The sequence below is a fragment of the Lutra lutra genome, chromosome 6 (genome assembly GCF_902655055.1).
Source record: "Lutra lutra chromosome 6, mLutLut1.2, whole genome shotgun sequence".
NCBI lineage: Eukaryota > Metazoa > Chordata > Mammalia > Carnivora > Mustelidae > Lutra > Lutra lutra.
This window is the reverse complement of record NC_062283.1, coordinates 66,877,590-67,987,564: the sequence shown is the minus strand read 5'-3', so window position 1 is coordinate 67,987,564 and position 1,109,975 is coordinate 66,877,590. Positions and strand designations below refer to the sequence as shown.

The following is a 1,109,975-nucleotide window of genomic DNA, read 5'->3' as shown; positions in this document are numbered from 1 at the left end:
TGTTGGAAGCAGCGACTGGAGAATGAATGAACCTATAGCCCAGCGGGGCAGGGAGGCACCTTCCCCCCTCCACATAAATCACACAGCTCACTCCATGGTGGCACTGTGACAATCCAGGATCAGTCTGTGTGACTAAAATAACAGAGGCGTCAGACCAATTAGTGTCACTAGACCGGAGGAAAAGGGGAGGAGAGAGGATTTCGCTGACCCCTAGCCAGCCTCCCCTCCATTCTGAGTCTGCACTGGGGAGTGCGAGGGGCTGCGCTTGGGGTTAGGCACACAGGTGCCCATGGCACCTCCCTCTCAGCTCAGGGCTAGAGCTTCTCTGCCAGCTCCACAGCTCTGGTGCTGGCTTCCCATAGCTTGCCTCTGCTTGGCTCCTTCCTTCACTCTGGCCCTGAGGGTCCTTCCTTGATGTCTCACAGCCTTAGCTCCCAGGGCAGCTCCTTTCCTTGTTTTCACTTTCTTAATTGGTATAGTCTCCATGCCTAGCCCTACTGTGCTCTGCCTTGCTCCAGCCTCCCACTCCTGACCCTCTTGGTCCTGGTGTGCTGGGGGTAGAGTTGGGGTGGCGGGGTATGTGTTTGCTGTTCCTGGCCCCTGCTCCGATCAGCCCTGCCATGACTGCTTCTCCCAGCAAGCCCTTGCCTGATTTACTGGCCACTGTCACCATAAGTCTGTCCGGTCATTATCATGGCTCTTGCTGCCCATTCCCTCTGCCAGGCCTCACCAGCCCTGCTTGCCTCTTGAAGATGGATTAACTCCATACCTCTGTGGGACCTCCATCTGACCACTTCAAGTCCCCAGTCACCCCCTGTGCACAGGCTGCATTTTTTCTGCCATAATGACAGGCAGTGGCAGACCGCAGGGCAAGACAGCATGTTTGGTGGGGGCGGTGGACAGGTGGTGCCATGCCTAAGCCTTGGAAATGGCTCCCAGAATAGTTTTGGCTTTACAAATGCTTTCCATGCTCTTATTCCCCACTTAAGCTGGGGACTCACCTTTGCAATGCCCCTTTCCCCCACTCCTGAGTTCTAAGCTAAGCACTTTCCCTTGAACATCTTTTCTTCCTTGATTCCCGAGTGCCATCCCCACTGCCCTCCAGCTGCAGTCAGACTATGACATTTACTCAGCAGACGGGAGAAGCCTGGCTGTTCTTTATTGCCTTTCCCTTGGGCTGAGGGAGGAACCAGCACACAATCCTTCTGGAGACCCAGGCCCCACAGCAGGACCAGGGGGTGAGGGGCTGGACCGACAGGAAGCCCTTCTGGGTTGGAGAGAAATTCTCCTGTGCCTTGGTTGTCTTGAGGCTTGAAGGGCCTGGCTAGTAGTGACCAGGGGGCCAAGGTGAAGCTTGTGCTGACTGGTGAAATCTCTGGCTCACATGGTCCAGTAGGTGTAGAAGAGTGTCAGGAGGAGGAAGATGGCCACAGAGAGTAGCATGTTTTTCCGGTTCTCCTGTCGAAGCAACTTTAGCTCCTTCTCTGGGAGAAAACAGGGTGGTGAACAGATAGTCTGGGCCCATCTGCTACTCGCCTCTGCCTCTGCTCTCTGGCAAATGCGTGTACACACTGTTGAGAGCAGAGGTGTTCCCGCCCAGCTTCTCTACTTCTTTATCCACAAAAATGACTATCCTCCTTGGTCTGCCCAGATTCTCACCACCTTTGGCTGCAGGTCCTGGCCCAAAGGCATCCCAGCACCCAGTGCTGCTCAACCATTCTTCAAATGCAGTGGAAGTGGAGGATGGAGTGTATAAGGTCATCAAAAAGGCCACACCTGATAGCCAGGCTAGGTGCTGACATGGCATCACCAGGTGAGTGCTCCGGCTTGCCACTGCTGGCAGGACATGGGTGTGGGGTGCTTTGTGGTGCTCCTCCTTGCAGGGGGTCTCATCTGGCCAACTAGAAGCTCAGGGTGGCTGGGACTTTTTGGGCCTGACACTGGAGTAGATACAGGGTGGGGGCCACACCATCAGTGCTTCTAGTCCTGCCTCCGCTGCATGCCCAGCTAAGCAGGAACCAGGGATGCTAGGAGAAAGCAGAGTGTGCCCACAAGGTGGTTGGGCTCGCCTCTAGAGGAAGCCAGTCCTATTCTAGAGGAAAGGGCATCCATTCATCCCCTCGTGTGACATGCAGGTGGGTGGTACCATGCTACCTCTCAGGTAAATTGAGGGCTGAGGCTGCGATTGTAAAAATTGCTAGGCTGGAGGCAGAATGAGTATCCCTCCCCTACTTGTGTGAAAGAGTGGGTAGGTACCTGGAAATCAACTCTGGGCAGGCCAGACTGAGACTGGGGCCCAGGTGGGGGTTTGTGTGTGCACACACGTGTGCTATGCTTACAATGTTGATTCAAACTAGTCCCTCTGGGAGAGTCCCTGTCATCTGGACTGTTCTGGGGCTGATTCTTGCCAAGTCTGGTCTCAAGGGGAGAACTGCACCCTCCTGGCTCTACTGGACTCTGCCCCCAGCCCCCAGAAGGTGGCAGCATTGCTCCACCCACAGTAAGCCCTTCCTTCACCTCTAGGGTTTTCCTGGGATGAGGTGGGAGGGGAGAGGGGGGTGGCGATACTGATCTCACTCAGTCTGGGTGGATGTGAGAGTCTCTTCTGGACCTGACTACTACCATTCCCCTTCATCGCACAGAGGAAGAACAGACCCATAGGCTTCTCTATCTCCCCTGGAACAAAGGAACAAACCTGCTTTCCTTCCAGGCTGCCAGGCTTACAGAGGATTCCTAGAGCCTTGGCAGAGAGGTGGGGGGCGGGGAGGGGGGCGCAGAGGGGAAGGGTGGGGGTGGGTCACGGGGTGGTGTGGGAGAGGGTGCGCTCCCTCCCAAAGAACCCTCTTGATGCCCATGACCTGATGGGCTCCCTGGGCTATCTGTCCCCTCCTGACCCTGGGACTGGAGGATGAAGCTGGTAAAGGAAGGGAACTTTCTTACCGTAGTTGGAGGCTTTGTTCATCAGGCTGTTTTTCTCCTTCTCCAGAGACTTCCTGTGAGGAAAGGAGTCTTATGGCTCAAGCCCTTTTCTTCCCATCTGAGGGGCCGCTGACACACAGGGGCAGGATGGACCAGGTGAACAGGGGCCCAGATCTCTAGTGGCAAGGAGCAGGGTGAAGGAAGCTCAGGGCCAGAGCCTCAGGATAAATATGAGGGCGTGGGGTAAGGTGGGAGTCCAGGACAGATGTGTTACCTGGCCTCTGGGCTCAGCTCTGCCCCACAAAGCCTGGAGTTCACAGCCTCCAGGTCTCTCCGACACTGTGACAGCTTCTCCTCCAGCCCATCGATCTGAAACACACAGCACACCCAATAACTAGAGATGGGTGCTAGAGCCTTAAAACTTTCAAAACAGGATCTTGGAATGGGGAGGAAGGAGCCTCTAGGAGTCTTCTTGGACACTGCCCTGCGTCCCCTGACCCTGGCTCCCCAGCCTGTTTTGTTGTCCCCTGCTTCCACACAGTGGGGCCCCACCAGAAGCAGCTCTGGGTGGGGTGCGGTTTTCACAGCGGCACCGCCCCTCTGGACCAAGCCTGGGTTGGGGGCAAACAGGACCAGTCCCTTAGTCAGCTCTGTCTCCCCAGCACACAGCCCCGCTGTGCAGACCACAGGAGCCACCAGGGCTGGGGAATGCAGCAGGCACCTGGGACACAGGCCTAACCTAGAATGCAGTGAGGTGCTGCCTTCCCCCAGCGCTCCACACTCGTGAGGGATGGGGGGATTAGACATCTAGGGGACAAAAAGCAGAGGTGTTTTTTGCACTGACACACTTAAGGTGGCCTTAAGTTGTTAAGAATATGTATTTTCCCATGAGAATCAATAAAATCCACTGAGTGTAAAAACAACAACAACCACACAGCTCAAAAACTTTTTTCTTTCTGACTTGGTTCTTGTGCAAAAACATTATCAAGGCAGCTGTAGCTTGTCGGGCAAAACAGCTAAGCTCCTCAAAGGCTGGCTGCCAAAGGTATAAGTTTTCCCATTTGTTTTGATTATAGTTTCAAAGCCGTGTTCTTGGGCAAATAATGTGAGTTGTGGGAAAATATTTTGTAAAATACTGGACTGGATCATCCAAGCCTAGTTCCTGGTATGATACATGTAGCTTTGGAAGTTCATCTGTGTCTGTCTGTCTCCAGGTGTCTTCTTGTCTTTCTGGCCACCTCTCTCAGCCCAGGTCTGTTCTAGTACCTCTGCCCTGCTGGTGGGAGCCCAGGTTTCAGTGGGTGGGAGGGTTCAGAGGGCCCTGTGTCCCTTAAGGCAGCTGACAGAATAGTGCCTTGGGTGCCCAGGATGCTCAATTTTCCATCTGTCTTCACTCACTCTCACCACATCCCTGGGAGGGATAGCAAATATGATCTCTATTTCACAAATGGGAGACTGGGATCCCCAAAGAGAATGACTTTTCTGAGACAGACTGGAGTCCCCCCTGTCCTTACTGGCCTTAGCCAGTTCTTTAGCCAGTCCCTTCCAGAAAGGCCCCTGTGGAGACGGTAATCAATGATTACATGTATGGATCCCAGTGTTTCAAGTGGGTGTTTCGGGGCCCGTGTCAGAAGAGATGCACTTGAAACCTTCTGCCCCTCTCCCTGGCCAGCACCTACCCAGCCACTTCTGGGTCAGCCACTTTATCTTATCCCAAGGCCTGCCCCAAATGACACACCATCTAGTCCCTTCCCTACAGCCTCAGCTGGCTGCCAACTCCAGCTCCAGAAGCTGGGCCTTGTGGGAGGGAGCAACTGAAGAGCCCTGAGTTGACTGCCTGGTTAACTGTATCATTTTTCTGCTAATTGGCACCAAATGTAGGATTGTCCTGGGAACAGCCTTAGCAAGGAGCTGTGGCCTGGACCTGGGGAGGCCAAAGGCCATCCAGGAACCTGTACCGCAGGGAAATAAGCACTGGGCAGCCAGGCTCAGGGAATAGTAACAGCCTAATGTGATGGTCATTGGGGCTGGATGAGAAGAGCAGGTGCTTCAGGCCACCACGTGACCCACTTGCCATAGCAGGACCCTCAATCCAGCCCCTGGGGATCCTACCATCCCATGGTATAGAAACCACAGTCAGGCACCAAATTCCACACTAGATCCCAAAGCTTAATTCTTGAAGCACACTACCTCCTCCACAAGGCCTTCTCTGCTGCCCTTGGATGGAGAGGTACCACGTCCTTCCCTTGGCAAATGAATTAGGCCTTCTTTCATAAGGCTGACAGCACATTAGGTCATCCCAGCTATGAGCATCCAACCTCACCTTACCAGACTCTGGGAACCCCTAGGGCCTATGGTGTAAACTTGTAGCCCAGGGATCGAGTGTTGCCCAGTGCGGCCCATTCCACTTGTGTATATGACTGCCTGGCTCCTAAGGATGCCTGATTTTGTAGCTCCTATCCTAGAATGGTGGCCACCAGTCTCTCCTTTGTGGTCACCACAAAGGCCTGGCCTACTTCAGTCTTTGTGTTTGTAGCTTTGGAGGAATGACTCGGGTTGGACATGGATGGGCCAAGGAGCTAGGGACAGATCTAGACCTCATGTAGCAACTCAAGCCTGAAACCCTCCCCTAGAGCCCACAGAAGCCTGAAGAAGCTAGGAGAAGCAACTATACTTGCACACAGATTATGTACTTTGTGGATAACCCAATGCAAATCTTTAGCCTAGGTTAGATTTCTTCCTGCTGCCCCTTGGGCCAAGTCCTAGTTCGCATGTCATTCTGGGGAGAAGCAGCTTGGGGGATTTCTGTCCCTAAACACCTTTGGAAGGCTACCGGGTGCCCAAACAAGTGGTAATTGGCCCAGAACAAGGCTGGGAACTCATGCTAAGCAAAATCTTTAAATTGAGGTTGACAAACCACAAGTGGCCAAGCCAATCTGCCGTCGTGCTCTAGGCAGGGCCTGTGGAGCTGGCAGTCGGAGGCCTTTATCTGAACAAGCCCAATTTATCTGCAGTTCCACTGAATATCCCACTTTCATTTACCACTTTTTAATGAGGCTTAAACGGACGAACACAAATCAAGGTTTTAGGGACTCAAGTTCTAACCTCCCTCTATGAATATTTATGTCCTGCTGACAGCTCTCTCTGATTCCCTTCTAAATAGCAAGTCCCCTCCCCCTTTTTTTTTTATAACCCAGCTGCTTGATGTGGGCTGAGTGAGGGGAGGCGGAGACTGTCAGGAAGCTCTTCAGCAGGCCACAAACCCGTCCTCAGAAGGTGACCCCGCTGGCAGTCAAACACCCTGTAGCATTTGCTGAAGCAGAAGCTGGCTCTCAAGCAGCTATAATAATGGGTGCAAAGACTTAAGAGTGACCCAGCTACAAGAAGGTAGGGAGGGAAGGTCAGGATGCACCTTTTAGTTGTGCCTGGGGTCATGAGTGGTGCCTACAGAGTGGGGCTGACTCAAATGGACCAGAAATGGGAGAGAGGACCCAGGAAGTGGGCCTTAAAGGAAGCCGCTCCTTGGGTTTTCAGTCAATTCTTGATGGCATTTATGTGAATTATGCACTTCGCAGATTCCCCAGTGCAAATCTAGAGTGCTTGGGTAGCTTTCTCTCTGCTGCCAGGCTAAAGGCAACAGAGGACAATATAGCCAGCACAGGAGAGAGGCCACAGGGTTAGGGCCAGAATAAGAAGATAAATGTCAGGAAGATTTTAAAAACACAGGGTCAAAGCTGGACAAGCAGCTGGGAGCCCAAGTGCACAGAAGCTTGAAACTGCAGGTCCTGAGAAGTATTGTAGTGAGGAGGGTGGGCTGTAATCAGGTGCCTCAGCTTGCTGCTCACTTGCCCTCGAAAGGACTTCCTTAATTCTGTGCCTCATTTTATTCATGTGTAAAACGAAGTTAATGGTTCATATTTCAAAAAGGTTTTGTGAAGATGCTATGAGCCAATACATGTAGGGTGCTTAGAACAGTAAGAGTTAAATAAGTGTGTGCTGTCATTATTAGCCGAGAATGGTTTTCACTGGATCTTTGGGGAAGAGAAAGAAAAGTGAGTATGTGACAAAGTAAGAGGAGACAGAAGTGAGGGTGTGTGATGGAAAGGAATCTCCACTCATCACTGGCTGGCACCAGTGGCAAAGGGAGGCCATCTAGCTGGGATATGGCTCTCCTCTGAGTCTACAGAGGGGTTCAGCAATGGGGTGAGGGGAGAGTGGGCCTGCAGGGTAGCCTATCAGAACAGCACCACCTCTAAAGGCTAGCCCATCCACCTGGCTTGGAACATAGCATGCTGGGAACCTCATGTCCCTGCCTAGGGCTAAAACCAGGCTGGGCTCTTCAGCCAGCACCACTTGCTGAGGATGGGCCTGGTGGCACCCGACAATGAGGCCCAGAGCAGCGTCTAAGGGCAGACGGACTCAGGTGTGGTCTGGGCATGAATGGGCAACTGAGGAGACGTGGAATGGCAGGCAGGCCCTGGCAGACGGAGACCATGTTTACCCACACCATGGCTCTACAGGGAGCAGAAATGTGAAGCCCCAGGACTATGGCAGAAAGAGGCCCCATCAAAGAGATCGGACCAACTCTAGCAGGAAGAAGTTACACTCGAGGCCACAGAGGCTCCCAGGACTCCTGCCCAGCAGAATGGATACAGGGTCAACTGGCAGAAAGTGTGGCCGGCCCAAAAGTGCCTCAGGTACTGAGACTTTCCTGGAGCTATGGGGGCAGCAAGGCTGGCTGTAACTGACTGTCATAGGCAAAGTGGTAACGGCTGAGGTGAGAACTGGGATGAGGCACTCATTCAGGCACAATGTAGGAGTGAGAAAGGATACCCTCCATGTAAAATTACATTATATTATATATAATTATTAAATTAGTAATAAAATTACATTACACACACATACACATAGTATTCAGAAGACCAAGCGTCCCATTTTTATACAAGGACAAAGAACACTGTGTCTCTCTGAGATGATGATGAGCAGGTGAAGCACAGCTACAAAGGGACACAAGAAGTCTGAAAGGTGGTGGGGGGAGCTTAGCAAACTCTGCCTTCTAGCATTACACACAGAGCTGGGGAGTTGGTAGTTGTGAAAACTCATGTGCTACAGTTCAGGGGACTGAGAGGTAGGTGGTAAATGTGCAGGGTGTCCTGGTAGGACAGTTTGATTCACCCCAAGACGAGACCATGGGGACTGCTGGTTTGAGTACAGAAAGAAAAATGCAGAGTGGAAAGGAAAAAATATACATGGCAGGGAGTGGGAGGGAGCTGAAGGTCCCAGAGGACGCCCTGGAACGGGGATCCAGGAAGTCTGCACTCCATCAGGAAAGGCCCACGAGTGATTCTACTGCAGGCAGACTGAGAGCCACTGCCTTTCTGACCCAAGCACGGACTGGGGAATCAGAGTCTGGAGCCTGGGTGGTGTTGGGGGGGTGCGTTTCCTACATAAGAATGTGAAGATCTGAGGTCAGCGGGGCAGGCAGTCAAGGTCAGCAAAGGCCCCACCCCAGCCAGATGGGGCCGCTGATCCTGTTGGCAGGTGCCAAGGGAAGTGAGGGCTTTTTCACTTCCAGTCACCTGGGGCAGAGACTTCCCGCAGCCTTTCCCCTGTGCCCTTCGGATGTGGCTCTAAGTGCCGTGTGCTCCATGTGCTATACCTGCCAGTCATGAGCCCTGAGCCAGCTAAGCAAAATCCCCTCTGCCACCTGAGTTGGGGAATAACACCTTATTCTCAGAGCTTTAGGGAAGTCTCCCTGGGGTCTTATAACGCCATAAAACCACTGTGTTAAGAGAAACTGTAAAATTCGTCTGAAATCCCCGTGAGGCATCTTTTCAGGAGTGTGGAGCCTCCTGGAATTGAAACCCGAGTGAGGCCTCTTTGGAGACAGAGAACCTTAGTGCCAGCTCATGCACGGATAACTGCCCAGCACACTTTGGGGTGTAGGGGGGCCACTCCAGGTCCAGCGGCTGCCGGGCCCTCGTGCACAGCTCATATCCTGCTGACAGGCATAAGCCACAGGCTGCCACTACCCTGTTGCAGGTGCTCCTAGTGAGGGCACCTGAACGGTGCTCCCAAGAGCCTCTCCCCAGCCTGGGAGGCGACTCCCCCACCCACCCCAAGCCACTCTCTAGGGCGAGGCTTTCTTCAGAAAAAGGCAGAAAGCACCCTCAGGACTTAGAGCTCTGGGTTATGTAGGCCACTGTGCTTTCTGGTTTAGGAAGTTATTTCCAGTTTTCCCAGACTTGCTCGCAGCTTCTGGCCACTGACTGCCAGAAGTTTCTGGAACAGGTTAACCTCAGGAGTCAGGCAGTGGTCATGGGGTTATATCCTACAGCTCCCTGGCCAGGTACTTGCTAATAAAGAGCATGGTGCGGGGGTATGTAGATGGCACAGCGCAAGTCAAAACAACTTACAGAAGCCGAAATCCACCCAACATTAAATCACACTACCAGCAGCAGCCAACACTTCCATAGCGTGTGCTCTATGCCAGGCACAGTTCTCAGCACCTCATGCACAGAACGCTCACAATAACCCTATGAGGGGGTAGTAGTAGCATCAGTCAGTGGTCCCCCCACCTGCTGGGAACAAGACCCCAATGGATGCCTGAAACCACAGATGGTTCTGAAATAAATATAGTATATGGTATACATGGTATATATATGGTCTGTATGGTGTACATATATGGTATATATATGATATATATATGGTTTTGTGTGTGTATATATATGTTTTTTCCTATACGTACATACCTATGTTAAAGTTTTATTTATGTATTAGGTACAATAAGAGGTTAACAATAGCTAATAATAAAACAATTATGGGTGCGCCTGGGTGGCTCAGTTGTTGGGCAACTGGCTTCAGCTCAGGTCATGATCTCAGGGTCCTGGGATCAGGCCCTGCTTTGGACTCCCTGCTCAGCAGGAAGCCTGCTTCTCCCTCTCCCACTCCCCCTGCTTGTGTTCGCTCTCTCACTGTCTCTCTCTCTGTGAAATAAATAAGGAAAATTTTTTAAAAATTAAAAATTAAACAATTATGACAAAAGGGGATATATAAAAGTTATGTGAATGTAGTCTCTCTCTCAAAATATCTTACTGTACTATATTCACCCTTCCTGTGCTGATGGGAGATGAAAAAATGCCTACATGATAAGGTGATATGAGGTGAATGATGTAGGCATTGTGGCAATATGTCAGAAGAGGGATCATCTGCTTCCAGGCTGAGTTGACTGTGGGTACCTGAAACCTCAGAAGGTAAAACCATGGGTAAGGGGGAACTCCTGTATTCACCTTTTGCAGATGAGGAAGCTTGGGCTGTGGAGATGGAAGTCATTTGTCCAGGGTCACAGGGTGCACATGGTGGGCGCTGGGCAGTCCAAGTCTATGCTGTTAGCTATCACCCAACATACCGACCTACCTAAGCCTCTCAGCTCCTGGGAATAACCCCCAGTTCTTGTACTCCAGGCTAGGCAGTTTGTGCAGCTCGTGTAGGCTACCAATGTCTGCAGCAACTCTGCAAGGAAGGGGCTGTTTCTGTTTTAGAGAGGAGTAAACTCCCAGTGTAGAGATTTTAATCAAGGTCATGTAATTGGGAAGTGGCAGAACTGAGGGTCTGAATCTGAGGTTTTTCTGCTTCAGAGCTTATGTTCTTTCCAACACTTCAAGCTCTTTCTCGAAAATCCCTCATGAAAACATTCATGACAAAGAAGGGTTCTGTGGAACAAAGTCATTCCACATCCCAGTCGAAGCCAATCTAAGCTTGTTGATCTGCTTTCAACAGATTCTCTACTCTGAATAATCTTATACAAGGGCTTTGCCTGGTCTCTGTCCACATAACAGATACTCTCTGTGAGGCAAGAACCTGACTGAAATCTGCTTGGAGACAGTGAGATGGGAGCAGGGTGCATATCCTCATGTTGAAGGCAACTACCCACCCTCCAACTTCCAGCTTCTCGAAGATCCCTGCCCCCCTACCCCCGCCCCAGATTGCCTAAACTGCCACAGCACCCTCCAAAATTCACACAAAACAGACCCAGTTTTGAGAAGGAGAAAGGTGAGCTAGGGTAGGCTTGATAAGCTCTTCTTTCCCTAGTGGGTAGCAAGGCCTTTCTTTTCACATGCCAATTCACAGCCCTGAGAATGGTGCCAGCTGTTTTATCTCCAGCCCCAGCAGCCTAGGAACTGGATTTCTGGAAATCCACTCATTTTCACATGTCAGGGAGGCCCCAGGACATTTATTATAATGGGTAAAAAGGCCAGAACACCTGCCCAGATATCTGTGGCAAGAGTGCTGGGGCTTTCCATCTGAGGCCATCAGGCCACACTGCCAAATCACATGAGGGTCATGGGCCTGGATTTCCCAGGTGACCAGCCTCAAACCACAAAGGGCCTTTTGCCCTGACACTGCTGAAGGGATGTTTTTCTGTGGAGGAAGCTCAGGGCTCTGTGGGGACAGAAGACAAAACCTCCATCCATGTCTCCCCAAATCATCAGAAGTTTCTCTACCAGGGTGAGCAGATGAAGACCGTAAACCTTCCCGGTTTTTAATCAACGAGTAATTTTCAGGAAAAGCAGAGAGCCAAAGGGCTTGTCATTTCTCTGGAGACTCACTGCCCCCTCCTCCACCGCCCCAGGTCAGGCACACAAGGGGCCCTGCTGAAACGCTTGCAAGCTCTGAGACCTTGTGAGACCTTCTGGCGCGCTGAGCAGCTCTACAAGGAGAGCCACGGCAGTCCTTGCCTGAGGCCTTCAGCTGTCCCTGGGCCAGAATGTTTGGGGTTTGTTTTCTCCTCTTTCCCCCAATATATATTTTTTGATAAATTAGCAAAAGCTTCTTCATCGCTGAAAGGCTCAAAGCACTATTCAAGAACTGGCATCCACCCCATGCCTTAGGAATTCATTAATTAAGATGCTGGCAAACAGCCACTCCACACATGCTGACATCCAGCCGTGTTAGGTAATGAGGTTTTAGTCTCCTGACCCCTGTCAAGTGGAATGGAGCCAGACACAGGCTGTCGAGAGAAATCACCTGCCCAATGGCAACCTGTCGCTTGTGCCTGGCAGCAGGTGAGGCTCATTTAATGGTCAGTGGCCCTTCTCCCGGCCCCTGGGCGGGTGGCTCCCCTGCAAGGTGGTATCCAACTGCCTGCCCCATGCTAGCCTCCTAACCCTGACCAGTGAACCACTCAAGAGGGCCCAGACGGCAAGGGCGAGGGTTCAAGCACTTCCTCCAGCTACTCAAGCCAATTCAGTAAATATTTATTGATGGTCCACTAAGCTGCTTCTGCCCCTTGTCTCATAAAATTGGCAGATGCCCCCAACCTTGTGCACAGCCTGTGACTCTCTTCATCTTGGTGCTGGAGGAGGTAATGAAGAGGATGTGACCACCGGTTGGTCCTGAGCACAGGACCAGGGCAATTGGAGGCTCCTCATCCCTCCACTGACCTTGGAATGTACGTTCTGCCCACTGTTCCCACAGTGGGAGCTATTCCAAGGACATAGCCTTGAGAGACCATGTGTTGTGGAGACCATCTGGACAGTATACATGACTGAACCCAGTTAAGGCCTCTGGACAAACTTTGAAGATTTGGCGGGCGGGTGCGGAGATCTAGTCCTCTTATTCATATTCACTACCCAAGACAAGCCTCACCAGTAAGTTCCCTTGCTTATTAAACCTGCCACCTACCAACCTGGTGTGGACTGCCTCTTTCTTGGGTCTCTCTGTCCTCCATGGAAGGGGGCCAGTTTGCAAACCAACAACTTGGTGCTTCTGCCTCTCTATGTCCACAGAGAGCTTACAGCAGTGGCTTATACTGAACAAATAATTACAATGTCAAGGTTCTTTCCTCCTGTGCTCATCCTGCCTATGTAATTTTTTTTTTCCCTATGTAATTTTCTACCCTCAATTTATTACCTCTTTTTCTGGTAAGGATTCTTGTGAATTTGAATGACTCCCATTCACTTTTATCTCCTATAGCAAATACTATTAGTTGGCCAACGCAATATTGATTCCCAATCCCTCTTTCTTTGCCCACTACAGAGGTTAGAAAAGCTAAAGAGATGCTTTTCCACACTCACTGCAGCCAGGGATGGTCATGATCCAGTTCTGGCCAATGAAATGTTCCAGAAATCAGCTGGAAGACTCCCGAGACAGCTTATGCTTTGCTGATAAAAGGGACATTGGGTGCCTGGGTGGCCCGTCGGTTAAATGTCTGCCTTCGGCTCAAGTCATGATCTCAGGATTCTGGGATCGAGTCCCACATTGGGGTCTCTGCTCAGCAACCAGTCTGCTTCTCCCTCTGCCTCTGTGATCTCTCTCTCTCTCTCTCAAGTAAATAAAATCTTAAAAAAACAAAAACAAAAAAAACCACCCAGTGTTGTAGTTCCTTTATCTTTCTGCCTAACTTAAAGTTGGATATGATGACTAGAGCTGTGGTAGCTATCTTGAGAATATGAGGAAAAAGCTAGGAGAATGTAGAAATACCAGCCTTGACCTAGCTTTTGAACCAATGCCAGTAGCCATTTACCTCCAAATTTGTTATGGGGAAGAAAGTATATTCCTATTTACTTAGGTCAGTTTCTGTACCTTATAGCCAAACATTTCAAACTGATAGATTTTTGTACTAGGGACCAGATCTAACCTAGTTATCCCCTTAAGATGTCAGCTAAGACACCACACATCTGTGAGGACTCACTGGCTGTTGAAACATCTAAAGACACCGAGCTGAATGGTCTAACTGTGAAAGAAAATACAATGACCAAGTAACAGCTCATTACTATCAGAGTTACAAAAACAGAAACAGGATTTACATCAGCCAAAATCTATCAGTTTAGACTGAAATGCAACTTTCCCTCCTTCCACACATTAAAATCAGTAGCAAAGCTGGTGACTTCTCGTCTGAATGCTCTCATTATTCAGAATTAACTCTCAGAAGCTAAACTCATAGCCAGTCTTTTCCAACTTTGAGATCTTACAGGGTGGCAAATGAGTTGGATAAACAGACCTTGAGAGGAGACATAGGAATGGAGGTTGCTAGGGGGTGCCTTGGTTGACCTGGGAGGTGACTGCCCGGTACAGCTGGCCCAAGCCAGCCCTCAGGGTGAGTACTGCCTGCTTGGTAATTGCTTCATTACAACAAGTGGAGACTGTTTGCAGGTGCTGAGATTACTCACTTGTGGGGGTTTTATTGCACTCGTCAGATTAACAAACATTTTGATTAAATCACCACTTCATTGGCTCTGGGCACATGACTTTTAATAAGAGGACAATATCCACTGCTACTGAGCATCAGTGCACATTCAGTACTCAGATCTGCTGGGGGGCAATGGAGGAACAGGTGGGGAGACAGCCAGATGCCAAGCTTTTCCTAAGGTGCACAGTTATAGATCTCGAATCTTAAAATATCAAAGCAAAAAGTAACCTTAGAGGTTTTGTGTGTGTGTGTGTTTTAACAAACTCTAGATAGTTACAAACATAAATATCTACATTGGTACTGACAGGACTTTAAAAAAAAAAAGGGTGAATGTGAAGCCACTAGGAGAGCACAGGCCCACCAAATTTAAAACATTTTAGAAACCTGTGTCAGCCAAACAAGACTTCTGTGACCTGTATTTGGATCACAGTCAATGAACTTATAACCCCTGATGACACTGAAGGTCATCATGTTACAGAAAAAGAAACTAAGTCTGAACAAAGGGGCTGGACTTAACCATGATGGAATACTGCAAAAGAACTGTAAAGGCTACTAATAAGGGCACTGTTTGTTGATTATCTGCATCTTGAGCCCTGCGTGTGCTACATATTTCACACATATGGTCCTCTCAAAACTATACTTGAGTCTGGGAAAGCATCTCTTGAGCTTTTCTAACCTCTGCAGTGGAGGTGGGCAAAGGAAGAGGGGTTGGAGACTCACTGGCTGGTATTTCAGACATATCGTCTCCCCAAAACCACACTTGAGGTTACAAATCAAAACCACAATGAGATATCACCTCACACCAGTCAGAATGGCTAAAATCAACAACTCAGGAAACAACAGGTGCTGGCAAGGATGCAGAGAAGGGGGAACCCTCTTATATTGTTGGTGGGATTACAAGTGGTACAGACACTGGAAAACAGTATGGAGGTTCCTCAAAGGTTAAAAATAGAATTATCTTACAACTCAGCAAATGCACTACCCAAAGGGTACAAATATTGTGATCTGAATGGGAACCTGCACCCCAATGTTTACAGCAGCAATGTCCACAATAGCCAAAATATTGAAAAAGCCCAGATGTCTATCAATGGATGAATGGATAAAGATGTGGGGTGTATGTATGTGTGTACACACACACACAAACAGGAATATTATTCAGTCATCAAAAAGAATGAAATCTTGCCATCAGCAATATGGATGGAACTGGAGGGTGTAATTCTAAGTGAAATAAATCAGGGAAAGAAAAATACCCTATGATTTCACTCATATGGAATTTAAGAAATAGATGAACATAAGGGAAAGAAAGGAAAAATAAAATGAGATAAATATAGGGAGGCAAACCATAAGAGACGCTGAACTATAGGAAACAAACTAAGGGTTGCTGGAGGGAAGCTGGGTAGGGAGATCGGGTAACTGGGTGATGGGCATTAAGGAGGGCACGTGATATGACACTGGGTGTTACATGCAACTGATGAATCACTAAATTCTACCCCTGAAATTAATAATACAGTATATGTTAACTAAATTGAAGTTAAATAAAGAATTAAAAAAAACACACGAGGTAAATTGCAATCTGCAGTAGAGACTACAGGCTGTCCACTAAACATGCTAGGCCCTTCTTCCATAGCCATCAAGCTGTATCTGGGCATGTGGCCTCCTAGCCAATGAATGCATTTGGCATTCTTGCAGTTGGGTGAGGTCTCGAGTCTTAGCTCACATCTTTGCCAACGGAAAGTGGGCACTCTGAGCCCACTGTTATTATTAAGATTTATTTATTTGAAGAGAGAGAGTGCACATGCAAGGGAGCATCTGAGTTGGGGGGAGGAGCAGAGGGTGAGAGAGAATCTCTGGGAGATTCTCCACTAAGGGAGGAGCCCAAGGAGGGGCTCAATCCCACAACTCATGAGATCATAACTTGAGCCGAAATCACAAGTAGGATACTTAATCAACTGAGCCACCCAGGCGCCCCTGTGCCCATGACTCTTAAGACAATGATGCTTATGCTTCTTCCACTCTTTCCTTGCCAGTGGACACATCAATGGGATGTGACTTAATTTCATTCATGAGGTGACATTAAGGCACTGAGGGATGGCAGGTCACAAGATGAGGGGACTATAGCAGAACCACTCTAAACCACGGATTGGCAAACCACGGCCTGGGGGCCAGATACAGTCCGCTGTAAAGTTTTATTGGAACACAGCTACACCCGTTAATTCACATATTGTCTATGGCTGCCATTGTGCTAAGATAGTCTATCTAAGCATAGTTGATGCTCCTTATTTATGGTAACTATGTTCTATAAAGTTGCTGCCAACAATGAATTACCAAATACTGAACCAGGTTAGATTCCTATGAGCCTCTGGTCACAACAGTTTTATCAAGTGATCAATATAAAACCTTGTGTTTTGTGTGTTTTTCTGTTCGGAAACTTTATTTAATATATATTACTGATTCATTAACAGTGAACTCACAGCCAAAAGCACTGTAACTCAACTCTGAACAAAACCGACCTAACATATATTTTCTCTGTAAGGTAAATATAGCCTTCTTGCACATTAGGAAAACTAGGCAGCACTTCAGCACTACACTTGAGGGCCATTTTAAGCAACAAAATCACCAACAAAAAGCACACAAACACAAAAAACATGGCACTAAATAGACCACAAAAAGGACACCTGTTTATAGTATAAGCTGAAATAAGACGACAGAGTGTTACTTTGTTCAACCTTAGCTGTGCCTCAGGTGACTCAAATTTTTCACTGGTTTGTTTGTGAATTACTGCAAAAGCACTGCAAGTACTGATCTGGGGGTTACAAATACATTTTAGCAGGAAGGCAAATTCACAGATACAGAATCCGTGAATAATTAGGATCAACTGTAGTTACAACAGAGACCATATGGCCCACATAGCCTAGAAATGTACATCTGTCAATCCCTGCTCTACCCTACTAGAAAAAAATAAACTTTCTGAAGCCACTGAATTTTAGGGTTTCTCTACTTCAGCAATTATTGTGTCCTAATCTAATAAAGTCTATGCTTTTCCCACCACACAGTGCACCTCATTTTACCACTCATATTCTCTTTTAGAGGGAGGTTCATATTTCCACCAATCTTTTTTTTGTACCAAGTAGGACAATATTTCTTAAGGCGTGGTATTAAAACCTCCTGCATCAACATGGGTGCATGTAGCTGGTTAAAAATGCAGATTCCTGGGAGTGCTCGGCTGGCTCAGTCCGTCAAGCACGGGACTCTACATCTTAGGTTTCTAAGTTCAAGCCCCACGCTGGCCATGGAGCCTACTTAAAAAATGCAGATTCCTTGTTGAAAATGTATACCCAAGTCTTACTGAATTACTTGGGGTGGGAGACAGTTCAAGTCTCCATTTTCAACAAGCTCTGCAAATTATTCTTAATGCATTCTAAAATTTGAGAACTACTGAACTGGCAGTAAACTCCCAAAGAATATTACCCCGTATCTCTCTGGTAATTCTTGGGACAGTATCTGAGGGAACTGTATGTAACACTGAAGAAATAAGATGGCCTAGAGGGCAAATCACCTATGCTGCGTCTCAGGTCCTCCACTGCTTTGGCCTGGGCTCTGCCTGAAACCTCAGTTTCCCCATTGGTTTAAAACTCTCACAGACCTGGGGTGCCTGGGCAGCTCAGACCGCTAAATGGCGGTCTTCGGCTGAGGTCACGATCCCAAGGTCCTGGGATCTGAGCCCCACATGTGGCACTGCGCTGGGGCGGGGGGTGGTCTGCTTCTCCCTCTCTCAATAAATAAAATTTAAAAAACAAAACAAAAGTCTCACAGGTTTGTAGTGAGGACTGAGAATGCAAATGAAGTAGGACATAGCAGCTGCTCAATATGCCTCAATTCCATATGCAGTACATTATTTTTAAGTTCTTTGGGAACTTCATCATTCCAGAATTCTCCACAAATTCCCATAATTCCCATAGTAATTTTCAGGCTACGAGCTTCAGTACCCCAGGGGAAAAATTTCCCACCACAGGGGATGTTTAAGCCATTTAATAATACACTAAACAGTATGGGCTCTCTCACTTTTGGAGGGGGGGGCCCTCATCCACAGGTATCTATCCTTTTGGAGCGCCCTGTTCCCCGAGGGCCCGTTCCTTTTGCGTCCTCTTCAGTCACATGTCTCCCCCTCAGGGCCTCATTTCCGGGGCCAGTCCTCTTCGGGGCCTCCCCTTCACCTCCACGTCTCCTCCCTGTAAAGGTCCCTTCACCTCCGGTGCCCCCTCGGGCTCTCCAAACTCCATTTCACCCATCCTGCCCCTCATCTTCAGGTCCCTCATCCGATGCTCTCACGCCCCTCGCGTCCCTCTCTCAAATCCGCGTCGCCCTCACTTCCTCCCCTCAGCCACTCCTCCAACCTGCAGCCGGGCCGTCCCACTGTACCCCGCCGCAGGGAGAAGGCAGCTAACGACGCGGCCCACCCCCTCTTGTCCCCTCACCTCCAGAGCGACGCCCAGATTCTCCCGCTTCTTTTTGGTCATGTTACTCGCCGCGATCCCCCAGTCATTATTGGACGCACCCTCTGGTGGCACCACGCATGCACCAACACCCGTACTTCCCTCTCATTGGCCGCAGAGACGGCGGGAGGCGGGGCTACTGGTGGTCACGACCCTGTTGAGGGGACATGGCCAGCTTGGCGCGGCCATGTTTATGAGGGGCAACCTGTAGCTTGAGATCTCAGGTGAGGACCGGGAGGGGATGGCTAGATTGGCTCCGGAGGAGTAGTCGCCCATCCTCCAGAGATGGAGGTGCTCCTTTCCTTCCTAGATGAAACCACTTTACATCACGGAGGCATTTTTCACCCCCATTTTATTCTTCTGTATCCTTCATCCTTTTAGTGAACACCCGGTTTATTTAGAGGCCATCCCCCGTGCCCTGTTCAAATTGTCCCCTGTTCAAGGCTCTTTCTGAAGCTCTGCTCCTCCATGAAGCCCCACCTTGAGCCCTTTGGCCCCCTGGGCTCTCATAATGACAAGTTGGTATTCCTTTGTTTTGGTTTGGTTTTTGGTCATGTGTTTCTACTCATTTTTATTGTTTTATTGTTAAGAACCACCTACAGGGGCTCCTGACTGGCTCAGGAGGTGGAGCATGTGACTCTTGATCTTGGGGTTGTGAGTTCAAGTGCCACCTGGGGTGTAGACGTTGCTTAAAAATAAAATTAAAAAAACAAAAACAAGGGGCACCTGGGTGGCTCAGTGGGTTAAAGCCTCTGCCTTCTGCTCAGGTCATGATCCCAGGGTCCTGGGATTGAGCCCCAGGTCGGGCTCTCTGCTCCCTGGAGAGCCTGCCTTCTCCTCTCTCTCTCCCTGCCTGCCTCTCTGACTACCTGTGATCTCTGTCTGTCAAATAAATAAATAAAATCTTAGAAAAACAAAAACAAAAAACAAACCTGCCTACAAACATCACAGAAAACTTGTAAATGAAAAACAACACCCTTTATCCTATCATTCTTTTTTTTTTTTTTAAAGATTTTATTTATTTATTTGACAGAGAGATCACAAGTAGGCAGAGAGGCAGGCAGAGAGAGAGGGGGAAGCAGGCTCCCTTCTGAGCAGAGAGCCTGATGCGGTGCTCAATCCCGGGACTCTAAGATCATGACCTGAGCCGAAGGCAGATGGTTAACCCACTGAGCCACCCAGGCACCCCTATCCTACAACTCTTTTTTTTTTTTTTAAGATTTTTTATTTATTTATTTGACAGACATCACAAGTAGGCAGAGAGGCAGGCAGAGAGGGAAGGGGGAAGCAGGCTCCCTGCTGAGCAGAGAGCCGATGTGGGGATCAATCCCAGGACCTTGAGATCATGACCTGAGCCGAAGGCAGAGGCTTAACCCACTGAGCCACCCAGGCGCCCCAATCCTACCACTCTTAATGCAGTTCTTACCTTTGTTCCTGTGTATTCCCTTCTAGGCTTTGTCTCAGAGTGTTTTACACTCTTGTAATCCTATTATACAGTACACTGTAGACTTATGTCCTTAGAGATTTTTGGGTTTTTTTGTTGTTGTTGTTTTGTTTTTAATTGACAGGGGAGAGAGAGAGACCACAAGCTGGGGGAACAGGATAGGGAGAAGCAAGCTCCCTGCTGATCCGGGAGCTGGATGTGGGCTCGATCCCAGGACCCTGAGATCATGGTCTGAGCCAGAGACAGATGCTAAGTGACTGAGACACCCAGACACCCCCTTCAGAGATGTTTTCATTGTGACCATATGATACAAAAATACTATGGGTATTTTGGCCCAGTTATCCACATACCCTAAACTGGTTTCCTGATGAACACCTTTGCCACCTGTGATGTACTCTGTATTTTCTATTCCAGTCTTTTTCATTTTAAAAAAGTTGGTGGCAGGAAACCTATTGTTTATTTCATGACCCATTAATGGATACTGAACTGCAATTTGAAAGCCAGTCATAGGGGCACCTGGGTGGCTCAGTTGGTTAAGCATCTGCCTTTGGCTCAGATCATGATCCCAGGGTCTTGGGATTGAGCCCTGCATCAGGCTTCCTGCTCAGTGGGGAGCCTGCTTCTCTCACTCCCTCTGCTGCTGCCCCTGCTTGTGTGCATGCTATCTCTTTCTCTGTTAAATAAATAAATAAATAAAATCTTATAAAAAAAAAAAAAGCAGTCATAGACATTCTCTCATGTCTTTCAAATAATCTTTTGTGATAGCTGTATACACTGCCAGTTGAGTCCCACCATTCTGGTATTGGACATTATTCTATGGGACATTACTTCCAAATAATGCCAAAGCAAACATCTTTGTGTACATAGTTCTTTAAGATAAATTCACAAATAAGTGGAATTATTAGGCCAAAGGATATGATACCAGAATGAAATGCCTTATTTTCTGACCAGTTACCTCTCTACTGGAGCTTGTGTTTCTGTGTGTGAATGATTAACCCTGACTCAATATTTGGGGGGTGGAGGAGGACTGTTTGCAGATATGTGTTCTCTTCTTGATAGAGTCATTGAGTAATGGAGCTGGAGGGGACCTGAGATAGCATCTCGCCTGGCCACCTGACTGAGGCCCATAGAGGGAAAGTGCAGTAAATTCTGTCTGAACAGGAAGCAGGCTGTTGAGTAGTTGTTTAGAGCAGTTCTCAGCTTAACACACCTGGCACAGGAAACACTTGCTCAAGAACATTGTCCATCAACTGTCAATCAACAGCATTTATTGTCAGAACACTCTTCACAGCATTGGTTCCAATCCCAGAAAAACCAGACTTTGTACTTCCCAATTATCACAGGCACAGGCCCAGGGGAGGTGAGAAGAGAGGGGAAAACACTGTGTTCTTTTAGAAAGTGGCTTCTCATGCCTTTGTTTGGCATCGAGAAAAAGCCACGGAGATCTAAGTGGGCTTCAGTCCCTTTTCTCCCCCTGCTCTAATTCCCTTGTGAAATATTGGGCAAGCTGTTATCTTTTTCTGGAAGAGCCTCGGATTTTCCACCCAAACCTTGTCCCATGGTTCTGATAAGAGGACAAATAACTTGAAATGGGGCTGGAAGAAATGCACATGTGGGTTGTAGCATAAGGGGAATGAGGGAGACTGACCCGGACTCCCGTCCCCAGCTCTGCCATTTAGCAGTGGTGTGATGTGGGACATGACACTTACGTTTCCTGAACCATAATTTCCCATGCCTGCAAAACGAAACGAACTCATGAGACCAGGCTTGTAGGGTCATCGTGAGCATTACGAAGCAGCCGGTGCTGTGCTTTGTGAATGACCAGCAGGGACTCGGCAGGACTGATGCTTCTGCTGCCAGCTTTCTGGTATAAGGTTTGCTTAGCAACTGTTGCCACTTGTATTTTTTTGTTGTTATTATTTTGATATTGGTTTTGGTCAGCTTTGACACTGTTGTAAAATACCTGTTGTTAGGAGTTTGGGGCAAATACTTGGGTGGTTTCTTGCTATCAAGTGGGTTCACTGCAAAAGGCAGCCCCTAACATACACAAGTGTCTCTCTGTGACGTCTCTCCACCTATCTACTTGTCCTTCCTGCTGAGGCCATCAATCATGGGTTTTATGTGCCCAGACATTACAGATGGCATGATTCTGTGGTGCTGGGGAGGCTGAAAAGCCCCAGGTGACCCACTGAGGTCCTTTCGTCCCCCTGCTACATACAAAGACAGGCTTTGATTACCATGGGGGCCGTCTGATGAGCCTACTGCAGCTTGGCCTGGCTTTGTGCTAGAAACTCTGCCCACATGCAGATCGATTACTGTGGGCTGGCTGTCTGTCTGTCTTTGTTCTCCAGTGGGCTGTGATTCTGAACTGTCTGTGAGTTTTAGAGCTAAGTGTTTAAGGGAAATAGGACACTGCCTAGCCAGGTTCATTCCTGCCTAGGCCGGGTTCTCACTGCATGACCTTGGGCAGATAAAGCCTCCTCTTTGGTTTTCAATTTCCTCATCTGTGAAATGGGCATGGGGACAGGGAGGGGGAACTAGACCGCTTAGACACTCTAAGATTCTGTTTTAATGACCTTGTTATATGTAAAGCATCTAGACATAAGGCACCCTCCTTGGCTGTAAGGTAGACATATCAAATAAAAACCGATCATTACCCTCAAGATAGCTTCGATCTAGTTAGAGAGACAGACTGACAACATGAAATAGTGAACACCAGACATCATATAATTAAATGCCAGCTGTCTGGTACGTACTGTTGATGCATTAGAAACTCAGAAAAAAAGAGAATGCTATGGGCTTTGTGGAGATTATGGGTCTGGGAGGGTAGATGAGATTAGATTAGGTGAAGATGGGGAAGAGGGCACCCCAGGTGGGACCCCAAGGGATTTCCTATGCCTACAGGGTAACCCTTTCAACTTTGCACAAAATCACTGTGTAGGCTAGCTACAACCCTGGCTTGTTACAGAGACCCTTAGTCAATTTTTCCACCCCTTTGTGCATACTGGACTTGCCTGACCCGAGGGGTCCGGACCTGGACCCCAGCCTTCCCCTTCCCACCACTGCCTCGAGGGCACCATCTCAGAGCAGAAGTGGGGGAGAATGGAATCATTCACTGTCAGAAGCATTTCAGGCAGGAAATGAAGAATTTCTTAGGTGGTTAAAAATACAGTGGAGGCTGATTTATGTTTGAATTTTCTTCCAGGACAGCAGATTATAGCCCAAGTTCTAAGGCAAAGGCAGCAGTGTCTTTATGGCCTGCTTGGATCAGTTTTATGTCTTGGTGATTTTTATATGTTTCAGCGAAGCCAAAATGCTCGAACTTTTTTGTCCTGTACTTCACTGGGGAACTCATGTACCATTCCGTGCATCTGATCTCATTTTCCCAGAAAAAGAAAGCCAGAAGAGATGAAAGGGATGTTTTTGCTTGCTATTTTATTGGTATCTGGTTTTTAACTAAATGAAATCAAATCATAAATGATGACTCCACATGAGACTCTGAAGTAGATGTCAAATGACAACGTGAAAGTGGAAGGACAGAGATCTAAATATTGTTGAATATGCATATCCATAATATATTGATATCCACAATGTCATCTTGATCAGATATGAGTGTCAAGATAAGCTATGAAAACTTTCCTGGTATGCTGTTATGTTTTTACCTTAATGACTGCTATACATTTTGTAACTGATCATGCTTCCCACATTTTTGTTCATGAGGAAGCTCAGATCTGAACTTGTTCAGGGATTCGGAGCATGGATTTCCATGTACCAGCATCTTCCCTGGCTTTATTTTATTCTTCTACCCTTGTTTTCCCTTTGCTCTATCACTTTATTTTTATCCCGCTGTATTGTGTGCACTTTAGTAACCTACCTCAAATCCTTTTTTGGAACACAAAGGAGCATAAATAAATCAATAAATACATCCTGTGTTTGTAAATATGGCACTTTGTTCTTTCTAAAGCAATTTTTACATCCATTAGCTCTGTGGGTCCCCACACATCCCTGTAAGGAAGTTGGGCGGATGCTGGATCAGCCCTATTTTGCAAGCAAGGAAGCTGAGGTACAGATCCACTCCCCCAACTCTCTAGAAGACCACCTGAACACCTTTGAAGAAAAAGACAAGAAAATGAAACTAACAGCCCACCAGGTGACTTTTATTAGTACATGTGGATTAAGAAGTTTGGAGCCACCAGCTGAAGAGTACACAAACTGGGGTGACCACTGGCTTCAGAGCTCTGCCCCGCCCCACCCAGAGTCCATATCTTTGTTGCCATCTCCACTGTCCCCCACTACCACATAGGTGTGGCACATAACCCAAGCTGGGCAGCCAATCATAGAACCACATGCTCCTGACTGTCCTGATTGGCTCAAAGGAGAGGACACATGACTGAACTGGGCCAATGGAGTGCTTCAGTGAGATTCTTAATCTCTAGCTGGGAAATGAAATCCCATCTCAGCTCTAGTTATAGAGCTATTGAGATGTGATCCTGGAAGTGCTGGTGGCTGATCACTCTTCCAGGAGAAGCAGCTCATGTGAAGTATGAGAGAAGGCAGGCTGCGTGCACAAAGCAACACCTATGAGAGCCAGAGAGAGAAAGTGCCCTGAGCTTGGAGGTTCCTCACCCTCACCCCCTCCCAAGAGGGAGGCTAATAAATCTCCTTTTTTGAGAAATCTAGTTTGAGCTGAGTTTCTTTCATTCACAGCCTAGAGATTTCTTAATTCATATATTTTCTAGACTTCCCCCGCCCCCGCCTTTTTTTTTTTTTTTTTTTTTTTTACTGAGGAAAGATACCCTGAAGTTCTCTTTCTCTGGAGTCCAAGTTTTGGTTTCCTAGGTCCCATGTCAGAAAACTCAAAGTTAATTTTGACTAAGGGGGCTTTGGCTCTGGTAATAATAATTACCACCACACTGTCATGCATTTGTCTATAGCTGGGCCACTGACAAAGGCCGTGGAGCTTTGTGGTTCAGAATGGCTCTGAACCTGGGTCTGTTGCTCATCAACTGTGTGAACTTGGGCAAGTTACTTAACCTCTGAGCCTCAGTTTCCTCATTTATAAAAAATGGGGATAATCTTAGTAGGTACCTCCTAAAATTCTTGTAAGGATTATGCGAAATCCTCCATTTTAGCATATAATGCTGTGCCTAGCATCGAGTCAGCACTTCGTAAATGTAGTTCAATCATTTTGGATAATTTTACATGCAATATCCCTCAAACACTCCTATGAGTGAGGCAGAACAAATATTCTGATGAAGACTTTGATGTACCAAGTGGTTAAGTGACCCACCCAAGTCACATAGTAACTGGAAGAGTCTGGGTTCTAGACCTTGGAATCACATCCAGGGTTGAAAAGAAAAAGAAAAAAAAAAAAATCCAGGGTCATCTCTTTAAGACCATGTTTAGCAAAGGACACTGTGCTGGCTATTGTCAGGAAGCCAATTCAACTTATAAAGGGCACTAACTCTCCAGGGGTAAAGTCCATTAGAGAAGCCAAATTCTGTCCAGAAGGCTGCTTGGTGAGGACAGAGGATTGACACTGGAAAGATGCCCAGAGAAAGGACTGCTTAAACTGGCTTCCCTGGACACCTCCAGTCAGTGTCTGTCCACCCTCCTCTCCCTCTTCTTCCTCACTGTCAGCTCTCATAACCCCCACAGCTCACATATAAACATTCTAGAAGACACACTATCAGAGTCAGAAGGTAATATAGAGATGACTTGATCCCATTCAGTCATTGAACAAATATCTGTTAAATATCTATTATGTGCAAGACATAGCAAACATAATGGTAAATAAGATACAAATGAGAAAACTGGGTCCCGGGGCGGGGGGTGGGGGGAGATGGCTTCGCTAAGGTCTACAGTGAATTTGCAACTTTATTAGACACCTTCCAGAGATATCCACCCACCTCACAATGATCCCCCTTGCCTGGGGTTTAAGTGATCTTACTTCCTCCCCACGGTTGATTGGACCTGAGGGAAAACACCTGACTGAAGCTGGACCAATCAGATTTCATCACCCAAGAATGTGACCCTGGAATGAGATGCTGGTCTTAAGCCCAGAGAGAAAGGCACAGAAAGTGTCCTATCAATGCATCCGTTCTTAGATCAACACTTGGGCCTCCCACCAGCACAACCCATCCCTTATAATACAGCTTTTCTCTTCATCTTGGGAATTTTGGAGTTATTTTTTTTCTTCATGTAACAAAAATAACCTAAACTAAGACTGTGGCCAAGAGTGGATTAAAACCCAACTCTCCCTGCTCCTAGATCTGTGTTCTTTCCATCACTCTGACTGGCAGCAGAGATGCATTTTCAAGGATTGCTCAGAACTCTGACCTTTGAATATGATCTTAGATATATCAAACACAACCATGCCATCCAAATGGGTTCTCAGCGTTTCAGGGAAGGGATCTTTGGGAGGTGCCAACTTCCATGATCTCTAAAGCAATTGCCTTGGGGGTATGTGTGGTTTCCAGAACAGCAGCAGAGAATGGTGATTAAAAGCTCAGACTCTGAAGCTGGACTGCCTGAGTTCAAACCAGTCAAGGTCTTCCACTCACCAGCTGTGTACCTCGGGCGAGTTGCTTTTTTCTGTTTCCTTCTCTGATATTATTACCCCCATAGAGTTGTTGTAGGCCTCCATATATGTATAAAATGTTTAGAATAGCGTGCAACAATAGTAAATTCTAGCTATTTACCATTACCTGCTTTTTTTTAGATCACATTTTCCCACAAAACGTTGGGTTTAGCTTTCACTCACTTCTGTAGCTGCTGCTAGTCTCCTGAGATCCACATTGGTCTGATCACATTCTCAGCTAAAAACCAGCAGCATTCAAAGCCCAAATCAGATACCCACATGAAAAGCAATCGGTCTCTGACATTTTACACACCTTGTACCTGTGATGAATCAGTTGCCTCAACTCGTACATTCAGGAGCTGACCAGCTTCATTAAAGTTTCTCATCAAATATTCATTCAACAATTATTTACTGAGTGCCTACTAAGTGCTTATCTCTATACTGGGCCTGGGATACAGGGGCTCTGTCTGGTGATAGACTAAAAGAGAAACACAAAGCCATGTGACTAGAACTGTGAGAGGCAAACATAAGGAGCCAGGAATGTGTTGAGCATGCAGACCTAGTTCTGACTAAGGAATTAGGGAAGGAGGCTCAGAGGAAGGGATGAATGAGTAAGAGTTAGACAATGCAATTTCACACCCATCAGATCAGCAGACATCTGACAAAACCAAGTGTTGACAGGAACGTGGAGCCATGGAAACTCTGATACATTGCTGGTGGGGTGTAAATTAGTACAAAATTTTGGAAAACAAATCAGCACTAACTAGAAAAGTTGAAGATACACGGTGCACGAGGTGACCTATTACAAGCAGGTGCCTTGTTGTACTAGTCAAGAACTGGAAACAAACTGAATGCCCATTATATTGGTCAGCTACTGTTGCAATAATGTTGTATGACAAATAATCTTTAAAATTCTCAGTGACTACAGGAACAGATATGCCCTTCTTGCTCATAGGATTTTAGGATAGCTGGGTGATTCTGCTCAGATTCATATCTGCTCCATGTCTCTTTCATTTGGAGACTCAGGCTGAAGGGATAACAGCTTGCCGGGAACTTGTTCTTCTCACAGCAAATGGCAAGACTTCAAGAGGCCAAGCTAAACCACAGAGCTCTGTTTGCATCACATTCTCTAGTAACGTAATGCTAATGCAATATATCACTGGTGCGCCTGTTGGCACATTGCAAGCATGTAATTCTGTCTTGGGCTAGTGGATGGTGTTGCCATTTGCTGGGACAGGAAAGCCAGGCAGAGATGTTAATTTAGGAAGAACAACAATGAGTTCAGTGGAATAATAACCCTGAAGGCTGGGCTCCAAGGTATAGGTGAAGGGATCTCAGATGGGGTGGGAGGGCAGGTGGGTGGTTGAGGGGACCTGGGATGGACATGGTAGATAGTACCCATCATCTACCCCATAGCTTTCCTCCTCCCTTGCTAAAAAAGCCCCAATTTTCTCCACCAGTCAATGTGTCCAGGTCCAAGATGAATCATGATTGGTACAAATCAATTAAGACCATCTATTCCCTTCCGCAGTGATTGGCTGAGGAGTAGACATGTGACCCCATTCTGGCCAATGAAACAAAAGGTCTGTTGGGTCTTCTGGGAAACTCTTTCCTCCATGATAAGAGACATATGGAAGAAGAAAATCTTCCTGTTTTCTCACTAAACACATGCATTTTTCTTTGTCCAAGACTTTCATTTCTATTTGGGAAGCTGTTGGGAGGGGGTGTGAGGCTTGAAATTGTAGCAACCATCCTGTCACCATGAGGAGACACATTGAGGGTGACAGAATGAAAAAGACAGGAAGAGGCTGGGGCCTTGGTGACATCTGTGAACTGTGAAACTAGTTTTGGGACCCACAACCTTCAGACACTTGTCCAGGACACAATATATATCCTTATGATCTATCTGAGGCACTGATTGTTGGGTTTTCAAATGCAACCTAATTGCCAAATGCACCCTAATTGATACAGGGGATTTGAAATTTTGAAATAACTCAAGTGTGGCTGGAAAGAGGGAAACCAAATGCCACATTAAGGGCCTGATTGAGGGGAGGATCTTAAAACAGTCTCCAAGGCCCTCCACAGCTTGATCCTCCCATGAACTCTGATGTCACCTATTACTCTCCCTTGTGCACTCTACCCCAGCTACGCTGGCCTTTTGCTCTTGCTCAAATATGTCAGGGACTCCCACCTTGGTGTCTGTGTACCTGCTGTTCATACTGCTTGGAATGCTCTCCCTCCAGGCGCCTACATGGCTTCCTCTCTTCTTCCCTTCAGGTCTTTACTCCGAAGGCACTTTCCTGATGAGATACCCTCTGGCACTTTCTTTAAATTGACCTCCCTCCCACATCCTCTTATTCTCCTTCCTTTTCCTCCATAACACCTCCTATATATTTTGCTTATTTTTTGTTTGTTTGTTGTCTCTCTACCTTAGGACATGGCTCCATTTCATTCACTGATGTATCCCCCAGGGCCTAAAATAGTGAACATAAGTAATAGATGTTCAATAAATATTTGTTGAATGTGTGAGTGAATGAATGAGTGAATGAATTTGTAGGGATTCCAGGGCTAACAAGAAGGAATCACTTTCTCTGGCAGACACCAGCAGTCTGGACTGATTAAGGCATGGGGCTTTGCTCAGAGGAAGGAGCAGAAAGACAGTAAGAGGGACAAAGATTTGGAGGGGCTTCTCCGGGGTAGGGTCTCTACCTCTGTGGTTATCAAGATACATGCTGTGGTGGGGCACCTGGGTGGCTCAGTCATTTAGGCATCTGCCCAGGGTCCTGGGATCAAGTCCCGCATCAGGCTCTGCTTAGCGGGGAGTCTGCCTCTCTCCATCTGCCTCTCCTCCCCTTGCCCCCTCCTTTCCCGCTTATGCTCTCAAATAAATAAAATATTAAAAAAAAAAAAGGGGGGGGTCTGACTCTTAGTTTCAGCTTAGGTAGTGACCTCAAGGTTGTGAGATCGAGCCCAGGGTTGGTATTGGGGTCTGTGCTCAACTAGGAGTCTGCTTGAAGATTCTCTCCCTCTGCCCCTCCCCCCTCAAATAAATAAATCTCCACCAGAAAACAAAAAAAACAAACAAACAGACAGACACATTGTGTGGTGTTTGAGAGTGCGGACTATCCCAGGACCTGTATGTGGCCTTTCTGGCCAATTCCTTCCAGCACCTTCCCTCCTGGGTGCTGTTCCTGCTCCAGGCTCCTCCTCCTACCTGGGAGGCTTCTCTCACCCGGAATGCTGACCCTGCCACTGCTTAGGCACACTCCTTGCGCCCCCTGGCCCAATTTCCCCCTTCCCAGAATTGACATACACCGAACTTGTGTCCTCCCACCTCCAGAGTTCCCACACTTGATGTCTGTGTTTGTCTGATCTCTGGCTCAGCTGCTGGCCCCCCATCCTCTCCCCTGCTCCAGGGCAGCCCACAAAGACGGGTGAGGGACGGGGCGGGGGAGGGGGGGTACGTGGCATGAAGACACTCAGTAAACCAGTAGGGGGCGGGGGAAAGGTCCTGTTATTTCAACAAGACATATTTAGAGATAAGTATTCCTTTTGGGTATTCCATAAAATGGCACTTGCCCACCATCCTCCGTTTCTTCTGGTGAGGGACATATGCTTGCACACGTGTTGTCGCATTTACTCCTCCAAGAACCCCGGGAAGAGGGTGCTATGATTGCCACTTTCCAGATGAGGACACTGTGGCCCAGAGAAATGCAGGAAACTGCCCAGAGCTACACAGAAAAGAAACAAGCAGAGCTGGGTTTGAGGGGGTCTGAGTTTTCCCAGGGATGAGAGGGAGAGAGAAATCCCTTCCCCCTTTTCCGCCAGCTGCCTCTCCCCTCTCCATCCCAGCCATAAATACCAGAACCTTCGCTCCAGGGGAAGTGAGAACCAGTTCTGTGTATTTGCAGTGAACAAAGGCTCAGGAGCTCTTCCTAAATGACTTGCTGGAGGCAGCGGCATTTTTATCTGTGGCCTCCCCTCTCCCTCGCCTCCTCTCTTTGAGGCTGTGAGGAATCAGAGAGATTCTGTCCATCTGTGCTGGATGCCGGCTCAGGCCTCGAATCAGCCAGATCACTGCTTAGCTGCCTCCACCTGCCTGCTGGGAAGGTTCAGACTTCTTCCTCCAAACTTCCACTCACTCCTCCAGCCTCTCCTTGGGATAAGAGTCCCTCCCACTCTGTACCTGGAGAGCTGTATGGAGCTGTGCTGTGGTCACCCTGAGCACCCGGGGGACCAGGGTCCCTGGGGGGTAGCAGCAAAGCATTTTGGGAACAGAAGTCATTTCTGATGCTGGGCAGGAAGTTTTCCCTTTGTCCCTCCAGATCTGAATCCCACCTTTCCACACCCCGCTGCCTGGCCAGGAAAGCTGTTGTCTCTGGACATATCCAAGGGCTCCCATGACCTCTGGCTTCCTATTGGGTTTGGAGGAAAAAGGGAGGACAGGGAGGTTAGGAACCCAGATCCCCCCAGCGGGGTTACCATGAGCTGGTCGAATCCCTGTATCCACAGTTACCCAGGCCAGGCAGCCCCCTCCACACTGCTCCTCCCTTAGGGGTTCTCCAATTTCGCCAGCCCGAGGGTACTACAGTATGCCTTGTGGGTTTCCCTACCCCGCTTGCACCTTTGCAAGCAAACTATCAAACTCCCCTCACCGGCAGGAAATGGAGGCTGCAAGGCAGCTGAATGAACCGGAGGTTGCTTCCGGGCCAATCCCAATGGAGGAACCCTTGGTGAGCCACAAGTGTGGGCTGGGCCACTCCATCTCCAAAGTGGACTGGACACCTGCTGCTAGGAGGGGGCAGCAAATGCTGGAAACGGCTACCTTCACATCTCTTCTGGGAATAGGAAGACTGCCCTGTTGGGTCCAGATTTCTGGACAAACTGACTACACAGTGAACAGTGATCTTCAAATGTTTTGAGCACATATCCCCGTGGATAAGACGTTTATTAGGATGTGCCTGTATATCAGCCAGGGTCCCAGCAGGAAAGAGATGTCATATTCAAACTAGGGTGATCCAAGAAAGTTTATATACAAAGGAACCACTACGGACAGTGTGGTAAGGAGAGCAAAGGCCATCCTTCCGTCTGCTGGGGAGGGGAGGGAATGACTGTCAAAATTTGGAGGGAGAAAGCCAACCTGTGAGGAGCTGCCCAGTGAGGGACACAGCCATCTGAGGTGGCCCCCCAGGGAGAGAGGCCTGAAAATAAATTCCTTCACTGGCCTGTCCTCCTGTCAGCCCTCGCACTAGCCAGATCTTACCGAAAACCCCAGGGCAGGGTGGAGGAGGAAGGCAAAGGGAACAAGCAGGAGAGACATTCAGCTAGTCACCAAGTGCCTAGGGGACAAGCAGGAGAGACATTCAGCTCATATTCCCAGCAAATGTATGTTTACCTATTAATTCTAAACATGCACGCCTGTGCTAATGTATTACATGCATTATAAAGTACACGCACAAAGCCAAATTGAAAAGGATGAGATAAAATAGAAGTGGCACCCAGTAGATTCATGCCTTGTTGGGGTGTGGGCTCCCTGCTTCGATGAAGACTGTGTTAAAAGCCATGTCCCCGTAGGAACATTCTGGGGTGATGGAAATATTATCCTGACCTGTGTAGTGATTATAAAAGTGTACACATATGTAAAAACTGACTACGCAGTACACTTAAGATCAGTGCATTCGACAGTACAAAAATCTCTCTCTTACACACACATATATGTGCATACATGCACACATGTCAGAGCCTAGTGGGTTCCCACTTGTGTGCCATGGTTCATCTAAAAGCCTGGGGCCTTTAGTTGTCAGAATGCTACAACACTCAGCAAACACAGTGCGGGCCTGAGCTTGCTGCAGCAGCCTGTGTTTCCATGCCTACTTGTCCCCCTTTCTTCTCTTCTTTCTTTTTCATTCCTTTGCCTACACTGCGGAAGTGGCTGGGCCCAGGACACCTTCCTTGAGAGGAGGTCCAGCTGCCTTGTTTCCTCAGAGTAAAAGTCATAGCTCTTACTGGGCACTGGAAGCTGCTCTAGGTGCTTCATATACTTGAACTCACCTAATTCCCACAACAACCTATGAACATTGATACTGTTTTTACCTTCATTTTACAAATGAGGAGACTGAGGCACAGAGAAGGGAAGTGATTCACACAAGGCCACACAGCTATTAAGATGCAGAGCTAGGATTTGGCCCCTGGGTCTGCGCTCCCCAGCTACGTACCTTCTGTTGGCTTCTCTGGGGCCAGCAAGGTAGCTGCCTTGGGCCTGATCTCTTTTTCCTCTGGCATTTCCTCCAAACCCTGTTCTCTTCCTCTCATGTCGTGATTGGTATGGGATGAGTGCGGGCCTGAGCTTGCTGGGCAGTGGTATGCCAATTAATGAGGCAAGTGGCTCTGGAGGCAGGAGGAAGGCCCTGGGTCTGGGCCCTCTGTCTTTCCTCCTGGCCTGGAAGCGGGACAGATTTCTATTTGCCTCACACCCTCACCCTCTGGGCAGGATGGCTTCCTCTTCTCCCTGACTGGCTGATCCTGGCCTCTGCCCTTTGCCAGCCTCCTCTCCACCCTCTGCAATGCATTCTGCTCCCAGCCCAACCCAGCCTGCTTCTAAGTCCTGTTGAAACCCCAGCCTCCCTCTGGAGAGTACTCTACCCACCCCAGCCCACCTTTTGCATCTGGAAGCCAGGCATCTTCTTACTGCACGCTCAGGTGGGGTAGGAACCATGTCTGTCTCGCTCACTGTCACCACCTGGACACCTTCCTCAAAGGGACAGAGTGGGCACCCTATGACTGAGTCCACAGAGGAATACTGGAATGTTCGCGAGTCTTGACGTGGTTCTGTGAGCCAAAGGCAGATCACCGGAGGTTGGTCAGCACGTGGACTGCATGATCAGAATTCTCCCCGTGTCCTGGGGTGCTTGGGGCTGTCATCTTCCCTCCCTTCTGAAGAGTGTTTGCTGAGTGCTGTAGCAGCTTGACAAGACCCCTCCCCAATGGCGGCAGAAGAAATGGTGGGCCCAGGCTCATTAGCAGCATGAGCCATAGGCAACCAGGCAGCGCAGTGCTTACAAGGCCCATTTTGCCGACTGTGGGCATGATTAGGTCCCACCGGGTGGGGGAGAGCCTGCCCACAAGGGCCTCCTTGCAACAGCCTCACGTCAGAAGGCCTCGGGCAGACTGAACTCTGTCACTTCACAAGACAGGTAATTTCCCTCCCCAGCATCCAAGCCTTTACAGGAACTGTTTTCTTGTCCCTTAGCTCTGTTGGTATTGAAGTCTGGGCGGCCTGACAGCCCTGGCAGACAGCCCAGAGGCCAGCGCCCCAGGCAGACACTCTCTCTGCCTTATTATTCAGCTTCAGTGGCCTCACAGCGATTGGGTGGCATTTGTGAGCACAAAAGAGAAGACACGAGCATTCTGGAGGGCCTTTCAGAAAAGGGCGCCGCAGGCTTCCTGGCTGGAGTTCTCTGGAGGTCCTGTTGAGTCTATTTTCAGCTGTCCAGGCCCGTCTGTTTGCATCCTGACCCTGGCCCCTCGGCACTTTCCGGGTGGGGGGTGGGGGTGTGGATGCTCTGCTGCCTGGGGAGGGGGCTAGCTCCGAGATTTGTGCCAGAGCTGGAGTTCCGGTCTTCCCCAGGCACCGGCACCCCTGCTTGCACACCTTCTCACAAATGGGGTCATGGGGGTGGCGTCCACGGGGGTCACCTGGCTTCCCTCTGGCTGCCAGCCCCTCCTCCTCCCTGCGCACGCCCCTCCAGCAACAGAAGCCCCTCTGCAGCGGCTATGGCGAGGAGCCGCCAGTCGGCAATAAGGGGCCAACTCCCGTAATTGGTGCCTTCTGTGATTCAAGGCTCCTTTGTCACCCACGTCATCATCGTCCGTGGGACCCAGATCAAAGCTGCCGCCAGCTGTGCCCGAGCCTCTCTCTCGGCCGGAGACAGGGGACCCACGGGAGCAACTGGGGATGAAGGTGAACTCAGGCTGCAACGGGGCTTTCCTCTGTAGCAGCCCCCGTCCGGCTCAGCTCCGGGCGGGCTGCCGCCCCCAGTCTTGCTTCGAGTGCTGGGGGCCAGGGCGGGGAACTTTGAAATTTCCACCCCGAAAGGTGCCCCGGTTCCCGGCATGCCCTGTGGCCGTCTGGTGTTGATTTGAAATCTGTTCGCCCGGGAGTCCCAGTTCGGCTCGGCAGACAGCAGTATTTGCTTATTAATTTGTTTATTGATTTACTGGGCTGTACTTGGGGCTTCTCCCGGGAAGAACTCCAGACGTGTGGGCCGCCCAGCAGCCAGCCATCAGTCAGCTTCAAGTTGGGGCTTAAAATGCCACAAGGTCTGGAGCAGGTGGGCCGGGAGATGTTGCGGAGCCCTGGAAGCCGGGCCGGCGGGGCAGTGGGGCACCGAGGGACCTGGGAACCCGGGACGGGGGGCGGGGTGCTGGCGAGGCCAGCGGGGCGAGGGGGTGGGCCCGCCGCCCGCCACGCCCGGGACGGAGGCACGCGGCGTGGTGAGTGAGGGGCGCGTTCTGCACGGGCGTGAGGTCGCACCCCTGCACTAACGTGGCGTCGCACCCCTGCTCTGGGCCTCTCCCCGCCAAGAGGTTATTACAAATCCGTGGCCAGAGCGGGGGAAGCGCGCCTCTCCATCAGTTCCAGAGGGGCCCTTCCCCGGCTCAGCGCGGATTTAAGAGGCCTCCTTCCCTAAGGCGGGGGATGGAGGAGGACCAGTCCAAAGTCTTCGGTGCCCGAAGGCACTCAGATTCCTGTTTTAGGACGGGTTTTCCAAGCGTGCCGGGACTGAGTAAGGCAAAGGGTGTTTGTAACAATGATTCTCTCAGCTCTTGCATAATAATACTACTTTTTTTTTTTTTTAAACCTCTGAGGACGTCTGTGGCTTTGTCGCCTTTTCGAGGCATATGTTGACTACAGATTGTGGGAGCAGGATGGGAGGGGCAAGGGAGGGAGGGAGGAGGCAGCAGCATCTGAACAGAATTCTATCACGGATAAAAAGATCTCTGACAGAGAACTTAGTAAGAGCCAGGCGAGTGCGAGCGGGCTTGGGGGTCACGCAGACCAGCTCCATCATTTATGAGCCGGGCAACCTCAGGCAAGTTACTTCCCATCTCTGTGCCTCAGATTGTCTGTAAAATGACGGTGAGATTAGAAACTTCATAGAGTTGACCTGCCGGGGTAAATGGAAACACCTAAGAAAAGCATTAATGTATAAATGGTCATTACATCCCTATTGTACAAATGAGATTAGGTACTGGAAGTTTCCTTTTGGAAATCCCCCCCCTAAAATGAAAGGAGGACCCTGTCTTAATAAATCCAGGTTCCCCTTTTCAGATGTGCCTTTCTCTCTGGCTGCTCTGGATTTTGCTGCCCTTTCCCCCCTCCCCCTCCCTCCCCCGGCCAGGAGACCCTTCTCTCCCTTTCCCTTTAGGACCAAGATCAAAATCTCCTGGCATTGCCATAAGTAGGATGGGTGCCAATATGAGCCTGCAGAGGATGCCAGGTGTGGATAGGCAGAGGTGTGCCAGTGCAGGTGGAGGGAAAGGGCTAAGAGTACCAATCCCTGTGAAGTCTGCAGCTTTGAGAGAATGCATAGGGTCTCAGGGAAGCACATGGGCTGAGGAGTCCCACTGCCCAGACTCCAATCTGAACCCTGTCATTCACTGCTATACAGTCTGGAGCAAGGGATTTAAATCTTCCTTCACCTAATTTCTGCATCTGCAAAGGAGATTCTAAGAGTGCTTGCCTCATCAGGTTATAGTGAGGTTGAGGGAGTTTACACATATCACATACTTGAAACACTAGCCACTTGGTACAGAGCTTTCCAGTCTTACTCCAACCAGAGTTTAAAACACTCACAATTCATCTGCCTTGATTCCTACCCCATCCCTATGCACACATGGTGCTCAAATGACTCCAGACCATCCCTGTCCGTCAGCCATCGCCTCTTCGCCACTTGCCGTTCCTCAGCCAGGAATGTCCTTCCTCCCAGCCTTGGCCTGACATAGTCCCTCTCATCAAAGTCTGACTCCACTCATTCTGGAAAAACTTCTTTGGTCTCTTGGGACAAAATTCCCTTCCCCTCCCAGAGTTTTCCCCACTGTCCCCACCTCCCACCATCTTAAAAACTCCTCCCCATTCTTTGAGAGACTTTCCCCCCACACCCTCCTCCCAGCTGGATTGTGGTCCCCCATCCTCTGTGTACTCCCTACAGTAAGTACCCCATGCTTGTCTCTTACTACCTCACTCAGCAGAGTTGGTCTGTTTTCTTAGGTGCCTCCCCTAGTTGACTATGAGCTTCCAGTGATGGGGGAGTCATCAGTTAAGATTGAGATGGGCTGCAGATAATAGTAAACCCTAAAAATATTGGTTTATACAATTTAGAGGTTTTAGTTCTTTCTTTCTTGAAAGTCTGGCATCCAGGGCTGATATGGTGGCTCTGCTCCATTGGGTCCTCTGAAATCTAGGCTCCTACCATCTTGTTGCTCTGTGACAGATGGCTTTCATGACCAATGTCCCCTCATAGTCTAACATGGCTGCTCCAATTACAGTCATTTTGTTCACTTTGCAGTCAACCAGGGGAAGAGTGAGTGCCGCCTGTCTGTTAAGGAAACTCTCATTTGACACATCCCTTTTAAATATTAGTGGTCAGAATTGAGTCATGTGAGTATGTCTAACTGCAAGGGCAGCTGGGAAATGTAGTCTTTTTTTTTCTATTTAGCCCTATGACCTGCCAAAAGCTCCAGGAGTAGGCTAGAAGAGGAGAAAGGAAAGAAGATAGTTATCAGTCTCTACCATAGGGCCCTGGCTTCTTTCATCCCTACGTGGTACCCCTGCCACCCCATAGCACATTGCCAGGCAGAGAGTGAAGGCTCAGTGTTTGTGGAAAGCCAGACTCACATACATAGTCACAGAATGTGTGTTTGCTTTCCCCGAGAGTGGGCATGTGGCAGCCTCTGATTGATCTGGGTGTCTCCCCTCCCACCAACATTCATTCATTCATTCATACATAATTTGCTGATGTCTCCATGTGCTAGGTGGTATTCTAGGTGCAGGGATAAAACAGGAAATCAAAGAGATAAAAGTCTGCACCATTTTGAGCTTCCATCCCAGAGGCTTCTACAGTGATATGAAGCACTGGGCTAAGTGCTTTCTGAAGATTAACTCACTGCGGGGTGTAGAGGGGGTGCCATATTAGTCATCTCTATTTTACAGATGAGGAAACTGAAGCACAGAAAGGTCAATACTTGGTCAAGTTCATACAGCTTGGAAGAGACAGAGCTGGGCTTATCGTCTGCTAAACCCAGGCTTTTCGTCTGCTGGCTATCGCTTCTCAACATCTTTTACACTATGGTACTCTCACTGCATATACTGTGCTGTGTCCTGCTTTCTGCACTTAACTCTGCCACAGATATTTTCCCATCATTTTTGTAATCACCATTTGTGGTGATTCTTCTCCCACGTGACTACCTGGGAGAAGGTGGGGCAGAACAGCTGTGGTCTGCGTATAGGGGGAAGGGAGGTGTTGTGGTCCCTGTGTGGGGCCAAGAAGGATCAATGTACATCTGATTGGGAGGGGCCAGTGACTAATAGGACTAGGGCCCTGCTGGCTTGGGAGACCTCTGCTCTCTACCCCTCTTTGATCCTCCAACTGATTCTCAGCCCTTCTCCACTTGACCTTGCTCCTCAGGGAGGCCACTGGGCCTTCAGACTTCCCTAACTCCCTTGACTTGTCCCATGACTGACTTCCAGGCCATAGAGTTATCTACCCCCTTCAGCCAGTGGAGGCCCAAGGGCTCCTATAACCCCTGCCTTATGGACCCTGTAGAGCACATCTGTCTTCCCAAACTCTTCCTTAGCCCAAGGAGAGGTGAGGGGGAATAAGAGAACTCTGGGGGTACCTGGGTGGCTCAGTCAGTTAAACATCTGACTCTTGATTTCGGCTCAGGTCATGATCTCAGGGTTGTGAGATTGAGCCCCATGATAGGCTCCACACTGGGTGTGGATCCTGCTTAAGATGATCTCTCTCTCTTTTGTCCTTTCCCCCCCTCCCTTTCAACAACAACAACCAAAGAGAGAGAGAGAGAGAGAGAAAACTCTAGCATAAGGCAAGTGGTACCAAACTTAAGATGCTGGGCCCCACATCTCTCCCACCTCCCCCTTCCTCACCTCCTCCCCAATTACTCTCCACTGTGCTTCAGGGAGTAGGACCAAGGAGAAGAGAGCAAACCCTTTTTGAACACCGTTCTCCTTTGAGAATGTTTCAGGAAGGACCCCGGGGCTCAGGGAGGCCTGGTCTCCGGCGCTGTGCCTCTGGCTTGATGGTGGCAGAGGGGAAATTGAAACTCTGCCCCTTGCCTTGTGGGCAGGGTAGAAGGGGGCAAAAAGTGGCTATCTATTTTGCAGATGACACTTCAAGGTTCAGAAACTGCGTTAAGCTGTGCCCAAGCCACAGGTAGCACAGTGAGTCAAGGATGGAATTTGGGTCAAGAGAACTCCGTTCCAGGGTGGGCCCCTCTGACTCCATCTTTGGCCCCACAATTTTGGTTTCTAAGACCCTAGAGATCTCAAAGCACCTGTTGAAGCCTGTAGAAGTCCTCTTCTGGGTCTTGGGCCTTGGCCAGGTTGTGTGAAGTGCTTTGAGGGTGTGCAAAAAGAAATTAAGATGTGATTCTTATTTGGAGGTGATGGTGGGGTGAAGGTTTCAATCATGCTGGGGAGATGAGACTTAGAAATAGGAAAAATGCCAAAGACATAGATATTTTAATATGCGGTAGTATCCTTCAGTGCCTTGAGACCCAGCACAGACTGAAGCAGATAAGAAAGCTGTTTGGGGGAGGGAGAATTGAACTGGACCGTAGGAAGAAGTAGGAATCAAACTCATAGACAAAGAATGGAGAGATGACAGCAGGATGTGGGTACAGAGGCCACCCATGCCAGTAGAGTGTGAAGCCTGGTGTGAGAGGGGTGGCCTTGTTGGAGAGAAGGAGGTGACAACACTAGAGAGCGGCCAGACAGTGGAGGGATTTGAAAGAGCAGCAGAGGTATTTGGACTTAATTCTGGAATCCAGGGAAGACAGCTCTTTGGCATCTGTGCTTCCTATCTCCCACCTCCATCCGTGGCAGACCCTGCCAGTCAATCACTATACTCTCCCTGCCGAGCCCCGCTGGGCCTTGGATCTCCATCCCTGCCTATGGTTTGCGACTGAGAAGCTTAGTTGCTCTGGGTAACTGGGAGCCACTGCAGGTTCTTGAGCAAGAGAATGAGTGTCAGAAGGGGTTTTGCATTCCTGGAGCCTGTGTGGGATGGCTTGCCCTGATCCCAATCAGCCTTGAGTCATAACTGGGGTGGGGTCGAAGCTTCTGAAGATCACGGGGCAGTGGGGCTTCTGCCTTCACCCGCATAAACCCATCTGGCGCAGGCTTGCCCCCTGAGGAGAGGGCCCAGCTTTTCTTGTTATGGAAACAGAGAGAGAAGCAGTCACACCACTCAGGCGAGATTGAATTTTGAAAGAAGCCCTGGTTGGCTGCCCCCCTGCTGAGGGAGAGAGGAGGCCAGGCCAGGGCTGAGTGGGTGCCACCACCGACCCAAATTCTAATTTAGTGAGTTTAAATGCACCTTTAAAATGCATAGAGGTCTGAGCAAAACCCATCTGTCATGGTTTTCAGGGTGAGAGGGATCCATCCATCCACCATAGCTATATATATGGGTGTGTTTGTGTGTGTGTGTGTGTGTGTGTGTGTGTATTTCTTTGCCAAAAGTAAGTATTGATTCTCAGTGACTGTAAACAGGCCATAAGAATGCTCTCATGCATCTCATCCTCTGATTTCAACCATGCAGATATGACTCTGAGATGACATTCCTCCTGTGGTTCTGGTTTGTTTGTCATTGCTGGAGTGTGTGTGTGTGTGTGTGTGTGTGTGTGTGTAGGGGTTGGCGAGAAGCACAAGTACTACAAAGGCAAGGATTAAAAGGGAGCCATTCTGTGTGCACGGAACTGCTGTGGACATTGAGTGCAGGTGTCTGTCATGAGTCTTGGAAACCAGTGGGTGGGAGGGGATCTCCGACACACCTAGAGCGGGTTGCTGAAGGTCCCCTGCTTTGTAGGCCCCTAGACCCTCACTGCACCTCCAGGCTGCGACTTCATCCTTGGCTGGGGAGGCTTGCTGATAACCCAGTTCCCTGGTGAGTGCCAGGTCCGTGAGCAGCTGAGAGATATGTTTATTTCCTTTTAATGTTGTTCAGGGTTCAATTTACCCAGTGGCACGCTAGTAAATAAATAAGAAAACCAAACCTTTGACAAGGGGAAATATGGAGTTTTCCTCCTACATTCCTGAATAATATCTCAAAACTTTTGTGACTCACGAGGGCCTGCAGTATTTGGCTAAAGGAGGGAAAAAAAAGAAGGAAAAGAAAACCATCTTGTTTCTTATATATTTGTCAATAGCTTTACAGCAAGTGGAGAATATTCTATATGATGTGGCCCCATGCACCGTACTTGCTGACACGAGTTTCCCTGAGGTCCATAGCTGTGTCTGAAGCCAGGGAAGTGTAACCTGCATAATTGTATCTCTGAAAAGGGGGCCGTTTGCTACTGCCCAGAACCCATTACCCACCAAATCTCCTGACACTAATCTCCCAGGCCTCCAAGATCTGGGCATTGGGGGTGGGGAGTTATTGCACAAAAATCGTTCAAATGCTCCGGCTCGGAACACAGCGACAGTTAAGGAGAAAAAAAAAAAAAAGGCAAATGAGGGAGAAACTGTTACAGGCGAATGAGGCTGTAGGAGGCGAGACTATCAAGGTGAGAACGACAACTCTGCATTCTGTTATGTGTTTACCTGGAAGGCTTTGAGACCCTATGTGCCGAGTACCGGGCAAGGCACAAGGAAGGGAGGGCACCATAACACTAATAATGCAATCGTGACACTGGTAATAATAAAGGGGCCATTTACTGAGCAGGGGCTAGGTGCTAGACACTGTGGGGAGCATATCATCTCACTGTTGAGTAGCGAAGCTCCATGTTCTCAGAGTTTATAATCTGGTGGAGGAGAGGGGAGTGATCTGCTGCCCACTGAAACTCCAAGGATATTTCTGGTCTTAGAGGATAGTTGGGAAAACCCCAAATTGGAGAATTCTTGTTAATTTTGAAATTTGGGCTCTGGTTGATGTTGGAAACCTCAGCCCCACCTCTTTGAGGGACTCAGGGCCAAGATAACTAGGAACCCTGGCAATTTAGATTTTCATGGGAGAGCTGACCAAATTTAGCAAGAAGGGTATGGGCAAAGGGGTAAGGAGGGGAGGGAACTAGAGAAAAATGATAGGGAGAGAAGGGTACACTCATGGCACAGAGAAAGGCAGGGGGCAGGAAGAGGGGAAGAGGGGAAGAGGGTGAGATGTCTGACCATTAGGGTGGTGAAATGAATAAAGCCTATGACATGCAGATGAAGGCTGGGTGAAGGCTTGGGGACTTGGAATCCCCCAGCCCTAGGCACAGTTTTGAGAAGGAGGGAGATGAGGGCTGTCGGCTGGCTGAATGGAAACTGTGTTCAGTGGTGGCTGAGGTCTTCTGCATCCTGAAAGGAATCAATGAAAGCGACTGAGAGTGAAATTGCTCCTTCAGTTGCAGGACAGAGTTCGAAGATGTGCCTTCCAGGGAGGGAGAGGGGGAGAGGAAGGGGTTGTGAGTGGAAATCAAGGGGAAGCTGATGGAGGTAGATGGTGGCAAAATCACCATTCTCACCTGTTCTCAGCAGACTCCCCTGTCTCACACCTGGGTGGAAGAGAAACACTGAAGGGGGATGCCGGGAACTGTCCAAGACCCTGGGTGCTGAAATGATTCCCAGAACTAGATATTTTGGTTCATAGAAGCTGAGAGCCTCCTACCCAGTGGTTCTCAAAGTGTACTCCTTGGATCAGCAGCATGAGCGTCACCTGGAAACTAGCTAGAAATGCAAATTCCCAGGCCCCAGTCCAGATTGGACAAATCAGAATCTGTGTGGGGAGAATGTGTGCAACAGCAATCTATTATTAGCAATCCCTTCAGGGTATTCTGAAGCACTCAATTTGGAGAATAACTGCTCTAACCAATAGCTTTTTCTGTTCCCAATCTCAGGCCCCTGGCCTTTCCTCCACAGTCAAATCCTGTACACAGTTCTACCATGGCACTTGCCATCCTGCCTTTAAGGCATCTCTATGTCTGTTTCTTCATCAGTGCTGAGGTTTATTTAGGAGAGGAGGGTAATGTCCTACTTCACTCTGAACTACCAGTTCCTGGCACAGACTGGCACACAATAGGTGCATGGTAATTCTTGTCAATGAATGGATGGAAGGATGAATGAATGAATTCTAGAGAGGTAGTTAAGGTTATCTTTTTTAGAAAGATCTTTTTTTAATTGAGACAGAGAGCGAGCACACAAGTAGGGGGAGGGGCAGAGGGAGAGGGACAAGCAGACTGAGTGGAGAGCCCAACATTGGACTCTATCCCAGGACCTTGAGATCATGACCTGAGCTGTAAGTCAGCCGCTTAATCAACTGAGTCACCCAGGTGCCCCTAAGGTGACCTTTAAAAACAAAGAGATTGGGTTAGTTTCTTGCTTAAAACTTTTCAGTGGCTCCCAATGCATTTAGAATGAAATCCAGCTCCTTACCATGACCTGTGAGACCCTTTAGTCTGGACCTGGTGGCCTTATGACTCTGATTTATCCTTCTGTCCCCTCAGCCACTGCTCTCAGTCTTCCAGATACCCCAGGTTCATTCCTATCTCAGGGTCTCTGCATGACTGTGCCCTCTATCTGGAGTGCTCATCACCCTGCTGGCAATGCAACAGGCTTTCTCTCATTTCTTAGACATTGGCTCACATGAAACCTCAAAAAGACCTTCCTTGACTACCCATCTAAAGCATCACTTCCTTTCCCATTCCATTACCATCTTGGTTGTTGATTCAGTGGATTTTCCTCTTCATGGCACTAGTACAAATTAGTATTGGGAGAGATTCTCCTCCATCATTTCCATATGTCCCTTCCAATGTCCCTTTTTTTAAAAAAAAAAAAGATTTTATTTATTTATCTGACAGAGAGAAATCACAAGTAGGCAGAGAGGCAGGCAGAGAGAGAGGAGGAAGCAGGCTCCCCGCTGAGCAGAGAGCCCGACGCGGGGCTCGATCCCAGGACCCTGAGACCATGACCTGAGCCGAAGGCAGCGGCCTAACCCACTGAGCCACCCAGGCGCCCCCCAATGTCCCTTTTTATAAAGGAAAATCATCGGGGCTCCTGGGTGGCTCAGTGGTTAAAGCCTCTGCCTTCAGCTCAGGTCATGATCTCAGGGTCCTGGGATTGAGTCCCGCATCGAGCTCTCTGCTCAGTGGGGAGCCTGCCTCCTCCTCTCTCTCTCTGCCTGCCTCTCTGCCTACTCATGATCTGTCTGTCAAATAAATAAAAAAAAAATCTTAAAAAAAAAATAAAGGAAAATCATCATTCATATAGACAATCAACATTGCTTCACTTAAAAAGAAACTTGCACCGACCCACCGGAGCATCCGCTTCCGGTTTCCACACTGGATCGGCGGTGAGCGGCTTCTGAGGTTCCTGAGGCCTGCGGGGCCTTGCTGGAGATGGACAGCCGAATTCCTTACGATGACTACCCCGTGGTTTTCCTGCCTGCCTATGAGAATCCCCCAGCATGGATTCCGCCTCATGAGAGGGTGTATCACCCAGACTACAACAATGAGTTGACCCAGTTTCTGCCCCGAATCGTCACACTGAAGAAGCCCCCTGGAGCTCAGTTGGGATTTAATATCCGAGGAGGAAAGGCCTCCCAACTAGGAATCTTTATCTCCAAGGTTATTCCTGACTCGGATGCACATCGGGCAGGACTTCAGGAAGGGGACCAAGTCCTAGCTGTGAATGATGTGGACTTCCAAGACATTGAACACAGCAAGGCTGTTGAGATCCTGAAGACAGCCCGTGAGATCAGCATGCGTGTCCGCTTCTTTCCCTACAATTATCATCGTCAGAAAGAGAGGACTGTACACTAGAGAGTTGCAGCCCATAGCGCTCCACATGGAATCTTCTAGGACAAGCTGTTAGGCCTCAGGGAAGCCTCTTGGGAAACTCTACTCTCAGCCCCACCCTAGCAGAGCGGAGTGGGGAGGCTGGGGACACAGTGAGGCCCCGACACCAAGCCATCTAGCCAACTGCATTACCCAGACTCTTTTGTACTTCTTGTTCCCTCATTCTGTAGGTGGGCTTCATTCCCTGAAACGGGAAGAATGGAGATCTCTAGATATAGCCTGTGGAGAGCCCGGCTAGAAAAGGCAACTGACATTTATTGGGGATCACGTGCTAGACAACTGCACATGTCACACCATGTTCACTAGAGTCTAGAAATTAATAGAAGAAAGAATCTTGAGGCAACTGATGTTTATTGACTACCGCGTGCTAACCAACTACACATTTGTCCTCTCATTTTCATCAGAGTCTAGAAATCAGTAGCGAAAAGAATCCTGGGGGCCTTCCATCTCATCCCATTGTTGTACTACCTGTCTCAGACCCTCCAGAGACTCCCTGGGATTGTTTTTCCCCATCTCCCTCCTCCTATCCTCTTCTCTCCCCTGCCCTCCCGCCCTCCAAAGTAAAAGGCAATGCTGAGGAAAAAAAAAAAAAAAAAAAGAAAAAAAAAAGAAACTTGCCTATATTTATTTAGATTTTAAGTAAAATCATTGTGAATACTTAGCAAACTCAGCTTCGAGATGAGTTCCCTTCTAGTCATCTTGCTGCCTCTAAGTCTCTTTGGATGGGACTTCTGGAATAGCCATGGATCCAGCCCCTTTAATCCCATCAGTGGGAATTGTAGACTTAGGGCAAATTGGGTCTTGTAATCTGGGGTGTTCTGTTGAGCAGGAAGCAAAAATGGGCCACCCAAAGAGGACATAGAGATTATGGCTGAAGACTTCAGTGCATTCAAAGAAATGAGGGAAGGATGGGTGCTTTGGGACCAGGGCGCAAGTTTTGTCTTGGTTAATCAGAGGCATCCTGCCTAACTGGACATTGTGTTGCACCGGGAAGATTTCAGAGGGATGAAGGTGACTAAGATAACTATAATAATAGTAATTTTTTTTAGGGCTTGACTCCATGCCAAGCACTGTTCTAAAAACTCACATTCAGGGTGCCTGGATGGTTCATTCAGTTAAGCATCCAACTCTTGATTTCAGCTCAGGTCTTGATCTCAGGATTGTGAGTTGAAGCCCCATGTTGGGCCCCACAGTGGGTGAAGAATGTTCTTTTAAAATAAGAAAGAAAAAATAATTAAATAAAGTAAAATAAAATAAAAAAGAAAGAAAAGTAAAAACAAATATTCAGTTAATCCTTATAAGAATTCTTATAAGGTGGGTGTTCTCCACCCCCCATTTTCCAGGTGTGGAAACTGAGGTACTAAGAGGTAAAATAACCCTTCCAAAGGTACTCAGGTAGTTAAAGGTTGAGGCAGAAAATCTAGTTCGATCTTAACCATCATGCTCTATCTACCACTCTCTAATACTGATGCCAGCAGCACTTTGTTTCTATATAATTTCCCAAGCCTGTCCCTAGACTCTAGCTGGTTCTGAGAGCCCATGAGATAGACAGGGCAGGCACTTTGCCTCCATTTTCCAGGTGAGAGTGCTGAAGTTGGTGAGGGTAAGCAAACCACCCGAGGAGCCACAAAAAAAAAAAAAAAAAAAAAAAGAGGCAGAAGTGGCACTCACATCCCTGCCACCAAGCCTGCCTGCAAGAAAGCCTTGGGGTTGTTTGTCTTCCTGCCACCCTCTGTCCATAAGCGCTGGCCCCAAGCAAGCAGGGGGCATTTGGGAGATGACACTGAAAGGCAGCAGCCAGGCAGTGTTCCCGCTCCTTTCCCCAGCCCACCCCCTCCCAGACGTAAGATATATATAGCGCCAACGGAGAAATGAATCGTGTGTTTGTCTGCAGCCCCTTCTGCAGATCCATCACGGAGCAGCGCTCGGTGCAGATTTTGCAAACAGCTTGAGATTACTGAATTAATTAGAATAAAATTAATCAAAACACCCACCACAAAGGAACCTGAGCGTGTGGAGTGTGACTTGGGTGAAGGAGGAGGTGCAGCAGAGATGGCACCGCAGCCTGCATTGGCGGAGTGCCCAGAGCCCACTGGGGCAGGCCGAAAGCCACTGGGGTGGGCTCTGATCCCTGCTGCCACTTCCACGTGCTCCCCAGCCCCCATTTCCACACCGGCTCTAGAAAGGGAGAGGACACTGCCCCTTCTGTCCAGGCTGCACATTTGGTAGGGGCTGAAGCTTGGGTCCTGGGAGAGGGTTCGAGATGGTAAATGGGAGGGATATGTTAAAGCTGGGATAATGCAATAGATCAGAGATCAGAAGAGCTGGGGTTTCTGGGCATCATGATTCCAGTTGCCCAGAAGGCACAGTTTTGACTTTACTTGCCTGGGTTCAAAGCTTAGTTCCACCACTTACTAGCTATGTGACCTCAAGCTCTTCCTGGCTATATAATTTCTCTGAGCCCTAGTGTCCTCCTCTGTCAAATGGGGATAATAATAATACCTCTATTATGGTGTCTGGTATACAGTAAGTGCTATGAAAGTGTAAGCTGTTATTATTCTATCTAACTAGTGAAGAGGCCCTGTCCATCTTCCTTCAATCTGGCTTCATATTTCCTTTTTCCATATTTCCTTCCTGCTGCCACTATCTCTCTCATTCATTCATTCATTCATTCATTCCATAAACATTTATGGAGTTCCCCCTATGTACCTGACATTGGACCAGAGCCTGGGGATGCAAAGATAAGACCCAGCCACTGCTTTGGGGGTTCCCCATCTAACAAAGCGGTGTGGATGCACCTGATCAGACTCCTAGGGGGTCAGAAAATGCTTCATAGAGAACTTTCAGCTATAACTCTCTAGGTGTATAAGGGAGGAAAGGCATTCTGAGCAGGGGGAACAGCATGTGCAAAGCATTGCCACCAGAGTGAGTAGACTAAAACACACATTTGATGAAGTCATGTTCTGGTTCAAGAACCTCTACTCAGCCATGTTAACTCACTGCTGTCCACGTTGTCAGTGGCATGCCTTCTGTATGGGTTTCGGCCTTCTCTCCAAATCTACCTCCACTTAACGTATCCCTGTGTTCTCCAATTCCTAGTGCTCCCCTTGAGCTGGGGATGTACATGATAAGATTACTGTGGAACTTAAATGATTATGTGTATGCAGCAGGTGCTTCATAAATAAGCACCCCCCACACACACTAAACTGCTGAGTCTGGTTCTCTTTATGCAAGCGTGTGCAGGAAGTGGCTCCATGGAACCCATCGTTTAGAGCACTGGGCTCTAGCCTGGAGATCAGTGGCGCAATTTCTAGTCTTGGCTTTGCCTCTAACCGTATTCCTGTTCCTGCCCCCAAATGAATCCTCCCTTTATTTCCTCATTCGCTGAATAAAAGGTCCCAGAGTTTCTTAATAGAGGTGCTACAGGCATTTTGGGGGAAACAATTCTTTGTGAGATCCTCCCCTGCAGGGCAGGACAGTTGTTTATTATTATTATTATTTATTTATTTGACACAGAGAGAGAGATCACAAGTAGATGGGGGGGCGGAGGGGTGTTGAGAAGCAGGCTCCCTGCTGAGCAAAGAGCCCGATGCGGGGCTTGATCCCAGGACCCTGAGATCATGACCTGAGCCAAAGGCAGAGGCTTAACCCACCGAGCCACCCAGGTGTCCCCAGGGCAGGACAGTTTAGATCCTAGTAGTGCCCGAGGCATTGAAGCAACCAGAAACCACTCTTTATGGCCACATTTTCGACCCATCCCTTCCTGCCCCAAGGCAGAGGTCCCCCTTTGAAAAGCATTTTCATGGTCCTTTCCAGCCCTGTCTATCCCTCCTACGCCTTGAGGGACTCTGCTTGTGCACCCACACGGTGCCTAGAGGAGTTCAGGGCACATGATAAGACAGCAAATAGCGAGTCTGTGAGCTCCTCCTGGGAGCAGCTGTGGACCAGGCTCTGGAACCACACCGAGAAATTTCAAATCTGATTCTGCCACTAACTGGCTGTGTGATGCTGGAAAACTAAACCTCTCTGAGCCCCAACACTTGGTTCATCTGTAAAGTGAAGGATGATAGTAAGAGGAAGTACCTCATAGTATTATTGGGAGTGTTAAATACGATAATGAATGTAAAGCACTTAGCCCAGAGCCTGGCGTGCAATTAAATGCTCAATAAAAGGTTTATTGGGTCATCTTCGGCAAAGTTGAATCTCTGTCACTTTTCTCATCAAACAAGCATAATAATGCCACCCTCCCAGGGCTGTTATGAGATCAAAGTCAGCAAGGCACATGCATGCCGGGCACAGTTGGCCCTCAGCAGGGCACATGGCTGATTCGCCGTGATTTGGAGATCAGTCTGGCAGCATCTTTCAAAATTACAAATGCACTTATCCCTTGGCCCAGCAATTCCATCTCTAGCTAATTTTCCTATATATTCCCAAGTGTGCAAAATAACATATGTACAAAGTCTGTGTTAGCAAAAGATGGGAAACGGATGGCCATATCCATCCATTGGGGATTAGTCAAATCAATTATGGGACATAAATACACTGGGATACTAACAGCTGTAAAGGGGAACAAGGAAGTTCTTTATGTACTCATATGGAAAGATCTCCAAGATATATTGTTCTGGAGAAAAAAGAACGAGGTGCTATAATGCCTCCATTTGTGTGCTTGTCTATCCGTAGAATATCTCTGAGAGGATTCACAGTAAATCAGCAACAGCGGCTGTTGTCTTCAGGGAGAGAAAGTGGAGTGCCAAGAAGGGAGGGAGTCTTTTTGAGTTTGGAACCATGTGCATATAAAAGCTATTGATAAGTATAAAACCTGACTTAAAAACATCAGGGACTGTAATGAGCCCAAATCTGTCGTGAGGTCTTCTACTGGGGGATGGCTGTGAAGCTCGGTTCCTCCCATTTTGGGCATATGGCCCATTGCTCTTGCCTCCAGCAGGCACTTCTGAGGCCAAGAGGGAGGCCCAGCTGGGGGCCAGGAAACATGGCATCCCCTCTAGGCAGGCAGCTGCTTGGTTGGTCCGCTGCACCATGGGAGGCCACTTCTTTACCCCCAAGGGTCTCCACGTGTTTGCACTTAAACTGGGGCTTTGGTACCAAGCGCCTGATGGCTCTGCCCAGGACTGTGCCACCCAAGAGCTCTGTGGGTGTCTGTGTGATTGGAAAAGGAGTCCTTAGGTGGCCTCTCAGTGGCTGCCAGGGAGGAAACTTCACAGATGGCTCTGGCCCTGTGCCCCTTTTTCCTGCCGGGAGCAAAGGAGCAGCCACTGTAGCTCTGAAAGAATGAGGTGTCTGTCCCTGGAGAAGGATTCAGAGGCAGGCAGGTGGAAATGCAGGGGTGATGGAATCCGACACACCTGGGTTCAAATCACTCATGTGACTTGGGCAGGGCATTTAACTTTTGTGGGCCTCGGTTTCCACATCTGTAACACAGAACGATCACACTCACTTCACAGAGTTGTCGCAACACGTGAAGGTCATGTCTGTAAAGTGCCTTATCGCAGAGTAATAATTGAGGGAACGATTTGTGTGCAAGTAGCTTATCCAGAGGGTGATCTTGGGAAGCATCAGGAGGGAGGCAGAGGAAGGAGGAAAGCCAGGAAAGGGTGCATGGAAGAGCAGATCCCACCCAGGATCCTGGGTTCAGTCCTGCTGGGTCTCTGGGGAACCGTGTGGAACAAGCCTCAGAGATGCCCCAGTGAGGGACAAGGCTGCTGGGGTATTTATACGCCGGCTCCTATGGCCTGGTGGGCAAGGGCTGCTCTGGGACACTTAGAGTCACACTTCCAGCCTGCCTGGAGCTCAGGGCAAGCAGTCTGGGGGTGGGAGGAGGGGAATCAAAGAAAGCTCTCAGGCAGAGAAACGCAGGTCCTTGGAGCAGGAGCAAGTCCAAGGGCTACACATGGGACGAGTGAGTGCGGAGGGCATATGGTCGGGGCACAGATATCTGTCACGAGTGCTTTAGTATATGCTTGGCACTGCTTTAAGGACTTTACAGATATTACCACGCTTAACCCTTACTACAATCCAATGAGACAGATGAAGATACTGAGGCACAGAAAGGTTAAGTAACTTGCCCAAGTTCACCCACCAAGAAGGGGAAGCCAGGATTTTAGCTCAGCAAGTTTGGTTTACTAGGCCTATAGGGACTTTAGAGACCGCCTAGGTCAACCCCTTTATTTTGTGGATGAGGAAACTGAAGACCAGAGAGGGGAAGCAATTTGTCCAAAGTCACACAGCTAGTTAGTGACAGAACAAGACCTGACCTTGGATCTCCCATTTCTTCTCTGATAGCCCCTTGCTTAAACTTGTCCTTTTCTCCTCTGGCTTCTCAGTCTCAAGGAGGGCCCAAGGCTCGTGGGGGTGGGGTGGGGGCGGGGTGTGGAAGGTGGCGTTCTGGAGAACTCTGGGTGCTGCAACACGGAAGCCAGAGTGCCATTAATTGGCTGGGAAGGCAAGCATGGCAAAATCAGATTATGATCTTTAAGAGGCATGCTTTGAATCTCAAAATCAGCCAAGGAATCAGGACCCAGAGGAGGTGTGTGTTGCCTGTCCCTGCTTTTTAACCCCAGGCTGGCATCAAGAAGGAAAAGACGAGCTGGGCTCACTAGGGTGTGAAATTTCCTTTTTGTCTCCTGAGGTGGGGAGGGAGAGATGAGAAATTGCAATGCACCCGTGTGTAATTAAAGACTCTGGAATTTCTTGAGGATTATGCTGCTCAGAGACACATGGAGGCTCTGGGTGGTCTAGCTGGGCCCTGGCTGATGTGCCAATGGACAAACTAAAGGAAGGAAAGAGGGGTTCTGTGTACATGTGTGCACACACACCTGGGTGCATATGCTTGAACTGAAGGGAAATCACAACTGACAAGGCATAAATTCACTCTTACAGCTTTGTACATCTCAGAAAAGCCAGAACAGGTGCTGGCGTCCTTGTCTGGAGATAACCTAGAATCTTCACCTTTGGGCTGTCAAGGGGTGTCCTGGCCGAACTCTCATGGGTTGCTGCACAAGGTGTCCATGTCCCAGTTTGCCTAGAATGGGCTCAATTTTAGCTCTGAAAGGCCTACCTTCTGAGAACCCTCTGGTTCTGGACAGTTCTGGACAAGTCAAGATAGCTGGACCCCCTAAGCATGACCCTTCAGTTCCCATCCTTGCTAAGGCTGGACTAAGAGAAGCCAGCTGGGTCAGAAGACTGGGCCTATGGGAGCTGGATGAAAGCAAATCCATAGGCAAGCATCCAAATCTGTCACCACCCTGCCTAAGTGTCCAAATATATCTCTAAATCTTGTCTTTGGTTCTCCTTGCCTTTATCTGGCTGCTCCCTCCAATCAGGTCACACTCCTGTCAGAGGCCATTACTGCTCTGGGAAAGGAGTCCCATCATTCCCTTGGGGGCCCCCTGAGCCTCACTGGTGGTTGGGTGTGCCTGGGAAGGAGCCTGGTGTGGGAACAGGATAGGACAGCGCAACTTGAGATTGTCACTTTCCCTCTCTGGGCCCCAATTTCAAATGAGGGGATTAGGATGAAAGATTTCTTTCTCTTTTTTTCTTGTTCTTTCTTTCTTTGTTTCTCTCTCTCTCTCTCTCTCTCTCTTTTTTTTTTGAGATTTATGTTTAAATTATGAAAGCAATGCAATTGTTTGTTGAAAAAAATTGAACAGTACAAAAATCTAAAAGTAAGAGGTTAAAGTCCTTTCTCCATATCCCATGGGACAACCACTGTTAACAGTCTTTTTTATCTTCTCAGACATTTTCTATGCATATGCAAGCATGTGAGTATATATAGCCTTTATTTAAAATGTAACACCAATGAGATCGTTCTCTACATGCTATTCTGCAACTTGCTTTTTTTCTGTTTAACAATATAGCCTGGACATCTTTACACACACACACACACACACACACACACACACACACACACACACACCCTAATCTCCTTCATTGTTTTTTATTAAATATTTTAATTGAAGTGTAATAAACATACAGCGTTAGATTAGTTTCAGGGGTACAATGTATTGATTCTTGCCGACTGTAGAATGTTCTGCTATAAGGGTAACCACCGCTTGTTTAATGAGAACTGCTGGTTTGTAAGGGCCCTACCAGCTCCCAGGCTCACTGTGAATGTGAAAGAGAGAAAAGGGGAGCGTGGAAATGGACACGGGTTTTGGGAGGGGAGTGGACATTAGCAGATTGTCAGCCCAGGAAAGCTTGGTGTATGTCACATCTCTTCACGGAGAGATGAAAATGATTTGGAGAGGGCTAGGAAGGGAAGAGAACTCCTGAATCCAGACAATTAGGTGTGGGGTGGGGGGTTTTTGAAGAGACATGAAACAGCCCCTCCAGCACCTAAGCCGAGCAGGGCCACATACACAGGCTCTCTGCTAATGCAATGTGACAGGGCTGCAGGGCCTGATAAGTTTTTCCATTTCTTTGTCTTTCCTGAGAGAAGCTCATGATTATCACCTTCTAGGTCACTAGAAGCGGAGCGCAGAGGGACAGCGCTGCTCGGGCGCTTCCAGCTGGCTCCCATCAAGAAGTTCGAAGGGAGCCTGCAAATACATTTCCTATTATCATCTTTCCACCCCACGATGACTTTCCCCGGCTAGGCTGGGGGAGGGGAGGCGGGCAGCAGACCCCTCAGGAGGACCTGGGCAGGAATATTAATGCCCGACGACTTCCTAGCTCAGGGAGGAGGAGTGGCCGAGTGGCCCACCCGGATCCTAGTCTGGAAGCCGGTTGCCGAGCAGCCCGTGGGAGGGACGGATCCGCCGGCAGGCTGCCGTGGCCGCCCAAGTCCTAATGAAAACATCTCCGGGCTCCTGGCAGGGTGCCCCGGGCACACCGCTCCGGCCTCTCTCGGCCACCTGGGAGGGGACGAGCGCAGCGCGCGGGCGACCAACGTGTCTGGATGTGCGCGCACAGCGACAGCGTTTTCCTCCCGGCCCCGCATCCGTCTCGCTGGGTCTAGATAGACAATGCCATCTCTCTGCCCACACCCCATTTGCTGGGAGACAGCCTGGGCTTCTGAATTTTTTATGGCTTCACTTAGCTTGGAGGAAATCCAGAGGTCAAAGCCGGCGCAGACGCTCCAGTCACCTTGCCCGTCCGGGCGCGCAGCCTTTCCGAAACGGGCTCACCCATGGGGCCCTAAATTACGGCGATTACACTGCAATTCTCAGCGCGATATTTGTTACACTACCTGCTGCAGCCGGGACCGGGAGGCGTGCATTATTTACCACGGAGGCTGCCCGCGCTGCGCACCAAAGCAGCCAGCGCTCCGCGGGGGTCCCTCCTGCCCCGCCCGCAGGGTGCGGGGTCTTGATGAGGAGGGGACTGGAGCAGCCACCCTCTCGCTGAATGACCCTTTCCTGACTGCAGTAGACAGACCAGGAGAGGAACGAGTGACAGAAGAGGCAGCTTGCGATGAGGTTGGGGTGGGCGGGTGGGTGGGGAGAGGTGCTGAGCCCCCGGCTCCTCCCGCTCTTAAGGGCACGTCTGGTCCCCTTCAGCCAGCCTATAGGCGTCTTTGTCGCTCGCGCCTCGGGAACCGCCCGGGGACGCCCGCAGTGCGCACTGCTGGCTCCCAGACCCTGGCTAAGGGCTAGCCGCCCATTAACCCCTCACCCAGGCTCGGCGGCTCTGCCGGTCCCGGCGGGTGGCAGAGACGCAGGGAGACTGGGCTACCCCCTTTCTCTAGGTCGGTGGAAGCTGAGTTGGCCGCCGTGGAAACCTGGTTCCATCCTCGCTGCGGGCTGGGGACCGGAGTTGGGCAGCTGGCCTCTCTCCGGCTCCCCCATTATGACTTAGCATCAGCATCTAGATTGCAGGTTACTTCTGCTTTTATCCAAAGCGGTCCTTAAGGGAGATGGATTTCTGATTGAAATCCAGTCAATTGGCGCTGAGGCTCGAAGGGCGCAGCGTGAGCACACTTCTGGGGAAATTGCCCTGGGTCTGAGAGGAGGAGTGGGGGAGGGATCAGGAGCTCTGGGCTCTGCTCAGGCCCTGCTCTGGAGCCTGTGAACAAGCTTCCTTTTAGTGCACTATCCCTAGGAGTTGCTCCTTCTCCCAGTGCCCTAGGATTGATGGAGCTAGAAACCTCCAGCAGGGACTGCTCCTCCATCCCCAGGGGTTGGAGGGGGGGGGGGTGTCACTGCATCCACTCTTAAGCATGCAGGCAGTGTGTGATTAATGAGGTCCAAGAGGAAATAAAAATAAATAAATAATTAAAAATGAGGTCCAAGAGGGGACCCAAGTCAGTGAGATGGGAGTGTCTGTTTTGGGGGCTGGGAGAGGGGTGGTGAAGGAGGATGGTCTGCAGTGGGTCCTGGTGGTTGGTTGGTTCAGATGTGGATTAGTGTTGAATATTCTAATTCCTGTTCTCCAGGATTCAGCAACAAACAGGGAGAGGTAATTGATCTCTACAGGACACGGCTAGCTGGGGACAGCCCTGCCATTGGTGCCTGGTGGAGAGGGCTGCCCCCAACATGGAGTGATGTGCCCAGGTCCTTGTTATCTGCCTCCCCTCCTGGATAGTGCCCCCACCTCTACCTCAGGCTTCCCTCCCCATCCAAGAGTAGCTGTGGAGCCCTGAGAAGGCATTTTTGGTCCCCCACATCTCTCCCTCTCATCCTGAAAGTCCTTGATGTCCGGGTTCTGGACACTTTATTAAGCCTTCCTCTCTAACAGAGGCTGACTTAAAATGTAAATTCTCCTGGGAGGGGCAACTCTTTGAATCTTCAAGATCTTCTAGTGGAGGGGTTTATTCGCCCGTCAGCCACTGGAGAATGTAGGTGTGGAAGGGCTCCTGGAAGGAAGCAAAAGGCGCAGGAATTTTCCCATGCTTCCCAATTGCCATGGCTTGGGGTGGAAACAAGGAGAGTGAGCGTAACACATTCCTGGATATCCCAGAAATATCAGGAGCTCCTTCTGCCTGCTCTTCCTGGGTCAGCAAAGAACACATATATCATCTCTCTGTCTACTTTGGGACTTGCCTGAGATGAACATATTTTTCAAAAGGAATCCCAGCCGCTGCTGGAGCAGATGGCTCTGTGGGAGCAGCCAAGAGTGGGGAAAGAGCACTGGCTTGCAAGTAAGGAGCCCCAGGGCTGTGCCCTGCCCCTGCCCCTTGCAAGCCAGTGGCCATGTGACTGTGGGCAAGTCACTCCCTGGCTCTGGCCCAGGTTCCCTTGTGAAGAACGAGCAGGTGCCCTGTGCTAGGTGAGCAGAGGCCTCGCTCCCCGCAGTAGAGAGGACAGAGCACCATCCTGGCCAGCAAGGAAGGTTTATTTCCCTATTTATTTGTCTGTGCAGCTGCAGATGGCAGGGCTATCTTCCAGGCCCACAGCAGCCACCGCTGTGTTTGTGCTTCTCTGCTGTAGCTGTTTGCCTGACTAATGGATTTAGTGGCCTCCTTGGCTGGGGCCTGGTCCCTGTGTCCTCTTGCCCATTTACCTCTGGTCCATCCCTGGGGTTGTTAGGAGGAGCAGCCCTAGGGGTGGGGGGTGGATGAGTCTAGAATATCCACCATCACTGACTGACCCTTGGGTTTGGAAAGGATCTTAAAGGCACATGGTCCAGCTGCCAACTGGTGCTTTGGACCCCTCCTTAGAAGCTCCGCCTTTCATAGGGGGAGGCTCCCTACCTCTCGCCTGTCCAACTCTCTTAGAGAGTTGATCCTTTTCTGGAAACAAAGTCCAGTCCCCTCTATCTTCTCCCCTTAATTCTAGCCTTCTTCTTGGGGGCAGGACTTGGAAGGAGTGAATTCTGGAGGATTCACAGGACAGCCCATCCAGGACGATGGGGAAGCCATCTTGTCCAACCCCACCCCCACTGTCTTCTCCAGGCTCAACCTGCCCAGCAGTGCCCAACACATGGCTGCAGTCCTCACACCCCTGTTTCCTGCTTCCAAGTCCCCTCACGATCTTAGCCCTGACAAGAATTAATTGAGCTTCCAGGCTGACGGCAGAGGCCCTGGTCTTCAGGGAGCTCCCATTCTGGGAGGTAGTCTTCCTAGGACCAAAAACTGACTAACGAAATTACACAGGTATTTGGGACTGTTGAATTTCCAGCTGAGGTGGCTGCTGGTCCAGAAACCTCCTCAGAGGTGAGTGGGTTTAGTTATCTTCCAGGGAGAGGAAATTTCCAGCTCTCTCTGTCTTGCCCTTTCTCTGGGATCTGCAGATGCTCTGACGGGGGGTGCTGGGGCCTGCTCCGGTGCCCCCACTGCCCACCAAGAGGGAGAAAGAGATCCATGAGAGAGAATGTGCTTTAATTTTTCCATTCCCCACCCAGCCATCCTCGGCGGGGAGGGTAGGGGACCTACTAGGTTTGGTACCACAAAGATCTGGCATCCAGTGGCCATGTGACCTTGGGGAAGCCACCTGGGCATCTCAGATCCCAGAGATTCCATTATTTCTCCTGACTCCTAGAAGATGTTCCCGGAGGAGCCAGTCTACACTGGCAGGGAGTGGGCCTTCCACATCTAGTCCCCTTCCACCTGCCCCCATCTCTTAATTTATTATTAACTCTGGAACTGACTGAAATTATGGAAGACCATGTTGTTTCTTTCCTCAGCGTCTCTTATGGTCCCCAAGGGGAGGCGAGCTGAGAGTGCCAGATACACAAATATGCTGTAAAAACCCTGTGGGTTTGTGGTTCTAGCAAGGGGAAGGAAATTAGCTGTAATAAGCTGCTGTCGCCTCACACGAAAGCCTCCAACGCAGACCCAAGGAGGGGTTCCTGGCCCCCTTCCTCGGCTCTGCCCGCTTCCCAGCCACTTGGCTGGAGTCTGCTGTCTTTATGTCACCTGCAGGAGAGTGGCCTCCTCCCCACCTAGTCCTGTGACATCACTGATGGAGGTTATCGATATCCCTGGGCCAGTGAGGAGAAGGAGAAGGAGGAGACCACAGGCACACAGAGAAGCTGCCCTGCCTCTCCCTGAGTGATTAGCTTGAATGGTGGTAGGAGAAGCAGGTGGGAGTCAATTTTCATTCTCCTAGAATTACTGGACGGGAGAGGGTTATTTGGAAGTTTCTGAGAGGTGAGAAGGATTCATTGGGCCCCAAATAAAAGGAGCAGTAGGCGTCTGGCCTTTCCTTTTTCCTGTCCTGGGGAGAACCAAGGTTTAAAACCTTTAAGTGACTACCCCATAGTGGCAGCTGTGTGGAAAGCAGAAAATAGCCCCAGGCTCACAAGTTGGCCTACTATGATCTGGTCTTCACCTTCCTCTTTGGCTTCTAGTTCAAAGAACATAATCACATAGCAGGTGTTATATAAACGTTCATTGAACTGAGTAGGTTAGGTTCTCCAACTCACTTGCTATGTGACCTCTGGCAAATCACTTAACCTCTCTGGGCTTTGGGTTTCTTACCTGTAAAACAAGTACGGAGGTGAGATGAGTGTGCCATTCCTGGGATGCAGGAGTGGTGGTTAATAGTGTTTTATAATTGTGACCCAAACTCACTTTCTGCCACATCCACGAGCCAACAGGATGCTCTATCTCCTCCAGCCTGGCTCACAGATGATGTATTTATAAGGAAAGTTTTACACCCAGTGTGATAATCATGCTTTTTCACTACTAGCCATTATCTTTGTGATTTAAAACCTTGGCAATAAACTGATTTTTACCAATATTGCTGTATCTTTTTACTTCTTTAAAATTTACTAAGATTTTTTTTTCCCTTGGAGAGATAGCAGGATTCAATGGTGAAGAGCATGATTTCAGGAGCCTTAATATGTGGCTATGAATCCTGGTTCTGCGACTTACCAGCTGTGTGATCTTGAGCACATTCCTTAACATCTCTGTACCTCGGTTTTCTCCTCTATAAAGTGGGGAAAATGATACATCTTAAGGGTGTGACCTGAAGGGCTTAGAACAGTGCCTAGAACAGAGTAAGTACATACTTGGTTGTTTGTTTTTTTTTAAGATTTTATTTATTTATTTGACAGAGAGAGAGTGAGTGAGCAGGAATGGGGGAGGGGCAGAGGGAGAAGCAGGCTCCCCACTGAGCAAAGAGCCTGATGTAGGGGCTCCATTCCAGGATGCTGGGACCATGACCTGAGCAGAAGGCAGGCGCTTAAATGACTGAACCACCCAGGTGTCCCTTGGTTGGGTATTTTTATTGTAATAAGAGAATGCCTTTAAATGCTTCTCAGGAAAGGCGGACTTTTTGTTTTTACCATACTGGGTGAATCTTTGCTAGAATGATCAATTAGAAATGTATAATTCCTGGGGCACCTGGGGGGCTCAGTTGGTTAAGTATCTGCCTTTGGCTCAGGTCATGATCTTGGGGTCCTGGGATCAAGCCCCATGTCAGGCTCCCCGCTCAGCCGGGAGTCTGCTTCTCCCTTTCCCTTTCCCTCTTCCCTTCCTCCCCAATGCTCTCTCTCAATAAATAAATAAAACATTTTAAAAAAAGAAAAGAAATATATAATTTCTGAAATCCTAGAAACATCCAACAAGATGATCTTTAAGGTATGTTTCCAGCTAGAGTGTTGAGGGCTGAGGGGAGGGGTTGTGTTCCTGGTTGAATATTCTGGTTGCTGAGAGTAGCCCATTCCTTTTGGTTTCATTCTCTTTGTAGTTGAAAATTTGTTTGAGGGCCCCTGGGTGGCTCAGTGGGTTAACCCTCTGCCTTTGGCTCAGATCATTATCCCAGGGTCCTGGGATGGAGCCCTGCATCAGGCTCTCTGCTCAGAAGGGAGCCTGCTTCCCCACCCCACCCCACACCCACCCTCACCACCGCCGCCTGCCTCTCTGCCTACTTGTGATCTCTGTCTGTCAAATAAATAAATAAAATCTTAAAAAAAAATTTTATTTGAAACGCACCAACTCCTTCCCATGCCTTAGTCAGCAGGGTAATTAACTTTCCTCTCTGCCGAGGCCTCAGTATATCATTGGAAAGTGCCCTGGCCAGGCTGTCTTGCCTCCACATCTGGCTTCTGCATCTATAAAATGGGGGTTGTGATCCCCAAGGAGAATCAGGTGGGTTGGGGACTCTAAGAGAACTTTCTAAACTGTAAAGAACCGGGCATCCGAAGGGGTGTATCCTCCTCCAGGAGCCTCAGCTGGAGACCCATTTCCAGGACAAGGAGTTACTGCAAGGAGTGGGGGCCCAGGTGATGGCTCAAGGCTGCTTGGTCTGGGACTTCTTCCCAAGTAATAGGATGTGCTCTTCCCCATGAGTTTCTGATCTTGCTTTATCCTAAAAGTCAAAACACAAGTCCAACTAATGGACAGTTTCATGAACTGGGATCTCGGAGGCTGGCTGTGTGTGTAGAAAACACTCAGCCTACATATGTGGCGTCCAGGTGGGGCCCGATCTTGACCAGTGGTTTCCAGAGTTCATGCTCAGGTCCGATCACCACCGCAGGCACGGCGCAGGCACCGCGTGTTCATTCCCTGGATGAGAACTTGTGGAGAACTACAAGCTAGATGCCATTCTAGGCACTGGGAAGACAGCCACAAATAAGACTGGAAAGGTCCATGCCCTCGTGCAGCCCATACTGAGGTGGAGAGAGACCGACATAAACAGAAAGCTAAATAAGAAGGGGGGTTTAGGTTGTGATGTGCATCTCAAGGGAAATAAACCTGTGGGGGCGAGGCCACTTCCTTGGTCATGGTCAGGACAGGACAGGCTCTGTTGAACGGGCGATTCATGAAACAGAGATTGCCTGCATCCTTTCTCTTGAATACAAATACTACTACCACACATAAGATAATGACAGTTGTTAATAATCAGCCCTGCTCTGGGAAGGGCTTTGCATACTTCGCAAGAGTCATCTCATCTAGCCCCCACAATGGCCCCATATTTACCCCCTCTTCATGGAGGAGCAAACTGAGGCACAGAGAGGTTAAGCAACTTATCTGACATCACACAGCTACTAACGAGTGAAACTGGGATTGGAGGGTTCTAGTGGATTTACAAATATTGTTGCTTTCAGGGACTGCAGTGTAAGTATTTGTAACTGTTGCTTGAATAGTTAACGCTCCATTAAGTATTCTTCATTCAATTTGACCCATTTTCAAAATGCATTTGGTAATTTGTAGTTTTATTTCATCTTAGTGAAGAAGGCCTCCCCTGGGAATCGGTTCAGGGAGGTTTGTAGCTCCTAGGGTGGGAGAGAATTCACAAAGCCCTGGGATAGAAAAGCTGCAATGGCTGTGGAGACCATCTGGCCCAGGGCTCTTATTGTGCAGATCAAGAAGGTGAGTCCAGAGAGGGGCACAAGTACCCGAAAGACACACACACGCACACGGCACACCACACCCACCACACATTTTGTGTCCCCCTCCCTGCAGCCTCCCACACATTTTGAGGATCATGTCAGATTCTATTAAGAGTAACCAAGCGCAGTGTTCAAACACGGTTTCAGCCTGTTTATCCAGGGACACGGCAGCTTTGGAGGCAGCAAACATGCCCATTTGTTACTATTTGCAAAGATGGTGTACACCAAACATGGGCTTTCTGTAAACAAATTAAAAAGTAATAAAGTGGCCCCATCTGCATACTAGAACACCATGCTTCCATTTTAATGAAGCTTGCTATTGCAAAGCCATTTTGATGGCTTGTCAAACATGCAGAAGCCCACGGCTGAACATAGAAAGGTGCTGTCATTCCTTCCTGAGGTCCTTTCTCCCTCTAGTGTGTGCGGGGCCCCTGCCGTGTGCAGATGGGACAGCTAAGGAGCGGGACCCAGCCCCCAGACCAGGCGCTAATGCTAGGGAGACCTGACGTGTGCCTATGATACCATTAAATTGTCCAAGTCAGATGTCACAAAACGGTCCACAGGAGCCCCTTGAACAGTAATGAGAGCAGTACTATTTAATCAGTGTTTACCATATGGCAAGGCGCTGGGTATCTTCTGTCTGTTCCTTTGAAACCCCCCCTTCTCTGCCCTCTTCCTCCCTGCCTGGGGCCCCTGGGAGGCTGAGCTCTATGGGTTGCTTCCCCTGGGCTCTGGGAGATCCCTCCCCATGCTTGGTGTTGTCCAATAGGAGGTCACACTAAGAGATGGAGGAGGAAGGGGAGGAAGTCCGCAGTCGGTGTTTGGGGCGAGATGCCGTGGCCGCTTCCTCTCAGCCCCTCTCCCACAGCATAGCTTTGTCTCCTGCTCCCCATGACCCCTTTCTCCCCAACTTCCTCTAGGCCTAGGGGTGCCAATAGCTCCCCAGTGGTGCCAGCCCTGGGGTTCTTTCTGTGACATCCCTCACTGTTTTCCTCAACTCTGCCCACATCTTTGCAGGCAACCCCTCTGATAGACTCTCCTCGGTGGTTTGAATGAACCTTCTGCTTCCCGCCAGGACCCGGATTAACACAGACAACCTGAGCTAAGCCTTTGCAGATGTGTTCTCCATCCCCATCAGAACAACTCATTGAGGTAGCTGGCTCTTATTAGCCCCATTCACAGGTGAGGAGACTGAGGGTCCACTTGCCTGGCTGAGGAAATGGCAGAATTTGAATCGAGTCTGTCAGTCAACAGAGATAAGTTCTTCATCACAGTCTCCCCTCCAGGAAGGGGATCAGCCCATCTGGCATGAAATCATTTATTGGCAAACTTTGATTGAGCATCTGCTATGTGCTGATGGGATTTAGTGATAATCAAGGGCTCCCTCTTCCTCTGGAGGACACCACAGCCTGGTCTCTTGATCCTGTGGTTCTCAACCTTGTAGGAGGTTAGCATCACCTGGGGAATTAAACAGAATCAGTGTCCTGCGGTCCCACACCCAAGCAATGAAATCAGAATCCCTGGGGCAGCCGGCGGAGCCCAGGCATTAGTGTTTTAGGAAACTCCCTTGGTTCCCCCTGCCAAGGTTGAGCAGTGGAGTCAAGGGCCGCGTTTGAATATAACAGGGGGCCGGGGTGCGGTTGAGAAGGTTGAGAGAATCTGTGCCTGGGAGGATTTGGACAGGTAGAGGCTGGTAGACATGAGCCAACCAGGCTGGGGGAATAACTGTTGGCAATTATTCATTCAACAAACACTAGATGGGCAGTCACTCAAACTGAAGCAATCTGTGTGGTGTGTGTGTAGAGATGGGCCTTCTGGCTCTCATAGCACAGGTGCTTCCCTCTGGGGCTCTGGAGATGGCTGGGCACTGGGGAGCTGTCCGCATTACCCCCTGCCCCTGAAGCCAGACCCAGGTCTGTGAAAACTGCTGGCTGCAATTGGGGCTGGGGCAGGGAAGGTGGGGTGCATCCTGGACGGAATCCCCATCAGCCCTCCACTGCCGAAACATGGACTCCACGGCTCTCACTGGTCTTTCCACTTCCTGCCAGGACCTTTAATTCTCTATCTCACTGCCCACCTACCTAGATAGGATGACAGGATTTTTTTTTTAAGATTTATTTATTTATTTATTTATTTATTTATTTATTTAAGAAAGAGAGAGCAAGCACAAGCAGGGGAAGGGGCAGAGGGAGAGGGAGAGTTTCAATCGACTCCTCTCTTGGGGCGGACCCTGACATGTGGCTTGATTCCACGACCCTGAGATCATGATCTGAGCCAAAACCAAGAGTCGGATGCTAGCCCACTGAGCCACCCAAGAGGCCCAGGAGGAAAGGAATTGTGAGGTAAAGGGAACATCCATCATTCCCTCCCTAGAACACCCATGAGTCTTGTTCCAGAAGGTACATGAGGTGGTATCCATCTGCCCTCAGGGAGCCCCACTCTGAAGGGGAGACAAGCCTTGCCTCAGGGAGTCCTAGTCTGAAGAGTGACAAGCCCTGCCTCAGGGAGTCCCAGTCTGAGGGAAGAAACAGCCCTGCCTCAGGGACCCCCAATCTGAGGGGAGACACAGCCCTGCTCTCAGGAAGCCCCAGTCTGAGGACAGACACAGTCCTGCCTTCAAGGATCCCAGTCTGAGGGGGAAACCCAGTCCTGCCTCAGGGAGTCCGGGTCTGAGGGGGAAGACAGAGTTCTGCCCTCAGGGATCCCAGTTTGAGGGGGGAAAACACAGCCCTGCCCTCAGTGAGACTCAATCTGAAAGGGGGACAAAACCCTGCCCTCAGGGAGCCCCTAAACAAGGGAACAGAACAGTGACTGTTTCTTCAGACAGCTGGATGTCTGAGTGGAGGAGATACCACACATGAGGGAGCCTCTTTTGAATGTACAGTTGAAACAAAATGCCTTCTTGTTGGGGCCCTCGCTGAACTATTCCCAAAGACAATAGAGCTTCCTGGTTCCTGGTCAATAATCTGCTTTCCCCTTTAGTGGGGACCACGCTGATCCGTTGGAGTTCTGGGCCAACCAAGGGGCAGAGATCCTAAAGGACTGTCTAGTGGCCTGAGGCCAGCCTGGTGATGGCAGGGGAATGACCAACAACAGATATTCTCTGTTTTTCCCTTAGAAGTGGCTTGGTAAGTGAAGAAAAGTGAAGAATGAAGGAGGGAAAGGCATGAGCCAGGCAGGATAGCTTCAACCCTGACTTCCAGGGACACCCTCTGCTTTCCCCCTTCTCCCTCCTCTACCGTGTGGCCCTTCTTCAATTATCCGACCTGATACTCATTAAATGCCCCCCCTCAGCCCCAGGGAGGCCATGAGGCACATCAGCCTTATTATTATGTCTAGGCCCACCAGTGCCCACAGTGACACTACATGGACCAGCCGCTCATAATGATGGTTGAACATTCACCATGTGCCTGTGATTGTTGGAAATCTTTATCTGTATTATCATTTAATCCTTACAACAGCACCGGGAGGTAGCTTCTGGTGGTGTCTCCAGCTTCTAGATGAGGAAACGGAGGCCCAGAGAGCAGAAACAACTTGTCCAAGGTCGCAGAGCTGATAAGCACGGGGGCTGGATGCAGGCGGGGGAGCCGCAGAGCCCCTGCCCCCACAGGCTCACCCCCGCTTCTGCTTCTCAAGGAAGTGTGAGATTAATGAGGTGTGGACATGAGACCACGGCTTTGATAGATGGAGTCAAAGGAAGGATGCCTCACCTCCATGCCCCTTTGTCTACCTGTCCGTCCCTGGGAGGAAAGGAATTCAGGCTGGAACTTCTTCCCCATTCTGCTCTCCTCTCTTTCTCCTGCTGAGAGTCTGAGGGTTCAGGGCTTTTGGCACAGTGTAAATGGGTAGCCAGGTGGGTTATAAATGAACGGCCCTCTGACACCTGCAGGTCTGTCCAGCCCTGCACAGATGGCAGCCTGGGGCGGGGGCAGGGAACTCTATTAGCAGCACGGCTGTATCGGGAGCCAGCATAGGCCTCCTTTCTGCTCCCCTCCTGGAGAGGAAGGGGAGTCCTGCTGGCTTCAAGGTGGCCTCAGGCAGTTTCCGGGTGGTATACCCAGCTACTGCTGGGGGTTGAGGGCAGTGATTCAGAGCTGGGTCTGTAGGAGGCTAAACCACCACCCATCCAGGGACCCCTGGAGCTAGGATGTGTGCATCTGCTCACTTACTCCTCAAACGGCCCTGTGTGGTAGGGCTGGTTGTTATCCAGTTGTAGTTTTTTAAAATACATTAAAAGAGGTCAAATCACTTGCCCAAGGTCACACAGTCCCTGATAACTGCAGAGCCAGTGTCCTTGACCATGAGGAACTTGCCCTGCTGCCTTGCTGAACCCGTCTGCACAGCTGAACCTATCTGCTTCTACCTCAGTTTCTTCTCTGAGCCTCCAGCCCCCAGTGGAAACACAACCCTGCCTGGAAGGCCTGCCTCTGAGTTTGGGGTCCTGACACTTTTTGTCCAGTTCTGGCCCCTGTCCGTGGTCTTGCTTCCCCAAGGGATTGGTTGTGGCTTCCTCAAATGCCTGCACCTGGGTCTGAGACAGAGTCTGGCGCTGTGGTTCAGGGTTTGAGCCCTGAAGTTCCATTCCAGCTCTGCTGTGTGGTCCTGAGAAAGTTACCTAGCCTCTCTGAGCCTTAGTTTCCACACTGGCCAACTGGGGATGATAATTACCTATGGGGTGGCCAAGGGGTCTGATTTTTAAATTAGCTTCCCAGGTGGATGCGATGTCCACTAACATGTGAAGCCTCTTTGGGGGGAACGGTAGGGTTATAGACTTGTTTGGGTGAATGTCAGTCAAGGGAGATCAGATAAGCTAACCTTAAAATTCTCCGACCTCTCACCCGTCCACACAGAACTCCTGCTGAGGAAAACTCTGGAAGTTCCCCTCCCTTCATTATGGTGCTGCCTGTGAGCTGTACCTTCCATGTTCATCCAAATTTCTCTCATATGACAAGGGGCCCCCAGGCATCCCTGGCACAGTGTTTCCCTCTGGCACGGCTTTGCAGGGACCTAGCCCCTGTCTGATACCAGCTGTGTGACGTTGGGGCAGGTGGCCAGCTAATTGCTCTGAGTTTCAATGTCATTATATTTTAAATGGGGCAACAGAAACTAGGTCACGAGGTTGTTACTAGGACACGAGAAGTCTGGAGCCCAAGGTCCAGTTGGGGAGACAGACTCATCATCAAATTATAATATAATATGGTAAGGGCCAAATTGGTCTTAATAATAATTTAAAAATACATTTATTGAGTGCTTACACGGGGTGAAAGTCTGGGCTAAGCACTTCACAAGACTCATTTAATCACCACATTGATCCCAATAAGTGGTTTCTGTTATTATGCCCATTTCACAGATGATGGCGCTGAAGCCGAGAGAGGTGAAGTGACTTGCCCAAGGTTACATGGCCAGTAAGTGGCAGCCCTAGCACCAGGAAAAACAGAAGATGGGGGGAATTGCTCTGCCTGGATAGGCAGGGATGGAGGATGGCAGAGGTCAGGAAGCCTGTTCTGGCTTCTGCTGCTGGTGTAGAGTAGGGACAGGTCTCCAGAAAAACAAAGATGGGGAGCAAAGGCTCTGCTGATTCTGATTCATCTCCCCACCTGTGAGCAGAGGTTGATAGAGGGTCACAGGCCCAGAGCTCAGTGAGGTGGGCTCTGTCTTCTGTCATCAGGATGGGAGTCCCAGCTCTGAGTATCCCTCTTTGCTAAAGGCAATAAACCTGTCTTCTTATCCCCCCCGACCCTTGCTAAGAGGTCCTTTCGTTACTCCTCAGTTCTTCTATCACCATCACGCCAATAATCTGAGTCTTTATGACCAACAGCAGGCACATTATGCTGGTTAGGGATGCTCCCTTGCCTGGTGTTTGCCCAGCTTCTAAGAGGAGACCTGGGCCTCGTTCCCACTCCTCTGTTGCAGAGCTGAGTGGCTTCTTTCTTTTTTTAATAGTTCCACTCCAGGAGTCAAGTTCCCTAATCTCTTTTCCAATCTTTGGTTACAACACTTTATTAATTCCATAGCCATATGGTGTGCAATAGGTCTCCTGGTTCCTGGGAGTCTTGGCTGTGATGAGAGGTTCCTAGAAGGTACTGACTAGATTGGGCCTGGGCGTGGGGATGCTGATACCCACTGAATGTTGCTGAGTGATGTTTCCCGAGCTCACTGGCATATGCAGCGGACATTGAACCTTTCCCAGTGACAAGCTCAAGAGAAGTACATGACCTTAGGCAACTTACTTGACCTCTGTGGGCCTCAGTTGTCTCATCTACAAATTGGGGATAATAACAGGACTCACCTCCCAGCATTGTTGTCAGGAACAAATGAGTTCATCTAGGTAAAGCAGCTTAGAAAAAAAATGGTCTCCACACAGCAAGCCTGTAGAGGGAGAGCTGCATTGGCTGTGGTAGTAAAGGGTGGAAAAGGACAAGGCTCAGGGACTGATGTTACCTGCCCAGGTGACACAGCAAGGATAAATTCACACTGGTTTCCCCATGCTGTTTTGTCATCCCTTCCTTCTACATGGACGGAAACGCCAAGTGTGGAGTGTGGAAAAGTGTAGCAGCTTCCCCAAGAGCACACGGCAGCCAGCCCGGGGCAGGGCAGGGGGAGCGGTGTGTGTGGGAACGTGTCCTGCATGGGACACGTGACAGTCTGGCTCAGAGTACCCCCCCTCCCATTCATACAACTCAAAAGTCACCTCCCCTCCGTGGGCCTCCAGTTCCTCATCTGTAAAATGGGTGAGGGAGTTGTCCGGACACAATGGGCTCCAAGGTACCTTCTAGTTCTAGATCTGAGGGCTAGAGGTTGGATCTAAATCATAGATTTTTAGTGCTAGAAGGGACCCTAAATCTCAGCCCAGTGGTCCCAGGTTGTCCCAGAGCTATGAGCAGACCAGAGACCTATTTTGTTTTTTTCAGTTTAAATTTGAATTTTTCACACCTGTCTCCATACACTCTTTTTTTTTTTTTAAAGATTTTATTTATTTGACAGACAGAGATCACAAGTAGGCAGAGAGGCAGGCAGAGAGAGAGGGGGAAGCAGGCTCCCTGCCGAGCAGAGAGCCCGATACGGGGCTTGATCCCAGGACCCTGGGATCATGACCCGAGCCGAAGACAGAGGCTTTAACCCACTGAGCCACCCAGGTGCCCCTCCATACACTCTTATCTCCCTGGTCCCTGAGCTGGTCTAAACCCCTCCTGGCTCAGAAAATAATAAACTGTTATTATGGCTAAATTAATTGCCCTCTTCTATGTGTCAGGCCCTGTTCTAAGCCCATGTATATGAACTCACAACACCCTTGGACTGTAGATGTCATTATGAGACCCATTTTACAGATGAGGAATATGAAGGCCAATACCCCCGGCAAGATTGAGACCTGTATATGGAGCAGAATTTAACCAAAGGCAAAATGAAATTCTCCTGATTCATTGTTCTATGCTCTTTGCACAAAACTGTGCCTCAGCCAAGGCAGGGGGTTATTTTGGGGGGGCTCCTCTGGCCCTGCCCTTTAAGAGGGTGGTAGGAGGGAGAAGAAGGGGCATGTCCTGAGCTCCACTCTCATTTTTTTCCACCAGATAAGCAGCCCTCCTACACCCCAGTCTCTCCAGGGGTCCTGCATTCTAGTGGCTGCAAAAGATCAAAACAGCAAGTTAAAAGCGAAAACCCACAGCATTTTCTTCACAATTCCCTCTGCTCCTGAGGAAGGAGGCACGCGTGTTCGCGGAGCTTTCAAGTTGTCGGGAACAGAAAACGGGACCCTTTCATGGCTCTTCCTCTGTGTTTGAGGCACTCGGTGCAAAGTGCTATTATTAGCATTGCCTTCGCTATCTGCCAAACAGGCTTCCTCTGGAAGAAGTAATTAAATGCATTATTTGGTGTAAAATAAAAGCACATACCCACATTTGCAGCCTCAGACACCATCCCATATTCATTTTTGCAATTTTTACAGCTAAGCCTCGTGGCTACAGCTAAATAAGGCAATTAGCTCTGGGGAAGGATGGGATGGAAGGCAGAGGGCAGACCCTGGCAAGGTTTTAGTAGTCGGATGGGGTGGTTTGGCTCTTAAGGCTGGAAATGGGGAGTCTACTGGAGAGCGGGAAGGACCGGGGTGTCTGGGTTGGAGCCAGGCAGGCCCGGGCCAGACCCTGTGGCTAGTTGGAAATCAGAGGGTGTGGCCATTGGCCCTCAGATGACCTAGAACCCTCAGGGGACTTGGCCTTGGCCTTCAGGGGATCTGCCTCCTCTGAGCCCGGTGATCCCCAGCAAGAAGACCCTCTTCTCTGAATCTTATCTGCTGGAGCCAGAAACTGGGCTTCTTTTAGCCTCCATATAAAATCTGTTTCCTGGCCCTGCCGGTTTGATTTACAAAATAGTCTCAAATCCATCTGCTTCTTCCACCGGGCGCCAGGGCCTTAGCGCAGATCCCGGTGGAGCAGAGGCGAGCTGGGGTTTGAACCGGACTCCACCATTACTTGCTGGGTGACCTTGGACTAGGGTTGGCAGATTGAGGAAACCAGAAAAAAACAGGATGCCCATGTGAATTTGATATGCAACATTTGGGCCATATTTATACTTTAAAAAATTCCTTGTTTATCTGAAATTCAAATTTAACTGCTCATTCTGTATTTTATCTGGCAACTCTACCTTAGACCAGCTCCTTAACTTCTCAGCTCCCTCCTTATCAACGGAGGGGGATAATAAGAGTACCTGCTGCAGAGGTGGTACTCAGGGTTAAATGAGTTAAAAATGTCAAATGCTGGGGCACCTGGGTGGCTCTGTTGTCAAGCATCTGCCTTCTGCTCAGGTCATGATCCCAGAGTCCTGGGATCGAGCCCCGCATTGGGCTCCCTGCTCAGCCGAAGCCTCCTTCTCCCTCTCCCACTACCCTTGCTTGTGTTCCCTCTCTTGATGTCTCTCTGTCAAATAAATAAATAAAATCTTTAAAAAAATGTCAAATGCTTGGAACAGGATGGTAGGCACCGTCCACATTCAGTTAGTGTATTAGCAAGTGCTTCCTACATTACAAAGCCACAGAGGTGTTATTTGCTGTGCCTCCCCTCCTCCCTGACTTTATTAGAACCAGCAGAGCAGCAAAGTCAGAGGTGCGGAAGGTGAAGGGAATGGAGGTTAGACCTAAGGGAACTTCCAGGCAGGAAGGGCTGGGGAGACCCACAACATGACCAGGAACCATCCTTATAGTTCCTTTCTGAGCCCAGGAGCAAGCAGTTAATCTCACGGAGGGGGAAGGAAGGAGGGAGGTTTTGAGTCTGGGAGAATTCCACCAACCCACAGGGTCTCAGAGAGAGAGAGATGCTAGTTCCAAGAGCCAGTGTGATTGGCAGCTGGGAGGAAGGCAGAAGGGCTGGCCACATAGAAGCCTGGTTTCAGGGATCCTGGGAGGGGGGTCATTCGTTCACTCAGCAAACACCTGCCAGGCAACAATAGGCAAATGCTATTTCAGGTTCTCTCCCCAGCTCCTGCCTGGGATGCCACCATTAGAACTTATCTCTGTGGGTGCTAAAGTCTCCCTGGGCTCCCTGTTAGCAGCCAGCACTCATAGGAGGGTAGGAGAGCTTGGGTGCAGGGCCCAGACACTGGGGTTTGTTCACTTTGGCCCCAGCACTCCTCACTGTACAATGTGGACACGCCTGTCTACAGGGTCTGCAGAGGACTCTGGGTGGCTGCTGCAAGGGCCAACCCCGTCCCCAGCACGCAGGTGGCCAGGAGTGCTAAGGTGCTGCAGCTGGTGACTCCAGGGCAGGGCAGATGGGTGGTGGGTCTGGGGCCCAGAGACAGCAACAATTCTAGGACAGAGAACGAATGAACAGTGACTACACCAACCATGCGGCCCAGGCGCACAAACACCACCAGCTTGGTTGAATAAAGCCAGACACAAAAGAAGACGTAACATACGAGTCTATTTATGTAAAGTTCAGAAATAGGCAAAACAACACCGGCTGGCTGAGGGAGCACACAAACTAGAAAGAGACACCAGAAGTGATTGCCTGGGGACCATCCCAGGGAAGAGGGACTGGGAAGGGGTCCACAGGGTTGCTAGAGCTGGCAACATTCTGGTCCCAGCTGACTGGGGTGGGGATTACCCTGGTGTTTGTTTTAAAATAATTTATGGGGGGGGGGTCTGGGTGGCTCAGTGGGTTAAAGCCTCTGCCTTCGGCTCAGGTCATGATCTCAGGTTTCTGAGGGTTCTTTGGGATCAAGCCCCGCATCGGGCTCTCTGCTCAGCGGGGGGCCTGCTTCCTCCTCAATCTCTCTCTCTCTCTCTCTCTCTCAGCCTGCCTCTCTGCCTACTTGTGATCTCAGTCTGTCAAACAAATAAAATCTTTAAAAAAAATAATTTATTGGGGCGCCTGGCTGGCTCAGTCACTTAAGCGGTTGCCTTTGGCTCAGGTCATGATCCCAGTGTCTTGGGATCGAGCCCCACATCCGGCTCCCTGCTTGGTGGGGAGCCTGCTTCTCTCTCTCCCTCTGCCTGCTGCTCAGCTTACTTGTACTCTCTATCTCTCTGTCAAATAAATAAATAAATAAAATCTTTTTAAAAATAAAATAATTTATTAAGTGGAAACTTTGTTTCGTGCCCTTTTCTGGATGTGAGGTTTATTTTTCAAAAAAAAAAAAAAAAGGTTATGGGACAGAGAAGAGACTTGAAGGGTTCTTGCTGGGAGGACCTGAGACTCGTGGTCTAACTTCTTCCAGAGAAGAGCCTCCAAGAAAAAAGCTAGAAGCTGACTTCTCTGTGGCCCCAAAGTTAGACAGGGAAGCTGGCATGACACCCCTGACCACAGCCCTCTGGCCTGGGTCAGACTCATTACAGTTCCTCCCCGATTCTGTGCTTAGAGTCCACTAGGGCAAAGAGAAACCCAGGAACCATGCAGACCTCTGTGTGGGCGGTGGGGGTGGGCGGCAGAGCTAGGAAAGTAGGGGTGGGGCAAGGGAGGGATAAAGAAGGAGAGAGGGGGAGAGAGACAGAGGAACAGAGAGAGAGGGGGAGGCAGGTGGGCACAAAGACCTCAGGTCTATGGTGCCTATTCTATATTCTTAGCCCATCCAGTCTAATGACAGCTTTTCAAGCCCTACCCTCACTCCCTACCCCTACCCAACCCCTCCTCCCGCCTCTGCCACCAAGCAGGGATAATTATTGGAGATAATGATCACCCAGGGGGATGGGGGCACTTTTCATTAACCCCAGACCTAGCATCTGACTGCCTTTCCCCGAGGAGGCTGACCCCCACCCTGTCAGCCACCACGTTGGGCTGTGCCAACGCAGGTCCTTCTGTTCATCTTTACCTTAATTCCCAGTAAGTGACATTTAAGGGTGAGATCTTCATTGGGCCATAACAGTTTATAAGCTGTGCAGCGGCAGGCTGTTCTGGGACCTGCGAGAGGGGAGCAGGACCCCGCATCATCTGCGAAGGTGAAGGGTCAAGGGACGCTCGGTCCCTCATCGAAGGCCTCGAACCGACAGTGAGGGCACAGCCAGGGAAGTAAAACATTTTAGCGACCCATTCACTTTCATTTCCTGAGTCACCGTCCCTGTCAGGAAAGGTGCTCCTGACCTCAGGCAGCCTGGAAACACAGGGGCCACCAAATGCCTTATTTCCATCCTCCCCTCCATCCTGTGCCGGCCAGGGCAGGGAGCCAGCAGAGCCTCATGCCTCCCCAGTCTCCAGGCTGCCCCCCAAGTTGTCACTCTTCCAGGCACACACCCCTCAGAGCAGGCCCCCTACCCCCAGGGACCGTTTCTTGTTGGTGTTTATAGAGCACTTCGATCCTCCGTGTTTTCATGGAGCCCTCAACCTTTCAAGACCCCGCGTGCTAGCATCTGCAGAGGTGGGATTCGAATTCAGGCCTGTGGGGGACGGCTAAAGCCAGATCCTTCCTCCAAGGGCTGAGGTCAGGCAGAGAAGCTCACAGAGCTCATCCTTTTCCTTGATTCCTCCTCACTGCCCTCCCCGCTTTCCTCCTGTTTGTCCCTCTCCAGCTCTCAGGCGTTTTCCAGAGAAACCGTTTGGTGAGTTGGGAAAACCAAATGCCACAGACCCTGATATCCAAGTCCTGGGGTTCAAATCCAGACTCCCCCACCAAGAGCTAAGCCTCTTTACTTCTCTGAGCTTTGGTTTCTCCGTGTATAAAGGGATTAACAGTCTTCTGTTTTCAAGGCTTGTTGTGAAGACCAGGATAAATTGTACTTTATAGGAGCCCTGGCCCAGCATAAATGCCCAATAAATGCTAGCAGAGCTGGCCAGCAGTCTGCCACAGTTTCAGGACCCCCTTTCCAGGCCATGGATGGTAGAGTCTTTGGCTGAGAAGCAGCCACCCAGCCAGGGACCCCATTCTTTTGACCCCTTTCCCTCTAGGTGGGGCCATGTTCCTAGTTCCTGCCAAGGGAATGTGGGCAGGGTGTTGTTGCCTGTCACTTCCAGGCAGAAGGATCAACAATTGGGGTCACACTCCAGGGTGTCTGTCCCACTCTGCTGACTGAACAGGGAGGAGTCAGAGATCTTTAAGGGGGCAGAGACACAAGAGAAAGCAGCCTGGGCCCTGACAGGCCACATGGCAGGCCACCCTAACACTCACGTTGAGCTTTGACTGAGGAAGTGAACTTTTATGACTCGTCAGGCCATTGAGATGTGGGGTGTTACCCACTGTTACAGCAACATTCCTCCATTTCCCACACCCCCCAGTCCCTGTGTCCATCCCTAAATGTCTTTCTGTCTGGGCCCACAGTCTGCAGTCTGTGTCCCCTGCCCTGTGGCTACCACATGTCTCCAGGCCAGGCTGCTCCATTTAGGCCTTGTGACCCACTCCAGGCCCACCACCCTGCTGTCCAAGAGGGCCCAGATGCAACCGTCTTTGTTGTCTGGCTCTGAGCAGAGTGGGGCCACGTGAAGTCCCAGCCTCAGTAGATGCTGACAGGATAGTCCGGCCATCCGGGGATCTCGCTTAGTTGTATGGTCCCCTGGGGATGGTTTATGAGAATCCAAACCACGTTGGACTTTAGAAATCTCCCCTTCCTCCTAGTAGAGCTCAGGGAGAGAGGAAGCAATAGCTATGGGAGCAGTTAGCCTTGGCCTCCAATCTTCGCTCCCTAGTTTTCCATCTTTCAGGGGCAGGCCCTCTATGGGGCCTCCTCCTACTGCCTTCCTGGTGGTGGGCTTGGGGCCCGGTGAATTTGTACCATTTTCTGTGACAGTTCCTTCTCCCCAGGCTCTCTGGCTCCTGCCTGGCTTCTCCTGACCTCTCGCCACCTTTCCCTGACTTTTTAGCTCTGTCCCTCCCAAGAGCAGGCTGTGGCTCAGACACATATGTCCTCCTTGAAATAGAAGCATGGCAAGAGTCTTGGAGAGGTCATCTCTGGGGGACAGGCTTTCTCTCGCCTCCGTCCTGGCAGCACACGAAGTCCCTGGAGGACACAATGGCAAATTGGATAAGCATCTTCTTGTGGCAGATGGACTTACCTGGGGTTAGGCAGAGTTTCACACCGACACTCCCGGATGCCGTCCTGAGTCATGAGCGCCTGACAGCAGAGATGGAGAGCATCTCCCCTTCCCAAACTTCTCCCCGGATCTCTGCTTCAATTACCCAGAATCCTCAGCACACCCCTGCCGCTTGACATACTCCCTCTCCCAGCTCGGAGCCCCTCACCCTCATGGCCAAACCACAACTCTGCCTTTTCTCCTGAACTCAGACCCACATTCATTGTCTAAGAAAAAAAAAAAAAAATCTTTTTTTAAAGTTTTTAAAAATCTTACGAATAAAGAGCTAGCACTATTTCAGTTGTTGGCAAGAAGTCTTGAATGATCCGTTCAGGGAAGGTCACAGGTCCAACTTAGTGAAGCCTGTGTCCCTTGTGTTAAGGGACACATGAGCAGCAGTTACTGAGGCCACCTTTCCAGATCGGACCACAGGTTTGAGCCTATGTGGCGAGAGCAAGAACTCAGCCGCCTTTGCCCAGATGGCTCTGGCTTTCACAGATGCACTGAGGCAAAAGGCCTGAAACATTCTGTAGACTCATCTCCTAAACTCCTGTCTTCAGTCTCTTCTCCCTATAAGCAAGCCTTCAGCTCAGATTTTCCTGAGGTGGTGTTGGGCTGTAGAAATTGGAAAACCCCTTTGTACGAAGAGCTCTGCCTCTAATGAGCAAAAATCCACATTCCGAGGAAGGTCAGCCCTGGACACTCCTCCCACTCCTGACAAGGCCCTGGCTCACTGCTCCCACCATTCTGGTCCTCCTTGGGTCTTGGTGTCCTGCCTTTAAGGCCTTTGCTGGACCATTCCCTGGGGCGTGGGGGTGGGGGTGGGGACTATTTCCCCGCCATCACCGCATGCCACACCCACTCTTCCTCTTGGCTGGCCCCTTCTCTTTAGGAAGGTCTCAGTCACAATCTCACCTCTTGGAGAAACTCCTGAGCACCCAGTCTCCTGAAGACACCTCACCATCTTCCCCTTGCATATGACACTCTCTTCTATTGTAGCATGTAATGCGATCTGTCATTTTCCAATTGCAGTTTATTTGGAGTCTGTCTGTCTGGGTTTTCCCCAGGGTCTCTGGGGCCTGGCAGAGCACCGCACAGGTTCCAGGATCATTTGGTGAAGGAATGAATGAAGTTTCCATCTCTCCTCAGACCCAAGGCTCCCTGGAGGCAGGAATCTGTCTCTCTTCTCAGCCTGGGACCCCCTCCAGCCCCTGCACAGAACAGGGACGGCATCACCCCAAGGAACCACCCCCTTCCCATGAGCTTACTGCCTGGCCGCAAGCCCGGCCCCTTGCAAACAGCGACATCTTCTCCCCATCCTAAAGATATCCCAGAACCCACTTTCATAGACCATTTCAATGAATGATACTATCGCTTAAAATCCAGTGCTAAAAAAATAAATAAATAAATATATATCCAGGGCTATACAGTAATACACACACATGCATACACGCACACACACACTCACCCGAGGCACACCCCTACTTCCAGCCTGTAGCTCAACCATCTTTTCTGTCCTGCTCCTTCCTGCAACCATCTCTCTGGCCCTGTCTCTGTGTCTCTGTTTCCACCTATTTCTGTCATCTCTCTGTCTCTGTTTTTGTCTCTGTCAATCTGTGTCTCCTTCCATCTGCCTCTGTTGCTCAGCTGCGTCTTTGCGTCTCTCTGCCACATTTTATGTTTCTTCTCTGCCTCTGCCCATTTGTGTCTGTCTGCTGGCATCTGGGGCCCTCTCAGGATCTTGGCTACAATCTGCCAGGAACTCCCATCCCCCTGCCCCAGGCCCTCTGGGCTCCTCTCTGCCTCTCCACCCCCTAGCAGCCTGTGGCCCTGTGCTGAGGAAACTCCCAAGGCAATCACAGAAAGAAGAAAGGGAGGGAGCGGGGAACTTGAAGTAAGTGGTAGGGTGTCGCACTGCATAACCACGCAGCTGTCCCTTCTATCTCTCCTCAGCAGCAGGGGGGAAGCCAGGGGCAGGGGAGGCTAGGAAGCCTGGGCTCCAAGGGGTTGTAGGAGGCAGTGGCCGGGAGGGACAGGGATAGTTGGGAGCAGCAGACTGGGCCCGCAGTCCAAGACGGCCCATGACCTCGGGCTCCCACGAGGGGACTTTTGACCTTGATTGCTGGGAACAGGGATTTGCGAGAGTCTGAGGAACAACAGGGTATGAGAAGCGAGAGAGCCACGGGAAGAGTCACTCACACCCATGTTGCGTCCTGGTCAGCATTAACGCTGCCTGCTAAAAAGCTCTGGGTCTCCAGCTTCCTTGGGTGGGACCCTCAGACCAGTTTTGACCCCTGAACAAAAGCAAAAGCATCATTCCCGGGCATAAGGATTTTATCACCAGTGCAAGACCTGCCAGAGGTCTTTCTTTCCCTCCGGCACAGGGACCAGCAAGGTTTGGAGTGACTCGGGTAGAGTCACGTGCACTATGAGCAGAGGCTGTGACAGACGGGTCACGTGAGCAAGAATGAAACCTTTGTGGTTTGAAGCCGCTGAGCATTTGGGGGCTTGTTTGTTAGTGCGGCAAAACCTTTCCCATCCTGACTGATGCAGTATAAATGTCGGAGACTGTGCTGATGTCTGTATATGAGTAGAAAGTGAGCAAGCATGTTTGTATAGGCATGGCCATGTGCCTATATATATATATTTATGGTGAGATATATATGCAAGCATGTGTGTTTATGGGCATGTGGGAGTACAAATCTCTGGGTATTTTTGGTGCCCGCCCAGCAGGAGGCAAGGAAGGAAAGCTTCCCTCTGCTGCCTTCTCACCTCCTGTCTCATTTAGAAACACAAAGGGTTGTATCTTGGTTCCAGCCTGCCTCCTCTTCATTCTCTCAGCTTCCATCTACAAGTGTCTGCTTCCCAGTAGCTGCCACCCTCGTCCCTGTCCGGGAGCTCCCCGGGGGTGGCTCCTAGGGTGGCTCCACCTGTGGGCTGCCCAGTTCAGAGCGACTGCTTCCGGGATGGGCCTGTAACCCGGGCCAGACCACTCAGACACCTTCTCTGGGTTTTTGCTGCTGGAACTAGCAGGGCAGAGCAACTTTTCCTCAGGGCCACCCCTGTCATGGAGGAATGAGTGGGTCAGGCAGAAAGAATCAGAGATGAGAGAAAGGAACAAGAGGGACCTGGAGCCAGGGCCACCCCATCTGGCTAGTTACATGGGCCAGTGCATTTATCTGCTTGCTCACCAAGGTTGTGTGGCCTGATGGTCAGTGTGTGGACTCCAGGGATGACCTCTGTGGGCTATGTGGGCTTCTGGCTCTCTGCCAATGGGGAGTCCCACAGGAGATGGAGGGAAGGTGGGGAGTGAGGCTGAGGTGTTTAATCTCCTGACTTGCTGTGAGCTGAAGGGGGCTGGCTATTTCCCTCCATCCTAGCCTGTAGCTCCTGCCCTGCGGCCCCTCCACATGGCTCCCCCTCCAGGGTCCTCTGGCCCTGGAGCTTCACCATGTCCCTTCCATTTCCTTACACCCTCTCCACACCTTTGCACCTTGTCTGTGCCTTTATTACACTCTCTTTGAATTACTGTTTGAACAGATCCTGAGTTTCCTGCTAGGTCCTGATTATGAATAAGATCCCAAGGGCCAAGTCCTTTGGGCAGCCTTGATGTTTTCTTGCCAGTACCTTCTGGGGCCACTCCCTCCCCTCTTCCCTCTCTCCTTCACCAGCCCCTCTCCCCTCTCCCTCCCCAATACAGTGTCCTACCAATTTCCTTCTCTCTCTCTCTGACAGTATTGTCTTGACCCCTTCTTTTTATTTTTATTTTTGAAAATTTATTATTGAAGCATAGTTGACTTACCTTATATGAGTTTCAAGTCAAGTGTGCAACATGATTTGACAATTCTATACATTGCTCAATGCTCACCACAAGTGTAGTCGCCATCTGTCACCGTGCAATGTTCTTACAGTATTATTGACTACATTCCCTATGCTGTACTTTTCATCTCTGTGATTTATTTAATTTATAACTGGAAGTTTGTACCTCTTAATCCCCTTCACCTATTTTGCCCAACCCCCTCCCTGCCTCCCCTCTGGCAACCACCAGTTTATTCTCTGTATTTGGGTCTATTTGGGTTTTTTTTTTGTTTGTTCATTTGTTTTGTTTTTTTAGATTCCCCATATAAGTGAAATCATATGGTATTTCTCTTTCTCTGTCTGACTTATTTCACTTAGCTTGATACCTTCTAGTCCATCCATGTTGTTGCAAATGGCAAGACATCATTCTTTTTTATAGCTGAGTAATATTACATTGTATGTGTATCACATCTTCTTTACCCATTTATCTATTGATGGACAGTTGGCTTGCTTCCGTATCTTGGCTCTTGTAAATAATGCTGCAGTAAATATAGAAGTGCATATATCTTTTTGAATTCATGTTTTCATTTTCTTTGGCTAAATACCTAGCAGTGGAATGACTGCATTCCCACCCATATAGTTCATGAGGGGTCCCTTTTCTCCATATCCTCACCAACACTTGTTGTTTCTTGTCTTTTTGATAGTAACCATTCTGATGGGTGTGAGTTGATACCTCACTGTGGTTTTGATATGCATTCCCCTGATGATGAGTGATGTTGAGCCTCTCTTCGTGTGTCTATGGCTCCCTCCCCAGGGCAGTTGTCTCCTCTCCCCCTTGGAGACCTACCATGCATTGCTAGTCCAGACTTCACCCGTGGGGCTAAGGCCAGAATATTCAACTACCCCCAAAGCATTGGTCTGCACCCCCTAGGTCAGCATGCTCCCACTGGATGAGTTCCCTAAGTCTGTTCTTCCTCTGATATGACCATTCAAAGAGCATGGCTCTATCTGCCCCACAACCAAGCCAGACACCCATGCGTTAGCCTTGACTTCAGCTTTGTTCACTCAATCTCTATCCTTTTAGGTCCTGAGGCTTTGACCTCCAAAATATTCCTTGGCTCTCCCTTCCCACCTAACCCAGTTCTTACCGCCCTGATGTAGTTCCCCAGCATTTCCCCCTCCCAATGGACTGTTGCAGTAGCTTGCTGACTGGCCTTCCTGTCTCCAATACCCACTACCTCCAACCCACCCGCCACATTACGAATCTCAACTTATTACTCCTTTGTGCAGAACACTTTGGTGGCTCCCTACCAGGGAGCTTCTCAGATGGAGAATAAGACCTCCAGATCTGAGCTCTGCCTCGTTCTTCTGAAATCTCTTTGTAGACCTGCTGAACATTCACCCCAGGAATACAGTGCTGTCTCTAGTCCTCTCATACTCCACCTCTCTCTGCCTTTGCTCTGCCGCACTTTCTGCCGCTATCCCCTCTAACCTCTAGCTAATCCTGGATGACCCCTCCAGCTTCTTAAAGACCGTTTTGGTATCTCTTCCTCCAGGCAGAGACAAAATAGCTAGATTTAAATAAAAAAAAAAAAACAACTCAAGGGCAAAGAACTGGAAGGGTACATGAAGCTGGGATGGGGACTTGGCCATTGTTTGGAGGGGAAACCAGTTCATGAAAAAAAAATGAGCCACACTCTATTTTTTCTGTATGTCTCACATCCCTTCCTTGCTGCTTTCTTCAATTCTTCATGACTGAGAATTTCTGGCTTTTAGGGTGGCTACAACCCAGCCGCTTCCAGGCTGCGGTGCACCGAGCTAGTCGCTTAACCTCTCTGTGCCTTGCTGGCTGGCCTCTCTGCAGAAGGTTCTCCAAGGTGATCTGTTTCCTGGGGGGCCTGGGGTAGAGTACTAAGTTGTTATTGAGAAGAGCTGTGGAGGCATGCCTTGGAGGCTGCTTGGAACTTGCAGAGGGCACAATGAAACTATGGGTTAAGCAAAGGGTCTTTTTTTTTTTTTTTTTTTTTTTTTCCTCCCAGAAGTGAGAGCTCCACCCCCAGGACCCTAACCCTCCCTGAGGCCCCCACTACTGGGGCTCATGCTCCTTCTGTCTCCTCCTATGCAGTTTTGCAACCTCCCCCCCCCACCCAAGCTAGGGCTGAGAGAGGGCCATCCCAGATGCGTGTATTCCCCCGGAGCCTGTGTGTGTTTGGGGGGAGGGGCAGGGGTTGCTGGGAGGGACTGCTGAGCCAGAGTTAGGCTGTGACAAGCCCCTCACCCCAGCTCGGCTTCATCATAGCTTCAGCGGATGGGGGTCTTATGGGTTCAAGTCCCCCACCCCCAGTTCTCCCAGGAGTTTTTGCCTTGCCCTTTCCAGAACAATAGCTTCCCTCCCTGTCTCTGCACCTCATTCCTGCTGGCTCTGGAGAGGCGCGCTGGGGTCCGTAAGGCCCTGAGGACTGAGGGAGCAGGGATGCGGGATGTTGAGAAACGATTTAAAACAAGGCAAGAGGGACAAACGGAGGGAGTGACAGAAAAGGAGCAAACTGACTCGGGCAGCTCTGGAAGGCAGGCGGACTTCAAAGACTTGCACCGATCCTGGGGAAAGCAGCCCAGCAAGAAGCCTTTCTCCTGCCCTTCCTTGGGGAGCAGTTTTCAAGGAGGGACATTATTTATGAAGAGAAGGAGACAGGGATGGGGAGGAGAGGAGTGGGGAGGGGGTCACGTGGGCCCCGCCGTCATGGAAACAAACTCCGGCTCCGGCCCTGCAGCCGCCTGCCGCCTGCACCCTCCCCGCCCCCGGCGCCGCTGCCCCCGCCGTGGGCGCCCCCGCGCGGCCACCAGAGGCGCGGCACCCTGCCGCCGGAGCTGTAGGGTGAGGGTGGGGTTGGGGGGTACCCAGGGTAGCGAAGGAGTGAAACGAGGGGGCCCTGAGCAGAGGGTCCGCTCATGTATTCGTCATCTCTCCGCACATCCATCACCTGTCCATGCGTCCTGGCTCCTTAGCTCACCCCCTGTATCCTGCGACCTACCGTGCATACCTGGGCGGCAGCAGTGGCGGCAATGCAAGGTTCTGGGTGTCCATTTGTTGCCCGTTGTCTCTCCTCCAGTCCCCTGTGCCCAGGAAGTCCCTCGCTGTGGATATCTCTCTGTCTTGTCTCCTAGCTACCGGCCTTGCCTCTGATCTCCTTGCCTATCTGGTATCAATGCATCTACCACTGATCCTGGATCAGTCCTTGCAGTCCTTGCAGCTGCCCTGTGTCTCTGAAACTGTATCCCTCCATCAATCTATACGTATGTACACTCTATTACTCCGGCAGCCGCATATACATCATGCAGGCCCCATTATCCATCATTTATCTGCATATGTATCATTCATGCTTCCAGCCATCTATTATCCATTACCTCTCTCGCCGTCTCTTTGATGTCCTGCACTCTGCCATCGGGGGTTAACACTGTCAGGCGTGCTTTCCGCAGCCCCAGAGAACAAAGACACCAAAGGGACAGGGAGTGAACAGAGAAGCCACTGGGGGGTCGTTAGGAGAGCTGGGGGCTCAGAGTTGATAGGGGAGTGGAGAGAACCGGGGATGTGTCAAGTGAGGCTGGTCTGTGGGCAATTCCATTTATTGTCTCTGTGTCCCTCTCTCCCACCTTCCAAAGGATCAGGAGGACACAGCAGGAGACCTCTAGGCTAGACACGGGTGGGACTTGTTGACCAACTGTGTGGAATTCTCTGGAAGAAAGGGTGCCCATGAACAAAGCATCTGTATGGAGATGGTTCAGGTTTGGAGAGTCATGGGGTTGGGTAGAGATGGAGAGGGAGCTGTGAGTGAGGCCTTAGAGAACCCCCACTAACACACACACACACACACACACACAGGCTTTCACAGTCACAGATACTTTTCGTTGACTGAAGGATTCTTACTTCACCACTGCAGGACAAATCCCTGTGGGGCCCACGTCTCACGTTGGTTTTATAAGCATCACTCCTCATGTTGTTGATAATATTGCATCTTTTCCCCTGAGCATGGTTTCCTGGAGGAACTGGTAGACGGTGGTTCCTTTGTGTTCTCTGGTTTTCACAGATTCTGTTTCCTTAACGCAAACGTCTCTCCACGGCCCCCTTGACTCCCCGCGCCTCCTCTCGCAGGCACAGAAGCTGCAGGAAGGGAGAAGGAGGGTGCCCTGGACAGCCTGGGCAGGACTCTGTGGGATCCAGGTCTGTGTTCCCAGTTCTTCACATCTGGTAGAAAATGAGGCCTCATATAAGGTCAGTTATAGGAGTGAACCCCCACCCCCACCCAGTTTGGCCTCATCCAGAAGAGAACAGACAGGGGGTCAGGTGGCTTCTGCAGGGCCACCTCCCCTCAGGATACCTCGTTAGACTCTGGACTTCTGAGGGGGCCAGGAACAGCCTGTGAATGCAGGCCCGAGACATTGTCACTTTTACAGTCCTTTGGGGATTCTCGGCAAAGAGATGACCTTGGGCGGAGCTTCTAGGGGAAGCTGGTACGAAGGCCAGGTGCTCTGCAGACGCAGACGGCTTCAGACAAGGAGAACATAGCTGTTCTTTTTACGGAGAAGGAAAGTGAACAACTGAAGTTCGCAAGTTACTTTAGTCTCTGGTTATTGGCGTCTGAGTTTGCCAGGAGTGGAGGGCCTGGGGGCGGGAGAGGCAGGGAGCCAGAGGCCTCCCTCCTCCTGGCTCCAAGGGTAAAAAAGCACTTAGCAGCAGCACATAATAAAAGCAAATGTAAGAGAAAGAATATCCTAAGGATTTAATAAACTGCAAACAAAATTATCACGATTCTCTTCCTAGCCAGTTGAGTTTTCAGTGATTAAGAAAATACAATTTCCTATAATTAAATCTTAACAAGAAATGTTATTAAAAACACTCTGTCCCAGCCCCTGTAATAATTGTATGCTCCCCTAGAACAGTAAACAGAATTAGACTTTGCAGCGTACATGCTAATCCATGTGTCATTTTGATCAAATTTGTACTAATAATCTGTCTCCTTATTCTGAGAGAGAGGAGGAAGGCAAGAGGGAGCCAGGCCCGGAGGAGAAGTGGGAAGCCGGGAGTGCTGCTGGCTTTGGCCTCCATGATGGTGTGTTCAACTTATTGACCATGAACTGTATGCCATGCTCTGTGCTAAGCAGGTCACATGTATAATTTTACTTACTGCTCACACAGCCTGGAACCGTGGCTGTCCTCATTTACACGCAAGGAGACTGAGGCTCAGAGAGGTCTAAGTTGCCCAAGATTGCTCAGAGCTGGGTTAGAACCCTTGGAGCCCTTACCCTTATCTTGTAATATGGCTCTGGGGTGAGGCTCAGGCTCCCCTGGGACTGTGTGTTGTCAAGGGAGGACATTCTCTGTCCACGAGACCCGGACTGGCGTCATTCTCCAAAGGCTGGATGGTAGCTGGGAGGAGCTTCCTCACATTGGGACATGCAGGCTGTGGGAGCCGGGGAGACTGTGGCATCTGCTTTTAGATGTTTTTTTTCTGGGGCACCTGGGTGGCTCGGTCATTAAGTGTCTGCCTACTGCTCAGGTCATGATCCCAGGGTCCTGGGATCAAGCCCCTCATAGGGTTCCCTGCTCAGCAGGGAGCCCACTTTTCCCTCTCCCACTCCCCGTGCTTCTGTTCCTCCTCTCACTGTGTCTCTCTCTGTCAAAAAAAATAAAACAAAAATTAAAAAAAAAAAGTTTCTTTTCCTCTTGAAGAAGCCAAGGGGTGAGAGAGGACCCCATCGAGGGCCTAGGTGTGGGCGCTGGTGCTTACACAGTGTGAGGCGCCAACTCTGCTAATGGCCATGGGGCACCACTGAGAACTCTCGAGAACAGCTAGGAGGGATCTGGGTTAGGTGTGGAGGCGTGGAGGTCAAAACGGCTCCCCCTGTACACATGTGTGAATGTACACATGATTGTATGTGTGAGTGTGTATAAGTGCGCAGGACATGTATGTGCACGTGTTGGGCAAGGGTGTGAATGTGTGTGAGTGAATTGTGACCCTGTGTGCATGTGTGTGTGGCTGTGAGCACAAGCGTGAGTGTGTATGCATGTAACGTGGGTATACACGAAGGTGCATGTGGGTGTGTACGTGTCTGTGTATGGACAGTAAGAGTAGGTAAGCAGTGAAAGGGCTGAGTGTTAGTACACGTGTGGGTGTGTGTGATGTGTCTGTGTGAGTTTGTGTGTATGTGCGTGTGCACATGCGAGCCCTGGGGCCTGTCCCTGGTGGAGGGGGATGGGCCCTGGCTCTTAGTTGACCTCAGCAGCCCCAGTCTCTGCGGCTTCATTCCCTGCGGAAGACAAGCCCGAAATTATCCTCAGCTCGCACGCTCATGCACGCACATAGGCGCCAGAGCCTCATCTCTCACTCCCAGCCCACTAATTAGCTCTCCTAATTAAATTCCTACTGGGATGAAAGGAGGGGCCTTCTCTTTCCCTGATTCTTAGGGGACCAGATCACGCTGACCTGGAAGTCCCCACCTGCTCCCCCCAGCCCCACCCCACAGCCCTTGCACCTGCTCGGAGGAGCCTGGGTCTGGGAAGAGGGTGAGAAGGAGGGCGCCCTATGGCAGGATCCTGTTCGGTGAACACTTACAACACACCTGCTCTGTGCCCAGCACCATGCTGGGTGTTAGAGGGGGAGCAGGTGGGATGACAATGAACAAGACAGGTGGAATTCCATCTTTTGGTTTTTTACAGAGAGAGAATGCGCCCACAAGTGGGGGTGTGGATAGAGGGAGAGGGAGAGAGAATCCTAAGCACCTAAGCAGGTTCAACGCTCCATGCAGAACCACCATGGGGCTTGATCTCACGACACCCAGATCGTGACCTGAGTGACATCAAGAGTCAGACACTTAACTGACTGAGCCGCCCATGTGCCCCTGGACTTCTCTGTTTTGAGCCTCCTTCCCATGATCACCTTGCCTCTCGGTTTTGGTCTCATGTGCCATCCTGTCCCCTATGCCACCCCCAGGCAGCAACCTGCCTCTCCCATCTGATTGCTCTTGCTTCCTTGCAGAGAATTCCACTTTGCAGCATGGCACGTGTGTTGGGCCTCCTTTCTCCTTATGGAAGTTTTACATCAACTAGCACCTCCTCCAGGGAGCCCTTCCTGACTGCAGCTCCCTTCTCCCCACACCTGTTGGTCTTTCGAGCACTGGGTGTTGGCATATGATGCTTGTTATGACCGTTTCCCTCTTGATGGCTATGTTCTTTCTTGATAATTAGAATTTTCACCCTTTGAAATCAGAGACATTGTCTTCTGCCTCTTCTCAGAGAGCTCAGCAGTGTGTGTAGCATGTAATGGGTGCTCTAAGAATTTCTGTGCAGGACACAAAATTAATACTTAGAAATCCGTAGTGTTTCTATACACTAATAATGTTGTAGTAGAAAGAGAAGTTAAGAAAACAATTCCATTTACAATTGCTCTGAAAAGAATAAAATCCCTAGGAATAAACTTAACCAAGGAGGTGAAACACCTGTGACCTGAAAAATACAAAACATGAATGAAAGAAATGGAAGACGACACAAACCAATGGAAAGACATTCCATGCTCACGGATTGGAAGAATTAATATTGTTAAAATGTCCATGCTTCCCAAAGCTGTCTACAGATTTAGTGCAATCCCTTTCAACATACCGACAGCATTTTTCACCGAGCTAGAACAAATAATACTGAAGTTTGTATGGGCCCCCAAAAGACCCTGAATAGCCAAAGCAATCTGTAGAAAGAAAAACGCAGCTGTAGGTATCACAAATCCAGATTTCAAGATATCTACAAAGCTGCTGTAATCCAAGTGGTACGGTACTGGCACAAAAACAGATACAGAGATCAACAGAAAAGAATAGCCAGCCCAGGAATAAATCCACAGGGTTATGTTTAATGAATCTATGAAAAAAAAAAGGCATGAATATCCAATGGGAAAAAGACAGTGTCTTGTGCTGGGAAATGTGCTGGGAAAACCGGTCAGCTACTAGACCACTTTCTAACACCATATACACAAATAAACTCAAGATGGATTCAAGACCTATATGTGAGACCTGAGCCATAAAAATCCTAGAAAAGGGCACAGACACTAGTTTCTCTGACATTGGCAGCAGCAATTTCTTTCTAGAGATGTCTCTTGAGGCAGGACAAACAAAAGCAAGAAGAAACTATTGGGAATACATCAAAATAAAAAGCTTCTGCCCAGCAGAGGAAAACCATCCACAAAACAAAAAGGCAATCTCCTGAATGTGAGAAGATATCTGCAAATGATAAATCCAATAAGGGGTTAATGTCTAAAATACATAAAGAACTTATACTACTCAACACCAAAAACAATCTGATTAAAAAATGGGCAGAGGACATGAATGGACATTTTTCCAAAAAGATGTACAGATGACTCATAGACACAATGACCAACAGACACATGAAAAGATACCCAATATCACTCATCATCAGGGACATGCAAATCAAAACCATAAAGAGATATCATCCTCTACCTGCTAGAACAGCTAAAATTAAAAAAGACAAGAAATAAATGTTGGTGAGGATGTGGAGAAAAAGGAATCTTTGTACACTGTTGGTAGGAATGTAAATTGGTGGGGCTACTGTGGAAAACAGTGTGAAGGTCCCTTAATTTTAAAAAATTAAAAATAGAGAGGTGCCTGGGTGGCTCAGTGGGTTAAAGCCTCTGCCTTCGGCTCGGGTCATGATCCCAGAGTCCAGGGATCGAGCCCCACATCGGGCTTTCTGCTCTGCAGAGAGCCTGCTTCCTCCTCTCTCTCCCTGCCTGCCTCTCTGCCTACTTGTGATCTCTGACTGTCAAATAAATAAATAAATAAATAATATTTTGAAAAAAATTAAAAATAGAAATACTATGAGATCCCATAATTCCACTACTGGGTATTTACCCAAAGAAAATGAAAACATTAAAAAGATATATGCACTCCTATGTTTATTGCAGCATTATTTATAATAGCTAAGATATGGAAGCAACCTGAGTGTCCATTGAGAGATGAATGGATAAGGAAGATATATATAATAGAATGTTACATCGCCTTAAGAAAGGATGAGATCGTGCCATCTGCAACAACATGGATGGACCTAGCAGGTGTTAGCCAAGTGAAATAAATCAGACTGAGAAAGAGAAATGCCATATGATTTCACTCATGTGGAATCTCAAAAACCAAATGAATAAACAAAAAGCAGAATCACACCTATAAATACAGAGAAGAAACTGGTGGTTGCCAGAGGGGAAGGGGAGATGGGCAAAATGGGGCAAGGGGACTGGGAGATACAGGCTTCCAGTTATGGGATGAATAAATCATGGGAATAAAAGGCACAGCATAGGGAATACAGTCAATGACATACAGTCATCAGGTTGTATGATGACAAATGGTGGCTATAGTTTTGGAGAACACAGCATAACATAGAAAGAAGTAGAATCACTATATTGAGTACCTGAAATTAATATAACATGGTGTACCAACTATATTCAAATAAAAGAAAAAATTTTTAAAGAATTCTGTGCAGTGACTGGAGGAGAAAGATGGAGGAGAGGATTGCCGCTCACTGTTCTCACCCCTGGGGAGCCCGGTGAGATGGAGAAGCCCAGACCCGTGAGTCTCAGAGTGGACAATCCTTAGATGTCAGCTTGCCTAACATCTTCCTGCAAGCAAAGCCTGAGATGTGAATTCTCGCCAGGTGACTTACAGTGGAGGGGGAGAGGAGGGGCAGGTGAGGCTGGGGGTGGGAAATCCAGGCAAGGGGGAGGCTTGACCCCACGGAGGCCCTGGAGCAGGAACAATACCCCATTGCTGGCCCCCTCTTATTACTGCCCGGTTGGACCGGCATTGGCTGTGAGGAGTCCAGGGTGGGTAGGCAAGGAACCTCTCAGGCATCTCAGACATCTGGGGAGGTGGCTCTGTTGGCTGAGAATAGTTCTCTGGAAAAGGGGGTCACTGTGAAACTTTAGCAGCTGGCAGGCTGGATGCAGAGGCCTGATAAAGGGGATCTGGGCAGGCACCGAGCATCTACTACATTCCTCTAGAAGCCCTTCAGGCTAGGCATGATTTCTGAGCCTGTCCCAGAGGGGTGGAGAATGGAGGACAGAGGGACACTTGTTCCCAGTTGTTGGCCCATGGGGGCACCACAAATACACAAGTCAAGAGGGTTTTCAGCTCACGTTTGCACTGAATCATCTTCTTTCAAGTGCACGAACACATCGTGGTGTCCTTACTGAGTTCAGCTATGGTACATCCCCTGGGTTCCTGTGAGGTGCCTGAAACTTCTTGGGAGAAAGTAAGAGAAGCCTGTAGCTCATATGGCTGATTACCTACTTGACAACATCCCTCTATCTTCCTCAGACTGAAGAACGCTGATTTCGTTGTGGGGGGCAACATATTCAAGGAAGTGAAACCAATCTCTGGCCCCAAGAGTGAACTGTGGCTTCTATGCCAACCAAGAGACTCCCGTCCACCTTTGCTAGCGATTGGTTTGAGGATGGGCATGTGACCTAGTTCTGGCCAATGAGATGCAGCGGGAAGACAGTTGGGGGCAGGGAGGCTTTTGTGAATGACTGTTCTCCCTGATCAAAAAACATGGGTAGGAAAGGGTGCCCCTTCTTCCTGTCTTGAATGCAGTCAAGTAAGGGTGTAAAGGTGGAGACATGAAACAACAATTTAGGATAGAAAGTCAACCATCCTGAGGATACTGAGGTGAAAAGATGGAGAGAACTTAAGTCCTCAATGACATCATGGAATCCTATCACTGAGCTGCTGAACGACTTTGGAACTGCCTACAAAGAGATCAACATGCGACCCAGTTAAATGTCTTTATTCCTTATGCCTCTGGGATGTGTGTGTGTGTGTGTGTGTGTGTGTGTGTGTGTGTGCGCGCGCGCGCGCGCGCACGCGCACACGCACGCGCGCACGCCTGTGACAGATACTTTCCCACCTGTCTAGATCCACTTTAGATCACTTCTCCATCTCCTCTTTGCCTCAGGAAGCTTCTGATTGTGTTTGGCTAACAGGGAGCCCTGGCAGAAGATCAGAAAGAGGGAGGAGAGAGACATTGGGGTTACTTATTCCCCTGGCTCTCTACCTGTAAGGTCTCCTTGGGCTGGCTGAAGACACTGCTCCTCTCAAGGTGGCCTGTTTCCATGACTCTCTGTTCTGTGGGTTCCAGTCACCTCTCCCTGCTCCAGCCTTTTCAGCTTTGCTTGTGATAGCTCCATTGCTACCAACCCTAGGTTTCTTCACATTCCACCTTGTGGTCTCCCTACATCCCACCCATAACTTTGTAATCAATCCCTTTTTTATTATCTTAAGTGTGCTACTTCTGGTTGAGATTTTGACTAACACACAGTTCTTGTAGCAACAAGAATTCTTAACTGATATGACTGTTTATTCTCAAACTAACTTGAATGGGTAACACAACCACTACAGGCTTGCTGGACTATCTATACAACAAAGGGCCCTTCAGGATCCACTTGAGGCCCCTCCTATGATGGCTGTTCACAGCTGTTGTGGGGTGGGGGGAAACACCCATTTGGAGTTAGACAGACTTGGACGTGGATCCCATCCTTGCTGGATTTTAGCTGCGGGACTCTCTCCAGGCAGTAGGAATGCTCTATGGTTTGGAGATACTGTTTATAAAATGTCTATATAGAAAAAAAGAGGACATTTTCAATACACTAATATATGTTTCACTATGTCACTGGAAAGATCTTTAAGATATACTGTAAAGTTTTAAAATCACAATATCTGGCATTCAGTAAAAAAATTACTAGGCATGCTGGGAAACAGGACCAGAGCATCTTAGTCAAAGGAAATTTTTTTAAAAATTGACAATAGAAACAGACCCACAAGAGATCCAGATATTAAGGACTTTAGAATAGCTATGATTACTTATGAAACTAATAATACACTATATGTTAATTAATTGAATTTAAATTAAAAAATAGAATATCTACGATTAACATATTCAAGAAACCAGAAGAAAATATGAAAAACACTTAAAAGTGGAATATTTCACTGGATCATAGGATCTATTAAAAAATTAAGTGGAAATTATAGAGCTGAAAAATAAAATAACTGAAATTAAAACTCAGTATATGGGTTTACCATCAGATTCAGCACAACAGAAAAGAAGATTTTAGGGGCACCTGGGTAGCTCAGTGGGTTAAGCCTCTGTCTTCGGCTCAGGTCGTGATCCCAGGGTCCTAGGACTGAGCCCACATCGGGCTCTCTGCTCGCTGGGGAGCCTGCTTCTTTCTCTCTCTTTCTGCCTGCCTCTCTGCCTACGTGTGATCTCTCTCTGTCAAATAAATAAAGAAAATCTTAAAAAAAAAAAAAAAGATTTTAACAAGTAAATAGAAATTCTCCAGACTGAAGTAAAGACATAGCTGTGTGTATTGTACGTTACCTATTGTGGAAAAGGAGTGTGTGTGTGTGTGTGTGTGTGTGTGTGTGTGTGAGAGAGAGAGAGAGAGAGAGAGAAATATGTGTTTTATTTGCCTATGGAAGCTTTGGAAGGATAAAAAGTCCTTCCTCTGTGTATAGGAGACCTGGAGGATAATTTGGGATAGAAACAACTCTTTTCATTGTAAACTTTTATGTATTGTTTTGCCTTTTTTTTTTTGTTTTCAAGACTTTATTTATTTGAGAGAGATAGAGAACACAGGCTGGTGCGGGGGCGGTTGGGGTAAAGGAGAGGGAGAAGCAGACTCCCTGCTGAGCAGGGAGCCTGAATCTGGGCTCCAGCCCAGGACCCTGAGATCATGACCTGAGCTGAAGGCAGACGCTTAACCAGCTGAGCCACCCAGGCACCCTATTGTTTTGCCTTTTGAGTATGTGAATGTACTACCCATTCAAAATAAAAATAATTTCACTTTTTTTTCAGTAAACTATAACTAGTATAATTTCTTTCTGAGACAGTCTATTTCAATAACTAACTTAGTTCCTTAAGTTAAACCCCAACCTACCTTTCTATAACTTACATGTATGATTCTTGTGTCATCACTAAAGAAGGGCATAGTGCAAGTTTACTCTACTTTCCATGTGATGTTTATGGCTCCCACCTCTATCTTATATGTTCCAGCTAAATACTGCCGGCTGGTTTTATCGTTCTCCTCTCACGTGATTGCCAGGCTTTTCCATTTCTGGTCAATTTCTTCCAGACTGGTTAATATTTGCCAGCGTACTTCTTCCATGATGGCCGGAACAGAACAGTTGAGTTGGGTTCTTACCACATTGGGACTATCACTTCCTTTGACCCTGTGGTTTTATTTCTTTTAATGTCATCTAAGATGGAGCAAGCTTTTATAGCTGTCACATCAAATGGTTAGCAAATGTTGGACTTATGGTCAGATAAAACTGGGTCTTTTTCACACAAATTTCTGTTGACTTGAACATGCATCACCCTCTTCTGAGTTTATGCAGATGTTAAATACCAGATAACCCCCCCCCCAATCTTTAACATGTTTTTATATTTTAGCCTGTCAAGACCTTTCCAAAACTGGATCCTGGCAGCTCTCAGTCATGGACAGTTTGGACAACAACTGTAAGCAAGATAGCATATATCTCTGTGGTAATGATGAACAAACACTTCAATTTTTAAAAAATGTGTTCCACACTCTCTTTCAAATTTATCCGGGGGTGGTTATCTTCCCCTGACACAAATGAAAACATGGGCAGACCCATGATTTTTCTACTCTCTTAGGTGAGTGATGGTTCTGCAGCAGCTTTTTTTTTTTTTAAATAACAGCTTTATTGAGATATAATTCACACATCATAAAGTTCACCCTTTTAAAGTATACAACTCAATAGTTTTTAATATATTCAAAGAGTTATGGAACAATCACCATGATCAATTTGGGAACATTTTCATCATCCCAAAAAGAAACTCTATACCCATTAGCAGTTACTCCCCTCCCCCCTCCCGCCACTCCATCCTCCCAGCCCTGGGCTATTATTACTCTATTTCTTGTCTTTATGGATTTGTCTTCTCTGGACCTTTCATATAAATGGAATTATACCATATGGTGACTTCTGTGGCTGGCTTCTTTCACTTAGCCTAATGTTTTCAAGGTTCATCCACGTTGTATCATGGGTCAGTATTTCATTCCTTTTGATGGCGGAATAATATTCCATTGTGGGTATATTCTACATTTTAAAATCTATTCATTAGTGATGGGCATTTGGCTTGTTTCTACTTTTTCACTATTTTGAATAATGATGCTATGAACATTCATGTCCAGGTTTTTGTGTGGATGTATGTTTCCATTTCTCTTGGGAGTGGAATCACTAGGAGTGGAATCACTAGGTCAAATGATAACATTAACTTTTTGAGGAACTTCCAAACTGTTTTCCAAAGAGATTGCACCATTTTGCATTCACTCCAGTAACATATGAGGGTTCCAGTTTCTTCACACCCTTGTCAACACTTGTTACTACACCTTTCTGATTATGGCCATCCTAGGGTTATGAGATAGGGTCTACAACATAGCAGCCACCAAGATGACCTCTTCATTGAATCCTCTCTTCTACTATGTGTCTTCTTTACATGTCCTTGACTTGGCTGAGGGTGCTTCACGTTATGAAACTGGTTCTGGAACATTTCCTTGGCAAATTCTTTATATAAGATCTGCCTTTGGAATTTCACCTCTATTGTACATCAGTGACTCTGTTGAACACTCAGTTTTCACATCTTGGCATGTGTGCAGTGCCCAACACATGGTAGGCACTTTAAAGGGTCTCTTTTCTTCCTTCAGGTCTCCTCCAGCTGCTGACAGAAACTGTGAGCAAGAGGAGGACAGTTCCATGTGGCTACTCCCTCCCATCTCAGTAGAAGGGATGCCATGAAGGGCTGTGTCAGAGGCCTTGACCGTGTGTCTCTGTCATTGCTCTCATCCGCGCAGCTTTTAGCAGATATCCCTGTGGTGGCAAAATAAAATAGAATGGCATTAAGGACTCCATTCTGACTCTGTCACTAACTCACTGTGGGACCCTGAGAAAGCCACTTTTCCTCTCTCTGTGCTTCTGTTGTTATATTTACAAAATATAGGGGAGGCTTGGATTTGAAGAATGAAAACAATTTAGCTCTAAAATACAATCCAGGGTCGCCTGGGTGGCTCAGTGGGTTAATCCTCTGCCTTTGGACTGGGTCATGATCTCAGGGTCCTGGGATCGAGCCCTGAGTCAGACTCTCTGCTCAGCAGGGAGCCTGCTTCCCTTCCCCTCTCTCTCTGCCTGCCTCTCTGCCTACTTGTGATCTCTCTCTCTCTCTGGCAAATAAATAAATAAAAATAAAATCTTAAAAAAAAAATACAATCCATTGGGGTGCCTAGATTGCTCAGTCAGTTAAGCTCCTGCCTTTGGCTCAGGTCATAATCCCAGGGTCCTCAGATCAAGTCCCGTGTCAGGCTCCTTGCTCAATGGAGAATCTACTTCTCCCTCTCCCTCTGCTGCTCCCCCAATCTTGTGCATGCTCTCTCTCTCAAATAAATAAATAAAACCTTTATTTAAAAAAAAGAAAACAAATCAAAGTTAACATTACCGAATAATTATGAAATAATAAAAAGAAAAACATTTTAAAAATAAAATGCAATCCATTATAATTAGACTCTAAAAGAAATAAAGACAGGTCCCTTGAGCGGCTCAGTCAGTTAAGCATCTGCCTTCGGCTCAGGTCATGATCTCGGGGTCCTGGGATCAAGTGCCGCAGCGGGCTACCTGTTCAGCAGAAAGCCCATTTCTCCCTCTGCCTCTCACCCCACTTGTCGTCTCACACCCTCTCTCTCTCTCTCTCAGTCTCTCAAATAAATAAATAAATAAAATCTTAAAAAGAAAGAAAGACGAACTTGACTCTTGCTTCTGGAGAGCAACCAGGGTTCTAAGAAAGCCCAGATGCAGATATGAGACACGAGTAAGGTTGTAGGGACAGGGCTGCAGATACAATGACAAATAGGAGTGGGATGAGCGCAGCACGGGGGTCAGCCTGGGAGTAGTCCAGCATGTGAAAAGAGGTGGGCAGCAGTGGAGGGACCTCCTAGGGTCCCATAGTCACACAGCCGTCCTTGACCTTAGCTTCTAGAGCTCCTGAGTCTCACCACTGTCCACTGTTGGTGCCATTGCCACCCCAAGGCAGGCTGCCCGCCCAGCTGAGGACTGGTTTTTACAACCTGGAGTTGATTGTAAATGTTTCCTTGTCTGGTGGTACTCTTGACTGTCAGTAGAGTGGGAACCCATGGGGAGTTTGTGTGTGTGTGCGTGCATGTGTGTGTGTTTTGCTTCTGCCCTTCATCCCAGATAGTCTTATTCACTCTGGGCCTCACCTTATTACTCTTTGGCAGATGTCTCAGTGGCCTTAGGATACCTCTTCTTTATGTCCCCCGTACCCCTTGGAGAAGTATTCCGTTTCTGATTCAGCACACTCGGAGCTATGCAGTATCTGCTTAGCTGTGGGGGAGACTCCTGGGGCCCAAAGTGTCTCCAGACAGGCCAGCTGGGTCACAACACACACCGATGGGAGACGGAGAAGGGACTAATGTTTCTTGTACAGCCACTCTGTGCCAGCCACCACACCAAGTGCTTCTCCTATTTTATCTCATTTATCCTCCCAGCAGCTGCATAGGGAGATAGAATTAATGCCATTTCTCCAGTGGGGGAATTGGCCTCAAGAGCTCAGGATTTTTCCCCAAGGTCTTGTTGTAGTTCAGGGGCTGCTCTCAGATTTGCGACTGGGACCCTCTAAAGCTTGTGGTCTATCCCCTATACCTCCCTGGTACACAGGTCTACCCCAGATTAACACAGAAACCCTTACCTTAAATTGGGTTCTTCCAGAAGCTGACCCGGCCAGGAGGACTCATGCACAGGTGAGATATTATAGGGCTGCTCACTTGAGAGTCTGGCAAGAGGGGGTGAAGCAGGATGGGAAAGAAAGAAGCCAAACACGGGGAGATCTCAGGCAAGGTTCTAACCTCAGAGTGATCCTGCAGGGTATTCTGGTGGGGTAAATCGCACCTCAGCATGGTCCTGCTTCAAGGAAGGTTGCTGGCCTTTTTCCTTTCCCGCCAATCCCTGGCATCAGGCTGCCTCTGTGTGTGTGTGTGTGTGTGTGTGTGTGTGTGTGTGTGTGTGTGTGTGTTTTCAGGGGAAGGTATGCAGACTCTCAGACACTTCCCGCTCTCCTTACAGGTGAGGTGTTCTGACAGCCCAAGGGAAACTGCTGGAAAAGGTCAAGGTGCCAGACATTAGCCGCAAAGCATACAGAACTTGGAGATGAACATACAGACCAGTTAAAGGGGTCTGAGGAGATCACAGAGGGACCCCAGTGGTGTCTGCCACACTTAGCTTCACCCAGTCTGGTGTGGGAGATGGGGCAGAGCACTGGATGGCAAGTCTGGAGATGTTTGGTCTCATCCTGGCTTCTGCCACTGATTTTTTTTTTTTTTAATATGATTCAGGGCTACTGTCCCTCATTCTGGGCCTTTATTTCCTCATCTGTGAAATGAGGGGCTGGATTAGATGCATTCATTTGTTCAAGAAATATGTCCTGTGTGCCTCCTGTGTACCGGTTGTCATCCTGGCTGCTGGGCAGACATCAGTGAACAGAATAGACAAACATCCCTGCCCTTGTGGAGCTCACATTTTCATGGAGAAAAACTGATAGGAACAAAAGAAATAATTATATCATGCATTAAAGAGTATGAGTGCTATAAAAAAAAAAAAGCAGAGTACAAGACATAAAAAATTCTGGATTAGAATGGAGTCACAATTTTAAATAGGGCCATAGAGGGTGACATTGGGGCAAATACTGAAGGAAGTGAGGGAGTGAGCTCTGCAGATATCTGGGGGAATTTTCCAGGCAGGGGGAACAGCTGGTACAAAGGCCCTGTAGTAGGAGAATGCCCATGTGTTTGAGGAAACATCAGGGAGACCAGCGCACCTGGAGTGAACTGAATGAGGGAAATATGGTAGGCTATAAAGTCAGAGAGGTAATGAGAGGCCAGAAGGCAAAGAGCTCCTAGACCATTGTGAGGGCTTACACTGTTACTCAGAGTGAAATGAACAGTCCTTCTGAGCAGAGGAGGAAGGTGAGATAATTTGTTGGGGTTTTTTTAAAGATTTATTATTTTTTTTTATTTGAGAGAGAGAGAGAGAGAGAGGGTGGGGGAAGGGAGCAGAAGCAGACTCTCTGCTGAGCGAGGAGCCTGCAACCGGGCTTGATCTCAAGAGCATGGCCTGAGCTGAAATCAAGTGTTGGATGCTTAACCAACCGAGCCACCCAGGCACCTGTGAGCTAACTTGTTTTTAAAGAATATTTCTAGCTGCTGTGTTGAGAGTAGACCCTAGGAGGTCAAGGGCAGAAGGAGGGAGAGCAGTGAGGAGGCTTCTGGAGTGTCCCAGGGCAGAGGTAGTAGGGGCTGGGTCAGGGAGAGTGTGGCAGGGGAGGGGTCTGGATGGATGTGGAAGTAGAGCCTATAAGATTCACTGATGGACTGACAGAGATAGAAGAGACAGAGTGGAGTTGAGGATGATTCCAGTTCTTTCTGTGAGCAAAAGGAAGGATTCTGCTGCCATTTACTAAGTAGAGAGAGACTCTGGGTTCAAGACGAGGAAAGGCCAGGGCTCAGGTCTGGATATGTCGAGTTGGAAATTCCCATCAGACACCCTAGTGGAGATGCCCACTAGGCAGACACGCATACGAGTGTGGAGCTCAGGAAGCAGGTCTGAACGCTGTCAGTAAATCTCCTAGTTGTTGGCCAACAGGTGGGTTTATAGTAGGAGCCTGCTGGGAGCAAGTGCGGATGGAGCCGGGAAAGGCGTCAGCAACTGAGCCCAGCACGGGGTGTCAGAGGTCCAGGGAGGCTCCCAAGGGGCATCTGGGGAGGCAGGAAGAGGAATCAAGGGAAGGGAATGAGACTCTCTGGGCTCCTTGTCACTCCCACCCTCAGTCTCTAATTGGCATGGGCCCCTCGCTGGTGGGGCTCCTGACCTAGCCTCTGGGAATCCGGCCAGAACTGCCCTTTTAAAATCCCAGTTGGTATCTGAGACCCTTTGGTTTGGAATTAGCTTTTCTGAGGCCCCTTCTTCTCCTTTCACCCACCCCTTAAAAGGCACCCATCCCCGCCCCTCACCTAAAGCCCAAGGCACGAGCCCGGCTTCATTCACCATTTAGGCCTCGGCCTCCACCTCCTTGACCCTCAGGGACCTGCTCCCGTCAACCCACATACTCACACATACTCATCACACTTTCACACTCACACAGGCACATGCACACGCGCACACGCTTTTCTTCCTTAGACTGGCATTTCTCTGTCAGTGCTCTAGTCGGCCTGTCCTCGTTGTGGCCCTTCTGTCCTTGGCTCTCCGTCCTGGCCCCCTGCTTTCCTGGAGCCGCCCACCCCTCCCATCCCTCAGAAGACAAGCATGAAGTTTGTTGTTCACACAGTCTCAACCCTAGAATGAGGGGGACCCTCAGGGCCTGAGAGCAGGGTAGCTGGGTTGGAGAGTGGCGCTTCTCCCCTTCATGCTAAGTGGGCTCACTTAACACATGACCTCAGCTCTGCAGCTGGAAGGAAGACGGGCCCCTCCCCCTACAGAGTAATGGGTCCAAGTGGAATCAGTCAGGTAGAGGGTCTTGTAAACTGGACCAGAGGGGGCAGAAGTTGGCCAGGGAGCCCGGGGTCTTGTGGGCACTCTGTAACTCCCCAGTGCCACCTTTCCAGGGCCACCAGCCTCAGTGACCTGGAGCATCTCGAAACACTTGCTCCAGTGAAAATATCACCAAGGGCTGGAGCTGGATGGCAGGCCAGAGTCCTGGCCTACAGTTTGCCCCAGAGCCCCAGTAACTCAAGCCCGTCTGCCTCCCCTCCCCCAGGCCCCAGATTCTACATCCAGCCCCCACCCCCACGTCTTGGGGTGAGGGAAAGTGTGGTGGGGCTGGGTCTCCTATAACCAGTCCTCACCTTTGTCTCCAAAATAGATTTGCGCCTGTTTACCCTCAGCCCCAGATTCAAGAAAACGCTGTGAGAACACAGTGTGCACCACGGGGCAGACCAGACTCGCTCCAGTACGCCCCTCCCCCTAAGGTCTCCCCCACCTTCCCATACCCTGAAGCGTCAGTGCTTCCCCTTCCCCACCCCAACCCACCCTCGTAAACTGTCCTAGCATGGATTGTTGCCCTTTCTAGCCAGTGCTGGGAGGAGCGTTAGAGGGGTCTACTCTGACCTACTCTGCTTGTGGGGAAACCGAGGCCCAGGGAGAGGAGTCAGTACGCACAAAACCATGGTGCTTAGTCACATTAAACCTCATCTAAGGAGGCCCCTCAATCCGCCATTCAGTGGTTTCCCTGCTGTACCTCAGCCTTGATTGAATTCCTGCTTAATTACTTACACAGGTCCTGTTTATAGGAGCCCTGAGCTGGGAGTCGGAATATGGTCCAGTCCTGGCTCTGTCATAACTGGTGTGACCTCAGCTTCAGGGCCTGTTTTCTCGATCTAAAATGGACTATAAAAATTTCCCTTTCAAGGCACCTGGGTGGCTCAGTTTGTTAAAGCATCTGACTCTTGATTTCGGCTCAGGTCACAAGGTCAGGGTCGTGAGATCAAGCCCCACATCGGCCTCCGCGCTGGACGCAGAGCCTGCTTAAGATTGCCTCTCTCCCTCTCCTTCTGTACCCCCTGCCCCAATTTCCCTTGCAGTTGGAAAAGAACGGTTGCTATTTGAGGAAAATATAGACTACAACCAGCCCAGACCCAAATCTCAGCTGGCTGGTAATGAATGACACGAAAATGAAAACATCCTTAAACCAACACACCTCTTAAATCAGTAAGAACAAATTAAAATGGCGCAAGCTGATGTTGGTTGGGCTGGGAAGAAATAGGAATATTGGGTCGTAAATTCCGCCTGGCTCTGTTGCTTGGGCTCTGTTGTTTGGGAGCCCAGTCCAGCAAAATGTAACAGCAGCTACTGCCCAAGAGAATGAGCCACACCCGTCAGCCTGGTAGGTTATCACACATTTGGAAAGAAATCTCAAGGAAGTAACACAAATGGAGAAAAGTGATTTGCACTAAGGTGATTACCTGGAATGTGGAAAAAGATAAGAAAAAGTCAATACTGATCATTATACGACAGAACTTATATGTAAAAGAACTGTCCTATACTGGGGCAGCCTTCCTGGAACCATCTCTTTCTGCTTTAGAAAAAAAGTGAACAAGGTTCATGACTGCCCAGAATGAGTATTCCATTCCCCAACGTCTCTTGCTGCTAGATGTGGCATTGTGACCAAGTTCTGACCAATGGGATAGAAACAGAACGGTTGGGGCCCCTGGGTGGCTCAGTCAGTTTCATGTCTGACCGCTTGGTTTCAGCTCAGGTCATGGTCTCAGGGTCCTGGGATCGAGCCCCACTTCAGGCTCTGTGCTCAGCATGGAATCTGCTTGAGATTCTCTCTCTCCCTCTGCCCCTCCCCTTGCTTGTGTGCTTTCTCTCTCTCTCAAATAAACAAATAAAATCTTTATTTTTTAAAGATTTGAGAGACACAGAAAGAGAGCACTAGCAGGGGAAGCGGGAGAGGAAGAAACAGACTCCCTGCTCAGGGGATCCCTCCCTGGGATCATGACCTGAGATGAAGGCAGACACTTAACCAACTGAGTCACCCAGGCACCCCTAAATAAATCTTAAAAAAAAAAAAATGAACAGTAATAGGTGACACATCATTACAGAGTTACCCCCCCCCCCCACCTCTTCTGTGTCCCACTGGCAGGAGTGCAAATGGCGTAGGGTTTCAACAGCCATCTTAAGCTATTTGGGGGAACCATCTGTTGAAAATAGCAGAGTAATGTGAAAGAAGCCCGGGTTCCTCATTATCATGGGGTCACCATATCAGCCCCAGACTGCCTACTCCTGGAATTTTCACTTGAGGGATTGAAGTAACCTTGGGCATATAAGTCATGGTTAATTTGGGTTTTCTGTCACTGTCAGCCAAACTCAATTCTCACTGATGCATACACATAGGAAGAAAATATTAAGTGCAAAAGTAGAACATAAGAGTGGACTCTGGTCTTGGCCACGATTTTATGGATTTGACACCAACAGCAAAAAATTTCAAAATGGGATGATATTAAAAATTCAAAAATGGTATGATATCAAACTAAAAAGCTACTGAACAGCAAACTAGCAACAAATCAAAAAGATAACCTACTGAATGGGAGAAAATATTTACAAATCATATAACTGGTAAGGCGTAAATATCCAAAATCTATAAATAACTCATATGACTTAATAGCAAAACTAACAAAACAATCCAATTAAAAAATGGGCAGAGGATCTGACATTTTCCCAAAGAAAACATACAGATAGCAAGAGACATCTGGGTGGCTCTGTGAGTTAAATTTCTGCCTTCGGCTCAGGTCATGATCCTGGGCTCCTGGGATCAAGCCCTGCGTTGGGCTCCCCACTCCATGGGGAGCCTTCTTCTCCCTCTCCCCCTGCCTCTGCCTCTTTCTCTCTTTGTCTCTCATGAATAAATAAATAAAATTTTTTTTAAAAAAGAAGAAGACATACAGATGCCAACAGATACATGAAAAGGTGCTCAATAACAATAATTATCAGGGAAATGCAAATCAAAACCACAGTGAGATACCACCTCATACCTGTTAGAATGGCTATTACCAAAAAGACAAGAAATAAGTTTTGGCAAAGATGGGGAGAAAAAAGAACCCTTGTGCATTGTTGGTGGGAATGTAAATTTGTGTAGCCGCTAGAGGAAACAATATGGAGGTTCCTCAAAAAATTAAAAACAGGACTTCCTATATATGATCTAGCACTTCTACTTCTCACTGTTTATCCAAAGAAAGCAAAAACACTAATTCAAAAAGATATCTGCACTCCCATGTTCATTACAGTATTATTTACAATAGCCAAGACATGGAAACGACCTAAGTATCCATTGATGGATAGATGGATAGATGGATGGATGGATGGATGGATGGATAGGTGGATGGATGGTTGGATAGATGATGGATGGATGGATGGATAGATGGATAAAGGAAATGCTGTATATGTATCCAATGGAATAGTGTTCAGCCATAAAAAAGAAGAAAATCTTACCATTTGCAACAACATAGATGGACTTCAAATGCATTATGCTACGTGAAACGTCAGACAGAGAATGACAAATACCATATGATCTTATTTATATGTGAAATCTAAAAAAACAAAAATACAAGCCCCCCCCCCCAAAACCCACCAAACTTCTGAATTTATACATGTGGAGAACAGATTGGTGGCTTCCAGAGGCAGGGGTGGGGAATAGGAGAAATGGGTGAAGGGGGTCAAAAGGTACAAACTTCTGGTTCTAAAAAAATAAGTCCTGGGGCATGAAATGTGCAGCACGGTGACTATAGTTAATAACACTGTATTGCATATTTAAAAGTTGCTAACAGAGTACATCTTAAAAGTTTTCATCACAAGGAAGAAAAATTGTTCTAATTACGTATGGTGATGGATGTTAACTAGGCTTACTACGGTGATCATTTTTGCAATATAGATGCAGACATTGAGTCATTATGGGGCACGCCTGAAACTAATATAATGTTATATGCCAATTAGACCTTAATAAAATTGTTTTAAAAAAAAAATAGATGTTCTTCATGGATTATAACTACGCAAACTACGCACCAGTGCAGAGAACATGACCGAGTGGGGACCCACCAATCATAGCGTGACTGTTGCTGATTGGGCTTTCTTTTTGTAAACCAGTTTCATTGTTGACTCAGTCAGGAGAAGGTGATCAGTAACTCCTAAATCACAAGGGCAGAAACAATCAGTTTAACTCTGACTCACTCTTCATGGGCATCATGTATCCACGGAGAGCCCCTACCCCCCACCCTCCATAGTCCCTGGGGGAATCAGAGTGAAGCCAGGCTGCACCAGAGGGAAGGGAAGAGCTCTGGAAGATCTTGCACCAGTAATTAAATGCTCAGGTACTTGTCTGCTCACCATTCATTGGCCAGGACCAGACCCTCGAGCCCACCCACCTGCTCACCCACTTACCCACAATGAAGTCGGCAAGTGCCAATTCAGCCATAAGCCCAAAAGGCGGAGAGCTAGAAAAACTTGGCAAATTGTATTAATGACTATCACAGATGGATAATGAAGAAACTATAATAGGACAAACATTTGTGAAATCATTTTTAGAAGCTGTCCTTCCAGAAACAAAAGCTCTGTGCTTCTATGAGCCTTTGTATTCCCAATTAGATTGTAAATTTCTTGAGAAGAGAAGAAGATAGGGTGTGCCTATCCCAGGGCGGGGCAAGGGCAAGAACCGTCGTAGTCATGCCTACAGCTGACATGGTCCCCGTGCGCTAGGCGCTGTTCGTTCTGGTCATAGCACTTACCAATGCTCCAATGTTCTCTGCACCTTATATGGATTAATGCATTGAATCCTCACCAAAAACCTTGGCCAGTACTGTTATTATCCCCAATTTACAGATAAAGACACTAAAGCACAGAGAGGTTAAGTGACTTGCCCAGGGAATCATAAGGCAGAGGCAGAGCCAGGAGTACAGGGGACCCTGTGTTTCTGCACCAACTCTGGAGGGCAGAAACAACAGAGGGCAAAGACAGGCTCCTTGGCTCTTGGGCCTCACAGTCAGGTGCTTTCAGCAGGATACCCTCAGTGGGGCGCCTAGGACAGGTGGAATGATGGCGCCCAAAAGGGTCCACATCCCAACCCCTGGAACCTGGCAGTGTCACCTTATTTGGCAAAAGGGACTTGGCGGGGGGCGCCTGGGTGGCTCAGTGGGTTGGGCCGCTGCCTTCGGCTCAGGTCATGATCTCGGAGTCCTGGGATCGAGCCCCGCATCGGGCTCTCTGCTCAGCGGGGAGTCTGCTTCCTCCTCTCTCTCTCTCTGCCTGCCTCTCTGTCTACTTGTGATCTCTCTCTGTCAAATAAATAAATAAAATCTTTAAAAAAAAAAAAGAAAAGGGACTTGGTGGGTGTGATTAAATTAAGAACCTTGAAGTGGGAAGATTATCCTGGATTCCCCAAGGTGGGCCAAGAGTAATCACAAGGGTCCTTATAAATTATATTATAAAAGAGGAGAGAATGAGAGAGGTGATGATGGAAGCCGAGGCGGGAGTGATGTGGCCACAAGTCAAGGAAGGCTTGCAGCCTCCAGAAGCTGCAGGAAGCAATAGCAGATTCTCCCCTGGAGTCTCCAGAAGGAAGCAGCTCTTTGAGCACCCTGATGTTAGTCGCTTAAGACTCATCTTGGACTCTTGGTCTCCAGAGCCATAAGAGCGTAAACATGGGGTCTTAAGATACTAGGTTGTAATTTGTTAAGCGGCAGCAAGAAGACTAATCACCCCACCTAGAAACTCCTACACTCCCCCAACCCAAGCCCAGACTTCTATGTCTCCTTGGGGTGGAGGCTGAGAAAGAGCTAGGAAAGAGCTGGGAAGGGTTGTACCATCCCAGTTACCTCTAGACAAGCCCTGCTTTGCCTACCCTGTTTCAAGGATCCTGGACAAATCCTGGCTCTGTCTCTCAAATAGGACTTCCCCACCCACAGCCTTCCCCACCACACTCCCCTATGTGCTAGAATGGCCTTTCCCTACACCCAGGCTGTGCCCCCATCACACCCCGGTCTGGTGTACTGCCCTACCCCCAACCCCAGGCCAGGCCCTCATTGTCTCTGCTGAGCTAGCCTGGGAAGGGGTGGACAAGTCAGGCAGAGGAACACAACCACAGAGAGACCCATTAGACATCAGCCAAGAGGCAAGCAGAAGTAGGGAGAATGGGAGATGAAATAGGGACGGGCAAGGGTGCCCGGATGGCTCAGTCAGTCAAGCATCTGCCTTCGGCTGGGATCATGACCCAGAAGTCCTGAGATGGAGCCCCTCATTGGGCTCCCTGCTCAACAGAGAGTTTGCTTCTCCCTCTGCACCCCCCTCCACCTTGGCTCGATCTCTCTCTCAAATAAATAAATAACATCTTTTAAAAAGAAGTGTTACAAATAGGGGAGGGCAGAGTCTCAGAGTCAGAGCAGGAGTGGAGAGTAGGAGAGGGACCTAGGGAGCTGAGACACACACCCAGCATGTCTGTTTCCTTTACCCATGACAAAAGCAGTGGTATGCTCAGGCAGAGAAGTAATGGACATCTGGTTTACCAGAGTGGGTCCAGGCATCAGACCCAATTCCTGCTCCAGTCAGCTGTGGCAATGGCAAGCACTCCACATCACGACGGCATAAAACCCACACTCTTCTTTTTGCCCTGGGTCAGCTCAGGCCTCTCATTTCCTACTCCCACCCCCACCCCTAACCCCACCCTGGACCACAGCCCCTCTGGCCCCAGCCCACTACCAACTCCCGCCCTTTGCAGTTGCTATTCCCTCTGCCTGGCACATCCTTCCGCAGATTGGGCCTTGGAGGGGCCTTCCCTAACCGCCTCCCTTTTCCAGAACAACAGCCCACTCCACCACTCTACATCTCCATTTCCCTCCATAGCTTTTCCCACAGCCTGACCCAAGACCACAGAGGTATTTGTTTGCCTGTCTCCCCTTCTGCAACACTGTGCCCCGTGGACCCTGGGTCTCTGCACTGCACTGCCCAACCCAATAGCTACGAGGCCCAGGTACCCAGTTAAGTTTCCATTTACCTTAATTAAAAATTCAAAGGAAACAAAGACCCAGTGCCTCAGTCCCACTAGCCACGTTTCCAGTGCTCAGGAGCCACATGTGGCTAGTGCCACTGGGCTGACCGGTGCAGAAATAAAGCATTTCCATCATCCTAACTTTGCGTCAAGAACCCCCTAACACAAAGTGGGCAGACATGCTGGGCAAGGTGCTATGTCAACACGGTGGCTTCATCCAGAACAACTCTAATTATGAGACCCGCCCCGCTCTGCCTCCCAGGTGCCCCTCACTCTCCCTCCCTGCCTGCGTCCCTCCTGCATCTCCCCCAAGCTTCCGGCTCTGCCCCTGAGCTTCCTCAGTGGGAAGAGATGTCCCTCCTGGTTCCCCACCCCCCACACATACCCCTTACCTTCCCTGACTGCATTTACTGGATTCTAATTACTTCTCTGTGAGCCTTCCCACAAGCCAGGAGCATCTGAGGAACTGGGAAGTGCCTTTTATCTCATTTGCTAGAAACGGCACAAAGGCTTCAGTCAATGTTGGCTCCCAGTGGGGTTTTCATCTTTGTCCATTCTCCATCCCCCTGGTGTCCACAGTGTCAGATTCCCCATCTCCACACCAGGTCAGAGAACCCTCACCCCCCTCCCTGAGCTGGCAGAGCCAGGTGCCCATGCCCTATGGTTGGTGGGGGGTAGGGGGTGGGGGGTGCCGTGGAGCAGGCCAGAAAAAGGTGGTCCCCTTTGACAATCTGCTTTGTGTCTCCTGGTCTTATTGTCACATGGTTCTCTCCTGCATTCTTAACAACATGACAAATCAACACGTGACCTTTAAAATTGTGGAAAAAGCTCTGTTTTTTTGGAGCATGTGCTCAGGGGAAGCCCTATGCTGCACCATGGCACACCCCTCCACATCCTGCAGTTTAAGACAGGCCCCCTTGGAGAGTCCCTACTGCCCCTGCCTCCCTACCTTCCTCTGCTAGGATCCTGGCTCAGGAAGCCAGGGCTCCAAGTAGGGGCAGGGGAGTGGGGAGAGAGCAGGACCATGTGAAGGTAGGCAAGAGGGCAGCAGGTGGGCTAAGTGTCTCCCACATCCCTCACCTCTCCCACTCCATCCCCCACCCCAGCTTGCTCCATAGAGAGGATTCTGGGCCATCTGGTCTGGCCTCAGACTGTGCAGGGAGCCACTCTGTGGCTCTTCTCCTTGCTTGAACCTCCCTAGACACTTCCACCTTGAGCTGAGGCCGGGGGCAGGGGGCTTCTACTCCCATGTGATGCCAGCTGGGGAACCAGTCCCTCAAACCACTCAAGGGCTGGGAGGGGTGCTCAAGAAGGGGCGAGGAGCTTGGATATCTACTCATGATATCTAGGCGTGAGAACCACTGCCCTTCCTTCCCACTGCTCCATGCTTGAGCTTAGGGGATCCAGAATTGCCTTTTTCCAGTGAGGCAAGAGTCCATAAGCCTTCAGCAGGTAGGGAACTGGGTAGAACTGGAAACCAGGTAGAATTGATGGGGGTTAATGTGGGTCAGGGAAGCTCTGCTGGGGGAGTCTTTGGCGGCGGGGGGGTGGGCCCTACCCTTCCTGATCCCCTGAGATACTGAGAGTTGGAGTGTGTGAAGCCCAGTGCTAGGCTGCCCAAGCTCCTTAATGAAGACCCTCCATTACCCTCCACTACTCTTGAAGGCTGGATCTCAGGGGACACAGACTCCCTTGAGCTGGAGCCTGGGGAAGGCACTGCCAAGTCCCTCCCAATCCTCCCCTCCCCACCCACCACCCTCAGTCTCCTGGAAAAGCACCTGAGCCTGGGCTCCTAAGACTGGCAGGGACTATGGGTTGCATTCCTATTGGCTGGAGGAGGTGGGAGGGTTGGGGTGAGGGAGGGAGCAGTCTTCCCTGTTCACTAGGCCTCCTCCTTTGGCAGAAGGGTGTTTTTCTCAGGTGGGATCTCAGGGGTTTCCCGTGACAGGCGTCATTCTCTCCACCCCCCTGTCATCCAGGACAGTAGCAGAGAGGGGCCACCCCAGAAACCACAGGCTTCCTACATGCAATTCCATGAATTCTGGGGCTTTCTTGCTCAGCATGCCAGAACTATGGAGAAATCCCATTCTGCAGAGGTGGTAACTTAGCCTAGAGGGGAGAGGGATTTCTCCAAGGCCATGCAGTAAATGAGAGCCAAAGTCTCCCGCTGACCGAACTAGTCATTTGGGGGGCTTATAAATGGGTGTAGAAGCCTGAGTGTGTGTACTTGCTCTGGTGTCTGTACATGGGGTGTGCGTGCTGGTTCAAATAGGTGACTAGGCGATCTTGTGTCCATTGGGTCAGAAACCTGCTGTCTCCCCTCTATCAGACCTGCTGCTCCCACTGAAATGGGGACCTTCTTCGTGGTCGCATTCCCTCAGAAGCTCCCAATCACCCAAATGCTTCACTGGGACAGCAGACATCTGTCCATCTGCTGACCGCCCAGCACCCACACTCCCAGCATATGACTCCGGCTGGGAAGCAGAAGAACCCCAGCCCATTCTGGAAGCCACAGGGCTGCAGACAGACCCCCCCCTCACTGGCCCCAGCAGCCGGCCTGTGGGCATACAGGCCATCTAAAGGACTTTTTTAATTTAAATTCAATTAATTAACATATAGTGTATTGATTTTTTTTAACCTAGGAATTTCTTTTTTCCATTAACAAACAGTAAGATTGACTTTTTTTTTTTTTTTTTTAGTGTACAGTTTTTTAAATTTTAACACACACAGAGAGATTCATGTAACCACCACAGTCAGGATACTGAGCAGTTCCATTACCCAAAACACTCCCTCATACTATCTATTTGCCCAGGATCCTGACCTGGAAAGAGCAATATGGAGAAGTGGGGACCGTTAAAATTGTCCACAGCTGGCCAGTGTCCAGAGGCAGCAGTGTCCCCTGCCCTAGCTGACCTGTCTCTGGACAGGACTATGGCTGCCCCCCTTCACCTACCTATCTTGTTTCTGGCAGTTTCCTGAGCCTTCCTCTCCAGCCTTCTCATCAATTCAAGGAGCTATGATGTGTCCTCCCAATACAGTCCTCCCTTATATGAGTTGGACAGAGTTTTGGGGTTTTTTTGTTGTTGTCGTTGTGTTTTGTTATTTTGTTCTGTTTTGTTTCCAGTTTGCAATGTGATCCTTGATGAGATCAGGTGGGACTGGGATCTGGGGAAGGAAACTCCCTAGAGATGTACCGAGCCAGAAAAAAATGGCACCTTTCGGTATTTCCAGGGAAGGAGAGGTCCTGCCCTTGAGCCCTTCCCTGGGGACCTGTCCCTTGGCCAGTCATTTCTGGGGATGATGACAGAAAATAGAGCTTGTCTTAGCCTCCACGCATACCCCCTTCCAGCCACCATGCATCCCCCCCCAAGTAACTTCATCTCTTTTTTGCCTGTGTCTTAGGGTCCCCATATCTCGGTGTGAGCCCAGAGACAAAAACAGCTGCCTTCCCTCATTGAAGAAGTGGAGCCCCCGCTGAGAAAATCTGGGGGAGGGGGGATTATTTTCAACTTGGGGCCACCTTGCAGGCTGGAGCAGGGGCCATGAGGGGGTGATGGGGGCTGGGGGCGGGGGTGGCTGCTCAGTTCCTCCTTCCCCATGTTGGTGGGGAAGGTTTCCATGGAAACAGCAGCTCTGGTATCTCCTGAGATTTGGGGGAAAACTGGCTCTAAAAAAATCACCATCTTCGTTTCTAGGGGGAAGGCAACATAGCTTGGTGGAGAAGAGAGGAGCTTCAGCGCGAGGGGGTCTGGGAAAAAGAGTTGGTGTCCCCACGGGGCCCTGGGGGCAACCATCAGTGCCCTTCGCCTCCCACCTCACCCCAGTCCACTCCTTCCTGTGCTCAGTTTCTGCATCTTCTGGCCCAGAGAGAGGCCTGCCCCCACCTGCTGCGCTGCCTCCTCACACTGCCTCCCCATTACCTCTCCACTCCTTCCTTCACCTCCTGCTGGGGCAGAGCCCTGCCCTGGTCCCACCCTGCTCCCAGCACCCCTCCCTTGCAGCCTCACCTCCCCCTCCTCACACACTGTGAAGCTGTCCCTGCCCACCCCCAACACCCTGCCCTCCCCCCATTACAGCCTTGGGGAGAGAACAAGACACATGCGTGGAGACTCTTGCTGGGGACTTAATCAAAGTGTCCACAGCTTCTCCTGTTCTTGTCCCCTCCCTGGGAAGAGTTGGGGGATGGGGACCAGTCTGAGTGTGATCAACCGAGGGGCAGCATCAAACACACCAGCCTCGAGGCATGTACAGACATGAAATCAACTGGAACACTCACGTTTAAAATGCTTTTTCTGACAGTTTTCCTCCTGGGCAGGGTCCCGCATCGCTGCCAGGAATCTTCCCGAATTCCTGTTGCTGCCACAGCCCTTGTTGGCCTGTTCCAGAAAAAAGAACTCTCCCCTGTCCTTTTCACATTCAGGCCCCATCCCACAAAAATAGTCATTCATTCATTCAACAATGATTAAGTCTGCACTTACTTTGTGCTAGGCACTGTTATAAGTGCAGAAGACTCAGACAGTTCATGGGAGAGGAAACAGACCAAAAAACCCTAGTCCTTGTGGAACCCATACTTTGGGGAGGAAGGGAGGGTTAGAGAGAGAGAGACAGAATAAACGAATAAATAAGTAAGCATCACGCCAAGTATGATGAAATGCTCTGGAAAAAAATGGAGCAAGAAGAGAGAGAATGTTTGTGTCACAGCAGTTTGGGGGGGCAGGCTGCTGTTTAAAATAAGGTGCTGGGCACCTGGGTGGCTCAGTGGGTTAAGCCTCTGCCTTAGGCTCAGGTCATGATCTCAGGGTCCTGGGATTGAGCCTCACATCGCATCGCATCGGGATCTCTGCTCAGGAGGGAGCCTGCTTCCCCCTCTCTCTCTGCCTGCTGCTCTACCTACTTGTGATCTCTCTCTCTCTCCCTCTCTGTCAAATGAATAAATAAAATCTTTTTTAAAAAATGAAATAAAATTAGGTACTCAGGGAGGGTCTTACAAGGGTCTTACTGAAAGGTGATAGTTGGTAATGACCTGCAGAAGGTGAGAGGGATGCAGATTTCTGGGGAAAGAGCACTCCAAGCAGAAGGAGCAGCACCCACAAAGCCCCTGGGGCAGGCAGTGCCAGGCATTTGCAGGGAGACCAGTGTGGCTGGAATAGAATCAGCAAAGGGGAGAGCAGTCAGAGATGAAATGAAATGTAATGGGGCAGGGTGGGTGGAACAGTTGTTCTGGACTTTTCTGACTACTGTAAGAGCTTTTTGCTAGAGTATCAAAGACCCTGTCCTATGCAAGCATATTTTGTGCATGCTCTGGGGCTCCTAAGTTCAGATGGGAAGGACCAGACAGTCTTGGGTCTCCCAGATTCTGATCACCCCCAGAGGAAGCCGCAAGGGCCTGCCCCCATGGTTAATTCCCTGTGCCCCCCTTCCCACTTGGAACTGGACTCGAAAAGCTGAACATGGGTATGGGTATCTGCTGGTCACATGTGGAGAATCTCAGGGGCCTCACAGCCAGGTCTCCTGGCCACTAGGGGCCTCTGCCCTTCGTTCTCTCCCCGCCCCGCTGGCACCTGTGACTTGTGAAGTTGCTTGTGATGTCGCGTGCTGCGGCAGCGTTTGTATAATTACGGTGATGATTTCACAACATGCGGCTTTCCCTTCTCTTATCACCTCCCAGTGCGAAATAAACCGTTCAATAATTAATTGACAAAGATGAACTTGTTGTCCTCAGCCGCGCTGCAAGGGTGGGGGTGGCCACAGCCTCCGTAGACAAATGATGTGAGAAGTAATTGCCCTAGGAGAAGAGGCGAGAGGTATTAAGATCAGATTTGCAAGGTCCCTTCCAAGAGCCCGTGGGCACCAGGCGCCAGCAACTGCTGGGATTTACGTTGCTAATTCATCACTAATTAATGTTCCAAATTGCTCCTGACAGGAGGGGAAATAAACGCCAAGGCGTCTGCAGAGATAGAGAGACAGAGGCTGGGAACAGGGAGAGACAAAATGGGGGTGGGGAACACGCAGTGAAAGAGAGATACCCGGAGAGATGCTGGGGCAGGAGCATGGGAGCAGTGCTGCCGAGGCTGGATTCTGGGTCTGAGTTCCCTGTTGTGTGTATGACCGAGACCAGCCACCTGTCCTCTCTGGGCTCGTTTTATAGTCATCAAAATGGGGCTGGGCAATGATCTCTGAAATGCCTTTTAGGGGTGGTATTGCTGTCAGTCCAACTTCAGGACAGATCCAAAAGGATTAAGAGTGTGTGTGTGTGTGTGCGCGCGCACGCGCACGCTCGTGTATGTGCCTGTGTGTACATGTGCTCCTCTGCCACCACTCCGGTCCAGGGCCCCATTGTCTCTCGCCTGATTTATCGAATCTGCTTCTGCTCCTGTCCCCCCACAGTCTGCTCTCTACAAAGCAGCCAGACAGATCTTTTAAGACAAGCTGGTTCAGGCCCCTCATCTGTGCCTTTTCATCTCACCAGTCTCCTTGTTTCCAAAACGTATCAGCATCTCCTGCTTCAGGACCTTGGTGCTTGCTGTTCTCTTGGCCTGGAAAGTTCTTCCTGCACACGTCTGCATGGTTCGCTCCTCCTCTTTGTTCAGATGTCCACTCGTCTCCTCAGAGAGCCCTTCCTGGGCCACCGCATGGGGACGATCAGCCCCCTCCCCCAGTTCCCATAGCACTTAGTACCCAGCGTATCCCTTCTCTGCTTCCTGCCCACCTCTCTGCTCCGGGATGTGAGTTCTGTGAGCCGGGCTGTCGTCTCTCGCTGACGGCTCGATGAATCCCCAGCACCTGGATCAGCTCTGGGCACCAGGTAGGTGCTCAGCGACCATGACTGAAAGAACGCCAGGTTTCTGTTTCAGAGAAGAGTAGGAAGTTGTCAGACACGGGAAGGACAAGAGCAGGCTGCCTGGGAGCTGTGCCCTTCATTGCCTTGACGGGGTCAGCAAAGGGATTGAAGACAGGTCTCGAGGGTAACGGGGGACAGCGTGATGCCTGCTGAACCTCAGGAAGGCCCAGAGGCCCAGGCCGGTCCCCAAGCTTCTCTCCAGCCTGGCAGCTGCTGCCAGCAGTATGGGAATGTTCTTCCGAGGCTGGTTCCTTCGAAGGCACCAGCACCAGAAAGCTTGGGCATCCCTGGTGCCGCCCCCTAGTTTAGGAGGGCATGAGAGACCATCCAATTGCAACACAATAGGGTCAGTTAAGTAAAATGGAGTCTGTCAATCGAGTGGAAAATGAGGCAGGCATTTAGCAGGCTGAGATGAGAATTCTGTCGATACCTGAGCTGTGTATGAAATGTTGTTCTGAGGCCCATGGACGCTGCTGCATCAGAGCCACACGTGGGTTCACTCTTCCCACCAGAGGTTTGGGAGCATTCACTGTGTGCTCAGCACCCTGCTGGGCCCTGGGGCCCCTGAGGCCCAGGTGACCAGGCTGGACCCCGGGCACATACTGCTGGTCCAGGAGGCAGATGTGCTCACTGGCAGGCAGCTGGGATGTGGTGTCTGTCTGTAAGAAATAGCAGGCCCTACATCAGATCCCTGGCCTGCCTCTCACTGGCCAAGAGCCTGGGCAAGCACCTGAGACTGCTAGAAGGTTCCCTCCTCCCTCGTGGTGCTTGGGAGCCATCAGCACCGAGTCCGAAGCCTGAAGTAATACTGTGGGTCTTCATTCAATGCTCCCACCGATACTGACTACTATTAGACGCCGAAAGGAGCGGTTCCAAGCATAAGTCTATCTCCTCCCTCTGCCATTTAAATGAGGGTGATAACACCCCGCCCCTAGCATCCCAGGAATCCCTTAGCTCCTCCTCACAAGGCCCAGGGAGTGCATTAGTGTCCTAGGGCTGCGGTGGCTCCGTACCACCGACCACCAGCTTAAACAACAGAATCGCACTGTCCCACCATTCTGGGGGGCTGAGGGGAGGCAGTCAGAGATCAAAGTACCCGCAGGGTGAGTTCCTCCTAAGGCCTGTGAGTGAGATCTGTTCCAGGCCTCACTCTAGCTGCTGGGGCTTTCTTTACTGGCAATCTTTGGCTTTTTTTGGAGCCGGAATTTTCTTTTCTTTCTTTCTTTCTTTTTTAAAGATTTTTTTTTTTTTAAATAATCTCTACACCAGCCTGGGGCTCAAACTCACAACCCCAAGATCAAGAGTCACATACTCTACTGACTGAGCCAGCCAGGTGCCCCTGTAGATGGTGTTTTCACATTGTTCTCCCTCTGTACATGTCTCTCTTCTCACGGCATAGTTATTTATTATTTATTAAAGATTTTATTTATTTATTTGTTAGAAAGAGAGAGAGCATGAGCAGGGGGAGCGGCAGGCAGAAGAAGAGGAAGAAGCAGGCTCCCTGCTGAGCAAGGAGCCCGATGTGGGACTCCATCACAGGACCCTGAGATCATGACTTGAGTCAAAGGCAGAGGCTTAACTGACTGAGCCACCCGGGTGTCCCTCATGGCATCTCTAATAAGGACACTAGATATGTCAGATCTGGGGCCCACCCTGTCCAGTGTGACCTCATGTTCCTAACTAACTCTATCTACCATGACCTTATTTCCAAATAAGGTCAGATTCTGAGATCCTGGGATTAGGACTTCAACACAGGAATTTGGAGGGGGCACACCATTCCCATTCTCCACATTTGGAGGGGGCACTGAGCATCAGTGGTTATGGGAGTCCTTGGGAGGGGGAAGGTAAAGACAGGCTTCCTCAGGGAGGCAGTGCCTGGGGGTTGGAGGATGAGGAGGACGCACAAAGGTGGGAGAGTAGAGGAGATGGAAGGGCCATTCGGGCTGAAGACACAGATCAAAATCCAGCTGTCAGGGTCCAGATGTAAGCTGGGCTGTTTAAATGGTTGTAAAGGTGATTTAAGTGCATGAAGTTATTTTTGTACAGTCTAAAACGCAGGCAGACATCCGAGTAGTTTGGGGAGAGGCTGCACGGGGCTCTCATGTTGGTCTGAATTAGTTTCTTTCTGGCATCTGACAGCTTACAGTAGCCCTGAGAGCTTGAAGGGCGGGGGAAGGTCAGGCAAGAAGAGGGAGGGCGGGGTCATGCAGGGCCATCTGGGTCATCAGAGAAGGGCAGGGCCCTACCTGGGAGGTCTTGCTAGCTCCGCCTTTCCCCATGCCCCCAGCTGCACCTCTGTTATCCGCATTTGTCCTCCAGGCCCTGGGTGGAGCCAACCTGTCAGCATCCCGGTAGAGCATAAACCGGGATAACGCTGCCTTCTCCGTGACAGCTGTGCCATCTTGGGCAAGCCGCCCCCTTCCCACTCAGCCTCCTTAGCTGCAAAGCGTCAGATTGTCCTGCCTGCTGCAGAGGGATGCTGGAAAATCCTATGTGACCATCTGCACAAAAGTCCCTTCTAATCTGGGTCAGGTGGAAGGGACAGTTATTGCACGCCAGCTGTGTACATATTTTGTTCCGTCTTTTGAAAACACAGGAAAATCTCCTCACATTACAAGTGCCTTGGTCCTTCTCTTCCCGAACTAAGAATTTATCCTACAGACTCTGTCTTTGATTGGGTTTCCTGGGAACAGTCTCTGAGGCAGGGATTTGCATGCAGGAGGGCAGCTGGGGAAGGAACGTTCTTGAGCTCCACACCTGCAGGGCAGTGAGGGAGGCACGAGGAGCAGAGGAAGGAGTTGAACGGCCGTGCTCATCCCACGGGAGCTCTGCGAGCAGAGAAGTCCCAAACTGAGGCATAGGGGCCTTGGAGGACCAGGCGGTGGATGTTTATGCCTCTGGGAGAGGGATGTAGCCCTGGGTAAGGGTCAGCAGACGGCTGTGCCTGAAGAGGTTTGTGAGCTGTTAGCAGCCAACACTCCGGCCGCTGGGGGAATGAGTGTCCAATCCTAAAGGAGTCTGAGCCATGCATCGTAATAGCCACTCCACTCACCTACAGGAGAACGACAGGTGCACGGTGATGTTCACGGCAGCCGTTTACTTAGCAGAAGATTGGACCATGTCCATGAAGAGGAACCTAGTTGGATAAATAATGGTGCAGCCACACAACGGAATACTGTGCAGCCATGAAGAAAGCAGAAGCTGGTATAATAGAGGACTGGTGTGGAACAGTCCCCAAGACAGTCTGAAGTTTCAAGAGTAAGGCTTCAAATGGTATAAAGAGTATGCTAGCATTCACGTAAAAATGGTGGGGGAACCCCATGGAAACATACTGTTGTGTGTAAGGATAAAATATCTCTGGTGAGAGTCGTAAATACTGGTAATGCGAAGGATTTCCAGGTTGGGAAACTAGGCAGTGGGGTCAGCAGAGAATGAGAAAGCCCTGTGTCCCCTTTTTTGTCTTCTGAATATTGAAATATGGCAATTGTACTACCTATTTAAATAAATGAAATTCTATTACCTAATTAGATATGCTCAATTAAATACTGTAAAAGAAATTCACTGGAGAGGTTTAGAAGAAGGGGGGATGGGGCCTTTCAGAATCCAGGAGCCATTTTGGAGGCCAGTGGAGGTTTTTTGAGGTATTTGGGGGGCCAGCAGTGGCTCAGCGAGGGAACCTTCCCCTGCAGGGAGCAGGTAGGTGAGGGGGCCCAGTGAGAAGAGAACAAGCACGTCTCTCTAAGTCTGTGAAGGGAGAGAGAACTGCTGTGCAGGTTCTGACCAAGGCCAGCTCCTTGCTGTCTGGATGACCTTGGGCAAGGTCATCTAGGCTCTCTGAGCCTCAGGTACCTCTTCTGAGAGTGGCTCTGTCTGTTAAGAGTCCGCCTTCCGTTCAGGTCATGATCCCAGGATCCTGGGATTGAGCACCTTATCGGGCTCCCTGCTCAGCGGAGAGCCTGCTTCTCCCTCTGCCTGCTGCTCCCCGCCCCCTGCTTGTGCATTCTCTCTCTCTCTCTTTCTCTCTCTGTGAAAGAAAAAAAAAGTGTAGTGTTGAGTGTGGGGGAAAAAAAAACAACAGGTCTATGGCACAATATCATTTATGGAAATTAGAAACACATTCTCAGGCAAGCCAACACTACATAGTTAACGAGAAGACATCCATATTCAAGGTCACATATTAAGTACATCAGAACGGGTGCTGGTGTGTGAGAGAGAAGGAGGGTGGGGCTGCGGGTGGGACAAATTACCCCATGAGCTGGGGGGGGAGGGTGGTTTTCTCATATCTTGGCCCCCAAGGTCCGCACCCCAGATGAAGACCACTTTACAGGGATATCCCAAGGGCTCCCTGAGAGAATGCGTAAGGAATAACTGAACACAGGGTCAGAACTTAAGTAAATCTTTTAAAAAATCAGAATCCTCACCTGGATTTTGTTATCTGGCTCTTCATTCTTTTGAAGTTCAAGAGGAGCGCACACGCCAGTGACTTATGTTTGAGCATCAGCCCCAGGCATAGCAAAGGGACCACAGGGAGGGAGTACAGAGCTGGGGTTTAGCCTGGTCCACCTGACTCCAAGGCCAGGACTCTTCCCCTCCCTATGCAACACACCCCTCGGCCTTTTCCGGAGTCTCAGAGGTTAGTGATGTACCTGTGGATGCACAGATGACAGAGGCTGGGGCCTTAGGGGACTTCGATCTGGCTGGAGAGATCAGCACGCTCATCCGCAGGGAACTGACTTTAGAAGGGGACCTGAGAGCAGATCTGTCTTTTTCCTCTGGCTGCTTTTAGAATTTTTTCTGTTTGATGTGCTGCCCAGCGAGTTTCTCTTAATAGCCAAGGCCCGTCTTCAGGAAGCTAGTTGAGGACCTGCTGAGCCCCAAACCCACAAAATTCAGGCAGCCTGGCCAGGTGGTCTGGATGAAGCCTTTTTTTTTTTTTTAATTTATCCTGTTTTTCCTTGTGCTCTTTGTCTCTGTGAATCCACATTTTTTTTAAAGATTTAATTTATTTATTTATTTGACAGACAGAGATCATAAGCAGGCAGAGAGGCAGGCAGAGAGAGAGGAGGAAGCAGGCTCCCTGCTGAGCAGAGAGCCCAATGCGGGGCTCGATCCCAGGACCCTGAGATCATGACCTGAGCCGAAGGCAGTGGCTTAACCCACTGAGCCACCCAGGCGCCCCTGAATCCACATTTTTAATCAAAAAAGAAAAATTTCAAGCCCTTACAGTTTCAAACATTTCCTTTTCTCCCTTTCTTCTCTTCTTCTGAGACCCCAATTAGTCTTCTACACCTTGCAAACCCTCTCCCATCAGCCATTTCTTTGACTTGCTGTGCTGCCATTGAAGCAAAGACTCCAGCTCTAGTCCCCACTTCACTAATTCTTCCTTCAGCTACATCTCATCCCCTATTTGACCCAACCACTGAGTTTGCTTCAATATGAGGCCTATTCAGTCCTTTAAGAAATCTGCCTTGTCATTGCTCAGATGTTTGTCGAGCAATTTCTACTTTTCTAAAAATAAACTTTTGAAAAAAGTTCATTTAAAAAAATTTTTTTAGTAATTCCTACACCCAGTGTGGGACTCGAACTCATGACACTGCAATCGAGAGTGGTGTGCTCTTCTGACTGAGCCAGCCAGGTGCTCCTAGCCATTCTATTTTACACTGGAAAATATTTTATGCAAAATTATTTTGTAACCAGTGTCTAATTATCCTAGTATCTGAATTCCTTGGGAATTCATGTCTATTGCTTATGGTTTCTGCTGGCTCTCACTCATGGTGGCTCATTTTTATAAGTGTTTGGTGAACGGTGACCAAGAGGGGTTTTTTGTTTTCCTCTTTTGCTTACCCCTAATCTTTGGGAATCTTGAGACTGAGTTGGAATGTTTTCCTCCAGAGACAATATGAAATAGTTTTTGCTGGAAGCCAGAGGATGCTGGCCATCTGAGTCCCTGCTTAAAACAAGGGGGTCAGGTGAGTCTCTCTGCCTTCCCTGATGTAATCCTACCATAGAGCTGCTGTCAGCATGTCCCCTCAGAGCAGTCTGGAAGATTCCCCTTACATCTCTCAAACTCCATGGCATTGAATGTGGTTTATTATGATTTGGGTGTTTGATAGACAGACGGCCCTTCGGAGTCTCTAGTCTATCTTGTTCCTGACTGCGATGTTTCTAGACAAGAGATCCATGTCCAAGGGTTTCAGAACAGGACAGCTGGTTACCAGGGACTAGGACAGTGTAGCACGATAGGGCAGGGGTGGGGATTGTTAAATTAGCAAAGTTTTAGACATCATCTCCCATCAGGGAGCCTGGGCCAATAGATCTGGCGGGGGGGCTATGAATCAGCATTTTAACCACTGCAGCCCCCTACACCCATATCCTGTACATTTCGTGTGATTCTGTTGCCAATGGTACAAGTCCACTTCAAGAAGCTCTGGACTACAGCCATCAAAGAAGTCTTGAAGGAAGCTGGGTTTGAGCAGTCTTAAAGAGGCTCAGTTGAAGGAGGCAGAGACAAGGACGGGGAATGGACGGCCTAGTTTGCCCCAAGTGTAGAGTCCTGTCAGGGAGGCAGGGATGTGGGGAGAGCCCAATGATGGAGGTCCCAAAATCTCAGACCTAGGATTTGGGGCTTTATCTTATGTAATCTGTGGAGGAGGGGAAAGGCCTTGGGGGAGGGGAATGCAGTGACAAGAGCAAAGTGGGATGTTAGGAAACTCAGTCAGGCAGCAGGGAGCTGGATGAATTGTATACCTACAGTTACCCACTTACTATGGAGAATAATTAACTAAATCACGCTGTTATTTTAATAGAGTTGTGGTTCTTTTTTAGAAAGAGAAACAATAACTAGCAATGCTCACTGTTCTGGGCTCTTAGCTCCTGGGGCATGGGGGTGGGGTGCGGAATAGCCAGATTGGCATGGCTTTCACAGGCCCTACAGTCTACCTGGCAGGACTGCAGGAATCTTGTGGGTATGGGGCCCAGTAGGTCCCAACTAGCCTGCTGAAGACGGGCCTTGGTTATTAAGAGGTATCTACATATTAAGGTCCATGTTCCTGCCTTGGACTCTGCAACCCCAGAGGGTGTTAGGCTCTCATGTCACCCCAGGATCCAGGCTTATACCACCATGGGAACAGTTAAATTGTGGTAATGGTACACTGTGCTTATGGGATGATTTACCATCTACCAGCTGCTTTCACCCATGGTATCGCCTTTAACCCCACAACAATCCCAGGTCCAGGGAAAAAGCCCACCTGTCCTTGTGCCTTCCTTTCCCATGGGTGGGAAGTCCTTCTTGCTGGCTGCCTGCCTCCAGTTCTCCTGCCACTTCGGACTGGTGCCAGCACAAGCAGAAATCAATGGCTTCTCACTTGCTAGAATAATCTTCATGGACTCTGTCTAGAATCAGAGATATTTTGGATCCTGGCATCTTTGGTCCTTCCCTGTGCAAAACTGACAGGCAACCGGACTGGGAACTCCCCTTAGACTAACAGTGGTAGCTGTGCCTCCTCCTTTAGACTCTCCAAGAGTAGCGACTCTGCCTCTCCTGCCTAAAACCAGTGACTTCTTGGGAGCAGGGCTAGTGCCTCCTCCCTCGGACTGAGGGCTTCCTGTGGGCAGGCACTATGCCTCCTCCCTCGGACTGAGGGCTCCTCAGCATTCTCTCTTCAGTCCAGTCCCCAGGAGTTGGGCTGATCCTGAGTGTGCTTGGAGGAGAAAATTCTCTTGGTTGGCACTTTCCCTCAGCCCTGGGGACATGGGCTTTGTGAGTTTGTCTGATCTAAGCATTTAGGCTGTGTAACAGGGCAGCTGAGCCAAGAGTGAGTAATGGGACGTTGTCCTTGACAACGGGGCAGCCCAATAATTCACCTATGGAGATGTGCGTGCATCTGCAGCAGGCCCACTAGGCCTCGGATGGGATAGGCCTGTGGGTGCTGCGAGGCCACCTCTAGGTCATTTCATCCCTTTCCTGCCTCAGCCAGGGTGCCCCAGATATGGTGTCCTTTATGCAGACAGACTTCCCTCTCCTAGGAGAGGGAAAAGTTCTGGAGGCTGGGAAGTATTCCCCAGCTCCAGTGGACCCCCTGCCATTGGATGGCACAATCCTTACCAGCACGTGCTTGCCAGCATGCCAAGCAACTCCATCCACAAGCTGCCCCAGCCTGTCTTCCTTAGTGTGGGCAGCTGGAGGGGAGGGTGGTGTCTGTCCTGGGCTGTGCAGAGTGGGGGGCACAGTAGGGCGCATGTTGTGGTTCCCTGTTACAGGCTTCAAGCCTTCCATTTGCTTCCCCGGTAAAGACTGGGGAGGGAGGCTTCTCCCCTTTCTCCCCTCCTGCTCCCTAACACCATCTCTGGAGCTCTTGACAAAGTGGCAGGATCTGGACTGGGAAAATGAGTAGGAAAGGAGCTATGGGGCAAGGCAGGAGTTTTGAAAGAGACAAAAATACCCAGGAAGTTTGACAAACACATCGAAAGACCCTTCCAAAGGAGACATTCTATGACAAGTACAAGTGTTTAGTTCAGGTACACAGACAAGGCTCAGTGACTCATGGTCACTGTCGTCCATTGTTAAGTTATGATTCTTCGTCCCCCATCCTCATCAACCCCCCCACATCCCCCCCCACGCACGCCCCACTCAGCTAGGATCGGGAGCAACCACTTCATTACGGACTGCAGAAAAAAGAAGACAGAACCAGGATTAGATCAAGCTTTTCCTCTCCCTAGAGAAATTCCCATACATTTACACACAGAAACATGTATAAGGTTTCCAGCGACACTAGAAAAGCAAAACAAACAAACAAAAAAAAAACCAACAAAAAAAATGAAAAAAAAAAGAAAGAAAGAAGCAAATAGATGTCACGAATATACGAATACAAGAATGGATAAATAAATTGTGGCATAATCCTACAGTACAATACAGGATTGTAAGGATGAATGAACAAGACCTACACATATAACATGGGTGAGTTGCAGTAATTGTACTGCATTCTAGAATTCTAGAAGAGTAAGTAGCTGAGTACAATGTGGTATCACTTATAAAATTTTAAGACATTCATGTAAATCTTCTATTTTACATGGTAAAATATACCAGGTATGGTTTGGGGGGATAAGCATAGAAGTAAAAGTATAAAGAAAAAAGAGTAATAGCATAAAGAAACGCCTAAGAAAAATAAAGCATACACTCAGAGTAGTGATTACCTAGTCGTTACCTGGGGGTGTGAGATGAGTGGGAGAAGAAATACAGGAGGAACAGATAACTTGCTAAGATTCATTATCTATTGCTGAGTCTCAAATTATCACAAAACTCAGCAGCTTAAAACAGCATACATTGATTATCTCAGTTTGATATAATCATGTGGATTCTCTTCTTTGGTCTGCTAACATAATGGATTACATTGATTGATTTTTGAATATTGAGCGAGTCTGGCATTCTTGGGATCAACTCCACTTGGTCATGGTGTGCTATTCTTTTCATATCCAGTGTTGTATTCAATTTTCTAGTATCTTCTTTAAGATTTGTGTTTCTATGTTCATGAGAGAGAGTGGTCTGTAGTTTTCTTTTATTCTGTCTTCATCGGGTTTGGACATTAAGGTAATGCTAGCCTTGTAAAATGACTTGGCAAAACTTCTCCTTTGTCTTCTGGGAGCGATTGTGTAGAACTGGGGTTGTTTCCTTCTTTCAGTGTTAGGATTCACTAGCAAAACCATCCAGGTCAGAAGATTTCTTTTTTTTTTTTTTCTTTCTTTCTTTCATTCATTTATTGACTTATAAAGATTTATGTATTTATTTGGGGGAGGGAAAGCAGGCCCGTGGGGGTGGGGAGGGCAGCGGGAAGGGAAAGGGAAAGAGAAAATCCTCAGCAGACTCCCCACTGAGCCCAGAGCCCAGAGGCAGAAGGGGGGGGGTGTTCAATGCAATCTCTATTCCAGGGCCTTGAGATCATGACCTCTGCTAAAATCAAAAGTCTGTCACTCAACAAACTAAGCCACCCAGGCGCCCCTCTTTTTTCTTTTTAACAGGAAAAAAAACACACAAAAGTTTAATAGCATATATGGCATGTAATAGATATGTATGGTATATATATATATATGGCTCCGTGTTGGGGGCGGCAAGGGGGTGCGGAATACCCAGGAAAACTCATTAACTTCCAGATTTTGTTTTTTGCAAGTTTTTAAATTACAGATTCAAATTGTTTAATAGATATAGAATAATTCTTCTTATTTTCATTGGGTGCATTTTGGTAGTTTGTGACTTTTAAGGGCTTGGTCTATTTTATCTATGTCAAGGGTCATCAAACTTATTTTGTAAAGGGAAAGATAGAAACATTGTAGGCTTTGGGGGCCACAGAGTCTTTGTTACAACTACTGTGCTTTGTCAGTGTAGTGTAAAAGCAGCCCTAGACAATACATAAATGAGTGGATGTGTCTGTTGTGTAAGTTTCCTAGGGCTGCCGTCACAAAATAGCAGAAATTGGGTGATTTAAAACAACAAAAATGTATTCTTTCACATTTCGGGAGGCTAGAAGGGCAAAAGCAAAATGTGAGCTGGGCTGTGCTCCCTCTGAAATCTCCAGGGCAGAATCCTTTCAGGATTCTTCTGGCCCCAAGCATTTTTTCCCTTGTGGCAACATAAACCAAGCCCCAACCCCATCTTTACCCAGTCATCACATGGCCTCCTCTCTCTGTATCTCTGTGTCCTAATCTTCCTCTCCTTTCCTTATAAAGACATCAGTCATTTTTTATTTAGGGTGTATCCTCATCCAATATGACCTAATCTTAACTAATTATCCCTGCAAAAACCCTATTTCCAAATAAGGTCACATTCTGAGGTTCTAGATGGACATGAATTTGGCAGGGAGAATATTCAAACCACTATAGCCATGTTCCAAAAAACTTCAGTGACAAAAACAGATGGTGGGCCAGATTTGGTCCATGGGCCATAATTTGCTGGCCTTTCAACCTAAGTTGTTAAATTTATGGACATAGAGATATTTGCAGTATTCTTTTTTTAAAGATTTTTTTTAAAGATTTTAAAGATTTTTTAAAAGATTTTATTTATTTATTTGACAGAGAGACAGCGAGAGTAGGAACACAAGCAGGGGGAGTGGGAGAGGGAGAAGCAGTCTCTCCACTGAGCAGGGAGCCTGACTCGGGACTCAATCCCAGGACTCTGGGATCATGACCTGAGCCAAAGGCAGTCGCTTAAGGACTGAACCACCCAGGCACCCTATTATTATTTTAATGTATGGATGTTGATAGTGACATTACCTCTTTCATTCCTGATACTGATTTTCCTTTTCTCTTTTGTTCTTTATCAATCTAAATTGATTTTATGGATCTTTGCAAAGGACCAGATTTTATTCAATTGATTTTTCTATATTGTTTTCCTGGTTTCAATTTCACTGATTTCTGCTCTGCTCTTTATTATTTACTTCTTCTCCCTACTTTAAGTTTCTTTTGCACCGTTTTTCTAGTTTCTTAAGCAAGAAGCTTAGATTGTTAATTTGAGAATTTTCCTCTTTTTTAACATAAGCAATTAATATTATAAATTTTCCTCTAAGCACTGCTTTAACTGCATACCATATATTTTGCTATATTTCGTTTTCATTTTCATTCTGTTCCAAACATTTTCTCTTTGATATTTCCTCTTTGTTATGAATTATTTAAAAGTGTGTTGTTCAATTTCCAAGTGTTCGGAGGCTTTCCAATTATCTTTCAGTTATGGACTTTTAGTTTAATTGACTATGGTCGGAAAACATCCTTCGAAGGGTGCCTGGGTGGCTCAGTGGGTTAAAGCCTCTGCCTTCAGCTCAGGTCATGATTCCAGGGTACTGGGATAGAGCCCCGCATCAGGCTCTCTGCTCAGTGGGGGACCTGCTTCCCTTCCTCTCTCTCTGCCTAGCTGAGATCTCTGTCTGTCAAATAAATAAACAAAATCTTAAAAACAAAAAAAAAAAAGAAAAGAAAAGAAAAGAAAAGAAAACATCCTTTGAATTCCATTTTAAAAAAATTTGCTAACACAAGTGTTCAACTTTTGGCATTGTCCTATAGATCCATGATTTTCTGTTCGGTTTTTCTCAGAAATCTTTTAAAATATTTTTCTGTCTGTTGTTTAAACTGAATAACTATTCACCACCCAAGTTCAGTTACTTTTCCTCAATTATCTTCACTCTGTTATTGAGCCTATCCAATGAATTTCTTTTTTTTTTTTTTTTAAGATTTTATTTACTTATCTGAGAGAGAGAGCACAAACAGAGGGAGCTCCAGGAGAGAAAGAAGCAGGCTTCCCACTGAGCAGGAAACCCATTGTGGGACTCTACCCCAGGACCCTGAGATCAGGACCTAAGCTGAAGGCAGACACTTAAATGACTAAGCCACCCAAGCATCCCATCTCAACCATTGTATTTGTCAATTCTAAAATTTTTATTTGCTTCTTCTTTATATCTTCTATGTATTTGCTGAGACTCTCTAACGTTCCATTCATTTCAAGAGTGTTCACCCTAACTTCTGGAGGGATGGTTATAATAGCTGTTTCAAAGTCTCTGTCTGATCATTCAATGTCCATGTTATCTTGGGGTTAGTGTATGTTGCTTTTCTTTTTCTCTTGTGAGTTAAGAGTTTCTTCATTCTTCATGTGCCAAGATATTTTGGCTATTATCCCAGATATTTGGGGTTTTGTTTAATCTTAAGAAGTGTATTTGGGTCTTTTTGTTAACAGGTAACCAATCAAGTCAGGTTTAGGTTGCAAGTTCTGATCTGCCTTCTGGGGGCTGTGGCCCCAATATCAGTTTAGTTTTCAAAGCGTTTGTAATACTTTGATGGACAGTCCCACATGTGTGCCACCCAGTGGTCAGTCTGGGACCTGGTGGTGATCTATGCTGTAGCTCAGTTCTTAAAGCTTGGATAAGCTGTTTGGGATCTGATCCAGGCATACATAACTCGGAGGTAAGGCCTGGAATTCACACACAACTTTATGGGATTACTCTCTTGACCTCCCTCTTCTCCATGATCCACCTGACAATTTCCAGATCTGCAGCCTCCCTTCTCAGACCTCCAGATAGAAATTGGTGTTTTAGTTTCCCCACTCTGCTATATTCTTTCCACTGCTGTCTCTTTGTCTTGGACCAAAATATAGGAGGACAAAGAGAAAGAAAATAATAATGGGGATTCGCCTTGTGCTCTTGGGATCACAGCTACTCTGGTGAGCGGTAAGAGTTTCCCCCTTTCAGAGATTTAGGCCCCTCTCCTGCTGACTAAACCTTCCATTGCTGTGCTGCCATCATCACTGCTACTGGAGGATTGTCTGGGAGCCAGGACCAGAAAAAAGGATGAAAAAATTTTTTAAAAGCCAGGGGATTTCTCTTACTCTCAATAACCCATAGGGGTCCCCTTTTCCACTCCTTGGTCCAGAAATAGAAAGATTCTCATGAAGATCTTTCTGCCCACACTCAATGTGCACTTCTGAGTTTTAGGCTGCCTTTAAGTCCAGGCAATACCAGAGAGATAAAATTTCTAATTCTTTCTTAATCCACTTGCCACCATTTATTTTTCAGAATCCTCTGGTACCTGATTCCTGAATTCAGAATTGATCATTTCATGCCATAGGGGAGACAAGGTAGGGTATACTCCATTTCCTCAGAACCAGAACCCAGATTTTTATAAAGGAAGAAAAACAACCCCCTTTGCTGGTGTTTGAAATTGCACCATTAGGGAACCCATCACAATGGCAGCCATCTTGTCAGTCTACGTCCAACGACCACGTTGCCTGTAAACTCACCCAACAACCACCCAAGGCACAAGCTGCACAAACACACGTTGATGCAAACACCCATGCCTTTCCCCTTCCCCACTCAGCCCCTTATTCACCCTCTTGTGTATTCAGAGGGAAAGTTTCCTTCCCCTTGAGACAGAAAGGGAGAACTCTTCCTTGCTACTAATTCTCCATCTCCCTGGATGATGGCTGGCAGGGGCCTCATGGCAGGAGTGGTGGATCCAAAGTCAGCACCGTGGAGAGCTCCCAACACTCTCTGGGCAGGAGGAAGCTGAGAGCTGTGAACCTGGCTGAGCCCATGAGGCAGGGCTTTCCACCCTGTCATGATTTAATCACCTATTTACTTAACTGTCTCCATGGCTGCAAAACTTCCTCAAAGGGGCTAGAGCCTTGTTCCTTGCTTATCTCCAGAGTCCAGCACTGTGTCTGGCATGTCAATAAAGGGATGATTAGTGGATGCAACAGTGAATTAGTGAATGAATGAAATTGATATCCAATTCTTTCCCCTTGGCCCCTCTTCCCCCACTCCTTTCTTATCTCACAGGGGCTAAATCAATTTACTATTCATTGAGCATCCTCTATGTGCCAGACACTTAGCATTCAATATCTCATTTAGTCTCCCTATGGGGGAGGTAGTATCATTACTCTTTAAAAAAAAAAAAAATGAGGTTAAGAAATTTGACTAAATCACATACTGAGTAAAATGGGGAACCCAAGATTTGACGCCACCATCATACCAGAGACTGTTAATTATCCCCCTTCCAAGTTCATTCTTCTCATGTTCCCAATTTCAGCTGGGCACCTGGGACCATTAAAGACCAAATTTTTCAGTCTCCTTTATAGCTACATGTGATGAATATGTAAGTAGATGGGTACATGCAACTTCTATGGAGTGCCCTTAGAGGTAGGGGGCACTCACTTCCCTGCCCTTTCCTGTTTCCTATTGAGTAGTAGGTAGATGTGACTCACTGCTGTCGTTCAAGTAGCCATCTGGGATCATGACACAGAAGCCACCTACTAAAGATGGTAGAACGACAATATGAAAGGGGCCTAGAATGTCCGAGAAGTCCTAGAATGATATACTCAGACTTCAGTTATGTCAGAGAAATAAATATTCACCACAATCAAGCCACTAGTTTTGGGTTTTTTTTGTCAATCTGAACTTGGCCCTATTGAATACCATTCCTTACTTGCATAAGGACAACAACCTCTAAATGGTCTCTCTGCTTCTTTCACTATAACCTAAGCTATCCTAGAAACCACCTCCCCCTACCTTTAAAGGTTTATTTATTTATTTACTTGAGAGAGAGAACAGGGGGAAGGTCAGGGAGAAAGGGACCAGACTCCCCACTGAGCATGGAGCCAGACCTGGGGCTCCAGCCCAGAACTCCAAGATCTTGACCCAAGCTGAATTCAAGAGTCAGCTGCTTAACCAAGTAAGTAACCCAGGTGCCCCCAAACTGCCTCCCCTTTAAACATTACCTTTTTCATGTCTTTTCCCAATTCATGATCCTTAAGTGGCTCCTGATTTAATTCCAGATTCTTTAGCCTGATCTTCAAGGCCCCATTATAAGCTGAATTTATCTTGTCTCACAAGTCTCCACGTGATTCTGTACTATCCAAACTGGCTTTATTGATGTCTCCATCACACACTGTCTTAGTCAAGGTATGGCAGCTACTCTAATAACCCTAACATCCCAGTGGCTTATCACAGCCAAGGTTAATTGTCCACTCCTGTCACAATCTGAGGTGGGGGTAGAGTTCTGCCCCATACAGTCATTCAGGGACACAGTTTCTCCACCATCTTCAAATTGCAATCTTCAAAATGATCATGCAAGGGGAGGAAAGAGGGTAGGGGATCATGCAGAAGGATTTATGGGAAGCCCAGAAGCAACGTTCCTTACTTTCATCCATACTCAGTTGGTCAGAGCTCAGTCACGGGACCCAATTGATCTGTAAGAGAGTCTGGGAAATGTAGTCTTTCTGTGACCCAAGAGAAAGGACACAGCTTTGTGGAATACAGAACATTGCCTCTGTCACACATGCTCTACTCTTTTCAGCTCTGATACCTTTCATAAAGTCTCCATCCTACCTTGATGCTTCCCTTCAGTCTCTGCCAAATCCTCCCCATTCCAGGAAGCCAATTCTTGATCTCCTCCTTGAAGTCCTCCTTGATTGCTCTCTGCTCTGAATGAATAAACCATAGACTTGCCTGAAACATGCAAGTTAGCACAGGGTCACCTTGGCCTCAGTTTGTTTTATGTGTGCAGGACTGGACAGCATTTGTGGGACCCTACAGAGTCAAAGGTCATGACTTTATTACATAAGTTCAAAAATGTTGGAAGTGAACATCATCAGAAATGGTACATATTGAAACCTGATAGGTTGCAATAAGAACACAGCATCACTTCTTTGATATTCTTTCTTTATATGATACATTTTTAAAAGACTTTATTTATTTATTTTAGAGACAGAAAGAGAGAATGCAAGCAGGGGAAGGGGCAGAAGGAGAGGGAAAGAGAGAACCCCAAGGAGACTCCACTGAGCACAGAGCCCAACATGGGGCTTGATCCCACGACCCTAAGATCATGACCTAAGTTGAGACCAAGAGTCAGATGCTTAATAGACTGAGCCACCCAGCCGCCCTAATATTCTTTCTTGCCAAAGATGCATACCTTGAATCTGATCATGAGGAAACAGAAAAATTGAAATTGAGGGACATTGTATAAAATCACTAGTCTGTAATTTTTAACATGTTGAAGTTACAGAAGTCAAGGAAAAAGCAAAAAAAAAAAAAACAGTTCTAGAGTGAAGGAAGCTTCCCACGGCAGAGACCTCACAACTAAATGCAACACATGATTCTGAACGGCATCTTTTTTGTTGTAGAAGACATTACAGGGACAGTTGTGAAAACTTGAATGGGGTCTGAGGATCGGATGGTAGTAATGTATCAATCTTAACTTCCTGATTTTGGAATGCAGGAGAATGCCCTTGCGTATAAGAAATACTCACTAAAGTGTTTGGAAGTGATAGGACATTAGGTCTGCAACTCATTCTCCAGTAATTCAGAAAATAAACAGTTCTTTGTAGAATACTTCTGTGAGTTTGTTGTTGAAAATAAAAAAATAATGGGCTTGTTGGAGGAAAATGCTGATACATCTCCCAGTATGGGCAAAAGGGCACATTTCATAGGCCAGCCTTCTGTAATCCCTTGTGCCTGTCCCACTGGTCTCAGGGATAATGACCACTACTGCAGCTCCGGTAGCCATTTCCCCTCCTCCTTCTCTCAGAGAACCCCGGTTTTGTTGGGGCTCAGCAGTGTGCTCAGCCATGAGTCACTGGTTCAGGCCACACCCCACCCCTCTTTGTCAGACATTGCAGGTTCTTGTTCCAGGTAATGGTGTACAGGTCCTTCAGATTAACTTTCCTTCTAAAAACAACCAAAAATACTGGGCAAATATATTTTAAAGAATTAACTTAAAAGCTTCAAAAAAAGGGTGCCTGGGTGGCTAGGTTGGTTGATCATCTGCCTTTGGCTCAGATCATGATTCCTGGGGTCCTGGGATCCAGCCCTGCATCATAGGGGCTCCCTGCTCAGCGGGGAGTCTGCTTCTCTGGCTCCCTCTGCCCCTCCCCCACTCGTCCTTGCTCGAGCTCGCTCTCTTTCTCTCAAATAAATAAATAAAATCTTTAAAAAAAAAGGCAAAAAAAAGTGCAAAAATGATGAAAAGGTAGCAGGAAATACAAAGCTAATTTTGAGAGGAAAGCTTATAACCAGAGAGGTAAGTACCAAAGCTGCTTATCCTGAGGTTATTTGCAGACACTGCACACTTGGGTTACAGTTCAGGGGACACTCGAGATGATGGATACCGAAGTGAAGGTCAAGATCTTTCAGGGGACTCTCCCTACGTCAAGATGGTGCCTGAAAGGGTATGCCCTTGGGATAACCGTGTCAGGAATTGGCTTTCCCAGTGCTGCTGGGATGACGGCATGACTCAGTTCTTACCAATGAGACATAGGGAAAATCTGCTGGGCAGTTTCTAGAAAGACTTTCCTCCCCAGCGAAAGGAAAGAGGGTGTGAGGGGATTCCCTTCTTCCCTTTCCTTCCATGCAGCTCTGGATGCTGTCTTGGGACACTGTGATGTAGTACCCTGGCAGCCATCTTGTGACCATGAGGCTGTGACCATGCTGAAGGTGGCAGAAAGAGGAATCTGTGAAGAGCCCAGTCACCTACCAATCCAGGAAGCACCCACTTCAGACTTTTTGCTGGAAAACATGTAAAGCAACTTTGACTCTCATATTCTATTCCTTCTAGTGGCATCCTCTTAACTGAGAACAACCACAACTGTAAGACAGAAGGTTTGCCTACTCTCACCTCTATCACTCACCCATCCTCAGAGTCACAGGGGCAGCCCATCTGTGAATTCACTGGGTTCACAGGCAGGACAAGGAAGGTCAGAGAAGACCTCAAGCCCCTCAGCCCCATGGGCTCAGAAAGTTCACAGCTGTTTATATGCCTCCATCTCCTCTGTCACAGGTTGATGACTTTCAGGGTTAAGAGGGGGATCCCAGTCCCAGTTTCTGTTCCACTTCTGTGCGGGATTTGAACACTCTCTGGGGCTCATTTGTTTGTTTTGTGAAGTGGGGAGATTGATCCTTGCTATACCTGTGCCGACTTTATGATTTACTGAGAAAACCCCTTATCTTGCTTAAACCTCTTACCCCTTGCTTCATCACTTTTACTTTAATCCCCAGAACACCTACTCCCAGGAGATGGGTGGTTTTTTTTTTTTTAAGATTTTATTTACTTACGTGAGAGAGAGAGAGAAAATAAGAGGGGAGAAACTAAGAGGGAGAAGCAGACTCCCTGCTGAGCAGAAAGCCCCATGCGGGACTTGATCCTGGGACTCTAGGATCATGACCTGAGCTGAAGGCAGTCACTTAACCAACTGAGCCACCCAGATGCCCAGAGATGGGTATTCTTAATACCCATTTTACAGACACGGAAACGGAGGCTCACTGAGCTTAAGTGACTTACCCAAATCACACAGCTCATAGGTGACTTAATTCAGATCTGTCTAACTTTAGCTTATTGCCTTTTCTGAACACCCCACCCTGACCATGATGGGCAACTTCAGGGCTGTAGAAGTATATTTGGGCAGGAGCAATCAGGGAAGAATTCCTGGAAGAGGAAGTGAAGACTAGCCCTTGAAGGCTGGGGAGGAATTAGAGACAGATGGAATGTTAAACACCCTAGAGGGAACTGAGATTCCAAGCTTTGGAGAGAGAGATTATCAAGGAGATGGGGCTGAGGGTATAGATAGGAGACAAGAGGATATAGTTGTGAAGGAGGGAGAATACAGCCTGGGGTTAAGCACCTCATTTCAAAAGCCAGAGGGCTGGATTTCCCCCCAGTCCTGCTACTTATCAGGTGGATGACTCAGGACAAGTTTTTGTTTTTTTGTTGTTGTTGTTTTTTTTTTTTAACTTTTCTGTGTCTTGATTTTCCCATAGGTAAAATAGGTATGAGAATAGCACATACTTTATTGGCCTTAGCTACAATGATGTCCAGTACTCGGTGAGTATTATGATCACAGCCTTCCTTCTTTGTAGCTCTCCCCACCCCCACCCTGCCACCTGCAGATTTTTTTGGCCATTCTGGGGAGCCCCACATCCCTCAAGGCCTTGATCTTTCTGCTCAAGACGCCCACTGCCCCTAGAATTCCACTCACTTGGGCTTCCTCTGACCCAACCCTCCTCCCCCTCCCCTCTTCTATGTGGGGGAATGAGAGAGATAAGAACCAGCAGCTTCAATTAAAACCGAGTCGCTTGAACAATAATGGAAAAGTAATTGAGCTAAATTGAAATGTAATTGGAAAAAAAAAATCTTGGCTTAACATGGATTTAGAAACCAGGCTGGGGGCAGGGGCCTCTCCATTCTCCAGCCTCCAAATCCCCTTATCTTTTCCCCATCCTTCAGGGGGCCCCATCACCTCTTAGCCCAGAGTCCCTCACAAGCTCCTCCTCCTCTTCCTCCAGCCCCTCCCCCACTCAAGGTTTTCCAAGACAATGCTTTTCAATGAGGGGCAATTTGGCATACAAACTCCCATGTCTGGAGACATCGTTGGTTATCACAACTAGCAGGGTGGGGTGCTATTGGGTTAGAGACGCTGGGGATGCAAGGCACAGGACCACCCCACAGCCCAGAATTGTTTGGCCCAAAATGTCAATAGCACTAAGGCTGAGAAAGCCAGCCCTGCTCTAGCTAGCCACTCTGCCCAGGCCCCCAGCCCTCCACTAAGGGGTCTCTCGTTTCCTCTCCTCCCTCCATAACAGGGAGAAGGGGGATCTTCTATAGGTGTCCCCTGAAAACCCCAAGATCTCAACCCTCAGCAGAGGGAAGGACAGATTGCCCTTGCTTTCTGGAGGCTACCTACATCCCCACCAGGGGAATTCACCCTCCTTCCTCTTTTGCCGCCTTCCTCCTCTCTGCTCCCTCCTCGCGTTCCCTCACAGGGGCCCATTTGGAGGCCCAGGAGTGGACAGGATGGCCTTTCAAAGCTTCTTGCCATCCCCATCACTCCAGAAGGCCTCCAAAGCCAGTCCTCGGAGAGACTCAACCCACATTAGGATGTGAAAGCGTCCTTAAAGATCATCTTGACAAGTAGAAACAGGCCAGGAAGGGGAGAGCGTGCTCTGGGCTGGCAGGCGCAGTGCTGGGGTCACCCCAGCGGCCAGGCTTCCAGCTCCCACCCCAGCCCCAGCGGTGATGCTAGGTGCTATGAGAGCATCGGGAGGGAGGAGCTTGTCCTTCCCCTCCTCCTCACGCCCCGTGCCCCTCTGTCCACACCTGAGAGTGGACCTGCCGCCCACAGAAACCAGGCCTGGTCCCCCTCCACCTCTGTCTTCCCTCCCATTTCTCCCCCTTTTTCGCCCGCCCTCCCTTCCTGCTCGGTATGTGACTCCAGTGCGGGGGGTGGGGACTAGGGGGGCCCCGGGAGGTGAGCGGGAGGTGCCTGTTTGGGCTCCCGATAAACTCAGGAGTCAGCCCGCGTGAAATGAAGAAATATGGCTCCTGGTAAATATTTATTTTCTATCAGAAATTAGCAAACCAAATGTAATTAAAAACAACTCTGTGTGTGCCTTCTCCACTCCCACCCCCAACCCCAAGTCTAGAAAATGACATCTCAGAATAGTGAATCATGAACACCGTGCCCTAATTAGCAGGCCGCCCCTGCTGCTGAGGCCGCCTCCTTCAGACTCCCCAGGAAGTGGCTGGGACCCCACAGGTCTCCAAGCCATTGAGGCCTCTGCAGGTCCCCTGGCTCTTCTGGCCCCCCCTCCCAGGTGAAGAACACCAGTCTTGAGCAGGACGGAATAAGGGTAGAGGGGAAGCCAAAGAAGCCTCTCTTCAGGGAGTCTGATGAGGGAGGCAGAAGCCTGTCCCTCCTCCCCTCCTTTCTGCCTGGCTACCATCCCTGCCTGTATGGAGGCAGCTGGGGTTGCCAATTGAGAAACAGCTTTAGGAAATCAGCTGAACTCGATTCCCTCACTGTCTAGCTGTATGACCTTGGACAAGTCCCTCTGATTCTCTGAACCTCAGTTTCCCCATTTGCAAAATGGTGATTGCGAGGTTTACCTTTTAGATCCAGCAGATCTGTAGTGAGCCCCTACTATGTGCAGGCCACTGCGGGGATGGAGCAGGAAGCCGGAGTCAGCTCTCAGGACTCATGTTCCGCAGGAATGGCAAAGGCACCAGTACACAGCAGGCGTCCTCTGATCTATCCAGCATGCTCTCTCCCACAGACTCCATTGAACATGCAGGCTGGCAGAGGAGCCTGGCAGGGCTGTCACCACTTAGGCTGAATGACTGAGCACTTACTTACTGTGTGCCAGGCACTGTGTTGGGTGTTGGCCCTCCAGGCTGGCTCGGCCAGATAGAAGCCTTGCTTCCAAATCTAAGCCCAGTGCTGCCTGGGCACTGGGTGCAGGGAGCGCAGAGACCCCAGCTCCCACGGCTTTGTCCCTCCCCTTAGCCCAGGCTGCGGGTTGCTGTGCTCAATAAATGTTTGAGACCCACCTTCCAGAAATGCTTTTCCCTCTCTTCAGCATGTCTGTTTAAAATTCACAGTGTCGGGGTGTCTGGGTGGCTCAGTGGGTTAAAGCCTCTGCCTTTGGCTCAGGTCATGATCCTGGGGTCCTGGGATGGAGCCCAGAATCGGGCTCTCTGCTCAGCAGGGAGTCTGCTTCCTCCTCCCTCTGTCTCTCTCTCTCTGCCTGCCTCTCTGCCTACTTGTGATCTCTGTCTGTCAAATAAATAAGATCTTTAAAAAAAATCACAATGTCACATGTGAAATGAGGCTCAACAGCACTCATCCTCAGGGACATGGAAATCAAAACCAATGAGACAATGTGTCAATGAGACACTACCTCACTATTAGAATGGCCAGTCCCAAAAAGACGAGAAACAACAAGTGTTGGCGAGGATGGGGAGAAAAAGGAACATTTGTGCATGATTGATGGGAATGTAAATTGGTGCAGCTGCTGTGGAGAACAGAAATAGAGGAAAAGAGAGGTCCCTCAAAAAATTAAAAATAGAGTTACTATATGATCCAGTGATTCCACTACTGGGCATTTACGCAGAGACAATGAAAACATTAATTCAAAAAGATACATGCATCCCTATGTTTATCGCATTATTGGCAATAGTCAAGATATGGAAGCAGCCCAAATGTCCATCAATAGGTGAATTAATAAAGAAGATGTAGTACACACACACACACACACACACACACACACACACACAGAGGAATATTACTCAGCCATAAAAAAGGATGAGATTTTTTTTTTTTTTTTGCCATTTGTGACAACATGGGTAGACCTAGAGGATATTACACTAAGTCAGACAGAGAAAGTCAAATACCATATGATTTCACTCATATGTGGAATCTGAGAAACCAACCAAGCAAGCAAACAAACAAAAAAAGCAGAGAGAGGCCCATAAATACACGTACAAACAGGTGGTAGCCAGAGCAGGGGGTGGGGATGAGGAGTGGGAGAAAAAGGCTTCCGTTTATGGAATGAAGGTCACAGGGATGAAAGGCACAGCCTGGGGAACAGAGTCAAGGGGCTTGTACCAAGGTTGTATGGTGACAGATGGAAGCTACACTTGTGAGTACAGCGTAACTCAGAGGCTTGTGGAATCCCTGTGTTATAGACCCGAAACTAATGTAACCTTGTCTGTCAACTAGACATCAATTAAAAATTTTAAAACTTCTTGTGAAAAATAAAAGGACATTTTAACCTGAAAAATAATTCACCATGTTCTTCTGCCAGTCCTGCTCACAGGGTGTCTGCAGCCCACCTTTTTGACCTGGGCCGCACAGCCCTCTGACTTGGCCAGTGAAACAGATGCTGTTGAGCCCACCATGTCCCCTCACCCTTACCCACTTGCAGTGCAGTGGCCCCATTTCCACCTGCCAGCACCTGCACCTCTACACCTGCATGCCCTCTTTGGAGCTCTCCAAACTGTCCTACTAGGCTGGCTAATGCCACCTCCTCTAAGAAGCCTGCCTTGATGGCCAGTGCCTGTTCAACTCTGCCCCCTGGATCTGGTTTCCTCAGTCCATGTAAATTCTGCTATGGACACTTGGGACAGCCCACCTGGTATTACGATCTCACTTCACATGTCCAAGCTTTAGCTTATATGGATTAACTTGAGGCAAGTTATCTAACTTCTCTGAGCTTTGGTTTCCTCATCTGTATATCACAGAAGATAATGCTAGAACTTTACCTTACCTCACCTCATGCTTGTTTCAAGAGATAAAGCAGATGAGATAAACTATTTGCCAAGATGCTAGGTAGGAGACAGCTGTGTCCCCATAATTGATAACTGTTATACGGCCTTCCCAGCACCTGGGATTGGTAACCCCCTTCTGGGGAATGGCCCACACTTGTCCAGCCGTGTGATCCTAGTAGGTGTTTATCGTGCCCCCTGCCTCCTCGGCTGTGGATGATCAGATGAGGAGTGAGCCCATGCTCAAAGCTGGGCCGGAATTCTTCCCTGGGATTCTACAAACTGGGGCTGGGAGAGGTTCAGCTCCTCCTGGCAGAAAGGCTATGGGACACGAGGCAGAGCCAAGGTGCCTGCCACGTGGACGAGGCTCAGAGGGACTCTGGTCAATAGGCAGAGGACTTGAGAGCAGAGGGAAATGAAAGTTTGTGGCGGTGAGTTTGAGTGCTGGGTTCCAGTTGTCCCCAAGGCTCTTGTCTGCCTGTCCTTTGATTATGAGAGATATTCTAAGTCCCCTCACTCATATATATATATATTTGCCTTAGCTCAGTCATTTAAGCTGGGTTTCTGCCCTGTGCTCACCTTCAAGTCCTGCCCAATGCAAAAAATCTAGGACACCATCTTTCCTCCACCTGCAGATGACAGAAGGCACCAGACTTCCGGGATGGAGAAGGGGACATCAGGGGCTTTGGAGCCTCTCCTAAGAGTGCTTCATGTTTTCTTTCCCCACAAAGAATATAATGAAAAGAAACTGCAGCCCCAAAGAGGGCAATTAGTGATCAAGAACTTCCCAGTGCCAGGAGCATGAGACCCTTAGAAGCTGGGAGTGTTTATACCCAGGATGTGTTAAGTTAGCGGAGCGCTAGGTGGAGGAGAGGGGTGGTCATGATGCCCTCTGGAGACCTGAAGCCTCAGGTGGGACTCAGTTGCCCCTTTCTACCCACTGGGTACACCCAGGTGGCTAGGGGGCACTCAGAGGAGGACAGAGGGCCGGGCAGGGGACCCTCTGGGGAGTCAGGAGAGGTGCGGGGATTGCTAGCTTCCTGTCTGATTGGGTATCATTTTACTCCATCCTTCAGACTGCTCAAGGAAAATTGCTTTCCTAATTGGCTCTTCTTTCAAACAAGCTGTAATGAGGCTAAGCTTCATTCCAAGGGTGCTTAGCCACCCTCTGGCATCACTGAATGCCATCTGCAGCTCCTGCCGTAGTCACTGCCACGTCATGGAGGGCTGGGAGGCAAGGGAGGGACACCCAGCAGCCTTGCCCTCCACTGGTCTCAGCTGCCCAGACAGCTGCTCTGAGCCTGAGAAAGTGCAAGGAACAGGGAGCCTTGCCTACAGGGAGTCCCAGTCTGAGGCTCATGATAGAAGCCCTTTAGAAGCCTCCAGAACTACAAGGAAGTATAGCTCCTTCCCCAGTTCATTCATCTAAGCAACAAATACTTAATGAGCACCTATTATCTGTCGGGCTCTGTTTCCAGCCCTGGACTGGAGACACAGCTGTGAACAGAAAGAATGGACAGGAGTCCTTGCTCTCAGGGATCTCACAGTCTAGGAGAAAGGAACCACCACCCACCAAACCCCAACCCAGCCCAAAGCCACAAGCTTCCAGTCTGGAGGTGAAACCGGGGCTGCCTCGCAACAGAGGCTAGCTATAGTGAATAGGGTGAAACTGAACTCCTATAACAGAGAATCCAAAGTACAAGTTAGAAGAGTATAACTTTCTCAATGAATTCCAGGGTGGAGAGTCACTCTCATCACCAAAAGATGAAGTAGAGACTGGCACCTTTTATTCCTCTAGGGAGAAAGACAGCCCCACTATCCTCTAGGCTCTGGCCTAGAGTGGCCTCCATCACTTCTCCCTGACTCCTGTTGGAGAAAGCTTGGTCCCGTGGCACACCTTAATGTAGGAGGCAAGACCACCAAAGGCATTGGGGCAGCCAAATGCTGCTGAGCAACCCATCCCCACGACGAAGGGAGAATGCATATGAGTTGTCAGCTCGCCATCTACTCCCGTGTGAGACTTCATTTCCCCTGCAATTCAACAAGGCCATCAGCTCCTAGAGCCAAGAATCCTGTCCCCGGCATCCATCCCCACACCTGGCATACCTCTCTGTTTCCTGTGTCGATTCAGAAATAAAAAGCGATCTACTGATAAAACAAGAGCCATTTTATTCACCCCCAATCCTGGGGCCAGTGATTTGGGGCTGGTTTCTTGCCTAGGACCCTTCAGGGGCTGTGGTCAGGATGGGGTAAGATGAATTCACACACAAGTCTGGAGGTCAGTGCTGGCCGTTGGCTGGAGAGTGTGACTCCAGTGTCTAGGAGGAGAGCCCATTCCTCCACATGGCAGTCTCGGGGCAGCAAGAACATGCTAACGGAAGTTGCAATGCCCTTTAGGCGTAGGCTCAGCAATCACTTCTGCTCTATTCTGCTGGTCAAAGCCAGCCTAGATTTGAGGGCTGGGGAAGAAGCCTCCATCTCGGTGAGCAGAGTTGCAAAGAATGTGTGGCCATTTACAATCTACCATATGATTAAAGTGATCATTCACTACATAACAAACCACCCCAGAACTTAATGGCCCCAAACAGTGACAACCTTCCTTTTGCCCACGAATCTTCACCTCGGGCAGGATTTGGTGAGGGCAGGTCATCTCTACTCTGCCCAGCACTAGCTGGGGTGGCTTGAAGGATGAGGGCTGAAATGACCAGAAGCACACTCACTCATGCGTCCAGGAGCTGATGTTGGCTCTCCGCTGAGCCCTCATGGGGACCGCCATCCAGAACACCTACATGTGGTCCATCTGCATGGCCCACGCTTCCTGCCAGCATAGAGATGGGTTCCCAGGGTGAGCGTCCAGAGGCAGACACCCAGAAGAGCTAAATTGCATTCTATTGGTGGAGGCAGTTACAGAACAGTCTGATTTCAGCAAGAGAGAAGACAGATCCACCTTTTGATGAAAAATGGGCAGGTTCTAGAAGAGCTAATACAGATCTAATTGGCTGAGGCCAATTTTGGAAAACACCGTCTACCACACACTCCTTGATTCTTCATCTGTTTATCAAACTCCTGTGGCATACTTGCTGTGTGCCAGATACGGGGTGAGAACCATTCATGCAGAGTCTCTGCTCCCCAAAGGAAATAAGCCACCTCACTAACCTGAGGGTGGGAGACTGACCTCCTTTCTTCAGAGGCATCTGTAGGGGCCCCAAGAGGAGAGATGCCAGTACTGATGCCCATCACACTGAGAACAAAAAGAGTGTACATTTCAGCAGGTGGGATTCTCTTTAGAACTGAAGAAGGATTCTTCTAAGCAAAGATTTGTTTTGAGGGACATGTCCTCGCTTTGCCACTGTCACTGTTCTCTCTTCTTCCTATAGGTCTGCACTCAGAAGAAATTGAGGGAAGAGGTAGCAGGTGGGCCATGAGTTGGCTCACCAAATACAACGTCACTGGTGCTCTTTGCTTTTCAGTTGGGTTGAATGTCTGGGCAGAGCAGGTGCTCCCAAAGGTTTGTTGGATTTGAATATCTAGATTTACATGATTCTCCTACCAGACCATGAGCAGCCTGAAATGTGGGGCCTTGGCTTTGGCCCCTGACACAGTCCTTTCCACATAGTATATATTTATACATGTTTGATGAATGAACAACTGAGTAACAAACTCAATGAGACTGCCAGTTTCACTCCATATCTGCTCTTGCTTTTTTTTTTTTTAAAGATTTTATTTATTTATTTGATAGAGAAAGATCACAAGTAGACGGAGAGGCAGGCAGAGAGAGAGAGAGAGAGGGAAGCAGGCTCCCTGCTGAGCAGAGAGCCTGATGTGGGACTCAATCCTAGGACCCTGAGATCATGACCTGAGCCGAAGGCAGTGGCTTAACCCACTGAGCCACCCAGGTGCCCCCTGCTCTTGCTTTCTTATATATAATACATATACACGTATAGTGTAATATATACATATAGCATATGTATATATAATATATAAATATAATATAAAATATAATATATATATATGACTTATAGCTAGGCACATTGCCACTTAGAATGAAGCATGCATTTTCTAGCCTCATCTGTAGCTGAATGGCCATATAACTAAGTTCTGGCCAATAAGATGTGAAAAGAAGTGTGAGGCATGTAACTTCCAGATCATACCTTTAAAAAAGAGAATGGGGCCCTCTCTTGCCTCTCCCCCTTCCCTCCTGCTGAAATGTGATGTGTGGGGACATGTTACAATGTGTGGACAAGAGAACAGCCCAGGGATCGTGAAGCAACAAGCTAGGAGGATCCTGGGTCCCTGACATCTTGGCACGGCCCTTGACCACTTACTTATATTCAGACTGTCCTGGGATAATCTATTAAATTTAGCAATTGTTATGCAGGATTTCTGTTAGAACATCTGAACCTGTATTTTATCAATACAGCAAGAAGTTGAATATATACATGCATGAGTAAATTCATGAGAAAGTGAATGATCAGTTGAGTGAATATCAAAATTGTTGTTGTTATGGTGACAGTAAAAACACCTCATAATACCTCACCAACAAAGCTTGAACTGTTTCTATGAAATTTATTAACTCTATGAGAAGTGTGCAGAGTGTGGTTTCAGGCTTGATTCAACAACCCAACACTCATCAAGGACCCCAGGCTCGTTCCGCCAGTTTTGCTTCACCATCTTCAGCGTGCTAGTTTTATCTTTGGGCTTGGTGCCTCGTGGTCACAAGATGACTACCGCCATTCCAGGCATCACAACTTCATGTAATCATGCCCATGGGCAGGAAGCAGGGCAAAGGACAGAGTGGCGAGGTAGGATTATCCTCCTCAGTTTCTTTCTTTCAATGGGGAGGAAAAATTTTCCCCAAAGCCCCCCGCAGACTTCTTCATACATCTTATTGGTCAAAATGGACTCACAGGGATGAACTCTAGCTGCAAGAGAGGCTAAGAAATGAGTGCTTCAGGGCGTCTGGGTGGCTCAGTGGGGTAAAGCCTCTGCCTTCGGCTCAGGTCATGATCCCAGGGTTCTGGGATCGAGCCCCGCATGGAGCCCCGTATTGGGCTCTCCGCTCGGTGGGGAGCCTCCTTCCTCCTCGCTTTCTGCCTGCCTCTCTGCCTACTTGTAATCTGTCTGTCAAATAAATAAATAAAATCTTTAAAAAAAAAAAAAAGAAATGAGTGCTTCAGTTTTCCAAGCTCTATAGTGGGAGAGGGCAAAAAAGAAGGGAGTGCCTATGACATTAGTAACCAGCAGTGTCTACCACAGTGACTAAGTGGGTAAACGAATCGATGAAGAATCAAACACTATGTGGTAAAAAATACAACTGTATCCTCTCCAGCCCTGGTAGTTAGGAGAACTCCCAGGGTGATGATCCAAGAAAGGAGAGGCAGACAATGAAGGGAAAGGGATGGCGATTCTCCTGGGGTTTAGAGGCAAGGAGATCAGAGTTGCTGGGGTCAGGGTGGGTGGTAAGAGAGGATGGGTCCAAGATGGAAAGGGTGCCCAGGACTGACAGGGCAATAGCAGAGAAAAAGAAACCCACCCTGGCCTACAGAGGATGTGATTTTTGGAAAAGGGCACAGGGTTCAGTCAAGCCTAAGAACCTAGACAGAGCCTGTGGGGACGGGCAAGGGAGCTGCATCCCACTTGTGGGCAGAAGCCCTCAGATGAAATATGCATTACAGGACTCCATCCTTGCCTAAACCAGAGATACAACCAAAAAGCGATTTTGGCCATTCGTGGTGGTGCTTTATGACCCATACTCTACCGAAATAGTGCGTAAAACACAGAACACTGAAAGTTGGAGCCTAAGGGCTCAAAGGAAATCATTCAATCCAAACTCCTTCCGTTTTGCAGATGAGAAGATCCAAGCCCACACATGGGAACAAAAGAGAGTCCATGGCAGAGTCTGGACCAGAACCCAGACTCTGAACACCAGTGTCCGCCCTTCCTTTGGGACTTTACGCTATTTCTCATGATAGAGCCAGGCCTCCATGGAGTGACTCAACCCTTCAGCCTGGAGTTGTCTAGTCCATTCTGGAATGCTGAGGGTGCAGAACAGAGCTCCCCCACCCTACCCCCATTCTGCCACCACCTTCCTCCCCACCCCCCCCAACCCACAATCACACAGGATGCAGGGGGTTGCCTGGCCAATGGGGAATGACCTGCCTGCGTGGTTCCGAGTTCCTGGTCATTGGTCCCCTTCAAGCACACTGGGGGCTATTGTAGGAATGACTCTGGCTGCCCACTGGAGAGGGTGGCCAGAGGTCGCGTTCGATCTTGAAACCCTTGGCAGTTCTCGCTAGCCAGATGGGGCCGGGCACTGCCCAGGGCTGGAAATAACAGACACCTTGGCTGGGCCTGGAGGCTGTTCCCATGGCGAGAGGTCAGTAAGAGAGAGGCAAGATGACAGATGTACACGGAGGCCTCTAAAGGGTGGCCCGGGGCCAAGCAGGCCCCTGGGGCAAGGGCCAGTAAAAGCCTGCTGGGGAGGCAAGTCCTCAGAGCCAAACCTGCTCACCAGAAGTTGGGGATCTGAACTGAGAGGAGAGTCCTGGGCCTCCAGCCTCCACCCTGCCATCACTGTTCAACAGGCCAGAAGTCACTAGTATGCGGCAGACTCCTCCTGCCCAAGTCCCCAGGGGACTAGCCTGCAGAAACCACTCTGCTCTTCCAATTTTGTACAAAGAAAAGGGCTTCAAATTCCCAATGTAGAGAGAGAGGAAATGGGGATTTTCCATCTCCACTGCACCTCATCTCGTCCCCATCTCTGGGGATCCCTTACCCTGGGGTCTCTGAGATGCCACTTCCCGCTGCCTCTACCCTTCACTCCAGGAGACGATGTCTGGGGCTGGCCATGACCTTCTGGGAATCTTCTGGATTTACTGGGCTGCTCCCCCACCCCACACCTGGGCCAGATTGAACAGGACTTTTCTGATGCCTCTGGGAGCCACAGGGAGCAGGACTGTCCAGCCCATCCTAGTAACTGCCACCGCCGCCCCCCTCCCCCCACCATCCGGGCCATCCGCCCTGCAGATTGTGGGTCTCTCCTCCTTGGTCTTTGGCTCAGCTTCCGGGGATCCTGACATCCACCCAAGCCTGCCAAGACCCCTCTCTGCCCCGGCAGTCCCGGCTACCTCCCGACCCGCGATGCTGGCTCAGAGCCTGGAGCCCGGCGCTCCCTCCGCCGCCACCCTCCCTCCGCGGCGCCCGCACAGCCCCTCCCGGCTCCCCGTCTACACCTGCCAGGCCCGGGGCCAGGACTCTCCGAACTCTGGGCTGGGCTCCTTTCTGCCACCTGCCCGCCTCTTGCCGGGTTGGGGGGCCCAGTTCGGGGACCTGGGTGTGGAGGGGACGCAGACTGACCAGCTTTCCCTAGGCCTGAGTGAGGGGGCGGGGCGGGGGAGGGGAACAGTGCTGGGGAGGAGGACAGAGACAGACAGATGCTCAGTCCCACACACACACAGAAACAGGGCTATGACACGGAGGTGTTCATTTCTTTTGTGGGGGCCCCCTTTCTCTGCATTGCTTAGGAACACTCCACCCCACGCATTTCATTGAATCCCGGAGCTGGAAGAACCGTCAGGAGTTCAAACGTCCCACTCCTCCCCCAACCTACAGGGAAACTGAGACCCAGATGGGGCTGCTTATTCGAGGCCACAAGCCAGATTTTGGGTCCAGGCGTCCCTGCCTCTCCTTAGAGGGCTCTTTCTAGTGGACTCCATCTGTGTCTTTCCACTTCTCTTCAGCCCCTCTCTCTGCCCCTCACCAGTGGAAGCAGGACCCCTTCTTTGAAGCAGAGATCAGCAGAGGCCTGGGTACATCTAGTCAAGAGTCTGAGTTTCCCAAGATGGGATGGGGAGGGAGATAAACCGTTAGAGACTCTTAATCTCACCAAACAAACTGAGGGTTGCTGGGGGGCAGGGGCGGGGAAGGAGAGGGTGGTTGGGTTATGGATTTGGGTAGAGGGTTTGTACTATGGTGAGTGCTGTGAAGTGTGTAAGCCTGACGATTCACAGACCCGTGCCCCTGGGGCTAATAATACATTGTATGTTAATTAAAAAAAAAAAAAAAAAAGAGTCTGAGTTTCCAGGGGGGTTTTCTACCTGTTGGGAGATGGGGCTTGGGGAGTGGCAGGCACAGAGGAGCCTGAAAAGAGGAGAGATCTTCCCCCTCCTTCCAGGTCCTCTCCTGGCTGCAGAAGACAGCCCACCAGCTTCCCACTGGGGCTGGGGGGGTTTGTGATTGTCCACACACTCAGCTGGAGGGAGGCCCCCTTAAAATTGTGAGAGGGAGAGCGACAGCAGCACTGCACAGGGTTGCCAGTGACACAGGTGTCCCAAAGAAAGCATGCACAGACATACACACAGTCAAGCCCCCACGCAGGGGACAGGTGTCGCTCACATGTGCATCAGGGTCAGGGGTCAGCCATATTTCCAATGCTAGTATTTGTGGCCGGGTAGTGTTATTCTCCCCAGGCTCTTTTTTCTTCACAGTTTGGCTTTCCAGCTCCACCTCTTCATCCTTGGCCAACGCAAACCAATTGTTCTCCTTCTCCTCCCAATTGTCCGAGTATTTTTATTTGAATAAATCAGCAGGCAAAGATTTCAAGGCCTAAGTTCAAAGCCCTTTCCCCATCTCTGTGATATATGGTTGTACAAATAAGGCCAAGAACATAAAATGACCTTTATTTCTAATCCATAGTCCTTGATGGCTTCTGGCTTTTCTTTTCTCAAGAAAATATTTATTTCCTGGTTATTAAAAATCATACATGTCCATGCAAAAACAATCAGACAATACAGAAAAGTCTAAAAATGTGAGTCAAGAACATATGCAATTTCATCACTCAGGTAACTACAGATAATCCACTGACCATTCTTCTGGTCTTAAATGTGCGCACTTATACACGCAGATATTTTTGTATAAAGAAGTGAAATGGTGCCAGGCATCCTTTTTTCTTATCTGCTCTTCTGTCTCAGCAATATATTACGGACCTCTCTAAATGGCAGCAGAGACACCCACTGCGTGGACATTTGGCACTCTCGGCCTCTCTGACTCATGTTTCACTCTACTTCTCACTGCCTCGCAGAAGAGAGTTGATTGGTGGGTGGTTCTGGGGGGTGAGGGCCCCTCCTGAGAGCAGGATGCTTCTTAGGGCAGTGCCCGGAGATGGAATGAGGCCTTGCAAAGTGCTGAGTCCACTCGGCTGAGCTTTGGCTGGTCTCATGGGGCCTGAGGGAAATGGAAGGCTCAAAACATTTTTAAAGACCAAAATGGCTAAAGAGACAGGGTGATGGATTCAGTGGTAGGATTTGCATTTGGGGGGGCCTGCCAAGCTGACCTCAGAGCAGGGAGACGTGCTGGGTGCTGACAGGGCCGCATGCTCGGGAGAGATGAATTTAGGAGCAGCAGGATTGGGAAGCGATACGGAGAGGCTTCCACTCGGGGTTGGGGTGACTTCAAGGAGAAGAGTTTCGACTTTTTTCTTGGATTTATTTATACCCAACCAACCTCTTTCTAAAAAGGTGTTATAGTAGCTTTCCACAAAGGACATATGCAAAAAGGTCAGGCAGCTAGAAATAGAAAATCGGGACCAGGAACAATTTCCATCTGAAGTGGAGGGCTGCATGGAAAGGGCCCCACTTCTCCCAGCCCCTGGGGATGAGCTGGTGAGAAAAGCAGAATGGCCCCAAAGGGGAGAAGGAGAGGAGGGGATCTGGTTGACGTAAATGGGCAGAGTCTTGATTCATCTCCAGGTTCTTCTCCTTCCTAATTTTATGAACTTGAGTAATCACAGCACCTTTCTGGGCCTTAGCTTCCTTATCTATAAACGTGAAAATAAAAATGTCTGCATGATTGTAAGTTTAATACTAGACACTGTTCCTGTAAGTTAGCCGACGTACCTGTATAGTTTACGCTGGGACTTGCCCTTGGATGGGGGTCCCTTTCGTGGTGTAAACACTGAACAGCTGTGCCCCCTGGGAACAGATGGTCATTAGAGGAGGGATGAAAGGGGGGGTAACGAAGGAGGTACGTTCAAGGTGCCTGCCAACCACTGCCCCTCCAAAGTGGGCCCACTCACAGACTTTCGAGAAGCAGCAGGCCACAGGCAGCCATGTTTTCTAGGCCTGACCTCATCCTCCTCCCCAGCAGGATCAGAGTGATTCCTGACCCAACAGTGGCCTGTCAACAGGTTGTCCAATGATGCGTATATGATTGGGCACAAAAAGGCGGGCCAGTCCAAAGGGCCCTTTCTCTAGAGAGGCTGAGTCAGTGAATGGGAGTGAATGGGAGCCGCCATTGGATGGTCATGAGGGAGAGTTAGAGCCAAGAAAGGAGCAGACGCCGTAAGTCAGGAGAGGAACTCTGTGGGAGAAGAGAGATGTGAAAAAGGGAAAGTGGCTTAATCACTCCAGGGGCTTACCTACTGTTGTTGTAGCAAACTATCCCCAACCTCAGGGGCTTTAAATAATAATCATTTTATTATATCCCTTGATTTTGTGAGTAAGGAATTTGGGCAAAGCTTGACTGGGCGATTCTTCTATTCCATGTGGCATTTGGCAAAGGTATTCAGTCAGTGGATGGCTGATCTGGATGGCCCAAGGCAGCTCTACTCCCATTTCTAGAGCTTTGGGGAAGGGGTTGGAAGTCTGGGCTCAGCTGGGGCAGTCCACTGGAACCCTACCCATGGCCTTTCCAGAATGACAGTCTCAGGGGAGTTGGATATCCTACACAGCCGTTCAGGGCTCCCAGAGAGAATGTCCCAAGGGAACTTAGCTGAAGCTTCAAGGCATTTTCATGTCAGAATGTCATCTTCTACTGGCCAAATAAGTCACTAAGTTAATCTAGATACAGGGAGAAAGGAATTAGACTTCTTCTCTATAGGCAGGATAACAAAGGATTTGCAGCCATTGTTACAGGTGAGGCATAATCTCCTAGAGCTACCTTAAATCCAAAATGCCATCTGGCTGGAGAATCCCATCCCTGTTACACCTCTCGTTTTGGGGTTTCTGAGAGTGGCTGTCCCCTCACTACGATATCCTTGCGATGATGCTCCTGTACTTGAATGAGTGAGCTTGAGTGGATCTCTCTTCCTTGTACACAATGAGCCAACCTAGAGAAGTGGTGATCCTAAGCTCTTGGAAGAGGAATCCCAAGTGTGGTAGCAAAAAGTTACCCAAGCTGTGAACTGATTAAGCTGAGGGGGAACCCCTAGTCTTGTCACCTTTTAGAGCCTCAGTTTATCCATTGGGACCACGAAAATGAAATTGTCTGCTGAACTTAATCTGAGTCATTGTAACCAAGTAATGTGAGACTCTTCTTGTCATTTGTTTGATCTCATCCTAGTTCATATTATGAAACCCATGCCCTTGGTCTGGGGTCATGGAACAAATGTGCACAGGGGAGTGAACTTTCCCCATTACTGCCTGCCTCTGTGACCTTGGCAAGCTGTTTCTCCTAAGGAATACAGTAGTAGATGGATGAAATAGGTGATGTTTAAGGACCTCACAGCTCTAAAATTCTAGGACTCTGGGAGGGTCTGGGAAAAAAGAAAATGGTACAAAAAGATTTGGGGGCACGAGGGCAGCTCATTGGTGGTGAATAATGGAGGCAGCTCAAGTTGGAGTGCATAGTGCAGTTTATGGGGCCAGGAAGGAACCCAGACCCTGTGAGGGGAGTCAGGGGAGTGGAGGAGGCATGGGGGACTGTGGGGGGCTGAGAATGGAAAGCCTAGTTGGTACAGTGGTTGACCAGCCTGATTCCTCCTTCTTCATCTTTCTCCCCCTTCCTTGAGTCTTCTGTGGTTTTTCATCTCTCTGGGCCTTTTTATGTTCTATTTTGTGTTGGAAGACTCCCTCTGCCCTGGTAGGCTAACCCCAATCATTCTTTAGGTCTTTCTTAAATGCTTCTTCTTTTTTTTACTATGTTAAGTTAGCCACCATATAGTATATCATTAGTTTTTGATGTAGTGTTCAATGATTCATTAGTTGCATATAACACCCAGCGCTCATCATAACACGTGCCCTCCTTAATACCCATCACCCACCTGCCCTATACCCCCATTCCCCTCCCCTCTGAAACCCTCAGTTTGTTTCCTGGATTCCAGAGTCTTTCATGGTTTTTCTCCATCTCTGATTTCTACCCTTTCTCCCCTTCAGTTTTCCCTTCCTTTCCCTTTTATCCTCTGTGCTATTCTTTATGTTACACATCTGAGTGAAACCATATAATAATTGTCTTTCTCTGCTTGACTTATTTCACTCAGCATAATTCCCTCCAGTTCCATCCATGTCGATGCAAATGGTGGGTATTCATCCTTTCTGATGGCTGTGTAATACTCCATTGTATATATGGACCACATCTTCTTTATCCATTCGTCTGTTGAAGGACATCTCAGCTCCTTCTACAGTTTGGCTATTGTGGACATTGCTGCTATGAACTCTGGGGTGCATGTGCCTCTTCTTTTCACTACATCTGTATCGTTGGGGTAAATACCTAGTGGTACAATTGCTGGGTCATAGGGTAGCTCTATTTTTAACTTCTTGAGAACCTCCATATTGTCTTCCAGAGTGGCTGTACCAGCTTGCATTCCCACCAACAGTGTAAGAGGGTTCCCTTTTCTCCACATCTTCACCAACACTGTTGTTTCCTGCCTTGTTAATTTTTGCCATTCTAACTGGTGTATGCTGGTATCTCACTGTGGTTTTGATTTGTATTTCCCTGATGGCTAGTGATGTTGAACATTTTTCCATGTGTCTGTTAGCCATTTGTATGTCTTATTTGGAGAAGTGTCTGTTCATGTCTTCTGCCCATTTTTTTGACCTGATTATTTGCAATATTTGGTTTTTGGGTGCTGATTTTGAAAAGTTCTTTATAGATCTTGGATGCCAGCCCTTTATCCATAATGTCATTTGCAAATATCTTTTCCTATTCCATAGTTTCTCTCTTAGTTTTGTTGACTGTTTCCTTTGCTGTGCAGAAGCTTTTGATCTTGATGAAGTCCCAAAAGTTCATTTTTGCTATTGTTTCCTTTGCCTTTGGAGACATGTCTTGAAAAAAGTTTCTGTGACCGATGTTGAAGAGGTTACTGCCTATGTTCTCTAGAATTTTGATGGATTCCTGCCGTACAGTGTGGTCTTTTCATCCTAAATGCCTCTTCCTTGGAGAAGTTATCCCTGAATCTCTAACCCAAATAAGAACCTGCTCTTACAGTCCTAATTGTATTCGTAATGATGTGTTTCCTGGTGTAATTATGAGCTTTGTGTCCACCTTCCCCACTAAGGCAGGAGCCTCCACGAAGGCAGGATTTGGCTAGTATTTCTTGAAGGAATAAATGAATGAAGACACTGGGTTCATTGGGCTGGAGACCAGAACCTAGGTCCTCACTGTCCAGGGGGCAGAGCAGGACGCATGATGGCAGGTGCCAAAGAGAAGGGCTCTCCCTAGAGGTCTGAAAAGAGCCCCCCAGCCATTCACTGGTGCCCCCTCCTGGCCCATCTGCCACCCACACACACAGATGAATCCCAAGCACTAGAACACTGCAGCTTTATTGATTGAAACAACCGCGTCCGCAACTAGAGGTTACATTTGGGGGGCTTGGGGGTGAAAGAGGGACAAAGGGGGACAGAGGCTGGGGTGGAGACAGAGAGCAAGGCAAAGGGGTGAGGACGGGGTCGTGTGACTAAAACAACCCCAATACCTTTCACCCATAAATGAGGGTCTCCTGTTGTGCTTTTACCTTGGTGGTGGGGTGGGCCTGGGCATGGAGGGGTTGGCTTTTCTCTCAAGTCTGGGAGGCCTCAGGGCTGAAGCAGTCCCCTCCTTCCCCTGCCCCTTCTCCTGGGTTGGGGAGAGCGGCCTTGGTGAGCTCCCACCTGGGGCAAGAACGATGCTTGGAGACCGCTGGGTCAGAGGGACCAGCAGAGTTGAGCTTCGAAGGTGATTATGGGGGCAGCCAGGAGGTGGTGGGGAGGTGCCAGGAGGGAGGGCACTTCTAGTGGGGCCTCTGGGAAATGGATGCAGGTGACAGGAGGGAGTGGTGATGGTGGACAAGTGACATGTCTCTGACCTCAGCTTTCTCACCTGTACCGTGGGGGCACTGGATTAGATGGTCTCTAAGGTCCCTTCCAGCTCTCATGGTCAAAGGCTCCCTAGGAAGGAGTGGTCCTTCTGCCCCAGTACACACCCTCACATATATACATAACAAACACACACACACACACACACACACACACACACCTCACCCTCACAGACACACACTCTCACACAGCACTGATTAACAGAGAAGGTCATGCTATCTTGCCTTTGGAAGTATGGAGGGCTCCCCAGAGCCCAGAACCTCAACCCGTGGCCCTACAGGGACTCCCTGGAGAAGGTTCATCCTTGGAACAGATCTTGGAAATGCCATCAAGCCCCCTGAGTTCAGGAAGAGGAAAACACAAGACTTTGTACCCTCTGTACAGAGGGCTGGGGAGGGGAAACAGTCCCTTTTATCTGGGAGCCTAGGCAGTAGCTAAAGCCAGTGGAGGCACAGGGAGGCAGAGTCCACATGGCACTCAGGTCTGATCTGGGGTGGGAGGAGCAGTGGCCTGGGCTGAGAGGCCAGAAAGGGCTCCTAGAGCCCTCCCAGAAACATCTGTAGCATCTGTACCAGTGCCCAGAGACAGGGCAGCTGGGCCAAACTCCCCTGGTGCCAGGCTGGAGGCATTGGCCCACAGTGTGACCGCCCCAGGGTGGGAGCACCTGGCTTGCAAAGCTGGCTCCACCCCCAGGGGCTGTGTGTGACCTTGGGCCAACCCCCACCCCTGCACCTTTCTCATTTACACAAGGAGAGGTTTGGCCTCAGGCAGTGAGAGCCTGAGCCCCGGGTTTCCACCAAGCACAGGGAGAAAGGAAAATGAATGGGAAAGAGAGTGCAGAGTATCCCAGAGAAGCTAGGTGGGGGGAGCATCCCGGGAAGTGGGGGGCGTGGTTTGAAGGCGTAGCTGGGCACCCTGGGCACCTGCCTGTGGTCCCAGGAGCAGCAAAGCCCAGCTGAGACTCCCGCACTTCTGCCTGTAAGGCACCTGACCCCAGGGGTCTCCCCAGACATCAAACAGGGGGCAACAGAGGTGAATAAACCCTAACGCCTTGAGAGCTGACCCCGGACTCCCTGTTTTAAGGCCACAAAATGCCTCAGCCACCCTGACCCTGAGGGCGAGACTGCCTCGGGGGAGATGTGCTGGATCCAGCCAGCCTGGTCTCCCCTGGGCTGGGGGTCTTCACGGGCCACCTACCGGCACACAGATGCTGCCACCCACGGCACAGCCGACACTGACACAGAGGTGCTGACTCACAGGCAGACACAGACACACCAACACTGGGACACAAGAAGACTCTCTTTCCTTGCAGACCCCATCCTCCCACACACAGACCGGCACATCCTAGGAGTTCCCATCACACACTGGAAGTGTTAGTACACACATGGACACCCACAGTCCCTTCAGACCGCGCACACACACACAAACACAAACAGGCACCAACCTTGCCGGTCCACACACGAGGACCAAGGACCTTGGTGCCCCAAGGAGGAGGTGCCCGGTGCCATTCCTCTCTGGATCTCCATACCCACCCCAGCAAGGGCACAGAGGAAGCCCCTGGCAGGTGATGGGCCAGTGGTTCACATTCCTGGCTTCTTCTGAGGAGCTTTTAAACGTTTCTGATACCACGCTGCATACCAGTCCAATTAAATTAAAACCTCTGAGGGTAGGACCAAGCATCCGTGCTTTCTAAAAGACCCTCTGGAGGTTTGATTCTACAGCTGGGGCTGGAAATCACTGATTTATAGAATCCATTCCGCTGGGCAAAGCCCTCTCTGATTTCCCTAACAGGCCCACTTGTGCTGGGCATGAGGTTGGGATGGGCTGGGTGAGAGGGTTGGAAGGCTCAGAGGAGGAGCTCACAGTCTAGTTGGGGCAACAGACCCTGCACAGATGGGACAATTAAGGAACAATACTCAGCAGACGGGATGCAAGCGTGTTCTGGGAACCTGGAGCCACTCATTTTGGAGAGAGGCCTCAGATGGGCCAGCAAGACAGCCAGATTGGTCCGGGATCAGAAGGCCCCGCTCCAGGCCTGGCCCAGCCACCGCCGCCCCCCCCCCCCCCAGCTGGTTGGTGATGATGATAGCACAGGCCTGGCAGGGCAGTGAGATGGGCAGCCTTTGCACTGGTTCCCTGCCTGCCTCTTGGCACTGCCTGGCTCCCTCTGCTTGGCAGCTGTCCCCTCCGAATGCTCCAGGCATGGGCCACCAAAGGTGCTTGAATTTCAGTAGGGTCATCTGTAAGCTCTTTGTCATCCTTAGGGGATGAAAGGTGGGGCAGTGGCAGGCAGCTTGAGGCTACAGAGTAGGCTAGTACTACTCTGCAGTAGGCTACAGAGTAGGCTACAGAGTGCTACAGCACTCACAGACATTTGTGTCACTTGTGAAGGGGGACATGCATGCTGACATCCACAGGCGCGCACTGAGCCAGGGGTTAGGCCCAGCCTCACAAACAAATATGTGTAATTGCACGTGCAGACTCACATTGGCACCCACTCCTGCCCAGAGATGTACCCACAGTGCTACACAGACACAGACAGGCAGGCACACTCACGTGCGTGCGCGCGCACACACACACACACACACGCACACACAGCCCCATGGACACGTGCATGAAGACTCATCCTGGAAGGGGCTGGGCCTCCTCTCTCCCACGGATGGCAGGGTGGGATCTCAGGGATGACATTGAGAAGGAGAGGGCTAGATTCCACCGTGCCCATCTAGGCTCCCAACCCAGAACCCGTGGACAGAGAGCCTTTTCACAGTTCCAGGCATGAGCTTAACTCCAGGCAGCACGGAGGCCAGCCACTGCCCCACTCCCTGCCCCAGTTCTGCAAACCCCTCCTTCACTGCCCCTGGGCAGGGAAGGGCCAGTGCTTTGCAGTGGAGGGGGAGGAGGGTACCCCCTTTACACACATCCTCCTATCCAGCACACCACTTCATACCAAGTATAGAAGAAATGAAGTCTCCACTCTACTCCCAAATGCCATGAGAGCATGAATTCGCAAAAACAGGCCTTCTTCTCTACTCCTCTCAAAGTCAAGCCTCACCCGGGGAATGGCTGGCCACCACCACCCCCCACCCCCACTCCTTTGAGAGGCAGTGGGTACTAAGGTTAGGCCTGCTGACCAAGGTGGGGATTGTGCTCTCAGGAATCCAGCTCCTTATGGGTGGGATGGGGTTAGATGGAGCAGAAGGAAGGTGTCAGTCTTCAGACTGCCCAGGCCCAAGACCCTGTGCTGGGTCCCTTCAAAGGGGGCGCGGTGCGGGGAGGATATGACATCCAAGAACAGGTCAAGGGGTCAAGGTGACCTGAGGTCTCCACCTTCCAGCCCTTGCCCTGAAAACAGAGGGCATGCAGCAGGTATCTGGCCTCCCTCACACTGCCCGCAGGGGGACATTCACAGAGCTCACCAGGTACCCCCCGGCCTCTTGTGACCCTGGCCTCCCCCATCCCGGGGAGTCCCAGAGTCCAGCCAAGGGTGGGCTCCTGAGTCGGCTCCCCTTCTGGCTCCCTTCTGGTAAAGCCAATGGTCTGAGGAACGAGGGAAGGTCAGAAACACACCACAGGTGCAGCCAGGACAAGGCCCACGTGGCGCCGAGGTCCCTGGGGTGGCGGACGCCATTCTGGCGAGTCCCTTGTCTCCGAAGAAAAGAAGGTGCTGGCAGGTCAGATAGAAACTTGTGCTTTAATATATCTCTGTGTGTGTGTGAGTGAGTGTATGCGTGTGTCGAACGACTGTCTCCAGGGCCTCAGCGCTGGGCCTCTGTCCTTGTTCTCTGCTCATCCTCGTAGCCAGTGCAGGCCCCCTCCCTGGCGGGCCGGCCCTGCCCCTGGGCACCCCGGCTGGCGGGGGTCAGTCTTTGGTACGATGCGGACACTTTGGTGTGCCGGGGGCGGGGTGGGGGGGCCACGCAGCTCTCATCATCTCTGCAATGCCAAGAGGAAGATGACCATGGGCCCCCAGAGCTGTGGGTGGGGCTGGCGGGGGGCTCCACTGCCCGGCATCACCACCACTGTGATAAGAGAAAGAAGGGACACAGGCCAGGGCTCCAGTCAGCTTGGCAGGCCAGGGACTAGCGAGCTGCCCCCTCTCTTGGAACACCTAAAGGGGGACACTGCCCTCGCTGCACACAGACATGCTCATAAGCGCAGATGTGAGGTTGGGTGGTTTGGGGGTTAACTTAAGCCTTCCAGGACCTAAATCCTTGCTCTGCAGCTCACTAAGTCATGGAGCAATTCACCTGACCTCCGTGAGCCTGTTTCCTCCTCTATAAAATGAGTCTAACCATCAGTGCCACCCCAGGGGCTCTTGTCCTTATGACCTGAGATTACACATATATGGGGTTTTGCACCCTGCCTGGTGCGTGGTAATCACTCAATAAATCCCAGCTGTTATGACGGCAAACACCTGGCACTGGGGGGTGGGGCACACATTTACATCTGGACACCCCCCCACACACACACACATACACAGACATACCCTGACGCAGGCACAGGAGGCATCTAGGTACTGTGATAACTCGGTAAGTTCATAGGAGGGCACAGTTTAGTCTTCTCATTGCCCTACAAATGTCCCATAACCTAAGCCAAATGTCCCACCCAAACACACCAGCATCTGTTCATGCAGTCACAGACACATGCATCCCATCACCCAGTCGCTCTGAATTGCCATTCAGCCCTGACACCAACAGGTGCCTACCCACAGAGCCCGCCCTCCCAGATTTGGCTCCTCCCTCCCTCCCCATCTTGCACCTTTATTGGGATCCATCTGCTTCCGGGGACACTCTCCCTTCTTCAGTGTGACATCATCTATGGCAATATCCCCCAGGTAGCCAGAGCCTCGAACCCCCTCAAAAATAATCTGGGGTGGGGTCAGAGAGGAGAGAGCAGGGATTAGGGGGTTCTGCCAGAGAGAACTCCCAACCCCTTCCCCTCAGTCCACTGGAAGCCCCTATACCCCCTGAGTTTCTCCCCAGCTCCTGGGAGGAAGCCTGAGTCTTCCTCAGTGTTCCCTGGCCAGACCACCAGCCTGAGGGCTGGGAGAGCCTCACCTGGAAGGGCCCGCTGGGGTTGATGGGCACGTGCGCCTGCTGCCACACGTTGCCCTTATTGCCACTGAGAGACCAAGCGTGTGTGTCCAGGGCCCCTTTGTTCCGGGACCGCACCAAGAGGTTGAGGGAGCCTGTGGTGGGGATGAAGAGAGGGGAGCAGTGAGGATCTGAACAACGCCCCCCTCCCCTGCCACTACCCGCAACACTAGCCCAGAATGGTTCACATCCCCTTATGCCACGGCTCACAACACAGGACAGAGAGGATGGCAGTGGGCTTCAATTCATCAGGATGCCTTGCAAATTTTCCTTCATTCCTTCCTTTCCTTTCTATTCAGCCAATCCCCCAACCCCAAACACACACACATACACACACACACACACACACACACACACAATCCTTCTTCCTCTGGAGTGGAGTTGTCCCATGCGGTGGGGCCCATGACTGAACACAGAGCAGGATTCCCAAAGCACACAAGGCACACCCCAGGCATGGGATGATTTTTTCTAGAAGCACAGGAATGGACTTTAAAATTTTTGATACTTAGAGGTATGTTTTGAGAAATGAATAAAGCAAGTCCTTCAAACTCACGATTTCTCTAATATTCACATTTTGGACAAAGCCAAGAAAATGAGAGGGAGTTGCTTTAAAGAGAGATATTTGTATCTATGCTACACAGCCACAGTAAAAACAGAGGAAGTGAAACACTGAGGGCATTTGCCTGTGGGTGCTAAGCTCGTGTGCCCACAGCCACAGGGGCCTGGAATTCTGGAGGTGCTGGGGACCTTAGAAAAGGTGGAGGGGATCGTGACTTGGCAAAGAGCACCCAGGCAATGTCATGCCCCTTCCCAGCTCTTCCAGCCTACCTCCAGTCCCCAGTGATGGGAAGGATCTGGCTCAGAGGGAAGGGGAATCAATCTTAGCGCCCGGTGGCTGGCATTTCCATGGCACTGCCCAGAGACAAAGCCACACCATCTGTGACACCAGATAGACCCCCGCTGGGGAAGAGCCACCAAATGTTACCTGCCTGAGATGAAAGGAGTTGGCCAGAAAGACACAAGGTCTGGGGACAGCTGGTGCTGTCCAGCTGCCAGGTGGGCTAGGAGGGGAGGGAGGAGGAGGGAACGGGACAGCAAGAAACACAGACTTCCCCAGAGGCAGAGTAGGTCTGGGTGGGGACCCTTGTCAGCAGATGGGCCCATCAGAGGACTGCAGCCAGCCAGAGTGGGCCAGGACGTGCCACAGAGACTTCAACAGGACCAAGCCCCAATACCTTTCAGGCTCCTCACAGAGAGACTCTTCTCTCTTCCCTCTCCTGGAGCTCTTGCCCCTTCCTATCCCCCTCAATTCCCATATCTTTTCTGCCTCCTCCACCACACTGCCCCAAGGCCACTAATGGGAAATCTCTCTTTTCACTGCTTGAACAAAAATTGAATTTACATCCCCTTTCCTGAGGAGCCCATCAGCTCTAGGGTCTCCCCTGCTCAGGGGATTCCTGACTGCCTTTCACAGCATCAGCCAGGGCCCAAGACATGCAGCCTCCCTTAAGGGTGGGCCTGCTCACTACGGTCTTCCCTGCCTCCCTTGCCATCTACAAAGCCAGAGTAAACTCCATGCTGGAGTCTGGACAGACAGACTCCAGCTCTCCCCACCTCTGGGCTTTTGCTCAGCCTCTTCCCACTGCTGGAGACTCCCTCCCCTACCACATTGCCCTGGCCAAATCCCTCCTGTGACTTGAGGCCTCTCTGAAATGCCATTTCCCCCCAAGAAGTCTTCCTAGGCTTGAGTTGGGAGTCCTCTGTGTTCCCTGGGAACCCTGAGTCCTTCTACTTCAGTGCTCCAGGCCCAGACCACTGTCTGCTCTGTAGTGTGACAGAGCCATCCACATCTTCTCCTCCCATTGGGCTCTTTGAGGGAAGGTCTGCAGTTGCTACAGGTTCTCAATAATTAAATGCTGAATAAAGAACTGTTTACGATGGTCCTCACAACTGAAAGAGGACTTTCAGAGAACCTCATGGTTAGAACCTTAGACCTCCCTATCATTCATTTGTTCAACTAGCTGAGCCCCACTATGTGCCAGGCACTGTTCTAGACATAAGAGATATGTCAGTGAATAAGGTGAGGACCCCCATCCTCCTGGAGCTTACCTTCTACTGGTGATAAGCATTATAAAGCCAATAATGCAGGGAAAGGAATAAAGAGGTATTGAGATGGGGAATGTCAAGGGACTTCAGAGAGGTCCCTTGAATGAGGGGAGGGGAAGAATGTTCCAGGCCAAGGAACATCATGAGCAAAGTCCTCTTTGGCACGAATCTGCCTCAAGTATTTCAAGGAAAGCAAGGAGACCAGTGTTCTCTCGAGCTGAGTGGGAGCCAAGGGAAAGGTGGCAGAAGATGAGGTCAGAGAAGGAGGCAGGGGCCAGATCAGATCTGGGAGGCCTAGAGGAGATGGTGATGAAAGGGGCAGAGCAGAAAAGTCATGTGACATGGGATAGGGGCCCCCTCCACAGCATCCCTACTAGAAAGCCCTCCTGTCTAGATCTGATGCTTACGGGGTCTTCCTTGGGTTGAATTCAAATCTTCCGCTGGCTTCTATATCCATAAAAAGTTTCTGGAATCCTGTCCCCAAATCTAGCACATTGATGGCCTTTGGGGAAGGGCTCTAGGTAGCAGGAGGACTGGGATGGGAAGGGGACTCTCATTATAAGCCCTTTGGACATTTTGACCCATACAGAATACATGGCCTGTCCCGTAAAGAAGTAAACAAATAAATGAAAATTTTAAAAGTTTGTCACTTCCTCAGCAGAGTCGTCCATAACCAAGCCTCCAGCATTGGTCTCTGTTACCAGCTGTTTGGCCCCTGTCCTGCTGTGGGCATGTGTCACAATGGCCACTCAGTCTTATCTGGCTTAATTAGACATCTGTCTCCCACTTGACCATAGGTGCCAGGAGCATGGGAACCTCCTCGCCCTGTTTGTTGTATCACCTGATGCCTGGCGTAGAGCAGGAGCTCAAGAAGCGACGGCTGAATGATGACTTCATTGATTGACGTGACTTCCCAGAAGGCAAATGCCCACCCAGCCTTAGGAAGAGGGACTGCCCCTCACCGGTTACAGAGTGGCACCTCCCAACCTTGAGCTTAGGGCTCGGGGGAGTCAGACAACTCAGGTTGCTGTGTGATCCCAGGGAAAATGCTGAACCTCTCTGATTTACATAGTAACACCTCCCTCACCTGGTGTTTGTGAGAGGTAATGGGACTACAGATGCAGAGCCCCCAGGATATCACCGGGCACCTGACAGGCACTCAATACCAGCACCCTCATAGCTGTTTTCACCATCTCCTCCAAGGCTTCCATCTTGTCCTGCTGGAACCATTTTGTTTGCAGACTCAGGAAAACCTCGAATGAGTGGGCTCTGGCCTCCTCCCTTGCCCGGATTCTGCCTACACCCCCTCCAAGGATTTGTGACTCAGCCGAGCTGAGGAAGCCCAGGCTTCATATGGGCCAACGCCAGCTTCCCGTGGATTCCGTCTCTCCTCCCCGCCCCAACAACCCTTGGGCAGACAACCTGGTCCCCCGACTCACCGATGTGCTTCCCGTACATGTGGTAGAAAAAGGAGACGCAGTAGAACTTAGCACTGGCATTGTACAAGGGACTCACCAAACGGGCTCGGTCCCCCAGCTCCCGGGGCCTTGATGTCTCGATGAACATATAGTAGCCTGTTGGGGAGGCGGGGGATGCACCAACAGCCTCCTCCTCACCCCACACAGCCACTTCCCATCTGATCCTTTCACTGCCTGAACATCCTCTGACCCCAGGTGCCTCACCCATCCACCACATCCTCCCTGCCTCACCGCACAGCATAGGAGTCTAGGCCAGGAGTTCCGAACCTTATTGCAGTTTCTCTTCTTCTGGGTCCCCATGAAGACAGAGTTGTGTCTCCCCGTCAAATTAGAGCTCTCTAAGAGCAGGGCTGTGGCTCCCTTCAGACTGGGGCTCCCTGAGGGCAGGGCTGTGTCTCCTCTCTCAGACTGGGGCTCTCTGAGGGCAGGGCTGTGTCTCCTCCCTCAGACTGGGGCTTGCTGAGGCAGGGTTGTGTCTTCCCCCTCAGACTGGGGCTCCCTGAGGACAGGGTTGTGTCCCCGCCTTTGGACTGGGATTCCCTGGTGCTACACACATACACACACACCCCAAAAACTGTCCTGCAGCAGTCCATGTCCTCACCCTCAGGGGTGCCACTGATGTCAGTGGGGGGACCAGTGTTGGGGGAGCGCTTGGGATTCTGGGTGAGGGCATTCTGCCGTGTCCAGTCAAAGTTGTCTGTCAGGTCCTGGGTGTAGCCACAGATCTTCTCATCTTCAAAGTGGCAGGTGTTGTCTGCATTGGGCCAAGGGTGGGGAGGAGACAAAGAAGGTCAGGCTCCTCAGGCCACCTGGCCCAGCTTCGCCCTCCCTGGCCACCCTGAGGCAGGTGTCGTGCACCCAAGCCATGGGCCTAGGATCTCAGGGCTTGAGAAACCAGGCAACGGGGCCCCTGACAAATTTGTTCCCAGAACAGGACTTCCTAACCTTTGTATACCACAGACCTCTGCTATCTAGTGATGTCTAAGGACTCCATCTCAGAATAATAATTTTAGATGCACACAATGAAATACAGAGGGTCACAAAGGAAATCACTTCTATTGAGATACAGCTGTCAAAATATTTTTAAAAAACACGTTTGTGGGACGCCTGGGTGGCTCAGTTGGTTAAGCGGCTGCCTTCGGCTCAGGTCATGATCCCAGCGTCCTGGGATCGAGTCCCACATCGGGCTCCTTGCTTGGCGGGGAGCCTGCTTCTCCCTCTGCCTCTGCCTGCCATTCTGTCTGCCTGTGCTCGCTCGCTCTCCTCTCTCTCTGACAAATAAATAAAATCTTTAAAAAAAACAAACACGTTTGTGATATGATAATAAGTGGGCTTCTTTTTTATCTAATTAAATAACAAGATCTAGCGTTAGCTCTAATAACTGCGGTGGTTTCAAAGTCCTGATGGATGTAAATGATATTCAGAAACAGCCGTAACAACTTTAAGGTGCCGTGCAAACCTCGGCTTTGTCCTGATGACAGGGTCACAGGTAGTGATCACACTACCCTGGTTTGTTGTCCGCATTCGTCACTAAAGATGTTAAACTTCTGCCAAAATTTAAGGGAAGATAAAGAAGTAACTGTACGCCCTTCCTCATTCCAGGTTCATGGACGCCCTGAATTCTATACACAGATCCTGTGGGTGGGGTGGGGGGCTTCATGGATCTCAGATTGAGGACCCCTGCTGCAGAGAACAGGGGATATGGATTAGTCTGGTCTCTCTGTTTTCTTTCTAGGGGCAGTGATTCTAGGGATAGGATCAGGATGCTGATTGAGGAGGAGAGGCCTTGAGTTATAGATGTCCCCCACCTCTGCCCCCCACTTTTAAGCCCCAGAATGAATCCTGGATGCACTTGTCTCCAAGCCCAGCCCTGTTCCCTTTGGCTTCTCCTTCCAGCTGCTGGCCTCCACCCCCATTTTCTCTCTGGGTATCTGCCAGGGTCCTCCAAAGGGAGGGGTTTGTATCCCCAAAGGGAAGGGGAAGTGGGAGGGAGGTTTCTCACCTGACAGGTTGGGAGAGTTGACGGCTGGGAAAGCAAGCAGGAAAACCAAGTCAGAACTGAGGTATGGGACTGTATAGAGGGTCCCCAGGCTTGGGACCAGGGGACAGTGTTCCCGAGACCAGGACTGGAGGCCAGAGGGGCCTACCCTGCAGTGACAAAGTAGGACACTGCACAGCAGGGAGCTCCAAGCTCTGGAACCATGTGGGGAGGCTGGAAGCTGTTCCCCTGGGGAGGAGAGGAGCCCACCCTTCCCACCCCACCACCACCACTACCACCTACGCTCTGTGTAGTGAATGATGCGGGAGGCCATGTCCCCAGCCCCGAAGGTGGTATAGGGCGTGAGGCGGACCTCGTAGCTGTGGGGCACACGGAGGTCAGTCAGGATGTACTCCAGCAGCTGCCCCTTCTCCACGCGCCTCACTGGGATGGCCTTCACCATGGCATTGTGCTGATTCAGCTGCAGATACAGGGTGTTCCCAGATGCCCAGACGGCCACACCCTCCACCAGAGCACCGGCCCAGGCCCTGGTGTGACTTGGAGGGTGGGGTGGGGGGCAGGGGCAGGGAGCAGAAAGAATAAAGGACAAGGAAACCAGACCCTCAGTTTCCCCGTCTGTGAGAGAGGGCAATCACTCCTACCACGCCTCCCTCCTCAGCCCATCTGAATAACACACGGGAGAGCAACTCGTATTGAACAAAAAATGTGTGCTGGGCGCTGTTCAAGGTGATTTGTCATTAGTAACCCACTTAATCCTCAAAATTCTAGTCTTCGGAGCCAGAATATTATAATGACTCCCATTTTACAGATAAAGAAACTGAGGCCAAACATATGTGCTTTGCCCTAGCTCACACAGAGCTGGATTCTAGCCTAGGCAGTCCGCCCCAGAGCCACACTTGCGCCCTCCACACCTACTGCCCCTTGGGCAGAAGAACCACACGGAATTAAACCTGACACAAGAATAGCATAGCCCCAGCCTTGCATTCTAGAGACCCTGTGGAGAAAACTGCCTCCCTCCCCAACCCGAGCTCCCGACTCACGAGTAGATTCTGTGTTTTATAAGCAGAGCTAGCTCTGCCCCCTTTCTCCTGTACGAACCCAGCAGATCCAGCCCAGTTTTCAGGGCAGGGCCCAGAGCATGGGGCCAGAGAGGTCCCTAAAACCTTCCAGCTTCTGCTGCTGTGTCCAGAAAACTTTCTCTCTGGCTCTGAAGTGTGGTCTGCAAGGGGGTCAGATGTGTCCAAGCCCTGCCTCCAACCACTTCTCATGGTTTGATGGACATTCCCAGGGTCAGCCTGCCCCTCCTCATGCCCCCCCACCCCGCCCTGGCCCTGTCCCCCTTGGCCCACCTGGCGGACACTGAGTCTGTAGTTGAGCAGGGGGTCCACAGCATCGGGTTCCCTCTGGGTCCACTGCAGCACATAAGAGTAGTTCTTGGACAGCTTGTGGCTGCGGGTGGGGTTGGGGGTGTCGAAGTAAAACTCCGGGCTGTAGGCTTTGGCTGAGAGGGCGGGGAGGGGGCGTGGGGCCGTGAAGGGTGGGGGATGGGGAGAGACACAGAGAGAGGAGGTGCGGGAGAGGGAGACAGAGAAAGATGGCAAGAAACAGGGACAAGGGTATATGGAGACAAAGAGAAAGGGAACATAGTGAAGAGAGGAGATGGTGGGAGAGGAGGATATTGGGGGAGTGAGGGTGGAGTAGGAGGGAAAGTGTGAAGTGGAGAAAAGGGGGATTGGGAATTCCAAGATGTGGTATTGGTGAGAACAGAGAGGGAAAGGCCAAGGAAAAACCAGAGAAAAGAGAAATTTGGGAAGACACAGAGGAGGGATATTAGGGAGGGAAAGAGGATGAGGGAAAAGACGCAAAGAAGGGTCAAGGATATTGAGGTGGAAGGAAGAGAGGAGAAGGACAGAGAGAGAAAAAAGATGGGGAGACAGGGGAAGTGTGGGAGAACAGGGGAGAGGGGAAGGAGGTGGGAAATGTCATAGGGGCCTCTGGCTGGCAGGGCTAGGGGGGTGGGGGGGGCTGGGGAGTGACCTGTGGTCCTGGCCCCCTGTTTTTGACTGAAGAGATCCAAACAAGACCTAAAGGGGCACCCAGTTAGTTGGGGGCTGCTGGGAGAGCTGGGGATGCAGAAGGGGACAGGCACACCTGGGGTTCTCCTCCAGGGGCGCTGCCACCAGCTCTGAGAAGGAACCAGTTCTCCCTCAATGAAGAGAAAGGGGGTCAGAAACTCCTTTGGCCTCTATGCGTTCCCCTCAGCCCTCACCATGACCTCCGACCCTTTCTGACTCACCTATGCCTGCCTGCAGCCCCAAACAGCCCACCCAGGAATGACTTGAGATATGGGCTGACAGGGATTTCTGGGCACCAAGAGGCCTGAACCTCCGGGGTGACAGCTCAGGAAATGTGTGCTGGCTGGCCCAGAACCACCCGCGACGTTCCAGAGAAGCTGTTGAGTCGTCTTCTCTCCTCTTAGCTACAGCTCAGGCCCCTCACATTGGGCCTGCAGTTAGGAAAAGATGGGGTCCTCCATCCGCAGCCCCTGCGGCCAAGGACTAAGTAGGAGGGGCTTGAAATGTGAGGTCCGGGATGGGGCGTTGCCCCGGGCTTGAGTGGGCAGATTTAACCCTCGTGTGGGCGAGGCTGGACCGCACCTGCCCCCAAGAAAGAAGGAAACGGAAAGCTGGGATTGGACGAGGCTCGAAGGGAGCTTATGCCTCGCAGCTGGGACCCAGGCGCGGCGTGGATGGGTCTTTAAAGGGAAGGGCCCATACCTGGTGCTCGCGGGTCTAGAGGAGCGAAGCCTAACCCCGGGGAAGTAGGGGCTTGAAAGAGGCAGAGCCGTCGGAGGCCAAGGGGAAGGAGGCTGAGCTAAAACAGGCGGGGTTTAGGGCACGTATAAGCGGCCCTTGAGCAGAAAAGGTCCTACACCTGGAGGGGCTGTGAGTGAATTGCTACAGCCTGTCTAGAGGGGACCTAAAAGACGTCACAGTTTGGTGCGGGCGGCATGGGCGAAGTTTAGACCTGGCGTGGGCGGGTCTTGGAAAGGCAGAAGCTGGAAAGAGGCGGGGCCCAGGCCGGGCGTGGGCGGGGCTGGAGTTGGGGCGGAGCCTAGGCCCAGGTGGACGCGATTGGGTGGGGCGGGACCCACGGGACGCTCACCCGAGACCTGAAAGAGGCAGGTAGCAGAGCCCACGTCGTTCGAGATGCTGCATTCGTAGCTGCCGCTGCTGTCGCGGGTGACGGCGTCGAGGCGCAGTTCAGAGTGGTCGGGGGCCTCGGCGGCGACGGGGACAGCAGGCGGCGGAGGCAGCAGCTGCCCTTTGAAGCGCCACACGGCCGAGGCGATACGCTGGGGGCTGCCCCGCAGCAGCGAGCAGCGCAGCAGCACCGGCCGGCCCAGCGCTTGGCGCACATCCTGGGAGCTGGGCTCCACCTCCGGCGGGACTGGGGGCGGGGGCGGCGGTCAGCGGGGCCGGGTGGGGCTTGAGGAGCGGCCCGATCGGAGGCAACGCACTCGACCCTGCTCCCGCACCCCCCAGCCTGGAGGGATCTCAGAGCGATACACATTCGTAACATAGACAGTAGCCGTGCTCCTACCTCCCTGACCTGCCCATACCCACCCCCTCCCGGCCAGTTCCTCCAGCCATGCTTCCCAGACTGGGCCTCGAATCCTTCCCTCACACTCCTCTCCCCGCCCCTCCCCCACGTAGTGAAAAGCTGCATAACATCGGGGTTTAGCGCAAGATCCCCAGAGCTAGATAGTTGCCTTAGGTTCAAATCCCAGCCCAGCTTCAAACTAGCCTGTAGGGCCTTACGCAAGTTACTTATCCTGTGACTCGGTTTCTCTATTTGTAAAAATAAGGGAATAATAGAGTCTATTTATAGGGCTGTGAAGGGTTAAATGAGTTCATGCTCTTAGAATGCTCTTAAAATGCTCTTAGAACAGTGCTTGGCAAGAGCTGAATGAGGTTTGTTAACTCTCATCCTTACACTATCAGACACAATGTGCTCCCTTGAAGGTCTTTTAAACTCCCATTTCTACCTGTCAAAATCAGTTATTTCTTTTGCTCACTGGGTCCCTAGGAACGAAGATGGGGGCGGGGCATTTGAAAGTGGAAAAGTGACAAGGGCCACAGACCTCCCATATTAGAACACGGGGTGGGGAGGTGGCAGGGTTTTAGGCATATCAGCAGTACGTGGAGGGGATTGGTTGGACTGGAGGGTATAAAGGGGTGAAGAAGGGGCAGGTCAGGCCGTGAACCGGGAGGGACAGCTCAGAAGGTAGTCCAGGTGGGGCGATGAGACTCACACTGCACGTTCAGCTGCACCTGGGCCTCGCGGGGGCGCACGTTGAAACCATTATACCGAGCCGTCTGGCAGCGGTAGGTCCCACTCATGTCGCGGCTCACGTGCTCCAGCCGCAGCTTCCCGTCCGGGGTTTCCTCCAGTGGCAGCCCCGAGGGCAGCAGCGCAGCCTCCTTGTCCACGCGGGACCAGAGCACCGGCGGCCGCGGCTTGCCTCGAACCTCGCACTGCAGCTCAGCGGGCGAGCCCTCCCGCACTGTGACCACGGCCCTTCCCTTGGGCACGCTGATGGTGGGAGGCACTGCGGTGGGGAGGCCGGCAGGAGCAGGGTTAGAGCTCCCGCTAGCCTCTGCTTTGGGGCTTCTGCTTTTCTCCCCCTAGGTCTGAGCCTCTCTTCCCCATCCCAGATGTCCCAAAGATCCCTCAGTATCTCCAAAACACAACTCACCGCCCCCAGTTCTCTCCACCTCAGGGTCTCCCAACTCGGAAAGAGATTCTGAAGCCTATTCCTTCTTTCTCTTTAGCCCAGCAAAAGGGGGTTCCACCTTTTAAACAGTTCTACCCACTGACCTCTTCCTTCAACCCCCTCTCTCCTGCCCACTGGCCCCAATCTAGTTAGAGCTTCCATTTGTCTTCTGGCGTGTTATCACAGATGCCTAGTCTGTCCCCCAATATGCTTACCCTTTCTTCCAAAGTCAGAGAATATCTGGAGTTTGGCAGGGCGCGCTCAGCCAGAATAACCATTAAGTCTCCTAGCCTGTCTTAGGTCTAGCTGTGGCCACATGACTAAATTCTGGCCAATGGGATGTGACAGAAAATGAGGGTCCTCAAAAGGACAGACTGTGCGCCTCTTCTCCTCCTACCTATGGGCTGGAATGCAGATTGATGGCTGCAGCTGGACCTGCCATTGTGGACAAGGGGGCCCACACTAGGGATAATGGAATAGGGAGACAAGATGGAGCCCAGGGTCCTGAGGACTCAGAGCAGCCAAGCCATTATTCCAGCCTGGACTGCTCACTTTTATGAGAAAACGAAATACATATCTAGCTCATTTAAGCCGCTAGTAGAATTTCGGGATTTTCTGTTACACACAGCCAAACCCAATCCAACCCAACACATTGTCCAACTGGAGGGTCTTTTAAAGACTTCCATGGGTCCCATCCTACATCCCATCAAACAAATTAAAATGTCCTACACCAAATATAAATTGTAAATAACTCTACAAGGCAAGCTAAGGTCCGGCTCTCTAGTTAGGATCATTCATACTCTTGTAAACATTTATATGTGTATTGGCTTTAACTGTACAGTTTTCTCTTTATATTTTGGAGCCAATTAATTTGTTTTTCCAGGTCTAAATTATTTCCACAGGCCCTTAAATAGCTTCCATACCCCAGGCATCAGGCTAATGAGCCAAATGGAGGAAATGGCCCTGCGCCCGTGGATTTCCCTTTTTCTAAAACGTCCCAGCTCCCAACCCTTCTGTGCCCCCACAGGCTAAAGGGCTGTCTCCTTCCTTTGAGGCTGCACTGCCCTCAGCTTAAAACTCCAGATCCTTGGCTCTGTAAACAAGACCCTCGTGCTCCAGCCTCTGCCGCTCCCCAGCCTCATCTTCCCTCTCCCATCCTGTATCCCAGCTATGGGATCCACTTGTAAGGGACACGTTCCCTGGATGCGAGGTCTTTTCCCTGTGCAAGAGTCAGGATGGAAGGGGCCTCTGAGGCCATCAGGTTCACTATCTCACAGAGGGGAAACTGAGGCCCAGAGAGTTAAAGAGGCTTAGCCAAAGTCAGCCAGCATCTTGGTGTAAAGGGCTAGGGACTGGAGATGAGATTCTAGAGACTCTCTCCAAAATCATCCGCTCCAAACTCCTGTCATTCTGTAAACCCTTCAGGGGTGGCTCTAAAGTCAAACTGTCTGGGTTCAAATCCCAGCTACACTACTTAGTGCCTGTTAACTTAGGTGAGTTTCTTAAACTCCCTGAACCTGTTTCTTCATCTCTAAAAACTGATGATGAACTACCCCCATAAGGTAAACCATGAAGAGGTGAATGAGATAAATATGAAATCATCAGAACACAGAGTAAACACTCAATAAATGTTAGTCATTATTTCATTGTTGTTATTTATTATTTTTGGAATAAAGACCCAAATCTCTGCATTATGTGGTACCTGCTGACCCGTCCACTCTCTTCCATCTCATGCCATTCTCCCAGCTGCACTTTGGTCCCCACACTTACCTCCCTCAGGGCCTTTGCACATGCTGCTTCTGTGGCCTCCCTTTTTCTTTCACCCTCCCTTGTTCTCTTTTGCCTAGCCCTCCCTCAGATCTCAGATCAAACATTCTATCTTAGGAAACTCTTTCCTGACTTGTGTATCACAGTTTGCAGTGATATATTTATTTGTGAGACTATCGGAAAAATGTTTGCCTTCCTGCTTCGTTCAATGCCAGCAGAACTCATTTTGCCCACCATTCTACCCCAGAGCCTAGGACAATGCCTGGCACACAACAGGTACTTGATAAATGTGTGCAGAACACAGAGTCAACACAATCATGTTCCCCTCACTCTGATCTCCTTTCTCCAAACTACTGTGCCCACCTTCCCTCTGTGGGCCTCTCCAGCTCCCCCTCACACACACACACCCATGCCATCTCAGCTGCCCACCTGTCTCAGAGGAGATGTTGACCTCGATGCTCAGGTCAGGCACGGGTGCCCCTGGGAAGGAAGCCATGCACAGGTAGGTGCCATAGTCGCTGAAGTGCAGGTCAATGAGCTCTAGGCTGCTCGTGACCGCAGGCAACTCAGGGTCATTTCGGGTCACCAGCAGCCTCTTGGACATGCGTGCCGGCTTGCCGTTCTTGAACCACTGGTAGGTCACCTTCTCCTGGGGTACCGCATCCACGTGGCATGACAGCTTCAGGTCCTGGCCCAGCTGTATGTTCTCACTCTCTTTGATCACATCTGGGGTAATCTGGAATGTAGCGTTCTTCATGGCTATGAGCAGAAGGGGAGGGACAGGTGGCTGGGGCTGGCCCAGAGCCAAGGGTCTATGTCCCACCCCCATTCAGACCCGGCTTCTCTCCTTGAACTGCCAGAGTTTGGAGGCTCCAACCCCACACAACCACCACCACCCCCAAGAGAAATCACCACTTTGCTTGGAAATGGTCCTGCTTGCTCAGATGCATTTTTAAAAATTCAAAACAGCTGGCTGTAGAAAAGTGGTTTTATTAATTGTCATAGGTGCTCTTGACTGAACATGAGAGACACCGTTCCAAGCCCTTGACGTGGGTTTACTCATCTCACCCATCCCACAGTCTTGCGGTGAGGCACTTTGCTGGCCCCATTTTACAAAGGAGAGAACTGAGTGAGACTCAGACGGTTTAAGTCACTTGCCCAAAGAAATAGCCAACCTTGAATTCAGACTCGGCCTGCACTCTTAAAACCTGCACTGCTTTATTTTTATTCTTGTTTTAAACCGTGAATATGCAAAGCACAAATTTTGGAAAGAGGTACCAGAATGTAATAGCATTTCTATCTAGAGAGTGGGGCTGAGGGGAAATTTTAATTTGCACATTTTATCCTCTTGTACTGTTTGCTTCTGCAGCAACAAGTGTGTGCAATTTTTATAATAAAAGCCTAATACAATCACTTTACATGAAATTACATAAAACACAGAGTTTAGGGGAAAAGGGTCTAGCCTCTTTGAAAAATCTGAATACTGTCGGACGTACCCAAGAGTTAGAATTCTTCTCCTTCTTTTTAAGTAGGCTCCACATCCAACGTGGAGTCCAAAGCAGGGCTTGAACTCCTGACCCTGAGATCAAGACCTGAGCTGAGATCAAGAGTTGGGCACTGAATTGACTGAGTTTCCCCAGGCGGCCCTAGACAGAATTCTCAGTAGTGGGTGCTAATTCGACAGGTCCCTGGTACAATAGCCATGAACTAGGACTGGGCTGGGCAAAGAAGGCTGTGTATCACCCTAAGAGGGGACCATAAGTATGTGATATAAACTTCAATCTCCAGGTTTTAAAGGCCAAATGGAATTAGGTGGTAAAGAATATCTGACAGGGAAAAAACGATCAAAGACAAAAGTAGCTATCAGCAACAATCTGGCTACTGTCTTTCTTGCTCTGATTAAGTAAAAAGCCACCCAGAGCTAGCTTCTTCCTGTGAGAAGAGTCAGAAAAGAGAATAGCTGGAGGGGGAAGAACAAAAAGGAGAGACCGTTTCAGCAGAAGACTCTCCACTGGATTTGACAGAAGCTATACTTTATTTTTCAAGGGTTAAAGAGCTGCAAACAAGCCTGGATCTTTAAAATTTTCAAATAAATAAGCAACAAACAAACAAGAAGTAAACCTAAAGTTACTTCTAAGTCCGAAATATTTAAAGTTTTCTCTTTAGGGGCGCCTGGCTGGCTCAGTCAGTAGAGTATGTGACTCTTGGTCTCAGGGTCGTGAGTCCGAGCCCCATGTTGGGTGCAAAAATTACTTAAATAAATAAAACTTAAAAAAAAAAAAAAAAAGCTTTCTCCTTCAAGCCCAGTAGCAAAATCAAGATCATACTGAGAAGCGAATGAGGCTGAGGTTTAATAAGGAGGGTGTTTATACTTCTTTAATTGTGCCCCAAGTTTTGTATCATTTTTACATTTAGTAATTACCTTCAGACTCACTGACACGCTTTGCCAATAAAGATTTGCATATGGGGTATGTGCAAATTATGTTATTTTCATTTTAATTCTGTGAAAAATGTAGAAACCATTGTATGGGAAGAGTCAGGAAATTTCTCTTAAAGACTGGAATGTCCATTTAGCTTTTGGCAGCCTCCATTTCCCAATCTAAGAAAAATGTAGGCAATCAGGATGCCTGGGTGGCTCAGTCAGTTAAGCATCTGCCTTTGGCTCAGGTCATGATCCCAAGGTCCTGGGATCAAGTCCTGCACTGGGCTCCCTGCTGCGTGGGGAGACTGCTTCTTCTTCCTCTGCCTCTCTCTCTCTCTCATGAATAAATAAAAAGTCTTTTTTTAAAAAAAGTAAATAATCAATGCCAGCCCTTCCCACTTCTTCCATTATTGAGATGACATTTGGAAATGTACATCACAAATAAAACTTTATACAAATTGTAGTCCTGCTGCCAGCAGACAGACATCAGAATTGAAGGGAAATCAAAGTGCCTGGAACACGGCCCCTCAGCAAATCTCATCTACCAAAAGGAAGCAGACAAGCCCCTTTCCCAGTTCCCCAGTGGTTTCTGGAGGGCAGCCCCCCCACCCCCATCTGCCTCCCAAGTCCCCTCCTGCCCCTCCAGACCTACGTACATCGCACCAGCAGGTTGACCGTCTTCTTGGCAGGGTTGCCCACATTGTTGGTGGCTGTGCAGTTGTAGTAGCCAGAGTCCCGGGCCTGCACTGAAGGGATGCTGAGGGTGCCACTCTGGGCCAGAGCGCCCAGGGGCAGCGGGCCCGGCCCATGGGACCACTGCAGCTGGGGTAAGGGATCACCGCCTGTCAGCAGACACTGTACGGTCACATTCTCCCCCGGGTTTACCACCAGAGTTTCATTCACAGACAGCTTCAGGGCTGGTGGTGCTATGAGGACAAGGAGGTGGGGTCTTAGGGGACTGTGAGGCAGCACTGAGGGAGCTGAGAGGGAGGAGAAGCCATGGGCTTGGGGAAGGCCTGAAGGAAGACTGGGGAGGAGGCAGGGAGCAGGCAGAGGGGAGGAAGGGAGGTGCTCATGGTGCAGTGCCTAGAGTCCTGTGTGGGGCAGAGCACCGTCTCCTAGCTGGGGAGTCAGCCCAGGTGGGCGAGGGGGTCGGACAGGGAAGTCCTGTACCCGTGGTGTTGGTGAGCCGGAAGGTGATGGCCTTGTCCGGGATGCCACACACGTTGCGTACAGACACCTGGCAGGTGTAGCTGGCGTAGTCCTGGGGCCGCAGGTTCTTCAGCTTCAGGACCTTGGTCTCCCCCTAGGTAGCAGCAGTGCACTGGGGTGAGGGGTCTGCTTGGGTCCCATGGATCCCACACACATTCACCCAGCACCACAGGCAGAAGCAAATTCCTCCTTTAATTCCCATCTTTCCAACCTCCACAGTTTATCCTTGGGGAGCGCAGCCTGGGGTGGATGCTGCCCTCTCTGTACCTTGAGCTTTTCTGCATCTGATGCCGTCCTGGGACACACTGGCCAGGACCAAGGCCTCAGTTCTCCCCCTCTGGGAAATGGGGGGTAAGGAAGGACTCCTGTTTTGTCTTACAACCTATGCAAACATGGGGCTGGCCCCCAGGCCATGTCCACACGTGGAGCCTTGCCACCTGGGAGAGCTACCTCGGAAAGCCTCCCCTGGTAGGACAGCTTCCTCACCACCTCCCGGGACTGCAGGGGTCCTGTGGGAAGTGCAGCCATCTCTCTGCCCCCAGCTACCACTGCACCTGCCCGAGTTCCCAATACTCTGCCAGCCAGAAGACGGAGGCATCACGTGCCTACTCCTGGTGGGGGGGGGTGCCTTTCCTAACTAGCCATGACCCTGGAGGACATGTTGCCTGGGGGATTCTCCTGTCCTCCCTGACCTTTCTGCCCTGATTTCATTTGGCTCAGGATGTCTCAAGCCCAATCAGAATGCATGCCTCTGACATCACAACAGAATAACTGGAGTCAGGGCAGTCCCTGGAACTCGGGATCATGAGACCTCAGTCTTCACATCCCCCTCCCCTGTGGGGTGCAGAAGGAAGAGTGTGGGGTGAGCCATGAGGAGACCAGGCCGGCTGCTGTCCATCCTGACCTGGGTGTAGAGGGGCTCATAGATGTCGACCCCATTGTCCTGGCTGTGAGACAGGGTGTCAGAGCCCCGCTTCCAGATGAAGCGGGCAGGTGGGTTGGAGTTGACAGTACAGCGCAGGAACACCGTCTTCTCCTGGTAGAAGTTGCCTCGAACATCGCTCACTGTCTGGTGCACCGTCAGCACGGGCTCATCCAGGTCTGCAAGGATACCATGCCGGGGGGAGTCAGAGCTGGCTGACCCAAAGGTAGGGGGCTGGGTTTTCTGGCAGCCCCACAGGAAAGCTAAGCTACTCTCAAGGGAAGCTTCCAGAGAGCCAGATGGTCTCCCAGCCCGCAAGATAGACCAACCCATTAGAGGCAGGGGAATAGACTTAACAGCTTCCCAGCTGTCCCTGCCCCCCGCCCTGCATGGGGGTGTCTTTCTTCACCTTCCTGTCATGGGATGGAGGAAGCAGCTGCAGACTGGAAATCAGGACACTGGTTCAGATCCCAGGTTAGCTGCTAATTTGCAGTGTGACCTGCCTAAGTCCCTTCTCTCTCTGGGCTTGTTTCCTCACTGGTAAATTGGACTAGGTTGGTGGTTCTCACCTTTGTTTGCATGACAGAATCACATGGATACTTTTCTTTTCAATACCACTGCCTGGCATAGCTCATTGATAGTGTCAGAAGTCAGAAGAATGATTGCCTCTAAGGAAATTATTGACTGGGAGGGAGCATGAGAGAATTTTCTGGGGTCCTGGAAATGCTCTTAAACTAGATGGTGTTTACACATGCATAGACATAAAAACTCATTGAACTGTACATTTAAGGTTAGTGTACTCTATTGGATGTAGGTTAATCCTCAATTTTAAAAAAAAAAGAGTTTAAGTAAAGGTCCCAATGTCTGGGCCCCACACCCAATTACATCAGAATCTCTGGAAGTGGAACCAAGGCATCAATAGTTTCTTATAAAGACCCCCAGACATCCTAATGGACAGCCAGCATTGTGAACCAAAGGTACCCACATTACACAGCCTAACATCCTATGACAAGTGTCCCATCATTCTGTCCTCACACAGCCCACTTGGACAGAAGTCATAACAAAGGCCAGGGGTGGAGGTAGGACCTGATGACATCCAGGCCATGCCTGCCAGCCCCTTCTAGCACCAATAAATCAAGAAATGACCCTTCCCCCCAGGGTTTGGCAGGAATTTGGGTGACTGATGGGGGACAGAAGGGTCCAAGATTCCATTGCTCACCACTTGGGGATCTCGCTTTGGAGGGGAGGGGCACAGGGCCTATCTAATGGGTAGGTTCATTGTAGACATTAAGATGGCACAAGACAGGTCCCTTGGCTTGCCCCTGGGGCTTTTGGGTAACTAGCGTCAGCCTAGGCCAGCACAGAGGCAGGTGACAAGCAGTGAAATAGCCTCTTGGGGTTAAGGAGGTATCTCTATGGCAGGCAGGTAGGAACTAGGGGCTTCCCTTTCAGCCAGCAGTCAGGACTAAGGCATGCTTGGTCCTGTAAGTGGTGGGGGTAGGGAAGTTTCAGAGCTGCCCCTGGGGCCAAAGCAGAGACATGAGGTACTGTGGGAAGGGCACCAGAGCAGTCAAGAGAACCTTTGCAGGTAAACAAGTCACAACCCCCCCGCCCCCCGCCATAACCTTATAACCTGTGAAAATCGTCTAATCTAACCTGTCCCACCCACCCTGAACACTTGAGAGGGCTGCTGCAGGGTTTGTATAGATTATGGGGGGACGCGTGTTAAGGGTATAGGGTGAGACACACCATAGGAACAGCAGGTAATGCCCCTTTAGGCCGGGAGAGACGAAGTCTCTACTGTGCTCTTCCACAAGGGGTCGCTTCGCCAGCCTCCTTTCCACCCGCCTCCTCCCGCCCAGCCTGAGCATCCTGGGGGCGCCGCCAGCCCCAACTCACACTGCACATCCACGCGGATAGATTTGATGGCAGGCACGCCCACGCCATTCTCGGCCTTGCAGTAGTAGCGGCCGCCCTGCGTGCGCGCAATGCGCTCAATGCGCAGCGTCTCGTTGAACACCGACGTCTCCTGGAACTTGTCCGAGGCACTGCCAGCGGTCTTCGTCCAGCGCACCTGGGTCCACGTGGAAGGGCAGAGTAGCCACGGCAGTGAGGGGTTGGGCAGGGAGGATGGAGCATCTCCCCTCCTACCCCATTGTTTTTCCTGAGTACCCATGGAGCACCCCCACCCCCCAAAACTAATCCCCCCCCCCCCAGGGGAATACACGGATAGGGTAGGATGCCTTGGGAAGGAATCTGGGGAATCTAGGGTCAGAGGGAGGGAGCTTTAAAGAAGGAAGTATAGGGGTGCCTGGGTGGCTCAGTGGGTTAAAGCCTCTGCCTTCAGCTCAGGTCATGACCTCAGGGTCCTGGGATAGAGCCCCACATCGGGCTCTCTGCTCAGCAGGGAGCCTGCTTCCCTCTCTCTCTCTCTCTCTCTGCCTGCCTCTCTGCCTACTTGTGATCTCTCTCTCTCTGTCAAATAAATAAAATCTAAAAAAAAAAAAAAAAAAAAAAGAAGGAAGTATAGCGCAGTGGTTAAGAGGCAAGTTGGATCGGCCAAATTACCCCCGGCCCCCTTTCCTGCCCTCCTTTCCTCATTGGGAAAATGGAGAATAATACCCCCACCTAGGGTTCCTGAAAGGATTAAATGTGCCTTAGTGTCTGTAAGACTAAGAATTTTCTAAAATTTTTAGTGGCCCTGGGTAGGTTACTCCTCTCTCAACTTCAGATTTTTCATCTGCAGGAGAGGCCTATGGGGTAGCCAGCCTCCAAGATGGTGGCCAATGATCCCGGTCTCTAGTTCTTTTTTCTGAGGTACTCTCCCACTTTGTACCAGGGATGGGCTGTGTGACCCATATAACACAGTTGGCCTGATGGTATGTCACTGCCAAGATCAAGTTATGAAGGACTGTGATTTCCATCTTGAGGAAAGCCATCTGGCTTGTCATGAGCAGCCCTCTGGAGGGAGGGGTCCACCGGGTAAGAAGGGAAACATCAGGTCAACAGCCACAGGATGTAGACTACAAGAGGGTCCTCTCACCCCAGTCAGTTCTCAAATGGCTGCAACTTCCTCAGAGACCATGAGCCAGACCAGCCAGCTAAGCCGCTCCTGGATTCTGGTCCCATAGGAATGGTGAGGCAACAAGCATTTGTTGTTCTGAGCCCCTGAGTTTGAGAGCATTTGTTACACAGCAATAGATAACTATAACTATTACATAGCATAATTTATGCTTTGCAGAGGTTTAGAAACAAGTGTAAAGCACCTAAGTATAGCCCCTGGTATATATTCATCACTTAATGAATTCCCCTTATTATCAACATTGCTGTAGATTGTGGGGAACTAGCAAGGATCACACAAGACACTGGAGCAACTACTCAGAGTAGCAGGGTTTAAGAAAAATTGATCAATTCCAGGTCATTAAATCTTAAGAATTGGAGAGTAGTGTAAGGAAGCTTCCAACTTAAAGTTGGGGAGGATTGCTTATTACTGAGACAGGGCAAAGCCCCTGATCTCAGTGAAGAGAGCAGGCCATAGGCCATAAAAACAATAAGGCTGGGGAGAAGCAGGTGAAGGGCAACTTTCTCATGCAGGATATGGCCACTGCAGGGTTTGTACTTTTCTTCAATTCTACAAAATTCTCAGCCTTTATCTCTTTAGATGTTGCCTTCTCACAGTTTTCTCTAGTCTGTCCTAAGTTTATGTTGTACCTTGTCATTCTAGCCTCCGTGTCTCCCAACATCCTTTTCATATTTTCCATCTCTTTGTCTTCTCCAGACTGCACTGTAGTTGATTTCCTCAGATCTATTCATCCAATTCACTAATTTTCTCTTTAGCTATCTCTATGGTGTTGAGGCCAAATTTTTCAAAAGACCTATTGTTTTTATTTCTAGGATTTCTACTTGGTTTTCCCCCTCATATCTAACTAATCAGGTTGTATAACCTTTCATTATCTCTTTAAACACTTCAAACATGTTTATTTTCAAGATCCTTTCAGATGGCTCTGTTTTGTCTGTTTCCTCAGATGTGAATTGTTCAATTTTTTTAGTTTCTGGACTGGCCCTCATGGCGCTATATTTCTAAATATTGTTTTAAAATATTACTCCACGGGCTTGTATTCCATGGGAGTTTTCTTCCACAGAAGTTCCATGTGGGCCCTCACAGGCCTGTGTGTGGTGTTGCTCTATGGTTGCCTATGCCCAAGACCCATGGGTTCACAGGTTCCAGCTAGTTTTTATATGAGTTTCTTAGCTTTGGTGTCCTCACCACTTGGACAGTGGACACAGACAGCCCAAGGGGTGTGCTCCTGTACAGATGATATTTTGTACACATGCCCAGAAGCAGACTCTGCTCTCTGCTGTGACTCTGGGCTATGGGACAGAGAACTTCTGGGCCCCATTCACAGGGAGTGCCCTTGTCAAGCTTCCTGCTTTAGGTAGAGAGTCTATGTGTAGCTTCCAACCACAGATGAACCTGTGGCCTCAACTCATACTCCCTGTGCATCTATTCATGCTACTATCCATGAGGTGGGTGCATAGTAAGCCCCTCCAAGGATATGTTCTTCACATTCTGCTCACTGCCATTGCTACAGATTCTTTCTTCATTTTGGCCATTGAAATTCCTACTCTCTTGTTATTTGTTTGGAGTGGGGAATTCCATATCCACTCCTTCCCCCAGCCTGACCTCAGAGCGGGCTATGAGATACTCCTTCCCTGTTCCCCTGATATATTGGATGCTCCATGACAACTGGAACTGTAACTGCATCTTCAGGGCCTATCACAGCACTGGGCACATAGCAGATGCTCAGTAAATACTGAGTAAATGAAATGAGCAAACAAGGAGGTAGATAGCATTTCAGGAGAGGTGAACAGCAGTGGCTAATGCAGGAACAAACAGGGTTTCCTTGGGCAAGTGTGACTGGAGCACAGTATGAGTATGAGGAGGATGGCAGTGGGGCCAAACTGTGTGTGTGTGGCGGGGTTTCTTCATTTCCATCCCTAGCAGCCTGAACTGGGTCTGGTAGGTAATAGGTAAATCATGAAGGTCTCTGAGCAGGGGAGTAATATTCCATCATATTACAGCAGGTTTGAGGATGGCAATTCTGGGAGCAGGGTACAGAAGTGAATTGGAGGGGGAGATGTGGGAACATGGCGGGGTGGGGGGCAGTTAGCCTACTGCAATGGTCCAAAGGCTAGGATTGCAGGTCTGAGTTTTAGAGGTAATGAGGAACAGAAACAGAAGGTCCATGCAAGAGACATAAAAACAGAGGCCTCAGAGGCTGGCTAGATGTGGGGAATGAGATGGCACACAACCATATTGTAGCCTAAGCGTTTGAGCCTAGGTAGCAGGAAGAAGAATGACATCGTCGTGGATGGAAGTAGAAAAAAGAATGTGTGGGCACACACACTGAGCCCCAGCCACAAACCACGCATAAAGGCAATGCACAAGGGGATACACGCAGGTGGCCAGTGCAGTTTTAGGGAGAGATGGCCCAGTGGCCTCCCTGGCATTCCGGGGGACCATACTGATATCGCGCCTGACGCAAACAGCAACTGAAGAATGGCAACATCGCTATCACTTCAAAACAAAACTTAGAGAAGAAGCAAGAGGTGTTGATGGCTTCAGGTTGAGTCCTTCGCAGTTTCCTTGTCCTTTTATTAGTCTCCAGGCCAAACCTATCAAAGTCATCCCTGTGCCCCCAAATTACCCAAAAAATGCTTCTGCATTTCACTGTCCTCTCCAGGACCCAACAAAGAATCTTCTGCTGCTCTTAAATACCACAGCCGTTCACCCGCAAATTCCAACCATCCCTCCAGCCCACCTCCTGCCTCTTCCCATCAGCTTTAGTGATAACTGGCCAACTCTTCTGACTAAACCACATAGTTAGTCTGTGACAAAATATACCTGGCATTACCAGATACTCCTCTTCCATTGCTTTCTATTGCTTTCAGTCTTTTAACCTCAAGAGTGTGGGGCTTGCCTACCTGAAGCTTCCCAAAGAGGAAAGTGCATCCTATGTGGTTGGTAACATCCAGAGCCCCCAACCCAAAGACAGACACGCTATGGGGAAGTGTGCTAAGCTACAGAGAACACGGGTACTGGATTCAGGGTTCTGCTTCCACCCTTCCAGGAGCCGTGTGATCTTGGGAGTTCACTCAGCCTCCCCAGGCTTTGATTTCCTCAGCTGTGTAATGGAAGCCCTCATGTCTCCCCCACAGCCTGGTCGTGAGGTGCCAAAGAGAAGACATTGGGGAAGCACCTAACACAGTGTCAGCACGTGAGGGCTGCCCTCCCATGGAGGCGGAATATGCCTCTGAGGAAGTGTCTGCCCCACAGATACAACAGGAATGAAGTGGAATTGAACAACTGCCATTTAATTTTTCCCCTCAGTCGTCAATATTTTCAGGTGAATAAGCTCATGGCCTCCAGCCCTTCCCCACAGGGTTCATTTTCTAGCTCTTTCCCAGACCCAGTCTTTTGTCTTGTGTTGGCTTGCCAACTTTGTCTGCCTCTTGTCCCCAGCTCCCACCACCTCTTCCGTGGCTCTGATCCCAGGGTGGACCGGGGACTGAGGAGGCGAGGCCAGGGGGGCGCTTACCTGGGGCCGAGGGTGCCCAGTGACAAGGCACTGCAGCACGAGGGTGTCCCCCTCCCGGATGGTGTAGACACGCTCACTGATGTTGTCCTCCTTCACCACACATGCCTGGCCTGCGTGGACAATTTGAGCCTGGGCGGGAGCTAGAGGTGGGGAGAGGGGACAGGTTTAGGCAAGAGGCGCCAAGGCCAGAGGGGGGGTCTAAGGCTCCCTCCTCTGAGTATGTTAGCGGGAGGCGGCAGTCCAGACTTCCCCAGGCCATTCCTCAGAGGCCTGACTTGTTGAGCTCTAGAAAGGATACTCCCAGGGCCCCAGGCCAGAGCCAGAAAAGTCAAGGACTCAGGAAGAGGCCAGTTCCTCCTCAGCTCTCTCTCCTTGCAAGAGATCTGGGCTGTCAGTGAGCTGATGAGTATGAGGGGCTCAGTATCTGTATAAAATTGGTTGTCACTCGATGAGCATCGACGTCTTAGCAGCCCCTGTCATAGAAGATGCTGGCGCTCCCCCCACCACCCCACACCTGGTGGGGGCATCCACGCCCTAGCTTCTGGAAGTATTAGCTGCTACGTGCACAGAGCTCACCTTCCCCTGGGAATTGTTCTTCACCAGAAATGCCCAGGAGATCACCCCTTTCCCAAATACACACACACAGCATCCAAGGACTGATAGCTTCCTCACCATCTGCTATCTGCTGGTGGGATGACTATGTGCCACTTATACTCCACAGTCCCCTGGGAACAGGTTGAGGCTAAAGCAACTGAACCACATTCTTGCCTGGCTGCTCCCCCTTCCAGTGTCTGCTGAGAGCACTTTCTCAGTAAACCATATGCCTGACCTGCACCCCCTCAACCATCCCAGGCTTTACTTTTAGAGAGCTTGATCAAGATATCTCCCAGTCCCACAGACTGCCCATTCCCCTTACCCAAAGGCTTGTTACTCTTCCCTCATTGCTCCCTGAGCCTGGGTCAAGCTCCTCAAGGGATGGAAGCTCTCTCTGGGGGCCTGGAAGCTCTCAAAAGAGTGGCTCCTCCCTGGCCTTTCTCACAGGGACCAGGGCCAGGGGACCACAGTTACAATACCCAAAGGGAAGATGACTGACTGGGAGAAGTACGCAGCCCCTCCCTAAGTATCTAGCCCCCAGCCCAGCAATGTTTGGGCTCTGAAAAGGAGGGCAAGGCCCCCGAGTTCATACCTGTCTGCTCACAGCTGTGGGATGAAGGAAGTGGAGGTGGGCACCAGGGGCACAAGGGGGTGAAAACAGAGTCCTTGCCCTAAAGAGGGGCACAAGGGTGAGGTAAAGCCTGTACATAAAATGTGTAACTTCCTCCAGGAAGCCTCCCCTGACTGACCGGTGCCCACCCTCCTTCTGTACCCATCACTCTCCCAGTATGACAAAAGAGCATCGACCTGCCTGTCTGCCAGATCCACGGTTCTAGCCTTTCCGTCTACCAAACCCTGAGTTCTACCTTATTATTCCTAGCACAAGGCCTTGAATATAGTGGGCACTCAATGAACACTGAATGGGTGAATTTACAAGAATATCCCATGGTGATGTTGCTAAGCATCATAAAAGAGGTACAGAAGGCCCTCGGAGGTCAGAGGAGAGAGAGAGAGAGCTCTGTTAGAGGTAGAATCCCAAAAGGCTCTAGGAGGAAGCAACTTTCTCACCAGGTCTCAGGGAAGCTTTGTGCTGGATGACAGGGCAGAGTCCTATATAATATATATATTACCTGGAGTAAACCATGAGTGATCTCCAGACCTTTATTTTCTCATCTCTAAAACAGAGAGAATGCTGCCAGCTCTGACAACTCATGAGGGTGGGTGTGACAGTAACAGACTGGATGAGACGTGCTTAGTAAACTCTGATGTGTCCTGTAGTTATCCCAAGTAGCGCCTTATCAGAGTCTCTCCAACCAACACAGATGGGACAGTCATGAACTATTACAGAGGTGGGTGCACAGAGCAGCCCAGCTGTAGGTCAAAAAGCTTGTGGGGTAGCAACTGGGGACAACACAGGCCATGTTGAACCATTAGAGGCTCTGCAAACAGTAACAGGTTCTGCAAACAGTAGCAGCTGCCAGCAGCCAAGAGTCTGAGCATCCACACCACCATCCTGCTGCCTGGCTGCCACAGAGGAAGGAATCGAGGCTAGCTGTCAGGAGACAAGCTCTGCAACCTTGGGCCAGTCAGACCTTATGGGCCTCAGTTTCCTCTCCTATGGCAGAGGAGCAGATTAGATGACCTCTGAGATCCTTCTCAACTCATACTTTCTATAAATTTTGTAATCGGTTCAGAGTCCATATATAAGATGCACCCTGGAATCCAGGGAATGGGTCTGAAACTGTCACCCTGTGAGACGAAAATGCATGAACATCACTATTCCGTGGAAGAGAGGGCCATCTGTGGCCAAGGTCCCCAGGAAATCTCATCAGGAAACAACCCCCCCGCATTCGCACGATGAGCATGCCAGTTGCTGATAAGACCAGAAGGTTGCGGGGATGTCTACAAGAGGCCTGGGGTGCCTCTCCACAAGGAAGACATTGATTTAACAGGTTCCAGTGGAAGATAAGTTGTAATCTTGGACACTGTGGCTTGCCCGTAGCCAAGCAGTGTTGTAACAACAGAAGGTTCAGTGACTGATAAGGAATACTGAAAAGGAGCTGGAGAGCTGGACTTTCTCAGGGTCTGGCCAGCACAAGGTCCGGCCCGCAGACACAAGGCCTCTGGCCAACGGCCACGTTTCCTCACTGGAGAAGGGGCATCATGGATGATAACACCACTAAGATGACCTAACTCCCTTTGATGACATTAACTCTTAAGAGGATCAAACTCTAAAATGATAGAACCATGTGGAAGAGATTTTGGCAGTACCTCCTCAAGCTAGACAAGGGTATCCCATGACACAGCAACTCCACTCCTGGGTAGTGCCCAGTGCAAATGAATGTTTACAACAATCAAACAATAGGTCCAAGAATATCCACAGCAGCTGTATTCATTAGAGCTAAAAATGAGAAACCACCCATAGGTCCATCAAGACTAGCATGGGTAAATATGTTCTGGTACAATCATACACTAGAATATTACACAAAAATAAAATTAAAAAAAAAATAAAACAAAATAAAATAACGCCTGATAGACACAACAGCACTGTTGATCTCACCTGGACAATCTGGGTGGAAGAACTCAGACACAAAGGAGTAAATAGTATATGACTTCATGTGTCTGAAATCCAAAACTGGAAAAACCGATTTTAAAGTAACAGTGGTTGCCCTTAGGTGGGGATGGGGGTTATTTGCTGGGAAGGGCACACCAGAAGTTTCTGGGGAGAAGGTGGGATCCCATCGGGTCTGATGGAGTTGTCTACATCTGACTTTGAGTGGTGGTTATACGAGCAGACATATATGTAAAAATGCATCAGGTTATTTGCTTAAGATTTGGCTGTTCCTAAGTACACTTCAATTTTTAAAAATTGCCAGTTGAGGTTATCTAGTTTCCTTGGTTGACACAAACCATTACAACTACCCACTCCCTTTACTCTGATTCCTATTTGATGAGCTGCTTCCCATAGTTGACTTGTTCGAGGTGTAGATTTTCCCTCTGGAGCAAGGGGTGCCCGGGACCCCTTGGCCTTGGCATTTCAATTTGCCCGTGGCCTCTTGTTAACGAGCCTCTTGTTAACAGTCTCCCCCATTCTGCTTACCCCTGGAATGGCTAGAACTGTGTTTTGGACCCTGAACCAAGAGAGTCCCCACCAAGTCCCAGGCCCCCAAAGGCTCTGCCCCACTTAACCTCAGCCTCCTGCTCCACACGCCCTAGGAAGGCAATGCTAGTGGCAGCAGCTTCTACTCCAAAGGCAACCAGGACAGGACCGGTGTCAAGAGGCACCATGACATCATAATCCCTTCATTCAGTCTGTCAAACAACAAATGCTTCAAGCGGGCAGCTGCTGCATGGGTGTGGGAGAGACTATCAGGAAAAGCAAACAATGACGGAGCAGTGTTGGGGAGATGGATAGCAAACAAGGGAACAGAAATGAACAGGATGGCTTCAGAGTTCTGTAAGTGCTAGGACTACTCTCAAGCAGGGGATGCGTCAAGGAACAGCAAGCAGAGGAGAGATATCCTTTAGAGAAATGGGAAAAGAAGACAATCTGGGACTAATGCCTGCCTCTGCTACCCGCCCCCACTGGTTGACGTTAGGTAAGTTACTTAACCTCTCTGAGCCTAAGCCTCTCCCTTCGTAAAATGGGAATACCTTCTCCCGGGGCTGGCGTGAGGGTTTAAGACAACGTCTGTAGGGGCGCCTGGGTGGCTCAGTGGGTTAAGCCACTGCCTTCGGCTCAGGTCATGATCTCGGGGTCCTGGGATCAAGTCCCACATCGGGCTCTCTGCTCGGCAGGGAGCCTGCTTCCCTCTCTCTCTCTGCCTGCCTCTCTGTCTGCTTGTGATCTCTGTATGTCAGATAAATAAAATCTTTAAAAAAAAAAAAAAAAGACAACGTCTGTAAAACATCTGGCCAAACAGTATGTGCTCTCTCAATAAATGAAGGACCCTGAGATGAAGTAGGAGCAAGAGATTGGGGCAGGAGAGCGCCCTCTGGAGGCAGGAGGGCAAACCCTCAAAATCCCAGAGTAGAGACGCTCAAAGCAGTCATGAAGCCAGTGGGGATGTGTTAAATTCATGGGGATATGTTAAAATTCATGTTGAGGGTGGTGCAAGGCCTCGGAGGAGCTGGGAACAGGGCGGAGGGATGAAACCCCTTCTGAGCACCCCTCTCAGCTTCCCAGCACACTCAGCTCTTAGCAAGTTACTTCGTGACTTTAGCAAGTTACTTAAGCCTTCATTTTCTCACTTGTAAAACGGACTTGTTATGAGGGATACATAAGTAAACTCACATCAAGGGCCGAAAACAGGGCTTGGTACAGTAAGCCATCTAAACATAGTACCTAGCATCATTATTCTAGAAATGATCCCACAATCCTCTCAAGAATCCACCTCCTGGGGCGGCGGGGGGGGCACTGCAAGCCCTTTCCATGAAAGGACCAGCCTTAATGTTACAGATAGTGACGAGTGATACCTTCCTGGGGTCTGCTGTACATATTTCCAAGCTCTCCTGCCTCGTTCTGAGAGGGAGAAATAGTAAGTTTTATTTAGCCTCTTTTGTCAGAGAAGACAGCAGAGGTCCAGAAAAGGAAATGCCCTCTCCTCATCACTCACGGACACAGGACAGGAGCAGAGTGGGGACTTGAACCCAGGTCTTTCACCTGCTAGCTTGGAACTCCGTTCACTGTCCCAGTTCTCCACAGACCCCCCTACCCCTCCTGTGTCACTGGGGAGCCTGCTGCCATGCCGACTCCAAGGCTGTCAGAGTTTGTATTTGTAACAAGCTCCTTGGGAATTTTGTAGGCTGGAATTTGATCATCTCTGTTTGACACCACATTGGTGGATAGAAGATAGGACAGGAGTTTAGAACCACGTATGTTTCCCTGCCTCTGGTCTATGAGACTTTTCCGATTTCACTCTCCTGAGATCTCTCAATGAAGCCCCATGGAAAAGGAAAATGGGATCTCCCAACCTGCATGCCATAAAGACCATCAATGAATAGTCCTCTGCCAAACCAGGATGCTGATGCTGCACCTTCTCTCTCCTTCCCAGAGTGCCTCTGCACCCAAGTGTAGATTTTTAAATCTAAACTTTTAAATTTAAATTTAAACTTTTCTCTGAAAAGTCCCTTAGTAAACATACCTATGTAACTTAGTTTAAGCCAGTGCTTTCCAAATGTATTTGATCCTTCTTCACAGAGGATCTCCTAGCATCTTGAGAGAGAGAAGTGCTGTGGAAAACAAGTGGAGAAATGCTGATCCCAAGCTCAATATAAAACGAATGTCTGTCAAGTCAAGTCAAGTACGATGGCCCTCCCCCCCAGCCCTGCGGCTGAGCACGACCAAACAGCATGAGAGATGTCACGCACAGGGCAGCATAATGAGGAGGACAGCTGAGGCAGAAATAGTGGGTCCCTAGTAGAAGGCTTCTGGCCTATTGGCTCACTCCTTTTTCCTCCAGAAAGCATACACCCCAAATTATAGGTGGGGGTCAGGACAGCGAGCACCTAGCAGCCCAGTGAGGAAGCCTCAAACTCTCAAGGATTCATGTTAAGACAAGTTCACCTTGCCCACTGGGCTTCGGAAGAGAATTCTCACTGGAACCTGGGGGGGAGTTTTCCTCAGAGACCCCCATCCCTCATGAGAGAATCTCCTCCCTGGCACTAGTCAAGGTGTGGGAGGTGCTGTTAACCATGCAAAGAGCTGCCAGTAAGATGTAGAGCCAAAGAAAGCAGGCAGGCAGCGAAATGAATGGAAACCCTTCATTTAAAGCTCCAGTGGCTTTCCTTCAGGTCTCCTCCCCACGCAGCACTTCAAAAGGTTAATCATCAGGCGCCTGGGTGGCTCAGTGGGTTAAGCCGCTGCCTTCGGCTCAGGTCATGATCTCAGGGTCCTGGGATCGAGTCCCGCATCGGGCTCTCTGCTCAGCAGGGAGCCTGCTTCCCTTCCTCTCTCTCTGCCTGCCTCTCTGCCTACTTGTGATCTCTGTCAAATAAATAAATAAAATCTTAAAAAAAAAAAAAGGTTAATCATCATCAGATGGAGGCTGTGGTCCTGCTTCCTGCTCCTGACTCTTTCTGGAAAGGTGTGTGGCTGTAGGTCCCGGAAACTTTCAGAGGAGGCGGGGGTGGGGGAAGAGAGGAGAAGGGAGCTGCAGACTTTCCCACCTGGCATCGGTTCACGAATAGCCCGTTACTCTGTGCACAGAGTAATGTGCAGCCTTGTGTCGAGTGTTTCATGTCTATTATCTCATGCATTGCTCATAACAAGCCTTTTGCTCCCATTTGTCAGATCAGGAAGCTGAGGCTCAGCAAGGTTAAGTACGTTGTCCAAGGACACCCTGCTGATTTAGTCTGACTCTCTGACTTTTATGCTAAGCCCTGTGCGTTTCCAGCTCCCGAGGGCCTGGCACAGTGCTGGGGGCTCAGGATGCAGGACGTAGTCTCCAAGCCGCTAGTTGGGCCAGTCCCAGGCAGCATCCTTAGAAGCCATCTTTCCGTGCTCCTCCCAGCTCCTGGTTCGTACATGTTTATCGATCCTTTTATGCACGTAATGCAAATTGACACTTAATAATTTAGCAGAGTTAACAGTGCTGAAATATTAACAGGCTTTTCTCTTTTAATTAGCTGCTCAGAGAATGGCGGCCAGGGTCTGGGAGGAAGCTTGTGGGGCAGGCCTCTGGCCAGCTCCGCCTGGGCACCTTTCTTCTGGGGATGATGTTAGGGCATACCTCTCCAACAAACCACAGGCCGTCAAACATGGACCTCTTGGGAAAATTAACCCTTCTGTGCTCTCCGCAGCAGGGCTTTGCTCTGCCTCCCCCTTGGCCCTGGCTGTCTGTGGCGTTGGCTAACACCTGTCCTCTGTTCACCACCCAGGATGGACCATGGGACTTCTCCAAACCTAGGGGAGGCTCCAATTCGATACTGGGAAAAACCAGTCTGAAACAATCTCCCTCAAACCACGCCATCTCCTCTGACCTCACCTTAATGCTGGTCATCTTGAGGGACACCTGGCCTGGCTTAGTCAGTTGAAGCATCCAACTTTTGGTTTTGGCTCAGGTCATGATCTCAGGGTCACAGGATGGAGCCCTGCACTGGGGCTCTGCTCAGTGGGGAATCTGTTTGGGATTCTCTATCTCTCTCCCCCGCCCCTTGTGCTCTCGCTCTCTCTCATTCTCTCTCAAATAAATATATCTTTAAAAAAAAAATGCCAGTCATCTTGAAGGGAAGCCCCATCACACTCTACCCTACACACCTCTGGACATTCTCTTAGGTCATTAGAACTCAGTGCACACTGATTCCCTCTCCATCTTCCCTCTCGCTCCTGGCCTTCCAGCCTTTCAAAGGACACACACAATTGCCTGTTTATTTGCCACTGAATCTTTGATTTGTTCTGCAGTATTTCCTAAGCACCTATTGTGTGACCTGTCCTGCCCTCAGCACTGGGACGCAAGACAAAATAACGCAGAGCCACCCTCAGTGAAGAACCTCTGTCCTCACTTTGCTGCAGATCCCACTAGTGTTTGCTCTCTATGCCGGAGTCCTTTTCTTGCTCATCACAACCAAACCTGTATTCAGCCAACCTCCTCTTTGGCCACAGAAATCTCCCCAACCCCAGCACGGATATTTCTGACCTCCAAGTACAAGGTACTATCCCTGAATATGAGAGCAGCCAGAGCAGAAGGGTTGAGTGCTTGGGCTGCTACCCTATCACCATGACTGAACATAAAAATAGGCAGGGCCTGCTACTGTCTGCAGAGTCTGCTCCTATTTGCAGGAGCAGATACTGTTTTCAGAGCCGAGTACTGTTTGCAGAGCCTAGTACAGTTTGCAGAGCCCAACATTTTGGGCAGACCCTCTTGACAAGCTTTCTTTGCCAGCAGTGGTGGCCGGTCCATTGCCCAGGCCCAGGGAATGCCCAGCACCCTTGCACCCACATCTGACCTCATCAGAAGGCACACAGTGTTTGAGAGTGCCAGGTGATACTCAGACTCTTTGTCTATGGATTAGTAGAAGTCTAATGGGCACCCCACTAATGGAACTCTGGATGTTGGGACAGACCACCAGGAAAGTCCCCTACATGGGGACTCTGAGGTACCCTGGGAGAAGCTATAAGGGGCTTTCTCCCTCGGTCACAGAAGACCAGGATCAAAACTCTCAACGGTGAGGACAGCTCTAACCAGTGCAGGCGGGACACTCAGGGAAGACGGAGGAGAGGCACACGCCCTAAATCTGGCACTGCTTGACCCGAAGCTGTATGTGTAAGCCTGATGGGCAGCGCAGATGGTGTGGGACGAGGCGCAGGGGATAGGACTCTACTGCTCATTTCCCTACTGTTGGGCTAGTCACTCAGCCTCCTGAAGCCTCAGTTTCCTCAATCGGCAAATGGAGAAAAAAGACATCTCGGGCAGTAGTGGAAATAACTTCTGGGTTATGAGAATTAAATGAGATAGCTCACATCAGGTACATAACACAAGGACTGGTATCTCAGTAGGTACTTCATAAATTCGAGTCCCTTTTCCATTTGATAATATAGCCCGGGACCCTGTGGGAACCTGTTCAAAGAGCCTGCAAGAAGAAAAGGTAACACTGGATGCGGAGGTCTACTTTTGGGGGGAACGCCATGAGCTGTAATCTTGAGAGACCAGAACAGAAGAATAATCGCAGGAAGGAAAGGTCTTCCCAAGGGAACATACAGGATGATGGTAGGAGAGAGAGGCTATCACCATCATGGCAGAGAATGGCTTCTAGAAGGCAGGACCTGAGTCTGCCTGGCTAAGGGATATGAGGCATATGAGGCCCACGGATATGGGGTTGCTCATGTAGATTTTCCTGCTTGGGTCCCATCTACCCAGCCCCGCCAAGCTCTGCCGGTCCTGGGGACCCCATCATTGCCATTCCCTTGGCCCTGCACCCTGGCAGCAGCCCCAGACACTGATATGATCAAACCCGCCCACACTAAAGTGTAACTATGGACCCAAAGCCATGGGAGGCACAGGTCTGGTGTAGACACAGCCTGGGCATGGGGTTCTCATCCAGAAAGTTGCAGCAATTGCTCTATGGCCTGGGGCAAGTCTTTTAACTCTCTGGTCTGGAGCCTCAGTTTCCTGACTATAAAATGGGCATAAATGCGCTCCCTGTTGTGAGAGTTAAACACAGTATGAACAGAATCCACCAAGCACAAGTGCCCACTGCCTAGGAAATAGTCATGAAGTATGGTTCAAAGGGAGCAGAATAAACCAGCTAGGTCTAGGCCCCCCACCCAGAACGTAGAGCTTGGGCCAGTCCTAGGCCAGGGAATGGAAAGCATCATGGCTTTGCTGAAGCAAAGAGCCCCCAAAGCCCCACCTGACCCCCAAACCCAGTGGCTTCCTCCAAGCCCCATACAGAAGAGACCCAACCTGGAAGCAAAGGCCACTGGTGGGGGCCTGGCCCCAGCTGGCTGTGGGCGCTGAGGAGAGACGACAGGACTAAGGACACTGAACTGGGATTCAGGTGGGGCTTTGGGGGCTCTTTGTGGGTCCCTCTGTGGGGACCCTGGGCCCAGAGACAGAATGGGACAGTGGCAGGTGGGCAGGAATCCTTTCTAACCAAACCTGTAAGAACTGGTTGGAGGCCTCACTCCAGCACTTAACGTGACCAAACTCCCATTCTGCCCTATAAAAGAGAGGCCAACGATATGACGCTCATAGTGCCTCACTGAGAGGACATATCAGAAAGCTCCACATAATACTGTAAAGTTCTGCCCAGATCAGATGCTTATTAGGTGCCGAGAGACCCAAACGTGGTTTCAGGAGGCAAACTAGAATTTAAGAAACAAGCCATAACACACCTATTAAACCCAGGGAAATAAATTCAGAGGATAAAATCCACTGTGGCTGGGCTGTGTGCAAAGCCAGCTCCAACTTTTTGTAACACGACCCAGCAGGGCGAAATGAGACCATAAAACTGTTCCTATCCTATGACCTATTAGGCAATCTCACTCTGGGGAATAGGCCCCAAGGAAATAATTTAAAAGGAAAAAGGAATCCACATAAGGATATTCACAGCCGAGCTATTTAGAAGCCGGAGAAACTGGCGTCTGCCCAGACTGTCCGCATCAGAGAAATGGTGACCAAACCCCAGCGGGTCGACGCAGGGGGTACCCTGCAGCCATTAAAGTGACAGGGCTGAGGGCTCAGTCAATACCTCGAGACGTGTGCAGGAGATAAAGTCGGCCGACAGCGCAGAACTGACGACTGTTTACCGCTATGTAAAAATGTATTGACAGGTATGAGCAGCGAATTTAGAATGAACAGTTAATGTTTGATGCTCATTGGTTCCTTTTTTTTTTTTTTTCTTATGAAGTTGTTTAAGTGGGTAATAATAACAACCCTGAAAGCAAAATCAATCCTGTGGCTTGAGAGCAGGTGGGGCGTTAGACACCCCCGGACTGAAGAGCGGGGAGGGGAGGACAGAGTTTCTAGAGAGCCCCCAAGGGCCCCACCCCCAAGGCATGTGTGGGTTTTGGGGCCTCATCCCACCCAGCTGTGGGGTCGAATTAGAGGTACCACAACCTGACTGCATGAAACGTCTCGAAGCTACCTTCCCACAGTTCCCCCAGACCGGCTTTCACCCCCACTCAGCTCAGGAGGCAGCAGGAGGATTAGCTCTGAGGTTTAAAAAAATCAGGGAGCTGAGGTGTAAGGGCCTGATTCGCTCTCCGCTGCTCTCCACATCCAGTGACCTCAGGAGGACAGCAGTCACCACACCACCCACCCCTGCAGCACCCCACGGTCCAAGAGCCATTCCTCACCCCCACCTTCATTAGTGAAGACACACTATCCCCTGCCATCAGCCGGAAACAGCCCTCCCTGGCTTCTCTCCTTCTCCCACACCCCATACCCAAGCCACCAGCAAGCCCTCTCAGCTGCCTTCAAAACTAATCCCCAATCCGACCCCTGTGATACAACCCCACTTTTAGCCATCACCATCTTCTGCCTGGATTTCTACAGCAGCCTCCTGAGAGGACCACCCTGCTTCCTCCCTTGCCCAGTACAGTCTTTTCTCCACCAGAAACCAGATAAATCCCTTTACAACACTTAATCAGGCCCTGTCCTTCCTCTGCTCAAAACCCTACGGTGTCTCCCATCTCAAGTAGAACCAAAGCCAACACTTTTTTAATAGGCTGTCACACCCCCTGTCATTTGCTCCCATCCCCACCTTATGTTCTGTTCTACTGTCCCCAGCACTGTGGTCACACTGTTCTCTCTGTTGTTCTTCAAGCAGACCAAGCCCACTCCTACCTCAGGGCCTTTGCACTTGCAGCCCCTGCTGCCGCATTATTCTGCCCCAGATTTCCAGCACTCACTCCCTCACTTCCTTCAGCTGTGTTTTGAGGGAGGCCTTCCTGGACCACCCTATTTTAGACAGCACGCCTGCCCCACTTCCACCACTTTCAATCCCTTTCCCTGCTTTGTGGGTTCTTCATAACACTCATCAACACCCTGCATATTAAACAGTCACTTATTCATTCTTTTTCTGTGTCTCTTTCAAAAGGCAAATACCTCCGGGAGGGTAAGCATGTTAAATCCCTGAAAAAGATGGTCAGTCTTTTCTTTCCAGGAGTCAGTGCAGGAAGCATCAAGTCGGGGAACATCTTTTCTTTAGCACTGGGTACGTTTATAAATCAAGAAATGCAATACCTGCCCTCCTGTTAAGTATCCTCATTATTTTTTTTTTCTCTATCACTAAAGGGTTTCACTCCTTTTTTGGCTAAAACTTTAGAAATCACATAAGCAGCATGCACTGTAGGACCTGATTATAAGCTGAGCCTCCCCCGAAAAACTTGTAAATGATTTGGAACCCAGTAGGTCAGGGAGAAAGGTGAAGGACTTGGGGAGGGAGGAAGCCAATAGGACCAGAGTTCAATCACAGTCAGAGACAGAAAAGTCATTGCCCTTAGGAAGCTCCTGGGGGCTGAAGAGGTGTGGGTGGGGGGCTGCCTCTTAGGACGAAAATGAGGTCTTGGAGAGGCAGTGGTGCAGCAAAGGCCTGGGTGCAAAACACACCTGTCTCCCAACCAGCAAAGTGGCTCACAGGGAATGTTCTGGCTATAAATTTCCCCAAGAGGAAGATGGCAGGAGGTCTGGAATTCTGCCATCCTTTCTCCTGGGCCAGGGTCTTGGTCTTGCTCCCTCTTTCCCCTAATAATGTGTCACATGCCGGTACCTAGAGCCCCACATGCTGCTTCCTTGGTGGCGGCAGCCTCTGTGACTCACTAGCTCCCCCAGCCAGGCCCAGGTATCACTCACTTAGCTGGGCCGCCTCTGAACACTGACTCCGTGTGCCAGGCCCCGTGCTAAGAATGGCTTTCCATGCACCCCCACTGCCTCTTCACCACAGCCCCCTCAGGAAGACGCTGAGACCTCCATCTTGTGCCCGGGGGAAGCTAGTGCATGAGGCACAGAGCCTAACCTGCCTGAGATCACACAGCCAGAGAGTGGCTGAGGCAGAACCTGAACCCAGATCTGTGTCAGAAGCCTCTGCTCCTTCACGCCATATTCTCCCACCTGGGAGAGATGATTATTCATCCACTTTGATATATTTAGTTGCTGGTTTCTGAAATTAGACCTTGGTGGTGTCATGGAGCCCAGCAAATCATGTGCAACAGCTGACCTCAGAGCTGCTAGTCACTGACACCTGGGTGTGAAGAGCGTCTCTGGTTACTCCCCTCCCTGCGGGCACCAGTGCAAAAAAGAAGGAAACAGGGGAGGGGGGTGGGTAGCTGTAGGACCATCGGCTGACCCTTCCCAGAATCCTCCTCTCCCGTTGCCATGGCGTCACCTCTTCAGAGGCCTGCACCCTGGAGGTGAGGGTGAGGTGGGGCCAAAGGGAGCTACCTGGGAAAAAGGGAGCTAGCCTGATCACGGGGTCCCTCTGGAAAGATGCAGAGGCGTCAGTCCTGAGACCCTCTGTCACCAGGGCCACCCTCAGGTGGAAGGGAGAAGTGATTCTCAGGAGGAAGTGAGAAAGATAGAGCAGAGGGGCATGAGGGAGGTGGCAGAAGGATCTGGAAGTGTGGGGAAACCGAGGCACCCAAGCAAGCCTGGACCCTGCAAGGATGGGTACTTTATAGCACTAGCCCAGTGCCCAGCAAATAGTAAGTCCTTAATGAAGGTCAGTCAGAGCTGTCATTATTGTAAGTGCTCAGAGAGTTCGGAGCACGGTGGATCGGAGAACAGTGAGCCCCCCGTTTGCTCAGACCAGGAACGGAGCCTGAACATGGTACCAGGAAGATGCACTTGGGGCTCCTGGGATGGGGGGCTCGCCAACCCAGCACAGCAGCTTTTCCAAAGTGTCAGCTCCCCTCTGAGCCTGAGCAGCTCTGCTTCTGCAAGGCCGGCTGGGGAGGGCTTCAGGGGAAGAATAGACCCTCCTGCCACTCAGCCCAGCTGGGGCCACTGTCCATGGGCCCAGCCCAGCCCAGCCCCCATCCTGGCACGGGCGCAGTGGGTGAGCGCACGCCTGGCACAGGCCCCAGTGCCCGGGAGAGAGGCTCCGAGCAGGCGGCTTTGTATTTTGTGAAAACCCAATCCACAACTGAGCTCTCCAGCCAAGCCGGGCCTGCTGGGAAGGCTGGCGGGCCTCTCTTCCCGTCCCCCTGCTGGGGCCCACCCTCCCCTCCTCAGCCCCCACCCCAGGAACCATGGGGAGCGCCAGCTGCCACCCCGGCTGGCATGGGGGGCCGAGGGAGACGGGCCTGGGCCCAGCTCTGGTGAGCCAGGGTTCATCCCCCCCACCCTGACCCCCTTCCTGCCTAGAATAAATTGGAATACAAATCAGAGGGAAACGCTTTCCTCTGTTTGAACAAATTGCTATGGATTCCTCCCTGTCTCAGGTCAGGGCTCGCAATGGGGGATATTTTCACTCGCCGACTGCTAATAGACTCAGGAGAAGCTGCTGGATCGATGGAGGCCGGGGAAAATTAGCCAGGAGCTCCAGGCCAGCCTCAGCCTGCCCCTGGCCCCCCACTTTAGGTCTCCTAGAAGTGGGGGTTGGGGGGCACAGCCATAACGCAGGCTGGACATAAGCACTGGGCTGACAGCCCAGGGTGCCGGATACCCATTTCTGTCCCCCGCCTGGGAACCAAGGGCTGCCCGGAGCGGCAGGGGGATAAAGGTGGACCCAGAGAAGGTCCCACAAAGAGGTCTGCAGTCTCCCCACAGGTAACACACTTGGCCCCCTGTGCAGAGGGGGGCAGGTTCTTGGATACAGAACCATGCATTCACACACCTTCAGCATGGGTACACCCTCGTATATTTATGGGCATGCAAAAAAATACAAATGGAGTACACATGCACAGGATAGAGAGAATGGGGGTGTGTGTTCCAGCTCCTATCGAGGTACCCAGTGGGAGCAGCTTATCACGTTGTCAATGGTCCTACACACACACACACACACACACAGTCTGATCACCAGAACTCCCACCCCATCACCTCCTTTTGCCTCTCAGTCTGGCTCTCTAGAGCCACTCCTGACACCTGCCCCAGCTCCCCCAGAAGGAGGGGGAGGAGACTGGGAGGGAGGCAGCCCACCCAGGCCCTGGACAGCCTCACAGGCCCTGCTCCTTCAGCCCCTGAGAAAGTAAGGAAGTGAGTCAGACAGGAGTGTGGAGGCTTTGGGCACACTCAGGACAGAACCCTCCTGGCACTGCCTGAAGCCACTGTGACATCGGGCAGTGCCAGGGGGCCATGCCCGTCTGGGGGAACTAGGGGAGGCAAGAGGGGAGGGGAGAGCCCACTGCAGCCTCTGAATGCCCCAGAAGGAGGTGGGATGGCTTGATCACGAGAAAGCCACTCATGTCTCGGGCTGGCTGCCCTAGCCCACATGAAGCCACACACATACACACACACGTGCAAACACTCCCCTCAGTAAATCAGAGCCCGGATCTCGCTTGGGAGAGACGTAGGAAAGAAGGATGCATTCACTGGCAAACAAGAGTAATGCTAGTAGCTTGGTGTGTCTCTGCCTCTGGCCACTGGTTTCTGCCTCTGAAAACTGACCAGTTAGGGACAGCTGACCTCTTAGCTCATTATCTCTGACCTTCCATGATTCTAAGCAGGGCTCCCTATTTGCCATGTGGCCTGAGGACTTCTCTTGCCCCTTCTCGGCCTCAGGATTCTCTCCCAACAAATGATTAGATCTGCCCTAAGACGCCTGCTGGCTCTGACTCTGAGTCGGTAATTCTATATCATCTCTGTCTCACTCTCTGCTGTATCTTCAGCACCTAGAACAGTGTCTGGCACATAGGAGGCACTCAATAAATATTTAATGGATTAATTCATCTCAGGTGGGTAACGAACCGACAGAAAAATTCACAACAGACTAAGGTGCTTTGATGTGGATCCATATGGCCCAGGGACATTCAAGGGTGCAGGCTAGCCCGGTCATTGCCCAGGGGAGGAGGTTTGGTTCCTGGAGAAGGAAGTGAACAGAATGCCATCAACCCTATTACAACCACGTGGCATTCTGCCTGCAGAGAGCCAGTCTTGGAAGTTGTCCCCACCTCTTTCTTAGCTTTGAATTCAGCAGATGGGGAGCTAAAGATCAGGTCTCTCATAGCAATGCCTGAAAGACCCATAGACTCCAAGTCTGTCCTCAGTGATCCCCCAACCCTGCCCTTCCCAAGGCTGAGGCCCCCTCCATCCTTCAGGGAGAGCCTGGGTTCTATCGGGAAGGTCTTAGGGAAGTTGATATGCTGGGGTTCCGGTCACAGAATCCAAAGAAGTAAATGAGCAGTTCACAGATCTGATGGCCACAGGGAGAGTTTGCAGCCTGGAGTCAGGGCTTATACAGAAGACAAGACCTTAGAACAAAGAGCTCAGCCAAACAGGATGGGTCTGGAAAAGCAAGGTGGATGGCTTAGGCAGGATGTAGCACAGGCTGTCTGTGGTGCCTGCCACACCCGTGCCACCCCCTACCCCCAACCACTTGATTGCACACTGGCCAGAAGCTGCTTCTCTCTGCCTGAGTCTGTCTCCGGCCACTAGAGCTTATACTGCATGTGGACTGGGCTGTAAGTACCAGGAAATTTATACCCCCAGAATAGCCCTCAGCTGACGAAAAGAGCTGGTGTGTATATGCCCCAGCTCCCTCACCATGGTGGGAGAACTCCAGGGTGTTTATGGTGCCCCAGGTGTCCACAATGGGACATGGTGGTGACTGGCTTGACCACGCACTTTTTCAGGGTTCCCTTTGCTTCCCTGTCTTACATCTCCATTTCCCCACCAGAGTTTTCCAGGCTCACCTGTCAAATAAACGGCCTCACTGGGCTTCTCATCCTGAGGTCTGCTTCTGGGGAACCCAAACGAAGACTGTGAGTCCAAGCCCGTTCTGATCATCATGATGTCCACTATTAGATCTCTCACATGGCCATGATCCAGAGCCCTCATGTTGCTTAACAATCACACCCACAAACATCACATAACTGACCATGGCCCCCAGCCACGACCCGTTACTTTCTTAGAAACTTCCTTGCCTGAGTACCAACACTTCGAGATCCAACTCATCTCATCACCGACCTAGGCCATTGGCAAAAGGCCTGAGTGCTGCCAGGTATTCCCAGAGTGACCTTCTGGTAACAGTGTCCGTGTTTCTGCTTGTTAATAACTCTAAGGTGGGCCTTAGACAGGATGACAGAGATGTTGGACCTGGTGGGGCCTGGCAGCAACTTCCAGTTCACACTGCCAAGCCAGCTGCCTCTTCTACCCACAAGGGGGGGCCTCCTTGAGATTTCCATTAAGGGCTTCCAACATCTAAGCCGGAGTCCTGAGCCCAGACCAAGCCCCTGATCCTATAGTTCAGATACAAAAAGGTCTGGGAATAGAAATAGTGTTCAGAGAGGAGTGCAGGGAGCTGGGGGCAGGTGGGGGGTGAATTATAAAGCTGTGGCTATAGAAGAGCTTATAAATGCCATGTGGAGGGGCGCCTGAGTGGCTCAGTGGGTTAAAGCCTCTGCCTTCGGCTCAGGTCATGATCCCAGGGTCCTGGGATCGAGCCTCGCATAGGGCTCTCTGCTCGGCGGGGAGCCTGCTTCCTCCTCTCTCTATGCCTGCCTCTCTGCCTACTTGTGATCTCTGTCTGTCATATAAATAAATAAAATCTTTCATAAATAAATGAATGAATGAATGAATGAATGAATGCCATGTGGACATGTCCTGGCTTCTCCTGAACCTAGAAAGGTGATACTGGAGAATGAGCGAGATCTAGCTATGGAGGGGCGCCGAGGTGGCTCAGTGGGTTAAAGCCTCTGCCTTCGGCTCAGGTCATGATCCCAGGGTCCTGGGATCAAGCCCCGCATTGGGCTCTCTACTCAGCGGGGAGCCTGCTTCCTTCTCTCTCTCTGCCTGCCTCTCTGCCTACTCGTGATCTCTGTCAAATAAATAAATAAAATCTTTTATTAAAAAAAAAAAAAAGATCTAGCTATAGAGTCCCTTGGCATGGCTTTTAACTTTAGCCTTGGCACCTAATTGCTGTGTGACCTCAACAAGCCCCTTACCCTCACTGGTCTCAGTTTCTTCCTGCACTGAATCTCAAAGATATGCTTCTGGGTCACTAAAGGCCACTGGCTGGAAGTGGAGCTCACACCTTGCTGTGTCCCCATCTCATGGCCTTCCCACTGTCTACCCTGTGGCCTTATTCCAGAAAGGACAGAGAAGTCAGGCCTTGCCACCTCCAGTGTGCCTTGTGAGCCTATGTATTTTACTGGGAGTTAAACTGACTTCCCCAAGGTCTCCCCACATTTCACTGAAGCCCTAGAACCAGACACAGGTACATGAGGCCACCGGAATCCAGCTCCCTACCTCTACCCTCCTGATGTCTTAAGAATCACATATGTGAAAAATCTCAGGGCCAAACAGATGTTCAAGGTCAGCTCAGAGGCCTCAGCTCCTGAATCTTTCTGTTAGAGACTATGTTCTCAAAAAGAGAAGAGGATAAACAACAGGGCAACATTTCAAAATGGTAACAGCAAGTTGAAACAAGGTCAGACAATGAGAAGTTCCAGAAACAAGGACCAGAAAGACACTGAGCAAACAGCAGTGCGGTAGACTGGTCTCTGGTAGGTGTGGGTCTGACAGGAAGATGAGCTAGATTGTCATTTCTATAGTACAGTCCCCCAGCTTCCAGTATGGATCCCCAGTTTCTGGTCTAAAAATCAGAAAGATCCTCAGAGCTCTTCTGTGGCTACGACTCAAAGAAGCCACTTGCTAGTGGAAAGGGATACCAAGCAGCAGAAATGAACAACCTCGGGCAAGCCTGAGTGGGCGGGGGAGGGGGGGGAACAAATGCAGATGGGAAGCAGGACCCCTCATGAATGTCTGTCTCTTTCCTGTGCCTCTTGGTCTTCTCTGAGGATCCTTCTGGGCAACCTCAGAGCAGCCAGAGCCGCCCACCCCACCTGAGCCAGGCTGGCAGGGAGGGGTGAGAGCAGCGTTCACATCCATCTAAATCCTTTCTCATTTCAAGAAATGCCAACTGGCCCTGAGGTGGGGATTTGTAGTAAAGACTATTCATTACCTACCCAATATCCATTCTCCCCTTCTAACCAAACCTCATGTTTTCTTGGGTGAGAATGTGCCCTTCTAAAAGACTACATTTCTCAGCCTCCCTTGCAGCTGAGACTAACCAATGAGATGTATGCAGAAGTCATTGGGAGGGGGCTCCTGGAAAAGTTATTTAACAGAAGCTGACTCACCAGGTAGGTCCACCCTTTTAAATATTTCTCCCTTCCTCCTGCCTGGAATGTGTTGTGATGGCTAAGCCCCAGCAGCCCTTTGGCAACAATGAGGCAAAAACACTCTATGGCTGGAGTCCTTTAAAAATATATTTATATGCTGATGCCTGGTTCTCACTCCCAGACATTCTGATTTAATTGGTATGAGGTATGACATAGGCATTGGGATTTTTAAACACTTACTGGATAATTCTAACATGTGGCAGAGTTTGAGAAGTACCACTCTTAAGAAGGAGAACAGAGGGGGTGCCTGGGTGGCTCAGTGGGTTAAGCCTCTGCCTTCGGCTCGGGTCATGATCTCGGGGTCCTGGGATCGAGCCCTGCATCGGGCTCTCTGCTCAGCAGGGAGCCTGCTTCCTCCTCTCTGCCTGCTTGTGATCTCTCTCTCTCTCTCTGTCAAATAAATAAATAAATAAATAATCTTAAAAAAAAAAAAAGGAGAACAGAGGAATAAGATGGAAGGAGTCTGGATCTCTAGTGGCCAAGGAGTCACCATAGCAGTCATGGAGAGCCTACCTCTTGACTTAAGAAGGTCAGGTTTATTTTGTTGGAGGCTCTGTAGTCGGGTCTTGTTCCTGGCAACAGAATGTGATGTTTATCTGATATAGGACCGAAGGTCCTCACGCTGTTCCCATCAGCCAACCCGTCTTCCACAACACAGGTTAGGGAACAAAAAAATGACCAGATACTGCCCTCAGGAACCTCACACGTGGGAAAGCAGGCTGACACTAGGGTTGGCACGAAGCAGGCTTGAGTTCAAATCCTTACTCTACTACCTACTAACTGTACAGCCTTGGACAAGTCACTCAAGCTTCTGCACCTACAAAATGAGGGTTTTGGAAAAGACTACATTCTCCAGTCTCCCTGTGAGCTCCTTGGAGGCAGGTGACCTTCACCTCTGCAGCCTCAGTACCCACCACCCGTCCAGACACCTAGCAGATACTCTAATATTAAATATTTGCTTGGTTTACACTGAATGGCCGTGATGTGGTCCAGCTTTGAAATTTTCATTTTCTCTAAACCAAAAAGAGAAGAGGATAAACAACAGGGCAACATTTCAAAATGGTAACAGAATTTACCTACTGAAAATCAATGAAAACAGTTTCTGGGGCAGTGTCTTTCTGGCTCTCGAGGCTCAGGACTGGAAATCCCCCGGTTTTAAGCAGGGGGAGGGGCCGGTCTCCCAAGCCCACGACCTGGACTTGCCAGTTAGAACTATTAAACTAGAAAGCCTCCCTGCTCATCATTTACAAAATAACAAGCATGGGTGGTTGTTGTTGTTTTTGTTGTTGTTTTTAAAGACCCCAGGGTCCAGATGAGCTTGGCTAAAACAAAGCTTGGGCGGTGACCTGAAAAACCCAGAAATGCCCTCAGAAAGCCCAAAGGAAGAAGACATCTGTTTGGGCCTGACACATTCGGATGCCTGGTCTACACCAGCTGTGCCCAAGAATCAAACGGAGAGCTCTTTACAACTGCAGCTGCCTTGATGCCACCTGCAGAATCTCTGATTCTGGAGGTCTGGGGGTGGAGCCATGCATCTGTCGTTGGAAAAGCTCTCCATGCGGTTTCTGACATGCCCCTGGGGTTGAGAACCACCTCTCTACACAACTTCCAACCCTCCAGATAATCAACGTCTATTTCAGCTGACTTTCTGGAACCAACAAGAGCCTGGGGTGGAATTTGCAAAGCTGGCCAAGCAGCACCCTCCTGCCAGTGACCCAAGTCACTGCCCACCAATGGGGCTCACCCGCCCCTGCAGCCCCAGCTTCCCAAAGGCAAAAGGCCGGGTCTGGGGAGCAGACACTGCTGTGCAGGCCCTCCCCAGCCTGCCACGTTTCTCAAAAGCGCAGCCTGCACCTCCCGTTTCCACACGCCACCCACTCCTGGGGCTCCCCTACCATCTGCCTGCCACCCCCTCTGCTCCTGGGAAACAGAGTCCCCAGAGTTCGCCTGAGAGCTTACAGAAGGTTATTACTGTCGGGATACTCTGTAATCCCAAGAGGCGGGCAGGCCCGAACCAGCCTGCCAGAGAGGGAAACTGGAGGCTCAGAGGCGAAGCTCCTGGGTCAGAGTCCCACCCAGGCAACATGTATACTTGGTTGGTATACCAAGTAGGTATACTTGGCCTTCCAACCCAAGCCATTTGAGTCCTGGAAGCCTTTGGTATTCAAAGAGCAACGTGGACCAGTGGCATGGGCAGCACTTGGGAGCTGGTTAGACACGCAGACTCTCCGCCTAGCCCCGGATCCACTGAGTCAGCATCTGTGTTTTCATAAAGTCCCCAAAGGAGTCCTGCTGGATCTCAGGGAGCCCTGCTCATGGCTGCAGCTGCCTAGCTGCCAAAGCCCCAGGCCCCAGACGGCCCTTGCTCTCTCTCCTCCTCCACCTCGGCTCCCACCGACTCTATCCCCTCTCACTTTCCTGTCCCTGACCCCTCTTGGGTCTCCTCCTACCTCCCTGATGCCACCCACTCTGTTTCTTCTCAGGCCTCCCACACCCCAGGGTGCTGGTCCTCAGCCCAGTGCCCCTCACTCTGCTCTCTCCGCCCTGGCAGTTTCAGTCCATTCACGATTTCGGCCCACATGGTTCTGTGCACAGAAAACCAGACGTGCAAACCTCCCTCTCACCTGAGCATGAACACTTAGGTCTATTTACCCCGCCAGCATCTCTTCCAAACATCCCACACCGGGATCCCATGAAGTTCAAAACTGCACTGGCATTGTCGTTAAAAGAAAACGATGCACTGGGGCCTGGCTGAGAGCCGAGCGCGGCTCTCGGGGCCTTCCAGGCTGTCTCACTGCCTGCTTGTCACAAACCCACGCAGTGGGTTCGGCTGTCTCTATCCGACAAGCAGAAAAGCCATGCCTTAGACAGCTGAGGTAACTTCTCGGGCTCTCGTGGCCAGTGCAGGGCAGAGCTGGGGTTCCCACCTGGTTTCTTACCCAGGTTTCTTACCCAGAAGTCCCAGCTCTTAACTACGTCACCCCATTGCCACAGACTCACCTGACACCCACAGCCTTTGCTGTACCTCACCGCCATGGCGCGAGGGCCATCTTCAGCCCCAGATCTTGCCTATGCTCTTCCAGAAGCACTTTTGGAAGTTAATGATTGTATCATTTCATTTCTTGCCTTTTTCAACAATCTCTAAGTGGACCCCTTCCCCCACGCCCAACCCCCTACATCTATTCTCTCCAGGGCAGCCAGAGGGATTCTAAAAGGTGTCAGTTCATGTCCCTCTCCTGCTCAAAACCCTCCCGTGGCTCCCCTCATCAGAATACAAGCCAACATCCTTGCATAGCCTTCAAGACTGCCGACAATCTGGCCCCGCTAACCCCCTAACTCTGTCCTTCTGGTCTCCCCATCACTCACTGGGCTCCAGCCATACAGGACGCCTCCTTGCTGCTAAATAGGCCAGGCATGCTTCTACTCCACAGTCTTCACCCTGGCTCTTCCCCTCCTGGAATATACGTCCTGCAGACACCCACTGGGCCTCCTCCTCCCTCAGCCCCTTCAGATGTCTGTTCAGGAGGCCTCCCAGCCACTGTATTTCAACTTGAACCGCAGTTGACCACTCCTTGTCCCCTTGGCTCCTTTACCCTTTTCCCCCAGCCCATCACCGTACGATGCATTATAGACTTGTTCCTTATTTACTGCCTGTCTCTCCTCGGTTTAAATGCAAACGCTCAGAGACTAAGAGCTTGCTTCTCCCACCAGACATCTCAAATGTTCCATCCAGAGACTTCAATCACATGACTGCTGAATGACCACAGTTCTTGTACCCACCCCTCCTGCCCATTCTCCCCGCCACCACCGGGATCAAGTTCTCCCTGTGGCTTCCCTGGTCAACGGCAGGACCTCCTGGCCAGTTGCCCTCCTCCTGGTCATAGCCTCTTTAAAACACACACAGCTAGCTGCACAACGGCCTGAGGGATGGCACACGTCAGCCCATTTCTCTGCTCAAGACCTTCCTGGTAGCTTCTCCCACACACCCAGGATTCCAGCCTACTCCACCCAAGCACAGGCTCTGATTCAGCTCTGGGTTTGAGCCCAGCTCTGTCACTTGGACCAGCGACTTCATCTTCCTGAGTCCTCAGTTTACTTTTTGGTAAAAGGGGCTGACGATGACTCACTCACTTGGCGGGGGGGGGGGGGGGGGGGGGGGGTGGGGTGGGGTGGGGGGGGGGGTTGAGGATTAAAGACAATACACATTTGTGATCTCAGCCTGGGCAGGAAACATGAGTGGTTGTTATTATCATTCCTTCGCTGTTCCAGCTCTAACTGCCCGTTCCTTTTCAGTCTCTGCTCCAGCCCGAAGGAGTGACTCACTACTCCCCACACACACCAGGGTCTTTATCCTCCATATGCCTTTGCCACAACGAGCCCTCCGCCTGCAATGCCCTTCTCAGTCCTTACTTCTGTTTGCCAAGCCAGTTCAAATGTCCCCTTCACGAGGCCTTGTGAGCAACTTCCTTCCCCTTCGAACTCCTAGTTCTTTATCTGCCCTTAGCCAAGATCATCAGGAACCATCCTGTATGTAACTCCCTCCCCTTCTCCTTGAGGGCAGAACCTCCCTTCTTCCTATCACCAAATCAGAGGGTCCCCTGGGATGGAGTCTCAGAGCCACTTCTTACCAGCTGGCTAACCTTGAGCAGGTCACTTAAAGCCTTGGAGCCTCCATTTCCTCTGCTCTTAAATGGGGACAAGAGGACCTGCTGTGCTGACCTCTCAGAACTTTAAGGGAATCAAAGGAGGCAGCGGCATGGAAACAGTGAGGAAGGCAGACGGCATTTACACGCCTATAAGGGACTGATTGTTGTTAAAACCACAAAAGGCTGCCTGGAAGAACCATCACCAGATTCATGGCGAGGCTTCGAGTTTTACTTACTTCCTTATAATTGTATATATTCTCTGATTGTTACATGTTACTCTTTGACTTGGGGAAAAGAGATGTCATTGTTTAAAAAGGATTCCTCTGTGTTAAGCATTGCTCTCGCCTCCCATATCAGCAATGAAATGCCATCGGGCCCTTCATACCCAGCTCCCGCCACCGGCAGATGTGTGTCTGCAAAGCAGAATCTTCTGAGAAGGGGAGGAAGACAAAGAACAGGGGCCACACTCCAGGTTCACAAAGAGGCAGCTCTGCGGGGACAACGGCCCCTGCTCAGCACAAAGCCCCACCTGGGCAGGGTCCCACCGAGCTGAGCCCCTCCACAGAGCTCTCCTGTGGCAAAGGGTGCAGAAAGTGTGGCTTTGGCCACAGCCAAGAGCCGTGGGACACTGGGTGGAGGTGGAGGTGTAGGGGGTCCAGATCTTCAGAAGGCCCTAGGGACCCCCCATGGACCCCAAGCTGAGGACTCTCATCCCACTGGGAGGCTTGAGGCCCAGGGACCCCCAGAAAGGCAATGTGGTGGCCAAGCCCTCCCCCTGCTGGTCACATCTGGAGTGGCAGTGCCAGCCGCAGAGGGCAGCATTCCCAGGCTGCTGCACAAACTCCCCTGCACCTGGGGAGTCTGGCTCAGATGTCCACAGGACCATAGGGGGCAGGGCAAGGCTCTGCTGGGACTGAGAGACCTGAGGTCTTATCTCCCAGGCCCCCTGTGTTGCAGGGGCATCTACTGACCCAACATGGAGATGGAAAGCAGGTGGTGGGTGGGCTGGAGTGGGACCTAGAGTAGTCATGGGGGAGGGCAGGGAGATGGCCAAGAGGGGTCCTCCACACTTCAGCCTGTCCCACTCCTCCCAGGCCCACCCATGCCTCCGGGGCAGCTGGAGAAGCCAGGGCTGCTACCACTGCCCGGATTTCCACTCCCGCCCCCAGATATTGATTTCCTGCATCATTCATTTGCTGGGCCTTGGCGGCTGTGATTAGCTCCCTCCATTCTCCCTCCGGAGCACCCCCTCACCCCACCCCGCCTGTTCCTCCCTGTTCTAGCAAAGCAGAGCTCATACCAGGCTCTAAATGAGGCTTTGCCACCCTGCCCCAGCAACTCACAGCCAAGCCTGGCCAATTACAGGTGGACTCTTGGCATGGCCCCAGCATACCCTCTCAGGGGTGGTTTCCTGGGTAATAACGTCCTCTCTAACCACCCCCTCACCAGAGCCCCCACCACACCAGGAAACACAGATTCCCAGCCTGCAGGGTGGAATGGGACATCATGCCAATCTTGACCTGAAGTGGGGCCTCCAGCCTGCTCCTGCGGAGCCCTCAGCCCTCAGGCTCAGCAGGCAGCCACGACTTCATTGAGGGAGGGGGGAGGTGGGGGGGGGCGGGGAGACAGTGCTAGCAAGGCAAACAAACCAGCCCCCTTTGCAGGCACAAGGCCCTCTCTTTCCCTCATGCAATTTCTATAACTGGGAAGAAAGAAGGAGGAAGGAGGTTTGAACCTTCTTGAGGACATTTAGAAAACTCCAAGCCTTCTGTTAACCCTAACAGAATCTTCCAATGCCATGCCTTCTCCAGGGGGAGAGTTAGATACGGACAGCCAGTCTCAAGGCATGTGGCAGAAACTCTAGTAAAAAAAATCCCGAGTGCCCACACCCAGATCAACACCCAGAAGATGGCACTGGGAGACCCACTTCCTGAAATTCCTTCTGTGCACCCCTCAAAAGAGGGGGAAAAAACCTGACTTGGTGATAATTCTGTAAGCTATGTTGCTCTTGTCAAATTATTCAACATCTGTCTTCATGTTCCCACAAAAATTAGCATAGGATAGTAGTTTCTGATGACACCTTTGGTGAAATATTTTGACTTCCACCAGTAAGTTGCAAACAACCTGTCTTAAGGATAATGTCAATTCCTACTCCTGAATATTAATAATCCAGGGGTTTGCTGTGTTTCTGTAAGAGAGAGGAATCCCACTGACCTGCCCTGGCTGGAAGTCTGGCAGCTAGGTGAGGAAAGGAAGCCGGGATGGAGGAGAGGGTGATTTCTGATGCTATCCACATGCAGGGGACTCCTCCTCCATCACCTGGTGACTGACTCTGCCCCAGAAGTAGGCCTCTGGGGCCAGCCCACCCCCCTCACGAGCCAGAAAACAAATTACAGGCTCCACCACGGAGCCAGGAGATTGGGAGGCAGGGAGGGAAGAGGGGATCGGCTCCAAATGGACCATCTGGTCCAGTATGCGGCTGCTAGAGCATCTGCGCCCCAAAGAAGAAGGGAAGCCACCTGGCCAGACCGAGCACACCTCCCAGCCCAACAGCAGAGCTCAGGGCCAACAAGAGGACCCTCAGCGGGAAGCGGAGTATAGGGCTCTGGGTACTGGCATCCTGCCAGCCTCAACAGAGACCCACGGCCCAGGCTAGATCCTGCCGGCTTTGCCTTCCACATCCTCCTGTTCTTCCTCTGGCTCCTCAGTTTAGCTGTTCAGCTTCCCTGTTAATCTGGCCCTCCTTCAGCCACACGGGCCCTCCCCAGGACACACTGCGTTCTTTTGTGCCTTTTCTTTTGCTCCCGGGCTATCGGGCTATCAGCTTCTTTTCTCTTCTCCCTGAGGCCCCCTAGGCTGTCAGCCTAGGGCTCTGGGACTCTTCCTAAGCAGAGACCGTCAGAATGTGTCCCCCTACCCTGCTGGAAAACATCCTAGACTGATTTCTTGCGGGAAAAGAATTTCAAAAAGCATTTCCTCAACCTCCCCCCAACCACGGCCCTTCATTCCCGCAGCAAATGTTCGCCCAGCTTCTCCGCGTGCCTGGTGCCATGTTGGATGCCAGGATACAATGATGGACACAATTGATCACTCCTCACCCCGATACTCTACTCTTCCTCAAGTTGCTTCATCTGCTTTGGCCAGAGAGGGAAATTGGGGGGCAGAAGAACTACAGGCCTACAATAGTTCCCGCTTCTGCTGAGTCTGGCCAAAGCTTCTAGCATCACAAAGAACTCAGCAGCCTCTTGCCATCTTCCTTCTCACACTAGATCCTCACCTCACTCCATTGACCTCAACGAAGACAGAGCTCCACTCTGCAATTCCCCTGAGGCCCCAGGCTTCTCTGGAGCCAACGCCCCAAAGGCGCTGTCACCCCAGGGCCAGGGTTAGCCCCAGTACACCCAGCTCACCTTGATTTGTTCCCAGTGGACAGCAACGAAAAGGGAGACTCAGGCACATGAGGGAGGAGAAACTACAGAAAATAGGGGGCAGATAAACCAAAGGCTAAATCCTCACCCCAGGGCCTCTGAAATCAGGGCCCGCAGACATCACTAACCCTGTCTCCCATCCCTCCCCCCACTCATTGCTAGTGTTTCCAGGCTAGGCTCACAGGAGCTTCCTCAACACCGGCCCTGTGCAGCCCTGGAGAAGGCTGGACACTGGAGGGGATGGAGGAGAGGGATGGCCAGGAGATAGGTTGGCCTGATCGCCCAAGGGCACTTGGAGGGAGGAGCAGGGTAGAGGATAGAAAGCAGGGTATAGGGGTCTCTGTCACTCTCAGAGCCCCTGAGGTATGGGGAGCAGGAGGCAAAGGCCTCAGTGACATCTCTCCTTAGGCCAGCTCTTGAGGCAATGAGGCTATGAGGAACCCTTGGGGAGAAAGAAGATAGAGGACCCCTGCCCCCCCAAGTCCCAGGTGTCTTCCTTTGCCTTGGGGAGGCCTCTGGTGCCAGCTCAGTGGCCTCCTCCCTACAATCCCCCCTCCCAGTCCCCACTCCGCTCCTCCTCCCCCTTCCCTCTTCTGGCCTCTGTAAAGGACCAGGCAGTAAGAGACACACAAACTAATTAAGAAGCAGAATTTGGCCAGATGCCTAGACCTGCCTCCCCAGGGAATTAAGCCCAAGCCAGCTAACTGTGCAGGGCAGGGAGCACGTCAACTCCCAGACACCCCTCAGGACACCCCTGCCTCTGAGAGGCACAGCAGGGCCAGGCACCCCCAGAAGGGAGCATTTAGCATTGGCATCTGAGGCTGGCATCTGTGGGGGGGGGACGTGGTGGGGGGCAGCTGGGAGGACAATGCCTCTGCCTCCAAGCCCACAGAACAGGTCAGACTCTTCCCTGATCTAAAGATGAACAATCAGGCCCTGGGTAAGAGGAACAAGGACCTCTCCCCACCCCAGCTACACAGGATTACAAAGTGACCCACAGGGACACCCTGCAGTCAGGAGAAGGCAAAGTAAGGGCCACAGAGCCCCGAGGCGGACTTTTTTTGTGTATGAGGTCAAGGTACTGAAGGCTGCTAGAACTCAGAGGGAGGGGTTCCTGAGAGGGGAGAGCTCTGGGCCATCGTGAACAGACGATGCCCGCTCTCGGGACCTTTCCCCAGGGAACACTATCTGGAGAGACAGGAGAAGGGACACCCAGCCGGAGTCGGCTAAGCGCCGGACAACGGGGGCGTAGGGACGCAGGAGCAGAGCTGAGTGGCGGGAGGCAGAGTTTGAACACGTAGCCGGATCGGTGTGTGCCGTGTTTGCGTTTCCCGGGGACGGTGGCTGAATGTGTCCGTGTGTGCGCTCGGGGAGAAGGAAGGTGGGGCTGGGGCTTTGTAGCTGGGAACCGGGGACAGGAAGAACTGGCTCAGGCTAGATTTGAAAACGGATGCCGGGGTTTTAGGCGCCCAATCCAGGGGATGCTAGCATCCGCTCCTGCCGTCAAGAAGCGAGTGAAAAGAAGCGAAGCCTCAGCGAGAGCGGGGAAGGCGAGCCCGCCACCCGGCCGCGGTGCCGGCAGCCAGCTCACCCGCCAGCCGCGCACAACTCCGGATCGTGCATCGCTTGGCTTCTACTCCGGAGGCCGAGCCAGGGTAGGACTAGGTTTCCGTGCAAGTCGCTGCTCCAGGCCCGGGTTTGGGGTCTCTTGGGATCTCGCGAGCCGACTGGGTGCTCTCAAGGGTTCCGAGTCACTCCTGCCCCTGGCAAGGTTTGGGGAAGTGGCCACCTCCCCCTGGCATCCCCCGCTTCACGCCAGACCCAACGACCCGTCTCCGTGCTCCGAAACAGCTAGCTCGATCTCACGCCCAGAGAAGGGCGGGGACCCGGGCATCCACTCCAGAGTCCGAGCCAGGGTCCCCACCAAACCCCGGCAGCGCGCACTTTGCGCCTCTTGCAAAGTTTCCGCGCGGTGCTAAGCCCGCTTAGAGCGGGACGCGGGCTCTTACCGTAGACTCCTTGTCCCCGGCAGTGGAAGGGGATCAGCGCCAGAAGTAGAAGGCAGGTCACCTCCATCTTCACGGCCGGTGCTTCATCCCCGCGAGGCGGCGCAGCCCGAGAGGTGGCGGGGGGCGCATCCGCCGGGGCCCCGCGATGCCCCCTGCGTCCCCCCTTCCCCCGAGAGGCGACGGAGGGGGCGGCGACGGAGACCAGGAGACTGGGGAGACGGCGGTGGCGGCGGTGGCGACCCGGGTTTCTCCTCCCGCGGGGCCTCTGCCCGCGTGGGGACGCAGGGGGCGCTGGCCCGGCCCCGGGTGCCTTGGCGCGCCCGGCTCAGCAGCCAGCGCCCCGGCCCGAGGAGCCCGGCGGCCGATCCGCCCCGGGTCCCCAGGGCTGTCTTCTCCGTGTGCTGGGCCCCAGGAACCCCTCTGCGGCGGCGGGGACTCTTCGATCCAACAGGCCACCGACGACTGACAAACTTGTCGTTTCCCCGCCCAGGGGACGCCCCTCCGCCGAGCGGGGACGGGAAGGCCGGGGCTTCGCTCGGGGTTAATCCGCTGTCTCCAGTCTTGCGGCGGGTGCTGGGGTCTCAGAAGCCCGACCCAGGGGGGCCAGGTTGGGCGCCCTCCCGGAGGCGAAGGAGCTCCCGCCCCGGCCCCGGCCCTCCTGAGCGGGGGAGCAACGCTGGCTGGGTTCGGCCGAGGGGCGAGAACCACCGGTCCCCAGGTCCGGGAAGTTAACCGAGCCACCGAGGAAGCCTGGGGAGGAATCGCGCCCCGGCGCTCCGCGGGAATCAGGAGAGCAATTCCAGGCAAGAGAGACCCCAGAAAGCGGGGAAAGGAGGAAAGTTTGAGTCGTTTGAAAAATACTCGCGCTCTCCGCGAGGCCGGGGCTGCGGCGCGGGCGCCGCTCGCCGCCTCCGCTCGCCGTGCTTAGCTCCCGCCGTCTGGCCGCGGCCGTGGCGCTCCCGGGCTCGATGCTCTCCCGAGAGCGGGGCTGCGCCGCGCCCCAAGTTGGTCGTCCCCGCCCCCGCCCGGCGGCCTCGGCCAGCGGGGGCCCCGAGCGGGCGGGGCCGAGCCGGGCTCCCGGGCGCGGCGGCGGCTGGGCTCGGGGCCGCGGGAGCGCTCCGTTTGCTCGGCAACTTGGGCTTCGCTGTGCTGCTTTTTCCCCCCTCGGAGCTTTTCATTCCGCGCTCCCCCCGCCTCCCTCCCTTCCTCCCTCCCTCCCTCCCTCCCTCCTCCCTCCTCCCTCCTCCTCGCGCCTCCTCGTTCGGTCTCTCGCTCTCCCACCCTTTGTCGCTCGCTCTCCTGTTTGATTCCCCTCCAGTTAAAAAAGGGAGCCAATTAAAGGCAGCCCAGCTCGCCCGGCCCAGCCTCTGTCCAATTTCCTCGCCTCCCCCAGGACCAATTAGAGAAAACAAAACAGGGCTGGGGGAAGCAGACTGCCTGCTTTCTCCTTTCTCTCTCCCTCTCTCTCTGCCCCTCCCCCTTCTCTCCCTCTCTCCACCCCCCCACCCCCCCGGCAGGAAAATGTCAGAAAGCAGAAATGGATCCATCTATCCCGAGGACAGTGGCGGAGGGACGTGGGTTTCGGCGCGGGCTCTGCAGCCGCGCGCTCGCACGCTCGCTCTTCGCCCGCCCTTGCACACCCAGATTGGCTGCTGAGCCGGGTGCACCGATTCCAGTATGCTCGCGGGGCAAGCACGGCCGTTCGCCCCGGGGACCGAAGCCTGCGGGGCACTGCACACTTTGTAAATGTTTTGCACTTTTGGTGGTCGGAACTGAAGCGAGGGTCGGAGGGAAAGGCCATGGGCCCGCGTCTTCTGGGGTCCTGCAGGCGCGTGACCGGCCGCCTGCTGTCGGTCTGCAGGGCTGTCTGCGCGGCCCCGGAGTGCCTCCGCCGCCGGCCGAGCCCCCGCCCCTTTCCAGGCTGCTTCAGCCTCTCCCAGCGCCGGGCGTGGGGGCAACCGCCACAGCAGCTGGCGGATCCGGGGGCGGAGAGCCCGCGCTTACGCTTACAGCTACTGCCCTTGCCTCGGCCCACAGGTTGCCAACAGGTTTGTCCGCAGGACCCCGCTGCCGGATCTCCCCCCTAGGCCACCCACATTCTCCCCGGCTCGCCCCTCTCTCTGCCCCCCTATCCTGCCTGTCCTTAGGACCTCAGGCGCCCCCAAGCGCCCCAGGGGCGCACTCTCTTCCCGCAGCCAAGCCCCGCGGCCGGTTCCAGCAGCGGGGGGGTCAGGCACTCCGGAACTCCGCTACCTCACTCCGGCTCCCGGAGCGGGGTTGGGAGGGCGCTCCTCCCAAAGGCCAGCGGGGAGGGGGCGTAGGCTGGGAAGCCAGGCGGGCTGCCTCCCCTGCGCCTCGGATCGCGTCCCCCCACCCCGGTCCTGCTAATCTCACCTGCTCCACCTGTCGCTGTTATTTATCTCGGCTTGTGCGCAAGGACTGTATTAGGGCGGCCCCTGGGATCGCAGGCAACCGCTGCTGCTAACAAGCGAGGAGATTATTAACCCTCCTTCCCCCACTCCCCGGAACTGTTCAGTATCTGGGCTGTGATGGTGGCTCCACGACTCTATGCGTTTGCCAAAACTCAAAGAACTTAACACCAAAAAATATTTCATTTTCAACATGTAAATTAAAAGAAAAAAATTTTTTTTTTTAAATAATAAAACCCACCCCATCCCAGGCCCATTTCCTGCTCGGTGCCTCCTCCCAGGCAGCAGTGGGAGGTGTTGGGAGAAATGCCAGGCCTTCTTGGTGGTGGTGGTGGGGGTGCCATCCGTTGACACCTTCTCGGTTCCCTTTCGGTCCATCCTGGGAAGTCCGAAAACAGCTGAAGAACCTTATTCGCCAGCCCACCTCCAACTGATTGCTCCTTCTTCATCCCCTCCCCCCCTTTTCTCCTTCCTTTCCTGTGGATTCAAGGCTGAATAAGGTGATCTTAGTGCCCGGCACCCAACAGATGCTAGTTGGAGATTTGTTAAATAAATGGATGAATGATACCCATCGTAGGCCAGATACCACAGACCCAGGATACCCTCAGTGCAGCCAGCCTTTCTACTCTCCACTCCACAACCATTACCTCGAGGAGAAAAATCCATTTTCTGCTCCACCGGGCTACAGAGCTTTGAGGCCACTTCCCACCTACCTCCCCCACCCATTCTAAAAAGGAAATGGCACCAATCGAGGGTATGGTGATGACTATTTTCTTTTATTGTTATCTTCTTCCCACAGTTCAAAAATTCCTAGAAATTGTCACTGCCTCCAGGAAGCTCTCAGGGAGTGATCACAGTGATTCCTGCTCTCCTTGGCTTTGCCCATTCTGAACTAAAGGAGCACAGATCCAAGCCAGAGGAGACTGCCTTCCTGCTTTCCAGTTAGCTGGTCCAGCCCCGCAAACAGCAGTTAATCACTCCTCTTTGGCTTTAGGTTGTTTTACTGAGGGACAGAGAATGCCACTGACTCAGCTGATATACTCTGGAGTTTGAACACATACACTGGCTTGAAGGAGAGAGAAGACTCATGGTCAGGGAGAGAACAGAAGGAGGGGGGAGCCAGGCTGGGATTGAACATTTGCTGTAGAAAATTCACTTGTGCCTACTCTGCAGCTAACTGTACGCAATTTAAGTACCTTGACAGCCTGTTTGGGTTGCCTGTAAATTCAGCCATCTCCTACCCCAAGTGTGCCCAGCCTGCTGCTTCTGACACAGCCCTGGGTCTGACAAGGAGAGGTAAACAGGGAGAAAGAAAAAAGCACTAGACTTGGAAGCCATCAGTTCTATGTTCCACTTGTAATCTTTCTAGGCCTCTGTTTCCCCAGCTCTAAAGTGAGTAGCATCCCTATCCCACAGAGTGGTTGTGAGACATGAATAATAATAACAGCTGATCCCACGGGACAGGTACTGTTCTAAGCCCTTCGTGTGAATAACTAATCCTCATAACAACTGTGGGAGATGGGACTGTTATTCTCATAGGATAACATAGGATAATTTAGTGACTTACTTCCTAAATGGACCTAGGTAGCTTGTCTCCTTGACCTTGTTTTTTTCCACTATTCTATCCTGAGGAAACGTAAGGACCTGGGTGCCTGTAAATGTTTTCACAAGAAGTGTTTCCTATTCTTTTCACACACACACAGAACAATTCACTGGCATTCAAATTGAGCTGTTTTTGGGGGGTGACACATGAGCTCTAGACCCCTAAACCTGAAGCTGACTGAGGCTGGGCTGCTTGGAGACTCGGTGATTAGCACCTGATTGCCAACTCCTGGCTTCCACCCAAGATACTCTAAGAAAAGCCCTATTCTTTTGCCCCTGAGAAAGCCCAACCCTTGGGCTCCAGGACATTTCAGGAACTAGCTGCTGATGGGGGGAGGTGGGGGGGGGGGGCGGTGACACACCAGGAAACCCAGGAACCCCAGACCTTGGCTAGGCAGGGCAGCTGAGGGCTTTTGTTGTGAGAGCTCCTCATAAGAAAGCTCCCCCATCTCCTGCCTGAGGGAACTCAGAATCTGGGATAAGAGAAGAGAGGGAGAGAGCGGGAGAGTACATCTACGGGAGTGGAGTGGTGTCGTGGCTTGCTAGGGAAATTATCTCTGAAAATCATACAGTGGCAGGTATCGATTCAGTCTTAGGGCAAAACACTTTCTGGTCAGGTGGGGTGAAGGCTGACTGGGGTGGGAGGGGATGAAGGCCGAAGAGAGTTATGACCCCGCTGAAAGACTAGTTTATTAATTCAGGCTCTAACAAATAGCCAGTTAATGGTTCCAGCTGTTAATTAGTAAGCAGTTAACTCCTGTTAAAAAACGTGCTGCTCAGGACTGGTGACAATGCAATCCCGCAGTGACAGCCTTGGAAAGGAGGGATCCCGGTGACTTGTGACCCCCAGGTTCTGTAGCTCCCCCCACTCTGGCAGACCCTCCGCTCTGGAATGCAGGCTTCCTGAGAACAGGAATCCCATCTGTTCACCATTCGTTCATGTAACAAGTATCTCCTACTATGTGCCAGCCGCTACTCCTGGCACTGCAGATTCCATGAACAAAACTGACCAGAACCTCTGCCCTCAGGGAGCTTATGTTCTAGTGAAGAGACAGACAATAGACTGCGAAAATAAGGAAAACAGATAGTATTTAGACAGTGAGTACAGTAAATACAATAGCTACAGCTAGAAGAGAAGTAGGAGTGACAGGGCATCTGGACAAGATTCCACTGACACTGGAGTCATGACCTATAGAAGAGAGGGCTCCACCTGTGCCAATCTCTGCAGCAAGGAGGGGCAGCAAATGCAAAGACCCTGGGGTGGTGAGCAGGATTTGGTGCAGCTGAACAGGTGCCAGGAGAGCAGTAGGAGCTGAGATCGAAGAGGGTAAGAAGACAGGTCTTTTGGGCCCTGAGGTCACTACAGGAGGTCGGGTTTTCCCAAGTAAATGAGAGCTATGGCAGGGTTTTGATCAGAAGAGGGAGAGGATCTGACTTGAACTTAGTATCTTAGGATCTGACTTTAACTTACTCTGGCTCTGTATAAGGAACCAATTGAAGGGGGTGCCACGGTATCTCTAGCCAGGCACTTAGGGGGTGCCCGATAAATGCTGATGGTATGAATTGGTACCTAAAAATTGATGAGGCAGGGACACATGATCACTTTTGAAAATCCAACTTAAATGGGTCCTCTTGTAAATTATTTTACAACCACCAGGGGTACCCTCACATTTGACCACCCCAAGGAATTCCACACCTGCAACCCTACTTGGTCCTTCAAATGTCCCTGTGACTTAAGACACCTTCTCCATTTTACAGTTGTGAAGACTGAGCCAAAGAGACATTCGCTGACTGGCTTAACAATTTGTTTTAGAAAATACCAGTCCCAGACGATGGCGGTGGGGATTCAAAAGAGACAAGAGTCCCTCCTGTTTGGCCACTTTTCCACTAATGTGCCAGGTCTCTCTGGGTGATCTTCCCTCTCCAGCCTCCAGATTCTGATTTTTCACAATAAGCCGATGTGCCTAGCCTGGCTCTGAGATGGTTTCCTGCTCAGAGTCCAAAGGCTGATGGGCTATGTCTATGGCCTGTTATCTGCATGCCACCATTTCTCCGGCGAGGGTCACCTCAGCTGTCCCAAACTCCCTTTGTCCACACTACTGTTGGAACAGGGGAGGTTTTGTTTAACTTTTTTGAGCTGATGGTTCATTGGATCAAAAGTAGTTTGGTTTTAACACCAGCTTGGAAAACACATGGTCTTCCCACTCTGAGTGGGTGTAAAGAGCACTGATTTACCCAGCTCTACTTCCCTACTGGGAGGGTCTGGGAGGGGGATGAATTGGCTGAAAAAGTCGGGTTCTTCCGGCTATTTATTAATTCAACAAATATTTATTGAGCCAGGCATTGTGCCGTCATCATACTGGGTTTTCTGCTCAAGACTTCCAACAAGTAAAGACACCACCGTGCCCTCAGGGAGCCCCAGTCTGAGGGGTGAAACACAGTCCTGCCCTCCAGGAGCCCCAGTGTGAGGGAGAGAAACAGCCCTGCCCTCAGGGAGCCCCAATCTGAGAGGAAGACCCAGGCCTCCCCTCAGGGAACCCCAGTCTGAGGGGGAGAAACAGCCCTGTCTCAGAGAGCCCCAGTGTGAGGGGAAGACTCAGCCCTGCCCTCAGGTAGCCCAGTCTGAGGAGAGACACAGCCCTGCCTCAGGGAGCCCCAGTGTGAGGAGAGATACAGCCCTGCCTCAGGAATCCCAGTCTGAGGGGGAGAAACAGCCCTCCCCTCAGGGAGCTCAGTCGTAGGGGAGGACCCAGCCCTGCCCTCAGGGAGCCCCAGTGTGAGGAGAGACACACCCCTGCCCTCAGGGAGCCCCAGTCTGAGGGAGGAGACTGTTACCATACAGTTATAGATCCTGGTATAAAAATGGAGTCAGGCTAGAGACCTAGGAGCAGACACACTGTAACAGTGATAAAGTAAACTGATCACTATAGGGTAAGTGCTACGGAGATGGGGAACAAGGAAGACATCCTGCTGGTTACTCTGACTTCGTGGCTCTTACTGCAATATCGTTTCCTACTTTAAGCCTGGTTGCTTGCAGCCTTCCAAATTTCAACCAAGCCAAAGGGAAGCAGCCTGGTGTTTTATTTGGGTATTTTCTCCTAATGCAAATGTCTCTCTGGGCTCCTGGGAACCAGGCCTGTTTGAAGGCAAGACTGTGAAGCTGGCATGTAGCAGTCAGCACTTGGAGGGAAGAAAACCCACTCTCTCTGGGGGCCAGGCCCTAGTCCAGCAACAAACTCTATCCCTACCGCAGTCCACTAGCCTCCCTAGGGACACACCTGGCCAAGGGGATTGCAGAACCCATGGAGATCAGCAACTCTCCCAGGGCTCCAGCCGGTCTTGTGGATGTCATCCTCGCCCCCAGGTTGAGAGTGGTATCTGTGCAGTGTGCTCTGTTCCCATTGGTGCTGTAAGCCCTAGGACAGGTGGCTGTCACCTGCCGGGTCACTCACAGCTCTCAGCATGGGGCCGAGCCCATGGCACCACTTGATACCTACTCATTCGAATGAACTGATTTGGACCACACAAACTCACACAAAAACAGGCTCGAGGCAAGACCTGAATCACCAGGATAAGGGAAGCCCAAATTAGCCAGACAATATGTAGATGAGGGACAAATATAAATAATAAATATATAAGAAGAAATATTTGTGTTCAGTACAGGCTGCGAGAAAGCAAATTCACAGGGGAGGGAAGTAGGCAAGCGAGATCCCACAAGGTTTTAGGAAAGGCTGTGTAAACAAGAGGCTGGGGAAGTGACCCGCCCCCCCACTTCTGCCTCATTCTGGGATGCTTTCTAAGAGGTGGGGGGGTGCCTCTGCCAGGCTGAAGGGGGCTCTGTCCTCTGGCCCCTGCCCTTCAGGGCACCAGCAGCCCCAAAGGAAGGCATCAAGTTTCGCTGAGCTGGTCTTTCTCCCCTTCTTCAGGGCAGCTTCTGGGAGGCAAGATCAAATGTTCTTCAGCTTGAAGAGTGAGGCTGGGATCTGTGGGGAAAGGAGAAAAGGGCAGGAGGGGGATACAGTTGAAATCACGGGAGGGGACGGGACCAGGGCTGAGCTCAGGGACAAGGCAGGTGTTTCTTCTTGTTTCCTTTCTGCTTAACTCCCCCAGCAAATGCTTGTTCCTTTTGTTATCACCTCTTTTTGATCCATATAAAGGGGTGAGAGGCAGGAAATTTGGAGTGGGATAATCATACATACACACACACACACACACACACACACACTCACACACTCACACACGCAGGGACAGGACAGCTGCATGCCATACACTCCAGGGGGCGCCATTTACATAGAATACAACAGGAATGGCACCCACCTCCCACCCCAGTGTGCAAACGGGCGGCCTCGCCACAGCCCCCTCTCCTCAGAGCCAACCCCAAGACAAGCTGGTGTCATCCCCCCCTGCACTTCATACCCCCCCTTCACTTCCCAACCCACCCCACACACACCCACGCACACCTACCCACCCCCTCTGGCCCCTTACCCTGAAGGTCACACCAGGCCTAAGTGTTCCACCCCCACAGGACACTGTGGGGGAAGAAGAGGTCCCCAGGCCACTTGGCAGCCTCATTGTTCCACACACACAACAAGCCCTGGAGACTCGCTGCCTTTTTGATGAACTCTGCTCATTATCTGGCTCTCCCTGCTCTCCTAAGGGATGTGCCAAGTCCACCATCTGGGGCTTTTGGGAGCCACATCTCGTCCCGGGCAAGAGGGGGGGGGGCCCAAGGGACCCTCCCCCTTAGTGCTGTGAGGACAGTCTAGCTCCCCTTCTCACGCTTTCAGTCCTCTAACCCAGAGCTTATCTGCAGGAGTAGAATACCATCAAATAACCATAAAATGCCCTCACGACCATCAGAGGAGGTAGGAAGCTTTATTATCTTCCTTTTAGAGGTGGAGGAAACTGAGGAACAGAGAGGTTCAGTCACTCCCTCAAGGTCACACAGCTAATAAGTGGCAAAACTGATTATCAAACCAGATAGTCTGGCTCCAGAGACTGCAGAGTCCATACCCTTCACTTCTGACCTGGAAGAGGGGCCTAAAGTGGACACCCTAGAGTTATGCTGGCTGACACCCAGCCACGAGCTGCCAGTTGCTGTTTGAGTTTAAATAAAGCAAAATTTCAAGCTCAGTCGCACTGGCCACTTTTCAAGTGCTTGATAGTCACAGATGACCAAGCAGTGCTCAAGAGTCTGTCATTTTAAGCCCAGCTCTGCTGCTTACTAGCTGAGCAACAGTGGGCCAGTCATTTAACTTCTCTGTGTCCATTTCGTTGTGGTTGAAAGGGTGGTAAGAACAGTGCTGATCCCACTGAGCCAGGAGGGGAATGAAATGAGAAAATGCGTACGAAAGGCTCAGTCCAGTGCCTGGCACATAGTAAGTGTTCTAAAAATTCTCAGTTTTCCTTTTAGGAGGCATAGTCTGGTCCTTCATTTAACTAAGCCAGGTAGCTAAGACCAGAGAAAGTAAGGGACTGGCTCAAAGCCACACGGTTCATAAGCTGGAGCTCTGAATTCTTTTGACTCCCCCCACATGGCCTAGTGATACCACCACAGGAGGTGAAGGACTTTCACATTTGACCCTCCCCAAGGTGCGGGGAAGCAGTTAAATGGGGTTTTTATCAACCCTCCATTTTAAAGATTAGGAAATTGAGACTGAGAAGGGTCATGGTGCCATTGAGTAGCAGGAGAGGGACACATTAGTACTGTTCATTGTTCTTTCCCCTGCTCTGTTCTCCACTATCTGTGAAAATTAACACGTGGCTGTTTGTGGGAGAGGGTTTTGTGTGCATGTTTTTCATTTCTTCACTGTGCAGAGTTCAGGGACCTGCTGTCCAGTATAGATGGAATATAAATTATATAAATAATATTAATAAGGTCTCAATTATGTAGAAAGCTGTATACAGAATAAAGATGAGACAATAGATAATGCCATTTTAATGATTATCGTGGGCGATGGGATTTTGGGTGATTTGCCTTTCTGTCTTCATGTGTTTCTATTTTTTCCCCAATTTCCTACAAGCAGTACGTATTATTTTTACAAGCAGAAATAAACAAATGTGATTTTCAAATACTTTTTTTTTTTTTAAATTAAATTCTTCCGGTGTTTCCTCTGCGACTTCCTCACCCCCCTAAACACTCAGGAGGCCTGCTGGGGGTTTGGCTTTGCCTAGCCAGGCCTGCCCACAGACAGGAGGCCTGTGTGTGCCTCTCATCCAGAGGCCCTCAGGTCCCTTTGCACTGAAGTGGGTTTGAATTTACTCAGCAACATCCACATGCAATAAATGTCATACTGTTTTATTTTTTCAAGTCAAATAAATTCTGATCCCAAGTCTCCAATTGCCAGAGTGCTGAGAAATCAGCCTTATTTATGCTTAGGGAGGGGAGTCTCGGGTCACAGAAGAATCCAGAACCCAGGAGAAGGGGCCTGAGGCCTATGGTTGCCATGGTAATTGACTCCTGTCACTTTGGCTCCTGAACCCTGAGCCAGGCCTCTCTCAGGCTCAGACCCCCTGGACGGGCTCTGAGGTCTCCATAGCAGCCCTCTCAGTGACCACAAGTGGGCCCTGGAGACCCTCTGGGCCTCAGCACTTATCACTCAGCCTCCACAAATATCCCCATCTGGCACCACAGGCTAGAGAGACACAAGGCCCCAAACAAAAGCCCCCAAATCTCTGTCCTTCCCTGGCTGAGAGGTCTGTCTCCCTTCTCCCTTCTCCCTCCTAGTTGGACCACTTTCCTCATTCCTTCTCCAGTCCCCTCAGGAGACCTCCACTCTCTAAACCTAACTGGGGGGGAGAGGGGGCAGGAATCCCTGCTGCTTTGACAACAAAACCCAAAGCTCTTTGAGGCAAAAAAGCCAGGCCTTAGACAGTGACCTTGGTTCCTTTCTTGGGATGGAGGAGGGGAAAATGTCTGTCACTATTCCAAACGAAGTGGGAAAAACACCAAATAACATCTCAGTATAAATCGTGGCTACACAACTCATGCCTTGAGTGATGGCTTCTCAAACCTCTCCTTGTGGGGTCAGACTGAGGCCCTGGAGCTTTTATGCTCCAAGGAATATGAAATGGAGTCACCAAAGTCCCACCTCCCTCTTCCTAGGATCCAGGCAGGGGAAGGGGATTCCTAAGGGGAAGCCCAGAAATCAGAGTCAGAGAGACTGAAGTGTTGGGCCCAAAACAGATGTTCAGTAAATACTTCTGTTATGCATGAGTCTAATTTTGGGTGCAGTCCTTCACATTTCTGAGCCTCACCATCTTTATCCATTCATTCGACAACTACATTATGATTTCCGCATACTGTTTCAGGCACAGAGGATATACCAGGGAACATGACAAAGTCTCTCTCTTCTGTGTTAATGGTTGAGACAGACATTGTTATATCATCTCAGGTCTAGTAGATGCTGTCTGTTGTGCTCAGCCCACATCTTCTCAGTCTAACTAACCCTCTGGCTGACTTCTAATTGCTAACACCCCCATTAGAGGGCGCCTTTGCTCGGGCCTTCTTTGCAGACCAATGTAGCAGCCAGAAGAGCCAGGATCTCCCAGCTCCCTGGGCACAGCCCTCAGCAGTCACTCACAGAGCTGGTGCATAAATACCCCGGTTCCCTCTCTCCCCAGGCAGGATGTCTCTGAGGCGCGTGTCCCATACTAGCTCCTAGAGTTCCCCAGCAGAACTGGGCTCCAGTTCCCCACAGTAACTGTGTAAAAAAGATGCTTGCTATTGGCTGCCTTCCCTTCCCTGTATGACTTCCCCCTTCTCCTGTAGGTGTTTCCTAGAGTCACCAAATATTACTTGCCCTCAAATATTCGTCTTGAGTTCGCTCTGGGGAAATCCAACCCAAGACATGAGACTGTATTTGGTGCTATGGGAACAAAATTAAAATAGGACAAGGGGGTGGAGAACGAGGCATGGTGTCACTTTAGACAGGGTTGTTGGGGAAGTCCCTATGAGGAGACGTTCAGTTCAATCAAGCACCTGAGTGAAGTCAGGGAGGGAGACAAGGAGATATCTGGTGGCAAGGGGGTTCCAGGCAGAGGCCCTGAGGTGGAAACAGCTAAGAGCAGTGGGATGATACAGGAACGCTATTACCCCCAGGAATGACACCTGCCCAACCAGCTGGGGAGAAGGATTGCTTGAGGTAGTCTCTGGGAACTGGAAAGCCCTGGACACATAGGAGCTATTAGGGCTTTTAAAATGCTATCTCTAGAGCGTGCAGGCAGTCCTCAAGGGAATGGCTCCACTTCCTGCCCTGCCTGGGCTGCTGGGCTCTGTGCCTCCCCCTCTCTGCTCACCCACCTCTCTGGCCTGGAGCACAGCTTGGTTTTTCCAATAACTCATTAGTGCAGCTTTTGTCATGATTGAAGAAACAAAAGACCCAACAAGAAAACTGCATTCAGCGTCATTACAGGTTATTTATGAGAAAATGCAAAGCAGCCTCAGCACCCGAGGAATCCCCAGCAGGGAGGCAGGAAGGTCCTCTGGGCGGGGGACTGGGATTCCTTGGAGGGGCCTGGTGCTGGCCGCCCATGCTCCTGCCCCGCCCAGACACATAGCTTCTCTCCTCCCCCAACCCCTGCCAAAGTCAGCCATGAGTCACCACGGCTGTAGCCACTTGATTTAATTTCACCCACTCATCCACGCCTTCAGCCATTCATTTATTTATGTATTCACTGATTCATTTATCCATTGAGACAGGTGGTGAGGGCCTACTATGTGCCAGGCGCTAGCCGATGTCAACATTTAGGGAGCATAGACACAAATCAGCAATGGTATCCTGGAACCAGCTCATAGCAGCCCACAGAGCTGATGGGACATCCTTCTCCCCAGCCTCCCCCTGCAGTGGTGTGACGTGGGTAGCTTTAACATGCTGGCAATATTCACACCATAGAATGCAAGTGGTCTAAATCAGGGCCTTGGCCCCAGAGATCTAGCCGTGAAACAAGACACCGCTGTACCAGGCCTTGGTATCGCTGGCCACACAGAGCTGAACCCCAAGAACTTATGGTCTAAATCAGAACAGGACATTGACCAAGTTGTTCCCCCCCCAAAAAAAAATTTATTTGAGAGAGGGAGCAGAGGGAGAGGAAGAGAGAAAATCAAAGGAGCACCAGCTCCCCACTGAACACTGAGCCGGAAGCAGAACCATCTCACAACCCTGAGATCATGACCCCAGCCGAATTCAAGTGGGATGCTTAACCAACTGAGCCACCCAGGTGCCCAGACACTGACCAGGTTGTTTTTTTTCTTTTTAGGATTTTATGTATTTATTTGAGAGAGAGAGGACGCATGACAGACACAGAGAGAGAGAGAGAGAGCACGCTCTCGCGCGTGCGCCGGGAACAGGGGGTGACGGGGAGGGTGGAGGGAGAGGGAGAAGCAGGCTCCCCGCTGAGCAGGGAGCCAGAAGTGGGGCTCAATTCCAGGATCCTGGAATCTTGACCTGAGCTGATGCTGAGCTGACCTCAGCTGACCTGAGCAGACTTTAACCCACCGAGCCATCCAGGTGCCCCGACCAAGCTTGTAATTAATGTAACAAAACTACCATAAACTACTATATAGTTGTCTTTGCAACCATGAGTTCCAAGGACAGAGCATTTAATTCTACTGTGTGAGACCTAGGAAGGCCTGATAAAGAGGGTGCATTTCAGCTGAGCCTTTAGGGGTGAGTGAGATGTCAGTCTGAACAGAGGGCATTCTGGGAAGGGGAACAGTTTGAGCAAACCTCTAGAGGACATCCGGGAGGACTGTGTTCACTCCACCCAGATCAAAATGCCGTAGCAGGAGGTCGCTCCTACCATTACCTTCCCAAACACACAACAATAATGCACTGCTTTCTGGAGGAAAGAATTCTTATTGGAAGAGCTGGATTAAACAGGAGAGACTGCTGCTTGGACTGTGGGTCCTGAGATGTAAGGATGCATCTCCTCTCTTCCCCTCCTCCCAACTTTCTCCTCATCACCCTTCCTTCTCAAGGAAAGGCCTGACCTACAGGGAAAATGTGTACAGGCAAGAGGCCACCATCAACCCACCCACGGTACCACCAACATTGTTACCCCCACAGTGGGAGCCAGTGGCAGCCCACGCCTGACCCACATCCTCCCAGCTGCCTGCCAACCTCACCCCCCTTTGTCTGACAGGAACCGAGAGCTGACCACCAGTCCAAGGCAGCCTCCTGGCTCACCTCTGCCGGCCTGTCACCAGCCACCACTAAGGAGGGGAGATAGAGCATGACAGTGCACTGCATGTGTAGAACACTTCTCAGTCCTCAAAACACAGACCTGGGTGCCCTCACTCCATCCTGGGAACCCTGTGGGGTGGGGTTAGTGTATCCAGTCTGCAGATGAGGAAACAGGCTCTAAGGGACTCAAAGAGAAGCTAGAACCAGAACCAAGGTGCTCTGATCCAGACCTTTATTCCACAGCTCTTCATTACGTCCTAGATGCTGGGCCAAACCCCAGAGGGTCAACCCGGAGCACCAATAGCAATGACGCTAAGTGCCAATAATAACAGTGACTCCGTTTTATGGAGCACAAGTGCAACATTATCTCGACCTTCGCCACAACCCCCCAAGAGGTACCACATTTATCCCCACCTTTCAGCCAAGGACACGCAGCATCCCACCTGTGCTGAAGGAGTTTGCTGTGAGCTGAGGGTCTCTCGAGGTCGGCCCAGGACCTCAACTTTTCCAGAATGACTGAAGCAGAGGTTCTTGGGTGGGCCACAGGAATATAATGGGAACATACTGTTTAAAAAACACCACAGGGATGAGCAGTGCATGCATTAGCGCACAGGTGCTGGCGGGGACCGGAGACAGTCGGCTGAAGGTCTTCGGAGACAGCTTTATCAGTGTTCCCCGGGCCTCGGTTCTCAGCCTCTGCTTTTGTCCTTCTCATGGCCCCCTTGGGTGAGCTCCTCTGCGCCACGGCTCTGATCACCATCCACACTGTGACCCGCAGACAGCAAGGTGTGAGATCGAGGGCACTGGCCTAGAGTCAGAAGGGATGCTTCTTGCCTATGTGACCTGGGCAAGCTACCTCCCCTCTCTCGTAACGCCCCATCTCTTTGTAAATGAAGGCTAGTCACAGTGCCGATAACAGCAAATTCTTCCAGGGTGCTCATTTTGAAAGGCACTGTTCTTAACACCTTACATGTATTAACTCATTTCATCTTTTCCACATCCCTGTGAGGCTGGCTTTCAGCGTAGGGCCTCGTGCGCTGTATGTGCTTAGTAATTGCTAGCTGTTATTAGGAGCCTTGTTGGCCCCAGGCTCCCTGAGGCTGCCCCCCTCTGTGCTTAAAATTTAAAAGCTCCTTCTTCCTCCTGTGTTTATCTTTGTGGATGATTCGCCATTTCCCCCATGACCCAAGCAGCCACCTGGGACTGAACCCTGAGCTCTAACCCTCCTCTTAGAATCCATGTGCCCAACCATTCTATCTGTTTCTGCTCATTTCCCACCTGGATTATGCAAAGGCCTCCTAGAGCTCCCTGCCTCCAGCCCACATACCCCGCAAACCATCTTCCTGCTGTGCCAGAGATTTCTGACTCACAAATCCACTGCAAATCCCTTTGTTGCTCTCCATATAGCTTCCAGGATCAAGTTCAGATTCTTCAGCTTAGCACCTGGCACTCTGAGGGATCTGGGCCCTGCCTTCCTTCCCCCCACTCCCCTCCACACACAGAAATATGGCCACTGCTGTCATGCCAGTTCATTCTTCTGGGCCTTTGCACATACAGTTCCCAGTCTGGAGTGCCCTGCCCATCCCTCTTTATCAGGCCAGTTCCCTGCATCCCTCAGGATTCCGCTCAGGCTAGATCTTTTCCCAGGAGTCTTCCTGGATCTCCACTGATTGCTTTTCCTCCTCAATCCTAGAGTCATACCCTGAACATGTTGAGATTATAATGATATTATCTGTGTGTTCTCCCACCAAACACAGATGTCACCTGGAGGCAGGTGGTTAAAAGCACAGTCACTGCAGTCAGACAGCACCCGGTCCACCATTTACTCATTAATTTCAGCTCTGCCATTTATTAGCTGTGTCACCTTGGACAAGTTACTTAATCTCTCTGAGTCTGTTTCCTTGTCTCCAATATGAGGCTACTTAGAGTTCTAACCACATGAAATACTTGTAAGGATTGAGATGTAGCAGGAAGAGTGCTTAGCACAGTGTCTGGAGCAATCCAAGAGCTCAAAAAAATGGTTGCTATGAAGTTAGATACCTGGGGCAAGGCATCATCATTCCCAGCATTTCTCAGAAATTCTCTTTCTCGAATTCAAAATCCCAAGAAAAGTCAGTCCAGAAAACTGAAAAATGGAAAAAAGTATTATAATTCCCCTGCAAGAATTAAAGGTTCATAATCAACATAGAGATGTTATTGGTTTGTAGGGTCAACTGATGTCAAGTTGAAAGCAAAAGCTAGAAGCAGCCCTTCTCCTTGGAGTTGAAGGTTAATGTCAACATCTCTGGGAACTGGAACAGGAGCTCATAGGTGAGAAGCTGTCTTGCCTGTAGCTATTGCCACTATATCAATGTGTGTGGCCCTGTGTGCTGTCACGGAGAGATAGTGTTACAAATAAAATAAATATTAAGAGGTTTATATGCATAGGATACTTTATATTAATTCTATTAGCAATATTCCACAAAATAAGTTTCAGAAGCAAAATAGGCCCTTAAATTGTCAATTTTGATATGTGACATGCTGTTAACCTTGCTAGGATCTGAATTTTACAATCTTCAAATACAATTCGGGCATGGTCACTGGCATTTGCCAGGGCTTAGGTATTCACTACGGAAGAAAGGTAAAGAGAAGAAAATGGGAACGTTGCAGAATTCTCAGACATGAAATCAGAAACTGGTCTAAAATCCTAACTAGCAAAAACAATATCAATTTCAACAGCAAAAAAAAAAAAAAAAAATCAAACAAGCACACAAAGAATTTTCATTGTTTAAAAAAAAGGGGGGGTGCCTGGGTGGTGCAGTTGGTTAAGTGACCCACTTGGCTTCAGCTCAGATGGTGACCTCAGGGTTATGAGATCGCGCTCCACTTCAGGCTCTGTGCTCATGCAGAATCTGCTTAAGATTCTCTCTCTCCCTCTGTCACTTTACCCACTACTCTCTCCCTCTAAAATAAATCTTAAAAAAAAAAAAAAAAAAGAGGGCTTATATGAGCCACATGTGCTCTAACACACAAACTGAAGACACTTTTGAACGTTTGCTTGATGATTCAAACAATGTCTACACAAAAGGTTTTTTTTTCTTTATCTGGAATATTTGTTGTAAAACAAAGATTGAGACTGTCAGATCAATTAATGTTTTGTGTGTTTTAAAATTTTTCATATAATATTTAATGAAAACACTTTAATAGTAAATATTTCTATTATCTTCCAACTTTTAGTGATTTTTATTTTTCATTAATTTTGTGTCCATGTTTCTTTATTTGACATTTTCTCTTATCAAACGTCTATTTCAGGTAGGGAGCAATTTTACATGTCATTGAAATGTATAATCTTGTCAAAACATATTGGTTCATAGCAATAATAAACCACACATTTAACATTATATCTTCTTTTTAAACAAAAGGCCTTTAAAACTTTTAGCATAACCCTACTACAGAAAAATGATTCACTGTTGTTATTTACTGTCACTCATTTAAAACCTGTAAATACAGTGTTATGGAAAATACAGAATAACTTATGATTTCAGAAATTTCCAAGAATTCTCAGGATTCCAATTTCTCATTCCCAAATACCTGCAAATTCATAGCTGTCAGAAATTTGGAAACACTATGCAGACCTGTGATATCGCCCCTGGTCAGAATCCCTGGGTTTATCTAGCTGCAGGGTTGCTGGAAATAGGATGGAGAGGGCAATTTTGTCCCACAGCAGTCCCAAGTAACTTCCATTATATTACAGGCTTTCAGTGAGTTCTTTCTTAACTCTCTTCATCCTTCCTCTTCATGTTGATTCGTGTCGCTCTCCACCATACTCCCAGGTTTGACAACGCTCATTTAATAAGAATCCATTTCTTTCTTTCTTTCCTTCTTTTTCTTCTTCTTCTTTTTTTTTTTTTTTTTTTTTTTTTTTTTTTTTTTTTTTGAGAGCAAGAGAGCACACTTGAGAGAGAGCGAGAGCAGAAGGGGCAGCAAAAAGGGAAAGGGAGAAGCAGACTCCCCGCTGAGCAGAGAGCCCGACCCCAGGACCGTGACATCAGGGCCTGAACCAAAGGCAGACACCCAACCAACTGAGTCACCCAGGTGCCCCATAATTTCTTTTGCTCCCCAAAACTCTTAAGCTCCATAGTACCATCTAACAACTATAACTCCACCACCCTCCTGGAGAGGAGGTGTCTCCCTGCTGGAGCCACAGGATCTAAGGCTGACATACTTAGCCTCCCTGCCCCAATCTCAAAACCTTCATCTTGATTACCTCCTCAGGCTGGAAAGGGGTGATATTAGCAAATGCCTGCTCCAAACCTCTGGCACCTCTGGGCACAACGTCATGATAGCTGTGATCAGTGTTGCTGTCCCTGGTGGTCTGCTGCTTCGGTGGCCCCCCAGGATGAAGTACACCCCCATGCACCACGGCCGTGGGTACCCCCTCCCCCACTGATTCTGCACTCACCTGAGACCTGCCTTAACTGACAGAATATGGCAGAAGGGAGGTTGGCTCAGTTCCTGGTTAAAATTCCTTCAGAAAGCCTGTAGCCCTGGTTTGGGCAAGCTTACAAGAGCTAATTGTTAAATTTTGAGGAATTTTCTGAGTTGATCAACATCAAGTTGGTAGCTTGAAATTAGTCTTGGTGGAAGTACGTATACCACAGAAACTGGCAAATACTACAAACCAAGGGCCTTCCCTCCTTCCTTTCCCCTCATCCTTCTTTTTTCTGTTTTTCTTCCTTTTTTTTCCCCTGGAAAGCCAATTACCAGCACACCACTGCCTGAAAGCTTCCACTTTTGAACTCTGTGAGCCCTGAACCACACATAAGAAGTTCAGCCACCTTTCCAGAAACACCACCATGTGGAAAAGCGCCAAGGGGAGGGAGAGACCCTAAGACTTCATGGCAGAGAGCCAAGGAAGCCAGATAAATGAGACTGTCAAGCTCTTCCAACCAGCCCCCAACCTTTTGAGCCCTCCTAGCGGAGGTGTCCCCCTGTGGATGAAGAGGCCATAGACATTCAGCCCAAGGAGACATGACACGGATCAAGGATGCATGGCCCCAGGCATAAGCTATTGGAATTTCTGACCCACAGAACTGTGGTTTAAACCATTAAGTTTTGGGGTACTCTAGGATGAATCCGTAGAAAGAACCACAATCGATCCTGAGGCAAAGGGCCAGATGGACCTGTGTCCCCTGCCCCTGTCTCTTCATTAGTTGGCTTCTTATTGTCTTCCGCATTTCCCAGCTCCAGGAAGCCCCCCAGCTATCGACACCCCGATGGAGAGGGACCTCATTTGCCGCTAAGCCACCCCAATCCTCCAGGGACCCCAGAGGGCATCCCCACTTACAGCCCTCCCCCATCCCACTTAAGGAGACAGGGCAAACATGGAGAGAGATGTTCTAGGGAGACCCCTATGGAGCTGAGAGAGAAACAGAGAGACCCCCTCCCTTCCCTGTTGACATTTGAAAAGGACAAAATTAGGAGGAAGGTAAATGTTACTCTTCTTTTCTCCCAGGATCAGGGAAGAGGGAGGCCGACCCAGGTCTCCAATTGTTTCAAGTTTGGCAAGGGTACCAGCTGGACGTGCGGTCACTGTAGGATGGGGAGGGGGCATTGCTGGTGTGCTTAGTGTCCTGCTGTATTCATAACAGCACAGCCTGTGGAGCACTTGCCACGTGCCAGGGACGCGGAAAAGACATTTACGTATGCACCTTGTCTCATTTAACCCTGCAGTCCCTGCAGGGAGGCTCACGGGAACCCCTGGTTTCCCCATGAAGAGACAGGCTCAGAGAAGTCACTTGGTATGTTAAGTCTGCTTAGACTGCTATGGCCTAGACAACAGACATTTGTGTTCTCTGAGTTCTGGAGTCTGGAAGTCCAGACTCAAGGTGCAAGTGGGGTTGGTTCCTGGTGGGATCTCTCTCCTTGGTTTATATCACATCTTCTGTGTCCTCACCCGACCTTTCCTCTGTGTGCACATGGAGAGAGAGAGAGAAAGAGGAGAGAGATCTGAGGTCTCTTCCTATTCTTATAAGGACACCAGTCCTATCAGATTAGGACCCCCTTTAACCTTAATTTTAACCTTAATCACCTCCTTAAATGCCGTGTCTCCGAAGAATCCGTGGCACCAAGCAGGTTAAGAAGTGTGTTCAAAAGCGCATAAGAAGCCATGTTCAGCAGGCCAGGGTGACCTAGACAAGGCAATACTGGCTGAGAGAAGGCCCAGGACCAGTGTCAATGACATCTGGGGGACAGATGGTGACATGGGGACCTATTTCTTGTCCTCAAGGCTGGTGTTGCCCCCCAGTACTCCAGATCCACATCAAGGACCCAGAAGCTGACCCGGACCAAGGATTTTGCCCTACCGCCACCTGTGAGGAAGTGGGAAGGACTGATTCTCAAGGCAAGCCAGTGTATCCTGAATCCCTCTGACTGCGGTCTTGGCCTTCACGCTGCCTCTCCACCCCCCTTTCCCCACCACGTGTGGGCAGGCTGGGCATCGTCGGGAGCCAGGTGCCTGCTGCACCGAGAGGCAATTTATGAACTGTGGGTATTTTGTCTGTTTACTTGAAAGCACAAAAATTTGTCACTTGTGTGGGTAATTTGCTGCTAATTACGAGCTTACAATCTGCGGATAGGAAAATCAGGGCCAACGTGTGCTTCTTGAGGAAGAGGAAAATTACCCCAAGTACTGTGTAATTATACACTTAGCGGGCACAACGCTCCCAGCCCTCACCCTTCCCACGAAGGGCTGACAGTGCAGGGGGAGTTTGCACACATGCCCACTGAGACTCCCCCCACCCCCCGCCGGAGGGGACAGGGGGAGGCTGCTTGCCGCCAAAGAAGCCCTTGGCCTCATCCCTTCCCTCCTCTGCTGAACCAAGAACGAAGGTGAGGAAAAAGTCTGGGGTCCCTCCCTCAGGGGGCATCCGGTCTGTTGGAGAAGACACAGTTCCTGCCCGGAGAGGCCCCACACTGACTGGGGGTACAGGACGCCAGCCCTCCAGGAACCCCTGATCTGACATTGGGACAGATATCAGCATGCCCACGCTGTGGGGGAGCCCCGGGTCTGTTAGAGAGGCACAGTCTCTACCCTCAAGCGCCCCCAAGTCCGATGGGGAGGGAGTGCTCTTGCCTTCAGGGAGCTCTCTGATGAGAATGGCACAGGCCCTTGGGAGACCCCAGTTTTATGCGGCAAGACACAGCCTCTGCCTCTAAGGGCTCCTATTCTTCTTCTTTTTTAAAAAAGTAGGTCCATGCCCAGTGTGGAGCCCAAAGAGGGGCTGGAACTCACAACCTTGAGATCAAGACCTGAGCCAAGATCAGGAGTCAGGTGACCAACCAACTGAGCCACCCAGGCGCCACACAAGGGCTCCAATTCCAAGGGAGGAGAAACATCTGTGGCCCTCAGGAAGTGCTTGGTCTGATGGGAGAGCCAAGCTCTTGCCTTCAGGAGTCCCTGGTGGAGACAAGTGCCCACACTCAGAGTACAGTTGATGGGGGAGACAGAGACCCTGATTTATAGTTGTCTCTGAGCTTCTTTCAGTCCATCTCCATGAAAAAGGATAAGTGTGACCGTGAGACTCAGGTTAGCACTTTAATCAGCCCACCCTGCTTAACCCCCAAAGCCTCACTATAGGTATGCCCAGCACCCTCCCCCGCCAAGACCCCCACACCCTTCAGATCCCTTCCAGCTGTCCCTGGATGATGAGGTAGTGACCCTAGAAAATCCCTTTCCCTTCTTCTCTTCTTGATCCCTTTTATTTGCTGAACTAAATCATTCATGATTTTCAATAAAGACCTCCATAGTCCTCCCCCCACCCCACGCAGAAAATATTATTTAACAGAAAGGTGACAGTTATGTAATTTAGTCTCGGTCTCCATTATTGATGAGCTTGACCATGAAATATTTAGGATCCTTCATGTTCTGCCATTCAGGGTGTGACAATAACAGTGTCACATTCCAGTTTATCCTCATGGAGAGTGTGTCAATCAGGAACGCCCTGCCTCACTCATTGGAAGCTACAGCCCCCTGCTCAGCACAAACCCCAGCTCCCCCACCTTCAGGGCTCCACCTGAGGGGCCCTTACAGATAGTCAGGGTTATTTTGTCCCCCAGAGATCCAGTCTTACTTCCCCACTAGCAAAGTGGCCAGAGCCCATGGAGGAGTCTGTGAATTCAAGACAGTATAAGACAGTAGGGGAAGAGGGGACAGATGGGAGGAAGGCATCATGTCTTCAGTATCTGTAAGTGCTGGCACTGGTTTAACTCATTTAATTCTCCTACCAGCTCCATTAGATAGGTATTATAATCTATTTGGATTTCCATCAGAGAAGTTGAGACATTTTCCTAAGCCACCCAGCTAGCCTGTGGTAGAGCTGAAATGGGACAGTGTTAGAGCTTGCAAGCCTCTGTTGTTTCTATACCATGGTCTGAACGGATTCTGCCAGACAACACAGCTTGGTCAACATAACACACTCATCCAGGAACTCCCAGTCCAGTGCTCTTTCTGTTCTGGATCACAGCTCTTTGCCAGGAATTCCAGGCAGAGCGAGAAGGAGACAGGAGAGGAAAGAGAAGACAGGGTACTTGTTCTCGAAGAGAATAAGGGTTTCCAGCCTGCTGGGGGAGACAGTATCTTTCAGCAGTTGACGTTACTGTTGACCCAACTGGTGATAGAGCTGCAACTGGGGAAACTGAGCCCAGAGCATCACCCTGCCCTGGATGCTGGAGGGAAGGACTTTGGGACTCTTAAAATAGCACAACCCTTCCAGCTGCTCTGTAACGCCCAGTTGGTACTGTGATCCTGAAAGTCACTGAGAAGATCTCCTTCCTCCTAACTCTGCCAGTCCACCGTCTGTCTCTGTCCCTGGCTGCAGATGACTGATAAGCAGCTGGGGTGTCATGTTAAAATATGCATTAGGCTAATTGCATGCTAATTAAACAGACGAGGCCATTACGGCCGCTCAGGGGCCCATCTGTGTTCCAGGCCTCCCAGGGTAGCAGGCTGGGCTGGGGGGTGTCAAGATACCAAGGACCCAGGCTGACTGGGGGATGGGCAAGGTGACCCTCAGAGGGAGCTGAAATGTTGTTAGGCTGAAGGGGACTACCAAATGGAGTTTGCAGGCATTTGAAGACGCCAAAGAGCTTTCTAGCTACGAGTCACCAGCTGTTGAATGAGGGTAATGATCTCCCCATTGCTGGAGCTAAACAAGCAGATAAATGAAGATCCTTTTGGCATTTTGTGGAGCAAAGGGTGAATGAGTTATGTGATTGCTTCCCTCGCCAAGACTATGGGTTCCTATGATAGAGGACTAGCTGCTCTCAGTTCCCCTGCCGCCCCGCTCAGTCATCTCCTGCCTGCACAGGGAACAAGGAGGAGTCCGGAGATCTGATTTTCCCCTCCAAACAAGGACATGGATGGGATGTGCTCTGTGGGCCCCAGAGTGCTGGGAGGAGAGATGGGAACCTGTGAAGATGCCCCTGTTCTCAGCCCCCTTCTTGTCCCCGCAGGAGAGAGGTTTCTACCAGGGTCTGGGGACGGGCTCGTTTCATTTCACCGTCTGGCGCCTTGTGTGTAAATATTTCATATCCCCATTGAATATTTTGGGATGATTATGAATTCTTGATGTGATAAGAACCTTGGTATGTATGAGATGCAGTCAGCCACCAGGAGGGGAGGCACAGGGGAGGGCAAATCAGATCAATCATTACACACTGTAAGCACAGAGCCAACTAGCCAGCACCCACACACCTCACACCTTGGCCCCCGAGGACGTGCCAGCCACATGCGCCCCCCCATCTCCCACCCACACATCACAGACATGCTAGCCACGCACCAGCATGCAACTAACAACATGTCGCACACCCCAGCCATGCACCAACCACATGTCGGCTTCATGTCCCCCTGCTCCAAGCACACACACCGTGCACTTAACCTCTGATCCCAGCAGTCATCACTGCTGTCATCGCTGCTGGCCATCCATGTGGTGTGCGATCCAGCCCAGAGGACCCCCAGGCCAGAAGGACAGGAACAGGGTCACAGCAGTCCAGAGTGGGGAAACCACTATCCCCAGGCTGCACAGAGCCCCAACAATTCTTAGGCAGGAAGTTTGCACTTGCTTGTGTCACAAAAGCAAATTAGCGTTTGACAATTAAAATGCCAAGGCCATGAAGGGGAAGGAAAGAGAGGAGTGTGAATGAAACCAGCCTGGCTGTGTGTGGGTAATACCAAAGCTGAGCAAGGGTGCATGGGAGCCCGTCAGAGTGTTCTCTTTACTTGGCCGTGTGTTTTACATTATCCACGACAACGCTTGTGTGTTTGTTTAAGTCCAGTCGAGGTATGGGGCAGGAAAGGTCTTCCTTGCCTGATTCGGTCATGTGCTCTAGTAAGTACACGTGTCCCGGGGCTCGCCATGTGTGCAGAGCTGCATCTTCCTCTGCTGGGAACCCACTGCTGGGCTTCCTCACCTGTCCTCATTCCCTGACAGGCGGTGGCACTCTCCAGTTGTCATTTCATCTGGGACAGACTCTCCCAGGGCATCTGTCATTCCACCCCTTGGAAAACAATGTAAGGCAATCCCAGTTGGACCCCCGAGGCTCCATGGGAAATTCTCAGCATCTTCAGCTCCTATAAATACTGACCATCTACCATCAAAGCAGATAGCCAGGTGCAGCCCCTGATCCTTCATGTTTCCCAGGCACAGTTCCTAAACCCAGTCACTGTATCCCACCCTCCACATATGGGAGATGAGGCTCAGTTCTCCAATAGCTCGTCCCTCCTAACCTCCAATGCTCTCAGCCTCCCCACCTCTCGGATGCCCTGGAGGTGAACAGTCAGCAGTGAGAGCCAGCTCTTGGCTGCCTCCTTTGTAGGTCCTGCTGGGGAGGTCTTGAATAATTTGGAAGTGAGCTAGTTGACACCTAGTAACTTGGGGCCTCAACTGAGACAGAAACTTTGCCACTTAACTTGGTATTTCCCTACTATTACTGAGCAGAAAGAGATTCATAACATTGGACAGAGACAGGAATTGCTCTAGATGGGTCTTCCCTAATTCCCTACTTGAAGTGTGGGTCATGCTTTGATGGGTGTGGATGAGGGAAGCAGAGAAGGGAAGCCCAGGAGGAAGAAGAGCATAGGAAAGGCTCAGAGGCGGGAAACAGAGGAACATATGCGTGGCTCAGTATGCAATTCAGGGATCTGCTATGCTTTGTATCAGCATAGCACAAGGGAAGGGGGCAGAGGGGGGCCAAGGTGGAAACATGGCTGCTCTGGGTCTAATCATGGAGGTCCTTGATTGCCAAGTGAAGGAGTGTGGATTTTACTAAGGAATGCCATTGCTCTACCAAGGGTCATCTTAGGTGAGCTCCCTGAGAGCAGAGCCTGGGAGAGGTACTCCATGACGTGATCACTGAAGGAAAACTCTCAGGAAAAGGTAAGGAGCCGGTAGGGCAGGGGAAGGGGCTAAGCAAGGATATGGTCTCCACCCAGAGTCTGGCTTAAGCCTGATCCCTCCAAAAGTTCTGGAGAATGGATTGATTATACCACAGACTTAACTCTGCTTTGAGGCAAAGGGATTGGCCTTTTGTACCCACGAATCAGTCAGTCATTGGTTGTGGGCTGCTCTTGGTAGGGAGGATGTAACCTCCTAGAAAAGATGGCACGCATTGGCCCAGGGCAATTCTCCAAAGAAGGAGCAGTTGTGAGTTATTATGAGCCAAGGCTCACAGCAGCTGGAGGACAAATGCATATGCCAAATAAAGGGGATTTGCTGGGCCTTCAGCAGGGTCCCCTACAAAGGAGGTTTGTTTGGGTTTCTGGCTAGAGAGCAGTTGGGGGGGTGGTCACATGATAGCTGTAAGATGGAGTAGTAATCATCCAATCCTGTGTGAGATGGCTTGGAGGCAGGGGACCTGAGATCCAGAATGAGGGTCTAAACTAAGAAGGTGGGGAGGGGCGCCTGGGTGGCTCAGTCGGTTGATCGTCAGACTCTTGATTCCAGCTCAGGTCATGATCTCGGGGTTGTGGGATCGAGCCCTGTGTCCGCTCTGTGCTCAGCATGAAGCTGCTTGTCCTTCTCCCTCTGCTTCTCCCCCTCCCTTCCTCTCTAATAAATAAACAAAATCTTTAAAAAATTAAGAAGGTTGTGGGTGAGAGGGAGAGGAGGGACAGAGGAGCAGGGCAAGAGACTAGACGTTGGTACCAATTTGCCATGGAATGGATGCGGATGGAGCTCAGACTTGAAGCCTGGGTGAAGGGCACCTCAAGCCAGAGGCACAGGTTTGAGAAGGAAGGTGATCGTCTCTGAAATGTGTTGAATCTGAGGTACGGCAGACCATTGGATCAGTTTCCTGGGGCCACTGTAACAAATTAACAGGAACGTGGATGACTAAAACAACAGAAACGTATTCTCTCACAGTTCTGGAGGCTAGAAGTCCAAAATCGAGGTGTAGCAGGGCCGTGTTCCCTCCGTAGGCTCTGAGGAAGAAACTCCCCTTGCCGCTTCCTAAATTCTCGTGTTTCCCAGCAATCTGTGGTGTTCCTTGACTTGTAGACCTATCACTCCAACCTCCGCCATTTTTGACGCACGGCATTCTTCCCGCGTCTGTGGCCAAATTTCTCTTCCTAGAAGGACACATCTGTCATTGGATTTAGGGCCTCTCTTAATCTAGTACTGATTACACCTGCCTAAGATGTGATTTCCAAATAAGATTATATTCATAGGTACCCTCAATGTATCTTTTTATTTTTATTTTTTTTTAAGATTTTTATTTATTTATTTATCAGAGAGAGAGAGCGAGCACAGGCAGACAGAGTGGCAGGTAGAGGCAGAGGGAGAAGCAGGCTCCCCACAGAACAAGGAGCCCGATGTGGGACTCGATCCCAGGACGCTGGGATCATGACCTGAGCCTAAGGCAGCTGCTTAACCAACTGAGCCACCCAGGCGTCCCTCAATGTATCTTTTTTGATGACACAGTTCAACCCACAATGACCATCCAGGAGGAGATGCTTAATGAGCCTTTGAGAATATGGGCGTGGGGCTTGAAAACAACATCTTCAGAGGCACCTGGGTGACTCAGTCTGTTAAGCGGCCAACTCTTGGTTTTGGCTCCGGTCATGATCTCAGGATTGTGAGATCGAGCCCTGCATCAGGCTCCCCACTCAGCGGGGTGTCTGCTTGAGATTCTCTCTCTTCCTCTGCCCCCTCCCACCCTACACTCTCTAAATAAATAAATAAATCTTTAAAAAGGAAAGAAAAGAGGGGCGCCTGGGTGGCTCAGTGGGTTAAGCCTCTGCCTTCGGCTCAGGTCATGATCTCAGGGTCCTGGGATCGAGCCCCGCATCGGGCTCTCTGCTCAGAAGGGAGCCTGCTTCCCCCTCTCTCTGCCTGCCTCTCTGCCTACTTGTGATTTCTCTCTGTCAAATAAATAAATAAAATCTTAAAAAAAAAAATAAAAAGGAAAGAAAAGAAAGGAACATCTTCAGATTAAACAGCTCTGAGGCTAATTCCAGGTTGGGGCCAAAAGAGAGGGAGGGTCTAACACCCTCCCTCTGGTCTTTTAACCAGATGTTAAAAGCCAGATCCTGGCTCCACAGGATGTTTTGAAGGGGGAATGAAAGGGAAGGGAGAGATTCTGAGAAAGTGATCTGACTGGAGAAATTCTTTTTTTTTTTTTATACTCTAAAAAATTTATTTATTTGAGAGACAGAGAAAGAAAGCATGGTGGAGGGTCAGAGGGAGAAACAGATTCCCTGCTGAGCAGAGATCCCAATGTAGGGGGCTTGATCCCAGGACCCCGAGATCATGACCTGAGCCAATAGCAGACACTTAACTGACTGAGCCACCCAGGTGCCCCAACAATACACATTCCTCACCTCATAGTTTCTGTGGGCCCAGAGTACAGGCATGGTTTCTCTCTGTCCTCTACTCACAGTCCCATGAGGCTACATCAAGGCATCAGCTGGGCTGCATTCTTGGCAGAGGCTTGACTGGAGAAAGATCTTCCAAGCTCTGTCCAACTGCATTAATTTCCAAGTAGAGGTGGGACTCCAGGTGACTTGCTTCTTTGAGTCCAGCAGAAAAGTCTCTGACTTCAAGAAGGTTCCTAGTCCCTTTTTTAGGGGCTTTAACCTGATTAAACCTAGAATAATCTCCTTTTTTTTCCCTTTTTAACCCCAAATCAACTGACTGGGGACTGTGAAACCCTGTAGCCCTTGACATAGTCTATTGATTAGAAACAAATCACAGATCCCACCCACACTCAAGGGATGTGACTCAGGGAAAAGTCATCCTAGGGTGTGTCTGCCACAGTGAGTGTTAAAAGAGTTATAAAAGGGGATGGTTGTTACAAAAGGAAAGGTGCCAGGTGCTATGAGATGTAGAACTCAGTCTGACTGGGGCAGGAACAGCCTCATGAGGCAGTCATGTTTGCACTGAGACGTGAAGGTCAAACAGGAATTAGATAGGCCATAGATGGAGGAAAAATGCACCAGGAAGATAAAATGGCTTGTGCAAAGGTCTTGGGGCCAGAGAAAGCTGGGTGAGTTAAAAGAACTTAAAGACTAGTGGGGGCGGGGGACGCCTGGGTGGCTCAATGGGTTTAAAGTCTCTGCCTTCAGCTCAGGTCGTGATCCCAGGGGCCTGGGATCAAGCCCCACATCGGGCTCTCTGCTCAGCGGGAAGCCTGCTTCCTCCTCCCTCTCTGCCTGCTTGTGATCTCTGTCAAATAAATAAATAAAATCTTAAAAAAAATGACTAGTGGAATAAGCACTTACAGAGATGGGAGAAGACTTGAAGCAGAGACATAAATGTTTCCCAACCCTGGCTCCTACTTTCTTCACAACCACAAAGCAGCCAGGGTTTGCTGAGGTTAATATAAGCACCAGTAAAACCATAGCCACCCGAGTAATCTGAACAGCAGTTACCTCTGTAAGGGCTACAACTAGGGAGGAGCACAAGGGTGACTTCAGAGGTGCTAGAAATGTTCTATCTCTTGCTCTGAGTGGCGGTTACATGAGTGTACACATTTGACAGAAGTCACTGATTTAGCCTTAAGATTAGGGCACTTGAAGGTTTATCATTTATATCTCAGCAAATTGCCATTATGTAAAAGGAAACAAACCCACAGAGTGGGTCCACGGGTGCACCAGCTCCAGGCGGTGATCCTGACAACGACTGAGCACCTCTGAAACCAGGCCGTTGATCCCCAGGGCAGAGGGATCGAGATGCTGGAGGGCTCCCTCTGCTCAACACACACTCCCCAACACACATTCCCTTCTCTGCTGCTCTTGGGTCTGGCCATGAGGAGGCTCAAGGCTGCAGAAGACACTTCCCCTGCCTCTAGGGGCTCACAGTCAAAGAGGGGAGACCAACTCTAGAACTGACGGCAATAGACAGCAGAGAGAATTTCTGGTAACTACTGTAGGCAAAGGCCCAGGATGAAGTGGTTCATTCCATTTGGGGGCTCTGAGAAAGCACTTGAAGGGAGAAGCATTTAAATGGGTCTCTGTCTGGGGTCCCTGGGTGGCCTAGTCAGTTAAGTGTCTGACTTTTGATCTTGGCTCCGGTCATGATCTCAGGGTTGTGAGATTGAGCCCTACATTGGGCTCTGTGCTGGGCATGGAGTCTGCTTAAGATTCTCTCTCTCGGGGCACCTGGGTGGCTCAGTGGGTTAAGCCGCTGCCTTCGGCTCAGGTCATGATCCCAGAGTCCTGGGATCGAGCCCCACATTGGGCTCTCTGCTCAGCAGGGAACCTGCTCCCCCCCGCCTGCCTCCCTCTCTGCCTACTTGGGATCTCTGCCTGTCAAATAAATAAATAAAATCTTTAAAAAAAAAAAAATTCTCTCTCTCCCTCTCCCTGTGCCCCTCTCTCACCTTCCACCTCCCACTTTCTCTAAAAATAGATAAATAAATGGGCTGCTTTCAGATGGTTTCAGATACTTCTAATTGTTCCCCAATATCCTCTCTCTCTGTGTCAAATAAATAAAACATTTAAAAAAGAAAGAAAAGCATTGTGGTACCTCTGGTAGCCTTCTTTTAAAGCAGGCACACGTGCCCTTTGTAGAGGTCACTTAGGCAACAGGTTTGAGCAATGGAAACCTGAGTAAGGAAGAAAGTCCACAGCGACCACTGACCACCAAGCTGAATCCAAACAGGTTCATGAAGCGACCCACCTTGAAAGCCATAGGCCCTAAACTGACCAATGGGCTACTTACAACAAGGCACCGTTACCAAAAAAGGGAAAATTCCATATGGGCCCCATAGTCCCTCACTCCGCTTATAATTGGGGCCCCACCACCACCACCCAGAGCAGGCAGTCTCTCCTTTGCAGTCCTACCCACTGCTCCCCTGTGGAGTATTCAATAAACTTCTCTCTTGTTCTGCATTGGGTGAATTATTTCACTTCCTGTGCTGCCGACCCCCACCCAATCAGGTCCCTCCACACCCTTTGCCCAGTTTGCAGCATCACAGAGTTGATGGCTGGAACTCTAGCTGTTGTCTTGGATCATGAGGTTGGGAACCCCACCCTAGGAATGACAAACCAGTAAGTTACAAAGAATCTGGGTCCCTGAGGACTTTATGAAGCAGAGCTCCACCCTGATTTCTACATAAAAGAGAAATAACATATATCTTTCATCTCTATCATTTGGGGTCTCTATGGACCTGATGCTAACTAATAAAATGAGTAGGAATGGGATAGGTAAAAAATTGGGGATGGGACAAGGAAGGGTGAAGGACAAAAATATGCAAGTGCCTGATGTGCTCTGGGAAAATTGTCACAGCAAGGGCAATGCCTGGGCAGAGGGTTCAGGGTAGAGAAATGAATGCGGGAAGACTCAGTGGAAGGAGTTGGTTGGGGCCAATCACAGGGAGCTCACAGGTGCCTCCCTGATTTAGGGTGTGAAGGCTGGATGGGAGACAGGACACAATGAGAGGCCAAGAATCCCTGGGAGAGGACCAGGGGCGGCCAGTGGGGATGGCAAGAAGGAGGGAGAAAGAAGAGAGATTCAGGATGGAAGCCCTTGGACCCACACGGTTATAGTGGGGGCTGGATGTGACTCCCAAGTTTTGGGATAAAAGGACTGAAAGGGCGGTGGTGCCAGTTGAAGGTTTAGGGATTACAGAAGGCTAATCTGATTTGCAGAAGAAGATTATGACAAATTGATAAAGACAAATTGAATTTGAGGTTCCAGCAGGAGAACCTAGTGGAACTGCCCAGTACACACAAGGGGAACTGCCGGCTGGCGTCCTTGGAGAAAGATCAGGACCAGGAGTAGGGATTTATTTGGGAGTCTTGCTTGGTGGCAATTCAGGAGTTGAAGACAAGAGAATCAAAGGGGGGCAGGTGGTGCCAAAATTGAACTCTGCTGGGGATGGGGTGTCAGAGGGGCTGCCTGCATGTAAGGGGAAGGACACAGGGAAGAGTGAGCAAAGGAGAAGGAGGAGCCACCAAAGATTTAGGAGGTGAGTGAGTTTGGTGTCAGCAAAATGGAGGGAGTGAGAGTTTCAAGAAGGAGGGCGATGGATACAAAATGTCAATGTCCTGCAAAGGCAGGAGGTGGAGCCTGCTCTGAGGTAGGGCCGGGGAGAGGGCCACAGCCTCCCCTCCAGAAATACAGGCACCCACTCCCATGCCTTACCCCTGAAGCTAATTCACCTGCGCTCTCCGCGACCTGGCCATTGGCAGTAGTCCAAGCATGGCAAACGGCTTGATTCTGTAAACACGAAGTCCATTTAAAAAAGCTTTTGTGGAGTTGTTGGTTTTTTGGGTTTTTTTTCCTCTAATGCAGCTAGTCACACGGTCTCACCTACTTGACAGTGTAACGTTTCTGTATTCACTTATTATTTCTCACCCTGACGGAACCATCTCGGTGATAGGTGTTTCTTGACAATGTCACACACACACGCATGCACGCACATGCGTGGGCTTCCTTGACAGTGTGTGCACGGGACGGTGCATTTGCAAGTCAGGAGTTCGAGTCCGAGCGCGCGCGCGCGCACGTACACACATGACCCTCCACACTCTCAGCATCAGTGTCCCCCGCCGGCCAGGCCTGAGCACTGATCTGGACAGTCACATCCCACCCTGTGATAGTTGTGTGTCCCGCAGATTATTGCTTAACTCAGTGTGTTCCAACAGGTCGTGGCCTTCCACCACCTCTTCCCCGAATCCCTCATGACCCAGTGGTGCACCTGGGAGCAAATGGAACAACACAGCACCCCCAGTCCCCCGGCAGGTAGAGATACTCAAGGGACTGCCCCAATTTCTCCATGATATCTTCTGCCATGATACCCTCTTCTGAGACAATGAGAACCAGTCCTCCAGTGCCTCTCACTGCCCGCCTATCCCTTTCCCTCAGCTCTGCAAGCTGCTAGCGGAGACCTGGAGAGAGGAGCTTGCACCTGATGGTGCCAAAGGGAGCACCCAGGGACCATCATTCAGCTGCAAGACCACAGCATCCCCTGTGATCACTAGCTCGGTTGCCATTTGCAGCGCCATAGGTGACTCAAGTGCACATGAAATGTTGGCAACGATTATGCCAGCCTCTCCTGCCCCAAACCCCAAAACCTGTCTGAGTAACCCCTGCACAGGCCATGGAAACTCTCACACCCCTGGCCCTGTCTGTTGCTTCTCCTCTAGACCTTACAGATTTAGATAAGATTTTAACACTCCCTCGCTTCTACATAATAATAACCAATATCTGTGGGGTGCATATGTGTCCTGAGACCTGCGCCTGCCTGATCTCATTAAATCCTCCAACAACCTTGTGAGGACCATGCTTTTCCTACCTGCATCTCATTTTACAGGTGAAATGATGTGTCTCAGCACTGGCTTTAAAATATTCAAACGAGTACAAGAATGGAGGGTGGGAGAGATGAGGTGAGATTAGAAAAACATTAATAAATTGTAGAAACTGGGTGATGAGTACATAAGAGTTCATTATGACAATTGTCTCTGTGTATACTTGAAATTGTCCATAATTAAAAATAGAACTACAAAAATAAAGCAGCAGCGCTGGCACATAGTGTGTCCTCATTAAGTGTTTATTATTCGCTCATGAAGTTTAAATGAGATACTGTATAAGAAGAACGTAGTATAATTCCCGTACTCCATAAAAGGTCGGGTAGTTGCCCTTTATTACCGTTGTTGTTATTGCTGTTAGTATTATTATTATTACTACCACCTAGAGCAGGGCCCTCCTGCCCTCCCCCCTGCCCCTTTACCAAAGGCCTCCCTCCTCTTGGACCAGCCTCCCTTACTGGTCTCCACCTACGAGCTCCCTCCCAGAAGGCGGCGCAGCCCCTCCAACCCCACCCGCCCCGCCCACCCTTGAGATGACCGTGTGGCTGCAAGGTGTGAGCGAGTACGGATGCCCTGTCTCGCTCTGTTCTCCGAAGCCCCATGCAGCAGGCGCATCGGGGCCAGGGGGAGCATCTCTCCTCCATTCTGAAAACATTTTTGCAGCCAGAAGCCGTGGGAACTGTGGTTCTCGCCAGCTCCGGAGGGCGCGCCCCCCCACCCCCACCCTGCGCTGCCTGGGATGCTGCTGAGTCCAGTGCTAACTGGAGACTGGGAGCCTGGGAAGCAGCCGGGAGGACCTTGACCTCACAGGGCCCTGGGAGTCCAGAGACTGATGGCGGGACTGCCCGCCGGGTGTGCCTGCCCCGCTCTCCCCCAGACCCGGGAGGTGAGGCCAGACCACAGGCAGTGGGATGAGGGCTCCCCTGCGCGGCCCCTCCCAACGTCCCAGACGCCCACAGCAGAGGGCGGCCTCCCCAGGCTCTAATTTTAACCCCAAGGAAGGTGCCAATCGTTCATTTTCAAAGCTGTTTCAAAGTGACTCTGATAAGCAAATTGCTGGCAGCCCTGGCGGGTGATTATTCCTGCATTAATCAGGAGGAAATTATGCCAGTTACTGATTAACTAATTACAGCAATCAGATCGGCTGGGAGAACAGAGCAGGAGGAGGAGGCCGAGGTAAACACAACCTGGGAAAGGTGAAGGAGGCAATTTGGGGTGGGGACAGAGGGCAGAGACAGGAGGTCTCTTCCTGGCTCTTCGCGCCCAGACCACCCACCCCAGCTGGGTGCCCCTGAGGCCAGAGCTGGATGCCCAGGCTGATGCGGGAGGCAAGGTCTTCCCTCTGGAGTTACTACCTGCTGCAATGGGAGGACTCATCCTCTATCTGCAGGAGCAAACAGGCTCTGGCCTTCAGGAGTTCCGTTTCTGGTAAAGGAGGCTGAGGTTTCTACACCTACCCCACCACCACCTGACTAAGGGAAGGTCAGGACTGGGCCATTAAGACACAGTCTTAAGTGACAAAGGAGGGTGAGGCCTGGCAGCCCAGGCTTCAGAACACGGAACCCAGAAGTCACCTGGTCAGCCTGGTAAAAGGTCATCTGCCTCTGGCACTGGCTCATCTCCTCCACCCAGAGAGGAGAATGAACCCCAGATTGCCCTCCCAGCACTCACCCAAAGAGCCCACTGTCCCCCTGGGGAGGGGGGCTTGTGGCAGATCGTTCTAGAATCCTCTGTGCCCACTACCTGACCTCCTGCCTCTCAAATGCTTCTACTCATGTTTGTGCGTGTGTGACCAAAGTTAGGGCCAGGGAGGAAGATTTCTCCCAGGAGATGACTTTTGAGTGGCAAAGTGGTAAAGATGAAACAAGGAGCAGGAAGGGCATTTTAGGAAGAGAAACCAGAATATACAAAGTCACACAGGTGGGGCATTCACAGGAAAAGGTGGATGGTTCACAGCAAAAAAAGTGTGGTCATAGCAAGGTCCATAGGAAAGGGAAGAAGTGCAAAATGAGGCCCAGGCCAATTTGAGAGGGCTTTGAATGCCATGCTAAAATATTTAGTGTTTATACTAGAACAAACAGTGATCAGAGCATTTTTTTGAATTAACATATAATGTATTATTTGTTTCAGGGGTACAGGTCTGTCATTCATCAGTATTATACAATTCACAGCAGTCACCATAGCACATACCCTCCCCAATGTCCATCCCCCAGCCACCCCATCCCTCCCACCCCTCCACCCCTCCAGCAATCCTCAGTTTGTTTCCTGAGGTTAAGAATCTCTTATGATTTGGGGCGCCTGGGTGGCTCAGTGGTTAAGCCACTGCCTTCGGCTCGGGTCATATCTCAGGGTCCTGGGATCGAGCCCCGCATCGGGCTCTCTGCTCTGCGGGGAGCCTGCTTCCTCCCCTCTCTCTGCCTGCCTCTCTGCCTGCTTGTGATCTCTCTCTCTCTGTCAAATAAATAAATAAAATCTTTAAAAAAAAAAAAAAAAGAATCTCTTATGATTTGTCTCCCTCTCTGGTTTCATCTTATTTCATTTTTCTCTCCCTTCCCATATGATCCTCTGTCCTGTTTCTCAAATTTGTCATATCAGTGAAATCATATGATGATTGTCTTTCTCTGACTTATTTTGCTTAGCATAATACCCTCTAGTTCCCATGTTGTTGCAAATGGCAAGATTTCAGGTTTTTGATGGCTGCATAATATTCCATTATATATATACATACAATATATATGTATATATGCCACATCTTCTTTATCCGTTCGTCTGTCAATAGACATCTGGGCTCTTTCCATAGTTTGGCTATTGTGGACATTGCTGCTATAAACATTGGGGTGCAGGTGCCCCTTTGGATCACTACATTTGTATCTTTGGGGTAAATACCCAGTAATGTAATTGCTGAGTCATAGGATAGCTCTATTTTCAACTTTTTGAGGAAACTCCATACTGTTTTCCAGAGTAGCTGCACCAGCTTGCATTCCCACCAACAGTATAGGAGGGTTCCCCTTTCTCCACATCCTTGCCAACACCTGTTGTTTCCTGACTGGTTAATTGTAGCCATGATCAGAGGGGTTTTTAAGAAATATGTTATTGGAGGGGCATCTGGGTGGCTCCGTGGGTTAAGGCTCTGCCTTCGGCTCAGGTCATGATCCCTGGGGTCCTGGGATCAAGCCCCACATTGGGCTCTGTGCTCGGTGGGGAGCCTGCTTCCTCCTCTCTCTCTCTCTGTGATCTCTGTCTGTCAAATAAATAAATTTTAAAAATCTTTAAAAAAAAAGAAATATGTTATTGGAGTTTTTATTACAAAAGTAGCAAAGTAATAATTTTTAAAAGATTTTATTTATTTTAGAGAGAAAGAGAGAGCATGAGGAGGAGTAGAGAGAGAGGGACAAGATCTGCACTGAGCACAGAGCCCAACATGGGGCTCGCTCTCACAACCCTAAGATCGTGACCTGAGCCAAAATTAGGAGTCAGACACGTAACCAACTGAAACACCCAGGTGCCCCAATAAATTTTAAATGATAATTTGGAAAGGTCAAATATTCACTATAGGCTATTAAAAAATTAATATTTGAGGGCACCTGGGTGGCTCAGTTGGTTAAGCGACTGCCTTCAGCTCAGGTCATGATCCTGGAGTCCCGGAATCGAGTCCCGCATCAGGCTCCCAGCTCCATGGGGAGTCTGCTTCTCCCTCTGACCTTCTCCTCGCTCATGCTCTCTCTCACTGTCTCTCTCTCGCTCTCAAATAAATAAATAAAATATTTTTTAAAAAAATTAATATTTGACTAGTTTCCATGTCCCTCCCCAAACCTCTTTCTTAAAGTGATTAATATGAAGTATCCTTCTCCTGGACAAAGGCAACTAGTTGTCGCCTATATCTATACTCTTTTTCCTAAAAGACTTTCAGCTGGGCAGGTAGCCACTGGGGATGAAGGCTACATTTCCCAGCCTCCCTTGCAACTAGTTATGGCTATGGGACTAGGTTCTGGTGAATGAGGTGTAACCAAAATTAGTTTTTGTGACTTTGAAGAAGTGACTTTTTAAGAGAAGAAGGCTTGCTACTCTTGATGCCTTCCTTCTTGTTGTTGGTTAGAATGTTGAAGTGATGGCTGGAGCTAAAGCAAACATATTGGGCCATGAGATGACTTTCAAAATGGAAGCCACTCATGGTAGATAGAAGATACCTGGAGGACTTCATGGAGTAGAGTTACCACACCAGGCCTGAACCACTTACTTCCAGAACTTTCAGTGAGAGAGAAGAAAACTTTATCCTTAAAAAAAAGAAAGAGAAAAAGCAACTATTGTTTTGTGGCCCTTTTTTCTGTTTTTTACAACTGAACCTGATCCTAATCTGACCCCTCCAAGTGCTTTTACTATCTAAGCCCCAAATACAAATGTAAACAAAATTTTTTAAATGAAATCCAAAAACACATGTAAACAAAATTTTTAAAATGAAATTCAAAGACACATTTTATCCTTCAACTTGATTTTCTCACATGTGATTTTCCAATTAGGTCTCCCTCCTTTTTAATAGTTGCATGATACTCCAAAACTGGACCATGTTTTAGTCAACCATTCTATTAATGGACATTCATTTTTCCAGTTTTGTTTTGTTTTGTTTTTGTTTTGCTATCACCAGCAACAATAGATATCTTATATGAGAGTCTTGTGAGCTCTGTTTTTTCTGTTGGATAAATTCTGCAACAGTAGGCTGGGTGTGCCAAGGGCAGACCTGCTCTGGGTCCTGAGCCTCAAAAGCAGAATAGGAGCCCTTATTTGGGAACCTTCACAGTCTAGGAAGGATCTCTTCTGCAACCCCCACCCCCGCCCTGTTCCTCCTGCTCTTCCTCCTCTCCCCTGGAGGTTCTCCTCTGATCAAGATACAAGTGGCTATAGCCCACGGGCAGAGAGAAGACTTGACCACCTCCAGGAGATAGCCACTCAGAAGCACTGAGAGCCAGAAGGTCCTGGGAGCAGGTCACTTGCCCAAAGAAAATCCTGAGAATGAAGGGGCCCTGGGGGCAAAGAAGCCTGGAGACATAGGACAAGGAGTTCAGAAAGGGATACTCAGGGATCCACAGATAAAACCTTGTGCAGAACCCCAGAAGACCAAAGCTCAAGGTTCCCAGAGCCTCTCATCATAACACGCTGTGCAGTCTCAGGCTAGCCTTCTTCTTCCCTCAACCTCTGTGTCCTCAACTGCAAATGCAGACGGCATTTGCTGGATCTTTTGCTCAGGGAGGGCCTGGTACAGGTCTTCCTAATGCAAGTCTCTCTCCCATGCCACCCCCAGCTCCCTCCCGCCCAACCTTGTTCTCCTACTGTCTCCTCTTTCACATGGCCCAGAAGAGGGGGAGTGGTGCCCCAAGCCTCAGTTTCCCCAAATTCAGGTTTGAGGGGTCGCCTTTGTTCCCTGGGCAGGTGGCAGAGATACCTGGCTCCTCCAGAAAAATAGCTGTGCGTACAGTGGAAGGAGCCCCCCGTGGAGATCCAATGCGCTGTCAGGGGGCGATTTAGGACAATTGCTTTCTGCCCCGTACATTGTTTCACTGCAGCAAATATTTCCTCAGCGTTGCTACAAGACGTCCATTTGGCAAACCACAGCGGGCCTGCAGGCCCGGCTCTCGGCCCGTAAAGAGGCGGGCAGGCACTGCTGATGACCGGAGTAAATCTGAGCTCACAATTAAAATCTCTTTAGAGATTGCAGCCAAGTGACTGATGGATAGGACCCCAGGTTCCATCCGTTCCCCTCTGCGCTCCTCCGCCAAGACAGATATTGACAGGGCATCATAAATAGCTTCGAATATCCAGGGCCTCAGAGGCTGGCAGGAGGCTTGGCAGAACAATTCAAGGAAAGGGCGGAATTGGGCTCTGCTCCGCGGCGTCCGAGGTGGGGAGTTGGTGCAAATCATCTTAGATGGGTAGGGAAGATATTTTTGTTCCCCTCTATAAATGAGGACAATGAGGTCCAGGCCACACCAGGCCAGATTTTTCTGGCATTAACTCTTATTCACGCTGACCTCCCCACTAGTGTGCCCTTCTCCTCCCCCAGCACCTATTGCAGCAGATAACCTTGGTGCCCCACATGGGCCACTGTCCTCATCGCTTCACACCAGCCTGACCCCTGACTCCCAGAACCTGCCTCCTTTGCCGGAAGGCTCTCTCTGACCACCAGAGCCCACTTTGCCACTGTTCAACAGGCCAGGAGTGTGGAGGAAGTCATACTTCCCAGGGCGACCCTCACCGGTGACTGTTGGGAGGTGACAGGAGTATAAATACTCCAGCTCCCTTGCCACTCAGTTGAGCTCACGCTGAGACGTGCTCCACATGGTCTCCCAGAATGGGAGACCACAGTGGTAACCGGCTCACTGAGGGACCCTGTATCGACTCTCCCTTCCTTCCAGGTCCCTCTTCCTCACTCCCCTACCCATGCAGCCTGGGAACCTCCCCAATTAACTACCTTTCCTCTTTCCCTTGTCTTTGGGTCTGCTTCTGGGAGAGCCCAAATCAAGACATCTGCTCATCTTTGAATTCTCAGCCCACATCCAACGCTCTATCACACTGACATGGCACCCCTAACATTTTCTGGCACGTGTCACTGTCCAAGCAAGTTTCCCCAGCTAGAGAGGAGGCCCTTGCGGGCAAGAACACGGCTTTGTATTACCTGGACGGCCCTGGGTCCCGCCCACAGAGCTCGGTACACAGATGGGGCTCAATAGCTGTTTAATGAGTAATTAACTGAATGAATAAGCCAGTGAGTGAATTAAGTGTTCTTGTCAATTAAGAGAATGCGGATGAGGAAGGTTTTCTTCCTGTGAAAAAAGAAATAAGCGAGGAAGAGTCACATGAACAAAGAGGAACTTAACTTAGTTCTGTTTTGTTTTAAGCAAGGACCATAAAGCATTTTATCGATCTGCCTTTTAAATTAAGAACAGGAAACGTACAGCCATTCAATAAATAAAACATAATAAAAACACTTCAGTTCCAAAGTAGGGCTAATTAAGGGAGACAAATGGAGAGAACAAAGAGGGACTGAGAAGGGGAAATGAAAGACAGGCCCCAGAGGCCGGGACGGGGTCAGAGACAGCGAGACAGAGACAACGAGACAACGCAAAATTGCCGTGAGGGTGAGTCACAGCCATGCGGTAAGGAGCCTGCAGCTGGAGGTCCGTCCGCAGCTGGGACCACTCCAGAGGCCGGGCTGCAGGGGAGAAGCAGGGGCAGAAGGACAATTCTCTGAGCCATTTGGGGCCATGAGCAAAGGTCTGCAGCAAAGAGATGGCCCATTCAGACCTGAAAGGACAGTGCTCTCTCATTTGAGCCCTTGAAAGAAGAACTGTTAGGGCTGGTCAACACCAACCGGGATGTGAGAGTCTTCATGGTTAGAGATGAGGCCAAGCTGGAATGCAAAAAGTGAGTCATGGGGGGCTGGACGCTTCATGAGTTACTCTAATAACTAAGGCAGATTAAGCACCTCCTGCCTGCCAGGCTACATGGCCTAAGTGCTTTATGTGCCTAAGTGTATTTAAACGCTGTAACAACGCTTATGGGACAGGAACTATTGTTGGGTCCCCCCAAATTGGGTACCCCAATAATGGGTCCGTGATTAAAGGAGTGAGACTGATACAAAGCGAAGGTCAAGCAAAGCTTTATTTCGCGCCAAGCATTAGGAATCAGACCGACCGTCAAAGAGACCGGTCGGGGCCGCCCCTTATAGAGAGGACAACCCCTCCCCTGCTTTCCAGACTAACTTTTATAGATCAAAGGCTAGGTGGTTGGGCCTGGCCACACACCGGTGGCCAATGAGATTGTAACACACACAGGAAACTCCACAGTGATGCTAGGTGACCAATTGAATTACAATTTACCCTAGTAGACATTTGAACCAGCCTATCACCTAGTTCAGAATTGGCGCCCAAAATATGCCCAAAGGGCAGGGGCCCATACTCCTTGGTAGCTAGGAGACAGTATGCACCCCCACTGATTGAATACCTCCACCTGGCCTCACCCACCCTTGTATTTGGATTTTGTTACCTGGGACTGGTTTCCTGGACTTGCTTTTAAGTAAGTTCCCCTGGGTGGGGAGGAGGGTCAATTTAAGTTTTACAACAAAATGGCAGTTCAACCAGGGTGGGGCCGCTCTGGCTGAATAGGCCCTTACACTATTATTATCCCCATTTCACGGATTGGAAAACTGAGGCTCAGAGATGTTAAGTAACTTGCCCAACACATCACGTGGAGAGGAAGTGAGAGAGCAGCCAGAATCTAACACCATGTCATCTGACTCCAGAACCTGTGCCTGAACCCCTCACATTGGGGGAGGAGCAGGCACCACAGGGTAGGGGGACAGCAGTTGTAGAGGGCACATGAAGGGCGAGAGCGCTTACATATCTTGGAGACATTCAGCCCTGCCCCCATTTCTTTCTCTATGCCCACTCTGTATTTTTTTTCTAACCTATAATAAGTATAATTTGCATCCCGAGCCATAGAGGATCTAAAAAGCCAAGACCATTGGGGGAGGGGGGCTTACATTTGGCTCTAAGGCTTGACACTGCCAGTTTGAGGCCTTTGGGAAGAATGTGGGCAGGGATTCTAGGAAAATGAGGGCAGCATCCTCTACGGGGGCCATGATTCTGTGTCATTCCTTGCCAATTCATCCATAGGATCAGGATGCTTACACCTGCCTGGGACAAAGTCAACGAGAACCCCCCAGAGCCTTGGACTTGCTTTTAGGAGCTCATGCTCTCCCTCAGCATCACTCTCCCACATATGACTATTCTCAGCCCTTCAGATCCTGCTCTGGGTCCTTTGGGGTGTACAGGCTGGAGTATCCCCATCTCCTTTCCTTCTCCTTCTTCTGTCCAACCCAGAACTAGTCGGTCTCATGCTTAGGAGAGCAGGGCCCAGGGCAGAAGGCCAAAAACTCAAGATACTGCTGTTCTCTCAGAAAGGAAGTCAGGGGGAGGGAGGGGCACCTGGGTGGCTCAGTAAGCTGAGCATCTGCCTTCAGCTCAGGTCCTGATCCCAGGGTCGTAGGATCAAGTCCTACATCGGCCTCCTTGCTCACCAGGGAACCTGCTTCTCCCTCTGCCGGCTGCTCCCCATGCTTGTGCTCTCTCTCTCTCTCTCTCTGACAAATAAATAAAATCTTAAAAAAAAAAAAAGAAGAAGAAGAAGAAGAGGAATTTGAGGAGGGAAGGACCGTCTTATACCTAGCGACACCCCCCGCCATGGACCTCATATATTCCAATCTAAAAAGAACACTTCTGAGTTGAGGAGTGGAATTCAAGAAGTTGGAAAAGATTTTGTGATTATGCATCTTAATTCCCAACCCCAAACTGACATCAGCCAGAACTGCAAAACCCCTTACCAGTGCCCGCTTTGGCTCTCTCCACCTCACGTGCGTTCCAACCTCAGCCTTCACCCACGCTTGGTCTTACTGCTCATGCCTGGCTCATGCCCGCCAAGTCAGGCTTCTGTCATCCCCAGGAACTTCCCGGACTTCCCCAGTGAATTTTAATTGCCTGACAAAAGTAATACCAATATTTATAAGGAAACAAACACAGATACCATAAATAAATACATTACTGACTCATTGAATTAATTAGTGTTTAATTACTTGAAATTACCATCAGTTACTACCAATTACTTGAACAACAAATGCATTCTTCCTTCATTACAGATGGCAGTTCCTGGGGTGAAGCCCAGGGATCTCAGGCCCCATTAGATCTCACCTGCCACCCCCCTCCCGCCACGGCCTCCCTCTTTCTCATGCACTCCCTTCTTTATCACATATTTATTGAACTTTTACAGTATGCCAGGCTCTGTTCTAGGCATTGGGGATACAACAGAGGGAAAAAACAGACAAAAATCCCTGTCCTTGTGGAACTTACAGTGTAACGGGAAAGGCAAACAAAAATTACACGGTGTTTTAAGAAGAGTGCAGGGAGTGACACTGAAGTAGCACAGTCATGAGTGATGACCGGCCTGTCTTCCCTTTGCCTCTCCAGACCCACTCGTTACCCTTCTCTACCTTCCAGCCTGTTCTGCGCCCAAGGAGGCTGACCCACGTGGACTGTATCACCCTGCTGTCTGGCTTCTATTAATTGTCGCCAATGGGGAGCCCCACAGGAGATCAGAAGGAAGGGGGAGAGTTCATAGGCTGACTGTCTCCCTCCAACCCAAATGCCCCAACCGGTCATCTGGCCTTGGGGTGGTCACAGCTCCTCACTGTGAACAGCCTAGGGCCCTGCACCATCCCTGTGGTTTCCAGACCCACTGCCCACATCTCTGTAAACCCTGCTCAAAGGATCTGAATTTGAGCATGCCATCTGTTTCCTGCAGGGACCTGACAGATAGAGATGGTTTCATTGATGAGGTGACATTTGAGCAGAGGTCTGAAGGAGATGACGGAACAAGCCATGGGGATGTCTGGGAGGAAGTTTTCTCAGGCACAGGAAGCGTGAAAGCTGGAGACAGGACTGGGCTTGGGGTCTCTGTGGCTGGAGCAGAACGAATGAGGGGAGAATAATAGGGACAAGGTTAGAAAGAAGGCAGGAGGCCAGGCCAGCTAGGATAGGCACCTAAGACTTACTTTTACTCTGAGTGAAACAGGGACCCACTGCAGCTTTCTGAGCGGGGAAATGAGTTGGTCACCTACACATTTAGAAGGGCTGCTTTGGTGGCTGTGTTGAGGATACAATATAGAGGAAGGAGACACCCACAGGGGACTATGACAGTCAAGCTGGGCAAGAGACCGTGGTGGCTTGGACCAGAGCTGGAAGTAGAAGAACTGGTGAGAACAACGACATTCTCAACATATTTTGCGTAGAGCCACCAAGATTCGCTAATGGATTGGAGTGGGTTTCTGGCCTGAGCAACTGGAGGGGTTTACAGGGATGGAGAAGGCATGGGAAGAAGTGGGTTTTTGGGGGGAAGATCCAGAGCTCAAGCTGGGACATGTTCAGGAAGAGCTCAGCCTAGAATGTGGGAACACTGTCCCAAGTGCTGGGAAGCAGCTTGCCACCCCCCACCCCAAACACAGGCAGCTCCTCTCTCAGTCCCGGGGCTGGCCAAAGACATCCCCATGTCTCCCATCCTGTCCCCTCCCCCCCTTCCCTGTTGCAGGCTTTCCTTTCCTTCTGACTGACATTCCAAAGCTGTCCGGACTCCCCTCTCTCCCTGGCCCAGCCCCTCCTGCTCTCCACTCAGTGGCAGAGTTCCCAGGTGTGGCTTGCATTCTGGAGCTGAGACAGAGAAGGAATGAGGGAACCCAGGAGAAGATTCCTGCCTGGAACAGCGGAGGAGGGAGGGAGCTTGTTTTCCTCTCCCCGCACCTTAGGAAGCTTGTGCCAAAAAATAAATGTGGATTGAGAGTAACCCCAATCTCAGTTGGGTCAGAGCAATCAAAATGTAATTGGGTTTGTGAATAACTAATGTTTACACTGATGTTGTCCTAATAGGACGATGAGACCTGGAGATGTGACTGCTGTCTCTGCTCAGTGAGAACCTTGGGTTTTCACAGAAACTGGGTCAGGCAGGGGGAGGTGGAGAGGGAAGCCACTGTCCCGCGCTGGGTGACCATGATGGGGAGGTCCAGGAGATAATGCTCTGGGCAGACACGAGGGGCCTGCCATTTGGGGAACTGGGTGGCTGGGAGAGCAGTTTCACCCTGGAATAATGATAATTTTGATAACCATTTCATGCGCCGTCTCAGGAGCACCTACAGCGGAGAGAACAGCCACTTTGTTATCCCTACAGTATCTCTGCAGTTCTCCCCTCCAGTGAGGTGAATTTCACTGCCCCCTCTTTGCAGATAAGGTTACTGAGGCACTGGAAAGCATCTTGCTGGCTCTGGGCCTCTCAGCTGATCAGCGACACAGATGAGTTCAAGGTCAAGTCGGTCTAGAGCTAAGCTCCTCTCATGACCCCATCTGTCATGGGAAGCCAGACAAGGACTAACCGCAGAGGTCCCTGATGGCAGCCAAAGTCAGGAGCTGAGGTAGAAAGAGCCATAGGAGTTCTGATTACCTTGTTTCTCGGAGCTAAGCTTAAGTGGGTAATGAAGCCAGGCTGGTAATTCCCTTCTTGTTGGTGATGATGGCAGCAATGGTGGCACTAGCGATACTGTCTGTGGCAGGATGAGGATGATCACCAGAGATGAGGTTGGCCTTTCCTTACAGCGGAAAGGAAATGCAGTGCCCAGGGCAGTGGAAGGGGTGATACCACAAGTGGGTGTTGGGGTGCTTCGTGATCCTGTGCTTAGCTGTGGCAGAGCGAGTGCTATCCATCACTGTGGTCTTGGAGCTGCTGCTGGAGCCCTCCCCAGAAGTCGGACTCAGGTTGGCATTGTTGCTAGTGCCTTGCCCCACCCCCCACCAGGACAGCCCCGCAGCCCTCTCCTCCCCTCAATGAAGGGGACAGGGCTCAGGGCCTCCTGTAGATCTGGCTTTATTGCATTCCCTGTTCTGGACAGTGTAAGCAATGTCCCTGCCTCTCCAGAGGGACAAATGTGATAAATAACCAGGGAGGACAAGTGGGAGGAGGCGGCCCAGCCACCAGAAGTCATAAGTCTCTGTCCAGCCGTGTGGCAGGCTCATTACAGAAAGTTCTGGGGCTATCCCCGCTGCCTGGCCTGGGGCTCAGAAGAGCCCCCATTGCGGACTCCCCGCCCTCATGGCTCTGCAGCAGAGCGCTCCTGAATTCAGCAACCTCCCCCTCTCCGCCCCTCCCTGCACACCAGGCCTCGCACGATCAACCCCCTCTATAACCACATCCAGAGACTCAGACCCCTATTTCCCCAACCCCAAAAATCCAGGGAGGCATTTGACAAGGGTTTTCCAAACGTCTTTGGGAATAAGATGGACAAATACAAGCTGGGTGGCAGTCGAGTTAGATGCATTGGATTGCAACATTCCCGTAAACGCCTGGGTTCAAATCCCGGAGCTGGTACTTATAGGCTACGTGACTTTGGTAATTCACTTAACCTCTCCTCATCTATAAAATGGCAATGATAATGCACACCTGGCTTCTATAGGATGAAAACACAAGAAGACATATGTAAACTCCTGATTATAATAGTAATAATTAATATTTATGTGCCTTCTTTGAGCCTTGTACCAGTCTTTACCTAAATCATATCATTTAACTAACACATTGATGCTATGTGGCTAGGTACTACCCCATCCTTCTTTTATAAATAAGGAAACTAAAGCACAAAGATGCTAATTAAGGGCGCCTGGGTGGCTCAGTGGGTTGGGCCTCTGCCTTCGGCTCAGGTCGTGATCTCAGGGTCCTGGGATCAAGTCCCGCGTCGGGCTCTCTGCTTGGCAGGGAGCCTGCTTCCTCCTCTTTCTCTCTCTGCCTGCTTCTCTGCCTGCTTGTGATCTCGCTCAGTCAAATAAATAAATAAAATCTTTAAAAAAAAAAGATGCTAATTAACTTGTGTACTGGCACATTGCCAGTGAGTGGTGGAACCGTCATTTGAACCCAAGTAGTCTGACGTCAGCACCTTTTTGCCACCAGTTTGCCAACTTGGTATACATCAGGCACTCAACAATGCATGTTTATTGAGCAGCTCCTATATTGAGCCAGACTCATGGGGTCCTCCCAACTCCAAGAAGTATATGACATTTGCATGGAATATTACGTTTGACTGTATGTAAGTCATACAGTCTTTCTGTATTTCTCTTTCTTTTAAAGAGAACCATCAGCCCCTCCTTGGTGGTGTGGCTTCTTGGGTTGCCTAAAGGCACAATTGTTCCCTCCCAGTTGTCTCTGAGGATCAAATATACTCATTTGCAAAACTAATTGGCTGAAGTTAAGAGCGGAGTCGGTGCACATCCAGAATGTAAAAAAGAAACTACTACGAATCAATCAAGAAAAAGGCAGACAACCCAATAGAAAAATGAGCAAAATATTTATAGAGACACTTCACCAAAGAGGCCATCCAAATGGCCAATAAGCACAAGAGAAAGTGTTCCACACCATCAGGCATCAGGGAAATGCAAATTCTGTGAGATACCCCATCACGCCCACAGAGGGGATAAAATTAAAAAGATCGACAAACCAAATGTTGGTGAGGATGTTCATATATTTCTGGTGGGAGTATGAAATGATACAACCACTTTCCCACTGTTTGGCAAAATCTATAAAATGCATACATCATGACCCAGAGATTCCATGCCTAGAGATAGATTCAAACTACGAGCGCATATGTGCACTAAATTATAAATAACAGGATGTTCATAGCCGTGCTTTTCAGAATCGCCTCAACTGGAAGCCACTCTAACCATCAGCAGTAGGACGGAGAAGTAAATGGTGCTGTCTTTGTGTGAGGGAACATGACGCATCCTTGAGAATGAGCATCTACAACTACATACAGTACGGCGAGTCTGACGGGCAAAAGAAACCAGACACAGATGCATACATCCTCTCTGATTCATTTACACAAAGTTCACAATGGGAGAAGCTAATCTGTGATGTGAGAAGTTTCGAGAGGGTTACTCCTGGCAGGGGGCAGTGGCTAGGAGAAATGAGGGGGCTTCAAGGGGGCAGTGTTGTTTTTGAGTCTTCAACTGGTGTTGTCCATTTATGATTTGGGGCCATTCTGAATCCATGCTTCAGTAAAAAGTTTGTTGTTGTTGTTGTTGTTGTTTTGTTTTGTTTTGTTTTTTTAAAGTGTGCTATCTGTGGCTGGAGAACAGAATCCACTCTTCTTTTCTTGACAGGGTTGCAAGACTGACAGAAAGGAAACCATGTCAGACGTTGCATCTGGACTTCACTGAGGAATGTGACAAGATGTCTTCTGATGTCCTTGTGAACAAGATGGACAAATACGGCTGGGTGATCGTGTAATTAGGTGAATTGAACCACTGTCCCCAAAGGGTGCTGAATAAGGAGTATGTGTCCACCTGGAGGGAAACTTCTCTTGCCTCTGGGCTCTGTCCTTGTCCCAGGCAGTCGAACGCCGTTATCCCAGACTGCAATGAAGACATAACAGTCAGGCTTATCACATTTGTAGACGACCCAAAGCCGGAAGGGAGAGAGAGGACAGGGCATCACAGAAGCAAGATCCAAAATGATTTTGGCAGAATGGCCAAGTGAAGCAAATCTAATAAGATGAAATTGAGTAAAAAAAAAAAAAAAAAAAAAGATGAAATTGAGTCAAGGATCTGCAGAATGCCCTGTGACGGGGGCTAAAAGCTCACTCCATGGGAACAAGATGGGGTGGGAGTCGTCACTTTACAGCACAGCTCTGTGAGTTGAGGGTGTAAATGCCCCTAGAACAGGGACCTGCTCTTGGGTCTCTGATCCCCAGGCCCACCTCGAGGCCTGGCACAGACACAGCACTCAGAAACAGTTGCTAAAGAAATCCTTCACTGGGGGCGCCTGGGTGGCTCAGTGGGTTAAGCCGCTGCCTTCGGCTCAGGTCATGATCTCAGGGTCCTGGGATCGAGTCCCGCATCGGGCTCTCTGCTCAGCAGGGAGCCTGCTCCCTCCTCTCTCTCCTTGTGATCTCTCTCTGTCAAATAAATAAATAAAATCTTTAAAAAAAAAAAAAGAAATCCTTCACTGGAGGATAGAGCAGGGCCTGGTTGGGACACCCTGGCCCCAAGGCATTGTGAGGGAACCATTGGGGGTACAGACCTGGATACCCCACTCTGGCAGGTGACATCAGCAGCCTGTCTCTCAGTTCTGGATCCTTCTAAAGGGATGGGGACAAACTGACACCAGCTCAGAGAAGAACCTGGGACAGGTCTTTGAGGAACCATGGAAGGCACTGGCCATATTGAACCAGCAAAAGCGAAGCCTGAGGGTGGAAAGAAGTGGGGAGGTTGGTCAGGGTCCTCAAAATCCTGCCAGGCTGTCCTGTCCTCTGGGAACCCAGAGCTCATGGACACAGATGGATTCACCATGGAGCTAATAAGGCTTCTGTTCCAGGGCCCTCACTGAAATAGGCCCTTCCAGGATTCTCAGAGGGGAGCTGCCAAAAAAATGTTCCCACAGTCATACAGCTTTGTAAAATTGGCAAACATGGACCTTTTAATCCTGTCCAGTCAAGATCCCCTTTTCTTTCCACTGTGACTTCCCCTTCATCACACTCTCCCTCACGTTGGATGGTTCCAGAGTGATCACTGGGCACCAGCTCAGGGGAAACTAGATGAGGAAACTATTTGGGTTCGGTTTAGTGAATATGTTTATCTGATTCACAGTCACTCCCACGATATAGCTGCAGGTTTGTTTTGCTTCATTTTGTTTAGATTTTATTTATTTCTTAGAGAAAGAGCGCACAAGCAGGGGGAGCAACAGAGGGAGAAGGAGAAGCAGACTCCCCGCTGAGCAGGGACACCCCCTCCCCAATGCGGGGCTCAATCCCAGGACCCTGGGATCATGACCTTAGCTGAAGGCAGATGCTTAACTGACTGAGCCACCCAGGTGCCCTATTGCTGCATTATTGCCAGCTGCTCTGGTGCAGGAATGACATTCAGGATTACTCCTTCCATCCATTCAGCAATGGAACACAACGGGGCAGAGTCAGAGGGCCAGAGTCCATGTGAGGGTGCGCTCTACGCCTGACATTGGAAATACGTGGATAGTGGGGAAGAAATCAAGTATGAAGTGTATGGAACCAAAACTGAAACATGAAACAAAGGGTGGTTCTGTGCGAGATGTCACTCATTCTCCATGACCCTAAAGTCAAGAACAGGAACCAAAGGGCAGGGATGTGGGCTGCATACAACTAGACAGTTTCTATGCAAAGAACAACACACCTTCTACTCTGTGCATGTCCACATCTTCTTGGGATCCAGCATTATGTGGCATGACCGTGGGTGGAGTGAGCCCCTTGTCGCCAGAGATGTTTAGGCACTGGCTGGAAATCCAGGATGTTGTCAGAGAGAGTTCAAGAACCGGATGGAGGGGAGCTTGGATGGCTCAGTGGGTTAAGCCTCTGCCTTCGGCTCAGGTCATGATCCCAGGGTCCTGGGATTGAGCCCCACATCTGGCTCTCTGCTCAGCGGGAAGCCTGCTTCCCCTCCTCTCTCTCTCTCTCTCTGCCTGCCTCTCTGCCTACTTGTGATCTCTCTCTCTCTCTGTCGAATAAATAAATAAAATATTAAAAAAAAAAAAAAGAACCGGATGGAAAGGTTTGCCTTCTCTGACCTCAAGCATCCAAAGCTCTAGCCAGTTCGTTCAGGGGGCTGGTTCCTGATTGGTACTTTCAAAGGACAAGCACAGACCGTGCACGGCCTTCTCACACCACGGAACACCTCAAAGCAAAATTTTGAGAGATTTATTTTTTAATCTTTTTTCAATTGTGGTAGAACACACATAAGAGAAAATTGACCATCTTAACCCTTTTTAAGTGTACAGTTCAAGAGTATTAGGTATATTCACATTATTGTGCAAACAACCTCTAGAACTTCTTCATCTCGCATAACGGAAACTCAACAACACCCCCCCCCACTTCCCTCTGCCAACCACTGTTTACTTTCTGTCGCTAGGAGTTTGACCACTCCTGATATCTCATGTAAGTGAGGTCATATAGTATTTTCGTTTTTTTAGTGACTGTTGAGGGCTTTTATTTTTACATTATTTAAAATGAGGTGTAACGTACAAACTGTAAACTGCATAAATCTTAAGCGTAAAGCTCAGGGGCTTTTTACCTAGGTGTACATAGGTGTTACCACCACCCAAATCAAGATATGGCCCTTCTAGTGCCACAGAAGACCCCTTGGGTACCCCATCCCACCTCTGCTCAAGGTAACCACTCTTCTGATTTCTGCCAAAGTTGTTTATAACAGAATCCACGTTCAGCTTGGAACAGAGACATCCATGTTCTACCCTTTGATTAACAAGTTATTCTGAACCATGGTTTCCTCAGCTCTAAAATGGGGATGCTAATATCAACAACACAGGATGCTATAGGAAGGGATCAAATAAAATAGCTTATGAGAGCGAGCTCAGAAGAGACTCGGTATGTGCTGGTTGACTATGAGTGGCCTCTCCTTATAGTAGCCCCATGGTTGGAAGGTGCTGGAAGGGCACTGTTCCTTGGGTGTAATGAGGGGGGATCCTTGGTCATAGAGGACTCTGAGGACAAAGGTCTATGGGGGAAGGTGGGGAGTAGCACCACAGCCAGGAAGCTGGTCAAACCAGCTGAGCCACCAGCCACAGATCTGGGCCTACAAAACCACAAACAGACTCACATGTGCCCTGCTGGTCTACACGCTGGACTCTAAGTCTCATGAACAATGGGATGGTGACAGCATTGCTCACCACGGACCCCGTAGTTCAGTAGCAAAATAAGCAGGCATCAGATTTACCAAGAGGCTGATGGAAACAGAGCCTGCTGGGCTCCATCCCCCGAGTTTCTGATTTAGGGTCTCTAGAATCAGGCTTGACAATGTTGGTGCTGACACTGTTGGTCTAGAGACCACACTGTGAAAACCACTGATATGGTAGACTCTGCAGATTCCTTGTCCAGATCCCCTGCCCTAAGGCAGGCACGCGGTCTCTCAGTGGCTGGGATGTTGGCTGCTAAGGGCTCTCGGCTGCCCCTTTGCTGGAGTATCTCCCTCTGCTGATGGAAAGCACCTTGTCCTGGAGGTCACCGGTCCCCTATAGTCGGTCATCAATCCACAGCCAGTGACCAATTGATGGAGGGGCAGTAAAAGGGCTTGCCCTCCTCTCAAAAAGGAAGACAACTCTGTGGCACCATCTGTGGCCCAGAGCCTCCGGCAGATCAGGCCAAGATTAGACGTTAGCAGAGACCACATCCTTGCTCAGCTCCTTCTACAGACTGTGTGCGCTCTCCCCAAATTCTTATGTTGAAGCCCTAATTCCCAGCGTGATGGTATTTGGAAATGGAACTTTGGAGAGATAATTAGGTTTGGATTTGTTCATGAGAATGGGACCTTCATGATAGGATTTGTGCCTTTATAAGAAGAGGAGGAGAGAGAGACATTTCTCTCTCTAGGAGCACGCACAGAAGAAAGGCCATGTCAATATACAGTGAGAAGGCGGACATCTGCAAGCCAAGAAGACGGTTCCAATCAGATATCAAATCAGTCAGCATCTTGATCTTGGACTTCTCAGTCTCCAGAAGTGTGTGAAATAAACGTCTGCTGTTTCAGCCACCCAGCCTTGTGGTATTCTGTTAGAGCAGTTGGAGCAGACTAATACAGCTCCTTCCTCTACAAGGGGTTCCTGAAAAGCAAGCACCCTTTAATGAACCACATATGTCTGAATCCTTGGCTCAGGCTCTGCTTTCAGACCCGAGACACAGAGCAGGCGCTTAACTGTGTTGGTTGAATTAGTGAACAAGTATGAGACACACCAGGCTCTCGAACATGACCCCCACCCCTGTCCCTCTCTGACTGCAGGGACCCAGGGTCCATGTGGCTGAGGTTGGCATGGCCTCCCAGGCTTTATCCCAGTTGGAGTTGCTGCAGTCTCTGCCTGGGAGATGCTGCTGATGCCTGCCTTGGGCTTCTGGATGGATTAATTAATTACTGCCTGCACCAGCTAGAGAAAGCAGCCTGCCTGACAGCTCTGGGCTGCTGGCAGGGCCTGCGGGGCCCCTCCCAGCCCCGCTTGGCAGGTGAGGTCTTCATTTTCCAGTACTTGGCAGAGTGAGGCCAGGGAATGGGTAGGACTGAACAGGATGAGGGGTGTAGTCAGGAGAGAGAGGCCATAAGAGGGAACAAAGGCCTGGAGCGTGGGCACAGTCTAAAAAGACACAGAGATTTGCCTAGGGTCACAGGGGCTGGGTGGGTGGGCCCACAGGCCCTCTGCCTCCCAACCTGATTTTTGGCCAGCTTTGGAGTATGCATGGTAAGGGAGGGAGGCAGGATTCTGGTAACTTCTCTCCCTTTTCTCCTCCCTCCCTGCTGTAAACCTTTTTTATCGGCAGGTGCCTTCCCAGCCTGAGAAAGACCAGGAAAAGGAGAGTTGCAAGTCCTGAGGAATGTCCTGTGTATAACCCAGGAAGGGACCCAGAATGCTAAGGTGCCCCATGTCCAGCTCTGTGTTTCTCTGCAGCTTCCCACCCTCCATCCCATCATCCCCTTCCCTGTGGCCGGGATCCAAGCTAGTGGTTGTGGGGCTGATAGGAATGACAGCTGCATTGTAATCAACCCTTATCACTGCTCAGGGAGGAGAGGGGAACAGGGAGCGGGGGGTAGGAAGAGCCAAACTGGGGGTGGGAGGCATTACTCTTCAGCTAAGTGGGAGGGCCTGGGAGGACCCCCACAGCCAGCTCTGGGTGGGACGTTTCCAGAGTGGGCCTCCTCTTCTGGGGATTGCTTTGTTGCCCTGCACACAGCTCTGCTATGGTAACAAGCCTGGCATTGGTGTTCATAAGGCAACCGGTGGGGCTGTCCCCACCCTGAAGGGGAAAGGAAATTTCCCCTTTCTGTGTCTCAGTTTTCCCATCTCTAAATTGGGAACAGCAAGGACTCTGCCCTCAGCCATGGCTGGGATGGTCTAGTGTGCTACCACACGCCGAGCAGTTAGAACAGTGCTTGACAACATAGGAAGTACTGTAAGTGTAGCTATTACCAGATTTCATCAGATCTAAGCTGTCATGGTTTGGAGGCACTGTGACTTCATGTACCACTAAGAAAAATAAAACACTGCTGAAAATAACTAAAATTCACTGCTTGAAAGACTTATCCTGATTTCAGAAATGTTAAAATCGTGGGGAAAATGTGTTTCTCAGAAAGATGAAGTAGGGCATTATTCTCGTTCTTATTGCTCCCTAACCGAAGCACTTAGCCCCCCACCAGCTGCACGGCAGGTGCTAAAGAAAAATCTGTTGAGTAGATGAGTGACAGGTCAGCAGCACAAGTGTGAGGAAGGCAAGGGTGCCCAGTGCCTCTCTCAGAAAGCCCCACTCCCCATCTTTTCCCCTCACTGGCTCCCAACCCTCTCCGCTGTGGCGTCGGCCAGACCTTTCAGCCCTTTCAGGCCCTTTCAGCCCCTATGTCCCCCTTTGTCCAAATCAGATGACCAAATGCCTTGGCCTGGCATGGCTCCCAACAAGTTAATTGGATAGATTGGCTAAGGGTCCCTCACCTGACATCCACCCAGCCATGAATGACGGATGAGCTCTGCTACCCCGGCCCAAATAAAGCACACCTCTCTGGCGGACCCTCAAGAGTGACCATTCCCAGGAGAGTGCAAGGATTAGAAGGATTTCCTCCTCCTGAGTCATGGTCAGACTACAGAGAAATGCAGCGGAGAGGAGTGGGGCGGGGGGAGCGGATGGAGGATGTATCTCTCCCCCTCCTTTCTCTTCCCCAACCCTCTAAAAGAAAACTCAAATCCCAGCTGGCATTAGCCGCATGACCTTGGTCATGTTACTGAACTTCTCCGAGGCTCAGTTTTCCTATCTGTAAAATGGGGGATAACAATAGTAATTCCTTGCTACACTTGGTGAGAAGGCCAAAGAAAACAATGCGTGGGGTGTCTAGCCAAGTAAGTGCCCCCCCTCCCTTTTTCTTCCCTTCTCCCCTACTCCTTGACTCCTTCAACTGCTCCTTTCTCTCTCCTCCAACCCCACTCTAGCCCTGCCCTAACACCAACTCAATGCCAGACTGAGTAGTTTTCCTTCAGCCCCTAAGATGCACTTTAAATCCCGCAGGGAGGGAAGGGGGGGCCCAGGGCTGGTGGAAGCCCAGGGTTGGGGGCAGCCCTAGCAGGGAGGGGGCGTCCTCACACTGGGAATCTGCACTCTGCCTATTCCCACAAAGATTTAATTTGTGTCTTAATGGGCTGCAGCCTCCTCATAAAAGCCCTAAAGTGCCTTTTTATTTTAAAAAAAAATAGAAGTTGCTGATTGTGTCTGGTGCTTCCTGGGGCATGGCAAGGGAAAGGCAGGAGCAGGGGAGGGGGAAAGAGAAGAGAAGAGGTGGCCGGGATTTGGGGCTGCCAGATTCTGCTTTTCCCTTTGGCTCCCCTTGCCCAGGACGAACATCAGGGTCCTGGTGGGTGGTGAGGATGTGGCTGCCTCTGGTGAGCTGGAGAGAGCAGTTATGGCCTGAAATACTGGACCCCATTTCCCTGGATCCTGTGGTCCTGGGAAGACAGACATGGTTGGGACCCTGTCATTCAATTCAATCCAACCAACGGCCCCCACTGATCAGAACTCCTCCACTGTGTCCCCTGGGGCTTTAGGGAGCAGGAGAGGGATGGGAGGAGGAGGAGAGGCTGAACACTTCACCAATGCTTAGTTGAGCCTTACTGAAGAACTGCAGGCCCTTCCGCTTCCTGCTCCCCTCCCCCAACATGGCACCTGTTCAGCAGCCCCTTCAAAGCTCACCACAGAGCCCTGACCTAAGAAATTGGCCTCAACCACCACTGCATCTCTAGCTCCTCCCAGAATTCCTCTTCCTGCTCTTTGTGTCCTCCTAACCAAAAGATCCCTACACCCCTCCATACTGATTGGGGGGACTGCTGAGGGACCCAGTGTAGGGTGTTTTGGTCTCTCAGCTGAGAAACACCAATCTCCAGGACTCACAGACTGTGACTTAGTATCAAGAGCTCTCCCTCCTTCCAACAGACAATATTCTGGGGCCAAGGTGGCCCAGGTGGGGAGAGCAATCTATTCAATGCAGATCAAGAGAACTTGTCACACTACAAAATAGCAAAGTTCTCAGTTTTGGGGCGCCTGGGTGGCTCAGTGGGTTAAGCCTCTGCCTTCGGCTCAGGTCATGATCCCAGGGTCCTGGGATCGAGCCCCACATTGGGCTCTCTGCTCAGCAGAGAGCCTGCTTCCTCCTCTCTCTGCCTGCCTCTCTGCCTGCTTGTGATCTCTGTCTGTCAAATAAATAAATAAAATCTTAAAAAAAAAAAAGTTCTCAGTTTTCCTTCTGTTGAAGCTTTTTATGTCTTATTTCCCCATGCCAACCTCACTCCACTGGGGTGTAGATGACTGGGACTATTGGGCAAATGGGGAAACTGAGGCAGGGGCTATAAAACAGACAGTAAGTTATACACCCCGGGAATTAGATATTCAACCAAGCCAAGGTGAGCCATCCTTAAGTTCCTCCTCTCCTGCCCCAGTCTTCTAAGTATAATTTTTTTTTATGTCTCCAGTCCAATTTTAGGATCTTTTTTTTTTTTTTTAATTTTTTTTATTTTTTTCAGCATAACAGTATTCATTATTTTTGCACCACACCCAGTGCTCCATGCAATCCGTGCCCTCCACAATACCCACCACCTGGTGCCCCCAACCTCCCACCCCCCACCCCTTCAAAATTCTCAGATCGTTTTTCAGAGTCCATAGTCTAGGATCTTTTTTTTTTTTAAAGATTTTATTTATTTGACAGAGAGAGATCACAAGCAGGCAGAGAGGCAGGCAGAGAGAGGAGGAAGCAGGTTCCCTGCTGAGCAGGAAGCCCGATGCTGGACTCAATCCCAGGACCCTGAGATCATGACCCGAGCTGAAGGCAGCGGCTTAACCCACTGAGCCACCCAGGCGCCCCCAATTTTAGGATCTTTTAAGTAGAGGGAATTAGAAATTGTCCTGCTAAATATCCATCCCCCCCTCCTTCACTGTGGTTCTCTGGAGGTATACTTGGACCAATGATAACAAACGTAAATGTCTACAGGAGGAAGCCAGGTGGGAAACATAAATGTGTAAATCAGACCAGGTGTAGCACTGTAGGGAGCAGTGAGGCCTGTGGCAAACTAGAGAGCACGTGGTCTTCCTTCTAGCAGTCAAACACAAATAATTAAAATTAAGAATATGAATCTTCAGGGACACCTGGGTGGCTCAGTTGGTTAAGCAGTTGCCTTCGGCTCAGGTCATGATCCCAGCGTCCTAGGATCGAGTCCCACATCAGGCTCCTTGCTTGGCAGGGAGCCTGCTTCTCCCTCTGCCTCTGCCTGCCATTCTGTCTGCCTGTGCTTGCTCTCTCTCTCTCTCTGACAAATAAATAAAAATCTTAAAAAAAAAAAAAAGAATATGAATCTTCTGATGAAACAAAGTAATTGAGTGTACACATTTATCTCTGCCACTTTCTAAAATGTTGCTAAAGGACAGTTCAGAATCCTTTTTTAAAAAAAGATTCATTTATTTATTTATTTTACAGGGAGAGAGAGTGCGAGCAGGGGAGAGGGAGAGAATCTCAAGCAGCCTCCCCATTGAGCACAGAGCCCCACTCAGGTAGATCCCACGACCCTGAGATCATGACCTGAGAAGAAATCAAGAGTAAGATTCTAAAGCGACTGAGCGTCTACGGCCATACCACCCTGAACGCGCCCGATCTCGTCTAAACCGACTGAGCCACCCTGGCACCCCTTAAAGATCTCTTTAAAGGCAAAAAAAAAAAAAAAAAAAAAAAAAAAAAAAATCACCAAAAGAAGATGGAAGAAGAATTGATAGCAGAGGAGAGGTATCACTGAAATTTTGGGAAATCGGAAAGCTGATGACTGGGTGGTGATAGATTTTTACTGTAAAAAGCAGTGTTAATACCTACATGCATGCATTTTTACTGTAAGAATCCCCACAAGCTGGAGGGACTATGCCAACAAGAGGCCAGACAATTCACATCACAGGAGGCTGGAGCACCAAGTGCTACTGAAGCGGGGAGTGAAGGGTGAAAACTGGAAGGCTCTCATCTAGAAGTCTCCAGTAGGAACAGTTAGGCCCTTGGGTCTCCTCTCAGACCTATCAATTACCCTGTCCCCAGCTCAGCAGAAGCCTGGAGGTTTATTTCCAGGAGAGATTGAACCAAAGGGCCCCTCATCTCAGGGGTAACAGGCCAGCTGGAAGCAAGGTGCTGTGTAAGTTTCCTAGGGCTCCCATACCAAATTATTGCAAATGGGTGGCCTGAAGGCTTCTAGAGGTCTGAAGCATGAAATCAAGTGTCAGCAGGGCTGTGCTCCCTCCAGATGCTCAAGGACAGAACCTTCCATGGCCCTTCCTAACTTCCAATGGCTCCAGGTGTTCCTTGGACTATGTAACCCCAAACTCTGCTTCTATCTTCACATGGGTGTCTCCTCTTCTCTGTGTCTTTCCTCTGCATATTACTTACAGGACACCTGTCCTTGGAGGTAGAGCCCACCTTGATACTCTAGGATGACCTCCTCTCAAGATCCTTAGCCTAATGACATCTACGAAGATCCTCTTTCCAAGTAAGTTCATGTGGACAGGTTCAAGGAATGACAACATGGACACCGTTTAGGGGGCCAAACAATGCACTATAGGAGTTTTACTCGGAGAGATGATAAGTCAAAGTCTGCACCCTGAACAGTGGGACTTCAGCTCCGTTTCCTTACTCAGTCCTAAGCCTCTGCTTGAGATTCTTTCCCTCTGCCCCTCCCCCTGCTCATGTTTCTCCCTCTTGCTCTCTCAAGCTCTAAAAATAGATAAATCTTTTTTTTTAAAGATTTTATTTATTTATTTGACAGAGAGAAATCACAAGTAGGCAGAGAGGCAGGCAGAGAGAGAGGAGGAAGCAGGCTCCCTGCTGAGCAGAAAGCCCGATGTGGGGCTCGAACCCAGGACCTGGGATCATGACCTGAGCCGAAGGCAGCGGCTTAACCCACTGAGCCACCCAGGCGCCCCTAAAAATAGATAAATCTTTAAAACAATATATTTTCAGGGTTCCTGGGTGGCTCAGTCGGTTAAGCGTCTGCCTTCGACTCAGGTCATGATCCCAGGGTCTTGGGATCGAGCCCTACATCGGGCTCCCTGCTCAGGAGGAAGTCTGTTTCTCCCTCTCCCACTCCCCCTGCTTCTGTTCCCTCTCTCACTGGGTTTCTCTCTGTCAAATAAATAAATACAATCTTTAAAAAAATAAAAATAAAAAATAAATAAAATGTTCATATTTGGTTCTTTATTGACTTAGTTTCCTATTGGTGTATCAAATTACAGCAAACGTGGTGGTTCAAGACAATATGAATTTATTCTTTTCCATTTCTGTAAGGACAGAATCTGACATCGATCTCACTGAGTAAAAACCCAGGTATCCGTGGGACTCCCTTCACTTCTGGAAGCACAAGGAGAAATCTACATTCTTGTTTTTCCCAGCTTTTGCAGGCTGCCTGCATTCCGTGGCTCATCGCCCTGTTCCATCTTCAAAGCCAGCAGAGTCATCATCATTTCACAATACATCACATCACGTCACTCTGACTCTGCTCCTGTCATTGTATTCTCTTCCCTGATTCAGGCTCTTCTGCTTTTTTCTTCCACTTTTGAGGACCCTTGGGATGACAGTGGTCCCACCTGGACACCCCATGCTCATCTCCCTAACTTATGGCCAGCTAATTCATAGCAGGAATTCCATCTGCAGCCCTAATTCCTCTTTGCCATATAACTTAACACATTCACAGGTTATGGGGGATTAGGACACAGACTTTGGGGGTGGGGTGCATTCTTCTTGCAACAATCATGGATTTTGTTTTGCATTCGTTTTAATTTTTTTTTTAAAGATTTTATTTATTTATTTGACAGAGAAAGATCACAAGTAGATGGAGAGGCAGGCAGAGAGAGAGAGAGAGAGGGAAGCAGGCTCCCCGCCGAGCAAAGAGCCCGACGCGGGACTCGATCCCAGGACCCTGAGATCATGACCCCAGCCGAAGGCAGCGGCTTAACCCACTGAGCCACCCAGGCGCCCCATCATTTTAATTTTTTTAAATAGTGCATGCAAATATTATCCCTCTTGATTACTGGAGTTTTTCTGTTTGGGTTTGGGTTTGGTTTGGGGGGTTTTTTGGGGGTTTTTTGGGGGGGTTTGTTTTGCCTTTTTTTTTTTTTTTTTTTTGGTGCTCCTTAAATTTGATCCCTAGCTGAGTGTTCTAACCCAGGCTCTATCTACTTTTCCTTCTTTGCCCAGCCCTTCCAGCCTTAGGCCCAGCCCAAGGAATTATCCTGGGCCTCAGGCTGCCCAGAATCCAGAAATGTTCTGCAGGCCCTTTCTCATTTCTACATCTCTCTACTCCAGTTTGTGAGATGGGGGCTCAGGTTGCCGAGCTGGAGAAGGGCAAAGAAGATGTTCAGTTCCTCTCAGGCCCCAGGAAAGAGCCAGGCCCCCACTTCTACACACCTGATCCCCCCTCGGGGCTGCAGAGATAGCCAGCCTTACAGCCTGGCAGCAAGTAGGGCAGCTGGAGGTAGGGGGAGTGCATAGGAGAGATGAAAGAGGATCCTGACACTGCCTGAAGGTCAGGAGCACTGCAGGGGTGTGGGGGGTGGAGGGGGCGGGAGGGTGTTGGAAAACTGATGCTGCTCACACACTGGAGAGGCCCCGGGAGGCAGGGGTCTGATCTCAGCCATCCTGGCAACGTCACAAAGGACATGGCTGGGTTTGGATTGGGAGGGGAGGAAAAGACTGGGAAATGGGGGTCTCCATCCCAGAGGTTGTGGGGAAGGGGAGTGGCCAGCAGTGAAGAAAGGTGTAAGAGTTCTCAGAATGCAGAGTCTAGGGTTAGAAGGTGAGGATTAACAAGCACACTGTGATTTCTCCATTTCCATGAGTCTGCAAAGCAATCTTCATGAGAGGCTATGCATTTAAGACCTTAGCTTTGTATGGCTTTTTAAAGTCCCCAGAGCCTGTAAACCTTCCCATTTGGTTCTCAGCACAACCCAGGAGGCAAGCAGAAAAATATCCATTTTGCAGATGAGAGAACTCCAGGTGGGAACTCTGAACTGTCCTCTAGGCTCCGAGCCCCAGACCTCCCAATTCTCACCTCTTCAACTCCTCGGTTTCCAGGATGGGAAGGGAGAGTAATGAAGGAGACTGGGAGAAGGCAGGGGTCACGGGCTAGATAAGGTACAAACACCGCCACAGCCACCCTCAACCCCATGTCTGGCTCCAAGTGTTCCCATGTAGGACAACCCCAATCTCAGTTCCCCCTCCTGGAGTCTGCCTCAAGAAGGAACAGGAGGAGGAGCAGAGAGGAGGAGCCAGCATGGGGATGTTCACGGGTCCACTCCCGGCTATCTGCTCTCCTTTGTTACCCACATCCACCACCACAGAGGGTCAGATCTTGGGGTCAAGTGTCAGGGGTCTTAGGCCCCGCACCCCCTCTCACGGAGTGAAGGTGGAGCTGGTTGCCTCCTCTCCCCGTCCTGCTCCAGGACCTCTCACCTTCCCAGAGACAGGTTCACAGGTGAAGCTTCCTAACTCCAGGAAGAATTTTCCCCCTCCAATAGGTGCTGGGGGCAGGCTAGGGTGTTCAGCAAGCCGTGCCACTTTTCTGGGTCCTGCCACCATGGAAAGGCCTCTCTATATGTCCAACATGGCCTGGGGAGGCAGGGAGAGGGACAAGGTGCCCTCTTGGGGTGTCTCCCATGCTGCCCTCAGAGGCAGGTGTGACTGGCAGCAGTGGGTTTTCTAGATGGAGTGAGATGATGGAGCAGGTCCTAGTCCCCATCCAGCCACCACTACCAGGGCTGGCTGGGCCCTCTGAACCCATCATATGAGAACACGGTGCAAACTGAGGGACTGAGTCACTTGAGCATTGAAGTTGGTAAGTTTTCCTCCAAAGAACACTGAGGGAAGGTCACGGATAACAGACAGGTAAAGAGGGGCAGGCAGGATGTAGGGATAGCCAGAGGATCAGGCAGAGAAAGGAGACAGAGACTGAGGGGCTGGAGGGGCAAGGGCAGGGTGAGGGAGGGAGGAAGGGGAATTCACACCCCATGAAAGGGGTGGGGAGGGGTAGTCAGAGCCTGGCGTGGCCCCCTCAGGACTAGGGACTGCCCTGGGCTCTGGAGTGGGTGGAGAGGTTTACAGCTTGAACAGGGATTTCTCTGAGCCTCTGGCTGCGTGAACCCCTTTGCTTTGGGGCGGGAGTGGTGGAGGGAAGCAGGGGCGGGCTGGGAGGGTGCCAGGAGGGCTGGCAAGCTGAGGGGTCAAAAGTCCTGGTCTGGGCCACCAGAGGTCACAATGCCTGAGCCTCTCCTGGGCCTAATCAGAGGCTTTGAGCACAGAACTGTCAACTTATTACTCAAATGACCCAAGCTGTTGACCCACAGCTAATCACTAATGGTCTGCATATTTTGCATATCATTTGCATTCTCCTGGGGGTCTCTCCAAACCTCTCCAAGGCTCCCTAGAGGGCCCTGCCCCTGTTTCACAAGTCTCCATCCCCCATACCTCTCTCCCCCAACGTCCCCCAGGCCCATTTCCCCACTGGGCTGCCTCATCTGAGATCAGAAAGGGCAGGTCATGGGTGGGGGCACCGCTAAACGCTACGGGCACAGCAGGGGGCCGCAGGGCCAGCTGAGAGCAGTTGGGGCACCTTGAAAGGGGTGACCAAGACCCGCCTGGTGATTAATCCTCTCGCTAATGGAGGCTTCACTGCCACTGGGCTTTTAAGGAAACTCAGGGAAGCCCTTTAGCACCATCAGAGCTGTCTCTGAGGTCCTCAGCAGGCTCATTAGCAGCCCTCCACCTCACAATTAGCAGCCCCGCCTCTGAAAGGCTGCGGGAGGGGAAGAAGGCTTCTTGGGCCTCTAAGGGCCAAGGCCCTGAGCCGAGGGGCAGCAACCTCCTCACCCCCCCCACCCCCCACCCCCCCACCGGGGCACCTAAGTCCCGGAAACGGAGCCAAGCTTCCCCTACCTTGCTTCCAAAGCATACCTTGCCGCTGGGAAGAATTTGTGTTCATCCAGACCTGTCCTAGACAAGGAAAGCAGGGGCCAGAGAGGCCACCAGAGGCCACTCAGGCTGAGGGGGAAGCCACATGGGAATCAGGTATCCCAGCACAGTCCCCACTGCATTCCCAGCCTCCTGTCTCTTTGGATTCCTCCCCCAGCAGTTTGGGAAGGTGGCCCCTTTTCTAAGGACTTTAGAGGACAGGCAGTTCATTGAGCTGGTTAGGATCTATCCCGGGCCAGAAGCAAGATGTGACAATCCCTGGGAGTCTCCTATCAGCCTGGGATGTTGGGGTCCTCCCATAGTTGGGGCAAGAGCAAATGAGGTGACCCAGTTCACTTTCAGAAGTGGCCGTAAAGCTCCCCATTGCTTGTTGCATGGCTGTTTACCGCAAGGGAGGCCTCTCTAGGGGGACAATCATGTGCAGAGAGTGACAGTCAGAATTCCCTGATAGGGACGCCTGGGTGGCTCAGTTGGTTAAGCAGCTGCCTTCGGCTCGGGTCATGATCCCAGCGTCCTGGGATCGAGTCCCACATTGGGCTCCTTGCTCGGCAGGGAGCCTGCTTCTCCCTCTGCCTCTGCCTGCCTCTCTGTCTGCCTGTGCTCGCTCACTCTCTCTCCCTCTGTCTCTGACAAATAAATAAATAAAATCTTAAAAAAAAAAAAAAAAGAATTCCCTGATAAAGGCTGCCCTGAAGGAAGGATTGGCACAGGAGAGACTTTGTTTTCTATTTATTCCACAAATAGGAGCCTCCATCCTGAGCCAGACCCTCTGCTGCGTACGAGAAGGCACAGAAGTAAAAGAGACATATCTTGACTCGCAGGCCAAATGAATTAATAATTTGGGGCAAAACTTTTAATTTATTCCCTGACTCGGTTTCCCCAGATGTAAAACGAAAATCATTCCTGATATTCTAGGAAGCCTGAAAGGCCACAGAGAGCTGAGTCTCAGGGAGCAGTTATAAATGATTTTTTTTTAAGATTTTATTTATTTGACAGAAATCACAAGTAGGCAGAGAGGCAGACAGAGAGAGAGGGAGCGAAACAGGCTCCCTGCTGAGCAGAGAGCCCGATGCCGATGCCAGGCTCGATCCCAGGACCTTGGGATCATGACTTGAGCCGAAGGCAGAGGCTTTAACCTACTGAGCCACCCAGGCGCCCCTCAGGGAGCAGTTATAGATGACGGTAGAAAGGACAGCAAAATTCTAGAGCATAGCCTCGACCACGTGAGTGTTCAATAAACAGTCATTGATGTTCTTATGATTATTTTGTTGTGGTGGTGGTTGCTGTTGTGATAGCTTTCTGACCTAGTAATCCTGGCTGGACATTATATATTGCAACCCTCTTTCCCAGCTCCCAACAGATTACAGATAGAGGAAATGGCATTTATTAAGCACTTACTGTATATCAGGTGCGGTGCTGGTCACTTTGTATGTGTTATCTCATTTAATCTTCATGAACGACGAACAGGACAGTCAACATTTGACATCTCTCTCTCTCATTTCAGAGATGAGGAAACTGGGGCTCAGAGAAGCTAGATGCCTTGCTAAAAGATTCTGTACCCACAATTCCAATGTATGGGTAGAACGGTGGCGGGTTCCTTACACACCACCAATCTGTTCTCCATAACACCAGCTGAGTATCCTACAATTCAACTCAATTCTGACACTGTCTACCTACCCAAATTGTTGAGGCTCTGTCCCACAAGACTGCCCCCAACCCTCACCAACCCCCCAATCAGATGCCAATCACAAGCCAAGGTTATTACCTGTGCTTTTAGCCAGTTGGCTACAGACTGGAGGTTTCCACAACCCCCTCTTTGTGTTTGATTAATTTGATAGAGTGGCTCACAGTACTCAGGAAACCTGCTTAAATCTCTCAATTACCTGTTTCTTACAAAGAATATTAAAGGATACAAATTAACAGTCTGATGAAGAGATACATAGGAACAAAGGAACTTCAGTCCTTGTGGAGTTTGGGGCCCAGCATGGTGGCATGTGGAAGGTCTCTGGACCCCTCTTTTTCAGAGTTTATATGGAGGCTCCATTATATAGGCACTATTGATTAAATCATTGGTCATTGATGACTGGTTCAGCTTCTACCCCTTCTCCCCCACTCCCTAGGGAAATCAGGGGATAGAACTGAAAGTTCAGACCTCCTAGTCAAGGTTGGCCTCCCTGACAACCAGTCCCCATCCTTAGAAAATTTCCAAAAGTCACCCCATTAACACCAACACAGATGTGGTAGAAAGGGTCTTGTTATGAATAACAAGACACCCACATCACCTTTATGGCTCTGAAGCCATTTTAGAAACCAAGGACAAGAGACTAATATTATGATAAAAGATATTCCTAATTCTCTTATTACTCAAGGAAGTCCAGTGTTTTGGGAGCTGTGAGACAAAAACCATGAACAAAAACCAAACATATTTCTTACAAACCACAATATCTCGCTTGCCTGAGGTTACACTGCTTTTAATGTGCAGAGCATAACAGGTACAAGAATGTTCATGAAGCTTTATTCATAGTAGCCAAAAACTAAAACAACCCATTTATCTATCAAGAGAAGAATGGCTGAGGGGTGGCTGGTGACACAGTCAGTTAAGCATCTGACCCTTGGTTTCCGCTCAGGTCGTGAGTTTGAGCCCCACAGTGTCCCTCCTCTCAGTAGGGAGTCTCCTTAAGATTCTCTCTCTCCAGGGGCACCTGGGTGGCTCAGTGGGTTAAGCCTCTGCTCAGGTCATGATCTCAGGGTCCTGGGATCGAGTCCCACATTGGGCTTTCTGCTTCCTCCTCTCTCTCTCTGCCTGCCTCTCTGCCTACTTGCGATCTCTGTCAAATAAATAAATAAAATCTTAAAAAAAAAATTCTCTCTCTCCCTCTTCCCTTTCCACTTGTGTTGTCTCTCTCTCTAAAATAAATAAAGGGGCGCCTGGGTGGCTCAGTTGGTTGAGCAACTGCCTTCGGCTCAGGTCATGATCCCAGACTTCCAGGATCGAGTCCCGCATCAGGCTCCCAGCGCCTTGGGGAGTCTGCTTCTCCCTCTGACCTTCTCCTCTCTCATGCTCTCTCTCACTCATTCTCTCTCAAATAAATAAATACAAACTTTTAAAAAAATTTCTTAAAAAATAAAATAAATAAATAAATCTTAAAGAGAGAGAGAGGATGATTGAATGAACTATTGTACAATGGAGTACTAGATAGCAATGAAAAACAGAGAGTTAACTGCTACAAACAGTAACAAAGACAAATCTCACAGACAGAACGTTGAGCAAAAGAAGCCAGATACAAGGGCATGTACTGCGTGGTTTTATTTATACAAAGTTCACTAACAAGCAAACCTAATCTGTGGTGACAGAGATCAGAGCAATAGTTATCTTGAGGTGCCCGGGGTTGAGGTGGGCACAGACCAGGACTGTGGCACTAGAGGGTCTCTGAGGTATTGGGACTGTTTTTTATTTTTTTATTTTTTATTATTTTTTATTTTTTTTTAAGATTTTATTTATTTATTTGACAGACAGAGATCACAAGTAGGCAGAGAGGAAGGCAGAGAGAGAGGAGGAAGCAGGCTCCCTGCTGAGCAGAGAGCCCGATGTGGGGCTCGATCATGACCTGAGCCGAAGGCAGAGGCTTTAACCCACTGAGCCACCCAGGCACCCCCTGTTTTTTATTTTTATTTTTATTTTTTTTTAAGATTTTACTTATTTGAGAGAGAGGGAGCAAGAGGACAAGAGGGGGGGAAGGGACAAGGGGCAGAGAGAGCGGGAGAAGCTCCCGCTCCCCACTGAGCATGGAGCGTGATGCGGGACTCGATCCCAGGACCCCAGGATCATGACCTGAGCTGAAGGCAGATGCTTAACCAACTGAGCCACCCTGGCACCCCTGGAACTGTCTTCTATGGAGATCTAAGTGACTGAAGGTTACTAGGTACAAGTATTCGTACATTAAACTCTTCGAGCTCCACCCTAAAGGTTTTTCTCCACCTTAAAAAAAAAAAGGCAGGAAATGAATAAATAAGTAAAGAAATGTGTAATATGTAAAATTTAAAAAGAAGCAGGGCTAAGATTGGATAAACCAGGAAAACTCTGGCTTCGCATCCTATCAGGAAGTGGGAATGGAGAGGCAGACCCTGACCCACTGTCCCTGACTTTGGAGGGAGAGGTCCTGAGTCTCTGCAGAGAGGGAGGGGTGTTTGCATCCTGTCCCCACCCCAAGACCTCCCCCAGGGGAAGGCGCTTACCAGGCCAGTTCCCCCTCCATCCCACAAGGGGAGGGGGAAGTGAGAGGGAAGAAGAAAGGGGAAGGAAGAAGAACAGGGAGGGGATTGGGGCACAGGAGGGGCGGATAGGGGCACATGTCCTCAAAGCCTCCAGCGGTTCTGACTTGAATGGGATAAGCTCAGAGATCTTAGTCTCTCAGGGAGAAGGCATGGTGCTGGCAGGAGCCTGGGAGGCTGGGGAAGACGGAGACATTTCTGTGCATTCTGATAGGTCATGAAAGAGCATTCACCCTGAGTGCTAGATGATATGCCATGGCATGTTCCGGATGGGGAGGACAGGGAGGCTGGCTCCCAGGCAGATCTCCTGGAGGAGCCCTGCCGTCCCCACAGATGCAGGGAGCAGAAGGAGCGCCCACACCCCAGCCTATGGGCTGGCCCTCAAGCCTGGACCCCAGCACAACCTGCTTTCCCTCTGGCTTCTTTCCATCCAACCACTGGCTTCTTTGTTTCTGACCTCCCCTATACACCTCTTTTCCTGCTTCCCTGTTCCTATCTCTCCATCTCCATCTCCCACCTCTCCCCGCAGCACCCCTCTTCCCCCCCCAATTCCCCAGGCGTGTGGCTCCTCTCTAGCCCAATATAAATAATAGAAATTAATTTGTCAGCCAGCACACGCAGCCCAGCTGGCGCAGCAGCGAGCTGAGAAAGAAAGCTGGTTGAAATAATTATTCTTGACTTAAGAAATCGTTCTTTTTATTCCTGAAGGCTAATGGAGTGAAAGCAGTGCCTGGCCAGGCTATGCTAATGGTGGACAGCGTGGGCCCAGGGAAAGGGAGCAGCCTCTCCAACCCCCCTGTAATGAGCTGATCCCACACACACCCAGCCTGCTCTTTGGAAGGCAAAGCATTGAGAGGCACTCTCAAAAGCTAACTGAGTCACTCCTGTGGTTTGCGGACAGAATTTTGATCAGGAGCTCTCCCTTCAGCCCCTAATTCTCTCCTGGGCCCAGACATCCCTCAAAGGGAATGCTCTGCCCCAGGTCAGGGGTAAGCAGGTTTGGAGAGGAAGCCACTGCCCTGAGGGGAAAGAACCTAACATTCACCAAAATTTTACAGTACACCAGGCACTCTGCTGGACACATGACTCTTGGGCACACACTGAAACTTCACAGCCATCCTAGAAATGAAGTCTGATGATTATTCTCATTTGTCCAGAAACCTGAGAGCATAAGCAGCGTGTCCAGTTTCCAAGGGAAGAATGGCTGGTGCCCAAGGGCAGACATGCAAACTTCCTTACCCCAGCAGGAGGATGGAGGGACATGATGGGTGGGGGAGTTTGAGAAGGGCACCCATAGGTCCTGGCAGGAAACACGGGGTACACTCAAAGGTTTAACTGAAGGCATAAATGAAGGAACTATTTACAGAGGTCTGGGCAGCCCTAAAGAAATGAGTTGAGAGATGATGAAGCACCCAGGGCTGAGGGAGGAAAGGGAGGTGGGACGGGAGGGGAGGGGGAGGGGCCTGGCAGGAGCTCTAGCTGTGGGAGCCTGACAGACGACCCAGCCAACAGAAGCTGCAGCCTAGCAAAAGGAGGGTGTGGGGCGCTAAGCACCCTGGCCTTTCTCTCCTGCTGCTCTCAGATGGAGTGCCTCCTCCGTCCTGCCAGTCCACCCAGACCCAGAGAGCAGAGACCAAAAGATGAGGTCAGCTTCCAAAGCAAAGTGGAGAAGGGCAGGAAGTGGATCTGGAGGGAAGCAAATAATGAGTCCATGGGAAGTCCTGGAGGGGGGGTCGCTTGCTGAGAATGGACCAACCGGATCCATAGAGAATAGGGGGGTCTAGAGAGGAGAGGAAGGGAGCACCCCCAGATGAGAGGAGGTACTAAGTTTGGGCAACCTTGGGCTTGGACATCCATCAGGGAACCAGAGAAACCCGCATAGAACTGGGACCCCAAGAAATGGCTGACTAACCAGCCAGGAGAGAGTGAGTGGTTCCCTGGAGAATGGGAGTCTGCCCGCAAATGTGGAGGGGTGAGAGGGAGTAGGAGCTGCTGAGCCATTTCCAGGCTCCAAGCACTGACATGCTTGCCAAGGGATGAGGGATGGCAGAGTTGGGGGACAGAAGGGGCACCCGGTCTGCATCAAAGCATCCAGATAGGAAAAGGTGTGCGGAGGGGAGGAGGGTGTCCTCTAAGCCACTGGCCATCCCTGCCTTCTGGAGGTGAGGGAATGTGGCTGGAAAAGGCTGTGACTGCCCCGAATCCACATGGTCCTGGGGTGGGGGCGGCTCATGCTGAGACAGTGAGCATGTGAGACCTCAGGCTTGGAAGATGGAGTACCCAGCCGGCCTCCCTGCCGCTCCTGCGGTCCCACGCGCTATTCAGCCTCCCTCCACTCCACAGCCACGGGATCTTTCCAAAACACTGATGCAATTACATCAGTCTCGCCTGAATCCCTTCCATGCTCCCCACAGCACAGATCAAGTCCAAAGTCCTTTTTTCTTTTTCTTTTAAGATCTTACTTATTTATCTGAGCGAGAGAGAGAGAAAGAGAGAGAGCGAGAACACAAGTCCACAGGTCGGGTGAGGGACAGAGAGAGAAGCAGGTTTCCCACCAAGCAGGGATCCTGATGTGGGGCTCGAGCCCAAGACTCTGGGATCATGACCTGAGCTGATGGCAGACCCTTAACTGACTGAGCCACCCAGGTACCCCCAAGTCCAAAGTCCTTTGTTCCTCCATTGCTGACAAGGCAAGCCCCCTCTCTGACTTCACCTGTGTCTTTCCCACCCCACCCCCAAACGGAATCACGAAGTGCCCAGAATGTCTTCCCCCATACATACATTGTCCCCTCAGCTTAAAATTGTCTTCCTTCCCTACTCGATCCATCTGGCTATTGCCCACTTTACCTTACTATGGACGTAAGGACGTATGGCTTCCTTCAGTAGCCTTTCCTGCACGCCCTTGGCTTTCTATTTCAAAACACAGCCCCCCCCACCCTCCTTACAAAACTTCTTACACAACAAAGGTACTTGCCGATGTCCTTATCTTCAACTCACCATAACTGTAAACCCCTTGAGGGCAGAAACCTTCTGATTGACTTACTCACTATTAGAAGGCACTGCCTAGGGGCTCCTGGGTGGCTCAGTTGGTTAAGCATCTACCTTCCACTCAGATCATGATCTCAGGGTCCTGGGATTGAGCCCCACATCAGGCTTCCTACTCAGCAGAGATCTACTTCTCCCTCTTACTCAGATCCTCCTCCCCACTTGTGCTTGCTCTCTCTCTGTCTCAAATAAAAAAAGAAGAAGAAGAAGAAGGTACTGCCTAGTGTGGTACCCAGTGCTAAGTGGATGCTTTGGATATATGTTATAATTTGTACAAGGGAATACTATGCAGCTGTATAAACATGAGGAAAACGTGATAGGTATTCATGTGGAACCACCTCCAAGGTACTGTTATAAGCTCAAGACAGTGTATGTTTGTGTAAAGCATAGGAAAAGAGACCATATGCGTATTTATGGGTCTATATATATCTTAGAAGGAAACTCCAGAAACAGATGAAGTGGGTTGTCTCTGAGAACTAAGTGGTGGGGGTTAGGAGTGGAACGTGTTTGTAGCTTTGGGATTTGGGGACCTAGTCATTAAAAATAAGATTAAAACTAACTGGGAGGGGCGCCTGGGTGGCTCAGTGGGTTAAGCCGCTGCCTTCGGCTCAGGTCATGATCTCGGGGTCCTGGGATCAGGTCCCGCATTGGGCTCTCTGCTCAGCGGGGAGCCTGCTTCCCTTCCTCTCTCTCTGCCTGCCTCTCTGCCTACTTGTGATCTCTCTCTGTCAAATAAATAAATAAAATCTTTAAAAAAAATAAAATAAATAAAAATAAAACTAACTGGGAAATATGTGATAATTAAATGGATGGCCCAGAAGCCCTGGAGTATGGGGTGTGTGGGTTTGGTGGGAGCAACTTGCCACTGCCAGCAATGCATCCTGGGATGCCTGGACCCTGGGCCTCCCATCTCAGTCACCTGGGGCCATCTCAGACCCAGAGGGGTTGATGCAGACAGCTAGCAGGTGGGTCTTCCCTAAGCAAGGGAGGGTCTAGGAGAAATTCCCAGGAGCTCAGGGAGCAGGCAAGGAGGTGGGGTTTGGAGGGAGTGTCTCTTTGCTTCCTGACTTCTCTGGGTTCTCCATTTCCTCTGAAGATAGAAGAAAAGGGTGGAGAATACTCTAATAGGAAGGATAGAAGTTAGACAGTAGAGAGAACTTTCTAGAAGGAAAGGCTGAGCTGTTTGTCTGTCCTTCCGGGCTGGCTGGAGGGCAGGTTTTGTGTCTATTCACCCTTTTTCCCCATGCAGCAAAGGAACCCTAGGTGTTGTTCCTCCATGAATGGGATCAGCCAGCCACCACTGCCTGGCATAACAGCCAACGGTGTGAGCAGCCCCACCCTCCCAGGCCCTCTTCTCTGCACAGGGCTGCCTCCCAGGCCTGGTCTCTCCTGCCCTAGCTTCCAATCTCAGCCCTCTCAACAGGCAAATGTTCTGAAAGCAAAAACCGTATCACAAATTGAAGTGAAAGGGTTCAGAACTAGCAGTGGTAGCAGGCAGAGGCCTATGAGGACACAGCAGGGAAGGGAAAAGGGGAGTCACCAAGACAGAAAAGCAGGAAAGCTTCCAGCTCTTTTCTCCCTTGGGCTGAAAGGAAAGTCAAAGCTGTCCAAGGACTCCTCCATACCAGCCCAGTCACCACACACTCCTCCTTCTCACATACAGTTCCCTCGATGAGAGGCCATGCCCACCTTGCCCTGAGAGACCCCCTGGAGCACGTCCTACTTGCTGGAGCATCCTGCTCTGGCCATCAGGCACCCTCACTGGCACGGAAGATGCTGGGCTTTGAGCCAACTCCCCGTTAACTCAACAGGAGACCTTCCACAAGCTGCTTGATTCTCGGGGCTTCTTCCCTTAGCAGTAAAATCCAATAAACCCTGGAGATTTGGACGAGGTAAAACGCCTGTAAGGGCTTTTCTTTCTCTTCTTAAACAGAATATGGCAGACCTTTATTGGAATCTACCAATTGTTGATGCTGTTTGTTTTGCACGGATTGTCAGGAAAGAGCCCCAGGGTACAACCCCAATGTTATCCCTTGGAGGGATAACATTCCTCCAAGGCGCTTTGGAGGATAGCTAAGGGAAGGAGGCACCTACCTGCTCCTAGAGCAACAGACAGGAAACTGAGAACTGTGGGGGCCTGTCCTGCCCTCTCCTCTGGGAGAGCCCTGGATTCTTGCCACCTGCTTAGGCACCCCCGCCACCCCTCTGTTAGGCAAAGCTTCCATGTATCCATTCTGCTTCAGGTGGCCATCAGGAGCCGCACGTGCAGAGGCAATTTGGTGGAGTGATGGGTAAACATTAAAATTATTGTTTTAAATTGAGATATAACATATATGCAGCAAAGGGCATGAATCTTAAGCACACAGCTCGATTAATCTTTACATTCATATACACTCATATAACCACCACCTACATCAGAACACAGACTATTCCCACATTTTCAGCCTCTCACGGAGTGTATGCCCCCTCCCAGGCAACACCCCTCCAAACGTAACCGCTACTGTGATTCCCACTGCCATAAGTTAATTTTGCCTCTTATTGAACTTTATATAAGTTGAATCACACAGTATGTGATGTTTTTGCTGCCTGGCTTCTCGCACTCAACACTGTGCCTGTGAGATACATCCCTGTTGTTGCATGGGGCTGTAGGAATTCTTTTTCAGTCCTGAGTAGTATTTTATTATATATTCAAAAATATACATAAGATATATGTAATCGTGATTTATTCAGCTTCACACTGGTGGATATTTATGTTGTTTTCAGTAGTGGGCTATTATGAATGAAGCTGCTTCCAACACCCTCGTGCTTGTCTGTTGATGAATCCATTAACGTGATTTTGAGATACACACTTGACTTTTAAAATAAGCAACAACATACCACTTTCCACTTCTTCCCACTGAGCTGTGCCCCGCCGGGATGAGATTATTGGAGCTTGGCACTGTGGATATGTCTGTGGGAGGAGAGGGCAGCCTCAGGACCCCCTGGGCAGACCCCATAAGCTTCCAGCTATAGCCGTGAGTCTTCATGCCGCCCCTGGCACAGCGGAGACCCTGGCCGAGGTCCGTACCTAGCGGCAAGAAATGCAGAAAAGATTCTTAAAACCTGCTTGGAAAAAAAAAAAAAACACCTGCTTGGGTATGTCTCGCATAGATTTTTTTTTTTTTTTGGCACAGATGCTATTTCACAGATAAGGAAACAGAGATCTGGGGAGGCTAAGTGACCTGGGTTCAAAAGCTGACTCTGCCAACAGCTAACTGTGTGGTCTTGGACAACTTTATTTAAGTTCTCTGAGCCTCCATTTTCTTGCCTGGATAAATAGAAATAATAATATTTACCTCAAAGGGTTGTCAGGTGGGCGCCTGGGTGGCTCAGTGGGTTAAAGCCTCTGCTTTTGGCTCAGGTCATGGTCCCGGGGTCCTGGGATCGAGGCCCGCATCGGGCTCTCTGCTTGGCAGGGAGCCTGCTTCCTCCTCTCTCTGACTGCCTCTCTGCCTACTTGTGATCTCTCTGTCAAATAAATAAATAAAATCTTAAAAAAAAAAAAGAAAAGGGTTGTCAGGTGAATTAAATAACAGATGTAAATCACCTAGCATAGTACTTGGCATTTATAATAATGATTTTTTTTCTTGTTTACCTTCTGCTCAAGGTCACACAGCTTATAAGCAGAAAAAAAATTAGAATGCAGAGCTCTTAAAGGGAAGGGAGAAGAGTGGAAAGGAACATTTTTGAATGCCAAATTAGGGAACTTGGGTCATGCTTTATGTCTCTGTATTCTCAGGATCCAGCGTAATACCTAGCATACTGTTGGCACTCAATAAATGCTTATGGAATGACTGAATGGAGGAGCAAACAAATAGGCCCAGGCACTTACATGAAAATTGCTTTTAAGCCTTGTTTTAGACTAGCTGCCAGTGGGATTTATCGGAATGGAGAAACTGGCTAGGTAGGACCACAAGGTTGGTGGGTGTCCCTGGCAGGCTCTCACCTTAGCCAGGAAGAGTTTCTTGGCCCAGCAGATAATAAGATTGGGTTAGAGAGTACATGTCAGGAAACCTGCAGAAGGGAGCTATGGAGAAGAGGAAAAGGCATTGGGATCAGGGGAGCCAACCATATGGGCAATGGATGGAGCTCTCACAGGGACATGTTAAATATGGGGGATTGGGGGGGCTCGGCATACAGCTGGCTGGGTCAAGAGGTCAGCCGGGGGCACCTGGGAGATAAAACTGCCAGCTTTGTCCCTCTATAACCCCGGGTCCCTGCAAGCAAGTTTGCCAAGAATGTGCAGCAAGGCAGGGAAGCCAGTCAGGGATTACTGCCCCCACACCGGGGAGGTGGGGAATGTTCTCTTGCTCATTCATCCTTTGGGATGACTCATGGCTGAGCTGTCAGGAGTGCGGAGGGTTCTAGGGAGGAGGGCTGCTGCCTCACCCATCTGTGCTCAGGCAGTCTTGGCAGCCTCGAAACACGAGTGTTCCCAGGCTGGCCACAGGGGGGCGAGGGGGAGCCAGGCACGAGGATCTGGCCATCTGGGCGATTCCAGTGCCAGCACGAGCACTGGACTGGGAGTCAGGGGCCTGGGTGCTAGTCTTTACTGGGCCTCCTACATACTGGCCACCGTGGGCAAGTGACTTCCTCCCTCGAGTTAGCCTCAGCTAACTCCCAAATGGGCAGGATGGTACCCCTCCTGCCTAAAATCAGGATGTCTCATTTGTTACAGGGGTTTATGCCTCAGGTTGCGTAAGTCAGAGAAGTCTTCCTTGTTGATTTATGTAGTTAATCATACTCCCAGTCTTGGTCCCCAGAAAGACTCTGGGAAACTGCATTCCTTGAGGTTATGTCTCACGGATCCATTGGGGTGCACATAGGGAATGAGAGAACATGATAGTGCCAGGCAGAATGTGCAAAATGCTTTGCTCTCAGCGTCTCTATGAATCCTCACAACTGCCCTGTAGGCTAGACTTGAGGATGAGGGACATCTTTTCTGATCCTTTACTTTTTTTTTTTTTTTTAAAGATTTTATTTATTTGACAGACAGAGATCACAAGCAGGCAGAGAGGCAGGCAGAGAGAGAGAGGAGGAAGCAGGCTCCCTGCTGAGCAGAGAGCCTGATGTGATGCGGGGCTCCATCCCAGGACCCTGAGATCATGACCTGAGCCGAAGGCAGCGGCTTAACCCACTGAGCCACCCAGGCGCCCCTGATCCTTTACTTTTTTTTTTCTCTGATCCTTTACTTTTATTTATTTATTTTTTTAAAGATTTTATTTATTTATTTGTCATAGAGAGAGAAGCGAGAGTGAGCACAGGCAGACAGAGTGGCAGGCAGAGGCAGAGGGAGAAGCAGGCTCGCTGCCAAGCAAGGAGCCCGATGTGGGACTCTATCCCAGGACTCTGGGATCATGACCTGAGCCGAAGGCAGCTGCTTAACCAACTGAGCCACCCAGGCGTCCCTACTTTTATTTTTTTTTAAAGATTTTATTTATTTATTTGACAGAGAGAGATCACAAGTAGGCAGAGAGGCAGGCAGAGAGAGAGGGAAGCAGGCTCCCCACAGAGCAGAGAACCCAATGCGGGGCTCGATCCCAGGACCCCGAGATCATGACCTGAGCCGAAGGCAGAGCTTTAACCCACTGAGCCACCCAGGCGCCCCTCTGATCCTTTACTTTTATACTGAGCTACCGCTTATATGCAATAAAGTGCCCTAAACTTAAGTGCGCATACAGCCTGATGAATCTCTAAGTCTTCTGTGTAACCACCCAGATCGAGATACAGAGCATTCTTCTCGTGCTCCAGAAGGCTCCCTCATGCTCCATCCCTGTCAATACGCACCATATATAACCTTTATTCTGACCTCAGAATACTATTTTTGCCCATTACACAGATGAGGATACTGAGGCTCAGCAGTATGAAGTGACTTGCCCTAGCTATTCATGGCTAAAATAGTACTATTAGTGTTTTTGGAGGGATAGGGTGTTTGGAGAACTTGAACAAGGTTGCAAGTGCTGGAGCCCAGTGGCACCATCCAGTGGTTCTCCAGCTAGCTCCCACTCTCCCCATGGCTGCCTGCGTAGGCAGGGAACACCCTGGCTTTCACTGGCTGAAGCCCTGTCCTCCCCCCATCTCTCCTGCTCATCCCTGCTGGTGCTCCAGGGCCTCACCTTGCCTGGAGGGTCCCCCCTGGGAGAACAGAACAAAATCCAATCCCAGAGGGCTTAAGCCTGCAAACCTTTACTAGGGAAGTGATTCAGACTTCAAAGTAGGAGTGAAATCCAGCAATTTCCTATCAGTAGCTGGTACTCTCTCTCCATGACCCAGCACTAGGCCACCTGGGGCTGCTTAAGACTGTTGTGAGGTCCTCCTGGGTCCTCCTTGGCACCCAGGCTGGGCTCTGGCTAGAAGACTCTGGCCCTTGGGACTATCACCAGGGAAGTGACACCCCCCCCCCCCGCACCGCCCCCACCACAGTCTTTGCAGGAACCTTGGCTTAACCTCCTTCTCTGAGAGGTCACTCCAGCCAGTGGCATCACAGGTATTTGCCAGCCCCTCCATAGAGGTTGTCCATCCCTGGGAGGATGACCCAGAATTGTGTGGGTTTTTTTTTTTTTTTTTTAAGATTTAATTTATTATTTGACAGAGGGAGAGAGATCACAGGTAGGCAGAGAGAGGGCGGGGGAAGCAAGGCTCCCCACTGAGCAGAGAGCCCGACATGAGGCTCAATCCCAGGACCCTGAGATCATGACCTGAGCTGAAGGCAGAGGCCTAACCCACTGAGCCACCAAGGCACCCCAAGAATTGTGTTTTAATGCATGTTTGTATTGATACTGACCTCAGAACTCTCCTTTTTTTATAATATTATTTATTCATTTGTCAGAGAGAGAGAATTTACACACAAGCAGGGGAGCAGCAGACAGAGGCAGAAGGAGAAGCAGACTCTCACTGAGCAAGAAGCCTCATGTGGGACTTGATCCCAGGACCCTGGGATCATGACCTGACCTGAAGGCAGACACTTAACCAACTGAGCCACCCAGCGTCCCAGATCGCAAAACTCTGCTTATCACCACCAAACCCTACCTTGCTTCACTCCTTTAAAATTTTGCAAACACCTTGCCCTGTGCTCCTGATTATAGGAAACAGCATGACCTTCCAAGGGGAATACTGACTCCCGTGTTTATGGAGATGAGCTCGAGTTTCAGCTCGGGCAGTTTCTTTACTGTGTGACATTGGGTGGATTTCTTAACCTTCCTGCTTCAAAGACTGCTAGTGTTGCCTCTCTTCTCCTGCAGTAATAGAACCTCCAAATTTTAGCTCAGCACATGACCACCCAGAAGACATTTCCCAGTCTCCCTTTTACCTAAATGGCCATGTGACCACGTTCTAGATATAAGCAGAAATGTCATGTGGCAGCCTGGGGAAGCTTCCTTCAAAATCAAGCATCCTTTGCCCCCTTCTTCATTCTCCTATCATCCATCTTCTACCTGGAACAAAGACGTGATGGCTGGAGCTCTATCCACCATCCTGGGCCATGATAACAAGGGCTACATTCTGGGAAAGGCAGAGCAGTAAGCCCTGAGGATGTGATGCAGCAGAGCTGCCCTACCAGCCTGGACCGTTCACTTCTGGACTTCCTTGTAAGTAAGAAGTAAACCCTCCTAAGGGTCTTTCTTACTTACAACAGAGCATATTCCTAACTAATATACCCTCTAAGCCTCAGTTCCCTCATCTGTAAAACGGAGATAATGATGCATGCTTTGAAGGCTACTCTGAGAAAAATTAAGGAGAGTGACATACAAAAAGAGCCTGGCATGCATAGTAAACACTCATAAAATCTGCCCACATACCCCACCCCAATGTCTACATTCAGGCCAGTCCTGAGCATCCCCTTCACTTAGCCCTGGCAATTTAGAAATAAAAGAAGCAGTCACTATCCTCAAGGACTCTCCCAGTCCATGGAAGTCAGAAAGGTAAACAGACATGGTTGCCAGTGCTCATTTGGTGGAATTATCATCAAAGCACGGAAGAGGAGTGCCAGATAGAAGAGGAGGTACGGTGCAGACTGGTGGAAGGGATAGGACCAGGGGAGGCTTCGTGGAGGAAACGGTGCTGGAGCTGAATCTCAAAATGGAGAAGTCAGGCAGAGGGAAGGCATCCTGCTAGAGGACACCATGTAAAGGCATGGGGGCGTGGCTGCGTGAGCTGTATTTATGGAACTTCCCCAAGCCATTAGGACTGGAGCCCAAGTAGGAGGGAGCAGCTGCAAGAGATGAAGGCCTTGCCTGCCTGCCATAAGCTGTCTCTTTTTTGGCCACAGGGGCCAGAATACCTGCTTGACCTTGATCAGTGCCAGGTGACTGAAAGGGGAGAGTGTATGTGGGGGCAGGGGACCGTATACACAGTACTCCCATACACAGAGAATAAGATTATATACATATGTAAGACTGTGTTTGTAGTACTCTGGTTGCAAGCAACAAAAACTAATCTAAGGGGGAAAGGGGAAATGTATTATTATAAAGACAGAAGAGTGTCTTATGAAATCTGAGGTACCATCACGGCTGGGCCCCCACATGCAAGGTCTATGCCCCAAATGAGCTTAGATCATAGGACCGGCCTCAAGTCAGGTCTGACTCAGATGCTCTGGAACGAACTCTCCCCTAATTATTTTTCTTTTCCTTTTTTTTTTTTTCTTTTTTTAGGATTTATTTATTAGAGAGAGAGAGAAAGAGAAAGAATGTGTGTGTGTATGCATAAGCCAGTGCTAGAACAGGGGTGGGGAGGGCAGAATTCCTGAGAGAGGGGTGCGGGGTGGCTCAGTGGGTCAAGCAGCTCTCTTGGGCTCAGGTCATGATCCCAGAGTCCTGGGATGGAGCCCTGCATCCAGGGACTTGCTCAGCAGGGAGCCTGCTTTTCCCCTGCCTGCTGCTCCCCCTGCTTGTGCTTGCTTTCTCCCTCTTTTTCTCTTTGTGTCAAATTAAAAGTCTTAGAAAGAGGGGCGCCTGGGTGGCTCAGTGGGTTAAAGCCTCTGCCTTCGGCTCAGGTCATGATCCCGGGGTCCTGGGATCGAGCCCCACATCGGGCTCTCTGCTCCCAAGGGGAGCCTGCTTCCTCCTCTCTCTCTGCCTGCCTCTCTGCCTACTTGTAATCTCTGTCTGTCAAATAAATAAATAAAATCTTTAAAAAAAAAAAAGTAAAGTTCAATTGACTTAAAAAAAAAGTCTTAGAAAAAAAGAAAGAAAGAAAAGGAGGAAGGAAAGACGAAAGAAAGAAAGCAAGAAAGCAAGAATCCCCAAGCTGACTCCCCACTGAGTGCGGAGCCAGGGACTCCATCCCAGGACACTGAGATCATGACTTGAGCTGAAATCTAGAATCAGAGGCTTAATGGGCTGAGCCACCCAGGTGTCCCTTTCTCTCCCAATTTCAAATGCCTAGGCAGAGTCTCCAACTGTTGAAGCACAGGGCACCTGCCATCCCTGATCCAATCCCAGCAGCCAATGGACAGAGCCATAGCAAACTACCTTGGCCCCAGAAGACCATCCCTGTGAAGGGAAGGAGGGGAAGTTTGGAGAGTAATGGAGGATTGGGTATCCAGCCACTGGGGAGTGTGGGACATTAGAAGGAGTCTCAGAGTCCAAGATGTGATCAAGGTGCCCACTGAATTCTCAATTCAGTGTCTTGTAACTAAAAATAATGGTGTGATACTACTAAGAATAAGCAAATAATAATGCTATAATATGAATCATGTCATACCGAGGACTTATCCTATTGTTGGGTACTATTCTAAGCATTTTAAGTGTAGTAACTCTTTTATGTATGTATGTATTTATATGCTTTGGGAGTGAGAGCTCGCACATGGGTGAGCAGGGGGTGGGGGGACAGGGGGATGCAGAGGGAGAGAGAATCTTAAGCAGACTCTACATCCAGCACAGAGTCCATTATGGGGCTCCATTTCACGGCCCTGAGATCATGATCTGAGCCGAAATCAAGTGTCAGAGGTTCAACTGACTAAGCCACCCAGGTGCCCCTTAACTCATTTATTCTTCAAAACAGCCCCAGGGTAGGTATGATCATCACACCCACTTTGCAGATGAGGACACTGAGGCTCAGAGTGCTTTATTCACTCAGTCAAGTTTACCAATCCGGAAGCCAGGGGTTGAATCCAGGCAGCACTGGGCCAGATTATGCCTTTATAACCGTGGCCCTTTATCTCCTCACCCCGACAATGCTATGGAGATTCTACTGTGTGTCTTGCCTTATGCATTTGAGCCTTGGCCCACATGCTTATGCACACACGCCCACACACACAGCATGACTTGGGTGTGTACCATTCTCTGTTTGGCTCCCAGCCCAGGCTCAGTTACAGAAAAGAGCCTGGCCTGGCTGCTGGGAGTCTCTATCAGTTCTCAAATCAGCACCCATTGTCCCTAGGCCAAATTGTCCCAAACCTTTATGCCTTCTCTTTTCTTTTCTGCTATCAAACCTGAATTATTTGAAACTCATCTTCATGAACATGCGAATGATGGAAAAGAACTTAAGATTCTACCTTGTCCTTCACAGTCCTTTAAAAGCCAAGGCCATGCTCTTTCTCTAACATCATCCATGGTTCCCCATTTATTTCAGAACGTAGCTCTAGCCTAGCATTCAAGTCCATCCAGCCCTGAATCTGAATTATCTCCTACTTCATACAATTGATGTTGTATAAAACATCCAGGCTCCATTCTAAGCACTTTAGGTATATTCTTTCGCGGGATCCTCACCATAACACCATAAGGCAGCCATACTATTATCGCTCCCATTTTATGGATGATGAAACTAAATAAAGCACAGGGCTCCTCTGGATCAACTCACGGTTTCCGTTGGCCCCATTTTGATTCCCCTCCCCTTTCAACTCCTCTCTGTCTTTGTTTCTTGGTCAGCTTTTGTTATTTGGGCCTTCCCTTCCGCCTGGTCCTGACCTGTATATCTGCATCTGCCTGCCTTCCCCCCCTCACCCCCCACTTACTTAGTACACACTCTCATGCACATATACTTCTCGCTCCAATCGCACATCATCTATCAAAGTCAAGAAGGGGAACTGGCATTGTGAACCAAGTGTTGTGCCATCGGGAAAGGGCTAATGCCTCCTTCTGGAGGCAGCCGTTGGAGGGGAGGCTGGGGGACCTGGACACCTGGGGTTGGGGGAGACAGGGTCCAGGGCAGTGTTCTGGTGGGCAGAATCTCCCTTAATCCTCTGTGTCCTGAATGGGCTTTGGAGGGAAAAGAGGCACGGATTTAGCCTCAGCTCTCCAGGAAGGATCTGGAAAGTGATCTGGAGTCCTTGCAGTCCACCTCTATTTCCAGCCACGTCTTAGAACTTGATAGAAAGACACAGGTGAGGTTCCCAAGTATGCCAGGCCCAGCCCCTGGTCCCCAAAGATGAGGCTCTATCCAGAGCTGGGATTCAGGAACAGCCCAAGGAGGCTGTAGCCAGAAGGAGCACATAGTCAGAGGCCCAGGGGAGCCATGAGTTTGATCCAAAGAGGAACTCCATAGGGGAGCTGGAGGAGCCAGAACGGCCCTAGTCCTTCTCACTGCACTGTAAACCCATCGCTTTCTACCTGTCCTCAAGAGGATGGTGCCCAGTATCTATCAGGATGGAGAGATCGAGGTGGCTCTTCTGTGCACCTAGAGGGGCCAGAGCCTATATATGGAAGTCACTGCCATGCTGATGGACCAGTGCAAAGACGAACGAGGGGCTCACCCTTCTGTCTGGTCAATGGATTCTTTATCCTCAGCATTAGGGTCTCCTCGCATGGCAGAATTAGCAGGAAAAAAATCAAATAAACCTAAAGACTTAGCACAAATGCATTTGGGTCCAGCACATTTTGATAACTTAGTGAACCTAACAGCCTTCAGTCAAATAAACATCCTATGAACATAAAGTTGGATGATGGACATTCTCCAGATTACGAATGCACTTTTGGACTACAGAAATCAGAAATTCTGCCAGGAACAGACTTTGGCAAGAGATAGAGATACAGCAGGCTCATATACAGAAATCAGATTATGATGAAATCCAAGGATAGGAGGTGGGATTTCAATTCTTTTTTTTTTTTTTAAGATTTTATTTATTTATTTGACAGAGAGATCACAAGCAGGCAGAGAGGCAGGCAGAGAGAGAGGAGGAAGCAGGCTCCCCGCTGAGCAGAGAGCCCGATGTGGGGCTCGATCCCAGGACCCTGAGATCACGACCCGAGCCGAAGGCAGCGGCTCAACCCACTGAGCCACCCAGGCACCCCTCAATTCTTTTTATGATAATGAATCTAGTAGGGAGGTGGGGAGCCTCTCAGGCTCTTGGACTTCTGGGTTCAGTCTTTGTCCTGTGATTATAAGTGATTTTCTTTGATTTTTTATTTATTTATTTATTTTTTTCTGTGTAAGCTGGAATGTTCTGGAGAGATCTTCTTCAGGACCACAGAAAAGCTTTAAGAGATTTATAAGTAGAGTTAAAATCCCAAATTGTTTCCCCACAGTTTGGTTGTGTGAATTGAAATAGCTTAAGGGACAGGTGGAAGGCGGGATTGGAGGGGGGACTGCCCCCTCCCCCACCCCCTCTCCCAGAGCAAATTCATTACTATTGCCTTTACTATCAGAACTTCTGAATGCTCCAAGATAAAGCTCCCCTCCCTTGTGGGCTTTCTCCTGACTCAGGCCCCAGGGACAGTGCCCTGGGAGGGCCTTGACCCAGCCCCCACCCTACCTGGGGGCTATGTCCATTGAGTACTAGGAAGATAATAAAGAATTCCAAGAGCCCACTCTGTAAAAAGTGCTGGGGGCCTAGTTCTATGGGAAAATTACCATTTATTTGGAATTTCCGTCTTTGGGGAATCTTTTCTAGGCAAGAAATTTGTTGCTCCTAGGAGAATCCCAATCTATTGAGCACACCTTCACTTGGGGGCATCTTTACAAAAAGAGAAATCCTAAAGGAAAGCCTCTTTCTTGGTTTCTGGCTGGGCTGGGTAAACTGGAGGACTGGAGTGGGAGAGGGTGGAGGGAGGCTTTCAGACAAAAGAGGTCAGGGTTCCTGGTATTTAATGAAAATGTCGGATGGCTATTCATTATTCATGTTAGAACAATGTTAATATGTTTTAAGAAACTATATTGCGGTGAGGGCACCTGGGTGGCCCAGTTGGGTAAGCAGCTGCCTTCAGCTCAGGTCGTGATCCCAGGGTCCTGCTCAGCGGGGAGCCTGCTTCTCCCACTCCTTCCTCCATTCCCCCTGCTTGTGCTCTCTTGCTCTCCCTCTCTCACAAATAAATAAATAAAATCTTAAAAAAAAAAAAAGAAGAAGACACTATATTGGGAAGCAGAGTAGGTGAGATTGGCAGAGAGTGACAGACACATATGTCAGGGGACTTAGCAGTCCACTCTTCCCTCAGACTTCCCCCTTTCTCTGGTTGCCCACTCCCCTCCTCTAGAGCAGAGCTTCCCAACTGCTGGTGATCTTCCTCCAAATGGGGACATTTGAGGACATCTGGTGACATTTCTGGTTAATACAACTGGGGTCGTGGATGCTACTACCATCTGGTGGGGGACACCGGGTTTGCCATTAAACACCCTACAGGGGCACCTGGGTGGCTCAGTTATTAAGCATCTGCCTTTGGCTGGGGTCATGATCCCAGGGTCCTGGGATCGAGCCCCTCGTGGAGCTCCCTGCTCAGCGAGAAGCCTGCTTCTGCCTCTCCCACAACCTCCCTCCTTGTATTCCCTCTCTTGCTCTGTCTCTCTCTGTCAAATAAATAAATAAAATATTTTTTAAAATTATTATTCCAAATAAGAGGCAATTTTACAATAGAACTAATCCCCCACAATAAAGCATTATCCGGCCCAGAATGATAATAATGTTGAGGTTGAGAAACCCTGCTCTGAGGCAATGGAGTCCTTTCTGTGGAAGGGTGAGTGGACCCAGGGATCGAGTCCTGGTGAGGGAGCCATTTGTGGCCCTTGACTTGGTGGGCAAAGAAAAAGCCATTCCGCCCTGTTCTGCAGCTCCCAAAATTTGAGAGTGATGGGGGCAGTAGAAATGGGGCCAGTAGAAATGGGGCCTTCTATGGACAGCAATTAGGTGGTCCAGGTTGGCTTGGTCTGAGGTGTAAGAATAAAGAGTAGAAGGGACATCCATGATTCTCCACCCCCACCTCCCATGTAGATGAAATCTGGACAGTGCAGCCTGTCCTTCCAGAGCAGGAGATGGGGGGTGCAGGGGAGGGGGGCCCAAGGCTTGCCATACTGCTATTGTCTGGGCTTCTCTCTCTACAACTGATCTCAAGGGCAGAATTACTGCAGCCCATTATGGACCTAACCAGAGACAAATACAGTAGCATTAATTTAATTTTATTTACATTTCAGAGTCATTTAGAGGGAATAAATTGAACCAAAGTTGATTGAAAGTGTCCTCCAGGATAGGCCCTGAGCTTCCTCAGACTACCAGGCCTTGATGAATGATGGCAGTGGCTTTTGCCCAGGAGCACCAGTCTCCCTGGAAGGCTGGGCAGGAAGCAAGAAGCCGCCTAGACGAGAGAAGCCGTGAGGGGGCAGCTCACTCCTGGAAGCGGGGAAGTAACGGGAGGGGCCCCAGCCGCTTCTGACTTCACTGCTCTCCACCAACTCCTTTAAACAATTTGTCCTTTCTAGGCGCCTGGGTGGCTCAGTTGTTAAGCGTCTGCTTTCCACTCAGGTCATGATCCCCGGGTCCTGGGATCGAGCTCTGGCATCAGGCTCCCACCTCAGCAGGAATCCTCCTTCTCCCTCTCCCACTCCCCCTGCTGGTGTTTCCTCTCTAGCTGTGTTTCTCTCTAATAAATAAATATAATCTTTAAAAAAAAGAAAAAAGAAGAATTTGTCTTTTCTCCTCTCCAAGTTTCTCTCACAGGCATAGGATGCCTTCCTTCTGCAAACCCCTCCTTTAATTCAACTCAGCTCAACTACAGCATGCGTTAACTAAGCCCTGATGGTTTCCAAGTTCTGGGGATATGGAAACAGACAAGCCAGCTTCGTGGACTTTGGAGTCTGGGTCAATGTCCGGTTTCACTCCTTAAACCTTTTTTTTGTTTTTAAAGATTTTATTTATTTATTTATTTATTTGACAGACAGAGATCACAAGTAGGCAGAGAGGCAGGCAGAGAGAGGGTGGGAAGCAGGCTCCCAGCTGAGCAGAGAGCCCGATGCGGGGCTCGATCCCAGGACTCTGGGATCATGACCTGAGCCGAAGGCAGAAAGCCTTTTTTGATCAGACAAGTTATTTAACTTCTCTTGGGTCTCAGTTTGTTCAACTTTATATATAAACATATATTTTTTTAAGATTTTTACTTACTTATTTGAGAGCAGGAGAGAGGGAGAGGGAGAAGCAGACTCCCTGTTGAGCAAGGAGCCCTATGTGGGTCTCAATCCCAGGACCCCAAGATTATGACCTGAACCCAAGGCATGGCTCAACCCCCTGAGTCACCCAGGTGCTCCTCGGTTTCTTCACCTTTCAAATGAGACTACAGCAGGGAAAACAAAAGTGCTATTTGTAAAAAGCTGCGATATTCTCTTCTGCTGTGTAAGTAGGTGGTTCTTTTGTTTGGGAAGAGGGCTTGATGAGTCTTGGTAGGTGATTTTGGTGGGAAAGGGGAGGTGCTATGGGCCCAGCCCTCTTGGGGAGCCGGAGTTTAATGGAACTCAACTGCTTTGCATAACAAAGTAGGGGGAGTAGGAGGCCCAGAAAGAGGGAAGGAGAGAAAGGCTAGAGGCTCTGAAGCCGAAGGGTGCACAGTGGTCAACCCAGTCCGCTATTACTGAAAGCACACTCCTGGGTGCCTGGGTGGCTCCATGAGTTAAGCTTATGCCTTCAGCTCAGGTCATGATCTCAGGTTCCTGGAATTGAGCCCCATATCAGGCTCTCTGCTCAGTGGAGAGCCTGCTTCCCCGCCCCGCACCTGCCTCTCTGCCTACTTGTGATCTCTCTCTGTCAAATAAATAAATAAAAATCTAAACAACAACAACAACAACAAAAAACACTCCTGCCTTATGGACCTGAGGTGGGAGCTGAATGCTACGGCCCTTGTTCGTGGGGCCGGTGGACTAGGGTTCTCGCAGTCCTTCCTTATACCCGAACCCGCTTTACCATGTATGTGACTTCCCTGTCCCAGGGAGGGTTTGGGGCTTGGGATCTTTTCTGGGAACAGGGGGGCAGGCAGTCTCATGGTGGACAGGGGACCCAGGAGGGACCTATCCGATGCCTGAGAATGGCCAGTATCAATTCCAGAGCTTGTGATGCCCTCCCAAAGAGCTTTAGGTTATTTTCTGCCCCGAGTTGTCATGACTCCCAACTGACTCCCAATCTTCCATAAAAATCAACACTGTCATGGTATGTTAGCGGCGCTTGGAGGGGGATGAAGATACAGGGGTGGTATCTGAGTGGGGTGGAGGGTTGAAATAAGACCGTGAGTAGCCAAGGAGCCCAGGGCAAACAGTAAGAGCCCCGTGAGGACAGAAAATGGTGTGAGACCCCCCACCAAGGGCCTGCTCTACACTAAGGAACCATTTCGTTGCTCGGTGACAGAAGTCAGAATGGTGGCCACTTTTGTGGGGCATTGGTTAGGAGGGGCCTTCTGGGGTGCCAGAGATGTTCGCGATCTTGATCTGAGTGGTGCTGACGCAGGTGTGTGTGTGTGCGTGTGTTAATTAGACTGTACAGGTGAGGTCTGCACACTTTCTTTGGTGTGTATGTAATAGCTCCGTAAAAACACACAAAAGGTAGGGAACAACAGGAGTAACTCAATAAAGTTACACAACAGTACGACTCTCACCACAAACTCTGTGCCCACCCACCCTTAGTCTCACCCTGCCCCCCACAACCATGATTCTGCTTTCTGCCTCTATGGATTATTCTCCTATGAATGGAGTCATAGAATGTCTGGACTTTTGCATCTTTCACTGGGCATGATGTTTTTGAAGTTCATTCATGCTGGAGCATATAAACAGTGCTTCTTCCCTCTTATGGCTGAATAGTATTCAAATGTATAGGTATACGTTTCGTTAGTTAATATTTGGGATGTTTCCACTTTGGGGCTATTATGAATAATGTTGCTATGAGCATTTTTCTACAAGTCTCTCTGCAGACATACAAATATTTTCATTTCTCGTGCTGGGTAGAAACCTAGATGTGGAATTGCTGGGTTGTACAGTAACTTGCTGTGAGTCTAAACCACTTTCCAGAGTGGCGTCACCATTTTACATTCCTGCCAGCCATGCATATGGGGCTGGTTTTTCCACATCCTCATTGAGACCGGTTATTGTCTGTCTTTTTGGTGATAGTCTTAGTGCATATGAAGTGGTGTCTTATTGTGGTTTTGATTTGCATTTCCCTAATGACGATTCAGATATCTTCTTTGGTGAAATGTGTATTTCAGGGACGCCTGGGTGGCTCAGTTGGTTAAGCGGCTGCCTTCGGCTCAGGTCATGATCCCAGGGTCCTGGCATCAAGTCCCACATCGGGCTCCTTGCTCGGCAGGGAGCCTGCTTCTCCCTCTGCCTCTGCCTACCACTCTGTCTACCTGTGCTCGCTCGCTCTCTCTCCCTCTGTCCCTGACAAATAAATAAAATCTAAAAAAAAAATGTGTATTTCAAATCTTTTGTCCATTTTCAAACGGATTGTTTGTCTTTCTGCTATTTTTTTATTCTTTTTTATTTTTTTAAAAGATTTTATTTATTTGACACACAGAGAGAGAGCACAAGTAGGCAGAGCAGCAGGCAGAGGCAGAGGGAGAAGCAGGCTCCCTGCTGAACAGAGAGCGCTGATGTGGGGCTGGATCCCAGGACCCTGGGATCACAACCTGAGCAGAAGGCAAACACTTAACTGACTGAGCCACCCAGGTGCCCTTGTCTTTCTTTCTTTTTTTTTTTTTTTTTAAAGATTTATTTATTTATTTGACAGAGAGAGAGATCACAAGTAGGCAGAGAGACAGACAGAGAGAGATGAGGAGAAGCAGGCTCTCTGCTGAGCAGAGATCCCGATGCGGGACTCGATCCCAGGCCCCCGGAATCATGACCTGAGCCTAAGGCAGAGGCTTAACCCACCGAGCCACCCAGGTGCCCCCCCTGTCTTTTTATTATTGCATTTCAGGAGTTATTCCTATATTTGGGATACCAATCCTTTGTTAAATGTATGATTTGCAAATATTTTCTATCAGTCTGTGGCTTGTCTTTTCACTTCTTTCTTTCTTTCTTTCTTTCTTTCTTTCTTTCTTTTTTTTTTAAAGATTATACTTACTTATTTGACAGAGATCACAAGTAGGCAGAGAGGCAGGCAGAGAGAGAGGAGGAAGCAGGCTCCCTGCTGAGCAGAGAGCCCGATGTGGGGCTCCATCCCGGGATCTTGAGATCATGACCTGAGCCAAAGGCAGAGGCTTTAACCCACTGAGTTACCCAGGTGCCCCACATTTCTTTCTTTCTTTCTTTCTTTCTTTCTTTCTTTCTTTCTTTCTTTCTTTCTTTCTTTTTTTTTAAGATTTTAATTATTTATTTGAGAGAGAGCACAGGCAGAGGGGAGGGGCAGAGGGAAAGGGAGAGGCAGACTTCCCAGTGAGAATGGAGCCCCACAAGGGACTTGATCCCAGGATCCCGGTATCATGACCTGAGCCTAAGACAGACACTTAACTGACTGAGCCACCCAGGTGCCCCTTGTCTTTTCATTTTTTTTTTAAAGATTTTTTTTTAAATTTATTTATTTCATAGAGATCACAAGTAGGCAGAGAGGCAGGCAGAGAGAGAGAAGGGGAAGCAGGCTCCCTGCCGAGCAAGGAGCCGATGCAGAACTCCATCCAAGGACCCTGGGATCATAACCCCAGCCGAAGGCAGAGGCTTTAACCCACTGAGCCACCCAGGCTCCCCTCATTGTTTTGATGGTACCTTTTGAAGCACACATTTTTATGGACTTCTATTAAATGGAACTGAAATAAACTGCTATTGTGGTTAGGCCACTGTCATTTGGATTTTAGGATGCAAACGGAAAAATAACTGATACAAGGCTCTTTCCCTTCTCCAGGCAGGATGTCCTATGGGCCATGCATGCTACAGGAGCATGAAAGGGAAAGTACAGAATTCTCAGTGGGACACTGGGGAATGAAGCTTCTTGGGGTAGTCAGCAGTCAAATTAGGAGACAGACAGTTCTTCCTTTGGAATCTCATCTGTCAGCTGTGTCTTTAGAGGGCTGATGCTCTCTCAGTCTCACCAAACTTGTTCCCTTCACTGGTTTTTAGAACAAAATCTATCAGTCTCTGTTTTTTTGGGCAAAAAATGTCAGGGGTAGACTCCAAATGTTTTCCTAAGGGACGAACTCCCACTCACAGCACTCAGCTTCATGAGCTCCCCATTGAATAGACTATTGTCCCAAAAGTTGCTCTCTGGCTGGGCTGCCAACCTGGAAACCTCTCCCTGCTGCCCTAAAGCCTGGCTCCTTTTATTGGTGGGGGAGCCCTTTCTGGGATCTCTCCCACTGGGACTTTGATTGCTGAGCCCACAGTCAGCCCCAGGTGCCACCACTGACTACTCCTTCCCACCCATTATGTCCAGGTCTTACTGCATGGACAATAAATCACTTTGTTCTGGGCACAGCTACCCAGAATGAGTAAGAGGCATCTTCCACCTGCCAGCCCCTCTGATATTTGGAGATTCTCAGATTCCTGAGTATCTTTTCTTCTACCTTCCAAAGAGACCTTTACCGAATGCCGACCATGTATCATACCCTGGGCCAAGAGTTCCAACTCCATCAGGCCATTTAATCCTCATAGTAGTCTTTGGTATCAGTGGGATGGGGAGGGGAGAGATCCATGACTCTGAGAGGATAAATAGCTGTTTAGGTCCCACAGATGGCCGAGAATGAAGCCAGGTCAACTCAGGTCTGTCAGGCTTCAAAGGTCACCATCTTCTCCTGGCCACTGTAAGGACCTATTTAGCCAGAGCGACTCCATCTTGGGTAAATAGCCATTTTTTTGTTTGTGCAGTAAACTTAAATTGACTCTCCCCCCCAGAGAAACTTACTTAGAAGCAAGTCCAGGAAACCAGTAAAATGTAGTCGGCTAGTTCCTGATAACAGAGCCCAGAACACAAGGACGAGTTAGGCCAGATGGAGACATCTAATCAGTACAAAGTACTATTTGAAACAGTGAGAAGGTCTTGCCCAAACCAAAATGACTCCATCTTGGGAAGGACGACAATCTTATTATTCACACTGAATATGTTAACTGCCTAAGCCTTCCCAAAAAGTACTGTTTGAAACAGTTCCTGGTATGGGGTAATCTTAAATAACAACCTGGTGGGTTGAGATACCAAGATATGGGTTGCAGTTTTACCCAATAAAAGGTAGCTTGTAGGATTGGGAGGGGTCGCTCTCTTTGGAGATGGCCCTGGCCGATCAGTCTGACTTCTAATGCTTGGCATAGAATAGAGCTTTGCATAACTTTAACTTTGTTTCAGTCTCATTCCTCTGGCCGATCAGTCGATTTCTAATACTTGGCATAAAATAAAGCTTTAAATAACTTTCACTTTCACTTTGTCTCAGTCTCATTTCGTTTAATAATGGACCTAACAGCCACTACCCATTGACCACCTCTGGAGGATTCTCTCTTGTCTTGGTCTTGAGACTCAGTCCCATTGGTAACTCCCCTAAGGCTCCTAGCACTCCTCTTTGCCAGCTCCCCCTGGAGCATTTAGCTTGAAGTCCACTAACCTCAGTACTATTCCATAGCCTGGAAGCTTCCTGAGACTGAGACTGAGACAGTGTCTCTTGATTAGAACAGGACACCACCCCCACCCTGACCACTGACCACAGCCAAACGGAAGATCTGTGATGCTTCCTTCCTCTGAATCCCTCACAACCCCTGGCAAACTTTTTTGAACTTCTTTTTAGAGGTGAAACATTCCTGTAGAGAAGGGCACAAATTGCACAGTTAATAAATTCACACAAACTGAATGCATCTGTGTAGCCAGCACCAAAATCAAGAAATAGTACTGGGATGCCTGGGTGGCTCAGTCGGTTAGGTGTCTGCCTTTGGCTCAGGTCATGATCCCAGGATCCTGGGATCAAGCCCTGCATAGGGCTCCCTGTTCATGGGGAAGCCTTGTTCTCCCTCACCCACCCTCCTACTGCTTGTGCTCTCTCTCTCGCTGTAGTCTCTCTCTGTCAAATAAATAAGTAAAAATCTTAAAGAAAGAAAGAAAGAAAGAAAGAGAGAGAGAAAGAAAGAAAGATAAAAAGAAAGAAAGAATATAGTACCTTTCACTGTTCCCCGGGGAGTCCCTCCAGGGAACCCTTCCAGTCACTCCCTCTGCCCTGTGACAGTAACCACTCTCCTCTCAACAGCAGAGGTTAGTTATGTCTGTTTCTGAATTTGATATAAATGGACTCACATAGTGATATCTGTGTCTGACTTCTTTTGTTCAACATTAGTTTTATGTGAATCATTCCTATTGTTGAGTGTAGGAGTAGCTGGTTCAGTCTCATTCTGAGAAAATTTGGGAGGAGATGGAAATTAAATATCACGCACTTTGGAATTAAAGACATGGTCTCGAATCCTTGGCTCTACGACTTAAAAATAAGTCCTTGGGCAGCTCATTTAGCTGTGAGAGCTTTGGTTTCTTCCTCTGCAGGATGAGGAAGATATTTCTCTTGCATGGTAGCTGTTAGATTTATATTAACTACAATAACCAATGTGTATAAAGCACCTACCACAGTTACTGGCATATGGAAGGTACTCGAAAACAGTAGCATCATTATTTTTCAATGGCTTACTTGCTAAATGATCTCTGAGAAGGGAATAGAACCACGGTAGTTTCGAACTCCCAATGTTCACACCCACCTCCGGGCATGCACGTGGTGTGCACACACACAGAGTTCCACACCTGTGTGTACGCTCTTGGACCTGTGTGTATGTGCGGATACTCCCACCGACATGAGCAGTATGCAGATTTTTCCTTCCAGCAGCTTTTTCAAGAAAGACACACCAGATGGGACTGGGTCTGCTACATGACTGAGCAAGCCTCCACATCGGAAAGTCCTAATCACTGAATCCATCATGTAGCACAGCCCTGGCGAGGGCACGGCTCCTCGTCCTGCCCGATGGGCCATGGAGGAATGCGTCCTCCTCCAGAGTAGGGAACAGACATGGGCCAACAGTTGCCAGGCAGTGGAGCCAAGAGAACAGATGGCAGCTGCACAGCCTCCTCCTAGCCCTGCTCCCTGGCTGCTGGGGAAGAAGCCCAGGTGGCCAGGATCCTGTGGATACCTCTGTCCCTCCCCCAGGCTAGCCTGCGCTCTGCCTCTTAATGGGCTCTGCAGTAACAGACCAGGCTTCAATCCTGTCCCCAGCTCACCACCTATTTGCTGAGTAACATCAGGCAGGATGAGTAGCCTCTCTGAGTGCCCTGAACAGAACCCTCACCTTTTCTTTTTCTTCGTCTTCTTTTTTAATTTTTTTTTATTTTTATTTTTTTAATTTTTTTTAAAAGATTTTATTTATTTATTTGACAGAGAGAAATCACAAGTAGGCAGAGAGGCAGGCAGAGAGAGAGGAGGAAGCAGGCTCCCTGCTGAGCAGAAAGCCCGATGTGGGGCTCGAACCCAGGACCTGGGATCATGACCTGAGCCGAAGGCAGCGGCTTAACCCACTGAGCCACCCAGGCGCCCCCTTTTTTTTTTTTAAAGATTTTATTTATTTATTTGACAGAGAGAAATCACAAGTAGGCAGAGAGGCAGGCAGAGAGAGAGGAAGGGAAGCAGAGAGCAGAGAGCAGAGAGAGAGCAGAGAGCCCGATGCAGGGCTCGATCCCAGGACCCTGAGATCATGACCTGAGCCAAAGGCAGAGGCTTAACCCACTGAGCCACCCAGGCATCCCAGAACCCTCACCTTCTAATCCCAATAGTAACCTTCTCTCTGCTCCCTAGCTCCTAATCAGAAGGCATCTAGCCTTCCTTATTAATCACAGCCTTCAGAAGAAATCCCTGCATCATTTTACCAAATATCCTATCATATACCCCACCCAAACCGTCCCTAGCTATGGCAGACTCTGTAGACATCTCCTCTGTATCCCCTGGGCCTTAACACTTTAGAGTGATCGCACTAATTTCCAAGGGCCAGTCCCTGCACCTCTTTGCCTGTGGGCTTTCTCTGAAACTGGGGAATGCTGCTCCACCAGAAAAACGCAGGTTGAAGTGCAGTGAGCAGCCATCAGCTATGAGCAGAAGTGAGTACCTAAATAATCAGTCCCCTGAGCCCTCAGCTGGGAGAACTTTAAGGTGTGATTTTGCACAGTTCTCCTAGGAGCTCTAGTCATTCCCAGCCAGAGTTGGCGTGATGACACACCCTTTATTAGCCACTTTGTCATCCCTAGAAGTATTCTCTGCCTCCTGATCTCTGTCTCAGGGTCAACTTTTGGTGAAGGATCCAGACTAAGACACCAGCCTTAGCCTTTCAGCTCCATCCAGGACAGCTACGTCTCTTTCCCCAATCCTACCTCTTTTTCCCTAAGCCACCAATTCTGCTTCCTCTGACTCCCTAGCCCCATTCCTCCAACTCTGTCTCCCTCCCCAGTGTCATCCTAAATAGGAATTCTAATCCTTTTTTCCTAACCACTCGCCCTTCCTCAAATATCCTGGGTTCTTCTCACTGTGTCAGTTCTCAGAGCCCAGCCTGCCCATGTGTCGAACCATTCACTCCTGGAAATTACCTCTGCAAACTTGCACAAGTGACTTGATGAGAAGTTCAGGCCACTCCCTGGGGGCTGACAGAGCTACAGGGCCACAGCGTCTGGCTGCTTTTCTACCTCTAGACAGAAAATCGGGAAGGCTGAGACATATGTCCTGGATGATTCATCCCAGGGAGCTCAGGGCTGGCTCAGGGGCTGAGCTGACTGATGGAGGCCTTGGCCATTTGCATCATGGCTGAACCTGCCTGAGATGAGGTGGGGATGGGGTTCTCACTGCTTGCCCCCCATCTCCTGTGATTTCCTGTCGTTTCCACTTTAATTCTCTCTTTACCTTCTTTTTTTAACCTGTAAGTAGCAACTAGAGGCTTTAAGAAAAAAGTGCCATGTTGGCAATTCAAACATTAGCCAAGGTTAATTCACATAGTACTCTTGCATTTTAGACTCTTCAAAGTCAAAGCCTAGCTACTGCTAAGACACAAATGAATAAATAATTTGCAGTACATATGACAAATGGTTAATATTCTTAATATCAACATTAATGTTGATATCTTTACCTAAATAATATTAATATTAATATCTTAATCTAAATAATAAAAAAATCTTTGTAGGAAAATGGACCAAGGATATAAACAGATAATACAAATGGATAATGTGCACAAAAGTCGATCCAAATTCAAATTTGAATGGCATATATATATATGAAAAAATTAAATAATCTGAACCTCATTTATAACCAAAAATGCAAATTAAAACATCCAGTAGATGCTATTTTTTACCTTCTACATTGGCAGTGATTGCTATCCCAAGACAGAGGTGTGGGGAAATCAGTCTTCTCATTCACTGTTGAAGGGAGCGTAAATTGGTACCTTTCTGGAGGTAAGTTTGGCCATACATAATGAATGTTTTTTTTTTTTTTTTAAAGATTTTATTTATTTATTTGACAGAGAGAGATCCCACCCAGGCGCCCTACATAATGAATGTTAAGTGGTGTTGCAGTTCTTTTTCTAAAAAAATTATTTGAGGGGAGCCTGGGTGGCTCAGTGGGTTAAAGCCTCTGCCTTAGGCTCAGGTCACGATCCCAGGGTCCTGGGATCGAGCCCCACATTGGGCTCTCTGCTCAGCAGGCAGCCTGCTTCCCTTCCTCTCTCTCTTCCTCTCTCCTGCCTCTCTGCCTACTTGTGATCTCTGTCTGTCAAATAAATAAATAAAATCTTAAAAAATACATAAATAAAAAATAAAAATAAATAAAAAAATAATTTGAGACCCTAAAAGGACAAACAAGCAAATGCTGACTGTAAAATTTTTTATAAACGTGGGGGGCTACTGGGTGGCTCAGTCAGTTAAACATCTGCCCTTGGCTCAGGTCATGATCTCAATGATCTCAGGGTCCTGGGATCAGCACCGTACCCCCTCCACCCCCCCACAGTTGGGCTCCCTGCTCAGCAAGGAGTCTGCTTCTTCCTCTCCTTCTGCCCTTCCCTAAACCCCTTCCAGCCCTCTTTCTCTCAAATAAATAAATAAATAATCTTTAAAAATTTTATTAAGAAATGTGGAAAGCTGGCCCTTACTGTCCTTTAAGACAGTCAGAAGAACTTTTAAAAAATTATTTATTTGAGGGCACCTGGGTGGCTTAGTGGGTTAAGCCGCTGCCTTCGGCTCAGGTCATGATCTCAGGGTCCTGGGATCGAGTCCCGCATCAGGCTCTCTGCTCAGCAGGGAGCCTGCTTCCCTCTCTTTCTCTCTGCCTGCCTCTCCATCTACTTGTGATCTCTCTCTGTCAAATAAATAAATAAAATCTTTAAAAAAAATTATTTATTTGAGAGAGAGAGCGCAAGCAAGGGGAGGAGCAGAGGGAGGGGGACTAGCAGACTTCATGTGGGTTTCAATCTCATGACCCTGAGATCATGACCAGAGCTGAAACCAAGAGTTAGAGACCCTGAGGACTGAGCCAGCCAGGTACCCCTCAGAAAAACTTTAATTGCTTGCCTCCACCATTAGAGGATAAGCACCACTAGAGTAGGGAACCTTATGTCTCATTCACCTCTATATCCTTAATGCGTAAAATAGTGCCTAACATAGTATGTGCTCAAAAAGTATCTGCTGAATGAATAAATGAATGAATGATAGGGTAAATGAATCAAAAGGAGATACACTAAAAGGTTTATCCATACAGTAGAGTGGTCACCAGCCATCAAAATAAATGAGTGATAGTAACAGTGAATGTTTAATTGAGTTTGCACTATATGCTACATACTATGTTAAGATTTTCTTCGTGGATTATATAATTTAACCTCCACAGCAAACTTATGACAGAGGTAGACACTATTATGCAAAGTCTGGACTTTTCTCGCTGAACCATACTGAAACCTAACCCAAATTAGCTTAGGCCAAAAAAAAAGGGGGGGGGTTGGGATTTATTGGTCCATGTAATTGAAAAGCCCAGATAGTTGTTCTGGCTTCAGTCTTGGATTCAAGGACTCAAATAAAGTCCTGACGACTTAGTCTTTCTTTCCAATCTCTCTTCTTTCTTTCAACTGTGTTGGCTTGATTCTCAGCCTGGCTCCATATGGCCACATGGTGAGTCCCTCAGTAGTTTTGGGCTTACATATTCCTAAGGACATTTGATCTCAGAAGGCAAAGCTGGAGAGTCAATTCACCCAGAGGGCTCTGGCTCTCCCAAAGCCAATCAGAATTCCTATGGCCAGAAGGATAGGGCTCCCTGACTAAACCTATTATGTGTACATCTCTGAGAAGGCCTGGGAGCAGGAGAAGTAGAACCACCAAAGAGAAACTGAGCAGATGAAAAGCATAGACTGCTACAGATGCCTCCGGTAACAGGTGAGAAAACTGAGGCGTAGGCAGGCTAAGTAACTTCCCTACAGTCTCAGAGCAGGTAGGTGGTAGCAGCCAGATTCAAACACAGGCATCTTGACTTTGGAGCCCATGATCTTAGTGTGATGGGTTAATATTCTGTGTCAACTTGATTGGGCCATGGAGTGCCCAGCTACGTGGTTAAACATCTAGGTGTGTCTGAGTGCTTTTTCCTGGATGAAATTAACATTTGAATCAGTGGCCTAAGTAAAGCAGATTTCCCTCCCCAGTGTGGGCTGGCTCCATCCAACTTGTTAAAGGCCAGAGTAGATCAAAAGGCTGAGGAAGAAAGAATTTGCTCTCTGCCTGATGGTTTTTAGCTGAACATCAGTCTTCTCTTATCTTCAGACTCAGACTGGAACTACTACCATTGACTCTCCTGCTTCTCTGGCCTCTACACTGGATCTTGGGACTTCTCAGGCTCCATATTTGCATGAGCCAATTCCTTAAAATAACTCTCATATATATATGTATGTGTGTGTGTATGTGTGTATATACATGTATATATATATATATATATATATATATATGAATAATATAAATAAATGAAAATAAACCTCATATATATGTTTTGCAGTTGACCCTTGAACAATGCAGGGGCATTTATGAATGCTGACCCCTCCCTACAGAGTCAAAAATTTGCATATAACTTTTGACTCCCCTGAAACTTAGCTACTCATAGCTTACTATTGATTTACCGATAACATAAACAGTTGATTAACACATATTTTGTGTGTTATATGTATTATATGCTGTATTCTTACAATAAAGTAAGCTAGAGGGACACCTGGGTGGTTCAGTCAGTTAAGCATCTGCCTTCGGCTCAGGTCATGATCCCGGGGTCCTGGGATGGAGTTTGCGTAGGCTCTAACTTACTCAGCAGGGAGCCTGCTTCTCCCTCTGCCTGCTGCTGCCCCTGCTTATTTGCTCTCTCTCTCTGACAAAGAAATAAAATCTTTAAAAAAAGTAAGCTAGAGAAAAAAAAATGCTGTTAAGAAAATCAGAAAGAGATGGGACGCCTGGGTGGCTCAGTGGGTTAAAGCCTCTGCCTTCGGCCCAGGTCATGATCCCAGGGTCCTGGGATCGAGCCCCACATCAGGCTCTCTGCTCAGCAGGGAGCCTGCTTCCTCCTCTCTCTCTCTCTGCCTGCCTCTCTGCCTGCTTGTGATCTCTATCTATCAAATAAATAAAATCTTTAAAAAAAAAAAAAAAAAAAGAAAATCAGAAAGAGAAAATACATTTACAGTACAGTACTGTATTAAAAAAAGTCTTCATATAAATGGACCCACATAGTTCAAACCTGTGTCAACTGTACTTTATAAAATATATATTTTTATACACATATAAATATCTTTATATATAATATAAATATTTATGTAATATATAAATTATATAATAAATAATAGATATAATAAATATATAAGATATGAAATATTTATATATAAGATATGAAATATGAAACTAGGTGCCCCTAGTTTCATATATATCTTTTTAAAAATTAATTAATTAATTAACATATATTAATTAAACCAATTAATTAATTAGTTAAACTAATTAAACTAATTAAACTAACATATATTAGGGGCACCTGGGTGGCTCAGTTGGTTGAGCGACTGGCTTCAGCTTGGGTCATGATCCTGGGGTCCTGGGATCAAGCCCCGTGTTGGGCTCCCTGCTCGGCAGGGAGCCTGCTTCTCCCTCTCCCACTCTCCTGCTTGTGTTCCCTCTCTTGCTCTCTCTGTCAAAAAATAAATAAAATCTCAGGGCGCCTGAGTGGCTCAGTGGGTTAGGCCTCTGCCTTCGGCTCAGGTCACGATCCCAGGGTCCTGGGATGGAGCCCCGCATCGGGTTCTCTGCTCGGCAGGGAGCCTGCTTCCCCCTCTCTCTCTGCCTGCTTCTCTGCCTGCTTGTGATCTCTCTCTCCCTCTGTGAAATAAATAAATAAAATCTTTAAAAAAATAATAATAAAATTAAATCTTAAAAAAAATTAACATGTATTATTGGTTTCAGAAGTATAGGTCTGTGATTCATCAGTCTTATACAATACCCAGTGCTCTTTACATCTAATGTCCTCCTTAATGTCCATCACCGAGATACCCTCTCCCTCCACCCTCTCCCATCCAGCAATCCTCAGTTTGTATCTTTTTTTTTTTTTTTTTTTGTAATGTAAGCTCCATACCCAGTATGGAGCCCAATTCAGGGCTTGAACTCACGACCCTGAGATTAAGACCTGAGCGGAGATCAAGAGTCAGACACTTAACCAACAGAGCCTAACAGAATATGTATATATCCTATATATCTCCAGAGAACCCTAATAATTTAGCTATGGACAATATTGCAAAGCTACATGCATGGATGTGGAAGATGTTCATGACATATTTCTCACTTAAAAATAATCAGAGTATACTCTGTGTTCCATGACCCCATTTATCTAACAGCATATAAACGAAAAGCCTGGAAGGCTATACAACAAACTGTTAACAGAGTCTCTCTAGGGAGTGGTATTAGGGAGGACTTTCGCTTTCTCATTATTTGAAATTTTTTTCCCCCCACAAAGGTCAAGTATTTCTGGGAAAAACAGTATTTCCATTCTTGAAAAGAAATTTAAAAGTCAGTAAAATCAAATTTCACACCAAGATGGGTGTGAGCAGCAGAGAAATCAGCAATTGCTTCAGGAACATGGGAACACGAAACGTGAAATGGCAGCATTCTCTCCTCCCCGCCCCTCTCTTCTCCATTGCACTCTTCATTTTATTTAATTTATTTTTAGTTTCCTGAGAAGGGCTGGAGATGGTATGCTTGGTTGCTCTTCTTTTCCCTTGGCTCTGAGAGTTTATCCATGCCAAGTGGACCGTAAGTGACTAAAAAATATCAACTGCACATCAGAAAACTCAAGGGCCAGAAGGAAGCTTAGGGAGAGTCTAGTTCAGTGACTTAAAAAAAAAAAAAAAAAAAAGTTTCTTCCCCCCTTTGAAAAACCAAACTCAACCGTGGGAGGAGAGCAGAAACCAGAATTCTTGCTCTCTGAGAACGTGGTTTGAAAGACATTCATTTAATCAAACCCTATCATTTTGCAGAAAGGTCTCAGACTTTCTGCTCTTGGCCAGCTATATCACACATTCCTAAGCCTACACAGGTGACTTGGATTGCATCTTTTCTGGACTTTCAGAGGCTGAGCACTTCCTGAATTAGGCAAACAGTACATGTTGCGACTGGGGAAGGTCGCTGCCTCCTATGCAGGTGAGAGATGCCCCATTTTCTCTTTCCTAGCAGCCCAAGGTCCTTTTCTTTTTTAGGATTATTAAAACTGGCCCCCCATTCTCCCTAGGATCAGAACGTTATAGGAGTCTCTGCTTCCAGGAGTGGGTCTGGGACAAGGAACATAAATAAGAAAGAGGAAGTGAGGAAAAGAACTCAGTGGCAAGGCAAGGAGCCTTTGTTAAACTCACAGAATTAGGGTTGGGATTAGGTCTGAAATCTAGGATTAATTTTTACAGATAATGTTAGGATTAGAATGAAGATGGGGGCTAGATTTTGGATTGGGCATTGGGACTAATACCAGGGTAGAATGAATTATAATGGTGGAAGGGTTTGAACTGGGAGTTAGAGCTGTGGGTTAAGAATTAGAATCTGAGTTGGAAGACCATCTGCTCCCTCTCAAGTCTCTACAGGTGTTTCCATTTTGGCCATCTCTTGCAGGGATAGGGTCTTTGGACTCAGTAGTACCAAGAAAGCAGCCCTTGTCAGCTCTTGCCCTTGAGTCACACCTGGCTATTTCCCACACAACCTAATAATTTAGTTGCTACTTCAAGAGCTCTGGCTGCCGAAGCATTAATATTATTCTTTATTAGACCCTACTGAGCACATAGATGGCTCCTTTTAGGCCAACGGTGATTGCAAACTACCCCCAAGAGTCACATCACAGGTTCATCTGGAACATAATCTACACTAGGAAATCGTCAAAACAATTATGACAAAAGCACTTCTGCCAATTACCCCCACACTTTGGTCCCCTAATTTGATGATGTCCTGAAATTTTATGTCTTCTCTGAGCTTTCAGCCAACTAAGTGGGCATGTTATAGGACCTGGTTCAAGGGCTCTTCTGATAGAAATCTTGGGAACGAAGAGTGAAAAGTTTGGCTAGGAACATCCTAAGAGAAAGCAGATGAACACTGGGTCTCATTTCATACAGCTCAGTGAAAAGGCTCACAGTGAGTTTCAGCATCTTCTAGGGAAGGTGAGTGTGATAGACTATTCCCCAGGATACTCTCAATAGCGTGCCAATTCATATATGGGAAATTGTTTTCATTCAACAAATATTTATTGTCTACCAAATGTGTCCTGGACATTATATGTGGGCATTGTTTGTGGTGAGCAAAACAGATGTGATCTTTGGAGAGAAAACACACAAATAAGTATTTAATTATAAACCGTGATAGGTTCTACAAAGGAAGATAAAACGGGGCAACATAATCTTAATCGGGCCTGAGTATCAGTGAAAGCTGTTTTGAGGGAATGCCATTTAATTTTAGGTGTGAAATAGTTTAAGTAGGAATTAGTTTGTTGGAAAATTCTTGAACATCTCCACTGTTCTTTATGCTTTTTTTTTTTTTTTTTAAAGATTTTATTTATTTATTTGACAGAGAGAGATCACAAGTAGACGGAGAGGCAGGCAGAGAGAGAGAGACAGAGAGGGAAGCAGGCTCCCTGCTGAGCAGAGAGCCCGATGCGGGACTCAATCCCAGGACCCTGAGATCATGACCTGAGCCGAAGGCAGCGGCTTAACCCACTGAGCCACCCAGGCGCCCCTCTTTATGCTTTTTGATTTTTAGGTTGCAATTGATTCCTTCATTGGTCTCTGGTAGATACCTTTTGGAATCTTTGCCAAGAACATTCCTGACCTTCTTTGAAAGCCACAGGCTACAAGGATGGGCCTCTGGCAGTCCTGTATATATTATAAAACAAAGAACCTTGACAGGCTCAAAGCAACTTTATGGAGAATAGGCAACCTGACATAAATTTGACCAGGCAGGTTCTTTCCCCTGAAAACTGGGATTCATAGATAGCTGATTAAATTCTGCTGGTTCTTGAAGTGAGGCAAGGCAAGTGTGGACAGTCATGTTCCACTGTGTTCCTAGAGAAGCAGTGAAAGCAGGTCTGCAGAGTAAGATGGAAGAACATGTGACCAGAGAGAAAGAGATAATGAGGGACTAGCTACTTGGTTTCTGTTAGTCTTACAGATCCCCCCTTCCAGTCTTTCATGAGATTTTTTTGCTGTGTCCTTGGGTTCTTTAAGATTATTTTCTTCCATAAATTATTAATTAATTCATTAATTTTGGCGTGAAATTTCAGTGGTTTCTGTTTCTTGCAGATGAAAGAGGCTTGTCTCAGAGTGGCTTCTTATCAGATGAGCTCTTCCATGCAGCAAACATGGATTGAGTTAGCTTCAGTCTCACAGAGACTGGTGGATCCCACAGGTACACAGATAATGAACAAATATAGTGGCATATATGGAAATAAAATAGCATTCGGTAATAAAATTAATCTAGGTACTACCCTCTGATATTCCCGCTGGGTCAAGGGTATTCAGCAGCTCTTTCTAAGAGCCAAACCTTTTGGAGCTAGGTTTTGTGACAAGAGACAAGCATGTATATTTCTTGGTCCTATAATGGAGATTATGTGGGCAAAGGAAGGAAGGAAGGAGGGACCAATTTTGCCTTGTCAGAGTATGGAAGGCACTGAAGAGATACCATATGCCTGAACGGGCAGTAGGAGTGTCCTAGGCAAGAGAGCAGTGGGGCAGAGGGGAATAGGAGGGACAAGGTCTTAGAAAATTTTGTGGACATACTGGGTACTTGGTAAATGCTTGTTAAAAATGAATAACTGGGAAACAGGTAGGCAAGCAGTTTGTAAGATGACAAACAGTCACAGTTTATACTAAATTTTCCTTTTGGTTTTAGGGTTTCTTTTCCACATATAAAAGATCATCAAGACGCCAATAGAGAGAGAGTCCCACTTAATCTTGGTCTATTACACTCAAAGGCTGTAAGTCTTTCATGAATGTGGCAATTTTATGTCCGCTGAAGTGAAGATTTAAGGGCAATAGGAGTCCAGTGAAAGCTAGGTGTGCTGTATGGTCTCATCCATTCTATGGACTTTTGACAGAAATATTTATTGAAGGCTTTGAAAGCCCACAAAGTTGAAATTCAGTAGTATGAAAACCAGCACTCTCATTTGGGAGTGCGTTAGTTGTAAATGACTTGACTTTTGCAATCACTGTTTTTATCAACAGCATCTTTAAGAGGATGTTAAACAAAATGTGATCTTTGTTCTTTTTTTTTTAAACTATTTTTTTAAAGATTTTATTTATTTATTTGTCAGAGAGAGAGAGAGAGAGAGAGAGTGTGAGCACAGGCAGACAGAGTGGCAGGCAGAGGCAGAGGGAGAAGCAGGCTCCCCACAGAACAAGGAGCCCGATGTGGGGCTCGATCCCAGGACGCTGGGATCATGACCTGAGCCAAAGGCAGCTGCTTAACCAACTGAGCCACCCAGGCGTCCCTGATCTTTGCTCTTTAGAGGCCAAAAGAAGTGTCATAAATGTTAACAAATCCACCGATCAAGCACAAATATAATGGTGGATACAGAAATAAAATAGCAACATTTGGTAATAATATTAATCTAGGTAATACCCTCTGAAGGTCTCATATTCCCACCAAGCTGAGAGTACACAGTCTCTTTTTCTTTTTCTTTTTTTTTAAAGATTTTATTTATTTATTTGACAGAGAGAAATCACAAGTAGGCAGAGAGGCAGGCAGAGAGAGAGGAGGAAGCAGGCTCCCCGCCGAGCAGAAAGCCCTATGTGGGGCTTGAACCCAGGACCTGGGATCATGACCTGAGCAGAAGGCAGCGGCTTAACCCACTGAGCCACCCAGGCGCCCCATCTTTTTCTAAGGACCAGGAAGTCTTCCTGCAAGTGGCAGGGACCTAGAATTTCGCCCACAGGGTCTCAGCTGTGGGTCACCTCTTCAGAAGATATGGTGCAAGTTTCCTCCGCTGTGACATTTGTCACCAACAATCGCACTCCGCTCATGATTGGCTGGAACTCAGAATGAGCTCAAGATCAAAAACATGGAGTGTTAAAGGCTTATTTAGTGGCTCAAACTTCTTTGGTTACATCAATTTTCATCACTGATTCGGCCATAGCTCCCTTTCAAAAACCAAACATGTCCACTCTAGAAAAACAGAGGCTTTCCTAGCCGAGTAATACGGAGTGCACTTGCTTCTGAGGCGGGGAACACCTATGAGGGAGGAGGGGCGCGGAACTTGACTGAGACACTACCCTCCCTCCCTTCCTGGTGCGGGGGTGGAGAGGGACATTTCCCACAAGTTCGTTTCTGCCAAGGGGAGAGCTGTTCTCCGGATGGAACTTGAAGGCTGGGTCGGGTGTGGGGGGATTGAGAAAAGATAGTTCTCGGGGATTGGCAGTTAGTGGAAAAATGGTCTCCGGCATCGCCCAGAACCCGCAGCAGCCAGTTCCAGAACCTCCCCGCAGATGAAGACCCCCCCCACCCCCGCAGCCCAGGGTAAAGCGAGACCCACTTCCGGGTTTGGAAGCACTCCCTCCTAGCCCCTCCCAGTACCCGGTTACGGGGTCTCGGGGCGCATGCGCAGCACTCGTCCGCCGCTCTGGGACTGGCCCGACTTACCCTAAACAACTATTCTGCTCCTCCCCCTCCCGCTTGGGGCGTACCATTCGCATTTGGGGGGAGGTAACGCGCCCCAGAGTACTCAGAAGCCTGCTCCCCTTCTTCAGACGGGGGGAGGTAAGTTTGCCTCAGATTTCAAAAGTTCCAAGAATACGAGAGCCTCAGAGGCCTGTCGCTGAGTGATAACCCAACGCTCTCGGCTCTGCCCACAGCCCAGTACTCTTCCTTTGAGGCGCTGAACAAAGTGGCACGCCCGGATCCCAGCTGATCAGCTGCTGGGCTTTGGCGGCGGCTCCCCCGGGCGAGACCATTGTGACTCCTTAGAAGGGGTGTCTGAGGAGGGGAGGGGGCGGAGCGGCCATTGTCCGGTCAGCGCAGCCTCCGGGGGAGGGGAGAGTGACGGAGCGAGCGGGGCCCGAGGCTTCACAGCGGCCGCTGCTACGCCAGAGCCGGCGGGGGCCTCAGGTCCGTCCCAGCGCCGCCGCACGGGACATCGCTCTGGCTGCGAGCGGCGGTGGGAGCTGTCGAGGGCGCCGGGTCTTCCTTCCTCCCCGCGGTCCTCGGTTCACCCGTACGCCCCTCCTCCTCAGCTCCCCTCCCTCTCCTCTCCGCGCCTCCCCCGGCCCCCCCGTCTCTGCAGGCTGAGTGGTGCGGCCCGCCTCCAGCTGACCGGCCTGGAATCCCGGCTCGGAGCCCCGGACTCGCGCCCGCCCGCGCTCCCGCTCCCTCCCCCTCCCCCCGCCCCGAGCCCCCCGACGCCGCCGTCGTCGCCGCCGCCGCCGCTTCCTTCGAGCGGGGCCCAGGCCCAGCCGCCGCCACCGCAGCCGCCGCGGAGCTTCGCCGCCGCCGAGCACCATGGGAGACGCCGGGAGCGAGCGCAGCAAAGCGCCCAGCCTGCCGCCTCGCTGTCCCTGCGGCTTCTGGGGGTAAGTGTCCGGCCGGGTGGGGGCGGGGGCGGGGGCCCGGGGCGCGGGCGCGGGGTCCGCCCGGACAGGCCTCGGGGCCGCGGGAGGCCGGAACCCTGGGGGCTGGGCCCTAGCCGGGCCTACTGGGAGCTGGCAGGGGCCGCGTCTCGGGGAGGGGCGCTGGGTGGGGAGCTGGAGGTGGTCAGAGAAGGCCCTGCCCAGGGTGCACTGCCACCCTCTGGGACTCTCCAGCCTGAGGTTTGGGCCGACGGGGACCAACCTGGCTACGGGTGAGGGGGGCAGGGCAGCAGGGAGGGATGAGGGGGCGGTGTTGGCACCTCCGGGTGGTGCTGGGGTGCCCCTTTCCCTTGGCCTGTGGAGGCCAGCCCTCTCTCCCCGGCTTGGTATAAGTTGGTGCCCAGGCACCAGAAGGGTATTTCCTCTGACTTTTTCACCCCCCCCCGCTCCCCCCCCCGCCCCCCGGCGCTCCCCGTCCCCCAGAGACTTGCATCATCACTTCCTAAATTATATCCCAGTGCCCTATTTGCTTTTAGGAAGCTGTTCACACGTCACCCATTTTTAAAAATTCAGCCCGAAATCCAGGCTGGGGTAAAGTTAAAAGACTGTGGAGGTCTCACCTTTATTTAAAACACGCTTCAGAAGATCTGTAAAATTTTCTTGACTTAAAAAAAAGATAAAACTCAAGTCAGCCTGGCTTGGGAACGTGAGAGCCAGTTTGCTCAATTGGTTCAAATTCCTTTCTCTCCCCCCTCCTTTTTTTAAATGATAAAAATATTCACATTGGCCAGACTGCATTATTATTTGGCCATCCTGTGTTAGGGTGAAAAAATATGAGGTGGGAAATCAACTCTTCCATATAGTTAGATTTTAAATTCTCCTTGTAACGCTTCGAGTTTGGTGAATTACCACCCCTCTTACCTAACAGGTGCCTTCGTCCTACCTTATGATTCTAATTGTATTGTAAGGAAACTGGAGACTGAAGGGTTTTTGTGATTGAGCCCTTTTTCTTCTTTTTAAAAATTTTCCTAGGACCTAGTATATTTCAAGGTGTATAGAGGCAGTAAGGAAATGTTTGTATTTCTGGTGAGAACGTCTTGGGAAGGTGTATTTAAGTATTTTATTTTTTCTACCTCCCAGATGTTAGGAATGTTTGAGGTACAGATTACGTCTGATTTTGGGGAGTGCAGAGAAAGATTAGAAAGTGGATCTTAATGTAGTTTTCTGTGGAATTTGTCAGATTCAAAGTTTGCAACAAAGAGATTCTCATTTTCTCATCTTTGCCTTTCTTAAAAAATTCCTGGTGGAAAGATATTAGTCAAAGATAAGTTATGATATTACCAAAAGTTCTGAAGATGTGAAAATATTTTAGGTTTTATAGTCTTCCTAATAATTGGGTTGTCTGCTAAGGGCTTTCATAGGCCATCTAATTCCCAGAAATTTTAGGATGTAGAGCCATTATCTCTTTATAGATGCGGAAGTTGAGGCTTAAGAGGGTGGATAACTTGCCCCTTGCTTACAGGGAGTTTAGGGTGGAGCTGGGGAGCTCTTGAGAGCGCTTACTACCATCACGTTTATGACATCAATCTGCTGCCTTGGAAAAATCTGGTGTCACAAGCCTCTGATTGTAACTCCTAAGACATTGGCTCAAAGAAAGTAGCTGCCAATGGCAACTAATGCCCAGGATGTATCAGAGGCTTGTTTCCTGGCAACATGTTTATGTCCTTGGGACCATTATCATGAGTGGAACCCTTATTGAAAGACTCAAAGCAAGATGTAGAAACTAAGGAAATGGAATATCCTTTTACTTTTAGCCAGCAGAGTTCTGAATAATGCCAAGAAAGTTTGATAGTTGCAGGGAGGAGTGGTTAAACTGATAACATATCTGACCTATAAGCAATCAGGCCTGCTTTTTTGATACTTTTAGTTTGGCCCTTTTTATGAACTGCAGTTTGCCTAACAGCAGTTGTGAGCACAAAACTAATATTTTTATGTTGAAAAGCGTTCTTTTTTAATGTGTAATGAATGCTTTAAACCTTTCTGAAGGAGTTTGTAGGTAGCTGTGTAGTTTGCATTTGATACCAAAGTGTAGTGATATGGGTGCCTAGTTTCATCACAACTGGCTTTGAAAAAACATGTGTCCCTTACTGTATGGGTCGCATTCATACTATGTTCATTAAACTTGATTACATTCAACAGATAATTGAGTGTCTCTGATATAATGGTGGACAAGGGGGCACTGGCTCCATCCTCTGGGGGCAGAGGGCATACTGAAGTAAAGGGATAGAATAAAGTATGTTAGGATTGGTATAGGGTGCGATGGGAGGGGTACTTACCCTTCTTGAGGTGGGGATAATGGAAGGTAGCCTGAAGGGAGTGACACCGCCTAATCCTGTAGGGAAGGGTAAGAGCATGGAGATAGAGGCGTTTATTTCAGGTGCAGGGAATAGCATGGGAGAAGGCCTGGATGTGAGGGAGAGCACTCCACATTTGAGGAACCAAAAGTTCATTGGGGTTGATTGGTAGACTGTGAGGGGGGATCCACTAGAGATGGTGAGACTAATTGGTGATACAGGACTCTATAGATAATGCCTAGGACTTTTATCTTGAGTACATTAAGGAACTGTGAAAGAACCTTGAGTGACGTGATTTTCTTTAATGTGAAAGATTGGATGATGTTGAGAGTGGCCTGGGTGTGTGGGTATGATTGTGTGTATGAATGTGATGTATTTTTGTTCGTGGGATGTTGCCAGAGGTACAGAAGTCTTGTCAGGAGGAGTAACCCAGAGTAGGGATGATTGTGTGTGGTAGCCAGGGAGAATGGAGAGAAGTAGGTAGCTGTGAAAGCCATTCAGGAGGTATCTTTTGCCTTTTCCTTTGATGAAAATGAAGGTGAGTGTGTTATCTGCGAAGTTCAGTCAGCATTGCATTCTGTGGAAGCCATAGGTTTACGAAGTCCGCTAGCCATGGCCTACACCCAGTCCTTTGCACAGGAACCTCTCAGAATGTTCTGGTGCCAGTAGACTACAGGCTGTTCCTTAGGATTGCTCTTTTCTGTAGTGAATTAGGTGGCTGGACTTAACTGTTCAGTTGGGGCACCATTCAGTAGGGCTTGGTTAGATAGGAGAGCTGTGAGGTCTTGTGGGAATGCAATTAGAAAGTGGAATGACAGGTAGGTGTGTTGAGTGCTTGAACAAGTAAAGTTTCTACTTTTCCTCCTCTTGGTTTATATTGTGTAATTGTGTGCAGGTAATTAAGTTATTTTTTTTATTTTTTATTTTTTTATATATTTTTTAAAGATTTTATTTATTTATTTGACAGAGATCACAAGTAGACGGAGAGGCAGGCAGAGAGAGAGAGAGGGAAGCAGGCTTCTTGCTGAGCAGAGAGCCCGATGTGGGACTCGATCCCAGGACCCTGAGATCATGACCTGAGCCGAAGGCAGCGGCTTAACCCACTGAGCCACCCAGGCGCCCCAAGTTGTTTTTTTTTTTTTTTTTTTTTAAAGATTTTATTAATTTGACAGATCATAAGTAGGCGGGGGGTGCGGGGAAGCAGGCTCCCTGCTGAGCAGAGAACCAGATGCGGGCCTCTATCCCACGACCCTGAGACCATGACCTGAGCTGAAGGCAGAGGCTTAACCCACTGAGCCACCCAGGCGCCCCGGTAATTAAGTTAGTATTTTATAGAGACCATCTCTCCACTGGGAGAGATTTCCAAGCTGTCTTGGAAATTATTGAAGATTTACCTCTTTTTATAAAAGTTGGAAGGTGTTTGCATGGTGTATACAGTGCTTTTAGAGTTAATGATCATAGTTTTTTCTCTGAGTTATGTACTTAAAACTTTTAGTGAAATGTGAGTATATTCTTGGCTCATTTTTAGGCATTTTGTAGTCATGTGAAAAACATGTTAGTTTGTATTTAGTCAACTCTGAAATATATTTTTTAGTTGGAATGTACTCATACACAAAAGCACTGTGAAACTATACAGATATAAGTGTTATTAGTGGAAGCTACATTTTAAATTGTTTAGACATTTAAAATGTACTGACACATGTAAATTCATAGGTATTTTCAAAAGTTGTTGAAAGAGCAGGCAATATTCTAAAAAGAGGAAGAAGACTAAGACACTAATATACTAAGTATATTGCAGGGTAATAAAAAAGGATAATAAGGACAGGGAAGGATGGACTTTTTTTCCCCCCTAATTTTTACGTATTAAGTATAAAAATCCAGTTGATATTTTGCTTTTACAATTGGAGACAATCTATTGTAATGTAATATGGAAAATTTGGAGAGTACTATGTCTTTCATAAATAATTTTGAAGTACAGTATACATAAATGTTCAGTCTTATATTTAGGGAATAATGGAGTATTTAAATATGGAATTTATCTGTTGCAGTGTTTTATTCACCAGATCTGCTAGATAATGTATTTTAAATAAAATGGGGTTACGCAGAGATCAAGAGTCATTTCACAGATTGTATTCCATTCCTGAAGAGGTTACTAGGAGAAAGTTGATTGAAAATATAAGATGATTTGTTTTATTCCATTTTACTTTTGGGAATCACAAGGTATTAACTAGTTAGCTTGGGGTGCCTGGGTGGCTCAGTGGGTTAAGCCTCTGCTTTTGGCTCCGGTCATGATCTTGGGGTCCTGGAATCGAGCCCCGTGTTGGGCTCTCTGCTCAGTGGGGAGCCTGCTTCCTACTCTCTCTCTCTCTCTCTGCCTGCCTCTCTGCCTGCTTGTGGTTTCTGTCAAATAAATAAAATTAAAAAAACAACAATTATTTAACTAGTTAGCTTATATAGAATCTGTTTTTTTTTCCCCCTTCATATTTCTTCCTCTGAGCCCATGCCTTGGGAGTTGATGTAGAATTCTGTTTCTGTCACTCTGTGAGTCATCTGGCTAGTGTTTAGCTCAGAACAGAGTGTGGACCTGGATTCTTCAGTCTCAGCCTCCTAATTAGAACATGTTGCCACACTTCAACCAGCTTAACCTGGGCTTTCAAGTTCAAGTGAACACAGCATGAATTACTAGTTAATCAGTAGAATGTTTATTTCAGTGATGTCACTAATTATCCCTTCATTATAAAGTCCCCTTAAACATTCTCTTAAAAAGAAAACAGCTCATTTGTGCAGTTTTTTTTTTTAAAGATTTTATTTATTTATTTGACAGAGAGAGATCAGAAGTAGATGGAGAGGCAGGCAGAGAGAGAGAGAGAGGGAAGCAGGATCTCTGCCGAGCAGAGAACCCGATGCGGGACTTGATCCCAGGACCCTGAGATCATGACCTGAGCCGAAGGCAGCGGCTTAACCCACTGAGCCACCCAGGCCCCCTCATTTGTGCAGTTTTACTTTGTATACTTGAGTATTGTACACACCTGAAGATGTGACATGATGTAATGAAGTATTCAGGGTTGGTAGGTGTATCTACTTGCCCTGTTTTCCTGATTACATTTGGATATTCAGAAAACATAAAATTTGTCTCTTTGATGTGAATTTTTTTTTTAATCTTAAAGAAAACATGGCCTCTGTTTACAGTTTTGAGGCAACAGCTTTTTAGAGTTAGATCCTGTTAGCTCATAGGACATAGAGATCTTTTAGTATTATCCTTTCCTCCCATATACTGTCGTCCTGCCTAAAAAAGAGAACTCACTACTTTTAAGTCATACTGAAAAGTTTTGGCTAGGGCGCCTGGGTGGCTCAGTGGGTTAAGCCGCTGTGAGAACTAATAATTTGGATTTTTATTAGATCATAAAGAGGTTGTGTATTTGCAAACTGATACAGAATTTCAGAATTTGGGGCGCCTGGGTGGCTCAGTGGGTTAAAGCCTCAGTCTTCGGCTCAGGACATGATCCCAGTGTCCTGGGATCGTGCCCCACATCTGGTTTTCTGCTCCACAGGGAGCCTGCTTTGCCCTCTCTCTCTGCCTGTCTCTCTGCCTACTTGTGATCTCTGTCAAATAAATAAATAAAATCTTTTTAAAGTTTCAGAATCCTATAATCATCATAAAGATTGAGGTTAAAAATTCTTTTTTTTCTTTTTGAAGAAATCTCAACAAAGCCATGTAGGAAGTGACTGGTCACAACCCAACACTTGTATAATTTTAATAGGCCACTTGAAAAATTGTCCAGATTCAGGCTTGTTGGGTGTGTGGAACTTGTATTAGAGGAGTTTGTAAAAGAGCGACTTCATTCCATTTGGATGGATGACACAATTGTTACTCAGTTCTGCTAGGGGCTTTGAGAAACAGGCTGATGCTGCTCTGGACTAGGGCCCTATATCACCAGATTAGGTTGCTGACTGAGGTATTTCGGACATAGAAAATAAATTTACTGTATGTGTTAAATGCAGAAGAGAGTTTAAGCAACTTTGTTTTAAAAACCAGAATCTAAGAACATATTCTAGAATTGTTCTGGGCATTATGGTAGCCTCTGGCTACATATAGCAACTATAATTCATAGTAATTAAAGTTAAGTAAAATAAAAAATTCAGTTCTTCAGTTATACTAGCTATATTTTAAGTACTCACTAGCTCAGTAGCTACTCTATTGGGGAACACCGATATAGAAGACTTCATCCTTCCAGAAAGTTCTTTTGGACAGTGCTGTTCTGGAACATTGACTTGATAGACAACCAGGATTTACAAGCCTTTTTTTTCCCTTTCTTCAGTTTTGTTGAGATGTAATTGACATGCAAGCCTATTTTTTTGTGCGTTTTTCAGACCCCCATTTCCTTGTCTTTTGAAAATGAGGGACTTGCTAATTTAGCTCTAAGTTTCTTTCCAGTTCTAACATTTTATTTCCATTGGGGGAAGAAATGCTATTGTTAATTCAGATTACTGGTAAGTGTTCCTTTAATCAGTTGTGGGAATTAAAATGTTAGTACAAGTTAGTCCATAATTTGAACTTTTTTTTTTTTATTTTTTTTTTTTAAAGATTTTATTTATTTATTTGACAGAGAGAGATCACAAGTAGACGGAGAGGCAGGCAGAGAGAGAAAGAGAGAGGGGAGCAGGCTTCCCGCTGAGCAGAGAGCCCGATGCGGGACTCGATCCCAGGACCCTGAGATCATGACCTGAGCCGAAGGCAGCGGCCTAACCCACTGAGCCACCCAGGCGCCCCTGAACTTTTTTTTTTTTTCTTGTTAGCTTTTAAGTCAATCATCTTTGCTCTTTTCTTAGTGCTCTTAAACTGGCAACCTCAGAGGCCTATACAGGGAGGTATTGGACTAATTTTCTCTATAGTGAGAGAATTTTTGAAGGTTTTCACCTTTGGACTATGACTTTTGTGAAGGAATAATTGTTTTTACAAATGTAAATCTGATATCCTAGCTTTTGATATGTGATTGGGGATAAGTGCATTGGATTTTCTGGTAAATTGAAGTTCCCAGGTACAGAAGAAGGTGGAATGACTTGAAATATCCAGTGGGCAGAAGCACTGTGATGCTCCAGGCTGAGGGAATGATACAAGTTGTATGAAAATGCCATGTCATCCTCGAGGCCAGGGGACATAGCTGCAAACAGTGCTGGACATCTGGAGTTGTGGCTGCAGCTGTTGACCAGAGGAAGGAAGACTACAGTAGGAAGAAGGTGCAGTACTAGCTAATTGCATCTGTTCATTCAGCTGTACCAGATGTCCTGTATCGTAGGCAGGTGTGATTAGAGCAGAAGAATGTCCTGGCAGCTTGCTATCATCCTGGCTGTGGGTGGTTGGTGGGAGGGATGAGAGCAGACCACACTACAGCATTTGATGTTTCTGATTTGCAGACAGGCTCTATTTAGCCTCAGTGCTGTCTCATCAGTGACCTGGCAAAGACTGAGGGTGGTGATGTACTTGGGACCTTTTGGGGAGTGCCTTTTCTCATTTCTTTCTGCTAAAGTGGAATGGTGTGGAGTAACAGCTGTTGATGTCTTATCTATTTCTTGGACTTTTATGCACTGGTAAGTTGAAGTGCATTTATATAAAATAATCAGACTGTCAGCTACACTTCTGGAAGGAGAAGTATTCTGACCATTCAAAAGTATCACAGATAGGCTTCCCACAGTCAGTTTCTTGTGCCAGGCATTTTATTTTCTCTTGCATCCTTATGTTGGTAGAATTTCTGAACACAGTGTGAGGTTCTGTAATTATGGTAGCTAGCTGGAAGAGTGGGGGCAGGAATTTGGAGAACATAGATTGGGTGGAGGGCTTTTCTGAGCATGTCTGTGCTTTCAGAGTCTGCCTATTTCAGGTCATTGTTTTTCAATTTTCAATCCTTTCTAGGGTGCCATATGTGAATAGATGTGGTGGCAAGTTACTGCCGGAAAGAATTTTTTTTAATGTAATGAATGGGATACAAAATAGATTAATAAAATCATTTTGAAACTGTCCAGAAGTATATTAACCAGCAAAATATAATAAAAAATAAACTGGAGGTGGGAGAAGGTATGATATATTTCAGTGTGAGTTGTTCAAGATTTGTGATTTCTAGGTTTTTGCGCTTGGGGAGGCATGGATGGTATTATTCGTTTTCTTCTTCAGTTGCCACTGAAATCCAGAAAACCAGGTTTTTCAAGTCTGTGTGTTTGCATATGAAACTTTGCATGTGTACATAAAATCTTCACAGTATATGACTTTAGATGGTTTTACGTAGTTTGTCTTTCTCTTAATATAACAGAGCTGTGCTACTCACCTTTAAAAATAAAGGAGTGTTCTTGATGTTGATCTATAGAAATGTTCGCTTAGGGGAATTTTGTTTCATTTGTTGCTTGGGGGCTCTCTCCTTGTCATCCATGTCACACTCCCACTCCTCCCACTGCCAGTGAGAGGTCCTCAAACTATGCATTTTATTTGGAAGGCTAATCTTTTTTCTTCAGTGCATATTAGGTACAATCTAATCAAGGAACAGTTGCCGTGACTTAAATGATAAAAGATAAATCTTGAGTAAAAGTATGGAGATTGTATGGTGTATACTTGGGTGTCTCTACAGGTTTATAATCTCAGTATCTGTGTGGATTAGTTTAGAAAATGATAGCCACAGTAAAACCTGTTCTGTGGAAGTGTGTCCCTAAACACTCCCGTTTTGTTACCCTTGGTTTTAAACTGTCTAGTGACTAGATAGGTATTGTGATTTCTTAGTTGAAAGCACCCTGGGTTTACCTGAATAGTTTTCACTAATATTTGGTTAGAATTAGGGACTAGGAAGAATGGGCTGTGCTGGTTTTGTGTTTAAATGTGGGGTGCAATAAAAGTCACCGGACAGGTCTGTATCAACTAGATCTGGGGGTGAGTTGGAAGAGGAAGGGCACAGAAGGTGGTCAAGAAAGAAGACTGGGTTGTGCGAGGGATGAAGATGGGGAATTTTGATTGAAGTGGAGCTGTGGTAATTAGGAATGAAGATGCTTTGTGGTCACCGCTTTCTAATCAAAATATGAGAGGTAGCTACATTTGTAAGGGCTAGAGAAACTAATGTGAACAGGTGGTGGGTGGGATTAAAGAAAACATGCTGTCTTCCCTTGAAGTACAGGGTGTGAGTCCCCTGGGGTCTTGCAGGGAAGTGCTAAAGATCATAGAATAGGAGCTGTGGTGCACATTCCAAGCTAAAGTTTAGTGGAAATGCAGCAGCTTTCAGCAAATTGGTGTTCCATCTGTTAACAACCCTATGGGTTCTTTCTTTTTCTAAGCTCAAAGATACCTTTTCAGCCAGGTAAAAGATGGTGCTTCATGGTGTCTCTTTGTAGCAGGCTGTGGATGGAGACTTAATCTACCTTCTGTCTTTTATTGGTATTGCCACAACCAACTCCATTCTGTGAGATGGATTTTTCTTTTTTCCTTTTCAATCCCTGAGTCTCGTGGGGGAGTTCAGCAAAGTTTCACCCATTTTTACTTGCTGTTCTCTAGCTTTACTTGCTGTTCTTGGAAAAACAACTCTCATAAGCCTTTCTCTTTTGAAAGATTTTGCAACTAGTACAGGGGAGGTTACATTAAATGTTAAAGAATTTAATAGTAGTGCTGCCTGGGGAATAAGCCCTTTCTCATTTGCTGAGGGGTTAATGAAAAGTCCCTTACATCCAATCTAGGCTCTTCCCAAGGGCATGCTGACCTCTTAGCCACAGAAAACCAGCTGAGTTCAGTGTCTATGCATGGGCTTTGGAATTGGAATCCTGAGTTTAAAAACTTACTTTGAAACTTTGTGCTTGACTTTGGATAGTTTACCTCTCTGCATCTTTATCTTTAAAATAATAATAAAATAGAATATTTTAGAATTGCTTTGAGGTTTAGTGAGCTCTAATGCCTGTCAAGCCTTTGGTTCAGTGCCTGACCATGGTAGTTACATTTATTAAAGGCCAACTTCCCAGCCTTGAATGAGGAACTTTGGTGGTAGATTAATAGATGCAGAACTGTCTTACCTCAGCTGGGCAATTTGCACTAATGGTAGTCTCCAGGTCAGTGCCACCTAGTTAGTTGATGAGGTTTCTGACCAGCCTTTGTCCAGTTTGGCTTTTTCCAAAGACAGTATCTTGTTCAATAAGCATTTGTTGAGAACTCTCTTGTGGTCTTGATCTCTGCTAGGCATGATACCCTACTCTGGCTTCTTCCCTAGGAAAGCTTACAGTCTAGAAGGGGAGGCAGACCAATAAACAGATCAAACACCATGAGGAAAGTGCTTTGGGGGGGATCGTCACAGAATATGTCAGCACAGACAGGACAGCTTACTGAGAGACTGGGAGTGAAGGATGGCCCGGAGGGCTTCTCTGAGGAGACGGTGCTCTTGAGCTTGTGCAGATAGAGGCAGAGAGGAGTGAGAAGGCATGGTGAATTTGGAGAATTGCAGATACAGCTCAGTGTATTAGCAGCAGTGTAGGGGCAAGATGAAGCTGAGGAGATGAGCGGGGGTCAGTTATGAGCAACTTGATTGCCATGCTGTTGGGTTTAGATTTTATCCTGGAAGCATTTGGGACCATTTAAGGATTTTAAAGATGGATGACAGATGGTATATGTTTCAAAAAATAACTGGCAGCAGAGTGGAGGAGAATTGCTGAGTTATAAGCATGGAAGCAGAATCCAGTTAGATCATTTAAACCTTTTCGAGCCATGGATCTGTGTGACAGTTTGATGAAGACCGTGAACCACTTCTCAGGAATGATGCATAAAATAAAACACCAATGATTATGAAGGAAACCACTTACATCTAAAAATACTTCTGCCTGTAGACTGTGGGGTTTGTGGACTCAAGGTGAAGAAACTGAGTGAATGCTCTAGTAGGAAAGCTAAGAATGAATATAGGCTGAAATCTGGGTATTCTAGTCCATTCAGGCTGTTATAACAAAATACCACAGACTGGGTGGCTTATAAACAGCAAAAATTTATTTCTTATAGTTCTGGAGGCTGGAAATCCTAGATAAAGGCACTGGCGGAATCCATGAGTCTGGTGAGAGTCTGCTTCCTCAGTGATGATGCTATGTTCTCACTGTAACCTCATGTGGTGGAAGGGATATGGGATCTCTCCAGCCTCTTTTTTTTTTTTTTTTTAAAGATTTTATTTATTTATTTGTCAGAGAGAGGGAGAGAGAGCGAGCACAGGCAGACAGAGTGGCAGGCAGAGGCAGAGGGAGAAGCAGGCTCCCCGCTGAGCAAGGAGCCCGATGTGGGACTCGATCCCAGGACTCCGGGATCATGACCTGAGCCGAAGGCAGCTGCTCAACCAACTGAGCCACCCAGGCGTCCCTCTCCAGCCTCTTTTATAAGGGCACTAATCCCATTGATGAGTGCCCTCATGGTCTAATCACTTCCCAAAGGTCTCAACTCCAAACACTATCACATTGGGCATTAGGATTCAACATGTGAATTTTGGGGGGACACAAACATTTCAGTCCTTTGATAGCACTGAGTCAGTGAGGTCTGAAGAGAGGGCTTGAATATAAGAGCAGAGACAGATTGGATGGGGGATGGGAAGGTGGGAAGGAGAAGAGAGGCAGCAAGATTTCTGACATGTGCAACTGGGTGAAAGATGGTGTCAGTCATATATGGTGGCTATGGAAGTTCTACTTAGAAGCTGGCTAGGGATTTGAAAGGTGGTTTGTGAATGCATTTATTCCTAAATTGAAAGTGAAATAGTAGATACAGTGATTAATGCCATTTGTCAGTGATGTGCAGTTTTATTTGCTATAAAAAAGTTTATACTTTGGAATTTCTTAAGTTGAAGTGATTCTGTTTGGAAGATGAGTGACTTGTGGGGAAGAGAAGATTAGTTTTATTTTATTTTTATTTTTATTTTTTAAAGATCTTATTTATTTTGACAGAGATCACAAGTAGGCCCAGAGACAGACAGAGAGAGAGGGGGAAGTAGGCTCTCTGCTCAGCAGAGAGCCTGATTCGGGGCTCCATCCCAGAACCCTGGGATCATGACCTGAGTTGAAGGCAGAGGCTTTAACCCACTGAGCCACCCAGGTGCCCCGAGAAGATTAGTTTTAGACAGAACATATTATTTGGTGAATCAGATGGCATGTCAATGTACTTTTATTATACCCTTTTTAAATGTAAACTTTTTAATTCAAGTATAATATGTATAGTGAAAATGCATACATCTAAAGTATATAGTGAAATGAATTTTCACAAAGTGAATATACCTACGGTAACCAGCACCTATATCAAGAAATAGCATTCTTACCCCCAAGAGGCTCCCTTATATCTTCTCCAGTCACTGGCTCCTTCTGCTCAAGGGTAATTGCTATCCTGACTTCTAATGCCACACATTACCTTAAATTCTTTTTCCTCTTCTTTTTAAAAAAAAAAATGTTATTTATTTGTCAGAGAGCACCACAAGTAGGGGGAGCAGCAGGCATAGGGAGAGGGAGAAGCAAGGTTCCCTGCTGAGCAGGGAGCCAGATGAGGGGCTTGATCCCAGGACTCTGGGATCATGGCCTGAGCCGAAGGTGTCCCAGATTTTTTTTCTTCTGAAATCTTTTTCTGCTTTTTTATTGAATCACTTTAGTTTATTGCACTCAAGTGTATACTTCGATGAGTTAAAAATACTTTTTAGAGCAATTTTAGATTCAAAGCAAAAGTGAATAGGAGGTACAGAGAGTTCCCCTAAATCCTGTCACCCCCTCCTTTGCCCCCCTTACTGTCAGCATCCCCCATGAGAATGGTACTTTTAATTGTCCATGAACCCTCATTGACACTCAGGAAGTCCATAGTTTACATTAGAGTTCACTCCTGTGCATTTTGTGAGTTTTGACAAATGTACGATGACATATTTATCATCATAGTATCATACAGAATGGTTTCACTGTCCTAAAAATTCTCTGGGCTATGCCTATTCATATCCCCACCCCCGAGCAATAACTGATATTTTTACTGTCTCCATAGTTTTGCCTTTTCCAGAATGTCATATGGTTGGAGTCCTACAGTATGTAGCTTTTTCAGATTGGCTTCTTTCACTTAGTAATACACATTTCAGTTTACTCCATGACTTCATGGCCTGATAGTTCACTTCTTTTTAGCACCAAATAATATTCCATTATTTGGTCGTGCCACAGTTTATTTATTCATTCACCTACGGAAGGATATTTTGATTGCTTCCAAAATTTGGCAGTTATGAATAAAGCTGCTCTTAACTTCGTATTCAGGTATTTGTGTGGACGTGGTTTTCAGCTTGGTAAATACCAAGGAATGTGATTGCTGGATTATGATGAGTGTGTGTTTAGTTTTGTAAGAAACTGCCAAACTGTTCTCCAAAGTGATTGTACCATTTTGCGTTCCCACCAGCAACAGCGAATGAGTGTTTCTGTTCTTCCAGATGCTGACCAGCATTTGGTGTTGTCAGTGTTTTGAATTTTGGCCATTCTAATATATATGTAGTGGTATTTCATTTTAATTTGCAATTTCTTAGTGATACATGATGTTGAGCATCTTTTCAGATGATTATCTGCCATCTGTACATCTTTGGTGAGGTGTCCAGGTCTTTTGGCTGTTTTTTAATTGGGTTTGTATTCTTACTGTGTTTTTTTTTTTTTTAATTTTTTTTTTTTTAAGATTTTATTTAGTTATTTGACAGAGTTCACAAGTAGGCAGAGAGGCAAGCAGAGAGAGAGGAGGAAGCAGGCTCCCCGCTGAGCAGAGAGCCTGATGTGGGGCTCCATTGCAGGACCCTGAGATCATGACCTGAGCCAAAGGCAGAGGCTAAACCCACTGAGCTACCCAGGCGCCCCTCTTACTGTGTTTTTTTTTTTTTTTTTTATTTATTTGACAGAGAGAAATCACAAGTAAGCAGAGAGGCAGGCAGAGAGAGAGGAGGAAGCAGGCTCCCTGCTGAGCAGAAAGCCCGATGCGGGGCTCGAACCCAGGACCTGGGATCATGACCTGAGCCGAAGGCAGCGGCTTAACCCACTGAGCCACCCAGGCGCCCCCCTCTTACTGTGTTTTAAGAGTTCTTTGTGTATATTGGATAACAGTCTTATCATCAGATATGCCTTTTGGAGAAATGTTCTCCCAGTCTTTGACTTGTATTCCCATTCTCTTATTTTTATGAATTTTTATGTACAACTTGATGGTTCTTTTCACGTGTATGTAAGTATATAACCACCACCTACCCAGATTGACCAACAGTATATTTCCAGTATCCCAGCAGGAGTCTCCTTATTTCCTATCCCAGGTAATACCCCCAACCATTTCTGACCTTTATCACCATAGATTAGTTTGCCTGCTTTTTAATTTTATGTAATGGGAATTACAGAGTAGTTCTCTTTTATGTGTGACTTTTTCCCCTCAGCATTATGGCTATGAGATTCATCTACATAGATGAATGTAGATTTCATCTATATAGAGTGAGATTCTCTACATAGAGAGGTAATGATTTTTCATTGGTCTGTGGTATGCCATCATATGATAGCGTAATTTATCCATTCTACTTTTTGGACCTTTTTGGTTTGGGGATATTATGAATAATGTGGCTATGAACATTTTTGCATGTGTCTTTTGGTGGACATAAGCACTCATTTCTCTTTGGGTATATACCCAGTGGTAGAATTGTTGAGTTATAAAGAGTGTGTGTGTGTGTGTGTGTGTGTGTGTGTGTGTGTGTAGTATATATGTTTAGATTCAGTAGTTTTGCCAGTGTCTAGAGTGGTTTTATCAGTTTACACTCCTACCCAGTATATGAGTTCTGGTTATTCCACATCTTTGTCAGTACTTGATACTGTCTTTCATTTTAGTTGTGTGTGCACTGTGGTTTTAATTTGCATTTCCTTGATGACTAATGAAGTTGAGCAACTTTGTTGGCGGTTTGGCTAAACTTTGTTGTGAGGTTTTTTTTTTTTTTTTTTTTAAAGATTTTATTTATTTATTTGACAGACAGAGATTACAAGTAGGCAGAGAGGCAGTCAGAGAGAGGAGGAAGCAGGCTCCCTGCTGAGCAGAGAGCCCAATGTTGAGCTCCATCCCAGGACCCTGGGATCATGACCTGAGTCGAAGGCAGAGGCTTTAACCCACTGAGCCACCTAGGCGCCCCTGTTGTGAGGTTTTTATTCAGACCTTCGTTTTTTTTCCTGTTGTCTTTTTTTTTTTTAATTCATTTGTAGGAGTTTTTTATTTTTTATTTTTTATTTAAAAAAAAAATTTTTTTTAAGATTTTATTTATTTATTTGACAGAGAGAGATCACAAGTAGATGGAGAGGCAGGCAGAGAGAGAGAGAGAGAGAGAGAGGGAAGCAGACTTCCTGCTGAGCAGAGAGCCCGATGTGGGACTCGATCCCAGGACCCTGAGATCATGACCTGAGCCGAAGGCAGCGGCCCAACCCACTGAGCCACCCAGGCGCCCCATTTGTAGGAGTTTTTTATATATTCTGGATACAAGTCCTTTTGCAGATAGCATACGAGTGTCTTTTAATTCCTTTTTTTTTAAATTACAAAAGGAATACGTTCATATGATGGAAAATCCAAACAACATGGTGAAAGTGCTGTCTCCCTTCTACACCATACCCAGAGTTCATCTAGTGAGAAGTTTCTTGAGTAAGAAACTAAGAAACTAAGAAACTAAGTTTCTTGAGTACACTTCCAGAAGTTTCCTGTGCATATACCACGTTTATTGTTTTTTCTAATACAAGTATAGCACACTACACCGTATTTTGTACCTTCGTTTTTTTTAACTATATTTTAGAGTTCTTGTCAAGTTAACATATATATATTTCTACTTTCTATTTTATTTAAATTCAATTTAATTAACATACAGTGTATTACTAGTTTCAGAGGTAGAATTTAGTGATTCATCAATTGCGTATAACACCCACTGCTCATTCCATCAAGTGCCCTCCTTACTGTCCATCCCCCACTCACCCCATCTCCCCCATCTCCCCTCCAGGATCCCTTAGTTTATTTCCTAGTTTTCCTAAGAGTCTCTTATGGTTTGTTTCCCTCTCAGTTTTCATCTTATTTTTCTTTCTCTTCCCCGTGTTCATTCATTTTGGTTCTTAAATTATACGTATGAGTGGAATCATACGATAATTGCTTTTCTCTGACTTACTCTGCTTAGCATAATACCCTCTAGTTCCATCTGTGTTGTTGCAAATGGCAAGATTTCATTCTTTTTGATGGCTGAGTAATATCCCATTAATATACCACATCTTCTTTTTATTTTATTTTATTTATTTATTTGACAGACAAGAGATCCCAAGTAGGCAAAGAGGCTGGCGGAGAGAGAGGAAGGGGGAAGCAGGCTCTCTGCTTTGCAGAGAGCCTGATGTGGGACTCGATCCCAGGACCCCGGGACCATGACCTGAGCTGAAGGCAGAGGCTTTAACTCACAGAGCCACCCAGGCGCCCCAATACACACATGTTTATCCATTCATCTGTTGCTGGACATCTGGGTTCTTTCCATATTTTGGCTATTGTGGACATTGTTGCTGTAAACATTGGGGTGCGTGTACCCCTTCGAATCACGTGTGTGTATCCTTTGGGTAAATACCTAGTAGTGCAATTGCTGGATTGTAGGGTAGTTTGATTTTTAACTTTTTCTTTTCGATTTTTTTAAAAAATATTTTATTTATTTATTTTGACAGAGATCACAAGTAGGCAGAGAGGCAGGCAGAGAGAGAGAGGAGGAAGCAGGCTCCCTGCGGAGCAGAGAGCCCTATGCGAGGCTCGATCCCAGAACCCTGGGATCATGACCTGAGCCGAAGGCAGAGGCTTTAACCCACTGAGCCACCCAGGCGCCCCTCTTTTCGATTTTTAACCTTTTAAGGAACCTCCATACTGTCTTCCAGAGTGGCTGCACTCTATCTTCTTTTTTAAAATGGCAGCACAGTAGTCCAATAGGTACATATACTAAATTCAGTTTTACCAGGTTTTCTAGTCACTTCTTGATGGTTGTGGTTATTGTTATTACTGTGCTATATAAATGGTGTCAGGTATGTTGAATTGTAGGGCTAATGGATCATCTAACTGTAGATTAACTTAGGTGTCTGAAGGTTAGGAGGGAGGGTAAGACTTAGCTACACCATTTAGGGTGACATAATTGCAGAGGTTATAGCTGAAGCCAGTGGAGCAGGTAGGATCACATAGAAAGTGTTGTTAGACCAGTGGTTCCCTCTGGTGTGGAGATGGAGTTCTCAGAATCACTCTGGTAACCTTTTCTAAAAAACACATTAGTGCTGCTTCCCCCAGCTCCAATTTAGTGTATGCAGGGTGTCATCTGGGCAATTTATTCTTGCTTTTTTTTTTCTTTGTCCATTGGCTAACTACCCATATGTGTAACTTTCATTTTGAGATCCAGTTGTATGAGTGAGAAGATAGCTGAAGATGGAACCCTGATAAACACAGAATAAGAGGAGTTTGAGATGGAGATGGATGGACAGAGATAAGAGAAATTAGGTAAGGGTAGGGTCACCAAAACCAAGATGGGGTACGTTAGTGAGGAAGTCACAAGTAGGGTCATGCTGCAAAGAATGGTCAAGTAAGATAATGATTAGGATTTCTCTGCTGCTTAGAAGTGCTATAAGAATTTATTTATTTATTTGTAAAAGATTTTCTTTATTTATTTGACAGAGAGAGGGAGGGAGAGAACACAAGAGGGAGCAGCAGAGGGAGAGGGAGAATCAGGCTCCTTGCTGAGCAGGGAGCACAACGTGGTGGTTGATCCCGGGATCCCGGGATCCCGGGATCCTGGGATCATGACCTGAGCCAAAGGCAGACGCTTAACCGACTGAGCCATGCAGGTGCCCCAGGAGAATTTAAATAATGCTTTTTTAGACATGTACTTCTCAGCAGTGTTCTGGCTCAGCATGGTACTAAAATACCTTTTGTGAAAAATCACAATTACATTTCATGAGTACAAGAAATTAACTTCTGTTAATGATCCAAGGGTCCAGTAATCAGGAATTAAGAAACTTTTCTTGAATCCATTTATAATTTTGGTTTCTGTTGATTCTTTTCCAGTACTAATTATTTAAGATTTTGTATTAGACTTAAAACTACCAATTTAAGTTTGAAGAGCTATTTTGTCTTTAGAGTCTGTAGGTTCTGGTACAGAGGATTCCACTTACCTGATTTGTCTTGGTATTTTACTTAATATTATAAATTTAATCATCTTGTGTAAGCTTTTGTATTTCTATGAAGATAAATCCCTTTATTTAGTCTGGACTTTTCATTCCTGTAAATACTCAGATATCTTTTCCAAAGTTTTTCCAGTTGAGTGTGGTGTTTTTCTGAAGTATGTCTGTGTCACTGCAAAGACACTAAATATTCTTCCTCCTATCCTCCCCTACTCTTTTTTCAAGGGGATATAGTTTAGGATGGGGTAAAAGGGAATCAGTCAAATGGGAGGTAGTTGGATCATTTGAATTTATAGATGAGCTCTTATTAAAGTACAGTTGTGTACACCATTGTGTTAATGGTAAATATGTTAATGTTAAATATGTGTTAATGATAAATATATAAAATACACATTTTAAACTTGTTTAAGATATATCAGTACAGTTTAATAGTCTTAAGTATACTGGCAGCTTGCTATTGATTCATTTTAGAATATCCCAGACCAGAAGGGTGAGGTTGATGCTGTTTTGACTCCTCGGTGTTTTACAGCGTGGAGACCGATAGGAAGGCCGGGGGCTGCAGTGTGCGCAGTGGCTGAATCTATGAACAAGGACAGCTTGCTCTTTCTTAATCCAGAAAGATTAGAAAGTTGGTGCCTGGGGGTTAAGCCGCTGCCTTTGGCTCAGGTCATGATCTCAGGGTCCTGGGATCGAGTCCCGCATCGGGCTCTCTGCTCAGCGGGGAGCCTGCTTTCCTCTCTCTCTCTCTCTCTGCCTGCCTCTCTGCCTACTTGTGATCTCTGTCTGTCAAATAAATAAAATAAAAATCTTTAATTTAAAAAAAAAAAAAAAAAAAGAAAGTTGGTGCCTGGGTTCCTGGCTCAGAATTAGGTGCATTTTTTTTTCAGTGGTACTGCTGTTTGTTTAGTTGAAACCTTGGGATTGAAAATTTTTGGATATGGCCTTAACTACAACATTGTTAAATGAAGAAAGTAAGTTTCAATTGCTTTGTTCTTCAGTTTTTTTTGTTTTGTTTTTTAAAAAATTGTGACACAGTTCACACGCCATAAAATTCATTCTTTTAAAATTTACAGTTTAGTGATTTTTAGTATACTCAGAAAATTGTGCAACTCTTACTACCATCTAAATCTGCAAAATTTTCACCGCAAAAAGAAATCTTGCACCCATTAGCAGTCACTTCACATTTCTCTTGCCCTCTGGCAACCACAGATCTACTTTGTTTTTATTGATTTGCCAATTCTGAACATTTCACATAAATAGAATCATCAAATATATGGCCTTTATGTCTTTTCTTTCACTTAGCATAATGTTTTCAAGGTTCATCCATGGTGTTACATAGGTTAGTATTTCATTTCTTTTTATGGCTGAATAATATTCCATTGTATGATTATATCATATTTTGTTTATCCGTTCATCAGTTGATGCACATTTGGGTTTCCACTTTTTGGCTATTATGAATAACACTGAACATATGTGTACAAATTTTTGTTTGCATACATGTTTTCAGTTCTCTTGGGTAGGAGGGGGATTGCTGGGTCATATGTTTAACTTTTTGAGTAACTACCAGAGCAGCTGCACCATTTTACATTTCCACCAGGAATGTTTGAGGGTTCCAGTTTCTTGGCATCCTTGCCCAGTGTTTGTTATTATTCATCTTTTTGATTATAGCCATCTTAGTGGGTGTGAAATGGTATCACATGATGGTTTTGATTTGCATTTGATGATATTAATGATGTTGAGCATTTTTTCATGTGCCTGTTGGTCATTTGGCATATTCTTCGGAAGAATGACTGTTCAAATCATTTGTCAATTTTAAAGTTAGGTTATATGTCCTCTTATGGTTGAGTTGTAAAAGTTTTTTCTATGTATGTATTCTGGATATTTAGTCCCTTCTTAGATGATTTGCAAATACTTTTTCCCATTCCGTAGGTTTTTTTCATGTTTTTTTGGAATAGTGTCCTTTGAAGTACAAAAGTTTTTAATTTTTAGGAAGTTTACTTTGTTTTGGTTGCTTATGCTTTTTGGTGTCATAGCTAAGAAATTGTTGTCTAATCCAAGATCATGAAGATTTATACCTGTTTCTTTCCTTAATGGCCTTATAGTTTTAGCTTTTAACTTATATTTAAATTGTTGATTCATTTTGAGTTAATTTTGCATATGGTGTGAGATGGGTTTCCAACTCATTCTTTTGCCTGTGGATATTTAGTTGTCCCCCCACCATTTGTTGAAAAAACTACTCTTTCCCCCAATGAATTATCTAGGCATCCTTGTTGAAAAATCAGTTAAGTGTAAATATGTTTATTTCTGTACTCCGAAATTTTATTCTGTTGATCTATAATGCCTGTCTTTATGCTGTGCATATGAGGACTCATTTTGTAGTAAGTATTGAAATTAGAAAGTGTGAGTCCTCCAATTTAGTTCCTCTTTATCAAGATCGTTTTGGCTATTTTATGTCCTTTACATTTCAATATGACTTTTAGGGTCAGCTTGTCAGTTTCTACAAAGAAGCCCGCTAGGAGTTTGATACGGGATTGCATTGCATCTGTAGGTTAATTGTGGAGTGTTGCCCTGTTTAACATTTAGTCTTTCCATCCTTAAACATTGGCATATCTTCCTATTTGTCTATGCCTTCAGTTTTTTTCAACAATGTGTTACAGTATTCTTTTTTTTTTTTTTTAAAGATTTTATTTATTTATTTGACAGAGAGATCACAAGCAGGCAGAGAGGCAGGCAGAGAGAGAGGAGGAAGCAGGCTCCCTGCCGAGCAGAGAGCCCGATGCGGGGCTCGATCCCAGGACTCTGAGATCATGACCTGAGCCGAAGGCAGCGGCTTAACCCACTGAGCCACCCAGGCGCCCCGTGTTACAGTATTCTTGTACAAGTCTGGTACTTGTGTTGTTTACAACTATTTTGTTTTGATGCTATTTTAAGTGTAATTCTTTTATTATTATTATTTTTTTAGGATTTATTTATGAGAGAGCATGCTCTCCTGAGTGAGCATGCACATGCATATGTAAGTGGGTGTGGGGAGGTGGGCAGAAAGGGGAGAGGGACAAGCAGACACATCCCATGACCTAAGATCTCAACCTGAGCTGATACCAAGTCAGATGCTCAACTGACTGAGCCACACAGGTCCGACAAATGTAATTATTTTCTTAATTTTATTTTTGGATTGGTCATTGATAGTGTACAGAAATATGGTTGATTTTTGTATATCGATCTTTTTCTTTTTTTTAAAGATTTTATTTATTTATTTGACAGAGAGATAGATCACAAGTAGGCAGAGAGGCAGTCAGAGAGAGAGGAGGAAGCAGGCTCCCCGCTGAGCAGAGAGCCCGATGCGGGCCTCGATCCCAGGACTCTGGGACCATGACCCGAGCCGAAGGCAGAGGCCTTAACCCACTGAGCCACCCAGGCGCCCTGTATATCGATCTTATATCCTGATCTTACATCCTGAAGCTCCAGTAGTTTTTTTTTTTTTTTTTAGATTTTATTTATTTATTTGACAGATCACAAGTAGGCAGAGAGGCAGGCAGAGAGAGAGGAGGAAGCAGGCTCCCCACTGAGCAGAGAGCCTCATGCGGGGCTCAATTCCAGGATCCTGGGATCAGGATTTGAGCTGAAGTCTTTAACCCACTGAGCCACCCAGGCGTGCACAGCTCCAGTAGTTTTTTAGTGAATTCCTTAGAATTTTTTACATACAAGATCATGTCGTTTGTAAATAGGGATAGTTTTACTTCTTTTCTACTTTAGATGCCTTTTATTTATTTAGTTTTTTTTTCTTGCTTAATTGTGATTGCTTTAATTGGAAGCTGGAACCTCTAAGTGAATAGAAATGGTAAAAGCAGGGGCACTTGGGTGGCTCAGTGGGTTAAGCCTCTGCCTTCAGCTCAGGTCATGATCTCAGGGTCCTGGGATCGAGCCCCGCATGGGGCTGTCTGCTCAGCGGGGAGCCTGCTTCCTCCTCTCTCTTTCTCTGCCTGCCTCTCTGCCTACTTATGAACTCTGTCAAATAAATAAATAAAAATCTTAAAAGATTTTATTTGAGAGCGAGCGAGTGAGAGTGAACACAAGCAGCTGCAGCTGGAGGGGTTTAGGGGGAGGGAGAAACAGACTCACTGCTGAGTAGGGAGCGCAATGCCAGGCTCCATCCCAGTACCCTGGGATCATGATCTGAGCAGAAAGTAAAAGCTTAACCCATTTACTGACCCAGACGCCTCAGTTTTTGTGAATATTTTTATCAGGTTGAGCAAGTTTGTTTCTAAGACTGTTGAGTTTTTTCTTTCGTTTTCATGAAAGAGTGTTGGATTTGGTTAAATGCTTTTTCCAAAATGTTGGAATGATCATGTGACATCAATGATCATGTGACATCAGTGACATGTTGAGATGATCATGTGGTTTTTGTGCTTTAATCTGTCCGTATATGATCTATTGCTTTGATTTTTCAGATGCTAAACCAGTCTTGCATTGGTCTTTTATTTTTGAATTTTTATTTATTTTTAAAGATTTTTTAAAGTAATTATTTTTTTTATTTTAAAAGGTTTTATTTATGTATTTATTTGACACAGAGAGAGCGAGCACAAGCAGGGGGAGCGGCAGACAGAGGGAGAAGCAGGCTCCCTGCTGAGCCTGCTGAGCAGGGAGCCCAGTGCAGGGCTCAGTCTCAGTATCCTGGAATCATGACCTGAGCTGAAGGCAGATGCTTAACTGATCAGGCCACCCAGGCACCCCAGATGCCACTTGGTTTTGGTGTATAATAGTATTTTATTTCATTTTTTAAAAGATTTTATTTATTTATTTGACAGAGATCAAAAGTAGAGAGAGAGGGGAGGCAGGCTCCCTGCTGATCAGAGAGCCCAATGTGGGGCTCGATCCCAGGATCCTGAGATCATGACCTGAGCTGAAGGCAGAGGCTTTAACCCACTGAGACACCCAGGCACCCCATGTTTTTTTTTTTTATTTTTTTTTTTTATTTTAAAGGTTTTTATTTATTTGATAGAGAGAGATCACAAGCAGGCAGAGAGAGAGAGAGAGGAAGGGAAGCAGGCTCCCTGCTGAGCAGAGAGCCCAATGAGGGAACTCGATCCCAGGACCCTGAGATCATGGCCTGAGCAGAAGGCAGAGAGGCTTAACCCACTGAGCCACCCAGGCGCCCCACTGTATAATGATTTTTGTTTGTTACAGGAGGTTTGCTAGGATTTTATTAAGGATTTTTGGGTCTGTAGGAGATTTTGGTCTCTAGTTTTCTTTTGTTGTGATGTCTTTGGTTTTTGTATCACCGTAATACTGACCTTGTAGATTGAGTTAGGCTGTGTTCCCTCCATTTTGGAGGAAGAGTTTATGAAGGATTGGAATCACTTCTTTCTTTTTTTTTTTTTTTTTAAGATTTTATTTATTTATTTGACAGAGATTACAAGTAGGCAGAGAGGCAGTCAGAGAGAGAAGGAAGCAGGCTCCCTGCTGAGCAGAGAGCCCGATGTGGGGCTCGATTCCAGGACCCTGGGATCATGACCTGAGCTGAAGGCAGAGGCTTTAACCCATTGAGCCACCCAGGCGCCCCTGGAATCACTTATTTCAATATTTGATTGTATTCATTAGTGAAACCATCTGTATCTGGGCTTTTTTTGTGGAAAGTATTTCAATTACCAATTTTCTATTTCTCTAATATTTTTCTTTATATCATTGCTTTCTGTTTAAATCTTCCTTCTTTTCATTTGCTTTAGGTTTAGTTTGCAATTTTTCTCATGTTTTAAGGTAGATTGATTTGAGATTTTTTCTTTTTTTTTTTTTTTTTTTAAAAGATTTTATTTATTTATTTGACAGAGAGATCACAAGCAGGCAGAGAGGCAGGCAGAGAGAGAGGAGGAAGCAGGCTCCCTGCCGAGCAGAGAGCCCGATGCGGGGCTCGATCCCAGGACTCCGAGACCATGACCCGAGCCGAAGGCAGTGGCTTCACCCACTGAGCCACCCAGGCGCCCCAGATTTTTTCTTTCTTAACATAGGCATTTATATGTATAAATTTTCCTCTTAAGCACTGGTTTAACTGGATCCTGTAGGGTTTGGTATGTTTTCATCTCAGAGTATTTTGTGATTTCTCCCCCCCACCCCCTTTTTAAAGTATTAGCTCAAATATGCACTAGTACTGAAAGCAGTAGTAGTTGTTGCCATTTACTAGATGCCACTCTTTTTATATGTATTATTTTCCCAAGGCTAGTAGGAGTTGTGTGGTTCGTGAAAGAATGGTTTCTTGTTTCACAGATAAGAAAACAGGCTTAGTTTTCCAGTGTTTCACAAAGCGAGTCAGTGGCTTGACTCGTTTTTTGAACTTGTATTCCTCCTACTATGCTACAGTTTCACTCTAAACTAATTGGAAATCATGGCGATTCCTTTAAGTAGGAGATTAAATATATTTTCATAATATGCACATAGTAGTTAGGGGGTTGGATTTCATTTAACACTTGGCAGTATTCTATTAACTCATGGAATGCCATGCTTTCTTCCATTTAAACATTTGAAATTTAGATTCTCCCCACCCCTGGATGTTACAAGGACCTTGGTTGTGCTTGGCTTTTAAATGTGTGTTTTGTGGGAGTCCTACAGAATCAAGCAGCTTTAGATGGTGTTTTGTATTCAGATTCTGATATGAAAGATAACTGTGTATTGGGGGCGCCTGGGTGGCTCAGTGGGTTAAAGCCTCTGCCTTCGGCTCGGGTCATGATCCCAGGGTCCTGGGATCGAGCCCCACGTCGGGCTCTCTGCTCCGTGGGGAGCCTGCTTTCTCCTCTCTCTCTGCCTGCTTGTGATCTCTGTCAAATAAATAAATTTAAAAAAATCTTAAAAAAAAAAGAGAACTGTGTTCACACAAAGTTTAACATATTGTTAAATCTTGTCTGAGATGGGTCATTGCTATGTTGAAGATCAAGTATTTTAAATATATTCATGTTTTTTATTTTTCTGTATAATTGAATTGCTTTTGGAACAAAGAAGAGCCTCTGTTGACCCTTTGAAAAATTGACCAAAGGATTAGCATGCATTTCATACTTCTTACCAGATTCCTGTTAAAGGGTTGTACAAAGAATACATTTTTGTTAAAGTTTTGCTGCATCTGTTGAGTAGCTGTAGGGATTGAGGAGAAATGTATTTATTTTCAAAACCAGAATGAGTTTTTAATATAAACCCTTAGGTGCTGATGATGATTTTCATGGGAATCTAATAAAGGGCAAGATAATAAACTTGATGGTAACTGTTTCAGTTAGGGTTTTTGAATTGCTTAATAGTGTTACAAACCATGGGTTTGCAAGAGGTATTTAGTAGTACTCCCACAAGTATGCTACTAAGACATTGTGTTATGCTCAGCAGTGTCTGTCTCACTTAGGTACTCTGTGTACTGGGATATGGATGAGACATAAAGTCCTTTTGGATAAATTGGGAGTTATAGTTCTTTACTCACACAGATGTCCATGTCAGTCAGCACTAATCATTGTGGCTGAGGTGTTTATACTGGAAAGTTCTGTTAAGTAACTTTATAACTTTATGGTAGTAATCCGTTTCAGTAATTCTTCCCTTATTTGTCCAATTACACAGGTGGTTTCTAGAAGTCATTAGTAATGTCGTGGAATCATAATATACTACATTTGTGTAGGACTTTATTTTCTTTCTTTCTCTTTTAGTTTAAATTTTACTTAGTTAACATACAGTGCAGTATTGGTTTCTGGAGTAGAATTCAGTGATTCATCACTTCTGTACAATACCCAGTGCTCATAGCAACAAGTGCCCTTTTTAATCATCACCCATCTAGCCCGTTCTCTGTCCTTAAGTCTCCTATGGTTTGTTTCCCTCTCCTCTCCCCACCCCTTCCTATGTGTTCATCTGTTTTCTTAAATTCTACACATGAGTGAGATCATATATTTGTCTTTCTCTGACTGACTTATTTCATTTAATGTAATACATTCGAGCTCTGTCCACATTGTTGCAAATGGCAAGATTTCATTCTTTTGATGGTTGAGTAATATTCCGCGCACGTGTGTGTGTGTGTGTGTGTGTGTGTGTGTGTGTGTGTATTTGTGTGTATGTGTATTATTGTATATATGCCAAATCTTCTTCATTCAGTCATCAGTCGTGAACATTTGGGCTCTCTCCATAGTTTGGCTATTGTTGTTAATAGGACTTTTTATTTATTTATTTTTTAAACCTTTTTTTAGAATTTATTTGACAGAGAGAGAGCACAAGTAGGCAGAGAGACAGGTAGAGAGAGAGGAGGAAGCAGGCTCCCCGCTGAGCAGAGAGTCCGATGCAGGACTCGATCCCAGGACCCTAAGATCATGACCTGAGCCGAAGGCAGAGGCTTAACCCACTGAGCCACCCAGGCGCCCCAGGACTTTATATTTAAAATGCTTTTATGTATGTTATCTCATTTAACCTCACAAGTCTGTGGTGGGTAGGACAGATGTTATTCGAATTTTACAGATGATAAAACCAGCTGGTTGCTTGCTTCAGACATGGCTGCTTTTTCAGGTTTGGTGTTTTTTGATGTTGCTTGTTGAGACATTGCTGTCCAGTGTATGGTCCTTCGCTTCCAAACCAGAAACTCTTTTATTGAAGGTTTCCTCAGATGGAGAGATGATTATGCCAGCCAAAGTCACCAGTTGATTAGAAAAACCAGAGATAAAAGGAAGAATAATTATATTAAAAAGCATAGAACCAATTGATTGAAAACTTTTTAGGTTATACTTTGTGACTGTAATGCTTTTATACATTTGCCTGACTGCACAATATCCCTTTTGCAATTTCAAGATATTTGAGAAACAATCTCAAGTTTTTTGGGTGGTAGACGATTCAGCACAGAGGAAATTGGGTGATCTTGAGTAATTCTTTTATTACAGTAATGGAAGAGGGTAATGATAGTCCCTAATCTAAAGTGGAGGATCCTGATGAGCCTTAATTCTTTGAGTAATAGTTTTGTAGAAAGAGATTATTTCTCTAATATCTAGTTTTCTTTTTTCTCCTAACATTTTGTGATGTACATTTGTCATGAAAAACAGAAAAAATGAGAAGAGTTGTATAGATTGTATACTCATTTACCTTCACCTGTATTCTGTAGCATTTTGCTTTATTTGCTTTCTATCCCTCTGTCCATCTATTAATCCATCTTATTTTTTTATTTTCTAAGTAAATTGTAGACATCGGTACATTTTACCTCCAAACACTTTGATATGCATAGTATTAACTGGAGTTTAATGTTTCTTTTTGTTTTGAAATACAGTATACATACAGTGAAAAACACAAATCTTAAGTATACTAATATGAATTTTGACAAATGAATATACCTGGGTAACCCAAACCTCTGTAAGAATATATACTGTATTATAAGTATAGTATGTATATGTTACTCAGTCTTCAGAAAGTTCTGTCATGTTTCTTACCAGTCATTCTGTTCCCCCAACTCTTGTTTTCTCTTTCCCTCCCCAGGCAGCCACTGTTCTAATTTTTTCCCCACTGGAGTAGTTTTGCTTGTTTTTCAGGTCACATACATGGAGTGTCATATGACATGTGCTGTTTCTGCTAAGGTTTCTTTGACTCAGTGTAGTGTTTTCGGTATTTATCAGTGTTGTATGTGTGCAGTAGTTTATTCCTTTTTATTATTGTGATTCTTTAGTATTCCATTGTGTGATTACGCTACCATTTTGTCCTGTTTATAGACACTTAATTTGCTTTTTAAACAATAATAATACAAAAATCAATTACCTGCGAACATGACATCAGGAAATAGATGAGAGTAGACTGTAATTTTCTTGGATAACTTTATATCCCAGCCTTGCTTTTTCTAGTTCCTTGATTTGATTTTAGGTATGGTTTTGGAGATGTCCCATGAGCACCCCAGTTCCAAACCATCTCATACATTATGTATTGATTTCTACTAGGGGATGATTTTAAAAATCTTTTTTTTTTAAAATTTTTAAAAATTTATTTGACACAGATCACAAGAAGGCAGAGAGGCAGGCAGAGAGACAGGAGGAGGAGGCAGGCCCCCTGTCGAGCAGAGAGCCTGATGCGGGACTCCATCCTAGGACCCTGAGATCATGACCTGAGCCGAAGGCAGAGGCTTTAACCGCTGAGCCACCCAGGCACCCCTGATTTTAAAAATCTTAATGCATTTAGGTCACTGTGCCCTATTAAGGTTAAAAAAAATTTTTTTTTTTTTTAAGATTTTATTTATTTATTTGACAGACAGAGATCACAAGTAGGCAGACAGAGATAGGAGGAAGCAGACTCTCTGCTGAGCAGAGAGCCCGATGCCGGGCTCGATCCCAGGACCTGGGATCATGATCTGAGCCGAAGGCAGAGGCTTTAACCCACTGAGCCACCCAGGTGCCCCCCCCCCTTTTTTTTTTTAAGACTAAAGCATTCCTGTTCTTACTTGTGATTCAGTTTCATAAAATCATGCCGGGGTGCCTGGGTGGCTCAGTGGGTTAAAGCCTCTGTCTTCGTTCGGCTCAGGTCATGATCGCAGGGTTCTGCGGAGAGCCCCACATTGGGCTCTCCGCTTAGCAGGGAGCCTGCTTCCTCCTCTCTCTCTCTGCATGCTTGTGATCTCTGTCTGTCAAATAAATAAATAAAATCTTTAAAAAAAAAAATCGTGCCCTTATTCCTAAAGCTGAAGGCAGTACTGAGAACTAGTATGAGAGTTTTTTGTTTAGGGAACTTTGTGGCCCACTATATTCCTGTTGAGAGACCAGTGTTAACTTCATGACTTGACGAATGAGCCTATTTAGCCTATTTTTGCAATTAATCAGCATTTTCCTTGTTAAAAACCTTTACTGGGGGCACCTGGGTGGTTCAGTGGGTTAAGCCTCTGCCTTCGGCTCAGGTATGATCCCAGGGGCCTGGGATTGAGCCCCGCATCAGGCTCTCTGCTCAGCAGGGAGCCTGCTTCTCCTCATCTCTCTCTGACTGTCTCTCTGCCTACTTGTGATCTCTCTCTCTGTCAAATAAATAAATCTTTAAAAAAAAAAAAACCTTTACTGTTGGCATAATCATTGGTAAGTGAGACTACTTTTACTATTCTTTCTGAATCAGACATCTGTCTTACGTTCCTTTAACATTTCCAAACATCTAACAGTTTTTCTATCATCAGTGTTTTATCCCTCTTCTCTCACCGCAAAGGTGATTGGAATATATGCTAAAAAAATTTTTTTTGGTAAAGATTTTATTTATTTGTCAGAGAGAGAGCACAGGCAGGGGGAGAAGCAGGCTCCCTGCTGAGCAAGGGGCCCGATGCCTGCTGGAACTTGCTCCCAGGACCCTGGGATCATGACACGAGCCGAAGGCAGGTGCTTAACTGACTGAACCAACCAGCTGTCCCATGGAACATATACTAAAAGTTAAAAGATCTCTTTTAACTAACTCATACTTTATATAATAAGATTATTTCTTAATTTTGTATGTATTATACTCCTTTAAAAATAATTCCCTCTTCTCCATCTCCAGCTCTTCAAGTTGCTCTCTATTATTGATGTATTCAGCATGTGACACAAAGGGTGGTCCTTTGGTCATTTTTTACTAATCTGTACTTCTGTTTTTTCTATATCTAGTTTTTGTGGAACTCTTATTTTTACCAGTTCATTTTGTATCTCAATTTGTGTATCTTTATTTTTCTATGAGGGGTGGAAACTAAATTGGAGTATTAGTGTTTAGTAAAGAGAAAAACTTGAATCTGAGATCATAAGACTCTAGTAAATGAAGTTTTGGAATAAACACTAGCTGAACATTTCTGTCCTTTTAGGAAGTCTGTTCATAAACTGAAGGTTGGGAAGGACTCCTGGAAGTGCTTGTAGGTAACATTGAGCTCTTAACATAAAACCTAAATGGAATCCCTGTGATAATTGCAGAAACTTGTGGCTTTCCTAGTGGTGATTTCCTTTCACAGTTTGACATTTTACTTGATGTTGATTACTAGAGCAGAATGAAGTATTCTGAATTCCATCTTTTCCTTCTTGGTCTCTCTCTCTTTTTTTTTTTTTTTAAAGATTTTATTTTATTATTTATTTGACAGAGATCACAAGTAGACAGAGAAGCAGGCAGAGAGAGAGAGGGAAGCAGGCTCCCTGCTGAGCAGAGAGCCCGATGCGGGACTTGATCCCAAGACCCCAAGATCATGACCCGAGCCGAAGACAGCGGCTCAGCCCACTGAGCCACTCAGGCGCCCATCCTTCTCGGTCTCTTGATGGAATTTTTTTTTTTAATTTTTTTTTTTTTTAAAGATTTTTATTTATTTGACAGATCACAAGTAGGCAGAGAGGCAGGCAGAGAGAGAGAGGAGGAGGAGGAGGCAGGCTCCCCGCTGAGCAGAGAGCCCGATGTGAGACTCGATCCCAGGACCCTGGGATCATGACCCGAGCTGAAGGCAGAGGCTTTAACCACTGAGCCACCCAGGTGCCCCTCTTGATGGAATTTTTTAGGAGGAAGGAATTGGTCTAGAGAGAAGAGATCAGAGATACGGATAGTTTGTGAAAACTTAAAGAAATTCAAGGGAGGAATTCTTTTCTTTCTTTTCTGCCCTTCATCTTTGTGATTTGATTTACTTCTCTTTTTTTTAAAGATTTTATTTATTTATTTGTCAGAGAGAGTGCCTGTGTGAGCACATGGTGAGGGGGTTGGGGAGAGGGAGAAGCAGTCTCCCCGCTAAGCAAGGAGTCTGATGTGGGACTCGATTCCAGGACCCTGGGATCATGACCAGGGCTGAAGGCAGACACTTAACCCACTGAGCCACCCAGGTGCTGTACTTCCACTCTTTTTCATATACATCTGATCGTTGTGCTCATTTTCTTTTTTTTTTTTTTTATTATTTATTTGACAGAGATCACAAGTAGACAGAGAGGCAGGCAGAGAGAGAGAGAGAGAGAGAGAGAGAGAAGCAGGCTCCCTGCTGAGCAGAGAGCCCAATTCGGGACTTGATCCCAGGACCCTGAGATCATGACCTGAGCCGAAGGCAGCGGCTTAACCCACTGAGCCACCCAGGTGCTGTACTTCCACTCTTTTTCATATACATCTGATCGTTGTGCTCATTTTCAAAGGCAGAGAGAACAAACACCTTGGGTGTTTGGGTTGCTGGAGGTGTGGGGGGAAGTTCTGAAACTGTTTTCCTCTTACCTACTACTCTTCAGAGGTTCAAAGAGGGAAGTCAAAGTAATTTCACAGCCCTCCACCCCTTTGGAGGTGTGCTCCACCCCTTTGGCACTGTGCTAACTGGAAGCGCCACCATATGCAGGTGTGAGGCTAGTGGGATGGGAAAGAGATACAAGGTAGAGGGAATGTAGGCTGAACTCATTGTTAGAAATAGGAGCACATTTAGGGGCTGACACGGTCCTTCATTCTCTGAGAGCATAGCTAAGAATGGCATTTGCTTTCATTCTTAATTTATCTAAAAGGCATTTAAAACTTATGAATACAGTGGTTTGCGGGTTCCCCCCCCCCAAAGGAAATATCTTAAAATTTAAAAAATACTACATGCTTATTTTCAGCAATTCAGAATTGTATAAAGCATAGAGTTATCTATTCTCTTCCTCCTCCACAAGTACTACTTTCAGGATGACTACTACTTGGTAGGTAACCTTTTAGAGCAGAGGGTTTTCTTTGGTGTAAAGAATAAATGCATTATTTTGGTATACTCAAGGGGTTTTCTTTTTATATCGTTTCCTTAAGGAACCTGACTGACATTATGTTTTGGAAATTTGCATCTCTTAGGAGGAGTCTGGATGCTGTGCTCTTCTTTTTTATGTTCTGAGAATTGACAGCATATTCTGTGCCCCCAAATTTAACTGCTTTAAGTTTTTATTTCCTTTTTTACTTCCTTTTACATTTTGGCTGTGAGTGTGGTTAAAGCCCTGAAAGCTGGAACTGTGATCTGGCGGCTGTTCTGGTTACCTGTTGCTTCTTAATGAGCCACTCCAGAACCTAGAGTCTTTTTTTTTTTTTTTTTTTTTTAAGATTTTATTTATTTATTTGACAGACAGAGATCACAAGTAGGCAGAGAGACAGAGGGGGAAGCACGCTCTCTGCTGAGCAGAGGCCCTGATGCGGGGCTTGATCCCAGGATGCTGGGATCATGACCTGAGCTGAAGGCAGAGGCTTTAACCCACTGAGCTACCTAGCGCCCCCAGAACCTAGAGTCTTAAAAAGAGTTTAGTATCATTTTTCACAGTTGATAGGAGTGGCTGGAAACTGGCATAGCATATTCTGCCATATTCTACTGGTCATAGCAGTTACAGAACCTGCCCAAATTCAAGGGGAGGGAGATTGGACTCCCATCTGTCAATGAGAGGAGAAGCAGTTTGGGGCCATCTTTAATCTTTCCCCTGGTGCAGTGGCAATCTTGGGAGGGAAAGGTAACTGAATTACAGAACACCTTTCTTATTTTCTTCTGGGTTAAAACTTTGCACAAGCAAAGTTCCAAGGTAAACTTACTTTATTATTTGCAGAGGGGTAAACATGAGTGAAATTTGGGTATGGAAAAGGTTTTTAATGATGTAGATAAAATAAACTCTAGAAGAAGAATAACAGGTTTCCTAGTCCCTCTCCTCCCAAGGAAGCATACATAGCTTATTCTTTTAAGAACTGGCTTGTTACATTGCTTTTTTCTTACTGAAGACTGTGATAACTTGCAGATTTAAGAAATTGGTTTTTGGAGTAGGTTGATGAATTGCATGTGTCATCAGGAGAGCTGAGTGTATCAGTGTCTGCTCCTTGAGAGGCTTGCTAGGCCCACCTTGTCCCTTCCCTGTAATGCAGTTCCCTCTAAACATACCTTTTAGATAATGTCAGTGAAGTGTTTTGGGAAGTGATGAAATGGGTTGAAACCAGAATGGTTCATGATTTTCCTAATTCTTTAGCTTAAAACGGGCCCATGCTTATCTTTTAAGATGCTTGCTTTTCAGAAGTTAAAGATTAGCAGTAAGGTTTTTCTCTCCCAGTTAGATCCCAGTTAATCCAGTTAGATTTTAAAACTGAAATGCTCCTTTTGGGAATTTGTTTTAGAGCTTGAACTGCCCTGCATTCTGGGTTGTGTGGAGTGTTCTCTCACCTTTTGTAAATCTCTCTCCAATAGGATGTCTCTCATTACATACTCAGACCCTTATTAAATATTACTTCTGAAACTTTTTCTACTTCACAGTTCATTCATGTTGGTTGTCAGTTTCTCTTTCAGCACTGACCTCATGTGTACATGTTTCAGTTCTTTGTAAGCTGTCTGAGTGCTGAGCCCCTCTCAGTCATCTTCATTTTTCCCACAGTGCCTCACCTTGTGCTTTGCTTCAATTAAATGGAATATACTCCTAGGTGCACTATCTTCCATTTGGCAGTTACTAAAAAGTGGAAGATGATAACATGAAGAAAGCTTATCAAGCACTTAATAATGGCACCTGCTATTTCCTTAGCCATGTATTCTGTGTACACTCTTTCATCTGAGCTTGCTTGTACGTTCTGATTATTGTTGAAGGGTCGTACATATTTCCTCTCCTAAACAGGTGGATAAGAGTCTGGAACTTGGTCAGGCACACTTACCTCGACAGAGGTAGAGCCGGAGCTCAAGTCTGGTATGTGAGTGTCTGAGGCAATCCTGTAATTTATATTTGTGATTTTTATTCTGGTAGGTTTTGCTTTCAAAAGAAACAACTACTGAAGATACAAAATATATTGAAAGATGATAATTGAATTTCTGACTTTACTATAAGAATTTCTTTACTGTTTCTGGTGAGATATTAACCAGAGATTTAATTTGAAGCACCTTGATTTACAAAATCTATTGGCAATATATTGGACATGAAAGTTCCTTTTTATATTTTTTGATATTTCGGAACTTAAAAATAGCTTGTGTAGCTTCTTGTGTAAGTTAACAAGTGCTAATAAAATCTCAGCAGTTATCTTCATACTAGACAGTACTTTGTTAGAGTATTGTAGACACACACAAAATGATTTGAGTGACTGTTTTCTCAAGTTTCTGTAGTACAATACGTAATTAGTACCATTCTGGATGCATAAGAGAGAAGCGAATTTGTTACATACAAGGGGTGCCTTAAGGGAATAGGTCTGCAAACTTCTGCCCAGAACCAGATCTAGCCAAGGAACTTAAGTTTGTTTGTTTGTTTTTAATAAGAAGTTTTATGTTTTTAAATCATTGAGTAAAGATTATTTCTGTGAAAATAAATTTCAGTGTCCTTAAATAGTTTCATTTCAACACAGCCACTCTGATTCATTTACTTAGCTGTTGACAGCTGCTTTGGAGCTCCTGTGACAGAATCAAGTAGTTGTGACAGAGACCACGTGGTCTGAAAAGCCTGAAATATTGACAGAAAAGGTTTGCCAACTTCTGTCTTAGGGCATTAGTGTTTAATTCTCTCCCATGGAACCCTGATTGAGAAAGGCTAAGACTTCACAGATGACATCTGTTAGACCGCCACAGCTGGCATTCTCTGTGTTTTGAGGGGACTGTGTGTATCACAACGGTTTTAAGAATTCGATCCTTTCTTTGCTCTGGAATGATGTTCTTTGTCACTTGGCTTTGACAGTTGAAGCCAGAATTGGGCACCCAGGTTTTATTTTGTTCTAATGTGCTGAGTTTGACTAATCCATTGTATTTGACACTTTGAAAAGTACATATTTTAATGGCTTACATTGAGATTTGATTTTGAGAAGCTACTAATTGGCAGTTCCAAACTGGACAGATTGAGGGCAGGTAAAGCCTTGTAGGTTCCTGTCAGGCAGCAGTGAAGTTTAGAATCATTTGCTGTCAACACCAGGGAGTTTTATTATCATTTTAATATTTGAATTGATGAAGAATCACTGGATTCCTGGAGCTGCAGCTCTGGGAGGGGAAACTGGATAGTCTGCCTATGTAGAATATTCCCTTTGTCTCTGTGGCCTCATCATAAATTACTCTCTGCTAACCTCCTTTTGGCTTTCATTAAAAATCCTTTCTGTGGTAAGTTTTTAATTAGGAAATGCAGAAATAGAACTTCTTGAGTTGTCATAAAACTAGCCACAGAACTTTTTAACTGGAGAGGGAGCTGTGTAGCTTACAAAGTAGTTTGTCCAAGAAGACTTATGTGAGAAAACAGGGGAGGGGTGTGTTTTCTGCCTTAATATTAGTAGTTTTGTGTTATATGAAGCTGAAGACAATTATAGGTAGGAAGAAGAGAACTGTTGAGGAGAAAGCTGCCAGCTTCCTTTAAATTTGTATTTTGTTTGGAGCTTTATAACTTTGATCTAGTTTTGAAATAAATGAAATTCTTCAACGTCATGTTTTCGTGTAGAAGCTCCAAGCTTTGACAGAGGTCTTAAGGCATATCAGCCAATAGTGTTGTTGTAATTATTCAGATAATTAAAATAAACTGCCTTGGGACACCTGGGTGGCTCAGTTGGTTAAGCATCTGCCTTTGGCTCTGGTCATGATCCCAGGGTCCTGGGATCGAGTCCTCATAGGCTCTTTACTCAGCAGGGAGCCTGCTTCTCCCTTTGCCTGCCGCTCCCCCTGCTTGTGCTCTCTCTGACAAATAAATAAAATCTTTTTAAAAAATAAAATAAACTGCCTTTTGCAAGTTGAGATGAATTAGCTCAGGTTCCATATTCCTGCTGCCCTTCAGCAGTAGCAGCAGATGGCCAGAAAGTTGTGAAGATAAGAGAATGGGGGAAGATTGGAGGAAGGTGGCGAGTACAGATGTACTATATCCTAGAGCCACAGTGCTCTCTCTCTCTCTTTTTTTAAAGTTTAAGTAATCTCTGCACTTAACGTGGGGCTTGAACTCACAGCCTGGAGATCAAGAGCCTTGTGCTCTTCCAACTGAGCCAGCCAGGTGCCCCTGCAGGGCTGTGCTTTTTAGAGTTGGTTTGCGCTATTTCTTTTTTTCTTTTTGTTTTCTACCTCCCCTGTGCCTTTTCTGGGGGAGTGGGGTGATAAGTAATTTATAAAAACCTATTTTCCCAGATGATTTGCCTCATTTAATGGTTTGTGCTTGTGCCATTACTGTTTGGACTTTTGTGTAAAATTTACTGTTTTAGATGAAATAGAGTTGTGATAATAAAAGGAGAATGTCCTGAAGGATGGTTAGGGACTTAAAACTTAATTTTTAAGTGCCTTGTGAGAGGTTTTACAGTGATCCTGAGTGAGGAAAAGAATGAGTGAGGCTTTGTGGGTTTGCCTCCCCTCTTTCCTCCATTTCTATACTCTTATGTAGGTGGTCTCTTTCTTGGTCATATCCCTTCCTCCCTGCTCTCTTCTGCTTTCGCTTGGTGCTGCTGCTTTTGCTTGCTAAGGTACCTTAAAATGGCTATGTTGTGTCTAATCAAGTTTGAGCAGTGGGTCATTACCACATCGCATTCACCCTGGGCACAACCCCGGTTAGGTTTTACTACCTCAGTGGGAGCTTGTTTCTAGCTAAAAGGGAAGATAGATAAGAATGAAACAGACAACTGAAACAAAATAAGTGGTAGTTATACATATAAGTGTTAACAGAAGCAAGATGGTTTTCTTTCAGTTGAAGCTGTTTGGAGCCAGTCAGGAGAGACTTTTTTGGAAGAGGTGAGGTTTTCAGTCTGGGGAAGGATAGACTGAGATTAATAAAGAGATTATTTTAGGGACGCCTAGGTGGCTCAGTTGGTTAAGCGGCTGCCTTCGGCTCAGGTCATGATCCCAGTGTCCTGGGATCGAGTCCCGCTTCGGGCTCCTTGCTCGGCGGGGAGCCTGCTTCTCCCTCTGCCTCTGTCTACCACTCTGTCTGCCTGTGCTCATGCTCTCTCTCTCTCTCACAAATAAGTAAATAAAATCTTAAAAAAAAAATAGATTATTTTAAACTGGGTTGGGGGGGGTGGCCTGGGTGGCTCAGTTGGTTAAGCGTCTGAGTCTTGATCTCAGCTCAGGTCTTGATGTCAGGGGTTGTGAGTTCAAGTTCTGTGTCGGGCTCCATGCAGGACATGGAGCCTCCTTAAAACAAACAAACAAACAAAATATCCTGGGACTGGCTATGGGAGTGGGAGCCAATCAGTCAACAGATATTCTACTGTTTACTTTGTGCCTGACATGGTTCTGGGTACTGGGGATACAAGAACCAAGTCCCTGCCCTCATGTAGCCTAGTGAGGGTGACACTTAATGCAGCAGAGGGCATAGTAGGTGGGGGTATAGTGGGAAATAGTCCAAGAAGTGGAATAATGCCCACCTTAAGAAAAAGGCCATGTTGAGTAGTTTAAGTATGATTTATGAGACCACTGAAGGGCTGCAATATTGTTATTACATTTCTTGAAAATGGACAATCTTTCTGTGACATACAGAGAATTGGAATTAGGAGACTTGACAGTAGAGGCAGCCCACCCTCCCAAAGTTTTCATTTGTTTTTGTTTTATTCTTCTACCTTTTGGGGAATAAATTTCCCATGTGAATATTCAGTATCAAGGGACAGGGATGACAGAATTCTGCTTTTAAGAGGTCTCTGAACTTCAGCTGCTCTTAATTTTGAAAGTTTTGTCTGCTACGGCAGAGTTGAAAGGCACAAATTATTTCCATGGTGTGATGGAATCTTAAGATATAAATTACATATAGATCAGGTAAATCATTAGGTACATAGACTTACCACTCCTCATTGAGGTGCAGAGTTCAGTGTCCTTATTAACTTCTTAGGTCCTTGAGAAAGTGTGTTTTTCTGCTTTGGCCTCAGAGCCTGCACAAGGTCAAATCATAGTTCCTTAACACTGCAATTTCCATTACCCTGTTGTTAAATTCTCACTTTTGCTGCCTGAAATTCCTTTTTCTTTTATTTATTTTTTGAAAAATTAAAAAATTTTTTTATTAATATAATGTATTATTAGCCCCGGGTACAGGTCTGTGAATCACCAGCTTTACACTTCACAGCACTCACCATAGCACACACCCTCCTCAATGTCCGTAACCCAACCACCCTCTCCCTACCTTCTTCCCCTGGCAACCCTTAGTTTGTTTTATGAGATTAGGAGTCTTACTTAAGGTTTGTCTCCTTCCCAGTCCCATCTTGTTTCATTTATTCCTTTCCTATCCCCCCAACTCCCCATGTTGCCTCTCAACTTCCTCATATCAGGGAGATCTTTCTCTGTTTGACTTTTGTCTTTCTCTGATTGACTTATTTTGCTCAGCATAATACCCTCTAGTTCCATCCCTGTCATCGCAAATGGCAAGATTTCATTTCTTTTGATGGCTGCATAGTATTCCATTGTGTATATATACACCACATCTTCTTTATCCATTCATCTGTTGTTGGACATCTAGGTTCTTTCCGTAGTTTGACTATTGTGGACATTGCTGCTATAAACATTTGGGTGCACATGCCCCTTCGGATCACTACATTTGTATCTTTTTTTTTTTTTTAAATAAAGATTTTATTTATTTGTTTAACAGAGATCACAAAGTAGGCAGAGAGGCAGGCAGAGAGAGAGGGGGAAGCAGGCTCCCTGCCCAGCACAGAGCACGATGCGAGGCTCGATCCGAGGACCCTGGGATCATGACCTGAGCCGAAGGCAGAGGCTCAACCCACTGAGCCACCCAGGCGCCCCACTACATTTGTATCTTTAGGGTAAATACCCAGTAGTGTGATTGCTGCTGGGTTGTAGGGTAGCTCTATTTTCAACTTTTTGAGGAACCTCCGTGCTGTTTTCTAGAGTGGCTGCACCACCTTGCATTCCCACCAACAGTGTCAGAGGGTTCCCCTTTCTCCGCATCCTCGCCAGCATCTGTCATTCCTTGACTTGTTAATTTTAGCCATTCTGACTGGTGTGAGGTGGTAACTCATTGTGGTTTTGATTTGTATTTCCCTGATGCCGAGTGATGTGGAGCACATTTTCTTGTGTCTGTTGGCCATCTGGATATCTTCTTTGCAGAAATGTCTGTTCAAGTCTTCTGCCCATTTTTTGATCGGATTATTTGTTCATTGGGTGTTGAGATTGATAAGTTCTTCATAGATTTTGGATACTAGCCCTTTATCTGATATGTTGTTTGCAGATATCTTCTCCCATTCTGTCAGTTGTCTATTTGGTTTTGTTGACTGTTTCCTTTGCTGTGCAAAAGCTTTTGATCTTGATGAAGTCCGGGTAGTTCATTTTTGCCCTTGCTTCCCTTGCCTTTGGCGATGTTCCTAGGAAGAAGTTGCTGCTGCTGAGGTCGAAGAGGTTGCTGCCTCTGTTCTCCTCAAGGATTTTGATGGATTCCTTTCTCACATTGAGGTCCTTCATCCATTTTGAGTCTGTTTTTCTGTGTGGTGTAAGGAAATGGTCCAGTTTCATTTTTCTGCATGGGGCTGTCCAATTTTCCCAACACCATTTGTTGAAGAGACTGTCTTCTTTCCATTGGACATTCTTTCTTGCTTTGTTGAAGTTTAGTTGACCGTAGAGTTGAGGGTCTATTTCTGGGCCCTCCGTTCAGTTCCATTGATCTATGTGTCTCTTTTTGTGCCATTACCATACTGTCTTGATGATGACAGCTTTGTAATAGAGCTTGAAGTCTGGAATTTTGATGCCACTAACTTTTGGCTTTCTTTTTCAAAATTCCTCTGGCTATTCGAGGTCTTTTTTGTGGTTCCATATAAATTTTAGGATTATTTGTTCCATTTCTTTGAAAAAAGTTGGTGGTATTTTTATAGGGATTGCATTAAATGTGTAGATTGTTTTAGGTAGCATAGACATTTTCACAGTTTTTGTTCTTCCAACCTATGAGCATGGAACATTTTTCCATTTCTTTGTGTCTTCCTCAGTTTCTTTCAAGAGTACTTTATAGTTTTCTGAGTACAGATTCTTTGCCTCTTTGTTTAGGTTTATTCCTAGGTATCTTATGGTTTTGGGTGCAATTGTAAATGGGATTGACTCCTTAATTTCTCTTTCTTCAGTCTTGTTGGTGTAGAGAAATGCAACTGATTTCTGTGCATTGATTTTATATCCCCTCACTTTACTGAATTCCTATACAAATTCTAGCAGATTTGGAGTGGAGTCTTTTGGGTTTTCCACAGAAAGTATCATATCATCTGCAAAGAGTGATAGTTTGACTTCTTTTTTGCCAATTTGGATGCCTTTAATTTCTTTTTGTTGTCTGATTGCTGAGGCTAGGACTTCTAGTACAACGTTGAACAGCAGTGGTGATAATGGACATCCCTGCTGTGTTCCTGTCCTTAGCGGAAAAGTTCTCAGTTTTTCTCCATTGAGAATGATATTCGCTGTGGGTTTTTCATAGATGGCTTTGATGATATTAAGGTATGTACCCTCTATCCCTATACTTTGAAGAGTTTTGATCAAGAAAGGATGCTGCACTTTGTCAAATGCTTTTTCAGCATCTATTGAGAGTATCAGATGCTTCTTGTTCTTTCTTTTATTAATGTATTGTATCACATTGATTGATTTGCAGATGTTGAACCAACCTTGCAGCCCTGGAATAAATCCCACTTGGTCATGGTGAATAATCCTTTTAATGTACTGTTGGAGTCTATTGGCTAGTATTTTGGTGAGAATTTTCGCATCTGTGTTCATCAAGGATATTGGTCTGTAATTCTCTTTTTTGATGGGATCTTGTCTGGTTTTGGGATCAAGGTAATGCTGGCCTCATAAAATGAGTTTGGAAATTTTCCTTCCATTTCTACTTTTTGGAACAGTTTCAGGAGAATAGGAATTAATTCTTTAAATGTTTGTTAGAATTCCCCTGGGAAGCCATCTGGCCCTGGGCTCTTGTTTGTTGGGAGATTTTTTTTTTTTTTTTAAGATTTTTTAATTTATTAATTTGACAGAGATCACAAGTAGGCAGAGAGGTAGGCAGCGAGAGAGAGAGGGTGAAGCAGGCTCCCCGCTGAGCAGAGAGCCTGATGCGGGGCTCGATCCCAGGACCCCGGGATCATGACCTGAGCCGAAGGCAGAGGCCCAATGCACTGAGCCACCCAGGCACTCCTGTTGGGAGATTTTTGATGACTGCTTCAATCTCCTTACTGGTCACAGGTCTGTTCAGTTTTTCTATTTCTTCCTGGTTCAGTTGTGGTAGTTTATATGTCTCTAGGAATGCATCCATTTCTTCCAGATTGTCATATTTGCTGGTGTATAGTTGCTCATAATATGTTCTTATAATTGTTTGTATTTCTTTGGTGTATTTCTTTCATTCATGATTTTATTTATTTGGGTCCTTTCTCTTTTCTTTTTGATAAGTCTGGCCAGGGGTTTATCAGTCTTATTAATTCTTTCAAAGAACCAGCTCGGCTCCTAGTTTCGTTGATTTGTTCTACTGTTTTTCTTTGGTTTCTCTTTCATTGATTTCTGCTCTGATCTTTATTATTTCTCTCCTGCTGGGTTTAGGCTTTCTCTGTTGTTCCTTCTCCAGCTCCTTTTGGTGTAGAGTTAGGTTGTGTATTTGAGATTTTCTTTGTTTCTTGAGAAAGGCTTGTATCGCTATATAATTTCCTTTCAGGACTGCCTTTGTTGTGTCCCACAGATTTTGAACCATTGTGTTTTCATTATCATTTGTTTCCATGAATTTTTTCAATTCTTCTTTAATTTCCTGGTTGACCCATTCATTCTTTATAAGGATGCCCTTCAGCCTCCATGTATTTGGGTTCTTTCCAAATTTCCTCTTGTGATTGAGTTCTAGCTTCAGAGCATTGTGGTCTGAAAATATGCAGGGAATGATCCCAAGCTTTTGGTACCGGTCAAGACCTGATAGGTGACCCAGGGTGTGATCTATTCTGATGAATGTTGCACGTGCACTAGAGAAAAATGTGTATTCTGTTGCTTTGGGATGGAATGTTCTGACTATATCTGTGATGGCCATCTGGTCCATTGTGTCATTTAAGGCCTTTATTTCCTTGTTGATCTTTTGCTTGGATGATCTGTCCATTTCAGTGAGGGGGTATTAAAGTCCCCTACTATTATTGTATTATTGTCAATGTGTTTCTTTGATTTTTTTTTGTTTTTTTTTTTTTAAGATTTTATTTATTTATTTGTCAGAGAGAGAGAGAGAGAGCGAGCGAGCACAGGCAGACAGAGTGGCAGGCGGAGGCAGAGGGAGAAGCAGGCTCCCCACAGAACAAGGAGCCCGATGTGGGACTCGATCCCAGGACGCTGGGATCATGACCTGAGCCAAAGGCAGCGGCTTAACCAACTGAGCCACCCAGGTGTCCCATTTGATTTTGTTTTTAATTGATTTATATAGTTGGCTGCTCCCATGTTAGGGGGATAGATATTTAAAATTCTCAGATCTTCTTGTTGGACAGACCCTTTGAGTATGATATAGTGTCCTTCCTCATCTCTTATTATAGTCTTTGGCTTAAAATCTAATTAAAATCTAATTTATCTGATGGCCATCCCAGCTTTCTTTTGATGTCCATTAGCATGGTAAATTGTTTTCCACCCCCTCATTTTAAATCTGGAGGCATCTTTGGGTCTAAGATGAGTTTCTTGTAGACAGCATATTGATGGGTTTTGTTTTTTTATTCCTTCTGGTACCCTGTGTCTTTTGATTGGGGCATTTAGCCCATTTACATTCAGGATAACTATTGAGAGATAGGAACTTAGTGCATTGTATTGCCTGTAAGGTGAGTGTTACTGTATATTGTCTCTGTTCCTTTCTGGTCTACTACTTTTAGGCTCTCTCTTTGCTTAGAGGACCCCTTTCAATATTTCCTGTAGAGCTGGTTTGGTGTTTACAAATTCTTTTGGTTTTTGTTTGTCCTGGAAGCTTTTTATCTCTCCTTCTATTTTCAGTGATAGCCTAGCTGGATATAGTATTCTTGGCTGCATGTTTTTCTCATTTAGTACTCTGAATATATCATGCCAGCTCTTTCTGGCCTGCCAGGTCTCTGTGGATAAGTCTTCTGCCAATCTAATGTTTTTATCATTGTATGTTAGAGACTTCTTGTCCCGGGCTGCTTTCAGGATTTTCTCTTTGTCCCTAAGACTTTTAAGTTTTACTATTAGATGATGGGGTGTGGACCTATTATTGATTTTGAGGGGGGTTTTCTGTGCCTCCTGGATTTTGATGCTTGTTCCCTTTGCCATATCAGGGAAATTCTCTATAATAATTCTCTCCAATATACCTTCTGCTCCCCTCTCTCTTCTTTTGGAATCTTAATTACTCTAATGTTGTTTCATCTTACGGTATCAGTTATCTTGAATTCTCCCTTTGTTGTTTAGTAGTTGTCTCTCTTTTGCTCAGCTTTATTCTGTGTCATTTGGTCTTCTGTATCACTGATTCTTTCTTCTGCCTCATTTATCCTGGCAGTAAGAGCCTCCATTTTTTATTGCACCTCATTAATAGCTTTTTTGATTTCAGCTTGGTTAGATTTTAATTCTTTTATTTCTCCAGAAAGGGCTTCTGTTTCTCCAAATAGGGTTTCTCTAATATTTTCCATGCCTTTTTAAGCCCAGCTAGTACCTTGAGAATCATCATTCTGAACTCTAGATCTGACATATTACCAATGTCCGTATTGATTAGGTCCCTAGCCTTTGGAACTGCCTCTTTTTTTTTTTTTTTTTTTTTTGTGGTGAGTTTTTCCACCTTGTCATTTTATCCATATAAGAATATATGAAGGCGGGGCGCCTGGGTGGCTCAGTGGGTTAAGCCGCTGCCTTCGGCTCAGGTCATGATCCCAGGTCCTGGGTTCAAGCCCCACATCGGGCTTTCTGCTTAGCAGGGAGCCTGCTTCCTCCTCTCTCTCTGCCTGCCTCTCTGCTTACTTGTGATTTCTCTCTGTCAAATAAATAAATAAAAATCTTTAAAAAAAAAAAAAGAATATATGAAGGAGAGAATAAAATACTAAAAGGGTGGCAAGGACCCCAGAAAAATGTGTGTTAACCAAATCAGAAGAGACCCCAAATTGTTGGGTGGGAGAAAGGGGATAAAAAGAAGTTAAAGAAAAAAAAAAAGAAAAAGAAAAATACATATATTAGACTGGTGAATAGAAAAGAGCTACCCACTTAATTTTGGGAGTACTTTGGTCTCTTAGAAGAAACTACCTCCCAAAATTTTAAAGAAAGAAAAACTTATACATTTATATATACAAAAATAAGGGTAAATATGGTCAGGGATGGAATGACTGTAAAGATGAAAATTTTAAAAATGTCTAAAAGAGTTGATAAGATGGTTGGTTGGGAAAAGAAAGAAAAAAAAAAGTGGAGAGAATTTGCTCTGGCTGGAGATTAGAATAAAGCCCTGTGCTAGATTTAGGGAACATTTTGATCTATAAGAAGAAGTTGTATCCCACAATTTTTTAGAAGAAAAAACCCTATGTGTATACAAATAATAAAGTTAGATACAATGAAGGATAAAATGACTATAATAATGAAGGTTCAAAAAGATTTTTTTAATGAAAAGTATTAAGATAAACTAGTTAAAAAATTTTATAAGAGGAAAGAGTAAAAGTTAAAAAAATTAGAATAAGAAAGAAAATAAAATTAAAAAAAAACTTCGCAAGACTAAAGAATCATGGGGAGAATGCCATGAATTCCATGCTTTGCTTTCTCCTCGTCTGGAATTCTGCTATTCTCCTTGCTAAGTGAGCTTGGTCTTGGCTGGATTTCTTGCTTATCTTCTGGGAGAGGGGCCTGTTGTAATGATTCTCCTGTGTCTTTGCTCGAGGAGGAATTGTACCACCCTTGCCAACGGCCGGGCTAAGTAATCTCGGTTTTGCTCTCGGGAGCTTTTGTTCCCTGAACGCTTTTGGTAGAGTTCTGGAGGACAGCAATGAAAATGGCGGCCTCCCAATCTCGGGGTGGAGGAGTGGAGAGCTCGGGGCCCCACTCCTCAGTGTGCCCTCAAGAAAAGCACTCAATCACTCCCGTCTCCCTGGCCTCTGGTCGTGCTCCGAGCTCACCCAACCTGTGACCAAGCGTCTCTGTCTCTGGTACACATCCCCGCCTGGAGTCTCCAACCCCAGCAGATCACTGCCGCGCTTCCAGGGAGGTGTCCCCGGATTTGCCACTTGTGGGATCCCTGCTCAAAGAGCAGTGGTCTACTGTGCCACGGATCACAGTTTAAGGAAACCCCGAGTTGAGAGCTCACTCCTCTGCTCTGTCTCTGTAGCCGGCTACCTTGCTCTAATACCTGCAAGCTCTGGGAGACTTAGACACCCCCATCCTTCGGTGACCTCGCGGGATCGAGACCACGCTGTCCCTGTGAGGGCTCCACCCCTGCTCAGCCTCTGGAGCGATGTCCCTCAGTGGAGCAGACTTTAAAAAGTTCAGATTTTGGCTCCGTTGCTCTACCGCTTGCTGGGAGCCGGCCCCTCCTGCCACAGTCTCTTCGCGTTGCTTTGGATTCACTTCTTCGCAGGTCCTACCTTTCAGAAAGTGGTCGATTTTCTGCTTCTAGAATTGCCGCTCTTCTTCTCTTCGATACCCTATTGGATTTGTAGGTGTTTGGAATGGTTTGATAAACTATCTAGCTGATCTCCTGCTACCTGATGTCATTTCAGCCTGCTGCTACTCCACCATCTTGACTCCTCCCCACCTTTTTCTTTTAAACAGGATATGTTTCTTAGCTGTCTTCCCCAAACAATGTCCCAGCTCTCTCTTAGGCCCCATGGAGTACCTCCAAATGACTCTATCTTGTGTGTTCTGCATCTGCACTCCACATACTCACTGACTAATTAAGATGTCTTTGATTATAAGAAATCGTTCCTTTAAAACTAGTAAGGAAGAATTTTTTTTTAAAAGAATTTATTTATTTATTTGACAGAGAGAGAGATCACAAGTAGGCAGAGAGGGAGGCAGAGAGAGAGGGGGAAGCAGGTTCTCCATTGAGCAGAGAGCCCGATGCGGGGCTCGATCCCAGGACCCTGAGATTATGACCTGAGCCAAAGGCAGAGGCTTAACCCACTGAGCCACCCAGGCGCCCCAGTAAGGAAGAATTTTATTTTATGATTATTTACTCATTCTTTCATCAGATGTTTATTGTGTTAGGCACTCTGTGTCAGGTGCTGTTCTAGGAGTTCAAGAATACAAGGAAATCTCATATTAATCCAAGAGCAAGATCCATGGTATATCTAATAAAACCTGTTTTTAGGGGGGGGGTTCTGAGGACCTTAATAATGGCCAAATGTTTATCCCTTAGTGGTTCTCAAAATTTAGAGTATACCTGGAACTTCAGTCACCTGGAATGCTTCTTAAATGCGGGGCCCCATTCATAGAATAATTTGCATGTCTAACAAGTTCCCTAGTAATTTGTCTAATTGATTCACTTTTGAGCTACATGTGGATGTTTTCTAACTCCCTTCTGCTGCCAGGGATGTCTGATGTCCATCAAGGGATGTTTGAGTCCATCTTTTTTTTTTTTTTTTTTTTTTTAATTTCATTTATTTATTTGACACAGAGAGGGATTACAAGTAGAGAGGTAAGCAGAGAGAGAGAGGGAAGTAGGCTCCCCACAGGGCAGAGAGCCCGATGCGGGACTCAGTCCCAGGACCCTGAGATCATTACCATAGCTGAAGGCAGGGGCTTAACCCACTGAGCCACCCAGGTGACCCTAAGTCCATCTTTCATTTAGAGAGCACGTTTTTGGGGCACCTGGGTGGCTGAGTCAGTTAAGCATCCGATCCTTGGTTTCAGCTCAGGTTGTGATCTCATGGGTGTGAGACCCATATCAGGCTCCCTGCTCAGGGGAATCTGCTTGAAGAGTCTCTCCCTCTGTGCCTTCCCCTACTTGTGTGCACTCTCTCACCACCCCCATCTCAAATAAATAAATCTTAAAAAAAAATAAAGAGCATGTTTTCTGGGGGGCAGTTAGTCTTGAAGGGCATAAAGGTAGATACAGGCCACGAAACATGTTCAGTAAAACATACAACCAGCGTGCCTGGGTGGCTCAGTTGGTTAAGTGTCTGCCTTTGGCTCAGGTCATGATCCCAGGGTCCTGGATCAAGTCTTTGCATTGGGCTCCTTGCTTAGTGGGGAGCCTGCTTCTCCCTCTCCTTCTGCCTGCCACTCTGCCTGCTTGTGGTGTTTGTCAAATAAGTTCAAAGAAAACATGTAACTCCCTGTGGCCGGTTGTGTGTTGTAACCATTTATTTTTCTATAGTTTCTCTTCCTTTTTTCCCCCCACTCAGCCTTTCTTACTCTTTGTGAGACTCCTGTTTTCTTTCTTATTTTTTTTCTTTTAAATGTTTTATTTATTTATTTGACAGAGAGACACAGTGAGAGAGGGACTACAAGCAGGGGGAATGGAAGAGGGACAAGCAGATTCCCTGCTGAACAGGGATCCCGATGTGGGGCTCCATCCCAGGACCTTGGGATCATGACCTGAGCAGAAGGCAGATCCTCAATGACTGAGCCACCCAGGCACCCTTGTGAAACTCCTGAAAACTTCTTTATAAAGTGAAGTTTTGTGAAACTTCTTTACTATGTCTGAATGTACTTTGAAAAGGAGGAGGTACTGTGTTCTCACTTTCTACAACTGTTTTCTTTCTTGAAGTTTACACAAAGAATACACATTCACCTCAGTGATTCTCTCCTTTAATTTGGATTAGTCAGACCTTCACATCATAGGATTTTTTTGGTGGGGAAGGAGTAGGATGAATTTTTTATTTTAACCTTGGGGAAAATGTTAGAAGCTGTGAGACTTGAAGTAGTGCAGATTTGAAGTGGGGTAGGGGTAGTAAGAAATAGAATAGATATGATTGAGTAAAAGAAACCTGTAAACATGAAAAATGTTTTAATGGAAAAGAAACTTTCAGAATTAATATCCAGTTTTCCTGAAACAGATGTTGTGTAGAATGTCAGGGCAGAGGTAAAACACAGTGGTAAAATAAAAGAAAACAAAATAAAACAGGACAGTAGAACAGAAATGGCCAGGAAGAAGCCATTGGTAGCTTTTGTGTGAATTCTTCAGGGTGATGATTAGAAAGATTTGTGATAAGTAGAGCTATCCAGTGAAGACTGTACTTAGTAGTAGTTTTCCCAGGAATAAAAAAAGAGGAATATTTATTCCTTATTCTGGGCTGGTTTTTTCCAAAGTGCTTTTTTTTTTTTTTTTTTTTCCAAAGTGCTTTTATTCTCTTAATCTTTGCAAACAAATTGGATAGGTGTTCTTTCTCACCATTTCACTGAGGATGAAATTTGGTAGACATTTGACTTGATAAGTAAAGCCTAGGTTATTGAGGTCATGAGGCTAGGTCTTAAAACCCAAATCTAGCTCCTTATGTTTTTCCTTGGAAATGAGGTTCTCTTACTGTTTTCCAGTATTAGTTTTATTTACTTAGCCAGAAGCCTGTGTCATCTTTGACTCTGTACCATTGTTTCCTACCTTTCATTTACCAGATTGGTCGTCTAGCTGTTTTCTTGTCTTTTCTCTGTCCCTCTTTGCCATCACATCCACTGTAGTTCAGGCAGCTTCTGCCTCTTGCTTGGCTTGTTACCTGTAAATGGAGTTACTGCCAGATTCTACCTTTTCCCTCCTCCATTCTGTACATTTGTGATCTTTGGAAAACTGACCTGTTCATGTCATTTACCCACGTGATTCACACTCCTTGGTCTGGCTCCAAACTATATTTCTTCTGATCTTCCACTTTTTCCCCATATATACTCTCCTTGAACCACATAAAACTAAATGTTGTTCCCTACTTATAATATTCTCTGAACATTTCCAAGTATTACAGTACCATTGTGAATGGATTTTCTGATGACCCTGAATCTTAAATTAGAGTTTAAATTGTCTTTGATATTCTTGCTTTAGAGGGCAAAGCAGTAAATTCAAATGCAGTTATCTGTCCAAGAGTTAAAATTGGCGAGGGTGTGGAAACTGTTATTTACAAGGACAGATTTTAAGCTATTACAAAAGATTGCCTTTATAGAACACTGGAGTGCTCAGAGATCTGACCAAGCTAATGTTTTAGTGTAGTTGCACATTTTTTGCTGTGTTCCTTTGGTAGCTTAATATATTTTTTATTTTGTTTGGATTTTTTTTTGTTAATGATTGATTCTTTAAAGCAGCACAGAAACAATAGATGTTATACAGTATATGCTGTAGGTAAAGTGTCCAGTTTAGGCATCAAAATTAAGTTTGTGACAACGTTAAAGAATCATTAGAAGCCATTCTAATTAGGAAGATCAGGAAGCCCAGTGTAACACACTTCTTGTTGGCTTGTATTCTAGCTTTGGCTGAACCAAACCTGGGCTGTGTGATGTTAGCAAGTTATGTGACTCCCCTGGGACTCAGTTTCCTTACCTCATAAAGGGAGTTGGAGTAGAAAAGTGGGTGTGGGAAGGTTGAATTTGTTCCCTTGAGAATATATGGCAGTGTCTGGAAATATTTTTAGTTGTCACACTTTCGTTGTAGGAAGAGGTGCTAATGGCATTAAGTTGGTAGAGGCCAAGGTACTGCTGAACTTCCTCCAATGTAAAGTACAAGAATTCCCTGGCAGTGGCTCATTTTTTTGTCTGCTTAAATCTAAACTGTACCTGTTCACTTGAAGACTTTTCTCTGCTTGGTCCCATATCCTTCCTGATTAAAACCATGCCTCTTTTATCCCTGTGTGGTGTCTGTATCCCCTCATGCACATATCTTGCTTTCTCCAGACTCCTCGCCTTCTCTCCTTTTCTTTTTTTGGAATGCCTTCTACCTTTCTTTTCATATAATTATAATGTCTTTTTTTCCCCTTTTTAACATTTTAATTTATTTATTTGTCAGAGGGAGAGAGAGCTCACAACCTGGGGGAGTGGTAGGCAGAGGGAGAAGCAGGCTCCCTGCTGAGCAAAGAGCCTGATGTCACTCCATCCCAGGACCCTTGGGATCATGACCTGAGCCGAAGGCAGACACTTGCTTAACTGACTGAGCCACCCAGGCACCCCTATCATGTCTCTTAAGACCTAATTTTTGTGTTTCTTTAGCATTTGGTGTTAATTTAAACTAAATAATCACAGTTCTTTAATTTCACAAGTTCTTATGTTTATTTCCTTAACTTTTTTTTTTTTTTTTTAAGATTTTATTTATTTATTTGACAGAGAGAGATCACAAGCAGGCAGAGAGGCAGGCAGAGAGAGAGGAGGAAGCAGGCTCCCTGCCGAGCAGAGAGCCCGATGCGGGGCTCGATCCCAGGACCCTGAGATCATGACCTGAGCCGAAGGCAGCGGCTTAACCCACTGAGCCACCCAGGCGCCCCTATTTCCTTAACTTTTAAGTTTCTCAGAGGGTGTCGACTCTCTGTAAGCTTTTTCGGTGTAAATATCATTGAGTGTTTTGGTGCTTTTCAAAACCTAGTGCTTAGAAAAGAGTTGTGAGAAGCCAATTGTGATAGGTGCCCTTCTGGGTCAGTAGTATTTATTTTGACATGGCCTGAAGATTTCAGCTTATTTATATGACTTATATTCACTTTTATTTGTATGACCAGAAATGTTCCAGGTTAGAATTAAGGGGTTCAGTAAGAGTTGGTTCATTCATTGATTCTGTATTTAATACTTAATGTGATCAGTTACACTGGTGGGATGGGTGGGAAAAGAGGACTGGGTAAGATTGCTTCATGGGACATCAGACTTGTATGGGATTTCATAGCAGGTGGAAACAAGGGACAGCATGAGAGCTCAGGGGCACAAACTGGAGGGCAATCGAAAGATACAAGGCAGCAGCTTTTTCTGCCCATGTGTCCTGTCCCGTGCTTTAGTAAAACCACCTTTTGCACCAAACAAAACAAAACAAAAAAACCAAGACAAGCTGCTGTTACAGAAAATTTTGCAAAGGTCTGTTCTGAGCTTCAAAATAGGAACTGGGCTTTTCAAACTTCTAAATTTTGCTTTTGTGTGGCTTGACTCTGGATTTTAGAACCTAGTTCAGTAACTCTCTTATGACTAGAATTCAGTAATAGTATGACTAATCTTTTTCGGTTAATGTAGGAACTTTAACCATGTTTATAACATTAAGGGAAAATGAGGCCTGAGTTCCAAACAGTTTAATTATAAACAGATTGTACTCTAAAAGGGAACTGCTGGTATATAAAGTATACTTACATGGCTTAGTAAATTTGTTTTGTTTCCAAGTCTTAGCTCGTGAGCACTGTAAAAGCTGTAAGAATTAGGGAAGAAAATACTGAAACCTTTAAGAATCTAAGCTATTTTATTAGGCATTTGAAAAAATAAAGAGATTGTGTAAGAATTCCTGACTGCCAAAATAAATTACTGAGGGGAAAGATAATCTTATTATATCTGTTGCATTTTCTGATTACAGAAGTAGCTGTATGGTCAGGACAGAAAACTCAAAACCATAAAATAAGGTTTTTGCCTTATGTTTTAGTGGGCTAGCCCACTATAAGTCCACGAGGCAGGGAGAAAACAGATAAAATATTTTCCTAAATATGCCGTCTTTAGGAAGGTATGAATTCAGGTAAGAAGCATATTATTGATTTAATTTCAAAATGTAGGGAAGGGCATATAGGACATGGGTATAGAACCTCAGGTTTCTCTACTTTTTGGAGGTCCTTGGAGGAGGTAATGGAGGTCCCTGGGTTATGATAATGGATTTTCAAGTTTAGAGAAACATTAAAGGTGATTAAAACTTTCACTGAACTTTTGTGGTATTACATGCCATTGTCTCCTTTCAGCCTTAACAGCTCCATGAGATAGGTTTTATAACATCTATATTTTAAAGGTGAGGAAGCAGTCTCTAATTTAAATTATTTGTCCAAGATCAGACAGTTAAGGTTGTACCAGGTGTGTTTGATTCCAGAACTCTCTGAATTATATATTTTCTTATTAGGAATACACCTGCTTCAGGGGTAAAATTTGAAGGGAGGAGATTTAAAAAAAAAAAAAAAAAAGATTTCATTTATTTATTTGACAGAGATCACAAGTAGGCAGAGAGGCAGGCAGAGAGAGAGAGAACAGGGGAAGCAGGCTTCCTGCTGAGCAGAGAGCCTGAAGTGGAACTCCATCCCAGGACCCTGAGATCATGACCCAAGCCAAAGGCAGATGTTAACCCACTGAGCCACGTAGGCACCCGAGAGGAGATTTAGTTAGATGAAAAGCAACACCTTTTCTTGCACTTTTGGGTGGATGCAGTGACTTAATGTAAAATTTGGGTTGCATTTCAAAATGAGACAGCAGGGGTGCCTGGGTGGCTCAGTGGGTTAAGGCCTCTGCCTTCGGCTCAGGTCATGATCCCAGGGTCCTGGGATCGAGCCCCACATCGGGCTCTCTGCGCAGCGGGGAGCCTGCTTCCCCCCCCCTCTCTGCCTGCCTCTCTGCCTACTTGTGATTTCTCTCTCTCTCTGAAATAAATAAATAAAATCTTAAAAAAAAAAAACCAAAATGAGACAGCATATGTAAAACTTTACGTAATATGAATATACACAGTGAGTGCTTTTTGTAATTATTTTTGCCTCACTCTGTGAGGGAGAAGAAGAGGGAGAAGCAGGCTTTCTGTGATGTAGGGAGCCTGATGTGGGGCTGGATCCCAGAACCCTGGAATCATGACCTGAGCTGAAGGCAGACGCTTACTGACTGAGCCACCCAGGCGCCCCTGGATAGAAACTTTGTAAACTTTGTAAAATAATGACATGGTTCATATTCATTCTACTCTTCTGAACTCTTGAAATTGCACACAGGGTGATCCATAACCCTTTGTCTTTTCCTTTCTTCCTCTTTTGGACCTAGTCCTTTCCTGTGTAAACCTTGGTATTTGTTCCCCTTTCTTTCTTTTTCTGTTTTTTTCCCCTGTTGGCTCCTTTGCATGGCTCCATGTAGAAGCATTCTTTTGGATCTATGTTACTCTCCCTTCTCTGTACCTGATAGTCCATTTCTAGCTATGCTAGATATCTGCTTCTTCAAAATTTAGCATATTTAGTTTTTTTCTTTCTGCTTTGGATCACACTCAAAACTCCACCTGGTCAGTGAAGCAAATGCCACTTGCTTTCACTTTTTCGTTTATCTCTCTGTCCTTTTAGTCAGGGACATCCTTCACTCCCACATGCATACTGTTTGTACTTAGGTTATCTGTTCTGAATTCCTTAGGGCACAATCTGATTTTGTTCTTTTGACAGTTGTGCATTATGTTCACTGTCTAATGTCTTTGTACTTTGCCAATAATGAAATAAAAAATTTGTTCATATGTAATAATTTTGTGAGGATATATTTAATATTAATTAATATGGAGAATACCTAAAATGCAATCCATGGTCCTTTTTATTATGTTTGGACCAACTTTATTAGAAAATCCAGAATAGTGGAGTAATAAAAATAGTCCATTTTAAGTTTCCTTCATAATAATTTGACTAAGATAAATATTGTTTATTAACAAAACTCAGCTGGGTTTTGTGAAAACATGTAAAAGAATAGTCATGATAAAAACTTTAGTTTTTGTATTGGGGAGACATACAACTTTTATAAGTGTATCTAAAGAACACTGGAAATAGTGTAAATAAATATTCAAACTGTGTGGGAATGAAGGTCTTTAGAAAAAAAACATAGCCCAGCAAATTTCAAATAATATTTAGCAAGAAGTGAATTCTGTGTTACTATAGGTTGGACTGAATCTCAAAAGTTCACTGAAATGATGTGTGATTTATAGAACAAACTAAATATATTGAGGGGTCACAGAGTGATTTAATGTCATTTATATCAGTTCGAGAATCCTCTTGAAGGATAGGGGTTTTCAGACAGCTTAGAAGTATTATAGATTATTGTGTGAGAGAGAATTTTAGGTAATGGGAAGGGTCTCTCTTCCACCTTACCTGTCCCTGCTACCAGAGGAGTGGAGTGTAGTGTTGGTGGGGCTGTCTAGTGACCGAGTAAGTCCCTGTATGTGATGAGTGACTGTGTTGGAGTGTACAGAGAAGTAGATTGGTTGTGTTAGATAGACTTTTTTTTAGGTTCCTGGAGAAGAGAGAGAGCTTCAGGCAGGGGACTTTAGTAGGAGACACAGGTGGTTGTACAGGATATTTTTGCTTGTTAAGTGTTCATTAACTTGGGAACCTAGTACTTTCCAGGCTAGAGGGAGGATATGAAGTAGTCCTCATGGAGAGCTTAGAATCACTTGGAATACTGCCTAAGCTCTGGTGGTCCACCCACCTTTGTGCCCTCGTGTATACAGGAGGGTCTGTTTGGATAGATTTGTCACCATTCCATGTGCATTTACCCCTGTCAGGCCAGGTTTGACCCTAGGTGTCCACTTAGTTCATGGCTGCCTTAGGCTGGAACACCCATTCCTGATTTAGCCTCACACAACTGAATTGCAGGGTCATCTTCCCTGATTGACATGGGCAACTTTAAGCTGGAAGAACCTCTTGGGGCACTTTTCCTGGGGGAAGGATAGTAAGTTTTAGATCCTGAGGGCTTCTCTTAGGAGTGCCAGAATGTGATGGGAAGAGTTAGATTTGAAGTGTGCAAAGGTTTGAATAAGATTGGAAACAAAACAAAGCTCCATTTGAACAAATAGTGGAGTGTTATTGCTTTGAAATCTGTTCTTCTGGCTCATGAAAGAGAAGGGTAGTTTTTTCTTAGAAAACTTTAATTTGCAAATATATAACAAAAGCCTACATTTTGGGCACCTGCGTGGCTCAATGGGTTAAGCCTCTGCCTTTGGCTCAGGTCATGGTCTCAGGGTCCTGGGATCGAGTCCTGCATCGGGCTCTGCTCAGCGGGGAGCGTACTTCCCCCCTCTCTTTGCCTGCCTCTCTGCCTACTTGTGATTTTTCTCTCTCTGTCAAATAAATAAATAAAATCTTATTAAAAAAAAAAAAGCCTACATTTCCACCTGGATGACTGAAAAGTGGGCACTGATTATAAAATATATCCTGTTTTATATTTATATTTGTTGATTTGAACTTTAATGTTATGTATTGCTGTCCAACTTTTTGAACATTGTGTGTCTTTAATATTTGCTGGGTATGAAACCTCTTTGTTAAACCGGTAAAGAAAAAATATAAAAGGTTAAGCTGTTGTTTTATAACAGTCCTTTGTGTAGGTGCTTTGAAGACCAATGTGTTTACTCCTTGAAAAGCTATTAATGCATAATTCGCTCTTTTGTATTTACGGTGCTTCACTACAAATACAATTTTTAAGTTTGGCAGTGATTGCACTGTCATTTCTTTGGACTGGAAGAGGTAAAAAGAACAGATATGCTACCAGGGTCAGCATTGGGCACGTTTCACGGACTTCTACAGTCTTGAAGATGATGTATCTCTTTACCAACCTCTCCCCATTCCCCCTCCCCACCAAGCCTCTGGCAACCATTCTCTGTTTCTATGAGTTTTTGTTTTGTTTTTAAGATTCTACATATAAGTGATACCATGCAGCGTTTGCCATTTTCTGGCTTATTTCACTTAGCAGAATGCCTTTGGGGTCCATCCATGTTGTTGCAAATGACAGAAGTAATTTCCTTTTCTGAAGGCTGAATAATAATCCATTGTACATATATGCCATATCTTCTTTTCCATTTGCCCACTGATGGACATTTAGATTGTTTCTGCGTTTTGACTGCTGTGAATAATGCCACAGTGAAGGAGTGCAGGTATAATCCTATTTTCATTTCATTTGGATATATATACTTGATAATCCTGTTTTCATAATCCTTTGATAATCCTGTTTTCATTTCATTTGGATATATATCCCAAAATGGGATTGCTGGGTCATAAGGTAGTTCTGTTTTTAGTTTTTTGAGGAACCACCGTACTACTGTCAGTAATGGCTACACCAGTTTACATTCCCTTCAGTAGTGCACAAGGGTTCTATTTTCTTCACATCCTGGCCAGAATGTTTCATCTTTTGTCTTTTTGACGACAGTCATTCTATGAGTTGTGAGGTGATACCTTATTGTGGTTTTGATTTGCATTTGGAATGCAAAATTTGCAATTTTGATTTGCAAATATTTGCAGTTTTGATTTGCAAATATTTTCAAGTTGTAGGTTGCCTTTTCATTTTGTTGGTGTTTTTTTTTTTTTTGCTGTGCAGGAGCTTTTATTTGTTTGATGTCCTCCTCTGGTGTCCAACTTGTTGGAATATAATTGTTTTTGTACCTATTGATAAAAGAATTTCATGCTTTTGGGAGCAGGTGGGCCACATTTCCAGTACAAAGAGCTTTTTGACTTTGGAGCCAGAAAGCGCCAGTTAACATCTTGTTCTATCACTCATTAGCTAAGTTACTTTGAGTAAGACAACCTCTCTGCATTCAGTTCCCTTAAGTTTGGAATGAGCATGTTACCAGCTTTTCAGAAGGGTTGTTGTAAGGATCAAATATGGTGCTGTATACGGAAGTACTTTTTAAGCAGAGCAAAGTTGGATATTACATTTCAGTTCTCTCCATTAGTTTCTTTTATTAAAAACTGACAATCATGACTCACTTTTGGTTAGAGTAATTTTATCTGAGTATTCTATGTTTGGCAATTAGAATTTTCTGTTGATCCCCTTGTTATACCCCCCTTCCTTCATACCATTTGTAGCTATGCTTATCTGTAGTTATCAATAGAGAATACTGCTTCTTAAATTGTGCCTCAGAAATATATATAATTTCCAGGGCCTTAACTACTTTCTGATAAATGTTATGGTTACAGATTAAAAAGGAGGCTTGCTTACTGGGGAGAGTCATGATAGCAGCAGTCTAGAGACGAGCAGTTGTGGCTTTGGGATGAACAATAGATGAAGACTGAATTGATGAGTGGGTGCTTGTTACTTGTTACTTGTTTGGGTAACAGTTAACAGTTTCCTTCAGTTTTGATAACGGTTTGGAAAGCAACAGCTTTTCTCCATTGTCACTTGCATTTTGATTAATATTGATTTCTTTTTCTGTCTGTAAAAAGTATGTTTAATTTTTGGAAGGTATATTACAAAGACCTCAAGTGATAGTTTTATGGAGTATTTGTATGATATGGAAATAATAATATAAATTTATAAATATGTTCTCTGTAATAGTTTATATTCTTTGTAGATGTGGCTAAGGTCGGAGGAGGTGTCATTTTGAGTAACGAATTGATTGCATTATGCCGTTCCTTGTTTGTAACTTGTTTGCAGTGGTATTTGAACATTTTTCATTTATAAACATTATTATAAAATTTATAAACATATGGGATCCACTAACTTTTTATGGTTAATATTCAGGAGTTTAATTAAAAAAGAAATTGCAGAATTTCAAAATTTTGTTAGCCTTAAATAGTTTGTGATTTAGTGTAAGTGAGTTTGAACTCCCCCTGCTGGTTCACTCTTTAGAAATACAGCAAATTAGAGAAAGAACCCTAATTTTGAGCTGAGATTATCTGTCAATGTTCATATTCTCTGTAGAAGTGGCTAAGGTTGGAGGAGGTGTCATTTTGAGTAAGGAATTGATTGCATTGTGCTTTTCCTTGTTTGTATTGTAACTTGTTTGCAGTGATATTTAATGCACAGATATTTATTTAATGCACAGGTATTTATTTATTTATTTATTTAAAGGTAAGCTAGATTTTTGTTACATCTTGTGTCATACATTTACTCTTCTGAGTTCTCAGGAGCCACCTCATGAGCTACCTTTTTCACCAAGTCTTTTTCCATACAGAACAGCTTGTTATTTCTATGCCTTTATTTGGTCATTCACTCATATGACATTTATTTACTGAATGTTTTTTTAGTTTCTGTACAGCACGGATAGGTGTTGAAGTAGATATGGAAGGATGAGATGATACTTAGTGAAGGTTTTGAGCTTCCCCTTTTCTTTATATTGATACTAAATGCCAGCTCAGTATTAGGTAAATTCAGAGTAATATCTTGCTAAAATAGCATGGTGAATGTTATGGGTAGTGAACAGTTCGATATTAAAGTTACCGAAGTGGGATGCCTGAGTGGCTCAGTCAGTTAAGTGTCTACCTTTGGCTTGGGTGGGGATCCCAGCATCCTGGGATTAAGTCCTGCATGGGGCTAACTGCTCAGCAGGGACCCTGCTTCTCCCTCTGCCTGCCTCTTCCCTTACTTGTGCTTGTGTGCACGCTCTCTGTCTGACAAATAAATAAGTAAAATCTTTAAAAAAAATTTTATAAAGTTGATGAAGTGTGTTACATATAAGGCAGGAGGCATCAAGAGTGACTTGAAAAAAGTGAAGAATGGAAGTGGTTTCCATAGGCAGAAGAGGAGAGGAGAAGGACAGGTGTTCTAGGCAGAGGGGGCATCATGACAAAAGGCATGAGTGGATATTCTTGTCATTTATTTAGGGTGTAGTGAAAAGCATTGTGTCAGGAGCTTCACATACTTATTTGATTTAATCCTTGTGTTAATCTTCTGGTGTGGTGTGACTCTCTACATTTCGGAGATGAAGTTATAAAGATTTATAGGGGTTAAAACTGTTATTAATATTTCCATTCACAAGTTATGGAAGTTCTAGGATTTTTATCTTGTGTGTAAATAAAGGGTGCAGATGAAGTCTATGCTGCTCTGGCTATAACTAAGGATCTCTTAGTGAGAGGGCCATGGAGCATAGGTATTATACCTATGTGTGATTTTCAGCCTCCAACATTTATTTAGAAATATTTCTTTTCTTTTTTTTTTTAATTTTATTTATTTATTTGTCAGAGAGAGAGAGGGAGAGAGAGCAAGCACAGGCAGACAGAATGGCAGGCAGAGGCAGAGGGAGAAGCAGGCTCCCTGATGAGCAAGGAGCCCGATGTGGGACTCGATCCCAGGACGCTGGGATCATGACCTGAGCCGAAGGCAGCTGCTCAACCAACTGAGCCACCCAGGCGTCCCTATTTAGAAATATTTCTTAATAGGCATTAGGTATGGGTAACTGGAGCTTTATTTTAGTATTTTTCTGTTTTTTAAAAAGATTTTACTTAGGGGCGCCTGAGTGGCTTAGTGGGTTAAGCCTCTGCCTTTGGCTCAGGTCATGATCCCAGGGTCCTGGGATCGAGCCCCGAATCGGGCTCTATGCTCAGTGGGGAGCCTTCTTCCCCTTCTCTCTATCTCTGCCTGCCTCTTGCCTACTTGTGATCTCTGTCTGTCAAATAAACAAATAAAATCTTTTTTTTTAAGATTTTATTTATTTATTTGACAGACAGAAATCACAAGCAGGCAGAGAGTGAGGAGGAAACAGGATCCCCCCTGAGCAGAGAGCCCAAAGTAGGGCTCGGTCCCAGGACCCTGAGATCATGACCTAGCCAAAGGCAGAGGCTTAACCCACTGAGCCATCCAGGCGCCCCTGTTTTAGACTTTGTTAAAGCTTTTTTGAAATATTGGTAGTAGGGATAGAAAACATACTGTATGTGTTCTGCTTCTGTATACCCCCCCTCCCCACCAGTGTGACTGGTGGAAATGGGAAAATTGATCCATGGCACTATTTCTTGTTGAGTTTGGATATGGCCCCAGAGTAATTTTTTTTTTTAAAGCCCTCAAGGGCATGGCATAAGAAAAGTTTTTGTGATTTTAATTTTACTCTTTAAGTTATACCTTGAAACTTTGTATTGATGTTCTGTTTTGGTGTTATTGTTGAGAAGTTTTAGCTTTCACAGATTTTTCCATCAAGTTTAGCCAAAATTATTTCTCAGACATATTTTCAAATGGTTAAGCAGTCACAGCTTCGATTATAACAACTGCCTAGCTAGGGCTAAGTATTCATCCAACAGTTCATTACATTGAGGGCATACACTAAACTTACTGAGAGCAGGAGATTCTCTACATTATTGAGGACCAGGACAGAGGGTCTTATATTTCCCCAGTTGATTAAAGATAAATGCTTATTAGGTTTATGAAATTGATGAAACATACTTTGATCAATTTTAAGATTAGGAACAACTTAAAAGTTCTTTTGAATTTAAATAAAAAAAATTAAATAGGGTTTTGGATGATTTCTTTTTGCATTCATATATATATATATATATATAGACATTTGCCCTTAATATTCTTACCAGACATTTTCCATAGCAGTACACTTTTCTGGACATCTAAGATAAGCAAAATGATGGTTTCTTAATTTGAGAACTGTTGAGTAGTTACCATAATTCTACATGAGAAGGATTATAGATTTTCCTGCAAGATTCTTCCTTATGGGACATGATGAGGAATGATTGGGAGAGAAGATATAGTAGATTGTCAAGTATATCATGTCTCTGTTGAACAGCCCTTTAAAAAATTTAATTGAAATATAATTGACATATAACACTGTATTTGTTTTAGATGTGACATGATTTGATAAATGTTTACACTGTGAAATGATTATCACAATAAGTTTACCATTTATCACCACACTTAAACAGATTTTTTTTTCTTGTGATGACAACTTTAAAAAAAAAAAAGATTTATTTATTTGTTTGACAGAGAGATTGCAAGTAGGCAGAGAGGCAGGCAGAGAGAGAGAGAGAGGGAAGCAGGCTCCCCGCTGAGCAGAGAGCCCGATGCGGGACTCTATTCTAGGACCCTGGGACCTTGACCCGAGCCGAAGGCAGAGGCTTAAACCACTGAGACACCCAGCCGCCCCAGTACTGGCTTTCTTAATTAGGTACATGAATTAATATTTCTGACCCAGAGTTGGTCTTAGATCAATTGGAACAATACAGTGATGGCTCCATAATTGTTTTTTGTTTTTTTTGTTTTTAAATAAGGCTGTTATGCGGACCAATGAGAGGTAAATAAGCACATATAAATGCTGAATATTGTTACTGAGGTTAGTGCTACTTGGAAGTCAAATATGTTAGCTGTAGATTTTTTCTTAGATGACTTTATTAGCTTGAAGAAATTTATTTTAATTCTTAATTTGCTGAGAGTTTTTTTCTTCATAAATGTATATTGACTTTTGACAAATGATTTTTCTGCATCTGTTGAAATGATGTAAGTGCACCAGTATATCAGATAAATAGCTTTTTAAAATTCTGTTCATATGGTGAAAAGATCTCATCCCTGTCCTATAGGAGTGATAGTTGGAAAGAGAGAAAAACGAAGAAATAATGGTAATATCTGTTATATTGAGGGTTACAAACGATGCAGTAGGAATCTAGACAGAGGAGTAGTAAAATCAACTTGACCAAGTCAGGGAAGGCTTTCAGAGGAACTCAGCTCAGGTGGAGATTTGGAAGTTGTGGAAGGAAGGAAGGAAGGGAGGGAGGCAGGGAGGGAGGGGCATGTCTTAGGCACAGGGTGTAGCCATTGTAGCAGGTTTATGGGTTACATATTGGAAATTGGTAGTCAGAGAAGATCTTTACATGTCATATTAAGGTTTCTGTCTCTTACATAGGTTTGGGGAGCCATCAGAATTTGAGAAAATGAAGGGCATTATTAGATTTTTGTAATGAGATCTTTTATGCAGTGATGTAGTTTGGATGATGATGAGTTATTTGTTTTATGTTAAAACAACCTTATGTTCCTGGGATAAACCTTGTTTGGTCATGACATATAACATTATGATATTCATCTGGCATTAGTTACTCATTAAGTATGTTGAGGGAATTAGCCAGTGAAACCAACCATCTTGGCCTGTAGTTTTCTTTGTGAGAATTAATTCGATGGGGATTTCAATTTTTTTAGTGGAGTTAGGGTTATTAGGATATTTTAGTCTGAGTTATGTGAGTTATATACAGTTGTATTTCTCACTGAATTTGTCCCTGTTATCAAATTGAATTTATTGGCATAAAGTTGTTCTTTATATTCATTTAACACATGGAGGGTCTATAGTTTTTTTGCCTGTTTCTGATATTGCTAATAGGTATTTGTCAGTTTTGTTAATCTTTAAAAAAAAAAAAAAAACACCAAAACAGTTTTTCCTTTATTCATTTTCTCTTTTTCTTACACTGATTTTTGTTTCTGTTTTTATTAAAAAAATTTTTTTTTATTTTTTAAAGATTTATTTATTTATTTGACACAGAGAGAGATCACAAGTAGGCAGAGAGGCAGGCAGAGGGAGAGGGGCAAGCAGGCTTTCTGCTGAACAGAGAGCTTGATTCAGTGCTGGATTCCAGGACCCTGTGACCTGACCTGAGCCAAAGGCAGAGGCTTAACCTACTGAGCTACCCAGGTGCCCCTAAAAAAATTTTTTTAATGTAGTTGCTCTGCCTGACGTGTGGGTTGAACTCATGACCCTATGATTAAAAGTCACATGTCCCACCTGATTGAACCAGCCAGGTGCCCCTGCTCCTATTTTTATTTCCTTCTTTCTAATCTGGGTTTTTTCTTTTTTTTGTTTGTTTTGTTTTTTGTTTTTTCTAGCTTCTTGGGGTAGACTCTTAGGACATTAGATACTTTCTTTTCAAATATTATCATTTAGCATATATTTTTCTTTTCAGTACTTCCTTAGCTATATTCCACAAATTTGGGTATATTGTATTTTTATTTTGATTCATTTCAGAGCCTTTTCTGATCTCATTTGTGATCTTGTAAATCCCAAGAAATCTGCTAAGATACTATTACAACTAATTCTGCAAGGTCATAGGACAAAATTAACATCAAATAAATGTGCAGTTGGGGCGCCTGGGTGGCTCAGTGGATTAAAGCCTCTGCCTTTGGCTCGGGTCATGATCCCAGGGTCCTGGGATCGAGTCCCACATCGGGCTCTCTGCTCGCTAGGGAGCCTGCTTCCTTCTCTCTCTCTCTCATTCTGCCTGCCTCTCTGCCTACTTGTGATCTCTCTCTCTCTTCTCTGTCTGTCAAATAAATAAATAAATAAATAAAAAATAAATAAATGTGCAGTTGATCCTCAGACAACGTGGAAGTAGGATGCAGTAAAAAATCCACATGTGACTTGACTTCCAAAAACTTAACTACTGATTGTTTACTGCTGACTGGAAAGCCTTACTGATAACATTATCATCATTTAACACATATTTTGTGTTTGCTTTATATAGTATACTTTAAAATAATATAAATAAGATGTTAAGAAACTCACTAGAAAGTACATTTATAGTACTATACTGTATTTATTGAAAAAAATCTACATTTAAGTGGACCCATGTAGTTCAAACCCATTTGGTTCAAGGGTCAACTGTTTTTCTACACACTAGTAATAAACAGAAAATGAAATTAGAACATAATTCCATTTATAACATCAAGATCAGTGAAACGTTTGGGTATAAATTTAACAAAATAAGTGCTAAGACTTGTACAGTGAAACTATATAATATCATGGAGAAAAATTATAAAACCAAATTAGTGAAATTGGAAGACAGGATTCCTAAGAAGGCAAAACTCTCCGAACTGTTTTATCTTATCAATATCTGACTGACTTTTTGAAGAAATTGACAAGCAGGTGCTAAAACTCATTTAAAGATTCAAGGGACCCAGACAGCCAAAAGAGTCTTGAAAAAAATAATAGTAACAAACTGGATGACTCACACCTCATGATTTCAAAACATTCTATAAAGCTATAATGATTAAGACAGTAGGGTAGTAGCAAATAACGTATATCATCAGTGGAATTCAGAATCCAAAACTAAACTGGCTCATTTATGTTCAGTTGTCTTTGACTAGAGTGCCGGGACAACTCAGTGGGGAATGAATAGTCAACAAATGGCATGGGTATGATTATATTGGGCCTGCCCAGATAATCTGCTCATCTCAAGATCCTTTATTTATTTATTTATTTATTTATTTATTTATTTTTTTAAAAGATTTTATTTATTTATTTGACAGAGAGAAATCACAAGTAGGCAGAGAGGCAGGCAGAGAGAGAGAGGAGGAAGCAGGCTTCCCGCTGAGCAGAAAGCCCGATGTGGGGCTCGAACCCAGGACCTGGGATCATGACCTGAGCCGAAGGCAGCGGCTTAACCCACTGAGCCACCCAGGCGCCCCTATTTATTTATTTTTAAAGATTTTATTTTGACACAGAGAGAGACACACAGAGAGAAGAAATACAAGCAGCAGGAGTGGAAGAGGAAGAAACAGGCTTTCCGCTGAGCAGGGAGCCCTATTTAGGGCTCGATCCCAGGACCCGGGAATCATGACCTGAACCAAAGGCGCCTAACTCAGGCGCCTCTCATCTCAAGATCCTTAATCATATCTGCAAATTTGCTTTTGCCATGTGAAGTAACATGTTAACTTTTTCTGGGGATTATGATTAGAATATTTTGGGGTAATTATTATTTATTCTCCCACAGTTCCTGACCTGAGGGGGAAAGTATTTAGTATTTTAACACTAAATGTTATGTTAACTCTGGGTTGTTCATAGATGCCCCTTGTCAGATTGAGGAAGTGCCCTTCTGCGTTTTCTTTGTTGAGTTTTTATCATGAAAGAGTGTTGGATTTTGTTCGAAACTTTTCCTTCGTTGATTTTGTATGGTTTTTGTCCTTAAGTCTATTAATATGGTTTGTTTGTTTATTTATTTATTTATTTATTTATTTTTAAAGATTTTATTTATTTATTTGACAGACAGAGATCACAAGCAGGCAGAGAGGCAGGCAGAGAGAGAGGGAGAAGCAGGCTCCCTGCTGAGCAGAGAGCCCGATGTGGGGCTGGATCCCAGGACCCTGGGATCATGACCTGAGCCGAAGGCAGAGGCTTTAACCCACTGAGCCACCCAGGCACCCCTGTTTTAGATTTAAAAAAAAAAATTTATTTATTTGACAGAGATCACAAGTAGGCAGAGAGGCAGGCAGGAAGCAGGCTCCCCGCTGAGCAGAGAGCCTGATGTGGGGCCCTATCCCAGGACCTTGAGATGACCTGAGTTGAAGGCAGAGTCTTTAACCCACTGAGCCACCCAGGTGCCCCAAGATTTTTTTTTTTTTTTCCCCTTGTGCTGTTTTGGGTAGTTAGTGTCTTTCTAGGAATTGGTCCATTTCATTTAGATTACCTAACTTGTTGGCATAGTTTTTCTAAATTAGTATTTCTTTATAATCCATTTTATATCTGTAAGGTGGGTAGTGATGTCTCTCTTTCATTCCTGATTTTAGTAATTTGATTATTCTCTCTCCTTTGTCATTTAGTTAAAGGTTTGACATTAAAAATATATTTTTTCAAGGAGCCACTTTTTGATTTTTGTTGATTTTTCTCTATTTTTTTCTTTTCTCTACTGCATTGGTTTTACTCTAATCATATTTCTTTCCTTCTTTTTACTTCGGGTTTAGTTTCATTTGTGCTTTTTTGTGTCTTAAGGTGAAATATTAGGTTTTATATATATGATTGGAGATCGTTCCTTTTTTTTTTTCTTTTTGAACCTTTTCCTTTTTTAATATAGTCATTTACAGTTATTCTTTTTCCTTTGAGAATTGATCTGGCTATATCTTAGAACTTCTGATATGTTAGGTTTTCATTTTCATTCATTCATTTCATTTTTAATTTTTTGTGTGAATTCTTTTTTGACCTATTGGTTGTTAGGAGTGTGCTATTTTTAAAAAGTCATGCATGTTTTAAGAAATTAAGAGAATATGTGAATAAATATAAAACTTCATATTTTCCCACATACTTAACATTTTCTGTTTTTCATTTTTTTGTTTTGAAGATCAGCATTTCCATTTTGTATCATTTGCCTTCTGCTAAGTAAACTCCATGTAGTATTTTTGTGTTTTTTTTTTTAACTATTTATTTGAGAGAGAGAGAGAGAGAGAACTCTGGTACTTGGGGGGAAGGAGGGACAGAGGTACTTGGGGGGGAAGAGGGACAAAGGGAAAGAGAATCCCAACCAGATTATCCCCTGAGTGGCTTGAGATCATGACCTGAGTGGAAATCAAGAGTCAGACACTCAACCAACTGAGCCATCCAGGTGTTGTCCCTCCTTTAGTATTTTTTTTTTTTTTTAAGATTTTATTTCTTTATTTGACAGAGAGAGAGCACAAGTAGACGGAGAGGCAGGCAGAGAGAGAGAGGAAGGGAAGCAGGCTCCCTGCTGAGCAGAGAGCCCGATGCGGGGCTCGATCCCAGGACCCTGGGATCATGACCTGAGCCGAAGGCAGAGGTTTAACCCACTGAGCCACCCAGGCGCCCCCCTCCTTTAGTATTTCTTACGGTGTAGGTTTGCTGGTGATGAATTCTCCTAGCTTTTATTTTGTTGAAAATATTTTTAATTTTGTCTTCATTCATGAAGGATATTTTTGCTACGTGTAGAATTCCGGGTTTAAGAGTTTTTTTCTTTTAGCACTTGAAAAATGTCCTCCTGTCTTTTGGATTCCATTATTTTTTCTGAGAAGTCACCAATATTTTTTTGATTTTTTTTTTTTCCTTAATCACTTGAAAATGTAAAAACCACTTGTATTGATCCGCTAGGGCTACTGTAAGAAAGTGCTACAATCTGCAATAACAAATTTATTGCATTACAGTTTTCTAGGTTAGAAGTCAGAAATCAAGGTATTGGGAGGGTTGGTTGCTGCTTAGTAAGAGAAGGATCTGTCCACCATTTCTTACTGCCTTGGAGGTAGCCATTTTTCTGTCTTTGCATTTGTCTTCTCTGGGTACGTGTCTGTCTTTGTGTACAGATTTCCCACTCGTACTGGATTAGTGCCCACTGTCACTAACTCATTTTAACTTGATTACCTCTGTAAAGACCCTGTATCCAAATTAGGTCGCATTCTGAGATATTGTGAGTTAGGACTTCAAACTTCAAAATATTTTTTTGTGTGGGGGCAGGAGGCACAGTTAAATCCATAACATCATTCTTACTTTGGTCATTAAAAATCAGGTGGGGTAGCCTGGACTGGGCCAGCTGGCTGCATTTTGTTGCACTTGACTTATGTGATTGGCGCAGAGATGATGCCTGCAGGTTTTACCAGACCCCCGAACTTGTAGGTGTATCTTTAATTGAGATGGCTAATCTTGTGGACACTGTAGATTCATTGCAAGAACAATCATTAGTTTCATCTTTGAATATGAGGGACAACAGTTTATACTGATTTTCCAGATATTTTTACATTTCAGGTTCAAATAACCATTATTCTGTTTTTAATTTTAGAAAGAATAGGTATCCCTCCCTTTACCCCAGCCTAATTGGAGATGTTCCTGGGAGGTGGGTTAGACTTATAATATTATAATGTAGTAAGAGCTGGCTTAGAATAGTGCTTTGAAATAGTTGCTCTGTGTTGTGTGGGGGTGCTTTTAAGGCTTTCATAAATATCTATTAAAAATTTTATTTTGGGGGTGCCTGGGTGGCTTAGGGGGTTAGCCTCTGCCTTCGGTTCAGGTCATGATCTCAGGGTCCTGGGATCGAGCCCCACATGGGGCTCTCTGCTTAGCAGGGAGCCTGCTTCCCACTCTCTTTCTCACTGCTTCTTGCCTACTTCTGATCTCTCTCTCTGTCAAATAAATAAAATCTTAAAAAAAAAAGGAATTTTATTTTGGGGGTTCCTGGGTGACTCAGTGGCTCAGTTGTTAAGCGTCTTGCCTTCAGCTCAGGTCTTGGGATTGAGCCCCACATTGGCTCCCTGCTCCATGGGAAGCCTGCTTCTCCCTCTTCCACTCCCCTTGCTTGTGTTCCCTCTCTCACTGTGTCTCTCTCTGTCAAATAAATAAATAAAAATCTTAAAAAATTGTTTTTTCATTTTGGGGATACCTGCGTGGCTCACTCAGTTAAGTGTCTGCCTTTGGCTTGGGTCATGATCCCAGAGTCCTGGATCAAGCCTCCTGGATCAAGCCTCCTGCCCCCCACCAGGCTCCCTGCTCAATGGGGGAGCCTGCTGCTTCCTCTCCCTCTGTGTCCCCCGCCCCACTTGTGCGCTCTCTGTATCTCAAATAAATATTAAATTATTTTAGGGGTGCCTGGCTAGCTCATTCAGAGGAACTTAAGACTTTTGATCTCAGGATTGTGAGTTTGAGCCCCACTTTGGATGTAGAGATTACTTAAAGAAGAAAATCTTTAAAAGAATTTTATTTTAAAAGTAAACTCAGGGACGCCTGGGTGGCTCAGTTGGTTAGGCGGCTGCCTTCGGCTCAGGTCACGATCCCAGCGTCCTGGGACCGAGTCCCACATCGGGCTACTTGCTCGGCAGGGAGCCTGCTTTTCTCTCTGGGTCTGCCTGCCTCTCTGCCTGCCTGTGCTCGCTCACTTTCTCTCTGACAAATAAATAAAAAATCTTAAAAAAAAAAAAAAGTAAACTCAGTTTTAATATATTAGCAACTACTAATGTGTAGTTGCTATTACAGTAAGTAATTTTTGTGCAGATCTCAAAATTTGTTTTTTTCTTTTTGCCATCTGTTTAAAGAGCATCCCAGAGCTCTGAGGTAACCTGTTTAAAATAAAAGTCAGTTACTGTTAGCAATGTATATGTGTGAATCAGGATTTTCTTGGATTTCCATCTATATGTCAGTTCCTGTTTATATAATATTTACTTTGCATATATGATTCTTATAACTATTTATTTCAGTATATGTTAATCAAATTAACCTTGTATTTTTGGTAGTTGACTTTATAATATGTGTAAGGCTTTTCATTTGAACTTTGAAAATATATTTACTGTAGAACACCTTTTTTCAATTTTATATTCATGTTGTCTGTATGGTTCTATTTGAAAGGAAGTTTTTTACTACTTGAAAATTTGGGAAATTGCTCATTTTGCATATGTAAACTAATAGGAAAAGATGAGGAAGGAGATAAAGGGTATTGGTTTTTAAATTTTTTATTAGTAATTTTTATTAACATAAAATGTATTATTTGCTCAGAGGTGCAGGTCTGTGAATCGTCAGGCTTATACATTTCACAGCACTCACCGTATCACATACCCTCCCCAGTGTCCATAACCCAACCACCCTCTCCATTCCCCCTCTCCCCCCAGCAAGGATATTGGTTTTTTAAAATTGTGTTAATATACTGATGGGGAACGCACAGCAGAAATGAAATCATTTCAGGTTACTAGTTATCTCAGGTTTTTTTTTTTTTATTGTTAATGTTTAGAATCTTATGGGTGCTTTGTTTCTACCTTCAGCTTCAGTAGATATACCATTCTTTATTATTTCTTGGTAATAAACTAAGTAGAGTTACTAGTAGCTCCTGAATAGGTGAAAGAACTTTTTGTTTGTGTTACTGGTAAGAGAAGGCATCTCTGTCAGCATTATAGGAAAACTAGTAAGTCTAGAAAGTGTTTAAAATAGACACTTTTTGACAGTGCAGATAATGTGTAAAAAGGAAGGGTCCTGTCCCTATTGTATATTAAAAGCTGTATTTTTGGAAAATATTCTCTGTGCCTCAGTTCTTATGTTTGTTCATGTAGTTGAAATGATCTGTGGTTCTTTTGAGGAGTTAATGAGATAGTCAGCTTTAATTCTGGTCAGTCATACCAACCCCTAAAGATCTGTAAAGAACAACAGTACAACAGTCAGTTATGGTGTTGTCTTAACGTTGTTTAATGTAGAGGCAGAGGGTATTTTAGAGTGTGGTAGAAAGAGCAGTGAGCCTCTTAAGCACATAATGAAGTGAGGAGATGATGTGTAGAGCTGTGTGTGCCTTTTGGCTTGGAATGGGATGGTCATTACATCTTTTTGTCTTGTTTCTGAGCTTAAAATATCCTACATATAAATTGGCTTATTGAAATTCATTATTTTAGATGTCTAGTTATTTTTTATGCATATTTATTAAATTCTTTGCTTTGAAAGTATTCCTGCTCCATTGTGGAAACTCTAGAAAAGTATTAATTAATTCTGTGCCTGCAGCAATCATTTTCTTGAGTGACACATGGGTCCTGGGTTTTAATGTTTGTATATTTATGCAAGCACTTTATGTATGCACATAAAAGAGGACTGGAGAATTTTGTACAAGTGTTTAATAATATATTTTAAAGACAGTTTTTAAAAAGTTTAATTTTAAATTTAGTAATTTCACGCCCAACGTGGAGCTTGAACTCAGGACCTTGAGTTCGAGTCCCTTGTACTACTACTACTTCTTTTTTTAAAAAAGATTTTATTTATTTATTGGCAGACAGAGATCACAAGTAGGCAGAGAAGCAGGCAGAGAGAGAGGAGGAAGCAGGCTCCCCGCCTAGCAGAGAGCCCGGTGCGGGGCTTGATCCCAGGATCCCTGGGATCATGGCCCGAAGTGAAGGCAGAGGCTTTAACCCACTGAGCCACCCAGGTACCCCGAGTCCCTTGTACTTCTGACTGAGTAAGCCAGATGCCCCTTAAGACATTCTTGATAATATGTCATTATTTCTTCAGTGGGAATAAAGTGGTGGTTTTATTGTTTATCCTGAGGATGGGCAAATCATACCACTTCTCATTTGGAAGCATTCCTTCCTTTGGTGTATTCCTTATGTTTGTGAGGGGAAAATTTCTCAGTTTAGCATTCTCCATTGTTGTTCTGCAGCTATTTAATACGAATCTCAGATTACCGTGGAAATTCATTATATCCTTGGTTCTTGGTTGTGTAGATTTACTTTGAAAATGGAGAAATAAGAGAAAGGAAGAAACTTCAGGCTATTAGACTGGAAATTAGTTTACTTTCTGAAAAGCATTTGTACCAATTGATTAGGTTTCTCAGAGTTGCAAGGAAGAAATACTTGATAATCACAGAGATGGAGTGAGAGGTATAAAGGGAAATTTGCTTCATTCACTGCACAAGTAATAATCTCCAGTTTTCCTGATGAAGTTCTTTTTTTTTTTTTTTTTAAGATTTTATTTATTTATTTGACTGATAGAGATCCCAAGTAGGCGGGGTGGGGGTGGGGTGGGGACGCAGGCTCCCTGACCCTGGAATCATGACCTGAGCTGAAGGCAGAGACTTTTACCCACTGAGCCCCCAGGCCCCCCCCCCCCCCGCCGAAGTCCTTAAATAGCTAGGAAAATTTCTCACTTTTGGCTTCAGAAGCACTAACTGCTCCAGATAACCCTTTCTCAGCTCTTTGAACTAATCCTACAGACAGGACTTGATTTGGATTGATTTAGCATTTTTGCTAAACCAACAGGCCTCCTTGTTGGGTCCAGTTGGCAGTTAGGAACTTCAGAGGGAATCCCATTATGCCCAGCCTACGTGTGGTTGACCACCAGCCTGAAGAACTTTTCTTCATTCAAACCCCTGTCCCTTTGAGTTCGTAACAAAGTACACCTTGGCAGAATTACAGGGTGGCGGGGGAGGGGGGGCAGGGAGTGGGATAGTATGGCAACGAGAGAACAGGTTGGGGCAAGTTTGCTCAAAATTATCTTTGTGTTGTATAGGATGTTTCATAGATCTTTGATGGAGCAGAAACAGGCTTCTGTTCTCCCTCTAATTTTCATTTCAAATACCGAAGAGGTTTTTTTGGGGGAGATGCAGGTGGTGGGATTCATTGTAGAAAGTGGGAGGATTGAATGGAACCACCTTTATTATCTTTGGTACCCTCATGGATTTGCATATTAGGGCTGATGATTTCTTATGGCTGTTTTTTTTTCTGTGTGTAACTAACAAATATGTAGGTATATCATTGTACCAGAACCCAACTAAATGAATTAACTGCATAATCAACGGTACTTAGGTGTGTGGGTCTGAAGCTGGTTTTGCCTGTTTTTAGTGAATGTTTTAAGAGTGTTCAAATAACTAAATGAAATAGATGAATGAACATGCTTTTTATCTTAATATGGATGATAGTAAATTCATTATTGGTAGAACACATTTATATAAATATGTATAGATCCTTTAAGAGTGAGTTTGGGTATGAAAACTAAAGGTCACATATAACCAGATATCTTTTTTTTTTTTTTTAAGAATTTATTTATTTAGTTGACAGAGAGATCACAAGTAGTCAGAGAGGCAGGCAGAGAGAGAGAGGAGGAAGCAGGCTCTCCGCAGAGCAGAGCCCGATGTGGGACTCGATCCCAGGACTCTGAGATCATGACCTGAGTCAAAGGCAGAGGCTTAACCCACTGAGCCACCCAGGTGCCCCTAACCAGATATCTTTGATATTTAATTCTTTTCACCTAAAAATTTTACTATTTTTAGGATAGCGGAAGGGTGTCAATTTAGAACTTTTTGAGAGGATTGTGTAGTAGGCTATGCATGGGGAAATACCATTAGTGCTAGCTGCCTGGCTGTATTTTAAGGACTAAAAGTAAAATCTTCACATGAGATGTTTTGTATATTGGACTTAAAAAAAATCCACAAACTTTTAGAAGTTGTGAAGATATGGGTCATTTTTGTTCAGATAAAAGTTAGGTCAATAAAGCATTTACTAACATGAAATGTTTTTCTTTTTCTCTTTCTTGGTATTAACAGAAAGGTGAATGGACGAAATAGCCATTAAAGGATTTAATTTTAAAAAATGTAGCAACAAAAAGCACACACTCTGGCTGTCCATGTTACTTTAAGCTTCATATTTCAAAACTATATTCACAGCTTTAGAAATAAACTCTCCAGTAGCTGAATGGTATTAACCAGTGCTTTTCTTCTTTGCTTTATGCTATTGTGTCAGCAGGGATGCTGCAGCAATTCTTTTTGATCTAAAAACTACTTTGTTGTGGAACAGAAAAAGAAAAATGTTCTAATCTCCTGCTAAAATTTTACCTGACAGTGAGGTCAGTCAGACAATGGAATAACTTGCTAAGGGAGTTCAGTGAGATTCTTTTCACTAGAGATGTTCTGGAGTTGACTTGAATAAGCTACTTGGAATTAAAGATCAAGCTGGAAAAATTCTCCAGGATGAGATAGCTCGTATGAACTAAAAATTTTAAAAGGAATTAAAATGTCTGTATTACAAGTTTTGAGAAAATATTGCCTAAAATAATTGATTCAGAGTTTAGTTTTTCAGGTATGTTTTGTTCTTTATAAACATGTTCCATGAAGTATCTATTTAATGAAGTTTTTTTTTTAAAGCTGTGTAGTTCTAGATCGTAAGTTACTGTTCCCTCATACGTGTTTTGAAAAGTTCGTTATTAGATACCCCGCTGTTGTATGTTAGTGCATTATAGAGGAGCCTGTAAGGGAGGGCTGGGATTACGATGGCTTTTATTTATTTATTTATTTTTAAGATTTTATTTATTTATTTGACAGAGAGAAATCACAAGTAAGCAGAGAGGCAGGCAGAGAGAGAGGAGGAAGCAGGCTCCCTGCTGAGCAGAAAGCCCGACGTGGGGCTCCAACCCAGGACCTGGGATCATGACCTGAGCCAAAGGCAGCGGCTTAACCCACTGAGCCACCCAGGCGCCCCTTACGATGGCTTTTAAATTGAAGAGCTGTGGGTGGTTGGCCAGACTGTTAGGGTCATTGTTAATGTCCTGTAAAGTCATGCCAGAGATATAGATTTGATTGCCTGTTCTACCTTTCTGTTTAGACCAGGGAGAGGTAGGATTATTGGTAGCGGGGAGGCTGTTAGCTCTGGGGCAGGGCTGAATCTTTATCCCTCCACAGGTTCTCCTTTCAGTAATTAGAAAAGAAGACAGCTGTGCTGCTGGGGCTTTGTTGTTTTCAGATCTCCTTAGCTAAAAGGTACCTGCTATACAGGGTTTTGAACATAGGCAATAGACCATTAAGTGGTAAAAACCAGAACTTCAAGTCTTTGGAACCTTTATAGAGATTTTTTTGTTCCTGGGTGCTTAGGGTGTGAATAAAAGATTGTTGTTGAGAGAGCAAGGACTGTAGGGATGTGGGTTGAGGCAGGAGTGGAATTGAAGACTGTTTGTATTTAGAATTTCAACACATGTATTTTTAAAAAAAATTATTCCTCTGGGTGATAATATATGGTTAAAAAGTACAAGAAGTTCAAAAAGATCCCCATATAATTACATGAAGACTATAGGTCACTGGGGTACAGGGCTTAGCAAGTGGTCTGCATCAGGACAGTTTTGTTCTTTTTACTTTGTAATAGCCAATTAATTTCACTGATGTTGCAGCAGAATGTCCCCAATGTTGAATTTCCAGTTTCTCTAAAAGCATGGTCGGTGTGGAGATAGCTGTGACATTGGGGCGCTTTTCAGTGACGGGGCAGTTGTGTGATTAGGGTTCTTGACTCTGGGGCAGTTGGGAGGGGATTTTATTTTAGGGCCAATGTTAACAAAAATATTACTCTTTGTATCTGTCATGAAAGTAATCCAGTTGCTTCTGAAATAGGAAGGACCAACAATGTCCTTGGGTTTAACAATGCTGGATTAAGTAAAAAATGTTTAAAGTTGTTCAGACTAGCAGTGTGTCTTGTTTCCTCTCTTACAGTATGGAGCGGCCTACCTTAGGTTCTTCAGGTTCTGTTTATTGGTGAGGTGGGAGGGGTGGGGGTTGGTGTGCAGTGATCACACCAGAAGCATGATATAGCTTTTCCCTTTGCCCAAGGATGGGATACTTATTATAAGGTCAGGACTCTTAGGCCCTGGGTTACTCTGATGCCTGAATGAAGCATTGCATTCTAATATACGTTTTGCAGTCCCTAGGAGTCAGTCCCTGCTGCTATACTTGTCCACTGGAGGAGGAATGCAGAAATTAGTGTAACTCCTGTGTAATCCAGAGACCCCTAACCTCACTGGTCTGTGCATCAGCCCCATCCTCATTTGTTTGACATTGAGAGTTTATTTTTACCCTCCTTTTGGACATTAGAAATAGAGGGCCACGACTAGATCAGCATAGTTCTTGGGCTGGACTTTATACAAAGATGAAGAACAGGAGGAGAGCCTGGCAGGCTTAGTTGGTAGAGCATGCGACTTTTTTTTTTTTTTTAAGATTTTATTTATTTATTTGACAGAGATCACAAGTAGGTAGAGAGGCAGGCAGAGAGAGAGAGAGAGAGAGAGAGGGGAAAGCAGGCTCCCCACTAAGCAGAGAGCCCGATGCGGGGCTCGATCCTAGGACCCTGGAATCATGACCTGAGCCGAAGGCAGAGGCTTTAACCCACTGAGCCACCCAGGCACCCTGAGCATGCGACTTTTGAACCTGAGGTTGTGAGCTTGAGCCCCATGTTGGGTGTAGAGAATAGTTAAAAATAATAAAATCTTAAAAAAAAAATAGAAGTGTTGTCACTTAAAATAGGAAGAACAAGGAGTAGTTAGTTCTTTTGGGATTTCTTAACAGAAATCCCCTGTGTCTTTTTATATTTGTTCATTGTAGGACTCTGGGAAGTTTTTTCCCCCCATAAACATTTACTTTTGCTCAGGGCATTTCAGTGGTTTTTTTTTTTTTTTTTTTTTTTTTAAATTTTTTATTTTATCTTTTAAAAGATTTTATTTATTTGACAGAATGAGAGGAAGCACAAATGGGGAGCAGGAGAGGGAGAGGTAGGCTCCCTGCTCATCAGGGAGCCCGATGTGGCGCTTAATCCCAGGACCCTGGGATCATGACCCTAGCTGAAGGCAGACACAGAACTAACTGAGCCACCCAGATGCCCCTTTGGCCTTTTTTTTTTTTTTTTTTTAAGATTTTATTTATTTATTTGACAGAGATCACAAGTAGGCAGAGAGGCAGGCAGAGAGAGGAGGAAGCAGGCTCCCTGCTGAGCATAGAGCCCGATGTGGGGCTCAATCCCAGGACTCTGGGAACATGACCTGAGCCGAAGGCAGAGACTTTAACCCACTGAGCCACCCAGGCGCCTCCCCTTTGGTTTTTTTTAATGGTGGTTTTATTAAGGATTTTTATTTTTTTTTATTTTTTAAAAAAAGATTTTATTTATTTATTTGACAGAGATCTGAGGCAGGCAGAGAGAGGGAGAAGCAGGCTCCCTGCTGAGCAGAGAGCCCATTGTGGGGCTCCATCCCAGGACCCTGAGATCATGGTCTGAGCGGAAGGCAGAGGTTTAGCCCACTGTGCCACCCAGGCGCCCCTTAAATTGTATTTCTTGGAAGACAGAGTCTTATCTGTGGCATATTTCAAGTCCAAGGCAATTTAAATATAAAATTGTTTTTTAGTTTTGCTTCTATTTAGGTTGGAGAACTTTATTTGGTGTAAGATGCAGATTTCATTAAGTATACCATACATACATTTTGTTTGTTTGTTTGTTTTTGCCAAAAAATAGGGTTTGCTTGTTTAGTAGTAAAGTGTTTAATCAGCGAGGGTGAATCTTACTGGGCAGTTAAGTCGTTAAGTATACTCTAACTATAGCTCTTTTAGCTACTGATTATAGAATATGGGTTATTCCTGGAGAAAATCAATGTGTATAGCTTTTTGAAAAACAAGTGGTCTTTGCAACCACATTTGTAAAGTCATGCTAATCTCAAGTGCAGTTGGGTTTTTCATTGTGTTGATTTCTACTTGTATGTTCTCATCTATCATTTTTGACTGTCCTAAGAAGGCAGTTCATAGACTTTTTCCCTATGCACTTTCCTAATTTACTAAATAGGAAAAAAACCCTTTCAGTTAAGGTCTTTGTTTGTGTTACATCTTCCTGGTAAGTACTTTTCTAAGTCTACAGCTCTAAATTTTTTGTATGTCTTTCAGCTTCTTTATATCAGAGTATGATTCAAGTTATTGGGTATTGTGTTTAGAAAAAGTTTTAATAGATGGGCTAAAAAACATTTTTTTTTTAAGATTTTATTTATTTATTTATTTGATAGAGAGAAATCACAAGTAGGCAGAGAGGCAGGCAGAGAGAGAGGAGGAAGCAGGCTCCCCGCTGAGCAGAAAGCCTGATGCGGGGCTTGAACCCAGGATTTAGGATCATGACCTGAGCCGAAGGCAGCGGCTCAACCCACTGAGCCACCCAGGCGCCCCGGCTGCAAGTAACTTAATACCCAACTAAAAGTGACTGGACAAATGTTTTTTCACAGTGTGGTGAAGGACCACTTTTTTTTTGTTGTTGTTTTGTTTTGTTTTTAAGTTTCAATTCATTGCAGAGTTTTATTTTGTAAAATACAGTACAAAATGTGGGATTATAAAATTGCTGTAAAGTTGCTGCTCTCAGGCATTACTGTTGTTGTGGACTAATAACATACGTTGCAGACTAGCAGCAGTCCATGGGCCACCCTTTGAGTAGCTTGGGTTTAAACTGCAAAAGACATTTACTATTTCACTTAAGAAGTCTGGAATCTCCGGTTCCAGGGTGGGTTTCATAGCTCCTCAGTTCCGTTCCCATTTTGGTTATAAAATAGCAACAGCAGCTCCAAGTGTGCCCCTTCATATGAGGACATCTGAAGCAGGGAGGAAGGAGAAGGAGAAAAAAGTAATCTCTTTTTCTGCTCTGTCTTCTGTGTTATTAGGGAATAAAACTTTTCCCGGTAACTCTTCTGCCACCTTGTATCTCTAGAAACCTCCCTTCATATTTCATTTGCCAGAACTGAGTCACATAGCCATATTTGTGTTATTTGTTGGCAGAGAGGAACAATGGATCCCATACTGGTAGACCAATCTTGATTTTGCTCCTGGTGCTATGCCCAGGGTCACTAAAAGAAAATGGGGGTTTTGTGAGTGAAGAGGGTATGAAGTGGGTAAAGACTGGGTATGTAACCAACAGTATTTGCCAAATCAAGAAGAGAGGTCAGTTTGAGAATCTCAGTTCAGGAACTGAACTTAACTTCTTTCTTGTGTTACAGTTAAGAAAGGCCTAGGAAGGTGAGGTGAAAAAGAAAAAATTTGAGATCCAATGTCCTTGATATTGGACTAGGGGCCCCCCTTGGTGAATCTGGAATTTACCACAGGGCATTACTGCTATATAAATAATACTTGGGGCGCCTGGGTGGCTCAGTGGGTTAAGCCTCTGCCTTCGGCTCAGGTCATGATCCCAGGGTCCTGGGATCAAGCCCTGCATCGGGCTCTCTGCTCAGCAGGGAGCCTGCTTCCCTTCCTCTCTCTCTGCCTGCCTCTCTGCCTACTTGTGATCTCTCTCCGTCAAATAAATAAATAAAATCTTAAAAAAAAAAAAACTTGTCTGCTGGCTAGGGTATATTTGATTTGAACCAGCATTCAATAACCCGCTGGACTTGGAAAAAAAAATAAAAAATGTATTTTTGCTTGTTGATATAACCTTTATTGTGTAACAATATACTATTTTCAAACCTGTGCTTCATTTTTAGAAGATTCGCCATACATTTTAAGCAGTGATTTGATTTTTTTTTTTTTTTTTCTGATTACTTTTGGAGCTTTGTTAGAAAAGTGAAATGATTTGGCAGGTTAAGATGTGTTCTATTCATCATCTTAGGGTACCTCTCATGACTTCATTTGAACAACTTAGCCTTGTAGTGTGTTATGTTACTGCTTACATTTGGCACTCACTTCTTAGTTTTATTTTTTTATTTTTTTAAAGATTTTATTTATTTATTTGACAGAGATCACAAGTAGGCAGAGAAGCAGGCAGAGAGAGAGAGAGGAGGAAGCAGGCTCCCCGCTGAGCAGAGAGCCCGACGTGGGGCTCGATCCCAGGACCCCGGGATCATGACCCGAGCCGAAGGCAGAGGCTTTAACCCTCTGAGCCACCCAGGCGCCCCCACTTCTTAGTTTTAGATAGGATGCACATGAAGCTGTGCATAATAGCAAGAATCATTTTAGTTCCTTTTGTATTCATATTCCAGCTGACAACATATACAAGTATTGCTTTGCTGGAATCAGTATGGAATTAGTAATTTTTTTTTTTTAAAGATTTTATTTATTTATTTGACAGAGAGAGATCACAAGCAGGCAGAGAGGCAGGTAGAGAGAGAGGAGGAAGCAGGCTCCCTGCTGAGCAGAGAGCCCGATGCAGGGCTCGATCCCAGGACTCTGAGATCATGACCTGAGCCGAAGGCAGCGGCTTAACCCACTGAGCCACCCAGGCACCCCTGGAATTAGTAATTTTGAATGAGAATGTACAGTTGGGCATTTATAAATCCTTTCCCTGTTAATAGCTATGACTATGTGTTTTTGCTTTTTGTTTTAAAATAAACAACTCAGTTTAAGTTCCTTACAGTGTTAACTGTTAACTGAACTTGAGATATTTAAATGAGTAATCTCTGATTGCTCATATTTAGCCTTTGGACATCCATAGAGGAGGGGTGCGGGTTGAATGGAAGAGCATGAGCTTCCATTGGCTCTCTTTCTGACTCTTTTATTGGCTGCTTGTGTTGGTGTAAAGAGGCATGCCCTTCTGAGACTCACTTGCCTTTTTTTGTAATACCTGCTCTGTCATTCTGTCACATTGGGTTGTCGTATGGAATGAATTAGATTATGAATGCTTTAAAAGAGTTCACAAATGTAATCGACATGTATTATTATCATTAATAGTAAGTTTCAGGAAGTACTCTGATAGTAAAAGGTATCTAAAACACAAGTAGTATGGCTAAATTAATACCTTGAGATTAGTTTAATTTTTGCTGATTTACAAGGAGACATTGTTTTATCAGTTTACTTCCTCTTAAGGTAAGTATAGTCCTGGTATTCTGGAGTTCTTGTTGATCTGAGAATTTGAGCATCAACATGTAGAATAGCAGAGGTTTTTCTAAGTTCACTTTTTATTTTGAAACAGCTTAAACTTTCTTGATAGTTCCTTCCAGCTTAATATCTTAAAGTAGACCCAGGAGTGACTTCAGCCTAACCAAAGGAGCAGGCAATGCTAAACACTTGTCCCTCTCCAGAAATATTGAAAAACAAGCAAGAAATTGTCAGAATTCTGGAAAACCGTCAAAGTGTTACAGCAACCAAGCAAATGTTTGCATCACCACAAATAGAGTTCTGTATGCTTTAGTTCTCACTCCCCACCAACTCATCATCTTCCCTCCCCTGCAGTCCTCGGCAGCTACAAATCTGCTGTCTTTACAGATTTCTCTCTTCTGTAAATTCATTAAAAGGATTCATAGAAATGAATCATAGTATCTGCTCTTTTTGTGACTGGCATCTTTAACTTGATACACTGTTTATAAAAGGTTCCTCTGTGTTGTAGCGTGCATGATGCTTGCTTCCACTTATGACCAGATATTCTGCTGTGTGGAGATACACATTTTGTTTATCCATTCATCAGTTTTAGGTTGTTTCTGTTATTTCCACATAATAGAGTACTAAAATACATGAAGCAAAACTGATGGAAGGAAGGGAGAAATAGACAATTCAACAGTAATAATTGGAAAACTTCAAAACCTCAGTTTCAGCGAGGTTTAAAACAACTAGACAGAAGGTAAACCAGGAAATAGAAGACTTGAACAACACTATACACCAATTAGAGCTACCAGACATCTATAGAATACTTCAGCAAATAGCAGAATATACATTATTCTCAAGTGCACATGGATTTCTCCAGGATAAACCTTATGCTAGGTGCTAAAACAAACCCTAGTAAGTTTAAGTTTGTATTTCCCTACCATATGGAATGACATTAGAGGTCAGTGGCAGGAAGAAATTTGGGAAATTCACCAGTATGTGGAAATTAAACAACACACTCCTAAATAACCAGTACGTAAAAGAGGAAATCAAAAGAGAAATCAGAAAATACTTTGAGATGAATGAAAATGAAGATACAACATAATCACAGTGTGTGGGGTGCAGCTGAAGTAGTGCTTAGAGGTAAATTGATAGCTATAAATGTTCTATACTAAGAGAGAACAGAACTCTCGTCTTCCCACTTGAGACAGTGGAAAAAGAAGAGCAAACTAAACCTAAAGCAAAGGGAAAGAAGGAAACAAGAAATATTAGATTAGAAGTTGGAGCACGGGAGGGGGGGAAAAGGTGGGGGGGGGCGGTGGGGAAGTGCTCAGTTGGTTAGGCGCCTGCCTTCAGCTCAGATCTTGATCCCAGGGTTCTGGGATTGAGTCCTGCATTGGCCTCCTTCATCAGCGGGGAACCTGGTTCTTCCTTTGCCTCTGTCTGCTGTTCTGCCTACTTGTGCTAAGTATTTGATAAAATCCAACACCCTTTGATGATGAAAGTTCTCAATAAGCTAGAAGAGGGGAACTTTTTCAACCTGATAAAAGGCAGCCAGGTATAACTTTTAATTGTTATTTTAGTGGTTATTTTTATCTTAATCTTATGGTAGTCTGCCTTAAAGTGATAATAGAAAATTCATGTATGGTGTAAGCACCTTCTGTTGTTCATCTCTTGAACTTGAGTTATTGTTACAATGTACTTTTACTTCTTCATATGTTATAAAATCTATAGTATGTTCATTGTGCTTTAAAATTTTTTCAGAGAGGTATGAATAATTAAAAAAAATTTATTTTAAAAAAAGTTTATTCACATAGTCATTGTTCCATGCTCTTTATTCTTTTGTGTAGGTATTTCCATTTGATGTCATTTTCTTACTCCTTGAAATGCTTACTTTAACTTTTTTTTTTTTTTTAAAAGATTTTATTTATCTAATTGACAGAGATCACAAGTAGGCAGAGAAGCAGGCAGAGAGAGATAGGAGGAAGCAGACTCTTTGCCGAGCAGAGAGCCTGATGCGGGGCTCGATCCCAGGACCCTGGGATCATGACCTGAGCCGAAGGCAGAGGCTTTAACCCCCTGAGCCACCCAGGTGCCCCTTACTTTAACTTTTTAAAAAAAAGTTTATTTGGGTGCAGGTCTTCCAGTATGAAAGTTCTACATTTTTTTGTATGTACGAAAAGGTCTATTTCTCCTTCATTTGGAAATAAATTTTTGTTGAGTATTGAATTCTAGATTGACAGTTTTTTCTTTTAGTGCTGTAGAGATACTGCTTCACTGCCTTTTAGCTTGTGTTGTTTCTGTGAGAAATCCGTTTTTATTTTTCTCCTGGGTCTTTTTTTTTTTCTGGTTACTTTTAAGATTTGTTTTGTTATCACTGGTTTTAAGCAGTTTTGTTACTCTGTATCTTGGTATACTTTTCTTTATATTTTTTGAGATGGTTGTTTGAACTTTTTAGATCAACACGTTTATAGTTTTAATAAAATTTTATTTTATTTTTTAAAGATTTTATTATCTTATGGAAGTGAGGGAGAGAGAGACACAGCTGGGAGAGGGAACGAAAGCAGGGAGAGTGGTCAGGGGAGCCTGAGCAGGGAGCTTGAGGTGGGGCTTGATCCCAGGACCCTGGGATCATGACCTGAGCTGAAGGCAGACGCTTACTGGCTGAGCTTAATGACCTAATAAAATTTTAAAATGTTCCTGCTCTTATTTCCTCAGATATATTTGTTTCCCTCCTATCCTTTCATAGATTCCAGTTACACATTTATTAAGCCTTTTGAAATTTTTTACATCTATCTTGTTCTTTTTTCTTTCTTCATTTCCCCCCTCTTTCTTTGTATTTACTTTTGTTAGGTCTTCAGGATTATTTATCTTTTCTTCTGCAGCATCTGCTCTGCTGTAATTTTACTCATGTATTTTTCTGACTCTGAACAGTGTAGTTTATATCACTAGGAGTTCATTTTGGTTCATCTTTATATTTTCCAAGCCCCTACCTAACTTTTTGAGCAAAACAATACAAGTTGTAATAATTGTTTTAATTTTTTATTTTTAAACATGATGTGGGGTTTGAACTCACGACCAAGATCAAGAGTTGGATGCTCAATTGACTGAGCCACCCAGGCTCCCCGTAGAATGCAGTTGTAATAATTGTGTTGTTGTCAGCTACTGAGTCTGTCATCAGCATCAATTCTGGATTGGTTTTGAATGTTTTAATTTTTGCTATTTCTTGATCATATTTTTCTGTTTGCATTTCTGTTCTTTGCTTATTGTAATTTTTGAATATATACCATACATTATTAATTTTACCTGGTTGGATGATGGATATTCTATATTCTTTTTTTTTTTTTTTTTTTAAGATTTTATTTGACAGGCAGAGATCACAAGTAGGCAGAGAGGCAGGCAGAGAGAGAGAGAGAGGAGGAAGCAGGCTCCCCGCTGAGCAGAGAGCCTGATGCGGGGCTCGATCCCAGGACTCTGGGATCATGACCTGAGCTGAAGGCAGAGGCTTAACCCACTGAGCCACCCAGGCGCCCAGATATTCTATATTCTTAAAAATATTCTTGAGCTTTGCTTTGAGTGCAGTTTCTTTGAGTTTGATCATTTTACATCTTTTTTTTTTTTTAAGAAACTTTTTTTTTTTAAAGATTTTATTTATTTATTTGACAGACAGAGATCACAAGTAGGCAGAGAAGCAGGCAGAGAGAGAGGAGGAAGCAGGCTCCCTGCTGAGCAGAGAGCCTGATGCGGGGCTCCATCCCAGAACCCTGGGATTATGACCTGAGCCGAAGGCAGATGTTTTAACCCACTGAGCCACCCAGGCACCCCTCATTTCACCTCTTTTTTTCTTTTTTTAAAGATTTTATTTATTTATTTGACAGACAGAGATCATAAGTAGGCAGAGAGAGAGGAGGAAGCAGGCTCCCTGCTGAGCAGAGAGCCCGATGAGGGACTCGATCCCAGGACCCTGGGATCACGACCTGAGCCGAAGGCAGAGGCTTTAACCCACTGAGCCACGCAGGCGCCCCTCATTTCACATCTTTTAAGCTGTTTTTTAGGTTATACTAGATCAACATTTAACTTTTAAGGTTCACTTTCTCCACCACTGATTCAAAATCTTTCTAAGCACTATCCTATGAATTTTGAGGGTTCCATTCTGACTGCTGGGAGCAGACACTGTTCTGGGCCTGTATGAGCAATAGCTGTTGTTCCCTCTAATTGTTTCATGATTCTTGTCTGTCCTCACATGAACGCACTGTTCAGTTCTCAGCTAAATATTCAAAGAGGACCCTCTGCGGATCTTCAGAGTTCTCTGTGTAGCTCTCTCCTTGTTACTGCTCTGAAAACTCTAGCTGCCTTGGCCCTCTTAGTTCTTGTGTCCTTGGGTGTGGCCTAAACACACTCTCCTTTCAGTAAAATGGAGAAATCGGAAGCTCGTTTTTTTTCTGTTCTCTGTGATCTGGGACCTTCATTTTCTGATGTGACTTTTCATTTCTGATGATCTTTATTTTCCTGAGAACCTTTGTTTCATGTGTTTTTGTTTATGTTTGTTGTTGTTGTTTGAGGTGGGAGGGTAAATTTGGTTCTTGTAACTCTGTCTTGGAAAAAGTGGAAGTCTTTACCTTTTTTTCATTTTTTTGTGAAATTAAATATATATAGCATATATACAGAAAATTGTACACTATTGATGTGTACATGTCAGTGAACTGTCACAAATTGAATTCCTGTGTCACTCCTGCCCAGAACACAAAATAGATCATGGGCTGTATCCCTGAAGCCCATTTTGTACCCTCTCTCAAGTCTGATTTCTTTTAATCAACATTTGGAGATATATCTACATTGTTGGATGTAGTTTGTTTCATTCATTTTCATTCCATATACTATACCATTATAGGAACATGTCAGTGTATTTATCCATTCTCGTGTTGAGGGATATTTGGGTTGTTTAGTATGAACGTTTGTGTACATATCTTGTATTGTACCTGAGTGTGTGTTTCTCTTGGGCGTATTAACTAGGAGTGCTAAGACCTGTGCTAAGATAGAGGCAAGATAGTCTCTGTCCATTTGAATAGATGATGACAAATGACTTTTCAGAATTATACCATATGGGTTCTAGTTGTTTCACATTCTTGTTGACACTTGGTATTGTGGTTCTTTTTGATACCATTCTCTTGATAGGGTCATATTATCTTATTATGGTTTTAATTTATATTTCCCTGATTACTGCATTATTTTTCAAAATTAAAAATACTTCTTTGAAACATAAAAAAACTTTAAAAAAAGGCTTTAGCCCCTTTTTCCTTTGGTTTGTCTTTTCCTGATTGTAGGAGTTCTTACACATTCTGTATTTTAAGTTAGGTGTGCTACAGTTTTTCTTTTTTTTTCCTCTTTTTAAAAATTCAAATAGTCTTTCTTAATCTATAGTTTGCTTTTTTTACTCTGTTTTGTCAACGAAGAGATAGTCTTAAGAACAAAAAGATAATTTTAGTGTATTCCAGTGTAATAATTCTTTATGGTTAGTGCTTCTGACTTCTAAGAAATCTTTCTCTATTTAGAGGACACGAAGGCATTTTTCTTCTGTTACCCCATTTTTGAGCTCTGTTGTTCTGTCTTTCACAGTTATATCTGTAATCCACCTGGAACTAATTTGTTTGTATGATATGAGGTAGGCATCAAGTTTCATTTTATTCCATATAGATATTTAATGGGTCAACCCCATCTGTTTATTGGAAAAAAAAATCCTCTTTCCCTGACTGCTGTGCAGTAACACCTTCCTTATAAATCAGATGTCCATGCGTGTGGTCTTGCATGTGGTCTGGATTTTCTGTTCTAATATATTAGCTTATTTGTCTATACTTGTTCTAATACCCAACTGTTGAGTTACTATAGTTTTACAGTTTACAGAGAGTTTTGCTCTCAGATAGAGTAAGTCATCCAGCTTTGTTTTAATTCACAATTGATTTGGCTGTTTTTGGTTATTTGAATTTCCGTATAGATTTTAGAATCCGTTAATTTTCTTATAAAAATTGATTGGAATTTTGGGGGTACCTGTGTGGCTCAGTGGGTTCAGTCTCTGCCTTTATGGTTTTCAGGATAGTTTTTTGTTTTTTAAAGATTTTATTTATTTATTTGAGAGAGAATGAGTGGTGGGGAGGGGCGGGGCAGGGCAGATTCCCTCCTGAGCAGGAACCCAGAGGCTGGGCTAAATCCTAGGACCCAGAAGTCATGACCTGAGCTGAAGGCAGATGTTTAACCTACTGAGCCACCCAGGTACCCCTCAAAATAGTTTCTAGCACATATTTTCTACTTATATAATCATTTACTCTGTGAATTAGTTTCTTTCTGTCTTTTAAATTCTTGTACCTTCTACTGGTTTCACTTTTTTAATTGTACTGTCTGGGCTGTCTTGTATATACTTGAATAGATTTATGAATGTTGTAATAACAGTTTTACTTTGTTCTTGAAGAGAAAGCTTTCAGTTTTTCACCATTGTTTGATGTTCCCTGTTGGCTGTATCTGAAGAATTTTTTTTATAGTACCCTGTTTCTGACTAATGAAATTCACTTATGTTCTTAAATGAATTTTGAAAAATTATAGATACAGGGGTGCCTGGGTGGCTTAGTTGGTTAAGCGTCTTTCTTCAGCTCAGGTCATGATCTCAGGGTCCTGGGATGGATCCGGCATTGGGCTCCCTGCTGGGCGGGAAACCTGCTTCTCCCTCTCCCACTCCCTCGGCTTGTGTTCTCTCTCTCCCTGTGTCTCTCTCAAATAAATAACATCTTTAAAAAAAAGTCATGGATACATGTAAATTTTTATCTCATTTTCTCCATTTGTTGAGATGCTTTTGGTTTTTCTCCTTTATTTTCTTTCTTTGTTTTTTTTTTCTTTAAGATTTTATTTATTTATTTATTTATTTGTGTGAGAGAGAGAGAGAGAGAGAGAGAGCGTGCGTGTGCACAAGCAGGCAGAGCGGCAGGTAGAGGCAGAGAGAGAAGCAGGCTCCCCACTGACCAAGGAGCCCGATGTGGGACTTGATCCCAGGACCCTAGGATCATGACCCGAGCCGAAGGCAGACACTTAATGAACTGAGCCATCCAGGTGTCCCCCTCCTTTATTTTCTTAATGTGGTATTTTATATTGATGTTTGGGAATTAAACCAGCCTGAGATTCCCAGAATTAACCCACTTTATTGTGCTGTGGTGTTCTTTTATGGCTTATTTTGGTTTGCTAAATTTTGCTTATACTTACTGCATCTATGTTCATGAATGGAGCTGGTCTATAATTTTTTTTTTAAGATTTTATTTATTTATTTGACAGAGAGAGAACACAAGTAGACAGAGAGGCAGGCAGAAAGAGGGAGGGAAGCTGGCTCCCCGCCGAGCAGAGAGCCCGACGCGGGACTCTATCCCAGGACCCTGAGACCATGACCCGAGCCGAAGGCAACGGCCTAACCCACTGAGCCACCCAGGCGCCCCTGGTCTATAATTTTTATTACTATTTTTGTTTTACTTACTTACTTACTGATTGATTGATTGATTGCTTGTAATGCATTTGTTGGGTTTTGGCATTAAGGTTATGGTAGCATCATCAAACCAATAGAGAAGTGTATTTCTCTCTTCATTCTCTGCTGAGTGTTTATTACTGACTTTTTCTTAATTCTGCATAGGTTGCCAGTAAGGCCATCTTGTGTGAAGCTTTCTTTATTGGAAGAATTTAAATTATGGATTTATCTTCTTTATTAGTTATAGGATTTGGTTACATTTTCTAGTTATTCTCAGTTTTAGTAAGTTTTTCCCCTAGAAATTTATCTATATTTCATATTTATAGTTTGTAATATAATAATAGTTTGTAATATATCCTCTTTTAAAATTTAGGTATAACTTAACCTGTAGTAAGGTGTATGATGTTAAATTTATAACTCAGTGAATTTTCACAGCTCTATATATGTATCTGTATCTGAAATCACCATCTAGATTCATTCAGATAACAAACATTTCTAGGGCCCCTGTAAGCTCCTCCTTGCCCTGTCCTAGGCAGAGGTGCTTCTATAGGTAACTACTGTTTTTTTTTTTTTTAAAGATTTTATTTATTTATTTGACAGAGATCATAAGTAGGCAGAGAGGCAGGCAGAGAGAGAGAGGGAAGCAGGCTCTCCACCGAGCAAAGAGCCCGATGTGGGGCTCGATCCCAGGATCCAGAGATCACGACCCGTGCCGAAGGCAGAGGCTCAACCCACTGAGCCACCCAGGGGCCCCTAGGTAACTACTATTTTAATTTCTGTCACCACTAACTGAGTTTTACCTGTTTTATATATCATATAAGTAGAATAGTTTCTTTTTTGTGTCTAGTTTCTTTTCCTCAGAATTATGTCTGAAAGTTCTGTCTTTGTGGTTGCTTATGGTAGCAGTTCTCATTCCATTCTGTGAATATAGAAGTCTATGTATTTGTTCTCCTGTGGGTGGAGTCTTTGTTATGAATTATGCTGTTATGAACATTGCTTCATATGTCTCTTGTTAGATTCCAGCTTAATTCTCATGGGTATATACACAGAAAGGAATTGGTAAGTCATAGGTTATGTGTGCTTAGCTCTTTCCATGGTGACTATACCAGTTTACCAGCACCAGTATTAGAATTCCAGTGTTCTACACCTTTGTCAACATTTGGATATTCTCAGTCTTTTTAAAAACATTTATTTATTTATTTATTTATTTATTTATTTATTTAGGGCATTCTCAGTCTTTTTGATTTTAGCCTTTCTCTTGTTATTGTGATTTTATTTTATTTTATTTTTTATTTGACAGAGAGAGATCACAAGTAGGCAGAAAGGCAGGCACAGAGAGAGGGGGAAGCAGGCTTCTGGCTGAGCAGAGAGCACGATGTGGGGCTCCATCCCAGGACCCTGGGATCATGACCTGAGGCGAAGGCAGAGGCTTAACCCACTGAGCCACCTAGGCACCCTATATTGTGATTTTAATTTGCATTTTCTATTGCCTAACGTTGAGCAGTTCTACATTCGCTTATTGACCACATAGGTATCTACTTTTTTAAAGTGCCTGTTTAGGTGTTTTGTCCATTTTAAATTTGGAAGTCAGTTGTCTTATTGATTTATAGGAATTCTTTATTTATAGGGTAGTATATATCACATGCATACATGTGGACATACACACCACTTAAATAGATGAACTGCAGCTATCTTCTCCCAGTGTCTGGTTTGCTTTTCATTCTCTTAGTGTTTCAGTGGACAGAAGTTCTAATTTTAATGAATTACAGCTTATCATTGTTCTTTGTGATCAATGCTTTTGTGTTTTAAGAAATTTTTGCCTACTCCAGAGTTATAAAGATACTCTATGTTTTTGGAAGTCTGGCTGGCTCAGTTGGAAGAGCTTGGGACTCCTGATCTCCAGGTTTTGAAGTGTTTTTTGTTTTGTTTTGTTTTTTATATTTTATATATTTATTTGACAGAGGGAGAGCGATCACAAGTAGGCAGAGCAGCAGGCACAGGGAGAGGGGGAAGCAGGCTCCCTGCTGAGCCGAGAGCCCGATGCGGGGCTCAATCCCAGGACCCTGAGATCATGACCTGGGCCGAAGGCAGAGGCTTAACCCACTGAGCCACCCAGGCGCCCCTCCAGGTTTTGAGTTTGAGTCCCACACTGAATGTAGAGATTACTAAAAAAATAAATAATAAATAAATTACTAAAAAATATTTATGAAAAGAAAGATACTCTGTTTGGTCTTTCTTGCTTTATTGTTTTACATTTCACATTTGAGTCTCCTGTGCACATTTTGATATGATGTGAGGTAAAGGTCAAAGCTCATTTTTCCCATATGGATATCAAATTGACTTAACACTACTTATTGAAAAGATGGTTTCCCTCCAGTAGTTTGTTCCGGTATCTTTTTGTGTTAAATCAGGTGACCAAGTATGTGTAGGTCTGTTTCTGGATTCTTTTGCTCTTTCTCTGCACCAATGACACACTGTCTTTATTGCTGTAACTTTTGGACAAATCTCAATATTTGGTATTATTTATTTATTTGAGAGGGAGAGAATGAGAGAGAGAGAGCGAGTGAGCATGAGAGCGGGGAGGCTCAGAGGGAGAAGCAGACTCCCTGCTCTGCAGGGAGCCCGATGTGGGACTCGATCCTGGGACTCCAGGATCATGACCTGAGCCTAAGGCAGTCACTTAACTAACTGAGCCACCCAGGCGTCCCAAGCTTTGTTGTTTTATAAGACTGTCTTAGCTGTTCTGCATTCTTTGCAATTCCATATAAATTTTAGAATGTAAATGTTACATTTAAAAAGTATGCTGGGGTTTTGGATGAAATTCTTTTGACTATGTAGATCAGTTTGGGGAGAGATGTCACTTTGTCATATTGAGCCTTCCAAACATGAGCATAGTGTATACCTCCATTTATGTAAATCTTCTTTAATTTCTCTTACTAGTGTTTTATAATCTTTAGTGTAGCAGCACTGTACATCTTACATCTTTTAGATTTATTTTTTTGGTGGTGTTTATTTTTATTTTTTTGGTGCTAGAGTCAGTACTCCTGATTTAACTTTTTTTTTTTTTTTAAGATTTTATTTACTTATTTGACAGACAGATATCACAAGTAGGCAGAGAGGCAGGCAAAGAGAGAGGAAGGGAAGCAGGCTCCCCACTGAGCAGAGAGCCTGATGCGGGGCTCAATCCCAGGGTGCTGGGATCATAACCTGAGCTGAAGGCAGAGGCCTCAATCCACTGAGCCACCTAGGCACCCCTTAACATTTTTAAAAAAGATTTTATTTAAATCTATTTTTGTGAGAGAGAGAGCTTGCATATGCATGAGCATGAGTCAGGGGAGGGGCAGAGGGAGAAGCAGACTCCCCACTGAGCAGGGAGCCTGATGCAGGACCTGGGATCATGACCTGAGCTGAAGGCAGCTGCTTAACCTACTGAGGCACCCAGACACACCTCCTGATTTAAATTTTATTATTTGCCTGATTGTTGGCTTCAATTTTAGTATATGTGCTGCCGAAGCGAGCACATGATTGTTGGCTTCAGATATAGAAATAAGGTTTTGGAATTTGATCTTATAGTCAGAGACCTTGCCAGATTCACTTGCTGATGTTAATATAGATACCTGTGCATGTTTTTAATGTATCCAGTCAGGTCATGTATAAATAATGACAGATTTTTTTTTTTTTAATTTCTAATCTCTAGAATTTTTATTTTGCCGTTCTTGCTTAATTTCATCAGCTAGAATTTCCAGTATAATGCTGAGTAGGTGTGAATAGTATACATCCTTGTCTTTTTCCTGACTTGGGGAAAATACATACAATACTTCACCATTAAGGTGATGTTAGCTTGTAATTGTTGTTTTAATGAAGGTTAGAAAATATGTTACTGTGTTGCTCTTTATTTTTGTGATTTTTCTGAGGTGGCATGAATCCTTTCATTATCCAGAAGTATTTATTTCATCTGTCCAATTTAGATGTATATTTGAATTTAAATTGTATATGTAAGTTAATAGTTGAAATAAGAGATTTATGATATTGATCTAACTTTAGCCCTCATGCCTAATAGAGATCAGAAATGCCCATTATCTTTGCATATTTCAAGTAAAATTTCTTCCCAAATTTATTCTGTAATTTCCCCCTCTATTTTGAAAAAATAATAATCATATGGTAAAAATTTAAGCAGTTCCAAATGATTTACAGTGGAAAGTAAATCTTCTTACATGGTGCTATTACCCTGCAGCAGTCTCTTACCAGACTGCTTTTTTTTTGTTGTTGGGGGTTATCCTTCCGGATTACATTGTTCTTAACAGTTACTCTTTCTTTCTTTCATCAATCAATCAATCAATCAATCAGTCAATCTCCACACCCAGGTAGGGCTCAAACATACAATCCTGAGATTGAGAGTCTTATGTTTGGGGCACCTGGGTGGTTCAGTCCTTAGGCATCTGCTTTCAGTTCAGGTCATGATTCCAGGGACCTGGGATGGAGCCTTATATCTGGCTCCCTGCCCTATGGGAAGCCTGCTTCTCCCTCTCCCATTCCCCTTGCTTGTACTCCCTCTCTTGCCATCTCTCTCTCTGTCAAAGAAATAGATAAAATCTTTAAAAAAATGGACACAAGCTTTGGGATTTGTTACTATTAAAAAAAAATGCTCTCACTCAGCCAGCCAGGCACTCCAAATTTTAATTTTTTAATTGAGTTATAGTTGACACACAATGTTACATTAGTTTTGGGTATACAGCATAGTGATTTGACAACTCTATACTTTATGCTCTAAACACCACAAGTATAGCTACCAACTGTCACCATACAATGCTGTTATAGTACTATAGAGTATATTCCCTATGCTATACCTTTCATCCCTATGATTTAGCCATTCCATAAACAGATACTTAAATAATACACATTTGGTTATGTATTATACATACTGTTCAGCTTCTTGTGATCTGTATCTTCTAGATTGTTCCATAATAGCATGTGTAGAATTATATCATTCTTTTGGATAGCTTAATATTGTAGTTGATAAAACATACTTTGTACTCTTTAAGATGGATATTCATATTTTTGCCAATCTTGTTTTAACTATTATTTAGTTTTTTAACTATTTGAAACTGTTGTACAAAGACTATAATACGTGTCTTTCTGCATATGTGTCAAGATTTCTACCCATATTTTTTCTTTTTTTAAAGATTTTATTTTAGAGAGCCCATGGGAGCATGTGGGCATGTGCACGCATACGATAATGGGGGGAGGAGTAGAGGGAGGAAGCTGAAGAGAGAAAGACTTTCAAGCCTACTCCTGGCTGAGCAGAGCCCGTAATGGGGCTCAATTTCACAACCCTGGGATCATGACCTTAGCTGAAACCAAGAGCCTGACGCCCAATCAACCTAGCCTCCCAGGTGCCTCTCTTCCCATACTTACTCTTTCTTTCTTTCTTTTTTTTTTTTTTTAAAGATTTTATTTATTTATTCAACAGAGAGAGAGAGAGAGAGTGAGAGAGATCACAAGTAGGCAGAGATGCAGGCAAAAGAGAGGTGGGGGAAGCAGGCTCCCCGCTGAGCAGAGAGCCGGATGGAGGGCTCCATCCCAGGACACTGAGATCATGACCCGAGCCAAGGCAGAGGCTTAACCCACTGAGCCACCCAGGCACACCGATATCTTGTGATCTTGATTTGTATTTCCTTGATTATTAGTGATAATTGAGTATCTTTTCATCTGCCTCTTGGCCATCTGTATGTTTTCTTTGGAAGAATGTTTATTCAGATTCTTTTTAAAATTGGATTGTTTCTTCCAATTTTAAGAAGAAAAAACTCATACTATTTACAACTCATACTATTGTATGAGTTATTTATATATTTTGTATATTATCCCCTTTTCAAAGATATGATTTGGAAATATTTTCCCCCAGTCAGTAGGTTGCCTTTTCGTTTTGTTGATGATTTGCTTTGCTGTGTGAAGCTTTAGTTTAATGTAGTCCTCTTTGCTTATTTTTGCTTTTGTTTCCCTTGCCTTTGGAATCAGATTAAAAAAAAATGCTGGTACTGATGTCATGGAGCTTATGGTCATTTTAAATTTACAGCAAAGAAGGCAAGAATAAACAAAGGGGAAAGAACAGTCCCTTTAATATATGGTTTTGGGAGAACTGAACATCCACATGTAAAAGAATGAACTAAACCACTGTCTTACACTATAAAAAATTTACTCAAAATGGATTAAAGACTTTTGAATGTAAGACCTAAAACCATAAAACTCCTAGAGAGAATGTAAGTGATCAAGCTTCTTTGCTATTCTTTAAAATCCTTTAAAATCCTGCTTAATAAGGCTGTGTTTATCTTTTTTTTTTTTTTTAAAGATTTTATTTATTTATTTGACAGACAAGAGATCACAAGTAGGCAGAGAGGTAGGGAGAGAGAGAGGGGAATGCAGGCTCCCTGCTGAGCAGGAGGGTGCTGAGATCCTGACCTGAGCTGAAGGCAGAGGCCTTAACCCACTGGGCCACCCAGGCGAAATAAAACGATCAACTAACTGCCAGTGTTTGAGTTAAGCCTTTTAGAGAGCTTCAGCCCCTGAATAAAAGCAGTGAGGCTGGGTGAAGAAGGTGTGATAACTAGCACCATATGCTGGGTTGCTGCCTCTCCATTACTACATCTGAATCGCCACTGCAGGCTTTCTTGAGGTCGCTCTTAAAAAACCCCAAAGAATTCGCAGGGCCTTGGGTTAACTACTGGAAGGACCTTATAACTGGGGCCACTAACAATATGGCAAAAGATAGAAGTAACTTGGTTTTTTACCTAGGTGTCGGATTCTATATGCCAATCCAGTTAACTTGTAACACTGGCGCTATTGGGGGTTAATCTTCAGTATTCTGTTGTTTTTTCCTTGGTAAATAACTTTTTTGGCTTTGGCTTTTGACAAATATGACTAATATGATTAATCCCTGGCAGAAGTAGAGGTAGGATCAATTTGGATTCTGAATATAAAATGTTATGAAAAGAATAAAACATCAGTAAAAATCATGAAACAAAATTTTGTATCTTTTTTTAAAAAAAGATTTTATTTATTTATTTGTTTGTTTGTTTGACACAGACACAGCGAGAGAGGGAACACGAGCAGGGGAAGTGGGAGGGGGAAAGGCAGGCTTCCTGTGGAGCAGGGAGCCTAATATTCCAGGATCCTGGAATCATGATCTGAGCCGAAGGCAGACGCTTGATGGCTGAGCCACCCAGGCACCCCTGTCTGTATCTTTAAATGTTTTTTAGACCCTTCTAGTATGGGTCTGGTGCATTCATGTCCGTATTTCCATTAGCTGTAATCATGAATTGGATCTTGTTTATGTGCCATTTTACAAACATTATTCTGTATAGTTATTTTGTGTGGAAATGGTTTCATAGATGGTTTTAAATATTAATAATTTGAGATTATAGTTTTCTTCAGCGTAATATAAAGTTGGAAAACTGGCAAAATATATTAAGCTGTATGAGTAATATAGAATGAATCTTTACACTTAAAAGTATTCATTTTTAAAAGGTTGTTTTGATCACTGATCTCCAGTGTTTTAGAGGTTCTTTATTTGTACGTAATAAGAATTTTTAAGCTTGTATCTCCTTTATTCATTGGGTAGAGTTGTGTCAGAATTATAATTAGCCGTATAATTGAAAGCCCTTGTAATTTAAAGTGTAAATATTGAGCTTTCAAGTAAGATTCAATAACAAGAAACCAAAATACTGAAATAGTTGATATCTTCTTTGTTTGAAACATGAAATATTCTGGCAAGCTTTTAGACTAATAGAACAGGTTCCAGAGAGTGAATAAAATTTTATATCACTAATGTACCAATCTTCTAGATTACCGCAGTTCTTTTCTCTGTACTTTGCCATTCAGGGGCTGATCATCATTTCCTGAATTTTCTAAATTACCTTCAAAGTTTCTCTGTCTACTGTATAAACTTTCCTTCTTTTTTTTTTTTTTTAAAGATTTTATTTATTTATTGGACAGAGAGAGATCACAAGTAGGCAGAGAGGCAGGCAGAGAGAGAGAGGAGGAAGCAGGCTCCCCACCAAGGAAAGAACCCAATGTGGGGTATCATGGGGTATCATGACCTGAGCCGAAGGCAGAGGCTTTAATACTCTGAGCCACCTAGGTGCCCCTAAACCTTTCCTTCTATATAGCTTTTACTTACTCCCTTTAACTAGTAGGGCAAGAGGGGATTGAGAATATGTAAAATTCACATTAGGTTACTAGTAGCTCTGGTTCTTGTAACTATAAAAGGAGGTTTAACAATAGATGGGAATTTTAAAGTCATTCATTGATTTTAGTATCAATGGTAATATACTCTGATAGTGTGAATAATTTAAGTAGGTAGAACTGATGAAAAAGTTTTTAAACTTGCAATTTGTTCATCAAAAATATGCTTGCTTTTTAAAAATGTTTTCCATAAATAAGTTGGGATCTGTGTGCTCTGTACCTTCAAGTTGCTAGCTGCTATTACTAAACAATAGTCCCTTTGTGAGGTGTGAGGTTTTTGTTCTGTGGATATTCCCAAAGGGCTATATGAGGAAATTCTGAAATAAAGGGATACATTAACTTTAAAAAAACAAACTGCTTGGCCTACTTGGAAGGGAATAAACAACTATGGGCTACAGTTTTTGCTTTTCTGGAATGCCAAATTTCAGCTTAGAGCAAATTCTTCAGCAGAGCAATAAACCTTTGAAAATTGCTTTATAATGGAAATGCTGACAGACCATTAACTATAGTGGTGCAAATGCACTGCTCTGACATACATAAGGTTTTCCCAAGTTGCTAAATACAATAAACCATGTTGGGCAGTGTATATCCTGTGGAAGCCCATATGACTGTATACAGTTTGTTGTGTTATGCCACCTAATTATAAATGGAGAAGTTCAAAGGTAGCACCTTTGACATGCAGGAAAAGTATCATTTTAGAACGAAAGAGTGGTTTAGGCTCTGCTGATGCTGATAGCTCATTTTATGTTTGCCACACTGGAAAAGGCCCAGGGTAAATTTAACATGATGCATTTAATCACCATTCCAATTACAGTGCTACTGAAGCAGATCAATGTTTTCTTACTACCAATTCATTGGAACTTCTAGGTCATAAAGTATCATTATTAGGCATATTGGAAAGTCTCAGCCCAATGGAAATGGGGTTTCTGGGATTTTTCCAATTGCTTTGAAATAGTTACGGAGGCTGCTTGGATATACATTTTCCCCATGTAAAATGAAAATTGGAATTTAAAGGGATTGATATGACAAAGTGAAAATCCTATAATGCCCCAGGGAAGGATGAAGCAGAATGTTCATATCTAAAAGTAAAATGAGGAAAATGATGAAAAGGGGTGGATACTTCCATAACAGTGTGCTTGATGACCAGTATCCCTGCTAATAATAAGTGTTGTGAGAGTATGTCTTGTCCCTGGCTTGTTCACAGGACCTAGCACAGTGCCTGGCACATAATGTGGATGTCAGTTTTATTTGACTTTATTTGTGCTTATGTATTTGAAAATGTTTTGAGGCTGGATTGTCAGATGCCATGCTAAATGTTGTATAAGCTTACTAATAAAATATGTGTGTGTGTGTGTGTGTGTATAGACATAATAATACATGTATGCACATAGGCAGCATTTATAAAATACTTTTAAAGGCTTTATTAGGTATAATTTGATATGTTGAATATCATGAGTTAATGCGAAGATTCTAATGTATTTTGGGTAGAATCATGTTCTTTGAAATGAAAATATATAGTGAAAAGATCTGACATCATTACTAGATCATAATAAGTCTGTTAACCCTCTACTCTAAAATATAAAATCAATACTAAGTGAACCAGGCTTATCTGTTCTGACTAAAAAGAAATTTCTTTTCCCACTTGTCTATGGCAACCTAAACTTTTCTGTTCACCTGAACTTTTTTTTTTTTTTTTAAGATTTTATTTATTGGGGCGCCTGGGTGGCTCAGTGGGTTAAGCCGCTGCCTTCGGCTCAGGTCATGATCTCAGGGTCCTGGGATCGAGTCCCGCGTCAGGCTCTCTGCTCGGCAGGGAGCCTGCTTCCCTCTCTCTCTCTCTCTCTCTCTGCCTGCCTCTTGTCTACTTGTGATCTCTCACTGTCAAATAAATTAAAAAAAAAAAAAGATTTTACTTATTTATTTGACAGAGAGATCACAAGCAGGCAGAGAGGCAGGCAGAGAGAGAGAGAGAGAAGGAAGCAGGCTCCCCGCTGAGCAGAGAGCCCGACGCGGGGCTCGATCCCAGGACCCCGAGATCATGACCCGAGCCAAAGGCAGCGGCCCAACCCACTGAGCCACCCAGGCGCCCCATCACCTGAACTTTTAAGAAAACTTTTAAGAAAACTTTTAAGAAAACTTTTTAAGAATTCTTGGGCATTAGCCAAGATTTGATTGATTAAGTCTAGGGTGGAGACTGGGAATCTATTTATTTATTTTTTTAAAATTTCCTTTCCTTGGGTGTTTATATACAGACACTCCCCCTGCCCCACTTCATTAAGTAATGTCTTGGAAGGAAAGAGATGACTAGCATATGTCATATTGAAGGTGTTTTAGGACTAGTGTTGACTTTCTATCCATATTTCACCAGAAGTCTACTGTCAGGAAAGTTTGAGGAAAGATATGACTTACTTTCCTTTTTTTTTTTTTTCTCTTCCCCTGTGGCATATTCACAGAGTTGTATTATTGGAAGTTGCCTTAGAAATTTGGTTTATTCCCTTCCTCTTATATTTGAGTTAATCTTAAAAATGTTTGTGTTTGAATCCTGGTTGTATCTCTTACTTGTTGTTGCCTCATTTCTCTGAGCCTTGGTTTCCTATACATAAATTGAGGATAGGGGCACCTGGGTAGCTCAGTTGGTTGAGCACCTCTCTTTGGCTCAGGTCATAATCCTAGGACCCTAGGATCAAGCCCTGTGTCAGGCTCCCTGCTCAGTGGGGAGCCTGCTTCTCCTGTCCCTCTGCTGTTCTCCCGCTTGTGCTCTCGCTCTGTAAAATAAATAAATAAAATCCTTGGGGGAAAAAAAATCTACTGTAAAATAGTAGATAAAATCTATCTACTATACAGGTTTTGAAGGATTAAAATGCACCAAAAAAATGCCTAGCATATATCTTGCATGTAGTATGTTCTCAATAATGTTAGATTTTAAGGCATATCTGTTATACGAACTATCGTATACATAAAAGCCAAAAGAAGTAGGAAGATTATAATAAATTCAAGTTAAATATCCTGTGTGTATACCCACAGGCAGTTTTTGTAAATTATGGTAAAATACATATAACATAAAACCCACCATTTTAACAATTTTGAATGTACAGTTCATTTAGTACATTCACATTGTTGTGCAGTCATTATTGTCTAGTTTCAGAACATTTTCATCACCCTCCCAAAAAACCTGTACCCATTAAACAGTCCCTATTCTCTCTACCCCTTCCCAGACCGTGGCAATCACTGATACTTCTGTCTTTGCGGATATGCGTGTTTTGTGTACGTGTGAATGGAATCATACAACCCTCTGTGTCAGGTTTCTTTCACTTTGAATGTGGTCTAGCATGTGTCAGTACTTCTTTCCTTTTTATGGCTGGAGAGTATCCATTGTATGGATATATGTATATATATGTATGTATACACTGAGACATATACATACATACATACACTGTATACACCGTAATTTGTTTATGCATTCATCAGTTGATGAACATTTGAGTTCTTTCCACCCTTTGGCTATTGTGAATAGTGCTGCCACCAACAGGCACGTACACATTTTTGTTGGAACACTCATTTTCAGTTCTTTGATTTATATAGTAATTCTGTATTTAACTTACTGAGGGAACCACCAAAGTGTTTTCCATGGTGAATATGCTGTCTTAATCTCATCAGCAATGTATAAGGGTTCTCCTTTCTCCGCATCCTGGCCAACACTTTTTTTTTTCTATTATAGTTATCCAATTAGGTGTGAAGTATATCTCATTATGGTTTTGGTTTGCATTTTGCAAATAACTAAGACATTAGGCATCTTTTCAGTGGGCTCATTGGCCATCTGTATATCTTCTTTGGAGAAATGTCTTTTTAAGTCCTTTGCCCATTTTTCTATTGGTTTTTTGTCTTTCGTTGAAGGCAGAATCTTTTAATTATAAAATTGATGGATCATCTTCAGGGGGTTTGGGAATATAAAATATATTTGGGACTATAACAGTAAAGGATTGGAATTCTTTACTTTTGAAATAACATTTGACTGAATGTTTTATTTTTATTATTTTTTATAGAAATGTAGCTATCTTTAATTACATAGTTTAGCCTTATGTCTTATTCTCTGCCTCCAGTCTGCACTAGCAGATAGCTACATTTATTCCTTCCGGATTATCATTGTTTTACATTGATTTTTTTTTCAGTTCATAAAATGTTCCTTTCTCAACTTTTTTAACTTTCTTGAAGTATAATTTATATACCATAAAATTTCACTCATTGTAACTGTACAGTTTGATGATTTTTAGTAAATTTACAGTGTTTTACCATCATTACCAAATTCAGTTTTTTTAAATTTTTTATTTATTTTTTTAAAAAGATTTATTTATTTATTTGACAGAGATCACAAGTAGACGGAGAGGCAGGCAGAGAGAGAGAGAGAGGGAAGCAGGCTCCCCGCTGAGCATAGAGCCCGATGCGGGACCTGATCCCAAGATCCTGAGATCATGACCTGAGCCGAAGGCAGTGGCTTAACCCACTGAGCCACCCAGGCGCCCCCAAATTCAGTTTTAGAACATTTATAGCACCTTGAAGTTTCCTTAGCACTGTTGGTGGTAAATTTCTGTGCCCACCTCTTAGAGGTAACCAATGAAATGCTTTGTTTCTTTCTTTGTTTTCTTTTCTTTTTTTTTTTTTTTTTCAAGATTTTATTTATTTGAAAGACAGAGATCACAAGCAGGCAGAGAGGCAGGCACAGGGAGAGGAAGGGAAGCAGGCTCCCCGCTGAGCAGAGAGCCCGATGCTGGACTTCATCCCAGGACCCTGGGACCATGACCTGAGCCTAAGGCAGAGGCTTTAACCCACTGAGCCACCCTGGTGCCCCTGTTTTCTGTTTCTATTCTGTAGATTTGTCTTTTCTTGATATTCTTTACATAAATGTAATCATAATATGTAGAAAGAAGATTAATGTTTTCAAGGTTCATCATCCTTGTTGTAGCATGTATCCATAGTGTGTTCCTTTTTATTGCTTAATGTATGGATTATATCACATTTTACGTAACCATTCACCAGCTGATGGGCATTTGAATTGTTTCAGTTTTTGGCTATTGTGAATAATGAATGTTCACATACAAGTCTTTGTGTGGACATTCTTCGGCAGCTTTTTTTTTTTTAATTTTAAAAGGTTTTAGTTATTTATTTGATAGAGAGCACAAGCAAGGGGGAGCAGCAGGCAGAGGGAGAGAGAGAAGCAGGCTCCCCGCTGAGCAGGGAGCCTGAGGTGGGACTCAGTGCCAGGACTCTGGGATCATGACCTGAGCCGAAGGCAGTTGCTTATTGGACTGAGCCACCCAGGTGCTCCTGTCTCAGCTTTTTACTTTGAGAAGTTTTAAGTCTACAGAAAGGTTGAGATAATATAGTGTGTATGTGTTTATGTATACATATATGTAAATGAACGTCTGTATATGCCTCACCTATATTCAGTGATTGTTAACATGTGCTACCCATGCTTTACCTCTTTTCATGAATACACCTTTTGCAGAATTGTTTACAGATTATTATGATAGTTTATTTATTAAGTATTCCACTATGAATCTTTGAGTGGACATACGTTGTCATACAGAACCACAGTATCGTAATCAGACTTAAAAATTAGCAATAATTTCATATCAGCTATTCATATACATAATGAAATTTCTCCAGTTCCAAAAGTTTCTTCTAGAGCTTTTTTTTACCCTTTCTTCTAATCCAGGATCCAGAAATGATTTATAGTTTCCATTTAGTTGTTATTTCTCTTAGTCTCTCTTTTTTTTTAAGATTTGGTTTATTTGATAAAGAGGGAGGGTGATCGAGAGAGCACAAGCAGGAGGAGTGGCAGAGAGCGAGGGAGAAGCACGCCCCCTGCTGAGCAGGATCCTAGGATTAGGACCTTAGCCAGAGACAGAAGTTTAATGGACTGAGCCACTCAGGTGCCCCTCTCTTAATCTGCCTCTTTTGTTTTTACTGTCACTGAGGTTTAAGAGTATGAGGCCACTTAATCCCAAATTTTAGATTTGTCTCTTTGCTCTCTCATGATGTAAATTTAACATTTTTGACAAGGATATGTTAAGCGTGTGTCCTTTTTTCATAAAACAGTGATTAAATGAAAAAAGTGAGTTAAAGTGTGGAATCATAAAAAATACCTCAAATAATTTAAAACATTGAATTAGGACACACGGAATGTTTCCTTACTTGTGTAGCTAAATGGTATCACTTAGTTAAGGTATTGATTGCCAGATTGTAAAGGTACGACTTTTTATATTTAGCAGGTAATTTGTAGGAGGAAGCTTTGAGATCATATGCTGTCTTATTTTTCAGTAACCTTTTAACTAATGGCTTTAGTATCATTGCTTGGAGTGGTTACTACACTGAGGGGGTGTATGGAATGGTTTTTAAAAAATAACTTCATTAGTTGTGCAGTCGAAAAGGCATTTTGTATTGTCTTCCTTAGGTTTCTGTGCTTGAATAAATATGTTCTAGATGTCTCCTTGGCTTGTTACATTGTACTTAAGAGTATCAGAGAGAAATTTATTAGTAGCATGTAAGGTGTGGAGGTGGATTTTACATTTTTAGAAGTTGCCTTTTTTTTTTTTTAAAGATTTTATTTATTTATTTGACTGACGGAGATCCCAAGTAGGCAGAGAAGCAGGCAGAGAGAGAGGAGGAAGCAAGCTCTCTGCTGAGCAGAGAGCCTGGCGGGCCTCCATCCCAAAGCCCTGACATGACCTGAGCCAAAGGCAGAGGCTTTAACCCACTGAGCCACCTAGGCGCCCCTAGAAGTTGCTTTTGATACTTGATTGCAGTTTTGCAGTCAGTTGAGCAAGATAGTAGAGAAATTAATGGGCTCTAGTAAGAAGCAACACTTTCTGTGTAGTAAGTAAACATATATCAACTACTTTGCCAAAAAACCCCAGATTTGTTTCTGAATGTTAAGAATTTCATACATATTTTACTTTTTCTCTGCATTTTTGTTTTTTAAAGCTTTTGGTAGAGTGGCTAGTATTGTCCTCTGTGCATTCTGAAATTGCTTACTTATGATGCTGATTAATCATGGGTAGATTCTCAGAATGTTACAGTTAAACCTGTAAATAGTTTTCTTTCTTTTCCTGGGCAAAGAGAATATGGTATGTTAATAATCTCTGTAATATTAATATGGTTTGTGACCGGCTTGGCCCACAAAATTGGATATGTATATTGGATATCTCTTATTCTCATAACACTGATAGGTAAGTGAAGAATATATGTTAAAGCATGGAATGCTAAAAAAAAAATTTAGATGCTTTAGGTTAATTTAAATCACAAATGTATATAAACTGTAAGGCTTAAGACCTTATCTTTTTTTTTTTTTTTTAAAGATTTTATTTATTTATTTGACAGAGAGAGATCACAAGTAGATGGAGAGGCAGGCAGAGAGAGAGAGAGAGAGAGGGAAGCAGGCTCCCTGTTGAGCAGAGAACCCGATGCGGGCCTCGATCCCAGGACCCTGAGATCATGACCTGAGCCGAAGGCAGCGGCTTAACCCACTGAGCCACCCAGGCACCCTTAAGACCTTATCTTTTGCATATTAGTCAACAGTGATTTGAGAGGCATCCATATGGGATGTATAAGTCACATAAATAATACATTATTTGTGATGGTTAAGCATATTAGAAATATGATCTCTGGGACTGGGCTTTCTGGGCTAGAACCCTCATCTGCCTCTTACTGTGAACTTAGGTAAGTTACTTACAATTTCTCTGTACCTCAGTTTTCCCATGTGCAAAATGCTGATAATTGTAGTGTGTTAGGAATTATAAAGCAGATGCTAGCTTAAAGTGGTTAACTCATTTAATCTTGCTGGTAACTGGCACATAAGTGCCTAAGTAAGTGTTTGTTAATGTCCGGATTTGTTCTCATTAAGTGGAGTGAAACTATAAAGACATTTGCAAAAACCTGAGGGCACTTTAGTTTTTTTTTTTTTTTAAGATTTTATTTATTTATTTGACAGAGAGAGATCACAAGTAGACAGAGAGGCAGGCAGAGAAAGAGAGAGAGGGAAGCAGGCTCCCTGCTGAGCAGGGAGCCCGATACGGGACTCGATCCCAGGACCCTGAGATCATAACCTGAGCTGAAGGCAGCAGCTTAACCCACTGAGCCACCCAGGTGCCCCCCCCCCTTTTAAGATTTTATTTATTTATTAGACAGAGATCACAGGCAGAGAGGCAGGCAGAGAGAGAGAGGGAAGCAGGCTCCCTGCTGAGCAGAGAGCCCGATGCGGGGCTCCATCCCAGGACCCTGGGATCATGACTTGAGTGAAGGCAGAGGCTTTAACTCACTGAGCCACCCAGGCGCCCCGCACTTTAGGTTTTTATGATTTGTTCCTTAATATTTAAAGTTGTCTTGCCCATGCCTAATATGACAGCATTCTTTTTAAAATAGCAACATGACTTTTAGCTATTCAAAAGTTTCAATGTAGATTTCATAGAAATAATGCTTTCTTTTTGCACTTACAGGTTTAGGTAGTCAACTGTGTGATCACAGCAACAAGTAAACTAGGCATAGTTATTAGGCATAGACAGATTTGGGAACAAAAAAACAACTACTTAACTGACAGGAGTGGAAATAAGCCTCTGTATTGGGAAAAAGCTCTGCTGGGTGGGAGAGCACCTGACAAGCTGTGGGCATGTCAGTCTGTTTTATGGAGAGTCTGGAGCACAAGTGAATATAGACAGCTGAGTGAAGTCTTGAAAGGAAACTATTGCTTGTTCTTTTGAAGAAGATGCTATTGCAGACTTAACCATCTTAAGGTACCTAGTGTAGTTATCTGTTATGGGTCTGTCTGCTGCTAGATTATAGCCTTTTATCTTATTCTTGTAATGGTTAAGGTACCTTATGTTTGTGAAAAGTAGCAAGTTCTATGGCCCGGAAGGTAGATGGATCCATGATTAGTAAGCTCTTCTTAGAACCGTTTGCCAGGACCCAGACCGGTCCTCAGCCCTAGCGAGGGGAGCATGCACTTTCAGTTGAATTCTGAGAGATGGGTCCTGAGCTTTTTAAGATTTCCACCAAAATCTTAGATGGTGGCACGTAGAATATGGTCATTAAGTTTGTGAATGACATCAAGTTTGGGTGGGATAGATGATTCAATAGGCAACTGGATTAAAATTCAAAATATCTGAGGTTTAAAAAAGTTGGTGGATATATACATAGCATGTATATGCATGTATTCAGCAGGGTCAAGGCAAGATAATTTTCTTTTTTTTTTTTTAAAGATTTTATTTATTTATTTGACAGAGAGAGAGAGAGATCACAAGTAGGCAGAGCAGCAGGCAGAGAGAGAGGGGGAAGCAGGCTCCCCGCTGAGCAGAGAGCCCAGTGTGGGACTCGATCCTAGGACCTTGCAGACCCTTAACTGACCAAGACACCCAGGCACCCCTCAATTTTGTATTTTAAAGTGAATGACTAAAATAGCCAGGAAATGGACATTGAACTTATTTCCTTTTCAATGAGCTTTGGACTGGGAATAAGGAGAGCAGTTTCTTTTCTGCTATCACCTTTCAACCATATCTCATCACACAAGGTAGGTGTGATCCTAACTTTTTCACCTACCCCTTGGGGGAATATCCTAGTAGACTGATAAAACACATAAAATGTTTAGAATTTGAACAAATGAAGGTGCTCATTTTTTAAAAGAGCTGAGCTGAAGATGATGCTCATTTTTTAAAGGGACTGGTTTTATTTTATTTGTTTTAAGATTTTTTATTTATCTGACAGACAGATCACAAGTAGGTAGAGAGGCAGGTCGGGGTGGGGGGGGAGGAAGCAGGCTCCCCGCCAAGCAGAAAGCCCGATGTGGGGCTCGATCCCAGGACCCTGGGATCATGACCTGAGCTGAAGGCAGATGTTTTAACCCACTGAGCCACCCAGGCGCCCTTAAGATGCTCATTTTTTAATGTGACATTACCTACAAATTTAAATTCTTGTGTTTTTATATTGCTAGATAACTGCTTTCTCCTCCATGTTTCGTAGATGTCATGTTGGTGCTTGCATCTTACCTAAATGATATGCACTGAAATGTTGCATCTCGTAGATATCTTTTTTTTTTTAAGTTTTTATTTATTTATTTGACAGAGAGAGATCACAAGTAGACAGAGAGGCAGGCAGAGAGAGAGAGAGGGAAGCAGGATCCCCGCTGAGCAGAGAGCCCGACGCGGGACTTGATCCCAGGACCCTGAGATCATGACCTGAGCCGAAGGCAGCGGCTTAACCCACTGAGCCACCCAGGCGCCCTTAAGATGCTCCTGATATCTTTTTTTTTTTTAAAGATTTTTTATTTATTTGACAGAGAGAGATCACAAGTAGATGGAGAGGCAGGCAGAGAGAGAGAGAGAGAGAGGGAAGCAGGATCTCCGCTGAGCAGAGAACCCGATGCGGGACTCGATCCCAGGACCCTGAGATCATGACCCGAGCCGAAGGCAGCGGCTTAACCCACTGAGCCACCCAGGCGCCCTCCTGATATCTTTTTACTTGGATGTTTTCTAGCACAAGTACCTTGTGCTTTTCTTCCTTAACCCTATATCTACCCTTGCTAGCCTGTTTAACCTTGTAGTTTGAACACTTGTAACTCTGTCATCTCCCAAGCTTATCTCTAATTTTCTGAGAAAGATCTAATGATTTAGGTTTACTTTTCATCTTTCATAAAAATTATCCTGTATTTGATCTGATTTTCCATAAATATGGATAAGTGAATGCCTCTCCTGGCCTGAATTATCTTAGTAATAAGAGTAGTTAAATGCACACTTCACCAGGATGAAGCAGAAGTATTTGCCACTTGGGTAGGACAGGTACATATATAATTCCTCAGTTTTTATGTAATGATAGTTGCAACTATGAAGGAAAATGCAAAGCTCAGTATCTTGCCTTAGAAGAAGTGTTTCTTGAGTTTAATTATTAACCCACTGCAGAAGTTTCATAGCCATTTAATTATGTTGACCACTGTTCAGGAGAAAACACTCTGACCTCCATAAATGTAGTATCCCCTTCCCCTACCCATTTAGGGCAGCAGTGTGGCTAGTCAGGAGAAGAACAAGGGCAGGGAATACCTCAGTGTATCTCTCTTTGGTTTTTTGTTCTTAGTTTAGTTCTCAGATTTTTGCTCCTATACTAAATGGTTGGGAAATAAGATCTCACTGTACTGTTTTCAGAGCAACATGAAGAATGCCTTTTATAATGGACTAGTAGTAGTACCTGATGTAGTGTACTCTCTCTCTCTGTTTGTCAAATAAATAAATTCTTTAAAATTCTTTAAATTTTTTTACTTGTCAGGGAAAGAGAGAAAGAAGAAGTAGAGCAAGCACAAGCAGGGGGAGTGGCAGGCAGAGGGAGAAGCAGACTCCCCACTGAGCAGGGAGCCTGAAGTGGGGCTCCATCCCAGGAACCTGAGATCATGACCTGAGCCAAAGGCAGACACTTGACCAACTGAGCCACCCAGGCATCCCTTAGTCTTTTTACTTTCTAAGATTTTTTTTTCTCTACTATAAAAGTGAATTTTACTAAGCATTAGTTTTGTTCTAAAACAGAGTTTGAATTTTTTAAAATATACATTTGGAAATGAAGAGACTGGGATATAAGGCAGTCCTCCGTTTTCTAAGTAAGAAAAAGAAGTGTTTGGTCAATGTGAATACAAACTTTTAGGGGGTGTAGGTAAAATAATTAAATGTCTAATTAAAGTGCTAATTATACATATATATTTTAGTTAGTTTTATATGCAATTTAAAAAATAGTATAAAGAGATCTTCTATATTTATTCATTTTACTCCTATGGTAACTTCACATGCATGTTTAAGATCACAGGTTATATAAAATAATATGCATTTGTATATGTTTCTAATATAAATTTTAAAGTACTAGTTTTCCACCCTCTTTATGAAAGCAATTTACTCGAACTTTCCACATCTTCACAGATATCAATGTCTTTAATGTTTACTAAAATCATGTGTAAAGTTATTGACCAGTTTTTCAGTTACTCACTTTCTTAACAAGTTATTTGAGATAGAGCACTTTAAAAAATCTGTAAATGTTACTTCAATTGGAAATTTTATCCGAAGCCACAAGAATCCATTCCTATTTCACTAGGAAAAATGCCATCATTTTAATGCTATTTGTGATCTTCCTAACGTTCGAAGGGTTTTATTGCATTGCTGTATAAGTGCTCTTCAAAAGCCTTTTTCAGGGGCGCCTGGGTGGCTCAGTGGGTTAAAGCCTCTGCCTTCGGCTCAGGTCGTGATCTCGGGGTCCTGGGATCGAGCCCCGCATCGGGCTCTCTGCTCTGCGGGGAGTCTGCTTCCCTCTCTCTCTGCCTACTTGTGATCTCTCTCTGTCGAATAAATAAATAAAATCTTAAAAAAAAAAAAAAAGAGTACAAAAGCCTTTTTCAGTGGCAGCTACCTCTTGTAATTCTGAGATCACACTTAAGTATTAAAAACTGTATCTTACTCCCTTTAAAATTTGTTTGTTGTAATAACCTTGACAAAGCATCCAACACTAATGTTGCCTCACATCCTTCCAAACTTAAGTGTTTCTGCCAGGTGATGAGAACTTCACTGTCTTTCCCCTTTCATAGACTCTGACTGGCTAGATTAATTCCATTGATATGGTCTTCCTCTTTTGAAATCCCACATGCCCTTACACTGGGCATGACTGCATGCTTGAGTTTTTCACTTTTAGGTTTCTTGGGAGCTTTTTCCTTTTCTTCCTGTTGGTATTTAGTCTAAAATTATTGGTGCCAGCCTCAAAAGTAAGGATTTAATTGTAAAGTAATTCCTTTTTTTTGGACAGATAATTTTAAGGAGGAAATCCTTGTGTTTGGGTATATATGCTATGACAGCTGCAGCCACTGTTTACCATTGTGTGTGAGAGTTGGTAGTGTCATTAGTTCTCTTATTTGGGTGAAGTTTTTGGCATTTTTATTTAGTTCTTTGTATTTTTTTCCCTCCTTCCCTGTAGAGCTTTTACATGTTTTAATTTTTGTCTTTCTTTTTTACTAGTTTATTGGTGACCATGGCTCGTCTTGTTTTAATTGTTAGATAGTGCTCAACTAAATTCTTAGTAATGTGTACAGGGCCACTGATGATAAGGTGACTTGTTTAACATCTGTATATCTTTTAGTGTAGGGATTTGAAACACATAAAACTAGATGTGTATGTTGTGTCCTTGCTGTCCTTGAATTTTGTATAAAACATTAAGACCCTGTTCATTACAGTACCTCAACTGGAATCTAAGTTGTTAAATTGAAATTATCTTTTAAAGTAGTTTGACCCATATTGCTACATTCTAGAAACTAATCCCCCTTATTAACAACTCCGTCTTTTCCTTTGTAATATTCCCTTAGAAAGAAAACTTTGCAGACGTTGTCTGAATGACTTAGAGTGATGTGTAACAGTTCAGAGAGGCTGGATGCACTGTTGAAAGCCTCCTTTGTCATTGCCAGCTAGGATGTCATCTGTTTGAACTGGCCTTTTTCTTGTTTGCCTGCGGTGAGCAAAGAGTGATGATTTAGCAGATTTAGTAGAGTCGTTTCTTGTTACCTAGCTGTTGTAGGAAGTTAGACTTTCTGGCTATAAGTGTACAAGGTGGCATACAGATTGTTACTGGTTTTTAATAATCTAATCTTCTAGGCAACTGGAATGATTTTTAGAGTGGAGGAGGCATTGTAATTTTTGAAATTAACATATAATGTATTATTTGCTTCAGGGGTACAGGTCTGTGAATCATCAGTCTTAGACAATTCACAGCATTTAACATAGCACATACTCTCCCCAGTGTCCATCACCCAGCCACCCTATCCTTCCCCCATCCCCCAGCAACCCTCAGTTTGTTTCCTGAGATTAAGAGTCTCTTATGGTGTATCTCCTTCCTGATCCCATCTTTTCATTTTTTTCCCTCCCTGCCCCCCACAGTCTCCCACAATGCCTCTCAAATTCCTCATATCAGAGAGATCATATGATAATTGTCTTTCTCTGATTGACTTACTTTGCTTAGCATAATACCCTTTAGTTCCATCCATGTCGTTGCAAATGGCAAGTTTTTGGGTTTTTTTGATGGCTGCATAGTATTCCATTGTATATATACCACATTTTCTTTATCCATTCATCTATTGATGGACATCTAGGTTCTTTCCATAGTTTGGCTGTTGTGGACATTGCTGCTATAAACATTCGGGTATATGTGAGGTGCTGTGATTTGATTTTTCCTTCTCTCCCTTCTCCTTCCCTTGCCCCTCAACCTCTCCCCATCTCTACTTTCTTCCTTTTCCCTCTACTTCTCTCCTTCCTTTAGATTATTAAAGAAGATTTAGGATAAGAGATAGTAGTGTTTTATGGATGCAAAGAAAATATTATAAGTAAAATGTTTCTGGAATTTTCAGAAATCAGGAATATTATTTTAATTCCCCAAGATGAGTTAGTTGGGAGTTAATTTATCCTTCATTAGAAAATTAATATCCTTCAAAATTGGGAAATTTTTTATTTCAGAGGTCAACAAATGATTAAAGTAATATAACCATTTCTCCCATCAAGCAAAGATTTGAAAGTAATAATACTTAATGTTGGTAAGAATTTACTGAAAAAAGTATTTTCAGATCCTTTTGATGACAGTGTAAATTCGTAGAACTTATCTGATAAGTAATTTGGCCATACTTACCCAAATCATAGTTTTTCATCTAGTAATTCTTCTCAGAATCAGTTTTAATGAAACTTTATTCAAAGATTTATGACCAGAGATTTATGTCTTCAAATGCTCATTATAGAAATATTTATAATAGAAAAAAATCTGGGACAGAGATTGAACATCCAACAGTAAGCAAGGGACTAAATAAATTATAGTATGTACTAGACTATTACAGAGCAAGAAATGGATTTTGAAGAGTACTTAATGGCATGGGAAATATTAACTAAATCTAAAATGAAAATGAAATTTACATATTTTTATTACACTTTAAAAAATGAAATACGTGATCTGTGCAAAAGAAAATATGTATATATGTCATAAAGCATAATAAAATGCAAACTTGTGAACATACTACACAACTTTACCAATACTGTTAAATATAATAAATTCTTAATTATGCGTATTTATTCATAGGATAAGAAGGAATTATTTCAGAGTATTAAAGCTTTTCATTTTGGGGGTTTGGATTATCAGTGATCTTTAGTTTTCACTTAAATGCTTATGTTTTCTAAATTCTGTACAAGGGTCATGTGTTCTCAAAACTAGAAAATATCATTAAACATTCATTGAAAGGAGAGAAAAATTTAAGGTGGTTTCTTTCCAACTCCATTTCATTGGAAAGAAACTTCTGAAAGTGTCTGCCACCTTTTATCTCCTAAGTGACAAATCATGACTGGATACACAGGGTGGCATTATCTACTAGTTGTAGGTACTGTAGTATGATAGTACTCTGGAGAACTGACAGGCTGGCAGTTACAGGAATTGTGGATGCCCTTTCTTCCAGATAGCGTTTGAATGACCTTTACAAAACACACTTTTGAAATCTACTTAGGTTTTTATGTTTCATGCCTTTAGGAAAAGGGGATTCATTTCTTCATTTAACAAATACTGGGTTCCTATTAAGTACCAAAGAAGAGTAACCAGGAGGGTAATTTGCTAAAAGAAAACAGGAAGAGGGACTGATTTAAATAGGGTGGTCAGGGGCGCCTGGGTGGCTCAGTGGGTTGAGCCGCTGCCTTCGGCTCAGGTCATGATCTCAGAGTTCTGGGATCGAGCCCCACATCGGGCTCTCTGCTCGGCGGGGAGCCTGCTTTCTCCTCTCTCTCTGCCTGCCTCTCTGCCTACTTGTGATCTCTCTGTCAAATAAATAAATAAAATCTTTAAATAGGGTGGTCAGGTGAATCCTGCTTAGGGGGTTTCAACCAGGACTGAGTGATAAGAAAGAGCTATTCTACTGTGATTTAAGGGTAGAGGAAACAGCATGGGCAAGAGCTCTGTAGCACAGTCTAGGAAAAGAAAAAAGGCCAGTGTGGTTGGAATGCGGTAAATGAGGGGAGAAAAATTGTAAGAAATAAAGAGAGGAGGTAGGGGAAAGTAGGCAGAGTGAGACCATGAGGGAACATTGTGGTTTTGGAAAGATGTTTGAATTTTATATTAAATGCCATAGGAAATTGTTGGATGGCATTAAGCAAGAAATAAAAATAATTTATTTTTCATTATTATTATTATTTTTTAAAGATAGATTGAGACAGAGAGTGAGAATGAGCAGGGGGAAAGGGCAGCAGGAGAGGGAGAAGCAGGGTCCCCCCTGAGCAGGGAACCCAGATGCAGGGTTTGATCCCAGGATCATGACCCAAGTTGAAGGCAGATGCTTAACCGACTGAGCCACCCAGGCACCCCAGCATGATTTAACTTAGTTTTAAAAGATTCCTCATTGCTTTGTGGAAAATCATTTTAAGTGGTCAAGAGTGGGAACGCGGAGACCAATAAAAAGTCATTTTCAATGGCCCAGGTGTGAGGTAATGGTGGCCAGAGTGGAAGCATTGAGAAAGGAGAGAAGTATAGATTTGAGGGCTCTTTGGAGATTGACACAATGGATTTTGCTGAGTGTTGTGTATGAGAGACTATAGGAGAGAGGGAAATCAAAGCTGGTTTCTAGGATTTTTGACTTGAGCAACTGGAAAGAAGATGTTGCATTTACAAAGGTGGACAAAATGCATCAGGCAAGTTTGGGAGTATTGGAAGTTCTAGTTTGAAATGTTGACTTTGAGCTGCATGTTGACATGTCAGATAGGCAGTTAAATATATGAGTTTGGAGCAAGTTGAAGAGGTTTGGGATGAGGGTGAATATTTCTGAGTCTTTAGTGTATAGATAGAATATTTAAAGCCATGGGAGAAGTGGAGGTAATGAGGACTGAGCCCTGGGATTTCCAGGTAAAGGTCTTGACTGTGGAGGAGGAACCAGCAAAGGTGACCATAAGAGAGAGTTAGGTGAGGAAAACTAGGTTTGGGCAGTAAATTTGATCTAGAATCTGAACAAGAAGGTGAAAGTAAAGGGAATTTCGAGAGGGGTACATCTGGATGAATGGTATTGAGGGAGGGAGTGAGAGGAGATCGGAGACCTAATTGTGTATTTGTTTTGTGAGGCTGCTGTAACAAATTACCACAAATTGGATGACTTAAAACAGCGAGATTTATTCTCTTAAAGTTCTGGAGGCTGAAAGGCCAAAATCTGGCAGGGTTGCCTTCTCTCTGTGAGGTTCTAGGGGAGAATCCATTCCTTGCCTCTTCCAGCTTCAGTGAGCTGTCCCAGCATTCCTGGGTTTGTGACCATACTGCTGCAGTCCCTGCCTCCATCTTGATATCTCCTTCTCTCCTGTGCATCTCTCCAGACTCCCTTTGCCCTTTCTCAGAAACACTTGTGGTATCATTTAGGTTCCACCTGGATAATACATGGTAAACTCAGAATCTTTAATTTGTTTGTGAAGACCTTTTTTTTTTTCAAGATAATTTAATTCCAGGGATTACAAATTCCGGGGTTAGGATTTAATCTCTTTGGGTGGCCAGTATTCAAGCTACTAATCCTTGGTTTTAGAAGCATGGTAGCCTTTGGAGATCTCTATAAGGGGAGTTTCTTTGGAGCAGTGGGACATAAAAGAATCCTATTTCCCTTTCATGTTTGCTGTCACATAGAGAAGTCTGTTGTCTGTTTCAAGACTGCAGGTTGATCACATTGCCTTTCTATGGGCCATCAGTAGTTGTATGCCTGTGGTTAGCTTCAAGTTTTACATGTTGAATATGAGAAAAGAGAAAAGGTCTCAGAAGCCTCTGGTGATTCTTTCAAGTTCTGTGTTGCTGAACTATGTGATCCAAGTTGGCATTACTAGTGGCCATTATTTCTATATCCAAAGGCTGGCTTATTTTAGATTTTGTACATCTCTGTTTTGGTTAATAATATCAGTAGCTGTATTATTTCTTTCATAACCTGATTGTTAAGAACATTGCTGGGAAATTCCTATTCAGAAAGTGGAATGGATGTCACTTAGTAAGATTTAGGTATAGTGGATATTTTAAATAAATTCTCTGAAGGGAGGGAAGGATGGTGGCCCAGTTGGTTGAGTGTCTGCCTTTGGCTCAGGTCATGATCCCAGAGTCCTGGGATCCAGCCCCACATCGGTCTCCTTGCTCAGCAGGGAGCCTGCTTCTCCTTCTCCCTCTGCCACTCCCCCTTCTTGTGCTCTCTTCTCTCCCAAATAAATAAATAAAATATTAAAAAAAATTTCTCCGGGGCACTTGGGTGGCTCAGTCATTGGGCATCTGCTTTCTGCTTGGGTCCTGGTCCCGGAGTCCTGGGATCGAGCCTCACATCGGGCTCCCTGCCCGTTGGGAAGCCTGCCCCCCCCCCCCCCCCCGCCCCCGCCACCGCTTGTCCCACTCCCTCCCCGCCTGTGTTCCCTCTCTCTGTGTCTCTCTCTGTCAAATAAATAAATAAAATCTTTTAAAAAATAAAATAAAATTCTCTAAAGGGAGAGAAGGGGATGCAGAGAAAAATGCAATTTTTGCTATTTTTTTTTTCTTTCTTACCAGCTTTGTGAAACACAGATGATAAAACTGTTGCTGTGCTGAGCTGCCCTCATTGGTTCTCTGCACACTTTCCATGATTCCTGCAGGATAATGGGAAACATCAGAAGTGCTAATCAAGTTATCTCTTGCTCTCTGTGCTACTGCATGGACAAAAGATAGGGACCACATCTGGAAGAGGTTTGCTTTCCTGGGATTTCTAGTAAACAAAGAAATTCCTTCATCTTCAGTTTTCTTTCAGTTGGAACTGAAATAATTGGCAGTCTGAGGTGGCTTCCCTATGTGTATGTGTATTTGGAGAGGAGGGCAGGGATTGGGCTTCCTCCTTATGAGAGCCTTTGCTTTCTCAAGGAGCTTACTTGATCAGTGTACATTAAATCTTTGCTTGTGGGACCATATTCCTAAATTACTAGAGTGCTGACTCAGGATTTATGTGTACCCTTCAACTTCTGTATTGGGGACAGAGGCCCTAGTTTGTCATGGTGAAAAGAAGACAGGCTTTGGAGTTGGCAGACCAGGTTCATCCACATACTTTTTCTTTAATCTTTGGCAAATTATATACCCTCTGGAAGCCTCTTTTTCCTCATTTGTTAAAATGGAGTTGAAGGCATCTGGTGTGCTTACCACATAGTAGCCATGTAATAAATAAATTTTTACCAATATAATAACATCTTTTTGTCTTAATACTCAGAATTTCCTTATTGCCTTTGATGTCTTTGTATTAAGCAGAGTCCTAAAGAAAGATTCACTTGTTAACATAGCATCTCTTTTGGGGAAGGAGAAACAGTGGACCCCCACCTCCTACCCACCTCCCCAATTTTGTCTCTGTGACAATTACTTGCTATTAGGTCTTGGATTCCAGTACATTGGAAGACAACCATAGCCATTAGGGAATACTTTTGAGGGAGGCTTTCATTAATTGTAGAATTTACTAGGGAGGGCAGAAGAAAGTTGGCTTAATGTGTATAGGAATATCTCTGGGCAAGGACCGAGATACTGGGAAGGGAGTTGCTGAGGAATTAAGCTGTAAATAGTTCAGTTTATCCAATATAGAGTATTCTAGGTTTGGGGAAGAAAGCTGTAGGAATGTGTCCACTTGGAACAGGATCAAGAAGGGAAACAGCAACGAGAAGAACTTAGTAGACAAGTTATTGATTGCCCACCGTGTTGTGCCTGTGCTGCTTTGTAGTGTCAGGTGCTGTGTTAAGCTATGAACAAAGGATGGCGTTTGGCCAGGGTCATGTATTTCCTCTGTAGTTCCCCAGCTCTGTGACCTTGGGCAAGCTGCTTGCCTGTCAAATGGAGATAAGACTATCCTCTATTTCCTGAGATCCCTCAATTTAATAACACCTGGGAGGTGGTGGTAGGAACATTTCCTCATTAATTTAGACATCATTTGTAACCAATTGTATGATGTTTCCTGGTTGTAGAAATTTCAATGTGATTTTTTAAAGTGCATTTTAGAAACAAAGTGGTATAGTAATACCCATCTCATGGATGGCGGAAAGATTAATAAGATAATGTATGTTAAGGGGCGCCTGGGTGGCTCAGTGGGTTAAAGCCGCTGCCTTCGGCTCAGGTCATGATCCCAGGTCCTGGGTTCGAGCCCCACATCGGGCTTTCTGCTCAGCAGGGAGCCTGCTTCCTCCTCTCTCTCTGCCTGCCTCTCTGCTTACTTGTGATTTCTCTCGGTCAAATAAATAAATAAAATCTTAAAAAAAAAAAAGATAATGTATGTTAAGTGCCCATCAGAGTTAGTATTCAGTGAATTGTAGCTATTATTAACAGATCAAAGGACATGAAAAATAATTTGATTAGGAACCTCTGAAGAAAGAATTTTAAACAACAGGGTCAAAATGTGATGAGGATCTGAAATAGGACTAGAATGAAGGGAAAGAAGATGAGATAAAAATTCAGATAATGTTAGGGAGAAAAATGAGGGTGTATCTGAGTAGAAAGTTTTACTCCTTTACAGACAAAATTTTCCTTGTTTGTAGTGATACCTTCACTTGTGGTATATGTTCCATTGTGAAAAAGGGAATGTGGTAATCTTATGGGACAAAATGATTCCTGTGTCATCTGGGCATGTTAGAGTAATTCTGATCTCGATGCTATGCAATTTCTGAATTTTGCTCATCACAAAAAATAAAGCATTGTTTGATGCACTGATAACAAAGTGTGTGTTAGTTTTTGTTGTTCTGTTTGTTTTCATTTTCTTGGGGGAGTGGGTCGCTGGTTAGGGATTTAATTAGCATTAGTTTTTAGCTAATCCCCTGACCAGGAGATTTCTTGCTTAATTTTGAACATCTTTATGTTTTCATTAGAGTAATACTGAATTTTTAGCTCTTCTTTCTTTTTTTTCTTTTTTTTTTGCCCCAGGTCCAGCAAGACTATGAATCTCTGTTCCAAATGCTTTGCTGGTAAGTGCAGAAAAAGGGTTTTTATTTGTTTTAGTTTTTCTTCTTTTAATTGTTTTTTAAGACGATCTAAGTTATTTGGCCTTCCTTTGTGTTTATGCATGGGGTTTTGTTTCTTTTGCATATATGTGAAAGTAGTTCTCTTTACCAGGGTACTTCATATATTTCCCTAGGACAATTGAAACAGCCTTCCCTGAGTGAAATAAAATTGTCTGTGTACTTGCACCCAACAGACTTTAATAATGTACGGTGGTGGGCATATAGTGAAACTATAAAAACTTGTGTTGTAGTAGGATAACAACATGTTCATCTCTGATCTTGACTTGAAATATTAGTAGTGAATATTGCTTTTACCAATGAGAATGCAAGAGAGAGGATATTTTCATGTTGGAGTCAGGAAGAGAATCATGTTGAATTAGCCCTAGAATCCAGTTCCCTTGTTGAAATTACGTTGGGTAAATCACTTAATCTCTTTGGACCTTAGAGTCATCATTTGTAACATGAAGGGCTTGGGCTTGATGTTTGTCAAGGGCCTTTTCCACCCCCCCAAATGCTGATTGGTTGACTCCATAAACTATGACTCCTTCATGAACTTAAACCTTCATTTTTAAAAAAGAATTTTATATCTAATGATCTCATATGAAATAACTAAGTCTTTAATGAGATATGTTTGATCTTCCTTTCTAGTCATTTTGTCAAAGATAAAGCTGGATGCAGGACAGATTTTGATCAGGAATTTGGATCAGGAATATAGCAATAGGGCAGAGTTCAGTTTGAACTGAATACAACTTCAGTTTGTGCAGAGGTACCTGGGCATTTTAAATGGAGAATGAGGAGAATGAGGGAGAATGGAGAATGAGCTAGCTAGTTGCTAGCTTGGCTCAGTAGAGTCAGGGAAGTAAAGAACTATAAAGGGTTTGTCAGTGTAAGTGATGACTAGTTTGGTTGTGTCTACTAGCTGATGTCCTGGAAGTTTAGATTCTATGCTACTGAGACTGAGAGACTGAGGCCCTACCATTCTTTTTTTTTTTTTTTTTTTAAATACTTTTTTTTATAAACATAGGCCCTACCATTCTTGATGGTTAGATTTTAAAGGAATGGCTTTCATGTCCTTGAGATAGGGATTCCTGAGATTTAGGAGTTGCATGTGCATCTCAAAGGGACAGAGGAAGGATTCAGTTGCAAATAGTAAATGGTCTAAGATAGGGTGGTCAGAGGCTTGTAGACAGGTGTTAACAGCTAGAAAAACTTTTAATTTTTTGGTAGCCGTGGGCTTTCTCAGGCAGGCACTTTAAGAGGGGCTAAGGTCATCCTGGGGAGGGGGCCTTGAGTTGTTAGAAAATGTGTTGGTGTTTGTTTAAATATTTAATGTTTGGGGGAGGCCTAGATGAAACCATTTGTGTTGAGTCTGTAGTTTTTATAGTTTTTATAGGTCAAGGTTGAGTCCTAGTTGAGAAGAGGGCTCAGAAGAGCCTATAGCTAGAGATTGGTTAAGGAGAGACTGTTAGATTTCACCTTCTCTTCATTATGCTACTTGGGTAAGAACATAATCATAGTTAGGCTTTAGTTCTTTACGTTTATGCTTAAATTTGGGGATAGTTGGGAGGGAACTGGGGGAGTTGGGAAAGGTGGCAGTTTGTATCTGTTAAAAGTTCGGAATTTGTCAAACATTTTGGGTCTTTACAAGCAAAAAAATATTGGTAAGTTTGGTTTTTATCCAACTTTTAACAGTATGTCTGCCATTAAGTGAGCATATTGTAACTTTTTTACTCTGTATGTCTACAATTACACATATATGAAGAAATGCTTCCTTACTGGTGAGAGTTTAAGTTTTATAGTAAAGATGAAAATAGCAATGAGACAAAATGTGTATTAGATTGATGACTATCTCCATATAGAGCTAGCTTCCCCTTATAATTCAGTAAAGTGTGGCTTTGGGACAAAGCCAGGCACCTTTGAGTAAAGGAGCTCACATCAGATACTCAAAGAACCATCTTGTGTCCCTGACTAAATACAAAATTTTAAAAATTACCAGTGAAGGCAGTTCAGGTGTGTTCTTTGCATTTCGTTGTACTTGTAGTTTGATTTTTTTTTATAGTGATAATTATTTATTGTTTCCATGGTGATCTTTGTCCATTTACTTTTTATTTAGCTTTGTCATTTTTGCTTTTTTGCTTTCAAAAATATTAAGAGGGTATTTTCTTTTCTTTTTTTTAAGATTTTATTTATTTATTTGACAGAGAGAGATCATAAGCAGGCAGAGAGGCAGGCAGAGAGAGAGGAGGAAGCAGGATCCCTGCTGAGCAGAAAACCCAATATAGGGCTCCATCCTAGGACTCTGAGATCATGACTCAGCCAAAGGCAGCGGCTTAACCCACTGAGCCACCCAAGCGCGCCCCTAAGAGGGTATTTTCAAGTGTGTAAAGAAAATATTCCTTTTTTCCCCTTTATCTTCATCCCCATATTCTTTTTTTTTCTTTTTTAAAGATTTTATTTATTTATTTGGCAGAGAGGCAGGCAGAAAGAGTGAGATGGGGAAGCAGGCTCTGTGCTGAGCAGGCTTGATCCCAGCAGCCTGGACTCAATTCCAGGACCCTTGGGGTCATGACCTGAGCTGAAGACAGAGGCTTTAACCCACTGAGCCAGCCAGGCGCCCCCATCCCCATATTCTTAATTTCCTTAGCATCATTTGAAAGGAATGACTAGTAACATTTTGCTTGTGGAAGTAGCATTTAGTGTTCTTTTTTGAAGTACAGAAGAAAAGTCATTGAACGTTACAGATATATTTGTGGATTTTGTTCCTGTATGGAAATAGAGTACAGAAATACATTTTTGCAGCATAGATATTAGATGTGTAGGACAACATCAAGATTTTTTTGGCCAAAGCCACTGTGATTTTAAATACTCTTTTAAAATTTACCATAAAGGATACAGTGTGCTTTTAAAAGATGGAAAAATCACTTTAGAAACAGCTGCTGTGTCCCATTAGGTTAGTTATTTTTCAGGATTGCTTTTCAGAATAAATCTTTGTGGTGAAAAAGTGAGTTTGTTGTAACTTGTCTGCATAAAATTGAAATGAGTAAAAAACATGTTTAAAATCTTTGAGATAGTAGTTTACTAGGTGAGGAACTGTAGGTCCTAGTTTATAGCTAACTTTGATAACTGTTTGCCTCTGATGAAATACTCTGTCAAATGGTGAGCATATGCCCCAATACCTACTGTCACTTCAGATTATTTTTCCTTTTCTTTATAAAAGATTCCTGGGGTATTTGAAGTTGGAGAAAGGGAATAAGAAGGGAATGGGAAATGAAAGTTACAAAAAAGCCATTGAATCGTTAATTTTGCCAGTAAATTGTATACCAAATAATAGTGTTTCTCCATACTGTTACAATAAGGAATGTCTGTATCAGCCATTTGCATGAATGTAGAAGAGTACCAGTTGGATTTGCTGTTCCTAATAGCTTGCAGCTTAACCAGAATTTCTCTCATTGAAATGGGAGGATATTGTATGCATTTTTATTTTTTGGCATCTTGAATCCTGGTTTGGCCTGGCTGAAATAAGTTTAGGACATTTGGAGGTGTCTCCCCCCCCCCCCCCAACCCCCCACATCCAATGTGCTACTTCTTAACCTTTAAGTGCCTTTGACCTAAAGACCCTTATCATCCAAGATTTTCTTGTGTCAGAATCACAAGGATGTTTAAAGGAAGTATTCTCATATGTCGAATTTAAGAAACAAAGCAGAGGATCAAAGGGAAGAGAGAAAAAAATAAAACAAGATGAAATCACAGAGGGAGACAAACCATAAGAGACTCTTAATCATAGGAAACAAACTGAGGGAGGGTTGCTGGTGGGGAAGGGAGATGGGGTAACTGGGTAATGATGGACATTAAGGAGGGCACGTGATATAATGAGCACTGGGTATTATATAAAACTGATGAATCACTGACATCTCTACTTCTGAAACTGATAATACATTATGTGTTAATTAATTGAATTTAAATTAAAAAAGTCAAAAAAAATTAAAGCGAGTATTCTGGGAAGCCACCAAAAAAAGATTGATTCTAATGTTATGAATTGAGTTGCAATGGATTGAAAATGGTCTTCTGAATTCTCTTTATCTGAGGTTATTATGTAGTCTTAAAAAAAAAAAGGAAAGTTATTTTTATTATATATATTTTTTACATTCTCATAAGTGTTTGCTTTTTTTCTACTTAATTGTCAATGCCCCTTATGCATGTTTAGTATTTTCTTTCCTCAGATCACAATTCTCTATATATTTTCTTGGAAACATTGGTATAGTTTTCTTAAGACTGAGACTATCTGTGAGCAGAAGCCAGAAGTACTTGCAGTCTGGATAAGGAATTCTCCCACCTTTTAGTTGATATTTTATCCTTCCCAGTTGAGAGTGTTAACTATTTTTATATTACCTCTAAAGAAAGGATAAAAAGTTACTTAGCAGATATGCAGTTTATTTGAAGTTATGGAAAGAATGTGTAAAGTATTGAAAAGGATGATATTTAAGCATCCTTGAAAGTAAGTTATCAATTCATCTTGCCACAAATCTTTCTAGTTCTTTTTTTTTTTTTAAAGATTTTATTTATTTATTTGACAGAGAGAGATCACAAGTAGACTGAGAGGAAGGCAGAGAGAGAGAGGGAAGCAGGCTTCTTGCTGAGCAGAGAGCCCGATGTGGGACTCGATCCCAGGACCCTGAGATCATGACCTGAGCCGAAGGCAGCGGCTTAACCCACTGAGCCACCCAGGCGCCCCAAATCTTTCTAGTTCTTAAAGCTATTTGATCATCATTTTTGGTTCACTTTTAGCTTTCCTCCCCCTTGATAATATTCTAAAATAATATTCTTTCATGCTTTTTCTTTTATTAAATATTTTTATATTGTTTGTGCAAGAATCAGTAAATGTCTATACTAGAAAGCCTCAAAATTTCACAACACGATATTTATAGTTATGGTAAATAAACTTATTTTGGGGGGCATCTTTTTAAAAGTTTTTTTTTTTTCTTTTTTTTAAAATAGAGCATGCACAGGAGAGTGCATGACGGTGGGGAAGGGCAGAGGGGGAGAGTGAGTCCTAAACAGTCTCGCCAGTGAGTGTAGAGCCAGACATGAGGCCTGATTTTACGACCTGTGAGATCATGAACTGAGCCAAAACCAAGAGTCAGATGCTCAACCCGCTGAGCTACCCAGGCGCCCTGAACCAGTACTTTTTAATGAAGTTTTTAAAATTGGATGTTGTGGTTCATTAGTGGTTAGAGAAATCAATCTAATGGGTCACAGTTGCATTTAATTAATCAATTAAGATTTATTTATTTTAGCAGGAAGGGGCAGAGCAAGAGAATCTTTAAGCAGACTCCCTGCTGAGTGCCGAGCCCAACTTGGGGCTCTTTCTCATGATGCATGAGATCACGACCTCTGCTGAAACCAGGACACAGATGCTCAACTGACTGAGCTACCCAGATGCACCATGATTGCATTTTAAAAAATTGAGTGGGATAGAAAATAATCCGTGCACTGCAGACATTAAGGGCAAATACTGTTTTTGTGAAACCTGTGTTTGAGTTACCTGGATAAATGAAAATAACTTATTACTGGGTTTATAATTTAAAACGACTGTGATTTGAAAACCGCTGAATTGCAGAAATTTATTGGGAAGTCATTGAGTTTTTTGGGTTCCCATTTTCTTTGGAAAATAGACATATTTCTTTTCTGTCTTTAGGCAAAGGATTAACCAGTTGATTTTTTTTGACTTTTGTCTATTCTCAACTCTTGAGTAGTTTGAATTACATGATTTTCTCTGTGAAAGCATGAACTAATAAACCTGATTGCTGCAATATTAAAATATATACGAAAAGTCAAGCATAGCCTCTAGTCTGACCTCTTACAAAGGTAGCAATGATACTGGCTATTTTCTGTTTGAGTGTAAACCCAATTAAGATACTGTTAGTCTTTGATATTTTGGGACATTTAGTACCTCATTCACAAAGCCCTCTTGTATTACCATATTAGCAGTGCTTTTCACAGAATGGTTTTGCTAAATAAAAGTATGGTTGAGAGAAACACCAAATGGGATGATCACAAGTGGGGAAAGCAGAAGTTTTTAAAGAACTGACAGGAGTAACTCCTTCAGCAGTGTGGCATTATCTCCACCACCCTTGGACATGCTTACTGTAGGGGAGTATGATGACTGGGAAGTTGTTATTATGTATATGCTATTTTCTACTTTATAAGGGAGTGAGTCTGAAGATCTGTCCCAGGGGGCAGAAGGTTCTCTGAGTAGCACTGATGATTAGATGCTTATCAAAAGACAAACTTAGCATGTGCTCAGTGTAAAAAGAACCAGTTGATCCTGTATGTATTTAATGTATAAATAATTTTCAGTATGTTCCTTTAAAAACTGACACTAAAATGTTTATTTATAGACTGACAAAAGTACTTCATTGAGAAATCAAAGTAAGCAATTTATTTATACTGTAGACATGAACTGAATATATTGTTCCACTCAAGATATATGCTAGTTTATGATTCATACAAGATGGGATAAATATGGAGAGATAATTACTTGCAGTACAAGAAGCTGTGTTTTTTTTTTTTTTTAAACATTACAGACTAGATCTCTTAAAAGGGAATACTTTTAATAAAAAGCAGAAACATACTCATAATTACAGAGAACAAACTGGTGGTTGCTTGAGGGGAGGCAATAAGGTTACAGGCAAAATGGGTAAAGGGGAGCGGAAGGTACAGGCTTCCAGCTATGAAATGAGTAACTCATGAGGATGAAAGGTTCTGCATAGGGAATGTAGTCAGTGATACTGTAATAGCATTGTATGGTGACAGATGGTACACTTGTGGTGAGCACAGTATAACATACAGACTTGACTAATTCCTGTCTTTTACACCTGAAATTAATATAACATTTTGTGTCAACTATACTTCAGTTAAAAAAAAAAAAAGGAATACTTTTAATGTGCATTAACACGTCAATTTACAGAAAGGGACAAAAATAGAGGAACTAAAGTATAAGAGATCTCTTGTCAATTGAAGTTAATTAAAAATACAGATAAAGACTTATTAAATTATAAGCTGCTGGTATAGTTATTTAATTTTCTAAAAATTATTATTATTATTATTTTTTAAAGATTTTATTTATCTATTTGACAGACAGAGATCACAAGTAGGCAGAGAGGCAGGCAGAGAGAGAGGAGGAAGCAGGCTCCCTGCTGAGCAGAGAGCCTGATGCAGGGCTCGATCCCAGGAACCTGGGATCATGACCTGAGCCGAAGGCAGAGGCTTTAACCCACTGAGCCACCCAGGCGCCCCAAGAAACACATTCTAGCATGACTCTAGAGCTAGGTGATAACTTAGTTTTGTAAGATTCTGTTTTCAGGTACTTACTCAAAAGAGTAATCTTAGATGCTGGTTTCTGATACTTTGGAGAGAAAATAAAACTTTTTTTTTTTTTTTTAAGATTTTATTTATTTGGCAGAGAGACACACAGGGAGAGAGGGAACACAAGCAGGGGGGGTGGTGGGAGAGGGAGAAGCAGGCTTCCCGCTGAGCAGGGAGCCCAGTGCAGGGTTCAGTCCCAGAACCCTGGGATCATGACCCGAGCTGAAGGCAGAAGCTTAACCCTCTGAGCCACCCAGGCGCCACTCATGTTTACTTCTGTTATTTTTCAGTATTGTCATATATTTATTGTTTTTAGTTCAAAATGGACTTTGGAGAGGCTTTAAGTGTTTGAAATGGCCAGTAGTCAAGGAGGATTTTATTTTCCTCATTGCTGCATACTTTGTATCCAATTTGAAAATTATCAGTCTTGTTCATTGCTGTCAAATTTTCTACCTAAATCAGAAATTATTACTGAATAATAGAGTTTATGCTCTTAACATGAATTTATTTATAATTTTATTATTTATTATTTATATATTATTTATATATTATATTTATTTTTATTAACTTATAATTATTTATAATTTATTCATAACAAGAATTTATGCTCTTAACATGCCATTAGTTTATTTGGGATCTTTATTTTCCCTTTCAAAAATAATATAAGGATATCAGCTAAATGCTGATTGATAAGACTACAGAGCAGTATGTGTGGTATCTTGTTTTTGATTAGACTATACATAATTTATTTTTATTTTTATTGAAGTATAGTTGACACACAATGTTACATTAGTTTCAGGTGTGCAGCACAGTAATTCGACAAGTCTGTATTTTATGCTGTGCTCACCATAACTGTCATCTGTCACCATACAGTATCACTGTCAATATTACAGTATCATTGACTGTATTCCCTCTGTAGTACCTTTCATCTCTGTGACTTATTTCATACCTGGAAGCCTATATGTCCCACTTTCCTTTAATTATTTTGCACATACACCTCCTTTTCCTCTGGCAACCACTAGTGTGTTCTCTGTATTTATGGCTCTGTTTCTGCTTTTCTGTTTATTTTTCTTTTTAGATTCCACATAATAAGTGAAATCTTGCAGTACTTTCTTAAAGAACATGTACAAAGTTATATATTTATATAAAATAATATGGCATATCTATGTACATGGCTGACATTGAGGAAACTATACAACGATGTTCCACATTTCCTTCTTCCCACATGGACTTTAAGGAAGACAGCATGAGGAAATGGAGCAAGAAACAGAAAAATTATATGCAAGTGACAGTGAAGGAATCTGGGGGCGAGGGAATCTGGGAATTCTGCTCTTTGCATTCCTTCCTCACCAACTTTTCTTCCATCCAATCTGAGTGATAGCCTGACAAGTGAATGACCAGTCAGGGAAAAAAGTATAGACACCTGCCGTCACCCTGCATATGCATCAACAAGTTCATGGTCGTTCTCATTTGGCCAAATGTTTGGCGTATCAGAATTTGTGAGATGAGAAGGCAAAGGAGGATTACAGAATCTTGCCCTCGGCCTGTTCTACTCTGGTCCTCTTCTGTCCTAATTAGCAGTTTGATTCAGGCCAAGCTAGTGATAAGTATACTGAAGATGCTGGCCACCAACACTCCTTTCCTCCACCTGCTCACAGATTTATTATTGCTGCTTCTCCTTCTCATCTCATTGGACTAACATTACTGAGCTGTAGGAAAGCAGAGATTTCTCAATGCTCTTTTCTCTTTCCCTGACCACTTCCCCACCCCCATCAAAGGTGAATCAATGCCTAAGAAAGAAACTTTTGCTTCAGCCCTGCCTTAGTACCAAGGCCTGGAGGTTGGCTCTGTTTGTCCTTTTACTTCTGGTCTCCTTAACAATATATCTGGCATCTGGTTATATCTGAAATGTGGGATTTTACCACATGAGTGTGACTGAGCATGTGTCCTCAGGTCCATAGCTTTTTAGCAGCAAAGGCCAGGAAAGTGGGTGGGGGCAAGATGCTTCCATAGAAGCTAGCTTCTTAAGCTTTTTCCTTAAGCTTCCTTTCCTTTTCTTAAGACCATGATACTTGTGAGGCCCTCTTGCCTGAATTTATAAACCCCGAATCTCAGCTTCATCTTGCTCCATGTATTTGTAAAATGGTTCCCATGTGTAGGCTCACCCATTGGCCTTCCTTCTTAGTTTTACAATGAATATCATAGATTTTTTTTTCCAGCTGGCAGTTATATGATTGTTAAATTAGAATCAATCTTACCTATATTTAGCTCTTTTACAGGTGAGGAAATAGGCAGCCATAGAGGTTAAAAGGCTTGACCAAGGTTAAGCGTCAGTTCTACTGAGATAGAGTGCAACTAGAACCCAGATATCTTGTCTCCAAACCCAGTGCTCTTTCCACTATCTCGTGATACTTGGAAAAGCAACATGCCAGAAGAGAAAGAGAAGGTGCTTGTTTCATGTAAATAATGTTCTCTAGTCTTTGTTATTTAAGAACCAGGGTAAACTGTCAAGAGATACTCACTGAGTAAGGGAGGTTAAGTGGGCATTTAGTTTTAGGCAAGCAAATCAGTTTTTCTTTTTGAGGATTTTCTAAACCTGCCATGATGGAAACACGAAGCAATAGCAGCCTAAGGGAGAAAAACACTTAGAGGCACAGACAACACATCTCATTCAATCTTTTTGCCTTATCCCAAGTATGTCAGGTTAGCCTCCAGATATAAATCTACCATATTATTCCCAAGGCTTAGCTTACCAGTTTTGGGATACTCTCTTCCAGAAGGGGAAATCACATCTATCCTTTTGCAAACAAAAGAATGTTTGCAACATTATCCAATCATAGTCTCTTATTTCTGACCCCTACCTGGGCTATGTGAGGGTGTAGAAGTCTCAGTTTAACCAAAGAAATGAACTCAGCCTTTTTTCAACCCACATCCCTTTTCAGCAGCACACAGCAGAATTGCAGTCATTTCTGGCTAGCAAGGTGAGAAGATCTAATGAGGCATTCATTCCATCCTTCCCTATGATAAATAAAAGTCCAATGGGTGAGGAAGGGGAGAGAAGGGGGGGGGCCCAGCTTACCCCACAGTTTGCTGGTGACAGATCCTGTGAGATGGGGATGTGATCACTAGTTACCAGGTTCTTGTCTCGTCCTGTACTTGGGATCGCTTATTCTTCATCTTGTCTTTGGCCGTGTTGTAGTCTCTTGAGTCAAAGTATGTTTGCCTTTTCTGGAATCTGTGCATGAGGAAGTCAGAACCTCCAGGCTTTTGTCTTAGGCTTGGATATTTGGCTTTTAGCTTTGCCTCCTTGGCTCTCTCAGTAAGAATAGCTTTTTTCTCCTCTGTGTCCTGCATCTCTTCACCAGTCTTCTCTGCAGGATTCTCCTCTTCTTGTTTCTGGGACTTCGTGGGATCAGGCCTGTGGAGGTAAGCGGCTTGGGAAGTCAACCAGAGAAGGGAAGGGGAAGGGGAAACGGAGACAACCACTGCTTTGACTGCTGTCAACTAGGGTTGCTCAGTCAAAATGGTGGCCCTTGCCTCATACTTCTTTCTTCCTTTCTTCTTAAAATTTAATTTATTATTTATTTATTTATTTGAGAGCCAGAGAGGGAGAGGACAAGCTGGGGAGAGAGAGAAAAGCAGGCTCCCCACTGATTAGGGATCCCGCCCTGAGCCGAAGGCAGATACTTAACTGGCTGAGCCACCCAGGCACCCTGCCTGTGACTTAATTTCACTTAGCACAGTATCCTTTAGGTCTACCCATATTGTTGCAGATGGTCAGATCTTGTTCTTTTTCTATGGCTGAGTAATATTCCATTGTGTATATATACCACATCTTATTTATCCATTCATCTATTGCCAGACACTTAGGTTGCTACCATATCTTGACATTGTAAATAATGCTGCAGTAAAGATAGGGGTGCATATATCTTTTTGAGTTAGTATTTTAGTTTTGTTTGGGTAAATACCCATAACTAACATATATAACATAATTTATATATATATAGTTGCATGGGATAAAGCTGAAAGAGAAGGTACATGAAAAATTTAATTTTGGCAGTTGGGGAGATTTGGGGGGATTTTTAATTTTGTTTATATCTATGTTAAACTTTTATTAATGTAATTATAAATAATATTATAGATATTTTAAAAGGTAAGTATGTTCTTATGTCAGACATGTTCCATAAGTGGTTAATTTCTTTTTGAAGTGAGCAAACGAGAATTGGCCATAGGTTACAGCACTGGGAATCTAAATGTTGACATCCAAGTTCAGTGATACAACAATGCAGGGTATGGGGTGGAATGGTAGATAAACCAACATGCAAACATTTCTCTTCAAGGCAACTTGTTTTTCACGGTAATTTCCAGAACAGGGTAACAAATTCCTGTTTCATAGGAGGTAAATTAAAACATTTCCTCACGAACCTGTAGCTCTTACTGTTTGGAGTTGTACTCTGATCTCTTTTCTGCTTCTGTTCCATGTTAGAAGTTCAGAGTATAAATGGCCTGATATACCAGTCCCTTTTGGAAGCGAATAAGAGTTGTAGGTTACAGCTGAGTTTTGAGGTTCTGTAGTAAGAGGAACAGAGTGAATCTGAAAATTTTAAGCACTTCTTGTTATGTGTGTTTTCTTTTAGAAGTTGTGGGAACTCTGTACCCATCACTAAAACAGTATAAAACAAACTACCGTCTCTAGTGTGTCATTTTATAACATGGTGAGGTTGGGGCAAGATACTAGAATTTGTATGCTTGTCTTAACCTTGATTTTTCAAATCACCTTTTCCAGAAGAAAGGTGGCTGCTGATCTTAAAATGAAGCATGTGAATAGGGTGTTTCTGTCTTTGTAATTTTGTTGACTTGCTTACTGTCCTATATGCTGATTTCTTAAAAACAAAATCTAAAAAAGATTTCTCAAGTGTAATATATACATTGATCCTGCATTGGTTAATAAGAAGCAGTTCAGCTTATTGAATTCTCTCAGCCAGTGTGTGTCCATTGGTGGGTATCTGGTGTGGGTGTCTGAAATTCAGGATATTACAGAAAATAATATAATAAACGTCCACAAGCCAAACCAGAATTGAAAAATATTAACTTTTTTGTTCTTTTTGTTTTTTTTTTATAACATTTTATCTATCTATTTATTTAAATTTTATCTAGTTATTTGAGAGAGAGACAGTGAGAGAGCATGATCGAGGAGAAGGTCAGGGGATGAAGCAGACTCCCTGTGGAACTGGGAGCCCGATGTGGGACTCGATCCCTGGACTCTGGGATCATGAACTGTGCTGAAGGCAGTTGCTCAACCAACTGAGCCACCCAGGCGCCCCTATTTTATTTATTTTTAAAAAAATTTTATTTATTTATTTGTCAGAGAGAGAAGAGGACAAACGGGGAGCAGCAGGCAGAGGGAGAAGCGGGCTCCCTGTGGAGTAAGGAGCCTGATTCGGGACTCATGACCTGAGCCGAAGGCAGACGCTTAACCCACTGAGTCACCCAGGCGTCCCCATATATATATATATATATATATATATATATATATATATATATTTATTTATTTTAAAGATTTATTTATTTTGGGGCGCCTGGGTGGCTCAGTGGGTTAAGCCGCTGCCTTCGGCTCGGGTCATGATCTCAGGGTCCTGGGATCGAGTCCTGTATCGGGCTCTCTGCTCAGCAAGAAGCCTGCTTCCCTCTCTCTCTCTGCTTGCCTCTCTGTCTACTTGTGATCTCTCTCTGTCAAATAAATAAATAAAATCTTTAAAAAAAAAAGATTTATTTATTTTTAGAGAGAGTGTGTATGAGTCGGGGGAGGGCATACGGGGAGAGAGAATCTCAAGCAGACTCCCTGCTGAATGGGGAGTCTGATATGGGGCTCCATCTCACAACCTTTAGTTCATGACCTGTGCCAAAACCAAGAGTTGGATGCTCAACTCACTGAGCCACCTAAGTGCCCTGTTTTACAACGTATTTTAAAAGGGAACTAAATCTCTTAGTTTTCTTCTACCCCGATTTTTTTTTCCATCTTACGAAGAATCACTCTTCTTAATTTTGCATTTGTACTTTTTAATATGAATGGGTGCTTATATAAACAGAATATGATTCTGTTTTAAAAAATATATAAGTCATATGTTGCCCTAGTCATGCCACACCTTTTTTTCTTTTTTAAGATTTTATTTATTTATTTGACAGAGATCACAATTAGGCAGAGAGGCAGGCAGAGAGAGAGGAGGAAGCAGGCTCCCCAAGGAGCAGAGAGCCCTACGCGGAGCTTGATCCCAGGACCCTGGGATGATGACCTGAGCCGAAGGCAGAGGCCCCAACCCACTGAGCCACCCAGGCACCCCTGGTTTATAATATTCTGTTAAAATCAGTATCCTGATTTACCCTGAATAGTCTCAGTTTAGAGTGTTTATGACAGTGAAACTAATTACACCTCTTTGTATCCTTCAAAATGTTTGGTTGATAAATTATTTGGTTTATCAACCAAAACATTTGGTTGATAAGTTATTGGTCACCTTCGTTATACCATGCTCCAGTTGATCTAGTCCTCTCTTGATGGACATAGAAGTTTCTTTCAATCTTTTTTTTTTTTTTTAAAGATTTTATTTGACAGATATTTGACAGAAAGAGACACAGCAAGAGAGGGAATAGAAGCAGAGGAGTGGGCGAGGGAGAAGCAGGCTTCCCGCCGAGCTGGGGAGCCCGATTCGGGGCTTGATCCCAGGACCCTGGAATCATGACCTGAGCCAAAGGCAGACGCTTAAGGACTGAGCCAGCCAGGTGCCCCTCAATCATTCTTTTTATAGCACAGTTGCAACCCTAAGTTTTCTCTTTTTTTTTTTTCCTAAACTTGTTTGAATATGTTAAGACTGTTTCTTTGTTAGAAACCCTATTCTCCATGGTTTGCCTTCCTTGCTCTCAAATGAAAGCAAGACAAAGGGCAGCAGGTCCTTAACTGATTAGCAAAGCTGAACTCTGGCAGCCCTTTCTGACCTCTTAGTCTATAGCAATTTGCTGTCTCACTAATAAGCATTCTTAAATTGTGTGGTTAATTATTATGCAAGTCAAGATAAATGAAGCAGTGTGTTGAAGATGGTGTTGTCATGGAAATTATGTCAAAAATAATTGTTGCATTTCTAATGGGACACACAATGCTCAGTCCTCTAAGTAGCAGACAGGTAGCTGCTTTTAGGCCTTTAGTAGAAAAATTGTCACTGTGTGTCAGTATTTTAGGAGAAATAGAAGAATTTAATAGTTATTCGGTTTTTTGGCTTTTTTTTTTTTAAGATTTTATTTATTTGACAGAGAATACAAGCATGGGGAGCAGCGGAGGGAGTGAGAGAGAGAGAGAAGCAGACTCCCCACCAAGAAGGGAGCCCACTTTGGGGCTCGATCCCAAGACCCTAGGATCATAACCTGAGACAAAAGCAGATGGTTAACTGATTGAGCCACCCAGGTGCCCCAGTTAATTGGATTTTTAAGATAGTTTGGCTCTCATTTGACTTTATTTCTGTCCATGTCCTGGTCTAAAGCTGTGTTCTTCATATGGTGTATAGGATTATCCATTGCATAGAGAGAAAATATTAGGATTTCTGCTTGCATACTTGTATCATCCTATATATATATTGTTGATTTTTGTAATGTATATATAATCTTATTGGTATTAGGTTCCTAGGGCTGCCATAACAAATTACCCCAGACTGGGTGGATTAAGACAACAGAAGTTTATTCTCTTACAGTTCTGAAGGGCAGAAGTTTGGAATCAGGGTGTCAGCAGTCAGGCTTGGTTTCTTTTGGAGGCTCTATGAGGAAATCCTTTCTGTGCTTCTTGCTTCTGGTTCCTGCCAGCAATTCTTGGCATTTCTTGGCTTGTACACACATTACTCCAGTGTCTGCCTTCATCTCCACATGGCTTTCTCTCCCATATATCTGTCTTTTGGATTTAGTGCCCCCACTTTTGAAGGATGATTTTATTTTGAAACTCGTAATTGCATTTGCAGAGGTATTTTTAACAAATAAGATTACATTCACAGGTTTTAGAGAGCTATATAATATATATATATATTGTTGGTGAGGCATCTGGGGAGGGGCCACACCATTCAGTCCACTGTAGGAATATGTAACTATTTTTATTTTTTATTTTTTTTAAGATTATTTATTTATTTATTTGACAGAGAGAGATCACAAGTAGGCAGAGAGGCAGGCAGAGAGAGAGGAAGGGAAGCAGGCTTCCCGCTGAGCAGCGAGCCCGATGCGGGACTCGATCCCAGGTCTCTGGGATCATGACCTGAGCCGAAGGCAGCGGCCCAACCCACTGAGCCACCCAGGCGCCCCAATGTAACTATTTTTAAAACAAATAGACATGTAAGAGATGTGTGCTCAGATTTTATACTGATGGTATACCTCTATCAAAAGAAGCTTGGAGAGACTCCTGGTTCTGATATCTGCTTGGGTTAGATGTGGTTGACCCCTTCATATACGAAGACGGTAAGCCTTAAGATACACAAAGCTGCACGAGTTCACTGTTCATATTGGTAGACTATGCAAATGAAATGATGGGTAGGTTTATGGACTTCTTTTACGTTTGGCAGGAACATTGATGACTATCAGGTAGACTCAGGAAAGCACCATGAGACCATTTTTGTGCTTCATTGATCTTGACTCCACTATGCTACAGATACAGTAATTATTATTATTATTTTTTAAAGATTTTATTTATTTATTTGACAGAGAGATCACAAGCAGGCAGAGAGGCAGGCGGAGAGAGAGGAGGAAGCAGGCTCCCTGCTGAGCAGAGAGCCCGATGCGGGGCTCCATCCCAGGACTCTGAGATCATTACCTGAGCCGAAGGCAGCGGCTTAACCCACTGAGCCACCCAGGCACCCCCAGATACAGTAATTCTTAATCTGACTCTTCGAGTGAGAGGGTTATGGTGAGGCTGATTTTTGATACTTTCTGGTTATAACCTCCATGCACTTAAACTTAGTACACAGTAGGGGTGGTGGTAAAATGATAGGGCATTATTTGCAGGCCATTAATGTATATCTAAAGTATGATTTTTTTAAAATAAGATTTTATTTATTTGACAGAGACAGACAGAGAGAACAAGAGCACACAAGCAGGGGAAGCTACAGGCAGAGGGAAAGGGCCAAGCCCTCTAAGCAGGGAGCCGGGCCCAGGACTTCATCCCAGGACCCTGGGATCATGACCTGAGCCAAAGGCATACGCTTAACCAACCGAGCCATAGGTGTACTATATAAAATATGATTTTTAACAATACAAAATACTATATCATTTAGAAGCCTCACTGCTCAGCTGCTGTGTGAAGTAGAACTTACTGTGTGTTAACAATTTAATATTACCAAAGGTTTGTTTTAAATTTCTTAAATTTGCTCTTAGACTAAATACTGGATAGAGTGAAGAAAAAGGTACTTTAACTCAGTGCTTCTGGATTGAAGAAAAATAATAAGGGTACATATTAAAAGGGGAATGCTTAAAAAAAAAGGATACTTAAAATAGAAGTAGCACAAGGATTACTGTTGGTGAAACGGGATGGTGAAAGGGCACAGACAATTATGTTTTTAAAAAGGCAGTAAAATCTTGAGATGAAGTAATTGCAATAGTAAGATTTCTGTATTCCTTTTATCTAATGAAGCCATTTTGCACAATATTATGTGATTTGATCCTCACAACTTTGGCGATTTTGTATCTCCATATTACAAATAAGGAAACTGCTGTTCAAATGGATTAAATAATTTTCCCAAGTTTTTTTTTTTTTTTAAGATTTTATTTAAGATTTTTTTTTTTAAGATTTTTTTTTTTTATTTGACAGAGAGATCACAAGCAGGCTGAGAGGCAGGCAGAGAGACAGAGAGGAGGAAGCAGGCTCCCCGCTGAGCAGAGAGCCCGATGTAGGGCTCCATCCCAGGACACCGGGATCATGACCTGAACTGAAGCCAGAGGCTTTAACCTGAGCCACCCAGGCGCCCCCCAAGTATTTTTTTAAAAAAGATTATATTTATTTTTTTTTGAGAGATAGTGAGAACACGAGCCAAGGGTAGAGGGTGAGGGAGAAGTGGACTCCCTGCTAAGCAGCGCAGGCATGATCCCAGGACCCCGGGATCATGACCTGAGCCGAAGGCAGACATTTAACCTACTGAGCGGCCCAGCGCCCCACTGAGATTAAATAAATCTTTTTTTTTTTTTTTTAAGATTTTATTTATTTATTTGACAGAGAGGTCACAAGCAGGCAGAGAGGCAGGCAGAGAGAGAGGAGGAAGCAGGCTCCCTGCTGAGCAGAGAGCCCGATGCGGGGCTCGATCCCAGGACTCTGAGATCATGACCTGAGCCGAAGGCAGCGGCTTAACCCACTGAACCACCCAGGCGCCCCGAGATTAAATAAATCTTAAAGCAAGGAATTGAGATTTTGATTTATGCATTTAGATGCTCATTTTAATCTTCGCTGGCTGTTAAATTTTGTTAGGAGTGAAGGTAGGACGTTTAGATGGGATCCTACTGTAAATGACCCTGTGAGGAGGTAGCAGCAGTATTGTTTTGCATTTGTGTGTAGGTTAAGGGCTTAGACTTCTCCTGTTCTCTTTTCTTCTAGTTCAGTTGTAGTTTGTCTCTAGATCTCCAGGGAAAATCAGAGAAACAGTGCTGGAAGCTTCACAGAGTATCTAATTTGGGAAAAGGTGTGCATGTGTGGTGGGAAAGGAGGGGTTGTCTAATGCATTCTCTATTTTGGTGGTGAGATCTTCATTTTGTAACATCTTTCTTGGTCTTGTTCGTATAACTTAGCTCATTAACCTTGCTTTCTGTGCTGCATAGTGAAGCACCATTTCTAATTTAGTCTCCTGTATTTAGCTTCTCAGAAGATTTTTTAAAAAAATGTTTGGAGGTGTGATTTAATTGTAAGGCTGTTACCACATTGTCAGTGTGAAAGCAAAGATGAGTTTCATATTTAGATAGTGCAGCCTGCAGGTTTCATTTTTTAAACCTTCTTGGTAATCCCATTCTCTCTACATGTGTGCATAATAGTGTTGAAAAAAAGTCTGGTTTTGTTGTAACCATACTTAGCAATTTGGTTGAGTTATGGAAAAGCCTGTCCTCTGCCTTTGTATTTGCTCATTTGGAAACCTTGTTTAGTTTATAGAGACACTAGTGATTTGTTCCCCAGCCTCCCTATGGGTTTTGTTCCATATTACAATGTAATTCCACCTCCCTGTCCCATACTCCTGGGCTGTTAATTTGTACGTTTCAATGCAGTTTGTTTCATCGTGTGTTTTTGTAATCCAAACTGAATGTAACGAGCTGTGTGCTTTAGGGACCTGGCTTTGCCTTGCCAATTAGAAGAAAGTGGTTACTGAGAAAGAGTATGTTTTAAATAAAACATGGCACCTCTGAGTAGGACTGACACTCATTTGGGAGTAAAAGAGATGGTTTTAACTCTTTGACTAACAAAGAATCATCACTAAAGATCAGCACTTTTTGGGAAAAGAAGGATAAAGATTTACCTCCATAAAAGAATGGTTCTGTACATTTCCTCATAGACCAAATAAAATTTTAAGAAGTTTGTCATTTCATATCCACTTTTTTCTTCATGATCAAGACATGTGTTAGCAAAATTTTCTGAATTCCTGAATTTTGAACTGCTCATATTTAGAAAGGTGCAGGTGTATAAAACTGTAGCTATGTTAGCCTATTTATTTTTCTAATATATGAAGCCAAGTTTTCAGTGTAGTAGAGAGCTCCGAAACAATACTTGAAAATGATGAGGAAAAGTATAAGATTTTCCCAAAGTGTGTGAATGTTATTTTCTGATGACAGTAGAATTTTGAGTCATTGATGACTTAAAACTGTTTTGAATTTTAGTAGCACTTTCATCCAGATTTAAAGGGCAGATCCCTTTGTATAGATCTTCATAAGCTATTTACTTGTTTACTCCATAGGGAGATACCCTTCCTAAGAGGGTTCTAGTATTATCTTTGTATCTGTACTTCTGTTTTTAGCTGATATATCTAATAAACTCTAGAACTGAACACTGATACAAGGAAATCATGAAGTTGCTTGTGTTTTCTTGTTTTCTGTAAGACTATTTTGAAGGAGAAAATAGGACTTTTTTAAAAGCTTTGAAATACAGACACCAAGAAGAAAGTTATATAAAGACTTGGTAATGGCTTTAGAAACCTTATAACATTTATTAACCTATATAAGCAAGAGAGAACAAGAGGAACACATTTCTGTGAAACAATTAAAAAGTATGTAGATGTGTCCTGCTGCAGAAAAGCTGTTCCTGGAGAAATTAGCTCTGTATTAGAGGAAGCTAGTTTAATTAGACAAGTTAAACTTAACCTAAACATTTCTGTCACTGTCCTATAAAAGTCTTGCAAGCTGTAGCGATGATTTGAAGAGATGGTCATAACAATATTATTAATGTTCCATGCCTCATTTTTGAAGACTAACACCGATACTGATAATATTTGAAGCTCAATTTTCTGAGTAAAGATAATTAAGGCTTAGATTTGCTGTTACCTTCTCCTTAACAGTAATGTGACCTGTTGCTGAACAGGCCAAGACAAGTATCTTTGAAAATACTCAATATCTTCAGAAATCATTGAATTTGCCAGCTTGCCATAAAATTGACTCATGTGGCTTAAGATCCAGTAGCTATTAATTTCCATACTTGAATCAAAAAATAATGTCAGGAAGACTCTTTCCCAAAAAGTTTTTAAACACAAGCCTTAGACTTCTAATGGCAGTCAAAAGCTAAATTAGATTGTACATTTCTTCTGTGTCCATTCAGTTACTCAGTGTACATCATAAATGTTCTATAACACTGTTTTTAGAAAGTGTTGAAATGTTAAATTCCATTAATCATGTGATACTAAAAAATATGACCGTTGAATACCTGATTGGAAGGAATTTTAGAGCCCCCTTTTAAAAAATTTTTTTAAATTTAAAAAAATTTTTTAAAAATTTATTTATTTATTTATTTGACAGATATCACAAGTAGGCAGAGAGGCAGGCAGAGAGAGGAGGAAGCAGACTCCCCGCGGAGCAGAGAGCCCGATGCGGGGCTGGATCCCAGGACCCTGAGATCATGACCCGAGCTGAAGGCAGAGGCTTTAACCCGCTGAGCCACCCAGGCGCCCCTTAGAGCCCTTTTTAAAAAAAGATTGATTATTTGACAGAGAGAGAGCGAGCACATGAGAGGGGCAGGTCAGAGGGAGAAACAAACTCCCCACTGGGCAGGGAGCCAGATGTGGGACTCGATCCTGGGACTCCAGGATCATGACTTGGACCAACGACAGTTGCCTAACCAACTGAGCCACCCAGGCGCCCTAGAGCCTTTTCTGTCCAAAACACTGGTGCTTATTCCAAATGTCTGCTGAATTAGTGAGTTTTAAAATACTTTGGTAGGGGTAAAGCGCCTTGTTTTATCACTTTATGATATCTTTCAACTTCAGTTCCCTTTCTCCTTCCAGTGTAACTGTGCTATTTTAGTAATCTTGAAGATGGGACTAGAAAAACAATCTATAACAACTTGGCAATAGTGCTTTTATTTGTGGGTACTTCTAAGACATTATATATGTTTTTATGTTACTGTCTGTTAATTCATTTGCTGATTAAATTTTGCAAAGTTAAGTTTATTCATTGTTTGGTAGAGTTGATGACCTTTATGCACACATTTCTTTTAAGATGTATTGATTACAATCTTTTATTCTAAAAATTTTCTCAAATATGAGGCTTGGGTAATAATGAGATTTTATTCCCACATAGCAATTAAAGGATCACTAAATGTCTTTTTTTCCCCTTAAGATTTTATTAATTTATTTGACAGAGAGACAGCGAGAGCAGGAACACCAGTAGAGGTAGTAGGAGAGGGAAAGCAGGCCCCCCCCCCCCCCCGCCCCCCGCCCAAAAGCAGGGAGCCCAATTCCTGGCTTGATCCCCAGGATGCTGGGATCATGACCTGAGCCAAAGGCAGATGCTTAATGACTGGGCCACCCAGGCACCCCTAAATGTCTTAAAATGTTTTCTACATCATTGGTACCTTACAGAAATCCCCTGAATGTGACAAAAAGTCTAGTATAGCCTTTTTTTGGTAAACCCAAGATAAAGTGTTTCATTTACCAAGATATATTCTATTTGGGAATGGACCTTTTTTATGGTGTCCTTCTAACGAGTAGTCTGGTTGTATAAGATATCCCAACCCAGACAAAATTCTCTCAAAATCCTTAAAAGGCCTTGAGGGAGAAGGGACCTAAAAAAGAGAAGAAACTTTGTGTGCTTCCCTCAGGTCAGACTTTGTCTTTACTGAGGGGAAAGTCAAAAGCAATAAATTCATTTTTTTAAAGATTTTATTTATTTATATGTCAGAGAGAGCGAGAGCACAAGCAGGCAGAGTTGCAGGCAGAGGGAGAAGCAGGCTCCTTGTTGAGCAGGGAGCCGGATGCGGGAGTCAATCCCAGGACCCTGGGATCATGACCTGAGCCAAAGGCAGATGCTTAACCAACTGAGCCACCCAGGTGTCCCCAAATTCAGTTTTCTTTGGGGGATGACTGAGGTCTTACATTTTGACCTAGATGATGCCACTTATAGCTTATGTAGCAGTTTAAAAACTTAGGTAATGGTAGTACTAGATACTTAATATTTTTGTCTATTGAGAGGCTTCATGAAACCATATAGCAAGCAACTAGAAAAATAGTAAGTGAAGCAGATAATTTTGGACAGTGGGAAATTTTGCATTGAAATATTGACATACTTTTATTTTATTAGCAGTGGTAATCACTCTTGGACATTGCAAACAGTATAATCTTTATAAAACAAAAATGTCTTGCCTATGGGGCGCCTGGGTGGCTCAGTGGGTTAAGCCGCTACCTTCGGCTCAGGTCATGATCTCAGGGTCCTGGGATCGAGCCCCGCATCGGGCTCTCTGCTCAGCAGGGAGCCTGCTTCCTCCTCTCTCTCTGCCTGCCTCTCTGTCTACTTGTGATCTCTCTCTCTGTCAAATAAATAAATAAAATCTTTAAAAAAAAATGTCTTGCCTAAAACACTTCTTTTTAAATTTAATTTAATTAATTTATTTTTTAAAAAGATTTTATGTGACAGAGACCGTGAGAGAGGGAACATAAGCAGAGTAGTGAGAGAGAGAGAAGCAGGTTCCCCACTGACTGGGAGCCCAATGCGGGGCTCGATCCCAGAACCCTGGGATCATGACCTAAGCCGAAGCAGCTGCTTAACCGACTGAGCCACCCAGGCGCCCCTAAAACACTTCTTTTTCTAATATAGTTTTCACACAAAATACTTAATTTTGTTTTAAGCAGCCTTTTTTTCTTTTTCAGTGTTAATATTCTGAGCCTATGAAAAGCACAGCTCTTGGTTAAGTACTTGTCAGGCACCTGGACACTTGAGGCACTACTGGTTATCAGCCCTTATTAAAATTTTGTGGGTGACTGTAGTTGCATCATAAATCAAAATTCAGATGACCAGCTTTACCCTAATATCAGAGTGTTATTTTGGTATCTCAAAAGGGCTGGTTTGCTCTGTCCGTCTAGTGGCTCCATTGAAAGACTGGGGCCTTTGTGTAAGTTTTAGATGGAAATAAATGCAGGTGCTCAGGGCAGAAATTCAGGGTGAGAGAATGGAGGGGAATATAAAGGTACACAACAGGCTTGTTTTTAAAAACTGCAACCAAGAGAACCTTTTCAGTATATTGTAAAGGTCAAGTTTCATGTATTTCCTGTTGGAGCTCCGTGTGACTGAATGGAGGCTATTTTGCTTCTGATTTATAAGATATTTACCATGACTCAGTATATTGTGAATACCTAACATTGTTAGTGCTTTTGTCTTTGTATGACCCTGCCCTTTGTCTTTGTATGACCCCGCCCTTAAGACAAAGAAAACAAAGACCCAGTCTGCATTTACAGAAGCCTTTTCTTGTAGACCTGTGCTGTACAACACAAAAGATCATCAACCTTAGAGGAAAAGTAATTGGATTTTTCAAAAATGAAAGTAGGTTTTTTTTTCTCCTTTTCCCCTTCCTTTGTGTACATTTACACATTCCATGGTGTACATTATAAAATACTAAGATATCCTTTTTCAAATAGTTTAAAATCTGACTTAATTATTTTTTGTGCCCTGAACATGGTTAAGGGAGAGGGAGACAGTTTTTCTTAAATAGTATCTCTTAAGTTCACTAGCGCTTTAATTTCTCACAGCATTATAAAGGAATTAGTTTTCACTGCTTTTGGAAATGAGTTTTTTTTTTTTTTTAAAGATTTTATTTATTTATTTGTCAGAGAGAGAGAGAACACAAGCAGGCAGAGCGGCAGGCAGAGGCAGAGAGAGAAGCAGGCTCCCCACTGAGCAAGGAGCCCGATGTGGGACTCGATTCCAGGACCCTGGGATCATGACCTGAGCCGAAGGCAGTGGCTTAACCGACTGAGCCACCCAGGCATCCCTGGAAATGAGTTTTAAAAAGTTTTGCTACAGGGGCGCCTGGGTGGCCTCAGTGGTTACACCCTCTGCCTTCGGCTCAGGTCATGATCTCAGGGTCCTGGGATCGAGTCCTGCATCGGGCTCTCTGCTCAGCAGGGAGCCTGCCTCCTCCTCCTGTCTCTCTCTGACTGCCTCTCTGCCTACTTGTGATCTGTCAAATAAATTAAAAAAAAAAATCTTTAAAAAAAAAAAAGTTTTGCTACAACATGGATGCACCTTGAGTACTGTAGCATAATTGCGAAATGAAATAAGCCAGTAACAAAAGGGGAATTAACTATGGTACCACCTATTTGGAGGCCCTAGGGTGGTCAGATTCATAAAGACCAAAAGTAGAATGGTGGTTACCTGGTGCTGGTCGGAAATGAGAGTGGGAAGTTCTAGAGATGGATGGTGGTAATAGTTGCACAAAGGTGTGAATATATATAATGCCACTGAACTGTTACTTTAAAATGGTTTATATGGTAAATGTGTATTTTACCACAATGAAAAGTAATGATTATGAGTACAGTTTTTTTTTTTTTTAAGATTTTATTTATTTATTGACCAAGATAGACACAGTGATAGAGGGAACACAAGCAAGGGAAGTGAGAGAAGAAGCAGGCTTCCCACAGAGCAGGGATCCTGATGCGGAGCTTGATCGCTGGACCCTGGGATCATGACCTGAGCCAAAGGCAGACACTTAATGACTGAGCCACCCAGCATGCCCCAAGAGTACAGGTCTTAAAGAAGTGTTTAATCTTGGATTTTGAACAGTTTTGCCCTCCACATTTGCCAAGGATCAGCCTCTGTTAAGATTTCTTTTAAAAATCTGTTACTAACAGAAGGTTAAGTGTGAATATTTCTTCTTATTCTGTGCAACCTACTCATCTTCAGTAGAGGAGAATAAAAACTAAAAAATATGTATAGAAATAAATAAAAATGAGAACTGAAAAGAATTTGTTCTTTTTCCTTTTGTTTATTCTTTGTTTAAATGGTGGCGTGACAAGTATTGTATATATAATTATCAAAGAAAGTTGTAGTGGCTTTGACTTTGAGCAAGCTGGGTAACCTGGAATATCAGTTAACTAACTCATCTGTCTAATGGGAGTCCTTATACCTCCCTCACTAGAGTCAAATGAGATGATACAGAAGAAATGATTTTTAAAAGTTTTTCTTTATCCAAGTGTGCTATGTATATATAGTTTAGACAATATATTACCTGTAACAAAATGGTCCACTTCTCCTTACTCCTTCCAGTTTTCCCCAGAAGTAGCTATTTTGAATTCTTCTTGCGGTTTCTTCTAAATTTATGCTCTCCATATTTATACTCCTTTTTGATTTGTCATTTTTACGCATTTTTTTTTTTACTTTTTCTTACGACATATAAAATGTTCACTTTCTTATACTATCCTTAACTGTCCTCCTCCCCAAATATATTTATAGTGTAATTTTCAGTTAAATAATTCTTGAACATTTACATTATTATGAGTATATAAATATTATGACCTGTGAGGCATTTTAGTATACAAATGTATTTCATATTTCCTTTTCTTTTTCCTTTCTTTGGGTATTTTCCAGAGATATTTCTGTTATTTCTACTTTAATTTTATTGTATTGAGACATAATATTTTGTATGATTTCAGTCCTTTTTTACTTAATGAGACTTGTTTTGTGGCCCAAAATACTATCTGTCTTTGTAAATGTTTTGTTTGCACCTGAAAAGAATGTGCATTGGCTGCTGATGCCTGGTGTGTTCTGTAAATGTCAGTTAGGTCAAGCTGGTTGATAGTGTTGTTCAAGTTTCCGTCTTTGCTTATTTTGGGTCTACTTGTTCTGTCGGTTACTAAGAGAAGGTTAATGAAATACCTCACTATAAATGTAGATTTTTCTGTTGTTTTTCTTACAGTTCTGTTATGTTTTGCTTTATGGGTTTTGAAGCTCTGTTACTAGGTGCATATATGTTTAGGATTTTTTGTATTTATGAGTTGATCCTTTATTATTATGAAATGACTATTGTATTCTAGGTATAGTATTTGTTCTGAAATCTATGATATTATTTTAACCACTTTCTTTAGGTTAGTGTTAACATGGTATATCTTTTTCCATTTGTTACTTTTAACCTATTTGTCTTTTTATATTTTAAACACTTTCCTTATAGGAAATATATAGTTGGGTTTGTCCTTTAAAAAAAAAATCAATTCAGGGGCGCCTGGGTGGCTCAGTGGGTTAAGCCACTGCCTTCGGCTCAGGTCATGATCTCAGGGTCCTGGGATCGAGCCCCGCATTGGGCTCTCTGCTCAGCAAGGAGCCTGCTTCCTCCTATCTCTCTGCCTGCCTCTCTGCCTGCTTGTGATCTCTGTCTGTCAAATAAATAAATAAAATCTTTAAAAAAAAAAAAAATCAATTCACACAGTCTCTACCTTTTAATTTGGAGTGTTTAGACCATTTATATTTAATGTGATTATTTGTATGTTAGGTTTAAATCTATCATATTTAATCTAGGAATTAAATATTTTGATAAATGTTTCGTATTTATCCCATCTGTTCTTCTTTTCCTGCATTCTTTTGGATCAATTGGACATTTTTTATGATACCATTATATCTTTTTTGTTGACTTATTTTTTGTTATTTTAGTGCTTATCTTAGTGTGTGTCATACACTTAAAAAAAAAAAAGATTTTACTTATTTGAGAGAGAGAAACAGAAAAGCAGATTCCCCACTGAGCAGAGAACCCCTTATGGGACTCCATCCCAGGACCCTGAGATCATGACCAGAGCCAAAGGCAGACACGACTGACTAAGTCACCCTGGCAGCCCTATCATACACATTTTTAACTTCTCACAGTTTCTCCTCCTGTGGTATATAGTACATTGCTTAGTGTGTAGTGTAAAAACCTTGTAAGAGTGGGCTTTCATTTTGTACTTCCCTATCTTTGTACTATTGTCATACATTGTACTTTCACATGTTTTTATAGTATTTTCACTGCATTGTTACTGTTTTTACTTCAGTAGTCAGTTGTTTTTTTAAACATGTAATTAAGAAAAATTTTACATGTTTACCAGTGTGATAACTTATCACTTGTTACCTTTGACATTCTTTTATATGGGTCCATGTTTCTAAAATTTTTTTTTAAGGTTTTATTTAAATATTTGACAGAGAGGGAGGGAGATCACAAGTAGGTAGAGAAGCAGGCAGAGGGGTATGGGGAAGCAGGCTCCCTGCTGAGCAGAGAGCAGACATGGGATTCGATCCTAGGACCCTGAGATCATGACCTGAACCAAAGGCAGAGGTTTAACCCACTGAGCCACCCAGGTGCCCCAGTCCATATTTCTGTATGGTATCATTTTCGTTCTGTCCAAAGGAGGTTACTTTAACATTTCTTACTATGATGATTTTTTTTTCCAGTTTTTGGAACATTGAAAAGGTCTTTATTTAGTCTTTGTTCTAAAAATATTTTTACTGAGTATATAATTCTAAGTTGGTTTTTTCTTTTTTTTTAAAGTTTTTTAAAGGTTTTATTCTATTTTGTTACTTGAATTGCTTGTGATAAAAAAAACTGTGTTGACCCTTGAACAAACATATTTGAACCGCATGCCGACTTTTTACAGTGTAGTACGGTAAATGTGTTTTCCTTATGATGTTTTTTAACATTTTCTTTTCTCTAGCTTACATCATTGTAAGAATATAGTATATAGTACAAATAATGCACAAAATGTGTGTTAGTATACTTTATGGTATGTTAAGTTTTTTGGTTAACTGTAAGCTATTAGTAAGGTTTTGAGTAAAAAGTTAGGCATGGATTTTTTACTGTGTGTGGGGTCAGTGTCCCTAACACCCATGTTGTTGAGGGTCAACTGTATAGCTTATAAGTGAGAATTTAAACTCTAGGGGGAAGTTACCAGTTAGACATGTGCAGTGAGTATGATAAAATCCCAGATCTCAGTGGTACCATGGGAATAGAGAGCAAGGGATAAATTTTGGAATTATGTTGTGATAAAAGAATGTATGAGTTCTTATTGAGAAACATATGTAGAAGAAGAGGATGAAATAAATGTGAATGTATAAATGCACTGAACAGAATAGGAAAATTTTGTGTTTTGTGAGTGTATATGGAGGGAGGAGTGTTCATGAATTTGGTTTTGGACTAAATTTGAGGTAATGCATGGACTGCATATGTTCTGTGAGCAACTCAGAAATTGGGAATGTGTGAAAGATTTAAAATCAGTTCTGAGAAGCTGTTATATTAAGATGAAATTTTTTGTTTGTTTGTTTTTTAAAGATTTTATTTATTCAGTTGAGAGAGAGCAACAGAGGGAGCACAAACACGAGACAGGCAGAGGGAGAGGGAGAGGCAGACTCCTGGCTAAGCTGGGAGCCCTACATGGGGCTGGATCTCAGGACCTGGAGATCATGGCCTGAGCGGAAGGCAGATACTTGACCATCTGAGCCACCTAGGCGCTCTCAAGATGAAATTCCTGTATATAGTTGATGTTCACTAAGTATTTGAAAGACAAAATAATAGAATCGGAAGGTTAATGTGTTTTGAGGATGCACTTGGAGTGGCCTTTAAGACACATTGCAGGGCCCCACCCTCTAGAGTTTCTGGTTTTGTGGGCAGGGGGTGGGACTGGAGTCATTTGCATTTCTGACAAATTACCAGGTCTTGTCATTGTTCCTATTGGTGTGGAGATAACACTTTGACAACCACTAATTTAGGGGAGTGAATATAGAAATCACAGAGGAGAGCTTTCATTCTTAGGGGAGGAAGATGAAAAGGAGATGAATCACAGAGGTCATAGCAGTAGTGACCACCAGTCAGTCGCTGGATGACACTAGTGATATAGATTATAGAAAGGAAAGATGTATTTTAGGATGTCAGATTTGGATGATAAGTGGCATTATTGAGGTATAGAGAGAAAAACGAATAACTGAGTAATAACTATCAAATGGAATGAATAGTGTTGCTATTTGTGACCTTAGAGAGCCTGTGTTTATTCTTTTGGAATCACAGATATTTAGAAAATGTGATGGAAACTGGATTCTTCTCTCAGACAAAGGTATGTCTGCATGTATGTTTGCAACATTTTTTAGCAGGTTTATAAATTTTAATTGAGACAACCAAAATCGAAGTGAAGAATTCATATTTAGAGTAGTCTCATTAAGAGTGGTAAGTGTGGAAGCCAGATTTTAAGACTGAAAGAGTAGGGAGGTAGGAGGTAGTTATTGTGGATACAGGCAGTCCTTTATGATTGTGAACATTGTTGGGAGTGGACTGATGATTGTGGAACTTCCCTTCATAGAAGTCCTTAAAATAAACCCGTGGCAGTTTGCACAGCTTTCTGAGATTTAGGGATACTATGAAAGAAAATGTAGTAATTTCAAGAAAATGAAATGGCCCGTGGTTTTCATGACTTCCTTTCCTGGCCACTTGTTCCTTTGCTGCTTTTCTACTTTGGAGGGGTTGTAACAATTGACTGTGTTTGGGATGATTTTATTTTAACAGTCTTTCTGTCACATATTAAGCAAGTTTCCCCTCTTTTAACGGAAAATACAAATTATCTTTTTTCCTCTGAAAGAATATGAATTTTCCTATCAGTTAACAATTCTAGTAGAAACAGTTCATTGTTCTTATATCCTTGATCAGATGCTCTGGACTTGGGGCTCCTGGGTGTCTCAGTTGATTAAGCATTTGCCTTTGGCTTGAGTCAAGGTCCCAGAGTCCTTGGCAGGGAGCCTGCTTCTCCCTCTCCCTTTGCCTGTTGCTCACCCTCCCTCTGCCTGCTGCTCTTCCTGCCTGTGCTTGTGTTTTCCCGTGCACGCATGTGTACACACATGCACGCTTGTGCTCGCATGCTCTCTCTCTCTCTGTCAAGTGACTAAAATCCTTTAAAAAATAAAAAGATCTGGACTTGGCATCAAATGCTTTTTCATTGAGAAATGCCTGGGTGGCTGATTTGGTTAAGCATCTAACTCTTGATTTGGCTCAGGTCATAATCTCCAGATTGTGAGATTTGTGAGATCAAGCCCTGCATGGGCTCTGTGCTGGGCATGGGCCCTGTTTGAGATTCTCCCTTTCTTTCTTTTTTTTTTTTTTTTTAAAGATATTATTTGTTTATTTGACAGACAGAGATCACAAGTAGGGAGCAAGGCAGGCAGAGAGAGAGAGGGGGAAGCAGGCTCCCTGCTGAGCAGAGAGCCTGATGTGGGTGCTCGATCGATCCCAGGACCCTGAAATCATGACCTGAGCCGAAGGCAGAGGCTTAACCCACTGAGCCACCCAGATGCCCTGAGATTCTCTCCTTTCTGTCCACACTGCTGCCACCAACCCCCGCTCCCCATGCACCCATTCACACTCTCCCTAAAAAAAAGTTTTTTCATTGATTTCTAACTCCTAACTTAATTTCTAACTCCTAACTTCTAACTTAAAAATGAACAATTTTGTTCATTGTGTGACTTTGAACAAATGACTTCAATTTCTTTGAGTTTCATTTTGGCTCCTTTGTTTGGTGAGGATGGTGATAACCTGCCTTACAGGGATTTTTAAGGATCAAATAAATTTGCAGGGTACTTAGTAAACTGTAAACCTTTATACATGTAACTTTCTTATTGGACACAGTAATAATAAAACATACTGATAAGGAAAGCTAATGTGGTTTAGATTTGTTTTTATTCAAGCAGAAAATATGACTTAAGTATTTTTTTGTGACTTAATTATCTTGAAACAAGGTGGTATGGAAGAATTGTTGCATAGATCTAAAATAAATGAGTAAGTCAAAAACTGTAAGACATTGATAAAAGAAGTAGAAGACATGTAACTGAATATTTTCATTAACTGGAAGAATTAATTTATAAAATGCTCATACTTTCCAAGATAGTCTACAGACTCAGTGCAATCCCTATCAAAATTTGAATGGCATTTTTCATGTTAAAAAAAAATCTGTGTGGACTTAAATAAAATATGTATGGAACCTCAAAAGACCCCAAGTAGCCAAAGCAATCTTGAGAAAGAACAAAGTTGGAGGCATCAACTTCCTGATTTCACACTGCATTACAAAGCTGTAATAATGAAAACAGTATTGTATTAGCATAAAAATAGCCTCATAGACTAATGGAAATGAATAGTGTGCCTAGAAATAAGCTCATGCATCGGGGGCGCCTGTGGGTTAAAACCTCTGCCTTCATCTCAGGCTCGGATCCCAGGGTCCTGGGATCGAGCCCCACATCAGGCTCTCTCCTCAGCGGGGAACCTGCTTCCCCCCACCCCTCTCTGCCTGCCTCTCTGCCTACTTGTGATCTCTGTCTGTCAAATAAATAAATAAATCTTAAAAAAAAAAAAAAAGTAAGCTCATGCATGTACAGTCAGCTATTCTTTGCAGAGGTGCCAAGAATATACAATGAGGAATGGATGGTCTCTTCAGTAAATGGTGGTGTGAAAATTGGAGAGGGGTGCCTGGGTGACTTGGTTGGTTAAGCATCTGCCTTCAGCTAAGGTTATCATCCCAGATCCTGGGATCAAGCCCCACATCAGACTCTTCTCCCTTTCCCTGCCACTGCTCCTGCTTGTACCCTCTGTCAAATAAATTTAAAAAAAAAAAAAAAAAGTAAAAGAAATCAAATAAATAAATAATAATAATAATGATAAAATAAATAAGATAAAATTGGAGATCCACATGAAAATTTTATACCATTCACAATAATTAACTCAAAATAGATCACAGACTTAACTGTAAGACCTGAAACTTTAAAACTCCTGGAAGAAAACATAGGGAACAAGTTTCTTGATGCTGGTCTTGGCAGTGGGTTTTTGGACATGACACCAAAAGTACAGGCAAAGAAAACAAAAATAAACAAGTTGGGACTATGTTAAACTAAAATGCTCTGCATAGCGAAAGAAACCAGTAAAATGGCAGTCTGTAGAATGGAAGAAAATATTTGCAAATCATGTATCTATAAGGTGCTAATGTCCAAAATATGTAAGGAACTCTTACAACCCAGTAGTAAAAAATCCAGATTTAAAAATGGGCAAACATTTTTCCGAAGAAAACATACAAATGGCCAACAGATATATGAAAAGGTATTCAGTATCACTAATCATCAGGTCAGTGCTAATCAAAATCAAAATCACAATGAGATACCACTTTGTATCTGTCAGATTGGCTATTATCAAAAAGACAAAACATAGCAAGTGTTGGCGAAGATGTGGAGGAAAGGGAAACCTTGTACCATATTGTTGGGAATGTAAATTTGTACAGTCATGATGGAAAGTACTGAAAAAGTTCCTTAAAAGATTTGAAGTAGAACTACGATATGATCTAGCAGTTCCACTACTGTGCATGTATCCAAAGGACATAAATCAGTTTCTTAGGTGCCTGCATTCCCATGTTCATCATAGTATTATTCATTATAACTAAGATATGGAAACAACCTAAAGGTCTGTCAGTGGATGAACAAATAAAATCTCTCTCTCTCTCTCTCTCTCTCTCTCTCTCTCTCTCACACACACACACACACACACACACACACACACACACACACAGTATTGCTCAGTCATAAAAAAGAAGGAGACTTGCCATTTGTGACAACATGGAGAATCTGAAGGACATTATACTAAGTTAAATAAGTCAGACAGAGAAATGCAGATACTGCATGATCTCACTTGTAGAGTATAAAAAGTCAAACATACAGAAGGGGGTTGGGTGGGTGGAGGAAATAGGAGGTAAAGGTCAAAGGGTACAAACTTTCAGTTATAAGAAGAAGAAATTTTGGGGTTCTAGTGTACAGTGTGTTGTCTACAGTTAATACTGTATTGTATACTTGAAATTTGTTAAGAGAGTAGTTTTTTTTTTAGATTTTATTTATTTATTTGACAGACAGAGATCACAAGTAGGCAGAGAGGCAGGCGGGGGTGGGGGGAGCAGGCTCCCCACGGAGCAGAGAGCCTGATGCGGGGCTCAATCCCAGGAACCTGGGATCATGACCTGAGCCGAAGGCAGAGGCTTTAACCCACTGAGCCACCCAGGCGCCCCAAGAGAGTGATCTTAAGTGCTCTTACCACATACAAAAATGGTAACTATGTGAGGTGCTGTGTTGTTAATTAGTTTGATTGGGGTAATCATTTCACATTGTATACATATATCAGACCATCACATTATAACATTTTATGACCATTTTTTATTTGTCAGTTAGACCTGAATAAAGTTGAAAAAAGAAAATAAATATAATGAAAAAAGAATTGTTGTTTCTGCCTTAAGTAATATGGTAGAATTCTGCCTTTAGTTGTTAAGAAAATGTGATTTATTGAAGGAAACTTGTCTTTGCTCTTATATGTTAGCTGCATTGCAGCCCTACACTGAAATTATGAGAAAAGGCAACACAAGGTCTGATAAATATTCCTAGCGGAATAATTTATTTGAATGCCTTTTAATGCTATATATGTGACGTATAGGGTGTTTACACTCTAGTAGTTTCCTTCACTTTATTTGGTCCAGAAATCTTGTACGTAAATCAAGTTAGGGTGATTGGACTAGATTAGTATGATGGAAAGCAGAATTAAATTTTTTTTTTTTTTTTCCTGGAGGGAAGAATTTATAATATTGCTGTGGACAGAAAATTAGCCATAAAATACTATTTTGTTGTCTTTATTCTTTGTTTATCCCTCTTTGGATCTATACATTTTAAGGATAAAAATAAGATTAAAAAATAGCTTTAGATCTGCTCTAAGTCATTATATGTAAATGAGATTATTTTTATAATGCTATACCACTGTCTTCACTCTAATCCTGGAAGCTAATTAAGTACTTGATCCAAGATACTAAACACTTGATTTGATATTTGTTTATTTATTTAAAAACACTTATTTTAGAGAGAGAGAGAGAGAATGCACAATGAGTGGTTGAGGGGAGGGAGGGTCAAAGGGAGAGACTGTATATGCAGACTCCCCAGTGAGTATGGAGCCCAGCTTGGGGCTCCATCTAAGGACCCTGAAATTACAACCTGAGCCCAAAACCAAGAGTTGGATGCTTAACCAACTGAGCCACCCAAGTGCTTTAGATTTTTATTTAGGAAAAAATATGACATGGTTCTAACAAAATTTTGGATAAATATGCATCAGTTCTTTTTCCACAGACTTTTGAAAAGCCTTGCCTTGCTTTTCAAGGTGGCCCCCCATAGGCAAATGTATCTTACATTTATTTATATTGCTTATATTTTGCAAAGATAAGTTTCAAGAGGTAGTTGTGAATTAGGCTAAAATTTCTTTCCTGTTTGCTTCATGTCTTTTTCAAGCTTTTAAGGTGATTAGCTTTTATTAATTTTATCTGCAAAGTGAGGCATGCGTCTCTAGCTTAACTTACAGAAATGGTTAAAGGGCTAAAGGAGCCCAGACCTGCTACAGGATTTAGCACCGGTTGTCTTCAGGTTCAGTATCCATGTGTAGTATTGAACATACTACTTGCTGAGGAACTTAAGTCTATGGTGAGTAGAAATGGGATAGTGAGTGCTGAGGTGTGATGTTCTTGGCAGCCCTTTTCACTTTTGGAATTCTCCTGGATGCGCAGGGCTTTGCTTCATGCTGCGGTTTTAACCAAAATAATGCAACATATAACCTTAACACAGTTTAGTGATCCATAAATCAAGTTTCAGTCTACCTATGTGGCATTAATGTGCAGGAACAGAAAATGTTTCAAAGTTATTAGTGTAGTTTCTCCACAGTAGTGATGGTTTCCTGCAAATGCATTTAGCTTGACTTCATCAAGATGAAAATGTTAGGATTGAAATGCAACAGATGGCTTCAGATCTGTGAATTTGGCCCTATGATTATGTGCACAATATTAAAAACAGTTTTTTTTTTTAAATAGGTTTTAAGCAGTTAACAGAACTGTGTATTTTCTGTTGGTTGTGGTGGTATTTCATCTGTGTTGTTTTACCATGTCTGTTTCAATAATATGGATGCACATTATGTATAGAAATGGCAATGATTTCACAGAAATTGTGAAATATATAAATAGTTGAATATGTAAGAATTTGATGTGAATGCTCTTGGACCCTACCAAAGAGATCTTATCCTTGTGGTTCTTGCTTTATATAAATGAGCATTTTCTGGAACTGCTTCCTGGTTTTTTGAAAATCTTTGAAAATCTTTCTACTAAATTGGGATAAATTTTACTTTCCAGACCCAGAATTAAATTGAGATCAAATATAGAGGTAAGTTCTTTAGGCTTCTAATTTAAACTGCCTCCTTCTAAGGAGGAATTGTTAAACTTTGTCCTTCTGAGAACACTTAAAACCTGGACCTCTTGAAACTTGAAAAGAAGTGCTATATGGAAATAAATTACATTTATTCACAAGATAATTTTCTTGAGTATCTGCTGTGTTTATTGCTTTATATTAAGCATTGTAGGAAGGAATATATATATAGTCCCGACTCTCAAAAGTCTTTCAGGGAGATCAGGCATAAATGTTGAAATAGTAGAATAGTAGACTCTTGAAGCTTGTGGGAGATAATGTTCTGAAACTTTCACGATACCAGTGTAGCATATCTTTTTCTTAGCTATAGAATGTGGGTGATAATTCCCTACCTTCCCAAATTGTGAGTATTATTTGAGACCCTGTGTTAAATAAATATTGTTAAACCACACTGAACTGATCTGCTTAGGCTTACTGATCAACCAAGTAGCTCATGCCTGCATAGCTGTCCTGCAGCACAGTTCAAATTCATACTTAGCAAAATAATTGGTAACATGTAGTGAATCTTGAAACCCCAAGTGTTACATCCTTGCATGCCAGATGTTTAGTGTGACAAACATCTCAGGCCCCTTTGACAGCACACATTCATTTACGCCCTCCACTCTCAGTGGCATTATGGGATGGGCCATCAGGACATTTGCCTGAGTATTGCAGCTTCCTCCCTTTTATGGAACTGTTCATGAGTTATGTCCTCTGTGTGTACCACACTGCTGATACTCAGACAACCATCCCAGAACCTTGTAGCTATCTTCTGATATGCGTACGTTCTCAGTATTAAGAAGTTTAGAAAAAGGCTGCCATGTGCACTTACTTGTTGATTCATTTTATCTACAGAGACTACTCTTAACTGAAATTTATACTGATTTCCATGTTAAGTGACCATTATCTGTCCTGCGAGCCCCCTCCCCCTCTCTTTATAAAAATTAAGGTCATGGCTGCTTTCTAGTTTTTAGGTTCCCTACCTGTTTCACCAGCAATAACAAAAGCCTCTTCTGTGAAGGTTCTAGTTTGATACTGAATGTTCTTTTTTTGAGTTTCTGTTTATTTCCCTCTGAACCCAGAACTTAATGTTCTATTAATTTAGAGGTCAAACCTTTCTATCCAGGATTTCTCTGTTGATTATAGTACTCTTATCATACTGCAGTAGGATTAACCAGTACTGTAAGGTACATCAGGTGGATACATACGTGCTTATTTTCCTGTACTGTTTTTAGGATCTCAGTTATGAAGTCTGTTATCTTACCAATTCTGCTTTTGTTGAAGAACTGTTAACTATTTTTTTTTAAGATTTTATTTATTTGTGAAAGAGAAAGAGAGCACAAGCGGGGGTTTGGCAGGCAGAGGGAGAATGGGGAGAAGCGGGGAGCCCGATATGCGGGACTCCATCCCAGGACCGTGGGATCATAACTTGAGCCAGAGGCAGATGGCTTAACTGACTGAGCCACCTAGGCTCCCCTACATCTTACTTTTTCTGTTGTAATTCTGTTTTTCCTTCTATTTGATCCCCCCCCCCTTTTAAAAAAGATTTTATTTATTTATTTGACAGAAATAGAGATCACAAGTAGGCAGAGAGGCAGGCGGGGGTGGGGGGAGCAGGCTCCCCACGGAGCAGAGAGATAGATAGATAGGTAGAGAGCCAGGCAGAGGGAGGAAGAGAAGTGGGCTCCCTGCTGAGCATGGAGCCTGATGGATGGCCTGCTTGATCCTGATATGGGGCTTGATCCCAATGCGGGGCTTGATCCCAGGACTCTGGGATCATGACCTGAGCCAAAGGCAGCCTGTCAACTGACTGAGCCACCCAGGTGCCCCTTCTTTTTTCTTTTTTAGCAGCTTTTAAAAAATCCTTTTCTCTTTGATCTTGCAAAATGAAACAATCCCTTGTGTCCAAATCTTTCCTCACATCTTATAGACTGTTACCATCTTTTCAAAGATCAGGTAATAGATGCAGTAGAAGAAATATGCACTTCATTGTTGTATCTTCACCCCTAGCTGTTTTAAATGGATTCACCCAGGTTCTGTTCCCTTTGACCTCCACGTGAAGCTGCTGGACTGGAGGGGGTGCCTGATTCATGAGGTAGCCAGTCCTTAGCCACCTCTGACCTGTGTAACTCATGGGAGAAATGTGAACTTCTGAGAAATGCAAAGGGAAATTTTTTTTTTTAAGATTTTATTTATTTGATGGAGAAAGACAATGAGAGAGGGAATATAAGCAGGAGGAGTGGGAGAGGGAGAAGTAGGCCTCCTGCTGAGCATGGAGCCCTGTCGGCAGGGCCTTATCCTAGAACCCTGGGATCATGACCTTAGCTGAAGGCAGACGCTTAATGACTGAGCCACCCATATGCCCCTGCAAAGGGAAATTTTAAGCTGGAGATGGTCAGGTAAATTTGGATTGGATCATCATCTTTGGTTGTGTGCAGGTTGAAGCAGAGTAAGTTCTGACAGAAGAAAGTGGAAGCATGTATAATATCAGTGACTGTACAGCCCCTGAGAGAGATGGTCATCCAGCTTTCATTTCTGACAGTGACTCACGTCCTGCTGTTGATTCCCTGTTGTATGTGTGTGTTCTTGCGGCCATCCACTGTGGGGCAGGTAAAGTGCGTTACTTTCTCTCTCACACATAATGGAGTCCTAGCCAAAATACCCATGTTCATCAAATGCCAGCTGGTCCATCATAGATTCAAGAATTCTCTTTCCCATCATTTCTGAGTAAGTTGACCATATTCTTTTTCCTAATTTGTATTATTTTCAATACTCCATGGCTTAAGAGTTAAAAACTTAAGTTCACAAGTCAGACATAGGTATTCTGGTATTTTAGCAAATTGTACCAAGTTGTACGCAGCATTTTAATTTTCTCTTCTGGAAAATGAGAGTAACAGTAGAACTTAGCTTCCTGTGAGGATTTAGTAAAGTTTTGTGTGTAAGGGAAATAGTACCTGATATATAGGAGGTAAATGTATATAAACTTAAGATATAAAAATCTCAGTGGATATAAAAATCCAGAGTGCCCGTGGTGAAAAACCCGTTATTTTCCTCAAGCTGTCACAAATCCGGTATTTTTGTAAGATACAATAAAAATGAATTACTAGATTAAAAAAATCGTAAGGATGTAAAATATGTCTTATTTTTATTTTTATTTATTTATTTATTTATTTAAAAAGATTTTATTTATTTATTTAACAGACAGAGATCACAAGTAGACAGAGAGGCAGGCAGAAAGAGAGAGTGGAGAAAGCAGGCTCTCCGCTGAGCAGAGAGCCCAATGCGGGGCTTGATCCCAGGACCCTGAGATCATGACCTGAGCTGAAGGCAGTGGCTTAACCCACTGAGCCACCCAGGCGCCCCTAAGTCTTATTTTTAAAAAAAGATTTATTTTTTATTGAGGGGGAAGGGCAAAGGGAAAGGGAGAGAGAAAATCTGAAGCAGATTCCATGCTGAGTGCAGAGCCTGATGTGGGGCTTGATATCACAACCCTGAGATTATGACCTGAGTCGAAATCAAGAGTTGGATGCTTAACCGACTAAGCCACCCAGCCGTCCCTAAAATGTTCTTAATTCTCACCATTAATATTCCTGTTGATCTCATTGTAGGCCATTAATACTTTGCAGGGGGTCACTATTCCATCGACTGTACTTTGAACAGCACTCTTAGTGTGTATGGACAGTCTCATAGAAGGCAGAATATGTGTGCACAAGGTATAGGTGGGGAACAAAACAAAACCATTCTTATAACATTTAGTCGCTAGCAGTGCGGACCCATTTCTTGACCTGGACAGTGTATAAGGGATGTCTGAGGCCTCTGGAATGCCTTCCTTATCTGATCGTTATTCTACCCTTTCCCAGGTGTTAGTTGTTGCTCTTTTCCCTTCAGCTATGGAGTTTTCTAGTTGTTAGCCTTAGAAGTAAGAGAACTTTGTTTTTAGAAAGCCAGATCAGCATGCACTGTCTTGGACAAATCAGCACTACTAAGTGGGTAAGAGTACGATGCTGAGTACTATTACCTTGTTGGCTGAGGTGGAACCATCACTGGCAGTGACTTAAGGATCCCTTGAAGTACAGCCTTAAACCAGATTGTGTGCTTGTGGATGAATGGGGAACCAGAGATAGAGGAGCTTGTCACTTGTGTTTTCCTTCTGTGCAAAAGCAGTGACAGCCCCTGTATTTGTGATACAGAATTGCAAACAGCAGATTTTACAAATAGCAACTGTGGTTGATAACCAAAAGTCTGCGAAATGTTAGATGCAGCCAGGATTGGGAGTCTCTTTCAAGTATTGTAGTGTATTGTATTTTAATATTTTAAAAAGATTTTATTCATTTATTTGACAGAGATCACAGGTAGGCAGAGAGGCAGGCACAGAGAGAGAGGGGGAAGCAGGCTCCTGCTGAGTAGAGAGCTCGATGTGGGCCTCGCTCCCAGGACCCTGAGATCATGACCGGAGCCGAAGGCAGAGACTTAGCCCATTGAGTTACTCAGGCGCCCCTCTTCCAAGTATTTTAGGGGAACCAAGCATTATCAGATTTTGTTTTCCAAGAAAGTATAAATTGTCAGTGAGCACATGCTAAGTGCCAGGCATTATGCTCAGGTTTTTGTTTGTTTGTTTTTTAAAAAGATAGTTATTTATTTATTTGACAAAGATCACAAGTAGGCAGAGAGGCAGGCAGAGAGAGAGGAAGGGAAGCAGACTCCCTGCTGAGCAGAGAGCCTGATGCGGAGCTTGATCCCAGGACCCTGGGATCATGACCTGAGCTGAAGGCAGAGGCTTTAGCCCACTGAGCCACCCAGGCGCCCCTATGCTCAGGTTTTTTATAAACATATCTCACTTAATTCTTACCACAGATTATGGGATTGATCTCCATTTATTAAATGAGTAGACAAGATTTACAGAGGGCAAGCAACTTGTATAAAGCCATTTAGTTTGCAAGTGGCTGAACTTGATTTTGAAACTAGATTTGGCAGACTCCTAAGTAAGTCTTTCTTTTTTCCCCTTAAGAGAAAATTTCAAAACCTTTTTTTTTTCTTTCCTAGAAACATCTGAGGCTAAATTGCTAACCTGAGGCTCCATCACTTCCAAATATTTTAGTATTATTTTCGGAAAACAACATTTTGATACATTGCTGTTATCTAGTCCTCAGACCGCATTTAAGTTTGGCAGTTATCTCAATGATGGCTTGTGTAGCATATATCCCTGTAATTCTGTTTATTTCATTGTGGAACAGTTCCTCAGTCTTTTTTGGACTTTTGTGAACTTGGTACTTTTGGAGATTATAAGGCAGTTGTTTTATATAATGTGTCTTGATTTGGTTTTATCTATTATTTCCTCTTGATTTGGGTTATGTACTTCTTCTGGAGGAATATCACAGAAGTGTGTTCTTCTTATTGGACCCTGTCACATGTTACACGATTTCAGTTTGACCCATTATTAATGATGACCACTTTGACTGCTTTATTGAGGTGGTGTCTCTTGGGCTTCATTACTGTAAAGTACTCTTTTCACTTTTGTAATAAATGTTTTGTGGAAAGATGTGTTACAACTATGGAAATATTTCATCTCTGTGACACTGTTTATTTACTTATTCATTAAATTTGTACTCGTATGGGTTTATAGTTCCTACTTTACTCACTTGGTTATAATCTGTTATTACCGTTACATATTTTGATGTCCAGATTGTCCCAGGTTTGGCCAGTGAGAGCCCCTTCAGTTGATTTTTGTGTCTTAATGACACATCCCTTGACAAAATACTCTTGAGATTTTTCTTGTTTTCTGGTATGAGGTCTTCCACGGTCATTTTGCACCTTCCTGGCTCCAGTCTTGGAATTAGTCATTTCTTCAAGGAATTTTTGTTCTTTTTAGGGCGAAATGAATAGTATGCAGAAGACAAGATCTGGGTCGTTAGTGTACATATTTCTGTTGAAATGTTCTTTTGCCTAGGTTGTCTTAGTGGATACACACACATTTATCTCTACATTTATTTATATCTTTACGTTGAAAAATCATGAATTCATATAACTCCAATTCCAATCTAATGTGAAAGGAGTCATTCTAGGGGCACCTGGGTGGCTCAGTGGGTTAAGCCTCTGCCTTCAGCTCAGGTCATGATCTCAGGGTCCTGGGATTGAGCCCCATATCAGGCGCTCTCTGCACAGCGGGGAGCCTAGTTTCCCCCACCTCTCTCTCTGTCTCTCTGCCTACTTGCGATCTCTCTGTGTCAAATAAATAAAATCTTTAAAAAAAAAAAGGAGTTATTCTAATTTTCCTTCTTATTTTCTAATCTCCTTCTCTTAGTATGAGAAACCTGGCTTCTGTTGTTCTTAATACATTTATTAACTGACCAGTCTGTCTGTATCTTACCAGTCTTCCATCTCTGTTTAGTACATTGACACCTGAATGGATGCCCTGCTTTTCCTTCTTGGGCTCTGACTCCCCATTCCAGACAGTTCCCCATTTCCCCTTTCCCAGTGTAGGATACTGTTCTTCAACTTGGGCTCCAAGTGAATTTTCTTAATGACCATATTATACTCTCTCAATCCTCTTATTTTGGTGGTTTTGCTACTACATATAAACTACAGCATTAATTCTCATAAACAGTTGTCCTATTGGCAGGAGAACACCAACTAAAATATCTGAGTGGGAGAAACTGAACATTAGAGCTGAAAAATAACTTTTCCTATGGTCAGCCTGGGTTAGTAATTTGTATTCTGCAAATTTTCACAGAACTAGAATTGTTCCTTTGACAAGAAATAGGGGCTTAATGAGGCTGTCTCTAGAATTCTCATTAGAGGTTAAAAAGAAAAACAAATTTTACTATTATGCAAGTGATGTAGAATGAGGTAGGTTCCTGGGTGGGCAAGAGGGTTTAGAAAGGATGGGAAAAAAAAGTTCTTTGAGGGGGCTTATTGGGCTAGGCCTAACCATTGGCAGGATAGTCGGTATTCACCAACCCAGAGAGAATGGAGACTTGGGGTGGGGCAGGCTAGATGCAGAGACTCCTCCTTTGGAAGGGTGAAGGCAGACTGTCTGGCTGAGGATCAGTAGGAGCATTAATGTGAGCATGGGGTGACAGTTACATTTGGTCTGTGCTGTTCCATGGGAATAGTAAGCAGGAAGGACAGCTAACGGTTACTGAGAGGGAGGTTTTAAATCTTTTAACAGTGAGTGAGCAACATGGCATACTACCCTGGAGTACTCTCATTCCCAGTACTGTGTATTGTCTTATATTTTCTCATCAGATTAAAGTGATTAGAAAATTTATTCTAGCCCTGTTTTTGAAACACACCAGAGGGTATCTGGTAATTTGGGGGATATTGTGAAATCCTACCCCTAAAATTCTTAAAGATGTATTTCAGTGCAGTTAAACAAACTGTATGGTATTTGGAGTTTTGTTTTTTGTTTTTGTTTTTTAAAGCAAGAGAAAGGTATATTAGTGAATCAAATATAGTGTAGCTGTCAGAGTAATGACTAATGTTCTCAGAATAACTTAAGATGTGGGGGAAAATTGGTTTAGTAGTTACTGAAATTGCTCTAATTCGTAATTTTTTTTTATTTTTTATTTTTTATTTTTTTAAGATTTTTTTTTTATTTATTTGACAGACAGATCACAAGCAGACAGAGAGGCAGGCAGAGAGAGACAGGAGGAGGAGGCAGGCTCCCCGCTGAGCAGAGAGCCCAATGCGGGACTCGATCCCAGGACCCTGAGATTATGACCTGAGCCGAAGGCAGAGGCTTTAACCACTGAGCCACCCAGGCGCCCCTAATTCGTAATTTTTAATTTTGTCTCTTTCATATCTGAATTCAGTAATTTGGAAGTTACTCCCTGAATATCTGAGGAAAACTGTTTGTTTGATGAGAACCTTGCTTAGTAAGTTCTTGCTCAGTGTTTACTTTTAGGAAGGAAATTCCCTTGTGGTTATTGAATTGATATAGTATGATTAAAGTGAGAGAAGTTAACAGGACTTAATTAGAATGTAAAGTCATTTCCAGAAGGAAAAAACATAGGTCAGAATTTTTAAAAAAACTGTTTCAGATTTTCCATGTTAAGAAAATGTGAGCATTTATGGGTCTGAGTAAAATGTATGTGTCAGTTCCTTATTCCATTCTTACAGTTTTTGAAAGTTTGAAATTATGTAAAATTTAAAAGTCACAAAAAACTTTTCTGCCAAGGTTCCAGCCAATTTCTTCTGGTGTACTGAGAGGCCAGAGGAGCCCATGCCAGTGTTTAGTATTGAAAGAATTTGGTTTTGTGGTGAGTATTACCTAGTACCCCAGCACTGAGGACGAATGATGTAGGCAGGCCACGTTTGAGGACCCAGAAGGGGTCCCACAGAGGCAGTCAAGAGGGTCCCTGGCTCTGCACAGGATGGAAATCAAATGTGTGAGAGCAGAGTGTAGGAAATAGGGAGCAGATACAGACGGAGTGTTTAGGCAACTCAGAAAGGAAATGGAAAATGAATCTCATCTTTGCTTGGGGTCTGGGGTTTTTATTGAGGACAGGTGGTCTGCTGTACGTGTCCCCTCAGGCATTTGGGATTTGGTCAAAACAAAGGTGAGTGCTCAGGTGTCTGCCAGAAGCCACTTATGCCCTGGAGCCAAGGGTCTTGACACAAGGTGTCTTGAGTCAGTGGACTTGAAAAACATTCATGATGACCTCACATGGGCCATTCCTTACGTGTTATCTGTTATGCTGGAAGACTCCACAAAGAAATCATTAGCTCCTTGACCTTTACAAGTTGGACATACATTAAGGCATATGTAAAGTGGAGGTGCAGGTCCTAGTAAGAATAGAAGCAGGGAAAGAAGCAAACGGAAAAAGGAGCCTTTTCTTCCATGGGGTCCCTTCAGTTTCTCTTGTCTCATAGGACCCAGAAGGTTTAGGATCTTGATTCACATATCAGGATATTTAGAATGGAAATGCCCAGAGATTTAAAAACAAAACAAAAACAAAACCATAAATATGCCTCGGTCTAGGACTCTTATTCATTCCTCCTCAGTCTTTCTCTGATAATCTGCATTGAAAATTTGGATTGGTGATGTGGTTTGTGATTTCGATAAAGGTGTTTTGTTAACAGAGATCTGAGTGGTAACCCCTAGCCTGCATCAGGAATGTCTTTCAGCTTTCATTTGAGTATAATAACTTTTGGTCTCTACTCCCCTCACTATCAAATACTTTACATAAAACAGTACTTTTGGCTGTCTTTGTTAGTTGAATCCATGATGTAGGCCTTAGGTTATGTGACTTTTTCTAAGCCTAGCCCCTAGTCATTGTAGTTAATCTACAGCCCCCTGTTGTATATGCTCAAGTACATTTGTAAATGAATGAGGTGCTGTTCGTGTATCTCTGTGAGGGAATGAGTTCTGGGTTGTCCAAGTGTCTCACTAATTGAATTGAAATTAAATTTTTGCTTTTGATACTTGTATATTTGACTGCCTTCTGAGTACCATTATAAACATATTCTAAATTTGTTGCTGATGGCTGGGTGGAAAGTTTTTGGGTAGACTTCCTCATGTTGCCAAGCTCTTCTAAAATGGCTAAATCTTCTACTGATTTCATTCTATCTAGTCAGTGGCCTAACATTTATTTCTAAGATTTACTTAAGGTTTTCTCCTTACTGAACAATGTTTGCTTTCCATATTTCTATTATTTTCCTTCTTACATAATAGCAGAAATGAGGGGTTTGTATTGCATTTCTATCAGATTCCTCTAGCTGATATTTCTTATCCTTATTAAATAGTGGCTTTCCCAAATAATTTTTTGGTGCATGGTGGGGAAAGGAAAAAATGAAGACCGAAGTCTTGTCAGTTCAGTTTTTCTCCTGCTTGTTTCCTGTAGGTTAAACAACCTCTCTTTCGTTTCTTAACCTGGTAGCAATTTGCTAGGTTTGATAGTAGCTATGTTACACCTCCCTCATTGTAGCACCTCTTTCTCTCCTCTCCCTTCCCTTCCCTTCCTTTTCTTTTCTTTCTTTCTTTTTTTTTTAAATAGTACGGAGGAAGCACATAAAGCCCACTCTTAGAGCTTCATCAGACCAATCTTTTGACAGGCAGAGTCTATACTTGCCTCTTTAAGTCTTCAGAAATAATCAGTGATTCTTCTGCTAATGAAAATTTACATCCCTAGGTGTTTGATGCACATTAAGTATGTTGTTGGAATAACAAATGTGGCTGCCTACAGTTTTTTGGATATGGATGGAATCATGAGGATGTTAATTTCGAAGATCCATAAAGAGTCAGGACTTAGGAAATAATGATTTGAAACATCAGACAGTAACTGTTAGTGTCACAGTAGCTGTTACTTTATTTGAATGGGATGACAGTATTAGTGGATGCGTGGTTGGTGCTGTCCTTTCTGCCATTCCTTCCCTTTGTAAGATTTTGGCTTTGTTAAATTATATATGATTTGGGGCAAGATTTTATTTCAGCAGATGGGACCTAAGAGGTAGGTGGATGATAGGTAATATTCATCTTCACTGACTGGGATTAGAGTAGTTTTGTTAGCATTCAGCCGGAAGACAGGTGCTGTGAAGTCAATAATGTATGGCTTCACTGAAGATTCCACTTAAATGAAAATGGACCTGATTTATTCATGAAATTTACCAGTATTAATATCCCTTAATAAAGTCACAGTTTATTTTGAAAAAAAACTTTGCACTTACTGAGTTTTGTTGGCACCTCACTCCCCTGAGTTCATCTGTCAAAGTCATTAAGTCTTCTATCACTGTATACATGGCTTTTAATTGTTTTGACTACTTTTTCTCAGTTCCTAAGTTGCTGATTTGGTAAAGCTGTCATGATTTTCTTCCCTGTCAGCCTTCAGATGTTCCAAAGGAGGCAGAACAACTTTGAATGCTATAGATTATTGATGGCACTTTGCAAATGGTTAAATATATCCAAGGTAAAGGAAACTATAGGATTAAAAAAAATCTGTGCTCCATTTTAGGTGAATGGTGTCTAAAACTAATTTCACTCTTTGGGTGGCTTTAATATCTGGACTTAAACTGCGGAGTCATAAAATTGTATTTTTTCGTGAAAATGCCATTTTTGTAAAAATGAACCTCATTTATTTGTAAAGGACTAACAAGCTTATGAAAGAGGCATCACCTTACTCTAAATTTGGTTACTCTGGAGTAGCCCGCTGTTCAGTAAAAATTTTTGTGATGGTCGAAATGTTCATTACCTGTGTTGCCCAGTATGAAGGCCAATTGTGGTTATTGAGCACTTGAAATGTACCTAGTGTGACCAAAAACTACATTTTCCATTTTATTAAATTTAAGTAGCCACATGTGACAGCACAGTTATTTGCTGATATACCTTGTGTTAGCACAGTTCTGGAACATTATATAGGGTGCCTAAACTAAAGGTTCTGAAAGAAAGTGATCCCATGGTGATTATCTTGAAGCTGAAGACCTGAATACTGCCTGAAGTCACTCTTCTTGATTTTTCCATGACCTAAATTAAGGACTGCCTTCACTATTCCCAACTTTTACATTGGGGACGCTCTGAAATGTTCTTTCTCATCCACTTAATAAAGCATTTACTATAATCTTAAATGAGCAGTGCAGGAGTCAAGTTTATTTATTTTTTAAAAAAGATTTTATTTACTTATTTGACAGAGATCGCAACTAGGCAGAGTGGCAGGCAGAGAGAGAGAGAAGGAAGCAGGCTCCCCGCTGAGTAGAGAGCCCAATGCGGGGCTCAATCCCAGGACCCTGAGACCATGACCTGAGCCGAAGGCAGAGGCTTTAACCCACTGAGCCACCCAGGTGCCCCCAGGAGTCAGTTTATTATGTTATAGGTTAGATCAGTTTTCTGTCTCAAGAGACAGTTGTAGTTTAGTAAACTGAGAGTTTATTACCTACTATCTGTAGGAAAATAATCAACTTTGGCTTTACTCAAAACTGCTGGACTTAGAAGTAGAAGTAGCAGCTTTTGCCTTTTCATAACAAATAATTTTTCTTTTGTCTGCTTCTCATATCTTCACCTTTTCAGCCAGTTAGCCATGAACTGGTGAGCTATCTCCTCACATTTCCGTCTACTTCATTATAAGCTGCCTCAGTTTCCCTGCTTGTACTACAAGTAGCAACAAGTAATCTATTTTTGTGAATATTAAATAATTGGAAGAAGTAACCGCTTCTCTGGGTGTTGTATGTAAGTGATGAACCATTAAATTCTGCACCTGAAACTAGTATTATGCTGTATGTTAACTAACTGAAATTTAAAATAAAAACTTGAAAAAAGAAAGAAAGAAAAGGTTTCTCTGAAGTTCTTTCTCTGAATCAGAAAAGTGGTTCTTCACAAGCACTGGGAAGGCTAATTTGGCCTTTTCATAAATAGAGTTTCACCAAAAGCAGCCTTAATCTACGCATACCCCAAGTGAATCCGCTGCTGATAAATAGGCTGTAGGAAGAGGAGACTGCTGGAAGGACTCACTAAAAACATTTCATTAACTCTAAAAGCACTTCTACTTGTAATGCAGAAAGTAGAAGGAGATTTTGAGGGACATTATTCTAGTTTGGGAAGTGCTTTTGCTAGTAGTATGATAAATGCTGAAATAAAAAAAGAAAGTGTTATTAGTGGAGAGAGAATAGTGGCCTGAATTAGCTTATGTGGCTTATATTTATTTATTGTGCATTAAAAAAATATATTTATTGTGCATTTAAAAAAACTAGATTGAGATATGTTTGACATATGTATATACTTGTGAAACCATCACCACAATTTAGATAGTGAACATACTTTGTCACCCACAAGTAAGTTCTCTCTTGCCCGTTTAGGAATCTCTTCCTCCCATCCCTACCTCATCTTAGGCAACCACTGATCTGCTTTCTGTCACAATTGATTAGTTTGCATAAATGAAATTATATGATATATACTCTTGGGGAGGGAGTCTGGCTTCTTTCAGCATAATTATTTTGAGATTTATCTGTAGTGTTGCCTGTATCAATGGTTCTTTCCTTCCACATTGCTAAATAGTATTTTATCGTATGGATATGTTATAAGTTACTTATCCATTTATCTGTTGATGGGCATTTTGGTTTTTAGGTTTGACTATTACAAATGAAGCTGCTGTAAACATTCAGTACAAGTCTTTATAGGGTACATTTTATTCCATATATGTCTTTTCTTTTGGGCAAATTCCTAGGAGTGGGATGGATCAATCATATATAGGTGTATGTTTAACTTTCTAAGAAACTGCCAGTCTTTTCCAGTGGGATTGTACCATTTAATACTGTCAGCAGCAGCATATGGGGGTACTAGTACTTTTATATGCTCCTCACTACTTGATATGGTCCATTTTTAGTATTAACCATTCTAATAGGTGTATTTTGGTATCTCATTGTGGTTATAATTTCCATTGTTCTCATGACATTGCATATCTTTTCATATGTTTATTTGCTACCCATGTATCTTTTTTGGTGAACTAAAATTTTTGCTCCTTTTTTTTTTTTTTAAGATTTTATTTATTTATTTGACAGACAGAGATCACAAGTAGGTAGAGAGGCAGGCAGAGAGAGAGGAGGAAGCAGGCTCCCCACTGAGCAGAGAGCCTGATGCGGGGCTTGATCCCAGGACCCTGGGATCATGACCTGAGCTGAAGGTAGAGGCTTTAACCCACTGAGCCACCCAGGCGCCCCAAATTTTTCCTCGTTTTTAAATTGGATTGTTCAGGGATGCCTGGGTGGCTCAGTGGGTTAAGCATCTGCCCCTTCAGCTCAGGGCATGATCCCAGGGTCCCTGCTCAGCAGGGAGTCTGCTTCTCCCTCTGTTTCTGTCTGCCACTCTGCCTGCTGGTGCTCTCTCTCTGACAAAATCTTAAAAAAAAAAAGTTTAATAAAAAATTTTAAAAAAGTTGTATTCATTTTATTGTTAGTTTTGGGAATACTTTATATATTCTGGATAAAAGCCCTTTTTCTATATGCTTTGTAAAGATTTTCTCCTGTGTGGTATTTTCATTCTTTTAAAGTGAACTTTGAAGAGCAAAAGTTGGGAATTTCAGTTTAGTTCTGTTATAGATGATGTTTTTAAAGATTTTTTTCTGTATTCAGGAAGTTTTATAGCTTTAGGTTTTATATTTAGATCTATTATTTTGTATTAATACTTATATATGGTATGGGATACAGATCCACATTTTTCTCTGTTTTCGCCCCCATCCCCTACTAATACTTGTAAAAGCTTTCCTTTTTCTACTGCATTGCCTTTGGGCCTTTGTCAAAAATCATTTGTTTATTAATATGTGTGGAACAGTTGTTTTTGTTTGTTGTTGGTGTTTTTGTTTTTGTTTGTTATTGAACTCTGTATTCTGTTGCACTGATCTATCTTTATGCCAGTACCACTCTTGGGAAGAATTGACACTAACATCTTTAGTCTTTTTATTCATATATAGTTTTTTTATTCATCATCAAACTGTCTCTCTCATTCATTGAAGTCTTTAATTTCTTTCAGTAATACAGTTCTTACTGTATGGTTCTTCCACGTTTCTTGTCAGCTTTATCCTTAAGCAGTTTTATTTTTTATATTATTATAAATAGTATTTGAAGATTTTCTATTTCTGATTGTACATTGATTTTGTATCCTCTGTCACCCTGGTAAACTATTTAACATATTAGTTCTAGTAGCTTTATTGTTGATTGCATTGTGTTTTCTACATAAACTTAATCATGTTTTCTGTGAATAAGGGGAGTTTACTTTTTCTCCATTCTGTATGCCTTTCGTTTCTTTTTCTTCCCTGATTGCACTGGCTAGACTTTCCAGTACAATGTTGAAGTGGTAGGAGCAGATCTGAGCTAAGAGGAAGAGTCCTCAGTTTTTTACCATTTATGTATGAGGTTAGCTGTAGGGTTTTTTTTTTAAGTTTTTAATTTTTTTATTTGTAGGGTTTTTAAAAATGTATTTTTTTAAAGATTTATTCATTTGAGGGAGGGAGAGAAAGAGTGAGAGAGCAAGCAGGAGCAGGGAGAAGCAGACTCCCCACTGAGCCGGGACGCCCGACAGGGGACTCTAGGATCCTGACCTGAGCCAAAGGCAGATGCTGAACTGACTGAGCCACCCAGGTGACCCAGTTGTAGGTTTTTAATAGATGTTCTTGATTAGGTTGAGCAGCCTCTCGCCCCCCCCCCTCACCCCAGCCCCTTGGTTTTTAGTTTGCTGAGAGTTCTTGTCAAGAATGAATGTTGAGGGGTGCCTGGGTGGCTCAGTGGGTTAAAGCCTCTGCCTTCGGCTCAGGTCATGATCTCAGGGTCCTGGGATTAAGCCCGGAATTGCATCCGGCTCTCTGCTCAGCGGGGAGCCTGCTTCCCTTCCTCTCTCTCTGCCTGCTTGTGATCTCTGTCAAGTAAATAAATAAAAATCTTTAAAAAAAAATAATGAATGTTGAAAAAAAAAAGAATGAATGTTGAATTTTGTGAAATGGAAGATGGCAGGGAAGTAGGATAAGGCGCCTTTTCAACCTGTACCCTAAAGTGAGCTGATTACCTACCAAAGAACTCCGATCACCCATGAAATCAGCCTGAGATCAGAATTACACACATCTGGATCTCTACCGGGGCAGAAGACACCAGTGGGCAGGTAAAGCGGAGGGGAAAGGCGGACTGATATCAGAAGATAAACAAAAGGGGGAGGGAGCCACCAGAGGTGACCGGTTGGAAAGTAATACCCCTAATACAAGCGAGAGTGCCCTGCGTCTGGGGACCAGCGTTAACTTGGAGACTGGTTGAAAGCACTCCAAAAGAGCAAAAGATCACAGGGGGAAATTGTGGGAATCGGGGCGGCTAGGGACAGGGGCTTAAGTCCCCGGCCCCAGGACAGCCTCCCCAGGCTCAGAGCCAGAGAGAGTGCGGCGGAGAAACCAGGTCTTGGTCCCTGAGCCGCCAGTGCGCCTGAGATTATGTGGGTTCTGGCCCCTGTGAGGGGATGGGAGCCATGCCTGTGGGCAGAACGCACAAGTCCTGCTACAGAGCCTGAGATGCGCGTGCCCCTCATCCTCCCCTGAGAGAGGTACAAAGGCCCAGCCGGCGCTCTTTGACACGCGCCATTGTTTCAGAGCCTAAGACGCGCGCCCCAGACTCTCCCCTGAGAGAGGTGCATGCAAGCTGGGCGCTCTTAGACCCAGAAAGACCAGGCACTCCCAGCCCGGGCCAGCGGGAAAATCTCAGTGTGTGATCGCTGCTTGGAACCTCTCTGGCGGTCTGGAGCTGCCCCTACAGCCGCCGCTGCTGCCATGGTTTTGGGTAAAAGCAGAAGATCCTGCGTCCCCAGGGACTGCGACTCAGAACCTGCTCTGCCAGCGGCCAAGGGGGGATATTTATGGGCTCCGCAACACCCACAGAAGAACAGACTGAGGCTTCTCTCTGAGAGGGAGGTCAGGGTGCAGTTTGCTTTCCTCTAAACCTACAAAAACCATCAAAAGTGGTCAAGGCGAGAGGGGGAAAAAAAAAGGTGAACAAACAAAAACCTCCAGAGAACAAAAGCCTGAAAAAACCAGTTTCCTCAGAGCCCACCCCCTTGAGGGGGGCGGGAGGACTTAACTCAGGGAACATCATTGACTGAAAACCCACGTGGCAGGCCCCTCTCCCAGAAAACCAACCAGGAAAGAGGGGAAAAAAAAAAAGACTACAAGAGAACCACCACCACTACTTCATAGGAGAACTTTTATTTTTAATTTGTTCCCACTATTCTGGCTCATTTTTTTAATAGATAATTTTTTAACCTATTTACCATCACAGCGAGCTGTCCAGTACATCAAATTCCATAATAACCTTCTAACCTGAGCTTTTTGATACATACACCTGTTTTTCTTTTGCATTTCTATTTTTTGAATTTTTTTAAATTTTAGTTTAGTCTAGTTTATTCCTTTTTTATTTTCTAATATTCATGAATTTTGTGAAATGCCTTTTCTGTGTCTTTTGAGATGATCATATGGTTTTTTAGTTTAGTTTTATGTGGGGTTAATCTATTGAATTAATTACACAGATTGTTTTTCAAATCTAGTCCTGCATTTTTGAGATAAGTCCTGCTTCTTTTAGTGTATAATGTGGATTCATTTTGATAAAATCTTATTTCAGATTTTTACATCTATATTTATTATGGGTATCCGTCTGTAGTTTTCCTATCTTGTAATGCCCTTCTCTGGTTTTATTAGAGCAAATTCTGATCTCAAAGTCTGAGTTGGAGAATATCCCTTTCACTTCTGTTGTTTTTAAGTTTGTTTAGAATTGGTATTCTTTCTTTCTTAAATGTTTGGTATTCATCATTGGAACCACCTATGCCCAGAATGATCTCCATGTGAGGGTTTTTAACTACAAAAACAGTTACTTTTAATAAAGATACAGGGCTATTCATGTTATCTATTTCTACTTGAGTGAACTCTCATAGGTTTGTCTTTCAGTGGTTTTTGTCCATTTTGTGCAACTTACATTTATGGTATAAAGTTTATCATATTCTGTTGTATTTTTAATATCTGTACGATTGACGGTGCTTCTCATTTTTGATACTGCTTATTGGTGTCTTTTCTCTCTCCTAGTCAGTTTCTGGTTAGAGGTTTATCAGTTTATTGATTGTCTCCAAAGACCAGATTTTGGTTTCATTTGTGTTGTCTCTTGTTTTTCTGTTTTCTATTTTATTTTTACTTTTATCTTTATTATTTCCTTTTTTCTGCATACTGAGTTTAATTTGTTCTTCATTTTCTAGAGTTATAAGATAGAAGCTGAGTTTATTGACTTAAGAGCTTCATTTCTAATAGATTTTTCAGTGCTATAAATTTTCTCCTAATTATTGCTTCAGCAGCAGCAACAATACAGACTCTGCTCTGTTGTTTTAATGTTCTTACCTGCTAATTTTAAACATCTTTGTTGGTTCTGGGTTGGTTGATGGCTGAGTCCATTCAGACTGTTGTAACAAAATACCACAGACTGGGGTGATTTATAAACGAGAGAGATTTATTCCTCACAGTTCTGAAGGCTGGAAGTCTAAGGTCAGGGTGCCAGTTTGGTCAAATGAGGGCTCTCTTCTGGATCGGAAATATCTCATTGTACCCTCACATGATGGAAGGGGCTAGTTAGCTCTGTGGTTATGTCTTATAAGAGCACTATTCTCATTCATTAGAGCCCTGCTTCATGACATCATTGCCTCCCAAAGGCCTTTCATACTAATACCATCACCTTTTGGGGTTTCGATTTCAGCCTATGAATGATAACAGCAGTTGTGAATGATTGTTTTCTTTTTTATGGGTGATGTTTCCCTGCTTCTTTGTGTACCTGGTAATCCTCAGATGCCAGATATTGTGCATTTTACTGTGTTGGATGCTGTTTATTTTTGTCTACGTATAAATCTTCATGAGCTTTGTTCTGGGATGCAGTTAACTTATTTGGAAACAATTTGATCTTTTTAAATCTTTTTTTTTTTTTTTTAATTTTGTTTATTTGACAGAGATCACAGGTAGGCAGAGAGGCAGGCAGAGAGAGAAAGGAAGAAGCAGGCTCCTTGCTAAGCAGAGAGCCCGATTCGGGGCTCGATCCCAGGACTCTGGGATCATGACCTGAGCTGAAGGCAGAGGCTTTAACCCACTGAGCCACCCAGGCGCCCCCAATTTGATCTTTTGAAGTTGAACTTTGTTGTTGTTTTTTTGGTATGGATCTGAGGTGGTGCTCACTCTAGGTTTAATTGTTCTCCACTTGCAAGGCAAGATCTTGAGTACTTTACCCATTGCCCTACATTACAAGTTTTCTTGGTCTGACCTTTAGGAACGGGCACTGTTTCTGGCCTTTTGTGTGTGACAGATATTCCTCCTAATCCTTTTGGATGAACCTTTCCCTGGCCTTGGTTAGTGTTTTTAAATATACATGTACTGATCTGTATGCTGTTATTCTGTTCTGTGAACTTTAGCTTCATTGGTCTCTGCTGACTCTCAGCTAATTTGCTCAGTTCAGGATTTATGCCGGGCAGGACTTGCTCTACAATTTTCAGGCCCAGTGTAAAATGAAAATGTGGGCTTTTGGTTCAGGAATTTTTTTCAGTTCCAAAATGGCAACAGCAGGGCATGAAACCACATATAGGTCCTTCTGAGCTGCAAGTGCTCAGGTTGTAAAACTCCTGAAGCTAGTGCTACTGAGGGGTTTCACCTCACTTTCCTGTCCCTGTTCCATGGCCTGGAAACTCTTCAGAAGCAGCAGGCTGAAGCAGTCATAGGGCTTTTCTACTTTGTTTCCTATCCCTCAGGAATCATTGTTGTCCTTTTTTGTTAGATGTTTAACTTTGGAAACTGTTGCCTCATGTGTTTTTCTGTTTTGGGTTTGTTGTTGTTGTTGTTGTTGTTGTTGTTGTTGTTGTTTCAGGGAAGAGGATAAGTTCATTTCCTGTTAGTCCATTTTGGCTCTGGAAGTGGAAGTTATTTTTGGTGTAAAGATCTCATTGCTGACCTTTGTTTGTTTGCTAATTCATTTAAGGACCTGGTAGCTTATTTTTTTGTTACGCTAGGTTTCCCATATTTGGTCTGTTGGCTTGGCATCTTGTTTAGATAGCTGTTTTGGGTAAAATCCATCTTGTGTGATTTGCCGATCTGTTTTCCACTCTTAATTCCTTGGCTAGAGGGTCTTGAAGTGGAAGCAAATTTCCTGGTAACCATCAACTCATTTTCTGAATTGTACCACTTGATTTCAAGCAAATATTAGCTTCCTGCTTGAAATCACTCTGTCCTTAGTTTTTTCTATGTTGTATTTAAATGCAAGCTGCAAATGGGTTAGGATAGTTCTCTTTTCTCCCCTCTCCCACAGAACCCATCCCCTTGCAGTGCAATTTGATCGGCATTTGTGCGGTAAGGTATTAACAATCTTTCAGATATGCCCTGCCCTATTAGCAAGAATATACAGTGATACAAAAATGAATTTGTCAAGAGTTTTATGGCTCCATGATCTATCGTACAATATTAATCCTGCTGCAGTGTTATTAAGTCATTTTTCATCTCCCCTTAAATTAATGTTGACGTTCTATTACTGGATTTGTTCTTGTCCCCAGATTAAAACATAAAGGAAAAAAATCTTCCCTGCTACAATATTAAAATTAATTGTAGGGTAAGCAGTATCTTGCTTGGTGAAGTAGAATCCTTCTGGAAAAATTATAACATGAATTTATTTCTGTACTTTCTACTTGTTATTGTACACAAAGCGCAGTTGGAATATACTTTTAAGGGTAGAAGGATAACACAGGAAGGGAAGAGGGTAAATTTAAAGTACGTGAGGTTTTCCAAAAAGAAAAATAACAAAAACAAGGGGTGAGTCTGGGGAACCACATCTAGAGAGTGCTTACATCCTAAAAGCTGGTAGAAACACTGGTGGTATTACATGTGAAGTAGAAAAATTGGGGCTGACTTAGAATCCTTTTGTATTATGTTCATAGGAATAACAGGTTTCTTCTATTCTGAGAAATTAGGGGTACTTAAAAATCATGATGGTATCAATACTTACAAAGGGTAATGCCATAATCAGCACTTAGGAATGAGAAGGGAGCTGTTATTACTTAAAAATTAAAACTAAATGATGTTTTCTTGCGAGTGTGTGTGTGTGTTTAAATCATTCTTGTCCGTAGGGGAGCAAATGTGAGTCTCATGTCTCTGATCTCTGTAATGAGAGACCTCAAGGTATTTTGGTGACTTCTGGTTATCCGGTTGGAATGGAGGATCAGACATGCTCAGTGCAATCTTAATTTCCATGTTCCTTCAGTTGGTTTTGGAGAGCAAACTAAAAATTTGAACACCAGTCACCTTATGGTCTCTTCTTTTAGTTGGTGGTAGAATGTAGACATTGCACTTTCTGGCAACCTTTAAATTGTATTTGATTACATAATTTGAACAAAGCAGGGTTATTCCTGATATAGTACTGATGTTGAGTTGTTTACAGAAACTTTGGCTTAAAGAATGATTTGTTTCAAACTTCTTTTGCATCCCAGCATCCAGTTGTCCAGCATAAGTTCTGTCTATGAGAATGGGCTGCTCTTCCAGAGGTGAAGGCAGGGTCCAGCTAAACCTGTCTAAACATGAGCCAGTTGTTGCTGTTATCACGTCTCCCTTTTGAACATGTGAAAGCCTGGGATTTAGTCTGTTAGCTTTCAGAGAGGGTCTGTGTTGTGTGGTCGTGGGTTTCACAGCACTTGTACTGTACTTTTAATGGAGTTTCTTCTTCCTTCCTTTGTCCCCCTCTCCCTTCCTTCCTTCCTTCCTTCCTTCCTTTTTTACAGATTTATTTATTTGTTAGAGAACGCAGGGCTGGGGGTGGGGTGGTGGCAGGCAGAGGGAGAAAAGCAGGCTCCTTACTGAGCAAGGAGCCTCAGGTGGGACTGGATCATGACCTGAGCTGAAGGCAGATACTAGACCTACTGAGCTACCCAGGCGTCTCTTAACCCTTGAAACTTAATGAGTTTCAACAAGGTGAATGTGAAAATTTAAAAAGGGCATTCCATTTGTAATTGTTCAGTTATGTAAAACTTTCAGTATGTCAGTTTTATTTCCCTCAGCTGCTTCTACCTTAGTAAATAAAGATCTGTAAACTAGGCAGTGACTATTGAGTACCAGGTATGTTTGAGGCACTGGAGGAGTGTGATACTTAAGGGAGTCCTTTTGTGAAATAAAATTTAAAAAATTTCTTTGTAATGACATGCAGTTTAAGAAACATTTATTAAGAACTTAGATGAGGCCAGGAAGAGGGAAGTGGTAGGTGGAAGATAAATACAGATAAATACAGCAGTCTTGCCCCCCAAAAAACCTTTGGAATTTATTTGAAATCCTTATCCTAACACTGTAGTTTTTAAAGTTAAAAAAAAAAATCATCAGTGAAGTTTAGGTTGATGTTACCATTTAGGTTATTAGTGGTGCCAATAGAGCAAAGCATAAGCAATTATAGAAGAGAAAAATGGAAACAGATAAAGGAGTATTATGATGTAGGAGAAGAGGTAAACGGGGTGGGAGAGGCAGATCTCTGTCAAATTGTGAAGCTATGTGAAATTTGCTTTTTATTTTTTAGTCTCTCTTAATACCTAAAAAAGTCTTTGTTGAGTACCTGCTGTGCTAAAGGCATTGTGCTGATATCCTTAGGCTGAAATTGATAACCCACTCTTCCAGGAGCGTTTGTATTATAAGGGGAAACTCAATATAGAGATTGTCTGTGGATGTGTTCAGTTTGGCCATCAATGTTTTAAAACTAGGGGAGTTTTTTTTTTCCCTTTTTAAAAGATTTTATTTGATAGCACAAGTAGAGGGAGTGACAGGCAGAAGCAGAGGGAGAGGGAGAAGCAGGCTCCCCACTGAGCAGAAAGCCTGACCTAGGGCTTGATCCTAGCACCCTGGGATCATGACCTGAGCCACCTAGGTGTGCCCCAAAACTAGAGGAGCTTTTACATAAATTTTGAATATTTGACTTCTCTTTACAAAATGTATTTTTCTTTTCTCTCTTTTTCTGTGTGACTGCAGTCTTCTTGAGTTGAGTAGATGTTGCCCCTTTAGACTGATGGCCATTCCTAAGTTTACAGTTTCCTGTTGTTCTGCACCTAGCTGACTTTACTCATTTATGTTACCTGCCCAGTTCCTGTAGACATTTGAGTTTGTAACCTGTGCCTTTAAATGACAGAACTTTGATGGGATTCATCATCTGTTACTATGAGAGGATGTAAACAGATTTGAGGGTGGTGGCATTGGTTGAATGTCATTATAGGATAGACACCAAGTAAGTTAGTTGTAAGTTAGACACTTAGTAAATTGTTGCTAGTACCACCTGTGCATAAGAAGTGCCTTCTTTGGGAGGAAGAGAGAACTTCCAGTTTCTTTAAATGACATATAATGGCTAGCCTCTTGTTGCTATTTTAACTTTAGTGGATAAAAATGCGTGTTTTGAGTTAGTAAAAACCCCTGAGTGTTCTGTCCAACTTTACATTGACCCAGCTTTTTTTTTTTTTTTAAAGCATTTGGCAAGCCATTTACTTTTATGTTTTTAAATTATTATTTTTAAAGAAAGGCTAGTCATTTCAGCAAGATTTGAGTCCTTTTGAAGAAAGCAGAAACGTTATATTTAATCATCAATGCTTCCCTAGGAAGAAGGATATTTTTCTCTTATTCTTTATTATATGGTTAAAGGCAAACTTTATTTCATACTCATCATGTTATTAAGAAGTGTAAGTCATATCTGTGTCAGTAAAAAAATGTTTTCAGAATGTTAACTAAGTGTTCCAAGCATGGGGAATACAAAATAATTAACATATGATCTCATTCAGATAGCTTCTTACTTACCAGTTTTGAAACTTACTCCTGAATGTAGGCCAGTGATTTATCTTGGAGATCAGTGACCTTGGAAAAACTTCTGAAACATAGGATTTTACTTTGAATCAGATTATGGTACCTGCTGACAATGTTTGAAATTTAACACCAGTTGGGAGATAATGTAAATACCCAGAACACAGGTGGGGAGTCGAAATGAGGTAGGCAGCATATCTTCAAGTGTGAGAGGAATTAATTTCTGTGATACGAAGTGTCAGAGGTTACAGATGATGATGTCCAGTGAGATTAGTTTCTAGGTTTTGAAAAAATGGTTCAGAGTTTTGAATTTGTTCTAGAAGTCCTCCCAGTAACTGTATCTAGCATTCCTTTAATTGGTAACACTATTGCCAAGAAGTTTACAATCAAATAGGAAATTAGGAGGAAAACCAGAATTCATTTGTATATAGATTTAAAATATTCTGGAATACCTTATTCTGAGAAAAATGAGGATACCTGTATTTGTGTGTGGTATTGGGACTACAAAGCTAAACCTGTAAAAACCTAAAAAATTTTTAAGCATTCTCAATGCAGTAATTGTTTGCTCTCAACTGGTAATTCAGTCACCTGCACAATTTTTGTAAACTCTAAATACCTTGGGCCTGCCTCAGACTAACTGAATCAGCTCAACCCCTGCATAAACACTACTGTCCTAATGCTGAACTTCTGAAACCATTTGCTTGTACTTTGTTAAATCAGGGTTAGGAGCAGAGGAGAGAGAAGCAAGAGAAGCAAATGTAGTATGTTTCATACTACATTTCATATGTACTATGAAATACTACATACTACATATGTAGTATTTCAGATGGTGATGAGTGCTGTGGAAAAAAAGAATAATTAAGGGGAGGTAGTAGGGCAAGGTTAGGTGACCTGATTTCAACTCTTCTCCCTGGAAACTGGTATGGATCCAGTGACCCTTGGTTATGATTTCCTTGGTCTTAACTGCTATTTCTTTCAAAGGAAGTATTATTACTGTTGGACATGCTTCAAAATGAAACTTCCTCTTTAATGTCTTTTCTTTAAAAAAGATTTTATTTATTTATTTGACAGAGATCACAAGTAGACAGAGAGGCAGGTAGAGAGAGAGGGAAGCAGGCTTCCTGCTGAGCAGAGAGCCTGATGTGGGGCTCGATCCCAGGACCCTGGGATCATGACCTGAACTGAAGGCAGAGGCTTTAACCCACTGAGCCACCCAAGCGCCCCTCTTTAATGCCTTTTAATAGATTTAGTATTTTCTGCGAAGAAATGCTGAGTTTCTCAGGCAGGTCTTAGAACTGTTCTGATGACTTGCATATATTCTTGTCCTTACAGGACATGTTTTGAAAACTATTAATTGTTAGGGTTATTGGAGACAATACTGTATAAGTAATTTTTTTTTTTCGGTAGAATTTTTAATGCTGCATTAGAGGTAAAATGCTAATTTTGCCAATAAGTTGGAGAAAAAGAAGTGAAGTTCCCATAGTAACGTTATCTTTACCCTCACACAGCTGTCTTACTACCCCATTGGACTGTGTGATTAATGCTTTTTCCTGGTAACTGTAGAAGCACATAGGATTCTTACTGTATCACTGTGTATGAACTTTAATGCTGCTTTCCCAGTAAGCTGTGTAAATATGTGTTCTCAATATGTATCTCCAATTTGACCTTTATACTTTGTATTCCTGCCAAACTTTGTCCTTGCAGTGGTATCTTGCCACATCTGTTGCAAACTCTTTCCCATTCCCACCCGCTGCCGGAAATGTCACTGCTCTGAAATTTGTTTATTTTGTCATCTTGTCTCTCTATTCCTGATACTCTGCATTATTTGCTCCAGTGCAATTGAAGATGTTGACATTATCTTAGTACAGTTTCTCACTGTAAGCTTACTGGTTTTTTTGTTTTGTTTTGTTTTGTTTTACAAAAGTAAAACACTATTTCTTAAAATGCTTAGCTTCATGTCTCCATTGAAGCCAGCTGTTATTTGGATAAAACAAATTTTTGACATTGATTTGTTTTCATATTTCTTCTAACAGCTTCTCTTGTTCTTCTTGCTCATTTAAGGATGTGGCCTTAATGTACATTGTTAGTTAGCTCTCCTTCCTCCCCTTGCTTGCTCCAGCATTTACTGAGTATGCTCAGTGTCAGGGACTCTCTCAGGCTCCAGAAATAGAGCAATGAGAAACTTTTAAAGCGTCTAGCTTTTATTCGTTCCAAAGTATTTAACTGAACACTTAATGTGTACTTAATCTAGCCCTGGAATGTACCAGAAAGTGAAACTGGCAAAGTCTCTGTGTTCAGGGACCTTATATTCTTGTGGGAGGGGAAACAAATACATATGTAGTATTTCAGATGATGATGAGTGCTGTCAAAAAAAGAATAATTAAGGACAGGGGAGGTAGTAGGGCAAGGTATACAAGAATGTATAGATTTCCTGTTTTATGTAGGGGAATTAAATAATTAAAGACAAAATTGTGTGGTTATCTGGGCATGGAGTGTCCAGGCAGTGGTGCCAGCAGATACAAAGCCTCTGAGGCTGGAGTGTTCAAGATGTGTTCTAGGAGCAGCACAATGCCACTGTTGGCTCGTGCAGAGTGAAAGACTAAGAGACTGGTAAAAGGGGAATCAGAAGTGATAGAGACTTGAGTCATTGAGACTCCCCCTACCCCCATAGGCTTTAGTAGGAATGTTAACTTTAACTCTGGATGAGATGGGAAGCCAGTGCAGTGTAGAGTAGGGTTTGATCAAATCCAAGCAATGATGTGATCGGACAGTTCTAAAAGTGTTCTTGGGTTGACTTATGGGGGTAGAGGAGAATACAGAAAGTCCTCTTAGGAGATTTTTACATAGCTCAGGTTTGAGTTCCTGTTGGGTGTGGACCAGGACTGTGAGTCAGGAGGAACTGTTAGCATTTTGGATATACTTTGAAGGTAGATCTGACAGGATTTTTTGATAGTCAAAGATGACAAGATACTTGGTCTAAGCAACTGAAACAGTGGAATTACTTTTCACCGAGATGAGGTAGGCAGCCAGAGAAGCAATTTTAATGGGAAAATGAGTTGGGTTTTGGGCATACTAAGTTTGAAATGCTTTTAGACTCATGGTTCTTTGGATTTAGGTACATGCTTGGTTAAAAAACAAGTAAATAAAGTAAATAAAAATAAAGATACATTTAGACGTAACCATGAGTTTAACTCAATCGTTTGCTTACAGTTCTTTCTTCTATTTCACACCTTCCTACTGTTGATGATCACCTTTTTTTTGCTGGAGAACATGCCCTGTTCTCAGAAGTATCAGAAGTGTCTATGTGACAAATGTGTCACATTTGTGATAGTGTCATAGATACTATGTGATATTGTTATCAGAAGTATCTATGTGACAAATTTGACAGCCATGTTGGAAAATGTTAGTGTTTTGCTCTTTTGGTGTGAATACTGTATGTCTGGGTAGAAAGGCCTAAATTCAGTGGTTTTTTCCTCAGAAACTCTGTCTAACAGGAGTTCCAGAAAGGAAAAAGAGGAAAAATGGGAGGAGGATCCAAATAGTAATGAAAGTTTCCAGTGTTAAAGGCTAATATCTTCAAGATCAATGGACCTACACCAAATAGTAACAAGATCACAACCTGATAAGATTTTATAACTCAACGGATTTAAAAAATAATGCTTCTGAAAGAAATTCGTACCAGGTTCCCTATTTAAGGAGAATCCGATTGCCAGACTTCATTAGCACCATTGGATGTTACGAATCAATGAAGGGTTGCCTTCAAAGCAGTATGTGAGATATCAGGATTGGAGAGTCAGATTTTAGATACAGTGATTAGAGAAGGTCACCGTAAAAAATCTGAAGGATGTGAGGGAGCATGTCATGTAGATACCCAGAAGATGAGCATTCTAGGCAAAGGAACACACAAGTGCAGAGATTCAGAGGCAGAAGTTTCCTTAATGTTTAAGAACAGCAGGAGAACCAGTATGACTGCAGCAGAGAAAACAAAGGGTGAGTAGTAGGAGATAGAGTCAAGAGGTCAGGGGCTCAGATCATGTAAGGGCTTGTGTTTCATGGTAAACACTTCAGCTTCTACTGATTGAGATGAAAATCCATTGGAGGGTTTTGAGCAGAGTGATGATATAATCTGGTGTGCTTTTAGCAGCTAGAGCTGTTCTTTTGTGTTAAGAAATCACGGGGGGACAAGAGCAAGGGCACTTAAGAGGTTACTATAATAATCCAGGAGGAGTTCACAATATTTTGGATCAGTGATGACAGGAAGGGTGATGAAAAGTAGTTGAATTTGTAATCTTTGTTGAAGCTGGAGTTGGTGGAACTGCTGGCAGGTCAGATGTGGGGTCAGGAGGAAAGAGGGAGAAAGAAGAGACAGCAGTCAAATCAAATGTGATATTAAGATTTTTGACCTGAGAAATTCCTGAATGGAACCACACACTGATTATCAGAAGGTATGGGGAGGAGGAAGCAAGACTATCAGAAGCTTACTTTCAGACATGTTTTCAGACCCTTTGATCTTTGCCAGTCTGAAAAATGGGGGAAAAAAAAAGTCACATTTTAATTTGTATTTCTCTTACTATGAGTGAAATGGATCATTTGCATTTCCTTTATTGTGACCCATTTATTTTAATTAGTTAATTTGGAGAGGCATTTTCCTCTTGGGTGGTTCTTTTTCTTTTTATGTGTAGGGATCCTTTTTATAAATTAAGTAATTAGCTCTTTGTGATATTTGTTGTAAAAATCACCCTGGCTCAGTTGTTGTTTTTTAAGTTCTTTTTATTTTTAAACCTGTTGGTGTTTTTTTGTACAATTCAGGATCTCTTAAATATTACTGAATCCATCAGTTTTTTTTTTTTTCCTTTAAAATACTGTCAGGGTTTGATACATACTTAAGTCTTTACCCTAACATTATTTAAAAAACTGTATTTTTTGCAAGTACTTTTGTGATTTAATTTGTGTTTTAATCTTAAATCCATCTAGATCTCAAATGAAATGCTGCACTAGAGGATGGTCTTGTTGAAGGGATGCTTTGGAAAGTCAGGATGCAGTTGCAGAGCCTCAGTGCTTACCAGATAGAGCAGGTGAAGGGCTCCACCAAAGTTCCTAGTAATAGGAACTAGCCTTTCCTCAGACTTGTTAAGTTACACACTTCTGAGAGGATTTGATTGGCTGTTACCTATACAACTCAGGGAAATGATTCTCTGAATTTTTGGCTGAATCAATTCAGCATCATCTGGAGGACTTGTTAAAATACAAACTGTTAAACCCTGCCTCCAGGGGCGCCTGGGTGGCTCAGTGGGTTAAGCCGCTGCCTTCGGCTCAGGTCATGATCCCAGGTCCTGGGATTGAGTCCCACATCTGGCTTTCTGCTCGGCAGGGAGCCTGCTTCCTCCTCTCTCTCTGCCTGCCTCTCTGCTTACTTGTGATTTCTCTCTGTCAAATAAATAAATAAAATCTTTAAAAAAAAAAAAAATAAATAACCCCTGCCTCCAGAGTTCGATTCTGTGGTTATGGCGTATAGTCTGAGAATATCTACTTGTAGCAAGTTCTCAGGTGATGATGATAGTCTTGGGACCACACTTTGAGAACTAGTCTTGGGACCACACTTTGAGAACTATTTACCTGGGATCTGGGGCTTAAACTCTGGATCAGAAGGTGTTGAGTTCAAATCCCTTTTCTGGTATTTATTAGCTCTGTGATTTGGTGCAGACTTTTTCTTTGTTGGTTTGTTTCTTGTTTCTCCTCCCACCCCCTCAAACTGTATTTTCCCTTTCCTGAACCATGGTTTATATTTCTTAAAGCTGTTGTAAGGAATAAAGAAGATACTATATTCAGAATAGCACATACTTGAAACATGGTAAACACCCTTAATAATATAAGTTGATGCTTTGTTTAGTAAGCTCTTTTTATTCATAGTGTCAGTGCTGTTTAAAAAGACTAAATGAGGGGCACCTGGGTGGCTCAGTCATTAAGCATCTATCTTCGGCTCAGGTCATGATCCCAGGGTCCTGGTATCGAACTCTGCATTTAGGCTCCCTGCTTGGCAAGAAGCCTGTTTCTCCCTCTCCCACTCCCTCTGCTTGAGTTCCCTCTCTTGCTTTATCTCTGTGTGTCAAATAAATAAATAAAATCTGTTAAAAAAAAAAATCAAAAGTCTAAATGAGCAGCATCTAATTTTAAAATTTCTAGTAGCCACATTAAAAAAGTAAAGGAATCAGAATTAGAAAGGTGAAATTAACTTCAACCATTTTTTAACCAAATAAATGAAATATTATTTTAATAAATAATCAATATAAAATTATTATAAGGTATTTGACATTCTTTTTTTAATAATAAGTTTTTTAAAATTTGGCATGTATTTTATATTTAACACACCTTAATTCAGACTAATCAGATTTCAAGTGAGTAATAACGTCATGCAACCAGTGACAGCTGTTTTAGACAGTACCAGTCTAAGCACTGCTCTTCACCCTACCTTTTTGGTCACTTCTGTTATGTCTAGCTTTGCTTCAGGTATTGATAACGTGGTCTAGTTAGTTATAGACATGTAAGTAAAACTTTTTGACTTATGCAGAAAGAATGACTATGGGAATGGCAGGTATCCTTGAGTTGCATAATAAGCTTTTCTGTCTCTTAAGAGATCAGTCAGGGACAAGGAATTGGTATTCCTAGGAGTCAGTTTCTACCAAGAATATTGTGCCATGTTGGAACCCCATGTCATCTGAAAGGTCTCTAGAGTTCTGCAGGCTTGAGTGTTTCTCTTGAAGAGTGGCTCTGGAAACCTCCTGACGTTTTAAACAATAGCTCTGATTCTTAAAAGCATGTGTTCTTGGTTTCTAGAACTTTTGCCTCTTGACTCATGGGAGAGGCACTTATGTTCTGTGTGTCTGTGGAGGTTTTTTCTAGTGAAGGCAGATCCCCTTAGGACTTGTGATTAGTTTTTCATAGAGTAAATATACTTCCTAAAAGCGCCACTGTATTTTTTTTTTTTTTTTTTTTTTTTTGGCTAAGTGTATACTCCATATATCCGGTAATTGCAATGCCACAATCTTAATTATGGAAAACATTTTTCACATGCCCCTGTTTTGCTGGATGGTAGCATATTTTAAAGGCATTTGGTATACTTTGTTTTCTCTAAGTATTCATTGAGCAAATATTTGCATACCCACTGTGTGTGGGGCAGTTTTCTTATTCATTACAGATCCTCTTAGGGAGTTCATACTGTTCAAAGATTGTTCACAGTCTTTTCACTTTTACATATAGTAAGCAATGTACTGAAATCCTGCTAGGAAAAAAGATTTCTGGTTATTAAACTTTTCATATTTGTTCAGCATTCTTTTCACACTTAACCCATTTGAAGATAAACAGATGAAATGTTAAGATTTTCTTGCCCATGGTGATAAATCATGTTTGATAAAACCTTTAAATTTATAAATGGGCTATATGATTTGCATTTTTTGAAAATATTTTACTACTCCTGCTGACTAGCTTTCCTTAAATTGATAAGGGCTTTTCTTTTAACTTATGTAGTAGGGTTTGGGAACTGTGTTGTTTCCTAGATGAGACTTTTAAATTCATTCACCCTTGAAGGGCTCTCTTCTGGATTTTTCTAGGCAGCTTTTACTGTGCTTGGAAAAAGAAAGAATTTTATATCTGTGCTGCCCATCATGCAGGAACATTTAATTTATCATCTTTTGCTGCTGAGAGAAAAGTAGTGATGATTTGGGCATGTATATATTATATATATAAAATATATTTTTATTATATATTATATATTATATATAATTATATATTATATATTTTATATATATTGTATATATATATATATATATATAGGCAGTATATATTCATATACTGCAGGTATATGAAAACATTGATGCCTTCACACCCATTCTTCCCCACTGCCAACTTTATAGTTTAAAAATGTTCAGACCTACAGGATAGTTAAATAACTAGAACAATGAGTAGTTGTGTATCCTTCACCTAGACTAAGCAGTTATTAATATTTTTAAATATTTATTTTCCATTTCTCCTTTCCCACTATTTCTTTGCTGCTTTGCTGCCTGTAGGCTGCAGACATCCTGACATTTCACCCCTAAATTCTTTAGCATGCATTTCCTAAGAATAAGAATATTCTTTTATATTACCACAATATCATTATCATTCCTAAGAAAAACCCAGTAGTTCCATAATAATTCCACTTAATATGTAGCTCCTATTCACATTTCCCCAATTGTCCCCAAAATGATTTTTTATAGCAATTACTAAAATTTTGTCTTTAATTCAGGACCCTGTCAAGATTTAAGCATTTGATTATGTCTATTTTATTTTAATATATAGTAGTGTCTGCATCATTTTTTTGTTTTCTTGTTTTTCCTTGCTTTTTTTTTTTAAAGAACTGAACTTGCTCACAGTTTTTGTTTGTTTTTTAAAGAACTGAACTTGCTCACAGTTTTTGTTTGTTTGTTTTTAAGATTTATTTATATTTATTTGTCAGAGAGACAGAGAACAAGCAGGGGGAGCATCAGGCAGAGGAGAAGTAGACTCCCCGCTGAGCAAGGAGCCCAGTGCGGGACTTAATCCCAGGACCCTGGCATTGTGACCTGAGTTGGAGGCAGATGCTTAACCAACTGAGCCATCTAGGCATTCCCAGAGTTTTAAAGTTTATACCATGTCCAACACTCCAAATTTATCTAATTGGTCTCCTCATGATTAAATTAAGCTCACACATTTTGGGGGGAGCCAAGAGTGCTTTATAGATGATATGATGTACTTATTACATCATATCAGATGTTCCAAGGAGTACTAGTATTAGTACTGTTGGTACTAGTAGCTGCTAAGTTTGATCACTTGGTGACTACTGGATTACTTTATTATATATACATGTGTTTCACTTCATAATTAATAAGTTATCTGTAGAACCCAAACTCACTTTTGGAGCAATTATTGTATGGTCAAGAAATGCCCCCCCCCTCAACAACCAAAAAACCAGCCCCCAAACCTGGATACTTACTAGCCCAAGTCACACCTTGTTTGGTCTCATTTATGTAATTCTAAGCATAATTGAAACCATAGAAATACAGCCTTTGCAAATTTCCGTTAACCTTTTAAAAATGATTTTATTTTTAAGGAGACTTTATCTGAATTATTGGTAATCTGACCTGTTTATTGTTACTAGTTACAATGAAGTGTCAATGCAGATCTATCCATTTTCTTTAAAAGCTCAGGAATTTTAAATTAAAAAAAAGTTTTCTGGGGGCGCCTGTGTTGCTCAGTGGGTTAAAACCTCTGCCTTCAGCTCAGGTCATGGTCCCACGGTCCTGGGATCGAGCCCCACATTGGGCTCTCTGCTCAGCAGGGAGCCCCTCCCCCCACCCCTGCCTGCCTCTCTGCCTACTAGTGATCTCTGCCTGTCAAATAAATAAAATCTTAAAAAAAAAAAAGTTTTCTGAAATATTCAATAGCTTGAATTTCAAGCTTACTTTCAAACCTATCTAAATTGAAATTGTCATGCAGTATGATTAGCTTAGCCATGTTTATATTATAGAGCACAATATAATAGTGTTCTGTTTTATTTACCGTGTAATTCTGAACTCTTTAGGGTCGATTGTGATATTTTCATTTTTTACAAAGGTATGGAAATCCTCTTTTAAAGAATTAATGTCGGGGCGCCTGGGTGGCTCAGTGGGTTAAGCCGCTGCCTTCGGCTCAGATCATGATCTCAGGGTCCTGGGATCGAGTCCTGCATCGGGCTCTCTGCTCGGCAGGGAGCCTGCTTCCCTCCCTCTCTCTGCCTGCCTCTCCATCTACTTGTGATCTTTCGCTGTCAAATAAATAAATAAAATCTTTAAAAAAAAAAATAAAGAATTAATGTCACCAGTAAAGATAAGTCATTATTGAACTATCACTTAAACAGGGTATGCTCCAGAACCGGTGAGAGGATTTGATTCCAACTTTTTTGCACTTGTACATATACTTATTACAATTGTGTGTTTTGTGCCTGGTTGGCTCAGTCATTTCAGCATCAGGCATCTTGATTTCGATGCAGGTCCTGATCTCCCAGAGTCTTGGCATCAGGCTCAGCGGGGAGTCTGCTTGGGATTCTCTCTCTCCCTCTCCCCTCTCCCCTGCTTATGTCTCTCTCTAAATAAATAAATAGACCCTTAAAAAACAAACAAACAAAAACTGTGTGTTTGAAGTTCAAAGAACAAGTTTATAGGGTTGGGCGTGTGTGTTGGCTTCTGTTAGAAAAAAATGAAAATTATATAACAGTTATAATGTTATGATCCCAAAGGTGGAGCTAAGAGGTTATTAATGTAAGTGGGAGGAAATACCCTAAAGTGTCCTTAGAGGACAGGGAGCTTATTTCCCATAGTGGACCAGGGAAATGGGAGAACACTTATTTTTTCTTTGATTTATTTTTCTTATATTGCCTTCTACTTAGAGTCTGTTAGATTAGGTAGACCACCTGGTGTCTGTCTCTGAGTGAGTGGGAATATTTATGAAAAGGCTGAAGCAGTTCTTAAGTGTCCACTTCTTCGATAGGGAGACTGCTTATTCCAAGCTCAGACATTACTTTTCTCACAGAAATTGCCTGCCATCACCTCCCTAGCAGTAAAATGACTAATTATAAGCTGGAGTCTTAACATTTTTCATTGTTTTGACATTGTGTGCTTGGCAGGGTGTAAGGTACTTCTTCTGGGTGTCTGTATTTATCAAATACAATGTAGATGCCTTTATAATATTAAATATGTGATTCGTAACTCTTACTTTCCAATTTCCATCAGTAAGGCTTAGCTGCTTAGTTACAAATCAGGCTGGATTAAACAGTTTGTTATACCTTGTGGTTTACTAGGGTGATTTGAAACAAAGATTTACCAAGACTGTAGGGCTAAAATTTTGCAGGTGCTTTTCCATGCCTTGTTAGCTTTCATTTTTAGTGGCCACACTTTAGGCAGATTCCCCAAGTAGAGTGGTATACAGTAGTGGCCAGCCTTGAAGTTTCCTATTTCAGGAAGTAGTGGGATGATGATCCTAATGAATATTGTTCTAGATTGCTGTATCTGGCTGATCCAGAGGTTCTGTCTTTGCTGCTGGCAGTGGTATAGCAGTTGAAAAACTCCTTGGAATGTGACAGTAAATGAATGAGAGAGTAAAAGGCAAGGGTAGAAATGGAACAGTAATGTAATACTGGAGACACCCCATGGATATTAGTTCTAGTGATGTAGTGTGCTGTGTCAAGGACAGAAAGGTAGCGACTCCTGGCAGATCTTATCAACCAGATTTTTTCTTCCCTTTTCAGGGATTTACTTAGAAATTGATTTCTCTCAACTTTCTAAAGGCAAGGTAAACTTACATCTTGGCTATCAGTCTCATTGGCAATCATAGGGCAAGCATTTTAGAACTTACTATCTTCAAGCATTGAATTCTCATTCTGAATTGCCTTAAGCAACCCAAGTTATGTACTACTGCAGTGAATGCTAAATAGCCGCATTCTCTTGGTTTCCTGTTCACATTATTTCTGGGTTTCTTTTAATGGGTAAAGTTCTAGAATAAAATAGGAATTCCCATTTTAAAAATTGCATTAGGAATGCACAGTGATAACTGTTTCTTAGCCAGACTGTTGCATAATTTAATTATGCAGTGGTAAAAAAAAATTTTAAAGAATTCAGTTACTGAGTGTTGATTATATACGTTGTGTACTCTACCTGGTGCTGGGGAAATACAAAGATGAATAAAACAGAGTCTCCTTCTTGAATCAAAATTTATTTGTTAAGGGGCACCCTGGTGGTTCAGTCAGTTAAGGGTTGAGCTTTTGGTTTTGGCTTAGGTCATCATCTCAGGGTCATGGATCAAGGCACACCCCCACCCCAACCCCCCATAGGGCTCTGTGATCAGCACTGAGTCTGCTTGGGATTCTCTCTTGCCCTCTCCACCTATCCCCACTCATGCATGTACTTTCTCTCTCAAATAAATCTAAAAAAAATTACTTGTTAAAAAAACCTTGTATTGAGTACAAAAAGTAAAACAAATAAGTAAAATGAGTAAAAATGTGTTTGAAATATCAGTAAGTCAGTAGGTAATTTTTTTAAAGAAGATACCATCAAATTATTCTAAGTAAAAAAAAAAAATTTAAGCAGTAGGACTTTTACAGAAAAAGATTTTAAGAGATTTTCACAAGTTGCTGGTCTCACCAACACCAGATAATCAACACAGGATATGTACTTCTTTAAGATAATATTGATAGTTTTCACAGTATTTCTCTTAAAACACTGTTATCTGATCAACACATATATGAATGGAATATTAAACACTTATATATATCATATACTTGTTATACACTTATTATTCTCTTTCCCTCCCTCCCTTCCTTCTCCTTTCATCACAGAACATCATGAGTCAATTTTATAAGGGGATTCTTTGAGATTAGTAATTGCCCCACAGTTACGAAGCTAATGACTGGCAGAGCCTGGATTTAAACCTGGCAGTCAGATGTTTTAGCTTCTTTTATTTCTTGGGCTCAATTAATCCCCTTACCTCCCATCTCCCTCCCCCCCGCCCCCGTTTTTAGTTTGATTTGGAAGAACCTGCAAAACCCAGTGTAAAGTAGGGAAATGCACTAAAGTTTTTCTTCAAACTATATTGTAAAAATTTTTAAGGGAAAATGTGGCTGATTTCATTTAAATCATTTTCTATATATTTTCTCTCAGTCTCTCTATGTAGACATATTTCGCAATGTGTAAATATATTTATGATGTTATATTTTACTATTTGTCACTCTGTTGGACATTTCACATACGTCTGTTTATTTCCAGATTATTTTGAATTTGTTACATCCTATGTCATTGACCTAATTTATTCACATTTGCTCATCCATTTTCCTACTTCGGATTGTTCTGGTTTTCCAGTTTTTGTTTTATCATATCTAATGTAGTAATGAACACTTTTCTGCATAGAATATTTTTCTTCTGTTGAATTATTTTTATAGGGTAAATTCTCAGAAGTGGGTCAGATACACTCTTGAACCTCTTATGTTAGTGTGTGCCTAATGATATCTTTATGATGTTAATTAGGGAGGGATAGATTTGCAGATCAAATGTATTATATTATTTATAAAGTCATTTTGCATTATCCAGTCACTGCATATAAATAATATAAAGAAGTTGCATTATTTATATTATTTTTTTCCATTGAAAAACGTAAGAATTGCAGAGCTATAGACAGTATTAAATTAGAAGTGTTAAAGCCGTTTCAGTTTTATCATTCCTGGCACGGTCTTTCCATTTTTACCTTTTCAGGAATGTAACTGGTATATAATTCCAAGCTCTGTCAGGAAAATAGGGATGGGGAGAAAAATGGTATTGCATTGTTGGAAGAAGGTTTAGGAATGCCTGTTGACTATGGTGACACTGAGTTTATGTCATACCTTCAAGACAGCTAGGAATTTAGCCGGCTCAGATGCACAGTGGCAAAAGAGAAGAGGCTCAAGTTAAAATATACAGGCAGTTCATATACCTAGAGACCCCCAAGTTAGCTGCTGTTTGAGGTTAAGACAGCTACTGTGGGGAGAGGTAGCTGCTGGGGCAAGCTTGGGTGCCATATGAAGCATTTGTGGTGTTTTATGCTCTAGGTGAAATGCTTTAACTTCTCTCATTGAGGGCCAAGAATACTGTTTCATCCTTCGAATTTTAGTAAGTGCCTGGCACATGGTAGGCCCTTAGTGAAGGTATACTCAATTGAATTAAATTCATGGGTGAGCTTTGAAAAGAGTATCTAGCAGATAAGAAGTGAAAATTTTGCTAGATAACTTCAGATTGTTTGGGCAGATGCACCAAGTTGGTAGGAAGAGATTTTGGTGGATAGGTAACAGAATTGGAATATTACTTAGGAAGAAGAGTTGATGTTAACTTCTATAGCTTCTTCTCTTGTTGTTTTAATTTTTTCTTTTTATCTTTTGACCCCCTTCACCTGTTTCTCCTAAGCCCTACCCTCTGTCTCTGGCAGTTATCCAGTCTGTTCTTTGTATCTGTGAGCTTGCTTTGTTTTTGTTTTTAGATTGCATATGTAAGAGAGATATACAGTGTTGTCTTCCTCTGTCTGACTTACTTCACTTAGCACAATGCCCTCAGGGTCTATCCATGCTGTCACAAATGGCAAGATTTCATTTCTTTTTTAATGGCTGAATAATACTCTATCGTGTGTGTGTGTGTGTGTGTGTGTGTGTGTGTGTGTGTGTGTGTGACACACACACACACACACACATATATATATATATATATACATGTACACACACAGACACACCCATCCACCCACCTATATCTTCTTTAACCATTCATCTGTTGATGGACACAGGTTGTTTCCATATCTTGGCTATTATATATAAATATGTAATGCTGAAGTGAACATGGGGGTATACGTAATCTTTTCAAGTTAATGTTTTCGTTTTCTTCAGATAAATACCCAGAAGTGGAATTGTTGGTTCATATGGTAGTTTTATTTTTAATATTTTGAGGAGCCTCCATGCCGATTTCCACAGCAGCTGCAGCAGTTTACATTTCCACTAACAGTACAAAAGGGTTCCCTTTTTTCACGTACTTGCCAACACTTACTTTTTCTTGATTTTTTAATGATAGTCATTTTAACAAATACGAGGTAATAATCTCACTGTGGTTTTGATTTGCATTTTCCTGGTGATTAGTGATACTGAGCATCTTTTCATGTTCCTGTTGGCCATCTATATGTCTGATTTGAAAAAATGTCGATTCAGATCTTTTGCCCATTTTATAATGTTTTTTGTTTTTTGTTTTTTTTTGCCTTTGAGTGATAGGAATTCTTCATTATTTTGGATGTTAGGCCTTACCTGATAGATGTATCATTTGCAGTTATTCTCTTCCATTCAGGTAGGTTGCATTTCATTTTGTTGATGGTTTCCTTTGCTATGCAGAGGCTTTTAATTTTAATTTTATTTTTAAAAATATTTTTTATTTGTCAGAGGGAGAGAGTGAGAGCAAGTACAAGCAGGGGGAGTGGCAGGTGGAGGGAGAAGCAGGCTCCCTCTTGAGCAGGGAGCCCAGCGTGGGGCTTGATCCCAGGACCCTTGGATTACGAATTGAGCCAAAGGCAGACACTTAACCAACTGACCCACCCAGACACCCCTCTTTGCAGAAGCCTTTTAGTATGATGTAGTCTTACTTGTTTATTTTTACTTCTATTGTTTTCACCTTTTGTTGTTGTTGTGACTATCACTTTTGGTGTCAGACTCAGAAATCATTGCCAAGACCTATGTGTTCTAGTAGTTTTATGTCTTTAGGTCTTACGTTTTCAAGTCTTTAATCCATTTTGAGTTAAGTTGTTGTGGCATGGTGTAAGATGCTCAAGATTCATTTTGCATATGGCTCTCCAATTTTCTCAGTACCATTTGTTGAAGAGACATTCCTGCCCCTCTGGTTTATTTTTTATTATTTTATAGTAAATTAATTGAGCATATATGTTCGGGTTTATTTCTGGGCTCTGTTTTGTTCTGTTGATATATGTGTCTGCCTTTTATGCCAATACCATATGCTATTTTGATTACTACAACTTTGTAATGTAGTTTAAAGATTTTTATTTATTTGACAGACAGAGATCACAGGTAGGCAGAGAGAGAGGCAGGCAGAGAGAGAGATGGGGAAGCAGGCTCCCTGGTGAGCAGAGAGCCCGATGCAGGGCTCGATTTCAGGTCCCTGGGATCACGACCTGAGCTGAAGGCAGAGGCTTTAATCCACTGAGCCACCCAGGCGCCCCACAACTTTGTAATGTAGTTTGAAATCAGTGAGTGTGATACCTCCAGATTTTTCCTTCTCAAGATTGCTTTGGTTATTCAGGGTTTTTGTGGTTTCATGCAAATTTTAGAATTACATCTTTTTTTTTTAAAGATTTTTATTTATTTGACAGATCACAAGTAGGCAGAGAGGCAGGCAGAGAGGCAGGCAGAGAGATAGAGGAGGAGGCAGGCTCCCTGCTGAGCAGAGAGCCCGATATAAGGCTCCATCCCAGGACCCTGAGATCATGACCTGAGCCAAAGGCAGAGGCTTTAACCACTGAACCACCCAGGCGCCCCTAGAATTACATCTTTTATAACTTTGAAAAATGCCATTGGCGTTTAGATTGCTTTGAGTAGTAAGGACATTTTAACAATAATGATGCTTCCAGTCCATGAACACAGAATATATTTCCATTGATTAGCGGCATCTTAAACTCCTTTCATTAATATCTTGTAGTTGTCACCTACAAGGAGGTCATTTGGCTCTTTGCTTAAATTTATTCATAGAAATTATATTTGTTTTGATGAAACTGTTAATTGTATTGTTTTCTTCATTTCTCTTTGTGATGGTTTGTTATTAGAGTATAGAAATGCAGTTGATTTTTCGTGCTTTGATTTTATATCCTGCAACTTAACTGAATTTATTTATTTTAACAGTTTTTTGGTTCTTCAGGGTTTTCTGTATATAATGTCATGTCATCTATAGATAGTGACAGTTTATTTCTTCCATCCCAGTTAGGCTGTTTTTGTTTCTTTTTCTTGCCTGATTGCCCTGAGCAGGAATTCCAGTACTGTTTTGAACAACAGTGATGAATATGGGCCTGCTTGTCTAGTTCCTGATCTTAGAGGAAAGGCTTTTTACCATTGAGTATAATATTAGCTGTGGCTTGTCAGAAATGGCTTTTATCATGTTGAGGTATGTTCCCTCAATGCCCACTTTGTTGAGAATTTCTGTCATCAAAAAACCTTGGAAAACTTAAAACCATACAAAGCCCTGCATATGAATGTTAATAGCAGCTTTATCATAATCTTCAAACACTGGAATCAGCCAAGATATTTTTCAATAGATGAATGAAAAGATAATCCATGCTACATTTATACAGTGGAGTATTACTCAGTGATAAAAAGAAATTAGCTCTCAAACCACAAGAAAACATGGGTAAATCTTAAATGCCTCCTGCTCAAAGAAGCTGTTTCTGAAAAGGCTGCACTCTGTTGTGGAAAATGGAAAATGAGAGTGAGGGTACAGAGGTCGGTGGTTGCTGGGGTTTGGGAAGAGAGAAGGAGGATTGACTCAGTGAAGCACATGGGAAGTTCAGGGCAGTGAAATTATTATGTATGATACCAGAATGGTGGGTGCATGGCCCTGTGCATTTGTCAAAACACAAAGAACTTTACGGCACAGAGAGTAAACTTTAATATATGCAAATTTAGAAAATCATTTAGGGGATTTGGAGAACCCAGAGTGGAAGATAAATGTAAGAAACAATTTCATTGAAGGGGATAGGAGAGAAAGGTGCTGACTTAAGTAATTCTGGGAGTAAGTGGAGCCTGTAAGACCAAAGGCAGAAGATGTACACATCAGTACTATACTCCAGTTGATAAAGTTTTTTTCCCATGGGGTACAGGTTAACAATTCTGATAACTGTGCTATACACATATACTGAAATTGAACAATAAAATAAATGGATGGGTACTGGTTGAAGCCAGATTTCTTCTCACTGTTGGAGTTTGCAGATCTGTGAGGTAGTGGTGGTGGTTAGAATGATCTATGTGCTGATGGATTAGATTTGGAGACAACTCGTGTAACTTATTATAGGTGGTTACATATAGAAATGTTATATATATGTGTACACACAGGTTCACATACACACTTATATTTTCTTGCTCTGTCAGCTGAGAGGGCCTTAGAAGTAATGACATGCCAGTAGTGACAAGTGTACCTAGCACCCAGATCTTGGTTTTTAATATCATTTCCCAGTAAGGGCTTTTGGAGAAACAGCAGTTCCAGAACAGAGCAGGAAACATGCAAGATGAGCATGGAGTGTACTGTAATGCCAGAAAGTAAAGGAAGTTCTTAAAAAATAACCTCCCAAACCTACAACGATGGGACCCTATCAAAGGAATGGAGGAGCTGACTGAAAGAGCTCCCAGTAGCTAAAGCTGGAGCTATTTGAGCAACAAAATGAGTAAGTAGTAATGGATTATAATGCAAAGTATAAAACTCCATCAGTCTATACTGATACAGTTAGTAGTTGATTAAATAAAGTGGCAAAAGAGAAATTCATTGTACATAAGAATTCAAAATTATTTATGGGAGATCTTACTCCCTCAAGGAAGGTGAGCCTAAGTCTTCCAGCCCGTAAGTGCAGGCTGTGAGTAATGACTTCCAAACAGTACAGTATGTAAAGAGGGAAGGGGAGTAGCTTTAAAATGGAGAAACTTTATAAATATACCCTCAGCCAGGTGATCAAGATTAACATTAGCAGTGATAATTGATACTGATCACAGGTACCCTTGATATGATGTAATGACAATGATAGCTTACGTCTATGGTCTTTGGCCCCTAAGCCCATAATCCCAGTTTGACTGAGAAAAACATCATACAAACCCAAACTGAGGGACTTACTCCAAAATACCTGATAAGTACTCTTCCATCAGGGTTATCAGAAACAACTTTCATTCTTAAGAGGACCCTAAGGAGACATGACAAATAAATGTAATGTGATTAAATGTAATATGGTGTCCTGGATGGGATCCTAGAACAGAAAAAGAAATTAGTAAGAGTTAAGGAAATGTATGAATGAAGTGTGGACTTAAATTAATCCTGTATCAACACTGGTTCATTAATTTTAACAGATAACCAAATTAGCATCAAGATGTTAATGATAGGTGAAATTGAGTTCCAGGTGTATAGGAACTCTCTATACTGTCTTAACTTTTCTATAAATCCAGAAATGTTCTAAAAATCCTATTAAAAAGTACTTGAGTGGCACACAGCTAGAATTGCTTAGACTTATCCCCTGATGGAATTTAAAATTTTTATTAAAAACAAAAGCAAATTCAGATAACAAACCAACCAAAAAGTTCCTGTGATGATCCTAGAGGTTCCAGTATGAGAACTGCCTTGATTCTCATATTTATTGCTTATAATACCCAAGCAGCTTCTTTTAATTAATTATAAATTCCTTTAATCTAATTCTGAAATTGATAAATAGAAACTGGTTTTCATATGCCCCCTCCATTACAAGCCATTAAAGAGCAAAAATTGCATAGACCCTGACTCTAGTTCTTGTTCTGCTACATTGTACTTAATAATTCTTTATTTTTATATATCAGTGGAGTGCTCATAAATGAAAAATTGTAGACATTGAATCTTCCTTTGACACACTGAATAAAGCTCAAAGTTTGCTCTAATTACACTTGAAATAGAACATGAAGAACGCAGGGTAATTTAGAAATGCAAGAATGCATGTATATCTTTTGGCAAGGGAGAATTTTTAATTTCCCAAATAAACTCTGAGCCTTTGTGTGGAAAGCATTCTGATGCATCTTTTTTTATTTTAAGATTTTATTTATTTTTTATTTATTTGGCAGACAGAGATCACAAGTAGGCAGAGAGGCAGGCAGAGAGAGAGAGAGGAGGAAGCAGGCTCCCCGCCAAGCAGAGAACCCGATGCGGGGCTCGATGCCAAGACCCTGGGATCATGACCTGAGCTGAAGCAGAGGCTTTAACCCACTGAGCCACCCAGGTGCCTTCTGATGCATCTTTATTCATTCTGCTTAAATATATCATACTCTCCTGACTTGGAGAGGATGGTGGCAACTTCCAGTTTGAATATTCTCCTTAATCCTCTAGAATCAAAGCTCAGCTACTTCTGAAAGTAGTTTAGCTGTTCCCCTCTTCACAAGTCCCATTTCTATAACTTCTGACCTTGTGGAAGGTAGTGTGCCTCCTGAAACTGTAGCTAGGTCTGAGAACTAAAGGGCTTGATGCAAATGCATCTGGTGAGACAGTCTGTGTTCTGTTATAAATGATCTCCATCTTGGTGTTCTTTCTCGCTCAGTTTATTTTGTGTTTCTTAGATCTTTCCACAGAGCAGAGCAACATAAGCTATATTGGAATCTTATCTTAGTGGGTTTTTGGCCCTTTGTGCTGAACTCAAGATTATAGAGAGTATATAAAGTTACTTCCTGTGCCATAAAATTACATGCTTGATATTGGCACTTGCTCTTTTTTTTAGCCATTAATTCATCCCATGGTCATAGGTAAATATCCTAAAATTTTATGATGTGGTACAGTTGGTGTAGTGAGATACCTGATTTGTCTAGTTCTGGAAAACCTTTTTTAGAGCATGGATAAACATGTATTTGTACATTTCCATAGCTCCCAATAATCTCTGTAGAGGAAGAGGAATAAAAGTAGAAGGTAATGAGGTACCTGGGTGGCACAGCTAGTTAAGTGTCCGACTCTTGGTTTTGGCTCAGGTTGTGATCATGGTTGTGAGATCGAGCCCTGCATCAGGCTCCTCACTTGGCATGGAGTCTTCTTGAGGTTTTCTCTCCCTTTCCTCCTGCTACTCCCCTGCCCTCTCCTTTTCTTTCTCTCTCTTTAAAATAAATAAATAATTTTTTTAAAAAAGTGAAAGTAACTTCTTTGTCCCTGGGAATAAAAATTAGTTGCACACAAAAGAAATGAATAGTGGCTATTGGCTTAAGTTCTTCTCATCCCTTTTCTTTTAGTCTGAATATTGGTATATAATACAAATGTAGAGTTTAACAATCATGTGCTCCTTTCATGCTTGATTCTTTGGGTATTGTTTATGGTTCCCAAACTCACTGAAACTTTAGAGCTTAAGATTTTAGATTTTATTTAAAGTGGCTTAAATTCTACTGGGCTTTTGATATTTCTGTTTCTCTTTTGAAATAGTTGACATACTGGGCCTGGGTGGCTCAGTGGTTTAAGGCCTCTGCCTTCGGCTCAGGTCATGATCCCGGGGTCCTGGGATCGAGCCCTGCATCGGGCTCTCTGCTTCACAGGGAGCCTGCTTCCTCCTCTCTCTCTGCCTGCCTCTCTGCCTACTTGTGATCTCTGTCAAATAAATTTAAAAAAATAATAATAAAATAAATAAAAAAAATAGTTGATATACTAAAGGGAAGACAAGACTAATTCAGATCAGATTGCTCAATGATAGTTTGGTTATTTTTGACATTAGCTAGATTTTAATATCCTTGAGGGTAAGAGGTGGTAATATCTGACCAAATGCTTAACAAGTAATATAGTGGTTTTTCAGGAAAATGTACCTTTTCCTCTCTTATGACCAAGACCTTTGCTCTCTCAGAGAGAGCGAAAATTTAGCTAATTTATTGTATTACCCATTGGGTGTCATGCAGAATCTGGACATTTCTGTTTATATCTCTTTTCCTTCTGCCTTCAGGAGCATCCCTCAGTCACTGTTTATTACTGTGGTTCTCTGTAACCCAGCCATCATCTTCTGTATTCTGAATGAAAACACTCTTAATTTAGTTTTCCTTTGGGACTCTAATATTAAGTGCCACCTAACTTTCTCTTTCTCTGAGCTTTCCTTTAAATTTGTTATATTAGACCATAGAATGACTAAGGCTCATCATTCAGCTTTCCAGGGGCAGGTTTTATAGTGGTCCCTTGGAGGAATTTTTTAGTATTGTATTTTTAAAAAATAGGGTAACATGTTGGGTGTAGAATATGGAAGGAAGCTATGGCAGAGGCTTCAAATTAATATCCTAGAACTTGAATAATACTCAGTTTGGGATATTGTGGTTATATAAAACTTGTGTATTATGAAGTTGATTACTGATAGCAGATATTTGGTAGAATCTTAGCAAAGGAAGAATCTAATTTCCAACACATCAGCTCTTAGCAGCCTTAGAGATGTGATCGATGTTCTTTCTCTGTGGGATTTCTTTCCTTTCCTTTTATTTGTTTGTTTGTTTGTTTGTTTTGGGCGTTATTTGTTCGGGTTGTTTTAGAATAGCAGCAGTATCCTGATAATATCAAGGCAACATACTATTGTAGATCCAAGTCTTCATCTGTTTTTGACAATAGGAGCTGCTCATTCAGATGGAAGTGAACAATATTAAATATAACAAATTTCTCATTTGTAATTTTGATCCTTTAATTTTGAAATTTTGAATATTTGAATGTGCACATATAAATTCATAACCTTTAAAGTTGGCTTTTTAGCCCAACACATGATGTTACTATAATATAGGAATGGTATGGAAAAAGAAGATCCAAGGGTAATTCCCAATCTTTGCTTTTAACCATTTAAAGTTAAAACTTTGGTCCCTTCCATTAAATGTGAAGCTGTAAAACGGTTTAACATTATGTGGTATGCCAGATTGGAAGACACAGTGATAGTTCTTTGGGTGGCTCAGTTGATCATCGGCTAGGGCTTACCTACTAAAGTCTGTAAAGTACAGGTCTCAAACTAGAAAATCACTATAATCCCTTCTAACTCTGAAAGTTGGCTATTTTCTTGGCATCACAAATTAGTGGCAATATATGTGGATAGTGAAATGCTCAGCTTTTCACAAGAAGTGAACAGTCTTCACCAAGGTAATCAACTTTTGAAAGAGCATTGACTTTCAAGTTTTTATATGAGCAAGATTGGAAATGAGAGTCTGCTCAGCAGATTTTCAGAGAATCGCTGATAAATTTCTTTAGTGGCATTTGAAACCCCAGGAGCTCCACATAGGATAGTTTTATTTGGGGTTCTGTTATGGGTATTCTGTGTATCTACTCTCACTGGATAGATCTGTCTAAGCATTTTTTTGAAATAGAGTACTGCAGTCTCAAAGATGGGGTTTAATATCTTTACCAAAAGATGGCAGACATTGACAGATGGTTTCTAAGGATAATTCCTTGCAATCAAACTTTAATTTCTTTATAGTGCCAGTATATAAAATAAGTATAGGTATGTATTATTACATTGCCAATAAGGAGTAACAGTTGACTGCCAAAAATAGATTTAAAAAGCACCTAACTTTTCTAGATCAGAATCCTGTAGCATAGTAGAAGGAGTTCTTAAACAAGATTGACAGGTCTCCATCCTTCTCTCAGTTTTAGTCTCTTGGACAATTCATTTAACTGCTCTGACAGTTTACTTCTTTGTAGTATGATAATACTACCTATTCTGTTTATCATAGAATTGTTGTGAGAATAAAATATAATAGATATTAAAACATTTTGAAAATAGTATTAAAGAATTCATGGCCATGACACTGTTAACAAGCCTATATTATGATTGGGAAGGGGAAGAAAATCCAGTAGTTTAAAATTATTTATGAAATCAGTCTCTACACTCTTTTATTTTAGAATTAACGAAACTGGGATCTGGCTCACATAGCTGGTAAGTTGCCAGTTCCCAGGACTATAACTTAATGTCTGCCAAATAATTCAGTTTTTTTTTTGTACACCATATTCTTTTTCTTTTTCTTTCCCTTTAGATTCAAAATTAGTCTTGCGCTTCTTACTGTATTTCTCTTTAAAAAGGTAGAGAGAGAGAGAGATGGAAAGGAAGGGGTAAAAACTGGTTTTGCATCCTTATATTCTTTTTAAACAAAAGCATTTAATTTCAGATAGATTCTGGAAGGATAATTGTAACTAAGTCGCTGAAGTCAAAGGTGTATTCTAGATTTTAATAGGCAAGTACCAGTATGATTAAATCTGATCCTCTTTGGAACCCTGCTTGCTGATGATGTATGTTTCTTAAAGGCCAGAATCATTTTAGGGATATGTATAGAATCTAGTAAGAACTATGTGATATTTTTACTTGGTTTTAAGTAAGCCATGATCATGTGTATTTTTTAGTATATGTGGTAGAATTACTTACTGTAAGAACTAGAAAACACTGGTGACAGAAGCTACCTTTCTCGAAACACCGTTGAAATCAGAGTAATTTTGTTTCCTTTGCCAGTTAGACAAATAGCTTTCCATTTATAGAATGTCATACTAGAATCTGAACACATTAAATCAAATAATCACTTTGCTTATAATGATGGATTAAAAAAAATCTTTTTAATTATTATACAGTTATTATATTCTACATTGTTAATAATGTGTGATTTGCCAAGAAGATAGTATTACGGCTGAGAAAGTCTTAATTTGATCAGGTCTCTAGAACACTAGAAAAACAGGATTCAAAATATTACTGTGGTTTTATAGTTCTTTGCTATGTATGAAGTAGACACCTTGAGTGTTATGAAGCTGCACGAAACTGAACATTCAGTTCGGGGGACATGAATTCATACATGAATATTAGGCACATGTATTAAGCCCATAATTCTGGTCCTTTGAAATCCCTTTAAAAAGTTATTAATTAGGGGCGCCTGGGTGGCTCAGTGGGTTTAGTCTCTGCCTTTGGCTTGGGTCATGATCTCAGGGTCCTGGGATCAAGTCCCACGTCGGGCTCTCTGCTCAGCAGGGTCCTTCTTCCCCCCCAGTCTCTGCCTGCCTCTCTGTCTACTTGTGATCTCTCTCTCTCTCTCTGTCAAATAAATAAATACTTTTTAAAAAAGTTATTAATTAGGTAATCCCAGATCATTGAAACAGTAAAGTCTTCTCAGTGGTGTGCTAAATGAACTGAGATGAAGGCAGAGCCAGCTAGCTTAGCTTCAGCAGCTCTCCCTGCTGGTGTAGCTCTGCGGCTCACATTGAGGATGTCTGGTACAGGTTACCGTTACTCAGTTTCCTATAGCGTCAGCTTCAGAATGCATCAGATGCCCAGTGTGACACACAGTATATAGTTTATATATCTGTATGGTCGTTTGTGGGGGAAATAGTTGGGAGAGAAAGTGAGTTTAATGATCTTGAGGTAATGTTTAATAAACAGAAAATGTAAGTTAAGTTGACCAGCTGTTGTGTGTCTCTACATTTTTTTTTTAAAGATTTTATTTATTTATTTGAGAGAGAGACAGTGAGAGAGAGCATGAGCGAGGAGAAGGTCAGAGAGAGAAGCAGACTCCCCGCAGAGCGGGGAGCCCGATGCGGGACTCGATCCCGGGACTCCAGGATCATGACCTGAGCCGAAGGCAGTCGTCCAACCAACTGAGCCACCCAGGCGTCCCTCTACATTTTTTTTTTTTAAAGATTTTATTTATTTATTTGACAGACAGAGATCACAGGTAGGCAGAGAGGCAGGCAGAGAGAAAGGAAAGGAAGCAGGCTCCCTGCTGAGCAGAGAGCCCAATGTGGGGCTAGATCCCAGGACTCTAGGATCAGGACCTGAGCTGAAGGCAGAGGCTTTAACCCACTGAGCCACCCAGGCGCCCCTCTGCATTTAATGTAAAAGAATGTGGGATGGTGAGAAATTTCACACGAATTTTATTTCACACTAAATAATTCTAATTGTTTCTTTTTTATACAGAACATGTGAAGTTTGCCTAATTAAGAGGCTGTCTTTTCTAAATTAAATATAAATTTGGCTTTCTTCATAAACTGTGCTGCTCTGAGTGCTTTGTCCTCATTCAGTGTTATTAATGCAAAATACTCTGCTTGCACCTAGCTAAAACATAGCTTCTTTGCTTTATGAATAGCACAAAACTCACCCACATATTTGTCTTCAGGAGGAAACAAACTTTTGCATAATACTGACATACGCTTAGCCTACAGAGCAGAAGATGAGATTTTTTTTTTTTAAAGATTTTATTTATTTATGTTAGAGAACACAACTGGGTGGGAGGGACAGAGGGAGAGGGAGAAGCAAACTCCCCACTGAGCAGAGAGCCTGATGAGGGGCTTGATCCCAAGACTGGATCATGACCTGAGCTGAAGGCAGACATTCAACTGACTGAGCCACCCAGGTGCCCCAGGGGAGCATTTTTTAAGCAGTAAGAAGTTTGTGTGACAATTTTTGGACTAAAACGTAATAAGCAATGGAATTTTGAAATAAATATGAAAACAAAGTTGGAAACAGCCATAGAAGTTATCTATTCCACTTACTACCCCTCCAGCCCCACCAGTTTAGGGCTCTGTTCACAGTGAGCATTGTGAACATGAGGATTCCTCTCTGTTTGGACATGAGTAGCAATGGGGAGAGTAGCAATGGGCCTTCATCCCCACTCTCCCTCTACTCTACTCCCATCCCAGAAGTTAGCTTAAATTTAAGCTTCTTGAGGACAGTACAGAACTTCTTGAGGACTTTGTTTAGTGTTACTTCTAACACAAGGACTGGTTTTCACTTGTGAAGGCTAGTTGAAGGGCATAGGATTTTAGACCTGCTGAGTGTGATGTGATCTGTAAGAATTACACGGTGGAATTTTTTGTAATGGATATTTAAATATATAACCATCCCTTTTATGCTTGTATGTGAGGTTCAGAGTTTTTAGTACCCTGTAATTAAGTAAGAATTCATTTGAGGATGCTTACCTGCAAACATATTATTCAAAGATGGGCTATCTTACTCCTGCACTAGAATTGGTTCCCTTATTGTATTATCAGTAAGCAGTTAAGTACCTGAATTGCTTTCTGTGGAGGAACTGAATGATTAAAGGACCTGAGCAGAGGGAGTCTTCATTGTGTATCTTCTTGTTTTCTTTTTTAATTTTAAGCCCTATGAATATATTAATCAAATAAATAGTTAAATAAAATTTAAATTTAAAGAAAAAAATTTCTTCTTTTATGGTTGTTTTAAAAAATTATTTTTATTAACATATAATGTATTATTTGCCCCAGGGGTACAGGTCTGTGAATTGTCAGGCTTACACACTTCACAGCACTCACCATAGCACATACCCTCCCCAATGTCCATAACCCAGCCACCCTCTCCATACCCCTCTCCCCCCTGGCAACCCTCAGTTTGTTTTGTGAGATTGAGTCTCTTATGATTTGTCTCCCTCCCGATCCCATCTTGTTTCATTTTTTTCCTTCCCTACCCGCCAAACACCCACCCTGCCTTTCACATTCCTCATATCAGGGAGATCATACGATAATTGTCTTTAAAGAAAAAAATTTCTAAACTTCAGTAAGATTGTGTGATTTCTTTTTTTTTTTTTTTTAAGATTTTATTTATTTATTTGACAGAGAGATCACAAGCAGGCAGAGAGGCAGGCAGAGAGAGAGGAGGAAGCAGGCTCCCTGCTGAGCAGAGAGCCCGATGCGGGGCTCGATCCCAGGACTCTGAGATCATGACCTGAGCCGAAGGCAGTGGCTTAACCCACTGAGCCACCCAGGCGCCCCAGATTGTGTGATTTCTGAAGCTAGCCACTTTTTTTCTGTATTTTCTGGGAGAAAATACAAGGTTTGGATGCATCTTGACGGGGATAAATGCTTTTGCCTGCCTTCCCACTAACACCCTACACTTTTGGTGGTGGATTTCTTCCTTTTCTCCCACAGTAGCAAGTAACTTCTAAAACACTGCTGGGTATCAGGTTAATTAGAGAGCCAGTGTTTATCTCCCACCCTGCAGTCTTCAGTGTAAATATCCCAGAATGGTTATATTGGGAGAGACAAGGCCATCTTCCAAATCTCTCTCATAACATCTGTTAGTCTGCAAGAGCCTGCCAGAACTGCGTTCAAAACTCCTGTAGGACCCTGCCATAACCTATATAATATATAGCCACCATCCAGATTTTGTTTTGGAAAAGGGTTGGTTTAGTTACTTTTGGAAGGGTTTTTCCAAAAAATTCCTGGGCCAGTTTAGGTCTCCTCTTTCCAATTGTATTACACACCTCTCTTTGCTTTATTTGGACACATTTTAAAGGAGCAGATACTATGATGTAGTTAGTTCCCCCCACTCTTTTTTTTAAAGATTTCATTTATCTATTTGACAGAGAGATCACAAGTTGGCAGAGAGGCAGGCAGAGAGAGAGAGGGAAAGCAGGCTCACCGCTGAGCAGAGAGCCCGATGTGAAGCTCGATCCCAGGACCCTGAGATTATGACCAGAGCCGAAGGCAGAGGCTTAACCCACTGAGCCACTTAGGTACCCCTAGTTACCCCTTTTTAAAGTTACACGTGGTGTGTGTAATCAGTCACCAAAATAAGTTATAGTTACATTACTGTCTGGGAAATTTAACTTTGTATCTTCAATCTTAAATTTTCTGGTCTTCCTGATGAAATGAGAATTTTGGTTGGGGTGGGGGTGTGTGTGGAGAAAAAGTGTTTACTTTGTTCTGTTTCTATCAGATAACTGACCAGAAGAAAGGATACAGGCTGTTTTGGAGGCCAAAGCTTCGGCACAGGACTTTAACTGGATTTTGAAAGTTTATATATAATAGCATCATTTTGATTAGATTAATTCAGGTTCAGTGGTATGCCTTTTACTTTCATCTGCAGCTGTTAGTCTTTTCATGCCTTTGTTAGAGCTTCATTGGGAAGGGAGTAATGAAAGATTGTGAAAAGCTTTAAGTTTTCTGTTTTAGTTTGTTAATTTAGCTGAACTTTTCTCTAAATACGTTGTATGCAGAATATGAAAGATAGTTGGCAAATGCTTAATTGCAAGGTCGCATTTGAAGATAGATATGTTCCCATAGGGCTATGCCTTCCATATCTAATAGTTTGTGATTGTCTCAGAACCCTGAAGAGAATATGAACATAAAATTTATTGCTGTATTCTCGTAAAATCTGCAACTTGATGGGGAAGCCTCTGTAAGGGCCTATTCAGCCAGAGCGGGCCCCACCCCGGTTGAACTGCCATTTTATTGTAAAACTTAAATTGACCTTGCCCCCCACCAGGGTAACTTATTTAAAAGCAAGTCCGGGAAACCAGTCCTAGGTAACAAAGTCCAAATACAAGGGTGGGTCAGGCCAGGTGGAGGTATTCAATCAGTGGGGGCACATACTGTCTCCTAGCTACTGAGGAGTATGGGCCCCACCTTTTGGGCACCTTTTGGGCGCCAATTCTGAACTAGGTGATAGGCTGGTTCAAATGTCTACTAGGGCAAATTGTAATGGTCGCCTAGCATCACTGTGGAGTTTCCTGTGTGTGTTACAGTCTCATTGGCCACCTGTGTGTGGCCAGGCCCAACCACATGGCCTTTGCTCTATAAAGGTTAGTCTGGAAAGCAGGGGAGGGGTCGTCCTCTCTATAAGGGGCGGCCCCGACCGGTCTCTTTGACGGTCGGTTTGATTCCTGATGCTTGGCACAAAATAAAGCTTTGCTTGACCTTCGCTTTGTATCAGTCTCACTCTTTTAATCATGGACCCATTATTGGGGTACCCAATTTTGGGGGGACCCAACAGCCTTCTTTTACCAATTGAATTGAGAGTAAGTTACAACCTGAATATATTGGGTATGCCTGTGATCGTATTTGGCTATTTTATAGTTCTTTTGGGGTGGATTAAAAAACATTTCCTATACGTTTAAAGGATTTTATACATATGTACATGATTACATGATTTTAAGAAATAACACCCTTTGTAAAATTCTAAGATAGGTAATCTATGCTAGAATGTAAAATCACTACTGGATTAGAAATCTTTTCTAGTCTTTACTCCATTTTTAGCTGACAACCTTGGGCAAACCACTTTTTCTGTGCATTAATTTTCTCTTCTGTAAAAGTAGGCATGTACCAATATGTTGCTTAAGGTCTCTTAATATTCTGTGATTACTCATCTAATTTTATATAGTTCAGGGCAGTTTTATAGATGAAGTAAATTGGCTAAGATGATTTAGTCTGTGATTGAAAAGTAGATAATCATGAGGGCTGAAAAGAAGAGAAGAAAAATAACAACATTAATGTTAGTAATAGTTTGTAGAAAAGCAACAGATTTATATTAAGGACAGTAGATGTTTGGGACCAGCCCTGGAGTGCCTGAAGTTTCCTCCCCCAGGCTCAGTGTCCCGACCCTGAGCCAGTGCTTGCTTTCTCCTTTCTGCTCTTCCATGTTCCTCTCCCAGTAGTCACTCTGACACCTGTCTTTTTCCCATTCATTAACTCATGCCTACATGCTGCATTAAAAATTTTCTGGTTCCACTAGAGGGTATCATGCTTAGCGAAATAAGTTAATCGGAGAAAGACAACTATCATACGATCTCCCTGATATGAGGGAGAGGAGATGCAACATGGGGGGTTAAGGGGGTAGGAGAAGAGTAAATGAAACAAGATGGGATTGGGAGGGAGACAAACCATAAGTGACTCTTAATCTCGCAAAACAAACTGAGGGTTGATGGGCGGAGGGGTTGGGGGAGGGGGGTGGGGTTATGGACATTGGGGAGGGTATGTGCTATGGTGAGTGCTGTGAAGTGTGTAAACCTGGTGATTCACAGAACTGTACCCCTGGGGATAAAAATATATTATATGTTTATAAAAAATAAAATTAAAAAAAAATTTTTGTGGTTCCAGTGTTGAGTTCTAAACTAACATGATTAAACTATGTTGATTTTTTTTTTAAAAAGCAGCTTTATTGAGATGTAATTCACATTCCATAAACTTTACGTATTTAAAGTTTACAATTCAGTAGTTTTTAGTATATTCACACACCTATGTAGTCATTACCACAGTCTGATTTTGGAATATTTTCATCTTCCTGAAAAGAAATTTTGTACCCATAGATTACATTGATTTGATTATACTTAATGTGGATTTCTTAACCACATATTTTGTACTATGGTTGTGGACCTCCTAGACACTGTTTTATAACTGAGAGAGTGACTCCAGTGGCAGAAGTTTTAGACATGGTGATAAGGATGTATGAAATAGGTTGTTTTGGTGCTTGCCATGCTTTGCTTCTCTGCCTAGTAATTAGGGCAGGCCCTAGAGGTGGAATGAATGGATTATGTCATTCATATTTTATTAAGGATTAGGGTGCAGATTATTTGAGAAAGTTGGCTTATTTCTTGAAGGTTCTGTTGCTGGCCACAGAACCAATGTTATTGGTGTTAGTGGTGTGTGTAAAATAATCATCCCCTGTACATATGCATGTTTTTCATATATAGATCTCTACACGTAGGAACCTGTTCTTTAAAGATACAAAGGAGAATTATTTCTCTGTATGAATGTCTTCATTTTGACCATCTCCTTTCATTTTTCTTCTGATTAACTCATTAAATCTTGACCTACTATTAATGTTATTATCAGTTTATTTTGTAGAGCAGGGGAGGGGCAAAAAAGGAGGGAGGGAGAATCTCAAGCAGACTCCATGCCCAGCATGGAGCTGGATGTAGGGCTTGATCTCACGGCCCTGAGATCATGACCTGAGCTGAAATCCAGAGTCAGACACTCAGCCGAGTCACCCAGGCACCCCTGTTTTCTAGGGTTTTAAATGAAAATTTAAATCATATTTTTGAGATACATTTTTAAAGTAAAATTCATTGATTTGAGTTTTGACATATATATTTACATTTATATTTATGTAACTATAACCACAATCATGATATATGGAGCATTTCCATCACCCCGGAGTTTCCTCATACCTTGTTTTAGTGATCATCTTCCTTTACCCCTGATCCCTGACAGTCACTGACCTGCCTTCTGTAACTATCATTTTGTTTTTTCATAAAAATTGGTATTAGCAGAGGTGTATTTAGTCTTTTGTGTCTGCCTTCTTTCACTTAGTGCAGTGCCTTTGGGACTCATTTATGTTGTTGCTTATTTTAGTAGTTTGTTCCTTTTCATTGCTTTTGATTTGTTGAGTTGATGGACATTTAAGTTGCTTCCAGTTTTGGACTATTTTGAGTTAAATTTCTATGAGCATTTGAGTATAGGCCTTTGTATTGACGTAGGCTTTTATTTGCATGATTATACAGAAAGTGGCATTTCTGGATTTTATGTATGATAAAGTATAGCAAGTGTATGCTTATCTGTATAAGGAACTGCCAAGTTGATTTCCAAGGTGGCTGTACTGTTTTGCATTCCCACCAGTAATATGAGAGTTCTAGTTGCTCCGTGTTCTTGTCAACACTTGATATTGTCGATCTTTTCTGATTGTAGCCATTTCAGTGAGGGGGTAGTGATACCTCATTATGGTTTTAATTTGCATTTCCTTAAGGTTTGTTTTTAATGGATGTGAATGTGTGCTTTGTTTTGTGGGGTGACTTTTTCCCCCCTCAAATTCTGTTACTATTCTGCTTAGTAAACTTAATGTTCTGAGAACATAAATTTGGTTATCTACAATAAGCGGCAAATTTATTTATATTAATTGGTTTTCTGGTTGTCTAGAAATCAGTTATACTTAAAATGTGATCATCTAAGTAAATATATTCTGTGTTTCTGTATTGCAAATGATTATGTCATTAGGGTAATTCTTTGTGATAGTACCTTATCAGTTAGGATTCTGCAGAACAAAACCTAATGTAAATCTTCAAAATCTTTTCTCCACAGTTAATGAAAGGCTGTATACAACAGTACTTCAGAAGTCTTTTTGTGTGTGTTTGTGAAACTATAAGATGAAAAATTTAAATATAAAAGATATACTTAAATTTTGACATTTGGTAGTTTGGATATATATATATATATATATATATAATATAAATAAAAGCACTATATATGGATATAGTACTTCAAGGAAAATTCTGTAGAAGTATTCAGAATTGAGAATTTTAGTGTAATATGCTTCAGTACATCAGATGGTGGGGGTTTGGGGAGGTAGGAAATGTAACTCTGCTGCATGCTGTATAATGTAAATATCCCTAACCGTGTTGGAGAACTTGCATCTTGTTCCCAAGAAGTATAGACGGAGACATTTGATAAAATACCTGAGCAGCCAAACTTGGTATCCTGTTAACACTTAATTACCCTGAAAGAGTCTCTCTTTTCTGTCTTTGAGACGAGTTTTTAATCTGTATGTAACAACTGTTAGGTCCAGAAATCTTAGATTGAATGTCAATTAAGGGCCTTTGAAAAAGTATGGAAGTTGATGGATACATCAGACTTGGCCACCCTCTAGTGGTTGCTGTGGTCCTACTGCAGCTTTAGAAGAACAGTGGCTGAGGGGCTTGTTGTTTATAGAATTCTTTTCTGTATTACAGGGGAACGTATCTGGACCGACAACTTTAATAAGGAGTTATTTAAAATAACACTGGTTATCTGGGTAGTATGATTGTGGATGACTTAATTTTTATAATTGCACTTTTCTGTATTTTCTGAATTTTATTCACGTAATTTTTTTGTTTAAATGAATAAACAAAATAAGGGAGACTCAGAGGCAAGGAAGTTTCCCTTACTGATACCTCCCTGTGCCATATGCTCTTAAATACATCATCCCGAATCATTAACATACAAATTTGGGTTACCTTGATTCCTGTATGCTAGGTTTGTATACTGTGGCCTATATTTCACTCAACCCTGTTTGGGGTTTTAATGGAACACGGATCATTCTCTAACATTTTTGTGGAAATGTTCTTATTGATGCTGTTTCTCAAAAGGTTTGTTGACTCGGTCTACTTCAGTCTTCCTGAGTAAAGCCCTCTTCATCCTTTAATGGCTATCTCAAGTGTAACTTTTCTTTCTGTATCACTCACCATTCCTATGAACCATCCAAGTAAATATATTCTGTGTTCCTAGTAGTCTTAAGAAATTTTAAATATAGTACTTACTAACTTCCTGTTGTAGTTATTATGTGTGTTACCTACTTCCTGTCTTTGCCTTTTTATATCCTACAGTGTCCCAGAAAAGCACATAGAAAGCACTCCATGAGTAGTTGCCAAAAAAAACCTTAGGTTGAGAGCTTCTACCTGCCTCAGTTTGCACTTTGATTGTATTTACTTGTTTATTGTGAGCAGTTGCTTTGGACTATAACATATTTTCCTAGAACCAGTATTTCAAATGGTGTGTAGGTACCTAGTCCCTAAAAGTGCTTTCAAAACTTGGGTGGGGGCACATTTTAAAACTCCTGGGAGTTTTAAAAACCCCAGTGCCTATGGGGCGCCTGGGTGGCTCAGTGGGTGAAAGCCTCTGCCTTCTGCTCAGATCATGATCCCAGGGTCCTGGGATCAAGCCCCAAATTGGGCTCTCTGCTCAGCGGGGAGCCTGCTTCCTCCTCTCTGCCTGCCTCTCTGCCTACTTGTGATCTCTATCTGTCAGATAAATTTAAAAAAAAAAAAAAAATCTTTAACAAAAATCAATCCCAGTTCCTAGATCACACCTAATACCAATTAAATCAAAGTATTTGGGATGGGATCTAGGCATCAGTAATTTTTAAAAAGATTCCCACATGATATTAATCTCAAGTAAAGTTTATGAACCACTGCTCTGTTTAATCTATAATACATAGGTGCTAAAGTTAAAATTCTTCCCATTTTAAAACTTTGCTTTTTAATGGGAAAAATATATTTCCCAAGTCAGGTGAAAAGGTTTTTGATGGCTTAAGACCTATAAATAACAGGTGTAATATCCAGATATCTACTGTAAAAGGAGGTATTCAGTTTATTCTCAAGTGGCTCCAAAAAATATTCAGAGAAAATGAATGATAAAGCAAAACAAATTGGACAAAGGTAAACAATTGGTGAATCTTGTAAAGGATATAAGGGAGTTCCTTGTATTAGTCTTGTAACTTTTCTGTAAAAGTTTATAAAACTTTATAAAACTAAGCCCTGTAAAAAGATGTTTTTCTCAGATCACTAGTTGTTAAAATATTTACGGAGAATTTTATTTTTCAGTTTAATAAACACTGGGACTGGGGCGCCTGGGTGGCTCAGTGGGTTGAGCCTCTGCCTTCGGCTCGGGTCATGATCTCAGGGCCATGGGATCGAGTCCCGCATCGGGCTCTCTGCTCAGTGGGGAGCCTGCTTCCTCCTCTCTCTCTGCCTACTTGTGATTTCTGCCTGTCAAATAAATAAATAATCTTTAAAAAAAAAAAAAACACTGGGACAGACATAGTGCATCTGGCTTCAGTCATTTCTTTCATTCATGTTGTCATTTATCTGAAATTTTCTTCTTCCTGGGGCCTTATTTTCTAAAGGGAAAAGGCATTTTATTCTCTAGGATATGGAGAAGATGGCATCTAGTTAAGCATCAACCCACTTCTCTTTCTGATTCATTTTTCTGTTTCATAGGCACAATATTCTGTTTATCTAAGGTGCCTGAGGACGATGCAGGTGCAATTCTGAAAGTTCAGAAAGGAATTATCAGGGTAAACCCCAAACATTTGTTGGTTGCTGTGTGTGTCTTTGATTCATTCATTCGTCTGTCCATTCATTCATTTATTCATTCATACATGAGATTGTATGATTTTCACATAATAGGGTTTGACTGAATTTTGAATTACATTTTTATTTGGAAGAGACCTTTTATTGTTTAACCTGCTTTTTGCCAGTAAAGGACTAGACCGATAGTTGAAAACTATACTTTTATTTAAGACCTCAGGGGAAGAGTAGTATATATTACACTTTTTCCTCTTACTATCTAGAATCCAACATTGAATATTTACCTTTAAGAAAAACTTTTATATCCATCTTATATTACATTTTTACCCTCTTGAAACTTTAGTATTTGTGCAATTGTCCTTTCTTAAAAAAAATGTGGCTAGTAATTATGCAAACATGCTCAATCTCATTACTAATCAGGGAAATACAAATTAAAACAAAAAGAAAATAATTTCATACCCATGATACTGGTAAAAATGTAAGTGTCTGGAAATCTGTTGGTGAGGATGTGTGGGTTCTGCTTTTGGTAGGAGTATGAACTGAATACCACTTTCATGAGCAGCTTGGCAATATTTAGTGAAGGTAGCATTCCTCTTAGCCTGGCATTTCTACTTCTATGTCTGTCTCTAGGAAATGCTGTAATGCTTGTGCAAAGGAGACAGGTACGGTAAGTGTTTGTATTAGTGGATAAAAGAAAAACAAGAACTGTCCAGCATTAGGTGAATAGATTGCAGTTTGTTCATACACTAGAACACTATGCATCTGTCTGTATGGAAGATACCAAAAACATGATTGAGGAGAAAAAGAGGTTTCTAAATGGTGCATATGTATGACACCATGACATAAAGCTTGAAAACAAAGTTTTCAAAGTTGAAAAAGCATGCCTTTTATGGATGCTTGTTTGTAGAAATAGTGTAAAAACAAGGCTTGGAATGCAAAACTTAAATTTAGGATAGTGGTTATGGTTATCTCTGAGAAAGAAAAGGGAATGAGAGTGACTGGGGAAGGAGTACACAGAGACCTTCAACCTGACCTGCAGTGTTTAGTTCCTTTTTTCAGACTCTACAGCAAATATAGTGAAATGTTAAGATTAGACAAAGCTAGATAGTTCATCACGTTATTTTCTATAACTTTCTGTTTATTTATAAAATCTGTGATTAGATATATTCGGGGCAGTAGTAGTACCATGAATTCAGTCATCAGTAGTAACGTAGAGCAGCAGACCATCCTTGCAGGTAATCGTAAGCTGGTTAAAAGCAGTAGTCCAGAATTTAGGTTTTGGAGTCAAGTATATCTGGGTTAGAATCCCAGTTTATCCACTTAGCTGTTTCACTTTGGTCTTTAGTATGATCATCTGTGAAGTATAGCAACCAAATTTCCCTCCTTAGGAGGAATTGTGAGATTGAAAATAGAAAAAAATATATATATTGGAAGTGTAATAACCGTTACTCAGTATCTGATAGTTACAAATTAGCCTTTAGCCACCTGCATTAAACAAATCTAATTTCAAGGAGCCATCCTTCCATAGAGTCATGGTGATGTGGGGAAAATATGTTACATACACAGCATTGCTTGTTTTCTGTATGACTGGTGTTAATTAAAAGCTTCTAGAGGCTTCTGGGTGGATCAGTTGGTTAGGTGTCTGCCTTCAGCTCAGGTCATGATCCCAGGGTCCTGGGTCCCACATTAGGCTCTGTGCTCGGTTGGAAGTCTGCTTCTCTCTCCCCTTCTGTCCCTCTGTGCCGCCCCCCTCCCCATGCTCATACGTGCACTCTTTTTCCAATAAATAAATAAAACTTAAAAACATTAAAAGTTTCTAGAGTACAAAATTCATGCCAAACCCTGGAAACCACATTAGAGTTCTATATCTGTCCTGAGTTCCACCTACAAACTTAATTATGATTATTGAGGTTAACTTTATTACTGTGCTTTCCTCTTGGGTAACCTTGCTTTTTAAAAGGAGAAAGTTCCTTAAAAATAGGTCAATTACTTGTAATTTTTCAACAATTGAAATTTCCATCCTTAATTTGTTTAGTGAAAATTATGAATAAAAAAAAACTAGGCATGATTATATTAAGAACAGATATAGGTACAACAGATGAATATGTATTTAATGGATTGAAAAAAGTCCTTTTTGTGAAGATGATATTGTTGGTGTTTAAAAATAAAAATTTAGGGGCGCCCGAATGGTGTAGTCAATTAAGTGTCCGACTCTTGGTTTTGGCTCAGGTCAAGAGAGCAAGCCCCACATCCGGCTCTGCACTCAGCATGGAGTCTGTTTGAGACTCTCTGTCCCTCCTGCTCGTGGCTCTCTCTTTCAAATAAATAAGTCTTAATTTTTTTTTTTAATATAGGATTACTGTTACCATTTTTTTTTAATTGTCTTTTGAGAAATAGCTTTAGGAATCTTTACAAACATCGTATTCATAAGCCCGCTCAGACATCTAGTGGGAAGGGGGTGGGACATTCTTCACTGTGTGTAGAAGAGAGAAGGTGGTAAACCGGGAACCTGGATTTTTGTTAAGTTTTGAACTGTCTGAAACTTTCCTAACCTGGTGTTGCTTGCCTTCAAATTTGTCAAATTGAGAGGCGGCGGGCGGGGCGGGGAGGTGCACATTGATCACTGAGATTTCGTTTTCAAAAGACTGCCCAGTGCCAGGATTATAGGCATTACGGAGTTACAGGTGTATGGCAGATGCCCAAAGCCAAGGGGAGCAGGAGGAATGGCTTTTTGAGCCCAACCATATGGTGGAAATGGATCAGTTTCCTTACCCAGCTTCTTCCAGTAGGTTGATTACTTCTAGAAACATTTTCCCAAAAGGTAACTCATAATTCAAAGAGAGGCAGGAAGCTTTAGGGTAAGCATCTAAGAATCCCTATGGGGAGCTGTGGATAGGGACTGCTTGGCATTCAGTTAGAAGCACTGTGTTTGCATTCCACAGTGACTTCAGCTGGAATTTGAAGTTAGTTATTAGTGTGTCCAGTGAGCCGTAGATTCCTGAGGTAGCTCAGTGTTTCTGAAATAAAGTCTGAAAGCTTGATCTGCTTAGTTCCACTAAAGTACTGTTCATATTTTTTCAGAAGGCGCTTTAGCAGAGCCTTACTAAACTGCAAAGTAAATGATGCTGGCAAAGTGTATATACATTTTAGAATTTCTGTATTTGATACTTGAAAAGTTGGGGGGGAGGAACATGGTATTATTTGTGCCTCACTGAAGAGGGATACCCCTATACTCATAAAATGAAACCATATGTTTCTAGATGTATGTTTCTGTCTGACTTCCAGGGAACTTCCTTCATCTTTTACTTTTCTAGCCAAAGATATGGTGGGCCTGTTTTTTTGTCTTTTGTTTTTTTTCCATCTGGGCTGTTTATCCATGGAAAAAGGTGTTAACTGAGTATATTTCCTTAAATGACAGAAAGTAACATTCATGTCATCATTCTTGGGTCCCTCACTTTGAGTTTTGTTGTCCCCCTTACTCCTTGTCTCTATCCCTTTGTTCTCAAAAGTGTGTTTCCCCTCGTTTCCTAGAAAACTATTTATAATTACTTAATCTTCACTACCCATCCCCATCTTTCATAGAATTTTTTTAAGTTCTTGGTGTGGACTGTCATACCTGAAGAGCCGGTTACATGGCTTTCAAAATAAGATGTCTTAGGTAATGTCATTTATCTCCTAAATAATTAAAGCATAGTGTGTAAGGTGGTTCTTAGCTTTGTCATCCACAATCTTCATTGTGAAAGACATCATGTAGTCCTTTAATATCTCCTCATGAGTAAATGAAGAAAACATTTTAGTTGTTTGCATTTTGAAATTAAATACGAAAAATTTTAAAATGTTACATCTTGCTAAGTGAAATAAAAGATGTAGGGGGCACCTGGGTGGCTCAGTGGGTTAAAGCCTCTGCCTTCAGCTCAGGTCATGATCCCAGGGTCCTGGGATGGAGCCCCACATCGGGCTCTCTGCTCTGCAGGGAGCCTGCTTCCTCCTCTCTCTCTGCCTACTTGTGATCTCTGTCAAATAAATAAATGAAATCTTAAAAAAAAAAAAGATGTAGTGTATGATATCACTTGTATGTGGACTCTATTAAAAACCAGACTCAGAGACACAGAATAGGGTGGTGGTTACTAGAGACTAGAGAGTGGGAGGGAAATAGGGAGATAACTGGTTAAAGCGTACAAACTTTCAGTTATAAGATTAACAAGTTCTGGAGGTCTAATGTACAGCATGATGATTAAGTCTCATGATACTATATTATATACTTAAATGTTACTAAGAAGTACCTCTTAAAAATTCTTGCCACAGAAAGGAAATGTTAATTATGTGACAAGTTGCAGGTGTTAGCTAGTGCTTTGGTGGTAATCATTTTGCAGTATATAAGTGTATCAAACCAGTAAGTTGGACATCTTAAACTTACACAGTGTTATATGTCAATTATATCTCAGTAAAGCTGGAAATAAAATATTGCATATTGTAGCATATCATACATTAAGTTGTCTCAAGTAATTTATTTTTCCTTTTTCACTATCTTTTCAAAGCATATGCTTATTTTTTAAACGTGAATACTGATTTATTTTTTGAACAGGAAGTATAGACATGTTCTGCAAAAATTTCAAAAGGTACAAAGGGGTATATCACAAAAGAAAATCTTCTCTGGACCCCCATCCACAGTTTGCCTCCCCTTTATGTATACTTATTTTGGTTTTCATATTTACACATTTTGCTGAACCTTGTTCTTTCCATTCATTATGTTCTAGAAGTCATTTCATATCAGTACAAATAGAGTTGAAGTTGACTCATTTTTTTTTTACAGTAGCATAGTTTTATATTATAATTTATTTAACCAGTTTCTTACTGTTGGATACTTAACCCCCCCCCCCCGCGCTTTTACTAAAACAATATTTCAGTTACTATCAGTGTACATTGGGCATTTTGCACATGCGAGATTATCGCTGTAAAATGAACTCCTAGTAGAATTGATTGGTCCAAGGGTATGTGCACTTTTAGTTTTGATATTGCCAAATTGCTTTCCATAGAAGTACTTCCACTAGCAGTGTTTGAGTATCATTTGGTCCATTTTTCTGGCAGCAGAGAATGAACTTTCTGATCTTTGCCAGTCTAAGAGTTTTTTTTAAAAAATGGTGACTTTAATTTGTTTTGGTTCATGTTTTCTGAGGTTGAACATTTTCTGTATGTTTGAAGAGTGATTCAGATTTCTTTTCTGTAAATTACGTATTTATATCCTTTTCCATTTTTCTTTTAGGCTGTCATTTTCTTTTTTATTTGTGGAATCCTCTTAAGGAAATGAGTCCTTTTTCTGTACTGTGTGCAATTTTTTTTTTTTTTTTTTGGTCATTTGGTCATTTATGGCATTTGTTGAAATTACAGAAAGTTTTTATCCTATATAGTCAAATTTCATCAATTTTTACTTTTATGGCTTCTGAGTTTTGTGTCAGACCGAAAGGCTGTTTCTTCTCTGAAATTAAGGACAAAAATTATTGTTTTCTTTTAATATTTTCGTGGTTTGGCTTTTTATGTTTAAATATAAGACTTATTCTTGTCATTAAAAGGTATCTTGAACATTAATATCGAAATAACTGTCTTTGGTTTTCTCATCATAGCTTTTGCTGTTTAATTGTAGGAGGGCCTATATGACATAGACTATAGATCCAGAGAGACTTAGGGTCAGATCATAGCTCCATTACCAAACTGCTCTTTGAAGTTAGCAGATCAATGTATCTAAGTCTCTGTTTTCTCATATATAAAATAAGGATAATTGTATCTACCTCTGGGGTAATTATGAAAACTGAAAGATAATGTATAATATCCTTAGAGTAGGGTGTCACAGTTTATAATCTGATATGTGCTAGGTTTCTTCCCATTTTGACCTGAATGTCGTAGTGCTGGGGGAAAAATTAAAAAGGTGGAATCCGTTGATGATGATAACATCCTCAGATTATCTCATAAAATACTGTGCTTTAGTAACACTTAGATATTAACAAATCTCTGATCTGTTCTGTACATTGCATCATTTATAATTAGTAGCATTTCCTTTCCAAAGAGGGAGTAATTTCAGGCTTGTATGTTAAAGTGAGAAAGCTACAAAGTAGCATGTGAAAAAAAATTTTTATGCTTCTTTCATAAGAAGAGTTCAGAAAACACATCCTCTTCCTTTACCCCTTTCCCCATTACACAGTCTGATACTGTTCAGATTGCTGTGGGTCTTCTCACCAAATGGGTTTTGTATCTCTAAGTTAATTTTCTGCCAGAATCACTTCAGGCTGATGACTGTGGTGTTTGTGTATCCATTAAGCACACTGCCAGGATACGTCCACTACTTTCCACCTCTCCCATTAAACAGCTGTCAGCCGGTTTACAGAGCTACTCCCTTGTTCTGCATTAATTGTAGGGAGCTACAGGATGCTATGTAGAAGGGTCCATAAAGGAGTTGCATAGAGCTGCCTTAAGTATCACAGAACGTACACACAAATCATCGGTTTGGTCCAATTTATTAGTGTTTAATACTTAATGAATAAAAAAGATTAGAAAATGAGTTTCAGTTTTTAAATTGTTTCTTGGTTAACCTTTCCCTTGCTTCATTCAACAACCTATATCATAAAATTCAACAGTTCTGAACAAGCACATATTGGAGGAGTCTTGGGTAAGAAGCTCTCATTAAAGTTGTATATAGCACCCCACTGAGCTTTACAATTGGTTTTGAAATGAAAATCTGTTAGATTAGAGCAAACATTTTCCTAGCTGTGGTGGTGAGTAATGTGGAGAAGATTAATGATCTGTCTGTGAAAGTCAGTGGGCATTAAGTCAGCTACTGTGCCCTTATTTAAAAGGCGGAAGTGAGAGAAGTGACAGGGAAGAGGGAGGGACCATGCATTTCATAGTTATGCATGCTTATCTTTATATGAATTAGTGGTTCCCTAGCTCTTTCTCCCTTGGTAAAACCAAGGAAGGTTTAAACTTCAAGTGTAGCCCCAAGAACTAGAATTTTTCATTGACTACAGAAAGTAGGGTAGAACCTAGAAAAAGGATGAGTTAGAAGAAACACTTTTCCTTATATAAATTTTAAGTTCTCACTTGGGCCTTCCTATTGGTGATGCAGTTCTCCCTAGATAAGTTGTGGTATTGTGAATTCTCCTCTTGAGGCAGAGGTCTAAAGGTGACTAGGTGAAAAATGGGTGGTGGTAGAGGAGTAATACCTTTCCTCTTTACCCATGCATGCATCATTAAAAGTAAAATTGAGTTACAACTTTAGATTCTGACTTAGAAGGTCTGTTCTTCCTTCAGTGACAGTTGCCTCTGTTTTCTGAGATGTTCAGTGTGAGGCGGAGAGAGTGGTACCAGGATCATTGTGAGTAGTATGTACCCTGGCAGAGAAAGACTGGCTTAGATGAGTGTACAAGAAACTATCAGTACTTGACTATTAGTACAGATCTGTAGATCATAGCAAACATATAATGATGTCAACACCATTTAGTCTTATGATTTAAATCTACCAAAGTTAGCTTTGCTGTTGTTTTTGTTTTTGTTGTTGTTTTTTGAACGTGGTATCCTGTAAACCCTTGGTATTCAAAGTATGATCTCCGGACTAGTAGCTTCCTCATCATCTAGAAGCTTACTAGAATGCAGAATATCAGGCCCTGCCCTGGACCTACCAAACACTGAATGAGAATCTGCCTTTTAACAAAGATCTCCAAGTTATTTGAATGTATATTAACATTTGAGAAGCTCTGCTATAAACCGTAGCCTGTTTTTCTAAAATCAGCATCTACTATGCTTTTCCCTTTGTTCATAGTAGGCAAGAAGGTTTGAAAAGAGAAAGAAAGAAATGCCTTTTACTTTATCAGCAGTCATTGTGGTGCCATGTTGTTTGGTGCTATTTCTGCATCTTCTTGGAGATGCTATTTATGAGTGGAGTTATTTCCACCTGATCTCTGGGAATAAGTCAGCTCTTTGTTTTGCAGCTCTTTTAGTAACAACAACCATTTATTAAGAGTTTGCTGTGTTCTAGGCAGTATACTAAGTTTATGAAGTTCTCTGATTTAATCCTTACAATAAAACATAATCCCTTTCCTTTTTTTTTTTAATTTTTAAAATTTTTTAAATGAGACTGTAAGCCCAGAGAATTCTAATGTGTCTTGGTCAGGTCACACATTTCTTAAATATGAAGGCTGAGGTTCAGAGCGAAATTTGTCAGAGCCCTTAGCCACTTAGCCAGTGTGCTTTTCTGTCCCTCTGCCATTTGGTTAGAAATTATCTAAGAACGAGTAGGTGAATTGTATAATTTTTACTGATTCAGAATATTTGGCGAGGGTTATCATTCTTTTGATCTTACAAGGCACAATATAAGTTATGTTGGAACAGCCAAAGACTGGAATTCAGGAGATCAGGATTCTAGTACAGTCCTGCCACTAAATAAATCAGTGACTCTTTGTTGGCCTTGTTTATTTCCTTGTAAACTTAGGGAGCAGATATATGTGGAGGGGGCTAGCTTTAAAGAAAAAGAATCTGCATATCCCTTGAAAGTAAGTAAAATGAAATTTGCTTCGAATGTATTATACTTCTTGAGTTTTTCAATTTGTAATTTACTAGGGGAAAAAGTGTTTGGGTAATACCTTTCTAACAAGTCTATAAGGCTAGAAGGGGTTTTTCAGAGGTGAGCTAGCCAAATAGACGGAATTGAGGAAGATTTCATCTTTCTGATAGTTTGTATTCAGAAAACCTCTCCAGAGAAGGAGCTATACGTGTGTGCATAAAATGTATTTTAAGGTAGACAATATCCTTTTCATTAACATTAGTTTGTATGATTGAGGTATTATTGCTAACAATTAAAACATTTTAATAATAATGGTGTGGAAGTTTTTGTATTTAAAAAGAACAATCAAAAGTTAACTGTTCTGAAGAAGAATCCAGAGTGTTCTGCCTCTAAGCCCTCTAGAATCTGACTTTTTGGCATAGGCAAGGAGGAAGCATTTCATTTTGGCAAGAGGAAAATATCCAAATGTAAGAGCAGTTTCATACACCCACAAGAAAGATGTCATTACTTGTCTGGAAAAATCAGAAATGATTCAAGGAAAGAACAGCTTTTAAAAAAAGATTTCATGTAATTTAAGTGGTATTTCTACTTGCTTATTCAGTTTGGTCTCTAATACTTTCTATCGGTGTTTAAAGTGTAAAAAAATAATGTAGCCATTATTAGGAAATAATCAGATTATGATATTGGCCAATCTCAATTGGCCAAATGAGAATTGCTAGCTATTCTGCTACTAGCTATATACACCCCAGAGATTGAAAACAGGTATTCAAACAAGTACACATACATTACATTCATCTTCATAGTAGCACTATTCACAATAGCAAAAGGTAGAAACTGCCCACTTCTCTTACCATTGGATGAGCGGATAAACTGTGGTACATCCATACAGTGACTCAGATTGGTGGTTACCAGGAGAAGTGGGGAGGGCGATTAGGGAGCAACAACTTCATAGGACATGATGAAAATGGTTTGTAACTGAGTAGAGGTGGTAAGTCACACAATATAATATACTACATGCTACTGAATTGTTCACTTTAAAATGGTTAGTTTTATGTCAGTTTCACCTCACTAAAAAAATTACATGTATTATTCACTATTTCCTCTTTGGTTTAATGTATCTGGTGTTTGTTCATGTGTCACAGAATTGAGAGATCCTCTTCTCAGATTTCAAAATTTAGTATATTTTAATATCAGATCCACATATTACATTCTTTTGCTATAAAAATAAATTTCATTTTCTAACTCAGGGGTGATAATTAAGTTGCCAGAAATATGACTCTTAAAAAAACATTTTTCCCTCCCCAAAATTTATAAATCACATACTTTTAGGAGTAGACATTACTAAGGAGAAGTAGAGGTCTTCCTTTGGTCGTATCAATGCATTTTTCATTACTTAGGATGCTTTCACTTCATAATTAGAAGTGGTGATTTCTTTTCATTCCCTTTTTAAAGTAGGCAAAATGTCCAAGTCAAAGAAGAAAAAGGGCATTTCATGTACATCAAATGAGGGAGAGAACTTCTCTGAATATTTATAAAATTTTAAACATTAATATTGCAGTCAGATTATTAAAAGATTATATATGCAAATACCATTGCATCATTATTGTGTACAGATAGTTTTTTGTCTATTTTGTTCTTACAAAATATTTAATTATGCTGAATTTGTGATATTCATGAGTATAAAACATTAGCCTTTAAAGAGAAGAAGAGTCTGATGGGTGCCTGGGTGGCTCAGTCAGTTAAGTGTCTGACTCTTGATTTCAGTTCAGGTCATGAGCTCTCAGGGTCATGTGATCAGGCCCCACATCAGGCTCAAGGCTGGGCTTGGAGTCTATAAGATTCTCTTTCTCCCTCACCCCCTTGCCCCCAATTTGTGCATGCACATGCGCTCTCTCTCTCTTTCTCTCATAAGAGGCGTCTGACAAATAAGTTGCTTATTCATCTTTTAGCCTGTCTCACCCCTACAAAGAATATTTATTCAGCCGTAAAAAGAAATGAAGTCCAGAATCACGCTATGATGTTAATGAACTTTGAAAACATGATGGTTCATGAAAGATGTTAGTCACAGTAGACCATATATTATATGATTCCATTTTTCTGTAATGTCTAGAATATGCAAATCTACAGAAATATAAAATAGATTGGTGGTTTCCCAGAAAGGTTGGAGGGAAATGGTGGGGGGTGGGGGGGTGCTACTGCTAATTGGTACATAGTTTCTTTTTGGGGCAAAAATGTTTGAAATTGATTGTGATGGTTGCACAAGTCTGTGAATATACTTTGAGCTATTGAATTGTATACTTTTTTTTTTTTTAAAGATTTTTATTTATTTATTTGACAGACAGAGATCACAGGTAGGCAGAGCGGCAGGCAGAGAGAGGAAGGGAAGCAGGCTCCCTGCTGAGCAGAGAGCCTGATGTGGGGCTCGATCCCAGGACCCTGGGATCATGACCTGAGCCGAAGGCAGAGGCTTTAACCTGCTGAGCCACCCAGGCGCCCCTGAATTGTATACTTTAATAAATTGTGTAGTATGTGAATTTTATCTCAGTAAAGCTATTACAGAAGAAACAAACTGTTATTTAAATTATAAGTTATTGTCAAATCCTTTTCTAGATCCCCACTTCAAAATCCTGTCTGAAGGAAATTTCTTCCCCTGAACATTTATATATCCAATTTATACTGGATCATTTTATACACGATACATTGTTTTTATTTTTATTTTTATTTTTTTAAAAGATTTATTTATTTATTTGACAGATCACAAGTAGGCAGAGAGGCAAGCAGAGAGACGGAGGAAGGGAAGTAGGCTCCCCGCTGAGCAGAGAGCCCAATGTGGGGCTCGATCCCAGGAATCTGGGATCAGGACCTGAGCCGAAGGCAAAGGCTTTAACCCATTGAGCCACCGAGGTGCCCCGATACATTGTTTTAATAACTTTTCTTTATGAATCCTACTTCTCCAGTCCCATATCGTACAATAGGTTCTTTTGCACCCTGTTTTAACCCTGTGATCAGGGCTTTGTTACCCACAGATGGCATTAGGAAATGCTTCATAACAATATATGGACTCAGTGTGCTTGCTCAGCCATGAAGTTCTGCACCATATTTTGAATTGTGTAAGCATTTATTATTTGTATTATTTTAGCATCTCTTTAGATGAGCTTAAAGTGCTTTTAAAATATGATGGTGAACATCTCTCTACCATGTGTGGAGATATTACGGCTTTTTATAATTTCATAAAATAATATCATTATTAGATAAATTGTGTGTGTGTAGTATAAAATGAGATACTGCTTTCAAGGTGTAGGTGTTGTATTTGGAAAGCAACTTTAGTTTGTTTTTGCCTGCATTTTAGCTAGTTTTCACTCTTCTGGATGAAATTCCAGGTCCAGGTTTTTGTATTGATTAATGTTTACTAAATAAGGAATTGATTTACTAACTTCCTACCTTTGCAACTGAGTGAATTCCTATCCCATTTTCTACATACTTCCTTTAGTCCCCAGTCCAAGAAGAGAGACCTTTAAGAACCTACAGATCTCTAAGGACATGGGCACTAGTTATGAGTAATGAATAGTAAGTGCAATCAAAATGGTGTTATGTGGATATAAACATTTGTTAATTTCTCAAAATAAGTGATGGTTAAGAGAGTTGATTATAGTGATTTTCTTCCATGGCCTTTTACCTCCTGCTTTTAAGGTATTTCTCCTAAATATAAATTCACAAGCCTTTTAAATGCTTAATTGTTTACAAATAGTCTGTACTTCTTCAGTTCTTATTCAGAAACCTCTTTCTGAATTTTCATGAAATCCTTAAGGTTCTTTTCAAAAGAACCAAGGAGCTTTGAATAGCAGTGGAGATACCTTTTTTCAAGGTTAACTTTTCCTTTTATAAGTATATTTTAGGCAGCAGCTTGCCCTTCTAAAGGTACCTCTTTTTTAATAGAGAATTTTTAATAGAATATATTGTTTAGCTGCCTTGGAATTAAGTCTATAAAATATTAATGAATGTACTAAGGCTTGAAAAACCCAACAGTGTGTGTGTGTGATTTTATCTAGCTTTCAGTAGCTCAGAGAGAGTAGCAAGGAATCAAAGCAGAATTTTGAAGAAAAACTGTTCTTCATGGCTGGCTACCTTGGTAGATATGAAATATTAATATTTGTACAAAAGGCTGATGTTCTTAGCAGAGACTTTGAAACCAATCTGGCTATCTTAGGAAGGTAGAAGGTGTGGTAGGGTGAGTAGGGGACTGACTCAGCAGAATATCTCAGGGAGCTCAGCCCTCAGCCATAGGCCAGGATAGGAGGAGCACAGCTGATATTTTCAGTGCTGTGCTGGCCAGTCGTAATTCATGCAGGCCTCTCCTTGCAGGGATTGGGAAAGGCACTGCTCTTCAAATTTAAAGGTAGTTAAGGAACATTCCCTATGTCATTGTTTCCTTTCCCCAAGTTGTCACACCATTTAGGAGGGCACATTTGCTATCTTGAGTGGAAATTGTCTTTAGGTCCTTATTTTGTAGAGGTCTGTAAAGCCTCCTTTTAGCCACTGTCCTAGAAATACCATTAAGCCCAGGAACAGGCTGAATCTTTCTTTCCTTTTCTCTGTTCTGTAGTTTGTGCTTCTTAGTAAATATTATCAAATAATATTTAGCATACTTTAGCCTTATAACAATATGTGTGAATAAGAAAATGTAGGTCTGTAGCCTCCATTATCAATTTTGGATAGGGTTTGTAGGATTTGAATGTCTGTGTGGTATAGTATTAAGAGAGCTTTAGGTAAATATTACACCAGATTTTCTGTTCTGTTTTAGAATTTAAAAAAAAAATCCTTTCTTTTACTTTATGTTTAAAAAAAAAATAAACCACCTCATCTCGGTAGCCTTAATAAAGTACAATTTGAATATACAATGGTCTGTATACCATGCTTGCATTTATTGTCTGGTCAAGATGTCCTTTTTCTAAATTAATTTCTTCCCACAACTGCAGATCTGGTTGATGAAGTTTAGAAGTTGATATCCCATTGCAGGTAAAGCTTGTCTGACCTAAGGTGCTATGGTAGTGAAGAATCCACTTACCTTTCCTCAACAGTATGGCAACAAAATAAAAATAAGGTCAAAGTTAATGTACTGGTGAGTAAATTCCAAGTTGTAGCTTTTTATCTTGCCTTGGAGTGATGCTCTGGGATCTTGGCCCAACTTCTTGGTTTATCATGGATAGACTTATACAACATAACTAGGTGACTTGGCTTTTTCCTTTTTTCTACGAAGAAAGGATGAAGCAGAATAGCCCACCCTAAATCAAGCTTCTGTTTTCTGCTAGTAAGAAATTGTTTTAATGACCTTTGATTAGGTGTGTTTTCAGTTAGGTTGACCTTTACTCTCATCACAGACACATCTGTTACTCTTGACCATCTTGATGAAGCCTTGCTTAATAGCTAGTGGAGGAATTGGGAGGTTAGTAGGATCCAGATCTTCCATCTTGGGCCTGCCTAGCTGTTTCAGTTTTATCTTAGTTCCTTCCTTAAGAAAATTAGGGTTTATAAAAGAAGCCAGTAAGGTTCCTTTAGGCCTTTTTACTCATCTTCTTTAAACAGTACAGGTTGGTTTTTTGTTTGTTTGTTTGTTTGTTTTTTTGAGAGAGAAAGAGCATGTGAATGGAGGGTGGGGGGAGAGAATCTCAAGCAGACTCTCCACTGAGTGCAGAGCTTGATGAAGGGATCAATTTCAGGACCCTGAGATCATGACCTGAACCAAAATCAAGAGTTGGATGCTTAACTGACTGAGCCACCCAGGTGCTCCTAAACAGTACAGTTTTTAAAACTATTTTTTGTAATGTTTCCATCAAGATATATCCACAAACTATTGCGGGTGGGTCGCCCTCTTTCTGACTCCTGACCTAAGGTTTTCCAGCCTGACTACCATCCTATAAACAGTACAGATTTTAAGCCTCTGGATCTCAGGAAAGGTGGGACTTCTGACTTTACCACTTGCTTTTACTTCTACTTTAACCAGTTTCTTTGTTACTAAATATCAACAAGTAAAACACTTTAAATATGTGACTGTAGTAAAATGTCTTCCTTGTGATTTCTTTACCTTATTCTTAAAGTACTCATTTGAGTCTAATACCTCTGAAATAGCACAGCACTGTGTTATCATTGGTAGTAATCTTTCCAGCAGTGACTAAAGTATGGACTCCTACCTTTACATAAAGAATACCCACATACTACTTGGGGTACCTGAGTTAGTCATTTGGTTAAGCATCTGACTTTGGCCAGGTCATGATCTTGGGGTCCTGGAATCAAGCCCCATGTTGGGCTCTGTGCTCAGCCCAATCTGCTTGTCCCTTGGCCCCTCCCCCAGCTCATGCTTGCACACACGTGCTCTCTCTCTCTCAAATAAATAAAATCTTAACCACCCCCACCCCCAAAATACAACCTTGTAGGTAAAGAGGCAAAACCCTGGGCACTTTACAAAAGGGGATATTCAACTGATTTCAGTAAACATATATGTGAAACATAATTTCTAATCACCGAGAAAGTATGAAGAAAGTGTGAAGTGTTGGTGAGGGTATAGTGCTGACAAGAATCTACACATTTCCAGTAGAGGATGAATTACTGTATCTTTTACTTGTACATAGGCTGTAAACACATACTTGGCTACTGTTTTTGCTTTAAGCAGTTACCTATCTAATAGAAAAAAGACAAATAAGGAAAATATTAAGTTTGTATTTACCTTAAAATCTGTATTTAGTGTTCATCATTCCTATGGGTAGATTCAAGTTTCTAGCTGGTATCAAATTATTTCTGCCTTCAGAGCTTGCTTTAACATTTCTTGTCATAAGGTCTACTGACAATAAGTCTTTAACTTTGTGTGTGTGTGTGTGTATGAGAAGGTCTTTGTTCATTCTTAAATTTTAAAATATATTTAAATACTTTGAATTATATGTATTTAAAAAATATATTTTACATATAAGATATCTGTACCCCCATGTTTATTGCAGCATTTTTTAAAAAAGAGATAATACTTACTTGACAGAGAGAGGGAACACAAGCAGGGGGAGTGGGAGAGGGAGAAGCAGGCTCCCCGCTAAGCAGGGAGCCCTTTGTGGAACTCAGTCCCAAGGACCCTGGGATCATGACCTGAACTGAAGGCAGACTCTTAACGACTGAGCCACCCAGGCACCCCTACTGCAGCATTACTTACAATATCCAAGATAAGGAAACAACCTAAGTGTTCATCAGTAGATGAAGAAAATGTGGTTTATGTGTATATATAGTGGAATATTCTACACAATGGGATATTATTTAGCTATAGAAAAGAATGAATGTCTCCATTTGTGACAACATAAATGGACCTTGAGGGTGTCATGCTAACTGAAATAAGTCAGAGAAAGTCAAGTATCATATGATCATAAATGTAGAATCTTTAAAACAAACAAGACAAGGCCACAGATACAGTAAACAGATTGGTGGTTGTCAGAGGCAGGGGTGAGGGTTAGATGAAATGAGTGAACAAGGTCAAAAGAGGTGCAGATTCCAGTTATAAATAAGTTACCGGGATATAATGTATAGCATGATGACAGTAGTTAATACTGTATTGCATATTTGAAAGTTGCTAAGAGAGTAGGTCTTAGAAATCCTCATCACAAGGAAATGTTTTTTGTAACTATGTATGGTGACATGTTAACTGGACTTACTTTGGTGATCATTTCACAATATGTACACATACTGAGTTTTTATGTTGTACAACTGAAATTAATATAATGTTGTAGGTCAGTTTATACCTCATTTTTTTAAAAGAGGAAAATGTAAGGAACTGATTTTCTAACCTTCCATGAGAAAAACTGTTCTAAATTCAATATAAAAAATGGAAACTAATACTGAAGAATTTGACAGCATAAACTTTTGGGAATGCTTGAAGAGAAACTCATACCATAAAAATATTTGCAGAGTAAATGTTTGATTGGAAATATTAGCAACATATGTATAAGGGTTTACTCTTGTTAATACATAATTAGCTATCTGTAATTAAAATAAGATGAAAGTTCAAAAGAAAACCTGGGTAGGACTATAAATACGAAACTTTAAAAATGTGCAATTTGCATAGTATTAAAAAATTTCAGTATCCCTAATAAAGAAATTAGGTAACATTAATCACTATTAAATTGGTAGGTTTGATTTTGTAATGATGTAGTATTTATAAGAATTTGTTCTTCTATATCACCCTTGAGAGTATAACATTCTTTCTAAGAAGGGATGGTTATCAAAATCATTAAAAAATATAGCTGTTTACCTAGTAATTCCTTCTAAGTAATATACTGTGAAAAAGTAATCAGATTTTTATACAGATTTTAGTATAAGGTCATTTATTATAGCTTTATATATAAAATTGGGGTGGGGGAAGCCAAAATATTTTTCCTGTAGGTATAAAATTCTGTTTTGACCATTTGTTTTCTCTTTTCAGCACTTTTTGTTGCTCTGTTTTCTTCTGGCTTTCAAAATTTCAGATGTGAAGGTCTGCTGTGATTCTTATCTCACTCTTCAGCAAGTCTTTTTTCCTTTAACTGTCTTCAAGATTTTATCTTTATTCTAGGTTTTCAGCATCTGGAATAGGGTATGTGGTCATAGTGGTGGTAGTGGATTATCTTCATATTTTCAGAGGTTCTTGTACTGGGATTTGGTGTTAGTCATTTTGGAAAATTTTTAACCATGAGTTTTTCAAATATTTTTGCCTCATTTTCTCTCTTATTCTTCTAGTTTTAGAATTACACATAGACAGTTTATTCAACTGCCTTGGGTACTCTGTTCTTTATTTTTTGTGCTTTGTTTTCAATTGTATTCCAATTTTTGTAATTTCTGTTTAGCTCTATTGTGGACACATTGAACACAGAGACACCACATCAGTGCCTATCATAGTAAAACTGATTTTGTGCAGCACGGAGATTGGGTGACAACTGTAGTAAAACTGCTAAAAACCAAAGTATTCAGGGAAAAGCACACATTTCATTAAAATTTTTGAAGCAATATGAAGACCAACAGAAATAATGAAGTTCAGAAAGCAGTGGGATGGCATTTTTAGAGAGTTTGTAAGAAAATAGTTGTCAAGTTATAATTCAAACACAGGGAAAATACCCTTCAAAAATAAAAGTGAGAACACATTTTTGTGAAAAAACAAAAACCAAGGGATTCTTGTCACCCACATACCTGCATTAAAAGAAATATTTAGAGAAAAGAGTAAAGAAAACCTTCAGGCAAGAGGGGAGACATGCCAGACAGAACTGATAGAGGATGTGAATAGCAGGGGATGAAATAAAGTTGATTTAATTTAAATGAATAGTGACTGTGAAAACAATTTCAATGTCATCTGGAGTTTAAGATAGATGTTGAACTAAAATCGGTAACTAACAAGATAAAGGAAGAAGGGCAATAAATGGGATAAAAAACTTGGCTAAGGTTCTTGTAGTATCTGAGATAAAGTAAAAATAATAATTTGAATAACAGTGCGATCGATTAAGAATACAATGAAAGAAGAAAGCTGTCTCCCTTAAGGATATACAGCCAGGATAGAACCCAGGCCTTTCTATATCCAAGTTGCTGGTTTTTTCCCTATGTAATGTTCTTGTTTCTACTTGGATCTTGGTGCTACCACCTGTTAGATTCCTTGTTTGTGCCCTGTCTTTTCCCTTAACATGACACACAGCTACTCTGTAATCCTATACTTGGACTTTGCTGCAACTTTTATTCACTGCCTGACTGGCTACCTCAGTATTTCCTAGTTTCAGGTTCATCTTCCTTAAGTACTATTCCTCTGCTCTTCCATGGATCTGTGTTTTATGCCTCAAACCTAATTAATATTTAGTGATCCCACTATGCTCAGCCCTACCTTTTCATACTTTCCTTTCTGGAAACGACAGGCTACCCTTAGCATGCATGTTCAGTGCTGTTTTCATTTCAAGGGTTAATTGCAAACCTTCCTTGGTTCTGACATTTTTCCTTGGTGTATAGAGGAAGTGCTCAGATTTTAGAGTCTGATAGACATGATGAGTACTTGTATCTCAACTGTGCCACTTTCTAGCTCTGTGACTGAGCACATTTTCTAACCTCTATGAACCTTGGTTTCTCTAACTGTAAATGAAGCTGATTTTAACTACCTCAGAAAGTTGTTGGTTAATTCATCTAACAGTTAATTGCCCAACAGTTTCTCCCTAGACGTTTTAATATATTTTAATGTATCTTCTCTGTTACATAATTTTTTTTTTTTACAAAACTGGAATTCTGTTTATTTTTGTATAGTGCATTTTTAGTGCTGTATCCATGTTAAGCATTTATCCATGTTAATATGATAATGTTAGTAATTCTGTTGTAGATCATGTTATAATTTATTCAACATATTATGGTATATCAATATGAAAAGAAAATAATCTTTGGAAATATTCTTGATGGTGGTCTAATAATACAGGCTGTATGGACATGCTATACTTTAATCATTTTTTCAGTGAGTGTATTAACTATTTGAGAGTTTCACCAATAGAAATAACCTTGTAGAGAACATGTTTGCCAAAATCTTTTGAGATAGTTAATGTCATTTGGGACTATGCTCCATGGTCGTGGAGGTATGATATGAAGTGCCGTAAGGGACAGAGAAAGTTATAGGAAGACATGGACCTCAAAAGAGAACAAAACTCTGAGCATCCATCTTCTTTAAAATGTACTGAGAAACTACTGGGGAAGGCAGAAGTCTGGATTGTCTTCAGAAGGTGTTTAATAAATATCCTGAATCTTTTGTAAAAGCTGGAATTAAAGGTGACTGAAGAGAACTTATATAATAACTCTTGAGAATGGTGATGAGGAGGAGTTCATGGACTTTCTTCAGCTCAAGTGTACTTGGAAAGTGGGAGCTATGTTTTATCTTACTTAGAGCCTTGCAAACTTTGTTGCTTATAACCAGCATTTGATTTGTGTGTGAAGGTGTGTTCTGAATTGTTTTATTATTATTTATTCAAATCTGGGAACTAGAAAGATCAGACCTGGTTTTGAGACTGAATTTACTACTCAGAGGTCATGTTATTACTCTATGTGAGACCCAGGCCTTGGTTGTCTGCTCAAAATGGGAATACAAAACCTGTTTATAGTTACTTTGTTGGCAAAAACATATATCCTTTTGGTATAAAGCTAATGAGAAACTTCTTGAAAAGACCTGGAAGCCTGCTACCAGGCTTTAAACAAAGTTAGCCTTAGCCAAAATGGCTGCAAGTAAACCCTTATCCAAGAGCTAGATTCCTGAGATCTATGTTTGAAATAACTTACTTAGTTCTAATATGAGAAGATAGGTAAGGCCCTAACTTGGCTTTAGTTTACTCTTTATAGAAACTATAGTTCATATAATACAGACTCTCTGGTGAGACAAGGGACATAGTTCAGGTCAGAAAATACCAATCCAGGGTGCACCTTGGCACAGTTGGTGAAGCATGTAACTCTTGATTTTGGCCCACATCCTGATCTCAGGGTCCTGAGATAGAGCCCCTTATCAGGCTCTGTGTTCAGGGCCCAGTCTTCTTGAGATTCTCGCTCTCCTTTTGCCCCTGGCCCCATGCTCAAGTGTGCGTTCTCTCTCCCTCTCAAATAAATGATAAATCTTTTTTTTTTTTTTAAAGAGAAGGAAACATCAGTCCAACCTTGCCAGTCTTCATATTGCATGTTTTTTTAAGGTGGAAATTTTGCCTTTTTGAGTGTAAATCAAGTTGAAATGTTTTTTTAGCTGGAGCTGATGTCATTGCACCAGCTGCTTGTTTGATCTAGTTAATGGAACTTGTATTTATTGCAGTGTTCCCCTCCTTACCTCATTGTGAGACTAAGCTTGTCATTTGTAGGAGGCTCAGGGGAATGGTATGCAGGCTGCTTTAACCAGGTAATTAGAACAGCATGTGGGTGACAGCCAGTAGTTTAAAGCAGTAATTCAACGCTGTCTGGAAGGATTATTTACCCCTACATTTACTCACATTTCTCTGTTTGTACTGAATTTTACATGCCAATCCACAGTTTTTTGTGGTAATGTACTGTACTTATTACACAATTAGCAACTCTGCCTTGAGTTGCAAGTTCTTTCATCTTGTATTTTAGAGATAGTCAAGAAGGTAAATTTTCATGTTATCCCTAGAAGCCTTGCCAGGATCTCTCAGTCAGTCACAGGGCATCTCTGTAACAGTTCTCATGACATTGATCTAATGATACTTGGCAAAACAATTAAAATGAATAGCCTTAGATATTTAAACAGGCAGAGTTAAAGCTTTTGTTTAAATACCTTACTTGTACATAACACCTTACTTGTACATGCTATTTAAAAATAAATTTTATTTCACAAATGACTGGAAATTCTAGGAATTAAATAATAAAACCTAATGGAAGAATATTTTCTAGACGGTGCATTGGTTTTCTAACCTTCATCTGCTTTGGGATCTGAGAAAGCATTAATACAATATTGTTCTTTTTACTGAAACTGGTTTCCTCAGCTTTTTAAAATAGATTTGAGTTTACTGGTTACGTTTTACATTTATTTTCAGCTTTTGTGTGAACTCAGATGTGCTAAACTGCATGCTGCAATGTGTTGGTTTTTTTTTGTTTTGTTTTGTTTTGTTTTGTTTTGTTTTGTTTTGTTTTGTTTTGAGTGTGTATGAAATAAACTAGTCCCTCCCCCATCTCTTTGTATGAAGATTTACCTTCCTCACCTCTACACCAGCCGTTGTGGGAAATAAAGATGTTAAAATATAAGAAAATAATCCAGATTAAGAAAGGGGAAAGTCCATTGAGATTGGCACAAACTTTTGCTAAATCTACTTTAATGAAAGGCCACCCATACCTTATAATGGGATATACCACCCTTTTCTAGTTATTTTATTAGAAAAAAAGAAGTATTTTGCATTTCTACTTCAAGAAGCCAGCAGAGGGAGCATATCCTGTGTCTGCTGAGTTACTTTGAAAAAATATGCAGTCTTTTTGAAGATTATTGACCAAAATGATTAAAAATAAACAAGATCATCTTTTCAGTGTGGGGTCATAATTCACATTATTTAATTCACATTAAATAAAGCCAGAAGAAAAAGCGTAAGAGATTCTCTGTTAAAGGCTGATAATGGGTTTTCTCTCCAGACTTAAGGTACATAGAAAACTATCAGTTCTAAAGAATGGTTCTCAAAATAGGATGAAGTTAATAAGTATTTTAAAAACACAGTCTTTAAAAAGAAGAATTAAATTGAATAACCAGTGATAAATGTCCTTTGTTTACTGAGTGATATTTATTTTATAGATAAAACATGTAATTTTATAAATACGGTTGTTTTAATACTACTCCCTAAAAAGAATTTTTTAAAAAATATGCTATAAGGAACTGTGTTGACCTTGCGGGTTTAATATTCAAGCAGTATCAAGTGTAAAGACCAAATTAACAAGGCTGATTATAATTTAAAACCTTGCATTCCTCAAGGAAAATAACTTCAGGAGTAAAACTTCATATTTATTTCTAGACTGACTTAAAATCAAGTCTTGTATGTTAAGCATGACAGGGACTGATAGAAGGTTTACTTCTCTTCACCAGTATTTTTTTTTTTTTTTTAAGATTTTGTTTGTTTATTTGACAAACAGAGATCACAAGAAGGCAGAGAGGCAGGCAGAGCAGGGGAGGGGAAGCAGGCTCCCTGCTGGGCAGAGAGCCCGATATGGGGCTCGATCCCAGGACACTGAGATCATGACCTGAGCCGAACGCAGAGGCTTTAACCCACAGAGCCACCCAGGCACCCCTTCTCTTCACCAGTATTAGTTACCAAGCCAGTTTTTCACGTAACGTATTTTACCTCGCTGGAGACCATATGAATGCTTTAAGGAAATCACTTTACAAATATGTTTTCTGGATGTATGTCCTGTTTGTTTCTACCCCATATTAGCTGTATGACTGAAGACAAGTTACTTAATCTCTGTGAGCCTCAGTTCCTCATCTCTGTGAGCCCCTACTACCTTAAAACAGGGTAAAGTCCCTAGCCACAGTGTCTGACCCCCCAATAAGCAATTGCTTGTCAACAGGTCGTGGTTTTGAGTTGTTAATCCTTGTAGTGCAGGCATTATTTCCTCTGATGCTGTTGTTACCGTGTGTACCTCTTCTTGAGCTTAAATCAAGCAAAAATGTGTATCTTGAGAATCCCCCCCCCGACCATATTTTTTAGAGAAGTTTTAGTTTCACAGGAATATTGAATGGAAAGTACAGAGATTTCCCATATATCCTTTGCCCCTGGACATGCTCACCCTCCCCTTAACAGTGTTCACCAGCAGAGTGGTATATTTGTTTCACTTGCCGAACCTACATTGATAAATTACCCTTACCTAAAGCCTGAAAGGTTCACTCTTAGTACTGTATAGTCTCTGGGCTTGGACAAATGTATAATAATACATACCCAGCAGAACCATAGCTCTGCTGTCCTAAAAGTCCCCTGAGCTCTGCCTATTCATTCCTTCCTCCCTGTAACCGCTGGCAACCACTGATCTTTTTTTATAGTCACCATAGTTTGACCTTTGGCAGAATGCCGTATAGTTGAAATCATACAGCGTGTAGCCTTTTCAAAAAAATTTTTTTTACTTGGTATTTTACATTTTAGTTTACTCGGTTTGACGGTGCTCTCTCTCATCTCTTTTAAGCACTGAATAGTATTCCATTGATTGTCTGGCTATACCACAGTTTATCCTTCCACTTACTGCAGGACATTTTGGTTGTTTCCATGTTTTGTCAGTTATGAATAAAGCTCCTATAAAGTTTATACATCTGTGTACAGGTTTTTGTGTGGACATAAGTTTTCAGCTCCTTTGAGTAAGTACCTGTTGGGAGCATGATTTCTGAACCATGTGGTAAGAGTATGTTTAGTTTTTTTAAGAAACCACCAAACTGTCTCCCAAAGTGGCTGTACCATTGAGTAAGTGTTCGTCTTGCTCTGTATCTTCACCAGCATTTGACATTTTCAGTGTTGTGAATTTGGCCATTCTAATAGGTGTGTAATGGTATCTTATTTTTAATTTGCATTTCCCTGATGACATATGATGTGGAACATCTTTTCATAAGCTTATTTGTCATCTGTATATCTTATTTTGTGAGATGTCTCTTAAAGCCTTGGTCTTTTTTTTTTTTTTTTTTTTTAATTGGATTGTGTTCTTACTATTGAGTTTTCAGAGTTGAGAGTACAAAGGGTTCTTTGTATATTTTGGATGACAGTCCTTTATCAGATAAGTCTTGGAAATACTTCCTCCCAGTCTGCAGCTTGTCTTCTTATTCTCTTCACAGTGTCTTTTGCAGAGCATAGATTTTTAATTTTAATGATGTTCAATTTATCAGACCTTCATGGGTTGTACTTTTGCTGTTAACATCTAAAAAGGTATTGGAAAATCTGAAGTCATCTAGATTTTCTGTTTTGAGAATCTTGAATGAGAAAGGGAAAAGAGCCAATGTTTATGGGGTTAAGGGTGAAAAGAGCTTTTTTTGTTTGGTTTTTAATTTTATTTTTAAAAAAGATTTTATTTATTTTAGAGAGAGGATGCATGTGTATGAATGGGAAGGTGCTGAGGTAGAGGAAGAGAATATCAAGCACACTCTGAGCTGAGCATGGAGCCTGATGCAGGGCTTGATTTAATGACCCGAGATCATGATGTGAGCTGAAACCAAGAGTCAGGCGCTTAACTGACTGAACCACCCAGGCACCCATATTTGTTTCCCGTTTATTTGCTGATGGTAAGGAACTAGCACATAGGAGGAGTTGGATGGGGAGGAGGCTGGTTGGCTCAAAGTGTCCCTAGTCTACCCAGTTGCATAAATCTTTCTAGCAGAATTTGGCAGTCTAGATTAGGAGCAGATTGTGGGACTGATTCAGGGTTGGGGGCTTGTTTGCGGGGCTTGTAGAACACATGACAGGGTTTCAAGAGAGTTAAGGATTGGTGCCAGGAGTCCAAATAATGGGCCTAAGAAATTTGGGTTGGGTTGGATAAGGATGTAAGTTTGTCAAGAAACTGGTCATTTAGGGGCATCTGGGTGGCTCAGTTGGTTAAGCATCTGCCTTCTGCTCAGGTCATGATCTCAGGGTCCTGGGATCGAGCCCCACATCAGGCTCTCTGCTCAGCAAGGAGCCTGCTTTCCTCTCTCTCTCTCTCTCTCTCTCTCTCTGCCCGCTGCTCTGCCTACTTGTGATCTCTCTCTTAGTCAAATAAATAAATAAAATCGTAAAAAAAAAAAAACTGATCATTTAAAACTGGGAAGAACAGTAGGAATAAAGGAAAGGAGTACAGACTGTGGAAGGAAAGGAGATCGTGGTGAGAGTATGTGATGGCAAATTTTGAAATGGGCCATTTGGGGTCATGAGGGTTGGCCTACTGCCTTGGGAATGGTTAGCTGAAGTCGAATGGTAGAGATAAATGTCATTAGAAAGGAGGTGAAGGCCCTTGGTCCTCTGTTGGGGAGTTTGAAGGATAAGGATTGAGGATAGCAGTTTCTGTTTATTGGGTTTATGAAGTACTGTTCTGTGTGCCTCACATGTATTAACAAAGTCAGATTGGAGCCTAAATAAAACTTCTCTAGCCCTAGAATTAGGCTGAATAGGAAATAGTCCATTTCTCAGGATTTTCATACTGTTTATCTTGTGTTTTAAGAAATCATGAAGAACTAGTAAATGAAAATCAGGTTGTATGCAGACAAGAAGCCTACAACTCCCTCTGCTGACTTTTGATCTCTGTATAGCTAGGAAAATGAGCACCATTCGCAAATTGTGTAAGTCACCCGAGATTGGTAGTTCACAAATGAACTATAAAAGTCCATAAGAGCGACTCTGCCCAAGAATTATGGAAATTTATATGATATTTCATATTGGTTTCTAGAGTAATTTTCCTATCCACCATAAGAAATGTGCATTATTGGCAACTTTAAAAACTTTCAAAAGTCCTTCAAAAAACAATAGAATAGAATAGAACATTCTTTGCTTGCCTGAGAAATTATTGCTTTAGCAACTTGCCCTTTCAATTTATTATATGTTTATTTATTTATTTATATTTTATTATGCTTTGTTTCAGAGGAATGTTGAGTATGAAAATTCAGAGATGTGTATCTTCTGAGAGGCTAATGATTTAGAGTGAATACTAACAATTAGAACTTAAATTCATTAAAGATCACTTTTTGTTTACATACAGCCAAATATAAATTGTGATGGATATTTCATAGATAATATAAAGCAGAACCAACCTAAGTAAATGTTTCCTATATGTGATCAGAAGCACTACATTCTTTGCAGGTTTTCTTCTGTCGTTTTAATATCCTCAAATTTTTTTTTTAAAAGATTTTATTTATCTATTTGAGAGAGAGAGAGAGAGCATGAGCGAGGAGAAGGTCAGAGGGAGAAGCAGACTCCCCATGGAGCTGGGAGCCCGATGTGGGACTCGATCCTGGAATCCCGGGATCATGACCTGAGCCGAAGGCAGTCGTCCAACCAACTGAGCCACCCAGGCGTCCAATATCCTCAAATTTTTAATTGCCTGTTAAATGCATAGAGTTGTTGATGAGTTGCCTTACATCTGATTCATGCTATTAAATAGCCGGAATTGAGTGGAAATGAAATTTTTACACCTCCTGAGCCTGGTGTAAAGTTGATTCCACATTGACCTTTGGGGTTCATAAATATAGGTCAGCTTTTCTTTCTTGGTGGTTTTTTGACACTTTGATGCATGGAGTTATGGAAATTTTGTACATGCATTAAAACTATTCTTTTTCCTTGGTGAAGTACAGCTGAGTTGGAAGTATGTAACTCAAGAGTAGTAAGAACTAAAGTGCTTTGGATAAGACATCTTTACATGCGACATCCTAAAACTTGCATTATGTTTGTTTACCTTGCAGTTTTATTTTCAAAATACATAACTATAGCCAAAGCATTTTTCCCTGAACCTCTTTCTAAGACAAAGGGTTCTTTCTCTCTGCTGTTCTAATTTTGTTTATTCAGTTTGTGCCTCATGGTTTCTAAGCAACCAAGATGATACATGGCTGGGCATATATGTCCAGCATTTAAGTGATGGAGTATTTTATCTTTGAAACCCTTAAATATAATCCTCAAAAAGGGGGCAGGTGGTACATTCCTGATGTACCCACATTCTGAGTTTCCAATAATATTTATATTTAGGCACAGACAGAATAAACTTACATTGCTTAATTAATATATGAAAGTTTCTCATTAACATAATTCTAAGTGTAAAGATTTCTGCATTTTCTTTTTCTATAATATAAACTATTATATATAAACAGTGTTGAATTATTCAAGAACAGAACAGATATCACTAACTTAGGAAAGGTGAAGATTCTGTCATCTCCTATCCACATTTTAATTTCCTAGAAATAGTTCAGGCTGGAAATTTCTGGAATGGCTGTATAAGAATGTTGGTGGACCCTCTCCCCAGTGTAACAATCATCTAGCGAAAATTATTTTTTTAATTAATTTTCTGAAAGTTGTCCTAAGGGTGCACAGTAAATGGAGAAACACTCAACAGTCAGCTAAATCTTGATAAGAATAGCAAGAGCCTGTGGCATCTGAGTCCAGCCTGCTTCCGTCCACTACACCTTTCATAGCTCCCTGTTACAGAAGTGGACCTCCTCCAGGCAGGTATGGCCAAGGCATGTATGGAGTCTTTCTTTCTCCAACTGCAAGTCTAGAGATAAAGTTTCACTCTGTGAGGGATAGACAGCTAGCATCTTTTATGTGCTTCCAGCCTCATAATGCAGAAGCACTGTTGTGGGCCAGGGTGGCTAAAAGGACTGGGCCTTCCTTCTCTAACCTCGCTCCTATTCACAGGGCAAGGACTCTGCCTCAGATGTAACAAGACAGAGCTGCTGGACCTCTGATTGCCCTTGCCCCACCTTACTTGCAGGACAGAGTTTCTATACTAAGGGTCAGTCAAGATGAACCAGGGTGTCACTTTGGGAAAAGTGAACCTCTCAGCCTCAGCATCTGTGTAGTGGTAGAGGTTCTGTATATGGGTGGTGGGCGGCAGCAGTTACTGACTTTATTTGGCACAAAGCTTAGGAAAGTCATATCTGAGGGCATGGTTGGAAACAATGGCATAATTAAGAGGGTAAAGGTAACTCTCTGATACTAGTAGCAGTAAACAAAAAGGCAAACCAGCCTGAAATTTAACAGGAGCAAGGAAGAAGGCAAAAGAGCCCTCCTAGGATCTCACCCATTTCTTGGGTTCTGAAAGGCTGTGCATATACACTAGGCTGTGTCCACTTAGGAGCAGTTTGAGCAGGTTGTGGGATGGACCTGAAAGCATTCCCCAAGTCATACATAGATCCATCAGTGAAATGTGGAGTCTTCCTGGTTTAGGGGGGTTAAGTACAATCTGTGAACAAACTCTGAACAATAACTTAATCTGATCCAGAGGGGATGCCTAGAAAGCCACTTAAAAACGGAACCAACATTCCACATGCAGAAGGCTGCGCATGCCTCAAGTGCCCAGCCTAAAGACACCCCCTTAGTGGTGCCCAGAGAAAGGAACCCTCCCACCCCCAAGCTACTAGTCCCTGGCAGAATGTAGGACAAAATCATAAATTCCTTGGAAAGTGAAAGCAGTCTTGAGGTCACACATATATTCAACAATAAAGGGTGAAAAAATAACTGGCTAAGGAGGCATAAGCATGTTTTCACCAGTAAGGGGTATCTATGGGCACCCAGGGGTGATCCCTAGGAATGTAGGCTAAAAGATATAAATGAGGGAAAGTCTGAGCAGGGTCATGGAGAATATACCCTGCAGGGTAAATGGATTTCACAGATTTAGTCCATCCAAACCACTAAACAAATAACAACCCAACCAAACAATAAGCCCTTCAAAATGGGCAGAGTAAGTAACCAGAGTTGGTACAATATATAATCTAAAACACCCAGTTAAAAGAAATTTTCTTTCATTAAGAAAGTCAAGTTTTTGGCAAGAAGTTTATAAAACATGCAGAGAAGGGGAGTGCCTGGGTGGCTTAGTTGGTTAAAAGTCTAACTCTTGATTTTTTTCTCAGATCATGATCTCAGGGTTGTGAGGTCAAGCCCCAGGTTGGGCTCCTTGCTGGATGTGGAGCCTGCTTGAGATTTTCTCTCTCCCTCTGCACACTACCCTTCAACCTCACTCAACCCCATTCACGCACACTCCCTCTTTAAAAAAAAAAAAATGTAGAGAAAATGGGAAGTGTGACATTGGACAAGAAAAAGAAGCAGACAATAGAAACTGCCTTTCAGGGGGGCCCAGATGTTGGACTCAAACAAAGACTTCAAGTTACCTTTTTAAGTTATATAATTATAAATATGTTTAAAGGAAGGTGTAATTACAGTGATTCATTGTATCGAGAATAAATCAAAATTACAAGAGTGAACCAAATAGAAATAGAGACTTCAGAAGCTAAGTTGGTAAGCAAACTTTAATGTGTAATGGTAAATTTATGACAGTCTTATAAAAGATAAACTCTGTGATGGGATTTCCAGAAACCATAAAATCAGAGTTCATTTTCTACATAATGTGTACTTTCCTCACTTAGACAATTTTTTCATTAAATTCTTCTTATTTCATAACATACTAAGTTGCTTCAGAATTTGTCTAGAACACAGTGTAGTTTTTGCCTAAGGAGTAGGATCTCAATTCTAGCCATGTGATATCCTGCTAACCTATGTTTTTCCTTTGAGCTACTCACGTCTTTTAGGGAACAGAGAAGAGGTAGCTATCTACCAATGGCCATTTCTAGCTTAGAACCTCTTAAAGGGTTGTAGAATGTAATGGGTAAGCACATGCAACATAAAATGTCAAGAAATGAGTAGAAAATGTTTTTAGTGTTATCTAAATTATACCCAAGCCTTGGTGTGGTCTTCCTGATGTCGGACACAGTGGGCCATCTCGGGTTCAGCATAATGGAATTTCTTTTCTTTTCTTCTTTCTTTCTTTTTAAGATTTTATTTACTTATTTGACAGAGATCACAAGTAGGCAGAGAGGCAGGCAGAGAGAGAGGGGGTGGGGGAAGCAGGCTCCCTGCTGAGCAGAGAGCCTGATGCAGTGCTGGATCCTAGGACCCTAAGATCATGACCTGAGCTGAAGGCAGAGGCTTAACCCACCGAGCCACCCAGGTGCCCCCCAACAGAATAGAATTTCTGTCATGGGTAGCTGAGTGAACTTCACCTATCAGGATATCAGTAAATACTCTTTCTAGCCATATTCTCATCTCAGATTTTTCAAATAATAAGGTATAAACTGCTCAGGTTAGGCATGATTGGAGTACTCTAGCTAGGCATATTCATAATGCAGGAATTTGTTTAAGAGTTGAAAATCTTTTCCCCCCTCTGTGTCCTGGTGTGTCAGACATTAAATAAATATAGTAACTTACATTTTCCAATAAGCTGACCCAGTTTTCACTTATCTCCAGGAACAACTTAGATTATATCATGGTTCAAATTTTGTTATTAGAGAAGTGTGATATTTGCTTGTTTAACAAGCATTGTAACTGCCAACCAATCACCATCTTAGAGGTAAATGCTTCAGTAACACTAATAAAAAGTTTCCTACCATCCAGGTTGCCTGTGCGCTTAGGTGATGATGACAATATAATTAATTGAAAGGTATCAGCTGGAAGGTACATGCTTTAATATAGACAAAAGAAACAACCTATCCATACCCAGAGATAGGGGGTCAGTAGCACTTATCTTGGGGAGGAGCCACGCAGGGCCCCAGTCACTGTCACTGCTCCTTAATCAGAAGGAGGACTCTCTATGGGTCCCTCAAGCTCACCTCCTTCTCGTGAGGGGTGGGTGTAAAGGTTGTGCTCTCTAGTCCCCTCGTGTCTATTCTGGAAACCAGCCAAGTGTCTTCCTGTTGACCAAGTATAAATAATTGATAACAAAGCCAGCGTATTCCTGATTGTGTACTGCGAAATTGGGCAAATCAAAGATTAATTTTCCAGACTGCACATTCTTAATCTTTTCTTATAGGGAGTGACTTTCCTTCACGTGATCTTAATACACAGGCATGTTGTGTGGAAGGGTGAGCTAATTAATACAATTGCCAAAGAACAGAGGGTGATAGAGTTAAAAGCAGAGTGAAGGGCCGCACTCTGCTCCTTTTGGTATTCTACATATGGAGAAGGGGGCTTTCTAGGGCTGCTCTGTAGCCTAGCCAAACAGGCTTCCAAGGATTAATCAGCCGGTTGAAAGTCTCTGGTTGCCTTTTTCTCTGCCATTGCTGCATTGAGGACCCTAAGCGTAGAAGTAGCTATGCTACAAAACTTTTAGTCTTTGGCTTGTTGATAAAACATTTTTGCTTTCTCCTATATGGGAGAATGTAGGAGTGATACTCGTACTGTAGCTCTTCACTTGTAATCAAAACCGGAGTTTCTGCTTAGCATGTTGGTCCTTTAGCTCTTCATGAAAGGGCTCATGACTTTTTATTTCATACAGGTATTTTTAAATGTGTGAACTTTAAATGAATCTTACCAGCTAAAACTCAAGCAAATGTAGCATTTTAATTGGATTTGGGAAGGATGTACAGGAGAAATTATTTATAAAATGGGTATTTTAAAAATGGCAAGGTTCATCCTAGGCCTCCAGGAAGCATTCTGAGGCAGAGTCTCCAAAGGTGTTTATATAGGAAAAGTCAGCTGAAAGTCATTTCTTCCTACCTGTACTTCAGGTTTTTTATAAGAGGGGAAATAAAGTGTTTCTGGCATAATATAGAAGATTCAGAATTGTCATCTGTACCTTTTCAGTGTCAGTAGACCTTAACAATCATTTATCTTTGCAAAATAACATTAGTCTCAGATGTTTAGATGTCATTCAAGAAGCAGGGGTTTGAAAGCGAGGCACACCAGAAAGGAGCTGAATCTATACCATATAATCAGCTTTTGGAGCATCACTGTCTCTCAAAACTGTTGGCTTATACCCTGAAACGTACTTGGTTTGAAGCTCCTGCTAACTGGGATCTGGTTGTTTTGGGGTTTTGTGGTAAAATAGGACTGCAGATACTTAAATGAACAGGTTTTGGGTTTTTGTTTTACTTTTAATATAAAATTAAAGATAAAAACCTAGATCAAGTTTTTTAGTCTGGGATCAACAGGCTATATTGTTTGTGTTCCAAAATTTCATATAAGTTTGAGAAACCCTGCCCTAAAGGAGTTTACTAGTTGTCTCTTTGTCCAAGAGTTTTCTTGGATTTTGTTAGTAAAATTAAAAAGGTGTGGGGTCTTGTTTCTACAAGTTAGTAACTTATCCTCAAAATTTTCTTCCTTACCAAAGAGAATCAATTTTCCAAGACTGGAGATTATTTGGGAAGAATGAGAAGATCTAAGGGTATAGAGAATCTCAGAGTTTTGCCTCTAAAGTCAGTGATTTAGCAACTTGAAGGTTAAAATTGCCCATAATTAGCTTTCAATCATATATGGAAGAGCCCGATTGTCCACTCTTCCCTCTTTAACCTTTTCCATATATATTTTCATTCTAGCTTTGTTAAGGATTTGTAGAGTTTTCTGAGGACTTGTTTCAGAAGTGGTGAGGAGGAGAGTATATTCATAAGATGGAGTAGTATTCAGAAGTTAAAATGAAAAACTTAGATACATGTGTGTCATCATGGATATAAGCCGAACTAACATTGAGGAAGAGCTAGTGATAGTATGAAACATGCAGTATGATACCATGTATGTAAATTTACTTTTCATTTTTTTTTAGAGGGGCAGGTAGGGGCAGAGGGAAAGGAGAGAGAGAAACTCAAGCAGGCTCCACGCTCAGTGCAGAGTATGATATGGGGCTTGATCTCATGACCTGAGCTGAAACCAAGAATCAGACACTTAACCGACTGAGCCACCCAGGGACCCTACTGTTTATGTAAATTTTTAAAACCAATACTATATACTGCATGGATAATGTAAGTAAATACATGATTTAAAAGGAGGCCTTCCAAATCCATGGTAATGGTTGGAGCAGAACAGCACTAGGATAAGGAACACTTTACCAGTAATACTTTTTTAAAAAGTACACACACACACACACACACACACACACACACACACGGCAAATACAACAAATATTAAAATTAGTTAATTCTATGTGGTGAGAATATAGTTACTTGTCATGTTTTCTATGTTTTGTTTTAAATATTTTTAAAAAATAATGTAGTTACTTTTAAATTTTAAAAAGCCAATTATGGGAGGCCTGGGTGGCTCAGTCAGTTAAGCCGCTGCCTTTGGCTCTGGTCGTCATCCCAGGATCCTGGGATGGAGTCCCTCATTGGGCTCCTTGCTCAGTGGGGAGCCTGCTTCTCACTCTGCCTCTGCTTGCCACTCTGCCTGCTTGTGCTCGCTCTCTCTGACCAATAAATAAATAAACAAACAAACAAATAAATAACTTTTAAAAAAATAAAAAAACTTTAATAAAAAGCCAATTATGACATAATTATAGAAAATAATACCCGTCTCAATTCTACCACTTGGATATTACTACTGCTAAACTTACGGTGCATCTCTATTTGACTTCTTGGGGATAAATGGATAAAAGAGCTAAAAAAAGAATTACAAATTTTAATTATTATATACAGATAGTATATTAAACATGCTATTTTATAAGCTCAGATTTTTCACTCCTCACCCCCACTTTGTCTATAAGAAACAGATCTACTTCATCTCTTCTTAAAGGACATCTTGGTGGTTAAATTAACACTGTTGGCAGAGAAGACTGTAGTGACTATTATATACATATCTTTAAAAATCCATTACTTTTAGAATTTTTACATTGTAACATTCATATACCATAAAACTTCATTTAAACCATTTTTAAGTTTACAGTTCAGTAATGTTAAGTATATTCATACTGTTGTTGTGCAACCAGTCTCCAGAACTCTCTTCATCTTGCAAAATGGAAATTTGATACCTATCAAATAACAGCTGCCCATTTCCTCCTCCTCCCAGTCTTTGGCAATCACTATTTTACCATCTGTCTCTGAGTTTGACTATTCTATGTACCTCATATACATGGAATCCTACAGAATTTGTCTTTTCCTGACTGGCTGGTTTCACTTAACATAATGTCAGAGTTCATCCACGTTGAAGCATATGACAGAATTCCCTTCCTTCTTAATGCTGAATAATATTCTACCATATGTGTATACCACATTTCGTTTATCCATTCACTCATCAGTCACACTTGGGCTGCTTCCCTATTACACGCCTTTTAAAAACTTAATTTTGATACAATTTCATATTTCCTTTGTGTAGAGTCATCATTTGTTTACATTCTCCATTTATTTTATTGTTCTGTATAAGTATGTATTGGGACACACACATGCACACATCTTTTTTGAACCATCTGAGGATAAACTGGAGAGTCATTGTGCCTTTTTATCCTTAACATCAATGTTAAGGATAACAATGTTAGGAACATTGTTCCTAAGGAACAATGATATACTCTTATATAACTGTCATTATCAAAATCAGGAAATCTAATATTGATACTGTTTTATCATGTAATCTATAGCCTATATTCATATTTCATCAGTTTCAGTAATACTTTTTAATCCATAGTCTATAGTCACATTTCATCAGTTGTTTCAGTAATACACTTCATAGCACATTTTTCCCCTGGATCAGAGTCTAATTCATTGAATTTAGTCGTCATGTCTCTTCTTGCCTCCTTTAGTCCTGGAACTGTCTGTCAGGCTATTTTTGTTTGTTTTTCTTGACTTTGAAATTAGTGAGGAAGACAGGTCAGTTATTTTGTAGAATGTCCCTCCGTTTGTATTTTTCTGATGCTTTTTCATGATTAGAGTAGAATTACGCATTTTTTATAGCGATCTCACAAAAGTGATTGCTGTATTTTCATTGCATCCTATCCAGAGGTATGTGATTAAGGTGGTGTCCCCAGATCTCTCTACTATAAAATTACTGTTTCCTTTCTAATTAATAAGGAATTTGTGGGGAGATGCTTTGAGACTATATAAATACCCTGTTCCTCCAAAATTTCACCCACTAGTTACACCCATTGATTTTATAACCATATTATTTCTTCTATATTTATTAGTTTTCTTCCTTTTATAACAAAGAGCTTTCCCTTGTCGATTTTTAATTACATCAGTAGGAACCCATGAATTTCAATTTCATTCAATAAGTTAAAATTCATTACTATCCTCTTTTTTTTTTTTTTTTTTAAATGCTCAAATTGTCCCAGTTTGGCCGCTGCGAATACCTCCAGGTTGATTTTTGTGTTGTTTTTGTTATGTCACCATTATTTCCTTAATACATACATATTTTTTACGCTTGTTTTTGTTTTCCTTAAAACAATTTTCTTAGAGTAGAATTGCGGGATTAAAAAGTATGCACATTTCAAATAATATATGGATTGAGGATATCATACTTAGGGCCAGTTTGAGGTTGGGGAAAGTACACTCATTTAAACCTTTGGTATGTTTTTTGAGCTGCTTTTTTAGAAACGTAGGGAGTACTTGGGGAAAAAAAAGTGTAAGAAGTTTTTGTCGTTACTGTTTTCAGCTAAAAAAAATATCTGCAGGAAAGGGAGAGACAAGGGTTTATCTTTCAGTGCCAATCAGGACAACTTTCTGAGTGGCTGAACCAGAGTTTTAGGGTGTTCAGTTTTAGGCTGAACCAGAGTTTTGGAGTAGATGATTGACAATATATAACTTACATCAAGTGACAAAGCCTATATGGGAAAGTTATGGATTAGCATCCATAGTGGCAGGTGCATTTCTCCCAGAACACTATGATTTCTTCTCTATGTCTCACTTTCCTCATATATAAAATGAAGATGTATAAAATGAAGATCATTGGTTTTGTAACTGTTCTTAATGTATCTTACAATAAAAAGTACATTTTATGTTGTGATCCAGTATGGACATGTATAATACATATACGTGTGTGTGTGTGTGTGTGTGTGTCTGTGTGTGTAAGTCAAAAGTTTTATAAAGTGGGACGCCTGGGTGGCTCAGTCGGTAGTCTGCCTTTGACTCAGGTCATGATCTCAGAGTACTGGGATCAGGCCCTGCATTGGGCTCTCCTCTCCACTCAGCGGGGAGTCTGCTTCTCCCTCTCCCTTTGCCCCTCCCCACCATTTGTGCTCTGTCTCACTCTCTCTCTCACTCAAATAAATAAAATCTTACAAGTTTTATAAAGCAAAATTTAATCTTACTATCTGCAGTGCACTCTATTTCTATTATGTTTCATTAAAATGCTGGTGGTACCTTTGAAATTGTTTTTAGATTGAAAACCTTGTAGTAGATTATTTCTAAAAGCTCTTAAGCTCTAAAATCACATGAGTATATTCTGTGAAATTATTTTAAAGTGACAAGGTGAAAAATATAGATTTTTGGGGGTCTGTCATGAGAGTAGTCACAAGGAACGGTTTCTCTTGTATAGATAGTTGTAGTTGATTCAAAAGAAACCAATCCAATAGAAATTTGGTCCAGGGTCTTTACTCTGTCTCTCCAGTTATAATCACTGCAAGTATAAGCCAGTTTTGCTCCCCGACTTCCCGCATTAAACTGAGCCTCTTCTACCCTTTTCTTTACTTTTGCATCCATAGCAATATACTACCAATAACCTTTGAACAATGTGAGTATTGGGGTGCCATCCCCACACAGTCAAAATTTTGCATGTAATTTTTGATTCCCCCCTATTATTGACTGAAGTCTTAACCAGTAACATAAATGGTTGATTAACACATATTTTATCATTTGTGTTATATAGTGTATTCTTACGATAAAGTAAGCAAAGGAATAGAAAATGTTATTAAAATCATAAGGAAGAGAAAATACATTGACTCTACTGTCCTATATTTATGGAAAACCGTCTTTGTGTATGTGGGCCTGTGCAGTTGAAACTCATGTTATTCAAGGGTCAACTGTAGTTACTACCTGTGTTGCATTTATTTCTTCCCGTGACTTAAATGTTTAATGGAAGAGATTAAAAAATAACAACAAACTTATTGTTGGATTTGCATTTGATTGAAAGTAAGGCCAGTGCTCTTAGTTTTTAAAAGATTTGTGGAGAAACATTGTTATCTATGCAAATAAGTTGATAACTGTAATGTTTTCCCCATCTGAAATGAATAAAATGGAAACAAAGTCTCATCCTTTAGCTATCTTGCAGAAGAATTTGAGCTCCTGAACTGGAGCCACAGTTTACTCTTTGAGTAGGCATGCCAGCATCTCTGATACCTCAGCAAGAACTTGGCTATAGAGAATGTAATTTTCCTTGTCACTCTCAGTTTTAGTTTTTAGGAAAAGAGATGAATGGAGCTTAACATCGATCAAATTGATAAGCACGATATTAAAAGAGAAATTGGGAGTGTGCTGCAGTCTTCCTTGACAGGTTAGCCTTTCCCCTTGAGTTTGCTCTACAGTGTTACTTGCACAGAGAGCCAAGTGAAACAGTAAATCACTTTCATGAAATGGGAGCTTTGGGGCTGTTTGTGGTGGGGAAATGCTTTTGCTCTTGGTAAAGTACATTTGAAGATGCAAAAGTAATTATTCTTTTCAGAGCATATCTTTTTAGGTTTGTATGATTTGTGCTGAGACAATTGAAGTGTAAACTGCAAGGGAAATTGTTGTACTGCTTTGGCAAAGTTGTACTTGGCCTCCTAAGCATCCTCTGTTCATTTTTGTTAGTCCAGTACTTTTTAGCATCTTGCAGTCTTAGATCTATTACTTAGACTTAGCATGACTTGCCTTAAAACCTGTTCAGTTCTATTTAGTTCATATTTCCTCTTCATGCATTCTTTGCCCTGAATGGTAAAATGGACCCCCCCCAAAAAAAAAATCTTAAAACTGTGGTCCACTCCTAACAGAAGTTCTAATGTAATTCCTGTAGAATTTTATTCCCAGTACTCACACATTTTCTAGTAAATGTCTTCTCTTTTAGTTTTATTAGTAGCCTGCACTTAAATATAGATACAGACATAAATATGTATTATTTACAAGTGGTTATCTTTATGAAATACCCACATAAAATGAGATTGTGAGATTTAGTTTTATTTATAGCTGCTGCTTTAAAATAAAATGGCAGGTTAGTAAAAAATACAGAGTACAGTAAGCTTTTCTTTTTTAATGAAGTAATCAGGACAAAGGGAGTATTTAGATTGATTAGTAACATGAAGATGAGGAATTTGTCCACAGATTCATACCATTAACATCAATACAACTGTTAAAGACAGAGTGCAGATTGAGATCTGAGCTTCCTAGGAGTCAGAGCAGAAATGGAAATGTGTATAGTTCAAAGGTCACCATCCTGTGAACTCTATAGTGGATCATGAGAACAGTAGTGAACATTGTTCTGAATAGCAGCCCTTCAAAAAATACCGTGTTTTACACAATTCTTTCTTATAGCATCCCTCATAAGAAGCCAAGGGTATTATCTCTGAAAGGGGAGTACCAGCAATGACAGTTAAAACATATCTTGTTTTCCTTTTTCTCATTGGTCAGAATTAATGGTAAACACAGTCTTTCACACTAATGGAAGATCTAAGCCCAGTTTATTGCCTCAATTAGAAGAACTTATAAAAGGTTTGATTTTCAAGGACTCTTGTTGGGGTACCTGTAAGAGTAAGGAACAGTTAGAGTCCTATCTGTATAGAGAATCATCTTAATTTGTTTAGTAGTAATATAACCTTAAAAGAAAGAACTTGCCTATAGTAATGCTGTTAAATGTTTGAAAAATAATTTTAGAATAAGCTGTTCCTCTTCCTCATCCCATTCAAAAACATATTTCCCCACACTTGCAAGTGAAATAAAAAACCTGTTCCCAAATGAAAAATATATTTTTAAATGAGTTAGTTATACCAAATTTCACTTATCTTTTTGTTTTTTTTAAAATAAGATTTATTTATTTATTTATTTATTTGACAGAGAGATACAGAACACAAGTAGGCAGAGCAGCAGGCAGAGTGAGAGGAAGAAGCAGGCTCTCCATCGAGCAGGGAGCCCGATGTGGGGCCCAGTCCCAAGATCCTGGGATCATGACCTGAGCCAAAGGCAGCCGCTCAACCGACTGAGCCACCCAGGCGCCCCTCACCTATCTTTTTTTAAAAAAATATTTTACTTATTTGAGAGAGAAAGCACACGGGTGGGGTGAGGGGCAGAGGGGGAAGGCGCGGAGGGGCAGATTAACTCCCCACCGAGCAGGGAGCCTGACGTGGGACTCAATTCCAAGACTCCCATACCATGACCTGAGCTGAAGGCAGTATACCCAACCAACTGAGCCACCCAGGGACCCCCATATTTCACCTGTCTTAAATGAATTTTGGAGAAAATCAGACTGGATTATTTGGTTAGTATAAGGCAGTTGGTTCCTAAGAAAGACTTTCTAATGATTTCTTTTTTTCCTGTTTGATAGGGAGCTGTAAATATTTCAGTTCACTGACTTAGTAGCCTTTACCCCTTTGAAAATCAGGAAGTGAACCTGAGTTGGAAAAAGTATAATAAACATAACATGAACTTGTTAACTTAAAACACACAAAACTTTGCATTAGGACCACACTGTCTTGTATTTCATAAAGGGTTTTAATTTGCCTGGAAATCACAGTTTTTTCAGGTAAGACTTTATTTTCAGTAAACCAGTATCAGCATGTTATAGTTTTACTGTGATTCATAATCTCAGATTTTCATTAGGCAATACTAGAATTTAATACTGCCTGGGAGTAAGTTTACATTATTTCCCTAGCCCACACTGTCCAGTAACCAGCAGCGGGGAAAATCAGAGTTAGGACTACTATACTGATCTGTTATAAAATCAGTAGTGATGGTTATTATGTTTGAGATCTGACTTTTTTCAAACCCAGTCTGATTTATTTCAGGCCATTTTGGCTTGTACTTTTCAGAACATAGTGTGTATGCTCCGTTTACTGAGGGCAATAATGGGTCTGTATGCATACACAATAATGCATATAATTTCAGAAGATTAACCCAGAATTAAATGCAGAATTTTCTGGGCACATGTATTATAAACTCTGTATTATCATTTCTTTGTATTTACTGCTCCTTCTGGTAGGAGGATTGTACTTCCCTTTCCTTATCATCAGGCTTGGCCATGTGATACCTTTTAACAAATAAAATGTGAATTAAAAAGTTCATATGCCTCTTGTGAACAGAAATTTTGTCAGGTTGTAGTTGCATCTCTCTCTTCCCTCAGCCAGAAGACCAGAACTGTTCCAGTTAGAGCCACTCTTTCATTCTGGATTCCTGGAACGATGACACAATTGAACAAAACCAACAAGCTATTTTTGATGTAAAGCCTCTAGATTTTAGGGTCATTTGTTACCACAGCCTAAATTAGCCTAAAGTGACTCACCATAAAAGAACCCCATGTTAAGAATTTCTATTGTAGGTGAATGTTTTTACATTCATTTGTTACTCATTTAAAAATTTATTCAACACCTGTTTAATGAAGGATCAGATGAGGAAATAAGTATGGACTGTCTTACGGACACGGCTTCTAAGTAGCTTAGCCAGAGTTCAAACACAGGTCTGTCAGATTCTGTTTTATCTCTTGTATCTCTTGTACTTTCCTATTTATCTTTACATCGATTTAACGTGTATTGGATGAATCATTTCTTTATATGTGGAATTAATACGTGTGGAATTAGTAATGCAGCTTGTAAAAGCTTTATATAATAAATGTTTGTCTCTGTTTAAAGCAGGAGTCTTAAACTGTTGACTTGCAGGGCACAGATATGTTGTATTTGAAGGTTTTTATTTTTGTTTTTATGTTTGAAATCACATGCCCTTAGGTGAGGCTTATATTTGCCAATTAGTCACAGTAACCACACCACTCCATGTTGGTTTAGGCCAGTTGCCTTTGTACATTTATAACTACTGGGTCCCTGAAAAATTCTTTGTAACCCCTGAGATTGATATATTTCAGTGTACATTGTCAATGAAACTGAGTTAGATATAATTCCTCCTGGTCACATATTGGCATCAGAGAAATTACTTTTCATTGCCGGTCTCACACTAGCAAATTCTTAAATTGTGTGTAAGGAGGCAGAAAGGAATAATAAAAATTATAGTTAATTTGAGACTTCAGATGTGCCATGCATTGATCAAAGACTTTAACATGTATTATCTAACATAATCTACATAGTAACCTTATGAAGTAGACTCAGTTACTATTTTCATTTTATAGAAGAAAACTGAAGCAAGAGAACTTAAGTGACTTGCCCAAGGTCACAGGGCAATTAAGAGGCTTAGCCAGAAGGCACCTGAGTGGATCAGTCAGTTGAGTGTTTCACTTGTGATTTTTGTTCAGGTCATGATCTCATGAGATGGGGCCCCTAATCATGTTGGTCTCTACAGTCAATGGGGAGTTTGCTTGGGGTTCTCTCCCTCCCTCTCTCTGTCCCCCAACTTGTGCACGTCCAATTGTGCACTCTTTCAAATAAATATATCTTTAAAAAAGAGGCTGAGCCAGGATTTGAACTCAGTCTGATTCCAGACTCCTAAACACCATACTGTGAAGGGGGATATAGATAACTTCATGAGCACTTTTCTTATGAGTGGAGAAATCTCTCAGATCTTTCGCTGATAGCTTTTATGTAAAGGACAAGATTTTTCTTATATTCTACAGCTTTTTCACAACCAGCGATAGTGTTCTTCAGAAAGAACATTTATTTTTTCTGCTAGTAGACAGTTGACTCTGAACCATACAAACATCATCCATTCTTTTGCTACCTTGGGTTGATTGAATAAAAATTAGTCAGTTAGCCCTGATCTTTGGATCATGTGAAAATCATGATCTTTTCTGAGGATGCCCCGATACATTTTAACAGGCATAGTGAGAAAATACTTAGTAATCCTATCACTTCATCCTTTAAAAAGTGTTGTTTTTTTTTTTTTTTTAATTTTTTTAAGCAGTTTAAAAAGTGGGTAGTCTGTTTCTCTTTGGGAAAGAGATTGACATTCTTAAAATACACCATAGTGCATTGTTTGAAAAATAATTGTTCATACTGAACATTCTGCATATCTTATCTTAAGGGAAAGTGTTTCTCAAAAGTTACCACCACCACCTTGGTTGAATTTCCTGAAGCAAATGAAGTGGTCAGGTTGGTACTAGGGTTGAAATGCAGGAGGTTGGTGGTATGGGACCTGGTATGAGATGGTGAGCCTGGGCACTGAGTGGAAATGAAGTATCAGGGTAGGACTAGCTCACTAAAGGTAACAGGTGCTCTCCTGGATGGAGGGAGGCAAGGACTAGAGAACCAAGTTCTAGAGGTGTCAGTGGCTCAAGCATGAGCACTGCTCCCCTCCCACTTTGCAAAAAGGAGCATGCCAGTGGGAAGTGTTTTGTTTGTCTTTTCTCCTATTCTGCATGGTGAAATGAAGGGTTGGTATTATGAAAACTGTGGGTAAAATTATAAAAGCAGTCAGGAATCTTTAAAAAAGGGGTAACCTGACTTTTTTGGTAATTTATTCCCAATTTATTCTCTTAAAATTTTTTTTTATTTGAGAGAGACAGCTGAGAGAGCACAAGCTGGGGAGTGTGGACAGAGCGAGAGGGAGAAACAGACTGCCCTGAGCAGGGATCCTGTTGTAGAACTGAGATCATGACCTGAACTGAAGGCAGACACTTAACTGACTGAGCCACCCAAGTGCGTCTCCCCCACCCCCAAAATGCTTTTCTAATTTGTTCCAGTATTGTTGAGTCTCACAGACGTTTGAAACCTTAGGTCTGAGCTGAGAAAAAATCTGGACTCCACCCTCTCCAAGCAGTTATGCTCATTCCACATATTGCTATTGGAGTGATTCATGAATGACAGTAGGAACTACTGGTCTGAGGAGAGGTCTTTAACTGGGATCAAAGATCAGCTATAAACAGATCACAGGTTTTTGTTTTGTTTTTAGGTTCTAATTTGCCAATTTTATTTTGTCAGCTTTTCTTAATATTTCCACAATTTGCCCAGCCCTATCAGTACTTTGATGGTTGAGATGTATGTGTAGGATGCATATATATGCACACATATCGTCCAGTGCTCACTTTGTTGGAAGTAGATCAATGTCACAATATTTAGAAAACTTCTCCCAGTGTTTTCGGTTTTTAAAAAAAACTGACACATTTTGTGGTTAGACCGAAATGAAATAAATATGTCTCTGGTGCATGTTATTGAAGTACTAATGGATTTTTAGATATTTTCTGTAATGTTAACATGTTAATTTATGCCCTGTAAATGAATAGGAGACACTATTACTGGGAAAACTGTAGAGTCTGTACAATAAATGCTGTATAAGAAGCAACCTTCTTCCAAATGACTTTTTTGCTAGTTCACACTTCTGAGCAGTAGGCTCTATAGGCGTGAAGAATCTAGGGACTGTATAATTTGTGATAAACCAGATTATAAAATAAACTTAATTACTAATAAGAGTTTGTGAGCTTTGTTAACTTCGTGTATTCTCTTGTTCGCTATTTTTGCAAGAAGAATTTGAAGACATACTTTTGGGAGCCAGTGCAATGTTATTTCTATACTCAAAGGCTTACAGCTCTGTGGTCTTGGTCTAAGCAAATACTGCTTGAGAGACCTTATGAGTCCAGTCAGAACTAGTTACCTGTGGTGAGTAGTAAGGAGGAGAATTTTATATATGTAGTGATAATTTTTTTTTAATATTTTATTTGTTTATTTGACAGAGAGCTAGAGAGAGAGCACAAGTAAGCAGAGCATCAAGGAGAGGGGGAGAGAGAGAAGCAGGCTTTCTGCTGAGCAGGGAGCCCGATGCGGGGCTCGATCCCAGGACCCTGGAATCATGACCCAAGCTGAAGGCAGCCGCTTAACCAACTGAGCCACCCGGGCGCCCCTATATGTAGTGATAATTTATAAAATTTAAATATCTGCTTACTGAAAGGGTATTTAATATTTTTGCCGTATATAGAAATGTTCACTTTCTATAAATATATTTTATAGCAATTTGAAGTCCATTAAGGTCTGGGAGAACTAATATTTTTAAACTTTGTATGTTCACCAGATCAAATAAGTTAATACTTAACAAATCTATCTTGTGTGTTATGTGGCAGACATAATATTTTTTTGCTAGGGGCTAGGGTATACAGTGAATAAGATATGCATTATTTTTCATCCAACAAATGAGTGCCTCTGTGGATTTACTCTTAAGGGCTTCCCTGAGGAAATAGTGCTTATGTTAAGGTTCAGGGGTGAGTGGGAGTTACCAGCAGATAGCAAGATAAAGAAAAGTAGTCACATCCCATGAGTAGGGTACTCCAGGTTGAGAAAAAGTATGGGGATGTTTGAAAAACAAAAAGGACCCCAGAATGGTTGAAATAGGAGGAGGGAGAGGAGAAGCAGTGGCTTAAGATGAGACTGAAGAGATAGCCAGAAACCAGTTCTTTTTTTTTTTTTTTTTTAGTATATGTGCTGCCGAAGCGAGCACCAGAAACCAGTTCTTAAAGAGACTTTCTTTCTTTCTTTCTTTCTTTCTTTCTTTCTTTCTTTCTTTCTTTCTTCTTTCTTTCTTTTTTTAAAGATTTTATTTATTCATTTGAGAGAGAGAGAGCACAAGTAGGGGGAGAGACAGATGGAGAGGGAGAAGCAGACCCTCTGCTGAGCAGGGAGCCCGATGTGGGACTCGATCCCAGGACCCTGGGATCATGACCGGAGCCTAAGGCAGATGCTTAACCGACTGAGTCACCCAGGCATCCCTTAAAGAGACTTCTAACTTCAAAACCCTGTTTATGATTTTGGATCTGATTAAAAAGGCAGTGTGAGGACATTCAAGAGTTTAGGGAGGAAAATGACCTTATCAGAATCTGATGTTTACAACATCACTCTGATTCACTCAGATTGCTTTGTGGTGAACGGTGTTAGAGTGGACCAAGAGCAGATAGGATCTGAAGAAATCAGATACTGTTGAAGGAAACTGACAGATGATGATGACTTAAGATTAGTGTGGTAGGGTTCCAGAGGTATTTGGAGTCATAAATAACTAAATGTGGTGATGTTTTGAGATACAAAATTAAGATGAGGAGAATGTAGAGTCTGAGATGATTCCCAGGCTCCCACAGTCTTCTGGCTTCAGCTTCCAGGAGAATGTCGGTGTCATCCCCTGAAATGGGGCAGAAGGCCAGAAGACAGGGTCTACTTTAATTTCTGAGATGTACCTCAAGGTGGAGAGATTCATAGGGCACACAGGATTGGGGTCATTTACCATCAATAGGATATATGTGGTGGGTGGGGATGTATAATGTATATATTTTCAACTTGTCTGAAAATACCAATTATTATCAAAGCAATATCAGTCAGTCTTTCTGAGGTTAGTGAAGACAGTCTTGAGTTTTTTTTTTTTTTTTAAGATTTTTATTTATTTATTTGTCATAGAGAGAGAAGCGAGAGTGAGCACAGGCAGACAGAGTGGCAGGCAGAGGCAGAGGGAGAAGCAGGCTCGCTGCCAAGCAAGGAGCCCGATGTGGGACTCGATCCCAGGATGCTGGGATCATGACCTGAGCCGAAGGCAGCTGCTTAACCAACTGAGCCACCCAGGCGTCCCCAGTCTTGAGTTTTTAAGAGAAGGAATCATTATGAGAATGTAGGTGAGAATATGGTAAAGTTTTTTGTTGGTATTTTCTAAGAAGTTAAAGAGATTACTCATGAAAGGAAGTTTAAGTGAACCTAGCCACATTGAGTAGATCACAGTTTTCCCCATAAGGTAGGCTCCAAAGAGAGAGCATTTTAATGTTTTTTTTTGTTTGTTTGTTTTTAATAGTAATCAGTCCTTGGTTCTTTTTGGTAATTTTTGTTCAGACCAGTTTGTTTTTGCTGAGGCTTTTAATCCAGGTTAACATCCAACTAGTAGAATTTTTATTAAGATTTTAATCAGAAAGCTAAAACTGGTTTATAAATTGGCTGACTATTGCTAATGGCTTGTAGCTTTTAGAAATAAGGTGTCGGGGCGCCTGGGTGGCTCAGTGGGTTAAAGCCTCTGCCTTCGGCTCAGGTCATGATCTCAGGGTCCTGGGATCTAGCCCCGCATCGGGCTCTCTGCTCAGCGGGGAGCCTGCTTCCCTCTCTCTCTCTCTCTCTCTGCCTGTCTCTCTGCCTTCTTGTGATCTCTGTCTAATAAATAAATAAAATCTTAAAAAAAAATCCTTTAAAAAAAATAAAAATAAGGTGTCTAAGGTTTATGATTGGGGTGAGGGCAGGAACGTGCAGCTTTGAAAACCTGGAAATGTACTTGTTAATGGAGGCTCTAGCCTATTTAGGACATCACTTGGGGGAAGGGATGAAGAGGAGGAAAAAGAAACCCTGTTCTTTTAAAGGAGGCCTCCATACAATGCCTTACATGAACTCAACTTATAATCAGATCGAGTTTTTATTTGCAGCATTTCCATTTTACTTTAATTGGCTGTTTGAGACACAGCATTTAATGGTGTGAAATGCTAAAATAAAACTTCCAGTGGGACATGGCGTTGTAATCTGTGATATAGCGTCAGGTGGAATTGGTGACTGGAATGGGAATGTGGGAACTGGAAAAGTAACCCCTGCAGTTTGCAAGTTGTTGCATTTTTTAAAAAGATTTTATTTATTTATTTGACAGAGAGAGATCACAAGTAGGCAAAGAGGCAGACAGAGAGAGAGGAAGGGAAGCAGGCCCCCTGCTAAGCAGAGAGCCCGATGCGGGACTCGATCCCAGGACCCTGAAATCATGACCTGAGCTGAAGGCAGTGGCTTAACCCACTGAGCCACCCAGGCGCCCAAGTTGTTGCATTTTGATAAGCTGAACGGTGCTTGCTTCAGTGATGCATGCTGTAGTGGGCAGAGTGTAGACATCAGAGTTACTCAAGCCTGGGTCTCAAAACCTAGCTCCAGCACTTGTTGCCATGCTCCACTGTCAGCTGAAGTGTGGGGTTGACATCTGCTGCTGACTTTGTTTTGAGGATTAAATGAGAAAATGAACATAACGCCTCTGGCAGAGTGCCTTGCTCATAGTAGGCACTTACATCTTAGTTCCTCTTTCACCTCCAGTTTTATTTTCTTTATACCCAGCTTTAGTGTCTATAATAATGATGTAGAAGCCTTATTAGTGGCCATATAAACTTAGTGAGTTAGAACAAATGGAGTTCACTTTCTCATTTCTACTAATCAATTATGAAAATAGAAATTCACAGGTATTGAGTACTTCATCTTTTGGAAATGCTAATCCAGGTGATGCTAAGTGTGTCCTTGAAGGCATACAAGATAGTTTGAGAAAGGTTTAAAATGACAGTGGGTAAATAATTTTAAATATAATCCAGTGATGGGCTTTCTACAGGAAAATGTTTGGCCACTTATTCATTTAGTTAACATTTATTGAGCAACGTTTTTATATTGTGGGAGACTTGACAAGTGGTAAGTTGATTCTTACATGCCATAGTAGGTGTTGTGCTGTGGAAAATCACAGGATATTGTGCCAAGAGAATAAGACAGTATGACCAAATGCTTTAAAAATGTGCATTGGTGACATCTGGGTGCCTAGGTCCTGATCCGAGGGTCCTGGGATTGAGTTGCGCATTGGGTTCCTTGCTCAGTGAGGAGCTTGTTTCTCCCTCTGCCTGCCACTGTCCCTGCTTGTGTGCTGTCCCCTCCCTGCTGAGCAGGGAGCCTGATGCGGGACTCAATCCCAGGACCCTGGGAATCATGACCTGAGCCGAAGGTAGATGCTCAACCAACTGAGCCACCCAGGAGTCCCTGAAGAAGGTTTTGGAAAAGGAATTTATTTTCAAAGAAGGTAAGTTTAGTGAAACCCTTTCCAAATCAGTTTTGTGTATTTTCTGCCTTGAAGAAATCATTACCAAAGACATAGTTATTGTCACATTCTAGAAGTGGGGTGGGAGTTAAATGAGCTGAGCATCTTGCCAAACCTGTGTAGTACATGTGAGAGATAGAAGTTGGGGTATATACAAACCAAAGGTAAGTTTTGAGTATGACTAGATAAGGGATAGTCCCAATGAGACTGCTCAGGTCAATGGGCTGCAGAGCAGGACGAGGTGGTTTTTCAATGCTCTCTGTGTTTTTGAGGTACACTTTATAGTAAGATTGACTTGTGAGAAAAACCATTCTGAAAACAATGGAGAAAAATATGTCTGGTGAGTTGAGTGTGTGGGCAGCTAGCCGCAGGGACTTCACTGGTCGTTTTGGCTCAGCTGGTACCATTAGGTCATTTTCTCTGCCTTGTGGAAACATCCCATTTCTAGATACTTAAGGTTCCAAGAATACCTTTTGTTGAGAAACTATTTTTCCCCATAGTTGATAATGAGTTAAGCTGCCAAGATGCCTTTTCTTAACTTTTGCACAGCGATCCCATTAATAAAATACAAAGGTTTTTACTCAGGTTTTACAAATAACTGTTTTGGAAGACTTTTTTACATTTACCAGGTGTACACCTTTGGATAGACAATTAACTCTCCCAGTTTACAGTAATAAATCCTATTTTTTTTCTTATAGAGGTTGATAAGCTTGGAGATTTCTAATTTTCCCATTTATATGAGAACTGTACAGCAAGTGGAACAAGACTTTACTGTGGCTGCATCAAATGAAGTGACTATTTTTGCCCCTTTCCCTTACTGCTTTCCAAAGGAGAGTGATGAGAGGCATTCTCTCTGCCTTTTTTGTTGTTCACTTTTTTACATGTGATGTAAATCTGCTCCCCCGACCTTGGAAAACTTCTGGGACTTTGTGTTATTTTTCTTTTCCTTTTCCTTTCTTTTCGTTTTTTTTTTTTTTCCTCCCCTCCCTTGTGTCTTTTCATTTTTTTTTTCTTTTACTTGAGTTGTCAGCAGTTGAATACCAAATGATTCAGAAAGTGAGGAGCAAGAGAGTAGGAATTATGATGCAAATATCAGGGCGAAAAGGAAGAGATAATTTGTGGCCCTTTCTATTGACTAGGAAAATACCTTTCATTTTTAATGGCTGTCATTTTTGAGTACCCATGTGCCGAATGAGTGCATTATCTTATTTAATTCACATTATTGTGAGAGGTAGAAATAATTCCCTCCTTTTATCTTAACAGACAGGGCCCCAAAAGATTAAATAGTCTGCTTTTAGCTGTATGTCCAGTAAATAGCAAAGTTATGGTTTAAATCCAGGTCCAACTTTGAAGCTCTTTGTAGTGTATAGGTTACTTACGTTGGCCTAAGAGTTTAAAAAAAACAAAACAAAACACAACAAACTATATTAGGATTAAGTCCATGAATTTCTGGTGACTTGCATTAACTTTCTTGGCTCTTGTTTTCTTTATCTGTAAGAGGAGAGGACGGAGCTGGATCATTAAAATTAGTTCTGACTAAAAATTCTGTGATTCCTTGGGTTTTTATTGAGTTCAAGCAGAAGAAAACATACAGAGCTTCTAGTTTTTGTGTGTGCAGCCAGTTTGGTTTGTAATGAATACTGTTAGTTTGATGATTTTTTTTCACTTGTTCATCCTGTGGAGGTGCAGAAAAGTAATCATGGGAGAATAGGTTAAAAGAGGGTACATTGTTCCAACTGAAGATTCACAAAAGAAAACAACTAAAAGTACTTGAGCATGAAGGAGCATGGCAGGCATGGGCTGGAGATTGGGTGGGTGGGACCTTTTTATTGTCTGTAGACATTAATGTCATTTACCCATAAGTATTATTGTGTCTGATCGAGTGAGTTTGTGTGTCTGTCTCCAGGCATTGGGGATTGTGCTAGATGGTATCACGATGACTCAGTTGCAGTTCTTTTAGGGCCTTGTAACATTTCCAGTTAAATGGTGGAGATGGTTATAGGAGGGATACAATGATATTGACATAAGAGAGCTAATGAGGTGACATGATATAAAAAAGAAGTGTCATTTTTACATTATTATAGTACTTTTATTCCATTTATGTAGTACCATTTTCTCTAAATTTGCTGCACAAATAACATCGAGATAATAAGCCATTTTAAAATGTCAAAACACCAAAGAATGAGAAAGCTATGAGAAGTAAATGCACAGAAAAGCAGTAGATGCTTTAGATCGCTGATCAGCACAAAAGTTACTGATTCTTTGGCTAAATCCATTGCACTCACCATTAGTTCTGTAAATTAGTGGGAGCTTGACATGGAGGCCTTTTCCTTGAGCCAAATTAGTGCTCACCATTTTACATCCTGTGGTTCTGATCAAAGACCATGGGTTTTGGTGTCAAATGGACTTGCATTTAAATCCTGATCTTGCTACGTACTAACTAACTGTTAACTTGGAACAGATGACCTAAACTTTCTCAGCCTCAGTTTCTTCATCAGTGAAGTGGTATATGACTACGTAATTACACTTCCCTCATTAGGATTGTTTTGAGGATTGAAGTGAATGAGTATTACACATAAAACATTCAATTCAGTGCCTGACACATGGTAAGTGAAACATAAATAATAGCTCAGTATTTGTTAAAACAGTGATTCTGGGGGCACCTGGGTGGCTTCGTCAGTTAAGCATCTGCCTTCAGCTCAGTTCATGATCTCAGGGTCATGGGATGGAACCTTCCGTTAGGCTCCCTGCTCAGCAGGGAGTCTGATTCTCCCTCTCCCTCTGCCTCTCCCCTACTTGTGGTCTCTGTCTCTGTCTCTCTCAAATAAATAAATAAGTAAATAGATAAATAGATAGATAGATAGATAGATAAATAAATAAATAAGACTTAAAAAAAAAAAAAAACCCACCCACACAGTGATTCTGATTAGGCGATAGAGCATAATAACACATTCTCTGATTTAGAAGGTAAGGCAATGTGGAGTTGTCAGATTCTTCTTTGAATTGAAACAGTATAATCTGTACCTTATAGACTAACATTAGACTTTTATATGAAACAGAGACTATACCTAATAATTTTAAGTTATATACCCACTGCCACCTTTAAGAAATGAAAAGATATAATTGAAGATCTTTGTTCTCCCTGCCTTTTCCCCCCAGTATAACCATTGTCCACAATTTGGTGTATCATTTCCACACATGTCATTATATTATAATTAAAGTATTATACTATATATATATCCTTCCATAGCTTTTCTCACTCAACATTGCATTTAAGATGTTTCTGTTGTATATGTAGCATTCATTAATATTAACTGCTATAGAACATTCCCTTACATGAATGAATTTTAATTTATTTTATCTATCTTGTCAATGGACAATATTCCTGTGTACCTGTTACCTTCATATCCTCCTCTTCAACCTAAGAGGCAATCACTATCCTGAATTATGTTAATTATTTTTTAATGGTTTAAACATACATATTCCTAAGTAGTATATTGAGTTTTGCCTCTTTTTAAGGTTTATGTAAATACAATCTTACTATGTTTTTTAGTGACTTTTTTCAGTGTTACTATTTTGAGATTCATTCATAGCAATTTCACAGTTTATATTATTCCATTATATGAATATAGTGCGATTTATGGACCTTGAGGTTGTTTCTGACTCTTTATTTTTACTTTTTAAGAAGATTTTATTTATTTATTTATTTGATAGAGAGAGAGAGAGAGAGAGAGAGAGCGAGCACAAGTAGGCAGAGAGGCATGCAGAGAGAGAGAGGGGGAAGCAGGCTCTCCGCTGAGCAGAGAGCCTGATGGGGGCTCGATCCCAGGACCCTGAGATCATGACCTGATCGGAAGGCAGAGGCTTAACCCACTGAGCCACCCAGGCGCCCCTGTTTGACTTTTTACTATTGCAAACAATGTATAATTAACATTTTTGTCATGTGTGTTGAGATACAGCCATATAACTATGTGAAATGACTGAGGTATAGATAATGTTACTTGCATCTTCATCTTTACTGGATATTGATAAGTAGTAATTCATTATCATTTATTTTCTAATTTCTGATTTGACCCATGAACTTAAATTTTTAAAATTTTAAAATATTTTTAAGATTTCCAAAATTATATAGAATTTTTTGTTATCAGTATTTAATTTACTTGCTCTGTGGTGAGCTAATACTGTTTTTGTCTTACTAATTCTTTGGCATCTGTTAAGACTTTTGCTTTTTTGTCCAGCTTTTTGTCAGTTTTTATAAATATTCTTCATGTTTGAAAATAATTTACTAACTTACTGTTGGGTATATGAGTGTAAACTTACTCATCTTCTCTAATTTTACTAATTATTTTGGCTGAGACAGGTATAGTAAAATCTTCCCATTATGATAGTAAATTTGTCAGTTTCCCATAAATCTTTTTTGCTTTATATATTTTGAGGCGTTGTTATTAGGTACATACAAGTTTAAATTTGTTTTATCCTCCTGGTAAAGTCTTTGTTTTCAGATAGGGGTGTGTGTGTGTGTGTGTGATTTTTTTTTTTCTTACTATCATATAATGATTCTCTTTTTTTCCTCAAATAGTGACTTTTGCCTCAGTCTCCATCTCCTCACGCTACTGTAGCTGTTACTGGCTTTTTTTTTTTTTTTTTTAAGATTTATTTATTTATTTGAGAGGGAGGGAGAGATATATGGGGAGCAGGGGCAGAGGGAGAGAAGGATTCTCAAGCAGCCTCCCCGCTGAGCATGGAGCCTCAAGTGGGGCTCAGTCCCACAATCCTGAGATTGTAACTTGAGCTGAAATCAAGAGTCAGACACTTAACTGACTCAGCCAACCACATGCCTCACTGTTACTGGCTTTTTAATCATGCATCTTTGCTGGTACTTTTTAAAAATATACTTTAAAATATTCTTTATTGTAATGTTCATGTTTTTAGTATGTTGCTTGTAAACTTATAAAATAGGACCTAGTTTATTCAATTTGAACATTCTCTTTTAATTACTAAGTTTAGTCAGTTTACAATTATTACCATTACTAACTTATTTGTACTTATTTCTACAGTCTTATTATATGTTTTCCATTTATCCTGCTTTTTTCTGTGCTCTTTTTTTCTTTTCTCTGTGGGTTTGAATAACTTCTTTATTCTTTTTTCCTTCTGCTGACTACCACTAACATTTTACTTGTATTTGGCTTTGTAAAATCTTATGTTAAACTGGTATATCTAAACGTAGTGATTCCAAGGGACACATGCACCCCAATCTTCATCAGCAGCAGGGTCCACAATATCCAAAATATGGAAAGGCCCAGATGTCCATTGACAGATGAATGGATAAAGAAGATGTGGTATATATATACAATGGAATATTACTCAGCCATCCAAAAGAATGAAATCTTGCCATTTGCGAAAACATGGATAGAACTAGAGGGTATTATGCTAAGTGAAATAAGTCAGTCAGAGAAAGGCAAATATATGATTTCACTCGTATGTGTAATTTAAGAAGCAAAACAGATGAACATGGAGAATGGAAGGAAAAATAAGATGAAAACATAGAGGGAGACAAACCATAAGAGACTATTTTTTAAAGATTTTATTTATTTGAGAGAGAATGAGTGAGAGAGAGCATGAGAGAGGAGAAGGTCAGAGGGAGAAGCAGACTCCCCAAGGAGCTGGGAGCCCGATGCGGGACTCGATCCTGGAAGTCTGGGATCATGACCTGAGCTGAAGGCAGTCGCTCAACCAACTGAGCCACCCAGGAGCCCCACCATAAGAGACTCTTAACTCTAGGAAACAAATGGGATTGCTAAGGGGGGTGGGTCAGTGGGAGGAATGGGCTAATGGTGATGGGCATTAAGGAAGGCACTTGATGAATTAAAAAAAAAAAAAGGAAGGCACTTGATGTAATGAGCACTGGGTTTTCTGTGCAACTGATGACTTACTAAATTTTACCTCCAAAACTAATAATATACTATATGTTAATTAAACAGAATTTAAATAAAAAATTGGTATACCTGCCACATTTCTGAACAATACAGGGACCATGGAAAACTTTAATTCCAATTACCCTCCACCAGTGGAAAGTATGTATAGTATATGTTTTTAACCAGTATTTTACTTCCTTTTTTCATTCAGAGTAGTCTTTATTATTGCTCCTATTACATTGAATTTTTATTTTTGTACTTTGTTTTCTAATTCCCAAGGAAATTATGAATGCCTTCATTAAACTGGTTATTATCACTCTTTCTCTTCAGATTTTCAAAAGAAACAACCAGACGATGATTCCGCTCCAAGTACAAGTAACAGCCAATCAGATTTGTTTTCCGAAGAGACCACCAGTGACAACAACAATACCTCTATAACCACGCCAACTCTTAGTCCCAGCCAGCAGCCGCTTCCGACAGAATTGAATGTAACTTCACCAAGTAAAGAGGAGTGTAAGTGCCCACATCTTTGCAGTGTTAGACAAAACAGCCCAAGAATCGTATCATGAACTTCTTAGTAATGCTTTGTCTCAGAAAAAAAGATAGCCGTTCTTCTAAATCAAGATTAAGTGTTGATGTTTAGGCCCAAGTCAGCCAGTTAGGGAATAAATTTTAGCTATTTTATAGAGTTTAAGGTCCTTTTAAAAGATAGCTTTTTTTTGTTAACTGTCAAGGTGTGAGGTTTTGAACCAGTCTAGGGCAGTGGTTCTCAGTCCTGGCTGCAAAATAGAAGATTTTTTTAAAAAAACAATTAACAGTCTTTGGCACCATTTTCTCAGTCTAATTTTATTGACCTGGAGGGAGGCCCAGAAATTTTTCTTTATAACTCTGTAGAGGATCCTAATCTACGCTAATTGATGAGAACCACTGGTCTAGAGAACTTACTCCTAATTTAGGAACCTTGGATTGAAACCTTACTTCTGTCGCTCTTTTGGGCCTTGTATGTTTTTAGGCACTTAATGGAGATAATAACACTGTGTACTTCATAGAACATTGGGTATTTGAAGAGAGGAGAAAATCGTTTCTCTTATTTTTCTGTAGGTTCTCAGTTATAGAGTGTTACTGTTATATATGTGATATGGAAGTCCATTGTCTATTTAACTTTTTTGCTGGTGTAGCCAACTTCTTTAGTGCACAACTATAACTAACAGTGTCTCTTGAAAATTTTAGGCACATTTTGACATACCAGTTTTTGCCTTTTAAAAAGCTTTAAATTAACAAGTTGAAATTTAATGTTTCAGATTTTATGAACATCTAGAAATCCTTGGAATATGGTAGGTTGGAATGTTCTGCCTACTAACTTTGGATTGATTAGCAGAGGACAAATTATTTATCATAAATTTGTGCACTGGGTGACACTGAAGAAGGCCAAAGTCCGTGTCCTCAAAGAATTTACTTGTTATCAGGGGACATTATATATATTTGTTATAGTATGTCAGTGGTTCTCAACCAGGAGTGATTTTTGTCCCCCATCCCCATCCTCCTAAGCATCCTACACTGCATAGGATAGCCCTCCACAACAAGGAATTATCCAGCCTAACATGTCAGTAGTGCCAAGGTTGAGAAACCCTGATACATGGTAATATGAGCCCATTTTAATGATTCTTAAATAATAAAGACTGTGAGTGTTGAAGAAGGGTGTTGGTTTATTGGAGAAAATTGTGCTGAAGACAGATACAAGGTGGTTAAAAGACATTTTAGAAGACAGAGTAGAATGAGCTTTAAAGGAGAGCTACATGGAGTTCTGCAGTGGCAAATGACCCCTTTGGGGCCTTTTATAGAGGACAAGGCTGGAAAGGCAGATAATAATCAAGCCAGAGAGGTTTAAATGCTCAGCTAAGATATTTAGGTGTTAGACAATAGTCTTTTTTTTTTTTTTTTTTTAAGATTTTATTTATTTAGGGGCGCCCGGGTGGCTCAGTGGGTTAAGCCACTGCCTTCGGCTCAGGTCATGATCTCAGGGTCCTGGGATCGAGTCCCGCATCGGGCTCTCTGCTCAGCAGGGAGCCTGCTTCCCTTCCTTTCTCTCTGCCTGCCTCTCTGCCTGCTTGTGATCTCTGACTGTCAAATAAATAAATAAAATCTCAATTCCAGGACCCTGAGATCATGACCTGAGCCGAAGGCAGCGGCTTAACCCACTGAGCCACCCAGGCGCCCAATAGTCATGTTTTTGAACAAAGAAGGTAATATTATTACAGTTTGGAGAAGTAACCTGGCAGTAATGAAAATGGGAAGGATTATACTAGAATAACATTGTAGAGGAAGGATTTTTAAAATACTGTAACCTATTGAACAGAGGCTCAGAAGAAGGTATAGAGATCCTTTAAGAGGAGGGAAGAAGAAAAGATTAAAATGGTAGTAATATGGGGCACCTGGGTGTCTCAGTCATTAAGTGTCTGCCTTCAGCTCAGGTCATGATCCCAGAGTCCTGGGATCAAGGCCTGCATAGGTCTGCCTGCTCAGCAGGAAGCCTGCTTATCCCTTTCCCACTCCCCCTGCTTGTGTTCCCTCTCTTGCTTTCTCTCTCTCTGTCAAATAAATAAGTAAATAAGTCTTAACCAAAAAGAAAATGGTAGTGATAATGTTGGGGTAATAGGTTTTGTTTTGTTTTAAAACATGTATTTGGGATCATGTACTTATTGAGAAACAGATAAAAGATATGGTCCCTTGTCTCAGAAAAACACACACCATCCATTTATACCCAGTTTTGAATAAAATGTTTTTAAGTTCACTGTGGCCTTTAGGTGAAGGACTCCTTGTTTAAGGCAAAGTTTGGAGCTGTTCAGGACCTCATCTGATTGGATTCGTATATACCAGCTTCAGTCCACAACAAACCAACCTGAATAGCCTAGTTGTGTGTGAGACTGAGATAACAATAGCTATCATTTCTTGAGCATGGTGTTTGTAAGACATTGTTCTGTATGTTTTGGACATTTTCTCTTAGATGTCTCAAGATAACCCAGTGCAGTAGATATTATCATTTATCCCCATTTTAGAACTCAGGAAACAGGCACAAAGAGATCAAGTAATTTGTCTGTGGTCACAAACAACTGGGTACCAGAACCAGGATTCAAATTCAGGCATTTGACTTCAGAAACTCTGCTTTTAATCTGTTAATTCACCATGGGAAATTTAATTGCTGCAGAGAATAGAGATTTTCACGTTGCCAAAATCAACACTTCCTCTCTGTAATTAAGGTATGTGGACACTCAAATCATAACCAGAAGTTAATTTTATTAATTCATCATGAAAAATCCTGTAACAGGGATTGGAAATAAAAGTTTATACGTAGGACTATAACATTTTTCTGGAGACAGACCTTTCTGGGAAGCTAACCCATACAAGGATTTATATAGCAAATGGTAAAGTGTGGACTCACCAAGTGAAATTAAAATGAAGTGAATTTTTAATTGAGTAAGGCTGATTATGAGGTGTACTCTAAGTCCATATAACGAAGGTCTTGCGTTCAATGCAAGATTCCATCTTCATGCCCTTTTCTCCCTCCTCTGCCTGGTCTTAGACCTGCTCTGAGCTTTGGAGCCCCTGGGACACAATACTTCCTGTATTTCCGTACTTGCCAGTCTAGGCCATTGTACACTGCCATGTTTTTTCTCTTGATAAATAAATACCTTCAGTCCGAGTAAGGATGTCTCCTAGTTCTAGTAGCTTCAGATCTATTCTCTCTGATGACATCATTGCTTTAAACCATTGTGTGTTTATCTTAAGTTAAATTTACTGAAACTAATCTTATTTCCTAATGTTTATAAGGCTCTTTGTAATCCTCAGGTTTTCATAGATCTGAGGAATTGAGGAGATTTGCTATTCTGAGATATGATGATGACTTTCATGTTTAAGTGGGTGGGTTGAGTTGGAGTCTAGCAGAGGGAAGTCAAAGTTTGCTTCATGCAGTTGGGAAATGATCATTGAAACCTTACTGATTAAATGAGATTGGTAAGGATGAAAGCAAGAAAAAGCAGTGAGAACAGAACCTTGAGAGTGAAATCAAAAAAGAGGAGGCAACTGAAGAAGTTGAAGAGGAGAATGATAGTGGGCAAGTTCACAGAGGCCAAGGAACAAATTGCAGCTTATGGTGTGCTCTTTCATAGTAATAATGAAGATGTAAGCTCGCATTTATGAAGTGTTTGCTGTTTTCTTAGCACTTTCCTAATCTCTTTACATGTACTAACATTTAATTTTCGCATGGTCCTATAAGGTAGGTGCTTTTATTATCCTCTTTTATAGATGAGGAAGATAAAGGATAGACAGGTTCATGACTTCAGTCCAAAGTTCCAGAGCTTCTCCTTCACAGTGTAGTTCATGTTCAGCCCACTAATTTCGCTTCAAAGTCTGTGCTTGCAACCACTATAGAATATTACCTCATCGTTAAAATGCTGCTGCTGTCAAAAGACGAGAGATTTGGATTTGATGATCATGAGACAACCTAAATGTAAGCTATTTAGTAATCTATTGTAGATTTTTTTGTATGTTCATTTAGGGTCTTTGCTGAGAGCCTCCTAGTTAGGCAATAGTTTAAGCTCTGGGTACAGAAATGAGTAAGATTAAGTCTCTAGCCGCAAGGAGGCCACCTTTTCAAATATATATGCCTCTCCCTGAAATTCTGGCTTTTTCTCTGACATGGGTACAGAAGAATTTGGGGGTATAATGGAGGAGGCAGCAGGAGCAGTGGTCATTTAGCATGTCATTTGCAAAAGCTTTCTCACTGAAAGCTTTTTGAAACCAATGGGTACCTGATTTGTGGGTAGGGTATATAGGGACGAGGTACATCAGCTGTGATGTATCTCGTAGAAGCAGCGTGGAGGAAGTGGAGGCAGGAGATTACTTACACAGATCTTTAGTGTCCTTGGAATTGGAATTTCATCCGTTGGTCCTTCATAGCTTTCCTTATATAGAGGTATGGAGATGTAGGAAATGGGATTTGGGATTGCAAATCCAAGTACCACATAATTTGTTAACTATACAGTAATTATGAATCTGTTGTTATTGTGTAGGACTGTAGTGCCGTGAATTCTTTAGGACTTGTGAAAAGGTTTTACGTTTTCTGTAATAAGAGAATGAGTATTGTTTATATCTGGTCTTTGCTTCTCACTGTCAAATCAATATACCAAAAGAAAAGTGGTGACATTAATGCAGTTTAGAAAAGATTGCAGGTAGAGTTCATAACTACAAGAGTGTATAAAGCAAAGAAACAGTACAGATTTTTTATTCAAAAGCATTTCTTAAAACACCTGATTGAAGGGCAAATAAAATAGATACCAAAAGCTCCAAATAACATATTTTTTGTCCACCTCCCCACACACACACACTTCTTCCTTTCCATAGTGTATGTGTACAGAAAGTCTGTGGAAGTTTAGTCATTAGAAACTTTAAAAAAAGAAAACAAAGTCAGTGTAAGCAAAACTCAAATAGTGATCAAAGGACTTGTTATATTATTTAAATGCTTTAATAAGGGTAATCAGTTAGCACTAGAGTACTCATCAAGTACCAGGCACTATTCGAAATACTTTATCTGTATTAACCTACTTTATTGTCACAATTACCCTTGTATGGTGGGGACTGTAGCCATATCTGTTTCACAGATGTGGAGATGGAGGTACAGATGATTCATTGTCTTGCCCCAAGATCACAGAGCAGCCTGAACTTCTGGCATCACACCAGAGCTTCCTATCTCTGTAGTGATTTATAGTGTAAAGGACATTGCATGCAAATGTAAGCTACGGAGGAAGAAGAACAAAATAACAACAACAACAACAACAAAACCTAACTATTTTTCTCCTTTGGCTGTTATTCATTGTTCTCCCAATTTCCAAGGCTTTCATAGAGGTGATAAACTATGATTGTATCATGACCCAACTTTTAAAGAGAGAAAGGATAATGTTAGATTGTAGCTAAAACACTGGAACCAGTTGTTTTATTGTTAAATTAGTGGCATGCTGACTGGTCACCTTAAGTCACAGTCTTATCAGATTGGACCTAAAAGATGAAGAAAATGCACTCTCTCCTGTAAATCAGCTTTCTTGTTACCCTGGGTGTCTCTACTTATGACATGTTTCAGAGATTTCTGATGTGCATGCCTACGTAGGTTTTGAGTTTTGTTTTTTTCCTAGTCCCACTACATATTGGATAGAAATTGAGGTGTTACGGGAGAGTTGGCTGGTCTGTTTCTTTAGGCAGGAGATGAAGAGAACTAATGGCCAGACAGAGTTGATATCCATACCTGATACTGGGGAAGAGTAATGGCAAGAAATGGGCTTGTATTCAAGTATTCTGACATTCTAATCTAGCAGTTAGAGAGGGCCCGCCTCATACAGAATACTTTCCTAGCTCTGTCGAGGCACATAGTAAGAAATAAACAGTAGCCAACACATATATAAAACAATAGTTTACAAGAGGAATTGGCAAAATACAGCTCATGAGCCACGTCCAGACCATCAATTGTTTTTGTATGGTCTGAGAGCTAAAGAATGGTTTTAGATGGATGAAAAAAAGCCAAACAATGTTTTGTGACTTTTAAAAATTACATGAAGTGTTCAAAAGTTTTACTGGAACACAGCCAAGCTCATTATTTATGTATGGTGTCTGTGGCTGCTTCTGCAATACAACAGCAGAATTGGGTAGTTACTACAGAGACCCAGTGGTTCTTTACAGAAAAAGTTTGCTAACCACTGTTTAACAAAGCACTTTAACAAAAGTTTTCCTGGGATCATCCTGATAGTGTGCAGCGTAGGCATGGGTACTCTCCTTCCTGTTTCACAAATGAGAAAACAGTTTGCATGGTACTTTCCTTTGAGTCACATGTCAGGACTGGCACTCACCTCTGGGCCTTTTTCATTCATAATACTCAAGATTTTTCATACTCTTCTCTACTGCATCTATCCAGGAGATGCTTTTGTTATAGCCAAAAGAAAACATACAGAAAAAGTGAGAACCATACTAACCGGCATGTTAATGAAGATTGTTAATGATGAAAGCTTCATTTCCAAGTGCTGGCTGGATTTTCTTTTAATTATGACAGTGATTCCCAAAATAGAAATTTGAGAACATTCTTTATCTGTGGTTAAATTAATTTGGTTGAATAGGGAGATTTCCATTGTTTCCTTGGAAACTGGTTCTTGGTGGTACCCTAGCTCTCTCAGGCATTTAGAAAGTAAAATAAAATAGTACTGCATTTTAACAGATTTCCTTGCCAGACTGCCCTTGGGTCTTTTTTGCACATGCATTGGGTGGGCTTCACTGGCTACTAGTCTTCAGTCCTGTCTGAGAATCCCTTGTCTATCCCCTGGAAAATTAATATCACAGCCACCAAGTAGCTGGACTGTTTGTTTTTACCAATTAAGTTTCTCATAATCTTTCAGTGAAACTAGTTTTCCCTTTTTGGGACCATTCCGACTTCAGAAGACCAGATAGATATTGGGCATAACAGGCTAGCTTATTCTAGGAGAATATTTAGAAAATATTACCTATTAATACTTACCTGGCAGGGGAGATACCATGATCACGAAGGTGGTTTTCCCAGGGCGAGGCTTATCCATGCACTCCGGATGTGCTGACCCCTGCGATTTCCCCAAATGTGGGAAACTCGACTGCATAATTTGTGGTAGTGGGGGACTGCGTTCGTGCTTTCCCCTGAAAAAAAAAGAAAAGAAAAGAAAAGAAAACATTACCTATTAAAAAAATACTTTATGACTTCCTGGTGGGCTGGTTTTAAATGAAATATGGTGGGGAAATTTATTTACAGTTCTCTCTGTATGTGTCTTTCTTTTCCCTTTTCTCTAATGAAGCTCGAAGCATCAGGCCGTTTATCAGAGATAATTATACAACAGATGGAGCTTTTCTGATATATAATAGTCTCAAAGTGGAAGATTCTTTCCCATAATGAAGAATGCCCAAACTTTAAATGTCTCTTTTGATTTTAATTTAAAGGTTTTTTTTTTTTCAGTGCATTTATTTATCCTGGAGCTGATTTTATAAAGCGTGCTGCTTTTATTATAGCTGTCTACTAAAAAGATTGATACTTTGCAGTACAGTATGGTAACATATAGTTGTAGGCTGTATTGAATCACATGGCTGTAATTTACCAGGAATCAATGTATGGGATCATTAAATTAATTCCTGTCAAAAAGCAGAAGGACTTGAGCAGTTTAGCAGTATTTTTTAATCAAAATTATTTCTGTTCCATAGTGTTAGCTGGGTTGAAACTTGTTGAGGCACTTAAACTATCATCTGACCTTCAAGTTGTAGTCAAAATAAAGGCCAAATTAAAGTAGAACCATGAGTTTTAAATTACTCATTTGCTGGTTTTTTGTTCCTTGAGAGTATTAATTGTATTTTTAAAGTATACAAGTAAAACAGAGACATACAGGTTTATATAGAATAGAAGGTGAAAACACTCTTTTCACACCTCTGTCCCCAGTCCGCCACTAAATTCCCATTCTTTCCAATGATAATCACTGTTTATTCATTTTGGGTTATATATTCTTTATTAGTGCAGCTATATATACGTTTGCATACCTAAAGATTTTCTTCATTTTTATACAGATGAGAACATACTGTATATTGTGGTTTGCTTTTTTAATTTAACAGTATATATTTTTTTAATGATTTATTTATCTTAGAGAAGAGAGTTCGAGCTTGAGTGCACAGAGGGGAGGGGCAAAGTCAAGAGAGAGAGAATTTCAAGTGGACTCCATGCTCCATGTGGAGCTCAATGCCTGGCTTGATCTCACAACCCTGAAATTGCAATCTGAGCCGAAACTGAGAGTCAGATGCTTAACTAACTGACCCACCCAGGTTCCCCAACGGTATATTTTAGTCCAGATTAACCATAAAGGTCTGTGTAATTCTTTCTAAACTGCTTCAAAGTATTCATGTTATTATTAATTTCTCTTTTCAGGCATTTCTGATATTCCACTACTATAAACCGTGTGAAGTAGACATTTGTGTACATGACTAATAGTGCATGTGTCATTTTTTTATGATAAATACATGGAGGAGGAAACAGGAAATCAGAGATTATGTATATTTTAACTTTTGATATGCATGGGCAAATTCATTTCCAAAATGACATTACTGTTTTATAGTATGTGTTTTAAGAATAGTATTTGAGAGTGCTTCCCATGCTTTTACCAGTGTTAAGTGTTCTAGGGGAGGGAGGCGGTACATAAAAGAATAGCTTATTGCATTCCTCTGACATCTCCTGGTAGTGAGATTGAGCACTGCTGCATATGTTTCTTGACTGTTTATGTCTCCAGTGATCTGCCTATCTGTATTCTTACTTATTTTTTAATTAACTGTCTTTTTCTTACTCATTTGTAGGAACTTGTAAGTCTTTTGTCGCTTATCTTGCAAATGTTTTCTTCTGGTGTGTCACTTGACTCTTAATTTGGGTGTCTTGTGTTTCATTAGAAAATTTACAGATGCTTTTCAAAGTCAGGTCTTTGGTGTTTTGTCTTCTACTTTGTGTCTTTTTAAAAAAAAATTACATATAGTGTATTATTTGTTTCAGGGTATAGGTCTGTGATATATCAGTCTTACACAATTCACAGTGCTCACCATACCATGTACCCTTCCCCCAGGCATCCCATCCTTCCCATCCTCCTCCCCTCCCCTTTAGCAACCCTCTGTTTCCTGAGATTAAGAGTCTCTTACGGTTTATCTCCTTCTCTGGTTTTGTCTTGTTTCATTTCCCCCTCCCTTCCCTTATGATCCTCTGTCTTGTTTCTCAGATTCCTCATATCAGTGAGATCATATGATAATTGTCTTTCTCTGATTAACTTATTTCACTTAGCATAATAACCTCTAGTTCCATCCAAGTTGTTGCAAATGACAATATTTTGGTTTTTTTTTAAAGATTGTATTTATTTATTTGACAGACAGAGATCACAAGTAGGCAGAGAGGCAGGCAGCGAGAGAGAGAGGGGAAAGCAGGCTCCCTGCCGAGTGGAGAGCCCGATGCGGGGCTCGATCCCAGGACCCTAGGATCATGACCCGAGCTGAAGGCAGAGGCTTTAACCCACTGAGCCACCCAGGCACCCCAATATTTTGGTTTTTTGATGGCTGCATAATATTCCATTTTATATATGTACCACATCTTCTTTATCCATTCACCTGTTGATGGGCATCTAGCTTCGTTCCATAGTTTGGCTACTGTGGACATTGCTGCTATAAATATTGTGCTGCGCATGCCCCTTCAGATCACTAACTTTCTATCTTTAGGGTAAATACCCAGTAATGCCATTGCTGGTTCATAGGGTAGCTCTCTTTTCAACTTTTTGAGGAGCCTCCATACTGTTTTCCAGAGTGGCTGCACCAGCTTGCTTTCCCCCAACAGTGTAGGAAGGTTCCCCTTTCTCCACATCCTCACCAGCACCTGTCATTTCCTGACTGGTTAATCAGCCATTCTGACTGATGTGAGGTAGTTTCTCACTCTGGTTTCAATTGGTATTTCTCTGATGCTGAGTGATGTTGAACACTTTTTCACATGTCTGTTGGCCATTTGGATGTCATCTTTGCAGAAATGTCTGTCCATGTTTTCTGCCCATTTCCTGATTTGTTCTTTGGGTGTTGAGTTTGTTAAGTCCTTTATAGATTTTGGCTACTATCCCTTTATCTGATATGTCATTTGCAAATATCTTCTCCCATTCTGTCCATTTTCATTGTCTTTTGGTTTTGTTGACTGTTTCCTTCTTTGTGCAAAAGCTTTTGATCTTGATGAAGTCCCAAGAGTTCATTTTTGCCCTTGCTACCATTGCCTTTGGCAATGTGTCTTGGAAGAAGTTGCTGCTGCTGAGGTCAAAGAGGTTGCTGTCTGTGTTCTCTTCAAGGATTTTGATGAATTCCTGTCTTACATTGAGGTCTTTCATCCATTTTAAGTCTGTTTTTATGTGTGGTATAAGGAAATGGTCCAGTTTCATTCTTCCGTATTGTGGCTGTCCAATTTTCCCAGCATCATTTGTTGAAGAGATTATCTTTTTTCCATTGGACATTCTTTCCTGCTTTGTCAAAGATTAGTTGACCATAGAGTTGAGGTCCATTTTTTGGGTTCTCTCTTCTGTTGCATTAATCTATGTGTCTGTTTTTGTGTCAGTACCATACTGTCTTGATGATTATAGCTTTGTAATAGAGTTTGAAGTCTGGAATTGTGATGCCGCCAACTTTGGTTTTCTTTGTCAGTATTCCTCTAGCTATTTGGGCTCTTTTGTGGTTCCATATAAATTTTAGCATTATTTGTTCCACTTCTTTGAAAAAAGTTGATGGTATTTTGATTGGGATTGCATTAAATGTATAAATTGCTCTAGGTAGCATAGGCATTTCAACACTATTTATTCTTCCAGTCCATGAGCACAGAATGTTTTTCCATTTCTTTGTGTCTTCTTCAGTTTCTTTCATGAGTACTTTATAGTTTCTGAGTATAGATTTTTTGCCTCTTTGGTTAGGTTTATTCCTAGGTATCTTATGGTTTTGAGTGCAATTATAAATGGGATCGACTCCTTAATTTCTGTTTCTTCTGTCTTGCTGTTGGTGTATAGAAATGCAGTTGATTTCTGTGCATCAAATTTATATCCTGACACTTTACTGAATTCCTGTATGAATTCTAGCAGTTTGGGAGAGGAGTCTTTTGGGTTTTTCACAGAATATCATGTCATCTGCAGAAAGTAATAGTTTCACTTCTTCTTTGTGGATTCAGATGCCTTTAATTTCTTTTTGTTGTCTGATTGCTGGGGCTGGGCTTCTAGTACTGTGTTGAATAGCAGCGGTCATAGTGGATAACCCTGCCGTGTTTCTGACCTTTGGGGAAAAGCTCTCAGTTTTTCCCCCATTGAGAATATTCACTGTGGGATTTTCATAGATGGCTCTTAGGACATTGAGATATGTACCCTCTATCCCTACATTGTGAAGAGTTTTGATCAAGAAAGGATGCTGTGGGACGCCTGGGTGGCTCAGTGGGTTAAGCCACTGCCTTTGGCTCAAGTCATGATCCTGGGGTCCTGGGATCGAGTCCCACATCGGGCTCCTTGCTCGGCAGGGAGCCTGCTTCCTCCTCTCTCTCTGCCTGCCTCTCTGCCTACTTGTGTGTATTCTCTCTCTCTGACAAATAAATAAAATCTTTAAAAAAAAAAAAAAAGGATGCTGTACTTTATCAGATGTTTCTTCTGCATCTATTGTGAGAGTATCATATGATTCTTACTCTTTCTCTTATTAATGTATTATATCACCAGATTGATTTGCAAAGGTTGAACGAGCCTTGCAGCCCAGGAATAAATCCCACTTGGTCGTGGTGAATCATCCTTTTAAGGTACTGTTGGATCTTATTGGCTGGTATTTTGGTGAGAATTTTTGTACCCATGTTCATCAAGGATATTGGTCTATAATTCTCCTTTTTGACGGGGTCGTTGGTTTTGGGATCAAGGTAACTCTGTCTTCATAAAATGAATTTGGAAGTCTTCCTTCCATTTCTGTTTTTTGGAACAGTTTCAGGAGAGTAGTTACTATTTCTTCTTTAAATGTTTGGTAGAATTCCCCTGGGAGGTCACCTGGCTCTGGGCTCTTGTTTGTTGGGAGATTTTTGATGACTGCTTCAATCTCCTTACTGGTTATGGGTATGTTCAGGTTTTCTATTTCTTCCTGGATTAGTTTTGGTGGTTTATGTCTCCCTAGGAGTGCATCCATTTTTTCCAGATTGTCTAATTTGCTGGCATCTAGTTGCTCATAAAATGTTCTTACGATTGCTTTTATTTCTTTGGTGTTGGTTGTGATCTCTCCTCTTTTCATTTCTGATTTTACTAATTGGGGTCCTTCTCTTTTCTTTTTGATTATTCTGGCCATGGGTTTCTCAGTCTTAATAATTCTTTCAAAGAACCAGTTCCTAGTTTCATTGATTTGTTCTACTGTTCATTTGGTTTCTAGTTCATTGATTTCTGCTCTGATCTTTATTACTTCTCTTCTCTTGCTTTAGGCTTCTGCTTCTGCATTTAGGGTTTCTTTGTTGTTCTTTCTCCATCCCCTTTAGGTGCAGGGTTAGGTTGTGTTTTTGAGACCGTTCTTATTTCTTGAGAAAGGCTTGGATTGCTATATTCTTTCCTCTTAGGACCACCTTTGCTGTGTCCCCAAGATTTTGGACAGTTGTGTTTTTGTTTTTGTTTTTATTTTAAAGATTTTATTTCTTTATTTGAGAGAGAGCATGAGAGAGAAGAAGGTCAGAGGGAGAAGCAGATGTCCCCTGGAGCTGGGAGTCTGATGCGGAACTTGATCCTGGACTCTGGAATCATGACTTGAGCCGAAGGCAGTTGCTTAACCAACTGAGCCACCCAGGCGCCTGACAGTTGTGTTTTCATTTTCATTTGTTTCCATGAATTTTTAAATTCTTCTTTAATTTCCTGGTTGAAACATTCACTCTTTAGTAGGATGCTCTTTGGCCTCCATGTATTTAAGTTCTTTCCAACTTCCTCTGTTGGTTGAGTTCTGGTTTCACAGCTTTGTGATCTGACAATATGCGGGGAATGATCCCAATCTATGGTACCAGTTGAGACCTGATTTGTGACCCAGGATGTATCTATTCTGATGAATGTTGCATATGCACTAGAGAAGAATGTGTATTCTGTTGCTTTGGGATGGAATGTTTTGAATATATCTGTGATGTCCATCTGGTCCAGTATGTCATTTAATGCCTTTATTTCCTTGTTGATCTTCTGCTTAGATGATCTGTCCATTTCAATGAGGGGAGTATTAAAGTCCCCTACTATTATTGTATTATTGTCGATGTGTTTCTTTGATTTTGTTATTAACTGGTTTGTATAATTTGCTGCTCCCGTGTTAGGGGCATGGATATTTAAAATTGTTAGATCTTATGTTGGAGAGACCCTATAAGTATGACATACTATCCTTCCTCATCTCTTATTATAGTTTTTGGCTTAAAATATAATATATCCGATATAAGGATTGCCACCCCAGCTTTCTTCTGATGTCCATTAGCATGGTAAATTGTTTTCAACCCCCTCACTTTAATTATGGAGGTGTCTTTGGGTCTAAAATGAGTTTCTTACAGACAGCATATTGATGGGTTTTGTTTCTTTGAATCCATTCTTATACCCTGTGTCTTCTGATTGGAGCATTTAGCCCATTTACATTCAGGGTAACTATTGAAAGATATGAATTTAGTGCCATTGTATTGCCTGTGAGGTGACTGTTACTATATATTGTCTCCTTTCCCTTCTGGTCTATGTTACTCTTTAGGCACTCTTTTGCTTGGAGGACCCCTTTTAATATTTCCTTTTGGGCTAGTTTGATGTTTGCAAATTCTTTTAATTTTCGTTTTTCCTGGAAGCTTTTTATCTCTCCTTCTATTTTCAGTGACAGCCTTGCTGGATCTAGTATTCTTGGCTGCATTTTTTTCTTGTTTAGTCCTCTGAATATATCATGCCAGTCCTTTCTGGCCTGCCAAGTCTCCATGGATAGGTCTGCTGCCAATCTACTACTTCTACTGTTGTAGGTTACAGACCTCTTGTCCCAAACTGCTTTCAGGATTTTTTTCTTTGTCTCTGAGACTTGTAAGTTTTACTATTAGATGATGGGGTGTTGACCTATTTTTATTGATTTTGAGGGGGATTTTCTGTGCCTCCTGGATTTTGATGTTTGTTTCTTTCTCCAAATTAGGTTAAGTTCTCTGCTGTAATTTGCTTAATATACCTTCTGCCTCTCTCCTCTTCTGGGATCCCAATTACTCTACTGTTTCATCTCATGGTATCACTTATCTCTTGAATTCTCCCCTTATGATCAGTTGTTCTTTATCTCTCATATCCTCAGCTTCTTTCTTCTTCATCGTTTGCTCTTTTCTATCACTAATTCTCTCTTCTGCCTCATTTATCCTAGCAGTAAGAGCCTCCATTTTTTATTGCACCTCATTAATAGCTTTTTGGTTTCAACTTGGTTAGATTTTAATTGTTTTATTTATCCAGGAAGGGATTCTCTTGTATATTCTGTGGTTTTTTTTTTTTTTCAAGTGCAGCTAGTATCTTTGTAATCATAATTCTGAACTCTGGTTCTAGCATCTTTTTTTTTTTAAATATTTTATTTATTTACTTGACAGAGAGATCACAAGCAGGCAGAGAGGCAGGCAGAGAGAGAGGAGGAAGCAGGCTCCCCGCTGAGAAGAGAGCCCGATGCGGGGCTCAATCCCAGGACTCTGAGATCATGACCTGAGCCAAAGGCAGCGGCTTAACCCACTAAGCCACCCAGGCGCCCCTGGTTCTAGCATCTTACTAATGTCTATATTTATTAGGTCCTTCGCAGTCGGTACTGCCTCTTGTTCTTTTTTTGAGGTGAGTTTTTCTGCTTTGTCGTTTTGTCCAGAGAAGAATAGATGAATGAGACAACAAAATGCTGAAAAAGTAGGAGTAACCGCAGACAAACATACACTAAAAACAGAGTAGACCCAAAACCAGGGGGAAAAGAAAGGGGGAGACAAAAATGATCAGGCTGGTGAATAGAACAGAGCCACACACTTGATTTTCGGTGTATTTTGGTCTGTTAGAAGAAACTGCCTCCGAAAATTTTAAAGAAAGAAAAACTTACATATATACAAATAAGGGTAAATATGGTGAAGGGATAGACTATAACTGTAAAGATGAAAATTTAAAATGATTTTTAAAAAGGAATTGATAAGTTGGTTGTAAAAACAAAGAAAAAAGTTAAACTAAGGAGAGAATGTGTTCAGGCGGGAGAATAGAACAAAGCTATACACTAAATTTAGGGTATATTTTGTTCTGTTAGAAGAACTGTATCCCAAAATTTTGAAGAAAGAAAAAACTTGGGATGCCTGGGTGGCTCAGTTGGTTAAGTGGCTGCCTTCGGCAGGTCATGATCCCAGGATCCTGGGATCGAGTCCCACATCAGGCTCCTTGCCGGGCAGGGAGCCTGTTTCTCCCTCTGCCTCTGCTGCCACCCTGCCTGCCTGTGCTCACTCGCTATCTCTCTCTGGCAAATAAATAAATATAATCTTAAAAAAAAAGAAAAAAAGAAAAAAAATTTTTTACAAAATATAAGGTTAAGTACAATGAAAGGATAGAGAGAGAATAGGACTATAAAAATGAAAGTTAAAAAGGATTTTAAGAAAGGTACTGATAAGATATTGGTTAAAATAGGAAAGAGGAGAATTTTTTAAAAAATAGAAAAAGAAAAAAATAAAAAATTTAAAAATTTGACTTTGAAAGAACTAACGAATCATGGGAAAAAAGCCATGAAGTCTGTGTACTGCTGTATTCCCCTAGTCCTGGAGTTTTGCAGTTCTCCTTTATGGGTAAACTTGGTCTTGGCTGGATGTTCTTGCTGATTTTGTGGGGAGGGGACTCTTCCAGTAATTCTCAAAAGTCAAGTCAGTAATTCTCAAAAGTCTTGGTCTTTTGTTTGCTACATTTATTTCTTTCTTAGAAGGCTTTCTGTACTACCAGTTAAAAAAATGGTTTTTATGTATTTTGATACTTTTATAGTTTATCTTTTTCTATATTTAGCTCTTGAATACATCTGGATTTATTTTGTATATGATAGTTATTTTGTATATGATATATATCAGTTTACCTTTATAATTTTTGCTAATGGAGAATCAGTTATCTCAAAACCATTTTTAAAGAGACCTGGTTTGAGGGATGCTTGGGTGGCTCAGTTGGTCAAGCATCAGACTCTTGGTTTTGGTTCAGGTCATCATCTCAAGGTTATGAGATCAAGCCCTACATTGGGCTCCGCTTTGAACTTGGAGTCTGCTTGAGATTCTTTCCCTCTCCCTCTCCCCCACCTTCTGTTCCTCCCCTTGCTCTCATGCATTGTCTCTAAATAAATAAAGTTTTTAAATAGGCCTGATTTGAAATGCCATTATTGTTATATAAACATATGTGTGTTTGGGGATCTTTTATTTTGTTCTGTTGGTCTACTTTTATATTCCTAAGACTGGAATATAGCTTTGTGGTATGTATTGCTATCTGATAGAGTCAGTCCCCTTAGATTATTTTTTTCTAGATTTTGTTGGCTATTCTTTTGTATTTTCTCTTCCTGATGAATTTATACTTAGTTTATCAAGCTGTATTAACAGTTACAGTGTGATTTTGATTGGGATTATATTGAATCCATAGATTGATTTCGGAATAATTGACATTTTAATAGACTCTAGGGTCTTCTCATATAGGAATCTTATTTGTTTTCATTTATTCAAACCTTATTTTTTTCAGCTTTATTTTTTTATTTTTTTCTAAGTAATAGGTAATAGGAATAATCTAAGTAATAGGACTATGTCTAGTAGTATTTCACCAATATAGTATTTGCTGCAGGGTTTTCTTTTGTAGATATTACTAGTTTAAGGAAATTCTTCTGTTTATGGTTAACTTTGTTTTTTGTTGTTGTTGTTTTTTAAATCTGAAAAGAAGGTTGAATGTTCTAAAGTACCTTTTTAGCATCTGTGGAGATGATCATTTGGAGTTCTCCTTAGGAATGTAATCTTCTTAATTTAATGGACTTCTGGGGTCAAACTATTTTTGCATTCCTTGAATTAAACCCTACTAGTTCTTTTAGTGTACTGCTAGCTTCAGATGATAATTTTATTTTAGGTGTTACACGTTTCTAATAAGTGAGTTAATTTTGTGTATGGTGGATATGCTATGCCTGTCTAGTTTTGGTATCAGTTACATTAATCTTATAGAAGGCTTTTCACCTTTTCCTGTTCTGTAAAGAAATTTTTGTCTTATGTTCTCATTTTATGTAATGTATCTACTATTTGAAAGCTTGAAGAACTTACTCATAAAACTGATTGGCCTGATATTGATTTTGGACTAGTCATAGTTCCTCATTTGAAGTCAATTTTGATAATACTGTTAATAAAAATGTCAGTTTCATCTAGATATCTAAATTTATTGGAATACATAACTTTCACTTATTAACTCTAGAGTATATAGTATACCAAGTACATAAACTAAATGTTTTTCTTACTCTGATACTGGTTCTGTTTCCTAAGTTGTCTTTGTTATGATCCTCTAGTTAACTCAGTGGAGAAATATTAAAGGTCTGGGAAGTTATCACTGTCACCATTGTTTTTGGTCATATTTTGCTTCTAATCTTGTCCAAGTCCAGACAAGTTTCCTATTGATAACATTAAACAAGAAGGGAAATTCTTCAATTGATTTATCATCACCTGTCTGGTCATTCAGATTCAAGCATTCTCCCCTGGAATCTGGACCCTCATTGTATTTGATCTGTCTACCCATATCAGCAGTGATGCTCAGCTCTCAGCCAAGGTAGTCCCTTTTGTCCTCAGAAGACATCCTGGCGCTTGTCATACCATTTTTATTCATGCTATTAGAAGCCATCTCAAAACCATTTTATCCACACTATTTGCTTCCTTCAAGGAATTCTTGTATTTTTTACCTGTAACATTTAATCCTATATTATTTTGGTTGCTCTTTGGCCAGATAATGTCATTTCCTTGTCCCAGCTTATAGGGTAAACCCAGAATTAGCAGAGACTTTATTGTATGTTGCTTTGCTCTTCCCCAGAGCACCCAATACAGTGCTTTACAAGGTAATGCTCAGTAAATGGTTATTGATTTAAACACTTTGAAAAGTTTTCTATTTCTTCTTCCTTTACAAAACCTAATTCATGTGTTTTGGTACATTAAAGAGAGGTTTGTTATTGCCTGAACCTGATTTGGAACGACTTACTTAATATTCTTTTATTATTTTCTGTGACTGTGCTATTCAGTATCCCCAAGATGAAGCAACTCAAAAAGGCAGTTTCCCTTCCAAAGTGTGAAATTTGGTTGCCTTGTTGTGGTGACAGTTCATCTCTTTTAACCACCAGAGCTTTTGGAGTAATGGAAGACTGTCTTTTTGTCTCTTCTTCCTCCCTCCTTCCCTTCCTTCCTTTCTTCCTTCCTTCTTTCCTTCTTTCATTGTGCAAATAGCTACTTGCTTGTTGTGAAGTAACAGTTTTTGCTTACATATTTCTTTTGTCACCTGAATTACCCCTTCAGGATTCCCTTTGCCAGACAGAAGACTAGCAAACTTTAAACACTCATGTTTAAGGGTCCCTTAAGAAGTCTGCAAATCGAAAAACTTGTTTCCCATAAAGATTTCATTAGGCACCTAGGAGATTATACAGTTACTGATAATCAGATTAGGTTTTGAAGCAACATTATTACTGCCCCCTCTCTGCAAATGCATATTTTTGTTTTATGTTCTTATTAAATGAAGTGCTCTGTACTTTGCTATGAAAGTAAAGGTCACTGTGAACAGCTACTTTCACACAGCTTTAGCCCTTTGTGGTTGTCATATTTTTCTTTTGTGTAGATACAGGTAATGGGTGAAACTGTGCTGAATTTAAACTAAATGTAAGCTTTATTATGACAGAAGTGTGTAGGGGCATCTATTTGGGTGTGTTAGAAGTAGTTATTTTAACCTTCTATTTTAATTGTTTGTGAACTTCTAAAATTCTTAGCTGCCAGTGCCAAAAATGACTACATATAACTTCCATTTTCTGTTCACATGCTGTGTGATTTCATAAACTATTTCACTTTTTGATCTATCAAAAGGACATTTTTTTAGATTTTATAAAAGCAATAGATGCCATCTTTGTAAGGACATTTTTAAATTCCAAAATATGAACAGTATGAACTCAGTGTAAACACTTTTCTACATACATAATACTTTTCTACACTACATAAACTGTATAAACACTTTCCTAGATGATTCAAATCGTGGCATTTTCAACTATTATTTTTGCAAAGGGAGGTCCCTTTAGCAAGACCTGTTAGCAGTCATTTCTGTAAAATAAGAAGGTTAGACACAAAGACCCTCCATTCAGTGTCACTGTGGGTGCTTTGCCCGCCGTGGTATGGTGACCCATAGGGGAGGCTCAGCTAAGGACCAAGGAGAAGGGTCCTGTATTCAAAATTCCTTTTAAATGTCCATAGGGCAATACCTATGGGATAAGTAGAACTCTTTTTCCATTTTCTCTGAAGCTTCTTTTGAAGAACATATACAAGTCACCTCCCTTTCCGAGGAAGGTATTGCAGCCTTGCAGTTGCTGATGCGGGCCAAGATTTTGAGAACGTTCTTGGTAGCTGAACTATGTTAAAAATAAAAGTTCTGTTGCTGAGTGGTTTCTCCATTAATGTTGTTATGAGATTCATGCTCATGTTGATGGTAAAATGCAAATACAGAAATCTGTTTGGGGTGTTAGTTATACCTGTAAATAGTCAGAACTGAAGCCTAAATTGAAGAAGTGACAGCTCCTGATTTCATATCCATATTAAATATGCTTTATCACAGAGAGAAACAAGTATCTAAAAGTAGAACTACTAGGCAGGTGATATTTTTGACCTCTCAAAAAAGGGTTCTAGTTTTGATCCCTAAGATGGTGGTGTCTTAGAATTTCAGTGTTAATTACTATTGGACTTTATCACATTTTGGAATTTTGGTGTCCAGTATTTTCAGTTTTTTAATATATTGGAAGCTCTGTTTTAGTCATAAAAAGGTTCTGGGTGAGAGATCATATCTGAAAAGCTGAAATCAAACATTTAATGGCTCAATTTTTTTAATTCCTTGAATCATGTTTTTACATGATTATAAGTAGTAGAAATGTATATATAAATGTATGTAAGTAGTAGAAATGGAATACTCTAGGTTGATATGACTGTAGAGTTTTCCACTACCCCTTGCCTTTCTTTGTTTCCTCAAATAGTTAACATTTTATGGAGAAGAGACTAGACATTTTACTGTTATTAATGCTGGTGCATCCAGTTGGTTTCTCTAAGACCAGAATAAACCAATTGGCATGTGAGGAAGGTATGGAGAAAGTGGAAAGTGTATTAACCTTTAGGTTCATTATTTTGTTCTATATCAGTGATTCTCAAAGGGGACTTGTAGAGGTTCCTCAGACCCATTCAGGAGTCCATTGGGTCCTTCCTTTTCCAGCTACTTATCTGTGGAAGGGTAGATTTTCTTGATAGCCCTGATTTAAAATTGAATGCACATGTGGATGTGAAAAGTCAGATGTCTTCAAGATGGGCAGCTCTCATAATTTTCTTAAAAATTGTATAATTTCTTTTTATAACAGTATGTTTTTACGTTGACATGTAGTTATTTTTGTGAATTTTAAATGAAGTTATATTACTAAAATGTTTTCAGTTTTAATTTCAGATCAGGTGCATATCAATAGGTATAGCACACATAAACAAACTTGCTAGTATCTTTAATAATTTTTAAGTATAAAAAAGATCCCAAGGGGACTCCTGAGTGGTTCAGTTGATTGAGCATCTGACTCTTGATTTTGGCTAAGGTCATGATCTCAGGTTTCCATAATTGAGCCCCACATGTAGCTCTGCACTGAGCACAGAGTCTACTTGGCCCTGTCCCTCTGCTTCTCCCCTAGTTCTATGCTCTCTCCCTCTCTCTCTCTCTCTCTTTAAAATAAATTAATTTTTTTTTTTGTTGGGGGAAAGGTCCCAAGACCAAAATGTTTGAGAACTGCTGTGCTAGATCAACATATAACTGTGGTGAAAATCAACTATATATATATAATAGTTCCATTTTCCTTTTGAATAGTTTTGTATGTTCAGTAATTGCTTTTGGCCTGGATCATTTTCATTCAGCAGTGAAAAATATATTTTTGAACACCTAATGTGCTAGATTATGAAAATGAGTAAGACTTTGCTCTTGTCCTTGAGACTCATTCCATTTAAGGTCATTGCTGGGTCAAGAGAGAATATTTCTTCCAAAGCACATCCCTTGGCCCCTTCAGGAATGTCCACTTTAACTCCTCTAAAAGAGTCCCATCACTACTAGGCAAGTAGAAAGCATTCCTGATTTCATTTTTTTTTTTTTTTTAAGTGTTCTTCCCTGGGGGGAGAGTGGTGTGGGAGAGTTTTTAATGTTATTTCTGTTGAGAAATAGGCCAATAAGCATACTCACATACAAACATACACTAACCTTGGCAAAGCTGCCCAGCACTATAATTTGTTTAGGGTAGCAAGGGTAGAATGGTAATGAAATTTTGTTGAGAAGCCCTTTATGAGCAAAACAGATAGCTACCAGTAGCAACTTCTGACCCACTTTGAAAATCTCCTTCTCATGAATCCCTAATTTAGATCTAAATGGTATGAGAGATCATGCAATAAGTCAGGATTAGAACTTCCAACTGAGAAAGTAACACTTGGATTCTGTAACAAGCTTTGTAAATGGTTTAATTTGGTAGTTTCATTTGGAGAAATGGGAGGGCTGTTATCTGTGCTGAAGATTTTCTGTAAACTTAGATTCCCACTCATTATATCTTTATGTATTCTTGTTTTTAATCGATGGAGCTTTTCAAACTCAATTATGTAGACAGATTAGGTGTATTCTTTCTTATTAAAACAGTTCATGAATTGCACATTTAAGATGAGGTTGGAGGATCACCTTTTCTTTTCTGAAGGAGATGACTTATTTTCTTGTGCATTTTGATCTGTTCCTGATACTCATTTCTTACTGTTTATTTCTTACCATTTATTATTTTATGTCTCCATGTATGTATTGAAGGCTTTTAAAGAAGGAATCTTTTTGCTACTGAAGAAATACAGATTTTTTTTTTTTTAAGATTTTATTGATTTACTTGAGAGAGAGAGTGAACGAGAGAGAGAGTACACAAGCTGGGTGGGGGAGGTAGAGGGAGAAGCAAACTCCCAGCTAAGGGGGAAGCATGATGGAAGGGCTCCATTTCAGGACCCTGGGATCATGACCTGAGCCAAAGGCAAATGCTTAACTAACTGAGCCACCTAGGTGCCCTGAAATATAGATTCTTCAAATATTTTTAAAAGATTTATGGGGCGCCTGGGTGGCTCAATCATTAAACATCTGCCTTCAGCTCAAGTCATGATCCCAGGGTCCTGGGATTGAGCCCCACATCAGGCTCCCCACTCAGTGGAAAGCCTCCTTCTCCCTCTTCCACTCCCCCTGCTTGTGTTTACTCTCTCGCTGTCTCTGTCTCTGTCAAATAAATAAATAAAATCTTAAAAAAAAAAAAAGCTTTACATTCTTAATATAGCCATATCAGGAGACAGTGTAGAGTTTATTTTACTGTCTCCATCACATAGGGGGTTTTTTTGTTTGTTTTGTATTTTTTTTTTTGGCTTGGGTTTTTGTTGTTGTTGTTTACTTGGTTTTTTTGTTGTTTTTTTTTTTTTTTAAGATTTTATTTATTTGGCAGAGAGGAAGGGAGAAGCTGGCTCCCTGCTGAGCAGAGAGCCCGATGCAGGCTCAATGCCAGGACCCCTGAGATCATGCATGACCTGAGCCAAAGGCAGAGGTTTAACCCACTGAGCCACCCAGGAACCCCATATTTTGTTTTGGTTTTAAGTTGCTTCATCAGAAAACTCTTGATAAGGTTTTATAAATCTCTTGAGAGGGAGGAGAATTGTACCTCTTGAATCTGCTGTCAGAAAACACGTTTTGAACACTGAGCCTAGAGAAGTGAGATGCTGTGTGGTAAACAGTGTGCAGATTATGAGAGAGTGGAGTTGAAGCTGGTTAAAAAGGATGATGTAGGGGCGCCTGGGTGGCTCAGTGGGTTAAGCCGCTGCCTTCTGCTCAGGTCATGATCTCAGGGTCCTGGGATCGAGTCCCGCATCGGGCTCTCTGCTCAGCAGGGAGCCTGCTTCCCTCTCTCTCTCTCTCTGCCTGCCTCTCCGTCTACTTGTGATCTCTGTCTGTCAAATAAATAAATAAAATCTTTAAAAAAAAATAAAAAAAATTAAAAAAAAGATTTAAAAAAAATAAAAAATAAAAAGGATGATGCATTTCTAATTAGCCCATAGTGCCTTTAGTTGGAAATTAATTAGATACTGTTATGTAAATGTCATGTTAATTAAGCAAGAATAGTGAAGTGTTATAAATCTGCAAAGGAATGGCTGTTTTTGTGTATTAATGTTTTCCAGTTACCATGAAAGAGCTGATAGTAGAATATTTGTTTGATTATTGAACTTCTGGCAGTTTTTAGCTGACTGACTCCTTGACAGTCCATTTTTCCTAATTGCTGTGCTTTAACGCATGGTATAACTGCAGCCAATGAACTCTGTGGATCTAGGAACCAAAAATAACCAGTCATCACAGCTGTTTTAAGAAAACCTTTCTGGGTAGATTGTTGATCTCTGTTATTTTCAAGGTTAAGGAGAAATACTGTTTTTCTGTATTTACTTAGCCTTAGATTTGGAGTGCCTAAGATGATTGCCATCCTAAACACAGCTGCTTCCAGGATTGTGTTCTCTGCTTCCTCCTTGAGTTGTAGTCTTCAACCAGTCTGTGGGACTGACTACTACATGGGTAGGCTCCGAGGTTTTTTTGACCGTTAACTCCATAGGAGGCTGACAGAAAATTTGAGAATTCTGCCACTTCAGCTTGAAATATGAGTGTTCGGTAGTTAATGGATACCTTTGTTCAGTCTTTCTGGATTTGCAGGTTATAGTGAAGTTAGTATGCAGATTTGGCCCCTGTCTTCAACTGTACAGGCCTGAAATTAGTACTGTTTCTCCAAGAAAATGCACTATACTTTTAGAAATGCTATAAAGATTTCTTGTTGGGAATACAGCTGAAGAATTATATTTCATGCCTCTCACATGGAATTGCAAATGCAATCCATAGTGCTACATTATGTATGACACCTTTAATACAAGAATAGAAACATCCCTAGAAGACAGAATAGCGTATTCTGACTTCTGGTCACAAACCACAAACTACCACAGACATTATTTACTTGTAAATTTCAGGCTCTAAATTGTTGAAACTTAGGAAGAAGTCCTTGAATATAACATCAAATGCAAAATGATAATCTGTCATTAAATATCTACAGATAATGAAGAAATTGGAAAAAAGATATTTAATACACTATAGCAAAAGAAAGCAAAGAGAACTTATAGTAATTGCCTAAAAGTTAGTTTCGTTTGGTTAATCTTAATATCATTTGGTTCAGAATCCCCAGAGAGCCTTTCATTAAACAAGGAATTTTAACTGTGGGGTTTTTTTTTTTTTAATACTTAAAAATCCAGAACTTATTTTCCAAACTCACTTGCCACTACCATACACTACAGGGTAATGGTGTAAATAATTCTGTGCTTAGAAATATATTTCTTTTCTGAACTGTGATCACACTGAACACGTAAAACACATGCACATACACATTCATCACATTCATTTTTAGAATGCAATTATGAAGAGGCTTCCTCACCTTGCTCTTCAGCTATTAGCTCTGTCTACCCTCCTGTTTGCAAAGAGGAAGAAGGGCCAAAATTAGAGCAGGGTTTACAGTGACTTATTGGACCATTTGCTACCCTCAGGCATTAGAAAGCTCAGTAAAGAAAAGCCAAGTCCATTCCTTGATAGAGCAAGTGCCCTGACTTTGACTCTTATATTAACTCTCAAAATTATTTTGTTTGCTATATCCACAAGGCACCCATGTTGTATTTTTATTGTTGTAGACAAAAACTTGAAAAGGTTCCCCTTGAGTGGTCCTTAATTTTCTGTTTTCATTTTAACAGAATTGATTTGGAATTATAGATGATCCCTGACCTAACAGTGGTTCAATTTAAGATTTTTAGACTTTAGGATGGTGTGAAAGCCATATGCATTCAGTGGAAACCATATTTGAACTTTGAATCTGAATCTTTTCTTGGGCGAACTTTGAATTTGGATCTTTCCCCAGGCTAATGGTATATGGTATGATACCCTCTCATGGTGCTGGGCAGCAGCAGGGAGAACAGCTCCCAGTTAGCTTCACCTTCACAAGGGTAAACAGCCATACACTTAGAACCATTCTATACCCACACAACCCTTCTGTTTTTCACCTTCAGTACATTGTTCAATAAATAACATAAGGTATTCAAGACTTTAGGCTTTGTGTTCGATGATTTTGCCCAACTGGAGGTTAATGGAGGTGTTCTGAGCACACTTAAGATAAGCTATGCTAACTATAATATTTAGTAGGTTAGGTGTATTAAATGCATTTCCACCTTACAATTTTCAACTTATGATGGCTTTATTGGGACATAACCCAATAAGTTGAGGAAGATCTATGATTGTGTAGAAGTAGATATAATCTGCTGTGATAACTATTTTTATTTGGGAGTATAGGAATTTTGTATGACAGCACAATTAGTGTAGAATATATGTGCAGTGCTCATATGCATCCATTCTGGATTTTAAAGAGTTTCATAGGTTATAGTCTTCCAGACCAAACTTAATTCCAAGCTTTCTATTTATAATATTGTCCAGTTATCAAAGCTAGGATATATTATCACTGCTAGTTACTCATGCTGTCAATTTGTTTTGGCTCAACTGTGGTTCCATTTGTACTTTTCTATAATGTAGTGAATACATTGGATTGGGTTGTTAGTTTAACAAGCTCTCTGGAGAACACTTTCATGATGATGCATATTGAGATGTGCAAAGTAGCCTTAAAGTTATTTGCGTATTTGCCAAAACCTACAGAAATTCATTCATTAGGAATTTTAAAAATGATCAACTCTGAAGCCACAGATTGAGGTAAAGATTTTACATTTGTAAATATGGTAGTGTTAATTCATGCATCCCAGCTAAATTTCTTTAGGGGCTTTGATTTGACCAATTCCTCCCTTCTCTCATAATTTTACTGGATGAATTATTTTATGTCCTTTTAAAAATGTATTCTGATAGTTATGGAATCTTGTGCTCCTTGCAGCTCACAATGTTGTGGGTACTCAGTGATATTGGCCAGATAGTGAGCTTGGAGTTAAAGAAAATGTTATCAGAAATTGGAACTGATTGGGCTGTTAATATTTACATTGTGTTCAGATGTTTTTAAAATGTGCGCTAAAATCAGTTCTTTGCCCACCCCCACCTATTGCATCAAAATTTCCAGAGTCTGGGTCTGGGAATCTCTATTTTGAAAATGCCCCTTTGACCTTTCTAGATTCTGGAGATGTTCTAATATTTTTATCTGATGGTTGTTACACAAATACATATATGTTAAAACCCTTCAGTGTGTCTATTTAAGATTTGTGCACTTCATTGTAGTATTTCATGCTTTCTGTAATACCTCTTGAACTTTTCTTTTTTTTTTTAAATCAAGTAAACCACTCCCAATGCAGGGATTGAACTCATGAACCCAAGATCAAGAGTTACATGCTCTACCAACTGAGCCAGCGAGGCACCCCTTGTAATACCTCAATTTAAAAAAAAAAAAAGATTTTTTTAAAAAGACACATTACTCTCCTGATTTCATTAAGCAGCTTGTTAGTGGTTACTTAACAAACACTATTAATTGCCCACTGTTCACATAGTCATAACCCAAGAATAGATGACAAGGTGGGTCTTGGCTCCTGGGAACATAAAATCTGATGATAAAGTGTCACATAATATAAAGCTTTATACTTTGGGAAGTCTTTTTGTACAGACTATCTCATCAACACTGTGGCTTATAGGCAATTTACTATCCTTGCTTTTTTGTTAAACTTATCCCGGATTACTCAGCAAGTAGGAGGTAGTTGCACAACTTTAAATTAAGTCTTTATAACAGCCTGTAATTCCCTAGAAATAAGAATGCTTCAGTTAACAACAACAAAAACCCAAATCACAAACCTCACATGGAGGCAAAAGCCAAAGTGTTTTTATGTAGCTGTAGAAGCCATTATCCAGAGAGTTCTTAATAGATATGGAATTTGTGTCAAATTTTCCTACAGTTCATTGTCACTTCATGTTGCCTTTTTAAAAAATTTTTTAAATTTATTATTTTTTAATAAACATATAATGTATTTTTATCCCCAGGGGTACAGGTCTGTGAATCGCCAGGTTTACACACTTCACAGTACTCACCATAGCACATACCCTCCCTCAACCCCCCTCCCCCCAGCATCATGTTGCCTATTTTTAATGTCACAGTTGTCCATTTGGACTCTGGAATTTCAGTATGTTAAGCTTTCTCTAGTGACTGTGATGTTTGTGGAAAAAATTTTCAACTGAAACACCTTGCTCTCTATGGCCTTCCTAACTTTTTTCTTATTTTATTTTATTTATCTTATTTTATCTTATTTTATTCTTGCCTCAAGAAAATTTTTTCCTCATTTTCAAATTTTTGAGAAGTATTTCCAGGAGATGCTGGCCGACATTAAGTATTGTTCTTCCTGATTACATTTAGCATTTATTGTTTGTTCCATATTCTTTGGCACTTAGTCATTTCACATTTAACTCTTTATTACTGTCATGTATTGTTCTTTATTTATGTACACAAATCTTGCCTTCCTAAAAGGATTATAAGCTCCCTGAGCATGAGACTATCCCATGTGGTGGCACACAGTAGGATTTTCTAAGTACTCTTTGACAGTAACAATACACTCAACTCGGTTTTTCCTTCCTTTTCCTTTTTCCCCCTCTGTGTCTTAAACCCACTAAAGTTCGTTGCTGTTACAGCCTTGGTGTAGGATAAAGTGGACTAATGAACTTCTTAGGTGGGATCTCTGGGTCCCAAAACCCATGGATATTGGTGGCATAAAATCTAAGAATAAGGCTCAGAGCTCTTTGTTCTTTTTTCTTTTTAATGGGTAACTTCTGTGATAAGAAGTCTTGTCATAGTTGGCATACAAGTATGCCAAGAAATCATGTTTCCCTTTGCAGTCATCATCACCTGAGGAACCTTTTCAAAATACTATAACATTTGCTTGTGTGTTTTATTCCTTTACGATCATCATCACTGGCCCTCATAGGGCATGCGAGAAACATTGGTATTCATGTTTATACAGCAGCTTCCTATTTCAGAAGGTAGGGCATGGTCCCCAACATGGGACGGTTGGAGTATATATCAGTATCAACTTAAGAATTTGTTGGTGGTCCTGATTCTGGAGAGTGAAATTACTGCTTTTCAAGCCCTCACCCAGTAACTGACTGTATCTCTTGCATACTCTTGACTTATGCTTATCTACCAGATATCTGGGCTCACAAAGATTCCATAAGAGGCCTCTCTTCCTATCATATTCTTATAATTAAGCTAGATATTCTTCCTTGTTCAGTAATTCTCTTTATATATTAAAATGATCCTTAGTTTTTTATAAAACAGTGTTTTGTTCCTTAGGGAGTTTCCCCTCTTTAAATAAGGCTAGTTTTGCAATAAATTCAAAGGTGGGATGACCGCTGAGATCAACTTCAGAGGGAGTGCTCCTGCTTTGGCTCTGTGGAAAAACTCATCTCCCTAAACTTACCTGGTAGTTTCCTCTTATGTGGATTGGAATTCTAATTAAAATTTTATCCTCAACTTCTGAACATTTTGAAACTCCATTGTTTTTTATGAAAAGCATGCTATGATATAGAAAGAATATGGACCTATGGTCTAAATAGCTGAACTGAAATAGGGTCCTTAGAATTAACCTTCCATTACCACCACCACCAGCCACCTCCCATCTTTCCCACTGCTCCTCTTCATGCATATTTTCAGGTTGATCCCTGCTTTGTTTTCAGTTTCTCTTTATCCAAGATAGCAACTTTGGGCATGTAGAAGATATGTCCTGACTGACATCCCTGCCTTTCTGTTTCTAGGTGGGCCATGCACAGACACAGCTCATGTCTCGTTAATCACACCAACCAAAAGATCCTGTGGTACAGGTACGTACATCATTCTTATCTGGATTCATTCTTATCTGGATTCCTCATAGAAATTAGCTACTGGTTTTAACATGGTGTCTTTCTAGGATACTCTCTAATTTCTTCCATCAGTTGTCAAGTGGTGTATTACGTGCTAAGTATTGGGAGTGAGGTAGAATGAACAGGGGTCAGAGTTGTGCTCTTTGAGGTCAAGTTGAGTTAATGCTGGCCGCTAGAACCAAGAAGATGGACATTAAAATTTATCTACTTCTTCATGTTTGAAGAATCTTGTTAAGACATGAAACATACAGAAAATACAGATAATTGCCTAGTTTCTGGCATGTGTGTAATTTGTCTAAGTCTTGGACCTACTACAAAAACATTATTTAAATAGTGGAGCTGAAGGGTTAAAGAAATTTTGTAGTACAGATAGTGTTTTAACTTGACAATTAAAGTATCCTAATAGTTTTAGAAAATTATTTTCTCCCATTCATCTTAAAGCTGAGGGATATGCTGAAATCATTCTTTTTAGGTGCATGGAATCCCAAACACACTTCTGTGCATCTGTGACATTTTTATTAAACATGAAGTCATGAATATTGTAGCTTTCTAAAGAGCAGTTGTAATGCCCATTGCTCCCTTAGTCTGTAGCTTAGTTTATTTTAAACACTATTTGCCTTTTCTAGTAATGCTGCCTGCTATTTAAAATATCTTAAAAATTTTATTTGGAAGAGTCAAAGTAATTATATTGTTTTTTTTCAGAGGTCACAGTTAGAGAGTCTTTTCCATAACTTAAAAAGTCCTTTTAACTCCCCAGAAGAAATAACACAAACTCTTTCTGTGTACAAAGTTAAACTGAAGCCTCAGTCCCTTTAAATGCTCCTAGTTTTGATGATAAACCTGAAACAGGGCCTGTCCTTGCATGGTTTCAGAGTAACGTCCAGGCATTGAACTCTAAGGAATTTAGTTTTACTCTTCTCTACCAATTTTGAGGCAGGGCGGGGAGTACATGAGATTGTACTAGTATGGTCTCATCCTTCCTGTGCCCAGTACCTGAGCTCTCCTGGGTAGTTCTGGTTGAGATAAAAGAAAGCTGTGCCCTTGGGTAAGGCCATCCTGACTGATCAGTGGGAAGTTAGAGAGCCAGCTTCCTATACCCACTCTAGCCAGAAGCTTGAAAACACTCAGAGCCCTTTGATTTCAGGCCCAACACTTAACATGCACCAGTGTACTTTAGTCTTTCTTCATTCCTTTCTTCCAGTCTTGGTTCTCAGAGTAGAGTGTACCATTGGCACTACTAACATGTTGAGGTAGTCAAGGAATGGGCTTCAAGTACATTGGGTCATCTGAGAGATTTAGAAAGGAGACTCATGTGCTCAGCGTAGACACTGATATTAGTAGGAACCTTCCTGAATATCATGTGCTTTTTTTTCTAGGCAGATCTCTTCAGTTTCTAGGCAGATCTCTTCCCTCTCTCTGCTCCCATACAATTTCATTTATCTAAAAATAATCACAGCATTTACTGCATGCTTACTAAATTACCAGGCACCATTCAATATGTTTTATATACATGTTCCCTTAATCTTCAGAATGGTTCTGCAAGAAAATTATTCCTCTTTTATAGATGACAAAAATGGGCATTCAGAAAGTTAAGTTTTTCTGGGGTGGTAATATTGCTAGTAAGTAATAGAGTCAGGAGTTGAAAACAGATCTTTTATTCTTTTATTGTTTCTAAATTTAATTTCCAGTATAGGTAACATACAATGTTATATTTGTTTCAGGTATACAGTATAGCAATTCAGCATTTCTCTGTATTACTCAGTGCTCATCCTGCTAAGTATTATCTTAATCCTAATCATCTATTTCACCCATACCACCACCCACCTCCCCTCTGGTCACCATCACTTTGTTGGACACAGATCTCTCAGATGCTAAAGCCTGTGTTGTTTCCCACCACATAATGTTACTGCTTATCACATTTTACTGTAATCACTTATACTCCCAGCCAGTCAGTGGAAAAACATATCATTGGTGAAATATGGAGAAAGAAAAACGGGATTTTGAAACATTGCATATTGTGAAGTGGTTCTAAAAATGTTGAGTTCTAGAAACAGATCTGATGTCAGATCCTAGGTTAGCCACTTAACAAAATGTGATTTGGGGTAAATAAGTTAACATCTCAAAATGTGTTCTTCATCTGAAAAATGGGATGAAAACTCTTTCTCATAGGTTTGATTTGAGAAATAATAGATATAAAGCTCACATAATCTTCAATAATGGGACCTGCTACCATACTATAATCACTAAAGATTCTGTGTGGTGTTGATGGTGTTGGTATCACATTAATATGTATCTTAGGCAGAAAGAAGAGTAGAAGTTATTTTTAACAGAATGGAATCTAGTTTCATTAATTGATACTGTTGATCACATTTTTTGTTGTATGTCAGTACTATATCAGGAACTGAGGGTAGAAGGCACATGATGAGGGAGGCATTGAGTTCTTAATCACACATTCCCAGGCCTCCTTTTAGGTGAATATAATACCTCTTAACTAAAAAGAGATTGAGACTTTCTGGCTTGGAAGGAAATTAATGCACTGTGCAGGTCACTCCCAAAAAGCCTGAAGGAAAGTTGAGATTTCCTAGTGTGATACTTCTTTTCGAAAGCCTGCCTGTGTCCCCTCAGGCTTGTTAAACTAACCAAATGGCTTCTGCCTTACACAGAAGGGTCCTGACTTCAGAGGACAGAGCTTCATCACTTTCAGAGATAAATTAAGTGATTTGCTTTGAGAATCACAGGTTGACTGTCTTTGTTTCTTCCCATCTTTCTGTCCTGGAATGAGAAGGTTGCCCATTGTGGGGATTCTGGGCATTTTTTTGGGGGGGGGGGTGGAATCACCACCAGTTACTACTGTTGTGTGGCTGGAGTATCTTGTATTCTTTTCTTTATTGTCTAGTCTTCAAGAGTAGGACGCAGTGCTTCTAACACATGCCCTGGTTCTTCTGCCATAGTGGGTACCGAAACTAAAGAATATCTTTAGTTCTCCTATAGATCTCTCAGATGTGGGCTTCAGGTGTAGGTGATCAGTAGTAAATAATTACCTTACAACCACATGTTATTTCTTATGAGCTGTAGAGTGAGACCCTCTGTATTAGACTATACCAACTCTTCCTAGCCAATCTGTCCATACAAGTTTGGACCTAAAGCAGCTCCTAGCATAATAATGACATTATAGGGGCACCTGGGTGATGGTTCACTTGGTTAAGTGTCTGATTCTTGATTTTGGCTCAGGTTAGGATCTCAGGGTTGTGAGATCAAGTCCCATGTTGGGCTCCATGCTGGATGTGAAGTCTGCTTAAGATTTCTCTCTACTGCTTAAGATTCTCCTCTACTCCCCCATGACCTCCATCTCTAAAGATAATAATGATGATGATGATGATGATGATGTTATATTAGAAAAAGGATACTTAGGCTAGAATCAAGTGGTTGTTCTTTTTTAAGATTTTTATTTATTTATTTATTTGACAGAGATCACAGGTAGGCAGAGAATCAGGCAGAGAGAGAGAGACAGGAGGAAGCAGGCTCCCTGCTGAGCAGAGAGCCTAATGCTGGGCTCCATCCCAGGACCCTGGGATCATGACCCAAGCCTAAGGCAGAGGCTTTAACCCACTGAGCCACCCAGGTGCCCCTCAAGTGGTTCTTTAAATGAGTGATCTCTGAAGAAGGGCATATAATAATAGTCTCTGAGGTATGAGGAGAAAATAATAAAAGCTCTTCATCTCAGCCTTTTAAAATTTCTGTTTTCCAAACTTATTTCATAATTATATATTAGTCTATGCACATAGTTTAAAACCAGCAAGTACACAGAGAAATATATATAATATTAAAGGTATGTAGTCAAGTATTTTAGAAATGCATGTACACTCAGAAAATTGACCTCGAATAGGTCATTTCTTTGTACTTTAGTACAAAGTACTTAGTACTTTGACAATTAGATACGAAGATTAGCATTAGACACATTAGTACGTGGCCTTTATACATTAAGGCCTGAATGGTTGATTATGTCTCTGTTTTTCAAGTGACTACTTTTTGGTTAGAGGGTATTATAATTTAGAGAGGTGGACAGAGCTTTAGAGTGGTTGGTCTGTAACCATCAAAATGAGAGTGGGAACTCTTTTTAAGAAACTGCTTTGTGAGAACTGTGAGTCTAATAAGCAGATTGCAGAAAGGAGCAGTAATGGCAAATGAAAGATCAGTTTGTATTTGTGAGCTAGGTGAGAAGGGCTTTTCTTTAGATGCTGGCTTTTAGCCACATAGCACTATTAACATATAAACTCTTTGTAATCTTTAGGTGGGGGGTGGGTGGAGAACGCACTGTGATCATTGTGGTATTTAAGCAGAGAAAAATGAAGTGAAGCTGTGTGTGGCTTTGTCGAGCTTCAGGGTATCTACAGTCAGCAAAGAGTTGAGAAGTGCCACCAAGTCTCAGGTTGCCTTTGGTTAGAATGTGAGAGTTAAAGCATTTCATACTTTCAGATTACTAGAGAGAGGTTTCATTTCTTCCAAAAGCTCAGAATGTTTTGCACATGTTCCCTTGTTAATTCTCACAACATTCCTGCCAAGAATGAGTATATTGTGAAAGAAAAAGTTCACTTTCCTTGGCAACAGACTGCCAGAAGATTCCCTTTTGTCCTTCATCTTTTTTATCAAGTTACTCCTTAAGCCAGAATGTAATCCAAGCTATGGTCACCTCCATCAGATAACTGTATTTTGAAGATAATTTGGATGTTCAGGTGAATATATGAGGTCCTATTTTTGTGTTTAAAGTGCCTTATGGGACAGGAAGGAAGTTTGTTCCATTTTCATAGGATTTCTTGTTTAAAGACCTGACTTTTTCTTCATAAGACTTTTTTTTTTTTTTTTTTTTTTTTTTTTTTTTTTTACAGAGAGTTACAGCAAAAGAAATAAGTTGTTTTGTGTTTCATTTATTGGCGCTTGCTGTTGATGAACCTTAAATTGTAAGCTGTAATGGACAGAACCATGTCTTGTCTGAAATGTTTCTGGAGAAAAATGTGTTTCCACTAGGATCCTTGAACAGTGACTAACTCAAGGACCCTACTTCTTCAAAGAGGGGCTTTAAACAATTCTTTGCTCTAGGCCCTACCTTGAATATATGAAGACTTTTTAGCGTATGAAAAAAGGAAATTGTGCCTTTCCTAGTTCACCACTCTTATGTGCCTTTGTTTTTTTGTTTTTTGTTTTTTCATTTTAATAGTCCCTTTAAAAAAAAAAAAGACTGTACTTATTTATTTGAGAGAGAACACAGGCAGGGGAAGCAGCAGAGGAAGAGGGAGAAGCAGACTCCCTGCTAAGCAGGGAGCCTGATTCATGGCTCCATCCCAGAACCCTAGGGATCATGACCTGAGCCGGTCAACTGCTGAACCAGCTGAACCACCCAGGCACCCCTGTAGTCAGTCCCTTTATTTCAGAAGTTAAAATAAGGAAAAAGACATACAAGTTTACAGACTTGATGATACTGTCAATAGCCTTTTGGTTTACCATATCTATATCTACTTTTACTCTTTTTCCTGCAAGTATGTTGCGTAAATAATATTTTCTCTGATACGATTGAAAAATTATGGTTTTTAAATGCTGTGTGTATGTTAAAAATAGTGATTATAATTAGGAAAATAGCAAGTAAAATAACCATTTGTGGGGCCATAAGTGAGCTGTAGTATTGCCTGAGATGAAAGCAGATGGGACTAGAAACTGTCCCATTAAACATCAAGGCAGGTTTTTCCAGAAGGTGTCATCAGTTCCACTCTTATAAGGATGTTAATTCCTTTTAACTGTATATCCCTTGCTTTTAAATTTTTTCTTTTTTATTTTTTTCCCCTTTCTGTTCCTTTTCCTTTTCTTTCAAAAGCTCATATTAATCCTTTGGAGTTATCTATTTTTCTTTTAGTATGATGAACAGTGACATGAACTAGATACATTTATATTGCTCATTGTCCGCCCCCCCATCTCCCCCCCCACCCCCCCGCCAACGTTTTCTTGATTCTCTTCTTTTAGACAAGCTGCTTATGTTATTGGCTGTTCTTACAAAGACCAGAGAAGAAACCCCCTTTCACCTGGGAGTTAGGAGAAGATTGATGTACTGAACACTTTCCACATCCATGTTCAGAAGCCAGTTAAGGGGAAATGTTTCATGGTTGCTTATATTACCAGGAGGTTTATATAAGATCTTTTAAATTGATTCAGAAGCAAAAGGGTGGTAGTGTTAAATCAGAGGTGGCCCTGTACATCTGAGAAATACTTACAGTTGTGTGTTTTATCTCCTGGTAGAGTCAATCAATATTCATGGAAACTTCTCAACCGGCTGTATGGGTCAATATTGCATACTGTTACATGACCCTTCTGTAAGGGATGCTTTTTGCTTTAGAGAGACGAGACTTTGGGTATGAGTTCAAGTGTAATTCAGTTCTCTGTTTCATTCTTTCTCCTTGGTCCTTCAGGTATAGCTTTTCCCTCGGGTCTGCAGTATCAGCATTTAAGACAGAAAATTAGAAATTTGACCTACTTATGTAATACGCAAGTTCCCATCAGGAGACTATTAGGGAAGATATAAACCTTTCATTTTTTATTAGCATTTAATGTAACCATTGAAGAAAGATCAAAACAGTAAATCTGTCATGGTGAAGAAAAAAGGATTAAAAAAATGTTTTACCTTGTGCACTCATCTTGGGTCCTAAAAGAGTTCATTGGATTCCTGGGGCAAGGGACAAAATGGATAACAAATATTTGGCAAGATTGCAAACATTTCTGTAATCTAAAAGGTCTGCCTTCCTGTGTTTTACTGTAGAAAACAAGCCACAGGTTACCATGGTATGCCTTTAATGGCTGTTTACTGATACTGTATGGTTTTTGGCAAGTAGGTGGGCAACTGGAGAAAGGAAATAATCTGCTAAATGCTTCTTCTTGTGTTGGCTTTTATTTTCTGTAAAGACGTTCACCTGCCTGACTTGTTGCTTATATTAAAGAATAGAATGAGGTGATGAGGCACTGTATAAAGAGATGCTTTGATGTGATTTGATAGCCAATATGTAGATAATAGATGATTTTCAAAAGCACCTCACATGATGTGTAGATTTCAGAAAGGATTGGGGAGAGGTTACCTGTAAATGAGAGTGGTTGCCACCAATTGATGTGGTTGCATTATAGGACAGCTAGACATATAATGTGTATGTTTGCTGAACTTGAAGCCAGAGGCTTGTTTTAAAGGACTTGTTTGAGTCTTGTTCATAAGAAGCAGTATCTTCTTTGAAAAAAGGCTGATCTAAGTGACGACCAAGCCAGGGTGCCAGTCTTGTCAGGAGGCATTTTTGCGCTCGATGGATAAAAATACTCTCCAGTATTAAAAGGAAGTGTGATGAGACCCGCTGCTGTTTTGGATGTGCATACATGAGGAGGCTAGACTTTGGTGCTGAGCCGCTTGTGGTGCACATGTTTTGTGCAGACTCAGTTTGCTTACATCCTTGAATGCAGTTACAGCTGGTGTGTGTGTTGGGGGGCAGGTTGTGGGTTTGTTTGTTTTTGCATTTGTGGTCATTTATTTTATTTTATCATAGCTTGCACTCTTACCAAGGAGAAAAACCTTGAACTTATATTAGCTGTTCTATTGCTCCACTGGGACAAAATGCCTGAGCCAACACACTATTTGAAAAGAATATCGAGGGAATTTAATTACCCCTCTACGTCTTTGGAACTTCTGGATTTGGGGTTGTTTCAGGTGCTGCTCCATAGCACATAGGTAGGTGCCTGACAGAGGGCAGCATGTTAGAAACACAGCTTTCCTTAAGCAGTCTTACCAGAAGGAGTATGATAGAGCAGCCACAGAGCTGCATTATAAATCAGCCGAGCCTTGCAATGATACTGCCCATTAAGGAGACTTTTTTTCCGCCCTACTCAGTTCCTGGCTGTACTAATAGAACAGCGCATCAAGCAAGGCTGTAAATAAAAGTTATTACCTAATAGGTGGGTACCGAAGTGGAACGGACGGAGCTGAGGCATGGAGGCCTTATTACTGCTCATCAGCAATTATAAACAGGATAAAGTGTCTGGGACTTGCGCTGATGCAGCGAGGCTAATAGAGGCTGGGAATGACACTAGCAGTGATAGGATGATGTATGCTGATGGGTTTTTACTGCCTCATAGTGCTGCTTGCTTCCAAGACAAGTCATGTTATCCGTTTTCCTGCTTGCTCATCTATCTGAAGAGACAGTCTCCTATTGCCTGTTCTGCCACCAGGTGGGCTGGCATTTATTCCTCATACCTGTGTCTGCTTCTGAGGCACTCCTGTGTGCAGAGTCTTAAATATTTCATAATCATGGCTGATTAAAGCTGGAATCTTATTGTATTGCCTGCTGTCATGGATATAGATCACACCTTCAGAAGTGGTTGCTTATGTGTAATATAGGACCAGCTGAGAAACTAGTCAGTCAGCCAGGCCAGTACTTTATTAAAAGACCACTGTGACTGTAGGAACATGCTAAAGAACTGATAAGCATGTGTCTCGCCCCTGGCAGCTTATGGCTAAAAAGTCCAGAAGCATAAATATAACAAATTCTATAACATTCTATAATATTGCTAAAGCTTTAGAGAGCAAGAGACATAGCTAATGTTTATTTTTTAAAGTGAAGACAGGGAGGATAAATTATGCTAATTATTTTTTTAAAAGATTTTATTATTTATTTGACAGAGAGATCACAAGTAGGCAGAGAGGCAGGCAGAGAGAGGGGGAAGCAGGCTCCCCGCTGAGCAGAGAGCCCGATGTGGGGCTCGATCCCAGGACCCTGAGATCATGACCTGAGCTGAAGGCAAGGTTTAACCCACTGAGCCACCCAGGTGCCCCAGCTCTGTAAAATGTCTTGTCATTGTGTTAAAATGGGTATGTTTTTCCTTTTGCATGTAAAGTAGTGATTTGACTTACCAATTCCTGCTTATCCCTTTTTTTCAGAGAGAGAGTTTTGTGGGTAGTGGCCAGTGGAATGGAGGAAGAGAGATAAATTGGAGAAAAATGTTTTAAAATAATAGTAGGATTTAATAGTTGATTAGAGTTGGCTGAAGAAAGAATGCAAAGTTGAAAAACTGGGGAACTGAGGGAAGAAGATATGGCTGATGGCATGGAAAGAGTGGGAAGAAAAACTGAAACTATTTTCAGTTTCTGATGAGCTAAATTTTAGGTTTATTATAGATAGTCCTATAGAAAATTATAAATATCGGTCTAGTTTGGAATCATTAATCTAGAAGCAGTGATTAAGGGCCTGAAAGTGGATAAGGGAATGAACACAGAAGAACAAGGGGTTGCTAAGGATTGTAATTGGGGTTGTGGGAGAGAGAAAAAGAATCCAGTGAGTTAGGAAACTTAAAGAAAGGAGAAAGCTGCATACAGGGTCTGAAAGAGGTAAGGGAATAGGAGCCAGGAGGTGTGAGGACTGAGGAAATTGTTGCCTATGGCTATCAGAATATCATCAGGAAACCTGGAAGAAGTTAGTATGCCATGGTGTGAAACCAAAGCCTATGACAGGTCATTAAAGAGGGACTTAACAACCAGGAAACAAGGGCAAGAGACAGAAGTCATTCAGGTCAGGATTTAGGGGAGACATTAAAAACCAGTAAGTAGTGGTGATTAGAAGAGAAATGGAGTCAGGCATTTCTTGACATGGAGTTGTTTAAGATACCCAGGAGGGAGACAAACGATAAGAGACTCTTAATCTCAGGAAACAAACTGAGGGTTCCTGGAGGGTGTGGGGGGTGGCAGGGATAGGTAGCTGGGTGATTGGACATTGGGGAGGGTATGTGCTATGGTGAGTGCTGTGAATTGTATAGGACTGATGATTCACAGACCTGTACCCCTGAAGCAAATAATATATGTTAATTTTTTAAAAATAGGGAAATATTTTGCCCTTGTTAAAATACAAAGGAAACGATGACCCAGCTGTTGCACCACTGGGTATTTACCCAAAGAATGCAAGAACACTAATTCAGAGAGACATGCATCCCTATGTTTATTGCAGCATTATTTACAGTAGGCAAATTATGGAACCAACCAGTGTGTCCATTGATTGATGAATGGATAAAGAATGTGGTGTATGTGTGTATACATACACATATATAATGAAATATTATTCAGCCATAAAAAAGAATGAAATCTTGCCATTTGCAATGGCATGGGTGGAGCTAGAAAGTATAATGCTAACATCAGTCTGAGAGAATCACATACCGTATGATTTCACTTGTACGTCGAGTTTAAGAAACAAAATGACCAAGCAAAGAGGAAAAAATGAGAGAAAGAGAGAGACAAAAGACAAATCAAGAAACAGACTCAACTCTAGAGAACAAACTGAAGGTTACCAAAAGGGAGGGTGCCATGATTGGGATTAAGGAGTGTATTTGTTGTGGTGAACCCAGGGTGGTGTATGGAACCGTTAAATCACTATATTGTACACCTGAAACTAATATTACAGTGTGTGTTAACTCACTAGAATTAAATAAAAACTTTAAAAAAAACATACGAATGAAAGTTACATGGAAGGAGAAAGAAATAGAAACTATTACCAGAGAAATAGAAGAGATACACAAGCAAGATTACTTAGAGGCAGAAACCCAGGGGTATTAGTTGTCTCCAAGAGTATAAGGAAAGAGATACAGATATAGATAAAGCGATTTTATTTTTTAATATATAGATAGCTTGGGTATACTCTCATCCCATGGATTTCCTAAGAACCACAACTTTCTATTTGAAGCTACCCTTTCCTTTTGTATTCCACTGGTGACTAAATCATAAATCATAGTCCTGACTTAGTTTCAGATAACTTGTAGTTTGAGAGGACTAAACATTTTTTCTTTTGACCCCTTCCCAGACCCAACTAAAATAAAAGCACAAAAATAACCTGGAGACTGAACCATATAATAAATAAAATTGTGTGTGTTTAACATAATCAGCACTATATATAAATATATAACAATATTATAATACTATTGTATGTGTTTAACATAATCAACAAAGGATTTCTAAAAATGTTTTCAATAAAAGATTTTTAATTTCTAGACATTGTAGTGGGAATGGGTTGAGGCTGAAACTTGATGACTGCAGTGGTAGCAGCCACTGCATGCAAAGAAAGTCAGAAACAGGGCAGAAAATGGGGGTCCACTGAAGGTAGAACGAGGAAAGAAGGATAGAGATTGGTGGTTGAGAATGGTGGGCTCTGGAGGCAGACTGTATGGGTTCCCCTTCCAGTTTCCCAACCACGTAAGAGGAAAAACTGTTGGGCCGCTCTGTGAGCCTTGATTTTCTCCTCTGTAAAATGACAGATCTAACTGTAAAGTTGTTCTGAGAGAAATGAGATCCTGCATTTAAAGCACCTGACATTGTGCCTGATATATGTTCAGTAGGTACTAGAGATGTGAACAGAAGGTACCTGATGATGGAGTGTAGAGGAAAGTGAGAAAGAACTCCAAGCTCCAATAGTCTGGTTAGAAAAAGACTGGGAATCAGAAACTGTGGTGATGAGGCCCCTGAGGCCAAGCAGATTGCAGGGTGGAGATCAGGCAAGTCAAGGCAAATGGGGAGAACTGTTAGAAGTCCTTTTTTGATACATGAGGGTAGTGAAAGACAGGAAGCCCAGAACTCTTAAGAAAACTGGACATCAGAACTGGGAAAATCAAACTTCTTTTTTGTTCTGTTTTGTTTCTGGGACTAGTTTTCTTTCTTTCTTTCTTTAAGTTTATTTATTTACTTATTTATTTGACACACAGAGATCAAGTAGGCAGAGAGGTAGTCAGAGAGGAGGGGAAGCAGGCTCCCTGCTGAGCAGAAAGCCCGATGTGGGGCTCGATCCCAGGACCCTGGGCTCATGACCTGAGCCGAAGGCAGAGGCTCTACTCCACTGAGCCACCCAGACACCCCTGGGACTAGTTTTCAAAGTAAAAATTTTACTTGTGTATTGGTAGAGAGAGATTTCACAAGCTTGACTTCTTAAAAAACAAAACAAAAGCAAAATACAACAAACCTTATATCGTGAACTCTTCTCTAAGCTTCTGTATTATAATTGAGAACTTCTCTTCTTTCTGGGTCAATTCACAGTTTAGGAACCATCGAAGGTTGATAGTTTTCTTGTGGTTAAAATTTTGATAAAAAGACTGGCTATTATGTTCAAACCAACAACATGAAAGAACTTTAACCAATAAATTCAATTCTTTATGATTAAAAAACAGACAATTTAACCTTGGAAACATTTTTGTCACAGGGGCCTTTGTGTTGTGATTAGTTATCTGAACAACCAAGTGCCTCTGTGGGCTCAGTTAACCAGCCTCCCACTACATATGTATAATTATTTTTAGTGCATACATACACTGCTGTAAAAGCTTATTTGGCCTTATGCTCCCTGCCGTTCTGAATTCTCTGTTTCATTACCAGTATCCACCCACAGAGCTTCGGAAAGCCATTCCCAAATAGCAGAACCACAACTCGGAATTTTAAATAAACCACATCTCTATTAGCCCAGTGGACAGGGGAATTAGTTACATGCTATGCATTGCCCACATCCATCCACCCCATCAAAACTTATTAAAAATGTATACATATATAAGCAAGAAAATGGGCATTTAATTCAGACTGTGTTAATTTTTCTGTTACTTTGGCAAGGAATAAAGAAAGAGAATACAGCAGACAGCCTTTTAAGATTTTTACCTTGAATGTGGGCCAGTATTTACTTGAAAAAATATATTGGGCACTGTTTTTTTGTAAGAGAATGTTGAACAACTCTTTCCTGAAGATGTTGTTATTATTACAGCTTGAAGTGTATGTCCAAATATGTAGGGTGGCATTTAAAAGAAAGCTGGGCTGGGGAGGGAATTTGAGTAGTATCAATTTGAATGGGAGGTATTAGCTGCTGCACAGTGTTTTCCAGCTTGGCATTAACTAATAGTTCCTGTAACTGACAAGGATTTGGATCTACTTTTTCTTTGGGCTCCTGTTGATAAATCCGTTTCTAGAAGATTAAGATCACATCTTGAGGTCTTGGTCATCATCCTTCCTGGAACAGCAGTTGCAGTAATTGATGCAATTAAAAATGGGTCCTTGACTGGGATTGGAAGAAGTATAGACTAAGAGAGTGACATGTAAAAAGGTCTCTGACTAATGATTAAAGTGTACTTACAGGTAAGTGTTGACTTCACTACAAACCTGGAGAAAGCATGAGCGTTGACCTTACTGTTGATTACTTGCTACCACCATCTTGTCATGCACTTTCCCATCAGACTTAATAATGTCACCATTTCTGGGAAAGAATTCAGCAGGCACTCTGGCTGGTTATCTGCAGGTACCACTACCTTGGAATATAATTTTTTTTTTTTAAGATTTTATTTATTTATTGGACAGACAGAGATCACAAGTAGGCAGAGAGGCAGGTAGAGAGAGAGCCTGATGTGGGGCTCAATCCCAGGCCCCTGGGATCATGACCTGAGCCAAAGGCAGCAGCCTAACCCACTGAGCCACCCAGGTGCCCCTGGAATATAATTTTTTAAACATAATTTAGATTTACAGAAAAGTTGCAAGAAAATTACATCAAATTTTCACTTTTACTCCCCCCCCCCAGTTCACTGGCTTTTTTTCCTACCCCCCCACATTGACCTTGTGTGTATTTGTGTGTGTTTGTTGAATCCAGATCCCTATTTCAGTAAGTTGTCTTTGATATACTAAAAATTTCAGTGTGTAATTCTTAAAATCAAGCCACAGTACAGTTTGCAAGGTTGCGAAGTAGACATTGATATTATAATATATACGTGATTTCCTGGTATGGTGGTGCACAGCATGGATGTTATCATAAATACTAATTCTTTTAATGAAGAGTGCTGGTGAGCAAAGCCATTGAATTGAGGTTAAAATGTTAGACACTTGCTCCTCTCATGTCTCAAATATGGGCTAAGGAGAGTTTTCATAATAACTTTATGCAGAATTCTTTGCCTTTAATTTTCCTGCTTGTTTTACAAATGGGATTATTTCTCTTAACGTTGCAAGCCATTTTCTTCAAAGCAGCTCTCTTCCAGCTCTCCATATACTTGGCAGTACCTACATGAGCCCTGATATAGCCCTGAATAAGGAATACCTAATGTATTCATTCAGGAAAATCAGTAAATAGGTAGAAAGACAGACAAAGCTTTCTCTGGGCAAGCTTTATCATCATATGTTAAGTTCTAACTTTAGGTCCATTTAGCCTTGCTTGAGGAAGAGTAACAATGCGGCACAGAAGTATTTATTCATAAACTGGAGGATTTACCCTAGGAATAATGAGTCAAAAGACTAGATCTTGGGTGGAAGAAACGAAGCAATAGGTAGAGACAGGAGCTGAATTAAGCTGATGCTAAATTAGGAAAAAAAAAAAGTTTAAAAACAAATCAGCTATTTAATTTTAGCATCTACTTAGTTATGCATTCAAGCAGATTTTTTAAAATAGCAAAATATGAATGTTCAGACATTTTTTTTCCTTACATTAAACTTGGACCACAGCCCTCAAGATGACAGTCTCTCATTGCAAGATTACCATCAGTAAGGACTTATTCCTTGTGACAGAGATGATACTTGTTGTTGAGCACCAGCGGAGTACTAAATACAGTCCATTCTGCCCCTGCCCCTGGAGGCTTGTGTTACTAGCCAGACAGGCAGAACAGTTGGATGTTAAGAACACTCACAGGGAGAGTAGTTAAGATTTATAGGATTGAGATGATGGACATAGGAATATTTGACTTTTTGTATTTATGTTTTTAACAAAAAGCCAAAAAAATTGAATTAGTGTCTCACTGTTCTTTACCCATTTTCCCACCTTACCCCCATACTCAGTGTTCTTCCATAAAGAACAGGTATTTTCATTGGGAGGGAGACAAACCATAAGAGACTCTTAATCTTACAAAACAAACTGAGGGTTGCTGTGTAGGGGGTGGAGAGGGTAGTTGGGTTATGGACATTGGGGAGGGTATGTACTATGGTGAGTGCTGTGAAGTGTGTAAGCCTGACGATTCACAGACCTGTACCCCCTGGGGAAAATAATACATTATATGTTAATAAAAATAATTAATAAAAAAATAAATGATGATGTCATCTTAAAAAAAAAACACAGGTATTTTCAGTCTTCCTCTCAAGAGCCTCATGATCAGACCAGGTTTAACCTTTATGGAAATCTTTCATGCTTCAGAGACCCAAGTTTGGGGTTAGGGGTGTCCCATTATTATTTGAAGACTTCGGACTGTTCCTTCTTCCAGGCCTTTTCAGATATTAAAAATGGTAGAAAGAGGGATGCCTGGATGGCTCAGTTGGTTAAGCCGCTGCCTTCGGCTCAGGTCATGGTCCCGGCGTCCTGGGATCGAGTTCCACATCATGCTCCTTGCTCAGCAGAAGCCTGCTTCTCCATCTGCCTCTGCCTGCCACTCTGTCTGCCTGTGCTCACTCTGACAAATACATAAATAAAATCTTAAAAAAAAAAATGGTAGAAAGAAATGACTATAATCACATGTTCTGTTTGGTTGCTCAGGACAGTTGTATACAGTTGAACCTTAAAGAACACAGGGGTCAGGGGCACTACCCTACCCCCAGGTGAAAATCTGGATGTAACTTTTGAATTCCCCAAAACTTTACTAATAGCCTATGTTGACCAGAAGAAGCCTTAGTGATAAGATAAATGTTTGATTGATAACATATTTTGTATTCGCATGTATTATATATAATTCTTATAATAAAGCAAGCCAGAGAGGAAAAAAAATCTTTCTGAGAAAAATCATAAGGCAGAAAAAATACATTAAAAGTGCTACGTATCCCCCCCCCCCTCAAAAAAATCTGTGTATAAGTAAACCCTCTTTAAAGCAGTTTAAACTTATGTTAAGGGTCAACTGTAGTTTTATAAGGTATGATTTGAAAATCTCTGGGCTTCATGTAACTGCAGATTAGGTAGAAGACTTAATCGATATTTTTAGGCAGTTTAATTTCTAAATGAGTGTTCTAAGAAACTGAATGAAAACAGTATGCCTATCTTACACATAATTAAAGACAAATTATAGATCATTCATGGATTCCCTCAAATTTCCCCCTCTTTGGATAAATGAAAATGAACTGTGGCTGATCTTAGTTTTTTTTGGAAATACTGGAAAAGATAGAACAGAAGTTCAAGACCAGTCTTAATTAGCACTCTAAGAGACTTAAAACCCTCATGCTCATGGACTGAGGTTTGTGGTCAAGGAACAGAAATTAGAGGGTTTGGGCATGTGACTTTGAGAAGTCTATCTTTCTCTTGGTTTTCTTAATCTTCTCTCTCTTTTCTCACCTTAATAGTGTTACCTTATTCTATACTGATGTTATAAATGTAATATTTTAAAAAAATCAATGCATTACAATGTTGTTAAACTCTAAAATACCCAAGCAGGTTATAAAAATGAAAGATTATCTATTGAGGATAATTTGTCAGTTACAATGAGTAACTGAAATATCTGTGGGGAGACGTAATATGGTTTAGTTGGGTAGACAACTGATGGAAAAACTAAAACAAGGAAGTGGTACCATGCCATGACCAGCTACAAAGGAAGACTGCTGTGTTGCTGCTGTGGCAGGTTTTGTTGACCAAGTGGCACCTCTGTAGGATGGAGCTCCTGGTGATACTCTTTAAATTGTGCAGTAGGAAAGGCATTAAATGAGGATGGGGCTGCAGTTTTTCAGATGAACGAGTGGTTTATGGGCTATCCACCTTCATCTGCCTTTTTTTTTTTTTAATTAAATTAAAAAAAAATTTTATAAACATATAATGTATTTTTATCCCCAGGGGTACAGGTTTGTGAATCGCCAGGTTTACACACTTCACAGCACTCACCATACCACATACTCTCCCCAATGTCCATAACCCCACCACCCTCTCCAGACCCCCCTCCCCCCCAGCAACCCTCAGTTTGTTTTGTGAGATTAAGAGTCTTTTATGGTTTGTCTCCCTCTCTATCCCATCTTGTTTCATTTATTCTTTTCCTCCCCCCTGACCCCCCACATTGCATCTCCTCTTCCTCGTATCAGGGAGATCATAGGATAGTTGTCTTTCTCCGATTGACTTCTTGCGCTAAGCATAATACCCTCTAGTTCCATCCATGTCGTCGCAAATAGCAAGATTTCATTTCTTTTGATGGCTGCATAGTATTCCATTGTATATATATACACACCACATCTTCTTTATCCATTCATCTGTTGATGGACATCTAGGTTCTTTCCATAGTTTGGCTATTGTGGACATTGCTGCTATGAGCATTCAGGTGCACGTGCCCCTTCGGATCACTACGTTTGTATCTTTAGGGTAAATACCCAGTAGTGCAATTGCTGGGTCATAGGGTAGCTCTCATTTCAACTTTTTGAGGAACCTCCATGCTGTTTTCCAGAGTGGCTGCACCAGCTTGCATTCCCACCAACAGTGTAGGAGGGTTCCCCTTTCTCCGCATCCTCGCCAGCATCTGTCATTTCCTGACTTGTTAATTTTAGCCATTCTGACTGGTGTGAGGTGGTATCTCATTGTGGTTTTCATCTGCCTTTTTAAAGAGACCTGATATATGACCTGTAGGGAGCATCAAGGTAGTTGAAAAGAGAAAGCTTTGACTTCTGTCTGTATGGTTCATAAAAAGGCAAGAAACCATGTTTTACCATTTTCTGACCATTAAATACAATTTCAAATGAAAATAACTGTCTTTCCTTTTGCTAGTAGGGGGAAAATACTTTTTTACATCATCCTATAGTAGCAAAGGAACTTTTTAAAATAGATTTCTAAAAATAACAAAATTAAAAATGAAGTTTATTTTTATAAATTAAATACTATGAGTACAGTCCACAGAAATTCAGAGTTTGCATGAATGGGAAGAAAATGGTAGAAGGGTAAGTCTTAAAAATCATATTCTAAGAGCAGAGGGCAAGTAGGATTATCAAAAGAGATGTATCTAGAGAAATTGCACCATTTTATTTAGATAAGAAGATCTGCTCCTGTTCCTCCACCCCTCTCTCTCCCCAAGGCTGCTGGGTCTTTATGTACATAGGAGGTAGCAGAAATTAGTCTTAGTGGTTAGGTACTTCCATGGAAGCACACAAGCAGAGTGTTGAAGTGTAATAACCATTGGAGACAGGATAGCAAAGTGGTTTAGAACAAGGACTCTAGGCCATATACCCTGGGTTCACGAGAGTAAACCCAGGGTATATTTTTAAAAACACCCATCTTCTGAGTCTGATATATGACCTCTTACTAGTTTGGCAGTTCACTTAACCTGTGCCTCAGGTTCCTCATCTTAAAAGATGGGTAATAATAGTACCCACCTCATACCCTTGTTACAAAAGCTGAAAGAGTTAATATATAGTACAGTAGTCTGCCCGTGGCCTCCTTTCCACTGGTTCCCTTTCCACAGTTTCAGTTACTGGTAATCAGCTGTGATCCAGAAGCAGATGATTCTACTTCTGACGGATCAGTGGAAAGTTAGTAGCCTGAATCTACATCTTAACGCCTACATCATTCATTTCACTTCATCTCATCATGTAGGCATTTTCCATGTCACATTATCCTACGAAAAGGACAGTATAATTTTGAGAGAGAGAGGGAGGCCACATTCACATAACGTCTCTTATATTATTATAATTGTCCTATTATTATTGTTGTTAATCTCTTCACTGTGCCTAATTTATAAATTGAACTTTATCATAGGTATGTATATATAGGGAAAAATATCGTATATATAGGGTTTCAGGCATTCCCTGGGGGTCTTAGAATGTGTCTCCTGCACTTAAGAGGGAACTACTGTAAAAGCGTTTAGAAGATGCTGGTACAAAGTAGGTGCTTTATGTTAGTACTTATTATTGCAGTTATAACTGAAGCTTAACTTAAGGAATCTCTTTTATCATGTCCACCTCCTGTGATGGTTGCCTTAAAAATGAACTTGGACAAAAGGTTACTACATGATTCTATTTGTCTGTATATATGACATTCTTGAGGTGACAAAATTGTAGAAATGGACGGCAGATTAGTGTTTGCCAAGGGTTGCCAGGGAGCAAGGGAGGAAAGAGGGAGGTAGCTCTGGCTATAAAAGGGCAACTTGAGGGGCCCTTGTGGTGATGGATATAGGTTGACTGTATCCATAAGCTATATATAGCTTGGCTATATCAGTATCAGTGTCCTGCTGGTGGCAGTGTACTAGAGTTTTACAGGATGTTACCACTGGAGAAAACTGGGTGAAAGATACATGAGATTTATTTGCATTATTTTTATAACTTCATGTGAACCTACAATTAATTATCTCAAAATAAAACAATTAATGATAAAAGGAAAATAGGCTTGAAGGATTCCTGATAGAGAAAAGTTGGCAGTTAAAGTCATATATGTGTGAGCAGACAGAAACCAGTACTAAGGTTAATAAACATGATGGAAGGAAAAATTGGAACCGGTGGGATTTAAGAAAGGGAAAAGATAAACAACAGTTTTATTTTCCTAAAAACCCACCACTGATGTTCTTCAAGTACCTTTGCTCCTGAGGCTGTGAGAGGGTCTACTGGTTGATCTGAGTTTTAGTAAAGAGAAGAAGATGGACAAGTTAAATGCAAAGGTATTGTGAGAAACAGGCTCCACGGAAAAGAATTTGAAGATGACAGAAGTAAGCAAAAAACCATCTGTCTACATATATACAATATGGTTAAGTTCAAGAAATAACTTTTCTGACCTTTCTCTCTCCTGTTTCTTAATCACCCGCCCAACAGAATTTTTCACTTCCACATTTTGTGTCCATAGCATTCTGTTCATATATTAATATGCCACTTAATCTGCTATATTTATTTGTATTTATGTCTTTCCGTTTGGATTGTGGCCTCCTCGAGGGAAGAGATCACTACCATATGCAGATTTCATTTGCCAGTTCAAAGCCCAGTGCCTGGCACACACTGGGCACTAGAGAAATAATTAATGAACTATTGGTTGTTTTCATGGCTCTGAACACAGTGGTCATTAATCTTAAAGCCTAAATAGAGGAGATCGGATAAACTGAAAATATTATTGTACTTAATGAGATTATGATTGTTTTTGTAAATGAATTTTCCTGGGCTTTTGTTTTATGGTTTTTAATCTGGTGAAATTTTTCCTTACGTGTAAAATAAGGAAGAGTTTTAAAAAGTTGAGTGATTAAGTGGTGAAGAGATGTCTTGTAGTAATAATTAGCAACAGTATAGTCAGTCAGGAAAAGAAGGGCAGTCAGAAAAAGGCCAAGAAGCTATTGGAAAGGAAATAATTGGAGGAATGACTTGTGACCTCTGGTCCCAACTTTAGTCACTGGGAATGGCCTCTGTCTATAAGAAATCATTTGCTAAAGCACTTGGAGCTAGCTCATCTCCTAGTGTTTGCCTAAACAGCCATTCCTCGCCCTGGCATAGATGAACTATATTCTGATGTCCAGTATGTGGCAGGGGTGCGGTGGGAAAAGAGGAAGAGCATACTTCCCCTCTCTGCCAAAGTGCAGTACAAACTGGGCTGATTGATTACACAGTGCTTGCCCCCCCCCCCTTTTTTTTACCTGTCCTCACTTGTGCCAACCCTGTAGCCATGTGGATCTCTCAGGTGCCTGCTGGAAGTTCTTAATTTCTGGTCCTGAATATATAACAGAGGAGATACACAATGAAAAATCTCCTTTCTTCTAAGTTAAATTATACCATTAAAAACAGATAAATAGAGAATCTAGAATATGGTATATTCCACAGGAAAACTATCCAGGACTGTTCAAAAGTCTAGGACATTTGAAGGCAGGAACAAGCAGTGAAAGAAAACATACATTTTGAAGGGCATACTGTCCTAGATTAAAAGGGACTTAGACATAAGATCCAAATGTAACACGTGAAACTTGATTGGACATGCCTTTGAGAACAATGGAGATAATTTGGATATGGACTGAATATTAGATGACATTGGGGAATTATTCTTGATTTTCTTAGGTGTGATATTTTGGTCATGGAAGGAAATGCCCTTATATTAGATGTATGTATTAAGTATTTTGATATATGCAAATTATTTTCAGATGGTTTTGGGGGGAGCATAAATATGGAGAGGAGAGAGAAAACAGTGTGGATGGGTTATTAACAGTTGTTGAATCTGAATGGAATGTGCACAGGTGTTTATTGTACCTTTTGAATTTTTCTATGTGTTTGAAATTTTTCAAAATGAAAAGCTGTGTGAGAGCTGAATATTTTCCTCCTGAAGTTGAAAACAAGGCAAGCATGTCCTTTTCAGCACTCCTATTTAGCATTATGCTAGAAAGCCTAGCCAGCACAATAGGCAAGAAAAAGAAAGAAAAGGCACACAGAGTAGAAAGAACAGTTGAGGGAGAACTGCTTCCTTTGGAACTCTTGGGCTCTGGTGCCATGGTTTTTTTTGATTGTTTTATGTAATGGAGAGGTGCTCTCCTCACAGTGTATTAGCTTTTCCTAGTTGATCCATTGATGATCCATAAGCACTTTTTTCTGGTATCAAGATGAGCCACCAAAATCAGCTTCCAGCTTCCTGTCCAGCAGGAATCAGAGGTGAAGATGGGCTTTGGGGAAGTGAGAAAACTGATTCCAGTCTTTAAAACATGCCTTTGGAAAAACAAAACAAAACAACAACAACAAAAACATGCCTTTGGAACTTGTGGGTAATCCTCTCCCACATGGGTACAAATTATCATGACTCATGACTTCCATGTGTTTTGCTGCTCTTTAAGCTATCTTCTAACCAAAAAAGTCGCTGCAGAAGCAGCTTTTGCATTGCTGTCCTGACAACCGAAATCAGACCATTAGATTATACAGTTACCCTGAAGAAGCTTTCTGATGCCATGTATCTGTTAGCAGATTGAGGACAGAGAACCCAAAAGTCCAGGTGCACTGCCACCATAGTCAGCTCTACCCATCAGCTACCTCAGGTCTCCCGGTCTTGTGTTCTCAGCAGAGAGGAAGAGGCAGAGGTCTCTTTCTTGTCTTGAGGTTGTGATGGTGAGGGAGACCAACCTCAGGTATCTCTAATAGCAAAAGAGAGAGCCAGAGAAAATAACAGGGGGATGGGAGTGGAGCTGAATGGAGAATAGAGGGATTAATGCTTAAGAATAGTACTTCCTGGCAGTCTGAGAACAACTGACCTTTAAAATGGTTATGATAGAAGACAGCATCGCTGGTGTATTTCAAGCTACATTCATCTCCATGTCATGTATCAAGTATATATGAAGGCATTCCCCACAAAAGTTTAATCATCAGCCCTTTCTGAATACTTGAACTTCTTTCTGGCTATGTTTTGATGTCCGTGTATTTAAAGATTTTATTTATTTTTATTTGAGAGAGAGATAGAACATGAGAGGGGAGAAGGTCAGAGGGAGAAGCAGCCCAATATGGAACTCGATCCTGGGACTCCGGGATCATGACCTGAGCCAAAAGCAGTGCCTTAACCAGCTGAGCCACCCAGGTGCCCCGATGTCCAAAATTTTTAACAGATGTGTCATTCCAGAATTGTTTTAGGGCCATTAGGAAAATAAGAAAGAAGGGGGAAATGCCAGTTGAACAAAGCGGGGAAACAGTGTCTAGTGGGTAATGATGAGTTGTTTTTTTTTTCCTCCTGAAGTCTCAGGAGAGGATGAATTTAATCCCTGCACACACTGAAAGCAAAGTATGAGAAACAGAAAGTACCTATAAAACAGATTTTTTGGGTCTCTTTTATCAATTTTTCCAGTGAGAGTATGGTGTTTTTCATGGACAGAGGTTTTAGCAGCTTAAGCTCCTTTTAAATGGTCGAAGGAGAGGCAGCAGTGTGATGTGTGAGGGTTCATTAATTATTGCTCTTACTGATGTTTGCACAGGCTGTTGGGATCATAAATGTCAATCTGTCAAGAGACTGCGATAGGTTCTAAAAAAACTGATTGAGTGCCTCAAAAGCTGTCAGACAGCCTGAGATTAAACAGATTCATCTTTCTTTCTTACAGGTGAGGGAAGGTGTGGGGTGAAGCGAATGAGGAAGGCTTCCCTCTCTTTGTTGCCACTTTGCTTCTCCCATTCTCCTATTCTAAATTGTGAGTGTTGGGTTGTCCAGAAGGCTAAGAGCCTGCCTGAGATGTCAGAAGGCCACAGTCATGGTTAGCAGCCCTGGGTGTGTGCCTCCTGCCAGCTGCACAGTGATGGGAGATTAAGAGAGATTGGGATTCAACTCTGACAGGCCTGACACGATTTATTTGGAAATTTTCAGGAGAGAACATGAGTAATAAAGACAAGAACAGTGACAGTAAGGAACAAATGTGAATTTCTGTCAGAGACAAAACAGAATTTTAAGAGAAGTAGCTCTGTTTGTTGTCTCCAGTCAAGCTTTCCAGTTAAACTGTGTTCCTAAATTGAGAGTCTTACCACTGCTTTCTGCGATTGGCTAGGAAAGTACAATTAGAAGAGTTTCCCTCCTCAGAAGATGGGTGTTTTAAAAATCTCTGTACTTGTTTCTCTGTCACAAATTAAGCAATGGTTACCTTCAAACCTAAGGAGCTGGTAGGTAAAGTACTTTATCTTAAGATTTTCCTTTCTCATGTGATCACATGATGATTCTTGATCAAACTTTTCTTAGACTTAGAAGATCTGATATGATACCTCTCTCGTTCTGTTAAACATAGGCAGAGGAAATGGGCAGCTGGTGAGTACCAAGAACTGTGAACCCAGTATGGGAGTGTGGCAGCTCTTGTGGGGGTATATGCAGAATAGATTTATGCCCTCAAGAAAGAGCATACTGGGAAAAAATGTGCTTTGTTGGCCGTTTATGAAGGACCTTAATTAGAAGTCACTCTTAACTCCTGGGGTGGAAACCATTTCTAGCTTGCCACTCCAGCTCCTCCTGCTGCTAATGAGCATGCTCCTTGCAAGGATGGGTTTCTTCTGACAGTTGAAGCTGCATGTAAGTTTTATTTCTGTTCACCTTTCTCTCCGTGTTTAACCCTTACTGCCCAAGTTCAGATTAAGCAAGTAGACTGTTGGGTGTTTCCCGTCATTGTTGAGGAAATTGAAAATGCATCATGGCGACAGGAGTGATGTTTGTGGGCAAAAAGTGAATAATCAGAGTTTAATTTATTCATTGTGGACAGTAGATGAGGATTCCTTTAGTGTTGACCATGTTTGGACCTTTTCTTTCTGGTAGTCTTTTTTTAAATTCACATAGAATTTATAATCGAATAGTTGAATTATTTAGTTCATTATTAAGCAATTAGAATCCCTGCCCTGGACATCTGTTTCTCTTATTTAGGGAGCTCACCACATGGCACAAAGTTTCATTAAGTAATTAGCACAGGAGACGTAAATTTCTTATGCAGACATGATGGTGATCCTGTAGACCACTATTTATTTCATTAGCTACTAATTAAAACACTAAGTTGACTTGTGAAAAAATGTCAAGAATGGTTTGCTTCTCCAAGAAGTTATATATAACACAGTCATCTTCCTGGATAGCAGCATGTGGAGGGTAGTGAACAGTTTAGGGAGCTCCCCCCACCACACAAGAAAAATGTGGCAGGGAGCATTAGAAGGCACAGGGATTCCTTTTGATTTAATAGACCATTGACTGAGTGAAGATTAAGTGGGCATATTCCAGAATGTAAAAGTCATAGCTCTCTTAATGTCTAGGAACAGTTCCTTGATTCTAAAAAAAAATTAACACATTCTGATACACTTTTCATCTGTTTTGGTTTAGAATCATTGAGGACTGCTTCTCATGGTTCAGTCTTTCTATACATGGATGCCTTGGTCTTAGACTTGTCCAGATGCCTAGACATTGACTCTTAGAGAACTGACTAGGGCTCATTGGTCTTTTAGGATGACCAAGGCAGTGCACCCAGAAGCTGTTAGCAGCAGCAGAAAACACCCTTACGACCCATAATTTCTGGAATGTCCTATACCTCCTGACTACCAGAACAAATAACTCAGAGTCTTTATATAAAATGTGGGATGAGGAAAGGGAAATTTCAGCATGAGATTAGAGTAGGAAATTAGAAATGGAAAACGCAGGCCTCCTCTAATATTTGGGTTTCCCATCAAGTGGCTTGTTTGATAATGACCAGTGATGATTACAATTAATGACGAGTGATGTTTATGATTACATAAATACGAATTCTGTTTCCCAATCTTAGGAATCCTACATTAAACAATATTTTCTTACTATCCCTCCAGTGCTTATTTGAAAATAGTTAGCTATGGATAGTATTGCCATGCTAAAAGGAACATGTTCTCCTTAGCAAAAGTTTGCTTTAAAAATGGGGATGGATAGATAACACGTTTGACAGTTTGGGACAGAGTCATATGGAAAACAGCTTTGAATGTGACTATTTCCAGACACATGCTCTGTTCTATCAGATCGTGTTGTGAATGAAAGGGTTAGGAACTGAGTGGTCCTCTTTTACATTAGAGGCATGCTGACATCATGTCAAAAGCTGTCTGGATTTTAACAGTATTAATAATGCAGAGGTTTCAACAGCCTCCCCTTCTTGTGTGGACTCCTCTCTCTCTCTCTTCCCCCACCCCATGCCCCAGCGTTGGGAGATAATTTCTCTTATGGATGCTCCACATTTAGGACCTTGTCTCATAACAGAGACTATTTTTTTGTTATGGCTCTTACTCTAGAATTTTCTCTTCTTTTTTTTTTTTTAAGTGTGTCTAAATAGAGTTATTAATACAAATTATGCCGTTGCTGGTTTGTGAAAAAAGAACTCCCCCAGAGAGCACTGTGGCTCATACGAGGTGAATTCCTTTGGGCTGGCTGCTTTGTAATGATTTACATTTAGATTGTTGCTTGTTGCTGTTGTAGGGGAAGGGGCCCTGTCTGTGGCTGTCTCAGTCATCACACTGATTGGGTTTGGACAGCTTCGCTCAGCAGAGCTGGGAAATAGGCTGAACTTGCTTTCAATTGTTTTCATCAAAGGGCTTGTTTAGTTGGTTCGTATTGGGGGAAAATGTCATGTAGGACTGGAAGAACTAAACGAGATGAAAAATGAAGTTTACAATTGGTAAGAATGGTGTGTGCCTTCCATAAGTCAGTGCACAGTGTGCTGGGCTGAGGGGGCCAGGGCTGTTTGTATCTTCAGTGTCAGGGCAGTGAGTGCTCCCTGGTGACCTGCAGCATCTTCACACGGGGCGGGGGTGGCGGGGGGGAAGAGGTACAAAGCCTCCACTGATAAACATCCAAAAGTGTGCTGCTTCTCATGAGGGCCACTTTAAATAGAAAAATCAGAACTGCCTAGGAGAAGATTCATTCATCTGAGAAATATTTATTGAGTTGTAGGCATTGTAGGCATATTATGAACAAAGCAGGTGAAACTTCCTGCCCTGCAGGATTTTATATCCTCTGTGAGGATAATATTAAAAGGTACAGTGCTGTGGAGGAATAAAAGGCAGGAGTTGGGAGGAGGGTACATGCTAGGGGAAGGGAACATGAATAGTCTAGATAGGGTGAGCAGAGAAAAGGATGTTGAAAATGTGACTTCAAAAGACATAAGAGATGAGATCCATGTAGATCTGGGTAACAAGTCCTAGACAATTGGAACAGAAGGTGCAAAGGCCCTGAGGTAGGAGACAATCAGGAGGCTAGTGTGGATGGAGTAGAGGGAAAGAATAGCAGCAGAGGTAAGAGAGCAGAGAGGAGGGCAAATCATGCAGGGCCTTGTGAGTGCTATAGTAGATATTTGAACTTTTACTCTGGAAAGGAGAGCTATAAAAGGGTTTTGAACAGGGAAGTGAAATGATTCTAACTTGATTTTTAACAGGATCACTTGGCTCATCAGTTAAAAGGCTATTATATTGGGCTGGATGTGAGATGGTGGTAACTTGTACCAGGATGGTAGTGGTGGAAAGGTGAAAAGTGGTGGGATCTGGATCTGTTTTGACAAAAATCATTTAGGAGACTCCTTCCAGAGAGGGTTTAGCACAAACCCCTTTGGAACCTTGGCAAGAGGTACATCTCGAGTATGCCACAGTGGCACCAAGTCCAAGAATACGGAGTACCCTGTGCCCTTCTTCTTCTTTTTTCCCCCCTTGACGGCAGGAGTTATTTACAGCCTGCCTATGTCAGGAACTTTATTGTGTTTTAGTTACCTTATTAAGGTTCTACAGAACATGAGTTGTCACACGTTACCCCTCCCTCCACACACCAGTTTGGCACCAGCCAGGGTGGTTGTGCAGAGCGCTGCTTCTGTAGCACTCCATAGTGGAGGTCACGGGACGGACAGCTTGCTTGTGAATAAGCAAGGATGCTCCTTTGCTCTGAATAAAATTAAAACAATTTTCAACAGCAGAACCTGATTTCTTAGGTTTTGTTTTGTTACATTTAAGAGTAGAAACGTGAGTATTTTTGCTAGAAAAGATTTTGGATCACCCATCAAATACTGCATCGGGTACAGAATTGTGCTAATAAGCATGGCGATGAAAAGAAATATTAGGCTTAATCCCTTTTCTAAACAATTATAGTGTACTTGAGGACAAGCAGATCTCTAAGAAGCAGTAAATAACCAATGCAAGCAGTAAGCTGCCAGGGCCTGAAGAAGGGGCACAGACAAGAAGAGGATCCCAGTTCCAGCTTGAATGGTCTCCTCAAAGAAACAGCTGTTTTTAAAAACAACAGCATGGTACTGATTTTTGTTGAGTCAGCCCACCTTCTCTCTAGCTCAAACCTCGCTTGTTAGAAGTCTGCCCTACAGGTATGTGCTTGTCACAGTTTATGCAGCATAAACCAGGCCAGGCAGGACTGGCTATTGCTCACACAAGTCCAGTTGCTGGAAGAGGGCAATAGAGTGGCTTGCAGTATAATATTAATTAGCTGTGCTTGCCAGGCAAGCACTAACCCTGACCCCCAAATGTGTTGTTTTGGTCAGATTCACAGTCTGAGAATGAGGCTTCGCCAGTGAAACGGGCACGACTACTGGAGAATACCGAACGACCTGAGGAAACCAGCCGATCTAAACAGAAGAGTCGACGTCGGTGCTTCCAGTGCCAAACCAAACTGGAGCTGGTGCAGCAGGAATTGGGATCCTGCCGCTGCGGTAAGCATCGCCCCCAGCGGTGTGATGGGGATTTGTGTCCTTGACACCCTGCTCTAGCTGTGGAAATTCCTCTCAAGAGGCTGGAGTCCTTCATCTGAGTGCCTCCCTGCAAGTCATGGGGCTGGAGCTTATGAAAGCAGGAGTGAGGGAGTCTTCCTTCTAAATGCCCTTTATTTCCTCTCATGCCCACCAAAAAAAAAAAAAAAAAAAAAAAAAAAGGCAAAAACATTCCCACTTCTCTTAACACTTACTACTTTAGAGTTGCACTGTCACTGGTTACTGCTTTCAGCTTCTCCCTACCGTGTATTACTCTGGTTCCTGCTCATTGATGACTTACTTAGAAATTAACCAAACCAGTGAAATTCTCAGATATGTATCATAAAATTCAGATATTAAATTAATTTTGAATGAGCATCTTAGTATGTAGAATAAATGAAAAGTCTTCTCCCCCTGATGCCCTTTTAAGTGAAAGTTTGATTGGAAAATTATTTCTTTGAACCATAATTCATTGTCGTTCAACCCCTTGAAATAGCTTTAAAGTAACACTCCTTCTGTGTTATCCAGTGCAATACTGGCTCTCAGGATTGCTGCCCAGGGATGTGTTTTAAAACTTTATGCCTGCCCACAGCAGAACAAAACTTAGTCCAGTTCTTTCCCTTTGAACACATATATCATGTCCCATAGAAGCAAAATTGTGTAGCTGCATTATTTAGGCTGACTTAGTTTTCCTGTTTTTATTCCCTGATTTAACGCTTAGTATTATAAAATTAATCTATGGGACAGACCTGTCATCAGGCAGACCTGGAAACGTGGCTCTCACACTGAGAATCCTATGTCCTTTGTCCTTAGGAGTAAGATTTAGAAGCCTCCTTTTCCCCTGGGACAGCCATAGACACCCTGCAGGTATTGATGCTGACAGGAAGGACTGGATGGTTCTCTTAGCCGCTGGAAAATCAGTAACTCAAAATCTCTCATCTCCTGAAGAGGCAGCCATTGCTTCTCCCATGCCTCAGTTACTTACCCTGTTGGAAGTGAGAAGGAAAGGAGGATGTACCAGCTTCTCATGGAAGCAGAGTTGGAACCCCTGTTTCTGTCAAGACCAGCAATCTGTTTGTTGTAGCATGGGAAGTCCCTTGGACCAGTTTTTACTGTTTAAGCTTGGCGTTGAGTTATCTTGTTAATTGCTTGTGTGGAAGTGTAAAGAGGAGAGGTAGGATAAAAGGTGGGAGGAGAGGCTGTCAGCAGCTTTTGTTGTGTGCATGGATGTGGCATGGCCCAAGAGAGCCCAGAACCTTATTCTTCAACTACGTCCTGATCAACCCTGCCAGATAATCTTAAACACTCAGTGAGATAGGGAAGGAATACTGTGGTCAGCTGAGCAAACTCTGGGGCATGGTGGCTAACCAGCCTTGCCCATATTGAAGGGTTTTTCTCATCTTTTATAGTCTGCAAGTTCTTGCTTTGGTCTTCGCAGAAACCATTGGAGGGGGCTGGTTTCAGTGTTCCATCTGTTATCAGTGTTGTGAAGCCCACCTGACCATTTTGCCGGTTGCTTTTATAACACGTGCCCTTGATTGTTCCCAAATTAGAATCATGGGATTTTCCTGTACCTTACATTCTTGTTTTGTTCTTGAAAGTAATGGAATCCTGGGTATTACACAGGATTTGCCCTAGTGGATCAAGCAGTTGATCCGTTAATTATGTCATTTGCCTCTGGCAGTGGCTGTCCTTGTCAGGCAGGGAGTGAGAACTCACACTTTAGCACTGAGAGATGCAGGGGTGGTGTAACCGGGTGTGCCAGTTTATGCTTCAGCTTTGATGCAAACCGCCAAAGTGCCTATGGTCTTAAGCACCCAGCAGAATAAAATCTAGAAATACATGTTAGATGATTTCACGTGCTCCTAAGTGAAACCCAGTTGACTGTCGCTGGTAAGTTCAGATTATTCTACTGTGTTCTTCACCTCTTGGGCAGGAGGCTGGATTTCTAAAGTACCTGTTGGGTTTATCACAGACATGCATTCTTTTTAAATGATCTAACACATAATCCCTTGGCTTATGCCCAATTCTTAGGGTCTACTTACAGAGAGATTTGATTTTAATGCTAGGGAAAAAGCTCTGAGCTTTCTGCAGTCCCTCCAGATGTAGCCTTCCTAGAGAGAGCAGGGAGTTCAGTTTGGCCCACTGAGAGTGTTACACTTATGTGCCCAGAAAAATGACAGAGTCTGCTGCCACATTTTAAAAGATGAAGGACAGCAGTGGGAACTTACACCTCTGGGACTGTCTTTGACAAATAGCTCTTGTGTTCCTCCTGCCTGTCTGCTCGGCTCTCTCTAGGAAATGGGGAGTTGTGTCATTATTTCCTTGAGGATGCATAGAGTGTTGAAGAGACATTGAACTGCCCTGAAAGATTTGGGACTGGGGTGGGGGGTGTGGTAGGGGGGTATGGTAATTTACTACAGGAAGTAAGGAAGGTAGTTTGAACTCAGAACACTTCTCCACTGCAGAAAATCTTTTTCTTAATATATATATTCACAACCTTTTTCCATTCCCCTTCCAGTCTGTACAGGTTATTAACTGCTGACAAGAAATTCACATCTCATAAATAATGCTTAAGAGCCATTGCTATATAAATTGAATGTGTTATGAATTGTGATGGGCCTTTTTGTAGCATTCGATGCCTAGAGCAGGAAGAACAGAGGATGTCATTTTCATTAATTTCTAATGAGGTGCCAATTAAAGACAGGGAAGACGCACCAAAGGGAAGAGTGGCCAAGCTCCCCTGAATCCTCCGCCTCAGGGCTGTCATCCAAACACTGCTAGCAAGCCTTTTCTAAAAATTCCATTAAATTACAGTCTCATCGAGAGCACACACAGACACATTCAGCTTGCCTTTGATCTTCAAAAGAGCAATTTGTAAGGCGAGTTTGAGCCTTCTCACATAGGGAACAGCTAGAGGTGATAGGAATTGTTAATTGCCAAGATACTCCATGGGCTTTCAATAAGGAGGTGAATTTTGAAGATGAATTCTCCTCTGCCTTGCTGTGACTAGATAACCTTTAAATCAACAATACCAAAGTAACACCCTTTTCCTGTGAAATTTTTCAGGATGCCAATTAGAAAAGGCGTGTGGTGAGGCTGGGCTGATAGCCTGCATCCCAGAGTATCTTCAACAGTTAACTTCTCAAGATAGAAAACAGTTGCATAAAAATGGATTTATTTGTTTCATTTTCTACTCAGTAGGCAGATTGATCAGCTCATTCTCATTACAGGAGTCTTATCTCTGAAAATGCCACCTAGAGGATGTTCTGAAATCTGGCCATCCTCATCAGATCTGGGCTGCATCACAGCCATGTGAATGCTGTGTTCTCCAAGCCGATCTTGCATGAAACACACAGCATGGCTTCGTGATCGCTGTGCCTTGCTATCCAGAACCACAGAATTAATTTTTAAATACCATTCTAAGAGCTTGCATAAGTTATCACCTGTTTTTAGTTTAGTGTGACTTAAACTGTAAGCTGATATGCTCCCTTTTGGGACAGCAGTGCTTTTACTAACAAACCTAAGTGATCTGGCTTCCTTTTCGTGCTTTCAAAATAAATTTTATGTTCACTTTAGAAACTCAGGAGAGATGCTTTTGCCCTTCAGAGTAGTTTCTCATCTCCAGGTGCCTCAGTGGTCATTTTTTGCATTCTCATTCATTGTTGAACTGAATTCTTCAAGCATTTATTGAGATGGGACTATGCATGAAGCATTTTGCTAGGTGTTACGGGGAGTATAGCATCTAGAAATATAGAATGTAGGAACTCATAGTCTAGGTCAATGGTTTCGAATTGGAATGGGCATCAGAACTGTAGGGAAGGTGTGGCAAAATACAGATTTCTGCCCACCCACCTCCCAGTAGGCCCGTGCATGTTTAACAACTGAAAGATCTGGGTGGTGCTGATGCTGCTAGTATGAGGAACCACGCTTTGAGAACCTCTGCTCTGGACAGTTCTCCATCCTGTGAAGCTTTTAAAAACAGAATGCCGAGGCCTCAGGAAAGGTCACCAGCTATTGTTTTAGCTTTTTATTTAGAAATTTAAAGTGTTTTCTTGGACCATTTGAAAGTAAGTTGCAAGCATCACATCTGTTTTCTATGACTTAGGGATATTATAACCGTAGCACAGTTATCAACTTCAGTAAATTGATACTGATTCAGTACTTTTACTTAATCTGCCACCCATATTCCAGTTTGTCAGTTCATCTAAAAAATGTCTTTTATAAAAGCATTTTCCCCTTCTAGGACAGAATCCAGTCCTGGAATAGGTGGTGGTGGTCAGTTGTCATGTCCCTTTAGACTCTTTGAACCTGAAACATTTTTATGGCCTTGTTTTTATTGATGTTGACATTTTTTAAGACTATGCCCACCACACCCTTTTGAAAATAGAATGCTCCTTATTTTGTGTTTGTGTTTATCTGGTGTTTCTTCATGATTAGATTCAGATTATTTATACCCAGCCAGACTACTATGAAGTGATGTGCCCTTCTCTGGGCATCCCCTCATTGTAGATGTTAATTTTAATTCACTCACCCAAGTCAGAGTGTTGTTCAGTTTCTCCATTCTGTAGTTACTGTTTTGACCGTGTAGCTAGTGAGCATTCTTTGGGAAAACAGTTTATGACCACGTCACAATCCTGCTCATCATCAAACATGTCTCCTAGATTTAGGATCCATTGATGATTCTTGCCAGAACCAGTCTTTACTCTGATGACTGCAGAATGATAATCTTTCTAACTCCAGCCCTCCTACTACATTTCTCGTTTGGCATTCAGTGTTTCAGTGTTCTTTTGTGAGGACCCTTCTCCCCCATTTATTTATCTATTATTATTATGGGCTCATGGGCTTTTTATATTTTTTTTTCAGTGGTTTGTAATTCATTACTGTACTTAATTATTTTGGTAGTCAAATTGTTCCCACAGTGTTTCCTTACTCCATGGCATAATAAGATATGTTATGGGAGCATCTGAGTGGCACAGTCAGTTAAGCATCCGACTCTTGGTTTTGGCTTAGGTCATGATCTCTGAGGCTCCTGAGATTGAGTCCCGAGTCGGGCTCTATGCTCAGTGCAGAGTCTGCTAAAGACTCTCTCTCCCTCTGCCCCTCCCTCCTCCTCTGTTTCTCTCTCTCTCTCTCTCTCTCTCAAAAAAACCAGTCTTTTAAAAAAAAAAAAAAAATGTGTTCTGAATACATCTGGTACTTAACCTATGACCAGGCCTGCAATCAGCCATTTTTCTGGGGATCTCTGAGGTGACTTTAATATGCATTCCTAGAGGGATTTGCTGGGCCTATGAGGAAGGCAGATACATGGCACGAAACAGCTGGCATTCAGGGTGGCCTACCATAAGAGTTTTAACTGAGGTATAAGCCATGTGTTACAGGACTACAGGGAGCAAGAAATTAATTTCAACTATAGAAGACTCTGGGTAGGTTGCAGTAATTGGGGCTTTAAAGGAAGAGTGCGATTTAGATGTGTGGAAAGAGGGACTACCTGTGCAAAGATGGTTTTCTGAAGGTGACCCCTGTGCAGCTGGATTAGGGTTGAGTGAAGAGAGACTACTAACAAGGGACAGTAGGAATTCAGACTCTAGGCTGTAGGGTTTGGATGTTGGTTTGCAGTGAGGAATTGTCAGTGGCTTTGAATATGGTCAACAGGATCTAATATGACTTTTTTTTCCCTTTCTTAATTAAGCACAGAGGAAAGCCCAGGAGGCTAATGAATCTTTTTTAGAGGAATGGTCTAGGACAAATGTGAACTAAGTAAGTGAAAAGGAAATGGGCCTGTTTCACAGCCATCCCTGCCACTACAGAGGACTGCACAGTGAGTGAATAGTGATACCCTAAGGTTCCAGAGTGGGGCAAGGAGCTGTGGTAACTGTGAGATGTGTTGGTGACAAGAAATTACCAGGCTGGTCCATTTCACCAGCATCAGAGATCACCTGAGATTAGTCCATGTGTCTGTGCCTTTGCTTAAACTCTCATCCACATGTGGCTTGAACCTGTCAGGAAGATTTGGCATTCTACCCTCTAAAAGAAAATTTGGCTGTCTATGTTCTTTTAAAGGCTTTATTCCATTACAGAGTTCTAGCCTGGATCCATCAGGAAACCTTGCTATCCAGGGAAACACCTGAGATCTTTTATCATGCCGAGATTGGTTTGGTTGGTTCACTATTATCATTACCGCCATTGAGTGGTGAGTCCATGCTCTGCCCTGTGTTATAGAGAGAGTGTGTGGTTACCAAGACCCCAGCGCTTTAGGAACCTGTTCTATGCTGAATCTGGCGATGAAAAGCTAAAGTTTTTCCATTACTTGTAAGACTGCAACTGAGTATGTGTTATCTATGGCTCAAGAGAAGGAGGTGTCCTGTCCATTTTCCCAACAGCAAACAACAACAACAAAAAACCTTTGATGGGAATTATTGTATATGTGAGAGCTAAGGGTAGTTGGAAATCTTGAGAAATATTCTGAGAAAATTTTCTACCTTTGCTACTTTCTTACTTTCATTCTCACTCTACTTTTACCTAAACAAGAATATGTTATCTGTATTCCCCATTTAATCTTTAATGTATAAAAGTTCTAGTCTAAAACCAAACAGATTATTCCCTCTTCTGCTCCTCTATAAATTGCACATTGAGATGTTAGAGCAAAACAAACCAAGCCTTTTACTGAACACTGACTCCATGTTCAGCACTGTCTTAGAGATCCAGCCTACCATATGTCCGTTGACAAGGCTATAGAGAGAAGTCAGAAACGTGAAGAGCTCCCCTCCCCAGCAAAGGAGCATCAAAGACTGAACTTTTAAAAGACAAAATATGCAGAGCATATCTGCTGAAGCCTGTGTCACATTCTTATCCTATTGGAAGGTGAGCCAGGAGACCCTTGTCCCATAGAGTGAAATATTTTCTGTCTGGATAGCAAATTTCCAGCTATCTGTCTGTAGTCTAATCTTAGCACCAATAACAGCACAATAATTTTATCAAAGCTGTTTGGATAAGTTACCCTGCTAAAATACTTCTTTATGGGAAAAAAATGGATCATTGTGAAAGGAAATGAATTATTGATGTCTTTTGTTTCAGTTCCAAGAATAAATAGTTTCAGTTAATTCTTTGTCCAGTAAAGTGTGCATGGTGTTTTTCTTTTAAACAGTTTTTTTTGGGGTAGAATTTGTATACCATATTTACGTGTTTTACAGTTCAGTGAGTTTTGGTAAATTTAAATTGTACAGCCCTCACTAAAATCAGAGTTTAGAATGTTTTAAATCACCTCTAAATCTTCCCTTGTGTCCCTTTCTTGTTGGTCCCTACAGTCCCCTTCCCCAGCCTCAAGGCAACCACTGACTGATCTGCTGTTGGTATAATTTTGCCTTTACTAGAATTTTAATATTATGGATTCATACAGTACACACACACACACACACACACACACACACACACACACACACACACAGTCTTGTTTGTGTACGTAGCATGTTTCTGAGATTGAGCCGCATTGTTACATATTAGTAGTTCATTCCTCTTTAATGTTGGGTAGTATTTCATTGTATGGGTAATATCACATTAGTTTATCCATTTGCCAGTGGACATACATTTAGATTGTTGCCAGTTGGGGGATATTTTGAATAAAGCTGCTGTAAATATTCATACACAGATTTTTGTGTGGATATATGTTGTAATTCCTCTTAGGTAGATATAGAAGTGAAACTGCCAGGTTGAATGACCAGTGTACATTCTGCATTTTAAGAAAATTCTATTAGCAGTATGTTAGGGTTCTAGTTTACCCATAATTTGTCAATATTTAATATTGTCATTTATTTTAACTTTACCTATCCTAGTGGGTATGTGGTGCCACTTTACTGTGGTGTATTAATTTCCCATCTGGCATTTCCCAGATGACTGGTGATGATAAGTGTCTTTTTCATAAGTTTTTTTGGTCATTCATATCTATCTTCATCAAGAGTCCATACTTAAATATTCATTGTTAAATTTATTCCCAAGTATTTTAATTTTTTGATGCTGTTGTGAACAGAAGTTTTTATATTTACTTGCAGATTGTTCTTTTCTATCCCTTCAAAACACAATTTTTGCGTATGATTTTTTAATTCTGCAACTTTGCTAATTCACTTATTAGCGCTAGATTCCTTAGGATTATCTACATCCATGATCATGTCATTGCATATAAAGACAGTTTAGTGCCTTTTCAGTCTTTATGCCTATCATTTCTTTTTCTTGAATCATTGCACTGGCTACGACCTCTACCACAACGTTGAAGTGTTGAGAATGGATCTCCTTGCCTCCTCCCTGATCTTTGGTAAAATTTCATCTTTTACAACTAAGTATGATTTAGCTGTATATTTTTAAAGTTTTATTTATTTATTTTTGGTAATCTCTACACCCAGTGTGGGGCTCAGACTCAGAGAATTGCATGTTCTTCCACCTAAGCCATCCAGGCATCCCATATGCTCTAGTTTTTTTGTTTTTGTTTTTAAGAGCTGTTCCCCACCTCTGCCCCTTAACCTTGAGAAATCTTAATGGTTGTAGCTATTGAGTGCGTTTTAGGAAAACAGTACATGTTCAAATACATTCCCTCAAAACAGATGATATAGCCCAGGGTGAGCTACCATGTGGCCTAAAAAAGATCAGCAAAACTATGCTTTAAAAGTTTTACCATCTCTTGAATTCATTTCTGTTTATAGTTGAAGCATATTCCCTTTGCTCACGGTTCTCTATAACATGTCTGTCCATCTTTAATGGGGAAAGCCTGCGACCTGAGATTATTTTTCTTTTCATCAAGCCAGTGTCGTAACAGACACCCAAGATGCTATAGGTTACTCTCACCTGAGGTAGTAAAAGCAAACCACTCTTGAGAGATGCTTGGGAATGCTTTGCTTGAATTAAATGATTTTGCCAACAAGGCACGGTCACAAAAATTTGTGTGTAAATATATACTGGTAGCACATAGCACCAGGATTAGGAGCCTTAGCAGTAATTTCATCCAACCCCACTTTTTTTCAATAAATGAGGAAATGGAGATCAGAAAGGTTGCCACTGGCCTCACATTATACCTGTGATAATGCAAACATTATACCTGTTTGCAAAATCCTGGTATTTCAGGATTGCAGCCTTTGATAGAAAGCTCGGAGACTGAAGAGATTGCCCAATGTGAGGGCTCACAGCAGTGTCCTTCCCATCACGAGGTCTTGGGCCTTCCTAACTACAGCTCTTCATCACACATCCTGGATGTCTTCTTGTCCCCACTGAATCTTACTTTTGTCTTCTGAAGTACCGAGAAGATTTCTTGGTCTTTCCTTCGCGTTAATACACCTGACTGTTTTCGCTTTCTCTTAGTTTGGCCTCCAAAATCTTGCTCAGGACTCAGGACTCTTTGCAGCAGAATGTCACCAAATTAGACTATTGGTGTAATAGAGATAAATAAAGTAGCACTTATTTATTTTTAAAGATTTTATTTGAGAAAGAGAGAGCACGCGCATGAGCAGGATGGGAAGAGCCAAGGGAGAAGGAGAAGCAGACTCCCAGCTGAGCAGGGAGCCCGATGCTGGGTTCAAGCCCAGGACCCTGGAATCATGAGCTGAGCTGAAGGCAGATGCTTAACCGACTGAGCCACCCAGGTGCCCCTAGAGTAGTATTTAGTCAAAATAAGAGGATTTGAAAATTTTTTCTGTCAGATCGATGACAAATTGTTCACAAAGTTTTGCCAAAGAAATGCCCTTTCCAAAGCCTTTAATGTACATAGTTAAACTCATTTGTGTTCAGTACATTGTATGCAGATATATACGGTAGACGCTTCCAGTCTGCTGAGTAGATTCTTACTAAGATTCCCTCATGAGCAGGGCTTCTTGATAAATGTGGGCCTCAGACCAGCATTTCCCAATCCCCGGATAGAAGGGGATGCTTCTTTAGAAAGTAGAAGTACAGTTGCTCAGGTAACTGTAATATACCCCAGTGTTTGATATACTCTCTGTATACCTAATAGCTCATTTCCCCCCATAAGAAACGGAAAGGTAATTTAAGACCAAATATAATTACTGTACATATCAAGTAAGGTGATCCACATCATAGAGTCTTTATATCAGATCTAGTTAGCTCCATGCTCTTTTTCTTTCTTTCATATGCCTTCCTCCCATGATCTCCTTTCTCCTGCTAGATTCTAAAATCCTTAAGGGTCGGGCCTACATGTTATTCTGTAGTTTCCCACTGCCCTTGATAGAGTGTGTGGCCTATGGTTGTACCCAGACAGTGTTAACTAATAATACACAAGAAAAATTGGAAGTCACAGAAACGTGGTGCTCTGGTGAGCCTACTGGTTATCTTTGGGGGAAGCCCTTTTGTAGTAGTATTTGAAGGCAGGCCCAAGTGGGTGAATGGGAGAATGTCTGGGCCAGTCTCCATGTATATTCATGAAGCCAGGGTACATGTGCAACCTGAGGATTTCCCAGTGGAATATTTGGCCGAAGGAATAAGTTGTAGGTAGGAAACCTTAGCATTATTTATTGTTACATACTTTTATCTGCCTTGAATTTTTATTGGTACGGGGTGGAAAGCATACAAGACATATATACTATCAGATAGGATAGTGTTGCCTACTTGGTCTAATTAAAAATATTTGATAAGCTTATGGTTTAATTAAATACTCAACTTTGGGGATGAATGTGTTTGTATGAATAAAACCTGTGCTTCATCTTGCACATGAATAAGATAAACCCTTTGGAGGTCACAGAGATAGAGACCCCTGTAGAGAACTACACCAGTGTCTCATTCCTGCCTAACCTGTCACTCTGGCATAGAATCCAAGTACTTAAGTGACTTAGAAGTTATCCATCTGGTGCCACTTCAGCCCCACCCCCCCAGACTGACACAGACACTACATAGGCACGTAATCCAGCTGCCGCGCACATCTTCAGCCCAGAGGGAGTATGGTGTGTCTTATTGCCAGGCAGCTTAGAGTGCCTAGTGCTTCATCTGCTGACCCAAAACCAGCCTTCTCATAGAACATGCCTTATTCCTCCTCACTCTGCCCTTCAGAGTCACGTGTCACAAATCATCTTTGAGAAAGCCTGCTCTTCAGATATTTGAACATGGGGTGTTGGCTTTCCAGCACCCTGTTCCCTCCAGTAGCAAGTCTGTCCATAGGGACTAAAGAACTACTGTGGGACATTGGAGACTAGAGTGGGTATAGGAATGCCAGAGTGGGCTCAGGGTCTCAACGGTCTTCCTTATGGGGGCCCTCACAAAATCTGGGTATCTTTTTAAACAAAAACCCTTCTTTACCTGTTGATCTCCCAAGACTGCTAAAAAGTCTCTCTTGTGAAGTCCATGGTTGACCTCTGTTGCTGTACTTTGCAGAACATGTAAAACTGTCTATTCTTCTAGACCATAAGTACTGGAGGACAGGGGCCATATAGTGTTCTTTGGTGGCTCCTACCGTGGTAGAAGTGCAGTCATGCCTAGTAAACGTTTGAGTTGAATGAGTGAACTCTGCAGTTATGATCCTCTGGGTGAAGGAAAAAGAAGAGCTTTTTCTTTTTTTAAAAAGATTTGAGAGAAGGTGAGCACGAGGTGGGGAGAGGAGGGGTGCTGAGGCAGAGGGAGAAGACTCTCCACTGAGCAGGGAGCCTGACATGAGGCTCCATCCCAGGACCCTGAGATCATGACCTGAGCCAAAGGCAGATACTTAACTGACCGAGCCACCCAGACGCCCCAGAGAAAGGACAATTTTAAAGAGTACCTGCTATATACTGAATGCCTGCTCCTATGTTAAATCACTTGATCCTGATAAAAGCTTTGTTGTAAAATGGTACTACATTTTTATAGCAAGAGAAAACAAGCTTTGAGGTTGAGTAACTCAGTAATACTAAGGGAGCACCTGGCATGCAAGCCCAGATTTGTTGAGCTCCCAGAATCCTGCACTGTTCATGTCCCCCTGCTGGCCCGGATGTTCTGAGCAGTGAGGAAGTAGCAGCCTGAGTTACCTTTATTTTCAACCGTATAGATCTTAGCCCATTTGTTAAGCACTTCCCCAGTTCAGAGATGAACAATGGATGGTACAAACGTAGGCAGCCTACTATATGAGAACGTCTTGAGATGGTGTTAATGAGTCATCCCAGTGCAGTTTTTCAGTGGTGTTCCATGGACTAATTGTCCCTGCATCTAGATAAGATGCTTCTGGAGGACAGGGTCCATAGTGTTGCCACCTTTTTGTCTCCCACTGTGCCTGGGTAATTATGAGACACAGCGGCACTTAATTCTTATTGGTGTGGATGTTCATTTTCTCCTGAGTGCTAATTCATGTCCTCATTTTCCTTGAAAACTTACCTCCTCCAGGATACCTTATGCAGTTGACCTCTCCTCGGTGCTCCCAATTTATTGCACATAGCTGGGTTGTATTGATTTTATTTGCAGTTGATTTCTTGCTTTGCTTCGTGTGTCCTTCAGCTGTTTTCCTCTCTGCGCATCTCCAGCTGTCTTTCAAGGCAGGAACTTGTGACTTCTTCCTTTTCTTTTTCCTCCACCCAGCCCCTAGAATAGAGCTCTGTAAACAGTGCACAGATGACCAATAAATACTTTTGACTCCTTGAGCCTGATAGCTTCTTTTCCTTGCTGGATTGACAGCCTAACACTAGAGCCTGAATCTTTTATTTATTAGATGAGATTTCTTATAGCACCTTTCCTCTGAAGAGATCAATATCAGTGAAGTTTGTTTCTGCTTCTGGAAAGTGCTTTTACCTAAGCAGACCAAGGCTTTGATAAGATAGTCCTTACTCCTCTGCTTGTGGGCCCTGGAGATACAGACTCTAAGAAAGCCTTACCACTTCAAGTTTTGCTATCGTGTTGCTGGCCATGAGCCTGAATAAGACTGTGACAAATAGCCACACAAGCTCTGTGGCGTTGGTTGATACTCTAGCCAGTGTTCTCAAAAGAAAATCTGTGTTTGGGGGGCATTATCATCGACTGAAAGGCAGATACGGAGAAGTCCACCTTAGCACACAGTTCATCTGCCCACTAACCAGAGTCCCATCACAGTGTTTGTGGGATGTAAGCTCTCAGTGCGTGATGTCACCAGAATGGTTCAGTCTCTGAAACTCAGTGCCATGAGGGAGAGTGTCTGTGGGACAGGGCCCATGAAGTGCATGAGACCCAGACTCCAAACACACAAGTGCTAGATAGGCAGAGAGTAAGTGCTGAGAGAAGGCGCTGTCAAGCTGATGAGAAGAAGAGCTATCACACTACAGATGGGAGTAGTCTAGACTCACTGTGGAGTGTTGGAACAGAGTTCAGTGGCCAGAGACTGGAAAGGGTGGATGAGTCAGCCCTATAATTCACTGGAGAAGTGCCTAAAATAATTGGGTCAGCTGGCTTCTCCAGGAAATAGCTCACTTTTCCACAGACATTCCCATCCCTGCCCAGAGTTAGACGGAATTGAGTAGGACATGAAGTCCTCTCCCGCGTGCTTTGCAGACTGATGAGAGGTGTGCACGTGGAAGCTGCCCAGTGTGGATACTCGCCACCATCACTAAGCGTGGCCTTTCTTTAAGCCTGCAGGCTAGAAAACACCTTCTGCTGTCAGAGTAGGTGTCAGGGCAGCCACAGCTACTGAGGCACCCCGAGAAACAGAAGAGCTGGGGGAAAGGTGTTGGAGAGAAAGTGGAAGGAAAAGAAGTAGAGAAGGACTAGAGGGCAGAAATGGAGGTGTGATGGGTACAGGAAGTCGGCCGGCATTTACTCAAGGGGTAGTGTGAGCTTGGGAGGGTGCCCTTGCTTCTTTCTTTCTTCCTGAGATTTGAAGGATGTTCTCCTTCTGTATTGTCACCTGTGGAGTTGAGAGATAGAGCCGCCCATCTGTCTAGTTGATTCTCAGCCCGCAACAAAGTGCCTGGAACATTGTTGGAAGGAAGAGATGACAAGGAGTGTCCCTCTTTGCTCTGGGTACCTCCTAGTCCATGATCATGGGGCCTCACCAGCTCTTGTACCTGCTAAAATATGCAGTGTTATGGTGGGTGACTGGGAGGCAGCTGGCACTGGCCTGTGTGACTCTATTATGCGGCATACAGCCAGGCCCACTTCAGTTATGCTGGCGAGTTCTCCACAGCAGTGTTCGGGGCCTGCAGAGGTACAGGGACAAGCATGTCGTGCAGGTGTTAGATGCACCCTGTGACCAAAATTTTCTAAATACCAGTCAAGATATTGCTTGGATGCAGATGGATTGTTCTTGGGCCGTAGAGTGGGAGGTAGCAGGCAGTGGCTGCTGCTGTTGAAGACATCCCTGTGGGTAATGGCGGCCTTGTCTTCTGGCAGCCTGCTTGTGCTTTGAGGCACTGAGCCGGTCTCTTCCTCACGGGATTATGCTGTCTAGCAGCAGGCCACTCCACACACTCACATGCTCCTCTTCGTGAACCATGTCTGCCCCAAGGCCCCTGGGAGATGGAAGCTCTGCGTCAGCACACCACAGGGTCTGTGCATCCTTGTGATTAAGACATGGGATGACATGTGCTCTCTAGAGCGGCACACTGCAGTGTTACAGGTGCGCCTGGGAAGGGAAGGTTTCCAGATTTACAGATTAAAGGGCCTGGTTTGTGTTAATGCTCTTGTATCAGTTAAACTGCTCTTTCTTTGAACTGGGTTGTTAGCTCAGGATTAATTTTCCACGGAATCTGGAGTAATTGACCAAAATGCCAGGGTGGAGTAGGAAATGAATATCAGTGGGAATTTGGGTGATGATGTTCAGTTCTTCATTATCTGTATGTACTCAGCTCATTTGTGCTCATGAGTTACAGCAAAGTTTTTTAACTCTAGGAGAGCATCTCATGGCATCTTGGACATTTCTGGGTTGCCTCTCAGAGTGAGCTCAGGGAGTATAGGCTGATATTAATAATGGCAATAGGAAAGCATAATTAGGAAAGTAAACCTGCTATTGCAGAACAACAGAATATCCAAAGCCAGACAATAATAGTTTCAGATTGTGCTCACTGTGCTTCTGTTCACTGGAGTAATTGGAGATAGAATGTGTGATGGTGTTGCTCTCTCCAGGAGTGGTAGGGAGGGGCAAAGTTACCAGCATTAACATTCTTTTATTGCTAGAAGTAATTTTCTTCTGTTTTTAATGAGTCGGATGTTGACTCAAATTATTTATTCAGTTTACTTACGTGAGTTCTAGAGGAAAAGCAGGGAATAAAACTGACAAAGCCCCTGACCTCATGGTGCTTTTATTCTTTGGGGGAGAGTTGCAGTAAACAAGGGAACAGATAAATGAGATACTTTCTGATGGGAATAAGTGCTCTGGTGTAACAGGATGGCAGAATGAGAAGGGCAAGTTGGGGTGGGGGAGGCTAGCATCTGGAGGAGGTGATAGCTGAGCTGATACAGAAAAGCTAGGAGGACTATTCAGAGAACTAGGAGGAAAGTGCCCCAGATCAAGAGAACAGCAGCAAAATGGCCTGAGGCAGGAACAACTGGGCAGATTGGGACCAGAAAGGTGGCCCCTGTGGTTGAAGTACAGTGCGTGAGGAGAAGCAGTCAGGACTAGAAGGGGGGACAAGTAGGCCTTTGTAAGGACTTAGAATTTTACTCTAAAAGTAGTGGGAAGGCATTGAAGGGTTTTAGGCAAAGGAGTGGTGTGATCTGATTTACATTTTATATTACATTTCTGTCCCTCTGGGAAATAAACATAATGCTTATGCATAGACTATCAAGAACACATAAGAACTGGTAGTAGTGGTAGCTTTGCCTCTGGGGAGGGTAACTAAGAGAATGGGATGAGAGGCTAACTTTTTGCTGAATATTATTTCATGCAAATTGAATTTCTGTTATATTCATGTATTACCTATTCAAACAGGAATTAATTAACAAATATTTAAAAAGTACATCTCAAGTCAGTTACCAAGAAAGAAAAGAAAAGAAATCCCTTTAACTGCTCTGAAAGAGAAGGCTTGGAGGGCAGCAAAGGAAGAAGAGGGCAACTCGTTGTGGGCTCTTGCTAACCATGGTGGAGGCTTGGTCTCACTCCATCCCAGCCCTGCTGGCCTTTGTTCTCTTCTGTCAGCATGCTGTACTCATTCTTCCCATAGGACCTTTGCCGTGAGATGATGGAGAGAAGCAGAGCAGATTCAGAACATCATTTAGAAATAAATCCAATGAGACTACTAAAAGTTGGTGTGAGGAGTAAGGGAATGAGGAATCAAGGAGTCCTGGTTGAGCAGCTGTGTGGATGTACCATTATTCACAGATGCAGGGAAGATTAGGAGACCAGCCAATAACGGAGTCAAGAGGACTAAAAGTTCTGTTTTGAACATGTTACAGTTGAGATTCCTGTTAACCAGTCTAGTTGAGTGTGTTTTCCAAGGAGTACGTTGGATATAGGAGTTTAGAGGAAGAATTTGTGGTTGAAATCTAAATTCCAGATGCATTAGCATTTAGACTGTACTTGAAGATTTGGGTCTGGATGAGATTTACTTAAAAAGAGGAATATATGAAAATGTAAGAGTACTACTTTCTCTGGTGGTTTCAGAAGGGAGGCCAGTAGAGGATTCCAGGGAGCTGCAACCGGCAAGGTGGAAGGAAGATCAGGAATATCCCAGAAAACTACAGAAGCTGAGGGGAAGATCCTGTAAGAGAATTGAGAGAGGTGAGGGTGAGCAGATGGGATTTGGCCACTTGACCTCTTGACAGGCTTTTACTTATCCCCAGAGGTACCGAAAACAGTCTGTCTGTAACTAATCTCTCCTTCATCATTCAGTCGAAATATTCTGAGTGAACCACCCACTGTTCGAGGCATTAAATTATAGAAGTATAGTCCTTGCTTTTATGAAACCTAGACAGGAAAATAAGTTAAATGAAAATTACACACAAATGATACCTACAATTATAGTTATGACCAGTGATTCAAGGAAAAGTCCAGGATGCCATGAACAGTGGATAATAGGGCCCTAGACTAGTCTGAAGGTCTAGGATGCTCTTCCTGAAGAAAAGCCATTGAAGCTGAAGAAGCCAGAATTTGGTTAGGGCAGTGTGTCTAGAACATAGAATACAGGAGGCAGGGCTGAAAGGCATGAGAGTGAGCAAAGGTGGTGAAATTGATTTTCCTTCTTGGGAAACCATTAAAGGGTTTAAATAAGAGTGTGATTATCAGAGACGGGGGTGTGTGGAATCACTGTGGCTCCTGTTGAGCAGGATGGATTTGAGGTCATCAGCCACCCAGAGAAGGCTATTATAGTAGCCCTGGTGAGGGATACTGGTGGCTTTGACTGGGTGGCAGTGGTAGAGATGGAAGGAAGAGAAGGAATTTGATTTTTGGAAATAGGATCCACAGGACTTGGTAGTTGAAGAATGAGGAAGATATCAGTGATGACCTAGGCTTCTGTCATGAATGACTGGCAGCAGGGTGAGCCCATTCTTTATTAGAGTGGGGGACACTGAAAGAGAAGCAAGTGTTCCATTTTGGATGCCTTAAGTCTAAGGTATCCAAGATATCAGTAGATAAGGGGATCCAGAGGCATAGACCTCCAAAGAGAGAGGTCTGGAGCAGAGAGAGAAATTTCAAAGTTGTTGGCATGTATGGTTAGGGCTTTAAACCCTGGGGCAAGTATGGGGTGAGACAAAAAGAGAGTTCAGCACTGAGTAATTCTAACACTAGTGCAGGAGACCAAAATCAGGGAAAGTAGCCTGTGCCCATGGGAGTAGTCACAGACTCCTCGGGAGTAGTTAACTGTTCCAGACGCTATCAAGGAGAACTGAAAAAGGCCCATTGGATTTAGCAGTGAGCAGGCTTCATTCACGGAGCTTGTTACATAGCCAGACTGTAACTGTATCTGAGCCCCCTCCCCACCCACTCTCCAGGTGAAAGGGAATTGGGCTGTGAGGTCCGCTTCTCCCACACAGCCAGGTAAGAAGTCTCTAGAATCCTGGGGTGGGCTGTCCATTCATTGGGAGTTTTAACTGTATGAAGTCTATAGTCTCTTTTCAAGCCTGAACTCCTGTCTACAGCTGAAATAATCTTCTGCCGCTGAATAAGCCTCTAGCCCTCCAGGAGAGGCTGTGTTTAAATTAACTAACCTTAAAAATGAAGAATCAAGAAGTCAGCTTCTCTGCCCTCCCCTCTGCACATGCTTCAAACGGTGGACAGCAGATGTCTGTTGTGGGACTTGTGACTTTTAAGGCTTACATTTTGTGAAAATAGAAAAGAGCATACTTATACTCTTGAGCTCCTCAGCATGACCTGTTTGAGTTAATGTGAAAACAAGAGGCATGTAGAGAGACTTCTCATTCTTAAAAGAAGCACAGAACAAGTGCACGGGACACTGGTGCAGTTTGGATAAAAGCATAATTGTTCTCTGAGTGTCTAGAGTCTGTTCCTTTCTCTCATTCCTCCTTCCACTGCAGCTCCCAGCCCGCCAGCCTCAGGGAGATAGACACGGCCTCTTCAGCGCACAGTCAGTACGTGACCAAACTGGGAAACACACATGCACTGCCTCTGATTGTGACAGGGGCTTGCAGAATTCACGCCCATAGCTGTGAAGAAGCCCCCACGGGAGCAGAGGAGCTGCTCTCCACTGTCCTTGGAAAGTTTCCAGGTCCCTTTTATGGTGTCCCTAACCAGTGAGTGCCTTCTCAGCTGCCCTGTGTAGTCTTCATATATTTAAATCAAGTTTCTCTAACATTTGCATATCTTCAACAGAAGGCTTTACTGAGCTTGTCACTTACTGTGCCTGTGTAGTTGGTACAGAGAGGTTTGTGCAGGGGCCAGAGGAAAGTGCATCGCATGTCCAGAGGAAGATTTCACCTTCATTCTCCTGTGTCAGTAGCAGCTTCACTTAGGAGAAGGAAACCAGGGAGTAGACTGAGAGGTGAAGGGGAGGAAGAGTAGGAGGAAGGAACAGGGCAAGGGGCTCCCAGCCTTGAAGTCCCAGTGTGTTAGTTTTATTGTGTAAGGTGTAACAAAAGTCAGAAGAGCCATCCCAGCAGCAACCAACCTGCGTTGCACTGGCTGCTTTCATGTCTGTAACCCCATTTTGTGAGAGGCACAACTGAGGCTCTAAAAGATTAAATGTCAGAGCAGTGCAGCTAGAATTTGAGTCCAGTACTTTGGCTCCAAAGCACAAGCTTTTCACTGGGTTATCCAGAAAGAGACCTTGAGATTACCCTGTTTGTGGGACTTGCCCTAGCAGCAAGGGTGGGACTAAGCCATTGATCTCTCCAACTCCACTCTGTCATCTTTGTACTCTCCCATGACCTCACCACATGAAGTGGAAGGCCAACAGAGAAAAATGGGAGAAGTATTCCTTTCTTTTCCAAGTGTTATTCTGGAGAGAGACCCATAACATTTATAGTCCGAGCACCACTGATACTCTGTGACTTGCCTGTGTAGTCTTCAGTGCTGGCTAAACAGGTCACAGTTCTCTGGCAGGCCTGGTAGCAGAGTTGCTCCTTTGCGCCCAGACCGTGCCCTCGGTGGCTCTTGGGTGGGATGTGTGGGGCCCTTTTTCTTTTCTCCATTGCAGCTTTGGAGCTAGTTTTCTAGGAGAGTGCTCCATTTGAGAAGGTAATCTTTTAAAGGACAAGGTAATGCTGAAAGAGAAAGGCAAACAAATTTCAAGTCTGCTGAGAGGAGGATAAGGTCACCTGAGAAATAGAAGTTTCCTGTCAGTACCTTACTATTCTCCTGAGGCCCCGAGAGGCTGGTGGTGTGGGGGGAGGGAATGGAGAGGAGGCCAGAGTAGCAGTACCTCCTAGGGTTTTCCAGATCCTTAAAACTGCCCAAGGTACCAAGAGGCTAATGCTCTTGGCTACTGAAATGTAATGGTGTTTGAAAGAGCAAGTCGGTATTTCTGTGGCAAAATCCACCTAGAGCCATTTTCTCTTAGTTTTTAAATATATGTTCATCTGTAGGTAAAACAGCCTAGCAGAAGGTGAGCTAGCAGCCAGCCCCCTTCTCTTGGGCGCTGAGGTGTTATAGGGCTTGCTTGGAGGGGGGTTTGCACAAGTCAGAGTTGATGGCCCAGTATCCTTTCTGGTGCAGGTGCCCTGCCCCACTTCCCACCCCCAGAGCCAAAAATAGGACTAGGTTTTCCTGGGTAGGGGGAGGCTAGAACCAGGGGGGCAGGTCAAGGAAAGGGAGGCCTCCTGAGCGGGGTGACAGGAGACATTACTGGGACAGGGCACACATTTCCCCCAGAGGAGAGGAAAGAGATCATTCAAGTTTTTGCAAGAATGGAGCCGTCTAGAGAGTGATAAAGGATACCCAGAGTGGTGAATTTTTTATACTTTTACACGTATGTGCAGACTGCGTCAGGAGCTTCGGCACACTGGACCAGGACAGTTTTCTCTCCGCTGCTGCTGACTGTTCTCTCAGAGCCATGGGCTGAGTGTGCATAGCCGTGTGAGGAGCTCGTCGCACAGAGGCCCCGTCTTCTGCCTTCTGTCACACTGCCTCTTGTGCTAGCATTTAGCTTGTGTCTAACTGGTATTTTAATTGGTTTGGGGGAAAACAAGTGATTGTTTCTGTTTTAGAATTGTCTTGGTATGTTTTAGTGCTTTTTGTTAAATTGTCGAGTAGAATAGGCCCTTCCAAATTGCAAATTCACCTTCCCTCTGAGGAATGGACAGACTGATGTCCATCCACCCGTTCTCTCCCCAAGCCTAGCTAAGCACTGTGCCTGCCGGCTCGTGAGCCAGGATATGCAGTGCTGCTTTTTGGAGTGTTATGCTTTTCCCTCCACCATGCAGAGCCAGAGGTGGAGGAGAATGTAAAGCGGACCCTATTCCATTCCTGAAACACCTGCAGCTGCTTTGCCTGTACCATGGGTCTGATGAAATAAAATGCAATAAGATCCTTTAATACATTTCTGTGCTGCAAATTCTGCCTTGGGGTTGGGTCAGTAGATGCGGTGTAATCCGGGCTTGCTGCTGGTGGGGGTATAAATGGCTAATGCTTTCCAGCAAGCTTTCCTGTAGCCGCCTGCTGATCCCAGCACGCACTTACAAATGAGCTATGAGGTCAGCTTGCTGTCCTGAGCTTTAAGAAACTTTTACCTTGTTGGAAAAAAATGTGATTTTTTTTTTTAAAGATTTTATTTTTTTTTATTTGACAGAGAGAAATCACAAGTAAGCAGAGAGGCAGGCAGAGAGAGAGGAGGAAGCAGGCTCCCCGCTGAGCAGAAAGCCCCATGTGGGGCTCAAACCCAGGACCTGGGATCATGACCCGAGCCGAAGGCAGCAGCTTAACCCACTGAGCCACCCAGGCGCCCCTGTGATTCTTTTTTCTAACGAGCTTGCCTGGTCATTTCAGACACATGGGTCAGGAATATCTGTCATCTGTTCTTTAAATAGGCACATGGATCACAGGTGGTTTCTGTTGATGGGTTGGGAGTGTCCATTGCCAGGTTTCTTCAGGAAGCTTTGGGAGGTCTCGGGTAAGTTCTGTTTGCTGGAGTCCATGCTCCTGTGTAGGAGCAGTCTCTGATTTTCCTCCTACCTGGGCCTCAGGACCACTCTGCGGCCAGCACAGCCTCCAGAGCTGGTGGGCAGGCGCGCCGGGAAGGACGTGTGTGCGCAGATGGCTGCGCACCAGTGGGTCATGTCATAGGCCTCCAGCCCCAAGGCTTGTCAGTAGTTTTAGTTTCTTCTTGAAACTTTGGCAATTTGAAATTCAAATGAGCAAGAAAGTTTAAAATATTTCTTGTAAGTGACGTAAAAAGTGAGCTGAGGCTTGCTTGCCCCGGTCTGTGGCTTTACTAAAACTGCCACTGTGGGTGAGCCTTCAAGCTGGGGTTGTGGGATCTGCAAGAAAACAAATGTTTAACTGAAGTCCAGGAGTATCCAGGGCTGCCCAGCTTTGCCAACTTTAAATAGTACTGCTTGGGGGCACCTGGCTGGCCCAGTGGGTGAAGTGTCTGCCTTCAGCTCAGGTCATGATCCCAGAGTCCCCAGGATCCAGCCCTGTGTCAGGCTCCCTGCTCAGTGGGGAGTTTGTTTCTCCCTTTGGCTCTGCCCCTCCCTACCGCTTGTACTCTCTCTCTTCTCTCTCATAAATAAAATCTTTTTTAAAAAGTAAAATAAATAGTCTAAGATAAAACTGATAAGCAGCATTTCTGTCTGACAGGGATTGAATAAAAATGTGAAGGACTCAGCCTTTGAATGTGGATTTTAGCATTGCTTTATCTCCCTTGGGAAATTCCATGAAAAAAGGTTCAGCCCGTGCTTAATTCTTAAGAGTTTGGAGGGAAGTGCTTGGCAGGGGTGGTGGGGGGGTTGGGGGGTGGGGGGGTTGTGTTGGTGAGAGAGGGCCTCAGCCAAGGGTGGGCACTGCTTGCAGGATATAAGGTTGCCTCCCTCCCTCTGCCCCCAGCTCCTGCACCCACCTTCCCTGCCCCCCGTACTTGGCTATTTCCCAGGGCTTGTGGGTGGGGAGCCGTGGAAGGGCAGAGCTGGCCACTAAGGCGGTTGTTATCTGGTTCAGCTGCCCTCAGGGCCCTGCCTACCAGCACTAGTGAGAGGTAAAGGACACAGGGTCTGGGACAAGCTTTCCCAGTGTTCCTCTTGGGCAGTGATTGTTGGGGATTTTTGTAAACAAGTCAGTAAATAGGAACCAGTGTTACAGCTTTCATAGCACTTAGAGCAAGGTGTTGGCTGTCATCTTCGATGACGGCATTTGTGCAAATTGTTCTGGGTCCTGTATGTTGAGTCTCGAGATACCCAAACCCCCTCCCTGTGTAAGCAGATGTGAGGTTTTAACTATGGATGAGGACACTAAGATGAACAGTATGACTTCCAGATGTTAGCTTTAAAAGCTGAAGGGTCAGGTCAAGTTTGGTTCCCACTGAATGAAAGCTGCCCTTCAGATCTTTGTGCGTCTTGGAGAAATGAGCCTCAGTTCTGTTTTGCGTTGAATGTGTTTTCAGGGCCATTGGGTGTTGGGCGTCTTCAGGCTGATGTGGCATATGGCTCTTGGCTGCCACAGGCCCCAGGTCCACATCAGGAGCGCTTTGTATTTCTCATGCGGGATATAGCCTTTCTGGACAGAGGGTTAGATAGTCCTCAAATTATGTTTTCTTGCTGTCTGCTATAATCCTGTGTCTATGATAGTGACAGAGTTAGGGAAGCTTCTGGTATCCTCCCATCTCTCGCTGTCCACAGCCACAGACTTGGGCAACCCAGGATGAGCCCAGGTAGGTCAGCCTCTGGGGCATCTAGGCAGGCAGCCTCTTCTCTCCTAATGCTGGCTGCTTAGTTCAAGATTTTTTCAGACTGAGGGTGTAGCTGCTGGAGACCTTCTAGCTCAGCAGCCAGGGAGGGGCTGATTGATATCACCTGTAGTCGGCCTGCTCTCCCTCTTTCTACATACAGGATGGCCTGTCAGAAGCCAGGGAGTGGCCATGGAAGGAAGGTAGGCTATAGAACAAAGTGCTCAGAGAGCCTTCTTCACCCTCCCTTTTTAATCAAGGGCTCGTCCCAAATTGCTCTTCAGTGCCAGCAAACAAAGAAAACGTGCACACAGGTTCTTGAGTGTTTTGTGCAGGTTTATTGAAGACAACGCTGTTGGCCTTACAGGAGCTCTGCCCCTGCCTCCCAGGCCAGTATGTCATGGAAAACCAGTAATCTGGGGATGTAAGGAGCAGGGCAGCCAGTCACATGAGATGGCAAGGAAAGGGCTGAAGTTACAGCACATTTAGCAGGCAGATCATATTTTCAAAAGCTTTGCTTTGGGTGTTTTCCTTCTGTTTTAGGGATCAGTGTCCTTTTAATCATATTCTCCACCCCCTGATCCCTCCTCATCCCTCTAAAGTACTATGTGGTATATAGTTATTGTAGGGAAAAGTATATTGAAATTATTTTTCAAACCACGTGTCACTGAACTTTGGGGCCGTAAGGAGCACATGGATATGGACTGTTACATATGCACATGAGTGAGTGATTCCAATTTTGATACATCGTTTTTTAAATCAGGGAAAAAAGAATTGTATGGTACCCTGGGGGATGACACCAAACTCATACTGCATCTCAGCTGGCCAGTTCACATCCTCTGTGCTTTCGTCCCTTCAGACACTGCCTTGGTTGACCCTCTCTGGAAAGGCCCCAGTTGGTTGCTAATGAACAAACAGTGTGGAGAATTGTCTGGTACAGATAGAGGCTGTAAATCCCCTTGTGCTTTAAAATGGTGTTCATCATTGAAATTAAGAACAGTCCTCTTCCCCAGCAGCCTGAACTCATTTCTCCATATCCAGCTTGCTCTACAGAATTCAATCAGAGAGTAATTGAGAGTTCGTGACACTTGCAGAGGTTTCTGGTAAGACCTGTGGGTACCAAGAAAAGGACAGATTCGTCCCACCCACCAGTCATTCCTGCCCTCCCCTGTATCCAGAGCCGCCCACTCCCCAGCGCTGACATGGACATGTGTTTAGCCATGCGTTTAGCCAACTGGCTGCGGTCAATGGATAATGTCTACTCAGCATTTGGGACAAGTTCCAGCTTGTAACTTCCTTTTGGAGAATGACCCTGACAGAAGAGGGGATTGAGCTTAATTTATGTCAGCTAATAACCTCAGTGCAGCAACTTGGACAGCTAGCCTTCCGGAATTTCCCGAGACTTTTCTGTAGTGAATGACAGTGCCATATATTCTAATTGTTACCCATGCTGCTCCCAAGTGTAGCTGCTGTATAGTGGTTTTCACCTTGTAGAAATCAAAGCCAAGTGTCAAGTTGTGTCTAACAGAGGTACACAGAACTCGAATGGAGAAACGAGGTGTTTCTGGCTGGCTGGAGGATCCTCAGGCCGGGAGAGAGAGAATCAGGCAGCTGCTGTGGTTGTCACGGCCTGCTTCCTTTTCCAGATGGAGCCTGGGGTGATCCTCTGAGGTTGCAGCTCCCTAGCCAGCGGAAGGCAAGCACTAATCAAGGTTGTGGGGGGGTGTGGTAAGAACAAGACTACAGCCTCTCCCCTCCACCCCAGTCTGCCTTTGACTAATGAGGTGTTAGGCTGAGCCAGGGCCGAGTTAATTTCAGAAGTAATCCATTTCCTGCTACTTTGATTCAGCCAGCACCGTTTGTCAGAAGTAGAGAAGAGCACCTGGGACCTTCTCCTGCATCATCCCAGCATCTTGAAAAAAAAGGAAGGGAAGGGACAGCAGGGGTTCTCCCACCCCTTATTGTAGGTGCTGAGGTTATAGAAGTGTGTCAGAACTTGGTAACATAACTGTCCTCACACACATCATGCCACCATACTGTGGTACCCCACCCCAGGCCCCAACCTTAGCAGCAGGTTCTCCCCCTCCAGGTGGGCTTTGCTCCCAAAAGGCAGTTGTGCTTGTTAGATGGAGGATGTGTATCGAGGCCATCCGTGCTTAGGCTGGGAAGTCCTTTAGGACAAAGACAACTGCTATCCGGTATCTACGAGTAATGAACTTATCAGTAAATATAACACATGAGCTCATTAATCTTAACTTTGCTTTTGGACCAAGGGGGAGCTTGGCTTCTCGGGAGACAAAAATTTCATCTGCGTTCTTTCTTTTCCTTAAACCCAGTCCCAATTTAGAGCCAAACATTGCCCTGCTCTCCCTGGGAAGCAGTTAATAATGCGTTTTTTTCTCACAGTGGATGGTCCAGGCTCAGCCTGGTCACTCAGGCCCCCGGGCCATGTGCACGTGTTCTGTACACAGCGTGAGCTCAAGGCGTCTGAGCAGGGTTCTATCAGCTGAAGAATGTTCTCTAGATGAAGTGAATCTTAACAACTGTTGCCTCTCCTGGCCACTTATCTTTGCTTCAACTAATGCTGTTCTTGTAAAATCACTGCCCCCACCCTTCAGCTCTGAAAAGAAAAGAAATTGAGGATGTAGACATGGATGCACCGTGCTTTACAAGAGGTGGCTGCTCATTCACTCTGGGCAGTGAGATCTCGGGGGGAAAAAAAAAGTCGTCTCTGGGAAGAGATGTTGTTTGTGAAGAGAGCATTGGCCTGGAAGGGCTGCTGTGGGATGCCTGCCCAGGCGCCCAGGGAGAGGAGGTTTAGGGAAGGTTCGCCTACAGGCCGGTCCTGTGGACCTGGTGTAGGCGCGTGGGGCCTGTAAGTATGGCCACATAGGACTGACGGTGTGAGTGGGGACAGGGGGCAAGCCAGCATAGGCAGGTGTCTTCCCAGCCTGGATCTCCCCTCCCCCTCCCTGAGAGAGGGGGCAAGACAGACACAGGTGACATCAGCTGTCTCCCCACCCCTACCCCCCAAACACACATCCATACACCCATCAGCAGTATGAAATTGAGCAGAATGGAAAGGGAAAGGGCCAGATCCTTGGCACCTCTGTGTTGCCTTTGTCCTCTGAGCTTCCTGCTGACTCCCTGAGGGCCTCCTCTTGCTGTTTCCTCCAGAGAGACTTCACCTGTACCGTTTCCTTTCTCTCTGGGCCTCTCCTGGGTCCTTTGTTCTGCTCGCCTCATCAGTGTCTCCCTTGACTTCTCCGCTCCAGAAAGAGCAGCCCTGCAGCCTTCTGACCTACCAGGTGGAGTTAGAAGCATCAGGTTCCTTTGAGGTGGCTGGCGATTAGAGAGCAACATTTCTGTTCTTCCCCCTACTTATACGTATACCTTTTCCAGCGCTTGAAATAATCCATTTTCTTCTGAGAGCCTCCACTCCCTTGTAGGCTGTGGTTTGATCACACCCACCATCTCCCTAAGCCCTCACCATACAGGAGGTATAATGTAGTTTAAGCCGTAATCATTTCTGCTCCCTCCCTGCCTCCTAGAAGTGGTGGGTGTCCTGTGGTATGTGTTACAGTTTGCCCAAGCTGGGAAAGTGCTGAGCTGGTTGCTCTCTGCCTTCTCCCCTGTTTGGTGGGGAAGGAGGGGGCTCAGAACCCACTCATCTCCTGGGAAAGCACCAGTCATCTTTGGGGTTCCACTTTCAGGATTCAGGCAGGAGCAGCGTTGAATGCAGAGTCAGCGTCTGAGCAGCCACGCTTGGACATCGAGAGGCCCCCGGACTGACTGGAGGAAGAGCTGGGAGATGGGAAGGCACAGGCCCCCTTCCTTACCGGTGGCGGCTGTCCTCCCGCCCTCCAGCCCAGAATGAGCGCTGGGCTTTGTGCGTTCGGAGGCCACCCTAACTGTGTGTCTTTTCTGCTTCTCCCACTGTTGCAGGTTATGTGTTCTGTATGTTACATCGCCTCCCCGAGCAGCATGACTGTACGTTCGACCACATGGGCCGCGGCCGAGAGGAAGCCATCATGAAAATGGTGAAACTGGACCGGAAAGTGGGGCGCTCCTGCCAGCGCATTGGGGAGGGGTGCTCCTGAAGGCCAGGCATGGCCGCCACATGACGCTGTTCTTAGTTCACTAATGTTAGCCTTATTTAGGACAAAGTCAGCCAGACACCTTGTACTGGGCACGCGTCAGACTACAGCCAGTCCGTTTCCTTTCTTTAGCCAGCCATCCTGGTACTGTAGTTTAGGGGTTGATGGTGGTTGAAATTGATTTCTGGCTGGTTACTAAGGTGCCTGCTAGCCATTGTATAAAATTAAAACATGAAGAATATTTTTTTTTGAGCATGGCTAGTGGATTTAAAACAACACATACCTGTCACTGCTGGAGTCAAACTTATAAAAAGCCTTAAGCGGAAAGTGTTCCAGATGGAGACTCTGAGTTAATAGAGGAGTAGAAGCTGGTGTTAAAGTTCCCATGACGCACGTGGCTTTGCCAGAAACTCTGGTTAATGTTCGGCCTTTCACCTCTTCACTTATCCTTAGTCCCAGTAGCCAGGATACCTGATGGCCACGCGTGCCTTGGCCACAGGAGGCTTTTGAGACTGGCCATGTGGCTGGGCTGAGTGGTGGCTTCGCTCTCCCACAGAGCTGGAAATGGGGGTGGGGGGGGTAGGTTCTTAGGAAAATTTTTTACATGACTTGCTATGAAAAAAACTCTCTCAGCACACGAGAAGAGAAACAATAACCTCACTTTGAAAATTAGCTCCACTGAAGACTAGTCCATGTACGAGACCCATCTTTTCTATATAGGACCCACGGTCATGAGAAGCTCCAGGGGTGCACCCTGACCCCACTGGCTCTGGTTTGCCATTTGCCAAGTGCAGGGATCTGGCAGTTGATCAAATAAGGCTAATTACAGCACAGCAGCTGCGGCTGGGATCTATGGACTGGCCTCTGCAGCTAGATTTCTATATTGGGGGTTTTTAAAAAGACATTTCATAGCCAACGGGAATCAGTAGAAGGGCTGGGGGGTGCATGTGGGACGCTGCCGCCCACAGCCTCTGCCCCCTCCAGTGGCTGCCTGCCCAGCCCTCTCTGGGCCAAGAAGACGATGCCATGACCCAGCCCCTTGCGTCTGTGCAGCTCCATAGTCCAGGGGACGACCTCTACCACATAGCAAGTTTAGGAAGGGGAGGCAGCCTGCATGACAGGGGCAGCAGGGTGATCTGTCTAGAACAGTGGTTCATGGCCATGGCCCAGTTCTGAGTGAGACATTTGCTCCGCACTGGGGGTGGGAGGCCGTGTTTCTCAGCCCGTGCCTCTTCCTGCGGGTAGAGAGGAGTCGGTAGCCGTGGTAGCTCAGGCCAGGTGAGGAGGGTGGATATGGGCCTGTTTGCCCGAGTTAGGGAATCATCACTGATCTGGTGGGGGTGGGGAGGGGAGACAGGATTAAGATTCTCTGGAAGGCCTGAACAGGGTTGAATGGGCCAGAGACCCCGTCTGGTCCGGGCTGGTGAGAGTCCCAGGCTCCTGCAGAGGTGGCTTGGATCTGCCCACACACAAGCTCCTGGAATAGCTTAACCCAGCAAACTTTCCCTTTTATACCACGACCAACAGTTCGACTCTGCAGTTCACAGCCAAACACCTGCAACTACAAATGTTTTTTGATCCGGAATACTGAAATAGGAAATCATGCTCTTACCAACCTCTTCCTCCCATCCCACCCCCACCAGAGTGGAATCCGCTGCAAAATCTCCAGCCTTATTCTTGCTTCAGGACCCAGACCGGTGTCTTGCTCTAGGACAGCCCAGGGCAGAGGGGCCGGGTCTGCCTGCGTTTACCACTGTTGTCAAGCCACGGCCCTCTGGCCAGTACATGGCCATCCTCAGTGAGGCGGCCCGCCTAGGCCCCCGCCAAGCTCTGATCCCGAAGAGGCCCCCCCCGCCCCCCCCCCCTGCGCCCTTCCGGCCCTCCTCAGGCCCCACCGCTGCTGCTTCGAGGCAGGGATGGGAGCAGGCTCTCCAGGGAGCCCAGTGGCACACAGGGCTCGAAGCCCATGTTCACTTTCTGATGGTAGAGCTGGGGGTGGGGGGAGGGCTTGTTCCCCTGCAGTATCTGTTCTGTGAAGTTTGTTAAATGTAAGGAAAGCTTAAATTCTTGTATCTTTAAAAGAGAAGATCTTATTTAACCCTTTTGTGTTTTAGATTTACTTACACACATAGCCTAGAGCTCAGTTTTAGTTTTAACATTGTGAAAATATTAAAAGAATCTTGTAACTTTATTCTTTTTTTTCCTGCTGAAAAAAAAATTAAACCAATCGTATGAAAGTTTGGATTTCTCTGTTTTGCCAGTTCTCCTAAGTGCTACCTGTATAGCTAGAAAAATGGTGAAATGTGTCTCTGGCTGGAGCTTGGATGAGGTGTGGCAGGGAAGCAGGTGGCTCTTGTGTGCAGAGAGAGCCTCTCCATTGTCTGGGCTCCCCCTCCAGGCTCCACAGTAGCTCCCCTTGTTTCTGGGAGTGCTTGTGCCTTTGGAGGTCACAGGGCCTGTGGGATGGTATGTTTGCTAGCAGCAGGACGGTTACGTAGGTGGGGGAGATGAGAAGAAACAGGCACCAGCCCTCACGGCCCCTCTGTGGTGTGTGGGTTGGGCGTGCTTGGGGCCTGGGAGGGGCAGAGTCTGGGGAACCCGACCCCTTGCAAGGGAGGAGCAGCATGGTGTATGTGCTGTGTGAGCCCTGGTGTAGAGGAGGCACTTGCTATATTCATCTTAAGTAGTCTAAAAACACGTGGGGGTGTGTGTGGCAGGGAAGCGGTAGCATCTCTCCTCACCGCCTTGAAGGCAGAGTGTTGGCCACACAGTTGTCATTGAAGATGAGGAGCAATTCTTGAGGAACTCAGAAGTGCTTGTGGAGGTGAACAGGTGGATGGGGAGAACACAGGAGTCTGGTGGCCTTGGAAAACACCATGCCTGGCAGTGCAACCCCTTGTCCCTGCTGCTGATCTGGGAGGCTTTGTTCATGCCAGCAGGAGCCTAGGGCAAGAAGACCGGTGGTGGAGGGAAGTGGCAGTGAGGAACAGGAAGCCCACTGTGGGGAGGGGGTGTGGGAGGAGGTGGTCAAGGCAAACCGAGAACCTGCTTGCTCCAAAGGGGCTTACCGAGAGAGAGCACCCCAAGCAGGTGCCAGAATGAGAGAGCCCCCAGGAAAAGTCTGCAGTGGCCTCAAAATCCCCTCCTTTGCACCCATTCTCAAAGCTGCCCGAAGGAAGGCTCCAGGAAAAGAGGAATAAGCAGAGATAAATGTGGAGGTCTGGAGACACTGGAGAGTGCCGGGAAGTGACTGCACTGGGCAGCCAGGGCTGAGGTCTGCCTGCTGTCCAGTAGGGCTGGAAGGCACCACACTTGATCCAAGCTTCTGTCCCAGGGGTCGGGCAGGAGTCCGACAGAGAAAGTTAAGCAAGTAAAAATACACCGTTTATTAATGCCACAGAAATACTAAGGAAGAGGAACCATAGGCCTTACATGACTCCGCTGTGATTACATAGGAATAATAAACACACAGATGATGCATGTTGCTCTGGCAAAAACTGACAACAGAACTCTCCTAAGGGGACTGGGAACGTATGTGCAGAGCATGATGGGGTGAAGTTCTCATTGACCATAGTAGGAATCCAGCAGATGATGCATAAAACTGAAAATTCAAGAGCTCAGTAGAAGCATGTTACTTAGAAATGTGGAGGTAAATGTAGAGGACAAAGCTAAGTTCAGTGGTTTTCTCTGGGGACGGAGGACGGGAATGTGATGAGCCATGTGTTTACCACTCCTACAACTATATGCATATGTAGCAATTTTTTAAAGTTTTAAACATGATGGAAAGGGACCAGCGCTCCCAGACTGTCAGGACTTCGAGAGGCTCAGGAGCCCCGGTGATGCAGAGTGGAGTCTGGGTTTCTTGGCCAGAGACGCTGTGAAAGATGCAGGTGCTGGTGCATTGTGGCACGTGACACAGGGCTTTTTTTTTTTTTTTTTTTTTTTAAACCACGGGGCCTTTTCATTACCACCACACCCTGGGACATGTTACCCCACTTCATCGAGCACTTCCTGTGCACTGGGCACTTGAGGAAAACTCGGGGTAATTCTGGCCAGGCCAGCCGGGAGCTTCTGGTGTAGACCTCGCTCATGTGCTGTCCCAGTTACATGTAACCCAGAACACCCAGCAGATTCATTTCCCTTGACCTGTATCCTGTTCCTGGGTTTACCTATAAAGGTGTTTGTTCCCGGTCAGTGACTGGATTGCAAGCCAGGAGCAAAGGGGGTGGGGACACAGGTGGGCTTTGGCAAATGGGACAAAATAAAACTGATAGCTTGCCTCAGGACCTGCGGGACAGGGCCAGGCTGGAAAGGGGCATGCGGCACTGGGGCTCACATGCGGCCTCTGGGCTATGGGGGGCTGGCCTCACGGGTTTGAGCAATTAAACTGTTCGCAAGTGAGAGGCTCCCCAGGACTCAGAGTTTCACTCCTGTGGGTAATGGGTTCATGCGTGACACCTTGTTGGGTCCACAGACCGGGAGGCCAGGCTGGGCCTTTTGTTCCTAGCGCTTCTTTCCCACCCCAGCTTCGTCAGGTAACCCTGTACTGTTCTCCTCCCTGGGCTGGTAAGAGCCTGAGCTGTTGCAGGGAGGAGTGTGGGTTTGATGGGCCAGGGCTGTGGAAGGCTTTGGGAGCAGGGAGGCCACAGGGTCAGATGTGCGAATGAACTGACCCCCACGGTAGGGGGAACTGTGGTCTTTGGACCACACAGGCCCAGGCCCGCTAGACAGCAGGAAGAGGTAAGGGGCAGGGGATCTATGTGGGGTTCTACTCTGTGTGACACAATGCCCAAAGGAAAGGGCAAGTCGCCAGGACACAGTTCCTAAAGGTAGAAGCTCTTGGTGCACACCTTGTATGTATGGGGCCCTTCCAGCCCAGAGCCCTGGCTGTGGGGGCTCTCACTGAACAGCTGGAATGTGCTTGGCACCAATCCAGGTGCTAGGGATACAGTCAGGACCAAAAATACTGTCTGTTGTGGTGGGCAAGGGGACAAAAGCAGGGAATAAATGTGTGATACAAAATGGGTGGGGGAGATAAGAAGTACAGGGTCTGGGGGCTCTTATCTGAGATGGGGAACACCCAGGATTGGAGGTGTGGGTTGTAAAGGAGAACAGCCTGCAAGGGAGGCGACGGGAGGCCCAGGAGGCTACTTGATAATCCAGGCGGTAGGTAGATGGTGGTGGCACAGAGCTCAGGGCACCAGACGGGCCGAGAAGTCAGAGTTTGGACTCAGGCTGAAGGTAGCGACCCTAGGAGTTGCTGACAGATGGGCCATGGGTGAACGAGAGGGGCTGTAGGTGACTTCATTGCTTTGGCCTGACAGAAGCATGATGGTGCCATCCATGCCGGACTAGGCGGGGGAAACACGCTCTGGGCAGGGCAGGGCAGTTCGGTGGTCACACAACAGACTAAGTTGAGGTGTGGACTACACACTGTCCTCCGTGCTGATCACCCATGTTGTGACTTGAATGATGGGAGTCAATGGAGGAGAGACAAGATTTGAAACATGTAGAGCCAGAAGCTAGTGTGCAGAATATTCTTACAGTTGTTGGATGTATAAACTCAAAAACAGGAAGATTTGCTTCTCAACCATGCCTGCTCAGGGTGGAAGTTTGCTCCTGTTGGAGGAATACGCTGGCCTGGCAGCCACGCCCAATTGTGAATGCGCTGTTCCTTGTTTGCAGAAGCAGGTTAAAGATTAGTCTGGGAATTCTTGACATGTCCTGGAATCCTGCAGCTTACACAGCTGCTCAGGAAACCCAATCATGGTTGCCCCACATTCGACAACGGTTCTGAAAACTTAATGTCCCTGCCCGCATGAGCTGTGAAGATGAAACAAACTCTTCTAAAGTATCAGTAATTCCAAGTTTGGTCAGCCACGCTGGAGGAAAGATTGAGGAGGCTTTCTGTTCTTACACAGGCTCAGGAGCTCGTTCTCCTGCGAAGGGTGATCAGGGAGTGCACAGCCCAACAGCGAGGGCCAGGCATCACAGACACATGCCATGGTCGCTGAACAGCTGTGTAGGTTTTCCAGCATTTTTGATGTCTGGGTATGTGTCAACTTTGAGATTTGCCGTGATTTCTAATTCTTCATCTCTGAGCCTAATTTTGTAGTCCTGTCTTTACTTTTTCCTTGGTGAGAGTTGAAGCTGGGTAGGAAACAGTAACCCAGCATGACCCGGGGGCCTAAAGGCCCTTCCCTTTGTCTCGGGCTGAGATGGGCTGGAGTCTGCATGTGAGTGGGCTCCGTAGCAGGGCCCACTTGGCTCCACTGGTAGACTCTCTCGATGACGGAGCGGTGTGCTGGTCTGTGTTCCTGGGCCCTCTGAGAAATGTCATGAAGATCTTGTGACTTAAAACTGGCCCCTAAATTCTTTGACACTCCTCCCATTAAAGACTGGAGGCCTTTCCCTCAAAAGGTGTGGGCTTTGGCTGCTTGCTGGCTCTTCCAACAATGAGCACACAGCAGGCGCGATAGTTCGGCTCTGAGCTAGATCTGAAAGGCACAGGAGAAAAGCTCTGACGGCTCACTCCCACCGTGTACCTCGGCATCCCAGGGCTGACATGTGATGATCCAAAACTGGAAAGTATGTTGGCAAGCATGGGGAAACCATTTGGACCTCTGTACATTGCTGGGGGGGAATGTGCAGTGATGTGGTCAGTGCAGAAAGCAGTTTGGGGCTCCCCAAAAGGTTACCTGGAATTACCATATGCCGGCAGTTCCACTGCTTGGAATCCACCCAAAGACTTGAAAGCAGCCACTCGTGTGCGTACAGACATGTTCACAGTCGCTCCGTTCACAGCATCCCGGAGGTGGGAACTACCTAGGCATCCACCAGGGGATGGAACCATAAACAAAATGGGGGTGTAGTCCTAGAATTCGGCCAGGAAAAGAAATCAAATACACATGCTGCAGTGTAGATAAACCTCAAAAACATGAGGCTGAGTCCAACCAGCCAGTCACAGGTCACACAGGATAGGATTCCATTGAAGGGAAATGTCAGAATGGGCAGAGCCACAGAGATGGAAAGCAGATCACGAGGGGTCATGGGGAGAGGACAGTGGGGACTGACTGCTGCTTGGGGGTGGGTTTCCTTTTTGGGTGACAAAAATGTTCTAGACCCAGACAGAGGAGCTCTTTGCACAACATCGCAGATGTCCTAAATGCCACTGAGTTGTTTGTTTAAGAGAGTGGATTTTCTGTTCTCATTTCAATTAAAAAAAAGTTTGGCTACCCAGAAGCCTCACACTGGCGAGACCATGTGGAGAGCCCAGAATGAGAGAGAGAAGCCCAGCAGCCCAGCTGCCTGCGTCCCTAAGGCACTCACCAAGCCCACTGGGAGTGAATGAGTCTTCAGGGGACCTGGTCCAGCCTCCTGGCTGACCCGGACAACACCAAGGGGAGCAGAGATGGACGGTCTCCACAGAGCCCTGACTAAACTACGGATCTGTGAACAAAATAACTTGTTTTAGGCCATTAACTCCAGGGACGGCGGGCCTGCAATGATGTGATGCGAACAGGTGACATCTGGCAGGGAGCACTCAGCCCCCTGGGCATCATGACTGCAAGTGGGGTTGAGCCATCCAGGTTCTGGGAGGGTGCGAGGTCCCAGAAGTCATCGTGCCAGGCAAGGACAGCAGAGGACAGTGGGCCAGACAGCAGTTGGGGTGGGGGGTGGGGTGTTAGGTTGGGGGTGACGGCACCCATGCTGACGGACTCAGGCAGGTGCTGATGAAGCAGGGGATTCTGGTACCTTCGTTGAGATCCTCAGCAGTGACCTAACCTGGTCCTTCTGGCACCCTCCACCTGGTCAGCCCCAGCAGCAGGGGATGGCAGCCCTGGCCTGGAGGCAGGACACCTTTCTTGTCCAGCTGGGCCTTTCCCAAGTGCCTCTCTGCCAAGGGACCTACTCCCTTTGGCCTGGGCCTTTGCTGGGGAAGGTGGAAAATTTTACCACTCACCCGGCAGCTCTCAGGCTTTCAGGTGTTGGCTAGCAGCCCCTAGCTGAGGTGGACCCTTGATGGAAACAGAAAAACACATCTGAATCAGTAATGCTCCAGCTGTCAACCCGACCCTGGAGACAGCACTTCCGGGTCATGTGCCCCAGAGCCTGTGGCGTGGGGATGACAGAGACTTGGGAGGGACGTGGTGGCATGGCCACTCCTGACTGCAGGGCTTATGGGAGCCAGGTGACACACGTGGTGAGGTGTTGACTTATTTCAGCTGCTCCTGAGGATACCTCGAGGCCACTGGCACAGTCCCCAGTCACCCCGGCCTTGCTCCTGGGCAGCAGGTCACTGCTGTGGATGGAGATGCGGGATGCAGGACAGGGGTTGCCCCTCCTGGGGGGGGGGTCTGAACAGGTGGAAGACCCAAATGTGGAGGAACCAGGGCCTTGGGACAGAGGAACTTGCCATCTTAGAGCCCGTTGTGGTCAGGACAGTTCTGGCTGGTGGGCATTCACCAAGGATTAGAGCCAGCCAGCATTCAAAAAAGTGAGAGAAGAGTGACTCCAGGGCCAGGGAGTATTACTGGGAAAAGAGGTTACCAAGGTGGCACATCACATTGTGTAGGAACTGATGAAGGAGAGAAGAGCCAAGGCCTCCGCGGATCCGTGCGGTCTCCAGGTCTGGAGCATTGCTGCCCGGTGTCTCCTGTTGCTCTCCAGGGTCCACCTGGCTAGGGCCTGTTCCACCTGCTGGGGTTTCCCCACAGCTGCACAAGGTCAGCAGTTTGCCCCAGGGCCTGCCCATCCCCCAAAGCACCACACCCCCGAGTCGGATGTGCTCACAGGCCGCAGCTCAGATGCTCTGAAGAGCACGTGTCCAAAGGGCACTGAGGAGTATCGCAGGGAGTGCCAAGGAGGCCGTGGACAGAGGAGCCGGGGCCTGTGGGAAAGTGCCTGAGGGTGACATGGGGCTTAGGACTCTTCCTGGAGCAACGGAAGTACAGACAGAAAGGGCCCCGGCTTTAGGCCAGTGGAATCACGCCTACCACGTGCCCACTGCTGTCCCAGGAGCCTGTGGCCTACGGGCTTGTTTCATCCTCATTGTCCTCTGGAGGGGCACCATCTGCTGTTCTGGGTGCTGGGTGGGCCCCGAATAAGGCCCCCGCGCAGCGCCCCCCTCGCCTCTGCTACATGTAGGATGCACCAGCAGAGACGCAAACCACCTTAGGAACTGGCGTGTGGGTGCTCGGTCTGCCCTGTGCCATGTGTGTGTCAGTGTCAGAGCAAGCTCTCCGTGGTTGGAGGCGGTCCCTGTGTTGCTTATCTTTCACCATTTCCTGAGTTTCTGGCATCACCACCTTATTTTCCACTCTGGTCATTTTTATTTGCAAACTCTCCCTCTTTTTGGTCATTGCTTATGATTTAGAGAGAGGGAGGGGAAGGCAGTGTTTGCTCATTTTTTCTTACTGGACATGTTACATTTCAGTCAAGGCACCTCCAAACTAGCTGTCCGCTATCTTGAATTTAGAGTCCAAGGTCTTCAAAATTTAAATAGGTGAAACAAGTAGAATATACTGGAAATTTGGCAGTCCCAGACAGACATGTGAAGGGACTGAAAATGTGTAGTCACTTTGGAAGGGTTGATCCTTCCAAGTCCTGGGCAAGCGTATCCTGGGTACAGGTATTATAAGATAACCATTGGTCGCTGGTGGAAAAAATCTTGTCAACGGAAGAAAAGCTAAGACCCTCAGAGGCAGGCGAATGCTATCCTTGAAGTCCGGTAAAATGGAAATAGAGTGTGTTAGGAGGATTGGAAACACTGAGAAGGGAAAGTGAGGATCCCAGGTACCCACATGAGTTCACAGCCAGCCTCAGGTACTGTCTCAGAGGTGGTCAATTCCAGAAAACCAGATTCCACCCGAATCAGGCGCCCCCTAAGTCCCCTGCGTCCTCAGCCCTCTTCTCTTCTTGAACCATTTGGGGCATGGGCCCCACTGATACTGCCCTCCTTGTAGGCTGTACCCATCAGGTGTTCAGGCACAGGGCCTCTTGGTCCCTCAGCCACCTTTGCTCTCACGTCCCCAGGCTCTGCCTGCTGGGGCTCCAGGGCTCAGCCCAGCACCAGTCTCTGCCCTGCTGGTGATCGCAGCCCAGCTCCATAACACTGTGGGGACCTTGGGACTCTCGGCAGCCCTCAGCTCCGGGCTGGGGTCCCAGCTGCTCGCACCTCTAGGTCCGTGTACCTGCAGGCCCGGGTGGGTTGTCAGGGCCAAAGCTGTGGGGCGCCTGACAATGCAGATCCCTGGGCCATCCCGGCCGGAGTCAGGATCTGTGGGCGTGGGTGGAGGCCTGGCGTTCCATCACGTTCCAGGGGATTGTTATATATTGTGGTCTGTGGACTGTTTCCAGGACCCCTCTCAAACTCGTAGAAGAAAAACCTGGTACAACCATGACAGACTTTCCACACCATGCTCAGAAAACAAAACCAGAAACCCAGGCAGTTTATCCCCTGAGCTAAGCTGAAATGAACATGGCCATCCTGACATGTCCTGGTTCCTGTAATAATACAATCCTGAGTATTTCCTGCAAACCGATACTCTCTGCGGTAAAGCAGTTCAACCCCTAACTTTTGCTGAGCTGCTGTACCAGAATAAGTCATCACCTTTAGGGCTAGGATAAGTGAGAGGTAGCTGCTTCTCCATCACAGACTGACCAGTAGGAACTGGGCCACCTTGTACACTCTGTATTGTTTTTCTTAAGAACTTGTTAGGGTTTGTGTTTGTCGAGCTTCCTTGCCTTCTCTCTGGACCAATCCCGTGTGTCCTCAGCTGCCTGCCCTATCCCTAGTTCTGGGAAGGTGACCCCCTTTGGAGTTGACCTTGACCCTGCCGCTTCTCTCACGGCACCCACCCCCACATCCTGTCGACCCTGCCTGCACAGCCCCTGGAGCTCGCCTGGTCCAGGCAGCACCATCTCTCCCTGGATTTCTGCAACAGCCCTCGCCCCTCCTGCTCCCACCCCTTCTCCCAGCAGGAATTCCCCAGTCAGGGCAGCCAGGGAGCCCGACAACAGTGTGAGTTAGACCAGGGCTCTCCTCTGCTTAGAACCTTTCACTGGCTCCCATGTCACTTGGACAAGAGCCCAGTGTTTTCTAAGGATCCTGGGATCCTCCCCTGCCCCCCAGGCCCGTCACCCTGGGCCTTGCTCCCTCCCCTGCCCCACCAGGCTACACCACACCAGCCCCCAGCAAAGCAGGGCCCTCCCCTCCGCTCCTCCTCCTCCTGGAAAGGTCTCCCTGGAGGGCCTCAGTCTCTCCCTTATCCCTAGGGCTTTGCCCAGCTAGCCCCTTCCTGGTTTCGCTTCTAGTCCTCTCCTTCCCATGAGCACCTGGGCGTGAGCCACACACAGACTCATGGATATTGTCTGTCGTCTGTCATCCTCCTCAGCCAGTTAAGGGCCATGAAGGCAGGACACGGGCCTGTTGTTCTGTGCTCGTTGGTCATTGCTACGTCCCCAGTATGGAGAAAAGGGCCCGGGCTGGGTGATGGTTACAGCCTGAGGGGACCCAGGAGCAGCTGCGTTGTGAAGCCCAGTCTCTCTGGATTTGGTTTTTGTCTTGTTCAGCACATCCAGGAATCGTTGGAAATGCAGTCTGTTCTAGAGGAGCAAAACTAAGAGGGTTTGCTCACACGACAGTGCCTAAATCCAGTTTCAAAACGGCCTTGACAGCACTCCACTAACACCACCGGATGGACGTCCTCAAAGAGAAATGCTGAGTCCTGAGTGCAGGGTCAGAAAAGAAAACACATGCCTACCCATCCCAGGCTGTTCTAGGCAACGAGCTCAGTGCGAGGCCAAGGTCCGAGGCGGCCAAGTGCAGTCGTGTGGGGTCGTAGTCCGGGGTTCACATGCACTTGCCAGCGTCCTGCCATGTGGGGCCCCCAGCAAAAACAGGGCACTGAGAGCGAGAGAACAGCACAGCCCAGAAACCCCAAGGCAGAGGAGGCTGGTGTTCTCCAGTAAATTCAGGGTACACACAAGTCTGGCAAGAGTGGCTCGTGGGTCAGGCCACACAGCAACCCTGAGGCACTCCTGTTACCCTCTCCACACCCCCCTCTGGAGGCTGAGCGTGAGGCCCACCTCCCCTCCAGCTTTCCCAGGAGCTGGGGTTGGGGTGGCCTCAGGACCTGAGTTAAAGGGAGATTTCTGGGTGTTCCTCAGAGTGGCCGCTGCCTCTCAGAAGGGAGCTCTGAGGACTGAGCTGTCCTGTGGGAGGGCAAGGCAGGGAGAGGCTGGGCCCCAAGGCCCTTGGGTAACGGCCCAGTGCTTGTTCCTCCAGGCCACAGTAGGCCTGGCCCAGGGCCCCCGCTGATCTTGCCTGCCAGCTTCTCCCAATTCACCGGAGGTGCCTGGCCCTGTGGATGGCGAAACCCCACAGCCTGGGGCAGGTCTTAGAGGGAACAACTGTTACAGAAGTTGGGACCGGGGCCCTGGAGAACGGAGATGTGGGTGAGGAGTGACCTGGAACATGGGGCTGGAAGCAGCCATGGGAGGACCAGCCTGCCCCCGCACCCTGTCTTGGGCCACAAACCCTGGGGCTCATGTGACAGGACGTGAATATTTGGTGACGGATGGGTGGACGGAAGTAGTGACACTGGTGTTCCCAGGGCATCCACAGAAACCCAAGCCCCAGAACCCAGATCCCCTCCCTAGAAGTCTCTCAGACCCTTGCCCATCTTTCCTCTGCTCAGAGTAGCACTAGCTGTTCTCTGGGCAGAGCTGGTGCTTCTCAGCTCTAGGCGTGATGGAGCCCCCCTGCACTAGCTCTTGGAGGTGGCATTCCTCAGCTGTCCCAGCTGCAGGGACAGCCGAACAGAAGACAGTGGTGGAGGCAGGTGGAGGCCTTCTCCTCCTCCTCCCACGGCTCCTGGCTCAGGGCTATAAATACTCAGGATGCAAATGGTAAATGCTCGAGACACTTACCATAAATTATAGGTGGATGATTGTGAATCTTCAGGCCATGAGGCCCCTTGGGTAATATTTAAGTTCTTTGAAAAAAAAAAAAAAAAAAAAACTAACCTGATGGGATGGGAGGGCCCCTTTCACAATCTGGCTTTTGTCTGGGAGGGGCCGGATGCTGGGAAGGAGGACTGAGGGGCAGGGGTAAGGGGGCACTATCGCCCCGCGCAAGGAGTCGATCACAGAGAAAATGACCTGGCCCAAGTCAAGATTGACTCAGAACCAGATGAGAATGAGGGCACCTTTGTCTCTCCTGCTAGGTTGGAATATTATCCCAAGAGCATTACTACTTTACTATATTTTTTAACGAGTAATTTAAGAGACCGGGATATTCAAAGTGTGTGGGATGGGAAGCTGGTCTGTGCACCTGCTCCACGCCACACCCCTGCGACGGAGGTAGGTCCCAGGCCGCATTCCAACGGGAAGTCCTGCCTGAAGGGACCTGGGGGGCGGTCCCCATGGAGGAGCTCGCAGTCGTCTGAGCAGCTCCCACATATGCAGAGGGAGGAGAAGCACGGCCCCCCAGCCAGTCTGATGGAAATCTGCAGAGTCACCATGTCCAGTTTCCTCCCCACGACACTGCACAGGGCTAGCCAGGGCTGAGGCAAATGGGAAGCGGGTCCATCCTCCAAGCAAGCCCTTCTCACCACCCTGCCCACGCATTCCCTCATCCCGTTCGGTAATTAGGCTGGCTGGTCCACTCTGAGGAAGAGAAACAGAGCGTCCTAGTTGCCCTCCATGCCATCTAAACCGTTCCCTTCCCCTTTTCCAGAAAGTCCTGAGCAAACACCAGGCACCCAGATGACTTCTAATTTAATATTATCATAATAAAAACCATAGTGGTACAGAACCATGAGCCGCATTTTAAATTCCTCGGGCCACTAATGAGCACTGAACTCCTGCTGGAGCCCTTGTCAGGACAAACACACAGAATCGATGGCTGGAGCGGTGGAAACAGGGAGCCTGGCCCTCGCCCGCCGTGCCCACACTGACAGTGGCCGCCCTGCCCAGCGCCTCCCGGCCTTTGGCCTTGAGAGGAGGGCACCTGCGCAGGAGGCAGAGTTGACACGGGCACACCTGAAAGACAGCGCTAATGAGGAGAAACTCCTGGAAGGAGACACATTTCATTTTCTTTCCCTCTTTTGACACCATTCTAACTTGTCCAAAGGAAGGTTCTTAATTGAAGCCCGCAATGGGGTTCGCTCCCTCTCTTTTTTCCCAAGTGACCCTCGGCACACAGGATGCTCTGCTTTCTGTTGCAGATTATACCTTCTTTTTCTTCTAAGTCTCTAGGAAGAATAAGTGATTACAATTTTGTTATCTTCTAAAAAAAAAAAAAAGGGTGAAGTTGACTGGGTTGGAGCCATTTGCACAGCAATTTGACAATTGGGGCGACAGCATAACTACTGAGCAATTTCTGCACAATTCAAAAAAAATTTTTTTTTGGGCCAAGGAATCAGTCTAACAAACACATCCCACTCTTGCTGAAAATAATTTCTTTTCCTAACTCTTCTAGGAATAAAACACTTTTAATGTATTTGTCAGGAATCGACACTTCATTTAATAAGATTAAAAAGTGACAATTTAAAGAGCAGTTGAGAAGAGTCCCACATCCATCACAAGCTCATGGTTCTAACGAAAGTCGGAAGTGAAACAGGAAAAAGCACTGAGAATATGGGAAAACAAGTGTGTGCGTGTGGGCGCGCCTGTCATACTATTACCCTGCTTCAGATCGGCAGTGCTGGATCTGACGAGTAGGCCGCCAGCCCCGTGAGCACGCGGACAGTGGATGCAGGCCCCACCTGCGGTGCCCAGTGTCACCCCAGCCGGCCCTCCCAGCAGCTGTCAGGAGGCGAAGGCTATCCCCCAAAGCCCCAGTGCGGTGGATTCTTACTCTCCCCAAAATCATGGCCTTTAGGCAAGGGCAGGGGGTCTGGCCATGTTCTGTTTCCTGACCTGGATGGTGGTTGCGAGGGTGTTGTTTCACAGTAACTGAGAAGCATCACAATAATGGGCCAGAGGCCACCAGCACCCAGCTATCGGTCCCCACAGAGGGCCAGGCTTCGCCTGACCTCTCCTCAGACCATGCAGTCTGTACCCGCATAGGGCAGGGGCCCTCATGTGCCCCGGCCCCGCGTGACTCGGCTGTGACTCCTTCCTCACACTTCACAGGGGAACAGCATCCACCCTCCGCTGGGTCGAGGACCCTCCAGGCATCTGGGACCCCGCCCGACTGTGGGCCGGGCTGTCTCACCTGCACTCCCATTTAGCTCTGTTGGTCTCTTCAAGTGTGGGGGCCATTTTGGTCTAGCTGGCAGCAGGGAGGAGTCCTCCACAGGACCAGCCAGGGTTCTGGAGAGCCGTGTCTGTCTGGGGCCCCACAGTTTGACTGGGTTTGCAGAAAGAGCCCCCCACCTCCCCTGCTTCCCAAATTAAAAGGCCCATCATGGAAGGCAGAGCCCACTGGCCTGGTAACAGGAGGTAGACCAGAGCAGCTTCTCGGAGCTTCCTTGGTGTCTGCCTGGGATCTAGAGTGGGCCTCCATGCAAGCGAGGCCTCCCGCCAGGCCCAGGAGACACGAGTGCGGGGACCTGATGGCCACAGCTGTGGGGTGGGAAGGAGGCCATGTCCCTGTCCTCCCTGCTGCCGCAGGCCAGTGCCACCACCTCATCTTCCCCTTCCTTTCTTTATCTGACAAACTCCCATCCCCTGATGGGAGCCCTCAGGGCAAGTATGTGCAAGGAGAGCCGAGGAAAGGGATCCACAGGGGAGAGGAAGAGGCAGCCAGCTGCTGGCCAGGAGGCACCCACATGTGGGTCTGGTGCAGAAGCTTCTCGGCCTGTGCCTCTTCGATGTGACACGGAGCTGCCAGACCTGGCCTGGTGGCGTGTGCGGTGGGCCCGTGGGACCAACGGTCTGGAGGTAGAGGACTGGAACTTCCAGGTCCTCACCAGCCCACTCACCTCTTCCCAGGTCAGCAGTGCCAGCCAAGCCCAGGGACTCATCTCTGGACAGATGACCTCAAAGTTTAAAAAGAAACCCTTGAATGGAGACTTTCCAGGCGTCTGAACTCTGCACTCGCTGGCTTCTTGGCTCCTTCTGTTCCCTGCTGGGTAATGACTGCACTGTGTAAGGAAGTGCCGAGTGGACAGGAATTCTTCCTGCTAATTGGTGACCGCGTCCTGGATGCTGACAACGGCAGTGGCCAAGTCATACAGCGCGGCCACCCATGGCGAGCGAGTGGCACTGCCATCTGTCATGGGAGCCTCCCGTCTCCTGTGAGATGCCTGGCACCCCTCAGGGGTTCCAATTGCCCTACACAGTGGGGAAGGGGTGAGATGAGCGAGCTGAGCTGATGGGCGGTGCTGTGGCTCCTCACCCTGCACCTCCCTCCCCCACTATCTCCTTCTGCTCCTGTTCAAACAGAAAGCCCACCTTCCGGTTTAATCCTATGGTTTGATGCCCCGCTGTTGTTCCCATAGTGAGAGATAACTCAAGACCAAGCTACACTGGCGAGAGCATTTACTTAGAGGGGCTCTGTGTCCACCCGCAACCAGTGAGCGTTAAGACCCCAAAAGGAACCCCCTGTAAGCCCACCCTCCTCCAAGTGGGGGTCACAGGGTATGCAGAGGACCTGGGCCTGCGTCTGGGGGGGCCAGGGGACCGCGGTGCTCAGCCTGGCGGGGCTCCGGAGGTGAGCGAACCCCAGACAGCAGGCTGAGCACGTTACAAAGGGTAGTTAGCGCCGGGCTGGAAAGCACTAAGGAAGGAGAGGGAGCACAGCCCCATCAGGCCGCGGCAGTCAGAGATCAGCTCCATGAGGATGAGGAGAAAAGCTTCTTAGAACTACTTTTTCTTCTCAACCTTGGCCGGGTAGTCAGGTTTGGGGATGAAACACAGCGAAGACTGAACCGCCATGACCACCCTGCAAAGCCCCAGGAGCACGCTGCTGACACTTGCCGGCCCAGGGGCCTACTGTCCCCACGGCCCGGCTAACTGGTGGTGATTCAGGGGCGGGCTCAGCCCTACTGGAAGCTGCTGCGGACTTACAGATACATTTACAGACTCAGGAACAGGAAATTAGCAGGTGGCAAAAATAACCATTTCCTTGTCAGCCTCCCAAGCTTAAAGGCTGGGTACGTTTCAGGAATGACAGGTTAATAACTCAGGAATTCGAGTGATTATTAACTCCAGTGTCCTCGGATTGATTTGCTCATTGTGTATTTTTTTTTAACTTCCTCAGAAGATTTTCCTTGTCAGCCCCGGTGCCATGACGAGCTGCATCTGTGCCTCATTCAGGAGCTGTGCACAGCCTTTCTCCGCTCCACCCCAGGCCTAACCGTTCAAAACTAAAGAAGGAAAATTACAGCATCAAAAGGGAATAAAACAAGTGATTTGCTGTTTGAGCATTTCAAAAAGATCTGGAACACCTATGATTCAGCAAATGGACAATAACTAAAAGAAAGAAAAAATCATTTAGTTGCCAGGGCAATGTGTTCCAGAAGAGTAAACACTCTACGGAAACCCACTTCCTAAAGGGTGCCCGGAGGTAATAAAGGCCTGATGGGTTCTCCTGAGCTTGGTGCCATCACAGCATTCCGACACCGGCCCGTCCACCGTGGCCTCTTTGCCCGGGTTAGATTAGAGAGGTAGGGTGTTAGTGGTGGACTTGATGAAGATTGAAGACCTATTTTCTCCCCCTGGAGACCAGCCTGATTTGAACAAATTGAGAGGAGAACAAAGTGGCCCCTTTCTGTCCTTGGGAGAAAGCCTGTCCTGTGTCTGTTTTGCCAGCGCCGTCTGCTCCTCCCAGGAGGGGAGAGGGCCTGGCGACAGAGATCCCTCCCGGGAGGATGCCAGTCCTGGCCCCTGCCCTCAGGGCCCACCGCATGCCTCCATGTCCGCGCCCCCTTTACTGGTGTTGCCGGTTGGGCGAGCGAGAGGCAGAGCCGGGGCTGGAAGGCAGGGAGCTGCCCCCAGGGGCCTGCAGGGCGTGGGGGTCGAGCTGCGGACCCGCCAGGCTGGGCTCCCCAGGCCCTGACTCCTCGCTGCTTTCCTCCTTCTGGCTGCTCTGCTGCTCCGGACACTCAAAGTGGACGCAGTGGAACACCTGGCAGGAGAGAGCAAAGGCCTTGTGAGCACGGTAGGTGTTGCACCCAGGAGGCAGCCACGGGGCAGCGACAAGGAGGTGGGACACTGCTCTTGGTCGGTTGAGACAGAAGTAAAGGGCTGATGGGCTATAGTCACAGGCAGTATGGCATGGCTTCCCGTACAGTGTCCTCACTGGTGGGGACGCCTGGGGGCTCAGTCGGTGAAGCATCTGACTTCGGCTCAGGTCACGATCCCAGAGTCCTGGGATCAAGCCCCGCTCTGCCTGCCGCTTTGCCTACTTGTGCACTCTCTGTCAAGTAAATAAATAAAATCTTTCTTTTAAATGTTCTCACTGGATGATTCCATTCCGGGCTACTCTCGTCGCCCAAGCTCTTCCTTTTGAATGAGTGGATGAACCCTGCTTTTGGCAGTTGGGTTGCCGGCCAACAGGGTGGCTCTGCTGAAACCCTGCGCCGCGCTCCCCATGGGTGAGCCGCGCCATACGAGACTGATGGGTCGATAAAGCTGATATTAAAAAATAAGCAGCCAGCAGGGCGTCACCCCAGGGGAGGACCAGACTTGTCTCCAGGGGTCCAGGTGGGTCCCTCCCTCTCTGCCCCAACAGGGCCCTCAGGAAGGGAACGCCGCACCCTGATGTGGGCCGGGCGGGTCGGGGACGCACTGCTGGCGCGGGACAGACAGCCCCCCTCGGGAGCGGCGAAGCACAGCCACAGCCAGGGAGTCCCTGGGCCAGGGCCTGGGCTCCTCGCTCAGGGCTGGGCCGGTGCCGGTGTGGACGGGGCACAGCTTGGCTGCTAGGGGAGGCACCATGTAAGTGTGTGTGGGTGTGAGCCTGACACGGCCGGCGGTGTGCAGGTCTCCACTGGTGTCAAGGGACAGCCAGACGCTCAGCCAGAGCTGGGCCTTTAGGGAAGCGGGCCCGCCCTCCCGGGCAGAGATTCCTTTCTCCACCAACACCCAGACCCTTCTGGGGTTGCAGCTCCCCAGGGCCCGCCCCCGACCCTCCTGGGCAGTGGTGGTCTTTGGTGTGGCGCTGGCCAAGCCACTTTCTGAGGAGCACGGTGGCAGTTTTAGGGGAATCCATTTCCAGATCCTCAGTGCCTGCACATGCTCAGACTGCCCGAGAACGTGACTGAATTCACAACCACCCTGCTGCCCTCACTGGAGGGAAGCTGGGCCCCGCGAGGGCGCAGCTCTGCCCAGGGAGAGGTTCCGAATTCAGAAGTGAGGTATACTCATGACTCATGTGATTTTTTAAACATAATTGAGAATTTTTCCAGAATTAAAACATCTTCAAGATACGCTGGCTAAAACCCATGAGTGAAGGTTTTGCATGATGACTTTCGGATTTGGTGTGCCTTATTCAATAAGTGGGTTAAAATCTATTTTAGTGAATCATGTCATCAAATATTTATTCCTAATAATTGGTTCCTCATCTTCCATCTTATAAAAATGTGTATTTTTTACCTCATATTTATAAAAATAATTGTATTTCAACTTCATATTTTACTTTGCAACCTTAAATATTCAGTGGGTTACTTATACTTTTCTTCCCAAGTTCTTCCAGGGGAGAAGCAAACAAAATGTTTGAAGGCCACTGCTGCTGCCCTTGGGAGACTCTAAGCTCTCAAGGGAGTGCTTTTTAAAGTGAATAGGCATGGCTTGGAGGAAAAGAGGGGGCATTTTGGGGTTAAAAGTGTTCCAGGCAAGGGGAATAACTCGGATAAAGACTTTAGGAGGAAAGGGCCAGTGGTGTCCAAGGGAAAGATCCAACTCCACGGGGCTGGCGAGGTCTCTGCTGAGGAATATCCCAGAACCTGCTCATCGCGCGAACACAGACGGGGCACTTCCCACGGGGCTGCGCCTGTATGTCAGCTCCAATAACAAAGACTCTGGCCTCAAAAGTGCACATGCTGCTGACGGGTTGTGGGATGTGTGATTCATGCGGGCAGTGCGGCCCGCAGATGGAGGGTGGTGTGGTCAGCTCCAGGTCAACAGTGCTATCCTCAACGATGGGGGAGAGCTTTGGGCAGGAAGTCACAGAGGCCAAGAGGAGGAGCTATAGACCATGGGGTGACTCAGGAGAAACACATATCAACCTTGACTACTTGTTAGAGGTGAAGTTCAGCAAAGTGGGACAACTCTGGGATGAGCTAGCCCAAGAGGCTGGAGCCCAGGCAGCTGGGGGCAGCGGGGCTGGGGTGCAGGAAGGGCCGCACAGGCTCACTGGGGAAAGTGAGGGCTGTGAGGATGGGCCTGGCAGTGGTGGATCCCAGCAAGAGGCAGGGGCAGTGATCGGGAGGCTAGAAGCCTCAGCTGGAAGGGGGTTTAGGGGTGAGTTGCATTTCCCGAGGGGCCTGATGGTGCCAGAGGGTCTTAAACGAACTGGTGTGCTGGGCTGCTGATGGGACAGTGGCGGGGGGACCGTCGGGGCAGAAACCCAGCCGCCGGACTACAGCCTCCTGGATGGACAGCTGATAGAGCGCTGGCTCTCCGACAGCTGATAGGGCACTACCTGATCCCAGGCTTTCTCCCTTTTGTCTCCAGGCTTCCGCTAAACAAGTGAGATGGGGGAAGTGGTAGCGCTCTCAGTGAACTCGGTTTGTAGTGGTATCTGCACTGGCTGGTGGGACCCTGGAGCCTGCGTGGACAGACCATGTGGCCCAGGGGCATGGCACCTTCTGGCCCGTGAGGGTGGGACACACCAACTAGGGGCACCCAGCACTTCCAGGAAAACAGCCATCGCCCTGCCTGGCTCCCTTTATTCTGCGGGCCTGCTGGCAGGACAGAAGCTGCTCAGCTTTGGATCTGCCAGCGTGTGGGGAGTCTGCTCCTGGATAAGGGCCTGTCTGTAGCGCTAAAGGCCCTGGTAGCCTGGGAGTGGGCAGAACACAGAGCAGGGCTGGTGGGCACCTGCCCCTTTCCCTGAGGGAGGTGGCGCAGCTGGAGCAGGGGTTGGGGTGGGGGGTAAAAAGAATTGTCCCTCCTTCGTCCCAGGGGCTCTGTGGCCTCCACGGCTCGAGCATGTGCACCATGCCCCACACCCCCCACACACACGTGTGCACACACACACAACCTTCTACTGTAGAATCAGGCTCACAGAGGAGAAGACAAATGTGATGGCAGCTGTGAGATTGTAGTTAAAATACAAATTCTATGCTTACCTTCCTGCATCACTATTTTCCCCCATTCCTACTTCAATTCATTTTTCTACCGCTGTTTCAAATGTCACATCTCAAACTCTAATATGAAGACTAACGGAGGCCATACGTCCTCAGGTCTGTCCTGTGCATTTTGGCAGAGCCGGGTTCTCTTAGAGGGAGCGGATTTCTCTCCTTGAAGCTTAGGCCGGCCCTGTTCTCGCCACAGTGCTTCCTGGGGTCCTCGAGGTGCCAAGTCACCCCCGTCCTCCTCCCTTTTCCTTTCTTCCCCTCCTCTCTGTTGGAGCACATCTCCCGTTTGGGCCCATCTGCAGGTGCTAACCCAGCAACAGCCCGATGGGAGGGCCTTTTGTGATTCTGAACTGTCCGGGCCATCAGCTGTGACCTGTGCCATGAAGGGCAAACCTGAACATCTTCTGCGTGGTAGCTATTAACCTCTTCTTCTCCAAGTTTAACATTCTTTAAGCTTTTCAAGTGACAAGAGCACACTTTGGCGGGTTAGTGATGGTCTCTTTGGCCTTAGGAGCACTCCTCTTCCTAAGTGTGGGTGGGGCTGCTGAGGGCACACTGGGCACCCCCCCTCCAGAACATACCTCCGCTGCCTGGAATCCCACCCACACGTTCTCTCAAGCCTCTCCCTGGAGCTTCTCCTATGTAAGCCAACTGACATCCTGTTCTCTCTCAGTCCAGTCCGGACACACTCTGTCCCCAGAGCCTGCGTCTCACCTACTGGAAGGGAAATGTGTGCACGCTGCACTTACTGCACCTTCCCCCTTTCTGACCCTGAGTCCGTACCCTGCACCATCACGCCCTCTAACCTGCAACCCGCGCTCTTGGCCCAAAGCTCTCCAGAGGCTATTCCACAGGCCTGATGCTGACCCATGCACTGACTGGTGACCTTTCCTCCACATGGTTTCCCTCCCTGTGTGCCTGCGAGCTTTTCAGTGCCCTGAATTTCCAGGCAAGATCTTGCCTCACAGGCCCTGTGAGGCTTCAGGCCTCCCGCCCCAGAGCCTGGCCCGCTCCTGCCTCTGTCCTTCCATCTTAGCAGCCCTGGGGCTCAAGGACCAAGGCATGGTTGTCCTTTCTCCCACGCAGGCCTTGCACGGGAATAAACACATCCGTGTTTCAATTCTAGATTGAAAAATAAACTTAGAAAGCGTCTCTGTGGGGCCACACACTATAGGCTGGCCATTCGGAGTATGCCTCTCATCTTAGAAAGTGTCCCACAGCGTCCCTGGCCTGAGGGGCAGGGGCTCTGCTCCACATGGTGCTGGGAGAGCCCATGGGCACCTAAGAAATGCTCACTGGCCTGCCTCCTGCTGCCCTCCTGCTGCTGCCATTCCCACTTCCAGCCTGCACATCTCTCTTCTCTAACTTGGGTGATGTGAACTGCACAACCATCTTTAGTTCATTTAACCAACCGGTTTTTTAAAGTAATAGTGCAAATGGCTGTTATCCCCCACATGCCTAGTAACAGTGACAGCAATCTCCATGGGCCATTTTCATGTTCTGCCATGGCTATTCCTTCTCCAGAGATCCTAGCCACTGCTCCCCTGCCACCAGTGGCTGGCCCTTCCAACCAAGTTAGGGAAGACAGGAGGCCATGGATGTCCGGCTGCTGGCTGCCTGGCCATGTCACCCTGCAGCCCCGGGATGGGTGTGCCTGGGACCAGACAGGAGGGACAGGGCTACCTCCATGCTAAGCTTCAGTCTGGGACCCAAGGGTGTCCCTAAAGGACCAATGAACTTCAGTGTGGGTTCCCTAAGCATCTCCGGAGAGCCAAGCAGGCTCTGCCAGATTCAAAGGCAACATACAGGAAACAGTTAATTTTAGTAAGTCACAAACTGTGTGCTGACGGTTCTAAGAGAAAAAGGGTGAGTTACAAATGGGAAGACGGGTCAGGGCTGGAGTCAACGAAGAGGTCAAATGTGCAGTGGGAGTTAGAATGAGCAGGCAGAGGGCAGGCAGAAGTCGGGATAAGAAGGGTGCCTCTGGGTACCAGGCATAGAGCGTAGAGCAGGTCCTACATGTACGGTAGGAGTGGCTGAAGGAAGCGTGTGACTGGGGTGTGGAGGTCAGGAGGTCTGAGCACATTCATGCATTCACTCCACAACATGTACGAGGTGCCTCCTGCATGCCCACCACGTGGCTCCTGGTTCCTCAGAGGGGCACCATCCTGTAGGGACAGCAGAGACATTATGGATGAGCAAGGGGCTCTGGGCCTACAGGGAGCCCTGAGGGCACAGAGGAGTGCCCTGCCAGCTGGGGGTGGGTAGTTGGGGGTGGGGTGGGGGTAGGGAATGGAGCTTCCTGGGGGAGGAGATGCCTGAGCTGAGTAGGGAAGCTTGAGGCAGCCAAGCAGGAAAGGCCAGAGGAGGGAGCCCTAGACGCAGCAGGAGAGGGGAGGCCCTTGGAGCTCTCCAGCGGAGGGTGATGAGGGAGAGAGCAGGAGGGTATGGGTGGGGGGCAGTGGGGGGCATGGCTCGGGGCAGCACTCTGAGGGGCTGGCCAGACCTGGGCAGGAGGCTAGAGGCTCCGGACAGAGGCGGCTCTTTAAAAATGACTCAATTAAAACTATTACAAAAGGAATACAAATAATAAAAACTGCTTAAAAGGGGAGAAAGTGTCTAAAGGAAGAAGATAGGGACAAGAAACCCTTAAATTTTAAAACCCCCTGAGGTAGACTTCAGTGATTTGGGATAAACGGGAAAGAGTCATTTTTAAAGGGAAGAATAACCCAAATTGAGAAGAAACACGGTGAGACGGACACAGGAGAGAAAAGGGTCAGAAGTGATTGGAAAGATTCTCTGGAAGGACAGATGGCAGCCAGCCATGCTACAGAAGTGGACAGCAGCGGGGTCTTGGGGAGTGGGAGGGCGGGGAGCTCTAGGCTCAGCCAGCCTCCAAGGGCCTGTCCTTGCCTTCAGATCCTTTCCCTGTTTTTGTTTTTTAAACTTCAAGCACCCCACGGACCACAAACACTGACCAGGCGGACCAGGCGCGCTGAGCAGGGGAGATGGGGCAGAGGGGGGATGGGGCGCAGGGGCGCCCCTGCTGGTATGAGTTTACTTCTCTGCAGAGGAGGCAAGGGCAGTGCGCCCAAGGTCCCAGGAGTGAGTGGTGGGATTCAACCTCAAGGGCCGAGCAGCTCCTAAGCCTGCTCCCCTTTCTGGAGAACAGTGTGCTGGTCCTGAACCCAACATAGCACAAGGCCAACGGCCAGCCAGGCCCCGAGCCCGGGTGCCTCACCACCATCACCTCGCACAGGCCTGGGAACCTGGGCACCCAGAGAGGGGCCCAACTCTTCTTGGGAGCAGGGGTGGAGAGTGAGCCTGTTGTGGGGAAACTGGCTCCTTCCCTGATGCGGCCTCGAACCCTCTGCTGAAGTGCCCAAGGCAAGAGAGGCTGCAGGGCCTCTGCTCTGTTCGCAGGGAGACCAGGGGAGACCGGGGAGACCAGGAAGACCGGGGGAGACTGGGGGGTCCAGGCTGCCCTCCAGAGTGAACACCCTGCAGGCCGTGCCCTCAAGCTCCTCTGCCTCCCTCTAGAGGGAACAGCCAGATCCTGGGTTTCTCTTTGCTCAGAAGCTCCTGTCATTCCATTGCTTTCCCACGAACCTTCCCAAGACTGCAATAGCCCTCGGAAAGGATGTGACCAAAAGCGAATGAGGCATACAGGGCAGAGTCATACTACTGATTTATGCAAAACCATTACCGCGGCCACCACATCATTTTCCCGGCCCCTTTCCGGCAATCATGTATCCCATTAGCCTGTTTGATTGCCGCTGCTCACAAAGGGGCACCTTCGCTGAACCAGCTTCAACGGCCGCTGGATCTATCCCCCGAGAGGAGCTGGCTAATTTGGAAGGTAGTTGTGTGTACGAGTCCGACCCAGCCTGAGTCACTATCCGGGTGTCCTTTTTTGTAGCTGCTGTTTATTATCACTTTGCCTTTCCTCTCCGGGAGCCATAATTCTCGACATGTTTGAGAGAGTCTGGGGCGTTCTTGTCTCCGGGAGCCACCTGGAAAGGATGCGCACAGACGTGTGGGCCTCTGCTCGGGGCTCGGGCTGGTGGCTCGGCCGGCTGCAGGCCATGCCTTCTTTCATTACTGGGCCTCCCCAAGCACGGCGTGCGCCACAGGGCTTCAAGGCCCTCAGACGCACAGAAGCCCCGGCTTGTTTTCCCAGGCTGTGCTGAGTCCACCGTGAACTGTAGCAAAAATGGGGAAAATTTAATAAATGTTGATCCATGGCTCTACCTTGCTTTTCTGGTTTCTCCTGAGTAATTTTCCCCGACTGCTTTCATGCCAGCCGATACAAATAGCATTCCTGACCCAAGCTTTCGACTTAGATTTCCAAGGTGACATATCTTGGTAAAATAGATAATCGCCTCTCAGGGATATCTGCCCGTAAGTCAGGCACAAAGACGAGGCTTCTGGGTGATACCACTCTGGAGCCCGTCCGCTTCCTGGCGTCTGTGGCGGCGGCACCTGCACCCACCCCACGGTCAGCAAGTGCTCACGGATCCCGATGCCGGTGACAATGAACATCTTTCTTACACCTACCACGGGAGCACCGCATAGGTGTCTCTCTTGCAGGGACGTTTCACTTTTTGTTCCTCTGAAATTTAAGTCCAAGTTTCTCCAACAAAACATCCCTTTTTATAAGCAAAAGCTCTATGTTCATCTGAACAGCCCAAAACCTGGTTTTCAGTTAAGAAAACTTTTGTTAATGGGAGACATTTCCAGATTGTGAACAATACTTTTTCAGAATTGCTTAGGGGTGATACGATGTCCAAACTGTTTTGCACATCTAATCCTACCAGGTGTAGGAATATGATTCCTGGTGACATTGCTTAGGTATGGCAAGTTCTTAAACTTTCCAATTCTACTTTCCCATATTCACATAGGCCAGGGCTCCCACAGATCCCTGGAACTTTACAGCTTGGAAGGTCCTAGAAAAAGAGCCTTTCTAATACATTATCGCCCCAGGTAGCCCTGCAAACTCTGGTTACCATATTTTTCTGTGTGCACACTCCAGAGTTCCAGGGAGAACAGTTTACTCTCTCATCGTCATTACTCTGGCCCTGGAGTTTTAGAGGTATCTTTTTTATTTTGGGGGAAAAAAAAAAAAAAGACTAAGAAACGAAAAAGGGGAAATGTTCCAGTTCCCAGGTAGAACCTGGTAGGTGTGGCCTTGCCAAGGCCCCCTTCCCGCTGGATAGGGCATCAAGTAGCCTGACTGTGCCCCCTCAGGTTGGAAGGCCAGCACATGGAGCCCCAGCTGCCCATGTCCCAGACTTACCCAGAGCTATGGGCCGGCCGTTCTCCAAGGTCATGGGGATTACAGCCTGGTGCAATCGTCCACTCTCCCGCATTCCTCAGATGCAAGTTGTCATAGAGGGTTCCCAAAAGCTTATTTCCCTCAGAACCCTGCACTAAAGCTCTGGCCCTTGGTCTGATTTATGGAGGGGCTATGCTGTGGGGGACAGGGCTGGGTGAAGGGACATGAAGATACCAGGACACCATCTCCATCCTCAAGAAGTCCATGTAGTGAGGGACCTGGGCAAAGGCTCCGCAAACTCACAGTGCCAGCCAGGCTGACCTGTCCGTGCCAACGCCCTACTGTTCTTGTGCTTGTCTTGTCTCTGGCCCACACCCAATCCTGCCCTCTGCCTTGCATACACCCCACAGGGCATCCGGGTGCCGTCGGAAGCCTGGTTTGCAGTGGTAATTTCTCCTCCTGAGCACGTTTGATTTCGGAACCTCCCTTCCCCATCACTGCTATGTGACATCCCCTGGAGGGCCAGGATCCCCCGCTCCCTGGCAGAAGTGGCAGCTTGAGGTCAGGAGCTCTCTGAGGGAGAGGCTCACTGGTCCATTTGCTCTGTCATCTCTTGGAGTCTGCCTCTGGGATGTTTGCTTCAGGCCTGATGCAGACTGCGTAGGAATTTGGGCCTAGAGAGCCAGCCTATGGCTGCGTTGGGGGCCCCCTGCTTTTGGGGGCTTAGAGCACAGCCTCTAGAGGATGCTACAAGGGGAGGACCCCGGGGCAGCCAGGGAGGGTGAGATCAGACCTGGTGGGGGTGTCTGGAAAATAATTACCACCAGGCCAGGAAGTTTTTTTGTTTTTTGTTTTTTTTTAAAACAACAACAACAAAATGAGTCCCTTTCCTTGTTTTTGTGTTTTTTTTCTTCACTTGAGCCACATGTTGCTATGGGAACGAGGATGGCACTGGGACCCACAGACACTCACTGGCCTGACAGATGCCTGTAAATAAATTCTGCCTCACTCTGGGCTCTGCGCTGAGTGGTCCTGGAGGGCAGCTCAAGCAGCCACTTGCAGACTCTCTGTCCTGCTGCTGCAGGTTTGTGCAGACCCTCGGGTGGCCAGCCCACGCACCGCACGTCCCCTGCACGAGTGCGGAGGAGCCTGCCACCGCCCCCCCCCCCCATCTCGTCCATGTCTCTCCAGTCCCAAGGGCCAGGCTCCTGTGGTCCATTTCATAGATGAGGAAGCCTCCTCCTCGGGCCCGGCCCCTGCATTGGTCTACATCCGCTGGGCTGTTGGGCTCTAGTTTAGACGGCTTGCTCTTCACCTGGCTGACGGCCACCAGCTCTAAGCCGGACCCTGCCTTCGTTTTTCTCCCAGATTTGGCATGGGCTGGTGCCTGAAGTGTGCCCATAGGAGCCATGTGCTTACCACATCTGACTGTGCTGGGCAGAGCTGGGCTCATTTCTGGGGCTCTACTATTACTTAGTGTGTCCTTTTGGGAGACAGTGCAGTCTGGATATTTTCAGAGAACGACTGCTGGGATTCAAATCCTGACCGGCACTCGCCATCAGGGTGACCTTGGGCAAAATACTTAATATTGCTCAGCTCTAGCTTCCTCATCAAATTTTCCTTTTTGCTTAGGACATTTTTACTGGGGAAACCACGCCCTAAAGAATGCATGAAATGTAAATGTGCAGCTTGCTGAATAATTACAGGGTGAACACCACGTAGATTCCACCAGGGTCAACAACCCAGGAACACTGCCAGTGTCCCTTGGTCCCTCCACGAGGACGGCCCTTCCTGACCCGAGCCTCCCCACCCCGAGGAAACCACAGTTCTGGCTTTAATAATAATTATTCCTTCGCTTTTTTTTTTTTTAAAGAAAAGTTTCACCACCCGTGTTCACATCCTTGTATATGACAGTTTACTTTCGCCTGTTTTTGACGTTACATGAATATAATCCTACTCTCTGTACTCTTCTGTGCCTGGCTTCTTTGCTTCGACATGCTGTGATTGGATGACAGCGTGGATGACGGCCCAGTGATGCTTGGCTTTTCCATTCTCCCCGGATGGATGACTGGGAGGTGTCCTGCTTGGGTCTCGTAGGAACAGTGCTGCTGGGAACGTCTTCACTCTTATACCCGGAGCACGTGTGAGAGCTTCTTGAGAGAATACCCACAGGCGTCAGATGCTTCATCTTAGGGTAGGCGCACACATGTCCGACCTTTGATCTTACCAAACTCCTCTCTCCGGCAACGACCGCAGTTTATACTCCCTCAGTGCTAGAGGCGAAGGGCTGTCCGTCATCCTTAAAAAGTGGGTGAGAGTAGATTCTCCTTCACATCTCCCAAGTAACTGCTCAGTAAATACGAGCTGCTACTATAGTTTGCAGTAAGAACAATCGTTACTATGAGAGTCTTCAACTGGGACCTGCAGAGGCATGTGGCATATTTGCCCTTCCACTTACGAAAGTGTCTACTTTCAGCAGCTCTTCAGGGTGGCTGCAGGATGTCTACCTCCAGAGTGACGTGGGCTCTTGATGGGGAGAAGCGGGAGCACTAAGTCCTTGCTTTTGGTGGCTGAGTATGCACGAGGGAGGGATGGACGGACAGACAGAACGGTTCCTTTGCTCCCTCAGCTGACAGGCTCTCCATGCATATGCGCACGGGGCCCACACAAGGTGCCTGGACACACAGTTAATAGGATGCAGCCTCTGTCCTTAGCTACACACACCTGGTAAGTAGAAAGGAACCGTGAGAGCAGCCGACAGGCAGCCCGGCCATTCCCTCCGCAGCTTCGCTTACTGACTTGGTAGAGGCTCTCACGTTCCACTGTCGCCGGTTCTCGCGAATGGACCACAGTCTTTCTAGATTGCAGATAGCTCGTTTTTCCCACAGTCCTTTTGTTCCACCCAGGGGCTGTCTGTGTCCCTGAGCTCTGCCTACTGAAAATTCATTCCAGAACTTGCTCTCAAACCCAGGCATCCAGGAAAGCCGTTAAAAAAAAACAAAACAAAACAAAACAAAAAACCCAAAACAGGTGTAACTTCTGTTCCTTTAATCCACGGACTGCTTTTCAGAGGTCCCTGGACAGATCCTGTTTGGACCCATCTGATCTCCGGGGATGGCGGTGTGAGGCTCTGCTATGATCATCACTGAAATGGAAACCAAGGGGCCTGTTTGGGCCCGCATCCCAGCCGGCACGGCTCGGCTGCAGTCACCGGAGCGGCAGCTTTGGGTTGGCCAAGGCGCGTGGGGCACTGTCCATGGGCCCTGGTTCTACCCTTTGTCAGACAAGAGAGGCTTGGAGAGAGGAGCACCGTCTGCCTCCAAGGCACTCAGAGCTGATGAGAGGTCGAGGCCGATGGGCCGCCGCACTGGCATGAGCACGCCATCGCCAGCCGGGCACCGGGACCAGCGTCACATGCCCGAGGAAGCAGCCGAGGAGGACCTTGCTGGCTGCTGGCCCCGGGGACAGTCGGATAATTGGAAGCAACCAAAGGGGAGCAGGACGAGAGGGCAGCTGCGCTGAAAGACACGTGTCTGACATCTAGTGCTAAGCGTGACAGAGAGACAAAGGAGACCCTGCGAGCGTGCAGAAGACATGCAAGAGAGGCGTCCGAGGGTAAAGGAGAGGAGCCCAAGCCGCGTGAGAGGCGCGCCCGGCACGGGGAAGACTGCAGAGCGGAGGATGACAAAGCACAGGCTGTGGGGAACGAAAGGAAAATGTTCTCGGGAGTGAAGATAAATGGCAAGGGTGATGCCAAGTACACAAGGGCAGGAGGTCACTGAAGGAAGTGGAGGAGGCTGTGAGGTAAGCATTAGGGAAATTTATTGACAGGAGTCGTAAATGTAGCTAAAAAATTAAATGAATTCCTCGCTGCAGCGCTCACAAAGGAAGATGAGAGACAGATGCCAGCAGCAGACAGACACTTCCCAGAGGACAGGGATGAAATGCTGCAGGAAATCAGAATCGTGCCAAAACAGGTGATCAAGAAATCTGAAGCTACACGGTGGCTGATGCTGCTGTCACCCGAGAGCCCCATGGCAGGGAGGCCTGGAGACCAGCATGTGGCGACCGCAGGTGGGCCTCGCACGCAGGAAGGCCTGGCCACAGGGGCAGGGCACACACGTCTACACTGGGCAAGGAATCCCAGGTTTAGCTTAGGGGGAGGCGGGGTTCTGCTAGTCCAGCAGCAGGAGGGATGTGGATGTCGGGGTGGTTTCCAGTCCCACAGCAGCCGTAAGCCCCCCTCCCAGGGACACACTGTGCTGGCACTTTCCATGCTCTGCCCAAACGGCCCAACCACCACCCCCTGGAATGCTCCTCAAGTCACAGGCACCTCTGAGCGACGCTCCCTCTGCCATCCGCTGCCTGACTTCCTCTCTGGAAGGGGCAGCAGCTGCAGAAAACAATCTTCTGGGGTGGGGGGCAAAGGTATTCACCCACATTTCTCTTTCCATTATCTATACATGCTAAAAGCCTGTCCCAGCTGCACTTCTTGAAATTTCCAAAAGCCTCTGGTAACACCAGTCTCTAAAGGTCCTGGCTCTGACTAAAGGGAGGCCACGGCCACCACCTGGCAAACAAGCAGTGACAGGCTGAGGAGACCCCGCCTCTCCCTCTACCACCCTCACCTGTGAGAAAGCAGCACCCTGACTCTAATATTCTGATTGACGGCAGGGTTCTGGCTTCTGTGGGACTCGGGGAGGGGCTTGTCCAGACCCCTGGCCATTTTCATTTCCTGACTATGCCCCCAGCCTCCTTTCCCTGGGCCATCTGAGCTCTCCCCTGCGGCGGCCTTCCCCAGGAGTCCTGCTGGACCAACCTCAGTCACTCCTCTTCCCTTAGTGCAGCCTGGTCTCTCTCACCTCTGAACGTCACCACACTGATGTGTACACATTCCTGCTGTTCTCGAAGACACGTGATGCTCTGTCCAAAACGAAGCCCCCGAAAGCGGCCCACGGAGAAAAGAGTACGGTCTTTGAGAGTCCGCTGCATTCTTGATTCCCAGGGAGACTCAGCACTTTTGTGCCTTCTTATGTGCTCTGAGAAAGACAGTATGTGGGTCCTGCCTTTTGACCCCGTTCATTATTTATTTTATGACTTAAGAGGTTCCCCAGTTGGCAATACCACACTGAGGATCGTGAGCCAAATGCAACAGATCACTGATTAATTAGCAGCCTACTAGTCAACCCATTCAAACGGGCTGGTCAGTGGGGTTGGATCTCCCCACACAGTTCAGGAAGCTCATCTGGGGAGAGACGATCTTGTACTCTAACTTCAGGGTTCTGTAATGGGAAACTGTTCTTTATAAGGACACTGAGGGGATAGGGTTGGGGCTAAACTCTGGGAGACACTCATCAGACTCACCCCACTCACTCGTTGGCCTTCTCTGACCTAGAATTCCTTCCGCTGGAATACCTAACTGCAGAATCCCACAGAGGAATTAAAGACAGAACTGCTTGGGTTTTTTGGATGTATTACGTAAGAAATAAGTGACTGCAAATGAAAAATATTCAGTTTCACATTGATTTAGTATTATGGAAAGATAAACTGTTTTCTGATTTGGTACATAATAAACATGTAACAATGTAAATTTAAGTGGTAAGAAAAATTGGGATTTCTAGACAAAAAATATGCTGAGTAACACATGGAATTGCTGAATCACTATATTGTACCCCTAAAACTAATATAAAACTTTATGTTAACTACATGGGAATTAAAACTTTTAAAAAAGAAAAAAATATTTTAAAATATGATATTTGGTTTGGGGCTCAAATATATATTAAAATACAGATTCAAATATACTTTTATTGCCTCATCAAAGAAAAGGGTGCTTTTTATGACCTGATGTATAGAGTTCTTTAATTTTGTGCTTTAAGAAAAATCTCAATTTGTTTACTTTTTTAATTTTCAGATTTGTGAAATAAAGAGGTAAGAGAGAAAGTTTCAAGCTTCTGTTTATCAGCTCTTCTCTGCAAGAAACACATTGTAGGCATGTATCATTTTTGTTCTAAACGAATAAAAAGGCAAAATGAATATAAATTATCACAATATTTTCACTTTTTAAAATGCGTTCTTAAGTTCCAGAAACACCTTGACGTGCTCTGGAGAATTCTGATTTGACAAACACAATGCACCAACCGGACCAGCTATGTAATATGCAGGGCTCAGCACAAAATGAAAATGTAGAGACTCTTATTCAAAAAGCAGGAAAAAAGCTTTTTCTTTCCTCCCACAGTTTCTCTCCTGACCTGACACAGGCTTTTCCTTTGTTACCTCCTGTTGCAATCCCTCGGCCAGGGGAACTCCTGAAGCCAGGGCAGACCCTCACAGGTGCCCGGGCCCTATCCTATGATGCAGGTGAAATTCATACAAGACGTGGACCCTCCCTGCAAACGTGCTAGGCCCCCACGGGGAGTGGAGGGTGGGTGGCTGAGAACCTGTCCTGGGAAGGCCAGAGGGGCCTGTGTTCGAGCTGAGGCTCCCAGCCCCAGGTGAATGCTCCATCGTCCCATGCAGCTGCCCTTACAAGAACAAAGTGATAGGTCAAATTGTGAAGCACTCGAGATGGTACTGGTGAGCATTAAACCCCAAGCAGAGAGCCCTCTTCTGGGTGTGGAGCCCCACGCAACTGCTCTGGTCACATGCCCAAGAAGCCAGCCCCGGACAGATCTGAGAAAGAGCAGCTTAAGGAGAAGCTGCAGAGCGGTTACCATTTTGTTGCCTTTCATTTCCCATTTCAGTCTTACGGTTCCTTATGATTCCTGTCTTTAACCAGCTGTCCTTCAGAGGTTCACACTAAACACACACGAGCATAAAAAGCAAGGGCGTGATCAGCAGATGAAGTCAACAGCGTGGCCATACACTAGACACCACCATCCAGCCACCAGTGCTCACTCAACACCCACTCAAAGAACAGAAAAGGTAAGCAGTTACCCTACTGTGTTGATTGACACTGGCCTCACCTTAAATGGTGTGCATGAATGCCCAGGTGCCTCCATGAGCACACCGGAAAGCCACACTGTGGAGAGGAGGGCGGTCCAGGTGCGCCTGGCTCAGTCCTGGTTTATTCTGGCTGTCCCGGTATAATTAGTCATGGTGGCCTCCCTCACACTCAGGTGTCCTGGTTTCTCTATTCACTAAGGGCACTGTCTTCTCCTTTCTTTTTTCTTCATTTTTTATATTTTAAAAAGATTTTATTTATTTACTTATTAGAGAGAGAGCACGTGCAAGTGTAAGCAGGGAGACAGGCTGAGGGAGAGGGAGAGAGAGAATCTCAAGCAGGCTCTACGCCCAGTGTGGAGCCTGACATGGGGCTCAATCCCACGACCCTGACATCCTGACCAGAGCTGAAATCAAGAGTCAGATGCTTCCTCAACTGAGCCACCCAGGCAGCCCCTGTCCTCTGTTTTCTGATCCAGAGGAACCCAGTGCATTTCTCTGGGGCATTTATATTCCAGAGAAAACAGCATGGCAATGTTTGAGGCTCAGGCCTTTAACCTGACTGCTGTCCTGATTGTGGGTGCTCAAAACGGGAGAAAAAACCAGCCACTCTTCCCTCATGAAATCCCAAAGTGAAGGAACACCTACAAACAGTGTGGTCCCTTGGAACAATCTGGGCCTGGGTGCCAGGGGAGGAACAGGCCCATTCATAAGCATTTCTGTGCAGCCCAGCATAGGACAGAACAGACAGAAAACCAGCAACAGTCTGCCATGGTGGCCCCTGTGGGGTTGAGGTTCCTTAAACACCATGTTCAGAGGGCCAAGGGACCTCGGGAATAGCTGTCGTCTGGGAAAACGGACGACTCTGCAGACAGGGCGTGTGACCTCTCAAGGTCTCTGTGGTGGCGGATTCCACAAGGAGGCTGGTGGGAGTAAGCAAAGCCACAGGAGTTGGCTTTCATTTCCTAGTGAAGAGCCATCTAGAAATGATAATGATATCCCCACTGTGCAAGAGCAGGACTTTCTTGTGTACCAGGCTCTCTGAACAACAGCCCATTAGCGGGGAGAACAAACAGTTCTACTTAGCTCGGGATGTAGCATTTACCTGTAGGTCAGGAAACAGCACAGCGTCGCTCATGAACGGAGACCCTTACCTCATTTGCTGTGTTGTGTGTTCCCACAATTCGGATGAAGGAGGCGGGCTGTCTCTCAAAAGTTACAGACTGCCAGGACCTGTGAGAGGAAGCACAACCGTGTGTCTGGTTAGACGGTACTGTTAACCCAGCCAACACTGCTGGTGGGGGGGGGTTAGATGTTGAGGGCTCCTGCCCTCCATCCTCAGGAGGCCTGCAATGTAGGACAGTTGGGGGAACGGAACGGGGTACCACCTCATGTGTGTCTGAGAGAGGCAGTCAGTACCTAGCATCCCCACTCAGAGCACACCTACCTTCTGTGAAGGCAACTGGGATTCTAACAAAGCTCGCCATCAACAGGCACAGAGTACAGTCCAAGTCCACACTGAGACATGAGTGTGGCCAAAGAGAAAAGTGATCAAGGTTGGGGGGGTTCATCCAATACATTTCCTCATCTGTGAAATGGGCCCACCTCAGGGGCCATTGTCTGAGGGGGCACGCCTCTAAGAGGTGTGGGAGCTTCTGGGAGGAGTTTTGAACCAGGGCAGGAAGTGGACGGGGCGGGCCAGGAAAGGGGAGGGAGAAGTAGGGGTCACTCAGTGCATTTGAAACCCAAGGCTCTTCTGTCTGAACACTGCCCCATGCAGATGATGGCACCTGGGGAAGAAGAGGCTGTTTCTCCACAGGCCTCCCCGACCTCCTCTTTCCTGCTTCCAAATGTACCCCTCCCACCCCTCGCCCCCGCCCCAGGGCTTACTCTCAGCACTAGCCAGACTCTGGGTGGGCTCAAAAACTAGCTCATTTAAAGCCCAGCAAGCAGGCCCTAAAGAGCCCCGGAGAGGAGGAGCTCTGCTCTTGGTTTAATGCTCACAGCTCATCAGAATGCGCTGGAGGAGAGCACGGCACCCACGACTGTAAACTCCAATAATATTTTCTGTAATAAATGTGAGGAGTTCACAGTTGTTGCCATCCCTCCTCCGCTCACACAGTGGAAATGCCAGCTGCTGGGAAGCTGTTTCCTGTAATTGTCTAATTACCAAGTACTGCTACCAAAGAAAATATATGTATTTGTGGTTTGTTTTTTCCCCCTTTGGTTTCAGGTGTTCCATCTTCTCTCTCACGATGAGCCTCCCACTGAGATTGATTCACTGCTGCCTGGACACCCAGGCCCCTTAAGGTCATTAAAAAGTCATTACCGTCCTGTGTGCAAAGTCTGTGCCTCTGAAAGCAGTTTTCTGGAAACAGCACAAGAAAAATCACTCTCTTTGTAAAAATGCTATTATTCGTACATGAAGGTGATGCCATCTGACCAGCCCCAGAGCCCCAGCCCCAGAGCCTGCACTCTTGGCCAAGTTTCTCAGTGGGGGATTATCTTGCTCCCAGGCCCACACAGCTCCCTTGGGGCATCTGCAGGATGGGATGCAGCCTGTGGGTGGGGCCAGGCCTAGAAGGGTGGCCCTGTGGTGCTTCAGCCCTGGGCCTGTGCTCCCACAGGCCTGTCACTTCTGAGCCAAGCTGTGTGGCTGACAGGCATCCTTCCTCTGGCAGGTCAAAGGAAGTGAGGGGTCCACGCTGCGCGGGGCAGCAGACACCCATCCCAACTCCTATGGGAAGTGACGGCACACACAAGGGCTGGGCCACAGCCTGCGTCTCAGACCAGCCCTCTAGGAAAGGGAGGCACAGCCAGGACAAGTGACAGCAGCTATTGACAACTATCATGTTCAAGTCAGCTTCACAAAAAGGACTGGGGTGCAGAGGGGCTGGGCGCAGAAGAGGTAAAGACTGTGTTCTTAAGATTTCTAGCTGCATGCCTGTCCAGAAAATCTTCAACTGCTTCTGGATGTGGAGGTAGAACTTGGCACTTGTAAGCTCGTGATCCTCAACAACATGCTCCTGGCTCTGAGAGCGTGGGCGGATCCAAATTACGCCTCCTGAGGTCCAACCCCTGATCCCCCCACACCACGGCAGGGAACCCAAGGCAATGAAGGAAGAGAGGTCTGGCTGGGAGTGGCCTTAGGCAGAGCCAGGCTCCCGCCACAGGCTTGGAGATTAAGCACCTCAGCCCCTCGTCTGGGCCCAGGGAAGGGGGCTGGCAGGGCAGCAGCCTGAGCAGGAGGGAGTGTTTGTGAAGTAATAGGATCAGAAGGCCTCAATTTAATACCGATCCTCCATTACACGGCATTAATAGCTAATCACATTAGAGTTCATTTTCACTAACACAGCCTGAGAGTTGAAAGATGATTTCATTTTCAGCAAAACCGGATACCAACCCTAAAACAAAGTATCAGTAGGAAGGGACGTTGGTTAGGATGAGGTAATGGGCATCTCTCCCTCCCCAAATATCAGATCCCATTTGACCTCAACTTCTTCCAAACAACTTTAAGTACTGCCTAGCGGGGAAATGGTAAGGTGGCGCTAGAAGTCCACGTTGGGGCCACATACGCAATCACTGTGTGACTTGAAGATCTCCGGGCGCCAGGAAACCACTGCCACTGTTCAGTCCCTGCGAGGCTCCACTGATATTTTTATTGAGTTTTCCTGAGAACTGTATCCCTCCTTGCCAAGTACCCTGAGTCTCTTCCTTAGTAGGTAACAAGCCCAGGAAGACGAAGGAGCCTCAAGGGTACGCACCAATCTGGCTCACAGCCAAGACTGGGTGATGGGAGGAAGGAACAGGAGCAACGGGTGTCAACAATGCGTGTGGCCTCTGCTTTGAGCACTTGGGACAAAAGAGAAAGCCCCACCCTGGACTGAAGTCCCAAGGCTGGCCCCAGAGGCTGGGCTCACCTCTCCTGAGCTCTAGTCTCTTCTGTCCAATGCTGGTCACCAAAGAGCAGCTCGAGGGAGGTCCCATGTGCGGGAGATTGTAAATACGTATCTATACACAGATGTGTTCAGAGAGGGTTATCTATAGGCATGTTTGCCAAGATATTGATCAAGACTTTAGCATGGGATAAAGAATTTCCAGAGCAGTCTACTAGACTTTTGTATCTTTCTGTGCTGTCTGCATTTGGTAGAATGTACATGTAAGCATTTTTAAAAAGCACCTATCTTGCCTACTGCTCAAGGCTTTAATATAGATCATGAACTCGAGGTGGTTTGGCACATTGGTTGACACCACAGACTCTGGGTTAGAATCTCCATTTTGCCCCTTTCCCAGCTCTGTGACCTTAGGCAAGCTGTTTAACCTCTCTGGGCTTCAGTCTCCTCATCTGTAAAATGAAGATAATAAAAATATCTAACTTTCTTTTGGCGACAATTAGAATCATGAACAAATATAAAACATCTAGAACAAGGTGCTAAGTGCTAAAGAAACACTGATGGTATTGTTATTACAAGTACCATTCAGCCAAATGAGTCTGGATAAGACACACTGCTTCCCAGGCCTCATCTGGGAGGCAAGTTTGCTAGTATGTGATTTACAGACTACAGCAGGGGTTCCCAGGGGCACCCAAGACACTCCCATCAGCACCCAGCTCTTGGAGGCAGACAAGGGAGCTGGGCTTTGGAGGAATTAAGCAAGCATTTATTCAACATACTCCTGAGCCTGGCACACCGGTATGATGGGGAATCCGTGTAGGACATAGTGCTTGCCCTTCAAGGCTCACAGTCCCTCTGGGGAGAACAGCTATCCTTTCACGATCTGAGTACAGAACAGTGTCAACAGTACCTTGGTTGTGTTCCAAAGCTTCCCTGTGACTGGTTGGTTGAAGCTTGGAAGCAATTTTTCTGGAGAAAAAAGTTATAAATTTTGATTGGGTTGACACTCATAAAACTCAATGTAACCCATAATGAGGCTGAAACACACACACAAACTTTATATATATATATACATATATATATATTAAGCTTTAAAAAAAAGGAAATGATGTCGTTGCCATGGTGGTAATTAAACAAGGCAGGAAAACAAGAGCTTACTTAGGAACAGTCTCTCTAAAGGGGCTGCTGCAGGAATGAGGATTAAGTACTGTCATGTGCAGAAAATTGGGGGCTTGTGCCTGGAATAGGGTAGGTGGTCTGTTAAGGAGTGAAAAAGTAGGCCGGGAGCCTTCCTAACAGCGTCTTCCATCTGCACACTACTGTGGGGCTTGCAAAGTGCTTCCCAATCATGATCTATCAGGCGAGGTTCCCAGCAATCTGTCAGGTAGCTGGGCAGCCTGCTAGAATCCCATTTCTGAGGTGAGACATTGAGGCAGAAAGAGAAACCATCTGCCCAATTTCCAGCACCGCCCAGTGTCAAGATTTCGTGACTGTTGGTGTTCTTTGCACCCAAGGGCACAGGGAGGACTTTCCGATGGAGGGGCTGGGGCACCCAGCCTGGGTCCCAGGGTTTTACACCACCTCACTTCCATGCTAGCATCATGACACCGGGCAGGAGTGACACATGCAAGCGGATCACAAGCTGACCCCTGGCACGCCAGCCCCTGAAGCCTCAGGTCTCTGTGTGCAAGGGGGTTGAAGTGGTTGTGGGGATTCAATGAGCAAACCGTGCTTGCCGTGGGGTAACCTGCATGCCGGCTACGGTTCTGTCTTTACAGTCACACGTAGGCAAAAGTGGAGAAGAGGCTCAGCGGGTGTTCCCTCTCTCCACACAGGCAGCTTAGAGAGACGGAAAACACATAAGGTTGTATTAAAAAAGCAAATTAGGGGACAACATGTACAACGTGGAACCACACAACACACACACACATACACACACACACACACAGCCACACGTTACTCATGAAAACACACATGCTCACAAAATGTATTTAAATATTCTGGAAGATGTGCTGAACTCATGACAGTGGTTGTCTCTGAGGAGAGGGTGAGGAATGGGTTTGCTGATGGAGAACAAAAGAGGCTTCAACATTAACTGGAATGTTTTATTTCTTTGATTAAAATAAAAAAGACGAAGCGTACGTGGAAAATATTAACTACAGTCAATTCTGGGGATGAGTATGTGAGTGAATGTTAGAACACATCTAATTCTTTCCTGCATTTTAAACAGTTCTTGACATAAAGTAAAAAAGAGGGAGAAGAAAGGCATTAAAACGGTGTCTGTGTTTATGTGAGAAAGAATTTGGCAGGGGTGGAATTAACCAAACTGCCCATGTGGAAGTTAGGGGCCCCTCGATGGGCATGTGGATTTGCCAGGTGGCACCGCCAGCTCGGGACCAATGCATCTCTACAGAAGTGAGCAGAGGACAGGGGACCTGCTGACTGGGGGAAGGGTGCAGCCACCCCTCTGCAGGGCTTGTGTAGAGTGGATCTGGTGACAAGGGGTCCCAGAGGAAGGCAGGCAGCGGGGCTTGGCTGAGATTGGCTTTCCATCCTAAGCCTCGTCCTGCCTTCTCTGGGGATCCTGTAGATCCTGCACCAATAGTGCCTAAGCTTTTTGGTTCTGGAAAATCATGGGACTCGGCTGCTGATGCTATAAAGAGAATGCCAGTGTCAGAATTTTTCTGGAGCAAACCTGGTGAACACTGGGGAAATGGCCAAAGCCAGACTGGCAGTTAAATGGGGCAAACTGAACACATGGGTTAAATCTTTGCTCCCTCCACTAAAAGGAAATCTAATATATGCTTCATATCAAATATATGTGTTCTAATACACACACAGACACACACCCCAAGCAGGTTCACACTACGTGACCCTCGAAAGGCTCACAGTCTTCAGTCACCAGTCACCTTTGAAGGTCGGGGTGTACAGGGGCTGAACTATGAGGACTGGTTGAAAGCAGGTGAAAAGAACAGATGAACCCCCCACATATCCCCTCTCTTTCTTCCAACACATTGGGAATAAGCCCTCTCCTGTCTCAACAGGAGACAGGGATTTCACTTGGGAATCCTTGAACAGAGAGGGTCTACTCTGGGGGCAACAGGCACAGCAGAGGGTGGGAACATGTTGGGGCTGAGAGCATAGACTTACACAGAAGTGAGTATCACAGATGGTGAGATTTCCAGTTCTTAGCCCTCCTTTGGCTTTCAGACCACTGTGATCCAGGCTTAATCCCCAGGCAAGAAGACTGGAGGACCCCTCTGAGGACTCTGACCAGCCCACCAGGAAAGACCTAGAGATACTGATCCACCTTCTTGCTCTTTGTCTCTCCCAGTCTGGGTTCCATAAATATTTATCCAGTGCTTACTATGGAGTGGGCCCTGTTTTAGGTTCTGCCCTCAAGAAGCTTACATTCCAGTGGGAGAGAGGGACAAAAAATATAGGGCTAAGTAGACAAATACGGCAGTGTAAGTAGATTGAGATAGGCACACTGCTTCCAGATACTGCTTCAGGAGGTTCTCCCTCAACTGAGCTAAAATCGACATCAATGGAGGAAATGGCAATGCCAATCTAGAAGAACATTCCAGGAGAAGAAACCGAAGGCAGCTAGTGTGCTGGGTCTTAATGAGCAGGCAGAGGTCTCCCAGTTAAATGCCCAAATCCCAGTCTGAAACCCTGAAGGAAATCCATAAACCCACCCTCCTACACAAAGCTTCCAACCAGCTTTCTCAATGCCTAACATTTGAAGGTGAATAGCCAGTCAAGGGGCACCAAGGACCTGGACTTAAAAAATAGAGACCAAAAGCAAATAGAAAAGAAAAATAATTCAGAAGGTGGAGTTATAATTCAGCAGAAAGAATAAAACCTCAGGAAAAAAAAAAACCCTTATACTACTGTCAAAAAGATGAAAGAATTATTACACCCTTGAAATAAGAATAAAATGATATGAAAAAGGGATACTCAGAATAAGAAATTGCTCTTGTCAATTAAAACTATGAATTGAAATCAATAATTCAACACAACAGAAGCATAAGTTGAGGAAATTTTGTAGAACATCAAACAAGATGGCAAAGGTAGAAAATACAAGAAGAAGGATAAGAAAATGAGAGGCCTGAACTAAGACATCCCCTACCCAATTAGTAGATGTCCCAGGAAAAAAGAGCAGAGAAGATATGAGCTATAAAACTGTCAAAGTAAAAAGACACTTTCTCAGATATGAAGGACATAAGTTCCTAAATCATAGAGGCCACTGAGTGGCCACTATGGTAAGTAAGAAAGCAAAACATATTATTGAGAAACTTTAGAAGATCTAAATGTTTCTGGATGGGGCAAAAGCAAGTCAACATAAAGACGAGGGAACCGAAACTGCTTGAGATTTTTCAAGAGCGACACTGGGAGTTAGGAGATAATAGAGCCCTCCTTTCTAAATGTTGAGGGAAAAGTTGGTCCCAGCCAGACGACTATTCCCAGTCCAGTCGGTATTGGATAGAATAAAGAAACTTCAATTCAGGCACAGATCTGAAGAAATTTACCTTCAGTGCATCCACTAGAAACTTCCAGAAAATATGCTCCACCAATAACAAAGGAATAAACTACTGAAAAAAAAGTTACGGGATCCAGAAAAGAGAGCATCTGACACAAAGAGATGTGAGGGGAATTTCCAGGAGGGTGGGCAGGGAGAGTGGAGGACGGGAGCCAAGTGAAGCCCAGGACAACCAACCCTGCTCTGGAGAGAAGGCAAGGCTCCAAGGGGAAAAACAAAGGATTTACCGGAGGTCTTAGACCAGCCTGAGGGGATTTCTGTGGGTCTGACAAAAATAGGTGATATGTGTCTAGAAAATTAATGAATGACATATATGGAAAAGTAAGTAATGTTTAACTCCAGGAAAAACAAATGATACTAAAAGGAATAGTGATCTTAGCGAACTACAGGCTTAGGTCTGAACAATAGTTACACAGGCATGCTAATGCTAATAATAAATGATAAAAACTGTGCTTGAACTGGAGGGTGGGGAGAGACGTACACTCACCCGAGGGGGAAGGGTCACCAAGCTAAATCCTTATCTTTCAAAGAAGGGAGTAGATAATTTCCCTAACAGGACTAAAAGACAACTTAATAAACTATCATTTAGAAATCTGAAGGCATTGACCAAAAGAAAGGTCTATAAGGCAGGAACGTTTGCCTTAAAACCTAAAAGTCTGATCATGTGTTATGTTAGACTGCGGGGAGACACGGACTTTCACACACGGCTGGAGGAAGTGTAAAGTGACTAGCCAACTACCAATATTTTAAGTGCACACACCCAGAGCCTAGAGCTAGCAATTCCTCTTATATCAGGGGAGCTCGTGACACGCTCACAGCAGGGACAAGCACTCTGTGAAGACCAAGAGAAGCCGGACAACCTAAGGGACTGGTTAAGTAAATTATGATCCATCTCGAGCCCTGTGAGGAAGGACTACGCAGCTGGAGAGAGCTAGGGAGAGGGACAGAGGGAGGGAGAAGTTCTAGAGATCTCCAGGTATAGAGAAATCAGTGTTAAGAAAATGGGGAGAATCCACATACTCATTTCATGTGTAAGCTAATCTCCGGAGGAAGAGATGGTGGGTGAGAGACATTTCCCTGTCCTTAGTTTTTAATTTTTAAACCATAGTAAACGTATTTCCTCCAAACATTCTAACTTTTGCAAATACTACAAAATTGTTATAGAGAAGGAAGGGAAGCAGTTGCCTCTGGGGAGTGGGCCCTGGGGGAGGGAAGAAAGAAGTAGGGAGCCCTGCTTTTTGTTAATGACCCCTGTGGTTCTACTTGGCTTTAAAACAATGTCCATGGGGCACCTGGGTGGCTCAGTGGGTTAAAGCCTCTGCCTTCGGCTCAGGTCATGATCCCAGGGTCCTGGGATCGAGCCCCGAGTCGGGCTCTCTGCTCAGCGGGGAGCCTGCTTCCTCCTCTCTCTCTGCCTGTCTCTCTGCCTACTTGTGATCTCCGTCTGTCAAATGAATAAATAAAAAAAAAAAAAATCTTAAAACAATGTCCATGTATAACTTTGATGACAATTGAAAAATTCAGAAGGTGAAAAATAAAAGCAGAGCCGAGGAGGAGATAGGCCTCTGGTGACGAGGAATGGAAAGGCTATGTTGGGGGAGCAGATTTATTACAACTTTGGGAAGCAGGGCTGGGAGGACAACAACAACTTTGGGGAGCAGGCGACAGGAGCCTTTGGAAAAGATTCTTGCAGAGGATGGGAACGTTAAAGGCCGTCCCCTATCAACCACACTCCTGTGGTGACAGCGGCACCCTCTCGCAGCTGTGTGGCGCGGAGAGGTGACAGGTACTGAGGCCTGGAGTGAGCCTCCAGACTCGCCTGAAGATCCCTTTGACAATTCTTTATGAGCGTGACCCCACAACGGCCCACCCACTGTCCCTCCGAGAGCGCTATTCTTTCTGCCTCGTAGCTGTGCGGGGCCAAGGATCCCACTGTCACCTGTTTCATCCTCACACTTAGCCCCAGGTGGGCTGTGTGGGCCAGGGCATTGCCCACTGGGCACTGGGTCGGGCGGGAATTCCAGAGTTGTAGTAGGCCCTAAATGGGGCCCTAAATGTCCTTCCCCAGCTGCTCCCAACCTGGTACACCCTGGGCCCACCTCCCTTGTCCCAGGGACAGAGTGTCCTCCTACACAGCAGAGAGGCGGGGGCGGCCCAGATCCTAAGTCCTTCCAAAGAGCTCCCTGGTCCCCAGATCTCCGACCCCGGGCTGAAGGAAAGGCCCAGTGAGGGCAGGTCGAATCTGGCACACTGGGAGGAAGTTCTTTTGTCTTGCAGGACACTTAACTGGATTTTGTAGCTGTCTCGCTGCCCCAACTTACAGGAAATTCTGGGCTCGCTCCATTTATCCTGTCTCTCTCTCCATCCAACAACTATTTACGGACAGCCCTCTACATGCCAGGCTGAGGAAAAGCACTGCCAAGTTAGTGGGACCTGACTGTGGGTCCTACTGAGGTGGCTAGAAAACAGACTGTGAGGAGCCCCTGGGAGTAGTGACCATTTAGTCACATGCTGCTCAGCCAAATGCTTCCTGAGATCAAAGGTCACACAGGGGAGGCTCAGAAGACATATTTTTGCTAGTTTACTGAGTAATTTTAAAAATTTGAGTTAGATCCCACTTAAAAATCAGGAGATTTCACATGAAAAGACAAACAGGTTTGTACAAATAGGTTTCTCTTAAAAACTTGAAGATCTGGGATCCTTGGGTCCTTTTCTATAAAGACAACACTGTCTACAGCTGAGGTGAATGAGACAGACCCAGGCCGTCAAGCTTCTGGTGGTCTGCATCTCCCTGGAGACTACCCTGGCCTGCTTTGCTTGCTCACACCACCCTCCTGACTCAAGGAGGCGGCCAGGTTTCTTTCCCAGCCTTAGGCAGTGCTAAATGGAACAAATGAACTCTTGCAAAGGAATCATACCACCTCAAAATTCTTTGGGAACCTAGAATAGGTCACACAAATATAGAAAATATAGAATTATGGGATATTTCTATAAAATATATATTAATATATAAATAATATATAATATACATTAACATATATAAAAATATAGAAGATACAGAAAAAATAGAATAGGATACACAAATTATGTTTCTTTAACAACAAACAACAAAAATCTCGGGTGCCTGGCTGGTTCAAATTGGTAGAGCTTGCAACTCCTAATCTTGGGGTTTGAGTTGGAGCCCCAGCTTGGGTACAGAGATTACTTAGAAATAAAATCTTTAAAAAAAAGTAATTTGCTTGCCCTCCCCTTGGCTACAGTTGGTAGGTTATTCTGTGGAGCTTCTAAACATTTCCACTCCCAGGCCACGCCCCAGGCCAATTCAACTCAGAATCTCTGCGGGATGGGTCTTGCAGGAGTCCCATTTAAACTCCACAAGGGATTTCAGTGTACAGCAGTGGGGAGCCCTTCCCCTGGCTCGGGGTGGTGGGGGGTGGAGGGTCACCTGCTGGGACAGACCTAGTGTGTCATGTACAGTCCTAATTACATTTCAGGTCAACAGTCCCATAGGTTCCTCCTGCCTCAGATTTCTGGACCTATGTGGGCATATTCTGCTTTCCCGGCCGGTGCTGGTGAACGCACTTGCATTTGCTGCTTTAACCTGAGCTGGTCTTGGTTCTACCTTCCTGCTCATAGCATAATTTTCCCCTTTAGAGGAGTTTCCTCTCAAAGGAAAGGTCAGGACCCTCCCACCAGCTCCTCGTAAGAACTGAGCTGAAAGCTTCTAACCCTGTGGCAGCCACAGGAAAGTTCCTTTCTGGGGACAGTCTAGAGCGTCAGATGAGTCTGTGTGGGAGCAGAGGGGAGAGGGGCAGCTTTAATACTCTGAATCCTCACTCAGCTCCCCATCCCCAAGTCCCCCACTCCCACTCTGATGCCATCCACCCCCTGCCACCCACTCTGGTGCCATCCACCCCCTGCCACCGAGCACTCCTTGATTCCCCTAAGGGGATGCAGTAATTGATGATTAGCATTCCAAAGCTTGGCTTCCATCCTGCTAGCCCGTCATATTTAATTACATTTTAACTATATTCGTCTTCGATAATAGCACGAACATAATTTAGATAATTATCTCTCTCTCTCTCATTCTCTGACTCTGTCTGTCTCACTTAGAGCTCCTTGCAACAAAAATCGCTTTCTCGGCTCAAACACATAAACAGACTCTGGGGCCAAGTGCTTTTCTCTCTTGCAGCAGCTGTGCTAGAAACCCAATGAATCTGAGTATCATGCAGAAAAAAAAAGAGAAAATTCATGTTTCTTCCTGCCTATGTATTTATGTTTGTACACAACTGGTGGTGGGTGTTGGGGTATGTGTGTGCGTGTGTGCATGCACACACACATTTGCATCTGGGCAAGAGCTTTTGTGTGGTATAGCGACAGGGGAGGTCTGGTCAATCAAATTAGTGTCTATAGAGCACCCTCTAGGTCTGGCATTTCTTTCTTCCGAGGTTTAATGGTTTCCCTCGCAAATTTAAACTCGGTTGAAACAGTTCTAAATGTCTGGGAAGTCTTTTGAAGAGATGTGTTCTTTCTAATAGGGTTTCTGTCACACTTGGATCTTATAATCAACGACCTTTTACCCTTGCCCATTATCTGCCTCTTCCAAGAGCCCATCAGGTAGGAGAGGGAAACGTGGGCTCCTCCAAGGGAAAGTGTGTCTCAAGCCTACTGCAGCAGTGTCTGGGGTCCCTACACCCTACACCATCTGGGTCACTTGCCATCCAAATCCCTGCCCCCAAAACTCTCCTCCCCTCCCCACTGGTAGCACAACATATTCTTCAGGACCTTTGTTAGTTTTTCTTGATGAACCAGATATAGCTGAGCATTTTACGTAAGGAAGATTTTATGTTACAAAGTTCACACCACTAAGATTTCTGAACACAAGGGAATAAGAGATGGGTTCAGAAGTAACTACTATCCGAGATAATCCTGCTCAAAGTTGAGAGATCCGGGGCCTGCAAGAACTTCAACAAACTAATTCCCAAGACAGCATGGAGATGGGGAGTCCTTACTCGCAAGCACTCCAGGTTCTGTCCATGTCCTTGGAATTCTCAAAGGCTCCGATAAATATAAGATTTTGTATAAAAAATTCACCTTGTTTGATATCGAAGGATTAGCCATTTGCTGAAGGTCGGTTATTCATCTTCTTCGGATAAATTCAGTATTCGTATGGTTCTAGGTCCACATCAGAGACAAAAATCCGTTTTTCCCCTTTGAAGAATAAATACCACCAAGTAGTCCCCGCACTGGTGAGGGACAGGCAGGAAGTGGCTGAACAGAGGAGTGCTTGTGTAGTTAACACATATAAGGACTCCTGTAGCCACCTGTTCGGGAGACCAAAATTCCCAGCTCACTCTGGAAGTAAAGACGCAGACCAGACTTCAGGAACCCGGCAGAACAGTCTAGACCAACACTTCGCTATCACGGTGCTGAGTCCACCCAGTAACCCTTCCGATGCGACCGGGCCCATTACTGGTCCACGTGCAGAAGGGCTCTCAGCAACATGCTGATTCTGGCAACTGAGTAGTAACTCTTGGCCCTCCAGAGAAACCAGAAACATCGACGTGGTGACTTGGAGAGGCTGCGGGGTCCTGTCCTGGGTGGTGTTATAGAGGAGGACAGGAGTGGTCCTCCCTCAGAGGTGAGGACGGTGGACGGGCTCTCCCTCTGTGGCTTAGGCTCTAGGCCATTCACCTCTCTCAGTTATGGGAGCTGGGGAGAATGTTTCCTGTGCTGTGAAGGTCCTGTCCAGAACAGACTGGACTACTTTAGGCCAAGCCTGAGGTGGGCGTAAAGGGACACACTTCTCCCTCACAGCCCTGCACAGGCTCCAAATACCCTGACAGGCTCCATATTGTTCGGCAGGGATGTTCCTACTTGACTGCTTGGTGCCCAGCTCAGGTGCCGGGGGACTCTGCTGAAATGTGCCTGGAGCACAGCCACCCCCTGGTCTAGGCCTCCACTGGACGGCTGGAAGGGCGGGCAGCTCAGTCACGCGCTCTGCCGGCAGGCAGCTCTAGAGGCTGGTGGGGGCCAGGACACATTCAGGTTGCTCCTCCCCAGAGGATTCCCTGTCCCTGGCAAGTACAATGCACCACAGAATTATTGATTTAGTGACGCGAGTGGCTCCTTTCAGCCTGTAAGGAGAGCAGGCCTGCTCTGAAAAGGCCGTTGCCTCTGAGGAGAATGCCGCTCCTCCTTGGCGCTGCGTGACTCTCCGATGCCTGTCGCCTCGTCTCTCCCCCTGGAGCACACTCCCTCTGAGACACGAGCTGGAAATGCGAGGACCGTGCCTGGGCAGGAGCCAATTTTCAAATGCTAAGAATTTGGCAATTTCATTTCCTAGTGTCTTAAATACTGAAAGGATTTAGAACACAATGAGGACAAAATGGCCCTGAATTTCAGGTTTTAAAAAAGGGCTTTTATGGAAATTCACACCAAATGCCCGTGCAGAATATAACCCCCTCCCCTACCTCAGAAACCCACCACAGTACACACACCTAAGCAAGCCCGTGGCCCTCCGGAAGGGCTGCCAGACGTTCTCTGAATCAAATCTGACCAATTTCATAACTAAAAATTACACTAAGCTCCTGCGGGTATTCCAGATCTGATGACATGCCAAATTCGTTCAGCACCTAACACGGGGGAGATATTCAGTGAAAACTTAAAAATAGACTCTCCCTTTCCAGCCATTAAGGGCCTGATATTTGCAGCTGAACAGGTAAGAAATTGGGGGCACTGGGGAGAGCTTTAAGAATCTCCAGAGTACGAAAAAATGTTTCTCTGTGATGAAAACAACAGCTCTTCGCATGGAGCTGCCCAAGATTAGCCTCGAGCCACTGAACACACAGGAATCTCTGATAGGAGTTCTACAATAAAAAGGTGACAAGTGTCTCTGGCAGGCCCCATAAAGGCCCCTTCTCGAATTTGCATAAATTGCCGCATTCAACACAATTAAAGCCGATGTAAGGCAGCGTGGTGCACGTAACAATCTTTCTTATGGGACATTTTCTGTTAATAAAAAAGTAGAACTTCAAAAAACTAATTTTTCTCTGTCTTTTCAAACACTTTCTCGATAAAAAGTCACCACCCCCCATCTGCAACTTGGGGTCAATGAATTTCTGGGTGCGTGCTCTGTTCCAGGCAGGGCCTTGGCTCTCCTGGTTCTAAGTCACTGTCTGATGGCATCCCCGGGCTCACGTCCACGTGCTGGCCGGCGAGAACTCCCCTGGGTGACCCTGCTCTGTTTGTCTTGGTGCCTGCAGCCCGGCCGCCAGCGGGCCGCTCCCTCTGAGCTCACAAAGCATGGTGGCCAACCCAACAGGACAGCAGGCACCAGGGCATGTGTTAAGTACATAAATTAGGTTAGATAATTTAGATAATATATGACACAAAATTCAGATGCCACGATGGGTAGGGGGATTTAGCTGGGCAAACAGAGAGCTTGGAGGGCTGGCAGGCCAGGAGGTCTGGTCAGATCATTTTAATTCGCTGCAGGAGCCAAGTCAGGATCAAAATGATTGGAGCAAAACGCATGGGAGGCATCTCGTTCCCTGTGATGAATCCAGATTCCCCTCAGGCCAGCAGCCTCGGAGACTCCCTCCCCGTGTTTTGTAAACCTAGGCTTCGCCTGTACACAGGTGTATGTGTGCGTGTGTGCACCCATACCCAAGATGTGAAGCAGTGCATTTCCTAACACCTGCTTTGAATTTTATTCATGCCCCAAGGCTAAGACATCAAACAATGACTTCTTTACTACTTTGTAGTAAACAAGAAGCCATGAGACATGCACAAAAATATGGCTTCCTTTCAGGTTGTGTTTCAATCTACCCCTAGTTACTCGCTGTGCTAGTCCCCTGCCCTGAGGGCTTTGCAGAGTTGAAGAAAGATGCCAAGAAGTCAGATTGCATTCAACAAGGTTAAAAGTTATCCTTGGCACGTGGAAATCTCCTACAGTAAAATACTGTAAGACTGTTGCTAAAGCTAAATCAGCTTATTTTTCTGTATTATTTCTTTTTTTAAATCTTTTTTTTTTTTTAAGATTTTATTTATTTATTTGACAGATCGCAAGTAGGCAGAGAGGCAGGCAGAGAGAGAGGAGGAAGCAGGCTCCCTGCAGAGCAGAGAGCCCGATGCGGGGCTCGATCCCAGGACCCTGGGATCATGATCCGAGCCGAAGGCAGAGGCTTTAACCCAGTGAGCCACCCAGGTGCCCCTCTGTATTATTTCTTGGGGAGGAAGGCTGCTGGGTGAAGGGGATGGGTGAGAAAACTGACCAGTAACTCTTTCTGATTCCATTGTCAGCCTTTAAGATCAGATAGATCAGCTATTAATCTCAGAAAGCCAGCAGTGAATGTGTGCAATAAATTTGTCCTCATTTTATGAATAAGCTCTCGGTCATGAGGGCTTACTGTCTGGCAATTCACCTTTTCCATGATATTTTCTATCAGCTGTATTTTGGAGCAGCTGAGAAAGAATATTATTTGTGTTCCTGGAGATCGGAACATAAAACACCCTGGGCGTGATGGAGACGTAAAGGCGGGCTTCATGTCTGCCCCCGGGCTCACTAAGCAAACAGTTTACCGATGCTCGAGTGAACACCGCCAGGGGACAGGAATCACTCTTCCAGGTCCAGGAGAACACTCATCTCCTCAACAGCCACTAATGAAGGCCTTGTTAGCACGAGATGATGTTGCACGTGCCCACTGGCTTTCTGTCAACGACTGTCAAATAGAGCTGTTGGTAATCACAGCTGGCAAGTTGTTTAGTCAATATTTTTGAAAAGTTCAACCAAGTGTATGAAAGCACAAAGTAGATTTTCCTAAGTTGTGAGATGCTTTACGCATCTCCCTATGCCGTGATGGTTCTGCCCCCTTTGGGATCACACTGGTGTACTCTTGGGCAGTCCTGAAGGGCTGTGGGCTGGGAGGTGCAGAAATGGATGAAATTTCAGCTTTTCTGTCATTCAGCTGTTTTTTTCCATCAAGTCAGCGCAACTCTAGACCTGGGACTCGGTACCGAGGAGACATTACGCTGGAGATGAACATGACAACAACAAAATCCTAACACCACGGCCACTAGGAATGATTCCAGCCCTAGCCTAGAAAATGCCCCAGGGAGGAGGGCCCTCAACGTCAGTTTTAAAGCTCTGGGGAGGATATCAGTATTTCTGCCCTTCCCGCCTTACGAAGGATCGTGGCTCTATTCCATGACTAAAGATGGCAAGTGTCTTTTTGGAGCCATCTCTCCTGGATATGACAACACATCATGAAAGGGAACCACACGAAATTAAGAATGCAACTCCGACACCATGCGGTTTGAGGACTCGGAGCACATGACTGGACAATGGCTGGGCCTCAGGGATATTCATCTTTATTTTTACGATTTTCATTTTCTTCATTTTTTATAATCTTTCTGGGAATGATCATGACTTCCAGCTTTAAGTCAAAATGTCCTGTTAGCAAGTAGATGGGGGGACCAGTGCTCTGGTAGAACACTTCTGAGAGTTCTAGTCTCGGTCTTCTTTTTATGGCGACTGACTCCAGTTAGATGCCCTACAATGCATTCCACAGAAATGCAGCATTTGGGAAACAAAGGTTTTCTCTCAAGACCTTCAATGTTGACACTCCCAAGTTTGGGTCCCTGCATGTGCGGTAGTAGGCTCATGCCCCATCTTCCTCAACTTCTCCCCTCAGCACAGGGATGCTTAGCGGCTGGTGATAGCATCTGAAGAATTTGTTGCGGCAGTGAAATTCTCACTGGCTCTCAGGACAGAACCAATATACAATAACCTGTATGATAGCTGTCACTAACTGCTTCAGTCAGTGTAAAACACGACAACCACCTTCTGGAGAGAACATGAACATGCCCTAGTGCAGGGCTTCCCACAGGGAGGGAGGAGGTATGGTCCATGAGTGATTCTGATGCACTGTTGCAGGGGGTCTCAGATTCAACAGCAGCCCCTGGAGGGTGTGTGGAACCAGACTGCCAGTCCCCACCCCTAGAGTTTCTGATTCAGTAGGTCTGGGAAGGGGTCTGAGAATTTTTATTTCTTAATGGGTTCCCAGGTGATGCTGATGGACTGGCGCTCCCACTTTTGGAGCCACTGTTCTATTTTGTAATAAAGAGGATAAGGCTGTGTCACACCAAGTAGAAGGCAGCAAGCTGGAAAAAATCATAGGCAGTTATAGAATAAGAGGACCAGGAAGACCTAAGAGGACAATTTTAGTGGTAGTGAGGATGGGGGTCTGATATGGAGGGGATGCTGTGGGCAGGAAGGTTTCAAATCCAGCTTTCCAAGCGCTCCACAGGTATCCTGGTCAGGTGAAGAGGTTTGCTGGCCAAGGATCATTGTTCAGGGACAGGAGCTGTGTCGGAGCAGGAAGTCCACCAGCCAGAAGTCACAATATCGAGGCTTAGGCCCAGGTTCTGCCACTCACTAGCTTTATGGCCTTGGGTAAATCACCGGATCTCTGGAGTCTTTGCTGTCACACCTAGAAGATGCCTATCTTGCAGGTAGTGCCGGGAGAGTACTCTGTAAACTGTCACTATAAAGGTCAGGAGTCCCTCTTCTGCCAGACTCCCTGTGCCCCTGAGGGATTTGCTGCTGGCCTCAGGACACACCTGACTCTCCCTTCCCTGCAGCCCCTCCCAGAGCCCAGCTCCATTCTACCCCCAGCCAGTGGGGATGCAGGAAATTACTCAGCAGTAAGGTGAGCCCTGCTCTTGATCCTCTTCTCAAGTACTTGGGTCCTGGGAACTTGCTCTCACCTCATTCCCCATCATTCAACAAGCACGTCACACCCTGGTTCCACCAATTATTCTGTACTTAAGTCCAGCCTACCCCCAGGCTCAGCAACTTCTACTTTAAATGGATAGATACTAAGTATTTTAGGCCACAGAGCTCCTGTCATATATTCTTCTTTATTATTATTTTTAAACAACCCTTTAAAAATGTAAAAACCGTTCTCAGTTTACAGGCTATGGGCCAAATAAGGCCCTGACCCTGACCCTGCTGAATTCCCTTCATTCCCTAAAGTCCTAAGGTCCTTCTGTAACCCTTCCAGCCCAATAGTCTCCTTCTGAATCCCAACATCCAAGGCCATGACACGCCCAAAGTGCTTCTAGGCTGTGCTATTTCTATAACAAGCCCCTGGACCTGCCAGACTTCCCCTAGGGTTGCTTATCTTGACTTTTACCCCTTTCTATTGCAGAGATGTTCCCAAATTCTCTCTTCCACCCCAGGAGGAGGTTGAACCCATGACCAGGTTCTGACTTTCCTGATCTGGAATGTCTACCACCGACCGTCTGGGTTTTAACCTGTAGGCTGAGTGTGTGTGGGGCACAGACAGAAACTTATAAAGAGAACCACATGAAGCCATGACAGGGCCACCGCACAAAGGAAACACTGGTTGTCTTAATTTTCTTTAGTCTCCAATCCCAATGATCAACAGATTATATATTTCTTGGGCACAGAGATTGAATGATTAGTTATATATGATATTTAATTTCTATACATATGAAATTTAATTTCTAGCAATGCATGACATTTTATCTGATAGGGGAGACACAATCCAAACTCCAAACAATATATGGAGTGTGTGACTTTCTAACCCTCTCTATCTAACCCTCTCTCCCGTACGGGTTTTGTGAGTGCCCGCCCAGAGTGTGCACCAGGCTCGTTAACACTAACAGCTCTTGATGACTGACCAGCTCTCTGTGGAGGGTTTAGTTTAGTTTAGCTCAAGCAATGCACACTCCAGTGCCGCTCAGTCTGTTCCTTTGGAAGGAGCATGAGGACTTTATCACGTACTTCTTTAAACTAAATAGTCTCTCCTTACTAAATTAGGCACCTAAGTCCAGCTTCTTGGTGTTCATCTTTCTGATTAATTCTCTGACTTGAAGAAATGGCTCCAGTTTTGTCCTTCCGTCTAGGAGAGTGTCCTGCGTCTCACACGTGGCCTGACTGTGGAACAACACAGCTGACAAGGCAGACCAGGTGGTTGTGAAAAGGGTGTGTGTTCTCAAAATAGAGCTACACTATGACCCAGTGATTGCACTACTGGGTATATATCCTAAAGATACAAACGTAGTGATCCGAAGGGGCACGTGCACCCGAATGTTTATAGCAGCAATGTCTACAATAGCCAAACTATGGAAAGAACATACATGTCCATCAACAGATGAATGGATAAAGAAGTTGTGGTATATATACACAATGGAATACTATGTAGCCATCAAAAGAAATGAAATCTTGCCATTTGTGATGACGTGGATGGAACTAGAGGGTATTATGCTTAGTGAAATAAGTCAATCGGAGAAAGACAACTATCCTATGATCTCCCTGATATGAGGAAGTGGAGATGCAATGTGGGGGGGGTTGGGGGGTAGGAAAAGAAAAAATGAAAGAAGATGGGATTGGGAGGGAGACAAACCATAAAAGACTCAATCTCAAAAAACAGACTGAGGTTTGCTGGGGGGAGGGGGGATGGGAGAGGGTGGTGGGGATATGGACATTGGGAAGGGTATGTGCTATGATGAGTGCTGTGCAATGTGTAAACCTGGCGATTCACAGACCTGTATCCCTGGGGATAAAAATACGTTATATGTTCATTAAAAAATAAATAAATAAATTTTTTAAAAAAGGTGTGTATTCTTACAGTTAAATGAACTAAGCAGTCACTAGAAGATGAAAAAGCAGATAATGTCAGCCATTTTTGCCATATGAGCTACCAATGGACACTGGTTCCACCTCTCCACAGACATGGTGACCTAAAATATACATGCAAATAGTTTCAAACACTGCAGAAGCCATTTGGCCATCCCTGTCACCTCACAGGGGTGACAATCAGACCCTCTTTGGAAATTTATCTTAATTATGGTAGATCGTTGGTATTTAATATGGTAGTAGATTGGTAGATTGGTGATTCCTGAGTTGACCTGGCTGTGGTGAAAACACTCAACGTGGAGTGAATGTGTTTAACATTGTGGTAAAGGAAAAGCAGTCCACTTCTTCAGCTGCAGGGTTTACCTGCCTGGGCTGCTGAAGGCAGAGGTGGGGGTGAGGGAGCATGAGCCCAGAGTGGGTCGTGAGTGGTGTGTGTGGTGAGGACAGTACCCTCGTGTGAGCACATGCCATCAGGGCAGGCCCCACCAGCCTTGGCGCTGCGGTTCTGGGTTACTGACCTTTACCAGCCCCACTAAAGAGCAAGCTGTGTTCTCATGGCGCCAAGCTGAGGAGAAAGATCCTTTGAATGGGAGTTTACTCTTGGCTTTCTTTGAATAAGCTTCTTTGGCAGTGAGAAAAGCTTCTTACCTCCCCAAAGTAGCTTGTACTTGAAATATACTGCTTCTGAGAAAGGGGTGTAACCCTATCAGCGTTTTCACTGGGATTTGAAGCTATCCTTTCTGCACAGTTTGACAATATACACTTGTACTGGCCAACAAGGGATCTTTTACTCAACTCCCATAAAGTTTTACAGTGTATGATTCATTTCAGAAATGAGACCTGATAATGCAGATTTATCACAACGAGAAGCCTGCCTTTAAAATGTGATTTAATGATGCCTATACTTATTCACTGACATCTTTATAAAACTGTTAGCGTGGAAATATATTTGTCTTTTCGAAAATAAGTCTTCCTTTTACAAGTATCGTGCAATACAAGAGCCATACATTAAAAATGCAGCAGCAAGAGCAGCAGTGGTCTAATTTGCGAAGGCAACACGGCACTGAGCGCCGCCTTCTCTCGATTCTGACTACACTAGCAGACACGGAGAGCATCTCCTTCCTTCCAGCAACCTCCACTCATGCATCTGAGTCCCTAGCTCAGGGCTGCTACTGTAACTAGAGGGCAGAGAGAGGCTCTCCAAGGTCACCCAGATGCAATAATGCTGTAAATAAACAAGCTACTGATTATGATTTAATGCTGCTTTTCTTCCTACCTTAACTTGGTTTATGAGCAGATCTTGATGATTTAACCTTTCAGCCAATTAGAACAGAAGGTTTGATTGACAGCAAATGAATAAATAACATTTTAGTGCAGGAGATAGAATCATCCTCCCCTATTAATCAGTCCCTCTGCCCGTGTGCAGGTAACACGATATTTATCACGCCACGCTGTTACAGTCCCTTGGGGTGTCATTTCATGGCCTACCAGTAAAAACTTCACATTTACAGCAACTGCCCCTCTATTACTGTCGATAACATCTAATTGATATGTCAAACCTCCAAGGAGTGCAGTAAATTAAAACACTGCCTCCCCCAAAGAAAATAAACTGGCAAACAGGTAAATCAGCACCTGCCTTCTTATAATCACCCAGACGCTTCCTGTTCAAAATCCACCCCCTACGAACCCACTTCACTTCGGGCTTAGACAGCCAACACCCCACTGCAGCATGGACACACAGGCTAAGAGCCCACCACCAGATTTCTGCCCACTGAATGTCAGGGAACCCTGAGCACTACCCACGACAAGCCACTGCATTCAAATCATTTTGCCAGTGTAAGCCCAGCTAGACTGTGGGAGCCACAAGCATTATGTGGTGTGCAGTTTGGAAGAGAGCAGTTACCAGCCCAATCACGATACTGCTGATTTCCCCTAAAGACCAGGCAAGGCTGTCGGAGATGTGATCTCATTTACCTACAGCATGGGGAGGAGCTGGAATAATTATTCATTGTTCAGAAGAAATGAAACCCAGAGAAGTAAGAGACTGGTCTAACCGCTTATCATAAATTGGACACATTTGACACCAAAATAGAAGATTTATCTTAGGGCACCTGGGTGGGTCAGTTGGTTAAGTGTCTGCCTTTGGCTCAAGTAATGATCCCAGGGTGCTGGGATCAAGTCTCTGTTGGGCTTGCTGCTCTGCAAGGAGTCTGCTTCTCCCTCTGCCCCTCCTCCCACTCGTTCTCTCAATCTCTCTCTTTCAAACAGATAAATCTAAAAAAAAGATTTATCCTAAAAAACCGGGCTTGTAGCCACTCAAATATAGCACTTAATTAATAAAAGTGCTTAAAAACACACCAATGAAGACAGAAAGGACTAACATGGTGTTGATAATTCAATCATTTTATTTACTTAACAAAAAAACCTTGATTTTAATAATGGACAAAATGAAATTCAGAATATGATCCCACGAAGGCACCATGAACTGTAAAGGTTCTAGCTGAGGAATATATAAAACTCATATCTGTCTCTCAAAAATAGGAACACCCACATATATCAAAAGTAAATTATCACTCAGAGAAAGACAATTATCATATGATCTCACTCATATGTAGAATTTAAGAAACAAAACAGAGGATTATAGGGGAAGAGAGGAAAAAATAAAACGAGATGAAATCAGAGCGAGACAAACCATAGGGACTCTTTTTTTTTTTTTTAAGATTTTATTTGTTCATTTGAGAGAGAAAGCACAAGCAGGGGGAGAGGCAGAGGGAGAAGCAGACACCTCCCCTGAGCCGGGAGCCTCATGCGGGGCTCAATCCTGGGGATCACGACTGGAGCCAAAGACAGACATTCAATCATCTCAGGCACCCAGGCACCCCAGGGACTCTTTATCATAGGAAACAAACTGAGGGTTGTTGGAGGGGAGGGGGTAACAGGGTGATGAGCATTAAGAAGGGCACGTGATGTAATGAGCACTGGGTGTTATATATGACTGATGAATCACTGACCTGTACCTCTGAAACCAATAATACATTACATGTTAATTAATTGAGTTTAAATTAAAATAACAGAAGTAAATTAGACATACATATAAAATATTGACTTATTACTAGATGTGTGACACACAGGTAAACAGGGGTGTGGCCACATGTGTTCTTCGTGGCTTCCCATTCTAGCTCTTCCCACTGCTTTCTTTACGGATTCTGTATCTTCAAAAAAATTTTTTTAAATAGATCTGATGTGAGGCAAACCAGCAGAAATGAAGTTATGATCCTGAGTTTGGGGGAAAATTTGTAGATTATCACAATAAATAATTTAAAAATAATTCTATTAAAAAGAATTCTAACAGCTGATCCTACTGAACTATAGTGCTGAATAGCCAGCCTTCTAAATACAGGAAGCTGTCCCTGAACAGGAATTTGGAATTTAGATATTCAGTTAGCTTTCTTCCTATTCAGTTCCTCACCCACCTGCAGGTCTGCCCTGACCCTGTCCGCTGCTCCTGCCCAATGTGGTCATTTTAGCCAAACCTTTTACTTCCTTTGTTTTTGTTCTGTTCCTTTCTTTTTTTAATGGGCTCTCCCCGCAACCACACCACCCCCAATCTTCCCCAAATGTTCCCAATTTCTCATCTTGCTTTGGAATCCCTGTCTTAGTCTTACTTCTTCCTATGGTCTTTCGGAGTGGCTGGGAATTCTTCATAATTCTGAAGTATAGATAATTCAGTACTAAGATTTATTTGAGTCTTATGGCCTGCACAACCTCTTTTTCTATGTTGTCATTCCTCTTCTTGGATTTATCTGTCTGCCTGGCTCAGTTGGCAAGCCCCTGGCCTTCTGAGCAATATTCCTAATGTTGGATATGGTCTTGAGCATACTTCTGGATAAGGGCCATCTCATAATGATGAGGAAGAAAAGGATTGTCAAAATCCAGTGTCACTGCTTAGGGGAAGATGATCCTTGGGGCAAAACCAATGTTGGATGAAAAATACTCAAAAACCTTGCACAAATGCTTCTAGAGATTACCAGCCAAAGTACACACAATGTACAAAGAGCAGAAATGGAGAGGCTCTGTCTACTGGAAGGGCTGAACATGGGTAAAGACGTGCCATGAAAGAAAGGTAAAAATGTAAGAAAAAAAGCTTGGGTAAGAGCAAGATCTGCAGGACAAAGAATGATCCATTATTGAGCCAAACACTGGTACGTAGCTAATCCAAATAAAGAGCTTTCTTCCCATTTCTAATTTTCATGATTTATATGTTTAATCAGAGTTATCCAAATATCACCCATTATAAACTCAGCTTAATGTGGGGCTTGTTTCAGAGTATGTATGTCAGGTAGCACTCATACTGCTTATAAGACTTGGCCATTCAGAATGGAAGTATAATTTCAAGGTAATAATGAAGTGTAATGCAGCAATTCCATAATCTAATTTGGGTAAACCCATAAATGTGACTCAGAAAGGCATGTGCAGCTGAAGGTAAGTAACTTCAGATGGAATTCTTGCTGGTAGATGGTGAATGCATGTCTCAAGGAGCTCCCTGTGAGATGGGGACACAGAGTTACCATGGACAGGAAGATATGAAAGAGTATGCTTTCCCCGTGGGTGCTCCCCAGGGCAGCCTCTGCATCTGTCTCTGCAAGCTTCATCAAAAGTCCACTTACCCACCTCCGTGCCTCTGGAGCCTCAAAGCCATCCATCCCTTCATTGCCCACAACACCGTAGACAAACAAAAGAATAAATGGGTTAAGGAAGTTGCCTCCTCTTGCCCAATGATGTGCCCTAGAGGCTTTGAGATCCACTTGAATCAAGCACTAGCAGTCAAATTCAGAGGTCATGGGAAGAGGCAGGATGCTCTAGGGTACATGAGGAAGCTAGTCCAGCAAAACTGGTGAAGGTCAAGGACCTCCCTAGATGGTGAGATCTAGGAGAACAGAGACATTCTCTGGCTCTGAAGTTGCTAATGTTCTTCTGGGAAACCCCTCCTTTAGTAACTCAAAAATATTCATATGTGCCAGGCATTATATGCATATTGGGAATGTAGATATGAACAATGAAAGCAGACAGGGTCCCTACTTTCCTGGAACTTAAAATCTATTGCCATGATAGAAATTAGTAAGCAAATTACAAATAACATAAAGTCATAAATCGTGACAGGTGTTTTCAAGGAGAAGAACAAAGTACTATGGGAGAGACTAACAGAGGAGGCCAACTCCATTTTGGCTGGAAATGGTCATTTAACCAGCTTACGTCAATGGTCATTTGCGTAGCCAGGCAAAGAGCAGAGATTAAGGACTACCTATGAAAATGCAAAGAAGTGTCAGAAGTAACCCTGGACTTTAAGGAAGTTATGACCTAACCGAAGAGATCTAGTGATGTCTTCCTTTTGCAGAGAGTTTTATCACTTAGAGATTACTTCCATGTACACTGAATCATTTGAGGCAGGTATGACACACATATCCAAAGAGACTAATGATACTTGTTCTCAATGAGTGAGCACGGTCCCTTTGCTAGGATGGAACATAAGGCTCCAGGCCAGAGGCAGACTGGCTTCTTAGTCCCCAGGCATCCCAAATCCCAGAGTACACCAGCTTGCCTTGCCCAGAGGTACTAACTTATCCCTGTCCCTGCCTGTTCTCTAACCTGCTGTAACCTTCTCCACCCACAGGAATGTTAATTAGTCTCATTGAGGTTCCTAGAAATAGGTCACCTCAGGTTTTAGAGAGGGATGGGAGTGTGAAACCCTCTCTTTTGGAAAACCAGTAAGACATGGAACCCTACCAAGGCAACTGGATTGCATAACTCAAAGTGTAGTGATTTAGGGAAGCCACTGTCTCCTGGGTGAACGAGGCTATCGCAATGGGGGAAGGTGAGTGTTTGTCCTCCTACAGACACCGGGGACAGAAAGTCAAAATGGAAGCTACCCTCCAAGAAGACGACAGGCACCCTAGAGACCCACCACCTGCCCCTCCTGCAACCATGAGAAGTTTTGTGAGGAGAAAATAGACCGTGTCTACAACACCAGAGTCATCTTCTGTACCATGTGCCTAGAGAAGTCCCACACTGGTCCTGTACCTGTGTGAACGGGTGGATGTGTACAGTGATTGGACAGACGCCCATGAGGGAGTCAATCAGTGACAAGGCAGAGGACTGACCCCCCTGGGCAGTCCCACCAGCTATTTAGCCCACCGGCCCCCTTCCAGCCCTCTGTACGGAGTGGGTATGGGTGTGGTTGGGGTGTGTGTGGCCACGTGGGTGTGCTTGGGGGCATGGCATGGACTTGAGGTGGGGTTGCCGGGACCCCAGGGGCCCACACCACTTCACTTGGCTCTGGAAGCCTTTGACCTGCTGGCCCCTTCACCCTGGTGTCCTGTCATCCCAAGCAAGAGCTCTCCGGGACTCTCCAGGCTCCTCCTCATGGGACTCACCAGCACTCTGCCCACTAGAACTGGACTGCCTGCTCCCTCCTTTCCTGCCTTCCAAGGCGTGTGGCCTGAGATAAGAGCCACAGTCCCATAGGCCCCTTCGCTGGGCCCTAGCAGAAGAGCCCCTTTGTATATTAAGTCATGCTTTTGTAGAGGAGGAAGGGGCTGGGTGGGGGGCAGCTGTCAGGCATGAGCCCTTAAATGAAGCAGCAGGAAAACAGACAAAACACAGCAAGGGAGCAACAGACAGGCATTTGGAAGCTTTCACAGATTTGGGGAGGGGGAGCCCTTGCGATCGCTGCACCCCTGTGAAAGGAAAGTCCATAAATGGGGACCCAATGGCACAGGTCAGCCAGCAAGATGGGCAGAGTTCATAGCGGATCTGGGGGTGTGGGTGAGCCATGACCAGGATGAGCCTGGCTTGGCAGCTCCAACAGGCCCAAGAACCGCACATACAACAAGAGAGTCTGAGAGAAGAAAGGCTAAGATCTAGGGGTGATGCCAAGATTTCTGACCTTGGGAAAACAAGTATTAAAACTCTCAAAGCTGAGACGTGGGCCAAGAACACGTAAATCTCATGGTGCTTGTTCAGGTGTGAGGCCACATGTGTACACGTGCACGCACACACACACAGTCACAGAGTTCCCTCCCCCGACATAAGGGGCTTCTGAAGCCATTTGTGGTACCACAGGGATCCAATTAACCACCATCTCTCACAAACATTAAAACACTAGTTAGACATGAAAAACACTGCTGTGGACCATCAAAGGCAAGCTACAGCTGACAGAACAGCCCTGAATAAAACAAAGACCTAAAGACGGCGGGGCTGCTCTGGAAGCAATCGACTTTATAACCACAATTTGACCCAGGATTTTACGGCTGAGATGAGCAGAGGTTTGGGCAGTGAGAGGCTGACTACTTAACAAGTGTGTCCTGGAGTGGCTTTCTTGTCCAGCGTGTACCTCAAGTGTCCCCTGTGCCAAGTCACTTAACAGGGAAACCAAACGCTCTACTGCAAGGAGATGCAGAACGTGGCCCCGAGAGGGGGGTCAGGGAGTCCCTTTCTTCACGTTCTCAAAGAAGGCTGGCATTCTGATTTCTCTCCAAAGAAGACCTCTTTGGGGGTCTGTGCTTTGAAGTCCTGGCTAGAGGCATAAGTGTTGTTGCTTACTGTTGTTTTAAGGGCACGTATTTATCACATAGTTCCCAGCTTCTGTTCTTCCACTCCTGGCTTCAAATTCCTCAGATTTCTAATCCAGAGGTTCTCCAAGGACTTAACAATGAGCCTCTCGAAAATGGGTGGAGAACAAAGGGCCCTGTGATATGTTCCAGAGCCCTAGACACACACATCAGCGACACGTCTCGTCCCTGCTGCTTATGGGGCAGGAGGAAAGGAAGGGGATGGACGTCATGAGGTGGACGAGAGAGAGGGCTGGCTGGCCACAGTGGCAGCCAGACTTAGCTGGCTGAGGAACTGGTTCAAGAGTGCTTCAGAAGAGACCAGAAAGTCCTCTGCCGAAGGTCACAAGTCCCTGTCTAGGAAGCAAACAGGGAACAGGGGACCACTTTCCTCCGTACTTGCAGCTCCTCCTGCTGACAGAGGAGAGTGTCCTCAGAGTGTCCTGCTCTGCGAGGGAGGGCGTGATAGAGAGGGCTGGCAGACTTTCCATGCCGAGAACCCAGGCAGGCACCTTGAGACTGATTAGTGGACAGACTTGAGAAAGTGATTCTGTTGCAATATGGCACTTCTGGAACCAGATGTATGTGGTACTTTGCTCAGAAGGAGCCCTTCTGCCTTGACTATTGGGCCTGTGGCTGTCCAGCATGCTGCCCCAGGGCACTAGAGCACAGAGTTAGAGTTTCTCTTGCCCTCCCTAAAGCCCCCCGCTGCTCCCCCACCTCAGCTTCTCACCTGGAATACGGCTATCGCTCTAGGGTAGACTCTTGTTAACCCTCGTCTCTAACTGCTGCTTTTCTTGTCTCCAGTCTCTCTTACTGCTAATTCATGGTCTTTCTGTCCTAGGTACAATCTACCCCAAAAGGCACACCCTTAGCAGCTCTCTCTTCTGCCTGAGAAGAGGATAAGGTTAAACTCCCCGGCATGGCGTCCATGGTCTTCCACAATCTGGTCCTAGTTTGTCCCTCCAGCCTTCTTTCCAGCTCGTTCCTGTGGACATGTGATACTTCAGGGGCAGCCCAGGGCACACTATTGGACAAATCCTCCTCACTCCTGAAGCAAGAAGGGGCAGTCCTGGGCCTCCCAGCCCACAATTTGGTTAGGCCAAACCAGGTCTAGTTATCAGAATGCGCCAAGCTGTGTCACATCTCGCGTATTTGCACATGCTGCTCCTTTTGCCTCGTGTGCCTCCCAGTGCCCTTGTCCACCCCAGATGATGCCCCGGCTGGCATCCGGTTACCTTTCAGGATTTAGCGTCAGTGGTATTTCCCCCAGGAGAACTTTCTCAACTGTTCTTACTGCACTTACTGATTTCTGTATCTGTCTCTGGACCAAAATGAGCACCGTACACTTAGGAACTTAAAAAAAAAAAAAAGTGGCACAGAGTAGATGCTCACTAAATGTGTGTTAAAGGTATGAACAGAACATGTGAATACCAACCTCTGGGGTTCACAGAATTAGAGTCTCTTTTCCATAAGACAGCTTTGCATACATTTAAAGATCATCATCGGGGGCACCTGGCTGGCTGGCTCAGTTGGTAGAGGATGCGACTCTTGATCTGGGGGTCATGAGTTCAAGCCCCATGTTGGGCACAGAGTGTACTTTAAAAAAATTTAAATAAAGATCATTATCATCACCTCACAACTCTCTTGGTCTCGTCTTACCTGGGTCTTGTTTTATCCCTGGTTCCTTCAATGGACCACCCCTCACACCACCTTCCTGGACTCTCATCACCTGGTCTTTTGCAACGTCCTTCTTTAAGCATGAACACATGTGTCCTGCCCAACACAGAGCACAACAGGAAGGTCGCATGGGCATATGGACATGGGGCAGCCAGTGTAGACTAGGACTGCCCAAAGTTTAGAGCAGCCTCCTCCTAACTATTAGCTAGTATTGAGTTTGTGGCCAACTAAAACCACAGCTTTTTTTCCACATAAACATCTCTCAAGCTTGTCTGCCCCCCTACTGTACTTGTACAATTGATTTTCTGAACCTAAATGGAGGGCATCACATTTATTCCTATTAAATCCCATCCTGTTGGTTTGGTCCCACATTAGAGGCTGGAGAGGTCATTTGGAATGTCATGTCTGCCCTCTGTCTTCTGTCAAGGCATTGATTAAAATGGTGAAATGTATAAATGCCCAGGACTGAGGACAGAGTCAGAAGGTACATATCAAGAGCTCTTTCTCTCCTCTCCCCTGTCCCCACATGGGCTCCCAGTCCAGTCCATCAGCAGTCTGTTTTACACAGCCAACCACTCCCCACCAATCCCCCTGTCACCACTCTAGTCCAAGACCCTGTCTTCTCTGGGTTATAGCAACAGCCTCCTTATTCATCTCTCAGTTCCATATTTATCTCCCTCCAATTCATTTCCCACATAGCCACCGGAGTGATCTTTAAAAAGCAGAAATCAGCTGATAGCACTTTCTTGCCTAAGACCCTGCGTAATTCCCCTCTGCTCTTAGAATGAAACCCATACTCCTTATCAAGACCTGAGGGTCATATACAATCTGAGAGGCACTGGCCTCTCCATCCCACCTTGCACCGTCCGACTCCTTCCCCAGGCGTCAGCAGCACACACACCAAGTTCATTTCTCCTTGATGGTCTTAAGGTTCCCTGATACTCTCTTTCCCCAAGACTTTGTAAGGTTGTCTTACTATATCACTAAGCTCAAATGTCACTTTGTCAGAGTGGCCTTTATCCGAGCTCAAGTAGCTGCTTTTTGCCTACAAGAGCCCCATTACTATCTATTTATCCTCCTGTTTGATTTTCTTCATAGCATTTATCAGTAGTTGAAAGTTCCTTATTTATCTGGTATTGCCCATTTCCTCCTTGCAAAGATGTAACCTTGATGAAAGTAGGTATCTTGTCTGCCTTGTTCAGTGCCTGTCACTCAGTGGATGCTCAGTTTATTTGTTAAGTGGATGAATAATAGTCAGAATTATGAAATCAGGAGAAATGAAATATATTTGTTATATGTATTAATAAAAATCATGCTTGGCTCCATTCTTACCACTGTTATTATCAACTTTGGTTTGTTATCAATATTTTATGATGCCGTCAAAGAATCAAATAGAATTACCAGCACGGAGTTAGGCCAGACAATAATTGGTAATAAAAATGCATTATGTGGGATAACACAGACATGCTACTTTAAAACCATGCACTCTGAGAGACCTCTAAGATGCTGGTGCAGAATTAACATGTCACATGTAGTTCTGTGGTTACTGGATTAGATTGTTTTTATATCAAAAGGGCCATTTTTGAGGGCTATTGCTCAATCAGGTCAAATTCATGTAAATGCCTCTAATCCCTGCATTTATATATACTTATTCTAGTGTAATATTAGGGGCAAGGATCATTCTGATTTCAAAATCTGAATCTTACTGACTTAGAATCCTATTCACAATGGCGGTATAAGACTCATACTGTTGACCTAGTAGCCAGCACGTCAAGTGGGCTATCAATGGGGCTGGAAGGGCTTACCAGGAGCCCAGCAGCTCACCCACCCCAGTGCCATTAAGCCAACCCTCCTGAAGGCTCCACCAGCTCCCAGGGGTAAGCTATGGCCCAGCCACATGTGAGAAAAATAGGACCATTCTTTTTACTATGTCAGCAAGACCCTCCTCTCACCCCAAAGGCCCAGAATGAGATCTCTGGATTCATACTCGTAAATTAAAAATGTATTAGGGGGCCTGGGTGGTTCAGTCTGTTAAGCGTCCGACTCCTGATTTTGGCTCAGCTCAGGCTTGCTCCTCTAGCACTCTCCTCAGCCTGGACAGACAAGACTGCCTTCGCCTCTGGTGTTGAACTGGTGCTCATGGCTCCAAGACTGCTTTCTGAATGCTTCTAGCTGAAGCTATTTATATACCACTAATCACTGGAAGGTATAAAAGGGGCTCCTCTCAACAAATATTTGAGCATGAGGGGATATGTGCTCCACATGGAACAGGCCTCTTGCCTAAGCTGAATCCCTTTAGCAGGAAAGGAGGGTGGAAACTAGAGAAGAATGGCCCAGACAAGTTTTTACCACATCCCCTAAGAAACCCGAGATAAATAAAGATTCTTAAACAGAAAGAGATAAAAGATACAAGAGAGATGTAATGTAGCATAGAGCTCTTCCCAGAAGGTCCCCCTCCCCCTTCTGTCATTGGGCTCTGAGCTGCAATTCATTTAAAGAGGCCTTTTTCAATGAGTCTCTCTGGATCACGGATTACTATCACATAAAGAGGTTAGGCTTCCTCCTAACGGTCAGGCTTCCTCCTAACGCCCAGTCTAAGTCCTGCCCACTTCAGCAGACTCTTCCCAGGGCATGGCTGGCTCACTCCAGGGAAGCATGAATCCACCCACTGAGGAGCCTGGCCAAAGGGGTTCTTAATTCAAAATCTAGGCAGGCTGGTCACACCTCCTTGGATGGGAGACCTCCTCTCTCCAGATCTGTAGAAGGGCTCAAGTTTTTGGTCTTCAAGTCAGCAAGAATTTGGTTTGGATTAGTTGAAATCTCATTTTCCGCTCTTCCCTAGTGATAACCTGTATCTAATTCACTGTAAGTCTGAAAAATCCACGTTACTGTTCCATTCAAGAAAACTGCCCCCAAAATATAACCACTCATTCATTCATTCATAGGTTCATTCATTCATTTGCTCATGAATCATTTCTAGGCTTCTCCCACATGTCAGCCTCTGTGCTGAGTTTTGATGATTCAAAAATAGATAAGACACTGTCCCTGACCCTTGAGCAGTAATCGAACAGACCTGTACATATATCACAGATGGTCTTTGGGGCAGAGAATTAATAGCTATAACCAAAGCCACAACACCAGGAGTGGGGTATTCCAAGAAAAACATGGAATCCCCTTAACCCCATTCTGTGACATCTGCCACAGGGCTATGCAGAGACCAAGGGCTCAATTAAAAGTGTCCTACAGTTTAAACACGGCTACCACGCCATTCAAGCCATTCACGTGGCTTCACTGTGTCTGCCCTGTGCCTGCCAAAGCCTTTCACTTCTTACCTTTTGGCAGACAGAGCCTAACACGAAGCAACGGCCCTGCTCCTAAATGACAGAAGAGCACGCTTGGAGGGTGGATGACCTTTGTATTCACTTAAACAACTCAACCTTTCTCAACCAGAACAGTCATCCGCCTCCGCCTGCTTGCGAACCTGAATTCGCCTGCCACATTTGCATGCATAATGTGCTGAAAAGCCTTCTTTATAATGTTTACTTCTATGTTTCTTCCCAATGAAATCACTGAAGGGCAAATTTGATTTTCAAATCAGTTTTAAAACATCTGCCTTTGAAAAAAAGTGAGAGTGAAGAGATAAGGCTTTTAGATTACAGGCAAGGGCTAATTATTTTAACTGATACCCCTGTGTCTGGGCTAAAAATACAAATGTTAAAGTATTTTTAATGCATAGCCACCATCTAATGGGTGTTAATATTTCATTAGGGAAAGGCTTCCAGTCAGGAGGTGTACTCAGTGATTGCTGAAGGAAAAGCCTAACTTCCTGACCCTTCTTTCAACACGAACTCATCGAACCTTGTGCTTGAGCACTTCTGTTCGTTGTCTTGCATGAGTATGTTTCTTTCAAATATAACTTAACTATATATCTTATGACTTTCAAGATCTTCAGGAAGCTCAAGGTATTTAGTATACTTCAGGGTTCTTTTTTTTTTTTTTTAAAGATTTTATTTATTTGACAGAGAGAGATCACAAGTAGATGGAGAAGCAGGCAGAGAGAGAGAGAGAGGGAAGCAGGATCTCTGCCGAGCAGAGAACCCGATGCGGGACTCGATCCCAGGACCCTGAGATCATGACCTGAACCGAAGGCAGCGGCTTAACCCACTGAGCCACCCAGGCGCCCTATACTTCAGGGTTCTTATGTATTTTTTTTTCACTTCCGAACAAGAATATCTGAGCTTGCAAGTTTATCTCTAGATGAGGAGCTCTTTGCTGTTTGGGGCCAGGTACGCGACAATTAATGATGCTCTCCAGAGGCTGGTACGTGACAATGACAGCTTCCAGGGGCTAGGGAGATGAGAGAGAAGCAGCTGTGGGGTTTGGTTCTACCTCCTATGGAAGAGTTTATTAAAGTGCCCATATGTATCTTATATGTGTAACATATATGTCTGTCAGTGTCTGTATATCTGTCCAGCCGACACACAATCTTAGGACTTTAGAACTGTGGTATGCCAACTTCAGAAGGAGCCTTAGAGAGAAATCTATTATATCTTATCTTTTACATAAGTACTTTACATTTTTGTTGGTAAGATAACAATACACTGGACTATTTTAATAACTAGAGCTCTCAGAGCCTGTAAATAAGCCCTGTTTTAGGGATGGTGTTTTATAGATGTGGACCCAGAGGTGCAGCAGAGTAAGGACTTGGCCAAGGATACTGGGTCCGTCAGTGGCAGAACTCGGGCTGAGAGTCAGGCCTCCTCATTTCTAGTCCAGGTCTTTTTATTTTGCATTTTCCTTTGTTCATGCGCAGTTAATGTTGCCATACTACCCACTTTTCTTTCCGGTGATGAGGTCAGGGTGAATACTTCAAGAACAAAACCACTAGTGTAAAGGCTGAGATTAAAATAATTTTACATTAAGCACAATTCCAACATAGGTTTTCACTTTTATCCGTCTGCACTTTATTTCATCCCCTAGCCTGTACCTTCCTTGGGGGCCGGGCTCCGACCTCTCCCCGACCCCAGGGCCTGGGATGCAGCTGAGGAACAGGAAACTGCTCCCCCACAGGCTGCCTGCACTTTGCGCTCTTGGTGATCCTCTGGGGCAGCCAAAATGCAGGCATCAGCGCACTCCCTTGGGCCCCTGACTTTTGTGGTCAGGCGGATTCCTGCCTGGCATAGTTCCCACCTCCTAGTAGGCACTTCAGAAAGATGGGCTGCATGAATGGATAAAGGTCTGCACCGGCTTCCTATTCGAAACAAGCGAGTCCTGAAAGAGGGCGGGCCGGCCTGAGGGGTGAGAAGAATGTTCCCTAATGTGAAGCCAAGGGCTGACTACTCTTCCCCAGCCCTAATCTTTTAGGAAAAAACCTTCAGGACTGACACACAAATGCAGCTGCAAAGGCAGAAATGATTCTGAAATCTGAGCCTGGTGAGGAGGACTTGGTTTTGGCATGAACTTCATTTGGTTCTCAGCACTCCCGGCTGAAGCCTAACAGCTGAGGTCACTGATCTCAAGGTTTAAGATAGAGACGCCCAGCAAATGGTCCCAGACCTAAGGTGCGCGTCAGATGGAAAGGCCCCTGGAGAACAAATGGAGAGCAGGTAAAAAAATAACATGATAACCAAGATGTCTGTAACCAACACTTGCTATTTGTATGGAAATGTCTGCTTCCTCCGAAGGTTTTCATATGTGAGTATTCCTTTGACCCTCAGATCTTCCCCTTTTGTGCCATGGCTCTCTCTGGCAGTCTGGTGAGGCCTCTGAACCCCTTCCCAGAATGTTTTCGAATGCATAAAACCAAACATGCAGGGAAACCAACAGTACAGAAATATGATGCTGTCCACAGACCCTTTGGGCAAGATGACATGGAAAGGCCCCTGGCTGGAGGCAAAAAGGACTGTCTCATCACTAGCCATAATTGTGTGACACAGCACAAGACTTCAGAACCTGGATGGAGCCTGAGACTCTAGATCTCCTTCTATCAGGATCCTCATTTCTCAAGAAAACCTAAGTTAGATGTTCCTACTGAAAGGAAAGGAATGTCTCATTTAAGAAATAATGATGACAGGTTTTATATTGCTTCCCTATGTCCTTTCCCCCAGACCCCCTTTGGGATTTGCTTTTCCTCCTTAGTCCTCCTTTCTAAACAGAATGGGTACCAGGGATTGGCAACACTGGTACAAATTTTAGGTCCTCTTTGAAAATACAACTCTGATTTTTCCATAGCCCCTCCCCTTTACTTTACAGTGTAGTAAAATTAACAAGTCATCTGACCTATACATTTTTTAAAAGATTTTATTTACTTATGAGAGAGAGAGAGAGCAAGAGCAAGAGCAAGAACACGAGCAGGGGGAAGGGCAGAGGGAACAGGAAAAGCAGACTCCCCCTGAGCAGGGAACCCGAGGTGGGACTTGATCCCAGGACCCTGCATGACCTGAGCCAAAGGCAGACACTTATCTGACTGAGTCACCCAGGTGTCCCCGACCTATACATTTCTAAAGGAGAACACTGGTTTGTAACATCGTTTCGAACAACTTAGAAAGCTACCCTCAACCTGAAATCTAAATATCCATTATCCTAAAGGCAGCTAAGGAGTAACATTCAAGTCAAATGTAGGGCAAACTGCTTCTGTTCTGAAGGAAAGACCTTCACTTCCATCACGTCTGCCAACATACGATGTTCCATCTGTAGTGGGGGGTCCCCATGCAGACTTTCTACGTAAGAGGATCACTAGAACTATAAATCCTAATTTAATTAAATCAATCTTAGTAAACCCCCAAAACAACATGCTAGGCTAGAAATCAAATCCCAGTAAACAACTGGAAAATGGGCACCAATTAATATTAGGACTCCAGAGATTTTGGCAGAAAATGGGTTATTCTATTGGTTCTTGATTAAAACTCTGCTTCCACCTGGGTCAGGGCATTTCATGGGCACACTCAATTCAGTTTCACATGGAGAGTGTCAATGGGAGGCCCTGTGGGAGGAAGCAAACAAAAGCAACAGTTCCCCAGACCCCAGAGCCACTGCAGTGAGTGTATCTGGATTCAGATCAGAGAAACAAAGAGCTATGAGAGTATGGTCCTGCGAAATGGATCAGAAGCACTTTCTCTGAACAACACAGTAAACACCAGGGTCTGCAGGAGGCCTGGTGTCTGCCCAAGCACACACTTCTCCCAACACCTCACTGATCAGCAGTCTAACTCTGTAAAAGTACGACTTGCTTGCTTTTTAGTGCTAATAAATTGTCTTCCATAAGCCGCACACTAGCTCTTCTGTGATTTGGATGAATTTTCAAGCAGACACGAGAACTAGACAGTCGTCTGACTTCAGGATGGGGCTGAAGGCACACTTGGAAAGAGTCAGCTGATAGCTGACAGTCAGCTGATTATTTTTGAGCCAGACGCCCAGCAAGGGGTCTATCTTCTTTCTTCTTCGGCACCCCACACGGTGCTCTGCGTACTGAGGATCAGTCTATCATTCTGATGAGAAAATGCAACCTTCTGTGCCAAAAGCCAATCATCTTTTAAATGGGAGGTCAGCTCAGGCAACTTCTGCATCTTAGTAGCCACGGTTTACCCATATCCTGGTGTTAGCAGGTCAGACGCACTGATGTGCCAGGCAAGAAATCGAAGGCCAGCTCTGTGACAGATAAATGGCAGTGCCCAACGATCATGGAGGTACCAAGGAGCCCATCAACATGATTCATAAGACTTCCCCGAGAGCACAAAGTCAACAGCTGCTGGTCTTGCTCAAGCCATCTGATGGTGGTAAGTGTTTACCAAGAGGCCTACAGAAACGGATGAATGAATACATAACATAAACAGTACCTCAGAAGGGGAGAAGCCTGTCTAATGAAAATGCAATCTTAATTTATTATAGGAACACACTGAATTTTATGGTGTTCTGAGCATCTAGGGAAAGTCAGGAGATGACTTTCAATAGAGGTGGGGAGGACTTCATTGCAAAGCTCGAGTCCATGGCTCTTCTGAAAGTATTTCCCAGTAATTAAAAAAAAAAAAATCATGGCTAGAATGCCATCCAATCTTGACAGCGTGTGACTCGAGAGAAAAGTACACGGCATAATAGCCCTCTTCCTCTCTCAGGGAGGAGCACCGAGTCATCTAGGGTCAATTCACTTTATACCTAAGATGTAATCTCTTATAGGAAATTTAAAACAATAACTTGAGACTTGGCAGTTTTATCATCCAAGCTATTGGGCTAAGCTTCAAGCTACTAATCCCCCGAGGAAAAGCATAGCCAGGAGACAGCTAAAATAAGCTTAAGAATGTATATAGTCATTTTATTATAAATGGCTACTTCAGAATCATTCTGTGTTTGATTTTGACTCGTTCAAGGCAAGATTAGCCAATACACATTTCGGACACACCTGGAAAACAACCTGTCAATCTACCTGTGAGAAGAAAGATGCCTCTGAAAATTCATCATATTGGTGAGGGGAGAAAAGGAAATCACCCACATTTTGGCTATTGCTAAAAGCTGAGCAGAAACCTCCTGTTATCAAGGATAAGTGGTAAATTACTGCTTATTATAGGGTATTACACAGTTTACAGAAACTGCAAGTGCTCATTACAAACGGCACATCACACTTATCTTATCGTCAGAGAGGGCGGCCAAAGCATGGGCACAGGCGTGCGACAAAACATGCTTCGTTTGCCAAGCCTCCCTGTGGCTGAGGTTATTGTTGCCAATACAAAGGTGACAAAGAAGTGGACTGGCTGAGCGTACAGGCCGTCTTCCCGCCTCCGGGAAGATCTGTGCTCAGAGGCGCACTTGAACTTCCCTCCGACAGGCTGAAGGAAGAAGGGGTGACCTTTATTTATCCACCGAGGCTAAGCCCATTTCCCTTCTATGGAGAAGGTGGGTCCAGATTTAGCATGCAGCTTTGCTCCCACAAATGTTATCCCTCCTGATTCACTCAGAGAAGATTTGGTCTAGCTGAGTGGGTCAGAGTCCACAAATGCCTCTGTTTACATTTGGATCAAGGCCTTTCAGGGACTATGGTCCTGAGCTGATTGAAAAAGCTTAATTAACGAGCCCATGGGAGGAAGAAAGTGCCCACCCAACGCCGTGCCTGACCTAGAGCAGTGGCTCAAAGTATGTCCACTAAGCGAATGCACGGATAAACAGCAAATGTGGAGTGAGCACAGGCCCACGCCCCACAGACTGGGGGCTTTAGCAGGGCAGTGATTCAGCACTAGGGAAAGATAATCTTCGTTACGGAAGTGACAAAAGGAGAAAATAGTGTATCTCAGAGTATCAGTTGTTCCATTCACAAATATGAATGGTTTGGAAGACTGTGTGCCCTACATTCCCCCTTCTCATCTCCTCAGAAATTTATAAAGTTAATTAATATTAATGTAAGAATATGATATTAATGCACTGTGAAGGTATAAATTGAAGACAGACTAGAAATCAAAAAACAAATGCAACTGTAACTGTAGATGACAGCACATCCCATGTCTTCCTAAACACTTGATTACTACTTCACGTTACTGGGGTTCTCTGTCCCCGCAGGGCACGATAACCCCATCTCCATGCATTGGAGGCCTTCCCTTGAAATAGGCCAAGGCTGTGATAGGACGGTTGCGACGGTGCTGTGAGAACACCAACTTTAGAATCGTATCCTCTTGTTAGGTTTGAGCCTGTGATCCAGCATTACATTACAGTAGGTCTGGATTTTTATTTGAGTTAAGAAAAATGAATCGAGAAGATTCGGAAATGCCAAACAAACAAACAAGCTTCCATGAGCCCCTCCTTCCCCCACCCCTAGCAGACCCCAGGGAAAAGACTATACATTTCAAAGCTCCAGCAGTCAGAATTTCTATTAAGCCTATATATCCACTGCCAAGTCCTACAGAGAATTCAGCGACTCCCTGGAGAATTAGGAAGGAAAAAAGAACAACATAAACAAGTTATTTTCCTCTAATAGCAGTGGCACTAAAGCCAGCTGCCCTCCTGTGCTGGAGCATCACCCCCACGGAAAACACTTACACTAAAGGTTCTGAGAAGCACAGATAAGGAAGGAAGGAAGGGATATTATCCGGGTTTTTTCACCGGAGGAAAATCACTACTTCTCTGGTACAAGATTAATGTGCAACAGCCTGGAGAGAGAAGGACCAACAAGATGATGACTTCCCTCACCCTTCCCAGGTCAAGCCCGCAAAGCTACGTTACTAGGAGTGCAGATGTTCTTTTGCTCTGTTTCCTTTTACTACAAGCGCTGGGTACTGCTGTATAAATTCGGATAAAGAGGTGAAAAGTGTATGAGCGGGAAGCACTCAGTAACTCTCTCCAAAGCAGCTGGTAAATGTGTGCAATTCCAGATGATCACCACTCTGAAACTATACTTTAAAACTTTGTAAGAAATGTTTATTACTGATACTCAGTACATAATTTACAGCACCATGGTGAAATTCTCTTCCATTCCATTTCAAGGGCTTGTGAAAAGAAAATGTCAACTGTGGGGGAAATATGCTTTATGGATCTTGGCTTAAAATCGAGGAAAAACACACATGCGAGTCTCTTTTGGGAGAAGAAAATAGTCTAATAAATGGCCTAATGAACAGTGTAATGATTTTTTTTTAAGTAGGCAATAGGAAGGAAAAGGGAAGAAAAACAGAAGCTAACAGACTCCAAACCTAGATAACGAAGCCCTAGGTGATTTGATGTGAAGACTATGCTTTAAAATCAGTTTTTAAAACATGAATTATGATATAGCTAATAGGCGGGATAAATTAATATTCTGTGGAAGAAGCTACAGTGAGAGCAAAATAGAAGATCATACGAAAATGTAAGTTGATTTATAATCTATAGTCTTCATCATGCCTTCTGAAAGGTGAATCGACTTCTGACTTGTACCTTTGTGTGATTTTTAAGTCTGAAGTTCATAGCTTCCTTCGGTCAGGAAGTCTCCAGTGTTTGCAGTCACAATGCAGGCCAGCAGTAAGTGACTAGGATCCTAATACATCTTTTCAGAAATACGTCCCTAATTTCATACTATTTCTGATCATGTCTACACTCTCATAGCCTTTACAGGACTGCTTCTTACTACAGTCTTATAGGCCATGCAACATTCTGGGAACAAGGGATTCAGAAGCAGGGTATCTGGATTGGAATCTGGACCTTTCCATTAGACAAGAACTTGAGGAGGCATCTGTACTCTCTACCTGTCTCAGAGTCTCATCCGTAAAATGAGAGGCTTAGACTATAACTTCCAAGGTACTTTCAGCTAAACCATTTTATGACTACAGGATCTTCTTTTGTATTTTATACTTTGTGTGTGTGTGCGTGCGTGTGTGTGTGTGTTGATGGTGTCTGAATGTTCAGAAGTTGCAGACAACCTGTAAGTTCCTTTGGAGAACTATCTTTCTGTCTCCTAGTATTCTCTCTCACAATGCAGCCTTTACCTACTCAGGTCACTCAACAAATATTAGACTAAATCACAGCGGGCTGGGCTATGCATTTTATTAAAGACCTAGTAACTAGAGCCTACTCTGAGAAAATCTGGCCTCTACTTCTAAGGGGTAGATCCCAGTGCACGTTGAAAAATGGCCAGCTTTTTAAGAAGCAAACTTCCTCCCAGCCTAGTCCCTTATTTCCTCCCTCCTCTGAGACAGACCCAAGAAAAAGGGAATGCTGTCAGGCTACATGGAAACAAAATACAGTGGGACATTCAGCAAATGGAGCAGTTGCCAGTATTTGGGAAGAGAAAGATCAAGAACTCACAGGGCATTTCTGGCTGGGTCTTGAAGGGAACAGGGATGGGTTAGAGATCTGAAGACCATCCAGTGGAAATAAAGATAATTAGCTGATCTAAAGCATGGACTCATTTGACAACAGCAATTGGGTCAGACTGAAAGGGAAGAATGATACCGATAAAGAGAGAATTAAAGAAATAAAGGTAAGAAAGTTAGGGGAGAGTCAGATAAGTATGGTAGTTACATATTTGAAATCTGAACATAAAGTCTAACAGTAGGGCAGGCTATTTGAAAATGAGATGTTTGGGAAAAGCTGGTCGTGTAGACAAAGAAGGCAACTCGGGCAAAGATGTGAGATTTTTCTCAGTCGGCCACTGAGGCGCTTGTTCAGGGAAGCAAGGCCAGACCAATCCCATCCGGCAACACTATTCCAGATACCAAAACAGCAAAGATGCAGACAGAGTACAGATTGAGGGAAATCACTATAATAGTCTAATGGAGAGGCATGAAGGTCTCAGTTAAGATGGAGGCAACAGGAACAGAATAAAGGAACAAAGAGTATAAAAGAAAAGACATGGTTCCTGACTGATTGTGAAGGGACAGGGAAGAGGCAAGAGTCAAAGGCGTAAGATATGCCCAGGAGGAGGGGCTTACCACCAACACAAGCAGGGCCTTAAAGGAAAGGAGCTGCTTTATGGGGAAAGAGGACAATGAGTTTAGTTTTGGACAAGGTGAGTCTGTGAAGCCATTGCAGAAGGGCCAACATTTAATGAAAAATATGAATGAAAGAGACAGCTGAAGCCAAGAGAATAAATCAGATAGTCAAAGACGAGTGCCCTGTTAGCTCTAAAAATTGGTTCTATGAAATCCTGGATCCCTGAATTCACAGGAACACTTTTTCTTTTTCCTTTTTTTTTTTTTTTCTAAATTAACATATAATGTATTATTTGCTTCAGGGGTACAGGTCTGTGAATCATCAGTCTTACACAATTCACAGCACTCACCATAGCACATACCCTCCCCAATGTTCGTGTCACCCAGCTACCCTATCCCTCCCTCCCCATCCCCCAGCAACCCTTAGTTTGTTTCCCGAGATTAAGAGACTCTTATGGTTTGTCTCCCTGTCTGGTCCCATCTTGTTTCATTTTTTCTTTTCCTTTTTTTAAAAAAGATTTTAATTAATTAATTGATTGATTTAGATCATGAGTCGGCGGACAGAGGGAGAAAGGAAGAAGAGGGAGAGCGAGTCCCAGAAAGATTCCATGCCAAGCTCACAGCCTGATGCGGATCTTAATCCCCGGATCCCAAGATTGTGACCTGAGCCGAAATCAAGAATCAGATGCCTAACCGACTGAGCCACCCAGGGGCCCCTTTTTCTTTTTTTAACCCAGGAAAAAAAAAAAAATCTGAGAGCCTTAGCACTCTGGGATAGAGGTGAGTCAGCATTAATCATGGTGAGATTACCAAGATGGCTCTCCTCACTTGGACCCAGAGACAAACTGATGCAGGCCACTTTAAGAAGATAAGACCAAAACTCTGTTGACTTTCCTTCCTGCTACTTTTGTTCACTAATTGATGGGCTCTGCTTTCCTTGTTTTGCAGATGGGCATGCTGACTATTCATTTTTATAAATGGATTTCTCTGATGACTGTCATTCCGGTGTCTCTGTGTGTCAACTTGCTTGCCTTCATTTAGGGTTATGTGATACTGACCTTAGGGGCCCATTAAGGGGCTGCCTGGATTGCTTTCTTGGCAATGCTTCTCCCAGGGAAGGGGTTAATCAAGGCTTGGTCATGGTATGAGGTGCCTCTGAGGCATCACTCTGGACAGTGCTGGGACAGGACCCTCTGCAGCCATCCGGAAACCACGGGAGGAATCCAGAGCTTCAAGACTCCAGAGTTAGGTCTGTTCTGCTGGACAAACTCTACCCATCCTGCTGCGAGAGGTGCCTGCACTAAGTGGTAAGTGGTTTAGAGTTCCTCTCCAGAGAAGGAGGCCAGTTTTGTTCTATTTTGTTTTTTAACCTTTTACTCTAAAAATCCAGAGAAGCAATTGAAACATATTAATCTGACAAACTGGGGATTTTAAATCAAATCGATTTCTGAAATGAAAGGGGCACAGCTGGCAAACAGGTTTAAAGCACTTGGCCCCTCCATAAAGAAAAACTTAACTCTTTTGAAGAGTGGTTAAAAATAAAGGTAATGGACTTCCAGCCAGTAAGCAATCTCGAGTGATAAACTGTTACCAGGGGATCCAAGTCATTAACTTGAGGGGCAAGGGTAGATGTGGAGCCCAGAGAAGATGGGGCCTCTGGCGATGACTGAAATTGTGGAGGAAGGCTGTGAATGAATCAGCGATGACAGATCAATAATGGATTAATAAAGAGAAGTTGGGGAGACACATTCCTGAGCTATAAGGACTACATTATCAGGGTCAATAAGCAACTTTTATGCTCTCCCACAAACTCTTTCTTGCTCCACGGGATAGGCTCTGCAAGGGGATGGACAGACTTCCTGAGTGAGCCCTGTGAAGATGACAGCTCTGGACAGCAGCAGGACACATGGAACCGACATGTATCATGACTGGCGACAGAGTGGTAGCAGCTGCCCGTCCACTCACTCAGACAATAGTACAAGAGCTAAGTCCTTGCTAGTCTACCATGGGTAAAAATAAAATGGACCACATCCCTGCTCTGATGGACCTTACCTTCTAACAGGGGAGAACAGCAGTAATCCAATACTATGCTAAGAAGTGGGCCATTGCAAAATGCACTATTAGCTGTGAAGGACAATAGCTCAGTTCTGTGAGTGGGAATAACAAAGCACTCTGATTGAGATGAGTGATCAGGGAGGACTTCCCTGAGAATGTGGCCCTCCAGCTGAGGATCGTGGGAGTTAACCAGTCAAAGGACAGGGCGTGGGCTCCAGACAGAGGCCATGGCAGGTGCAAAGGCCCTTTGGGAAGGCAGAGCATGATGCACGGTGGGTCATGAGAGGAACCAGGCTGACATGAACACAGCACAGAAAATGTCTGCAGAGGCAGGAGGGGGCCAGACTGTGCAGGCACTCTAGGCCATGTGAAGATTTGGGTCTTTATTGAGAGAGCAATAGGAAACCAGCTGAGGGTTCAAGCAGGTATAAGGTAAGAATTGTCCTTAAAATGTGCCACTCTGGCTACAGTTAGTAAACTTCAGGGAGGGTGCAGAGAGAACATGGTGGGGGCAATTAGCAGAGCGGAGGAGACGAAAGGGATGATGATAGTCGGACTGATGTGATCTTGATTGATTTTTGTCATCTGGAATGTAGTATAAGTATGAAAGTTATTCCATAATGAAAGAAAAATCTTTCTGACCATGCACGTTTTAAGTGTGTTCACACAGCTCACTGAGAAAGTTTTATTGTAAGTCTGTTCATTTTTTTAATAACAGGCATGGAAAAAAATTATCTTCACAGAATAGGGAAAAGAGCTCTCAGCTTCTCCCTTCTGATCATTTGCTATCTGAGGGGGGGACTACATGTCCTTCCTGCTCCTTCACCTGTCAAATGCTGTGGGTGGGGAGAGGTCTCCCCACTGGTGGTCCACAGAACCTGTTGATAGCTCTAAATTTAGAACTTGGTTCACCTACTTAGCATCAAAATCTACTTCCCACAACATATGGGTAAAGTATCGCATACAATTTTTCTATAGAACAAAAGATAAATGCCTTCTCTGGATGGGTAAGTGTGAGTCACTGACTCCTTACTGATGTTTTCTACTCCAAAATATTCATCTATTTCTGGTACTTCATAGCCACATATTTGATTAACACGTGTCTCCAAGTCTGTTTTAACAGACAGAAGCCTTCTACAGGGCAGGCTCTGATGTATCAGCCTCATTAGCCTGGGGTCTGCCTAGTATCAGACCTGTCCTCCGTGTGTATATGCGTTTTATCTGAATTCTGTTAATTTTTCATTTTTCTTTTCTTACTTTTTTTTTTTTGCCATTCCTCCTACAGGTACATGTTTCTTTATCATTCAAGTTCTAAAACTCGTGACAAAATTAACACCAATGGTTTTGCCCTTTAAAAAAGAACACAGGAAAAGAACATGACTAGCTTTTTTCAATACTGTCAAAAGCTGTGTAGAAAAATGGAATTAAGTCTGAAAAGAGGAAAATAAAATCTCCAGCGAGCATTTTTACAGTGACAATAACACAACCAGAGCCCATTAATTGGCTCCCTCTTTTAGAAGGAGCAAGCAAGCACACTCCTCCATCCTCGCAGGGACAGGCGTCTGGCGTGTAAGGGTAACTGGCTGTTAGCACAGCAGAGACTTGCAAGAAATAGTAATATTTCAATACAGGACCTCTGCCAGAGCCAAGAGCTGCAATCCCATCCTGGAGACTAAAACTTGACATTTTGTATGAACCTCTTCTGTCATTGGCCTCGAAGGTGGAGACATTTCCTTCTCTAAAACCCACTTTTGTTCTATTGCATCACATTAACAGGGCAAGCCATCCATGCACAAACCCTAGGTCACCTGGTTAGCAGCGACCTCCCGGAACCAGCCCAAGATTTTTGTTTTGTTAAGCATCAGGCTAAGAAGCAAAGCTGGCAGTCTCAACTTTAGCACTGACAATGGCCCAGAAGATGCACAAAATCGCAGGCAAGGTAAATGGTCCAGGTTCAAACGTCTCATTTTTCAATCTCGCTATACTTGGGAAGAGTTTTCTGAGGCTGTAACTCTCCACCTTTAATTTATCCCGTTGTCCTCAACCACTGCAGCACTTAGAAAAAGAAACATGACTCCCTTTCTGAGATTCCTGGTGAATAAATAGCATCAGCTATAGAAACCGACCCCAGAACAGAAGGCTGCCCTTCCCTAGGACTAAACGGCAGTATATTCAGCAAGGGGGATACAGATATTCTGTGATAATAATATCAACACTGAAGACCTGGGAGGAGGCGAGCTGACCCCACAGAGGCCTTTCCTGGTGACACAGAAGAAGCTGCCAAATGCTTTCAAAATGCTTCTCAGGGAAGGCACAGGGGAGAAACTTTCTCAAGTTAAGATGCTGTGGAAATGGTATGACCCACAGGGGTGCTCCAAGGTCAAGAAGGCTAGGCCCCTCTGAGAGGGCAAACCCTGGGTGGAAATGGACTTTTGAAGTCTTGGGGAAAGGCAAAAGAAGGCAGTACTCTCACAGAATGGGGCCTTAAGAGGCCCAAGGGGAGAAGCAGCATAAGGAAAATATGGCTCAGGTGTCCTTTTCAGGGAAGCACAACTTGTGCTTGGAGTAAGTGGCTTCAAGGTTCCGAAAAGCTACTAGGATATTGCTATGGACAGCACTTATTTAATTTCTTTAATTTATTGCTGGCAGTGAATAAACCATGCCATTCTGCCAACATATGCTGCTCAAATAACAGCAAGGACAAACATCTACAAAAACATTTATGACTGCAGCAAGAAGAAACATCTTTTCCAAATAAAGTCATCTTTTTGATTATAAAAGAAATATATGTAAATTGGTCAAAAGTACAGAAAACTAGAAATAATTTACATAATCCCAGTCCACAGAGGCAGCCATTAACAACATTTTGGCCTATTTCCGTCTGGCTTTCTTCTTCCATATATTTTTTCCTACTTGTGATAATATTTCTACACTTCTGCATTCTGCTTTAAAAATATCTTATTATGTATATTTTTTCTTCAGTTATTAAAAACTCTTGACAACATTTTTAATGAACACTGAGGCTGGAGAAGCAAACTTATTTAGGAGGGAATCCAGATAGTATATCTGGCAGGTAGATAGCTTGTGAAAAAATTTGGCTAAAAACTAGAAATCCTAGGTAGTTCTAGATTTTGGCTATAGAATTCTTCAGTGGAAAAAGAAAATTTTCAGTAGTATCAATGATCAATTCTTTATAGCTAGTAATTTATATTTGCCAAAATGTTTGCCAAGGGCATAGTCTTGGGCAGACGATGGCTGAGATGATTAGCACTTCTATGAACAAAATTATCAGTCAATGAGACCATGAAAACATGAAGAACTGGTTAAAAAATGAACATGAATGAAGTCAATATGTTAAGGAATATCTGCTGGCAGGAAACACGACAGCTATGCACAAGGAAGGAAAGAAAAAGGATTGGGGTCATTGGGAAGCATCAACGGCCCATGTAGTAGAGCTTTTAGGGATTCAGGTTGAAGATGAATGACACACACTGACCTTTCTCCCTTCCTGGAAATGAATGAGGTGACATCAAAGAAAACAAATGGAATACACTCATAAAGGTATTGCAAACTGGAGGGAAAGATATAAGCAAATCAAGGTTCTTCTGAATTTCCAGAAAACGGTAGGTGGATGCAATATTATTTATATATCTGAGGGGAGCAGGGTAGGTTTCCATATTGAAGCAAAGTGAGCAGATAAATCAAAATGGTCCACATCCAGCCATATCACTGTGATATTTAACACTTCCAATAATGAGAAGATCCTAAGGCTTCTACAGGAGAAAATATATCACTACAAATAATAAGAATCAGATCCTATGAGATTTCTCATCAATAACATTAGATGCTATTTGGCAATAAATCCAAGCTTTCAAAATTCTGAAGGAACTGACTTCTGTATCCAGTAAAACTAGGATTCGGGCATGCAAGAATTCTGAAAATTTGCCTTTCACATACTCTTTTTTCTGAAAACAATTCTGAATACATTTACTCTGCGCAATGCCTATGAGAGATCTTGAGTGTGACCCAACAACGTCCTATTTGGCTTTGGATTCACCAGGAGAGAGAACAGAGAACACTGCGCCACTGGAGTAGCAGCAGGCATTTCTGCTTAGTGGGAGTCCCTGCAGAGGTCTACACCACTGAACAGGAGCTATTCCCGCTGGCATGCGACATGACAGCTCAGGTGAGAGTGGGCAGGTGTGGAGCCACTCTGGTTCAGAAGCCTCATATTCCAGATTGAAACTATTATCTCTGTAATAGCTCCATAAACAAAGATCCCAGAATTTTCACAAGGGACGTGCCTAGTCACAAAAGTCATCATACTCAGGAAACCCAAAGCTATGGCTTCCAACCAGATATTTACAGTCCTCCCAAGCCAGATGCAATTTACTAATCAGGGGTAATTTTCCTCATAAGCAATGTTGCCTAATAGCTGACATTCCACTTCCATCAGGTTTTTAGGGGAAGAGATCGGAAGAGGTAACTGGGCCCAAGGTCAGTATCTCACTGCAAAGGAAACAGGGTTTTGTTAACCATTTACCCACATTCTACAAGAGGAAAAATAAATCCAAGAGTGAAACCAAACTAGATAGGAAAGAAAAAGAAATTTTAATTATGTGGTAGGCTTAGGAAGCAGTCTGTTCAAAATTAACCAAAGAACAATCAGTATGTCTCAGAAACTTCTGTAAATAGGAAAAAGGCAATTAGAAGCTTCAAGAAAACAAAAAGCTAGCTAAAATGAAGCTATTTATTTATTATGTGGGAAATAATTCTGAGCACTCGTAAGAAAATCAAATCCATCTGATCTGAACACAGTACAATTCTTCTAAGAGGGACATAAGTTTAGTGACACAGAATAATACATCCAATAAATTATAGATCTGTAGTAAACAGTGTTTACATAATCATAATATCATAATGAGTTTTTAGTAGTTTTCCCTTTTCGAGACCAATTTACAGTTAACACATGGAAGGTTTAACTGTAAGTTACAGAACAGAAAATAAGTGTCATAAATCTTTACAAGGCCAATGTGGTGGGACAGTTAACAGAAGATGGGGAGAGATAAAGGGAAATGTAGGGTGGTAATTTCTTCATACATAGTAGGGAGTCAAGGAATAATATCTACAAATGATAGTTCAAAATATAGAGGTATATTGTTTAATTTTAAAAGGTAAGTAGTTGGTGGAACTAAAAAAGAAAAATGTTACAAAAAATGAGAAATAGTTCAGTGAGCTAAATTTCTCATTTTTTATAGCAAGGAGTTAGTAAAGCTGATAAATTAATAAATGCAGACATAAAAATATTATTTATAGTTGAGATGTGATAAAAACAAAAAAAATAGTCAAAAGTAGTTACTTCTGAGGAATGGAGCACAAGATGGGGAGATAAAATTGTACTTTTCACATTTATCTTTCTGTATTGCTTAAATTACTTTTCCATGCATGTTTTACATTTATAATACAAAGCTGATGTTGGTGTCTTACTGTATCAACACAGATTTAGAGTTCAATGATTTAGAAGACAGTAGAGAAAAGGAATCAAAGATTGGAAGGTGAAGTCTTTTGGAAGAAGGCTAAAGGGCACAGGATTAGCTGATGTGAAAAAAGAAGGGTAAAAAGTGATTTTATAAAATCAGTCAATACATTTGCAATAATGTGGATAAACATCGAGGGCATTATGCTAAGTGAAAAAGTCACACAGAGAAAGACAAATAAGTGTATGGTCTTACTTAAATGTGTAATCTTAAAAAAACGAACTTATGGAAACAAGAGAACAGATTGGTGGTTGTCAGGGGGTTGAGGGGAGAATGGGTGAAGGGGATCAAAAGGTACAAAATTCCAGTTACAAGATCAATGAGATCTAAGTATGGAATGTACAGCAATGGTGACTACAGTGAACATAGTTTTGTATGCTTGAAAGCTGCTAAGAGAGCAGATCTTAAAAGTTCTCACTGCAAGAAAAAAAATCGTGAGGTTACTGAACTTGTGGCAGTCACTTTGCTCTACGTATCATTATACTGTATACCCTAAACTCACACAATATTATGTATCAATTATATTTGAGTAAGCCGGAAAAAAAAAATCAAATACATGCTTATACAAAAACATGCTTACCTGTGATAGAAAATGGGCCTTTATCCTGAGAGTAAAACAAGTGAGCTCCATCTGTAGCAAAAAGGACTTAGGATAGCAATACAGGAAAATATCCTGCTCCAGGAGCAGAGAGTCTTACAAGGAGACACTGGGGAATCCCATTCCCTAGTTATTTTTCAGAGGACAGCAAAAATCTGTCCTTTGATTTCTTGACTAGGTAGAACGCTATCAAGAAGCACGGATGTGATCTATAAAGATCCTATAGCATTTCATTTATAACATGATTCACATACTTCATTTCAAAAAAAGGAGGTTATAACTTTTGAAGCTAACAGAATCCTCTCTTGAGGACTGCTCTGGAATATATTAGTTAAAAAGGAAAGGCTTTCCTCTTTTATCATCTGCATGTCTTCTATTATATTTCTTAACATCTAACCCAAACATGAAAGGCACAGTAGATTCAGGTTATGCCTCTAAACATAAAGTCATCACCTTCTGTTTCATTGATTCTTAGGGGGTTAAAAGGCATTTGCCTTCTTGCTACTACTCTTGTTCTTACATTATTTATCTGTTAATCTATTAAAACACGTATTGCTGTAGCATGTAAGTGCTAACATAGAAGGTTAAAAAGATATAAATTATTTAAATCCAACAACTAATGAAAACAAAATACCAAAAAAAGGGGAAAAAAAAAGACATTGATGACTTAATACAAAGCTACTGGTAGGAGGGGTTCCTGGGTGGCTCAGTCGGTTAAGCATCTGCCTTTGGCTCAGGTCAGGATCTGAGGGTCCTGGGATTGAGCCCTGTGTCAGGCACCCTGCTTAGCGGGGAGTCCGCTCCTCCCTCTGCCTCTGCTCCTCCTCTTGCTTGAGCTCTCTCTCAAAAAAATAGTTAAATCTTAAAAAAAAAAAAAAAAAAAGCTACTGGGAGGGGTCTAATGAGTGAATGCATTTTTAAAAAGATTTTATTTATTTATTTGACAGAGAGAGATCACAAGTAGGCAGAGAGGCAGGCAGAGAGAGAGAGGGGGAAGCAGGCTCCCTGCTGAGCAGAGAGCCCGATGTGGGGCTCGATCCCAGGACCCTGGGATCATGACCTTAGCCGAAAGCAGAGGCTTTAACCCACTGAGCCACCCAGGCGCCCCGAGTGAATGCATTTTTGAATCAAGAAAAAAACCATTTAAATACCTACAAAACCATTATGATATATACCTGAGTCAGCAGTCAGTCAACCAGTTCTTGTCAAAAACCCATACTGTAACACACCTTCAGCAGGGGAACATAAAGAGATGAAGCATCTAATTTATAACACAAAACAACAGACAAGATGGGTGATGGTAACCAGTGAGATGTGGAAAAGATGGGGAAGCAGAGGGTCTGGCCTATGAACTGTATACTCAGGGAGCAATAGCTCTGAAAAGATAAATGGTCAGTTGTTCATGGGCCTGGAAGTCCTTCCTGCCATATAAAAAGGGTTCCAGGCACTTGGAAACAAGTTAGTCATTTTCATTTCCCTGTTTCTGCCATCTAGCTGGGCTTAGCCCTCTTTAGTAAGGCTTTGTGGTACAATAGAAAGAGCCCTCCACTTTCTCTTTTATAAAATGAGAACAATATTCCACATGGTGTTTTATGTTCAGGACAAAGTGAGAGAAAATACAGCAAAGTCATAGAATACAGTTACTCAATAATTGTTAGTTTTCTTATCTGACGGCAGAGATGGCTATAAGATGTGTGCTCTGCTGAGAAGTGGCTGCCCAGCTGGAACTATGGTTTCCAGCCGTACCAGCACCTAGTGTGGTAAATGACTACTTCTCCTCAATCACACGCAAGTGGAAGGGATGGCCACTATACCCGGGCCAAGGCTGTGCAGAAGGACCAGATATAGCTTCTCTCTGGTCTTTCCCCATTTGGCGGCTAGATGCAGATGATGCTGATGAACCCCCAGATGATGGCAGTGCCACAAGAAGGAAGATGCCTGGGTTCCTCAGTCACCTGTGGAGAAGAGCCACCTGACAACCAGGACTGCCCCTACTGCCTGCTACGTGACTGAGAAATAAACTATTGCATTAAGACTCCGGAGTGTTGAAGCCACTTTCCATTATAGCAGCAGGTGTTACCTTAACCAATGGAAGCATTAAGTGCGCTCTATGATAATTACGATCATTACGATGGTAAGGGTGTCAGACGTTGCATCAAACAAGCCATCATTAATGCTGTTATGAAATCTTGGCCAAGAAAGTACACGAAAAGATGTTCGTCATTCGTCGTGAGGAAAATGCAAACTGAAACCACCACTTCATTCCCACTAGGAGGGCTGTGAACAAGGAGCTAGACAGTAGTAAGTATTGGCGAGAATGGGAAAAAATTAGAACCCTCCTCCATAGCTGGTGGGAACGCAAAATGCCGCAGCTGCTGTGGAGAAGTTTGGCAATTCCCCAAAAACTTAAACACAGAGTTACCATAAGACCCAGCAATTTTATGCCCAGGAACATACTCAAGAGGACTGAAAACATATGTTCATAAAAAGACTCACAGAGGAAGGTTCACAGCAGAAATACTCATTTTAGCCAAAACGGGCAAACAATTCCAATGTTCATCTGCTGATGAATGGAGAAACAAAATGTGACATGTATATTTCCATAGGATAGAATATTATCCAGCCATAAAAAGGAATTAAGTGCTGACACCTGCTGCAACATGAATGGAAGCTTGACAGAAGTCTATGTCAAATGAAGAAAAGCCAGAAGAAAAGATCACATCTTATATAATTCTGTGTATAGGAAATGTCCAGAATATGTATAGGAAATGTCCAGAATATGCAAATCCACTGAGACAGAAGGGAGATAACTGGGGGTGAGGGGCTGTGGGAACTGGAAGGAAATGTAAAGACTGTTAATGGGTAGGAGGCTTCCCTTTTGGGGGGTGATGAAAATGTCTGAAACATTAGATAGCAGGGATGACTGCCCAACTCTGTGAATACACTAAAAACTCTAGACCGTACATTTAAAAGGGTGAATTGTGTGGTACATGAATCATATTTCAATAGTAAAAAAGAGAAATCTTCACGTGCCCAGGTGGCTAGTTGGATAAGCATCTGCCTTCAGCTCAGGTCATGCAGGGTCCTGGGGTTGAGCCCTGCATCAGGCTCCCTGCTCAGTGGGAAGTCTGCTTCTCCCTCTCCCGTGGTCTCTCTGCCACCCTCTGCCCTGCTTGTGCTCTCTCTCTCTCTCAAATAAATAAAACTTAAAAAAAAAAAAAAAAAGGAAAGAAAGAAATCTCAGGTATTTTACTTTACCTTGCCTCCCAGAGAATCTGGTTCTACCCAAAAAGGCACTGAGCTCTTTTTAGATAATGACTGGGGAAAGGTATGATTCTATGATGCTGGGAATGTGCTAATTTTTATCTGAGCGAGGTATACAGGTATATACACATGTTCAGACTCATTCCAGTCATGATCTCAGGCCAGTCAGAACCCACAGGATCCTTCCTCCTAGCTTCCCCCACAACAATGTAAACGCAAACGAGGCCCAAAGCCATATGCATTAAATGACTAGAGACCTACAATACCAAACTTTCTTTCTGGGATGAGATAAATATTTAAAAGTAACGCTGGGAATGATATGAAGATAGGGAATGGAGTCCCAGAATAAATACTAAAGTGTTGTATTGTACTGGCAAAATTCTGTAAGGAAGAAAAAAGTTCTAAAGGGGTAGTATGTGGTATCAGGGGTGGGAACCCAAGAGAGGATTACATATTGAAATCCTTTTCCCTGCTCAGGTACATGTCATTTTCAAGAGTCAAGTTCAAACCGCCAAATAAGAAAAGCTTGTTTGATCACATAAAAAAATAACTTCTCGTCAAAGTACTTAATAGTCAAAACTGAAGTAAATGATGTTTTCAACCTATAACTAAGAATAATTTGGTGATTCCATGAGTCTTCATGAGAACCTTCTGTACCCATCAGGAAGACGGTCTTTTAAATTGTAATAAATTCTGTGAGAAGACATAACTTACTTGCAGGAGACTTTCGTTCTGTCGGCCACCATGGTCCACTGTTGCTGGTTGGTGGAGACCTCAACATAGTAGCTGTAGCTTCGATCATCACAGTCCCAAAGTAGTAACCTGAACAAAGGAAAATACATAAGAACGCTGTGAATGTTCTAACTGCCTGTTTCCTGTCGGCATAAGGAAATTCATGTCTACTTTACCTCTCCTTCCTGCCTCCTTTGTCCCCTTACCCCCACCCCACTTCCAGGGCTGGAGAAAGGACATGAGTCTCCGGCAAAAGTCTGGTGACAGGAGGTAGAGTAAGTCTGCAGTGAGAGCCATGTCTCTTTAGGAACTTATCTCAGGCAGCCTTTGCTCCCTGACTGGCTATGCTCTTCGGGTTGGCTTATCTATGAGAAGATGTCCCCAAATCCTCCTTCCTGAGTCATCTCCACTTGGCTGGGCTGACCAAAGGTAACAACATCCTTGAGACTAGCATTCATGGGGGAATCTGTGCTTTCTAACTGATAATAACGCCCCGATGACCTCAATTATCATGTTTTAGATTCCCTCTCATTCTTAGTGGAATTTTGTACAGCTGTGGTACAATGATCTGATTTGGGGATACAAGCAAACATTTATTCGTTAGTAAAACTTTCTTATTATTTAGAGATTGATTATTTGGGTTCTATTCCTCATATCTCCTTTTTAGCTCAGATAAGAACCTGACCATTGACTCTGTGATTCCATTTACATGAAGCTTAAAAGAGACAAAATTCATCGCTGGTGACAGGAAATCAGAACAGTGGTTACCTCTGGAAGAGGTAATGCTTGTGAAAGGGAATGAGGGAATCTTCTAGGATGCTGGAAGTGTGCTGATTCTGGCCAAGTGGTAATTCATTGGTACACACACAGTAAATACCCAGTTAAGTTATACATGAAAGATTTGTGCCCTGTATGTGTGGTTACTCCTCAATTAAAAAAAATAAGAGAAAAGAATCTAAGTATTGTAATACTTAGATTAGACAACAGTCCAGCATTTTGCTTTTGATGGTGCCACAGTGGCAGGAGATGAGACACCATTGTTTTCTGTGATTTTAATCTCAAAAAAAAAAAAAAAAAGAATTATGATTTCAGCCTCAAAAGTCCTTCCCATACAAGATACCTATCTATTGGGGCACCTGGGTGGCTCAGTGGGTTAAAGCCCTGCATCGGGCTCTCTGCTCAGCAGGAGACCTGCTTCTCTTCCTCTCTCTCTCTGTCTGCCTCTCTGCCTACTTGTGATCTCTGTCAAATAAATAAAATCTTAAAAAAAAAAAAAAGATACCTATCTATTGTTTTACATTTGGTCATGTATATTTTCTTCCTCCAATGGCCAGAACAGAGAGTGAGCTCCCTGAAGACAGTGCTTATGTCTTACTGATCCTTCTATACCCAGGTACTCAGCATGGTGTCTCACTGAGCCTACGTTCAATGAATATTTATTTGTAACAACAGTGATAATGATGATTATTAATATCATACTGGCCAACATTTCTTTAATGCTTATACTGTGTACCAGGCCCTATGTTAAGTGCTCTATATAATTTATCTTATTAAATGATTCCAAAATCCAAATAAATTAATAAAATCTTAAAAAAAAAAAAAAAAAGGGACACCTGGGTGGCTCAGTTGGTTAAGCAGCTGCCTTCAGCTCAGGTCATGATCCCAGCGTCCTGGGATTGAGTCCCACATCGGGCTCCTTGCTCGGCAGGGAGCCTCCTTCTCCCTCTGCCTCTGCCTGCCACTCTGTCTATCTGTGCTCACTCTCGCTCCTCTCTCTCTGACAAATAAATGAAAAAATCTTAAAAATAAATAAATGATTCCAAAATCCCCATAGCAAGCATTAGTATTCTCATCAAATTATAGATGGTGAAAGTAAGGCTTATTGCTGTTAAGTAACGTGTCTATGCTCAAACAGTTAGTGTTGGCAAATAACAGGGTTCAAACCTGATGTCCTGGCCAAAGCCCATTTTTATCATCCCTCTGTCAAGTGCTTCCTTTAATCCCACTTTATGAAACCGGGTCCCGATTTACAACCTACAACCTATCACTCTATAAAAGTAGTTCATACTATTTGCCCTTGATCTTGCAATGATAATCAATAAAAACTTTTTGCACAAGCTCGGTTTAGTGTTGTCTATAATGCTATTATTGGGGATTAGAAATGACAACTGTGTTCCCTTTACCTTTTATTTGTTTCCAAGTCTAATTTTGTTTGCTATTAATGACTAAACCTATACTACCTAATATTTTGGAATTCATCTTTTAAGTAAAGCAGAAACAGATTCCACCTTAATTCACCTGAGTATTCCCCTTAATTCGCCTGAGTATTTAATCTCTCCAAGTACTCTGAATGAATCAGACAGGATCCCACCCTATTGTTTTTATGTCTAATAATTCTGCTCTCAGATTGTACCAGCTTGGCTAATAAGAAAGTGAGTCATTTCCCTCATTAGTCATTTCCTCGAATATTATTCTAGTTTCTTAGCACTTTAATGCAGTTTAGCCTGTTAATTTATGTTTACGTTGAGTAACCTTTAAAAGTACAATTTTTTAAAAAGATTTTATTTATTTATTTGACAGACAGAGATCACAAGTAGGCAGAGAGGCAGGCAGAAGGAGAGGAGGAAGCAGTCTCCCCACTAAGCAGAGAGCCCGATGCAGGGCTCCATCCCAGGACCCTGGGATCATGACCTGAGCCGAAGGCAGAGGCTTAACCCACTGAGCCACCCAGGTGCCTCTCAAAATATAATTTTTGTTTCTATGTTTTTCTGGCTCTTATAAAAATTATAGAAAGACTGTTGATCTTCTCATTTAAAAAAAAATTCTACTTCAAACATGGATTCTGTTCAAAGTGTATGTTCCATACATGTTCTGGGCTGAAGTAGCTTATAACTCTGCCAGAGTAGATTAAAAACAAGAAAAAAAACTTCAGATTAATTACTCATTCTCTTTACTTAACAACTCTGATAACAAACAGGCTTTTTGGGAGACAACGTTGAGGCTATTTCCTCAATGGGATTTTAGATTATTTGTGGAGAGCCAGGTTTATCATAATCCCTATCCTTCTGGATAATCATGAATTAGTGTTTCTACTAGTATATCCAGTGAAAATAATCAGGCCCTTTTGGGATTGAATCTAACCAGATCTCAAAATAGTTCATGGAAAAAGACTGCCCTGAGGAGATGGGATATGAAGAAGATAAAAAGAAAGACCAATTATAAGTCTCACAAATGCTCTAGTAGAAATTCCTGGTGTGACAGGATCTTTAAAGTAGTGTATATTTTGTCCCTTAGTAGTTTTTCCTATAAAGTCCTCTAACTTGTTTCAAGACAGATTTTTATTTTAAAAGGAAGATCACCTGTAATTCTAGTAATTTTGTAAGCGCATACACATGGTCCAAATGATTTGTAACTTGCATCTTTCACTTAGTGGTTGACTACAAACACCTTTCTTTTGTAGTTATCAAATTTGCTTTTTCATTGTATGTACTGGCTTCACAAAATTCCACCTTATGGATGTCCCACAATTTATTTAATCAGTTTCTTATTATTGGACAGTTAGGTAGTTGGTAATATTACATTGCTAGGAAAACTCTGTGATGAATATTCTTAAGCTAAACCTACAACTCCTGCCCATGAAAGTTTCTGTAAGTGAAACTCCTGGGGCAGAGTAGGTGAGCCCTTGATATGTATCACAGAAAGACTACACTACTCCCCCCCTTCCCCCAAACAAAAGTCAGTACTCGTTTCTACTCATATTACCAGCAGTGTATGACAAATGTCTGTTTCTCTGCATCATTGCCGATATTGTGTATTATGTTTAAAAACACTGCCAATTTGATGGATGAAATCTATGTCATTAACTTGCAGCTTTTTACCTACCATTGAACTTGAACACTTTACCCATTTTCTACTCATATTTATCCTTTTGTTAAAAAGGATAATTACAAGATGCCCTCTATATTTGAAGGATATTAATCTACTGCCTATCATAGTTTGCATGCTGAAGATATTAATTTTTATTAGCTCAGTCTATCGATCTTTACTTCAATAATTTCTCCTGGCCTAAATTCTTTTTTCTGAACAGCAGCCAAATGCACACACTGGTTGAGACATCTCCTTTCTATTCCTCCCTAAGTGTCCCTGGGGGCTGGAAATGTGGGGTCATGGTGACTCCTGGGTGGAAAAGGGACACTGATGGACCCCACGTTATCAAACTACCTACACACTGGAGTTTTTAAGAGAGATTCTAATTCATGTGCCTGGATGAATATTTGCTCGGAATTTAGGCTTAGCCAGGAATGAAAATCCCTTTGTTGATTCAACTGGAAAAAAAAAAAAAAGCAAGTACAGTCTAAGGACACTAAAGGAAAAATTGGCTCACTCCCCCCCCACCAACGGAGAAGAATTCTGTTCTAATAAGGCACAACTGAAAAACCCACCAACTCCCTCCCTTCTTCCCTTGGCGGCAGTCTGCTCCCATGTCTGTGCACCTGCAACAACAGAGGTACTTCTGATTTGTAATCTGCAGACGAATGTCTGCTCAGGGAGTCGCCCAGGACAGACACACTCCCTCTGACCTTATCGGAGAGGTGCTCCTTAAACATATCCCCCTCTATCTCACACACCTCCATCTGGACATCAGAAGCCATTTCCAGAGGGGCTGGATAAAGGAAGCCACTGGCCAGGATCTACTGATGCAGATCAGGTCTGTACTTAGCTGTTGCCACAATTCCCTCTCCCTAATGAGCACCGCCTGAAACGCCTGGTGATATTAAACCTTGTCTCCTCCATCTTCTTTCAGTCTCATTGCGGAGTTTCCCCTAAAAGCAGTGAAGTGCTGGGCTTTTTTAAATTGATTAGCAGATGTGATTTTGCTTACATCTTCCATAAATGCTCTGGCTGGCTGCATACCATTGATTACTGGGGTTCAGTTTACAGCAACTAATTGCTCTCCTTGCTGGTGTTTTGATACAAAATTCAATAGTGAATATGTTTTCAAAACTCTTGTCTTTGCGGCTTGAGTCAGAAGTGACTTGAGGCAAACCCAGTGGACTGAGTTTTCCCTTCTTTAAAATAATTGCTCTCTCATCAGTCTGTGAAGAAAGTTTCCAAATTGTAGCATTCTAATTGGAAAGTCTGCATTATGCATGTGATGACAAACTATGTTGTGCTGAATGGCATTTTTTTCATCCCTTTCTTAAGGGATTAATTCTGTGCCAGATTGGAAACAGTGCTGAGGTTTAAACAGTTGAGATCAACAGCTTCTCCGCTGAATTGGTGTCTTTTAGGTCAGTAGCAAGGATCTGTTCTGCCTGTTTCTAACTGTCCGTCCTGGGAGATGCCACTGGAAGGCCCGTGACTACGTTGGCTGCCGCTGCCATGTTCCTCACTTGCGCAAAAAACAGCAACGAAGAGGGGACAACTGCCGGGATATTAGTAATACACTAATTTGTTATCAAATCCATTTCTAATCTCTCAACCAAAACCAAAGATACTCTGACCTCAAAGGTTTGGGGTCTATTCTTTGTTCAAGATCTCCAGAAATTAAGTTCTTTAGAAATAATCTTCTTCCGTTCAACAAATATTTACCGAGTATTGACTAAGTGACATTAGGCAAGTTACTTCACTTACTTGTACTTCAGCTTCATTCCCTGTGAAATTAAAGATCTAGGTTCGATGGTTTCTAAGGGCTCCTCCAGTTCTAACATTTTATAATTTCCTGTGATAGCAGTAGAGGTGTTGGGGGGGTGGTGGCTAGAGTTTTTTTTTTTTTTGCATTTCTGTCCATTATACAGTGACTCTTCTCTGGGAGAACTGTTTCTGGCCTAACCCTGAGGTGGACATGGGTGGTTCCTGAGCTTGGTTTGTGGACCTGAGTGTATTCTGGGAAAATACATGACCCCTGATGCACCAACTGGATTTCGTTTCTCAAGAATTGAGAATTATGTGAGATTCCGGCTTATTTGGCCCTGTTCACTTAAAATGACATGATGAAAACGTGGGCCTCCTGGGGTGACCCTCTTTCAATCAGAGGCACAAAGAGGCAAAGAAAGTCATCTGCAATGAGAAGCAAAGAAAACAGATGATGTGGCCCAGGAGGGGTTATCTTGGTTCCTGGGAGGATTCTAATAGCTGATTTAGCTCCCTATAAGGCTCACCAGAGTTTCTGCCCTAGAATTCGATGAGAAATATCCCCATCATTTTAATAAACCTGCCATTTATCGCTTAAGCCATCTTTACATGGTTTCTGCACTTTTTGGAACCAAAAAGCCCAAGATAAGATCCTAGCACAGTGCCCAAGATGGAAAGGCCGCTCAACAAAGAGCAGAGGTTCAGATGAGATTGAGGGTGACAATGATGACATGAGGGCTCCAGGACCAGAGAGACGGGAGGTAAGGAATAGGGATGGTGAGGAAGTTTGGTTTGGACGGAAATCTTCATTCAGGTATGAAAGAAGATTCTTGAGGGTGTCTGAGTGACTCAGTAGATGAAGCCTCCAACACTTGATTTCTGCTTGGGTCATGATGGAGCCCCACATCGGGCTCCCCACTGTGCAGGGAGTCTGGGATTCTCTCTCTCTCAAATAAATAAATAAAATCTCTCTCTCTCTTTCTTTTAAATGAAGATTCTCAATGGAAGCTGAGAGTGGCAGGGTGGCACTGTGGGGTGGAAAGGCAACTGAACTTTGGAGTAGGTTCTGAAGGGTCCACTGAGCTGCAGGGAGGGAGCCCAGCAGATGGGACACTCCGTGTAGTTGAGAACTCTCTTCAGCAGTGGCCTGGGGGAGCCAGAGAGAGGAAAGCAGGGCCACCAGGGACAAGCAAGATGCAGGGCAGGGTCAGGGAAGAAAAGGACCAGAGTATCAGCCAATTCTAGGCTGCTGAGGGGTTAACTAGGGCCAGGTAGGGGGCTGACTAACTTTCAGAATCAAGAGTGACTAGAAGTCATGAAGCAAGAGACGAGATGGCAGACATGGAGGTGAGGGAGAAGGGGAAAAGCTGCGGTCACAGAGGGATTCTTCAGTGCTTTGGCACCTCATTCACAAGAGCCCAGTTCCCACTCTTCTGGGTGAGGCTCCATTCTCATCTCTGCTACTGAGAGGCAGGTGGGGGGCGGGAGCCTGTAACAGCTGCCAGAAGGAATGATACAGCTTTGGAGGAACAACTTTCCAGGGCAGAAACTGGGATTTTCCCACAGATGAGAGGGGCCCTCACTGTCAGCTGTCACAGGATTCAGGGGTGCAGGCAGCTTCCTCCTCAGGTGGAGAGGAAGGTCAGGCTTAGCCGAGCTGCTGGAGGACCACGAGCCCAAAATGAGATTCTCAGCAGGAGACCAGAGCCAAGTAACAGCGTTGTGATCGAAAGTGTGTGAGACAGAGCAGGTGTCTGCCCTGCAGATTCCAGACACGGGAACCCCCGAGGAGCTGTCGCCATGGGGGCCCTGCCTCTAAGTGGGCCACAACCTTTCAGGGCAGAGGGGACACCCGCCTTCTGACAGCAGGAGGAGGGAGACACAGGCTGCTCGCCAGATGGAGTGGGAGCTGGGGAGCTACGTTAGTCACAGGACATCACAGAGCCTACACACTGTCTGATCCTGTATAATCTCTCATGTCTTGGACACAGAGGGCGATTCCTCCAAGAGAGGGAGAAATAATGGCATTGGCTGACAATATTCTCTTGCAGCTGGCAAGAGAAAAGACAGGTGCGAGCGCTCGGTCGTCTGGCACATGTAGTTTCTGTGTTTAGTCACCGAAGCCCCAGGATGAAGAAAAAGTGAGGAGACGGGGCAAAGCATACACTTGGGCTTCACAGTGTAGGCTGGCTCACTGAAAAAGGAGGGACGAAGAGGAGGGGTTTTCTCTCCTATCAAACCTTACATTCCATAGAGTATAATCCAGGTAAATTCTATGAAGGTAGAGAGATGCCAATAGAGAACATGCCTGCAGGATAGGACAGCTGGGTGGGACAAGGCTTTCTGAAATTTTGATAGTACACAACTACCGACTTTTAATAGCTTATTGAGACCATCACTTCACGCCCTGGAAGGATTAAGTTTTTAATTTCAAGTTTTAGGCGGTAACGTCAAGGGTAACACCATGCCACCAAACAGCGTAACTGCCCTGCGATATTCAGTGAACACTGAGTGTGGAACGAACAGTGAAAAACTCATCATAATCCCACCTCACATTCACACAGACCTCGCTGGTTTCAAAATGTTTTTGCATACATTATCACATTTGGGGGAAAAAAAAGACAATTTATAATCAGCACATTTCCTGCTTTCAATGCAAATCTATTTTTCTAAGTTCCTTGGTTAATTTTCTTACGGGGGCTAACCACCACCAAAGCAATCTTTCACAGATTACGCAATCATTTGGCAAACCCTTTATTAATAAATAAGTTTAGGCCTATGCTTATGATCTAGATTTCATACTATACAGTACAATTTGATGAAAATTCTTTCATTTTATGCTTTCAATGTGGACATAGGAGGAAATTTTGTCCGGGCCAAACAGTGCTTGCAAAGAAAAGCAGTTTTCTTCTACTTTTCAAGGTGACTCTTTCCAAATACTGTCCCTTCCTTAAGCAAGACGCCGGCCTCAAAACTATTGGGAACCATTTCAAATGGTCTTGTTAGATTTTAAAAGGTGAAGTCTCATTATGTTACAGGCCTTTTCGGCTGTGACATGCTAAGTGGGTGTGCAGCTTTCACAGATCTTTCTCTGTGTTTAAATCTGGCATTGTCAATGTCCCTCTCGGCAGTAAAGCTGTCTTCCTTGATCTCAGCAGCTTCCTCATCAGGACGCGCACACCACCAGTGACATCAGCCCAATTTGGCTCACCAGGAGGATCGCAAATGGACATGCAAGGGGGTGGAAACAGAGATCCTGCCCAGACCACAGGGCTTGGCATCCTAGGTGTCAAGCCCAGCTCATTCTCTGCTGCATTTGCTAGGAAGGCTCGTCAGGGATATTGGGATTTCAAAAGGCCAGAACTGGTTAATGGCTGAGGGCAATACGCACTTGGGTGAGGGTTTCTGCTCCCTGTCCCCAGTTCTGTGAAATTATTCGCAGGGTGAGAGGAAGGAACAGGCGTGTTTAAGAACTCAGAGCTCCCTGACCTACCAGCTGTGTGTTAGGGATCTTATGCCCTGGATTTGTACTCACATTTATGATCGCTGTTAAGATAAAAAGGCCTCAGTGTGAGTCTTTACCCAACAGGTAGGGGAATAAAGTGTCACCTGGCTCCAGGTTTCTTGTGTAACCACCATCCAAACGCCCCTCCTTCAGCTTCCAGGACCAAGCCTGCTCAAGAGGAACCACCCGGACCATGCTTCTCAAGTACAGGGGCCATGCATGGCTAATACCTTAGTATTCCCCAGGATCCCCAGCACGCTACACTACTGACCTGAACCGAAGGAGATACGGGGAATGGGGTAGGGGAGGATGATGGAAAGAGGAGAGGGAACCAGAGATAAATCACCCTCTCACAAAACCCAGGTAGGTCCACCTTGGTACAGCATCTTTTAATGCTCTCTTACATTACATTTCCATCTGAAACACCCCCCAGCCAGCCCTCCACCCCCACACTATTTTGGAGAGTCTCACTTAAGGAGGTAATTTATGAAATATGTCGACTCTGACTGCTATTTCATCTCCTGACCTTATTCTCCTGCCCCTCCTCTGACCACATGCTAATACATGTCCACATGCGCCGCCTACAAAGCACCAAGAAGCAGAGCCAAAGAGAAATTTAATAAGCTCCATGGCTCCTTTCTATTCCCTTAGGTCAAGTTTTCATAGGAATCTGGGACTGTGGGAGAACTCACAATTTAACTACAGGTAGAGCTTTGTATTCTCTCAACCTGGTGATAAAGGGATAGAATGGACAGGCAAAACAATGGTGGGGAGGCTCGACTCTGAATATTACAGGCAAGAGAACATTCCAGCAGGGCTGAGCTACAAGGCAAAAAATCTTTCTATTCAGGTATATAATCTCTTTATTTTTGCTCTCACCAAATCTTTCCTCTGGTCTCTCTTAACACAGCCAGTACTATTTTCCCATCTCTCTCTTTCTTACCAGCCTAGACCTTCTCACCCAAATCTGATATGAGTTTCAACCTTTGCTCCAGCTTTGAATCATCTTCTTTTCCCCATAGGGCACAATCTATAAAGTCTATAAAGTCCTGAGCTCTTGCTGAAAATGATTTGAAAGCACTTGCCCATCCAATCAGGGGCCTCATCCTCCTCCAACTGTACCACCTGTGCCTGCCATTGCTTGTTACTCTTTCATGTCCTCTCTCTGCAAAGTTCCTGTCCCCCACCCTGCCCCCAGACGTGGTCCCAAATCTCCTAGACATTCTGCTAGGTCCTGCACAATGGATGCCCGTCTGCCCTCTTTCCCATTCTTGCCTCGACTGCATTTCCTCCCTTTCAGTCCCTTTGCTAATGAACTTCCTCTATGAAATTGTTCTGTGAAGGCTTTCACCTGAAAACAACTACGTTCCAAAACAGGAAAATAAAACTGTAATAAGTTACAAGCTACAGAATGAAAACACTTAAAGTAGACTATTCTATTTGAAGTCTGAGGTGCCTGACAAATCATAATCCTCCGTGAGGTATAAGACTTGCCACTAAAATAAAGACCACATTAGTGAGACTAATAATAGTAACGCCTTAACCAATACATAAAAGTGAGAATTCTAACTATGATAAGTTCTTATAAACAAAAGATAATTAATCAATTTAATATGTAACTATGTGATAAGTCTTTTGAAGCATGGCAAGAAGCAAGAAAAAGAAAGCAAGATTTTATGTAATTTTTTGTAATGGCTAGAGGGGAAAAATGGCTAATTATGTTTTTCAGTGGAATTCTTTTGATCACTGGTCAATCGGTACAGTTTTCTTGATCCAGGTCTTCAAAGCTGGGATCATAAGTTTTAATTCAAACATTTTCAGCTGAACATTAACAACTCGAACTTTTCTAGCTGCTAAACAGCTGTAATCAGATCAAAGTCATGTAGGTTACAGGACCAAAGGCTAAACACTTTTGCCTTTTTTTTTTTTTTGGGTCCTGGAATCGCCTATCCTGTCTCGCCTAGAGCGGGAGGCCCCAGCAAAGGCTCCGAACGCAAAGGGGGCATGGTTTTCCCCCCTGCTGCAGAAGATGTAAGAATGCAGTTTTCTGTCTCATAAATACTCTACAGAATTACAGAGCAGCTTCCCCCTCCCTCCCACACTTGTTTGGTTGAAGGATCATCAGACAGGAAAAACACTCTCTCTTTAGAATGTATTCTGTAAGAGCTGCCTTTTTAGAAATAACCCTCCCAGATGCCGACATGAATATTCACCACAGTTTACTGAGCATCGGGCCGTCTCCACACCATGTACACTAATCCTTCAGAATGCATCCCGGACAAGTTACTGGTGTAAACCCTGTACAGAAGCCGGGCTTTCTGGTGATGGATACTGGATGGCTGAAAGGAGAAAATCCGAGTGAAGGAGGCAGAGATGAATAAATCACTCCTATCTATCCAAGGCCCAGCTGCAGCTAGACCTTGCCATTTTGACTCAAGCTCAGCATGAGGCTGCATTAGAATACTGCACTCTGTGAGTTAAACGGTTTCTTTTGTTCATCCGGCTTATCCTTTCTCATTAAGAAGAACAAACATTTATCTCCCTTCTGCCCCATAACCCTATCTGCTGACCCCCTTTGTTACTTCCTTTGTATTTTGGCTCATAGTGGGTGCATGGACATCTGGAGAACACAGTCCTGGTACCATGCAGGCACCCAAAGTGTGTATGCACGTGTACTGGTGCGTGAACACACACACACACACACACACACCCCACACCGCTCTATATCACTACCCTGATTTACATTCAGAAAGGTACAGACAGAAAAGATTAAGAACTCTCACAAGCCAAGGAAGGAATCATACCAAAGGTAGTGAGATCTGAGATTTCCCAGGATCCTCCCACTCTGGCACCAGATCCTAAAAGTCAACATTGATATTTATGCCAGAGGCAGAAGGGGACCTGGCTAAGGCAGCCTGTCTGAGTCACACATGAGACTGCCGTAGCCAGGGCTCTTCACATAACCAGTGTTCAGGTGTCAGAGGCTGGGTGATGTGCCCATGGTAACCTCCAATCGCTGGTGCTGGAATTACTCCAGCTTTCGGCAGTTCACACCCTCATTAGCTAGGGCAATCGGGTGCTTGGGGGCTCCTGGTAGCTCAAAGGGAGAAGGAGCGTGTGAGCAGGGAAGAAAACAGTGTGTCTTCAGGGACATTCTGGGTCAGATGATCTCCTCAGCCTAGCGGAGCACTAAAAGCTCCACTGACCCTCCCACAGCCTCTGATGGACACGAGGACATTGCTGGGCAATATGGCATATCTAGTAGTGGCAGCAGGCAGGAGACATGAGTCTCAACTCTGCCTCTGTCTTAGAACCCTGGACTCTCAGATTTAAAATCTGTTTTGTGGGGTGCAGGTAGGAGAAGGAAGGGAGATGAAGTTTAACATAGGTGATTTGTAGTTCCTCTTATTTTAATGTTTTGTTTTTTAAATTGCAAAAGTAATACATGACACATCCTTGGTACTTCTTATAAAGTATCCACTCTAAAAAGGCATTATACTAAATGTTAAAAATGTAAACCAATATTTTCGATAATGTTCTTCAGTAGCAGAACCCCTTCACAAACATCTTAGAAGAACCTCAATCTCCCTAAGAGAGAAAAGTAGAAGTGCTCTACTAAGGTCAGGGATGAGGCTGAAGTCTCTCTGCCAGGCTTCCTCCCAGACTCTCCTTGGCCATCCCTGAAGGCTCTCCTCCTACAAACACAGCGGGAAAAACCACCAGGTCATGGTGTGCATCTTGTCCCCAAATTAAACACTAATATTAATATTTATACCTTTTAATATAAGGCTTATAAGTATTATTACTAACATACTGTGACACTGTAAAAGGCAAATGGACTTCCCTAAATCTTTGCTTTCACCTATGGACCAGAGCTGTTAGGAAAGGAGCTGGATAGATTAAGCATTAGTAAACTGTGCCCATAACTGCCTATTTTTGTAAATAAAGTTTTATCAGAACAGAGCCATGCCCACTCAGCAGAGTTGAGCAATTTTAACAGAAACTATGGCTTACAAAGTCTAAAATATCCACTCCCCAGCCCTTTCCAGAAAAAGCTTGCTGGTACCAGGAATAGAAAGAAAACTAAAGCTGTTCCTTATTGAGCAGTAAAGAGTTATGGCATCAAGGCAAGAAATAAAGGTATAGTTTAAACTAAGGCTGAGCTTAGCCTAGAAATGTCTAAAATCTTTCTTCTGTTGAAAGTGCTTCCAAAGATTTTCATGTAGCAAATTCCACATGGAGTTTTTGGATTCTGCAATAGTCCTAATCCTATTTTTGTTACCATGACAACTGTCCTGACAATTTTTGGCTTTCTTTTCACCCCAAATTTCTGGTATTTCCCCTAAGGGTAAAAGAACAAGAAGGGAATGAGACTGGGGGAAAAAAAAGCTCCAATTAAAAATAAAGCCCTGAAAACCATTCTCAAACCCTCTCTCCTCCCTGAACTGATGAAATGCCCAGGAGCCATATTCTCAAATTAAGGATGTGTGCACACAGGACAGTCAACAGAGGACAGTCACTGATCACCACTCTCCAGATGGCATAGGAATAGCACGATAGGATGAAGATGTTACAGGGATGTTTAAAGTCAATAAACAACACACACACACACACACACACACACACACACACACACACACATTATATAGTCACTGATAAGGTAGTTAATATGACAGCAGTAAAATAATGTATCATTTATAGAGGAAGAAGACACCATGGGCTAAACCACACTAATCAGGCAGACAGTGCTGAGTTGTTTATTGGTCACCAGAAGACAGATTTGTATGGATCTATCCCCTCGTTATCTCTCCAGCTCTTTCTACTGTGAGTATAAAAAGCATCTTACAAGATAGCTGACCAGGGCTGTCTATGACTACAGAGCAATAAAAACCTTACAGCGCTTGGCCTGTTAACGGAACTACTCATTTGGAATCTTTAATGAAACCAATTTTACATGGATGACTCTATTTAACACGTTCTTCCCAAAAAGTCACAACTAATCTCCATGACTTTTCTACTTTTTCTTTGAGTCTAAAATATACAGGTGAAATCTCCCTATAGTGAACACAATCAAAGCCATTTACCCGCTCTACCAAGAAGCCTGTTATCAAGATATTATTTATCTGGTTTACCACCAACTCTCAAACAATTCCCTATAGAAAATGCCTTATGTCTTTCTAATAGGGCTATAATAAGCTTCCTAATAGAGATACTATTTGACTATAGATGTTATTTATTTATTTATTTATTTAAAGTAAAAAAAAAAAAAAAAACTGGCGTGGAGTTCAATGCAGGGCTTGAACTCACAACCCCAAGATCAAGACCTGAGATGATATCAAAAGTTGGATGTTAACTGAGTCACCCAGGTGTCCTATTTTATTATTATTTTTTAACCTCCAGGAAGAAAGGGCTGCATTAGGCATGAGAGGACAATTAAATGGTATATACCTAAGGAATTTAGGAATAAAATCTATTACACTAGACCACAACTACACTGTCCCACAAAGTTCTTGAGTTATGTATATGTCGGGAGAGTCCCAGCAAGTCAGAAGCAAAAGGACTTAATTGCTAGTAGAATTTTTGGCTCAAACCTCTTACGCAAAAGGTGTAAGACATGGAGCACTCCCTATTCCCGAATTGGTTATGCCTTGACAGTTTCACAGAGCAAGCTTGGTGGCCTGCCCTGTGCCTTCTTCAATACTCAAGACTTATTCTTGGTTCTTACCACTACAATTTAAGGAAGGATCAACCCAAATAGTACCACTGAAACAGAGTAAGAAGGAGATCACTGGCTCCTGCTGTCAGGCACTGAGCTGTGCCTGAGTTGAGACAGTAACCTTAACCCTGGCTGCACTAAAAGATAAAAGAGGAAGTAAGAGTGCCCAAAGGGGGCATCTGGGTGGCTCAGTAGGTTAAGCACCCACCTTTGGCTCAGAGCATGATCTTGGGGTTCTGGGATCAAGTCCTGCATGTGGTGGAGCGGGGGGTGGTTCCCCACTCAGTCTGCTTCTCCCTCTCCTGTATTCTCTTGCTCTCTCTCAAATAAATTTTTTTTTTAAAAAAAGAAAAGAAACCCTCATATTATTAAAAAAGAGAGAGAGAGAGATAGAGAAAACAAACACAGATGATCAGTAATTCTGCTTGTTTTGGATCAGAACTACCCAGTGAGCAGACACAGGCTTTTTATTTACAGAACATTTTTGAAGCTGAGAATAATATAAAATATAATTATTATATTTACTGTTTTGGATACATCTAGAAGCTATAAGCTTAAAGGGCATCTTTAAAAAATAAATGAAAAAAAAAAAACCCTGCTGAATTGTATACTTTAAGTGGTAAATTATATATGACTTAAATCTCAATAAGGCTGTTTAAAAAAAAACAAAACAGAGACCACATGAAATATGGGGATTTATACAACTTCCAAGGTAGATATGAAATGTCAAGCAGGAGGTAGGGTTGCATGGCGGAACTGCCCACTGGATGGGCCAACCCCTTACCGTGACCCCCAACTTCTCCAACCTTGCTAGGGCTGAGGGTATGACCCAGTTCCACCTCCTGACTCAGTGGAAGTCAGCTAGGTGGAGTTCCAAATAAAGCTTGGGCTTTTCTAGTAAAAAGGTACAGAAGTGGCTGGCAGGACTCTTTACTCTTTGCCCTCTCCCTCTTCCTGCCTAAATGCAGACAAAGTAGTTAAAGCCTTCGCAGAGGTCATTTTACTCTGAGGCAAAAATACATGTGAAAAAGACCAAGAAAGACCGAAGGGCTTGCTGATTTGCGGAACTAATGCCAGCCACATCCACCTGCCGACATTTTGTTGCGTGAGACCCAAACAAACAAGTGAAAACAGAACAAACACACACATTTAAAAAGTCTGTCTTAATCTGGTTCTGTTATTTGTGGCTAAATGCTGCCCAAATGTAAGCTCCTTTGAAGCAAACGAAGGCTAGTAATAAAAACAAATGTTGTCAAGGCCTAGCCACAATATTTAATGAAAGTGTCTATAATTTACACCCTTAGGAAAGAGGATGGGTTGAACCAGAAGGTGTGATGCCTTCTCTCGTTTTCTTTTTAAGGCCATACGAGGCTCTGTAAAGACCGTGCAACATGCTGGAATCTTCCCAGCTAGACTTTTAGCACCAGCTGCATGTCACGTTCATCGTGGAGAGAAAAAGAGAAAGGAACTCAATTATACTTTGGTTTCTTCACCTCTTACATGGAGACAATGAAGCAGCTAGAGCTTCACAGCTACTGTTAAGACATGGCAAGGAAAAGGACCATTAGCCATTTCTCAACATTAAACTGTATGGAAAATCTGAACAGTCTAGACTAGGGTATCATTTACAGTAAAAGAATAACGTGGCAAAGCTGGTAATGTCCTAATCATTGAGGGACACGGTTTCGGATATCATAAGGCAAAAGGAAGAAAAAGGATCCTACTGTTAGGTTTTAAGGGAAGGGAAGGAAAGAAAACCCAGGGAGAAGTAAAAGCATACACTGCATTTATCTAGGTAACCAATACCCCTTCTACTGAATCTAATACATTGCTAAAAGAGGCAATGCAGCAGAAAGACAAAAAGGATGCCTCAGCTGGACCTCAGCCCCTGAGTGTCCAGGAAAGTTGCACAAAGGAGTCCCTAAAGTGCACCAAGCAGCCTGTCATCATAATCGTTTTTCCTTGGAGAAGGATGCAAAATGGAGGTGGACAGATGGGAGAGGAAAGAAGGGGACGTGGGAGGATTTTTTCTTGATCTCAATGCTTCTGCTGGTTCAGAATGTTTCGATCAAGTGCCCCGGGGTGACCAGTTTACAAAGGGCTAAGCTTAAAAAAGAGAGAGAGACTGCATCAGGTGCTACCATGAGGCACCAAAAGCAACTTAACAAGGTGACAAAATTGGGTTCCTGGGGAGCGGGGGATCTCTGATTTAAGGGCACCTGAGGAATGGAGGTTTTCAAAGGTAGACTGCTGCACTGTATTAATTCAAGGGTTAATCTTAAATTGAGGTGACCCTTCACCAGTTTTCAGAATAGCTTTATTCACCTCATACTCAAAAGATATACTTAAGCAATCTGATGTATTAAATGTGTAAAAATTCGGGGCAATTTGCTGAAAGCCCTATGCTCTCGTAAGCTCTCAGGAGAACAGCCACATTTCTGTGACCCTGTACGGGCTATGAGGGTGGGGGACTGGGGAGCAGTGTGGAAAGCATCTGCCGGAATGAAACCACAGAAAGGGTAGGTTGATGCTTCCCTTTTATTTGCTCTTCCAAGGTGAATGATCCTGGTGTTAAAAACAATTGTTTAGAGAACTATTGGTGAAGCAGTATTTGTTTTAGAGGGTCTTACTTTTTTTAAAGTTTTTTATTTTAATTCCAGTTACTTAATAAACAATGGCATATTAGTTTTAGGTGTATGATATCATGATTCAACACATCCATGTATCACTGCTCTGTGCTCATCATGCTAAGTGTGCTCCTCAATCCCCATCCCCTATTTCCCCCATCCCCCTGCCCCCTCCCTTCTGGTAACCATCAGTTTGTTCAGAGTCTGTTCCTTGGTTTGCTTCTCTCTCTCTCTTTCCCATTGCTTGTTTGTTTGTTTCTTAAAGTCCACATATGAGTGATTTCATATGGTATTTGTCTTTCTCGGACTTGTTTTGCTTAGCCTTGTATTCTCTAGCTCCATCCATGTCCCTGCAAATGGCAAGATGAAGTTCTTTCATATTCCACTGTATATATACACCATGTCTTTTTTTTTAATTATTTATTTCTTTTCAGCGTAACAGTATTCATTGTTTTTGCACCACACCCAGTGCTCCATGTAATCTGTGCCCTCCCTAATACCCACAACCTGGTTCCCCCAAACTCCCACCCCCCGCCCCTTCAAACCCCTCAGGTTGTTTTTCAGAGTCCATAATCTCTCATGGTTCACCTCCCCTTCCAATTTCCCTCAACTCCCTTCTCCTTTCCATCTCCCCTTGTCCTCCATGTTATTTGTTATGCTCCACAAATAAGTGAAACCATATGATAATTGACTCTCTCTGTTTGACTCATTTTACTCAGCATAATCTCTTCCAGTCCCGTCCATGTTGCTACAAAAGTTGGGTATTCATCCTTTCTGATGGAGGCATAATACTCCATAGTGTATATGGACCACATCTTCTTTATCCATTTGTCCGTTGAAGGACATCTTGGTTCTTTCCACAGTTTGGCGACCGTGGCCATTGCTGCTATAAACATTGGGGTACAGATGGCCCTTCTTTTCACTACATCTGTATCTTTGGGGTAAATACCTAAGTCAATGGCAGGGTCATAGGGAAGCTCTATTTTTAATTTCTTGAGGAATCTCCACACTGTTCTCCAAAGAGGCTGCACCAACCTGCATTCCTACCAACAGTGTAAGAGGGTTCCCCTTTCTCCGCATCCCCCCCCAACACATGTTGTTTCCTGTCTTGCTAATTTTGGCCATTCTAACTGGTGTAAGGTGGTATCTCAATGTACACCGCATCTTCTTTATCCATTCATCAGTCGATGGTCACCTGGGCTGCATCCATATCTTGGCTATTGTAAATAGTGCTGCTATGAACATCAGGATGCATGTATCCCTTTGATTTAGTGTTTTTGCATTCTTTGGGTAAACACCCAGTAGTACAACTGCTGGATCCTAGAGTAGTTCCATTTTTAACTTTTTGAGGAACCACCATACTATTTTCCAGAGTGGCTGTGGCAGTGTGCATTCGCACCAACAGTGCACCAGTGTTCCTTTTTCTCCACGTCCTCACCGACAGTTGTCTCTTGTGTTGTTGATTTTAGCCATTCTGACAGATGGGAGGTGATATCTCATCGTAGTTTTGATTTGCATTTCCCTCATGGTAAGTGATGATGAACATCTTTTCATGTGTCTGTTGGCCATCTGTGTGTCTTCTTTGGAGAAATGTCTATTCAGGTATTCTGTCCATTTTTAATTGGTTTTTTTTGGAGGGGGTGTTGACTTTTATAACTCAACACTGTATTTTTGCTTTTGTTTCCCTTGCCTCAGGAGACATATCTAAAAATATGTTGCCATGGCCAATGCCAGAGAAATTACTGCTGCACTCTCTTCTAGGATTTTTATAGTTTCGGGTCTCACAGTTAGGCCTTTGATCAATTTTGAATTTATTTTTGTGTCTGATATAAGAAAGTGATTCAGTTTATTTTGCATGTTGCTCTCCACTCTTCTCAACATCATTTGAAGAGGCTGTCATTTCCCATTGCATATTCTTTCTTGCTTTGTTGAAGATTAACTGGCCATATAATTGTGGGTTTATTATTAAGTTTTCTATTCTGTTCTATTGATCTATGTGTCTATTTTTATGCCAGTACCATACTGTTTTGATTACTACAGCTTTGTAACATAACTTAAAGTCCAGAACTGTGATGCCTCCAGCTTTGCTTTTCTTTTTCAAGATTGCTTTGGCTATTCAGGGTCTTTTGTGGTTCCGTACAAATTTCAGGATTGTTTGTTCTAGTTCTGTGAAAAATGATGTTGGTATTTTGTTAGGGACCACATTAAATAAATAGTTTTGGGTAATATAGACATTTTAAAAATATTTGCTCTTCCAATCCATGAGCATGGAACGTGTTTCCATTTCTTTGTGTCATCTTAAATTTCTCTCATCACTGTTTTATAGTTTCCAGAGTACAGGTCTTTCACCTCTTTGGTTAGATTTATTTTATTTCTAGGTATCTTACTATTTTGGGTGCAACTATAAATGGGACTGATTCCTGGGGTGCCTGGGTGGCTCAGTGGGTTAAAGCTTCTGCCTTCTGCTCAGGTCATGATCCCAGGGTTCTGGGATCAAGCCCCGCAACGGGCTCTCTGCTCAGCAGGGAGCCTGCTTTCTCCTCTCTCTCTGCCTGCCTCTCCGCCTACTTGATATCTCTGTCAAATAAATAAAATCTTAAAAAAAAAAAAAGATTCTCCCTCCCTCTGTCTCTCCACAATCCCCCCACCACCCCCCCTCACAAATACATCATTACAAAAATAATCATAAATAAAATTTTTAAAAATGGGACTGATTCCTTAATATCTCTTTCTGCTGCTTCATTACTGGTGTATAGAAATGCAACAGATTTCTTTCTTTCTTTTTTTTTTTTTTTAAATTTTATTTTTTTGACAGAGAGAGAGCACAAGTAGGCAGAGAGGCAGGCAGGCGTTAGGGGGAAGCAAGCTCCCTGCTGAGCAGAGAGCCTGATGCGGGACTCGATTCCAGGACCCCGAGACCACGAGCCGAGTCGAAGGCAGAGGCCCAACCCACTGAGCCACCCAGGCACCCCTAGAAATGCAACAGATTTCTTTACATAGATTTTGTTTTCTGAGACTTTACTGAATTGGTTTATCAGTTCTATTAGTTTTTTGGTGGAGTCTTTTGGGTTTTCTATATATAGTATCATGTCATGTGCAAATAATGATACTTTTACCTCTTCCTTAACGATCTAGATGCCTTTTCTTCCTTTTTGTTGTCTGACTGCGGTGGCTAGGACTCTCTAGTACTATGTTGAATAAAAGCGGTGAGAATGGACATCCTTGACTTATTCCTGACCTTAGAGGAAAAGCTCTCAGTTTTTCCCTATTGAGGATGATGTAAGCTGTGGGTTTTTCATAGATGGCTTTTATTATGTTGAGATGTGTTCCTTCTAAACCTGCTTTGTTGAGGGATTTTACCATGAATGGATGTTGTGCTTTGTCAAATGCTTTTTCTGAATCTAGTGAAATAATCATATGGTTCTTATCCTTTATCTTACTGCTGTGATGTATCATGTTGATTGATTTGTGAATATTGAACCGCCTCTGCAACCCAGGAATAAATCCCACTTGATTGTGGTGAATGATTTTTTAAATGTATCGTTGGGTTCAGTTTGCTAGTATTTTACTGAGGATTTTTGCATTTATGTTTATCAGAGATACTGGCCTGCAGTTCTCTTTTTTTTTTCTTGTGGTGTCTTTATCCAGTTTTGGTATTAGGATAATGCTGGTCTCGTAGAATGAATTTGGAAGTTCTCCTTCCTTTTCTTTTCTTGGAATAGCTTGTGAAGAATAGGTATTCACCTTCCTTAAATGTTTGGTAAACTTCGCCTCTCAAACCATCTAGTCTTGGATCTTTGTTGGAAGTTTTTTGATCACTGATTCAATTTCTTTGCTGGTTATCAGTCTGTTCAAATTTCCTATTTCTTCCTGTTTCAGTTTTGTCAGTTTAGACATTTCTAGGAATTTGTCCATTTCTTCTAGGTTGTCCAATTTGTTGGCATATAATTTCTCATAACATTCTTTTCTAACTCTCTTTCTGTGGTGTTATTTTTCCTCTCTCATTTGTGGTTTTATTTATTTGAGTCCTCTCTTTTTTTCCTGACACATCTACCTGTAGGTTTATCAATTTTATCGATATTTTCAAAGAACCAGTTCCTGGTTTCATTGATGAGTTCTGTTGTTTTTATTTTTAGTTTCTATGTCATTTATTTCTGCTCTAATCTTTATTATTTCCTTTCCTCTGCTGGTTTTAGGCTTTGCTTTTTGTCCTTTTCCTAGCTCCTTTAGGTGTAAGGTTAGGTTGTTTATTTGAGATTTTTCTTGCTTCTTGAGGTAGGTCTGTATCGCTATGAACTTCCCTCTTAGAACCGCTTTTGCTGCATCCAAATTGGATGGTCATGTGTTCATTTTCATTTACTTCCATGTTCTTTTAAATTTCCTGGTTGACCCATTCATTGTTTAGGAGCATATTATTTAACCTCCATGTATTTGTGGTCATTCCAGATATTTTCTTGTGGTTGAGTTCTAATTTCAAAGTGTTTTGGTTGGAAAAGATGCCCGGTATGTTTCAATCATTTTGAATTTGTTGAGACCTGATTTGTGACCTAGTATGTGATCTATTCTAGAGAATGTCCCAAGTGTACCTGAAAAGAATGTGTATTCTGCTGTTTTAGGATGGAATGACTTGATTATATCTGTTAAATTTTTCTGGTCCACTGGGTCATTCAGAGCCATTATTTCCTTGTTGATTTTGTTTAGATGATCTGTCCATTGATATAAATGGGGTGTTAAAGTCCCCTACTATTATATTATTGATTAGTTCCTTCATGCTTGTTACTAACTGTATTATGTATTTCTGTGCTCCTATGTTGGGTACATAAATATCTAAAGCTGTTGTATCTTCTTGTTGGGTTGTTCCCTTTATTATTATGTACTGTCCCTCTTCATCTTTTTTTAGAGTCTTTGTTTTAAAATCTATTTTATCTCATATAAGTAATTACTACTCTGGTTTTCTTTTGACATCCATTTGCATGACAGATGTTTCTCCATGACCTTACCTTTAATCTGTAGATGTCTTTAGGTCTAAAATGAGTCCCCTGTATGTATGTATGTATGTATGTATAAATAAATAAACAAACAAACAAAATGAGTCTCTAGTAGGCAGCATATAAGTGGGTCTTGTTATTTTAATCCATTCTGCTACCCTATGTCTTTTGATTGTAGCATTTAGTCACATTCAAAGTAATTATTGATAGTTAGGTATTTATTGCCATTTTATTACTTGTTTTGTGATTGTTTCTGAAGATTTTTCTTACAAGAGTCTGATGTAAAAATTCTGGATAATTACTAAACCTATGTTTATTTGTGAAATATTGAGTCAAATAGGGCTGATATCCTGTGTAAAAATGTCTTCTTGATGGGTTAATCTTTGAAAACTAGAAAAATTTTTCTTTTCATGTACCCAGCTATATTTTATGATGACTAGTTGTCAAGTTCTGTAATCACTCAAGAGAGATAAATGGCTGACATGTGAGGTAAATCAAACACACACACACACACAGATTTTTTTGGCATTTAACCTTTCCTGCTTTTCCAAAGAGTATCTGAATTCTGGTGCCCCTCCTGTATTTTTAACATGCAACTTAGTTGCCATAGCAATATTTTCTGGTCTCGAAATACCTCTAGGATGAAACTGACTGAGACATATTTACCAAGCCCCCAAACTCTGCTATCCGTTTCCAGGCTCCAGGATTTCTGGTCCCCTAAGTATTCACCCAGCCCAGGCTCCAGTGTCTACTGGGAACCACAGATACAATTTTTTATTCAACAATTTTTCTGGGAATCAGAGTTCTGAGGTCTGAGGGTGATAAGAGAAGACTTTAGTGTGAGGCAGACAGGCTGAGAGAGAAACAACACTTGGTAAATAAATCATGGATCTGGGAGACAAGGAAGAATTCTTTGGTTCAGGGCTGTGACAGATGATGCTCAACATGACTGATATGAAGCAAATTTTGTAAAATATCTTTCCAATTTTGACTAGAATTATAGGCAATCTTAATCCAAGCCAGAGGAGTCATATATTTAGTGTTTGTTGTATTCTTTAAACTATAAAAAAGGAAATTTCTCGCTCTCTAGGTTGCAAAGAAGGCTCTCGTGATGTAAATGGATGGACTGCTTGCCTGCGCAGCACTCAGACAGAATGAAATGGAAGCGGTGTGAAGTGCATGAGGCAGGCGCCCTTCCCTGTGCTAATGTGAGCGCTGAACTCCACAGCTTAATCTCAGTCCTTTGCTGGAGATGCCAAATCGTTAGCAGTTTCCTCACATACACTTAGATCAGACACACTGAGCAAATATGATGTCCAATTTAGTTGATAGATAGAACTCCCTTTAGTTGCACTAACATACTATGCTGTCAGTTCAGTCAATGAGTGTTTATTGAGTGCTCACGGCACACAGTACTGTCCTGGGCACCTGGAAATCGCTGCAAGGACCCACGTCCGTCTCCGTACTACAAAAGCACTGTCTTCAACCAGAAATTATCTGCGGTCCTGTAAGAGACTGAGGGCAGCACAGATACAGAGAATACTCAAACAATTACCAAACATCCTTTGTGTCATTAGCTTTGGTTCCTCTCCCCACTCTTATTGACCAAGCCTTCATTTGGAGCTATTAAATGGGAAACAAAATGGAATGGTTTGTGATTCCTCTCCTTCTTCTTTTCTGTGCTTATCCTTTGGGAGGTAAGTGGGTGAGCAATAGCCTGGCAGGGCGGTAAGCAGTGGGAAGAAGGAAAAATAGCAGTCCGAAAGAGGTCCCCATCATTTACAAACTGAGGAGATCATCTGGTATTGGTTGTAGCCACGCAACAGTGAAAGGGCAGCTGAACCAGGCATGGGCTTGACAGCTCCCTGAGAAAGAAAAATACCCTGGGATGAAAATGGACCACAGTGGCACACCTGCTTTTTTTTTTTTTAAAGATAAACTAGCTATTGCTTCATTTTCCCTATGTTTAAAAACTGCAAGACATAGGGGCGCTTGGGTGGCTCAGTGGGTTAAAGCCTCTGCCTTCGGCTCGGGTCGTGATCCCAGAGTTCTGGGATGGAGCCCCAAACCGGGCTCTCTGCTCAGCGGGGAGCCTGCTTCCTTCTCTCTCTGCCTGCGTGTGATCTCTCTCTCTCTCTCTGTCAAATAAATGAATAAAATCTTAAAAAAAAAAAACAAAACAAAACTGCAAGACATAAACTGATTTGTGCTTCGGACATTCTGTGCCAGATTAACTTTTCTAAGTGGTAAAACTGGTTTATTCCTACTGCAAAATAAAAAGGCTCAGCCCCGTAGATTAAAGAGATTATGAAGGCCCACCAAGAACATACTTTGGACTGAACCCATCCCATTTTGTCCTAACATATTATGTTCACGTAACACTTTTCAACTGAGGAACTCTGTTTTTGTGTCCATAACTCCTTAATCCTCATAGCACCTGGAGAGACTCTGGGTTTATTTAATTACATCTACGTGCGTGGTTTCTCTCCAGACAGCCTACCTACTTGCAATTAAGGTTTGTAGTTAAAGTAGTAAGGGAGTTTTACTTACAGTATTGTGCATATCAATTACAAAACAATCATTTTCAGGCTAATGTAAAAATTGTTAATTCAACTGACTATCCTATAATTAGGGTTTTCGCAAAGTGCTGTCACTGATTAGCTGAAAAGGCCTGGGTGACAGGCCTGCGTAATACACAGCATATGTGATTCTCATATCAGCCTGAAAACACTGATGAAGATACCATGATTAGCAAGTAGAAAGATAGTAAGTCTTAAACTAAGGTGACAGAGGGACTATAAACTAAGACATTAGGTAGATTGGTTAGTTATTATGACTTTACCCTGGTCTTTTTATGTGGTCAGGCCTCTGAAGATTTCTTGTTATTTAAATCTTAATGTTTTTAAGTGGCACAAAGGGGCACCTGGGTGGCTCAGTGGGTTAAAGCCTCTGCCTTCAGCTCAAGTCATGATCCCAGGGCCTGGGATCGAGCCCCACATCGGGCTCCCTGCTCAGTGGGGAGCATGTTCCCCCCCCCCACCCACTCCCCGATCTTTGCCTGCCTCTCTGCCTGCTTGTGATCTCCGTCTGTCAAATAAATAAATATAATCTTTAAAGTGAGCTGAACCTTCCAAATTAAAAAAAAAAAAGTGGCACAAAAGTGATATAATTACAACTTAGTTACCCACTTGTAAGGTATATTCCAGACTCTGTCTCTCTTTTTTTCTCATATACAGTGAATAACTTTGGCTGTCCCTGTAAACCTAGCAACAACAAAGCCACCCTTCTTTATTTCCCAGTCACACGGCCTGCTTCTAGCTCTTGGGAGAGAGAAAGAAAAGAAAGAACTGGGGAGCAAGTTTCCTATAAGCTGCAAGGACTGGATGCCTCTGCAGTTTCTCTTCCAGGAGCTGGTGGGATAAAGGCAGGTCAGGAGCAACGAAGGCGTTTCTGAAGGCGTGCCGGCCTCCCCTGCCCTGCCCCTCTTCTCCTTAGCCAAGAAAACTGTCCTCTCGTGGTGCTAATGAAACACCAGGATGGATGTGTGGTGGTGGGTGGGATGATTCTCGAAGTTCGTGACTGAATACAGAAACAGCAACAAATCTCAGGGCTGTCTCCAAGTCACCTCCCTCGCCTTGCTTCTTGCTCTCTGCCCCTCACCCAGCTCTAGCCACAGTGGCCTCTCGCTGCTCCTGCCACCTGCCAGACACGCTCGCCCTTGAGGCCTCAGTACTCTGCCTCTGATGCTTATCCCCAAGTCCCCAGATGGTTTGCTCTTCCCTTCCTTCAGGCTCTGCACTGGCCTTCCCTGACCACTGCCTCTAAAACTGCACTGTCTCTATGCCCTAGTCCCCCTCCTGGTTGGTACCACAGCCCTTTGAAGAATTTGACATGTTACAAACAGTGTTGTTTACTGTTTATCTCCCACTGGCAAGAAGGTCAGCTCTGGGACAGCACTAATGTTTGCTTTATTCAGTGCTCTATCCCTAGTGCTTAGAACAGTGCCTGGCACAGTAGAAGGCTCAAGAAATGTTTACTAATTGAATGAAAGCAAATGAGGGGGGAGGAGGAACGGTCAGGGGTAATGTTTCAAGGTCAGCCCCTCCAGGACACCACAGGGGGACGGGTACTAGACACCCGTGGCCTGTGGTTAGGCACAAGCATCGTCTATCAAGGAAGAAGTTTCTGCTTGCCTACCTGGCTACAGGTAAAGGCTCAGGAAAAGAAGAAATTATTTCTTTGAATGAAAACAGACGCACAAAAGATATCTTTATGCACAAAACAATTATATCCTCCCTTAAGAAATTAGGCTGCCGTGATCAAGACAATTCCCGCCTGAGTCCTTTGCCTTCGTAGTCATCATCTACAAAAAAATCTGAATTTTTAAAGCCAGTGTACCATGTGATTGGGTTTTCCCAGAGGAAGAGTTTCCAGGATTGCCAGATCTCCTGCTTCTTAGATGGGGAAAGTGTTAGTCATTCAGCTCTGTAGCATTCTCCCTCTGGGTGTCAATTTAAAATCATTGAGCTTTTTCAGATACAGTGACTAGGAAAGCAAGTCAGTCATCACAAGCAATAGAAGCTGAGGGTCAAATGTCACCAACTAATCATCCTGTCATTGGTCAATTATCCATCCCCATGAAGAGGTGCCACTGATCTAGTTTCCTATCAATAAACGTCTGTCTGGGCACATCAGCAGCTGCTAACCATGGCCTGCCAGGGTATCCAGCATTGTCCACAGACACCAATGGTTAAGAAATCCCTCTCTCTTTCTTCTTAATAATGTCACAGAAGAGGCAAATGCAGATCCTGACAACATAATGTTAGTTTCACAGAGACGTGTCTCTTTCAGTGCTCAGCCAGTTACACAGGACTTCAATTGCATGGATTTTCTCACTGCAAGAACAATAGCTGGGCTTAAGGAAGTCTGGTGGCTGAGATATACAATTCTGCCTTTGGTTGTGCTCATGCTCATTACTGCCACTCCGAGTCCCAGAAAGAAAAAATAGTTTGGGGGAACCATTTTCATTCATAATTAAAGAAAGCCACATGGGCACCGTTCTCTCTTGCTTTAGGCCTCAGTGACACCTGGAGTTAGATCCATCATCTCTGATTGTTTGGGTAGAGCTAGAGGTCAAGGTGGCCTTGCCACACAAACAGCCTGTTTGTCCCACTTGGAGCTGTCACCCTGGCGGAGACCTCATGTGTTCCTGCTGAATCTAAAATTCTAGATCTCCTACTATAACTGCTATAATTTCCCCTCTATCCTTGACAGACTACCTCATCTACACATTTGATCTGTCAAGGGATCCTTATTCTGAGTTGCCACAGGCTTTATATGTCAGGGGGGCTGGGAAGAGACAGCACGTAAATGATTATAATCCAAATATGACAAATGCTCCAGTAGAACGTACATACAGAATGTATGGGGATCGCTGAAGAGGGAGGTCTGAATCAGCCCAGGAAATGATGGGAGGTTAGGGAAGCATTCCTGGAAGAACGAAGTCTTGAAGGGGGAGGAAGAGCAGGTAAAAAAGAGGTGATGGGGAGTTTGTGAGAGACACCAGCCACGAGAACAGTATGTTCCGAGAGTTGAAGGCACAAAGGTGAGAGAGGGATGGCATGTGCAAAACTGTGAGTAGATGGACAGGATGAGACTGGCACGTATGGGGGTGGATGGAGAAGCAGGAGACAAGGCTGTGTCGACAGAAGCACGTCACATTGTTCTTAAATGCCTTCGTCTGAAGTTTCTCCTGAAGGGACAGAACCACGTCAGATCTGGGGCGGGGAGATGGTTGCAAGTGGGGAAGGAAGGGCCAGATGGAAGTCTGGCAGACCAGGGGGAGAAGAAAAACCACAAAGGTACAGCTGTGGTAACGGTACTGGAGATGGGAAGAGCGGAAGACTTTGTGAGATATTCAGGAGCCAGTACTGACAACTGGCTGAGGAGGGGAGGTGAGAGAGAGGAGTAAATTCGGGAAGACTGCCATGTTTTGTCTCAGTCTACAGACAGATGGGTGGTGCCACTGAATGAGAGGGGGGAAATCTCAACGTTACTTGAGCGGACGAAGGGGGGATAATGGGATTTCATGTCCAACATGTTGGTGTGAGATGCACACGTAACATTGCTGGGAGTGGGGCTGGAGTACAAGGTAAGCAGACAGAATACAGGCAACATTGGAAGAGAGTGGGAAGAGCTACTAAGCTGCTGGTTTGCTTCTGTCTTCATTGATGAGAAGACTGGTCTTCAAATTAGAAATGGCAGAACAAACATAATAAAGAGAGAACTGAAGCCCCAAATAGATGAAGTGAAAGAAAGAGAGTATCCAGTCAATTTAAATGATTCCAAGTCTCCTGGCTCTGGTGAGTTACACCCCACGGCCGCTGAAAGAAATTGCAGATGTAATCTCAGAGACACGACTGGTAATCTTAAAGAAACTGTAAAGACTGTAAGGAGTGCCAGTGACAGGAGAAGGACAATGGTTCCCCAGATTTTTACAGTGAAGAGGGATAGACTATAATGGGAAATATTAGGTAAGTTTCCTACCATCAATGCCAAAAATTCTAGAACAGCTTACTAAATAGCTGGCCTACGACTGCCTTAGTTAACGCATGCAGCTGAGATAAAAGGAAGGATGGAGTCTTGTTTGCCATCTGATGGAGGTTTGTTTGCACTGGTAGCTTGTCCAGACTGACTGTGGCTTCTCCTTCCCCTTTCTTAAGCACCAAGAGGGTTTGTCTGGTCCACAGCATGAGGCCAAGGCTTCTCTATGTGTGTGGTAGGTTGCCTACGTTACTCAACCTGTATGTGGCCCTTTATGAAAAGGAGTTGACAATTTAAATGAAGAAATCCACAGTGAATTCTCCCACAAATCCAACATCATTCATCAGGGTGGTCCCGGGGACCAGCAGGTCACAAAAACCTCTGTGGTCATTAGCCTAAACATCAATACACGTTTGCCGGTTAAAATCCTACTACCTTACTTTTTGTGCTTTTTCTCTCTTTATACACAAAGATTTGAACATAAGAACAGGAAATAACAGAGCAAATGTGGTAAAACATGATGGTGGGGGGTAGGCAGTCACACCCCACCGAGACCTCCATCCCTGGCAGGCTCAGATATCATGTAAAACACCTTACCTACTGTTAAACATAAATGTATAGACATTAGTCTTTTAGAGACCTCCTTGGAACGTTCAGAAAAAAAGCAAGAAAAGGGCAGCCTATTCAATACATTCCACATGGCTCTCTTGAACTAAAAGTATCTCCTTTGGGGGGTGTCACCAGTATCACATTTTAAAATTATATGATCCTATAAATCAAGCAAAGTTGGGTTAAAGTTCCTTTCTGAAAACAAAATAAAACAAAATGAAAACAACCATCCCAACCCAGATTTTCATTAAGAAGATTCTTTTTTTTTTTTAGTACCAGGCCTCACAGTCACATGTTTGGTTCAGATGTAAATTTATTGGTGTTGAAAATTAGTTTTGAATCTATATAACCTCTCCTGACATTATCCTCTAAGTCCTTAACCAACACAAACTGAGACTTAAGGAGGAGGTGGGCCATACCCAGGAGAGGCCTCTAATCTACTCTCACCGCAAGCCTAATTTTGGTGTATTCCCCAACTGGAGCTCCAAACAAGCCCCCTGTTTCTCCATGTTACCCCGCTTCAATATTTAGAGCAAACAACAGGAATGTATCTTCACTGAAGTTATTAGGATCATCATTGTTCCGAAAAAGAATCTGCACACGTGTCTTCCTTTTTAAAAGTAATGAACGAAAAGGACCTTTCTTACCGTATTGACCCAATCATGTACGGCTGTGCCAGCTGAACCACAATCGCACCACTTCCTAGCTGGTGACACGTATAGCCGGAATCCCAGTCGTAATTCTTGGTGTCGCCGTTCAGCAAGGCATTTCGGCTCCGACTGACTCCTTCAATCACACTGGCGCAATCCGCAATTGTTGCAACGTTCTCCATGGGAACTGTGAGCCCAACAGAAGATTCAGCGTCAGGATAAGAGAAGCTAAACATATCCTGGTAGGCTGCTGTGAACAAAATGAATTACTATCTCACATCAATGATAAAGGGGAAATTAGAACTCCTCGGTTATCGCAAGATATGAGCACATTTTCCATGCCAAATTGCCTCAAGAAAAAAAGTTGAATCTAAGATTGGAACAAAGAAAACCACATGTAGTAATTAACCCCTAAGCATTTTACTATGAGGAGCCATGATACGCCATAAAACACAGAATGGATAAATATATTTCAAAATATGACTACAATGGGAAATTACACATTAATTGACCTTAGTGAACTATGGTTATGTACAGATAGATAAATTGAAAACCATAATGTTCTTTTCCTAAAAAAAAAAAAAGAAAGAAAGAAAAAGAAAGAAAGCCTTGACTTCTAAAACACCCAAAACCAAAAGAACAAGAAAAACATATAATGTTGAGTGAAAAAAAGCAAGGCACAGAAAAACACAGATTATGAATGCATTTATACAAAGTTTTTAAAAAGACAAAACTAGAAACATGCTTCATTTAGGGATACATACATAAATATAAAACTAAAAAGGAAATATAGGGAATTATTATATTAAATACTGGATAATGTGTCTGGGAAGAGGCGAATGAAATCTTGCAGGGACTCCCACCAATAGGTCCAAATATTAATTGATTTCATTTCCAAGATGAAATCTTAGCGGAGCTTCAGACGTACTGGCTTTGTTCTATTTCTAAGCCAGGTGGTGGGTATATGGACACTTGTTTTATTACTAGTCTCTAAACTGTATATACTTGTTACATTCAGTAAATATCAATTTGTTTAGAGAAATATGATATACACATAGATTCAGTGTTTTAGAATTCATCAAGCAGGAAGATGATCTAGGAAATGGTACCAATACCTTTTCAGAATACACTGTTGCCCTCAGTCATGACTTGTTTACCTTTTCTGTTTGTTTGTTTACTATTCTGGGCATTTCAACACCTAATGTTCTTCTCTTTGTTCATGAACTGCTGTATTCTGAAACACCAGCTCTGTTTTGATTTTGAGTCTCTCTCTCTCCTTCAAATCCGCATCAACCTGTTCATTTATAAAAGCCAAGGGCTTCCACAAAATGATAGCTATCTAAAAATGATGTAGAATCTCTAACCATGGAGAAGAGAGCAATAAAAGGTAAGGGCCTTTTAGGTCCCCTGTGACCTTTTCTGTGCATTTTCTAGTGTTGGGGTTTTAATTTAATTTATTATTCAACCCAAATCTACACTTAGGCCCAGCTACTTGCCTTCAAGATTTGCAACTTACTTTATATAATTTTAAAATAGGTTGGAAAAAAAAAGACAATTTCTCATTAGATATATACTGTAGTTTTCAGGGTAATATTATATACTCTCTGAAGAGAGAGAAGGTGAGCAGTACTATCGTCATGCCAAAACATTTCCACCTTGATAATGACGTGGAGTATGTAATCTTACATGTATCTTCTAAACCACGATGTATTTACTTTCCAAAGCTGGGCATGCCTGACTTGAGCCCTCATCTTCTACAGCTTCACTGCTTTGCTCTCTGTGGATGAGGAAGTCATCCATAGATAAAAAAGGGAGAAGGGGAAGGAGAAAGGAAGAGAGGATACATTTCTGGTAATGAATCCCTTGACTGTCAAGCTTAACTCCAAACAACAAGCAAACACATTGGTGAAATAGCCTCGAAGGACAGTTTCCTGGCAGAGAAGGAAGGCGCTCAAAAAGAAGTTCCCCGGGACTCGGAAAGACAAGGAAGGACTATATTTGGAGGCTAAGTCATGATACCTCTATCTCATGGAAAAGGGGAAGTATTGGGTGATTTGGAAGGTGGAACTTAAGGAAGTGGTGCAAGGTGTACCGTAAATTGAACTGAGACATAAAATAATACTGTAGACAGGAGCTTAGGCTGCAGGAACAGCCCCCATTCTCCCTTTCCTTTTCCCTTTGCACATTTATTTATGTACTTATTTTTTTGTGTACGCTATGTGTTCAGTGACGACCAGAAAAGTGGTTTTGCTCATTGTATCAGACAAGGGCCCAAGTGACAGAGGCTTTGTATCCATATGAATTTCCTCAGTTATAGCAGCAATGAGAAGAAAGAAAGCCAGGTCCTGATTCTTAAGACTCAGCCCCCAAAGTAACACACATCACCTCTCTCACATTCCGGGGCTCAAGGCAAGTTCCAGGGCCTTGCCTAATTTCAAAAGGGGTGGGAGAGTGGGACCCTGCTGCATGCCCAGAAGAAAGGGGAATGTTTGGTGAATAATATTAACATTTACCACAAACATTAAGCCACAATGAAGGAACATTCAATAGAAAGATAAATCTAGTCCATTCATGTGAGGTCTATAAAATATTTCAACACATAAACATGTCAAAATTTATTTATCTAATCTCCTGCTAAGGGATGTTTTGATTGTTATCACTGTTTTCTTTGCGATTACAAACAAAGGAGTCTTGTGTACATGGTAAGGGTTTCTTAAAGGAATACATAAGATATTATACATGTATATATGCATGAATTACACTCACAGCTATGAGTTACCTTCAATTCTCCTGGCTATTGCCAAATTACTCGCCAAAGTGGTTGTAAAAATGTACATCCTCAACTCATTGCTTCACGTCCTTACCAACTCTTGGTAATGCCAGACAGATGAGTGTATTATCTCAATGTGGTTTCAGTTTTTCATTTTTCTGTTTGAAGACGTTGTAAAGCTCCCCCCCACCCCAAGAATCATTCTCCATCTTTCTTCTGTAAACTACCTATCTTTATCTTTTGTCTATTTTTTTATTTTTTACCGCTTTTCTAACTGATTTGTAGGATGCCAATCTTTGATTGGTTAATGTTTTGAGGTGAAACATTCATCTTTTAAGATTGGTGCCTTTCCCTTTTCTTGTTTATAAATTCTTTCCTACCCTCAATCCATAAAGATATTGTCCTGTATTTTATTCTAAAAGTTCTTAAACTTTGCCTTTCACATGTGGTTCTTTAATCTATTCAGGATTTATTTTTGGTATACTGTGCGTGACAGAGAAAATCTACTTTCATCTTTTATTCTTAAGGTGAGCCAATTTTGCCACCACCATTTAATGAACTCTTGCCCTCACTAACTTATGTTATTTCAGCCACACACGGTTTTCATAGATATTTGTGTCTCTTTTTAAGAATTATGTTATGTTTCATTGATTTGCCTAGCCTTGTGCCTTTACCGTGCTGCTTTACTATAATTTTATAGTAATCTTAAAATCTGATAAAGTGAATACCTTTGTTCCCTCGCTTTCCCCTTCTTCTTTTCCTTTTTTCTTCCAAATTGTTTCTGATACTCTTGGCCCTTCCAGGAAAAATTTTCATTTTATCTACCCTTTCAAATATACTGGCATAAAAATTTTCATAGTGTGTCCTCTTTTTCATCCCAAATATCTAATTGTACTTTTTCTTTCTTTTTTCATCAGTCCTAAATAGCTTGTCTCATTTATTAGTGTTTTCAAAGGACCAACTTTTGGCTTTGTTGATTTCTTTATTTCCTACTTCACTAAATTCTGCTCTTGTTTTTATTTCTTAATTAATAATTTTTTTGGGCGGGGAGGGGAGAGAGCATGTGCATGCATGAGTTGGGGGGGAGGGGCACAGGGAGAAGGAGAATAAACTCTGAAGCAGGTTTTACTGCCCAGCACGGAGCCAAACATTAGGCTGGATCCCAAGACCCTGGGATCAAGACCTGAGCCCGAAATCAAGAGTCTGCCATTTAACCATTTAACTGACTGAGCCACCCAGGCATCCTCCTCTTCTTTTTATTATTTCTTCCTTTAATTCCTTTTAAATTACTCTGTTTTGTTTTCTATTTGTTTTTTTTTAATTAAAGATTTTATTTATTTATTTGACAGACAGAGATCACAAGCAGGCAGAGAGGCAGGCAGAGAGAGGGGGAAGCAGACTCCCCGTTGAGCAGAGAGACTGATGCGGGACTCCATCCCTAGGACCCTGAGATCATGACCTGAGCTGAAGGCGGAGGCTTAACCCACTAAGCCACCCAGGCGCCCCCGTTTTCTAACTATTTGAAGTGAAACTCATTAACTCATTAATATTTCTTCTTTTTATACAGTCAAAACTTCTTTATTCACACTCACCCAATTTATTTTGGTTATAAAAAATATACTTGGTGGGACGCCTGGGTGGCTCAGTTGGTTGGGCAGCTGCCTTCGGCTCAGGTTATGATCCCAGCGTCCTGGGATCGAGTCCCACATCGGGCTCCTTGCTCAGCAGGGAGCCTGCTTCTCCCTCTGCCTCTGCCTGCCACTCTGTCTGCCTGTGCTCGCTCTCTCTCCCTCTCTCTCTCTCTGACAAAATAAATAAATAAATAAAAATCTTTAAAAAATATATATATATATATTTGGTTATATAAAAACCATTACTGTTTTTTATATCCTCCTTTCTTCTTGGTTCAACTTCCTTCTTTCTAAGATACATCCATTAGTATTCAGCAAAGTCTCTGTTTGAAAGTTCATTTTGCCACCACTCTTGAAAAATAGGTTAACTGATATGGAATTCCTGGTTAAAAGCTGTTTTTCCTCAGCACTTTGATGATATTATTCCATAGTCTCCTGGTTCTACTGTTAAGTCTGCTAAAGTCTCCTATCCCTCTAACTTGTAATTGTCTTTCGCCTACAGTTAATTTTAAGGTCTTTTTTCTTTTGTTTTCGTGGGTTTTGTTGTTGTTGTTTTGGTTTAGGTGTTTCTCAATTTTACTCAGTTGTACCTAGAGGCAGACTGAATTTATCCTTCTCAGGACCGAATATGAGCATTTGTGGCTCTTATCAAGTCTGGAAAAATTTGGTCATTATTTCTCTGAATACTGATTCTCCTTCCTTTTCTTTCCTTTTTTTTTTTTTCCTTCTAGAATTCCTACCGGACCTCTGTTGAACTTTTCATTCTGTCTTCCACATTTCTTAACCTTCCTTTCACTTTTCTCTCTGTACCTCTTTTTGAAGTATTCTAGGCAATTTCTTTTTTTTTTTTTAGATCATTTATTTACAAACAGAGATAGAAAACATATTTATAACACATTAAGTGAATACAAAAATGATTTACTTGAGGTTCACATTTAATAGCCAAAAGTCTAAAACTATAAGCCTTGTCTTACATGGTCAAACCAGAACCTGGCTCTAATAACACTTTGATTTGTATCATTATCTCCTGTGATTTCATTTTCCACATTATCGTATTTTTGTTAGATGTGACTTTGAGTAGACTTTCTCTCAGACTCTATATTTTACTTTACTTTTTCAATGATAATTAAATTTACCTGGGCAATTTCTTAATTCAAATTATTATTTATGTTCAGTCCTCTTTAAGCATGTCTAATCTGTTCAAACTGTCCACTGAGTCACTGAAATTTCACTATTAAACAAAAACTACACAGTATTGAAAGACAAATGAACTAGAGCTATGTGTGTCAACCAGGGTCAGTCCCACAAAGAAAACTGGTTAAGAAGAGAGGAAGTGAGGAGAAAACACGGAGTATGATTCCACTTCTGTCATTTAGTGATACATGCTTGTGTGGTGAGATCAGAAAGGAAACCCGGTGAATGGTGAACACTGAAAATCGGGGGGGGGGGGGGTGTCATTGGAGGAGGGGCGCACCCAGAGCTGTAGGTTTGGTAGTATTTTCTTCAGCAAAGTGGTCAGCATGCCAGTGCTCCTACTCCCTAAACTTCACATATATGTCCTTTATCACATACGGAATTTTGTGGTTTTTTTTTTTTTCAAGTTTCACACATTTTAACACTGTTTTTATGAAAAATAGAATGATGGAAAGCCTCCAAAAGGGTAAAACCTTTTATGATTATTTTGAACCCTGATATCTTCTGTAGCATCTGCTAGGTTTTTATTAGTTGTCTTTGAGGAGTTTTCCTGATTTTGTCAATCTCCACCTATGCAACCTTATTGCCTCACAATTTTATCCCTAGATATCTGATTTTTGACTAGTGGTCGATTAGTGTAGTAGCATTGGAGATGATCACAAAATCATTACTAGTATGGTTTCAAGTTCTCTGGAAAACAAGGCTGGGATAAGTGCTAAGAATTCCTTTTCTAGAGACACATTTATAAATGGGTTTATTCAAGAAGATTCAGTCTCTAAAATTTTCTCTAAGTAAAACTGTCCTAGAAATATTACCCTCTGCTTCTCTGGAAACTTGAGGTGGTCTAACACATATGCTACATTAAAGAATCGTGCCTTCTTAACAAAGAATCCTGTATCTATGAGCTGGAGGATAAAATATCACTTTGATCTTGACATAATTATTCATTAGTGTTTATTAGTCGAAGTCTGGATCTACAAAGTGTGCCCAGCACAGACACACACAGACACATCTTAACATACACAGAGGGATGATTGTTTCAGTAAAATCGACCCCAAGTCCCAAATTTCCTTTTGAGAAATAGTTTTGCTAAAACTCTACTGGCAACTTGATAAGCAACTGTATCTACCTAATAAGGTACAAAATCAGAAGATTACCACTTTCCTTAATTCTCATTCCAATTTTCTGATAATGAGTCAAATTAATAGTAAAATGACCAAATCACACCAACTACTGCAAAAAAGAACAGAGACCTAGGCACAAACCCACTGGATAATGACCTCTTATAAACAACCAGGATGACCCCAACATTCCAGCACTGTGCCAATTCTTAATATCCAGACCAGTACGTCCATCTGATCTAACATGATTACTGGAGATTTAGAATGTGAGTTTCATAAGGGCAGGAGCGTTCCTTTTTTTCACTGCTCTAGTCCCAACTGCCAAGAGACAGTGCTTAGCATATAGTAGGTGTTAGCTAAATATCTGCTGGATGAATGAATCAGAGTGAGAAAAAAGGATGCTTATGTAGGCTGTGGCACTTTCGCCTTAACATAGTTCCTTCCCAGAAGCTAGAAAACCTAAAAATTACTGAATAAGGCAGGAAAAAGAAAATGCTTTCTCAGTGAAAGTTTTCTTAGAAAAGTAAAGTAGGATCAATGTCTGGGTCTTGACCTAAACCTTAAAAAGGAAACAAATATGCCCAGTGCAGAAGAGCGGCTGTGTGAGCATCACATGTACCCTGGGCCCTCTCAGCTTCTCCTTCCCTAGAAGTGTATCCCATAATCACAAAGCTTGGTCACTCATGGTAGACAAAACATTTTCTGATGGAGAAACTGTTTGGGGAGGGGAGGAATATCTGTAACAGTGTGGCTTTTAAAGAACAGAAAAGCTCTTTTTATGCCTGCGGGGAGAGCTCTCTGCCTTAGTTACACTACAGAGGTCCTTCCAGAAGAGGTTTGTCCTAAAAGTCACTGCTGGGCTTACTAACACATATAGACCATTTTTCCCATCTCAGCAGGAAAGAATTCTCTTATTAACTCCTCTTCCTAGAAACGCAAACCTCAGCCTGCCTAGCTGAATCGTCTAATAATTACACAATGGTTTGAATAAGTTTTGTGGTTTCTTTTACTGGAAAAATTTAGGGAGTGATTGTGACTGCGAAGCACAGAAGGTGCCATTACTGTTTTTCTTCTTTGTAGGGGCCAAGCCACTCCCCAACTGAATGTTCATTACAGTCTTTCAAATGTGTCTGATAAATTTATTAAAAACGCCATCTGGAAGGGACTTGGCTTTGTGCTGTATTTCCAGTCTTCCAGCTTCCTCTCTTGTCCCCATGGAATTTCTGCCCCAATTTGTGTCACTTTGTTTACAAAACCATACTGCCCAAATCCAGCATCTTGTGTCTGTCTCTTTCTGGTTTCCCTTCGCTGTCCTTTGGCTACATACCTATTACAATAGCCTGTGCTATAAGCAAAAGGCAAAGGGGAACAGCCTGGGCAGAAATTACTTTTCCCCCTCCGTGCACACAGCAATTCTGCTCAGAGAAATTTAATTTGCTGCCTCTGAATGCAAAAGTTGCATGTTGACAAAGTGTCTACATTCTGCAAGTGTATGTGTGTTGGGATGATTCAGACTGTGGGGAACTGCAGAAAAAGTGATCTGAAAACAATTTTACTGTCCTCTGTTCGTACGGTGCACCAGGGTTGGCCAACAGCCTGCCAGTAAATTTAATTCGGGAGTAATAAATTTTTTAAAAGGCAGTATTACTTCACTAGGACATGACCTGAGGGCCACCTGTACCAGCTCTATTTAAAGATAAGACTGACATGTTATTCAACTGTCTCCAGAGATCACATTTGAGAGCTGGGGGTGGGGGGAGAACCTACTTGAAGCAGATTTTAAAAAATGAAATAACACTTAGCACTTGCAGAGGACCACCATCTTCATAAACTGTACCGGTGTTAGGCTTCATTCACTGTTTCTCTGGCTGTTCCTTTTCTTAGAGTACACTGTTTCATGCAGCAGACCAGTACTCAATGGCCTTGGTGTAGATTCTTCTCTATGCCAAGATGTTCACAAAGAACTTCTTTCAAAAAGCCTCCTAAGGCTGTTAAAGGCTATTAGCTTAAGATCACACCTAGATATTCCCTTACATAATTATATCTTTTTTTTTTTTTTTTTTTTTAAGAGAGAGTGCAGGGAGCAAGCAGGGGCCAGGGAGGGGGGAAGGAAGAGGAAGAGAGAGACTCCTAAGCAGGCTCCATGCCCAGAGTGAAGCCTGATCTCAGGATACTGAGATCATGACCTGAGCCACCCAGGCACCCCTAAGCTATACTTTTTTTTTTTTTTTTTTAAGGGGACTCACCTCAGGTGCCTATCCCTAGGCCTATATAGGAACTTACTGCTGACCATGCAAACTACCAACAGAACCACAATCCAACCTTCGGTCAAATTAGTCAGGAAGAAAATACTCACAGCTGTTATATCTTACCAGCTGTAAAAGAACAATAGCTAATTAGAGCACAAGCCCATCATTCTTGGAAGCTATCAGAAAGCTACCAAAATGTATTCTACAACACTGGAGCTAAGATACATTAATTCCTAGTTTGATCTATCGGGTTAAAAAAAATCACTTTTCAATCATATTTACATCACATTGCTGAAGAAAAACCATTGATTATGTAGGATGTGCAACTTTTAAACTCCTTCTCCAAATTTCCCCCAGTTCCCACCTCCATGAGGGCTGCTTCCTAATATAATTCCGAGGGATTCAGATGCGAGTACCTCTCTGCACCCACAGGGGGAGCCCGTGGGAAGAAAGCAGACCTTGTCATTTGAATGCTGTTGTCCCCCTCCACCCTCTCCGCCCAGACTCCCCTCATCCCAACTCCTCTGTGCCTCTTTTCCTTTTCTCTTTGCTTTTCACTCTTATCTGTTTTAGGAAGTATGGATCTCCACGCTCTCGTCATTCCCGTTCTAGCTCCACTTCTGAGACTATCAAGGCTGCCCAAATCATGTCATCTCCTGTGACTGTATAGGCTTTGACAGTCCGGCTGGGCTCCATTTAGCCAGTGAAAGGAGGTAACACTTTTCCAAACTTCAAATGTGCCACCCACCTGGCCCCTTCCCCAAACACATGCAAACATTATAAGGCCGGTTCCAAACACTTTAGAGGGAACAGCAGCTTTCTGGAAGATGAATGTGAGAAATCAGAGGTGGTTATCCCCCGGGCCAAGGTGAGGTGGGTGGGGCCAGTGGATCTCAAAGGCACAAGTTCACTAGCATCAGTGCATTCTCTCCTCACACTGGAGCCTTCTAAGGATAGCATGGTCCAGAACTAACTGTTCAAGAGATTTACTCTCTTATGTGTGGCTCGAACGCTGGAGGTTTTTAGCTGTGAAAATCTTCAATTCCAAAAGACCTAAAAGAATCAAGCATCAGATGTTTAACAGCAGTAACCACTGCAGTGTATAAAAGAGGGATTCACTCTGTTGGTGAGGCCTTGAAATTTAGGACAAAGGCATTTCCAGGTATAAGAAAAAAGATATCCCAAAACATCCAACTATGTGTTTGAACTAATAGGCAATAGGCAGTATCTCTTTGGGGTGATTTTTTTTTCTTTTCTCTGGACATAATCTATCACAGAAAGAGACTACATCTGCCCCTACATCAGGACAAGTTATTCAAGCTGATATGGAGGATGGGGGGGGGGGGCGGATGAGGGATGGGGGTTTGAGGGTGGATGGGTTGGTGGTGGGATTCCTAACATAAAAAGAGTCACTGAAACAAGTTTTGTGATTTTTGGAAACTCTCAAAAATTTTACAAAGTTATAACATAAAAGGCATTTTTTTGTTCTATGGGTAGTGTAAGTTTTACATGGATTTTTCCTCATATCCTAAAAGATGCTGAAATCAACAGAATTATTTTTGTTCCATGCTACTGATTGAAAGTTCTTATCAAGTCATGAGGAGTCTGTGACTGGAGAGCAGAGATGTTACCTCAGACTGAGGGAGTGTTCCTCATTCACGCTGGGCACAGAACAAAGGATATGCAAACAGTTGTTTTAAAGCCCCACAAAAGAAGGAGCGGTTTTTGCTCAATGCTTTTTTATAAGAAAGTTTTTTGGTTTTTTTGTTTTTTAACTATTCCTTTAATAAAGCAGTAGCTTTCCTTTTTATTATAAGCTGAAGAATGCATCTGGTTCAAACTTTAACAGTATACAGTCGGAATGATTCTGGGATCATGGATAACTCTTGAGTCTTAAGATCTTGAATGATATTTCTTTAAAATGCATTAATAACTATACAGTTTGAGTTTTTACTAAAAGTAGTGTTGGTAGTGAGGTGTCCCAAACCGTATGTGGAGCCCTGTACATTGTACAGAAAATGTCCTGATCGGATCTGTGACAAGTATGCAATTCTGCTTTGGCAGAATTTTCCTGCCACACCTTTTGGAGGCAGAGAGAAAAAGATTGGAGAGAAGGCCAAATTCTCACTTGTTTTCGCTCCCACAAACCATCCTGGAATGAGTTGTGTGAGAAGAATCTGCGAGAATCTCAAGGGAGCAAGACTGGAATTTAGAAGAAACAGATGGGTAAAGGTGAGTCTCACCTTCTGAATACTGGGCTCTCAGAACCGAGCCTCTGTAAGCAAACTACACAGGATGCCTGAGGGGGAATCTTGCCTCCTGGGCACTCTCCCAGTTTTAGCCTGAGGGACCAGCCCAGGGTAGTGAGGAGGCTGAGCGGTCCCCATGAGCGGGGTGAAGGTGATGTCTTCTGAGGGCTGAACTTGGGGTCTCTGAGAGAATCTGGCTCCCCGGCTTCAAAGACTGACAATCAGAGTCTTCCAGGTGACCTGGGACAACTCTATTCATACCTCTAAGTAAAGTAGTTATCACACAAAAAAGCCTCAGCAAAACATACAATGTACACCACCTTCTGGAGGTCAAAGTTAATCTAGACTGAGGAAACAGAATCATGTTATATTTTCCAGTAGACTTACAGTGTGTGATGAAAAAAATTCTTGTCTAAAATGCAATAAAAGCAATTTAAGAAGAGTCTTTTGCTAGGATTTTCGATTATTCTTTTAATGATTTATACTTAGTGCTTTGGGAAATGAAAAATGGGGGCAAGTATTTTTAAATAAACTTTATTAGGCATATTGTCAAACCTGCCTATTAAGCAGCATCTGACGTCTGAGTTCTAGCTCTCTTCAAACCATATCTCTACACACTTGAATTCTGAATGGGGTAATGGCTGCCCACCTCTGCCCACCTTCTGCTCTGGCATCCATGGGCCAGGCCGTGCACTGCAACACAGGTACCCAAAGAACTACCCCTCAGTTCTGTAAAAATGGCTTCTGAGGCGATCTCGCAGAGGGTTTGTAACTGCCCTGGGATGTGGTTGCTTTACTTAGAACGAGAATAATCCCTTCTTCTCTCTACCTTATGGGTATTGACCAAATAAATTAGATGCTTACAAAAGCACCTTGAGATTTTTGGAGACACACAAGGCCCAGGATTGGTACTTCCTTAACCATGAAAGAGCCAGGTTTCTGCCCATGCGGAAGGGGTCAATGGGACCAGTGTTTTAGAAATCTGGGTATCACAACAAGAGGGGAGACTTTTATCCCCATGAGCCACTCTATAATTGTAAAAGAACAGGGGGCAAGGGAAGGAAGAACAATAGCAATTCTACTGACCTACAAAAACTATTAGCACCTGCTAGTGTAATATGCAGCTGGCAGCTTCAGAATAACCAAGAAAGCAGTTCCTTCCGGTCGATATTTGCTGGGGACAGCAATTTCTGACCTACTGAATCGGATCAAGATCATCTGAGTCATTAGACCAAAGAAGCCTGTGTGTGCTAAACGTACGGTGGCTAGGGGGTCTCTTGTCATTAAACGAAGGGGTCTGCCTACAGCCTGCCTTCTAGGAGGGTCACTGCTTTGAGGTTTCATGAGCTATCACAATGGAGTGAGCAAATCAAAACACATTAAAAATACCACAGACACAAATGGGCTTATAATTTGTCAGCGAGGCGGATGGTGGTAAATGCCATGTGGCTGCCACACTCTTGTTGGGGGAAGGCAGGAGTGGAACGAGGAGAGAGGGGAGGAAGAGGGAGAGGAAAGCTTCCCTACAGTATATAGATGGTCTTCAAATGTTCATAATTTCCTTAGGGTGTACTCGTTGCCAGGTTGACAGATGTTGCTGGAAAAACCTGCACTATTCTGAAGAAAGGCTAACCTTTCAAGAGTGGGAGCGGGGGAGGAAGGCAGCCCACGCCTTCGGTGAAGAGATGACATTAAACCGGACAGCGAGCTACCCTGCGCACGCTGGATCTTTGAAAGGCTGTGTGATAACACTGCCAAAGAGAACTGTCCTGGGAGAAATCTCATTTCACCATAGCTTTCCCTGCCATGAGTTTAAATTAGTTTTTAAAACTAAATATTAGAATGCCCTAGACAAGTAACTGATTATTAATTATTGCTTTTTTAAACTGCCATGACTCTGAGAGGTAACATTCCCCTAAGAGAAGTCATGGATCTGCCATCCTACACTGTCTCCTAAGCGTCTGTCCACTTTCTTTTTCATTCTTTCTTCCTGGCTGTACTTTATGCATGAAGAGAAATAGGCTCTTCAAAGCAAACTGCCAATGATCTTAACACAGACTTCCCAATGGGTGCAAACTTAGATGCCTCTTCTGCTTGCTTGGCTCTTGACATTTCCTAAAGAGAGCCGCCCAACGGAAGATCAAGTCTGTTGTGCATCAATTTATGGGACAAAATGGTACTTTTGCAAAGCCCTAATCCTTGACCACCAGATAAGAGGAAGAAAGCACGTGAGGGCTTGCCTGTTTAAGATCCTGAGTCCATCATTCAGCACAGTGGAATCAGAATCTGAAATGGGAAAAGCTGGGCCTGGGAGGGAGAGGGGAAAGCCCAGCAGGGTAAGACCTTCCTTTTCAACACATACTGCCTGTGTCTTCTTCCTGAGGAGGGCTGCAGCTCCTTTTTATCTCCAACATGGTTTTCTTGCATTCCCAGCTCTGACCCTCCCTCTCAAAAATCCACATGCTCTTGCTCATTAATGTGGCCATTAGTCATTTCTTCCTGTGCCCTTGGCTACACCCAATGTTTTTTTCTCAACTCTGATTAAGGAGCAAGTCACCTAATGTCTTCTCATGGAAGGCAGATTAACCAACCTATCCATTTAAAGATTAACAGTAATGTGCCATAAGGAAAATTATACCTCTAGCATGAAAATCTGCAATTGGGGAACCATTTTACAGGATCACATTCATTTATATCAATTATCTTGTTTATCAAAGACAATGAAAACCAAACTGGTAGTAAAAAGGTACAGAGTGCACAGTGAGGAATAATTAGGTCTTACCCTCCCGGAGGCCGATAGCCATTTACCACTTCACTTTGGGAGGTGATGTTTACAGTGTCTGTTTTATAACTCTCTTCACATTAACTTTCAAATGTCAAAAGCAGGCAGTTAATTGTTTATTATACAAAATGTCACAAATGTAAAATACTGGGGCATAAAATTATTATAACCGATCTAACACAAGAAATCCTGCCTTTTAGATTTTATAGCTTGTTTGTCAGTCTCTGGATCTCAGTTTAACTGCCATTATATGGACTGCGTGTGCCAGGTAGCTGCTGTCTGACAAATAATGTTCTCTGCGTGCCCTGTGTCCAAATGAGAAATAAAAATAACATGATATGAGAATTACTCTTACAGTTTAAAGTGATATGTGCTAGGAAGAATGGCGGATGTCGGGATGGTGAGGTCACATGTTCTGACTTCATTCCGGCTGAGAATAAGATTCAGAGAATCGCGATATAGTTATCGAAGTGGCTTGAGCTCACAGGAGTGAGTGTGCAACTGCCCACGTTCTCTAAAGCCACTGGGCACAGACACCAATACTCTGTGTCTGCCCCAGAAGCTCTCCATCATGGAATATGCACCAGCATGAGAACTTCTTCTGTATCGCCTGCTAAATTTGCAGAGACCAAATCCCCTCCCTCTGCTACCCACAATTCCAATCTTGCCAAAACCACCCCTTCTGGTAATCTCTACGTCTTTAGGCTCAAGGAACCCATTTTTTTCTCTAGAGCCATAAGAATCAGACAGTTGGGATGGAGAAGATGAAAGAAGGGAGGAAGAAGGAATAAAATAAAGCAGTGTATTTCTATGGAGAAGGAAAACAGAGTCCAGTAAGTCAGTTGGGATTAGGATGGAAGTAAGACCAATAGTCTCCTTTATAATCTATTAGGTACAACTTATACAAAAAGATTTTTATGGCTAAGATTTAGTTAAAATGGATGAATGTATGATAATAGTTACTAGCTGACCATGGAACTCCTGTTTATAGCCATCCATGCATATGATGGAAAAGACACCACTTTGCTTCCATAGTAGATTAAACCTGTCTGGTATCACTGAGGTCGTGAATACCTATGAATTTGGCTAATCTACACAACTAGTGAAATACTGGTAAGAAACCCATAGCTCATCAAATCACCAAAGTTATACTTAGAAAAGAACCTTGAAAACCACTCAGTTCAAGGAATAAATAATTTATATCTTATTAGATATTGATCCAGGAAACAGAAAAAGAGGTAAAGCTACTCAAGTCATTTTAATATAACTTTGGTTGTAAAATGACTTAGAGACGGGTCAAGGAAAGAAACTGATAGGCCCATTTTACTTAAAAAATTAGGTGTAGGGGCACCTGGCTCACTCTGTTGGAAGAGCATGGGACTCTTGATCTCAGGGTCAGGAGTCTGAGTCCATGTTGGGTGTAGAGATTAAACAAACCAACTAAAATTAAAAAAAAAGAAAGAAAATAGGTGTAAAGATTTTAAAATAAATATTAGTCAACACCAAATCCAATAGTTAGTTAGAAGATACATCATGTCCAAGCAGCAGTTATCTTAGGAATGCAAGTATGGAACATCATCAGAGCATCTATCATTTCAGTGGATTAAAGGAAAAAACCCTCTGAGGGATTCTGAGCAAAGGGGTGTTCCAAGAGGATTACTTTGGCTGAAGTGTGAGAGCAAAGAGAAGGACAAGAGAAGATGCTGGCAGAGCCACGAGCAGATAGATTACATAACAGTCAGGGAGGTAGTAGTGGCTCACCAGCCAGGAGAGAAATGCAAATTGAACAATAGGGGACTACCTCATGGCTATCAGAAGGGCAAAGAGTAGAAGAGCCACCTTGCGCAGGAGTACAGGCATGGGGAGGCAAGGTGCTCTCGTGCACTCCTGGTGGTGGGAACGTGAACTGGCAGCAGCTGAGCAGGAAGGCAATCTGCACTATGGAGCAAAATGGATGTGTGCTTTAGTCCTCCAGGATCATATTCCTGAGGACAGGTCCCAGAGAAATCCTCATGCGGATGCAAAGGGGGATAGATTCAAGAACATTCATCATGAAAGCATTGTTTTGGAGAGCAGGAATATGGAGGCAACCTATGTGAATGAAACAAGTGAGATAGTAACGATACCTGCCTTACAAGACTGTGGTGACGGGTAGATGATTTTATAACAATTTAGAATAGTGTCTGGCAAGCAGTAAGGACTATATAAATTGGTTAATATGTTTATAATTATGATGATGGAATTCTAAGTCACATTGAGAAGCAATGATGTATAGGTCTCAAAAACATAATATTGCTTGGGAAAAGTATGAAAAAGAGTAAGATTTATAGCATAAAGGCATTTTTGAAAATTAAAACATACAAAACCTACCAACATTATAGATTTTAAAAATATATGTGCCTATTAAGGATATAACCAAACACACTAGAGATGATGTCATGGAAGAGAACAGAAGCAGGGTTCAAAGCAAAGAGGAAACATACATAAAAAAGAAGGCTTTGCTTGGATCACTGAGGATGATGTATTAATGACCTGAGGTATATGATTAACACAATTACCTACACCCAAAGGATGCTTATTTAAAAACAAAACAAAGCAAAAAACAACAGATCATTAGGTTAGTTTTTTTTTCATTTTATAGCTGAGAACTCTGAGCCTCAGAAAAATTGTGTTTTATCTATTATATAGCAAATCAGCAGCAAAGTGGGAACCAGAATCTGGGCTAATCTTTTGGTCGTCAGAATGCAACATATCATTCTGTCCATCCATCCATTCAGTAAACGGTTACTGAGTATTGGGATTCCAGGTTCTGGGAACACAGCAGTGAACAAAACAGACACAGTCCCTTCTATCAATCAAACCAAGTACATAAAATGTATAGTTACAAATGAAACTATGAACTTTCAAAGGGGAAAAAAAAATCCTGATCTATTAGCATCATAGAAAGAAACTTTACCTAAGCTGGGGGTAGGGGTCTGACAAAATTTTTCTTCAGAAGTGACACTGAAGCTGAAATTTAAAGGATCAATAGGAGGTTACCTAGATAAAGGGGATGGGCTGTAATGAGAAGAGGGTAAGGGACATTCCAGAGAGAATGGCGTACAAGGTCCCTGGGTCAGAGAATGCGCTGGGCCTCCTGGGAATAGAGAGAAGGCTTGTGGCCGGATTAGCAGAAGATGGGATGGGGACTGGTGCCAGGCCGAGCGGTACGCAGGCAGCAGAGTACGCAGGCGTGTGCAAGCCATAGTAGAGACTGCGAATGTTCTCTTAAGAGCCACGGAAAGGGTCTGAGTGGTTGTGAGCATAGGAGCGTTCCACAGAAGTATGGAGAACAATGGGGAGGGCTGGAAAGGATGTGGGGCCCGGCTGAGCAGACAGGCAACCAACAGGGCAGGAGAGAAGCTGGGGGCTTGCACGAGGACAGCAGCAGCAGCAAGAAGGGAATACATGTGACATGTGGAATCCAGTATCACTGTAAGTTATTTCTCTCATATAAAGATAACCTCTGATGATATATATTTTAGTGTGCTTCCACAGCTCACTGAGGTTTTACTGGGGTGTGCTTCCAATTTTTTATAACCAGGAACTACGGAACATTCATCAAAGGATCACTGGAAACAAGGATGATAATGCTCCTGGGGCAACTGGCTCCTCGGTTTTGAACAAGGAAGGAAGGAAATGGGGCTGTAAGCCCTTTCCTATCATTTGCCACCAAAGACCATTTCTCTGTCATCCCGCTTCTGTGGCCAGGAGTAGGATGGCAGCCTCTGGGTCAGGATGGGGGGCACGGGGACCATGTCCCACAGCCACGAAAGCTGCCTGCGATGCCCAAGGTGCCCCACTCAGAACCCCATCAATTCATATTTAATATCTTACAGAATCATCTCCTGAAGACTCTAATTGGAACATCTAACACCTTCTGCACTTTCACATCTCACTTGAGTCCCTCGCTTTTACACTCCTGTTTATTGCCATTTTAGTTGATTTCATCACAGCTTCATGGAAAACAACTTCACCAACGACCATTTCCTGTCATTAGGAGGGCAGAATTGAAGTAATCCCCTGCTTCAGTGCTAGGTGGTTTTTATGATAATTTTACCACAGGTAATGTTGTGATTTTAAGTACATTTCTCTCCTGTAGCACAGTACCAGTTCCTGACTTTAAAAAGGTAAGTATCACATGCAGCTATAAAAGAAACATACCCATCTTCACAATATTAACGAGCCAATAAATTCAAAAAGATTGCTGCGTCCTGGACTGGCTCACCTACCAGGCACCCGCTATCATACAATCTCTTAATTTTACTCAAATCAGTGACACACCCAAGCCCTGTTACACTGAATTATGAGGCAAGAAAAAGGCCGTCAGGTTTAGAGGCCTCCTCCCAAAACATCTTACACAGCCAACGGCTCTTCAGCCTCCAGATCCCAATGATCTCATTTGATTCACAAAAGCACAGCCCTCGGGTGGCTATTTTAATGAATAAGGAATACTGTAGGGCCACAAAGGCTATTGGAATCTTTCCTTCCAGTCCACTCTTCTCATTTTCAGACATCTTCTTTGAGATATAATTGACACACAATAAATTTCACATATTTGAAATGTATAATTTGATGAGTTGAACATATGTGAATACACACATGAAACTATTATAGCATTATCGGGATAACAAACCTTTCCAGCATCCTCCAAAATTTCCTCACGCCCTTCTGTAATTTCTCCCCTAGCCCCAAAGAACTATGAATCTGCTTTCTGTTACTATGGGACTTTGCTTGATCCAGAATTTGTTTACAAACGTAATCACACAGTACACGCTTTTTTGTTTGGTTATCTTTCATCTCAAGGACTCTTGATTTACTCAACAGAATCATCAGGTGAATCCCTATACTTCACCATAAAATTTCCCTACCTAACCCAGAAATAAGATTTATCTTAATTTCATGGGCTCTCTTTGGGAGCACGTAGGGTGCTGCAGTGCCTAGAAGGCACTGGTGCTGGCCCTGCCCACTCTGCTTGTCTCTCCCTCAGGATAGGCAAAGTGGAAATAGCTTTCTTTGAAAAAAAAAAAAAAAATTAATTCTTCTTCTGATTATAAAAGTAACACATATTCACTGAAGAAAGTATGTAAATGCAGAAAATTTAAAAAATTTAAAATTACCTACAGTCTCACCATTCAGAAAACCTCTGTTAACATTCTGATGTTCTTCCTTACTTTTAATGAACTGTTAGAGACTGAATTTTGTGTCCCCCTCTCCACGTTCATATGTTGAAGTGGCAATCCCCAATAACTTAGAATGCGAGTGAATTTGGAGATAGGGCCTTTGAAGAGATAATTAAGTTTAAATGAGGTCATAAGGATAGGGACCTTAATCCAATAGGATCAATGTCCTTATAGGAAGGGGAGGAGACACCCGGGATGCCAATGAATGTTGAAAAAGCCACTTGAGAACACAATGAGAAGACAGCTACCTGCAGGCCAAGAAGAGAGGCCTCAGGGGAAACCTAACCTGCCAGACACTCTATCTTGGACTTCTAACCTCTACAACTGTGAGAAAATAAATTTCTGTTGTCTAAGATTCTCACTCTGTTTTTTTTTTTTTAATGGCAGCCCTAGAAAACTAATACATACATATATAAAAATACATATATATCTTTAATCTTAAAATGCTGGCATCAATCTAGCTATAAAAATGGTATCCTACTTCTATTTTATATTATATTATGAGCATTTCTCTATGTTATAAGTGGTTACATAGAAATGCTGATGTGTGAATGTGCCAGAATTTATTTCACTATGCCCCTATTGTTGGACTTTCATAGTCCTTCCCCTTTTTTGGTTATCATAAATAACACTGCATTGTACGTACCCGTAAAAGAAATGCTCTACCTGAATATTTCCTTAGGATAAATTACTAAAGGCAGAAGTAGTAGATCAAAGGGTATTTTTTTTTTTTTTTCAAAGGGTATTTTTAAGATACTTCATTTATTGCTAAATTGCCTTCTAGAAAACTTATACATTTCTCAGCAATATATGACACTGCCCATTTTGTGACAGCCTCACCCATACTAAGTATTTTCATTTAAAACATCTTTGCCAATAGGAATTTAAAATGAAACTTGACAAGCTGATTTTCAAGTTCACTGGAAAAGAAAATCTGAAAGAATAGCCTAGAAAATTTAGAAAAAGAAAAGCTGTGAATGCAGATTTGCAATAGTAGGCAGCAAAATAGATTATAAAGTTGTAGTTATTTTTTTTTTAAAGTTGTAGTTCTTTAAATGATGTGTCATAGAATCTGGAATAGATAGGGAGATCCATGGTATCTGCTATTTTAATATCAATGAGGGAAAGGATGAAATAATAAAGGATTTTACAACAATTGGTGACATATTTTAGAAATAAAGTATGTGGTCCCTCAGACCAAACAGGATAAAACTTAAGTGGATTAAAGATAAAATTTAAGTGGATAAAACACACACACAACAGTAAGAAAACAACTACTGACAACTATGGAGAGGCATATTTTTATATTTTGGGCTGAGGAAGGAGTTTTAAAGCAAGTTATGAAATCTAGAAGCAAGAAAAGAAGTGACTGAAAGGTATGACTAAATCAAAATAAGGGGCGCCTGGGTGGCTCAGGAGTTAAGCCTCTGCCTTTGGCTCAGGTCATGATCTCAGGGTCCTGGGACCCAGCCCCACATTGGGCACCCTGCACTTCAGGGACTGTACTTCTCCCTCTCCCTCTGCCTGTCCCTCCCCCTGCTTGTGTTCTCTCTGTCGAACAAATAAACAAAATCTTTTAAAAAAATAAAATAAAAACCTGCAGAAGAACACCATAAAATTATAATGTAACAGGGTGGGAGAAGATATTTGCAGCATGTATACAAGACAAAGGATGAATATCCATAATCTACAAATAATAAAAAACACAAGCAATCAAAAAAGCTAAAAAAGAATATGAAGATGTAATTCATAAAATAAGTAGAAATGGCCAATAAACACAGAAAGATACTCAAGTTTAGCAATAACTAGGCTAATGCATGTTTAAAATGGAAATATTTTATTTCACCATGTATTTCTGTTTGTTTTTTGCTGAGAAATGATTGTTGTATTGCTCATGTAAATGAAAAATTTTAAATAAAAAATATTTGCCAATAAAAGAGGCCAAAAAATGGTATCGTGTTTTAATTTGCATTTCTTTGATTATTAGTAAGGCCTTACTCTTTTAAGTTTATTGACAACTATGTTTTTTTCCTTCCTTTTTTAATAAATTGCTGTTCATGCACATTACCTGTCGGGAATTCGTGTTTTTTCTTACTTAATGAAAGCACTTCCTACAATATTAGAGACAATTACTCATCGTCATGAATGTTGCAATTATTTTTTCCCAGTTTGTCAAACACCTTTGAACTCTATTTATGGTTTCTGCCTTTGCTTTTACCCTGAGGAAGGAGCTCCTCACCTTGAGCTCAGATGAATACTTATTAACAGCTCTCTACGGTTCTTTTGGAGTAATGTTGTAAAATCTAACTCTGACGAGGAAACTATTTTGGTATACAGTATGCGGAAAAAATCTCAGGTAAGTGTTTCCAATTGCCAACTGTTGCAGCATTTGCTATATTACCTTCTTTCTCAACTGATGGGAAATGGCATTTTTATCCTGCACAACAGTCTTACACACACTAAGATCTAATTCAGACTTTGCTTAATTTATCTACCAGTTTACTCTTATATTTAATGCCATGCTACTTCAATAGGTAGTACTAATTTTAATACCTGGTAATACTAGACTTCTCATTCCATTTTTTACCCCCCATCTTTGGCAGGGCGGAAGGGATTTCCATCTATTTATTCTCTTGGAATTTTTTTTTAAAACTCAAAGTTGTCTTCTTCTTCTTTTTTTTTTTTTTTAAAGCACAACTGGGATTCTGAGTAGTCCTACATTCAACTGATAGATTAAGATGGAAAGGACTAACATCTTTACTACATTAAAGTTTTCCACCCAGAAATAATGTCTTTTCAGTGTCTCTTAAAGATTGATAGTTTCTTTAATTAGAGGTTGTGTATTTATTAACTTTATTCCGTGGTAGGTATTTGTTGTTTCTGAGGAGGGAAAAAAACTTTTAAATTCTGGCAGATCTCCCTGGCATGCTCACCTTATAATCCACACTACTTATGAGCACACATCATCTTTCTGCCCCCCACCTTTGTTCCTGAGCCTTATCCCATCTCTAATGGCATAAGAAGGGGTCAGAGATGGGTGATCCTTGGTCAAATGGCTAGGGATGGACTGACGTAAGGGAGAAGTATGGCTCATGGACTGTTACTCAGGTGTTTGGCAGTTTTTACAATCATGAATGGAATGTCCCTCCATTATACTTTCTAACTGGTTATTGGGTTTTTTGAGAACACTTGATTTATATCTATTACTATATCTGACTACATTCCTCATAGTTATTACTTCTTGTAATTTTTTAGTTCACTTCCTTGGGCACATCTGCAAATAATATTTGGTTCCTTTTCCTCAATATTTTCCACACCTATTTCTTGTCCACTCTGCCCCTCACCAGAGCTTCCAAAGCAATGCAACATAGCAGTGGTAATCAGGGGGATTTCCTTCATGGGAATGCAACCTGTGCTTTCAGGCAGGTCCTAAACTCAGAAGAGACTCACGCTTAGTTTAAATGTTCCACTGCCTCAGTCTTAAAATTCTTAATAATCTTATCTCTGAACTTATTTTTTTTAACTTTAAAAAAAATATTTGTTTATTTGAGAGGGAGAGTGAGTGAGAAGGAGAGCATGAGTGGGAAGGGGGGCAGAGGGAGAGGGAGAAGCAGACTCTCCACTGAGCAGGGAGCCTGACATGGGGCTCGATCCCAGGACCCCGGGGCCGTGATCTGAGCCTAAGGCAGGCTCTTAACTGGCTGAGCCACCCACGCACCCCTGAACTTATGTATCTCCTCTAAACGCAGGAGATATGCAGTGAGTGTGTCCAAAATTCCCTGCTGCCCCATCATGTGGAATTCCAGGGGACCCACATGAATAGTTGCTGAAAAAGACTCAAAGCAAGGACAAGGCAAAGGTGCCACGAATTTAACAGAGTAAGCAAGGCTGCTGTCAGCCTGGAGAGGCCACATTTCCCCTTCCAGCCAGAATTTGCCTCCAATGTAGAAAGAAGGTAAGAGTCTTCCAAGAAGTACTAATGACTAAGGAACTCCAATGTATGTTTTTTCACTCTTATTTCCTTATTATAGCCAGGTATTTATGCTGACAATAATAACATAAAAAGAAAGGCAAAGATCAGGAAACCTGTAGCTCCTTTCCGCCTCAGTCCTACCTTACTGAGGAAGCTTACAGAGTAAGCCAAGGGTAGAGAGTTTTTGTGGACTATGTGTGAATTAAGAAGTGAAATAAAAATAACTTAGTTTTGTGCAGAATTTCCACTGTTCTCGTAAGAACTAAATCCATATACGTGTATGAGCTACCACATGTGAACTGTGTAATTTTGGTGATTTTACATATAAGGTAAGTGCTCTTATATCTGCATTTAAAACCACCATTATTCAGCATTAAACTGAATGATAAAATTCATGCTACTAATTTAAAAGTTTATTTTTCTTTACTTAAAATGACATTAAAAAGCAAATAAAAACACCATGCAACCTTAGATGCGTCATGGCTTAGGTAGCCATGGTGGCCCCCCACTGGGTGGGAGTGACACAGCCCCTTCCCCAGGAGACTGCTGTGGTCAGCTTCCCCCTGCTCCTCAGTCACCCTGGGCCATGGAAAGGCTATGATCCTGAAAGGCCTTAGTCCCAAATGTGTTGGATAGATGCAACAGGACTCAGTGGAGACTGTGACTCGGGCACTGAAGAAATTTAACATAGAGAATGTCACTGAGGCCCATATGAAGAAGGAGTGTGAGAAGTACAACCCCGGGGCACAGTCAGCTGGGCGTGAGACTCTTGGTTTTGGCTCAGGTCACAGTCTCAGGGCGTGGGATCAGTAGGGCTCTGTGCTTGGTGTGGAATCTGCTTGGGATTCTCTCTCTCTCTCTCTCTCTTGCCCCCTCTGTGCCCCCTCCCCTACCCCACTCATGCTCCCTCTCTCCCAAATAAACAAATAAAATCTAAAAAAAAAAAGTACTACTCCACCAGGCACTGCATGGCGGGGAGGAACCTGGGTAGTTCTGTGACACAGGAAACCGAACGGTTCAGCTATTCCTGCTCAGCCACAAAAAGAATGAGATCTTGCCATCTGCAACAACACGGATGGACCCAGAGGATATAAGGCTAATCAAATAAGATGGAGGAAGACAAATACCATACACCAAATACCAAATACCAAATTTCACTCATATGTGGAATTTAAGAAACAAAACAAAGGAACCAAAGAACAAAAGGGAGACAGTAAATAGACTTATACAGAGAACTAGTGGTTGCCAGAGGGGAGGAGGATAGAGGGATGAATGAAATAAATAAAGGAGATTAAGAGTACACTTAACATGATGAACAATGAGTAATGTATAGAAAGAGAAAAGAAAAAAAAAAGTACCTCTAATGGCATTCTGCCTGTTCTTTGAACAAGGGGTTCCATGTTTTCATTTTTGCATTCTGCCCTGCAAATTATATAGCTGGCTCTGGGAATTATAGTGGGTATTTTCTGTTTTTTGTTTGTTTTAGGCTCTATTGGAATCACCTCTGATTAAATCTCACTATGTATATGCGGGTCATTACAGAATTGTTACGGATAGTAAAAAATTAGAAACACCTAATGTCCGTCAAAGGGCACTGTTTAAATTACAGCACCTTTATTCAATGGGATACTGCACAAATGTAAAAATAAAAAGCATGAGAAAGCTCTATGTGTACTGGTAAGGGAAGATCACTCAGAAACACTAATTGAAAAAAAATGTGAATATGTGCTATGATTTTTAATAAAAAGGGTGGAAATAAGAATATATATTTGTATTTTCTATTTAAAATACTAAAATAAAAAATCACCTACCAGGTTTTGGTGTGGAGGCTTGGGGTACTAAGCTAGGGACTAGAGAAACAAAAATAGACCTAATATACCCTTAACCACCAGAACATCCTTCATAGTCAGTGCCAGAGAAACATCTTGTCTGCTTACTGTGGCTATTCATAATGCCAGTCTGAGGCAGAACCATGGTTTGTTAGATATTGTTGTGCAATACTGGATATATGCTCCATGATGTCCTGTTCAAAAACAAGCTGTTGTGCAAATTTCTATCTACCTGGACCCATACACACACACAACCCCACTATATCACTGTTATAACAAAGGGATATATAAGTAGGATCCAAAAAAATCAATCCTGTAAAATGTAGACATGAATTCTATAAAATTGGAGCAATAAAATATTTTAGGGTGTTTTTATTCTCAAACAAAACAACCAGAACAGAAATAACACCAGCAGAAAAACAAAACAAAACAAAACAAAAAAACAGGTATAAAGGAAAATGAAACGTAAATGTACACAAAAGACCACATACTAGACTGAGAATCCTAAATCATGAAGAGCAGGTTCCTTGCTCACGATCCCTGCATTGCTTCTTGGCCTTTTGGCTAAAATCAAGTCTAATCATCCTGCCCCCAACATAAGAACTGGAGCCCATTCCTGTCGGTGAACAGAGGCTCCCTAGGGTAGGAGATAAACAAATTATCTAATACTCTGTGTTACTGTGGGGCATTTACTTTATCTGGATTTTTAAAAAACTCTAAGATTCTCTAAGAAGATAGGGCCTAACCTTCTCCTCGGGAAGAGGGAGAGACCACAGCTAACTTCACTCTTACTCCAACCCCCCCTACCCCCCTCACCAGATGCAAGGTAGTCCACTGGAATGGGCACTGTTTTTCTGGAGTAGGTCAGAGATAAACAGGCCTTTGCACATGTTGCCCATTTGCTATGATTCTCCCCTGACCCTCCACCTTCTGCCTTTGCTCAAGGACTGCCCATTCATCGCCTCCACTGGGGGTCTTTCCTGACACCATCCTGAACTCAGGTTAGGTGCGTCCGTTCCAGTGTTCCTACAGCATCTGCTCCAATCTCCCAACAGATGACCTATTTTACTGCGTTGTCACCTTCTATTTAAGTGTCTTTCTCCTCCATTAGCTCATACGATCCTCCAAGGCAGAAACTACACCTCTGTATCTTTCAATCCCTAGTGCCTAAGATACACTTGGCAGCCTCTTAATAAATGTCTGCTTAATGCCAAGTAATTTACAGTAGATAAAGAAGTTAAGCTTCACTGACAATTAGAACCAGCCTTAATATCTGGTTAGAGAAAAAGGCTGGGAAAAGCATAGCCTCTTGGTCTAGACGAGTCCACACTCAATAGTGTCATTTTAAGAAACCATCTGCATTAAGGTCTTTAGGGCTCCTCTGCCACTCCAGCAAGTTTATTTCTCCGCCACATTCTAACACCTTCATCCCCTAGTGAACCGCCCCTTCTACCCCCAAATCTCTGTTTTTGCTCCAGAGGACACTTATTTTTTAAACACAGCTGCAAAGCACAGAAGTCATATCCTTAGTTCAGGGGATGCCAAAAGCCCTTCACAGCACAGATTTCTGTTTATTTCCCCGGGAACTTTGCCGAATTCTAAACACACTGCTACAAATTCAAAAAACTTGTAGAAATGACAGTAGCAACTACAGACCACCGATTTCCATTTCCTGCTTCCAGCTCTTCTGAGGGGACAAAGTATCGGCCATTTTTGTTGCCATGTAAACTGGCACTTTTGTAATGCTCTGTATAGTTTACTGAATTCTTCAAGGCCCAGCTCAAAATATCTGACTAGGCAAGAAATATGTTCATTCCATCTAAGCCCAACTAAATATTTCACCTTTCTCCACTCTGTTGTGCCTTTGGTCTGCTGTTCTCCACTCCACATATTTCTAAGTCTGGCCAATGTGCTTCCTCAGCGACTCTGAGCCAGAGGGTAAGTTCCCTGCCGTCTGAAGCCCCTTTTGTAACTTTCTGTCTTTGCATCGGTCTGTGTGTTTGCTTTCAGCTCTCTTCCCTCCTTCGTTCTGCACTGTATCTCTGAGGCTAAAATTCCCAACACCACACCTCCCAAGCTTGCCAGCTTAGTTTTTGGTGAAGATCTACCAGTAGAAGAAAGTCATAAGAGACTGGAAGATGGGAAAAAGAAAGGAAACACTTCTTTTCTATCTGCTTCTGGTGGCAGATGAACCCAGACTCCGGCCTTTCCTTCAGACAGCACAATTCCATGGGGGCGGCCGCCGTGAGTGTTCCCAGAGCATTGGCAGAAGAATTCCTATGCTCATGCTGCCTATTTTGGTTGCCCTGCATCAATTACTAACAAGAAACTAGACCAAAAAAGCCACAAGTCTTTGTGGATCCTACCGGGCAGACACAGAGGTAACCCTTAAAGACATAAAGCCGCTAATAGAAGCTTCTTGGTTTTTTGGTTTTTTTTTTTTTTAAGATTTTATTTATTTATTTGACAGAGATCTGTAAGTAGGCAGAGAGAGAGGAGGAAGAAGGCTCCCTGCTGAGCAGAGAGCCTGATGCGGGCTCGATCCCAGAACCCTGGGATTATGACCTGAGCTGAAGGCAGAGGCTTTAACCCACCGAGCCACCCAGGTACCCAGCTTCTTGGTTTTTAAAAGGGTTAAGGAGCCTTGAATTTTGAGCCTAGAGCTCCATGCTCTAGCTTACTATCTCTTAAGCTGCAGTAGAGTCAAGAACAAGGATGGAGAGGGGCTTATGAGGGCTTATGTTTTCCGGAAGAACCAGGAGACCTTAAGAAGGGAAACCAGACTCATGTAATGCTAAATACCACACTCTAATATCAATGTAAAGTGTTTACTGCTCCCCCAAGTCTTACTAAAAGCATCTTCTCTATTCATCTACAAGACTCATAAGAAGAGAAGAACTATTTAAAAAAGAAAAAAATGGAAATGGCCCTTAAGCATATGAAAAGATGCTCAATTTCTCTCATAAGAGAAATGCAGTTAAAACTGCACTGAGATACGATTTCTCACCTATTAAACTAGCAAAAATCCAGAAGTTTGACAATATGCTCCACTGGCAAGGCTGTGGGGAAAGTCCTTATCCTATATTGCTAGTGAGAATTTCAAAATGGTATAATCCCTGCGGAGGTGAATTTGGCAACATCTTGCAAAATTGCACATGCATTTACCTTCTGACCATGTAATCCCCTTCCTAAGAATCTATCCCAAAGAGATAGTAGGAAAAATAGGAAAAGCCTTATGCACAAGGCAATAGCACAATTTGTAGGAGCAGAAGACCGAAAACAACCCAAATGGTCCATCAAGAGAGAAGTGGTTGAATAAATAAACTATAGTACATCTATTCTAATGAGTACCATGCATCTAGAAAAAGGAAAGCATAATATCCTTCTAGATAGCTAGCTTTAGAAGTGTTAAGTACTAAAAGGCAAGGTGAAGAAAGAAAGTATGTATAAGCATACAGTATGCTACCAATTATTCAAGAATATTGAGGAGATTACAAAATAGAAGTTATATATAACATAACATAACACAATATGTATTTACTTTTCATTATTTAAAATAGAAGGCTAATCCAAAAAACTAAAGGGGAAAGAGATCACCTATAGGAGTAGAAGGGACAGGAAGAGAGGTGGATTTCTCTAAATAAAGCTCTTCTGTAGATTTGATTTTGGAATCATGTCTATATTTTACATAGTTATAAAACAAAAAAAATCTTTAAAGGTAATCTCCAAACATTGAAAGCAAAATGGAGTAAATGAATCCAACTATATACTGACATACTGGCATGACCATACAGAGAAATTATTTTAGATGACTTTAGAACACAGTAATTTTAATATATACCTCTAGCAGGGTATGTCCTAAGGGCCCCCAAAATAACTGCAGAAATCTTAAACTATTTTCAGTAACCATATGGTAGCACTGACACTGTAATTCTGAGACTATATTGTATGTACTGGGGACAAAGCAAATGAATTATTGTTTTGTATCACTGGTCACCAAGATTTTTAGTATATGAAAAAGGACCTGCCTGATCAAAGGCTAAACAAAAACTCTGTGTACTGAATTTTAATTAGAAGTATCAGCATGTACTCATGATATATTTTACCTGTTAAATATATGATAAGTAAATAAATATATAAATGTGCACATATTTCTTAGTTTCATCTGCCGGAAAGGCCCAGAAATAGTGACCAACCCAGTAGCAAGTGCTTCCACTGAGGTTTCCAAATGTCATTTCCCACTGAAAGGAACCAGGGCTTTTTGAAGAAATGGCTGATCGCAGATCGGGGCAGGAAAAGTACAAAATGAACCTAGAATGTCGTGCCATGCTAGAAAGAGTGTTAATGACTATGTAGATCATGTCAGAAGGACTCAAGAACCAGTATGAAGAGGGGGACAATTTGAATGTCAATAATATAACTGCAAGTGATCAAAACGTATCCAATTTGTCTAGACCTATAAACTGAAAGTAATAAACGTTCCTCTTCCTTCCTCTCCAAACAGTCCCTGCAAATAAAATCTCACTGGTCACCTGCAGAGGATGCTGGGTAACCACCTCTTTATTTGAAGACGGTAAATATCCTTCTATTCTCTGGCAAACTGCACCTCAGGATTATCAAGTGAGTGTTGAGGAGATTTTTCTAGCTACTAAGTAAAGAATGATTCGAAAATAATGATTTTGCCATTTCAAATTATGAAATAATGAATCTAGGAAATAATCTGAATGAATAGGAATAGCCAAAAGAGAAAGGTAACCAAAGATCTTCTGTGTTTCCTAATAAACATATGTACTACCACCTATGGAGCATTTTCACAAAAAACAAAAATGAAACAAAACAAAACAAAAACCCAGAACTTGAATTGGATTCAATCAGAATCCATCTACCAAGTTACAAAAAACTACAACAGAGAAACATGTTAAATGTTACCACGGGGATTTAATCTCCCACATTTAGACTGTCAGAAACTCTACAGGACAAAGACCAAATCGTTTCTTCAACAAATAATAGAGAGAAGGAAAAAAAAGAGAAAGAGACAGAGATAGACACGGGGAAGGGAACCTACAGATTTAAAGAGATTTAAGAGCCATAATGACTATTTATCAACAATACGGACCTTATCTGAATTCTGGTTTTAAGCAACCTGTAGAAACACAAAAACTGGGGTGCCTGGGTGGCTCAAATGGTTGGGCATCTGCCCTCAGGTTATGATCTCCAGGTCCTGGGATGGAGCTCCACATCGGGCTCCCAGCTCAGCGGGGAGCCTGCTTCTCCCTCTCCCTCTGCCCCTCCCTCTGCTTGTGTGCTCTGTCTAATGAATAAATAAAATCTTAAAAAAAAATAAACACATAAACTCACTCCAGACTTTGATCCAATTAGGGACATCTGAACACTGGATATTTAATTTATTTAATATTTAATTTTAATTTATTTATTTGACAGAGGGAGAGAGAGAGAGAGAAGGTTTGTGTGAGAGAGCACAACCAGCAGGGAAAGGCAGAGGGAAAAGCAGGTTCCCCACTGAGCAGGGAGCCCAAGGTGGGGCTCAATCCCAGGACCCTGAGATGATGACCTGAGACAAAGGCAGACGCTTAAAGGACTGAGCCACTCAGGCGCCCCTGACTGGATATTTAATATCCATAAAAAATTATAGTTCAATTTTGGGGTATTATAATGATATTGTCATTATGGTTATAAAGGGAGTCTTAGTTTTAGAGATATATACTGAAACATTTATGGATAAGACGATAAAATTATCATCGGGGATTGGTGTCAAAATAACCTGATAGGAAAGAAGTAGGTAGCATAGAGATAAAACAGGTAGTCTGTGAGTTAACAATTCTTTAAGCTGAGTGGTGGGTACTATTCCGTCTACCTGAATAATAGGGTGTTCAAAGAAGTGAATTTAAATACAAGATTACATGAAGGGAAGATTGTCAATTATTCTGAAAAACTGCAAGGACCGGCAAATGTCATGTGTATATCACAAGCTGGGGTGTCAAGGCAAAGCAAATGAGTTCTGTGGGAGATTGAAAGTTTATAAAATGCGGTCATATCTATTCTAAGTACTCCTTCCATGCCTCACTGGTAAGGCAGGTTAGGGACTCCTATAAATGCCTCCCAACAACGAGGAGACGGTCAGCACAGGCTGGCTCTCCCAGGTGAGAACACAGCCCAACATGATCCACAAGCAGCCGCCCAATGAGAAGGGGCTGTGGTGGCAGCAGCAGATGAGGTGAGAGAAGCGCTGTGGGGAGAGCCTTACACCCAGATCTGGTCAATGTGGTCATGGGTCGGGGGTGGGGAGCCCGTCCCCAGGGATAGATGAACCCACAGGGTTCCAAGGCTCCCCCACAAACCTGTACAAGTGAAGATGCGTGAAGAATGACATGTTGTCGACAGAAGTGGGAAAGAAACCCTTTGGTGGGAAACAAGACTAAAATCTTACAAAGCCTATTTTTTCCTGGCATCATTATATGTTGTCAGTAATAACATACCTGTTATTTTAAATGATATTTAAAATCTCATTAAAAACAAAAACAAGGGGTGCCTGGGTGGCTCAGTGGGTTAAAGCCTCTGCCTTTGGCTCAGGTCATGATCCCAGCATACTGGGATCGAGCCCCGCATCGGGCTCTCTGCTCTGCGGAGAGCCTGCTTCCTCCTCTCTCTGCCTGCCTCCCTGCCTGCTTGTGATCTCTCTCTGTCAAATAAATAAATAAAATCTTTAAAAACAAAAACAAACAAAAAAAACAAACAAAGACAAAAACAAACCAGGGCACCTGGGTGGCTCAGTTGGTTAAGCAACTGCCTTCGGCTTAGGTCATGATCCCGGGGTCTTGGGATCGAGTCCACATCCGACTCCCAGCTCCACTGGGAGTCTGCTTCTCTCTCTGACCTTCTCTTCTCTCATACTCTCTGTCTCTTTCTCTCAAATAAATAAATAAAATATTTTTAAAAAGAACAAACCAACGCAAATATTTTAAAGTAATTTTGAGGCCTATAAGAAGAGTACTGCTCTAAGGGGAGTAGCCTGAACTCTGAACAAAGAGTGGGAGCTGTGAAAGAGAGATGTTCTGAATCTTAAAATGTAAAAGTAGGGTTGATACCTTACTAGTTACTCATGATGACATTATTTTACTTTTTGTCCCCCTGAAGACCGGGAGTGTCTATCAATGCCTCTCAAGGAAGGAGTGCATATTTCACAAGACGCAGGAAGGAGTTAAGTGCTCCAATTTAAAGGTGACTCCAGGTGATTCTGATGTACACGGTGCCCCCAATTAGAGGACCACTCCCTTCTTGGAGGTCCCTGTAGGGTGGCTGGCTGAGGCCTATGTGCAGCCAAAATGCATCTGAGACCATCAATATGGAAGGCTGGCCACTCCTATTTCAATACCCCTTGAAGATAAGCAGAGCTGCCATGTCAGACAGAGGATAATGAAATGCCCCCGTGTTCCTCCACAACTCACGCCACCTCCCTGTCTGCCCAGCATGGGGACAGCTTTGAGCTGTGAAGACGGTAGGAAGAGGGCCAGAGGGGATCCCACTGCACGCCATCTACCAACAAGTGCACGTACATGCCTGCCAGCCTGCCCCACTGCTCCCATTCAGTTGAGGGACGATGACAGGCAGATGATTGCAGTGCCCTTTGCAGTCAAACCTGGGAGCGTCCTAGAACAGGGCTCCAAGAAAAGTGTTGACCAGAAACTGAACACATTTCCTGCGGCGCTGCAATCTTCTTTCATCCCCTGACATGCCTGAGACCATTATGGCTTCTGATAATGCTGACGAGTTCACTTTGGACAAAAAATGCAGACCAGTAACAGCATCCCTCACTATGACGATCCTGAATTTCACCCTGTAATGGCTTCTCGGGCCAAACATACCCATTTCTTGGATAATTACAGTGTCCACAAACCTGGGGACACTGACTGAAGTAGATGGTGCCTGCCGTGCGGCAGCTTCCAGAACAGAGTGCACTGGGCTGACGTGAGTCGCTGAACAGCACCCAGGCTGTGAGGGTGGCTGGGCTCCTAACAGCCTCCTCAGTAAGGACGCCCCTAACTACACAATCACATACGCTATGGGGCCACAGTCTATAATAGAGCACAGGTGGCTGGTGAAAGGATGTATCCTTCCCGCAACCATCTATCGCCACAATTCCACACAGCCCATGGAATTAAAAGCCTTGATAATATCAGGTAATGCTTCAGCAATGCTAACTTTCAAATTACTTTGAAGTCACAATGATGAGTAACATTTATATTTGATGGTAAAAGTTATATCTATAACAAAGGTAAAACCCAATTATTTATTTTAGCTGAGCTCTAACATTTCTCTATATGTTAGAATAATAGCTACTCCTGCCGGTTGACTAACATTCCTCTTCCAAATTTCCCTAAGTAAAGGATTACATTTAGGACACAGCAGGTCTTTAGACTTATGACTGTCCCAAGAATTAGTAAACATCGGCAAGTTACACTCATCCTTCCCATTCTAGTCATTACCGTGTTTTAAGGACATGTGTCAACATGTTAGGTGTTCCAGCAAGAAGGGGACCTCGGAAGGAGAGGAGATGCGGAGCCCTTCGTAAAGGCAAAGAATTCTGTCTTAGGTACCAGGGCAGGGGCACCTGAACATGCAGAATCCCTTTCCAAAGAAGCTGCAGTAAAGACAGATTCGAGGATCTAGTCAGTCAAACTAGGATCTTTACAAGAGGTATAAAAACTGTGGGCACAGCTGGGTGGGAAAAGCCACTCACGCTACCTAGAATGTCAAGACCTAGGCTGGACTGCACACATTGCCAGACTAAATATTACCTAAAAGAAGAACAAAACACAACAGAAAACAACCAAATAAGAACCAAGCCAAAATTAAAAATACTCTTTTGAAAGATCAGTCAGACAGTATTTCCCACAAGATAACTTGACTTTCACAATGACAATTCGTTATTCTGGTCTTGTTTAAATTACAGACAGGCATTTTCTTGAGACGAACTTGGCTAAACAGTGCAAATATGAACGGATGTATCCATGAAAAGGAGACAGTCTCATGGAGAGCACACCATTCATATCCAATTAAAGGCCAAAATACCTCCATAGCCTTGGAAAGCATGACCATTGGATCAATATTCTACAGATTTCTTCTCTGATCTTACCTACCATTAAATATAGAAAAGCCTTTGGTATAAAAGGCTTTGCTGGACTATCATAAGCATTCCACATCCACACATGGCAAATCTGAATGTATCACTAGGACATTTTCAATTCTTAACTCCTAGTGTAATATTTATAGTCTTTTCTTTTATGTTTACTAGAATTATTATTTTGGCTACTTCTAAAAATAGAAGACTTCCCCTATGTCACTCAGCCATAAAGCATTCAAATCAACCAGTTCTTAGTCAAAGCTGATTAAGAGGTGGGTTAAGATAAGTTAATGAGCTAGCAAAATATATGAAGACAAAATATCTTAGCACATATAAAAATATATAATTGCAATACTTACCTATCAGCCCCTTCTCAAGAGTGAAGGTTTTGTTTGTAAACATACATTCAAAAGCCACAATGTGAAAAATCTTGTTCACTGTGTTGTGAGTCCCAACTATTCGAATATACCTGGGGGTAAAAAGAAAATTTGTTGAAGAAAACGAGGTTCCATCACAACCAATCCAAAGACAACAGAAAGAGATACATGGTGCAAGTATACAGTGTTCCAGGGCATGAACTAAAGAAGACTTTGAACTTAACTTCAGATCCTCTATTTGCTCCTTAGGGCTAGCTCCAACTGAGCTTAGAAGCAGGATGGCAAAATTAGGGAGATACCACTTTCCGGAGAATTAAGCAGAACTTAGATTTGATTTACCTAGAAAATCAAACCAGGTACTGTGGAAGCTCAAGCCCTGAATGTCAGTATAATCATATGTCCATGAGACATTCACACTGGAGAAGCACGGCTTCTGTCTTCTCCTTGTGGTTAGGAATGGTGCATGGACACTCGCCAAACCAGATGTTCTCCAACTCAAGGAAAGATTTCACTCATTGGAGACAAATGCATAAAATCAATACTGCCATCCTGTTTAACAGAAAAATCCACAGAAACTACTAAAAATCACTCACAGTTTTTTCTGTTTCAACGCTGCTCCTAAATCCTTGTAGAAAGTGCCTGCTATATACGTACACCAGCCCCCCGCCTCCTCTCCCTGCTTCAACCTGACTATTGGGAGGCCTTCTCCTGACCAGAGGAAGTGATCTGCAGAGGTGACCCAGCCGGCTCTGCAGCCCCCCTCCCGGCCACGCGGCTCCGGTGTCTGCATACAGTGCGGAGTTTCATGGGGCAGGTCTTGAGCAGCCCGGCCTGTTCACCCTCTGTGTCTCCCTAGAGGCTTCACCTCTGACAAACAAGCATTAACCTTGGAGTGACTTGTTCCTTTCCCTCTCCAGAGGGACCTGACAGTTCACAGGTTAATGAACAGACAAACTCATTCTTCTGAGTGTCACACAAATCGCTGGAGAATGTGCCGCACACTGTCTTACTGGGATGCAAAGGAAGAACCGGGGAAAATAACTAGATTAAGTGATAACACTCTCCCAAATTATGAGCTATGCGCTCTGAAGGATAGGGCATATTAAATGAACACATTTCAATTAGGAGATGACAGACCGGGCAAGGTTTTAGTAATATCCTTCCTCTGCTGTGTAAAACCACCTTCGACTTCAATGATATAATTTTACTTCTGAGTTAATCGCTGTTCACTAATTCGGTAATTCCCTTACATTTCTCATCACTCCAAGTTAACTGTGTAATGTAAATGCCAATCTAAAAAAAATTCACATTAAGGAGACTATATTTGGGGTTTTTATGTCATGAGCTATTTTCCCTCCTGTTCCTTCAAGCATGAATCTCACGGCATTCCCGGTGCACCTCATTTAGCCATCTGCTCCTTGACACGAGCTGGTCACTCATCTTCATAACCAATCTAAATGCTGTCTCCTGGGCTGGCTGTTCAGTGTGCCCAGGCCCCCTGCAGGGAGACACCATTCTTCCTGTATAGAGAGTCAGGACGACAGCTGCACTCATCAGAGTCCTTTGGTTAAGCAGGAGGTTGGCCCTGAGCTGTCCTCTCAAGTCCTCAAGGCAGACAGAAGGTATTGATGCTACTGCCTTTGGATGGGTAGGTGGGGTTCGAGTAAAATAAGTTCTAAATGGTCTGTGTGGAACAGGAATTGTGCTGCTCTTTACCATTGGCGGTGACAGTCTCTACAGACTTTCTGGAAAGGAAGGGGTGTGTTAAGCCTGGTACATTGGCCTGAATCTAATTTTGTCCATTTCCTTAAACCCACAGGAACTCAACCAGCATTGCATTTTCAACTGCTCATGGTCGTGACAGTGAGTACTGTTGTCTGTAACCTTGGAGGGAATTGAGGGAATGTGGTTTAGGGAATTTGATCAGATCATTCTCCTGTTCCCTAGGTCACGTCTCCACCAAAGGAGAGGCAGCTCTCCTAATACTGTGTAAGGTAGAGGGGCCAGGAAGTGACTGATAGGGCCCTTCCCCACTGGCAGTTCTTAAGGTTAACAGTCCAGGCTGACTTAAGGGGATGCAGTCATGTCCTCTCCCTCCCTTTCTTCCTTTTTATAAAAAAAACATTGTATGGAACCAGGTTCTCCAACTTTAGATAATAATCATTTCCCAAATTTAACTGTTTGCACATATCAAAAATAGGAGAAAATATGTAACCTTTCCCTCCTTCATCCCCTAATTATAAGAAACTGCAAACAGATAATTATACAGGAATACATTTTATAGCCTTAATGATAGTGCTTGTGATAACAAACACGATAATATATATGGTTGGAAAGATACTAAGAGATGCCTCCAGATTAAAAGTTCTCTTTAAATGAAGATAATGTTATCTCTGCTGCATAATCCTGAGGTCAAATTAGCAATTCGCCACTGTACATCACACTTCTTGATTAGCCCATTACATGTAAATGCTCATAACAAGTTTAATTATTCTGGTTCTAGGGGCGCCTGGGTGGCTCAGTGGGTTGGGCCGCTGCCTTCGGCTCAGGTCATGATCTCAGGGTCCTGGGATCGAGCCCTGCATCCAGCTCTCTGCTTGGCAGGGAGCCTGCTTCCTCCTCTCTCTCTACCTGCCTCTCTGCCTGGTTGTGATCTCTGTCAAATAAATAAATAAAATCTTAAAAAAAAAATAATTATTCTGGTTCTACAATACTTTCTAAGTCTCCACAAAATTGTAGCATAATTTGCAAAAATGGCATGAAGTCCTTATTCAAATACACATTCTAAAAAAATGGTAACAAAGTCACAAGAAAGACACCATGCTCCTCTTTCCCAGCGAGGAGTGGTTTAACACGGGACTCTGTCCTTCACTAAAGATCTAGCCTTCAAGTAAGAAAATAGGCTGCCACGAATCCCCCAACTTCAGTGACCAGAAGGGGAACCTGGAGCTCTACACCCAGAACTCAGAGGCCCGGACCTGGGAGCAGTGGCTAGAGGGAGGGGGGCGAGCACGGACTCCAGCCCTGATGAAGAGTTAGGTTCCGTCAGAGAGCTCATGATGGAGCATCCCTGAGGCAGAAGAGCAGTTTTTATTACCCGAGCTACTGAAAATCCAAGGTGATGGGGATGGCGATCGGCGGAGGGTCCTCTCTCTCTTTTTCACTTATTTTTTTGTGAAAAACAAAGCCAAACTCACTTCTGGGTCATAACACCTAAACAGGTGTAGATTTCACATTTTCTCTGCCACCAAAGATTTTGAATAAGGGAGAGAGTTTGAGATGAAATTTTTTTTTCTCCGTTCAGCATCATCTCTCCAAAGCACAGTCAGACTCTGATTTAACCTGATAATAAGGGCAGTGGCAGCTAGTGATTTCATCAGTGTGCAGAGAGGGGCACTGCTGAAGAAGAGAACAGCTATCCTTTGTTCTCTCTGATCCTCAACAGCAGCTCAGACAGTTGGAAGATAATTAAAACTTAAACAGCGCTGAGGAAGCAACAGATTGGCCATTTCTGAGGAGGATGAATGCTGTCCACATGAGCCCTCGTGGAACCGTCTGTTCCTAATATTCTCCTCCCTTCCCTGTGTTGCTTGTCTTCTCGTCACTGACGGAGACCGGATCCTGCACACAGTTCACAACAGGATGTTTCAAGGCAGAAGTTTCCAGGAGCTGTAATATTGTGGGTGAAAAGAGATCCTGTCTTCTTTAATGAAATGAAACCTAAAACCTCTAAGGATAGCACTCTCAAATTGAAAGGCACGAAGGAATTTTGAAGAGCATGCTTTAGGGGCTAAGGCGCTAACAGAACCAGGTTTGTAGCCCAGCCCTGTCACTTAATTAGCTCTGCCACTTTGGACCAAAGGTAAAAAAAAAAAAGAAGAAGAAGAAAAAGGCTTAAACCTTTTGAACCTCAGTTTTCTTCTTTACAAAATGAGGTCAATAACACATACCTTACGAGATATTTAGATGAGATAAGAATTCAAAGTGTTTAATACAGTGCTTGGCGGAGGACAATATGATTAAACAGAAATTTAAGGAGTAGGTCACCGGATACAAAATTTCTTGGGTCAGACTTTGAGAATGCCGGTTGTCTGGAAGAGTATTCCTAACTATAGATGTTAATAAGGTGCCTCCAAGAGGAGGCAGCCCCCCACCCCCACCACAGGGGCAGACTTCAAGAACACAGGCAGGGGCCTGTCCTTCCTCTTCAGGCACCACAGTAGTGTCCCTATGCCCACAGAAGGAGACTCCATTCTAACTGCCGATTTATCCGGCTCTCCGGTATTATTTCCTTCTTTAAGCTTCCAGTCTCTAGAAAAGTCTACTTAAAATGTTCTCAACCTGACTCACCTATACATGAAGCAGCAAGAAATGAATCTTTTGCCCATGTTTGGCCTAGATACCCACAACCAAAGAAGAGTTTCTTTTCTGTGCAAACCCTAGTTCGTAGTTTTAATTCCTTAAGAAAAATACATTAGCATTTCCTAAAAGAGAGACATCATAATACTATGACTTAGAGGAATTTTGCTTTGAGGATGTCATTAGCATTCCCCACCTGTTCTGGGAAAAGTACAGATTCCTATTCTTAACCCATCTTTCTGTCATTTCTTGTCAGGACGCTACCAGATTTGATTTCTAAGTCACATACGATACATTCTTAACATATTAAGGGAAGTACAGAGAAAGGAGAAAGTACGGAGAAATAGCAACATGTGTGTTCCTGCTTTAAATCCTCTGTATTCTCTAGTCTTCAGTTCTGGTGAACCACAGCCTACTTGAGGTTAGAGTTAACCCTTAACCTTTGCCTCTAGTTACAGGTTCACCCAGGTCTGTACTGAGTGGGTTCTACTCCAAGATAAAATTGAATTCAGTAAGAAATTTAAATGAGCTCTCAAGGGATCAACTGAAGTCTAAATCCACCAGAATTCTATTCTTTGGTAAACAAAGTTTTATTCTCTAAGTGAACTTCATATTCTTGGGTTAAACAGAGACTCTTGAGGAAGCTACCTTTAGCCTGAGACTGTGTGCAAGAAGGGCTCCTTAACATTTCGGCCCTCTCTCTGAGGTAGCCAGAGAACTCTGCTGTGGCCAGATGTGGTCCTCTAGCGATAACCTTAGCTCCAGGATTTGTTAGGGACTTGGCGACCGTGTAACGTCTGGATTCGCTTCCAAGACTTCCTATTTGACTCTTGCTTTCAAGAAGATGCTAAGAAGATACATAAATAATTCTCTAACCCAAGAAGCAGGTAATGTCTTGCCAGTATGGTATTTTCTTCCAGTTCTATGTACAGTGTTAGTGCTCTTATAATCAAACCGCAGACTGAGGGGAAAGTGACTTCAGGTCTTGTTGCTAAGGCAGCAAGTGGAAAACAGTTTACTGCCAAAATGACAAAAAGCTTCTAGAAAAAGCAGGTTGCAACAGAAAAGATTTGTTACTCTTAGAAAACCTTCCCTCTGGCTGATCTGTGGAGCTATAGATTCTCCTCTACTGACTTCAGCAAAGGGCCCCAGCAGCATTTGCTTATTTGGGAGAGGAAGAATTATTGAAAGGTTACACAGTCTGTGTCCAGAGTTAGCCTAAGCAGAGGCTACTGCCTGGGAGAGCAACCCGGATGCTGTCTGATGGTTAGCCCTGCAGAGGGAGCAGTCGTGTTCCAGCTTCTCTGCTATTCAAGGGCAAATGAAACAAGTCATCTTGGTTTTCAGAAAAAATTGATGCTCTAGCGAATCAAGTATGCAGAGGGGATAAGATGAGTAAATAATTACTAACACATCATAACCCAGTGCTACCAAAATAGCACTTTCCAACATTAGAGATAAATATTTAAGTATTGCTTTTTATTTGGAGGAATTGTGAATTTTTGAAAGAGTAGGCCTTTTTCCCATCTTCAAATATGTAGAACCTATCCTGCCATTCTTACATGCCTTCAGCTTATGGAATTATACCTGGAATTAATATTGCAAAAAGAACTTAATTATAATATTTACATAAATCATATGAAAATGATATAATCTGTAACGTTTAATTTCCTGATTGCACATTTCATTTATGAGTCAATAGCCCTTGCAGGTATACTGGGTAAATCTGCTATTAATCAAGATTTAATAAACACCGACCAGGTGCCAGAAATTGTGCTAAGCACTGTGAAGAATGCACCCAAAAGACAGGATATACACATGCATCTAAAGAAGGTTCTAGAACAGTTTAGAAGGCAAGACTAAAACATATTAGCAGTAGTGGTGAAGAGAAAAATGTAACAGCTTCTTATCTATTCACACATGGTGAAGAGGTTAGCCTACTCTTAAAACACTGAATTCTGCAATATGAACTTTAAAAGTCCTCCCTGTGAATTATTCTTGCTTCAAAGACCAAAACAAAACAAACATGGCTAAAAGAAAAATAATCCTCAATCCCTCTCTATTTATCTCATGCACAGAGACACGCACACACACGTGCCCACATACACACAAATATTAACTCGGTATTTATGTGTGAAAGCTATTGCTGCTCGGTGCTGGGACATGGGGTTGAATAACACATCAAATCTCTTCCCCATGGAATTTATATTTCAGGATCGGGGACAGACAACAAATTAAAAAATCAAATATATCAAATAATTATTCACTGGTTGGTAGGTTGATGTATTTAATACTGAACTTTATAGACAAACTTGCTAAAGCGGAAGGATAGACAGTTACAAAACCTCTCCCTGCGGGAATAAAAGGGTCCAATAGGAAGGGGAAACACAGCCTGAGGACACGGAGACAGCGTGAATGAGTGTGAGGTGTAGACACAGTTCACCTATCACAGCTATTTAGCAGATATAGGCAAAAATCTAATTAAGTAGGCTTTTTAGGATCTGGAAAGAGGAACTGATTTGATTTTCATGGGAAGAAATGTCTTATTTATTTCATGGTTTAGTTTTCTTTTTATCTTTGCTTTTTTTTTCAGATTGTAATTTCAAGAGATTATAAAGAGACAAAACGGGAAGTAGAGGGTATAAAATGAAAAATGAGTGAGAGAGAGAGAGGGAGGGTGGGAAGGAGAGAAAAGAGGGATACAGGAAGGGATGGAGGAATGGGGAAGTGAGGGAGGGGGAGAGGGGGAGAGCATGAATATGAATAAACCAATCCCTTCTTCTGTCTCTGTTGTGTGCTAATGTGAACAAATCCCCATGTGGGAACACTGTTAACCAATTTTATTACTCAATAAAACATTGAAACCAACACAAAGTATATTTTAAGAAATAGAACTAAATTACCAAAAATTCAACATTTGCATTTTTTTCATTAAATTTTCTCCTAGCCCAAGATGCTGGGGGTGGGGGAGAGGATTTCACTACTTTTATCTTTTAAATGGCTGCATTATCTTTTTCAGTTTAGCCAATAGGCTGTGTATTCCCACGAATGTAGACAAATGAGACTAATGGAATTGTGCACTAGAGAAAAAGCAGGAGAAAATTAAATTTGTTAGTTTCCCTATGAATCTGTAAGAACTCATTTGGTGACTATGACCTGTAGCAAGCCTGTTTTAGGATCATGGTGGGTAAGGAAAGGTTCTCTTTTTTTAAACCTAAGACTATGGTGGGTATATGCAATTTATTATAACTTAAAATTTTAAGAGCTGGAAGAACTCCCCTCTCCCTTGTCTTTTAGAGTAAAAGATTAAGTAGAGAAGGATGGGAGGTAAACAGAAGGAAGGGGAATTTGCCTTTCTCCAAAGAAAAATTTAAGCACCCTTCTAAGAATGTAAATATCTGACATATTGAGAAATAAGACAGGAACTGCTCAAGATGTTCAAAATAACAGAAATGAAAACTGAGTCAAAGTCAAGAGAATAATAAAGAGACCATAGGGGTAAGGAAATCACAGATCTTTACTCTCGACCCTTGAGAAACTAGCACTGGAATTAAATTAAAAGCCACCAACTTCTGAACACATCCCATGTGATACCCTTTGCATGCATTATTTCCTTTAATGGGAAACCCATACCCCACGCACTCATACAACCAGGCTGGAGATTTCAAAGCTTGGCACAACATACATCCCTCAAAGCCTCTGAATTCTTTACAAGCTATGCAAAGAAACCTATTTCATACAAAATAGCTCCTCAGAGAACTAAGTGAAATGTATGTGAGGAAAACAAACCCAACCCATAAAAGTCCCACACTTGCCACATACCACCCACAGCTGTTTCAATGCTCACTGATAATTTTAGGGACCCTCCTCTGCCCTTTGAGAAATTCTGGGTCTTTACCTAGAGACTATAGATTAGAGGGTAGGGATAAGGGGTGGGGGAGGGGAGGGAAGAAAGGACCGGAGATTTCCTTAGCACATTCATTTGAGCATCAATAGAACTATGTACAAACCTACCACCTAGGCACAGAGTAATCAAATCAAATCAAATCAAATCAAAGTAATACTACAGAAAACTTGGGAAGAATGCTCACTACCAACAATACATATGCAAATGATAACACAAGAGAGAAAAAGAAAAACAAGTATTTTTGTCCTGGGTGCAAACGCCGGTATGGATATGTATAATGTACTATCTCAGGGGTTGCTAACTGGGAGTGTATGACTGATTACACTGTACTCCAGGTTCCAAACAGCATGAAGGATTACTAATTTCAGCACTTACTGGTATAAGAGATTTTGCAGCTAAAATCTGTCAGTGTGGTAGAACTATACCACAAGCAGCAGAGAAAACAGCAAGAGACTCCACCTGGCACTATTTGGTGGTCTACACGATCTGCAGCTTCTAGCAGGAGCTGAGAAGGCATGGGCCAGGTCCAAATCGAACAGTCTGCCCAATCATTATAAGACATTTCCCCATGCACCTTTTGTGTAAAGAACCCTATGCACTGTTAAGGTTCAATTTTGAAGGCTGTCCCCAATCTCTATTTCTGCTGGATTAGCAAACAGGTTGGGAGGTGGAGTAGTTTGGCAAGGATTTTTTCCCCCTCCCCAAAGCTTCTTGAGAGTTCAACCATTCGTGACTTAGACTTTACTGGTACAGCATTAGTGCTAAGCCAGTGATCAGGAAGAAAATGTCAATCCTTACACTTGTTTCAGAAATTCAAGGAAAGAAAAACCCAGGAGAGGAACTCACACAAAGTAAAAGGCATACTTGTTAAGAGAGAAATTTTTTAATAAACAAGAAGATTCTATTATATTACTAAGAGTCACATTACTGCTGTGGTGTTTAGACTACTCATTAAAATAAAACAAAACAAAACTGACTTGATTATTTCTTTTTCTTTGTTCACATTTTTTAAATAAAATTTTGGGGTTTTTTTTGTGTTTTTTTTTAAAGATACTATTTTTAAGTAATCTCCACACCAAACATGGGGCCCAAACTCACAACTCCAAGATCAAGAGTCATAAACTCAACCTACTGAGGCAGCCAAATGCCCCTAAAATAAAGTTTTAAACATACATAGTTTAAAACATCAAATAGCCTATAAGTTTAACATTTCCTCCCCCCTCTGGAGACAACCGTTTTTTACCCATTTTAGTGGATTACTTTAGGGTTTATCTCACAACCATAATTATTGTGCTTTAAAAATATATATTTTTTATAATTTATTTGTTTATTTGAGAGAGAGAGAAAAATAGAGAGCAAGCACAGGAGCAGGAGAAGGGGCAGAGAGAGAAGGAGAGGCAGAGACTCTCAAGCCAGACTCCACACCCAGGGTGAAGCTGTATATGGAGCTCGATCCCATCACCTTGAAATCATGACCTCAGCTGATACCCAGTGGGACACTTAAAACTGATTGAGCCATCCAGGCGCCTTTATAATTATCATGCTTTGGATGCTACCTCTTGATTTTTTTTTTTTAAGATTTTATTTATTTATTTGACAGAGAGAAAGTTCACAAATAGGCAGAGGTGGGGGGAGCAGGCTCCCTGGTGAGCAGAGAGCCAGATGCGGGGCTCGATCCCAGGACCCTGAGATCATGACCTGAGCCAAAGGCAGAGGCTTAACCCACTGAGCCACCTAGGTGCCCCTACTTCTTGATTTTTTGGTTTTAGGCTTTTATCTACCAATCTCCTTCTATGGAGGACAATTATCTAGCTCTCCCCTCTCTACATGCACCCTTTCCCATCCCCCCCCCAGTTTAGATTTTATTATAATTTTGGTTGAATCAATATTCAGTGTTTACATTATGAGTATGTAAACATTCATCACAACTAATATATGGAAGTACTTTCCTTTCCTGCATGTTTTTTTCCCTACCAGAGTAAAAATAAGTCTTGATTTTTGTTTTGCTTAGTTTTGTATGTGCTCAACACTAACTCACCTCCACTCTCCCAATTGTCCCTTACTTGAACTAAAGTTCCTCTCAAAACATCCCAACATATCAAGTATTTCTAGTAATTTCTTTTTCTTGAAGAAGTTTGCCTAGACCTTCTGGCTACTTTCAGTCAAGTCTGGGTGCCCTCTCATCTGATGCAAGCTGTTAGCCTGAGATCTGTCTTCCCCATCATTCCAGGGACTCCTTTCATCTCTTTCCTGTGCTGAACTGTCCCTGTCGCGTATATTATGCTTTTGGTCTACTCTCTCACTTTGGTGGAGAGCATCTCCCAGTATCCAGAGGGTAAAAAAACCACTTTTCTTTTTTTTTTTTTTTTTTTTTTGAGAGAGAGAGAGAGAGGGAGAGAGAGAACGCACTTGTGCGTGCGCGCGCGCACACACACGGGCACACGCATGGGGAGGGGCAGAGGGAGAACGAGAGAGAGATTTTTTTTTTTTTTTAAGATTTTACTTATTTGAGAGACAGAGACCACAAGTAGGCAGAGAGGCAGGCAGAGAGAGAAAGGAGGAAGCAGGCCCGCTGCTGAGCAGGGAACCCGATGCGGGGCTCGATCCCAAGACCCTGGGATCATGACTCGAGCCGAAGGCAGAGGCCTTAACCCACTGAGCCACCCAGGTGCCCCGAAAGAGAGAATCTTAAGCAGGCGCCACACCCAGCATGAGGCCTGATGCAGGGCTCGATCTCACAACCCCGAGCAGAAATCAAGAGTCGGATGCTCACCTGACTGAGCTCCCCAGGCGCCCCTGGAAGCTAAAAATTTTAAGGCTTTGTTTGTCTGAACATATTTTCAGTCTACCTTAATATCTGATTGGTGGTTTGCACATAGAATTTTAAGTTCGAAGCAGTTTTCCTTCAGAACTTTGAGGGTATTATTCTACTGCCTGTCAAACTTTTAGTTTTGCCATTGAGAAGTCATGATGATACCCCACCTGGTTTCTCTTCTTCTTCTTCTTTAGAGAAACTATGTCCTGCTCTGGAAGCATGTAGATTTTCTCTACCTCCTTAGTATTCTGAAATTTCATTATCATGTGCCTTGGTGTGGGTCTAATTTCTTCCACTGGTTTGAGCACTCAGAAGGCCCCTGCTACCTGGAAACCCATGTATTTCAGTTTTGGTAAATTTTCTTGAATTATTGGTATCGACGTCTTCCTCTGAATAATTAAAAATCTTACTTTATGAAACTCTTTGTTTTGGACAGTAGAGCACCTTATCTTCTCCTGCACTTCTGTACTTCCTTTATTTGCCATCTTGGTCATTTTGTTCTACTCTCTGAAACAGTTCTTCAGCTTTATCATCTGTGCTATCTACCAAGTTTTTCATTTCTGCTTTAATATTTTAAATTTCCAACTGTTCTTATTATTCTCCAAATGTTCCCTTTTTTATGGTATCTTCTTGGCATAAGATTGCCATATTTACTCAATCTCTCTGAAAAAAGCAAAGATTTAAAATAAAAAAAATTTTTTAAGTCTTTACCTCCCTGTATAGTTTTTTCCCCGTTTGTTTCAGTCTTTATGTTTCATATTAGTTTCCTCAGATGTCTAGTTGTCCAGAAGGTTGCTAGAAACAAATGTCCAGAGATACTATAGGAAATTCTGAGAACACAGTTCTCAGAATGGGTCAACTGTTAGGAAAACCCCATCTTTAGCTCTTCCCTCTTAGGCTGGTCAAATTATGCAGGAAGATGTTTCTAATCCTCTGCATGGAAGATATGGGCCTGGCTGCCAGAGTTCTAGAAACTAAGTGTTGAAAGAGGGCATAGGGTATTTGTCCATGTATATGTGTGTGGGGGTGGGTATTACTGAGAGGTGGGGTCTCTCAGGCACATGACCACTTAATCTTCATACAGCAAGGCCTCACTCAACTGTGCATGGTCTCTTTCCTGATTTAGAGACACTGTTTTTCTTGTTTGTTTGTTTTTACCACCATCAAAGAATAAATTTCCGAAGTCAGACAGAGAAAGATAAATACTACATGATCTCACACGTGGAATCTAAAAAAGCCTACCTTGGGGTGCCTGGGTGGCTTGGTTGGTTAAGTGGCCAGCTCTTGATTTTGGCTCAGGTCATGATCTCATGGGTTGTGGGATCGAGCCCAGTCTCAGACCCCGCACTTGACACAGTCCGCTTGAGATTCTCTGTCTCTTCCCCACCCCCTGCTTGTGCGTGAGCATGCACATGCTCTCTCTCTCAAATAAATAAAATCTTTAAAAAAATTAAAAAAAATCTAACTCAGAGAAACAGAGTAGAATGATGGTTGCCAGGGAGAGTGGATGGGGCAGGAGACAAATGGAAAGATGTTAGTCCATGGGTACAAACTTCCAGTTATAAAATGAGTAAACTCTGGAGATCTAATGTACAGCATGGTGGTTATAGTCAACAAAACTGTATTATATACTTGAAATTTTTTTTTTTTAAAGATTTTATTTATTTATTTGACAGACAGAGATCACAAGTAGGCAGAGAGGCAGGCAGAGAGAGAAGGAAGCAGGCTCCCTGTTGAGCAGAGAGCCAGATGCAGGGCTTGATTCCAGGACCCTGGGATCAAGACCTGAGCCTAAGGCAGAGGCTTTAACCCACTGAGCCACCCAGGCGCCCCTATACTTGAAATTATCTAAGAGAGTAGATTTTAAATGTTCTCACCACAAAAGAAAAGGTATTAGTGTGAAGTAATGAACGTGTTAGCTAACCCTACTGTGATCATCATTTCATAATGTACAACTGTATCAAATGATCAAGTTAAAGTTACACAATGTTAGGTATCAACTATATCTCCATTAAGCTAGAAAAAGAAAAGAATAAATTTCTACTTTCCCAACAGATGGGGGAGAAGCAAAGTTCTGTGAAGTGGGGAAGAGACTCCAGAGATCTTAATTGTCTTAACTGCTATCAATCAATCCTTATTTTTGCCCTCTCCTACCCGCCTTAGGCCTTAGTGTAGTGGCTTCAAAGGTGCCTGGTTCCTCTAATTCCTAAGCCTTTGAGAATTCAGCGGTTTAGGAATGAGTTCTCGTGAGCCTATGGAATCATTTACCACTTGTTTCTCTGCTTTACAGCTCCCTCTTGTTTCATGTTTTTACCTCCTCTTCCCATTTTCCTTACCTCCTTAAGATAGGTAGGTAACCCTTAAGGTTACCCTTTCCTAACCTCCTTAAGGTAGGTTAATACCTTAAAAAAAATCCCTTTACCATTACTTTAGTGGGGTTTTGTTCTGAAGGGCTTGCTAATCGATGTGTGTTTTGTCTGCCATCATTACCTGAAACCTTAACTATTTCTCAGAGTATGTCCGTGCCTGTGGTTATTCCTTTAAGGAGACAAGTTCAATCAAGGATCTCTGCTGGACTTACCAAGTCTGAGACCTTGGGTCTTCCAAGCTGCTATGGCCACAGGATACAACCTCTAAAACTGCCTGGCAGTTAGGACAATAATACAAGAGATAATAACCATTCTTCCTCATTTCCTTCCCTGTCCTCGGCCTGAGGGCCACAGCTCCGTTCCTTCTTGTCTTGAAATAACATTTTCACCTTGCTGCTGCTCTTCCACCTCCTTTCCTTGCCCCCAGTCCTTCCGCCAGGTCTTCAAATGGTCGACTCAGATTATTTAGCTATTTTATTTATTGGACTGGTTTTTCACTAATTAAATGTCCAAACAGGGATATGTCCAGACATTCCCCCAAATTATCACCATTCTGCAGAAAGATTCAAATCACTGAGTGATTTTGTTAGTCACAGACTCCCTGTCTCTAAAAGAAAGCCGGGGTGGGGGGTGTTAATTCCCACTGAGTAAAAATAAAATAATTCCGCTCATCCTCACACTCAAACAGCTGCACAGACAGCACTGGCTGCTCTGTTTATCTTGATAACTGTGGAAAAACACCATCTCCTCCCCTTCCCACTCTCTCCAGAATGATCACCATGCTCCACATGCAGACGGGGTGATTGAGACTCTCTGGGGCTGAGACAGGCTTGTCTGGGGTTCTTCCTGCACATTCGCACGGCACCATTCCTTTGCGGCTGTCGGCACGACCCAGTTGGTTCAGATAACAGCTGCTGCAGGGGACTTGGATTCAGCTGTGGGTCGCCTGGAGGTTTCCTAATGCCCCAGCTCAGCCAGCTGCATCTAAGCAGAGCCATGGGAAGCCAGTGCCAAAGTAGGGGAAAGTACATACTGTACTTCCTCTTTAATCCTTGGAGTTACTGCAGCAGCAGCAAAAGGAAAGGGGGAGGAAGAACAAAGAAATGCCTTGGATGCGTGGGGAGCAGGGCGGCCAAGGGTTCTAAATCAGGCAAGGGGAGAGCAAGATACAGGTGGAGTGGGGAGAAAGCTCTCGACAAGGGTCCGTTCAATGTTACTGCTGACGCCAGGACGTCCAAAGAAATTCTCAAGCTTTTTGTTTGTTCTCATTCAATTACTCCAGGCAGGATTTAAAAACAATAGGAAATGATTTCCAACTGATTGTGAATTTTTCTTTAAGGTAAGGACAGAACTTGAGTACACAAGGCAAAGACCAACCATCCACATTTGCCCGGAACTGGGCTGGTCTTGGTCCTGAAAGTCTCTCGGCCCAGGAAACCACTCAGTCTCTGGCAAAGCAGGATAAATGTTCACCCTATGCCACCAACAGCTAGTTTGCCTTCCGGGGCTCGGGCGAAGCTGGCTACATTCATATTCCACTCAGCACCTTCCTTATCTTCTAGGGCCATTCCTGCCACACACACGCTTCTCAGCCTGTATCATGCACAGTCTAACCGACAAGGGCATTAAAAGGCCATCCTCTGCTTGCCTCTCAATGGAAAAGGGAACTGTGTCATTCAGAGCTCTCCTTCCTTTCTGGAGTCCCTGTCAGAAGCACAAGCCTTGCAGCCCCAACGGCTGAATCAAACTGATGGTGGCACAGACCGAAAACGTGGTTTGGGCTCAGGACCTGGAAACAGTACGTCCCGTAAGAACTTTAAAATGCTGAACTCTGAAAAGATGGAAGCCAAAGAAAACTCAATTATGCAGAGGCTGATAATTCAGTGTGGGGATTATTCAGGCTTCTTCTCTGCTCTCCCCTCCCTCTGGCACCCCGCTCATTAGGCCATTTCACTGCTCATTAACAGGGAGGAGGAGGAAGCCAAGGAGGGGCAAGTGGAACTGGCCAATTTTTCTTTTTATGAGGTTTCCTAAAGAGGGCCTTGTTGAAACTATTGGCTCCAGAGGTTCTTCCATAGGGAGAGAGGACTGGGAATGGTCGGGGTGGGGTGGGAGGCAGTGTTTGTGACACTACCTGTCGATTTTAATCATTTGGTTTCTCTTAATTCCCTAATAGGATGAATTGCTGGTCTTCTGTTTTCATGGAAGGGCTAGCAAAAGTATAAATGTTAGACAAAAAATACAAAAAACTACCAGTTAAACCGCAATCTTTTTTAAAAAGGTAATTTGACAGACTGGTAATGCTGCCAATTTACAAATAAATATAATTGGATGATTACAGATTTTGCTTTAAAAATGTACAGCCTAGATTAGAGAAGTTCTGGTCAGCTCAGATTAAATGGGAAATAGTAATGTGAGAAATTTCCCAGAAAGAGCAATTCGGTTCTGGTTTATCACTTAACTTCTCAAAGCCTCAGTTTCCTCATCTGTAAAGAGAAAGATAACAGTACTTGTAACTTGGAGGTAAAATAATACAGGTGTTAAGATTAAAAATACATGTGCCTAAAATAAATACATACTTACATACATACATGTGCCTAGCAGTCAGTACCTGACCAGGCGCATAACAAGTAACTGGTAGCTAGCAAGAAGGAAGTAGTCAAGAATGTTAAAGGAGAGGGCCAGTCTGGCTCAGACAGTAGAGCATGTGACTCTTTTTTTTTTTTTTTAAAGATTTTATTTATTTATTTGACAGAGAGATCACAAGCAGGCAGAGAGGCAGGCAGAGAGAGAGGAGGAAGCAGGCTCCCCGCTGAGCAGAGAGCCCGATGCGGGGCTCGATCCCAGGACTCCGAGATCATGACCTGAGCCGAAGGCAGCGGCTTAACCCACTGAGCCACCCAGGCGCCCCGAGCATGTGACTCTTGATCTCAGTGTCATGAATTCAAGCCCAGCATTAGATGTAGAACTTACTTTAAAAAAAAAAAAAAATATATATATATATATATATATACATACATACATACATATATACATATATATACATATATATACATATACATATATATACATATATATATATATGGGGAAATTTTTTTTAAAAAGCTAAATGAATATATTTAACATAATTCAGCATTTTTTTAATTGAAGAAAACTACTCTATACTCAGCACTGTTATGCCCAAGATATAAAAACAAATATGAATAAGTCAATTCCTCAAAAGTCCACTGTTTTAATGCAAACAGGTAATTACAATGGATACTAATGAATGTTATTATACAAATTCTCCACAAAATAGAATGGTGGCACCAAGGATTGGCACCTAATCCAGACTGGGAAGATCAGAGGTCACTTTTCTGATTTGATTGCTAAATACTGAAAGATGAGTGGGTAAAACCAGGGAAAAAAGATGCACGGGTAAGGAAAATCCAGGGAGAAGAGCAGAGTGTGCGAAGTCTAGGAACGTGGTACCTGGAAGGCTGGCAAGACCAGGCAGTGTAATGGAACTGGAGTCCAGACTGGACTGGACCAGAGCAGAAATAGAATGGGAAGCACAGGGCATGGGAAGAGCAGGACGATGGCTAGAGGGAGAGCGTAGAGTCAGGAGAGGGGTCTGTTTTGCTAGGTAGTACGTGGAAGTGATCTCTGAAGGTTAAAATGCTGCGGGGGAAAGAGATGTGAGCAGAGAGGCAGAGGTTGCCGTTTCCCAGCCATCTACATGGGGAGTGGGTTCTGACTCGAGGTTACCCCTTTCTAGCTCTAATGAATTAGAGACCCATGGGGTGCCTCCATGAACTTCTTCAAGTGTCGAGGGGGTCTGGGTCAGTGGTTCTCCACCCTGAATGCCCATCAGAATTACTGGCAGGGCAGGGGGGGTTGCTTAAAAATATATGGATGTCACCCTTAGACATTCTAATTTAATAGGAATGAGGTAGAGATTGCAATGTACAGCTAGGGGTGGGAACCATTAGTCTAAATCCTAATAAACACCTACAGTCATACATAAATAAAGACACACGTTTCAAAAGCAAAGACTGATTACTTTGGGATTAATGCTTCCCTGGATCACTGGGCTGTGGCTTCACTTTTTCAGTGGACCTCCACTTATTTTTCTGTTCCATTACTAGCTCTCTCCATCATATGCCCTCTGTTTGAATCACGGAGCATTCCTCAAGGGCTTCAGGTGTCTGTGCCTTCCTTGTGTGGTTTGTTTCTGGGTGTAACCTTCCCTCCATACTTCCTTCAGGAACCCTTACACCTCCTGTAGAGCCTAGCTCACACTGTATGTAGTCTCCCATGAGCCTGATTTATCCCAAGAAGCATTAATTTTTCCCTGATTAGTGCTCACCTAACTTCTTTTAGAGAATGTCTCACATTGTATGAGTTAGGTGTCCACTTTTCAGCCTCCCACCATGGGACTCTGATCTTTCTGAAAACACAGAACTTTTCTTGCTCATCTTCCTTTTTCAAAGCACCCAGAGAGTAGCCAGTGGAGTGCAATGAATGTCCTCAAATGTTTGCTAAATGAATGAATCAATGTGGATATACAAAAGGTCATGATTATAAGAATTGCATTTAAGGATGTAAGAATTTTTAAAGATTATTAAAATTCATCAAAGCAAATAATATTTATGTGAAAATACTTCTTAAGAGGAGTATAAATTATTCCTAAAGAGCAACAGACAAAGAATTTTCCAGAGGTGTTATACGGAGTATGGTAGTAGATGCTTATGCCTTGGTATATATAATTCTCAATTAGACAGTATTTCTTTTTCCAAAACCTCTCTTTTTATAAAGTAGCTGTATTCTGATGGGACAGTGCACAGTTGCAGGAATGAGGTGGCAGGATTTGATGAGTATAACAGAAGAAAGGAAAAACACCAGTAAGGATTCTAAATGACAACTGTCAGCAGGTTAGAGAATTGCTTATAAATACAATAGAATTAAATAACCATGGTATGATAGCAGAGTTGCTCAAATATCATCACAGAGGAGAGATAAAAATTCCTCTCTAGAAAGAGGATAATATTGAAATCCAGCTTTCACTCATGGGAGTGTCTGTAATAGGAAAGAGTGGCCTGGAAATGACAGAACTGAATGATTTAGGAGAAGAAGATGAAGATAAAAGTAAAAACAAAAACAAAAACAAAACCCCCTCAAAACCACCCTGATTATTGCTCTGAGAAGGTGCATATTGCTTACTTCTATGGGATTCATCAACATCTACTTTTTAAGATGTTAACTCCAACTCTGAAAAGCCTGCAGGCAATGCCCTCCAAGTCTAGTGGCAGGATTATGCCCTACCATGACTACTCTGGGCATATGTAACCGGGAGAAACAGAAAGGGAGGAGATAAAATTATTTATGTCATCAGAGAAGTACAAAGAGAATATAAAATGGCTTGAGAGGTATATTACTAGGAGTAATGGGAAGAAATTAAGAAAATGGTGACATTAGGTTGCGTATCAGACGTTCTCTCAGCATGATTTTTACTGCAGTGTGAAAGCATCTTCTGGAATAATAATGCTAATTTTAAATGCCCTCTTAATAAAATGCTCAGGTTGCTATAGCCTATTAGGCAGCAATTAAAACCTGTGAGCTCTGCCATCCCGTTCTCGGGCCTGCTGCAGCCCGGCTGTCATGGGCAAAAAGGCCTGGTGAATCCTGGGCACTGCGGGGTTACGCTGGCCAGGTAAAAGATGGAAGGCCCATCACTCAAGTCATTTAAAATTGGACACAACATTAGAGAAAATGCAATGGAGCTGAGTGGGATGAACTAGAGAACCTAATGTAGCATTAAAAAAAAAAATCACATTCATTGGTGCCAAGGGACATTTGGAGGACACTGTGTTTAAATTTTGGACTCATTCTGCAGGAATAAGTATCAACAGTCCTTGATCTTGCAGCTGACTCTTCACACAGGCACTCCCTCCTAAAAGTATTAAGCAAAGCACTGACGACCTGATAGGGAACAGTTTTAAATCTTCAGCTCATGAAATAATTTCCTTTTCTCCCTTCTTTGGTTCAGTGATGATGATGTCAGCATGCATCTGTGGTTTGTTATTTTTATATGGACACAAAAGCAGACAGAAGATACATTAAAGTGATGTGTAATTTTCCATGCAAATGGTTTCCGACTAACAAGAGTTGTGCATTATGATTAAGTGGAAATTGGTTATTTGCTTTAAATATTTATGATAAAATGTTTAGAATTAACATTTAAGTGATTCAATCCATGAGATCTAAAACTTTGCAATATTCCTTGGCTGACTCTGGCAATGAATGTGATGTGGCACATATGTTAACTTAGCTGTGTAAAGATTTCATGTTAATTAACCACCTTCCACAAACAGCAGTCAAAATGGTCCTGGGCCTAGTTCTGTTACCAAACCCAGGCAATCGAGAGCAAATCCTCCCACCTTATTCTCTTTCAGCCCTTCTAACAGGACATGATGAAAATACTGACATATCAGAGACTGGAGAAAAACTAAGCCAAATTCGTTGATGAGTGAGACAAGGTCCCGTGGCTCTTGAGGACTGATGTATTCTTCTAGCTCCAAGACCTCTCCCAGAGATGCCTCAGAAGCACTGAGTAAGGTACCAGCATCATGTAAATGTATCAAGCCCTAGGAACACAGGAATTCCAAAGCATTTGAGGGAGGCCAAGCAATCCAGCCTCCTAAGGCTGTTTTCAGGATGGTGCTAAACTGTAACACAACATCAAGGCTAATGTCAAATGGTTCTGAATGCTAACAGCATAAGCATTAGGGCAATGAAAAAAAAAAACAAAACACTGAATCTACGCCAGGCACTATACTATTAAGTACCTGAAGCATGTTATCTCATCAAATCCTCAAAATTCATGAGATAGGCATGGCTACTATCCCCATTTTAAAGATTAGTAAATTGAGGCACAATCCTACATAGTGTTTAATGAACTTCCTCAAGCTCACAAGCTGAGAAGTGAAGAGCTATGCTTTGAGCCAGGATGTACATCAAAGCTACATTTTAGTTCATTACAACCGCCTGGGCAGCATACAACAGCTACAGGTCCCTTTTTAAAGAAAACTTAAACTTGTCTCTGTCCATAAGTCCAAGGCCATGAATCTGGCGGCTAACCTCCCGAGCTAAATCAGGAAGTAAAAATCTGACACACTAACAATTAGTAAGGGTAACAAGCTACTACAGCTGGTGACAACCTCCTCAAGTCTAAGTCAACCCCTAAGTAACACTTCTGTGTGTCCTTAATAATTTGGAGATAAATTATTTAAAAAAGAATTTCTGCTTTTATAAAAAAAAACGGAAGGGAGGGCTGCTCACAAATTAGACAACCTCTGGTTTCCAGAAAGAAGGTGCAGCAGAAATAACAGAAAACAGAGACTTCCGTTTCCATGTTAACTGGATACCTTTCATGTGAAAGGAGCAGATTACACAGATCTCATCTCTGCTTCCTTATCTGGCTCTTCAGTGCTTATGGGTGAGAAAATGCCAGCTGTACTTCTTCAGAATCAGAAGGAGAATATGACCTGCTTCGTAAGTGGATAGGCTTGATTTACCAAAATGTAAAGAACTTACAAATTAAATATTTTTTAAAACCCACCGAATCTGATTTTCACTTGTCAAACAAAGAGGCTCACGGTTTTAATTTGCAAAGTAAGCATCCCCTTTCCTTGCCTCCATCGTGACAATTAAATGCATCCTTAGAATGATGTGCGGGCATTGCTCGACAGTTTCCTCCAGCTTCTTTTTAAGGAAAATCTTTTCCCGTCTACAGATTAATTCTGACAGCTATCTGGAGTCACCAAGGAACCACTCCATTTCCCTAGCTCTGCCGGTGCCAGTCAGCTGACACAAAAGCAGGGTCTGAAAAGGAAAGCTGTCCCCAAAGCATGTCATACAAAGCACGCAGATACTGGAGACTTCATTGCAGGGCACAACCAAAGAGCATATGGAAAACAGAGGGCTGGTCTTCCCTTAACAAAACAGTGTTACTGGCTTCAGAATTAAAACCAAAAGATGTATTTAGAATCAAATATTTTGCAACTTGCTACGCATCGAAATGCTCCTAAATAGTTTTGGGCACACAACTGTGATTGATCCCATGAAAGAAAGTGGAAAAGAATGATAAATGTAATGGTGAGCTATCTTATGGGGACTTTTGGAAGAATAAAAAAAAAAAAAAAAAAAAGGCTTTCAGCTTTATGACCATTCACTAGCAACGGGAAGAAGAATGATCCTTCTAATGATACACGTTCGCTCTCTTCTAGCATTCCCAATTTGTTGCTATTGCATTTGGTCCTTGGGTAGGGAAGGTGAGCACATACGGTGTGCTCTGAACGTCCTGAATGGGGAGGCCTGAAAATAGCTCTATTTTCAGTAATAAGGCTTCAAGAGGAGTACAGGTTAAAAGGGCCGAGCTGTTTTCTTGAAGTGCTGTTACCCTATGCAACCCTCACCCACGTATGTTTAAAAATGTGAACGCTTTAGAACAAGAGTTAATGCAGATAAATGATTTCTGGCTTAATGAACCAGTGGTCAGAAACCTGCTGATCTTGCTTTCTCCCCTCCCAAAACTTGCTGCTCTCAGCTTTGGCCCCAAGGGTGACCAATAATTTACATCAAAATAAAAGAATAGAAAGATTAGTGAAATCTGGTTACTTTGACCACCTTTTTTCCTAAGCAACCACTAAAAGAATTAAGATTAGAAATGTACATAATACATTACAGGGAGAAGGGGCAGCCTCTTGATCCTTTGAAGGGACTTAGAGAACAAGGGACTCAGAGCCTGATCTTTGACCCTGCAGCGTGGTCTGCCTCTGGAAAGAACTGCTGCTTTTACTTCTGAGGGCAAGAGAGGCTTCTCAAAGAGCTTACTGGGTCCTCTTTGAATTCTGTGAAGCTACTCAACATTTAGATCTGGTGTCATGTGCAGTGAGGGCTCAACAGATACTCGGCAGAGGAAGTTATTAGCTACAAAAGAGAAGGTAGAGAAAAGGCCCAAGGGAGTACAATTCCTGGAAGCTTCTAGCAAGCTCAGACCACAAACGGTGCTTTCTTTCTCACTTAGCAGACAGGGTAAGTAGATATCTCTATTAATGGGGAAGATTGGTTTTAAAATGTGCTCCTAACTCTAGATATTCATATCAGTTATTATGGGCATCATCTTGAAAGAGTGTTGTACCAGAAATGGCAAAAACAAAACAAAACAAAAACGCATCCTGGAAAATGCAATGTTTATTTCTTGTACTCTTGGTAAATGCAGCTGACTACACTACAACTTTTCAGAAGGTATATATTGGATATGTGTTTCGCGGTGGTGACAGTGATGGGGTAACAGATGGGAAGAAGAGGTGGGCTGCCAGCTATAAACCCAACCACAGATTCTTTTTTTTCTTGGCTTTTAGACACGAGAGTAAAACAGATGAGAGCCCATTGCTCCTCTTACTCCATACCAATGTCTTGCACCCGCTCCTCATTATCACTCCACTAAGGAGCCTTTTAAGACATTTTCTTCTTAATCGCTCCAATGACATTTTAATACCATTTAATATCTGTTTATGTGCTCTATGTATATCTGCACTTTATACAACAGAAAGAATAAGTGTTTTGGGGTTTTTTGCTCCTAAGAACAACTTTTGTCCCCTTTCCCAGAGCTCCATAACAATTTTCTGACTCACGGACCATTTTGAGAATTTGATGAAAGCTATAGGCCCTTTTCTCACTGCCCTAACCTCGCTCCTAACACATCTGTACAAAATTTTACACATAATCAGAGCATTTATTAGAACCTCTCGTGCCTTGGGGTGCCTGGGTGGCTCAGTTGGTTAAGCATCTGACTCAGTTTTGGCTTAGGTCATGATCTTGGGGTTGTGGGATCAAGCCCAGCAGTGGGGAGTCTGCTTGAGATCCCCTCCCTCTGCCTCTCCCACTTGGATACTCTCTCACTAATCAATCAATCAATCTTAAAAAAAAAAAAAAAAAAAGATCTTCTGGGGCCTTTCCATGGGCCCTAGGCTAATGTCTGCTCTGCATGCTCTCGTGGGGTGATCATATTGTCATCCTTCTAACTACTACTTGAGTACTCTGGAATCCCAATTCATATCTTGAGCCCTGATCCCCATGTTTTAGACTCAGATGCTTAGGCTGATAGGAATACCTATCTAGAAGTCCCACAGATACTTCAAATTCACTTGTCCAAAGCGAGCTCACTGTCTTCCACTCAGACCTACTTCTGGATTCCAACTCAGTTCCAACCACCCTATCTCCCAGTTTGAAATCTGGATTAACTGATTCCTTTCTCCTCACTTCACAGCCATTCCATCAATATATCTTCTCATTGAGCTTCCTTCGTATTTCTCAAATTTGTCCCTCCCTTCCAGTGCTCTGCTAGCACAGGCCTCTATCTCCCACCCAAGACTCTCAAATGACATCTCTGCTTCTACTCTTGCTCTTCTCAGCCAATCCGTTCTTCAAACATCTGCCTAAGTAACCTTCGGAGCACAATCTGTCAGTTTCTACTTAAAATCCTTCAGTGACTACCTCCCTAGAGGAAGAAATACCCAGATAAACCAATACACACATGGCCTTCCAGATGAAGTCCAGAAGCCTAGCAGAGCTTCCACATCACTTGCTCCATTTTCATTTTCATGCCATTTCCATGCAGTACAGGGTGCTTGGCGGTTACTAACTGCATGTGGTTCACTCCTCAGCACATTATGGAGTTTCCCATTCCTGCTGTTTCCTCTGCCCAAAATGTCTTCAGTAGCTTTTTCCTGCTTCCGTGCCTTGTGAAGTAATTGCTCTAAAAATGTCTGTAATGCTCACAGAAGAAGACAGGTAGGAAAGGGAGAAGGACTGACAGGAAGTATCTTAGGCAAAAACTGGAGCTTTGGCCCTCGTGTCCATCTGGTGCTGGACTACCCTGTCCTCTTGGACATAGCTCTTTGGCTACCTGATCACACTGGGCCAATTATTTTCTATTCAAGGAATCTGGAATTAGGAATCAGGGTTAGCTGGCTGGCTGGCATTTCTTGAATCGAGAAATAATATACATCTGAAATGAAGGCAACCATGGTTGGCCCCATAGTCTCACTGAAGAAGAACATCTGTCTGCCCGTGGAAGCAGTGGGGAGAGCCGGGAGCTGGTATAGCCCAAGAAGGCCAACAGAAGTAAGAGCAGCTCATGACTACTTTCTAATCCCTATTCTGGTCCCCATTGAGGCCTGATCGCATCTCCTTCCTGGTTCCATCAGCTATTCCTGTATCCTAACTGTGAATTCCCAGTTGGTTTCAGCCAGTCTGAGCAGATTTCTGTTCCCCGCAATATGAGGGACTTGATTATGTCAGCGTCAGTCCAGAGCGACATCCAGTGTGGGATCCCGATCGCCTTCTTTTGTTTCACAGCCAGTGCTACTCACTCATCCTGCCTCTTTGAACATAATATATTACCTTCTGTGTAAATGGGAGGGCAATCATATTAAAAGTCATAAATGTACCTCATTTAAATAAACTATCCAAGCTTCGATGCTCCAAAAAACATAAAACAGAATTGAAAACAAATGAATCTTTGCTTTGGGCTTTAAGGCTTATGAATTAAATCAGCTATTAATCAGACTTGGAAAAACACTGGCTTCTTTCCCATAGTCATTACTATAGAATTATTTTAAAGAATCAATAGAACTCACTAACCTACATGACTTTCTGATACTTTCACTCTCTAGTTTACTCCAGACCTTATTGCTAATTACTGTAGGTCTAAGAGAATACACACACAAGTGACAAAAGATATAAATTATTTACAGGGCTATTCATCTGCAATGGACATCCCATCAGATTCAACCTTGTAAGTGTCATAGGACCAGTTATTTTTAAATCAGATTGTATTTTATAGGAAATAATAAAGATGCTATAGCAGCACAATAAATTCACACTAACAGCAAATCTGCATTTCATTGCAACAAATGTCTCTACTCTATTAAGCAAGTACTGAAATTTGCCCTTAGCATGCCATAGATTCCAGGGTTCCCCTGGAGTTCCCCCTTCTGCAGATGTGCAGGTGTCTGAGGCAAAGGGCCCAATGTGGCACATTTTAAAAACGCCCCCCACCCCTGCACCCCTACCCAGTTTCCATATGGGAAATGGGACTCTCTTGGATCTGAAGGGACTTGCTCTAATCTAAAAGGACCTTGCTTCTGGCATTTATTTTTCTCATCTGAAACATTTTTCCTTCTCTGCTGTGATCCATTTTGTCTCTGCAACAGAAGCATGTTTATCATCCAGGACTTATCGCATTGCTCTTGCTGACTGACTGAGTGGTCAGCAAAAAAACAAGTTGATGAGTCTAGGATGTGAGTACTTGGCAGCCCCCCACTGCTTTAATGGATCTCAGCAGTATCAGTTTACTGAAAGGCGATCCAGTCCGCCTGGGACAATTTACCATTCCGTGTATTGTGCACAGATGAGACCTTTTATTTTGCTAGAGTTTAACTTTGGCTTTCTCTCCAAAAGACAGAGAAATTTAAACTCTGAAAGTGTTCCAATAATCAAGCAGCAATGAATAAAATCAGCCCAGTGTGACTGTGGTGGATACAAAGGCCACTCAGGATTACCAGATGATCCCTGGCCAGGGCGACTTGGGGAAGACTGCGGGCCCTCCTCCTCAGGATCTCATCCAGCACACGACAGACAGGCCCATGCTGCCCGGGGGTGTTTGTGAGACATAGACCGGTGCAGAAGCATGGGGTGAATGAGATGGATGACTTCTCAAGGTCACTGCCATCACCATGATTCATTAATGTCGAACAGGCTGCTGCTCTGGGCTGTGTGTTTTCCTAAAGCAATAGACTCTACTGTCCACCTTCTGTAAATAATAAATCTCTCAGGTTCCCGATCTTTCTGTAATCTGCACACCAGCACATTGAAAATAATGTAAACAAGGTTAGCTCACAAAATAAGGCATGCGCCACAGTGAATCCAGTAAGCATGACATGGTTGATGATCTTTCATTTCTCTGAACTGTATCTAACCTGTGCTTACAACTGCAAAAATTAACAAAATTTTTAAATTACTGCACCTTTTATGGCCTCACTGTCTGTATCAAATTTTTATAAAATCGAAGGAAAGATCAGTATATAGTTTTAGACAACTCAAATAAAACAAAAGAAGACAATTTTATCCACAGGCTGACACTTCAACATAACAACAAATCACAACACCTCAATGTAAAACAAGTAGGTTCCATTAGCTGCCCCCCTTCTCCCCCCGGTGCCCCAAGAATCCCATGGGAAAATGCAGTACACACAATCTGCCATCTCCTGGGCCACCAGTCACACATGTCAATGAGGAGACATGCATCTCTGGGCCTTCAGTGACAGAATCTTAACCATGTCTTTGGCTCACATATAACCCAAAATCTAAAGTGATTAAAATTTAAATATCACCCAAATCCCTGGGAAATTGTGTCTTTGTAAAAACTGCCAGTTTATTCTCTTCTCACATGGAGTCACACTCATTATTAAAAGATGCTAAGCCTAATCATGGTATGATGAGGTACACTAATTTGTCACTTCCTCAGGCTATTTCTGCAGTGGTGAGCTGGGGTTTTAGTGAGCTGGTATGGACTGACATAACCCATTTTCTAAAAATCAAACAGAGTGCTACAGTAGCTCGAAGAAAATCCTGCTCCATCAATCTACAGAACCTTCAAGAAAAAAAAAAGAACACTTTAAAGTATGAAGCAGAACAGGATAAAACCCTTTTCATCCCTATTTTCAGGAAAAACAAATTTATCATTTTCTGTGTTATTTTCCCTTTTTAGGGAAAATATATCCCCTTTTTAGGGGATATATTCTGGGCACTTTCAGCTGTTCAGACTCCCTGGCTTTTCCCCCGGTACCCTCTACTCAGACCACATGAGCCTCTTTTCAGTCTTCCTTCCAACAGCTTCCCCAAACCTGACATGATTTCTACCACTTTCTACCTATGACACATCCAAATGCCTTCCCTTCTAGCCAAAAGCATCTCACATTTGCTATAAAACAAGCACAGCAAAGGTCTATCAGATTCTGTGAGAACTCTAAGCTGCACTGCTTTTTTCCACCAGTGTCTGTTTCCAACCTTTCTCTACTATCCCCCCTCCTCCAGGTTTTTCTGTATGCCTTGCATGTGTCTAGGTGCACATTTCTTTATCTTTCAGGGAGGGGTTAGAATTAGGTCCTCCCATTAGCTTTTTGCAGTGTTAAGGGCTGCTGGCTATCCGTGTGATGACCAGAACCAAAAACTTAGAAACCACATTTGACAAAAACCATGGAGTTGAACCTTGCTGGCCACCATCCTCAGAGGGCTACATGGCCTTAAGGGATCAAGAGTAAAATGTGTCATTCTGCAGTTTCCCAAGATTCCCTAGACACCACTGAAAATAATCTAGAATTCAGAAAAATTCCTGATTAAGATTTGGACCTTCCTTAATAGGTTTTAAGTTGACTGAATATAAGAATCATGATTAAGTCATCTTTATATTTCCTATGTTATTAATACATTACTTAAATACCCAATTTGTGTTGAAGGAAACTTAGTGTGATAGTTTCTCTTTTAATGAGACCATAAAATATGCACTTTAGGGAAGCATACTGCTATACTTATTGTTGGGAGGTACATACAAACTTGTTAATACTGGTTAAACACTTAGATTTAAAAGTATCAAAAATCAAAACTGGAAAAGGAATATCAAGGTCAAGATTTAACTCTGCTTCAATGCCTAGCAACCTTCTGAAATAGAAGCTTTTAAAATGGGAACAATCTCCTCCATACTGGCCAGAAGAGATAGCACAGAGATTATAGCCTGTACTTCAGAGCTAAATTTATGAAATGTCTGTATTATTACAAATAGCATTATTTGAAAATCTTAATTATTTTAACTTATTGTAACCTAATAAAAGAACTATCTCCCTGAGACTTCTCATTTTCAGCATAATCACCAGCATGAACAAACTAACTCATGAAATGTTTCCATTTAAAACAAATTATAGTGGAAAAAAAAATGTACACATGCATGCATACTACCCCCCAACACACATACACACACACACACCACACACACACACCACACCCACACAAGTCCTACAGAGAGAACTAGCCCTGCATAGAAATCAGCAGGAAATCAATACCTTTTATGTGGCCTTGAAAGCACTGATAGACCTATGGATACACCTACTGTGTCTTAGAAAAGTGTCACTGGCTTTTTTCCCCGGCTCTAGTAACAAGGAAAGGGATTCACAGTCAGCAGCGACATTTGAGTGATCTTTGGAACACAATGTCCAAAAAACACAAGGCAGTGTCCTGCAGTAGCTGAGATGCGATAGCCATCACTCTGGAGACTTGAGGAGGGAAAAAGAGGCTTACAGTTGTCTTTCAGATGTTCTTGCCTTTAAGGCAGGACTACAGACTGAATCACTCTCAATATTCCTTCCATCTATGGAATTTGAAGTCCCTTGATAAAACCAGCATTGAAGGGAAGTCAGGAGCCGAGATGTGCTAGGACTACGTAAGTACCAGGAAAGTTAGGAGAAGAAATGCTGCTGAACTGTCCATATGAGCTCTGTATCTGAATGCGAAGTGACTGACAATCAATATAATAATGAAACATAAATTTGGTTAAAATCACATTCAACAGGAACTGTGGAAATGTTTATTTGGACAACTGAATTGCTTGTATCCTGCTTTTTATTAGCATCAAATATTTACTGAGCAATCATAAGATGCACAGTACTGTGCTAGCAGCTGGCATTAAGGAGTTTTCGTGTAAGTTATCAAGTCTGTGCTCTGAAAGTGCTTATAGTCTTCAAGGCAAGTTCAAGGAGTACCAAACACTAATCACCACATCCAGTAACTACAGAGGATGGGAAATCAGCAGGCATCTAAACTCAGAGAGCCGAGGCAGGGAACAATGTCCTCCAGATTGTTGTCTAGCACTGCTAACCACAGCATGAAGGGTTACCAGATATTTGAACTCTGGCAACAGTACCAGACCTTTTCTTGCTCAGAGGAATTTAACCATTTGAATTATTGAACAACGTTCTTCAAGAAGACAAGGTCTGTGGGAAAGGGCAAGCTGGAAAATTCAGCCATGCTTGAGTCGCCAGGGATGGACACACATACACACACACTAGGTCTTTTAAGATAGTGGCAGTATGTTTTGAACATCAGTTTATTACTAAACTAAAAATGGGAATCTGGACTTAGTGAAAACTTACCTAAAGCAACTAATCTTGAGCCAACTGAAAAAGTCATGTAGGGGTCACAACAATAACAAAAAATAAAGCCATGTCTGCGTCTCATATGTCTCAACCAATATAACCCGAAAGCATACCCAAGATCTGCAGACAAAAAGCAAACTTTTTTTTAATCCCTTGCTGCTTAAGGAGCACGGGAAGCCACAAAGGAAAAGTTCCTTTAAAAAAAAAAAAAGAGTTAAGATGTTATACAAAGTGAAGAAACTTTAAGGAAAGCAATGCATGTGAAAAAAGGGATGGGGGGTACTTGGGTGACTCAGTTGGTTAAGTATCCAACTCTTGATTTTGGCTCAGGGTTGAGATAGAGCCCTATGTGGGGCTCAGCTCTGGGCATGGAGCCTGCTTGGGATTCTTTCTCCCTTACCCTTCTTATACTCTCTTTCTCCAAAAAAAAAAAAAAAAAAAAAAAAAAGCCAATTCAAGCAGGAAGACTGTAAGAGATAATACATACCTTTTAGCTCATGGCCGACTAAGTAATATTGGAGAGTAGTCTAAAGATGAAAAATTTTTTTGGTAATATTTGTTAGTGTGCTAGGAAACAAGGAATTGAGGAGAAACAGGAATGAAATTAAGGGAAAGAAAAGTTATTCTCAATTCCAGAACTTTCCCACAATCTATGTAATATAAACACCATGTATGGAGGTTAATGTATAAAATACACACATCTCAAATCATGCAGGTGTGCACGCAGATAGACATTTAAGTTAAACAGAATGAAGGCTGTAACAAAATTATTCTAAACCCAGAAACAAGAGCTGTGTTAACTCTCTGATAAAAGGGAAATCATTATGTAAATCATTAACCACTAAGAAACCTCCTAACACTCTGCAATGTACATCAAATTTTATTGCAATTGTGTACAAAGGAAATTGGAGACAAGCTGATGTATTCTAATATCATTCATTTTTACCTAGCCTATGCAGTCTGGGTACTCAATAGCTCTGTATGCTTATTACCTTATATTTGTCCTTCTTGGAGTGGTTATAATCATAAAAAGCTCCAGTACCTTGAATGGACTGGATAATTAGAATTACAATGACTGCCATCTGAATATACCGTGTGTCATAATTTCCTTTAAGTGCATTATCCTGCTTATGACACCTACCTTCCCAGGCTGCCTTGTACTAAAGGCTGCTTTCCAAGGCACAGAGATAAGTTTCTTGAGCAAAGTTGGGCTTATCTGAATTACTTTCTTAAGTTGATGGATGAGTTCTCTAATATTTCATCAGGTTCACTTCCTTGAACCTACTATATTTCTTTATAACCATCTCGTTTTGTTCAGAAAGTACATAAATTTTTGGTTGAACTTGTTATAAGTGTATTTTGATATGTAGATAAATGAAAAGTAAACACTCTACATGATGATTTCTTACTTCTTTGTAGAAGATGCATTTTAGTACGTAACTATATGCTGCTACCTAATATATTCTTCTCAGAAGAAACCATGTCAGGCACAGCAAGGAAGCTACTCTGGGGCTAGGACTAGTATTTCCGTTGGAAACAATTACTCATAACAGAATGAAATCATCTTCTCTATTTAGGGGCAAAGGGACAGACATTATTTATTATGGCACCTTTTAAGAATATTAGAAACCAATGAGAGTATAAAACTGTTACAGCTGAGGCCAAAGCAATGCAACCATCTAAAGATGAGGAACAAGATTTAACCTCTACTTTGGATTTTTGCTTCTCAGTTTACTGTGTATTTCATTCTTGGATTCATAAAGACTGAGAACATGCACATGTCCACACACACACTTCTTTTAGATTTACCTCTCACTTTAATAATTCTAGACTCTCCTGGGAATTTCCAGTTACAATCTTTGAGAACGTTAATTGTTAAGATGGTCCTCTCTCGCTCCCTCTTTTTTTTCAATAATCATGTTTACCTAAAACATTAATTTTCTATGTAGTACTTTTTTCATTGTTAGAATTAATTTTTCTAACCTGGGAAATGTTGTATAACCAACAGAGAGGTATAGGGAAGAAACATAGTATGGTCTTTCTAAGAAAGAAGTCTTTAGACTCCTTCTTAGGAAATATCTTCTGAAAGACATAGGTAGGGCTTCCATTTCCAGCAACACAGCTGACTATATGTGCAGAGAAACACCTCCTCAAGAAGAATATCTAAAACTAATGGATAAAACATATTTTTAAAAATTGTTTTAAACATATTGTAAAGTTGGCAGTAAAGCACAGTAAATACTGGAGGCAAGAATCTTTGAAAAAGGACCTTTGACAGGAATGAGCAAGTCTTAGAGCTGGTGTTTGCCCTGTGGTAGGGTGGCCATATAATTTTTTGCGCAAACCAGGATATTTCTGAGTACAAGTAATTAAGCTGTAATAAACTCATACTTTTCCAGGCATACCAAGACATATGGCCACCCTACCTTGAAGTCTTTTGCTGATCTTTGGTAGCAGTCTGGATCTGAACAGACCACATGTATTCAGTGGTAAGGTGACAAAGCCTGGGGTCTGAACAGGGTGGAGATGCCCAAAGACCCCCGAAAAAAAGCCCTGACTCACAAAGTATGACACTTTTAGTGGTTTCATCTTAAGAAAAGAAAAGAATGAAAGAAAGAAATGTGTCTTGCAAAAGAAGACAGCCATATTTAACTGGAACGTGACTATTTTTCATATATATGAAAAGAAAAAAAAAGTCAAAAGAATTCCCTTGAAAATTCCTAATCACAAATTCACTCTCATTTAGGTTTCAGGCCAGAATCCATACTAAGGCCTTCACTCTCTAGCATAAAAACCCTGAAATTAAAGATTAACTTTTAACCAAATAATCTTTGTTTGTTATGTTAGTCTGCTTCTAGGGGCCAGAGAGAAGGCTAACCAAGTCATCCATGGAGGGACACATTTACATGCAGATCTCAAATAATTCCCATATAAAAATTCCAAGGAATATGAATGAATAATAAAACAATCACTAAAAACATGTGGAAAGAAGCCTCAATGAATTAAGAGTCAACAGAAATAATAAATGTCATAATCAGACTGCTATAAACTACAGATACTAGAATTATCAGCTACAGAATAGAAATGAACATGTTTAATATATTTAAAGAGGTGACAAAGTATGATAATGCAACACAAGATATCAAAGTTGACAAAGCATATATAAGGAAAACCACACAGTACTTAGAGACATTTTAAAATATGTAATTTAAATTGATATCTAATGAATAAACCAGGAAATCAAAGACAGTTGGAGGAAATAAAATACAGGATACAGCTAAAGGGATTACACATATGCTGTATAGAGACAAAAAGAAATGGAAGAATATAGAAGGAAGATTAAGAAATATGAAGGATAGAGTGAGGAAGCCTAATATATATCTAGTTTAATCAAAATTCTAGAAAGAGTATGAATACTAAGAGATAGATAATATTCAATGAAGTATTGGATGAGCATTTTGTACTGAAAAATATTAATACTCAGATAAAGAATCCCCAAAAACCCCAAACTGGATAAAGAGAAATCCATACCTAAACACTAGTGAAACTGAAGAACATTAAAACTAAAATGGAGATCTGAAAAGCAGCCAGAAAAAAAAATAAGACAGAGAGAGAGATTATGTGTATAGGCTTATTAGACCATGAGACTAACATCTGACTTCTGAACAGCAAAAATGGAAGAGAATGTAATAACATCAAAGCATTATGGAGAAAGTAAGCATTGACCAAAAGTTCAATCCTAAAATCCCTTAAACCTTCAATAAAAAGATTTTTTAAAAAGTCAAAGCCAAAGGACAGGAAGAAAAGGAGAAAAGATAAGAACAAAATTGTGGAGGCTGGGAACTAGCTTAGCAGGCCAGTTCTCAGTTGATTCCTAGTTAGTAGTAGGGGAAGATAACAATCAGTCTGTGTTATGTTATAGAATCCTGGAAAGTCTCAGAAACCTGCAGTCCTTGATATTTCTGGATCTAGGAAGGATAGGTGAGAATGGGGGTGAAAGCTATTAACCATAAAACAGTTAAGTGTCTAGAGACCCCTCACCATTTCCATGCCAATTGGTAAGCCCTTCTCCTAGCAAAAAAATTGTTGGTTTATCCTTCAGAGGGTAAAAGGGTCTTTGGATTAGAAGTTGGCCTACAAAGTTGAACACATAGGTATTTCACTGAAATTAGGTGACTAAATGACAATACTTATTGACTGAGTTATGCTGAGAAAACCAACCTTCTTTTCCTGCTCGGCAACTAGAACAATGTCAGCTGGGCCTTCACTCTAAGCAGATGTTTCTTCTCTGAGGAATCTGACTAGCATACGGAGTGGGAGGGGGATCCTAAAATACTGGCACCTGGTATTCCATAACAAATGGCTTACCAATGGTTCTCAAAATTGGTTGCTTATTGGCATCATCTTGGAAGTGTTGAAAAAATAGAGTCATCTGGGTTCCACTCTCAAGAGTGTCTGACTTAACCAGTCTTGGGAAAGGGAAGAGATGGGTAGATGGCTAAGAGTAAAAAAAAAAGTCTCCCTAGGGGGCTCCTGGGTGGCTCAGTGGGTTGACCCTCCGCCTTCGGCTCGGGTCACAGTCTCAGGGCCCTGGGATCAAGCCCCGCATGGGGCTCTCTGCTCAGTGAGGAGCCTGCTTTCTCCTCTCTCTCTGCCCGCCTCTCTGCCGACTTGTGATCTCTCTCTGTCAAATAAATAAAAATCTTTTAAAAAAAAGTCTCCCTAGGTGATTCTAAGGTTCAGCCATGGTTAAGAACCACTACCCTATAATGAAGTTCAAAGACCTATTCAGAGCTTCTAATCAGTGTTTTAGTCTTCTACTGTTAGTAATAAGAGGGAAATCAAGGATTACTTAAGAGGACATATGAGAAAACCCTCTAAAACAGAAGACAGAGGCAAATACAAATGGGGGAAAAACAATTTGGAGGAAATGGAAACTCTAAAAAGAAAAAAAAAAACCTCAATTATGTAAGAACAAAACTGAGCTCTTGAAAATTAAAAACAGGATAGCAGAAATTTTAAAAAATCAAAATAAAAGTCAGAAAAGATGTGGTAATATCTCAGAATATGCAGTTGAAAAACAAAACCGAAAACAAACTAAAAAAAAAAAAAAAAAAAAGGTGAACAGGAGAGAAAAAGAGAAGAAAATTGGAAGACCAATCCAGGAAGGCCAACACTCAAATAACAGAAGTTTCAGAAAGAGACATAAAAAAAAATGGACAGGAGAAAATCAAGGATGTAGGCTTTCATATTTAAAGGGCTAAGAACAATGATCAAAATAAGCTTGCCTAAGCACATCCCTGAAACTTTGGAACATTAGACATAGAAAAAGGCTTAGAAACTTCCAGAGAGAGAAAAACAAACAAACAAAAAACTAGGTCTCATATAAAGGATCAGGTATTAGAACGGCTTCAGATTTCTCAAGAACACTGAAGCTAGAAAGCAATAGGAAAATGGCTTTAAATATCTGAAGGAAAGGGGTGCCTGGGGGGCTCAGTCCGTTAAGCAACTGCCTTCAGCTTAGGTCATGGTCCCAGGGTCCTGAGATCAAGCCCCGCATCGGCTCCCTGCTCAGTGGAGAGCCTGCTTTTCCCTTTCCCTCTGCTGGTCCCCCTGCTTGTGAGCTCTCTCTCTTTCTCTGTCAAATAAATAAAAAATCTTAAAAAAAAAAATCCTGAAGGAAAATAATGTCCAACCAAGAGTTATAGGGAACAGAAGAGCTACCAAAGAAAAGAATCAAAGAGAATCTCCAGGATGAAGGGGAAGGGAGATGACCACTGTGCCCCAGTCACAGAAAGCAACCAATCTGAATAATGGGAGCAGTGTCACTCAAAAGGCAGAACACTGCAGGCTCTTATCACCACACCTGTGTCCACTGAGCACTTTGCAATCTGACAAAACTTCTAGAGTATGTGCTTTACTAAAGTAAGGTAGTGAACGAGAAATGAAAGGAAATCAGAGAAACAGAATCCAACTCAGGAGAAAGGAGAGATTTCCAAGGACAACAGCAAGGGGAGATCCCTGGAATCATAGCTGTGTAGAGGCTGAGATAGCAATCAGAGGAGAACACGGGTCTCCAGGATGGATATCTATAAGGGACAAAAATGGAATTGGTAGAGTGCTCAAAGGAAATTTTATCGAGAGGCTATTAGGATGTGTGAAAAAAAAAATCACCAGTAGCTGCTAAAAAGTAACTTTAGGGAAAAAAATAAGAAGGGAAACAATATTATATATGTTCTAGCATGAATAATATTAGCACCACAACAGCAAAAAATGCTTTAATTACAAACTGTACTACAACTACACTGGGAAGATGTGGAATGAAAGCACAGGAGACGGCAGTGTGAGGGAGCCAAATGTTCATCTATAATCATAATAGGAAGTTAGTAGAAAATGACTACGATTGACTTATCAGAATTACACATCACATAAAAAAAATCACAGGTATGTGTAAATGCCTTTGGGAAAAGCTGGAGTCATTACTTCTAGAGACGGGGTCTGTACTGAAAAAGCAGGGCTGAGTGTGGGGGCAGCTGCATTTGTTATATATGCGTTTTAGTGCTATTTGACTTTTTAATCCATGTGTATGCATTACTTTGATTAAAAGAAAAAAAATTGCATACATTTACCAAATTAACATATTTTCAAGAATAAGGGTGAAAGAAAGGCAGAATTTTTCAGAATTTCAAAACGAAGAATTTTCAGACAAAGGAAAAATGACAAGAATTAATTATGAACAGGTTCTTACTTAAATTTTTAATGACATATTTCAGAAAGAAGGAAAATGATCCTGGAGGGAAGATTTGAGATGCAAGAATCATGAGCCAAGAATGTGAAATATTTGTGGATAATGCTAAAAACATATAAACCAGGTAAAACAATAACAATGTGTCATATCTGTGACAAGGTATACGCAAAATTCTGGGGAAAAATGTGGTCAGATAAGGGATGATGGGAGATAAAAGTTTTCTTAAGTCCTTACAGAATCTAAACAGAGGGTACAAACATAGATTTATTTTCTAATATCTAATATGACCAATGAATTGAAAAAAGAATATGTACCTTCAAAACTATTAGAAGGGGGAAAAATAATAACAAAAAAATTAACAGAAAAGAAGGTAAGAAAGAATAAAGAAGATTTTTTAAGAAGATTATTTGAGAGAGGGTGGGAGGGAGAAGCAGAGAGAGAGGGAGAAAGAGGATCTCCAGGAGACATCCTGCTGAGCACAGAGCCCACCATGGTCATGAGATCATGACCTGAGCTGAAATCAAGAGTTGGACACTTAACCAACTGAGCCACCCAGGCATCACAGATAAAACAAATCTTTTTTTTTTTTTAATAAAATAAGAAATTAAGGAAAAATTGGGAAAAATAGTAAAATATGATATAGCAGAAACAGACTGAAAATACAGTTGACCCTTGAATAATGTGGAGATTAGGGGCACTGATCCTTCCCCTTCATGCATTCAGAAATCTGCATATAACTTTTGATTCCCCAAAAACTTAATTACTAATAGTATACTGTTGACCAGAAGCTTTACAGATAACATAGTCAGTTAACACATATGTTGTGTGTTCTATGTCTTCTATGCTGTATTCTTACAATAGGTTAAGCTAGAGAAAAGAAAATGTTATTAAGAAAATCATAAAGGAGGAGGAGCAAGATGGCAGAGGCATAGGAGACCCAAATATCATTATCAAATCATTATCAAACCAAATATAATTATCAAACCATTCTGAACATTTACAAACTCAACAGGAGATCGAGCGGAGAAGAGCAACAATTCTAGGAACAGAAAAGCAACCACTTTCTGGAATGCAGGACGTGCAGAGAAGTGAATCTGAGGTGATATAAGGGAAGATAGACTGTGGGGGGAGGGGCCGACTCCCAGCAAGCGGTAGAGCAGCAGAGCACAAAATCAGTAGGTTTAGAAGTCTGTTCCACTGAGGGACGTGGCTCCAGAGTCTAAGTGCGGGGTGGAGCGCTCATGGGGACGGTGTGGTCTCAGGACCTGCGGGATCACAGAAAGACCGGGGGTGTCTGACGGTGGCAGAGCTCCTAGGTATCGGAGTGGGGAAGCAGGCTACTCAGAAGAGGGGCTCTCAGCTCGGGGTTACCTTAAACTATGATCTGAGGCACATTCGTGCCACTACTCTTCAAGCAGGGACCTTACACATGACCACTCTGGGAAGACTCACCTTCCTCCTCCAGGAGGAGTGGCACAGGAGTGTGCTACAGGAATCAGCTATGTTTGAAGACTCCAAACGGGGTGAAGCACCAGAAATAGAAATGCTCACTCATAGGCCAGGTGAGCTCAGAGTGTGGCCAGAGACCAGGGAGATGGAAGGGATGGACTACTTTTCTCTGAAGGAGCACTGAGGAGTGGGGCCCCGAGTTCTTGGCTCCTATGGGGCCGGAGATTGGGAGGCCGCCATCTTCATTCCAATCCTCCAAAGCTCTACGGAAAGTGCTCAGGGAATAAAAGTTCCCAGAGCAAACCCGAGCAGATTGCTTAGCCTAGCCCCTGGCAAGAGTGGTGAAATTCTGCCTCATGCAAAGACATTCGTGAATCACAGCAACAGGCACCTGATCAGCAAGAACACCCAGCCAAGACCAAGTTCACCAATCAATGAGAACTGTGGAACTGCAAAGCTAGGGGAATGCAACATACAGAATTCATGGCTCTTTTCCCATGATTCTTTCGTCTATCCAAGTTAATTTCTTAAATTTTATTTTTTCTTATTCTATTTTTTAAAATTTTCCCTTTTTCCTATTTTAACCTTTTCTAACTGCTTTATCTTCTCAATACCTTTTTAAAAAATCTTTTTAAATTTTCATTATTATAGTCATATTCTATCCCTTCATTGTATTTAACCTTATTTTTTGTATACATATAGGTTTTTTGTTCTTTGAAATTTTGAGATACGGTTTCTTCTAACAGATCAAAATATAACCTAAATCTAGTGTGTGGCTTTGTTATAGTATCCAGCCTGATCACATTCTTTCCTCTTTTTTTTTTCAACCAACTTCTTATCTTATCAATACCTTCATTAGAATATTTTTAATTTTCACATTTACAGTCATATTCCATCCCTTCATCATGTTTACCCTTATTTTTGTATATATATATCTTTCTTTCTTTAAAATTTTGGGAGGCAGTTTCTTCTGCCTCCCAAAATTTTAGGCAGAGAGGCAGGCAGAGAGAGAGAGAGAGAGAGAGGGAAGCAGGCTCCTTGCTGAGTAGAGAGCCCGATGCGGGGCTCGATCCCAGGACCCTGGGATCATGACCTGAGCCAAAGGCAGAGGCTTTAACCCACTGAGCCACCCAGCCAGCCACCCCTCATTCATCTATTCTTATCTGGATAAAATGACAAGGCAGAAAAACTCAGAACTCAGAAAAAAGAACAAAAGAAGTACCAAAAGGGACCTAAACAGTACAGGCATTAGTAAGATGTCAGAACTAGAGTTCAGAATGATGATTATCAAGGTGCTAGCTGGGCTCGAAAAAGCATGGAAGATACTAGACAATCCCTGTCTGAAGAAATAAAAATCTCTTTCTGGAGAAATAAAAAAACTAAAGTCTAACCAAGTTGAAATAAAAAAGGCTATTAATGAGGTGCAATAAAAAATGGAGGCTCTTACTGCTAGGATAAATGAGGCAGAAGAGAGAATTAGTGATATAGAAGACCAAATGATGGAGAATAAAGAAGCTGAGAAAAAGAGAGAGAAACTACCGGACCATGAGGGGAGAATTCCAGAGATAAGTGATACCTTAAGATGAAACAGAAGTAGAATAATTGGGATCCCAGAAGAAGAAAGAGAGAGAGGGGCAGACACACTGGAGCAAGTTATAGCAGAGAATTTCCCTAATTTGGTGACAGGAACAAGCATCAAAATCCAGGAGGCACAGAGAACCCCCCTCAAAATCAATAAAAATAGGTCCATGCCCATCATCTTAAAACTTACAAGTCTCAGTGACAAAGAGAAAATCCTGAAAGCAACTCAGGACAAGAGGTCTGTGACATACAATGGTAGAAATATTAGATTAGCAGCACACCCATCCACAGAGACCTGGCAGGCCAGAAAGGGCTGGCATGATATATTCAGAGCACTAAATGAGAAAAACATGCAGCCAAGAGTACTATATCCAGGTAGGTTATCACTGAAAATAGGAGAGATAAAAAGCTTCCAGGACAAAAAAATTAAAAGAATTTGCAAACACAAAACCACCTCTACAGGAAATACTGAAAGAGGTCCTCCAAGCAAAGAGAGAGCCTAAAAGAACATACCAGAAAGGAACAAAGACAATATACAGTAACAGTCACCTTACAGGCAATACAACAGCACTAAATTCATATCTTCCAATAGTTACCCTGAATGTAAATGGGCTAAATGCCCCAATCGAAAGACACAGGGTATCAGAATGGATTAAAAAACAAGACCCATTGGGCACCTGGGTGGCTCAGTGGGTTAAGCCTCTGCCTTCAGCTCAGGTCATGATCCCAGGGTTCTGGGATTGAGTCCCGCACTGGGCTCTCTGCTCAGCAGGGGTCCTGTTTCCCTCTCTCTCTCTCTCTGCCTGCCTCTCTGCCTATGTGTGATCTCTCTCTGTCAAATAAATAAATAAAATCTTTAAAAAAAAATAAAACAAGACCCACCAATCTGCTATCTACAAGAAACTCATTTTAGACCCAAAGACAACTCCAAATTTAAAGTGAGGGGGTGGAAAACAATTTACCATGCCAATGGACATCAAAAGAAAGCTGGGGTGGCAATCCTTCTATCAGATAAATTAGATTTTAAGCCAAAAACTATAAGAAGACATAAGGAAGGACATTATGTCATACTTAAAAGGTCTGTCGAACAAGAAGATCTAACAATTTTAAATATCTATGCCACTAACATGGGAGCAAAATTATATAAATCAATTAATAACAAAATCAAAGAAATACATCAACAATAATATAATAACAGTAGGGAAATTTAACACCCCCTTCAATGAAATGGACAGATCATCCAACCAAAAGACCAAAAAGGAAATAAAGGCTTTAAATGACACACTGGGCCAGATGGACATCACAGATATATTCAGAACATTCCATCCCAAAGCAACAGAATACACATTCTTTTTTATTCTAGAACATTCTACCACAATGCTTTGAAACTAGAACTCAGCCACAAGAGGAAAGTTGGAAAGAACACAAATGAACATGAAGGCTAAAGAGTATCCTACTAAAGAATGAATGGGTCAACCAGGAAATTAAAGAAGAATTAAAAAATTCATGGAAACAAATGAAAATGAAAACACAACTGTCCAAAATCTTTGTGCCACGGCAAAGGCGGTCCTAAGAGGAAAGTATATAGCAATACAAGCCTTTCTTAAGAAACAAGAAAGGTTGTGTGTTTCTCAAATATACAATCTAACCCTACACGTAAAGGAGCTGGAGAAAGAACAACAAATAAAGCTTAAACCCAGCAGGAGAAGAGAAATAAGATCAGAGCAGAAATCAATGAAATAGAAATCAAAAGAACAGTAGAACAGATTGAAAAAACTAGGAGCTGGTTGTTTAAAAGAGTTAGTAAGGTTGATAAACCCCTGGCCAGACCTACCAAATAAAAAGAGAAAGGACACAAAGTAATAAAATCATGAATGAAAGAGGAGAGATCACAACCAACACCAATACAAACAATTATAAGAACATATTATGAGCAACTATATGCCAGCAAATTTGACACACTGGAGGAAACGGATGCACTCCTAGAGACCTATGAACTATCAAAAGTGAACCAGAAAGAAATAGAAAACCTGAACAGACCCATTACCAGCAAGGAGACAAAAAAAATCTCCTGACAAACAAAAGCCCAAAACTACCAAAAGTGAACCAGGAAGAAATAGAAAACCTGAACAGACCCATAACCAGCAGTTATCAAAAATCTCCTGACAAACAAAAGCCCAGGGCCTTCCCAAGGGAATTCTACCAAACATTTAAAGAAGATTTAATACCTATTCTCCCGAAACTGTTCCAAAAAACAGAAATGGAAGGAAAACTTCCAAACTCATGAGGACAGCATTACCTTGATCCCAAAACCCGACAAAAACCCTAACCCTCCTAAAAGGAGAATTACAGACCAATATCCTTGATGAACACAGATACAAAAATTCTCACTAATATACTAGCCAATAGGATCCAATAGTACATTAAAAGGATTATTCACCACGACCAAGTGGGATTTATCCCTGTGCTGCAAAGCTGGTTCAACACCCACAAATCAATCAATGTGATAAAATACATTAATAAAAGAAAGAACAAGAACCATATGATACTCTCAATAGATGCTGAAAAAAGCATTTGACAAAGTATAGCTACAGTATCCTTTCTTGATCAGAATCCTTCACAACGTAGGGATAGAGGGTACATACCTTAATATCATAAAAGCCATCTGTGAAAAACCCACAGCAAATATCATTTTGAAAGGGGAAAAACTGAGAGCTTTTCCCCTAAGATCAGGAAGACAGCAGGGATGTCCACTATCACCACTGCTATTCAACATAGTACTATATGTTTTAGCCTCAGCAATCGGACAACAAAAAGAAATAAAGGGTGGAATGCCTGGGTGGCTCAGTCGGTTGGGCATCTGCTTTGGCTCCGGTTGTGGTCCTGGGGTCCTGGGATCGAGTCCCGCATCGGGCTCCCTACTTGGCGGGGAGCCTGCTTCTCCCTCTGCCTGCTACTCCCTTGCTTGTGCTTGCTCACTCTCACTCTCTTACAATTAAATAAATAAAAAAAGAAAGAAAGAAAGAAAGAAAGAAAGAAAGAAAGAAAGGAAGAAAGAAAGAAAAGGCATCTGAATTGAAGTCAAACTCTCACTCTTTGCAGATGATATGATACTTTATGTGGACTCCACTCCAAAACTGCTAGAACTCAAACAGAAATTCAGTAAAGTGTCAGGATATAAAATCAATGCACAGAAATCAGTTGCATACACCAACAGCAAGACAGAAGAAAGAGAAGTTAAGGAGTTGATCCCATTTACAATTGCACCCAGAACCATAACATACCTAGGAATAAACCTAAACAAAGAGGCAAAGAATCTGTACTCAGAAAACTATAAAGTACTCATGAAAGAAACTGAGGAAGACACAAAGAAATGGAAAAGTGTTCCATGCTCATGGATTGGAAGAACAAATATTGTTTAAATGTCTACGCTACCTAGAGCAATCTACACATTTAATGCAATCCCTATCAAAATACTATCAACTTTTTTCAAAGAAATGGAACAAATGATCCTAAAATTCATATGAAACCAGAAAAGATCCCAAATAGCCAGAGGAATATTGAAAAATAAAATCAAAGTTGGTGGCATTACAATTCTAGACTTCAAGCTCTATTTTAAAGCTGTAATCATCAAGACTGTATGGTACTGGCACAAAAACAGACACATAGATCAATGCAACAGAATAGACAGCCCAGAAATGGACCTCAACTCTATGGTCAACTAATCTTCGACAAAGCAAGAAAGAATGTCCAATGGAAAAAAGACAGTCTCTTCAACAAGTGGTGTTGGGATAATTGAACAGTCACATGCAGAAGAATGAAACTGGACCATTTCCTACACCACACGCAAAAATAGACTCAAAATGGATGAAGGACCTCAATGTGAGACAGGAATCATCAAAATCCTTGAAGAGAATACAGGCACCAACCTCTTCAACCTCAGCCGCAGCAACTTCTTCCTAGAAACATCACCAAAGGCAAGGGAAGCAAGGGCAAAAGTGAACTATTGGGACTTCATCAAGATCAAAAGCTTTGCACAGCAAAGGAAATAGTCAAAACCAAAAGACAATGGACAGAATGGGAGAAGATATTTGCAAATGACATATCAGATAAAGGGCTAGTAGCCAAAATCTATAAAGGACTTACCAAACTCAATATCCAAAGAACAAATAATCCAATCAAGAAATGGGCAGAAGAAAATGAACAGACATTTCTGCAAAGACGACATCCAAATGGCCAACAGACACATGAAATCACTCAGCATCAGGGAAATACAAATCAAAACCATGTGATGTGAGATACCTCCTCACATCAGTCAGAATGACTACAATTAACCAGTCAGGAAAAAACAGATATTGGAGAGGATGCAGAAAAAGGGGAACCTTCCTACACGGTTGGCGGGAATGAATGCTGGTGCAGCTATTCTGGAAAACAGTATGAAAGTTCCTCAAAAAGTTGAAAATAGAGCTATCCTACGACCCGGCAATCGCACTACTGGGTTTTTTACCCTAGAGATACAAATGTAGAGATTCAAATGGGCACATGCATCTGAATGTTTATAGCAGCAATATCCACAATAGCTGAACTATGGAAAGAACCTAGAAGTCCATCAACAGATGAATGGTTAAAGAAGATGTGGTGTATATATTTATAATGGAATACTACGCAGCCATCAAAGAACCCAAAATCTTGCCATCTGCAATGACATGCATGGAACTAGAGTGTATTGTGCTAAGCAAAGTAAGTCAATCAGAGAGAGACAATTATCATATGATCTCTCTGATATGAAGAACGTGAGAGGCAGGGCAGGGGATTGTGGTAGAGAAGTAGGGATAGGGAAGGAAAAAATGAAACAAGATGAAACTAGAGAGGGAGACAAACCCTTAATCTCAGGAAACAAACTGAAGGTTGCTGGCGGGTGGGAGGGGGAAGGATAGGATGGCTGGGTTATGGAAACTGGGGAGGGGATGTGCCATGGTTAGTGCTGTGAATCGTGTAAGACTGATGAGTCACAGACCTGTACCCCTGTCGCATATAATACATTATATGTTAATAAAAAATTTAAAAAAGAAAAAAAAGAAAATCATAATGAAGAAAAATTACATTGTATTATACTGTATTTATTTTTTAAAAATCCATGTATAAGTTCCAAAAAATCCATGTATAGTTCAAACCCATGTTGTTCAAGGACTGACTGTATTAGGAATCACAATCACCTGGACTAAATTCTGTAGTTTGAAAGACAAGATAGTCAAATTCAAGGAAAAAATCCAATGAGACACTGTTTACAAGAAATAGAAAACAAAGGAAGCCTGAAATTAAAGGTATGGAAAAAGATATAGTAGGTATATAGGCAAAAGTTAAAATAAATGTTGAAAGTTAAAAATTTAAAAAGTTAAAAATGTTCAAAGGAAACATTTAAGTGAAAAACATTACTAAAGAGAATAATTACACCCTGATAAATGTTGCATTTCACAAGGAATATGTAACAGTTCTGAATGTGTATACATCTAGTAACTTAGCTTTAAAATATATGAAGCAAAAGGTGACAAACTTATGAGAAACTGACAAACCCACTATCATTTGAAGATTTTAACATGTTTCTTTCAGCATTTGATAGACTGACCAGACAATAAGTCAGAAAAGATAGACTATTTCAGCAATACAATTAAAATAACATGGGCATAAAGACAGTAGTGGTCCCAATAATGGGAACATTCATGTTCTTCTCAGCACTCCAAAGACATTTATGTAAATAAATGAAAAATATGTTGATTAAAAAAATTAAAGACTACATTTGTCTATAAATTTTAAAGGCTCATGATCACATAGATCATGTTCTCTGACCACAGTCAATTAACTGAAAAATTAGCACACAAAGACACACTTAAAAATAACTTTAAAGAGGGGCGCCTGGGTGGCTCCGTGGGTTAAAGTCTCCACCTTCAGCTCAGGTCATGGTCCCGGGGTCCTGGGATCGAGCCCCACATCGGGCTCTCTACTTAGCAGGGAGCCTGCTTCCTCCTCTCTCTCTCTCTGCCTGCCTCTCTGCCTACTTGTGATTTCTGTCTGTCAAATAAATAAATAGAATCTTAAAAAAAAACACAAACTTTAAAGAAACCATAAGTCTATAAGCTCAATATATTTGTGAATAACGCTTGGGTCAGAGAAGAAATCAGTAATGGAAATGAGAAGATACTTAGATATGAACAATAGTGAAAACACCGCTTACTAAAACTTGTGGGGTAGTGTCACTGAAAATGGTGGCATAAGAAACTGCAGGTCTCCAGTGCCTTAAAGATCAACCCACAGGCTGGCAGAAATTGTCAGAAGCAACTTCTGCAGGACTCCGGCATCTAGTCAAGAACTTTGAACTACTAGAGGAAGGCTAGGTGAAGAAAAGCAGCTGTTAGCAGGAGGAAGAGTGCTGTGACAATGAACCTGCCCATAAGCTGTCCCTCGCACCTCACCCCTCGTGGTAGTGACTGTGAAGACAGCAGCCTGCACTCCCTGTGCAGGTCTCCAGTGCTGGGGGAACAACAGGGACCTCATTTCCAAAGAACTGTGGCTATGGATTTCAGTCTCTCTGGTCATGCCCTTAACGACTGGTGCAGGTTACCTTTCTTTTGTCTAAGGGGTAGCATTCCCAGGGCTCAGCTGCCTTCCTGAGTGGCTGTTTACCAAAAGCATTTAAAGGCACAGCTCTTGGCTGAGCAGCCTGGGGCAACAGGCAACACCTGGGACAAATGATAGACTGAGAAGCCTAAGAAAGAAGAGTTTGGAAAAAGACACAAGTAGGGGATTTAAATGCTCCTGCATGTACAAGGGAACAGAGAAGTCTACAGGCATTCAAAGGGTCTGATGCATGCTCAGAAAGGCCTGTGAAGCCCTTAAGCTTTCACTTCTGGCTCTCAAGCAGGCTTTATGCAAGCAGGAAGTCAAGGCTAAAGCAGAGTTGTAAACAGCTTGGTTAAGTGTTGAAGCCGTTCCTCAACACAGAACCAATCTGGGAGGGGGTCGGTTTCTTTTCTTTTTTTGGCTCCAAGTGTTTAAGGAAACTGTCAAAACACTAGGTGACCACTAACCAAATAGAACATAGACTTCAATGGCACATATAGCAAAAAATACAATTTTTTAAAAGTAGTTGTAAAAAGTCATTAACCAGCAAATAGCAGCAACCCAGAACAAGCAGCAACAGCACACCCTGGGAAGGGAGGAGAAAATGGTTTTCAGAGCTGTTACATCATTATAATATTCAGAATGTTCAATTTTCAGGAAAAAAACTTACAAGGCATGCCAAAAAACAGTAAAGTATGGCCTATTCACAGGAAAGAATGAAGTTAATAGGAACTGTCCAAGAAGAAGCCATGAAGAAGGTACTAGACTTACTAGACAAAGACTTTAAAACATGTAGGCTATAGATAATGTAGACCATGGTGGAAAATCTAGAGTTTAAAATGTTTATGTTACAAAATAAGAAAGACTGAAAATTGGGGCGCCTAGGTGGCTCAGTCGGTTTAATTTCCAACTTTTGATTTTGGTTCAGGTCATGATCTCAGAGTCACGAGTTTGAGCCCCATGTCGGCTCCATGCTGGGTATGGAGCATGCTTAAGATTCTCTCCCTCTCCCTCTGGCCCTACCTGTTTGTGCACGCTCTTTCTCTCTCTTAAAAAAAAAAAAAAGACTGAAAATTACTGAATTAGATATTCAATCAACTTATTATTATTAAAGTTGTTAGAAAAGCAAAAGCAATAGAAAATAGAAGAAATAATAAGCATAAGAACAGAAAACACTGAAACAGAAAACAATAATATAATACAGAGAATAAAAAAACCCACAACATCAGTTCTTCAAAAACATTCACTGATAAAAACTGTAACAAGATGGACGAGGAATTACAGTAAAAAGGGATGAGTAAATAATACTAGCCATAAGAAAGAGAACATAATTACAAATAATAGAGATTAAGAATATAAGAAATTATGAGTAAGTCTATCAATTTGAAAACCTGTTGAAATGGATACATTTCTAGAAAAATATGAATTAGTAAAACTGGCTCAATAAAGAAATAAAAGAGTGGCTCTTAAGATAATTAATTAATACCCAATAATCTTCCCACAAGGACCTGAAGGTTTAACAGGAAAGTTCTGCCAAACATTCAAGAAACAGACAAATTTAGGGGCGCCTGGGTGGCTCAGATGGTTAAGCCTCTGCCTTCAGTTCAGGTTATGACCCCAGGGTCCTGGGATCAAGTCCCATGTCGGGCTCCCAGCTTGGCAGTGAGTCTGCTTCTCCCTCTGACTCTGCCTCTCTTCCCTGTTTATGCTCTTTGTCTATCCGTCTCTCTCCAATGAACAAATAAAAGCTTTTTTTTTTAAACAAATAAAATCTTTAAAAAAAAAAGGACAAATTTAATATTTTAAAAAGATTTTTAGAGGAAAAAAAAAAGCAAAACTCCACAACACATTTTATGAGACTGATAAAACTTGATAACAAAATCAGACAAGAGAAGCACAAGAAAATTCTAGTTGACCTGACTTGTGAATGCAAATGCAAAGTAAGTAATACTCGGCAAAACAAATCCAATGATGTATATAAAGGTTATTTAGTCATGACCAAATTAGGTTTATGCCAGGAATTCCAGGTACGTCTAATGTTAGAAAATCTTACAATATAATTCACTTCATTAACTTGCGGTAAGAAAAACCATATGATCATTTCAGTATTTTCAGAAACGCATTTAATATAATTCAACCACTATTCAAAAAATTTTAAAGACTCTTAAAAAACCGGAAATACATTCAATTTCCTTAACTCAATTAAGAGTACATATCAAAACCCCATTGGGACGCCTGGGTGGCTCTTGGTTAAGCCGCTGCCTTCAGCTCAGGTTATGATCCCAGGGTCCTGGGATAGAGTCCCGCACTGGGCTCCTTGCTCAGCAGGGAGCCTGTTTCTCTCTCTGTCTCTGCCTGCCGCTCTGCTGGCTTATGCGCTCTCTTTTTCTGACAAATAAATAAATAAAATCTTAAAAAAACAAACAAACACAAAACCCTATTAGCAAATGTGTTTTTCAATGGTAAAATACAAGCATTTTCTTTAAAATTTACAAACGAACAAAAAATAAAATTTAAAAACAAATACGAGAAAGATGACTACCATTGCATTTTCTATTCAATATCATTCTGATTGCCTACAATCAGAGTAAAAGAAATAAAGGGAAAATAAAAACAAAAACCAAATGAAATTATTATCCATGTAAAAAAACCCAAAGAGTCTATAAATAATTATGATACATAACGGTTTAGCAAGGTGGCCAGATCCAAGCTCAAAATCCAGTTAGCTACATTTTGTAATAAATGTGTAGACTATATTAAAGACACTATATATATTAACAACAAAAATATGTTACAACTAGGAATAGTCTAACAAAAGATATGCAAGATATAGAGAAAATTATAAAATTTTATTGAAAGACAGTAAAAGACCAAAATAAACGGAGACACACATCACATTCATGGATAGGAAGACCCAACATTGTAAAGATGCCAAAAGTACTGGTAATGTTTGATCTCTTAAACTTAGTGATGAGTAACGGGTCTGCACTTTCTTATAACTCAGTATTTAAACTGTACCTAAACATTATATGCCTTCTTTTGTATGTATAGTCTACTTCACAAAAATTTTATGGTCCAAGTAATAATGTTTTAAGAAAATTTTAAAGGGATAGGCTTATTTTAAAGAAGTTAAAAAAATTCCTGAAAAAATCAGTAAGTCTATCAAATTTTTAAAAAATATTTTATTTATTTATTTGAGAGAGAAAGACAAAGACAGACATAGTGAGAGAGAGCATGAGCGGGGAGGAAAGGGAGAAGCAGGCTCCCCACTGAGCAGTGAGCCTGATGAGGGGCTCAATTCTAGGACTCTGGGATCATGACCTGAGCAGAAGGCAGATACTTAACCTACTGAGCCACCCAGGTACCCCAGTGTCTCAAATGTTAAGCCAAGAAAAAAAAATTCACACACACGCATATATATATATATATATATATATATATATGCGCACACACAACACTCAATGATAGAAGGGACTGGAATCAAATCAGAAGGAATGACGGAGACAGTAACAAATATGTTGGTGTCTAACTTTTGAAAGCCTGGGTTGATAATTGAGAAGAGGGCATGGACTTTGGGTGGAACTTTGCCCAAATCCCAGGAGGACCGAGTAGGCTGTAGCAGAGACAGAGCCTTTTGTATTAAACAACTGGCAAGCCGCACAGAACAGGGACTCCTCCTCAATCATACAACAGTCCCCTTTGGCAGGCTGATATTCTAGGGCTCAGGGTGCAGGGGGAACCTTAAGTCTAATTTTCATGGCAACACATAAAGCGCAGTAACTCTGACTCAGTTGCACCATAAGTATAAAATTAGAGTACATTCTATCCTTCCATCTCACCTAAAAAGTTTCCTTTTTCTTTTAAGCTTGCAAGTGATTCTGTCTGTAAAGTGCCTTGTGATACTGTGAATTAGGCTATATAAAAATAAAGCACACTGCATTATATAAAGTTTTACTGCTTCTCTGCTATAACATCAAATGTGCTTGATTCTCCAGCCTAATTTGTATATCTTTAGACTCACTGAGTAGTTTTCACCTTATGAAGAATTCAATAAAATGGTATTAAAAGAGACAAAGATTGCTGTCAGATATAAATTCCTTTTTATCTTTCCTTTGAGCCTAGGCCTTTAGCAAATGGCTCTTTTGGATTTGCAAAATGCATCTCACCAGCAAAGGTCTGCTTAGTTCATACAGAAGCTAGATCAGTTAGTATTCACAAACTAGAATAACCCATATCTAAAAGATACATACATAGTAGAAGATCTTCCCAACTAGTGTTTCCTAATAATCGCATATATGATAAGGAAAATCACAGTCTTTTCAGGCCCCAGGAGACTGGAAAACAGTTTGGCTGGGGTATATTTGATAAATTGTAAATCACTTCAAATGTGGTAAGAAGACAATGCTTGAATATGGTGGCCATTTTAATAGAAAGAAAAAAAAGGATAAAAGGTCTCCAGGCTTCATGGGGCATTTTCTCTCATCTTGCTTGGAATATACTGACAAAAATACACTTGCTCCATATCAAACCGAAATGTTCAGGATTCTTTTAGTTTTTGACCTCCGTTATCCACTGTTTGGTTTTAACCTTAGCCTTTGGAAGGGTGTTAAAAGCCCATAGTCTAGTGTAGTTTCATTTCTAGCATCTGAACATAGTCGTGATCAATGATCATGTGATATGTAGGTTCCTATAAAATCTAATTAACATAACAACCCAAGTAATACGAATAAGGTGTGCCATTTGGACTTAGAGTTAAGCATGCTAGATGCAACCTGGCATGAAAAGCTCTTTCTGTAGTTTTGATATTGAAATCTTAATCAGCTGAAGTTTGAATCTGTGTTTGTTACTGTGGGATTAAATTGCTATAGTAATTATCGTATGAAAATTACAAAATTATTAATATGTATAAAATTATAAAAATCAGAATGGTCACATAAGTAGGGAGATAGATTAATATTGCAAATATTAAGAAAGAGATTGCTAGTTATCTTTGGGAAGAACATTATACACTTTTTGAATCAAAATATGCCTGTAAAATTAAAAAAATACATGAGGCCAACTATTAGAGATTACTACCATAATTCTAATCTTTATAATATTATTTGGTAAACTATTATTCATAACTATAAGCAAAACCCCTCTAATTATTTAAATTTATTTTGTTCTACATAGGATATGAGTTTCAGAAAACAATTAGGCATGCCTGGGTGGCTCAGTCAGTTAAGCATTAGACTCTTGCTTTTGGCTCTGGTCATGATCTCAGGGTGGTGAGATTCAACCCCACATCAGGATCCATGCTCAGCAGGGAGCCTGCTGGAGATTTTTTCTTTCCCTCTTCCTCTGCCCCTCCCTCCACTTCTTGTGCTCCCCCCCCACCACCTCGCATGCTCTCCAAAAACAGAAAGAAAGGGGAGAGAAGAGAAGAGAATAGGAGAGAAGAGAAGAAACAATCTTATTTCAGAAATCATCATGCCATGTAAGGATAAATTTAAGGTAGATGTCAACTTTGCTACCTCAAAATTTCATAAGAGAAAAGACTTTGAGCGAACATAAATAACATCTATGATAATTACCTTCAATTAAAAAAAATAAATTTCAACAGAAGAAAACCACAATTACAGAAAAAAGTTGCCCCCAAATATATTGCTATTCATCAGATTTCAGTTCCAAGTGTCTATTAACATGCAATAGAGTGTTCATAAGATCAATTTAACTGGTGATACTGTGGAGGATGCTGGTTCCTACAATAGTGGGTCACATTTAAAAATTCTGATTACTGAAAATGTAATGATTTTGTAATGATTTTTATATTTGGGATACATTTTCAGATTTATTCCTTGCCAGAAGTCCCCTCTACCTTAGTGATATTTTTGGTCTCAATTTTACATTTTGCCAAACTATGTATCTGTACCTCTCAAGTGGCATTCTATATTGTGTTGCAAGAAAGAGTAACGTAAGGTAGAATGAACCATGAAATATTTAAGAATTTCTTCATAGACATTCACCTTATTAGGAACTTCAAGGTAATAACCAAGGCACATTTCTTTCTCAACTACTTTTGTTCTGAATGAAAATCTTTATGTATTTGTTTGCTGTTGGGAGATGCTATACTAAATCTAGAACTTCAGATAAAAAGCATATGGAGGGATCATCTATCTAATGGGCTTTATTCAGTGGTTGCTGTCTGGTCAGGGTGGCAGAGATCATGGGTGATGGCCGCAAGACTGGCCATCCCGATGCGGGAGACACCTTCTACACCTTTATTATTCACTTTGTTCCACCTGTGCCCAGAGGAGAAATCAGCCAAATAGATAAGCTATTTCTACTAAATTCTTGGGGAAAGAACTTGCCCAGATGCCAAACACATTTATGCGGAATCATAAAGGGAAAGAGCGAATTCACAGTGTGTCAGACATTTGTGGCGAAGAGGCCTGAAAACTAAGAGAGAAAAATAATGGGCATCATTAGCATTCCCTGTTCTCGGAACTAGGTAACGTCACTTTGATTTAAAATGCATGTGCTCCCCTCACACTGATAGGATGGACCAATTCTATTCACAGGACACAGGGCTATAGTCTAAAGTGAAATGGAATCTCCATGTGAAAAATATAAAACGATGGCAAAAAGTATTTTCCTCACTCAAGTGAAATCTGGTTTTACGGTGCTCTTGCTCAAGAGACATCTGTTAGCGTATCTGGATTTAAATGTTCAGATGTGTACTCTGTGCCAAGAAAATGCTTCCAGTAAGACTGCCCCGACAAAAAGTCTGCATTAGTCAGACAGCTTTAAGGTTCATAGTTTAATTGGCTGGAGCCAGACCGAGTTGTTGTAACCAGGGCCCCTCCCACTTGACTTGCACAGTGACAGCGGCTTCAGCTCTGCAACATTAAGGCAACATTAGGTAGGGGCCGTTCCCTTCTGCTTTGTAAGAAGAGAAGAAAAGGAAGTTGGCATAACATAGCACCTACATTAGCTGTTAGGACCACAGTCTACTTAGGCTTTCGTAATGATTTGTTTTACAGATTTCTGTTTTTCACCGAGGAAAAGAGAACCAAGATGCTCTGGAATAGAAAGCTATTTGTGTATTTTCTGCACGGGGGGCATTAGCTTTCTCCTATCTCCTCACTGTATTACCAGAGTTCTTACTGACTGAAAGTGAATATACCAGCTGAATTTAGTGTGTTTAGAGATTTGATATGGTCCTTTTCAAATGAAGTGTGTTGAAAATGGCAGTCCCCACCAATTCCTCGGCCAGCAGTTTTTTTGTATACATATAAAAACACCTATGCTGTTTCTAAACTTTAACCTTGAAATTACCCTGTCTCTAACAAATACTAATACCCCAAATCCGAGAATCATATAAACTGGAACTTAAAGTTAAACCTTCATGACTTCTGAAATATTAAAATGTCATCATAAAAAGTACATTTAAAGGGGTTGAATAAATTGTACTTTATGATGCATAGTCTTATTCTTTCTCAAGAATGAAATCTGAGTTGTGTTAGACCACAAGTTTCATACTAGCAAAAAAGATTTTTAAACAAAAAGGGGAAAAATGACAATAGTACAATAATAATTTATTTTTAGGACTATGTATAACACCAACCTCTCCACTTGATCTTTGTCGTTAACTGGCAGGAAGTCTGTGATAATTTATAGTATAGAAATTAATTAATAGAGGTGAGGATTTAATAAAGAATCTTTCTAACTTATTTTCACCACATTTTAAAGACATATATTATATCTAGAGCCAAATATCTTTCTGCTTATCCTTGCTGGGAAAGTTTCATTTCCTTTAACTCAATACATAAAACCTGTACCTTTGTCTCCCAGAGAAATATGCTCAAGACGTGGTCTGCTTCATGGCTTGATACACCGCAATAAATTGTTAATGATACATTACTGCACCAAAAAACAAGCAAATGCAATACCATGTTCCTTGTACATTTCAAACACAGCCAGGAAATTTGAAAATACTCTCCTTTTAACCCTTCAACATCAATATCACTGCCAATAAATATGTATTTATTGGCATTATGGCATTATTGGCATTATGTTTAAACACTTGCACTACACTTACAGACCCATGCTAAATGCTGCTGGGTGTTCACAGTCATTCACAACTGATTGTGCTTTAGAGTGACTAAAGACAAAGATTTCATGAAAAATATACAATTATTCACATCTTTCTCATGAACCCATCAGTCAACTACAGAAATATCCAAACTGATTATTATTGGCTGATATGATAAGGAAATTACACAAAGGATCAAGAAGACTAGCTCACCTGAAAAAATAAAATATAGAATAAAAAAATTAGATGCCTTAATTTAGTATATGATAGCTTTAAAATCCTGGGTACTATGAGTATTAAAATATAGCAGAATGGCACATTTTGCAGGTTATATTTTTCTCTTTGGCTTCTGGTGCCTCAAGCTTCATGTTGGTGACTTATGATTTATATTGTCAGTCAAAGCTCTTAATAAAAATACAGCTTTATGTCATTCAGTTGGGAATAGGATTTCTTCCTTCTCTCTCCGTGGAGTCCCACATACATATTGAATATATTCTAGTAGTAATTATAAAATATAAGGTTATAAGGGCCATCCCTGATTGTTATCATATGCCACTCAAACTTCTTTCTGACGGCACAGTGAAATGATTGGAAATACCTTTTTGCTCATGCCATCACACAGAGGCCAGGCTCTACGTGTGCTAGGCTGTAAGAACTGAGCAGCCTCCTTGGACTTGCAAGACCTAGCCTTCCTTAACAGGCTTGTCTCATATACATTCATCTCTATCATGTGGTCAAAAAGAGTGCTTTCCAAAGTGGGGTGCATGCACTCTAGGGGCTTGTAAAATTCCGACTCGTTAGTTACAAAAAGAAAACACTAGACTTTATATTACCACCACCTTTACTGTACGCTTTTAAAATGTCTATGTTTTTGTGTTGTATAATGTATATAATGGTACAAGAATACATGTATGTAATTTATAAATAAATATACTTATATTGGGGTATCTACTTGAAAATCTTTTTTGTAAAAGCTTCAGTAACAAAAAATTCACATACTTTATAATTCACCTACTTAAAGTAGACAGTTCAGCAGTTACAGTATATTCAGAGAGGTGTATCAACCATCGCCAAATCTATTTTTAGTACATTTCATCACCTCAGAAAAGAACCCTGACTCTCTTTAGTTATCAACCTTTCTACTTCCCATTTCCCCAGCCTTAAGCAACCACTAATCTACTTTCTGCCTTTGTAGATTTGCCTATTCTGGACATTTCCTATAAATGGAGTCACAAAATGTGTGGTCTTTTATGACTGGCTTCTTTCATTTAGCATTTTATTTTCAAGGTTCATCTATGTTGTAGCATGTGTTGGTAACTTACCCCTTCTAATGGCTGAATAATAATCCACTGCACAATTATAACACAGTTTCTGTATCCATTCATCAGTTGAGGACACTTGGGTATTTTCCACATGTGGCTACTGTGAATAATGCTGCTCTAAACATTCATGTTCAAGTTTTCATGTGGCTCCGTATTTTCATTTCTCCTGGGTATATACCTAGTAAGTGGAATTGCTAGGTTAAATGGTAACTCTGTATGTTACTTTTTGGGGAACTGTCAGACTGCTTCCTGAAGGGACTGTGAGGGTTCCAAGTTTCTACATCCTTGCAAACACTTGCTGGTATCAGGGACTTTTTTTAATACCACGTTTTTCCCTTTTACTTGGGTATAGTTGACACACAACATTGCATGAGTTTCCGGTGTATGGCTTGGTGATTTGACAAGTTTCTACATGCTGCTGTGTTCACCAAAGTGTAGCTAACCATCTGTCCCATTACATTGCTATTGCAGTATCATTGACTATATTCCTTATGCTGTACGTTTTATTCTTGTGACATATTCATTCCATAGCTGGAAACCTTTATCTCCCACTCCCCTTTATCCCTTTTGCCTAACTGTCCCCCCATCTTCTCTGGCAACCAGCAGTTTGATTCTAGCTATCCCACTGGCCATGAAGTGGTGTTTCACTGTAGTTTTGATCTACATTTCCTTGATGACTCATAATGTTGATTATCTTCTTCATGTGCAAATATTTTTTTTAAACTAATGGTGTGCATGATCAAAAAAGTTACAAGACCACCAGTATACAGTTCTCTGGCAATTTAAGGGCAGTTATCCAATGAAAACTCCAAAGAACATTCTGAAGCAAAGACAGTAAGACATTCATCTCTTCTTGGAGAAGAGAAAAGACACTTCCATAGATGACATATAAATCAAGCCAGAAAACATGGGAAACCAGTGGGGAAATCAAAGACCCACCAGATGTAGACGTCTAGATACTACCTTCAAATCAAGGACAGTATACCAGGGATGCCTGGGTGGCTCAGTTCGTTAAGCGGCTGCCTTCGGCTCAGGTCGTGATCCCAGGGTACAGGGTACTGGGATCAAGTCCCACATCCGGCTCCTGGCTCAGCAGGGAGCCTGTTTCTCCCTCCCACTCTGCCTGCTGTCTCCCTCCTTGTACTCTCCCTCTCTGTTAAATGAATAAATAAAATCTTAAAGAAAAAAAAAAAGGACAGTATACCACTCTGAGGAATATGCAGGCCATCACCTTCACCATCACTGCTGCTTTAACTGATGTGTGGCTCCACCCTAATTGCAAAGAGGTGTTGGCAGCCATCTTTAGTTACTTCCTGGGCACAGCATCAGGCAGCTCATGAAAGGCAACCTGGTGACAACTCTGAGGGAGGTACTCTACAAGGACCAAGATGTTAGAGGCCACTACCCATGTCTGTGTAAACAGCTCTCCTTAGTATAGAACAGAAAGAAACTATAGAGACTTTTAAAGATATAGCAAAATATGAGCAATTTAAGCAACTGCCCTTTTGTAGCCAAAATTATATCCATTCTATATTTTGATATTATGGGACAAGACAGCCAGTCAACATTTCTACCTAGCAAAATTACTTTTGGAAATTACACAGGCTGGTGAAATCTCAGTCTGAGAATTCCTCCTTTACTAGATGCTTTCCATTCTAAAAAGGACCTACGGTCTCCCTAACCTACTCTACCTATTCTTGTTTTTATGTGCTTGTTCCTGCTCTTTCCTTAACTCTGGAACACCATATTTTCCAATTCTACCCATTTTTAAAACCCCAACCTCTTATTCATTCCATCAGTCAATTTGTCTGTGAGTTTACTCAAATATTTACTGAGCATCTAAATGGAAGGCACCATGCTTGGCTGGAAGAATTAGAAGGAGGACTGGGTGTGTGCCAAGATGATTAGCTCACGAACCCTACTCTCAAGGGTTTTTATATGCTGTGTTCTCCAGCAAGTCTTCAGTGATAGACTGATTAACAATTTCTGAATCGCATCATCTGTTAACAGAATGATGAGGGGCCAGACTATTTAAATCGGAGCTGCTTTGGAAAATCTAACACATATAGGTCACAGCACCTACTACCTGATGTAGTCTTACAGAAGAGGCTTTTTGGATGAATCACAGCTTTAAATAGGAAAGAGAGTGATAATAAAGGCCTGTACCTTAAGTCAAATCAGTGAAGCAAGCTTCCTATCTCCCTAAATCTAAGAACTAATGTCAACAAATCTTCTGATTATTTTACCAAGAAAGAGAATGCTCTAATGATTAATTCTTTTTAAACTAATCCTTTTTATACCTCTAACACCAGAGAGGTTGTTTCTGAATAAAAAGCCTCTTGTTTCTCTTTTTTCACAGCCTTCCTCTCTCTAATCCTCACCCTGCTGAATTTAATTGCCTTGGCAATGCCAAAACAATGTCTGATCCTAATAGGTCAGCATTGATCGCTCTAAACCAATTGGTTCCTTCATTAGCAAGAAAATGAAGTAAAGAGAAAAGGCAGGTGGCTCCCTGAACAGGCAGCTGGGCTTCCTCTCCTCTTATAGTGCCTCTCTCTCATTAAACAGTAGCTGATCGATTGGCAACTTGCTCAAAATCCACAAAAACTATCCATCACTTTTGACACGAACCTGTTTTAACAGGCCACTCAACTCCTGGATCTGGATACCCAGACAGCTTGTGGGGCCCATCGCATTCTTCCCAGACAGATCTCTCTGAAGATCATACGGGCGGAAAAGGAGGACACATTACCCAAACAACCACTTCCTGGCAGGGTACCAAGCAAAACCCAGCTATGAGTGGTAGAAGCAAAGGCTTCCCTCCCAGGAGGAGAATCTTGGTTCTGTGTCATGGCAAAGGTGGTGGGGAGTGGGGGTGGCAGGAGGAACTAGTCTTGGAGATACCACAAAATGGAAGGAAGCAGGGATCTAAAAATATCAGTCATCATCAAAGGGAAGGAGAAGAAAACAAGGTCAAAGAGAAAAAGGGAATGCAAAAAAGGAGAGAAAAGAAAACATACACAGGAAGAGCACAAATACTCTCTGATTGTCCCACTTTGGTTGGCTGAAAAATAAACCAAGGAAGAGAGCAGACTAGGAGTTTAGTCAGATGGTCTAGCGAACCACCTCTCTGCTGGAATAAATGTGTCACTTATTCCTGGGGACATGGGACTCAGAACACCATGACAGCCTGTTAAGCACTGCTTCGAGCTAGGCAGAACAGCCTAAGGAAGGGGTATTATCCAATCTTGACTGAGCATCTACATGTACCGAACACCACACTAGGCACTTCACAGATGATACCTTATTGAGCCTGATGACGATCTTATGGAGGGGTCATTTCTATCCTCATCTTACACGCTAAGAAAATAAGATACAGAGATATAAAGTAACAGTCCAATGACTCAAAGCCAGAAAGAAGTAGCAGTCAAAATTTGAATACAGTTCTGTTCAGTTCCAAAGCCCATCACCTTTTAATGACCTGCTAGTAGGGAATGTGAAAATGCAAATGCAAAAAAAAAAAAATATGGAATTAACTTATAAAACATAAAAATAAATAAAAACATAAAATTAGACAATAATTTTTAAAGGTTTGTTTACTTGAGAGCGTGTGCACATGTGCGAGTGGGAGAGGGAGGAGAGGAGGGAGGGAGAGAGAGAATTTTAAGCCAACTCCCCGCTGAACACGAGCCTGACAACCAGAGCTTCATCTCATGACCCTGAGATCATGACCTAAGCCGAAACCAAGAGTGAGATATTTAACTGACTGAGCCACCCAGGTGCCTCAAAATAAGACAAGAATTTTTAAAGAAAATGAAAAGAGCAAAAGGAACACAGAGGCACATTTTATTTTCCAGATTATTGCTTTTATCCTGCTGGGTTCTTGGTAATTGACCCCTGGTTCTGTACAGTCTGAGGGAGGAGGCAGGGCTGGCATTGCTGATAATAAGTCTCCCTTTCACTGGCTGCCCTTACGTAGCTAGCGGGGTGGCTGAAGAGAACTGGCCTTAAAAACAATCAAATGCCACAGTAGTAGGTCAATTTTCTTCTAAATTTCAAATCTAGAAGCAAAACCAATTTGCTTCAACTTACATGTCAGTAATTCCTTGTGTTAACAGAATCAAGATCGAAGAACTGTTCATACAAACTAAAGCTTCACCAGTCACTTGGTAAAAAGCACTTATCAATATGTTGGGCTTATTCACCACTCGCAAAACAGCTTTCATGTTCAAGGTATCCACTTAAGCTTGAATAAACACTGCTACAGTTATTAAACACAAATACAAATTATCTGAAATCTTATTACAGTGTTCACTTACAGGGGAATATCCTCAATAATTGAAATAAGAAATCATCAAGAGGTGAATTTTTGTAAATAATCAGATTTACCACTAATGACAGATCCATAGAGATGCTGAGGGTATCGAAATCTTTATTCCATCAAAAAGAATAGGGGGGTGAAGAGAAAAAGAGAAAGGGATATTTACTAGGCATCTGTTATCTGCAGGGCTCGATGTTATACCCCGGAAAATAGAAATGAAAACACCGGGGCACCATTCAGAGCCTAGTAGAAAAGACTGGTAAATCATTCATCCATATATTCACACATCCTTTTCTTCATCCTTCCAACCAAACTGCAGTGTGTTGCCAAGTGTTGCGCTGGGCACTGGGGGTACAACAATGAACCAGAAAGAAACGGTCTCTACCCTTGTGAACTCAGAGTCTAATGGAGGAAACATGCCAGGAACAGGCAACTGTGACAAAACGTGAGAAGAGCCATGATAGGAAAAAGACAGTGTACTCAGATAGCACGGAATAAAGAAGCCATCGGTGAAGGATAAACAGGAAATAGGCAAACAAGGAGAAGAGAAATGAGAGAACTCCTTTGTTATAAGCAAGAACAATATGTGGAAGTGCTCAGAGATAAATCAGGTCACTTTAGAAAGACCTGAAGAAATTCCGTAGATGCATCATCCAGTAGTAGCCAGTCTCCCAAATGGTCCCCAACGGTTTTCTTCCGTTATCTGTGCCCCTACAAAAGGCGGACCTTTGTAAGCAACAGGATATTGTGGAAATGGCCAGGTGTGACTGACCTGTGACTTCCAAGGCTAGGTGAAACAAAACAAAAAAGCACTGTAACTTCTGCTTCTCTCTCTTAGATCACTTGCTTTCTCTGGGGGAAAGCAGCCACTGTGCTGTGAGGATTCTCTGAAAGCCTCCTACTGGAGAGGAACGAAGGCCTGCAGAGAACTGGCTACCTTTCAAAGTAAACCGCTCAAGCCTAGTCAAACCTTCAGATGACCACAGCCCTGGCTGACGACCTGACCATAGTCCCATAACAGACCAGGTGGGAGCTGGAACCACACAGCTAAGCTGGTCTCAAACTCTTAACCCATAGAAAGTAGGAGATAATAAAGGTTCACTGTAGTTTTAAATCATTGTGTTTGGGGTAATTTGTTACCCAGGAACTGGTAAGTTATACACACAGCATTTAAGATGGGAGGGAGGTAGTTGAGCCCAGAAGCTAGAGATGTAGGCAGGGCCAGACCACGTTAAAACTCTGAACAAAACGTGTGTTGGGGAGTCATTAGAGTTTTGAAGCCAGGAAATGATAGAGTCAGGCTTACATTTAGCAAGAGCACCTGACTACCTGACTCAGTGTGGAAAATGTGTTGGAGAAAGACAAACCAGAGTCAAAAGCCTCAGTCACTGTACTGGATGCAAAGCTCATGTGGACTGTGGTTCTCTCAGCCTCCCCCAACATTCTCTTGAACCCACGCTGAGGCACCCTTCCATGTGTGGCTGCAGATAAAATATCGTACTGCTTTCAGAACAGTTGTCAAGGGGTTGGAGGAGGTACAGAGAAGTTAGCTTCCCATGGGGTGAACCTTGATCAATGGGTAACAGAAGATGAGAGAGAATTACGTCCATTGAACAACCTGCTCTGTGTCTTTGCCGTGGTTGTGAGGTGGTGACCACCGTGGTAATTCCCTGCATCACATTTTTCCTTATCTGACCTCTACCCTCACCACTCTGGTCTGGGACCTTCCAAAGACAATGTGAAGCACTTTAATCCTTGCTCCAGATCACTACAGTTGCCTGTTCAGAGGCAGAAATGCAACTAATCCAAATTGAGATGTGCTGTAAATGTAAATACACAATGATTTTTGAAGACTTAGTATTAAAAAAAGAGAATTTAAAATACCTCATTAATAATTTTTTATATTGGGGATGCATAGGTGGCTCAGTCAGTTAAGTGCCTGCCTTCAGCTCTGGTCATGATTTCAGGATCCTGGGATCAAGTCCCAAGTCAGGCTCCACACTCAGTGGGGAGTCTGCTTCTCCCTCTCTCCCAAATAAATAAATAAATAAATAAATAAAAATTTTTATATTGGAAAATATGGCATAAATAAGGGAATATTATTCAGCCCTTTTAAAAAAAAAAGATTTTATTTATTTGACAGAGAAAGATCACAAGTAGGCAGAGAGGCAGGCAGAGGGAGAGAGAAGCAGGCTCCCGGCTGAGCAAAGAGCCCCTTGCGGGGCTCGATCCCAGGACCCTGAGATCATGACCCAAGTGGAAGGCAGTGGCTTAACCCACTGAGCCACCCAGGCGCCCCTATTCAGCCTTTAAAAAGGAAGAAAACCAGGATGCCTGCGTGGCTCAGTTGTTAAGTATCTGCTTTCAGCTCAGGTCATGATCCCAAAGTCCTGGGATTGAGCCTCACCTCGGTCTCCCTGCTTGGTGGGAAGCCTGCTTCTCCCTCTCTTACTTACCCTGCTTGTGTTTCCTCTCTCACTGTGTCTCTCTCTGTCAAAGAAATAAATACAATCCTTAAAAAGGGGGTGGGGGCAGAAAACCTGCCACTTGTGACAACATGGTTGAATCTAGGGAGGTAAGAACCTTATGAAATCAACCAGACACAAAAGGACAAATGCTACATAGTATCACTCATGTGAGGCATCTAAAATAGTCAAATTCATACAAGCAAAGAATAGAATGGTAGTTGCCAGGGGCTGGGGGGCAGGCACCAGTCAAGGGTACAAAGTCTCAGTTATGCAAGATAAGTAAGATCTAGAGATCTAGTGCACAGCGTATGCCTATAGTTAACAATAATGTCTTTGTTTCTTTAAAGAGAGCGAGCACATGTACAAGTGGAGGGAGAGGTCCGAGCAGAGAGACAAAGAAAAAATCTCACGTAGGCTCCATGCTCAGCACAGAGCCCAATGCAGGGTTCCCTGAGATCATGACCTGAGCCAAAATCAAGAGTCAGATGCTTAACCAACTGAGCCACCCAGGTTCCCCAATACTATATTGTTATACTTAATATTTGTTAAGGAGGTAAGACATATGTTAAGTATTCTTATCATCATCATCATATATAAAAGAGGACAGCAGGAAACTTTAGGAGGTGAAGGGAATATTGTTGATGGCATACATTGGTTTAACGGGTATACACTTACCTCCAAATACATCGAGTTGTATACATTAAGTGTGTGTAGTTTCTTGTTATATCACACCTAAATAAAGTGGTTCAAAATATATAATAAATAATTTTAAATACTGATTACATGTTGAACTGATTATATATTGGATATATATATATTTGGTTTAAATAAAATAATTATTGAAGTTAATGTCACTTGTTTCTTTTTACCTTATTTTATTTCATTTTTTTAAAGATTTTATTTATTTATTTGACAGACAGAGATCACAAGGAGGCAGAGAGGCAAGCAGAGAGAGAGGAAGGGAAGCAGGCTCCCCACCAAGCAGAGAGCCTGATGCGAGGCTTGATCCCAGGACCCTGGGATCATGACCTGAGCCGAAGGCAGAGGCTTTAACCCACTGAGCCACCCAGGCACCCCTCTTTTTACCTTTTTAATGTAAAAGTTTATAATAACATGTATTTCTGTTGGACAGCAATGTTCTAGAAGTCCTGGAATAATACAGTAAGTAATTCAGGCAAGAAAAGGGCAGCTAGTTGTTGCAATGCAGATGTAGAAAAGAGGATGAATGGGAAGTAATTTGAGGAGAAAGGTTCACGAAGACTGCTAAGACAGGCTGTAGAAGGAGGAAGAAGGGAAGAACAAAAGATGATGGCCAGCTCTCTGGCTGGGGCAAGTTGGTGTCTTTCACTGAGATGAGAACACAGGAAGACGAATGTGTCGGAGTGTGGACAAGTTAGGTGGAGGCATTCGGTTGAGAATTTGAGGTGATATATATTCACTCTAAGGAAGTGACACAGTGGCCATTTCAATCCCCTGAAAGCACAGGGGAGAGATCTAGGCAGGAGATGAAGATCTTTACTGACTGGTGCCACATGAGCCCATGAGATTCCTTGGGGAGAGTATAAAGAGTGAGAAGAGTAGAGAACACAGATACATGAAGGATATTCTGGATTGCAGTGGGTGTTATACCAGAAATAGAGCAGGATCAAAGGACAGTGAGTAATGGGATAAGGCTGGGTGGCTCTTTAAGTCTGGGAGTAAGCGAGATTGGGAGCACGGAAGAATGCTGCACAGAGAAGGAAGGAACATTCTATGTAGAAGAAACACCAAGTGCAAATGCAGAGTTGTGAAATGGCCTGGCAGGTTCAGGAAACCACAGGAATCTGGTCCTACTGGAATATAAAGTGTGAACCATGGAACGGGAGAAAGCAAAAGGGCACAGAAGGAGCGGAGAGTGAAAGGCTTTGTGTTTTAAGCTAAGAACCTTCGATTTTATTCTGTAGGCAAAGAGGAGTCATGGGAATTTTAGGTAGAGGAGTGACACGACCGCATTTGATCTTTATACCATTCTTTAAGGTACATGTTTCCTAACCACAAGGAGCCCCCATCTACTTGGCCCTGACATATACTGCATTCCACGGAACACCAATCACTGGGCTAGATGACTTCCCAAGGCCTTAACATCAACAGAGTCTATGGTTCAAGGCTTGTGAGAAGAATATAAAATTGTGTTTGTGCCTGTTTCACACGTCTCTCCTTCTCCCCTTCTCCATCCTCCCTCCTACCCTCAAGCTCAGGTATGATATGTGGTATGTGGTATGAGCCTAAATGTTAGGAGTATGAGGGCACACCAATGAACAATGTTCACTTTGAAGTGACATAGCATGTAATCAGGCAAAATACCCAGGACAAAGGAAGTTAACACCCTCTCGAGGGCTGTCATCGAACAACTTGAACTAAAAAGAGACAATGGAAGTCCAGGCTGTTTATCCAGCAGGGACCCCATCCAGGCCCGTTCACCATCCTGCACCCACGCGCTCTTTGGTTTTAATGACTTCATTGCACACTTACCCCCCCACCCCCATAAGCAAACAGGACAGGAAAACAAGGAAACCTCCAAATAAATTAATTACGACAACGACGGGGAAGTAAGCTAGTAGCTGAAAGACAGTTTAACATTGTCTGTTTACTGCAAATGTGTAAGTCCAAGCACTTAACATTTTCTCCCTGGTTTCTCACACCCATTTTTTAAAAGTAAGTACTTTATTTTATGGCTAGGAGAAGGGACTTGCCCAGAATCACACACTCCCTGTTCCCCAGTTCAGAGCCTTTGTAATCACACCACTTTTCATTCCATTGTGGGTTTTCTATGATGAAATACATTTCACAACACTAAGATAGAGAAACATTTGTTTTCACAAAGAAAAGGTTTGTTTTTAAAATAAATGGTATTCAGGAATAGCCTTCACCAGTGTTCCTTATGATATAATAGCAAGTCCTATAGTGCGAAGAATTTGCAAACATTTTGCAAAACACTGAGAAATGACGGTGTTTCAAAAGCCAAATGAGTTTCTGAACAAAAACTAAATTAAATCCATTATAAAAAGCTTTTCAATGGACCACATCTAAATCCCACTGACTTCTTAATCTCTCTAGACTTTAATATAACGCATATAATACTACCTAGATTCAAAATATTTAGATATCTGGAAGAAAAGCTCTAAATCTTAAAATTGTCAATTAAACTACAAATTCTATATGCATATAATCACATGAAAACCAACAGTACAATAGAAAGGATGCTGGATCTGGGAGTATGAAGACCTCAATTTCTGCTTTGTTCCCTATTCATCATGTGAACTGTGGTCACTTAACCTTCCTAAGCGTCTATTTACTTGTCAGTAAAATGAAGTGACTGATGAGCTAGCAAATAATTTTAATTCTCTACACATGCTTACCAACTAGCCTAGATGGGTCTGGTTATCTATGGCAGAGATGTGAACTGCCTACCCCAGAGTTTATTCTCCTCTTCTTTAAACAACCTCGATTTTTTTTTTTTTAAGTTGAGCACACAGCTGCCTGAAATAAAATCTACATTCCCCAAATTTCCTTTCAGCTAGCTAGGAGTAGCCATTTGACTATATTCTGACCAAAGAGATATAAGTAGGAAAGTTGTGCAAAACACCTTAAAAGTTCTTTAAAGTGATCAACTGGGAAATGCACTCTTCTGCACTTCCTTGAGCTGTCTCTTATTCTGTCTTGATAGCTGGGGTTCTGCAGCCATTTTGGACGAGGTAGTCTTGAGAAAAGAAGCTAGTACTCATGATGGCAGAACAGAGAGATAAAAGAAATCTGGTTCTTCACATTCTCATGGAATCATCATGTCAGTCCCAGAATGCCCACATTCAACCTTTTTTTACATGAAGATGTACTCTTGTGTGCTTAAATTATCGTTATTTTGGGGTTTTGGTCACATGCAACTGAACCTACTACTAGTTGATATAGTACTCTGCCTATGTGGTCTCATAAAATCATATATTTCCCTCATTTTAATACTAAACACACTAGCAGTGTAATTACTTGTTTACCTACATGCATCTCCAACTAGGCTTTGATTTCAATGAGGGCAGCACTGTGTCTATTTAATTTGTTTTTGAATCCACAGTGCTTGGCATACAGTAGATAATAAATATATGTACAACAACTGACTACTTTCTCTGTAAGAAAAAGGAGAAACGGGGCACCTGGGTGGCTCAGTTGGTGAAGTGTCGGACTCTTGATTTTGGCTCAGGGTCCTGGGATCAGTCCTATGTCAGGCTCTGCATCGGGCATGGAGCCTGCTTAGGATTCTCTCTCTCCCTCTGTCCCTTCCCCCTCTCAAGCTCACACATATTCTCTCAGTCCCTCTTAAAAAAGAGAGAGAGAAATAAGGAAAGACAAATAAAGGTGTGATGATCAGTGTATCTAGGCATCTTTTTCATAGGGTTACCAGGGGTCAGAATAAGACAGCATGTGTAAAAGCATTATGTAAATTATAAAGTGTATATTATATAAATGTGTATTAATACCATGTTAGTGATAAAAAAACATATCATACCTCCCAGTTATACCAAATTTTGCAAGGCCAACAGAATTCAGCAATTCCTTTTTCCTGTAGGCCTCTCGTTCTTATTGAGACCACTATACAACTTCACCTCTCTCCCAGAGCACTCTCCCGACCTCTGCCCCCTATTTCATGGAGAAAATGGAGGCCATCCATATGGTATCTTCCAACTCTCCATTTTTTCACTATTTTCCCCCTTTTCAGTTGACCTTCTTTTCTAACACACACTTCTCCTCTGTGTTCCTACCCTGCAATATCTTGCCTCCTTTGTCAATTCCTTCTTCTGTCTGCCCATCAGTATCTTCCACAGCTCGCTCTCCACCAGCCACTTCTTCTCAGACCAGATCCTTAAATGACACACCTGTTTGCATGCTATTTATCCTATGAAATCCCCTTTCTTATCATACTGCTTGAACTCAGTTACTTCATACACAACACTCTTTTCATTTCTGCAGCTCTGACTTAGCTTCTCAGTCTACCTTCTGTTTTCCTTGCTCTACTGAAAATGATCTTACAGATCAACCAGCGTCCACTTAAAGGCCAACCTCAAGACTTCTTTGTAGTCTCTGTCCTACTTGACAGTCTTCAGAGCATCTAGCATGGTTACCCATCCTTTCTTCTCTGAGTCTTCCCTCCCTCCACCTTTTGTGACACTCTCCCTACTTCCTCTTTCCTATCTCACCTTTTCTTTTCAGGATCTTCTGCACCTACATCTTCATTGATTTACCCCAGTGGTCAATCCCTAAGATATCATCCCAGATCTTCTCTGATTTCACCAAATACACTCTCCACAACTAATTCAGTCTCTCCCGGAGCTTCAGTGATTTTTAAACAAAGTTTACCTGGCTTTCTGATTACAAAAGTATTCATGCTAACTGTAACCACCTTAAAAAAAAAAAAAAGTATTTATTTATTTATTTATTTATCTGACAGAGAAAGCATAAGCTGGAGGAGGCCGAGGGAGAGGGAAAAGCAGGCTCCTTGCTGAGCAGGGAGCCTGATGTGGGACTCAATCCCAGGACCCTGGGATCATGACCTGAGCTGAAGGCAGAGCCTTCAGGCACTGAAGCCACTGCCTGAGCCACCCAGGCACCCAAATGGGTTTTTGTTTGTTTGTTTGTTTTTGTTTTAAAGCATATACTTTGTGTCAGGCTTGGGCAGTCTCATGTACATTATTTATTCAATCCTTACCAGAATATTGTTAGATAGATACCTATTATTCCTTTTGCCTAGAAGGCTTCTTTCCCACTCTAAGCCAAGCTAATTCCTACCATACTTCAGGGAGCTCACAGCTCTAGTCTAGAGTTACTTCCTTCCCTTACCCCCTTTCTAAATCAGGACCTCCTATTACTCTCTCACAGCATCTTGTTCCTTTCCTCCAGGGTATGTATCATAATTGCTCTTTATGTACTTTGTGTTTTACTATGACTGACTCATTTCATAAACTCTAAGTCCTGTGAAGATAGGGACCATGCCTGTTTTATTTACCAATACACAGCAACATATTTGTTAAACAACAAATTGAATCATGTGTAGTTAAGTGATGAACTAGAATATGAATCAGGTCATCTTTCTACTCTACTATACTCTAAGATTACAACCTTTACATCACCAACTTCCCTCTACTGCCCCAATGAACCCCCATCCTCTCCTTTCTTTTTTTTTTTTTTTGAGCTTTAATTTTTATTTTTTCAGCATAACAGTATTCATTATTTTTGCACCACACCCAGTGCTCCATGCAATCTGTGCCCTCCACAATACCCACCACCTGGTGCCCCCAACCTCCCACCCCCCACCCCTTCAAAATTCCCAGATCGTTTTTCAGAGTCCATAGTCTCTCATGGTTCACCTCCCCTTCCAATTTCCCTCAACTCCCCTCTCCTCTCCATCTCCCCTTGTCCTCCATGCTATTTGTTATGCTCCACAAATAAGTGAAACCATATGATAATTGACTCTCTCTGCTTGACTTATTTCACTCAGCATAATCTCTTCCAGTCCCGTCCATGTTGCTACAAAACTTGGGTATTCATCCTTTCTTTCTTTTTTTTTTTTCTTTTTTTTTTTTTACAGCTTTATAAACATATATTTTTATCCCCAGGGGTACAGGTCTGCGAATCGCCAGGTTTACACACTTCACAACACTCACCATAGCACATACCCTCCCCGATATCCATAACCCCACCCCCTCTCCCAACCCCCTCCCCCCATCAACCCTCAGTTTGTTTTGTGAGATTAAGAGTCACTTATGGTTTGTCTCCCTCCCAATCCCATCTTGTTTCATTTACTCTTCTCCTACCCCCTCAACCCCCCATGTTGCATCTCCTCTCCCTCATATCAGGGAGATCATATGATAGTTGTCTTTCTCCGATTGACTTATTTCGCTAAGCATGATACCCTCTAGTTCCATCCACGTCGTCGCAAATGGCAAGATTTCATTTCTTTTGATGGCTGCATAGTATTCCATTGTGTATATATACCACATCTTCTTTATCCATTCGTCTGTTGATGGACATCTAGGTTCTTTCCATAGTTTGGCTATTGTAGACATTGCTGCTATAAACATTCGGGTGCACGTGCCCCTTCGGATCACTATGTTTGTATCTTTAGGGTAAATACCCAGCAGTGCAATTGCAGGGTCATAGGGTAGTTCTATTTTCAACATTTTGAGGAACCTCCATGCTGTTTTCCAGAGTGGTTGCACCAGCTTGCATTCCCACCAACAGTGTAGGAGGGTTCCCCTTTCTCCGCATCCTCGCCAGCATCTGTCATTTCCTGACTTGTTAATTTTAGCCATTCTGACTGGTGTGAGGTGATATCTCATGGTGGTTTTGATTTGTATTTCCCTGATGCCGAGTGATATGGAGCACTTTTTCATGTGTCTGTTGGCCATCTCCCATCCTCTCCTTTCTAACTAACCCACTTTCCAACCAATGCCATCATCATTTATTTGCTCACTGAAACGAACAGTCCCAGTCACCTTTCATTCCTTTCTCTTTTTCATTCCCATATGTAATTGGTTTCTTGATTCTACTTTCAAAATGTCTCTCAAAGGCATAACCTTATCTCATGTTCTCTACTGCTACTTAATCAACTCCCACTTGTTTAGAGAGCCTCCTGCCTCCAAGCTCTATAGTGGTTCAAATGTTCTTGCTAAAGTATCTCCCTGTTATTAAAATCTCTTCAAAGAGGGAGAAAATCACCACTGTATAAAAAGAAAATTATCAACTCTGATAAGAAGCAAAAATTAGAGGATGGGAAAATATTTCCATGTTACTTAATCTACTGCCTGCCTTTCAGGGTAGAACTACTATGCATTTTCCAATAAGACGGTATGGCCAAGTAGTTAAGAAGCTAGGTTTTGTGGTGAGAGATCTGAGTTCAAGTCTCAGCTCTGCTACTTAATTATTAACAGTAGGATTATGGGCAAGGATTTCTCACTGTAAAATAGAGATAGAGGTAAGCATTAAGTGAAAACAATTCAATGTAACATACTAACTTAGGACATGACACATTAGTGCTTAATAAATGTTACCTATACATATTCTCATCTTAAAAGAACTGCAAAAGAAGACTATCACTGGCTTTATCTACCAGTTCCAATATATTTAGAATTATAGTAAGTATCTATTCTTTAAAGTAGTGAATATAATCAATAAAAATCAGTTGCATTTCTATCCATGAAAAACATGAACATGAAATTAAGAACACAATTCCACTTATAATCAAAAGAATAAAATGGTTATGTATAAATTTAACACAAGTGAAAGATATATACAGTGAAAACTACAAAAATATGTTTAAAGGAATAAAAGAAGCCCTAAATAGATGGGAAGACATTTTGTGTTCATGGATTGGAAGATTTAATATTGTTAAGATGGCAATATTCCCCTAAAGCAATCTATAGGTTCCATGTAATCTTTTTCAAAATCCCAGCTGGCTTTTTTTGTAAAAACTGACAAACCAATCCTAAAATTCATATGGAAAGAACACAAAATAGCCAAAACAATTCTGGAGGGGAAAAAAGTAGGAAGATTCACATTTCCTGTTTTCAAAAACTTACTACCAAACCAAAGTAATCAAGATAGCATGGTACTGGGGCACCTAAGTGGCTCAATCAGTTAAGCATCTGCCTTTGGCTCAGGTCATGATTCCAGGATTCTGGGATCAAACCCGACATCAGGCTTCTTGCTCAGCAGGGAGCCTGCTTCTTCTTCTGTCTACAGCTCCCCCTGCTTGTGCCCTCTCTGTCAAATAAATAAATAAAAATCTTAAAAAAAAAAAAAAAAAGCATGGCCTGGGCATAATGACAGACATATGTAATAAACAATTAGAACTGAGAGTCCAGAAATAAATCTGTTCATCTATGGTCAATTGATTGTTGACAAGGGTGACAAGCCAATTCAATGGGGGAAAGAAGAATCTTTGAACAGATGGTGCTGAGACAACTGGATATCCACATGCAAATGAATGAATTTACACTCTTGGCATATACCATTTATAAAAGCTCACTCAAAATGGATATAAGACCCAAGCATAGGAGCTGTGACTATAAAACTCTAAGAAGAAAACATAGGTATGTCTTCATGACCTTGGATTAGGCAAAATAGTTTCTTAGATATGAAACCTAAGGCACAAGCAATCAAAGAAAAGATAAATTGGATTTCATCAAAATTAAAACTTTTTGTACTTCAAAGGATATTATCAAGAAACTAAAAAAGCAACCCACAGACTAGGAGAAAAATATTCCCAGAACATATACCTGATAAGGATCTATAATACAGAATATATAAACAACTCTTAAAACTCAGTAATAAAAAGACAACCCAATTAAATAATGGACAAATAAAGAATAACTCAATTAAAATGTGGGCAAAAAGATCTGAGTAAGATATTTCTCCAGAGAAGATATACAAATACCCAATAAGAACATGAAACAGAGGCTCAACATCATTCCTGGTCAGGTAAATCCAAACCAAACCACAAGGATGTCTCTGAACAAAAACTTTAATAATACAAGTATTGGTCAGGATGTTGAAAATTAAGAACCATCACACACTTAGGGTGGGAATACATAATGGTGCAACCATCGAAAATAGTCTTAAAATTCTTGAAAAGGTTAAAAAGAGTTGGCATATGACCCAGCAGTTCTACTAAGTATATACTCGAGAACTGAAAACGTTGTCTACACAAAGAGTTGTACATGAATGTTCATAGCAGCATTATTTATAATAGCTAAACGATGAAAGCAACCCAAGTATCTAAAAACTGATGAGTGGATAAATAAAATATTATATATCCACATAATAGGACATTATCCTACCATAAAGAAGAATGAAGTATTGACTGACACTACCACACAGATGACTCCTGAAACCATTATGGTAAGTAAAAGTAGGCAGATACAAAAGGCCACAATATTGTATGATTCCATTTATAGGAAATATCCAGAAGGGACAAATTCATAGAGACAGTGTAGATTAGTGGTTGCCAAGGGTTGGGAGGGGGAAGGCTAATGGGGAGTGACTGCTTATGGGTATGGGTTTTGTTTTGGGGGTGATGGAAACGTGACATTAGACAGTGACAATGGTGGCACAACCTTCTGAATGTACTAAAACCCACTTAACTGTACACTGCAAAAGGGTCACTTTTATGACATGATAATTAAATCTCAATAAAAAGATAAATTTCAAAAGAAGTAGTTAATACAGTTCCATTCCTTTAGAGCACTAGCCTGTTTTCTCCCCTCGGAGACTCAGAGAATAGGTACTCTTACCACAGAACAGTTTTGTGAGTCTGGAATATTTTTTAAAAAATTTTGTTTAAAGATTTTATTTATTTATTTGACAAAGAGAGAGAGCAGGAGAGCATAGGCAGGGGGAATGAAGAAGGGAGAAACAGGCCCCCTGCTGAGCAGGGAACCCAATGTGGGGCTCGATTCCAGGACTCTGAGATCACAACCTGAGCCGAAGGCAGTGGCTTAACTGACAGAAACATGCAGGTGCCCCTAAAAAAAAAGTTTTTTAAAAAAAGTTTTATTTATTTATTTGACAGAGACATAGTGAGAGAGGGAATACAAGTAGGGGGAGTGAGAGATGGATATGCAGGCCTCCTGCCAAGCGGGGAATTCGATGCAGGGGCTCCATCCCAGGACCCTGGGATCATGACCTGAGCTGAAGACAGATGCTGAAACTGACTGAGCCACCCAGGTGCCCATAAAAATTTTTTTAAAAATAAACTCTACCCCCAATGTGGGGCTGGAACTCACGACCCTGAGATCAAGAGCCACACATGCTCTACTGACTGAGCCAGCCAGGCACCCCTGTCTGGAGTATTTTAAAACAGCAGTAAGCCCTGTTGGGTAAACTCACTAGGTAAAGGAACAGGAGAGACAAATTTGCATCTTACCCAGCACAATTCCAAGATAGAGGATGCATTTATTACTAACAGCACAGCTAGGACAAAGGGAGAAGAGTCAGACATTCAAAAACTGAAAGCTTCAGCCCAAAGCAAGTCAATAAAAAAAGAAAACAAAACCCCCCACACATTACTAAATACACATCCCTGGGTCCACCTGGCATGCACTGGATATAATTCTGCCAAAAACCAAATTCAGAACAAATACCAAGATTCTGGGGAGGGCAAAGCTCAAACAAGCAAAACCATTTCTAGTTGTTATGAGCAGATAAGGGAAAATAAACAGATGCGTTTCATTCTGGGCTTGTTATTATCAAATTGGCCTGGCAGCAAGGCAGGGGATGAAAGTGGGGCTGTTTCAACACAGGGGAAAAGCGAGGGCTCAGTTCCGAGTGGCCCTCACCTGACACACATTCTACCTCAATTAATTCTCTCGGGAAAGAGGCAAATTCAGAATTCTCTTCCGAGTAGAGCCCTGGCCCTTCCTTTTCAGTATTTTACAATTCATACTGGGAAGCAGCTGAGGAAGGAAATATTAGTATTACCACTGAAGCTTTTAATGAATAATTATTGTCAATTGTTACAAAGCGATCCCTGTCAGAGTCACACCTCTAAACAATCAGAAGGAATCAGTCACAAGGTGCGAGCCTCAGGAACAAATACAAAATTGCCTGATGGTTGTGGCTTTGGCTTGGCGCAATTCTAGGAATGCACTGTGGTCCCTGGCTTCTGTCCAGAGCACTAAATAGAAAGTCTTTGTCTGAGGAAGGGCCTGTCCCCTCACAACTGACCTGGGCAGGGCTGTCACTACATGTGTATCACTCGCTTTGAACCTTTTTAAGAAAACAGATGCCCTCTAACTGAAGATAATTTGGAAATTGGCACAATAGTTAAAAAAAATAAATCCAACTGGACAGTTGTTGTAGGGCTCCTGCCAACTTCTGGTTTCTTGCCATAGAGAGTAATGATTCCTGTCAGTCACTTAGAAAAAGAATAGCTTCTAGAAAAGCCAAATCACTATGACCTAAAAACAGCAACCCTGCATCAGCACATAAAAACTTACAGGAAGTTGGAAGTCTGAAAAATCAGATTCAAATTCAGAAACTTAATCTCTGCTCCAATATTGAAGCTGTGATGAGAAACAAGCCCCACAAAAATACAAATTAAGCATTTTATTGGTTTTGTTGTAAAAAGGAAGGAAGGAAGGAAAGAAGGGAGGGAGGGAGGGAGGGAGGGTAGTGGGGGCTAATGTTGCATTCCCAGTGCAAATGATATATTGTTTTACGACTGCACCTTCAAATTGTTTTATCCAGGTTTGTTCTCTGATTTCTAAAAACCAAGTATCTTCAAATAAGTAGAAATCAGTGCAATCAGGAAAAGGAGCCATAAGCCTACTTGAATTTCTATACTAATCATAAATATTTTAGTATTACTATAATAAACAATTCAGTATTTAGACTAATCTATAAGTCATGTGTGTGCAACAGTTACAAATTAAATTGTTGAAAAGCCTCCTGGAGGATTAGTTGGTGAAGCTTGGAGATGCTGGGGAATAGTGGTGAAATAGGGATGCTTCAGAGCTCAGTGCGGTGGTTAAGAATGTCAAAGGGCAATGAGGCCAGCAGAGAGATGTATTAGTAAGCTACCCTTCAAGTGGGCTAAATTTTATGCCTCTTAACCCAAAATCTGAGCTTATATCCAACAGGCATTCATAGGTCCTTAGGTAAAGGACAGAGGAAGATAAGGAACAAAAATTATTTGCAGTTCTGTGGGAGTGGGACCTAGCACCTTCTTACAAATCTTTGGCACCAACACAGCTCTAACATTTCAGAGTCCCCAAAAAAGAGACTATAAAGAATATCAACACAGGCCAAAGGCAAAATTCTTTGCCAAGTTGTAAGTACTGTTGAAATGTTGATCAACAGTCTGAGAATTGATTAAAAAAAAAAACAAAAAACCACACCTCCAAATTCTACTATCAGCAAGTTTAAGCAAGTCCTACATCGCACTGTATAGGAATATACATACATTACCATCCCATTAAATTTCTTATCAGAATTGGCACTTGGAAAGGGATCTTAGATTAGGAAATTAAATTTTATTACAGTAAGGATTTGGCATTCCCAATTCCAGAGAGTTCGGTAGTAGCAGAAAAGACTGGGAAAGTCATTTTCTGATACCCTTGCCCTCAAAGACGGCATCAAAAGATGAAAAGACTGATCCTGGGTGTGTGATCTCATTAAGAGGAATGACACTGGGGTAAATTAAAGTTTCTTAATGCATTACATCATCTGAAGTCAATAACTGCCCTACTGAGGGAGGTGGGACTGGTCCTTCCATCACCTTGCTCAAGAAACCTCAGTGACCAGTCTGAGAAGGTGTCACACAGCTAGGAAGTGGCACAGCCAGGTCCAGAAATGAAGTCGTCAGAGTCCAAATTCCTTGGTTTGTTCCTCCTACCTGACAGTCTTTCATAAATAAACACATAAACATAACCAGGAGCGCAGAGATGGGAGTGAGCAAGAACAGAACAGAATAAAAATCTGTGTTACACCTGAGAGTACTTCTCAAACAGATCTTAATTTTATTTTCCTCCAAGTCTGGAAAATTATTTGATGGCCACATTTGAACTGTTTAAACTTTTATTTTCATTTTGAATCCGACTTACAACACATTTGTTGATCACATAAAGAAACAGAATTGCCAGAGATTAAGCAATGAGTTATTTTCAGCGAATTTCAACATTTGCTCCCAGTCCAATTCAAATGGTAGCTTTCCGAATGAGCCCAACCTGAAAGATCATTTCTGAGCGATAAGGAAGCTCTTTCGATGGGAGATCAATTTTGAAGCCCGGTTCTCTGAAATTTTATGTTTAAGACCAATTATTTACCAGGTACATTTACCCTTTCTCATGTCTGTGCACAAGCCTGGCTGTGTGAATTCAGACAAGGAGTTGATCATCTATAGTCATTCTGCCTGCAATCTGCAGTACCCCCTTGAGTCGTCTGGTGGGGGGTTTTGCAGAATTCCAGTCATGCATTTAAAGTCATTTTCTCAATGTGCTAGACTTCGGTTCTAGTTTAGAAAAGGGAGATAGGTTGGGTTGGTCAACATCAGTAAGTATGCAGGATAAAATCAGTTACGGGATTGTTTTCAGTAAAAAGCAAAATAATATCTCATTTTTCCAGAGGATTTTCACAATGTTTTCCTATGGTCATGGCTACAAGGATAATCAATAGGAAACCTTGAAAGAACTATGCAAATGATGATCAAAACTGGATTCAGGGGCGCCTGGGTGGCTCAGTGGGTTAAAGCCTCCGCCTTTGACTCAGGTCATGATCCCGGGGTCCTGGAATCGAGCCCTGCATCGGGCTCTCTGCTCAGTAGGGAGCCTGATTCTCCCTCTCTCTCTGCCTGCATGTGATCTCTGTCTGTAAAATAAATAAAATCTTAAAAAAAAAAAAAACACAAACAACTGGATTCAATTAGAAGATGAACAAAATCCATGATGCTTGCCTACCCGTCCAGATCGATTCAAGAATCCTTGCATTCAAGGACCTGAATGGGCCCACTCTGGCAGGTGATCAGACGTATGATCCAAGTAAAGCTGCTTTCTGCTTTCTTTTTGGAGACAGCTGATTTTCTTTTTTCTCCAGAAACGGGGTATTGATGAAACAGTTAATATATAACCTAAAAATCAGTTTTTTTACTTATTCATACCCAAAGGCCAAGATTTAAAATCACAGCGTCTAACTAGTTAGTGAACATGATACTCTGTGGTGGCCCTGTAGACAGGAGTAGTAACCACCTGCGGTCACTGACAGCTATGAATGTCTGAAAAGACTGCCCCTGCCATGCACTGTTTCATTCAGGTCATAATGTATGAGCCAGAGCGCAACATCCTCCCAACTTTCTAAAAGATGTTCTCATATCTCTTATTCTGTCTGCTCACTTATTCCAATGCCCAAAGTTTAAATGCATTGAAGATTTAATAATTCAAAGCTTTGTAATGCAGATAGGGAGATAAGCCCACCAAAGTATGTTTTTCTTCTGCTTGGGTTGAAACTTTTTTTTTTTTTTTTTTTTTAAGTAGGCTCCAGCCCAGTATAGGGCTTGGACTCAGGACACTAAGACCAAGACCTGAGCTGAGATCAAGAGTTGGCCGCTTAACCGAATGAGACACCCAAGCACCCCCGGGTTGAAACAATTCCAGATTAATACATTCAAACCTTAGCCCTACATCAAGAGACACAGTCCGAGGGCCATTATGTCTGCATATTAGCTTAATAAGGAAAATTGCTGAAAAACTCTTTAACATACAAACTAGAAATACTCCAAAGAAAATAGTTTTCAAGTATCCATAAAGAAAAGAGAGGTCTATACAAATAAAAGGCAAGAGTTTTTACTACTTCCTAAGTCTTATGGCCAACAGGACTTCCAAATTACTTTTGTCTGTACCCCTCTTTCTCTGCAGCCAAGGCTAAAGGTAGGCATTTCTTCCATTTTGCCTTCAGTCCATTATCAGCACACACAGAGCTCAAAGCAAGTATCAAGAGAGAAAATTCAATTGTTTTAGGTACTACTGCAGGTACTGGTGCTAAGGAAAAATAGATACCTAGACAACTGTCCATAAGAAAAATAGCTGGTGGCCTATAATGCAAAGTGAATCACCTTAATTCCTTAAGCAAATTTAATTTACAACACAATGGCATTCCTTTCCTAAGATCATCTATACAGGTTTAATAGGTATTAATTAGTTTTGAAATGAAAGATAATGCATAAGATAGAGAGTAGCCAGCAGCTGCCTTTTTAATTTTTATTTTTAAACTATAAAAATATTTCTAAAATACAGAAAAACAGATGCTCATGACTCTGGCTTAAGTTTCTCCTTCAGAATTTCTTTAAAAGGCTATCTCTAAAATGTGTGTGCATGTGTGTGTGTGTCTGTGTGATTTTCTGAGTATAAAACTAAAGGAATGCATAACTCAAAACTAATTCACCTAGTCATCTCCTTATAGTGAACCCAACCCCAGAATTACTACATTTTGAAGCTAAACTATTACATTTTCTGGGCTACAGCACATCACTGAGTTTTTATTTTAAAACACTGTCATTTTCTTTGTTCTAGGAAATTGATGACTTAAAAACTACTGATGGTTTTTATTTGAATATTTCTGTATAGCTGATAATGACTAAAGCATCTATCTTTCTATCTCGGAATTAGAAAGAAATTTAGTCAATGAAACAGTCTCAAAAATTTAACTTTTTAAAAATTTCGCAAAATTGAAAAACCATGCTATACGGGATTTGAAAACAGTTCTAAGACATTCCTGTCATTGGTAAGAAGATAGAAAAGTGTTACCTGGCCCTGTACTGACTATAAAATAAATGTCTTCAATGAGGTAGATCTTTAGAAAATGTTATTGAGTAACTAACCTAAAGGTGCAACCATATGCAACAGTGAAAATATCATTTCATGAAATCATACATGATGAATGAAAGTGGTCCCCGACATACATTTCCAGCTCCACCTCTTTCTTTTGAGACTGCCTACCAACATTCTAACTGTTGGCTGACTTAAGTTCTTCAATTGTGGCCTGGCCCAAACTGGGGGGGAGGGGGCAGGGAGGGGGAGACACATGTATATGTAAGAACATGGGGTAAAAGAGGACCTGAACAGATGTTAAGATATCCTATGTCCTTGGAGAGGAAAGCTCAAAATCACAGGATATTCTTATTCCTTAATTCTTAACTTATAACTTATATATCCCACAAAACTACCATCAGTCTCCCTACTCCTGGAATTTGACAAGTTAATTAAAAGGCTAATTTGGAAGAGCAATCAAGCAAGAACAGCCAGGAAAAAACCTTGAAAAAGAAGAGCGGATATTACAACATAATGTAAATAAAATATGAGGTATTGGCATATGAATAAACAGTTCAGTTGAATGGAGTAGAAATCCAAGATACAGAACCAAACTGTATGTGAGGATATATGCATATCATACAATGGAGTTAACATCTCAGATGAGGGTTTGGAAAAGACTGACATTTTGGGTGAACATTCTTCGCATGATACATGAGGATAAATTCCTAATAAATGAGATTTAAATATAAAAAATGAAAAAATATTAAGTACCTAAAGAAAAAGGTCGGGGGGAGTTAAATCCCTCCACATTCTTGGAGTGGAGAAATATTTCCCAAGTGACTCAAAGTCCAGAAGCAGAAAGAAAGATTAGTGAATTTGACTACATAAAAAGAAACAAAATCGTAGAGAGTAAAAAAACAAAAAACACAAAACTTCCAAAAACAAAACAAAAAGTACAAACAACAAATTGAGAAAAAAATCTGTAACTCATATCACATACAAAGGTTAATATTCCCAATATATAAAGAACTCCTAAAATTAAAGAAGGACTAGAACTTGTGTAGAAAACTGGGAGAGAGGGGCACCTAGGTAGCTCAGTCGGCTGCGTGACTGACTCTTGGTTTCGGCTCAGGTCATGATCTCAGGATAGTGAGATGGAGCGCCCTATCAGGCTCTGCCCTCAGCAGGGAGTCTGCTGGAGATACACTTTCTCCCTCTCTCTTTGCCCCTCCCCCTCAGCTCACAGGCATGTACTCTCATGATCTCTCTCTCCAAAATAAATAAATAGATCTTTAAAAAAAGAAGAGAGAACTGAGCAGAGTTCCCAGAAAGAACTGCCAAGCATCCCCCAAACATGAAATTATGCTCAACTTCCCTCCTGACAAGAGAAATGTAGATCTCTCATCAACTCTGTTGGCAGCATTGTGGGGAAATAGGCTTCTCATACCCTGTAGGTAGGATCTGCGCTGGAGGGGACATTTGAGGAGGGGATGACATCCTGCTACTGTGTGACAGAGCACTATGGAACGAGCAGCCATTTGGATTACATAAAAAAATCTACAGTTGGTGGGGCGCCTGGGTGGCTCAGTGGGTTAAGCCTCTGCCTTCGGCTCAGGTCAAGATCCCAGGGTCCTGGGATCGAGCCCCGCATCGGGTTCTCTGCTCGGCGGGGAGCCTGCTTCCTCCTCTCTCTCTGCCTGCCTCTCTGCCTACTTGTGATCTCTGTCTGTCAATAAATAAATAAAATCTTAAAAAAAAAAATCTACAGTTGGCAATTTTGTAAACTGCCTTAGAAATTCTCAATCTAGCCTACTGCAATATAGCTGCACGTGATGGGTGTGTATGACACCAAAGGCTGACTTTCTTATGGTCTGGAGTTCCACGGAGTCCTACTACCAACTGCCTAACCGTTATGAAATCATTGCTTCCATTGATTCAAATTAAGTTTCTTCCTTTCCTCCTCATCCTCCCTTCCCTCCCCTTCCTTCATTCTTTTCTTTTTGTAATAACTCCATCAAGGAGGAAAATAACATCCCTCTTTTAAAAGCATTCTTTAGGGTGCCTGGGTGGCTCAGTTGGTTAGGTGACTGCCTTCCGGTCAGGCCATGATCTCAGGGTCATGAGATCCAGCCCCGTGTGGGGCTCTGTGCTCAGCATGGAGTCAGCTTGAGATTCTCTCTTCCTTTCCCTCTGCCCTTCCTGCTTGTGCTGGCTCTCTCTCGAAAATAAATAAATAAAATCTTTTTTAAAAAAAGCATTCTTTGTCAAAGTTAGACTCCTCTCTGACCACATGGTTTAAACGAGGAATGGCAAACTGTAATGTCCTTATGGGTGGAAGGCAAGGCCACACTGGAGAATGTAACACTTACATTCAGTGTAGCCAAGAGGGATTATGAATCTGGTGTTGACAATGTTTTCCATTTTTCAAGAGGAGCTAGTGATCTGCATTTGTTATGGGAAATTCCTCAATTTTTAAGAGCTAACATCCAATTCAGATTTCTTTACACTGTTCAGGTCAAGCAAAAATGCCACTGTTTATACCTCCAGTTTGTAAGCTCTATTTTAGATCTTTTTCCAGGGGGCTTATTATTTAGCCGATTCATCAACTGGGTTGATCTTCTCTAGACCAGCCAGTTAGTCATCACTTGTCTAAATACAGATATCAGAAAGGGACGTAATTTTCTACAAGTGTGATATGATTGGTGCACAGTGTGGCATCTTTAGTTTTACATGTCATTTTCCTGTATAAGCATTCTAGGATTCTCATTCTTTAAAAATAAGAAGTATTTCACCATCCTATATTGGGACTTGTTTTCTAAAAATCAGAATTTGGATTAGAACCCAGCTCCTTTGATGCCTGATGCAGCCCTTCTGTCTCACTGCCTTACCAGGTGACTTTTGAGAAGATCCCCATCTTTGAAATGGGAATAACAGAGTATCTACTTGAGAGGACTGTTGTGAAGACTGAATGACTTGATGTGTGTCAAGTATTCTGCACAGTGTCTGGCACTTGGATAAATTTATCAGACAGAGCGACTAGTAGTGTCTTTGTAGCTACTATGTCAACTCTGTGCACATTTAATAATTATACAATACAAGAATTTCCCCAAAAGTTTCATCAAAGTTCAGGTGTTACATTTATTATCTTTTTGTTTGTGGCCTGTCTATCCCTGAAGGAGACTTAACAACTAACAAAATTTGCCATTTGCAAAAACATAGGCATTGCTATTCAGTGTCTAGTGTTTGTCAAGGTGCTTATTTTAAGTGGATTGTTTGATGATACGTTGTAATAACTTCCTTGCTATCTGGGATAGGAAGACATCTGTAATTACCAGGTCATCCAGAAGCTATTCTCCAGTTTTTTACAGCTGTCTTTTGTGCTCCATGGCATCTCAAAGATAGTAGCTAATAACGGCTCTACCAATACATTTTACTAATTCTTTGAATAACAGAGGATGTAAGTCACAGGGCCTGATATCATGAATCCATCATTTCCCCCCAACCATTTATTATTAAAAAAAAAAAAAAAAAAAAAAAAAAACACACAACAAAACTTCTCTCAGACCTGTATCCTCCCTCTAGCTATCACCCTTTCTCTCTTCCTTGGTTCCCATCAATCTCTGCTTCCCCTCTTCCCATTCATTCCTCAGTGTGCTGCCACTGCTCTCCTGCCCCCACCATTCCACTGCACCTGTTCTGATAGTGGGCAGTCTGCTGACTGCTATGTATTCTTCTGGACACCATTCCTTGTATTCTTCCTGCTTCTCCCTACATTCTCTGTCAGTATCTTGCTCTTTTCCTTTACTTGGCCCCTTAAACACAAGAGTGTTATCCAAGGTCTCACCTGACCTTCTCTTGTTTTTACTCTGTATACCTATCCTAGCCAATCTCATCCACACAACCAAATTAATCATTTCTACACTCCAGACCCACACTTACAACTGCCTACTGGATATTTCCCCTGGAAGGCTCCATGGGGGACTTTAGCCCCCAAATATCTAAGAGAGAAATCTTCAACTCAGTGCTCCCACAACACAAACTTTTTCCTTTTCCAACACAGCAATGGCACCACTACCTACATAAGTATTTATGGTAGGAACAACAGGTAGGTAGCCCTCTTCCCAAAGATGTCCATGTCCTAATCCCCAAAACCTGTGAACAAATAGTCTACTAGCAAAGAGGAATTAAGTCACTAATCAACTAACCTTGAGATGGGGATATTACTCCGCATTACCTGGGTGGGACAAATATAATCATCAAGGTCTTTAAATGTGGAAGAGAAAGGCAGAGATGCAAAGTCAGGGGGATGTGATATGAGAATCAACCAGCTGTTTCCAGCTTTGAAGATGGAAGGAGACCATGAATCAAGGAATGTGGGTGGGCAAGGCAGTCTTAAGAATCTGGAAACATACACACAAGGCTTCTTCCCTAGACGCTCCAGAAGGAAACAGCACTGGTAACACCATCATTTTACCCCAGTGAGATCCATTTCAGTTCTGACTTCCAGAACTGTAAGACAATAAATCTGTGCTGTTTTTGAGCCACTAAGTTTGTGGTAATTTGTTGCAGCAACAACAGGACACTAATCCAGCACCCAAGGCAGAAGCTGGAGAGTTACCCTCTATTTCCAGTCAATTATTCTCTAAGTACTATTATCATCTAAATTCCCTTCAGATCCAATTCCTCTTCTTCATCTCCATTACCACAATCTCATCCAATTTTGTCAGATTATAATCATAATTTCCTACTGCTTTTTTTTTAGTTTGGTACCCTTACCCCAATTCATTCCAATCCAGTGATACTTGCTGCCTGCTAAAGGAGTTCTCAAAAAAATAAGCATCCCTTCCTTGATCATATTTCTTCAAACAGTTCTTCAATGACTTCAGGACCAAGTTCAAATATCCCAGCAGAGCCTATGAAGCCCTATCAGAACAGAGACTAGCTATATGCATTATAGCATTAAAACATTGGTGAGGGCTAAACATTGCTAGAACCATGAAGACATGGAGGAAAACGACACGTAACAGAATTCCAAAGTACCCAGCACTGTTTGAGGTTGGAAGAGAACACTGGGATGTGGGGAGAGTGGGGATGGGTGAAAGGCCTCAGGGATGTTCTTGAGTGGCACAAAGAGATGTTGAATTGCCATCTGCGAAGGGCCCACCCCTTTAACTACTATTGGAAAGGCTCTGCAATCTGGGACCCAGTCGTCCGGGGGCTCGCTCAAACCTTTTCCTCTACAGCCCTCAGCATCTCTAAAGTACTATTAAACAATACTTCCAGAAAGGGCACGACACAACTCCTCTGCCCCAGACTTGGGAGCTATGTTCTCTCAACCCCTGTGGCTCTGTTTGTGACACCCAGATTCTGCTCAGGCACCTCATCTATCTGTAAGGGCAGCTCCTGGGAGGCAGAGCTTGAGTTTAGCCCCACCTGCCTGAGTTAGGTGCCCCATAAGCTCTTACACCGCCTGGGACAATCTCTACGGTAGCATGTCTCTTGCTGAGATGTAAGGGTTGACTGCTTTCCATCCATTTCCTCTGACTAGACTGTAACCTCTTTGAGGGTGAGACTTTGTCTTCACCTCTGTGTCCAGTACCTAATAAACGATTGACAAATAAACAGTATTCAAAGATTAGCTGAATAAACAAATAAGTATATGAATATTAGTGACTTAATAAAATGACTTTTCCATTCTCCCACAGTATGAGTAACATTTGTTGTTGGTAACTGAGCATCACAGCTTACTATTTTCCCAAAGGGGAAGGTGGAAAAAAACATGGAAAACCTTTTAAAAGTCATTTATTAGCTTTCTACCATGGGGAAAGAAAGCAGCTGATCAATGTACCTTAGAACTCTTGCCTGCTATAATTGAAGAATATTTTTTTCTATTATCATTTATGTCTTTGCTTATGGCCCATAAAGAGTCAGATTTAACTGCATTGAAATTTTAAGGGAAAAATATAAAGGATCTTGGTGAAACAAAAGTGTTGGTATGAGATGAGCCTTCCAAGGGAAATAAATCATCAAAAATCACTCTTTCTGACTCTAAGTGTAGTGAGAAATATGTTTAGGGTTGCACAACTATCATGTAAATGTGTTATGGTCCAGATGCAGAAATTGGCCTAATTGTATATAAGACTGTCCACTTACAGATCGATATTGACTTATCTACCCAAGTGTATTCTGGTCCTTTTCCCCTCTCCAGCTCTACCACTCCCAACATCTCCTATCCCACCCCTAAAATGAGGCAGAGTGAGGTGGGAGGAAAAGACAGTATATGTGTTCATGAGTGCAGTAAGTGAGCTCAAGTTTCACGGCTGCTACATGAAATTCTCAGGAAAATCCCCAAATGGAGCCTGAAATTTCCCAGGTGCCTCGAGAATAATGATTTTCTTCCTTATGGCAGTATTTCTAATGATGTATTTCATTACCATTCTTCCTAAGGAGGTTTTTTAGATTTTTTTTTCTAATTACTCTCACTCCCAATGAAATTTTAGTAGCATAACTGTCTATTTATTTATGTACTCTGTATGTGTGTATGTATATGTATGTATGTATGTGTGTGTGTGTGTGTGTGTATGTATGTATCCGTGCTTTTTACATAAAGGAATAAGATCTTTTTGACCCTGAGAGCCAATTTTCACTTTTGTGGGCAATATCCCCTCTTGATGAGAATATGTGGACTAGAGGATATGAACATGGTAAGTAAGTACTGTTCTTAAGCAAGGTGGGCCAAGGATCACTAAACTCATTCTTATAAAATAGCTATGTGTAACCTGAGGAAAATTAGTGAGATAAATTTCAAGCATGCTGTTTACACTTGGGAATACTGCTAGTTTACCCTTAGTATATGTTTCGTAATCTTCTTCGGAGGCAATCCTATCCCTTTACTTAATACCTGGCTGAGTTCCAATGTGTTAGAGCCCCATGTTCTCTCCTTTCCCTCCCACCATCCTGATGGCCCATAGCGGAATTCTGGTTATGCGACCTTAGGAGTAGATTTAATTTTTGCTTACAATTTCTACTCCCAAGAAGATCCACAGAAAAGGGTCAGGACATCCTCTTCATTTGCTGATAATTCTTTTTTTTTTTTTTTTTTTTTTTGGACAACTTCCCTTATCCATTCCTATACCAAGTAAGCCCCATTAGTTCTAGGATCAGGGATTTCAAGTTCTTAAAGAATCCTACTTTCTGGGGCGCCTGGGTGGCTCAGCGGGTTAAAGCCTCTGCCTTCAGCTCAGGTCCTGATCCCAGGGTCCTGGGATCGAGCCCCACATCAGCTCTCTGCTTGGCGGGGAGCCTGCTTCCTCCTCTCTCTGCCTGCCTCTCTGCTTACTCATTACCTCTGTCTATCAAATAAATAAATAAAATCTTAAAAAAAAAAAAGAATCCTACTTTCTAATGATGAATGTCTAAACAAAATGTGGCACAGCTATGCAATGGAGTATCTTTTGGTCATAAAAACATACGAAGTACTTATCAGTACATGCACCATGCTACAACATGGATGAACACTTCACGCTAGGCTAAAAAAGTCAGTCACAAAATACCACATATTTTATGACTCCATTTACATGAACTATTCAGAGTAGCAAATCTACAGAGACAGAAAGATTAGTGATTGCCTGAGGCTGGGGTGAGGTAGGAGTGGGAGGGGAAAAGGGAGAGTGACATCTACAGGGCATGGAGTTCCTTTTGAGGGCAAGGAAAACATTATTAAAACTGAGTTGTGGTGATAGTTGCACAACTCTGTAAATATACTTAAAACACAGAATTGTTGGGGCGCCTGGGAGGCTCAGTGGGTTAAAGCCTCTGCCTTTGGCTCAGGTCATGATCTCAGGGTCCTGGAATGGACTGAGCCCTGCATTAGGGGTCTCTGCTCTGCAGGGAGCCTGCTTCCCCCCCACAACCTCTGCCTGCCTCTCTGCCTACTTGTGATCTCTGTCTGTCAAATAAATAAATAAATAAATCTTAAAAACAAAACAAAACACAGAATTGTTCACTTTATTCTTTTTTTGGGGGGGGGGATTGTTCACTTTAAATGGTGAATTGAATGGTATGTGAATTATATCTCAATAAAGCTGTTAACCAAAAAGAGGTATTGCTTGTACTTTAGAAATCCTTGGGCATGATATTGATGAGACTCTAATCAGTCCCTTTTTTCCTCACCTGAAATTTCAAATTCATGGTAATTAAGAGAATCAGAGTCTGATCTAGTCCAGAAAAAAAAAGAAAATGTTCATTTTGGAAGACTCTAAAAGTCTGGTTTAGAAGTACTGAGCACTTTTTATGGTGCTCAAAACGATCCTTCTGGCTCTACAAACTAGATGTCCAACAATGGAATAGAAATAAATTGCACTAGACCTGAAATAGTCAAAACTGACTTAGCCTAAGGTCCTTCTTAATCTACCAATTCTGCAAAACTCCTGACAGCATCTCTCTTCCCTGACAAATAAGTAAAACTGAAAAAAAATTTTTTAACCCTTTTAAGCTTTTAATTATTCTATGAATAGATGACTAGAACTTTTTATAAGACAATAGGTTGTAACATTAAATCAACACTATTCTGCATCATTACTATGGTGTCAGTATCCAAGAACTTATATGAGGCTGCGAGGGTATTATTCTTTAATCACTCTATAAGAGTTACCATGCACACAAGGACCAGGAGAAAACAACACAGAGGTACCAGAACACTCTGCCGGGCAGGGGACTCTACTCACTACGTGAGAAACTCATTTGCCACCTGAGAGACAACTGACCAGCAGTGACCCAAACTTGTGCTTCAGTAAAATCCCTGGTTTGGGTCGGGGGGGGCGGGGGAACCTTTGTGATTGCTTCTGATCACCAAGATGCCTACGGTGGGGTTTTATCAAAAAGATAAAATCCCACACAACCATTAAAATTGGTACCTTTGATGGCTACATGCAAAATGTTTAAAAGATAATGTTAGAAAAGTACAAAATTTTTTACAAAGATCTTTTAACCGTTGAATATGGGAAAAAAGTGAAAATGTTACATTGACAGGACTGGATGAAATTTTTAAGATTCTTATTCCCTTTTATGATGCCTTAAAGTGTATTTAATAATAGAAGAGTTTTAGAAAACATTTATAGTTTTAGAGGGCAAGATTATTTAGTTGACAAGATTCTTTTCTTTGTTTCTGAACATGTTCTGGTTTAAAAAAATTTGTTCTTATCTTTTAACAATTTCCTTTGTATTTATACATGTCCTGGGCTGCCTTATAGACGGGACAGTCCAGAGATGTTCTGCTTCTGTATGTCAGCCTCAAGATAAGGCACATGGAGCAAAGGATTTAAGTGGTTCATGGTAACAATGGCCAGCTTTAAGAATGCTGTATGTTTAACATTGGCAACCATGACCAGATAAATGCATGAGAGATAGAGTCCACTGAATTTCAAGATGACACCAAATTGAGCTATTAGCCAGACACAAGAAGTTCTGACTAAAGCTAAATTGTCAGTGGAATAAATAATTAAGTTCATAATGACAAGTACAGGGTACATTAATAAAGCAAAAGAAAACAAAGGAGGAAGGAATGGAAATAGGGACCACAAATATTCAAATACAGAAAGCTTGACCCAAAATACGCATGTCTGCCTCCACAAATAATGATCACTTGCTCTCAGTTTCCACTAAGGATCAGAATGCAGCATAAAGTAAGACTTAGAAGAGACAGTTCTTTAACTGGTTAAATAAAAAACCAGTGCCATCAAATACAATTGTAAAACCACCCTATCAAATTAATTTTCTCAATTAAAGGTTTTCCATGGGGGTGGTGTCACTCTAGGAGGCGTTCTGGAAATCTGTGCGAGCATTTTTACCTTCCAGTAGAATCCCTTCCTTTCATTTCTTCTTTATGCCAGAGATGGAGCATAATACTGATTTATTCAAATCTCCTTTTCATTGTGATATAACCAACACATAGAAAAATGGATAAAGTATAAAAGTACAACTTAGCAAACAGTTGTAGAATAAACCCCTACCAGTCCCTCAGAAGCCCCACATGTGCCCCTTCTTGGTAAGTCTTGATAGGTAGGTAGTAAAGCTAGTCTTCCCACCCTGTTCTTTTCCTTCATAGGTGATGTGCTTATTTTTGACCCTTTATACATCTTTATGCATTTTAGAATCAGTCGTTAAATTCCACTAAAAAAAACACAGTTGGGGTTATGTTGATTTTTTAAAACATTTACTTTTGTGGGTAGGCTACATTTTCTAAAATTTTATTTCAGGATGGTAAGGGCCATTACATATTTTTTTTGTAAAAAAGGGAAAGTTAGGCCTCATAGAGATAAGAACCAATGTTCTAAATGAAATAAGGATGTGGTACTCTCCCCTATTGAACAGGGATTTAATATTTGAGGACTAGATCTTTGAAAAATAAAATTTACTCAAGATGATAATTGAGAATATCCCCATTTGAAAACCCCATTTCTCAGATGTCATGACTTGCCCATTTAATTATTTTACCCAGCATTTTCCAGGCTTAAGTATGCCTGATATCCTTTAAGAGTTTAAGTGATTTTATCAACATCCATTAACTCCTTAATAAATTACCATAAGAGGACCAGAGGACACATGCACCAATGCCAAACAGGTCATTATAAATAAGCTTCTTATTTTTTATTTGGGCAATTAAAGTCAAAGTGGTTAACAAAACTGGAAATCCATCAGTCAAAAGATAAAAGTTAGTACTAGGATTCTGTAGTTAAACCATATAATCAAAAGAATGATAAATCAGATAACAAAATGGGTTAAAGGAATGTTTTTGGAATCTCAAAAACTTAAACCAGACCTATTGGCTATTCATCCAAGATGAATAAATGATTATATATATATATATATATATATATATATATTTTTTTTTTTTTTTTTAAATGATTATATTTTTAACTAGTTCAGAACAGGGGCCATGCCATGTTCAGTACTTTCACTTACTGGTTGCAGAAACTTGGACAAGTTAATTGAATATTCAGAAATTTGGGCTTCCTTATCTGTAAAATGGAAATAATACTGACATTCAATTTTTTTGTATGACTTATTAGAGATGAGTATGCAAAGCATCCAGGAGCTAGGTACCTGAGAGGAACGAAATAAGTGATGGCCATTAGTATTATTTTTATACATTACTGATTGATTTGTGAATGAGTTTCAATGGGTTATGTCTCCGAGGCATTTGCATCTTAAGGCTTTTACTTCTAATTGTGGAATGAAAATCTTTTTCTCCTTTAAAGGAACTTCAGGCATCAGCAAGCAGATGGCATTGTACATTCAAAATTCATCCCACAAGGTCATACTGTCCATTCAGTTTATAAGGAAGAAATTCTGAAGCAGTTGAGAAATTCTCTGTGATACAGAAAAAAGTAATATTGTCCAACAATTGGCTCAATGACAATGCTCCAGTTCACTGTAAATTTTCTGTCAATTATGGACCACAAATATTAGGTAAATTTCCCATCCTACTAGGCTTGAATCTGAATGAGTTACAAAAGTTTCCAAAAGTTAATCTATCTTCAAAATATAGAGACATTTTCTACTGGAAATATTCAGGAGAATATACTAGAGGTCAGTATGATGTACAGAAAAGGCAATGAACTTGTGGCCAAGAGAACTGGGTTTTCATTTTAGTTTTAATACTTATAACATTAGTGTGACATTAGGCAGTAAATTTAATTTCTATAGGTTTCAATGTCTCATCTGAAAATGAGAAGGATGACTTATCATCCTTCAAGCTCTGAGATTCTAACTAAAAGTTATATGCAAGGTAAGGAATGGGAGAGGGAGTTCCAGGAGGCCCCTTGCAATCACACTGTATTTAATGGCAAACCCAGTCATATTGGGGTCTTTATAAAAAGGAGGATTAGGATGGACCTCCAAGAGGAGATGTGGAGCTGTCTAGAGCTGCTACCAGCCTATTCCTAGGGGTTCCAAGAAATAGTGAAGAATGTCTGATATGATACAACCCGTGGCTGAGGACGCAGAACCATCCAGCCTTCAACACTCCCTTAAGTCCCTGAAATGAAGCTTCAATTCCTGGCCTCCTCAGATTCCCAAGTGAAGTCTCTCTACGCTCTGCACCTTACAATCCAGCCTGGCATGTCCGCTCTGCTCTCTGCAGTGGCACCATGATGCTTCACTGACCCTCCTGGGACACCCCAAGAAACCACTGTACCTCCATCCTTTTCAGTGTAATTAATGAATGCTTGGCCCTAGTTGCATATTAAAATTACCTGAGGTGCTTAAAAAAAATACTGATGGTGGACCTACCCCAGACCAACTGAGTCAAACTCTCGGGGGTGGGGGGGGGGGATCTAGGCATCGCGGTTTTATAAGAACTCCCCGAATGATTCCAGTGTACAGCTGGAGTTGAGAAAAGCCAACTAGAGGGGAGGAAGAGCAGCCATTATTACTGCATGAGTTAACCAAGCGCAGAAAAGACACCTCCCTAGAAGGGAGAAGAGGGAATCCCAGCAGCTAGAAGGACTAGAGTTTTATTTTTCTAACCAGTGTGTCAGTGTATTTGTGTATGTGTTTATGAGTTCACCAAAATGATTAGATTATACTGGTCTCAAGAAAAACTGTCATCAGCAAAGATAATTATAGGTAATGGAGAACTAACAAAAGGAAGAGAAAACAGCACATAGATCTATTTTCATGTATAAAAGAAATGCTAATTGTATTCTCCTAGGTCAACCACTCTCTACTTGACTAATTACAATGCAGCACAATAACGATAAGGTATTATTATGTGTTTTGCGTTAACTAGAGTAAGTTTTATTTGATTACAAGATTAAACTGTTCCTGTACACTTAACCTTCATAGTTTGTTACTCCAGAACAGTGTAATGTTTGAGGGAACATTGCTCCTGGGCACTAGGAAGTGTTAATGTTCAACATTTGCATAAGTGAAGGTACTTTTCTGTATTTGCATAAAAAGAGGTAAGTAAGTCCTTTCAAAGGTATGGGGAACAAAGACCAGCTACTCTCAAGGTTACAGGTTTTGGGAGGGGTGCTTTGTCAAGGCTGGTGGGAGTGAGGGTGGGGAACAGGAGATTGGGCCCCCAAAGATTAATGAGATACATCCCTGACATTTAAACATCAAGAGGTATTGCACAGAGGACTTTTGCAAAAGGTGCAGGGAGCCTGAAGTGGTGACTCTTGGGCAGAGGTTGGGCACTTCAGGAAAAACCATCTCAGCGTGGAGCACCACCCAGCTGAACTGACCACTCCCCTCCTTACGCCCTAAAAGACCTTTGTACCCTCCTCTAGGTTGAAAACTGCTCTATTAATGCATTCTTTTAGCATTCTATATGGCCCTTGAAGGCAGGGACCATGACTCATTGCTCTTTGTTTTCCCCCATATTGCCAACACCAAGAATGGTATTTGATACAAAGATCTCAATAAATACCAATAAATGAACTAATGAATGGCTCCTGAATGACTGTTAAATAACACAGCTTCTCCAGTCATTGAGATGATTTATTCATTTGGCTATGTCATCTACTGCCTTAGTTCTCTCCATGTGCCCATTATATTTTCATCTAGATTTCTGAAGACCACTGGTTAAGACAGAGCCAGGAAGAGAATCTTGTGATACTCCACTACAGGGGCGGCGGATTTAAGAACTAACATTCTATATAACTTCACCATCCTACCAAGTGCCTTGCACATATAGATATTTAAATGTTAACTTGTCCTTATTTTTAAAAATGTCATGAGAAACCACATCAAACACTTTGCTAAAATCAAGATACACAGTGTCTATAGCATTGCCCTGGTTTTCCAATAAAATTCTAAAAGAAAAGTCCATTTATTTGGGAATGACTTTTTTTTTTTTTTTTTAGATTTTATTTATTTATTTGTCAGAGAGAGAGAGGGAGAGAGAGCAAGCACAGGCAGACAGAATGGCAGGCAGAGGGAGAAGCAGGCTCCCTGATGAGCAAGGAGCCTGATGCGGGACTCGATCCCAGGACGCTGGGATCATGACCTGAGCCGAAGGCAGCTGCTTAACCAACTGAGCCACCCAAGCGTCCCGGGAATGACTTCTTTTTAGACAACTCAAATTGATTACTAGAACTAAGCATTTTTTTCCTTAAAAGCCTATGAATCATCAGGCTAATCATTAGTTCTAAAATTTTACCAAGGATAAAAAAAAAAAAAAATCAGGCCTATTGCTATTTGTATGTAGAATCTCCCTTTTTGGGGGGAAAAAATCGCCTGTCCTATTAGTCTCCTGTCTAGAAATCGTGGTGAATGAAAAATCCAAAATCAGATCTGAAGTTCTCGGAGTCTCCTGAGATGTAATTTAGCATAGTCTAAAGACTAGAACAATCCAAAGCTGCAAATACTCCTTTACTCTTCCTTTGACTCTCCTACCCACACTGGGCTTCAATTTCTTCTTAACCCTTCCCTCTTTGAAGGCCAAACTCCCTACTGAAGAAAATGGAAGTAACCAATGAGTTTAATAATCCTGTTTTATCAGGGGTAATACATGTTAACAGATCACCTTTGTTAGATGAGGACTATCCCTTCTTTATTATTTCCTATTATTCAGAATGTAGCTTTGAATTTTTTTTTTTTAAACCAATTTTTGGGGGCACATGGGTGGCTCAGTCCTTAAGCGTCTGCCTTCAGCTCAGTTCAAGATCCCAGCATCCTGGGATCTAGCCCCATATCGGGCTCCCTGCTTCTCCCTCTCTAGCTCCCCTGTGCTTGTGTTCCCTCTCTCTCGCTATCTCTCGGTCATAAATAAAATCTTAAAAAAATAAACACAATTTTTGTTGCCTATAGCATCTGTCCAGATCCTCAACTCATTGTGAATACTTCAAGGTCTTTTCCTCCTTTCTTACTAACTACTTCACCTTATACTTCATTTTGAATGGTATGCAATGAAACAAAAATGACCACCATTCCCTCCTCAAACCCACCACCTTACCCATGGCTACATCCATATTCTGCCTCGCCTCCATTTACAATGGAAGAATTATCTGTTCCCCTTCAATGTCTGTCTTGGATCATATCCTTTCTTTGTGTACTCAAGGACTTTGTTCTTCACAATTATTCCTTTTTCTTCTTTAATATTAAATTTCCTTTCTCTGCTGAATCATTCCAGGTAACAGACAAATGCAAGACATTTTCCTACCTCTATCCCTTTCTAGTTACTGCCCCATTTCTGACCTCCCCAGTCTCTCCGGCCCCTCCAGTAGAGATTAAATTCCCACCACTCCAATGGCTCTTGTCAAGGTTGCCATCAGTTTACCCTTTGACAAATCCAAGGATCAAGTATGTCCTCCTTTTTATTCTTACTTTATTTTGAGCATCAGTTGATATAGTCAACTTTTGCCTTTTAAAGCTTCCTCTATTTTGCTTCCATGGTGCCATCCATTCCCTTTGGGTTTCTCTCATGTCTCCTGACAGCATCTTCTTAGTTCTTTGCTGACGCTGCCATCTCTCCTGACCTCTAAATGCTGGTGGCCCCCCATTCCCCAGTCCTCACCCACAGACAATCTCATCTACTCTCGTGGTTTTAAATATCTACCTATGTACTGATAAACTATCAAAGTTCATCTCCAGTCCTTATTCCCGTCCTGAGCTCCAGACTTACATATCCTACTGCCTAATGAACATCTCCCTTGAATATATTCCATTTCAATCATAATAATATGAACAACAGTAGCAGCAGCTACAGTTAACATTTACTAAGAACTTAAGGGGTGTCCAATGCTGTTTTAAGTGTTTGAGGGATATTAATTCATTTAATTTTCACATCAGCCATATAGGGTATGTACAATTACTAACCCCCCTTTTTAAAGAATAGGGCACTGGAACAATTTGCTCACCATCCAAAGCCAGTACATGTCAGAAGTATGTGTATGTGAAGATTAACAGGACCAGAACAAAAGTCTTGATTTCTGTCCCTTATACCTGCTCTTCCCATGGTCCTCCTCACCATCCTGCATCTACTTGCTTAAACCAAAAACTTTTCTCCTCCCCAGACTCTATTTACCCCAATGGCAAATTCTGGAAATATCCTGAATCTGATCATAGCTCTCTTTTTCCACCAGTAGCACCGAAGGCTCAGCTCCCATCACTTCTCCTCGGGGCCATTTTAACTTCTTACTGGTCCCTCTGCTTGTATTTTTCTCTGCCTATATCACCACTGCAACAAGAGTAAAAAGTCTTTTAAAAGTTTTTTAACAGTTGCTTAAAATGGCATCCCATCTCACTTGGAATGAAACTCAAACTCCCTGATAGAGCCTACAGGGCCCTGCCTGATCAGGATTCTAGTCACAGCTCTAGTTTCACACACTACTACCATCCCTCTGGCCACATGGGCCTTCCTCCTGGTTCTCTTACATACATAGCTCATCCTGTCCTCGTCCTGGCAGCTTTGCCAGAGTCCTCCTGCCTGGAATGCGTCCCCCTGAGGTTTTAACTTACTCGATTCCTTCCTGCCATTTAAGCTGCAGGTCAAATCTTATCTTCTCTGACCGTGCCCTTTGAACCCTCCCAATCCCTAAACCATGTTTTATTTTCTTCTAGCATTCATCACATCTGCAACTGTCACATGTATTTCTTTCTTCCAACATAAAACATAAGCCTCACAACAAGAGGGACCATGTCTGTTGGGCTCACTATTCTATCCTCAGTGAACACAACAGTGAGTACCTGGCACTCAACCAATATTAATTCAGTGACTTTTCTCTTTTGCTCTCTCTCTAGTACTAGTCCTCATTCAAAATGCCTGTGATCACGGGGTGCCTGGATGGCTCAGTGGGTTAAGCCTCTGCCTTCGGCTCAGGTCATGATTTCAGCGTCCTGGGATCGAGCCCCACATCGGGCTCTCTGCTCAGTGGGGAGCCTGCTTCCTTCTCTCTCTGCCTGCCTCTCTGCCTACTTGTGATCTCTCTGTCAAATAAATAAATAAAATCTTAAAAAAAAAAAATGCCTGTGATCACACATTAAATTTCCTTTTAGTTGTTTCATGTATGTATGTATATAGAAATACATACAGTAGAGGTCTACAGGTAGATATGTATAGAATGTTTACCTACTATCTACAAATAAGTACGTCTACACTGACATATAGATAAGGGTATTGGAGAGATTATCGGTATCTCTTCATGCCAAAACTTTTAGAGAATAGAAAAATATGCTGTTGTTTCTACCTCATCCCCAAAGTTCTAGAACATACACAATGCTTACTACAGGTTTGACTTGTTTTACCACAGTTAAGGATTTGTGTTCCTTTGGTTTACTGTTAGCCTGGAGAAATGCTACTACTTCACATGTTTTCCACCTAGCCTTTCATAAGCATGAGAACAGAAAACTATTACATTTGACCCTAGAGAAATAATAATTAAAAATTTGCTCAAAAAACAAATAATCTAGAACATACTAAAAAACAAAACATCCAAACTTTAGAATAGAAGTAACCTGTAGATCTCTCTTTTTCGAATAATACATTAAGGCATGAGAATATTCTAGTATAACCACAGAGCTAAGGGAAGGTTCAATATTAACACTGTGAATATAAAGTTAACAATTTGGAGCAAAATTACTAAATGTCATAAATCTCTTAAGTATCTTGAACCTGAATATTATACAAAATCTCTGCCTTGTACTAATAAGCAGATAAATAGGAAGCACATTTTCTTAAAGATAAAAAAAAAAAATCTGACTAAGAGTTACAGATTCCTGCCCACAACTAATAGAAGGGAGGAATATCCAAAAAGACACATCCTAATTTCTCTCTTAAATTCAAATCTCCCACTCACGCCCACCCCCATACTTTATTGTCTGACACTCAAGGAAATGCTACAGAATCTTCTATAAATGAAACTAATGAAGCACCAGACACCCAAATTCTAAGCTAGATAGATGTATGTTAACATCAGCATTCTCATTCATGAAGGTTTTCATTTAAAAAAAGGGAGCAGGACAGGTTTGGATGCCTTACTCCCTAGCTCTGTGCTTTTCCCTCAGCAAGAATCAGAATCTCTGTCTGTCTGAGTCTGCTGTTGGCATTATTCAAGTCACACGGTGGAGGCCTCACAGTATCTGTAAACAGGAAGTGCTATAAATTACAAGTATGATGATGATAGTTGTAGCCACAGGAATACGTATGGATGCCCCCTCTTTGAGCGACTAGCTTTCCCTCTGGCTTCCCGTGATACCTAAAGCAAGCCAGTTTCTCCTATCCTCCTAAAGATGCAGAATCAACATGGTATCATGAAAAGCTGGATCGAGAATAATGTATACCACACTGACGTATTAATTAATACAAATTACAGTAAATCCAGGGCTTAAGGAGTATGAATACGTAAATGGAGAGTCAACTATGATGAGCTGTGTTTTTGGACTGAGTGGTCAACATGACACAAAGATGGAGGGAGACCAGGGACATTAATGACAAAGCACCCCTGCGTGCATGCTTCTCCCCTAGGGTTGACATGGAAGGGTGACAGCAACTAGGAACTCCTTACAAGAGGGAAGAAGGTCTATTCGGTATCTTGCCCCTAGCCCCATGGCTCTGAGGTTTGCCAGCTCAGCTTGCAACAGCTTGAGGACGAAGAGATAGAGGAAGATATAAATACCTCATTTAGATTCACGCTCTTTTCCCATTATTATTAATTTTTACTTCTAGTCACTAAAAAGAAGAAGTATGAAAATGATATATGTCTTTTTCTGGGATTCTTGTTATTTCTCTGAAAAAGAATGGCATCTGGAGAGGGACTGTGAGAGTGGTAATACCCTTTCCACATGTCTTCTGATGCAGTCATCTTTAATCTTATATCCAAGACACATCTGTCTTACTTTGCAATGCTTGTAAGGTACAGATTCGAGGGTCTCTCAGTACACAGTCATGTCAGGAAGGTGGCTTCATTAATAACAATTAAGGGGGAAAGATCATACTGAAATGTGCAAGATTATCTCAGAATATAATTTTAAAGCATGGGACAATGTCCACATGGAAATCACTGTAGTTAAGGTTTGAAAACCCAGCAATCAATCTTTTCTCTGGGTAGAGGACAGGAAAAGAGAAGGGATAAGGGAGTAGAAAAGGCAAAGGGAAGCAACCTGTACTGAAGGGTGACATTTCAGACCCAGTCTCAGATTTTAAGAAATCTTTTCAAGGTCACAGAGCAGGTAGTCAGAGCTGCAATTCTAATCAAAACAAAACCCATGAGCTCCAAAGCCCTGTAATCTCTGGGGACAGAGCAGGAGGACACTTTCACCTAGATGGAGAGCACAGTCTTTGAAGTTCTGAAACATCTGGAGCAGAGACTGGCTTTGAAGTGCTACTATTGTCTTATTGCTCTATGGCCATGTGAGACATCAAAGATCGCTTTCACATACCCTGGACTCTCAATATAAGTTTGGGTAACAGATAAACTGGCAAAGTGGGGAGATGAGAATCACTATGTGAGATACAGACTAGGAGCTAACGGTCTTTCAAGACTAAGATGGCAAGTGGGTAACTCCAATTCTTCTGGCAAGGCTATAGGAGTGATGGTTGGGACACAAGTTCAGAGGGAATAAGTAAACAGAACTACTCAAACATCTCCCATGTACTACCAATAAGGCCGTGTTTTTAAATATAAACAATGGGTAAAAAATTTTTGGTCATTCAGGCCTCAATTCAATGAACAGGTTTCTCTGAAAACTACCATGGAAGAGCACGAGTTCATTCTTCCCATCTTTCAAGTATGTTTATCGAGCACCTACTATGTGTCATGTACAGCTCTAGATCCTGGGGGATCTAGGAGGGCTTTTAGTGGGGAAGAGACAGATAGTAAACAAATTAAATAAGATGAAATAAATTAGCAAAATACCTATGGGTATGTGGTGATCAATGCCTTGGAGAAAAATAAAACAGTAATAGGCATTTGACAATTTTCAAAGTAGGGTAGTTGGGAAAGGTCTTACTGAGAAAATGACATCCACCTGAAGACGTAAAGGAGGTTAGATATCACACTGATATCTGGGGGTGAAAGCTTCCAGTTGAGGGGATTGCAAATTCAAAGGTCCTGAGGCAAGAGTATGCCTTGTTATGTTGAAGGAGCAGCAAGGAGGTCATTGTGGCTGGAGTGGAGGAAATCAGGCAAAAGTAGTAAAAAAGAAAAGTTTATGTGGTAACGTGGTACCAGATAACGTGGGGGTTTGTAGGCTCCTGTAAACGGTATGACTTTTAATTAGGGTGGGATGGGAAATCACTGTAGATTAAAAGATGGAAGCTAGGAGTGTTACAAGCAGCAAAAGGATCAGTTTGGCTGCAGGGTTGAGAAAAGACACTGAGGGAGCAAGGGTCCAAGCAGGAGATGGGGGCAGGTGCTGAATAGGGGTAGGGGCAGTTGAGAGTGAAAAAAGATCATGTTCTAGAAATATCCTTAAGGTAGAAGTAATAGGACTTAGGACAGAGTAGAGGGTGCCAAGGTTTTTGGCCTAAGCCAAACGATGGAGTTGCTATTTGCCAAAGTATGGAAGACCACAGGAGGAGGGGGATTTTAGGAGTTAGTTCAGGAGTATGACTCTGTTTATGTTATATTTCAGATGTCTATTAGCCATTCGAGTAAAGATGTCAGGTAAGCAGCTGAATTTATGAGCCTGGAGCTCAAGGGAGAAGTCTGGGCTGGAGATATAAATTTGGGAGTCTTGGGCCTAGAAATGGTTTAAAGCCCTAGAGCCCAGATGAGATCACCAGGAGCCCAAGCATGAGTATAAAGACAGAAGAGAGGGCCACGGCCTGAGCCCAGGGAACTTCAATTTTAGAGGTCAGGGAGATGAGGAGACAACAGGGACAAACAGAATAGGAGCAGCCAGTGAGGCAGGAGGAAGACCAGGGAGAGTGGTGTCCTGGAGTCATATAAGTGAAGTGTTTCAAAGAGCAGGGTGGGATCAACCTGATCAAATGCTGCTGGTAGGTCAAAGAGGCACAGAACCCTGCAGACCGCCGGGCTTAGCACGGTGGAAATAATGGTGACCACGCAGAGGGCAGGGTGAGGGTGCGTACAGCATCTCTAGGCCTCTTCTACTATCCGTAAAACGAGCATCAGACTAGATCATTGGTAAATCCTCTGCCACCTTAAAATCATATGACTTCTAGCAACTTTAAGGGCTTAAAGATGTCTCACTTGATACGTCTTTGCTTTTCTAATTTCGCATTGGCCCGATCTAGAATGTGTTTGACACTGAGGTCTAAGTTAGAGAAGTAATTTACACTTGTATTTTTCCTATAGAAGATAACTATAACTCATTTTATTGTATGATTCTCAGAAACAGCCCGTGGAGGGGTAGAGAAGCAGGGTGACTACCTATGAAGGCAATAAAGGGAGTTACAACTCTGAGGGTAAAAACCCACGGCTCTACAGAACTGAGCGCTAACGCACTAAGGTAAAAGAGAAAGCTCCCGAGGAGCAAGGAATGCTGGCTGACCCACTCCCCGCTTGTGTGTAGTGCTGCTAACAGTTCAAAAGGGGCCAGTTTTGAGGCTGGTTTTCATTTCTCTTAGGTGCTAGTGGTTCCTTTGGATATACTGAGCTCCACTCCACTTCTTTACTATCTCCCACAACTTTTTAGAGGGAAAAGAAGAGGTTGGTTGCAGGTTTCTTAATACAGAATCCTCTCTCAGATGCTACAGAATGTCAGAGAGAGGAAAAACCTATCACTTCCTACTGAGGAGGTGGGTGGGGGTGGGGGTTAGGGAATAGGGAAGGCAACCATAGCTAGCATGTATTGAGCTTTTACTATGTACCAGATCCTATTCTAAATGCTTTACATATGTACGTCATTATTCCTGACAACAATCTATGAAGTAGATGTCACCAACAGTCCCATTTTATCTATAGTACAAATGAAGTCATACAGTCCTACTGCCCAGAGTTACACAGAGCCAGGAGATAACCTAGGCATTCTGGTTCCAGTCACTCACTCAAGAACGAAGCTTCCTCCCCAGGATCTCTGAGAGACAGAGCAAAAGGTCCTACTCCAAGGGCCCATGCAACACCATGGCAAGACAGAATGGCTCCCTGTACCAGAATGTACAGAATGAAAACAACATCACACTACCTTTGTATCGCTGGTGTAGGGGAGCAGGGTTTTTGTTCGATTCACCTATTATTTTGCAGGGACCAGATTTAGTTGGTAATAAGCCTGAATTCAGATAATAAGAGAATCTTGCTATAGCTCTGTATAATAAAAAGAAAGGTAATGAGTATCTAAGAGTAAGAAGACGCCCATGCTAGTAAAGACGCCACCAGAAACTTTGTGCTATCTGCTCTGGGCAGCCTCAGATGCCCCGCTCCTAAGAGGAATGAAAGCTGAAGAGAGTAATGTAGGAAAGTCTTCCTAGTGCTACTGAATGCAGAAGTAGCAAGATTAAAACAAAACAAAACAAAAAAAACATCATAAGGAGCTGAAATGGGACAGAATCATCTAGATTTCTGCTTCTGTATGTCCAGCAAATATTAACCTAGCACGCAAATGGACTTTGGTGATAGGACCTTGTGACACAAAGGGCCAGGCGAACAATTTCCCAAACAAGAGTGCATAATACTTCTACCTGACTTAATCAAAGAAAACCAGATTTAGACCTCTGTGAGATACTAACAAAGACAGAATCCTGATACTAACAGAAGTCCTCTCTGAACAGAAAAGAAAACCTATTCAGATTAGTCAAGTATGGTCCTGAGTCCATATGAAGGAAGGCAAATGTGCCTTTCCCTGGTGGAATCTTCCTTTGCCTCAATACCTAGAGATATGCCACAGCCTAGCTGTTCACTTTTGTTCCTGGCATGTTGTTTTCATGTTCATTTCACAATGCATTCCCCATCCCTGTCTTACTCTCGCCTTATGTTGGCATTTTTACTCCTATTTCCCATTACATGAGTACACAATGCTACCTCCTCATGTCTTCCCCTTCAAAGGCTTTTCCCCCATTTTCTCTCTCCTTGTAGGGAACAGAAAGCCCTCAGCTTTCAAGCCAGAAATCAGGAAACTGGCCTTAATCTCTCTCTCCTCTCCTCCTTCTCCTTTCCCTCCCTCTCTTTTTCTCTCTCCTCTCATTCTCACTTGCTCTGTCCCTTTCTTTTTTTTTTCCCAAAGTATTTCTTTTTGTTGTTAAGATTTTACTTATTTATTTGACAGAGAAACAGTGAGGGGGAACACAAGCAGGGGGAGTGGGAGAGGGAGAAGCAGGCTTCCTGCTGAACAGGGAGCCTGACAGGGAGCTCGATCCCAGGACCCTGGGATCAGGACCTGAGTCGAAGGCAGATGCTTAACAACTGAGCCACCCAGGTGCCCTCACCCCTGCTTTTTGCTCCCTCCCTCTCATACCACTTCTAACTCCCATACACACACATCCGGTTAATCAGCCCAGCTAAAGACACAGCACATTCAGTCAATGTAAACCACCACAAGGGACAGACCACAGAAAAGCAGCCTCTTTAAACAGACCCTGTATTTTGCCTGTGCTGCGTAAGGTAATAAAAATTAAACAACTACAGGCACACCTCAGAGATATTGTGAGTTTGGTTCCAGAGCACTAGAATAAAGCAAAATCACAATAAAGCAAATCAAATGAATTTTTTGGTTTCCTAGTGCATATAAAAGTTATGTTTACACTATACTATACTGCAATAATAGCAGTGTCTAAAAATCACTGTACATAACTTAATTAAAAACTACATTATTGTTAAAATATGCTAACCATCACCTGGGCTTTCAGTGAGTTGTAATCTTTTTGCTGGGGGAGGGGTCCTGCCTTCATGTTGAAGGCTACTCACTGATCAGGGTGGTGGGTGCTGAAGGCTGGGGTGGCTGTGGCAATTTCTTAAACAACAATGGGGCGCCTGGGGGGCTCAGCCGGTTAAGTGTCCAACTCTTGATTGCAGCTCAGGTCATGATCGTGGTGTGAAATTGAGCCCTGCTCTGGACTCTGTTTAAGATTCTCTCTCACCCTCACTTGCATGCACTCCATCTCTCTTTCAAAAAAAAAAATATATATATATATATATATATATATCTATATATATATATATATATACACACACACACATTTATGGTCTGCCCTATTGACTCTTCGTTTCCTGAACAATTTTTTCGGCGTAGCATATGATGCAATTTGATAGCATTTTTACCTACAGAACTTCTTTCAAAAGTGGAGTCAGTCCTCTCAAACCCTGCTGCTCTCTTATCAACTATGTTTATGGAATATTCTAAATCCTCTGGTGTCATTTCGACAAACTTCACAGAATCTTCACCAGGGGTAGATTCTATTTCTTGAATGGAATTCCATTTCTTTGCTCATCCCTAAGAAACAACTCCTCATCAGTTCAAGTTTGATCATGAGACAGCAGCAACTCGGTCCCATCTTCAGGCTCCACTTCTGATTCTAGTTCTCTAGCTTATTTCTACCACATCTGCTGGTACTTCCTCCACTCAAGTCTTGAACCCCCTCAAAGTCCTCCACAAGAGCTGGAATCCACTCCTTCCAAACTCCTGTCAATATTGTTGATATTCTGACTTCTTACTATTCATCAAAAATGTTTTTAATGGCATCTAGAATGGTGAATTCTTTTCAGAAGGTTTTCAATTTACTTTGTCCAGATCTATCAGAGGAACTGTTATCAACGGCAGCAATAGCCTTAAGAAATGTATTTCTTAAATACATTTTGAAAGTTGAAATGACTCTTTGACCCATGAAATAGATGCAGAATGGATATTGTGTGAATAGGCATGAAAACATTAATCTTGTTGTCCATCTCCATCATAGCTCTTGGGTGACCAGGTACATTGTCAAAGAGTAGTAATATTTTGAAAGGAATATATATATATATTTTTTTTTCTGAGCAGTAGATCTCAATAGTGGGTTTAAAATATTCAGTAAAACCATGTTGTAAACAGATGTGCTGTCATCCAGACTTTGTTGTTCCATTTACAGAGCACAGGTAGAGTTAGCATAATTCTTTAGGGCCCTAGGATTTTCAGAATGCTAAATGAGCATTCACTGCATTAAGGCCTAACAAGAGAGTTAGACTGTCTTTTGAAGCTTTGAAGTCAGGCACTGACTTCTTTTCTCTAGATTAGAGAGTCCTAGGTAGCATCTTCTTCTGATAGAAGGCTGTTTTGTCTACACTGAAAATCTGCAGCCCCCGTCATGTATGATCTGAGCTAAATCTCCTGGAGAACTTGCCACAGCTTCTCCACCAGCACCTGCTGCTTCCCTTTGCAATTTTGTGTTATTGAGACGGCTTCTTTCCTTAACCCTTGTAAACCCACCTCTGCTAGCTTCAGACTTTCCTCCTGCAGCTTTCCTACCTCTTTTGGCCTTCACAGAATTGAAAAGAGTTAGGGCCTTGCTCTGGATCAGGTTTTTTTTTTTTTTTTTTTTTTTTTTTTTAAAGATTTTATTTATTTTTTTGACAGAGAGAAATCACAAGTAGGCAGAGAGGCAAGCAGAGAGAGAGAGAGGAGGAAGCAGGCTCCCTGCAGAGCAGAGAGCCTGACGCGGGGCTCGATCCCAGGACCCTGAGATCATGACCTGAGCCGAAGGCAGAGGCTTAACCCACTGAGCCACCCAGGCGCCCCCTGGATCAGGTTTTGACTCAAGAAAATGGTATAGTCGACTTCTAACTAGACCACTAAAATCTCCGTTATCAGCAATAAGGCTGTTTCAGTTTCTTGTCATTTGTGTGTTCACTGGAGTAGAACTTTTAATTGCCTTCAAAAGCTTTGCCTTTACATTCACAACTTGGCTGTTTGGCACAAGAGTTCTACCTTTTGGCCTTTCTTGGCTTTTGACCTGTCTTCCTCACTAAGCTTAAGCATTTCCAGCTTATGATTTAGAGCAAGAGACATGTGACTCAATTCTTCCTTCCACTTGAACACTTAGAGGCCATTGTCAGGTAATTAACTGGCTTAATTTCAGTATAGTGTCTTAAGGAATAGGGAGGCCCAAGTAGAGGGAGAGAGACAAGAGAATGGCTTGTTGGTGGAGTGCTCAGAACACATACCACATTTATTAAGTGTGCCGTCCTATGTGGGTGTGGTTCATGGCACCCCCAAAACAATTACAGCTGTAACATCAAAGATCACTGATTACATATCACCACAACAAATATAATAATAATGAAAAATTTGAAATATTATGAGAATTATCAAAATGTGACACATGAAACAAGACAAGAAACAAGCAAATGCTGTTGGGAAAATGGCGCTGATAGACTTGGTCCACACAGTGGTGACACAAACCTTCAGTTTATAAAAATCTCAATGATCTCCAAAGTGCAATAAAGCAAAGCACAATAAAACAAGGTATGCTTGTACTCTCATAAGGATTTATTCACTGTCTATCTCCACCTGCGGACAGTGAGGTGGACCCTGTTCATGGACCACTCTTGTTTACCACCAATACCTGCCATTTATTGAGTGTTAACTCTGTTAGGCACTGCATGCAGCTCTGCATTTACGATTTCATTGGACTCTATGAGGCAGGATCTGGTATTAGCCATATTTGGTAGATAAGGAAATTGAGGCTTAGGTGAGTAGCTAAGGTCATACAGTTGAACCCAGGTCTGATATCAAAGCAAATTCTTACTATGCTACACTAAATGACTAGGCAATGTGGAACCTATTTTTCTTTTCTTTCGTTTTTTGGTTTTTTGTTGTTGTTGTTGTTGTTTTTTGGTAAAGATATTATTTATGTGAGATAGATCAAGAGAGAGCAACCATGAGCTAGGGTTGGAGAGGGCAGAGACAGAAGGAGAAGCAGACTCTGCTGAGCAGGGAGCCTGATGCAAGTCTTGATGCCAGGACCCTAGATCATGACCTGAGCTGAAGGCAGATGCTTAACCCACTGAACCACCCAGGTACCCTTGGAATCAATTTTTTAACACATACCGCAAAGTCCTAAGTCAAATCATGCACACAAATCTAGACAAATTAAATCAGAGCAGGCAAAATTCCTGTGCACTTGGCTAATTAGAAAGCCTAAAATTATCCTTAAAAAAAATCAACAATAACTCTTCCCCATGTAATTCATATTTTTCTTTATTGGTGGCAATTTTACAACTCATCAGAACAACTGTCACTGGTCAGATTTTTGTTAAGAGTATTTAACTGCAGTTACTTTTTTAAGTAAATAAAAATATAGCAAGCTCTATAAAAGTTCACTACTACTGAGACAAAATGCTGCAGTAGAGTAGAGATTCAGAAAAATCCTCCTGCTTTGTTAACACTCATGGAAGTATGGACGAACCATCAATTAGAGATAGAGAATTTGGGTCAGTGTATATAGCAATTTGTTACAATTCAGCTGTCAATTTTGGGATCAGAAAGAGAGGGAGAGACGCAAGGGACTTTTCAATCACCTGGTATAACAAAGCAACAGACAAAAGATGTTGCAAATAATTCAGCAAAGTCAAAAAGAACCTAAAATGATAGTAATATTTGGAAACTGTGATTGAGTTCATGTATAGCCCACTGGCATCCTTATTCAAGAAGAAAAATATCAGCAGGAGAAGAAATAAAAGCTCCAACAGTCATCAACCAATTTAGTATGTTGCTAAAGGGCAAGAAAGTGGAAAAATTCAAGGATGTTAGAGTATAGACTTTGTCCAGTCAGACTGAACTAATGCAGAAGAGCTAATTAATAGACATCTTTTCTTTAATAATTAAGATTACAAAACAGGACAAATTATTATAGGGCTTCCTCAAGAAAAGGAAAAAAAAACACTGTATCTCTCCCCCACTTTTTCCCTCCCCAACCAGCCTCCTTATTAGAAGGCTGTATGATATAGTTTAACATATTGGAAAAACACACCATCTTCAAACAACTGATATTTAAGCTTTTTTGAGGGAAAAGTCAAAAACATTGCAGTGATGCAAAAAACGGGAGTTAAAACTGCACCCATAGGAGAATGAAGTCTGTAGGAAGATACACAAACATTCTTTGGTCTTGGTTCAAAATCTGTAAAACAGATCTAGAAGCGTACATTTACGTAACCCTCCAAAATTTACTTTGCCCTCCAAAAGGCAATCTATGCTTTGGATTCAGCTTGTTTAGTAGCAGCTCTGGTTAGCTTAACCCTGAGCCCTAGCCTAAGAACTTCCTATAGCCATCAGGGTGTGTGAAGTGCGGCCCAGGAGGAAGAAGGGGCTGGACATGGATCTGAAAGCCCTCTTATGCCACCCAAATTCTCCATTTGCCCCACTTGAAGGTACCTACCTCCAATGAGATGGAAGTTCAGATGATCTCTCTAACCTGACACATGCAAAATTCTTAACACATAAGGAAAGGAAAAAAAGGCAGGGAAGGGGAGAGAACAAAGTGTTAAGAATACCACATGATTTCACTCATGGGTGGAATTTAAGAAACAAAACGAACAAAGAAAAAAAGAGAGAAAGCCCAAAACAGACTTGTAACTATAGAGAACAACTGGTGGTAACCAGAAGGGAGGGGGGGATGGGCGAAACAGGTGAAGAGGATTAAGAGCACACTGATCTTGAGGAGCACTGAATCATGTTTAGAACTGGTAAAATCACTATATCATACACCTGGAACTAATATAACATGGTATGTTAACTGTACAGAAGTCAAAATTAAATTTTTTAATTAGAAAAATTAAGAACGAAAGAGTTACAGTGGAAGGAGGTAAGAGATGCATATTTTTGTAAGTCACACTTAGAGTAAAATTAACCACGGGGAAAAAGGAGGCAAGAATAGTGTTCTTTCTCATTCTATTACATTCCAAAATCTAGTAGCTGACAACTACCAAGCACACAAGCCAGTTCGAGTCTCTTTCTTTTTCTCAGTGGCATAAAATCTCTTAATAAAGGTTATTCCAATCAACCCTTTGTCCCCATGTTTCCATTACAATATTTATGAGGACCATATGAGGAAATAATTGATAAAACCACATGGCCCATCTGGGTCCCATTCACTCACAACCCAGAGACCATGCAGTAATAATGTTTAGTTCTGGGTGCTACCCTTTACAAAGGTCACAGAAAAACTGGAACACATTCAGAGGCAAGCATCCAGGACAGGGAAAGGACTCAAAACCAAACCAATGAGGGCCTGGATGTGTTCAGCCTACAAAAGAGAGGCCTTCTAATACTTGAAGGGCTCTCGCATGGGAAAAGGCCTATTATTGTTTTCTGTGGCCTCAAGGTGGGAGAGTGAAAATCAACGCATAGAGCACATAGAGAAATTTCAGCTCAATAAAAGGAGAAACTTTCTTAGCAGGACTATTCAAAGACAGAATAGGCTGCCTCAGAAGACAGGGTCCCAGTTCATGCAAAGGGTAGACAACCACTTAGAGGCTTAGAAAGGGGGTTAAGCACTGGTTGAAAGTTTGGGACCACACCAGCATTTCTGTAGGTGTAAAACAAGGGCAAACTGAATTGGAACCACATAATGTGCTTATTGAACAGAAAATAATAGGAATTCAGAAAATAATGCAAGCTCCTGGACCTCTCTCTAGGTGTCATGATTCAGAACAGGGGAGTGCCTGGGACTGTGCATTTTCACAAGCCCTCGAGGTGATTCTTACGTAAGCTCAAGAATGAGAACCAGGCTAGGTGACCTCTGAAGCATCCTCTATCACTTATCTTCTACTGTCACCCGGGCTGTCTAAATAGTTTCCCTGCTCTGATCATTTATTTTTGTTGTGATCTTTGTCAGGAAACATCCTCACTCAAGTTTCATTAACTCCTTCTCTTTATTGAAAGCCTACCCACCCCTTCAATATCCAGCATGGACAAATGATGAATGATTTCTTTGCTGATTTTCTAACCACATGCAACCCCTGATTACACCAAACCACAGCACTCTTTTGTGCTGCACCAACGGAACCCGTCACTATGCAGTGGCGTCAACAGCACACACTCTGAGGGAAAGGTCTGGGTCTCACACCCATTCCATCCTCATTAGTTGCACAGAGTTTGGGACACACTGTGTTACAAACATAAATTTAACATGTCTGTGCTGAAGGGCTAGCTTCGTGGTATTTTGTGCTTCCTTTAGTGTAAGCTCTGAGTGCTTACCCTCGGGGGGCAGGGGCGATGGTGCTCATCCTTAGTCCCTGGGGTCCTAGCAAAGTGCCAAAGTAGACCAGAAAGTATCCTAACCTTGAATCAAACTAAATGATGAGTAACAGCCTTTTTGCCCCCTGGGTTTTAGGTCAGAATACATTTTTACAAAACATAGTTGTCTCCTCTAGTGTCTGCCCCTGGCCTTAAATACGTACTTCAAACATGTCTACAAATGATTAAGAGCTGCAGAAGAGAGGCAAAGGAGTAGCAGTCTCCATTTCTTCTGTGGTACAAGGATGGTGAGCCCTTGCTTCCACAGTTATGCTCAATACTGGTTCCTTTCTGTCTTCTAAATGTTTTACGTCACCTATGTCATAAGCCTTCCCCTACCCCTGCTGCCTTAGCACCACTGCTAAGCCCTATTTTGTTCCTTCTTTTCTCCTTGAACTTACTGGATGAAAGGTTTACCACTCTCTGTCTCTGCTTTTCTACCACAATTTACTCCTGGGATGTTTTGTGAAGTCCTCTTGATTCAACTTTGAGAATTGCTCTTATGCCTGTCCCTCTCTCTCATTCCCGTCTGGCACCTATTGTCCTATGCGGAATATTGGCATTAATTTCCTAATTGAAACCAGTGGCCTTTGATCCATGGGTTTGCAAAGAAGTCTTGATGTTTCTGAAAAATCACATCCCGTAGTCTATTTAAGGAGAGGAAACCTAGATATACAAAAAAAATGCAAACACTGAAAGAGGAACAAATGTTTTACTGTCTTCATTCTTTCAGAAGCACCTGCCTATATAGAAAAGCTCTTTTCCCTATGCTTCCTAGTCTCAGTTTCCTTCCTCCATTTTGTCCTAAAGATAATGCAATAGCAACAATATTCTACTGACAAGAACTAATACTAATTGAGCCCGCTAAGTGAGGTACTTGACATATTGTTATTACTCCCTCTAACGGCTATGATATTATTCTATTTTCAGCTGAAGAACTTGAGGCCCCAAAGGGTCATGTAACTCAGTGCCTAAGGTCATGCCATTACTAAGGGATTACTCTGAGATTCCAGCCCATGTCTATTTGGCTCCAAAGCCAATATACCATATACCATGCAGTCCCTTCATAACACTAATAGTTTCCACTGCTTTTGCAATCACTTCCAAACTTTCAGATTGGTGAGGGTAAGAAACGCCATGTTTTAGTGAGATAAATCTAGTGGTAATATGCAGGATGGATTGGAAGGGAATTAACTTGAGGTTGGGAAACCAATTAAAGATGTAATAATTTAGGCATGAGTCCATAATGGCCTGCACTAAGATGCTGGCAATGCGAATGGAAAAAAGAGACGGATATGAGAGAAATTATGAAAGATGAATCAAAAGAACTTGGCGGCTGCTGAAACATACGAAGTGAGAGAAAAAGAATCAAAACTGACTGAACTTACAAGTCTGTGTGACCAAGAGACGTGACTGAAGCAGGAAAGGCAAGGACAAGATGAGGTTTTGTGGGAGAGGAAATGATAAATTCCTTGCTTTAATTATGAAAAGTAAAACAGTGATGTAATCAAGATATAGGAAGATACACCTATGTTTAGAGTAAATATGCCTTTCAGTTTTTCCTTAGTGTGACCCCAAAAGTAATGAAAAGGACTTCAAGTCATATATCCACAGAAGAACACTGACCTCTGATTGGAGTAAATACCTTTGTGTCCCTTGCATGCAATCTCTTTCTTTTCCAAACTTGTAAAAAGTGCCATGCCTGCAAATTCCAACACCATTCATTCAAAGGAGATGGTTAATAGGTCTCATCTGTTTAGCTGGAAAGCATATAACAGGTCCTTCATAAGAAGACCACAGACAATCATTTGAGTGAAAATTTATGCAAAGTAACAGATTAGTAATAGTTTTACACCAGCAGGGCTTCATGTCTCATTATTTTATACTGACTACTAATAGAGTTTAGTATTAGAATTTGAAAAGGAACAGAAAATGGAATGCTCTCCCCGCAGAATTTATTGTACTCTTTCAGCTATTATGGGTTTCATTACAGATTTCTACTCCAAGGCGTTATTCTTTGTTTTATTTTCAAAATGGGGCTCATACTTAAAAAATGGCTTTCTGGGAAACCTCTACATTTGCATGCATTCAAATGAAACTCTGTTCTCTGTCTGCTGTCATCATTCTGTTCAGCAGCTTGTTACATATTTTATAGGGTTAGGACGTGATTAACAATGGACTCCTCCGTAGCATTCCATAAAACAACAAAACCGACAGTAAGGCTCAGCAAAGTAAACATCCCGAGTACTTTTAAATATTTGGTTTTATCGTTTTGAAATGACAAGTTTTAAAAGAAATGCTACGATGTAAGCTGGGAATGCAGCTCTGGTACTACCCTGTGATTGAGGACAGCCTGGAAACAGGGTAGGTTCTGCATGAAGAATGCTCCCTCCTTAGCTGTTCAGCATTCTCTTAGGCTAGCCACTGGAACAGCAAATGTCCCCCTACATTGCAGATCAACCCAAATGGAGAGATACGATGACAGAGGCAACTGAAATGCTAAAACAGCAGTAACTGTTACATAAACAAATCAAGCTGCTCTTTGGAAAGAGGAGACATCAGAACGTGGGATAACTTTCTCATGGTGCAGGAATGTTGAGGGCGCATTCCAAACCCAACCCTGTATTCGACAGACTCATGAAACAGAGCTATACACACAAGGTCATGCATCAGCAGCTCAAAAAGTGGTTTCCTTTTATTGAGGGAGAGAATAGAAAAATAAATGCTGGGAAGTTTTTCAAAGGAGATCAAAAGGTGCAATGAATAATGACTCGGATGTACTTCAAAATGGAAATTCTTCAGGCAAGTAGGTCTGGGTTTCAAGTAATTAACCTAACATTTACACAATGGATTGCGACAAAATATAATGAAGTTAGCGTACAAAACACTGTCTGATAAGTGTTAACTCAATGTTCATATCCTCATAGGTAGACACAGCTGCTTTACTGGAGATGAGCACAAAGTATTAAAAATTGGGGGAAACACTGTATTATGCACCTTCTAAGTTTAATTATTTTTGAGGTTAAAGTTCTCATATGGAACGTTGGGTCATAAAGCACCGCAAATCATCCCATTCTTAGGAAAATGCAAGTTTAAAAAATATCTTTCCACAAGTCGTTTTAAAAAGCAACATTACTATAAAATTAAATACTGGAAATAACAATGCAAGTTCATGATAAGAAACACAAACCTCATTCATTCAACAAAAGCTAATAAAAAATGGGAAGAATCAATACAGTATTATCAGCTTAAAGAATGTCATTGTCGCGTGGGCTGCCTGAGAGAAACCAGCACTTCCTGCAACGAGATACTTCTTTTCGCGAAAGAAGATAAAAACTGAATTTTGCTAGCCTGGCGGTGCAACACCAGCATGATAAAACAAAGAAACAAAGTCAAGGTTTGCAGAACAATGCCCATGATCATCTTGGTTTTAAGTGTAATTGAAACGAACAGTTAAAATTATTCTCTTTGGTGTACTATTCTGTGTATTTTATTTTTTTATTTTATTTTATTTTTTTAAAGATTTTATTTATTTATTTGACAGAGAGAAATCACAAGTAGGCAGAGAGGCAGGCAGAGAGAGAGGAGGAAGCAGGCTCCCTGCTGAGCAGAAAGCCCGATGCGGGGCTCGAACCCAGGACCTGGGATCATGACCTGAGCCGAAGGCAGGAGCTTAACCCACTGAGCCACCCAGGTGCCCCTATTCTGTGTATTTTAAAAACCACCATGGCTACCATGAGAGAACAATTTCATCAACCCAAAACATGCCCCTGTGTTCTCTGCAGGGAAACCTCCCCCAGCCCCTACCCGTAGCAACCACTTGCCATAGTCTTGCTTTTTAAAGAATGACATATGAGGGATGTAGTATCTTGCTTCTTTCACTTAGCAGAATACATATGAGATTCACCCATGCTCCTGTGTCTCTGAGTAACCTTTTCCCTTTTCACTGATGAGTAGTAGTCCATAATACACATATGCCACGAACTGCCTACTCATTTACCAACTTAAGAGGTATTTGTGTTATATCCAGCGTTTACAAATTATTAACAATGTTATTATATTATTACATAATAAATAAAATGTAATAAAACACTTTTATTCAAGTTTTTGTGTAGAATGGCTGGGTGAGATGTAGGTGTATGTTTAACTTTCCAAGGAATTGCTGAACTGTTTTCCAGAATGTCTCTACCATTTTTCATTCCTACCAGTAACAAGTGAGAATTTCAGATGCTCTCCATCCTTGCCAGGACTTGGTACTGTTTTTTGTTTGTTTGTTTTTTTAGGGGTGGTGGTTATTTTAAAAAAGTAATCATAAGAGGCAAATAGTGGTTTCTTATTGTGGTTTTTGTTATCTCACTGTGGTTTTAATTTGCATTTTCTTAATGATTAATGGTGTTGAGCATCTTTTCATGGGCTTATTTGTCATCAAGATATCTTCTTTGATGAAGTACTGTTACAATCTTTTGTCTTTTAAAAAAATTATGTTGTCTGTTTTCTTACTGTTGAGTTTTGAGAGTTCCTTATGTATTCTGGATACAAGTCCTGTGCCATATGTGAAATTGCAAATACTTTCTCCCCCTTGTAATCTCCTTAACATATCTTCTCAAATATCATCTGTTTTATTTATCATTCCCTGGCTCCGTTTGTCAGACTTTCACTGAATTATCTGGCATGGCATTATAATAATCACTTTGAAATAAAATGATACGATGAAGAAGGGTTATCAGAAAAGACTCTCTGAGAAGGTCGTACGTGAGCCAATATCCACGCCAAAGAGAAGAACATAAAGGCAGAGAGAGCAAGGCTAACACCCCTTGGTGGGAAAGAGTTTGGCAAGTTCAAAGAAGACAAGTAGGTCACCATGGCCGGAGCTCCCCGAGGGAAGCAGAATGAGGTGTGAGATGAAGATGCAGTAGAGGCAGGCAAAGTCTTAGAGGCCTTCGTGGAGTTTGAAGCTGAGAAACTGCTGAAGGGTTTCAAACAAAGAAAGTCATTCAATCTTCCTTAACTTCAAAGATTTTTCCGGCTACATAAAGAATTAATTAGAGGGGCAAGCAAGGAAACCAGTTAGGAGACCACTACAGTGCAGGTAAGAAATGATGCTGGAATCAGATGGAGAGAGAGCAGTATGAAAGGACTGCAGTGGATGGACCTGAGATTTATTTTAGAGTTAAAACCAACAGGACTCTCCAGTGGGTTAAAATGTGAAGAATAAGAAAAATGGAGGACTCAAAGATGGCTCCTAAGTTTGCAGACCAAGAAAATGGGGTGGATAATAATGACATTCACTGGGATAGATAACTGCCTGAGGAGTGAAAATCAAAGGTCCGTTTGGGATATGTTAAGTTCGAGATGTCTAAGGGACACCCAAGTAATGCTGGAACACAGTAGAGAAGCTTGGACCAGAGGGATAAATCTGAGAGCCAGAAGCACAAACATGTATAAGAGAGGAGCATGTAGGTAGAGAAAAGAGAATAGTTCAGGATAAAGCCCACAGCACTAAACATTAGGCTAAAATATGTTCACACGTCTCTCTCCCCTAACTGGTTTTTTAGTTCTTCAAGTACACAGATCATCTCTTTTTCAGATATATTTAACAAGTCTTGGTGCCTGATACTCAAAAAGTGCTTACAAGTGGTTGTGAAACTCTCACAATCGTAAGACATGAGGAATGAGAACATCAGGATGTCCAAAGTGGAATGAAGTGGTAAAAAGGAGCTGCTCCAGGAGAGACTGGAGTCCCAGAATGGAAACTTCAAGTGCCAGATTTTGCAGTGCCCATAATGGGCAATTAGTGTCTCAAGCAAAAGGGGGCTCTTCAAAACAGCAGTTAATGTATCTGTCTGCAAATAAAGGAAGTTGGTTTTCAACTGGAACTTTTGTGAGGGAATCCCTTTTCTCCTACTTTTTGGTTTCCAACCTGCAAAATAATGAGTTCTTTCCCTTCATTAGAGTTTACAAGTTAATAGCTCAAATGACTGGGTTAAATTGGGACTGAGTATCTGTGGATTTGATGGTCTGAATATAAGTAATTTCCCTGGTGTTCTTAAGAATGCAAAGGGACTCTACTTGCCCTGCCATTGCTATCCTAGATTCATGTCACATTTGTCTCCATAAAGACTTAGGAAATAGCCTAAATAAAACCTCAAGATAATGCTTTCATGATAGAAGATTCTTCTCCTCAATGGCTTGACTTTATTGGAGGGAGAAGCAACATAGTAACTCAGTAAAAACTGGGATTAAAAGATTCCTAGTAGGGCAAACTCCCAACTAAACATGCTTAAAATCACTCGAGCTATTTTCAAACTCTATTTTGAATTTTCATTGTAGCCACATATTTTTTAAGAAGATTTATTGACTTATTTGAGAGAGAGAGGGGAGGGGAAGAGAGAGAGAAAGACTCCTCAGACTACCCACTGATGATGGATCCTGACTCAGGGGTTGATCCCAGGACCCTGAAATCATGCCCTGAGCTGAAATCAAGAGTTGGCTGCTCAACCACCCAAGCCACCCAGGCACCCCGGTAGCCACATTTCTTTCTTCTTTTTTTTTTTTTAAGATTTTATTTATTTATTTGACAGACAGAGATCACAAGTAGGCAGAGAGGCAGGCAGAGAGAGAGGAGGAAGCCGGCTCCCTGCTGAGCAGAGAGCCCGATGCGGGGCTCGATCCCAGGACCCTGGGATCATGACCTGAGCAGAGGCTTAACCCACTGAGCCACCCAGGCGCCCCTGTAGCCACATTTCTATACACACACACATAACCTCAATTTGTGGTTGACGGTCGTTTTGCTTATTTGGGAAATAGAAACTGGCAATATATTATTTACATGAATAATAGTAAACTGAAGAATATATTGATTGTCTTCTCCTCTTCCCCTCCTTATTACCAAATGAGAATACACAAAAAAAGTTAAGTATGACATAAAAAGGCCATTTTATAAGCATCTTTAGCAGTCGGACACTTTAATTATTTAACATTAAACTTTCTATTAAAGGTATTGTTTTAAAGATGCCAGGCAAAGTAGAATTCATGTTATGTAATAATCTGCCCATCCTTCTTTGGCAGAGACATTTACTTATCACTGAACATGCACGGGCTCCCCCACAACTCTGCTACTTTAGGTGGAGCCATATTACTGGTTTTGGCCAATGGACTGTGAGTGAAAGAACATGTCACTTTCATGCTGAAAAAGGCTGATGAATGCCTCTCCAATTCTTCCCCTACCGTAGTGATCTAGCAGGCAGCATGTTCCATAAGGTACACCTATGAGACAGTAGAGCTTCCATCAGTCTCAGTCCCTGAGAGACTCTGTGGAATGGAATCTCTAACCTTTGGGGATGTGTACTGTCAACAAGAAGCAGACTTTTGTTATGCTACGTTACTGAGATTGATACTGCTATTGTTGCTGTTCACTTAGTCTATCCTTATTAATAAACCTTCCCAGTTGAAAGTCATATTTATAACTATGGATAATCAAGGGGATATTAGTTTGGAGACTAACTGTGGTCAAAGAACCCATCTCACATGCACGGATATATATTTTATTTGCAAGTATAATTATCTGCAGAGACTAATTCTTTTAAAGTGGAGGCCAGCAGGTTATCCTTGATTTTGTTTCCTATTGTTGCCTCCTGAATTGATCTATCATGGTTTGCCACATTCCATGGACAAAATCAGGTCTATGCTGTCACATTTGTTTCATCATCTGTAGGGGATCACCTCCAGCTAACTTATGAGAGACGTATCAACTAAAAATCCCACACAAATAGCCTCTTTAACAGTGTTGGGGTCTATCATTACTTCAGAGATAATCACTGCTTACACATTAACTCATAAGTTAACAGACGTCTTTTTACAATACTAAACTTCCAAGGGTCTGCAATCTAAATTTTATACAGTAAAAAAATATATATATGCAAATGATCTTATTTCCACATGAGTTTCTCTATGTATTTAAGTTTTGTGGTTTTTTTTTTTTCCCTTTCCAACTTAGTAATATCACAGCAATCATCAAACAGTTGGATCTGAGAAATGATAAAACCAGTCTGCCCCTTATGTCATTTCTATCTGGGAAGCTGACAACACGTTGCTATTTGTTTTTTGGTTGGTAACAACATTAGTCTGAACATCATTATGCATACTGCAGTTGTGTATTTATTTCTCCTTCCAAGAGAGAAGAAAAAAAGAATTTACTAGTGTAATATAAAAACAATGGGACACTTTAAACTAATAGCTGGTGAATTTATAATAAACAAAAGGAAATGTTTCTTCATATACCATACAGACACTCAGCCAACCCTTGGAATTTGTTACTAATTATTTCATAGTCAGGGCTTTTTTTTTTTTTTAAAAAAGCTGGATAGCTTAATAACTGATGAAATCTTTAATTTTTGTCACCTAACTATAGAAGTAATTAAATTTTGTGCTTTAGGAAATCACCTCCCTAATCCTGACTAGGACTTTCATTCTGTTTGTCCTCCCGGGTAAAGGGAATGACACAGTAAATTTATAGCCACATACCTCCAAGTTTCCATTAGGAATACCTCGGGCAAGCTGGACCCATTCAAGTCCTAAAAAGTCTCTTCCAGGTTGGCAAAAACTCTGAGCTTCGTAATTCCATCCCGTTCTTAAAAGAAAGTAGCTTCGTCTGCCTTGTCTGATTTACTGAGATTTAATGGAATGAAACAAATGGCATATATTTGAAGTATACAAATTGATCATTTTTGACATGTGAAACCATCACTATAATCAAGATAATGAACATATACATTACCCCCAAAGTTTCCTTGGGTCCCTCTCTCTCTCCCCACTCTCCACCCCTGTTCACAGTCTGTAGTGCTTTCTGGCACTAGAGATAACGGCATTTTCTATAATTTTCTATAAATGGGATCATACAGTATCTACTCATTTTTGGTTTGGCTTATTTCTCTCGGTTAAGTAATCAAACAAGGAAGTCATTAGACTGAGGTGGCGCTAATGTCTTGGTAGCCTATGTAAGCAAAATGAAATCGAAGCCACAATTAATTCCTATAAATGCCTCAAGGATAAAAAGAACAACCAATTACAAATAGCCAACAAGACTTTTGCAAATAAGGCAACCACTTAAGGTATAGCCAATCAAAGAACTTCCTTGCTTTGCTTCCACTTCTCCTCCACAAAATTCCAATCCAACGTAACTATTTTCAGGTTCGCCCATGTTGTTGCATGGATCAATACTTCACCCTTTTTCATTGCTGAGGAGTATTCCCTTGTAGGGACACATCACAATTTCTCTTTCCACTTACCGAATGGACATTCTGGCTGTCTCCAGTCATGTTATAAATGAAGCTGCCGTGAACATTCCTGTGTCTAAGTCTTTGTGTGGCTATATGCTTTCATTCTTCTTGGGTAAAAATCCAGTTGTGGAATGGCTGAATCATAAGGAAGATAAGCGCTCAACATTGAGGAACTTGCCAACGTAAGCACTGCCAAACTATTTTCCAGGGTGGCTATGCCATTTTACATTTTCACCAGCAGAGAGCAGAGGATGAAAGTTACCAGCTCCTTGACATCTTCACCAATACTTGGTATGGCTGGTCTTTTTAATTTGAGCCAATCTGGTAGGGGCATCTCATTTAGTTTTGCATTTCCCTAATGCCTAAGAAGAGTGAGCATTTTTTCATGTGCTTATTTGCCATTCATGTATCCTCTTGGATGAACTATCTGTTGAAATCTTTTGCCCTTCTATTCTTGGGTTTTTAGGGTTTTTAAATTACTGAGTTATAATCACACTTCATGTATTCTGAATCCAAGTTCTTTATCAGATATATGATTTGCAAATATTTCCACCTAATTGGTGGCTCGTCTTTTCATTCATTTAACAGTATCTTTAGAGGAGCTAAAGCTTCTGTATTTGATATAGTCTAATTCATCAATCTCATTTTTTTTTTTTTAAATGATCATGTTTTTGATGCTGTGTCTTAAAAACCTTTGCTTAAGCCAAGGTCACAAAGGTTTTCTCTTACACACACACAGCATCAAGTAAACTTCAGTCAATAAATCAGGGAACACTTACATTAGAATGTGCTAATGAGAGAGCTGATTAAACCAAAATGCAAATGACAGCTTTTCCTCTTTGTGGTCTTGAATTTGAGGAAAGAAAAATAGGACTACAGAATTAGAAAAAGGTAATAAGACTGCTTCCCAAACCCACAGAGAGAGGCATCTATGGAAAAGGATCCTTTCTTTGTCCTTTTCAGCTTTGGTTTCCAGAACCTGTTAGGCCCTTCATTTTCCTCAATGTTTCTCTCCCTAGACCTAGGGAAGAGGTGCCTGTCGTTTTCACAAGAACAAACATAAAGCTATTTTTCTGTTTCTGAACTTATGCAGCTCTAATTAGCACCACTACAGACAAATACCTCAGTTATAAATCCAGAACAGAAATCACAGAAATCACGTCCCCTCTACTAGCAGAATGGCAGACCATAGTGCCAACTTAGATATTAATCAAGAGTATTAGGAATAACTTTACTTAGGTATCAGAAAATCAGGCTTAGAAGAACATGATAGACAATTTCTTCCATCTACATCCAGAGCTTCAGTTCATGCACAGTCAACTGAAAACCTGACCTACCTCTATGAAACCTCACTCTACATTTCCACCTGCCTGATGGACAAAGCCACTTCCATAGCCTGGTGGCAGTTCAGCTTCCCCACATCCAAAAGATTCATCAGCTCATCAAAAACTCATCTCCTCCCTCCTCTTCACCTCTCTGTTCTGACTGCACAACTTTCCTAGACTACCCAAGCTTATGGTCTGACCCTCTCTGACTCCTATGTCTTTACTCCCTATCTTCTTGCATTTAAAGAGTTACGGTGGCAGGGTGGGGTGTGAGAACATATTTAGGAAAGGGCGAGTACATTGCAGGGATAATCAGGGAAGGCTTCCTAAAAATATATTTATATTAGGTCTTGAAAGATGGCCCACGTTTTTCAGACATTAGGGCCTCCTATAAATATTTTTAGGAAGCTTCTCCTGATTATCTCTGCATATACTGGTTTCCTTCCACTACACTCCTAGAGCATTTTGCACTTCTTTATCTCACTTAACACATACTACTTTTATTAGAGTTCTTATATAACTATCGAATTGTAAGCCATTTAAAGGCAGGGATCATGTTTTATTTTCCTCTAGAACTCTCTAGGTTCCCTAAAATAGTATTTTATAATTTGAATCAAAACAGATTGAAACTTCTACGATGTTCCTATGAGCAGTATACCTTACAGTTCCAGAGAAGATCCTCGAACGTGAGCAGAACGACTAATGAATGAATACCACAGTTTCGGTATGTAAAACTTTAGTAAAAGAACATTTAAAGGTAGAAATGCAGTTTCTATATTCCACCTGAAAGGTTTACTTCTTCTCTCTGAGCAAAACTTCTAGCCTTCTTTCCCTAATAATCATCCAAAAATACTGAACTAAGTAGGGGAAATCCCAAGGATGGATTTGGGACTCAGAAGATTATCAAAGCACTAAAAATAATAAAAACAAAAAGAATAACAATATAAAGAAAAGAAAGTAATTCCATTCCTTAATAAGGAAATAAAATATCAATTTTTCAGGCCTGTTATTCTCATTTGTATGTTTGTAGAAATCTGAAGTTGCTATTAAAAAGGAAAAAAAGAAAAAAGCCTATTCAGAAATGTTGGATGAGTGGCCAACAAGTAAATATCCTGAATGAGGCAAAAGCAGCGGATGACCCAGCTCAGCATATTTCACAGGGAATTCCATGGTACTTCCAGGTTCCTCATCTCCAAATAAAGTCTCTGACACCTGCCTGGCCATAGTCCTGAAGAGTATGGAAAAGGGGGATCAGGAGTGATCGCAAGGCCCACTTCTGAAACACCCTGCCTCGTTGGTGGCACTGTAACTTCTTCATCTTTTAAGTCAGGCTTTGATAAAAGACCATTACACAGGCAACGTGATCATTTCATCTGAGTGATTTTAATTTGGATTCCACAAACGATCACTCCATGTTTACCTTGAAATATATCACCTGTATTCCATAGCCACATCTTTGGCCTTTCAATAAACTCTCCCACCCACCTACATTCATTACATGGGATGTACTCTCTCAGATTTCAGACATTTGCAAGTCGTAGAGAGTAATTTAATGTTTAATTCAAAACTGCCCGTATGCCAGAATTTAAAATTACCTAAAAATTCTATTATTGGCAGAAAACACTATAAAGTATTTCCTCAGAAATCAAAAGACATTAATGTAATATCCTGTAGACCAAATTGTTTCACCCAACACCAAGGATTTCCATAAAGAAAGAACAGAGAGGGAAAATTTATCTAGTGAGTGGTAAATTTCAAATCCTTATTAAAGACATAAATATATTTTGTTGCCAGTAATCTTTAAGGCCTCTGCAGACTGTGTGCTTTGCAGTTGTTAAATGGGCTTTGTTTTCCTTTCTTATAAGAACAGAAGAAATAACCAGGGGAGGAGAGAAAATGACAAAGTGAAGAGCCTGGCCACGAAACGCCATCCAATTTTCACATTTATCATCCTGCCCAGCACCGGCCTAAGCTTGCGGGGGAGGCCAAGTTTAGAGGGGAGGGCGACCATGGTCCTGCCCACAGAGTCTCCACGCAGCTGCAGTGTGTCTTGGTCTTGAAAATGAAAGCACAGGCTGAAGATAGGGTCGAGGATAGCTCAGGAACTTGCTGGAAATGCCTCGTCTGTGGATATAAATGCTGGTTGGGGAACGTTCACTCTATTGCAAACTCGGGGGAAAAGGCCTTTTTTGGAAAACCTTTATGACTCAGATTCTATTCCACTTTTTCTTAATAATCTGGTGGTCAAGCTTTTGGAGAATGCTTTATCATTTTACTGTGAATGTTTCTGAAGTTTCTCAGTAAAACAGAATGGATGAGAGGAGAGCTGGTGGAGTCATGCAGAGGCAGAACGAGGTGAGGGTAGCAGGAGCCATCTGAAGGCACCGTGGGCGGTGAGCGCACTGCCCAGAAAGCACCCTTCACTCAGGCTCTGCCTGCAGAGGAGATCAGCTCCGGAAGACCTCCTGCCTCAGGGCAACAAAGCAAGCAAAACGCCAGTGGGGATCAATCGGAAAGTGCCACCTCAAAGGCCTTAAAAAAAATCACATTTAATTATGGGATTCACCGCTTCTTTAAGACGCATCCAATGAAGTAGTAAAATAAAAAGAGAGCAGTTTTCCAAGATTCATTTGCTACATGAAAACTCTTTGGGAGTTGTTTGTGAAAAATCTTCATCACAGATGATGGCTTCTAGCGCTCTGGGGAACCATGTAAACACAGGATGATAAACTTCTTACCACAGCATCACTGTTTAGGGCAGAACCAATGGCCTTAATTTTCTGCAAATGTATTTTAAATAAGTTCTAAGATTTTCCATTTAAGAACCTGCCTATCAAATCTCAACGTGCCTTTAAAATGTGATAAAAGAGCAGCGCTGGTGGTTTAATTGGCCACTTAAATCAGTCTGTTTTTGAGACACAACATCTTTGCACCTAGTCACCAAGTACCTACCAGCTTTGCATTCACCAGATGATGCCCAGTTGCTATGGGCCTGAAGACAGTGTGGTCAGCCCTGGGGCCATCTCACCCAGGGAATCAGACCCATAACAACATCAGGAACGAAACAAACTCTGTAACTGGGATTTCATCATAATGAATCGGCTTTCTTTCCCTTGTTTTTTACTAGTGAAGGACGGGACGAGAGCTCAGAATGGAATACTTTCAGTTAACCAGTCTAAATAACCTGTAGTACCTGAAGGTTATTCAAAATGATCTAAAGAAACTCTTCTTAAGCCTTAAACCTTCCTCCATTCCCTGAATCATGTGTTCCAGCTCAAGGGCACTTACAGAAAGAAAACAGACTGGCATTCCCTGAAATCGTGTCTCTTCGCTATTAGAAAGGAGCTACAACTTACATTATCTCTGGTCTGTTTAATAAATGTGTTTTAAATATAAAAACATGGTCATTACAGCAACAATGACTGCCTCTTTTAAGGTGAACAGATTTGTAGTTTCAATCCTCTATAAACCACTTAGAAAGATGGAGAATACATGAAATAACAGACATTCCCAGAACATTCTGCGAGATTCTACTTTGTCTTTGGAGAAAAAAATGTAGATACTGTATGTAGATTTTCTGCAAAGCACACTGAAAATTCCATAAATCCCATCCTGCAGGGATTTCACTTTTCTGTAGACTTTCCACCCTACTTGAGTTCCGAGCCCCTCTAAATATATGCTGCGATATGACATTTCCATAGACAAAGCACTGCACACTAATAAAACACAACACTGTTTACATGCAGTGCAAATATATAACATATTTTTAGCGTAGGTTATGAGCAATATTTTTAGATGGATGGAGCCTACAGTGATATTAGTAACAAACTTCTACTGTAAATTAGTGGCCTAAATAGAAATTTATGTTCCATAAAACCCAGCATGAAACAGTAAGTTAGAAATATTTAAATAACATTTTACAGAGCGTTAAGCACCAAGTACAACTGTGTCAGGCTGAGGCGGTTACTGAGAAAGAGAGCTGGGCACTGTCACAGCAAGATGCCCAAGCAGCAAAAGACAACGCCTTGGACTTTGAAGTAACTTTTAAAAAATTTTGTATGACCTACGGATTGTGCCTGACTAGTATCTCAAAGGCAGTCTCCATCTTGCAAACAGGTGAAAGAGAACCAACCAGTTAGGGATATATTTTAGAACTTCTAGAGACACAAGGCCAAAGGCATCTATGTGAGATGGGGTTTTGGTTTATATTTTCATTCATTTTTTAAAATATGCTCGTCTATAATGTGAACAGATGAGCTCCTATCTAGGTTTGGCTTTCTAAGATCCATAATCCTGCTCAAGTCATAATCAAGTCCATTCTTGCATTACTCACATTTCACAGAGCAAAGAATATTTCTATTACTTCTTGGAGAAAATCAGCTTCCGATTTAAATTTATGTTTGCAGTTCTGCAAAATATCAGACTTTAAACGCTACATTCAAAATTTAACATTATAAGCCTGATACTATGATTAGATCCCAGTAAGGATATGAAAACACTATGGAAGCTCCCCACATTTGTAATTTAGATATTTTTTCTGAAATAATTGAAGTAGGAATTGATGGTGGTGGCTGGGGTAGGGAAGGAGGAGGAAAGTTCCAACTTGTTTTTCTCCTCCACACAGAATGGGAAGGTCAGGGCTTCTGTAATTGAGATGGCAGAATGCCATGTCTTCAAGGGAGACGAAAATGATGGCTTTATTCTTTCTATTTCTTCACCTGCCATGTAGAAGGATAAATGTAATATTCTTTAAAAAAAAAAAAAAAAGGGGGCGCCTGGGTGGCTCAGTGGGTTAAGCCGCTGCCTTCGGCTCAGGTCATGATCTCAGGGTCCTGGGATCGAGTCCCACATCGGGCTCTCTGCTCAGCAAGAAGCCTGCTTCCCTCTCTCTCTCTCTCTGCCTGCCTCTCCGTCTACTTGTGATCTCTCTCTGTCAAATAAATAAATAAAATCTTTAAAAAAAAAAAAAAGAAAAGCAAGCTGTAGGGCTTCAATTGAGGGGAAAAAAAAAAGTTCTCTGATTCATGTATAATATACCCAAATAAGAAATGAACAAAAAGTCTGGGCTGACATTTTGGTTCATTAAGGCAAGAGATTGGTATTGAAATGCTGGATTTTTCCAATGGATTATCCCACTTATCCCATCTTAATCCTTAAATTTGATGTGTCAAAAATTAGATTCATCATCCCTCTCCTAATTTGACTTAGCCTAACCATTTCTCCATTTCTGTCAGTGACATCTGTATCCTACCCACCATCTAAATCCTAGCCCTCATTCATCATTTCTGATTCCTCCTCTTCTCTTACTTTCAGAGACAATACTGAAGCTCAATAAGATTATAAACTCTAAGAAGAGTGGGCCTGTGTCTGTTCTACTCACCCTTCATTTAGGCTTTCACCTCTACCATGTGACAAGGACAGGGACAAATGCTGGGCAAAAGTAAGCAAGACAGTCATGGTCTCTGCCCTCATGGAGCTTATGGTCTAGCACTGGAGTCACACATTAAATACATAAAGGCATCACTACAAATTGTGATAAGTGCTTTAAAGAAAAAGACCTGAGGTCTAGAAGACTTAGTTAGGATAAAGGTGGAGGTAGTCAACAAGTTTCTCTCAGTCAGTGAAAACTGAGCTAAGACTAAAGGGTAAGCAATGAGGTAGTCAGATGAAGATCGGCGGAAGAGTATTCTAGGAAGAGAGGCAACATGCACAAGACTTCGGGTAGGAAAGAGTCTGCATTTTAAGAAAATGCAGGAAAAGGCCAGTAAGGCCAGAGGTAGTAAGTGGGTAGTACAGTGGCCACACTTAAGGTACTGGGTTTTAACCTGGGTAAAATGGGAAGTCAAAAGGGTTTTGGGCATGACTTAGGTCTTAAGAAGCACACTGAAGCTTCTAGGCAAAAGAATGGAGTGAAGCAAGCGTGTACAGGGAAACTAGTTAAGAGACGACTACAGAAGTTCAAGAGTGAGCCGACAGTGATGTGAGTAAATCCAAGCCATCCTCACTGCCAGGGTCTGACACAGTTCCTGGTTCACATAAATGAATGAGTCTATAAACAGATACCAGCATCGGTTCTTAGAGTCTTCTTTCATGGTACTCCTGCCTGGCCCAGGATAGAGGCATCCTCCAGCCTCTTTCAGAGATACAATTACATTTATTTTCTAGAGTCAAATTTGTAGTCAAGATCATGATTAAAAAAAAATTTAGATTGTATCTAATGTCTACAGTTTAAAGTTTGAACTCCTCAAATGTCACATTAAATTCTATATAAAAGTATAACTTTTTGAAATCTCAAATCATGGAATTCATATATAAGATAAACAAAAATTGGGGTGCCTGGGTGGCTCAGTGGGTTAAAGCCTCTGCCTTCGGCTCGGGTCGTGAACCCGGTGTCCTGGGATCGAGCCCCTCGTTGGGCTCTCTGCTTGGCATTGAGCCTGCTTCCTCCTCTCTCTCTCTGCCTGCCTCTCTGCCTACTTGTGATCTCTCTCTCTGTCAAATAAATAGATAAAATATTTAAAAAACATAAGCAAAAAGTTATATATAACAATATCCATCACAGCATTATTTACAATATCAAAACAAATTATATGTGCTTCAATATAGGAAAAATCAAATTATGGTACCTCTACATAATGAAATAATATACAGTCCTGAAAAAGTTTTCAAGGAGTATTTAATAATGTGGGGAAAGTAATAAAACATTAAGTAAAGAAAAAAAGGACAGAAAACATACATAACATGATTTGAAGTTCATTTGTAAAATACACACACAGACATGTGACCAAAGAGAAATAAATCAAAGATTAAAATTGTGATCTACAGATGATGAGGTTATAAGTGATCTTTACTTCCTCACCATTTTTTTTTAGTATCCAAATTTTCCATAAGAGTAATACCTTTATTCTCAGAAAGATCTCCCAGTAATGGTTACATGTAAAAAACTTGAGCCTAACTCCCAGGGTGCCCTCCCAGTCTGCCCAAAAGTCTGTGATCCTGTTTGCCATGGACGTGCTTCTACCCTTGCCTGCAGAGGGCCTGCTCCCACTCCACAGCCTCCAGTCTCTGAGGGAACCCCTAGGATCTCAATTCCTGCTCATAACCTTTACTAGACGCATAGCACTTGTGCCTTGATGCATGAATTTCTTTTCTGTGCTTTTAGCTCTCATGTCTCAGTCCAATCGACTATGTTTTTGCTCCCTCATCCTGCCCCACAGCACCAAGCACAGCCCCTTCTATGAAAGCCTTTAGTATCTGTTGCTTGCTCAGAAGTTACTCGGCTGCCCCACCAAGGGCAGTGCCCGGCTCTTGGAAGTCTAGCCAGGCCATCATCTCCTGGGTTCCCCTGCTGCTTCTTGCCCCAAAGCTGCTGACATCCTCACTGCTTTAAATCAGTGCAGGGCAGCGAAGAGGCCTGAGATAGGGTCTGGCTCAACCACTGAAATTAGTGACAGAGAAAAGTACAGAGAGACTCAGGTCAGGTCCTTGGGAGAGCCGGAGGCAGAGCCAGGACTAAAAACACAATGGCTCGAATTCCGTGGTCTTATCCCCAGTCCATCCCAGGGCAGGAATTCCAGCAGCCTCTCTCTCTAGCTCTTCAGAGAATGTAAAATGGCAAGGAAGTTTGGAAGAATCCATTCCATAACCCAAATGTCCATTTGAGAGGCTGCAGAAAATTGGGGATTGCCATTGTGTTTTTTACTCTTTTTAATCTGTTTGAATATCAGAGACTCACTAAAAGTTAATGAAACTAGTTTTTAAGCGTAAGCATTAAGGCAGTTCAGAAACTGTTTTTAAGACAGCACAGTACAAAGGCTAGAATAATCTGATCACAAATTCCTCCCAGGAATATAAAATGAAAAGCATAATTCAGTGTACCCATGAGGCTGTACCTTCCCTCCTTCTATCCCTACAGTACATGAACATGGGCTTGAGGAAAGCCAGGGTATGTGATACCAACAGCATGGAAAGGATGCTTTTAGCCACTCCAGGAAGATACATTAAAGTCATTGATGAATAATTATTCTGATAAAGCACCAAGATCCTATGAGGTTAGGCTATGATTTGAGTTGACAGCTTTGCCTATAAACACTGGTTCTAAAAATAACCAATTAACGCCTCATTTGAATCCTGCTCTGCTCTGATACTGTCCAAATCCTGGCATTTCATGTCATGCCATCATCTTTTACCATATAAACTTCAGTTTTATCAAGGCAAAGAGAGTAAAATATACTTTCAAGTGAAAATAATACAAATAACAAAAGATCTATTTTACTGTTGGGAACTCTGACAATTTCCTCTTTGCATTAAAAAAGATAATAAGTGTCAAACCAGTTATTACAACACATGACAGCTTCAGAATAGAGACAGCATATCAAGCTCTATATTATTCAATATGGACACATGGGAAAAGAGCAAACAGTTTTTCTAACAGATTTCACTGCCTCAATGCCAATATGGCAAATAATCATATGAAAATGTTATTACTCTACCTAATTTTCCCTTGGAGCTTTTAAATAGAAACTTTTGTTAACTGATTTTTAAATACACCCAGGGAGGGGACAGCAGCCCTGGGAAGAGTCCTACCAATGCCTTGCAGGTGTAAATTAGATGACATCTGGGATGGGTGGGGTTTGAAGATGATTAATAAGGGCTAGGGTTGGAAGGGGGGAGGGAATACATGACAAAGACAGATGTCTTTCCTAACCTAAAATGGAAATGAGGCAGAAGTTGGAGAACCGAGAAGAGAAACCTTAATCTGTGCTTTCTTTCTTTAATCACTGGGGATGGCAGTCAAAATGAGACCAGAGTACAGCCATTCAGAAGTAAGGAGGAGAAGCAAGTTGATGTCCTGAAAAGACAGCAACATTTTATTAGAGACTGATTTCCGATTCATTTCAGGTAGCCAGTCTTAACTCCCCAGTTGTAACAAAATACCTTAGACTGGTTGGCTTCAATAAAAGATGTTTATTTCTCATAGTCCTGGCGGCTGGAGAGCCCAAGATCAAGGTGCCGGCCGATCTGGTTACTGGTAAGAGCTCTCCTGATTGCCAAGGGCCACCTTCTTGCTGGTGAGAGAGAGATCGATCTCTGGTCTCTCGTTCCTTCTCTCCTTCTTTCCCCCTTTCTTTCTCTCTCTCTCTCTCTTTTCTTTTCTTTCTCCTTCCTTCCTTCCTTCCTTCCTCCAATAAGAACATTCATCCCATCATAGGGGCCTCACCCTCATGACCTCATCTAAACCTAATTACCTCCAAAGGTCCCACCTCCAAATTCCATCACATTTGGGGTTATGACTTCAATGTATGAATTTTAGGAAGATGAACATTCAGTGCATAACACAACCTTTCCCTAGTACCTACTATATGCTAGATCTAAAGTCTGAATGAAACTCAATACACAGGGCTTCTTTTATAAGCACTAGCACTCATCTACAGGACATGCCAGGGGAAGAAACATGCTTATAACAAGGTGCTCAGAAGCAAGATTGTATTTTCTTTACACCTTAAAAAAAACCTTGTTTAGCAAACAAAGTTATCTTTATGTGAAATGCTTTTAAAGCCTGTGCTTTGTATTTATGTTCATACTTTTTAGATAAGACCTGTTTTAACTGTTGCCAATTCTTACATTTTACTGATCTACTAGGCAGTATCTGTATTTGCTGATTTTATTTTCTGTCACCCTAATGTTATCATAACTTAATGCTATCAGGGAATAAGAAAGAATCAATGCTGATTACAGTTAAGAAAGTGAGGATGAAAGCAATAGGAACTGGGGATATTTGTTTTTTATAAAGCCTCCACAGGAGGTCCTCTTATCCCGGAGTCATTTAAGAATCACTCCTTGACTCAAAGGGAAGAGCAAAGACGTTACATAGACATAGGTGTCTAAAGACGCCTGTAGTTTTCTGGTGAGGCAGCATGGTGTACTAGAAAAAGAATCCACTTGAGGTCACTGAGTCAGGCAGACCTGGTTTTGAAATCTGGTGCCATTTTTTTTTTCCTTTTCAAAAAATGGTTTGACTTCTCTGAGCTCCAGTTTCTTCCTTGGTAAACACAGCAGAAGCCCTGTGCTGTATGGGGATGCTGGGCAGCGTGAGGGGAGACAAAAGTATGCACAGGTGCCTCGGAGCCCACAGCCCGCAGTCAGTATGCCGCTTCCTCTCTGCTCCCTCCAATGCCTTCTACCAGGAAGGGAGCAGAAGCTCAAAATGCCTATGGTCAGTCTCTGCTTGGGTGTGTACGAACTCAAGAGAGGGGGCTGTATGCAGAGGAAGGTCATGCATTTGTGAGTACTGTGCTTCCATGAGCCTTACCATCCTTGAAATATTTTGTTTTTACTTTATTGATTTGAGTACCATATTAATTTACCCACATGTATCATCTGACACTTCCATTTACTGGTCTTTCTGGCACCCCTGGACATGTGGATATTGATAAATGGTCTATTAGTATGATTTGACTGTCTATATCCTGTCTCCCCCCCCCCCTTTTTTTTTTTTTTAGAGAATTATATGTCTGGCAGTGAGGATGGGGCCAAATCTCACCATTCCTGTACAACCACTCTCTCCCCTTTCTCCATCATTGACTGACTCTGTCGTCACGGAGAGGAAAGCTAGATAGGACAAAGCAGAAGACTAACAAAGGGAAGAAACGGGGGTTCTTGGTTCCTGGATGGGCCAGGACTTCACGTACTTCACTCACCTTCAAACTCTGTGTGAATCTATTACAGCCCTTGTAAGGAAGGGCTGAGGAATTCTGGTTTCCGTGAAGAAGGGAATAAACAATCACTAGACCAAATACCCGAGGAGACTTTGGAAATTACAAGAGAGGCTGCTACTGGATAATGACTAACTTGCCTTAGTATGTCTTGTGGGCTCAAATTCCATTTCGTTTTCATCATACACACAACCAGAATTACAGCTCCAGGAAGAGCTACAAGTTGCATTCCCTTTGGTCTATCTAAACATCCCAAATAAACATTCTACCTGAAGTTGTGCCCCCAAAATAGACTGACAAAGCTTCAATTATCTTGGCTGCAGGTGAAGACAAAATAAGAGTCTCGGGAGTTCTCAGAAAGCTCCAAAAGTTCTCTCTAAACTACATTGTTATCAGATGGAAACCACAAGAACACAATCAAAACTGCAAGAGTAGAGATTTCCCTGAGCATTGGTCTGCCTGAGATAGTTTCCAAATATGCCGTGAAGGGTAAGTAGAAAACAAGAAGGCTCCAATGTGGAACATACATCAAAGTGACCGGAGTTCAGACACACAACCCATTCAGTACCTATCCCCATTCCGCCCAGCATCCCATTCACCGAGTTCCTTAAACTCTGGTTAACCTGGTATTGACCTTCCTATTTAGGTTTATCTGATAACCCACAGTGTAGAGGGGAAAAGCAGAAAGAGAAAGGAGAAAGCACAAAAAGAATACTGTCCTTTGTCCTTCGTGTTAGTGAAAACACAAATTGGCTATGCGACAAATTCAAAGCAGTGATTAAGTTAACAGCACCACGGCAAAGTTCTTATTTGGAGGGGAAAAAGAAATCTTATTTCTGGGGCACCTGGGTGGCTCAGTGGGTTTTAAAGCCTTTGCCTTCAGCTCAGGTCATGATCTCAGGGTCCTGGGATCAAGCCCCCGAGTTGGGCTCTCTGCTGGGGGGAGGGGGGGGAAGCCTGCTTCCTCCTCTCTCTCTCTCTCTCTCTGCCTGCCTGCGTACCTGAGATCTCTGTTAAATAAATAAAAATCTTTAAAAAAAATTTTTTTAAATAAAACATTATAAAAAAAAAGAAATCTCATTTCTTCAAAATCTTCCAACATTTAGAAATCCAGATCCAGGCTTGAATCCCTGCTGTACAAGGCAACACTCCCTCTCTGGACCACAGCTGTGTGACTGGGGCCACCAATGAGGCCAGAACAAGCATCTTGATTTCCAAATCCAAGCTTACTCCAAATCCTCCTGGGGAAGTAAGCTAACACCTGGCACCTTCAGCAGAGTCAAAATTATCTTCTTTTATGGCAGTAGCCCAATGTTTAGAAAATGCCTTCCCACTTGCATCAACTTCTCTCAGGTAAAAAGGGAATGAAAGACAGAAGCCGTGGGCCCCTTGAGTAAAATCCCATTGTGTGGGGAGAGCGAAACAGGAAGATTTAGCTCTAACTTGCGGGGACCCCACGATGATGTGAAAGACAAAGATGAGAAAAGAGGAACGGCATGTAATCGGAAAGATTCGAGCACATTCACAGATACTTTCCCAAGGTGTGCAAGAATCTAGCTTTCTTCAAGGAGACAACCACAGCCTCATGTAATGCAAATTAATTCCTTTCTGGCGGAGAGCTGAGTAACAAAGACAGAGCCGGCAAGATGGCACAGCGCAGAGAGGGCAGAATTGTATTCCCAACTGAAACCCGGTGAGATGTTAGGTTGTCAGTTTAATGTAAAATAAAACGAGGCTGCACATTGGAAAGTGTTTTGAAAAGTAAAAATCTACGGGAAAGATGAAGATGGCATTTTCATTAGTCTGGAGGAAATGAGCTCTGTGGGGTGGGCAGCTCTGACTGTGACCTTTCTTCAGCTGGTGTCCCACAGGCCTCTGGGAAGGGGAGAGACGTGATGGGGAGGCCAGCGTCTGCATCTTTTGGCCACAATGGGGGATGGCAGCACCATTTGCTGGCATCTGGCAGCCAAAAAGAGAAAGAAAGCCTGGTGTGGAGACCTCCTACCCATTAAAGGCAAGAGAGTGAAAAGTGGGAGAGGAAGCTCCCAGTATCAACAGCAGTGACCTGGGGTCATGCAGTAAGGAGTTATAAAGGCATGAAAGCTTCTTTATTCAGATGGTTCCTTTCGGGGCAACTCATTTCACGATACTTAATGCAGCTGGTTTAGAGAACAGCTGGGTTGTATATAACTTACACTACATCACACAAATCTGGAGCGCCCATGGAACATTAATTTCAGGGCATGCATTGGATTATGCTCTTACAACCAGTGCCTTTGCCAGGGGCAGCTTGTAACTCAGAAAGTCATGTTTCATCCAGGATGTGTTGTATAATGTTGAAGGGGAAAGTTAACTATTTTGTTTTGTCGTGGTTTTTCCTCCCCATCCAGGCAGAAAGTATTTGGGAAAGAGTTTTGCCTGTTAACCTGAAACTTAACTTTTTTTTTTTTTGGAAGATTTTATTTATTTACTTGAGAGAGGGAGAGAGAGAGCGCGCACGAGTAAGCGAGCAGGGGGAGCCACAGAGGCAGAGGGAGAAGAAGCAGGATCCCCACTCAGCGGGGAACTCGCCACGGGACTCAATCCCAGGGCCCTGGGATCACAACCTGAGCCAAGAGCAAATGCTTAACCAACTGACTCACCCAGGAGCCCCACACTGAAACCAGTTTCTATAAAGTTGTTCTTGCTCATTTCGGCACAAATCTGCTTGGACCATTTCTCTCTAACATTTAATGTTGTTCTTAACACACAACCTCCCTGCTCCTCCGAGATCCCCTTAAACAACTGACCAAACATACTTGGATTTGCTTTTCCCCATATACGTCTGCATCTCACTTTCTCCTGAACCTACGTTTTCCACCAGTGTTTTCCAATATAGCATACCAGACACTAACTCATCCCTACCCAGAGAGGCTATTAAAATTCCACTTCTTCCCAGGCTGTAATAAGGTGTTTCCTTTTTTGACCCTTAGCTACTCCCCAATTCTGGTAATCAGTGACAATTCATTCAACTTAAGAAAAAGATCTATTAATTCTTCCAGGTAATATAAACACTGAATTTTATTCATGCTCTTGAATTACTTTCCTTTCTACTGCATGTTTGTGTAGTTGCTACATGAGGCCTTTGTACTGATGTAGCTGTCATTCCTTCAACTGAGTTCTTGCCAAACAGTGAGCTGTGTCTGGAGATACAAAGATAACCACTCTTGTTGAAGAGATGCCAGTTTAGTGGGAGAAACAGACATGGAAACAGATCTGTATGTAAGATACATGGCCTGCAGAAGGAGAAAAAATATATTGCACAAATAAATCAGCATAACAGCACCAAAAAAAAAAAAAAATCTAGAGGGCCATAACATACCATAAAGGCCCAGCAAAACACAAGGATTGTGAAAATGAAGGAAATTCTTCCATTTTTGCCACTTTCAATCTAGCCTTGTATATCTATTCTACAGGTATTCTGTCTCTCCTTCTGTTATAAGGGAGGATGGAACCTCATCCCCTCCACTTGAGTCTGAGGTCCCAGCCCTTCTCTGACTTGGCCCCTACAAAGATCCACTCTCCTGCATTAGCAAATCCTCCCTTCCTGCAGAATCATTCTGATAAACATAGAAATACTTTAATATCATCTTCCCTGGCCCTTGAGTCTCCCTCCAGCCTCTTTGCCACTTCTCTGCTTCTCTTCCCAGGGGTACCTAATGCTTTCATCTTTTGGGCGTATGGCTATCCCTATAACCCCTGCCCCCTTCTCTCCTCCCATGACTAGCAAGATCACCAATGAACTCCATTTTGCTAGATCCATTAGTTACTTTTCTGTTCTCACTTGTCCAGTGTAGCATCTACTGCCCACTCCCATCTGTCCTTACTGAAGACTATCTTCTTCAGGCTTCCATGAACATTTTCTCCTTTTTTTCTTTCTGCCTTACCAGCAGCTCCTTCCCAGTTCTCACTGTTTGCTTTTTCTTGCCTGTCCCCTTCATAGTCCATTCTCACTGTAGCCAGTGATCTTTCAAAAATATATACCAAGTGACATTGGGGAGGGTATGTGCTACAGTGAGTGCTGTGAAGTGTGTAAACCTGACAATTCACAGCCTATATCTCTGGGGTAAATAATACATTATATGTTAATAAAAATAATTAATTTTTAAAAAAGAAAAAATATATAAAAAATATATATAATATATATTACATATAATATATATAATATATAGTTTTTGTGAAATGAAATAACTTGATATATATGTATACATATTGTGAAATAAATGAAATAACTTGATATATATGTATACCTATACATCAATAACTATGTATACATATATATCAAGTTATTGATGTATATGTATATGTATGTATATGTATAGGTATGTATACATATATATCAAGTTATTTCATTCTCTGGCTGAAACCCTTCAATGGTTTTTTAGAATAAATTCCATACTACCAAGACCTGTGTTTCCCAGCTCCTGCCTTCCTCTCTGCCCTCATTTCTAGCCATACCTTCTCCTAATACCCTGTAGACTATCACCAGATTTCAGACATACGTGGCTTTTTTTTCCTGCTCCTCAAACACCCCAAGCTGTTCCCACTTCATGACCTTTACCATAGCTATTCCCTAGCCTGGAACACTCTTCTTTCAGCTCTCTGCATGGCTAATTTCTGATCATCCAAGTCTCAGCTCAAATGACTTCATTAGAGGGGCCTTCCCTGATCATCCCACTCAAGTGTCCCTTCCCTGGACTCAGTCACCTGCTAGCTCATTACCCCATTCCAATTTCTTCAAAACATGACCAGTAAGTGTCACACTTACTCCTCGACATCTCATTTGTCTACCTCTCCTACTCGAAGGTAAGGTGCACCTAGCAGAGACTTGGTCTTATTCACTGCTATATGGCCAGCTCCAGGCATAGGGTTCAGTGCATGGCAAGCGTTCTGTAAATATTTACTGGATGGGTGAATGAAATGATGATGAAATCCTTGTTTAGGATACTGTGTCCAGCTTTTTGCTCTCCAACTGCAGAAGGGCACAGGAAGGGTAAAGATGAAACAGAAATAACTAGTACATAAGGGAAATCAGACTTATGGCAAAGGTTAACAGAACTAGAATTAATGAGGATGTGTTTTATTTTCATTCTTCAGAAGATCATTACTAGCTGTTTTCACTTTTTTTTTTTTTATGTCTAGCGAGGACTAAATAGAAAGAAATGGATGGCAGGTTCAGTAGACTAGGACTACGAGTTCTGGAGTGGATGAGATGTGGGTTAAAATCATGGAAACACTTCCTGGGATTTACCGCTATTTGAAATTGTAATTAGTTCTGGAGGTAGAACACTGAATATCCTTCTAAAACAAAAAGGGAATATTGATATCCAAAATATAAAAACAACTTATGCAATACAATCCCCCAAAATAAATAATCTAAATAAAAATGGCAGAAGACATGAAGAGACATTTTTCCAAAGAAGACATACAGTTGGCCAACAGACACATGAAAAGATACTCAACATCACTCAGCATCAGAGAAGTGCAAATCAAAACCACAATGAGATATCACCTCACACCTTTCAGAATGGCTAAAGTCAGAATGTAAGAAACCGCAAGTGTTGGCAAGGATGCAGAGAAAAAGGAACCCCGGTGCACTGTTTGTGGGAATTCAAACCGGTGCAGGCGCTGTGGAAAGCACTGTGAGGGAAGTTTCCTCAAAAAATTTTAAAAAATATAGTTACTATATGATCTACTGGGTATTTATCCAAAGAATACAAAAACACTAATTAGAAAAGATATATTCACTCCTATGTTTACTGCAACATTATTTACGATAGCTAAATTATGGAAGCATCCTAAGTATCCATTGATACATGAATGGATAAAGAAGATGTGGTGTATATACAATGGACTATTATTCAGCCATAAAAAAGAATGAAATCTTGACAATTACAATGACATGGATGGACCTAGGAAGTACAATGCTAAGTGAAATAAGTCAGTCAAAGAAAGATAGATACCATGATTTCACTCATATGTGGAATTTTTTTTTTTTAAAGATTTTATTTATTTATTTGACAGAGAGATCACAAGCAGGCAGAGAGGCAGGCAGAGAGAGAGGAGGAAGCAGGCTCTCCGCCGAGCAGAGAGCCCGATGCGGGGCTCGATCCCAGGACTCTTAGACCATGACCTGAGCCGAAGGCAGTGGCTTAACCCACTGAGCCACCCAGGCGCCCCCTCATATGTGGAATTTAATGAACAAAACAAATGCACAACAATAAAAAGAGACAAACCAAAAGAGACTCGACTACAGAGAATAAACTGATGGTTACCGGAGATGGGTGAAATAGATGAAAGGGATTAGAGTGCACTTATCACGATGAGCACTGAGAAACACACAGAATTGTTGAATCACTATATATCATACACCTGAAACTAATATAACACTGTTAATTATACTGGAATTTACAAAATAATTTAAAAATTTAAAAACAAAGGGATAATAATAATCCCATACCAACTGAGGAACCCCCAAGAGTGCCAAGAGCTGAACCAAGACTGCCTTATAAGCCTGATTTCCTTAGGCACTTGCAGATTATCGCCCTCATTCTCGAGATGAGAAGGCTGAGGCTGAGGCTCAGCATGGCTAACTAACCAGAAAGACCACAGGGGATGAATGATCAAGTTGGGATCACACCCGTGTCTGTTTGATTATAAAACCTGTGCTCTTAACTACTGTATTTAGAAGGGAGAGTTTGGAAGCACTGATTGTAGCCTGGCTGAAATCATAGAGTCAGCTTTTGAGTCTTCACCCAAATCTAGAATTTTAAGGTATTTTCAGGGATAGGATAAAGTACATAATATAAAAAACTTAAAACAGTTCTCTAATGCAAATTCCATCTCTGAGCTTTTGGTTAAATAGACATTCGGTGAACTGGACAAAATAGTGTGCTTTCGGTTACCCATAATATAAATTCTCTTCTGTCATCCTGAAGGATTACTTTATTGATAGTCTGACAACCTGTCTTAGAAATGTGGGAAAAGTGAAACAAGATTGCAAGCAGCACCAGGTACAAGAAAAGAATTTCTTCTTCCTCTACAGTAATGAACACAGGTCAGCAAATTGTGGCCTACTCAGGGGCTCCAAGCTAAGAATCCATTTTACAACTTTTAAAAGCATTGTTTAGGAAAAGAAAGACAAACACGTCGCAGAGACTTCTGTGGGGCCCACAAAGCCTCACATATTTACTATAGGCCCTTTATCAGAAAAGTTTGCTGACCCTTAAGTTGGTCTAGAACTTAAAAATGGGTGCAAAAATATAAAATAGCTGTAACAGACAACAAAATACTGCTTAGTAAAAGCAACTGCTGGAAGGTTTTAGGAAGTATGTCTGGAGGTCTTGGTTTTTTTGTTTTTTTTTAGAATACCACGGACTACAAAACTTTCCAGAGTCAGATTTTAAGGTGGGTCTGGCCTTCCAAACTAGGATCAACGAGATGATATAGGGGGACATAAAAAGGAAAGGAGATTGCAGAAGAGCTTGGGGAAAATCAGGATGATCCAATTTTAGAGCTGTAAGAGGCCTTACAGACTAGGAACCAAGCCCTTCACTTTGTAAATGAAGATACCGCTGGGGGAGGGGCAATGAGTTTTTCAGGCCAAATGTGCACACATAGCCCTGTGGTCCATCCTGGCTCCTCAACTGGGTTTATTCCCACTCTGCCGGGTAGCCTTTACCTTACTACAGAGCCACGCTCTGCAAAACAAAGAGCGGGAGGCAGCTTTTAAAAAAGGTCAGACAAGAATCAGCAGATCTGCAGAGATTGTGTGATCCAAAGGTGAGGTCTCAACCCCTCTTACAAAAAATCGTTCATTTGTTTCTTTCTTTAATTTCAAAAGTAGTACACATTCATCACAGAAAATGTGAAAAAATTTAAAGGGGAGAGAGAGTAATCATTCATAATCCCTCCATTCAATGATAAATACTTAACATTTGGTGTATTTCCTTACAAGTTTTTAAAAAGTACATATACACATATGTCATTTAAAAAATTAGAATACCACTTATTTTAGTATCTTTTTCCCCTCACTTGTTACAAGTCAACTCATGAACATTCCTGTGTCATATAAAATTCTCCTAAGACGGGATGTCCATTGAGCCGCTGCTGCCTTTGGCTCAGATGATGATCCCAGGGTCCTGGGATCAAGTCCCACATCAGGCTCCTTGCTCAGTGGGGAGCCTGCTTCTCTCTCTGCCTCTGCCTGCCACTCTGCCTGCTTGTGCTCTCTGTTCCCCCTCTGACAAATAAATAAATCTTTAAAAAAAAAAAATTCTCATAAGACTGTTGTAATGGTCAGACAATTCCCTTGTATTTATGTATCATAATCCCTTCAGCTAATCTTTTCGGGATAGTTATGTACGGCAGAATGTTTGACCCCACCCATCAGCAGAACTATAAACATAATTCAGAGTATTTTCCCATTTGATAGGCACAAAATGGTTTCTTTTTGCTTCACAAGGAGGCTGGTCTTTTCTTCATGTGAACATTTATTTACACATGGTTTTTTGTGAACCGTCTACTACCAGTGTCACATGTCCTGTTCCCATTTTTTTTTAAAAGATTTTATTTATTTATTTGACAGAGAGAGATCACAAGTAAGCAGAGAGGCAGGCAGAGAGAGAGAGGAGGAAGCAGGCTCCCCACTGAGCAGAGAACCCTGAGATCATGACCTGAGCCGAAGGCAGAGGCTTTAACCCGCTGAGCCACCCAGGCGCCCCTCCTGTTCCCATTTTGATTCTGGATTGTTCATCTTATTGTTTTTAGGGAGCCGAACAGTAAAGATTTTAACCTTTTTCTTTTGGTCAGAAATTTTGTATTTTTCCTACTTTGCCATTTACCTCTTAAATCTGCCTCTTTAATTTGTTGTTTTTTCATTTCAGAAATGTAGAAATCAGATGAAATCCTCTACCTCTGTTCTGTATGATTTCGATAGAGGTCGGGATAGCCCAATGTCGATGTGTGGCCATACCTACTGGAGCTGACCAACAATCTATAGAAGTTTAGTTCCCCAAATCTGCACAGCCCACACAAGGTCTGCTCAGTTGTGGCCAGATGGCAGGAATGTGTAGAGAACACACGACTGGATGGCTCCAGAGCCAGGGGGATAGGATGCTAGTCCTGGGTTTGCTGCTCACTTGCTGCATGTCCTCAGGCAAATCCCACATTCTCTCTGGGCATCATATGCCTCCCCTATATAATAAGAGGCATGGACACTACAATCTCAAAAGACATGTCCAGTTCCAAGACTCATTCTTATTGACACATTAAGGAAGGGAGCTCAGTACTAGATGTTGCAAGCTAGTTAGAATCCACACCCCAGAGAGACCTGTCGATGAGAACAGTGGGGAAGGTGAGAGACGGCAAAAGGGAGTCTGACAGAAGAGACCTTAGAGTCCTTTTGACATGTAGGTTACATAAATTCATTTTAAGCTAGTCAGCACGATCTGCAGGGTCACAGGCAGACAGAACCAAAGCCGGGAAAGGGCTTAACACTATGAGCAGATTTTTCCAGAGAAGGCACCAGGGAACCTCAGTGTGGTTTCCTCTGAGTCGGGTGGGGGAACTGTAAATGTTGGTTAGTGGCATACAAGCCAGAATAACAAAGCCCCCAAAGGGATCTGGAAGAGAAACGGTGGTGAACGTTTTGAGGTGAAAGGGAAAAGGTGTCATGAGGTGTGAGGGTAGTGTTGAGAGGAGGGTCTTCAAGGGTAGGCCTGAGTTAGATCGGAGGCATGAAGCATAGAGAAGAGATAGTCTCAAGAAGAGGTTGGCGGAGTTGTGACAGAGACAGAAGTGACGTCTCTGGTCCCTGTGAAGTAACCGCAAAATACTGTACTGTGATGAAACGATTCGTGCTCTCCAGCACCATGGCGCCGGCAAGGTAGGCAAGGCATTGGTGAACGGAGAGTCGCATGTGCAGTGAGTGCCAGCAACGAAGTCCCGCATCCAGATTACACGAGGTCACAAGAAATCACATCAGTGAGCTAAAGCCCTTTTTACCTTTATTTGGTAACTAACAAGTATTTAGTTACATGTACTTAACAGTACTTATTTTTTTCTTACATAATATTAAGTGGTAATGCTGGTTCGTTTTCTTTACTGCTACTGTAGCAGTTATTTATCTTTTTCATCTTAGCACTGATTAAAACACAAAATGTCTTTAGGAAATGTTATGTCTTAATTTATGGTTTAATTTAATCTTCACAGTCAAACACCGATAACATTGCATCTATTAAAGAAATCAGCCTATCTATTATCACACACCAATAAATACTTTAAAAAGGGGGGGTACTTATTTTCAAGTGAGAGGACAATACAAAGCTAAGAAGCAATGAAGGAAGAAAAATCCTGAGTCCTCCACCTGGCCCAACGAGGTTGATTAGGAATAATTAGAGCTACTTCCTTGCATTTCAGTGATGGGAGAATGCCTCACCCATCTGTTTAGTTCCAGGACTCTCCTTTTCAAGCTTGTTTATAATCTTTCATGTAAAGAAGATGAAAAAAGCCACTTGCCCCTTCCAAAAATACAGGAGGTAAAAAACAAAAACAAAAACAAAAACAAAAAACTACATCGTAAGCAGATTTTTACCCTCGGGCTCAAAATTCTTAATAAATCATCATTCCATTATTATTCATAATGTCTTGGATAAAACTGGAAAAAGACTAACTAGATCCCATTTTAGAGATGAGAAAACAGACACACAAAAGCAGCCTAAGCAAGTCCAGAACACACAGGGAAACAAAGGCTAGACTTCCCCGGCAGAGGGGCTCTTCTGGGATCTCAGTTCACAGTTCGATTCAGGGTCCACAGCAGCCTTTGTAGGAGGAAAGAGCAGGAAACAGAGCTCAGCCCTAGCTTTATACCACAGTACTGCTGGGATCTTAGGAAAGTAACATTAAACAACATTCTGATAGCTCCATGTCCTTGACTACAAAATGGGGCTAATATTTACATCGACTCCTTAGTCTAGTGTTTATAAAGATCAAATGGAAGGAAGGCCTCTTTATAAAGCACTGGGCATTCTTACCATTTACGGACTTGAGAGAGAAGAATGCTACAACTAAAATAATGACTTTCAAAATTGTATCACTTTGTCATTCACGGATTTCATAAACATATCTCCTGAAAGAGCCATCTGGCAGATTTAAGAATAAGCATAATTTTTTGTTTCAACTATTTTGTTTTACCCAACTGAGACATCTACTATGTGCATGTAAATTGTTAAAAAAGAGACCCTTTGGTGCCCCTAATGGTGGACTCACCTCTGTTAGGCCCACATTACCAAACCAAACCTTATTACCTAACCTCAATACAGTTTCAACCTCCCCCAGGAATATAATCTTGACAAGTCGGGCTAGAATTCCCTGGTCAGCAGTAGTGAGGTGATCCATGTCATAGAACCCTTCCATTGCCCAAAGAAAGCCACTTTTTCCTTGTCCCTGTCTCCTTCTGCCAACAAAACTCTTCCATTTTGGACAGCTCCTCTGAGCACCTTTCTATTTGCTAGATGAGAAGCTGCTAGATTCATCAATTGTTGAATAAAGCCTATTAGATATTCAAATTGACTCCGCTGAATTTTATTTTTTAACAGATTTGGCGGCAGCAGTGGGACCTTAAGCAAAATCCTGATGATATTTGGGGACAACAAGAAACCCAGGCATGGTACCCTGTGAACTACCAGGAAGTTCCTCCAGGTTCTGGGCTCTGGTCTCCTGTGTCATGCTACTAATCTAACTGGCTGCAATTTCCCTTTTGTTGGGGAACCCAGTCTAGTCTCCAGTTCTCATTTGGGGGTCTGCTGGGTTCATTCCCTTCCCCTGTCCCAGCTGCACACAGGCTCTTCTCTTGGCCAGTTTACAGTAACATCTCTTGGTTACTGCTGATGTGTTAAGGTACATGTATTTGTCTCATTTTGCATAGACAGAGGCTATTGTTAATAGGGATTTCTAAAGCCAAAAAGCTATAAAAATTGGTGGGCCCAAGCCAAACATTTAAAAACTGTTAGAACGTTCACCACCAAACTCAAAGACTCCCATATTAGGATAAGTTAGTCAGCAAATGGGTTAGATTGATACTAGATCACCCACCAACTCCAAGAAAATTTCTGTGCGATGCACACTGTAAACCACCACCACATAATCCCCAACCCCTCAGTACCTCACTTTTAGGTATTGATTTTGCTCTGAGACCCAAAAGCTTAGATAAATAGGTAAATAAATAAAAAGACAGATAGGATCCTTTAATTTCAACATGCCACCTTCTGGCCCACCTGTTTATTCTATGTCTAAGAACTATGGTCTCAGAAGCTGTAGGCATATACAAAAGCAGCACAATCTTACTGTGTCCTGAGAGCTTGACCTCCAACCATTATGTTGGGGGCCTCAAAATAAGGCCAGAGAGAAATATGGGTTATACCCCATCTGCAGCTAGATCTGGCTAGACAGAAAACGGGTTAAAGTCCATCTGTGGCTAGGGTCCTACCAAACTGCTACTGGCTCTGTAGGGAATTACCGGCAAGAACTAGAGTGGCCATTATGAGAAATGCTCCAATTAGGGAAGATCAGTGAAGAAGTGCATTGAAAAGCAAGGGCCTGCAAATTAAACAGAGTGTGGTGCCTATTTTAACTGGTATGAGAAGCTTCCAAAAGGCTTCAAAATTCCAAAACAGCTTCAATGAAAAATTTGTTGCAAAGGGCTAAAAAAAAAAAAAAAATTAAAAATTAAAGATATAAGAGGAACATAAAACAAAAGACAGCAAGACTGACTTAACTCTTACTGCCCTTAACCTCCTTTATTGGTACTCATTCTAGTGATCCTCTGAACTGCCTTTCAGCTCTGAAGAGACTATTTAACAGTTACCTTTTAAAATAAGACCACCCAAGGCTATAGGGATCCTCTTCAGGTATCTCATTCCTAGGTCAAAAGCTGATCTAAAGCCATAGTCAAAGAATTTCCCAAACCCAGGGAGGATCCTCAAAAGTTTTTAAAATGGGTTACCTCCTGAGATTAGTGGATTGATAAAAAGGCAGAAAATAGAATGGAAGGCAATTGTTGTGACTGAACTCCCAACCGTAGCTGAGCACCTTGAAAGGGCTTTGAAACAAGACTGTAAAGAAAGCCCGTCAAGTTAGTGGCCTTACAGATGCTCTCATATCTATTTCCAAAGAAGGGCCCCAGATGGGCTCCCCGCAGGGCTGACAAGATTCCGAGGGGTTTTCTAGTATACTGATGTTATTCCCTTAAACAGCTAAAGGAAACTAAAATTTAATGAAAAAATCGCTGAATTCTGGGAGACATTAGAGCTACCTTTCGAAACCCCTCTCTGAGCCTGCAGAGGGGATCCTGGGCAGAAGCCAGCTAAGGGTGAGAGTTCTTAGCAAAGTCATCTCTCCCAGATTTCTATCTGAAGTGTGCACACACACACAAACCTCCTCCCTGTAGTCAGAGGAAAAGAAAATATCTTTTGTACCCTCTCTGGGCACCTCTCTTACATCTTAGGGGGCTTACTTAATACTGTCAGAAATGCTTGCTGTTTGTCCTGGCGGAAAACTGACTATATAATTAAACGAATTTTCAAGTTTCTCTCTGGTTAGAGGTTCAGAATCTGGTAAGAACTTTCTTTCAGGCCTCATCCCTTAAGCTAAAGGTACCCAGAGGCAAAGAAAAACCTAAAGCTCCTGTAAAGGATTTATGGGTGGATCAGCTTACGGTAGCATTTAAATTGCAATCCCACTTTCCTTGAAGAATTAAAATCAACTGTCCTTATCTTACAAATCTTTAGAAAAGCAGAAAAACAACTTAGATCCAACTTCTTTTATAACCAGTGAGTTTTGTACCTGACCCATGGCAGTAATTTTAAAACACAAACTATAAGGTCTCTGTTGAGGGTGTCTATGCGAAGGTGTGCTGTGGATTTATGGCATTTTCCTACCTCTGGATGATATTGCCACGGATAATCTGTGAGAGAGCCCCATTTTATTGGCATTAAGAAAATGAAGGGTTTACATAAAGGAAACTCTCAGAAATATAACAGGAGCTAACCCAAATGAATTTCAAGTTCATATGATCTAGGAAAATACTTGGTATTGAAACTAATTTAAAGTTTGTTGGTTTAATTAACATAGACATGTCTTCAGTTACCCAAATTAAAAATAATGCAGACATACAACTTTTATTCTCCCTCTGCTTACTAAAGGTCAAAGAGTTCATGTTATCTCTTACAAAATGTGTCAGCAAGAAAAATTGCTTGGGATGATGGCTGACTTTGTCTAATGTCTCATGAAGTTTTTGTAGGTAATCTAAACATAGTTGTGAAGAGCAAGTGAATTAGATAGATATAAGCAGGATAAAAAGTTTTGTTAAGTTAAAGGTTGAATTAAGTGAATTCATTGAATATCCAGATGATTTCCAAATAAGATAAATTATGAAAACATTAATTACTGGATAAAGGAATTCTGCACTTTTTGCTTCTTTTTACAGGGGAATTAAAGATAGCTGGGTCTATTACTAAACATGTTTTGTGCCATGCTGACAAATATACCATGAAAAAGCATGTTTCTAAAATTATAAAAAGTATTTATAAATTTGTCAAGCTATACAATGGTCACATTGTTTACCTCTTTATTTTCACTACAAATTAGGCTTTTAAAGATTAATAATTCTAACATGTTTATCTAAAACTACTAGATAGGCCAAGGGAGAGACACCTCCGTATGCAAGGAAAGTAGGATGTGTGTTTTCAGTAAAAGAAGGTATAAGGAATGGAAAAGCTTTTTTGTTGAGGGAAAGGAAAGTAGTATTATCCTAAAGGGAGCTGGTAATTTCAAAATGGGAAAGAGGACAAACAGAACAAAATTGTGGAAAGTTTGTGAAGAAAAAAATTTAATAAAGGAATTCTATGTGTGTTAAAGCTGGACAAGACCGAATTTGTTACAAAGGTTTTCAAAATAATATCAACAAGAACTTAATTTTCTTTCATTGGCTAAAAAGACAAGTTTTCTTGGTTTACTGGTCTACTCTTTTTTTTTTTTTTTAAGATTTTATTTATTTATTTGACAGAGAGAGATCACAAGTAGGCAGAGAGAGAGGGAAGCAGACTCCCCGCAGAGCAGAGAGCCTGATAGCGGGGCTCGATCCCAGGACCCTGAGATCATGACCTGAGCCGAAGGCAGAGGCTTTAACCCACTGAGCCACCCAGGCGCCCCTACTGGTCTACTCTTATTAAGAAATTGTACAGGGCGCCTGGGTGGCTCAGTCAGTTAAGTGTCTGCCTTTGGCTCAGCTCATGATCTCAGGTTCCTCGTATCCAGCCCCCCACATCAGGCTCTCTGCTCAGAGGGGAGTCTGCTTTTCCCTCTCTCTCTGCTCCTCCCCGTTTGTGCAAGCTCTCTCACATGCTCTCACGCTCTCTCTCAAATAAACAAAATGTTTAAAAAGAAGAAATTATACAACTACTTAATTTTCTGTATTTGTCTGCAAAGTCTTTGTCACCATGGTTAAACAGATAACTCAGTATTGTTTCACACTGACCTATGGTCCTATTTAACCAAGTATTTTAAAATTTTGGTATGTTTTATAAGCTTTCCAAAATCAAAATCTAAATGAAACTTTTTTGATCTTGAACTAATTTTGAGATTTTTTTTTTAAAGATTTTATTTATTTATATGACAGAGAGAGATCACAAGTAGGCAGAGAGGCAGGCAGAGAGAGAGGAGGAAGCAGACTCCCTGCTGAGCAGAGAGCCCGATGTGGGGCTCGATCCCAGGACCCTGAGATCATGACCTGAGCTGAAGGCAGCGGCTTAACCCACTGAGCCACGCAGGTGCCCCTAATTTTGAGATTTTTAAGAGGGTCCCTGAAACTTCTAAGACTTGTTTTCTCTCCTTACCAAATGGAAGATGTTAAGCGAAGTAGACGTATTTGTCATATGAATTTACATGGGAAGCACTGTCAAATAACGATGCTAAACCCTCTTTATGAATATCCTCGTATGCATGTTACTAACATAAGTGTTCCAGAAATAATATAAAATTCCTAAAAATCTGACATTTAATGTTTGTCAGTCATATTTCCAGTATTCTCTTCAAATGCTGCATGTCACAGAAATAACCAAAATTTCTTTGTCAATTCCATTATAATGAACTCTCATCAGATCTTTAACAATGGGCTTTTTTTTTTTTTAAGCTCTATGCCCAAGGTAGGGCTTGAAATGACCTGGAGATCAAGCGTCCCCTGCTCTACTGACTGAGTCAGCCAGGTGCTCCTAACAATTGGAATTTTTAAGTCTTCTATCATTTACAGGCAGTTATTGTTTTACCCTGATGCTTTCTTTGCAAAAATATCCTTATAAAGGTATTCATCTTCAAGGAAATTCAAGAAAAGGACTTCTGACAAGTACAGGTTTCTGACAACTTCAAGATCATAAAACTGAACTAGGAAAGAATCTAAGAAGTTTGGCAAGTAAGAAGTTTGGCAGCGGAACTTCAGGGACTTGAAACTTGAATATACATCTTACCGTTGAAAAAACTCCACCTGGCATCTGGTTCTTGCCAACGCTGGAGACCTCCAATCAAAGCGATTAGGAAGAGAAGTAGCTGACATTGAGGTGGACTGCCTCCTCCCCCAAGATGCCAGATCGAGGCTTCATACTTTAACGAAACATGAAGCCCTCCCTTTCTTTCCTTTACTCTGGCATTGGCCTACATCCCCAGCTCCCAAGCCACTGCTAAAGGGGATCATCTTTCAGAGTGCTGTACTTGTCAAGAACTCCAGTCCCTCCATGACACTGGTGACACCGTGGTCTACTTCCCTGTCTCTGGTTAACAATCGGAAACACTGGGAAATGTGTGACCAGGTTCTACACAAAGAAAGGGACACAAGGGACAACCAGAATAAAACCACCTGTGTAGTCTACAGACCCTTAAAATTTTCCTGACCTCCATGGCTGTCACCTTTCTAGTCTTGAGTAACAGATTCAAATGGGAATTACCAGGAAACATTCATGACTCAGGATTTGCTTCCTTTGGCAGGGCCCTACTTCCCCAGTTAGGAGTGAGTACAAATGAGGCTCTGGTCAGGAACTTTTCTTAACTCTTGAAAGTACTACAGAATCTGCTGCTAACACAACAGCTGCCCAGTGAACATCCTTAGACTCTGGCCAAAGTTGTTCCTGATGAGAGGAGAGTCCTTGATGAACTTTTAGCTGAGCAAGGAGATGTCTGGGGAAGTTTAAACGCAATTACGTAGGATCACTGTACAAACCACTTGGTTTTTAAAAGGTGACTCCAGGGCGCCTGGGTGGCTCAGTGGGTTAAGCCGCTGCCTTCGGCTCAGGTCATGATCTCGGAGTCCTGGGATCGAGTCCCGCATCGGGCTCTCTGCTCAGCAGGGAGCCTGCTTCCTCCTGTCTCTCTGACTGCCTCTCTGCCTACTTGTGTTCTCTCTCTCTCTGTCAAATAAATAAATAAAATCTTAAAAAAAAAAAAAGGTGACTCCATTAGTGGGGTCTTTCTTTGACTTATTTGATTTTGATTGGTTGGAGTCTTGGGGAAGACAGTTCCAGAGTACACTCCAGACATTGGGAATTATCCTACTTATAATAATCATAGTACTCTCCCTCGTGTGCCATATTCTCTCAAAAGCCTTAAATGCATGTTCATGGTCGTTAGCTACCAAGCAAATGATCTCCTTCAGACAGGAATATTAGAAAAGGAACGGGGAGAATGACTGACTCAAGAATCATGAACCCGAAGCTGTGACCTGTGAGTACCATAGACATTAACCAAGAAATGGCATGGCCTGAGTGGCAGCTACAAGCAGCACTTAAATTTTGGTCACATCTCTCAGTTAAGCTGAGAGTATGCTCAAAAGGGGGTAAAAGAAGACACAAGAGGCCCAAAACGGAGTCACTTATGTTAGGCTCACATCCCCAAACCAAAGCTTAATACAAACCTAACTGCAATTTCAAGCACCCCAGGAATGGAATCTTTATGGGCTGGTCTGGAATTCCCTGGTCAGCGTTAGAGGTAATCTGCCTGATACATCCCTTCCATCTCCCGAACAAAAATGAGACAGTCCTCTTTTTCCTTGTCCCTGCCCCCTTCTGCTGACAAAAGCCTTCCATTTCGTACAGCTCCTCTGAGCTCCTTTCTATTTGCTAGATGGGATGTTGCTTGATTCATGAATCATTGAATAAAGCCTATTAGATCTTCAAATTGATTCGGCTGAATTTTGTTTTCTAACAGTATATACACACACACAAAATGTTGAAAAATTTTAATATATGTATATTTATAAACTAAATAGATATAATGTTTAAAATTATGATAAAGAAAATTATGTTGTGACACAGATGTCATATAAATTCTTTAAAAAAATTGTTGGTAAACAAATAACTAGAGCCAATGTGCTCTTTGCTCATTAAATCAAACTAGATTGCCTTTTGCTCATGAAATTAAATTTAAATTCTCAATTGAAGATTCTATTCATAAAATAAAAGAGTGCCACTGCATATAAAGGATTACATGATGATATAAAATACTGTTCATGAGTTGACAAATTTCATTTATAGATATTTTTAAACAAAGACAATTCTAATCTAAAATTTAATCTTTTTTTAAATTTTTTAAATTTTTTAAAAAGATTTTATTTATTTGACAGAGATCACAAGTAGGCAGAGAAGCAGGCAGAGAGAGATAGGAGGAAGCAGACTCTCTGCTAAGCAGAGAGCTAAAATTTAATCTAAAAATGAAATACTTCTGCATTTTTAACCCTTAAAAATGTGTCCAGTTTGTAGATAAAACTTCTAGAGTTTAAAATAACAAACATGCGGGGCGCCTGGGTGGCTCAGTGGTTAAAGCCTCTGCCTTCGGCTCAGGTCATGATCCCAGGGTCCTGGGATCGAGCCTCACATCGGGCTCTCTGCTCAGCAGGGTGCCTGCCTCCTCCTCCTCCCTCTCTCTGCCTGCCTCTCTGCCTACTTGGGATCTGTCTGCCAAATAAATAAAAATCTTTAAAAAAAAGTAAAATAAAATAACAAACATGCTATGACCTAACAATTACTATGAATAAAGGGTATTTATCAACAATTCCAATGAGTGAAATGTTCCTTTCTCTGGCACGCGGGAAGAGCCATGTTTAAGGAGGAAGAATTATTTATGCCTACAAACAGAGAACTGTAATGGGCCGTTCCAATATAACACATCTCAGTTGTATAAGCAAGCTGCCAGAAAGGTGTTACCTGGTTTTGACTTATTCTCCTCTGACTTCCAAGACCATACCAAAGCTCTGAAAACAGCAGGGGCTTTTGGTTTTGTTTTTCATTATGATTGAGAGTCAATGGCAACAAGAGCAGTGTTCATGGGGGTCTTCTGGTGGGAATACTGAAGTTCTAGCTTTGTCTGCCGAAAATGAGTTCTCACCGACTGCCAAGACTAGTGATGTCAACAAGTACTTCCACCTTTTCTCTCTCCTTTTACATGCTTATAGTAATTCACTGATTTCAATCATAACTACGTTTATTTTGGAATAACAAAATAATGTTAGGAAGCTCCTGTCATAATCCATTGCAAAGACCAGTTTTCAGAGGGGAAACGATCTACAGTTAATCAGTTTTGCTACCAACCATAGCTGTCAGTATACTGAAATCAAATTAACTACAGAAATAGCAGGGAGAGGGTGAAGTGTGTGGGGGGGGCAGAGAGCAGGGTTGAGGGGAAATGAGCACTGAACCAAGACCAGCACCGGCCGGAGGGAAACCTCTTTGCAGTCTGATCATGCAACATAACATGGAAATTGGTTTTAGTGTTTTTAACTTCAATTAGTCACATTAATTAATGCTAAAAACAATGTTAACAGTATATTATTTTCATCTAGTTAAATAAAGGATTATACACATTTGAGTAAATTACACAGCATTAAACATTTAAATAACTTGAAATGAAGCCATTACTGTCATTCAAACAAGTTTCTACAGCTAAAGGCTGAATGTTAAGTATGAACTGATTTGGCATTACAAGAATATAAATCCTTTATCTTTTTAGTGAGAAGAACAAATGAAGAGATTTGAGGACTTCTGCCTTGAATGAGTGGTTTGCAGTAGAACAGCGCCCTCCAGTGGTCAGAGGCTCAAAATGCAATTTCCAAGGGCCTATGTTCAGTAGCAAATCTTTCTATCTTGAATGGTGATAATAAAACGTTTTGCTCCTTTAATTATTATTTTTTAATACAATGGCTTATTTCAGCACATATTTCAATATCATACCATCTTTCCACTGCCAATTTCCCTCACCGAATTTAAAGTTTTTTATTCAAATCTAAATTGCTCCAAAAAAATGTTCTGGAGAGGGGTGCCTGGGTGGCTCAGTTGGCTGACCATCCAATTCTTGATTTCAGCTCAGATCATGATCTCAGGGTCATGGGATCCAGCCCTGTATGGAGCTCCGTGCTCAGTGGGGACTCTGCTTGAGATTCTCTCTCTCCCTCGCCCCCAACCCCCTGCCCCACTAACGTGCACTCTCTCTCTAAAATTAAATAATTCTTAAGAAAGGAAGGAAGGGAGGGAGGGAGAAAGAAATGGTCTGGAGAGAAAAAAAAAATCTAAGTAAAATAAAACCAAACCTTACACAGACAGACACACTTGTGACAATGAGTGAATTATTTTCTTTAAGCCTAGCAAAACAGCTGGGATATCAATACTAGAGTGGGATTTATTATTTTTTTTATGTGTTAAAATCAAAACTAGAGTGAAATTATAAAAGTCATGGAACTCTTCTACAATACAGTGCATACAAAGAGAACTTAAAAATTATAGAAATGTCTTTAACTCATTTTTTCTACATATAAATACTTGTTTTTAAATAACAATATAAAAGATGTGGGGTGCCTGGGTGGCTCAGTGGGTTAAAACCTCTGCCTTCGGCTCAGGTCATGATTCCAGGGTCCTCGGATCGAGCCCCGCATCAGGCTCTCTGCTCAGCGGGGAGCCTGCTTCCTCCTCTCTCTCTGTCTGCTGCTCTGCCTACTTGTGATCTTTGTCTGTCAAATAAATAAACAAATAAAATCTTAAAAAATAAAAATAAAAAAGAAGATGCATTGTATGTAAATTATTTTTTCATTATCACAACTCCTACTAAAATGGATTCAAAGTTAGAGCTCCAAATATTATTCTGAATAAGTGGGGTAAGATATTTACCCTTAAAGGTTATCAAAAAAAGCCCCCTTAGGCCAACAAATAATACATCTATTCTTTTTTTTTTTTTTTAACATTTTATTTATTTATTTGAGAGAAGAGAGAGACAGTGAGAGAGAGCATGAGCGAGGAGAAGGTCAGAGGGAGAAGCAGACTCCCCGTGGAGCTGGGAGCCTGATGCGGGACTCGATCCCGGGATTCCAGGATCATGATCTGAGCTGAAGGCAGTCGCTTAACCAACTGAGCCACCCAGGTGCCCTATTCTTGAAAATATGTTGATTCCTCATATAAAAAGGGATAACTCTAATTAAAATAACAAGTGAAAATAGAGTTAAGTCATTTTAATATTCTTGGTGTTCTACTCTACAAACTGTAAGGTAGGAAAAGATTTGCTTTGGATCCTACAGCAAATAGTTACTAGGCAGAGTAAAGTAATTATTTTCCAAAGAAAAATAATGATCTGATTACTTTTGTCTTTTTTCTTCCTACCCCAAACCCAGAAAAGTTTAAACATGTTTTTGAAAGGATCATTCATTTCACTGAAACCAACAAAGCAACTCTGTAGTGTAAAGAGAAATGCCTCTGAGTTTGGATTTTGACTCTACCACTGCAGAGCAACTTAGGCAAATAACATCTCTGTGCCTCAGTTTCCTCATCTGTGAAATGGAGATAATTACTCTCATCTCACAGGAACATTGTGAGGATTCTATATACTGATACAAGTAAAATACCCGGCCCAGTGCCTATACTCACACAGGAGAGCCTCAAATAATGCCGGTTTCCTAATAACCATCCTTACCACTGAAAGAATGCAAAAGACCTATTCTCCCCCCAAGGAGGAGGGGAACCAGAGTAAGAAGAAATTGGAGGCACATGGATAAATCTATAAAACTCACTTAGAACTGCATCCATGAAAATTCTGTCTTCTTCTGTTGTCACCCATGAGAAGACCCGAAGAGGATTCTGGAAACAAAAACACCGAATTCTGGGAGGGGGTGGGAGGGGGTAGGAGGTGAGAGAGAAGGTGAGGGAACAGAGCGACCGTGTGTTCTGTCTGTCACATGCTATCATTGCACTAAGTGTTTCTGTATGTTGTCTTCCATTTAAGGCACTGTGAGTGCCTATCTAGTGATAGGACTCAGTGGTGCTGGGTGACTCTCATTCAAGTAAGACTGCAGGGCTGCACCCAACTACCTGACAGCTAGAGCTGGGGGTGGCAAGGACAGCAAAGAGGAGGGGCAATAACAGAGACCCGTGGGGATGGTGGCTGAGAGACAGGGATGTGCTCATGAATAAGAATGTCTTACTTATCCCATCTTAATTACTTTCATCTGTTTTGCTCTTTATAGTTAAGTATTTAAAGCAGTGAGGTGGTGGGAAATGGCATGGGAGTCATATCAAAATCTTTTCTTGGGAAGATGGGCACATGTGTAGTCTGGACGTGCACTTTCGGAATTATAATAACACAGACTATATTTGCAAAGCAGGCTCTCCGCCCTGGGTGACCATGAAAACAAAGCAGTTGCACAGGTTGACGTGAAAGTTATCTATGCTGTGCTCTGTCACTAGCAAGAGGAAAAATGCTTGCGGCAAGCAAGCAGACCCCACTTTCACACTAATCTCACGTGGCTGAAGAAAAAAAAAGGCATTGTTCTAAGACTGTCATTGCCTTGGTTCTTTTGTTGCAATTCTTATCTTTTTTTTTTTTTTTAAGATTTTATTTATTTATTTGACAGAGAGAGAACACAAGCTAGGGGAGCAGCAGGTGAAGAAAGGGAGAAGCAGGCTCCCTGCTGAGCAGGGAGCCCGATGCAGGACTTGATCCCAGGATCGTGAGATCATAACCTGAGCCCAAGGCAGATGCTTAACTGACTGAGCCCCCCAGGTGCTCTGCAATTCTTTTTTTTTTTTTTTTTAGATTTTATTTATTTATTTGACAGACCGAGATCACAAGTAGGCAGAGAAGCAGGCAGAGAGGGAGAGGAGGAAGCAGGCTCCCTGATGAGCAGAGAGCCCGATGCGGGGCTCGATCCCAGGACCCTGGGATCATGACCTGAGCCGAAGGCAGAGGCTTTAACCCACTGAGCCACCCAGGCACCCTGAAATTCTTACTTTTTAATGGATATTTTAAATAACATCAAAGGAAGTGTAAGATTTCTGGGGTGCCTGGGTGGCGAGGTCGGTTGGGCCTCCGACTCTTGTTTTCGGCTCAGGTCATGATCTCAGGGTTGTGAGACGGAGCCCCACATCGGGCTCCATCAGGCTCTGCACTCAGCATGGAGTCTGCTTAAGCTTCTCTCTCCCTCTGCCTACCTACCCCTTCACCCTGTACTTTCTCTCAAAAATAAATAAATAAATCTTTAAAAAAATTAAGGAGGTGTAAGACTTATCAAAAAGGGTATGAGTTTTAAAATGTGGAGAAACTTTTTTTTTTTTTTAAGAAGATGCTAATCAGCTTCAGGAAAATGAGAGGGTAAAAAGGAGAAAGGGCTCAAGGGACAACTTTCAAAATTCGGGCTTTAGGCTAATGGTCACACCAATTAAAATGCAAATGGTGAGGTTTCTAGCTTTTACCGGCTTGCCAAGTACCCTGATGACTTACTAGCAGCAAAGACCATTATGCCTTCTCTTGCTGTGTCCACGTGCTACACAGGACGCTAAAAACAAGAGAGAGCTGACACTAGATCCCAAAGACACACACACACAACAGACACAAACCAAGATCCACCTTGAGGGCTGAAACTTTCCACCAGGGCAGCAAAGGTACCACATCCCCCCTGATCTCCATCCACATGGGAAATACCTTTTTCTCAAAGGGGAAAGCTCACAATGCAGAGCTAGGACCATCTAGTGAGCACATGACAGATGGGTCTGGATGCATAAGGTAAAGGATGGAATTGGTTTTGGTAACTCTCTGAATATTCATGGAATCTATAAAAGCCCAATCCTTTTAAGATGCAGTCTGTTAGAAATGAATATGCAACTGTACCAAATAAAAACACTGTACTTCTCAAAACGTACACATGGAGAGAGCTTCTCCCAACTTCCCATTGCTGTCACATATAATTTCTGGATGAAGAAGTATTATCTGAACCTTATATTGATCTGCGATTTATATTCTCTAATGTATGTCCAAGAATATGCTTTCCTTTTTTTTCTTCTTCAAATTACATTCCCTCTTTTATCATTTCACTCATACCAAAGATGCCATATTCAGTAAGATGTCTCCTAAGTATAGCGTCATAACTGGCTAGCTCTTCCAAATGAGCAGGATTCCTGGACCCCACATATGGCAGCAGAGTGGGGTCCCATTCTTCAAGTTTCCCAGTTCATTATATGGGAAGAAAGAGGGAGAGAAGGCGGCAGTGGGGGGTGGGGTGGGGGAGGAGAGAGAGTAGAGGAGAGCAAAAGAATCAAGTATTCAGTAAGGAAGAACTTTCATTGAAACAGATGACTACTCCTTACAACTAGACCTCTTACAATGAAAATCATCATGTACTAGTGGATTTCTAAACCTTGTTGCTACAAAACTCCCGCCGACGAGCTGAGCAGCCATTACAGCAAGCAAAGACTTCAGGTCTGCCTATTCTCTCAAAGCCCAGGCAGGGCTAAAGGTATTTTTTTCAAGTCTTAATTAAACAAGCTTGGCCAGAGCCAAACTGCAAGCAAACAACCACTGTGGCAATAGCCAGTTTTATAGAAAGAGGCAGTCAGTGAGAATCACGCGGGTCAGGTATGCTGAAAACAAGTGGATTTAAGGCTGAAGCATCCCTTGGTCTTAACACTGCTATGACTGAGTTTTGTTAGCTTTACAGAAACACTTAACTTTCATATTAATAAATCTTTAGTGAGCTCAACATTTGAGCGATTCCCAGCAAAGCATCAGAGATGGAAATCTGATTATTGATAAAAGTGGTTTGCTGAATGGATTTGGCTGCCTAAGGCATCTGTCTATAATATCTAAAACCAGATTCCACCTATCCCAGTGTTTTCCACGGTGAGGGTTTTCCAGGGCTCGTACGTGGTATCAAGGACCACACTCACCATTCCAGAACTAGTCTGTCCTCCACATTCCATATTCATGGGAAGAGAATGCTCTTATGCAGGCTCCTAAACAGCAGACTGTGCTAAATAGATATATGTTAACATAAGCCTCATTATTTAGAGGTGCACATGTATTTCAAAATGTGTATGGTTCTATTTTGTTCTGTGATCTCATACTGAAAAAAAAAAAAAAAAAAAAAAAACAGAGCCGAAAAGTAAACCTGAAAGGGTTGGAAGGGGCATGCTGGCTTTTAAACACTTTGGCTGTGAAGTGCCATACATCCCTTCTGCCTGGAGCCCACTGGCCTGAGCTAGTCACACAGCCCGAGCCTGACTGTGACCGAAGCCAGGTCACATAAGGGACATGGGAAAGAGCTGGTGGGCACTACAGCTTCTGTGTGCCACCCAGCTTTTAAATTCTTTGATTAAAAAAATCAAGAGTCTCCCCCCGCCCCAATTCCTCTTGCAAGCTTCACTCGCCGTAAGAAGGATCCACGTGCATCATTTCCTTTGGTAATTTCCCCCTATTATTGATATTGGGCCAGTCCTCGGTTCCATGTTGATTTTCTCACAAAATTACATCAGAAATGGATGGGGCCCTAAGGATATAAATTCCACACAACAAGAACCTGTACAATCAAGTTAAATTCCCACACGTTTCTCTCCATTCCAATTATGTACCATATTTTTAAGAAAAAAAATGCAGAAAACACATTAATGAATGATCCACCACATTTGGAATCGTCAGCAACGGCTAGAGGTTCAGCTTCCACGCTTGGCCTTCTGCCAAGCCTGTTTCCTGCCGGCTTTCTTATTTTCTTTTTAATTTTGCTAAGTGAATGCTATTTTGACAAGGGGTTAAGCAGTACACAAAAAGCAGAGAAAAAATATTAACCAATGAAGCCCTTTGGTTTCATCCTCCTTGGAACACTGTGCCAAGTCCTGCCCAAGCCCCACCTCGGGCTCCGAGAGCGCTCCCCCCGCCAGGGACCGCCCGCTCTGCGCACAGCCCACAAATCACTTTGACTGTGATCACACGCATTTATCTTTATTTTTAAAACCTCCTCATTGTTGCCAATGGCACTTGAACATTATTATTACTAATCCAGCTACTCCTAATAATAGTGTTTAAGTAACTTGTCATCTTGGGAACTTTATAGACAATAGCTAATTAATTGTCAAGCATTTAATATAACAGGATTCTAATCTCCAACCTCTGAAGCGGGGTATTTATTTGTTATAATGGTAAAACTTTTGTTTGAATTGCTTATTTATGCAATATATATTCTCTATCACCTCAATTCTAATTTTTATACCCACTTTGTAAGTAAAATAAAGAATCACATGCTGCAAGACAGAGACAGTACACTTCACAAACAGTAATGAATCTCTTGTGACTTCTTTTATTCACACTACAATAGATTCTATATTACCATGCAGAGAAAAACAAAACAAAACACCATAGATTATTTCCCTTGTTTGCAAGATAGGCTCACAGTATTCCGCTATGAACAAGAACATAGGTGCATGCAGCACGCTATGTCTTAGGAGTATGAGTAAATACAATATTCTGTTGACATCTTGTTCCTGCTTTCAAGCCAGGTATGTTACATATGAACTGTCGGAACAGCTAAATAAGTTTCCTGTCTAAATGTGCCCACATTCTTTCCAGAGACCTCATCTTAAGCTGAGGCTCCCTATCTTAGCTGAACACTGGCAACCATTTCTTAACTTGCAACAGTCATTTCAGATCAGTTTTTTAAAGGTATAAATACCACCGCCTTTATCTGGTAACCTTCCCCTCGCACACACCATACATACTTTCCATGTGACAATGCAAATGGTCTGAATCCTGCAAAAAAACAGAAAGGTGTCAAAGAAAGAGAGATAGAATCCCTTTCTTGGGCCCTTAATGAGGTCTCCAGAGCCAAAGGCAAACCAATAACAAATTGTACTTTCCACATATTGGAAAAAGAAAAAAAGGAAAAAGGCAAAGGGGGGGGGCGGTGAGCTTGTCATCTGAAATTAATTGAACTTAGCCATGCCAAGAAAACACTGGTAATAAACCCTCCCCATCTAAATTAAGGGTTTTATACCATGAAAAAAAAAAATAAAAATTTATGGCAGTAATTTCTTCTGGGTTTTTCAAGAAGTGCTTGCTGATTTTCTTGTACTCAGTAGAAAAATCCCCAAGGAGCGATGCAGACTGCAATAAGGCAGACTTCTAAAAAGATACCATTTAATTTCTCACTCCTCCCCTTGTACCATTACCACACTTCCACTTTTCTCTAACTCAATATTAACTCTCTCCATACAATTCTCTTCCACAAGCTCTCAGAGATATCTCAAAGGACAAGGGAGCCACGCTCACTCTGCTCATGCCCATCTGCTGCTCTAGGTAAGGGAAGTGCAAGTGAAGGGAACCGGCGGCCCCACAACCACACACGTGTATCTGTCTTCGGCTTGCCTTTATGACAGCCAGCCATCTTCAGGGAAGGCACCAACAGTCATAATGGCTCCCAAACAACACCAGAACAACTCTATCACTCAACACCTTTAACGCTGGTGACAACTGAGGAACGGCTTCTGGGCAGGGGTGTGGGAGATGGAGGGGGAGAAAACTGCACACTGAGCCAGGTTCTCAGCCTGTGGATAACAGGGCCAGAGGCAGGTGCAGTTGTGTGCAAGGGCTTGGCAAATCTCTGTGGACCCCAAGCACTGCCTGCAAACCAGCTGTATTGTGTATAAAGACAGAGACATGGCATTCATTTTCTCATGTCCACAGACACTGCTGGGATGCTTACAATAGAAATTTATTTACAAAACATAACTACAGGGGCGCCCGGGTGGCTCAGTCATTAGGTGTCTGCCTTCAGCTCTGGTCATGATCCCAGGGTCCTGGAATAGAGCTTGTGTTCCTTCTCTTACTGTGTCTCTCTGTCAAATAAATTTAAAAATCTTCTTAAAAAATTATAAAAAATAAAAATAAATAAAAATAAAATGTAACTACATTCATAGTACCTTTTGTCATTTTCTCAATGAATGGATCCTGTAGGTAAAATAGCTCATTTACAATCCTAAAATATTTTTCCCATTGATGAGGACAGGGAATGGACAATATAAGTGTTCGAATTTTCAGAGCTTTACATTCAGGCACATGGTAGGCATTTGATATTTGTTCACTGCAGGTGTGAGCACATGGCCCATCTCCCCTCTTGTGTCTGTGTTTTCTCTGGTTCCGGCACCGGACCATCCACTTCATCAATCATTCCATCTACCAGTGTTTGCATGACAGTATCAGTTTGCGAGTTATGGTTTGGCGACTTCCACAGGTCTCAGAACCTTTCAAGAGGGCTGTGAGATCAAACCTTCTTAATCCTAAGAAGTGATCTGCCTACCCCCGTATGGAGTTGAGCTTTCCACAGGTTATATGATCTGTGAAATCACGACAGACTGAATGAGAAACAGCTATGAGGATCCAGAGATCTTCTACTTATTATAACAGATATGAAGGAAGTTTGCAAAGCCACTATCCTCACTAAATTTATTTTGTTTTGGAAAATATATAGTTATTTTTCATTAAAAATATTATTTATGTTGACATATAATCAGTTTATAATCACTGCATTTTAAAATTAATAAATAAATACTGATAGATATACCCCACATAACGAAAGCTCTCTGAGGTCCTTCATAATTTAGTAATTTTGAAGAGTACGAGCGGCGTTCTGGTGGCAGCACAGAGCATGGTTTCTGTTCTTAGGCAAATTGCCGATCCTTAGAGGTACACAAGCAGATGCTGGGCACCCACCTGAGGGCATGCTGAAGAGGGGATTCAGGTGTTGCACTGGAGGGCTGGGCCAGCTGCTCTCTCCATGGTCCCTTCTCCTAAGACATTCTAGAATTCTAAATCTTAGAGGGAACCTAAGGAAGCTTCCTTCCAATGTCATGGCTACTGACATGGAATATGAATAATACTTAATGTACCTTCATTTTCCTACCCACAAAACAATATGAGCATGTTAATGGGCAAATTAATATTTTTCCATGGTTGTATGGTCATCATGTCAGTACAATATTTCCAACGTTTTGGAAGCAAGGTGACTTTTTTATTTTGCTTATTGAGTTCTTTTTATATGAAAGCCTCTCTCTTCCATGTTCAGCCTCCCACAGCTTTCAAATCGCACAGCACAGTACCACTCATTCAGAAGAATATGGACATTCACTACATTCCAAAAAATGTCCTTATGGTCAGAGTAAGGTCAACAGCAAGGCAAACAAAGATTCTGTTGACAGAAATACTGCAGACAAATAAATTCATGCCAAGCCTGAGGAGCCAAGTGGGATACCTTCATCTTCTGCACTGGTCTTGCTCTTGCATGGCAGGAACATAGGAAGGCTCACCCTTAATGAGCACACTGTGGCCACAGAAACCAGTAAGTTGTTTAGAATATATGCTGTCAGATCAATGAAGGAAAAGAACTGTTAGAAAATAAAATGACTATACTTGTGTAATTCAACTCGATTCCATAAACACTAACTGAGCGCCTGCTATGTTCTGTCATTATTCTAGGTGATCATGGAGAGAAGATAAATGAGACATAAGCTCCACTATCGAGGAGCTCACACAGGAAAAGGGAAAACAGGTAAATCACTGTAACACAATGTGATGAGTGATATAAAAGTAGGCGTTTAACACTATGGAAACACAGATGAGAAGGCAATTCACTCAGTCTGGTGGGAATGGAGTAAAATAGACATTACATATGTAAAGGGAAGGGCGAGAGGGAGAAGTTTATGCCTAACTCGTATCTCCAACCTCAGCGGAGCACTCATCATCTACTGATGATGCTTCCAAGTCTCACTTCCATTCCTCCATTCAGCTGCCATTTCAAACCTCCCCCATTCCTCTCAATCTCCTATGCAATCCCCTACAGGCCTACCCCCAGCCTGCTCTTGCCACCTTCTGCAGAGATGAGAGAGAGACATCAGCTTCTGGCTACCCAAGCCACACCCAGGCCTGCTACCCCTCTACAAGGAAGCCAAGGCCAATCTCTTCCTGAACACTACAGCTCAGCTAATCTCCCTTCTCAGGAGCCTCTGCTCTCGACCCTGTCCCTCCACATCCTCCCCTCACTGCTGATGCCTTATCACCAGCAGGAAACATGCTTCCCCTGCAGCCCTCACAAGAGATGACTCTGTTTCTTTCAATGGCCCATGAGTCCCAGGGCCAGGAGGGAGGGGGCGCAACTATTCCTGTTCCCCATCGCTCCCCTATACCCTCCTATTCCCCTTCTGCCTGCAAATCTCCCTGCTCTTTCAAAGCTCAAGGCTACCCCCCACCCCAGGCTGCTACAGTTATCTGCCAAGCTCATACTCACTTCACCAAATGGGAAGCTCTACTCCTGGCTCACTGCCCCTCCATTCCCACTCTTATCATCACCTGTCAACAGAATGGACTCTGTGCAAACGGCATCTCAGCCCATCATGTCCTTAGTATCCTCCTTTAGGGATCCCTCTTCTGCTATTCCTCAATGACCCAAATTCACGGGCAACTCCTTGACTTTATCAACAGAAATCGTACCTGAGCCAAAATTCTAAATTCAAACACCCCATGATCCAACACCTCTTCCCATCCTTCCTGTTCACAGGCTTTAGCATCTTCACTGCTAAAAATTCTCTAATGCACGGACACTGTCACAATCTCACAACCCCTTTCTGCCCTATTCTGTTCCCTTGCTTGTTGAGTTGAGACTGTACGGTCTATGAGTAATGGTTCCCTTGCAGCATGCCCCTATTTCCCTTGTCCCTCTCCCTTCACCAGACTTGCCTGACAAACTCCAGCACTAGAAGACCCCGAATATCCACTTCCTCTGAGCACAAACCCAAGTGACAGTACACAGCTAGCAAGAAAACACACGGTCAGACTTCCTTTTAATTCAACATGGCCCAGCAATCTTACCATACATCATTCTCAACTTTCTAGTAACAATTCCGTATTTTGAGCCTTCCAGGTTCCTCCTTTTCAGTGATGATTCCATATCTTATTTCACTGAGATTACAAAACTTTCTCAAGTTACTACCACCAAAACTGTACAACTATGGACATCTCAAACCTTCCTTCTCCCCCATTACAATGGACAAGGTATCCTTTTCCTACCAAAGCCCAGTACCTTCACACATGCTTGACAACCCATCTCCTCTTACCTATTCAAGAACTCTGCACCCACGGGACGCCTGGGTGGCTCAGTTGGTTAAGCCACTGCCTTCGGCTCAGGTCATGATCCCAGCGTCCTGGGATCGAGTCCCGCATTGGGCTCCTTGTTCTGTGGGGAGCCTGCTTCTCCCTCTGCCTCTGCCTGCCACTCTGTCTGCCTGTGCTCTCTCTCTCTCTCTCTCTGACAAATAAATAAATAAAATCTTTAAATTAAAAAAAAAAAAAAAAGAACTCTGCACCTTGACATTAGCTCTCCTTTCCCCTGTATCATCAAGTGCTTATAAACTGCTGGTGAAATGTGAATTTGTCCGGCTTTTTAGGAGAGTATTGAACAATACCAGCTAAAATTACATAAAATGCGTATATATCCTTCAACCCAATAATCCCTTCCCTAGAATCTATTCAAATAAATTCACCAGTGTGTAAGGATACACACACACACACACACACACAAACACACACACACACACAAACAACTTGGCAAGAGGCAAGGTGGGTGGAGGGAAGAATGTTTATGATAGCCTTATTTTCAATTGCAAAAATGAAAATAAAGCAAATGCCTGCTGATAATAAAAGGCGGAATAAGTTACAGTAGAACCACACTACAGACCATCATATAGCCCTTGAAAGAATGATTAGATCCTAACAGATGTATGTGATTGGTGTAACTCTACTTCCTTACTTGCTTTCTTTCACTCATCTTTTGTCCCCACCATATGACGGAAAATGCTTTTGCCATGGTAACCATTCATCCACGTGAGGCCAAATGCATTGTCCCTTTTCTGACCATATTAGAACCATTCAAGAGTTGTGTATTCCCTTCATTCCTGAAACACCCCTCTCTCAGCTTCCGCTGTACCATGGAGTTTCCTCCTACTGCATTAGCTGCTTTCTCAATTGTCTTTGCAAGCTCTGTCTCCTCTGATTTCTGAATGCTAGCATTCCTCAGAGCTTGGTCCTGCATCCTCTTCTCAAGTGATCCTGTCCATTCTCATGGCTTGAAACACATTTATGTGTCAACAAACTTTAAATCTCTAGCCATAGACCAAACCTCTCCTCTAATCTCCACATATCTACATTTGAGTGCTGAGCTAAAGTCTCTTATGTAATTGAATTTTAGCATGTATAAAATAGGAACTCTTAATTCTGCATGTTCTCCCAGCCCCAACCCACACTGAAAATCTGGCCCCCTCTCAGCTCCTTCCCCCTCAGTAAACAGTGTCACCATTTATACAGCCATGAACCGGACACTTCCCTGTCCCTTAACCCCTCAGACAATCATCAGCTAAATCTTGCCAATTCTATCTTCATAACATATTTCGCTAGCCATCCTCTTTTCTCTACCTCCATGTTAATGCAACTAACCACTAAGTGATCTCCCTGCTTCTATTCTTGCCCTACCTCCATTTGCAAGACATTCTCCACACAACAGCCATTGTGACTTTTTTAGAACTTAAATCAGATTGTGTCATTCTAGTTCTTCCAATGGCTTCCCACTGCCCTGGAATAAAACAAACTAATATATGCATACATGACCTAACTCACACTACTCTCCCCAGCTCACCTCACTGTGGCCATGGAAACCTTCTGCTTCTGCTGGTTTCTAGAATACACCAAGCTCCTTCCCAACCTTGGATGAGTGCACTTAACACTCTCCCTGAATAAAAAACTCGTGCCTAGGCTCCTTATACCTGTCTCCTTTGTATCCTTAGATTTCAGTTCAAAGGGACACTTCCCCTAACAGGCCTTTCCTGATCACACTGTCTTAAGTAGTTCTTCTCATTCTTAGCCATGGCATCCTTCAGAGTGCTTCTGACTATTTTTGTTATTCAATTACCAAGAAATTATTTTACTAGAATTAAGATCCATGAGAACCAGGATCTCTTCTCAGCATAGAACACAGATTCTGATTCACAGAGGGTCTTCAATAAACCATCACCCCAGGGGACTGGAGGGTGGGAACCAACAGAATGATCAAATTTCTCCTATCTCAACAATTCTCCTTCAACCCTTCTATCTCCAGTTACTACCATCCATCCTATCTCTGCTGTCCCAAACCTCTTGAAACAATTATCTCCTCATGATTATTTTCCCAATTTTATTGAGATATAATTGACATGCAACACTGTCTTATTTACATGAAGCGTTTGATATTACTCATGATTATTTTACCTTAGACCAACCCACTTCTCTCTACGCTATACAACTGCTCTTCCTTCTGACAGAACATTCCTCTTGTTAAAGCAAATGGGATTTTTTTCTTTCTTTTTTTTAACTAACGTTTTTATGACATTTAACCCTGTTGGTCATGCCTTCATTCTTAAAAAGTTTTCTTGCCTTGCATGACAACTCACCCTCTTGATGTTCCTCCTACCTTTACCACTCCTTCTCAGTATCTTTTTCTAAGGCTCCCCCTTTTCTCCTCCTTTCCTAAAATGTTGGTGCTCCTAAGTGTTTTAAACTATGAGAACTCCCTCTCTCTATACACCCTGAATCAATTATCTCACGCACCCCTGTAGCTTCAGTTCCTACTGACAGGCAAATGTCTCCCAAATCTTTATCTTTAGCTCAGATCCTATTCCCATGCTTCAGATCACTTGCCTAAATACCCAGTTGGCATCTCTACTTAGATGTCCAACTGGCATCTCAAATTCAGTATTTTTAAACTGAACTCACCACTTCCGTTCGCCAAATCTGCTCCTTCTCTTGTGTTCTTTATCTTAGTGAATGGCATCCATCCCATGAGCCCAAGCCAAGATCCTAGTCTTTGATACACTGATATCCCTCCCTCCCACCTCCAACAACCCATTTAAAATTAACCAAGAGGGGCACCTGGGTGGCTCAGTGGGTTAAGCCTCTGCCTTCGGCTCACGTCACGATCTCAGGGTCCTGGGATCAAGTCCCATATCAGGCTCTCTGCTTGGCAGGGAGCCTGCTACCTCCTCTCTCTCTACCTGCCTCTCTGCCTACTTGTGATCTCTCTCTGTCAAATAAATGAATAAAATCTTTAAAAAATTTAAAAAATAAAATAAAATTAACCAAGGTCCGTATATTCTATTAACTAAATACTTTTTTAGTAGGTGATTTACTTTTTTTTTTTAACAAATATTTAAACTGTCCACTGCTCTATATCTCCACTATTTAAGTTCAAGCCACTGCCATTTCTTGCCTAGATATCTGCAAATGTCTGCCAATTTTTTTCCAATCTCCCTCTCTTTTTCAACTGTCTTCAGGACAAAAGTCAAACTTCTTATCCTGGCTGACAAAGCCCTGAATTACCTGGACCCTGTTTGCTTCTTCAGTCTCATCTCTCACTACTCCGTGCCTCCTCCTCTTTTCTGCTCCAACCACAATAAACTACCCATTTCCCATGCCCGCTCTTCTTACAGTCCCCACGTGTTATTCCCAAAAGCCCAAGAAAGGCTTTTTCCCTTCTATCCTGCACCCCTACACCAACCCCAACCTTCCAAGACCAGGCTAAGTGATCCTCCTTTGAACTCACTAACTATCCTGCAGCCCCACTTCAGAGAACTGTAATTGCCTATTAAGTCATCAGTGATCCTACCTACCCACCTCAGAGTCACTGAATTAGAATCTCCAGCTCAGGGACCCCAGCATCTGTGCTTTTTAGAAGCTCATGTGTACAGGTAACACACAGCCAGGGTTGAGAGTAACTGCTGTACCCTCCCGGAGGCCAAGGAGCATGATGGCTATGGTTGTAACCCAACACCAGCAGAGAGCTGCCGCCTTCAAGGTACTGCATAAATATGTGGCAAAGGAAAGAAGGGAACAGGCAGAGGGTGGATGAAAGGGAAGGGAAGGGCGTGAAAGGGAAGGGAGGGGAAGAGGAAGGAGAGGGAAAAAAGGGGTAGGGAACGGATGAATTTAATATAATCCTCAAGAAGAGGCTTGAATGTTCTCTCACACATGCATAATAGGACATATTACCAGGAATCCAATCTTTAAGAATAAAATTTCTCTTCTGCTTTCAGTGTTATTCAATTTTTCTTTGCTACGGCTAAGCCATATTCTCTCTTTGCATCAACTGTAAGTAAAAAATGGCAGCTAAGATATGTTAGGCCTAAAAGGTTCAGTACAAATCTGCTTTCACATCTATAATCCTGCATGCTCCGCCTTCCTGACCTTATAAATGCTGGCTAGAAAGGCACAATACACAGAAAAAATGCCAGCCATTTGAGCCCCTGTACTCTCCTCAAAATGCAGAGTGAGAACTCCTGAAATAAAGCAGTGGAGTGGGTTAAATGGTTCTGAACCTTTCTGAGAGAGCAATAATATACAGTGCTTTAGTAGCAAGCATGCATAAAACATAATAAAATGGCACAGAATTAACACTTCTCAAAAGAAAAATCTAATAAAACCCTGTGTTTGGGGAGAGGCATTGCACAAACAGGGAAGGAACATCTTTATATCTCCCCTGTTGCTCTGAGTGCCGCAGCCTGGGTGTATATTTGTTGAATATACGCCTGATGAATGATGAATGAATATGGTTCTTAAAGGATTACTCACATTTTCCTCCCCTGATCAAAGAGCCAGGCTACTCTTAGCCTCACGTTTCATTTAAAAAAAAAAAAAAATTATCAAGTGCCTAAAGCAGCTGGTAACATGCCAGTACACAGCATTCTAAAGGACCGCATGCGCTTGGCTTTTGCATTTCAGGGCTGATCATACAAATCTTGTTAGTGCCATTGTCTCCCAGCACCAGCCCCTCCAGCTGAACGTGCATGGCATGCAGTCCAGTGCGGCCCCCAGAAGGCCACATTCTTTCAGGATGCCGTCACTTTTCGTAGATACTCCTCCCTCTGCCCAAAATCACCTTCCCACCTGGGAAACTCCAACTCTTCCTTGAAGACCTAGATAAGCATTATTTTCTTTATGACACATTTTCTGAATTCCCCAGAAATAATTAATCACTTCCGCCTCTGTGTTCTTCATCCACAGTATTTGGTAAATACCTTCTGTGTGTTGGAATCCCATTTGAATTATGGTGATTAACTACATATTCATTATGCACAATTCAAAGCATGAAGGGAAGCCATCAACTTTTTTCACACAGATCTGGAAAATTTTTACATGGAAGAGTAAAAGATTTGTCTAAATAGATGACTGGAAGGACACTTGGCGCAATTCTGGGAAAGACTAAACCTCAGATACATGCAAGTAGAGGAAAAGCAAATGAAATGGTGTGAGGCTCTCTTCAAAGCTCAGAGTGGGGGGCGCCTGGGTGGCTCAGTGGGTTAAGCCTCTGCCTTCGGCTCAGGTCATGATCTCAGGATCCTGGCATCGAGTCCCGCATCAGGCTCTGTGCTTGACAGGGAGCCTGCTTCCTCCTCTCTCTCTCTCTCTGCCTGTCTCTCTGCCTGCTTGGTCTCTCTCTGTCAAATAAATAAATAAAATCTTTAAAAAAAAAAAAAAAGCTCAGAGTGGGAATACTGAGCTCCATCCACAGAGCAATGAAAAAACTACCACTAAGTTTAAACTCAAGGAAAGGGTCGGTATGGTTCACATCACCCGCCTAATCACGCAGCGCCCGTGGAATGTGTGCACACCAAACACCATATGGTGACTATCAGTTAGGTGCCATCAACTGAGATGACCCACATAAAACTCACTCTTCCAGTAAACCGTGAGCTGCTTAAGAATAGGGATGTGAGCTCACTGTCTCTGTCTCTCCAGTGCCAAGCAAAAGGTGGGAGTTCGCCTACTGAACTGAAATGAATTCTTCTTTAGCAACTTTACATAACATGCTCTGCAAAATTGTTACCAGCTTCTGTAATAAAGCAGATGTGTTGCTGGGATGTAAACTATTTAGCCTGACCCTTTCATAAAAAACAAAACAAAACAATCCTTTTAGAGGCAGTAATCAACAGTTCAATAAATTTCAGGAAATATCTTCATTACTCTTAAGAAGTGAGCTTTTAACTACGAAGGGGTCGATTTTAAAAATGAACCCAGTTCATTATAAACTATTCTTTTTTTTAAATTAACATATAATGTTTTATTTGTTTCAGGCGTACAGGTCTGTGATTCATCAGTCTTACACAATTCACAGCACTCACCATAGCACATACCCTCCCCAATGTCCATCACCAGCCACCCCATGCCTCTCACACTTCTCCCCTCCAGCAACCTTCAGTCAAATTATTCTTTATATAAATACATTTAACTACTATACTGATAGAATTTAAACTGACCACTATACTATATACACATATTTAACTATTACAGTGATATACTATATCAGTTGAGACTTAAGTATTTCCATGTAGCCTAATGCTAAAGTTTATGATACACATAATGTGAAGATAACAAGGTTCTTAAAATATGTCTAATCTAAAAACACCAGAATGGACAAAGATTAAATAAGGACCCAGTCAAAAAGCAGTGTTTTTTGGTTTTTTTTTGACTGGGTTGGGCCATACACTCCAGGTATAAATCCCGAGGAATTCATGGAGCCCTACCCTTAACCCAATGCCTAACTCTGAACTTCATAAAGCCCAGGGAACTTTGAGGTTTATCTGGCTTATACAATTTTTCTTATGAGTTTGATTTAATAAAAATATGTTTTAAGAAGTGCTCCCATTAAAAAATTAAAAAAAAAAAAGAAGTGCTCCCATTGTGCTTTAAAAGTCTCATGATGCTTTCAACTACCCTGATGTAAATGAAAGAGAAAAACTGCTCCGTGGGCTGATATTAAAATCAAATTAAGAATACTGCTCATGAAAATGAACCAAAGGAACGATTCTGCTCAGAGAGGAGAGACTTATATGAAGACACACACACACCCCCATGTCTGTTCAGGGCCATTCTCACAGATGACTATCAACTATAAAACTGTTGGGAGAGATGGGGTAGATAAGCAGAAGTACCCTGCCGCTGAGGAGACATAGTCAGGTAGCAGCTTTGGTTTTGTGGGGAGGAGGGAGGGGGAGGGTTGTCTGCACCTCCACGTCAGGGGCAGTGCTCATTCAGATGATACTTTTATTTCTGAGGGCTTAGTAACATATCCCAGGTTCTGAAACGTAGTATATGAGCCTTGACTGTAGAAACAAACTGTCAGCTGTCTCATAAAGGACACCTCATTTAGAAGAAAGCAAATGCCAGCACTGAACAAAAGTAAATAAAGATGGCTACATATGCTCTAGTTTCCAAACTGGAAAGTGACAGTGGTGAGAGAGGCAGAAGAGGGAAACAATGAAATACCAGGAAGAAAGCCTGCACCAAGAAAGGCCTATCAGACCATTCAAGCAGTTCAGCAATACAATGCGGCAATCTTGTGCTTGAAATCACTGGTGTGAAGATTTAGATCCAGAGATTTTAAGGCTAAAGAAACCATGGGATCCAACCCCTTCACACTCTGCTGCCTATCACATAAGGCCACACAAAACTCTGCAAACTTCGGTGCCCTAGAGAAGCACATGGTAGCGCTCTTGCTCCTGCTATGGGTCTGTTCTTTTTGTTATAAATTAATCAAAAGTCCCACTTCCTTCTGCAATTTTTCATTTCTGATATACAGAGTTGTAACTGTTAATATGATTACCATTCTATATTTTATTTCCTCGAGAACCTTCAAAGGGCATGTGCTCCCCAAACGGACCTTCCTGCAGGTGTTAAGCATGAATGGAATACATAGTTTCTATGAACATGAAGCATGAACATGATCAAGGACACCTAATTTTCCAATGTCATGTATGCCTAACCAAAGTCTCACATGTCCTGGGAGCCCCCATATCTTCATAGAACCAACCACTCATTAAAGGCTAGGGCAGAAAGGGGAAAGGGAATGGCTGGCCTTCCGTGACAAAGAAGGAGGGCTCGGTGATGTGCTTTCAGTGAGTGGAATAAAAGAGAAAGGCTTAAAAGGGTCAAAGGGAGAGCATGAAGAGAAGCTTAAATGTCTGATTTCACCACCCACCTTAAAAAGACTACTTCATCCAACTAAACTAAAATAGACCACCACTAGTTATTAGAGAACCACCTAACAAAGAAAGACTTTCTACAAGTGACCTCTGGTTACCCTTCAACACCGCAGCCATTCCCAACAAACTGGCACCAGAGCAAACGTAGCCAATAGGAACCTAACATTTATATTTTATGATTTTATTTCAATTTTTTTGCATAATTTTTAGTAGATCTACTTATGTGGATGTAATTTAATTCTAAAGTATTTGGGAAATACATTTAGTCCAGTTGTGCCTGAAAAAAGGAAAGAAAAAGTAATTTTCTAGTTTTACAGATGCTTCCAGAATTCCATCTGAAGATGGATTAATCTACAGTTACTCAGCTGCAGAATATTACTTCTATTCCACAGACTTTGTATATGAACTATTAAATCCATTAGATCGATAGCAATTCCTCCCACCTACTCTTAAAGAGCTGATTTAATGAGAACATCATTTTCTTACTCAAGGGTTTCTTTCTTAAGGGAACACAGTCCTATGTGAACAGAGTCAACACTTCCTCTCACATCATGACAACTTCATATAAACAGAGCCTGTGGCAGGGCAATGAGGCAAAAATGTTGGGTGGTAAATAAGTGAATTTGTTTACAAGACACCATTATAGAATCTGAGCTTAAAACTGGACTTAACTTCCAAAGATTAAGATACAAGAACATCAACGTCAACTATTTTCTTTCTCAAAAACCTCTCAAATGACACAGCACTAAGCGGCATCACAAAACAAAAAAAAGGAAGTGTTATTTTCATACTACTAAGCGTAGAACTATTTACCACTAAGTGTTTCAATATTCTCTCTCTATTCCATTTCTACAACTAAAAGATAAGAGTCGAAAGAAATTTACCCTTTTGTTCTCTCTGGACCTGAATATTAATAGAGATGACAGGGATATTATGTCCGTTGTTTTGGTTTGGATAATATAAGCAGTGGGGACCTCAAGATATAGTCATCAGCTGCTAAGCTCTCTCTCCCCTTTCAGCCTTTATACATGAAAAGCATAGAATAAATCATAAAGTACTACTTAATGCACCAAAAATTAAAAATGGAGACAGAGGGTGGATCAATGTGCATTGTCTCACAAATATAGTTTCAAAGATAATTGGTAATGTTCTCTTTTTCCAAAGAAGTGAGGGTTAAATATAGTCACTCTGCACAGAGACTGATGATCTTCAGGATGTGTAAATTATACATTACAGTTACATAACAGACTAAATCACAGTCATCAACAAAAGAACATTTGGCACAATTCTTGAATTTTTATGATTCTAGCTCATAAGTAGAGCCTCAAAAAGGAGAAAATATCTCACCTAAAATCAGCCCTTCAAGTAGCCTCACGCTTCATGGCTGGTAACAAGTGTCCAAGGTGAACAGAACAGAAAGGCAAACATCTTTACTGAACTAGAAAACAGAGCGAGGGGGGCACTTTTTATTTTCAAGATTATCTTAAATCAAGTAAGTAACAGTCATTCCATGAATTTTTTAAAATAGGAAGAGGGTCCTCTCTCCAGATACACATAGAACTGTGTTTTAACACTAATACACCTAATGTGACTTAATATCCCTAGGGTAAGTCTAGACATAAAGGCTGATGAAAACAACACAAATCCTTTCAGAACACTTTCCAAAATCTGGATAGTACAGATCAAACGCTGGCAAACGATTCTCACACTTTCAATGTGGCGTCCAATGTGGCCTCCCAGTGTCCTGCCAGGGCCACCACCCACTGTAGGCAATTCAGGTCAAGAGGACTTAGCTAGAGACATGCTGTGAATGTCCAACTGCCCTGCCTTAGTTCCTATGACGACACAGAGCAAGAAGTCTCCTTAGGCTTATTAGATGTACCCAATTAACATTCATCTCTGACAGGCTCATCCTTTAATCTCCTACACAAAAACAGCTACCATCACTCTGTAATACCTATTAAGCAGACACAGTGATCTGAGTAAAGTACACTAATGGGAAAAAAAAAAATAGAGATCTTTGCCCAAGAAAATGGAAGAAACATACAAAAAATGCAAAAACCAAACCAACTCAGAAAAGACATTCCTTCCTTTATTCCATCAGATTGTGCCTCTTCTGTCACCAATTCAATACAATTTCTCTGCTCTCTGAATAAAAAGTAAAAATTGCTCTCTGAAAAGAAGGTGGCCTTGTAAGAACTTTCAGAATTCAAAGGCAATACTTAGAGGATTTCCAAGTGTCTAGAGTTCCAAAGAGCCCATCAATCTTGATAAAGTTGGAAAGACTAGACAATCTCAGGGTGCCCAGAGTCACTCTGTTCAGTCTCAGTCATATTTTAGGATGACTATGAAGAAGTCAATGTTGACCTAGATCCACAACAACCAACATGATTTGTGAGCTCCGGAACACTGCCAACACTTCTTAAAGAAATTCCCAGACCAGAGACAAGTAAAACATTTCATAAGGTAATTATCTTAAACTTTATAGCCTGGGATAGCAAAATCACTTTCTGGCTCACTTTCTGAAACCACTATCTGAAACTAAAGTTAAAAACCAAACTAAAGTAATTAAAAACCAAAGTACAGTAGTCCCCCCTTATCTGTGGGAGATACAGTCCAAGACCCCAGTGGATGCCACAAACCAGAGATAGAATTGGACCCTATATATTGTTTTTTTCTGTATATACATACACATGATATTTATAATAAAGTTTTTTTTTAATTTCTTTTCAGCGTAACAGTATTCATTGTATAATAAAGTTTAATTTATAAATTAGGCATAGTAAGAGATTAACAACAATAGCTAATCACAACATAGAACAATTATAACAATATACTATTATGGAAGTTATATGAATGTGGTCCCTCTCTCTCAAAATGTCTTATTGTACTGTACCCACCACTCTTCCTGTGAAGATGTAGGATGATGAAATGTCCATGTGATGAGACGAAGTGAGAGGAATGACATGAGCATTACATAGCTTTAGACTACTACTGGCCTTCTGATGATAGTATGTCAGAGGATGATCTGCTCCCAGGCTGCTGCTGACCACGGTAACTGAAACCGTGGAAAGTGAAGGGTTGCTGCTGTAATGCTATAGCAAGTTAAGTTCAATTTCAATCTTCTGAGGAATATTGAGACACAAACCTGCATACCTTCTCAGATTTCTCAGATACCTGCAAACACCACCCTCTCCCTCCGGCTACCTGCCCACTCAGCTGGGGTCTCCTCCATGTCACTTTTAGACCTGGATGAAATACCACACTGCAGGGCATGGGATCTATCAACGTGAGTAGCCACAAAGGGCCTGGATGATACAACTTGGGAGTGCAGAGGAGTCAGCTGCCCAGTGGATAAACCTCCCAACAGCAAGGAACAGGAGACAGGAGGAAACCAGATAGGTAAATTTCCCCCTTTATCTTTTCCAAGGACTACTCCATGTATAATTCCACCTTGCTACCCTTTCAGAGAAATCCTGTTGGCAAGTGAACATGGCTGCTTAGTGACCTGCTGTGTGTCTTCACAGCTTCCTGTGAAGCAAGAGCTAGCTTGACAATATATCAAATCCATTTCTTTGCATCTTTCCTTGCTTCTCTTCCTTTTGCTCTTACCCTTGTAAACCTGGATCTATACCTCTCAAAAAAAAAGCATCAACACTTTAATCCTCGCCTCAGGCTCTGTTTTCCTAACACCCAGGCTTAGACATTAAGCTTACAGGATTTAATTTCAGGTGAAACTAAGAAGAAACAATCAAAATGCATTATTTCCAAGACATAATAAAAGTCAAACACTGATAAATCCTAGGAAAAAAAAAAATATTAAGCACCTAAAACCTAAAAGGCCAAGGCCAATACAGTATCAAATGTCCCTAAGAAAGTATTCAGATAGCAGTAAGAGTCAAATACAGAATTCCGTCCATGTGCTCCCCACCATCAACTTCAGAGGACAAGATCAGACATTTTCATTAAGGAATAATGCCGTCAAATTGCACTATATTTGTTGCCTGTTCAACACTCTTTCCTTCCTTCTTTCTAGCAGAGTCCTGACCGTATCAGTGTCCACAGCCCCCTCAGGTGAAAAGGGGTGGGATGCCCTATCCAGGGGTATATCTTGATCAGATATCACCCTATTTCCATTATTTTCACCAGTGACTGATCTGGGGTTGATGTTTTCAACGAGTTCTAGCCAATGACATGTGAAGGTCTGTTAGTGGGCTTCTGGAAAAGGTTTTCTTAGCTCTTTTGAGGGACAAGAAGAAAGAGATACTATTGCACCTGGATGTGATGCCTGGACTGTTAAAAGCCATCTTATGACCATGAAAGACTACCATCTGAGGACAAAGCTGACACAGCAAAGATGGCCCAAAGCAATACGAGTCGAAAGACGGAAAATCTTAGGTCTCTGACAACATTAAGTCACAAATTAGCTGCCCTGAAGCTGGCTGATCTCTGTACTTTTGTATGAGGAAGTGTACTTCCTTGTTTTTTAATCCTCTTTGGATCAGGGTTTCCTATTGCATGCAGTTAAAAGAATCTTCACTAATGCATAAAGGATCTGGCTGGTTGGAGAGAAGCTAAGTACCTACCACCACATGCCATTATATAAAGGGTAAAGTTAGCTTTGAAAAATAACGGGTCTCTGCCCTCAAGAGCTCATGATCTATTTTTTAAGACATATTAAATACATGCTGTATCAATTAAAGAAAAATGATGAAGCACAAATACACAGAATAAAGAAATCATTACTCTGGGGCATTAGAGGCAGCTTTCTATAGGAAAAGAAACCAATATACATGTTTTTACATAGTATGAAGGCATGCTGTCTAAATTCGATTCTTGTAATTCAACTTCCAGAAAACTCTCTCCTGTAGATATCTATAGTCCTATCTGTTCGGCATCCTTTGCATGTGGGAAATGCTGCCTCCTTCATTCTATGTGAGTTCAGGAAGGGGTGCCAGACCCAAAATAGGCTAGTTGGAGCAATTTCCTGGGATTTTTTAATCTTAAGGTCATAAAAAGTGAGCACAATAAGGGTGTGAGTTACACAGGTGTATTGATTTGTCAAAAGACAGCAAATTTAATTTAAAATCTGTGTATTTCTTTATATTCAAGTTTTACATCAGAAGAAAAAATATAGGGGCACCTGGGTGGCTCAGTCAGTTAAGTGTCTGCCTTCGTCTCAGGTCATGATCCCAGAGTCCTGGGATCGAGACCCACGTTAGGCTCCCTGCTCAGTGGGGAGTCTGCTTCTCCCTCTTCCACTCCCCCTGCTTGTGTTCCCTCTCTCACTGTGTCTCTGTCAAATAAATAAAATCTTAAGAAAAAAAAAAAAAAGGAAAGAAAAGGGGTGCCTGGGTGGCTCAGTGGGTTAAGTCTCTGCCTTCGGCTCAGGTCATGATCTCAGTGTCCTGGGATCAAGCCCTACATCAGGCTCTCTGCTCAGCAGGGAGCCTACTTCTCCCCCTCTCTCCGCCTGCCTCTCTGCCTACTTGTGACCTCTCTCTGTCAAATAAATAAATACTATTAAAAAAATATATATATCTATATAAATATAAATATCCAACTCAAAATTAATGATAGGATCTTGAAGTACTTAGAAGGAAGCATACTGACTATAACTGACTTTGAAATGTATTTTTAAAAGATGTATTCCTGGATAATGGGATTGATAGATATGTGATAAAGCAAATATAGAAACATACTTGCACAGTAAATCTTTTCATTTGAAAAATTTAGTAATACAATTATTTGGGGGAAAGCAAGCTGTGGTCCCACTCAGTGGCCAATGCTGTGAGCTATGGGCCAAGGAGCTATCTGTGGTCTTGTTTCCTAAGGTACAGAGGAGAAATTGTTTCAGAAAGCAAACATGCAGAGAGAACCAGGAACTAACAGAGAGAGCTTTGAGGAGTCTGAGCTGCCCCTGGCTCCAGCTACCCCTGGGGCCCAGCTGCATCCCTGATAGTTCAGCAGTTATATCCAAGACGAAAATTTGGTTTCCACCTAAGCTAGTTCAAGTTGGCTTCCTATAACCTACAAACCAAGCAGTCCTGACTAACACGCTAGCCTAAAGGTAATAATAAGAATTGTAGACAAAGAAAGATGGTCACTGTAATATTATTTATACAAAAAAAATACAGCAATGACCCAATGTTTCAACAAAAGAAAAATGGTGAAATTTTGATGGTATATTTGATGAGATGAAATAATATTCCTGATAAAATTTTAAATGAAAACCCCACAAAACTATATGCATACATATATAATTGTATATATACAAATTTTGTATATATAATTTTATAAGAAAAAATATAATTTGGGGCACCTGGGTGGCTCAGTGGGTTAAAGCCTCTGCCTTCGACTCAGGTCATGATCTCAGGGTCCTGGGATCGAGCCCCACATCGGGCTCTCTGCTCAGCAGGGAGCCTGCTTCTCCTCTGTCTCTGCCTGCTGCTCTGCCTACTTGTGATCTCTCTCAGTGTGTCAAATAAATAAGTAAAATCTTTAAAAAATATATATATATATAATTTTATATATCATTTAATTTTACAATTTTTATAAGAAGTTTTAGAAGAAAATATATAATTTTATAAGAAGAAAAAATAAACTTAAAAAAAGATTCACAAAAATATATAAAATTGTCATCATAGGTTATCTGTGGGTTTAGGATTATTTGCCTTAACTGTTTCCTTTTCTTTATTTTCTTAATTTCTAACTTCTAACCGAAATTTCTAAATTTCTAAATTTTCTTCAATAAGCATATACTACTTTTAGAATAACAAAAAAAAAAGTTATTTTTAAAAAATCCACTGCTGGGACAACTGGATCAGTCAGTTAAGCATCTGTCTTCGGCTCAGGTCATGATCCCAGGGTCCTGGGATCGAGTCCCACATCAGGCTCCCTGCTCAGCAGGAAGTCTGCTTCTCCCTCTCCCTCTGCCTGCCGCTCCTCCTGCTTGGGCTCTCTGTCAAATAAATAAATAAAATATTTAAAATAAATAAATTAATATTCACTGCTATTAAAGATTGTAAAAAATATATCTTGCAGTTTGCTTCCTAGCCACCATTCCCACCAAAAATGTTCACAAATATTCCAAATTAGTTACCATGCAGGTCTGAGAAATAAATGAGATAGCATATGTAAAACACTTAGAATGGTGCTCTACACAGAGTAGATGCTAACCATCATTGTTAACATCCTCATGAATACCTTGTCTGATGATCTTGTTTCTTACCTAAATAACAGAATTTATTATATCAGGTATTATTTTTTTAAGATTTTATTTATTTATTTGATAGAGATCATAAGCAAGCAGAAAGGCAGGCAGAGAGAGAGAGGGGTAAGCAGGCTCCCTGCTGAGCAGAGGCTGATGCGGGACTCATCCCAGGACCTTGAGATCATGGCCTGAGCCACCCAGGTGCCCTGGTATCAGGCATTATTAACTCACTTGTTTTCACCTCCTCTCTATTTTAGAATAGCTGTTTTTACAAATAGCCTGCCTTCTTCCTTTTATATGCTGTTTCCAAATGCCTCTGGGTGCTCAGCCCTGTCGGAGGCCAAGATCCCCTGCTACTGCCCAAGAGTGTGGGCCTCCTCCTCTGTGGGGTTAAGCCCATAGGCTCCACTCTGTCCTTCCCATCTACTCCAGCTCCTTGCCAGTTTACTGCCTTCCACTAAATCTTTGACCTCTCCTTTTCCAGTGGCTTCTCTCTCTCTGCCTGAAAATAGACACATCTACAATCTTTTGAAAAAAGAATCTTAACTTGAACCTACCAGAACCACCTTATATTTCATATTCCTTTCACACCCACACTTCTCAGACAAAAGTCCCCAAATCTGGCTTCTTGTACTCTCCCGGAATTTCGCTCAGCAGGATTACAGTCTCCGTATTGCTGGATTCGGTAACAACTTTGGGTCTCATCCTGTTTGTTCTGCAGCCTCTGACTGTGCACTGTGTTTGCAAACTCTTCTATCATGTCAATCCTTCACACCATTTTGGTTTTCTCCCAAGTCTTTGGCTCCTTTGTCCCATTCCCTTAAACCAGATGTTCCTCAAGGAGTTGGCCTAGCTTTTCCTGTTTCCTATCTCGAAGACCTTGACGCTTCCTGTGGCTTTAAATATTAGTCTGAGGGAGATGACTGCCATACTTCTACCTCCAGCCTTGACTTCCCTCCTGAGTTTCAGTCCTTCATTTCCAACTGCCTGTCAGACACTTCCAACTTTCAATCTAAGCATGCCCAAAAAAATCTGATATTCCTTTCCAAAGACTGCTTCTTATTCTGACTTTCCTTCTGTAGTTATAAATACCAAGTGAGGGGAGAACACATACCAGGTAGGAGGAAACTGCTCAAAAACTAAAGGCGGGCGAAGCCTTTCAATTGTCCATGACAATGCCTCTTGCAGATTATCTTCCTCTCCATTTCTAATGAGCCCGCTCCAGGTCAAGTCTGTGCGATGGCTATAATGTCACCGGGCACCACGCTCTCCTCCTGTCTCCACCAATCCAGCACAGTACTTCATCTCAAAATTAAAATAGGCCTGTACACTACCCACTGCACGGGTTAAATCCAAGCTCCTGACAATATACTGCAAGTCTCAGAGTTGGCTGTAAGTCTGCCTTTCTGCCTGGGACTCAAATCCTCATGCTGCAGACAACTCAACTCCATCCCAACTAAACCAGTCCAGCCAGTGCCCTCTCCACATGGTGTCGTCATCCTGCCTTGCTGGCAAAGGGCTCTCCCCTCCTCTAAGATTAACTGAATTCTGTCTGTCCTTCAAATCTTTAGCTTAATCCTCCACAAAATCTTCCAAAAGCAATGTGGCCTAGAATGTTTTTTACTCCTGTTATTATTACTACACATTATGCTTAATGTTTATCAGGCATGATCTTAACACTTTCTATATATATTTCTACTGAGAGTAGAAAAATGGACTGTTATTAGAACGGTGAACATACAGCAAGATTTAAATCAATGTTCATTTAATAAATGGATGAGCTACCTTGGCCACAAAATTATCTAAGTTGTTTCCTGTAGAATATAATTTTTATGCAGACTGCATTCCAGGGAGGCCTGGGTGTCTCACTTGGTTAAGCATCTGCCTTCTTCTTCTAGGGTCTGGGGTCCTAGGATCAAGTCCCATATCGGGATCCCTACTCAGCAGGGAGCCTGTTTATCCCTCTGCCTGCTGCTCCCCTGCTTGCGCTTTGACTCTCTCTCTCTCTGGCAAATAAATAAATAAAATCTTAAAAAAAAAAAACAAAATTGCATTCCAGTAAGTCCAACATTATGATTGAGTCTTCTGAAAAATGTACACACTGACTATATAATATGGGGTTACCCAGTTCTATCCATTCAGAAACTAGTTCTAGTTTTGGCTCCGTTGATACTCATTTTGGTGGCATTTAGACAAAAAACTCGATTCCTTCTTAAAGCCACTCTTACTTGATCAACATTATATAATAAAACCACAAAGGTAGTCTCTGTCCTCCAGCTAAATTTCTCACAAGTCACGAAGATGATGTGAGTTAACAAAGATCAGAATAAGTCATTTCCTCCTTGGGGAGGATGGTGGTATCAAACAAGGGAAAGCCAGCTCAATCGGGCTATCTTGTCAGTATCTGGGTGATGAAGCCCTTAGAAATGGACTCACCGTTAGTAAAATTCACTTAAGACTGAAGTAAGCACTAGAATGATTTATCCATTTACAATAAAAAACACCTTGTAACATGAGTGAAAGAATACTTTCTGGCATGATCAGCATTCCACTGGCATGACATTCCATTCCTGTAGTCACACCACTTCGATATTAGTCAAAATGATAACCAGAGACTAATTTCTGAGAGAAGGAGGAAATAGATTGCTATGATTTCCAACCACTTCTTTTTGATCATGAGAAATCACTATCCTAGAAATCAGAAACATTTATGGATTGCATGATCGATGCACTTTCTCTGTGTAGAGAGAATGGCATGGGGATGAGGAAGGTGCTTGAGGAAATCTGTACTACTCCTGAAAAGTAAGTTAGGATTCAAATGAACAAAGGCATCAATCAGACCAACAGCCTTACTTTTGGGACAAGAAACAATTACTCCCCTATAAAGTGCCTGGATATACTCTCTTGGAATTTACCTCAGTGAACTTCCTTTTCCTATCCTTTCACAAGTGGCCAGCAGTCATTCTGGCTAAATTTTTTTTTTTTCGGATATGTAAATACACACAGATTATCAAAGACTCCTACAGGGCCAAGAGCACTGCTATCCATTTCTGCTGATCTTGCAGATCTAATGTATCAGATAAATCTTCCATTTTAATACAAGGGTGAGCATATCTCTTACATTTTTATTTCTTTTTGAGATGTGGAGATGAGGGAGAGTTAGGGAAAGTGCTTCACTTTAACTTCCATGTACTGACAATATGACACTGAATTTTATGTTATGAACAAAGAAAATATTAGATACAAGATGGAGTGGCAGGCCTTTAAAACTTGTTTTCATGCTTAGCAAATTTTAGCACGCGCCTGGCTAACCAACTGAGACTCCATTTCCCAGTTTTCTTTGCCAACAGGTGTGGCCAGTAACACCAACAGAATGTGAGTGGAAATGATGACTAACATTTCCAAGCCTTGGTCTTGATACACTGGGCATGCACACTCCTGCTATCATGAATCCACCAGAGGAACCATGGAAGTCACATTTAAAGGTGGCAGAGCCACCTTGGCAGCCTGAGTCCCTTGAGGTTATGAGAGAGAGCCTATCGGCCCTAGACTGTTAAATGAAAAAAAAAAGTTACTTTCTATTTTTATCGGTTATTGAGTCTCTTTGACAGAACACCTTAATTGTACCCTTATTGATATAGATATTGGTACAATTAAACATCAGAATTGCCTGTTAGAACCCAACCAGTCTTCCCAAATTCATAGTAATAAAGTACCAGTTTGGCAGGAAAAGTCACCTAGAGTGAATCTATTCCTACACTTGATACCTAAGAATTCATTGGTTTCTTAAGATAAGAAGGTAATGGTTGAGTCCACGGTATTAAACCCAAAAGATGAGAAAATTACACATTACTTTGGGGAAATTAACAGGTTCCTTAGGAGCACATGCATTGTCAACACTAACAATAAGAAGCAAATGGGAGTGGGAGGAGTGGGAGAAATGGTAAAAGTATTCATTCTGATTTTAACGCTGAAATCTGAATGCATTTTAGGAGTGACAGGTGTTATCTACACAACGTTTTTTTAAGCAAGAGTAATTTCAATACCCCCAAATTATTATCTACATCAGTTTTTTCATCAAAATTAGTTACTAAGTCTACAGCCCTTTGTTTACCAAATTTTTAATCACTTGCACCACATCTAACTAGTATCAACAGTATCAACAACTAATGTAACATTAACTTTTTATAATTCAGTTCAAATAAATATTACCCGGTTCAGCCTTATTTAAATGTATTTACTCCTCTAATCAGGATTAAAACTCATTTCTAAGATGGGTACAAGTAAAGAAAAGAATCTGAGACTGTGGTGTCTGAATTCCTTTAGGACAGATGGCCAGTCTTGAAAGTATTTATTACCAGATGACCACTGCTCTGTTCAAAAATTACACTGTGCCACGGCCAACTTTTGATTATTTATGTTAACTGAAGGCAGAAGCACAGATGATCAAAACCAATCTGCAAATCACTTCTAGTTGGCTTTGAAATGTCTATTAATTTTTAAAAGAGATTTATTTGATTATCTTTTTCTCGGGATAATATGAAAAATGACTGTGCTTCCTGGGTACAAGCCAAACGATGGGAGTATAACTGAAAGCTGGACCAATTCAATGTGGGCATAACAATTCACCACAAATAAAATGGAAAGCATTGTAATTCTAAGAGATAAATGAGATTTGACTATAGGTGTTAAAAATAAAATATTTTAAAGCACAATTCCGTATTAAGTGCTACATGGTATTAGACTCCTAGAGATGCTACTAAAGAAAAATTCTGTGCTATATTAGAGTACACAAGCTAAGAGAAATAAATATATCTAGAGACCCCCTGGTGGGCTGCATTGCCAGTCTTAAAGGTTTCTTCCAGACTAAAGGGATGTGGAGGGTATTAGTGCTTTCCTCTTAAAAGTTAAGGTTCTTTATTAATACCTATGATGAACAGGGCACATGAATCATAAGCAGATTTTAAGTGGGATTGAAACTGTTTAGGAATCAATAGTATGGTAGGGCATGGGCATCAAAATAGGAGGACCGCAGACAAGCAGACCTCCCCTTCCTTCTACCTTGCTCCTGTGTCATTGTGCCAAAGAGCTTTTTGTTCCATCCTCTGATTTGGTACAATGCCTAAAAAATTTGGGGCATTTAATAAGTGCTAAGTAATAATACTACACATAGTGGAGATATAATAAATTAATATGGAATGCTCCACAGTGGGGCCCATTTTGTGGATTAGGCTAGTAGTCCATTACCATATTTTTGATAAACTGGCTTGTATTACAATAAACCTTATTGTATTACAACAGACTCACTGACCTACAGCATGGTACACACTTGCAAACCCCAAAACTATAAGGCATTTATTTTTATTTAAGATTTATAAACTCATATCCATCTTAAGATGCCAGACACAAAATTATAATGAAAAGAAAAGCCAGGCTCTGTTCAGAATCACCTTTTGTTCTCCTTTTTTTTTTTTTAAGCACTAAACAAAAGCAGTATGTCTTATATCTGAAGGTCAGCCTAAAGGGCCAACTTTATAGAAATTTATAAAATAAAAAGTCTAACCCAAGAAAACATTGCTATCTCTGAACACCAAAGCTTGGGCCAATGAGCAGGACAGCTCTGGGGTGCTTCACTGGAAGTGAATGTTGAGATATCTAAAGGTTTAAGCATAAGTTTTTAAAAAATAAAATTACTACTCTGAATTTAACTCCAAAGCCGAACAGAGCTGTGATCTCTTTCTCCTGCTGTGTTCTAAGCTGCCTAAGATTCAAGTGGCAATACTCTGCACACAGCATCACCCTCACATGGTCTGTACTGAGCGGGGCCCTTTTCTTTCACATACATTCACAGCTTGATCAGAAGGACAGCAAGCCAGGAAAACACAATAGCTGTCTTAATGCTGCACACAGGTGAAATGGTAAATTATAGAAACTTAATGACTAGGTTTCTGGTAGTCTCAAGCGAAAGACTCCGAAAGTGAAATGTGTATCATTCCTATGTATTCTGATTTTTATTTTTAGGCCTCCCACGCTACCGCCTCCCATATAAAAAGCATGAAAATTTTTTTAAAAATGAGTGTCAGTGTATTGCATGGAGCACTGGGTGTGGTGCATAAATAATGAATCTTGGAACACTGAAAAAAATAAAATAAAATAAAGATGTTCAAAAAATGAGTGTCAGGATAATAGAATATTTAAACATATATTATTACTGATAACAGATAACAAGCTTCATCTTTTCCTTTGTTTTTTGTTTCAACTATTACAGTACGTATCTTATATAACGCTTTGGATGTAGTAGGTGCTCAAATATTTGAGGAAGGTGGGAGGAAGGACAGGAACGAGGGAAGAATTCAAACAGGATGGAATTTTATAAACTGAAGTATGAACACAGAGGGCAACTATAAAATTTTCATTCTGGGATTGGCACGCACCCTGAAATTTCTACTGAGAGTTAGTAAAAATGCTGCTTTTTTTTCCTCTGCTTCTAGCAAGTTTAATATAAAACCAGCCATTTCTTCTCCTTGTATAAGAGTAACTCTTCCTTGTGAATTTGAATTCCTAAGGTTCCTAGGATCACTGTTACACATACTAAAAAGATAAAAGCAATATTTATTTTCTTAAGTAGTAAATATATAAATTTAAATACCTGTTTAACCCATAAGTTTATATGGAGAAGAGTACAGAAAGCAGAGATCATTATCAAAGTAACAGTTATGACTCTCAAGCTAGACAAACTCTCTACTCTCAACCCTTCCCCCTAGCTGAGCTCATTTATTCCCATAGCTTCAACTCAACTATATGTCAGTAACTCCCAATTTGTACCTTCAGTCAAGATCTGTTTTCCATGTGCCAGTCCTTTACATACAACTCTCTCTAGAAATCTCCCATTTGGATGACTCACTGGCATCTCAAACCTGAAAGCTTTCAATACCAAACGTGTGGTGTTCCCGCACTCACAATGTGCCTTTCCCCACGTAGCCGGATCTCAGTAAATGGATCACTATCACCCAACTGTTCATGCCAGAAATCCAGTGTCAAGGGTGAGGTTTCCCTCTCCCCTGCTTCCCCTGTATCTTCACATCCACTGTATCAACATATTTTGTCATTACCACTTTCAAAGTATATCTTAAACCCATCTGTTTCTCTACATCTCCATTGCTATCACCCTAATCCAGAGATTGCAAACTGTCATTTCGGGAACCTTTTCCTACCTACAAGGCTGTTCTGTTTTGCCTACAGTATTTTTTTTTAAGATTTTATTTATTTATTTGCTAGAGAGACAGTGAGAGAGAGCATGAGTGAGGAGAAGGTCAGAAGGAGAAGCAGACTCCCCGTGGAGCTGGATGCCCAATACGGGACTCGATCCCGGGACTCCGGGATCATGACCTGAGCCGAAGGCAGTTGTCCAACCAACTGAGCCACCCAGGCGTCCCACCCATAGTATTTTTAAAAACTACTTACATTAGTTGCTAATACTTATGAACTGAAAAGTTCAGCAAAATAATTTGGATTTCTGGCTTCTCTTCAAAAATTAAAATATCTTGCAATACTGCCATGTAATTCCACTTGGCTTAAACTTGGTGGGGCTCAGAAGAGGCTATGTCTGTTGACATAGGACCTAGGCCCTCCTGGTTTGTTTGCCAGCCACCTCCCCATTGTCTCCTAACACTTAGGCCAAAGGCGAATTGCCATCTATCAATGCAGTTTGCAACATCATTTTGTTTACATAAGTCTGCTACATTCTTTTACACTCCATGACAATGAAAGCAAATGAGTAAGTGAATCCATTCCACTGCAAGTTCGCATTTTTTTTTTATGATTTTATTTATTTATTTATTTGACAGACAGAGATCACAAGTAGGCAGAGAGGCAGGCAGAGAGAGAGAGAGGAGGAAGCAGGCTCCTTGCAGAGGAGAGAGCCCGATGTAGGGCTCAATCCCAGGACCCCGGGATCATGACCTGAGCCGAAGGCAGAGGCTTTAACCCACTGAGCCACCCAGGCACCCCACAAGTTCGCATTTATTTTTTTTTAAACATTTTATTTATTTATTTATTTGAGAGAAGAGAGAGACAGTGAGAGAGAGCATAAGCAAGGAGAAGGTCAGAGGGAGAAGCAGACTCCCCGTGGAGCTGGGAGCCTGATGTGGGACTCGATTCCGGGACTCCTGGATCATGACCTGAGCTGAAGGCAGTCGCTTAACCAACTGAGCCACCCAGGCACCCCACAAGTTCGCATTTAAACTGTGAATCAGATCATATCACTTCCATGAGCAGAATGAGAAATTAAGAAAATAATTCCATTTAGAATTGCACCAGTAAGAATGAAATACCTACGAATAAGTTTAACTAAGGAGGTGAAAGACCTATTCCCTGAAGACTATAAAACACTGATTAAAAAAACCTGAAGATGACACAAACAAATGGAAAGATATTCCATATTCATGGACTGGAAAAATTAATATTGCTGAAGTGTCCACACTACCCAAAGGAACCCACAGATCCAGTATAATCCCTATGCCAACAGCTTCTGTCACAGAATTAGAACAAATGACACCAAAATTCACACGGAACCGCAAAGACCCCAAATAGCCAAAACAATCCTGAGCAAGAAAAACAAAGCTGCAGATATCACAATTCCAGATTTCAAGATATATTACAAAGCTGTAGTAATCAAAACAGTATTGTATTGGCACAACAACAGGCACAGAGATCAATGGAGCAGAATAGAGAACCCAGAAATAAACCCATGATTATATGGTCAATTAATCTATGACAAAGGAGGTAAGAATGTACAATGGGGAAAAGACAGTCTTTTCAATAAACGATGCTGGGAAAACTGGACAGCTACACGCAAAAGAATGAAACTGGACAACTCTCTAATACCACACACAAAAATAAATTCAAAATGAATTAAAGACCTAAATGTGAGACCTGAAACCATAAAGACTGTAGAACAGAACATAAGCAGTAATTTCTTTGACATTGGCTGTAGCAACATTTTTCTACATATGTCTATTAAGGAGAGGGAAACATAAGCAAAAATAAACTGCGGGGACTAAGTCAAAATAAAAGGGTTTTGCACAACAAAGAAAACCATCAACAACACAAAAAGGCAACCTACTGAATGAGAGAAGATATTTACAAACAATATATCTGATAAGGGATTAATATCCAAAATAAAGAATTTATATAAGTCAATACCAAAAAAACAATCTGACTAAAAAAATGGGCAGAGGACCTGAATAGACATTTTTCCTGAATAGATATTTTTCCAAGAAGATATACTCTGGATACATGAAAGGATGTTCAACATCACTAATCATAAGGGAAATGCAAATCAAAACCATAATGAGATATGACCTCATCCTGTCAGAATGGCTAGATTCAAAAGATAAGAAACAATAAGTGTTGAAGAAGATGTGGAGAAAAAGGAACCTTCAAACCCTACTGGTGGAAATATAAATTGGTACAGCTACTGTGGGAAATAGCACGAAGATTCTTCAAAAAATTAAAAATGGAAATATCATACAACCCAATAATTCCTCTACTGGGTATCTACACAGTGAAGACACTAGGTCAAAAAAAAGATATATGTATCCCTATGTTTATTATTTACATAGCCAAAATATGGAAGCAACCTAAATGTCCACTGATAGATGAATAGATAAAGAAAACACACACACACACACACACACACACACACACACACACACACACACAGGAATATGATGCAGCCATAAAAAAGGATGGGCTCTTGCCATTTCAAACATGGATGGACCTAGCAGGTATTATGCTGAGTGAAATAAGTCAGACTAAAAAAGACAAAACCATATGATTTCACTTACATATGGAATCTGAAAAACAAAAACAAATGAATAAAAAAAAAAAAAAGCAGAACCAGACCTATAAATACAGAGAAGTGATGGTTGCCAGAAAAAAAGGGGGTTGGGAGACAGTCAAAATCAGTGAAAGGGAGTGAGAGATACAGGCTTCCAGTTATAGAATGAATAAGTCACAGAAATAAAAGGCACAGCAAAGGGAATATAGTCAATGATACTGCAATAGTGTTGTATGGTGACAGATGGTAGCTACACTTGTAGTGAGCACAGCATAAGGTAGAAAGAAGTTGAATCACTGTGTGGTACACTTGAAACTAATGTAACATTGTGTGTCAACTATATTCAAATAAAAAAAATTTAACAAAAAAAAATATATACACACACACACAAAATCTTGTGCATGAATATTGATGGCAGCATTATTCATAGTAGACAGAAAATAGGGACAACCGAAATGACCATTAACAAAAACGAACAAAAACAATATATATACATACTCTTACCATGGCTTAAAAGGCCCTGCATGACGTAACCTGTCCAGTTTCATCTCATGCAACTCTCCTTACTCACTATGTTTTATCTGTACCATTGTCCTTTCTCTTCCTTGTTACCAAGTTTAGAAGCTTTCTCTCACAGATATCTACATAGCTGGTTCCTCCTTGTCATACAGGTTTTCCCTTCAGTGTCACCTTTTAGAAAGGTATTCTCTGATCACAGACAATAAAGCAGTGTCTCCATAACCCACCTTCATTTTCTATTTCCTTATTTTCTTCATAGTAATCACGGCCACTTAACATAGCTTCCTTATTCATCTGTTTTATATATATATATCATCCTTCTAGAATGTAAACTCCACTCCAGCGGAACCACAAATGTCTTATTTGCCTTTATAATTTGACTACTTAGCACTTAGTAATACATATTTGTCAAATAAATAATGTACTACCATAACAGCTCTTGAAACTTTAAGTGGGCTCAGTTAACGCCCATTCCCATCCCCTTTTCTCATTTCTACTAATCTAGAAGCTAGCCTCTGTTGCCCATTGGGGTGCCATATAACACATATCAGTCACTCAACAAATACATATTACAATTAATTGCTCAAGATGCTGGGATCAAACAGTCAAACAACCTTGCCCTTGGGAGTTTATCATTTAGGAGGAAGGGACAGACAATAAACAACATAAGGTGGTAATTTATACATGTATGGGAAGGTGACGAAGACTAAAGAGAAAATAGTGTGAAAGGGATAGAAGGAGAATGGCAAATGTGTGTTGGAGAGCGTGAGTGCGCGTGTGGCTGTGTGTATGTGGGTGTGTGTACCTGGAAGGAGTTGCAATTTTAAAATGGGCAGTCAGGAAAGAGCCTATTGAAAGGGTGACATCATGAAAAACTATAAGGTGGTAAGGGAGGAGGCATTCCAGGCAGAGGCAAGAGCAGGTCCTGAAGGAGGAGAATGTCTGGCATGGAATGGCAAGAAGCCTGTGCCGTTGAAGCAGTGATGAGGGGAGACTGACGGAGATGTGGGCTGGGAGGTGAGGGGCAGCCAGATCACTCAGGCTTTGCAGACGGCTCAAGAACCATGCTTTCACCCCGAATGACATGAGGCGTTCCTGGAAGCCTTTAAGATTTTGACTTATGTTTAAAAAAGAACACCCCCTGGGCTTCTACTGTGGTAATGATTGCACAACCCTGTGAAAAGACTAAAATCACTGAGTTGTACAGTTCTAAAAGGGCGAATTTTATGGTATGTGAATTATGTCTTAATAAAAAAAAAAAAAAAAAAAAAGCCCAGAGATTGAGAATGGACTATAGGCACGCCAGAGTGGGAGCAGGGAGAGGAAACATTGGCCATTATAATAACCTAGGAGACGCCGGTGGCTTGGACCAGCATAGCTGAAGCACACACGGTGAAAACTGGTCCCACTTCTGGATGTATTTTGAAAGTAGGGCCAACAGGATTTGCTGCTGAAATGGGTGTGGTATATGAGAAAAAGAAATGCAGGATAACACAAAGGTTCTAGCCAATGAGCTTTTTCTTTCCAGACACAGGTGCTGCTCCTCCTTGCTATTTCTCCTTTTTCCCGCCTGGAATACTAATAAGGACTTGGAGGTGGGCCTGGAGGTAGAACAGGCATTTGGTAACCTACAGAGACAAGCCTGAGGACAATAACATACTAAGGATATCTGAATGGAAAGGCAGAAATAGCCTGGCTCCTGAAGGTGTTGTTGAACTGCATACCAGACAGCCGACCTCCAGTCTTCTTACAGAAGAAAAATAAGCACCCTATTTATTTAAGCCATGATTAAGAGCGTTTCTTGTGATTTGTACTAAAATGCATTCCTAACTGATCTGCATGGTACTATTTTTAAAAATATGCTGTGTTTTATTTTGTTTTAACAAAACATTTTAACAAGGCAGAGAGGGGAGGAAGCAGACTTCCCACTGAGCGCGGTGCCTGACGCGGGGCTCGTGGCTCAATCAAACAACCCTGAGATCGTGACCTGAGTGGAACCAAGAGTCGGACACTTCACCGACTGAGCCACCCAGGTGCCCCTCAAATCTTTTCTGTGTATACTTAGGGATAGATTTGCTGGATGGATCATAGCATTAACATTTTATTATTTATATGTTTAACTCTTTATACATATTTTGTAACGATAGTTTTTTTTTTTTTTCAAAGATTTATTTATTTATTTGAGAGAGAGAGAGAGAGCATGAGCAGAGGAAAGAGGCAGAGGCAGAAGCAGGCTCTCTGCTGAGCAGGGAGCCCGATGTGGGGCTCGATCCCAGGACCCGGGGCTCATGACCTGAGCCAAAGGCAGATGCTTTACTGACTGAGCCACCCAGGTGCCCCTGTAACGATAGTTTTTAAATAAAAAGTTTTACAAGGACTGCCGAGCTGTTTCCCAGAGCAGCTGCCTATTTTCCATTCCCACCAGCAATGAACCAGGGTTCCAATTTCTCTACATCCTTGTCAACACTCACTCTTCTCCATTTCTGTTTGTTCTTGGTAACAGCCATCCTAGTGGTTGTGAAGTGTTATCTCACTGTAGTTTTGATTTGCGTTTCCCTAACAGCTAATGAAGTTGAGCATCTCTACATGTATTTATTGGCCATTTGCATATATTCTTTGGAAAGATGTCTACTCTGGTCCTTTGCCCAAGACGATCTTCTAAAAATGCAAACCTGCTAAAAATACTTTAAAACCTTCTCCTTACTCTCGAAATAAGGTTCAAAATCCACAACATGACCTCCAAGGCACTATCAGACCTGTCCCAAGCTCACAACTCCAGCTTCATTTTGTGCCTCTCCGCCCTCATTCAGTTGATCCATCCACACTACCAGGCTCTGCTTCTCTCAGTTCTTTGAACTCCTTGCCCCTGCTGATTACTTTTTAGTTTCCTCCTCACCATTCCTCAGGTCTCAGCTTACACATCGTTGCCTCACGGAGGGCCTCTTTTCCTTCACAGCCTTTACGGTGTGATAAGTGAAATGATACATTATCTACGTGGTTGTTTATTATCTGTCTCCTCCTCTAGAATATAAGCTCCTTAATGGCAGGAGCCAGCCAAATTTGTTTCCTGTTTTATTGATAATAAACCTAGCACACAGTAGGCTTTCAAAAATATTTGTTAAATGAATACATACAGGAAATTTATTTCCCATTGTGAAAAGTTTGTTACATTCTAAAGAGTTTTTTAAAAAATTATTCCTAGTCACCAAATATTTCAAATTTTTAAATCTTGCAGTGTAAATTATATAACACACTATTATGCCCTTATTTTTGATACTTATTTAGTTACACCTCATTCCATATTATGCATCCTGTAGCAAATCTTCAAGTACAGTATTCTCTAGAAACATACCACAACATTCACATGTTTTATTTTCACTAAGGAATGATAGAATTATTTCAATTTCACTCATTTTCACTCCACCAAAATGGTACAGATTTGCCAGGCTGAAACAATTCATTTCCCTTCATTTACACACTTATCTGTGAAGGCAGCATGAAGTATGCCATAGGAATCATCTCTCTTTGAAGCCTATTACATATGCTTTGTAATTTACTGGAAATTGAAATCATCGGTAATCATTTCTTCCTGTTCCCTTGTCAGGCTAGAGTCCTTTTTTTAGAGCTTTCTTTTCAGGTTTTGCCAACACATTTTTAAAAGTTATTTTCCCTCTTCTTTTAAAATGAAAATGTGCCTACAAAGTTCAAAATTTTAAAATAGTACGTTCCGGGGCGCCTAGGTGGCTCAGTGGATTAAGCCGCTGCCTTCGGCTCAGGTCATGATCTCAGGGTCCTGGGATCGAGTCCCGCATCAGGCTCTCTGCTCAGCAGGGTGCCTGCTTCCCTCTCTCTCTCTCTCTCTGCCTGCCTCTCCATCTACTTGTGATCTCTCTCTGTCAAATAAATAAATAAAATCTTTAAAAAATAAATAAATAAAATAAAATAAAATAAAATAGTACGTTCCTAGATCTCACCTGAAAAAAAAAAAAAAAGAATGGAGCAATTTCAAAGCAAAGTTTCTTTTTTGTCCCAACCAGGCATTTATCTTTCCCTAGAGAAATGTAAATGATTAAAGAGGCAAGGTCCATACATAAAAAGAAAACAGTATACTAAGATGTTTATCAGAAAACCACCCTATAATTAAGGGTCATTGTCAACATGTTTAGGCCAGGAGCACAATTTACCTTTAAATTGTTGGAACCTGATGGAAGGGATATAAGTTTGACACAGTACTCCTCTAAAGAGAGCTGGGTAAAAAGATGAGCAATAAATCCATAAGGAAGTACATACAGCCAGGCAGACATTATAGAAAAGGCACCAGGAAAAATCAATAACTGAAGAAAGGGACAACACAACCCTGGGGTCAAAGGGACTTGTAAATTCTAAGGATTTGAGATCTTTTGGAAGATTTTCATTGAACTGGGCTGTTTTTCCCCAAATCCACCTTCTCAGTTTGAAAAAAAAAAAAAAAAATGAAGGTTATCTTCTTAACCAGAAGTTCATAATATTTTTAAAAAGCAACCCACAGTGTAACTCCTTTTAATGCCTCCATGCCCAGTTCCATAAATGTGCCTGGCAATTCAAAGTCATTCATAAAACATCCGTAGGCATTCCAATGAGCTATCAAAGTTTGTAAGATAAAACACAATGCTAAGAGGGTTGTCACAAATCCCAGTTATTTACCTGTAAGCTCTTTTTTATGAAGCTCTATCACCCCAAGTAGCTATTATGGTTAAATGGATAATGATGTAAAACACCTAGAATGTGCTGGCACAGAAGAAGCACTCAGTAAATATTAGCTCTCCTTCTTTATGCGCACAGCATTGTCCCAAGTCTTAGAAATGCCATGTCTTCAAACTGACACTCCTGTTAAACTGATCGGGAGGACAGTCTCTTTGTTCCCAAGCAGGGGCTGGCACAGTATCTTTGTGTCCTGTTTGAGGATCAGAAAGCAAGCAAGATCGCGGTAGGTCCTAACTTAGGCATTGTCAAAGTAAAGGAAAGAAGGAACCTGAAATGACAGCTGTCAGGAGAGGGGAAAAAATCTTAATGGTAATAACTAGGTTTCTGCAAAAATAACTTTTCCCAGACAACAGACTGCAGAAGTGACTATGTAAGCTAAGCTTCCACAAAGTAGGGAACCACTGCCCTACTTCTTTCCTTTCTTTCATAGTTAAGCTTCTCAAAAACGTGATCTTATCCACATGGTTCCTAGTCCCCTCTTCTCTTCTGAACCTACTCCAATCAGGCTTCCATCCCACCACTCACCTAAAACTACTCCACAAGGGCACAGGACCTGTGTTGCCAAATGCAGTCATCAAGTGTCAGTCTCCTTCTTACGTGACCTCCCAGCAGCATTACACAGTTGGTCACTCCGTCCCTCGCCTTCCAAGGCTCCGTTCTCACCTGACTCTGCTCTGGTGGGCTGGATCTTTCTTTTGTCCTCAACCTCATAACACTGATCCAGTCTTGCAGAAGTAGGACACGTCTTATGCTGATAATTCCTAAATTTATAGATCTAGCCCTCATTCCCTTCAACTTCAGATATAATTCAAGTACCTCTTCAACATCTCCACCTGGACATTTAAAAGGCATCTTAAATCTAAAATGTTCAGACTGAGTTACTCTAAAATCAATGCTTCACAGTCCCCTTTATCTCAATTGACCGCAATTCCATCCTTCCCGTTGTTCAGACCAAAAGCCTTGGTGTCACCCAGATTCTTTTCTCTTCCTTTCTTATCCCAAAATTCTACTGGCCAACGTCATTTGCTCCACCTTCAAAATATATTATAACCTAAAGTATTTTTCTCTACCTCTACTGCTTCTACCCACATTCAAGTCACCACCATCTTTTGGAGAAATGATTCTTGCTCCTTCTGCCCCTCTCCAGCCTATCACCACCCAGCAATTAGAATTATCAGATCACATGATTCATCTGCTCAATACCCTCCACTGGCTCCCCATCTCACTCAGCTAAGCCCCATAAATCTGGCCCCTTTCCTCTTGACACCATCTTGTGCTACTTTCCCTTCTGCTCCAGCTCTTGTGGCCTCCTAACCATTCAGAGAGAAGAGCAGTCTTATTCCCAGGTGAAGGTCAGGGGCTGTTCCTTCAGCCTGGAACACTCTTCACCCACATTGGCTTGTTCCCTAATCTTCTTGGGGTCATTACTCAGATGTCACCTTTAAAATGAGGCCTTACCTATTTGAAGTTGCTAACCCTCCCCCACCCCCACCATAAACATCCTAGCCCCTCTTCCCTGCTTTACTTATTTTATTTACTTCTCTCCCCATTAGAACATAATCTCTACAAAGACAGGCATTTTTGTGCACTTTGTACTTCGCTGAATCCTCAATGCCTACAGTACTCAGGTTGTTCGGATTAGCCCAGGATAGTTTCACAGGGAAGGCAACGCTCAGTCATCAGGAGGGGTGAGTTCATTCTAGGCAAAGGCAAATCATGTTTAAGGATACAGAATACTGAACTAGTATAGCGTACATCTGGAATCCATATACAGTTTGGTTTGGTTGGCTTAAGGTTTCAACAGGACTTGAGGCTACAAAACAACACAGAGGTCTAATAATTATTAAGCATGTACCATGTGCCAGGCATTGCTTTAATTCCTTTATACTGTTTTTAAGCAATTCAACCAATAGAGCAATCCTTCTCATACAAAGAGGCCACTACTGTTCCCTGCATTTTCAGGTGTACAAACTGAGGACAAAGAAATGAACTGGCTGGCCAAAGCCACTCAGCTAATAACTGAAACGCAAGCTTAAAGCCAGTTAGAGACATTCTAGAATTGTACTCCTAATCATCACACCATATTGCCTCTGTGCTGAGGATCTTGGATTTCATGGTATAGATGAGGGAAAATGACTGAAAGGTTTTACACTGGGGAATAACAAGATTAGTTTGTACTGTAGGAAGATGACTGATTACAAGGTGGAGAACGGATTAGAGAAGGTCAAAGAGAATGGTTGTTATCTAGGAATGTCTAAAGCTAAAGATGGGGAGGAGGAGAGAGAAGGCAGGGCAGGTTTTAGAAATACCTAGAATGCAGAAATTATTAGGAGTTTTGATAGTATTATGGCTGAGGATACAGGAATTCCTGCTCTGCCATTCACCATTCTCTCCATATATATTGACATTAAAAAAAATCAAAAGCTAAAAGAAAAAGTATCACTCTACATTAGTTAGTTCAACATTCAAGTACTACAAAGGGAGAATCTAGTGAGGCTGGATTAGAGTGTTTGGCTTAGGATCAAGATGCAACGAAGGGCCTCTACATTTCCATAAGTCTAATTCTGTATCTTGGGATATTCCCATCTTTAGGCCAACCACAAGTGCAAGAACCTGAGGCGGTATCCATCATACTCAGACTTATGTGCAGGGGGAATGATAAAGAGACCATCATGGGATGACTGCCCGGTTACTTAAAGTGCTTTGGTTCAATTTACTACACATTGATGATATGAAAGGAGGAAGTTTAAAAGTAGTCTGGAAAGAGAACCACCTCATGGAGGCATGAACGTGAATGGCAAAGCCATCCCAACCACAGAGATTAGGGAAATGAAAGGCAGAAGACTGGGGTTCATTTCCAGGAAACTTACCACTAGTCAATACAGCCAATTTTCTGGACTCTGACCCCTCAATTAGCATACTGTTAATACACTAGAAGGGCGGGGGGGGGGGGGGAGCCACCAGACACTAAGTGTGATGAAAATTAAGAGGGCAAAAGACAAACAGGGTCACCACACCATAGGTCTGTCAATCTCAAAGTAAAATTAATTCTAAGACAGTGCGGGGTGGGGGGACTATAATTTCCATTCAATATTGAATAGAATGGAGGGAGCAGGCTGGTCACTGAAAGGGATCCAAGAAAAAAGTTGCTGCCTCTGCCAGCGTTAGCTCAATTCTAGCAGCTTTAGGGCTAACATTTTGAGGGTGGAAAAGAAAAAACTGGATAGCCCTTACACCTCAGTTCCTAATATTAATGGAGGAGTGGGACACATGGCCTCTCCAGAAGATCACGAACAAAAAGTCTTTTTTTTAAGTTTTTTTTTTTTAATTTATTTATTTGACAGACAGAGATCACAAGTAGGCAGAGGCAGGCAGAGAGGGAGAGAGAGAGAGGAGGAAGCAGGCTCCCCACTGAGCAGAAAGCCCGAATCGGGGCTCAATCCCAGGACCCTGAGATCATGACCTGAGCCAAATGCAGAGGCTTTAACCCACTGAGCCACCCAGGTAACCCACGAACAAAAGGTCTTTTAAAAAGATTTTAGGTAATATAGGATTCTCTCTGATGTAAGAACAAAGAGATAATAATCCTTCTATCCCTGAAAAAACAGAGATGATGGCAAGACTGCCCATTAGTAATCTTGCCGAAAGATCCAACAAAAAGGATCTAAAACTGATTACTAAGCTATAGGGAAGAGGAAGTTCTGCATCCAGTAGTTTTCTAGACTGCTCTTAATACTGGGTACATGGAAAACATTCAACAAAATATACTGTTTACTGGTTTAGTCTTCTAAGTGTCAATTTTTCTGCGATATGGGTTTACCCCTCCCCACCACTCATACCAAATGATCCCTCTGGGAAAGTTCATTAGGCTTACCAAAGAAGTATGCCTTTCAGTTAAAGGAAGTTAATAATTTTAATACAGCCTACCTGTCTTTAAAAATATATAATACCAAACAAAATGAGAATTTACGAACGTATATACTCACAGAAAACAGGAATATAAAAAACTCTCCCAATTATTCAAAAATCGTCCACATGCCTGACATTATTTCCTTTAGGACTCAATTGGGCAAAAAATGATGGAACTATAACAGGCAAGTCTACTTTAAAATAATTACATTTGTACATAAATAAATTTTAAAAGATTTACATCGTACTTAATTTGGTGATTTGATAGTATGAAAGATTAAGACATATACAACTTTCAAAATTATACATTTTATTTTGGGTTGAAAGGCACAGCTTTTCAGTTTCATTCTGATGCATCCCTGATATGGATAAGTAACTGCTTCATATGTCACAAAAGAGTATTTTTGCTTCTCTTAAGCCCAACTGTCTTGTAAGGAGGTTTACCTGACTGCTCCCTGCACTGGACTGTGACCTCCCTGAGGGTCACATCTCTGGCTCCTCGAAGGCAAACTGTAGAGAACAAGTGTGCAATAAATACTGGTTGACTAAGTGAATGAAAAAAATGAATGAATGATGTTGCCAATGTGTGTGAAACAATTCCCTTGATCTAGGGGTGAAACCTTGGCAGGGACATGGAGTGTTTTATAAAAAGAGACCTGAACACAGCAGAACTGCTCTAACAGAGAGAGAAGACCTTGGAAGTTCTGAGGGAAAATCCTGGAGGAGAAGGCAGCCAACAAGATTGGGCACTGAGAGACAGAAGCGCCCAAGGAGAAAATGCAGATAATAGGATGTGAGAAAGAGACTCCATTCCTCCATCTCCATGCCCTCCTTGGCCAGGTAATTCCTTTACTATTCACTCACCCCATCTCCACTAAATGTCCTCAAGTACTGGGTCCTTCTTTTGCACTGCACTTACCACGGTTAGAATTTTACATTCATCTATGTGCCTGCTTGGTAACCTAGCTCCCTTGCTGGTCTAGAAGCTCCATGAAAGTAGGGACCTGCCTACTTGTAGTGCGTCCTTGACTACGAAGTGCCCAGCACAGTGTCTCAGTCATTACATATTTCTCAATGAGTAAATGAAAACTAATGTCTAATTTGGATTTTTTAAGGCACTAATAATGGGATGAATGATGTTAAACCTTTCCTTATCTCTCCCAGGGAAAGCCTCAGAACAGTCTACATGGGTCACAAATGCTTCTGTTGGAAAGGGCTTTTCTGGAGGAACTAGAAACTGCTGAGTTTCACATTTGAGCAACTTGATACAGAACAAATTTAGCACATAAGGAGAAAGGAGACCAAGGCAGAGAAGCTGTAAATAAGTTAAGTCCTGGGATTTTTCAGATATCTTAGGGGAAAGTTTTGGACTTTCCAAGACCAAGGAGTTGGGGGTTTGGGGCACTCTTACCCAGACTGCATGGAGTCAAAGACTCTAAGTGACTCCTGGGTTACACATTTATTAAACTGGACCCTTAAAAGCTCATATAAAAACATGGAGATCTAGGCAGCAAGAATATTACCTATCAGCTTCAATGGAAATAATGACAACAAAAAAACTCAAAACTCGATAGAGGTTTAGATAGTAAATATAAGAAAAAAAGAAATTATGTTTTTGAGACTATTTCATACTCTTATAAATACTGCAAACTTACTACAAAGGGAATTTTATTAGCAAATTCTGTTCTTACAAGATTATTAAAACACAGTATCATAATAAGTTATATGACTCTTCTTAAACCTCATCTAGTCGTCAGACTAAATTACCCCAAGAATCTATCAATCAATCAATCAATTTATTAGCTAAGTCAAGAAGCAGTCCTTGAATGCCAACTATGGGCCAAGCACTGCATCAGTAACAAGAAACCATCAGTTCTTCAGTCAGCCAAATGTAATTCCAACTTGATAACACATTTCTGTAGTTTTATAATATAACAGAAAATAGCATAGTTAAAGATCACTTCACTACAATTTCTAAAATTTTACTATGTATGTAACATAACGCAAGGTATGTGTGGGACAAAAGGATGGCTGAAACCTTCTCTGAAGAAGCTCTTCCTTCAATACATACCTTTTTAAATTTTCTAAAATAGTTTCTAAATAATCTAAGAGATTTATACTGATTAGCTAATTGGATGGAGGTTAAAAGGAAAAAAGTGAAGTAGACATACCATTTTTTTTTACCTGTATTTACCTGTATTCTTTACCTGTATTTATTTACCTGTATTCTTCTTAAAACAAACAGATAGTATACTTTGATGAAAATACATTCTTTTTTTTTTTTTAAAGATTTTATTTATTTATTTGACAGAGAGAGATCACAAGCAGGCAGAGAGGCAGGCAGAGAGACAGGAGGAAGCAGGCTCCCCGCTGAGCAGAGAGCCCGATTCGGGACTCGATCCCAGGACTCCGAGATCATGACCTGAGCCGAAGGCAGCGGCCCAACCCACTGAGCCACCCAGGCGCCCCTGATGAAAATACATTCTTAATCATACTAATAAAAAGAAACCATATGGTATTGAACCTTTTCAGCTCTAAGAAGGTGAATCTCAGAGTAAAATCCTTGGACAAATATAAATTAAGATTTATGGTTAACATGATATATGAGCTACATGATTTGCCATAAAATGGAGGAGAAGGAGACAGTCACACATGTCATACTTTTCAGTGAAAAGCAATCTCACAACTATTAAGAGATTCATGACATGTCCCTCACATAGGTACCATAGACAACTCCACAAATCCTGCAAATGTTTTGTCCCCAGATCAAGGGACTTATCTAAACCACACAATGACTAATTCAACCCCTCTCAAAGGGATGAACTTTTCCAATAAAGAAAAATAAATTGAAATGCCAGCTACTTTAAATCAAGTACTTAACTAACGTGTTGCTACTTAAATTGCACAGATAAATATTCTGGCCTAAGTTCAAAGGAAGCATGAATGTAAATGGGGGTCATTATGAATGAGCTCTACTTGGAGAATGGCTTTAAGGTATACATTACTTTGCAGGACTCAAAAAAAAAATCTGGTTTTGCTTAGAACAGGGCTTGTATGTTGTTGGAAGTTACTGGAAAATCAACTACGCAGTCTACTTTCAACTGATACATGTTCTTTGCACATAATTCAAAACCCAGAAAATACTGAATTCACTGCCATGGCCACCACCTTGGGGTATTCCACAGCCTCCAAGACTTAAAAAAAAAAAATCCTAAAAGGAACGTTATTCCCAGAAATAACAGGCAGCCAGACCCTTGGCTGTAGTGAAAGCAGCCAGCAGGGTACATTCAGCTCCATTCTTGCCATTTCCTCGGAGCCTGCCAAGTCTATCAATGGGCCAAATTAAGGCTGGTGAAGTTATAGACACGTTTTTCTTTTCAAATGGATTAGGAAGCTCCAAGATGTATTTATGTCCGCATCTGAGTAACATTAAAGCTATGGGCAATGTTACTGGAGAAAAACAAAGACTTAAAAACAATACTAAGGATTCCCCTCAACCACCCACACACTGGAAATCTTTATTTAGGTAATGCCTTTTGATTTAATGAGCAACCTGAAGCCCTTTCTCCAGCACAGAAGTGGAATCTGTTGGTTAGCCATTCTTCTAGAAGAGACTGCCGCTCATCAGGCTTCTGTTTCTTTGCCTCACTGGTTACAAGACAATTTGACTCATGATGAATCACTCCTATCTCTAACTCGCTACACCAGTGTTTGTTGTGACTGCTCATTACCAGCATTACTGGAGAGGAAGAGCATAAAGAAACATAAAGATAAGTATATAACCCATTACAGGAGCGTCTCATGATTTGAGGTCAACAGTTACACGAAAAAGGACATTTAAAGTCAATTCACTTAAAACAGGGACCAAAATTTCACAGTGAATGTGGGAGGAAAGAAGGAGTTTCATAAGTTAAAAATATGTGAGGTCAAATATAAGCGTATTTTATCTTCCATTTAAGAAAATTTAAATAATAAATGAAACTCTGTGCTGACCCAAATAGTAGTAGTAATAAACAGTTGTTTAATACCATTAGGTACAGTTCTTCTAACACTTCCTCACTAACTCTCCCAGCACAATTATAATGACAGATTCTTCAAAAAATACAGACATCACCAAATCTCCTTTAATTTTTTTTTTTTTTCTTATAGAGATCACAAGTAGAGAGGCAGGCAGAGAGAGAGGAAGGGAAGCAGGCTCCCTGCTAAGCAGAGAGCCCGATGTGGGGCTCGATCCCAGGACCCTGGGATCATGACCTGAGCCGAAAGCAGAGGCTTTAACCCGCTGAGCCACCCAGGCGCCCCCCCTTTAATTTTTTTATAGTCAGATCCTTCTCTTAAAATGCCTACCATATCAGTATTTTGGATTTTTCTCTTCATCAGTAACTCGCTGGTCTAACAGTGCCAGATACCATTTGCCAATGCCTTTGCATGCAAATCTGGTGGTTCTTCAACATTATTTTTCTTAATTCCATTAAATCTTTATTTCCTGCATTTTTGCAAAATCTGCCATTAGACTCGGCAATTGAGGACAATGGTTTTACATCTTCCCAACAATCAGTGAAACACTGTAACTAACAGGGTGGGCAGGGATAGTATTCATCAGCGATGAATGTTTGAGTGGGAATTAATTTTACACGTGGACAGTTCATCAGTGCATATTTTTATATTATGATGACTTCTTTTTTTTTTTTAAAGATTTTTTATTTATTTATTTGACAGAGAGATCACAAGTAGGCAGAGAGGCAGGCAGAGAGAGAGGAGGAAGCAGGCTCCCTGCCGAGCAGAGAGCCCGATGCGGGGCTCGATCCCAGGACTCTGAGATCATGACCCGAGCCGAAAGCAGCGGCTTAACCCACTGAGCCACCCAGGCGCCCCTTTTATGATGACTTCTGTTTCCCTATGCAACCTTTGTGACTGCAAGGCATGGGATAACGTATTCAGATAACAAGGAGAGCCATATATGAAAGGCCACAGTCAGCATAGAAATGCTTTTGTCTTTGGGAACTAGAAAACTTTCTCAGAAGACTACAAGTAAATCCGAGAAACATCCCCATTTTAATACTACCTGTCTGCGTGCCCTATCATCATTGTATAAATAGACAGAATAAAATGATACCTAGTATGCATCCTCCTCTTTGATAATGGAAATGATTTTATTCTGGCCTCGTTCGCTAATCACAGCAGCAAAATTAAAATCTTGACTTATTAATTTAAGCATCCAAATGTATATCTGGCAGCCGTAAGAATCTGTATCTACTGAGGCTACTAAGGGCTTTAAAAAGATTAAAAAATATGTAGCATATGGATATTATCCTTGTTCTATAGAGTGTGTGACTGTGTGTGTGTATGTGTGTGTGTGTGTGCGTGTGTTGATCGCCCTGCAGGAAAAGCTATTACTTCAGAATCCTGAAGTCCAAAATAAAACAAAATTTTTTTATCTTTGAAGCCTCACAAGAAAAGAAAGACAATGCCACAAGATGATAAACAGAGATGGGAAACAGAGATGGGAAAGACAGCACTGTGTGTTAAAAAAGACCTTTAGAGTTAGACAGACCTGGTCCTCAATCCCAAATGTTGTATTCCAGCTATGTGATGGTAAACTCATTGTGATCTCCAAGTCCCACCTTTCCCATGTGTGAAATGCAAGGGTTGCTCAACTCCCAGCCAAGACCAAATGAAATACTTAAAAGTGTCTGGAAAACTGTGGGCAGTACCTGTGTTATAAGCCATGGCTTAGCTGGATAAATACCTCCTTCTTCTAGGCATATGGCAACATATAAACCTCCAGAAGTCTCTGATGAGGCTCTACCTATGTATAAAAACAAGGTGCTCTGCTATCATTATGTGGAATTTGTCAGAACTCCTTGATAAAGCCAGTCTTATAAAATAAAGCTCCTCCCTCCCAAAAATGAGGTGCTAGACCCAAGCACATATCCGCTAAACCTTACAAATAAGAAGTTATTTAGATAAGTGAATGGATTCTCTCTCAGTGACACTGTACAACACCTCACTTAGATCTTTCTGGCTGTGAGACCCTAGGCAAGGCTGAGCCTTTCTGAGGGTTTCTAAAATGAAAATAACCAAATCTATCTTCAAGAATTATTTTAAGAATTGAAAAAAGTAATTTATATAAAAGCACAGAGTACTCAGAAGGCATCCATCCTTATTAACACACCAAATATAATGTCATTTTAAAAATAAGATATCAACAATTTATAGTAAAAAACAAAACAAAACAGAAAACAAACCCCAAACCTCTAGAGATCAATATGTGAGTCAGAGTCCTTCGGACCCACATTCCATAAGGTATATTTTAAAACACATCATGACAGCAATAAAACCCATTCCTAAGGTCTATTCCAAAGATGTCATATCTATTGGTCATGTCTTCTCTAAGATGACAACATAAGTAAAAAACTGATAAAACCAGGGGCTAGTGGTCAAATAACAAGTACTGTTCAAAGACAATGTTCACAATAATCTCTCAGTTGACCAAGCGATGGAAAAGTTTGCAAACACTGCCGTGCCCTTCTAGGTATGACACAGGCCATGGCGACAAGTACCATCAAGGCCGTATTTTCAGTTTCAATTAAACCTACACTTTTTCTTAGTTTGTTTTCTTTCCAGAATTGGGTTGCACACATAGGTTTACCTAAGTTTTATATTTGAAGATAAGCTCCAGGATCTGTTTTCAAGAGCTCTAAGAAAGCCGGAAACAAGCTAACATCTTCACAGTTAACAGGTCAAAAAAAAGTGGTTCTCTACAAGCACTGAAAAATGACAGTACTGGTCAAGATGGGGGGGCACATAAAACAAAAATGAAGGAGAAAAAAATACCTGAAAGTGAGCAATTATCATCCCTCTCCCAGCAGCAATAATCTTTAGACTTTTCTTCCTGAGTCTCTGCAAATTCCCGCTACTTTCCTGCCCCACCACCAGCTATCATACTGGACTAGCGAACTCCCCACCCATGCCTCAACCACCTATTTTTTTTTTTTTAAGATTTTATTTATTTATTTGAGAGAGAGACAGTGAGAGAGAGCATGAGCGAGGAGAAGGTCACAGAGAGAAGCAGACTCCCCGTGGAGCCGGGAGCCCGATGCGGGACTCGATCCCGGGACTCTAGGATCATGACCTGAGCCGAAGGCAGTCGTCCAACCAACTGAGCCACCCAGGCGTCCCATCAACCACCTATTTTTCTGAACATGAACCTGACCAACAGAATGTCACCAAAGACAACCACATAAGGCAGGTGCAATCATTACTGGCAGATCTTACAGGCACTACTTACCAGTCTCAAAGAAACAGTCAAATAGACTCAAACGGAGTCAGTCACCCAGGGTCTGCAACAACTATGCATATTCTGCCTTTCTCCTCTCTATTTGAACCTCCAACGCCCCTTTCACCCCACAGCTGGTGTGGATTCCATAGGTCCCAAAGGAAACAGAACCCATCACACTGGTACTTGCAGCCAGGGACTAGATTTGTCCTCTCTTTCCTTCCTCCTGTCATGCAAAATGAAGGATTCTCTCAATGCACTGGCTTTCTCTCTCCCTCCTCAATCTCTCTCTCCTGGATCCTTTCATTCAACATTTAACATGCCTTTGTACCTCTCATCCTTAAAGCACATCCATCTCTACCTTCCATCCTGTCTCTTTATACACCTTCAGAGCCAAGTTTCTCAAAAGAGTTATCCATTCTTTCTTTCTCCACTTGCTCACATCCAAGAGGTTTTTAAGTTCAAATCTTTTTAATTTAAAAAATGATGTTATGGCAAGCATAGCAAAAAGTAAATAAAAATTGAACACTATCTACTTTCCTTACCCCATCTTTATTTTCCTTAAGTAATCAATATTGAAGTTCAATGTGTACCTTCCACACCATTCTCTATGCTCCTATAAATCCATATAGACATTTATATACACATTTAAGGTAGTTTGCTTGTTGATGAAAGAAGCATCATAATTAACACAGCATCTGCATCGTGTGCTTTTCATCTAACAATTTTTATGGAAATCCTTCTAGGTCAATTCATGTAGCTACAATTAATTCTTTTTAATTTACATGAATTCCCTTCTTGATGGGCATTTTGGCAGTTTATGGTTTTCTGACGCCTACAAATAGTGCTGCAACCAGCATCCTTACAGACACATTTTCTTTGAATGGGTTTCAGCAAGGGGAGAACCTACCCCCTCAATGAGTATAGGCACTTTACATCTCATGATCCATTATAAATTTATTTCTTTAACCAACTCTAACCTGGCTTCCACACCCACCACGTCAGCTATGTGGTGCGGGATGGCAAGGGGGTGTACAGTGTACTCCATGTTGTTAAGGCCAAGGGATCTTCTTCCTTCCTCATCTACTTGATCTCTCAGGGACATCTGGCATCTTGACCTGTCCCTCCTTCCTGAAGCCACACTTCTCCTGTTGGCTACTCCTTCCCCATTTCCTTTGTTGGCACCTCCTCTCCCATTTGATCAAGTTCTGGAGCACTCAGACTCAGTTCTAGGTCCTCTTTTCATCTCCTGCACTCGAGCACATTCTGTCTCTTCTGAAGCTAATAAACTCCCATGGTTTCAAACACCATGCTCTAAGACAACAACTCTTAAATTTCTTACTTCCAACCTGGACCTCCTTTTTCAGCTCCTAACCTGTATATGGAACAACACTTAGTGGAAGTCTCATAATCTAAAGAACACATCTCAAATCCATCCACTTCTTCCTACCTTCCCTGCCACCTTCCTTACATAAGCAACCACCACACCTCTCCTAAACTATAGTAAAGGCCTCCCAACTCATTTCCCACCAAGTCAACCTACTTCCCACAAAACAGGTCTTCAAAAAATTTCAAAAAACAGATCATGTCACATCCTTGCTTAATCCCCTCCCCGGGACTACACATTCGCTAGACCACAAACTCCTTTACATGACTCTGCCAGTCCCAAACAACCTGCCCACCACCTACCTCTTCCTCTCTACCTCACCACTACTCTCCAGCCACAATGACTTATTTTCATGCCCTTAAACAGATCATCTCTTCTCCCTCAAAGCTTTCCTGTCCTTGCTCCAAACACTTTCCCAATTCCCTGGCTTTTGCTTTGCCTACTTTACTGCTAATCATCATGAAGGTCTCTACTTAAACAGCACTTTCCTTAAAGGACCTCCCCTGACTCACCCAGCTGAAACTGTGTTCCTCTGCTATACCTCCAATGCTCACTTATGTCTTCCTTCTTTGCCTTTATCACAGCTCCCTTTACTTTGTAATTATTTTGTTTAATATCTGACTCTCCTGCTAAGCTGTAAACTCCACAAGGGCAGGGATGTGTGTTTAAGGCTCTCCACTGGAGCTCTACTACCTAGCACAGTGCCTGTCATGTAGCAGGCACTTAATAACTATCTGTTGAATAAATGAGGAAAACATAGTTTTATTTCATATGGGGAGATTAGGGAAGATTTCCTAGAGGAAATGGCACTTCAGCTTACTACATAAATGGACCAGATTTCAGTTGCTAGAGATGAAAGAAGAACATTTCCAAAAGAGGAAACTGCTTGAGATCAAATGTTTGATACTAGTTAGAGATTTTGTAATCCAAAACCGAAGACAATCCTGGCACCACACATAAAATAAAAAACTCACTATATAAAAGCAGAGCAGATGAAATAGCAAGAGTGGCACCATTTGTTTCCTAACTACTAATTCTACAACTAGCTCACACTGGCTCCCTCAGAATTTCTGTCTACCAATGTCCACCTCCTGGCCACCTAGGTTCCAAACTTTGAAGCTCTCTTTGCCTCAACTTTTTGTCATTATTATTCCATATTCAACCAGTCATTGGCTTTGGCTGGTTTTTCCTTTGAATGTCTTTCACAGATATGCTCTTTCTCCATTTAAACAAAGACATCTTATTCAAGCCCCCTTCACGTGTGGAATTATCACAACCTTTTCCAATCAGGGCTTCTCATCCTTGGCACTGTTGACATTTTGAGTTGGATAATGCTTTGTCATAGGAGGCTGTGCTGTACACTGCAGGGTATTTAGAAGCACCCCTATTACCCCTAGATGCCAGTAGCACCCTGCCCCTTAATTGTGACTACCAAAGATGTCCCTGGACGTTGCCAAATGTCCCTTGGGGAGGGGGGGACAGGAAAAAATTGCCCCCAGTTGAGGATCACTTTCCTAGATGACATCACAGAAAAAGCCCTCTAAGATTACCCAATCAAAACTCAACCCATTCTTTTAGGCTGACTCAAATTTCATCTTTTTGATGAAAATATGGGTGCTTATCAACAAACAGATGTACAGTTGTTTAACTTAACAAATGATAAAAAATCTGTACAATAAAACAAATGAGAGACCAGTTTGCTTATCAGCTTGACAAAAGATTAGAAACAATGATAATGCTCATTGTTGATAAGGACAGGGAGAAATAGGTACTATCATATACTCCTGGTAGGAATAAACTGGTACAATGCTTTTGGATAGCATTTACCAATAGTTTAGCATTTTATGATGATCATATCCTTTAACTCTGCCCAGGTGAAGAGATAATCAGATAAGTATGCAAAGACTGTAGTGTTCTATAATAGTAAAACTAAAAACATCCTAAATCCCTCAGTAGGGCACTATTAGGTAAACAACAGCACATTCAGAATATTGTGCTATTCAAAAGGATAAAGCAAATGTTTACAGACTGACATGGAACAATAGTCACAGAGAATATAAATACATATGTGCAAGGTTTCAAAATAGTATATACTCCATAATACCATTTTTATAAATAAAATGCTTATGTATGTTAAACATGGAAGAAAGACTAAATGTATATTTGTCAAAATATTAACAAAATGTCTATCCTCAAATCATATTTTAAACGTATTAGAGGAACTATTAGATCTCCTTTAAAAATCTCTTGGAAAAGTCTAGTTTAGGGAATCTGTGCTTTAAATTTTTCAGTTTACTTAAAGCAGGCTTACACATTTATTTACCACCTTTATTTCAGGCAAATAACCTGAGTTGGAATATTCTGTTCTGAGCGACATTTTTGCCCCAGAGAAATCAATGGTAAAAAGGAAGCTTACAGAGAAAAATATATTTTTGTGCATGACAGCTTACCGGTGTGATGCATCCATGAATCATATTGAAAATACGTCCCTTGAAATCAAAGAAAACAATATGTTTATACAAAGAATGTGCCCCAAAGTTCCCCAATAAAGGAAAGTGTTTAATCAAAATATCTGTTGACAGCTGGTTAGTGCTGATTCTAAAGTAGAAAAGAAAATCAGTGTCATTGTAGTCTTTTGTGTACAAGAGCCAAATATGAAAATTAGCCCAAAATGGAGACTCATTATCTGTTTTACACTTTAAGTGTGATTTTAAGCACTGTAGGTATATATACACACACACACATCCAGAATACACATATATCTCAACAAACCATGCACATCATCTGTTCAGAACTGAGAAACGCATGCATGCTTCTACAACATTAAATGGAAGGCAGATGGCAGGCACTGATCAACAGAAATAAAATAAAATCCTTCTAAATCCTACTCCCTCTCACATTCCTTCTAATTTTTTTCCTTAGAAAAATATCAAGCAGTTCTTCATTACTGTTGATTTGCAACTTCAAAATTACAATAGGCAATGCAGAAGAGGATTTCAAAGAGGGAAAATGTCTTTTGGCACAGATTCTCTTTCATAGTCTTAGGCAAGAGATAACGCGAACTTTGAAACTCATAGCATACTATAGTTTTATCAGTATCTAATGTGTAAATTAGCTTTTTCTGTAACTGGAGCTTTAGCTTTCAAAATACATAATTACTGATCATTTTAGTCTGCATCACATTTCTTTTGCAGGGTGAAAGAAGTAAAACAGCTGTTACATCCTAATAGCTTCATAATGTGCAGAGAATTTCTAGGACTATTAGAAATTAAACCTACAGCTTCCTATCAGGCAGAACATATTCATGTGTATATATGACCCACATTATTTGGGAGAACAATTATGAACTTACGAAATTGTAATTTGAGACATAATGAAGTAAGACTGCTAAAGAAAACATTACAGCTCTTAAATGGGGTCAAAGCTGCCAGGCCACCCCAATCGGTTTCCCCACCTTTCCTCACATCCATCAAGTCCTCTGGGCTGAAGGAAGTCCAAGTGTTCATGCTACCACCATTCCTTGCAGGGATCGAGCCCTCCATTTTCATATTGGGAGATGAATTTTTAGAAGGTGAACCAAGTATGGCATGCTGCCCAGAATTTCTGGCAGCAGACAAGCAATCTGGTTTCACTTCTGGTCCGTTCTCCCCTGAGCCAACCTTGTATCCACAGAAAGCACCCAGATCTAGGGAACTTGTATCGTTTATTAGGATCACTGAGAAAGCTCTGATGGTTTTATTAACCATGGGACTTGTACATACAGTCCTCTATGAGCATATTTTCCATGGAAAGAAATATTACAAAATCTTATTTCCTAGTGTCTCCTTCTAATGCTGGGGGAAAAAATAGCAATGTTAAAAGGATTTTTCCAGAAAAACAATTATTCAGGCACCTTCACTCAGGAATGTTAGAGGGCTAGAGAGATTCAACAACATATCTGATGAGCAACTACTACCAAAGGAATATACAGTAAGGTCTAGGGATGACAAAATAATTAAAGAGGCACACAAGATATATTATATAATTAATGGCTAAATTGGGTGATTTAAGCTATAAATGCTAAAAGTCAGAGCAATCACTGCTAGGCCATGTGGGGTGAAATATTAATATACACAGGCCTAACTCTCCATGGAGACAATTAACTACTTCACCAGTATCTTCTTTAGATTACCATTTCCAAAGTAAACAGGATCAGAAATGACTACGTATTTCACAAATAAATCTGTGTCTAACTTCTTTTTTCTGACCTCCAAGATCTGCGGTCTAACTGTCCTTCTCTCTTCTTGATCTTTCAAAAAGCAAAGTCAACGAAGTTTTACTCCACTGATAGCATTTTCTGATTCATTCTGGAAGCTGTATAGGAAATCCTGGAAACTCTGTCCCACCATTTTCAGTCGTGGTTCCATAGCTCACCTATGCTGGAGGCCCCTCGCTCATATTAAGGGACCCAGAGTCCCAGATGGCTCTGTATTCTATTCCTCCCTTGTTTTCTACTTGACAGACCCACAGTCCCATGCTCAGTAGTTCAAACTCTGGCTTCCTGGTTCAGGATTTCCTAAGTTCCTAAGTAAATGTTGGAAGAACTGAAGTATAAAAACAGGTTCCAAAAGGAGATCTCAAATAGGAAAATTGACATACTAAGATCAATTTCCTTACCGGTGGCATGTACTCAATGATGAAGTACCTATGGAAATGCATTATTTTTCTAAGCAAAAGATACATTGATTCAAATCCTGCCTCCAAAACAGGAATTTTTTCTCTGCTTCTTGCAAATTTTTACTATTCTCTGAATATTATTTATGAAAACTAACCTAATTTACAGTTCTCCCCATGGAGTCTTCTAATCTTGTTGAAAGAAGTTTAAAAAAAAAAAAAACTTTAAATAAAAAAATAAACTGAAACAGTTCTACAAGGTCATATAAAGAAGAGGATTGTCATTCATGTACATGTCTCAGAGCTTAGGGAGGTATGGGAAGGTAAGTAGTAAATGGACGATTTCAACTGGTGAGACAAAATAAGGCATTTTTAATAAGAACCAAAGATGAGGGGGCGCCTGGGTGGCTCAGTGGGTTAAAGCCTCTGCCTTCGGCTCAGGTCATGATCTCAGGGTCCTGGGATCGAGTCCCGCATCGGGCTCTCTGCTCTGCGAGGAGCCTGCTTCCCTCTTTCTCTGCCTGCCTCTCTGCCTACTTGTGATCTCTCTCTGCCAAATAAATAAATAAAATCTTTAAAAAAAAAAAAAAAAGAACCAAAGATGAAGTTAGGGAAGAAGAAGGAACCAATGATGGGAGAGTTTTGAGAAAATAGTTTAGGTTTGGCCAAGTCCAGTGCAGATTCTGCCCTGGGCAGGTGTCCTGCATACATAGGACATCCTTTCTCCTTTTGTTTGCCTGCTCAATCCCTTGGTCCTTTATTACTCACTTCAAATCTTCTCTTCTGTAGGAATCCCCACAGCCATACTCCTGCATTACCTATGTATTCCCTTATTAATGCACCAACGACATTTTACTTTATCAGTCCCTAGAAGGGGAGCAGAGTGTGTCTTGTTCATCCTTTTACGCCTGACACCTAACCTAAGTGCCTGCAAATATAGCAGGTGTTCAGTCCATGTTTGTTGAATCAATGTCCACAGGACAAAATGCTGTAAATAACAGAGTAGCACTGAGGAGAGTGAAAGCATAAGAAAAAGGATTCTGATGCTCACCCAGAGAGGTGCTGTCTGAACTTGATCCTGGACCTAACTACTTGGGAAGCAACTATTAGCAGCACCAAATATAGTGCTTGCCCTTCCAGGACGAAAAACAGACAACGGCTGTTTGTGGCAATAATAACAGGTCATTAGTGTTATTAACATCATCTCATACAATAGGCTTATTAAAAGACACTTATTTATATTCTAAAATTATAAAATAAAATGCAAAGGAAAAGGACAACCCTGTTCTGTTTTCTCATATTCCAACTCCTCCACTGCACACACAAAAGTTCAACGTGTTATTACCCTTTAAACAAAATGAAACAAAAAAGCCTGGATGCAATTGAATAACTTAAGCACAAACAGCCAGTCTCAAAGGTCTTACTGAATATAAAACACAGCGGGTTTTTTTTTTTTTTTTTGGCCTAATAAGAGGATTGTAGGTGAAATAATAAATAGAAAATTTCTAAACTTAAAAAAAGAAAAACAGCAATTCAGGATGTGAAAAGAGCTCATGAAGAGAGACTTCATAATATATAAAGTATGTTTCTAAATACAGTGGAAGCAAAACAAATCAGGAGTTAAGAACATCAGGCTCACTATGTAATAATAAAGTCCAAAATGATCTTATTAGGAACTAAAGGGCTGGAAAATTCAAAGCTCTATCGACAAACTGACAAAACACACCTAGATAAAGGATTGCTATTCTCCCTTTGGAGCATTTTAAAAGTGCAAACTTCCCAATTGCTCCTGGTCCTCACCCTCCCCATCCACATGGCCAGCAGCCTGGTGTTGGGGCAGCTGTGCCCAGCGCCAGCAGAGCAGGCTGCGGCCACTCTGCTTGGGGCATCTCTGCGGGGATTCCAGGAAACTGCTGCGGCCCAAGAGGTAGCAAGAGCTCCTTCAGGGCTGCAAGTCTCCTCCCGCACCACCCCAGAGTTGATGCTTTACCTCACATCCTGCAGAAGCAATGCAGGACTGGGATGCTAACTGTGCGTTCTGAGGGACCTGCACATTTAGCTTCTCTAAGGCTCAATTTCCTTGTTTGTAAAATTAGGTGGTTAGTGGCATTTCCCTCACGGAGCTATTGTGAGGATCACACAAGGTAATGATGTGTCTGGTGGGAGATAATGCTCAATCAATGTTAGACCATCCCCTTCCTGTCTCTCCTGAGCTCCTGTAATCCTGTCTTTTCCTCATCTTCCTTTCTTCTGTTCCTGATTCCTTATAAATACTTAGTGGCTCATCCCCTTTGAGTTCCTCTTCCGTTTGGTTTGAAATTCCAAAGGAAGATTTAAATTAAAAAGGAAAAAACCCTTATTTGTATGAACCTGACTGATTGTACTACAGAGGCCCACATATGTGCTACACTTTGTAGATGAGGAGTCAGGAGCCAGCTAGTACCTGCATGTACATCTCCGGGCTTCGGACGTAATTAATGCTTCCCGGGAGCTGAAAGGCTTAAATGGTACAAATAGTTTCACGTGTTATTTCACAAATCACAGACTTCAGAACAATTGATATATAAATACGGATTAAAAAAAAAAGGCAATTTCAACCTCTCTTTGGCCTCAAATAAAATTGTTATGATTTAGTGACACCATGTGGCTACATTTTGCTTTGCATTCTTGGAAGAAAATGTTCCTCCGAATTCAGGATTGCTCTATGCTAGTTCAATCATGACATCAAAGTTGTAGGCAGAGGTACAATTCAAACTAAGTATGAACGAAAATGATTACTTTTTTAACGTGAAACTATTCCTTTTTCCTTTACATCTGAATAAGACATTTCTTGAATTCTGAAGACGCCAATCACATAAAGAAAGTAAAGGCTCAGCATAATTCTAGCTACAATTCTAAAGCATCCTGGTGAGCCAATGAATAATGTAGAAGCGCCTTCCTTTAAAAGTAAATAAATATATCAATGCCCGGTTATGGGGGCAGGGGAGAACAAGAGAGAAAAGAAAGGAGACACATAGCTATTTTACAATGTGAATAAGGTTGGCAAAAAATGCTTCCATAAATAGCAATGTGTATTTTCTCATTTGTTTTATGTCCTGTAGATCTACAGCACTGTGTAGGTACTATAATCTAATGAAGATGGGTTAAAAAAAAAATTATACTGCTCTAATGATGGCAGGGATGAGGAGGGACCTGGAATGTATGGTAGCAACAAGAGATTAAAGTGCCCTATACCAAAACACAGTACAGTTTTAGTATTCATCTAATGAGGCCTCCTACAGGAGACCCATTACTCCCGAATAACAGTCAATGTACACCAAAGAAAGGCTAAATATCTAAAACAATGACCGGGAAATAGCACTCCTTTCACTCAGTCAAAAACACCATCTCCCCTCTAGTGCCTTCCCAGACCACATATTGCAAATATCCCCCACCCCCCACCCCGCCCAGACCCACGCATGGCCCCCCATCAGTCCCTATCATAGCACCATCTTCACAACACTTGAAAGAACTTGATGCATTCTTCTTACTTGTTGAGATTGGTTCCTCCCAGATTCCATGACAGCAGAAGCCGTGTTAATCTTCTTCAGGTGTTGTGGCCTGGGTATCAAGTACAATGTATAGCACAGAGTAGGAGCTTATTTTGGATGAGTGAGTGATGAATGAATGAACAACAGATGAATATATGAAGAAAAATCTATTTCCCTAGCTGGTGAAGCATGCCTAAATTTCTTGTCGTACGTGAGAGTAGAACCATGCTAGTGAGATGTTTATCATCATTTATGGCCTCTAATGTGACCACTGAGACCAGAAGACAGGCTGGCAGATGCTTTATAACACCCTTTCTTTTCCCCATGATGCATTTGGCACATTATAATATCTCATTCTAAGAAAAGAAAAAAAAGGAGGGAAGGGAAACTACAATAATTAAAACACTTCCAGCTATAGGCAAAGAAATCAGTGAAACAGAGTATATGCTAGTATTTAGCATATGATAAATATGATTGTTCACATTTGTGTGGTAATGAACATTACTAAATAAATAGTCTTCATCAACTGACTATCCTTACCTGAAACACACACACAAAATGTTCTGGCTGAGTTACACATCTAGATATAAAGACAAAAATAACAAACAGTAGAAAAAACTTATAACATGCTGGAGTGTGAAATACCTTTCTAAACATGATTGCAAACGACCAGAGATAAAAAAAAAAAAAAAAAGATTAAGAGAATGGACTACATTCTCTTAAGTAAAATTCCATATGGCAAAAAGTACCAGTAAAACACTAAAAACTAAAAACAAATTGCACAACACATGACGGACAAAACAATGGCATATCTATATCTATATCTATCTCAGTGTGTATATATCAATATATCAAAATAAAGTTCTGATAAGATAGAAAAAGATAAATGCCTCAGGAGAAAAATATGCAGAAGACTAAAATAGGCTTTTCATAAATGAAAAAGAACAAATGGTCATTATTAAACAATACTATACTTCATTGATGATAAATGTAAATTAAAATAAGGGTTTTGGGTGTGTGTGTGTGTGTGTGTTTGTTTAACAAATCATAGCTCACATTGGCCGTGTTGACAAGCCTGCATTGGTTTAGGGCTCAGAGAAAGAGCATTTTCACGTGCTATTGGTAGGAATTGGATACAACCTTACCAGAGGACAAGCTTTACCGAGATTTTAAAATGTCCCACATTATAATTTGATAATAAAAATGTCAAGAACAAGACATTTCCATGATGGTAGTTAAAAACAAAAGGAAAGGCAGAAGCTTAGTCTTGTGTGAACAGTGGCCATCCCTCCTGTCCCTTGTCTTCAGTGACTGCTCTCCTGTCTCTGCCCAGCCCCTGAAGCAAAGGTGTCTGCCATCTACTCTTTTCTTCCTCTCTCAACAGGCACACCCTGAGGGCTGCACTTTCAGGTGGGATTCCTTTCCTCAACTCCAGGGTTTTGCCCCATAATTACTTTTCTGATTCCAGCTACCAGCCACCTGCAGGCTCGAAAATCCACCTCCACCCCTCACACCCATGTTTTCAAGTCTCCTATTTTGGCAACATTATATGGCTGCCAAATTACCAGCACTCTGTTGAGAAGCAGCCAGACAGTGTTTTAAAACACCCCCAGGGCACTCCATATTTGCCACTCCCTATTAGTATTTTTTGTTCAGCCCTGGGCTCCAGCATCCAGGAAAGCCGTGGAAGGCAGTGGAAGGGCTTGAAGAGAGCTTCCTAGATACACAGGACCATGTAAAGGTGAAGCAGAAATGGCCTTTTCCTAAGAAAGAGAAAGCTGCTAAGACATAACATGATTCTGAGTGCTTAAGAAAGATTATACTAACACGGACAAGTCCATTTTCTTCATCCCCAGGAGGGGGCTGAGCGGGGTGTGTTATTAGTCTAGGCTTTTGGCTACATAGAGCAGTCCCCAATTAACCTCCAACGCATTCCTAAACCGGACCCAGGAAGACAGAGCAGATCATTTCTGTCCACTCACCATTATTACAGCTGGAGCAATCACTCTCGCTTTGAAGCCTGACGTTATCCTATCTATTGCCACTGGTTAATGTCCACTACCTTAATTAGGTGAAGTGCAGACTGAATTACATTCTACAGATATATAAAAAGCCAATTGTACGCCATGTATATTTTGCTACAATAAAAAAAAATGCTTTACCAAATTACAACTGTTGGGAACACATCACTACCAGGTTATGAAGATGGAGTGTACTGTTTTAGGCATGTTTCAGACTGCTGTGTATTGACTGGCAATCTGGAAATGTGTCAGGGAGACTACGCTCCTGAGGTCAGGAACAGTTTCCTCACAGTGAGCGCCACCATGGCCAAAGACGATGGCAAGAATGACTCTTTTCTCTGAAGGTCAAATGCCAGTGGAGAGTCTCAAAATTTAGAAAAAAATAAAAATAATAATAATACCAACAATTTTAAAATAATAAAAACAAAAAACAATAAAAATAAAAACCACTAGTTTTTATGAGCCTCTACTTTGGGCCAGGCACTGTACTCAATGTTCATACACACGCTCTGTCATCTAAACCCTCTACGGCAGACTCCTAAATGGTGTTGTTATTTCTGTTTTTCCTGGTGTAGAAACAAGGGCTTGGAGAGGCACAACTTCACTAAGATCACCAGGCCAGGATTCAATGAAACCAGAGGGTGAGAAGAGCTCTAACTCCATAGACCATGGGGTTTTCTTTTATTTGTTTTTTGTTTTTTCACAACAAAATGTGCTAATGTACATGCAATCCAGCCAAGACTCAAGAGAGAGCTAGGTAATCTCACACTCCCCAACTCACAGTGTCATTCTTCTCTTGTGAATATATTTGATGTAATCTTTCCTCGATAATGATACATCCTTCAGGATTAACCTCAAAATTTGGCTTCCTCATGAAAATATAGGAAATTACCTTTGCAAACGATGTACCTGAGACCTTTCTAGCACGGATACACATTTTAACAAATACATGGATCAAAAGTACCAATGAATATATACACATATTAATGCTGAACCGATCTCTCCTCATTATACAGTCAGTGCCTTGACCCCAGGAAGCCTGTGCTAACATTTATAGAGCACCTACTACATACTAGATCATAGCCTGAGTACCACCCAAGAATACTAAAAGATCACAATCTCTACTCCTTATTTCCAAGAAGTTGTAATTTTAGTATCAGAGACAAGACAAATACTCAAAGGATACTGAAAAACAAAGGTGACATACAAATGTACAAATAAACTAAATAAGGCAAAGAGAAAGAATGTATATGTGCCCAGTGAAGTCCCTGGAAAATGTGTATTTAGAACATTGTTTAGACAGGCAATAAATGATTGTGAAGATAAAAAACACCAAGCATAGGGGAGCCTGTGTGGTCAGCTGGGCGACCAACTCTTGGTTTTGGCTCAAGTCATGATCTCAGGGTCATGAGATCAAGCTCTGTGTTAGGGTTTACACTCAGCATGGAGTCTGCTTGAGATTCTCTCTCCCTCTCCCTTTGCCCCTCCCCCTGCTCATACTCTCTCTCTAATAAATAAATAAACAAATAATCTTTTTAAAAAAAGAAAAGAAACACCAAGTATAGGACATCCTTGGAAAATTAACTGAGACTTACTCTTAGGTTCATTTTAAAATACTACCAAAATCCCAACCATTTACAAAAGGCAGAGTTTATAAAGGAATGTAGTAATATATGTTAAAGTGGTTATAAATCTCTTTAATTTTATTTCTTAATATGGCTATCAAGACTCTTTCCTTTTCTTGTTGTTGCTATCTCTAACATCACCTTTGCTCTAATTTTCTCCAGCAGGGTTGGGAACTGGCTGTACCAAAACCAAAATGAGCATTTTCAATACGCCGACCTCTACAAGACATAAAAGTTACATCAACAAAAGCAAGGCCACATGGTAGAGACAAAATAACAAAAGGGAAGTATAAATACTGCCCATTAGTAAGTAAGGGGACGGTATAGCTTGAGATCATGACTGAGGACACACATCCCCCTCCATATGGTAGGGGTTTTTGAGTGGGTAAAGCTCACAGATTCTGTCACGGCTAGTATTATATTCATGGTGTTTTGTTCTCAGAGCCATGTTCCTCTTGTTTCAAATTGCAAACACAGTCCTTCAGTCCACATAGATGCTTTGGTTGCTATGCTGCTTATCTTCTAATCCAATACAATCATAGTAACATGAGTCAATGCAGGCTCAATCTCCTCCTCCAAGATGGGGCCCCTGTGTTACTCTCAAAATATCCCTAGGCAGCTCGGAGATACGAAATCTTCACTCAATTTCTTGTCCCTCTCATTTTAATCCATGCAAAACTCCTCTGATAAAAGAGCCACTGCCAGACCTGCAACACTTCAGTCTTTCTTTGGGGAAATGAAATTGATTTTCTTCATTTTCACACACGAGGATCCCTGGGTAACAATATTGTGTCCAGCCATACCCATAATAAAAAAAATGTAGGCGACATTCTTTACTGTACCAGAACGCTGAAAGTTTTTGTGGAGTTCCTTGATGGAGGTAAGAATTCAGCCTGATGCTGTTAGAGCGTAAGTTTACTAAGTATAAGGGTGTCTTCTGACCAAGAGACTAAGTGCCGTGGGGCAACCCCATCTGCTCCAAAACAGCCACAGTGGGAGGTCAGCTGGGGTCATAGATGAGGGTGGGGACAGGAGGGGGTAAAGAGGCCAGTCCCACACTGTCCCTGGTTTACACCCACCATACACCTTTTCTTCTCCTCTTGCCACACTAGTCTAGACGAACCAATCATTCTCTGCCTTTGCTCTTTTGACTTTAAGATAAGGAACACCCGAGGGCAATTTCCAAGGGGAAAATTACAACAGGAAAAACAAAACAAAAACAAAAAAAGAAAACAGCAAAATTCCAGGCCCCTCTAACTATCTTTCCCCTCCCAAATTCATTAATTGTATAGGTTTTATAGAATTTCAGAAAGCTTAAAAGATGGTTTAAACCTTCTGAAATTCTATAAAACCTATATAATTATATATATATATATATATATATATATATATGCACACAGAACAGTAGCTCACCAACAATTTTTAAGAACAACCTTCCATGGGGCCACAATGCATAACAACAATAAAAGCTAAGGTGCTCTGGTTGAAGGGAGACAGCGAGCCTGGAGCCCCAGCAGCTCAACCTCCCCTGCCCCAAACCCAACCCACTAGATACACTTGTTCCGTCAAGCTCTGCTGATAAGCACTGACCTAGAAAAAGAACACAGATATTCAGAATGTGCACACTAACCTCCAAGAATCTCCTCCTGGCTCTGAGGACTACCACGGAAGCCTCCAGAAATATCTCCCATGGCTTTTGTGGGAAGAACGCAGCCCCTAACAATCACTCTGCTTTCAGTGTCTAGCTTGGAGCTTAAAGAGCATCTCCACTTCTCCTGTGCTCTGTCCCTACTTGTTCACGGCAGGTCTCCGGCATACGTATGGGACAAAACACTGGATAAACAGTTCCACAATATACTCTAGAATTAAGATGCTTTGTTTTCATATTTTCCCTAAGTTTTTTAGTTGGGATGCATTTGATAGCTGATAACCCGAAAAAGTCTTCTTCTTTGAGACAAAAAAAAATATAGCCCATTTCTCAAGGTTCACATTTCCTTAAATAAAACATCACAATCATTAATTAGCCATGAGAACTAACCTGCAGACACGGGCTGGAAAATACAACTTTTGCCAAGAACGACATAGATACTGCGAATGGTCAATCACTCTAATCCAATCAAGTTCATCCATTGACACCTCAATGAAGTATGAGTAAGACCTGTGATTCAAAAGGAAAAATGCAGAAAAAAGTACCATATTAAAATAACAAAAACAAGTCATACTTTAATAAAACATTAAAAGATACAAAAAAAACACAGTTTGCTAATTGCATTTTCTGCATAACAATCAAATTATTATCAGAACTTCCTGTATAACAGTCAAATCCTGATAATAATAAAATCTGTATAGACCCACTATCGTAGCATGCACCACAACGCACTGCTTATCTCTCTGCACGTTTGTATGCCTTACTGGATTGCAAGCTGCTTAAGAACAAGGAGCATGCCATATTTATCTTCATCTGTTCAGGGCCCAGCACCCTGTTTGGCACATATCCAGCATGCAAGATAATTGCTCCTTTCCAAACAGAGCGAGGATGCCTTGCTCCTGCTGTATTAGCAGATTCATAAAACCATGACAGAGAGAGGACACAAAATCGAGGAGTCGGAGGTGTGCCTTCTCCTTCTACCTTTCCTAGTCTGGGTGTCCAGCCCTATTCCCTCAGGATAGCCAACTCAGAATGGTCCCCCAGGAAGGCCAGCTTATTTCCTGCTCCCTCTCAGTCTCCCACCATCCCACACAAATATGTGGCCTGAAGAAAAATAAATGACATGGTGTAGAGATAATATGTGTTTCTTTTGGGTACAACATAGAATTTGGCAACTAATAATCTGAAGTAGTAGCAGTAATGAAAATAGCCTATCATCCTCCCCTAGTCCGCTATGCTGGACCATTAGATGCTGGTCCCATACTGCACAAATCTATATTCCCCTGTCATAAGCCAAATTTAAATTTGAGATGCAGTTATTACTTGTACTGTAATATCAACAGGAACAATCTCAGAAGATTTAGGTGACCATAAATGTCAGCCTGCAACCAACAGTTGTGACCAGAAAAGGTCAGCTTATTTTGTGTCATCCCCTCATTTTCTGCTGTCCCCTCACTCCCATTCATTTTATCGCTCAGTCTCAAACTGGTTATAACCTTTTATTGAACCTCTCTGGGTTATCAGTAATGCAGGATATAATTTTACAACACATGTCAGGATCTTTTGGGCTTAAGATTCTGAATTTTTCACCTTTGCTTAGAATTATAACAACTTCTGTGAAGAAAGAACTGCTACGTGGTTAAGTCCCCTTTTGAATGTAATGCACGCATTAAAACAATGTGGCCTATAAATATTTAACATCATGGGAACGATAACTACTTTCAGTCTGAAACATACTAACCTTTTCTTCTGTTATCTTTATACTAATTTCACTATTAATTAAATGAGTGAATATATGTAAAACTTTGAGAACAGTACCTAACCACATAAAAGTAATGAAAGTGCTATATAATTATTGTTATACCATTATTATTAACCCAGAGACTCTTGGGAATGATATGTGAATTAGCTCCATTTTGCCAATTAAACATATATTATATCCAATAAGATACATATCAGAAAATAAATATATATATATTTTTAAGTTTTTATTTATTTATTTGAGAGACAGACAGAGATAGAGAGCATGAGAGGGGAGAAGGTCAGAGAGAGAAGCAGACTCCCTGTGGAGCTCTCCCGGACCAAGACCCGAACCGAAGGCAGTTGCTTAACAACTGAGCCACCCAGGTGCCCATCAGGAAATATATTCTTAATAAAGAGAAACAGATAAAGACAACCTGGGGACCTTGAACACCTGTGCCTCTGAGAAATGCTGATTCTCACTTCATGAAGATTCCCTTGTATTTGGTTCAAAGGGCCTAAAAGGCCCAAGTGGTGGCCAGCGGTGCTAACAGAAATGAATTACCATGCAAGGGTATCATCACCATTACTACTAAGTCCTCCATGCCCAGACTCAAAGAGGCATGAGTAGGGCCTAAAATACTATACCAGTTTCTGGGTATGTAGGGTTTAGGTTAACGATGGGCAGTGATGAGAGAAACAGTTCTTGGTCACCCAACTGCTCTGGTACTTCTTAGCGTCACGGATGAGTCCTAGAAACTACGGTGGGTGATAAGTGTCAGAGGTGCCCCGAGAAAGGCAGAATCTTGAAGCCACTACAAAGTGGGTGGGTTCCGAGGCTGGAGCCCACCAAATATTTTTCACAAACTTCCTTTATTTTGAGGATGATCATTTATCAATCCACTAAAAGACATTTTTTTTTCTTCATCCATAGGATAAAATGCATTTAAAAAGTCATAATATTCGAAAGTAAAGAATCAAGTAAATAAAAAATGCTAACCCAGAAGGCAGAATACCAAACAGCCATAAACAATAGTAGAGAAATATTTTATTTAGAGAAATACCTTTTTTTTAAGATTTTTACTTATTTACTTGAGAGAGAGAGAGAGAGAGAGCGAGCGCACGAGAGGGGGGAGGGTCAGAGGGAGATGGAGACTCCCTGCTGAGCAGGGAGCCCGATGTGGGACTGGATCCTGGGACTCCAAGATCATGACCTGAGCAGAAGGCAGTCACTAGCCACACCAAGGCGCCACACCAAGGCGTCCCTAGAGGAATATTTAAAGAGCAGAATGCTCACAATGTATGAATTACAAAGTGAAGTTAGCCCTTATACATTTCATCTTTATTTTGTAAAACTATGTGTGGTTTCTGTTTTGTGTATGTGTATGTGCGGGTAACTAGTCAAATATATACAAAGTTAGATAGATAAATACTAGTTAGACATATACTTGTTAGATATATACAAAGATTACTAATGGCCAGTGAGATTACTAACAATTTCTATTTTTCTCCTTTGTGCTTTTCTATATTTTCTATGTTTTCCATGATAAACACTATTCATTACTTTTATAAGCAGAAAAAAGTAAAAAACATTTTTTTAAAAAGGAATATAGCCTTTAACTCTTCCCTCAAAACTAAACTTCAAGAGAAATAGCAAAACGATCCGAAGGAAATAAACCACCAAATCTGTAAAACCAAAATTAGGTCAAGTCAATCAAACATAATGTCATTTTCTGTCCATGTCATAGTAATCACTCACCGGCTATCTCGGTCCCACAGGAGTATCCGTATGTGATTGATGATAGATGGCTGACCTAACTTAATCTCAATGCCAGAACGGCAGTCATCATCAATTGGGTGCCTGGAAAATCCATGATCCAAATCGTAGTTTTGAGTATCGCCATCTAATAAGGCAGACTTCAGCTCCCCTTTTACAACCTGGGCTCCATACTTCATGGTTGCAATATTTTCTTCTGGGACTACAGTTAAAAACAGAAAAAGCAAGGTTAATGGTTACTTGGTAAATTAATCTATACTGTGAGAAAAAGGACAAAATTCTAGCATTCTAGTTGATTCTACTATATGTATTTCATTTAAAAATGGCAGAGACTTGTCTCTGATAGAGGATGTGGAATGTCTGTGAGGATTAAGATACCATCCACAGTTTATTTATTTATTTATTTTAAGATTTTTTTTATTTATTTATTTGACAGAGAGATAGATCACAAGTAGGCAGAGAGGCAGTCAGAGAGAGAGGAGGAAGCAGGCTCCCCGCTGAGCAGAGAGCCCGATGCGGGCCTCGATCCCAGGACTCTGGGACCATGACCTGAGCCGAAGGCAGAGGCTTTAACCCACTGAGCCACCCAGGCGCCCACCATCCACAGTTTAAATGTAATGACACCACCAAAGCCACAGAGTGCCTGAGAGTAATGTTACTAAGAAAAAGCTGGGAATACTGGGGGGGGGGGGGGGGGGGAAGCCATGTACTAGGACAAACAAATCAGCTCTGAGTTCACTCTATTAGTAGCTTTATTTTTTTTAAGATTTTATTTATTTATTTGACAGAGAGACAGAGAGAGCACAAGTAGGCAGAGCGGCAGGCAGAGAGAGAGAAAGAAGCAGGCTCTCCACCGAGCAAGGAGCCTGATGTGGGGCCCGATCCCAGGACTTGGGAGTCATGACCCGAGCCAAAGGCAGCCGCTTAACCGACTAAGCCACCGAGGCACCCTGATTAGTAGCTTTAATTTAATATCTACTGGACAAAACTGGCATATAAGATGACCTGTACCCGCCATTTGGACTGACCGCAACATATAAAAGCAAAGCAGACAGACCAGATATCTGATTAAACAACAGAAGACACATTCCAATATAGCAGAGCTGCTGGACATGAACTATATGTGGACAAGCTGAAGTAATTAATCTAGCGAGAAAACAATAATATATATAAAAGAAGGTGTATTTTTACTTCACTTGAGCATTTTAAAAATGAAAATTCAGGGGCACCTAGGCGGCTCAGTCGTTAAGCATCTGCCTTTGGCCCAGGTCATGATCCCAGAGTCCTGGGACTGAGCCCCACATTGGGCTCCCTGCTCAGCGGGAAGCCTGGTTCTCCCTCTCCCACTCTCCCTGCTTGCGTTCCCTCTCTTGCTCTCTCTCTGTCAAATAAATAAATAAAATCTTTAAAAAAAAAAAAGAAAGAAAATTCAGCCAGTCATCAAAATTAGTATTATATAATTAATATATATACAATATAATTAAAATAAATAACAATTATTATATATAAATATAATTATATATAAGTAAAAGATAATACAATAATTATTTATTATATATTTATTATAAATATTATAATATATAAGTATTTTATATATTATATAATTATAATTATTATGTATTTGTTATAAATATTTTATTCCTATATTATAATATGTATAATACATAATAATCATATATTATACATAAATAATAATTAACAATATGATATAATACTTATATAAATAATTAAATAATAAATAATAAAAGTTAACATATATATAATATAATAATTATATAATTAACCTCTTCCCTCTTCCACACTGTAAATATCAGTTGTTTCTGGAACTCTGAAGTTCTCTATACAAAGCTTGCCTCACAGATCTACAGCCTGCCCTCTAGGTGCCAACGTTCTAAGTGACACTCTCCATGGAGAGACAGGAGGCAGCAAAAACCAGCTGTGAAGAGCTTGAGCTTCAGATCAGAGTTCAAAGAGTGGTCATGCCTCTAACCAGGACAACCACTTTGGGGAAGTTATCCTCTCTGAACCTCAGTCTCTTAAGAGGGCAATACCTAGCCTGGGGTGTTTTTGTTTATTTGTTGGAAGGATTAAATGAGATGCAAATTAAATGAGATTTTTCTGATAAAAAAATTATCAGAATTATTATGAAGCATATACTAAACAACACACAATAAGAGAACTAAGCAAGTTTACAGACTATAAATAAATGCTGAATTCTCACAGCACATATACATCTTGGCTATGTGATTTAAACAGGGGGAGTGTGAGCTATAATTAGGCTCTTAGGGAAACGGGGTAAGTAATTCATCACTGCATATTTCTTCAAAAATGTGGTTTTTTGTTTTTTCTTTTTGAAGAATGTGGGTTTTAATAAAAAATTTTTCAGGGACGCCCGAGTGGCTCAGTCGTTAAGTGTCTGACTCTAGCTTTTAGCTCAGGTCATGATCTCAGGGTTGTGAGACTGAGCCCCATGTCAGGCTCCTCGCTGGGCATGGAGCCTGCTTAGGATTCTCTCTCACTTTCTCCCCCTTCGTCCCCATGATCATGCACACACTCTGTCTCTTACAAAAGAAAAAATTAATTGAAAACATTTTTTGGATGCAGCCAGGTAAAGGGAATGATTCCAGAAGATGACAATAAATGCAGCTGACAAATGGGGGCTGGAGTAGGTCTATTTAACTCACAAAAGGGTAAGGCAACTCAGAAAAAAAAACCAAAATGAAACCTAGTCATGTTCAACCTCTTTTGTGCTTATGTGATACAGGTTTATAACTTCCTGAGTTCTATTAGTTCATGGTACTCATATTCTTCATTATGCATTTCCCATTTATTTAACAAACCTTATTAATTCATTTGATTCACTCCTCACAACCCTTTGAGTGAAATACTATTACATGTCCATTTCACAGATGGGGAAGTAGGTGCAGAGAAAGGGTGGATGGACTTTGGTGCCTAAGGTCACATAGCCAGCCAGTAACAGAGCTGTGATTAGAACCCAGCAGTCTGCCTCCAGGAGCCCTGTCTGCCACCTCCATCATAAGGGTTTTGGAGGAGAAGACCGTATTTACTCCTCTCCCTCTAATCCCCTCCCTAAAAGGTCGCCTGAGACTCAGAGGGAAAAAACAGAGTCTGATACAGTGTAAAAACAAAGAGAGTTGTATTTAAAGTGAGAAGACCTAAGTCTGAGACTCTGGCTTTACCGTACACTGCCTCTGCCTAAGGCCACTCAGTCTCTGAATCTGCATGTTTTCTCATCTACAAATAATACTGTGTCCAACTCACCCTCTGTGTTACTGTAAAGATCAGACTACAGAAAATATATGCTACAATGTCCTGGAAATATAAAACATTCAGTTAAAAAACACTTACAGAGGATTCAATCTGTACCAGGTACCACGGGAATACCTCAGAGAATGAGACAGATGGGCCCTGCCCTCCTGATGTCTCCAATCCAGAGATGAAGCACTTCATAAAGCAAGCAAACAGAAACTCCCAACTGACACTTTTTAGTGTCAGTAATGTGTAACCCTTGGTAAAAAGAGATCTCTGTTCCCTTGCTACTCGGTATAAAATGGGAGGGTCTACAGTCTGTCACTGCTGACCACTGGAACCATCTCCACCAGTTCTGACACCACTAGTCAAGACCACACCGAAAAAGGGGGAACTCAAGCTTTCAGATTTAGAAAGTGCTGCTAACCTTTGATTTTCTCTAAACATAAGCTTTTTCATCTCTAAAATTTAGTAGGCTTGGAATAACACACAGGCACAAGGGTTTCAAGTGAGTGTAACTGAAAGTCTAAAATGGAAATGAAATTGCTATCACAAGTCTAAAGTCTTCTTTTGAAGTTTATTTCAAGAGCACTTGAGAACTTTTCTAACTATTCTTGATACAGATTCCCCCAAAAGTATCTTTTACTTTAAAATGGGAAACACTCACACAAGTGGAAATTCTCTCATAGTGACTATAATCTGAGTATCTCGTGGTATAAAAATACAACTCCAAGTATTTGTGTGTGTATGCATGTGTGTGTGTGTGCTGTGCGCACACACATGCGTGTACAAAACCTATAGTTAAATTTAAGAAGAATTTAAGAAAAAAAGTGATCATGAGAAAATTCAAGACATAATAAAACAACTCAAATCATAAATATTCTTACTGCCTGTAATGGGGCTCAGAGAAAAAGAGCTCAGAAAAAAGAGCTCTCAAAAAATACAGGTGTTAGGGATTAAGCAACCAAGCAGATAACCATACTTTTCTTTGCATTTGTAATTTTGGATGCATTTTACAAATATGAAAAAAAAAATTAAGTTCTGAAGTTCCATAGTTAGGCAGAAACAAGCCATTATTTGAAAGAAAAGCTACGGAGAAATGGAGTAGGACCGGCCGCTAGCGACACAGTGCCAAAATCTGGTGCCAGGTTAGTTATCTTGTGTTTTCCTTTGATTGCGTTATGTTTTTAATCACCCTTTGTTGAACTTTCTATTACATCTAGGCTGAGACAGTTGTCCATTCCTGATGGGTCATTTGGAGTCACACCTGGTTATCTGCCCACTGCCATCCCTTTACCTACTTCTGCCATCCCTTTACCCACTTCTGTACCCCAAATCACCTTGTACTCCTCAACCTGACTTCCCTGGAAGATGTGTGGCTCGGCCATCCAACAAGTGTAGCATTACAAAGGGCTTTCTTGACAACCCCTGTCTTCCCTAACTCTTCCCATTATCTCCACTCTCTGCAGGCGTCCTTTCCACATTTGACAGTACTCGTGCTCAAACATGCCAAACACAAAACACCAAACAGAAAATAACCCAGGCAGGAGACTCTGTTGGAGAGCACTGGCCTTGTGAGTCAGATCAGCACTTTGGTTCCAGCTCAGGCTTCAATTCCACTCAGTAACTTTAGGCGAGTTACTTATAAAGATCACAGAATAAAAGCTTCTAAGAGCTGAATGGGACTTCATCCTATATATTTAAAGAAAAAAAAATTTCTAAGCTGCCTTCTCTGTGCCGGACTATGCTGGACTCACCCTCCAGCAGCTCATCATCTCATACAGACAAGTGTGTATCACACATAAAATGCCTCCACAGAGGAACGCTCAGGAGGGATTCTTTGTGAACCCCCTAGTTTACTGACAAAGATACTATCAACTATAGCTGGGAGGATAAATAACATATATGTCAAAGAGTTTTAAAAATATTAAAGTTTCAGGGGTGACTGCGTGGCTCAGTTGGTTGAGCAACTGACTCTTGGTTTTGGGTCAGGTCAGCCCCACATCAGGCTCCATGCTCAGCGGGGAGTCTGCTTGAGACTCTCTCTCTCCCTCTGCTCCTCCCCCTGCTTGTACACTCTCTGTGTCTCTCTCTCTCTCTCAAATAAATAAATAACATCTTAAAAAAAAAAGAAACCTTGAGAATGGAAGCTGTGATATGCTCCCTGCTATAAACATGAAGAAACAATATTGTCCTCTTTCCCAGAGTCTAAAATCTGAGACACACAAAACAAAGTATATATATCAGCCTGAACAGAAAAAGCACTAACTTTCAAGGCAGAAATACCTCCATAGTTAAGATAAAACTAAGCATTAAGGGACCGGTAAGTTGTTCAAATACCTACGGAAAAAAAATAATTTCATTAAAGTTAATTCCTTTCCCCATGTGTGTGTACAAAACTACTCAAAACCGGGGCGCCTGGGTGGCTCAGTGGGTTAAAGCCTCTGCCTTCAGCTCAGGTCATGATCCCAGGGCCTGGGATCGAGCCCCGCATCGGGCTCTCTGCTCAGTGGGGAGCCTGCTTCCACCTCTCTCTCTCTGCCTGCCTCTCAGCCCACTTGTGATCTCTGTCTGTCAAAAAAAAAAAACAAAAAACAAAAAAAAACAAAAAACTACTCAAAACCACCTTCCTAGAAAGACTAACCATCACTGGTGAGTTAAAACATCCTTTGGATCCTTTTTTTTAAGGGGGAAAAAATTGTAATTTGGTTAAAATCCTCAGGATATGCAGCTCTAAGAGTTGAACCTTCCAGTAACCAATATTAATAAACTCAAAGAAAAAGCATTAGTATCTGTGGTGTCCCTAATCCAGAATAGAACCTCTCCACAGTTCATGAAAAGTCCCAAAGACACAGAAGCTACATGCAGGGGAGAACAAAGAAACAACAAATTTGGTCAACAGTTTCAAAATAAGCATAACTACCTTTCCCGGAACAATCCAGGAAGACTTCTGAAATTTCAGACCAAGTATTCCTAACAGAGAAGAAATGTGATAAAAGAAAATAATGGTATGTCTGGATAACATTTACTTAGAGAATAACTAATGTATATTTTTAGGAGCTGACAGGAAAGTGCTATGCATCCTTAGTTGATATTATGGATTTTACTACCCACATAGTTAAAAAGTCAGAAAACCAGCCTGCTATTTAATCATTTCTCAAGTTCAGAAGTGAGATAAAAGATTCTCAGACAGTTATATAATCTCTTCCTTGAGATCCCACTGGATTATGCCAAGAGGAATAATTTAACATTTATGAGTAATAATTATAGTAAATATGTCATTCCAGAACTGAGTGTGCCTCAGCTGGTTGAGTACTCCCTTTCATAGTAATCTCCTGGCTTTATTATAACCCAGGTCTGACCCCTCCAGTGACCAGCTGGTCAATTCTAAGCTACCATTAACTAAATGAAGTTTCCAAAGTATCTCCTCACTCCTGAAAAAAATGTCCCAAGCTTATTCCTATAATGAATCCAGTTGTAGGGCCCTATCAACACCTCAAATCAAAGATAGGGCAAGAAGGGAGAAAAAGAAACTTATATGAGCAGATCTGACAATGAGGATTCAGAAATTTCAAAATTCTATTACTCATTTTGTTACCTCCCCACCTTCCATCCTCCCACCTAGGACCACTCTTTAGCACCTCCAATCTCTTCCCAGATCTCTCTTGAGCTATTCCCTCTAGCTGCTATACTATTTCTCTACTGCCTTTCACTCCAATTCACACTGGATGGTCAACATATTATATTTACTATCGTTTCAAACCCATGCCTAATTCCCCATTTAGCCAAGCTTCTGCTCAGACTACTCACCAAGCAACTACAACTTAGATCCCAAAGTTTTCTCTCAATCCTCATTCTTCTGACTTCCCAGCACCACTAAATACCAGAGACTACCTTCTCTGCATAAAAGTTCTCTCCTCTGCTGGCTTCTATAACCCTACCCCATTTTTTCTCTACCTCTCTAATTCTTCTTTCTCTAGCTTCAGGCCCCTGTCTGCAGGTTTTCTCCAAATCTCAGACTCTGAGCTTTATTTCCTTCTCTACACTCTAGTCCAGGACTCAACTCTTTCTTCACCAGCTCCGACTGCTTCCTACATGCCAGTAACATGCTTCCACTGCTACTCCTATGTGTTCATTCACCAAATGTCTGCTATACACTATATGCCATCTTAAATGTTGAGGATACAAAGATCAACAAACCTTACAAAGATCATTTCTGCCTTCAAGGATCAAAGATAAGTTAACAAAAATGTTTAAAACAATGTAATCAATGTGGTAATTCCTACACAGACATACAGAAAGGAGGAAGAACACAAATAATGATAATATAACAACGGTTTCCTAGATTGAATTTCCAGACATAATTTGCACAAATTATTTCAACTAATTCTCATAACAGTACTAGGAAATACAGGACTAACAGTAAAATTCCTATGTAACTTAATGCCAGGTCATACAATTAATATGTAATTCATTTGGGATTTGAAGTCAAACTTTTCTGGCTCCAAAACCAATACTTTTTCTTCTGGCCCCAATGAAAAGAAATCTAAATCTGATGAATCAGGAGAGAAATCCAGACTAAGGACACCTATTTAAAATAAATCAGTATTGAAGACAATGTAAGAACATGGTCAAGGAAAAGATTACTCAGGGAAATGACTAACATGGGACAGAACTTGGTACTTAGATGTTCCAGAAACCCCCAAACTTGCTAAGTCTAAAATCAAGCTCAGCATCTTCAAAGAACTACTAAATTTCTTTAGTTCTAAGACACATATTTTTTCAAATTTTAACATTCCTGAAATTGGGATATATATATGACAGTGTGTCATGGTTTAACTGGCAGTACTCTTTTCTTCCTTAATGGTACAGAAAACAATGGCACCTTAGAACTTCTGGTTTCTTAGATTTGATAAAATAAGGTAACTTCCTCCTAAACTTAATCCTCAAATTAATATCCCTTACTTCACCAAGATCTAATTTTTTAGAATAATATCTCCTTTATACATACTTACTTTCTCTCTTTCCTACAGCCACTTCAGTTTACAGTTGTATCAACCTCGTGCAGGTCAAATACCCTCCTTGCTGGTCTCCCTGAACCAATTCTCTATTCCAGATGAGCAAGTACAGCACCATGGATCAAACTTTTAAAACCATCATCATACTCATGCATCCCTCCCTCTCGAAAATTCACTGCTCGTCGGGCATAAGCAAAAATCCCAAGCTAGTCGGACAGACTTCCATGATTTTGGCGGAGCTGACCTTTACAGACATTGTTGTTAATCAATGCGAGCCTTCTGCTCTAGTCCACCTCTTCTATTCCCGGTCTCTCAAATGCTCTACTTTGTCAAACGTAACCACTCCTCCCCTCAGAACACAATCCACCCCGATGCCACTCATAATATCCAAGGTCAGGATTCACCTCAGGCTTCAAAATCTCCATGAAATCTCCTTTAATCCTTCTAAGCCATATCCTCTTCCAACATTCACAACATGTACTCACTTTCAACATGGTTGTACTTAACTTTTCATGGGAGTGTATGTCTTATATCCACAAGGATATTAAAAGGATCAAAGGTTGAGATTATATTTTGCAGTTACACAGCATAACGTAGTAGTTCATTACAGAGCCTAACTACACAGGCCTGTCTCTCCACTCTGCATCTTTCTGTGTGACATTGGGCAAGTTACTTAAGCTCTCTGTGCAATGGAGACAATAATGGTACCTACTTCAAAAGGCTGTTGTAAGATTTAAATGACCATGTAGAACTGTTATTGATAATACAAGCACTTTATAAGCACTTCATAATTGCTATTATTTTTCTTAATAAGAACAATCACGTAAGTGTTGAAAATAGCTATTATTACTATTTAGAATCTCTATGTTCATAGTACCTCAAATAATAATAAGTACAGAGCACATACTCAGTGCTGATTTGAGGGAGGAAGGCAGGAAAGGTCTTAGCATGAGAAGACACTTTTCAGGAAAGTCTCTATTTCTGATATTCTAGGGAACAGCTAAAGAAATTTGTCCAGGAATAGCAAGAAATACCTATTTTGGAGTCTACAAAGGCTCCACAATCTCTGGGGGAATTAAGAGGAGAACAAGAGAAAGCAAAACTATATGTTCTTAGACCCACACTTACCACGTACGCCTGCAACTAGAGTTTTGTAACTCATTTTATAGCTGAGACTGTCAGACAAGGGAGAAAACATCTGCAGGAGATGAGGATATAAACAGGTACTCACTGAGCATGCCTCTGTAATTGAGGTCCATATCCCGGCTCTCTGATCGAACTTTAATAGCATCCAGAATGGCATCGGGAGACAACAGTCCTGAAGGCCTCACAACGTTCAGAAGTTCAGTGAGGCTCATCAGAGGCAAACGCACAGCCTGCATGATTTCAGCATGATTCTCCTTTGAATTGTGCTTACACCAATTTAACAAGGCTAGGAAAATATCTTTCTCGGGAGCTGCAAATGAATCTCTTAATACGATGTTTAAAAGTGCTGTCTGAAAAGGATAAAAAAAAAATTCCAGTCATTATGGAGTTCAGTCCTATGTATGATCAATCAGCAAAACCTCACAGAATTGCAAGGATCACTTCTATCTCAACAACTCTCTTCGACCATCTTCTTTCTTTAATCTTTGTGCCATGTGCTCTCTTGCCCATCACAGCTCCATGAACAGCCATGGGCATCTTGTACCACTACATCAAATGTCTAGTCTTTCCCACACATCTGCACCTATTTCAATAAAACAAGAAGAAAAATGGCAACATGCGGAGCTGTCATTCCATGCAGGCTCTCCAGGAGAGCTCGCATTTATAGGCCAGTAAGATAGATCTGACATTTAAAATTTGAAATCTTGTGTTCTACAGTATTACTGCACTCCCGTAGTTCTAGTTTTCAGATTTCCAAACTGACCTCCAGCAACACTTGGGCAACCCTCAAAGACCCTTGCCTCCAAAAAATTAAGTAGGATAGTAAAAAACATATGGGCCAAAATACGTAGCTTTTCAAATATGTTGTCCCATTTGAAATATTCAGGTCCTTGGAGGAACATAAAAAGGGAAAGGAGAGACCAGGGTTCAGAGACAGATTTGAGCAAAACAGTCTATTTTTTTGAGCCAGCAAAAAAAAAAAAAAAAAAAAAAAAAAACACAAAAAACAGTGGACTTAAAACATCCAAGGACACCTCAGATTTCCTTTATGAACCTTCCCTCTCACAATAAGGAATTATTAGTTGTACCTCTCTGTTGGAGAGATAAAAACCAAAAAATAGTAGGCAACACCACAAAGGAACCTATCTGACAGGCGTCACTTGGAAAACACCCACCCTGCGTAGAACCTACCAGAAGAATCTTAAAAAAGGAAAAATAGGAATTTGCCTCTCTCTCATATGATCTACAGAGAGTCTCAGTAGCCAGAGGCGGGCAGCTAGACAGACAACCTCTTCCAGACCGACAGTTCCTAATCTTTTATTCTTAGTCTATGGCTCTCTTCTGGCTGCACAGATCTAAATAATGCGATGCATGCCTGCAGAGTACTTGCAGACGATGACACACCTTAGAAAGGGAGAGGAAGCCTTCACTGGAGAGCACCTCCTGAGCATTTCTGTCCATAAACATGCAGCACATGCAAGTTAACTTGGGAAGTGAGTAGAGGCTGGCAACATCAAAAGTCATGCAGACATTCTGAATGTTAAGTATGGTGCAGAGATACTCAGAGGTAGAATCCTCCAGCTCTGGAAATCCATATTTATGAGCCAGGCTCAGAAAGTCCAGCAACACCTCCTCCTTCTCATCTGTCAGTGTTGCCCGCCCAGTGTAGATGTATTTAAGCAGCATGGTGAATGCTTCTGCGGTGGTGTCTTGGAGAGGGATTTCTGCTTCGGGCTGAGATTCTCGCATCCCACCATACAGTAATGCTCTGCATGTCAGAGAACAAATACATAAGGAAGACCTCAGATAAGATTTGCTACAATATTATGAAATCACGGTTATCAGCATTATGCAAACATAAATTTGTTTAATGACTCAAAGATTCAGGTGAAGAAATGCATAGTAATCATTTTAAATAGTTCTCTAAAGAAAGAGAAATGATTTATAAACTATTTTGGATTAATTCTATAAACAATTGGACTAATGAAATATCCTGAGACCTCAAATATGTAATAAACATTCATTAAGTAGAAAGATGAAAGCGCTCTTTTGAAAGGAACAGCGAAATCCATATAAACAGATTAAAGGTCAATAAGCTCTTTAAAAAGTAAAACTCTGGGGGGCGCCTGGGTGGCTCAGTGGGTTAAGCCGCTGCCTTCAGCTCAGGTCATGATCCCAGGTCCTGGGTTCGAACCCCACATCGGGCTTTCTGCTCGGCGGGAAGCCTGCTTCCTCCTCTCTCTTTCTGCCTGCCTCTCTGCCTACTTGTGATTTCTCTCTGTCAAATAAATAAATAAAATCTTTAAAAAAAAAAAAAAAAAAGTAAAACTCTGTAGGAAAAGATATAATCAGATAAAAACAATTATACCCAATCAGGTGCCATTCTCCCCTGTTAGACTGGCAGAAATTAAAAATCCTGTTAACTATGCAGTACTACAAAAGCAATGGAATAACAGGTTTTCTCATGCACTGCTTTGAGCCTATAAACAGGCACCCCTTTGGGGAAAGTAATTTAAGTAATTCCTATTCAAATCTAAAATGGGCATACCCTTCAACTCAGTAATCTGTTAGGACTCAATTCTAGAGGAAATAATACAGCAAAATAAAGATACATGTATAAGCATATATAGTGTAACAATGGAGGGATGCCTGGGTGGCTCAGTGGGTTAAGCATCTGCCTTTGACTCAGGTCATGATCCCAGGGTGCTGGGACTCAGTCCCAGCTGAGCTCCTTGCTCAGCAGAGAGCCTGTTTCTCCCTCTGCCTTCCGCTCCCCCTGCTTGTCCACATGTTCTCTCTCTGACAAGTAAATAAAACCTTAAAAAAAAAAAAAGAAAGAAAGAAACAATGGAAACACTGAAAAAAAATCTTAAATGTCTATCAACAGAAACAGAATTTTAAAAACTGATACATACTTCTGTGCAGCTATTACAGAGATAAACGAGATCGATGTATACAGTCTTCAAAAGATATCCAGGATATAGTATGTAAGTCAAGTTGCAGACCCAGATGTGTTGATGGGAAAAAGTATATACCACATATTTATTTGTGTATGCACATAGATATATAGGTGTATCTAATTACATTGAGAAAAATTGGGGGAAATTCATCTTACACTGTTAACAGAGGTTGTCTCTGGGGAATGGGATTAGATGGCTGGGAGGGAAGGACTTCCATTTTTTAGTTCATAAATTAAAAATAAAATTGGGAATGGGATTATGGGTGATTTGACTTCTTTTTTCCTGTCTTTCAGTATTTTTCAGATTTAAAAAAAATCCTATTATTGCTTATCTGCTCATCTAAAAACTGAAAACCAGATAGCCCAGTCAGGTAATGAATTTGAATTTCTATCTCTATTACTGTAGGAGAAATAATATGAACCAATTAAACCTCCAATCCATCAGGAAAGAAAGGAGAAGGACAAAGGAGGAGTACAGAAAAAGAAGAGTTGAAGTGAGAAAGAAAATATGCAAAAGTGAAAACAAGAGAAAAAGAGTGCAAAAAGAGGCTCCCCTTGCTCCTAAAATTCTCAGAGTAGGACTAGCATTTCAAGGGTTCCCTCCATGTCTGTTGGAATTCCTCCCACCCTCCTCCAGGTCTTGGCATTCTTGATGGCCTCAGGGAAATAGTTGAAACTCCAGGCAAAGATTTACAAATATTCTGAGCATATTTCTTTCCTGGGTTATATTATGCCTAAAAACACCCTTGAAGGTTTTCATTAATCCAGAGAGTATCCCACCACGACCTTAAAATTCCTGGACTAAAGAATACTTTCCTAGGGAGATCTCACCAAGGCTTACTCCTACTGCAGTATGAGCCATGATATTCGCCTAAATTATCAATGTTTTAAAAGTGGTTTTGATTAGGCTTCCTTGGAACACTAAATATGAACTCTCAACCTGTGAAAAATTCCCTCATGGACAGTTAGTCTGTCCTCATCTGCAAATTGATAGGCTCTATGACAACAATTAGGGAGGCTTCTCCTAATGTTCCTTTGTATGTGAACGTGTCAGCAATGAGAATATAAAATAGCATTACCAATGACTCTGAGTTGAACCTAGTGAGCCATGATATACTATAAATGTTCAATATCCACAAAGAGACACCAAGAACAAGTTCAGTAAGGGAGTATATTCCATTCACTCAATATGATCTTCAAATTTCTAAAAGCATGTGAGTTTCTTTTGAGAATATACTGATCGTCTAAAAGATATCCACGCACATTGTCTTGAATTCTTATGGAAGAGGAAAGGTATATAATGTTAACTAATATTAAACATAAAGCTGAAAAGTTCTGACTAAAACACTTTAACAATAAAGAGTGGACCAGTAAGAAAAGAGAAACACAAAAGGAAACGTGTGCAGAGGACAAAGACCAGTTACTAATATGACCAGACCAAGGCAGGCTGTCTGGGTGGAGCTAACCACTAGCAGGAGTGTAGGAGAGGGTCAGCGAGAACTCTCAAAAGATGCTCCTGGCTTCATCTACTGTGGCATTTTATATGTGCAAGATGGGAGGTTCTAAAAATGTTTAAAATGTACTCAAAGAGTTTGAATTGTAAATATTTCCAAGAGCCTCACCTCAATACAATGTGTGTGACTCCAGATACTGTTTTGTTGACTTAATTCTGGTTGTGAAAATTTGACTGTAGTTTTCACTAGAAGGTAACTAATTTTCTCTAAGCCACTGGCACCTCAGGTTTTAGGTATGAGTCTCCCAAGTCAATCCATGATTTTTAGATATGGATACTACGGATTTACCAAAGATAATTTATCACTCAGTCAATAATTCAGTAATGATTTCCTTTTAACAAATATCAGGTAAAATGTAGAGTAATTAGAGCTTAGCTTAACATTCATAACTCTGGAAGTTAGAGGTCTAAGTGACAAACAAGGGCTATGTATAAGCAGGATTTTATTTTTTTTAAATTAGCACATAAAGACTGCTTAGTTTTAGTTATATATTTGCTTAGTTTTAAAACTAAATTTCAAAAAAATAATAAATAAATAAATAAATAAATAAATAAAACTAAATCTCAGTAAATACTTAAATTCCCTTTAATTTGGGGTTGCCATCACTCCTCAGCCTTTTGGCTAAGATCAAGCGTAATACAGGGTTGCCAAACTGCCTATTTCAGAGATAGATCTGTTGGGTTACCTTCCTGGGCCTCAGTGGTCTGAAACTAAGAGGTATACATGTTCGTTAGCAAGTCCAGAGGTCGGTCCACTTATACAGTAAGAAGCCGAACTGCCAGTAAATCAGCTTAAGTTCCATTAGTCATGAGCTGTGAGGAAAAGGTGAGGGCCGCAAAGACTCAGCCTGAGAAATATTCCCGACACCCTGAAAATAATGGTTGATGTGGAACATTCAAGCGTGGGAAGGCTTCTCACCCTCTAATTCTCAGGTGGCTCCTGAAGGAAAAGGTGATTTAAAAAAAAAAATCTAACAAAAAGTCTGTAAAGAGGGAATTCCTGTAGAGGTTGAACTCAAAGATTTATTGTTATGCTTTGTTACATATTTTTCATAGAGGAGAAAAATACCAGTGTTTTCCACAAGTGACTTGAATCTTCAAAAAATAATATACACTTACCGAAAATATTGGCACCTCGCTGCTAAAATTACCCTGTGGGCAGGAAAACGTTTCTTTTCCACAACGAATGTGACGTCGCCATATTCTTCCCCAATCAGCAAGGCACCAATATGTTCAGACAAAATGTGCACGTGATCAATTTCCCCCACTGCAGTAAAGGGGCGAAGAGGGTGGCTGTTACTCATCTTGTAGAACAGGTGATAGTCGTTGATCTAGGATATAAAGAAGGGGTAAGAATTAGTGGAAGGAGGGAAATACACTTAGAAAATCACATACCATAAACAGAGCTAAGTAGGAATTTGAAAGACTTTAAAACAAATAGCATGAGAGAGATTGCATCATGACTCCCATCTTTATCAACCAATTTATTCTCAGAAGTAATTCAGCCTGACTCCATGAACTCCAATCCCTTCAGTGTCTTATCATACTAGGAAAACAAAAATGCCAGCTCTTCTAACACAAACAGCACTTGGAGCCATTATATTCTAGAAAACCATGCCAGTTACAGGTCCCGTATTTCTTGGTACCTCAGGAAAAAAAAAAAAAAAAAAAAACCCAATAACTGGAACTCCTCTGTAGCACAGATCTACTTAATGAAGTTGGGTATAACTATACTCAAGAGGAGAGTCATCCGGGCATAGATCTAGACCTAAGTCATAAACAGAATAAACTAAGTCATCAGATTCCAAATACCTTCAGAGGCTTTTGTCTGAAAATACCTTAAATATTTTCTAAAACACAATCTTTTAGAGTCACAAAAATAGCCTGACATTTATTAATAAAATCTTTACCCCCCTGAAAATAAAGAATAACCCTGATATTTTTCTTTAAACTGTAACTTCTAATTCAAACTCACAGCTCTGCCTGTGTTTACCACTACGTCATTACATTTAATCTCATTTACAGGCATTTCTTTGCTTTTGTATGCAATGCTTTTCTACAGATGTAACTAAAAATCGAAACATGATTAACAGCCTTTTATGTTAGAAAGGGGAGTTATGTGCCTTGAAAGCTAAAAGTGTTTATATTCTTCAATCTCTCCAGTATTTGCAGGTTCTGTTTTCTCAGGGGTAAGTAACCCAGCAAGCGGTAAGAGTTTTCACCGGCATTCAAGTGCCCCAGGTAAAGACATAGCTGACCGCTCAGAGGGGTGCCAGCTACCCTTCTACACTAACCATCTACTGCACCAGAGACCAGGAGAATTGAGACAGATGTGCCTTCTTCACTAGACCTCCACACCTTCTTGAACTGTCCACTTGGACCAGGATTAAAGGTTAAACCACTCTTCATCTGTAAAGTCCCTATCTAGATCCATTATTAGCAAGGTGCACAAAACATTTCTTTATCCCCAAAAAATGCAGTGAAAAATCCTTGCGGTACAGGTTCCCCAAATCCTTGCTACTCCATGTCCACCCTCAACAGAGAGAGCAACAGCAAGGATTGTGACACAGAGGGAGATGGAGCATGAGTTAGGCAAGACACCCACTCCAGGTAAGTGGACAAGCTCCCGGCCCCCTAGATTAGGAGCATCAAAGGGATAGCAGCATACTCCCTTAACAGCCAACATAAATCCCTCTTCAACTACAATTTTCACTTGAAAGCCTTAAAAAACAAATCATCTCCAGTCACCTATATATGAAAGATCAAAACTCAGCTTAAGAGGATCTATTTAGGAGTGTCAGCAAATAATGCATGATTAAATTATTTAATGCGTGATGCAAGAGTCTAACACAGAAGAAGTTGGCAAACTTTCTACAAAGTGTAAGATAAATATTTTACGCTTTACAGGCTATACGGTCTCTGTTTAGACCAGTGGAGCCAAAAACAGCCATTAACAATAAGTAAATGAATGAGCATGGCTATGTTCCAATAAAACTATGTTGCAATAAAACAGCAAATAAAACTATTTGCTGAAAAGGGATGGATTTAACCCTCAAGACTATAGTTTGCCAAACCCCACTCTAACATATGATCAAAGATTGGCTATACTCTAAAGGATCAGACTGTTTCTGGTTTTTGTTTTGGTTTCTGGCTGGATTACCCAACTGATGTCCAAAATAATATGGTCATTTCCTGTGTCAGCCATGAAATTCTGAAATCTACTGGTGCCTGACTTCAAAACTTCAGTAATCTGCAATGAACTGTCACGTCACTACCCCATATTTCAGGGATGGTGCCTGGCTCTAAAAAAAGACTCTTTCCCTGCCTGAACAAATGCATTGCACATACCCAGTGAATATATTCCCTGGTATAATTATCACTTATACTTTTACCCAGGTCATAAGTGAGATGAAATGACTCTTGATGAGAAAAGATTGATTTTTGGTTAAAGAGCTGAAAGGTAAATTTATGATTCTTCAAATGATACAAAATAAACATCAGTAGTATATATATAAATATCTACCTTAATAGGTTCTCCAGATCTGTACTTCTTTTTTTTTTTTTTTAAGATTTTATTTGTTTATTTGACAGAGAGAGATCACAAGTAGACAGAGAGGCAGGTAAAGAGAGAGAGAGAGAGAGAGAGAGAGAGGGAAGCAGGCTCCCTGCTGAGCAGAGAGCCCGATGTGGGACTCGATCCCAGGACCCCGAGATCACAACCTGAGCCGAAGGCAGCGGCTTAACCCACTGAGCCACCCAGGCGCCCCCAGATCTGTACTTCTTAATACATACAACTTCATTTCACTAAATTTACATTTTAATCACGCTTTTCCAACTGAAGATATAAAGTGAATTTTGCCAGGTATAGAAAACAGCCACTTACTATGGAATAAATATAATTTTATTGGCATATAGTAATAATTTTAATTAGAGCAGTGACTGTCAATGAGCTATACACATTGGAATCACATGGGGAGCTTTAAAAAGGGGGCAGAAAAAGATGCTTGCACCGCACATCAGAAATTGTGACTTGGTTGACCTAGAATATGGAATCAGTCTTCTGAAGTGATTCTAACAAGCAGGCTAAAAAGGAGCCACTAATTTAGACTCTGCTGCTGTAGTCACATACCTTACTCAGGTGCACAAATACACACACAAAAAAATCCACTGAGAAAATTCATTGAGGATTTGATTCCATTTTGAATCTTACTGCAAAGAGGCAAATGGTGCCCACAAAATTACCAAGGCCACAGATCATAAGCAGAAAATATTTGAAAATATTTTTGTCCGATGCCATAACTTAACTACAAATAGTTTGGGTCCACCCACCTGTATTTTAAAAAGCGTGTTTTAATTCAATTTTAAAATAAAACTAAATTAAGATGTTAAAAAAATAAAAAGAAAAAGCATATTTTAGAAACACATATCATTAATTAATTAATTAATTTTTAAAGCTCTAACTTTAATTTGATAAACAAAATTGTAAAAAATTTTAAAGTTCATGGTGTGCAACTGTTTATTGACTTGTTTCTTAAGCTTTAAAACTCATTCTGCCACTGTCAACATATGTGATCTCTGACAAATTTTCTAACTTCCATGAGATTGTTTCCACACCTGTAATGACACAGTTATTGACTTTTTTTAAATTTATATAACTCTGCCACTGCCTTTTAATATCACTGTTTTGGCCTGACCTATGAAATGAACTCTCGTGACTCAGCATATGATTGGACTCATGACTGCAATTTATTACAGCCAAAGAATACAAAACAAAACTAGTAAAGGTTTTGAAAAAACACATGGGGCAAAATCTGAGAGCCTGACATAAGCTGCCAAGAGTCCTCTCCCAGTGGAATTACATGTGACGTGCTTCATTCCCCCATCAACAACTTGTGACAAAACATGTCAAATGTTACCAAGCAGGAAGCTTGTTGGAGACGCAAAGCCCTGGCTATTTATAATGGATGCTGTTCCAATAGGTAGCCCCTATCTGGCATGTATCCAAATTCCAGACTCCCAAAAGGAAAGTTGTGTTTAACATACACCACAGTGTTTGCACAAACTGCTTAAGTGAGCCACTCTTATCACCTGATGGCAGGAACCCTTCTAAACTCTAAATTTCCATCTAGACACCAGTCAAGGGCCAACCTTGAAAGCAGAGCTTCCTAGAGATAGCAGTTCAGTTCTGCTATGCTAGCCATTTTCCAATGGCTCCAGAAACAATCAGAGGCCTAACGATGTCGGCAAAAGCACTGCAAATAAGGAGTCTAAAAGCCTATCTGATGTACTTATTTAATCTCTGGTTTGGAGTGGAGAGAGGTATACTAAGAAAATAGCCTACTCTACCCATCCAAAAGTATTCGTGACCCCTGACCTCTCATTATGCCCAATCCAAATAGTTTTAGGGACGAATTTCTTCAAAATTTCAATGATAGATAATTCTAATGTTATGTAAACAATTCCTGTGCATATGGGAAGTAGTTTTCTGCTACTTCTTATAAAGCAAATTTAACCCTGACAGGAAGATGCACACACCCACAAAATCAAAAACAAGCATAAATAACAAAAATCCTAAGTAAAATATTGGAAAACAGAATTAAACAGAAGGATTCATGGCAAAGTGGGTCAATTCCAATAAGAACAGATGAATATTAGGAAAAATAAGTCATTGAATTAAAACATCAAAGTGGAACAAATCATAAAATCATAATATAATTAGCCCAATAAAAGCTAAAATATCCTTTTTTTCAATATTTTTAAAGATTTATTTATTTATCTGAGAGAGAGAGTGTGTGTGTGTAAGATAGAGCATGAGCAGGGCTCTGAGAGGACAGAGGGAAAAAGAAGCGGACTCCCCACTAAGCAGGGAGCCAGAAGCAGGGCTTGATCCCAGGTTCCTGGCAGCACCACGTGAGCAAAGGCAGTCGCTTAACCAACTGAGCCACGCAGGCATTGTGCTAAAATATCTTTTTAAACAGTCACTACTAAGTTTATTTTTAAAAAGTTCTGACTGAATAGGAATAAAAGGATACTGGCTTTTATTAGGATACTAATACTTCCTTAACTTGATACATACATATACATATATACGTAGCCTAACTGTAACAGATATAAGCATTTGGTTAATAATAAAACACTAGAAACAGTCCCAGAGTATTCAGAAATAAGACAAGGAGGTCTACTCTTATCTTTATTAGCATTTCTCAGAAACAAAAGACAATGCAATTAATTGAACCAAGTTAAAAGTAAATGGATTAGAAAATGAAGAGGCAAAAAAATTATTTGCAGATAATCTGATTGTCCATATGAAAAATCCATGAGAACCAACTGAAAAAAATCAAAGAGAAAATACAAGAAGTTCAGTAAGGTGATCTCATAAAATTATTATATGAGAATATACAGTATCCTTCCATGCCAAAAACCACAAGCTGGAAAATATGAAGAAAAAGACCTGGAATTTATAATTGCAAAACATATCTAATACTTAGGAATAAACTCATAAACTCATGGAACTCATGGAATAAACCCAAAGTCCATTGAAGAATTTAAGAGAAATACATTAAAAGACACATACATTGCTTGGACACAGAAAAATCCATTGTTTAAAGAGATCAGCCATCCCTCAATCACCATACAAAAAAAGCATATTTGATATTTTATTGTACTTTAAATGTTCTGAAGCTTCAAAATTCAAGAAAATATTCTTTTCTTTTCTTTCTTTTCTTTTTTTTTTTAATAAACATATAATATATTTTTATCCCCAGGGGTACAGGTCTGTGAATCGCCAGGTTTACACACTTCACAGCACTCACCATAGCACATACCCTCCCCAATGTCCATAACCACACCCCCCCAACCCCCCTCCCCCCATCAACCCTCAAATTGTTTTGTGAGATTAAGAGTCACTTGTGGTTTGTCTCCCTCCCAATCCCATCTTGTTTCATTTACTCTTCTCCTACCCCCTCAACCCCCCATGTTGCATCTCCTCTCCCTCATATCAGGGAGATCATATGATAGTTGTCTTTCTCCGATTGACTTATTTCGCTAAGCATGATACCCTCTAGTTCCATTCACGTCGTCACAAATGGCAAGATTTCATTTCTTTAGATGGCTGCATAGTATTCCATTGTGTATATATACCACATCTTCTTTATCCATTCGTCTGTTGATGGACATCTAGGTTCTTTCCATAGTTTGGCTATTGTAGACATTGCTGCTATAAACATTCGGGTGCACGTGCCCCTTCGGATCACTACGTTTGTATCTTTAGGGTAAATACCCAGCAGTGCAATTGCTGGATCATAGGGTAGTTCTATTTTCAACATTTTGAGGAACCTCCATGCTGTTTTCCAGAGTGGTTGCACCAGCTTGCATTCCCACCAACAGTGTAGGAGGGTTCCCCTTTCTCCGCATCCTCGCCAGCATCTGTCATTTCCTGACTTGTTAATTTTAGCCATTCTGACTGGTATGAGGTGATATCTCATTGTGGTTTTGATTTGTATTTCCCTGATGCCGAGTGATATGGAGCACTTTTTCATGTGTCTGTTGGCCATCTGGATGTCTTCTTTGCAGAAATGTCTGTTCATGTCCTCTGCCCATTTCTTGATTAGATCATTTGTTCTTTGGGTGTTGCGTTTGCTAAGTTCTTTATAGATTTTGGACACTAGCCCTTTATCTGATATGTCATTTGCAAATATCTTCTCCCATTCTGTCAGTTGTCTTTTGGTTTTGTTCACTGTTTCCTTTGCTGTGCAAAAGCTTTTGATCTTGATAAAATCTCAATAGTTCATTTTTGCCCTTGCTTCCCTTGCCTTTGGCGATGTTCCTAGGAAGATGTTGCTGCGGCTGAGGTCGAAGAGGTTGCTGCCTGTGTTCTCCTCGAGGATTTGGATGGATTCCTTTCTCACATTGAGGTCCTTCATCCATTTTGAGTCTATTTTCGTGTGTGGTGTAAGGAAATGATCCAATTTCATTTTTCTGCATGTGGCTGTCCAATTTTCCCAACACCATTTATTGAAGAGGCTGTCTTTTTTCCATTGGACATTCATTCCTGCTTTGTCGAAGATGAGTTGACCATAGATTTGAGGGTCTATTTCTGGGCTCTCTATTCTGTTCCATTGATCTATGTGTCTGTTTTTGTGCCAGTACCATGCTGTCTTGATGATGACAGCTTTGTAATAGAGCTTGAAGTTCAGAATTGTGATGCTACCAACTTTGGCTTTCTTTTTCAATATTGCTTTGGCTATCCGAGGTCTTTTCTGGTTCTGTATAAATTTTAGGATTATTTGTTCCATTTCTTTAAAAAAAATGGATGGTACTTTGATAGGAATCACATTAAATGTGTAGATTGCTTAAGGTAGCATAGACATTTTCACAATATTTATTCTTCCAATCCAGGAGCATGGAACATTTTTCCATTTCTTTGTGTCTTCCTCAATTTCTTTCATGAGTACTTTACAGTTTTCTGTGTATAGATTCTTAGTCTCTTTGGTTAGGTTTATTCCTAGGTATCTTATAGTTTTGGGTGCAATTGTAAATGGGATGGACTCCTTAATTTCTCTTTCTTCTGTCTTGTTGTTGATGTAGAGAAATGCAACTGATTTCTGTGCATTGATTTTATATCCTGACACTTTACTGAATTCCTGTACAAGTTCTAGCAGTTTTGGAGTGGAGTCTTTTGGGTTTTCCACATATAGTATCATATCACCTGCAAAGAGTGATAGTTTGACTTCTTCTTTGCCGATCTGGATGCCTTTAATTTCCTTTTGTTGTCTGATTGCCGAAGCTAGGACTTCTAGTACTATGTTGAATAGCAGGGGTGATAACGGACATCCCTGCCGTGTTCCTGACCTTAGCGGAAAAGCTTTCAGTTTTTCTCCATTGAGAATGATATTTACGGTGGGTTTTTCATAGATGGCTTTGATAATATTGAGGTATGTGCCCTCTATCCCTACACTTTGAAGAGTTTTGATCAGGAAGGGATGCTGTACTTTGTCAAATGCTTTTTCAGCATCTATGGAGAGTATCATATGATTCTTGTTCTTTCTTTTATTAATGTGTTGTATCACATTGATTGATTTGCAGATGTCGAACCAACCTTGCAGCCCTGGAATAAATCCCACTTGGTCGTGGTGAATAATCCTTTTAATGTACTGTTGAATCCTATTGGCTAGTATTTTGGCGAGAATTTTTGCATCTGTGTTCATCAAGGATATTGGTCTGTACTTCTTTTTTTTTTGAGGAGATCCTTGTCTGGTTTTGGGATCAAGGTGAGTTTGGAAGTTTTCCTTCCATTTCTATTTTTTGGAACAGTTTCAGGAGAATAGGAATTAGTTCTTCTTTAAATGTTTGGTAGAATTCCCCCGGGAAGCCATCTGGCCCTGGACTTTTGTTTGTTTGGAGATTTTTGATGACTGTTTCAATCTCCTTACTGGTTATGGGTCTGTTCAGGCTTTCTATTTCTTCCTGGTTCAGTTGTGGTAGTTTATATGTCTCTAGGAATGCATCCATTTCTTCCAGATTGTCAAATTTGTTGGCATAGAGTTGCTCATAGTATGTTCTTATAATTGTCTGTAGTTCTTTGGTGTTCGTTGTGATCTCTCCTCTTTCATTCATGATTTTATTTATTTGGGTCCTTTCTCTTTTCTTTTTGATAAGTCTGGCCAGGGGTTTATCAATCTTATTAATTCTTTCAAAGAACCAGCTCCTAGTTTCGTTGATTTGTTCTATTGTTTTTTTGGTTTCTATTTCATTGATTTCTGCTCTGATCTTTATGATTTCTCTTCTCCTGCTGGGTTTAGGGTTTCTTTCTTGTTCTTTCTCCAGCTCCTTTAGGTGTAGGGTTAGGTTGTGTACCTGAGACCTTTCTTGTTTCTTGAGAAAGGCTTGTACCGCTATATATTTTCCTCTCAGGACTGCCTTTGTTGTGTCCCACAGATTCTGAACCGTTGTGTTTTCATTATCATTTGTTTCCATGAATTTTTTCAATTCTTCTTTAATTTCCTGGTTGACCCATTCATTCTTTAGAAGGATGCTGTTTAGTCTCCATGTATTTGGGTTCTTTCCAAATTTCCTCTTGTGATTGTGGAGTTCTAGCTTCAGAGCATTGTGGTCTGAAAATATGCAGGGAATGATCCCAATCTTTTGATAACGGTTGAGACCTGATTTAGGACCAAGAATGTGATCTATTCTGGAGAATGTTCCATGTGCACTAGAGAAGAATGTGTATTCTGTTGCTTTGGGATGAAATGTTCTGAATATATCTGTGATGTCCATCTGGTCCAGTGTGTCATTTAAGGCCTTGATTTCCTTGTTGATCTTTTGCTTGGATGATCTGTCCATTTCAGTGAGGGGAGTGTTAAAGTCCCCTACTATTATTGTATTATTGTCGATGTGTTTCTTTGATTTTGTTATTAATTGGTTCATATAGTTGGCTGCTCCCATGTTAGGGGCATAGATATTTAAAATTGTTAGATCTTCCTGTTGGACAGTTCCTTTCAGTATGATATAGGGTCCTTCCTCATCTCTTATTATAGTCTTTGGCTTAAAATCTAATTGATCTGATATAAGGATTGCTACTCCTGGGGTGCCTGAGTGGCTCAGTGGGTTAAGCCTCTGCCTTCGGCTCGGGTCATGATCTCAGGGTCCTGGGATCGAGTCCCACGTCGGGCTCTCTGCTCAGCAGGGAGCCTGCTTCCCCTTCTCTCTCTGCCTGCCTATCTGCCTACTTGTGATCTCCCTCTCTGTCAAATAAATAAATAAATTTAAAAAAAAAAAAGGATTGCCACTCCTACTTTCTTCTGATGTCCATTAGCACGGTAAATTCTTTTCCACCCCCCCACTTTAAACCTGGAGGTGTCTTCGGGTTTAAAATGAGTTTCTTGTAGGCAACATATAGATGGGTTTTGTTTTTTTATCCATTCTGATACCCTGTGTCTTTTGATTGGGGGCATTTAGCCCATTAACATTCAGGGTAAGTTTTGAGAGATATGAATTTAGTGCCATTGTATTGCCTGTAAGGTGACTGTTATTGTATATTGTCTCTGTTTCTTTCTGATCTACTACTTTTAGGGTCTCTCTTTGCTTAGAGGACCCCTTTCAATATTTCCTGTAGAGCTGGTTTGGTATTTGCAAATTCTTTCAGTTTTTGTTTGTCCTGGAAGCTTTTAATCTCTCCTTCTATTTTCAATGATAGCCTAGCTGGATATAGTATTCTTGGCTGCATGTTTTTCTCGTTTAGTACTCTGAATATATCATGCCAGCTCTCTCTGGCCTGCCAGGTCTCTGTGGATAAGTCTGCTGCCAATCTAATATTTTTACCATTGTATGTTACAGACTTCTTTTCCCGGGCTGCTTTCAGGATCTTCTCTTTGTCACTAAGACTTGTATATTTTACTATTAGGTGACAGGGTGTGGACCTATTCTTATTGATTTTGAGGGGGGTTCTCTGAACCTCCTGGATTTTGATGCTTGTTCCCTTTGCCATATTGGGGAAATTCTCTCCAATAATTCTCTCCAATATACCTTCTGCTCCCCTCTCCGTTTCCTCTTCTTCTGGAATCCCAATTATTCTAATGTTGTTTCGTCTTATGGTGTCACTTATCTCTCGAATTCTCCCCTCGTGGTCCAGTAGCTGTTTGTCCCTCTTTTGCTCAGCTTCTTTATTCTCTGTCATTTGGTCTTCTAGATCGCTAATTCTTTCTTCTGCCTCATTTATCCTAGCAGTGAGAGCCTCCATTTTTGATTGCACCTCATTAATAGCTTTTTTGATTTCAACTTGGTTAGATTTTAGTTCTTTTATTTCTCCAGAAAGGGCTTTTATCTCTCCCGAGAGGGTTTCTCTAATATCTTCCATGCCTTTTTCGAGCCCGGCTAGAACCTTGAGAATCGTCATTCTGAACTCTAGATCTGACATATTACCAATGTCTATATTGATTAGGTCCCTAGCCTTTGGTACTGCCTCTTGTTCTTTTTTTTGTGGTGAATTTTTCCGCCTTGCCATTTTGTCCAGATAAGAGTATATGAAGGAGCAAGTAAAATACTAAAAGGGTGGCAACAACCCCAGGAAAATATGCTTTAGCCAAATCAGAAGAGATCCCAAATTGTGAGGGGGGAGAAAGGGGATAAAAAGAGGTTCAGAAAGAAAAAAAAAAAAAGAAAGAAACAATTAAAAAAAGAAAACCAATAAAGAAAAAATATAAAAAGGAAAAAATATATATATATTAGATAAACTAGTTATAAAACGTTAAAAAAGAAAAGGGTAAAAGTTAAAAAAATTTAGTAGAAGAAGAGAATAAAAAATTGAAAAAGAAAAAAAAAATTAACCGCAAGGCTAAAGAATCATGGGGAGAAAGCCATGAGTTCCCTGCTTTGCTTTCTCCTCCTCTGGAATTCCGTTGTTCTCCTTGGTATTGAAACTGCACTCCTTGGTAGGTGAACTTGGTCCTGGCTGGGTTTCTTGTTGATCTTCTGGGGGAGGGGCCTGTTGTAGTGATTCTCAAGTGTCTTTGCCCCAGGCGGAGTTGCACCGCCCTTACCCGGGGCGGTCTGAGTAATCTGATCCGGTTTGCTTTCGGGAGCTTTTGTTCCCTGAGCGCTTTCCGTAGAGTTCCGGAGGGCGGGAATGAAGATGGCGGCCTCCCAGTCTCCGTCCCGGAGGAGCCGAGAGCCCGGGGCCCCACTCCTCAGTGTGCCCTCAGAGAACAGCGCCCAATTACTCCCGTCACCCTGGCCTCCGGCCGCGCTCCGAGCTGACCGAGCCTGCGACCGGTTCAAGGTAACCCCAAGCTTAGCGCTTACTCCTCGGCTCTGTCTCTGTAGCCGGCTTCCCCGTTCTGATACCTGTAAGCTCTGCGACACTCAGATGCCCCCGATCCTTCTGTGACCCTGCGGTAACTGAGGCCACAGTGACCGCGCATGGGCTTCACCCCGGTTAAGCCTCTGGAGCGATGTCCCTCAGCGGAACAGACTTTTAAAAGTCCTGATTTTGTGCTCCGTTGCTCCGCTGCTTGCCAGGAGCCGGCCCCTCCCCCGCGGTCTATCTTCCCGTGGCTTTGGATTCACTTCTCCGCCAGTCCTACCTTTCAGAAAGTGGTTGATTTTTGTTTCTAGAGTTGCTGTTCTTCTTCCTTTCCATCTCCCGTTGGATATGTAGGTATTTGCAATCTTTAGATAAGCTATCTAGCTGATCTCCCGCTACCTGAAGAATTCTCAGCCTGCTACTTCTCCGCCATCTTGACTTGAAAATATTCTTGATAGGGATAACAGTTAAAAAATAATAATTTGACAAATGGGCACACATAAAAAAACTGAGAATGAGAGGTGAGATTTTTATATTTATCAAGAGGTGATTTAATTTGAGAAACACAGTTCTAATTAATATGGGAATTAAAAGTAATCCTGATCACAATCACAACAGAGTTTTTAAATTAAATTGGGATAAGACAGTTCATCTGGAAGAATAGATATATAATTTGGTTTATATTCTGGGAAAAAAAAAAGAACAATGGGGCACCAACTTAGTGGATGAGAAAGCAATTCACAAATTAGAGCAATTAGAACAATGTCATATTAGAGAGACAGATCGTTAGAACATATTAGTCCAGAAAAAAACCCCAAGTACTATACACAGGAATTCACTATACACACACACACACACACACATGTATAAAAATACAGTATTTCAATTCAGTGGGGGGAATACAGAATTTTTTTCAATAAAAGACATGGTTAGCTAGTCATTTTTTAAAAAGTGGATATTCACACAAGAACACAGAATTAAATACATAAGGATGGCAACCTCAGCACTTTCTGTAACAAAAAATTGGAAAAAAACAAATGCCCATTTAAAGGTAATTGGATAACAAATAATGGTAAATCTATATAGTAGAGTAATATACAATTTTAAAGGAATAAACTTGATACTATCAACATTGAAAAAATCTAAAATATATGTATTTACATGGAAAAACTGCAAAACTGTATTATAGTAAAATGTTATCTTATTAAATAAATGTTTAAAAAGCAAACATCAAATTGTTAACAAGTGTTAACCCAAAGGATCAGGGTTGTGGGAAAATTTTATGTAGTGCACTACATATTTTTATTTTTAAATTTTTATAATCATGTTTTATTTATAATAAAACTTTATACAAATATTTTAATAACTTTGGCCACTAAAATTACAAAACAAATTAGTTTGTATATGAGACAGCAAGTGTTTTAATTTGCCACAATCGGTAGTACCTGATTTGGTGACTAAGAACAGTAAGCAGAGGGACTATATATTATCTCCACAGATGAAAATTAATTAACAACTTGAAGACAAGGACAAAAGGTTCATTACACAAAGACAGACATTACACGAAGGCAGGAATGAATACCAGCTACTTGAGTAGCGTGGCCTACCAGGACACCCCATCTGATGCATCCTGACTAAAGATCTTCACCTTCGAGATTTTCAGTAGGGCTTTTTCAAGACTTAAGGCGCATTTTTTTTTTTTTTCAGATGCAAACACAGTGCTCTGAGATTTGCTCCTGTTGACAGCCCAAGTCTAAATTTGCTGACATTCCCAGAATGTGGCAAGGGTAATCTATTCACTCAAGCTGTTCTTTCAAGGTGGGAGGAAGGAGAACAGGAAGGCAGAGGGAACAAGGACCTACTGGGATAGAGCGCAAGAACACCACCACCAGGAAATGGCGCCATTCATGATAGCATATAGTATCATTAGTTGAGGGTTCTGGGACTTCATATGGATTTATTTACCAGGGATGGTGGTATAGAAACTATACTCTTTCACGGTTGGGTAAATTTCATGGGTTCAAATGCATTAAAAAAAAAAAAAAAAGACTAAAGCAGTCATACTAAGATTCTCAGGGTTATTGACTATTTCCTAAGCAATAAGAAACCGACACCCATTTGCTCTAACCAAAATAATGAACAATGTCCATAAATAAAGTGTGAGCACCATATGTACTTTATACTGCTGTAATGTTATAATTACTTCTTAAGGAGTCTGAAAAAAACAAGTCAACCTAAATACCAATTTCTTTACTTAAAACTCACTTTGGCAGCACTGTTTACAAACTTTTCTTTAAGAAAGGGCTCTCCACATTTTTTAAAGTTTATTCTCCAGAGTGTAATCAGGAAACAGACAAAGAGCAAAGCTCCACCGGGTGGAGATGCCAATGAGTCCTTGAAAGCTTTATAAATCTCCCCTGGGAAGCCCTCTCTGCCCCGCCTATTTCCTGACTGAAAAGCCTTTATGGGTAAAAAGACCTTCTGCTCTTTAATTGCAAAATATAAATGATCTTTCTCTTGAGGAAAGCGATGGCATTTACAAGCATATGGTTTAGCAATTTCTTCCTGCTCTTGGTACCCATGTGGTATGTAATTTGAAGTAGTATTCCTTAAACTTTAAATTAATATCGCCTGGGGAGATAAAGGATATCCTGTCTGCATCTTAAGCAGTCTCAAAAAATCACATTCTACTTTCTCATGGGAAGGATACCTCACTTCTTTTGATATATACTCTACCCTTGTCATCCAAAAGTCTGAATAAACAGGTGTACACTGACCATACTGGTTGGTGTAACCTTGATTCTGATACTCTGCAAGCAAATCTATTCTAAACCTTGCAGAGGACTCCTGTCACAGGGGCAGTAAGGGACCCCAAGTGAGAAACATGACTGTGGTTTACAGGCATTCTCTGGCTTCAGGATCCCTCAAATATCTTTCCCTGGGAAAGATGAAATGATTTCTAACATGCAGTTCTACTCCAAATTCTTGCCACTCTCATGATTTTATATGTTTGTGAATAAATGTTTATAGATATGCACAGCTTGGAACACTTATAAAGAACTGTAATCATAACAAAAACATTTGACAAGATTATTATATTGAGAGTGTATATAACTCCATTTACCAATTACCACATTGATTCTCCACTTCTTTGTCAAGGGACAAACTAGTTTCTGAATCTGTAGGTAATTCATCCGATAAAAGATTTATTGAGAAAAAGAAAAAAGGATCTATGGTGTTCTCTTCTCTGATACAGGCCCAGTGCTAGGTGATAGAAACTCAAGGATTAATAAAAGATAAAGTTGCCAGCTCTGAAGAACTCACTGTCTACTGAAAAAGCTAGGCCTAGATGACAAAAAATGTCAATTCTAGAGTTAGCAAGTCATAATTTTATGATCAAGCCATAATTTTATTATTTTTAGAAAGTAAAATAAGTTATCTTCTGTAAGTACCACACTAAAACAACTACAACTATGTTGAACAGATTACTAAATGAACAGGAACTCAGAAAATTATGTTATATTCTTATATCAAAATAAAATATTCAAACAATTGACTACTTGTTCTCCAAAATGGGGTTATTCACATCCCAAAGTGAGTACGATACAAGCCACAGGAATTTGGTAAGAAAACCTTAACACTTCTAGTGACATATATATATTTTTAAATTTTATTTATTTGACAGAGAGAGAGAGAAAGAGCACAAGCAGGGGGAGCAGCAGGCAGAGAGAGAGGGAGAAGCAGGGCCCCGCAAAGCAAGGAGCCTAATGAGGGGTTCAATCCCAGGATGCTGGGATCATGACCTAAGCCGAAGGCAGACACTTAACCAACTGAGCTACCCAGGTGTCCCGACATGTATTTCTAACCTAGAAAAGAAAAAATTAAGCTTCAGCAATATTTAATATGTAGGTGTCCCTAGCCTCCTCTCATGATCTGCATGTCAAAAACAGTCACTTGTCTCGTAAGACAGATAAGTGTCTAGGGAATTCCACAAAGGCAGGACTCAAGAAAGTGTTCTCGTTTGTTCAAGGACATATTAGGTTTACCTGCACCTGCTTATGTGAATTTTCTAAATGTTATCTGGCTTTAATTAAATTATTGCTCACAAGATAACAAGTGGACTAAAAAAGTTCCTGCAAGGAAACCACTGATTGTAGATAATGTAACACTGCTAAAATAAGAAAACAAGTAAATGGCCATTATGATAACTCTACCCCTAGTAATCAGATTTTCTAAGAAGGTGACCCCTGCCAGTAAGTCCGAGAGACTTAATGCATACTACAGTGAATATAGACAAAAATATTGCATTATAATCATCAAACCTGCTAAAAGATTATAATTTAATTATTGCAACAACTAAAAATAAATGCTAATTATTAACACGATAAAGGTTGTAATTATGGCCACAATAGCAATCATATCTTAATATATAAATATATTAAATGAACATGTTATACACTTTATATTTTTTTAAAGATTTTATTTCTTTATTTGAGAGACACAGAGAGAGAGGAAAGTGAGTGAGAGAGCATGAGGGAGGGGGCAGAAGAAGAGGGAGAAGCTGGCTCTCCACTCAGCAGGGAGTCAGATGTGGGGCTCCATCCCAGGACCCTGGGATCATGACCTGAGCCAGAGGCAGATGATTAACTGACTGAGCCACCCAGGGTACCCACATGTTATACACTTTAAATCTATTTTTTTTTAAAGATTTTATTTATTTATTTTTTTTTTAAAGATTTTATTTATTTATTTGACAGAGAGAGATCACAAGTAGACAGAAAGGCAGGCAGAGAGAGAGAGAGAGGGAAGCAGGCTCCCTGCTGAGCAGAGAGCCCGATGCGGGACTCGATCCCAGGACCCTGAGATCATGACCTGAGCCGAAGGCAGCGGCTTAACCCACTGAGCCACCCAGGTGCCCTAAATCCATTTGTTATATGTCAAATATATTTAAGTAAGAAAAGACCCCCAAATTTTAAATAAGTTTTGAAATATATCCTATTATTAACAATGAACCTCCATATAAAAGGCATTAAAACATAGGCTGAATAAATCAATACTGGTTGAATGTTTTAACCCAAAAAGCAGCTTAAGACAAAAATTACAATCTAGTAGCAAATTAACCATTTTACAGGATATAAAGTACCTTTCACCTAATAATAATGGCTACTATCTACAGAGGACTTACTATTGCCAGGCAGAGTCCTAAGCATTTTATACACACCATCTTATCTAATATTCAAAGAACTGACTTGGGAAGGTACTGTTTTTTATCCTACTTTACAGATAGGAAATTGAGACACAGACAAGAGTAGGCAATTGTCCAAGGACACAGACAATAAATAGCAGATTCAAATCAAGGTCTATCAAAGTCCTGAACTTAGAAAAGCTATGTCACAGTGACACAGGAGAAACAAGAAATGATTCTCACTGACTCCTGCCAACTAGCTCCTCTGACCAGCAGTTCGCAAACATTTTTAAGACACCCTATTCAGACTACGTAAAATACGCCATGGGTGGTAAGAATGACGTGTCCTTTTTCAAGTCAACTTTTGGAGATTACATATAAATCAGCTTTACTAATATAGAGAGACTAACTCAGACTCAGCTGCAATGTAGTCAAATCCTAGTTATTGAGAAATTACAGACCAAGAATACCATTAAAACAAATATCCATCCATATACACTACAGGGTTAAGTGAAAACCTATTAAAAACTAAACTGATAATGACACAACTGAACAGTAATCTATAATTTTAAAAAACAAGAATGGAAACAACTGTGAAAAGAGCAACCAACTCAACTGATAATATATATTTTTCTTAAAATGTAAAATAATTCTAACTTACACATGTTCATATATGGAACAGGAGCTTTGCAATGTTGCTACAGACTACATAGTAGCCAGAATTATTAGTAGAACACCAAATTATACACCTGAAAATAATATAACACTGTTTGTTAATTATACTTGAATTAAAAAAAAATAAATTTTTTAGGGGCACCTGGGTGGCTCAGTCAGTTAAACATCAGACTTCAGCTCAGGACATGATCTCAGGGTGCTGGGATTGAGCCTTGCGTTGGGCTCCCTGCTTAGCCAGGAGACTGCTTGTCCCTCTGCCCCACCCCTCATGCACTCTCTCTCTCTAATATATAAAATACTTTAAAAAATAATAATTTTATTTTTTAAAGGTAGTAATAGCACCTACATGTCATTTATCCACGTACATATTAAAATAGTGTTAAATTTTTTTTAAAAATTAGAATCCTTTATAAACCCTAGTATTATGCTACTGTGGATTTATGAGTGCCACATTTTGCATACCCTTAATGCTTCACTTGATTGGTTTTTAATAAGTTGCTGAAGGATATATATAAATGAAAGACTATGAGATCAACTAACACTTGCCAGTGTTTTTTGATCAGGGCTAACCAGTGGCCTTGGGCCATCTTTTGAGAAGTGTTCTCCTAGACTAGGCAATGTTCCTGGCTTAGTTTGGCAATGATATTTAATTTTGTGGTGGTTGGGAGAAGCTATTTTATTATTCAATCACAAAATATCTTAAACTCCCAAGGCAAAGCAGCCCAATATATAATTTGCAATATTAATTTTATTTTCTATTCAATTCAAGCTGTCTTCAGTTTCCCTGGATCCAATCTCCAAAACAATCTTTCCCAAATACCTGCAAATGAACAAAGCACTTAAATCAGGTATCTTAGAAGAACAACAACAAAAAAAGTATCAAATGACCCAAGTGGGGTTCATTCTGTTATGTTTTAAAGTTTCCCCAAATACTGAAGCTTGCTTCTTCTTTCTTCTCTACAGAAGACCTTCTTGAGCTTATACTTCAGAAACGCATTAAGGTGCAGAAACATCAGATTATATTAAACTAAATTCTGATCGTTTACCCAAAGACCTGCATTATCCAGTTACCAACCTTCCCTAAATCTCTCAGCTCTTGTTTGTTCCATTATTTAGCTCCCTATAAGGCAACCTCTACACGATGGGATGACTTTTGGGAATGACAAGTCACAGACTGCAATTCTAAGAAGTAACTATCACTTACAGTTCTCAGAGCTTATAAACTATCCTTTTTCAGGTTCTCAGCCTTATTGGTCCCAGTCCATTGAAAACTGCATGAACTGTATGCTGGGAGCCAAAAAAAATATATGCACCCAGAGCCAAAAAGCAATGAAAAAGTCATGATGAGTGCAGAGGTTATTAGTTGTAATAATATTTGAAAATACAGGACAAGCCATTTCTGTTTAATTTCTTCAGTGCTGACTTATGGGTCTGTAATATTCTTGCCCAGACTTAAATTATATGATACTTTCCTAATTAATAAGCATCATTATAGCATGAGCTCCCATTAAAGCAGTAGAATAATCAATTGCAACAATTTAATTTCTTTATAGCAAAGCTACTGCGAACATTTGCATTATTGTCTGTGTAAAGGATGTTATAAAAATGTTCTACTGTGCACACTTTGATGCAGTTTGTTAAACCCCAATATCCAGGCTATTGTCTGTGAATTGTGAATTTTTTTAAAAGATCAAGTCTGAGAAGTTAGCTCACCTAAAATCTTGGATTTATAAGCTTATTTGTTGCCATTCTAGAACATAATCTAAAGCAATCAATATTCACGAATTATACTAATCTTCCTTTTGTTTTTTTCCCCTTCTTTCCTTTAGTTTTCATTGTCTTTATTCCTTCAATATAACATTCTCTACTGCAATGAAAAAAAAAAGGAATAAAAATCAGAAATAATTATCATCATGGAGACTAGGAGTTACTGTCCAAAACGAAAGCCACTGATCTAAATTTGTAACCAAAGTCAAATCTACAGCCAAATCCAAAGCTATAGCATGTATGTAAGAATAGGGAATGAACAGCACATGTCAAGCAACTATCTTTTACCTTAGCAACAGAAAAACTTAAGAAAAAGTTCAAGAAGTCCATGCCTCATTAAGATTAGTAAAATGGACTTTTCCTTTAAAACTCTCACTCTGTCATGTTCCAAACTTAATCTTACCCAAATCTTCTACAAACCCCTGTAGATAAGCAAATATGTGGCCTGCCTTTCACCCTCTTCTGGTGCATGCTCACTTACACTGTGGGGGAATAAAATCCATAAAACAAGAGAATTATGTATTTTTTTCATTCTGTTTTAGAACAAAAACTCTAAAGGGCAGTGTATGGGTCTTCTATATTCTGTGCACTAATGCCCCCAAGATGCTGAATAATTGATGAGCTTGTGATTAGACTGCTATCCTTGGTTTTGAACAACATTCATGGGCCAAATTTCATTCACATCTAATATTGAATTCTACCTCTTTTATCGTGATCGAAATATGCATCAAGGTTGATCTCTGTTCCTTAGAATTTCATCAGCTGATTCTTTACCTAAAGTCATAATCTTGATATGTGACCAGCTCAGCTTCAGCACCAACTTGGGATGTCATTGACACAAATTCTCACAGCCCATCAAGAAAAGATACTAGGACCATGCCTTTTATTTTTTATTTTATTTTATTTTTAAAGATTTTATTTATTTATTTGACAGACAGAGATCACAAGTAGGCAGAGAGGCAGGCAGAGAGAGAGGAGGAAGCAGGCTCACCGCCGAGCAGAGAACCCCATGCGGGGCTCGATCCCAGGACCCTGGGATCACGACCTGAGCCGAAGGCAGAAGCTTAACCCTTAACCCTAGAACCATGCCTTTTATAAGGGAAACAAGCTTACAGAGCAGGCCTCTTAGGAATAAATATATTGACACAAGATGAGGAGAATCTATTTATACTTTATAAGCAGAATATTTCTAAAGGTCATTTTCAGAGAAAAAATAAATTGTGATTAATAAAGTTCTTAATATTAAGTTGGATTGCATTTAATTGAAACGGCATTACATTTTTTGACAAACATAAAATGATTGAAGGTAGCAGAAATGGTGTTAAGTTTATAAAGAAAAAAAGCAGCTTATGTTGTATTTGGCCAATCAGTTGAGGTTTAGCCACTGATAAGGAAACAAGATTCTTAAAACACTGTGCTGTACAATGAGTATATCTAGAGTAACCTATATGCTCTGTAGATAAGGTGGGTTTTAAATAATGGAAAAAGGTAGCTTTTTAAGGATATTAAGTAAAAGAAGATGTTCCATACAGACAAGATGGCAAGGGCAGGAGTCTTAGGGCAGTATCTGAAAATGTGGGACTGAAAAGGAAGTATGTTTTGAGTAACAACGGAGAAGAGATAGAAAGAGATACACAATATGGTAGAGCCTTACAAAATAAAACCTGTCTAAAACTAAGATGCCTCCAAGGGAACACAGAGCTGAGACTTGGAAGTACTTATAAGTTCTGCTGGGTAAGATCTAGACAAATCATTTCAAGTTCTGAGACTCAGTTTCTACCTTGGAAAAGGGGTGGGAGTGGGGGTTAGGCAACATTCTGGTAACTTCAAGTTGTAAAACTCTATTGCTAATCATATGTGTAGGAAACAATGTTCTTATATACTGGTGGAAGAAAAAACTGGTTCAGCTTTTTGGAGGTCAACCTGCAGAATTCACAAAATTCCCAAATATCCATTTCCTATAACCCCACAACTGTACTTCCAGGAATAAATAAGGTTATAATTAAGCAGTGCTTCTAACAGCAAAAAGCTGGGGGACTAAACATCCATCAGTACCACAAGCAGAAAATAACAGCAACAATCTTCAGGGAGGGAAGTGAGTTTGAGGAGCCCATAGGGGATGAGTGGGAAGTATTACATTTAAACTCAATGTACTTCTGAAGTGTTTCCTTCCTTTAAAGGGGCACCTGGGTGGCTCAATTAAATGTCTGCCTTCCACTTAGGTCCTGATCCCAGGATCCTGGGATCCAATCCCGCCTCAGACTCCTTGCTCAGCAGGGAGTCTGTTTCTCCCTCTCCCTGCCACTCCCCCTGCTTGTACTCTCTGTGCCAAATAAATAAATAAAATCTTTAAAACACACACACACACAAACACACATACAAGAACTGATTTATCTTTTACATAAATGGCATTTCAAGGAACTTTAGAAAGTGTTAACTTAAAAAAAGTGATGAGATATTTATGTTTATCAAAAGGAAGCTTTTTTTTTCCTTCAAAGAAAAGGATGAAAACCCCAGATCTGATTTGTCGCACTTTACTGAGAAACAATTATGAGGAGAAGTGACCAAATGCTGATGCAGAGAGAATTTTAGTAAATAACAGAATTTTAAGAGTTAGCTGAAAATGAGTCAAGACACAAATTCCTGGAGAACAGGGGCTAGGCAAAGCTCCCTGGTGTCCCACAAGGACAACAGTTAATCAATAAATATTACACTGAAACAATCCAAACATAGGCTATAGACACAAATGTACAACTCTCTGTCATTCTCAGGGATTGATTATAAAGATATATGTGCTCATCTTAAAAACACCTCTCAACTATTTATAATCAATTGTTTTCATTAACAAGTTTTCCCTCCCCTAAATATTCAGCAGGTATTTGATTTCTTAATTTCCACTTTACTAACCAAGGTTATATTTCTGTATCACACTTTGCATAATGTTTATCTTATTTCTCCATTTCTTCAAATATTTTTAAACTTATACAACCACTTCGTTATACAGCACCTTTCTTGGTATTCTTGAAGTCTCTAGTGATGTATGGTTTTTTCAACTGTAAATTCCATAAGTACTTCAATGGAGCATAAACAAATATTAACAACTGTCTAATCCTGAGATCAACATTCCCTTAGGATCTCTGAAATAGGGCCTGGGCAGTTCAGTAGGTTAAGTGTCTGCCTTCGGCTCAGGTCATGATCCCAGGGTCCTAGGATAGAGCCCTGCAGAGGGCTCCCTGCTTAGCGGGGAGCCTGCTTCTCCCCCTACCTCTGTCTGCTGTTCCCCCTGCTTGTGCTCTCTGTCAAATAAATAAATAGAATCTAAAAAGACAAAACAAAACTCTGAAATAGCACTATTCTATTTTTCCATTCACAAAAATATAAAACTCCTGTTGATGTGCTTTTAGACAATGCAAAGCTTTGCATTTTCAGAACAAAGGAAGCCCATTCTTTCTACACTTCTGTTACTTAGTTTGTTAGGATAAGCCTGTGTTGCTTAATTATAAGGAGTAGAACCTGCCAGAACCAAGTGTCAAAGAATGGAAGTCTGTGAAGGAAATGATTCAAATAGTTCTAGAGATACTTGTTTCTCAGCTGACATTCAACTCAACAATTAGTGAAGGCTTACTATGAAGGCTTACCAGGTACAGCGGGAAGGAATAACAGGTGATGAACATTACCCATAAGAAGGAACTAAGAAAGTTGATTACTCTCTGAGCTGTAACAGCTTAAAGATCAGAAAGCAAATGATCACTATAATTTCTTCTGCAACCTTACTCACTCCACAATTTACAAAAGATGACATTCCAAAAACAAGTTATTTAGAAGCCTTAGAATGCTTAAGTCTTTTCCACAGAAACAACGTTGCAGTATCTGTTGGTCAGCCACAAATGCCTGTTGATTCCCAAAGTACCTTAAGGAATGGACCACTAGGAAAACAAACCACAATGAGTAACAATATGGAAAATGCTGAGTCTCAATTTAGAAAGAAAAAAATATGCCTTACTAGTTTCAGGAGAAAAAAGGGAGGAAACTCTTCTCCACTTGCTCCTATTCACTGGGTCAGACCCAGGAATTACTACTCTGCCTTCTTTTGGTTCCTTCATGTGCTAATTTTCAGCATGTTTTTTTTCTCTCTCTGGCTGACTAAGCAGTAGAAGGGGCTCAGAACTTGCACCCAGCTCTGGAGCTGCATTAGCCAAAATAGTTATCACCAGCCACCACATGTGGCTACCGAGCGCTTGAAATGTTGGCTAGTCCAAACTGAGACATACTGTAAGTATAAAATACAACTGTATTTCAAAGACTTAGTAAAATATTTCATTTACTTTTTCATGTTGAGTTGATGTTGAAATGATAATATTTTAGATATATCAGACTTAATAAAATATTTTTAAATTAATTTTACCTGTTTTTTTTTTCTTCAGCATGGCTACGAGAAAATCTTGAATCACAAATGTGGTTTGCATTTGTAGTTTACATTATATTTCTATTAGACTGCACCACTAAATAGATAATCATAAATAAAACAGTAAACAGTATCCCAAGTCACACCACTTGAGTTCAAATCTTGGCACCACAATGTACTACTGTGTAATCTTTTTTTTTTTTTTTTTTTTTTTTACTACTGTGTAATCTTTGTCACATTACTGAACCTCTTTCTAAGCTTCTGTTTTCTTTTCTGTAAAATGTGGTAATAATAAAATGCTATCTCAGGGGCCTGTTGGTAGAATTAAATGAGGTAAAGAAAAACAAATACTATGGTACCTATCACATAATAAATGCTCAGTAAATATTTACCACTCCTATCATTACCACAACAACTACTACTATTATCATTATTCACTACCAGTACATGATGAAGAAAAGGACAAAGATTCGAGTGGGTAGAAAGAGAGATGGAGAGAGGGTACAAATAAAGACTGTTCAGAGAGAACTCTCTGTTCAAATTTAAAGAGATAAATCCATTTAGGAACAGATCCACTTTATCTTTGTTCAGATAAAGAACTGTAGGCTGCCATCAGCTCCCAAGGACACAGCTCACCGTGGAGACCTGCATCACTTAATGGCAGGCAGTATCTGGGTATTTCCAGGATGTTCTCTTACCATATAAATATGTCAGAAAGGGGTGTCCGGGTGGCACAGCTGGCTAAGCATCTGACTCTTGGTTTCGCTCAGGTCATGATCTCACCGTCCTGAGATAGAGCCCCACCCTGGGCTCTGTGCTAAGGGCTAACTCTGTTTGCGATTCTCTCTCCCTCTTCCCTGCTCCTCCTGCTTGTGCGCTCTCTCTCAAACAAGTAAGTAAAATCTTTAAAATACAATGTCAGAGAGAATGTGGGAATACGGAAAGAGCACTGCTGCTCTTGGAGCAGTGCTAGGAACCTTAACGTCGACATTGGGAGCCACGGACTTGCAGACAAGTCCTCTAGCTACTGGCTCATTTGTAAATGAGAAGAAAGGGCTAAAAATTCTCTGAAGTCCCTTCCAGTTATGACTGCTCTTCTCCCCTCTTTCCAAAAGGACTGCAGGGCAAGAATAACTCCCTAAGAATTCACCACCACCACAAAAACATCCAACCCAGTGCAGAACTTGTCTTCCACTTGTTCAGCCTCTAGTGAAAGCCAGGATTTTGACTTGTTGGCTTTTCTGAGATGCCACTGTCTCCTCTCATAGGACCAGGTTACTACTGGTACTTCTTATATTCCCCTTGCCTGGCTAATTCTGCTTCTTCTTCCAAGACTCAGAACAGGTTTCATGCCTTTCCGCAAGAGCCTTCACTGATGTTGCCAAAAGAGGTCAGGTGCCTCTTTTACATGCTGTTTCCCTCTTTGACTGCCCCCACATGCCACACTGGGATTTTGTTATTGACTTGCCTAGATGGTAAGTAAGCTCACAGAGGGTAATAATAACCATGACACAGTGCCTATTGGTACTCAACAAATATTGAATGAATATCTTACTCCTCTTTACATCCCCAGAATCTAATACAGTGCCAGGTATATTTAAGTCCTCAAAATTAACAGAAAAGGCCACATAGATATTAACAGACCTCTTCTCTGCACTCCAGCCCCCTATATACGACTGCCTACTTTACATCTTCACTTGGTTACCTCAAAGGTCCTTCAAAACTCTCTTCATACTCTCTATGCTCTCTCTCCCAGAAAAAAACTGTCCCCATCCAGTGTTCCCAGCACAGCAAACCCAGTAATAGAAACCAGAATGACACCTCCCTCAACCTCACTTCCTGTATCTAAGCCAGCAGGAAGTCTTTTGGTTTTACCTCCTAAATAAGCTCCGAAATTGATTTACTTCTTGACAAATTCTATACTACCATTCTATTCCACACCATGCTTGTCTCTCACTTGGACCATCACTTAGCTCCTAACTGAGCTCCCTGCTTCTACTCCAAACCGTGCTCCATCCACACAACACCCAAACTGGAATCTGTCAAATTACAAAGCTGCTTATGAACTTTTTTCCTCAGCTCCTCCCTTTATGACACCACTCCTGCTTAAAACTCTTCAGTGGCTTCCCAATGCTCTTGACATGAAAGAACAAGAGGAAAACATTTAATGAGGCCTTCAAAGCTTATGGAATCTGACTCCTAACTCCACCATCCTGTCCCCTAACAGTCCCTCACTTGACAAGCTCCCTTATGCCACAAATCCTTGGCACACATAAGCTGTTCCTTCTCTGGGACTTCCCTTCCTCTTTCACCTTCCAACCCCAGCTGTGACTAAGAGGCCATTTCCTCAGGCAGCTTTCCTTGACTTTAGTCCAGCCAGGGTCCCTCGTCATTACTCATATACTGTAATCATTTCCTTCGTAGAAGTCATCTCTTTGTATTTATACAACAGCTTTCCCCTGAGAGGCCATTTCCCAACAAATCTTTTGCAAATCAGATTGGTCATTCCATTGCTTACAACTCTTCCATGCCTTCCTATCTCACTTTAAATAAAAATCATTCCCTTTACCAAGGCCTATCACAGCCTTGATAGGCCTTTACCTTTACCTGTTCCTTTACCTTTTCCCTTTACCTTTTTCCCTTTACCTTTACCCTTTACCTGTCAGCATGTGCTGACACCCAGGCTCCTCCCCAAACTTCTGTCCTCCCCCTCTCCTCACACACTCTACTCCGCCACTCTGGCCTTGCTGTTCCTTAAACACAGACCAGCTCACCCCTGAACTCAGGGTCCTTATAATTACCTTCCCTCTGCCAGAATGTTTTGTTCTCTGCGTCCACACTACTGGCTACTCACCAATCAGATGTTGGTTCTCTGACTGCCTTCCCTAAGAGAACACCGACCCTCACCCCATTTCTAGCCCTCTGTTCCATCTTACTCTCTTCACTGCACTTATCACTAGAAGATAATCTCCATGGCGGCAAAGACACTGCCTTGTTCATCTCAGTGCCTAGAAAAGTATCTGTTGCACAATAGGGACTCAACACCTATACTAATGTTTAAGGTAGCTTGTGGGTCCCCTTTCAAATAACGGAACTCCACTGACATAGGTAAGAGATAGAGGTATCGGGTGCCTGGGTGGTTCAGTCAGTTAAGTATCTGCCTTCAGCTTGGGTCATGGTCCCGGGGTCCTGGGATCAAGTCCCATGTTGGGCTCCATGCTCAGCGGGAAGTCAGCTTCTCTCTCTACCCCATCCCCTGCTTGTGATCTTGCTCTCAAATAAATAAATAAAATCTTTAACTTAGAAAAAAATTTAAAAAATTTTGAAAGGAGAGTTACCAAGAGTTGATACTAATTAAATTAGTAGGTTAAATTCTAAGATAGCCCCACATGATTTCCACCCCCTGGTGGATTATACAGGATGTATAATCAATCCCCTTCCCTTGAGTTTGGCCAGTACCTGTGAATATGGGATAGTCGTCCATATCATTAGGCTGCCTTATATATAGGGGTGTGTGTGTGTGTGTGTGTACGTACACAACTCTTTTATAGCAGACTGGAAGTATTCTCCTGCTGGCTCTGAAAAAGTTGCCAGGCTGTGAGCAGGTCACATATTTAGGGGCTGAGAGTGACCCCCCAGCTTACAGCCAGCAAGAAAATGAGGACCTCAGTCACGTAAGCACAAGGAATTGAGTTCTGTCTACCATCACTGAGCCAGGGTAGAGGACCCTTAGTCTCAGATGAGATCGTAGCCTCTGCAGACACTCTGACTTCTGCCTGGGGAGACCTTGAGCAAACAATACAGCTGTACTATGCCTGGACTTCTGACCTACAAAAACTGTGAGCTAAAAAATGGCTGGTGCTTTAAGCTGGAACTTTGTGGTACATTGTTATGCATCAATAGAAAACGAATGCAATGGCCATCAAGCCCACCAGACCCAAAGCTTACTTTTTATAACAAATACCTTATTAACACACACCCCCCAAACAAACTGAGATTTAGAACCTACTAAGCACTTAAAAAAAAAAAAAATACACTGGCTAAAATAGAAGGGAAAAATCAAAATCAAAATAAAATAATATGTATCTCAACCATATTATAAAACAAAAACATCCTGGGGCGCCTGGGTGGCTCAGTTGGTTAAGGCTGTGGTCAAGTTGCCATCGGCTCAGGTCATGATCCTGGGGTCCTGGGATTGAGCCCCATTGGACTCCCTGCTGGAGGAGGGGAGCTGGCTTTCCCTCTCCCTCTGCCACTCCCCCTGCTTGTGCTCTCTGTCAAAATAAACAAAATCTTGAAAAAAAAAAAAAAAGTCCCTATAAATTTTCAAGATGCCTTCCGAGGGGAGGGAGATTCTATATCCACTGAAAACCTCTGCTTGCCAGGATCAGGGTATCTGAAACACACTGGCTTCAAACGGAGAATATTTACTCCCAAAATGTCTAGTATTGGTTAATTTTGTTTCTTCTGTATTACTGTTGTAGAACATGTCTTTGAAAGTCACATTACCATTATATTTTTATCCTAACCTTTTTCCAAAATGGACTTAAGAAGGTTCGAAAGCCTCACAATTCCCTTTTTTCCCTCCTCCTCCTCAATTATTAAGTACTCACTGAGCACACGATACTGTTCCTCGAAATTAATTTTCACAATTAAATAGCCCTTTAAAGCCTCTAATTCATTTCCCAACTCTCATCTTTCAGATGTGAACAGAGAATCACCATCATCTAGTGGCTCATTATACATGCTATAAAATATTTCACCCCAGCTGTGAAGCTGGCCATAGTAAATACGTTTTGTTGCCTTAATCAAGATTTATGATAATATAATAATGTAATTTTTAAAGGCCACATGCCAAAGTACTTCCTAAATTAATAAAAATACTTAGCACTTAACCTATAACACACTTTCAAATCATCACACAATCTTGCAGGTAGCTATTTGCCCATGTGCCCAGGGCTAGTTACAATTGATGGAGAGCCTGTCACCAAGCCTATTTACTTGATTTATTTTACAGTGGCCTTCTAAGGCCACATACATAATGGGTACTCACTTTGTGATGGGAAAATAAATTATTTAGTCTAAACAATATGACAGTGTTACTATTAAGTTATTAATTCACTGAAAGGGGGAAATTCCTGAATAATCTTTTTTTTCATGTCCAAATAGCAACACTATTAATAAATATTCAGATTCCAAGATATGTGCTATGGTGAGTGCTGTGAAGTGTGTAAACCTGGTGATTCACAGACCTGTACCCCTGGGGCTAATAATACATTATATGTTAATAAAAATTAAAAAAAGTAAATATTCAGATTCCTAGAACCCTAGAGCTGGAAAGGACTTCAGGATCAAAACCTACACTTTTTTATAGATGAGGAAACTGAGAAACTTCTCCAAGATCACAATCATCAGTGGCAGAACCTGGGATAAGATAAGGAGAGACAGGGCTATAGGATCTCAATTCCTCACATTGAGAAAATGGGGATAATCCCACCCCCAATATGGTGGTTATGAGGATGCAATAAAATAATATAAAATAAAACACATGAAGGACATAGTATAATGGTCAACACATTTTCCTTTCCAGGATTTTCTCTACTAACCGCTCCCATCACTTTATTTTATTTTTTTGCCAAACTATCATTTAGAATGAAGCACGTTGGTGACGACTTTCTGACATACATACCGCATTGACAACAAACTGGAGCAAACAGTAGTCCACTGGAGAATAGAAGGACTACTAGGAGGCTAAGAAGGAAGCAGCTGGCCCCGACTATCAGGATTTGAGTCTACACTCTCCAAAGGCTTCAAGAACTTTCAACTTGCTGGACTGATGAGCCCAAACCAGCTTCCCCAAGGTTGGGAGCATGAAGACTTTAGAGCTAGTTCTTCAGCCTTGCACTTCACACATACTTGATCATCTCTTTTTCAGTTTTATTCAAACTTTTCCAGCTGTATCCACACCTGTAGCCTCCTCTTTCTCACCTCCAATTCACTCCTGAATCCACTAAAGCCTCACTATTACCCCACCACCCACTGAAACCACTCTTACCACAGACATCAATGACTTCCTAGTTGGCATATCCAAAATTCGCTTTTCTATTCTTATCTTTCTGGATCTCTCTGCCGCCTGTGACACTCTTGAAAATACTCTTTTTGTAACTCTACTCCGTTAGCCTCTGTGACACTCTCTTCTCCTGGTTCTCCTTTTACCTCTGTGTCTCTTCTTTCACTACCAAGTCCTTAAGAGTTATACTCCCCAGGGCTTCCTTGTGAGTTTATCATTCCTTCTGGTTTCAACTATTACCTGTTAACTTCCAAATCTTGATCTCTAGGCCAGACATATCTGAATTTCAGATTCGTATGTACAGATTCATATGCCTACAATATTATTCCAGCACATGTCCCCCTGGCACTTCAAATCAGCATACTCAATACCAAATTAATCTTCTCTTAATGCATGTCTTCCTCCACTGTCTTTTACCTTAATAGGGGGCATACCACGCAAGGAACCTATGCTAAAAACCTGTTACTTTTCCCTTGACTTCTTCCTTTCCCTGGCCCCACCTTGTCTAATCCATTAATTAGATTTTTTTTTAAGATCTACTTATTTGAGAGAAAAAGAGAGAGTGTGTGAGTAGGGGAAAGGGCAGAGAGAGAGGGGGAGAGAGAATCTCAAGAAGACTATACACTGAGCATGGATCCCAATGTGGGGTTTGATCCCACGACCCTGAGATCATGATGTGAGCCGAAACCAAGAGTCAGACGCTTAACAAACTGAGCCACCCAGGAGCCCCAAGATCTTCTAATTTTATCTCCTAAATATTAATCCTCTAATTCATCCCTCCTATGTCTAACTTCTACCCCAGTTCAGGTTTCAATCATCTCTTACCTGCACTACTCTGACAGCTTCCAAACTATCTCTCCACCTTCCATTTTGTCCCCCTCAATTCCACCTCTACTGAGTTTGCACAATAACCAATCTAAAATTAAGATACAATCAAGCTACTCCCTGGTTTAACACTTTTTAAATTCTCCAATTAAAAGGCTCTGCAGTCAAACCTCTATACTCTGGAATTCCCTCTCTGAACTCTTTACTCTTAACTCAAGGCTAAGACATGAACTTGAACTAGTTACTCAACTTCTCTGCACCTCCATATTTTCACTTATGAATGTCCCAGAGGATTAAATGTGATAATTATTTTTTAATATATGATTACTTAATAAGATCTGATAGAGTTCAAACAAACGTCGAGTCTTTTTTTTTATGTTTGAATGCCATATTATTTTTGTATATATTTTAGTATCACTTGTTTTTTTTTATTTATTTTTATTTTTTATCTTTTTATTAACATATAATGTATTATTAGCCACAGGGGTACAGGTCTGTGAATCGCCAGGTTTACATACTTCACAGCTAAATGTGATAATTATAAAACACTTACTATAGTTCCTGGCATATAGTAAGTGCTTAACAGGTGGTAGTTACTAGTGATTATATTATTAATACAATTATTTTTTTTTAAGATTTTATTTATTGATTTGACAGAGAGAGATCACAAGTAGACAGAGAGGCAGGCAGAGAGAGAGAGAGAGAGAGAGAGAGAGAGAGAAGCAGGCTCCCTGCTGAGCAGAGAGCCGGACATGGGACTCGATCCCAGGACCCTGAGATCTGACCTGAGCCGAAGGCAGCGGCTTAACCCACTGAGCCACCCAGGCACCCCAGCATATTAATACAATTATAATAATCAGATTATGGTCACTGGAATGGTATACAAGCTCACAGACAGGACATCCATGGCCCTTCTCCGAAATGACCCTTGCTTACCACTCTAGCCTCCATTCTGCCTTTCACTTTATGTTTTAGCAACACCACTTACCCTGACACACTCTGCCATCTCTCTGACAAAAATATATGCTTCCTTGACCCCCTGCATAAGTAAGGCCTTATTCTTTAGGCTCAATTAAGTGTCACCATCACCAATAAGCCTTCTCTGAACATCGATGCTTATTAAGATGTCTTAATTAAGATGTTTCCTCATAAGTACGGATAGACTAAGTATTCGTAGCATATAAATTCTAAGCTAATAGTCTGGATATCTTGTTCTCACAGCACTTACCACTTTATATCACAAACATCTACCTTTAAGTTTACCACCCCCACTAGATTACAAGTTCTTTGTGGTCAGGAAACATAAATTACTCTCTTTTGTATCCAGAGTACTTAATATAACCTAGTGGGAGGTCAACAAATGTCTGCATGGATGAGAGGGAAGCTGCCTGGGAATCTCCTCTCCACTTCTACCTGAATTAGCTCAATTCTTACCATAAAGGCATCACATCATACTCAAATTTAACTTATGTGAATTCAATTATTTATATAGAAGGAGTCCTCAAAATAGAGGGAGCTAGGGCGCCTGGGTGGCTCAGTGGGTTAAGCCTCTGCCTTCGGCTCGGGTGATGATCTCAGGGTGCTGGGATCAAGCCCCTCAGCGGGCAGCCTGCTTCCCTCTCTCTCTCTGCCTGCCTCTCTGACTACTTGTGATCTCTGTCTGTCAAATAAATAAATAAACTCTTAAAAAAAAAATAGAGGGAGCTACCCATCACTCAACAACTCCACTCAATGTTCCTTGCTGTACCCAAGCCTGAAACAAAGTCTGAGGGATTTTAGAAGCTTCTCAATCACTGACAAGTAAGTGGAGGCAGCAAAAAATTAATGGAAGGCCCAAGAGAAACTGACAACAGAGAGGAAGAGAGGTGGTAGAACAGTTCTCCTGCCTTAGGAAAATTAACCCTTCCTTTAAAAACTTTGTGAGGGTGATTTCTTCACCTCAAAAGAATTTAATAGAGTTTACTGAAATTAATGGTACACAATTCCTCAGTAGTTACATACGTAAATGTTTGGGTAATTAAACCTGTAATGGAGGGTTGACAACAGTAGGGAGAGCAAGGAAATCAATGAAAACAATGCAACTGCACCCAAATTACTACAAACAGAATAAGAAATTTAAGGATCTGAGAGAACTTTTATCAAGCACCAGGTACAGAACTGCAAAGACAGTTTCATAGTGGTGCTTTAGAGGCACGCCAGGAAATGGTGAGTAATGGTGAGGTGCTGATAAGCCAAATTAGGGGTGTCAAACAAAACTTCTAGTAAAATTAAATTCTCATAATTCAAATTAGCTTATTTTAGGACATTCCTGTATTAAGAGAACCATGATATGGTATTTTGGAGGCATTACAGGGTCTTCCAAAGAAAATTTTCACACTACCTGATTTTTACATTTTGTCCTGACTTTAGAATATAACCACTAACCCACTCCCACCCCAACTATGCGACAACTCCTCTATATTCTCTTGCTAATGCCATCATCTATGGGAAAAAACAAACCACTATGCTGGTAACTAGAGCCCTGGGCCTCCACTTGAGTCCCCACGACCTGACTAGTTCCAAAGCCAGCATAAAAACAAATACCCTGGCAGCTGGCACTGCAAAGAGGGAGATGGCCAGTTCCATCTCAGCAAACACAGACCAGGGGCCTGTGAGAATAAGCATGCTGGGAGGAAAGCAACACCATGCAGTTCTTTCCCACCCTGAGGGGAACCTCATCATAGCTATCTCTTGGTAGACTACCCAATATCCATGCTACGCTTCATCTGATATCATTCCTACTCCTCCTCCACTACACTACAAACTTCTTGAGGGCAGGGACTAGAACATAATGCTTGAGGGAAGAATTACCAGAACGCTCACATCCATTAATCTCCTTGTCAAAGCATCATGAAATACTGCTTCATGATAGCACAGATTTTCCTACTCATTACAACCATCTAAAACTGGTATGAACTACTTTTTTTTTTTTTTTAAGATTTTATTTATTTATTTGTTAGAGAGAGAGGGAGAGAGAGCAAGCACAGGCAGACAGAATGGCAGGCAGAGGCAGAGGGAGAAGCAGGCTCCCTGATGAGCAAGGAGCCCGATGTGGGACTCGATCCCAGGACGCTGGGATCATGACCTGAGCCGAAGGCAGCTGCTTAACCAACTGAGCCACCCAGGCGTCCCTGAACTACTTTTATAAAGAAATGAAACATCCATCAAAAAGGGAGTTATGATGTATCTATTAAAAGATAATTTTTTAAAAGGTAAAATCACAACACGTATAAATCATGATATAGATATAAAACATATCAAAGATTTTATTTAAATCACTAATTAATGAAGCATTCAGTAAGATACTATAAAGAGTTCAAAATAGAAGTCAAAGAACGCACACACAGACGCGCACACACACACAGGTACGCATGCTATCCAGAATGCTAACACTGCTTTACAAATAGATGCAAAACCAGTCAATATCCCCAGGGCAACATTCAATTGCATTCCACTGGACAAAATCCACTTGTGTTTCTATGGACAGGAATCATCTGCATTACTGTCAGTTTTCCACAATTTATAGTTATAAAATAGCTCAAAGACAATGAAAGGCACAGATAGCCCAGAGAGTGCACTAGATAGGACAGTCAGTGATTTTTTTTTAATGCCCATTTCAGTCTTCCACAATTCTTTTTTTTTTCCTGACAACAACCATACAATGAATGGAACATTGTAAGGGCTGCTAAAGAGAATGAGGCAGGCTTTTCATATACTGACATGGAACAGCCTCCATGATACAATGAGGAAAAAGCAAGATGCAGTACTGTAGTATGTGACATTTATGTTTAAAAATAAACATAAGAATGTGCCATTTACAAACGGAATATTTCTGAAAAGGTATATAGGAATCTTTACTACTTTTATTCACCCGCAACAGAATGAGAGCATATCTTTGCCTACTTTGTTCATCCCTCTATCTCCAAACGCTAGAACAATTTCTGGTATTTATGTGGCACTTGATAAAAATTTGTCGACCAAACCAATATATCAGTGGTAGTAGTGGCTGCTTCCAGAAGGAAGAACTGGATGTCTGTTGGGTAAGGATGAAGGAAGACCTACTTTCTGTTGTATACCCCTTTGTATTTTTAAATTTTGTACCATGTCCATATGTTACCTCCTTAAAACTGATTTTTTTTTTAAAAAGATAATGAGTTGATTTGTTGCAAAGGGGATTTCCTCATTAAGCTACCTTCTCCATCTCTAGGGCCTCAGGAAGCTACTGAAAACTACAGAATGAGTATTAGCTGACTTGATATAAGTGAGCCTCATCCTGAAAATACAAAGCTCAAAAATAAACAGAAATATTTAAATGGTTTAACCGCTTTAGAAAAGTCTGCTTTTATCTGTTGATATTGAAGATCTGCACACCATATAACTCAGTAATACTACTCTATTATACGCTAAGGTAAGATATGTTCCTGAGCACGTATAAGAATATCCTAGCTAAAAAAAAAAAAAAAAAAAAAAAAAGAATATTCTAGCTATAAAACACAAAAGGCCCTAGAAACAACCAAAATGTCCATCAAAAATGGAAAGGATAAATTGTAGAGTCCTGAAATAGAATACCATGCAGCAGTGAAAATGAAAAATCAGCTGTATGGAACAAGATGAATAAATCTCAAAATGTAGTATTAAACAATCCCAACATAAAGAATACACACATATGATTTTATATAAGGTTCCAAAATAGGATAAGTAACCCCTAAGTGTTTAATGGGTATACTTAGGGGATAAAACATTAAAAAAAAAAAAGAGTAAGGAAGTAATACTATAAGAGTCAGGACAGTGTTTAATTTTAGGAAAGGGGCTGAGATTGGGAAGGGGCCTAGAGACCTGCAGGGTTTTATTTCTTAACCAAATGGAAATACTGGTTGTTACTTTAAAATAATTTATTAAGGGGCGCCTGGGTGGCTCAGTGGGTTAAGCCGCTGCCTTCGGCTCAGGTCATGATCCCAGGTCCTGGGTTCGAGCCCCGCATCGGGCTTTCTGCTCGGCAGGGAGCCTGCTTCCTCCTCTCTCTCTGCCTGCCTCTCTGCCTACTTGTGATTTCTGTCAAATAAATAAATAAAATCTAAAAAAAAAAATAATAATAATTTATTAAGTTCAGCATTTCTGTTCCATGTACTTTTCTGTATGTGTGTCGTTGGACACCAGAAACAAAAGTTTTAAAAGATATAGACATTTTCTATGCGAGCTGGAGCCCAGGCAAGGAAAGCATCAGTGTGAGTTCTAGAATCCTGTGCCAAAGACTACGTGTCCTATGGGACAAAAAAGGAAAGCGAGGGGGAAACAAACAAGCTTTCCTTCTCTTTTTTTTTGGAAGTTCCTTGTGCCTTGGTCAGCTCAGTTCAAGTGTTGCTCAGTTCAAGTTTTTCACAGCTTGTTCACTTCTTTCTCCATTTTTGGTATCTACTAATGTCTTTAAAAGCTCCTTATATGGGGCACCTGGGTAGCTCAGTCAGCTAAACATCTGCCTTGGGCTCAGGTCATGATCCCAAATCCTGTGATTGAGCCCCACATCAGGCTCCCTGCTCATTGGAGAGTCTGCTTCTCCTTCTCTCTCTGCTCCTCCCCCCTCTCATGCTCTTTCTCTTTGCTCAATCATTCTCTCTCTCAAATAAATAAATAAAATCTTTTTTTAAAAAATCTCCTGCAATTTTGCTAACACTCTGTCCATGGTCCCCAAAGTTTAGTTCTATCAGAACCACACAGAGGGAATGGTAAAACACAGACTGCCAAGTCCCATCCCCAGAGTTTCTGGTTCAGAAGGTCTAAAGTGAGGTCCTCAAATTTCCATTTTGAACAAACTACCAAGTGACTTTAATGCTGTCCTTGAACCACTGCTCTATAGCTAAGGATTCTAATGCAATAATGTAGGCAAGAAATTAAGGACTTCAATGAAGGTAAAAGCATTAAGAATGGAAGGAGAAAACGGGTATGAGGGATTATGAACAAGACAGAATATGAGGGTACAAGAGAGAAGGAGTTCAGAACACTCAGGTTTTCAGCTTAGATGAATAATGTAGCATTCATCAGGACAAGGAATTGAGGGGGAAGAAAAGCAAGTTCAATCTGGTAAGAAATGAATCTATGGCTAGGAATTGTGACTAAGGAAGCCTAAGAAAGGCACCTAACTTAAATGGGAAGGGTAGAGGGAAGCATGAATGGAATGAGGCAACAAGAGGAAAGCACTCTGAAAGTACTAGGTAAATATGAGAAACCCCATAGAAGTAAGCAGGTGACCTTCTCACAAAGGAATTTTATGCAGTTGTGAAAAAAGAACGAGAAAGGTTCTAGGAACTTATGTCGAGTGGTTTCGAGGATACAATGTTAAGTGTAAAAAGTAAAATGCAAAAGAATGTCTACAGCACCTTTTGTGTAAGAAAAAAAAATGGGGGAATAAGAAAATACACATGAATCTGGTCGTTTGTGCAAAAGGAAGCATAGTAAAGATAGAGCAGAGAAAATGAATAGATTGTAGATTGTGGTTAGAAAGAGGGTAGAAAGGACAGAAGAAATGGGGATGCCACTTTTCTGAGAATGCCTTCTTGACTTCTGCAACCAAGTTCATGTTTCACATGCTGAAAAAGGACAGTAAATGAAATCAACAAAGATGGGGAGGCAAGAGGGTGACCTAAAATACAGAGAATCAAATGAACCAAGCTCTATTTCAAATGAGTAACATATTCACACTAAAGGGACTACCTAACTATGTAACTTTTGAACAAAGTGGCTGTACAATATGCCTTCAGGCTAAAGGTTAAAAAACAAACACTGAATTTTCAAAAAGGCACAGGTTAGCAATTCTGAACCTACTTTCTAGGCACATGAATGTACATATAAGTAAATATAAGGTCAATATAATAAATATTATATATATATAAGGACCAGGTTTTCACTATAGGAGAAGGGAGTAACAAACATGAAAAGAGAACAGTTAGAAGAAAGCCTGCAAGAAATCCTGTGGTATAGGACGGGAACTGGAAGGGCCAGTGTGAACTCCTGGATTTAATACAGGTAGAAGATACACAAAACTAGATAAAGAGGTGTGTGGGTGCAAACACACAAACAGCCCTTAGAGAGTCTAGAAGCAATGACATTCCGATAGCTGCGAGCACACCTAGCACTGGGATTTTTAATTTCCATTCCACTGTACTTAACATACAGTTGTATCAGTTCCAGGTGTACAGTTTAATGATTCAACAGTTCCATATATTATTCAGTACTCATCAAGGTAAGTTTATCTTAATCCCCTTTACTGTTTCACCCGTCTCCCCCTTCCCTCCCCCTGGTAACTATCAGTTTGTTCTCCGTAATGAAGAGTCTGGTATTTTGTCTCTTTTTTTTTTTCATTGTTCATTTCTTTTGTTTCTTAAATTCCATATGTGAGTGAAATCACATGGTATTTGTCTTCCTCTGATTGACTTATTTCATCTAGCACTGTATCTTCTAGATCCCTCCATGTTGACACAAATGGCAAGATTTCATTCTTTTTATGGCTGAAGAATATTCCATTAAATATATACCACATCTTTATCCATTCACCTATTGATGGGCACCTGGGCGGCCTCCATAGTTTAGCTATTGGAAATAAGGCTCTGCAGCTTACTCTTGAACAGTGTGTGTGTGTGTGTGTGTGTGTGTGTGTGTATGAGAGAGAGAGAGAAGGGATAAAACAGATGTGGTAAAACATTAACATTTGGGGGAATGTAGTAAAGGTTATAGGAGAATTCTTTTCTGTCTAAAATTGGGTCAAAATAAAAAGAAAAAAGTAAGGTGATTGATACCTATTAGAGTAGGGACAGTAAAATCTAGATCTGGTTAACATCTAAAGAAACAGGGGTGCCTGGGTGGCTCAGGGGTAAGCCTCTGACCCTTGGTTTTGGCTCAGGTCGTGATCTCAGGGTCATGAGACTGAGTCCCAAGCCAGGCTCCATGCTCGGTGCAGAGTCTGTTTGACATTCTCTCTCTCTCCCTCTCTCTCTCTGCCCCATCTCTGCTCATGCTCTCTCTCTCAATCTCTCTCTAAAATAAATAAAAATCCTAAAAATCTAAAGAAATAAAGTGCCAAAATATGACCTAACTGTGATGTTCCAAAAAGGTTCTCTGCCTAAACCAACAATATTCTATATACACTTTCGAAAGAATGAGATTTGGAATCTAATGTAGCTACTTAAGAACCCTGCTCAAGAAGAATTTCTCAAGTACCCAAGGACTTGGACAAATTTAAAAGCCTCATCCAAGCCATGAAACCCAAAGTCACTGTGCCCTATGGAAGCTGAAATGCCTGCCTTCCACCACGGGTTAAGCAAGCATTTTTCTTCTAAAAGTTTGGAAGGTATGGGGCACACACCTAGGTGGCTCAGTGGGTTAAGCCTCTGCCTTCAGCTCAGGTCATGATTTCAGGCTCCTGGGATCGAGCCCCACAACAGGCTCTCTGCTCGGCTGGGGGCCTGTTTCCCCCTCTCTCTCTGCCTGCCTCTCTGCCCACTTGTGATCGATCTCTCTCTCTCTCTCTCTGTTTCAAATAAATAAATAAATAAAATATTTTAAAAGTTTGGAAGGTAAATCAATTTGCCTTGAAATGTTTGGTTCTACTTAAGATTAATCATGAAAATCATTAAATAGTGTAAATGAAATGATAGAAAAATAAATGTATAAAATAGAAGAAAAATGAAAGCTTTCCAGCAGTGTTGGAACTGCAGCTAATGAAATACATACAAAACTTCAAGAAATCACAACAAATCTATAATCTGTGAAAAACTGCTTTAGATTTTAAAAAACACTACCTAGACTTCAGAACATTTCCAGAACATACTGTTAATACACAAGTCAGAAAAATTACTACATTACTACACAGTACACAATAGAGACAATCAGGGGCACCCGGGTGGCTCAATCTGCCACCCACAAAAAGCATCTGCCTTTGTCTCAGGTCATGATATCAGGATACTGGGTTGGAGCCCCACATTGGGGGGCGGGGTACCTGCTCAGCAGGGAGTCTGCTTCTCCCTCTCCTTCTGCCCCTCCACTCTTGCACACTCTCTCGCTGTCAAATAAATAAATAAAATCTTTTTAAAAAACAGAGACAATTTCAGCTGAGGAAATAGCTTCATATGACAAAGGATCTATGGTGTTTTAAAATACACCTACAAATTCTTTTACCCACCCCCCCCCAAAAAAAAGTGGAGCCTAATTACCTTCCTTTGAGTGTGGGCTGGTTTTAATGACTTGTTTGTAAAAAATGGAACACAGCAGAAGGGGCAGTGTGTGTTTTCAAAACAGGCCATATAAGGCATGTGGTATCCTCTTTCCTCTTGCATCAATTGCTCTGGGTGAAGCCAGCTGACATGTTGTGAGGATACTCAAACAGTCCAATAAAAGACCTAAGGCTTACGCCAACAGCCATGTGAGGCAGCCATCTTGGAAACAGACCCCCCCAGGCCCAACAAGCCTATGGACAACTATGGCAATCCTGGTCAACAGGGGAGGGCAATTCATCAGAGACTCTGAGCCAAAACCATCCAACTGAGCTGCAAATGAATTCCCAACCACAGAAATCATTATATAAGAAATTTTGGGGGGCTCCTGGGTGGCTCAGTCAGTTGGGCCTCCAACTCTTGATTTCAGTTCAGGTCATGATCTCAGGGTTGTGAAATAGAGCTCCACATCAGGCTTTGAGCTGGGTACAGACCTGCTTAAGATTCTCTCGCTCCCTCTGTCCCTTCTCTCTTTACCTTCTCTTTCTCTCTCTCCCTTTCTTAAAAAAAAAAAAAAAAAAAAAAAAAAAGTTTGCTGTTTTAGTCTGCTAATTTGGGGGTGGTAATTTGTTACATAGCAATAGATAATACTGGGTTTAATATTTATCCATTTGTATAAATATATTTTATAAAAGTATTAATTGTGGAAATTAGCCAGAATTCAGTCTGCTTTACAAAGATGCTTACAGTTACAATTTCAGGACTATTAAAAACTAGGACCCAAAAGGGTCAAATAAAATATACAGATAACTATTTAACTTGTAAATAGATTAAAAAATGAACACGTGGGTGGGTAGAAGGAATAAGTGGTGTAGAGAGAAGGGAGAGAAGTATACACTGTTTAGGATGACGAGCAAGATATTTTTCACTAAGATAAAAAAGGAGTTCTGAATTTACTTTAAATGTCATTAGCTTGGAAAAGTACAGTTCCTCCTATTGAAGACTTTTGCACCTATATATAGAAAAGTAGAAAATCTGATGTTTATGTAAAATCTCTTGTCAGTCAGCTAAAAAATAAATAAATGGTCAAATAAAACCATGTCTTCACAAAAGACAGCATTAGGTCTTTTAAATGTCTACCTCCTTTTCCCCTCTAACCCAAAAATATTATTAAATTGTCTTCATTCAGGCAATTATTAAAATTCTAACTTCCTCCAATAAAGTTCCCCAAATCAGCAGAAACAAGATAGGATTTCTCCATCTGGATATTTGCATGCTAGGGCCCCATGCTGACACCAGTAGGTGACATGAAGAGCACTGGCTCTGGAGTCCAGGCCTGGGGCTGAAGCCTTGTCCCATCACACTAGCCACAAATGGCAGGCAAACTTTTCTCCCCATTTTGTGTCTCAGTTGCTTTATTAGTAAAATGGAGATAACACTCAACTTACAAACCTGTTATTATAAGGATTAAATGACATATAGAAAGAGCCTAGCATAATACGGTGACTTGACAAACAATAGCTAGTTGTTAATAACCTTTCTGCGTACATGTATTATAAGTACACTTCCCAAACCAAGAAAACAAGGACATAGACTGTCAGATATTTTTTTTGGTATCCTATAAAGATGCAAAAGGCAGTCCAAGAAATTAATATGGATTTGTGACATTATAATTTCTGGAACATTCATGTATGAACTGATATCAAAACTTAACACTCAAGCACTCAACAAGCATTGGAGAACCTACTCTGTGACCAATCTTTATATAGCATTTATCATATTCTATGTAGTACTATAAATACATTTTTTCTCCTCTACCAAGTATATATTCTTTGACTGCTTAAAACTTCTTGTTTATTGGGGTGCCTGGGTAGCACAGTCGGTTAACATCCCACTCTTGGTTTTGGCTCAGGTCGTGATCTCAGGGTCCTGGGATAGGGCCCCATGCCAGGCTCCGTGCCCAGTCTGCTTGAGTTTCTCTCTCTCTTTCTCTCTCTTTCTTTTTCGCTCTCTCTCTCTCTCCTCCGGCCCTCCTGCTCATGCTCTCTTTTGCTCTCTCAAATAAATAAATCTTCAAAAATTTTTATTTATTTTTATATCTTTTTCATGGCTCCTTGCATACTTAAGGCTGAATGAATTTAACTTCAAGTCCTTGAGGTCTGCTCATATCAATATATTCTTAAGATTATAAAATGCAGGTATCAGATCTTCCCCTGACAACATGTATGCACACTGATCCACACTCATTTATACAACTAAAGCCAGGGTTAGATAGATGCTCAGAGCAATTAGTTCTCTATGGCCAGAACTTTACACAGTTTCTGGCACATGGTAATTACTTAACAAATGTTGTCTATTATAAATGAGAGAGACCAAGAGCCCAGAAAGCATGGTGAATAGCTAACTAGCTCATCATTAAATTACAACTTACCTCCTGAAATCTCTTTACTATGTGCTTGTACTATTGCTTGTACTATTTGCACAACTAGTGTTTAATTTTCTTATACCATGGAACTCTCTTACGAATTAGTGTCAGGGACGAGAATTAACATTTGCTTCATATGTCAAAAGTCCTTAGTATGTGAGACACATAAGATCCAAAGTATATCAGCAAACAAGATATGATTCTTCATATTCAGTTTCCTCTTGATCCACATTTCTGTGATCATATCTCCTCCTGCTCCTTTCTTTTGACCAACTTATCGTAAACTTCCAAGGTACAGGGAGTATATTATTTGCTTATCATATAAACCTATAAAGTGCCTCATACAAGACACAGACTGTAATCTTGACACTTGTTATTGACAAGTTATTTTGCAAACTGGACTGCGACATTAAAAATGACAGGGGTGGGGCGCCTGGGTGGCTCAGTGGGTTAAGCCGCTGCCTTCGGCTCAGGTCATGATCCCAGGTCCTGGGTTCGAGCCCCGCATCGGGCTTTCTGCTCAGCAGGGAGCCTGCTTCCTCCTCTCTCTCTGCCTGCCTCTCTGCCTACTTGTGATTTCTCTCTGTCAAATAAATAAATAAAAAATCTTTAAAAAAAAAAAAAATGACAGGGGTGGGGTTAGGACATCTAAACACGAAATCATAGCACCTAGCTAATGCATCAGTTATTTGAAAGACATTTTCTGTAGTTATTTCATGTGTGTGTGTGTGTATATGTGTGTGTAAAATTAGAAACGGTATCTTCTCTATGACCCAGCATAGATATAAGAGGATGAATGAAATCTGTGTGTGAAGTATGTGCGCTCATACATATGGACAGCATTAAGGGGCTTCCAAGGTTCATTCAAGCAATGCTATGTGCCAAGCATTATGCCAAATTCTGGGGAAGACAGAAATAAGAATGTGATGAGGCCTATGGAACTGGAAAGAACACTGGTGGATCTACAGAGTCTTCAGACTGCTACCTCCTTAACCTTCTCTGAACTCTCTCCTGGTTCTCCATTCACCTCAATCTCTTTGTTAGTCTCAATGCTGGTTTCTCTCCTTTCATCCAGTCAAGTCAGTAGTTCTCAAAGTGCGGTCGTGGGAATACCAGCATCAGGATCACCTGAGAACATGTTAAAAATGCAAATTCTCCACCCCACTCAGATCTACTCAATCAGGAACTATGGGCGTGGGGTCCAGTAATCTGTGTTTTATCAAGGCCTCATGTATTTCTCATGCAAGCTGAAGTCTGAGGACCAGTCAAAGTTTGATCTAAGTGTTGATTTCCAGAAGTTCCATTCCTTGTACTTTCTGTTCTCCATTCTCTAATTTTTGGGTAGTTATATCTTCTCCTACTACCTCTACAATGCTAACTATAACTACCACTACTAATAGCAACAGCTATCATTTATTAAGCATTTATAAGATAGGGTACTGTGCCAATCATTGTGCATATACTATCTTATTTAATCTCCACAATGATTCTTTAAGGTATTATTGATCCCACTTTTTGGAAGAAATTAAGGCTTAGAGATGTTAAATAACTTGCCCACAGTTGCCCAATCCAACCAATAAGTGAAACAGAACTGACCTCAGGTTTTCTGGACTCCAAAGTCCACAGAGTTAACTACTATACTCACTCCTAGAAAAGTACTATTTCCTTAGCCTTGGAGATTGTCACAATTATTCCTAAACTGTCTCATCAACTCTGGAGTAGAAATCCCAATCACTACTGGCTCTCTCTAAACTCTACACAAGGACCTGCTAGTTAACATGCCATCATTTCCTCTCTCCATTGCATATCTGTTCTTCCTCCTGTGTTTTCTAATCTAATGTCCTCATAATCACCAGTTATTCAAGCCATACATACCTTTGACGTCTCACTCTCTCACCTCTAGCTGGTCAAAACATTTAAAGATTTTAACATTTGGTGCGCCTGAATGGCTCAGTGGGTTAAAGCCTCTGTCTTCGGCTCAGGTTCATGATCAGGGTCCTGGGATCGAGACCCGCCTGGGGCTCTCTGCTCAGCAGGGAGCCTTCTTCCTCCAATCTCTCTCTCTGCCTACCTCTCCATCTACTTGTGATCTGTCAAATAAATAAGTAAATAAATAAATCTTTTAAAAAAATAAAGATTTTTAACATCTAGGGGCGCTTGGGTGGCTCAGTTCATTAAAGCCTCTGCCTTCAGCTCAGGTCATTATCTCAGGGTCCTGGGATCGAGCCCCGCATTGGGCTCTCTGCTCAGTGGCGAGCCTGCTTCCTCCTCTCTCCCTGCCTCTCTGCCTACTTGTGATCTGTCAAATAAATAAATAAAATCTTAAAAAAAAAAAGATTTTAACATCTAAGATACCTCTACAGTCCACTCATTCCCACTCTCCCTCTTCATGCTCCCAGGATCTTTTTTTTTAAAGATTTTATTTATTTATTTGATAGAGATCACAAGTAGGCAGGGAGGCAGGCAGAGGAGAGGAGAAAGCAAGCTCCCTGCTTAACAGAGAGCTAGACGCGGGGCTCGATTCCAGAACCCTGAGATCATAACCTGAGCTGAAGGCAAAGGCTTAACCCACTGAGCCACCCAGGTGCCCCTGCTCCCAGCATCTTTCATCTACATTCTAACTGGTCTCCCTGGCTCTGCACACTAATGCAATTCTGCATAAGAACTGCGAGTTAACTTTGTGATCTGATTAGTCCACTTTCCAAGGCCCTCCATCACCAACATGGGAGTGACATTGGAGAAAAGAAAGTCTAGGCTTTTTAGAATGGAATGGAAAACCCCTTCATAATTTGGCTCCAAATATACCTTTCTTGTCTCATCAAGAAACAACTCAAGGTTTTCTGAAAATCCTATTATTTTTCATCTTTGGCAACCCTGCTTATGCTCTCCCCTCTGCTTAGAATGCCTGTTTTCCCTTTTACGTGTGCAAAATTCTACTTAACTTGCAGGGCTAATAAGTTCTATCCTCTTCTCTTTAAAGCTTTCCCTGATTCTATCAATTTTTCCCCAGCCAAAGTCATCAATCCCCTCAGCATTTTACTTATTCCAAAGTGATTAACTCTTATAACACACCACATTTAGGGGTTAGTCTAGTTTGACCAACACTCAGTATCTCAGAGAGTAGACTGTGTCTTGTTGTTTGTGTTCCCAGCACCCACCACAGTATCTAGCCATAGCCAGCACCCAATAAATATTTGCTGAGTTGTTAAATAATGCAACATTTGGTGTTGCAACTTTACACACGGTAGGTTAGCAATTCAACTTCAGGTTTATGCACCACTCAAAAGAATTTCCACATAACAACAAAAGATATTATAAAGACCAAAGGTTCAATATTCAGCGGCAACATTTTTAATTTTCTCAAATCTTTCTGTCAATATTTTTTAGCATCCTTCTTCAAACAGACTCCTTTCCCAGCAAACATTCTTTGTATATATTACAGGATCAGCAGTAACTACAATCCTCACAGACCACTGTTAAGAGATAATCCCAAGCAAAACTGTGTCACCGAGAGTGGCTGGATAATTGTTTTGGGTACATCATTTCAGATTTCCAATGGAGAGGCCCAAGCACATCAGGCAAATTTTAGAAATGGGGACATGCACTGCTGGCTAAATACATAAGATACATTCACATTAGCGAGGCCTTTATTCAAATTACTAACTGAAATCAGAAGTATACAACAACCTGGGGCGCCTGGGTGGCTCAGTGGGTTAGACCGCTGCCTTCGGCTCAGGTCACGATCTCAGGGTCCTGGGATCGAGCCCTGCATCGGGCTCTCTGCTCAGCAGGGAGCCTGCTTCCCCCTCTCTCTCTGCCTGCCTCTCTGCCTGCTTGTGATCTCTGTCTGTCAAATAAATAAATAAAATAAAATAAAATAAAAAAAGGAAGTATACAACAACCTGATCCTGGTTCAACCATAATATTCCCTAAGTTTAAGTAAGGATAACACGTATTCTTGTCTAAGACTTTATTTTTTTTTTTTAAGATTTTATTTATTTGACAGAGAGAGATCACAAGGAGGCAGAGAGGCAGGCAGAGAGAGAGGAGGAAGCAGGCTTCCTGCCGAGCAGAGAGCCCGATGTGGGGCTCCATCCCAGGACCCTGGGATCATGACCTGCGCTGAAGGCAGAGGCTTTAACCCACTGAGCCACCCAGGCGCACCTCTAAGACTCTATTTTAACACAACTCCCATGCCATCCAAAAAGCTGGCCTTATCCCCTTTATCAGTGGGATCCTGATAAGCCTGCCTTCGTCTTAACACTTTCCCTTCCCAACCTACTAAACCTTCTCTCTCCAGTATCTCCCTATCAGAGGTCTCCTACCCCATTCACTGGACAGGACCTGAAGGTCTGTCTCCTCTATATATACCCCATCAACCACACACACACAATCTTCTCAACACGTGATTTCTTTTCTCTTTTTCAAATTTTATAGCTCTTTCAAAGACCGGATCAAATCTTAACCTCTTCCAAAGAGTTCCCTAACTCAGCCCACCACAAGTCTTAACTTTTCTAAATTTCTCCTGCACTTAAAGTACAGCTCCTCCCACAGCACTTGGTTACATACTGCCTCATTTGGTTTCATGATTTAACATACATATGCTTTGTTTTCCCAGCCAGACTGCTCTTAAAAACAAAACAAAACAAAAAACAGGTATTCTACATCATTTGTATCTACACCCCTCCTCCCACATGTTACATGGTATAGGGTAGGGGGGCACATGTATTAGCTACTTGATGAACTAAATTAAATGTTTGCTGTACATTAATAAACACAGTGCAATATATTAAAAAATACCTATTGTGTGCCTACTCTGCGGCAAACTTCTGTAGATGCTTAAAAGATAGCCATGAATAAAAATGACATGATACCTGTCCTAAAAACGGGTACTGTCCAGAGAACAAGAGACACTGAATTTCCAGTACTCTATGTGCTACAGAGCAAGATTATTGATTCCAACATGTAAGTACCTCAGGCAGCATACTTTACAGATCCTCTGTTAGGAAACTGAACCACAAAATTTTAGAGCTGAACGAAAACCCACAAGTTAATTTCTTCAATTTTCTTACACAGATGACGATTAAATTTCAGGGTAGTCTCTGTACCAGTTCTAGGCACTGCCTTAATCAAAAGTCGGGAAATATTGACTTCTTCTGTACCTCCAATGCTCTTTTTCCCAAGGATAGTAACTACAACCGCCACACACTGACTCACAAGGGAATCCATTGCACAGAGAGTACTGGTCCCCGTTGATTTGCTGCACCTTATCCTCAGGCTTGCCCTACCACCACCATTTTCTAGCCCGCAAGTTAAACAGAATCTGTATTTTCTGCCTAGTAACTAGCAAGTCTGTACTACTTTTTTTTTTAATTTTATTTATTTATTTGACAGAGATCATAAGCAGGCAGAGAGGCAGGCAGAGACAGGGAGAGAGAAGCAGGCTCCCTGCTGAGTCGAGAGCCCCATACGGTACTCGATCCCAGGACCCAGAGACCACGACCCGAGCCGAAGGCAGCGGCTTAACCCACTGAGCCACCCAGGCGCCCCAAGTCTGTACTACTTTTAAGGAAGACAAAAAACAGTGCCTCCCTGCTTCCTTGGCCTTCATGATGACAAAAAAACAACGGGGGGGGGGGGGGGTCTGAGAAATGAAACAGCTGATTTGAGTCTGCGAGGAAGTGAGAACTTAGGATGGATATCCGCCCCCAGCCTCAAAATCCTTAGCAACAGTGTGACAGAATGCCTAGGGCAAAGTTGTATGCGTGCATTAGGCACGTGCACATACATGCGAAGTTGGAAACTCGAGGCAACAGGTTGGCCGCCCCCTATCAGTACTGACAGATCGCCTTCCCCGGGTCGTGGGTGTGTCTGACGCCGCATGCCGGCACTGATTCACAACTCTCTCCATAACAACCCGCTCCTCCTCGGAGCCCAGCCAGGGCAGGGGCGAGGAAGGCCCCAACATGCCAAACTTTCCGAACCCCAACCCCGCGTCCCCAGTTCCGCCTCCTCTCGGTCGCTGGGTCAACCCTGTCTCAAGCAGGCTGCGAGACTGCTCTGGGAACCTGGGCTTCTCCAGATTCCGACTCCTCTGTTTGGGAGCCTGGCAAAGCCACCCAGACACCTACTTCCCACTACACCTTCCGGGACTACACTGTCTTCACCGGCCCCTCGTTGCCGCTTCTCCGAGCGCCAGCGCCCAGAAACTGACCCTCGCCAGCCCCCGTCCCCGCTCCTTCCCCGCCCCCGGAAAAAGCGGCACAGGGGCGTGGAGTGGAGCGCGCGGGTACAGTGGGGGCGCGCGTTCCCGCGCCCCGGGCCCGCGCAGCAGGTGCGGCCAGTCCCCACCTCCCCTCCGAGGCCCCGGCTACTCACCCCAACGATGATCCTCTGCGACCTAGCCGCCCGTGCGGACGCCTCTTCCGCCTGCTCCGCACGCCCCTTGTAGCCACCGCCCCCTCGGCCGCCGTCGTCGCCGCCGTCCTCGCCGCCGCAGCCGCCGCCGCCGCGGCGCGCCTCCGCCCTCACGCACACCGCCGTGGCCGCGCACGCGCCTCTGCGCGCTGGCGTCACTTAGCAACCGGCCGGCGGCGGGGAGGCGGGATCTGAGGGTTTAGGGTCGGAGGTGCCTCCTGGAGAGTTTTGCGGTGTTTCCCCACCCGCCCGACCCGTCGCCCTCCTTAGCTGGGGGCTCCAGGGTGTGGCTGCCCTGCCGGCACCTGGCTCCGGGTAAGTCACGTCACCATACGTCAATGTATGGCGTCACCGATCGCGTCACTGCAGATGGGAAGGTCCCCGCCGCGAGGTTCCAGGGCTCCTGTGGTTGCGAGAGCGGTGGCCTCGTCCAGACCCGCGCGGATCCCGTCGGTATTTCTGCGAAGTGCGGGAAGGTTGTACAGGGAGTGGAACCAGAAGGGGCTGAGGGCGCGGTTGACATGGAAGACTGCTGAGTGACCCTCGTTAACCGAGCAGCAGGGTGTGATGGACCGATCCTTGAATTCCCGTTAACTTATTTTATAAATGGGGCTAACAGTACCCATCCTGCCTGCCGGCAGAATTGTGAGGCTAAGAGGAAATAATGTATGCAAACTTACTTTGTAGGGTATAAAGCCAATTAGACTTTAAAATATTTTTATTATAGGAGAAGGCGGCCAAGCAAGAGCAGAAGAAAGCAGGGACTTTGGAGTCAGAGAAACCTAGGTTCAAGTCTGATGCTGGCTGATGCTGAATAGGCAATTTTGCTTGACGTTTGTACAGACTGGGGTACCAGGGTGTGGGGGGTTTGAGACTATCTAAAAAGGACATAATTCTAGGCAAAGGGTGTTTCATGAGCAAGGTATGGAAGTGAAAATGAACAGGAAGAGTAAGACTTGAGACCAGGAGACCAGTATTGAGGTGATTGCTATACTCCAGTTAAGAAGTGATAAGAGCCTTAACAAAGGTATTGGCAATGGAAATGTAGGAGAAAGAATAAATATGAGTGCTGTTAAGGTGGTAGAATTGACAGAAGTGAGTGGGGGATAAGTGAGAAGGACAAGTTTCTAGTATGGATGCTGAAATAGATGGTGGAACCATTTAGCAAGATGGGAAGAAAGATGAGTCTGGGTTATCCACCAGTTTCTGTACTAAATTACAAGATAGTGGTGTGAGAGTCTTGGAGGATGATCAGATTTGTGGAATGAGATGGTGATGAGTTCAAATATAAATCTGCTTATTGGGGAAACAATCTCCACTGGGACAGTTGCTGGGAGAGACCAGGAGTATTATATTAATGGCTATCACTCCAAATGGAATCTGGAGTCCATTTGGACTCCGCTCATGATGTTTCTTTCCATTTGGGGTGATAGCCATTAATATAATATTCCTGGCCTCTCACTGCACCTGCCCCAGCTCACTACTCCCCAAGCAGTGACTTCCTAATTGGTGAATTTAAAAGGAGAAATTGGACATATATAGCCCACCCCATTCTTTTCTCTTAAAAGAAAATTGCCTTCAAGAAGTTGCCTTGGTGGTACTTTCTCCTTCTCCAGAAACAGGGTGCCTGGTCCAGGACCACAAAGTTAGTAAACAAGTTTAATTTCATAATTTGGTATTAGGAAGCTCTCTGCCCACAGGTAACATCCATACAGAATAATGGTCCCCAAAGGATGTTCATGGCCTAATCTACAGAATCTCATGAATGTGTTCCCTCCCTTACATGGCAAAAGGGGCTTTGCAGATTGGATTAAGTTAAGGATCTTAAAATGAAGAGATTATTTTAGGTTATTTGGCTGGGCTTGGAAGTAGGAAGGTCTGAATCAGGGAAAACAAAAGTCAGAGAGAAAGAGAGATTTGAAGAATCTGCACCGCTGGCCTTGAAGATGGAACAGAGGAATGCAGACACCTGGAAGCTGGAAAAGGCAAGGAAACAGGAGTCTTCCTTAAAGCCTCCAGAGATAATGAAGCTCTGCCAATACCTTGATTTTAGGATTTCTAGTCTCCAGGACTGTGAGGTAATAAATTTGTGTTGTTTACTAAGTTTGTGATATTTGTTACAATAGCAATAGGAAACTGATACAGTCAATAGTAAAGATGATAGCTGGTCTTCTGCCACATTCTCCTTTATTTGAAAGAGAAGTATGCAGGTAGGTTTTCAGGCTCTCTCACAGACTGAGCATTGTGACTGTGACTTGATGGATGGAACCTCCAGATCCAGAGGGAATTATCCAATAAGCAGTTGAATTACACAGATCTATGAATGAGGAGAGAAGTTGAGTCAAAATAAAGTAGATTAGAGGACGTTAACTTTTAATTAGTAATTTAAGTACTAGGTATGGATGAGATCAATCAGGGAGAAAATATAGAAGAAATAATAAAGAAGACCAGGGATAGAGTCCCAGGAAGCCCTCACTCTAAAAGGCAGTGGCAGATGAACAGAAGCCCACAAAAAAGTCTGAGGAACTTGCATAATACCTCAAGGCCATAATGCCTCAAAAGCCAGGGTTGGAAAGAATTCTAAGATGGAGACGGGGTTCAGCAGAGTCAGAGATCGCAAGTAGGTCAAGTATATCAGGGGCTGAAAAGCACTGACTGGATTTAAGAACACAAAAGTGATTGGTAATCAATAATAATGGCTTAAGTGAGGTAGTGGATATAGACATCAAATTAGTGGGGTCTGAAAGGCAGGTCAGTATAGTGGATTAGACTCTGATATGGTTGATGGAAGTTTGAAACTCTAGTCTTGGTTCTGGCAATTAACTAGCTAGGTAACTTTGGGAAAATCACTTTAACTCTTCCAGGCTTTGGTTTTTCTCATGTACCCAAGGAGAGATCAGGCTGAGTCTATGATTTGCACATAAATTCCTAGGTAATCCCAACTTTCTATTAGGCTCATTTGCTTATAACAGCACACTTCAAATCCTACTCAGGTTATTTCACCAAACATTGAGAGTTAGTATATTATATGCCAGCTTCTGTCCACATACTGTGGATCTGACACATTTATCTGAGAAGCTCACAATTTAGGAAGGGAGATAAACACATAAGCATGTAACTCATTGTCATAGTTCTTTTTAAAGCAAAGCAAGGTACAAATTGAATGAACTATTAACTGTAACACAGTATACTACATGCTATAGTAGAAATTTGTATGAAGTGAAATAAGGGATGTATAAAGTGATACAGATAAGGGAGCAATCAATTTTGTCCAATGGAAACCAAGATATTTACCTACTCTCTCAGGTAGGCATAATGTGCTTCAAAAATGGACATAACTGTACCAATGACATTTCCCCTGATAATTTAAAAAATGAAAGTTGTACTAAGTGCCAATCATTTAACATTCCTTCTAGGTAGTTTTGTTGTGATCTGGAAGATTATTTATGTAGATCTACTTCTAAACTAAGTACACTGTTGAACTGGGGAAAATGGGCATATGTACAAGTTGAATGCAAGAGGAATTTATTTATTCCACCAGCTCCAAGAGGAAACCTCTATTTGTTATACATACCACACTCTATTACATTTGCTCATCTAATTCTCAGATATTATCTCATTTAATTTTGCAGACATCAGCTAATTGTATCAACAGCTGACATTGTATCTCCGTTTTAGCAGGTGAGAACACAAAGTTGAAGTAATCCGGTCAGGTCAATGTCATATTGACAAGAGTTAAGTAATAGACTTAAGATTTGGACCCAGCTCAGGATCCTCCTTTCCTTGGACCCTTAGTTTAAGTGCCCTTGCTCTGTACTATTATATCATGTGCACACCTTCATTTTAACATTTACTATAATAATGATGATACTTACTATGTGCCAGATCCTGTTTTAGGTACATAATAGGCAGTAACTCATTTAAGCCTCATAACAACTCTTTGAGGTATGTGGTTTAATCACAATACTTTTATAAATCAGGCATAGAAATTTTAAGTACTTTACCCAAGGTCACACAATAACTGCTGGGGCCAGGGTTCAACCATACCAGGCACCTTCTGCTAACATTGAGGGATTCTAGAAGACCATGGTTTCTAGAACTTATCAGTGCACTTACAGTAGGGCTGTTGTGTGTGATACTACTTCATAGTCCTTATTAAATGGACACAAGAAAATTTTTTCTCAGGCCAAATGTCATGAAACACTTGGCTACTGTTGAATAACTGATATGTTTTCTCCTTATAGGCAATGTGAATTATATAACTGGCGGTTTTTTCCTTTCACTTTGACTGCCAAGGAGCTCCAAGTTAAATGTGGCTCAGAATTAGTAACTGGGAGCACCCTTGGCCTGCATATCTGTATTTTGTTGGTTTGAAATTTTTCAAAATAAAAAGTTGGGGGAAAAATAATCTAAATTCTTCTTTGTTTTCTAAATTTTGACAGTATACATTTATAATTAGAAAAAGCAAATAAAAAAATGTTTGCAGCTTCCAGTGATTTCTCAGTCTTTACTCTGTGGACAAGAACTAGTTTCCAATTAAATTCCATGAGTTCAATATAGATTCCTAGTTCTTTTTTTTTTTTTAAGATTTTATTTATTTATTTGAGAGAGAGTGAAAGAGAGCATGAGCGAGGAGAAGGTCAGAGGGAAAAGCAGACTCCCCATGGAACCGGGAGCCTGATGCGGGACTCGATTCCGGGACTCCGGAATCATGACCTGAGCTGAAGGCAGTCCAACCAACTGAGCCACCCAGGCGTCCCTAGATTCCTAGTTCTTAGAAAACCAGGACTTTTGCATTTCTTGAAAGCCTGGATCACTAGAATTTGTGTCCAGACAGATCAGAATGTATTTCAAGTAGCATAAAAGAAGCAAGTTGTGGCCCTCCTTGTTTTTAATCTGTATCTAAATTATTTGAAACCACTTTTGGATTATTTTGACATATGCTAGCTTGCTTTAGAGATAGAAAGTCGATAATCTTCTTTAATGCTGATATTTTATTATAATGAAGTTTAATGTGCAGTTGTTTCTGTGTTTTATCATTGGCTGAACGAGTGGATAAAGATCACCTGTTCTAAAATTAAAATAATTATTTCTTTCTCAAGTTTAATTGGCTTAAATCCAATAACTAAATACCAGATTCATTTCTTTATTTAAAGGTATGTTTTGGGGTACCTGGGTAGCTCAGTGGTTAAGCATCTGCCTTCAGCTCAGGTCAGGATCCCAGAGTCCTGGGTTCAAGCCTGGCATCAGGCTTCCTGCTCAGTGAGAAGCCTGCTTCTCCCTCTGCCACTCCCCCTGCTTGTATTCCCTCTCTCACTGTTTCTCTCTCTGTCAAAAAAAATAAATAAAATCTTTAAAAAAAATAAAGGTATTTTTTTTGTTTTTTTTTAAATATTTTATTTATTTATTTGACAGAGATCACAAGTAGGCAGAGAGGCAGACAGAGAGAGAGAGAGAGAGAAAGAGAGAGGGAAGCAGGCTCTTGGCTGAGCAGAGAGCCTGATGCGGGACTCGATCCCAGGACCCTGAGATCATGACCTGAGCCGAAGGGAGCGGCTCAACCCACTGAGCCACCCAGGCGCCCAAAAATAAAGGTATGTTTTGCAAGTAATTCTTTCAGGCAGATTTACTGGCCAGTCACTTTACTAAAAGCCATACATTTCATGGGAACGTTATGCAGACTTTTTCTATAGCCAAAGTGAACAACTGATAATTTCTCTTTGAAAACTTTTTAGTGAACAACTGATATTTCTTCTTTGAAAATTTTTTAGTTCAAATCTTCATTTTCCAACAGGGCATTCAAACACCTAACAGATTGTTGCCGAGTGGTGGGACCAGCATCCAGGGTTGTCAGATTTGAAATCTATTGATCTCTATATATTGGTAACTAACATGTTAGTTAATGTATTAGTTACCTAGTTAACTTTGTAAAAATAAAACAAAATACAAAAAAAGAACCAGACTTGTATGTGAGTTTGCAGACCTTTTGCTCTGTCAGATAGAACTTTATGGACTTGAACATACTCATTTCTTGAACTTACTCATTTTCTTATTTTTTTTAATTTATTTCTTTGAGAGAGAGAGAGCAAGGAGGAGCAGAGGGATAGGGACAAGCAGACTCCCTGCTGAGTGAGGAGCCCCACACAGGGCTCAGTCTCACAACCTTGAGATCATGACCTGAGCTGAAGGTAGAGGTTTTAACCCACTGAGCCACCCAGGCGCCCCTGAACAGTTGCTTTTATTTTATTTTTATTTTTTTTTAATTTTATAAACATATATACATACCCTCCCCAATATCCATAACCCCACCCCCCTGAACAGTTGTTTTTAAAGGAAAATTCTGGATTCCCTCCAGGTTCTCCCTCTGTTCACCACCATGTAGAGAGAAATGTTCCTATCTAGGTGAGAATCTGGATGGGATGACTCATTCTTCACAAAAGACTGTCAACCACCTACCATCTGTTAACTGGATTACTGAATTCTAAGCAGTATGAATTTGCCATTACTCAACCACAGAATATTACCTGGTGCCTCAGAAAACTACATACCTGATCATATTATCCTGAGCTCATACACACACAGCCCTTTCTTACCCTCTTCCAGGAGTAATTTACTGACTTGTCTTTTGAATATTGTGTCTTTGGCATACATTAAGGGATTCTAGAAGAGACTGCTCCACAGAGCCCACTAGTGCATTTACTGTAGAGCTACTGTGCATTTGTTCATTTTATGTTTCCCATGGAAAATCCCATGAGAGAATTTTCTTTTAGAGCCAAGTGTCATGAAATGCTTAGCTACCCTTGAATAACTGAATATGTCTTCCATACAGACAAGTAGATTATGTAACTGAATGTGTTTCCCTTTACACTTTGGCCATCAATCAGGAAGCTATGATTCAAACTTAGGTCAGCTTTAGTGCCTGAATAGGAACCTGTGGTCTGCATATTTGCATTCTAATTTGTTCCCTGATCCTAACCTACTTAAATCTGGGTTTTTCTCTTGCTTGGACTTATTTAGAATTTTCTGCATTCTGTGTACAATTGCACTGGCCACCCACCTCAGCTGATTGTGGAAAAAGCTGGGGAAATGAATGATAACCATATAATGATGACTACCTTATGTGTAGCCACTTGCCCTTACTTTAAGCAGGAGTTGAAACTTCAACATTTCTTCCATACTGATAAGAAGGTGTTGTTGGGAATCCAAGTTGGTGTAGCCACTTTGGAAAACAGTGTGGAGATTCCTTAAATTAAAAATAGAGCTACCCGGGGCGCCTGGGTGGCTCAGTAGGTTAGGCCGCTGCCTTCGGCTTGGGTCATGATCTCAGGGTCCTGGGATCGAGCCCCGCATCAGGCTCTCTGCTCAGCAGGGAGCCTGCTTCCTCCTCTCTCTCTGCCTGCTTCTCTGCCTACTTGTGATCTCCGTCTGTCAAATAAATAAATAAAATCTTAAAAAAAAAAATAGAGCTACCCTATGACCCTGCAATTGCACTACTGGGTATTACCCCAAAGATACAGATGTAGTAGAAAGAAGGTCCATCTGTACCCCAGTGTTCACAGCAGCAATGGCCACAATTGTCAAACTGTGGAAAGAGCCAAGATGCCCTTCAACAGACGAATGGATAAAGATATGGTTCATATATACAATGGGATATTACGTCTCCATCAGAAAGGATGAATACCCAACTTTTGTATCAACATGGACGGGACTGGAGGAGATTATGCTGAGTGAAATAAGTCAAGCAGAGAAGGTCAGTTATATACTTTCGCTTACTTGTGGAGCATAAGGATAACATGGAGGACATTAGGAGAAGGGAAGGAAAAGTGAATTGGGGGAAATCAGAGGGGAAGACAAACCACGAGAGACTGTGTACTCTGAGAAACAAACTGAGGGTTTTGGAGGGGAGGTGAGTTGGGGGAAGGGTGAGCCTGGTGGTGGGTATTAAGGAGGGCACGTATTGCATGGAGCAGTGAGTGTGAAGCATAAACAATGAATCTTGTAACACTGAAAAAAATAAAAAAATTTTTAAAAAGAATCTCTTGTTTATAAGGTCTCCAATCTCTTCAGTTTAACTAAATAAAGCTAGAAAAATGAATTATCTTCAAAGAAGTTTTAATGGTATTGCAAATCTACACAACGTCATTCTTTTAATTTTGTTTTTTTTTTCCTTCTGATGGAGGTAGATAGCTGAGGTAATGATTGGCAAGCGTAAGTGGGAAACTAGAAGTCCCTAATTCTCGCATCGAATAATTTTTCACCACTTCTCTCAGTATTTTCTGTTAGTAGGCCAGAATTTGAAGAATTGCTTTTTCTGTTATCTAATCTAAGTAATATTATTTGCTTTAAATTCCTTTCTACTATGTATTAGTGTTCTGGTTTGTATTCACTGGTGTATATATTTGCACATACATGCTTCATCTGAAGGTACATGGAAAATATTAAATCAGGATTCATCATTGTCTTAATACATCTTTTATATGTGCTAAGTTAAAGGTAGAAAGGCAATTGAATGCCCCATAACAATTAGGCATTCTTACCAGACAAGAATGTGTCTATGATATAATAATCTTGTAATTATCTGGAGAATAGACAATAAAGGTATTTTGAAAGTGTAAGGTAAGAAATAACAAATATTGGCAAGGATGTGGAGCAAAGAGAACCCTTGTGCACTGTTGGTGGGAATGCAAATTGGTGCAGCCACTGTGGAAAACAGTATGGAGCTTCCTCAAAAGATTAAAAATAGAACTACCATATCCTCCAGCAATTCCACTTCTGGGTATTTATTGAAACACTAATTTAAGACGATATCTGCACTCCCATGTTCATTAAAGCATTATTTACAATAGCCAAGATAGGGAAACAAAATAAGTGTTCATGGATGAAATAAATAGAATGTGGTATATATAAACAATAGATACTATTCAACCATAAAAAAGAGTGGGATCTTGCTACCATCCAACTTGGATGGATCTTGAGGGCATTATGCTAAGTGAAATAAGTCAGACAGAAAAACAAATACCATATGATCTTACTCAAATGTGGAATCTAAAACAGTAACAAAATCAAAACCAAGCTCCAACATACAGAGAACAGATTGGTAGTCACCAATCTGTTGTGAGGCAGAGGCTGGAGAGTGGGCGAAATGGATGAAGAGGGTCAGAAGGTATAAATTTCTAGTTAGAAAATTAATGATGGGGTTGGAATGTACAGGAGGATGGCTGTAATTAATAAAACTGTATTGCATATTTAAAAGTTGCTAAGAGAGTAGATCTTAAAATCTCAGCACCAGAAAAAAAAAGTGTAAGGTAAACAGTTAAAATATAACACAAATTCAGCAATCTGTTTTGTCATTTTTTTTTTCATAATATACCAGGAACCTCAAAAAATGGAAATAGTGCAGACCTGTTTCCTATTTCAGTTCTTTTTTTTTTTTTTAAGATTTTATTTATTTGACAGAGAGAGAGATCACAAGTAGGCAGAGCTGCAGGCAGAGAGAGAGAGAGAGTGAAGCAGGCTCCCTGCTGAGCAGAGAGCCCTATGTGGGGCCTGATCCCAGTACCCTGAGATCATGACCTGAGCTGAAGGCAGAGGCTTAACTCACTGAGCCACCCAGGTGCCCCCTATTTCAGTTTTTATGTGCAGGTTACCATGTGCTAGGCACAGAGGGATACAGAGATTAAAGATCCAGTTTTTGCTCTCAGGTACTGTCTAGAACTGTGCTGTCCAGTATGCTCCTGTGACTATTTAAATTCAATTAAATTAGAAATTCCATTCTTCAATCACACAAATCACATTTTAAAAGCTCAATAACCACATGTGGCCCGTGACTACATAGTACATGTGTAAAACACTAATATCATCATAGAAAATTCTATCAGAGAATGTCGGTCTAGCAGTCACGTGGAAATTTCAGACTAAGAAGTGTTAAGTGTGCACAAGAATGCACTGGGGCATGCTGAACCCCTCATCCAGAGATTCTGATTGATGGATACCATCAGTCAGATGGGAGTCTGTTTTTCGCAATAACTCCAGATAGCTGTGATACAGAAGGTACACATACTTCATCAAAGAAAATCAATTTAGGGTCAGTGGGAATAGCCCAAGAGAGTGATTCTGAATTTCCGACCTAAATGGCATCTGGGTGTTTGAGCCAACTCAAATTTGATTTGGAGAGATAGGAGTGTTGGCACCATATTTGTACCTTGAGACTTAGCACTATTTACCCATTATGTGTCTGATGATATATCAGAGAGCATTATAAATATCCTTAATTTTCCTATTCTCTCCAGAGTCATTAGAGAAGAATCTATTCCTTGTCTTTTCCAGCTTCTGGTGGCTGCCAGTATTCCTTGGCTTGTGGCCACATCCCTTCAGTCTCTACTGGCATTTTCAGATTGCCTTTTCCTCTTCTGTGTCAGATGTCCCTCCATCTCCTTCTTACAGGGACACTTAAGATTGTGTTTAGGACCCACCCAGTTAATCCAGGATAACCTCTTCATCTCAAAATCCCCAACTTAACCACATATACAAGGACTATTTTTCCACAGAAGGTAACATTCACTGGCTTCAGAAATTAGGACCTGGATATTTTGGGAGCCATTATTCAGTAGTAATGCTTACTTATAAACTTAGAGAATGGTGTTGAAGGATAGGTATACACCACATTTTTTTTTTAAGATTTTATTTATTTATTTGACAGAGATCACAAGTAGGCAGAGAGGCAAGCAGAAAGGAGAAAGCAGGCTCCCTGGGATCATGACCTGAGCCGAAGGCAGAGGCTTTAACCCACTGAGCCACCCAGGCGCCCCTACACCACATTTTTAATGTAAATTTCTTCAAGCTAGCTGTTATTGGAGAGAGGGAAACTATTCACTATTTTCTATGTACTTTGATTGACTAGCTTAAGATAATAAGGTAGAGGGCAGCTGGGTGGCTCACTTGGTTAAGCGACTGTCTTCAGCTCAGGTCATGATCCTGGAGTCCCGGGATTGAGTTCCACATCAGGGTCCCAGCTCTATGGGGAGTCTGCTTCTCCCTCTGACCTACCCTCTCATGCTCTCTCTCTCTCTCTCTCAAATAAATAAATAAGATAATAAGATAGAAAAAAATATTTTTTAAAATTTTATTTATTTATTTGAGAGAGGGAGAGAACTGAGGGAGAGTGTGAGGGAGAAGCAGACTCCCCGCTGAGCAGAGAGCTTGATGTGGGACTCAGGACTCAATCCTAGGATCCTGAGATCATAATCTGAGCCAAAGGCAGATGCTTAACCAACTGAGCTACCCAAATGCCCCCAAGCAGAAAAAAATTTAAAGGAGAAGGAAGAAGAGCAAAAATTTCAACTAAATGCAAACAAAATGAAAGCAGAGGTGGCAATATCAATTTCATGTATAATGGAATTTAAGATCAACAACATTATACACAGAAAAAGAAAGGGTATTCTGTATGATAAAAGCCCAAGAAATG

At 43.1% G+C, this 1,109,975-nt stretch overlaps 5 protein-coding genes, 1 non-coding gene and 1 pseudogene across 15 annotated transcripts; 4 read left to right on the top strand and 3 right to left on the bottom strand.

Moving 5' to 3' along the window:
- Positions 1 to 1,135: 1,135 nt before the first annotated feature.
- CCDC167 (coiled-coil domain containing 167) lies at positions 1,136 to 19,113 on the bottom strand. Its single transcript, XM_047731999.1, has 5 exons — positions 19,084 to 19,113; positions 18,586 to 18,705; positions 3,194 to 3,288; positions 2,941 to 2,993; positions 1,136 to 1,484 (listed from the first exon to the last, which is right to left on the bottom strand). The coding sequence occupies exons 1-5, from the start codon at positions 19,111 to 19,113 to the stop codon at positions 1,381 to 1,383; spliced, it is 402 nt and encodes a 133-aa protein (XP_047587955.1). The 3' UTR covers positions 1,136 to 1,380.
- Positions 19,114 to 44,159: 25,046 nt separating this feature from the next.
- LOC125103225 (PDZ domain-containing protein 11) lies at positions 44,160 to 45,118 on the top strand. The gene is made up of 2 exons (XM_047735134.1): positions 44,160 to 44,708; positions 44,867 to 45,118. Exon 1 carries the CDS (start codon positions 44,238 to 44,240, stop codon positions 44,658 to 44,660), a length of 423 nt encoding a protein of 140 aa, XP_047591090.1. The 5' UTR covers positions 44,160 to 44,237; the 3' UTR covers positions 44,661 to 44,708; positions 44,867 to 45,118.
- A 103,674-nt stretch (positions 45,119 to 148,792) lies between these two features.
- On the bottom strand, positions 148,793 to 208,320 carry MDGA1 (MAM domain containing glycosylphosphatidylinositol anchor 1). 4 transcript variants are annotated; one of them, XM_047734421.1, is made up of 17 exons: positions 207,176 to 208,320; positions 177,718 to 177,857; positions 173,018 to 173,192; positions 171,101 to 171,297; positions 170,158 to 170,290; positions 169,641 to 169,910; positions 166,992 to 167,321; positions 164,334 to 164,630; positions 163,184 to 163,468; positions 161,368 to 161,519; positions 160,301 to 160,478; positions 160,022 to 160,045; positions 158,621 to 158,773; positions 157,981 to 158,115; positions 154,400 to 154,530; positions 154,101 to 154,209; positions 148,793 to 153,361 (listed from the first exon to the last, which is right to left on the bottom strand). In XM_047734421.1, exons 1-17 carry the CDS (start codon positions 207,240 to 207,242, stop codon positions 153,270 to 153,272), a joined length of 2,868 nt encoding a protein of 955 aa, XP_047590377.1. In that variant the 5' UTR covers positions 207,243 to 208,320; the 3' UTR covers positions 148,793 to 153,269. The 4 variants fall into 4 exon arrangements, with proteins under 4 accessions (XP_047590377.1, XP_047590380.1, XP_047590379.1 ...); XM_047734424.1 differs by having other exon boundaries at positions 169,641 to 169,826; XM_047734423.1 differs by lacking the exon at positions 207,176 to 208,320 and adding an exon at positions 193,675 to 193,720.
- A 103,797-nt stretch (positions 208,321 to 312,117) lies between these two features.
- Positions 312,118 to 662,446, top strand: ZFAND3 (zinc finger AN1-type containing 3). Of its 3 annotated transcripts, XM_047735019.1 has the most exons (7): positions 312,118 to 312,326; positions 428,550 to 428,590; positions 575,415 to 575,597; positions 604,727 to 604,792; positions 632,720 to 632,887; positions 633,737 to 633,790; positions 636,786 to 636,826. In XM_047735019.1, exons 1-7 carry the CDS (start codon positions 312,256 to 312,258, stop codon positions 636,809 to 636,811), a joined length of 609 nt encoding a protein of 202 aa, XP_047590975.1. In that variant the 5' UTR covers positions 312,118 to 312,255; the 3' UTR covers positions 636,812 to 636,826. The 3 variants fall into 3 exon arrangements, with proteins under 3 accessions (XP_047590975.1, XP_047590972.1, XP_047590974.1); XM_047735016.1 differs by lacking the exon at positions 636,786 to 636,826 and having other exon boundaries at positions 633,737 to 634,083; XM_047735018.1 differs by lacking the exons at positions 633,737 to 633,790; positions 636,786 to 636,826 and adding an exon at positions 660,058 to 662,446 and having other exon boundaries at positions 312,122 to 312,326.
- LOC125103457 (U1 spliceosomal RNA) lies at positions 582,629 to 582,791 on the top strand. Its single transcript, XR_007128442.1, has one exon. It is a non-coding gene; the product is annotated as a U1 spliceosomal RNA (small nuclear RNA).
- A 1,125-nt stretch (positions 662,447 to 663,571) lies between the features above and the next one.
- BTBD9 (BTB domain containing 9) lies at positions 663,572 to 1,098,795 on the bottom strand. 5 transcript variants are annotated; one of them, XR_007128303.1, is made up of 12 exons: positions 1,098,473 to 1,098,793; positions 1,049,821 to 1,050,032; positions 1,045,634 to 1,045,997; positions 1,044,315 to 1,044,579; positions 1,034,778 to 1,034,997; positions 1,031,669 to 1,031,788; positions 813,427 to 813,536; positions 778,903 to 779,092; positions 748,616 to 748,723; positions 694,832 to 694,910; positions 666,908 to 678,288; positions 663,572 to 666,706 (listed from the first exon to the last, which is right to left on the bottom strand). XR_007128303.1 is itself a non-coding variant. In XM_047735013.1 (11 exons), exons 2-11 carry the CDS (start codon positions 1,050,003 to 1,050,005, stop codon positions 678,091 to 678,093), a joined length of 1,839 nt encoding a protein of 612 aa, XP_047590969.1. In that variant the 5' UTR covers positions 1,050,006 to 1,050,032; positions 1,098,473 to 1,098,793; the 3' UTR covers positions 663,572 to 678,090. The 5 variants fall into 5 exon arrangements, 3 of the variants coding, with proteins under 3 accessions (XP_047590969.1, XP_047590970.1, XP_047590971.1); XR_007128302.1 differs by having other exon boundaries at positions 663,572 to 667,083; positions 667,539 to 678,288; XM_047735013.1 differs by having other exon boundaries at positions 663,572 to 678,288.
- On the top strand, positions 720,553 to 720,921 carry LOC125102541 (transcription elongation factor 1 homolog; annotated as a pseudogene).
- Positions 1,098,796 to 1,109,975: the final 11,180 nt, after the last annotated feature.

What these genes read in the sequence shown, in the direction of transcription:
- CCDC167 (XM_047731999.1), bottom strand. Translation starts at nt 19,113, where the DNA reads ATGAGAGCCCAGGGGGCCAAAGGGCTCAAG. An exon ending in GAGCTGAGCCCAGAGGCCAG is followed by an intron (nt 2,994 to 3,193) that starts GTAACACATCTG and finishes CTTTCCTCACAG; the next exon opens with GAAGTCTCTGGAGAAGGAGA. An exon ending in GAACAAAGCCTCCAACTACG is followed by an intron (nt 1,485 to 2,940) that starts GTAAGAAAGTTC and finishes GTTTTCTCCCAG; the next exon opens with AGAAGGAGCTAAAGTTGCTT.
- LOC125103225 (XM_047735134.1), top strand. Translation starts at nt 44,238, where the DNA reads ATGGACAGCCGAATTCCTTACGATGACTACCCCGTGGTTTTCCTGCCT.
- MDGA1 (XM_047734421.1), bottom strand. Translation starts at nt 207,242, where the DNA reads ATGGAGGTGACCTGCCTTCTACTTCTGGCGCTGATCCCCTTCCACTGC. An exon ending in TATCCGCGTGGATGTGCAGT is followed by an intron (nt 171,298 to 173,017) that starts GTGAGTTGGGGC and finishes GTATCCTTGCAG; the next exon opens with ACCTGGATGAGCCCGTGCTG. An exon ending in GGTGCAGCTGAACGTGCAGT is followed by an intron (nt 163,469 to 164,333) that starts GTGAGTCTCATC and finishes CCCCGCCCCCAG; the next exon opens with TCCCGCCGGAGGTGGAGCCC.
- ZFAND3 (XM_047735016.1), top strand. Translation starts at nt 312,256, where the DNA reads ATGGGAGACGCCGGGAGCGAGCGCAGCAAAGCGCCCAGCCTGCCGCCT. An exon ending in CTGTTCCAAATGCTTTGCTG is followed by an intron (nt 428,591 to 575,414) that starts GTAAGTGCAGAA and finishes CTTTCTCTTCAG; the next exon opens with ATTTTCAAAAGAAACAACCA. An exon ending in TTCACCAAGTAAAGAGGAGT is followed by an intron (nt 575,598 to 604,726) that starts GTAAGTGCCCAC and finishes TTCTGTTTCTAG; the next exon opens with GTGGGCCATGCACAGACACA.
- BTBD9 (XM_047735013.1), bottom strand. Translation starts at nt 1,050,005, where the DNA reads ATGAGTAACAGCCACCCTCTTCGCCCCTTTACTGCAGTGGGGGAAATT. An exon ending in TCTTGAGAAGGGGCTGATAG is followed by an intron (nt 779,093 to 813,426) that starts GTAAGTATTGCA and finishes TTGGGCTCACAG; the next exon opens with TTCCCATGGAGAACGTTGCA. An exon ending in TACATGATTGGGTCAATACG is followed by an intron (nt 748,724 to 778,902) that starts GTAAGAAAGGTC and finishes TCCTTTGTTCAG; the next exon opens with GTTACTACTTTGGGACTGTG.